The sequence below is a fragment of the Homo sapiens genome, chromosome 6 (assembly GCF_000001405.40).
Source record: "Homo sapiens chromosome 6, GRCh38.p14 Primary Assembly".
Lineage (NCBI taxonomy): Eukaryota > Metazoa > Chordata > Mammalia > Primates > Hominidae > Homo > Homo sapiens.
Genome location: NC_000006.12, coordinates 95,625,724 through 96,779,156, shown reverse-complemented (window position 1 = coordinate 96,779,156; position 1,153,433 = coordinate 95,625,724). Strand labels below are relative to the sequence as shown.

At 36.1% G+C, this 1,153,433-nt stretch overlaps 3 protein-coding genes, 5 long non-coding RNA genes and 7 pseudogenes across 26 annotated transcripts, besides 15 other annotated features; 7 read left to right on the top strand and 8 right to left on the bottom strand.

Annotated features, from left to right (window-relative positions):
- Positions 16,339-16,913: an enhancer, noted in NCBI's record as "H3K27ac-H3K4me1 hESC enhancer chr6:97210120-97210694 (GRCh37/hg19 assembly coordinates)". NCBI's record gives its function as "activates a minimal SCP1, AML or CMV promoter by ChIP-STARR-seq in naive H9 embryonic stem cells {active_cell/tissue: H9 hESC(naive)}" and the evidence as "EXISTENCE:reporter gene assay evidence [ECO:0000049][PMID:30033119]".
- On the bottom strand, positions 27,429-28,357 carry EEF1GP6 (eukaryotic translation elongation factor 1 gamma pseudogene 6; annotated as a pseudogene).
- Positions 57,783-63,676, top strand: LOC105377908 (uncharacterized). The gene is made up of 3 exons (XR_942807.4): positions 57,783-57,875; positions 61,113-61,259; positions 61,395-63,676. It is a non-coding gene; the product is annotated as an uncharacterized LOC105377908 (long non-coding RNA).
- Positions 106,347-107,000, top strand: LOC100286973 (protein phosphatase 1 catalytic subunit alpha pseudogene; annotated as a pseudogene).
- Positions 125,031-125,805, bottom strand: TYMSP1 (thymidylate synthetase pseudogene 1; annotated as a pseudogene).
- Positions 126,941-127,030: an enhancer, noted in NCBI's record as "active region_24844". NCBI's record gives its function as "activates an Ori minimal core promoter by ATAC-STARR-seq in GM12878 lymphoblastoid cells {active_cell/tissue: GM12878}" and the evidence as "EXISTENCE:reporter gene assay evidence [ECO:0000049][PMID:35858748]".
- Positions 128,925-128,984: an enhancer, noted in NCBI's record as "active region_24843". NCBI's record gives its function as "activates an Ori minimal core promoter by ATAC-STARR-seq in GM12878 lymphoblastoid cells {active_cell/tissue: GM12878}" and the evidence as "EXISTENCE:reporter gene assay evidence [ECO:0000049][PMID:35858748]".
- RNU4-70P (RNA, U4 small nuclear 70, pseudogene) lies at positions 129,566-129,704 on the top strand (annotated as a pseudogene).
- On the top strand, positions 130,050-130,701 carry RPS7P8 (ribosomal protein S7 pseudogene 8; annotated as a pseudogene).
- On the bottom strand, positions 160,531-216,583 carry FHL5 (four and a half LIM domains 5). 5 transcript variants are annotated; one of them, NM_020482.6, is made up of 7 exons: positions 216,437-216,583; positions 215,802-216,032; positions 175,385-175,555; positions 174,233-174,407; positions 173,086-173,255; positions 168,399-168,585; positions 160,531-163,548 (listed from the first exon to the last, which is right to left on the bottom strand). In NM_020482.6, exons 3-7 carry the CDS (start codon positions 175,541-175,543, stop codon positions 163,385-163,387), a joined length of 855 nt encoding a protein of 284 aa, NP_065228.4. In that variant the 5' UTR covers positions 175,544-175,555; positions 215,802-216,032; positions 216,437-216,583; the 3' UTR covers positions 160,531-163,384. The 5 variants fall into 5 exon arrangements, with proteins under 5 accessions (NP_065228.4, XP_047275523.1, NP_001309396.1 ...); XM_047419567.1 differs by having other exon boundaries at positions 215,802-216,024; NM_001322467.1 differs by lacking the exon at positions 216,437-216,583 and adding an exon at positions 178,005-178,104.
- Positions 216,584-223,880: 7,297 nt separating this feature from the next.
- UFL1 (UFM1 specific ligase 1) lies at positions 223,881-257,351 on the bottom strand. The gene is made up of 19 exons (NM_015323.5): positions 257,207-257,351; positions 255,866-256,011; positions 254,747-254,775; positions 253,763-253,860; positions 252,722-252,836; positions 250,525-250,655; positions 244,836-244,894; positions 242,767-242,913; positions 241,608-241,783; positions 240,347-240,526; positions 238,502-238,622; positions 236,141-236,263; positions 230,876-230,993; positions 229,579-229,745; positions 229,358-229,488; positions 227,644-227,724; positions 227,234-227,319; positions 226,495-226,675; positions 223,881-225,872 (listed from the first exon to the last, which is right to left on the bottom strand). Exons 1-19 carry the CDS (start codon positions 257,281-257,283, stop codon positions 225,654-225,656), a joined length of 2,385 nt encoding a protein of 794 aa, NP_056138.1. The 5' UTR covers positions 257,284-257,351; the 3' UTR covers positions 223,881-225,653.
- Positions 256,019-256,890: an enhancer, noted in NCBI's record as "NANOG-H3K27ac-H3K4me1 hESC enhancer chr6:96970143-96971014 (GRCh37/hg19 assembly coordinates)". NCBI's record gives its function as "activates a minimal SCP1, AML or CMV promoter by ChIP-STARR-seq in primed H9 embryonic stem cells {active_cell/tissue: H9 hESC(primed)}" and the evidence as "EXISTENCE:reporter gene assay evidence [ECO:0000049][PMID:30033119]".
- Positions 256,891-257,762: an enhancer, noted in NCBI's record as "NANOG-H3K27ac-H3K4me1 hESC enhancer chr6:96969271-96970142 (GRCh37/hg19 assembly coordinates)". NCBI's record gives its function as "activates a minimal SCP1, AML or CMV promoter by ChIP-STARR-seq in naive and primed H9 embryonic stem cells {active_cell/tissue: H9 hESC(naive and primed)}" and the evidence as "EXISTENCE:reporter gene assay evidence [ECO:0000049][PMID:30033119]".
- Positions 257,443-578,814, top strand: UFL1-AS1 (UFL1 antisense RNA 1). 8 transcript variants are annotated; one of them, XR_007059687.1, is made up of 4 exons: positions 257,443-266,617; positions 409,677-409,776; positions 576,142-576,251; positions 578,704-578,814. It is a non-coding gene; the product is annotated as a UFL1 antisense RNA 1 (long non-coding RNA). The 8 variants fall into 8 exon arrangements; XR_002956362.2 differs by lacking the exons at positions 409,677-409,776; positions 576,142-576,251; positions 578,704-578,814 and adding exons at positions 271,435-271,498; positions 278,511-284,792 and having other exon boundaries at positions 257,443-266,612; XR_007059683.1 differs by lacking the exons at positions 409,677-409,776; positions 576,142-576,251; positions 578,704-578,814 and adding exons at positions 267,728-267,984; positions 271,435-284,792 and having other exon boundaries at positions 257,443-266,612.
- Positions 257,557-257,746: an enhancer, noted in NCBI's record as "active region_24842". NCBI's record gives its function as "activates an Ori minimal core promoter by ATAC-STARR-seq in GM12878 lymphoblastoid cells {active_cell/tissue: GM12878}" and the evidence as "EXISTENCE:reporter gene assay evidence [ECO:0000049][PMID:35858748]".
- Positions 257,763-258,634: an enhancer, noted in NCBI's record as "OCT4-NANOG-H3K27ac hESC enhancer chr6:96968399-96969270 (GRCh37/hg19 assembly coordinates)". NCBI's record gives its function as "activates a minimal SCP1, AML or CMV promoter by ChIP-STARR-seq in primed H9 embryonic stem cells {active_cell/tissue: H9 hESC(primed)}" and the evidence as "EXISTENCE:reporter gene assay evidence [ECO:0000049][PMID:30033119]".
- Positions 258,635-259,508: an enhancer, noted in NCBI's record as "OCT4-NANOG-H3K27ac hESC enhancer chr6:96967525-96968398 (GRCh37/hg19 assembly coordinates)". NCBI's record gives its function as "activates a minimal SCP1, AML or CMV promoter by ChIP-STARR-seq in primed H9 embryonic stem cells {active_cell/tissue: H9 hESC(primed)}" and the evidence as "EXISTENCE:reporter gene assay evidence [ECO:0000049][PMID:30033119]".
- Positions 312,887-312,936: an enhancer, noted in NCBI's record as "active region_24841". NCBI's record gives its function as "activates an Ori minimal core promoter by ATAC-STARR-seq in GM12878 lymphoblastoid cells {active_cell/tissue: GM12878}" and the evidence as "EXISTENCE:reporter gene assay evidence [ECO:0000049][PMID:35858748]".
- Positions 473,928-473,977: an enhancer, noted in NCBI's record as "active region_24840". NCBI's record gives its function as "activates an Ori minimal core promoter by ATAC-STARR-seq in GM12878 lymphoblastoid cells {active_cell/tissue: GM12878}" and the evidence as "EXISTENCE:reporter gene assay evidence [ECO:0000049][PMID:35858748]".
- Positions 496,294-496,584, bottom strand: RN7SL797P (RNA, 7SL, cytoplasmic 797, pseudogene; annotated as a pseudogene).
- FUT9 (fucosyltransferase 9) lies at positions 563,545-763,183 on the bottom strand. 6 transcript variants are annotated; one of them, XM_047418089.1, is made up of 5 exons: positions 762,945-763,183; positions 758,184-758,323; positions 665,030-665,118; positions 658,036-658,152; positions 563,545-576,009 (listed from the first exon to the last, which is right to left on the bottom strand). In XM_047418089.1, the coding sequence occupies exon 5, from the start codon at positions 575,999-576,001 to the stop codon at positions 574,922-574,924; it is 1,080 nt and encodes a 359-aa protein (XP_047274045.1). In that variant the 5' UTR covers positions 576,002-576,009; positions 658,036-658,152; positions 665,030-665,118; positions 758,184-758,323; positions 762,945-763,183; the 3' UTR covers positions 563,545-574,921. The 6 variants fall into 6 exon arrangements, with proteins under 6 accessions (XP_047274045.1, XP_047274044.1, XP_016865679.1 ...); XM_047418088.1 differs by lacking the exon at positions 658,036-658,152; XM_017010190.2 differs by lacking the exon at positions 758,184-758,323.
- On the top strand, positions 716,287-741,001 carry LOC105377905 (uncharacterized). Of its 2 annotated transcripts, XR_007059689.1 has the most exons (4): positions 716,287-722,579; positions 724,381-724,433; positions 726,135-726,201; positions 740,843-741,001. It is a non-coding gene; the product is annotated as an uncharacterized LOC105377905 (long non-coding RNA). The 2 variants fall into 2 exon arrangements; XR_007059688.1 differs by having other exon boundaries at positions 716,287-726,201.
- Positions 763,184-763,723: 540 nt separating the features above from the next.
- LOC107986626 (uncharacterized) lies at positions 763,724-861,335 on the top strand. 2 transcript variants are annotated; one of them, XR_001744263.2, is made up of 3 exons: positions 763,724-763,870; positions 855,007-855,106; positions 856,284-861,335. It is a non-coding gene; the product is annotated as an uncharacterized LOC107986626 (long non-coding RNA). The 2 variants fall into 2 exon arrangements; XR_001744264.2 differs by having other exon boundaries at positions 856,501-859,535.
- KRT18P50 (keratin 18 pseudogene 50) lies at positions 786,756-788,101 on the bottom strand (annotated as a pseudogene).
- Positions 800,364-801,563: an enhancer, noted in NCBI's record as "P300/CBP strongly-dependent group 1 enhancer chr6:96425470-96426669 (GRCh37/hg19 assembly coordinates)". NCBI's record gives its function as "activates an origin of replication core promoter dependent on BRD2, BRD4, P300/CBP, MED14 and CDK7 cofactors, with strong dependence on P300/CBP, by STARR-seq in HCT116 cells {active_cell/tissue: HCT116}" and the evidence as "EXISTENCE:reporter gene assay evidence [ECO:0000049][PMID:35650434]".
- Positions 975,444-976,210: an enhancer, noted in NCBI's record as "OCT4-NANOG hESC enhancer chr6:96250823-96251589 (GRCh37/hg19 assembly coordinates)". NCBI's record gives its function as "activates a minimal SCP1, AML or CMV promoter by ChIP-STARR-seq in naive and primed H9 embryonic stem cells {active_cell/tissue: H9 hESC(naive and primed)}" and the evidence as "EXISTENCE:reporter gene assay evidence [ECO:0000049][PMID:30033119]".
- Positions 994,017-994,146: a silencer, noted in NCBI's record as "silent region_17407". NCBI's record gives its function as "represses an Ori minimal core promoter by ATAC-STARR-seq in GM12878 lymphoblastoid cells {active_cell/tissue: GM12878}" and the evidence as "EXISTENCE:reporter gene assay evidence [ECO:0000049][PMID:35858748]".
- On the bottom strand, positions 1,095,529-1,115,701 carry LOC107986543 (uncharacterized). Its single transcript, XR_001743886.1, has 3 exons — positions 1,115,629-1,115,701; positions 1,114,178-1,114,250; positions 1,095,529-1,095,942 (listed from the first exon to the last, which is right to left on the bottom strand). It is a non-coding gene; the product is annotated as an uncharacterized LOC107986543 (long non-coding RNA).
- Positions 1,142,936-1,143,436: an enhancer, noted in NCBI's record as "H3K27ac hESC enhancer chr6:96083597-96084097 (GRCh37/hg19 assembly coordinates)". NCBI's record gives its function as "activates a minimal SCP1, AML or CMV promoter by ChIP-STARR-seq in primed H9 embryonic stem cells {active_cell/tissue: H9 hESC(primed)}" and the evidence as "EXISTENCE:reporter gene assay evidence [ECO:0000049][PMID:30033119]".
- Positions 1,143,437-1,143,937: an enhancer, noted in NCBI's record as "H3K27ac hESC enhancer chr6:96083096-96083596 (GRCh37/hg19 assembly coordinates)". NCBI's record gives its function as "activates a minimal SCP1, AML or CMV promoter by ChIP-STARR-seq in primed H9 embryonic stem cells {active_cell/tissue: H9 hESC(primed)}" and the evidence as "EXISTENCE:reporter gene assay evidence [ECO:0000049][PMID:30033119]".

The following is a 1,153,433-nucleotide window of genomic DNA, read 5'->3' as shown; positions in this document are numbered from 1 at the left end:
TCCTCACACCCCACTCTAACAGTAGTTGATTGATCTAAATTTTCTTTTTTTTTTTGCCAATGAGTTTATCATGATTAGGTGCATGATACAATTTGAGCTGATGAAGCACAAGGAAAGATTTCCTGAAAGCATTTCCTTCATCTCCTGGGCTACCTTCCAAAAAGGAGGTCACTCATATTCTGGACATGGAGACTATATCTCAGAACTCTGCCTCTTTTTCCTTTGGACTGAGGATGAAATCAATGCACAGGTGTCACTCCTGAAACCCACATCACGGCTGACTTCTGGTTATGTGTGCCAATAAATGTCCTTGTTTAAGCCAGTTTGAATCAGGTTTTCTATTACTTTGGCAAAGTGCACCATATCTAATATATATCTAATCAGTCCATACACTGAACAAATACTTACTGAATTGAATCAAAAATTATTTCTCATGTATGATGTATGTGTCTTCCTTAGTTTACATTTTATCCCTTACGTTTTTGTTTTGCTTAATTATAAGATAATAAAATTTATTTTCAAAAGTCAAAGCAATACAGAAATATGACAGAGAACTTTAATCTCTACTTTCTTCTTTCTAATTATGCTTTCCTGAGGTAGCTAATGCTAACCTTTGGCTGGATGTACCTGTGTATTTTCCTCTGGGCTCATAGAGATTTACAAACTTCTATTGTGTTTAGTTTTGTTTACTTGTTTATTCATTTTACAAAAATCGGGTCATGGTGTATATATTGTTGCACAATATCTTTGTTTTGTCTTCAAATTAATAGCTCATGGCTGTTTTTATAGGTTGGTCTACCTGGATACAACTCATTCTCCTTAATAACTATATACCATAGCTGATTTCTTTGCATTTCTGCTCTGGTTAAATGTTTCTCACAGAGGTTTTTTTTTTTTTTTAATTGCAAATTTCTTTTTTTAAAATTTTTTTATTATACTTTAAGTTTTAGGGTACATGTGCACACCGTGCAGGTTTGTTACATATGTATACATGTGCCATGTTGATGTGCTGCACCCATTAACTCGTCATTTAACATTAGGCATATCTCCTAATGCTATCCCTCCCCTCTCCCCCCACCCCACAACAGGCCCTGGTGTGTGATGTTCCCCTTCCTGTGTCCATGTGTTCTCATTGTTCAATTCCCACCTATGAGTGAGAACATGCGGTGTTTGGTTTTTTGTCCTTGCGATAGTTTGCTGAGAATGATGGTTTGTCCTTGCGATAGTTTGCTGAGAATGATGGTTTCCAGCTTCATCCATGTCCCTTTTTTTTTGTTTGTTTGAGACGGAGTCTCGGTCTGTTGCCCAGGCTGGAGTGCAGTGGCGCGATCTCGACTCACTGCAAGCTCCGCCTCCCAGGTTCATGCCATTCTCCTGCCTCAGCCTCCCGAGTAGCTGGGACTACAGGCGCCCGCCACCGCGCCCAGCTAATTTTTTGTATTTGTAGTAGAGACGGGGTTTCACTGTATTAGCCAGGATGGTCTCGATCTCCTGACCTCGTGATCCACCAGCCTCAGCCTCCCAAAATGCTGGGATTACAGGCGTGAGCCACCGCGCCCGGCCCAGAGTTTTATTCAATACTTTTTAAAAATGTAAATTTGAAACTTTAACTGTTTCCCCTTTGACTGTTCACTTTATGTCTCCAAATTTGGGGCATAAGAAGAAAATAGTAGATAGCCTGCACAACATGGCTTAACCTCATCTCTACCAAAAAACAAAAATGAAAACAAACAAAAAAAAGCATGAAAATTAGCCGGTTGTGGTGGTGGCACATGCTTGTAATCCCAGCTACTTGGGAGGGTGACGTGGGAGGATTGCTTGACCCAGGAGGCAGAGGTTGCAGTGAGCCGAGATTGCACCACTGTACTTCAGCCTGAGTGACAGAGCAAGACCTTGTGGACGAAAAGAAGAAGAAGAAGAAGGAGAAGGAGAAGAAAGAGGGAGAGGGAGAAGAGTGGTTGATGAAGTGACTTAGGCAATGGGAAGAATGTGTTAAGGCATCTAGCTTACCAGTTTGAAATTTAAGATTTCTTTTTCTTTTTTTTTTTTTTTTTTTTTTAGCAGGGCATTTTTTCTTATGCTTATTATAGTAACTTGAAATTTGTTCTTTGTGCCCTTTGCAAGAAACCGTACCTGGAGAACAGCCTTAGGGGAGATTTTTTGGCTGCAGGTAATAAAGTAATGGTTCACAAGGGCCCCAGAAATTAGATGAAAACCAGAAAGATCTAAGATTTTAATCCCAACCCAGAAAATCAGGACTGGTGTTTTTCTTTTGAAATGAAAATTTAACTCTTAGGTATACTGATTTATTTATTATCAGTGTGGCATATACTTTTTGTTTTTGATAGCTCTATTAAATACTAATTCTTGCTGATTGGGGATAGCTTAATTCCTTGTTAGTAGATATGCTATAGTTGAAAGTGTGAGTGGTAAATGACTTTATAAGGATCAATTCTTCTCCCTACCTCCCTTCAAAGATACATAAGAAGATAAAACAGTGATTTTAAATTGAGGAAAAACTAAAATTACCTGACACTTATGTTCAAGGTGACATACAATCAGAATTTTTACCAGTTTCCCTAAGGAACAGTTCATTCTTGGCAACAGCAAAATCAAATTTCAGAGGCAAAAAGAGAAAGAGAGAGCTGGGATGATCTGAATCAATTTGGATTCAATATAATAAAGGTAAAATGTGGGTAGTCGCAACATTTCCAAGCAGTTTTTATCAGCTAAATAATACCAGAGAGGACCAGACAGAACATCCTGTGGCAAATTAACCTATAAGGCAGATAGATAAAGGTGGGTGTGGCTTCTGTATAAGTTCAAAGCACAGATGAAAATTAGCTCCTCCAGGTATAGTAAATTTAGACTCCAGGAACACTGTCGTTTTCTGAGGTTAAAAATAATCCAAAAGTCTAAAGTCCAATTTTTCTCAAGGTAACTCAACTCAGCTTGTCTAAGTATACAGTGATCCAAGGCTTAGGGAGAGTAAATACTGAGTTGCTCACAGTCCCACCGAAAACAAGATCAGAAACAGAATAAAAACAAATGAACAAATAGACAAAACAAGAGGAAGAAAACTTTTTGCTTTTATTCTTAAGATAGATATATGCATTTGTGTTATCTTAGTTTTGGTTTTTTAAAATCACAATGAGCTAAGTTTTCATTTTGTATAATACACTTTTCCTAAGTGGAATATACTGGCAGCCTTCCATGAGTGGAGTGATATAGAGAGAAGTTTGAGAACAGAGGGAAACTCTCTCCATTATACTAGATAGTTCTGTATAAGGAATTCACTGAAGGTGAATAGAAAAAGGATACCAGTGATATGATTTAGAGTACATTTGGATTTTTTTTATATAATAATAAGTTTTCTGTTCTGTAAAAAATAATATTTTAAAATAATGTTTCAGGTAATTTTAGTTAGCTCTTTGGGTGATTTTATTTTTTTACTTGTTTGAGACAGTGTCTTAACCATGTTGCTCAGGCTAGAGTGCAGTGGTACGATCTAGGCTCACTGCATCCTCTGCTTCCTGGGTTTGAATGATTCTCATGCTTCAGCCTCCTGAGTAGCTGAGATTATAGGTGTGCACCAACATGCCTGGCTAATTTTTTGTATTTTTAGTAGAGATAGGGTTTTGCCATGTTGGCCAGCCTGGTCTTGAATTCCTGGCCTCAAGTGATCTGCCAGCCTCAGCCTCCCAAAGTGCTGGGATTACAGGCATGAGCCACCACGCCCAGCCTCTTTGGGTAATTTGATTGCAGCAATAGGGGCCCAAAAATTTCTAGGAAGATTATGTTTTGAGTATCAACTTCAACTTTAATTTAAAAGCTCCATGTCTGTTTAGCTTCAAATAAACAGACTTCAAATAAACAACTTTAATTTAAAAGCTCCATGTCTGTTTAACTTCAAATAAAACATAAATAAAATGATTTTTTTATTAGTAAAAAAAAAATCATCTTTAAGAAGTTTGATTTAACCAGGTAGCAATTAGCATGTCAGACAATTGCCATAAGCTAAAAATAATTCTGATATGCCTTGACCCTTCCCTTAACAGAGATACAAATTTTCATTTTCAATTTTTTCTCATTTTATTTTAAGTTCTGGGGTACATATGCAGGATGTGCAGGTTTGTTACATAGGAAAACGTGTGCCATGGTGGTTTGCTGCATCTATCAACCCATCACCTAGGTATTAAGCCCAGCATGCATTAGCTATTTTTCCTAATGCTTTCCCTCCCCGCACACCCCACCTCCCATAGGCCCCAGTATGTGTTGATCTCCTCCCTGTGTCCATGTGTTCTCATTGTTCAGCCTCCACTTACAAGTGAGAAGTGTTTGGTTTTCTGTTCCTCCATTAGTTTGCTGAGAATGATGGCTTCCAGCTCCATCCATGTCCCTGCAAAGGACATGATCCATTCCTTTTTATGGCTGCATAATATTCCATGGTGTATATGTACCACATTTTCTTTATCCAGTGTATCATTGATGGAAATTTGGATTGATTCCATGACTTTGCTATTGTGAGTAGTGCTGCAATAAACATATACGTGTGTGTATCTTTATAACAGAATGATTTATATTCCTTTGGGTATATACCCAGTAATGGGATTGCTTGGTCAGATGGTATTTCTGGTTCTAGGTCTTTGAGGAATTGCCACACTGTCTTCCACAATGGTTGAACTAATTTATATTCTCACCAACAGTATAAAACCACTAGTATCAATAGCTGAATAGACCAAGTGCAGCAAAAGATCCACTTTGTTTCTCTGCAGCCTCAACAGCATCTGTTGTTTCTTGACTTCTTAATAATCGACATTCTTACTGTTGTGAGATAGTATCTCACTGTGGGTTTGATTTGCATTTCTCTGATGATCAGTGATGTTGAAATTTTTTTCATATGTTTTCTGGCTGCATAAATGTATTCTGTTGAGAAGTGTCTGTTTATGTCCTTTGTCCACTTTTTAATTGGGTTGTTTTTTTTTTCTTGTATTTTAAGTTCCATGTAGATTCTGGATATTAGAGCTTTGTCAGATGGATAGATTGTAAAAGTTTTCTCCCATTCTGTAGGTTGTCTCTTCACTCTGATGATAGTTTCTTTTGCTTTGCAGAAGCTCCTTATTTTAATTAGATCCCATTTGTCAATTTTTGCTTTTATTGCAATTGCTTTTTCCATTTTCGTCAAGAAATCTTTGCTCATGCCTGTGTCCTGAATGGTATTGCCTAGATTTTCTTCTAGAGTTTTTATAGCTTGGGGTTTTACATTTAAGTCTTTAATCCATGTTGAGTTAATTTTTGTATAAGGTGTAAGGAAGGGGTCTAGTTTCAATTTTCTGCATATGGCCAGTTTGTTATCCCAGCACCATTTATTAAATAGGGAGTCCTTTTCTCATTGCTTTTTATGGTCAAGTTTGTCAAAGATCAGATCGTTGTAGACTTGCAGTCTTATTTCTGCATTCTCTATTCTGTTTCATTTGTCTGTGTGCCTGTGTTTGTACCAGTACTATGCTGTTTTGGTTACTGTAGCCTTGTAGTATAGTTTGAAGTCCAATAGCATGATGCCTCCAGCTTTGTTCTTTTTGCTTAGGATTGTCTTGGCTATATGGGCTCATTTTTGGTTTCATATTCATTTCAAAGTAGTTTTTTCTAATTCTATGAAGAATGTCAATGGTAGTTTAGTGAGAATGGTATTGAATCTATAAATTACTTTGGGCAGTATGGCCATTTTCATGATGTTGATTCTTCCTATCCATAAGCATGGAATGTTTTTCCATTTGTTTGTGTCCTCTCTGATTTCCTTGAGCAGTGGTTTGTAGTTCTCCTTGAAAAGGTCCTTCACTTCCTTTGTTAGCTGTATCCCTAAGTATTTTATTCTCTTTGTCTGTTGTTGATGTATAGGAATGCTTGTGACTTTTGCACATTGATTTTGTATCCTGAGACTTTGCTGAATTTGCTTATCAGCTTAAGAAACTTTTGGGCTGAGACAGTGGGGTCCTCTAGGTATAGGATTATGTCATCTACAAACAAAGGCAATTTGATTTCCACTCTTCCTATTTTTTTTCTAGTTCATGAATTGTTTTATATATATATATATTTCTATTATACTTTAAGTTCTAGGGTACATGTGCACAAAGTGCAGTTTTGTTACATATGTATACATGTGCCATGTTGGTGTGCTGCACAGATTAACTCATCATTTACATTAGGTATATCTCCTAATGCTATCCCTCCCCTCTCCCCCCACCACACAACAGGCCCCGGTGTGTGATGTTCCCCTTCCTGTGTCCAAGTGTTCTCATTGTTCAATTCCTACCTGTGAGTGAGAACATGCAGTGTTTGGTTTTTTTGTCCTTGCGATAGTTTGCTGAGAATGATGGTTTCCAGCTTCATCCATGTCCCTACAAAGGACATGAACTCATCATTTTTTATGGCTGCGTAGGATTCCATGGTGTATATGTGCCATATTTTCTTAATCCAGTCTATCATTGTTGGACATTTGGGTTGATTCCAAGTCTTTGCTATTGTGAATAGTGCCGCAATAAACATACGTGTGCATGTGTCTTTATAGCAGCATGATTTATAATCCTTTGGGTATATACCCAGTAATGGGATGGCTGGGTCAAATGGTATTTCTAGTTCTAGATCCCTGAGGAATCGCCACACTACTTCCACAATGGTTGAACTAGTTTACAGTCCCACAACAGTGTAAAAGTGTTCCTATTTCTCCACATCCTCTCCAGCACCTGTTTTTTCCTGACTTTTTAATGATCACCATTCTAACTGGTGTGAGATGGTATCTCATTGTAGTTTTGATTTGCATTTCTCTGATGGCCAGTGATGATGAGCATTTTTTCATGTGTCTGTTGGCTGCATACTCTCTTTCTGTTTGAATACCCTTTATTTCTTTCTCTTGCCTGATTGCCCTGGCTAGAACTTCCATTGTTATGTTGAATAGTAGTGTTGAGAGAGGACATCCTTGTCTTGTACTGTTTTCAAGGGGAATGCTTCCAGATTTTGCCCCTTCAGTATGATATTGGCTGTGGGTTTGTAATAAATGGCTCTTATTATTTTGAAGTATGTTCCTTTAATACCTAGTTTGTTGATAGTTTTTATCATGAAGGGTTGTTGAATTTTATCTAAGGCCTTTTCTGTCTATTGAGATAATCATGTGGTTTTTGTCTTTAGTTTTGTTTATCTAATGAATCACATTTATTATTTGTGTATATTGAACCAATCTTGCATCCCAGGGATGAAACCAACTTGATCATAATGGATAAGCTTTTTGATGTGCTGCTGGATTTGCCAGTATTTTATTGAGAATTTTCACATCAATGTTCATCAGGGATATTGGCCTGAAATTTTCTTTTTGTGTTATATCTCTGCCAGGTTTTGATATTAGGATGATGCTGGCCTCATAAAATGAGTTAGGGAGAAGTCCCTCCTTTTTAATTGTTTGGAATAGTTTCAAATGGTACCACCTCCTCTTTTACTTCTGGTGGAATTCAGCTGTAAGTCTGTCTGGTCCTAAGCTTTTTTGATTAGTAGGCTATTTATTATTGCCTCAATATCAGAACTCATTTTTGGTCTATTCAGGGATTCAACTTTTTCCTGGTTCAGTCTTGGGAGGGTGTATGTGTCTAGGAATTTATCCATTTCTTCTAGATTTTCTAGTTTATTTGCATAGAGGTGTTTATAGTATGCTCTGATGGTTGTTTCTATTTATTGTGGGGTCAGTGTTGATATCCCCTTTATCATTTTTTACTGTGTCTATTAGGTTATTCTTTCTTTTCTTCTTTATTATTCTAGCTAGTGCTCCATGTATTTTATTATTTTTTTCAAAAAAACAGCTCCTGGATTTGTTAATTTTTTGAAGTTTTTTTTTTTTTTGGTCTCTATCTCCTTCAGTTCCACTCTGATCTTGGTTATTTCTTTCCTTCTGCTAGCTTTGGCGTTTGTTTGCTGTTGATTCTCTGGTTCTTTTTTTTTTTTTTTTTTTTTTTTAATGCAGAGTCTTGCCCTGTTACCCAGGCTGGAGTGCAGTGGTGTGACTGCAGCTCACTGCAGCCTTCGCCTCCCAGGTTCAGCAACTCTCCTGCCTCAGCTGACTGAGTAGCTGGGATTACAGGTGCATACTACCATGCCTGGCTAATTTTTGTATTTTTAATAGAGACGGGGTTTCACCATGTTGGCCAGGCTGGTCTTGAACTCCTGACCTCAGGTGATCTGCCCACCTGGGCCTCCCAAAGTGCTGGGATTACAGGCATGAACCGCCACATCCAGCCAGTTCTCCTGTTGTCTTAGTTGTAATGTTAGGATGTTGATTTGAGATCTTTCTAGCTTTTTGATGTGGGCACTTAGTACTATAAATTTCCCTCTTAACACTGCTTTTGCTGCATCCCAGAGATGCTGGTATGTTGTCTTTTTGTTCTCATTGGTTTCAAAGAACTTCTTGATTTCTGCCTTAATTTCATTATTTACCCAGGAGTCATTGAGGTGCAGGTTGTTCAATTTCCATGTAGTTGTGTGGTTTTGAGTGAGTTTCTTAATCTTGAGTTCTTAATCTTGAGTTTGATGCGCTGTCATCTGAGAGACTGTTTGTTATGATTTCAGTAATTTTATATTTGCTGAGGAGTGTTTCACTTCCAATTATGTGATCAATTTTAGAGTCAGTGCCATGTGGTGCCAAGAAGAATGTATATTCTGTTGTTTTTGGATGGAGAGTTCTGTAGACATTTATCAGGATCACTTGATCCAGAGCTGAGTTCAAGTCCTGAATATCTTTGTTAATTTTTTGTTTAGATGATCTAATATTGACAGTGGAGTGTTAAAGCCTCCCACTATTACTGTGTGGGAGTCTAAGTCTCTTTGTAGGTCTCTGAAAACTTGTTTTATGAAACTGGGTGATCCTGTATTGGGTGCATGTATATTTAGGATAGTTAGCTCCTCTTGTTGAATTGAACCCTTTACCATTATGTAATACCCTTCTACCCTTCTCATCTTCATGGATTTATCTACCTTCGATCTTTGAGGCTGCTGACTTTTGGATGGTGCTTAACATTAAGTGTTCCACTGAGGACTGAATTTTGCTTACATTATGGACCCTGAAACTCTTATAAATGGCTATATGGCCCTCACTAAGTTGTATAGAAGGAAGCTCAGATTTGAATCTGTGACCCCACACATGGAATTTGTGTGCTTACTACTCCAGATTCTTACTACTACTCTACCCTTCTTTTCCTTGTATTTCTTTATTTTCTCTTGTTGAATTGTGTATATTGTAAAATTTTTTTGTCAGAAACAAATTTTGATTTAAAGTTTGTTGATTTAAAGTTTGTTTTGTCAGAAACTAGGATTGCAACTTCTGTTTTTTTCTGCTTTCCATTTGCTTCGTAAATTTTCGTCCATTCATTTATTTTGAGCCTATGCTTGTCTTTGCACATGAGATGGGTCTCTTGAATGTAGCACACTGATGGGTCTTGTGTTTTTATACAGCTTGCCATTCTGTGTCTTTTAATTGGGGCATTTATCCCATTTACATTTAAGGTTAATATTGTTATGTGTGAATTTGATCCTGTCATAATGCTGGCTGGCTATTTTGCAGACTTGTTAATGTAGCTGCTTCATAGTGTCATTGTTCTGTGTACTTCAGTGTATTTTTGTAGTGGCTGGTAATGTTTTTTCTTTATCATATTTAGTGCTTCTTTCAGGAGCTTTTGTAAAGCAGGCCTGATGGTGATGAATTCCCTCAGCATTTGCCTGTCTGAAAAGGATTTTATTTTTCCTTTGCTTATGAAGCTTAATTTTGCCAAATATGAAATTCCAGGTTGGAAATTATTTTCTTTAAGAATGTCAAATATTGGCAGCCCCCAATCTCTTCTGGTTTGTAGGGTTTCTACTGAGTGGCCCGGTGTTAGCCTCATGGGCCTCCCTTTGTAGGTGACTTGGCCTTTCTCTGTGGCTCCCCTTAACATTTTTTCCTTCATTTTGACCTTGGAGAATCTGAAGGTTGTGTGTCTTGGGGTTGATCTTCTTATGGAGTATCTTGCTGGGGTTCTCTGGATTTCTTCAATTTGAATGTTGGCCTGTCTTGCTAGGTTGAGGAACTTCTCCTGGATGATATCATGAAGTACGTTTTCCAATTTGTTTCCATTCTCCTCATCTTTTTCAGGTACCCCAATCAGTCATAGGTTTGATCTTTTTACATAATCCCATAGTTCTCGGAGGTTATGTTCATTCCTCTTCATTCTTTTTTCTCTAATTTTGTCTGCCTGTCTTGTTTCAGCAAGATAGTCTTCAAGCTCTGAGATCCTTTGCTCCACTTGGTCTATTCAGCTATTGACACAATGGTTGCATTGTGAAGTTCTCGTGTTGGGGCTCCTTTCCAGGATATCAGAGTTCTTTCCATAAACCTGTGGCTGGAGTTGCTGCAATTCCTGCAGGGAGGACCCTCCTGGTGAGGAGGGATGGATCCGGGTCCCACCTAGTGAAGCAGTCTGACCATGATCTGCCATAGCCACTGTGCTGCACTGTGGGGAATTCCTCTCAGTCCAAACTGCCCAGTCTTCCTGATACCAGCAGAGAAAAATGGCTGATTGGAGCCACAGTGATGGCGGCCACCCCTCTGCCTGGGAACTCAGTAGCCTTAGACAGTGTCCAGCCTGCTGCTGCTGGCTGCAGCCCAAGCAGGTTGCACAGCTCTGTGCTTGAGACCCAAGGCCCTGGTGGGGTGGGCTAACGAGGGGATTTCCTGGTCCGTAGGATGCACAGATCCGTGAAAAAACATTGTTTCCTGGGTGGGGTAGCACAGTCACTCACCACCTCCCTTGGCTGGGTGTGGGAGTTCTCCTTATCCCATGTGGCTCCTGGGTCATCACTCCACCCTGCTTTTCCTTGCTCTGTGTGGGTCTCACCAACTGCCTAGTCAGTCCCAGTGAGATAATCTGCATACCTCAGTTGATGGAGCAGGATTCATTTGCCATTTTTGCTCTTCTCTGGTGAAGTTTTATGGGTCAGTGCAGAGTAAGAAGAATTCAGTGAAATTTGGGTGCAGATGCAATAAACTTTATTTTATTAACCCATTTAATTTGAGTCATAATTTGGATTTAGTAGAGTTTCAATCGTAATATTTTTGGAATATTTAAAGGATTTAAAAATGAAGATAAAATACTTAGTTTGAATATGTATTTACACTCTTATTAAAATTAATTTAGGTGACCATACAATATACACAATTCAACAAGAGAAAATAAAGAAATACAAGGAAAAGAAGGGTAGAGTAGTAGTAAGAATCTGGAGTAGTGAGCACACAAATTCCATGTGTGGGGTCACAGATTCAAATCTGAGCTTCCTTCTATACAACTTAGTGAGGGCCATATAGCCATTTATAAGAGTTTCAGGGTCCATAATGTAAGCAAAATTCAGTCCTCAGTGGAACACTTAATGTTAAACCCCATCCAAAAGTCAGCAGCCTCAAAGATCGAAGGTAGATAAATCCATGAAGATGAGAAAAAAGTCAATGCAAACTGGGGAAGTTTATTTCCCTTTTAGTAGTCTCAAATTGTTATCTGTAATGTAAATGAAATAAATAATCTCTTTATAGAGTTGGCGTGAGGATAAAAATACAACCAATGTAAAGTGTGAAATATTAATATTATTACTTTTCTCATTTTTTATCTTTATGGTGAGAGGGCAGTATGGCATAATTAATTTTATATCATCTTCAGTGTTAGATCTGTGGTCAGATTTGTATGTTTTTGGACAGTTTACTTAATATTCCTATAGCTTGGTGTCTTCTGAATAATGGAAATAATTGTGCTACCTTCTAGGGTTGTGTAATGCTTAGAAAGGACAATGTAGTCATATTTTCTGAATGGAAATAAAAAACTTGAAAACTCCAATAGGCAAAGCCAGAAGTCAGTTGATAGACAAGGAAAAAATATTTGCCACTGACATCACAGACAAATATGTAACTTTCCTACTATATAAAAAGCTCCTAATACTGTGAAGAAAAAGACCAGCCACTGCACAGAAAAATGGTTGAAAGGCAGGAGTGGATAGATACAGAAAAAGAAATGGAAATGTCCATAAGCATGTGAAAAGATGCTCAGCCCCACTCATAGTAGGAGAAATAAAAATGAGATAACATTTCTCATGGCCACATTGGTGGAAACTGAAAGGTTTGACAACACACTGTGCCAGTGAATCATATATTGCTGCTGGTGGCAAATGGAGCATACCACTCCTGTGGAGGAATGTCTGGTAATAATCACCAAAAATTATAGCTGCACTTTACTCCTTGCTCCAGAAATCTCACTTCTGGGAATCTATTTTACAGATCTATCTACTCAATTACAAAATAGTGTATGTATAAACTCATTATGGCATCATCTCCAATAGAAAAAAACAGGAAACATTACCAGTGCCCACCAATAGTGACCTGATTCACCACACAGTGGAGGGCTATGCAGTTATGAAAAGAATGAGGACATTCATAAAATGCTGGTGTGAGATCTCCAGGCTGTATTACTGTTAACGGAGAAAGCAAGGAACAGCATTGTGTATATATTAAACTAAGAAAGATGAAAAAGTAAAAACAAAAATCTGTAATTATTTATATTTGTATAAAGACACATTGGAATGATAATCAAGAAACAAATAAAAATGGCTACCGTAATGGGTGTGGGGACAAGGTGGACAGGAATGGGGTGGAACTAAGATTTCTCAAGGTATACTTTTAAAAAATGTTGCTTTGATTTTCAAACCTTGTAAAAATATTAGCTAGTCAGAAATCATTACACGTGAACTTTATTTGTAAAGTAGTTAGCCCTTTACTATGTAAACTTAAGTGTCTTTCTCCAGGGCCCAAGAAAATGCCTTGGGGAAATTTGGCTTAACATAAATATTCTATAAAATAACAAAGCACCACAAATCTTCTGTTCCTAGATTTTACTTAATTTATAATTAGTCTGAGCTTGGAATCATTAAATTATGATTTGTATAAATTAAACTTAAAAAATTTAATCTCTTCTCTTTAAATATACAAGTAGGCTGGGGTGCAGTGGCTCACGCCTGTAATCCCAACATTTTTGGAGGCCGAGGTGGGAGGACTGCTTGAGGCCAGGACTTTGAGGCTAGCCTGGGCAACATAGCAAGGCCCCATTTCTATGAAACAAAATTTAAAAAGTAGCTGGGCCTGGTGGTACGCACCTGTAGTCCTGGCTACTCGGGAGGCTGAAGCGGGATAATTGCTTGGGCCCAGGAGTTTGAGATTGCAGTGGGCTGAGACCATACCACTGCACTTCCCCCTGGGTGACAGAGTGAGAACCTGTCTCAAGAAAAAAAGAAAAGATAAAGTAAAAATAAATAAATAAAAGTAAAGTTTTTGTCCCTCTCTGTGTATGTGTTACCACGTTACTTGCTCTTTCTCTGGTATTTAAAGTTAAAAGGGATTAAATATTTGCTTAATTATGAGTTAAAGCTCCTAACTCCTTAAGATTAGTTTGAACATTTTTTCAAACCAAATTGTTTCTAAACTACGTGATATCTGGAGAAAATCATAATAAGTCTGGACATTAAGAGTTTCTAATCGTGAATCTGCCACTGAGGTGCTGTGATCCCCTTGCTGGCCTGTATTCAACTGGTATCCAACAAATGTTTATTGAGCGTGTATATGTTCCAGGCCATGTTATAGAGCAATAAACAAAACCAACAAAACCCCTGTCCTCAATTTCTTATAGTCTGGAGGAAGACACTTCTTGCTGCCAGATGATCCACAATGAAAGAGGCAGAAGCCTGGAATGTGAAGCTCCAGACACTGCCTGAGACCAGTGTCCGTGACTGAGCACACCTATGTCACCATTGAAGACCTAAACAGTTTCTTACTACAAAGCATAGGTCACTGTGCCCAAGCTGTTCCCCAAAGGTGAGAGGGTGAGATATGGATGTGGAGATGAGGCGCTGTACTCTTTGGGTAGCCACTTTGTTCCTAGTCCTTCACAAGCACTGAGTTTCACTACGTTGGCCTCCCTAGAGTGGCCACAGAACTCCTTCCTCCACTTACACTCACTGTCTTCTCTTACTCCTTTTCCTCTAATTTTCTGTCCCTCGTTCTCCATTTTTCCAGAATTTATATTTCTCTACAGATATAATTTAATCCTAGGTCTTTCTAATGTTGCAGATATTCAAGTGTATCCTGAATATGAATATTTTTTTTTTCCTCTAGGGTCCTGTGGATTTACAGAGAGGAGGATCAAATGTAAATCTAGTGGAGAGAATTGTGGAAAGGGTGTGTGTGTGTGTGTGTGTGTAACAGTGGTAGTAGTAGCAGTAGTAGTAATAGCCATCCCCTCGGGTATAGCTGGGATCCTCTTAAAGTATTGGAATAAAATATTACATCTAACATTTTTGGTTATTTTTGAGTCGAGACTTTGAGTTGCTTGAGAGATTTATGTGGCTGCTCCTATTAACAAAAATTTGACATTATTTTTTGAAAAGGAGCAACCTTTGATATTCTTATACTTGGACTTTCCTTGCCTCGAATAATACTACAGTTGATGTTAATTGATTTAAAGGACATCCACTCTAGTTCCTTTAGTAGTTCCTGTTTTTTTCTTGGGTGGAGAGTAGAGGGTAGAGGAATAATAGGGTGGTAGTCAGTGTGTGGGGATGCTAAGTCTCAATTTTGGTTGGCCACAATATCAAAATGGAGAGTTAGGTTGGAAATTAAGTTTGGCATTTTCTTTCTTACCTTCCTAAATTATACAAGAGAATTTTCAGCATTCCTCACAAAAGCAAACAGAGTCAAAACCAAACTGACAATATACAATAACAAGCAAGCAATTTAATATTGGGAATTGCTAATTTCCTGTGGAGGGTGTAGATCCGTGTAAACTTTTTGAACTCTGTCTGGGCAGTTGTTCTTTGCAGTCACAAGTTTAGCATGCTCCTGGAATATCCTTTTTAGAGGCAGCAGGGTTGTTCAATAAAGATTAGTGGTGATGTGGGAGAGGATCAGGAAGAAGGTTAGCTTGAATAAGCAACAGAGAGATACAGAAGGAAATTATTATTATTTTTTGAGACTTTAAAGCCTACCCACGAAAACTCCTTTCTCTTTTCAGATAGTTTATGGTTCTGACAGATACTGTTTTGTACTTAAGGTGGGAGTCTGAAGTTGATACAGTCACATTCACTGTTGTTGAAGCGCTCTGTAATTCCAGTGAAACATCCTTGACAATAAGCATTTTGAGGCTTTCTCTCTTCAAAGAGTATTCCTAACCTAACAAGTGTGGCCATCACCACTTTAAAGACCCTGGAATAAATAGAAATCAAATGTTAATTATCCAGAACACTTGTTTAATATAATAAATTCATTTAATACTATTTGTTTATTACAAAAGTACCATGGTTAACAGATTTGTGCTCCTACTGTTGCCAAATGTCACTTAGTTACTGTTGAAATGAAGCTCATAAAGTGTGCTTTTCTTATTTACTAAAGCATAAGAGAAAGGATTTGCTTTCTTAATAGGAGAAAGTATTTTTGAAAGATATAATGCCCCAATGATTTTGTTTTTAAGTGGACACTTCTATTTATTTAAAATATTTCATAAGAGAAGTTGAATACCTTATTGTATATATAGAGTAACTTTTTTTCAGTAAGTGTAATTTAATTTTCATAGTCTTAAGTTTAAAATGAACAAATGAGTGATCTAAACATAGTGGCGCTTTTGTATCTTTTTTAAAAACATCATTGTAAAAATGTGTATTTATGTATTCCAGATGGCTTTTTTTCTTTATAGAGACTGGATCTTCTTATGTTGTCCAGGCTGGCCTCGAATTCCTTGGCTTAAGTGATCCTCCCACCTCAGCCTCCTCCTGTACTCAGCTGCGAGTATGGGAGCCACATGGCTTTTAAATAATAGCTGTGGCCTTGGCCAGGAGAAGGGCTTCATTGCTAGCTTTCAAGGTCAGTACAGGTAGAGCTAGGCACTACCTTCAGTGCTACCTCACCTCCTAAATAGAAAGCATACTGGGTTTTTATTCTATGATTCATTTGTTTGGGAGGAAACGAGATGACCATATTCTTGAAGAGGCCAAAAAGAGGATGTAAATGATGGCAGCAGTGGGCCGTCTGGAGTGGCTGTTGTCATCACGCTGGCTGCAGTGGGAAGGCATAGCTGAGGCTGCCTGCAAACTCCATGGAGTGGGTGGGAGCCTCACTTTCCCAGGCACAGGACCCAGGCGTCTCTGCAGTCTGCACCCTTGGGGTCCCAGGAAGACCCCCCTTGACCCTGAAGGCTTGGCGTGTCTGGTCCCACTGCTTGGCCTCTCCCTGCTCCCGGTGCCCACTCTGATCTTAGAGCAGACTAGGGGCCGAGCCTGGGCACCGTTAAAGCCTGGCTGGGTGTGTGCACACTCAGGGCAGTGCTGACATACCAGTCCCCTGCTGCCTCAGTCTTCTCTGGACTTTGCATGCTGACGAGCACAGGGTATGGGGGAAGCTGAGGGAGGACTGAGGGTAGCTGGATGCAAAGGAGGGCCTGAAGGCTGGGGGCTGGGCTGCCAGTCCTGTGGACCAGAGTGGTGCCTTTTCTGGGCCCACCCGTGGTTGCCCATGGATCAATCAGCATGCACTTCTCCCCCTCTGAGGCCCATAAAAGCCCTGGCCTCACCCAGAGCAGGGCAGACAACCAGATGACAAGCTGCAGAGAGGAGCTACCCTTTCTCCTGGGAGCTGAACACTTGTTAGGACGACCTGCCTGCAAAGAGGAGCTACCCTTTCTGCTAGAAGCTTCGTCTTGCTCACCCTTCACTTGCCTGTGTACCTCATTCTTCCTGCGTGCAGGACAAGAACTTGGGAACTGCCAAATGGTGAGGCTAAAAGAGCTATCACACAAACAGTGCTGCAACATGCCCCTTGCTCACCACGTTGTGGGCGAAAAGAAGGAGAGAAGAGCTGCAGCCCTTTGGGGAGCCCAGACCTGGGAGCTCCTGGAGCCAGGGCTGTGACTCCCTCTTTGGGGCCCTGCAGTTCCTGGCATCTCCAAGCTTTCAGGTGCCACCGCATTCCCCAGTGCCAGCTGGGGAAGCTGCTTGTGGTGCACCTGGTCCAGCCACAGCCTTTCAGAGAGCCGGCACCCATGCCGGGACCTGGAGCTGACTGCCCTGCGGCAGCAGCCGGCATATCTGACGGCGCAGCGGCCAGACCTCACACTCCCTCATCCACCCCTTGCCGCTCCATGCCTGACTCAAAGACTTCCTTGGAGGCATGGGATCCAGGCTGGTAGCATGAGCCGAGTGCAGCCTGCTAGGCCGAGTGGGCAGAACGAGCCCAGCAGGCATGAGCAAAACTTGGGCAAAGGCACCACGAGCCACAGGATTCTGGCCAGAAAAGCGACACTCCAAAGATCCTGTAACATAAACACTAATGTGGATGATTTGGTTATTGATTTACCTAGGGACAGAGAATGGGCCACAAATGTAAACATTTCTAGTGAAAATGCATTATTAAGAAGTGTGCTGTACATTTATATATTCTGCAGATACGGTGTAGTTTGAGGAAGTCAAAGGAGACTCCCTTTTAGAGTGTGGGCTTTTCACCTTATCACATGAAATTTTGTATGCAATGGTATATGGGTGAGAAAATCTATAAGCCTTTGGGTCTGGGGCAGATTGAAAATAAGCCAAAGGATTAGTTGGGGAGGGTGGAAATGAAATTTCTGAAGGAGGCATGCTTACTACCCTGCTCTCTGCAGGAATCGTAGAATTTCATTTGCAGCCATCTTCTCTCTCCACTAGAAGTACTCAGGACTCATGAGAAGAGAGATTATAGTAGAGAAGGGATCATGTTTCTAGTAGTGGGAAAATTCCAGGAGAGGAACTTTCTAGACCCTTCTTAAAAATGGTCTGGTGAGGGGGCAGGTTTTGACTATGAATGGGTATGAGGTAGCTGTTTCAGTGGATGAGCAGGGAATGTATTTACCCAGGTATGGACATTTGTCAAAACTCATTGTATAGTGCATTAATATTTGTGATTTTACTACGTAAAAATTTTGCCTAAAATAACTATAAATAATTATTAAGCTCTAGTTAATGATGTGCATGCTGCAGGTTTAGGGGTAAAGTGTACTGATCTCTGCAAATTTAATTTGAAATGCATTAAAAAATAATGACAGGCTGATGGAGGATAGATATATGATAAAGAGAGTTGGACAAAATGTTAATTGTAGAAGCCAGATGGTAAGTATGTGGGTGTCCATTGGAAAATTCTTTCAACTTTTCTGTATGTTTGAACATTTTAATAATAAAATACTGATGATGGTAGGGAGAAGGAACTAGAGAACAGAAACACTGATGTTTAGCTCTGAAGTTCAACAGCCTTAATCTTGGTGGAATACAGAACTACATAGAAAAAGAGTGACTCCCTGCTGCTCCTCTCTCTTGCCTAAAATAGGTTCCTTGAGCTAAGGACAGTGGATAGTTGGAGCAAAAAGCAAGACAGGTTGGCGCAGGTGAGTGCGCATTGGAAGGAGACCTGGGACCTCTTCACCTCTACCCACCCAGGCTGACTCTCCAGACAGCAGTAACATGGAAAGGAAGCCATTTTAGGTTGATGTAGCACTCTCTGCAAGTTTAGTAAGCTCCACCCTGACATTAAAAAGCACCTGAAAGTTGCCTAGCCTCCTGCCACATCCTGGGAAATGATGAAGGATGAAAGAAGACTAGAAGATGACAAAGTGCTTCGTGGTTGTGATAAAAAGTTTCAGCTGTGGATGGCAGCATAAGCCATGGGACTGGAAATGCATTAGAATCACAAATGTCCCAAGGATGTCAGTGGGACTGAAGGCAGCAACCAGAGAGCATGGCTCCTGCTGCCAGCTCAGGACCATTGCAGGCCAGACCCCTCTCCCACACCACGATGCCACAGAGCCTTCAGAGTAGACATGCCACCAAGGGTGAGAAGATGACTGATAAAACAGCCTCACCAAAATGTTAGCTCTTTGAGAACAGAGATGGTTTTACAAAGCTTTATGTGCCATAAAAACAACTTTCAATTCATTTTTGTTGAATTAGTTAAAAAAAATGGGCTTTTTAATGACCTGATCTATATTCACTGTCTTCATTTACTTATGGTACTGATTTCTCAACCCAATTCAGTCATGTTCTGGCCCCTTCATCTCACATCATCAGCTCCTGCTAAAGTCAGCTGTGATGTCTATGATAGCAAATCTAAGGGATGATTTAGCAGTTATCTTATTTGTTCTCACAGCAGCACTCAACATCACTGACTTTCCTTCTAAAAATATTTAAATTATGCAAAATTTCAAAATGAGAGAAGTTCAGAAAATATTATAATAAAAACTCACATACTAACTACACAGATTTAACATACATTAACATTTTGCCATATTTGCCTCAGGTTGTGAAATCTTTTTCTTAAGGAATGAAATGTTACAATTTTAACTGAAGCCTTCATCATTCCTACAGTTGATGTCTATCATTACCATGCAGAATTTTTAACTTTTATTAAATAAATGTATATAATATGGTCTATAGGATTAGTGTATCAAGCTCCATAACAATTTCTGGGAGAATTTTGATTGTTATTGTATTGAAGTTAGAGATCAATATGGGGGTGAATTTGCATCTTTCTAATACCAGTTCTTCCTGTTTGTGAACGTTGCATAGCTTCATTTATTTGTACAATTTCATAGCTCTCAATAAAGCCTTATAAATTTCTTTATAATGATCTTATATCCTTTTTCTTGGATTTACTAATAGATAAATTATAGATTTTATTTCTCTTGGTTATGGTATATTATAAAATTACATTTCTGATTGTCACTGATGTATAGAAAGATGAATTGAATTTTATATTGATTTTATACTTAGCACCCATTTTAGAACTTTCTTATTAGTTGTAACATTTTGTAGATTATCTTCAATTTCTATGTAGACAATCATATCTGAAAATAATGGTAGTTCTGTTTTTATCCTTTTTTTTTTTGGAATAGAGACAGGGTTCCTGGTAGATAGCACTACCCGGGCACACCACCACATCCATCTATTTTTTTTATTTTTTGTAGAGACAGAGTCTCCCTATGTTGCCCAAGCTGGTCTTGAACTCCTAGGCTCAAGCAATTCTCCTGCCTCAGCCTTCCAAACTGTTGAGATTACAGGCATAAGCCACTGCCCTCAGCCTGTTTTTTCCATTTAAATCTTTATACTTTTATTTTTATTTTCATACAACACCCTGTAGGAGCTTTGTAATGTTGAGTAGAAGCTGTGAAATCAGGCATCCTTGCTTTTTTTGTGACGTCAAAGCATGTGACTCTAACTTTTCTCCAGTATGAAAGATGGTATAGTTTAGCCCTTAACAGTGTGGGTGGTGGATCTAGACAGCCTGAATTTAAATCCTGGCTTGGCCACTTACTCCCTATGCAACAGTTGGATTAGTTACTGAATGTTTCTGTGCCTCAGTATACTCATATGCCAATGAGTATAATAAATTTATCTCAAAGGATTGTTATTGTCTGACACTTAGTAAATGCTCAATAATGTTTTATTAATATGATGATATTTGTTGTAGGTTTGTGGTAAATGTCTTTGTATTAGTCTGTTCTTGCAATACTATAAAGAAATACCTGAGACTGGATAATATATTTTAAAAAAGAGTTTTAATTGACTCATGGTTCCACAGGCTGTATAGGAAGCATGATGCTGGCATCTGCTCAGCTTCTGGGGAGAAACTTACAATCATGGGCAGAAGGCAGAGGGATAGCCAGCATTTCACATGGCTAGAGCAGGAGGCAGAGAAGAGGGAGGTGCTATACACTTTTAAACGACCAGATCTCCTAAGAACTCTACCAGGAGAACAGCACCAAGGGGATGGTCTAAAGTATTCATGAGACCACCCTCATGATCCAGTCACCTCCCACCAGGCCCCACCTCCAATACTGGGGATTACTGTTCAACATGAGATCTGGTGGGGACACAGATCCAAACCATATCAGGGTTTTATCAAGTTAAGAAAGTTATCTTCTATTCTTATTTTTCTAGGACATTTTAACGTGGCTGGATGTTGAATTTTACTAAATGCTTTTTCTGTACATAGAAATAATAATATATGGTGTTTCTTCTTTAAATTGTTAATGTGATTATTTACATTGCCTTTTAAAAAGTGAACCTTTATTATTGTTAAAGGAATAAAGGCACATTGTTTAAAAAGTAAAATTGTACTGCGAGGCTTATCCTCCCAAATCTATGTTCTTTGTGCCACTATTTCCATTCCAAATCCTGCTCACCAGTAGCAAGACTGGCAAACCTCAAACATTTGAGCTGTTTTTCTTCCCCCTCCTTCAGGCATTTACCTCCATGTTTCTTAATGATATGCCTCTAGGCATACTACTATGCCTAAATATTTTCATGTTTAGATACTATCTAAATATTGTAGCCCCTGAGGAAGGGTGCAAATGAGATATAGTTTGAGATTTTTATTTCCTGAAAATGTTATTAGAGTTTAATGTAATATAGAGTTATCTCTTTTTTTCATTTAAAAACCTGTTTATTTTGAGACAGTTTCAACTCTTTCTGAAACTTTTCAAAAATATTTTTGTTTTTTAATTGACAATACATATATTTATGATGTTTAAAAATATGTTTACATTATGGATTGGCTAAAAAGAGCTATTTAAAACATGTATTACCTCACATATTTATCATTTTTTTGTGGTGAGAACACTTAAAATGTACCCAGTGATTTTCAAGTATACAATACATTGTTATTAACTATAGTCACCATGTGGCACAATAGATCTTGTACAATAGATCTCCTGGACTGATTCCTCTGAACTGAAATTTTGTGACTGACCAACATCTCCTCAATCCACCCCTCCACCTGCCATCCCCATAATGGAAAGTTACAAACCACTCTACTCTCTGTTTCAATGAGTTTGACTTTTTTGGATTCCACAAATAAGTGAGACCATGTAGTATTTATCTTTCTGTGCATTACTTATTTCCCTTAACATAATGTCCTCCAGGTTCATCCATGTTGTCACAAATGCCAGGAATTTGTTTGCTCTTAAGGCTGTTCCTACCTTAGAATGGGGCCTGACCAGGCTGCTTGGATGCTCTGTGAGTATGTGGTTGGGACACACCCAGAGGTGGCTTCACTGTAGGGGTTTGGGCATGGAGTGAGCCTCTTTGTTACCTACTGTCATCTGCTCTCTTTTTCTGATTGCCTTCTGGATTAATAGCTTAAAAAATCACCATATGGTCATTTTAGTAATGTTTCAGGAAGGAGTAAAGATACATGCCTCTGTTCATGTTTAAGTGAAGTGCATTAATCTGTCTTCTAATAGTAAACCTCTCATACTTCTGGAAAATCCCTAGATTACTCATATATTATATACACAAAATTCTTGATTTGGTTTTCCAGTATTTTATTTAGAATATTTGTATTTTTGGTTATAAGTGAGATTGGCCTCTCCGTTTCCTTTTTTTTGTTTTTGTACAGTTCTTGCCCAGATTTGGTATCAAGATCCTATCAGCCTCATGCAATCAGTTAGGGAAGTGTTCTTTATTTTCTGTCCTTGAAAATTGTTGGGATTAGAGATTATATGTTTGTTGATAGTTTTGAAGAACATGTATAAGGTATAAGGTTTTCTGCTTGCAGCGAGTTTTTTTTTCTCTTTTGATTTTTGTGGGTAGATTTTAAACCATTGACTCCAATTTTTCAATGGTTATAAATCTCTTAAAGCTTTATATTTCTTCTTGTGTCATTTTACATAATTCATATTTCCCATGCATTTGATCAATTTTTTCCAAGTTTTAAAATTTTTTGGTATAGAGTTATTATTGTAGTTTCATATTATAAAATCTCTAATATCTCTGTTATTATTCCTTATTTTATACATGATACTGTTTATTTTTACTGTCTCATTTTCTGATCAGTACTGCCAATGACTTGTGTATTTTACAGTCTTTTCAAAGAAGTAGCTCCAGGTTTTGGGAATCATGTTTATTTTTGTTTTCTTTACTTTGTGCTCTAATTTTTATTTCTTGTTTTTACATTTTTATATTTGCTGTAAATTCTGTTTTCAGATTCTTGAGAACAAATAGCTTACATATTTGTGGTCTTTCTTGTTTTCTAGCCTACATTTAAATATAAGACATTAAAAGAAGCAAATGTAACTACTCCCAGAAGTTTATATATCTAGTGCTTTTTATGTTTCTTTTCTTTTCTTTTTTTCTTTTTGTTTTCTTTTTTGAGACAGTCTTGTCTTGCTCTGTCACCCAGGCTGGAGTGGACTGATGCGATCTCAGCTCACTGCAACCTCCGCCTCCTGGGTTCAAGCAGTTCTCCTGCCTCAGCCTCCAGAGTAGCTGGGACTACAGGCACATGCCACCATGCCCGGCTAATTTTGGTATTCTTAGTAGAGACGGAGTTTGCCATGTTGGCCAGGCTGGCCTCGAACTCCTGACCTCAGGTGATCCACCTGCCTCGGTCTCCCAAAGTGTTGGGATTACAGGCATGAGCCACTGTGCCCAGCCTATGTTTCTTTCTGATCCAAATTTCTATGATGGCTTTTTAATGCATGAAGTATTTAGAAGTACAGTTTTTAGGTTCCATCTCTGTATTATATTTTTTGAAGCTATCTGGTATGGTTTGGCTCTGTGTCTCCACCCAAATCTCATCTTGAATTTTACTCTCATAATTCCCAAGTGTTGTGGGAGGGACCCAGTGAGACATAATTTGAATCATGGGGGCGGTTTTCCCCATACTGTTCTCATTGTAGTGAAAAAGTCTCACGAGATCTGATGGTTTTATCGGGGGTTTCTGCTATTGCAACTTCCTCATTTTCTCTTGCTGCTGCCATGTAAGAAGTGCCTTTCACCTCCCACCATGATTTGAGGCTTCCCCAGCCATGTGGAACTGTAAGTCCAATTAAACCTCTTTTTATTTGCAGTCTTGAGTATGTCTTTATCAGCAACATGGAAACAGATTAATACACTGTGTTTAATTTATTGACTTCTATTTTCATTGCATTTGAAGTAAAATAATGTGGTCTGTATCATGTTGAGTCTTTGATGTTAAATTTTATTTGATCTGTAACATGGTTTATTTTTGGAAATATGTCTGCTTAAAAATATGAATTTTCTATTTGTTAGGAATGAAGTTTTATACATGCCTAGTTTGCTTACTTTGTTACTCAAATATTGTAGTCACACTCTTTTTGTTGTTATTGTTTGCTTGATTTCTCAGTGGTTGAGGAGCAATAATTGAGTGTCAGTACAGTACAGGAGTCTAAAAAATGTGTGTGTTGGGGAAATAAAAGAAAATCACTGTTCTAGCACTCTCTAGCTGTGTGAACTGGGGCAAGTTACTTAACCTATTTGTGCCTGTTTCCTCATCTGTAATATTGATATGCTAAATAAAGTAATCTACTGCTAGTGATTTATTTTGCTCAAAATTGAATTGAAAAATGAATTGCTCATCCATGTACTCATTTAACAAATATTCATTGACTGCCTATTCTGTGCCAGTTCTGCTCTTGGCACATGTGATATATAAGTGAATGGTGTGTGCAAAAATCCCTTCCCTCCTAACACTTAGATTATCTTGGGTGGAAGGATTGAAGTTCGGGCAGGTATCAGGTTCTAATTTTAAATAGGGTGGCCATGCTAAGCCTCATCGAACTGATGGCATCTGAATAGAAACCTGGAGAAACTGAGGAAGCTAGTCATGGTGATATCTGGAGCAAGAGTGTTGTGGGCAGAGGAAAGAGCCAGTGCAAAAGCCACAGGACCAGACTATGGTTGGCATAAAGTAAAATTCAACCATGTTTTGGAAAGATGTGAGCAAGGGAGTGAACAGTAGGATAAGTGGTCTGATAGGTGAGAGGGAGCCACGTGCATAATGCCTTGTAAGTCGTTATGTTCATAGTGCCTTGTAAGACATGTAAGCTTTTGACAGTCACTCGAAGTAAAGTGAGAAGTCAGAGGCATTTGAGCAAATATTTGAACAAACATGTATTCTAAAAGAATTGCCCCAGTGTCTGTGTTAAGAACAGGATGGTATGGAGGAAAGTGTAGAATCATGGAGACCAGTTATGAAGCTACTGAAGCAATATAGGAAGAAGATGATAATGGCTTGGGCTCAAGGGTAGCAGAGGTCGGGGTGAGAGGTGATTGGTATACTTTGAAGATAGAGTCAACAGGACTTCCTGACCTATTGGATATGGAGTAATGAGAGAAAGTGAGGAATAAGGAACACTCCACTGTATTTGGCTAGGGCAACTGTAACAGGGGAGTATCACTTGAGATGGGGAAGACTATGAGTGGGGCAAATTATGATGATAAAAATTAGAAGTTTGATTTTTGGTGTGTTAAGATCGAGAGTCTATTTAGACATCCAAGAGGAGATGCTGAGTTGGGGTGAATGAATTATTACACAAAGAACTTAGAATAGTGCCTGACAAATGTTAATGTTATTGAATGCTATATGTGTTTATTAAGAGAAATATATTAAAGTTTTCCCACTATAATTCCAGATTTTCAAATACCCTCTTGTAGTTCTGTCAATTTTTCTTTTTTGTAATTTAAATATGCTATATACTCCTGGAGAATTGTTCTTTTATCATGTACTGACTGTATCCCCAGTGATTATTTTTGCCTTAGGGTTGATTTTGTTTTGAATGACATGGAAATAAATGTACCATCTTTTTTGTTTATTATTTGCCTGGTATACATTTTTTCATCACTTTACTTTCAACTTGTCTGTGTCATTATGGTTTAGGCATATCTCACAAACTGCACATAGCTAGATTTTATTTTATTTTTAAAAATCTAATCTGAAGTCTCTGTCATTTAAATGAAATTTTAGTCTATTTGTATTTTTTTATTATTTTACTTTAAGTTCTTAGATACATGTGCAGAATGTGCAGGTTTTTTACATAAGTATACATGTGCCATGTTGTTTTGCTGCACCTATCAACCCGTCATCTAGGTTTTAAGCCCTGCATGCATTAGGTATTTGTCCTAATGCTTTCCCTCCCCTTGCCTCCCACCCATCTATTTGTATTTGTAAAATTACCAAAATATTTGGATTTATTTGTGCCACGGTAAATTACTTTCTATGTATTATGTATTTTCTTTGAATTTGTTTCTTCCTTCTGTCAGATAGAGCTAATCACTTGACTATTTTCTCTCTACTGGCTTGTGATTACTACACTTACTTTCTATTTTTTAAATTGAAAAATGTACATTTTTGACATTCTATTAACCTTTACATTTTAACATTTTATGCAAATAATATTTAAGGGTCATCTGCTAATATTGCATGGGGAGGAAGAGGATTGGAGTTTCAAGGAGTGGAGGAGAATCAAAGCCACTTTGGAGAGGGAAAGAGTGACTTGAACAGTGCATCATTAATTGGAATGCCAAGTAATGCTGGAAGCCTGTTAGGGTTGGTAAACATGAATTTAAAGTGGAATCATTCTATTTTATTCTGTGACTTTTTCTATATAAAGAATATAAGTTTTAGTCACAAGAGGACAAACAAATTTAAAGTGTTTAAAACCTACTTGAATTGTAGGTCATGGAGTAAAAGATGGCTAAGGGAGAAAGTACTGAAAAAATAGTTTGGAAGCAAGAAGACTGCTTAATAAAATAGAAATCTCAGTGAGGTTTAAGTGGGAATACTTTAGCCAGCGGAAAAGAGAAAATTTGTGGGATATTTCAATAACTGATTTTGGAGGTAATATAATTAGAGTTCAAAAGTTCCTAGAAAATAACCAGACATAAGGAGACTGAAATCTCAGAGACCAGGGGTTAAGATGGGCACTGGAGTCCCTCATGGTGATGGCAGGGCTTGGGCTGAAGAGGAAGACCATGAGCCAGATGCCAAAGTCTTTGTCAAAAGAAAGAGAGTAATAAGGAGGTCTGTAGGGGACAGCAGCAATTAAGAAGTAAGTAGAAATAGTGACCCCCAGAGAGCAGGGTTTGTTTAGTCTTTTATGAGAAATTGGAGGAGTTGTCACCTGGGAGACACAGGACACAGTGAGGAGCAAGGAGGGCCTCAACCCACTCTGTCAGGGTTTTGCTTAAATACATTCCATTGTATAGAAAATTTGGATTTTATCTAGGTGTGATGGAACACCTTTGAAGTATTTTCAGCAGAGGAATAAAATAGTCTGGTTGATATTTTTTAAAAATTGCCTTGTGTGACTTGTGGAAACAGACTACAGTGGACAAATGTGGAGGCAGGAAGGTTAGTTAGGAAGCTACTATATTAGTGGAGGTGAAAAAGATGGTGGTTTGTACTAGGGTGGTAGCCATGGTAATGGAGAAAAGTGGTCAAATTCTGGAAGTTGTCAGTGTTTGGTTTCCTTTAATGAGTAACTACACTAGGTGATGGCAAAAAATGTTGACTTGATGATTTTGCCCCAATTGAAGACTCTGCCTACATTCTGGAAGACACTTTCAAATGGTGATGAGTTCTCTTCCTTTCTAGGTTTCAGTTACCACCATGCCAATTACTTTACTCACAGCACATCTTCCAACTTGGACTCAGTGGGAAGGCAATCTTCTGGCCCAGAGTCTAAAAATAAAGTTGATTCTAAAGAGGAAGACACTACTGAAGGCCTTTGCCTCAGTTTGTCCAACCACTGTCCAGCATCCCCGTGATTAGGTTAGGACTCGTAAGGGTCGGAGTGAGTGCTGGGTATGCTGTGTTCATCATACCACAAATACTAGTCATCTCAACTAAATGCTCTTGGAAATATGATAGCACTGTAGAGAGGGTGCTTTCATGGGAGATTTTGCACCTACACTCATCCAACACGCAAGTATTCTTGGGAAGATGAACAAAGGTGTCCTTAGTCATGGGCTCAGCAGCATTTCTATTTACATATGCAATTTCTCCTCCAGACCAGAGTCTAGTGAAGTCCTACCTTCTTCTCTTCCTTCTTCTGAGCTTCAGCCTTCTGCCTTCCCTCTCCTGATGATTGATGATTCTTCTTTTTGCATGGGATCTCCTTCTTAGGCAAGCTCTCTGCAAACATTTTAGCATCAATCAGGCCATATTCTTGCAGCTACAACTTCCTCAAGGCAGTGCAGAATTGAGATTGATGGATGCAGGTAAGAAACAAAGGGTTGGTATTAAGAAGACCTTGTGAAAAGAATGCTCCAGGAGCTACCTGTTGAGATGCAGTGGAGTGCAGGCAATGGTGATGATCGCTGGGGAGTCATATTCACTCACCAGAGACTTCTTAGTCCTCACATGAACCTCTAGCAGCCCCAGGGTTTACTTGACAACCTCTGTATTCTCTGAGGTATGCTTATTGATATTCAGGGTGGCCAGATTCTAGGGACCAAATGGAGGGACAACAAAGCACTCAGTGCTCAACAGATAGTTTGCTCTCAACCACAGTCTACCACTGACAAATATTATAATACCCTGGAAGGATATTTGCAAGGAAATTCAGATGTGAGGTGGGTTTAGTCAAGGCTGAGTGTGACCATGCTGGGAGCCCCACATTACTGAGCAGTGATGAAAGCCTTGCTCATGGCTGGTTTTGGGATTTGTGCACAGGGTCCTAGCCACCATAAACCTGCAGGAAGAGGAGATAGCCTAGACAATTTTTGGATGTAAAGAGCTGACAGGACTTATTCATGGATTGGATATGGGGTTTGTGCAAGAGACAGAAGACAAGGAAATGCTTAGATTTTGGGTCTCCTTTAGCTACATCCTTTAAAATGTTCTACTTTGATTCTCTCAAGCAAACCACTTCTGCCTCTGTGTTTTGTGACATGTGTATTTGTGGGTTCATTAAGCTGAAGGGCCTGGCAGCAGGGACTCGAAGCTTTTCTAGTGGGGAATTTCTAGGGATTGATTAGTTCCCTAATTTCTTGGCTAGAAAACTCACTTCATAAGCCTTTTTAAATTTATATAAGCTTACAAAAGAAAGAATAACACTCTGAAACTGTTAGCCCTTCACCCACTACTGACTTCTTCCTGTAGTACAAATGCCAAATGTACCTTTTAATCTTTCTCTGTAAATTGAAATTGTATTTTGGGAATTCCTGGTATGAGTTAATCAGATTTAGATTGGTGTGACCTGTGAGTCTTAATGAAGAGTAAGGTCTTGTGATTTTCCTTTGCAAGGACATATGAAGGCAGTGAGATAGAAAAAAATACAGGAGGCCGGGCCCGGTGGCTCACGCCTGTAATCCCAGCACTTTGTGAGGCCAAGGCGGGCGGATCACGAGGTCAGGAGATGGAGACCATCCTGGCTAACATGGTGAAACCCTGTCTCTACTAAAAATACAAAAAAAAAATAGCTGGGCATGGTGGCAGGCGCCTGTAGTCCCAGCTACTCGGGAGGCTGAGGCAGGAGAATGGCGTGAACCCAGGAGGCAGAGCTTACAGTGAGCGGAGATGGCGCCACTGCACTCCAGCCTGGGCGACAGAGCGAGACGCTGTCTCGGAAAAAAAAAAAAACAAAAACAAAAACTACAGGAAATTTATCAAATAGTATGAATCTGGAATTAGAAGAAAAATTTAAAATGTAGGTGGCAAACATTGTTCTGTCTACTCTTTTGAAATGTAACACTTTTCTTTATGAAATGTGTTTCATATGGAAAACATTTTCTATAGCTTCTTTATGTGATAATACCTCAAATCCAGGTCTTTTAGGACAAAGGTTTGTTTTTGGAAAGCTTGGGTAAGCAAGGGGCATTTTCAGAAATGACTACGTTGGGAATTTGACTGGAGCTGAAAACTCTGCAGCCTCCCCCAAAACACTGACTGTGTAAAATTAGTAAGTAAATTTACTTAAACTCTTTTTAAAGGGTCTGTTGGAAATTTCTCAGAAGCCACATGATTAAGAGTGAATAGTTATGGCCTTGGAGCTTTTAAATTTTCATATTTTTAAAACTTAGAAGGAAAAGTCATTGTTTATAAGGGTGTTTATAAAACAGCAATGTGATTTTTGTAATCTATTAACATGACATTACTGAATGAATATCTTTAACCGTCCTTGATCTGTAATAGAGAGAGATGTTCTGTGTGAATAAACTTCTTCAAGAAACTTGGGAATTAAGTGGAATTAAGCATATATGCTCTTTACAATTACAGAGCAACTAAAGCACACAATGTGTTAAACATTAAAAGAGGGATTTTTAGGAATCATGAGAAGAATTGTGATCTCACAATCTATTTAAACACATCACATTGCTTTATTACAGTTTCAGACTTTATTTAAAAACTATTTTAAGGTTAGCTCATTGATTGGCAGCAGTAAATTTGGTATCTTTACTTTGTTTTTAAGCTGAACCCTCTCTCCAGAAATGCCCCTCAAAAAGCATATTTTATCAGAATTAAATCCTTTACCAGTAATTTCCTTGGTTAAATCAAAAGCGTGATGTAAAAATGAAAGGAGTGTATCTTATGGCAATAAATCTGGTGAACAGCAAAAGTAGCTACTTAAATCATAGACAGGATTAAATGAAACAATGAGAATTATACCCTTGGGTGGTTAAAAACAGTTATTAAAGAACACCATTGTGTTGGAGCTCCTTTGATCTTTCTTGCTCAATTAAATGTCTTCTAAACATTTGATTCATTTTCAGAAATGAATTTGAGCTGTTTAAAAATATTTCTTTTCAAAACTGCTTTCCATATTCCCAAATAAATTGAGCATAATTACTACTGTGATTGTATTATGAATGTAATTATTGTAATTTTATTCTTATACATGTATTTATTCTTTGAGAATAGTTGCACCAGAGTTAAAGAATTGTGGTGGTTAATATTAATAAATGAGAAAAGAGGTTATGGTTAGCTAGTCAAAAGGTGATTTTTTTTAACCTGTGTAAAGGCAGTTCCACCTACTCAACCATCTTGTTCTTTGCAGTTTTAGCTCGTCTTTATAACTGAGAGGTTGAATAACCAGAATGTGGATCAGGAATTCTTTTTTTCCCTTTTATCCCTATCACTGGTGGCACTTGAGTGATGGTTAAGCATTGTCTACAACATAGAAATCATACCTGATTAACCTAGAAATCATAACATACCTGTGCCATGCTATGTTATGTTCACACATTTCCACTTATATAGATTAACTAACTGTAACTGATATTTTCTTAAAACATTCAAGTGAATATTTATATTAGGCAACATAGTCTGTGTTAGACCATTTAAGACTAAATTATTTTATTAAATTTTTACAATACACTTGTGAGTTGAATGGTGAGAGAGGAAGTATTGGCATTTGTGAGATATTGCAGAATGGCTTTTGGGCTGGCTTAATTCACAGACAAGCTCTTTCATTTATCGAAGTACACATTTCCACAGATTATGTATTCTGAATGCCAGACTACAGGGGGGAGAGAGAGAGTGAGAGAGAGAGAGAGAGAAACAGAGAGAGAGAGGAGAGAAACTTCACCTGCTGGCTGCTTGTCCCTGGGACTGTCTTGATCTGGACCTTCCTGTCTTGCACAGATAGTGCTGGCAGTGAGCAGGACATGATGGCTCCTGCAGGGCACCACTTCCTTTCTGAGACCCCTATTTTCAGTTAATCAGATTCTGTTGGGGCAGGTGGAAGTTGAGTTTCCAAGTTCCACTCTAGATTGGGCCTCAGCCTTCTTGAGGAGCCCTCCACTGAGCAACTGTCCCCTGAGCATTCACAGTGTATGAGAATATGCAAGAAGTGACTGCTTACTTTTCATTGATTGATTTATTCTTCCATATCATCTGGAGGAAGGAGGATTTAAGTAGGTTTGCTCCACTCTTTCAATCGGACAGAATACATTTTAAACCAAAGAGTATTGTGAACCCTGAATATTAGTATAGCCTAGTCTTCTTCCAGGGGAAGAAAAAATAATCTGAGAAGGAAAATCCCCATTTCACAGGCTGATATCAGCTTTACCCATTTGGATTCCAATGAAGATAAGATAATCACAAACATGAGATGTGTCCAGAACCAAAATAAAAACTAAATTGCTCCATCGGGCTCTAGTGCTTATGCTGTTAAACTTTCCAGTTTTTGGTGCTTCCTATGAAAATGCTGATACTCAGCTATTTCCAAGTGGTAGGGATAGAAATGTTTGTCTAGAATACAATATAATAGCACACTTAAGATAGAATTCCACCAGAATATATATTCTTTATAGGCAAGAACTTTATTTACTGTTGTATTCCCAGTGCCTGGACCCTTAATAAATACTTGTTGAATGAATAAATGACTCTCAAGAGAATGGAATTTGCATTCAAACAGACCATGTATTAGTCCAGTTTCTCCAGATAAATAGAACTAATGGGATATGTACTGTACATCTATCTAGAGAGAGATTTAATGTAAGATATATGCTCATATAATTATGAAGGTGCAGAAGTCCCACAATCTATCATCTGCAAAGCTGGAGACCTAGGAAAGCCAGTGGTGTAGTTCCAGTCTGAGTCTGAAGGTCTGAGAACCAGAGGAAGTCAGTAGTATAAATCCCAGTCAAAGGGCAAGAGAAGACTGATGTCTCAGCTCAACAAGGCAAGCGGGAAGCAATAAGGGGGTAAATCCTTCTTGTACCTCTTTTTTCTGTTCAGGCCCTCAGTGGATTGGGTGATGCCTACCTACACTGGAGAGGACAATCTTCTTTACTGAGTCCACTGATTCAAACCTTATCTGGAAACACCCTCATAGACACTCCCCAAAATAATATTCAACCTAGCACCCCATGGCTGATCAATCTCTACCTGATACTCTGTGACTATTCACAAAACTCTATAAAGTCACACTGTCACACTTCGATATTGTGAAGAGACAATGCCAAAGCATCACTGTTTTTTTTTTTTTGCTTTGAGCTGAGTATAGCAAATGGGCATGATTGCATTGGCTATTTAATATGTATCAGATGATGGGAAGTAGGCATGTATTTGATTAAAAATTGAGACAAACTAACATGGCTGAGATTCATGTGTTTTTTATAGTAGGGGTAGGCAAAGACATTAATAGAAAAAAATAGAAGAGAAAGAATCATTAGCTTCACTTTGCTAAGTTGCCCCCAATTTCATTTCAGTTAGTAAAATGTATCTCTTGTGAAGTTCAAGGTCTGTTGGTGATAGCCATAGCCACCCATGAGGAGGTTAATCATGACACTTTCTTGTATCACGTGGAAAAAATTCACCAGCTATGTAAACTGCTTCACTGTTTTGAGAATGTCATCTAAAACACTCGTATTTTTATCAAAATTTGTAAAATTGTAGTCTATCTTCTCAACAATTTTTTTTCTGCATTTTTAAAGCCTATTACATTTCCTTTAGAATCTTACTTGATAGAGGTATTCCAAAACCCATGCTAAATTGAGTGCCACCTATTCAGGAATATAGCTTCTACTCTTTCTAAAGAGCAGGCACCCACCCCACCCCACCCACTGCCAATGATAGCAGTAAATCTCCCACCGAAGTCCATGGCTTTATATTTCCCACAGCTCTTGTATTTCTTCAATTCCAGTGGGGAGCCCAGGACGCTCATCATTCTGTGCTACTTGCACTTCGTGCTCTGGATCTCTTTAGGCCTGTAACCCTTGCTTTCCTGAACAGCTTTGCCTTTTGTTTCTCTTGTTTCCACATATGTATCCAATGTCTATTTCTAAACATATTTCTAAACTGAAGCTTATAGTTGGTGCTGTCACCTTAGCTGGCCCTTTAGGGGCCCAGTGAAAATCAGTATGTCCCCTGCTCTGTGCCTATCTCCCCAAACCTGGCCTTTGCTTATATTTCACATTCCCCTGGTTTGGGATAAGCTCCCTTACTTTGATGGCAGTGCTAATATCACTTTCTCCTATCCCCTTTTCTCTGGCTTATAGCTGAGAAACAGGATTATGGAGAAACCAATGCTGGGTCATCAGCAATTTAAAAGCCAGGACACCAAAGCTCGGTATGGGCTGAGTTAGGCTTGCCCCAGTCCCGGAAATGAGTGCCATATCCACATGGAATAAACTGCATGTATTGGAAGTATATAATTTCTGAGTTTTGGCATAGGTATGTACCTATGAAATAGCATTACAATCAAGAACATGAACATCTATATTACCCCTGATGTCCCCTCTTTGGTATTCCACCCTAGACTTTAGAAAACCAAACTAGTGTGACAAAATTTTAAAATGTTGATAAGAACCAGTGTTGGTGAAAGTAACAGGAAATAGTCTGTTTCATCTATTATTAATGAAATAGGAAATTGATATGACTATTTTAGAGAAAAATTTGCAAATATTTGAACAAAGCCTTCAAATTATAATTCCTCTTTGGCCCAGAAATTTAAATAAAGTGCTTAAAAGTGGTATAAGAATTTTTGTCAAAGTGTTTCTTGTAATATTAATAGCAAAAAAAGAAACATAGAAACTAAATGTATGTTAAAAATGGAACAGTTAAATAAATAAGGAAAATATATACATTGAAATATATATATGCATTAAAGAAGATAGATTATATGTACAGATTCCAAAGTATTTTAATAAGTAAAAGGAGCAAGATGAATGACATTGTTTAAAAACGATTCAGTTTTTGTAAGAAAATCTGTATAGATAGTAAAAAGTGTGGAAGATATAAAAGGAAATATTAGCAGTGTTTTTTTTTAGGTGGAGACATTGAAGTTGATTTCATTTTTATTCCTTTTACATTTCTGTATTGTATGGAAATTTCAAAAATTGAACATTTGTTATTTTATAATCTGAAAAGAGCTAAGGCTATTTTTATTTGGAATGAGATAAAAATCTTGATAGCCAGCCTAGAGATTTTAGAGAACCATGACAATCTGTGAACTATTATTTTAGCGTATTTGCATGGGCCTGTATTGCCTGTAACTTCATTGCTTTATAGTTCTATTAGTGGGTAATACAGTGTTGGTGGATTATTTTGTTCCTCAAGACACTTAGATCTGATTACAAATTTACGACGATGCAGCTATAGCAAGCAGCCCATTCAGACTAGGCAATTACACAATTAAAATGATTAGTTGCAATTATACCTATATTTTCAATTTAAGGATTAATCTCCATGTGATGTATAGTGTCAACATATATTAATATTTAACTTCAAAAAGCTCAGCTAAAGAACCTCCTGATTACCATTATCTGCCACTTACCATATATTTACAGTATCTAAGCATACTTACTTTGCCTAACTTCCAGTCAATGAATTAAATACATTTTAATGGAATTTACTGTTATTCTAAATGGAAAAAAGAAAAGCATTCTGCTTTCATCAATTATCTTCTGTGGGAAATATATATTTTATTTAATAAAGTGCTGAAATATACCAATTATATATCTATGAGCTGAACTATTAAAAAATAGCCACTAAGATGTTTTCATGATTTAAAAATGCAGGGATTTATTCATATGTCCTTTCATCTTTCTCTGTCTCATCTCGCTCAGTCACCTAACTGGAATGCAGTGGTGCGATCATAGCTCACTGCAGCATTGAATTCCTGGGCACAAGTGATCCTCCCGCCTCAGCCTCCTGAGTAGCTAGGACTACAGGTGGGGGCCATCAGGTTCAGCTAATTTTAAAATTTAATAGTAGAGATGGGGTCTTGTGATGTTGCCCAGGCTAGTCGTGAATTCCTGGCCTCAAATGATCCTCCCTCTTCAGCCTTCCAAAGTGTTGAGATTACAAAGGTAAAATTTCACCTTGATTTCAAAAAAGATTTCTCAGTAGAAAATTGTGGCCAGGCATGGTGGCTCACACCTGTAAAACCAGCACTTTGGGAGGCCAAGAGTGGATCACTTAAGGCCAGGAGTTCGAAACCAGCCAGGATAACATGACAAAACCCCATCTTTATTAAAAATACAAAATTTAGCTTGGCATGGTTCACATATCTGTAATCTCAGCTACTCAGGAGGCCGAGGTGGGAGAATCCCTTGAACCTGAGAGGTTGAGGCTGCAAGTGAGTCGAGATTGTGCCACTGTACTCCAGCCTGGATGACACAGCAAGAGTGTCTCAAAAAAAAAAAAAAAAAAAAAAAAAAAAAAAGAATTGTACTCGCCTATGTGGATTTTTTGGAGACTGTCATTAGGTGACCCCTTTGAGGTGGACAACAGAAGATGTACTGTAGGAACATATAATTTACCTTTAAACAGGTGTGTTCAGAAAGAGTAGCCATGATCCAGTCCCTAATAAGAGAGCAGTCATAGATAAGAAGTGTCCTGAGCAGGCAGCAGCTTCAGTGCGGTCAATTATTACAGCAGATGTCAAAGCATTCGCATAATTGCATTACAGTGTGACACTGGGAAACATCAATCACTGCCGGTAGGTAACATCATGATTTCTCTCTACATCTGTTAATTACTCAGTGAGCTCCTTTTGAAGGAAAAGTGCAGCCATTTTGGTCAACTAATTTTCTAAACGTTTTTATCAATCAAATCTTGTTCATGAAACAAAAGAACATTTTATCTGACATCATTAAGGAAATGAGGTATCATGAATACAAGTATTTTCCAGATAATGAAAATTTTCTGCTTTGAAGCTCAACTATTTTACATTGAAATATTTCTAAGATATAGCTCAGACCTCCTTACTTTTGTAAAAACATATTTAGAGAATTGGATTTTTTTTTTTTTTACTTGGAGGTCACTACTATTTTTATTTATTTGAGACAGGATCTTGCTTTGTTGCCCAGGCTGCAGTGCAGTGGTGTCAACATGGCTCACTGCATTCTCAACCTCCTGGGCTCAAGTGATCCTCCTGTCTCAGCCTCCTGAGTAGCTGGGACTACAGGTGCACACCACCATGCCCTGCTAATTTTTGTATTTTTTGTAGAGATGAGGTTTTGCTACGCTGCCCAGGCTGGTCCCCAACTCATGAGCTCAAGCGATCCACCCACCTCAGCCTCCTAAAGCGCTAGTATTACAGGCATGAGCAACCACATTCAGTCAAGGTCACTGCTTTAAATCAATATTATATGGTACCTTTAGGATATTACACATATACGTAGTAATTCCCACCCATCTTTTGGGTCTCAGTTTAAACTTTCCTACATCTGTAAACATTCCTTAACACCCCAAATGTGGGTTTCAAGCAACATCCATAACTTCCTGTACTTCTGTCTTTATAATTTATTCTCCTTGATTATAATCATCTGCATATTTGTGTGATTTTTCCTAGCACATTATGATTTCCATTACGGCAAAGATCTTCTCAGTCTTGTTTACATGGAACAGTAACTGGCATAAAATAGGCAATAATTAAATGTAGGTCTGAATTTTATTCTACCACATTTGGTATAAAAATGTCACATATTACTATTTTTAAGAATAATAACTCTGAGTTGAGTTACTTTTTTCCCATTCCTAGTTCATAAGAAATTCAATCTGTGTCATGTATGAAAAGTTTCCTCCCTTTATCTAGGGTTATCCAATGATAGTGAGACTCTTAAATTATACAAAACAATTGGGAAAGAGCACAACGGTCTCAAGCCTTCACTGGTCACCTTTGATACGCACATTTTCCAAGCTCACAAAATCCTTCAAAGGCATGAGTGTCCACTGCTCCCACTGGACATGAGCTCTTATGTGAAACTGCACGCCCAACCTCTCTAGTGTACTATACATCACCCCCACCCCCAGTTCTTTCACCTTCTTGTAGAAAGTAAAATTCTAAATAAGCCTCTTGCCAGTCTCACAATTTAGGAATGTTCCCTCAAGTACCTGAAAGCCAGATGGCTGAAATGTAATGATGGAGGAAGATAATGCCATATCTCCCATCTCCAGGAGATTGTAAGTGTAATTTCAGCTGTCACTTGACTTCAAAGTCATAAAGATATGAGAAAATCAGCAATTTTATCTTGGAAACATAAGTGTAATGGGCTATACATAAAAGAGGAAGATTTATAATCTGTATAAAAGAGGAAGATTTCCTTCTGTCTTTACAATGTCTTTAATCAATTGCTTGTGATGAGCATTATTACATTCTAGTTCAAAGTTCTTTAATAATAAAATTGTTCTCTTTTCCTTCTATAATACCTTTAGAAAAAGGTTTTCTGAGTTTGGAGGGGATTTTTTTCTTCCCTTGGAACACTCTACAGACTCTGATTCCAACTACCTGTGGGACACTCCAACAACGAATCCTTTCCACAGTCTTTTAGTAAATGAGTATACTACCCTCCTTTCTATTGGCAATTGCCAACTGATGAGTTTTGCCATGCAGCATAAAAACCCCAAGGCAAAAGAACATGGCAAGAACCTGAATGGGAAGTGATGAAGATGTGACTTTGAGGATAAAACTGAAATCTATATGCTGGTTAGGAAGCCGCCGAAAAAAATTAGAACTTGTACTGAGAATTACTTTTTTTTTTTTTAATTACTCTTAGTGTATTGTGTTCTCATTCTTCCATTGCTCCTGTCCTAACACTGAAGCATGCTCTAAAAACCTCTTCAGACATTCCTTGATGTCCTGAACAAACCTGATTCCTAGAGACAGACTGTTGTAGGCACAGTCTAATTGCCTAGACTAATTGCCTCTTTAATCTTTGGTTTTAAAAGATTTAACTTAATTGTATCTTTAACTTAGGCATTTTTCATTATAATACAGGCTCCTATACCTTTGTTTGCTTAGTTTTCAATTAAAGCCTTCCATGGTGTCTGTAGAGCGAGAGGGTTAGAAATCTAGAGCTGTGGTTGGAGCCTATGTAATTTACAAATACAGTTGAGTTAGGACCACATGGTAGGAGGAGGTTCACTCTTGAGTCTCTGGACAGGCAATATGACTCCAAGATTCGTTTTGCGGCATTACCTGCACAGACTAGCATTAATAATTGAAAACCAAAGCCACTGAGAATTACTTTTAAGGACAAATAAAAATGGAAAATAAGGCCGGGCACGGTGGCTCACACCTATAATCCCAGCACTTTGGGAGGCTGAGTGGGGGTGGATCACTTGAGGCCAGGAGTTTGAGACCAGCCTGGGCAACATGGTGAAACTCCATCTCTACTAAAAATACAAAAAATTAGCCAGGCCTAGTGGTGCATGACCTGTAATCCTGGCTACTCAGGAAGCTGAGGCAGGAGAATCCCTCGAACCCGGGAGGTGGAGGTAGCAATGAGCCAAGATCGTGCCACTGCACTCCAGCCTGGGTGACAGAGCGAGACTCCTTATCAAAAGAAAAAAAAGAAAAATAAGAGGCTTAATTTTCCCTGTTGAAAATAAGGAAAACTCCCCAACCCTACTTTTTTTTTAAAGAGCAATTACTTTGGAAAACTTGTACTAAGTGCTTTCTCCTCTCTTTGAAATGTGTAGATACTCTTTTGAAAACTAGATAGATCTTTTGTCAGCTTTGTGACCCAGTGAAGTCTTTCTCAAGAACCTGGGAGCCATCTCTTTGAAATGTAATAATCAAGGAAGATAGTACCTCTTATTTCCCAGTATCTGTGGGAATGTAGGAGCCTAGCTTTGGTGGGCACCTCACTACAAATTGCAAAACTACCTCCTGTTATAAAGATATGAGAAGTTTGTTTCTTTTCTGGATAAAGCCAATTAACTAAGACAATGCAGGAAGGTTTTCAGGCATCTCTTCCACCAGAAGGTCTACAATAAAAACACAGTGACAACACTTAATTATAACGTGTACGGTGACAGTGGTTGCTTGGTACAATATCCTCATTTTATAGGTCAGGTAACTGAGGCTTGGATACTTTATGATTTGCTGTGTTGAAAGTTACCCAGACTTAGAGAGGAAGTTCTAACATATTTGTTTTATTTTATTGTATTACAAATAGATGTGGCAAAGAGAAAATATGAAATATAGAAATAAAATGTAGTACAAAGAACATGGAATTCCAGGTTTCTCTCTAAGTTTGAATTCTTTATATGTGATCTTTGCCTTTAATATTGTAAGTAAAACTTTTATTGATGTCAGGTCTGCAAACAATATCCTTGTTGATATAAAGGAATTTTTATTGAAATCCCATATCTAAGAATAAATTTAAGTATACCTTGCTCTGTTTTTTAATACACTTATACACTGGTTTTAAAGGAGTCTTGCTTTGTAGGCCCATGCTATTGAGCTATTTTTATGTGAAATTACCAGGTTTATAAGCAGAAGTATATTGAGGCAATAAAAAGGAGCGTAGGGAAAACTGGCAACATACAGCCTTTGTGGGTGTTTACATTTTAAAACAGATGGAAAACTAAATATTTAAAGTCATGTTTTCCAATTACAAATAAACATTTTAAGAGTAAAACAATTACATTTTGAAAATCCTGATAAAAGCATTCTTTCAAAGCATTTATTTGCTCTTTAGATAAATCTGGTCTTTAAAAACCTAATAAAATGGTTTCTTCAATACAGGAAATGTTGCCATTTTGATATTTCAATTATAGCCTCCTTAAGAGACAGAAATATTTGTGTTTTGCTAAATGTATCAACATCTTGCTGACACACTGTCAAGTTCAGGGCTCAAGACATCATCAACAATGTAGCCTGACTGATGGGAAAATGGGAAAAGTGCTTTAGAGAAGATGCGTGAAAGCAATTTTTATAGCAAATTATTGATGGAAAATGAACATACATATAGAGTTCCTAAATAAAAGTAGAAATGTAAACTTAGTTATGTAAAGATTGTTTTGTTTTCCTGATTTCTATGTTAATTGTATCACTTCTGTGGAAACACCTACACAAAACATATTTAGGGAGTTTCCCCCCAGTGCTGAGATTGCTCTATGAGTCTGCTGTCACAATTAAACAAATATAGTAAGAAGACATTTATTCACAATATGTCTGCAAATTACTGCCAGCTGTCTTGGAGACCAAGAGTGCTTGTGTTTAGAATTGTCTTAAACAAGGAACTGGTTTCTCTTTGTGTAATTTTTAGCTGTAGCCAAGTTCACTTTTAACTTTTTACTATTACCAGTTTGCAGGCAGAAAGGTTATTTTCTGTTTCATCGAGCAATCATTTGAAAAAATGTCTGACTTATACAGCATAAAAGTGATATCCCCCCTATTAAAACTCTCTGGATATACATTAAAGAGTTCCAGGAGAGCTGGCACAGAACATAGTTGGTGGGGCCATCTCCTCATGTTTCTATCTGTGGGAGGAAATTCAAAACAATTACACAACTGCCCTTCAGCTGGAGTCAGGCTTTCATTCTCTCTGTCCTAATATTTCCACTGGTCTTTCAGATATCTAATCTGCCCTTCCCAAGGTGGGATTTCTTTGAAAAGAAATATCTAACTCCCATAATAGTTGCTCTTCTTTGTTCCAAACTGTGCTGCATGTATAGCACCTGTCCAGAAAGATGTTAATAGGTATTTTGAGTAGTAAAGAGCTTTAGTTAGAAATCAGTTTGGGTGTGCTGCTGGTAAGCCCCAGCTTGGGTGGGGGGATCACTGTATCAGGGCCTGTTTGCCCCTCTAGCCCTGCTGCTGCTGCAGGCAGCTTCACATAGCTACAGGCTCACCCCCTGACAGAGTCCGGCTTCAACTGCATGAAGTCTTTATCCAGGCACTCTCACATGCAATATGGAAAGCCCAGGGAGTTAACCCCTGATAGGGCCACACTTGGCTAATGGGCAACAAGACCAAGAGGATAAAAGCTCCTTTCTTCCACCTCTTAGGTGGGGTGTACAATGTTGAGGCACATTCTCTGTGGCCCCTCAGGGGGTTTCAGGGAGATCTAGCCCAGTTTCCCATAGCAGTGGCAGTCTCAGTAACACACCTGTGTTAGACAGGCTTCTCCAAAGAAACACAACCAATAGAATATATCTAGATATATAGAGATTTATTATGAGGATTTGGCTCTGGGATTATGGAGGCTGAGAAGTCCCCCAATCTGCCTTCTGCAAGTCGGAAGCCCAGGAAAGCTGGTGGTGTAGTTCCAGTACAAACCAGAAGACTTAAGAACCAGGGAAGACAATGGTGTAAGTCCTACTCTGAGTCTGAAGGCCTCAGAATCAGGGGACCAATGTCTGAGGGCAGGAGAAGATGAATATCCCAGGTCAAGAAGGGAGAGTGAATTCACTCTTCCTCCACATTTTTTGGTCTATTCAGGCCTTAAACAGATTGGATGATACCCACCTGCATTGGTGAAGGCATCTTTATTCAATCTACTGATTCAAATATTAATCCTCCTGGAAACACCTTCACAGACACACCCAGAAATAATATTTTATCAGCTATCTGGGTATCCCTTAGCCCAGTCAAGTTGACACATAAAATTAACCATCACAACATCCTTGAATTTCTTCTTTTCCTATTTCACTGTCCACAGTGTGCCTCTTTGTTGCCCTGGGGTAACTTGCAAAAATAAACCACCTCGGCGGGTGCCTGTAGTCCCAGCTACTCGGGAGGCTGAGGCAGGAGAATGGTGTGAACCTGGGAGGCAGAGCTTGCAGTGAGTCGAGATCGCGCCACTGCACTCCATCCTCGGTGACTGAGCGAGACTCCGTCTGAAAAAAAATAAAATAAAATAAACCACCTCAAGAAAGCCTGTGCCTCATAGGTTCTACTTTTGAAAGGAGGAGGGGAATGCTAAGGCAGGCACAATGAGCAGCAGCTTATTGACATTTCCTGAGAACACTTGCATTTAAAAAGATAGAAAACAAGCACACAAACTAAAAACAAAATCAAAGACTTGTTCAGCACTGTGTCCCAAATTATAGTTGTGTAATGCTTTTATTTTTTTAACCAACATATTAACAATATGTTATGTATCCTATGCAGTAGCACTCAGGCCCTGCATTAGAAGGGTCCTGTCTTTGGTTTAATGCTCTGGTGTCACCTTTTTTTTTTTGATGGAGTCTGGCGCGATCTCGGCTCACTGCAAGCTCCGCCTCCCAAGTTCACGCCATTCTCCCACCTCAGCCTCCCAAGCAGCTGGGACTACAGGTGCCCACCACCACGACCGGCTAATTTTGTTTTTGTGTTTTTAGTAGAGACGAGGTTTCACCGTGTTAGCCAGGATGGCCTCGATCTCCTGACCTCGTGATCTGCCTGCCTCGGCCTCCCAAAGTGTTGGGATTACAGGCGTGAGCCACCGTGCCCAGCCTAACTTCTTAAAGCCCTTAGTAATTCATGAAAAAAGGCTCCACATTTTCATGTTGCACTAGACCCTGCAAATTATGTTGCTAGTCGTGACCTGGGATAAATGGAAAGAAATTGTTCCTATATGATTTTTCATATTTGTTTGTTTTCATAACGTGCTTGAGCGATTCTTCATACCAAAGACACCTGAGTTTCCCCTTTCTCTCACCTTGGGGGATAATAGACCATTCTCCCGTCTTCTCACACCTGTAATACTTTAGCTGGACATACAGAGACACAATAAAAAAGAGTTGCAGGAAAGGGAAGTAAAGTTCAGAAGAAAGGGGAAACTCAAGTGGTTTTAATATGAAGAATCACTCAAGCATGTTATGAAAACGAACAAGCAAGCAAGCAAACAAACAAAGCTAGTTATTGAACCACCAATTATTTCAAGAAAAAAAAAAAACAGCTCCGCAGAGAAACATTTCTGGAACCATCTGGAGATTTGCAAGGCTTTGGTGGAATAGAATGTTTTTATTTGGGGAGAGAATAATAAATCAAAGATAATGCTTGAAAGGAAGGGAAAACAACCTTGTACAAATATTGATTTTTAGAGACCATAATGTGACAAAGCTCCGATCGATATGCAAAATAAGTTCATGAATATTATCTGATGGATTGAAAAGATGCATCTGAATTCCTTCCCAGATTTTTCTCTGATAATGTAGAAGGAAATTGTTAACTATCAGTTGAAAGTTGATCTTTTTAAAGCCTAGCTTTTACATTATTAATATGTGCTTCATTGTGTTTTCCCCACATACCAATTATTTCTGGGGAAAGCAGCATGTTAGTTGCAAGCCATTTTTCTGACAAAATATGCGGCTGTTTTCACCCCTTGGGACCCCTGGGGACTTAAGAAAAAAAAACGCTTTTATTTATCACACACTAATGTTTAATTATTTAATTTCAGGGAGCGTCAATAAGAGGTCTGCAAAATTGTTTCCATTTTATTTTCTTTTAAAAAGTAATAATGTAAGAGCCAAACTCTGTGCCCTCATGTGCTGGTTTCTGCAATAAATGTAATTCTGCAGGACCGATGCATCACTTTGCATGGAAGATATCAGCCAATGGCGTTTACTAACAGCAATGCATGCCCTCATCAGCTGCCATGGTCACAAAGCTTTTTATTCTTTCTTTTCAGTCTCATTCAACCCCAGAAATGTTAGTCCTTTTCTGGAAGTGTAAACAGGTCAGTGAATTAGATGATATCAGTCTGCAAATCTTATGTGCTTTCTTTGTTTGCCTGATTTGGTATCAAGGCCTTCCTCTGTATCTGATAATTCAAGAATGTGCCAAGCCTTTGATAAGCTGTTACACCCTCAAATACACTTTCTGTTCTAAAGCTAAGTTTTGTTTGTCACTGTGTAGCCTCATGTGGGCTTTAATAAATTTTGGTTAAATAAATGAGGTTGACAGTTCCAGCCATTCTGTCAATCAGGAGGATGAGCTTTTATTTAGACATTAAATAAATGAGAAAATAATGAGTTGCATGGATTTGATTTTTACTTTTGTAAAATCTAACACAGTAATTTCATTGATATTCTGTATACTGAGAACGTATATCAACAGAATGACCTGCTGAAATGATTACATTGTGTCGAAAGCGAGAAAGTGAATCTGAATGAATCTAGGAAACTTTTGCTGATTCTCCATGCTATTACTAAACTATATTTCATGTTTTATATTTTTATAAAACATGAAACATTTAAATAAATGATAAAAGAGTAGCATCTTACCACTTAAGATTTATGCACCATATCTTGGCCTAGCATATGAGTTATGCCCCTCATTATTCTAAATCTTTATAGATTTCAGATAAATGTATAGAATGAAAAACTGGGGTTCAAAAATCGTAAATATCTTGCCTGTAGTCTCTTTGTGTAGAACTCATGAGTCTTTTTAGTTTAGTATTTGTCAGGTTGATCATTCTGCTGTTAGGCACTTTTTTCATCTGAGCCATTTTAATAGGTGTACTAAAAAAAAAAGTACCACAGAGATATTTTTATACCTATCATGTATGGAAAAGTATAATCTGCCTGCCTTATTGAATATATTTTTATGATGAAATATTTAACTGAAAAGTATAATTATTAATGAATTTTACAGTGACCAATAAAGTATTTGAAGTATAAAATTCAATTCCTCGAGTATCTAATGAAATGAATTTTGGATGCATGTGGTGGTATATAATCTACTACCTCATAAGTTCTCTGTGGAATTAATACAGTGTTTTTATAACATAAGCCTTAATTTCAATTCTTAAATTGACATTTTTCCCTTACTTAAAGCTTAGCAACTCTTGAAAAAACAAAATGATTGCTTTATTTAGTAGCTTATTAGAACAATAACATTCTTCTGGCCTTGGAACTTTATAGTAAGAACTGAGATGACCATCTGCTGAAATCACAATAACTTTGGTGTGTTTTAAAAGGAGAATTATGTAACATGTACAGAAAATAATAATTGAGAATGAGTTTTACCCACACATGCATGTACACACTCATACACACACACACACATACATACCTACACAAAATATACTTTAGTAGGGTGGCCATATACCAGTATTATTTACATAGGGATAATAACAAAAGTAAATATTGAGTATATGTGTGTGTGTGTGTGTGTGTGCGTGCGCACGCGTGTGTGTGTGTATAATGGCTTCCAATAATATTGAAAGCAATATTCTACTGTGAAGTATTTCCTGAAAATTCTCTGGGTCCTAATACAAATTCTACTCTTAACTCTGACCTGTCAAATGTTAACAGTTACTGTACACTTGTCAGATCCTGGACCCCCTTTTGGATCTCCATTCTCCTTGACCTCCTTACTTTTTTGCTTTTTTGCTCATCTCCTCTTTGGTAAGTTCTCTCCTCCTATGGACTTGGGTGCTGTGAGCACTGGGTTATTCTCCTGGCTCAATAATTGTTTTTAAGAATAGCTCTATCTCCTCATCTCCTCTTTGGTAAGTTCTCTCCTCCTATGGACTTGGGTGCTGTGAGCACTGAGTTATTCTCCTGGCTCAATAATTGTTTTTCAGAGTCTGCTCTATCTCCTCATCTTCTCCATATCCTGCTTTGTAGCCTTCCTCAACTTCAGTCCTCAACCTTTATTCTTTCTTATTCTCATTCTTTCCACTCTCATTCATGCTCTTGTCTTCAACCCTTTTACTTTAGAGGCAAATAATGCTTTTGAAATGGCTTTCAATAAATTTTCCTTTCTCAAATATTTCCTTTGCTTCCTCTGCAGTCTTCTATCCTTAAGGCCAAGTCATGAGACCTATGCTTATTGCTCTAAGGAAGGAAGTAAAAGATTCTGTCTACAACCAAGAAGTCACTGTGAAGTCATTGCTCAAATATGACATTTTAAAGTCCACGGAGAGACAATAAGAAAACTAACAGGCTGTTTTAAAATATTCAGATAAATTTGGAGGATTCAGGGTTGCAAAGGTGCAGTTCAAGAAAGCCTTCCTGAATCTCAGAGATATCTGCATTTAACACTATCATGTCCATCACGATGTGGGAATGGCTGAGTAACAAAGACAGAGGGAGGAGAGCTAAGTCGTTGGGCTTGATGACAACTTCACTGGATCTAGTACACTTCAGAATGATGCAGAGGAAGCAACTGAGAATTCCAAGGGAATTATCTCTAAGAGGCAGGGGATGTGCTGGAAGAAAATACAAGATGCCTTTGATAGGGATGAGGAGGTTGTATCACCTTGGTAGCCTGAGATCATGGTACCTACAACAGTGCCAAAGTGATGCTCAAGTGGCCACATGGGACAGTCCCAATTCAGCAGAGATCAGTGAAAGACACCCTGGGACTAAATGGGCCCAGACACAGTTCAGCAGACATATCAAGACCTAGTTCAGCAGACATATCAAGACCTAGAGGAAGGCATAGGTACTGGGCAATGCTTCCCATCTAAGCCACATAGATATATATATCTGAATCCAAATGCAAAATTGGAAACAGGAGGACAGGATATCACTTAACAAAGAGATAAACCCTTCAACTAGACATTTATCCCAAAGAGATGGTTTTCAAATCAGAAGTGTCTGCAAGACATTTTAATTTTTAATTTTTTTTATTATGCTTTAAGTTCTGAGATGCATGTGCAGAACGTGCAGGTTTGTTACATAGGTATACACGTACCGTGGTGGTTTGCTGCACACATCAACCTGTCATCTATGTTAGGTATTTCTCCTAACACTATCCCTCTCCTAGCCCCCCACCCCGACAGGCCCCAGTGTGTGATGTTCCCCTCCCTGTGTCCGTGTGTTCTCATTGTTCAACTCCCACTTATGAGTGAGAACATGCAGTGTTTGGTTTTCTGTTCCTGTGTTAGTTTGCTGAGAATGATGGTTTCCAGCTTCATTCATGTCCCTGCAAAGGACATGAACTCATCCTCTTTCATGGCTGCATAGTATTCCGTGGTATATATGTGCCACATTTTCTTTATCCAGTCTATTATTGGTGGACATTTGGGTTGGTTCCAAGTCTTTGCTATTGTGAATAGTGCTGCAATAAACATACATGTGCATGTGTCTTTATAGTAGAATAATTTATAATCCTTTGGGTATATACCCAGTAATGGGATTGCTGGGTCAAATGGTATTTCTGGTTCTAGATCCTTGAGGAATTGCCACACTATCTTCCACAATGGTTGAACTAATTTACACTCCCACCAACAGTGTAAAAGCATTCCTATTTCTCCACATCCTCTCCTGCATCTGTTGTTTCCAGACTTTTTAATGATCGCCATTCAAGCTGGCATGAGATGGTATCTCATTGTGGCTGTGATTTGCATTTCTCTAATGACCAGTGATGTTGACATTTTTTCATATGTTTGTTGGCCGCATAAATGTCTTCTTTTGAAAAGTGTCTGTTCATATCCTTTGCCCACATTTTGACATGTTTTTTCTTCCTCTAAATTTGTTTAAGTTCTTTGTAGATTCTAGATACTAGCCCTTTGTCAGATGGATAGATATCAAAAATTTTCTTCCGTTCTGTAGATTGCCTGTTCACTCTGATGATTTTTCAGTTTCTCATGCTGTGCAGAAGCTCTTTAGTTTAATTAGGTCCCATTTGACAATTTTGGCTTTTGTTGCCATTGCTTTTGGTGTTTTGATCATGAAGTCTTTGCCCATGCCTATGTCCTGAATGGTGTTGCCTGGGTTTTCTTCTAGGGTTTTTATGGTTTTAGGTCTTATGTTTAAGTCTTTAATCCATCTTGGGTTAATTTTTGTATAAGGTGTAAGGAAGGGGTCCAGTTTCAGTTTTCTGGATATGGCTAGCCAGTTTTCCCAACACCATTTATGATATAGGGAATCCTTTCTCCATTGCTTGTTTTTGTCAGGTTTGTCAAAGATCAGATGGTTGTAGATGTGTGGTGTTATTTATGAGGCCTCTGTTCTGTTCCATTGGTGCAAGACATTTTATTAGCGTGATCAGGTAACTCCTCTATCAACAGCCATGTTCTTAGCATCTACTGCGTGACGTGTGCTGTATTTGGGTTTATAGGTAATGAAAAAAGGATTTTATTTCTACTTTCATGGAGCTCACAATTAGTTAGCAGCATATCCAAGCATCTCTCTTTCTCTAGTAGTCCATCTTCTATTGTCTAATGGATATGACCTCAGATAGCTAAACTCAACATGTATAGCACTTAATGTACCATCTTCCTTAACACTTACTATTCCACCTACATTGTTCTCTCAGTTATACCTCTCACACTCATAATTTAGGTATGCTTTTGAATCTTTCTTGCTTTTTCTGAGTTCCTCAGAGATAGTCTCCAGGTATTTCTACAATTTTCTTCCTAGAATCCTTCATATCTGCCTCTTGGCTCCATTCTCAATGCTACCACAATGGTTCAGATAACTGAATAACTGTAACAATATAATTCATCTCCATAACATTAATTTATTTCCATTCTAAGCTTAGAAAAATTCAATGCATTCAGGGTAGATTCTTAGTTATTTAGTATGGCCCTCAAACTTCTGATGTCCTGATACCCTATTATTAGTTTCCTATTGTTCCTGTAACGAATGACCACAAATGGGCTGGCTTAAAACAATTCAATTTTAATCTCTTACAGTTTTGGAAATCAGAAGTCTAAAATCAGGTGTTGGCAGAGCTGCATTCCTTCAGGAGGGAATCTGTTTCCTTGCCTTTTCTGCTTCTAGAGGCTGCCTACATTCCTTGACTCATTGACCCCTTGCTTGTATCACTCGCAATTCCTACTTCTGTCTTAACATCTGTTTCTATTCCCTGACTGTCTTTTACAAGGATGCTTGTGATTATACTGTGCCCACCTGGATAATCCTAGATTATCTCCCTCTCTCAAAATCCTTAATTAATTCTGCCAAGTCCCATTTTCTGTATAAAGTAATATTCATAAGTTCCAGGATTGGACATGGATGTCTTTGCAGGGTGTGGGGGACAATACACTATTCTGTCCACCACACCCACTAATCATTCTAGGCTATCTTATACTCTATCACTCTGTTGTAGTCAGAGTCCTCCAATTGCAAACCCATGGATAGACCTTCTTCATTCTCATTGCTAAACCTTTACTCTTAGCTTTTCCCATATTTTTAATGCTTTTGCCCACTAACATCAGCAGCTTAAATTCTACACAACCTTTCATTCTAAGCTTCTTTTCCACCTTATACTGTCTCACTGTGACTTTCTTCTTCCTGACTGATCTATCTATCTATCTATCTATTTTTCTAATCACCTATCTATCATCTACGTGTCTATCTATCTTTTTAGAGACAGAGTCTTGCTTTGTGACCTAGGCTGGAGAGCATTGATGCCATCATCGCTCCCTGCATCCTTGACCTCCTAGGCTCAAGCGATCCTCCCACCTCTGCCTCCTGGGTAGCTGGGACTACAGGCACACACCACCATGCCTTGCTAATTTTCACACTTTTTGTAGAGGCAGGGGTCTCATTATGTTGCCCAGGCTGGTCTTGAACTCCTGACTCAAGCAATATTCCCAACTTGGCCTCTCAAAGTACTGGGATTATAGGCATGAACCACCATGCCTGGCCTTCCTGACTCTTCTAATTGTTATTTTATATATCACTTGAGGAGGAAGACATTTATTATAATTTTATCTTGCATTTTGGTCATGATTATCTTAATCATGAAACAAAATTTTACTCAGAATGTATCATGGGAAAAGCATTGGTTTTTAGGTGCTAAGGGAAATACAGACATATTTAAAGATGATTCCTAACTTAACAGAATTTATAAGATGATAAGAAATCTAAAAATTATTATTAAGTCATTATAGTGTGTTAGAAAGAACATAGATTTTTGAATCATAATGTTCTGGGTTGAGTTGTAGCTCCAACCTGTGGTAACTTATTTATTTCCACTGAAACTCCAGTCATTTTATATTAAAATGGAGATATTTTCATTATAAAGTTCATTCAGTATGCAAACAAAATATACCTTGTGAAGTATCTGGCTCATAAAGGAAAGTCAAAAGTTTTCCACATGATTTTTGACATTAAATAAAGAGTCTTCGGGTGTCCAGAAGACTGAGAGAGGACATCAGGTCATGGAAGGCCATACGGAGAAAGAGAGATTTGAGTTAGACCTTGAAATCTGGATATAATTTTCTCATTGCAGATAGCAAATAGGGCCATTGTCACAGGAATTGGGTTTCTAATGACGTACACAAATAGCCTGTTTGAAGGAAGCATGGTAAATTCCGGCAAGGAAGGCTTAAAATATAGGCTGAAGAATTTGAAGGCCAGGCTAACGGTCCATCCTGTTGTCAGAAGGGATTGACCCATTCACAAACCTTGGTTTAGGCCTCATCATTTCTTACCATTGCTATTAAAAGCTCTATAAAGATAGGAACCGAGTCTGTTCATTCCTGTATCCCTAGCATCAGGGCAGGGCTTGCCACATATTAAGCACTCAGGAAATGCCTGTGAAATAAACAAATAGAAAAGCATAGGAAGATAAACATTACCTCATAGTCCACCCCCTACTTTTTTTCCATCTCAAACAGAGCCAAATAATCTAAAGATTCAGATATATATGTTGTAAACAGTTTCCAAGTTTTGGCTCTTTTTCTAAAAACTTGTAGTGATGGCTATAAATGTGAGGATACTAATTATTTGCTGTGCTGGAAGGTGGAGAAGAGACAAGCAGTTGAGTGATTTTAAAAATAAAATTGAAAAAAAAGTATCTTACCTTATGAGTTTTAGAATCATTCCTGTAAAAAATTAGCAGTCATTAATCTTATTTCTGTGATGCTAAAACTTTGCTTGGCTTGGAAGCTTATGGCAATAATTTTGTGTGTAGATGCAAGAGGATGGGTCTGATAAATAATTGAAACAAACATTTAATTTGCTGATGCTTTGTGGTATTTAAACAAATTTATATTTTTGCATAATTCATACTATTTTTCACCAAGTTTGTCTGTTCCCAGGAAATTATAATGAATCTCTGATGCATAAAATGCTTATCCATTTGTAGCTGATGAGAAAAATAAAAATAAAACAAAACCCGTAGGGGACACACAAGAAGTATCTTCTGAACATCATAGCCTAAACAGGCTTCTAATACACAAACTTTTGTTTCAGAACTTTGGATCTTGTAATCTTCTAATACACTGAAACTTTTCCATTTTCAAAATATACATTCTAATAAGTATAAAAGGAAGCAAATTTAATCATTAACAGGTAGATAACCATGGCAACATCATAGCTATGCTGCTATAACCAGCATCATTTTCTAACTGAGCTAAGAATAGCATAGCATGTTGAGAGCTTTACTTTAAATATGGTTTCTAAGATTGGAAATCTTAAGGTTGGTAAATGAGAAGTTTAAATGCCACATTATAATTGTTCAGCCAAACTTTTACATTTTCTCACAGATAATGGGAATAAATTATTGAGGTGACAATGATATCTACATCAAATGTTAATATATTTCCACCAAATTGGGCTACATCTTAAAGGAATATGTAAGATTTTAGTTGATAATTTTCCTAGTCAGGATTAGGGAAGTAGCCACTTGGGAAGTAAGAATAAATTTAAAAAGTTCTCAAAATCTTTAACTTCATTACTTCTGCAAAGTCCCTTTTGCCATATAAGGTAACATTTACAGGTTCTGAGATTAAACATGGAGGTGTTTGGTGAGGGGATTATTCTATCTAGTACACACACTACTGATTCCAGGCTATCTTCTACCATATCATTCTCTGCTGTCGTTAGACTCTTTCAATTGCGGAAAATTGGAAAAATAGAAACCTTTTTTTTTTTAAATGTTTGTGGCAGAGCTTGCATATAGATGGGGCCATGAGACTAGTTCTTTCCTGAAGAACCTGAGGCAAAATGATGAGTGTCACCATCCAGGCTGTGATGGTGAGACCAAGTGAGCTCATACCTCTTCACTTATCCCCAGTGAGATGTCCCAGTGGAGAGGATTTAACAAAGGACTCCAAGGTGCTGGAAGATGATGGATCTGAGGTCCCTGAATCACTGCATAGAACAGAGCCCTCCATCCACCCTCACTGCACTGTTACATGAGCAAGAAATATTGTATTAAGCTGCTGAGATGAAGGGGCTGTTTCTTTTAGGAATGAGCCTGCCCAGCATGGATGGAGGACTTTGAAAGTCAGGAAATCCCTCATTCTTCTGATGGCTCAGGCTCAGGAAGTGATGCTGGCACATGCTTCAGAATAGGTTCACAGGAATTCATTGCTTTCTTTTCTGTCCAAGGAAGCATTGCTGAGGCTGTGTAGGCCCTACTCATCCCTGTCTCTGCGTCTGTGCTTTGAAGGTGCCTGTCCCCAATTCACAATGGACACATCATGTGCTCTGCCTTGAGTGCCTGACATAGAGCTGAATTTGGTTGAAGTAGATTATCAAAACCATTACATGTTTACAAATTAAGAAGCTTAGATAAGCAGCCACTTAGAACCTATTAGCACTGTCTCTTTACTATTAAGGATGACACCAGTAAAATAGCTTCCTTTCTTTTCTTATTTATGAGTGTTTGATCCCTGGATTTACTTTTCTCTTTATATGGTGCAGAGATATGACAAACTCCTTTACGAAACATGAATTATTTTATTTAACTTCCTTTAATAATATACCTAATATTCAAGAAGGAAAGCAATTGGCAACCTTTCATTTAGAGTATACAATTTTTTGACATCTGGGAGTTCCGAATAAACGTTAGGAATATGTATTCTTGTGTATAAATTTTTTAGTTAGTCAAATATCTTTGTTGTACTTTTAAAATATTTCTTCAAGATATATGAAATGGGAAGAGAAAGTCATAGAATCATCTGGGTCTTGGATCATCTATCTATCTTGGGCTTACATTTAAAAAGAAAGTATGTTTTTAGTAAATTCATCTATGAAGAGGTTGCTGAGAATATTTGGAAGAAAGTGGCTCACAGGAACATGACATATAGGATAATTTAAAAGTGATCTTTCTACATAAAAGCCATTTCTCATCTAGCTTTTGGATTTACGGATACCATCTGCTTGGCTCTTAGTGAGAGGATCTGCAGCTCCAAATCTGAGCATCAGACACAAGAACGTCATACCTCTTGCAGAACTGGGAATGACAGATGATCTTTGCACAAGGCTGTGAGAGGCAGAGAAGAGTAGGGCAAAGGCAGACAGATGGGAGTAAGCATGTGTGGGTGCCTCTTCCCATCTCTTAGGGTTTTGAATGATATAATCTTTAATTTAACCTTTGAGTGCCATAGCAAGGCCAAAGCATATTCCTCAAGAATAGGTTATATATCCTCCTAAGGAATGATTGTTCTTAAGGTTCTGAATAGTTTCTAACAACAACAACAACAACAACAACAACAACAACAACCAGTGTTATAGGGAAAACTCAGCCAAAACAGTATTTAACTTTCTTTTCTCTTCAGAAGGAAAGAGGCAGATAATGAAAGTTTGCATGCCTGAGGGTGTGTGCAGCTTGGGTATAGTGGGACACATAAATAAATACTTTTTTACTACTCAAGAGTATTGGGGATATTTCAGTTATTTCTTTTGTATAACAAATCACCTCCACACCACCCTCATACCCTCAAACTTAGTGTTATAAGACAACTATTTTATTATGTCCACACTTTCTGTGGTCAGAAACTCAAACAAAGCATAGCCAGGAAGGTGTATCTTCTCTCCCCATTGCTGGCGCTTCATCTGGAAAGACTCAAAGCCTGGGTCTGTTTACCTGAGTCCCTATTTGCAGCCTCTCCATAGTGGCCTCAAGGCAGCTGAACTCGTCAGGCAGCTTAGGGCTCCCGAGTGAGTTTTCCAGCACACCAGGCGGAAGTGGCCTGAGCTTTTAGGATTTACCATCAAGTCATTGTGTCACTTCCTATGGACCCTATGTGATGGTTAATATTGATTGTCAACTTGATTGGATTGAAGGATGCAAAGTATTGTTCCTGGGTGTGTCTGTGAGGGTGTTGCCAAAGGAGATTTGAATCATTTGAGTCAGTGGACTGGGAGAGGCAGACCCACCCTCAATCTGCCAGCATGGCTAGGCTAGAATAAAGCAGGCAGAAGAAGGTAAAGGAGCAGACTTGCTGAGTCCTCCGGCCTTCATCTTTCTCCTGTGCTGGATGCTTCCCGCCCTCGAACATCAGATTCCAAGTTCTTCAGCTTTTGGACTCTTGGACTCTGGACTTACGCCAGTGATTTGCCAGGGACTCTCAGGCCTGGCAAGACTCTCAGGCAGACCGAAGGCTGCGTCGTCGGCTTCCCTACTTTTGAAGTTTTGGGATTCAGACTGGCTTCCTTGTTCCTCAGCTAGCAGATGGCCTGTTGTGGGACTTCACCTTAGTTTTTTTTGTTTCGTTTTGTTTTGTTTTTGAGACAAGGTCTCACTCTGTCGCCCAGGCTGGAGTGCAATGGCTCAATCTTGGCTCACTGCAACCTCCGCCTCCCAGGCTCAAGCAATTCTCCTGCCTCAGCCTCCTGAGTAGCTGGGACTACAGGAACACACCACCACGCCTGGCTAAAAGGGACTTCACCTTGTGATCATGTGAGTCAATACTTTTTAATAAACTCCCCTTCATATATATATATAGCTATCCTATTAGTGCTGTCCCTCTAGAGAACCCTATTACACTCTATTTGTCAAAGAAGCCACATCTTGGCCGGAATCAAGAGGAGTAGACATAGATCCCTGCCCAGCCCCGCAAAGAATTTGTGGCCGTGTTTTAAAACGGTCACAAGAGGATTAGATGCAGATGACATCTAAAATCCAAAAACATATTCATATAAATTTTTTACCATTTTAAAGATCAAGTACTTGAATATTAACTTTTCTCTTTTATCTCTCCCTTAACACCTATACCCCTACATTTTGGGTTCCTGAGAATGTCCAGTTTTTTTTTTCTTCTGTGATTTTATTTCCACTTCTGAGTGAGCTTTGGGAAATACCTACAAAGTAGCATTAAACATTGTTGTCTTTCTGTTTAACTTGTGACAAGCATGTTTACTAAGATAAGAAGTCTTACCTAGGGAGTTGGACATAGCATTGACACAGTGTTATAAATCTCATGGAAGAAAGGGAGAGGACATTGATCTAACCTGGAGAAATGGAGAAATGTCAGAGAGAAATACTGTCTGAAAGATGGCACCCAGCTGCCTCAGCCTTCCAGGCACTGACTGGATGTGCTTTTGATTTATCCCTGTCTTTGTCTTTCTTTGATCGTCTAGCTCGTGGTTTCCGTCTAATATTCTAGAAATATTCTCCAAGTCTGATCATTGGTCATATCATTGAAAAACTTCAGATCTAGCTTTCTCTGACTTTGTGCTTGCAGCCTTCCTTGTGTATGTGACACGTTGTCCAGCTCTTATGAATCCTGGTGTCTCTCTGCTCTCCTGTCATGGGCGATGATTTCCCCCTGCCTGACAATGATGGAGCCTCACCCTCCCCATGGTCCAGCATGACAGAAAGGAACGCAAAGCTGAAATATTTCCACATTAACTCTGGCCAGATGAAAGGAAAAAGATGGAGTAGTAGAGATTTTGATCATCAGTTTTCTTTAGTGCTTTTAAAGTTTTAGTTCTGTTATGTGATAGGGCCACACAGTCCCTTGGGATAAGCAGTACTTAAAGAAAAATGCCCAGCCCTACTTTTTTTGATTTGCATGTGAAATGTTGTTTTTTGTTTGTCTGTTTGTTGCTACCAAAATGATTTAAATGGATTTTACCTGTTGCTATAATTGTATAATTTAATTTTATGGAAAGTGAATGAAATGTGAATGGACAAAGAGTTGTGACTTCTTGGAAAAATAAATGAAATGCATTAATTGCTTCATTAAATGCTTTATTGAGATAAATCTGTAAAATCAAGCAAGGGAGAGAGAAGTTTGAAAGATTATAAAATTATTGTAAAATTGTAGGAGGATTCTGCATTAAGTTTGCTTCGTCATCTGATATTTATCTTTTCCTCAATAAATGGTAGTTATTGTTTATTGTTTTGAAGAATTAGTAACCAGGTAGACAAAAAGTTAGTGCATATCAGGTTCCTTTTCATTTATCAGCAGACTGACACTTGAAAGACAGTTTGGATGAGAGGATGGAGATTAGGTTTAACTTCCAAGGCATGGGAAAATGTGTCTCTAACAAATATTTTAAAATATCTTCTCGGGAGGCTGTGTTGATTTTCCCACACTTTGATGGAGTCAATCTTTCAGATAACAATTAAATATCTGCTTGAATAATATTCTCCAAGGAGAGCATCATAGGCCAAATTTATTGTATTAAAATTTTTTATACTCTAAAATTAAACAAAGGAGTTTGACATTACTCAACTAGGTTAAATTATTAATTTACAGGGTATCCAAGTGATTAAATGGAAAGTCATGAGAATTGCACAGAACAATGGGATTTTCACCAACCACCCTATTTAAAATTGCAACCCTTACCCCACCCTTCATTCATAGTTCTCCCTACCCTCTTTCCTGATCTACTTTTTGCCATAACAATTATTACCTTCTTATACACCATATAATGTCCTTATTTATTTTATTGCCTATCTTCTCCTACAGTCAAGATTATATATTTACACACACAAATTCATCAATCAATAAATTTGTGAATGAAGTAAAAATGTGAGTTAGTTATATTACTAATTAATAGAACTTTCCCAGTAGATAAAGCTTGCCACGAAGTTACTCGAGGATTAGATAAAATACATACACACATTCTCTCTAAATCATAAGGTGATATGTAGTAAGAAGAATCAGTGGTAAATACTTATGTTTATTAGGATAGCTTTGAAGATGATGTTGAATTCAAGAAACAAATCCATCTCAAAATGACTTAAACAATATTTATTACTTCATATAACAAGAAGTTTCAGAAACAGTGTAGCTCCATATTGTTCAGTTTAGGAGTCCAGTGAACATATCATGGACTCAACTTCTCTGAATCTTTATGTTCTTTCGTCCTCAAACTATGAGATCTACTCTCAGGATTCAAAGAAGCTGCAACAATCCAGGCATCACAGCCAAATGCAATCACATTCAGAAAAGGAATAGACTTTTTCTGTGTGTTTCCTTTTAAAAGTTAGGAAATATTTCCTGGAAGTTATTAGTTATCCTCATGTCTCATTGGCCAGAATTGTACCACATGCCTATGATACTAACCAATCATTGGTGAGGAGAATGAGATCACCGGGGTTGACTAATTAGGACTTACTCTCGGAGTTAGGCTTATCCTGAAGCACACAGCCATGAGAAAAGGGCTAAGAACTGGAACAAAATGGATTTCTTTGGAGTAGAAAAGAGGGGTAAGAACAAATGTTTGGTAGTGTCTGCTACAATATTAAATGCATTTATATGTGAAGCTAAGGCAAAATAATAACGGGATTGGTTGACGAAATAAAAATAGTGCTTTAACTCAAATCTAGAAGTCAGGAGAGGGAGGCAGTATGAGAGTAATATTTTCTTATCTTTCATAGGGGAGAGTCAATTGACATTGTTGGTACTTGAAGTATATAGTTTAAAACAACATAATGGAACCGAATCTTTTAATGATTTTTGGATTTTTCCATAACCTTAACCAACTAATTCTTTGTCAGAAGACACTTGCTTGTCTGACTTCTATTAATTTTATTTCAATTTATTTTTCTAGTGTTTAAAGTAAAATTACATTTTTATTTAAATATTATTTATATTACAAAATTATTTTATAAATGTATCCATATATCTTTTTTTATTCTCCATATATTTGTACACAAATTAATAGCTGGAATGAAGTTCATCAAATGTTAATGAGATGTATTTTTAATTATTGACATTATATATATTTGCTACCTGTTTTGTACTCTTCTGAATAGCTTAAATATTTTGGAATGGGAATGTTTCATTTTTATGAAAATGATAACATTGTTTTAAAAAAGTAAAATAAAAAAGACAAGTAGACATATAAAATTGTAAAGGTATCTCCATATTGTTAAGTTCAATAAGCAAATTGTTAAAAAAAAAAGTGTAGTACAATCTCAATTTGTCAAAAAGGGGGAGGGGGCTATATTATTAGAGAAAAAATTTCTAGACATTTGTGTATCACACAGATGACAATGTTTATCTTTGGGTACAACGCTGGTTTATGGGGACTTTGACTTTACACATATTTCTGTAGTGTTTGAATTATTCTTCAATGATTGTACAATTCTTTTGAATTAGAAAATATAATAAGTATAAATGTAGTAGTAATGATTAATCTAATCCCTGAGTCCTGTTCATTAGATTATTGACCCTAATGAAGCTGTAAGCCCCTGATTCCCAGCTGCCTCTGTAAAAGCCACCATCAACCTCAGTCATTCTCTGCTGCTTGAAACAGTTCCTGTTGAATCACTCTGAGGCTGGAGAAGTCAGTCACAGGTGCCTCCTCACCTGGGGTAAATACTGGCTCACTTAATTGTTGCTGGGGCCAATTTGAAGGGAAGCATGATGCAATAATGCTTGTGTCTAAGCCTGTGTGCTTAGACTCCCTGCTCTGCCCTCCTTGCGCTCTATCAGAAGGTGTCTGGGCAAGAGAGTACTATGGCTGCACTCCAAATAGTGACCCTAAATCATTACAGTAAAATTAATAATAAAATTATTACCTCCCTTCTAGTGTCCTGAAGGTATCATAGATAAAGGGCAGAAATGTGCAGGCAGGTGGAGTTCCTTACAACTGAGCCTATTGGATCTTAAGATACAGGGGTTTTGAGGCATTGGTTTCCTGAAGTAAGTGTTGCACTTTACGTCTAGTCTTTTCCCTGGTATTTTTGACTACTGCTCCACAGTTGATTTGGAATATTCAGTTTTCAATGGAAAATTGTTTCCTAAATGCTTAAACATATTAAATATGAGAGTTATAGAGTATCAGCTTTAGGAGCACCTGGCACACATTTTTAACTTTCCACTGAAATATCAATGGCTATACACAGAAAGACAAAATAAAGCACACACCACCACCAAGACACTTTCAGACAAGTTGTTACCATATCTTTGTGGCATTTCACAAACTATAAAGATGAGAGAACTACATTGAGAATTACTGGCCTTGAGGAAACAGAGTGCAAAGAAACATGGCAGTGAGAGTAGGGATTCATTCTACCTGTATTAGTTTCCTAGGACTGTTAAAAAATACCACAAACTGCATGGCTTAAAACAACATAAGTTTATTCTTTCATAATTCTGGAGGATAAAAGTCTGAAATCATGGTGTTGGTAAGGCCACGCTCCCTCCAAAGTTTCTAGGGAAGAATCCTACTGTGCCTCTTCCTAGCTTTTGGTAGCTTCTGGCAATACTTGGCGCTTGGCCTGTAGATGCATCACTCCATCTTTGCCTCTGTTTTCACATGGCTTTCTTCCCTGTATGTATCCAGTCATTGGATTTAGAGCTTACACTAATCCAGTGTGAGTTCACCTTAACTTCTGCAAAGAACCTCTTTCTGAGTATGGTAACATTCACAGATATCAGGGACTAGGACTTAAACTTATCTGTTTGGAGACACAATTTAACCCATGACACTAACTGAAACCAAAAGAAATACATTGAGTTAATGCATATTAGATGCTGTGTTAAGTAATTTTCACTAAGTAAGGCAGTGGTAACAAACCACCCCTGAATTTTCAGTGGCCTGCAATAATACAGGTTTATTTATGTCTAATGTTGCATGTCAACTATGGGTCTGTAAGGCCCTGAAGGCTTTGCTCTACATGTCTTCTTCATTCCTGGATTCAGGATGAAAAAGCAGTTGTAATTTCTGACACTGTTATGGGTTGAATTATGATCCCCTCCAAATTCATATGATGAAGTTCTAATCCCTAGTACCTCAGAATGTGACCTGATTTGGAAAGAGAGTCATTGCAGATACAATTAGGTAAGATAGGCCCTAATGCAATATGAACGGTGTCTTTATAAAATGGGGAAATTTGGACACAGAGACAGACACACACAGAGGCATGTTGATCTAAAGAGTCAAATTCTGTAAAATATTTGAAGAGATTTATTTTGAGCCAAATATAAGTGACCAGCGGCCTGTGACACAGCCCCAGGATACCCTGAGAACATGTGCCCAAGGTGGCAGGGCTACAGCTTGGTTTTATACAATTTAGGGAGACATAAGACATCATCAATACATGTAAGATGTACATTGGTTCTTTCTGGAAAGGCAAGACAAAGTGGGGGCTTCCAGGTGATAGGTGTACTCAAAGATTTTCTGATTGGCAATTGGTTGAAAGAGTTATTAAGACCTGGAATCAATAGAAAGAAATGTCTGGGTTAAGATAAGGGGTTGTGAGAACAAGGTTTTTTCACGCGGATGGAGCCTCCAGGTAGCAGGCTTCAGAGCTCTTATCAGACCTAAATCGGTGCCAGACTCTGTTAATTCTCTCCTGAGTCAGGGAAGAAACCTGGAAAGGAACAGGGATTCCCTACAGAATGTAGATTTTCCCCACAAGAGATACCTTTGCAGAGCCATTTCAAAATATGTCAAAGAAATATATTTTGGGGTAAAATACTTCTATTTCTTTCAGGGTGTACCAATGATCTGTCAAGTGATGCGACACTAGAATCAGGCTGGAATTTGGCGTCTTACGGCTACAAAAGTGTTTCATCAGTCTTCAGGTCTCTGTGCTGATGTTAATGCTGGTCAGCTGTGCCTGAATTCCAACGGGAGGAAGGTATAATGAGGCACATCTTACCCCTATTTCCCATCATGGCCTGAACTGGTTTTTCAGCTTAATTGGAATGCCCTTGGTGAGAGGAGGGGTCTATTCAGTTGGTTGGGGGTTTAGAATTTTATTTTTGGTTTACAGGAAAGATGATGTGCAGAGACACAGGGAGAAGACGGCCATCCACAAGCCAAGGCGAGAGGCCTGGACAGATCTTTCCCTCACAGTCCTCGGAAAGAACCAATCCTTTGAACTTCTTGATTGTGGACTTCTAGGCTCCGGAAGTGTGAGGCAATAAATTTATGTTATTTGAGCCCCAGTTTTGTGGGTACCTTATCTGGCAGGTCTAAGAAACGAACACAGACATGCCAGTCTCATGGCAGAGGGAAAAAAGTATATGCATGGAAATATTCAGTGGTTTTTCAAGCTTCTGCTCAGAACTAGCTTACATAATTTCCCCTCGCTCTCCCCTGGCCAAACCTAACAATGGGGTGACTCTGATTGGAATCTAGAGGAACCACAGATGCATATGTCTGCTAAGTGCTGAGGAACAGGAAGGATGGGGCCTGGAGAGAAAAACAAAGGCAAATTTACCCCAGTTTTCAGGGGCTTCGGTAGATGAAGCTCTGCTAGAGGAGAGACCTGTAATAAACACAATCTCCAACATGAAGCGAGCTGGGTTTTCTCTAAAGCTGCATCCATCCCAAGTCAGCTCAACTCCTGATTAGAACCAGGTGATCGGCCCCTCACCTTATTTGCCAGACAGAGGAAAGGCAAGCCCTGTCTGAAAAAAGGGGGGATAATTTTGACTTTAGTCTCTACTATCCTTTTATAGACAATGTCTGAAATAGAGACAGAGAGAGACAGAGAGACAGAGAGAGGGAGAGAGAGATGAAATGAAGTAGGAAGATGTGACCATAACCAAGAACAAATATAATTAGGTATTAGGTTTGGAGCTAGACAGTTTTGGCCCTACAGTTTTTTAGGCCGATCATTTTAGTCATCTGTGTTAACTCAGTGTCCCCGCAGGCAACTGAGTTTGTGACCTACTACTCCCTCATTAGAACATGAAGCTTATGTTCAATATATAGGAAGAATGGGAAAATAATATAAATTTAAAATTCCAAAGTGTAATTATATTTTTAATCATGTGCTTTGAAATGATCAGGACCAAAAGGAAACTGAAGAAAACTCTTTAGCATCTTCAATAGCTATCCCATGTATTTATCTGTTCAACAAGTATACGCTAGGCATTGTGCTAAGTGTTAGAAATTTGGGAATGAACAAGACAGACCCAGGTTATGTTCCAGTGGAGTTTAGAGTGCAACAGGCAGAACCATTAACTAAATAAGGAAAATGAAGGCAAAAGGCTAAGGTAACTACAACAACTACAAAATAGAGTGCTAAGACCAAAAATGGTGTTTATGGTCCCCAGAATGTAGTGAGGGTGGGATTCCTCTGGAGGGCACTGCTCTGTCACGTGAGTGGGTATGTGGGTCATTGGCCACAGGGGATATGATCCCTATCTCTTCTTATGAAACTGCTTTCACTTAGGAAGACTCACTCCCAGGAAAGATGGGATCCCTCCAATCCCTCGTTGTTTCAGCTGGAGAATCGCCTCAGATTTCTGAATAGAAATACCTGAGAGCCCGGTGAGGACCTATGCCTCTGCCCCTATTCCCCAGAGTACCACTGCTCCTCAGTTCTTGGATGTCGGAAGCCTTGACTAGCTTTAATTCTCTGTTGTTTTTGGCCAAAGTGAGAGAGTTTCTACTAACATATCCTTATTCTCTTTTCTGCCCTGGTGTCTAACAGTTTATTCTGCTTATTATGCCCGTATCTTTACTCCTCTAAACTTAACAGTACTGATAATAATGGCACCAGATGACCCAGGTAGAGCATTTACCACATACAGGCACTGCTCTAAGGAGTTTCCATATGTTAATTCATTTTATCCTCACAACACCTGGGTGTAATGCTCCTTTATTATTAATTTATTATCATATAACACTATTATTTATTTTATATTCTCATCATTATTGATCTATTCTGGCCTTCAAGACCTTATGTTTCCTTTAATATCCACATAACCCATTTCCTCAGAGCTTAACCTTTCCCCTGAGGATTATTTTTCTTCCTCCAGTTTAATTAGTCTGTCTTTCTTGATTTATTTTCATGTTTCTACTGCTTCTGTTCCGAGATGAAGGCTGAACCAATTTTTTAAAAAGCCACTGTCAAGTCTTCCTTGACTTCTGAGCAAACTTGATTCCTAGAGGCAGAATGTTTCAAGCACAGGCCTTTTAAATTACCTTTTTTCTTGGTTCTGCAATATTTCAGTTGAGCCTAAGAAGTTAGCATTTGTTTCTATACTAAAGGCCCTATTTATTTTTATTTTTATTTTTTTGGTGAAATAAACCACTCTTCTGTGAATTCAGCTACAACTTGTGTCTTACACCATTTTTAAGCCATTTCAGAACTTATGCAATTAAAAAATCCAGAGCCAACTTGAGATTATATGAGGGATAGAGTTTTAAGCATTTGTGGACAAGAGCTTAGCTAAGCTAAGCTTATATCCAAGCGTAGCTCCTCCACTATTTCCTATTTTTCATGAATGAAATTCCGAATGACATGAAACATCACAGTATTTGGAGAAATCTATGCCACTCTCTACTTTGGCCTCACATTAACAAGTTCAAGCTAAGATTCCACACTATTTTTCTGTAGTTTCTGTAGAACACAGTTGTAATTTAAGATTTGATCTAATTGGCAAAACAATACAAAAAAAACCCAAGTGAAAGCTTCAAATAATTTATGCAACTCCCAAATATCTAAAAAGCATGACATGAGAACACTTTCCTGTGTAATCAAGTCCTCCGCTTACTATGGCCCCATGGCCGCCCGTACCTGCTCGGGTTCCCTCCACCCCTCAAACTGCATTTTTTTGCTAAGGTGCCTGTGTGGTTTCAATGTGAAGCAATGGCAGTATGCACCTGCAGATGCCCAGCAGCCTGAGAAATTGAGATATGCTGAGACCAAGGCACCCTGTGCTTTTGCTGAGGCCTGCTTGAATATTCCTAAACCCAGTGAAGAGGTACAAAACAACTACTTGCCTGTGAACAAAGTTTCCATAAACTTCAGTGACATGTCAAGGAAAAACAAATCCATGCAGTTTTAAACTCTCCACTTTCTGCTCCAGTGTCCAATCTTTTATTGTTACTTTGTCCCTCAAATTCAGCTTTGTATATATATATTTTTCAAGTTTCAAACAGATTTTGGAGTTTTAGGATGCCCAATGAATGACACCTTGCTTTCTCTACCCAAGATTGAACCAATTGGAGAGACAAAACAGTGAAAGACAGAGAGCAAAATATTACTTCTATTACTGAGGAAGGGTTTTGGGTGACCTCTGTGAGTGGCAACAGTGGGCTTTCTAACTTTGAACATTAGAACTAGGCAGACCTGTGCACTGGGTCCCAGGCAGTCCTGGAAAGCCCTATGCCTCCCAAATTAAGCTGTTCCTTTAAAACTTACAGCAAAGAAGAACAGATGAGACGAGACGAGCACTTATGGTATCTATAACAGCCGGACAGGGACACTGTGGAAAGAGTTAAGCTGCACATGCTCAGTTCCTTACCCCAAACTCACCAATCAGCCATTCCTCATCCCTAGGGCTAGAAGGACCATGAGGGCAAGAGTGCCAGAAGTGGTTGGCAGTGGAGCTCCATCCGCACAGAGGGAACTAGCATGAGTGAGAAAGTGTGTCCCCCTGCTTACAATTTAATAGGGAAAACACTAACAATGGTGCTAATTAGGCAAAGGACAATATAAAATAGAGATTTTTCTATAGAAAATCAGGCAAAAGACATAGACAACAGAAGAAATCCAAAGTATAAAGAAATAGCTGAAAATTGTTCAATTCCACTTGTAATAAAATAATTGAAAATCAATTATGATACTGTTTTTCCACTAAAGTAGTGAAAATGTTATAAAATTTCTAGAAATTATTTCAATCAAGATATTTAATGTGTTTTAATGCATTAAGTTCATTTCTGGAAATACGGTAAAAGTAAATGATGATAATATGGACAAATATTTAAGGACAAAGATGTTTCTTGTAGTGTAATTTATACTAACAAAAATGTGATAATAACCTCAATATTTAACTGTGGAATACTGGTGAATTAATTGTAATGATGGACTATTATGTGGCTATCAACATTAATCTTTAATAAAATTTAACAACTTTGAGCAATGCTCATGATTAAAGATTAACAAATCAAGATATACAGATCTCTCTGTGTGTATATTTAATAATGCAAACTATGAGCATCTGTCTGTATGCCTAGCAAAGCATAGCAAGAAATATATAAAATATAAACCCTACTTTGTTTAATTTTAATTTTTCTCTTTATACTTTTATAGAAATTATTTTATATTACTATATAATTGTTAATTGCATATACATTAATTTTCTACAACAAGTATATGTTACTCTTTTACAATTAGGAAAACACAAACACTTAAAATGTCATGAATTTTAACACAGTTTAGCCCACAGTCATCAATTACACTCCATAGAGCAGAAACCATCATCAATTGCACTCCATAAAGCAGGAACCACAGGAAGTAGGAGGCTTTTGGGGAGCAGCAATCAGAACCACAGAGCAGAACTGAAGTGAAGTAGAGGGTGATTCAGTATCAAACCATGGCTTTTAGCCATCAGCATCATTATAGTCATAGTGAGTATTCATCTAATTCTTACTGCATCCCACACAAAGTCTTCAGAACCTTGCATGAAATAACTCATTAAATCCTCACAACTCTATGAGAGTGGTACTATTTTATTAGTTTTAGTTTATAGTTGATAAAACTCTGAGGCAAAGTGAGAGTTTTAACCTGTCTGAGTTCAGATAGCCAGTAAGTACAGAGAGCAGTCTCTTATTTAGAGCAATCATATCCTAGAGTCTGTGCTTTTAATTCCACTGCCTCTGTGCTGGCATTTGTTCCCCCATGTTATGGTCCAGGAAGGTATTTTTGGTACAGTGGGTACTCTCGTAGGTTCTTTCCATACAATAATCTTTATCACCTTATTCATTGTGAGGTCCCCAGAAGTTTGATAAGAGTCAACTCCAGGATATTTGAATCTAAATTCCACGTTCTTCCTACCTGACCATGCAGAATACCAGAATAACAATTCTCTTTTTGTTATTATGAGAGTGAATTTTCTCATTAGTAGGACAGTTACACTAAGAGGCCAGCTTTGCTTTGTGTCCTGTGTAGTATCTTGGTACACACACTCCTGATTATGAAAGAGTTAAAATTTTGATTCATCATGAACCATTTGTGTTCTATTTTCAAAGTAGGTTAAGAAATAATAATTTTCTCATTAGTAGGACAGTTACACTAAGAGGCCAGCTTTGCTTTGTGTCCTGTGTAGTATCTTGGTACACACACTCCTGATTATGAAAGAGTTAAAATTTTGATTCATCATGAACCATTTGTGTTCTATTTTCAAAGTAGGTTAAGAAATATAATGTAATATAATTAGAAGATATTTTAAATATCATTATTTAGTTGGATTGTGAATACTGCTTAGAGAGAATTGGACACAAGAAAATCAACTTCCAAAGTTGAAGGAACATATATTCCCACCTACCTCGTTACTTAAAAAAAGTAGTCATCAAATTTTGTAAGTAATTTGTATAGATTAAAATAACCCAGTGAAAAATATTAACTCTTTCAGTATCCTGAGCTTTCATATGCCCCTTATGAAAGGTAGCCAGATATGCCATTCAAACGCAGTCTGAAAATAAAGGAACCTCCTTTCTTTGTGTCATAGTAGAAGCCAGCTTTAAGAAGCCCTGAACACACTGTCAATACATAATGAGTTGAGAATAAATTGAAAAGCGAAATAAATGACAGCTCATTACTTTCACTGATGAAAACAAATTAATTATAGCAACTGGCTGGCAGAAATAATGCTGTACAAGGCAGGCAAATACAATCTATTTAAGTAGCTCATTGATTGCAAAAGAAATTTAGATCATATGAAATTTTATTAAGGCGCACTAGACGCTTAGAGTCTTTGTTACCACTGACAGCTTCATACTGTGTGTTCTCATAGTACTGTATATTTTCCCAAATATTTTGCCTTAGTAAAAATTATAGGGTTTATAGTGCTTTAAATGCAATCTGTGGACCAACTCTTGTGCTACAAGTCCCCCCACTTCTTGCAACACACTGCCGCCTTAATGGTGTCAATTCTTAGCCATTCAAAGAAAGAAAATAATTTTCATGATATACTGGGTGATTTTCTCTTTTCTCAATTAGATAAGCAACCTGTTATTAAACTAATATGTTCATGAGAAAACTTTAATTTTGAAGATACTATCTTAGACAACTTGCAAATGGAAATTAGGGAGGATACACCAGTGAAATGAATGGATGATTAAATATCAGACTAGATTAAAGTCATTCCACCAGACTCCAACGTGGAGAGATGATGATATTGAAGAAGAGCTGACCCCCACTCAATGCTTCCCTGCACCCCACACCCCAACAGAACATGGTTGCAACTCTAGGGAAATTGACTTATGTTAGGTTTCTGCTTCTTAGAGGAATAAAGACTAAAAAGAATAAAGTTTCAGAAAAAATAAAATTTACGGTTTTTTGGTATTTAAGTTTGCAGACCAGTAAGGGAGAGAAGAATAGACAGTTAACAGATTTTACACACACACACACACACACACACACACACACACACACGCACACACAGAAACACATGGTATAATGCTACTGAATTTCAGGAGGTATCTCTAAATTATGTGAGCAAGAAAGGCCTATCTGAAAAGGTGATATTTAAGATGAAACAGCCATGTGTTGCTAAATGATGGAGATATATTCTGAGAAATGTGTCCTTAGGTGATTTCATCATTTTGTGAACATTATGGAGTTCACTTACTTACACAATCCTAAACCTAGATGGTACAGTCTATTACATGCCCAGGCTGTATGGTATAGTCTATTGCTTCTAGGCTACAAACCTGTGCAGCATGTTCCTGTACTGAATACTGTAGGCAATTGTAACACAATGAGAAGTATTTGGGAATCTAAACGTATCTAACATAGAAACGGTACAGTAGAGATACTGTATTATAATCTTATGCGACTACCAGACTACCATCATACATGTGGTCTGTTGCTGCCTGAACCATCATTATGGTGAACGACTGGATGTCATAAAGATTTTGAAAGAAAGAACATTCTTGGCAGAAGCTACAGTACATGGAAAGCTTTGAGGCAAGACAGACGTTGTGCTTAGAGAATCTGTAAGACACTTGTGTGTGTGTGTGTGTGTGTTTGTATCATAGTGAGAGAGGATGTGAGTGGAACAGGATGAGAGGAGACACATTTCCTTCCCAGAATATTCCACCCTCTGGTAGCACTGCAGAGGTAAATTTAACTTAACCAGACCCCTCACCCAACTTCAGTCATATTCTTTCTCTTGGAAATTTAGAATTGGGACACAGATTCTGGGGCAGTCAGGGGCCGTGGGGAGCTGTGCTGCACTGTCACATTGTGTGGGCCAGTGTCAGCCTCAGGGGGAGTCAGAGCCATGTGGAAGTCAATGTCATGGAAAGTCAGAAACAGCAGTTTTCAAGAAAAGGCTTTATTATTTATTTTTTATTTTTTTCAGAGAGGACAAAGGAGCACATGCTCAAAAAGAAGTAGATTGGGAGTGCCTGCGGACCCAGAGACTGACCATCAAAGAAGGTAGTTGCCTGACTATTTTTCTGTGCTCCTGCTCTTCATACCCCGTGTGAGTCTATGGTGGACTCCTCCCTCCCAATTTTGGTCTGCTTAGCACTCATTTCTTCTGCAACTTATGAACTCTGGTGAGACTGTTAATTGTAGTGTCTTTCTGGCCTTTTGGTCCAGGGATGGGCATGTGACCCAGTGAGGGTTCCTCCTAGATTTGGCATATGGACACTGGGAGAAAAAGCTCTCTCTTCGTTTTGAAGCATGAGCAATAAGGGATGTAGGTTTCCAAAGGAGCTCCTTTCTGCCATGTGTTGAGAGGTTGCCAGTAGTAAAAGGATGAGGCCAAAACACAACAGAAGCGTAGACAAGTAAAGCTGAGTAGTTGAGAAACAGACAGAGAGCCCATACAACAGTTAGAGATTCAACACACATTAGCAAAAATCTCATCCTTCTACTTAAACTATTTTGAGAGAGCCTCTGTTCTTTGCAAATAAGTTGTCCTTAGTGGAGTACTCTGCAATCATTGAATTCATTTTTTTGTTTTCATTTTGCAGACAGGAAAGTTAAGGCTCAGAGTGGCCAAGTGACTTCCTCATGACATTTCAGCATTGACTTGTGGCCTCCCAATCACAAACCTGGACCCTGTGAATACCAAAATCTGGGGATACTCAAGTCCCTTATATAAAATGGTATAATGGTGCATAGCCCATGCACATAATCTCTAGATTACTTATAATATCTAATACAATGTAAGTGGTATGTAAATAGTAGTTATACTTTATTGATTTTTATTTGTATTTTTAGCTGTTGTATTGTTATTGTTTTTTATTCCCAAATATTTCCCATCTGCCATTGGTTGAATACAGGATGCAGAACTGGAGGATATGAAGGGCTGAGTGTAGTTAGTAAATTCATAGATAAGGATCTTTCTTATCAGAATCAAATAAATGCAAATTAAAAAACAAAAATGTAATGTCTTAGCTACTGAATTTATTTTCCCTAAAATTAACAATACCTAATACTAGAAGCAGCATCTTCAAAACTGGTTGTTGGTCTAGGAGACTGTGGTTAAATTTCTTTTTTAGTCTTGAAGGCTTCATAATGCCCACAATATATTTATTTTCTCTCGTCTTTGGGAAAAGAAAATCTGTGACTTTTCCTATTATTCTGAAGTAACTCCCACAAAGACTTCAATGCACCTTCCTCAGAAAGACAAATTTTGCATCATTGCAACAATAAGTATTTATACTTTGTAAGGCTTGCAAACTTCCATTGAGAAAGCATTGCTCAAAATATTTGCCAGTTTGCGGTTTAATGACACCTCAAGTGACATTATGTCTTTGCTGTCACTCACATTTCCTAGAAGAATTTTTAAGGGATGGAAAGAAATCCTCCAGGTTGTAATAGAACCCCAGTTTTGAGGGGTTTATTATTTTGGACCTACAAAATAATTATAATCAGACAGCTTAAATCAGTGTGGTAATATTTGCGTGCTGTACTGTAATACTGTTTTGCATAAAGAATAAAGGGACAATGAAATAACACTTTGATTGTTTTTTCTAATACTTGAAATTTTAAAATATTTGCTTCATTGTGTATTTTTCAAAATGCAGACATTAGGCCTGGCTTAAACAGTGATCCTGTTTTGGTAGGCATTCAATAATATTGCACGTGGCACCATCCTTTGGAAAATTGTTTTATGTATCAATAACTTAAAAATATTATGGGCTAGGTGTAGTGGCTCACGCCTGTAATCCCAGCACTTTGGGAGGCTGAGGCGGGTGGATCACCTGAGGTCAGGAGTTTGAGACAAGCCTGGCCAACATGCTGAAACCCCGTCTGTACTAAAAATACAAGAAATTAACTGGGCATGGTGGCACGTGCCTATAGTCCCAGCTACTTGGGAGGCTAAGGAATGAGAATCACTTGAACCAGGGAGGCGGAGGTTGCAGTGAGCTGAGATCACCCCACTGCACTCCAGCCTGGGAGACAGAGGACAGAGTAAGACTCCGTCTCTCTCGCTCTCTCCCTCTCTCTCTCTCTCTCTCTCTCTCTCTCTCTCTCTCTCTCTCTATATATATATATATATATATATATATATATATATATATATATATATAAAATGGCCAGCAATCTGTCAAAAAATTTAGTATAAATTTTAGAAAAACTTAAATGAATGAACTTGCCCATTGCAGTAGTATTTATAGTGATGAGTGGTATCTACTGAGATTCACACACTGTGCTGAGGACCTGCAAGTGCTACTACTTAATATAAATAAAGTAGGCACCATGATGGCACTAACACACACACACATACACACACACGCAGAAAGAGAGAGAGAGAGAGAGAGAGACAGAGAGAGAGACAGAGAGAGAGAATTTATTTTAAGAAATCAGCTGACATGATTGTAAGGCTAGCAAGTCCAAAATCTGTAGGCTAGGCTGGCAGGCTGGAGACCCAGAAAAGAGTTGCAGTTCTTGTTTAATTCTGACAGTCTGCTGGCAGAATTTCCTGTATGCATGTTTGTGTCCTAATACCCCCTTCTAATGAGGACATGGGTCATACTGGATTAGGGCTCACTCCAATGACATCAGTTAACCTTGATTACCTCTTTAAACATCATATCTTCAAATACAATCACGTTCTGAGCTACTAAGGGTTAGGACTTCAACATATGATATTTTGCATGTGTGTGCATGAACACACAATTCAGTCCATAACCAAGGTCCATTCATTTATTCAACAAACAGTAATTGAGCACTTACCATGTGTCTTTCTGTGTGAGGTGTTGGAGAAACATTATTATATTTAATACCATGCAGCTAATTAGTGATAGAAACAAATTTGATATTGCTACTAAACATTAGGTTGTGCTCTTAGGCATTCAAATGTCTTATAATATTAATAGCAAAAATCTGAAAATGAGCTAATTATTAAGTCAAAAATTGTATAATCTCTTGTTAGACTATTACACAATTATAAAAGCTGATTATTAAGATAAGAAATGTGGAAAACTGTTTTTGGCAGAAACAGAAAATGCAGGTTATGTATATGTATATTTCTATATTGGAATTGTGTCTGTGTAAAACTGCATAGGAAAAAAGAGTAAAAGGAAATACATGAAAGTATTAATAGTGATTTTATTGGAGTAGTAAGTACTATTGGTATTTTTTGTTGTTTCTTTATTTTCAAAATTTTAGAAGCATACTTCTAAAAATTCCCTAAAGACTAAATAATAAAAAATGATTGTTTATTACTTTATAAGGCTCTTAAGATTGAATAAGTAACTTTGACATGGCAAAATCTCATATACTGGTTAATAAAGAGCTATTAGTATTAGAACTATAATAGGAATAACAGTACTTTTCATATTTAATGATATTAACAATTGCTTCTTGGTTTTTTTGGCAAGATCAAGTGTAATGATATTAATAATAACTGTCTGTGTTGCAAGTTGACAAGACTCATTGTCATCAGTATCTAAGTGATCCAATTCCTTCATTTCTTGACCCCAAACTCACTAATTTTATTCTTTAGCTCTATTTACTTTAAATACGCTTAATTGCTTTAATGCATTCAAAAAGCCCATGGTATTTAAAAAAATCATTTTTTATGTTTCTTTCACTTTTAATTATGGAATATTAATCAGGTCTTTGGGAAGTTATAAAATGGTATAATAGAAAAAAAGAATATATTTTTCTGGCTTCCATAAATTTATTTACATTACTCTTTTTGTAAGAGGTAATTATTCTTATTTTGGTAGTTTAGTTACAAAGCATATATCTTTCCTAACATTAATGATCTTCATTGTCCTTCTACAGGATATTTCATATTCAACTATAGTCTGTTACAACCAAATTTTTAAAAATCACAAATTACGATTATTTAATATTCAATAGGCACCTGCAATGTTCTGACTACTGCATCTTCTCCATAGCAAGAAAGCCGGTGAGTTGTGTTAAATTACAACATCCCAGCTGCTACCAGCTGCCTGGATCTTATCCCTTAGCCTCTTACTAATCTTTACCCATTCACTAATTTCAACAGAGGGCTGGTCTTAAGTAGCACACTTGTATAAGAATATTATATTGTAGGACACTACAGAATACAACAAAGAGAGGAATGTAAACATCTTTCAAATGAGTGATTGTGTGGTATACCACGGTGTATTAGTCCGTTCTCACACTGCTATAAAGAAATACCTGGGGCTGGGTGCGGTGGCTCACGCCTGAGGTGGGTGGATCACGAGGTCAGGAGATCGAGACCATCCTGGCCAACATGGTGAAACCCTGTCTCTACTAAAATATAAAAAAATTAGTCGGGCGTGGTGGTGCGCGTCTGTAGTCCCAGCTACTCGGGAGGCTGAGGCAGGAGAATTGCTTGAACCCAGGAGGAGGAGGTTGTGGTGAGCTGAGATCACACCACTGCACTCTAGCCTAGCACCAGAGCAAGACTCTCTCAAAAAAAAAAAAGAAAAGAAAAAAAAAAAGAAATATCTGGGACTGGGTAATTTATAAAGGAAAGAGGTTTAATTGACTCACAGTTCCACATGGCTGAGGAGACCTCAGGAAACTTATAGTCATGGCAAAAGGCAAAGGGGATATAGGGCATGCCTTACATAGCAGCAGGAGAGAATGAGCACAGGGGAAACTGCTATTTTTAAAACCATCAGATGTCATGAGAACTCCCTCTCTATCATGAGGACAGCATGGAGGAAACTGCCCCCATAATCCAATCACCTCCCAACAGTTCCCTCCCTTGACACATGGGGATTACAGTCTGAGATGAGATTTGGGTGGGGACACAGAGCCAAACCATATCACATGGGGAAAGCAAAAGTGCTTATTTTCTTCCCTTCAACAAAGATTGCCCTCAGTGAAAATGAAAATCTTTCTTTACAATGATCAAACAATCCTTTGGTACCTGAAATAAGTCACAGTTAAGGCCCTATGTCCTTGGTGTGAAAGAACTGTTAAAATTCTTCTGAGTGACACTAGAGTAGAGGCACTAGAGTAGAGGCACCCTATGTGGGTCCAGAAGAGAGGTACTAACCAGAGAGGATGGGCTACCAAACCTGGAGGATTTGGGTCACATCTTGTAACTTACTTGTGCTTTTAGGGCCTGCTCAGACTCGATGACATGTATACCACTTCCATTTGATGATGGGGTGTTGCTGTGCATGCTGACGTTATGGCTTGATGAGTCAGATAACACTCAGTTCATGATAGACAGCTCAGGTCACATGGTAATTTCATGGCTTATGGTTAAGCATTCAGTCTCTACTAAGGCCTGGTAGCAGGCCACCTGTTGTTTCTCAAAAGAGAGTAGTTATCTGCAGAAGATGGCAATCTTCACTCCAAAATCCTAACAGCCAGTACTGTGATTCATCTACAGGGGCTGCTAAAAGCTCCAAACAGAATCCCTGTTTGCCACTGACAGCTCAAGTACCATTGGATCTGCTGGATCAAGTGGCAGGGCAGCTTGTACAGCAGCCTGGACCTGCTGCAGAGCCTTCTTTTGTTTTGGGCACCACTTTAAATGAGTAGCTTTTCAGGTCAGTACTCGGTAAGTAGCCCTAGTAACACACTCAAATAAGGAACACATTGCCTCCAAAATCCAAAGAAGCCCGCTAGGCATTGTGACTCTTTTTTGTTTTTGTTTTTGTTTTCGGTTATAGGAGGAGCCAGATTTAATAATTTATCCTCTACCTTAGAAGAGATACCTTGACATGCCCCATACTACTGGACCCCTAAAAATTTCCCTGAGGTAAAATGCCCTGAAGTTTTGTTAGATTTATTTTACACCTTCTGGCACATGAATAACGGATCAATAAGTCTAGAGCAGTTACTACTTCTCACTCACTATGTCCATCAACATAATGTCATCAATGTAATGGATGAGTGTGATATATTGTGGAAGGGAAAGGCAATAAAGATCCTTGCAAACTAAATTATGGCATAGGGCTGAAAAGGGCTGAGGGAGGATGGTGAAGTGTACTGCTGGCCTTGTAAGCTCAAACCAATAATTTTGGTGGGCCTTATGGACAGATATGGAGAAAAAGTGATTTTCCATATCAATAGCTACATACCAGGTACGAGGGGATGAGTCAATTTGTTCAAGTAATGAAACCACATCTGCAATGTGGTACAAAACTACAATTGAAGTCAACACTTTGTTAAGCTTACAATAATCCACTGTCATCCTCCAAGATCCTGCATGGGCCAAATATACACATTGAATTGGGGATGCAGAGGGAATCACCACCCCTGCATCCTTCAAGTCCTTGATGGTAGCACTAATTTCTGAAATCCCTCCAAGAATGCAGTATTGTTTTTGGCTATTTTTCTGGGTAGAGGCAGTTCTACTGGCTTTCACTTGGCCTTTTCCACTATAGTAGTTCTCACTCTACAGGTCAGGGAACAAATGTGAAGATTCTGTTAGTTGCTGAGTATATCTATTCCAATTATGCATTCCGGAATTGAGGAAATAACCACAGGGTGGATTCAGGGACCCAATAGGCCCACTGTGAGATTAACCTGAGTGAAAACTCCATTGATCACCTACCTGACCTCCATAAGCCCCTACTGTGACTGGTGAGCCATATTTTGGGTCTCCTGGAATTAGTGTCAGTTCAGAGCCAGTATCAAGTAATTTTCCAAAGCTCTGATTATTTCCTTTTCCTCAATTTACAGTTACCCTGGTTAAAGGTCAGTGGTTCCTTTGTGGAAGTCTGAGAGAAAGATTAATAGTATAAATTTTTGGTAGTGACCTGGATGCTTCTTCAAGGGGACTCAGACTCCCCTTCTTTCTAGGAGGCCCTGGGTTTGTAAACTGGCTCAACCCTGGGAATTGATTGAGGAGCTGTGGCTCTGTTTCTGTAATTCAGGTTAGAATTTTTTTCACATCAAGTAATAATTCACTAGAGTTTCTGTCTATTTCATTTCTAGGAAGTCTGTGATAAACCTGCCAATGTCATAGGTCTGCATGTATAGACTATCCTGATTGTTGCCTTGACTCTGTTGTCCATTACCTGGACATGTAACCATGTCCATCTTGCCTTTGGTGATTGAGTGCTGCCACTTGGCCCCTGCAACCCCAGGATCTAATTACTCCCATAGCACTTAGGTTTCCCAATCCAGTGGCTACAGTCCCCACTGTAAAGTCTGGCCTACAGAGAAGAGCGATCACAGGGCTCTTCAAGGATGTTGGACTCCTCTCACAAATTTATTTCTCACAGTTGTGGTGAAAAGTATGTCTTCTGGATTCTCCTAGTGTGGGTGCGTAAGTCTTTAATGACAAATTCACTCTAACATTCCAATCTCTCTAAGCTTTTAATCCCTTCCTCTGCATTACATGTCTGGCATTTCCAAATCAGTCATCTTTCGTTCCATGTTTTATACAACCAACTGACCAAACTGTTAGAGCCCCTTTTTAACTTTCTGTGCTGCAATATTATATGTAGAACGTCTGTATAGTGTGCTCATATCAATAAATTCAGCCTAATCCAACTTTATCTTCCTTCAACCATAATTCCACACTGTTAATATCCATTCTCACACATGTTCCTCTAATTTCTGTCTGTAAATATTAGAAAAATCAAATAGTTATTTTGAAGTCTACTGTGCTTTCTTATGGGTCATACTTTGTATCTCATCTTTAGAGACCTGCTGGCATTTGAGTCTAGTTGTAGGTCCAGAAGCAAATAAAAGTGATGTGGATGGGTCTTGAGGGGAATCAGCATTGTCTTACATGGCAACTGCCTCAGGGGAAGTCATACTGTTTTCTCAGGAAATGTACAGTTAATCCAATCTGCTTATACAGGAGATACCACTAGGGGTGGGGAGACTACTTTCTCTGGCAAAGAAGACTCATCAGAATTTAGGAGCTCAATGTCCCAAGCTTTACTGGGTTCTTCCTTCATGTCTCCATCCATACTTATAGAATCCCATACTTTTCCCAATCAGTGCTTTCACTTTAACAGTAGACAGCCTGTGAGGTTGGGAGTTCAACTTACATTGAAATTCAGGCAGTCACTGGATGAGATTTTGCATTTGACTTTCAGCAATCTCAACCCTGCAGCTACAGAAGATAAGGCTTTCCTCCAGGTCACCCATAGAAGCCTTTAGGTCATTCATACAGCACTTCAACTGGGAAATTGAATCCCTGAGCTCATCCCATCCTTTCATCACTTTGTCTAGTGACCTTAGGAGCAACCAAACAAGGTCATTATATTTGTTTATTTTCTAAAAATGTTCAAAAGTACCATACCCAGTTTCTTGTCTCTTATATCTCTTATAAGTAGTTTTTTGGGTATCCAATGCATATATTTTTTATGTCTCTATTATAATTCATGCCATGGACTATGAGTGCACTCTTTACTATTGGAAATAGAGTCATTAGTGTCTTTAAATCTAATCATATTAGAGAGCCAAACCCAAAACCAATTTAGGCAGCTCATTCTTAAAATTCTCTTTCTCTGGAATCATTCTTAGTACTAAAATCTACTCGGGGTTCTCCAGAGAAGCAGAGCCAATAGGATCTATCTATCTATCTATATATATATCTGTATAGATATATACGTCTATCAAGAGAGATATTTATTATAAGTTATTGGCTCATGTGATTATGGAGGTTGAGAAGTCCCACGATCTGCTGTCTGCAAGCTGGAGATTTAGGAAAGCAGTGGTGTACGAAGGCCTGAGAGCCAGAGAACCAATGATGTAGATTCCAGTCTGTGTCTAAAGGCTTGAGAACCAGGAACATGGATGGCAGGGGAAGATTGATGTCCTAGCTTGAGCAGTCAGGCTGAGAATAACTTCAACCTTTGTCTGTTGTTTTTTTGTCCTATTCAGGCCCTCAGTGGATTGGTTAATGCCTATCCACATTGAGGAAAGCCACATGTTTTACTCACTTCACCAATTCAAATACTAATCCCTTCTGGGAATGCATTCTCGAACACCCAGAAATAATGTTTAACCAGACATCTGGGCATCTTGTGGGCCAGTCAAGTTGACACATAAAATTAACATCATACTGCATGAATAGAAATGCAAGTGCCTACTTTTTCTGCTCAAGTTAGGGATATGTTATGCAGTCAATTTTAGCACAGTTGAGGAGTCACAATGCTATGGCAACAGCTTGACCGGGGTCCAACTCTTGGCTTTAACTGCATGACTTAGGGCAATTTCTGAAACTACCAGCTTACTTTCTATGACATATTGTTATCAACTTCATATCTGAGGCTTGAATTAGTTGATGTAGGTAGGACATTTAACACAGTTCCAGGCACATAGATAGAGTTCAAGCAAATACTGGCTTCGTTATTAAGAGAAGGCTACTCTGGGAACTTTCTCCTGAAGACTTGGTGTAGTAGCCAGAATTACATCTCTCCATCTCCTGAAAAAAATCCACATCCTAATCCCCAGAGCCTGTGATTTTGTCAACTTACATGACAAAAGAGAATTTGGATTTTTAATTAAGAACAAATATCTTAAGATGAGAAGAGTAGAGTATCCTGTGTTATTCATGTGGGTCCAATTTAAATATAAGTCCTTAAAAATGAAGAAACATTCCTGGCTGGGTCAGAGGGAGATGTGACCATGTAAGAAAAATGAGAAAGGTGTTTCATATTCCCAGTTTTGAAGATGGAGAAAGATGGCCACAAGCCAAGGAATGTGGACAGGCTCTAGAAGCTGGAAAAGGGAAGGGGACCTATTTTCTTCTAGACCTTCCAAAAAGGAATGCAGTCACTGACAAATCTTTAGCCAAGTGAGACTCATGTTAGACTTCTGACCTACCTCAGTAGAGAGGTTGTGGAGTGGGGAGTCTGAACAGTACCATACCGAGTTGAAGGTCCTTAGGAGGGCTCCTGGCCTCCTCAAAACTAGCTGTTTTGAGTGAAGAGGCTAAATTGACATCTGATGGTATTTTCAGTTTCTGTTCATGAAGTAGGAAGATTCCCAGCTTGAGCTCAAGCAATTTCCAAGACTAAGTTTCAAACACATCTATGCATGTCTAAAAACTGGTGGGTTTAACATGGAGGAGATTCAATGTGTGAGAAGAAAGGCAATCAGTGAGGTCAGCCCAGTAAGAAGCCTTGGAATTCAGATGGGGGGCAGGACTCTGAGCGCAGTAGAGTCTACTTCCCAGAATTATCTGAATTCTATAGCCAGCAGGGGGCTAAATGTAAAACCAAGGAAGTATTTGTTTTTAGCATCAGCAGATTATAAACTAGACTGGGCAGACAGACTATTCTCCCAGGGCCTCCCAGGTGCCTTTGAAGCTGGACACCATCAGGCCCTCCAGGGTCTGGGCAGTGGCAGTGCCTGCTGAGCAACTTCCAGTACAGTAGAACCAAGAGACTCATGGACAAAATGGTGTTCAGATGAGGAAGGCAGAGGAGCAGAGGTGTGAAAAACACGGGTGACATACATTAGGTGAAAGGACGTGGCTCTGCCCTTACCTAAGACCTTCTACAGAATCTTTTGAAAATAATTAAGGGCTGGGCACAGTGGCTCACACCTGTGATCCCAGCACGTTGGAAGGCCAAGGCAGGAGGCTCACTTGAGACTAGGAGTTTGAGACCACCTGGGAGACAGAGTGAGACTTCATCTCTACAAAAAATTAGCTGGTCATTGTGGTGTGTGTCTGTAGTCCTAGCTGCTCAAGAGGTTAAGGTGGGAGAATTGCTGGAGTCCAGGAGTTCGAGGCTGCAAAGAGTTATAATCTATGATTGTGCCAGTGCACTCCATCTTGGACAACAGAGGGAGACCCTGTCTCAATAAACAAAGAAACAAACAAATAAAGGGGGAATTTTGGAGAGTGAGAGGGATCATTGAAGACAGAAGTTCTGCAACTTAAAAACAGTTCACATATGAACCATCTTTAGATGTAATGTTGATTTAAAAATTGATTAGATCTTCTTCCAGGACATCATGTTGAGTGACTGCAACTGGAGAACAGCGAGCTGTGCAGGATGGAGCTGTTGGGGCAGGTTAATGACAAAGGAAGTAGGTTATACCCGAACAGCAGCTTGAACACTCACCCCAGGGTTTAACTGACAAGTTTCATGAGCAACCTAGCAGTGCTCTATTGCTTCATTAAGCAGGCCAGTGAAACTCTCATATTATCAGAATATTATCAGGATTCCCTTAACAGGTACTGAAGAAGTAATTTTCTAGGAAAGAAAATTCTAATGGATGAATAAAAAATCAACCAAACAAATACACATCACCCCTGGACAAATGCCTACTTATCCTTTAGACTTAATGTAATGCAGCTTCCTACAGGTAGTAATTTTTACTGCCTTATGATGACCAAAGAAGTAATTATAAGAAACCAGGCATCTTCAACAGTCCCACTGGTACACTAATGGATTGCCACATAGGTTGTTTACAGACAAATCATTGCAGAGAGAGAATAGATTAAGAAAGAACATTCTAAGAAGACCAGATTTAATCTTGGTTGACAGAGACATTCTTATCTATGACTGGCTAATTAGAGTACATTCAAAATATTAATGTAGCATATACACCTAGGGCATAAAAAATTTTCCAGAAAACTGTCTGGACACACACCAACATATTTTTTTAATTAATTTTTAATTTTTGTGGGTATACAGTAGATGTATATATTTATGGGTTACATGAGATATTTTGATATAGGCATACAATGCATAGTAATCACATCAGGGCAAATGTGGTATCCATCACCTCAAGCATTTATCCTTTCATGTTACAGTCTAATTATACCGCTTACCTATTAAAAATGTACAATTAAATTATTTTTGACTATAGTAAACCTGTTGTGCTGGCAAATGCTAGGTCTTATTCATTCTTTCTATTATTTAAACCCATTACCCATCTCCACTTCCCTGCCACCAACCCACTACCCTTCGCAGGATAGTAACCATCCTTAACACTCTCTATCTCCATGGGTTCAATTATTTTAATTTTTAGCTCTCACAAATAAGTGAGAACATGTGAATTTTGTCTTTCTGTGCCTGGCTTATTTCACTTAACATAATGACCTCCAGTTTCATCTATGTTGTTGAAAATGACAGGTTCTCATTCTTTTTATGGCTGAATACTCCATTGTGTATATGTGCCACATTTTCTTTATTCCTTCATCTGTTGATGGATGTTTAGATTACTTCCAAATAATGGCTATTGTGAATAGTGCTGCCATAAACTCAATAAAGAGTGCAGATATCTCTTCAATATACTGATTTCCTTTTTTTGGGTACATACCTAGGACTGGGATTGCTGGATCATAAGACAGCTCCATTTTTAGTTTTTTGAGGAACCTCCAAACTGTTCTCCATAGTGATTGTAATACTTTACATTCCCACCAACAGTGTACAAGGATTCCCTTTTCTTTACATCCTCACCAGCATTTGTTATTGCCTGTCTTTTGGATAAAGCCCATCTTAAATGGGGTGAGATGATATTGTAGATTTGATTTGCATTTCTCTGATGAGCAATGATGTGGAGCACCTTTTCATATACCCATTTTCCATTTGTGTGTCTTCTTTTGAGAAGTGTCTATTCAGATTTCTTGCCCATTTTAAAAGTTTTCCTATAGAGTTGTTTGAGCTCATTATATAATCTGGTTATTAATCTCTTGTCAGATAGGTAATTCACAAATATTTTCTCCCATTGTGTGGGTTCATTCTTCGCTTTGTTTCAAACTTTGCTGTGCAGAAGGTTTCTAACTTGATGTGATTCCATTTGTCCATTTTTGCTTTGGTTGCCTGTACTTGTATGGTATTCCTCAAGAAATCTTTGCCCACTTAAATGTCCCAGGGAGTTTCCCCAATGTTTTCTTGCAGTCGTTTCATAGCCTGAGGTCTTAGATTTAAGTATTTAACCCATTTTGGTTTGATTTTTGTATATGGTGAGAGATAAAGGTATAGTTTTATTCTTCTGCATATGGATATCCATTTTTTCCCAGCAATATTTATTGAGACATATTCCTCAATGTATGTTCTTAGCACCTTTGTCAAAAATGAGTTCACTAGATGTATGGATTTATTTCAGGGTTCTCTCTTTTGTTCCATTTGTCTATGTGTCTGTTTTAATGCTAGTACCATGCCATTTTGGTAACTATAGCTCTCTAATATAATTTGAAGTCAGGTAATATGACTCCTCCAGTTTTGTTCTTTTTCCTTAGGATAGCTTTGGCTATTCTAGGTCTTTTGTCATGCCATAGAAATTTTAGAATTGTTTTTTCTATTTCTGTGAAGAATGCCATTTATATTTTGATAGAGATTGCATTGAATCTTTAGATTGTTTTGGGTAGCATGGACATTTTAACAATATTGATTCTTCTAGTCAATGAACATAGAATATCTTTCCATTTTTTGTGTGTGTCCTCTTCAATTTCTTTCATCAGTGTTCTGTAATTTTCATTGCAGTGATCCTTCATTTGTTTGGTTAATTCTTCAATATTTTATTTTATTTGTAGTTTTATAAATGACATTACTTCTTTGATTTCTTTTTCAGATTGTTTGCTGTCAGCATATAGAAATGCTACCAATTTTTGTATGTTGATTTTGTATCCTGAAATTTTACTGAATTTGTTGATCAGTTCTAATAGTTTTTTGGTGGAGTCTTTAGTTTTTTTTTTTCAAATACAAAATCATGTTATCTGCAAACAAGGATAATTTGACATCTTTCTTTCCAATTTGGATGCCCTTTATTTCCTTCTCTTGTCTGATTGCTCTAGCTAGAACTTCCAGTACTATGTTGAATAACCATGATGAAAGCAGGCAACTTTGTCCTCTTCCAGATCTAAGAAGAAAGGCTTTCAGTTTTCTCCCACTCAGTATGATACTAGCTGTGGGTCAGTTATATATGGCTTTTATTATGTTGAGGTATGTTCCTTCCTTTTTAAAAATTTTTTATTTCCATACGTTACTGGGGAACAGGTGGTGTTTGGTTACATGAGTAAGTTCTTTAGTAGTGATTTGTGAAATTTTGGTGCACCTGTCACCCAAGCAGTATACACTGTACCTTATTTGTAGTCTTTTATCCCTCACCCTCTTCTCACCCTTTCCCCCTGAATCCCCAAAGTCCATTGTGTCATTCTTTTTCCTTTGCATCCTCATAGCTTAGCTCTCACTTATGAATGAGAACATATGGTGTTTGGTTTTCCATTCCTGAGTTACTTCAATTAGAATAATAGTTTCCAATCTCATCCAGGTCGCTGTGAATGCCATTAATTCATTCCCTTTTATGGCTGAGTAGTAATCCATCATATTTATACCACAGTTTACCTGCTCATTGATTGATAGGCATTTGGTTGGTTCTACATTTTTGCAGTTGTGAATTGTGCCACGATAAACATGCATGTGCAAGTATCTTTTTTGTATGATGACTTATTTTCCTCTGGGTAGATATCCAGTAGTGGATTGCTGGATCAAACGGCAGTTCTACTTTTAATTCTTTTAGTTCTGATAGGTTTTCTTTTATAGGTTACCTGGTGCTTTTGTCTCATAGCTCTTAAAATTCTTTCCTCCCTTTAACTTTAGATAATCTGATGACAGTGTGCCTAGGCAATGATCTTTTTGTGATGAATTTCCCAGATGTTCTTTGTGCTTCTTGTATTTGAATGTCTAGGTCTCTAGCAAGGCCAGATAAATTTTCCTCGATTATTCCCCAAATACGTTTTTCAAACTTTTAGATTTCTCTTCTTCCTCAGGAACACTGATTATTCTTAGGTTTGGTCGTTTAACATAATCCCAGACTTCTTGGAGGCTTAGTTCATATTTTCTTATTCTTTGTCTTTGTTGGATTGGGTTAATTCAAAGACCGTGTCTTTGAGGTCTGAATTTCTTTCTTCTGCTTGTTCAATTCTATTGCTGACACTTTCCAGAGCATTTTGCATTTTATAAGTGTGTCCATTGTTTCTTGAAGTTTTGATTGTTTTTTATTTATGCTATTTCCTTAACTATTTCTCCTTTCACTTCTTGTATCTTTTTTTTTTTAATTTCCTTACATTGGGCTTCACCTTTCTCTGGTGCCTCCCTGAATAGCTTAATAACAAACCTCCTGATTTCTTTTTCAGGTAAATCAGGGATTTCTTCTTGATTTGGGGTCATTGCTCATGAGCTAGTGTGATTTTTTTGGGGGGTATTAACCTTGTTTTATCATATTACCAGAGTTGGTTTTCTGGTTCCTTCTCATTTGGGCAGTCTCTGTCAGAGGGAAGGTCGAGGGCTGAAGGCTGTTGTTCAGATTCTTTTGTCCCACAGGGTGTTCCCTTGATGTAGTACTCTCCTCCCTTTTCCTATGGTTGTGGCTTCCTGAGATCTGAGCTGGAGCTGTAGTGATTATTATCTGTCTTCTTGACAAGCCACACAGCAAGTCTACCAGCCTCTGGGCTGGTACTGGGGGTTGTCTGCACAGAGTCCTGTGATGTGAACCATCTGTGGGTCTCTCAGCCGTGGATACCATCACCTGTGCTGGTGGAGGTGGCAGCTGAGTGAAATGAACTCGGTGAGGGTTCCTAGCTTTGGCGGTTTAATGCACTATTTTTGTGCTGGTTGGCCTCCTGCCAGGAGGTGGCACTTTCCAGAGAGCATCAGCTGTGGTAGTATGGGGAGGAACAGATGGTGGGTGGGCCCCTAGAACTCCCAAGAGTATATGCCCTTTGTCTTCAGTTACCAGGGTGGGTAGGAAAGGACCATTGGGTGGGGGCAGGGCTAGGCTTGTCTGAGCTCAGACTCTCCTTGGGTGGGTCTTGTTGCAGTTGCTGTGAGGATGGGGGTGAGTTTCTCAGGTCAATGGAGTTATGTTCCTAGGAGGATTATGCCGGTTTCTACTGTGTCATGCAGGTTGTCAGGGAAGTGAGGGAAAGCCAGGAGTCACAGATCTCACCCAGCTTCCATGCAATCCAAAGGGCCGTTCTCACTCCCAATGTGCCCCCGGACCCAACAGCACTGAGTCTGTTTCCAGGCAGTGGGTAAGCAGGGCTGAGAACTTTCCCCAGGCAATCTGCTTCCCAGCTGTGAAAGCAAATATGGCTTTCCTTCTTCCCCCACCTGTGGAGACTGCACACCGGATTCACGCCCTTCCCTGAGTTCTGGCCAGGAGTGTTCTCAATCAGCTCAAATTGTTACAAAGTTCAGCTGGAGGTTTTCTTCTCCTGTGGCTTTTCCCGGCATCTCTGGTCGCCCTCCTGAAGGACCCCTGTGAGGCCAGGCAAAAAAGACTTGCTAGGAGACCCAGTGAGCTCCCAGGGCTTTTCCTGCTGCTTCCTCTACCCTGTATTTCACTCAGCTCTCTAAATTGACTCAGCTCCAGGTAAGGTCAAAATCTTCTCCTGCAATGTGGGCCTTCAGTTTCCCCAGTGGGGGTGTGTGTTCCGGGGTGGACAATCTCCCTTTCCCACTTCCACAGTATTTGTGTTGTTTCCCGGGTCCTGCAGGAGCAATCTGCTTCCTTCAGGGGTGTCTGTGGGTCCTCTCAGGTGTCCTGATTTATTCCTGCAGTTGCTCTGGAGCAAAAGCTCATGATGAGCCTCCACATGCTGCTCTGTCCATCCGAGTCAGAGCTGCAATGTAGTCCTGCCTCCTGTCTGCCATAATCCCCTGGTTGAAAAAGTCAGGGTATGTTCCTTCTATCCCCATTTTTTGATGGTTTTTATTATGAAGGGATGTTGAACATTATCAAATGCTTTTTCAGCATCAGTTGAAATGATCATATTGTTTTTGTCCTTCATTCTGTTGATATGATATACTATATTGATCGATTTGTGTATGTTGAACCATTCTATTATCTCTGGGATAAATCCCACTTTGTCATGGTGAATGAGCTCTTTAATCTGTTCAATTCAGTTTGCCATTATTTTGTTGAGGATTTTTGCATCAATATTCATTGGTGATATTGGCCTATAGTTTTCTTTTTCTTTTTTTTTTTTTTTGCTGTATCTTTGTCTGGTTTTCATATCAGGGTAATAATGGCCTCATAAAATGAAACTGGAAGTATTCCGTCATCCTCTATTTTTTAGAATAGGTTGAGTAGGATTGGTATTCTTTTTTAAATGTTTGATAGAGTTTAACAGTGAAGCCATTGGGTCCCTGGATTTTGTTTGCTGTAAGAATTTTTATTATGGCTTTGATTTCATTATTTGTTATTGGCCTATTCAGGCTTTGGATTTCTTCATGGTTCAATCTTGGTAGCTTGTATGTGTCTGGGAATTTATCCAGTTCCTCTAGATTTTTCCAATTTATTGGCATATAGTTGCTCCTAGTAACCACTAATGATCCTTTGAATATCTGCAGTATTGTTTGTAATGTCTCCCTTTTTATCTCTGATTTTATTTATTTGGGTCTTCCCTCTTTCTTTCTTAGTCTGGCTAAAGGTATGTCAGTTTTGTTTACCTTTTCCAAAAACTAACTTTTTGTTTCATTTGTATTATTTTCTTCATTTCCATTTCATTTATTTCTGCTCTGATCTTTATTATTTCTCTTCTACTAATTTGGGGTTTGGTTTGCTCTTGTTTTTCTAGTTTTGTAAGATGCATAATTTGGTTGTGTTTGAGGTTTGTCTACTGTTTTGATGTGGGTGCTTATAGCTATAAACTTTCCTCTTAATACAGCTTTCACAGTATCCCATAGGTTTGGCATATTATATTTTAATTATCATTTGTTTTAAGAAATGTCTCAATTTCCTTCTTAATTTCTTCATTAACTCACTGATCATTTAGCAGCATATTATTTAATTTTCATGTGTTTGTAGGGTTTCCAAAATGTCTCTTGTTATTGATTTCTAGTTTTGTTCCACTGCGGTCAGAGAAGATACTTACTGTTTCAATATTTTGGAATGTTTTAATACTTGTTTGGTGACCTAACATATGGTCTATCCTTGACAATGATCCATGTGCTGAGAAGAATGTACATTCTGTAGCCAGTGGATGGAATATTCTGTAAATATCTATTAGGTCAATTTGGTCCATGGTGTAGATTCAGTTCAATGTTTCTTTGTTGATTTTCTGTCAGGAAGATCTATCAGTGCTGGAAGTTGAGTGCTAAAGTCTCCAGCTATGATTACACTGGGATCTGTCTCTTTAGCTCTAATAATGTTTGCTTTATATATCTGGGTGCTCCAGTGTTGGATGCATATATATTTATGATTGCCATATTCTCTTGCTGAATTTATCCCTTTATCATTATGTAATGACCTTCCTTGTCTCTTCTTATAGTTCTTGTTCTGAAATCTATTTTGTCTGATATAAATATAACTACTCTTGCACTTTTTTTGGTTTCCATTAACATAGAATATCTTTTTCTATCCCTTTATTTTCATTCTATCTGCATCTTTATAGGTGAAGTGTGTTTTTTGTAGGCAACAGATTGTTAAGTCTTTTTGTTTTTTTAAAATAATCCATTCAGCCACTCTATGTCTTTTGATTGGTGAGTTTAGTCTATTTTCATCCAATGTTATTATTATTAAGGACTTACTTCTGCCATTTTATTATTTGTTTTCTGGTTGTTTTGTGGTCTTCTTTTCCTTCTTTACTTCCTTCTTATCTTTCCTTCAGTGAAGGTGATTTTCTCTGGAGGTATGATTTCATTTATTGCTTTTTATATATCCTGTGTATGTTTTCTGATGAGATTACCATGAGGCTTGCAAATACTCTTATAACTTATTATTTAAAGCTGATAAGAATGTAACACTACTTGCATGAACAAAGTAGCAAAAAGAAAATGAATAAAAACTACACTTTAACTTTGTCCCCCTGCTTTTTAACTTTTTGTTGGTTCTATTTATATCTTATTTTATATTTCATGTCTTGAAAAGTTGTTGTAGTTATGATTTGTGATTGGTTCATCTTGTACTCTTTCTATTTAGAAAAAGAGTAGTTTATATACCACAGTTACAGTGTTACAATATTCTGTGTTTTTCTATGTAGTTACTAATACCAGTGAGTTTTGTACCTTCAGATGATGTCGTGTTACTCACTAACATCCTTTTCTTTCTGATTGAAGTGCTCCCTTTAGCACTTCTTGTAGGACAGGTCTGGTGTTGGTGAAATCCCTTGGCTTTTGTTTATCTGGGGAAGTCTTTATTTGTCCTTCATGTTTGAAGGATATTTTTACCAGATACACTATCCTAGGATAAAAGTATTTTTTCTTCAGTAATTTAAATATGTCATGCTGCTCTCTTCTGGCCTGTAAGGTTTCCACTGGAACGTCTGCTGCCAGACATATTGGAGCTCCATTTTATGTTATTTGCTTCTTTTCTCTTGCTGCTTTTAGGATCTTTTCTTTTTTATTGACCTTTGGGAGTTTGATTATTAAATGCCTTGAGGTAATCTCTTTGGGTTAAATCTACTTGGTGTTTATATTAGTCCATTCTCACACTGCTACAAAGAAATACCTGAGACTGGGTAATTTATAAAGAAAAGAGGTTTAATTGGTTCATGGTTCTGCATACTGTACAGAAAGCATAGTGGCTTCTCCTTCTGGGGAGGCCTCAGGGAGCTTTTACTCATGGCAGAAGGCAAAGTGGAAGCAAGCATCTTACATGGCAGAAACAAGACCGAGAGAGTTGGAGAGGTGCCACACACTTTTAAACAACCAGATCTCTTGAGAACTCACTCACTACACAGTACCAGGGGGGAGGGTGCTAAACCATTCATGAGAACTCTGCCCCCGTGATCCAGTCACCTCCCACTAGGCCCCATCTCCAACACTGGGGATTAAAATTTTACATGAGATTTGGTGGGGACACAGATCAAAACCATATCAGTTTTTTATAACCTTCTTATTCTTACATAGAATTCTTATTCTTACACATTATTCTTATATAGGATCCAGGTATTGGCCACCGTGGGCACTGAGTGAGACCCAGTACTGGGCTGGCTTTCTCTAGGTTTGGGAAGTTCTCCGTTATTATCCCTTTGAATAAACTTTCTACCCTTATCTATTTCCCTACCTCCTGTTCAAGGCCAATAACTCTTAAATTTGCCTTTTTGAGGCTATTTTCTAGATATTGTAGGTGTGCTTCATTGTTTTTTATTCTTTTTACTTTTTTGTTTTCTGACCATATATTTTCAAATAGCTGTCTTCAGGGTCACTAATTCTTTTTTCTGCTGGATCAGTTCTGCTATTAAGAGAACTCTGATGTATTCTTCAGTCTGTTAATTGCATGTGCCAACTCTAGAATTTCTGCTTGATTCCTTTAAATTATTTCAATCTCTTTGTTAAATTTATCTGATAGAATTCTGAATTTCTTCTATGTGTTATCTGGAATTTCTTTGAGTTTCCTCAAAACAGCTATTTTGAATTATCTGTCTCATCTCTGTTTCTCCAGGATTGGTTCCCAGTTCCTTATTAAGTTTGCTTGCTAAGGTTGTGTTTTCCTGGATGGTCTTGATGCTTGTTGATGTTCACCAGTGTCTGCGCCTTAAAAAGTTAGGTATTTATTATAGTCTTCACTGTCCAGGCTTGTTTGTACCTGTTCTTGGAAAGGCTTTCCAGGTATTCAGAAGGACTTGGGTATTGTGATCTAAACTATGTCTGCATTGGGGGTACCACAAGTGCAGTAATGCTGTGCTTCTTGAAGACTCATAGACTTATTGCCTTGGTGGTCTTGGATAGGATCTAGAAGAGTACTCTGGATTACCAGGAAGAGACTCTTCTCTTCCCTTACTTTCTCCAAAACAAACAGTCTGTCTCTCTTTCTATGCTGAGCTGCCTGGGGCTGGGGATACGGTGACACAAGCACCTCTGTGGTCACCACCACAGAGACTGTGCTGGGTCATACCTGAAGCCAGCCCAGTACTGGGTCTCACTCAGTGCCCACGGCGGCCACTACCTGGTGACTGCCTATATTTGCTCAATGCCCTCAATACCCTAGTGGTTTACAATCAGAAACTGGCAATGCCAGCCAGGCTTATGTCCTTCCCTTCATGGTACTGACATCCCTCAGGCCCTGGACAGGTACAGAGATGCGGTCTGGGAGCTAGGGACTAGGGTCAGAAGCCTTATAAGTTTACCTGGTATCCTAGTCTACTACGGTTGAACTGGTTCTCAAACCACAAGACCCAGTACTTCTCATTCTTCCCTCCCCTTTCCACAGGCAGAGGAGCCTCTCCTGCCCCAAGCCTATGGCAAGTATTGCCTGTCCACCACCAATGTTCCCTTAAGGCCTAAGCATTCTTCATTTGTATTGTGGTAAATGTTACCAGGCCTGGGACTCATCCTTTAGGGCAATGGGCTCACCTTTGTGGAACTACCACATTTCTGGTAGTTCCAGAAATGCCATTGAAGAACCAAGGCGTGGAATTGGGGATCCCAAGAGCCTACTTGTTGCTTTGCCCCACTGTGGCCAAGCTGGTACCTGAGGTGAACTCAAAGTCCCCTTTACTTTTCCCTGTACTGTTCTCAAGCAGAAGGAGTCTCTCACCATAGCCATCATGGCTGGGAATGTGCTGGGTCTCACCTGATGCCAGCATGTCTCAGAGTCTCACCCAAGGCCCATAGTGTACTGCCTGAGTATCGCTGCTTATTATTCAGGGCCCAAGGGCTCTTTAGTCAGCAGGTAATAGATCCTGTGTTGGGTCCTTCTCTTCAAAGTAGCTGGTTCTCTTCTGGCCCATGATGTATGTAGAAATGTAATCTGGGGGGTAGGGCCTGGAATGGGAGCTTCACGACTCTGATCAGAACCCTATTCTTCTGTGGCTGAACTGGTATCCAAGTTGCAAGACAAAAGTCCTCTTTACTCTTCCCTCTCCTCTCCTTAAGCAGAAGGAAGGGCCCTCTTTTGGAGCTGTGAGTTTTACTGCCTGGGGTTGGGGGAGGGATGGTGCAAGCATTCTCTTAGCTGCCCTGGCTGGTGTCTCAGTATGTTGTGTGCCCCTAAGTCCACTGGCTCCTAGCTCAGCTTAGCACTAGGACTTGAAGTGCTTGTGGCCCAGACCGCCTTCTAAGTTTATTTATGGCCCCAGAGCACTTCAGCCCATGGTGGCAAGGCTTGCTGGAAGTTAAGTTCCAACTGCTGGAATGGGCAGCTCCCCTTTGTCTAGGGCTGGTCTGAATGCTTCCTCTATAGGCGGATGTCCACTGAGATCAGCCTGGTTTTGTTTTCCCCTGTGACAGGGCTGCACTGATTTCCATGCAAAGTCTCACAATTGCTGCACTCTCCCTCTCCCAAGTGCAGAGATTTCTCTGTGACATGTGGCCGCTACAGGAGGATTAGGGTGGTGGTGTTAGCAATTCAATACGGTCTTTTCTACCCTATTCAGTGCCTTTCTCAGCAATATAAAGTTAAAGGCAGGTACTGTTAGTGCTCATCTGATTTTTGATTCTTATGAAGTTGCTATTTTTATCTAGCTAGTTGTTGAATTTGGTTTTCCCATAGTGGGGCACAATCTGGGGCCTTCTATTCTGCCATCTTGCTTCTTGCCTTTCTTCCATTCTAACATATCAGTAGTGGTAATCTCTGGGAACTGAAATTGTAAGTTACTTTCATTTTCTTTACACTATCTGTATATTTAAATTTTCATTGCGATGATATATATTTCTTTTATAAAAAACTATTAAAACACTTTAATAACAACTTATGGGCTTTAAACTAAAAACATTTTGAAAATATATTCTCAGCAGACATGCATTCAACAAAATATTTGTTTCTATCATGTGATGGTATGGTGACAGATATGATAACATCACTGGAAAAGAACAAAGGCAAAAATGACCCGTATCCACACTCTGGTGGGACAGACAGAGACATTTGTACATAGGCCAAGTACAGTTATATAAGCCAAGTGCCATAGGAGTACAGCAGAAGGGGAAACAGCTGGGGATTTATGAAAGGGTTTTGGAAAAGATGACTGACACAGACCTTGAGGTATTTCAACAGATGCAGAAGTGAGATGAAAATTAGTCTGAGGAGTATAACAGTGACAGCTAGAAGTGGTATTACATGTTCACCAACTAGAGTGCCTGTCCCAAAGAACTTGTGGCAGAGCACTTAGGGATAGGAGAAAAAATAGCAGAGCATCCACAAAGACCAGATGGAGAGGCAGCATTTCCCACAGGAAAGTATGCAGCTTGCAGACAAAGAGACTGTATTATTAGTTCATTTTCACACTGCTGATAAAGATATACCTGAGACTGGGCAATTTACAAAGGAAAGAGGTTTATTGGACTTACAGTTCCACATGGCTGGGGAGGCATCACAATCCTGTCAGAAGATGGAAGGCATGTCTCACATGGTGGCAGACAGGAGAAGAGAGCTTGTGCAGGGAAACTCCTCTTTTTTAAACCATCAGGTCTTGTGAGACTTATTCACTATCATGAGAACAGCACAGGAAAGATCTGCTCCCATGATTCAATTACCTCCCACCAGATCCCTCCCACAACACGTGGGAATTAAAGATGAGATTTGGGTGAGGACACAGCTAAACCATATTATTTTGCCCTGGTCCCTCCCAAATCTCATGTCCTCACATTTCAAAACCAATATGCCTTCCCAACAGTCTCCCAAAGTCTTAACTCATTTCAGCATTAACTCAAAAGTCCACAGTCCAGCGTCTCATCTGAGTCAAGGCAAGTGCCTTCTGCCTATGAGCCTGTAAAATCAAAAGCAAGTTAGTTACTTCCTAGATACAATGGGGGTACAGACATTGGGTAAATACAGCCATTCCAAATGGGACAAATTGGCTAAAACAAATGGGGCTACAGGCCCCATGCAAGTCAGAAATCCAGAGGGGCAGTCAAATCTTAAAGCTCCAAAATAATCTCCTTTGACTCCACATCTCATATCCAGGTCACACTGATGTAAAAGCTGGTTTCCAATGGTCTTGGGCAGCTCCACCCCTGTGGCTTTGCAGGGTACAGTCTCTCTTCGAGCTGCCTTCATGGGCTGGCATTGAGTGTCTGTGGCTTTTCCAAGTGCATGGTACAAACTGTCAGTGGATCTACCATTCTGGGGTCTGGAGGACGGTGGTCTGGAGACAGTTGCTCTACTAGGCAGTTCCCCAGTAGGGACTCTGTGTGGGGGCTCTGAACCCACATTTCCCTTCTGCATTGCCCTAGCAGAGGTTCTCCATGAGAACCTTGCCCCTGAAGCAAACTTCTGCCTGGGCATCCAGGCGTTTCTATAGATCTTCTGAAATCTAGGTGGAGGTCCCCAAACCCCAGTTCTTGACTTCTGTGCACTCACAGGCTCAAAACCATGTGAAAGCCACCAATGCCTGAGGCTTACACCCTCTGAAGCCACAGCCTGAGCTCTATGTTTTCCCCTTTCAGCCACAGCTAGAGTGGCTGGGATGCAGGGCACCAAGTCCCTAGGCTGCACACAGTATGGGGATCCTGGGCCCAGCCCATGAAACCACATTTTTCTCCTAGGCCTCTGGGCCTGTGATGTGAGGGGCTGTCATGAAGAACTCTGACATGTCATGGAGACATTTTCTCCGTTGTCTTGGGGATTAACATTCAGCTCCTCATTACTTATGCAAATTTCTGTAGCTGGCTTGAATTTCTCCTCAGAAAGTGGGATTTTCTTTTCTATCACATTGTCAGGCTGCAAATTTTCTTAACTTTTATGCTCTGCTTTCCTTATAAAATTGAATGCCTTTAACAGTACCCAAGTCACCTTTTGAATACTTTGCTGCTTAGAAATTTCTTTCACCAGGCCGGGCGTGGTGGCTCACACCTGTAATCCCAGCACTTTGGTAGGCCAAGGCGAGTGGATCACCTGAGGTCAGGAGTTCAAGACCAGCCTGGCCAACATGGTGAAACCCAATCTCTACTAAAAAATACAAAAATTACCTGGGTGTGGTAGCAGGCACCTGTAACCCAGCTACTCTGGAGGCTGAGGCAGGAGAATCGCTTGAACCCGGGAGGTGGAGGTTGCAGTGAGCCAGGATTGCGCCATTGCACTCCAGCCTGGGAGACAAAGCCGGACTCCATTACAAAAAAAAAAAAAAAATTTCTTCCACCAGATACCACAAATCATGTCTTTTAAGTTCAAAGTTCCACAAATCTCTAGGGCAGGGGCAAAATACCACCAGTCTGTTTGCTAAAACATATGAAGAGTCACCTTTGCTCCAGTTCCCAAGTTCCTCATCTCCATCTAAGCCTACCTCAGTCTGGACCTTATTGTTCTTATCACTTTTTTTTTTTTTTTTGTCAAAAATGGCATTTTTGTCAAAACCATTCAACAAATCTCTAGGAAGTTCCAAACTTTCCCACATTTTCCTGTCTTCTTCTGAGCCCTCCAAACTGTTTTAACCTCTGCCTGTTACCCAGTTCCAAAGTCACTTCCACATTTTTGGGTATCTTTTCAGCAGTGCCCCACTCTACTGGTACCAATTTACTGTATTATTACATTTTCACACTCTGATAAAGACATGCTCAAGACTGGGCAATTTACAAAAGAAAGTGATTTATTGGACTTACAAGTTCCACGTGGCTGGGGAGGCCTCACAATCATGGCAGAAGGTGAAAGGCACATCTCACATGGTGGCAGACAAGAGAAGAGAGTTTATGCAGGGAAACTCCTCTTTTTAAAACCATCAGATCTTGTGAGACTTATTCACTATCATGAGAAGAGCACGGGAAAGATCTGCTCCATGATTCAGTTACCTCCCCCTGAGTCCCTCCCACCACAAGTGGGAATTCAAGATGAGATTTGGGTCGGGACACAGCCAAACCGTATCAGAGACCATGGTTGACATCTTGGGGTTGAACTCTCAAAAGATTATCAAGGGAAGAAACTACAGCCTGGTTCCATCTAAGCACACCACTGCAATCTGAATGGACACTCACAGAAGCACATTTGGGTATTAATGGCCTCAGAAGATACATTCTATGCTGTCAATGACTCACTGCATATAAGCAGTTTGAGAAAACAGAACAGAAAAACACTGACTTGACTATTTCTCTAAAAAGCTTAGCAAGTAAGCTTAAGTTTATTTTTCTCTATGTTGTTTACTACCTAAAATCTTCTGAAACCTCATACTTCTGATGATTTATTTAAAAACTCAATAAAGTTAGAGATCTCCTTTCTTTACCTAAACTTGCCTGACACATTTTTTTCCTTGTGTAAATCAGATGCTGCTTGCCTGACTCCTTCCTAGTGCAGGCCTGCCAGCTGGGGCTGAGAGACAATTGCAAGCCATGGAGACTGAGAGGCTGCAGAGCTCGGCAAACCCATCCCCAGAGGGGTCTTTTGGCACCTAATAAATGTCTTATTGGATCCAGGCTCACATTTAGGCAGATCAGACATGTCTGTTTTTATTTCTAGGCCTTTCCTCAGTGGAACTTGCAAAACCAAGCCATAATTACATGCAAACTAGGGATACAGATCCAGTAAATGAGAACCTGCAAACTGAAGGAAAAAAGTTTAAATTTAGATTCAGATTGCAAATAGCTGAAGAACCTTATATTTGAGATGTCCTGAGCCATTCTATTGAGGAAGATTATTATTTTTCTCTGGCTCAGTCTTTGTCATGGAATTTATAATCTATAAATGTAGATACCAATCAAGGAAATATTCAGAAAGAAGAGTTTAGTTATTTGAACGATTGAAGTGATCACTGGCACTTGGAATGTGCATTTGAGAAGACTGCAGCATCCCAGCATTCCCAGGCACTTGGTTGGGTATTCTCCAAGCAAGCCTGTGAAATCTCTTTTCCAGCCTTTCCCTGGCTATCACATCCTCATCAAACCCAATATTTCTTCCTTCAGCCAGTTCCTGTAATGCCTAATATCTACATATTTATCTTTGATGAATCTTTCCACCAACGTAGTAGATTCTGCAGGAGGTAGATGCAACTAGGGCGGTTCTAATCTCTAGTTGGCTTAAATCCCTGTGACTTTATTAATAAAGCAAGAAAAAAACCCTTTCCCTATTTCTAAAATGGGGTTTCTCAAATTGTGGTTTTCCCCAGAACTGTATGCATTAGAATTTCCTTGGGAATGCTTGTTAAATGTGGACTCCTGTGTCTTGCCAGACACACCATATCTCCAAGGTATGGAGATCTGGAACTACATATTTAGACAGCATTCTAGGCAGTTGTGTCAGGCACAGGTGTTTAAGAACAATTACTAAGGATTGGGTATGAATTTACCCTATTTTCTCTTTAAGATTGCCTGGTAGTGAGTTCTTTGTCCATCAAAGTTGCCCTTAAAGTGTATGTGAGAGTGGAGAAATGTTTGGGGGCAATTTTAGGGAAGGAGCAAGAAAGTTGGATGAAATAGAAGAAAATTCAAAGTCCCTTTTTCATGATATCCTCAGGCCTTCAAATGATTGGATAAGGCCCATCCACATCATGGAGGACAATCTGCTTTACTCAAAGTCCACTGACTTAAATGTTAAACTCATCTAAAACACCTTTCAAGTTAAAACACAAAATTAAGCGTCACATGAAGATATCATGAAGGAATCTTGAATTTTGTCCTATTTCATCAAACTTTCTTGTTCCTTCCCTACCAGCAACCTCTGCATGTTCTTATGCCTTCACACATCTTTGAACACACCTTTAAGGGCAACTTTGATGGAGAAAGAATTCATTACGAGGCAATCTGAGAGAGAAAATGGTCTCAAACACTGGTGCCTGACAAAATTGCCAAGGATGATTTATTTGTTGTTTATAGAAGAATTATATTTGTTTCAGGTGAAAGTTAGAGTAGAGGTTATTGATTGTATGTGTTGTATATATGCTAGGGAATATCAAGATTATCTGCACACATATAGTACATTAATATTCATTTTATTCACATATGCATTACTTATAAGTTTAGTACTTATCCTATGTGAACATTAGGTGTTCAATAAATAATTTGTGAGTGAATGCATGCTGTTTGTTATGTTTGTCATTTATTTCATGTTGAGTGGTCAATCATGGAGATAACCTCCACATATGTTGCTGAATAGATGGTGTGGTATAAAGAAAGGGACTAAAACTTTGTAAACAAATGATTGTGGTTAACATGAAACAAGATAGCTTTTAAAACCACAAAGCAGTGCTGTATGCATAATCAATAAAAAATCAAGTTTGGGCCCCTTAAGCTTTAGTCTTAAGGAAAAAAAAATGATTCCCATTGCAACATATACTCTTAAAATGCATCTTGTAGAAAGCAGAGAGCTTAGACAGACTGTGATGAGCTGATCAAAACTTATGTGAATTATAGGGCTATTCTGCCGGTTGTACAGATGGCTTGAGACACTGGCCTTTGTCAGTAAGTGTAAGGAAAGAAGACAGATAACCCTGAAGAACCCAGTTTTCATCACTTTTGGGTGCACACAGATGACAAATGATGACAAATGGAACCAAATACACAAGTACTTGGAAAGAATATACACTTCAGAGACTATCTACATAGGTAATTTTTCCTTTTAACTGTTTACCCCAGGTAACAAACAAATCCTTCATTCAAAAATTCTTTTTCCACTGATTCTTGAATAAAGGTCAAAGTAGAAAAACTTTTTAGTAAAGTTATATAGACAAATTGATAACTAGCATCTAAAAATGATGCTCAAAGAACCTAGACGATTTAATTAGCTGCCTGTTAAGCCTCAGTTCATATCTGTAAAAATGGGAAGAATAACACTCAAAGGGATTTTGTAACTATTCAGTAAGAAAATGTATATAAAGTGTTTAGCACAAAATAAATGCTTAACAAATAGGAGCCATTTATGTTAAATAGAATAATATGGACTGACTAGTGGTAATCAGAAATAAGTTATTAAAATATAGTCCTGAAAGTAAGAACTGAGGGGGAGTTAAGTCAAAATTAACTGGATTTCTTTTGACAACACTGTAGATATTTCTACCGCAGCATGTGAGACTACCTACTGCCCTTTCCTCCTGCTGGCACACAATATTTTAAATGATGAAGTAGCTTTTCAACATGGTTCAGGGAAATTTGTGAATACTTGGTCATTTTTCTGAAGTTACTGTAACAGTACCCATAAACCCCTCAAGCCAGCACTGTTCTCTGATCTGAGGAAATTGCTTTAGTGAATCATGTAAAAATTCTCAAGAGTAAGCCACACAGAAATTTTGATCAATATATTTTATGGGAGAAATTGCACTTCTGGATAATGAATCTTTTCCACATAGATATACAGTTTGGAACAAAATTTCGACCATGCTTAGAATTACACAATTGCTGTGAATCAATTAAACTGGCAGAGATGAAGAAGTGAGTGGGGTTTTATTTCTTTATTTGTTTCAAATCTTGTTGTTTTTGCAAATAAATTATTAAAATATAAGAACTAGGAAAAACATTTTAAGGTTTTAGAAATTATATACCCTTGTTTATAATGATTCGAATAGGTTTAATTCAATTAAATTAATCCATGTGTTTATTGGATTGGCTAATATGTAACAATAAGACATAATTCTTGCTCTCAAGGAGCCAGTAACACAGTACAGGAAAGAAATGATAACACAAGCAATATCTTCAGTAACAAATCAAATGAGATGTGCAAAGCACCATATGTGAAATACAAAACATTATGGTGCTGGAGGCGAGATGATGCTTCATTGAGGAGGTATAGTTGACCTGGGCTTTGGAGGTTCAGTAAAATTTGCATGCTAGAAGTGGACATTCCACTTGTCAGAAAAGGCATATGCAAAGACACAGAGAAGGAAACACATGGCAGATTAAGGAAACAAAAGATAGTCAATTTTGGCTAAAGCACAGGGTACAGGGAATCATACATAATAAGTTGAAATGTTAGAGTAGGGCCATATGTGAGTATCACATCCCTTAAGTTGTAGGCAAATGACTCATTGTACTGAGAGGGGATCGTGAATATGACGAGGACAGCAAATAGGTTGAGAGTAACTGCTCTAGGTAGTGGAAAAGGATAGCTTTATTCCACAGAAAGGCTGATTGCTTCTGAGCAGAGGATTGACATGATCAGGGAGTTAGGAGACTATTGTAATTCACTAGGCAGAAATAAATGAAGGCCAGTATCTTGTAAAATATGCAAGTTGAACCCATGAATAGAACCTCTGTCCCCTCCTCAAAGCACACTACAATGACAGTAAAGGGGTACTTCAGAAAGATGACCAAGTATTCACAAATTTCCCCGAGCCATGTTTAAAGTATGAACCAATCATAGTTTATTCCGAGGATTTACACAAGTCTTCAGTTTTTCAACATAGACTGCAGACTATAATTTTTAGAGGAAATAGTCCCCCTTCCCCCACTTTTTGGTTTCTTTGGTGGCAAAAATTAAATTTTGTTGCATCAAAAATTTTTTAAAAATATGAACCAACAAGGACAAGGGAAGTGGAAAGAAACTGATAATAAAGATTTGGAAGCTGTCAAAGTAGGTGGATAAACAAAAAATTAACAATCTGGGATGAATGAAGAGTGAAAAATAATTCGAGTTATATGGCAGAATTCTTGGCACCAAGAACATGGGTGAATTTGGGGCTATAAACAGAAGAATTAATTGAAAGTTTGTTTAGAAAGAAGATGGTCCCCTCTATTCTTTCCTTTATTGCATCCCCCTCTCTTAACCATGCAAAATAACAGAGATTTATTCTCTGAGAATGGTAAAACAGAGGGTCTTTGGGATGGGGAGTGGCAGGCAGATTTGATGGCAAGATTACTGGTTGAAATTGGGCCATTAAGTGAAAATTTACTCTGAATCTGAGATGTTCAGCTTTCCTTCTCCTCTTGTTTATTATAATGCTGTTAGGGAGGCTTATATCATTCAGGTAAAAACTGGAGATTATTCCCTGGTTGGAATGTGACCAGCAAAAATAAAAATTTTGAAGACATTGATGTCATCAGCTGTTTTCCCCCAAATCTCATCTGGCCCTCTGGAATTACCCTTTATTCAGGCTCCTCACTGACAGTGTCACCTTATTCATTCAAGGTTTCCAAACTGCCCATCCGGGGGCCATTCTTAAATATCAGCTGACCCAGCACTTTGGGAGGCTGAGGCAGGCAAATCACTTGAGGCCAGGAGTTCAAGACCAGCTTGGCCAATATGGCTGAAACACTGTCTCTACTAAAAATACCAAAATTATACGGGTGTTGTTGTACACACCTGTAGTCCCAGCTACTCAGGTGGCTGAGGCATGATAATCACTTGAACCGAGGAGGCAGAGGTTGGAGTGAACTGAGATTGCACCACTGTATTCCAGCCTGGGCAACAGAGTGAGATGCTGTCTCCAAAAAAAAAAAAAAAAAAAAAAAAAAAGGTGAGAGATATGGGGCAGCAGCAGTAAAGAAAGAATAGGTAGGACTAGATGAGAGAGATGTGGTAAAATTAAATCAAAATAGGACTGGGCAATTGGTTGGATAAAGAAAGTAGGAAAAAAATGACAGGGGTTTCAGCCAGAGTAGCTAAGAGCACAATGAAGTCACTAACAGAATTAGGAAATCTAAAGAAGACATGCGAGGCAGATGAAGAGAGACAATGGAATATAATGGCTCAGAGTGTAAAGATCCAGCTTCCAGGCCTGATTCTGCCACCTTGTCCATGTGGCCTTGAGCAGACCACCTCACCTCTGTGAGCTGCAGTGTCCTTACCTATAGAGCAGGGGAGTCAGGGGAGCACAGTGGTGAAGAACACAGGCTCCAGAACTAGATTTCCCAGGTGCAAATATCAGCCAACACCATTCTCTGGCCCTATTTACTAGCCATGTATGTGGTTTAGACCATTCATCTAACTTTTGTATGCCTCAGTTTCCTCACCTGTAAAAATGGGGATAATAGTATCCTATATATCATCATATATTGTTGGGAGAATTAAATGAAAGTGAATTGTATTGTTTAACAATAGAAAATAAATAAAAATAAATAAAACACTTGATCAAGCATACATGGACTAAACTTGAAAAATAAGAGGCTGATATGGTTTGGCTGTGTCCCCACCCAAATCTCATCTTGAATTGTAGTTCCCATAATGCCCACATGTGATGGGAAGGACTCAGTGGGAGGTGACTGAATCATGGGGGTAGTTTTTGCCATGCTATTCTCATGATAGTGAATAAGTTCTCACGAGAGCTGATGATGAGATCCAGCTCTCATCCTTCTCCTTTCTGCCACCATGTGAAGAAAGACGTGTTTGCTTCCCCTTTCACAAACGTCCGTGATTGTAAGTTTCCTGAGGCCTCCCCAGCCCTGCAGAGTCCTGAGGCCTCCCCAGCCCTGCAGAACTGTGAATCAAACCTCTTTCCTTTATAATTTACCCATTCTCAAGCAGTTCTTTATAGCAGTGTGAGAATGGACTAATACAGAGGCCATGTGGAAGGATCAGTAGAATTTCTCCAGGTAAACACTAGGTGCCATAAACAGATCATGGCAAGAACTTGAGCCTTGAATCTGAACAAATCAGGGGTTGAGTCTTAATTCTCAAGCCATGTAAACTGGGGAAATTTGTGTCTCCTACTTAAGCCCATTCTTCCTTAGCTAGAAAACCCACAACAGTTCTATATAAATTAAAGTACATAATATGCACAATGTGCTCAACACAGTGCATATTATAGAATAGGCATTTGAATGTTCCATTGACTAGAGATGGTTTACACACATAATTGGGGGTGCCTATGACCATGAGCCTGTGTACACCTGGAGGTACAGCCATGTCCATGCCATCTGAAAGGTGAGCTGTTTTCCAGGGGTCAGTATCTTTCCTAGGTTTCCTCTTCCATCAGTCAGGCTTTCATCCTCTTAGAGTCCCTGTGCAGCCATAACTTTCTGATAAGTGCCCTTAATCAACGTCTACTCTGTAAGTGAGGTGAACTAATGACCTAGTTCACAGAGCCATGACCAGGTCCAATGTAATATTTATAAAGTAGCCATAGTATTTTGCATCTGCATACTGGGTCAATGCCAGTGCTATCTTTACACTCTTGGGAACATGGTTAGATTTGGGAGTCCTTTGGTTTGTTTGTTGGAATAATGAAGGAAACTTAAATCCTGGAGAAAAGTATAAGCTGACTTTCTATAGTTATATCCAGTAACTAAGAAAGCCCAGAAAACAGTTAGTTTTAATAGGCAAGATATGAAATCACCAGGGGTTGGTTGCAAAATTAAAAGGGTAAAAGTAGGAGCTCAGTACATTTGTTTCATTGAATGCCCAATCTCTTTACAACCCAAAGCATTGGTCTGTGTGCTGGAAAAAAAGAAAAAAAAGTTTAAATGACAACAAGATAAAACATAGTCCCTGGGTTAGGTTGACAGTCATAACTAACCACAAGTCAGGATCTGACATTAATTAGTATTATGGCAGAGTTGTTATATCATTGTAATCACTATCTTTTCTATTTGAATATTTCATGCTTCTTCAAAAAATGTTATAATATTTTTACATTTTGAAAAATATGTATGCAAGGAATCTAGTGCAACTCGCAGACTACGAATTATGCCCTCCAAAGTATCTGTGTAATCATAACTTTGGGCTTTGAAATCGTGTCTTTGAAGAAATGGAAAAAAAAAAAGGAAAATCCTTCATGTTCTACAGGATGTCACATTAAACAAACCAAACTTAGAGGAAGAGAGATGCAGAAAAAGAGAGGTACTTAAAATTGCTTCATTGTCCATCAAAAACTAAATTCTGCATTTGTCTGTTTCCAGTAAAACACAGTATGATATGAAGCTGTGGAACTTATGCTCCATTTTATGCTTTAAGTTTCACTCTACTGGTAGGAATTCAGCTGATTCTAGAGAAATTGATTAGGGTTAAACCAATTCTCAGTACATACTAATGACCCTTAAGGTTTTATATGTGGAAGAGATGTGGCCCAGCCAAAGTTAGTCAACAGGATCAGAGTGGCCTCCAGTGCTAGGCAATATTTTATGTATAATGCAAAGTTTTCCACAGTAAAAAATGCATTACTTAGATTCAGTAAGACATGTGAGGCATGGGGAAGGAGCATAGAATTGGCAGTGGAGGTAGACAATTCATGATTTGTGACTTAGGCCAACACTTAAAGTATCAGTTCCCTTATGTGTAAAATGAAGATGACATTACTTTGTGGGCCTATTGTGAAGGCTCTATGATTAAACATATAAAATGTACCCAACCCAGGGTCTGGCACACAGTTAGAACTCAATAAATTTTAGTTATTTTGTTTATTTATCTTTGAGTGGAAAAGTGAAACTTGTCCTAAATAAAAGGCTGTAAAACTGATTTTGTCAGCCTAAAAGTAGAGAAGGGCTTACCACTGTACACATCAGCTCTTTTCCATTCTATTATGGCCAGAGAGGTGAGCATCCATTGGCCCTGCTAGCTTTAATCTCCACAACTGTTTTAGCAGGGGAGGAGTGAGAAAGGCAGCCTTGGTAAAATGCCAGACACTCTTGGATGCTCAATTGATATTAATTAATCCTCAGTAGCAGCATTTTGGCAGCGGATCTTGACTTGTGTGACCTTTCATGCTGGATGGAATTACACTCAAATGATTCTTTTTCTCAGCCAAGCCCTTTAGAACCTTCTTAGACTGTTGGCAGAATTCCATGAGCACTACAGTTTCCTGAGAATTCTGCAGTTGGCACCCTAAATGTGTTAGTGCTAAATAAATAGAAGGTGAGACATTATCTATCCAATTTTGGTGGTAGGAGATAGCCAAATAAGTGTTATAAAGATGCAAAAATTATCTGCTGAGCTCTGGTGATGACCAGGAGGATGGATTTATAGTAGTCTCCAGCCTCCTGCCATCAATTATTCCCAAAGCCTGTGGTTATTCAGCATGGCCACTCACCACGACAAGGAATATTGCTGGCAAAACAACCGCTTCTCTCAGAGGATAAGCAGCTTAAATTTAGTGCCTTGGGTAGCATCAGATTTACATTTAGTTTTTAGTCCCCCCTTACTTTTTCTCCTGCTGTTTATGAAAGGGCTTCTTATGTGATTTTTATTCTCTGTTTGAAATGAAGGCAGCAGGAGTTAGTCTCAAAGCTGAAACAAGAATTGACACTTCTCACCCTACCTGGGCCTCTTTGTGCTGAGATGATAGTGCCCATGTAATCACTGTGCCTATGGACTCCCACCAGGAATTAGCGCAAACTGCTCTAATCATCTTTTACATCCCTATAACTGTATTTTCTTGTATATGATGTTTAATGTAATGTAAAAATCTACTGTGAAGATGATTCTCAGGAACTTGGTAATAATAGTATTAATTTTGTAATTAGAGATACTGTTACTACTGTTAATGCTATTTCTTTCCTGGAACTACAGCACTTATCATAATATGTTTAAATGGTAAATTTACTTTTCTCTCTCCTCCACCATACTTTAAGATTTTTTTTTTCATTGTATCCCCAGCACTTGGAATTATGACTGGTACAGAGTAAACTGTTCAATAAATATTTGTTGCATGAGTGAATGATGAGGTACTGGAACATGAATGATAGTAACGTAGCCAAGACTTTACAGAGTTAACCTGATTAAAATTAGTATTTTTCACATGTTCCACCCACCTCCAACCTGTTCTTGGCTAACTCCAATTTATCCTTTAGATAAATGAGTTTCTCAGGGAAGCCTTCTTTCATGTTCTTCATCTTGCTGGTAAGCATTATGAGTACAAAGACCATGATGATTTTGTTTAACATAGTATTCTCAGCACTCAGTAGAGAATCTGGCATGTTTTAGACACACAAAAAATATTTGTGAAATAATACTCCGTGCTCTGATTTCTCCTCTTTTCTACCCATACTATCAAATTGTCTTGCATTCGTCATATTTCATTTAGAGCATGTCCATTATCTTCTTGTTGGACTTTCTACAGTCACCTTCTCCCTGCTATAACTGGTATTGGACACAGCTGCCAAAATAATTTTCACCAAACTGTGCTCAGGCTAATACTTTCTGTTCCCAAATTGCTTTTAAATTACAGTGATTTATTTATTAAGGTATAAACAAGAACTTGTACTCCCCATTTTCTTTTGAAATCTCATTCTTCTATAAAAGTTTTTTGTACTATAGCCATGGTCTGAATGTATGTGATCCTCTAAAATTTGTATGTTGGAACTTAATTCCCAATGTGACAGAATTTGAAGTGATTAGGCTTTGAGGACAGAGCCCTCATGAATGTTAGGATTAGTGCCCTCACAAAATAGGCTTGAGGGAGACTGCCCTTTTCACCAAGTGAGCACAATAGAAGGTGCCATCTGTGAGGAATGGACCCTCACCAGATGCTGCATCTCCTGGCACCTTGATCATAAACTTTCTAGCCTCCAGAATTGTGAGCAATATTTGTGTTGTTTATAAATTAACTAGTCTAGTATTTTGTCATAGTAGCCAAAATGGACTCAGACAGCCACTCTACTTTGTCTTTGAATTTATCTATACTTCTGTCTAGCTGTCCCCAGCTTCTCTTGTCTTTCCCTCAGTCATGAAGTTTCAGGTCTGCAGAACCATGTTTATATTGCACATATCATGTGCTTACATGAGTGAAAATGACCCAGGAATGTTTTAGCTCCATGAAAGATGAACTCTCAATATGAAACAGCAAATTGCAGGAGAAAATAAACCAAAGAAAGAAACAGAGAGTTTTGAAATTATTGAATAATATGAATGAAACTATAAAATAACTACATGTGTTAGTCTGTTCTGATGCTGCTAAAAAGACATGCCTGAGACTGGGTAATTTATAAAGAAAAGAGGTTTAATGGACTCACAGTTCCACATGGCTGGGGAGGTGTCACAATCATGGCAGAGGGTGAAGGGGAAGCAAGACACATCTTACATGGTGTCAGGCAAGAGAGCGTGTGCAGGGGAACTGCCATTTATAAAATCATCAGATCTCAGGAGACTTATTCACTATCATGAGAATAGCATGGGAAAGACCCATCCCTGTGATTCAGTTGCCTCCCACCTTGTCCCTCCCACAATATGTGTGAATTATGGGAGCTACAATTCAAGATGAGATGTTGGTGGAGACACAGCCAAACTATATCAGTATATTTAAGCAGATTATAGAAATAAAGGGCTTCCTGTGACTTCAGCAAGGAAGAGGGAGCTAAGGAGAAATCAGGGGTTGGGGCCCCTACCATGCTGTGTCACTGCTGCTTTGCCGATTCTCTGAGCTGGAATGGGGAGACACAGAGGAGTGAGTCTTGGAGATGAGTGGCAGAACCTTGGAGATGAGTGGCAGAACCTTGGAGATAAGTGGCAGTTGGGTGATGGAAGATCAGGATAAACTCAGCAATGTCAGCAGCAGCATCCCTTGGCTGCTGGAAGTGAAGGGGCCAAAGCCCGGTAAGAATTAACACAAAAATCAGAGGCCTATGCTTGAAGTCTGAAGAAATCTGTCAGTCAAAATATTTCACTAGGGCTTGAATGCTGTTCAAAATATGTGGTGATATTTGTGGTCTATCTATTATATATCTTAAAATTTTATTTTATTTTTAATTTTTGGCCTTTTTTGAGTATGATCGTTTGCCTTGAAAAACAGCTACTGTTTCTTGGAGAATAGAAGATGGAGAAATACATGGTTCATTTACTAGAGACTATCAGTGTACTGTTGGCCTAAAAAAACCAACTATTCAGATAGTTTTTTCTTCAGAAAGGAAATTATGAATATCAGTAGAACTAATGGATTTTATAACGAATATAAAAGAAGACACACTATTCAATTATGAAAAATTTCCAGAGTAACTTTTTACAAGTGTAGGTATCATAGATGAGACATTCCAATATCATGAAATCTTTAATCCCAAAATCTTTACAAATCGATGGAGCAACTTCAACAAATTGTAAGACCAACTTATATACCAGAGCAAACTCTTTTTTGTGATATTTTGTGAACTGTTCCTAGAAAGATGTCTCAGTCTGGGGTGAAAATGATGAGGAATATCTTTTCTATTTAGATCAGAAGTAGCTGCAAAACATTTCCATACAAAAGATTTGAACTTACACAGAAAGCTTTTCAGTTGATTAAAGATGGTTATGAATTTCACCAAACTATTGTGGAGAATTTGATAATTCAGGTGCCATGATAAATGTGAAAGAAATGCTTGTTTCTATTCTTTCTGTATTTTTAAAGTTTCAGGAAAAATAAAGCCAAATTTCAATAGTTTCATAATACCACCAAATGGTATAATCAAACACCAAGTGATAAACAAAAATGTCAATTTAACACTGCTTAGTTGGGACTTTCAATACAAAATGTCTAACTTTCATTTTAAAAACTGTGATGTATACTAGTTTTTTTGTGCTCCTTTCCATATTTTTCGTTTGATAAATGGCGGTTACTGGTTATCACATGCAAATAAAAGATTTTCTCCATTCTCAAGTATAACATTTCTTATCAAATCAAATTGTCTATTCCATTTGTAAACAACTTTATTTTCTGAAAGATTACAACTGTACTCTCCAAGAGGTAAATATATAATTGGTTTTCTTTCATCTTTAAATTCAGTGCAACTCATTAATTTAAAACTCCTTTTTCCCTAGTTTGTGGATGCTTAATGCTAATTTGTGTATGTCAAAAGATGCATACATCCTACAAAAACCATGTTAAATTTACTTTTATTCTTTAAAGTTTGTTAAGTTATGTTAGCCCAACATGTGGTCTATCTTGATGACTATTCTATGTGACTTTGAGAAGAATGTGTGTTTCGCTGTTTGATGAAGCATTCTATAAATGTTAATTATATCCAGTTGATTGATTTAGTTCAACTACATCCTCACTGATTTTTTGCCTACTGTATTTGTCAATTATTGATTAGACAGATGTGGAAATCCAATTATAATAGTGATTCATCTATTTCTCCTTCAAGTTCTGTTACTTTTTGCCTTATGTATTTTGATGCAGTGTTGTTAGATGCTACACCTTAAGGATAGTTGTGTGTTCTGAAATAATTGATATTTTATCATTATGCAATCTCCCTTCTTATCCCTCATAATTTTCTTCACTCTGGAAGTTTACTTTGTCTGAAATTGATGTAACTATTCCAGCTTTCTCTTGATAAGTGTGTAGTAAGGTATCTCTTTCTCCATCCCTTACTTTTTAATCCATGTCTTTGCATTTAAAGTAGTTTTCTTATAGACAAGATATAGTTGGATCTTGTTCTTTTAAAATCTACTCTTACATAGCCTTTGCCTTTTAATTGGTATATTTACATCATTCACATTTAAAGTACGTATTTATATAGTTGGTTTAGTATATATCATATTTGTAACTGTTTTCTATTAGGTGATCTACTCTTTGTTTTTTCATCTTCCAGTCTTTTCCTTTAATCTCCAGTTTTAATTTAGCATTTTATGATTCTATTTTTTCTCCTGTCTTAGCATATAAGTTCTAAATTTACAACAAATCTAAGTCCACTTTGAAATAAAACTATAACAGTTTATGAGTAATGCATGTACTTCCCTCCATCCCTTATAATATAGTTGTCATTAATTTCATTTATCTTTAAGCTATAATCATGGAATATATTGTTGCTATTGTTATTTTGAGAAAATTTGTATCTGTTAGATCAATTAAGAATAAAAATATTTTATTTTCATTTATTTTTATCTGATACTCTTCCTTTCTTTATGTAGATACAGATTTGACCTACATAATTTTTCTTCTCTCTGAAGAACTTTTAAGATTTCTTGCAAGGCAGGTATACTGTTGACAAATTTTCTCAATTTTTGCTTCTCTGAGAAAGTTATTTTTTCTTTACTTTTGAAGGGTAATTTTAGAGATTAAATAATCTAGGTTAATGATTTTTTTTCTTTCAACACATCAAATATTTCATTTCACTCTTTTCTTGCTTGCATGATTTCTGAAGATTAATCTGAATGTCATTCTTATGTTTATTCCTTTACAGATTAGGTAATTTTCTTCTTTGGGTTCTTTTCTAACATGTTTCTTGATCTTTGGTTGTTGAATGTGAATGTAATATGCTGAGGTGTAGATATTTTTGTATTTATCCTGCTTAGTGTTCTCCGAGCTTTCTGGATCTTTAGTTTTTTGCTTGCCGCAAATTTCAGAAAATTATTAGCCATTTTTAAACGGGAGAATATCAATGACAGAAAAATATCTTAAAATCAACAAAAGAGAAAAGATAGCTTATATACAAATAGTGACAACTACAGAGCAACATTTCTTATATGAAATAGGTACTTGAATACAATGTGTTTATTAATGAGCTTGGGCTTAATGGATTACTGGAATAAGATGCAAGGAATAGGAGTGAGTTGAAAATGTTAACTGTTACATACAGCTAAGAATCTTTTGGTTCATGGAATTATTGTTCCAGACTTCTCATCCTTCCCTGTATCCATATCTTTTGATATGGGATTTTGTGGTTTCTCAAAATAGAAGTGGAATATATTTCCATGGCCCATTGGATGTGTGACTTTGGCCAATAGAATATGGACAAGAATAAAATATGCCCAGTTCAGATGCCAAATCTTAAGAGGCACTGTGTATTTCCACTTACCTTTTTGTGCTTCTATCATTGCCAGGAGAAGATTATGCTCTGTGTAGTCTGTTGGTCCCAGAAAAATGAGAACAACGTGGAACACACTTAAATCAATTCCACAGTCGGCAGCCAAGTATAGATGAGCTTGGAAGAGCCATTCAAGCAGCCCTACAAATGGGTGAACCATATAAAATATTGTTGTTTGAAGACATTGAGTTAGGATCTTTTTGAAGCATTATTACTACAACAGCTAACTGAAACCAAAGGGCTAGACTCTCAGATTAAGGCAAAAGAAAGCATGTTCCTTTTGGCAGATGGAGAAAAAAATTTCTAAAATTTAACAATTATGATGTAATTCTTAGCAAACTAGGAATAGAAGGGAACTTTCTATAGTTCTACAAGGGGTACAAAGAGTATCTACAAAATAATAAAAAATAAGACTATAGCACATAAGATACTTAAGGGAGAAAAGTTGTAAGAATCTTTTGTATGGTAATAGATAGCACAGGGACAGACGCTCACTACACCACATCTAATCTACATTGAACTACAGGACTGAGTCAAAAGACCCCAAGACCACTCTCAGGCTTGATGATTCACTAGAAAGAATCACAGAACTCAAAAAAACTGTGGTGTTTACAGCCACATTGTACTACAGACAAAGGATACAGGTTAAAATTAGCAAAGGGAAAAAGTAGAAGGGGTGAAGTCCACGAGAAACTCAATTTCTCCCTGGTAGTTCAGTTCAATCATTTCAGCCATTAGGGTAATTCCCCTTTTTGTTTATTGCTTCAGTGGCATAAGACATGCCAAATGGCCAGGTAAAAGTCTCAGCTTTGACATCAGTGGATTCATTTTTGTGTTCCCAGTGGAACCATTCCCCTCAGACCTGCAGTTCTGATGTTCTGTGGCATATTAGTGAGAAGGTTTACTCTACTTTCACTCGTTGATTCTTGGACCATATATTTTGAATATAGGGTAGAAAACACCATGTATTTGTCTCCTGTAAGACAAAGAGGGTGTGGTCTTCCACATGAAGCTATTTTTAATAAGCCAATTCATCTTTCTCTGAGTCCAACCACTTCTGGAAGATGAAGTATGTTGTATGACCAGTTAATTCTTTGTTCATAAACCCATTGCTGCAGTTCTTTACTGTAGAATAATTTGAAGCAATGCTTTGCAGAATACCATGATGGAGAATAAGGCATTCTGTGAATTCATAGGTGGTGATATTGGCAGAAACATTGTGGACAGGGAAAGAAAATCCATCTCCAAAATATTTGTCTATTCCAGTGAGGATGAATCTCTACCTCTTCAAAATTAAAGGGGCCTAATGTAATCAACATGCAATCAAATGGCTGGCTGTTCCTCCCAAGGAAAGATGATATATTGAGGGCTCAGTATTGATCTCTGTTGTTGGATTCAACATTCAACAGCAATTGTAGCCAGGTCACCTTTGGCAAAAATAAGTCCATGTTGTTAAAACCACATATACTGTCTATTTCTTGCAGCGTGGCTACTTTTTTCTTAGGCCTATTAAGCATGCTCTGGGGTATCTGGGGAAAGGAGTGACTGACAGTCACAGAATGTGTTATTTTGTTCACTTAATTAGTGATTGCTTCTTTTGCAGTGGATGTCCTTTGGTGAATATTTTTTTAAATGGGACACAGCCATTTTTTCTCTTTGAGGCCATTCTGAGTGGTCTATTCACATAACATTTTCCCAGACTTTTTGTTACTGATATTCCAACCCTGTTCTTTCAAAGTCTCTGATTCATCCATTTAAACAATTAGCAACAACGTACGCACCAGTGTAGATCTTTACTTTTGGCTTTCTTTCAATTCAGTAGACAATCAAATGTCCCATTGAAGTTCTATAATTTTTTTTATTTTGCCACTGCCCATTAGGTCCAATTCTGTAGTTATCTTTCCCATTTTCAAACCAGGATTGAGTTTTTATTCCTCAGTCAACCGGTAATAAGAAACTACACATGAGGTTATAGGAGTAGATTGAAGGACAGGAGGCAATGAAGAAGTCAGTGTAAAAGGAGATTGATCCACCACTGCCTGAGCCCAGTCTTTTTATATCATTTTTATTTGATGTAGACTGAAGGCTACAGAAATGTTTGATAAAACATTGACTTGAAGATAAAATATTTGTAAAAGTCCAGTTAGGAGATTAACATTATAGTAGCAATGATGACAAACAACATTGACCGCAGCGTGTGATAGATTCTATTAGAGTGCACTTGAGTACTTAGAGAAAGAAAATAAGCTTGGCTCAAATCACAGTTTGAGAGACAGAGAATTCCACAGCATTCCTAAAAGATTCCTAATTTCTTGAAGTTACAGGGCAGATACTACTGAAAAATCATCTCTTTCTCCTCAAATTGAGGCTTTTCCCTCAGACACCTTCTATTGGCAGAGCCTAGTATCAAATCAGCTGGCAAAGAAATAAAGGAGTTTGCAGAATTTAGATCTAGCACCACAAAGTAAGGAAAAGGCAAGTGGGTTTGGCTCTGAGAGACAATAAAATATGGGCTTGAGACAACCCTATAGCTGGAACATATAACCAGTTTGAAATTGAAAGAAGTAAATCCAATTTTAACTGGAAAAATATCATAGATTGCTCTGTGATTCATAAGAACTTTGACGTTTGTGTAGAAAGGGGTGAAAAGAAATTTATGATTTAAATACTTAGCTTTGTAATCATTTTTTTAAGTATAGAAATCATAACCTTAAAATAGTGATAAATGTAGATCACCACCAATTTATGCAATTTCAGAGATGAAAAATATTTTCTTGTTTGTTTGTTTGCTAGTCCATCTTACCTTTGGCATGTCTGGATTACAGAGTATTTGTATTAGTCTACCGAATTCAAGCCAAAATCCTTTATTTTGGGATTATGTGCTTACATGAGAGTAGAATAAGGACTTAAGGAGAGGTTGATTAAGTAAAGTCAATTTTGAAAAAATATTTAGCCACAAGATTGCTGTTTTTTTATTGGGCAAGTGTACTGACTCCTTGAGCTCTTGGTTGTCTTATCAACAAAAGTTTTAAGGTCTAGTAACTTTATAACTTCACACCTATGAAAGTACCTCATAGGATTGTCCCCACTTTATACTGGAAATAGAAGAGGTATCTGTCAGAATAATATAATCAGAACCACATTTCCAGTTACTTGTTTTATCAGTCAAGTGGTAAAGAAGAGAATAACAAAATTGTCTTTTAAGTAACCCTTATTACAAACTTTTAATTCTGAGAATATGTAGATGCACCAGTGTTTGTGGGTTTTATAGTAATGGGCCAGGTTATCATTTGTAGAGATTTTTCAACTGTCATTTTTAAATGTATGAGAAATGTCACAATAGAAGATTTGGAGAGTATTAAGCTCATTAAAAGGCATAGAAGAATTGGACAGTATTTAGCTCATTAAAAGGCAGAAACAGTAAAATACTAAATATCTTTTTAAAAGATTTAGCTGTAGCACTTGTGAATTTCTAAGTTTTCAAACTCAATTATTTTCACATCCATATTCATGATGATGTAGTTTATCTGTAAATGCTACCCACTAGGTTTATTTTGGATGCTCTTGCTAACACCCTGACAAGCACTGAACTTGTAAAGTCGTCTTTACAACTCAGTAATGTGGAACAAAAGATTTGGCGTGGGGATAGGGAGAAGGCAAGAAAAAAAATGATACTGAGGGAAAGGGTCAGATATTAATGTTCAAATATCAACAGGAAAAGATTTCAGTGGTCAGACATGAATCAGAAATTTGGGGAAATAAAAATCACAAAATACACTAGTGATTGGGGCACAAGATATTTAATTCACTGTGTTAAATTACACAGTTATTTCAGAGAAGAAAAAAATTTCCAACTGTATTAGAAATATAGTTCTCAAAGATTGTTTGAGATGTTTCTCAAAAATTGAGATATACTTATCAAAGATTATACCTTAAAAGGGTGCATTTGCCTCTTTATTTAAAGAAATGGATATGTCTAAGATCACTGAAGGATTAATAATCATGCCTTTTGACCTAGGACTTCAGTTTCGATTAGTGTATTTTCTCTCATTTCTGTGAAAAGAGAGACATTATGATAGAATGATAAAAATATTAAACATGAAAACTAGATTTTGGTGACTTTTAGGGCAATCTCTTTAGATACAACTTAATTCAATCAACAGGAGGGCATAGGGAAACCTACTCCGCTTATTAATTTAATTTTCTATTTCTCATGTCACCATTTTTTCAGCTTTTTCTTTTCAAAATGCTGACATTTGGGATAGATGTTTGTGTACGTGAAAGAAAGAATAGAAAGAAAGAATTTGTCTAATGTTTAAAACTGATCATAATCTGTAAAATAGTTTCTTTTTGCAATCAATAACATTAGTAACATTTTAAAAAGTACATTCAAATATGTCTAAAAGTAACAATATCAGTTAACAATTATATCACCAATTTGTTCATTAAATTGGGGAAGTGAGAAGTTTGGATTATTCTTCCATTTTATATTACACTTAACAGAATAGATGACATGTGTAAACTCTTTCTGTGTTTAATTTTTTTAAGAAGAAAAGTGAATTTTTAAAATGATTAAGAAACAGTTATCACACCAATGTTCATCATGAAACTGGTCCAATTTTTCCATAGAACTGAAATTTGAGAAACTTAAATTTGTCTTATCTGAGTTCCTTTGACTGCCAGGTCTCCTGGGTGGTAGTGGGGAACTAAGGCTTTCCAGATCACCACACCAGACAGTAAGATATACCTGCTGCCTGTTGATTGGCTTGTCTTTCTTACTTCTCTCTAATTTCCATTTTCCACATGTGATTACAGAGAGATGCTAGACCCCCTCATTTGACTACCTGATGCCTGTTGACCAACTCCTTTTCCTTAACCCTACTGTTTTCCTTCCATGCTATATATTAATAAAGCTCCAACTTTAGTCAGGGGAGAGAGATGGATTAGAGACTGGTCTTCCGTCTCTCTGGCTGACATCACACATCATAATGCCTTTCTTCTCTTACAATACTCCTTGTTTCAGTTATTGGCTTTCTGTGCAGGAAATAACAGGACCTAGGCCAAATACCTGGCATTCGGCAGCAATAGCAGCATTATTCACAATAACCAAAAGGTGGGACAGCCCAAATGACCATCAACAGATAAATGAATGACAAAATGTGATTTATACATACAATGATATATCCAGTCATCAAAAAGTATAAAGTTCTGACACATAGTATACCATGGATGACCCTTGAAAACATGCTAACTGAAATAAGCCAGCCAAAAAACGACAAATACTGTATGGTTCCACTTGTATGAGGTACCTAAAGTAGTCAAATTCATGGAAACAGAAAGTAGAATAGTGGTTCTCAGGGGCTGGGGGAAGGAGGAATAGGGAGTTATTGGTTAATGTGGTTTTCTCTTTGGGAAGATGAGAAAGTTCTCAAGATGAATGGTGGTGATGGGCACAACAATGTGAATGTGATTAATGCCGCTGAACTGTACACTTAAAAAATGGTTAAAATGGTAAATTTATATATAGTTTTAAATTTCAGCTTTTATTTTTGATACAGGGGATACACATGCAGGATTGTTAGATAGGTCATAAGTGTAGTACCCAATAGGTAGTTTTTCAACCCATGCCCCCCACCCTCCCTCTCTTCTCTAGTATTCCATGGTGTTTATTATTCCCATGTTTATGACCATATGTGCTCAATGTTTAGCTCCCACTTATAAGAGAGAACATGTGATATTTGGTTTTCTGTTCTTGAGTTAATTCACTTAAGATTATGGCCTCCAGCTCCATCCATATTGCTGCAAAGGACATGATTTCATTATTTCTATGGTTGCATAGTGTTTTATAGTATATATGCACATTTTCTTTATTCAATCCACCATGATGGACACCTGGGTTGATTCCATGTCTTTCCAGTGTGAATAGTGTGATGATGAACATATGAGTGCGTGGTTCTTTTTGGTATAATCATCTATTTTCCTTTAGGTACATGTCCAGTAATGGGATTACTGCCTGTGTTTTAAGTTTTTTGAGAAACTTCCAAACTTCTTTTCACAGCAGTTGACCTAATTGACATTCCTACCAACAGTGTATAAGCATTGGTTGTTTTTTGACTTTTTAATATAGTTATTTTGACTGGTATGAGATGGTATCTCATGGTGGTTTTGATTTGCATTTCTCTGATGATTAGTGATGATGAGTGTTTTGTAATATGTTGGTTGGCTATTGTATGTCTTCTCAGAGAAGTGTCTGTTCATGTTCTCTGCGCATTTTTTAGTGATTTTTTTTCTTGTTGATTTGTTTAAGTTCCTTATAGATTCTGGATATTATTAGACCTTTGCATAGTTTGTAAATATTTTCTCCCATTCTGTAGGTGGTCTGTTTATTCTGTTGATGGTTTATTTTGCCATGCAGAATAAATGTTAAATTTCAGTTCTTTAGTTTAATAGGTCCTTTGCAACAAAAATGAAATTGACAAATGGGACCTAATTAAAGAACTGAAATTTGAGGAACGAATTCCCCAAAAGCAATTCCAAAAAAAAAAAAAAAAAGTGAAATTGGCAAATGAAATTAAATTAAAGAACTGAAATTTCTCATGAATTAGTTAGTTTCTCATGAACTAGTTTCTCAAATTTCAGTTCTTGAGTTTAATTAGGTACCATTTGTCAACTGCATTTTTTTGTTGTTGTTGCAATTGCTTTTGGAGAATTAGCCAAAAATCCTTTGCCAAGACCGACGTCAAGAGCAATATTTCCTATGTTTTCAACTAAGATTTTTATAGTTGAAGGTCTTACATTTAAGTATTTAATCCATCTTGCTTTAATTTTGGTATATGGTGAAATGTAAGGGTCTAGTTTCATTCTTCTTCATATGGCTAGGCAGCTATCGCAGCACCATTTATTTAATAGGGAATCCTTTCCCCATTGCTTTTGTTGACTGTGTTGAAGATTAGATGGTTGTAGATGTGTGACATTATTTCTGGGCTCTCTATTTTATTTCATTAGTCTGTTTTTGTAATAGTACCTTGCTCTTTTGGTTACTGTAGCTTTGTAGTATAGTTTGAAGTTGGGTAATGTGATGCCTCCAGCTTTGCTCTTTTTGCTTAGGATTGCCTTGTCTATTTGAGCTCTTTTTTGGTTCCACATGAATTTTAAAAGTTTTTTCTAATTCTGTGAAGAATTTCATTGGTAGTTTGATAGGAAGAGCATTGAGTCTGTGAAATGCTTTGGGCAGTATGGCCATTTTAATGATATTTATTCTTCCAATCCATGAGCATTGCATTTTTTCCCATTTATTTGTGTCACATGTCATTTTTTTCAGTAGTGTTTTGTAGTTCTCCCTATATGGATCTTTCACCTCCTTGGCTAGCTGTATTCCTAAGTATTTCATTTTGTTTGTGGCTATTGTAAAAGAGACTGTGTTCTGGGCCGGGTGCGGTGGCTCACGCCTGTAATCCCAGCACTTTGGGAGGCCGAGGTGGGCGGATCACAAGGTCAGGGGATCGAGACCATCCTGGCTAACACAGTGAAACCCCATCTCCACTAAAAAATACAAAAAAATTAGCCAGGCGTGGTGGCGGGTGCCTGTAGTCCCAGCTACTCAGGAGGCTGAGGCAGGAGAATGGCGTGAACCTGGGAGGTGGAGCTTGCAGTGAGCCGAGATCGGGTCACTGCACTCCAGCCCGGGCGACAGAGCGAGACTCCGTCTCAAAAACAAAAGAGACTATGTTCTGGATTTGACTCTCAGCCTGGATTTTATCATTCTACAGAAATGCTACTGATTTTTGTACATTGAGTTTGTATCCTGAAACCTTGCTAAAATCGTTTATCAGTTCTGGTAGCCTTTTGGCAGAGTCTTTGGGGTTTTCTAAGTATAGAATAATATCATCAGCAAAGAGAGATAGTCTGACTTCTCCTTTTCCTATTTGGATACTTTTTATTTCTTTCTCTTGTCTAATTGTTCTCTCTAGGACTTCCAGTATTGTGATGAATAGGAGTGGTGAAAGTGGGTGTCCTTGCCTTGTTCTAGTTCACAAGGGGAATGGTTGTAGGTTTTGCCTTTTCAATATGATTTTGGCTGTGAGTTTGTCATAGACAGCTCTTATTATTTTGAGGTATGTTCCTTCGATGCCTCGTTTGTTGAGAGTTTTTTTCATGAAGAGATACTGGATTTTCCTGAAAGCTTTTTCTGCATCTATCGAGATGATTATATGGTTTTTGCTTTTAATTGTGTTCATGTGGTGAATCACAATTATTGATTTGTGTATATTGAACCAACCTTGCATCCCAGGAATAAAGCTTACTTGATCATGGTGAACTAACTTTTTGATGTGCTGCTGGATTGGCTTTGCTAGTGTTTCGTTGAGGTAATTTTTAATCTATGTTCCTCAGGGATATTTTCCTGAAGTTTTCTTTCTGTGTTGTGTCTCTGCCAGATTTTGGTATTTAGCTGATGCTGTCTTCAGTTAGGGAGGAGTCTCTCCTCCTCAATTTTTTGGGAACAGATTGAGTAGGATTGATAACAGTTATTCTTTGTAAATCTGGTAGAATTAGGCTGTGAATCCTTCTGGTCCAGGGCTTTTTTTGTTGGTAGGTTCTTTATTACTGATTCAATTTCAGAGCTTGATACTAGTCTATTCAGAGTTTCAATCTCTTCCTCATTCAATCTTACAAGGTTGTGTGTTTCCAGGAATTTATCCATTTTCTCTAGGTTTTCTAATTTGTGTGCAAAAAGTTGAATAGTATTCTCTGAGGAGCTTTTGTATTTCTGAGGGGTCAATTGTAATGTCATTTTTGTCATTTCTGATTGTACTTATTTGGATCTTCTCTCTTTTTTGTCTTTGTTAATCCAGCTAGCAGTCTATCAGTCCTGCTTATATTTCTGAAGAACCTATTTATGGCTTTATTGATCTTTTTAATTTAAATTTATTTTTTATTTTCATAGTGTTGGAGTCTTGCTATGTTGCCCAAGCTGGTCTCAAACTCCTGGTTTTAAGCCATCCTCCCACCTCAGCCACCCAAAGTACTGGGATTACAGGCATGAGCCACCATACTTGACCTCATAGATCTTTTGTATGGATTTTTCCATCTTAACTTCATTATGTTTTTCTCTAATTTTAGTTACTTATTTTCTTATGCTAGCTTTGGGGTTGGTTTTCTCTTTTTTTTTTCTAGTTTGTTTAGGCTCAAAGTTAGTTTGTTAATTTGAGATCTTTCTAACTTCTTGCTGAAAGTCTTCAGGGGTATAAATTTTCCTCCTAACATTGCTTTGGGTACATCCCAGGGATTTTGTTAAGTTGTGTTCCAATTATCATTAATTTCAAAGAATTTTTTGATTTCTGACTTAATTTCAATGCTCACACACAAGTTATTTAAAATCGAATTGTTTAATTTCTATGTATTTGTGTAGTTTTGAGAAATCTTGATATTGAATTCTATTTTTATTTTACTGTGGTCCACAAGTATGCTTGCTATGATTTCAAGTTTTTTAATTTACTGAGATTTTCTTTATGATCAAGCAGGTGGTTGATCTTAGAATACATTCCGTGTGCAGATGAGAATGTATATTCTATGGTTGTTGGGTGGAGTGTTCTGTAGATGTCTATTAGGTTCAATTAGTCAAATGTTGACTTTAAATCCAGAATTTGTTTGTTAGTTTTCTGTCTTGATGATCTGTCTGATGCTGTCAATGGGGTGTTGAAGTCTCCCACTATTATTGTATTTTTGGCTAGGCCTTTTTTTTAGGTCAAGAAGAACTTGTTTTATGAATCTGGGTATTCAGTTGTTAGGTGCATATATATTTAGGATAGTTAAGGCTTGTTGTTGGATTGTACCCTTTATAATTATGTAATACCCTTCATTGTCCTTAATTTTTATTGGTTTAAAGCTTGTTTTTTTTCTCATATAAGAATAGTGACTGCTGCTCTCTTTTGTTTTCCATTTGCATGGTAAACCTTTTTCTATCCTTTTATTTTGAGCATGTGGGTGTCATTACATGTGAGATGAGTCTCTTGAACAACAGATGGCTGAGTCATTTCTGTTTACCAAGATTGCCACTCTGTGTCTTTTAAATGGGATGTTTAGCCAATTTACATTCAAGTTACTATTGATATGTGTGATTTTGATCCTGTCACCGTGTTGTTAACTGGCTGTTATGTAGACTTGATTGTCTAGTTGCTTTATAGTGCCTGTGGGCCATGTGCATAAGTGTATTTTTGTGGTAGCAGGTGTTCTTTTGGTTTCATGTTTAGCACTCCCTTCAGAACCTCTTATAAGGCTGGTCTTGTTGAAACATATTCCCTCAGCATTTGCTTATTTGGGAAGGATTTCATTTCTCTTTCACTTACGAAGCTTAGTTTGGCAGGATGTGAAATTCTCGGTTGGAATTTCTTTTCTCTAAGGACACTGAAAATAGGCCCCCAATATCTTTTGGCTTGTAAGGTTTCTGCCGAGAGGTCTTGTACTAGCCTAATGGGGCTACCTGTACATAGCTTGACCTTTCTCTCTAGCTGCCTTTAAGATTTTTTCTTCTGTGGTGACTTCAGTGAATCTGATGACTATGTGCCTTGGGGATTGGTCCTCTTGTATAATATCTAGCTGGGGTTCTCTGTATTTCTTGGATTTGCCTGTCAATCTCTTAGTGAGATGAGGGAAATTTTCACAAACTGTATGCTCAAGTATATTTTCCAAGTTGCTTATTCTCTCTCCTTCTTGCTCAGGAATGCTAGTGAGTCATAGATTTGGTCTCCTTACATAATCTTATATTTCTCAGAGGTTTTGTTCATTCTTCTTAATTCCTTTCTCATTATTTTTGTCTCACTGAGTTGACTCAAAGAACCAGTCTTCAAGTTCTAGATTCTTTCTTTAGCATGGTCTATTCTGTTGTTAATACTTCCAACTGTATTATGAAATTATTATAGTGAGTTTTTCAGCTCTAGAAGTTCAGTTTAGTTCTTTCTTAAGATCGTTATTTTGTAGCCTGAATAATATGGCAAAACCCTTTCTCTACAAAAAAATACAAAAAATCAACTGGGTGTGGTCACGTGTACCTGAGCCTGGCAGGTTGAGGATGCAGTGAGCCCTGATTGTGTGACCACACTCCAGCCTGGGTGACAGAGTGAGACCCTGTCTCAAAAAAAAATAAATAAATAAAAAATGATGGCTATTTTGTCTTTCAGCTCTTGGATCATCTTACTGGATTCTGTGGATTCTTTTGATTGGTTTCAACTTTCTCCTGAATCTTGATGACTTTGCTTGCCATCCAGCATTTGAATTTTATGCCTGTCATTTTAGCCATTTTAGAATGGTTAAGAACTATTGCTGGGGAGCTAGTGGACTCATTTGGAGGTAAGGGGACACTCTGGCTTTTTAGATTGTCTGAAATTTCTTGTGCTGATTCTTTCTTATCTGGGAGAATTGGTGTTCCTTTAACTGCGGTTTAAGTTGAGTATATTCAGTTGGCTTCATTTCTGGATGCTTCTAGATGGCCAGGGCTCTGTAAAGGAACTTTATATTTGGGTCAGTTCTTGCCCTTGGTTCCACAGGTGTATATATTAGTGGGATAAACTTTTGGTGTTGTAGGTTGGGCTGGAATCCGGTAGATGGCACTTAAGAATAATGGCCAGTAGCTAAGCTAATACCCAGTAATGTGACTCTTTTGTACTACCTTGTATCACAGGCATGCTCTGTGGTGGCAGGGGAGAGAGACAGCCCCCTCACCAGTCCACTCTTGGGCCTTGGGGGAGCCCCTCTGATGGCTGGTGCTGTACCCACATTTTTTTGTTAGGTGCTCCATGTGGTGGGGTCTCCTTGGGCAGAGGCTGTGGTAGGGAGATATGAACATAGTCTCTGAAATGGCCTTGAGGAGGAAAACACACTCTGTTCCTTCTCTGCCCCAGGAACCCATGCATCTCACCCTTCTCAGTGTTCTGAGGATGGGGGCTCCTTCTCCACTTGAGTGCCAGCCACAGATCTTGGCTTTGTACTATTGAGCTGCCCGCTACAGTCCTGGGGGCACTGGGATGCTGGCTTGGGTCTGGGTTGTGTTAGTGGTGAGGGATCCAGTGTGTTCCAGGGTCCTCAGGAAAGTACTCAGGTGCAGTGACTCACTAAGTGTGGGCTGCAGGGGCTGCACTGTGCACCCACTCCTGCAGGGAAGCTAGGCATAGACCCTATGAGGGAACAGCGGGCAGAAGAGCTTGCAGAGCAGATGCCCCCAGTCCTGTGGTGAAGCTGGCCCCCCTTCTCCTGGCTTAGAGGTCAGCTGCGGTCTGCACCTCCTGGAGGGGAATGGCGAGCCCTGGGGGATGGGCCTCTGTCCTCACTCTCTGCTGGAGAGCCTAGTGTACAAAAGCTCCCAGGCTCCATGCCGTCCAATGGCCTGTCTCTGCACGCTCTCTAGGGAGATCCCCCACTAGAAGTCCATGTCCATGGGGATACAGAGTCCCCTGTAGCTAGGATTCCAGAGGTCTGCAGCAAAACTGAGCTGTCCCTCAGTTCCCTCACTCACCCCTTTCTCAGAAGCAATTGGAGCTGGAACTAGCCCTGGCATTCAGGTATCCTACACAGGATTCCCAGCTCCATCCCTCTTCTGCCTTGGTTCCTGCATCACTTCTCCATCCACCCTCAGCATTTTCTCTCTGAAGATCTGCCCAAATTATGGTGGTTTACTCGATAATTCGGTCTCTCTCAGTAGGAGTGGCATTTTTGGGACTGCATCTAGTTGGTCACTTTGTGTTCAATTTGAAGAATGTTTAGGACATATTTTGCTGGACAGCTCTTCAAAGCACACTGCTGAGCACTTCTACTGGGCCCATTTTGAGACTGAAATTGTAGAGCTTTTGTGAAAATAAATGTGAGCTAAAAGCTTGAATAGACATTCTCATTTCAATATTTGTCATTTAAAGTATCCTTCATTATTATCAATATAAAGTGAAAATGCCATACCCACAGTCGTGCTGCCAATCATTTTCTCTACTGAGCTAAAGACTCACAGAAATGGGATTTTTATAGTAGCCTCCAGAGACACTGAAGTTACAGTGCTATCTGCAACCCAAATAGGAATGTATCTACCACTGGCAAAATGAATTAGTATGACTAAAACTCAAATGAATCCCATTTCTACCCCCTGCTCTCTTCCAGAGTACTTATCTTATTTTATTGTTATTGCTTTATAAATTTCCTGCCTTTGACATTGTAAGCTAAGCAAGGGAACAGTCTATATATACATTATTTTACATTGTTTTCACAGTATTTAGTACAATGTCTGGTTCATGGTAAACTATTAATCAGTATTTGTTGAATGTGTGTGTGTGTGAATAATAAAATGAATCATACCATGATCTCAGTTGCTAAAACAATGCACTATTAAATGGAGGGCAAAAATTTTACACTAGAGAACTAAAGCCCATAATATGAATAATCAAATGATCCACTTTCAAACAATGGTGAATGACTGAGCAAGCAATATTTAACCTATTGGGAAATTTTAAAGTTTAGTAATTAATTAATCATCCTTCAAAAAGCACTTATTGAACACCTATTATGTACTAGTTCCTGGGATAAGCTCTAGGATAGTAGTTTCTAACAGAAGCAGTACTCAACTCCCACTCCCATCCCCAGTTGTGTTTTGCAATTTATTTGATTTTTCTTTTTGCTGTCTATCATGATATTTGGTGGCCAGGAGCCAAACATTCTAGATATCTTACAATTTGTAGGATAGTCCTTCACAATGAAGAACTATTCCAAGTTCCACAGGATTTTGAAATATTTTGCAAGACATTTAAGTGCCATATTTCACTCAATGTAAGATACCATTGATTTTAAGATGTACTATAATTGTATATATAACTGAGAAGGAGGAACACTGCAAATTATACTCTGACACAATTCCTTCAGTATAGTTCTGCACAACACACACATCAGTCTCAACAGCTCTTGCTCTTCTGAAATTTCTTTTAACTACTCTGAGCAACCTACAAATACTCCTCCTTTTTGTTACTCAGATGGATCTACAAATTCTTCTGCCTTCTGTTGCAGTGAATGGCATACAATAGTTAATCTTTGCATATATTTCATTATGAAAATGTAAGACATTTATTCATGGTGTCTTCTTTTTTTAATTAAAAAAATGTGCTCTGCCAGGTGTGGTGGCTCATGCCTGTAATCCCAGCACTTTGGGAGGCCAAGCTGGGTGGATCACAAGGTCAGGAGATCGAGACCATCCTGGCTAACACTGTGAAACCCTGTCTCCACTAAAAATACAAAAAAAAATTAGCCAGTCGTGGTGGCGGGTGCCTATAGTCCCAGCTACTCGGGAGGCTGAAGCAGGAGGATGGCGTGAACCCGGGAGGTGGAGCTTGCAGTGAGCTGAGATTGTGCCACTGCACTCCAGCCTCGGTGACAGAGCAAGACTCCATCTCAAAAAAAAAAAAAAAAAAAAAAAAAAAAAAAAAAAAAAAAAAAAAAAAAAAAAAAATGTGCTCTAGCAGTTCGAGGTTCCTCTGGGAAAAAATATTGAATGATAGTTATTCTTCCAATGACAAATACTTTGTAATTTCAAAATGATGTCCACTTTCCTGCTTCCACGCTTGTGAATAATTATTTGTATTGATGCTGCTTCATAATATAATCTCTTTAAATGACATTTTATATAGCAATTAAACTCAACACATGTAATACCTGCAAAGCAGATAACCCAATTGAAGTGATGAGGATATGAACAACTGATCAAGTTTCCTCATCTTGGCTGCAACCTGATTGAAAGAGACTGTAAGAAGCCATTGACTGTAAGATGAATTTTCTAATTTCAAAAAGATTAAAATGTGTCTAGAGACAATAGATGAAAGATTTGTTTTTGTAGTTATTTGAGTCCAGAGTCCAACTCCATTTAACTCAAATATGCTGATTTTTTTCAAGAATGCAAATATACTACGTAAATTGCGATAAGATTACCCTTTGCTTTGTTCAGTCTCTTTAGGTTTGAGTCTTTTAGGTCACATACCTATAACTGCATTAGGAGCTACTATATTCGACGTGATTCTTCATATAGTTGCAAACATCTGACTAATTTAAGACTTGTCTTCATCAATGATTTAGTCTCATTTATTATACATAATTTTCTTATTGCTCTTATACTATACTGAGGGCATTTTGTTGATTTGAGAACAGAATGCTGATTTATAATATTTATAGAAATATATAAAACATATTTCAAAAGACTATAGCTACATTGTATATTGTGATTGATAGTATTTAAATACTGCTAAAGTGATATTGTTTATACAACACTTGAAATTCACTCACCTTCTTCATACAGATGTAGGTTTGAAATGCATGCATTTTTTAAGGGTATATAAACTTTCAATCTTCTTATCTTTTTCATACTGCTAGAATTTTTATACATTCTTAATCACATTAATGGTATTGTTTTTCTAAAAAGGTGAGCCTTTTTTACTAAAAGAATTATCCCCAGTGGAAGCTGTTTTTAATGATGCATAGTAACTGATAGGATACTAATGTGGTTTTGACCTAGTTCTTTTTTCATTTGAAGCACAAATAAAAATCTCACCAGGGTAGTCAGACCATCTCCAAAAGACTGATCAAATCCTGAAAATATGCAAAGGCATTTCAGACAAACATTTCTAATTTTAATAGTTAGATGAATGCCATGACCTTTAATCTGAATATCTTCAGCTTTAACATCACTAATTATCTTAACTTTTTTAATGTTCTGAACTTGTAGAAATGTCTAATTAATTTTCAGTGGCTCAATGAGATTTAGGTATATATGAGCATCTTCCAAAATATGTAGAGTCACTTGGCTTCAGGTCTATGATGTGTGGGATCATGTGATGCTAAAAAGCACCAGGGCCCCACGTTTCCTGACCCCTGGTAAAGTTCACTACCCACCATCAAACTGGCAACTGACATGACACCAGAACGATCAAAGGGAGATTTTTTTGACTTCTAAGCACACTTGATGATTCTTTTGTCATTGTGGTTGGTTTTCATTGTGTCAATAACTTTTGGCAGTTGGTCTACTCCTTAACCTGAATAATCAGGATTAATCTCTCTGCATTCTGTCTCCAATGTCTCCACTGATGTCTTACATAAGCTGGTTCCAAATATGCATCTCCTGGTGGGGAACCCGAGACTGCCCAAAAAGATTTTGAGATCCATTGGCATTCCAGATTTTTACTCCCTTGGAGGCAATTACTTAGCATCTGTGGATAAATCGTATATATAACATAGTACCACAGTAACTCCTCCAAACACCTCTGCAGGATACATGTTTGGTTGCCAGCAAAGAAAACTCTTCTGTTCAAGGCACTGCATGCTGAACATGCACAGGGTGTTAGTGAGTCCTCCTGAAGCCAGGGCAGAATGTGCTTGATCTTCTCTGGGTACTGCAGTTGGCCTCAGAGATGCAGCCCTGGCTTCTGGCCCAAGAAGGTGAATGTCAGGAATCTGTGCTACACTCTTGCTGCAAAAGCCATCAGGCCTCTTGGTATTTGAAGCATGTTTTTATGTAGGATATATTAACTATGGATTTCATTTTAGGAGAGTAAAAGGACTAAATATACTTATAAATAGGAGGGCTTGGTCTGATAAGATTGAGAACCACTGAACATAGATATGCTATTTCGGCTAATAGTTCATTGAAGAGTAGACATAGACAATTGCTGCAAAATGGGAAAAGTGTGGCGATAGCGGTAAGCACACAGTGCTATAAAAGCACACAGGAGGGCACTTAGGATGGATTGGGGAAGGGCCGGGCAGGGCTCCCTAAGGGAGGTGATTTTTGAGCTGACCTATAGAAAGATTTGGAGTTATCTAGGTAAATGAGGGTTATTCTAGTTAGATGAAAAATGCCTTGGTGGTGTGAGATGACATAGCATTTATAAAGATCTACAAATGGATGAAGTAGTTGAATCAAGGGAAACAGTAGTGTTTTGATTGGATAAGATGCCAGGTTGTTCACAGGCAATTATTGCTCCTGCCTCCTGAGACTCCATTAAAATGAAATAAATCATTTCCCCTTTCCTCTGACTCCCATGTACAGTCGGTGTAAATCCACAGAGAAAAAGGGAATGAGAGAGGGGATGTTAGTAGATGAAAGATTGTTATAGTTTGTGAATTTAGGAAGTTCATAGAAGCAGAAATGTTATTTAAAATATTTAAAAATAAGTACGATGCAGGGCCCAAGCAATCAGAAAGAACTGCCTGTTGTCGTGCAGAAGAGTTTCCTGGAGACCCTCTGCTGAACCAGTTGTGTGCTGCACAGTCTCTGTCACCCCTTGGCTTATCTAGATGTACTCTTCACTAAGCTTTTAGAGCTGAGAGGACTCCCTTGCTTTTTGACTACCTGATGGTTCAGCTAAAGGAGGCATCAGGGGTATCAGGATCATTATTCTATTGGTTCTTTCCCTGCTGAGCCATGGTTTTGTGTGCCTTCTATCCTCTACCTAGGACCACAGTTTCTGTAGGGTAATCCATTCTATAGCTATAGCTTTGCTTAGCTGCACCAACAGTTTCCTTTCTTGCCTCTTCAGGCTTAGAGGAGGTAATAGCTTTCTAATCTTGATGATTCTGGTGTCTTGTCCCATCCCTTGTTTGTTGGTTTCCCTTAACCCTCTTCATGCTGCTGTAAATGCTCTCTTCATTAAATCCTTCAATGCTCCCATTTTCTGTGCACCATCTGCTTCCTGTGAAGAGTCGTGTGGGTGCATGTGAAAAGGGGGTTTCCCAGGGAGAGGATGTGGTGGGGGGTGTGTGTGTGAGGGATTCTGGAGAGGTAGCTAATAACCAAGAAGGACAATAGTATTTCTGTTTCATGAACTGTCATGGCTAACCTGGTGAATGTCAGTTAGATATCAGTTCTGGATAGGATAAAAACTATGTACTTATCAGTGTAGAAGCTTATACAGAAGAAGAAGGGCTTTTTTTTTGGTCCCCCCAAATGCACAAAGGGTCAGGATGGTATATATTTCAGAATATAGGAAGTAAAGTCCAGAACTAAAAATGGTACAAACAAAGGAATGGCTTACACATCTGAATATGGAACTGGAATCTCAGCTCTTATTTCTATCCAATAACTAGTTGAACCAATAACTAGATTTGTAGCTTTCAGACAAAAGATTGTAGGTTCTTTTTCTATAGGAATTAAATAGTGAATACTTGAAATTAAGGGAAAATTTAGTAATATTGATTGAAGAGCTGCACTCAAGGATGGTTGATCTCTATTCCTTTGTTCCTATCTGGCCTTTGTTGCACATATTCCAATCAGGAGACAGGAGAACTCTTCTGGAAAATAGAATGGCTTCAGGGAAAATTCTTCACATATTGATGTTTAGAAATCGCCAGTGAAAATGTGGTTCCCACTGGGTCAATCCATAGTGAAACATGTGAATTGACATACTTCATCCATATTAGAAAGCTGCCTGTTAGCTTTTTAAGCTTTCATTTTTAGTATGTACTCAAACCAAAGATCTCTTGGCATAAAAGTAAAGCTAAAGACAAACAAATAAAATAAACATACAGAGAAAGTGCCCACAGCAAAAAAATGCATAAATCAGAATTAACCTCTCCCAAATAAAAATTTCACAGCTCCAACTAAAACTTTAAGGTTTGTGAGAACATGCTGTAACTATTAAAAAGTCCCAGAAAACAACTTTAAAAATTAACATACAGGTAAATTAAAAAATCAGGTGGCTAGAATTATAAAAAAGAAGGTTTGGAACATAAAGTCAAGAAAATTTCTCAAAATACAATAAAAACAGAGGTGGAGGCCAGGCATGGTGGCTCACACCTGTAATCCTAGCACTTTGGGAGGCTACGGCGGGCGGATCACCTGAGGTCAGGAGTTTGAGACTAGCCTGGCCAACATGATGAAACCCCATTTCTTCTTAAAAAAAAAAATTAGTTGGTTGTGGTAGTGCACACCTGCAGTGCCAGCTACTCGGGAGGCTGAGGCATGAGAATCATGGAGGTGGAGGTGGAGGTTGCAGTGAGCCGAGATCACACCACAGCACTCCAGCCTGGGTGAAAGAGCGAGACTCTGTCTCAATTAAAAGACAAAAAACAAACAAAAAACAGAGGTAGAAGGCTGGGCGCTGTGGCTCACACTTGTAATCCCAGCACTTTGGGAGGCCGAGGCAGGCGGATCATGAGGTCAAGAGATCAAGACCATCCTGGCTAACATGGTGAAACCCCCACTCTACTAAAAATACAAAAAATTATTCAGGCGTGGTGGCATGTGCCTGTAGTCCCAGCTACTTGGGAGGCTGAGGCAGGAGAATCACTTGAACCTGGGAGGCAGAGGTTGCAGTGAACTGAGATCATGCCACTGCATGCCAGCCTGGCAACAGAGTGAGACTCTGTCTCAAAAAAGGAAAAATGAATAAATAAAACAGAGGTGGAAAATATTAGAAAAAAGAAGATACTTAGAAGATAAATATAGGAAGTTCCACATCTGACTAAGCTCCAAAAAGAAAGAAAAAATAATGAAAATGGAAGAAAGGAAATGATAAAAATGAAATACAGTAAAATATCTTAGAATTGAAGTATATTAATATCCAGATGTAGAAGCCTTACCAAGTCGCCAGTGCCAAGAATGGAAACGACCCACACGAGGACACTTCATAGTGAAACTGCAGAGCACAGACATAAAGTAAATTTCAGAACACAGATATAAATACCTTCTGAGTGTTAGAAAAAAAAGACACATGTAAAGGACTAGGAATCAGAATAGTACCAGACATCTCAAAGAAAGTCTAGGAACAATGACAGAGTAGAAGATGGTTTTCAAAATTCTAAGGAAAAGCTCACTCTATCTATCTATCTATCTATCTATCTATCTATCTATCTATCTATTCCTCCATCCATCCCTCTCTCTCTATATTAATCCATCCATCAATCCATTTCATTATCTATGTATGTATGTATGTATATCTATCTATCTATCTATCATCTATCCATCCAGCCACCCTCTGTCTGTCTGTCTGTCTGTCTATTGGTCTATCATCTATCATCTATCTATCTTTATGTATCTTACTGAGAACTTGATACTTAACAATGAAAAGAACAGATGAAGACCTCCTCATGGAACCTTTGTTAAGCGATTAATGGAGGGTGTGTTCCAGCAAAATACGGGAATAAATCAAGTAAGAGGAAAGCATAAGCTTTGCACAGTGGGAGTATGGTAGCCAGTGAGGTTTATTCCAGGTGCAATTATTGCTAATTGATAACGTTTCCCAATATCCCACCATGACAACTTGAAACATAGTCGGTATTGGCAATTTTTGACAGTCTCTAGTGACCAAGATTTAAAAAAAGACAAAGAAAGAGGCAAACATAGAATCTAGGGAAGCATGTCTCTAACAAAGGAGAGTAGCAAAAGAAGTGCCTGGCTGAAAACCATTCAGAGGGCCTAGAGAGCAACCATCCTTGTTCAGAGCAGGAGAATGAAGGCCCCCATGATGCAGAGCTCCATCCAGAAAAAAAGTAGACCCAATGGAATAGATGAAATTGTCGGTGGTAACTTAGAGATGAAGGAAAGTATTAACAACATTTAAATGAAAATTAGGCAAGCAAAAAAATAAGAATTTTTAAAAAGGTGACACAATAGTGAACAAAAAGCTCTACAAAAAATAATGTATCGATCCTCTTCCTAAGCTGGCGCTCAGCAAGGAAAAGGCCATATTCAGTTCCAGCGCCAAGATCATGAAGCCCAATGACGAGAAGCCGGACGAGCTCAAGCCCAGCATCTCCCAGGCTCTTCTGCAGCTGGAGATGAGCTCAGACCTCAAGGCTCAGCTCAGGGAGCTGAATATTACGGCAGCCAAAGAAACTGAAGTTGGTAGTGGTCGGAAAGCTATCATAATCTTTGTTCCCGTTCCTAAACTGAAATCTTTCCAGAAAATCCAAGTCCAGCTAGTAGCGAATTGGAGAAAAAGTTCAGTGGGAAGCATGTTGTCTTTATCACTCAGAGGAGAATTCTGCCTAAGCCAACTCGAAAAAGCTGTATGAAAAATAAGCAAAAGCATCCCAGGAGCCGTGCCCTGACAGCTGTGCACGACGCAATCCTTGAGGACTTGGTCTTCCCAAGTGAAATTGTGGGCAAGAGAATCTGCATGAAACTGGACGGTGGCCTGCTCGTAAAGGTTCATTTGGACAAAGCACAGCAGAACAATGTGGAACACAAAGTTGAAATTTTTTCTGGTGTCTATAAGAAGCTCACGGGCAAGGATGTTAATTTTGAATTCCCAGAGTTTCAATTGTAAATAAAAATGACTAAATAAAATATTTTCACAGTAAGAAAAAAAGAAAATAATAATAATGTTGTGATAACTTTTTCTTTGCAGCGAGTTATATTTTCTGAATCAGATTATATGGATTCAACTAAAAGTAGCTTTTAACTATATTTAAGAAATAAGAGAGAGGAGGTGAGAGTATAGAAGTTAAATGCACGTGTGTCATATATGGAAATTTAAAGATAAAGTCTGAAGTATTGATAAATCTAGATAGAGAAGTATATACCTATGTAGAAGAGACTTCTAGAGGTCGCCCAGAAGCTGTCTCTCCTTGTCCAACAGGAGGCTTTGGCACATGGCTGGCCAGTGCAAGCAGTACTTCTCCACCCTCCAGGCTGGGATGAAGTTTTGGCTCATGAGTTGTACATACACGTTTCAAGTGACAGCACCTGAAATCCTTCAAGGAACAGCATGTCCATGTGCCCTTTGCCTTTTTGTCTTTGTTTATTTTCCCCATCTTGATTTCTAAAACATAGATTCTACCTCAGACTGTGAGGACAGAGGCTACATTCTAGTGGCAGTGGAATGTGAACTGGGAGAAGTCTGGCTCTTTATACTGCAAGTCTTTTATGTAAGAGAAAAACTCAAAAACAAAAACCCTGTTTCTCTTATTTGAGGCATGGCTTTGAGCTTGTCAGAGCCAAACCTAAACTCTTTTAGCATAGTATGAGAAATATGAAGGGAACATCAGGAACCAACTGAAATGATAAAAAATGGTTGTCTCTGGAGAGTATATTTGGCACTAAGGAGGAACAAAGGAAGGAGCTACTGTTTTCCATTATAAACTTCAGTAATAATAAGCCGAATATGAAATTGCTATTTAGTAGACTGAAATTGGTTAAATATCAGTGATTTACTATGCTTCAATCTAATATATATATTTTAAACCAGGTGCATGTATTGGTATGATTAAAACATCTTTGAATACAAAAGAAAGAGGAGACTGGGTAAGTAGACAGGAATCTAATCTTGAAAGACCTGCTATGTCATAGAGAGGGTCTGTGGTTTAACGTGATCAGATTGGTGTTTTGAAGATGATTCCCAAAGTAAAATGGAGAATATACTTTATAGTATAGCTCCATTGTATAGTAGCTATAGTAAATAATTTTAAAAGAAGCCTTTATAAAGCAATCAAGGCAACAAATAATGAAAACTAAACTAAGGCTGTTGCAGAGAAGATCAGGTTAAGAAATATGTTATCAATCAGAGAAAGAGAGCAGGAGATGGAAGAGAGGCAGTCTGGCAAAGTGGTAAAGAATCTGAATCTGAAGTCCCTTGGACTGTCCGTTATCCTGTGTGGCTTTGGCAAGGTTCTGTAATCATGCTGTGCTTCCTGTTCTCATTTATAGAATGGGGATAACAATTGTACCTCCTTTATAGACTTGTAGTGAACATTACATGCAAGAGCACATATGAAAATCATACAGAAGTGGTGAGAGTGCACGTTCTTGTCTTTTTCTGCTTCTCAGGGGAATGCTTCCAGCTTTTCCCATTCAGTATGATGTTGGCTGTGGGCTTGTCATAGATGATTCTTGAGTACACATGGACACAAAGATGAGAACAAGAGACACCGGGGACTACTAGAGGAGAGAGGGCAGTGGGGAGGCAAGTGTTGAAAAACTAACTGCTGTGTACTATATTCACTACCTCGGTAATGGGATTATTCATACACCAAACCCCAGTGGCACGCAATTTACCATGTAACAAACCTGCACATGTACCCCCCAAACCTAAAACAAAAGTCAGAAAAAAAAAGGAAAAGTAACAAACTCCCTGGTGCAGAATAAATACTGAATAAATGTGAGCTACTATTATTACTACAGGTCGCTTCATCCATTGGAGGAAGCTCAGGAGAATGCACAGCCTGGGCAGTAGGAAGATACTAAACTCCATTCTGGAATGTGGCGTTTGAGCTACTGGCTAGATCTAAGAGGATTTGTCTGATAAAGAAGATTGACAGGACAGAAGTTGTGCTACAAATAGGATTCACTGGGACCCACGTGGAACTTGAAGCTATGGGAATGAATTCGTTCTACATCTAAGAGGAGTATGTAGAGTGAGGAGAGAGAGGGAAAAAAATAGAAACACCAATATTTAAGGAAAAGGGAGGCCTCCAAAGAAATTAAGAATAACAAACCAGAGATTTGGGAGAAGGGCAAGTGGGGAACATTGGGAAGTAACAATTTGCAGGAGTGTTTCGGCATGCCCAAACTGGAACTGGATGTAGACAGGTCCCTTGGCTTTAGCAACTAAGTGGGTGATCACCATGTTGGTGGTCCGAGGAGCTCAGGAGTCAGAGGGCAGAAAGCAGAGGTGCTGCCAAGCATGATGAAAGCAAACTGAGCCACTGGGAGCAGACTCTTCTTTCTAGAAGCTTGTCTGGGAATGAGAAAACTGGAAGAGATTTGACAGTGTTTGCACATGTAAATAAATAAGACTTCAGAGAGGAAGGAAAAAAACATAAAATAAATAGCACACATGAGAAAGCAGGGACCCTGAGATCTGTTCTTTTCTGATTTTCCATTTTGCCTTCTCAGATAAGTAGAATGTGTGACAACAAAAAGACGAATTATTATTCTTGGCACTTAATTATGTAAGATCTGTTTCAAAGCCTCATGGGAGAGTGTTTTGTCCTGTTATATATTCTTTTTCAGTATGCTTTCCTAAAAAGTAATAACAACATGTGCAAAGAAACACTGAGAGAGAAATCAATCTGAAACAACATCACGTCTAGAGATTATTTTCTATGCCCAAACAGAAATAGCTCTTTTTGATAGCTTTTCCTATTAACATGCCACTTTTAGAAAAAATAGGAAAGTGCTGTGCTTCACAGTCGGAAAACTGCTTTCTATTTTAACTCCTTCAAAAAGGTAATGAGTAATTTCATCTGTCTACAAAACTAGATGCGTGTGTATGTGTGTGTTTAAAAAGTCCCGGAGGTCAAAATAAGTCTTTATATAATCAGAAATTTTGTGATCTTTCAGTAGAAAACAATCACGAATAATGGAATAAAATGTGTTTTTTGATCTCAGGATGTGACAAAAGGCATTTCTTATAGCAAGAAGTAAAGGCAGATAGCCACTGGAAGGTGGCCGCTGTGCTGTGGTCTCTGTTCCTGCAGCCTTGTTTAGTAGCCACTATAAATAGAAACAGTGCGGGCATAGGAGAACGGATGCACTTTTGTACATCAGCATCAGACTGCTCCCAGGAATTGAATGGCCATTGTAGCTGAGCATAAGAACTGAATAATTCTTCTTAAATGATTTTCAATGCATATACTGCTCGACATGTAAGGGAGTGGTTGTTTACATGTATCACTTTGAGAGAACTGAAGAAAAGCTCAATAAGAAATTTGCCGCAACATGGATCAAACTGGAGGTCATTATGTTAAGTAAAATAAGCCAGGCTCAGTTTATTTGCATGTTCTCACTCATATGTGGGAGCTAAAAGAAATGAATCACATAAAGGTAGAGAGTACAATGGTGGTTACAGAGGCTGGGAAGGGTAGCACGGATGAAGAACACTTGGTTAAGGGGTACAAAAATACAGTAAGATACAAGAAATAAGTACAGTGTTCAATAGCACTGTAGGGAAACTATAGTTAACAAGAATTTATTGTATATTTGAAAATAGGTAGAAGAGACAATCTGCAATGTTCCCAACACACACACAAAATAATTGTTTGAGGTGGTGGATATCCTAATTACCCTGATTTGATCTTTATGTATTGTGTGCACATATCTAAAGAAAACCCTCATGTACCTCATAAATACATGTAACTATTACATATCAATTAAAAAATGATCATCATCATCACCAAGCACATGTCTTTCTAGGCAAAAATACTGTGATCTGTGTTTCTTGTATGAGTTCTGATTATGCTCCAAGCACTATGGTATGCCCTTTAAAAAGCATTTAACATTTTAAATATTTATGATCCTATGCCATAAATACTAGTATTACCCCGTTTAGCAGGGAAATAATTTTAGACTCAGTTAAATGACTTCTTATGTTTTGACATTTGGTATGTGAGATTTAAAGCTACTACTGGAGAGAGCAGTCTTCCTCCAGTTTGAGAATTGAGTGATATTTTGGGGATAAAACAAGTAAGATATGAAGAAAATATTTAGAGGCACTAGTCACTTATTAAAAGGGAATTATGTCTAATAAATTTTCATCTTGACTAAAATACTCAGTAAAGTACTGCTATTCTGACTGTATTTGCAGCCACATATATGCATATATACATATATATGTATATGTATATACTGTTTGACTAAACTCTATTAGTATTTTTGCAATGTCTTTCATTTTATGAAATTGATGTTTGCCTCAAGAGTTGTAGGCTATTTTTTTTTTTGCTAGTTGTTTATAGCTTTATTTGCAAAGGGCCCTATCTGTAAACATGAGGTAAATAATTGTTTTATATTATCAAAGAGGACAAATGATTATTTCCCAAATAAACACACTTACATTTAACTAGCTGTACAAATAGGGAACTGAGTGTTCCAAACCATGTGACTAAGATACGAACTAAAGAGAGTATTATGGCACATGGTACCACTAGAGATGGGACCACTCTCTGGCAAGAGGGTGGAGCCAGCATGTGCCTAGGATATTCACAGCCTAGAGGCATGCAATCTCATGAGCTCTTCTTGCTAAGGATTATTTAGCATAGATTTGTATGATTCCTACTATGTTTCTATGATTCCAAACCTTTTAAAGAATATTTTTATACACTTCCTATGGTCTCCTAAGAAAGTTTAATGACTATATTCTCTTTTATTTCTTACGAGTTATTTCTGCATTATTTCAAACTTACAAAAAGATGAGAAGAGCACACAGAATTTCTGTTATATGTACTTTTACCCAGATACACAAATTGCTTAAATCTTGACCCCATTTACTCTCTTATTTTAACTTATGCTTTTTATTTTTTTATTTTATTTCCCTTTTTATTTTATTTTATTTATTTTTATTTATTTTATTTTTTTAATACACTTTAAGTTTTAGGGTACATGTGCACAATGTGCAGGTTTGTTACATATGTATACATGTGCCATGTTGTGCTCCACCAATTAACTCATCATTTAACATTAGGTATATCTCCTAATGCCATCCCTCCCCACTACCCCCACCCCACAACAGGCCCCAGTGTGTGAATGTTCCCCTTCCTGTGTCCATGTGTTCTCATTGTTCAGTTCCCACCTGTGAGTGAGAACATGCGGTGTTTGGTTTTTTGTCCTTGCGATAGTTTGCTGAGAATGATGGTTTCCAGCTTCATCCATGTCCCTACAAAGGACATGAACTCATCATTTTTTATGGCTGCATAGGATTCCATGGTGTATATGTGCCACATTTTCTTAATCCAGTCTATCATTGTTGGACATTTGGGTTGGTTCCAAGGCTTTACTATTGTGAATAGTGCCGCAATAAACATACGTGTGCATGTGTCTTTATAGCAGCATGTTTTATAATCCTTTGGGCATATACCCAGTGTATATACCCAATGAGATGGCTGGGTCAAATGGTATTTCTAATTCTAGATCCCTGAGGAATCACCACACTGACTTCCACAATGGTTGAACTAGTTTACAGTCCCACCAACAGTGTGAAAGTGTTCCTATTTCTCCACATCCTCTCCAGCACCTGTTGTTTCCTGACTTTTTAATGATTGCCATTCTAACTGGTGTGAGATGGTATCTCATTGTGGTTTTGATTTGCATTTCTCTGATGGCCAGTGATGATGAGCATTTTTTCATGTGTCTTTTGGCTGCATAAATGTCTTCTTTTGAGAAGTGTCTGTTCATATCCTTCGCCCACTTGTTGATGGGGTTGTTTGTTTTTTTCTTGTAAATTTGCTTGAGTTCACTGTAGATTCTGGATATTAGCCCTTTGTCAGATGAGTAGATTTTGTCAGATGAGTAGATTGCCAAAATTTTCTCCCATTTTGTAGGTTGCCTGTTCACTCTGATGGTAGTTTCTTTTGCTGTGCAGAAGCTCTTTAGTTTAATTAGATCCCATTTGTCAATTTTGGCTTTTGTTGCCATTGCTTTTGGTGTTTTAGACATGAAGTACTTGCCCATGCCTGTGTCCTGAATGGTATTGCCTAGGTTTTCTTCTAGGGTTTTTATGGTTTTAGGTCTAACATTTAAGTCTTTAACTCATCTTGAATTAATTTTTGTATAAGGTGTAAGGAAGTAGCTTGATGGGGATGGCATTGAATCTATAAATTACCTTGGGCAGTATGGCCATTTTCATGATATTGATTCTTCCTACCCATGAGCATGGAATGTTCTTCCATTTGTTTGTATCCTCTTTTATTTCTCTGAGCAGTGGTTTGTAGTTCTCCTTGAAGAGGGCCTTCACATCCCTTGTAAGTGGAATTCCTAGGTATTTTATTCTCTTTGAAGCAATTGTGAATGGGAGTTCACTCATGATTTGGCTCTGTTTGTCTGTTATTGGTGTATAGGAATGCTTGTGATTTTTGCACATTGATTCTGTATCCTGAGACTTTGCTGAAGTTGCCTATCAGCTTAAGGAGATTTTGGGCTGAGACGATGGGATTTTCTAGATATACCATCATGTCATCTGCAAACAGGGACAATTTGACTTCCTCTTTTCCTAATTGAATACTTTTATTTCCTTCTCCTGCTTGATTGCCCTGGGCAGAACTTCCAACACTATGTTGAATAGGAGTGGTGAGAGAGGGCATCCCTGTCTTGTGCCAGTTTTCAAAGGGAATGCTTCCAGTTTTTGCCCATTTAGTATGATATTGGCTGTGGGTTTGTCATAGATAGCTCTTATTATTTTGAAGATACGTCCCATCAATACCTAATTTATTGAGAGTTTTTAGCATGAAGGGTTGTTGAATTTTGTCAAAGGCCTTTTCTGCATCTATTGAGATAATCATGTGGTTTTTGTCCTTGGTTCTGTTTATGTGCTGGATTATGTTTATTGATTTGCGTATGTTGAGACAGCCTTGCATCCCAGGGATGAAGCCCACTTGATCATGGTGGATAAGCTCTTTGATGTGCTGCTGGAATCACTTTGCCAGTATTTTACTGAGGATTTTTGCACCGATGTTCATCAGGGATATTGGTCTAAAATTCTCTTTTTTTGTTGTGTCTCTGCCAGGCTTTGGTATCAGGATGATGCTGGCTTCATAAAATGAGTTAGGGAGGATTCCCTCTTTTCCTATTGATTGGAATAGTTTCAGAAGGAATGGTACTAGCTCCTCCTTGTACCTCTGGTAGAATTCGGCTGTGAATCCATCTGGTCCTGGACTTTTTCTGGTTGGTAAGCTATTAATTATTGCCTCAATTTCAGAGTCTGTTATTGGTCTATTCAGAGATTCAACTTCTTCCTGGTTTAGTCTTGGGAGGGTGTATGTGTCGAGGAATTTATCCATTTCTTCTAGATTTTCTAGTTTATTTGTGTAGAGGTGTTTATAGTATTCTCTGATGGTAGTTTGTATTTCTGTGGGATCGGTGGTGATATCCCCTTTATCATTTTTTATTGTGTCTATTTATTCTTCTCTCTTTTCTTCTTTATTAGTCTTGCTAGCAGTCTATCAATTTTGTTGATCTTTTCAAGAAACCAGCTCCTGGATTCATTGATTTTTTGAAGGGTTTTTTGTGTCTCTATTTCCTTCAGTTCTGCTCTGATCTTAGTTATTTCTTGCCTTCTGCTAGCTTTTGAATGTGTTTGCTCTTGCTTCTCTAGTTCTTTTAATTGTGATGTTAGGGTGTCAATTTTAGATCTTTCCTGTTTTCTCTTGTGGGCATTTAGTGCTATAAATTTCCTTCTGCACACTGCTTTGAATGTGTCCCAGGGATTCTGGTATGTTGTGTCTTTGTTTTTGTTGGTTTCAAAGAACATATTTATTTCTGCCTTCATTTCGTTATGGTACCCAGCAGTCATTCAGGAGCAGGTTGTTCAGTTTCCATGTAGTTGAGCAGTTTTGAGTGAGTTTCTTAATCCTGAGTTCTAGTTTGATTGCACTGTGGTCTGAGAGACAGTTTGTTATAATTTCTGTTCTTTTGCATTTGTGGAGGAGTGCTTTACTTCCAACTATGTGGTCAATTTTGGAATAGGTGTGGTGTGGTTCTGAGAAGAATGTATATTCTGTTGATTTGGGGTGGAGAGTTCTGTAGATGTCTATTAGGTCTGCTTGGTGCAGAGCTGAGTTCAGTTCCTGGATGTCCTTGTTAACTTTCTGTCTCGTTGATCTGTGTAATGTTGACAGTGGGGTGTTAAAGTCTCCCATTATTATTGTGTGGGAGTCTAAGTCTCTTTGTAGGTCTCTAAGGACTTGCTTTATGAATCTGGGTGCTTCTGTATTGGGTGCATATATATTTAGGATAGTTAGCTCTTCTTGTTGAATTGATCCCTTTACCGTTATGTAATGGCCTTCTTTGTCTCTTTTGATCTTTGTTGATTTAAAGTCTGCTTTATCAGAGACTAGGATTGCGACCCCTGCCTGTTTTGTTTTCCATTTGCTTGGTAGATCTTCCTCCATCCCTTTATTTTGAGCTTATGTGTGTCTCTGCACATGAGATGGGTTTCCTGAATACAGAACCCTGATGGGTCTTGACTCTTTATCCAATTTGCCAGTCTGTGTCTTTTAATTGGAGCATTTAGCCCATTTACATTTAAGGTTAATATTGTTATGTGTGAATTTGATCCTGTCATTATGATCTTAGCTGGTTATTTTGCTCGTTAGTTGATGCAGTTTCTTCCTAGCTTTGATGGTGACAAAATCTCTCAGCATTTGCTTGTCTGTAAAGGATTTTATTTCTCCTTCACTTATGAAGCTTAGTTTGGCTGGATATGAAATTCTGGGTTGAAAATTCTTTCCTTTAAGAATGTTGAATATTGGCCCCCACTCTCTTCTGGCTTGTAGAGTTTCTGCCAAGAGATCAGCTGTTAGTCTGATGGGCTTCCATTTGTGGGTAACCTGGTCTTTCTCTCTGGTTGCCCTTAACATTTTTTCCTTCATTTCAACTTTGGTGAATTTGACAATTATGTGTCTTGGAGTTGCTCTTCTCGAGGAGTATCTTTGTGGCATTCTCTGTATTTCCTGAATTTGAATGTTGGCCTGCCTTGCTAGATTGGGGAAGTTCTCCCGGATAATATCCTGCAGAGTGTTTTCCAACTTGGTTCCATTCTCCCCGTCACTTTCAGGTACACCAATGAGACGTAGATTTGGTCTTTTCACATAGTCCCATATTTCTTGGAGGCTTTGTTCCCTTCTTTTTATTCTTTTTTCTCTAAAATTCTCTTCTCGCTTCATTTCATTCATTTCATCTTCCATCACTGATACTCTTTCTTCCAGTTGATCGAATTGGCTACTGAGGCTTGTGCATTCTTCACATAGTTCTCATGCCTTGGTTTTCAGCTCCATCAGGTCCTTTAAGGACTTCTCTGCATTGGTTATTCTAGTTAGCCATTTGTCTAATTTTTTTTTCAAGGTTTTTAACTTCTTTGCCATGGGTTTGAACTTCCTCCTTTAGCTCGGAGTAGTTTGATCGTCTGAAGCCTTCTTCTCTCAACTCGTCAAAGCATTCTCCATCCAGCTTTGTTCCGTTGCTGGTGAGGAGCTGCGTTCCTTTGGAGGAGGAGAGGCACTCTGATTTTTAGAGTTTCCGGTTTTTCTGCTCTGTTTTTTCCCCATGTTTGTGGCTTTATCTACCTTTGGTCTTTGACGATGGTGACGTACAGATGGGGTTTTGGTGTGGATGTCCTGTCTGTTTGTTAGTTTTCCTTCTAACAGTCAGAACCCTCAGCTGCAGATCTGTTGGAGTTTGCTGGAGGTCTACTCCAGACCCTGTTTGCCTGGGTATCAGCAGTGGAGGCTGGAGAACAGTGGATATTGGTGAACAGCAAATGTTGCTGCCTGATCCTTCCCCTGGAAGTTTTTTCTCAGAGGAGTACATGGCCGTGTGAGGTGTCAGTCTGCCCCTACTGGGGGGTGCCTCCCAGTTAGGCTACTCGGGGGTCAGGGACCCACTTGAGGAGGCAGTCTGTCCGTTCTCAGATCTCCAGCTGCGTGCTGGGAGAACCACTGCTCTCTTCAAAGCTGTCAGACAGGGACTTTTAAGTCTGCAGAGGTTTCTGCTGCCTTTTGTTTGGCTATGCCCTGCCTCCAGAGGTGGCGTCTACAGAGGCAGGCAGGCCTCCTTGAGCTGTGGTGGGCTCCACCCAGTTCGAGCTTCCCGGCAGCTTTGTTTACCTACTCAAGTCTTGGCAATGGCGGCCGCCCCTCCCCCGGCCTGGCTGCTGCCTTGCAGTTTCATCTCAGACTGCTGTGCTAGCAATGAGCAAGGCTCCGTGAGCATAGGACCCTCCGAACCAGGTGCAGGACATAATCTTCTGGTGTGCTGTTTGCTAAGACCGTTTGGAATAGCACAGTATTAGGGTGGGAGTGACCCGATTTTCCAGGTGCCATCTGTCACCCCTTTCTTTGACTAGGAAAGGGAATTCCCTGACCCCTTGCACTTCCCAGGTGAGGCGATGCCTCTCCCTGCTTCAGCTCACACTTGGTGCACTGCACCCACTGTCCTGCACCCACTGTCCAACACTCCCCAGTGAGATGAACCTGGTACCTCGGTTGGAAATACAGAAATCACCTGTCTTCTGCGTCGCTCATGCTGGGAGCTGTAGACTGGAGCTGTCCCTATTTGGCCATCTTGGCTCCACCCAACTTATGCTTTTTAAATATATGTTTGTATTTTTCTCTGAAACACTTGAGAGTAAATTTTAGATATCATGCTCATTTGTACTGAAGTCATCAACGTGTTTTTCCCAGGAACAAGGATATTCTCTTGCATAACCACAATGCAATGATAAAATCAGAAAAGTTAACATTGAAACATTACTATTATCCATGGTCCATATTCAGATTTTATCAATTGTCCCAATGATATTCTGTATAATTATTTTTTCCCCAGGCCAGGATCCATTCCAGGATCATGTATTGAATTTAGTTATATCTTAAAAATTTGGGACTGTTCCCCAGTCTTTCTTTGTGAGTCATATCTTGACATTTTTAAAAAGTACAGGCTAGTTATTTGATAGAGTGCTCCTCAGTTTGCGTTTGTTTGATGTTAACTCATAATTAGAAATTAGATTATGCCTTTTTACCAAGAATGCCAAACAAATGTTGCTGTGTCCTTCTTGGTGGTTTATAGCAGGTGGTTTGAGATTGAGTTTGCTCCATTACTGATGATCTCAACCTTCATCACTCATTGAAGGTGCTGTCTACCAAATTTTTCTTCTGGAAAGTTACCATTTTTGCCTTTGTAATTAATAAACAATCTGTGGGACATTCACTGTTGACTCTTGCCTGGATCAATTATTACTATGATGTTGCAAAATGACAATTTTCTCTCGTTCTTTCTGTAGCTATTAATTAACATTCCATTGCAAAGAAGAACTTTCTTTTCTCCCTGATTATGCATGTTTGTATGTATTATGTGTCTATATCAGTTAAGACTCATGAATTTTTTTATTCAATAGGTTGTAATATTTTACCATCATTACTTATTTTGATGCCAAATTGCCCCCTTTGTGTTTGAGTTTTAAAAAATGGCATTAACCAGCTTTGTCACATACTTTATTCACATGACCTGCATTTGATAACTTCTGGCTCATTTCAACAAATAATATATTCTCCTGACATGGAATTTCATTCTATTTGATACAGACAAAATGAATAACGAAAAATTAATAATTTTGAAGACAGCTTTGTTGTAATCAGATACAACTTCTAAAAAACAATATACAAATATTATTTTTTCTTTGTTAGTATTTTATAAAGTTCACTACATCTATAGGATGACTCTGCCTCTTAGATTTTAGGTTTTGGCATATTCACATTTGTTTCATTTTCTGTACAATTTTTCTGTTTTCTCTGTTTAGACACTCCTTTGACCCAAAGGGAGAACAAGCCTGAGGGGTCAGGAATGGATTAAAATATATGTCAGGAATGGATTAAAATATAATATATATATATAAAAGTTACTCCTAATTATTAATTATTGATTAATCATTTTCTGTGTAGTTTAATTCAATAGGTATTATTCATTTGAGTTCTTCATAAGTCTGTTTTGTTTGGGATATCTCTCTTCAAACCCCCCACACTATAGTATTTTCAAAATTGTATCATATTTGCACATCAATGAACTTATGCCCCAAAGTGGAACTGTGGCTATAAACTTAAGTGTGAACCTATTGCTTACCATTGCTTCTCATATTGTCATTGAACAAGAATGGCTTGGAAAGGTTTCACTGATATTGTACCCAAAAACTATATGTAGAATTGTTCAGAGACTAAATAAGAAATTTAATAATTGTGAAACTTTCTAGAGAAAAATTACCTGACCTGGAGCAAAATTAGAGTTTGGAAGGACTTCCAATTTAGTTTATAAGTACAGAAAATATGAATGTAGCAACTTTTTGACTAGGCCTCTTTTTGCATTTAGGAAAACAGGTGGAGTTATTTGAATTTGAAAGAGTCTACTGGGTGAGGGTGAGAGGCATTGAAATGGGATTAAGCTATCCATTTATTAGGTTATTTAGGGCTTACGTTAATTTTGTGGCTAGCACAAGTAAAGCATTCTGCTGCTTGGGGAAGTGTTTTCTCTAAAATATTCTAAGTACTTATTTTGTTGGTGGCTGCAAGAGTAAACATATTTGTGAAGTTTTTAGAAAAAGAGACTTCATTCCTCATTACAAGGAGATTTACTTGAATATGCAAGTTGTTATTTTGAATGGTGAAAGCCACATTTATGTAGAACTTCACCATAAATATGATCTTAAGTAGCACCTACTCTTAATCATATTTAGATACTTCCAATGAAAAAGATTTTCTGTTTGATTTTAATTTTAGAGGAATGCTACTTGCTTAGCAACAGCCCCATTCAACCTATCTAAAATGTTGGCGTTGAGAACTTGACATTTTATAGTAGATTCACGTTTATTTGCTGGAATGGCTGATACAAAGGGTTAAAGATCTCCATGCTACCTAGAGTAATAAATTGAAAATTAATTGAGATGACTTCCATCTATCTTCAGATTCTATGACTTTCATTCTTCCCACACTGATAAAAACAATGTAAAAAATAAGTCAAATTGCAGTAATTGAAAGCTGATCCTCTGGTCTATAGGGGCAAAATGGCTTTCCTCTTCAGCCCTGTGAAGCTGGCTGGGGCTCAGTGATTACACATCAGCTCTGCAGTAGAGCACTTCAATATGAGGATGCATTGCTCACCGTAATTTTGTTGAAAAGGTCTGTATACTATTGCTGTCATCCTTTTTTCTTCAGAAGAATTTAAGTATTTACTCACAATTGTTTAGTCAGGAATAAAACATCAGGTAAGAAGAGGCTGTTTTATATTATAAACCACAAGTCAATTATTTCTTCATTTTTAATGAACAATGGATCACTAGTTTCAAGTTAGAAGCAAATGCTGATTGACAATAAAGTCCGTTAAATACTTGCAAATGCTAAATGCAGTATAAAATACATTAAAGCCACATTTCCTGTCCTCAAATGGCTCATAATTTAAGATGATAAAGTAGTCATATATTCACCCTTCTGCTTTACTTAAAAATTAGACTCAAAGGAGAGGGGCAATTAAGCTGCCAATAAAACAATGCCTTGCCTAGTCCTTCTTAATTAAGTCAGCTTTTTGTTAAGTAGGTTATATCTGAGAATGTTTTGGGAAGGGGCAATTATTACCAGTGGGCACAAGGGAACATTTTTGGTGATGGAAGTGTCCTATGTGTTGGCCGTATTGGTGGCTATATGAGTGAACATATTTGTCAAAACACATCAAACTACTATTTAAAATGCATGTATTTTAATATATTTAAATAATACCTTACCTTTAATTTAAAAAGCCATCCTAGAAATGAATATAAAGCCCAACTAACTGATAGAATATTGTTCAAAGGATATGTGCAATCAAGTCAGAGAAAAGGAAACACAGATGGCTCTGGAAAAAAAAAATAACATATATACACATATATACACATATGTGTATATGTGTATCTATATGTATACATATATACACATATGCATATATATACACATGTGTATAAATATATATATATGTGCTAGATTCCTCTCAAAGCAAATTAAAATAACTCGAGATACATTTTTCATATATAAATTTGGAGAAAATGATTGATAACAAACACATTGTGTGGGAAAATAGATACTCTCATATTTGCCTTGTTGAAGTATAAATTGGTACCATTCCTATGGAGGGCAGTTTGGCAACAATTAACAAAAACAAATGCATATATTTCTTTTGATCCAGTAATCCTGCTTTTGGGGAATTTGTCCAACAGATATACTACATGCAGGCAAAATGACATTTGTATGATCTTATTACCTGTAGAATTGTTAATAATTGCATATGATTCCTTAAGTGCCCAAAAATAGGGGACTGGCTAAATGAATTATGGTACATCCATGTAATGGAATACTGTGTAGCTGTAAAAATGGGAAAGTCTCTATATAGTGACATAGATAACTCTCTTAATTAAATGAAAAAATAAGGCACAGTTTCCAGGAAGGTAGAGTAGAAGTAATTTTCCCTATTCCTCTCTCTAATTACAAATCAAAATCTTAGACATTATACATGCATTAAAAACAAAACAAAGAAAATGTAAGAAGACTCTGAAAGGTAGAGAGAAGGTAGCAGACCAGCTACAAATCTCAGGACCCAAGAAAAACAAGGTGGTGAGTGCCGTGGGTTTTCTTTCTGCCTTATATACCCAAGACTTGTTGCTAAAAAAGCTGGCATCCTGGAAACACCGATGAGAGCAGACAAAAAAAAACAAAAAACAAAAAACAAACAAAAAACCCTCAACAAAAGCCTACTCTCTCTAGTGAAAGGACCAGAAAATGGGCAGGCTAGCATGACAGAAAACTTTTAGACAATAACTACTCCAGCAAAATACCACAGAAAAAAATTATGTCCTTACTCCCAACCATATGAGCAAAGGCTGAGTGTAAAACCATCCCTCCACTTGTCCCTCCCAGAGCCCTGGTGTCAGGGTGGTGTCAGAGAACATACACTAAGAAGGAATCTTAAACTTTGATCCACATTCGGGGATAAATTGGACTCAGTCAAAATTTTAAAATTTTCTTTTTGAAAGACCATGTTAGTGGATGAAAAGATAAGCTACAAACTGAAAGAAAATGTTTGTAAGCCACATATCCAACAAGGACTAGTATCTAAAATATATGAAGAACTCTTAAAAGTCAACAGTAACAAACAAACAATAACAAAAACAAGCAATCCAAGTAGAAAATAGGAAAAAGACATGGAGAAATTTTACCAAAGAGGATATACAGGTGGTAAATAAACACTTGAAAATTTGTTCAACATCATTAGCCATTAGGAAAATGCAAATAAAAACCACAATAAGATATCGCTGTACAACTATCAACATAAAATATAAAATTGAAACTAATTAAAACATGAAATGCTGGTAAAAATATGGAGAAACTGAATTACTCAAGCATTGCTTATGGGAATGTTAAATGGTAAAGCTGCTGTGGAAAACAGTTTGATATTTTATCATAAAAGTGAACATCGCTATCTTATGACCAAACAATTATATATGCCTGGGCATTTATCCCAGGGAAATGAAAACTTATGTTCACCCAGAAACTTGTACCTGAAGGTTTGTGGTGGCTTCATTCATAATAGGCAAAAATTAGAAACAACCTACTGGGTGAAAACTTAACTGTGGTACATTACTATCATAGAATACTACTCAGCAATAAAAAGTAAGGAGGTATTGGCATATGCAACGATGTGAAATAACCACAGAATCATGTTGAGTGATGAAAGTCTGTTTCAAAAGATTATATAGTACAGAATTTCATTTATATAATGTTCTTGAAATGACAGAAATTTAGAAATAGGAATACAATTTTGGTTACCAGGGGTTAGGAGGGAATGGGAGTGGCTAGAAAGGGGGTGTGGCTATAAAATGAACAGCTTGAGGGATTCTTGCAGTGAAGCCAGAGTGTTATCAATGTTATTATTCTGGTTGTGATATTGTACTATAGTTCTGTAAGCTATTGCCTTTGGGAGAAACTGGTAAAAGATACATGGGATCTCTCTGTATTATTCTTACAACTACATGTGACTCTACAATTATCTCAAAATAGATTTAATTTTTAAAAGTTGATGTTCAGAATAGCAAAACTTATGCTACTTTATGTGTGAAATTGTGAGAAAAAATCTGTAATTGTTTTATTCTAAATGAATAATGGAATGCTGGAAAGATATATAAGAAATTTAAAACTTAAAAATGTGGTCACCTATGGAAGAAGGGATGGAGAAAAATGGGGACAAGAATAGAAAGGAGATCACTGTACACTCTTTTAACTTTCCAATTTGTGTGTTTTTCCATTTTACATTGTAAACTCCCATGGATCAAGTGTGTGTGTTATTTTGACCATACCTGCACAGTGCCCTATGGAATTATTTAGTAATTTGTTTAATGCTTGATAACTAGTCTATAAATATGAAGATTTTCATATGATAGTGATTAGGTGGTTTTCTGGAAGGCAAATCTATTTGAATAAAAATATAGAGCATGGAGAATGGATTAAATGGAAACCCCATTTACCACGATGTTTTTAGTATTCATTGCATGCCAGTATCAAAACATCTCATGTACCCTGTAAATATATATGCCTACTATGCACCCACAAAAATAAAAACGTTAATAAAGTAAATAAAACTGGAAGTTTGGTGGTGATATAGAAGACAGTAAGAAATATAAGAAAGAAACATACATGTGACATCTTAACAAATTTAATTGTGTTTTTTTCACTCTCATTTTATTCATTTGACATTAACTTTATCATTTTGGAAATGACTTCTTCTGTCAGCTCCAGCTGCTGGGTAACTATAGTTCTTAACTCTTGAATCAGTGTCCATTTTCTCTGTCTGCTTTGTTGACTCAACGTTTATCTCTATTACTGTGTGTGTGGGTGTGTCTGCGTGGGAGGTGGATGAGCAGTAAAGAAGAAGGAAAAAGGACATATTTGTCTTTGGGCTTCTATTTATTTTTCAGTTCACACTATATCCCAGAAAGCCCCCACATTTAAACATTTACACGCCAGGCACTATGTAAGTGCTTTATACATTAGTTAATCTTTGTAACAATGCTAGGAGGAAAGTTGTATTACTATCATACCTATGATATAGATAAGGAAAATAAAGCTGAGTGAGGTGAAAAGCTTCCCCAAGGTCACATAGCTACTAAGGGATAGAATCAAGATTCAAATCCAGGTCTGTCTGACACCAAAGTCAATGCTCTTTGCTGCTGTCCTTATTTGAGTAAGGAGTTGTAGTATGAACTTTAGGAGAGCAGATGTGGATGCTGTGAACCACATAGAACATATCTCCGGGGGCGTTAATGGGGAAAGAGCTAAGAAATGGGTCATAAATTGGCCAGACTATAGCGGTCAGTGTATGAAATGCTGAGAGCTCATAGGTGCTCAGGTCATCTTGAAGAAAATACATGCTTTGCAGGAAGAATGAGGGATTGAGGAGATGCTGGTCAAAGGCTACAAAATATCAGTTAGAAGGACGAATAATTTCAAGAAATCTATTGTATAACTTAGTGACTACAGTTAAAAGAATGTATTAATACTTGAAAATTGTATATTTTAAGTGTTCTCACCACAAATAAATAATATGTGAGATAATGCATATGTTAATTAGCTTTATTTAGCTATGCCAGAATGTATATGTATTTATAAACATCATGCTCTATGCTATAAATATATACAATTTTATATGTCAATTAAAATAAATAAGAAAAGAATACATAAGAATGAGGCAATATCTGTATGGGAATTTCTGTGATAGATCACTGAGATGAAAAGTATGTTAAAGGACCCATCTCACAAAATGGAAATCATTTTGTCAAAAAAATGAATGTGGGAGAAAAGAATGAACAAAGGATTTGATGTTTTGTACTGGGGAAAAGAATATGGTTGTACCTATTCATAGGGAAAATGGTAGTAGAGCTATCTTGGTTAAAAAAAAATAAGTAGCCAGGTGCAGTGGCTCATGCCTGTAATCCCAACACTTTGGTAGGCCGAGGCGGTGGATCACGAGGTCTGGAGTTCAAGACCAGCCTGGCCAACATGGTGAAACCCCATCTCTACTAAAAAAATACAAAAATTAGCCAGGCGTGGTGGTGGGCACCTGTAATCCAGCTACTTGGGAGGCTGAAGCAGATAATTGCTTGAACCTGGGAGGCAGAGGTTGCAGTAAGCCGAGATTGCGCCACTGCACTCCAGCCTTAGTGACAGAGCGAGACTCTACCTCAGAAAAAAAAAAAAAAAGGCAAAAAAAGCAATACTTCTATCACTGGCTCTGCAAATGTGATAGGCTGTTATCCAGACATAGAACAAGGAAGAGGAGTGGCTATTGGACAAAAGAGGAGAAGATGTTGGTGTGAAGTATATGTGGAAATCATTACTCAAGACAATTAGGATGGCTAAGCCTGTTTTGACAGCATACTTGGAAAGAGAAGGATGGTGTCAGACAAAGATCAGAAAACCAGACTCCTAAATTAAAGAAAAAGAAGAAGTAAAGAGAAAGTTGACCATGAATCAGTTCAATGATAGATTGATGGATTTGAAATAGGCCTTTGAAAGAAAACATCAGATGTGTACTATCAAACTGTGCAACTGTTTAGGATAGAACTTTTCACTGTGCTAAATTAGATCAGCGCATAATTTTCAGTTAATTTTTGACTGATGGAAATATCACTTTGATGTGGTCTGCTGTATCTGACTTCTCCTCACGTTTGGATTTCTGCTACTGAAAGTGCACTCCAGGGACCAGAGCTATAACCAAGTGCCAAGCCCCATTCCAATAACAAAATTAACCATTATGGCTCTTTAGGAATCTCCAAGATAGTCTTCAATTTTAAATTATCTCCTTTCCTTTCTGTGCCCCTACACATGGTGAGGCCAGTATTTATGCCTGGCTTTCCCAGATAATTGCTGGGTGGCTACTAGCCCTAGTTGAGACAATGGTTTAGAAAAAGCCTCTTACTGATTTCAGAAAGTCTACATATACCACAGAAGACATACTACTTGCTGTGGCCCCTACCTCCAGGACTTCACGGACCAGTTAGCTACAGATTAAAAAACTTTGTCTAGGGAGACAGACTTAATGCCGATCCAATTTTCTTCAAGAGGGAAAGTCCGAGTCCAAATATCTGTTGTATCTGTTGTGGTTACCACCTTTTGAGTGCCCTTCCTCCAAGGTCAGTCTCCCTCCATTGCATTGTCCCCAGTTATGATGAAAGTTTCTCCACAGGTTAAAAATTACCACTCAATCTACAGCCTTTGGGACATAGAGGAAACTTCTGTGGCTTGTTAAATCACTGTATTTCGGTATTTCACACAGTATATGCTACTGACATTTAATCAGAAGAAACAACTTTTTTCTAAAACTAAATTGTTAATAAGGAGATTACAACTATTTGACAAGAATAAAACATAGTCTAAAGTTTGGAAAAAGTGCTAGGGGAAAATGGAGTAAACTTTGATGTAGTCATGAGGCCCTTTATACTCTTGTTGATTAAAATTTGCCTGATAAATTACTTTCTGGAAATAAAATTTAATTCCTCCATGCCACTCACACTCCCCAGTGTCAGGGCATTCAATAATAAATGGGATCTGGATAAAATGCATTCTTCAAATGTAATTATTACTTTAAATATCATATAATGATTATCTCTTCTTTAAAAGACGCTTTTACTTTAAGACATGCATACCAAAATTTTATAGATTAAATAATATGTCTTGGATTTGCTTCAAAGTAATGCTTGTGTTAGTAGGAGGGAATATGTGGAAGTATAGCAAAAAGATTGAGTGGGAGATAATGTTTGAATCTGGGTGATGGCTACTTGCGTGTGTATTATACCACTCACTCTACTTTTGAATATGTTTGAAATTTTCCATCATAAAAAGCTCAAAAATAATATAATGGTCACCCTTAAAGCCAGTCAGTTCTCATCAACATTATTACTTTTCTCAAAGGCAAATCATTCAGAACTACAAAGCAACTGTACATTATACTCACTACTCACCTCTGACCCCCTAGGTCTTCATTGGGCAAGCAATGTTGGCAAAATGTTTTAACTTTCCAGGGAAAAGCTTCAGGGAATTCAGCTTGACAGGGTGAGTGTAGAAGAATTTATACTAAACTTTTATGTGTTTCTGCAGAATCCCTTCCTGCTGGATCAAGAGACCTATATGTTCATATGCCAGAAAAAAGGTGAGGCTCTAAAAAGAGAGGAGAGATTATGGACAGAACTTGGTTTTATTAGTCTCTATGAGCCCTGGAATCAAAATATATGTTAAAAGATGTTTATAAGATTTACTCAATTAGAATTCTCTTGAAAATTCTATTAAGTACTTTTCTAATACTCTTCTTTTTTGCAAAATACCAGAGTTTCTGAGTTCAAGTACAATTTCGCCCAGAAAAACAATAGTACACCCAAATGTACTGATTGTTTTAGAGTTGGTCTGTTACATCGCTGTTCACAGATATGTTATGCCAATTTTTCAACCAGCTCAGCAGCTGCAAGATTAAATAATAAGGTAGAGACCATTATGGTAAGTGCAGGTATAATTTTAGTTATAGATAGAGAGATGGATATTGTTTATAAGTTGATCCACTGTTTATGGGAATTTTGGCATAGTGTTATATATTCAGGCTTGACTGGGTCAAATCTGTCTTGACTTTCTCTCTTACAGCATAGCCTTGGGCAAGTTATGAAACCTTTCTGTGTCTAGTTTTTCCCTAAGGTCTTTCACTGTGTGTAAATTAACTGAATTTATGTTCATAAAGGATCCAGAACAGAATTAGTTCTTGTGCTTGTGCTTATGAAGCTTATAGTAATAAATATGCTATTAGACTTCAATCCTAGAATGTTAGACCTGGAAGAAAATACTATAATTGCTTAGTCTATTTCTCTTATTTTATAGTTAAAAAGCTTGAAAAAACTGCCAATGTCCAGGTTCCACCACCAGAGAATTGGGCCTGGGGTAGGGCCCCCAGGCAAATCTAATATGCTAAGAGGGATGAAAACCATGACTTACAAGTTACAGGAAACTGTCCTACTGGAGGCTTTTCAGCTTAACTCTAATATCTGGCATCTGGATAGATCATTCTATGTGGGCTCTCAGCCCTTCTCCCAACATGTCTGTGCATCTGTTCCTTCTGTGTTAGAGCAGAGTAACACAAACATATAATTAGTATGCTCATACCTAATATTTATAACTCTGAAACCTCTGATTTTTCTTTCCCAGCTTAAAAATACTGATGTGTTTTAAAATGCCACTTGTGAAAAGGCTAGCATTGCAGGGGTAGAGGTGAAAGCAATTTGCATAACTTCTGGAGCTTAGAAAGGAGCCTGGACTAATACAGTAATAGTGCTTTGGACAGTAACAATTTTCTGCCATCTAGTGGATAATTCAAAGAATAAACCATACGTTTACTTTTTTTTTTAAAAAATCGCATTTTCATGAAACTATGACTTCTAAGTATCCTGCCACTTTTTTTTTGTTAGTAAAACAACTACTTTTCCACAAACAGTTCCTCAAATTTATTCTTTCATTGGTTTTATTGATTGATTCTTTTAATGTGAATAAAATTATGCCTCCTTTTAAAATGTTGCTAGAATGATGGGGCACAGTGGCTCAAACATGTAATTCCAGCACTTTGGGAGGCCAAGGCAGATGGGTTGCTTGAGCCCAGGAGTTGGAGACAAGTGTGGTCAACATGGTGAAACCCCATCTCTACAAAAAATACAAAAATTAGCCAGCCATGGTGGCGCACACCTGTGGTCTGGGCTACTCGGGAGGCTGAGGTAGGAGGATCGCTTGAACCCGGTTGGCAGAGGTTGCAGCGAGCTGAGATAGCGCCACTTCACTCCAGCCTGGGTGACAGAGCCAGACCATCTCAAAAAAAAGAAGTTGCTAAAAAATGTGGACACACAAAATATAAATCCAGCATGCTCCATTTCTAAATGTTTGCCTACTTAGAGGCCTGTAATAAGGATCAATTGTGCTTATATTTGGCTCTTTCTAAAGTTTCTCCTTTCTAATTTTGGAGGTCGTAGTGTCCAAGGTTAAGAGCATGGTTTGGCCCTAAAGCCAAACCTCTTACTTAAAACTCTGGCCTTCTTGTAATAACTGTGGGATCTTGGAGAACTTAACTTCTTTGTGCTCCAGTTTTCCTATCTGGTAATGATAGTATATACTGCATAAGGCTACTGGAGGAATGAAATTCATGCAGTCCTTGGTGTTCAGTGTTATTAATGCTTTTATCATTATTGTTTACATGTGTATCAATGTTTACCAGTTTTGAGGAAGAAATTCAGAAGTGACTTGTCCTGTGACTCAATTCAATTTTAAAACTCAACATTTATTTAAGCTTATTTTATACCCAACATTATGGGAAATACAATGCTGAATGAGACATTGCCCTATTTTGAATCAATAGTTTCAGATGACTATAGGATAATTAACTATATAACTCAAAGCAAATATAATGAGTATGATATGAGAATTGTCATAAATACATAGGAGGGGGTGAATATTTCCAGCTGGAAAGGTTGACTTGTGAGTGATAAATGGCTAAATTTTAATTTGGAATTAATTGCATAAATGGCGATGATAGGGAGGACTACCCAGGTAGGAGACTATTTTGAGCAAAAGAACCAAGTTGAAGAAAATCCAGTATTTATTTATTTTGGGAGCAATGAGTAATAAGATATGGCTAAAGCAGAATGTTTCTTCATTCTTTCACCCAACACTTATTTCAGCACCTTCTCTGTACTAGGTTTTGTTCTAGGCAATGCATATTTGATGGTGAATAGAATAGACAAAGACTCCATCCTCAGAGGTACCTATTCTAGTGGGGAAAAATGCTGATAGAGTAGCCTACGAAGAGCCATGAGGCCAGATTTTGGAGGTGAACTAATGGAGAGCCAGTAAAGGCTGCTGAGCAAGATGAAGCCATAATCAGATGCTAATTAAGAAATATTGATCTGGTGGAGGAAAGGTGTAGGATAGATGAAAGGATGAGGCCATGGAGATACAAAAACATGTTTTAACAGGAGATAATTTAAAGCATCTAGATGAGAGGTAATGAAGCTTGAACCATGGCAGTGAAAAGGAGAAAACAGTCTTAAGAGACATTCAACAAGTGAAACAAGACCTGCGACCAGCAGGAAGTGGGTATGTGGGAAAGGGGAAATGGTAACACTAGGCTTTCTGCAGAGAGTGGTGGCACCATGTATTTGTATTAATAGCATCACTGATATCATAGACTCTGGAATCAGATCCATACGTATTGTAATAACTCGAGCCAATTATTGTCCCTCTTTTAACCTCAAATTCCTCATCAGTACAATGAGAATAATTTAAAGTACCAGTTTATTAGATTATTGTAGAAAATGAAGGCAAGCGCATTTCATATTCCTAGGGACATGGAGAGTGCTGGAGGTTCTTACTGGGGGAGGTAAAGAAAGCTAAGACAACATCACCTACACCTGCCTGCATTTGCTTCAGATGTATTTGAAAGGGAGATTGTTGTCACTTTAAGGTAACAATTATTCACAAAGAAGATAACTAGCTGAAGATTTTCAACAATTATTGTACATTATGATTACAAACTAAAGGTCTTTAATATTTCTTTTGAGAATCAAAGCAGTTGTGGGTTTTGATATTACTCTCCTCATAAACTGACAAAAGCCTCATACTGGCAGCTAGAAACATACTTCTTATGAGAGATAATAGAAGATTTTATGAAAAACCTAAGAATGAGAATTAAAGTTTCAATACCCAGAGAGTTTTTATTTCTCCCAGTTTTAATATCTGTCTCTGAACATTTTCTAGCTGTGGACTTGTATTTCTGTTCTTAGAAGCTACATATTGAGTTTAATACTGGGGCATCAGGCAAGAAAAGTGTGGGTGCTAGTTAAGGACCAGGTAAATGGATAAAGAAATGCCTAGATGTTTATTTTCTAGAATTCCATCCGAAGTAATTATGTTAATATCCTAAACTTATATCCACTAGGAATTAGTGCACATTAAGAGAAGGAGAACACTGGAACAGGAAAGGTGAAAGTGTCAAAAAAAAAATAGGAAGCTTAATAAGGAAGAACAAGAGAAATGCTGTACCATGGGAGGATTGAGGCAGCCCATAAATGCTGTTCTGGTATGATAAAATAATTTAATATGTCCAAAGCTACACATACTCAGCGTAGGTTAAAGTAAAATTGGCTGCATTTTTGAGGAACACAGAGAATGCATTTTGAGATTTAATCAAAGTAAGTACAATTGCATTTCTAGCTGTCTGTACACACATGATACAAAACTTGGACAGATTGACTCCAAATTTGGCAGGCATATTTAGGATGGTCTGGCTTAACAAAAAGCTATGCAATGCCTAAAACATCTACTTTGAGGGCCCTAGAGGAAACTTCAAATATAGGCAGTTATTCTCCAAAGCACCTGAAAATTAAGTGTCTCCAGACACCCTGTGAGTGCTGGTTGAGAAAGGCATATTCTATAGATTAATAGTATATGGACAGAGGAAACAGTGGTATCAAAATCAAAACTTCAATGAAGATACTTGAAACTAGAGGCATTAATTTGCCATCTAGCTGCTTCTTACATGGGCAACTCTATACAACATGATTGAGGCCAATAGCAAAAGGGATTTACATATTAATCATGATTATTGACAACTGACACTAGGAGAATATTATAGCAATAATATTTTCACAACTAGAATTTAATTCAGAAAGTATTTATTGGCTGTCTACCCAGTGCCAGACACTTCACTAAGCACTGAGTTTATCAAAGATGAATAAACATATGATATAGGGTCGAGTAGGGGTGGGAAGGAAGGTGAAGATAATTGACATTTTAATAACTTTATAATATGTTGAATATGTTCCAGGTAGATGTAAAGCAGTTTGCATATATTTTATTTCATATTCACATCAAACTTTTTGAGATTTATACTGGAAAATTGAGAAACCAAGGCTCAGAGTTCGGTAACTTAACCAAACGTCACATAACAAGCCCGTGGCAGAGCTGGGATCTGAAACCAGCTTTTCTGACTCCAAGAACCATCGTTTAACCAGGTTGCCTATCACTCCTAACTGTAATATAAACCAAGTTGTTTAAACTTCTCACAGAATTATAAAAAAGAAGTTGCAGGAAATGATTAAATTTTGCTAAGGGATATTAGTAAAGGTTTCACATAGGAGGCAACTTTGATCTGGGCTTTAGAGGTTGACTAAAATTTTGACAGGCAGGTGAGAGGAAGAGAATCCTAAGCAGAGGAAACAGCATGGGCAGGAGCACATAAAAATTAAAGTGAATGGTATTTTGGGGAAACAAAATAAGTCTGCAAGGGAAAACGAAAAAATTGTGGCTTTTCTTACAGGGCTCAGATGTAAGGAATTGGTGAGAGGGAAAATCCAAGATAGATTTAAAAAAAACCCAGCTTTATTGAGCTATAGTTTACATATCATGCAGTTCACTCATTTCAAGTCTATAAGTCAATGATTTTTAGTAATTTTATCAAGTGGTGCAATGATTACCATAAATTAGTTTGAGAATATTTTCATTCTTTCCAAAAAGTTTCCTCGTGGGCATTTGCAGTTAATTACAATTCATGACCCTAACCCCAGGAAACCACTAATCGACTTTGTCTCTGGAAATTTGCCTGTTCTGAGCATCTTGTATACATGGAATCATACAGTATGTGGCCTTTTTGTCTGACTTCTTTCACTTAGCGTAATATTTCCAAAGTTCATTCATGTTGTAGCATGTATCAATACTTCATTCCTTTTTATGGCTGCATCATATTATATTATATGGCTGTATCATACTTCTTTCATCTATTTATCAGTTGAATACTTGGATTGTTTCAAGTTTGGGCTATTATGAATAATGCTGCTATGAACATTTGTGTGGACATATATTTTCATTTCTCTTGGGCAGATATGAGTGAAATTTCTGGGTTTTATGGTAGTTTTATGTTTAGCTTTTTGAGAAACTATCAAACTGTTTTCCAAAATAGCTGTATCATTTTCTATCATTTTCATTACTGCCAGCAATATATGAAAGTTCCTGTCCCTCTACATCCGTAACAATACTTGTTACTGTCTGTCTTATTATAGCCATTCTAGTCTGTGTGAAATGGTATCTCATTGTGGTTTTAATTTGCATTTCCCTAATGACTACTTTTCATGTACCCAAGACTTGAATTCAAAAAGCTCTATTTGGATGATGCATTAACTATGATGAGGAACAGAGGACGATAAGTGGAATTTGGAGGAAGGATAATAAAGTTATTTTTAGGTGTGTGCATGACATTGGTTTGAGATGTCCAAAAGGCAATGAGAAACCTGGGTCTGGAACTCAGAAGAGAATTCAAGGCAGAAGATGTATATTTGGAACTCAGCTATCCAGAGAAAGCAATTGAAATCATGGAATTAGGTAAGTTCACCAACAGAGAAAATATAGAGCAAGGAGGTCAAGAATATTTAGGAATATTTGTTTTTAAGAAATTGATAGAGGATGGTGTGCCAGTGAATGGGGCAGAGATTTAGGAGACATAGGAGAGAATGGTGTCATGGATGCCACTGGCAGAAAGATTTTGAAGAAGCTTGAGGAAGCCAACGATAGCAAGTGCCTATCTCATAGCAGACAGAAAGTTGAAGAAGCAATCATGGACTTTTGTGGCTACATATTAGTTGGTGATGTCTAAGAGAGTAATTTCCATGGAGGGGAGAAGACTGATACTAACTGTAGTCCTTAAGCCCAAAATTTTATCAAACTTTTCCTTTTTTTGTGCATGTATTTTGCCTCTTGTAACTATCTTGTAGTTTTGGAAAGTTTCTATTACATAGGGAAAACAAAAGTTTTAAAATTTTAATTTTTTATTTTTTTTCAGAAATGTCAAAATTTTTATCACCACACTCTTTTTCTCCATTTTTCCTCTATCCATACTCCTTCATTCATTTCCTGTTTGAGAGGTTGGGTTGAAGCTCTCAAATAAACAGACTTATCAGTGATGCTACAGAGGCAAACAAGGGATAGGATGTCATTTTTTAAAGAAGGAATAAGCCTTAAGGATTCAGTGTGTGGAATTCCGTAAATATCAAACTTTTTGTTTTTGTGTGTAGCAGGAATAGCATTTAATGTCACTGTTTGAGTCACTGGATGAATGTCTGCTGAGCTCATTAATGTTCCTCATTTAGAGAACCCTTTATGGACATCCACTCCATAAGTTTGTTAACATTCGTGGGAAAATATTTGACCCAAATACTCTTTGCTCCTCGGTGACAGGGATCATAATTCTATCACAGCGAGCTGTTCCCTTTCTCAACCACAGTGATATAAAATCCAGTCATTTCAAATACGTGTAAACTCTGTTATTTCTTTTATAGACTCCAACTTTGAGTCTGAATCTCGTTTCTTTTCCCTCCTTTTTGATTTCCTCCATATTGAACTGAGTATCTAGTCTAAAGCTTATCAACCAGAAAAATTCAGAATGGTTATAATTATCATACAAAACTTCTCTAATTCTCTCTGGATGATACATTTTTGGGACCATCTAAGAAGGCACATGGATGACTTGAATGGATGGTCTCATTTCTAAATTCTTTTGAGATGGATGGTTCAAATGAAGCCTTGATGTCCTCTCTCCTCGATATCCTTTTTTAAATGTTGACATAACACAATACAGATTCAGTAAATTCTGAGAAGTCTTAAGGCCAAATCTATCCTGGTGATGTATTTTCCCAAGTCTTGACAGGTCTCCTTTACCTCTCCCTGAAAAGAGGACCTCAAAGTTCCCATACATTTTTTAATGATGATCCCATCTCAGTCAATCCTGCAATGTTTCTGGTAGGATAATGAAGATCTAAAGACTTAATACTCCTGGAAGAAGAGGTTTAGGATAAAGGTAATACCTAACAACTGTAATTTCTAGTGATATTCTGACTCTTTCATTGAAGAGACACTATTCCAAGACAAAAAGTTTATCTTTTGGGTCCCCACAAGATCAGTACTTTTCAAAACCATGTGATTTAAAAAGTGAACTAGAAATGTTTGATGAGGGTGTTCTTTCAAATAGTCTTTGTGGAACATCTTTGGTCGTTAAAAGAATTCAGCTTCCAAGATTAATTCTGGAGAGTAACTAAATGATACTAATAATGTGGATTAAAGTTTCATGAAGATTTGTGTACTAGACATAAATTTTGCTTTAGATAGAATAAATAAGGGTTTAAAGCCACCAAGAGTTTTAGCAATTCCTTACATATAGAAATAAGAAATTAGCAAAAGACTATCTGCATCAAAGCAGAAAAATTCAATTGAAGTGGGATTTTTTTCATGAAATATTTTCAGAGTCACAGAAATAATAATTAGAGGATATTTTTAGTTTAGAATATTTTCACCATTTTATTACTGTAAGAAAGAGCATAGCTATGGATCCCCTAATTTAACAGAAGAGAGATTCTGTTTGGGTCGGACAATTTTGTTTTTTTCCTATTAATGCCCTGAAATAATATCTGAATATATAGTTATAATTTGAATGTTGTAAAAACAGATGGGTAATAGAAGGTAAAAGTTATCATGTTTCTTTATGTAATCGAAGTAGAAACACTACAGAATTTATTCCACACCTATTCTGTTTACTAAACAGTTAATGTAAAAAATAAATCTTTAAAAATAATGTGAGTAATATAGACTATGTAAAATGTAAATTTATTCAGTATAAGAGACTTCTAAAAACCAATGTATAAAATTAGCAAAAACTGTATCATTATCATAATAAACATCTATCTATAGGTGCATTACAGACTATGTGCTTGATTAAATATATCTAAAACATACCGTAACAACTATTTTCTTTTTTTTTCTTTTTGTTTTGAGAGAGAGTCTTGCTCTGTCGCCCAGGCTGGAGTGCAGTGGCGCCATCTCGGCTCACTGCAAGCTCCGCGTCCCGGGTTCACGCCATTCTCCTGCCTCAGCCTCCCGAGTATCTGGGACTACAGGCGCCCGCCACCGTGCCCGGCTAATTTTTTGTATTTTTAGTAGAGACGGGGTTTCACCGTGTTAGCCAGGCTGGTCTAGATCTCCTGACCTCGTGATCCGCCCGCCTTGGCCTCCCAAAGTGCTGGGATTACAGGCGTGAGCCACCGTGCCCGGCTAAACAACCATTTTCTTATTTAAAACACAGACAATTAACAATATGCCAAGTAGATTAAAAGTTATTTTTTTCTTAAATTCAAAAATGGTATTGCTAACATGAAATGTGTTTTTGGATTGACTTTTCATTTGTGATATTAAATTTGGCAGTTTTTTTTAACCATTTGTGATTAGTGTTATGCATTTTTCATAATGGTAGGCCAATATTTTACTCTAATGAACAATCTAGTGTTTCTTTTTTTTAAGTTATAGCAACGATGTAAGCTTTGAAGCCTGGATTGTAACATAACCACATTTTACTTAACCAGTGGAGCTAGTTTGTCCCAATTTAACACTTTTATAATGCCAAGTTAAAATTGAACCCTTGGGCTTCCTAGTCATTATTATTGAAGCAGAAATACATTTTTGCTTCTTTTGTCATCTTTAATCCCCAACATGACAAAATAAAATATTTTGACTTGTTGACTTGCATACTCATCTTTGCCAACAAATGTAACTCGTGGCCTTCAATGCCTTCTTCCTCTTTCTTTTCACTTTTGTAGCCATTAACCAAACTTATTCCTTCAGTAAGAAACTTAATCCTTGGAACCTTGCTTTCTTTGGTTCTATTCCACAAAGGATCAAAAGCATAATTTTCCTCAAACACTACAATAATTATTTTCTTCCTTTACTTATGAACAGTTGGTAACTTTCTATGGCCGGTTATGTCACTTTTTATCCTAAGAGTTAATATTCTCCCTTCCTCTGACTCTTTCTCTTTTAGCAATCTTATTTTCTCCTGCTCTTCGGCAGTCTCTGCTACTTCCAAGCCATCTGGTTGTTATTGGCACATGGGATTTGCTTTTAACTTCTTTCCTGCCCATGCAGATGTCACCTTTGAATTACTGGGAGCCCACTGTTTCCTGAGTCAGTCCATTTCATCTTTGGATAAGTCCATTAAGGAGTTTTTCTCTTTGTTACATAAACCATATAAATCAACTATATAATTTTTACATTTATCTTTGTGTGTGTTACGCAAAGACCTAAGGAGGTCTTTTTCTTAGTTGTTTTGCATATGTGTGCTATGTCTACATATGTGGTGCTTTGTTTAACCTGCAGGCAAGGATCTTTGCATCAGGCACTTCTGCATTTCCATACCATGATCCATCCTCCTACAACTCCAGACCCACAACAGTATAAGCTCTAACTTTTGGCATAGTACATGTTTAATGGATGTTTGATGTGTAGGATACCTTCTAAATGCAGAACTATTTATATGTAAAAGTATATATATTTATACTTATGAAAGGATAATAAAATCTTTAGGAAATGATTCTGTGAATTTTAATTGTAAAGCTAGAATACAAGTCTGATCATGTGCATACTCACTGCCCCCACACAGTAAAATGCCTAAACATTTCCAATTGTTTAACTAAGAAAACATTACATGTTGTATATGTATCTATAATTGGTTAACAGAGAAGATGTTACATGTTATATATCTATCTAAACCTAAGTGGCTTGGTTTTCTCTATGTGTAATGTGCTATTATTTTCTATATCATAGATTTAGTTCTACCTGTGAAATTTCATATAATGCAGAAAAAATATTGATAGTTTTGCCTGTATTTTTCAATGTGAATATGAAAAAATACCTTGGCATTGTTAATCCAAAAATACATTTATAGTTTTCAAATAGTCTATCTAGCAGAACACTTATTAGTATCTCTAAATTATTAACATCGCTGAATATTCTTGCATTTTAAACTATTTCAAAAATTATTTCCATAACAATTTTAATTGAATCTCCTGTGATGCTATTTTGGTAATTGTAATCAGCAGTATCTTACAATTAGATTTTAATCAAAACCTTTAATGCTATAATGTGTAATCTGAGAGAAGACAGTTATATATCTATGTGGGCTTCTTCTCCTGACCTCCCTCTACTCCATCCAAGAGATGCTATAACCAATGTGAAAACAGATCATGGAGAGCAGAGGTTGCTTTCCATTTGTCCCAAGTAATGTGGAAAATATCCAGGGGTAGCAAGATAGGGTCATGATCAGTTAAAGTCTGGTATAAAGATAAACCTGGTGATGGACTTCTCACTAAGGCTCTTTACTTCCTGTGTGATCAATAAACACTGACTGACTTATAGGACAGTTGCTTAGGGTTAGGAGTGCACCTCCTGGTTATGCAGGAGATTGAAACTGGGGGCACAACTGGCTTGGGGTAAGGGGGGTGTGGCACAGGTGTGGGGGAAGAGTGGGGAGGGCTCGCCTACAGCCCACATTACTCTATTGTGCTGCTTTGCAGGTTCTGAATTATCAGCAGTGAATTATTCTTTTTCAGCTTTTATTATTACTAGATTTCTTTAAAGCCCACTTTTATGTCTGCCCATTAATCATTTATGTAATTTTAGAAGGCAATAATGCATGAGGCACAGAGCTAATTATGCATTCTATTATGTCGTTAGATATCTGGATGAAAGTCATGTTCCAAGACTCAATCCCTTCCCTAAAACTCATTTCCACAAGTGAAGATTTAATGATCTATTTATTTTAAAGGTTTGCCTTTGGGGACAAAGATTATCCTGGTTAGCTCCACTTGAAAGAATAGACTTTTATTTCATGGAATCTGTAAGCGTTTAGAAAAATCACTGTGGACTTTGAAAATATATTTAATACAAAACGTGTTGAAACCCATGCTTTGGCTATCCCTAGGTAGAAATGATCCTCTTTATACCTATGCAGATTATGAGAGCCATAATGTCCTCAGTTCTCATATTCCATTGAGTAAACACAGAACTAGCAAGCTGTGGAAGCAGTGTGTATGAGGGCAAATTGTAGCTTTGTTTTTTAATTCTACAGTCAGTATGTGTGAAAAAAAGGATGATTTTTAAATGATAACAATTCTTAAATGTGATAATTGCTAATGAATTTACTCTGATCAGTTTTGTTCTTTTACCATTCATAGCTAATTTATCACATTACATATAACCAGGAATGCAAACACTAGCCTCATGTATACCTCTCAGTTTGATCTCTTAGTTTTTCTTTTACTCTTCAGGTATGAAAAACCTCATTCTTCAGTAATTACATCCACAGCTCCTAGGTATATGTCATATATTTGATTATGAAGAGATATTTTCCTCTGCTTCTAACAGCAGAGTGCAGTATTTTGCAAGGAGAGTTGTCTTTGTGATTTAGCATATATTCATTTCTGTTCTACTGTGCTTTTTGTGTGCTTAGAATATAGTTCGATCAAAATGTGTGCAAAAACTTTTCCACTCTAAACTACATGAATATTTTCTAAAACTTAAGTCAAAAATAAGACCGCAACTGAGTTCTGGCTTTAGTGACAACGAAGGCAAAATGGATTTTAGGTGGGCAAGGACTGTCTCCTAGATGTCAGTGTCCATTCCGGAGCCACATTTTTGGCAGAAGATTTCCTTGTTCTGGGTCAGGAAGCCTTTACCCACCAAGGAGACAGAGCATTTCCCGCAGTTAAAGCATTCGCTATGCCACTGGCTGTCTTGAAAGCAGATAAACTTGGCACCTGTGAGACCTGTAAAGGAATTGGAGAAAAAGATTAATCTATCCTTTCAAGGAACAGATTGAGCATTCTAGCAGATGCTCCTCTAGGAACTGGAGATAGAGCTATGAGCAAAACAACGCAGAGGCAAATAACCCAAAAAAGAATGCTGCTTCCTGGCCCTGTGTCCATCTGGAACTATCCACTGTAGGAAAGTTACACCTATGCCACCCAACCAGATTCACAGCCAAATTCTGCCATAATCAACAGAAGAAGGCAGAATGCTAATATGCAAGTCAGGTATTTTTGGAAACAGATAAGGTTGTCTAAGCCAGATAAGACAATACAGTGTAGCATAGTGGAAAGAAGGTATAGGTTGTGAAGTCAGAGATATCTAAGTATGAATACATTTCCCCTTTTTCTCTATATGACTTTAAGTTTTCTTAGCTGCAAAATGAAGATAAAAGGAAATAAATGTATGCTTCCTAGTTTGATGTCCAATGTTGTAATGAGTTTTAGTTTTCTTCTTTCCCCTCATTTTTCTGTGCTTAGTTGTACTTAGAATATGTCCTGGGGTTATACGGTTTGGGACACTATTTCTAGAAAGCATAACCAAATAGAGGATTTTGTCTAATCATTCAGCCATCCTAACGTGATGGCCTTATTACCTTGCTCAGAGCCAGCTTCAGCTTTTGTTGAATCTGGCCAATGAAGCCACGTTATCACGTGATTGGTTTCTAAGAGCTTTGTCAGCCTCCTCCACTTTAACTTGGGCCTCACTTGAACCATACTGTTTCTTTAAAAAGTAGTCGAATTTGAATCTTCGGTGAGGGTCTGATCTCTGTCTCCTTAATGTGATTCCAGGGTATAGTTCAAGAAATTGATTTTGAGAAGTTACATTAAAGGAGAAAATGTTAGGGTTTGGGAAGAGGTTGAGATGCCCTAGGCTTGGGTCTTTATTTATTTCATGTTTTCTCCCAGTAATCTTAGTGCTATTATTTGCTTATCATCCATGGAGTGAGGCTAAAAGAGTTATGTAATTCATATGTAATTTCCAAATACTCCATTTGGAATGGTGAAGTGAAAGGGTGAATAGCATTCTATTTCAGATACATTCTTCTTAAATAGGATAATGAACTTTTGTTTCCATCCTAACAAACTTATTTGATGTCTTCATATATAATTTAGTAGTTCATACAGAAAATTGCATCAAATTTCTCTACTTTCCTTGATTAAATTTATAGCTTGCTTATCTATGATGCTATCAACATTACTTCCTAATAAATGTAAATTAATTATGTACTACTTAATTCCCTTAATGTTATTCAAAACATTAATAAGCTGACTGCAAGAGTAATGTTCTGTATATACATAAATTATGCTGTTCATAAAACTAATTATTACATGTCTAGCATTTTGATGCTCATGAGTTTTTCTTAATTTTATTAGTAAGCCTTGTACAAGTGGCAAATATAAAAGCAATTCTTCCGGAATTTTACAAATAAGAAAAAGTAGAAGCATCTGGCAACTTTAAGAAAGGGCTGAACCAACATGTGAGATGTATGTAAACTGTTCCAAAAGGAATATGTTTACTCCCTTAGGTCATGAGGGTTGTTTGCAGTAAGAAAGCCATTCATGAAGCAGGTCTTTGACACCTGTGTTATCTGGTTTCATAGGTTTCTGACAAGTCAGTAGAATAAGAGCTGGCATTTGTTGAGTGCTTGACTGTGTGCCAATTACTATTCTAAGTCCTTTATGTGTGTTACCGTATACAGCCCTCACCTTACCTTCATGGGGTCAGATATTAGCATCAGCCCCACTTTGCAGACAAAAACTGAGAAGTGAGAAGTTTAACCGCTTGCCCCAGGTCACCCAGCTAGTAAGCAGCAGATCTAAGATTTAAGCACAGGCCAGGGCCATCTGTCTTTAGAGTCTCTGCTTTTAACCTCATGAAACTAAGTTTGAGTTTATCTTTGGTAAAGAATATGATCAGGAACATCAGCATCACTCTCTGAAGAAGCCACAACATTTGAAATTCCTTTTCCTTGAAATAAACAGAGATGGAAGAAAGCCAACCTGCTCAACTGCTTGTTTTATAAATAAGGCAAATGAAGGCCCCCCACCCCTGAGGTGAGTTAGTCACCCATGGTGACACAGCAGTGGGGGCAGGGAGGACCAAGTCTTTTGCTCCTCAGTCCAGAGCACCTTTCACTGCATCAAGCAGCTTCATTTATCCCTGATAGTTTAAGAGGTTAATCCTATCTCAAAGGAGGAGAAAATATGGTAGCTATATCTGGAGTTTGTTCAAATGAAGCAGTTCAATGTGATGGGTTTTAAAAATTACACTTGGTGATTTATGGGTAGATTTCTCAGAGCTTTTTAAAAAAATAATTGATTAATCTTAATTGACAAATAAAAATTGTACATATATTATATAACATGTTTTTGTATATGTATGCATTGTGGAATGGCTAAATCAAGGCAATTAACATATCTATTACCTTATCATATGCTTTTTTGTGTGTGTGGTGAGAACATTTAAAAATCTATTCTCTTAGCAATTTTCAAGTATATAATACATAGTTGTTAACTATAGTCACTATGTTGTACAATAGATCTTGAAATTATTTCCCCTGTTTAACTGAAATTGTGTATCCTTTGACCAAGAATACCTAGCTTTTAAAGTGACATAATAATCAGATTAATGCCAATTTTCCGAAGACGTGTGACAATATCAGAATTCCCAATGGTACATCAGTTCAAATAGCTCAATTTTAAAGAAGCAGTACTTCAGGGCCTATAGATATTTAACAATTAGATGAAGAAATAGTAAAGTGAGTTGTAAGTTTTTGCAGGCATTTCAGCCTCTGGTGTCTCAATCACAAAGTTAAAAAAAAGATTAAGATAGTTATTAGACATTTCCTGTGGACTGATGAGTCTAAATTAAATATATAATATTTAGATTACTTTTGGGTAAAATTTAGATTACTTTTGGGTCAGATTATTTACTTTTGATCATCCTCATGTTTTTGTGCAGAACAACGTTGTTTTTCCATCTCAACTTTAAAAAGCTGGGCCCAGTGATTGATCTGGAACAATCTATGAAAAAAATCACTTAGGCACATGAATCTGTGATATACCAGAATTGAAACTCAAGTTCAGGGCTTGTGTAGGCTTTTTGCAGATCAGTATTAGCCATCTGGATCTCCAGAGAATTTTGAAACTTATTTTGAGTTGTTAATTTCCTTATTTTCTCATTGAAGTCCCCTTTTTTTTTCTGTCCCAATTCAAGATAAGTGTTGTTATAAAATAAATGGACTGTGATTGCAGATTTTACTTGGGAGATTCTGGAGCTCCAGGTATTGTTGGATATCTGAAAGTCCCATTTTCTAACTAAAATCAGTGGAGATCTCTTGGCTATAGGAATTGTCAAATTTGTAGAAGGCAGGAGAGCAGGGTAATTAAAAGCATGGACCCTGGAGCCGAGTGGTGTGGGATTGCTAAGGCAAGTTCTTGCAAGGGCCAGGGAGGTGATCTAGCTGAGTGATGCAGACAGGGTGCAAGGGACAGAGAGGGCATGCCCCATGCAATTGGACAGCCACGAGTTCCATATGATGGTGACCCTGCTGGGGAATGTGGAGGCAGTCTGCTCACCCAATGGCAGGCTCTTCCTCTACTTTTAGCTGCAGAGATGGATTTTACATTAGTTATTTCCAAACATGTTCAGGCCAAACATCAACAGCCTGCTTGCCAGATGTAGCCCGTGAGCCAGTGTGAGATCCTGACACAGATGGTGCTCCATATAGACAAATAAGACCATGCTGTTTTTTTCTGGTGACACCCTCCCTCCCTTTGCAAGTCAGTGAAAGCCTGCCAAGGTGGGGTTTGCTGTGAAACTTTTTCTTTTGGTTGGAAAGTGCATGAAGACTCAACTTTTATTTTGCCACATATTTGAAGATGAAGAAGGAGGAAAGGGATAAAATGATCTTTAATTCTATGGTATATGAACAACTAAAAATTGAAATATGTTCTAAGAATACTAGGAATAGAAAGTAGATATACAGTTCTGACACATTATTAAGTGATTATAAATTGCCAGAAAGAATAGCTGCTGAGTTTCTCAAGTGTCATGCTAGTTTCAGTTCCTTTATTATAGGATTAGCATTTTAAAAGTGTCTCTGAGGAAAAGATGTATTTCTTTTTACCTTGAAAACCTCTTTAACATGGATTGATTTATCATTATGTTATTTTCAAATCATGTCACATTTTTTTTTCAGTAAAATGCTATCTTGTTTTCTTTCATCTACTCATAAACACACTTCATAATTGCAAGTGAATAGAGAAAAGAGAGTAATACATTTGTTAGAAGCATCTTAAAATGAAGTTTAATTAATTACTGACCTATGCTACCTTAATTATTACAGCTTCAGATGTTCTATACAATAGTGGAATTTAATTAAAACCTTCCTAACTAAAGGATGCTTGGTCCTATTTTAGAATTAAGCAGGATTTTGATTTATTAGTACTCTTCTCCTCCCACTCAAAACTTAATGAGGCTGCAAGCAGATCTCCTCGTGAAGGCCTGCACTAACCTCTCAGCTCATCCTGTTCTCCTCCTTCCTTGAATGTTAGAGTCAGTACCATTAGGTTTAGTATGTAGTTACCTTCACAGAGTATAGTCACCCAAATTATACTCTTGTACTTTCCTTGAGGAATCCATGTAATATTTATACTCATATATATGCACCCACTTGTGTTTATCTCAAAAGGAAATATAAAGGAAAGCTTCCCATTTTTTAATTGCTTTTCCTAAATTAACTAGATAGTGTTTCATAAAGTCATAACTGTCTCATGGCATGATCATATTGAACTGAAGAACTCACCACTAATGGGTTTGGAACAGGCTACACACTTGTTGGCATAAAGATGGTTGTAGCAGTCCACGCAGAATGGATAGTCGTCTCTGGACATGAACTGTTCTTCACAGAGATCTTTCCTACAGCCACTACACAGAAAACACTCTTTATGCCATAGCTGGTCACAAAATGTTATCCCACCTGAAGTTATCACCTGCCAAAGACCACAGAAAAGGCAATGACCATGGGAGCCATTACAATTCAGATCATTTCATGATTCTTTTGAGATCCTAGTATCTCTGGGGAGAAAAGGAAGCAAAAAGAAAAAAAAAAGATCATTTCATGTCTTCTATGCCACAACTGGTGCTTTTGGCTACTCTATTTTCACCTTATGTTAGGATGTTCTTTTCCTCAAAAAGTCATTAAAAATTAATAATATGAGAAGCCAAAGGCTATAGGAATTAATTAGAAGTAGAAAGAAATGGAAATTATTGTATATTTTTCTCCTACAATGAAATAGAACAGAGGCAGGGCCATATTGGACTCAGGAAGATGGGGGAGAAAAACCACACAGGTTCTTTTTTCACTTCCTCATACTTCTCTGAATTTTCTTAATTTTGGTTTTTAAAGATCTGCCGTTAGAGCTATTTTCTATACTATGTTCTTATAACTACCTGTCTAACTTTAGGGATGCTTAAAAGAATTCTTCTTTTTCCTGAATGCTTTACACCAGGTCCAAGAATATCCAACAGCAGTAATTCTGAATGGAATTGGTAAGCACCATTATTTGCTAATAACAACTACCATTTCTTAAGTGTTTTTTCAGTCCTTACCACCGTGCTAAGGATGATCTCTTCTGAATATTCTCAACACCTCTACATACTACAGACTATTATCTTTCCCTCTTTTCAGATGAGCAACTAGTGAGGGTTACAGTCATTAAGTTACTTGCCATGGCCATAGTGAGCTAGGATTCAAACCTGCATGGTCTGATTCCACAGCCTGTGTGCATCACCATCAGTGCCATACTGAGTCAAGGTTACCTTACACAGATAAGCAGTTGAAAATCCTTGTTGAATGAATGAATAAATGCCAAAGGAAAAAATAGTTGGAAAGCAATTCCAATATTGTATCTAGCAGTGGGGTGCTGTGGGAATTAGAACTCAATGGAATAAGCCCTGGTTGTACATTGAGCCTTAAGGTGTGATGTGCAGTGTTTTGCCTGAGATGTAATTAGTTCTGCATAAGATAATATTTTCTTTCTAAACCAATTTAATCCATGAATTCTACTTTTTAAAAGGCTGAGAAATCTTTAGTTAGAATCAGATGGATAAATCTTGGGCATTTTTTCTCATGTAACTATTTTTAAGCCACATCACCTTTTGAATTCACAGCTAATGAGCTCTTAGAATTGCTGTAGATACTGGAATGTGTTTTTGTAAGTGTTTTATAATGACTGAAGCAATGGGGTATCTGAGGTGGTTCCTATAACCTTTGTATCAAATTAACTAGGTAGTAAAAACTTAGAGCCTATTTTAAGCCGCCTCGTTGTTTACGAACTCAAAAATGTTATTTGTCTGTTACATAGACTTGTGAAAAAATTATTCTAAAGGTATTTTTAATCTTATAACAAATATCTTAGAAATTAAAGATATTTGATATGAAAGATATTTTCCTAGAGGGAAAAAAGCATACTATTCTGAATAAGTAAATGGGAAGCATAATGTTGTGATGGAAGTAAAGCAATTTAAAATACCTCCTACTGACTTCCAATGCCTTACAGCAGACACAGCAGAATTCATGATTCCTTTGATTTGTTTGGTCTGATGATTAGCAGGCAATGCTTAAAAGATCTGAAACTTGAAAAATGTATTCACAGCAAAATAAAACTTGATATATACACCAAAGACTGTTTAATTAGAGAGAAGAAATTCTGGAACATCAAAAATAGTTTGCTTGTGATTATATTCCTTTTGAAGAGGTAGGAAGGTAAGATAAAGTCTAATATCTAAGCTTGGTTTTCACCACTGATTGATCTCAGGATTTAGAACAAGTTTGTTCTGTGAAAAAGTGGGGGCAATAATGATTTTGCACTCATTATGTGACAGATGAAAAATCGAAGAAGACGTTTAACTCCTTTTGAACCTTGAGGAGTTTGAATTTGAAGCACTTGTAGTTTAAAATCATTTGCTTTCTGGCAGAAAATAAATCTTAGTTTAACAAAATAAAATCTATGGATTTTAAAGCTTAAAAGTTCTAACAGCCTGGTTGTCAAGTAGTTTTTCCTTTTTTTAAGAAAATATTTGGTCTTTGGTTTGGGTTGAAAAAAATTGTTTAGATTGGATCATCTTGATCAAAAACAAATCTAGCTTTTTAGAAAAGGACTTGTGGTTTTAAAAACTAAATAAAAAATAATCTGGCATGTCATAATCTGTCTACTACCCAATATAAATATTTTGTAAATTTTTGATGACTTCAAATCATATCCTAAATATAGTTACAGGCTCCAATAACCTGGGAAACATCAGCACTTGGCCCAGACAGTGCTCAGCATGGATGTACTAAAGAAGTTTCACTCTTGAATTGTTATAGCATTGAAAGAGTCTTCATTATTGTGTCTGATAAATGATTTTAGGATAATTCTCACAAATATCATTACTGTTTTAGTCTGTCTTTAAGAAATGCAGCCTAAAATTGGCCAACTCAGTTGTCTCTCAAAACAGTGAGATAAACCTATTCATTTTATTTCCAGCAAGATTTTATTTTCTTTAGTTTTTAAGTTTTGTATATTTTTTAGAGATAGGATCTCATTGTCACCCAGGCTGGAGTACAGTGGCTCAATCATAGCTCACTGCAGCCTTGAATTTCTGGGCCCAAGTGATCCTCCTGCCTCAGCCACCCAAGTAGCTGGGACTACAGGCACGTGTCACCATACTTGGCTAATTTTTAAACTTTTTTTTTTTTTTATACAGACAGGGTGTCACTATGTTGCCCAGGCTGGTCTTGAACTCCTGGCCTCAGGCAATCTTCCCACCTTGGCTTTCCAAAGTGTTGGGATTACAGACGTGAGCCACCATGCCCAGCTCCAGCATGTTTTTAAATGCCGTCATTGACCCTGGTAATTCTTTGGAGCTTCATATGTCATATGGCTTGATTGCTGCTTGTAAAGTCACCTTCTAAGCCAGTGTTTTGGTAGAGTAATGAAGGTCTCAGTCATAAGATTATTTTATGTCATGTGATCAATTGTAATTCTCAGCCATCAACATAGTGTAATTTAATAATGATAACTTAGCATAGTGTATTGCTGCCTCTTTAAATGCAGTAGTGGTATTGGTTATGTATGTTAAACAGTTAACTGCGTGTGTGTGTGTGTGTGTGTATGTGCATGTGTGTTCACATATGTGTGCATAGAAAGTGGTAGTGTGACTTCCAGCTGTCCAGATATACAAATGGGCTTAAGAGTTCTGCCAAAGTAACCCACAGATAAAAAATACTTTGAAACCACTATACTAATCCAATGTATTTTCATGATTCAGCTTTCTCATGACAATTTATGGTGTCATTTTAAACTTATGATGCCTCGCAGGTCAAGGATTTCTTTGAGAACCTCCATATATATTTTATGGAATGCAGACAGGCTTCATCAAGGTGTTAGAGCTACTTTTTCACATAAAAGCTTAGAGGATAAAAAAAGAATTGGATGAAGTTTACTTCAAAAATATTACTTTTTTTTTCTCTTAGAAAATGTTTTTTTTGAGTGGGAAGCCAAGTCAGAAGGCCCTACATGATCCTGGAACTGGAGTGAAGGAACTTGCTGCTCTTAGTCTTCTTTCTGTCTTTTGTCTACTGAACTTCCCCCATGATCTTGGCACTCTCTTGAGCCGATTGCCCTACTCATAGGAAATACAAAAGCTTCAAGTCAAGAAGACATTTGCATTGCTGAGAAAGAATGTGAGAAGTTAAACATCCTGTTTAACTTGGTTCCCTTAGTCACTTTGTGAGGCAAATCCATATTTCTCTGAAACAGTTAATACTGAATAGATCAAACATTATTTTTTAAGAAACATCTGTATTCAAAGAGAGACCTGTGCTTTCTCCCAGAATACGTGAGATCTTGTATAAAAGCAGTGAATGGGCCGAGTGTGGTGGCTCATGCCTGTAATCCCAGTACTTTGGAAGGCCAAGGCAGGTGGATCACCTGAGGTCAGGAGTTCGAGACCAGACTAGCCAACATGGTGAAACCCTGTCTCTACTAAAAATACAAAAATTAGCTGGACACAGTGGCACGCACCTGTAATCCCAGCTACTTGGAAGGCTGAGACATGAGAATCTCTTGAACCTGGAAGGCAGAGGTTGCAGTGAGCCGAGATTGTACCACTGCACTCCAGCCTGGGTGACAGAGCGAGATTCCATCCCAAAAAAATAAAACAACAACAACAACAAAAAACAGTGAAATGAACTGGAATACCAAATCACTTGAGCTGTTTGGAATATTAAATTCTTGTTGTGGCTGGAATTTTATGGTTAATAAAAAAAAAAAAGATGGTCATGCTCATCGTGACAACTAGTGGTTTGGACATGTTGAAAGTCCAAACTACCATGGGTGTGTTGATTACAGATATAACATAATAGTATCAGTTCATTCTAAATATATGATACAGCTAAAAAGAAATAGTCTGAGTTTCCACAAGCTTCACCCTCTTTAGAAAATTACCTTCTTACAAAAGTTGCAGTAGTGAGCAAACTCCTTCTCAAAACATGGCACACAATAATTGCCACTCTCTTTGGAGATCAAAGGCTTTGTCCCTATAGGTTGTCGGCAATTCTCACACACAAAACAGGTTTCATGCCAGTAGTTTCCCTTAAATTCCATTTTGCGGGAACCTGTACTCCAAAAGTAAGGCCATGTTAGTATAAGTCAAGCATAATTTTATTTTTTAAGCAAATACAGATCAAATTACTTAAAAACGTTTTAAGTTAAGATGATAAATGAATTGTCCTTTTAGAAAAATAGTATTTTTTCAGGTTCAAAAAAACCCATTCATCTGGAGAAAAAAAAATGGTTAATAAAGTTTAGCCATGATGATGGAGAATCACTCTTAGACTGAAAACTTTTTCAAGCTCTGCATAACCTATAATCTGGAGATGTAAAAGTACTTTTAATGGAGACTCCTAATGGTTTCACATGGTTTGGATAAATTGGGCCATAATAATCATTACAAGGGTATTAAAAATGCCCAGAGCACAACTACTGAGACTATACTGTGCAGTTATGGCCTTCTAGAAATTCTCTGAATCCATAATAAGAAAATGAGAGAGCAAGAGTGGCAGAGAATGAATTATGTTCTTATGCTGCTGACCATAGAGATTGAGAAGATCAAAATATAAAGAATTAGTCCTTGCCAAAAGTGGAATGATATACATGAACCCTGTCTTCCCTAAGAGAGAATAACAATAACCGATCCTCAAAACAGTTTGTGTCAAGCTACAAAATGGCAGTTGGCCCCAATCGCCTATGATGAATCACTCTTTCTGATGCCATTGATTGTGCCTAGGGCACTGTGTTTAATGTAGTGTTATTGGTATACATTTTGTCTTTATTTTATGGGTAAGATTCTGGTTTGAAATGTTTCTATGAATTAGACTATATGAAAATACACAGAACACTGTAATTTACCTGTTCAAGGATAATGAATGAATAATCTTTTTATTTCTAAAGTACACGGAAGAAGATTGAGAGAGTAAGAAAGATATCTTTCTCAAAACCAGGGTTTTGGGAGCTGCTGCACTCCTCATGTGCTGGGACTTAATGAAAAGCATCACAGCTTCAGTTAGAGACAGGAGCCCCCTTGAGACCCTACCAGGCATGATGGTCCTCTTGCAGTGGAAGCACTTGGAGGAGCACTCGTTAGAATAGCACTCCGTGCACAGCAGGCGCTCATCCTTGGCAGCAAAAGGCTTTTCCACCAAAGAGTGATTGCATTTGGTGCACTTGAAGCATCCTTCATGCCAGTGCCGGTCTTTGTAACAAAGATCCTTTGAGACAGTAAATAAAAGTTAATTAAATGTGGTTGTGACAATACAGGCCATTTTATGAAACAAAACTGAACACTCCTGGGACTCTCATGTCAGTAGGTTGTGCTAGTAGCGTGAGGGAAAGTTGTTACTGAAACTGTTACCCATAGAGAGGAGACTCTCTGGGGTAATTAAGAGCTAGAGCCCAGGGCTTTCTTGGTGGGTCACTTAAGGCAGCTGGGAAAAAACAAATACATTCTCTGCTGTGTCTTCAAAATTTGCCTATATTCTTTTTATAAACTATAATAGAGGTTTTTCATGGAATGATTTTTAAAAATTTTAGGGTGCAATGTTCTATTACTCTTTGAGATGTAACTAAACAGACAAAAAATAACATCACCTAAGTAAAACAAAGGCAGAAAGAGGGAAGAAAGAGACAGAGAGAGAGAGAGAGAGAGAGAGAAAGAGAGAGGAAAATAATCGGAGGATGGAAGGAAGAAAAGAAGAAAGAAAGAAAGAAAGAAAGAATAAGCATGTCGGAGGAAGGGGTGGTAGGTGTGAGAGGTATCAATAGGGTTTAGTAAGAAATGAAGCTGATTTTACATCAGAAAACAGATTTTGAATCCTTTCAACTTCAATTCTTTATGCATTTATTTATACCCTTGTCATTCCAGAAATAACAAACACACCCAGAAGGTTACTGAGAGCTTGGAAACAGCAGGAAAATTCTAGCTGTGTAACTTTGGACAAATAGCTTAACCCCTTTAATCTTTAGCATTCTCAGCTACCTTAGAAGATCATGTGAGGATTAAGCATATGTTGTATTTCATAGTGCTAAGTGTAGTGGCTGGAGCTTGACTGCTGGTAACTTTTAAGATCCTTATATATCCAGTAGCAGAGAAATAGTGTTGAAAGTCAACACTAAATGAAAAGAGGCACTCCAACCCACTTGTTTGCTGTTCATAGGCAGTAATTCTGTAAATTGAGGTGAGACTTACCTTAGAATCAGATTCAATTGGTTTTTTGCATTCCTCGCAATAGTTAGAAAATACACGATCATAACATGTAACACAGTATGGACTGTCATCCTTTAGTACATATTTCTTCCCAAGAAGTGATGCTGTGCAGTATTGACAGTAAAAGTGAGCAGTTGTCATTTTGGTTTGATCCTATGAATGACAAAGTGATTAATGTATATAAAAGCAGAATTTTGTTTATAGGATAAATGATGAAACCTTAATATAATGTGAGTGAAGCATTTGAATGAACTTATATTTTCTTAAGCAAAAATCCCCCAATTTAGGAAAGTATGCTTATAGTCATGGTGACATTTGGAGTGATTTAGGAAAGATTACTCTCCCATCTTGGCAGTTCCCTGTATGTTTTGCTAAAAAAAAATGCATAAAACCTGCATCTAGATTATGAAAAACATCTTGTGTTTATCATAAGCTAATGTGGAATTCAATGAGAATATGGTATCTGTTGAAACAGGATGGTTTTACCTCAAGGATATAAACTGTTGCTAGGGCTTTTAATAACTATCATCACTTACTTTCTTGCTGGAAAATTCTAGAGGCAGATTTTGATGGAAATAACAGTCTTTTTTACTCAAATATAAATTAATAATCAGTACATTGTCATTTTCTAGTTCATTCTTTTACTCCTCAAGTCTTTACTGAATACCTAATAAGGGCTCTGCACATTTACCCTGAGGTCTTCGTGTACTACATCCCCTCCTTGGCTGTGGCTTCCACCATCCCAAATGTGCTGATGACTCCAAAATCTCTGTTTTCTGCTAGCTTTAGATATCTTCATTTAAATGTCCTTTACCAAACTGGCCAAATAAAACTCCTCAGCAGGTAGGATTCTCAGACCAAGTGCTAGGTCTTTGTGACTATTGTGAACAATTGCCCAGATGCAGAAGTGCAGATAAAATCATCAGTGGTAGAAAACAACAATGGGTTCCTTCAGGCTTTAGGGCCAAAGTAACATGTATAGAGCATAAATAATAGCAGCAGCTATTCCATTATAGCTATGGATAAAATAGCTAGAATTCATCTGCAAGGCAAAATGCATTCTGTAAGATGAATAAAAAAGCTGATATGAAACATAAAGCCAGTGATAGATAAGGACTCTGATTGTTTTGTAAATTTGGAAAGCCATTAAGAAACAATGCACAGCCTGTAGTCCCAGCTACTCGGGAGGCTGAGGCAGAAGAATGGCGTGAACCCGGGAGGCGGAGCTTGCAGTGAGCCGAGATTGTGCCACTGCACTCCAGCCTGGGCGACAGAGCCAGACTCCGTCTCAAAAAAAAAAAAAAAAAAAAAAAAAAAAAAAAAAAAAAGAAACAACGCATATAGATTTCCAGGTTTTAATTAGGCATTGAACATGAATTCTTTGTTGTTACAAAAAAAAATTAGCACTGCTTTTCCTTGGAAAATGAGATTTGTCATCTCAGGGTTTACTGGAATATATTAGGAGCTTTGAATATTTTCTAATTCTCCCCCCACATAATTTTTCTTTTAATTTTAGCAAAATCAGAGGAGCAATTAACGATAATACAACAGAGTTTTTGATACTAGTTTGTACTGACTACATTTGAACTCTTATTCTCATGCGTTTTGCCTTATTCTAGTGATGAAATTCCCAGCAGAGAGCCTTGCTGAATGCACATGATTATTAATTCTGTACATAGCAGTTTTGCTATATTGTTCTTCACTAACAAGTAGAGAAAAGGCAGAGGATTTGGAATATGTGGGTCTTTTCCCAGGAAAGAGATGAAATGCAGACTAGAAAGTTCGCAATGGAACATGGCCAAAATTATCTAAAAGGAACATTGAATTCTCCATTTGATTAATTCCACAGAAATGTTCCTTCCTAGTGAATACAAACACACTCAGAGGGTTACCGAAGGCTTGGAAACAGCAGGAAAATAGATCTAATTCCCTTGAAAGGTTTAAAAATAAAAGTTGTATTCACATTTACAGCGATCAAGTGTTTGTCACTTTATAGAAATAAAATATGTACCTTTAACTCTCTTCACTTAATATGGAAAACGTCGTTTTCATTAATATTTATTTTAGTTTTAGATGTGTATAATAGCATCATGAAACACGGCCCCTCAGGGGTTAGGAACTGCAGTCTACTGCCATTTTGTGAGGCTTTTAGTGTATTATAAAATGAATATATAAAACATATAAAACCACAAAAGGGATTACCAAATTGATAATATTTCAATTGTTTATTTTAAATGACACTTTAAACATGACAACATCAAAATACCTGTAACTTATTTAGTGATCAGATCAGAAGTCTAAATATAAGACAAGACGGTCCTTCTCCCACCCCAGTCCTAATTACATAACAGGCCTGGATCCACAGAAAATGCCTTACAATATAGACCATATTTCTTAATTTTTTGTTTTGTTTTGTTTTTTGAGACAGAGTCCTGCTCTATTGCCCAGGCTGGAGTGCTGTGGTGTGATCTCGGCTCACTGCAACCTCTACTTCCCGGGTTCAAGCCATTCTCCTGCCTCAGCCTCCTGAGTAGCTGGGACTACAGGCTCATGCCACCGTGCCTGGCTAATTTTTGTATTTTTAGTAGATATGGGATTTTACCGTGTTGGCCAGGATGGTCTCAATCTCCTGACCTCAAGATCCGCTCACCTCGGCCTCCCGAAGTGCTGGGATTACAGGCGTGAGCCACCGCGCCTGGCCTCTGGAAAGAAGAAATTCACTTCTTATTCAATTCTGTTTTGTAAAAGCAACATCAGGGAGTTGGGTAGGGTGAGAACAGAATCAGTCTAATATCTCAAAACCTTGTGATTTTATACTTGTAGGACTATACAGTGGGAGGAAGCATTTGGTTCAGGTCAACATTTCTTGAATATTTACTTAGTGATTTGAACTCCCTGCCCACTCAAGGAGTCTGGATTATCTTATAGCTCGTATCTTAGTAATAGTTAATGTAATTTGAGGTAAGTGAGCAAACTGAATGTTTATCCTCTTCTTCTTGGTTAGAAAAAATACACTAAGAAATTCATTCCTCATTTTCATGAAGTCTATCATTTAACTATTGATCTTTGAATACATCCAAATAGTGTTTCTTAAAAATAGAGGTATTATAACTATATAAATGATACACACTCTATTAGAACCATATAGAATTCTTAGAGAACTATTATAATAGAAAGGAGAGTGAGGAGAGACCTTCCTAGGAAGATCTTAAGGAAGTTAAGCTGTTGGAAATCTGTTAGGAAGGAAGGAAGGTTGGAATAAAGGAATGAAGAAAAGAAGCAAGGAAAGAAAGAAACAAGGAAGGAAAGATCAAACTGTTTATTGAGGAAGGGAAAAGAGAAGTGAGAGAATGGCATAGGAGCTCATTTGAAGATGGGAAATGTTGAGTCGTGAGAATAAATTTTCACCTGGGTACATTAAGGATGAAGAAGGATCTTGAAACTTTTAAGCTTTTTAACTTTAAAGCTTTTTCTGTTCTCACCCTACCCAACTCCCTGATGTTGCTTTTACAAAACAGAATTGAGTAACAAGCTTTTGATTTGAACTTTGAATGCAAGTAGTTCTAACTGGGATGGAGCAGGCAGAAGGTAAGAGTATGAATTTTTCCAATCTGACCACTTTTTACTATCTTACAATTTTCTAAACATTATTCTTTACTTTTTCCTCCTCTTTGTCACTAACATTAATAGATTAAAATTCTCAGGGAATAACTCTGTGTCCAGAAGAGCAAGCCAAATAGCTTGTTTTAACCATTCCCTAACAGGTAGAGCTGTAGGAAAGAGGATGAGGACTATGTGATTTTTGTCTCAGGAATCCGCACCTGAGGGCTAATTTTCAAAGATATTGGAAAATTTTTGCTTTCAAAGATTAAAAATTCTTGAGCAAAGCTGTTCTTATTTATGAGCTGTAAGAACTATTAATATAAACATGTACCCCAATTGGTTAGCATTCAACTTTTCTAGGTGTGAACTCAGCAGTGCTAGTCATTCACTTGCAATATATCACTTAGACATTCTTGTCAAACTTCTTTCAAAGTTATTCAGCAACTAACACAACATTTAAGCCCGGAATTTTTATCTTTGCATATTGGGATTTTAGAAGGTTTATTTAGAGGTGCACTGATATATCAAAGAACATAATGAAGACAATGAGTAGAAGACAGATGAGTAGTTCAGAAATTCAATGGCGTGAATAGACTTGGCTTTGTTTTTCTAGTTTGCTCCTTTAAATTTTAGATTTCTCCCTAAAAAGATGTAAGTTTGGCTGTGCTGTGGCTCACGCCCGTAATCCCAGCACTTTGGGAGGCCAAGGTGGGCAGATCACCTGACGTCGTGAGTTTGAGAGCAGCCTGACCAACATGGAGAAACCCCTGCTCTACTAAAAATATAAAATTAGCTGGGTGTGGTGGTGCATGCCTGTAATTTCAGCTACGAGGGAGGCTGAGGCAGGAGAATCACTTGAACCCAGGAGGTGAAGGTTGCAGTGAGCCTAGATCGCACCATTGCACTCTAGTCTGGGGAACAAGAGTGAGACTCCATCTCAAAAAAAAAAAAAAAAAAAAAGATGTAAGTTCACTGGTAATAGTTTCTGTAGCTGAGAATGTTATTTCTTAGGTGCTATTTTTTAAATAGCTATTTTTGTATTTTATAGTGAGTTATTGATGAAAAGCCTAATGCTATGAGTAATATATCCACTTAACATTCTTAACATTTTTACTATGCTATGCAGAATGAATAGACTCACAAGAAGTGTAGTTGAGAACATTTCATGTGGGAGAGAGGCAAGGACTAGGTGCCATCCCTGGTATCTTTAATATACTATTGTTTGCAAGGCATCACACACCATCTATTTATTAATGCGTTTGAAAAACATGTAAAATACATGTCATTTGCAAAGTAATTTGCTACAAGTTGTAAAGGATATAAAAATAGACACACTGTCTGCAGAGAGCTTATGATCTAGCAGGAAGAGTAAGGACATTTCATAAATCACTAAACAAAAGTTAGAAAGTGATGAGAATAAATGAAAGGTTATAAGTTTTAGAGCAGTAGTTCTAAACATTGGGTACACATTAGAATTTAAAAAATATCCAAGGTGCACCCCTGCCTCAAACCAAATAAATTAGACTTTTTGGGAGTGCACTAAAAATAAGTATTTTTCAGTTCTCAAGTAGTTCTAATGTCCAGTGTGGGTTGAAAGCCACCCCCTTAAAGAAGGAGGAAGGACAATTACTTTCAGCTAGGAAAAATTCAGGAACAACTTGAAGCAGTGGCATCTCAATGAATTTTGTAATGGATATTATGGATTGGCCTTCCCAAACTTGGTTTTATCCTTCTTCAAGTTGGAGGGATCAAGGAGCTAAAGGCATTTCCTGGATCCTCTTACAGTGTGTGTTCAGGATGCAGATTTGGCTCGGCTACAAACACATGTGAAAATCTGCAGGTGAATATGAAATGAAAGACATGTTCCTGCTGCTGTTGATGGTGGCAGATTGGCTGGCTGAGATGTGAGTGGTTTCTATCCATTCAGAATGCCAGGGTTCAGTTTTCCTAACTAGTGTTTTGGCTGTGAGAAACAGTTGTGGCAGTACTCGTGGTGGCAGCAGCGAGTTGACCTCTAGGTCACCAGCAGAATGGGTGTGGAAGCAGGCAAAGGGCAGTCTCTACCACATTTGGGGTAATTTTAGAAAGACTAACCATAATATTTAATACTCCTTTATGTTTCCTGAACATATAGGCTGAGTCCTGTGTCAACTACTGTATGTGGATCTTTTTAAATCTTTGCAATGGTTTCCTGAGGAGGTCTATTATTATTATGCTCATTTGATGGATGAGCAAACCAAAACTTAGGAGGCCAAGATCACTTGGCTGATAAAAATGCTAGGTCTAGTGTGCAAGTCTATACCTTTTAGAAACTGAAGCCCAGGATCTTAGCCAGTGTAAACCTCCCCTTTCCTTGAGATGTGGAGAAGGGCATTTAGATGCAGCAGCAGAACTGGGAAGGGCAGTGACACTTGTATATGTGAACACTTGTATATGACACTTGCATGGAAAACAGTAAGTACTGTATTCTAAATGGCTTGCAGAGCATGAGAGGGTAAATATTGGAAGATAAATTTGAAAAGGAAGACTAGGGCAAGGTCATCAATGGCTTAAGTTTCATGCTAGATTTGAACTTTTTTCTATAGAAAAAATATAATCATTGATGACTTAGAACAGGTAAGTGCCATGTTTTGAGCTGAGACTTATGAGAATTAATTTAGAAACAGTGATAGAAGGGATTAAAGATAGATATACCATAAACAGGAAATCAATTCGAAACTCATTTTTCAACATGTGGCCTAATCAACAAATGTCATGCCTTCTGTACAAAATGTGATTTTTTTTGTGTTGGAGGGGAATACAGAGAATCAATGAGCTATTCCCCTTAAGGGAAAATTCATTAAATAAACAAATCATAAAAATAAAATATATTAATCAATTTACATGAACAAGTAATTATATATAATGTATAATGTTAAACACATGTATACATATTAAATTATATTGGTATATATTATATATATAAAGAGAGAGTTGCAGAGACTGTGAGATCAAGTGATAGAAGAATACAACCATGTATGAAGTCTTGGAATTCTGAGAAGCCAAAGACTGAGTCTTGTTTAAGGGTGAGTATGAAGTGGAAATGAGGAAAGGATGGAAGCATTTGGGGTATTCATGTTGGAGGTAATGATGGCTTGATTTAGAAAAGAGTATTGAGATCATGTGTGGGAGCAAGATGCAGTAGGACTTAAAAAGTGAATGCATCTGGGAGAGAGAGAGAGAGTCATTCTGAAATTTCATATACGGTTCCTGGTAGAATTAGTATGCCACTAATAGAAGACGGGAGTACAGGAAGAGAAACTAGTTGGAAGACAAGATTAACTCAGGTTTAGTTATATTGAATTTGAGGAACTAAACTAGATAGCCATCAAGCTGTATGTTCAAAATACTAGGCATCAAAATGTCATGTTAGATTAAGAAGTTTAGACTATTTTCCTGGATGAGCTAATTGGTAGTTGAGGAGCTACAATGGTAACTGAAGTTATGAGACTGAATGAGACCATCAAAGAAACCCTAGTGTAGAAAAGTGAAAAAAAAAGATAAAATACAAACTCACGGATAAATGCATGTTATGTGATGGGAAAGAGATGAAGCAGATATCGTGAAGGTCACAGTGTTTTCAAAGACAAAAGAAATGAGAACTACAAGAAGAGAATATATATTAATAACAATTAAGGAAAGTGTCAACAAGAAGGTAAATGATGTCTTCAAAAGAATAGTTTGGAGACACTAAATTGTCTGATGTCAGATTTCAGAGTTAAAATGTGAGTGACAAGATGCTCATTGCTGACAGCTTAGAAAATTGCATGTTCAAAAACACACGCCTAAGGAATAAAAAACGAACAAAATAAAATGTGTTGCCGAACTGGCAAGAAAGTAAGGGAAAATCTCAGAGGCTAAAACTAAAAAGAAAGCAGGAAACTAGAAAGGTTAACACTCTCTAAAGGAGCCATTTGTCCTGAGGATGTCTTCTGAGCCATGATGACCTTGTTATCCAAGTATTTACAGCCTGAACTTATACTAACTGTAAGGTCTAAAACTCTTAGGTTTTAGTTTAAAAGGCTTAGTTTAAAATGAAACACAAGAAAATCCTCTATGAAAGAATGTCCCATCATCCTAGGCCTAAAAAAAATCATACATATAAATTTTCATTGAGCATGAATTCACAATTAAAATATTTAAAATAAGAATAAGCAATGAAAACAAGCAGTATAAGTAAAAATCCAGCAAAGAAAATACTTGGATCACCAACAAAACAATTTCACATGAGAAATAACAGATACAAAATGGAAAATAATGTTTAACATATTTAAAGACATAACAGAGAGCATTATATAGAAAAATTCAGGAGAATAAAAATGACTAGGCAGATTTGCAACAGAACTGATAGAAATAAAAGAGATAAAAACTTATCATTAAAATTAAAACAGATTAAAATGCAGATTAGAATCAGTTGAAGGGAAAATTAATAAACTTGGAAATAGAACTAAAGATATACTATAAAATACAATGAAGAAAGAAAAAGAGATAGAAAATATATCAGTTAAAAAGAAAGTAGAAGATAGAGTAAAAGAATTTGACCTAAGTCTTTACAGAATTTCAAAAGAAGATAATAGAGAAAATGAGAAATATGCAAAGGTTGGAGATAGAATTGAATTTCCAAGAATTAATGACATTAATATACAGATGCAGAAAGTAAAACAAATTTCAGGCATCATAAAAACAAACACATCATAGTAAAGATGTCATATTCCAGAGACAAAGATGATCTTAAAGACATTCAAAGAGAAAAAAAAATGTCTAAAACACCAACAATTAGATATGCAGATAACTTCTAAACAGCAACAATAGAAACCAGAAGAAACTGAAATAATGCTAAGAGAAAATAAGTAAACTCTAGACCTGTATACTCAGTGAAGCTTAATTTAAAGAATAGGATGACATAAAAACATATTTAAGTTGACAAAAGCTATGTTTACTACCAAAAAACCTTCACTGAAGGGAATTCTAAAGAATGTGGTTTGAAAAAAAAGAAAGAAAAAAAGGAAACTCTCTAACGGAAGGTTTAGGAAAACTGAAGACAAAAAGAAAGAATAAGGAGCAAAGACCTCGACTAACATGCAGTTACACAAAAATAAACATTGACTGTATGAAAAAACAATAATAATTTGTGGGGTTCAAAAACACATAATAATACTAATGTACTGGGGAAAATAGCATTTAAGTGAGGAAAGAGTTGATTGTTAATCCTTGTATTGCTGGAAAAGAATACATTAACTGAATTACATTAAGATTAAGCATTCTCATGTTAAAATTTTAATAATAAGTCATTAGATTTGTTAAATTTTAATGGAAAACTCTAAACATAGAAATAGAAATAAGTAAAACAAAATTATTTCATAGAAAGTACGTAGGAAAAAGAAAACTAGAAAACTGAGACATCACAAAAGAAGAAGATATATGATACATTTTAAACCCAAATCAAACCAAATGAGTGGTTAAACTTTCTTGGTTGAAAACCAAAATATTCCAAAGATGATCCAAAAGTAACTGTCAACATCTGCAACCAATCTGAGTTCAAATCCCAACAAATTCTTGTCAGCTTCAACCAAAGATTAGATGAAAGGGAAATATAGTTTTCTTTAATACTATTTGAACCCAGAGGTCGGCCTAATTTAATATTTTTGTTAACTGTAACTCAGCACAACACTTGACAGAAACTAAAAGTTCTGCCCCTTGACCTAGCCATGTGACAAGAAAGGAGTGCATCCTCTGGGGGTAAAACAAAATGAAACAAAAATTGTACATGTGTATTTTGTTCCAATGTTTGGCAGGCAAAAAATTATAAGACACCTCAAGAAGTAAATACATACATACATATATATATATATATATATATATATATATATATATATATATATATAAATTCTAATATTTATTGGATCCTTTTCCAGTTCTTTCATTTTTCTGCTGAAATCATTTATACATTCACTCATTCTGTTCATTTCCTTCCAAATATTTAACATAAGTATAATAAAGTCCCTGTGGGGGCTTATGTTTAAAAATATTTGTAATAGAGAATTCAATGGATAAGATTATCAGCAGACTGAAAAAAGCAAAAGTAAAAATCAGCAACCTTGAAATGAAACAAACTAATGCATAAAGAGAAAATTCACTAAATGAAGATAATAGAAATAATTTTTCCCCAAAATAAAATTGTTGAAAGACTTCCAGTCCAATAATGGTACTCTGTATAATTCAAACCATGAGGCTGCTGTGAACCACTAGAGAAGCTAGTACTTAAAAAGTGTACTTAAAAAGTGTAGCTTGGAGGCATCAGAGAATTAATATTACAGTGAAGAATAGGCAAAGTCCAAAGGAAGGAGAAAAGCGTAGATGAGCTTGGTATTTGCTTTCCACAGAAGAATATGTACATCCAAAAAGATAAAATGAATAGTCTGAGAAGCTGTATGGCACTTCTGACAGCCTAGAAAGGCTAAGGGGACAAAGATTGAGGTCAATGGACCTTCCATGTAGCAGGCCTGGTAAGCTTATCATTGTGTAGGTGATATTTCCAAAGAGCTATGCCCTTGGAGTAACGTAAATTAGAAGTAAACTAGTATTTCAGAGATGGAAGCCCAGCTTTGAATTACCTCAGTTTCTAAAATTATATTAAGATAACCTTGGAATTCTGGTATCCCTAGGTGAACACCAGAATAAATACACATCCTGTCTGAAGGAAGAAAACATCATCTTAGGCCTCAATTACTTCTACACCAATGTCTAGCACTAAACAAAAATGACCATGTTCAGAAGAAGACAAGGGAATATAAAGAATAGAAACATACATGCAGGAAGCCATAGATTTTGGAGTTATAAGACAGAACATAAAACTATCCTTAATATGTTCAAGGGGGTAAATAAAATAAGGAGCAAAAATTTTGCAGAGAATTAAAAACAATGAAAAAGAATGAAATGTAAATTATAGTACAGAAATATACAATGATTTAAATTAGGGACATAATGGGAAATTTTAGAAAAGATTGTATGAAATGAAAAAGATGATAAAATAGAAAATAAAATTAAGCATGATGATAAAAGGTATAAAAAGTACAATTAAGAAAGTAAGAAACATAGATGATAGAATGAGAATGAGAAAAGAGAAAAATATACAAGTTGTATTTGAAGAAACAATGGCCCATCTTCCAAAACTGACAAAATACATGCCCCAAATTTTAAAAACCAAGAAAACATGAACCTCAACTGACCTGAAAAACACACTTGGACACATCAGGGTACAACTACTAAAAACGAAAGACAAATAACATATCAAAAGTAGATTATAAAATGTTGCGGGAAGTCAGGGACCCTGAACGGAGGGACTGGCTGAAGCCATGGTGGAAGAACATAAATTGTGAAGATTTCATGGACATTTATTAGATCCCCAAATTAATACTTTTATAATTTCTTATGCCTGTCTTTACTGCAATCTCTAAACATAAATTGTGAAGATTTCTTGGACACTTACCACTTCCCCAGTCAATACCCCTGTGATTTCCTATGCCTGTTTTCACTTTAATCTCTTAATCCTGTCATCTCGTAAGCTGAGGAGGATGTATGTTGCCTCAGGACCCTGTGATGATTGCATTAACTGCACAAATTGTAGAGCATGTGTGTTTGAACAATATGAAATCTGGGCACCTTGAAATAAGAACAGGATAACAGCAATGTTCAAGGGAATAAGAGAGATAACCTTAAACTCTGACCGCCAGTGAGCTGGGCGGAACAGAGCCGTATTTCTCTTCTTTCAAAAGCAAATGGGAGAAGTATCACTGAATTCTTTTTCTCAGCAAGGAACATCCCTGAGAAAGAGAATGTGCCCCTGAGGGTGGGCCTCTACAATGGCCCCCTTGGGTGTGGCCATCTTCTATGGTCAAGACTGTAGGGATGAAATAAGCCCCAGTCTCCCATAGTGCTCCCAGGCTTATTAGGACGAGAAAATTCCCACCTAATAAATTTTGGTCAGACAGGTTGCTCTCAAACCCTGTCTCCTGATAAGATGTTATCAATGACAGTGGTGCCCGAAACTTCATTAGCAATTTTAATTTTGCCCCGGTCCTATGGTCCTGTGATCTCGCCCTGCCTCCATTTGCCTTGTGATATTCTATTATCTTGTGAAGTACCTGATCTCTGTGACCCACACCCTATTCGTACACTCCCTCCCCATTGAAAATCCCTAATAAAAACTTGCTGGTTTTACAGCTCAGGGGACATCACGGAACCTATCGACATGTGATGTGTCCCCCAGATGCCCAGCTTTAAAATTTCTCTCTTTTGTTCTCTGTCCCTTTATTTCTCAAACTGGCTGACACTTAGGGAAAATAGAAAAGCACCTACATGAAATATCGGGGGTGAATTTCCCCCCGATATCTGGCTGAATTTCCCCTGATAATAAAATATTACTTTCAGATTAATAACAAATTGAGGATACCTACTTCTCAACAGAAAAAAAAGGAAGCTAGACAATGGAGAGATATATTCAAATTGCTGAAAAAAATTAGCAGCCAACCTAGAAGTCTATGCCCAGGTAAAAGATCTTTTGACAATGAAGGTAAAAGCATTTTCAGGCCATCAGAAACTAAATTTATTAATCATCCACCCACGTTAAAATAATACCAAACAGTGTTCTTTGGGCAAAAGTACACATTGGAGATCACAGGTGCGGAAAAGAGTAGGGAAAAAATGAAAACCGTAAACATGTAGATGAATCTATGTAAATCTGACTATGTACAACAACCCTGTGTCAAAGAATTAGAAAATTTAGGTAAAATGGAAAAATCTAAAATAAATAAAACTATTAAAATTGACACAAGAAGAAATAAAAAATTATGACAACTATTAGATAAGTTGAATTTGTAATTAAAAAGGCTACATACAGAGGGAAATAAAGCCAAAGTGGCTTTACCAGTGAATTTTGCCAAGCTTTAAAGAAGAAATAACAGCAATCTCACACAAACCAAATCAAGTAAGTACAAACAGAGAACATGCTCTGGTAAATTTTGAACTCATTAACACTTTGGTATCAAAATCTAAAATCATTATGAGAAAGGAAAACTATAGGTCCATAATACTTCTGACAATAAATACAAAACCCAAACCCAAATAACAAGCAACTAAATCCAGTGATATATGAAGAGATTAGTATATCATGATCAAGTTGATTTCATTTTAGGAATGCCAAGTTCAGTTTAAAATTCAAGAGAATCACTGTGTTTCAATAATTTTACCAAGTAAAAGTGAAAGCTGTAAAATTACCTCAGCAGCTGCAGAAAAGGCATTTGATAAAATCTTACTTCAATTTATGATTAAAAACTCTTAACAAACTAAAAATGAAAGAAACTTCTTCAATGTGGTTTAAAAAAACCTATAGCGAACACTATACTTAATGGTAAATGTTGATAGCTTTTACTCGGATTATAAATAGGAAAAGAATACCCACAATCACCACTTCTATTCAGCTTTATACTGGAAGCCATAGATTTTGCAGTAAGGTGAGGGAAAAAAGTACAAGAGTTAAAAGGAAACAAACTCATTATTTGCTGATGTTCTAATTGTGGAGAAAATCAAAAAAATTCTATAATACCTGATTAGAATTTACAAGTTAGTTATTAGAGTTGCTCAGTAAAATGTCTATATATAAAAATCAATTGTATTCCTATTTAACAATAACAAACAGTGAAATGAAAAAAAATCATTTATGATATTTAAATTCCCTGAGAAACCTAATAAGAATGTATGAGCTCTCTACATAGAAAATTATAAGACTTTGAAAGAATAAACAGAAAACCAAAATAAATACATGGAAGGAAAATACCATGCTCTTAGACTTGAAGACTTACTATTGTGAAGGTATTATTTCCCCTTCATTTGCCCTATAGATGCAAAATAAAATTCCATCAGGTTATTTTTTTACAAGCTAATTCCATAACTTATAAAGAAATGCAGAGGGCCAGGAATAGTGTAATCACCTTTGAACAAGAACAAGATTGGAAGACTTGCTAAGTCAGATATCAAGACATTATAAAGCTACTATAGTGGATGGTATGGTATAAACACAGGATTAAATACTTAGATCACCAGAACAGAATAGAGAGCTCAAAAGCAAGTCTATACATATATAACACATGACCTAAAGGACAGTGAGGAATAACGAAGAATAGGAATGGTCTTTTTAGTAAATGGTGTTGGGTCAATTGTATTTATTTCCATATGAAAAAGAATGAAACTAGATTACTACTTCACATGACATATAAAGATTATTTCCAGGTGAACCATAGATCTCAGTGTTAGGACAAAGCAATAATCCTTTGAGAATATAAGAGAATGTCATTATAAACTTGTAATGTGAAAGGTTTCAGAAATAAGCCAGAAAATATGCTGGCCATGTAGAGAAAATTTAATACACTAGACTAAATTAAACTTAAGAACTTCTGTTTCTCAAAAAACACAAATAAGAGTAAAGAGAGAGCCAAAGAATGTATTGCAATTCATTAATTAACAAAGAAGTCATATCCAAAACATGTGAAGAAGTCCTACGAATCAATAAGAAAAAAAATGGACCACCCAATAAAAGTACAAAAGACTTGAACAGATACACAGAGGAGGATAACCAGCTGGCTAATAAACATGAAAATGTTCTCAACTTCATTAACAACCACTGAAAGATAATTTAGCAAGTTCCTTGATACAAGGTCAATATAAAAATATCAGCAAAATTCCTACACATCAGAAATACAATGTTAAAAAAATACAATATTCAAAAGCAATGGAAATTGTACTTGTCTTAAATGTAACAAGATGTATCTGAAACTTTAATATAGTGGAAGAATTTGTTGTAAACAATATAAGAACTTGTCATCATTAAGGCAGTGTAGTATTGAAACAGGATAAACCAAAGACCAATGGAGGAGAAGAGAGAATCAAATCAGATCTATGCATATATGAAAATGTGATATGTCAAAAATGGTAGTTTAGAGGGGGAAATAATTATTTAAGAAATGATACAGAAATAATTGGTTATTTACATGGGAAAAATTAAATTGAATCCATACTTCATACCATACTCAAAACAATTCCATCATCAATATGAAAGGCAAGTCTTTAAAATATGGAAGTAAATTTCTATGATCTTATGATCATATGTTAGGAAAATTTTTTTAAAAAATATGAAAAACACAAACTGTAAATGAAAAGGTTGTTACTTTTTTTTTAAAAGAATTGCTCATTAAGAGACACTATTTAAAGAATGAAAAGACAAGCCACAATATAACAGATGATATTTGCCACACAAGTAACTGAAAGAGAGTTAGAAAACAAAATATATAAAACATTCCTGTGAATCAATAAGTGAATTAAAAACAAGCTAATGGAGACTGTTTTTCCATTAGCTTGTTTTTAATTCACTCATAATAAGCAAATATTTTCTTTTGTAACTGGAAAATATTTATTTTAAAGAAAGCACAACCTACTCTTAATCAGTGAAATTTAAATAGATCTGTTCAACAAACCAAAATGAACTGCATTTATACTCACAAAATATGAAAAGAATGCTGACAATATCAAATGTTGGTGAGGACAAAGAAATAACAGGAGGCCAGGCGCAGTGGCTGATGCCTGTAATCCCAGCACTTGGGAGGTTGAGGCAGGTGGATCACCTGAGGTCAGGACCAGCCTGACCAACATGGTGAAACCCCGTCTCTACTGAAAATACAAAATTAGCCAGGCATGGTGGTGCATGCCTGTAATCCCAGCCAGTTGGGAGGCTGAGGCAGGAGAATTGCTTGAACCTGGGAGGTGGAGGTTGCAGTGAGCCGAGATTGTGCCATTGCACTCCAGCCTGGGCAATAGAGTGAGACTTCGTCTCAAAAAAAAAGAAAGAAAGAAATAACAGGAACTCTTACGTGTTGAAAATAAGTATGCAAAAATGAATGGATAAAATCACTTTGAAAAACAATTTTTCATTACATTGTAAAATTGAACATATACCTTTCATGTGACTCAACAATTTCACCCCTAAGTGTGTAAATTTGAGAGAAACTTTCAGCGATGATGTGGAACAATGCTCACAGCCACGGAGTTTATACTAGCCATAGCAAAAAAGTCTGAATGTCCATCAAGGGAAAAATGGATAAATAAGTAGATGTGTGGTCACACAACATATTGTCATATGGCCACAAAAACAGATGACTTACAGGTACCCTCCTTAATGCAGAAGAACTTTACAATATTGAGTAAACAAGCAAGTTGTAGAGAGTAAATATACCAGAATGACATTTATATAAAGTTTAGAACAGCCAAAGTTTATTATTAGGAATTATGAATATGTGCTTTTATTTTTAAAAAGCATAGTGATGATTAACAAAAAATTCAGGATGCAATATAAGATTATCTAATTTTCATAGTTATTAAAATAAATTGGGATGTTGCACAACGGGTTTCAAATATAAAGGGGATGTTTTCTTTGTTAAGCCAATTTGTTATTTCTTACAGTTTGTGTATATGTTATGAATACTCTTTTCTATATAAGGAGACTTCAAAAAGTTAATAGAAGTGGAATTAAGAGATAAAAATTAAAAATATAAATTTATTTCTCAACATAAGCTCCATCAAGTTTGACACTTTTGTAAGTGATGATATCAGCCATATAATCCATTCCTAAAGAACTGAGGATCCTGGGAATTTAACCATGTAAATGTAGTCTTTTTACATAAGTAACTGAAGAAAAATAGGTGCCCTTTAAGGACTTTTTTAAGATTAGGAAACAAAAGGAAGTCAGAAGGAACCAAGTCGGGACCATAAAATGGTTGCCTAATAATTTTCCATAGAAATTCTCACAAAATTGCTCTTGTTTGATGAGAGAAATGAGCAGGGGCATTGTGAAGAACTCTCTGGTGAAGATTTCTTGTGCGTTTTTCAGCTAAAGCTTTGGCTAACTTTCTCCAAACACTCTGATAATAAACAGATGTTATTGTTCTTTGGCCCTCCAGAAAGTCAACAAGCAAAATGCCCTGAGCATCCCAAAAAGCTGTTGCCATGACCTTTGCTCTTGAATGTTCTCCTTTGGCTTTGACTGGACCACTTCCGTCTCTTGGAGGCCATTCCTTTGATTGTGCTTTGTCTTCAGGATCGGACTGGCAAAGCCGTGTTTCATCTCTTATCACAGTTCTTCAAATAAATGCTTCAAGATCTTGATCTCACTTGTCTAAAATTTCCATTGAAAGCTCTACTCTTGTCTGCAGCTGATCTGTGCAATCGTTTTGGCACACAAGTGTTAAGTTTGCTCATCTTATTTTTTTTTAGTCAGAATTGTGTAAGCTGAACCAATTGAGATGTCTATGGTGTTGGCTATTGTTTCTGCTGTCAATTGTCAGTCCTCTCCAATTAGGGCACAAAGGATTAATTTTTTCCTTGCAAATTTATGTGAATGGTTTGCTGCTGCAGGCTTCATTTTAACATCATCTCATCCCTTCTTGAGACAAGTTATCCATTTGTAAACTGCTAATTTCTTTGGGGCATTGTCCCTATTATCTTTACATAAAGTATAAATTAGTTCACCTTTCTTCCTCCCAAGCTTCACTGTAAATTTGATGTTTGCTCATGCTTCAATTTTAGAAGAATTTATGTTGCTCTGATAGAGACTCCTCAAACTGATGTCTTATCCTTCTTGTTGCCTCAAACTAGATCCTTTTCAGACATGTTATAACAAATTAGTATGAGTTTATTTCAGTGTAAAAAATTTTTAAACACATGCTTAGTTTTTAAATAATGTGTATTTTCCATGAACTATTTGAAGTCCTCTCACAGATTCAATGTTTTTTAAAAAACAAGTGGATCATGAATAAGTAATAGTATGTATTAAACCAGCCTTTATATTTCTACATCCATTTGGATTATTTTTAATAAAACAAGAAAGGGCTTTGTGTGCTCATAGTGGTCATGGAAGTTGTGCTCACGAAGAGCTGGGATGCTTGTGAATTGAGCAGATGAGTGAATTGTGAGGAAGACCATTGTAGATGCAACAGAGGGAAGAGGAAGACAATGAAGTTATTTCTTTTTTTTCCTTTCTTCCCTCTCCCCTCTCGTTTCTCTTCCCGTTCTCAATACTCAGCTACCATGGAACTGTGCAAGGCAAGAATATGTTTACAATATGCACAAGTTTCAGTTAACACAGCATTGTGCAAATAAATACGCTACTTATATGTGTCTTATTACTTTCCTGCTATAGATTACATGTTTTTAAAGAGGGCTTTTACTTTCTTATGGTAAAGTTGAAGTGCACTAGGATATAATTACGGTCTTCTGGTTTCCAATAATGACTCTCTGTTCATGTGTTTTTGAGGAATTTTACTTTTGTGCTATAATTTCAGGGAGGTGAATTACCATATATTCTTATTCTAAATACCAATTATAAGTTACTGCATTGATTTGATTGCAGCTTTTTGTTCCCCATGGAGATAGGTAACACCATATAAAATAATCACATTGATATGTGTCTTAAAATACAGGATATAGAGTAGGGTTTTTTTTTAAGATTACTTTTTTCTCTAATATATGATCTGTAAATTTTACTAAATAAATGCAAATAGCACCATAATTATTACTTTTGCATATAAGCAAAAGTGCACTGCCCTTTAATGTAAAGTCTGCTGGGCTTTCTGGTTTAATTTTCATCTGGTTATTCAAAGTAGTTTTACCTGTATAAATATATCTATGCTCAGCTGGGATTGCCGCATGGCTATCCCAATTGCCTATTCAGGTCTTTATTTGATTCTGTAAAGTAGATTTTTTCTTTTTTCTTTAGGGAAGTACTTGGAAGAATTTAAATTTAAATGGTGTAAAGAATATTAAAATGCTCTTGGGAAGACCTAATGCAAACTGTTGAAGTCTTTGAAACTTGTGTGATTGACATACAAAACTTGAATAGAGACAGAAACTGGATGAAGAATCTAGGTTTAATCTACAATTAACTGGATTTACCTGTGGTCATTTTCTTGTTCAGGGTTTTAATTTGAATCATTGCTCTTAAGGGCAAAAGGTGACTGATGGACAGTCAGTAGGATTTTCGAAGCCTGACTGAGCAAGGTATACTGCTCTATTCTCTACAAAGGGTTGCTGAAAACATCTGCAGTGCATAGTTAGACAATACACCTAGTCTCCTAAGGCAAATGTTTCATTCTCTTTTCCTCCCTACACTCCCCACACATTTATGGGTTACCACATCCTATTAATTCTACCTTAGAAGCATTATTTAAATATTAGTTTAATTAGGCTTTCCTCACATATCTGGTGGACCATATTGGCTTACATTGAACTGAAAATATTACATATTTCTTTATTTAGAGGAACTAAGCACATGTCTACTACATGACTTTGTTCTCTAATGATAAATTCAATTTTCCTGGAGAATTCCAGAACATCCTCCATGATGCTTGATAAAAATCTCACTCAGCCTCATCTGATCATCTTTCTCTGGTGAAAAACTTCCAACAGCTCTTCTTCGACTATAAAATCTAAACTCAACTACTTAGCATAGAGATCTTTGATTATCTTCTCATTTCTACTTGTCTCACTATCTCCAGCCCTTTCCCCACCCCAGACTTTCCAACACACACACACACACACACACACACAAACACACACACACACACACACACACATATCCCACCTGTGCTTCAGCCACTTCCAGTGTCTCCCTATTCCTCAAATACACTCTGTTCCATTATGCGTTTCAGTTGTCACACATGACTCCTCTTCTATTTCTAATGTACTTCTCTTTGCTCCCCATCTACCTCATCCATCCAACCTGATGATTATCCTCATCGGTCAAGGTCCAGTGAAAAATCCTTCTCTCTGTAGCATTTTCATATATTTCAGGGCAGAGTGGTTGTTCTCATTAGTTCATATTTATGTCTGTCTTTCTTTTGCCACATTTTGTAACAGTTGTTTTGTCCTATGTATGTCTTTCTCACACCACTATTAGCTCCTCAAGGCTAAGGATGCTGCTTACTTTATCTCTGTATCTCAGGAGGCGTAGCATGATCTCAGTAAATGTTTTAGGACTGAATAATTGAACAAATAGAAACTTCTTGTTCTTTAAGAACTTGGAATCCAAAACAAGCACTAATGAAAACACATATACGAAAAGAATTCTATGAATAGAATAAAGGATAAAAACTTGAATATAAAACAGTTAAGAATTTGCATGTTATGTATTTACTTGAATGGTGAATTAATTCATATCTGTTACACGTATAGCAAATATGTCAAAGGACGGAGCATAACAGCTAGGGAATAAAAGTTAAAGCCCTAAGGTCCTGCCATGGCAGGGAGAGTTTTTTACTTTTTCTGTGAGGGTGACTGAAGAAGGCAGCCTTTGATATTCAATTGCCCTTTGAATATCAGCCAAGGAAGATATCAAAGAAACAGCAAAAGTAGGTGGTTAATCTGTTGACAAGATTAAAGGGCTTTTCTCTAAACTTCGGGCACCAATGAGCTTCCACTAACAGTTTAAACTGTTCGATCAGATACTTCAGTTCTCTGTTGGGAGCTGCATGAGCCTTTCTGGTCTATGCATAAAACTTTGGAGGCTACCGTATCGTGACAGGACTGCGAAGTCATTGTCCATTGATATCTATGATGTTAACTGAAATGTTGGTGCAATGAGTGGCTGAATTTGACAAAATTTAGGGGAGTTAAATTAGTTATATGAGAAAATTAAATCCTCCACATTTATTATTAGTCTGTAAACTAGGCCAGATGGGATACATGCACATTCTACAGTAGAAAAATTTAAAATTCACGTATTTTAAAACTACGAAAAAGTTAGAATAATTAGTAAATAGGCTCTACTTTTAGAATTTCATTTTCTTTTTTTCCACTTGGTTCTGAGGGTCAAGTTGAACAGATCTGTGTGTACTTCCTTATTTGTTTTTTGCTTGAAACCAAAGACATAAATACCAAGAAGAGCATTGGGTTAAAAATCAAAAGCTACAGATTCTCGTGCTGGTTGTTTTAGCCCTAGCGTATAGTTTGTCCACAGTTATGAAAGCCATGTAACTTTTCTGGCCCTTTCTTTACCTCTGAAATGAGAATTATATTAATTGCTTATGATCCCACTCAAGGATCAAGTGAGATGTAAGAATGGAAAAGTCATGGGTAAGTCAGTTGTAGGTGTACTTGGCTTGATGGAAAATGTGCAATTAAATTATAACTGTAATTTGCATTTTGAAGAAGGAGGCTCTTTCCATTCCCCCTCCCAAATGCTACTTAAAAAAAACTCAACAAACAATCTTAAAAATAACTTAAGCCATAACTTCAGGCCATCAATCAAAAATAACCTAAAACAAGCATCATAGAATTGTGGTGGAATGTTTGATATTAGTCTCTAGGGACATATTTGCAAGCACAGTTTGTTGGAAGCTGAATGTCTTGTGTGGAAAGGTTGAACACAAATTCTCCAGAGAGCTGATGAACTACTCTCCCATGAAACAAAACAGCTGACTAGAGCTTTCCATTTGGCTAATTTCTTCTCTGGACACTAACGAAGAAAAAAAAAAGTGCTTCATATGGTTTTCTTGGAGAGTTTACATTTAGAATCATGTAATTATGGCAGCTATTACTGAAATAGAAGTAAAATACAGTATATAATAGCATATAACAATATTTTATCAAACATTCTTTAAGAAATAAAAAAGAAGGGCTTTTAAAAAATACGTAGGTTTAATATCATCCTTTTTTTTTCTCACTGGGATATAAGAAAATTTTCAAGACCATGAGAGTATTGCCTTTGAAGATAAAATTGGATTATCTAGGACTCTGTCTAACCAGAGCCCAACCTTCTGCTTTTAAATCTACCATTAGTCTTGCTTCTGCAATGTTAATTCCAAAGAAACCGCAATCATTTCAGCAGATATAAGTCTGCCCTTCTACTCCCTTCAAACCTGCTCTGTTATTCATTTTAAAGATGTTCTGGAAGAGCCAATATAGTTGCTGGGTTGCCTCAGGGTCTCCTCAAAGGCTTGTTTGAGGATCTGATTTAGTGACAAGGTTTAGTATAGGTAAGGACAAGACTAAAAATACAATTTATCTAAAAGTATTCAGCATAGGCTCAGCACATGGTTGGGGCAGGGTGTTTCTTGTATATGAATCCTCAAATCAACACTGTTTCCTGGAGATTGAGTCTGTAGATGGATGCTATAGATCTAATATAAATCAGCAAGTATTCCCCTCCACCTCTTCATGCTCCTTGGAAAATTCAACAAGTATTCTATAACATTTTTTTAAGACTATTAATTGTGCCAGGGTTTTTAAAAAATGTTTTACTTTCATTTGCTTTTCTATTTGGAGATCACCTTCATTATCCTCTGAATTCTGGTAGCTGTTTTCAGCAGTGCAGAGAGGCCCCTCATTGATTCACCTACTTAACACCGTTTCTACCAGCTTTCACTTGCCATTTGATGGGGAAGTTCTTCCTGTTGCATGAAATGGCAAGTGCAAGCTTATCTAGTAAGAAGTATAATCTGCCATTGCAGAAACTAAGTCTCCTGAGGAAGGATGAAACCTGTAACACAGGCCCCATCTGTAACACACATTGATCAGCTGAATAACTCCCACAGGGCCAGGTATTTAGGTGGCATAAGATAACATAAACATTTTGCCATGGTCTGGAAGTGTGTGTTTTATCAGAAAGAAAAAACAATGGCTTTTGTGTCTTTCATTTTCCATTCATGTGTTTAGTATCATGATTTATGAAAAGATTGTAAATTGGTTACTATGAAGCCAAGATGGCTATTTTATTTTCCTAGATGTTACAAATTTTAATTTCTGTCAATAATGAGTGATGAGAAAAATAAATCCTTATTCAATTAAGTCACCTTAAATGGAGGACAAATATATTGAATTTAATTCAATGGCTTCAGGGAAAGTTCAGTTAATAACCCTGGATCCAGGAATTTAGAGGAACTCTGCAGAGTGCTCCAGTCACCACAGCTAGTCAGTTCATCTTGACCCTATATAATGTTGAAAAATTTATACTCCCTAAAATATGGGAGAATCAAGAAATTATTTTCTATGATTTTCTTTAAAACAAATATGTTTTCAAATATAAGCAATAAACAGTTTCTCTTCTAGTAGTACATGGATAGTATTGGAAGCTGTCCAGTAAAATGAAGAGTGTACTTTATTTGGAAGGTGGCCAATACAAAATGATAGATGTGGTTATATATTCTTTATCTAATAGAGCCTATAAAGCAGTTTTAAAAAATCTATGATTTACCTAAATAGCAACTCCAGTTAAACAAATTAGTTAGGAAGAACTTTCAGCTATTCAACTAAGAGCAATAAATAAGATTTCAAAATCAATCACATAATTCTTTTCTGAGATTATGCCAAGACTAACCATATAATATATTGGCTTTCATTTATCCTGGCATTAATGTGTATTATAGATTCTGTTGGTTTATGACCTCCTTAAAATGCATAAAACATAGTGATAAAAGGAGAGTTCATTTCTGGGTCTTTTTAAAGAACAGCCTGTCAACATGTTCTGTTCTACTTCTGGCTTAAACCTTTTTCAATTCTGAGGTCCATAAGGGCACATTTATAAGTTGTATTATTATGATATGTTTAATGAAAGCCCTTTGTGTTTCTATTAGATACTTTTTATATTCTACCTTCTCATATAAATGTTATGGAGCTTGTTGTATCCCTTCTAACTGAATTGTAAACTCATTGAGAGCAACCATTATATCTTACTCATTTCTATACTTCAATTAGAGCCAAGCAATAGCCATTGTATACTGGGTGATCTCTAAAAAGGTCTTGGATAAAACTGATGACAACTTGTAAAGGATTTCTACTTAATTGAAAGTGATGATGGCTCAAGGCCAAGAAAACATGCTGCAGCACGAGGTAGAACTTTCTTTTGGGAGACATCATTATGATTCCATAGTAACTACAAGCAGTCTAGGTAAGGGTGTGGTAAGCATCCTTTCTTTGATTTACAGGGAGAAGTCTCCAGATATATTCGGTTTCTTTTCCTTTGAACTGGTGGGCCAAGTTGAAGGATACAAGTATCCTATCTCTTTGCAAGTCTACCAGCAGTTTTACTGGTGGATGTCTCTTTAAACCTTTTTATTCCTTTTTCAGAAATAGTGGTCCCTACAGACTTTAGACTCTTACTGAGTCTGCAGAAGGCTGGGGAGGGAAGGGCTAGACTTTGATAACAGGAGTCCTATCTGTCCTTTTACAGACCTGGGGAGACCTCAACCCCAGACACTTCTGTAGAGCCCAGCAGCCTGTCACTAAGAGTTTGTCATAAAGCATAATGTATCCCTTGTCATATACATGAAGTTTCAAATTTACCTCCCAATTCTTAACTACCAGTTGACAATTTTCATGACTTTTTGGGCATAGGTCACAGTAACAGTTTATAAAACCACTCCATTATTAGCATTGTATTAGGCATTATGACAATATCAAAATACACACATGGTACATGGCAAAATCATGACATTTATAATCTACCTTGCAAGTTCGTATGTTGGAAATTATATCCATACATGGTACCTTAGAGCAATATGTACTATCTGTTGTACTATCTAATACAATAGTATAGTACATATTGAAATGTCTTTAAAACTATTGTGAATTATACAAATGCCAACATTATTGACACAATGTATAGGAAATAATGATAGCTAGCATATACAAAAATATTTTATTAAATTTGTTGTATATATAATTTGTTATAATGGTACTGTAACATTTGGTACTGATCAAAATCAAACGTGCCTTCCTATCAACTGACATCAAAAGTAAAAATACCAAGAGACATTCTTGAAGAAACTGTATGAAACAGTATGATAAAGAGACAATTAAGGAAGGTAGCAAAATTCATTTTTTCATGATGCAGAATTTGTACCTTTGGAATTTTGTACCAAATGAATGAGTTGCCTATTTCAAATATTAATTAAAATCTTCATAAGAAGACTGAACTTATTCCACTTGAGTCTCCCGTTCTTTATCATAGAATTCAAGAACTAGAAGAAAAGGTTAGTTTCAAGTCCTCATTTTACAGATTTGAAAACTAAGCTCCAAAGAAAGTACTAATACAGCCAGTCTCTCTTTTCAGAAAAATTAGAAAAAATGAAATACATCTACAAAATGAAATTTCGCAAATACTTAGTAGAAAATACCCACATAACTAATCCAAATCAATTTTTATTTTATTTTTATTTATTTATTTTTTTTTGAGACAGGGTCTCACTCTGTGGCTGAGGCTGAAGTGCAGTGGCACAATCTCGGCTCACTGCAGCTTCCGCCTCCCAGGTTCAAGCGATTCTTGTGTCTCAGCCTCCGGAGTAGCTGGGACTACAGGCGCATGCCACTATACCTGGCTTATTTTTGTATTTTTTGTAGAGATGGGGTTTCGACACGTTGGCCAGGGTAGTCTCGAACTCCTGACCTCAAGTGATTCTCCCACCTCGACCTCCCAAAGTGCTGGGATTACAGGCGTGAGCCACTGTGCGTGGTGCCAAATCAATTTTAACAAGCTTCTTTTTAGACTAGATTGCCAGTTTGCAATGATTGACTTATTTAGGACCACGTTGTTAACAGAAGTAAAAGAGAAGATCAGCCAAAATTAGATGCCAGTTTAGTGACTCATTTAAAGACAACTTACATTTCTCGTTTTGGTTATTTTGTACAATTTGTCTCTCAGCTTTGCTCTTTATGACCTTGTTTTCTTAAGAAGAAAAAAAATTAACTTCTACTTTGCAGTAAATTAATTGTGCAATCAGTGAGTCTTTTCTGTAATAGTTTACTATAAATCAAATCTCAATCATTGGAATAAGAATAATGAGAAGGAGAAAGAGGAAAGGAGGGGAAGAGCAGAGAGGAGAATTGTAGGAAAACTCAGAAAAAAGAAATCTCTCATTAGTATGGTGTAAGATATTTAGAGATAAAGCCTCTTAATGCTGCAGTCATTTTGTTATACTTCCTACACTTCTGATCCAAGTCCATTTTCACAGAACCACCAAATCTAAAAGCTGGGAGGGATTTTTGAAATTCTCTAGTTTCATTTATAATTCTAATCTAACAAATGACAAAAACTGAGTTCAGAGAGGCGAACTGACTTTTTTTTTTTTTTTTTGAAAGAAGAAGCTGACAAACTAGTAAAAAAGCCTCAACCAGAATTCAGGTTTCCAGGCTTCTCACAGAAGCCATTTGTTTTGTTTTCCACGTAGAAGTTGGTAAAAAGGTAAAAAGCTTGTTTAAAATGACAGCTTTAGTTAGGCTGTAATTTTTCAAAACATAGAAAAAGATGAAAACTTTCTCTCCTTATTTGCATCTATCCTTCTAAGTTTTAATTGTTGACCAAGTAACAGCTTCATAAGCATGAGCAGAGAGGTTCATTCCATGCCTAAAACCAAGCTGCTTCTAGCTGTACAAAATGAAATAGCTATCTTCAAAAGGAAGTACAAATCCCCTGTAACATTTGGGGCAACTCAAGTTACTATTGGATTACTGTGAAAGTTGGAAAGATAAGCCCAAAATCATATTTGGCTTTATTTTCTGCATTCTCATCTGATAAAATGAGGTTAGTGATGTGTGTACATGTGTGGTGTATGGGTGTGTATTTGTGAGAATGTGTGTTGTGTGGGATGTGTGTGTCTGTGTGTATGTATTTGTGAGAATGTGTACTGTGTGTATGTGTGTTGGGGGGGTGTTTGAGTTGGGGTTGAATGGTGGAGATTGATGTTAACTAGTTTTTCCAGTATCTATACCTGAAGCAAAATAATCTGCCTCTTGCCAGAATGTGATTTTAAAAGGTACAAGGCAAAGCTGTATCCTGTGCTTTGGTGATAACACTAATCAATAATTACAAGCTATTCTTTTGACAGTTTAAAATTTGTTGATGATGTTGGTGGTGGGAGTTGGCCATTTGATATTTAAAGCCAGCTTTAATTTAATTTAATTTAATTTTTATCTGTTTTCCCTCTCAGAAATTTAGGCAAAGTTGATTCTCAGCATCCATCAAAGGAAAATGATCATAGCCAAAATACTTGGAGCTTTCACTCAGCAGTTGTATGTTTGAGGCTTTGGAAACACAACATGTTGATCTCAGGTTTTTATGCTAATTCTGTATATAAGGAAATGGGGAAAATCTGTTACCATTCCCTTGGAAACCAAAGTGTTCACAGTATTAGTAGCTAAATATGGTTACAATTTAGTGTTAATCTTCATTCTAAACATCACTTAATATGTGAATTCTTAAGGCATGCCAATGCATCACACAGAGCAGAGACCTTTCTTGTCCTGTTTAGGGTTGTGTCCGTGGCACCTACAAGACAGCCTGGCACAAATACATGCTGAATGAATGCAGAAAGGAAGAAGTCAGATGTTTGGTTCTAGAATCCTGTCTGTCTTTTTCACTTTAAACAGCTCCCTGAATATATATGTTATCAAACAGCTCCCTGAATATATACACTTTAGTTCTGTAGGTTTCATAAAAAGCTCTTGAGGGCCAACTCTGGGCCATCCATGGTGCTTGGCAGTAAAGTAAAGGTCTTTACCTATGAAAAGCTTACGTGGTAGCCTGGGAGAGGGACATTCAAATATTCTCTTCACTCCGTCACTCTTCTGCAAGATAAGGACCTGGCTGCATGTTCGTGTGGTTCTTGGTACTTTACCACCCACAGTATGCTTTATCTCTGGCTAATTGTGTTTCCTGATCAACAGAAAAGACAGGGAAGATACTATGTTTGCCAGCAGACTCCTGGTGTCTAGTTTATTACCAGCATACGCTGAAGGCTCAGTAAATATTTGCAGATGGAAGAGAGTGAGAGAAGAATGAGAGAGGTCCTGTGGAAAAGTGTGAAGGTATGCACAGGCTACTCTGGGTATTTTAGGAAGTTTCTGGAAAACTTCAGGTAAAGCTTCTTTTAGAGCTGTGCCTTGAAGGTTGAATAAAAGGTAGTCTCGAAGACAAAGTAGGTGGAGGTTCCTAAGCTGAGGGCCGTCCACACAGTTGTGGAGGTAGTGACTTAGCATGAGCAGGGGAGTGGTCTGCAAGCTCACAAGCACCACTAGAACTGGAGGGTGGTATCCATACTTGGATAACAAAAAGGTCACATATAAAACTAGTTCTTTTTACATGTCAGAGCTTTAAAAACTTAACTACACATTGCTATGGATTTATTTGGCCCACTGTTTTCTTTTTGGCCAACTAAACACCATACTGAAAAGGTAGATCTATGACGTATTCTGTTAACTAAAAGTCTCTCTTGGTATTTCAACAATTTTCACTGACATCCTAAATTTAAAACAGATCAAGAATTTTTTTTTGAGTTAAAGATCGTAAGAGAGAACTTCTCATTCCCCCTGGTTTCTGTGCTTGCCCTTTAAAGGAGTTTCTCTCTTTTGAAAGTATTCACTCATTCTATGCCACTTGAGGAGTGACTTAACTGGTAAGTAACTGGGCAAAAGGCACTTCATGTGGAGCCACATTGTTTCCCTTACTCCATTGGAAGTTGCCAAAGCATGGGCCTGTGTTCCCTCTCTGCAGTGAGTTCACTCCAACTGCTCAGTCCCAGCTCATGAGGGAGCACTGTAAGATCCAGGCTCTCTACTCCTTCTGGGAAGAAGCTCAGTTCAGGCTGGGAAGGGAAGGGCTTGGTCTCTCATGCACGTTTTGTTTTCTACTCCCGCATTAACAATAATGAGGTTGATAATAAATTGATCCATACGTGATTTATGTATCTATTTCTCATTTGCTTTAGAATTCTGAAAGGAGATATACATGATTAAGTGGAACTTTCCAATCTAAACAAATGTTACAATAAAGCTAGTTTTATTCTTGGTCTGTTTGTTGTATGTATGTGTATGTGTATTGAGAGACGGGGAGAGGAGAGGAATGAGAGAGACATACATATATTAACTTTCGTTAACCGGATGTTAAATTAGGCAGCAGGACCTATTCTCTGATGATGCTAGTTATTATAGTTTAAATGAAAATAATCTCTTGGCTCAGCTAAAAAATCAAAAGCAATAAATATGCCAACTACCTTCACTGAAATAACCATTACTTGTTATTTTAAGTGTTTTCGAAAATTTAACTTGTCACCTATTTTCTCTTTAAAGTTTATTAGCTTTTTGGATTCTGGATATTATTTTCCCAGGTGGAATTCTGATAATAACATAAATTTATTTCTACTAATCAATCTTTTTCAGATCATTTGGTATCTAAGTGAAGAATATTATAAGTGAAGTACCAGTATATATTTTAATAAGAAATTATGGTTTATAAAGTGACTTTATATATATTATTTGGAATAGTGACTCTTAACCATTTTATATTTAATAACTATTTAGCATATAATAAAAGCTATTTACCTCTTCTTAAAAATATATATGAATGCATATGTTCACAGAAATTTCTCAAACCCTGGGAAGGCAGGGTTCTTGGAATCAGGCTCTACAGTAGAGATCTGCCACTATATGTAGCTCAAGGGCCAAATCTAGCCACTGCCTGTTTTTGTATGGTCTGAAACCTAAGCATCGCTTTTACATTTTTAAATGATAAATACCAAAAGAGGAATATTTTTGACATATGAAATTTAAATATTGGTGTTCATAAGTAAAGTTTTATTGGAACACAGCCACACTCATTCATTATCATACTATCTATGGCTTATTTCCAGGTACAACAGTAGAGCTGAGTAATTTTGAAGACTAAAGTATTATCTGGCTCTTTGTAGAAAACATTTTGCTGATCCCTAATCTCAAGTTTAAAAGTACATTTTCTGCTTTTAATTGTATTTTGCTGGGTGTTTGTTAAAGTATGCTTAAGTTTAATTAGGATTTGAAAAGAACTTTCTGTACACTACTTTAAAGAATATATATTTACTAAATGGTTTTAAAAATAATACTAGAAGTCATTAACATGGTATTCGGAAGAGTATTTAATGGCATGGTGAAATGCTTATAATTCTCTAAGTGGGAAAAAAAGTGTGAAATAGAATAATCAGTATGACCTCAATTATATAATTTTTTTTTTAAGTAGAAACAAGTTTAGAAGAAAATATGCTGAAATGTTAAGGCTCTTAATTGAAGTTAAGGAGTATTTAAAATTTTACTTTTCAGTACCTTTCAAATTGTATACTGTAATCTATCACTTTGGTAATAAGGAAACATAAGAAAAATATTGAAAAAAATGGGAGTATAATTGTTTAATTTAAAAAACAATTATAGGTCAAAAATTAGAATATTTTGGGCCAGACGCGGTGGTTCATGCCTGTAATCCCAACACTCTGGGAGGCTGATGTGGGCGGATCATGAGGTCAGGAGATCGAGACCAACTTGGCTAACATGGTGAAACCCCGTCTCTACTAAAAATACAAAAAGTTAGCTGGGCGTGTTGGCGGGCACCTGTAGTCCCAGCTACTAGGGAGGCTGAGGCAGGAGAATGGCGTGAACCCGGGAGGTGGAGCTTGCAGTGAGCCGAGATTGCGCCACTGCACTCCAGCCTGGGCCTCCGTCTCAAAAAAAAAAAAAAAAAAAAAAAATTAGAATATTTTGTGATAGTGTGACTATCAAAATGTTCAAGGGAACAAATGAATAGACTGAATGTAATTACAAGACTAGAAATCATTTTTATAAATGAAATCTTAATTTAGATAGCATGACAGCTTGGTGTCGGATTTTTTTCAAATGCAAATTATACCCATGAATCTAAGGAAGTGTTGATCTTTATGTGACAAAAAAGCTTAAAGAAAATTGGAAGCATTTTAATTCTATACTAAGAGGCATTTGGTCAAAATTGATGATAGACAGTTCCTTGTCAATAGGAGCCTCTTTAGTGTTCATTAGCACAATAGAGAGTTTCATGATATAAAGAAAATTGAACACCTTGACTTTTTCAGTAGGTTTATATTGGCTTGATCTAACTGATCAATAAATGAATGAAAATATGAATGAATGAATTACATGTATGTATGACTTTTTGGTACTGTCAAAGATAATAAATAGTTTGATACCTTGATCAGGAGAACGGTTAATCTTCTTTCTAAAAGTATTAAAGGTCAGAGAGATAGCAGCAAGATAGCCAACTAGAAGCCCCTAGTGCTTATGCCTCTGTCAAAGACAGCCAGAACAATGGAAAAGCAGCTGCATTTTAAAACTAATAGAAACTTGGGTGAGCACAAAAACTCAGGATGGCTACATAGAGAATAAGGAAATGCCAGGCCTTCACCATCCCATCCCCCAAGTGGGATCAGCTGGAAGCCAGGAGGAACTTCTTATGGTGAGGAGGTAAGCAGGATGACTCCAACAATCTCCATCAACACCCTGGACACCAACAGACCTTCCCACTGGTGTTCTCTGCAGTCTTCTTAGGCACCAAGCCCACATGGTGAAGCTGCCTGGAGTCTATATAGCTGTGCTTAGCCAGAGAAGGAGTTGACACTGTGCCCCACCTGCTGTGGCCCATGTGACTATTGGCTATGGCATCTTGGAACAGGAACTACAGCTAGACTGAGCCTTACTCAAGGAGTAAGTAGTCATGGCTCCCCTTCATCCCTGAGACTAAACCACCCCTGAACCACCCCATCCCCAGAGCCCCACATCCCCAATATGTGCTGTTAACAGCTGTTAACACTTTTTCCTGTGGGGTCAAGTGGAGGTGGAATTGCTCTACCAACTCCTCCCCCTGCCCCTGCTGAAGCAGCATCCTGTCTCTTGGGAAAACAGTACCTTGGCTATTCAGAGCAGTCATGTCTCCCTGGTGTCTAAGTTGAAGTGGTGCCCTGCATCCTAGGAAATTGTGCCTTGGCCATCCAGAGCAGTCATGCACTCCATTACTTAAGCTGAACTGATGCCCCGCATCCCAAGAAAACAGTGCTTGTGCAGCCCAGAACAGTCACATCCTTCAAGCCTGAGCTGAAGTGGCACATTGTCCCTTGGGGAATTAGTGCTCTGGCTGAGCTGAGCAGAAACTGAGCTGAGACACCTTGCTCTATAAACTGAACAATTTTAGACTTCGATTCCCCAGCACTGGCCTAGCTCTCTAGAGTCTCAGATGCAGAAGTACCCCTCTATCTAGGGAGTGGAGTCATTGCTGTGTTTTTTCCTACCCACCTGTCACCCAGGGAACAAACAACAGCTGTCCTCCACCATTCTGGAGTACTGAAAGCAAATACACTTGGCCCCACACATTCTGGGATACTGCTGAGCACCACTATCCCAGGGTCTACAATCACTACTACCCAGTGCCTCATCCCTTGGAACCTGAGTTGACACTGAGCCCTATTGACTCAGGTTTCTGAATTGCAGCCATACCCTGCTCCCAAGGCCAAAGTTCCAGAGCACTCCTTATTCCCTGGAGTCAGGCCAGTGCTGTGCCCTGCCCCCCAGGGGTAGAATCACAGCTACAACCTGGCACCCTGAGCCTGAGCTGCTAGGGGGTCCCTCAGAATCATAGATCCTGGCTCTATGGGTAACCTACATCCAACCCTGCCACAAGGGGTGAAGCTGCACCCCAAGCCCAGTTGCCTCAATAGCTTTATGAGATACTGAGCTGAAAACTCCTACTGCATGTAGAATCCTGATCACTGCACGTAGAACCCATGCCACTGCAGCTGCTTGTAGGCCATGTCAGACTTGACACCAAAAGGGATGCGCTCAGCTAAGTCTCCTTATTTTAGAGAAAACCAGAATAGGAGGACCCCAGAAGCCCTTAACACAAAGAACATTAAAAACTTATGTTGCCAGTGCCATTGCCACAAACCTCTAAGCGTAGGCTATGAGGCACCCACAGTTATTCCTGACCTTGAATACAACTGAAGAAGCTGCACAGAGACTCTATCTCTATACCTATCTGGAAACAGAGTCACTACACCTTTTCTAACTGCACAGTAAAACTCAACTGCAGGATGAAAGACTTTCTTTATGAAAATCACTCCAGAAAGTTTGAAAAAGGTGATTATTTCACTAGATACACAGACATCAATGCAGGGACACAAGAAACATGAAAAAGCAAGGAAATAAGAGACCAACAAAGGAATATAATAACTCTCTAGTAACAGACTCCAATTAAAAGGAAATCAATTAATTGCCAAAAAAATGTAAAATAATGATTGTAAGGAAACTCAATTAGATACAAGGAAACACAGATACACAATTAAATAAAATAAGAAAAAAATTCACAATATAAATGAAAAATTCAATAAAGAGATAAAAATCATAAAAAGAACAAAACAAGAATCCTGCAGTTGAAGAATTCAATGAATAAAATATAAAATACAATAGAGAGCTTCAGCAGCAGACTTGATCAAGCAGAAAAAAGAATCTCTGAACTTAAAGCTAGGTCTTTTGAAGTTACCCAGTCAGAGAAAAGAAAAAAGAAATAAGAATGAAAATGAGTGAAGAATTCCTATAAGACTTATTGGAAAACATTAAACAAACAGATATTTGTATTATGGAATTTCCAGAAGGAGAAGATAAGGAAAAAGTATAGAAAGCCTGTTTAATAAAATAATAACTGAAAACTTCCCAATTTAGTGGTGGGGGTTGTGGAGGAGGGATATTTGAACATCCAGCTCCAGGAAACTCAAAATTCCCCAAATAGATTCAACCCCAAAAAGGTCCTCTTAGAGGTACATTATAGGCAAATTGTCACAAGTCAAAGACAGAGAGTTCTAAAAACAGCAAGAGAAAATTGTCAAGTCACATAAGAGAACTGCATTAGACTAGTAAATTTTGCTACAGAAACCTCACAGGCGAGGAGAGAATAGAGTTATAAACTCAAAATGGTGAAAGAAGAAAAAAAATTGCTAGCTAAGAATACTATACCCAGCAAAGTTATCCTTCAGAAATTAGGAAGAAATAAAGCCTTCTCGAGGTAAGCAAAAACTGAAGGAATTTGTCACCACTCACCTGGCCTTACCAGAAATGCTTAAGTGATTTTCACTTACATCTGGAAGTGAAAATCACTGTCATGAAAACACACCAAAAGTATAAAGCTCATTGGTAGAGCAGATATATGAGGAGAAAGAGAAAAGAATCAAACCTTGTCACTACAGAAAACCACCAAACCACAATGATTAACTATAAGAGAAAAAGAAAGGAACAAAAGATATACAAGACAACAGGAAAACAACAAAATGGTGGATGTTAAGTCCTCACTTATCAATAATAACCTTGGCTGTAAACAGACTAAATTCCCAACTGAAAAGATATAGACTAGCTGAATGAATTAAAAAAAAAAAAGACCTAAGTATATGCTGCCTAAAAGAAACTCACTTCACCTAAAAAGACACATATAGAATAAAAATAAGGGATGGAAAAAAAATCCATACAAATGGAAACCAAAAGCAAGGGAGAATAGCTATACTTATATCAGGTAAAGCAGACTTTAAACAAAAAGAGACAAGGTTATTTTCACTTCAGCAAGAAGATGTAACAATTGTAAACATACACACATCCAATACCACAACATCCAGATTTATAAAGCAAATAATTAAACCCAAAGGAGAAATAGATTTCAGTACAATTATAGCTGGGGACTTCAACACCCCTCAGCATTGGACAGATCATTCAGGCAGAAAATTAACAAAGAAACATTTAATTTAAACTGCACTTTAGACCAAATGAACCTACCAGACATTTACAGAACATTTCATTCAACAGCTGCAAAATACATATTCTTTTCATTAGAAAATGAAACATTCTTTAGCATAGACCACGTTAGACCACAAAACAAATCTTAACAAATTTAATAGAAATCATATCAATTTTTGACCACAATATAATAAAACTAGAAATCAAAATAACGAGGAACTTTAAAAATTGTACAAATACATAGAAATTATACAACATGTTCCTGAATAACAAATTAGTCAATGAAGAAATTAAGAGGAAGATTTTAAAATATCTTCAAACAAATGAAAATAGAAACACAAAATACCAAAACATCTGGGGTATAGCAAAAGCAGTATTAGAAGGTAAGTGTGCAGCAACAAACACCTATATCAAAAAAGTAGAAAGATATCAAATAAACAAGCTCATGATGCACTTCAAGAAACTAGAAAAGCAGAGTAAACCAAGCCCAAAATTAGAAGGAAAGAAAGAAAAGCATACATAAATAAAATTAAGACTAAAAAATACAAAATATCAACAAAATGGAAAGCTGAATTTTTTTGAAAAGATAAACAAAATCAACATTCCATTGGCTTGACTACCCAAGAAAAACGTAAAGGTCCCAATAAAATCAGGAATGAAAAGGAGACATTACAACTAATACCATAGAAATACAAAAAATTATCAGAGACTATTATAAACAGCTATATACCAAAAACTTTAGAAGACCTGACAGAAATAGGTAAATTCCTGGACACAAACAATCTATCAGAAGTGAACCAACAAGAAAGAGAACACCTGAACAGACCAATTACAAGTAATGGCATTAAGTCTGTAATAAAAAGTCTCTTATCAAAAAGAAGCTCAGAATATGACAGCTTCACTCTGGAATTCTACCAAAGATTTATAGAAGAACTAATACAAATTCTCCTCAAATTCTTCCAGAAATTGAAGATAAGGGAATTCTTTAAAACTCATTCTATGAGGCCAGTGTTACCTTGATACCAAAACTAGTCAAGGATGCAACAACAAAAAAAGAAAACTATAAGCCAATGAACATGATGAGCATAGATGCAAAAATCCTCAACAAAATACTTGTGAACCAATCTGGCAGCACATTAAAGAGATTATTCACCATGTAGGTAAGATTTACCTCAGGGATGTAATATACAAATGAATAAATGTGATACATTACATCAACAAAATGAAGGGCAAAAACAATTTGATCATCTCAAGAGATAGAGAAAATGTATTTGAGAAAAATTCAACATCCCCTCATGATAAAAATTCTCAACAAGTTAGGTATAGAAGGAATGTACTTCCACATAATTAAAGCCATGTATGACAAACCCACAGCCAATATCACACTGAATGGAGAAAAGTTTAAAGCTTTTCTTCTAAGATTTGGAAGACAATCATCTCACTTTTATTCAAAAGAGTACTGGAAGCCCTAGGCAGAGCACTTAGGCTAGAGAAAGAGATAAGGAGCATCTAAATTGAAAAGGAGGTCAAATTGTCCTCATTTGCAAATAACAAGAGCTTCTATATAGAAAATCATAAAAGCTCCACCAAAAATCTCAGAACTGATAAACAGATTCAGTAAAGTTGGAGGATACAAAAAAAAAAAAAAAAAGAATACAAAAACCAGTAGCTTTTCTATACACCAAAAACAAACTAGTGGAAAAAAAATCAAGAAACAAATTGCATTTATAATAGCTACAAAAAAAGCCATGTAGGAATATATTTAACCAAGGAGGTGAAAGATCTCTACAATAAAAACTGCAAAACACTGATAAAAAAAATTGAAGAAGACACAAAAAATGGAAAGATATCTCATGTTCATGAATTGTAGACATTAATATTGTAAAAATTAATACAATACTACTAAAAGTGATCTACCAATTCAATGCAATGTTATCAAAATACCAGTGATGTTCTTCACAGAAACAGAAAAAAACTCCTACAATTTATATGAAACCACAAAAGACCCTGAATAGCCAAAGCAATCCTGAGCAAAATGAACAAAGCCGGAGAAATCACATTTTGAACTTCAAAATATATTTCAAAACTATAGTAACCCGGATAGCATGATATTGGCATATGAATAGAGACATAGAACAATGGAGCATAATAGAGAACCCAGAAATAAATTCACATATTTACAGCCAAATGATTTTCAACAAAGCTGCCAAGAACATTTAATGGGGAAGGAACAGTCTCTTTGAAAAATGATGCTGGGAAAACTGAATATTCATATGCAGAAAAATGAAACTGTATTTCTACCTCACATAACATGTAAAAATCAACTCAAAATGGATTAAAAACTTAAATATAAGACCTGAATCTATGAAGCAACTAGAAGCAAACATAGGGGAAATACTTCAGGGTATTGGTGTGAGCAAAAATTTCATGGATAAGACCTCAATAGCACAGACAACCAAAGCAAAAATAGACAAATGAAATTATGTCAAACTAAAAAGCTTCTGCGCAGCAAAGGAAACAGTCAACAGAGAAAAAAGACAACCTGCAGGACAGGAGAAAGTATTTGCAAACTATTCATCTGACAAGAGTTTAATATTCATAATATAAAATGAGCTCAATAGCAAATAAAAAATCACATTAGAAAGCAGACAAATAAGCTGAATAGACATCTCTCTAAAGAAGACATACAAATGGCCAACAGGTAGGTACAAAAAATGGTCAATGTCATTAATCATCAGGGTAATGCAAATCAAAACCGCAAGAAGATATAATCTCACCCCAGTTAGAATGGCTATTACCAAGGAGACAAAAAAAAAATGCTGACAAGGATTTGGTGAAACACAAACTCTTATATGTTATTTGGAATATATGCATATATATGCCCATTATGGAAAACAGTTTGAAGGTTCCTCAAAAAATTAAAAATAGAACTACCGTATGATCCAACAATCCCACTACTGGGTATATATCCAAAGGAAAGGAAATCAGTATGTTAAAGAGATATCTGTATTCCCATGTTTATTGCAGCACTACTCACAACACATAGCCAAGATATGAAATTACCTAAGTTTCCATCAATAGGCGAATGGATTAAAAAAAGTGCTATATATCCCAATGAAGTATTATTTAGTTGTAAAAAAGAACAAATTTCTGTCATTCACGGCAACATGAATGAGCTTGGAGGACATTATTTTAAGTGAAATAAGCTAGACACAGAAAGATAAATACTGCATGTCCTCATGAATATGAAGAAGCTAAAAAAGTCAATCTCATAGAAGGAGAGAGCAGAATAGTGCTTACTGGAAGCAGAAAAGGGTAGGGGGAAGAAAGAGATAGCCAAAGGTAGGTTAAGAAATACAAAATACAGCTAGATAGGAGGAATAAGTTTGAGTGTTCTATAGCACTATAGGGTAACTATAATTAGCAATTTATTGTATATTTTCAAATAGCTAGAAGAGTGGATTGTAAATGTTCCCAACACAAAGAAATGAAAAATAAGGTAATAAATATGCTATTTACCCTGATTTGATAATTTGTCATATACATGTATACAAATATCACATTGTACCTGATGGATATGTACAGTTACATGTCTATAGTAATACTAATAAAAGCAAAAAAGAAAAAATTTAAGAAGAAAAAAATCTTAGAAGTCATGTGACTTATGACATGTTACTTAAATTGTTTTATGAATAATTGTAAGAGATAGTTAAACAAAATCAAGCTGGAGAACAAGCCCAAGAAGCATATTTCTCCACTCCACTTCCACACCACCATCTTTAGAGCATTATAATTGCAATGATATTGGAAAAATACAAAAAGGTATATTTTTAAATGGGAGGAGACAACCTGAATATATCAAAATAATCTACTCAGGATCCATTTGGTGAGTATTCCTTTGGCAAAATGAATATGCAAAGGAATCGCTCAAAGCTTTGCTAAAAATCAAGTGAGATAAATTTAAGGTCCATTGGTGCTGGAAGTATAACCGAAGAATTTGAGAAGACAAAAAATAAAAATGACTACTGTTATTATTATTCTAATATAAAATTCTATAACACAGCTGTTTTAATTATATCTTTAAGGTAGGGAGGCAAACTCACTTGCCCTCATTCATAGAAAACTCAGTATGAATGACACTTCAAAACCTTGACTCTGTTCTCCACATCACACTATTGTTTTCAAAGAGACTCTCTAGCTTTATTTATTTAATGAATGTAAACCTTGCTGTTGACATATCCTAGTATGTTCTAATCAGGGTAATTAGCCCATGTGAAAGTTTAGACATATGGTGAGGATAAGGTAAACCCAAACCCATAAGAATGTTTTACTAGTTCATATAAAATACTAGGGTATGTCATCAATAAGCTGATTATTTATTTTTATTTTAAATAGAGTCTCCCTATATTGCCCCAGCTGGTCTTGAACCCTGGGCTCAAGTGATCCCCACGACCTTGGCCTCCCAAAGCTAGGATTACAGAAGTGAGCCACCGTGCCTGGCCTCAAGCTGATTATTTTGCAGGGATTTGAGGCATGTTGGGCAAAAAGGAGTCCTCCTTCTCCTCCTCTTCCTCTACCTCTTTCTTCTCTTCCTCTCCTTCAATGAGCTTTCAGGGTACCAAAAAGTAACCAAGAAAAATTATGGTAATTGGAGAGGAAAAAGATAATTACAAGAACAAGGAAATGCAAGCTGGTTTAACTAATATCTGATTCAGAGCTTCCCATGCGAACCCAAGTATTCAGCTTTCATTTCTAAAGAGATCATGTTCCCTCGATTGAAAAAATAAAAACAGACAAATTAAATATCTGTCTCTAAATATTCTCTAAATCTCTAAATTTTCTAAACTCTTATTTGTAATATTATAGTAGAAAAGTACCCAGTCTTATGTAAGAAACACAGATTAATTCAGCTTTACTCAAAATGTTGGTAAGTGTAATAAAAATAAGAGGTAAATTTGTCAGTGAGGTGGTGTTATATTAAAACACAAATCTACTACTCTTGCTTAGGTAGAACAGTCCCAGATTTGGCAACTAATAATAATGTGAGAATAAATAGAACAAGTGTAGAAAACAGACACTAGAGTTTACCTTCCCCTTAAAGCAATTTGGATTATGGCTTAAAGCATATATCATAACACATATGTTAAGAAATATCTTGTATGATACATATGTTTGCAATACCTATGTTAAATTTTAATCCATATGCTTTGCTAATAAAAATGCTAGTATTTACACATGATGGTATTGTGGATATAAAATGAGGGCTAAAATGGCTCAAGGATTTCCTTACATTTTATGTATGAGAGCTATGCATTTTGTTAATAATTCTTTTTAGTTTCCAATTTTCTAAAGTCTGAAATGACAGCTGAGGAGCTGCATTTGGTTTTCAAATGAATGATAGGTACCAAAGAGGATATGACTAAAATAGTGAGAGAGAAAGCATTAACACATATGGGATGTATGCTTTTTGCCTGAATAACACTACCTCTGTTTCAAGAAGTAGCACTTTAGATTGATATAGTCTATTATATATTTCTGTGGGCTGGAAACACAGATATTTTAATTTAACCTTAGAAAATTAAAGATTATGAATTTTTGTATGCCCACTTCTGGAAAGTAGGCAGATTTTTCTTGAAAATAGCAGGAATCTCATTAACTCCTTTTACTTAAAACCTGTAAGTGACTTCAAAATGTGCTCTTGAAATATAAATCTAGTCATAAAATATGCTCAGTGATAATGTTATTCATTCAAATAAATTAAGCCAAATAAAATCTCAAGAGCCCTCCTCTTCTTCCTCTTTTTACAACAATAAAGCTATACCCCACATTAAGACCATTAGAAAAACTCAAGAGGCAATTCCAAGGAGTTATCTGGCCCCTATGTTACCTCCACATGCAAGTTATAAGAATGAGAAATCTGAAAAGCTCAGCATATAAAATTTGATAACCTTTAGCTAAAATGGCTAAGAAACTTCAAAAGGCATACACTTTTGCCAAGCAAAAGTTTTCTCTTAAGTAGTTACTGGAAAGTTTATAAAAATTTCTCATCCTTAAAAAAAAATTAGAGAAGTCAAAATACCACAAAACAAAACAAAGGAAATATTTGGGGGAAAGAACTCACTTTGTCTTAAAGCCGCTTCTTCCTGTGATTTAAACAGTACGAAAGGAGAATATATGTTGATTATTTTTCCTCCAATCCACATGCATGTCAACTCCAAAAGGAACAGAAAGTCACCAGCACCATCTGAAGATCCCTTCCAACTGCATGCAGCTTTTTCAACTTTGCAGGAGAAAACAGAAGGGTCCCTGCATTTCCTCCAAGTCTTATACCGTGTACATGACTCCTACTGGGCTGAAAAAGCACTATTTGTCAATTTTTACTTAAAACTATGAGTAACAAATTCTCTGCAGGACATCCTTAAAGGGAAATTCTGCCAGGATTAGCATTCGAAGTATCTGGCTAAGCTCCAAAAAGTTTAAAATACACAATGTTCACACAGACGCATACACACTTGAGAAATTTCCACTAACTAGGCTAAATTAAGGGCATATTTATAAAAATAATACTCTAAAAGGATGATGTATTTTCTGTTTCCTCAATCTGTTTTTGGCTTTGTTTTCTTTGTTTTCTGGTGGTGATCAGAACCCTTCTTTTAGGTTAGAAATGTCTGAACCGCTGAGCTTTTCTTTTGGACATTGTCTCTTAGAATCTCCTTTTGAGGCCATCTGGAAAGGGATGAGGTCCCATGCTCTTACCTGCAAAATTATTGGTACCTTAAGAGATGGCCCCCTGGATTGTGGCCTCTATCTCTCCCTTCTTGGGAAATTGGGGAACTCTGAGACATAAGTTTGAGTAGAATACTCAAGGTAGTTCCCTGCTCTCTGGACTTGCAGTGTGGACTCAGCCTTCCCCGCTCTGCCTGCTTCCTGGTGAGCTGGCCACAATTGTGACATCACATCCATGGCTCTATGACTTCATAAAGCATAAACTCATTGAGTCTTTTGAAATCTTCAAAACACAAAAAGTGGACAGAGATGTCAAGAGTTGGATCTGAAGAAATTTTTGGATATTAAACCAATCCATAATAGGTATCCTCAGTGGGGCACACTGATTCATAAGGCAAGTGACATTTTCTCTTAGAATCTCCATTTGAGGCCATTTCTTCAGTTTGGAAGGCAGGATGAGAGAAGAAATTCTGCCTTAATCCCAGACCAAACTTAAACTGTCCTTGTTCTAACTGCTAAAGGAATGAAATGTTAATATCTTCTAAGGTCAAACTCGGGTATATACAGTCAAAGAACTTGAGCTAGAGAAATGCAGAGCCAGTTAACTGTATGTTTTGTTATTCACTTGACTTTAATGATTAAGACATTATGAAAATGAACATATGGCGACTAACAACAATAAATTTGGATTCAGCAAAAGGACACAAGTATATTTCATTAGTAATAGATTTTAATCCTTAGGACACCATTGCTAAACAGGTACTGCCTGTATTTTCCTTGTTTTATGGGCAAGGAAAGCAGTCCTTGAGATGTAAAAGTGCCTGGGACCATCACCCTCTTTATTTGCTCCCATGCTTCCTGAGAGGGTAATCTACATCCACCAAGTCATTCCAAACCTACTACATTCTGAGCCTTCTTCTCCCTCCCAACTTATTGCAATCTGTCTTTCACTTGAACCGCTCCAAAAAAGCTTCATTAAGATCATATACAACCTTGATTAGCAACCCAAAGAGTATGGTCTTCAGTCTTACCGAAAAATTCTCATCTCTGGCCATGTCTATTTCTTTCTGAAATTATCTTCCCTTGGTTTTGCTATGTTACACCCTTCTGATTTTCTGTTTGCTCTTAGCACCCTCACTTTCTCTCTATTCACCTCACTCTTCCCTAGAGCTTTATCTTCTGTTCAGTATGCTTCTCTGCAGACTTTCCATCACGTTCTTCATCAAAACAATGAACAATTTTATACAACATGACTCCCAAATGTGTACTTTCATCTGATACCACTCTTCAAGGTTCCAGACCTGTATCCCGCTATCTATTAGAAAACCTTGTCTAGGGGTCCCCAGCCATCTCAAACTCAACAGTCCCAAATATCCTTATTGTCTTCTCCCCATTCCAAACTTGTTAGTTTGCTGTATTTCCTACTTCAGGGAATGGCACAATCATCCACCCCTTATGTTAGAGTATTCCCTTTCCTCATTTATCCTCCACCATCCCCATCATTGTCCACCTTCTGTAGGTTCTAGTTTGTTAAATGATCTTTCTCAAATTTGTCCTCACCCCTGCATTCCATGTCTCACATGTCTCACTCAGATTATTCTGTCAGCCATAAAATAACTGGCATCTGCCTCAGCCTGATCCCTTTCTATCCTTCTCTATAGAAAAATATTATTTTTAAATAAGTTTGTTAAATTATAAAATACATGCTTCTTGCAGATAATCTGGAACAGAAACTGGAAAACATATACAGAAAATGTAAAATGTAAAATGATTTGCAATCCAAGACAGCCCAGACCAAATCTTTGTGTACCTCTTTAGGCTTTGTATCATTCATATATTAATGATACAGAGAAATGCTAAAATTTTTTGTAAATATATTGCATAACATAGTTATGCAGTATATTTAGTTAGAAAACCAAGACCACATTGTATATACTTGTAGAAAGTGCGAGATATTTTTCTTTTCCATTACTAGGTTTATGGTTGAGGCCCCTATAAAAAAAGGCAAATTAATAAAAGTATACAAATTATTTAATGTAAGTTTTTATGGGACATGGGAGCCTTTCAGAAATGAAGACTCAAAGCAAGAGATAAACGTGTGTATTTTTATGCTTAGATTTGATGAAGAGTGGATAGTCATGGAAAAGTATGACTGGACAAAGGGGATATAGTCTAATGATTATACACTCGGGGGAACTTAGCAAGGCCTGTTTGTTTAGACTCTTCTTTGTGTTCCTTTCTTCCAGGCATAGGGAGGTCTCTTGAATGAGGGTCTTATGACCTGCCTCGGGAGAGAAGGGTAAAGGGAAGGTGGGAATGATCTTCCTGCTTCTGGAGTTTTCTCAAACACCAAGGTGCCATATTTTAGCGTAGTGCATCCTGAACCCCATTATAAATCTGTATCCTTGTTTTCACTTAATATACTGTAATTTTCCAAGCCAATAAAATATTTTTTATTTTATTATTATACTTTAAGTTCTGGGGTACATGTGCACAACATACAGGTTTGTTACATATGTATACATGTGCCATGTTGGTTTGCTGCACCCATCAACTCATCATTTACATTAGATATTTCTCCTAATACTATCCCTCCCCCAGCCCCTCACCCTACAACAGGCCCCGGTGCGTGGTGTTCCCCTCCCTGTGTCCATGTGTTCTCATTGTTCAACTCCCATTTATCAGTAAGAACATGTGGTGTTTGGTTTTCTCTTCTTGTGTTACTTTGCTGAGAATGATGGTTTCCAGCTTCATCCATGTCCCTGCAAAGGACACAAACTCATCCTTTTTTATGGCTGCATAGTATTCCATGGTGTAGATGTGCCACATTTTCTTTATCCAGTCATTCACTGATGGACAAGCCAATAAAATATTTTTAAAGTGGCTATAACAAATAGTTGCTATGTAATAAAATACATAATGGAATAGCTCTCCTTTTTTTTCTCTCTTTTTTCAACACCAAAAGATACACTCAGCATTTAAAACATACAAATCACAGGACTGAGATTAAGACTGAAAAGAGGAAAGGAGAAAAATCTAGAACATTGACTTTAAGTACATTTACATTTATTAGGTTGTATTTAAACAACAATATGTTCTATGTGTCAAGTCTTCAAGTTCTTACCCAACTCTGAAGTCTGTATGATAGAATTAGGTTAAGGACTGCATTTTAGATGAGTAAAGACAGGCTCAGTAGTAAAACAGTTTGACAAAGCACTTTTACTTCTTTACATTGAGTAACACAAAACATGAGACAACCTTTGAGACTTTTGTCTTAGGTTGACTAGTCAGATCGCAGTTTTTCTTTGGCAGACTAGTATCTGAATAGACTATTTCAGAGCCAAGATTGGCCTGTTTCTGTGCAAGAGAAGGTGTCCATGTTCCTCTCTACTAGAGGCTGGGAAAAAAGACTCGTATACATTTTTTAGTCATTTTAATTCTCAGAAAAGGAAGACATTAATTTCACGAATAATATGTACATTTTAAAGAATTTTGGTAAATTGCCAAATTGCTTTCCAGAATGTAATTTTTTTAGAAGACAAATGTAATTACTTAATTTCCCTGGTTAGTTGAATCTTTTAAAGGCTTCCATGTTTTTGAGATAGTGGTTGAACTTTGTAGCTTAGTGTTTAAGGCATTTCAAAACCCCCCTATTCTCTCTACTTTATCTTACACTACTTCCCCAGATCAGTTATTATATTTCTCAGACTTCTTGGCTCCCCACATCTCATTATTTCATTCTAATTAGCGTCATAGTACTTCTGTACCTCCTTTTCTCTGCCTTAATATGCTCTCCTTCCCTTCTCTCATTTTCACCAAGGCTAATCCTTCTTTTTTTCTCTCTGGACTCTTGGTTCAGGTGTTATTTCCAGCCTCCCCATTGTGCAACACAGTCTAAATTTCATTTCTTGTCACAACACCCTCTGTGTACTTTTACCAAGACACTATATTTAACTGTAATTATTGACTTGTTATTTCTTTGAAAGTAAAACATACCTTTAAAGTTGATATGTGCCTTCCTAGTATTTAGCTGTCATACACGATCGAGTAAATTAGGCCAAGTCCATAAATTCACCATGTTCTCCCTTTCCTCCATTTCACCATCAATGTAATCCTGTCTTTCCTGCTCCTTAAAACAAACACCCAGATTGTCTTACTACTAATCACTTCAGAGAAATAGAGATGCAACTAGGGGCAAGTTTGATAAAACAAATAATACAACACTGGGAACTTATAAACATTGAATACATGTTTACAGTGGTTATTCCTTCTTTTTTATGATGTAAGTGTAATACAAATTGTTTTTCTGAAAGCCTGAAAGTCAGTTTCATTCTTAGAAGGTTTGAAAGAAGCCTCTCCTGGATCTATTTATTCTGTTGTACGCTTAGTAGGGTCCTCAAGATAGAGCAACTTGTGTGAATTTGCAGGTCATTTAAATAGCCACTTGAACAGTGCTCCCAGATTTGTGTGGAAAATGTACATCCCAGGGGAGTTTTGTGTGTGCATTTATTACATCTCCCATGTATTGGGGGAAATTCTTCATTGGTCTTAGTGAAAGAAAGTAAATCTTCCATCCTCTTACTCCCTCCCAACTCACATCAGTTACTTCTTGATAGAAAAAATCCCATTTGTTTCTGTGAAATGGTTTGGCTGTGCCTCCACCCAAATCTCATCTTGAATTGTAACTCCCATATTTCCCATGTGTCATGGGAGGAACCTGGTGGGAGGTGATTGAAATGTGGGGGCAGGTCTTTTCTGTGCTGTTCCTGTGATAGTGAATGAGTCTCAGGAGATCTGATGGTTTTAAAAAGGGGCGTTTCCCTGCACAAATTCTCTTGTCCACCGCCATGTGAGATGCGCTTTTCACCTTCTGCCATGATTGTGAGGCCTCCCGAGCCATGTGGAACTGTAAGTCCAATAAACCTCTTTCTTTTGTAAATTGCCCAGTCTTGAGTATGTCTTTATCAGCAGCATGAAAATGGTAAATTAGTACCAGTAGAGTTGGGTGCAGCTGAAAAGATACCTGAAAATGTGGAAGTGACTTTGGAACTGGGTAGCAGGCAGAGGTTGGAAGAGTTTGGAGGGCTCAGAAGAAGACAGGAAAATGTGGGCAAGTTTGAAACTTCCTAGAGACTTGAATAGCTTTGCCCAAAATGCTGAGAGCAATATGGACAATAAAGTCCAGGTTGAGGTGATCTCAGATGGAGATGAGGAACTTGTTGGGAACTGGAGCAAAGGTGACTCTCGTTATGTTTTAGCAAAGAAACTGGTGGCATCTCTCCCCTGCCCTAGAGATCTGTGGAACTTTGAACTTGAGAGAGATGATTTAGGGTATCTGGTGGAAGAAATTTCTAAGCAGCAAAGCATTCAAGGTGACTTGGGTGCTATTAAAGACATTCAGTTTTATAAGGGAAGCAGAGCATAAAGGTTTGGAAAATTTGCAGCCTGACAATGTGATAGAAAAGAAAAACCCATTTTCTGAGGAGAAATTCAAGCCAGCTGCAGAAACTTGCATAAGTAACAGGGAACCAAATGTTAAATCACCAAGACAATGGGGGAAAATGTCTCCATGGCGTATCAGAGATCTTCACGGCAGCCTCTCCCATCACAGGCCCAGAGGCCTAGGAGAAAATGGTTTCGTGGGCCAGGTCCACGTGCTGTGTGCAGCCTAGGGACTTGGTGCCCTGCATCCCAACCACTCTAATCATGGCTTCAGAGGGTGCAAGCCCAAGCCTTGGCAGCTTCCACGTGATGTTGAGTCTGCGAGTGCACGGAAGTCAAGAATTGAGGTTTGGAAACCTCCGCCTATATTTCAGAAGATGTATGGAAACGTCTGGATGCCCCTGCAGACGTTTGCTGCAGGGGCGGGGTCCTCATGGAGAACCTCTGCTAGAGCAGTGCAGAAGGGAAATGTGGGGTGGGAGCCCCCACACAGAGTCCCTACTAGGGCACCGCCTAGTGGAGCTCTGAGAAGAGGGCCTCTGTCCTCCAGACCCCAGAATGGTAGCTCCACTGACAGCTTGCACCATGTGCCTGGAAATGCCACACTCAATGCCAGCCCATGAAGGCAGCCAGGAGGAGACTGTACCCGGCAACGCCACAGAGGGGGAGCTGCCCAAGACCATGGGAACTCACTTCTAGCATCAGTGTGACTCAGATGCAAAACATGGAGTCAAAGGGAGCATTAAGATTTGACTGCCTGCTGGACTTTGACATAGGGATTGTAGCCCCTTTGTTTTGGCCAATTTCTCCCATTTGGAATGGCTGTATTTACCCAATGCCTGTATCCCCATTGTATTTAGGAAGTAACTAACTTGCTTTTGATTTTATAGCTTCATGGGAGGAAGGGACTTACCTTGTCTCAGATGAGACATTGGACTGTGGACTTTTGAGTTAATGCTAAAATGAATTAAGATTTTGGGGACTGTCGGGAAGGCATGATTGATTGGTTTTGAAATGTGAGGACATGAGATTTGGGAGGGGCCAGGGATGGAACGATATGTTTTGGCTGTGTCCCCATTCAAATCTCATCTTGAATTCTGACTCCCACAATTCCTACGTGTCATGGGAAGAACAGGGTGGGAGGTGATTGAATTATGGGGGCAGGTCTTTCCTGCTCTGTTCTCTTGATAGTGAATGAGTCTCATGAGATCTGATGAATTTAAAAGGGGGAGTTTCCCTGCACAAGCTCCTCTTCCCTTGTCTGGCATCATGTGAGACATTGCCTTTTACCTTCTGCCATGATTGTGAGGCCTCTCCAGCCACATGGAAATTTAAGTCCAATAAACCTCTTTCTTTTGTAAATTGCCCAGTCTCGGGTAGTCTTTATTAGCAGCGTGAAAACGGACTAATACACTCTGGTTCTAGTGACATTTCTGAGGAAGGAATGAACTGTTCCTTTTCAGTCTGATTCCAGCTTCAGATCACCATTGCACCCTGACCTTATCCATGGTGCTTTTTGGTCTAAGTAAAGCATTTCTCTAATAATACATTCAGGTTAAGCAACTATTACATTTATTGTCCTAATTTAGCATTAAGGTCTTTTCACAAAATACACTGTGATTTTGATACTATATGCCACTCTTCATCGGATCTTTCTGATGGCCAAGAGTTTCCTTAACTCTTGAAAAGCACATAAGTAAGTCTAGAGCTGGAACACATGAACATGAATACCTGAGCACATTTTCCAATATTTCTACCCCGACTGCAATAGCAGGAATTAGCATATGCAAGAATACAGCTACACATTTGCTGAAATCTAGTTAATTGAGAAATAATTTACTAAGATAAAATGGTTTGAGAATGGCAAACTCTCAAGGAATGAAAGACACTGAGAGCTCTGGAACTATTTTTGTGTAAGAAAAATAAAATCCTTTAATAATGTTCAAAATGAGAATTCAAAATGTATATATATAAAATATATGCACCAATTAATCTTTGTGTTAATTAATAGAAGCTTCAAAGTACTATAAAATTTAGTAGAATAGGTAACTTTATTTTAAATAACTTTCTTAACCCTGCCCATTAAGATCACAGTAAACATACAATAATTTTTATTATGGAAATTAATCTTTACATACAAAATCAGCTACGTAATTTTACTTACAAAACAATAAAAACTGTTCTTTACTGTGGCAACAAAAGAAGCATTTTGACAAATGAAAAAAATTAATGCAAACAAATTAAAACAATGCTTTTCTTTTTACTTGCTTCACTGTCTCTTCTATTTATTTTCTATGATCATTTGACACAAACATGGATTACTTTGATATCTACTGAAACATAAATGATAAGGTTCTTAAAGGTTGAATTAAAAGTCTGGGTGTTCAATATTTTAGAAGCTGAATAAACAAAACGAAATTGGGGTTTGTGATTACAGAGGATTTATCATTTTTTCCCTTTGCCCATATGAAAATATATAATAGAAAATTACCCACGGGAAAACATTTTTAAATTTAATGTTGCGTTCCTATCAAGTTTAATAATAATGCCAAGTTGGCAATTTAATTAATTACTTTCACTAAGGATTAATACTTTGTCTAGAATGGAGTAGAGGTAGACTGATCTTTTCGTATTCAAATATTTTAAAATATAAAGTTTAAAATGTCATAAGGAATTATATAAAATAGTATTTTTAAATATTTGAAATTTAATTTATAATTATATTCAAAATAATTAAATCCCTTTTTGATAAATAGTAAGTAAGTTGTTGCTTGAAATTCATTTGGTTGAAATGATTACTCTAAGGAACTCTTTTAGTTATTTTTAACTAATAATCTTTAGAAAAAAATGTCTATTTTTTAATAAGGGTTTCTAGTTTTGGAAAAAAGCTTCTAATGATTTAAATGCACTTACAGATGCTCCTACCACTGGAAAAGGCATCCTATCTGTTTTTCACACTAGTATTTACAAAGTATTATGTGACAGAGCAGCTGTTGAACTAAAAAAATAAAATGTACAAATGCAAACTGGGTCAAAGAAAAATCTTTGTATAAAATGCTTAGTTATTCCAATGTTAAATATGACTTATGCTTACTGGTAATAAATTGCATGTGTTCTCTCTCTTGTTAGTAGCTTGTTTTAGAAGAGAACACAGCAATGCATGGGCCACTCTAGCGTTCTTGTGCACCTGTAAAGGCATCCTTGCAGCCCCAACCAAAATCAATGTTTATTCTGCCAAAAATAAGAGCAAGGGCTTAGTAATAATTTTTCTTTTTTGTAAATTTCTGTATTTTAGTTTTGAAGTGCTTTCTATTTAAAAATAAAAAACATGATTTATTTTCATTTCTGACACAGAAGTGTTTCTTTTAAAAAAAAAAGACCACATTTTAAATTTCTGCTTAAATGTATATAAAGTATACATTTAAGTATACTGGCACTCGCAACAAATGAATCCTTCCCCAGGGATAAATGGATTGGAAAATTTGTTTTTCATTCAACATTTGGAAAGAGAACAAACCTGAAATATGTAATTTTTAAAATTATGTGAAAATAATGTGAAAAATTTCATATAGTATTTGTGTGAAAATCAGGTGGAAAAAAACTTCCATGAAGAACCCAATTTACAAAAATTCACATCTTTTTAAGATTTACATTTAATACAATACTACTGTTTTAACTGAATTGTGTGTGTATGAGGTGGTTTTTGCAGGGAGAGGGGAGTTGTATAGTGACTACTTTTTTGTGACCACTCACCTTCAACCTTGGGGGAAAATGCTTACTATATGACAAATGTAAATTAAGATCATTACTCTTCCGTCACAGATGATTTCCTAGATTTGAGAACAAGGTCTTTAATGGATGAAGAAAGTTCTTGAAGCTCTTTACGAGTAGTACTGGCAACATCTTCTTGTTCTTTGTCTAATTCATTATTCAAGGGATAATCTCCCTGCCCAGTCTTCTTACTTTGACTGACTAGCTGCTTTACAACCAAACCTTGATACTTTACCAAAAGAGCATGCTGATCCTGTGAAAAGGGAAAGAAAAGTTAATCAACACAATTTATCTTTTTGTGGAACAGATAAAGTAGAATTTCTTCAACTAATACACATTGAAGGTCCTCATCTTTACAAAAAACTGGCCATGTAAGTAGCAAGTCTAATCTAGCAGTTTCTGCTCTCAAGGAGTGTACAATTTAGGAGAGATAAAACATGAATGCAAATCACTTTACCATAAGTTGACTTATGGTAAAGTCAACTTATCACCTGGTTCTATCACCAAAGATACAGTCAAAGGGATAGGGAAGTTCCCTTTTAGCTGAGGGGTTTTTTAGCTAAAAGGGATAGGACAAGACTTTTGAATGGGTCCTTGATGGATAAGTTAAACCTAAAGAAGCTGAAATGGGAGATTTGACATTATTGTATCTTTTCTGAAAGCTTAATTTCCAAATTCAGAACATTCTTGAAAGATTCTTGAGCTATGTGGAATTTTAAAAAATTAATCTCCTAATCCACTGTTCACATTATTGGAAATGGGCTTTGATGTTAATGTATTTTATACCTGAGTGCTGACAGTAATTCATCTCAATCCACTCAAAATATTCAGAATGTAAATCTTTGAAAGTTTCAAGTGTATTGAAAATGTAATACCTCTGGAATTTTACTATTAAGAAAAGCAATGATCTGTGGGACACATCTTCCAGGTGCATGGAGCATGCTGTGGGTTGAAAACTGAAACAACAGGACTGATGTGAGGTGCAGAATAAGAGCAGGGTCTTCTGTGACCTTTAGCTGTTCAGCCAGTGCTTGTCGATGTTGGAACAGTATCTGTCTAAAAAAAAAAAAAAGCACACAAATTCATTATCATAATTTAAGAAGTTCTCACCAATTTCAATTCATCCCTTTCTGTTAATTTTTAGCTTCTCTAGTTTATCTAATTCCATAAAAATTTAAGGTAACTTTTCAATATGGGATATACACACATAAAACCTAAATGGCATGGATAGATTAGTGTGCTACAAAATTAAAGAAAAAGCTATAGAGTGGGAATACTCAAAGTATGTTTTTTGTTTTGAGTTGCTGGAGGTCAAACAAATTTGCACTGATTAGGTAAGGTTTCCTGTAAGGAAAGTCCCCAAGCTAATAAAAAGTTCCTGGGCTTGATGAACTATAGGATAAAGAAACTCTGCTACTTGATCCAGAGGGTCAGAGAGAAATATCTAACTATTTTAAGACTTTGAATATTCTTGAAGGTCTACAGCCATTTAGATATATTAGACACATTAGGTACATATTCTCTGTGTAAGAGCCGGGCAGTCAAATTCAAATTTCAGATATGAAAGGCTCCACATTTAAGAACATTTCCAAATATAGATTAATTTAATGTTACCTTTCCCTTTTTTTGTCTCCCCTTTTCACCATAATATCACAAGCTTCTGCTGCAGAATCCAGACAAGAAATAAAGTCTTCTATGCTCTGAAAAGGCATTGAATACCATAATTTACTTTTATATATAACTGCATAAGGAAGTATAGCCATTTAACAATTGTTTTGTAATTTTACATCCCAAATACAATTTTTAAAAGGGTCACTTTCTCATTAAGTTAGAAATTGTGATATAGAACTAACAATGGTAAAATGCCAGCAGCTTGGTCTTCTCTTCTCATTTCAAAGAGGCAGCTGAGTGCAAAATACTAGTTTTAGATTGGATTTACAATTACTCTGATAAAAAAATCTACTCAAAGATCTTTGTAACAAACTGCTAGCCCTGACATGTAAATAGAATAAAACTTTACTTACCTTTTCATTCAGAGAGTTATGGAGTTTTGTAAGAGCTACTTTGGTTTCTTCTGATAATTTACTTAAAATTTTCTTTCTTATCTGTAGGGGTAAATGAAAATTCATTCAGTACTGTGCTTTTGACATGCAATGGATATAAGATAAAGTGAAAAAAATACTGTAACAAGTTCCTGAGTGGAATTTACCATATTCTTGAATTTTAGATCTCAAATTAGAGACAAAAACATTATTAGAGTCAATAGCCAATCAGCCAAACAGGATAGATACAGCCCTGCTCCTCCCACCTGCTCCATCAATGTAAGAGAAAGACTAGAGAGAGTCGTTGACCTTGTGAGAAACAGAATATTTGGGTTAAGAGGCTAATTCTTCCATTAGAGTAGGAAGAGGGTGTTTTTCTCTACCCAGTGCCAGCTGTGAAGGGCCCCACTCATAAAGATCAAGGATGCCTACAAGATGGGAGGCTGAGCTCTTGTTCATGGCTGGATGCTTGTTATGCTCTATGGTATGAGGAATCTTTTCAGCACCTCTCTCTACATGTAAGTGTCCACTGAAGTTTTATGGTATTCTTGATCAGAGTCTTTTAGTTTCTTCTGGCATAAAATTTTGGAGCAGACTTGCTAGTATGGCTTGACACCAGGCCCTGAAGTGTATAATGTCTGGGAAGATTAAGGGCTAGTTGCTCCTGTCTAGCCTCTCTGCCCCAATCCCACACCAATCCTTCTGTGGCCCTTAAAGGGCATGGAACAAGATATTCTGTATTTTCCATAGCAGAGATTGGTATAAGGGCAGGAGACATGAAACTGTCTAGACAACTGGGGATTTGCTTCTTAAGCAGAAGAAGGGAAGGGGGCCAGCACCTTGCTGGGGAAGGAGGAAGAAATAACTGTTCCTCTGTTTGAGGGATGGTCCTTACTGTGAGAAGTCACATGAAACTAAACAACATTCCAGGGAAACAACTTATATCGCCTATGAGGCAATGACTAACTACATCACCAAAGACCACAAACATCAGACTGATTTGGTTTGACCTTGATCAAAGCAGTGACATGTAGTCAGTCACATCAAGACGCTTTTTCCTGCCTCATTTTTCCTAAATCTCCAACTCGAAGTGGACCTAGAGAGGTGAGGAAGAAGGAAGAAGAACAGGAAAGAGGAGGAGGAAGAGGAGGTAGAGAAGGTGGGAGGAGGACAGAGAAGAAAGAGAAGGAGAAGGAGGGGTTGTCATCTTGGGATAGATGGCACCTTTCTTCCTCTAGGCAACTGGGAGCCATTCTCTACATTACATAGCAAGAAGGGAGGAGATGAGCTTTTGAATTTAGTTTGAGATTAGAGTTTTAAAAAATTAATTGGAATTAGTCTAAATATTGAAATGAGATGTCCTTAAAGGAAAATAACTTCAAAGTTATGGAAATGGGTCAGAATGTTATGGGATTTGCCAGTCATTAGGAAGAGGGAATGTGACATAATAATTAGGGAAAAAACTGTTTATTCTAAAGTAATTAAGCATCATTACTTTTAACAGACTAGTTATACTACCAATCCTGCTAGCAACTGTATATATAGTACTAAAGTTGAATAAAAAACTTTTAGATTTTTTTCCTCAAACCTCTTTCACTGTATTTTATTTTCCTCTTTACTCCAAATAAGATAAAATAAAATGTGTATAGATGCAAAACAGAACACATCAATAGTGGTAGGGAGATCATTAACATACTTCACTTGTAATGGCTGCAGGATCGTCTACTGCCATCATTAAATCCGAAGCTAAGAAGTTGAAAATGAGGTTAGTGATATCAGTACACACTGACTTCAGCAAGTGTTTGGTAAGAGCAGCCTGTGTGTCATCTGGAAAATAAAGGACCTTTATTAAAACTAATTTATTCCCCAAATTATGAAAATCAATGAAAAAACAAGATTAACAAAGATTAAGTATACCTGCAAAAAACTTCATCCCTTTTTCAAATAACCTAATGTTATTGTACAGGTTTGAAACTTCTTCTTGCAAGTCCTTGATTGTGCGTTTTCTGCCCGTCCCAGAAGCAGAAGTTGTTGAAGACATGAATACTGAACGTACCACCTCGAGATAAGTTTTATTAAGAGGTCTGTGCATAAGACAAATATATTTAGTTTATTAAAATGTACTGAGTATTTATATAGATAAGGAATTTTGTTTCTATGGAAATAAGGCTTAAGAATAGAAATCTCTATTTTTTTATGCAAATAAAATTAATTTGGAGACAAGTTCACTAACAATTTGTTCCACAACCCTAGGAATTAAGACAGAAATAGATTAATTTTCTCTATTTTAAAGTATTCAAAGTTACTGCAATTAAGACACCAAGAATAACAAAACCCCCATAATTCAAAATTGCTTTTTAAAATTAATTTGGAGACTAGTAGACTATAAATCTGTTCTTCATCTTCAGGAATTACAACTTAAAATTCTCAATTTCTAAAATATTAAAATACATTTAAAAAAACCTTTTTATGCCTAAAAAGCAGTGCAAAATGATTAGTAGTAACTATTTCATTTTTTTACATGTGAAAACTATAATTCTGTAATACATTTATGCACAAAAAATATTTATATTAAAAAAATTATCACCACAGAAGTTATATTTCTAAAATCAAAGTTAGATACACTGCTCTCCTGGATTGTATTTATGAAAGCGTACACAGTGAAACTAACTTGAGGGATGACCAGGTTAGTTAGTTACTAATGGTCAAGTTATACATAATTTTCTTCATTTTTATATAAAAATACCCTTAGCCATTCATAAGGTAGGAGTGCCTAAATTTATTCTTTTTGAAGTGAATTTGTTACTCTATATTCTCCTTAAACACTGTTTACTTTCTGCCAAATTAAAATAGAAAATTATCTTTTCTTCCTTTTGAATGTTATTTTTTGTGCTATAGAAGAGACCAGCCAGTGGTTAATGCCGGTCTTTTTCTCCCCAACCAAGACCTATGACTGTAAGATGGGTGAGTGAGGACACTTTCTCGCTCCTGCCTTTTATTTCCCATACTGCTTTACCCAAAGCACCTAACAAATATTTGTTGAATTAAACTGCCACTGTAGGCAAATAAAATCTGGAATTTGGTGGCTAGGTTAAATTCCAAGTTTGAAATGAAAATATCTAATACATTTGCTTTCTATGATCTTGGAAAAAATCTTATTTAATAACCCATTTAATTTCTACCATAAAACAGAAAAAATACATTTTATACTTGCTTTATTAAGTACTCAGCAAGTTCCGAAATAAACTCCTCAGGGGCATCTTGTATGTGTTTTCTTAAAAAATCTTCAATCTCATCCTGGAACATAAAACTGATCTCTGGCTTCTTCTTTCCTATATCGGACATGAGCAATGGCAAATAAATAAATAAATAAAAAACATGCAACCAAATGGCAAATAGGGCTCCATTACTATATTTAGTAAGACAATAATTCATTCATTACTCAATTGTTAATGTCAAATAGCAACAACTAGTAAAAACAATTTTGAAATTAGGATATATAATAAAACCTCTTTTTAAAAAATATTTTATTTTATATTCAGGGGCTTCGTATGCATGCTTGTTACATGAATACAAGACATACTGGCAGGGACTGGGCTACTACTGTACCCATTAACCAAAGAGTGAACATTGTACCTATTAGGTAATTTTTTTAACCCTTGCCCTGCCCACATACCGCCCCCCCCCAACTTCCCTTCTTTCGGAGTTCTTCTATTATTTTCCATGTGTGCCCATTGTTTAGCTCCCATTTATAAGTGAGAACATGTGGTATTTTGTTTTGTTTCTGAGTTAGCTCACTTAGAGTAATGGCCTCAAGTTCCAACCACGTTGCTGCAAAGGACATCATTTTATTGTTTTTAATGGCTACATTGTATTCCATGGTATACACCACATTTTCTTAATCCAGTCAATCATTGGTGGACACTTAGGCTGGTTCTATGACTTTGCTATCGTGAATAATGCCTCAAAGAACATAAGAGTATATGTGTCTTTTCAATATAATAATTTCATTTCCTTTGGGTAGAAACCCAGCAGTGGGATTGCTGGGTCAAATAGTAGTTCTAATTTTAGTTCTTTGAGAAATCTCCATACTGTTTTCCATAGAGGTTGAACTAATTTACATTCTCTCCAACTGTGTATAACCATTCCCTTTTCCCCACATCAACACTAACATCTGTTGTTTTTTGACTTTTTAGTAATAGCCATTCTGACTGGTGTATGATGATATATTGTGGTTTTAGTTTGCATTTCTCTGATTAGTGATGTTGAACATTTATTCATGTGTTCGTTGGCTGCTTGTATTTCTTCTTTTGAGAAGTATCTGTTCATATCCTTTGCTCAGTTTTCAATGGGGCTTCTTCTTGTTGAGTTCTTCGTAGACTCTAGATATTAGTCCTTTGTCAGAAGCATAATTCGCATATATTTTCTCCCATTCTGAAGGCTATTTACTCTGTTGTAATTATTTATTTTGCTGTGCAGAAACTTTTTAGTTTAATTAAGTCCTATGTGTCAATTTTTGGTTTTGGTGCATTTGCTTTTGGGATTTTTATCATAAATTCTTTGCCTAGGCCAATGTCCAGAAGATTTTTTCCTAGGTTTTCTTCTAGGATTTTTACAGTTTCATGTCTTACATTCTAAATATTTACTCCACCTAAAGTTGATTTTTGTGTATGACGAGATAGGATACAGTTTCGTTCTTCCCAGAACCATTTATTGAATAGGGTGTCCTTTCCCCATTGTTTATTTTTGTCGACCCTGTCCAAGATCAGTTGGTTGTAGATATGTGGCTTTATTTCTGGGTTGTGTATTCTGTTCCAATGATCTATGTGTCCATTTTTCTAGCAGTACCATGTTGTTTTGGTTACTATAGCCTTGTAGTATAATTTGAAGTCAGACAATATGATGCCTCCATATTTGTTCTTTTTGCTTAGGATACTTTGGCTATTCAGGCTCTCTTTTGGTTCCATATCAACTTTAGGAGTGTATTTTTCTAATTCTGTGAAAAATGATGTTTGTTTTTGATAAAGATTGCACTGAATCTGTAGACTGCTCTGGGGAGTATGGTCATTTTAACAATATTGATTCTTCTAATCCATGAGCCTGGGGTGTCTTTCTATTTGTTTGTGTCATCTACGATTTCTTTCATCAGTGTTTTGTAGTTACCTTTGTAGAGATCTTCTATTTCTTTGGTAAAATGTATTCCTAGTTTTTTTTTTTTTTGTAGCTATTAAAAATAAGACTGAGTTCTTGATTTGGTTCTCAGCTTGAAAGACACTGATGTATAGAAATGCTACTAATTTTTGTATACTCATTTTGTATCCTGATATTTTACTGAAGTCATTTATCAAGACCAGGAGTCTTTGGAGGAGTCTTTATGGCTTTCTAGGTATATGATCGTGTCATCAGAGAACAGAGATAATCTGACTTCCTCTTTTCCAATATGGATGCTTTTATTTCTTTCTTTTGCCTGACTGCTCTGGCTAGGATTTCTAGTACTACGTTGAATAGGAGTGGTGAGAGTAGACATCCTTTGCCTTGTTCCAGTTCTTAATGGCTCTATCAATTTTTCTCCACTCAGTATGATGCTGTTGTGGGTTTGTCGTTAAGTAGCTCTTATTATTTTGAGGTATGTTCCTTTGATGCCTAGTTTTCTGAAGATTTTTATCATGAAGTGGTAAAATTTCTTATGTGATCATTTTCTAACTTCATTTAAAACTGATTATTTTCTATAAGTCAATCAGAAAATAATAAAGAGTTTTCCCCTTTGTTAAACCTGGATGATACAAATAGCTGGAAATCAAAACAAGTATTTCAAAACAAATTTTTAAGGAAAGAATAATTTATCTTTGTTGAACAAGGAATACCGGGCAGTTTTTCCTCCTTTATAAAAATATAAATTTATTAGAAATTAAATAATCCTTATAATCTAAATAAGATCTTTGGAAAGTCTTTATAATCATGTGAATCACAATTCAAATAATTGTTTAAGCTAAAATGTATCTTTTGGAAAAGGCATAGATTAAAAAAAAATCTCAGAATTCTATAATTTATTTTTGCTCTCACAAAAATAAGTCTATAGTCAGGAAAGTTTGTATGCAGCTACTGTAATGAAAATAATAGCTAACTGTGCAAATGTCATGCCTACCCATTTACTTAGGAAAGCATGGGTTGTAGACAAAAAAAGCTAACAATATTTCCATTAGAAATTGTAAAGGTATAAAAGTGATTATTTCTAGCTTAATTAAGTTATTGATTCTATAAGCAAAAACTTTACAAATAAAAATAAAATGGCTCAAAAATCAATTTTCACTATAAATAAAAATCTAAGGAGTTGACATGCTAGCTTTAGAGTAGACAGACAGTACTATTATCTTCTGGGATCTGCTGTCCATTCCTAATGTTCACATTAAATGATCTATGATTTCCCTGTTTACTTCCTTTATGCATTTTCAAAGTTATTAAATTATATTTTCTTCTAGTAATCTTTCATACTGAGTTGATCCTATATTTTAGCTGAGAACCCAATTTCATCCTCTATTTCAGAGATTACAACATAAATTTTTTTTCAAAAGCATTGAAATTATATTTTTAAAGGTAGAATGGTTTTACTACTTTTATAGCTCCTTTCAATAATAATCTATTCACAAAAGGAATATCACATGCCTCATTTAACCATTATTTAAGATTACAGATATTAGAGAAGTGTTTTCTTGTAATGCCTCTTCACCCACATGCCTAGTACACCTGGGCAACAGGAAAATCCATTTACCAGTGAAAAATTAAAATTCACAATGGATAGTCTTAATCCTATTTGAAATAAGGATAAAGCTAGTAGTTCCTATAAAGATACTTTTCCTTTAATTAACGTTGTTTTACATACATGAAGAACAGTAGTTATTTCTACCTATCTCAGAATACTTTAAAGACAAATCTTAAACAACTGTGCTATTACAAATAGCAAGTAGAACATTAATAGCTGCAGGCACATCACTTGATATCTACATCTTCCAGCTATAGCCCGTATGTAATGAATTCTGTGAAAGAGGAAAAATATAAATCTCAATCTATTATCATTTAAAGTTTTTTTTTTTAATTTTCATTTTGCTGGGGATAAGGAAGAGGGCAGTATCATGGTTTCATTAAGTTTACCTTTTTTAAACAGAAAAATTAAAAATATCATAATTTTAATTAGAAAAACAAAAGATGTCTCTTGTAGACTTTCTTGGCCAAGCACTAGCAAGTCTAGGAAAAGAAAGATGCATATAATTAATGCTCTCTCTTAGATATAAGCAACCAACCAGTTAGGTGTTACTATGAAAGTAAAATGTACATAAAATTAATGTTTCCTATTTAAATTTGCAAGTCTACTTTTCAAAAATATCCTAATACTTGTTTTGCATGGCAGTGGAAGACCATAAAAATGATCATGGTAAGGTGAAACCATGCAAAGCTTTCTTAATAATCAATAGGAAAAATTACAATTGTTCTGTGGCCTTTAAAAATTTTTGGTAAACATTAAAAGCTTTTACTGTTGGTTATAAATGTATAGGAAAATGAAAAATAAAACTAATGTTTATAATTTAATATGCTGTATTTTTAACACATTAGAACATGGAGAATGAAAGTGTTTTATTTCTGTGTAAAATACTTATCAGGAATAGTCTGAACAGTGCTTGCTTTCTTCTTATTATCAATTAACTTGCAGTATGGACCAAGTACCTTTCCTATGCCTTATAAATTGTCATACCACTTTCTAACTCTGAATCAGCTTCCAATGTTTTATCCCTTGCCTTTTCAATGTCTTGGAATATCTCCAAGAATTGTGAAGTTTTTCCCCACTTTACATCCTCTAAGATGTTTTCATCCTTTTTGTCATAACCACTTTCCTCATTTTCTTGAGCAATGGCAGTGTCAACATTCCCACAGTCAGCCATTCCCTCTATAACTCCATTTATGCTTGATTCCAATTTTATTTTCAGTGTTATCACTTTTCATTTCTTTGCTACGCTTTTATCTTTGTTGGCCAATTCTCTTTTTGATTATCCATTTCTGTAAAATATCATAGCGTTTATCACTGGGAGACAATTAGGCAATACAGCTACATGCTTTGTTGTTTGTGCATAAGGAATAACCAATGTGCAGTGACCAATCATTGACAAACTATACAATAAGTGGTGTGATTGTCACAGATCATGATATGCATCTGTTATTTATGTACTGATTTGTGGACTGAAGAGCTACTTTATACTATACTCAGTTAATATACCGAAGTATCTTTGTATCTAATATTTAAGATAAACAGTGTTGTTACTGGACTGATAACATTTAACTAAAGTGTGGTAACTGAAATTTGTGTCACTGAAACACTGCAAAATAAGGACTTCCTGTATTAGCATATATACCTAATTATATACATCTTAAGAAAATATGTTACAAATATCACACATACACCAAGGAAAAGTAAAGAAAAGCTACCTACCAGTGTGGGATGATTGAGATTCATCATCACTATCATCATCTTTTCTTCCTTTCTTCTTGACTTTTTTAATTTTGTACTCTCTGGCATTGCCCCCACCTCCTCCTCTCATGCTTCCACTGCCCTCTGGTGGGAAAATGACATTAGTTAGCATTACCTAACTAAATCATCATTTTTATAAAATAATGACACTATATTGTTGTATTTAACTTTACAGCAGAAAAAATAAAGGCAAAATAAAGAAACTTTTAGACTCTTTTTAAATTTGGAGTTCCCTATTAAAAGTTTAGTAAATCCAATACATAAAAAATTAATAATAAAATATGAAATCTTTTGAGCAATCTACCTTAGATAGCCTGACTGCTCTAAATGCATTCTCTTTCTCCTTCTCTAACGTCACCTCTTTCCTGTAACTCTCAATATTTTCTTAACAAAAATCCATTCCTTCACCTCCTCTTCTACCTTCCCCAAAAGAAATGTGTCCTCCTTTGCTCATCTGTGTTACCACAGCCTCATCAATAACCTTCTATTATAAGACTTCACAAATTTAATTATTCTTATTTTGCCTTCTTTGTTGAAAGATTATTACCTGTTTTTAGAGGAGATATCCTGACTCATCTGCTACTCAAACAGATTATAAACTTCTGAAGAGCAAGGATCATTGTGTCATTAATGTATATATTCTTTACAGAAATGCGTGAAACATAACACGTGCTTCATAAATGTTGACCATGAATATTAATTGGTTAAGTATAAAAGTATTATTACCTATTGACTATAGACTTAAAAAAACAAATTATGAAACAAATGCAAACACTGTAAATAAAAATAAAAAATACTACTTCAGCATTTCCCTGCTCTTTGATATTGACATGTAAAATATCTACTCTACAAAATGGAATACTGATAACGGGTTTAAACCATTGAACATATTACAACTATATTATATTACTTCAAAATAAGTAAAAGATTAGTCTTTTTAATAAAATAAAGTGATTACTAAAGATCTTTTTCTAAATTCTAAATAGATTTGCCTTAGATTTCATCACATCCTAGATTTAAACTTCTATTATTTTTCCCTTTCTTTTATAATAAAAAAATTCTATTTTCAAAAATATAAGTCTAAAGTGAACATGCTTTTTATATTTGACAATAAGTTTCCTATGGGGGGGAACATTCATGATTGACATGATTCCACACACTGTAATTAAACAATTATAATACAATAGCATTATCACTGAAAATAAAACACCAAATGACCCTTAACTTTTAATAAGAAATAAAATATTAAATAGACTAGTTATACTGACATAAGTCATCAATTGAGTAAGGCAAATTTATAACTATATCTTCAAATATATGATAAAATATCCATAGCTATGAATATTACTGTGATTTAAGTAATTTATTAATTTTCCTGGAAGAATAGAGAAATTTCATAATGCCATTGAAAAGTTTTAAGAAAAAGATTCTGGAAGAGGAAATAAACTATCTCAAAGAATTAGAAGTGTATTTATTAATGAAAAATGTTGAATATTGAATTTCTTCAGTTCCGATAAAGCACTAACAGCACTGTTCCTACTATAAAAACTATGGAAATACATGTTACTTTTCCATTGCAAATTACAAGCATATCAGTGATACCTAGAATAATTTCTAGTGACTTTAGATTAGAAAAAGAAATGTAAAAATATGTCCTTCAGAAATTTTTTCATTTAATTAGTATGTTTATAGGACACCTAAAATATATCAAGTGGTGCTTTGGGTATGTAGCAAGAGTACAACAATAAATGAGATCAACACAGTTCCCAAACAATAAAACACATCATGGTGATAAAGTGATGCAAATAAACTGACAAAATGAGGTGGCAGAGAGTGACTGTGGCTACTATTCCGAAGGGTTAGGAGGCCTCTCTAAGGAAGTGGCATTTAAAGTCGAGCTCTGAATGAAAAGAATACACCAGTTACTTACAGTCTGGGAGAGGGCATTCCAGGTAAAAGGAACAGTTGGTGTAAAAGCTTTGAGGTGAATATGACCCTGGCAAGTTTAGGAATCAAAACAAAACAAAACAAAACAAAAAAGGGCTACTGGGCTGGAACATAGACAGAGGATGGGGAAAAACAAGAGATGAGCATGATGATAAAATAAAGTTTTCACAAAAGAAAACAGAAAACATAATCACCAATATTTCCATTTTATTATATAAAACTTAACACATTAGCAAAATATTTGGTTGATATTAGCTGTTTAAAGGTAAATCAATAAAACAAAGGGCCTTTCAAAGGGCATAATAAATGTGATAAATGCAAAGTTCACTGCAACAAATACAAAACTTTGAATATTCCTTGTTAACAATTTATTACCTGTTGCTTTCCTTCTTCGCTCATCTTTTTTATCCTTTTTACTTGTACTAACGCTTTCTAAAGTGGAGATTTGTTTCAGATCTTCTTCAGTGATTAAATGCACAGGATTATTTTTCATTTCCTAAAATAAAACATGCTTTTTTTGGTAGGAAAAACACATAGCATTTCCAAAAGCATAAAAGTTGTTTATATACTCACTAATTATTCTTGTTTGGTTTTGTTGCTTAGAACTATAGAGCTTTGTTTCAGAGCTGTCACTCTAAGGCAAATGTTTCTCCTTGCCCAAAATAGGTCTCTTCTCTTGCTGCTCTTGACCTTTTTTGTACCCATTATTAACTAATGAGAAATCCTATCTTGTCACTTCACAACTGATTACACAGCTGCAATCAGATGCAATCCTCTCCAGCTGTTACTGGCTGGTTTTACCACAGCTTAATTGATGCCCCATGCTCCTTCGCTTTTTGAGACTCCCAATTCCAATGCCACCTGGATATTTGAGATTATTAAAGATAATGAACCCTCCATCCCCTACCCCACACAAATTACCATATGTGAGTTGCATACTAAGTCATATAATCTTTTTTTCCCCCCTCTGGATTCATTCTTGATAATTTCTGCTTTGAAAAAGTTTATGATAACAACGATGAAGTATTTCCAAGTTCGGATACTGGTTCTTTCTGATGGCATAAGGTCCTATAATCTCTAGTGACAAAAGTATATATTTATGATAAAAGTAATATTATTTCCTTTTTGTTTTTCTAAAGAAAAATGCTTAAAATATTGACAGTTCACATGACAGAATCACCTTTTTCCAAATTTATTTTTGTGGTTAGAGGGAGAAGCCCAAGGAAAGAAGAAAAGTGATAACCATGTTAAATTTTTACTTGAGTAAAAAATCCCAAATAAAAGTAAGAGTCATTTACTAACTGCTAGTTAACATGGAACAAACATTTTACATATATCCCTTATTTATATTTATTCTTTCCATAGTAGGTATCATGATCCTTTCTTTAAAGATGAGGAAACTAGAGGTCTATTTGTCCAAAGTCATACAGATAATACACGTTTTAAATTCAGGGTTGCTGACATCAAACATGTATACTTTGTAATCTTCTCTGCTGCTTATCAGGCTAAATACAGAAGTTTATCTCATTTTTAGACTATTAAAGAGCTTAGAAGGAGAACAGCTAAGTATAAACTATTTACATATTTAATAAGCCCTCATGAATTTATTAACAGTTTAAAATAAATGGGCCTATTTTACCTATTTGAGAGCAGGCTTTATAAGGAGATGATGCTGCCAACTAGAAACATGAACTACAGAGTCATTAACACAGACCTGGCAGGACCTCTATTTCAAAATACTTTCATAGCAGTTGCTCTGAGGAACTAATAAATAGTAACAAAATTTCTTTCTTCAGTAATTTACCCTGTCTGTGTATGCCAAATAGGAAAAATTATTGAGGCTCTGCTAGATTGAGTAAATATATTGTGTATTGGTTGACAAATACACTGTATATTTGTACATATCTACAGATACTGTTTTTTGTGCATTTTGAGGTTTTAAAGTTGGACCAACCTCAGGAAACTTAACTGAAAAGTGTAATTTCCTTTACGTTATTTTAATTTATAAAGTCAGTTCCCCAACTTTTAAGTCAGATGTTTTGATGGGAATAAGAGAAAAAATAAATCTGGGAGACAAAATAAAAACGAATGATACATTAAAGGAAAATAATAAATGATACAAAGTGTTCACTTTCACTTATCCCCTTTTTCAAAAGACATCAGATGATTCTAAATTGAAAATATTATTAAGATTAGCAGATAAAAGGAAATCTGGAATACCTTTTCAGCTTTCTGGTGCATCAGCTCACGGAACAGTTCTGTACAGTCATTTATAAATTTTTCACTGACTACAACAGTGTCGCTAAAGACTACAGTTGAGGCCTGTTTGCTGAATGCCCTCATCACCTGCTGAAGCAATATGGCAGCATCTTCAACTGATAAAGAAGTGGGTAGCAGAGGCTAGAATTACAAACAAAATAAAAATAAAGTATAAATGCAATATAATACAGTGAAACCATTTGCTATATACATATATGCTCTCTCTAGATGATCTCATTAAGTCCAGTGGCTTTTGGAACCATATTTATGCCGATAACCTCCAAATTATATTTCTGGTTTCATCACCACTCTGAGCTCTGAAATCATATATTCTATTGCCTACCTTCCCCACTTGCATGCCTAACAGACATCTCCAATTGTTTAAAACAACACTGAAACCTACAAGGCACACATAGTTCGTTTTTCTCACAAAGTCACAAACAGTCCACCAGGATGTCCTGATAACCTTCAAAATGTATTTTGTCATAACTCTTTCTCCTATCTGAAATTATCTTACTGTTTTCCTTAACTATCTTTCCCTAATGAAAGTGTCCCTCCTAAAGACAGCAAGCTTGTCTGGCTACCATATCCCCAACAAGTATTAATAGAACGGTGCCTGGCACACAGAAGGTAGTTTTGTTAGATGAATAAAAAAACAGTTAAATCTGGAATCTTTGGGACTTTCATATCCAAAACAGAGAATTTCTGCTTTATAAAGAGGGTCTGGGCCCGACTAGAAAATAATGGATTGGCCTCGTTTATTTATCTTTATCTACACTTATCTTTTTGGCATACTGAAGGGCAGATCAACATTGAACACTGAAGTAAACACTATCCGTGCCAAGGCAGCTTGTGTTAATACATTAGCAGAGATTAATGGATAAGGAATAAACAAATGCTACACAATGCCTGATGCCAGTACGGCTGTGAATGCGTGGAAAAGATGTGAGAAGTCTCATCAATTCTTTATCAGGATTAACAGGAGTGTTATATTGTTTGCTTGTTTGTTTTGAGATTTATAGAATTCTGGATGTTGACTGTCCACATGTAGAAGGTCACCCGAAAGACTTTAAGCATAAAGATTATTTTTGTTATAACAATGATTAGAATTTGCCTCCAAAGCCAAGACCACCTTTATGTATCCTAATTTCTAAATGGTCAAATATTAGTAAAATATCAGTTGTCACTGTTTAAAGAAAAGTGAGGAAAAGATAAAACATACTGCAATATCAACCCATGTTCCAGAGCTGATGGCTTCTTCTACTGATGCTTCCACTTGATCCACAAGTCCTTGACCAACACAAGCTGCTTTCAAAAACAAGAGTTGTGTAGTCTTATATCTTTTCTTTATGTAGCTTACAGCATCTGGGATTCCAAGTCTGGACAAAGCATCAAATTCTACAAATATATCACAAAGTTGGATTAGAATTGTCAATTACATGTAAGACAAAAGTGAAAAATAAAGACTTAAAAGTTATAGCCAATAAAGTTATTAGAGATGTCTACCTTCTTAACTCCTCTAACTCCACCCCAAATAATCATGCTTAAGAAAACTAGTTATAACAAAGTTCTAATCCATGATTATAATTGAAGAAACTGAAAAGTACAACTCAGGAAGTCAAGAAAACGTAAGGAAAAAACCCAGTATTCTACCATACGTTTAAATTATTTATATACTAAGGACTTACAGGTTTATTACTGAGGAAGTAATCTGTTATGCAGTTTGACTTGGATTATAAAACTGATCAAACTAAGTAAGCTATATATATGTGTGTATATATATCTTATATATATATATGCTAATTGTTTTAATAACTAAATTCAGTCCAATTTATCCAAATGACAGTAGAATTTCAGACACAGAATTTAGAATAACTTCAATGTTTCCAAAGTATTAGTTAACTAATAAAAACACACATTGTAAATCTGATAGTCAACAAAATATTTCTAAGATGATATATCTGAAAAACTGGGCAACTTAGCAAAATGTAAGATATAATAATTACTTTTATAATTAAAAAATACTTTTAAGTTTATAGTGCCATCTTAATAAATGTAACTGAAAGATTGGCAGCGATTACTACCAGCTTTTAGTCTTTTTACATTATAATTGTTCAGTAACTATAGAACTAAACTCAGTTCCAAGACCCACAGAAACTCGCAGTGTGATTACTTTTATACTCAAAGGGAACCATTATAATCTTCTGATCAGAGAGGACAGTATATGTAAACTCTAGGGTTCCCATTTTTAAATTTTTATTTATTATTATTTTTAATATAACCCACAGATCAAAGGAGGACTCTAGGGTTAGTATAATACTTTTAAAGAATGAGTTTAGTGTTAAAAATAAATTTTAGTTTTAAAGAAATAAGAAAGTTACCTAGATAGCCATTCTGCCTGAAAAAGGAATCCACCCAAGTACTCTGTGTCCTGGAGTAGATGTCAGGGACAAACACAGCTTTATCCTGTCTCCCACCAACCACAGTGCCTCGTAAGCGTCCGCTATTAACAAGTTCCTCAAGCACAGCTTAAAACAAACCCACATGAATACAAATAAATCAGACCAGGTATAAATCTTAAAAAGTAAAATACTTTATTATTTCATAATTTACTTATTCTTAACCTTTAAAAAACCAATCTGAAGTTGAAATAGCATAAATAAAGGTAGTATATTTTAGACAAAATTTTCCTGCCATTTATGAGAATATTCAAAACATAAATTCAGGGAAGTTTTGCATTTTGGCAACTAGCTAAAGGTGTTGAACTTGTAACTCAAGCTAGTTAATGTTAACACTGAAATTTTTAGTTTGAGTAATTTTGGTGAAAACACAGCATGCCATTATCTATCTCATAATTTACTAAAAACAGATGATAAAACACTTCAAGAACAGGTAATATGCAATTATTAGTGTTAACAAGTTCCGTTTTTTAATATTTAAAAAAATCAAGACACCTAGACTATAATAGAATCAGTAGTGTGAAATACAACTATAAGCAGTTTAAAGAGTTATTCCATTTCCGCTGTTTACGTTGAAGTAAGACATTTCAGCCCTACCTATAAGAGAAGTGTAATGCCTTGGTTAAGAGGATCAATGTTGGAGTCAGACTAAGTCTAAACCTCAACTCTGCCACCTACTAGCTATGAAACACTAGACAAGTCATTTTCCTTATTTCTCCATTTCCGTATCTGTGAAATGGGGATAATAACAATATCATCTCATAGAATTGTTGTATTCAAGTAAATTGCTTGCAACAGTAGCTGGCATATAATAAAGACTCAATAATAAATACTAACTAAATATCACTACCATCACCACCACCACGAAGCGGAAGGTGCTGCCATTAATAGCAAATTTATATTTTTATTTAAACCATAACATTTAACTAAACATTTTGTTTTAGAAATTAAAATCCTCTAAAAAGGAAAAAGCAGATGGAAGGGAGCTATTTCTAAGTGAATCAGCAAGCACATTCAAAAGATGATTGGCAAAAAGAAAGGCTAATGAAAATTAGTCTGTAATGGAAATAAAAATTAGTTTGTGCATGAATTTTAAAATTGCAATGCTGAGTAAATTAGAATACATCAAAAAAGTCCGGATTTCTCAACAGACTACAACACACGATCCTCAATTTAGTATGACTGTACAATGTAAATCCATTCTAAATTCTGAACAAAGTTGTGAAGTTACCAATTATTATTTGAAGAACTTTACATTATAATGAAATTATACCAACTCCTAATTATATAGATTCCAACAAAGTCAGGTTAATTTTAAATCAGTCAAACAAAAATTTTAAAGTTCATATTCTGAAAATACAGTGAAAATTAATTTTTGGTTCAATACTTGATATTTCTTTTCCATTTTTCATTTTAGTTCTTACATTTGCACAGATAATCTGAGTTGAAAGACAAAATCATTGCTTTTAAAAATTTTCAGCAAAGCATTAAAAAAAACCCTCAAAACCTCCCAAGAGCTTCACAAACAACATAATGAACAAAGATTATTTTCGAGTTAATATGTTGTTTGAATGATAAGAATATACTTTTATTGCTATCAGCTCTTGGTAAAAATTGTTAGTGAAACACAATTTACTTTCATATTAGATAATGTAACAAAATCATAAGAAACAAAGTAAAAACTATTCTTAATCTTACAATTTTAAATCTCTATATGTACATGTATAATAGAGTGTGTGAGACATATATTTTCATTATAAATGCTTACTTTTTTTTTCATTATACTCCTCTAGGGCTAACCAATATTAAACGTTTGGTGAGTGTAACAGATAGGTACATATATAAAACTTGATACAAAGAAACTTTTTTAAACCAGGAAATATTTTAGTTACATTAACAATAAAAGAGGAAAAAACATTAAAGTTAGTAAGTTTTACATTAATAGTCTATTCAGCAGCTAATTAAGTAAATATAATTTAAACCAAACTCACAGTAAAGAAGCTGCTCCTGAAATCCATATTTTGAAATCAAAGAATTCACAGCTGTAGGCCTTTATGGAAAGTTAAAAAAAAAAAAACTTCTTACTCATTATAGTGTTATAGATTAATGAACTTAAAAATAGGATAATTAGAATTTAAGAAAAATACTGTTTAAAAGAAAAAATAAAGTCAAAAATTACACCAAATTTTAAATCCTTAATTGGAATTTTGCTACTGAAATATCAGGGAAATCAATTTGTACTTGCAATCAAGGATCAGTTTACATTGCCATTCCACTAAATTCTCAGATTTCCATGATACGTAACTATTTGCCTTGGTCTTTAGGTTTTTCTTCAATGTTTTTTCTGTCTGGGAGGCTCTTTCCTTACTTGGGAATATTCAAGTGGATGTCATATGATTCCATTTTTGAAGAAAAATGAGATCATATGTGCACTGAAAATGTTTGGAATGACATGAGGCTAGATTAGGGTGACTGAGAGGGATCCATTTAAAATCTTTTTTTTTTTTTTTTTTGCTTTTGAGTATTTTCTATTTTCTGCAATGACTATGCATTTCTTTTGTTAACCAGTTTTATTGCAATAAGGTATAATTTAAATTACATGAAATCTACCCCATCGTTTAAGTGTACAATTCAATGATCTTAATACATTTATAGAGTTGTGCAACCATTGCTACAATCCAGTTTATAATGTTTTCATCACCCAAAAAGTTACTTGATAGCTATCTGCAGTTAATTCCTGCTGCCACTCCTAAATCTAGATAACTATCTGTTTTCTGCCTCTATAAATTTGCCTTTCTAGCCATTAACATAAATGGAATTAATATGTGGTCTCCTTTCTGTGTTTTTGAGATTCATCCATGATGAAGCATGCATCAGTAGTTCATTCCTTCTTATTGATGTTCATTCCCTAGTATGAATATACCACATTTTGTTTATATACTCATCAGCTGACAGACAGGTAAACTATTTCTAGTTTGTGGCTACTGTGGATAATGCTCCTATGAACATTTATGTTTTTGACTTTGTATCGATGAATGTTTTCATTTCTTTGGGGTGGACTCCTATGACTGTATCTCATTTGTAATAACTATAGTTTTTTTTTTTAAAGGATACAAGAAAAGAATCTAGACTTTTTATTCTGATTACAATTTCTTTTCTATTCCTTTTAAGCCAGTATGCCTGTTCTCTCTAGTTAAGGTTAGTCTTTTCATTTTTAATGCATATAACAAAACGACTTAAGTAATTCTAACATTTCAATCCTCCATTGTTGATTATTTAGAATATTGTAAATATTTTCTACTTCAAACTTGTGAAAGCAGAAACAGTTGTATGAAAATAAATTGACTATTTAAAACTTCTGTGTTTTTGAGTAAATTATTATTTTTACCAAATTCTTAGGATCAATTTGCTTTTTATTAAATTGTTTTACTCAAAATTTTCAGCTAAATTATGTGGAAGCACAGCAGGGGCTTTAGTCAGTTTAGTGTTGCTATAACAGAAGACTTAAGGCTGGGTAATTTACAAAGAAAAAAGGTTTATTTGGCTCATGATTCTGGTGACTGGAAAGTTCAAGATTGAGCAGCTACATTTTTTGAGGGTTTCAAGCTGCTTCAATTTACGGTGGTAAGTGGAAAAGGAGAAGACATGTATAAATAAATCACATAGTGAAAGAGGAAGCAAAGGGGAGAAACCAATGAAGCCATAATCCTTTCAACAATATACTCTCTTGAGAACTAATCCATTCCCATGAGAACAATAATTCACTCACCCTGGTGGGAGGGCATTAATCTATTCATGAGAAAGCCACTCCTGTGACCCAAACACTTACTAGGCCCTACTTCCCAATACTGCCACATTGGTGATCAAACTGCAACATAAGTTTTGGTGGGTACAAACCACATCCAAACCATAGCAAACCTCCAAACCAACAAGGTCTAGGTCCTCTGTGAATTTTGCTCTCCTTTGTTTACCTTATAATTGTTACAACCTCTCATGTTTTTTGTCTTTTGTTCCCTTCTACGCAAACACATCCTTACAAAAATGTAGAAGGCTCCTTGAAGGACTTCATCTTAAAATGTCTAGGTACCTAGCTTATTGTGGGTGTTCAATAAACAATGAATTGAGTTGTGCAAAATTTCTAGCTTTTTTTGTATGATGAAACTTTAGCTGAATTTTTACGTCAATTTGGAATACAACGTATTTAGTATACCTACATACATCATTCTTCTCACTAACTGCTTCCTGCTCTTCTCTCTGGCTATCCATGATAACAAGAAATATCCATAAAAACAAAAAATATAAACTTTTTAAAAGTCAGAGATGCAGGTGTCTCCTTTGAAGTTAGACTAGAAAAGTGGGATGGTTCGTTATTTTTAAGAGACAAATACAAAGATATGGTGCCTTAAATGGTACTATCTGGAAGCCACACAACCTAGCAACATCTTTTGAGGCTCAAAACTTATTTTCCTCTCATTATTTGATGGTACCTCCATATAGCGAAACTCAGGACTACTATGAATGAGAAAAACACAGCTGATTTTGATGAAAATTACCATCACCACAATAATTAGTCAAAGAAAAAAGGTAAATATTTATAAATAGGAACAAAGATATTTTTAGTTTTTAGTTTTTGACAAAGTAATAAATGAACAGGGTACAAAAAAGTTACAAAACTGAAGAATCCCTCTCCATTCCTACCACCCAGCTACCCAGTTTCTTTCCCCAGAAACAACCACCCATTTCTTGTGTTAGGAGGGTGATGTGGCACAGACTGTCAGAGCCTACATGGAATAAAGAGAACACCCACATGAGAAAGGGAGCTGCAGTAGCAATGGGAAACCAGTCACATAAGGGGAATTAATCAAGTAACTAAATACATTAAGGATAATAGGAGTTAGATTTTTCTTAGTCAGTGAACAAAGCTACAAACATGGAAAAGAAGGAAACTAGAATGAAATGAAACTTACGGTATTGGACTAGAAATGGAAGTATCAGCACAAACTCACAGTTTTCAATACACATAAAGATACAGAAATACAGATGTATAGAGGGGTGTATGTACATGTGTATATGTATCTCCTAGTTCAACGGTCCCCATCCTTTTTAGCACCAGGAACTGGTTTCATGGAAGACAAATTTTGCACGGACCCGGGTTGTGGGGGATGGTTTCAGGATGAAACTGTTCCATCTCAGATCATCAGGCATTAGGTTCTCATAAAGAGCGTGCAACCAACATCCCTTGCATGTGCAGTTCACAATAGGGTTCACGCTCCTATGAGAATCTAATGCCGCCACTGATCTGACAGGAGGAGCAGCTCAGGCAGTAATGCTGGCTTGCCCACCCTCACCTGCTGCACAGCCTGGTTCCTAACAGGCCACAGACTGGTACTGATTGGCAGCCTGGGGATTGAGGGCCCTTGTGCTAGCTTGTCTACTTTGAGAGGGCCTGGGAGCAGTGAGAACCGAATAGTGATAAGTAATGTAGTATCCAGATCTTGGTTTCTAAATCCCATACTCTGCTAAAAGAAAGCAGGGATCTCTGGAGAAAGGGCTGATTTGAGGCTTGGGACAGGGAAAGTATGAACTGAGCCTGGAACATCTTAAGCCAGAAAGAAAAGAAAGTTTCAAGAATGATGGGGGTATGCAAAAGGCAACCTGCAGGCGCTACCACTAGCTAAATCAGGGCCAGTATGAACATGTAAATAATGACAGCAGATTATAATCCAATAAATAAATTAGGGAATCATGAGTCCATAGTGATTTAAATGAATGAATAAACTGCAAGTCTGATGAAGAACAGGATAACATCCATGGTCCCAAATTGCCCTCCCGACAAATACTTATTAGTTACAAAGGAAAACAAGTAGCTTTACAAGCCTAGCTGGTATCTCTATTAGGAAAAATCTAAATTGTATGCCACCTGATATGATTCAATAACAAGAATATAGTGTTATTTCTGAGATATTCCTATCAAAAGACACATAACCTGAATATGAAAAATTATGCATAACATGCATAACACAAATAGGTATAACATGAAAAAACAGCAGACAACCAACAATGAACATTCTATAAAATAATCAGCCTGTGATCTTCAAAAGTGTCAAGGTCATGAATGTCAAGGAAAAATCAAGTAAGTATTCCAGATTGAAGGTGACTAAGGACTCTTATCAATTAAATGCAATCTGTGATCCTGAATTGGATCCTTTTTCTATAAAGGACATTATTACAATAACCAGTAGAACATAAAGGGGATCTAAGGACTGGATGGTAGTAATCAATCAATGTTAATTTTCTGTTTTTGATGACTGTATTATAGTTATATAGGATGATGCCCCTTTCTATAGGAAATACAGATTAAAGTATCTGTGGTGATAGAGCATCATGTCAGCAACCTCCTCTCAAATTGTTCAGAAAAAAAAAGTTCTCTTGCACTGAGGGAGGGAGGGAGGAAATCATTTCATTAGAATACATGCTCTCCTTCTAACCTTCTCCCTTTTGTACCCCAGTGCCTTACATGCATTAGGTGCTCAACAAATGCTTGTTGATTTGTTGAATGACAAAAAGGGAAATCACTGTGGCTGCCATGTGAAATCACCTAAGATGACAGCACAGAACTGGGAAGAAAAGATGGCGTGAAACTTTAAAGGATAGTGAAAGAAAGAGCTAGAAAAGGTAACTTAGAAGATGCAGCCAAAAGAGAGAAGAAGAAATCTAAAGTGTTATGTTTAAAAAAAGAGTATTTCAAGAAGGAAGTTGTAACTGGAGTTAAATGCTGCTGCAAAGTCAAGTCAAATAAACGGAAAGTATCCATTAGACTTACAGATAATGAGACATCAGTGCTATATATGTAGTAGAAGCTAGATAGGTGGATTAAGAAGTGACAGAAGGTAACTGAGACACTGAATGTAGATTTCAACTGTTGAGAAGGTTCACTTTAAGAGAGGGAACAAACAGCATGATAGATGATATAGAATAAAGGGGTTCAGAGAGGTTTGTTTTAAAATGGGAGACTTTTGGACATATTTAAATGCTGATAGGGCATATAGCCACTGAGATGAAGTTGATGACACAGGAGAGAGGAGAAAATTGAGAATATAGGTTTTCTGAATTCTATGCTGGAGTCTGTCACACAGACCCAAATATTTCAGAAATTCTTATTTTAGAAAAGTCAGTGACTTTGCAAGTAACATTGTTATTCATTACAATTACAGAATGCTAGAAAGTAAAAAATGTCATAAAATTCTCTAGCCCCATATGATGCCCAAAGAAGTTAGGTGACTGACTTATCTGCTCAAGGTCATGTGCCTATTATGTGATAAAGCTATGAACCAAATTCTTCTGACTTTAAATTGCATGTTCTTTCCATGATTCAAGGGTGACACTTATATACTGATCTGGGCAGCAGTATTTAAACTGCACTCTGCAAAAGTGTGTATGGGGTCACAAGGGTGGTGAAGGTAGGGAGAGGAAGGAGATGCGGACTGGAGAGAGAGGCTGCATTCTAGAACTCTGGAATCTCAATTTCTATTTTACAAAAGCTGCCCTTTTATCTGTTTAATAAACTGGGGTCCTAAATGAGACTTTATTAAAACAAAGAAAAAGATTCCGCTGCTAGGAAAAAAATGCAAACCATGATCAAAGAAATGTGCAAATATATATACTTTAAAATATACTTACCGGGTAATAGCACTGAATAGTCCACGGATACGTGCTTTATGTCGAGCTACAAAAGCTTCCGTAAAAATTACTCCTCTATTATCAAGATCAATATGTCCACTGATAATTCTACCAAGTCGCTGAGTTAGTGCCTGTGGGTAAAGATGTACATTTTTATTAATTTAAAAGAAAAGAATTACACATATGCATTTGCATAGTCATACTCAAGTCATGCTGCATGCTGAGGTATCAGTCATGTGATTGAGAAGTTTCAACAAGCATAGATTACAAGATATATCAACTAAAGTGAAGATTCAGTGTCTAGCAAAGTTCACTATCTCATGGCAGAGCCAAGAAATGAGTCAAATTGCTTGCTTACATGTTAAAAGGTTGAGCTGTCATATTATCTCTTGTTAATGAGGGCTATTTCTAACATAAAAATGACTATCAATATGATGATTATTTGATATGATGGTTTCTAGATATAGGCAGCCTCCAATATATAGAGAGCCAAGACATACAAATGGGTATTGGAGAAGACCCTTTCTGGAGCTTCTAATACTAAAAGTATAAATGTTATTCCAGATTCTGCAACATAGGGAAACATAAGACCTCAAAAGCTTTCCTCTCTAATGCAAATTTATCCCCGTCCAGAAGATCTATGGCAGATAATCTGACTTCTTGGTAACCTTCTTTCAAGTTCAGCAGAGTATTTCTCCACAGCTATACTACGACTGGCATCAGGTACATCTGAAATAAGTCTGGACATATTTCACATTTTAAGATAAGTTAAATCTACTCAAGTCAGCTCAGCTCATTATTTTTATGATATAGAAAAATGTTTTTTTCAAACTTAATGAGCTTTTAGAATACTGCTATATTCAGAATGGAACTGAAACATATTAAAAACTACGTTTCTAAAATGTATTCAGAAACAGTTTTATAAGAAATCATTTGGATTTGAGCTGGATACTTTAAAGAAGTATTTTAAAAATATATTTTTTGTCCTGTGATTAACATATGTTTGCCCATGTAAAATATAATTTCAGCTCCTGAAATACTACATAAAACAGATCTATACTATAAATGGTATTTTAAATGGAATTAGGGAAGCTCATTTTCTTAATATGAGTAAGTAAATCTGCTTGTATTATACATTAATCTCATGCAATTACGGTTTGGCCAATTTTGCAAGTTGGAGTTTCTTAAAGTGATAGATACCTAAAGAGAGATTTGGCTTCTCCCTTGTTTCAGTAAATATAAAAAGAACTAGCATTATTTAGTTTCTCCATTGTGTTAAGATATTTCACTAGATTTCAATGAAGCCTATAAAAAAGACAATATTTCCTGTTTTACAGATACATAATGTGAAGCATAAAAGAGATGAAATGATTTTCCTGATGTCAAATAAGTGGTGCAGACAGTATTCAAATCAAGGTCTTTTAAAAATCTCAAAAGCTTATGTCCTTTCCACTCTACCAAATGAATTTCTATGATTCTAAAAAAACAAACAAAAAAAAACAGAAAAAAGTAAACAAGAAAATAGCCTATGTTTTCAGGCAGCATTGTTATCACACATAAGATATTTGAGTACTGACACAAATACCTAAAGTTAAGAGAATGTCAGATTCCTTGGTTCTTCTTCCTATCATACTGACTGTTTAGAAGAGGATAAATGGTGAAGTCAAAAGATGTTGGCATTACTGACAGTTGGAACAAAAAAATTCTTTGTTGGCAGGATGTTCTGTACATTGTAGGATGTTTAGCAGCATCCTTGACCTTTACTCACAAGAAGCCAGTAGTACCCCCTATAAATTATCTTCATCAATTATTTCTTAAAATTTAACTGGGCAATCAGAAATTTAATTGTCTGGTTACAGTTTCTATATAGCTGGTATCAAAAGCATTAAATAAATCCATGCATTTATTGTACATTTGCTAATTGCATCAAAGCAGCCCTAGAACTTAGTCTATAAATTAGTTTTAGGGTGTCTCTTGGTTTAGGATGATTACAATCATTTTTAAACTGCCTCCTCAGAACCATTAATGTACTAGAAGTACCCCCCAAATATATTGGTACAACATATATCAAGTCAGACACCTGCAATAAATCAAATGATGGTGAGGAAGTCTCATTTTTTTTTCCCCCTTCCATTCAAAGTCTTCGTTTAAAATCCTTTGGTAAAAAGACACATTGTATTATTAGGAAAAAAAATACCTGTGTCAGAAAGTTCCCAGGAAGATCATAAGTTTTACACAGTTCTGATATGGTGACCTGACCACTTTCTTGCAATTTATCATTGACCTCTTCTGCCAACCGATCCAAATAATTCCTAATAGTGAAAACAAGAAAATAATAGAAAAAAGAATTAGGAATGTTTTTTCTGTTTCCTCATTTTATGTTTAATTTCCGTTGAAATGAAGTATGCCCCAAAAGTAATGAAATGTGTGTGTACATGAACACCACTCATCACTCATATTCTAACAAATACTTTTTTCTCATTAGTGTAGCTAAATGTAAGATTAATCAAACAATACATTTTCTTTTTCTTTTTCTTTTTTTTTTTTGCATCAAGGTCTCACTCTGTCACCCAGGCTGGAGTGCAATGGCATGATTATGGCTCACTGTGGCCTTGACCTCCTGGGATCAAGCAATCCTCCTACCTCAGCCTCCTGAGTAGCTGGGACTACAGGTGCGAGCCACCACATTTGGCTAATTTTTTAATTAGCAAACTTAATTAGTGAAATGGGTTTTGCCATGTTGCCCAGGCTGGCATGCTGGGATTTTTTTAAGTGGAAATTTGTATTTGATTTTCATTAACATTTTTGGAACAAATTTGCTTTCAGAGTTAAGATTATACGGGAAGGAACGTAAAAGTTACGTTTTACGTTTTCTTATTAAGAAAAAAATAGAAGTTTATATTATTTCTAAGTATTCCATACATTAACACTGAATTTTTTTTTTTTTTTTTTTAATTTGAGACAGGATCTTTGCTATGTTACGTAGGCTGGTCTCAAATTCCTGGTCAAGCAATCCTCCAGCCTCAGCCTTCTGAGTAGCTGGGATTACAGGTACATGCCACCATATGTGGCTTAAACACTTACTTTTTAAGTGAAATAAACCTTATCATGAAAATCAACACTGTAAGAGTTATAAATGAAATGTCTAACTGGCCATAATTGGCCTAAATTTAAACACTATAAAAAAAAGAAAGAAAATAAACAAAGTGCTCTTAAATTTGTACTTTATTGTACTTACTCATCTATCAGTTGTCCCAACACTAACTGAACATGCTTTTCTGATTTAATAATGTCACCAATTCTATTTTCAATATGAATCAGGTCCACATTAATTACCTGGAAAACAAATACAAAATCTATTAATGATTAGTTTGTATTGTTTCTTAAGCTTGAAATTATATACTTAGAACTATATTTTTAAAGAAATTGCCGGCCAGGCATGGTGGCTCATGCCTGGATTCCAGCACTTTGGGAGGATGAGGCGGGAGGATCCCTTCAGTTCAAGAGTTTGAGACCAGCCTGGGCAACATAGGGAGACTCCCATCTCAAAAAAAAAAAAAGAAAGAAAGAAATTGCTTATTCTTAAATTTTGAATCAATCTGAAATAATACGAAAAGCATTGGCCAAATAAAAAATTAGAGGTGTATTGCTTAGTTATTTTCAGTTCTGAAGAATTAAACTGTCACTTGCTAGTAAGTTTATATAAAGCAGTAAATTACATATTCATATAACAGATAGCATTTTACAGAAAATTCGCTGGCTTCTTGTTTATAGTGTACCTTGGTAATGACATATATATTTGTATATTTTGAAAATAGCTTCTACTTTTAAAAATGTTTCTCTATTACTTTCATATACTAAAAACATATAAACATGAAACTGGTGACTTTTCTCCCAAAATGACATAAACTCTATACTTACATAAAATAACTATGAGTTCATTTGGTAAAAAGTTAAGAATAAGAAAGCCAACTAGGGAAGAGTTGGCCAACTCTTTAATAAGGCCAACTTATTAAATCATTTCAATAAATCCGAATTTATTAAATCATTTTAATGTATCAGAACTTGTTAAATCAATTCAGTGTATCAGCGAGGCTTATATAACTATTTCTTTATAAACACTACACAAAATATGATACCAGCATTAGTGAATACTTGAACAAATTCACAGTATCAAAAAATTGAGAAAGTAAAGCAAAAATTTTATAAATTTAAAACCTACCTGTTGTAGATCAACAATGTTTACTCGACCTTTGAAGAAAAGACATTCATTTATTTTAAATGATCTATGCGTACATACCAACCCAAAGCTATAAATTCTAACATTTAAGTTTTGGTCAAAGTCCTGCATAGAACAGAGAGCCAGAATAATCAATGTCTTCAAATACACACCATTAGCTGATGGCTAAGTCTTCATGGCTGAAGCCATAAGCAATAACTTACTTTCAATTTTTTTTTTTTTTTTAAATAACATCAGGCCAATTATGAGCACCAACTGGCACACAAATTGGCTCTATCTATGAAGGGTATTCATTTCCCTTCACAATTCAGAATTTATCTACTGTGATCAAAGAGATATTGACAACTAAATTAAGATGAACTTTTTTTCAATTATTTGATACTAAAAGGTAGGCTTCTACATATCAGCATAAGAAAATCTGTTAAGTAATTCAAATTATAGCTCATATTTTAAAGGTACTATGAAGGAAAATAGATAAATAAAAAAAGACAAAGACCAATGTTACACTCTGATAATATGAAGAGAGGCTTTCATAATTGCTTCTATTTTAATCAAATAGTATTCAAATATGCTTGGTAGTCTGTTCAAATTTTAAGAAGACAAAGGAAACCAACTTTGTGCGTGTTTTTAACAGCATTTCATACAATATGATTGGTGTAGCACCACACTGGATTGAGTTACCTAATTTGTAAGTACAAGTAAGCCTTAAAAAGAAATACAGCCTTGATTTTCAAAAATCTATAATCCTGTAAGATACTGTCCCCCTTCACAATTACCACCTAATAAAAGGCAGCTGAATACCCTTCCCTGAGTCATGCAATAAATTAATGAATTGTAAAAAGAAACAATTAATTCATGTATAGTACACATAACTCAAAATGATAAAATATTTTAAGTGACAACATTTGAGTTCATTTAAATTATATGACCATGTTTGCATGAACCCAGTAAAAATATTAAGCCTGATTATCAAATTAACAATTGAAAACGATATCTTACAATCTATAATTTAGTATGCAATTACATGTTTACGGGTTTTGTTTGTTTGTTTTGCCCCTTCCAAAAATCCAAGAAAAAAAAAAACACTAAAGAATTACCTACCACCTCGGACATGTAGCTCATCTCTCATTTCTTTACTAATTTGGGCTGGAGTAATATATTCCTTTCCATCGAGTGTATGAACTACTTCTAGCTGTTTCTGAGCAATCAATTTATTAACAATCTCAATGCAGTTCCGCTCGGACAACCTGAGGGAAAGAAAAAAAGTTGTTTCAAAAGTCCACTTGAGACATTGGCGCTCAATAAAATTAATACAATGTATGAAAACAGGCTTTTAAAAAGTTTGTTTAGTCACTAACTTCTACATCACAATATCTGTATTTTTCACTAACTGATTCAATAAGTTAAAAAAAAACCTTTCAGAGTAAGTAGGTTTACATATGCTTAAATCATTTATTTAATTGGTACACATCATCCCATCACAAATTTCAAGTCTGTTGTCTCTTACAGGCCTGCTTCCAATCTTCAAATCTGAAGGGAAAATTGAAGACATTTATTTAGGTAGGAAAAAAGAAAAAACAAAACAAAACAAAACAAAAAATGCCCTAATTTCCAGTTTAATCAGAATTTTCTTTTAAATTAAGTGCATAATTGCCTCACTTACACACATGGTCTGCAAGCAGGCAGGGGATGTGGCCTAGTGAAACCATAACTTTTACCCACGTTAGTTACCCATGCAGTTACGAGTTTGCTATCAGTGGTAGAAAATACAGCATAAGGGGATTGCTGTCTTCCGGCTCAAAAGGAATAAAACATCGCAGGTAGGAAGTAGTCAAAGAATAGAAAGGCTTCTATTAGCGTTATTTTTAAAAAGCAGAGTTAGGCTCCTCTGGACACATCCTCCAAAGGTTAGTGGGCTTGTAGAAAATGTCAGTGCCCTGAATAACAGATGGGGTCAGGGGTCTAGCCCTAGGTCTGTTACGAGAGATAAAAGGGCAAGAAGTTTTAAGGATCAACATACTATTTGCCAAGTACTGTACTGGGGGCGGGGGTTAGCCTCTCCTTTCGAGCTCATTCTAGATCAGGAAGTGTATAATAGCCAAGATGTCACAGTGATTTGGTGGTTGGTGGGTGAGGGAGGGTCAAAGAAATGCTCAATAAAGGCAGCTCGAAATCACCGGCCCCGTCCATGGTGGGGCGGGGCGCGCCAGCATTTCGCTGCAGCTGGGCTGGGGGGCTCCAGGGCGTCCTAGGCTGAGGACTTTCCCGCCGAGCCTTGGACTTGGAACTGCGATCCAGGCTCGGGACAGAGGGAGGAGGAGAGAATGGTGACAAGCAGCGAGAAGACCCGGGATGCAGGGCCGCGGGTCTAAAGTCCCAGATACAGGCGTGTCCGCCCACGGCCTAATTTGGGCTCCACAAAGGAGAGGGAGGGTCGGGCACCTCTGCGTGGCCTCGGCGAACTGCGCCCGCTGGAAGTCGGCCGCCAACCGCCTAATCTCTTCCCAGGCGTCCGCCATCACGGCCTGACTCGCAGTAGACGCGGAGGAACTGCAGACACGTCAGCCGACAGGCGGTGGGAGAAGAGAGGCGGAACGGGCCGCGCAGAGGGACAAGAGGCTCCGCCCCCGACGCAGACACACCAAACGCTTGCGCCCGAGGCGCGGGGGGCGGGCGGAAGTGCCGTGGTTGTACCGCGGCGCTGGGGGTTCCTCCCGGCGAGACTGGCGGGGCTGCGGCGGCTAGGAGAGTGGTGCGTAGGTGTTTCTGGGGGGGTCGTGGGCAGGATGCAGGGCTCAGTAAAGTTTAGTGTCAGAACTTTGTTTGCGCTACCCCTAATATTTCCGTAGAGTAATAGTTGTATTAACTACTTTTCTTTTTTCTTCTGTCCTCCATTTGTTTTGGGGGAGGGTGCGGAGGAATAAGCCTGTGTCTAAGATTGGCGCCTCTCTTCTCTAGCTGTTAACTCTGAGCATTCCCTTTTGTATAGGGTATCGTGTTAATTTTTACATGCACCCAGAGCAGTCTGCCTTTTGGAAGATACATGGGAGACCCTACCGAAAGTAATTACTTTTTTTTTACAGAGTGAATAAATTTGCGTGTCATAAAGGCTGTATAATTGCTTTCGTGTCTAGAGTTCTAGAGTCTTTCGTATTTCTCTTATTGCAATGATTAACTTCATCAAATAATGAGGAATATAAACATAAGGTGCATGGCTATCAAGGAAACAGGGAAAGCAAAGAGAACATGTATCCTGCTTCCCTGTTGAGTAGATATTTACTCAGGTGTACCTTTCTTTTTTATATCTTTTTTATATCTTATGAATTGAAAATAAATCATGGGACCCCCAAATCACTAAGCTAAAGGGAAAAGTCATACTGGGAACTGCTTAGGGAATCCTGCCTCCCATTCTATTCAAAGTCACCCCTCTGCTCACTGAGATAAATGCATGTCTGATTGCCTCATTTGGAGAGGCTCATAAGAGAATGCAACTGTCTGTTATCTACCTATGACTTGGAACTTCCTCCCCACTTGGAGTTGCCCCGCTTTTCCAGATCAGACCAATGTTTATCTTACATATATTGATTGCTGCCCCATGTCTCCCTAAAATGTGTAAAACCAAGCTGTGCCCCAGCCACCTTGGGCGCATGTTGTCAGGATCTGTGCCATGTCATGGATGCAAGTTCTTAACTTTGGCTAAATAAACTTTCTGAGTTGATTGTGACCTGTCTCAGATATTTGGAGTTCATGTATCTCACTCTTTACTATTTAAAAAATATTATTCCAGTTAGAAAGAATGAATAATATCAAGTATTTGATAGCACAGCAGGGTGACTAGTTGTCAGAGGCGTTTGAACTAGAGCAACTCCATCTTGAATAGGGGCTGGGTAAAATAAGGCTGAAACCTACTGGGCTGCATTCCCAGGAGGTTAGTCACAGAGTGAGATAGAAGGTCCACAGGCAGGAAAAACAAGTCATAAAGACCTTGCCGATAAAACAGGTTGCAGTAGTGAAGCCAACCAAAACCCACCAGAAACCAAGATGATGAATACAGTGACCTCTGGTCGTCTTCACTGCTCATTATATGCTAATTATAATTCATTATCATGTTAAAAGACACCCCCACCAGTGCCATGACAGTGTACAGATGCCATGGCAACGTCTGGAAGTTACCTTATATGGGTCTAAAATGGGGAGGAACTCTCAGCCCTGGGAATTGCCTACACCTTTCCTTGGAAAACTTGTGAATAATCCACCCCTTGTTTAGCTGTAATCAAGAAATAACTATAGGTATCCTTAGGCCAGCAGCTCAAGCCGTTGCTCTGCCTATGGAATAGCCATTTTTTTTTTCCTTTGCTTTCTTTATAAACTTGCTTCACTTTATGGATTTGCTTTCAATTCTTTCTTGTATGAAATCCAAAAACCTTCTCTTGGGGTCTGGATTGGGACACCTTTCCGGAAGTACAGTCAATAATAATTCAATTGTACATTTTAAAAAACAAAGTACAAGTGGATTGTTTGTAACACAAAGGAAATGCTTGAGGTAATGGATACCACATTTACCCTGATGTGATAATTACATGCTGTATGCCTGCATCAAAATATTTCATGTACTCCATAAATATATACACCTACTATGTACCTACAAAAATTAAAAACTAAAAAATAAAAATATTCCTTTTAATCATATATTGATAGAGTTGGTAAAGGGGAGCTATTTCAATTTCTTTTCCATCTAAGTACATTACTGTGGGCAACTCAAATCCAATGCCATAAACGTAATTGTCTATTAAATTCCCCAGCTTTATTTAAAAGACAGGAACTCAGTCATAAAACCTTCCACTAAGTACTGCTAGAAAATGACAATGGCTACCTGATTATGGACCAAGAGGGAAAACACCAGAAGTCAAAGAGGTAGTTTGGAAGGTGGTAGGTAGTGTGGTTCCAGAGAGCATCAAGCTTCAAAACAAGCAGAAACATTCATTCCTAAAACACATATTTATTAATTCTCTATCAGATGCCATGGAGCACAGTGGTGGATAAGGAAGACATGGTCTGGCCGTAACAATTTTGAAATCTAATGAAGCAGATTAAAAAGATAAGTACTTACAATAAAAGTGTGGAAATTCTAACAATAGGGGAAGTATAGGGCAGTATGTGATCACTTGGCAGCCAAACTTCTTGCTTCCTATGTAAGACTCTCACAGTCAGACTGGAGCTGCACATCTCTGCCGCTGCACAACACATGGAGAATAGTCTGCTGTATCCTAGCCTTGCCAAGCCCTTTCAGGACCCCATGTCTTTACTGGATTGCCTGTCCACTTCCCCACGCCCCCGACCCTCATCCCCGCATATTATTTTGTAACATATTTCTTCATGGTATCCCAGCTTTAAAGTCTTCAATGAAACCTTTTAAACTCCTACAGTTATTGTATATGTTGTGTTTCCACATTTCTTTATTTAGATGCCTCTAATAGCAAGAAAAGTTATATTGTAGTTTATTAACTTATTTACTGCATCTCTCAATATCCTGAGCTCCTAAAGGAACTCCTGAAAGTTCCTCAGCACTTAGCGTGACAACTAGTACATAGTACCTGCTGTATTCTATAAATGTCCTTTATGTGAGTAAGTCAGTGTAAATGTTTTGGTGCAGCATTATACTTTGGTAAAATAGTACTATGTTAATATTACTAACATTTACATTTATTCCTAAGAAAGGAAACCATAAGAATAATTCATGGTTATATTTTCTAGAGACTAGGCTTGTTTCGTCCAGTATGGTACTCAATAGCCATATAAAGCTATTTACATTTAAATTAATTAAGATTAAATACAATTGATAATGTGGTCCTTCAGTTGCACTAGCCACATTTCAGATTCTCAGTAGTCACATGTGCCTCATGGCTATCATATGGGATAGTTTAGAAAAACATCTTCGTCTTCACAGAAAGTTTTATTGTACAGCTCTGGTCTAGACCTTTGATGGGATGCACATTTGTTCAGACTCTGAGATCATATAACTTAAATATCTCCACCTAGCAACCATATACTCTAACTACATTTTCAGTTATTTTGAATGGGTAATAAGCATTTGAATGGAGGATATTTCAGTGTTGGCTGATATCTGATATTAAGTAGAGCTTTAATCAATACAGTGCATGCCTAGAATAATGGTAAGAATCCCAAGTGGCTATTTAATAACAGATGAGAGATTCTTTTGAAGAGCAAGCTTTGTGTAGACTTGGGAAATAGAATTTCCATTCTCTACAAAATATTGTAATAGTTGTGTTTGTGTCTACAAACTTAAGTTGAATTTTGATATGTAGATGATGGGGGAGGATTGATGGTGTCTTCAGCTGCACTCTGTACATGATTTGTGACACTATCCTTAGACTCACTTTAAAATATGAAGGGCAATAAAATATTGCCACATTTATAATTTGAATTGATGGCTACCCTGATAGCATATCAAGTGTGATCTGGTAAAGTTCCTCCATGATAAATTTTAAAAAAATAAAATTTGAAGCATTTTTTCCTTGTCTGTCAAGAAAATACAACTGTAAACTTTGAAATACTTTTCCTGGTTCAACTAGGAAAATAAAACTAAGTAACTACAATTGGGTATTGTCAAGCAAATCAGTATTCACTGTTTGTCACATAGGGAAATTACCAAGACATAGTGTTAATTGTGTCACTGACATTATCCTATTGTAATGAAGGATTTAAAAATTATTTTAATCCCATAATCAAAAATGGTAGTGAACATCCAAACATAGCAAATATTAGTGCCTTAGGAAAACACTATGATTCATGAGTAGAAGGAGAGGAAAAAGACCACTGAAAAAGAGGAAAGTAATTAGAGCAGCAAAAAATTATAGACGAAGGATAGTTAACAATAACTCTACAGAGTTAAGGACAAGGAAAATAATGCAGAACCACTGGCTATTACAGCAAAAAGGCTATGCCTTTTACTTTATTTATTTATTTATTTATTTTTAAAAATAGAGATGAGATCTTGCTCTGTTGCCCAGGCTGGTTTCAAACTCCTGGCCTCAAGTGATTCTCCCACCTTGGCCTCCTTAAGTTCTGATTTTACAGGTGTGAGCCATCGTGCCCAGCCAGGCTGTGACTTTTAACAGGGGATTGTTTCTTTTTTTCCTGCCATGGTTGCAATAGAAGTCAGATTGTAAGAGCATAAAGAAGCCATATTAGTGTGGAGACAAAAGTGACTCCACCTTAAATGCTAATCTGCTATAATGATTTTTGAGTATCCTCAGTCCCATGAATGCCTCCTGATTCCTACTTTATTTACTGTCCCTAGAGAAAGAACATGTCAATCTTGATGTTATCCCACAGTTTACAGACTATGATGAATATATAGCATTGTTGCCTGTTCTGGAGGATTGCCTTTAATTATCTTGCATAGAGAGCACTTATACCCTTTCACTGTAGTATATAAGCTCTGGGTTGGGAGGTAACAGGTTTAGAGATCTACCTGTCTTGCTGCTGCCCAAGACCACACTTCCGTCTGTAAGTTACCTCCATCACTGACAAACTGGATTTTTCTACCTCATTCTTTGATTTCTCAGCTCCTCTGGCATTTGGGGGGAACTTTGCATATATGGTGGCCCTTTCACAGAACAGTCAGCATTCTCCAGAGTAACAGAGAGATTATAGTAATTGGCCCATGTGATTATGGAGGCTGAGAAGTCCCATGATCTGCAAGCTGGAGAACCATAGAAGTTGGTGGTGTAGTTCAGTCTGAGTTTGAAGGTCTGTGAACCAGGAGTGCTGATGTCCGAGAGGAGGAGAAGATGGCTGTTCAGCTCAAGCAGAAAGCTAATTCACTGTTCTCTGCCTCTTTGTTTCATTCAAGCCCTCAAGGGATGGTATAATGCCTACCCAAATGGGTGAGAGCGTCTTTTTTACTCAGTCTACCAATTCAGATACAAGTCTCTTCTGTAAACACCTTCACAGACATACCCAGAAATAATGTTTTACCAGATATTTGGGCATCCTTTAGCCCAGTCAAACTGACACATAAAATTAACTGTCATAGAAGGACTACCTCGTTAGCAACTAAGAACAATGGGACTTAGAACAAAGACCTCATCAGGTATTAAATTGGAAGAAGATACATTAATGAAAAGAAATGTTATGGTACTGTTGAAGATGGAGGCAGCAAGACCCTCCGAGGCTATAGAAAAAATAGCGTAATAAACCCAGAAAGGCTCTTCAAGATATCTATGTTAGTGTTCTACCTAACACAGCAATAATTTCTTTGCAAAGCCCCTGGCAGATTATTTAGTTTTGCTTGGATCCTTAAGGTGATGAAGTGTTCCCTTTTTAGCAAGGTAAATGAATCTGTTTTTGGACAGATGTAACTCTTAGAAATTTCTTCCTTGTACTGCTAAAGCAAGGTCTGTTTCCCTGTAGCTTCCATATGGTTTCCTTAAGTGATAAACAGACTGACTGTAATATATCTTTCCTATGACAGCCCTCCAAATATCTGAAGTATGTCCCTCCTGTTTTCTTTTTTTAAGTTAAGCATCCCAGATACTTCAATTTATATCTCCTCACAAGATTGCCAGACCTCTTAATATTTTGGCTGCCCAATCAGAATAAAGTTGTTGAACTCTAGTTTGCCAGTGTCAATTTTAAAAAGTAATGTCCAGAAGGAATTTTGTATTTTGCATGTAGTCTGACTGGAACAGATAAGAGACAGTGAAATTAATTTTGTTAGATATTTTACACTTGTTAATTGGACTCTTGGCCTAAACTGAACTGTAATGAATGTACCTGTCTGGTATTTATCTAAATTGCCATCAAACCAGGTTTAGTCTATTCTGTAGCTGAAAAAATTAATTTTATTTGATAAATTTTACCTTGTTCGTTTTGATCCATTCATTCATTTATTCATTCATTGTTTCAACAAATACTTTTTGAGGTCAGCATTGTGGCAGTCTTCGTTATGCCCTGAGATTACCAGAAAGTACAGGTTATTCCAATTAGTTGAACAACTTGAGATCATTTTAAAATGTAAATCTAATATTCAACATTGTTATTTTTACATCACCTGTCATCTATAAATTTCATAAACATGATTGTATCTTTATTCAGTTAATAACAAGATTAAAAAATCAAGGACATATTGTGATAAGCTGGTGATTTTGAATCATCAGGATTCTAGATTTAAAAGTTTTTGGAGACAGAACATTTAACGGTGTGATTTATTTATTTTATAGAAGAGAGTTAATATATAACTTAGAGTTTGATTGTCTTAAATACCGTATTTCTCTTTTTGTCCCAGGGGAAGATCACAGAATGCTGCCTTGCTTGTGGAATTATAGAATTCAAATCTATCAGTTTTATAGGGAGTAATTTTTCAAGACTTACTCTTAAGGAATTCATACTGATTCCTAATAATCATCATTTTCTTAATCTAAATCCTACAAAGCCATTCATTTAATCATTTGTTTTAGAATGTTTCCTGCTTTCCTGTATGTTTCTTTTTCTTCTTACTTTAAAGCAAGGTTTAAACATCCCTTTTGATATTTTTAGGTTTTGTCGGGGTGTAGGGAGCAAGGTTATTCTCACTGTGACCTTTGCCCTGCAGCAGTAAAGCAATAACTAGCATCATTTCTGCTTTGTATTGTTTTATCATTTCTACATCATGTTTGTAGGCTGACGAATGAAGTCAAATGCTTATAAATGCTTTGTAAACTATAAAATTCTCCATTTATATATATTTCTGCCCCACTTATTTCTCATTAATGTTACTTGTGATTATATTGTCAGAATTCCTTAGAGCCACATTTTTGTGAATATTGTGCTGCAAATATATTTATTTGTTTGTAAGCACTAAGTATTCTTTTGTTCCCAAGAAAACAAATTCTATATGAGTCTTTTCTGGTTCTGTTTTTCTTTTGTTTCAATCTCTTCACAATATTGTATTTAGAGCCAGATTTATCAGCCCCAGGCATCTCTTGCTTTCCTGTGTCTACTTCTTCACAGTATAACTCTCAGGCAAAATGACAAAAAGGCAAATTCACAAAGGAACCAGTGAGTGTTCTTGTCAGTGCTTGGGTTCCATTCTCAAATAAGCTGAAAGTTCTTCTATTTCATCAACAGAATGTGATTTAAAGGGATATATTGCCAGCTTGTATCACTGCTAAACAGTGGTGTGTCACTGTAGAGCAAATAGTCACAAGAATACATTCTCAGGAAATATACAGTTATATCTATGCTTTCTGCCAAGCAAGGAGAAACGCAGACTGGCTCAAATCTCCAGAAACGACTTGCATCCTTCTTTATTTCTTACACCTTTTCTTTTCTTCATCTCCTATTTCTTCTTTCCCCATGTCCTCCTCCTGCTTTCACAATTTCCTTCTCCTCCTTATTCTCCTTCTCTTTCACCTCCCCGTCTTCTTCCTTACGCGTTGATTATGCCAGTAAGATGATATCTTGTAAAGAAATGGAATACTTTTAGCAGATGCCACACTATAGCCACAGTAGTGACATCTGGAATTTGTCAAAAGCCACAGTTGGCATCCCTAAAATTCACCTGCCTGGATTCTGTTCTGAGAAGATTGTGTCTGCAAGAAAGTCTGGCCAAGTTCCTAAAAGAGGCAAAATCAAGGATAGATGGCATCTATCCTAGTTCACGTGAAGGTTAAAAGCGTCTTCAGGTACTTAGATACATAGATATACAGGCTCTGTTATTACAAACTTTCAAGGCAATTCTTATGTTCTTATGTATTTATTTGCTTTTTGAATCACAAAATTTATGCTTATATTTTAAGCAGATGGAGTTTGTTTATGAAGAAGTGATTATTGCTGATACTCATTATTACACATCAGAGTAGTTATATTTCTATGTAATTTTTTGCATGGAGTAGGCATTTGTGGTCTTGCTCTACATCTGTTTGATCATAGCAATTCCAGTTGATTTCACAGGGTCAGCAAATACACAGCACATAAGCTAACACTCTTCCTTCTTGTACCCACAGTAGACCACTAATCAATTATGGCGTTTGTCTTGCTAAGCCAGGAAACAGCTTCAGAATCCTTCTCAAACAATGTTTCAGACAGCTGCTATTAATATGTCAGAGTTGGCACTTGATGAGAAATACAGTTGCCATTCCAGATTAAGGCCAACACCCCCCACCGCCCCAAAAAACAGCCTCATAAAAAGACCTCTGAGCAGTGGCATCAGAAATCTAAGGGTCACTGATGGAGTATGACAGGAATCTAAGACAGAGAGAGATCCTAATTTCCCAGGAGCCAGTAATGCAGAGTGGATAATTCTGGTTTGGACTTAAGGTAGATGTAGGATGGAAGTAAAAAAGAAAACATACATTGGGACTGGGTCCTTAGATCTATAAATTGTTTATTTGGGTAGCCATTACTCAGATTTCTCTCATTCTATAGAGTGGTTTTTTAGAGTTTCACAGTGGTACCTAATTGTGACAATACGGGTCTTTCCTATGATTAGTGACCCAATAGAATAGTGAAAAGGAAAGTATTTGTTTTTGTACAACATAGAGGCATGAGTGCCTTCTTTTAACCCATTGATTCCCACACTTTGATCTTGAGAAACTTACTGTCTTAAACCTTCTGAAGACCTCCCAAAGGGCTTTTGTTTATATGGCTATAACTTTCAAGATTTATCATATTTAAATTAAAATGGAAAAATGTTAAAATAGTTATTGAAAATGAAAATAGTAAATGCCTGTTTACTTAAATAATATTTAATCTCACAGATCCCCTGAAAGATTTTGGAGAATTTCCTGATTGGCACTTTGAAAACTGCTGCTGTAACCAATTCTGTGATGACTGCTGACTTGATGTAAGGTGAATGCAGAAAGTCTCCTGCTAGGACTCTCCCTGGCATTGCCTCATTCACAAAAAATTTCAGACACTATATATATCAATTCAGATAATTCATTCAGTTAAATGTTTATTAAATATATTTTCAAATTGTTTATTGATATATAATTATTCTATCAAGGACACATATAAAATAATTAGGTATAGAAAAATATAAGAAAGAAAAGGAAATCAAGATTAGGAAAAAATAACAATGCAGATATTCAGACCATATAGTACTATAAAGTTGGCTCATTATTTTGCTAATGTGTTTACTGAGCACCTGTTCTAGACATAGGAAATGCATGGATGACTACAATTGCCCCAGTTGTTATCTCATTGAGGTTACATTATATTGTACTTGTAAAATATGCACCCCCACTCATGGCTTTAGGCAATACAAATGAACAAAAACAAAAACCAGCCAAACAAATATATCAGTTAAAAGATCATTGACCAAAATGTTAAATGGAGTACTCTGAGGAAGCAAAGAGTTTTGGAGATATGCAAAATAATTTTCTTATAGTACATTTCCTAATTGACTTTATAAAGCTGTTTCTTATAGTCTTCATTAATGAAAGTTAAAGAGGCATGAGAACAAAGTGCTGCTGAGAATATTATATCAGTTAACTTTTGCGAAAACAAAAGTATAATCCATTTGTTGCCAATATTATCAGACTGTGATTCTAAAGTGAAACTACCTTTCTTTTTTACGTCCATGTTTTCATAGTATAAGCCCCTCCTGGTCCATTAAAAATGTAGTACTGCCAACCTAAAGTTAGTACCAGGGCTTCACCTTATACCAAGAGAGCTGAGAAATGTTGGGGAGCACAGATCATTTGATGCATAGTGAATACCTGATATAGCTGGTAGTTTGAAGTAGTAGCTCCTTAGATGATTTTTTTTTCCAGAAGGGGTAAGAATGTTATGTGTTATAGATGGAATTCTGTCCTTCCAAATGTATATGCTGAAGTCCTAACTCCCTGTACCTTAAAATGTGACTGTATTTGTAGATAGCGTTTTTAAACAGTAAGTAGGTTAAAATGAGGTCATTAGGGTACTCTAATCCAATATGCCTGTTGTCCTTATAAAAAGGTGTGCTTAAGACACAGACACCTACAGAAGGAAGACCATGTGAAAATACAGGGAGAAGAAAGCTATCTGTAAGCCAAGAAGTGAGTAAGGCCTCAGAAGAAAGCAAAGCCTGCCAACACCTGGATCTTGGATTCTGGCCTCCAGAATCATAAGAAAATACGTTTCTGTTGTTTAAGCTACTTGGTCTGTGGTACTTGGTTACAGTAGCCCTAGCAAACTCATATGATTCTGTGATGAGGGGAAAGAACTGTTGAAAGGTGAGCAATCAAAGATACAAGGAAAAGGAAAAGGGAGGTGGAGGAGTGGTGGGGATCAGAGCAAGAAAATATCGGGGCAGAAAAGTATGGGGCAAAGTCATAGATAGGTGGTGTGTGTATTAGTCGATTCTTGCATTGATATAAAGAACTGCTTGAGACTGAGTAATTTATAAAGAAAAGAGATTTAATTGGTCAGAGTTTTGCAGGCTGTACAGAAAGCATGGCTTGAGAGGCCTCAGGAAACTTACAAGCATGGCAGAGGTGAAGAGGAAGGAGGCCCATCTCACATGGCTAAAGCAGGGGGAAGAAAGAGGGAAAGGGGAGGTGCTATGGACTTTTAAACAACCAGGTCTCTTGAGAACTTACTCACTACCACAAGAGTATAAAGGGGGAAATCTTCCTCCATGATCCAGTCACCTCCCACCAGGCCCCACCTCCAACACTGGGGATTACAATTCAACATGAGATTTGGGTGGGGACAAAAATCCAAACCATATTATTCCACCCCGGCCCCTCCCAAATCCCTTGTCCTTCTCACATTGCAAAATACAATCCTCCCTTCTCAACAGTCCCCTAAGTCTTAATTCATTTCAGCATTAACTCAAAAGTCCACAATCCAAAGTCTCATCTGAGACAAGGCATTCCCTTCTGTCTATGATCCTGTAAAATTGAAAGCGAGTTAGTTACTTCCAGGACACAATGGGAGTACAGGCATTGGGTATATATACCCACTCCAAGAGGGAGAAATCAGCCAAAACGAAGGCACTACAGGCCCCATGCAAGTCCAATACCCAGAAGGGCAGTCATTAAATCTTAAAGCTCCGAAATAATCTCCTTTGGCTCCATATCTCACATCCAGGCCACACTGATACAAGGGGTGGACTCCCAAGGCCTTGGACATCTCCACCTCTGTAGCTTTGCTGGGTACAGTCCCCTCAGCTGCTTTTACAGGATGGTGTTGAGTGCCTGTGGCTTTTCCAGGCACATAGTACAAGCTGTTGGTGGATATACCATTCTGGGGTCTGGAGGACGGTGGCCCTCTTCTCACAGCTCCACTAGGCAGTGCCCAGTGGAGACTTTTGTGTGGGGCCTCCAACGCTACATTTCTCCTCTGCACTGCTGTAGTAGAGATTCTCCATGAGGGTTCCATCCAGGCAGCAGACTTCTGCCTGGATATTGAGGTGTTTTCATATATTCTATGAAATCTGGGCAGAGGCTCCAAAGCCTTAACTCTTACCCTCTGTGCACCCACAGTCTTAGCACCACATGGAAGCCACCAAGGCTTACAGCTTGCACCCTCTGAAGCAGCAGCCTGATCCATATCTGGGGCCCTTTTAGCCATGACTGGAGCTGGAGTGGCTGGGACACAGGGAGAAGTCTCCCAAGGTTGCTCAGGGCAGCAAGGCCATAGCCTGGTCTACAAAACCATTCTTTGTTCCTAGGCCTCTGGGCATGTGATGGGAGGGGCTGCCATTAAGCTCTCTGAAATGCCTTCCAGGCATTTTCCCCATTGTCTTGGCTACTAACATTAGGCTCCTCTTTACTTTTGCAAATTTCTGCAGCCAGCTTGAATTACTCCCCTGAAAATGGGTTTTTGTTTTCTACCACTTGGCCACATTACAAATTTTCAAAACGTTTATGCTCTATTTCCCTTTTAAATATATGTTCCAATTTCAGACCATCTCTTTGCTCATGAATATAAGCATATGCAGTTAGAAGCAGCCAGGATACTTCTTGAACACTTTACTGCTTAGAAATTTCTTCCACCAGATACCCTAAATCATCTCTCTCAAGTTCAAAGTTCCACAGATCCCTACAGCAGGGGCACAATGCCACCAGTCTTTGCCACAGCATAGCAAAAGTAACCTTTACTCCAGTTCTCGATAAATTTCTTATCTCCATCTGACACTACCTCAGCCTGGACTTCATTGTTAACAACAATTTAACAAGTCTCTAGGAAGTTCGAAACTTTCCCTCATCTTCTTGTCTTCTTCTGAGCCCTTCAAATTGTTCCAACATCTGCCCATTACCCAGTTCCAAAATCGCTTCCACATTTTCAGGTATCTTTGTAGCAATGCCCCACTTCTCTGGTACCAATATTCAGTATTAGTCCATTCTTGCTATAAAGAACTACCTGAGACTGACTAATTTATAAAGAAAAGAGATTTAATTGGCTCAGAGTTCTGCAGGCTGTACCAGAAGCATGGCTTGGGAGGCCTCAGGAAATTCACAAGCATGGCAGAAGGTGAAGAGGAAGGAGGCACGTCTCACGTGGCTGAAGCAGGGGGAAGAGAGAGGGAAGTGTGAGGTGCTACAGACTTTTAAACAACCAGATCTTGTGAGAACTCACTCACTATCATGAGAATAGCAAGGGGAAAATCTAGCCCCATGATCAAATCACCTTCCACCAGGCCCCGCCTCCAACACTGGGGATTGCAATTCAACATGAGATTTGGGTGGGGATATGAATCCAAACCATATCAGTATGGTGGGCCAAACAATAGCATCAGGCTGAGCATGGTGGCTCATGCCTGTAATCACAGTACTTTCGGTGGCCAAGGTGAGTGGATTGCTTGAACTCAGGAGTTTGAGACTAGCCTCAGCAACATGGTGAATCCTGTCTCTACAAAAAATACAAATATTAGTGAAGTGTGATGTTGTATGCCTGTAGCCCCAGCTACTTGGGAGGCTGAGGTGGGAGGATGGCTTGAGCCCAGGTGGCGGAGGTTGCAGTGAGCCAAGATTGTCCCATGCACTCCAGCCTGGATGACGGAGCCAGATCCTGTCTCAAAAAGAAAAAAAGCACCAAAAGACCTCCATGTCAAATTCCCAAAACTTGTGATTTTTACCTTATATTATAAAGGATGGGATAAAGTCAAGGCTCTGAGAGGAAATGTTTATCCTGGATTATCTGAGTCAGTCCTAAATACAATCACATGTATCCTTATAAGGAAGGAGAGACAGTTGTGAGACAGACACAGAGAGGACAGATACACAGAAGAGGAGAAGGTGATATGATGTTGCCTCAAGCCAGAGAACACTGGGCACCCCCAGAAGCTGAAAGAGGCAAGGAAAGAAGAAATTTCTGTTGTTTTAAGCCACCAAGTGTGTGGTCATTTGTTACAGCAGCCACAGAGAACTAATATAGATGGATTGAGCTTGGATATCAGAAAATAAATTTCTTCCTTTCAGACATGGGGTAGAAAAGTAAGGATGTTCATACACTGATTATCTTGGTGGAGGTGATGGTGGTGATATTGTAGGTAAAGTAATTACAGACTATTCATTTTGTATGTAATAATGCATCAAGAACTTTTCTGATTTTTTATTTGTTAGAAAACTCAGAGTTTAGACCAAATCCTAAATATAATAGAAAACATTGAGTTTTTAAAAAAACTTTTGACCATTTATACCAACCAACTGTAAAGCTTCTTCTTTTATATCTTTCAGCATTTAGTTATAAATAATGAATCAGGAAACAAAGGGCCAATAATGACATAATGAACTCCTTAAGGTACGCATAATGTTTCATAAGTTAAGTTAGAAATTTCCAATTGCTTTTTCTAAAATGGAAACAACTGTATAACAAGATTGCTTCTTTGAAATACTGTAAAAGTATAATGTTCTAGATTGTTATATACTGCAACATATTAAAGCCTAATGGATTTTCCTCATGAAAATCTGTAATACTGCTATGATTGAATACTTCTTCAGAACTTGGTAAGCATGTTGCTTTTTTAAAATCTTGTATTTGTCATAGTACTTATTCTGGCAGGTGGGGGGACATTTGGGTGATGCTTGTTGTTAACAGAAGGACGAATTAGTTTTGCAGCATGAATTGGCATTCTATAAAATTCATTCACAAAATAATTGCTTACTGGGGATTTTCATCATTATAACTGAGAAAGAGGAGGCACATCTGTGCTCTTTTGCAATATGAGACAGTCATTTTTCAAACAAATCATACATGCAACAATAGATAGGAATATGGCGGGAAAAAGATTCAGTGGTTCTATCTGAGCCCGTGATTCCAATACCAGAGGCAGAATTGAGATTCAAGTCTATAACTGTACCAGGAAAAGTCATAATAAGGGTATAGGGGGTTGATACATTTAACTTCTGTCTATGACAGCTTTCTTTGGATAATTTGGTAGAAAAAACAACATGCAATAAAAACATCTTTAGAAGTCTTAGATTATTACTAATTATTTATGGGATTGGTTTCAGAAATTTGATACCTTAACATCTTAAAGAAAAAGGAAGGCCAGGTACATTGGCTCAGACCTGTAATCCTAGCACTTTGAGAGAGCAAGGAGTGAAGATTGCTTAAGGCCAGGAGTTCAAGACAAGCCTGGGCAAAAGTGTGAGACCCCCAACTCTACAAAAAACAAAACAAAACAAAACAAAAAACAAAAAAACCTAGCTGGATATGGATATGGTAGCACGTGCCTGTAGTCGTAGCTACAGGAGGCTAAGGTGGGAGGATTGCTTGAGCCCAAGGGTTCAAGGCTACAGTGAGCCATGATCAGCCCATTGCACTCCAGCCTGGGTGACAGAGTGAGATCTTTTCTTTAAAGAGAGAGAGACAGACAGAGAGAGAAATACTCTCAACAGGCAGCATGAAATCATGTTCTAAATCCACACTTCTTTTTTTTCCTGAAGATATTTGTTCAATAACATACGAGCCAAATAATGGAAACTGACATCGTGTGTGTGTGTGTGTGTGTGTGTGTGTGTGTGTGTGTGTGTGTGTGTTGGGGAGGAGCTAGGTATGCAGGAGAACCAACCACCAGGGGAATCTCCTAGTACTTCCTGAATCCCAAAGGTTCTTTGCCTCTAATATCTGACATCCTTCACTTCCTTTTCCTTCTCTTTGCAACCACCAGCAACTTGACTTACGTGTTACTTGTGTTTAGGTACAATGTATTAGTTTTGTTTGTTTGTTTTTGTTTTGTTTTTAGATGGAGTTCTCTGTTGTTGCCCAGGCTGGGGTGCAATGGCGAGATCTCAGCTCACTGCAACCTCCACCTCCCAGATTCAAGCGATTCTCCTGCCTTGGCCTCCTGAGTAGCTGGGATTACAGGCATGTGCCACCACGCCTGGCTAATTTTGTATTTTTAGTAGAGACAGGGTTTCTCCATGTTGATCAGGCTGGTCTCGAACTCCTGACCTCAGGTGAGCTGCCCGCCTTGGCCTCCCAAAGTGCTGGGATTACAGGTATGAGCCATCGTGCCCAGCCAATGTCATTAATTTTTATACCGACAGATATATATAGCACAGTGCCTTGAGGTGAAATATTAAATTGCCACTTTATACATGGATTATTACAATTGCTATTTAACTGTTTTGAGGATTCCAGTTTACATTTTATATTTATATTAAAACCATAATTATATTGAATGTAATTCAAGTGATGCCATTTGTGCTTTTAAAATCATTTAAAATGTTTTGTGTGTTCTAAAATGTTAATGACTAGTGGTCAAATAAATGAAGTATAGACTCCTAAAAATCTCCTGAAATAGCCCAACCCAATCTATCCCCAAATTAGTGTCCCGATTGCAGCCTAATCTCCTCAGCACCCTTCATGAAGGCTGGCATTCAGCCACATGCCACATTGTTGCCCTTCTGGAAATATGCCAGATTCTTTCAGGGCACGGAATATTTGCAAAGAATGTTTTACCTTTCTGAAATACCCTTTCCTTCTTCTTCAGTCCTGGCAAAGTTAGTTTCTTCCTCTTATTTTTTCATTAGGCTTTATCTACTCTCCTCTTAAACAATGTAAGGATCTTAGAAAACTTTACCCTTTCCACTTAAATAATTTTTAAACTTTATTCTATTATTTTTTACTCCCCAAATTCATTGTAAATTTATCCAAAGTTTAACATCTATTTTCCTCTATGTTTTATTTTTCATCTACTATTTCTTTCTTTCTTGGTTTTATTTTTTCATTGTAAAAAACTAAGGTGGACTTGTTAGTAGTTTTTTCTGCAAAAGGCTATTAGTAGTAAAACTATTATAGTCTATATTTGTCCAGCATCAAATCTACCAGAATGGCTAAAATTAAAAAGACTGACAGTAACAAGTATTGATGAGTATGTGAAACACTGCTGGTGGAAATATAAGTAAATACAACAATTTGGAAACATTATTTGGTATCATCAACTAATGCTGAACATAATAAACAGCTTATACCCCTAGGTAAAATCCAACAGAAATGCGTACATATTGTGGCAGGTTGAATAATTGTCCCCCAAGGATGTCCATATCCTAATACTCAGAACCTGTGAATGTTACCTTATATGACAAAATAAAATTTGCAGGTGTGATTAAGTTAAATGTGTTGAGATGGGGAGATTATTCTCAATTATCTGAGTGGTCTCAATGTAATCACAGTGATCCTTATAAAAGGGATGCAGGAGAAGTCAGAGTTGGAGAGAAAGCAATCGATGACTGAAGCAAGCAGAGCATGTAGTGATGTGGCCACAGTTCAATGAATACTAAGTCTAAAAGCTGGAAGGATCAAGGAACAGACTCCTCCTGGAGACTCCAAAAGAAATCAGCCCTGGCTGGGCGTGGTGGCTCATGCCTGTAATCCCAACACTTTGGGAGGCTGAGGCGGGCGGATCACGAGGTCAGGAGATCGAGGCCATCCTGGCTAACACGGTGAAACCCCGTCTCTACCAAAAAAATAGAAAAAATTAGCCGGGCACGGTGGCGGGTGCCTGTAATCCCAGCTACTCGGGAGGCTGAGGCAGGAGAATGGCGTGAACCCGGGAGGTGGAGCTTGCAGTGAGCCGAGATCGTGCCACTGCACTCCAGCCTGGGCAACAGAGCGAGACTCCATCTCAAAAAAAAAAAAAAAAAAAAAAAAAAAGAAGAAGAAATCAGCCCTGCTGACACCCTTGTTTTAATCCCATGAGCTCCATTTCAGGCTCCGACCTCTAGAATTCTGAGAATGGGGACTTAAATTGCTTTTGTTAATGGTAGTCCCTATGCCTAGACAGTGTAAGTGCTCAATAAGAATTGTTGAACAACAACAAACTGTGTGAATGAATGAATGAGTGCAAATGTCTTTATTTCACTCTTATTTGGATGGGTAAATTGGCGTGGTATAGAATTCTAGATTGATGACTATTTTTTTCAGCACTTTAGAGAGTTTTCTGGCTTTTCTTTTATTTTCCCAGCCATTATCTCTTTGAATACTGTGCCTCCTTCATTTTCTCAATTCTTCCCTTTTGTAACTGTTACTGGACTTTCTAGCCATGGTGTCTTTAAATCTGTCCTTCATTTTATCCATCTGTTTATTTCCTCCTGTTGCTCTCTGGATATTTTGTTCAGATCACATCCAGTTCATTTATAGTTTTGTTTAACTCATCCACACAAAGTGCACAAGTCACAAGGGTGAATCTCAACAAACTATTACAAAGTAAACACATGCTGCAACTAGGTCAATAAAATTCTGTCATTGCCAAGAAGCTCCCTCATGCCATCTTCCAATCACTATGGCTTTCTTTCTATCTAGAGGTAATCATTCCTTTAATATTTCCATTAGAGGAATCTACCAGCAATGTCAGTGGGTCTACTGACAACAGATGCTATTGTTGTGGTCTGCAAATATCCTAGTTTGACTTTGTTCCTCAAAGACATTTTCATTGACTATAGAATTTTAGATTGGCAGTTATTTTCTTTTGGTACTTTGAAAATACATTTCAGTGTCTTCTGGCTTCGTAGTTTTTATTGAAAAGGCAATTATGATTCTGATTATGATTCCCATCAAGGTAGTCTCTTTTCCTTCCCTATAGATGATCTTATGATTTTCTAATTTTTCTTTGTTTTTCATTGATTTCACTATAATGTGCTATGTGTAGCTTTCTTTGTATATATCCTTTTTTGGGATTCCTAATACTATCTGAATCTGCAGCTTAATCTCTTTTTCCAGTTGTGAAAAATCCATAGCCATACTCTCTTCAACTATCTTTCTGCTCCATTTTTCTCTCCTTTTCTTCTGGGACTCCACTTACACATTTGTTGGAACTTTTAATTGGATCCCCGATGTCTTTCCTATGTAATTTTCTCTATTTTTCCTTCTTTTTGTCTCTTTATACTTCATCCTGGGTATTTTCTTCTGACCAATTTACCAGGTGATTTATTCTTTTTTCATCTATGACTAATTTACTGTTAACCCATATATTGAGTATTTTTTCAGTAATTGCATTTTTTCATATCTAGAATTTTCATTGGATTGTTCTTTACATTTTTAGCTATCTGACAATATTTTAAATTATGTCTTTTATTTCCTTGACTATATTAACATCTATTTCTAATAACTTTATAATTTTGAATTTTCTCTTGTCTGTTTCTGATATCTGTTTTTCTCTTGGTTGTGATCATGTTGTCTTGTCTCCTTGTTATTCTAATTATTTTTTAATATAAACTACCCATTTTATACAAAGTAGTAGAGATAATTTAAGTGTGTAATATCTTCCACCAAAGAGGATTTATATATTTTTTTCTAGTAGGTGGCTAGTAATTCCAGATCACCTTGATATAATCAAGGCTTATAAAAGCCCACTTAAAAAATCATAAACACGGATTTCTAGAGTATATTTCTTTGTGGTCTCAAAGCCCCAGATGTTTGCCACTTGCCTGTCCTAGGCAGGCAATGAACTCCAATTTTTGTTCCCTTGGCACCATGAATCTGTTCAAAGTTTTGCAAAGCTCCTGATTCTCTCAGGTGCCTCTTCTGATATGAGCGTGGACAGAAAAAAAAAATGGCACCAGTTGCAGAACTCTTCTGTCTTTTTCATTTTCTCCCCTAAATATCTTGATCTTTTAATTCACCCCTGCCTCTTTAATGTTCAAATGACATAGAACAGATTTTTAAAAAAATATTTTGCAAGTATTAATAGTTGCTCTGAGCCTGAAGCTTGATCTGATTTACTTTGTTTGCAATTACTGGAAGTCAGGAGCAATTGCAAGATATTCACAGCTATAAGTTCCATTCTATTATTTTAAAATTTTTCTTCTTTTTTTAATAGATTCTTCCTCTTTTATTATGTCTTGGTTTCTTTTGTAGGTCTTCTATTTTTATTCTAAAGATAGCTACTTTATACTGTCTGGTCAATATTCGTGTTATTGGAGGTCAGAGGATATAATCGTATTGTTTACTGTGGGTTTTTAAAAAAGGAACTCTAAATGCACATATTAGTTCTATCCCTTAATTTTTTATGGCCTTAAGCAATTTGCTTGCATTTTTTAAGGCTTAATTTTCTCATCTCTCTGAAATGGAAACTGTGTTAAATATAATTTTCATAGTTAACTGTGTGACATAGTTTTTTTTAACCTGTTGTTTTAATATAAATGGTAAAGAATCTTGGATTAATTTTTTTCTACCAGAAAATGAATTAAAATTAAAATATAAATATCTTACAGGATATGAAACTTGGTATTTTGGAGCTCTCTGTAATCACAGTTATTCATTACAGCATTATCTTGACAGATAGTACACCCATCTCTACTGATAAAGAAACATGGAGATTTCTGTTTCCAGCAACATAAAAAACTAGATCACCTACTGTGAGATGTGCTATATATAATTCAACAAATTCTTTAAATTCACAAGGGAATTCCCTATTGTCTGAAAATTTTTAAAAAGAAGGAATTTGGTATGGTAAGCCAATACCAGACTTGTGACTGCATGACAGTATTTTATGATGCCAAGAGACTTGTGTTTTCATGATTCAGTAATACCTTGTGCCTACCTAAGGTGGTTTATATAGTCATTTCCTTCAAAGGGATTTTTTTTATAGAGTCTTGCTCTGTCACCAGGTTGGAGTGCAGTGGCATGATCTTGGCTCACTGCAACCTCTGACTCCCTGGTTCAAGTGATTCTCCTGCCTCAGCCTCCCAAGTAGCTGGGATTACAGGCATGCACTACCATGCCCAGCTAATTTTTGTATTTTTAGTAGAAACAGGGTTTCACCGTGTTGGCCAGGATGGTCTCAATCTCCTGACCTTGTGATCTGCCCGCCTTGGCTTCCCAAAGTGCTGGGATTACAGGCGTGTCCCACTGTGCCCGGCCCAAAGGGATATTTTCACAGTGAAAAGACAAACCAGGAAAAAAAGAAGTCTACCCACCAGCAAAGACACATGACAAAGTTATTTGTTTGTTCTTGGCCCTGACTCTAGGTAGGACAAATATAATGTATTTCTTAAGAGTTCCTAGATATAGCCCTGGCTTATATGGAATTGTTATTTGTATTTTTATACTCATAAATCTAAAAATTAATTTAATGTGATCATGAGTATTTGGCAGAAGAGAATAAAATTACTCTTTAGAAATATCTACATTTAACTCAGACTCCCTCAATATTTCCATACATTTAGATTAACTGAACTCTAAATTCCAAACTATAAAACTGATGAAACAAGATATCATGAGTGAGAAGTAGCATGAAAAACAAATAGTAGAGTTAGAAATGCTGCATGGCATTATTGTTTGCTTTACTTTGTGTTGTTTTTTAAAGACAAAATAGACTGAAGCATGATTATAGGTCAAGAGGAACACATATTTGATAAGGAAGAGCCTGGGGAATAATTGATGGGAATCTTGGAGTAGACCAGAAGAGAGAGGATCAGGAGTAGAGACTGGAGGGAGACGACCCATTCATTCCTGGAGGAAGGGAAGCTGAAATTGAAATGTTAAATTAAAAATGGACAGGAATGATCTCCGTTCCAAGATGACCGAATAAGAACAGCTCCGGTGTGCAGCTCCCAGTGTGATCGACACAGAAGACAGGTGATGTCTGCATTTCCAATGGAAGCACCTGGTTCATCTCACTGGGACTGGTTGGACAGTGGGTGCAGCCCATGGAGGGTGAGCCAAAGCAGGTTGGGGTGTCACCTCACCTGGGAGGTGCAAGGGGTCGGGGGATTCCCCTTTCATAGCCAAGGGAAGTGGTGACAGACTGTTCCTGGAAAAACTGGACACTCCCGCCCAAATACTGCACTTTTCCCATGATCTTAGCAACTGGCAGACCAGGAGATGCCCTCCTGTGCCTGGCTTGGTGGGTACCGCCCCCATGGAACCTTGCTCACTGTCAGTGCAGCAGTCTGAGATCGACCTGCAAGGCAGCAGCCTGCTGGCGGGAGGGGAGTCTGCAATTGCTGAGGCTTGACTAGGTAAACAAAGCTGCCAGGAAGTTCAAACTGGGTGGAGCCCACCACAGCTCAGTAATGCCTACTGCCTCTGTAGACTCCACATCTGTGGGCAGGGCATAGCTGAACAAAAGGCAGCAGAAGCTTCTGCAGACTTCAACGTCCCTGTCTGACAGTTCTGAAGAGAGCAGTGGTTCTCCCAGCAGGGCATTTGAGCTCTGAGAATGGACAGAGTGCCTCCTCAAGTGGGTCCCTGACCCCCGTGTAGCCTAACTGGGAGACATCTCCCAGTAGGGGCCAACAGATACCTCATGCAGACAGGTGCCCCTCTGGGAAGAAGCTTCCAGAGGAAGGATCAGGCAGAAATATTTGCTGTTCTGTAATATTTGCTGTTCTGCACCCTCTGCTGGTGATACCCAGGCAAACAGGGTCTGGAGTGGAGCTCCAGCAAACTCCAGCAGGGACAAGCAGTTCCCTGCAGCTGAGGGACCTGACTGTTAGAAGGAAAACTAACAAACAGAAAGTAATAGCATCAACATCAATAAAAAGGACATCCACACCAAAACCCCATCTGTAGGTCACCAACATCGAAGACCAAAGGTAGATAAAACCACAAAGATGGGGAGAAAGCAGAGCAGAAAAACTGAAAATTCCAAAAACAGAGCACATCTTCTCCTCCAAAGGATCACAGCTCCTCACCAGCAATGGAACAAAGCTGGACAGAGAATGACTTTGACAAGTTGACAGAAGTAGGCTTCAGAAGGTTGGTAATAACAAATTTCTCCAAGCTAAAGGAGCATGTTCTAACCCATTGCAAGGAAGCTAAAAACCTTGAAAAAAGGTTAGGTGAATGGCTAACTAGAATAAACAGTGTAGAGAAGACCTTAAATGACCTGATGGAGCTGAAAACCATGGCACAAGAACTTCGTGACACATGCACAAACTTCAATAGCTGATTCGATCAAGTGGAAGAAAGGATATCAGTGACTGAAAATCAAATTAATGACATAAAGCAAGATGACAAGATTGGAGAAAAAAGAGTAAAAGGAAACAAACAAATCCTCCAAGAAATATGGGGCCATGTGAAAAGACCAAATCTATGTTTGATTGTTGTACCTGAAAGTGACGGGGAGAAAGGAACCAAGTTGGAAAACACTTTTGAGGATATTATCCAGGAGAACTTCTCCAACTAGCAAGGCAGACCAACATTCAAATTCAGGAAATACAGAGAACACCACAAAGATACTCCTTGAGATGAGCAGTCCCAAGACACATAATCATCAGATTCACCAAGATGAAATCAAGGAATAAATGTTAAGGGCAGCCAGAGAGAAAGGTCGGGTTACCCACAAATGGTAGCCCATCAGACTAACAGTGGAACTCTTGGCAGAAACTTTATAAGCCAGAAGAGAGTGGAGGCCAATATTCAACATTCTTAACCAAAAGAATTTTCAACCCAGAATTTCATCTCCAGCCAAACTAAGCTTCATAAGTGAAGGAGAAATAAAATCCTTTACCGACAAGCGAATGCTGACAGATTTTGTCACCACCAGGCCTGCCTTACAAGAGCTCCTGAAGGAAGCAGTAAACATGGAAAGGAACAACCGGTACCAGCCACTGCAAAAACATGCCAAATTATAGAGACCATCAATTCTATGAAGAAATTGCATGAAATAATGGGCAAAATAACCAGCTAACGTCATAATGACAAGATCAAATTCACACATAACAATATTAACCTTAAATGTAAATGGGCTAAATGCCACAAGTACAAGACACAGACTGGCAAATTTGATAAAGAGTCAAGACCCATCAGTGTGTTGTATTCAGGAGACTCATCTCACATGCAGAGACACACACAGGCTCAAAATAAAGGGATGGAGGAAGATCTACCAAGCAAATGGAAAGCAAAAAAAAAGCAGGGGTTGCAAACCTAGTCTCTGATAAACCAGACTTTAAACCAACAAAGATCAATAGAGACAATGAAGGCCATTACATAATGGTAAAGGGATCAATTCAACAAGAAGAGCTAACTATCCTAAATATATATGCACCCAATACAGGAGCACCCAGATTCATAAAGCAAGTCCTTAGAGACCTACAAAGAGACTTAGACTCCCACACAATAATAATGGGAAACTTTAACACCCTACTGTCAATATTAGAAAAATCAACGAGACAGAAGGTTAACAAGGATATACAGGACTTGAACTCAACTCTGCACCAAGTGGACCTAATAGACATCTACAGAACTCTCCATGCCAAAATCAACAGAATATACATTCTGTAAAAGAACAGAAACCACAACAAACTGTGTCTCAGACCACAGTGCAATCAAATTAGAATTCAGGATTAAGAAACTCATTCAAAACTGCTCAACTACATGGAAACTGAGCAACCTGCCCCTGAATGACTACTGGGTACATAAAAAAATGAAGGCAGGAAAAAAGATGTTCTTTGAAACCAATGAGAAAAAAGACAAAATGTACCAGAATCTCTGGGACACATTTAAAGCAGTGTGTAGAGGGAAACTTATAGCACTAAATGCCCACAAGAGAAAGCAGGAAAGATCTAAAATCGACACCCTAACATTACAATTAAAAGAACTAGAGACGCAAGAGCAAACAAATTCAAAAGCTAGCAGAAGGCAAGACATAACTAAGATCAGAGCAGAACTGAAAGAGATAGAGACACAAAAAACCCTTCAAAAAATCAATGAATCCAGGAGCTGTTTTTCGAAAAGATCAACAGAATCGATAGACTGCTGGCAAGACTAATAAGAAAAGAAAGAAGAATCAAATAGACACAATAAAAAATAATAAAAGGGATAACACCACCGATCCCACAAAAATACAAACTACCATCAGAGAATACTATAAACACCTCTATGCAAATAAACTAGAAAATCTAGAAGAAATGGATAAATTCCTGGACACATACACCCTCCCAAGGGTAAACCAGGAAGAAGCTGAATCTCTGAATAGACCAATAACAGCCTCTGAAATTGAGGCAATAATTAATAGCCTACCAATGAAAAAAAGGCCAGGACCAGATGAATTCTACCAGAGGTACAAAGAGGAGCTGGTACCATTCCTTCTGAAACTATTCCAATAGGAAAGAGGGAATCCTCCCTAATTCATTTTATGAGGCCGGCATCATCCTGATACCAAAACCTGGTAGAGACACAACAAAAAAACAGAATTTTAGACCAATATCCCTGATGAACATCGATGCAAAAATCCTCAATAAAATACTGTCAAACCGAATCCAGCAGCACGTCAAAAAGCTTATCCACCACGATCAACTTGGCTTCATCCCTGGGATACAAGGCTGGTTCAACATACACAAATCAATAAACGTAATTCATCATATAAACAGAACCAGCGAAGAAAACCACATGATTATCTCAATAGATGCCAAAAAGGCTTTTGACAAAATTCAACAGCCCTTCATACTAAAAACTCTCAATAAACTAGGTATTGATTGAACATATCTCAAAATAATAAGAGCTATTTATAACAAACACGCAGCCAATATCATACTGAATGGGCAAAATTTGGAAGCATTCCCTTTGAAAAGTGCTATAAGACAAGGATGCCCTCTCTTACCACTCCTATTCAACATAGTGTTGGAAGTTCTGGCCAGGGTAATCAGGCAAGAGAAAGAAATAAAAGGTATTCAGTTAGGAAATGAGGAAGTCAAATTGTCCCTGTTTGCAGATGACATGATTGTATACTTAGAAAACCCCATTGTCTCAGCCCAAAATCTCCTTAAGCTGATAAGCAACTTCAGCAAAGTCTCAGGATACAAAATCAATGTGCAAAAATCACAAGCATTCCTATACACCAATAACAGACAAACAGAGAGTGAAATCATGAGTGAACTCCCATTCACAATTGCTTCAAAGAGAATAAAATACCTAGGAATCCAACTTATAAGGGATGTGAAGGACCTCATCAAGGACAACTACAAACCACTGTTCAATGAAATAAAAGAGGACACAAACAAATGGAAGAACATTCCATGCTCATGGGTAGGAAGAATCAATATCGTGAAAATGGCCATACTGCCTAAGGTAATTTATAGATTCAATGCCACCCCCATCAAGCTACCAATGACTTTCTTCACAGAATTGGAAAAAATTACTTTAAAGTTCATATGGAACCAAAAAAACCTGCATTGCCAAGACAATCCTAAGCCAAAAGAACAAAGCTGGAGGCATCACGCTACCTGACTTCAAACTATACTACAAGGCTATAGCAACCAAAACAGCATGGTACTGGTACCAAAACAGAGATGTAGACCAGTGGAACAGAACAGAGACCTCAGAAATAATAATACACATCTACAACCATCTGATCTTTGACAAACCTGACAAAAACAAGAAATGGGGAAATGATTTCCTACTTAACAAATGGTGCTGGGAAAACTGGCTAGCCATATGTAGAGAGCTGAAACTGGATCCCTTTCTTACACCTTATACAGAAATTAATTCAAGATGGATTAAAGACTTTAATGTTGAACCTAAAACCATAAAAACCCTAGAAGAAAACCTAGGCAATACCATTCAGGACATAGGCATGGGCAAAAACTTCATGACTAAAACACCAAAAGCAATGGCAACAAAAGCCAAAATAGACAAATGGGATCTAATTAACCTAAAGAGCTTCTGCACAACAAAAGAAACTACCATCAGAGTGAACAGGCCACCTATAGAATGGCAGAAAATTTTTGCATAGTACCCATCCAACAAAGGGCTAATATCCAGAATCTACAAAGAACTTAAACAAATTTACAAGAAAAAAACAAACAACCTCATCAAAAAGTGGGCAAAGGATATGAACAGACACTTCTCAAAAGAAGACATTTATGAAGCCAAAAAACGTGAAAAAATGCTCATCATCAGAGAAATGCAAATCAAAACCACAATGGAATACCATCTCACACCGGTTAGAATGAAGATCATTAAAAAGTCAGGAAACAACAGATGCTGGAGGGGATGTGGAGAAATAGGAACGCTTTTGCACTGTTGGTGGGAGTGTTAATTAGTTCAATCATTGTGGAAGGCAGTATGGTGATTCCTCAAGGATCTAGAACTAGAAATACCATTTGACCCAGCGATCCTATTACTGGGTATAAACCCAAAGGAGTATAAATCATGCTGCCATAAAGACACATGCACACGTATGTTTATTGCAGCACTACTCACAATAGCAAAGACTTGGAACCAACCCAAATGTCCATCAGTGATAGACTGGATTAAGAAATTGTGGCATATATACCCCATGGAATACTATGCAGCCAAAAAAAGGATGAGTTCGTGTCCTTTGTAGGGACATGGATGAAGTTGGAAACCATCATTCTCAGCAAACTGTCACAAGGACAGAAAACAAACACTGCATGTTCTCACTCATAGGTGGGAATTGAACATTGAGAACACGTGGGCACAGGGAGGGGAACATCACACACTGGGGCCTGTCAGGGGGAGGGGGACTAGGGGAGAGAGATAGCATTAGGAGAAATACCTAATGTAAATGATGAGTTGATGGGTGCAGCAAACCAGCATGGCACATAGATAACTACGTAACAAACCTGCACGTTCTGCACATGTACCCTGGAACTTAAAGTATAATAAAAAAAATGGACAATGATTTGAAAGACTCTTGGCCAAATTTTCTATTTATTTATTTATTTATTTTATATTTTAACTTCTATTTTAGGATTGGGGGTTCATGTAAAGTTTTGTCACACAGGTAAACATGTGTCACAAAGTTTTGTTGTACATATGATTTCATCACCAAGCTATTAAGCCCAGTACCCAATAGTTATCTTTTCTGCTCCTCTACCTTTTCCCACCCTCCTCCCTTCTGATAGACCCCAGTGTCTGTTCCTTCTTTGTGTTCCTAAGTTCTTATCATTTAGCTTCCATTTATAAGTGAGAACATGAGGTATTTGGCTTTCTGTTCCTGTGTTAGTTTGCTAAGGATAACATCCTCCAGCTCCATCCAGGTTCCTGAAAAAAACATAATGTCATTCTTTTCCATGACTGCATAGTTTTCCATGACTGCATAGTATTCCATGGCGTATATGGGATAGTATACATATACACCATGTGTATGCATATATCTTTTCTTTAATCTGTCATTGATGGGCATTTAGGTTGATACTATGTCTCTGCTATGTGTATAGTGCTGCAATGAACATTTGTGTGCATGTATCTTTATGGTAGAATAATTTGTGTTTGGATATCTTCCCAGTGATGGGATTGCTAGGACAAATGGTAGTTCTCCTTTCTCAATGTATTAGGTAGTATGAAGGAAGTGAGAGTGGCTAGTTTAATTGGAAGCTTGAGGACATGGGTAAAAGTTTGCATTCTCCGTGGAGAATCTAAAAGAGAGAAGAAAGGAATCTCAGAAAGGAATTCTTCATTCTGTATGTAGAATCAAAGGAAGATTAAACAAGAAAAAGTAGGACAGCTGATCAGTGTTGAGAGCACAAGTATGGACACGAAAATTTGAATGATTTTCGTTCTGTGAGGTTGTGTGGCATTTCCTGTCAACTCTGGAAAGATGGAGAAGCTGTAAAATCCATAATTATAACTGAAGGCATATTTAGAGCAAGAGCAAATATGTAACTGAAACTGTTATGTCAAGAAAAAGATGAAATTTCATTCAATATTCAGAGTTTAAGAAAGAATGAATTGCACATGAGAATTCTGAAAGCATTTGTTGAAGTTGAAATGATTAAAATTTTTAAAGTTTTCATGCCAGAAAGAATAAACATTAGCTGTCAAAAAATTCATTTAAATGGATAAACACTGAGCAAATGAACTCTTCCTGGATTTTTTACTTATTACCTGATTAAATTGATTGGCAAAAAATTTAAATTGTTTTTCTTTTTCTCTAAATCTATATGTCAAAGTAAGAAACCCAAAACAATCAACCTTGTAACTCTTTTAAGCAAAATATTCAGAAATTGTTTAGGTGCCAGGCATGTTGAATTTGAGATCCTGACAGCCAAAGAGCAAGTGCATATATGCATTTTAAGTAGTTTCCTATATCATTATTTCAATGCCACTGCAATCATTCACTGTGTTAGGTGCTCCAATCATTTATTGATCTTCTGGTAACTAGCATAGCAGCTGCAACAAAAGCCCTACCATGTTTCTGTCTAGAATCTCTGCTGCCCCACAGCACCTGCTGTGTACCCCTCACGGGGAGTTTATAAAGAACATTAGATAACATAGAGGCTTGTTTAGCTTAGTGCTGCATTTAGTTTTGGTATTGAGGAGTTCATAGGTTGCCAATACTTTCGTTTTGTTATTTTATTATTGTTATTTTTATTATTGTTTATTATTGTTATTTTATTATTGTGGTGTTTGTTTCAAAAGACTGAATGTTAGAATGAAGTATATTTTAGGCCTGACTAAAATGTTATCAGGGCCAGGAAATTTGGTGAGATTTCTTTCAACAAAAATCTCTTAGGCTCATAGTGCAACTCAATTCTAGGAAGCTCAAGAAAGCTACTAGTTTCAACTCATCCAGTTGCCAGATGCTAATCTCTTGATAGCATGCTGCTTCAGCATTCATTCATCTATCGCTTGCTTTGGTTTCTGCCTTAGAAAAAGACAGGACCGAATGCAGAGAAACTGAAAATCAAACAAACATACTCTCTGAGAATATAGTTAAAGGAAATAAGGTTTTTATTTATGAATGCGGCAAAGGTTACTGTTTCTTACAAAATGATAGTGACATAAAATAAAAACAATGACTCTGAAAAGAATGCAAAATAAGCATCTCAGTGTTTAAACTTGCATCATAAATCCCATGGGTTTTATTTTATAGGAAACGCTTAGGTCCTGATTCAGAGCCTACTCACTGTGTTTTATATAAAATTCCTACATGCTTAATTATTTACTTTCTGAGCTTACAGATGGTATATGGAGTGTGTATATCTAGGTAATCCTGAGAAAACCACTAGACTGTAAACTCCATGAGAGCAGAGACCAGATTTATTTTATTTGATTTTGGATTTCCAGTGTTTAGCACATTCCTGCTGTATAGCAGCTGGACAAGAAAAATTTAACAAAGAAATGAATGATAATTAATTGGAAGTAATCAGGGAATCTAGACCTGTCTTAATGAAACAGATGTGAGATATATCCTCTGAAGCCTAAAAAATCAAAGTGGTGATGCTAACAGTGTTGCCTTTTAGAGATAGTTGGAATGGAAAAATATTTATTTTTTTCCGAGGTCTGCCAGTTCTGTCTTGAATGACCTAAACCATGAAATTTATACCTCAGAATATTGGCAACTATTTAGATCAAACGAAACTCAACCATCTTCAAAAAAGTGACCTTTCAGAGAAAGTTGCTGTTCTTTTATTGACTTCTTAAATCAAACTTATTTTTAATGTGTCCCACATGTTTAAAACATAGTCTGCATCAAACTTAACTCTAAATTATGATGCATCTGAACCTAAATATTGTCTCAACTAAAAATTTTTAATCAAAATAACAGTGCACTTACTGGCTTAATTCAACATGGGGGAGCTGATGTTTCTGAACCCTGGAGGCTAATCCTATGATAGCAATAGTCCTTGAGTAGTGTAGATTCTTTTGCTTCTATTTTTGAAGAAAGGTAATGAATATAAAGGTAATGAATATAAAGGAATATAAACATCAGAGTTCTACTTCATTAAAATGTGGTTTAAAATGAGGTGAAAACTGTCAGAATATTCTTATTATCATGTGTTATGAACAGAGTATGCCAGGGAATAATTTATTCATCTAGAATGAGCGTGCTAACTGTAAAACCCTTTGGTTAAAAGCACAGACTCTGAAGCAGACTAAAGTGCTTAAATCTTGGCTGTGTCACTTACCAGCTATATGACCTTGGTAATACTTCATCTTTTTGGGCCTCGGATTTCTCATTTGTGAAATGATGGTAATAATATTACCTATTTAACAGGCTTGTTGTGAAGATTCAATGAGTTAATATGAAGTTCATAGAAAGTGCCTGGAATAGTGGCCGGGTGTGGTGGCTCACACCTGTAATCCCAGCACTTTGGGAGGCCGAGGCAGATGGATCACGAGGTCAGGAGATCTAGACCATCCTGGCTAACACAGTGAAACTCTGTCTCTACTAAAAATACAAAAAATTAGCTGGGCATGGTGGCAGGCGCCTGTAGTCCAGCTACTTGGGAGGCTGAGGCAGGAGAATGGTGTGAATCCGTGAGGCAGAGGTTGCAGTGAGCCGAGATTGCACCACTGCACTCCACCCTGGGCGACAGAGCAAGACTCCATCTCAAAAAAAAAAAAAAAATAAAAATAAAAGTGCCTGGAATATAAGTGCTAAATAAGTGTTTGGTCACTCATTGTTTCTCATAAAGTGACACAAAACTTTAATCATTCTTTGGAGAAAGTTATGTGAAAAGGAAGAGCAGCATGCAGTCATAACATTAATTCCATCAATTCCTTGGCTGTATCTCTGTGCAATTAGGCAATCGTTTTATTGCTAGTGCTATTCCAAGGTTATTTCACTTCAGTGGGCCTAGGAAGGCTTTAATGCTGACTTCTTTCCCATCATGAGCAGAGTAATGGGTCCTTTGGATACCAAACCCCTTGGTGTAGCTTACTTGGCTTAAATTAATGTGCTCTGTTCAACCAGTCACACCTTCCTTACCCCCAGGATCCCACAGCGTCTCTCATTCTTGCCACCACCAAAGCAGCCTGCCAGCTTGTACTTGCCCCTCGAAGTTCCCAGGCAAGAGTCAGAGAAAGGTTCCCTGTGTCCTCCTAACTCCATGGTATGGATCAGACACTTACATGTGCAGATCCTCTTTCTCCCTTGGCTCACAGCACCCTGGCAACTCTCACCAAATAAATCCTCCTTCCAAATCCTTTCTCCAGTCTTATTGTTTACTCCTTATTACTTGCCATGTGGGTTTTAGGGTTGTCTAACTAGTTCTCAACAATACCACTTGGAAAATGTGTAAGTACTACTGGATGTTGTCCCTTAATTCATTTTAATATCTGATGTTCACATACCTTGGTGTCTCAGTTAAAATTTCTTATTTTCTTATAGAAGCAATAGCCTGGTTCTATAAAGACATTAATGATATTTTTTAAATAAAGTTTTAATCCAGACTTTCTGTTCCTGCAGATTCCTTTTGTGCAGTGTGTGTTTTTCTCTGCTCTTTATCCTTCTTCCTGCACCCTTTTTTTCAAGAGTCTGGTGGTCCTCGACTGCCCTCATTTCAGACAGAGGAACTGCACACTGACTGGAAACTCTGTCTGCATGTGTTGATTGGACTGTACACTGTGGCCTCTCTGCAGGGCAATCTAGCTGGCATTTCCACTGTGGAACACTAGCAAAAATGAATGTGTTAGGTCTTTCATCCAGGGATGATTATGCCAAGAAAAGAATCCTCCAATTTCCTGCTTTTGAAGTATGGGTGGTAGATAGGATCTGGATTGTCAGTTTTCTAAGCCAAAGTGAAGGAGACAGGGGTTTCACCATTCATAATGTAGACTTTGCTGATTCTCCTGTTTCAAGTATTGCATCTCACTCTTGCCCTCAGCCGTGATGTTATCTGTAAGTCTCGAACCTCTGTGGGCCAGATCTTTGGATTCTCCTGGTTCTGTCTGTCTTGTACCAGTATACAGTGGATCTGTGTGTGTGATGAGTGAGGAAGGGGATAAGAGACTTTCATCCAGTCTTCCTGTGAACAGCGTCATTTATACCTTCACTAACAGAGATACTTGACCCTCCAATTCCTAAGCCTTTCTGCAGGTCTGCAAACTTTGTTTGCCAGATAAGGTTGCTATTTATCCTGGTAACTGAAGACAAAGGGCATATACTCTTGGGAGTTCTGGAACAGGTGTTGGTTTCCATGACTGAGAGACCCATAGATGGTTCACATCACAGGACTCTGTGCAGACAACCCCCAGTACCAGCCTGGAGCCTGGTAGACTTGCTAGGTTGCTAGATCCAGAACAGAGATAACAATCACTACAGCTCAGCTCTCAGAAAGCAACATGCACAGGAAAAAGGGAAGAGTACTACATCAGGGCAACATCCTATGGGACAAAACAATCTGAAAAACAGCCTTCAGCCCTAGACCTTCCTTCTGACAGAGCCTGCCCAAAGAAGAAGGAACCAGAAAACCAATTCTGGTAATATGACAAAACAAGGTTATTTACCACGCCCGAAAAATCACACTAGCTCACCAACAACGGATCCAAATGAAGAAGAAATCCCTGATTTACCTGAAAAAGAATTCGGGAGGTTAGTTATTAAGCTAATTAGGGAGGCACCAGGGAAAAGTGAAGCCCAGTGTAAGGAAATCAAAAAATGGTACAAAAGGTGAAGGGAGGAATATTCAACGAAATTGATAGCATAAATAAAAAGTAATAAAAACTTCAGGAAACAATGGACACACTTATAGAAATGCAAAATGCTCTGGAAAGCCTCAGCAATAGAATTGAACAAGTAGAAGAAAGGAATTCAGAGCTCGAAGACAAGGTCTTTGAATTAACCCAATCCAACAAAGACAAAGAAAAAAGAATAAGAAAATATGAACAAAGACTCCAAGAAGTCTGGGATTATGTTAAACAACGAAACCTAAGAATAATGGGGATTCCTGAAGAAGAAGAGAGATCTACAAGTTTGGAAAACATATTTGGGGGAATAATTGAGGAAAACTTCCCTAGCCACGCTAGAGACCTAGACATCCAAATATAAAAAGGACAAAGAACATCTGGGAAATTCATCACAAAAAGATAATTGCCTAGGGACATTGTCATCAGGTTATCTAAAGTTAAGATGAAGGAAAGAATCTTACTTAAGAGCTGTGAGACAGAAGCACCAGGTAACCTATAAAGGAAAACCTAACAGATTAACAGCAGATTTCTCAGAAGAAACTGTACAAGTTAGAAGGGACTGGGGCCCTATCTTCAGCCTCCTCAAACAAAACAATTATAAGCCAAGAGTTTTTTATCCAGTGAAACTAAGCTTCATATATGAAGGAAAGATACAGTCATTTTCAGACAAACAAATGCTGAGAGAATTTGCCACTACCAAGCCACCACTACAAGAACTGCTAAAAGGAGCTCTAAATCTTGAAACAAATTGTGGAAACACATCAAAACGCAACCTCTTTAAAGCATAAATCTCACAGGACCTATAAAACAAAAATAAAATTTAAAAAAACAAAAACAAAAAGCTAAAAGTTAAGGGATACATGCAATAAATAGCACAATGAATGCAATGGTACCTCACATCTCAATACTAACATTGAATGTAAATGACTCAATCTCCACTTAAAAGATACAGAATTGGAGAATTATAAAAATTCTTGCTACCTTCAAGAGACTCACCTAACACATAAGGACTCACATAAACTTAAGGTAAAGGGGTGAAAAAGACATTTCACACAAATGAATATCAAAAGTGAGTATGAGTAGCTATTCTTATATCAGACAAAATAAACTTTAAAGCAACAGCAGTTAAAAAAGACCAAGAGGGACATTATATAGTGAAAAAAGGCCTTGTTTGACAGGAACATATGACAATCATAAATATATATACACCTAAGACTGGCGCTTCCAAATTTATAAAACAATTACTAATAGACCTAAGAAATGAGATAGAAGCAACACGATAATTGTGGGGGACTTCAATACTCCACTGACAGCACTAGACTTGTCATTAAGACAGAAAGTCAACAAGGAAACAATGAATTTATACCATGGAACAAATGAACTTAACAGATATATACAGAACATTCCATCCAACAACTGCAGAATGTACATTCTATTCAACAGCATATGAAACTTCCTCCAAGATAGACCATATGATAGGCCACAAAATGAGCCCAATAAATTTAAGAAAATTGAAATGATATCAAACAGTCTTTCAGACCATAGTGGAATAAAACTGGAAATCAACTCTAAACCTTTAAAATCATGTAAATATCATAGACATTAAGTAGTCTTCTCCTGAATGATCATTGTAGTCAAAATGAAATCAGCATAGAAATTACAAAATTCTTCAAACTGAACGACAATAGTGACACAAGCTATCAAAACCTCATGGATACAGCAAAGGCAGTGAGAAGTGGAAAGCTCATAGCCCTAAACACCTACATCAAAAAGTCTGAAAGAGCACAAACAAATAATCTAAGGCCACACTTCAAGGAACTAGAGAAGCAAGAACAAACCAAACCCAAACCCAGCAGAAGAAAGGAAATAACCAAGATCAGAGCAGAACTAAATGAAATTGAAACAAAAAGAAAATTATGAAAGATAAATGAAACAAAAAGCTAGTTCTTTAAGAAGATATATAAAATTGATAGACCATTAGCAATATTAATCAAGAAAAGAAGAAAATCCAAATAAGCTCAATAAGAAACAAAATGGAAGATACTACAACTGACAGCACACAAAGATCATTCAAGGCTGCTATGAACACCTTTACACACATAAACTAGAAAACTTAGAATAGATGGATAAATTCCTGGAAAGGTGCAACCCTTCTAGCTTAAATCAGGAAGAATTAGATACCCTGAACAGACCAATAACAAGCAGCAAGATTGAAATGGCAATTAAAAAATTACCAGCAAAAAAAGTCCAGGACCAGACAGATTCACAGCAGAATTCTACCAGACATTCAAAGAAGAATTGGTACCAATCCTATTGACACTATTCCACAAGATAGAGAAGAAGGAATCCTCCCTAAATCATTCTCTGAAGTCAGTATCACCCTAATACCAAAACTGGTAAAAAACATAACCAAACAAGAAATCTGCAGAACAATATCCCTGATGAACATAGATACTAAAATCCTTAACAAAATACTAGCTAACTGAATCCAACAACGTATCACAATGATAATCCACCATGATCAAATAGGTTTCATATCAGGAATGCAGGGATGGTTTAGCACATGCAAGTCGATAAATGTGATACACCACATAAACAGAATTGAAAACAAAAATCACATGATTATCTCAATAGAAGCAGAAAAGCATTTGACAAAATCCAGCATCCCTTTATGATTAAAACTCTCAGCAAAGTTGGTATATGAGGGACATACCTCAATATAATGAAAGCCACCTATGACAAATTTATAGCCAACATAATACCGAATGGGGAAAAGTTGAAAGCATTCCCTCTGAGAACTGGAACAAGACAAGGATGTCCACTTTCACCATTCTGCTTCAACATAGTACTAGAAGTCCTAGCCAGAGCAATCAGACAAGAGAAAGAAATAAAGGGCATCCAAATCAGCAAAGAGGAAGTCAAACTGTTGCTCTTTGCTGATGATATGATCATTTATGTAGAAAACCCTAAAGACTCTTCCAGAAAGCTCCTAGAACTGATAAAATAATTCAGCAAAGTTTCTGGATACAAAATTAATGTACACAAATCAGCAGCTCTTTTATCCACCAATAGCGACTAAGCTGAGAATCAAATTAAGAACACAACCCCTTTTACAATAGCTGCCGGAAAAAACAAAACAAAACAAAAAAAACACTTAGGAATATACCTAACCAAGGAGGTGAAAGACCTCTACAAGGAAAGCTACAAAACATTTCTGAAAGATATCATAAATGACAGAAACAAATAGAAACACATCCCATGCTCATGGATGAGAGAATAAATATTGTGAAAATGACCATACACCAAAAGCAATCTAGAAATTCAATGCAATTTCCATCAAAATACTGTCATCATTCTTCACAGAATTAGAAAAACAATTCTAAAATTCATATGGAACCAAATAAGAGCCCATATAGCCAAAGCAAGAGTAAGCAAAAAGAACAAATATGGAGGAAACACATTACCTGATTTCAAACAATAAGGTTATAGTCACCAAAGCAGCACGGTATTGGTATAAAAATAGGCACATAGACCAATGGAACAGAATAGAGAACCCAGAAATAAACCCAAATACTTTTAGCCATCTGATCTTTGACAAAACAAACAAGAACATAAAGTGGGGAATGGACACTCTTTTCAACAAATGGTGCTGGGATAATTGGCTAGCCACATGTAGGAGGACAGTGGATCCTCATCTTTCACTTTATACCAAAATCAACTCAAGATGGATTAATTACTTAAATCTAAGACCTGAAACTATAAAAATTCTAGAAGAAAACTTTGGAAAAACCCTTCTAGACACTGTCGTAGCAAGGATTTCAAGACCAAAAACCCAAAAGCAAATGCAACAAAAACAAAGATAAATAGCTGGAACTTAATTAAATGAAACAGCTTTTGCATGGCAAAAGGAACAGTCAGTAGAGTAAATAGACAACTCACAGAGTGGGAGGAAATCTTCACAATCTATACATCTGACAAAGAACTAATATCCAGAATCTACAACGAACTCAAACAAATCAGCAAGAAAAAAACAACCCCATCAAAAAGTGGGCTAAGGACATGAATAGACAATTCTCAAAAGAAAATATACAAATGGCTAACAAACATATGAGAAAATGTTCAACATCACTAATGATCAGGGAACTGCAAATCAAAACCACAATGCGATACCACCTTACTCCTGCAAGAATGGCTTTAATAAAAAAATTAAAAAATAGTAGATGTTGGCATGAATGCGGTAAACAGGGAACACTACTACACTGCTGGTGGGAATGTAAACTAGTACAACCACTGTGGAAAGCAGTGTGGAGGTTCGTTAAAGAGCTAAAAGTAGAACTATCATTTGATCCAGCATTTCCACTACTGGGTATCTACCCAGAGCAAAAGAACTCATATGAAAAAGATATTTGTGCACACATGTTTATAGCAGCACAATTCGCAATTGCAAAAATGTGAAACCAACCCAAATGCCTACTGATTAACGAGTGGATAAAGAAACTGTATATATATATGATGGAATACTACTCACCCATAAAAAGGAATGAATTAATGGCATTCACCGTGACCTGGATGAGATTGGAGACCATTATTCTAAGTGAAGTAACTCAGGAATGGAAAACCAAACATCATACGTTCTCACTTACAAGTAGGAGCTAAGCTATGAGGATGCAAAGGAATAAGAATGACACAATGGGCTTTGGGGACTCAGGGGGAAAGGGTGGGAAGTGGGTGAGGGGTAAAAGACTACAAATAGCATGCAGTGTATACTGCCTGGGTGGTGGATGCACCAAAATCTTACAAATCACCACTAGAGAATGTACTCATATAACCAAACACCACCTGTTCCCCAATAACCTGTGGAAACAAAAAATTTTTTTAAATTAAAACTTAGAAGAAAAAAAGGATGTAACAGAATGATAGGCTGGTGGTAAAATCTGTCTAATCTTGTTCAGTAGAAGGCATAACTTGTGAAAACTGCCTGATATAATATGGTGTTGCTGTACAGGGATACCTTGTCTTACTGCACTTTGCTTTATTGTGCTTCATAGATATTGCATTTTTTACAAATTGAAGGTTTGTGCCAACTGTGTTTTGAGTAAGTCTGTTGGCACCATTTTTTCAAGAGCAGATGCTCACTTTATGTCTCTGTGTCATGTTTTGGTAATTCTCACAATATTTCAAACTTTTTCATTATTGTTATACCTGTTACAGTGATCTGTGATCAGTGATCTTTGATGTTACTATTGACTTCATTTGGGGGCATTACAAACCACATCCATATAGGATGTCAAACTTAATCAATGAATATTCTATGTGTTCTGACTGCTCCATTGACTGGCCATTCCCCCATCTCTTTCCTTTTTTGGTGGGTCTCTATTTCCTGAGACACAAGAATGTTAAAGTTAGACCAGTTAATAACCTTACAATGGCCTCTAAGTGTTCAAGTGAAAGAAAGGGTCACAAATCTGTCACTTTAAACCAAAAACTAGAAGTGATTAAGCTTAGTGAGCAAAGCATGTCAAAAGCTGAGATAGGCTGGAAGCTAGGCCTTTTATGCCAAACAGTGAGCCAAATTGTGAATGCAAAGACAGAGTTCTTGAAAGAAATTAAAAGTGCTACTTCAGTGAACACATGAATGGTAAGAAAGCAAAAGAGGCTTATTGCTGATATGGAGAAAGTTTTAGTGGTCTGGGTAGAAAATCAAACCAGCCACAACATTCCCTTAAGCCAAAGCCAAATCCAGAGCAAGTCCCTAATTCTCTTCAACTCTGTAAAGCTTCAGAGAGTTGAGGAAGTGGCAGAAGAGAAGTTTGAAGCTAGCAGAGGTGAGGTCCATGGGGTTTAAGAAGAGAAGCCATCTCCAAAACATAAGAAGTGCCAATGCTGGTATAGAAGCTGCAGTAAGTTATTCAGAAGAACTAGCTAAGCAAATCAATGCAATTGGCTACACTAAACAGCAGATTTCCAATGTAGGCGAAACAGCCTTCTATTGGATGAAGATGCCATTTAGGATTTTCATAGCTAGAGAGGAGAACTCAATGTCTGGCTTTAAAGCTTCAAAGGACACACTGTTTTTCAGGGCAAATGCAGCTAGTGACTTGAAGTTGAAGCCAATGCCCATTTAGTATTTCAAAAATCCTAGGGTGTCTCTCAGAATGTTTGAGTGAAAAAAAAGAAAAATAATCCTAGTGCCCTTAAAAATTATGTTAAATCTGCTCTGACTGTTCCCTATAAATGAAAAAGCAAAGCCTGTATGACAGCACATCTGCTTACAGCATGGCTTACTGAACATCTAAATATTTTATGTCCACTGTTGAGACATACTGCCTAGAAAAACTTCTTTCAAAATATTTCTGCTCATTGACAATGCATATGGTCACCCAAGAGTTCTGATAAAATTGTAGAAGATTAATATTGTTTTTGTGCCAACGTTATTGTGTTACTGTGTAACCAATGGGACAAGAAGTAATTTTGTTTATTTTTAAAGAAATGAAATCTTGTTATGGTTCCCAGGCTGGAGTCGAACTCCTGGCCTTAAATGATTCTTCCACTTCGGCCTTCTGTGTAGCTGGTATTGTAGGCATGCACCACCATGCTTGACTTTCAAATCTCATTACTTAAGAAAGATATTTTGTAAGGCTATAGCTGCCATAGCTAGTGATTCCTCTGATGAATTTGGGCAAAGTAAGTTGAAAACCTTCTGAAAATAATTTACCATTCTAGATGCCATTTGTGATTCATGGGAGGAGGTCAAAATATTAACATTGACAGGAGTTTGGAAGAAGTTGATTCCAACCTTTATGGATGACTTTGTGGGGTTCAAGATTTCAGCAGACAAAGTAACTGCAGATGTGGAAATAGCAAGAGAACCAAAATTAGAAGAGAAGCCTGAAGATATGACTGAATTGCTACAATTTCATGATAAACTTTAATGGATGATGAGTTGCTTTCTATGGATGAGCAAAGAAAGTGGTTTCTTGAGATGGAATCTACTCCTGGTGAAGATGCTATAAACATTGTTGAAGTGATAACAAACAATTAAGAATATTCGATAAACTTCATTGATAAAGCAGTGGCAGGGTTTGAGAGGATTTACTCCAATATTGAAAGAATTTCTATTGCGGGTCAAATGCTATCAAGCACTATCACTTGCTACAGAGGAATCTTTCATTAAAGGAAGAGTTAATTGATAAAGCAAACTTTATTGTTGGCTTATTTTCAGAAATTGCCACAGCCACCCCAACCTTCAGCAACTATCACCCTGATCAGTGAGCAACCATCAGCATTGAAGCAAGACCCTCCACCAGCTAAAAGATTATGACTCGCTGCAGGCTAAGGTGATCATTAGCAATTTTTAGCAAGAAAGTATTTTTAAATTAAGGTATCTACATTGTATTTTTGTTGGAATGCTATTGCACATTTAATAGACTACAGTATAAGGTACATATAAATTTCATATGCACTGGAAAAACAAAAAAGTCGGTATGATCTCTCTACTGTGATATTGTCTTTATTGTGGTGATCTGAAACCAAGCCTGCAATATATTTGAGGTATGCCTGCCTTGTTTATGTTAGAACGTTCATAGATATATCAGGCCTAACTTAGCATCACAACTAGAACTCAGTATTGTAAATGGTTTACGTCATTTCCACATTTAGTGGAGACTTAAGCATTCATCCAGATCATAAATTTTTTTCTCCCTCCTTTTTTTTTTTTGGTATGTTTACAGTCTGGAAGGTATTGAAATATCTAAAGAATAATGAAAAACTAGAATTGGGTGAGGCCAACACTCTCATGGTCATTTCTTTCCTGTGTTATTACTTTCTGTGATACCATCCAGCACAAAATAGTATTTATCTATTTTTAATGACATCCAGGGGATAAGATTCCTCTTGGCCACTTGGACCAATGCTTAGGAGACTTCTCTGAAAAGAAGTATTTCATATGTAGCGTGAATCATTTGTGTTGCTCTTTGAGTTCTTGTGAATAAATTCGGAATTAGTTGAGCACCTGCTATGTGCAGTACCCAGGGTGAGGGCCATGAAAGGCAAAACAATATTTACAAAGTGTCTCTATCCTTATTAAATATAAGTAAGAAGGAAAATATATAAATATTCAAGTAGTTAATTAAAATACAAGGAATATGATAAATATTAATTTGTTAACAAAGAAAATAAGTGCAATATGAGACTCTAGAAACCATAGACAACTGTGAGATGGGGCGATTAGGGAAAACTTCAAAGAGAACATAACACTTACATTGAACCTGGAATTATGGTTAGGGTTTGGGCTGAAAGAGAAAAAATGAGAGTACACTCAAAGTGAAGAAAATTGGGCAACAGTGCTGTGTGATAGCAAATCTCTACATTGTGCTCAAAAACAAAGGGCAGACAACACCAATGTGGCAGAGGATTTGAGTGGGCATGCACCAGGGCCTAAGACAGGAAAGGCAGGATGGGCAAGGCTTATGAGAGGCAATAAATGCAGGTTAGGTTGTTTTGAGTATTACTAGGAAATCACTGGGTGTGGTTAAGGGGAAAAGTAACATGGTGTAAGTATTTTATGAAAATTAATCTGGCTATAAAGTACTGCCTGGTTTGGAAAGGAGAAGATTCCTTTTATGTTGCCTTTAGTATGTCCAGAGAAGGATTTGAATAAAGCAGAGCTATATGAGAATAAAAGAATAAGTACATTTACTATAGTTTACTTTTATAAAGCAGATAAGGTAATGCTAATATTATTAATTGTATTATTAAGTAATTACATTAATTGTAATATTTAGTGAGAATGTTAAATGTTGTCGAGTATCCGTGAATTTTTACCTAAAAAATTTATGTGGCCCTAGTTATGATATTTTAGTAATCATACAGTTATATCTTCTAACAGCCTAGTAGTCAATCTGGATGAACCGTACTGGGTACCCAGGAGAAAGCACACAGAATTTAAAAGTCTGTCATTGACTTGAATTTATTAGCTCTTCTTTGTTCATAAGAAATGGAAACATTCTATAAAAACCTATTTTTTATTAATAAAAATTAATAATGCCTCTGTAGAGGCATTTAACTCTACGTTTCACTCTGGCTATGGGCTTATTTCAACTTTCTTTATAATAAAGTGGAGGTACATCTTTATCTTTTTTTGTGTGAAAGATTTATGTAACTCAGGCACCAAAATATCTAGAGCACCTGCATGACTAGAAACTTTATAGTGCTAATTGGCAATATGGTACACAGCCAGATAAGCACATCAGATGAAACTCTTAAAAACAAATATTGAGGCTGGCAAGATGGCCAAATAGGAACAGCTTCAGTCTGCAGCTCCCAGCAAGATCAACTAAGAAGGTGGGTGGTATTTGCATTTCCAACTGAGGTACCTGGTTCATCTCATTGGGACTGGTTAGGCAGTGGGTGCAGCCCACGGAGGGTGAACTGAAGCAAGGTGGGGTGTCGCCTCACCTGGGAAGTGTAAGGGGTCAGGGAACTCTCTCCTCTAGCCAAGGGAAGCCTTGAGAGACTGTGCTGTGAGGAATAATGCATTCCAGCCCAGATACTATGCCTTTCCCATGGTCTTTGCAACCCGCAGACCAGGAGATTCCTTGAGGTGCCTACACCACCAGAGCCCTGGGTTTCAAGCACAGAACTGGGCAGTCGTTTGGGCAGACACTGAACTAGCTGCAAAAGTTTTTTCCATACCCCAGTAGTGCCTGGAATACCAGTGAGACAGAACCGCCCGCTCCCCTGGAAAGGGGGCTGAAGCCAGAGAACCAAGTGGTCTAGCTCAGCGGATCCCACCCCCACAGAGCCCAGCAAGCTAAGATCCACTGGCTTGAAATTCTTGCTGCCAGCACAACAGTCTGAAGTCAACCTGGGACACTCAAGCTTGGTGAGGGGAGGAGCATCCACCATTACTGAGGCTTGAATAGGTGATTTTCCCCTCAAAATGCTGCTGGGAAGTTAAAACTGGGCGGAGCCTACCACAGCTTGGCAAAGCCACTGTGGCCAGACTTCCTTTCTAGATTCCTCCTCTCTGGGAAGGGCATCTCTGAAAGAAAGGCAGCAGCCCCAGTCAGGGGCTTATAGATAAAACTCCCATCTCCCTGGGACAGAGCACCTGGGGGAAGGGGTGGCTGTGGGCACAGCTTCAGCCAACTTAAACGGTCCTGCCTGCCGGCCCTGAAGAGAGCAGTGGATCTCCCAGCACAGTGCTCCAGCTCTGCTAAGGGACGGGGTGTCTCCTCAAGTGAGTCCCTAACTCCTGTGACTCCTGACTGGGAGACACCTCTCAGCAAGAGTCGACAGACACTTCACACAGGAGAGCTCCAGCTGGCATCTGGCAGGTGCCCCTCTGGGATGAAGCTTCCAGAGAAAGGAACAGGCAGCAATCTTTGCTGTTCTGCAGCCTCTGCCGGTGATATCCAGGGAAACAGGGTCCGAAGTGGACCTCCAGCAAACTCCAGCAGACCTGCATAACAGGGTAGAATGGCGATAACTAAAAAGTCAGGAAACAACAGGTGCTGGAGAGGATGTGGAGAAATAGGAACACTTTTACACTGTTGGTTGGACTGTAAACTAGTTCAACCATTGTAGAAGACAGTGTGGTGATTCCTCAAGGATCTAGAACATAGAAATGCCATTTGACCCAACCATCCCATTACTGGGTATATACCCAAAGGATTATAAATCATGCTACTATAAAGACACATGCACATGTACGTTTATTGCGGCACTATTCACAATAGCAAAGACTTGGAACCAACCCAAATGTCCATCAATGATAGACTGGATTAAGAAAATGTTGCACATATACACCATGGAATACTATGCAGCCATAAAAAAGGATGAGTTCTTGTACTTTGTAGGGACATGGATGAAGCTGGAAACCATCATTCTCAGCAAACTATCGCAAGGACAAAAAACCAAACACCACAGGTTCTCTCACTCATAGGTGGGAATTGAAAAATGACAACACATGGACACAGGAAGGGGAACATCACACACTGGGCCTGCAGTGGGGTGGGGGAAGAGAGGGAGGGATAGCATTAGGAGATATACCTAATATAAATGACAAGTTAATGGGTGCAGCACACCAACATGGCACATGTATATATATGTAACGAACCTGCACGTTGTGCACATGTACTCTAGAACTTAAAGTATAATAATAAAAATAAAATAAAAAATCAAAAAAAGAAAAGCTTAAGCTTCAAACATTCTTAGGAAGTGTGGGGAAAAATATATGTATACATTCTAACTTTCTAATGCAGCACAGAATAGATACATAAGCAAAATAGTTGTTTTCATAATAAAGAAGATTGAATGCCAAAAAAAAAAAAAGAACATACACACCAAAATCCCATCCGAAGGTCACCGACATCAAAGACTAAATGTAGATAAATCCAAAGGTGAGGAAAAACCAGCACAAAAAGGCTGAAAATTCCAAAAACCAGAATGCCTCTTCTCCTCCAAAGGATCACAACTCCTTGCCATCAAGGGAACAAAACTGGACAGAGAATGAGTTTAACAAATTGACAGAAGTAGGCTTCAGAAGATGAGTAATAACAAACTCCTCTGAGTTAAAGGAGGATGTTCTAGCCCAATGCAACAAAGCTAGAACCTTGAAAAAAGGTTAGACAAATTGCTAGCTAGAATAACCAGTTTACAGAAGAATATAAATGACTTGATGGAGCTGAAAAACAGCACGAGAACTTCGTGAAGCATACACAAGTATCAATAGCTGAATTGATCAAGTGGAAGAAAGGATATGAGATATTGAAGATCAACTTAATGATATAAAGCATGAAGCCAAGATTAGAGAAAAAAGAATGAAAAGGAATGAACAAAGCCTCCAAGAAATATGGGACTATGTGAAAAGACCAAATCTACATTTGATAGGTGTACCTGAAAGTGATGGGGAGAATGGAACTAAGTTGGAGAATACTCTTCAGGATATTATCCAGGAGAACTTCCCCAACCTAGCAAGGCAGGCCAACGTTCAAATTCAGGAAATACAGAGAACACCACAAAGATACTCCTCGAGAAGAGCAACCCCAAGGCACATAATCTTCAGATTCACCAAGATTGAAATCAAGGAAAAAATGTTAAGGGCAACCAGAGAGAAAGGTCAGGTTACCCACAAATGGAAGCCCATCAAACTAACAGTGGATCTCTCTGCAGAAACCCTACAAGCCAGAAGAAGAGTGGGGGCCAATGTTCAACATTCTTAATGAAGAGAATTTTCAACCCAGAATTTCATATCTAGCCAAACTAAGCTTCATAAGTGAAAGAGAAATAAAATCCTTACAGACACGTAAATGCTGAGAGATTTTGTCAACACTAGGCCTGCCTTACATGAGCTCCTGAAGGAAGCACTAAATATGGAAAGGAACAATGGGTACCAGCCGCTGCAAAAACATACAAAATTGTAAAGACCATTGACACTATGAAGAAACTGTTATCAACTAATGGGCAAAATAACCAGCTAGCATCGTAATGACAGGATCAAATTCCTATGCAACTATATTAACCTTAAATGTAAATGGGCTAAATGCCCCAATTAAAAAACACAGACTGGCAAATTGGATACAGAGTCAAGACCCATCTGTGTGCTGTATTTAGGAGACCCATCTCACATGCAAAGACACACATAAGCTCAAAATAAAGGGATGGAGTAATATTTCCCAAGCAAATGGAAAGCAAAAAGAAGCAGGGGTTGCAATCCTAGTCTCTGGTAAAACAGACTTCAAAAAAACAAATACCAAAAAAGACAAAGAAGGGCATTACATAATGGTAAAGAGATCAACACCACAAGAAGAGCTAGCTATCTTAAATATATATGCACCCCATAGAGGAGCATCCAGATTCATAAAGCAAGTTCTTAAAGACCTTCAAAGAAACTTAGACTCCCACACAATAATAGTGGGAGAGTTTAACACCCCATTGTCAATATTAGACAGATCAATGGGACAGAAAATTTAAAAAGATATTCAGGACTTAAACTCAGCTCTAGACCAAGCAGACCTAATAGACATCTACAGAACCCTCCACCCCAAATCAACAGAATATACATTCTTCTCAGCATTACATTGCACTTATTCTAAAATTGACCTCATAATTGGAAGTAAAACACTCCTCAGCAAATGCAAAAAAAAAAAAAAAAAAAAAAAAAAAAAAAAACAAATCAAAGCAAAGTCTCTTAGACCACAGTGCAATCAAATTAGCACTCAGGATTAAAAAACTCACTCAAAATCACACAACTACAGGGAAACTGAACAACCTGCTCCTGAATGACTACTGGGTACATAACAAAATGAAGGCAGAAATAAAGATGTTCTTTGAAACCAATGAGAACAAAGACACAACGTACCAGAATCTCTGGGACACAGCTAAAGCAGTGTTTAGAGGAAAATTTACAGCACTAAATGCCTGCAGGAGAAAGTGGGAATGATCTAAAATCGACACCCTAATATCACAATTAAAAGAACTAGAGAAGCAAGAGCAAACAAGTTCAAAAGCTAGCAGAAGACAAGAAATAATTAAGATCAGAGCAGAGCTGAAGGAGATAGAGACATGAAAAACCCTTCAAAAAATCAGTGAATCCAGGAGCTGGTTTTTTAAGAAGATTAACAACATAGACCACTAGCCAGACTAATAAAGAAGAAAAGAGAAGAATCAAATAGACACAAGAAAAAATGATAAAGGGGATATCACCACTGATCCCACAGAAATATAAACTACCATCAGAGAATACTATAAACACCTCTAGGCAAATAAACTAGAAAATCTAGAAGAAATAGATAAATTCCTAGACACATACGCCCTCCCAAGACTAAACCAGGAAGAAGTTGAATCCCTGAATAGACCAATAACAATTTCTTAAATTGAGGCAGTAATTAATAGCCTACTAACCAAACACACACACACACACACCCAGGACCAGACAGATTCACAGCTGAATTCTACCAGAGGTACAAAGAGGAGCTGGTGCCATTGCTTCTGAAACTATTCCAAACAATACAAAAAGAGGGACTCATCCCTAACTCATTTTATGAAGCCAGCATCATTCTGATAACAAAACCTGGCAGAGACACACCAAAAAAAGAAAATTTCAGGCCAATATCCTTGATAAACATCGATGCGAAAATCCTCAATAAAATACTGGCAAACTGAATCCAGCAGCACCTCAAAAAACTTATCCACCACAATCAAGTCAGCTTCATCCCTGGAATGCAAAGCTGTTTCAACATACACAAATCAATAAACATAATCCATCACATAAGCAGAACCAATGACAAAACCACATGATTATCTCAATAGATGCAGAAAAGGCCTTTAACAAAATTCAACACCCCTTCATGCTAAAAACTCTCAATAAACTAGGTGTTGATGGAATGTATCTCAAAATAATAAGAGCTATTTATGACAAACCCACAGCCAATATCATACTGAATGGGCAAAAACTGGAAGCATTCCTTTTGAAAACTGGCACAAGACAAGGATGCCCTCTCTCACCACTCCTATTCAACATAGTATTGGAAGTTCTGCCCAGGGCAATTAGGCAAGAGAAAGAAATACAGTGTATCCAAATAGGAAGAAAAGAAGTCAAATTGTCTCTGTTCACAGATAACATGATTGTATATTTAGAAAACCCCATCGTCTCAGCCCAAAGTCTTCTTAAGCCGATAAGCAACTTCAGCAAAGTCTCAGGATATAAAATCAATGTTTGAAAATCGCAAGCATTCCTATGCACCAATAATAGACAAACAGAGAACCAAACCATGAGTGAACTCCCATTCACGATTGCTAGAAAGAGAATAAAATACCTAGGAATACAACTTACAAGTGATGTGAAGGACCTCTTCAATGAGAACTACAAACCACTGCTCAAGGAAATAAGAGAGGATACAAACAAATGGAAAAGCATTTCATGGTCATGGATAGGAAGTATCAATATCACGAAAATGGCCATACTGCCCAAAGTTATTTATAGATTCAATGCTATCCCCATCAAGCTACCACTGACTTTCTTTGCAGAATTAGAAAAAAATTAAGTTTCTTATGGAACCAAAAAAAGCCTATACAGCCAAGACAATCCTAAGCAAAAAGAACAAAAATGGAGGCATCATGCTACCTGACTTTGAGCTATACTACAAGGCTACAGTAACCAAAATAGCATGGTACTGGTACCCAAACAGATATATAGACCAATGGAACAGAACAGAGGCCTCAGAAATAACACCACACATCTACAACCATCTGATCTTTGACAAGCCTGACAAAAATAAGCAATAGGGAAAGGATTACCTATTTAATAAATGGTGTTGGGAAAACTGGCTAGCCATATGCACAAAACTGAAACTAGACCTGCTCCTTACATCTTCTACAAAAATTAACTCAAGATGGATTAAAGACTTAAAGGTAAGACTTAAAACCATAAAAACCCTAGAAGAAAACCTAGGCAATACCACTGAAGACATAGGCATGGGCAAAGACTTCATGACTAAAACACCAAAAGCAACGGCAACAAAAGCCAAAATTGACAAATGGGATCTAATTAAACTAAAGAGCTTCTGCACAGCAAAAGAAACTATCATCAGAGTCAACAGGCAACCTATAAAATGGGAGAAAATTTTTGCAATCTATCCATCTGACAAAGGGCTAATATCCAGAATCTACAAGAAACTTAAATAAATTTACAAGAAAAAAAAAACAACCCCATCAAAAAATGAGCAAAGGACATTAATAGACACTTCTCCAAAGAAGACATTTATGCAGCCAACAAATATATGAAAAAATGCTCATCATCACTGGTCATTAAAGAAATGCAAACCAAAACCACAATGAGATACCATCTCACGCCAGTTAGAATGGCGATCATTAAAAAGTCAGGAAACAACAGGTGCTGGAGAGGATGTGGAGAAATAGGACCACTTTTACACTGTTGGTGGGAGTGTAAATTAGTTCAACCATTGTTGAAGACAGTGTGGCGATTCCTCAAGGATCTAGATCCAGAAATACCATTTGACCCAGCAATCCCATTCCTGGGTATATACCCAAAGGATTATAAATCATTCTACTATAAAGACACATACACACATATGTTTATTGCAGCACTGTTTACAATAGCAACGACTTGGCACCAAGCCAAATGCCCATCATTGATAGACTGGATAAAGAAAATGTGGCACATACACACCATAGAATACTAAGCAGCCTTAAAAAAGGTTGAGTTCATGTCCTTTGCAGGGACATGGATGAAGCTGGAAACCATCATTCTCAGCAAACTAACACAGGAACAGAAAACCAAACACCACATGTTCTCACTCATGAGTGGGAGTTGAACAATGAGAACACATGGACACAGGGAGGGGAACATCATACTAGGGGGCCTATCCAGGGGAAGGGGGATTGGGGAGGGATAGCATTAGGAGAAATACCTAATGTAGATGATGAGTTGATGGGTGCAGCAAACCACCATGGCATGTGTATACATATATAACAAACCTGCATGTTCTGCACATGTATCCCAGAACTTAAAGTATAATAAAACAAACAAAAAACAAGTATCAAAAGCACCTTTCTTCTAGATTTCTTGATAACAGCTTATTTTTTTTTAATAAAATGCTGGGGATTGGTTTGAGGCCTGAATTGAAAAGGAATTGGAGGAGATATTTTAATATGAAAAAAACTTTAGAGAAAACTTTATTCCTTTGAGCTTTTTTTTGATTGTGTATAATCTGCTCCTATGATGTTAGTGGGCACGATAGTCAACAAAATTTCCTATTAATTCTATTCTGCCTGGCTTATGTCATCTTGGTATATTGAGAAAGCCGTATGTATCAAAGGTGTTCCTAGATGCAGTATGAAACTGGACTTTGCAATTTGATGACAAAATGATGCTACATTTTAGATCATTTCAGGGGAAAAACTGGTCATACTTAGATGGGGTACCGTTTATTGTACTATTATGAATGAAAATACTAGGAATCCATTGAATTCTGATTTCTTTCACTTTTAGCATTTATGTATTGTTTTGTATCACACATGTTCTTACCTATTATAACTATTATGATTTTGATGAATAAAGAGATTATCTAATATTGCAAACCCAGTACAATTTAGGTATGTTATTTACGGTTAAATTACTGACTGTTAAATGAATGAGTCATTGAATGCTACAAAGTAATTCTGTATACAGAACAAAATTCAGCATTTTTTAAGGCATAGCTCTTGTATTATTTTCCTGCTCTTATATAGATCATAACTTTAGAGGAAGCACTAAAACCAATGAGGGAAAATTCCTTTACAAAAAGTCTCCCACTTGTTAGAATCTGAACAAATCCTTGACCAGAGGATTCTCACCACAGATAAATTCTAGAATCATTACTTTGGACTCAACTTTAAGGAGCGTGGAGTGGATAGAATAGGTTCTATTCTATCCTCTGTCCTCTCTCTGTTTGGAGGTTTCACACGAGGCAAATTTTAATTTCCGTGAAATGGAATCTTCTGACTTCAACATATGATGTAGGTATATGAAATTATTTGCATGCTGACATTTGTCTCTTTCAATGGTTCAGAGATGTTTTACTTTGACATGACTCTATTTCTTCTTGTTTTCACGTGTGTGTGTGTGTGTGTGTGTATGTGTATGTATGTGTATGTGTATGTGTATGTGTGTGTGTATGTGTATGTATGTGTATGTGTATGTGTATGTGTATGTATATGTGTATGTGTGTGTGTTGAGGGGAGACCGGGTTTCTATCTCAGAAATTATTTGCTGTGCTTTCTTATTTTTCCCTTTATTTCAGTTTCACATGGTTTATGAATCCTTTACTCACACATTTTCTTTACCCATTTGAAGTAGAATATCAATAAAAAGCATTCAAAAGAATTACTAACAAAAGGCATTATAAAATAATTTTAAAAATTCAATTCAGTATGGAGTTTGCAGAAAAAATGAGAATCTGATTTATATTCTCCTTAAAAGAATCAACTACTCTCGAATTTGACAGTAGCAGAGCAAAACCATGATAAGATACAGAGAAAAAAAAATTAAAGGGAACTTTTCATTACTTCCAGTTTTCTTATCCTTGATCCAGCCTTCCAGAACAAATGTAATGCAATATTATCTTTTTGGTGTGGTCATGTTTCTTCCTAATTGAAATCTACAATTGTATTATGGTTGCATTTAGATAGATTTAATCAAATCCTACCCGGCTTTCAACATTGAGATCCAAGTTTATATCTCAAGCCCATTATGTACTGTATGAGAGTCCATCCACTAAATAAATGGATTATAGTGATCATGACACTTTTCTTTTTAAAAACAGAATATCAGATCTTCTATTGTTGACACTTCTTGAAGATAATTGGGAAACTGGGTTGCTACTTGGTCCACTGTGTAATGAAAGGCAAGGTGACTTATTCTCCACAGACTTGCAGGTTTCCAAGTATTTGTTGGACTGTAGCCACCAGGGGTAGAATTTTTAATATATTTTTTTCCTAAATGTAACATTTTCTATCAAATGAGCTAAATTATCTCTAATATCTTCATGATTATCTTATTCCATTCCATTACAGACTGGACAATTGTAGGTGGCTGTGAAACGACTTTGCCCTTTTGTCAGTAGCTGAATGAAAATTAGACCAGACTAAAGAGACAGGCTGGTGGGTGTAAACATTCAAAAACAAAAATTGCTTAAAAAGAATCAAAGGTAGTAACGATTTTCAAAGGCTGCAATTCAGCAAGAGAGATTTGAAGTCTGGAAAGGATGCAGTGGTCATATAGTAATGGAAAGTGTAGAAAACTTCAATATATTCATGGTTGGATTTTTCTTCCTTGTGAATAATGGATAGTGTTAGCAAAATATTCTTTCTTGTGTAATGGAAATAACAATTGTCTTCAATTCTTCTTCCAATTTTTATAAAATTTCAAATAGTAGCCAAATAACTAGCTATTTATGCCTCATCCTTCACCATGTAGTTTTAATCCCTGGACATAAAAATATGGTTTACCCAAAGGTGTACGGACAGGAAGAGATTCATATAGTATAGAGACACAGAAAGCCTGTAGATTAGGCTCTAGGTTTTGCATGCACCATCTGGTCTCTGTTCTCTTGAAGATGTGTATGGTTTATCAGGGTTCAGCAGGTGGAACCTCACCACCTGGGTGTGGACTGTGAGCCAGAAGATAAGATGTTCTCAACACCATAAATTTCCATTCTGCTCTGAGGGAGGGATGATTCCACATTAAAACAACAATAGTATATTGCCTGTGATGGACATTTCGTTTAGAAATATTAATTATAATGAGAATTATTTATTTCTGCTCTGAATTATTTTTACTTTTTTTGCTTGATAGTATTTGTTTTATACAAAATAGGTACATAATCCATTTATATTACAAAATTTTACAGTGACATTTAGAATGCCTATCCAAGTTCTATTTTAGTGGTCTTTCATGATCACTGTTGTAGTTATCTTTATGAATTTGTAGTCTCTAGGTGGCAGCATTTCAAGTCTTTAAAATACGTATTTTAAAGTATACCAAAAACGAGGTGTTTCTGAATGTGGCTAGTGATGTTTTGGGGAAGTGTGGCAAGAATGCCTAATTTGCTGAGAAAAATCAAGGACTGGTTGAATTTTCAGGACACATTTGTCATTAATTAAAATGAAATTGACAGGAAACCAACTGACTGCCCACAAATAAAAGAAGTTTGTGTTTTTGTTCACAGCTGGGGTTTCCAAGGATTGACAGTGTGAGTCTCCATACACCATACTCTCTAGAGTGCTGGGGGAAAGAAAACCTCCTCCAGTCATTTTTCTCAGAGTGTGTGAGTTCAAAGAGAATTCTCTGCTGCAGTGGTCTGTGTGGCTTCCTAAACAGGGACATGGCCCTGGGCTGCATGCCCAGAACAATACAAGATTGGCTGCCTGTCATTACAAGAAACATTTATTGACTGCTTATTATATGCCAGCTACAGTCTACTGACTTTACATGAACTTACGGATTTATTCTTCACGATAATCTTAACAAGTAGCCACTGCTATTCTTCATTTTGCAAATGAAATACTGAGGCTCAGAGACTGCCCAAGGTAACACAGCTGGCAAGTGGCAGCACTGGGATTTAAACTCAGCCAGGCTTACTCCACAGATTTTTTTCTTATCTACCGTGCTATACTGTAGAGTCCAAGCCAGGGAAAAGGCCTAGATTGAGAGAGCAAAGTACAGCAGCAGCTATAGTGTGGCTTTCTTGGGCTTAGGAGAGAAACATCTTTATGTTCAAGGTTTTACAAAGAATTCTTCTGAAGACTTTGAGTCTACTTTCTGACCTGACACTTCAATTCAGCTCAGCACACATTAATCGAGTGCCTCTTATGATCTAGGAATCATGCAAGGCACGAAGCACAGAAAGACAGGTAAGGTACAGATAAGACTTTACCCTAAATCTTAGAAAGATGCTCTTTACTTTACAAATGTCCTTAGATGACAATTCTTTGCCAACATTCTTGAAGCAGCAAAATGATACAGTGAAAATACAGAGCTCCAAATGCATGCTTGTTCTGTACTAGAGGTTAGACTTCCTTTTTGATCCCCTCTCAAGTCATTCAGTGAATTACAACAGATGCCAATATCAGATGAATCTGATTCATAGTGTCTTCTCTGGCTATCTGCAGCAGGCTATGTTTGTTGGAAACTGCTTATTACCCTGCTGGCTTACTGATGAGCTTCTCAGACCACAAATATGCAATAACTTTAATGAAAGAAAAAAAGTAAACTTACTTCTTCCATTCCTGTATTTTAGATTATTTTTGACTCCTGACCTGTTCTCTAAAATAGCAAATACCATATAGAAAAAGCTATCAGCTGATAAATAGTTTTGCAAAAAAAAGACATAGCAAAACTGCATCCCTAACAATGAAGGCATCATCTGAAATGATATTTACTATCAAATTTCATAAATTACATGTAACAAATAAATGAAAACCTCACACTTTAACTGTTTAGCAGAAATTGCAACTTGATTCTATGATTATTTTTTACTAATGACTAGGAGCAATTAATTAGGGAGCTCGGAAATTAGAAATGTGAGAAGAATATGTTTGCACTTAAACAATTTGTTCATAAAATGGACTTTAAAAAATTTATTATTTCCATGTCTCTAAAACCCATAGCTAAATAGTAACCTTTCTGGAAGAGATTGTTTGGGGCCATGCCATTGGGGGAAACCCAAGCACTTCATAATAATAATAACAACCATTGAATTAATATTCAATCAAGCTGTATACTAAGCTCATGCACCATCTCATTCAATCCTCCCAAACATCTGTCTTACAGAGAAGGAACTGAGGCTCAGAGAGGTTACCTTTCCAAGGTCACATAGCTGGTTGTGATAGAGTCACCAACCTGGGAGGCTTGTCTAACAAACCTATGCTCATGCCTACCTTCCCATCTCTCCGACAAAATCATTTTACAATTACTCGTTGACTGTACTTAGTACCCATTCATTCAGTATATTGGAACTATAAGCCTTTACTGACTCCGTGAATTTTTGTGGATTTATTGTGGGAAATAAATTTATTTCCCAATTATATACTCTCACTGTTCCAGATGCTTTTTCCTTTCATGACTTGTCACAGTTGTCATTTTGCAATCATTTGTATGGTGATTTCATTAGTGTCAGTATTAGCTATTTATTGGTATAGCAAATTACTCCAAAACTTTGTGGCTTAAAGCCATAATTACTTATTTTCTCTCATGGCTTCTATGGGTCAGGAATTCAGACAGGGCATGCAGGGATGCCTTGCTTCTACTCCATGATGACTGAATCCTCAGCTGGGGCTGGAATCATCTAGAGGCTTGCTCACCCAAGTGTCTGGCAGTTGATGCTGCCTGTCAGCTAGGTGTCTAGCAGAAGCTTTGGTTGGAACATCTATACATAGCCTCAGCATCAGTCCTGGGCTTTCTCACATAATGGCTGTATCCAAAGGCAGGTACCCAAGACAGAGGGAGAGCACCAATGAAGAAACTGCATTACTTGTTTGTGAGAGGGAGGAATGGGATAATTTTATTGAGGTATAATTTACATACCATATAATTCACTTATTTTAAGTGTAACATACAATTCAATGTTCCCACTTGTGCCAGATATGGTTTTATTTACACAATTTGGGTAAGCTGGTGCACATGTTTCTTGCAGCTATTTTCTTTCCTGTTGGAAGGGCTGTTGACTCATCTGTAGATTTTCTATTGCGTGGTTGTCACATTTTTTAATCTTTCATTTGTGGTTTCTCACTCTTAACTCTGTCTTGTCTTAACACAGAGATTCTGCATTTTTTGCTTGCTCTTAGGTGCTTACTTTCATCCGTGGCCATGTCTTGGCCTCTGGCTTTTGGGTATTTTTCTGTTTTTAATACCAGCCCCACATTGAAACTATTATTTTTATTTGATCTCTGGCTTCTGATCATTTTTGGGTATAGCACACTCCCTTCCTTGTTTGGCACTCTATGTGCTAGCCTTTTTCCCTTTCATTCTTTGCTTTCATTCCTGCCTGCATTATAGCTCAAGGTCTTAGAGTTTGTTCTTAAGTAGAGTATATAGGAAAATAAAAGCATAGATATTTTTCAAGATTTGTACCATTAGCATTCATGTGAATGGACACATAATTAAATAAATATCTACTCATGTTAGGATTAATGATAAAGTGAAGATAATTAGGTATTCTTGAGGTATTCCACAAGTCACTTTGACATCTCTGACGATGGGGTAGCTTATTTGAAATGGGGTCCTTGATTGGAGAAAAAGTATTTTGGGTTCCTGGGCACCATTCTCCCACACACACATATTCTGTATGTTTGTCAAGAACTTTCTTTACACATGTGACTAACCCAAAAGTAGTCATGCAAAATAACTAATAAATGTGGCTTCTGTTGTTGTCAGGCAAGGAATTTCAGCTGTAGACCCTATTGACTCATGGCTCTAAACAATTCCTCCCACTTCATTGCAAACGAAACTCTGAATTCTGATTTTGTTCAGGTGTATGACTGAAATGTGAGCAGGAAAGGTGGAGTTAAACTCACACTCCCTAGCTCTAGGCAATAAACAATGAAGTGAAAGCCTACACTCCTCCTTCACCCCTTGGGAGATGTGACATGGTGGCAAGAGCTTGGAGGTGCTGCAGCTATTTTGTGACCACGAGGGGGAACCAACAAAGTAGCAGGGAAGCCAACCTAGAGCTCTGACTTATTTTTTTCTTTTGAGATGAAACTTTGCTTTTTTTCTCTGCCTGATCTCAAACTCTTGGGCTCAAGCAATCCTTCTGCCTCAGCCTCCTGAACAGCTAAAGTAACCAACTCTGAAACTTCTTCTCCAAGGAGTCTTGGTAAGTGAGACACTAAAGTGTTATTAATGTTTAAGCCACTTTCACTCACATATTTTGTTACTTGAAGCAGAAGGGCTCCTAAATGACACAATTCCTAACTGTGAAAAGAACAAATCATATTTATCTCTGTTGGCAACAGAGTAGAAGTATACAACTACTTGCTCTCATTAACAATCTCACTATATGCTGTGCATTATTCCTAAGATTATTATAACTTATAATTTTTCCTTTGGAAATTCAGAGCTTATAATAGCGTTTGAAACTTCCAGACACCTGAGGCCATAATGACTGTGTGTTAAAGAAATATTAAGTTAAGATTATACATAAAAATGGTTTACCCAAGTTTTAGAATTTATGCTTTCATATATTAAAGGAGATAGGGAGAAAATTCTGAAGATCTGAGGAGAGGATTTAGGAAACAGAAATGTTTAGAATTGGAAACTATAACATATCTCTATGGGAGGAGCACAGACTGCTAGGCTAGGGATCATTTTGTACTGCCCAATTGTGTGCAGGACTCCCACTGGAATCAATCAGAGTCATATGCAAAAATCGATGGCAGATCTTGCCCTGAAACTGTAAATGAGGAAAGCTGAAAAATCTGAGCTATTTCTTGATATATGTCTGGGAATGCAGCAGGCTTTGGGGAGGTCAGATGCTTGATAGAAACGAATGTGCTTGAAACTCTAATATTGCTGGATAAATTAACAAGAAAGCGAGAATCCTATTCATTGTCTTTCTTTAAACTTGGAATGATTTGTTATTTTTAAAAAAAGGCCTCCAGCACTGCAATTATTATTTTTTCCAGATGGTTGAGTATTTTAATGAATAATACTCAGTCTTTGAAGAAATGGTATGAAATTAGACTTTTTTCTTTCCAATAGTCTTAGAAAAAAATTTCTTTTCTTTCAGGCCTAAACTAAACCTGTGTGCCAGAGGCTAAATTCTGTGCATGATCATTTCTGGAACAGAAATGTTAGGTGAATAAGTGCTGTACCAGCTGCTTTATGGGTAGTCTCCTTGACTACTAGAAATAGAATAAAGAAAGCAAGGTGGAACATCTGGCAACGTTAAGTGTCAAAAATCCATTTTCAAAGCCTTTTGTCATGGGGGTTCAAGGGAGTAAATAAAAGCGTTCTTCTAAGTCCTGGTATGATTCTATATGTTAAGCAGAAGTTGTGATTTATGAAGAAGAAGAAGACTTGAATCGACTAGGTAAACTAAACAGAATCTTGCTCACAGTCAGTGTTTATTAGAAGTTTGTCTTATCAGTTGTAATTGGAGAGGGAATTTTAAAAAATTTTGCTTTTAATCTTTACTCTGAACCAGGCCATCTCTGTAATTTATAATCTCATCATTTAGGGGGTAAGTGGTTACTGTATTTTTGTTGTATCTTCCTTGTGGGACACTTTTCATCATTTTTATTAGCATTTTATGACTCCATAGCATGTATTAAGTTAGTATGAGAAATTTACATTATACATTATTTTAGGGTCTACAATATGAGATCCAAGGCAATTTTGAGAAAAAGTAAAAGTATTAAAAATGATCTGAAGTTTTTTGGTCACGTGAAAGTCATAAGAGATGCTTAGTGGATAAGAGCAAAGGTGTAGACAGTCTAATATCTGTGGATGTAGCCCTCAAGAAATTTGCAGACTGTGTGACTTCTACAGTATTGTGTAGAATTTGGGGCTTTAGAGATCATGTATTCAGCTCTTTCTCTTACATATGAGGAACTGGAGGAGCTCAGAAAAAGTCCATTATCTTGTCCAGCACCATACTTTGGGTTAGTGAAACAGGAAGCGAGCCCACATCTTCTGACCCCTATTCAGAACAGAAGTCTTTAAGACTATGTCATAATATTAATTTCAGATCTCTCTAAATTTCTCCAATAGTCCACTGGAGGTCTGTCATTTTATAATTATCTATAGCCTTGTTTTTCAAGAACATTTGCAGGGTTACGGGTTCAATTAATTAACCCATCAGTACACAATATTTGCATGTGTTATTTTGTCCTAAAGCAACCTCTTTAAAATTTCCAGCTTACTTCTGGTTTCAGTGTTTTGGGATTTAGTAAATTATTGTGCAATATATTTATACTCTTTATAAGATTGCTTCTCTTGGTTTCAATGGGTTTATCAGAAAATGTTGCTATAATTGATCTCTAAGGTCCAACCCTAGAATTCTATTAATCTATATACAATTTCTATTTATTCTGTGGTTAAACTCTCCCTGGTATTAGTATGTTATTGTGTTTCTTTCATTGGAGGATAAAAGCTTTCTTTGTGTTTACTAAAATAACTTTAGACATGAATGGCTAGAAATATTTTTGGCAAGCTTCTGCTTCATCCCTGAGTTAAACTGGGGTTTAAGACTGACCAGGAGAGTAACACCATTATAGTCTTTTAGAATGCCAAGAAGTCTGGATTAAAAGTAAGTTCCCTGAGCTAACTGCTGTCTTTCGTGTTCCTTAGTGTAGGTCTCTCTTTCTGATCTCCCCGTCCTTGGATTCTCAAGTGCTAGAAATGCAGAACCATTGCTCATTCTACCTTCTCCCACACCCAACCCCCCACTTGCCTGTACTTATTGAACTGCCCTGGGGCAGGTAAGCTATGGCCTCATTCTCCAAAGTTCCTAGGGCCTTAAAGTCCTCTGTTGTCCAGAGCTCCTAGACATGTCATTTTAGTGGTACAGGTACCAGATAGATGCTCAAAGACTTCTTAGGTTGTGGTCTTGGGCCTGCACTGATGGGCTATGAACATAAATTATATCAACTGTAGGGCATGGGGTGGGAGTCAGTGCTACAGGAACTATGGGCCCTGGTTTTTCTAATGTGTCAGTGTCAGTGTGAGGGTGACTATACCGATGATGAGGGTGAAGAGAACCAAATAGTAAACACTACTGGGGAAAACTTGAAATCTGTGCTGATGAATATAAAACAAGGAGAGGAAAATCAAGGTTTAATTTGGCTATGCAAAAAATACCAATTACTTTTGTGACCTAATTTTAATTTAGATTTATTTATTGAGCAGCAAAATAATAATTGTGTATATAGCTAAATATGTCACATACATTCTATTATAAGTTTTATTGATTCCATTATTCAATTTTACTCTTGTACACTCATTCCCATAGTTGTGCAATGGGATTGTTTCAGATCTTAACAAAAAATTAAATTACATCCTAAGTTAATGGTGAGCTTAAAGGATTTGTGTGAATGTTAATGAATGCCCACCTAGGAACTGTCAGGTACATACAGGCAGATTTTGTGAAGCATTTTGGAATGGGGGACTTAAATCAAACATTATTCTTTGAACAATTTTTTTATAATACCATTTCTTGTTTGTTCCTACATGTTCATTGATAAAATAATGAAAAAAAAGAGTAGTTCTTTATGCATAATTACAAGATAGAAAGATAAGCAACAGTACCATTTTGGTGTAAAGTTTATGATTATACACACACACACACATTTTTTGGGGGAGCAAAATTGCTCTCAACATTCTACTTCTTTTGTTTTTACTTTAAAGTATTAGCTTTCCTGGGTTAATGACGGTATTGCCATAACTGACTTCATTCACCCCCAGTTCTATGAATCCTTATTTCATTTTCACTTATTTTTGTACACCAATATAAAAATTATTTTTAATTCACCATTTCATACCTAACAATGTTTTGTGAAAATTTTCATGTTCTTAAATATTACTTAATATTATTTAATGGCTTTGTATTATTCTATTGTATGTTTATATATATCATAATATTTTTCCTTAATCTTTTTTAAACATTAATTTTTCCATAATCTTTTTTATACATTAAAGGCTACTTTAAAATTTTTCCATTGCTATATTTTATGCTGTTATTGTCCTTGTACATAAACTGTTTCACACATGTCTGATGATTCATGTAGAATAAATTCCTAAGTGTGTAATTTATAGGTCAAACAGCCTCCCAAATTTATGTTTTTATAAATACAGTGAAAATGACCTCCAGAAATGATATACCAGTTTATATACTCCTGAATTTTAGCTTAGCATATTATTAAATATTTATTAATCAAGTTTAACATGATAGCACATTATTTTAATTTGCATTCCTTCCTTTAATAATGTTTTCATATACTTATTAATCACTTGTACTCTTTTGTACATTTTTGTGATTATTAATCTTCTTCATTCCTTTACATATTAACTTTTATTGTACAAATTTATTTATTTATTGTAATTGTATTACAAATTTATTTTCTTTTGTTCCTTAACACACTAGCTGTGTAATCTTGGGACAGCTATTTATCTTGCCTGTACCTCAGTGTCTTTAAAGTAGGACTGAATAATCTAGAGCACTTCTTGAGTCAATGTGTTCTGAATCTAAAAAGTGGCTCAGATTCGGGAACTGAGTGGGAGTATAACTTTTTGTCGTGCTGGCCACTCTCAGTTTCCAGCTCTTCCATTGCTTTTTATCTGGTTGTAGACATTACGCAGCACCATTGTTAGTTGCATGTCTGTTTTTCTCCTCAAGGTACAAAGCTCTCTTAACAACTCCCTGAAAGTCAAAGCCTCTAGATTACCCTCTGGCCTTGCCTGTAGTTAAGGTGTTTCTGGTGGCTTAGTACCACTACCTGAACTACTATCTTTTATTACAGGGTCCTCTCTTCCCCACAGACATGAACGAACCAGCTCTATGACCACATCTCCCATAACCAGCCCCGGCCTGCAAAGGCAGCCACCACAGAGCTTCTTAGTGATGTATCAGCGCATTCCTGATGGACGGTGTGTTACTTGGTGTTCCATTCTCCCAGTGAAACATAATTCTCTGGTCAGTATTCTGATCTTTCACGCCTTGTCTAGCATGCCCACTTCTCTCAGCCTCTTTTTTTCTTTCCTCTACCACCTGTCAGGTGACTCTGACATTTCCACCTCACTCAGCATGGGCTGTCACTTTCCTCAGATTTCCAAGAGCCACTCTGGCAACAAATGTAGCCACTCCATGAGGTTCCTGCCAGGTGGTTAAATATTGTGCCTGGAGGAAGTGATCCAAGTCAATACATCTTTGTTTATGCAGTTGTATATGCCAGCCTTCTTGACCAAAGTGCCCCATAAATGCAATACCAGAGGTACTCTCCTGTCTCTCACTGGTAAAAGATAGATATTTCTTGTAGCTTCTTTGGTGTATAGCGTACTTCCTCCCTTATCAGGCTTAACATGTGCCCGTGCAGGTTATGCTCAGATTTATTCTAGTTTTAAAGCTGCCATCCAGAAAAGAAAGTAAGGACATCTCCCAAGAGAAATACCTGTTTCTTTGCAGGGGTGGAGCCTCTGTGGCATCTCCAGCAAAAGGATTCATGTTTTTGTTTCATGGTTTTCTACCCAGGGCCCTGATCTTAGGGCAACACACCTTCCTCAACTGAGTATTGAATCATCTGTAGATCTCTGTGACTTAACTTTCCAGATCTTCAATCTGCTGCTCACTAATGTCTTGTCTTCCATTTTGTAGGCTATCAAACAGGCTAATGGCTTTCACACTTAGCCTTTAACTGCACGACAGCCCTCAGTTTCTTGTTATTCTTTTGTAGTTTATTCCTTTGTAGCAGGAACCTCCAACCTCTGTCGTCTTTACAGACACTGCTGCCCTTTGTCTTCTAAAGGCCTTCCCAAGGCACCGTTGGCGACCTTTAGCAATTCAGTGTCCTGATGCCAAGGCTACCCTGCCTCATATACCACGCAGGATGGCACCCTTTTAATGAGGCTGTGCAGGATGGCACCCTTTTAATGAGGCAGTGAGTGAGCTAGTTCCCACACCCCATCAAACTGCTTTTCTTGGACCACAAGTGGCAGGTACCATTTATGCTTGTTGAGATGTTCAAGAGGCAGGCACCAAGAAAGAATTAGACAGTGTATTAGTTTCATTTGGCTGCTCTAACTAATGACCACAAATTTAGTAGTTTTAAACAGCACAATTATTTCAGTTCTGGAGGCCAGAACTAAAATCAGTTTCTGCCTGAAATTAGTTTCACTCGTCAAGATAAAGGTGTCAGGAAAGCAGCACTCCCTCCAAAAGCTCTAGGGGATAATATTTTCCTTGCCTTTTCCAGCTTCTGCTGGCTGCTCGTGTTCCTTTGTATCACCAGAGTCTTAAAATCCCTCTCTCTCTCTCTTTCTCTCTCTCTGTCTCTGCTATTCATCACTGTAAACCAAAAATAGAATTCTAAGCCCTGCAACCATCCAAATGGATCCCTCCTCTTGGCCAAGAGCATTCCAAAGCTAACCTGAAAAACTAGCTTAGGCCACGATGGGAAAGGGCAGCTGAACAGCCCTCATTATACCCTCGTCCCTTTTGGAATTCAGGGCCAAGTAACCAGTATTAACATTAAAACAGAGACCTTAAGACTGATAGAACAGATTCTTTAAATCTGAATAAGAAACATTTACAATCTATTCGCTCTGAAGCTTGTTATCTGGAGGCTTCATCTCTATGATAACAATCTTGGTCTTCACAACCCCTCATGGTAACCCCTACATTTCTTTCTTTTGATTCCAGGTCTTTAGATAATAGCTCAACAATGGCCAGTCAGAAAATATTTGAATCCACCTATGACCTGGAAACCACCCACTCTCTCTTCCAGTTGTCCCACCTTTCTGGACCAAATCAGTGTACTTCTTACATGTATATATTGACATCTTATGTCTCCTTAAAATGTATAAAACCAAGTTGTTGCTTGAACATGTTGGGCACATGTTCCCAAGATTTCCTGAGGGGTGTGTCACAGGGCATTTGTTACTCATATTTGGCTTAGAATATCTCTTCAAATATATTACAGAGTTTGAGTTTTTTGTGGACATCACACTGCCTTCTCCTCTGTTTATATTTATGTCAAACTTCCCTCTGCCTCTCTCTTATAAGGGCAGTTGTGCTAACTGCCCTTTAGGGCCCAGCCAGATAATCCAGGATAATCTCCTCATCTCAGGATTCTCAACTAATCACATATGCAGAGATCCTTTTCCCAAATAAGATGCATTAGAAAGTTCTAGGAATTATGACCTGATATCTTTGGAGGCCATATCTGAGCCTACCACAATAGCAAGGGATTTATTGGGGAAAATAGCTCTGAAAATAAGGGAGAGAACCAGAGAAGATGGAAAAAGCCTTCAATGCAGTTCTGACATCTCTGAAATGGAGTGACAAGGAAGGGCCAATGTATATAAAGAGTTTCAGACTGCAACACAATTTCTGAAAAGTTTTGTCCAGTCTGATGAAAAGTCCTTGAGACAAAGTGCTCCATTTAAAAAGTCCTGTGTCTTCAGGAATGGGCCCGCATCAGTGGGCCCTCTGTGTAAAGTCATTGGCTAAATGCAGCCCATTGGAAGCGTGGCCTGGGCAGGATGTGGTGGTGGAGCCAGAAGGGCAAGGGCTTGAGCTGTCAGTCGTTTACACTTCCCACAGCAGTAAAGCTGAGCAATGAATTTTCATGGCCATGACATCCATCCATGTATCTCTCCATCAGATCTTGTTGCCACCAAACTTCACATTCTTAAAGGTCACCAACCAGCTGTCCAACCCATTAGCCATTAACCGATAATTAGTTTAGATTTATACCTTTCTGATTTTCCTTTTATGCTTTCCATAGATTATGCTTGAAGTTCTGTTCAGTGGATTTCCTTCCACTACTCTCTTTCCTCAAAACCTCTAAGCAGGACTATGATAAAAACAGTGTTATATTCTTGGATGGTGACAGAACACCTTGTAGTTATCCTTAAGCAAGGCCTGTGCTTTTCCCTCCTCTATCAACCTGCTATAAGGAACTTTAGATATTGATGAGGTAAAGGCGTCAAGGCAATCAGGGTATGTCCCATGGAGTCTGATTCACTAGCTTATGTGATTTACTTTGACTATCTAGACCATCTTCAGCCTGGTCCTGAGTGTACCATTTCAGTTGAAATGTGCAATGCTGCTACACATATCCAACTTTGTAATTTGGCACATTAAATAGGGCCCAGTTCATGATGGAAGCCTTGGTTCTGTAATTCATGGTGTAAGGGCTAGATACCTTGTGACTAAGCAACCATGGATTCCCATCATGATGTCTTGTGCCTCTGTCAGACCCAGTTCCAAGCTGAGATCTGGTTTCAAATGAAGGATAGTTGCGGGAAGAAAACAGCACGTCCTTTTCCCCAAATCCTGAGTCTGTGTTGTGATTTTTCTATTAATCCTTCTCTCCACCAAATACACTTCAAGTATCATCCAGTCTGCCTGCTCATAAAGCCTAAATGACAAGGCCACTCACCCCACAGCTTTGTGCTCAATGTTGAGCCTTTTCTCACCTGGGAACTCATTTAAAGCTGGGTGCTTTACATATTACCTTGTACATGGGTGGGGGCAGTGTACCCAAATATCATATATATTCTCTCTAAAATTTAAAAAGATCTACCAAGCACTGAGCCTCTTTCTTCATAGCAGGATTGCCAAGTGCAGCCAAACTTTCTCTCATCTTAGAGAGGCTATCTTGACCTGCCACAGACCATCACTCCTTTAAAAACTTCTTCTATGTGCAAGTCTCTGACTTTCGTGGAATTTATCTCACCTCCCTCTGGCATGCATATATCTTTCAAAAGCATCTATTTTTTGCTACTTCCTGATCACCAGGTCCAATTAGCATATTACCATCAATGTAATGAACCAGTATGATGCTTGTGGAATATCAAGGCAATCAAAGTCCCTCTAGGATATATTAAGACTGAGATCTGGAGAGCTGACATAGCTCTGAGTTAAAAGAGTGACAGCGAATCATTTCTAATTTTCTCGATTACTTGTTATAGAAAAGAAGATGTTTGCTGGGTCAATGACTGCATAAAAGGTGCCAAGGGTGGTGATGATTTGCTCCAATGGTGATACCACATTTGAAATAGCAGCTGCAATTGCTGTCACAACCTGATTAAGTTTATGATAATGCATAGGCATCCCTGAACATACATCTGCCTTTTGTATCAGCTAAATAGGGGAGTAAAAGGAGGATATAATAGAAATCTTCACCTCTGCCCCTCTGCACCTTTCATGTCTTTGATGATGGTATTATTCTCTGCAACATCCAGGGATGGATGTAGTATTGCTTTAAATGAGGTGAGGCTAGGGGATGGGGAAACCGGTAGAGAGCAATGAATCTGGCTTCTTACAGTAATAGCTCTGACACCATTGATTACAGAACCAATGTGCAGAAGGAAATAACCACAGAATGGGTATACAGTTGCAGTGGATCTACTGTGAGATGGACTAAAACCAAGACTCCAACTATCAACTGACCTCCACAAGACTCTTGTTTGACAAGGGTAGACTTTCTTGTCTTTGTGGGTCAACATCAGTTCAGAGTAGTATTTTTCAACATCTGAATGTTTACTTCCCTTTTCTCAGTGTACAGTTACCCTGGTACACAGCCATGTGTTCCTCTGGAGAAGGCTTGGAGGAAGAGTTTTAGTAAACATCTGTGGCCATGTTCAGGGTCTTCCTCAAGTTCTCCAACTAAGGGATTAGGGGATCTGAGAGCTAGAACTGGCTAAATGGTCTTGTATTCCCATTCCAGTGACTCACGTCAAGTTTTTGCCACTTAGAATTTTTTCACAGATACATGTCAAACAGTATTTTCATAGCTGCCCGTTTATTTTATTCCTAGGGATCTTCATACTCAATTAGCTACCACCAGAGATCCCTTTAGGTTAAAATACTTTGATTACTGCTCCGCCCCATTGGCTTATTACGGTAATTGCACACAGCTTGTCTCTGATGATTAAAGACTGCCACCTGGTTTATATCCATCTGGAAATGAAACCAGGGAGCCTAATTTTATGAAGGCATCTGCAACCATCATCTCTAGCCTAAAAAGAATAGCGCCATCGAGCTTTTTAAGAATGTTGTAGGCTGGGTGCAGTGGCTCATGCCTGTAATCCCAGGACTTTGGGAGGCCGAGGCAGGTGGATCACTTGAGGTTAGGAGTTGGAGACCAGCCTGGACAACATGGTGAAACCCTGTCTCTAATAAAAATACAAAAATTAGCTGGGTGCGGTGGCATGTGGCTGTAATCCCAGCCTCTTGGGAGGCTGTCGCTTGAACCCAGGAGGCAGAGGTTGCAGTTAGTTGAGATCACGCCACTGCACTCCAGCCTGGGCGACAGAGTGAGACTCCATCTCAAAAAAAAAAAAAAAAAATTAGAATGCTGGTCTTCTCCACCCCAGTGCATTTCCTAATATCTTGGTGAAGGAGATGTTCTCCTGGTACCAACAGGAATGGCTAGATTTGGCTAAGCAGATTGCCCGTAGTAGTTTCATTTCAACATTATCTCCCTAAGCCTTCATAGTCACTCTTTCTACTGTAGAATGCCAATGTCTGGCATCTATCTTCATCCTCTTTTTGTGTCAGCCACTGTTGAGTCCATACTTTAAATTTTATCCAGCATTTCCAGGTATTTTGTATTTGGAAACTTTTATGATTATATATATTTATAAATTGATTTAACATATTTAAACTTTTATGATTATATATTTATGTATTGATTTAATAATGTATAAATATATATTTTATATATAATTAAACATATTCATATTTATATTTTGAGATAAGGGGTCTCGCTATGTTGCCCAGCCTGATCTTGAACTTCTGGCCTCAAGGGATCCTCCCACTTCAGCCTCCCAAGTAGCTGGGATTACAGGCATAAACCACTGTACCCAGCTCTTTTCTGGTTATATATTCTGCCATAGTACAAGAAATACATTATTTCTATGATTTAAGATTAATATTTATATTATTTTGAATGCCTTCTACAGTTCATTATTTTATATCCCCCCTAACTATAAAAAGGCCTTGTTATGCTTTATCTGTTAAATATTCATTACCATATTTTTAATATTGTTTAAAGTTTTTGAGTATAACCTCCTATTATCAATTCACAAATAAATTTTTATCTAGTTTCTTTCATGTTTTTATAAACCTTTGATTCTGCTCTGCATTCTAGTGAGTTTCTTAGTATTGTCAGCCTACTTATCATTTTGACTATGTAAACTACTTTATTCCTCATTGCATTTTTTACTCCAATTGCTATATTTTATATTTACAATATCTTGAAATTTACATGTTCTTATTTTGTTTTTGTTTACTACTCAGTTTTCTGTTTTCTTCTGCTTTTAATTTAAGTGATGCCTTCACTGATCCCACTGAATATTTGCAATATATTTTAAAATGCCTTTGTCAAACTATTTTATGGGATGAATTTCACCTGGAGTGAATTCCTATACCAGTTATTAATATTGTTGGTTGCCTTTCCTAGTACTGGTATTTCTATTGTTCTTTTTTTATTGCTGTCTAAAAGTCACCACAAATGAAATGGCTTAAAATAACACATATTTATTATCCTACACTTTTCATGTTTTAGAAATCCAGAAACATCTAGCTCAGAATCTAACAAGCTGCAATTAAGGTGTCCAACAGGGCCGAAGCCTCCTCTGAGACTTGGAGTTCTCTTCCAAGCTCAAGTCATTGTTAGCAGAATTTATGTCCTTGCAGCTGTAAAACTAATGTTGGCCTGTGTCTTCAAGGCCAACAGGACTTAGGATCTTTGACTTCTTTTAAAGAACTCACCTGATGAAGTCAGGCCCATCAAGGATTCTCTCTCTTTTCATGATCTCAAGTCAATTGATTGAACTTAATTATATTTGCAAAGTGTTTGCACCTTTGCCATATAATGTAACTTAATCACCAAAGTGCCGTTAATCATATTCACAGGCTCTGCCTACACTCAAAAGGAGAGAATTACATAGGATATATCAACCAGGAAGCAGAAATCTTGAGTCATTTTAGAATTCTGCCTACCACAGATATATCATGGATTATTTTGGGGGGGAACATGACATTAATTTTCAGTGGGAGATTTTTCTTTTCTTTGCTTTCTTTACCCATCTCTGCGGAATGGTATTGCTGCTGCCTCCACTCTGCCTCTTGATTCCTAATCCAAAACCAGGTCTTGCCATTTTTTAATGCTGATTTTCCATGATGATGTTTGGAATGCTGTAGACAGAGAAAAGGTGGTGGGAGAGAGAAAGGTTTTTGGCCTTATGTCCTGATCAAGTGCTGTTCTAAGTCTTCTGCCTCCCTAAATAGAACTATAATCCCGGGTAGCACTCTGTAAGATTTTTTTTCCTTATTTTAATAATATTATTATTTATCATTTTCAAGCTTTCTTTCAGGATTTTCAGCCAAACCCAGACTTTGGCTTCCAAAAAAAACATGAGCCTGGCACTGGTTTTACATGGAGGATGGTGGTCTTCTAGTTTCCTTTGTTCCCACTGTCAACTTCTGCTGCAAAGCCTAGCCATTCTGTACATTCAGTCTCCATTGATCATTGTGCTTTTCTGTCCATTTCTAGACCATCATAATGTTTAACTGTTAAGTTGTTTAATTTTCTTCTTTTAATATTATTTTCCTGTCATTTGTACATCTCTGGAACAGAGACAGTTTTCAAAGTGTGAACTCATTATGCCATTTTCAGCCAAAAGTCCCTCAGTGTTTTTTTTTCTTATGAAATGTATTTAGTTGGTTATTATTTTGGACTCAAATTTAGCATCTTTGTGCTTTAAAGAGGTTTCAACATAAAATCATGAGGCCTACAAATTTAGAAAAGGTTAGATTTATTTCTTAAAAAGGATTATAACCTGCAGGCTGGGAAGTGGGCCTCTGGCAGGGACTGAAAACAAGTACTTCAAGGGAGGAAAGGTGAGACAGGAATTTATGCTGAAGGGGTTGGCTAAGTATATATATTAAACAGGCTATGGGAATAGCTATGAATATTCATAAACAGGGGAATGCACACAGGATAGTAACGAAATATGTATGTTACATATGTCTCATGTTCACTTTGGGGTGGAGACTTAACATTTAAATATATTACAATTAGGCCTTACACATCAAAAGGTGAAGCAGGGACATGAAGGCACTCAGTGTGCAGCTTCTGTAAACTGGCCAGAACCAGTCCATGGTTGATGGTCTCTTATCAGAAGAAAGTTACTGAAATCAGTCTTGTCCAATCAAAGCTGTAGTTATGCCTTGTGGAACAGGCAAGGAGGTCAGTCAGTGTCTGGTGGTGAATAAGCTGTGATTGGTAATATATTGCTTATCTTGAGGCTAGTGTTTGTTTAGCTGCTAGAGAAAAAGAGAAAACTTGCGGCAGTTAGCACACAGTTTATTAAGTGTGGGGGATGGGGGTGTGACTTAACCCTCGCCTAGCATGGGCTTAGGTCTCATTTATAATTTGGTATCTTATTGCCACAAGGAGTCTGTTCCATCATCCGTCTTATTATTTCTGTTTTAATGTTAATGCTTGTCAGTTGTGTTTGGGTATAATGAGGCATGTCTGACTCCCTGTTAAGTCATGGCTGGGAACACAGCTTTTAAGGTTTCTTTGGGCACCCATCGGCCAAGAGGGAGTCTGTATGGTTGGTTGGGGGGCTTAGGATTTTGTTTTTAGTTCTCAGAGGCAATATAACCCATTTACGCATATTGCATAACAAGTCGATTTGGTCTTTTTATTATATTAGCTATGCCTGAGAGTTTTGTTAGTGGGTGTGAAATGGCAATGAGAAATCTCATTCATGAGCAGTCTGATGACTAGGTTCCATCCCTCTGGATTATTGTATTTATTTTGCCCCTAAAGAATTTTTGAAATTAAAATACTTCTCCATTACTAGAAGAAAGTTGACTTTTAAAAAAAAATTAAAACAGAGAATACAAGAAAATGTCTACATGAGATTTAAATGGAGGTTAAATCTTGATCTTTCTATGAAGAACCTGCCTGAAGAAAGGCTAGCTGCTGTCTCTTCTCTAAAGACTTTTGTTGTGTGCAAGACAGTGACTTGTTTTACCTGTTTTCTCCAACTGCTACAAAAGGCTTCTAAATGCCTGTTTCTTGTACCTGATGAGTTAAGGGATTTTTAAAAAATAAACTTTTAATGTAGAAGAATTTTAGATTTATGGAAAAATTCAATACAAACACAATACAGAGAGATCCTGTTTCCTCTAAAGTTAACAACTTATACTGCCATGGTACATTTGTCAAAAAACTAATGATACTTCACTTCAACTGAATTCTAAACTTCATCCAGATTTCACATTTTTTCTTCTTTTCTGTCTCAGGATCCAATTCAGAATGCCAGATTGCATTAGTCATAATAAAGATATTTAAAAAATGAAATCACATAGATCCAAATACATTTTATTTGACAACTCTAAATCAAACTACAGCTGTGTCTAGGATATATGAGTTCAAAACATTTTCTGTGGAGAAGCTTACTATTAGGGCTATGACAACATCACACTTAAGGAAATAATTTCCACTGGTTGCCCTGATACTGTGGAGGGCAGTGAAAGTGGAGAAAAATAAAAACATCAAGGCATTGGTGTTATGTTTAGCTTTGCCTTCCAGTGGGTAAGGATTTGTCACTAATACAGAAAAGAAGTATCAGAAATTGAGGACGGGTCAAAATGACCCAAAGGAGAGTCTCAAGATGGATATCAGAGCCTTTAACACCCCAGAGGGCTGGGCTCTCTAAACTGGTTTCCCTGACTACTGGAAGACTCCTATTCAGTGGAGCTGAATGGCCAATTGTTGAACATTTGGATAAGTGATTGAGGAATGTACTATGTCTTAATACAGGGGTGTGTAGTCACTAAGGAGGCACACTCTGTTCAAAGGCCCTTAAGTAAATTAAAGATTTTCGTCACAAAGGTACAGCCTTATTTATCTGTGAAATCTTACCTGCGTCTAATTTTGAGACTCTTATTACTAGTAGCTAGGAGGGGTGGAACTTTTCAATACTAAATGCCCTTACACTTAACTGAACAAGTACAAGGTTCAGTGGACTGCATATAGCAGAACTTCAGCCTGGAGTCTGACATTCCATCACATACAGAGTCCAGTGGGGTTAAGGATTTAGGAGTGGCTTCTCTTCCTACTCTTCTCGTTCCTCCAGCTCTTCTGGCTCAGCTCCAGAGCTGCCTTGTGAAGCTTCCCCTCTCCTAGTCACTAGGAAATTCAAAGCTCCTCCTTATGACTTTCTCTGCTTTTTCTTTCTCACCTGCGGTGACCATTGATTATGGTTTTCTCCTCAGCTTCAGAGGAATTATTATTTACTTCCAGCTGTTTCTATTTTAGATAAGGCTGGGATTGTGTGGGGGTGGTTGTATTTTGGATTCTGTGGGAGAGGAAGCTGTAAAGCAATCAGACATACCACAGAGATATAGCACAGTGCACGTGTTCTGTGCATTATTATGCTAGGAGCACCTTTGTCTATTTCTCTAGGTTTAGCTGCAGTACCAAATGCCTACTTTTATTCTCCTTGCTTAGATATGCAACAGAAATCAGGAAAGAGTTTCACATTTTCTTTTTTTTTTTTTAACACTTCAAACCTTTTATTTTTATTTGAAATATAAAAATGTATACATAGTTTCAAATTAACTTTATATATTCTAATTAAAGTTTCCATAGTTATTCTTGTGTAAAAAGGATGAGTTCATGTCCTTTGTAGGGACATGGATGAAGCTGGAAACCATCATTCTCAGCAAACTATCGCAAGGACAAAAAACCAAACACCACATGTTCTCACTCATAGGTGGGAACTGAACAATGAGAACACTTGGACACAGGGTGGGGAACATCACACACTGGGGCCTGTTGTGGGGTGGGGGGAGGGGGGAGGGATAGCATTAGGAGATATACCTAATGTAAATGACGAGTTAATGGGTGCAGCACACCAACATGGCACATGTATACACATGTAACAAACCTGCACGTTGTGCACATGTACCCTAGAACTTAAAGTATATAAAAAGCAAAACAAAACAAAACTAAACTAAATGAGTACTTGGGAAAATTTGGTAATGGCAAATCATTGAAAAATGCTCAGGAATCGGGGTGTAGGTAAAACAATGATAAATCTGGAAATAATCCTTAAAATTTGGAAGGGTTCTTTACCTGCATTGCTTTACAATTAGCTTAAAATTCCCGTTTCACTTTGAAGAAATTTAAACTGGAAATCACAATTATTGTATTTTGACTGTGGAGTTTGACATTTTCTAGGAATCAGAAATGGAAAGTAGGGGTAGTGGCATGAGGATGAGGAAAAGACTTTCTTCTGCTTTACTTGTTACATGCTTTCTATTCTTCAGACTTCCCAGTTTCTCTTTTTTTCTTTCCTGTTTTGCCCATTTGGACTCTCTGTGTGTTGGCTTGTTTTTCTCTTCTGGTGAATTCGGAGGTCTACATTCTATTTTTATTGTACGAGTGGCTATTTTTGACACTTTATACCATATTTGAAGCCCTTTCTCTCTATTAATCAGTGTCGAATATGAGAGAATGTTTATTGCAGAGCTGAAATTCAAGCCTAAGCACTTTCATTCTAGCATTGTTGCTCTTAATTATTCAGCTCTTAAATGCCCATAATGCTGTTTCAACCATTTTTAAATTTAGGCTTTATTTTTAGCATTATTTCCTGTGCTTTTAATTCTTTTTAAAATTTACTTTTTGAGATGGGTTTTCACTCTGTTGCCCAGGTGGGAGTGCAGTGGCTATTCACAAACATAATTATAACTCACTGCTGTCTCGAACTCCTGGGCTCGAGAGCTCCTTATGCTTCAGTCCCCTAGTAGCTGGGATTACAGGCACCACAACACCCAGCTATCTCCTAACCTTTTAAACAAAAATCACGTAGAACAAGATTTCTTGAACAGGGGTTATATACTTTTGGATTGTAACTTGCCTATGTTTATTTTAGACAGTAAAGAATAGTTTGTTTTACTGGAATGTCTTTTATCTAGAGACTTGGAAAAGTATTGTTGAATCTTTGTTGAGATTAAACATGTGCATAGCTATGACATACATATACACATGTATGGAAATTAGCAGAATTCCAGTTCTAGTTTTTTGTGTCCATCTGTATATATCTGGGTACACTGTATGTGTATGAAAGAGAAAGAGATGTTACTTAAAAAGAAAAAATATGCAAAGCATATATGAAAAATTTGGTATTTTATGTACTCCAGAAAACAATTAGTGTTAGATTAGTATACTGGGTGAAACAAAGTGGGGCATGTCATGATGTTAAAAATCTACGCTCATTCATCCACCGTGGACTTTGTCATGGCTTTGGCAAGTCTATCAGACAGAGCAACAGGGCTGGGTAATATTTACCTAGTCTGTGGAGGTGCGTATGCTGCTTTTTTTATTCTTAAATTAAAGTTACCACTTATAAAACATTACTTCTTTTTCCCACTTTAGCTAACTCTCAACCAACAAAAGCTCAGCAGTATCAGTTGAATCCATTCAAATTTGTGCTGCAATTGTGCTTTATTAAATGCTTATTTAGAAACATATGACGTTGCTTCCTTCCATTTTCAACCAAAGTTACTTTTTCAGAGAAATATCCTCAATTGTTCATTTTTATTATTTTACTTGTCCTCCTTTACCTTACTCATTTGCCTTTCAAAATGAACATAAAAATTCTATTTCTGATGAGAACCTGGATCTGTGAAGCGCATTCACGAACAGAGTGAAAGTACGAAGCATGGTAAGAAAAATCAGAACAATATGAAATCATCATAGATTATGGTAGATGAAGACATTATCCCTAAGTTTTTCATAATAAACTTGACAATAAAGGTGATGATAGCTCTTCCCAAACACAACCACTAAATTGTTACCAAGCAGTAGTTATCAATCTAAGGAAACTTTTGATGTACTTAGATGTCAATTTAGTATAGGCTTTTATTATTGTAGAGATGCAAATGAACCTAAATCTCATGTCTTTTATGTAAGAAAACAATAAGTAATAACTTCATGAAAAAATCATTCTTTCTGTACTATTTCCAAAATAAAATGCTTTCATGGAAGGTTTTTCTGTTTTCTTTTTTCCAGTCTCCAACTTCAGATACTTCATCAGAATACATCTCAATACACATATTTTAAAATTAATTATGCCTAGAACTCTAAATTTTTAATCTTTTGATTTGCAGACCCAAGTTTTTCTTCAGAGATAAAAAGCTTTCCTTGATTAATTGTTGAACTGTTAATTTCTTCTATTCATCTTTTCTTTGAATTCCTGTTATGCATATGTTGAATATTTCACCTTTGCCTTTTTATCATTTGTATCATTTAAACTTCTCTTTCTTTTGTAGGTGATTTTTCTAACTTTTTGTCCCCTAATTAACATACTTAAACCTTCTCATAGAATACTTTCTGCTACTCTGTGTTCCAAACATTTTTTTCCTTTATTATCTTTTAACAATAAGCTATTTGAAAGAGTTCTGCTTCCAGAAATGGTAAGTTAGCTTATTCGGACAACTGAAGAACATCGAAGCAGTTGTAAAATGACTAAAGGAGTTGGAAAATTATGAACAAAGTATCTGACAAAAGGGACTGGCAGAGCTATCTTGCTAGTGAGCGCTTGCAAGGCTATGATATGAAAAGAAAGAAAGACCAGGGAGGTGTGTGTTAGACATTAGTCTTACCTTTCTCCTTCAATGCACTTGCCAGTTTGGAAGGAGTGACTGAGAGGCTTAGAAGCTATACAGAACTTCTAGGCATCTCATACTATTGGCAAATTCCAAACATTGGAATTAGGGCAACAAGTAAGTATTCTGGTAAATAAACTAGGCTTTCAGTTGGAACACCGAAGAACTTTATACTTTGAAAATAAGCATAAAGATTAACAGAGACTAGATCTCACAAAGCCTGACCTCACCTGAAAATCATTTCCATCTGTGATTAGTTTGAGGCAATATACTTCTGGACTTATTCCTGGTAAAGGCAAAGTTCATTGTGGACGAAGAAAAAAAATAATTGCATCTTCAAATGATTTCTAGATATTTCCACATATAATGTTGACACAATAATAAACAGTAAAACACAAAAGTAAAAATGACTGATTAAAAACCAAGGAAAAAACCTAAATATATCACAATGAGATGCAGATATTAAAGATAACAGACACAAATTTATAAACTACTCTGATAATATATTTAAGACATTCAATTATAAGCTGACATATTTAACCAGAGGACTAAAAATTTTAGCAAGAATTGAATGAAAATTTAAAACTAAAATAAATAAAATTAAATATTTAACTTATGGCTTTAATGGCAGATTAGATGCAGTTATAAAGAAAATTAGTGAACTGAAAAATAGTCAAAAGAACTATCCAGACCGAAACAAAGAGAGAAAAAAGGATGGAAAGAGCATACGATACATATGACATACAGTTAAAATGTCTGTACTTCGAGTCCTTGGAGGAGAGCAAAGATAATGGGACAGAAACAGTGTTGGAAGAAATAGTAGATGAAAATTTAGATTTTTTTCATGCTTCTATTAAGTTTGCTTTGTCCTGCCTTTGCTTCTTCAAGGTGATAGATACTCAATGTTTCTATCAAAAATGATTTATAGTCCAGGCATGGTGATTCATGCTTGTATTCCACAGTTTGGGAGGCCAAGGTAGGAGGATGACTGGAGGCCAGGAGGTTGAGACCAGCCAGAACAACATCATAAAACCACATCTACACAAATAAATAAAAAACTTAGCTGGGCACAGTGGTGCTTGCCTGTAGTCCCAGCTACTCAGGAGGCTGAAGTGGCAGAATTGCTTGAACCCAGGAGATCAAAGCTGCAGTGAGCCATGATTGTGCCACTGAACTCCAGCCTGAGCAACAATGTGAGGCCATGCCCTGTCTCTAAAAAATAAACAAAAAAAAAAACCAACAACCACAAAAAGGATTTAAAATAGAAAGGTTTGTAGGACAAGCTGTATTCCCTGATTGTCTTAGTCATTTCAGTCTGATATAATAAAATACCATAAACTGGGTTGCTTAAGCAACAAACATTTGTCACAGCTGTAGTCCTTTATCCCTCACCTTCCTCCTACCCTTTCCCCTAAGTCTCCAATGTCCATTGTATCATTCTTATGCCTTTGCATCTTCATAGCTTAGCTCCCACTTATAAGCGAGAAAGTACAATGTTTGATTTTCCATTGCTGGGTTACTTCACTTAGAATAGTGGTCTCCAATTCCATCCAGGTCACTGTGAATGCCATTATTTTGCTCCTTTTTATGACTGAATAGTATTCCATGGTACATATACCACAATTTCTTTATCCATTCGTTGGCTGATGAGCATTTAGGCTGCTTCCATATGAGTTGATTTCAAAGTTTATTCCACTGTGGTCTGAGGAATATCTGATATAATTTCAATTTTATTAAATTTATTGAGACTTTTTTGTGGCCTATCATATCGTTTATCTTGGAGAATGTTCCATGTGCTGATGAATAGAATGTATATTCTGCAGTTGTTGGGTAGAATGTTCTGTAAATATCTGTTAAGTCCATTTGTTCTAGGATATAGTTTATATCCATTTTTTGTTGTTGTTGTTGACTTTCTGTCTTGAAGACCTGTCTAGTGCTGTCAGTGAAGTACTGAAATCCCCCACTATTATTGCATTGCTGTTATAAATTTAGGAGCTCCAGTGTTAAGTGTATATGTATTTAGGATTGTGATATTCAAGATTATGTTGGACAAATCCTTGTATAATTATATAATGTCCCTCTTTGTCATTTTTAGCTGCTGTTGCTTTAATGTTTGTTTTGTCTGATATAAGAATAGCTACTCTTGCTTGCTTTTTGTGTCCATTTGTATGAAATATCTTTTTCCACCCCTTTACCTTAAGATTATGTGAGTCCTTATGTGTTAGGTGACTCTCTTGAAGACAGCAGATAGTTGGTTGGTTAATTCTTATCCATTCTGCCATTCTGTATCTTTCAAGTGGAGTATTTAGGCCATTTACATTCAACATTAGTATTGAGATGTGAGGTACTATTCTATTCATGATGCCATTTGTTGCCTGATTTTTAAAAAAAAAATTCAAAAAATTAAAAAAAATTTATTATGTTTTTGTTTTATAGGTCTTGTGAGATTTATGCTTTAAGGAGGTTCTATTTTGGTATATTTCAAGGATTTTTTTTCAAGATTTAAAGCTCCTTTTAGCAGTTCTTGCAGTGCTGACTTGGTAGTAGCAAATTCTCCCAGCATTTGTCTGAAACAGACTATCTTTTCTTCATTTATGAAGCTTAGTTTTTCTGGGATGCAAAATTCTTGACTGATAGTTGTTTTGTTTAAGGAGGCTGAAGATAGGGCCCCAGTCCCTTCTAGTTTGTAGGATTTCTCCTGAGAAATCTGCTGTTAATCTGATAGGTTTTCCTTTATAGGTTACCTGGTGCTTTTACTTCACAGCTCTTAAGATTGTTTCCTTCGTCTTGACTTTAGATAACCTGATGACATGTGCCTAGGTGATGATAATTTTGCAATGAATTTTCCAGGTGTTCTTTGACCTTCTTGTATTTGGATGTCTAGATCTCTTGCATCTAACAAGGCTGGTGAGGTTTTCCTCAATTATTCCCTCAAATATGTTTTCCAAACTTTTAGATTTCTCATCTTCCTCAGGAACACAAATTACCCTTAGGTTAAGCTTTGAATACCTTTTTTAAAAAATTTATTATGTTTTTGTTCTATAGGTCTTGTGAGATTTATGCTTTAAGGGGGTTCTATTTTGGTGTATTTCATAATCCCTAACTTCTTGGAGGCGTTGTTCATTTTTTTAAAAAATTCGTTTTCCTTTGTCTTTGTTGAGTTGGGTTAATTCACAAACCTTGTGTTTGAGCTCTGAAATTCTTTCTTCTGCCTGCTTGATTCTATTACTGATACTTTCCAGTACATTATGCATTTCTCTAAGTGTGTCCTTTATTTCTAGAAGGTGTAATTGTTTTTTATTTATGTTATCTATTTCACTGAAGATTTTTCCCTTCATATCTTGTATCATTTTTTGATTTGATTAAGTTGGATCTCATCTTTCTCTAGTACCTCCTTGATTAGCTGAATAATTTACCTTCTAAATTCTTTTTCTGGCAATTCAGGGATTTCTTATTGGTTTGGATCCATTGCTAGTGAGCTGGTGTGATCTTTTGGGAGTGTTAAGGGACCTTATTTTTTCATATTACCAGAATTGTTTTTCTGGTTCCTTCTCATTTGGGTAGACTATGTCAGAGGGAAGATCTGGGGCTCAAAGGCTTCTCTTCAGACTCTTTTGTCCCACAGGGTGCTCCCTTGATGTAGTACTTTTCCCCTTTTCCTAGGAATGTGGCTTCATGCGAGCCAAACTGCAGTGATTGTTATTTCTCTTCTGGGTCTAGTCACCCAGAGGAGCTACTGGGTTCCAGGATGGTACTGGGGGTTGTCTGCACACAGTCCTGTGATGTGAATTATCTTAAGGTCTCTCAGCCATGGATAGCAGCACCTGCTGTGATGGAGGTGGCAGGGGAGTAAAATAGACTCTGTGAGGGCCCTTATTTTTAGTTTTGTTTATTGAACTAGTTTTGTGCTGGTTGGCCTCCTACCAGGAGGTGGCACTTTCTTTTTCTTTTTCTTTTTCTTTTTTTTTTACTTTAAGTTCTAGGGTACATGTGCACAACATGCAGGTTTGTTACATACGTATACATGTGCCATGTTGGTGTGCTGCACCCATTAACTCGTCATTTACATTAGGTATATCTCCTAATGCAATCCCTCCCCCATCCCCCCACCCCACCACAGGCCCTGGTGTGTGATGTTCCCCACCCTGTGTCCATGTGTTCTTATTGTTCAATTCTTACCTATCACTGAGAACATGCAGTGTTTGGTTTTCTGTCCTTGTGATAGTTTGCTGAGAATGATGGTTTCCAGCTTCGTCCATGTCCCTATAAAGGACCTGAACTCATCCTTTTTTATGGATGCATAGTATTCCATGGTGAATATGTGCCACGTTTTCTTAATCCAGTCTATCATTGATGGACATTTGGGTTGGTTCCAAGTCTTTGCTATTGTGAATAGTGCCTCAATAAACATACGTGTGCATGTGTCTTTATAGCAGCATGATTTATAATCCTTTGGGTATATACCCAGTAATGGGATGGCTGGGTCAAATGGTATTTCTAGTTCTAGATCCTTGAGGAATCGCCACACTGTCTTCCACAATGGTTGAACTAGTTTACAGTCCCACCAACACTGTAAAAGTGTTCCTATTTCTCCACATCCTCTCCAGCATCTGTTGTTTCCTGACTTTTTAATGATTGCGATTCTAACTGGTATGAGATGGAATCTCATTGTGGTTTTGATTTGCATTTCTCTGATGGACAGTGATGATGAGCATTTTTTCATGTATCTGTTGGCTACATAATTATCTTCTTTTGAGAAGTGTCCATTCATATCCTTTGCCCACTTTTTGATGGGGTTGTTTGATTTTTTCTTGTAAATTTGTTTAAGTTCTTTATGGATTCTGGATATTAGCCCTTTGTCAGATGGGTAGATTATAAAAATTTTCTCCCATTCTGTAGGTTGCTTGTTCACTCTGATGGTAGTTTCTTATGCTGTGCAGAAGCTCTTTAGTTTAATTAGATCCCATTTGTCAATTTTGGCTTTTGTTGCCATTGTTTTGGTGTTTTAGTCATGAAGCCCTTGCCCATGCCTATGTCCTGAATGGTGTTGCCTAGGTTTTCTTCTAGGGTTTTTATGGTTTTAGGTCTTACATTTAAGTCTTTAAAACGTCTTGAATTGATTTTTGTATAATGTGTAAGGAAGGGATCCAGTTTCAGCTTTCTACATATGGCTAGCCAGTTTTGCCAGCACCATTTATTAAATAGGGAATCCTTTCCCCATTTCTTGTTTTTGTCAGGTTTGTCAAAGATCAGATGGTTGTAGATGTGTGGTATTATTTCTGAGTGCTCTATTCTGTTCCATTGGTCTATATCTCTGTTTTGGTACCAGTACCATGCTGTTTTGGTTACTGTGGCCTTGTAGTGTAGTTTGAAGTCAAGTAGCTTGATGCCTCCAGCTTTTTTCTTTTTGCTTAGGATTGTCTTGGCAATGTGGTCTCTTTTTTTGATTCCATATGAAATTTAAAGTAGTTTTTACCAATTCTGTGAAGAAAGTCATTGGTAGCTTGATGGGGATGGCATCGAATCTATAAATTACTTTGGGCAGTATGGCCATTTTCATGATATTGATTCTTCCTACCCATGAGCATGGAATGTTCTTCTATTTGGTTGTGTCCTCTTTTATTTCGCTGAGCAGTGGTTTGTAGTTCTCCTTGAAGAGGTCCTTCACATCCCTTGTAAGTTGGATTCCTAGGTATTTTATTCTTTTTGAAGCAATTGTGAATGGGAGTTCACTCATGATTTGGCTCTCTGTTTGTCTGTTATTAATGTGTAGGAATGCTTGTGATTTTTGCACATTGATTTTGTATCCTGAGACTTTGCTGAAGTTGCTTATCAGCTTAAAGAGATTTTGGGCTGAGACGATAGGGTTTTCTAAATAAACAATCATGTCATCTGCAAACAGGGACAATTTGACTTCCCCTTTTCCTAATTGAATACACTTTATTTCTTTCTCTTGCCGTATTGCCCTGGCCAGAACTTCCAACACTATGTTGAATAGGAATGGTGAGAGAGGGCATCCCTGTCTTGTGCCAGTTTTCAAAGGGAAGATTTCCAGTTTTTGCCCATTCAGTATGATATTGGCTGTGGGCTTGTCATAAATAGCTCTTATTATTTTGAGATACGTCCCATCAATACCTAGTTTATTGAGAGTTTTTAGCATGAAGGGTTGTTGAATTTTGTCAAAGGCCTTTTCTGCATTTATTGAGATAATCATGTGGTTTTTCTCTTTGGTTCTCTTTATATGATGGATTACGTTTATTGATTTGCGTATATTGAACCAGCCTTGCATCCCAGGAATGAAGCTAACTTGATCGGGGTGGATAAGCTTTTTGATGTGCTGCTGGATTTGGTTTGCCAGTATTTTATTGAGGATTTTTGCATTGATATTCATCAGGGATATTGGTCTAAAATTCTGTTTTTTTGTTGTGTCTCTGCCAGGCTTTGGTATCAGGATGACGTTGGCCTCATAAAATGAATTAGGGAGGATTCCCTCTTTTTCTATTGATTGGAATAGTTTCAGAAGGAATGGAACCAGCTCCTCTTTGTACCTCTGGTAGAATTTGGCTGTGAATCCGTCTGGTCCTGGAGTTTTTTTGGTTGGTAGACTATTAATTATTGCCTCAATTTCAGAACCTGTTATTGGTCTATTCAGGGATTCAGCTTCTTCCTAGTTCAGTCTTGGGAGGGTGTATGTGTCCAGGAATTCATCATTTCTTCTAGATCTTCTAGTTTATTTGCATAGAAGTGTTTATAGTATTCTCTGGTGGTAGTTTGTATTTCCATGGGATTGGTGGTGATATCCCCTTTATCATTTTTTGTTGCATGTATTTGATTCTTCTCTCTTTTCTTCTTTGTTAGTCTTGCTAGCAGTCTATCAATTTTGTCAATCTTTTCAAAGACCAGCTCCTGGATTCATTGATTTTTTGAAGGGTTTTTTGTGTCTTTATCCCCTTCAGTTCTGCTCTGATCTTAGTTATTTCTTGCTTTCTGGTAGCTTTTGAATGTGTTTGCTCTTGCTTCTCTAGTTCTTTTAATTGTGATGTTAGGGTGTCAATTTTAGATCTCTCCTGCTTTCTCTTGTGGGCATTTAGTGCTATAAATTTCCCTCAACACACTGCTTTAAATATGTCCCAGAGATTCTGGTATGTTTTGTCTTTGTTCTCATTGGTTTCAAAGAACATCTTTATTTCTGCCTTCATTTTGTTATGTACCCAGTAGTCATTCAGGAGCAGGTTGTTCAGTTTCCATGTAGTTGAGCAGTTTTGAGTGAATTTCTTAATCCTGAATTCTAGTTTGATTGCCCTGTGGTCTCAGAGACAGTTTGTTATAATTTCTGTTCTTTTACATTTGCTGAGGAGTGCTTTACTTCCAACTATGTGGTCAATTTTGGAGTAAGTGTGATGTGGTGCTAAGAAGAATGTATATTCTGTTGATTTGGGGTGGAGAGTTCTGTAGATGTCTATTAGGTCCACTTGGTGCAGAGCTGAGTTCAATTCCTGGATATCCTTGTTAACTTTCTGTCTCATTAATCTATCTAATATGACAGTGGGGTGTTAAAGTCTCCCATTATTATTGTGTGAGAGTCTAAGTCTCTTTTTAGATCTCTCAGGACTTGCTTTATGAAACTGGGTGCTCCTGTATTGGGTGCATATATATTTAGGATAGTTAGCTCTTCTTGTTGAATTGATCCCTTTACCATATGTAATGGCCTTCATTGTCTCTTTTGATCTTTGTTGGTTTAAAGTCTGTTTTATCAGAGACTAGGAGTGCAACCCCTGCTTTTTTTTTGTTTTCCATTTGCTTGGTAGATTGTCCTCTATCCCTTTATTTTGAGCCTATGTGTGTCTCTGCACATAAGATGAGTCTCCTGAATACAGCATACTGATGGGTCTTGACTCTTTGTCCAATTTGCCAGTCTGTGTCTTTTAATTGGAGCATTTAGCCCATTTACATTTAAGGTTAATATTGTTATATGTGAATTTGATCCTGTCATTATGATGTTAGCTGGTAAATTTTGCTTATTACTTGATGCAATTTCTTAGTATCTGTGGTCTTATTTGGCATGTTTTTGCAGTGGCTGGTACCAGTTTTTCCTTTCCATGTTTAGTGCTTCCTTCAAGAGGTCTTGTAAGGCAGGCCTGGTGGTGGTGACAAAATCTCTCAGCATTTGTTTGTCTGTAAATTATTTTATTTCTCCATCATTTATGAAGCTTAGTTTGGCTGGATATGAAATTCTGGGTTGAAAATTCTTTCCTTTAAGAATGTTGAATATTGGCCCCCACTCTCTTCTGGCTTGTAGAGTTTCTGCCAAGAGATCTGCTGTTAGTCTGATGGGCTTCCCTTTGTGGGTAACCCGACCTTTCTCTCTGGCTGCCCTTAACATTTTTTCCTTCATTTCAACTTTGGTGAATCTGACAACTATGTGTCTTGGAGTTGCTCTTCTCGAGGAGTATCTTTATGGTGTTCTCCATATTTCCTGAATTTGAATGTTGGCCTGCCTCACTAGGTTGGGGAAGTTTTAACTTCTTTGCGATGGGTTCGAACATCCTTCTTTAGCTCGGAGAAGTTTGTTATTACCGATCGTCTGAAGCCTTCTTCTCTCAACTCGTCAAAGTCATTCTCCATCCAGCTTTGTCCTCTTGCTGGCAAGGAGCTGCATTCCTTTGGAGGAGAAGTGGCATTCTGATTTTTAGAATTTTCAGCTTTTCTGCTCTGGTTTCTCCCCATCTTTGTGGTTTTATCTACCTTTCGTCTTTGATGATGGTGACGTACAGATGGGGTTGTGGTGTGGATGTCCTTTCTGCTTGTTAGTTTTCCTTCTAACAGTCAGGACCCTCAGCTGTAGGTCTGTTGGAGTTTGCTGGATGTCCGCTGCAGACTCTGTTTGCCTGGGTATCACCAGCAGAGGCTGCAGAACAGCAAATGTTTCTGCCTAATCCTTCCTCTGGAAGCTTCGTCTCAGAGGGGCACTCGGCCTTATGAGGTGTCAGTCACCCCCCTACTCAGAGATGCCTCCCAGTTCGGCTACTTAGGAGTCAGGGACCCACTTGAAGAGGCAGTCTGTCCGTTCTCAGATCTCAGACTCCGTGCTGGGAGAACCACTTCTCTCTTCAAAGCTGTCAGACAGGGACGTTTAAGTCTGCAGAAGTTTCTGCTGTCTTTTGTTCAGCTATGCCCTGCCCCTAAAGGTGGAGACTACAGAGGCAGGCAGGCCTCCTTGAGCTGAGGTGGGCTCCACCCAGTTCGAGCTTCCTGGCTGCTTCATTTACCTACTCAAGCCTCAGCAATGGCAGATGCCCCTCCCCCAGCCTCGCTGCCACCTTGCAGTTCTATCTCAGACTGCTGTGCTAGCAGTGAGTGAGGCTCCATGGGCGTGGGACCCTCCGAGCCAGGTGCACGATATAATCTCCTGGTGTGCCCTTTGCTAAGGCTGTTGGAAAAGTGCAGTATTAGGGTGGCAGTGTCCTGATTTTCAGGTGCTGTCTGTCATGGCTTCCCCTTGCTAGGAAAGGGAATTCTCCGACCCCTTGCACTTCCTAGATGAGGCGATGCCCCACCCTGCTCCATGGGCTGCACCCACTTGTCTGGCAAGCCCCAGTGAGATGAACCCGGTACCTCAGTTGGAAATGCAGAAATCACCTGGTCTTTTGCATCCTTCATGCTGGGAGCTGCAGACTGGAGCAGTTCCTATTTGGCCATCTTGGAACCGGGCACTTTCAAGACAGCATCAGCTATGGTAACATAGGAATGATCGGGTGGTGGGTAGGGCCCTAAATCTCCCAAGATAATATGTCCTTTTTCTTGGGCTAAAAGGGTTGGTATAGAAAGACCATCAGGTGGGGGCTGGGTTAGGCATGTCCCAGCTCAGACTCTCCTTGGGTGGGGCTTGCTGCGGCTCCTATGGGAGATGGGGGTGTTGTTCCCAAGTCAATGGAATTATGTTCTGAGGGGGATTATGGCTGCCTGTCCTGTGTCATGCAGGTTGCCAGGGATGTGGGGAAAGCCAGCAGTTACAGGTTTCACACAGCTTTCACACAGCCCTCACACAGCCCCAAAGGCCTGTTTTACTCTCACCATGCTCCCCACAACAGCACTGAGCCTGTTTCCGTGCAGCGGGTGAGCAGGCCTGAGATCTTGCCCCAGGCGACCAGCCTCCCAGCTATGAAAGCAAGCAGGGATTTCAGGTTTCCTGCCTCCCCACCTGTGGAGGCTTCTGTGCTGTGTCTGCACTCCTGATTCATTCCCTCCCCCAAGTTCTGTCCAGAAAACTTGGAGTATGGTCAAAACTGTTACGAAGTTCAGCTGGAAGTTTCCTTCTGCCTGTAGTCTTTTCCCAGTTCCTCTAGCAGCATTCCTCAAGGGCCTCTGTAAGACAAAGTCAGAAATGGCTTTCCTGGAGACTGTGAACCCACAGGGCTCTTCCCACTGCTTCCTCTACCTCTGTATTTCACTCGGCTCTCTAAAATTGTCTCAGCTTCAGGTAAGGTCAAATCCTTCTTCAGTGATCTGGACCTTCAGGTTCCCCAGTGAGGATGTGTGTTCAGGAGTGGATGATCCCCCTTTCACACTTTCACACTTTGGGCACTCATAGTTTGTAGGTTGTCTCCTGGGGCTTGCAGTAGTAATCCACTTCTTTAAAGGGTCTGTGGTTTATCTCAGCTGGCTTTTCTGCCATGTTCCTGTGGTAGTTTTTGGAGCAAAAGTTCACAATGTGAGTCTTCACATGCTGTTCTGTCCGTCTGAGGGGGAGTTGCAATTTAGTCCTGCCTCCTATCCACCATTTTCCTAACCTCTCCCTCGCCATTCTTGACTATATCTCACAGGGGACCTCTGGGAAGTCAGCCAACAAACTCATGGGTGGGTCGCAGGATGAAAGAGCCTCCAAATTACATTTTGTGATATAATTTTGAGTGGGGGTGAACTCCCTTGAACAGAATCCGGGGGTGAGCAGGAAGTGTGCTGCAGATATGAACCAGCGCAGGAGCTGGACGCCTGGTCTCATGGGCAAATGGGGAGGGTTATAACCTGAAAGCCGTGCTTGCTGTCTGTATGGGGAAGCTTATGGGCTGGGGCAGGACTGAGCTTTGTGCACAGGCTGCCTGGATCTAAATATGGGGCTGAGTGGGGCACTGCAGGAGTGAGACTGGCCTCGCTAACTGGGTGGGAGCTGGGTGACGCCTGATGCTGCTGGGTATTCCCCACTCTTTTGCAAACTTTTCTGCATAGCAGAGGCAGTTATACTCCCCCATTGAATATTACCCCCAGTAGCCTGAGAACCACCCCCATCCCCAACAGGGGCTACAGCAGGCCCTGCCCAAGGAGAGCGTGAACTCAGCCCACCTAACTCTTCCCTAACCTGATGGTATTTCTTTAACCACCCTGGTAGCTGAACACAAAGGATGTCTTAAAATTTGGGGAGTTTTATGGCCCCACCCATTGCCTCAGAAACCAGAATACTTCCCATGGACAACTTAGGGCAAGCTCAAATCCCACTGCTACTACCACAACAAGTGATCTCTTGCAGGTGCCAACTCCTGACTGGAGGTCACCAACTCAGGCCATTACAGCACCTTTTGGCAGAATAACACTGTGCCCAGGAAAGAAAAAACAGCTGCTAACACCACTGCCTGAAACACCCTGGCTAACCAGAGGTACTGAGTCTGTCCATGTGACAAGTTTGCTCTTATTAGCATAACCAGGATTGGAGAAAGCCAGTACACTAGCACTTTAAGCCTATCTACAACCATGGAATTTCACAGTCTACATCACTCCTATGCCACCTCCATCAGAGCAGGTGCTGGTATCCACTGCTGAGAGACCTGAAGACAAGTCACATCACTGGATCCTTTGCAGACATTCCACAGCACCAGCCTAGAGCCTGTTAACCCCACTGGGTGGCTAGACCCAGAGGAGCAATAGTAATCACTGCAGTCTGGCTCTCAGGAAGCCCCATTCCTAGAGAAAGGGGCAGAGCACCACATCAAGGGATCATCCTGTGGGAAAAAATTTTCAAAGGGATCACTCTGTGGGAAAAAATAATCTGAACAGCAGGTCTTGAGTCTCAGATATTTCTGCTGGTGGGAAGTTTCTCACAGTAGAGACACAATTGCAGTGTTGGGTGCGGTAGAGAAAGTATACCTCTACTCCAACAGATAGGCAGTCTCTGTGATCATGAAGGACTATAGAAAAGGGGTTCTTATTCCTCCTGGCACACCACTTCAGACACATCTGGAGCTTCTCCCATGGGAACACAGTGTGGATGCACCTATGGACAATCTTCCTGGAAGAGTTCAGGGTGATTGCAACCCCACAGGAGGAGCACTCCCCAGATTCAGGCCCACATGAGAGGCAGAGTCACAGTTCCTCCCTACTTGGAATCTCAACATTCCTACAGAATAAAAGAGGTGCCTGTCTCATCTGAATAGCTGGAACACTGACAAGAGTGAGGCTGTGAGTCGGATAGCTTTCCTGCTGGCCTGGCAGGGAGCCGAGGTAGCTCCCACTCTTCACCCTGATAAAACTTCAGCACATCTGAGAGCTCCTCCCACCACCTTCATCAAGGCTGGGACCTCTTACCACCACTGGGTATTACATCTACCCATCTGCCTTAGCTACAACTAGTGCCTCTTCAGGGATACCTTCCTTATTGGCCTGAAGCCTGAACTGTCAACTCAGTAAAAAAATACTGTGGAAAAAAATGAATAGTACACAATGAGAGAACAAGATAAGCTTCAAGTGATCTCAACTATGCCAACCCCATAGAAGACAGTGAACTTGCCTACACACAAAGTACATAACTACTACAACCAGCATCTGGGAAAGCCAGTGCACAAACACTCTCTATAACTAAGGAAATCATACAGATTCTTCACACCTAAAAGCATCAATAATCAAATTAGGCTAAAATAAGTTATAAACATTAAAATTCAATCCTTAAGAAGAAAATTAAAATAATAAAAAACCAGTCTGATCAAAAATAAATTCAAGTACAACTTGAAGAAATAGTTATCCAAATGAGAGGGAACTAGAAAAGTAATTCTGGTAATATGACAAAACGGGGTTCTAGAACATCTCTAAAGGATCACACTAGCTCCCCAGCAATGGATCCAAACCAAGGAGAAATCTCTGAAATGCCAGATAAAGAATTCAGAAGGTCCATTATTAAGCTACTCAAGGAGATAACAGAGAAAGGTAAAAACCAACTTAAAGAAATCTAAAAAAAAATACAGGATATGGATGAAAAAGTCTCCAGAAAAATAGATATAATAAAGACAAAACAGTCAGAACTTCTGGAAATGAAAGATGCACTTAGGGAAATAGAAAATGTAGTAGAAAATTTCAACAATAGACTATAAAAAGTAGAAAAAAGAACTTCAGAGCTCAAAGACAGTCCTTTCAAATTAATCCAAACAGACAAAGACAAAAAAAATTTAAAAAATGAATAAATTCTCTAAGAAATATGAGATTATATAAAATGGCCAAACCTAAAAATAATTGGTGTTCCTGAGGAAGAGAAGACAAAAAGTTTGGAAAACTTATTTGAGGGAATAATTGAAGAAAAGCTTCCTTGTCCTTGCTAGAGATCTAGACACCCAAATATAAGAAGCTCAAAGAACTTCTGGGAAATTCACAGCAAAAAGATAGTCACCAAGGCACATAGTTATTAGGCTATCTAAAGTTAAGATGAAGGAAAGAATCTTAAGAGCTGTAAGACAAAAACAACAGGTAAACTGGAAAGGAAAACCTATCAGAGTAATAGCAGATTTCTCAGCAGAAACCCTACAAGCCAGAAGAGATTGGGGTTCTAGCTTTAATTTCTCTTTTTTTTTTTTTTTTTTTTGAGATGGAGTCTTGCTCTGTTGCCCAGGGTGGAGTGCACTGGTGCGATCTCGGCTCACTGCAACCTCCACCTCCTGGGTTCATGCCATTCTCCTGCCTCAGCCTCCACAGTAGCTGGGACTACAGGCACCTACCCCCACACCTGGCTTATTTTTTGTATATTTAGTAGAGATGGGGTTTCACTGTGTTAGCCAGGATGTTCTCGATCTCCCGACTTCGTTATCCACCCGCCTCAGCCTCCCAAAGTGCTGGGATTACAGGCATAAGCCACTGCACCCAGCCTAATTTCTTAAAGAAAAAATTGTCAGTCAAGAATTTTGTATCTAGCAAAACTAAGCTTCATAAATGAAGAAGAGAAAAAGTCTTTTTCAAACAAATACTGAGAGAATTAGCCACTATCAAACTAGCACTACAAGAAATGGTAAAGGGAACTCTAAATTTTGAAACACAAGCTTGATATACACCAAAACAGAACATCCTTAAAGCATAACTCTCACAAGGTCTATAAAACAATAACACAAGGAGCAAACAAAGTATCTATGGAACAACTAACATGATGAATAGAACAGTAACTCATGTCTCAATATTAACGATAAATGTAAATGGCCTAAATGCTCCAATTAAAAAATACTGAATGGTAGAATGTATAAAATACTACTAATACCAACCAGATATCTGCTGTCTTCAAGAGACTCACCTAACATAAGAACTCACATAAACTTAAGGTAAAGAGGTGGAAAAGATATTCCACACAAATAGAAACTAAAAGCCAGCAGGGGTATTCTTATATCAGACAAAACAGACTTGAAAGCAACAAAAGTAAAAAAGACAAAGAAGGACATTATATAATGATAAAATAATTAGTCCAACAGGAAGATATTGTAATCCTAAATTTATATGCACCTAACACTAGAGCTCCCAAATTTATAAGAGTTACTACTAGACATAAGAAATAAGATAGATAACAACACAATAATAGTGGACTACTTCAGTACTCCACTGACGGCACCATACTGATAATCAAAACAGAAAGTCGACAGAGAAACAATGGACTTAAACTATACCCTAGAACAAAGGGACTTAAAAGATAATTATGGGACATTATTCTCAACAGTTGCAGAATATACATTTTTCTCATGAGCACATGGAACTTTTTTCCATGATAGAACATATGATAGGCCACAAAACAAGTCTCAATAAATTTAAGAAAATCAAAATCATATCAAGTATCTTTTCAGACAATAGTGGGATAAAACTGGAAGTCAACTTTAAAAGGAACACTCAAAACCATACAAATACATGGAAATTAAATAATCTGCTCTCGAATGACTTTTGGGTTAACAATGAAATCAAGATAAAATTTTTAAAATTCTTGGAAATGAATGACAATAGTGTCACAAGTTATCAAAACCTCTGGGATACAGCAAAAGCAATGCTAAGAATTCATAGCATTAAATGCCTACATCAAAAAGTCGGAAAGAGCACAAATAAACAACCTAATGTTATACCTCAAGGAACTAGGCACAGGAACAAAGTAAACTCAAACCCAGCAGAAGAAAAGAAATAACAAAGATCAGAGCAGAATTAAATAAAATAGAAACAAACAAAAAACAATACTAAAGACAAATGAAACAAAAAGCTGGTTCTTAAAAGATAAACAAAATTGATAGACCATTAGTGAGTTTAACCAATAAAGAAAGAGAGGAGCTCCAAATAAGTTCAATTAGAAATGAAACTGGAAATATTAAAACCAATACTACAGAAATACAAAAGGTCATTTGAAGCTACATTGAACACCTTTACATGCACAAAATAGAAAATTCTGAGGAGACAGATAAAATCTTGGAAATATACAACCTTCGTAGATTAAATTAGGAAGAAATGTAAACCCTGAACAGACAAATAACAAGTAGCAAGATTGAATCAGTAATTAAGAAATTGACAACAAAAATATTTTAAGACAAGATGGATTCACAGCTGAATTTTATCAGACATTCAAAAATGAATTGGTACCAATTGTACTGAAACTATTCCAAAAGATACAGAAAGAGGGAATCCTCCTAAGTAATTCTATGAAACTGGTATCATCCTATTACCAAAACCAGAAAAGCACATAACAAGAAAATAAAACCCTACAGATCAATATCCCTGATGAACACATATGCGAAAATTCTCTACACAATACTCTAGCTGAATCTGAGAGCATATCAAAAACATAATACATCCTGATCAACTGGGTTTCATACCAGTGATGCAGGTATGATTTACCATATCAATAAATGTTATACATCACACAAGCAGAATTAAAAACAAAAATCATATAAGCATCTCAATAGATGCAGAAGAAGCATTTGATAAAATCCAACATTCTTTTATGATTAAAACCCTCAACAAAATAGGCATAGTAGGGACATACCTCAAAGTATTAAAAACGGTATATGACAAACCCACTGCCAACATCATATTGAATAAGGAAAAGTGGGAAAGCATCCCCCTGAGAATTGGAACAAGACAAGGATGCTCACTTTTACTGCTTCTATTCAAGATAGTACTGGACGTCCTGGCCACAGACATCAGATAAGAGAAAGAAATAAATGGCATCCAAAGTGAAAAAGGAGAAGACAAGCTGTTGCCGTTGATGGATAATATGATTGTATACCTAGAAAACCCTAAAGAATCGTTTAAAAACTCCTAGATGAGATAAATGAATTCAGTAAAGTCTCAGGATACAATCTCAAGGTACACAAGTCAGTAGATCTGCTATACACCAAAAAAGACCAAGCTAAGAATCAAATCAAGACCTCAATACCAAAACTATAAAAACCCTAGAAGGAAATCTAGGCAATACCATTCATGACATAAGCACAGGCAAAGATTTCCTGGTGAAATCACCAAAAGCAATTGCAACAAAAGCAAAATTTGACAAATGGGATCTAATTAAACTAAAGAGCTTCTGCATAGCAAAAGAAACTATCATCAGAGGGAACAAGCAACCTACAGAGTGAGAAAAATTTTGCAATATGTCCATGTCATAATGGTTTAATATCTAGAACCTACAAGGAAACTAAACAAATTCATAAGAAAAAACAAACAACCTAATTAAAAAGTGGGCAAAGAACATGGACAGACACTTCTCAAAAGAAGACATTCATGAGGTAAACAAACATATGAAATAAAGCTCAATGTCACTGATCATTAGAAAAATGCAAATCAAAACCACAAGGAGATACTATCTCACACAAGTCAGAATGATGATTATTGGAAAGTCAAAACACAACAGATCCTGGCATCGCTGGGGAGAAATAGGAAAGCTTTTACACTGTTGGTGGGAATGCAAATTAGTAAAACCACTGTGGAAGATGGTGTGATGATTCATCAAACATCCAGAACCAGAATTACCATTTGACCCAGCAATCTCATTACTGGGTATATACCCAAAGGAATATGAGTCATTCTATTACAAAGATACATGCATGTATATGTTCATTGCAGTACTATTCACAATAGCAGAGACATGGAATCAACCAAAATGGCCATTAGTGATAGACTGGATAAGGAAAATATGGTAAAATACACCATGGAATACTATGCAGCCATAAAAAGGAATGAGATTATGTCCCTTGCAGGGACATTGTTGGAGCTGGAAGCCGTTATCCTCAGCAAACTAACCCAGGAACAGAATACCAAACACGGCATGTTTTCACTTATAAGTGGGAGCTGAACAATGAGAACAATAGACACAGGGAGGGGAACAACACACACTGGGGCCTGTTGGGGGGTGGGGTGGGTGGGAGGGAGAGCATCAGGAAAAATAGCTGATGCATGCTGGGTTAATAGGTGATGGGTTGATAGGCGCAGCAAATCACCATGGCACACGTTTACCTATATAACAAACCTGCACATCCTGTACCTGTACCCAAGAACTTAAAAAAAATTAAAATTAAAAAAAGACCTCAATCTCTTTTACAACAGCTGCAAAAAAGCAAACAAACAAACAAACTTAGGAATATATTTAACCAAGGAGGCAAAATATCTCTACAAAGGAAACTACAAAATACTGCTGAAAGAAATCATAGATGAAATAAACAAATAAAAACAATCCCATGCTTATGAATGGGTAGAATCAATATTGTGAAAATGACCACACTTCCCAAAGCAATCTACAGATTTAATACAATTCCCATCAAAATATCATCAACATTTTCCACAGAACTAGAAAAAACAATTCTACAATACATATGAAACCAAAAAAGTGCCCAAACAACAAAAGTAATACTAAGAAATAAGAACAAATCTGGAGGCATCACATTATTTGGCTTCAAATTATATTACAAGGCTATAGTCACCAAAACAGCATGGTACTTGTATAAAAATAGCATGTAGACCAATGGAACAGAATAGAGAACCCAGCAATAAAGCCAGGTACTTGCAGCCAATTGATCTACAAAGCATACAAAAACATAAATTGGGAAAATGACATCCACTTCAAAATGGTTCTGGGAAAACTGGCTAACCACATGTAGAAGAATGAAACTGGATTCCTCATCTGTCACCTTATAACAAAATCAACTCAAGATGAATCAAATACTTAAATCTAAGACCTAAAACCATAAAACTCTAGAAGATAACATTGGAAAACCTCTTTCAGACATTGACTTATTCAAAAAATTCATAACTAAGACCCCAAAAGAAAATGCAACAAAAACAAAAATAAATAAATGGGACCTCATTAGCTTCCACATAGCAAAAGAAATAATCGACAGAGGAAATAGACAACCCACAAGGTGGGACAAAATATTCACAAACTATGCATCTGACAAAAGATTAATATCCAAAATCTACAAGGAACTCAAACAAATTGTCAAGAAAAAAACAATTTCATCAAAAAGTGGACAAAGGACATAAATAAGCAATCCTTAAAAGACAATATACACATAAAAATAGCTCAACATCATTACTAATTATCAGGAAAATGCAAATTAAAACCACAGTGAGATACCATCTTACTCCTGCAAGAATTGCCATAATTAAAAAGTAAAAAAATAAATATTGACATAGATGTCATGGAAAGGGAACACTTTTACACTGCTGGTTGGAATGTAAACTAATACAACCTCTACAGAAAACAGTATGGAGAGTCCTTAAAGAACTAAAAGTAGAACTACCATTCAATTCAGCAGTCCCACTACTGGGTATGTACCCAAAGAAAAAGAAGTCATTATATGAAAAAGACACATGCACATGTTTATAGCAGCTCAATTTCCAATTGCAAAAATATGGAATTAACCTAAGTGCCCATTGAACAACAAGTGAATAAAGAAAATGTGGTGTATATACACACACACACACACACACACACACACACACACCATGGAATACTACTCAGCCATAAAAAAGAAAAAAAAGTCTTTGCAGCAACTTGGATGGAGCTGCAATCCATTATTCTAAGTGAAATAACTCAGGAATGGAAAAGGAAATATTATTTGTTCTCACTCATAAGTGGGAGTTAAGCTATGAGGATGCAAAGGTGTAAGAATGATATAATGGACTTTGGGAACTCGGGGGGAAGGGTACGAAAGGGGTAAGAGATAAAAGGCTACACATTTGGTACAGTGTAAACTGCTCAGGTGACAGGTGCACCAAAATCTCAGAAATTACCACTAAGAAACTGATCCGTGCAGCCAAAAACCAGCCGTACCTCAAAAACTACTGAAATAAAAAATAAAAATGTAGCATTTTTATATGCCAACAGCTAACAATCTGAAAAAGAAATCAAGAAAATAATCCTGGGCAAGGCGTGGTGGCTGACACCTGTAATCCCAGCACTTTGGGAGGCCAAGGCTGGCAGATCTTCTGAGGTCAGGAGTTCAAGACCAGCCTGGCCAACATGGTGAAACCCCGTCTCTACTAAAAAAAATACAAAAAATTAGCCAGGCATGGTGGTGAATGCTTGTAATCCCAGCTACTCAGGAGGCTGAGGCAGGAAAACCACTTGAACCCAGGAGGCAGATGTTGCAGTCAGTCAAGATCATGCCACTGCACTCCAGCCTGGGCAACAAGAGTAAAACTCCCTAAAAAAAAAAAAAAAGAAAGAAAGAAAGAAAATAATCCTATTTGCAATAGCTATAAATAAAATTAAATATTAAGGAATTAACTTAAGCAAAGAAGTGAAAGATCTCTGCAATAAAAATGATAAGACATTGATGCAAGAAATTGAAGAAGACACAAAAATAGAAAGATATTCCATGTTCATGGATTAGAAGAATTAATATTGTTAAAATGTCCCTACTACCCAAAGCAATCTATAGATTCAATGCAATGCCTGTCAAATTACCCATGACATTCTTTGCAGAAATAGAAAAAACAACCCTAAAATTTATATGGAACCACAAAATACCACAAATATCCAAAGTTATCCTAAGTAAAAACAAACAAAAAACCAAACAAACAAAACAACTGGAGTAATCACATTACTTGACTTCCAATTATACTGCAAAGCTATAGTAACCAAAATGACATGGTACTGACATAAAGACAGACACATAGACCAGTAGAATGGAATAGAGAATCCAGAAATAAATCCATACATATACAATGAGCTCATTTTTGACAAAAGTGTCAAGAACCTATATTGGGGAAAGACAGTCTCTTCAGTAAATGGATCTGGGAAATAGGATATCCATATGCAGATGAGTGAAACTGGACCCCTATCTCTTCCTGTAATAAAAAATCAAATCAAAATGTATTAAAGACTTAAATATAAGATATCGAACTATGAAAATACTAAAAGAAAAAATTGGGGAACCTCTCCAGGACAGTGGAGTAGGTAAACATTTCTTGAGTAATACCCTACAAGCACAGGCAGCCAAAGCAAAAGTGAACAAATGGGATTAGGTAAAAAACCTTCTGCAAAGCAAAGACAATAATTTTAAAAATAAAGAGGCAATCCACAGAATGGAAGAAAATATTTGCAAACTACTCATCTGACAAGAAATTCAAACCAGAATGTATAGAACTCAAACAACTCTATAGGTAAAAATTTAATAATCTGATTGAAAAATGGGGAAAAGATCTGAATAGACATTTCTCAAAAGAAGACATAGAAATGACAGGCAGGTATACGAAAAGGTGTTCAACACCACTGATCATCAGAGAAATGCAAATCAAACCTACAATGAGATATCATCTCACCCTAGTTAAAACGGCTTTTACCCAAAAGTCAGGCAATAATGCATGCTGAGGAGAATGTGGAGAAAAAAGAACTCTTGTCCACTGTAAAGGGAATTTAAATTAGTACAACCACTATGGAGAACATTAGGAGGTTCCTAAAAAAACTAAAAGTAAAACTACCATACAATCCAGCAATCCTACTCTTAGGTATATACCCAAAAGAAAGGAAATTAGTATATCAAAGAAATATCTGCACTCCCATGTTTATTGCAGCACTATTCACAATAACCAAGATTTTTAAGCAATGTAAGTGTTCATTCATCCAGCAGATGAATGGTGATATGGTTTGGCTGTGTCCTCACTCAAATTTCATCTTGAATTGTAGCTTCCATAATCCTCACAGGTCTTAGGAGGGACCTGGTGGGAGGTTCCAGGGGTGGGGTTTTCCCATGCTGTTCTCATGATAGTGAATAAGTCTCATGAGATCTGATGGTTTTATAAAGGATTGTTCCCCTGCTCATGCTCTCTTGCCTTCCTCCATGTAATAGGTGCCTTTGCTCCTCCTTTGCCTTCCGCCATGATTGGGATGCCTCCTCAGCCATGTAGAACTGTGAGTCCATTAAACTTCTTTTTCTTTATAAATTACCCTGTCTCAGGTATTTCTTCGTAACAGCATGAAAATGGGCTAATACAGTAAATTGGTACTGGTAGAGTGGGGTACTGCTCTTAAGACACCTGAAAATGTGGAAGCGACTTGGAACTGGGTAGCAGGCAGAAGTTTGAACAGTTTGGAAGGCACAGAAGAAGATGGAAAGACGTGGGAAAGTTTGGAACTTCCTAGAGACTTGTTAAATGGCTTTGACCAAAATGCTGGTAGTGATAGGGACAATAAAGTCCAGGCTGAGGTGGTCTCAGATGGAAATGAGGAACTTGTTGAGAACTAGAGCAAAGGTGACTCTTGATATGCTTTAGCAAAGAAATTGACAGTATTTTGCACCTGCCCTAGAGATCTGTGGAACTTTGAACTTAAGAGAGATAATTTAGGGTATCTGGTGGAAGAAATTTCTAAGTGGCAAAGCATTCAATAGGAAGCATAGCACAGAAGTTTGGAAAATTTGCAGCCTGAAAATGCAGTGGAAAAGAAAACCCCATTTCCTGGGGAGAAATTCAAGCCTGCTGAAGAAATTTGCATAAGTAACAAGGAGCCGAATGTTAATCCCCAAGACAATGGGGGAAATGTCTCCAGGGCGTGTCAGAGACCTTTGCAGCAGCCCCCCCCATCAGAGGACCAGAGGCCTAGGAGGAAAACATGGTTTCATGGGCCAGGCCCAGGGCCCCCCTGCAATGTGCAGCCTAGTGACTTGGTGTCCTGCGTCCCGGCTTCTCTAGTCATGGCTAAAAGGGACCAAGGTACAGCTTGGGCTGTGGCTTCAGAGGGTGCAAGCCCCAAACCTTGGCAGCTCCCATGTGGTGTTGAGCCTGCAGGTGCACAGAAATCAAGAATGGAGGTTTGGGAACTTCTGTCTAGATTTCAGAGGTTGTATGTAAACACCTGGATGTCCAGGCAAAAGCTTGCCACAGGGGAGGAGCACTCATGGAGAACTTCTACTAGGGCAGTGTGGAAGAGAAATGTGGGGTGGGAACCCCCACACAGAATTCCCACTGGGGCACTGCCTAGTGGAACTGTGAAAACAGGGCTACTCTCCTCCAGACCCTAGAATGGTAGATCCGCTGACAGCTTGCACTGTGCGCCTGGAAAATCTGCAGAGACGAAAGCAGACAGAGGGGGGATATACCCTGCAAAGCCACAGGGGCAGAGCTGCCAAAGTCTGTGGGAGCCAAACTCTTGTATCAGTATGACCTGAATGTGAGACATAGAGTCAAAGGAGGTCATTTTGGAGCTTTAAGATTTGACTGCCCCATTGGATTTCAGACTTGCAAGGGGACTGTAGCCCCTTCGTTTTGGTGAATTTCTCCCATTTGGAATGGCTGTATTTACCCACTGCCTGTACCCCCATTGTACCTAGGAAGTAACTTGCTTTTGATTTTACAGGCTTATACGCAGAAAGTATTTGTCTTGTCTCAGATGAGACTTTGAACTGCGGACTTTTGAGTTAATGCTGAAACAAGTTAAGGCTTTGGGGAACTGTTGGGAAGGCATGATTGATTTTGACATGTGAGGACATAATATTTGGGAGGGGCCAGGGGTGGAATGATATGGTTTGATTGTGTCCTCACCCAAATCTCATACTGAATTCTAGCTTCCATAATCCCCACATGGTGTGGGAGGGACCCAGTGGGAGGTAATTCAATCATGTAGGCAGGTATTTCCCATGCTGTTCTCAAGATAGTGAATAAGTCTCACGAGATTTGATGGTTTTACACAGAGCAGCTCTCCTGCACATGATCTCTTGCCAGCTGCCATGTAAGACATGCCTTTGCTCCTCCTTCACCTTCTGCCATGATTATAAGGCCTTCCCAGCCATGTGGAACTGTGAGTGCATTAAACCTCTTTTTCTTTGTAAATTACTAAGTCTTGGGTATTTCTTCATAACAGTATAAAAATGAACTAATACAAATGGATAAAGAAAATGTGGTACATATACACAATGGAGTACTATTCAGCCATTAAAAAGAATGAGATCCTGTCATTTGCAACATCATAAGTGAAACTGGAAGTCATTATGTTAAGTGAAATAAGCCATGCACAGAAAGACAAAATTTACATGTTCTCAGTTACTTGTGGGAACTAAAAATGAAAACTGTTGAACTCATGGAGATAAAGAGTATAATGATGGTTACCAGAGGCTGGGAAGGGAAGTGAGGGGGTGATGAGAAGTTGAGGATGGTTAATGGGTACAAAAAGATAGCTAGCAAAAATGAATAATATCTAGTATGCTAACACAACAGGGTCACTACAGTCAAAAATAATTTAATTGTAAAATTTAAAATAACGAAAAAGTATAATTAAATTGTTTGTAACACAAAGGATAAAATACTTAACACGATAGGTATCATTTACTCTGATGCGATTATTATGTATTGCATGCCTGTATTGAAACAACTCATGTAACCTTTAAATATGTGTGCCTTCTATGTACCCACAAAAATTAAACATAAAAAAAGACAAAAAGTAACAAATGCTGGTGAGGAAGCTGAGAAAGGGGAGCACTCGTAAAATGTTTCTAAAATAGCACTGCCATTTTGAAAAATAATATGGAGGTTCCTCAAAAAACTAAAAATGGAGCTACCATATGATCTATCAATCCCACTACCGAGTATATATCCAAAAGAAAGGAAATCAATATATTGTAGAGGTATCTGTGTTGCAGCACAACACAATAGCGAAGCTATGGAATCAACCTAAGTGTTCATCAATGGGTGAGTGGATAAAGAAAATGTCATATATAAACACATTATTCAGCCCTAAACCAGAATGAAAATCTGTCTTTTGCAGCAACATAGATGGAACTGGAGGACATTATATTAAGTGAAATAAGCCTGGCAAAGAAAGACAAATATCATATGTTCTCACCCATATGCGGGAGCTACAAATGTGGATTTCACAGAGATGGAGATAGAGAGTATAATGGTGATTATCAGAGGCTGAGAAGGGAAGGGAGAGAAAAGGATGAAGAAAACTTGGTTAAGTGATACAACAACACAGTTATAGAGAAGGAATAAGTTCTACTATTTGAACTACTATACGAGGGAAATTATTAATAATAATTTATTGTATATCTCAAAATAGAAGAGAAGAACTGTAATCTTTCTAACATGAAGACAAGATAAATGTTTGAGGTGATGGATATCTCAATTACCCTGATTTGATCATTATACATTGTAAACAGTTACCACAATAACACATGTATCCCCAAAATATGTACAATGATTATATATCAATTTTAAAAAATGGAATTATATGCATGAGAATATATTAATACATATTTTATCAGTATCAAGACCTAGAGAGTTTGTGCGTGTGTCTGTGTGTGTGAAAGGTGTCTGTGCTTCTGGTTAAATCTATCATATGTTACTTTTGCTAGAATAAACTTTTGATAGATTTAGCCTGAGAAATGTTGCTGGCTATTATAATTCTCTTCTCAACAACAGGAACCAAAATATGAATGCAGAATCTTAGATTGTATCCCCGTGGAAACGAAATGTGAGATGCTTTTGAAGCAGACTAGAGAGGTTTGCACTGTTCTGTTATAATTAATGCCTTTCCTTGTCTGTGGATTAAGAGGTGTTTATTGCCCTCTGCTCCAAGCTGGCATCCTCTCTGATGAATTCACTTTGAACTTTAAAACAAAGAGATTTTTCGAAGTGTAGACTTTAAAGAGATGATAGTTTCTAAGAGGGTAACCAGTGTGATGAGAGAAATATTTCCATTCATTATGTAGGTTTTTGTTTTACCCTGTGGGACTAGGAAAGGGAAATGAACTGTTTCACAGAAAGATCAGTGAAATACATCTCAGTAGTAAATGAAAGGTTGAATTTTATAATCCCAAATTAATTGATACTGATAATAAAAAATCTCAAAATCAATATTGACATTTAAAGTAATTTAAACCATGAGTAATATCAATACCATCATATGGGTAATTTGAAAAAACTAAAAACTCACCACTTTGGTAATTTTTCTGTATGCATTGACAGAACTATATAAGAGGCCCTGGTGGGCCTGGTGACAGTTAAATCAGGAAATCCATAAGATATTTTAAGAGATGCTATCTCAATAGGAACCATGTCCCAGTACCCCTCATTATGGGGTTCCTTAATCTGATGGTTTCTTCTCGTCAGTTCCAGTGTCTCTTCTTGACAATGACTAATGAAACATTTTAAACTCGTAACTTTTAGACAGGCACTGAGTCCACAATGTGACATAAACTGTATAGGGTTCACAAAAAGTTAAAGGAAGCTTAAACTGAAATCACCAGTGTAGTTAAGCTTTAGCAAGAAAACTCTTCTATTGATGTATCCATCCTGGCAGAAGTCATAAAAGTTCTGAAATCACAGAAATGAAGGGAAACAGAGAAGCCAGGTAGTGAATTGGATACAGTATTTGAGACCCATTTTATGCATGTGTGGGAAGGAGCCAAGACTGACAGAACTGCCATTTTCAGCTGAGAGCTCAGCCAGGGCAATGCTGAAGATTTTGCCAAAACAGAAACCTGGAAAGCAGGTGAGAGAGCAGGAGGTAGAGAAACTGGGTTATCTAAGTTAATTAGGTAGACTGCATCTCTTTCCGGCCTGGGGCTGCCTGTAATAGACCAGCTGGATGTGTGGCATTGGAAAGTGCTGACTAGTTAGTACCTGAATAACAGCCTACTGCTGAGACTGTATACATGATTGAGTCCAAAAATGCTTCTGAGGCAATTCTTCCTGCATTTATCTTTTGGTTTGCCTTGTTCTCTGCCAATGACTTTACTTTTAAGGTCCATATGCCATACTCATCTGGTTGCTTCCTCAAATCTAGATAACTGGAAACTTTTTAAAATAGGAATTTGAAGCTATCTGTCTAATAAGCAAGTATTGAAAAGAGTGGAAGCTAACTGAAGCCCAACAAAAAACACCTGGAATATGAGATACTATTGTGACTTGTGGGAACAGCAGTGTTTTGATTGAGTGAAGACTCTGAAACAGGCAGATCCTGAAAGGTGGGTGGAGTGAGCATCAAGGCAAACTCCCTGCTATTTTGTTTTCTTCAAGACATCACTGCTTAATGGTTCATGAAATCACTCAGTAAAAAGGGTAGAAAGTCTATCCAGGGTAAGTAGTCATCCAGGAATGGTTCCTACTGCATGGATTTGCAGTTTAGAATATCGGATTAGGAAAGCAATTTTATTCATTACGGTGTGTATTAAGAACAATGGAAAAGGAAGAGGGAAGTGAAAAAGAATGAATGAAATCTGAAAAACAGCACTGGAGTCAGGCTGCGTTCTTGGAAATACATTTCTCCAAATATACTGGGTCTGCATTTCCTTTTGGTGCACCTCGACTGCTTCCATTTCTCATAATGATGTCCCCATGCCCTGCTGGTCTGGTGGCTTCCTGGTATTGCAGCTCATCCCCTCATGTCTATCATACGGAGTGGCTAAGAGTATGAACTCTGGGGCTAGACTGTATTTTCAACTCTACCAGTTACTAACTTCAGGCAAGTTATGTAACTGTGTTGTGCCTCTTTTACCTAGTATGTAAAGTAGGGATAACAAAAGTAATTACTTTAGAGGCTATCCATACAAATGGAGATTGTGCCTGGCACTTGTAAACATGATAAAAGTACTACCTGCTATTATTACTAATTGCCGTAAGTGTCTAGCTGTCTGCAATTGCTCAATGTTCAGTTTTGAAACTACGAAATCTTTCTGCCTTAACATTATCAACTGCAATTCACTGATAGATGTACTCATACATTCGTTTTTTCATTCACTCAAAAAACATGTTTTAGATACCTGCAATGTGTCAGAAACTACAGCAATGTCTAAAACATAGTTCCTATTGTCAGGTACCTGAGAGAGACAGAGAGAGAGAGACAGAGAGAGAACTCCACAGATATGAATCCAAAATGACTCCACAGATAATAATGATGGAAATTCAGGCCAGGATAGAGGTGTCAGATGAGACTTCCTAAAAGGAGTGACATGGGAGCTGAGTCCTGACAGCTGAGGGGGAGATATCCATGGATAAAAGGATTGAGTGGGTTGAGATGTGTGGAGAGGGCTTTCCAGGCAGAGGAAAGGGCCTGGAGATGAGAGAGTAGAGCACATTAGAGAAACTGAGAGTAATTTGATGAGATGCACATATAAAGTAAGGGGAGGGTGGTGGTGAGAGATGAAGTGAAGAAGAAAGGGTGAGATCTTGAAGTGCCAGTTTTACTGTACTACAGAACTTGGAATTTATCTTTATAACCATGGGGAGCTCAACATATTTTAAATGGTAGGATGTCATGATCAGATTTGTGTCTAAGAAGTCATTCTGGTGCCATTATGAAGGATATTGTATTAGAGGTGAGTAAGACCAGAGAGGGGAAAGTGAGTTAAGAGGCAGTAGTCTGGGAGAGACTTAGTGACTGAAACTGTGATGGGGGAGTGGAACTCAATATAAGCAAATGGATTGGAGAGATATTAAGAAGGTAGAATCAGCCTTTTTGACGGCTCTGTTTTTATTCCTTGTCTATTTGCTACTGTGTAACTCTCTGCAGTGTTGAAAAAAATGGGATGTGTCTTTTTCTTCAGTATATCTCCTCTAATGTCTTCTTCAAAAGGCCTCCTATGAAACAATGCCTTTTGTGTCTACATGGGCAAATTTCATATATTTGCATGAATTTGGGTGGGAAAAAATGCCTTTCAAACACAGTGTTCAGTAGAAGATTCTATTATTCAGAGTATTTCTTTTGGTTATTATTTGCTATCTCACACCATCAACTCTCCCCCTGGTTACTACAGTAGGTTTCAAGCTTTTTTATTTTTATTTTTAAAATAAACCCACTGGTTACAGATCATTCTTTTTGCCTGCAGCATTATGTAAGGCTTTCTGGATATTAGTTTTATGCTCACTCATGCTAGAAAATATCCTTGAGTCTGAGCCAGTGTCTCTGATGACACTTCAACAACAAGGTCAGTGATTAGCAAACATTTGGGTTTTTAAGAATCCTCTGAGGAGCTGGATCGATAAAAGATTCCTAAGCCCCACCTTCAGATACTCTGATTTGGTAGGTGTGGGGTAGGGCCTAGAATCTTCATTTTTAAAAGTGCTCTAGGTAATTCTGAAATGAATCACCCACTAAAATGCTACGTAGTAATTTTTCTAAATTTGATTGTTTATTGTTTATCTGATTTCTCAAATAGAACTTGAGCGAAATCTTTTGCAGTAAACAATAAATAAATTGCCATTATTATAGTATATTCCTTTTACTATTTTCATAAGCTGTAATCAGTTTAAAATAATGACAGTATGGAGCTTCTTAGATGAATGGTAAGGTATTTGAGGATGTTGAAAACGACCTTTCATGGCATTTAGAAATTAGAATATCCTGATTATAGGGTAAGGAGCAGTTGTATGTTGCTGTGAGACACTGTGCACATTCTATGGTCAGGAAGTATCAGCATCACCTGAGAAGCTGTTAGAAATGCAGATTCTTAGCTTCACCTGAACTACTGAATTAGATATTTGTGGGTGCAGTCCAGCAATCTGTGTTTTAACTAGCCCTCCAGGTGATTCTGACGCTCATGAAAGTGGTCTAGTGCAGTTATGTCTCCACATGGAAATGATATATTTGAGCTTCTAAAGTCTAGAAATGTATCTTTTAACTGTGGAGATGTTGCATCACTTGTTTCTGTAGTGTAAATTCACATGCTAAAGCATGTATTAATTGGGATTTGGCTCAGCCTGAAGTGACCACAAAACAAAATAACCATGGATTTAAAAGGGAGAGAAAGATTTATTGCTTTAAAAAATACTTTCAACTTTTATTTTAAATTCAGATGTTACACGTGCAGGTTTCTTACATGGATATATTGCATGATGCTAAAGTTTGGGATACAAATGATCCCGTCACCCAGGTAATGAGTGTAGTATCCAAACGGTAGTTTTTAACTCATTCCTCCCTCCCTTTCTCTCCCCTTTAGTAGTATGCACTGTCCATTGCTTCCATCTTTATATTCATGTGTAGTCAATGTTTAGCTCCCACTTATGAGTGAGAACATGTGGTATTTGGTTTTCTGCTCCTGCATTGATTTGCTTAGGATAATGGCCTCCAGCTGCATGCCATGATGCTGCAAAAGACATCATGTCACTCTTTTTATGGCTGTGTAGTATTCTATGTTGTATATGTACCACATTTTCTTTGTCCAAACCACCATTGATGGGCACCTAGGTTGATTCCTATTGCAAATAATGGGATAAATATACAAGTTCATGTGTCTTTTGGGGGAGATTTATTTTCCTTTGAGTATATACCCAATAATGGCATTGCTGGGTTGAATAGTAGCTCCATTTTAGGCACGTTGAGAAATCTTCATACTTCTTTCCACAGTGGGTGAAGTATTTACATTCCTACGGTGTATAAATACTCCCGTTTCTCTACAGCCTCACCAGCATTTGTTATTATTATTATTATTTTTTACATAATAAAATAATATTTTATTATGTAAAATATTTACTATGTAAAATATTTTCTGACTGGTATGAAATGATATCTCTTTGTGTGTTTTTGTTTGTTTGTTTTTTGAGATGGAGTTTTGCTCTTGTTGCCCAGGCTGGATGCAATGGCACTATCTCGGCTCACTGTAACCTTCACCTCCACCTCTGCCTTAAGCCTCCCAGGTTCAAGCCATTCTCCTGCCTCAGCCTCCTGAGTAGCCTGGATTACAGGTGTGTGTCAAGATGCCCGGCTATTTTTTTTTTTTTTTGTATTTTTAGTAGAGGTGGGGTTTCACCATGTTGGCCAGGCTGGTCTTGAACTCCTGACCTCAGGTGAAACACCTGACTCGGCCTCAAAAAGTGCTGGGATTATGGGACTCATTGTAGATTTGATTTGCATTTCTTTTATATTATAGATGTTGAGCGTTTTTTCATGTTTGTTCGCTGCTTGTATGTCTTCTTTTGAAAAGTGTTCGTTTGTTTTTTCTTGTTGATTAGTTTAATTTTCTTACAGATTGTAGACATTAAACATTTGTCAGATGCATAGTTGGCGAATATTTTCTCCCATTCTATGGGTTGTAGGTTGTCTGTTTACTCTGTTGATAGTTTCTTTTGTTGTGCAAGAGCTCTTTAGTTTAATTAGGTCCCACTTGTCATTTTTTGTTTTTGTTGCAATTGCTTTTGAGGACTTGGTCATAAATTCTTTGCCAAGGCCAATGTCCAGAATGGTATTTCCTTGGTTTTCTTCTAGGATTTTTATAGGTTGGGGTTTGCATTTAAATCTTTAGTCCATCTTGAGTTAATTTTTGTATATGGTAAAAGGTAGGGGTCCAGTTTCATTCTTCTGCATACGGCTAGCCAGCTATTCCAGCACCATTTGTTACATAGGGAGTCCTTTTCCCACTGCTTATTTTTGTCAACTTTCTTGAAGATCAGATGGCTGTAAGTGGGCAACTTTATTTCTGGGTTCTCTAATCTTTTCCATTGGTCTATGTGTCTGTTTCTGTACCAGAGACATGCTGTTTTTGTTATTGTAGCCTTATAGTCCAGTTTGAAGTTAGGTAATATGATGCCTCATGGTTTTTTCTTTTTGTTTAGGATGACTTTGGCTATTCAGGCTCTTTCTTTTGGTTCCATGTGAACTTTAGAATAGGTTTTTTTTCTAATTCTGTGAAAAATGCCCTTGGTAGTTTGATAGGAATAACACTGAATTTGTAGATTGCTTTGGGCAGTATGGCCATTTTAATGATATTAATTCTTCCAATTCATGAGCATGGCATTTTTTTCCATTTGTTTGTGTCACCTCTGACTTCTTTCAGTAGTGTTTTGTAGTTCTCCTTGTAGAGATCTTTCGCCTCCTTGGTTAGATGTATTCTTGGGTATTTTATTTTTTTCTGTGGCTATTGTGAATGGGATTGCATTTTCAATTTGACTCTCAGCTTGAATGTTATTAGTGTATAGAAATGCTACTGATTTTTGTACATTGATCTTGTATCCTGAGATTTTTCCAAAGTCATTTATCAGATCTAGGAGCCTTTTGGCTGGACTTTAGGATTTTCTGGCTATAGAATCACACTGTCAGTGAAGAGAGATAATTTCACTTCTTCTTTTCCTATTTTGACACCTTTTATTTATTTCTCTTGCCTGATTGCTCTGGCTAGGACTTCCTAGATGTCTTTCTGACCATATAAGTCTAGGAAAAGCAATACAGGACTGGTTTGACTCTCCACAATGTTAGAGACACAGGCTCTTTTCATTTTAGTGCTCAGTTTTACAAACACTGTTTTCTCAAAATCACCCATGATCTCGAAAGGCAGCTCTGGCTGGAGCACATATGTCTACATTCCTGTCAGCAGAGAAGGAGAAAGAGAAGGGGATGGACACTTTCTAGATGCACACAACACCTCCACTTTAATTCCATTGTCCAGAAGCAAGCTATTGCACATTTTTAGCTTCATAGAAGGTTGTATTGATTCTGAGATGTGATATGCCCGGTTAAAATTCAAGAGTTTTATTATTGAAAAATAATAGGAAAAAAAAATCTGGGGCATGAGGAGTGTATTGGTTGTTTCTTGCAAAGTGGGAGTATACACTCATCTGGGAAGTGTATATTTCTGACACATTTTTCTTTCTCCTGCTCTTCCTCCTCTTTTTCCTCCTCCTTCCTTCCTTCTGTTTAATATAACTCTTTATTCATGCTTTCTGATTCTCCTTTACAGATGTTAATCTTGTTCTTTAGTTATTCTTAGTGATTTAGGGGAGGAAAAGGATGCTTAATCCTACAGAAGATATAATGATAATTCTTGTTGCCTATGTCTCCATCTCCATCTGTCTCTCTCTATGAATGTGTACATAATGTTTTCATGCAAACTTTTGTTTCTCTTAAGTGTCGTTATTTGTGTATGTTACGTTCATGAAATATAAAAAAATTCTCATTTTTAAAATAATGCTTCTAATGGTCCAGTTTCTCAGAGTTTATGAGTTGTCATGTCAAAGAATGATTCCAGAACCTTTAGGGAAATATCGAATTTACATGATAATATCAATGACTTATTTTAGACAGGTTTAAATAATTTGCTCCTCATTTTTTCCAGCTTAATATTTCCTGACATTTGAACTAGACAATGGCTGAATACAAATGTTTTTTGTGCTCTTTAGTGGAGACACCTACTGTAAAATGATTATTAAAAAACCTATGAATCATCTCTTTCTCTAAAATATTCAGTTCTTTAAGCTGATTGCTATTAGCTGCTCATATTATTTTAATTAGAAAAAAACATGGCTGCTGAAAATCAGCCAAAGGTTCTATAAATAAAAGTATCCATCTCACAGAGTCGAATTTTAATTAACCTTTTAGCATGCCAACTTTTCCACTAGAATTTTTTAGGGCTTGCAGCCGTTCTTTTTGTTCAAAAGCCATATGGGCTATTTTTCATCTGTATGTAATTTAAACCTATAAGAGTGCTCCTGGAATACAAACTCACTGTTCATCAGCTGTCACTTTAATACCTTTATTTAAGTGAAAAGATATCCAAGTGCAATACAGTTGGTGTGATAGTGAGGAGAAGACACAAGATAGAATAAAATAACTGTCTCTTCTTTTTTCCCATTTTGCTCCCTTTTCGAGACACCATTTGTATCCTGACCTGCTTTAGGCATGTTAGGTTTCCTAGCAATAGATTACGTGTGAATAAAGCAACACCAGGCTGTAATTACTGGGAATCAGACTGTCCACTTTTTACCTCTAGTCATTATCCACATGAAAGGTATTTTCATAAACTATTTCTTGGAAAATCCATATTTGACATAAATAAGCATTCTCTGCCAATTGATTTTGTATGTTGCTGTAACTGTGTCTGTGGAAGAAATGCCAGATCAAAGTACAGAAGATGGCTGGACCTGAATTCACTTCAGTCTCTGGTTACTAGAAAAATCAGTTTTCAGGAAAATGTTCCTAATTGTTATGCAGTCAATGAAAGCCATCAAACACAACCATGAAAACCACTTTCAGAATCTGTGCTTGATAAGCCAAAAGTCCTAATATTAACTTAGTTTCTATGGTCATATTCAAAATTAATGTGATATGTTTTCTATTTAAAATATGCAACTCTCAAAATTCTGTGTGTATTACAGTAATCAGGCATCAGCTACATTAAATTTACTAAACTTACTAAAAGAACCAAATGATAATATGCTCCAGTTTGCAAATAATACCCTAGGTCTACAGTGACTGATTTAGTGAATGTAGTTTTAAGTGGAAAACATAAAGCTCTTAATGGTTGACCATTGAATGCTTAAAACTGCACATTGCACTGTCTCAAAGTTTCCACTTTTCTGATGACCAGTTTTCTGTCTTTTGGTCATGTCCCTTCCTGAAACTCAGTTCTTTAAAGAAAAATGCTTTTTAATCTGTACATACACCAGTATATAAATGTTAGTTAGTGCTATTGGGCAGGACAGAAAATTAGGTAATCAGGCAAATGGTTAAAACCAAGAGTGTAGTAAGTATAGAACTTTGTGATAAAGACAACATAAGACTGTAGGATGTTGGATCAGAGACAGAAAAGGATAGTTGTGGATCTGGAATGGGCAAACCGTAGAGACAGGGTGGTAGGCAGCTTCTGATGTGGCTCCAAATTTCTGCTTTCCTCCAGCTTCTACAAATGCTCTTCCTCTCCGTCACCCTAAGCATGCTAGGGTGACAGCTCTGAAATGGCGCCCAGTGGGCTCCACTGCTTGGTATTCAAACCCTTGTGTAATCCCCTCTTCTTAAGTGTTAACTGGATTTAATGCCTTGTGTCTGGTGAATACAATACACTAAAATTAATTGGATATAATTTCTGTGATGTGATTACAAAAGCCAGTGATTCCATCTTGCTAGCACGCTCTCACTTGCTGGCACTCTTTTTCTTTATAGCTTGCTCACTTTCCTGAAGCAAGCTGCCATGTTCTGTTCCAAAATGCTTTTTAGAGGGGTCCACATATTAAAAACTGAGGCAGACCTCGGCCAACAGCTCATGAGGAACTGAGCTTTGAGTCCAGCAGCTACAAAGAAATGAATCCTGCCAGCAATCACACGATGAGCATCAAAAAGGACCCTTCCCAGCTGAGCCTGGGAGCTAAGCCATGCCTAGACTCGTGACCCACAGAAACGTTGAGATAATTGATATTGTTGTTTTAAGCCGCCAAGTTTGGGATAATTTTTACACAGCAATGATAAATAATACAGAAAGATTGAAACATCTATAAACCCCCACGATGAGGAGGGAAAGCGGGAACAGGGTTGGAGGGTGAAAGGGAACGCTCATATCAGCATACAGTTAGAGATCAATAACCAAAGACACAGATCAGGGAGGGAAGAAGGGAAAGAGAGTGAAGAAGAGAAAGAGGGAGAGAGGGGAGCATAGAGACCAATCTCACTCAAAGGTCAGTGTTTAAGACTTTTCTATGGGGAAAAGTATTTTCTATGCTCTAAGGGGAGCATAGAGACTAATCTCACTCAAAGGTCAGGACAAGGACAACATGGACACCGTTTAAAATTAGGGCAAAAGGGTTGTACCACAGCACAACCAGAGTAGGGCCTTGCTAGCAGAGTGCAACATACTGCAAGATTCCCTGCTCCTCCTCACTGGTGACCACAGTCCAGAGGAATCACATTTAAAGGAGTATAATCCATTATACTCCTGGTAGCTCTCTTGATAAGATCTTTGGTTACGAAACTTGCAATATTTATACTGTTTGATATAGTTAGGATATTTGTCCTTACCCAAATTTCACATTGGGTGGGGCCTGGTGGGAGGTGTTAGGGTCATGGGGGTGAATCTCTCATGGTTTGGTGCTGTCTTTGCAATAGTGAGTGAGTTATTGTGAAATCTGGTTGTTTAAAAGTGTATGGCACTTCCTCTGCCCCCAACACTCTCTTGCTCTTGTTTTCACCATTTGATGTGCCTCCTCCCGCATCACCTTCCGCAATGAATGAAAGCTCCTTGAGGCCTCCCCAGAAGCAGATGCCAGAAAAAAGGTTTAATTGGCTCATGCTTCTACAGCCTGCAAAACCATGAGCCAATTAAACCCTTTTTATTATAAAATACCCAGTCTCATATATCTCTTTATAACAATGCAAGAATGGCCTAACACATTGTTGCAGGACAAATAGAACTCAGACTTGTGAATCACAAATTGTGCACCCTGTATCTATGTCCTATTGTTTTATATTTCATATTCAATTATAGCATTGCCTTTTTCCTCTGATTCATGCAGATGTTACAGAATGATGTGAATTGCATGTGTCTGTGTCTGTATGTGTAATATAATCTGAAGAAAGTACACTGCAATGTGCTATCTGAAATCACTACAGCTGTGCCTGCTGAGATGCCTCTCACTCACCAAGCTTGGTGTTTGCAGAGTATGTCACTCAGAAAAAAAAGCATGTGTTTCTAGACATCTATGGCTTGACTAATAATAGCAAAGAGCTTTCTGCAGTTCTCATCCAACTTGGGGTCCAGATAATTCTCACAATTCCATCGGGGACTTTGAGAGAACTGTTTCAGGAATATAGTGAGTGATAACCTTAGATCTCAGATATAAAAATTCCCCTTAGGTCTTCTGAATTTGAGTTTAGCCAGGAAGGCTTGCTTTAGCAGTTTGTGCTTCAGTCCACTGAATAAGAAGCTACATCTGACTGGTAGGCTCTCAGCACACCCCACTTCTTGTGCCTCTCAGATTTTCCAAAACACATTTGGTTAGAGTGTTGGTGGAAATGACACCTATAATCAGGATTAGAGTCTGTTATTCTTTCTCCCAGCTAGTTTTCTGTGCCACCTGAAGAGGAGGAAATGACCAAGATATCCCTGTTGATACCCTGCTGGACCTACCTACCCATCGGGTGGAGCTGAACCATACTTAGTGCCGTATGCTCTAAGTTTTAGCATTTTCTCAATATTTATTCTAGTTCTGCTTTGCTCACATATCTCTACAGTCAATAGGTTAATTGAATCCTGCTCTTTCAGAGGCTGACTCACCAGCATTGACAGTTGGGGTTCCAAGTGTCCCACTTCAAGTGCACCTTTCTGGGGCCTTTGGCACCATAGCGTCCTCCCCGTATTTAAATTTTGGCGCTAAAATGGACATCCTCTGAAAACTTGCTGTGGTTTTAAAGCATCTCTCTTGATCTGCTCTTTGAAGAGAGATTCTTCTCTCCTATGGGAAGGTAGGGAACAGGAACAGACAATTTCTTCATGTCATTATAGATCCAAACCCTAATTGTAGGCATATGAAGATATGTTTACTATTACAAACATATATAGACATGTTTATTATAGGTATATGAAGATATGTTTTAAAATTATTTTTGAATATCAATCTCAAACATATCTATAAAATTTTCCTAATGGATAAAAATTTATCTCATACCACCCTTCTTTTCTATTCTTTTCAATACAACTCTATCACTTTTTATTTTCTACTTTGATGACCTTGTAATTTTAACAGGCTTAAAACTGTCTTTATCTGTCACTGAAAGATAGATTATTTTTCTTTTTTACTATCATAGATGAGCTATTATTATTATTATTATTATTATTATTATTATTGTGTGTGTGTGTGCGTGTGTGTGTGACCAGAGTTTTGTTATTACTCAAATGAGTCTTCCTAGGCAGTTGGGGATCAGAGTTTTTAAAGATAATTTGGTGGATGAGGGAATACCAGTGAATCAAGAGTGCTGACTGGTTGGGCTGGAGATGAAATCATAGGAAGTGGAAGCTCTCCTCTGGCACTGAGTCAGTTCCTGGGTGGGTGACCACAATATCAGATGAGCCAGTTTATCAATCTAGATGGTGGCAGCTGATCCATCAAGTGCAGTGTAAATAGTTTCCAAGTTCTGGAGAAATCAGGTAGAGAAACAAATATGCTCCAAATTTTGTTCACAGACGTATATTTTACTCAATTGTTAAAAGTTGTAAATAGCTCAAAAGAAAAGTTTTCTTGACTCTGGAAAACAAAAAGGATCAGCAATGTTTTAAGCAAAATATTCAAAAAATATTACTTCAGTTTTCTATTAGTTCAGTCCATTCAGCTAAATCCTGTTCTGCTTGATATTCATGAACATTTCAGCTCTTCATAGGAGTCCTGTAAGTTTTTTTCCTTTATTCTAATGTCATAATCTCCAAAGTTATCAGAAACTTCCATTCAAAAACACCTGTAAAAGTTTAATAGCTGATTATAAGACCACCATTTGAAGAGGGTCACAATAAAACAATTGCCTATGAATGACAAAAAGCCTTAGGGCAGCCACAGTTAAAGACACAATAAGAAAATTTGTTACTTCTGTGGCACACAATAATTTAGCATAACAATTATAATGATTGCTGATAACATATACTAAATCATATCAGAATTATAGGAGTTTCACATAATTTTGGAACATATACCAATAATACATTTACACAAATATAGTCCAAAGAAAGCCAAACACCTTTCATATTTGGCAATGCTTCCTGTATGATTTCTGTACCAAATAAGCCAAATGTCATTTTTGGACTTTAGAGGACCTAATATTGAACAGATTAGCTTAGAAATAGACATAATTTATAATTTGATTTTGGAAAGTTTGTCAAATAGCAAAAGTTTAAGACACTGGATATTACAAAATAGAATCTCAGGTCACCATAAGTCATTCATTTGGCCAAAATGATAACCCAAAAATTTTTTAAAAAGAAAAACCTTTACTCTGATAGAGGACTTAACTTTCCAAACAACAAGACCTGATGACAATAGTATGAGGCCAACTGAATCTGTCTCTTCTCTCTCTCCTTTTCCCATTTTTTGTAGCTTACTTAAAAGGCAAACAAAAATATTTCATTGTCTTTCAATGTTACATAAAAATCTTTTTCAAAAGGAAAAACCAAATTCCATGTTTGCAATAGTGCATCTTTAGTAATAATGCTAGTTTTTAATAAAATTTTATAAATATATCCAGTTTTAGTTTGACCATAATATAAGATTTTCATAAACTCTTTAGAATCCTTTACAATTTTCCATTAAACAGCAGAAACAAACCCTGTTCCTTAGAAAATTGATGGATCCAGACACACGGGCCCAGATTCTGGCCCCACATCAGCATGATTTTAATGTTTTAACAAATGGAGAAAAGCTAAATAATATCCTTCAAATCTTAGCCAAGTTGTTTATACCCACAGAACTTTTTTTTTTTTTACAAGATCAACCCGTTACAAATCCTTTTCAACTTGCTTCAACCTTCAGTTTTGTCCCATTATTCTTTTAGGTTAAGAGAATCTATAAAAACTCTCTGAACTAGACAAAATTACATTATCTTTAACAAAAACCATATTCCCATACCTTCTTATAATCTCCCACCAAGATTACATTCTGCTTTCCTTCTGTACCTTGCAACCTTATACATAAAATGGTTTCTCCAGTAGTCTCAATTACATGTTAGAATGTTTACTCTTAGCATCCTTTATTTTTGATGAAAAACCTGATAAGTAAGTGATTTTAATTATGTATTAGGTGTGGAGCCTAGGACATCAGACAGAAGTGTCTGATTTTTTGTAGCATGGCTAGGGGGCATGGCTCTCCATATGTCCCCAGGCCTTATCTATAATCTAATGCATGCTCCAAGGTAGATACATTGAACAATTTTCAAAAGTCAAAGAAGCAATTTATGACCTTGAAGCATTTAGAACATCTGATATCTAACCTTAAATTTAGACCGAATGTCTACATTTTGAAGACATTTTTATTTTACCAATGATCTTTAAAACTGTCTTTATTTCCAAAAGATTATTAAAGTCATGTGAAAAAAGGCATTAAAGTTTCTATTAGTCAGACAAAATATTTGATTTAAATGTTTATTTTTCTAAGCCAATTAATCAGAGCTTTTAAAATATAAACATCACACATACAACATATATAAATACATAGACAGACAGACAGAAGATTCAGCACTTGTAAGATTTTTTATTTGCCAGTTTCTTAATTGGATTACTAGTTTCAGGGTGGAGCCCTTGGAGGAGCAGGGCCAGGAATATATGCAGTTTCTAGGGCCTAATAAGCAGGTACACCTGGAAGGCAAAGACAGATCCCCAAAATTAAGTGTGCCATTTTATACTGAATCCTGGATCCCCCCAAAGAAGGGAAATACTATGGGAGAAGATAGTGCAATGCTTCTATCATACATTTAATTGCGAGGCAACCCAAAGACAATCAGCCCATTTTGTAATCAGCCCATCCCCCATGGGAGTCTCATCTCTCAGTGGGGTTTGGGGATGTTTCTGTATCTTCCAGGTGGTCAAGAGCATGCTTCTCTGATCCAAGCATGCAAAGATCCAAGTATCTCTTTATAACTGACACTAGCCATTTTTTAGAGTATATGTTTTTTTTACCTAGCTATTACACACCAAGGCTAAAGCTCTCCCATAATGCAAAGTAATTTTTGATACTCCCCAAAGTAAAAAAAAAAAATCAGATAATGCAGTGCAAAACAGAACAGAGCCTTAGATTTTGAGAGGGACCTATTTTTGTTTCTAATTCCTGGGGTTCCATGAAGAAAACAGGTTTTGTAGTTGTTGTTGTTTTTCCCCAGAATGGGGTCTGTGTAGACTCCTCTGCTTTTGGCCAGAAGTCCCCAAGCTGTTAGAATTTATCATAGGTTCTCTCATGTTTACATCAAGAGTGGCAAGATGACAAAATGGAGAAAAACAATTCAGTCCACTGAGAAGAAAATTTTTTTCAGGAAAACACGATTCAAGAAGATAAAAAAAGATAAAGCCCTCTTAAATACATGTAGCTTGGATATCTGTTTTTAATTAAGCTGATTTTAACCATAGAGTTCTGATATGGTTTTGCTATGTACCCACCCAAATCTCATCTTGAATTGTAGCTCCCATAATTCCCATGTGTCATGGGAGGGCTGTGGTGGGAGGTAATTGAATCATGGAGGTGGGTCTTTCCCATGCTGTTCTCATGATAGTGAATAAGTCTTATGAGATCTGATGGTTTTATAAAAGAAGAGTTCCCTACACATGCTCTCTTGCCTGCTGCCATGTAAGACGTGACCTTGCTCCTCTTTTGCCATCTGCCATGATTGTGAGGCCTCCCCAGCCATGTGGAACTGTGAGTCAATTAAACCTTTTTTAACCCATAAATTATCCAGTATCAGGTATATCTTTTTAGCAGTGTGAGAATAAACTAATACAAGCTTTTTAAAAAAAAAAATCCTTTTAAATCTCTTATTACCAGACTCTAGTTAGGACAGAGAGTCAATATTTCTGGCTTTTTAACTTTACCACAGATAACCTCCCATGCGAAATGAGTAGGTTTTAACAAAGGCTATGACTTAACGCTGGATGCATAAACTGTCTCAAATAGATGGTAAGCAGTTTTTTTTTCTTTACAAAAATTAGAATATCCCCAAAGGTAGTTCAGAGGGAGGAAAACCCAAGACAGGAAATCAGAAGCTATTAATGGCGGGGGTGGGCGAGGGGAACACTCAATAAATGGCAAAGTTACATAAACAACCAGAGGCTACTGAGCTGTTTAGCTACTGAGCTAGACAGCATTGAGCAGTTTCTATTGCTATTCCCAGAAGAGCAGCCAATTTCAAGCTTGCAAAGACTCTTAAGTGCTCAAGATAATTTTTAGGGTTAATTGTGACATGTGTCCTAAAATTCCTGTCCTCTGGATGGGAGAAATCAAGAGATAGTATCCCTACATGGTTACAAGGTTAAGCTCTTAAGGACACAAAACAAGACAGAAAAATTTCATTTGGTATTGGTTTCAGGGACCTGCAGCAACATAACAAACCAGAAAGGAATTATTCTGGAAGCTAGGACTTTAACCCAGCCTACCATTGTCAAAAGACAAAGCCTTAGCTACTGAGCTAGACAGCATTGAGCAGTTTCTATTGCTATTCCCAGAAGAGCAGCCAATTTCAAGCTTGCAAAGACTCTTAAGTGCTCAAGATAATTTTTAGGGTTAATTGTGACATGTGTCCTAAAATTCCTGTCCTCTGGATGGGAGAAATCAAGAGATAGTATCCCTACATGGTTACAAGGTTAAGCTCTTAAGGACACAAAACAAGACAGAAAAATTTCATTTGGTATTGGTTTCAGGGACCTGCAGCAAAGTTTGTAACTGACCAGTTTGCTGGGCTGGCTTGAAAAGCAGGCTTATAGAGGTCCTAAACCCTCATTCTATCCTGGGATAACCCTCTCTCCATTACAGAAAGACAAATTTTTAGCACAAAGTGCACTAGATTTGCTACAGCCTAAAACTAGTCTCACAAATTTTGTTTTCTATTAATCATATCCTTGCGGAGGAGACGAACAGTGACATTTACCATTTACACACGCACACACACACACACACACACACACACACAGAGAGAGAGACAGAGAAAGAGAGAGAGAGAGAGAGAGAGAGAGAGAGAGAGAGAGAGACCAGAAACTTGGGTGGTAAGAATTTCTTACCCTTTTTGCTGGCATTCCAGATTTCCAGGTTCCCTTTCTCTGCAGCTCCCAGAAGAACAGATGACCCTGCTTGCTGTGCCAGAGCTATGGGGGTCAAGCCACATTACAAAAGAAAATTATCCTTTTCTGTTTCATGGAACCATAGGCAAGAGATTCTTAATTTTGCAAGATGCTGCCCAAAGGGCTGCATGGGGAACCAAATTAACATTTTCCATCCAAGCAAAATACACATAACAAAACAGACACTAGTCACTTTGTTCAGCACCCAGTATTCAACTTCACAAAGCTTGGACTTTCTCCCATTAATCCCTGTTGTCTTTGATCCACTCCATGTGGGTAGGGATGGCCTCCAAACAGTAATTCACAATGGATGGTCTCTGGCCAAGGCGAAGATCAGATAGTCATCCCAAGAACTTCCTTGGCATGTTGAGCTTTCTTCAGGGCTCACTGAATGTAACCATACAAGTAAGGAGGGTCTCTGAGTTAGGGGTGCTGGACTTTTGTCAGCAATTCCTTCTTATATCCCCCCCGCATATACAAACACACACAAAGATGAGATGTACAGAAGGCCTTCTGAATCAAGATCCCTAACTAAGAATTCCAAGAGAATCCCTTCCAAACTATACTCCTATTGTTCATCTAATAAATCTCCCTAAAATCTTCCTGATTGAAGAGAAGTCTCCCAAAGCAAGAGTCTTCCTATTACTTAGGGAGATCCAAGTTGGACCCAACAAAGGAGCCAAACTGAGACAGAAACACCATGGTGGAGCTACAAACAGACACCCCACCATGGGTCTACAGAACAAGTCAGGAGAAGAAAGGAGACATTGATAGCACCTAGAATGCTCACCAACCCAGACACCCTGCAATGGGACTACAGACAGATATAATGTGATAGGCCTACAGTTAAGGGATGTCTCCCCAGGAATACTTTTCTATTGCAATTAAATCCATCCACATTGGGTCAGCAGTGCCCCACCAGTAGAGAGAGTACCAGAATTATCTCCCAGTCCAAGAGAACTAGGCAGCCACTTGAGCTGGCCTCTGGATACATCACCAGAGAGAGGCTACCACATCACAGGTAGGTAGCCACAAGGGCAATCCTGGACAAGCCTCCGAATCTGTAACTGCCCAGTGGGTTCACCTTGACCGCTGCCTAGACAGAGCCTATTTATCAAGACAGGGGAATTTCAGTAGAGAAAGAGTAATTCATGCAGGGCTAGCTGTGCAGGAGATTGGACTTTTATTATTACTCAAATCAGCTTCCTATTATTTAAGTTGTAAGAAAACAGTTGATTTGCAAGATTCTGGCACTAAGGCCTGTATGGAATGTTTTTTCTATTCTGTACACCTTCCTAGCAGCTAAGAAAGGGAGAAAAATTTTGTGACTCTTTGCATATCTAAAAGTATCTTTATTGCATTCTCATTTGTAAATGAGAAAATTCTGGGTTAAAAATCATTTTCTCCTGAATCAGCCAGTGCTGTTGATGAAAAGCCCAGTATTGTTCTGATTTTCCTTCTTTGGATGTGACACCTCTCTCCTTCTTCCTTAATTGTTTGGGTTTGTCTCTTTAACATAGTGCTCTGAAATGTCATGACAATATGCTTTGTTTTGGATATTTAAAAAATTAAATGTGCTGGTACGTTTTGAGTTCTTTCAATTTGGAAATGTGTACTCTAGTTCTGAAAAAGTCTCTTTTTAAAAGATATCTTTATCTCCATGACTTCCCTTCTATTCTCTTTATAGAATTCAGATTAATTAGTTATTTGAGCACTTGGTTTTATGCTCTCAGTCCTTAGCTTTTATCTCACATTTTTTATCTTCTTGACATTTTGTTTACTTCCAAGCTTCTGTAGAGATCTTTGTTTCAACTATGTTATTTTAACTACTAAGAATTCTTCCTTATAAATATCATCCATTTTTATTGATGCAAAAACTTCCATCTCCCTGATGTGTTCATTTGCATTTTGGTTTTAATTTTGAAATGCTCTTGCATTTCCTGCATTATCTTTCCTCTGGATTTATTTTCTTGGTTTGCTTACTGACTTCTCCCTTTCTCATTTAACACTGAAGCGCTCACATTTTGACTGGAAGTTCTGTGATTGCCAGTACTTGCAAATAGTACTCCTTACTCTTGTAAAATTGGTCTGAATAATGGCTGATCACACAGGCTCCAAATGTCAGTATAGGGAGGCATTGTTTAATTTTTTCAGAAAAAATAGATTCTACAGTCTTCTACCACTGGCTTTTAGTAATTTGTGCAGGGTGGGGTAGAGGTATTGGGATCAGTCTGTTTTGCAGAGTAGCTCAATAATTACTCTCATTTTCAATTGTGTGCTTCATTCTTACTCTACTGTGTGCCTTGTTTTAGTCCATTCTCACACTTCTGTAAAGACATACCTGAGGTTGGGTAATTTATAAAGAAAGGAGCTTTAATCAGCTCATGGTTCTGTGCACTGTACAGGCTCTGCTTCTGGGGAGCCCTCAGGAAACTTACAATCATGCCAGAAGGACAAAGGGGAAGTAAGCACATCTTCACATGGCCAGCAGGAGAGAGAGAGAGAAGGGGGAGGTGCTACACACTTTCAAACAACCATATCTCATGAGAATTCTATCACAAGAACAGCAAGGGAGATGTCTGCTCCTATGATTCAATCACCTTCCACCAGACCCTTCCTCCAACACCAGGAATTACAATTTGATGAGATTTTGATGGGGACAGTGAGCCAAACCATATCATGCTTCATATACCAATGATGTTGAATTTCAATCTGTCATGCATCTTCTTCCTCTACTCACCCCGTTCCAATACACACTCACACCTGTTTTCTTCTCTAGTTTTCTGCCCTTCTGTGCATCAAATGCTGCTAAGCCATGGGCTTGGCTAGGGTTCTATAGGGGCTGGTAGTGGAAGCCTGCTCATTTTTTGTTAGCATCCTTCTCTGCATGCCACTAGCCTGGAGTTGTATCTGTCAACATGTTTTTGCTGCACTATTGTCTCGTTTTCTGAGATATATTATTTCTTAATCTCTGAGTGGATAAACGTGTTCAATATGGTATTTTTAACTTGAACATTTATAATATAAAATAATCTATATTTATGAATATCATCTATTGAGCACTTATGTGCCAGACACTGTGCTAAGGACTTTATGCATATTAGTTCATTTAACATTCACAATTTCCATTTTAAATGAGGAATCTGAGATCAGAGAGATAAAAGATAATTATAAGTTGTCTAATAAAAACAAATTTTTAATGTAATGAGAATTAACTGCTTTGCTTTAAAAATCTTCAATCAACAATAAAAAAATAGACTTTGAATGAGAGTGTCTTTCATCCCACCAGGCACTAGCCTGAGCTAATGGCATGACAATGTATGTGTCTTGCTACAATAAGTTTATATATTAGACATTTTCTATCCTGTGAATGACAGAAAGTATTACTTCTTGCAAGTATAACAAATCTGAAGAAGAACGGATAATTTACTGTTAGAATTTTTTCAGTTACTGAGAGCATATCTGAAAGATACATTTCATTCCCAATGTGACTTTATTTTAAATACTGCCTTTAAGGGTTGAATTTTAATTAGGATTTATTAGTGGCTAAAGAAAATTATGTAACATCACATAAAGGCTATGAACCACAATATATAAATAGAAGACAAAATACCCTGGCGAGGGAAAGGATGCAAGTGTCCTGGGATCCCACACCCAGCAAACTCAGTCCCTTTTCTTCTCAAACAAAAAGAATCTTGATCTCCTTAAACAGAATGCTTAAACCCCATGCACTTAATAAAAGACAGTGCTCAAAATGTTGCATGCATTTTGAGTCTTCAGAATAGCTCTAGGCTTACAAATATACAGCCACCTTAGAAAAATTTTCTTTATCATTCATAAAAAATGAATCAAGATATTTCACCAACAATAAAATATTTTTCCCCTAAGGCAAAAGAATAATCAGTCCTATTCTTGCTTCCCTACCCTTATTCTTGCAATCAAACAAGATAGAACCAGGTTATCACATGCTGTGAGATGAAGGCATGTATTACCTTCGGGACTTTTCCTAGTCAGGTAAAGAGGAGCTTTTTTCCATGCTATGTTTAGAAACAGTCCCCGAAAGATCATGGAGCCAAAAATATTATAATCCAGTACTATTCTTTTTTTACTCACTAATCCCCTGTGTATGGCTTTTTTTTTGGGTGTTGGTGGGATGGGGATCTGACTTTTATTTATGTATTTGTAACTTTTTTTTTTTTTTTTTGAGATGGAGCCTGGCGCTGTCCCCCAGGCTGGAGTGCAGTGGTGCGATCTCGAATCACTGCAACCTCCACCTCCCGGATTCAAGCGATTCTCCTGCCTCAGCCTCCTGAGTAGCTGGGATTACAGGCATGCGCCACCATGCCCGGCTAATTTTCTTTTTTTGTTGTTGTATTTTTAGTAGAGACAGGCTTTCACCATGTTGGTCAGGCTGGTCTCAATCTCCTAACCTCGTGATCTGCCCGCCTTGGGCTCCCAAAGTGCTGGAATTACAGGCATGAGCCACCATGCCTGGCCTATTTTGATATACTTTCAAAGTTACAGAAAAGGTTCAAGAATAGCCCAAGGAACTAGGAATACCCATGTAACCTATATTCAGACTCACCAATTGTTTACATTTTTCACACTTTTTCTCTATGTACTTGCAAATTATTTTTTCTTAATCATTTGAAAGTAAATTGGAGACATCATGAATTTTTACTCCTAAATAATTTACTGTGTGTTTCCTAATAACCTGTTAATTATCTTATGTATTGACAGTATAATTATCAAAATTAGGACATTTCCTTGTTTTGTCCCCATTCAAAATCAAAACCAAGAGCATAGATTGCATTTATTTTTCAAGTCTCTTTGGTATCCTTTAACTCAGAACAGATCCTCAGTCATACTTAGTCTTTTGGCTTTAAATTTCTGAGAGTATAGATCAGTTATTTCATAGAATGTCCCTCAATTGATCTGCTGTTTCATCATTGTTAGTTTCAGGTTATGGATTTTTGTCAGCAATTCCACTGAAGTGATATTTTATCCTTCTCAGTGGCCCATACTGGAGTGCACATGATTCAGACTGCACTAATATTATTAGTTTTGATCACTCAAAACTAATGAAGTGGTGTCCATGAGGTTTCTCCATGGTGGTAGAACCATTATTTTCCCTTCCTAATTATTAGGTACTTGTGGAGAGATACTTTGAGGCTACATAAATATCCTCTTCATTAAACTTTTATCTACTAAATGTGATATCCACACATTGATTTCTAACTCCATCATTTTTTGTTCATTTTTCTTATCATTTGCATTCCACCTTAAGGAGTGCACTCCCCTTCTCCCATTTATTTATATATTCATCTATTTCTTTATGTCAACATAGAGTTATGGATTCTTTTTCTTTTTAAAGAATGTTTTTTTCCTTCATTGGGCACTAATAGGCCAATAGAGAGATACAATGATATAGGTAAATGTAAGCTTGTTTCTTATAAGATTCATCATTAACTGTTTTTTTTCAGTCAATGGAAGCATTTGAGAAAAAAACACCTTTCAAAGTGAAACTGTATTATGTTACTGGAACATTTGTTAAAAATCTATTAACCTCTAAGAAGCCAAGAACAGAAATTCAGCAATAAAAGGTAAACGTAAGTATGCTTTTTTTTTTTAAAAAAAAAATAGATTTGTTGGGGGGACATGTGCTGGTTTGTTAGATGGATATATTGTGTAAGGCTGGGGTTTAGGCTTCTACTGAACGTATCACCAAAATAATGAAGATAGTACCCAATAGTTAGTTTTTCAACCCTTGACCCTTTCCTTTCCCATTTTGGAGTCTCCATTGTCTATTGTTTCCATTTTCATGTCCGTTTGTACCCATCATTTAGCTACCATTTATAAGTAAAAACATGTGACAATTGATTTTCTGTTTCTGTGTTAATTCACTTAGAATAACAGCTTCCAGCTGCATCCATGTTGCTGCAAAGGACATCATTTCATTCTTTTTAATGACTGCATAGTATTCCATGGTGTTGATGTACCACATTTCCTTTATCTAGTCCACTAGTGATGGGAACCTAGGTTGATTCCATGTCTATGTTATTGCAAATAGCGTTGTGACATACTAGTTCAGGTGTGTTTTTGGTAGAAGGATTTCCTTTCCCATGGATATATACTGAGTAGTGGGATTGCTGGGTTTGAATAGCAGTTCTATTTTTAGTTCTCTGAGAAATCTCCATTCTGCTTTCCGTAGAGGCTAAACTAGTTTACATTTCTACCAATTGTGTATGAGCATTCCTTTTTCTCCACATTCTCATTTGCATCTGTTATGTTTTTGACTTTTTTTTATAATAGTCATTCTGACTGGTGTGAAATGGCACATCACTGTGATTTTAATTTGCATTTCTCTGATGATTAGTGAGGTTGAGCATTTTTTCTGTTTGCCTATTTATGTGTTCTTTTTTTTTTTTTTTTTTTTTTTTTGAGATGGAGTCTCGCTCTGTTACCCGGGCTGGAGTGTGGTGGCGTGATCTCTGCTCACTGCAAGCAAGCTCCGCCTCCGGGGTTCACGCCATTCTCCTGCCTCAGCCTCCCGAGTAGCTGGGACTACAGGTGCCTGCCACCATGCCTGGCTAATTTTTTGTATTTTTTGAGTAGTGTCTGTTCATGTCCTCTGTGCACTTTTTAATGAGGTTGTCTTTTTTCTTGTTGATTTGTTTTAGTCTCTTGTGGATTCTGGATATTAGTCCTTTCTCAGAGGCATAGTGTGCAAATATTTTCTACCATTCTGTAGGTTATCTGTTTACTCTGTTGATAGTTTCTTTTGCTGGGCAGATATCTTTACTTTAATTAAGTCCTAATTGTCAATGTTTTTTTTTATTGCAGTTGCTTTTAAGGTCTTAGCTTTAAATTCTTTGCCCAGGTCAAAATCCAGAATTTTATTCATCAGGTAATAATCCGGTGAATATCACAAGGTAATAATCTATTACAATCAATATTTATTTGCGTGGTTGAATTGTCCCAGATTTGGCCAGTGGAAGTCTTTTTAAGGTGACTCAGATATTTATTTTAAATGTCCCCTTATTCCTTACTTCCTTGCTTTCTGTCACAAGAAGAGTTTCCAAGTTTACCTTGGATTTCCCCTGGCCCAGCATTAGTATCGACTATTTTTATCTTAGGAGTTCTGGTTCCCTTTACTGGAAAATAGTCTTTAGAGACCAAGATCTGGGGAGTAGGCAGGCAATTGCTGCTGGTGTATCATTGCTTCTATGCCCTGTCAGTGAATAGGACTTGAAAATATATATGTATGTGTTTATAAATGACAAACCTCACTACAATTACCTTCAATATATTTGTTCATTTTGTCAAGCTAGACCACACAAAAGGAAGTTTCAGAATTGATAAGCTACAAAAACATACCTAATAACTAGAATTTAATATTTGTTAAAGTTTTATTTTTGAGATAAAATGCACATAAGTTAAAATGTACAGATCATAAGGATACAATTCAATGAGATCTGAAAAATGCACATACCCATGTAGCTCTTCCCTAACAAGTTAGAGAATGTATCCTTTACCAGAAAGTTTTCTAATTTCCCTTCTTAGAAATAAGAAAACTCTTCAAAACCCTAAGGAAACTACTCTTCTGATTTTTTTCACCTTACATTTGTTTTGCCTATTTAAGAACTTTATGTAACTGGAATCATGTGACACACACACACACACACACACACCATGTTTTTTTCCTCTGTCTCTTTCATGAGTATGTTTGAGATTCATATGTTGTTGCATGTATCAGTAATTTGTGCCTTTTAATGACTTAGCAGTATTCCATTGTATGAAATGTCAGTTTATTTATTCCTTGTCTTAATGATGGTTGATTAGGTTGTTTCCAATGTTAGGCTATTGTGCATAAAGCTGCTGTGAACATTTGTGTAAAAGTCTTTGTGTGAACAAATATTTTCATTTATCTCTGGGTAAATACCTAGGAGTAGAATTGCTGGGTAATATGGTAAGTGTGTGTTAACTTTATATAGAACTGCCAAACTGTTTTCCATAGTGGCTATATCACAACATTCCCATCACAACATTATAAGAGTTCCAATTCCTCTACATCCTCACTAACATTTGGTATGGCTAGTCTTTTTAATTTTAGCCATTTTAGCGAATGTGTAGTGGTAGCTCACTGTGGTTTTCACTTGAATTTTCCTAACAACTAGTGATGTTGAGCACTTTTTCATATGTTTAATAAATATTTTTCTTTATGATTTGTTTGTCTCATCAATTACTAACTTAGTGAATACTTTTTAAAACTTATGAATGGGCCTGGCATGGTGGCTCATGCCTATAATCCCAGTACTTTGAGAGACCAAAGTGGAAGGATAGCTTGAGGCCAGAAGTTTGAGACCAGCCTAGACAAGATAGTGAGACTCTATGTCTACAAAGAAAACAACAAGAATTTGGTCAAGCATGGTGGTGGCTGTCTTTGGTCCCTAGCTACTCAGGAGGATGAGGATCCCTTGAGCCTGTAATTTGAGGATGCAGTCAGCTGTGATTGGCCACTACACTGTAGCCTGGAAAAAGGAGCAAGGCCTCTTAATAAAAGTCTCTTAAAAAAAAGAATTATGAAGGTTGTTGACTTTTGTAAAATAATTTCTGCATCTACGAGATGATTTTGTCCCATTTTATGTTCAGTTAATATGATGAATTATATTAATGAATATTTTCTACAAACCAGTTTTGGGGCCTTTAAAATTATCCACATTGTTTGCTTTCTATTTTATAGTCCTCACCTCTTACTTTTTAAATTTTCTTTGCTCTACTAATTAGCTCTTTTATGGGATTCCTGAAATGGAAACAAGTTTATGGTTTTAAATTATTCTTATTTTCTAGTATTACAATTTGAAATTATAAAACTCCATCTAACTCCTGCTTTACTTACATCCCATAAATATTGATATGTTGTAAATCTGTTGCTATTCATTAGAAATAATGTCAAATTTGTAGTCATCAAATCTTTTACCCATCAAGTCAAACTATGTTGGCAACTGTAATTCATTGCTTATGTGTAAGGCTCTTAGTATATGTTTTCATGACCTGTCTTGGTCACAGTTATCAAAATGACAAAACAGAAATTTTACCTGATCCCTCAGTCCATTATTCCAAATTAATTAATGATAACTTTGTGTGTGGTTCATATTTGAAGTTGATTCTACAAATTCATTATCAATAGAATGTATACCCCCTCTGCAAACTCCACTAATGAATAGAGTTATCACTCTTTTCACATGTGTATTGCCAGATAGAGGTGGGGAGTGGTAGAAATATGCCTTTTTTATGGCTGTCAATCTTCCAAACTCCTTTTGTATTTTAAGAAATACTCCACTCCTAGAATCTTGTTGGAATCCAGAACCCCAGCTCCTAGTATACAAGCCAAAAGAGGATGAACTTTCCTTCCTCCAGGCCATGGCATTCGAGGTGTATGGGCAGGTGATATTGGCTCAGCAGATCGAATGCTTCTGCAAGAGATGTTAATTTGGGTTATGAATATAAAGCTAAAGCGACAATTTCAAATTTAGTCCAGGTTGTAGTGGACAACAGTGAATGCAATGACATCTAGTGGTTTCTGCAGTAATGCACAGTGGCAGTGGTGTCTTACAGTGCTGTGGTCAGTGGAATTAATGGCTGCTATGACCAGATTGATCTTGCAAAGTAACCTCACTTGAGGCTCTGATCCTTTTCTGCCTGTCTTTGCTTGGTTCCTGCCTGTTTGGGAAGCCTGACCTCCAATTTTCCTGAACAACTTTGAGTAGTCCTACATCCCTATAGTAAAACTCATTTCTGCTTAAATTAACCAGAATTGATTTCTTTTCTTTTAAACCAGGAACCTGATTTCTCTTCTTTGTAACAGTAACCCTAATAGTTACAAGATCAGTTACAAGGTCATAGGGACAGTTTGAGACCAATAAATGGAATTGTCAGTAAATGAAAAGATAATGTATCTCTCAGTCTCTTAACTAGGTAGCAATAGCACCAACTTTTTAATCAACTTGAAGCAGTAATCCAGGCGAGTACATCTGAGAATGGTCTAGAGTTTATTCTATTCTTAGGCACAGAATGATTAAATTTACATATGATTGCAAATGGTATGTGGTGGTATATGACTAAAGATATATTCAAATCCTTTTATACAAATTACCAATTTTCATTAGTAACATTACAGGTAGAAAAATTTTATTTCTTTCATAGGATGATATAATATTACACACATACTAAAAATTCCATCAGAGGCTGGGCGCGGTGACTCACGCCTGTAATCCCAGCACTTTGGGAGGCTGAGGGGGGTGGATCACCTGAGATCAGGAGTTTGAGACCAGCCTGGCCAACATGGCGAAACCCTGTCTCTACTAAAAATACAAAAAATTAGCCGGGTGTGGTGGCACGTGCCTGTAATCCCAGCTACTTGGGAGGCTGAGGCAAGAGAATCGCTTGAACCCGGGAGGCGGAGGTTGCAGTGAGCTGAGATCGCACCACTGCTCTCCAGCCTGGGTAACAGAGCGAGACTCTGTCTCAAAAAAAAAAAAAAAAAACCATCAGAAAATAATACTACACATTAAGAAAATATGTATATGGTTTTAAGGCAAAAATGACTCTGTTTTTTTTTAATCAACTCTCTGTGTACTATAGCTAATATAGCCAAAACATTACCCTCTTCCTCTAGTTACCAAAACGTAACTTGGCTGTGGGCTAACGGTAAGAGCTAACATTTGCTTTACTACTTGTATTTCCACATAATTTAGAATATTTTTTATTAACATTAATCACTTCTTTAACTTTTTTAGCACATTAAATATTAAGATGTAGCATTAGAATGGAAGGCTGCTTGAGCACAGGAATAGAGAGAGACACGGGTGTTGGGAAAAGCCACTAGGCACACATAACATTAAATGCTGCTCATTTTTTCTGCAGCGCTGTAGCTAGTCTCCTAAAGTCCATCTCCCAGAAAATAAGACAACTTTAAAACTTTTCAACCAGTATTAACTTAGAAGCTGATGTGCACATACTGATGCTGTTTCACACAGAATTGACCCAGATGTGGAATCAAGATCACAGCCTTGGTGGAGGAAGGGGGGCAGAAATCAGTGCTTTCAGAAAGCTCCCTAGGTAATTCTAATGTGTAGACCAGATTAAGAACCTGTGGGCTAACCCATAGCCTCAGGGGCTCACCTTCTATCTTAAATTTCTTTTCCCTAAAGGAGTTATGGTGCCAGGCTTTTAACGTAAAAGAAAATAAATTATCTTCCAGTATAATTTTGTAAATGAAGACTTCCCAAAAAATCCCATTCAATAATAGCTTATTGTGGAAACACTGGACAATTGTATAGTTACTAACAATAATAGAAGACTCCCTTGGAGAAGTCATGTGGAGAATGAAAAACATATTTACTCTTCAACTTTGGAGGTGGAGTAGGGCGATGGATAAAATATGTGTGTGTATATTTGTATATGTATATCCATTATTCATATTTCAGTAAAATACAACAGAATAAAAGAATGAGGTCAACAAAGTCCTATAGAAAGGAGTAAAAATAATTGTACTTACTGGTAGTGAATAAAACTGAAATAAATTTATATAATTTGTATAACCTGAAAAGTTTGAACATGACACATTTTTTGTTTTATATTTAGAATCTTATCTGAAGGAAAGTTCCAAAAGAACACTAAATATGTTAGATCTATGTCACCCAAATTAGAACTCAAAATTAATGCTGTGCTGAGTGACAGTGCAAGGACCGGAATCTGCCACTGTAAATGCTGACTTCAGTGCTTTGTTTCTGACTACTATGCAGCTATCTGCCCAATTTCCATGCACATTTTACTGTTTGACCTTGAAAGAGCCAGACTAATTGGGAATTACTCATTAAGGATCCATTTAAAAACTGTGTATTTTCTAGCAAAGGCTAAAATTTACACAAAGATGTATATTGCAATACTTTGCATTTTAGGAGTGGGCTGTACAAATTCTTTTGGACAACCCTCACCATTTTTTATACGAAATCCCTTCTAGGTACTGTTTACATTTCCACTAAAATAGCCAGGTAAAATTTCCAGAATAACTTCAATCCCCAGATACTTATGTAAAAACAGACTATTTTCATAGTCATTCCTTTTCAAATTCTCTTTTCCTCATGAAAACACTTTATTAGTCCTTGTATTATCAGAAAGCAAACCTAATTTAAAAATAATGGGGAGATGTAAGCAATGTCCCTAGTCTTCAGAATTTATCAATATGGAGCAAAAGATTTAAAGTGATTTCTTTTCCCCTCTATACAACGTCAGAATACCAAGCCTGCAGCCTGTTATTTTCAGGGTGGCACCCAGAGCAGGGGGAGGGGAGGAAAAAGCATCCTTAATTCCTGAGGCATTAGAAACCTCCCACCCTGCTTGGAGTGCCTTTCCAAAGTGAAGCTAGAGGAGGGTTTCTCAAGCCTCTGTTTCTCATGGGGAGCTTTGGCCTTTGCAAGGTAACTCTTTCTCTCTGATTTCCCTTTAACGAAGCAGGTGAAAGGCCGTTTGGCACCAGACGGTTCCTTTTACTCCAGCTGCCTGTGAAGAGCGCGGTTGCCAGGCAACCAAGTCTCCCGCTTGGTGCCTGTCTCACGCTAGGAAATTTGGAGGGTTTTGAGGCTGTTGTCTGTTGCAGACAACTTACACTGAAATGCCTTGAGGTTTTTAGAACTATTTTTTTGTATTGCTTACAGTAAAACTACGTTATCTTTCCCAATTTTCTCTCTTTTGGGGAAGAGAGACTATTTAGAGGGTATATGGCTATATTTCCACAGGAAAATATCCAGACCTTGACTTCAAAATCAGAAGTAATTTACATTTTAAAAGAAGAACAAATGAGCATCACAGCTGCATTTCATATGTTTCTTCCTGTCAGCTTAATTTCTTTCATTTTCTTTACCCCTTCTTTCGCTTTAAAAACTTTTTTATTTGCTTTCCTTATTTTCTTTATTCTACCCCACTTCCATGTTTCTTCTGTCTTTCTCTGTCTCCCTGTTACCAGTGATGTTAACTGCTATTCATGCATTCATTTTCAATCACTTGCTCATCCATTAGGACAATGAATTCGAAATGAATCAAGCTTCACTTTCCAACCTCACTAGCTGATGTATTTTTATTCTTACTTCTGAATTCTTTTTATTTTTGTTTTATCTTGTGGCTAGGTAGGATTACGGGGAAATAAGTGACAAAATATTCCCAATTATTTGGATTTCTCTTGTTCCTGACAGAAAACCCATTGCTTTCTGAGACTTTCAGTATGTTCATTCTTTTCATATTGTGGTCCTCTTGGCACATTCCATTAGCTTTGAAGCCATAGGTTCTTTAAGCTATTTTGGCCCCACATCAATGTAGGACATTGTCTTACATAATGTTATGAAGATATTTCATTGATATTTCATTCAATTTCAAAAGACACAAAAAAGGATACACTTCCTTTTGTTCTTTATTTCTGAGTCTGGCAATGATTCATAAAATAAATGAGAGCAAATTGGTCTGGTTATGCTTTTATTACCAGTGATGGACTGTGGAGCTGCAAGGGGAAACCACCTGGTAGTGATCAAAGAAGATAGGTTGAAATTCTCCTGGAAAGATGTACATGTAAGACAACAATGCATGACACCCTCTGGTGGACTCTTCTCCTCCCTCTAAAAAACTCGCTGATACTGATTCATCACTGCGAGGTAACAAGTAGTACACAGATCTATCTTCTCACAAAGGATTTGTTATAATATGGAAGCAGAACAATTTGACATCATTATCCGAAAATCCACTGTGGAAGATGAATTCATGTGTCAAAACTGCTAAAATGGATAATGGGCATAATTGTTAATATACTAACTGTTGTGATTTTTTAGTGAGTAAATATGTAACCATTCACACATCTTTCTGTAATTTATAAGTAAAAATCTCTCCCTTTGTGACTCAGTATTGTGATCTTCCATGCTCACTATGAAAAACATAATAGAAATATGATATGATAAAATCAGAGTGCTATACTATAGTGACAAGAAAACAGGAGGTATGGATTTTAATGTGAGTTCAACCCCTAGCTAGCTCTTTTACTTTGGGCATTCCCTTAGTCTTGGTCTCAATGCCCTCTTCTGTAAAGTTGTGAGGTTTGAGTTATTCTCTGAGATACATTCTGCTGTTAAAATTCTATTATTGAATTTGAAAACCACTAAACCTTTCAGTGAGGGAAATTTGGAAAAAGAATGGTATATTTTTTTTAGCTGATAAAGTTTTTAAGTGAAAAAAGTGTTTAAACTTCTTTGTATTTGTTAATTGAGCTATTTTTTTATTTAGACATATGAGTTCAAAATTTATAGCTGTTTTTGACACTATAGTCAGTAGGTAAAAAGCAGTTTCTGGAGGCTGCCTATGCTTGAATCTAGTTTCATCATTTACTAGTTGTAAAACATGGGAAAGTTTTTAAAATGTCTTTGTGCTCAGTTTACTCCTCTGTCAATGGGGTATAATTACAGCACCCTTCTTGAAGAGATATTATGAGGAGTAAGCAAGATGATTTGCATAACTCCTTAGCAAATGATTAAAGCATTAACATATTCTTGACACACATGAGCTTTTACAATTACTCTGGTGTCACCAGCTATCCCAGGCTATTATCATTCCATACTTTATTACTGTAATTATAGCCACCTAGTTTAAAAGTCTCTTCCTTTCAAATCTATCCTATACATTTCTTCCAGCAAAGACTGCCCCAAACACAATTGTCTTCATTGCCTTCTGATAAAAACTGTTAACAACAGACTTCAGTTATTTCCATACCCAGGAGAACTGAGTATATATTGTCCTGGCATTTAAGACTCTCATTAATATTGGTTCAATTTGTCTTTCCAGCTTCATTCCATTACCTCCTCTTATATACACGCTCTAGCTGAATGGAACTATCCAAGTATCACTGAGAACTCGCACTCTGCTTTTCTGTGTTAAGCTCTTAAGGGAAGAGACAGTGATAAGTCTTTATACCCCAGTATAAAGTCCAGGACCTGGCACACAGTAAGCATTCAATATTTTTGAAGTGAACAGTCTTTGCTTGCACTGTTTTCCTCTCAGAAGTCCTCTCTTCTTATCTTTACCTACATAACACCTATCCTTCAAGGTCCCAGCTAAATATCATGAATTACCACCATTCATAGGCTACCTACTTCCTTCATAGTATTGTCATGTATTTACCTTCTAGAATTTACATTCCACTGTGATTATAATTATTTTTGTTATCTTATGCCCTCATTTTTGACTGGTGTTGAGAGCAGTGTACTATGTCTTAATCAATTTTATTTCCTACAATGCCTAGCATTTTTCTTTGACTATGTTAATTGCCAGTGACTAGTTATTGAATGAATCAATATGATTAATAGGATCCTATTTGTTAACCATTGTTTCTTGGCCATTAAAAAAACTTCAATAGAACAAAATCCTACTTCAATAGAACAAAATCTTCACCCCTTGCCAGGCTCCTTAGTCTCTCCAAGGTCCAGCCACATCCTCTCTGCCTAACATGACTTTGGGTAGCTACTGAAGCCCTACTAGCTTTTCATTATTCCATGGACATGCCATATACATTCTTAACCATGTTCCTTTGCTGATGTTTCCTTTGCTTGAGGGCAATACTGTCTTTGTTTCAGCTATCCAAGCCTGACTTAAGGTCTCATTCCATACTTTATTACTGTAATAATAGCCAACTAGTTTTAAAGTCTCTTCCTTTCAAATCTAACCTATACACTTCTTCCAGTGAAGACTGCCCCAAACACAATTGTCTTCATTTTCTTCTCCCAAATTCATCATGGAGCACTCCTCTAGACTTCCACAGTGCTTTTTCTCTTTCATCATAGGAAAGACAAATTTAGGTTCTTAGTTTAGTACTTAATCATACAATTTAATCATACACACACCCTAGAACAATGAAACAATAAAAGTAGGAGATAATTTAAAAGGGCTTTACTACAGAAATTCTAATAATGAAATTTGAAAGGGGCTAGTTCCATATTAACCCACTCTGTAATTCCTTTCCTCCTCCTCCCTGGGTTACCTCTTATATTAGCTGTGCAGACACCATTCTTGACAACCTGTTTCTAAGATATTTAAGGAACTTTGCATTCATCTGAACCTCTTCTAGCTAATAATACAATCTTACACATGGTGTTGATTATATTTTAATTCAATAAAAACATGGTTTAAATTTGTATCCTAAATTTTCATGTGTTTTTTGTTTTTATAACTCAATTAAATATCATGTCGTTGGGGGTAGAGGTCACATTTGGAACTTCCTGTGAATTTCCCATATTAGGAAGCATAATGCTGATCACACTGTAGATTTTCAATGCATGCATGAACAGCATTCATTGTTAGGTGAACCCTACTTGGCAAAATGTTCTCCTTAAATGCATTTTATAACATTTGACACGCTAACTTCATTCAATTTTTTTCTGGTCTATTGGTTCTAAGTTACTGTCATGTTTATAGTTTTTTCCTGGTCCGTTGACTTCTAATTTACTGTCATACTTACTAGACTACTCAGTAACTAAGGCAACTAAAGCTATATCTTTGGAGATTTACACAGATACAACCTAGGGTTAGGTAAACTGGTGTGATAGGATTTGCTTTCTATAGGGCATCAGTATTGTTTTTACCTTATGCCTGAAGATAAAAATGGGAAGTATGGTAAATATTTGGTGAACGGCCTACATAAAATACATTATACTACTTATTTATAAATACCATCTAATTTTATCTTCTTGATAACCCTGTATAGTTGATGATACTAAGCTGTTCTTGTAGACATGAAAACTAAAGCTATTAGGTTGATGGAAATGTGATCGTGGTTTTCCATATTACTTAAAAAAAGTGGCCAAAACCTGAATTACTTTTGCACCAGCCTAATAATAAAGAAGTAATTTACTCAAGGCTTTATCTATAAACTTGATCTCAGGCCCATCTGATTCCAAGGTCCTTAACAAATGGGGATAAGTCCATGGATCTCCAACTTCAGTATGCAAAACAATCACTCAAGGAACTTCTCAAATACATATTACTAGGATCTACTCAAAAGATTATAATTTGTTACACTTATGATGAGACCCAAGAATCTTCATTTTAACAAACACATTAAAGCATTCATTTGGGAAACTATGAGTTAAGGTATAGTTAAGATAGTAAGAGTAATTATAACAATAACAACTGTGTAACACATGAATCAACACCATACTACCCACCATTTACTGCATCACCTTACTGTTTGTCAGACACTATGTTGTAAAGCACTTTATAACACATTTTGTCATGTAATTCTTACAACCACCTTATGAAATATATATTGTTATCATCTTTCTTTTACATGAGGAGAGAACTAGACTCATATAGGCCACACAGTTGGCAATTAGTGGGAATAGTCTGACTCTAAATGTCATGCTCACAGCTCCATTAAAGAGGCAACAAAATGAAAGATAAGCTTCTTAGCAAGGTCAATGTGAATAGGAATCAAGCAGAACTTGGGGGGTTAAATAATAAATGGAAGATGTGAAAAGTAGAGAGCTTAAATTATTATTTTGTGAGTTTTTCCAACAAATAGTAAGGGGAATAAGGGGTTATTTTAGGGACTGATATAAATTTGGTGAAGACTTTTGTTTTAATATGGAACAGTCATGAAGATGTTGAGGGGAAAGAACAATGGAGAAAGAGAGGTTGATAAGGATGAAAGAGATAAAATTAATGGGAAAATCTTAGGGAATATGGGATAAATCCATTAGCTTTGCAGAGAAGCATTTATTTTTTTCTGGGATGGAGGGAACTGGAAAGTATGAACACAGCTGTGGTTATAGGTATAGGTATTTGACTAGAGATGTAGACATGGACATTTATGTGTTGGGAGATGGAGAGTTAAAGTAGCTTCTATGTGATGAATTTTACTTTATGTGCTGAGAAAATTAATGGGGCCTTGTATTAGTCCATTTTCACACTGCTATAAATACCTGAGACTGGGTAATTTATAAAGAAAAGTGGTTTAATTGACTCACAGTTCTGCATGGCTGGAGGAGGCCTCAGGAAACTTATAAACATGGTGGAAGGGGAAGGAGGCACATTCTTTACAAGGTGGCAAGAGAGACAGTGGGCGAAGGAGGAACTTGCCAAACACATGTAAAATCAGCAAATCTCGTGAGAACTAGCTCACTATCAGGAGAACAGCATAAGGGAATCCACCCCCATTATCCAGTCACCTCCCACCAGGTTTCTCCCTCACATGGGGATTATAATTCAATATGAGATTTGGGTGGGGACACAAAGCCTAACCATATCAGACCTTCAACCAAACTGATAAAGATTTGGGATAGCTACTGAAAGGAAGAAGATACAAAGTGGACCAGAAATATGTAAAATAATTGCTATGGGGTTAAAAGCCCAGTTGAGGGGAAAGATCATGTATTGTGGGAGCATCAGTATGTATGATTGTGTGGTTTTTGTTTAGTGGTGTTCAGTACATCAGAGAAGTAGGCACCAGAGTAGGGTTCATCTTGGTTTAGGGGTTTTAGGGAAACAAATGGTGTGGACAACAGTGAAGGGTACTTGAGTGTGTTGACAATAGGCTTGTGAAATGAAAGACTCTGCTTAGGCAGCTATGGGAAGACTGTGAAGCTAGTAGAGTCTTACAGACATGGGGAAAAGAGTGATCAATATACTAGGTTTTAAAGAGCTGTTAGAGTAGTAAATGGTAAAAATAGTGAAAGAGCTGGAAGAGTGGGCAGGTGTGGATCAGAAATGGAATGAATGGGACCTAATGTATTTCAGTGTATTTGGCAGGAACCTAAAAGTAATGCAAGTTTATTTATTTATTTTTTTAGCTCCTAAAATCTAAATCTATTCTTTTTTTGAGACAGGGTCTTGCTATGTTGCCCAGACTTGTGTTGAATTCCTGGCCTCAAGTGATCCTCCCAGCTCTGGCTCCCAAAGAACTAGGATTGCAGGTGTGAGCCACCATGCCCAGTATCTAAATCTATTTTTTCTTGTACCTTTTAAGAAACCCACATTCCTAAAGGCTGAGGTCTAACTTTGACCTGATTTCTTCTTGGGCTTTATGACTGCCTAGACCTTTATTCCAAGTTTCCATCACTGTCAATCCTGCCATCAAGTACTCGTTGTTAGTCAAATTAGGACATAGAAGTATTTATTCCTCTAATTTCTGGAATAATGATTGCAGTGTGCAGACCATGCATCAGGATCACCTGGGGAGTATGTTAAACATTTACATTTCTGGACTTTACACAAGACCTATTTAATCAGAATCTCTGTTGGGGTAGATCCCAAGGAATCTATATTTTTAATATGTTCCACAGGAGATTCTGACTCACATGATTATTTTAGGAGATGGCAGTTTCAGAGAGTCAGAGCTTTTTAGATTTTTCTCCTTTAATTTACCATTCCATACTCAGTACATTGGCTCCTATTTGTGGAGCAATATGCTGTGCTAGTGGGCTTCAAGATGGAGGTGGAGATGCAAGAAAACAACTCAGTCTTGGAATTTGTACCTTTCCTAAATATCTTACACACAAGCTCCTTTTACATGCATAACATATCTCTGTCCATTATTAACAAGAACACTATACACATTTGAAAAAACAAAATGAGAGGCGAGGTCAAAGTGGAAAACTTGACAGAAAAAAACAGTAGAGATGATCGTAAGCAAAAGGTTATTTTGGGGAATGGGTGGGTGTTGAGAGTGGATAGGCGAGTAAGAGTTGCAATTCAGAAAGGGATAGAGATGTGTTGATGGTGATTACAGATGTACTGTCCTGCTTTTAGTTGAATTAGGTATCTGTTGATGTTCATATATTTGAAATCTACTGCCATAGCTACATTTTACTTTTTGGGTAGTTCTGTGATCAATTAATAATCAACGGTTTCTCTTGCCACTGAACCCTTAAGCTGTTGGATCTCTCACATAGAGAAATTTCAGTTTACACACAAGAAGGAATCTTATTTTTGGTATCCTGGTACCTAAAGGCAAATAGAACATATATTATTTTCTTCGGTATCTGCTGACAGTTTTCAAGGAACAAAGGCACAGTGCTGCATGTAAAATCTCCCTTCAGTGACACAGGCGCCAGGCTTCTGTATATTAGAGTTATGAATCATATAACAAATCAACATGCTCATGGAAGAAAACAATTTACAAAGAATTTTTATCACTTGATAATATTCTATTTGGTGATATCCCACCTAATCCAGTAGCGATGAAAATAATTTTGGGAGTATCCTTTTGAGGAGGAAATATATCTTATATACATTTTCTTTATATCTGCAAATTGTGCTTCTCTTATATTTGTATTGTTAATGATTTATTTGACTTAATATAAAAGACTGCCCCTTCACACACACACACACACACACACACACACACACATTTTCTTCCTCCATCCCCACACCCTCCTCTAACCCACTCTTCTCTTTATTTCTCTGTGTGTCTTCTAGGCTTATTGGTATATTTGGTTCTTCATGTTAGAGATCTTACAACAGAAAACATTTCTAGATTAAGAATGAAAAAACTCATCCTGGCTAACACGGTGAAACCCTGTCTCTACTAAAAACACACACACACACACAAAAAAAATTACTGGGCGTGGTGGCAGGCACCGGGGAATGGCGTGAACCCGTGAGGCGGAGTTTGCAGTGAGCCGAGATTGCACCACTGCTCTCCAGCCTGGGCGACAAAGCAAGACTCTGTCTCAAAATAAAAAAAAAGAAAAAAGAAAAAACTCAAAATTGCATAATCTTAATATGCTTTAGAATATGGACCAAACCTTTCTTTGATTAAAAAAATGACTGGCTGTCAAAAAACATGCAAACTATTTATCACTTGATAGAAATTCATGAATTAAGTTGTAATACAAACCTTTTAAGTTTCACCTCCCTGAAGTGACTCCTCATCCCCTTGTCCCTCCTGCTTCCAGTACCAGTGCTCAGATTTATGGACTGTCTGTATTCAATCTGAAATGTGTGACAATAAGAAAACATTACTATTCCATTGCTTCTGCAAGCACCACTTTACATTGTTCCTACTACATAATGAGAAAAGTTATCTTAGGTTAGGGCCAACATTTGGTCCAATATATTCACTTAATAAATTTTGTTCAACACTAGCTGTGTTATAAATGAATGTATGGCCTCTCTATTCTAAAATCTGCAATCTTGATAGTCTATCAGTTTGGCTAATGATACTCACATCCTGCCTATAAGCTGTGTCTCCTGAATTTGATTGCCTTTGGGAATCATGCCCATATCTGTGGTAATCAGTGACCTTGATCTTTTTTTCATTTTCAGATTCCAGCCTTTTATCCAACTTGATGTATTTTTATTATCCTGGTCCCAGTCTTCCCTGATCAGAATTCTGGGGCCATGAACTAAATAAACCCTGACCAGGCTGCTCTTTGTTTTGATTGCAGTACATTTGACTTGGTACTCAGTATGTTGTCCTTTACAGCACTCTAATAATCCACCTTTATTTAGAAGTAATTATTTCATGACTTGATAATGGAAATTTCTCCTAAATTGCCTATGATACTTCTCAAATCCATTATTTATATTACTGCCAAATTAATTATCCTAAAAATGTAGTTTCACTGTGATATCTTCTCTAGTAAAAAATTTTAATAACTCTACAATGCTCACAACATCAAACTGAGATTTCTTAGTTCACCATTTTATGTCTTCATACACAGTATGTTCTCTATCTAGTTACCAAGCCTCATATCTAGTTATTTTCCTACATATACAGTAGTCCCTCCTTATCTACAATTCTTCTTTCCATAGTTTCAATTACCCGCAGTCAAGCATTGTCTAAAAATATTACATAGAAGTTTCAAATTGTGGCTATCCTAAGTAGCATGATAAAATCTCACACTGTCCTGCTCTGACTCGCCTAGAACATGAACATTTGTCCAACATATTCATGCTGTATGCCCTACCCACCCATCAGTCACTTAGTAGCTGTCTCAGTTATCAGATCAGTGTTGCTATGTTTGTATTTAAATAACTCTTATTTTACTTAAAAGGGGGTCCAAAGTGCAAGAGTAGTGATGCTGGAAATTCAGATACGCCAAAGAGAAGCCATCAGCTTCTTCCTTTAAGTAAAAAGATAAAAGTTCTTGACTTAATAAGGAAAGGAAAAATATCATTTGCTGATGTTGTAAAGATCTACAGTACAATAAAATATTTTGAGAAAGAGAAAGACCATGTTCCCACAACTTTTATTTTAGTATATTGTTATAATTGTCCGATTTTATTATTAGTTATTGTTGTTAATCTCTTACTGTGCCGAATATATAAATTGAACTTTATTAAAGGTATGAAGATATAGGAAAAAAACATGGTATATATAGTTTGTTACCATCCAAATTTTCAGCCATCCACGGGGGCTCTTGGAATGTAAGCCGGGGACTAATGTGGCTTTTACTCTGGCTTTCTTAATATTGCTTGATTATAGCTTTTACCTTTTATATTTATTATATTTTCTCCCTGAAATACCCTCCCTCTCTAATTCAGTTATGAAAATCATACTCATTTTCTAAGGTTCACTCAAATCCTACTTCTTCCATGAGATTTTCCTAATTGCACTTGTGGGAAGTTATCTCTCTTCTCTGAATTCCAATAGTATTGTTTTTCTCATTTGGTGCTCATCAGATATTGCTGTAGCTATTTCAAAACATAACATATCTGCTCAAGCAGATAACAAAACTTGAAAAACAGAAACTGTTTTTATTTTTTATTTATTTTATTTATTTATTTTTTTGTATACCAAACAAAAGCTTGAGCCTAATAGGTACATGGAAAGTATTTTTAATGAACAGTAAAGACTAACACATCAAAGTACAATACCCACATGAGAGATTAAATATTACTTTTTAAGATAATGATAATATCCTGAAAGCATGAGGATGAAATTTATAGGCCTAAAAGACTGTTTTCATGATGCCCATGTAATCTCAGTAGGGTATATTTAACTTCGAAAACTATTTCCAACCAGCATACCATAAATTTTAAATAGAGTTCACAAAAGGGCATAATGAGTCACTAGATTTATATAGAAAGTGATGCTAAAGTGCCCTAGGATTAATCACTTACTAGATCTTAATCTTAGCTTTATTTTATTTGTTTAAAAAAGTAGATAATATTTGTCTAAATGGAGTCACTATTTATTCATTTATCTAAAAATATTTGTTGAACATTGATTATGTGAAAGTTATTGAACTAGGAACTGGAGATACAATGGTAAACTCTTCCCTGATCTATGCTGAATTTGGGAAAAATTAAGATTATCAATTATTATTGTCATATGAGGGGAAAAGAACATTTATATTTCAAAGACAGACAAAAGACCATGGACTATTTGGGGAAATAAATGACATGTTATCAAATTTTATAAATTCTTCCAAAAAATGTAGGCATCCACTATGTATCATGTACCATAGTGTGTGAAGGGCAGCTATTCTAGGCTTTATTATTGTTCAACAGTTTATATTCCTGTCCCCAGCAGAATGGGCAGAATATATTTCACCCTCATTGATTTTGGGCTTGTTCATGGGATTTCTTTGACTAATGAAATGTGTGAAGATGAGACAGTGTGACTATTCTTAAATGAGGCTTAAGAAGTGTCATGAGTTTCTCTTTCTTCTTGCATTATTGCCATTTGCCAAAATACCATTCCTCATGCAATCACTGTTTCTGTAGTCTTAGTCCCAGAATGAAAACTATGTGGAGACTATCTAAACTCAACCAGAAGCCTGGCGTCTTAATTAGTCAAGCCAGCTGAATGTTGGGTTGACATAAAATCTTAACAAGAAATAAATTTGTTATTCTAAGACTCCTAGAAGTTTTTTTTGTGTTACTGTAGCAAAAACGGAATCATACAGCAGTAAATGGGATATTGTGTCTGCTGGAGAAGAAAGACACTATTAAGCAGGTAATTATCAATGCTCTGTGTGTTTGGGAGAAATGGAGCATTTCTGGAAATGTGTATAGCAGGTGGACTTACATTATATTGAGCAAAAAGAAAAGCTTTCTGAGGTTCCTACTGCCTTATACAGATTAATTTATCTTCTAATAATTTTTTAGTATATTCCATACCAACTTCCATTAGGGAACAGATATTCCTTTGGGAAACTACATTTCAGGATAATCAGGTGCCATATTCAAAGCCAAAAGCAAATTCTATTTTCATTTCATGTATTAGTTCTACACAGTTATACATTATTTTGGTAAAGGACTAAAGGGATCCTTCATCAAAATTTAATGCCAATATTCCTGTAGATTCTGTATGACAGGTAACCTCTACAGGTATAGGCTTACTTTATAGTAATTGAGACTATGTCTCTCAGGTTATAGAATAAGAGATTCTTTAGCTTAGTGTAGTCTTTGAGGTGACCTGATCCAACACCTTCATCTTGCATGCGAAGCCACGGAAGCCCGTAGAGGTCAATTTACTTGCCTAAGTCCCCTGTTGGAATTCGGGGAAGTTCAGGAATGGAGTTCAGGTATTCTGATTTTTGGGTCACAATGCATGCAACATTGAAAAAAAAGTTTTCTCCAAGTTACTGGCCTTTGATGAATTTTAGAGAAAGAGTTGTCTATAAATATTGTAAGTTCATGTGGTGGTTTAACTTACATGCAAGAGGTCAATTTTAGAGGCTGAAAATTTTTATTAGCTGTGGGGCAAAAGGATCATTATACTATCGACCAATGTTTCCTACATTTACCTGCCATCCCTGGACATATTATATACTTTTATTTATGATATCTTTCACAGTTTATAATTAAACAATTATTTCTGTGATTACTCAATTAACATATATCTTTCCTTTTATACTCTAAGATGGTAGAGTAATGAGTGCAGTGCTTGACACATGGTAAGTACTGTAATTAATTTTTTTTTCTAAAACAAGTGGAATGATCATGATTCACCATACGGTGTGAAGGGTGTCCCAGGCTAATTGACCTCCTGTTGGCAAATTGTCAACAGAACATATCAATTTTTCATGGAGTCTGAAAGACATGAATTACTTACCTTCATGATATTTTTTATTAACAGATTACACAATGAATATAATATTAAATTATAGCTTTAATGATAATAAAATATAAACTGACATACAATTATTTCATTAAAATTATTTTATTTAAGAAAAAGTTGAGTGCACAATGATTCATGAAATGAAGATCTATTCAAGTGGAATGAATAGAATTACTAATAAAAGACTTCAAAATTATGTGAATGGCTAACACTTAAGATATAGCAAACTAGAAATGCAACAGTGCCTCTAATATACTATCTTAATATTAAGAAGAAATATCTGTTAGATTAGAATGGTCTCATTGCCTAATTTGTAATGCTGCATCACTGAGACATGTAAAAAATAAAGTTTTAAGGAGAGTGATAAAAGTCCCCGATACTTATTTTGCCCATTTTATTTTTTGGCATTCTAGAGCTAAAAGGATATGAGGAAAGGGAAGTCCTATGTATAACTCAATAACTGCGTTTATGGTCCTGATATATAGACATTCCAGAGCCCCAAAAGATCTTCACTCTGCTTTCTTTGTTGTTTGACCTGCTGCATTCTCCAAGAAATTACCATGGGCCATTTAAGAATAGTATGATGCCCTCTGGCCTCGAAAATTAGGGCTATGTATAGCAAAACTTGAACTAACAAGAATGCTCTATTACTGAGTAAAAATTATCCAGGTGTACCTATGATTGTGAAAGAATCATGAATTATTAGGGTTTCTGAGGAGGCCATCAACAAATATCATCCCTCTTTCTCACATTATTGTTAAATTATTTGAGCCATAAAACAAAAGAGTAAATATATGAGCCAAAATATAATCCTTATCACTGCCAGAAGTGAAGAAGCATAACGTGGCTTTAGATGCATTAGCAGAATGGGCTTGCTACCAGAATCCCAGAATTAGAAAGATTTCATCCATTTATGGAAAACTCTGGACATGGGGCAGGTATCCTCTCAACAGACTCTGGCACAACTTGTAGCATGAAAAGACAAAGGAGGGCTAATGGTCTCTGTTGGAGGCTGGCATCAAGAGAAAACAGGAAGGTGAGGAAGATTTTGTTCTTCTCACATTTCCAATCAGAAATGTCACGCCATCTTCTCAATGCCAGAAGTACATTAATTGAGCTCTGTACACACAAAGAAAATTAAAGTAGAGGAAAGTTTGCCCCAATTATGCTTGATGAAAATATTTTTAGTGGCAAGATACTAAAGTTGGATTGCATAAAGAAAATGTGGTACATATACACCATGGGATACTACATAGCCATTAAAAAGAATAAAATCATGTCCTTTGCAGCAACATAGGTGGAGCCAGAGGCCATAATCCTAAGCAAATTAATGCAGGAACAGAAAACCAAATACTGCCTTTCTCACTTACAAGTGGGAGCTAAACATTGAGCACACATGGACATAAACATGGGAAATACAGACACCGGGACCTGCTAGAGGGGTGTGGGTTGAAAAACTACCTATTGGATACTAAGCTCACTACCTGGGTGCAATATACCCATGTAACAAACCTGGAAAAACCCATATCTATAAAAGTTGAAATTTTAAAACAAAGATACTAAAGTTTCTATTAAAAAGTAGGAACAAAATTGGGTCTCACATCATCTCCTTTCAAGAACAGAAAGATCTCGGTTGCAAGTAAGAGGTAAGAAAAATTTCTGGCAAGATGTTTATTTTGATGTGGACAAAAAACTAGGTATGTTTCTATAAAAGAACACTGAATAACTGAAAATCAGTTGGAAATCATAAAAAAGGTAACTTAATGTACTTTTTAACATGAGAAATATATATAAAATGTGTTCACCTAATTTTTAGAGTTACTACTTTATCATAAAGAAATACGTGTTTATTGTAAAAATATTTAGAAAGTAGGAAATAGATAAAGGGAATATGTCTTTCTTATTCATAATTTTCAGAATCAATTTTTCTTTACATGTTCTTTGTTTCTCTACAATATTTTGTATATCTTTTGATACTAGGTCATACAGACAATGCAGTCTTAAAACTAAAAAATTCACACACATCTCAGTCTGGTTATGAAATTCCCTAAGAAAGTTTAAATGAAGAGACTTCGTGAAAGGATTCCACATGGAATTGTGGTTGGAGATCAGGAACAAATGAGGGTTGTTGGGCATCCGATGCCAGCAACCACAGGAAGTTATAGGGCCAAGAGACAAAAGAAGGACATATTGTTTTTTGGAAGCTCAGTAGGAACTGATGTGGCTAAGGAAGGGCAGCTTCATGGCAACTGTGGCTTTTTTTTTTTTTTTTTTTTTGAGACGGAGTCTTGCTCTGTGGCCCAATGTCATAACCTCGGCTCACTGCAAGCTCCGCCTTCCGGGTTTATGCCGTGCTCCTGCCTCAGCCTCCCGAGTAGCTGGGACTACAGGCGCCTGCCACCACGCTCGGCTATTTTTTTCTATTTTTTAGTAGAAACGGGGTTTCACCGTGTTAGCCAGGATGGTCGCGATCTCCTGACCTCGTGATCCGCCCGCCTCGGCCTCCCAAAATGCTGGGATTACAGGCGTGAGCCACCGCGCCCGGCCATAACTGTGGCTTTAAAGAGACACAGCTTCTGCTGGAGAAGCTGCCCAACAGCAGAGAGGGATCAGGAAAAAAATCCACTATCTCTCCCCGTTCGTACCCTTTGATCTCCTGCCAGTGACCCTCATAGGCCAAAGCCAACTGAAAGCCCAGAAGGCAGAGAAACCATAGGATGCAGCCTGCATTAGTCAGCTTGCCAGAAAACAGGTCAGAGAAGGGAATGGAAGGTACCGGATCAGGAAGGTGGGGAACAAAAGGAGAACAATTGTGCACAACTAATTAAAAATTACTTATGAGTAGATTTCTATGGCTGTGTAATAGTCCAATATAACCAGACCATCTATTACAACCACTACCTGTTGATTAAATGTTTAGATTGTATCCAATCTTTTCGCTTATAAACCACATTTTCAATGCATAGCTTTCTTCATTTCTACAATTTTCTTACAGTACATTCTTAGAGGTCGAATTATTACATTAAAATGTACAAATATTCTTAGGCTGCTTAAAACTTGCTGATAATGTTTTTAAACTGTACATATTAGCCTTCCACCAGCAGTGTAAGAGTGTGCTTATTTTACTGAACATTTTTGAGCATTGCATATTCTCATAAAAAAATTTATTCCATGAGAATTTGTCCACAAAAACAAATTTACATATTTTTTAAAAGAAACCTTTAAAGATGCATCTCTCTAATTCTGTGACAAATCTTTTTCCATATGCCTTCCTAACCTAATTGTTTCAGCATTGTGAGGTAATAGTATGTTGTTGCTGTTGCTGCTGCTGCTGCTGTGCCAGCATCATTGATTTAATAATTCTGTCTCTCCAAATACTGATTTGGGTTGCTTCCTTTATCATTTGGTGCATTATTGCATACAATGATGTGTGTTTTCTGAGCTATCTGATTTATTTCATATTTCAGTCAATTTTTGTGCAATGTGGCAGAAACAGCAGCTCTCTGCTAAGCCATTCTGTGAAATATTTTGACGATGCGATGCAACAAAAGATAGGGTCTAGGCTCCCTAAATATATTAGGAGACTCTCCATCTCCTTCTTTAGTTTTCAGCAGTTGCTGATCAACTTTAATGATAACAACAACACAAAACAAATGAAATGACAGCAGCATTCAACACCATGTGCCAGGTATTGTGAAGAAGCTACTGCAACACCTCAGACCATAGCCACAGTGCCTCTCTTCTAAGTCATGAATGAATTTTGGGGAGGATTAAGTATTTTCCTTCAATAATTTGTTGATTCTATTTTCTAAATACTTAAATTTCTCCACTTCTTTCTACTCTCATTGCCACTGCACTATTCAGGCCATCATCTCTTTTGTTAGATTAATGCAGAATTTTCTGTTCTCATCTCGTTTGATCTTTCAGTAGCCTGTTGTTTAACTTATCTGTTATTATTATTTTTTTAATTTCAGTGACTATTTTTATTTCAGGAATCTCCATTTGGTTCTTTTTCAAATACATGAGTTTTTTTCCCTCATAAAATCCTTACTCTTGATGGATTCTCTTGCTTCCTTGATCTCTCTAAATATTTTAAACCTACTTATTTTAAAAGGTCTTTTGAATCTCTTTGATCTCTGTTTCCTTAGTATGAAGTATCTCATTCTGGCTTTTGCTGTGCTTGTCTCCAGTGGGAGATTTTTCCCCAAAGACCTGGACATTCCTTGGATTTTGAAAATCCCTGTGTTGCAATTTCAATGTTACCAGGACCCTATTGGGTCACCAGTTTGCGACTATGTTTAATACTAGCTTCGTGTTCAAGGCTTCGGAACCGTATGGATATTGTGAAGTTGGGTTGCACCCTCATGCAAGATAAAGGCTTGGATCCTGTTTTGCTGAGAATTATTCTTTCTACTCATGGCCCAGGCAAGGTTTCTGTCTCTAAATCAGAGGTTGTAGCTTTTACAGTCTCCATGTGTATATAGTTTTAAAATCAGTTGAGTAAGTACCTTAGGAGAGCAATTGCTGGATTGTGTGATAAGACTGTTCATGTTTGTAAAATAATTTGTTTATCCATTTTTCTTTCCAGTAATTTGTTTATCCATCAATAAACAATTGGGTTGTTTACACTCTTTAGTTATTGTGAATAATACCACTAGGAACATACCCAGAGGTTGAACTGTTGGATCATATGTTAGTTCTATTTTTAATATTTTGAGGAACTTCCATACTGTTTTTCATTTCTTTTTCTTTTCTTCTTCTTCTTTTGTTTTTGTTTTGTTGTTGTTGTTGTTGTTGTTGAGACAGAGTCTCACTCCGTTGCCCAGGCTGGAGTGCAGTGGCACAGCTAACTTCTAACCTCCACCTCCCGGGTTCAAGCAATTTCTTGCCTCAGCCTCCCGAGTAGCTGGGACTATAGGCATGCACCTCCATGCTTGGCTAATTTTTCTTTTTTTTATTTTTAGTAGCGATGAGGTTTCACCATGTTGGCCAGGCTGGACTCAAACTCCTGACCTCGTGATCCACCGCCTTGGCCTCCCAAAGTGCTGGGATTACAGACCTGAGCCACCACACCCAGCAGGAACTTCCATACTGTTTTTCATAGTGGCGGCACCATTTTGCTTTTCTGCCAACTGTGCAGAAAGGTTCCAGATTCTCTCCATCCTCACCAATTTTCTGGGAATTTATTTCATAACAACCATCCTAATGGGTATGTGTTTATATCTCACTGTGGCTTCAATTGGCATTTCTCTAATGATTGCTGATGTTAAATATCTTTTCATGCACTTATTGGTGAATTGGTCTTGTGTATGTCTTCTTTGGAGAAATGTCTATTCAAATCCTTTACCTATTTAAAAATATCCTTTTGGTTTTTTGTTGTTGAGTTGTAGAAAATCTTTGTGTATTCTAGATATCCTTTACCAAATATATGATTTGCAGATATTTTCTCCAATTTCTTGGATTGTATTTTGCTTCTGTATGGATATTTGTATCCCCTCAGAGTTCATTTATTTAGATCCTAACTCCCAAGCTGACAGTATTAAGAGCCAAGGCCTTTGAGAGATGATCTTTGTAAGATCTTACAGATCTTAAGGGCCCTCATAAATGCTATTTGTGCTGTTATATAAGAGAACGCAGAGAGCTATCTAGCCCTTCCCATCATGTGAGGACATAGCAAGAAGTCACCATCTATGAGGAGGAAGATCTTCACCAGACCCAAATTTGCTGGCACCTTGACCTTGGGCTTCCCAGCCTTCAGAACTGTAAGAAATAAATTTGTGTTGTTTATAAGCTACTCAGTTTCTGGTATTTTGTTATAGCAGCCTGAACAGACTGTGACATCTTTTCACTCTGCAATTTGGTTCTTTTAAGCTAAAAACATTTTTACATTTTTGTGAAGTCCAATTTATCAATTTTTTCCTTTCATGGATCATGCTTTCAGTGTCCAATTAAAAACTTACCGCTAAACCAAAGGTTATGTAGATTTTCTCCTGTTTTCTTCAAGAAGTGTTCCAGTTTGCATTTTACGTTTACATTTATAATCTGTTTTTAGTTAATTTTTGTAAAAAGTATAAGGCTTGCATCTGAATTTATTGTTTTGCATATGGGTGTTCAAATGTTTCAGCCATTTGTTGAAAAATACTATTCTTTCTCCATTCAGTTCCTTTTTTATCTTTGTCAAAAATTAATTTACTATATTTGTGTGGGTCTGTTTATGGACTCTCTGTTCCATTGATCTATGTGTCCATTCTTTAGGTAATACCATATCTTGATCATCATAGATTTTAGTAAATCTTGAGACAGTGAAGTGTGAACACTACAATTTTTTTGTGCTTCTTCAGTATTATATTAGCTCTTCTAGGTCTTTTGCCTTGCTATATAAACTTTTGAATCAATTTGTTAGTATTTACAAAATAGCTTGATGGAATTTTTATTGAGATTGCATTAAATCTATATATCAAATTGGGAAGAACTGACATCTTAGCAATATTAAGTTTTCCAGTTCATGAACACAGACTATCTCTTTGTTTGGTCTCTATGCAAAGATGGAAAAATACTTGTCTAGCTCTAAGTTTTTCTTTTCCAGAAAGCTCAGTTCCAAGTCCTTTACCAGGCCTGGGCCTTATGGCCCAAAGTCTAATTCACACAGTGTATTAAAATCCATGTGTCTAAGGTATGTATAATGTCCTGTTCACTTCCTGAACCACAGCTTCTTTCAACAGACTAGATTTATTTGATTTGATTTAAGGTACTTTAGAGACTTTCTCTCTGGGTATTTAAAATGCTGTTCCTTCTCTCTGGGATCTCTGCTCTTTTCTCTATACTTATCTCTAAATCTGAGTTTAGACACCATAATCTCAGTGAGGCTTCATCTGCTTCCTGACTAGGTTGAAATTTCCTCTTTTGCACTCCCTCCATTCTAGTGCTTATAAACCAGGCAGTAGAAACAAATAATTTCAAATAAATACAAATCCTTTACTTCATTTACTAGTGTACTTTGTAAAAGGCACACAAAATCACCAACAATCCTTCTTAAAATCCTTTTTAAATTTCCTTTTTCACCCTCTGTCAACACAAACTCTATTTTTTTTCATAGCCTCTTTTCACAGAAACATGAAAAAAAATTCCTTTGAGTCCCAGGGACTATTAGCTCTATAGCCAATATCTTCTGTTCCTAGTTTTCAATATGTAATGAACTTATCTACCATTCCTTAATCCTTCTCCATTTCCTCCCCTGCCAATTTTCTGAATTCTCAGAGAAGAGCAAAAAAAAAAAATTCTGGAAAGATTCATTATTTTTGAAGGGTTAGAGAGGAGATCCTGTGTGGTCACAGCCACACTCTGCTTTTCAAGTCATGGCTCTATCTGCTTTCTTCATTTCCTATTTCTAGCACCCAGAAAAATTATCTGCAACAAGCAAGCATTCAACAAATGAATAAATGTCTGCCTTTCTTTATTTATCACACTTAAATGTAGAAATTTTCTCAAATATGTATTTCTTGGTTGAAGCTCTTATTCTGGATATTTTAGTTTTTATGCATTTAAACATAGGCACCTTTTTCTATTAAAAAATTAACAAAAATTAAGATTGGGTGTGGTGGTTCATGCCTATAATCCCAGCACTTTGAGAGGCTGGAGAGGGTGGATTGCTTAAGCCTGGGAGTTTGAGGCCAACATGGCAAAACTCCATCTCTACAGAAAATACAAAAATTAGCTGATCATGGTGGCACATCCCTGTTGTCACAGCTACTCAGGAGGCAGAAGTGGGAGGATCACTTGAGCCCAGGATAGCTTGAGGCTGCTGTGAGCTGTAATTGCACCACTGCAATCCAGCCTCGGCAATAGAGTGAGACCCGGTCTCAAATAAATAAATAAATAAATAAATAAATAAAATAAAAATAATATAGTTCATGATGTTTTGTATGCTTGTTTTCCCTGGTCCATTATTATCATATCTTGGACATCTTATTATGTCAATAAAACTAAATTACATAATTATTTTAATGACTGTATTTATTACAATTCTCATTTCCATTTAACCAATTCTTATTTTTTTGTAAGATAGGTCATTTGTAATTTTTTACTATTAATTATAAACTATGCCCTAATTCATAATTAATATGTAACTATATGTAATTTTTTGCTATTAATTATAAACCATGCTATTTTGAATGACATTTTATATGCATCTTTGTACTGTTTAAAAATTTCCTGAAGATAAATTCCTAGAAATTAAAATGTTCTCATAAAGCATAGATAAAGCATATGCAAAATTTAAATTATTATGCATTTTCCAGACTGTCCTCCAAAAAATTTATGTAAGTTCGCTCTCTCACTACCAGTACTTTGAATTTCCTTTTCTTCACACTCTTGACAACTGAAGGTATCCTCCAAAATGTCATCTTTGCCAATCTGATAAGGTGAAAAAAAGCTATCTTATTTTTAATTTTACTTGCATTTCTTTATGTGATTGGGAAATTAATATTTTTTCATGTGCTTGTTAGCTATTTGTAATTTTAGTTTTCTTAATGCACTTTAATTTCTATTTGATGTTCATCACTTTCTCACTAATTTTTAAGAATCTTAAAAAAATTATCATATTAACCTTTTCTCTTTCCTATATGCTAAATGATATAAACGTTTACTCATGTTCATTTTCCTTTAAATATTTTTTTTTATTAAAATAGTAAGTGAGAAAGCTCAAGTAGCCACATGGAGAGGTCATGTGTAGGTATTGTGACTGGCAGACCTAGCTGAAGTCCCAGCCCATAGCCAGCATCAACTGCAAGTCACGTGAATGAAAAGCCTTCAGATAATTCCAGCCCCTAGTCATTGCATTATTCTCAGGCACCACGTCTTCCCAGCTGAGACTTCAAACATAATGTAATAGAAAGAAGCTGTTCCTATGGCATCCTACCTGAATTTCTGACTCATAGAAGATGTGAACATAACAAATGGTTGTTTTACGTCACTAAGTTTGAGGTGGCTTGTTACACAGCAACGATTAATGGAAAAACAGTCTTTCATATTTTCATCCACGTACAAATTTCAATGGTCATCATCTGCTACTATCCTTCTAAGGAACATGTCAGTCTGACATATACATTTCCTAGCCATTCCATTTTCAAAGAAACTACTCTCGCTCAAATACTCTTCACATAACAGTACCGCTCATTTTTCTGGGCCTTGAACAGCTGAAAAAATTAAGGAGAGAGTCACTTCTCTCAAACTGACTTAACTAGAATATTTACCTGGGTATTTGAAATAAGGATGATGAGAGCCTGAATTAATTGGCAATGGAATAGAAAAGAGAAACATGGGGAAGGAAATTTCACTTATGAATAACAGAAGTTTTGAAAATTCTACAGTTGTCACTTTTTTTGTGTGTTCTAGATGTTTAAATTTTTCTTTGATTCAAAATCATATGTATAATTAAAATGCTTATAGTCACTAGCTTAGGAGGCTTTCATTTTCTTGCTATAAACCATCCTTGACTTTACTCAGATGGTATACTTCGGTTGTTCAGAACTGATTTTACTCATACTGTTCTCTCTCTCTGGAATGCAAACTTCAATGCTCAAATCTTAGCTTCTTTTGGAAATATTCTTGAGTTTCCAAGGTGCAATTTATGATTTTATCTGTAGTGATTTACTTTGCACTCTACTCACACCTTTAGAACCAACTCTCCCACTGGATTTTAATCATTTGTGTACATTTTTTGTTCCCCCACTGGATTGAACACGAACAGAATGAGCAACACTCATTATCATATACAGTAGCACAGCATGAGAAATTCACCCTTATCACATGACCTTTTAAGTTGCATATGATTTGTACAATTCTACCAAAAATGATCAGTCCTAAGAGACAGTATGCATTTTAGTCTCTACTCAGAATAGGTGGGAAATTAATATTTATTATATTGTATGTTCCAGGTACTCTCAGAAACCACCTCTGGCCTGAAAAGGGGCCGACTGAAACATATACCTATTTGAAGATCCCTGGCACACAGATACAGCAGAAGAAGCCCAAATGGTAAGATACTCATGACTGTGTCATGGATGGGCCATGCTGAAACCAGATTAACCATTCCAAGAAAGGAGAGTAATTTACCTTCAATTACTTGATAGAATTGGTTATAATCCCAATAGCTAAATATTTATAAAATGTGTACCACCATTTACTTTTTCCAGTAGCTACTATATAAATACCAATTGGATAATTTTTGAAGCACTGAGAGTTATAAAATGAAAGATGCTATAGTAATACCGAGAATTATTATCTCCTTGAAAAATAAAACAGGTAAGATATAGATTCATAAAATTTGCTGATGACAGATAGCTATCATTAGTCCTTCACAGGAATGAGAGAAAAAAATGAATCTTATGCAAATAAATGGACAGAGTTTATAAAATGAATACAACTAAATGAAATACCTTAGAAAGTGAATAGCTAAGTACTTAGGAAAAAAGAGAAGAATGTACTCAAATTAAATAACAAGGAAAGTTATATTTCAGGGAACATAAAAATAAGCACAGTTCATAGTGAAGGTGAAATTAGAATATGCATAATGTGAAATAAAAAGAAAAATGTAATTTGGGTTAGATTTTCTGAGCAGCTAACTGAACTTTTCAGGTGACAATTCCTTTCCATTCTGCAGTGAAATGACACAGCAGGAGGTATGACTTTTCTTTTTTCTTAGCATTTTTGCCATTTAGAAATGGAATATGTGAGGGGATTTATTCTATTTAAAACAAAAAATGGAACTTTAAATGTGGTATCATGAAGCTAGATTTGAAATATTAATAACCTGATTTACATTCTACCTCTCTGGAAAAATGTAAGCAACAGAATTTCCATGAAGCTCTAAGGGTTTGAAATTAGCTTAGAATGCTAATAGGGCAGGGCACATTACTACAAAATATTTGAAGATCGTAAGCACCAAGATGGGAAGGAGAATGCTGTCTGATCCAAAAGAGAATAATGAAAAGAAATAGGAGGAAATTGAGCAAAGGAAACTTTATCCTACTATCCAAAAAATTGCTCAACAGTGACAGTGGAACAGAGCCCCAAGGAAGTGCTAAAAGGTTGATGACATGGAGAATTTGAACCAGTCTACATCTCTCTCTCTCTTTTCTTTTTTGAGACAGAGCCTTGCTCTGTTGCCCAGGCTGGAGTGCAGTGGTGCGATCTCAGCTCACAGCAATCTCCGCCTCCCAGGTTTAAGCGATTCATGTGCTTCAGCCTCCTGAGTAGCTGGGATTACAGGCATGCACCATCACACCCGGCTAATTTTTGTATTTTTAGTAGAGATGGAGTTTCGCCATGTTGGTCAGGCTGGTCTTGAACTCCTGGCCTCAAGTGATCCACCCGCCTTGGCCTCCCTAAATTCTGGGATTACAAGCGTGAACCACTGCGCGCTGCCCCAGTCTACATCTCAGTGAAAAAATCCTGTTTAACATCATTCAAAATACGCTGCCTAGGCTTGGTGGGAGAGGCAACATATAGCAAGCATTATTTTTCTCTCATTTGTAGCAGCCCTAGTTGATCAGGTTCACATATATTGTGTGCTTATCACTTCTGGATCTGGAAATTACAAATGTGCATGGAACATAGGAAAAAGCAAAGGAGACTCAATCATTTAAAAATTGTAGAGCTGGCCGGGCGCGGGTGGTTCACGCCTGTAATCCCAGCACTTTGGGAGGCCGAGGTGGTCAGGTCACGAGGTCAAGATCATCCTGGCCAACATGGTGAAACCCCGTCTCTCCTAAAAATAGAAAAATTAGCTAGGCGTGATAGCGTGCGCCTGTAGTCCCAGCTACTCAGGAGGCTGAGGCAGGAGAATAGCTTGAACCCGGGAGGCAAAGGTTGCAGTAAGCTGAGATCGCACCACTGCACTCCAGCTTGGGTGACAGAGCGAGACTCCGTCTCAATTAAAAAAAAAAAAAAGAAAGAAAAACAAAACAAAAACAAAAACAAAAGAAAAATTGTAGAGCTGAGAGAAACTAAAGAGTCAATATGCCCCAGCTTATTTATTTTACAAATTAAACCACCACCACCACCAAGGAAACAAACAAGCTCCAAACTTAATGCCCAAGAGTAAGTGATTAATTGAAGATCATATAATTAGCCTGTGGCAAAGCCAAAACTGGGACCAACATTTCCTGACACAAACAAAAAATCTAGTTTCCTTTCTATTCATATTCTCTTGGCCAATCAAGAGCTTTCATAACTGCTTAGTAACTGGATGCCAAGCGGCTTAGACCTCCTATCTTCCTGAATTTAATTTGTGTAATACAGCAAGTCTCCATAGCCTGAGCTTCTTAGCACAGATTGGAACAGGAGCCGAAAACTCAAATAGTATTGGGACAAGACTGGTAATAGAAATTATCAAAGCAGATAAATGTTTCCATATTAAATGAATAGAAATAATTCTCATTTTCCACAAAGTCATATGTACCCATTGTTTTCCTTTTTGACAAATAAACTTTGGGTATATTTAAGGGATACAATGTGATGATTTATGTATACATTGTGAAATGATTACCACAATCAACATAATTAACACGTCCAACACCTCACATTACCATTTGTGTTGTGTGTGTGTTCATGTGTGGTGAAAACAGTTAAAGATCTATTCTCTTAGGAAATTTCAAGTCCATAATAGAGTATTTTTAACTACAGTCAGCATACTATACATTACACCTTCAGAACTTATTCATCTTATCACTGAAAGTTTGTATACTTTGATTAACATCTATCCATCCCCCAACCTTGGCAACCACCATTCCACTTCCATGGATTCAAATTGTTTAGATACCACATATGTGGATTTATAAAGTATTTGTCTTTTTTGGGTGACTTATTTCATTAAGCACAATGTCCTCCAGGTTCATCGATGTTGTTTCAAATAGCAGGATTTCTTTCTTTTTTATGGCTAAATAATAGTCCATTATGTATATTTACCATATTTAAATAATCTATTAATCCATTGGCAGACACTTTGGTTGATTCCATATCTTGGCTTTTGTGAGTAATGTTGCAATGAACCTGGGAGTGCAGATATCTGTTTGAGATACTGATTTTATTTCCTTTGGATGTGTATCCAGAAGTGAAATTTCTGGATCATATGGTAGTTCTATCTGATTTTTTGAGAAAACACCATACTGTTTTCCATAAGGGCTAAACCAGTTCACATTCCTTCTAACAATGTACTAGGGTTCCCATACTCCTGCCAACACATTTCTTGTCTTTTTTGTAATAGCTATTCCAAGAGGTATGAGGTAATATATCATTGTGCTTTTGATTTGCATTTCCCTGATAATTAGTGTTGTTGAGAACATTTTCATATACCTGTTGACCAGTTGTATTAATATATCTTCTTTGAAAATAAAGTCTATTCCAATCCTTTGTCCATTTTTAAAAATATGGCTATTATTATTTTTTGCTATTAAGTTGTATAACTTTCTTATACATTTTTGTATCTTAACCCATTATCAGATACATGGTTTGTAAATATTGTCTCCCATTCCATTAGTTGCCTTTCATTTTTGTTGATTGCTACCTTTTCTGTGCTGGATCTTTTTATATAGTCCCACTCATTTATTTTTGCTTATTTACTTTTAGTTAGTTTTGTTTATTTTTACCTGTTTATTTTTTGTTGTTTGTGCTTTTGTGGTCATATTGAAAAAAATCCTTGCCAAGACCAATGTCAAGAAGCTTTTTTCCTATACAGATGCTCCTTGACTTACAATGGGACTATAATCCAATAAACCCATCATAAGTTGAAAATAGTGTACGTTGGAAATGCATTTAACACGTCACCAATTTAAAAAATCATGGTAAGTCATGGACCATCTGTATTTCCTTCTAGGAATTTTATGATTTCAGGTCTGAGATTTAAGTCTTTAATTCATTTTGAGTTAAATTTTGTGGATAGTATAAGATATGGGTCCCATTTCATTCTTTTGCATGTCAATATTCAGTTTTTCCAACACTGTTTATTGAAGAAACTGTCATTTCCCTATTATGTGTTCTTAGCACCCTTGTTTATTTCTGGGCTCTATATTCTGTTCCATTGGGCTATGTCTGTTGTTATGCCAATACCATGCTGTTTTGATTACTATAACTTGGTAATAAAATTTGAAATCAGGAAATGTGATGGCTCTAGCTTTGTTCTTCTTTATCAAGATTGCTTTGGCTATTTGAGGTCTTTTGTGATTCCATATGAATTTTAGGACTGTTTTTTCTATTTCTGTGAAAAATGTCTTTGAAATTTTGATAAGACTGAATCTATAGATAGCTTTAGGTAGTGTGGACATCTTAATAATATTACTTCTAATCCATGAACATGGGTTTTCATTTACTTGTGTTTTCCTCAGTTTCTTTCATTAATGTCTTATAGTTTTGAGTGGATATACAGATCTTTTACTTCCTTGATTAAATTTATTTCCGACTATTTTATTATTTCTGATGCTATTGTGAATGGGGTTGTTTTTCTAATTTACTTTTTGGAGAGTTCATTGTTAGTGTATAGGAACACAACTGATTTTTGTATGTTAATTTTGTATCCTACATCTTTACTAAATTTGCTTATTAATTCTCACAGGTTTTTGTGGAGCCTTTCGGATTTTTTTATATAAAAGGTAATATCATTTGCAAATAAACAGTTTTACATCTTTATTTCCCATTTGGATACATTTTATTTCTTTTTCTTGCTTAATCCCTCTGGCTGGAACTTCCAGTAATATATTTAATATTAATGGGAAGGGTGGGAACCACTACGCTGTTCCTAATCTTAGAGAGAAGGCTTTCAGCATTTCATCATTGAATATGATGTTAACTGTGGGTTTGTCATCTATGGACCTTATTATGTTGAAGCAGATTTCTTCTATATCTAATTTAAGAGTTTTTTAAAAAATCATGAATAAATATTGAATTTTGTCAAATGCTTTCCCTGCAACTATTGAAATATTTCATTATTATTATTAATAACAGAAACTATTTTTTATTCTGTTAATGTGGTATAGTAAATTTATTGATTTGCATTTATTGAACCATCCTTTCATCCCTGGGATAAATTCCACTTGATTGTAATAAATGAATACTTTAAATGTGCTATGAATTCAATTTGTTAGGTTTTTTAATTGAGGGTTTTTATATCTGTATTCATTTTCTTTTCTTGTGGTGTCCTTATGGGCTTTAGTATGAGGATAATGCTGGTTTTGTAAAATAAGTTTAGAAATGTTGACTCTTTTTCAATTTTTGGGAGTTTTGAGAAGCATTGGTATTAGTTATTCTTTAAAAGTTTGGTACAATTCACCCATGAAGTCATTTGGCTCTGGACTTTTCCTTGTTGGGGAGTTTTTGATTACTGATTCAATCTCATTACTTATTATTGGTCTGTTTGGACTTTCTATTTCTTCATAATTCAGTCTTGGTAGGTTGTGTTTGTCTAGTAATGTATCCATTTCTTCTAGGTTATCTAATTTGTTAGTGTATAATTGTTCACAGTAGTCTCATGATCTTTTGTATTTCTGTGGTATCAGTTGCATTGTCTCCTCTTTCATTTATGGTTTTATTTATTTGAGTCTTCCTTATTTTATTTTATTTTTTTGGTTAACCTAGCTAAAGATTTGCCAGTTTTGTTTATCTTTTTAAGATGCCAACTCTTAGTTTTGTTGATTTTTTCAATTGTCTATTCTCTATTTCATTTATTTGTCCTCTAATTTGTATTACTTCATTTTTTCTACTAACTTTGTGCTTAGTGTTTTTCTTTTTTTAGGCTGTGTATTTGACATCTTTTTTTTTTTTTTTCTCCTTATTGAGATGGAATCTCACTCTGTGGCCCGGGCTGGAGTGTAGTGGCGCTATCTCAGCTCACTGCAACATGTGCCTCCCGGGTTCAAAATATTCTCCTGCCTCAGGTTCCCCAGCAGCTGGGATTACAGGCACCCACCACCAGGCCCGGCTAATTTTTGGATTTTTTAGTAGAGACAGGGTTTCACCATGTTGGCCAGGCTGGTCTCAAACTCCCGACCTTGGGTGATCCATCCACCTCGGCCTCCCGAAGTGCTGGAATTACAGGCATGACCCAGCTAGCCCAGCCTATATTTTCTTAATATGGGCATTTATTGCTATAAACATCTCTCTTAGAACTGATTTTGCTGCATCTCATAAATTTTGGTATGTTGTGTTTTTATTATCATTTGTCTCAAAATACTTTTTGATTTCCTTTTTTCTTTGACCTGTCCTGTTGGTTGTTCAGGAGTGTAATTTCCACACATTTGTAAGTTTTCCAGTTTTCTTCCTATTTCTTGTTTCATGTGATTGTGGTCATAAAAAAAAACTTAATATGATTTCAGACTTCTTAAATTGTTAGGACTTATTTTGTGGCCTAATATATGATTTATCCTGGAGAATGTTCCATGTGCATTCAAGAAGAATGTGTATTCTGCTGCTGTTGGATAGAATGTTCTGTATATGTCTGTTAGGTCCACTTGGTTATAGCATTATGTAAGTCTGTTGTTTCCTTATTGATTTTCTGTCTGGATGATCTATCCATTGTTGAAAAGAGGGAATTTAAGTCCCCTACTATTACAGTGTTACTGTCTATTTCTTCCTCCAGTTCTGTTGATATTTGCTTTCTATATTTAGGTGCTCCAATGTTGAATCTATATATATTTACAATTATTATATCCTCTTGATGAATTGAACCATTTATAATGTCTTTCTTTGTCTCTTATGAAAGATTTTGACTGAAAGTCTATTTTGTCCTATATAAGTATAGCCATCTCCACTTTCTTTCAGTTATCACTTTTGTATTAGAGTTCTCCAGAGAAACATAATTAATAGAATATATAGATAGATAGATTAGATATAGATATAGATAGATGGATAGATAGATAGATAGATAGATAGATAGATAGATAGATAAGACTTATTATGGGAATTGATTCACGTGATTATGAGCACCAAAAAGTCCTAAAATGTGTTGTCTGCAAGCTGAAGAACCAGAAAAACTGGTGGTATAATTACTCTCAGTCTAAAGGTCTGAGAACCAGGGTATCTAATGATATAATTTTTAGTTAAAGGTGAAAGGTGTGAGAATAAGGGTGGGGGAATTGGGTGAGCCCTAGTGTTAGTCTTGCACTCTTAAGGCCTGAAATCTGGGGTTTTCATGTCCAAAAGGAGGAGAATATGGACATATCATCTCCAGAAGAGAAAGCAAATTCACTCTTCCTCTACCTTTTGTTTCATCTGGGCCTTCAACGGCTTGGATGAGGCCTGCCCACATTGGTGAGGGTAACTCTTATTTACTCAGTCTACTGATTCAAATGATAATCTATTCTGAAAACACACTAGCAGATACACCCAGAAAAAAAAAGCTTTTCCTGTGTTTTGTGCATCCCTTAACCCAGGCAAGTTAACACATAAAATTAACCATCATAATCTGCACTATCTTTTTCCATCCCTTTACTTTAAGCCTAGGTGTGTTGTTAAAACTAAAATTAGGCTTTTGTAGGCAGCATATTGTTCAATCTTGATTTTTAAAAAATCTCTTTAGCCACCTATGTCTTCTGTGTAGACAGCTTAAACCATTTACATTTAAAGTGATTATTGATAAGTAAGAACTTACTTTGGCTATTTCGTTGTTTTCTATTTCATAGTTCTTTCTATCCTTTCTTCCTCCTATTTCTGTCTTCCTTTGTGATTTCTTGATTTTTTGTAGTGATATAATTTGGTTAATTTCACTTTATATTTTTATTATTGTTTTAAACATGTCACCATCCTAATTGTCTTTTTTTTTTTTTTTTTTTTTGAGACAGAGTCCTGTTCTGTTGTCCAGGCTGGAGTTCAGTGGCGAGATCTTGGCTCACTGCAACCTCCGCCTCCCAGGTTTAAGCGATTCTCATGCCTCAGCCTTCTAAGTAGCTGGGACTAAAGGTGTGCACCACCATGCCCACCTAATTTTTGTATTTTTTGCATGTTGGCCAGGCTAGTATCAAACTCATGACCTCAAGCAAGCCACCCACCTCAGCCTCCCAAAGTGCTGGGATTACAGATGTGAGCCACTATGCCTGGCCCTAATTATCTTTTGCTTTAATACTTTTTACTAGATTCATTTAATTATTCAGTAAACATTTAAGGCAGAAGCAAGGTTAATATGTTTGAGTAACTGTGGAAGGCCAATGTGGCTAGAATAGAGTGAGCAAAGCAAAGAGTGATTGGACATGACATACAGGAGAATGGCAGGCCCTAGATCATGTTTAGACCTAGTGAATAGTAAGGATTTTTATTTTATTTTATTATGTATGTTACAGAGGAGGTGATTAACTGTCTCAGTTTACTTGGGACCAATAATGTTCCTAGAACATGGAAGTTTTCACGTTAAAGTTAGGAAAGGGCCAGGCGCAGTGAGTCAAGTTGGTCACCCTAGTGATGGGAAACCATCTGATGATTTTAATCACAGTACATAACATGACTTGTTTTAACATTTATGAAGATCACAATGACAGAGAACTGACTAGAAATTTGGGAGTAAGACAGGGAGGCTTGTTAGGTAATTATTGTGGTAGTCTTAGTGAACAACGATGGTGGTCTTTACCAGAGTTTTTGTGATGGCCCATAGTGAGCTGTGGTCAGATTTAGACAACTATCTTTTTTTTTTTCTCTCTCTCTTTCTTTATTATTATTATTATTATTATTATACTTTAAGTTTTAGGGTACATGTGCACATTGTGCAGGTTAGTTACATACGTATACATGTGCCATGCTGGTATGCAACTATCTTGAAGAAAGTGTCAGTAGACTTGTCGAGAGACTATACATCAAGAGTGATGAAAGGAGAAGAGTCATGAAATAGTAACTGGATGAATTACGGTTCTTTTCACTGAGGTGGGGAAAGCTGGTGTAAAAGCAAGACTGAAGAAGAAAATCAAGAGTTTAGGTTCAGATATGTATGCTTGAGAGCCCAATTTGTATTCAAGTGGTGATATGTAATTGGCATGTTCATATGAGTGCAGAGTTCAGAATATTTGAGGGTACAGAATTCTGAGAGTAATCAGTACAAGGAGAAATGTTTAAAGCCTAGTGCATGTGTATGGTCAGAGTATGGTAAGAGATGTGACAAGTACGATATCATGCATAAAATATGAATGGGATATTAAGGAGTGGGATGCAGATAAGGTGAGGATAGCCCTTCAAGTAAGCCTAAAAAGAGTCCATCAATAAGCTAGGAGGAAAAACTTGAAAATACAGTATCATAGGAACTAACAGAAGAAAGCATTTCAAGCACGGGTGATTGAAGAACTTGTCAAATGCTGTTGCAATGTCTAGTTAAGGTAACCACAAAGAGTTAATTTTAGGATTTAGCAAGATAGAAATTACTGGTAAGTTTGACAAGAGTGGTTTCAGTAGAGGAGAGGGAATAAGAGCCTGATTGCAATGATTAGAAAAAGGAAAAGAAGTGAAGGAGGAGAGCTATTCGTGCATTGACTATTTGGGATTTTGCTATAAAAGAGAAATGAGATAGTAGTTTGATTTGGGATGTTAAAAACAACAGAGTATTTCAAAGTTAGAAGATATTACTGCATTTTTGCATGCTGATGAGCAAAAGTCAGTTAAGAGAAAAAAAACTGATAGTGCAGAAAAATGCAAAATCTTTGAGTACGCAAAAATAGAATGGGATTCAGAACATAAGTGGAAGGGTTGGTAATAGATAGAAGCCTGACATTTTACTCATTTTAGTATTAAGTAAGGACATGGGAACAGATGTAGGTTGGTTGAGTACAAGAAATATATCTGCAACAAAAGAAATGGAAGAGCACACTCACACATAAAAATTATCAAGAGTCAATTTACCTTATGGTGGAGAGTCCCTGAGTGCTAGAAGAACTGAGGTAAATTGAAGCGCCCATGCCATCTAGAAGAAAAGCAGCTGCTACTTGGCTCTACCCAAGTATTTGTTGCCTGATCTTCTGATATTCCAAGAGATACTTGACATGTGGATTTTAATGGAAAATCTCTCAACTTTTAAATGTTGCCTCAAATTAAGTAAAACAAAGCAATCAACAGCAGCAACAACAAAAAAGCACCATATAGGACAAGCAATTACTTCTGACATCTAAATCTAACCTAGGGACGATGAGTTGAGATCTTCTGTTCTAGAGGCTTAAAATCTGGTCTCACATCTATGACGGAAGTTAGCATTTGTTCATTGCTTCTGAGGAACCGAAAATTAGGCAAATACTATTGTATATTATCCCACACTCTTACTTCCAATCTAAGAGAAGAAATTTGATTTCCTAGGAAGTCACTAGTTTCCTTGAGACTTACCTGATCAGTCCAAGAGGGATTTGTGTAGAAACTGTGTATAATGCACACAACCTGGAGATTTCTTTTATTCATAACTGGGTAAATGGGGAAAATAAACATAGAAACTAAAAAAGAATTAAGTGATGCAGGAAAAAGGAGCAGAGTCCTGAGACTCAGAGAAAATAACATCCAGGAGAACTACGACCTGGAGCCCAGAGAATTTTTATTAATCTGCTAATATTTTCAATAAGTATTAGTAATTATAAAATGGTAGTAGCAGTAGTAGTAGCAGCAGCAGCTGCTGCTAAAATTTACTGAACCCTCAGTATAGGCCAGGCATTGTTCTAAGTGTTTAATAGGTATTAATTCATTTGAAACTCACACTAAACATGTAAGGTAATTAGTATTATTATTCCCATTTTAGAGATGTAAACTGAAGCACAAAGAGAGTAAGTAAATATCTCCAGGATGCAAAGTGTTAAATATAAAATAATCTAGCAAACACTTTTACATGGCTTTAATTTACCATAAAATATTTCAGCATAGAAAATGCCATGTGTATGTTAATTTTTTGATTTATATAAACTCCCAGAGTGGTTAAAATGGGGTGGTGGGAGACAGAGTTATCAGAATTTATTTAAAGTCTTTTTTTTTTTTTTTTTTTGTTAGACAGAGTCTTTCTGTGTTGCCCAAGCTGGAGTGCAGTGGTGCTCGTCTCACTGCAACCTCTGCGTCCCAGGCTCAAGTCATCCTCCTACCTCTGCGTCTCAAGTAGCTGGGACCACAGACACACTTCCATGCTTGGCTAAGTTTTGTATTTTCGTAAAGACAAAATTTCACCATGTTGCCCAAGCTGGTCATGATCCCGGACTCAAGGGATCCACCCACCTTAGCCTTTCAAAATGCTGGGATAAGAGGCATGAGCCACTGTGCCCAGCCACATTTAGTCTTTAAAGACCCTAAAGGCAGCAGCTACAAGCAAGTCAGCTTTCTTTATCTCTGGTTAGAACTGGTATAAAGGATGTGATAAATTATTTTCATTGATGAAATTAATATGTTTAAAATTTTTTAATTGGATAGAGGTACTAATCAAGCACCAGTGTGTTTGCATGAACAATGTTTACAATCAAGAAGCTCATTCCCTTTGGAGTAGTATTCAGAGGCCTAGATTCATTCCAGCCCTGAGATGAACCACAAAACAGAGGATTCCGTTGCCTGATTCTGATTAAAACCTGGCTGGATTCAACCACTAGAAAGCTGTTACATCTGTCTCAAATGGATCTTCTTACAAGGTACCCTAGAGTATTTAAAGAGATGGGGCCTGAGACTTCATCATTCTTCATGTGAACAGACCATATGACTATTCTTGCACCATTTGCTGCAATCCAGTCAGAAGTGGCAGGGTTGAGACCAACCCCTACCTTCACTGGAACATTCAACCTGTTACTGGGTAGTGAGGAGCAACCTGTAGTTCTTTTCTGCCTTTAAGTACTTTAGGCTGCTGCTATCTGCATCTGAAGAATCTAATAATTATTGGCTTAATTCATAACAAATATATTAATTAAGCCAAGTTGGCTTAATTCTAAGCAAATATATCAGTATAATAAAATAGATATGGAATTTTAGAATTTTTTCAGGGAAAGCTATTTTAAATGCAAACCAAATAAGGTTGGATAAAGAAGGTCATTTTATATTAATGAAAGGTACAATTAGGAATAAGGATATAATAATAGCCTGTTTGATAATAAACCTAATAATAATAGCCACAATTTATTTTATCCTGGCTACTGGTGAATGTGCAGAACTCTTTAGATACATGATTCTGCTTCACACTCATTTTGTGATGATAGGAAATTTTTAAAATCTGTTTTCCATATGAGGAAGCTGAGTGTCAGAAACATTACGTAACTTTCTCGAGGAAGTTTTTCTGTATAAAATGGCAGAGAAAGACTCAAAATCAAAAATTTCTCCCTCTAAAATTGATGCTCTTAAGTACTATATTGTATTGTTTGGTATGCTTTGCATAGCACCCTCTATTCACTCATTTATTAAATAAATATTTAGTGAGTGTCTACTACTAGGTCTCAGGCTTTGAAACTGATAGTGGAAATACAACAAATAAATAAGACAGACAAAATCCATGCCCACATGGAGCCTGTATTGTGACTTTAAACTAGTAATTACACTAATAACTGCAAAAGTGCAATTCTGGTGCTAAGAAAAAGTGGTACAGAATGAATGCAGAGAGCTCTGAGAACATATACAAACGAGATCTAACCCGAGTGGCACAAAGTACAGAGTTATTGAACAAAACTTCCCTGGGAGAGAGACTAAAAATTAGGTGTCCTGTTGTCCTCCAAGAAATACGGATGCAGCAGATCTGAGAGGTGCCTGTCGTATTATTAAATAGAATGCTTAACACAACATAAACACTTTACAATTAAACATATAAATTAGTGGGAGAAATTATTCACATCCACAGTGAATTCCTCACACCACAAAAAAAATTACAGAATCCCCTTATGTAGGACCTTATCAAGTGTTTGTTCACAGATTATTAAATTCATACAGAGAGAGGATCAAAAAGTTCAAGGGTTCCACAGCACCTGCTGCATAAGCATAAACTAGAAGTTTTAATGACATGAATCTCGGCAGTCATAAAAAGTACTATCACTTGTCCAGTGATTTTTATTTTCATTTTAGCCATAGGAAGTTGAAATACTCAATCCTTTGTTTCAATTCCAGATTTGCTTTACATGTGTTGAATCATTCATTCCAACCCAAAGAGATACGTACTATTACTTATGCCTTTTCATGTTGGGGAACCTGATCATAAAATGTAAAATAATTTGCCAAAGCTTGCATGTTTAGTAACTGGAATTCAAACCCCAGGATTCAAACATAAGCACTCTGACTCTAGAGTCCTGTTCCTAACACCAAGTTAGACTTTATAGGCTCTCATGTTAAGTGCTAGAATATTTAGAAAATATCTGTATACATATATACTCCTAAGAGTTGATGTATCTATGAAATGCATACATGTATATATGTTTTAATTTCCAAATTTTTATTCCACAGAAAGTAGAAAATATCAGAAGAAAAACTTGAGAAATTCATAAAAAATAAAACTCTGATGAGTACTCTGGGAATGAAATGCCTTATTGGTAAATTCCCTTTAACTTTTCTTGCATAGATCATTTGTATGCCATATCCAAAATTTCATAGTCTGCAGTGTAGGTGGGGCATACTCCCATATTATTTCATAAAACAAACACAGCCCTGAAACTCAAACTGAAAAATATGGCACAAAATACTGTAGACAAATATAGTTTTCCCTAGATTGCAAAAAGCTAAATATTACTGTATTAATCAATGCATCATATTAATATCATTTTTGTTGGCAGCTAATGTTGTAGGTGTTTGGAATACATGTGTGCATAAAGGAAGGATTCTTGCACAAATGGAGTTTATCTACTAGTAAAGAGAAAGACACACATTAAAAAGAATCCAGTAAATAATTAAATCATGTTGTATAATAGAAAGCTGATAAATTTTATGGAAGTGAATAGAAAAAAAGGAGCAAAATAATGGAGGTTGGGAGCACTAGATGGGTTAGGAAAGATGGTTATAATTTTAAATAAGGTGGTGACAGTAGACCTCGTTGAGAATGTGACATTTGAGCAGACTTGACCAAGGTGAGAATCTGCTCTACAGTTATCTTGGGGGAGTCCACTGTAGGCAGAGGAAACAGCTTGTGCTGGAATTTACCTGACATAGTTGAAAAAGAGCAGGGAGGCTGTTGTGTCTAGTGTGGAGTGCGCAGAAGGAAATGTAGTAGGAGATGAGGTCAGAACATATGGAGACATGGGCCCTTATAGGAAATGGAGAGCCACATTGGGTTTTGAGCAGAGCAGTCATATTATTTGAGATACGTTCTAAAAGGATCCCTCTGGCTACTCTACTTGAGAATATACTGTAAGGCAGTAGAGAGATGAGATGGGAGCCAGACAAGTAATTTGGGCCAGACACAAGAGTAATGTAATGAATATAGGTCAGATTCTGGCTCAATTTTAAGGATAGACCTAACAGGATGTTGATGCATTGGATGTAGGGTGAGAGAAAAAGAATGGGGTCAAGAATGCCTGTAAGATTTTTGCATGAACATCTGGAAGGGGAAGATAGCTGGCGGCAGTGTAAGTCAGGAATGTTGAAGGGGCATAATCAGGAGACTAGTTTAAAATATGCTGAATCTGAGAAGTGTCCTAAGCACTGAAGTAGGCGTGTCAAATAGGTAATTCTGAGTGTAGGTGAGATTCCTTGGCTAGGGATAGTAACTTGGGATTCATCTGTATAAGGATGGCATTGAATGCCCTGAGCATGGAAGAGATCCCCAAGAGTGAGCATAGAGAGAGAAGAAGCAGCCCACCACGGACTGAACCGTGGGACCTCCAACATTAAGAAGTGATGGAGTACAGGATAAACCAGCAAAGAAGACTGAGAAATGAAAACCAGTTAGGTGGTATTTAATATTGTACAATTAAATAAGCTGTGGTTCCCTCTGTTATCTTCACAGATGGGAACTGTGCTTTATTATAATAGTTGTGGAAGTGGGGATACTATTTATACTTGTGGATGCCCTTCTTTCTTGCAATGACTGTTGGAAGTCATAGCAGAGCATGAATACTGCTCTGAGCTTTATGAAACTTGTATCTACTTGCTCTTGTTTATAAGACAGTTACCAAGTCTGTCTGAGTCTGTCTCTGCAGCAAGTCTCCTCCCCTCCCCTTCACATCTTTTTCTCTCTCACTGAACACTGTTCAGATAATGCCCTTCTTGCTTTATAGTGGCCTCAGCTACTAGTTTTGTACAGTGACATTTCCCAAGATGGTATTTCTCAGTACTCTGGTTTATAAGATGTTACTAGAAGTTATTAAGTGTACTGTGAAGCATTATCCTCTTTGACTCCCAGTTCTCTTACTCATCCTTCAAGGTCCAGTTCAAAAGCCACTTCCTTTGGGCATTCTTCCCTGATCCTGCTACTCCGAAGCAGGAAGGAACCTCTTTTCTTCTGCACTTCCATAGCTCTTCATGTCCTCCCAATTTATGGGTGCTTGTAACTGTTATCTTGCGTCAGAGTAATTCTCTCTTAGACTCTAGGTCTTTTGATGTCAATGTCTACATACCCTCACAAAATATAGCACTAATCTTACCTCTAAATATAAATAACACAGTTATTTGAAAGCTAGAAATGAAAATACAATAGTCATCTAATTCTATCCTGTTGTTGTTTTCCTTTCCAGAACAAATCCAATTCTGAAAGAAGTTATAAATGTCAACTAGATCTATGTGAATGCTTTAAAAAATTATTATTAAAGACTAGTTCAGGCATTCAAAAATCTTACACAATACTCTTATCGATTGATTCTAATTGACTTTTAAAACCTGCTATGATATATAATGAATATATGTTTTCCAATACACAAAGCTAATGATTTAGAACAGATTTTCTTTCCTTAGAAATTACCTAGTGAAATATAAAAATGAAGTTTTATGGAGATATAAAGCAAGAAGTATAAAAGTATTACAAATGAGGTATCTGAGGTATTACCTACCATTACTTTTCTATTAGCAAGGGTATATGATAGTTTCATTTGTTTTAGGAAGATATATTATATAAGGGAATGAAATCCCAGACACAGAAGGGAATGTACATTGATTTCTTTGAAAATGATTTATGATTTAGGCTCTGGTGGGAAATCATTTTTTTTTTATTTTACATCTCACTTGAAAACATTTACCTAATTTGGTCTAAAAAGTTTCCTTTTCTCCTGAAAAAAGTCTGCTGTTAAATGAAAACTTCCGTAAAAGTTCTACATTTTCTGATTGTTTTAGAGTTCAAAGTTTAAAGAAAATAACGTGGACCTCAAATTCCTCTTTAATTATATTAAGGACATAGATCAATGATAGCTTAGTGACACATTTGAAAATAGTCTTAAGTGATGGGGAGATGGATCAAGGTCAAGTTGGCTGTTCTAAAGTAGTGTGTTGAAAAGTCTGTTTTATCCCTGTGGTTTACATGAGGAAAGATTTCACTCTATAGATTTTAATTGTCTAAACACTTCTGTTTTATTAAGAATGATCAAAACTTCGTTGCTCATACCATATTTAATATTACATCATTATTACTGAGAAAGTAATGATATTTTGTGAATCTGATAGTATAGAGAAGATAATTAAAACTTACAAACTTTCTTGAAAGTTTTAGAAAGCATAATATAATTTCTTGCACATAAAAGAGAACATCATACTTATGCATATCAATAAATTAAGGTAAAGTGTTGGTAATTAAATGTATAATTTGATTAGCATGTGGTAAATTTAAGACATAATGACAGATCTACGACTCTGATCTTTTTTACATATTCACATTAGAATTATTTCTACTTGATAGCAATCAGATTGATTGAAGAGTTATTTATGAAAGAATTGCACACAAACATTGTATACAAGTTTAGTTTTGACGGTTTAATTTTTAACAAAAGTGGAATAATATAATAGAAAAGATTAGTGTTAAAAATTTTCCCAATTCTTCATGTATGTACATGTGAAAAAGTTAGGAAATTTTATCAATGCGAGTTGTCTTGAACATTCTTCTTTATTCATTAAATAAAACCAAAAGCTCGAAATTCCCCAAATGTATGATGAGTTGATTGTATCGCACCCATTTTTCTTTAGCTTGAAATTCCCCAAATGTATGATGAGTTGATTGTATTACACCCATTTTTCTTTAGCTTGAAATTCCCCAAATGTATGATGAGTTGATTGTATTACACCCATTTTTCTTTTAACCTTTGGATATCTTCTACTAATTGTTAGTGACTTGCTGCTTCTTTCCGTCATGTAAAGGAGTCCACTTGCCTGATAGTAGTTGGAGCCTCACCAACATGTTATAATTCAAGTTCCCGGGGGTGAAAAAATAATTTGACATACAATTTATAATCTGAAGACAGAGCCAAATGTAACTATTTATTTTGTAATTTTTATCCTGAATTTTGGTTGGCAGGGTTAGGGAGAGGTGTTAGAAGGAGATGGCATTCAAGAATGCAGAGTTACCTAAAGATATTTTGGCAAAAGTAAGGAGAAGAAGAGGTATGGAAGTAGGAAACCTCAAGAAAGAAATTAATTTAGGGAAAACATATTTCATATTAGGCTTAAAATTCATGTATCAGTAACAGTGCAGTGTTTTAACTGCACATTATTTGGAATGTACCTATATTAATAGAATTTTCTATTGTAAACCATAAACACTTGTGGAAAGTTTATCTTTATTGCACAGTACTGACTCTTTTCCTGACTTGAGCAATAAAAACTATAACCTTGTACTTCAGCTTGAATGGATATCTTCAAGAGCTGCTTGAAAGGAGTTGATGAATAATACTGTTCATGTAGCTCATTCCACATATTGTTTTCACAAAGTGCTAAACAACACTAAGAATAACACAGCAAACAAAGAAATCAATAAAATCAACATGATTTTAATGAAGAGTAGTATTTGTTCTCTATAATGAAGAAATGCTGACATTTTGTAGTGTTGAAAATCTAGAGACAGGCACTATTTTGTTTGAAAAGTGAAGTTTCATTATAGAAACATTAGGTCTACAATGGTCTAATTGGCATGGATGCCAATTTCTTAGTGCTTCAAAGACAGCTTTATGAATGTCATAGGTTAAAGGGAGAAAATGCAACATCAATTTGATTAATATTCAGAGCTAATGGAAAAAGAATGATTGATTTTAATTTCCTTCACTACAACAACCATACCTGTATAATGATGTGCCAGAGAATGAAGAAAAGAACTGATGTGGTACTTGTAGAGGTACTACTATCACAAAGGTTAAGAGCTCAGCCTCCACAGTTTGACAACTCATATTCTAATTCTGGAAAATGCCTGTTTCCACATAGGTTTATTGAGGATTAAATAAATACTACACATAAAGCACTTAAAATAGTGCCTGGTACAACAGTGTGATACCTCTATGAACCCACCAGAGTGCCTAAAATAAAAACATTCAAATGATACTAAATGTGGAAAAAGAATGTGGAACACCTAAAACTCATATATTATTACATGCAGGTACTAGAACCTCAATAAAGAAGTACGTAAAACATTAGAAAATATGTTAGCAGTCACTGGTAACATCAGGACCTGTCTAAATTCATATTACAATTATCATTTCACTTTTTTTCAGCCTTGTTGATGCCTAATCAGGACAGTATATCTCACTAATGCTGGGAGATAACATACTTCCAATAAATTGTTATTAATTAAAGTTGTTTTGTAAATACTTTATAAAGACAATGAAAATTTGGAGCAGATAATATAGCTTTAATATTTCTTTTAATTTAATTAAGAAATGGTTTATGTCAACAGATAAAAATGATATAACTGGGCCAGGCTAGGTGGCTAATGCCTGTAATCCCAGCACTTTGGGAGGCCGAGGTAGGTGGATCACCTGAGGTCAGGAGTTCGAGACCAGCCTGACCAACATAATGAAACACCGTCTCTACTAAAAATACAAAATTAGCCAGGTGTGGTGGTGCATGCCTGTAATCCCAGCTACTTGGCAGGCTGAGGCAGGAGAATCACTTGCACCTGGGAAGTGGAGGTTGCAATGAGCCGAGATGGCGCCATTGCACTCCAACCTGGGCAACAAGAGTGAAACTCTGTCTCAAAAAAAAAGACATAACTTAAGGAAGCAAAAGTTATGTGTGAGCCATAGCCAATATGACCCTCTTCCCCCCAAAAGACCCTGTATTTCTCACATGAATGTTACAACAACAATAAAGAAATTGCAAGACAAATTCACTCTCTATTCCTCGCTCTGATTCAAAAACTTCTTTTAACTTTTACCACACACACACACGAACATAGGTATGTATTCTGAGCATATACATGTATATATTCTGAGCTTAGATTTAAAAAGATACACTAAATTTTCATTATTTTTGGTATTTAAAATTTTTTGTAGCAGTGAATTGATTCACCTCATAATTTACTTATCTTATTTTTTGATGTTTAGGATAGATTTTATTTTTATTTTTAATTATGATTTCCTTAGGATTACTAGGTCAAAGGTATACACTTAGTTAGAATTCTTGGTTAAACATTTTCATTTTGCTTTTCACAAAAATGCTAATGTACACATTTTCACACTGTACGTCACAAGTATAGCCAAGTTTAATCACATTCTGGTTATTAAATGACATGCTGGTCAGTATAAAATATCACCAAAGAAGTTGCTGTTACAAACTTATCATATAATAAATGTGTGACTTTTTAACTTTTATTATTTAGGTCAATAACGTAGTTATATATTTCTCAGATGGTTACTCAATAGTTGGATTGCTGCTTCTTTTGAATAATCTCTGTAAATCCTTTGTCCACCTAACTGTGTGAATCCTGATGCTTGTTGTATAATTGATATAATCTATACAATGTTGGGGTTAGTCTTTACCTGCTATAGTTGTCAAATTTCATTTATTTGTTTATTTATTTGAGACAGAGTCTTGCTCTGTCACCCAGGCTGGAGTGCAGTGGCGTGATCTCGGCTCACTGCAAGCTCTACCTCCCGGGTTCACACCATTCTCTTGCTTCAGCCTCCCAAGTAGCTGGGACTACAGGCACCCAACCATGCCCGGCTAATTTATTTTGTATTTTTAGTAGAGATGGCTTATTTTTTTTTTTATAATAACCAAAGTCATATATGTTTTCCTATTGTGGTCAACTTGTTTATGCACAAAGGATATAATTTTAAAAAATTCTTCTGCACATCAGTGCCATTATCTTGTTAGTTTTCTCTATTTTAATATTTTACATTTAACTCTTTAAATATCCTAAAGTGTATTTTCCACATGGTATTTGGTGTGATTGAAATAATTTTCCTAAATGGTTTTGCTTTACTGCATATCACAAAATAAACAAACAAATTAAACTAATGTGAGCCTTCCTAGAGATGGGTGTCATCTCTGACTTTGAAAAGAGTGAAATATAATACAGATGTTATAATGAAATTGAGAGGCAAGCATTCCCTTGTGTTGAGTTTATGTTTTTATTTTTACACTCATGATTTGTGCTAGTATAACTGAGATGTCAACTATGGTCATGACACCTTTTGAGAATAAATATCAACTGGATTAAATTTTGATCACAAAAAAGTTGAGACTAATATTTTCCTTAATGTATCAGGGATGCTTGTAGGAGGTGGACTTGCATTTTAGAATTCTGTAATTTATCCAATTCCTGTACCAAGATTTTGCTTCCATTGAATTCTCTATCTTATCAGTTCTCTCCTCCTAGGGTTGTTCTCCTTTCCCTGCTTCAGGCATGAAATAGAAGCCATGTAACTCCCTTTCTAATGATACCATACGTCCTGGGTGTTTAGGTGTGTAACAAATTTTGGTGTTACTTTTTCTAACTTTAATATTTTTTTCCCTGACTCAATAATGAGGGTATTGTTAGCACATAAGAGAAATTAGAAGTAAGTGTTATTGTTCCGAGAGGATTTTAGACACTCCATCGTTAACATTTTTCACTTTTATTCTTATTGTTCAACATCTTACTATGTTATTTGGACTCATTTCTTCCTATGAAATAAAAATAAATCTGCTAGGACTCCCAGTGAATTTAATCTGACTCCTTGTGGCAAAAGAAACCCCAGAAAAATGTTAAAAACTAGATTCTAGAGCTTGTCAAGGCAAGAAATCGGTCATGCTTCAATACTCCCCTACCTTATTAACCCCCTCAAGACTTTCCTACATTAAACAGAAATCAGTTCCTGAAAATCGAGGTCTGGAAGATTTCTCCCTTGACCTTAATAGATCACCTGTTGTAGTCACCAACCTCTCCTGACTTAATGTGGTTTCACTGTGACAACTGACCAGCCTTAAAAAGCATTCCATCCTGATAACTGACCATCGGCTTCAAAGTGGTTCTGGGTCCACAGAGGCTGTGCACAAGATGCTTTTGTATCCTGTGTTTCACCTTCTGATGTAAAGAGCCAAGTTTTACCTTATTTTAATATTAAATCTCCACCCCAAAGTGATCAAGTGATCATGGGATGTATGTAACATATATGTTTACTCACTATGCATGCATTAGGGTTCCCTCATAAATTTCATAAGATTCTTCTATATTCTACTGTATATGTATGCATAACCAATCTTAAGAATAAATCTCAATATCTCTCCCTTTTGTCTCTGAAGCACCTGCTTTTGATTTCTGCCAGAGGTTCTGCTTCCCAACTTACAGGTTATACTTTTTTACAAGAAACAAAGCTCTCCTTTTCTGCTGTTATAGATCTTATTGTTTTAAGTTGACATTTCTTATACACAAGCTCTTTCCTCAAATTTCTGTTAAATGGCTATGTAGAGCAATATTACTATTTTTTCACTTTGGTGTTTCCATATAGAACATGTTCCTAAGGCCTCAGATTTCTATCAAGGTATTTTCTAAGCCAAGAGAAATACCTTCTTTTTGGGAATTCAGAGCCAGCTGTAAAAATAGAAATTATTTCTCTTCAACCCACCTTCTTGTTTGACCAAAACAGAATGATTTTTTTTATTTTTCTTTTTTTTCTCATTTGCCTGTGGATGATGAAAGAAATTTAATTGTGTGGGATAAGTCAGGATTTCAACTATAAGTTTAGTTTTTGTCCTCTAAATCTGACACCTGTTAAAATGAGCAAATGGAGAATGGCCTGTAGTAGATTAGCTACCTTTATGCAAGACTACAAATCATTTTGTACTAAATAATTAATATTTCTGTGATAAGCCTACAGTCATACTGGACTGAGGAAGAGACCTTACTCTCTTCGTGATTTGGGGAAAGGCATTTTGTCTATTTGGTGAAAGTGTTCTCATTTGTAAGATGAACACATTTGACCCCTTTATAAAGTAATAATGTTGACCTATTTAAAAGATATTTTTTAAAATGCATAAACTCTTGCTTCCAAGCTCATGACCTTTTGGTTTACCAAAGATAGTATATGCTTCTGTATATTTAATAGCTTCTTGGCTATTTTAAAAATAACATTTTGTGTTTTAAAATTATAGAATACTTCAGCTGTGTAGGGGGAAAAAACCTTCTAATTACAGGAGAATATCAATATCTACCACAAAGACCCTAACATAGAACAACCGCATTTTCTTATTTAGTTCACAGTTTTAATTCATACAACTTAGGAAACTAGAAGATACCAAAGAAAAATTTATGAAATGAAAATTACAGATAATCCATCACAGAGAGAGAATATTGAAATACTGTTATATAGTTTTTAATACATTCTGTTCTTTTCTCTAATGTTTTTCTAGGTCATTTAACACAGTCCTCTCTTTTGTTTATAATTAGAGTAAATGTAAAATTTAATACTTAAAAATATTAATTATCTGTTAGTAATCATAAATATTTTCAATACTGAATAATATTATTGTCCTTATTTTTAGGTTTTTAGGCAATTAGCTAATCACTTCATGCTAAAGGAAAATCGTTCCTTCTTTCTCAAGGAACTTTTTCATTTTTTTTCTATGCAACTAATAGGAACATTGGAAAGATTTCAATATTCATGTCTGATAATTTTGTGTGATTGTAGGTAGACAGTCTTGGGTGTGCTGATAAGGTAAAGAAGACACAGCTGTGGTTGGTAACTAGCACTTTAGCTTTGGCATCAAAATATATAAATTCCCTGAGAATAGTACTGCACTTCTCACTGGGCTATCTTCAGGAAAAAAATGAGATCCTTACCAAGTACAATGTACTATAAACCATGTCAGGAACCAGCATGAGTAGATTGCTATGATGACTTTCCCAGAAACATTTTGTTCCATACGTCCTGCCTGCAACACCATGTTTCCTCTGGGGGCTGTGGTTCCTGTGTTTAGAGGTGCATGGATAGATGAATAAGCAAGATCTTTTCTTCACTTGCACTATTATAAACACAAACACCAGATACAATCTCCTAACTTCTCAAATGAGTGATACACTCTATGAACAAATGGGTGATGAGACTCTAGTGTTACAAAGAAGACTGGGCCAGGATTTTAAAAATAATATCTCAAAAGCACAGGCAACCAAAGCAAACTGGACAAATGGAAATACATCAAACCAAAGTCTTCTGCACAGTAAAGGAAACAATCATTAAAATGAAGAGAAAACCTATAGAATAATAGAAAGTGTTTGCAAATTAAGCATCTGACAAAGGGTTAATACCCAGAATATGTAAGGAACTCAAACAACTTGATAGCAAGAAAACAGATAATTCAATTAAAAATGAGCAAAAGACCTGAATGACCTTTCTTAAAAGAAGCATACAAATGGCCAATAGATATGTAAAAAAGTGCTTAACATCACTAATCATCAGAGAAATGCAAATCAAAACCGCAATGAGATATCACCTTTCTCTCGTTTGAATGGCTATTATAAAAAAGACACACAAAAATGCTTGTAAGTATGCAAAGAAAAGGGAACTCTGACATACTGTTGGTGGGAATGTAAATTAGTACAGCCTTTATGGAAAAAAGTATGGCGGTTTCTCAAAAAATTAAAAATAGAACTACAATATAATCCATCAATCCCATTACTGGATATATACCCCAAAGAAATGAAATCAGTATGTCAAAGAGACACGTGCATGTTTATTGCAGCAGTCTTCACAAGACAAGATATGGAATCAACCTAATGCCTATCAGCAGATGAATGAAGAAAGAAAATGTGGTGTGTATATATATATATACACAGTGGAATAAAATTCAGCCACAAAGCAGAATGAAATCCTGTCATTTGTGGCAACATGGGAAACCTGAGGGCATTAAGTGGAATAAACCAGGCATGAAAAGAAAAATACCACATGTTCTCACTCATATGTAGAATCTTAAAAAGTTGATTTTATAGAAATAGCAGAGTTGTTACTAGAGGCTGGGGAAGGTGGTGGTAGAGGAGCAGGAGAAGTTAGTGGGTACAAAGTTACAATCAGGAAGAAAAAGGTTTGGTGTTATATGACACAGTAGGGTGACTATAGCAAATAACAATGTAGTGCATATTTCAAAATGGCCAAAAGAAAAGATTTTTAATGTTGACACCACAAAGAAATAATAAATGTTGGAAAGTGATGAATATGGTAATTACCTTAATTTGATCATTATGCTATGTATACATGTATTGAAATATCACATTGTACCTCATAAATACATGCAATTATTACGTGTCAGTTATAACTAAAAAAATAAGTTAAAAAATAAGCAGACACATAAGTAGACTGCTGATGGCAAACACAGGAGGTGTGGAGGTTGCCTCATTTCAGGAAGTGTGAATATCTAATAGCTCTTTCAAGACTTCGCTGAGTTCTATGGGAGAGCATGAGGGTGGGAAGAGGTAAAGGGTCTTTCATTCTCAAGCGCCTTTTGACTGATTCCTGCTTCTAGAAAAAGTCCTTTATCCTTTCCCTGGGGTTGAGCTAAGTGTAAAAACAGCTTCTGCTTTGGGATTGTAGCACTCCAGAGCACTATGGGTAAAAGGAAATAACATGAAGCAGTTTTTTACTCAAGCTTTATTTACTAAAGGATCCTCCTGTTGACTTCACAATAACTTAAAATCACATGGTTTATGTCCCACCTGGAGACCATGGTGGCTGTTCCTACCCTGATAGCACACTGGCCTACCACCAGCTTCCTTGCTCTCCTTTTGACCTTCATCTTGTTTTTCCTCACTCCTCTATCACTGTTATGTAGGGTAACATTTATATTTAGTTCCTGGCCCAAACTTATAAATCTGCATCCATAAAAATGCTCGGAGTACAAATTAACAATATCCCTGCTCCTTTGGAGGCTTTTATGTTTATATATAACCACTATTTTTCTGTTAAGCCTGTGTAGCATATTCTATCTGTAAACATTTTTATACTATTATTCATTGGCTTATACAAAGCTGAGATATAAACTACTATTGGGATCACCTCATAAACATAAGTGCATCCAGACTTTCTGTGACAGTGACAATTAGAGTGAGATTCTTCTCTGCCTGTGCCTTGAAGGGTAGTTTGGAGGTTACTTTTTGAACTCTCCTTAAATGACGCTGGAGTTTCTTAGACATTTTTTTCCTGAGTGTCATGCCCACATTCTGAATTTTTCTTCTTGTCAATTTGTATAGTGACATGACTTGTAAATGCCATGCTGTAGTTCTTCTTTCTTATAGAACTGTTGATATAAGTCTAATGAAATTCATTCCTTGTGTTGTTGACTTTTATTTAGATAAAGTATGTTTTAGCATTTGAATAGCTGAAACATTAACATTTGCAAAACATCTGTTGTCGTATTTATAATTAGATTTTGAATGATTTTTAAAAATCACCCTATGCACTGATATTATAGTTATTTCCAATCTATACATTGGTAACATAAGAACTCACCTATTTCCATATCTATGGCATCACTGCAAGTCATGATACTCTTTGGGCTGAGTAAAGACAGTCTAATCTTAGCAATATTCTCGAGTATATTTAAAGGATCTTTTCAAATATCAGCTGAGAGCTCAAAGATGTAGAGAGCTGGAATGGACATTGTTCCCACCCTTCTTACTACAAGAAAAAAGCTGTACAAACTGCAAATTAAGGAATTTTATTGATCTTATAAACTGCAGTTGCAGAGAAAAGAACTAATGTAAAAGTGGGGAAAGACAGGACCCAGGAATTTGCATACTTGAGCCTAGACACAATATAAGCCAGTAAGAACATGTAGCTATTTTTTTTTAAAGAAATTGCTAAAGACCAAGCATGGGTTATGATATGGTTTGGCTCTGTGTCCCCAACCCAAATCTCATCTTAAATCATATTCCCATAATTCCTATGTGTTGTGAGAGGGATCTGGAGGGAAATAATTTGAATCATGGGGATGGTTTTCCCCATATTGTTCTCATGGTAGTAATAAGTCTCATGAGATCTGATGGTTTTATCAGGGATTTCCACTTTTGCATCTTCCTCATTTTCTCTTGCCGCCACCATGTAATAAGTGCCTTTCACCTCTCGCCATGATTCGGAGGCCTCCCCAGCCATGTGGAACCATAAGTCCAATTAAACCTCTTTTTCTTCCCATTCTCAGATATGTCTTTATAGGCAGTGTGAAAATGGACTAATACAGTATATTGGTACCAGTAGAGTGGGGCATTGCTGAAAAGATACCCAAAAATTTGGAAGCAACTTTGGAACTGGGTAATAGGCAGAGGTTGGAACAATTTGGAGGGCTAAAAAAAAGACAGAAAAATGTGGGAAAGTTTGGAACTTCCTAGAGACTTGTTGAATGGCTTTGACCAAAAGCCTGATAGCAATATGGACAATAAGGTCAAGGCTGAGGTGGTCTCAGATGGAGATGAGGAACTTGTTGGGAACTGGAGCAAAGATGACTCTTGTTATTTACAAAGAGACTGGTGGCATTTTGCCCCTGCCCTAGAGATTTGTGGAACTTTGAACTTGAGAGAGATGATTTAGGGTATCTGGTGGAAGACATTTCTAAGCAGAAAAACATTTAAGAGGTGACTTGGGTGCTGTTAAAGGCATTCAGTTTTATAAGGGAAGCAGAGCATACAGGTTCAGCAAATTTGCAGCCTGACAATGTGATAGAAAAGAAAAATTCATTTTCTGAGGAGCAATTCAAGCTTGCTGCAAATAAAATGCATAAATAATGAGGCGCTGAATGTTAATTCCCAAGACAATGGGAAAATGTCTCCAGGGCAAGTCAGAGGTCTTAGTGGCAGCCCTTCTCATTACAGGCTTGGAGGCCCAGGAGAGAAAAATGGTTTTGTGGGCCAGGACCAGGGTCCCCGTGCTGTGTGCAGCCTAGGGACCTGGTGCCCTACATCCTAGCTGCTCCAGCAGTGGCTGAAAGGGGCCAACATAGAGCTCGGGTTGTGGCTTCAGAAGGTGCAAGCCCGAAGCCTTGGCAGCTTTCACGTGGTGTTGAGCCTGCAGGTGCACAGAAGTCAAGAATTGGGGTTTGGGAACCTCTGCCTAGATTTCAAAAGATGTGTGGAAATGCCTGGATGCCCAGGTGGAAGTTTTCTGCAGGGGTGGGGCACTCATGGAGAACCTCTGCTAAGGCAGTGCAGAAGGGAAATGTGGGGTCAGAGCCCCCACACAGAGTCCCTACCAGGGTACTGCCTAGTGGAGCTGTGAGAAGAGGGCCATCATCCTCTAGAACCCAGAATACTAGATCCACTGACAGCTTTCACCATTCACCTGGAAAAGCCGCAGACACTCAATGCCAGCTCATGAAAACAGCTGGGAGGGAGGCTGTACCCTGCAAAGCCACAGGGGCAGAGCTGCCCTAGACCATGAGAACCCACTCTTGCATCAATGTGACCTGGATGTGAGACCTGGAATCAAAGGAGATCATTTTGAAGCTTTAAAATTTGATTGCCTCATTGGATTTTGGACTTGCATGGGCTCTGTAACCCCTTTGTTTGGACAATTTATCCTATTTTGAATAGCTGTATTTACCCAATACTTGTACCCCTATTGTATCTAGGAAGTAACTAACTTGCTTTTGATTTTACAGGCATAGGTGGAAGGGACTTGCCTTGTCTCAGATGAGACTTTGGACTATGGACTTTTGGGTTAATGTTGAAATGAGTTAAGACTTTTGGGGACTGTTGGGAAGGCATGGTTGTTTTTTAAATGTGAGGACATAAGATTTGGAGGGGCCAGGGGCAGAATGATATGGTTTGGCTCCATGTCCCCACTCAAATCTCATCTTGAATTGTACTCCCATAATTCCCATGTGTTGTGGGAGGGACCTGGTGGGAGATAATTTGAATCATGGAGGCAGTTTTTCTCTTACTGTTCTCATGGTAGTGAATAAATCTCATGAGATCTGACAGTTTTATCAGGGGTTTCTGCTTTTTCATCTTCCTAATTTTCTCTTGCCACCACCATGTAATAAGTGCCTTTCAGCCCTGTCATGATTCTGAGGCTTTCCCAGCCATGCAAAATTGTACATTTAATTAAACCTCTTCTTCTTCCCAATCTCAGGTATGTCTTTATCAGCAGTGTGAAAATGGACTAATACAGGCTAGGAGAGTTTGAAGCCTTAGGGAGGTCCTAGACCAAGGGGTTTTGTATTCTCTTACAGGCCTTTTCTCAATGAAAGCCAGAAAATGCCCATAGGGAAGATTATTGAGAATATTGAGAAATATTTCATCTGGTTCTGGCTGGGAAAGGCGAACAGTAGTCATTGTCAAAACACTATCCGAATCTATTTCTGCTGTGCAACAAAAGTCTTAATATGCACAGAGACAGCAACAAAAACTATTGCCTTAGATTATTGGTGGAAATCCTTTGCAGCTAGGGGTTAGCTGTACCTCTGGGGAGGGGAAGGCATACACGCTAGACCCAGTATTATGGCTGAAGGAAGAGCAGAAACAACTGTGAAAGCCACAACACATAAATTCAGCCTAGAGCCTGCTTAAGAATGAGGTTTAATCAGAACGTCAGAGGATGCCCCCCTTCCCAGATCCTCCTTCTCCAGGCTAACAAGAATAGATTTAAAAAACAAATGGTGGAATGAATGTAGGACAGATCCTTTCTAGGGAGCAATGCAAAAGGGAGACCCAAAGCCAAGCAGGGAGCAGATTTGAGAAACACCCTCTGGCAAACTACCCACACCCTAAGCACAAGGCACGTGGTAGAGGAATTTGAAACCTATAGTGCACGTGCATAACTATAGCAGCAAACTTCAAATACAGGCTTTCTACTAACTAGACTAAGAAAACCCCTCACTAAAGACTCGCCAGAAGAAAAGGTATGCTTATCTCTAAGCATAAATATATTTACTACAATATTAACTGTCCTGGACATATGTATAATGTCAACAAAAATTATGCAGCGTACAGCAGGCCAGAAAAAAAACACTCTGAAGGAAGAAAGTGCTCATCAGAACCACATTCAGATCTGACATAGAATGTGTTAATGACCCGAGCAGAAACTTATTTAGTAGTATGCTAAAAGCTCTAATGCAGTGGTTCTTAACTGGAGAAAATTTTGTTGCTTAGTAGATATTTGGCTGTCTGTATTTGGTTGTCACAACTGTAGGGATTGATTCTTATCAGCATCTAATAAATGTGACCAGCGATGCTGCTAAAAATTCTGTAATATAATCCCCCATAATAAAAAAATTATGTGACCCCAAATGTTCACATTGTCAAGGTTGATTAACCCTGATGTACTGAAAACAATGTGCAACATACAAGACAAGATGGTAATTTCATCACTAGAGATAGAAAGTGTAATGAAGAATAAAATGAAATGCTAGAAGTAAAAAATAGTAACAGAAATGAAGCATGTCTTTGATGTGCTCATCAACAGACTTGACACAGCTGACAATTCAGTGAACCTGAAGGTAGTACAATAGAAACTAACAAATTAGAAGTACAAATAGTTAACAAATGAACAAAACAAACAGAATAGAGCATCCAAGACTTGTGGAGAACGTCAAATTGTCCAATATACATGTAATCAGAATTCTAGAGAGAAGAGAAAAAAAGAGGCAGAAATATATTTAAAGCAATGACTAAGGATTTTAAAATTAATGACAGACATCAAATAGTATATGCAAGAAATTTAGAGAACACCAATAAGGATATAGTATCATATTAAAAATCTTTAAAAAAGATAAAGATAAAGCTTGAAGATGGACAGAGGAAAAAAGACATACTATTAAGGAGAAACAAGTGTAAGAGTTATAGCACACTCTCAGAAACTTGGATATACACAAATAACTGAATAGCACAGGAGATGGAATAAATGGTAAAATAAATTTCTATTTTCTTGTTTTTAATTTCTCAAAAATATAATAAAGAAAAAACATCAATATATGGTGAGTTTCTATATATGTAAGAGTAAAATACATGATCACGATAGCACAAAGGATGAGAGGGAAGAATTGGAAACGTTATTATAAGGTTCTACTACTGTATGTGGAATAATATAATAGAACTTGAAAGTAGTCAGATTATTCTAAGATGCATATTGCAAACCATAATGCAACCACTAAAACACTTTTACAAGAGGAATAAATAATAAATGAATACAAAAGAGAAAATGGAATCACATGCTCAGACAGACTGAGAGAAAGCAGAAGAAAAAAACAGCAAATGGAACAGATAGCAAAACAAGAGATTCTAATTCAATATACTTTGAATTTTAATTCTATAAACCAGGAATTGGCAAACATTTTTTTGGTAAAGAAACAGAAGGTAAATATTTTAGACTTTACTGACCATAATTTCTGTCACAACTACTCAACAGTGGTGAACCTGTAGTGAGAAACAGCTGAGGACAAAATATAAATGAAAGACCTTGGCTGTGCTGCAAAGAACTTTATTTAAATTTCATATAATTTAAAATTTAAATTTCCTAAAATTTAAATGTTATGTAATTTTTATACATCACAAAATATTATTTAATTCCTGAGGTTTTATAATTCATTTTTTTTTTTGAGACAGAGTCTTGCTCTGTCGCTCAGAGTGGAATGCAGTGGTGCGATCTCTGCTCACTGCAACCTCTGCCTCCTGAGTTCAGGCAGTTCTTCTGCCTCAACCTCCTGAGTGGCTAGGATTACAGGTGCCTACCACCACACATGTTTAAATTTATTTTTTAAATTTTTAATAGAGATAGGCAGGTCAGGCTGGTCTCAAACTCCTGACCTGAAGTGATCTTCCTGTCTCAGCCTCCCAAAGTGCTGGGATTACAGGTGTAAGCCACTATGCCAGTCCTTAGTTCTTATAAATACAACACCTATGCTTAGCTTGTGTGCCATGTCAAAAAAAGAGCACTGGGCTGAATTTGGCCCATAAACATTATGTGACAATTCCTGGTTTAAACATATAAATTAAAAGGCAGATTGTCACACTATATAAAAATCCAGGTACATTTGTATGCTCTCTATAAAAAATCAATTTTAATTATAAAACAAAAACAAGTTAAAAATTAAAATATTAAAGAATTTTTTAAAAACCTTTCATGGAAACACTAACCAAAAAAAAAGTTGAAGTAACTATATTAATTTTATACAAAGTTGACTTTAGGACAAATAATATTGAGTGATAAAGAGGAACATTAAATAATAATAAGGCTTCAAGACTCCCCAAAAAAAAAATCTTAAATAACTATGCACCTAAAAACAAAATTTCAAAATACATAAAGCAGGAGCTGACAGATGAAAAAGGAGAAATAAAAAAATACAGAATTATAGCTGGAGACTTCAACAGTCATATATCAGGAATTGATGAAACAAGTTGGGGCGAAATCAGGAAGGACATAGAATACCCAAACAACATTATCAACAAAATTTACCTAATTGGCATTTATAGAACACTCCATTCAACAACAGAATACACATTGTTGTAGAGCACATGGAACATTCACAGAAATAGATCTGATTGGCAAGTTTGCAAGATACATGATAAATATTCAAAAGACAATTATATTTCTACCAACAGTGAACAGCTGCAATTTGAAATTTAAAAATATAACTTAAAATTGCTCAAAAATAAAATGTTTATTAGGTATAAATCAAACAAAAATGTGCAGATTTTCAATGCTAAATACTACAAAACCCTGGTGAAAGAAATAGAAGAATATCTAAATACATGAAGAAATATACCATGTGTTCCAGGATTAGAAGACTCGATGTCATTAAGACACCAATTATTCCCAATTTGATCTAGATTTAATGCAATTCCAATCAAAACTCCAGAAAACTTTTTAAAAGCTATCAATAAGCTAATTCTGAAACTTACGTGGAAAATCAAAGGAATTAGAAGAGCTAAACAAATATTGAAAAAGGAGGATTAATTTAGAAGGCATACTATCTGCATACTATCTGATTCAAGACTTACTATAAAGCAACAGTAACAATTCAGTATTGTATTGGTGAAAACAAAGATATATATCAATTAAACCTGATTGAGAGTACAGAAGTTGGCCCACACAATTATAGACCACTATATTAGTCAACTGGTTTTAACAAAGATGCAAAGGAAACCAAATAGAGAAAGGGTAGTCCTCTCAACTAATGAGGCTGGAACATTAGAAAAGTCATATGCAAAACAACAATAACAACAAAATCTTCAACACATAATATCTTTTACAAACAATAACTAAAACTATAAAACTTGTAGAAGATGGGAGCTAATCTTCATAAACTTGGGTTTGGCAATGAGTGTTTACATACAATACCAAAAATATGAACTGTATTAGTCCATTTTCATGTTGCTGATAAAGACATATCTGAGACTGGGCAATTTACAAAAGAAAGAGGTTTAATGAACTTACAGTTCCACATGGTTGGGGAGGCCTCACAGTCATGGTGAAAGTTAAGGAGGAATGAGTGTCGTCTTATATGGATGGTAGCAAGCAAAGAAAGAGAGCTTGTTGGGGGGGGGGGGCGCCTCTTTTTAAAACCATCAGATCTCATGAGACTTATCAACTATCACGAGAACAGCACGAGAAAGATCAGCTTCCATGATTCAATTACCCTCCACCAGTTCCCTCCCATAACATGTGAGAATTTAAGAGATGTGTGTGGGAACACAGCCAAACCATATAATTCCACACCTGGCCCCTCCCAAATCTCATGTCCTCACATTTCAAAACAATCATGCCTTCCCAACAGTCCCCCAAAGTCTTAATTCGTTTCAGCATTAACTCAAAAGTCCACAGTCCAACATCTCATCTGAGACAAGGCAAGTCTCTTCTGCCTATGAGCCTGTAGAATCAGAAGCAAGCTAGTAATTTCCTAGATACAATGGGGTCCAAGTATAGGGTAAATACAGCCATTTCAAATGGGAGAAATTAGCTAAAACGAAGGAGCTATAGGCCCCATATGAGTCAGAAATCCAGCAGGGCAGTCAAATATTAAAGCTCCAAAATGATCTTCTTTGACTCCATGTCTCACATCCAAATCATGATGATGCAAGAGATTGGTTCCTATGGTATCGGGCAGTTCCATCCCTGTGGCTTTGCAGAGTACAGACTCCCTCCTGGCTGCTTTCACAAGCTGGTGTTGACTGTCTGTGGCTTTTCCAGGAGCATGGTGCAAGCTGTTGGTGTATCTACCATTCTGGGAACTGGAGGACTGTGGCTTTCTTCTCTCAGCTTCACTAGGCAGTGCCACAGTGGGGACTCAGTGTGGGGGCTCTGATCCCACATTTCCCTTCCACACTGCCTTAGCAGAAGTTCATCCTGAGGGCCCTGCCCCTGCAGCAAACTTCTGCCTGGACATCCAGGTGTTTCCATACATACTCTGATGTCTAGGCAGAGGTTCCCAAACCTCAATTCTTGACTTCTGTGCACCCGCAGGCTCAACACCACTTGGGAGCTGCCAAGGCTTGGGTCTTGTACCCTCTGAAGTGAGCTGTACCGTGGCCCCTTTTAGCTATGGCTACAGTGGCTGGGACACAAGGCACCTAGTCCCTAGGCCACACACAAGAGGGGAGCCCTAGGCCTTTCCCACAAAATTATTTTTTTCTTAGGCCTCTAGGCCTGTGATGGGAGGGGCTCTGATATGCCCTGAAGACATTTTCCCCAGTGTCTTAGTGATTAATATTTGACTTCTCATTACTTATGCAAATTTCTGCAGCTGGCTTGAATTTCTCCTCAGAACATGGGTTTTTCTTTTCTGTCCCATCGTCAGGTTGCAGATTTTCTGAACTTTTATGCTCTGTTTCCCTTTTAAAATTGAATGCTTTTGATAGCACCCAAGTCACCTCTTGAATGCTTTGCTGCTTGGAAATTTCTTCTGCCATATACCCTAAGTATCTCTCTGAAGCTCAAAGTTCCACAGATCTCTAGGGCAGGGACAAAATTCCATCAGTCTCTTTGCTAAAACCTACCAAGGGTCATCTTTACTCTAGTTCCCAATAAGTTCCTCATCTCCATCTGAGACCTCAGCCTGGACCTTGTTGTCCATATTGCTATTAGCCTTTTGGTCAAAGCCATTCAACACGTCTCTAAGGAGTTCCAAACTTTTTCACATTTTCCTGTCTTCTTCTGAGCCCTCCAGACTGTTTCAACCTCTGCCTGTTACCCAGTTCCAAAGTTGCATCCACTTTTTGGGTATCTTTTCAGCAGTGCCCCACTCTGCTGGTACCAATTTACTGTACTAGTCCATTTTCATGCTGCTGATAAAGACATACCCGTGAGTGGGTAATTTATAAAGAAAATGAGGTTTAATGGACTCACAGTCCCATGTTGCTGAGGAGGCCTCACAATCATCGTGGAAGGTGAAAGGCACGTCTTATATGGTGGCAGGCAAGATAGAATGAGAGCCAAGTGAAAGGGGAAACCTCTTATAAAACCATCAGATCTTGTGAGACTCATTCACTACCACGTGTACAGTATGAGGGAACTGCCCCCATGATTCAACTATCCCCCACCAGGTTCCTCCTACAACACTTGGGAATTATGGGAGCTACAATTCAAGATGAGATTTTGGTGGGGATACAGCTAAACTGTATTATGAACCATAACAGAAAAATTGATGTTACTCTTTATTAAAATTAAAATTTTGCTCTGCAAATGCTGTTAGAAAATGAATTGACAAGCCACAGACTGAAAGGAAATATTTACAAACCATATGTCTAATAAATGGCTTATTTCCATAATATATAAATAATTATTAAAATTTCATAAGAACAATTAAATAGGGAAAGAATTTTAACAGGCACTTCAGCAAAGAAGATATACAAATGGCAAATAAACATACAGGAAGGTGCTCAATATCACTATTTATTAGGGAAATGAAAATGAAAACCACAATGTAATATCACTGCCTATTAGAATGAGTAACATCAAAAAAGCTGACAATATCAAGTGCTGATGACAGCACGGAGCAGTGAGAACTCTTCATTGCTGGTGGAAATGGAAAATAGTGCAGTCACTTTGGAAAACAAAGTATCTTACAGAGTTAAACACACAGCTACCAGAGAACCTGGTGATTTTATGCATAGATCTTTACCCAAGAGTATTGAAAACATGTTCATACAAAAAACTTTCTGTGAATATTTATAATCCCCAAAATTTGGAAATAATCCAGGTATTTTTCCACAGGTAAGCAGATAAAACTGTAGTACATCCATCCAAGGAAATATTGTTCACAATAAAAAGGAATGAGCCATTGATTCATGCAACAACGAGAATGAATGACTCTTAAATGCCTTTTGCCTAATGAAAGAAAACACACTCAAAAGACCACATAATATATGATTTTATTTATTTGGTATTCTGTTAAAGCATAGGGGTGATTGCCAGGGATTGAAGATGAGAGTAAGGGTTGACACAAAGGGGTTGCATAAGAGAATTTTTAGGGTGTTTGATCTGTTTTGTAGGGTACTGTGGTAACGGTTACAAGATTCCATTTATTTGTCAAAAGCCATAGAATAGTAAACAAGTAAGGGTGCTTTAACAGTAAATGACAAAGTACAGCTTTCATTATATGCAAATTTTAAAATTAACCAAAATTTGGGGAAGTCTAGAATAAAATGTAGACTTGAAAAAATAAATCCTAAGTGTGTAATATAACATATGATATATCCTCACTGAAGGTGATGGGGAGAAAATAACTTACTTAAATTTTTTTGGTTTCATCTAAATACTATAAAGCCAAAAATTAAAAATTGTGCACAAAAATCTGTATTCTAGTGGATCAATTTGTTTTTCATAATGGTATGTTTTTGTTACCCTTAAACTGCTTTATGAATGTAAACTAGGATTGAACACATAAGTAAATATACTGTGGATGATAACAGCCAGGTTTCTCACTGTCAAAGAAAGAAGTTACTAATAAGCAAGGCAGGGGAGGCTAGAATAAAACTTGTAGTGCCAGATTAGAATTGGTAATATCAATATTAATTCCTGTTTCTTTTAATATACATTCAAAGAGATATAAACAGAAATAAATACTATAGTGGCTAGATTTAGCAACAGAAAATACAGGACAATCAGGTAAATGTGAATTTCAGATAAACAAAAGGTTAAGTTTTTTTTTTCTTTTGAGACCGAGTCTCACTCTGTCACCCAGACTGGAGTACAGTGGTGTGAGCTCAGCTCACTGCAAGCTCCACCTCCCAATTTCATGCCATTCTCCTGCCTCAGCCTCCCAAGTAGCTGGGACTGCAGGCGCCTGCCACCATGCCCGGCTAATTTTTTGTATTTTTAGTAGAGATGGGGTTTCACCGTGTTAGCCAGGATGGTCTCGATCTCCTGACCTCGTGATCCACCTGCCTCAGCTTCCCAAAGTGCTGGGATTACAGGCGTGAGCCACTGTGCCTGGCCAAAATGTAAATTTTTAGTATAAGCATGCCCCATGCAATATTTGGGACACACATATACCAAAAAAAAAAAAAACAAACATTGTTTATTTGAAAGTCACATTTAACTAGCAATCTTATATTTTATTTGGCAATCCTAAATTATAGATATATGTGTATGTAAATAGGTAAATATACATATTTAAATGTCCTAGCTCTCTTTGCTAAGATGGCCTGAAAGTATGAAACCCCAGTAGCAACGAGAACAAACAGCCAGATCTTGGTCTGTGAATGTTATTCTCCAGGAAAATGAACAAAGGTTCCTTGAGGGAATAGCTGATTCAAGATTTGGGACAGAAAAATAAAGATGAGCCTTGGGTGCTTTCTAATTCCAGAAAGTTAGGAAGTGCTTAAATCAAAACAAATAAAAAAAAAGTAATAGAAAGATGAGGGTATGTCAAAATACACTGGAGCTCTGCTGAAAGAGCTCCCAGCAGCCAAAATGCAAAATTTAATCAACAAAATCAATAACATTAGTATTGGATTGTAAAACAAAGAATAAAATAAATATCTAAAGGTGCACACTGGTATAAATAATGACTGAATAAATGAATGAATGAATGCACAAGTAAATAAACAGAGACAAATGACATTTTTTACAGAAGAATTCAAATTAATAAATGTAGAAGAAATGAAGGAAATAGAAAATAATTACTAGTACATTGTTGTAGTAATTATTATAGACAAGACACTGATGCTTGCTAAAATCAGTGGATGAAATATTAAGTAGTAACAGGATGTTGGCAGAGCCTTACAGTATCTCCACCAAAATATTTATTGATTACTGTGATGTTATAGCATATGTCCACAAATTCTTTGATAGTTTTCCTACCGGGGGTGGAGCTTAGTTCCCCTCTCCTTGAGGGCACTGGACTTATAGATTTGCTTCTATCAGAGTTTAGAAAGGAAAAAATAATTTCTACACTGGAAAAAACGTCAAATACTACCTTAACCAAATGATGATAGATAGTTAATATCACCAGAATAAGTCGTGCTGAAATTATGCACACCAGATATGATGCTATAAGGAATAAATATCACTTCTTTGACAGTCTTTCAAAAAATTCATAACCTCCATATAGTCATCCAACAGCAGAAGTCAAAGCTAAATTGAGGGATATTCTACAGAATGTCTGGCCAGTACTCTTCTCAAGTGTGAAGTTCATGAAAGATAAGAAAAGACTAAAAAACTGTTACAGATTGAAGGACACCAAGGAGATATGACTATACAGTAAGCTGAATTGAATTCTGGAACAGAAAAAAAGACATCAGTGCCAAAATTGGTAATATCTGAATAAAGCTTACAGTTTAGAGTAAGGATTGGCAAACTATAACCCATGGGCCAAATTTAGCCCATCACAGGTTGTTGTACAGTTTTAGGAGAACAGAGCTGTGCCTGTGCTACATATTGTCTATGACTGCTTTCACACTTTTTTTACAATGTCAGAGTTGAGTAATTGCAACTGAGGCCATCTGGCCTGCAAAGCCTAAAATATTTACTATCTGACCCCTTTACAGAAAAAAACTTGCAAACCCTTGGTATGTGGGAACATCTGTGTACTATTTTTTGTCAGTCTTCCATAAGTCTAAAATAATTTCGCTATAAGAAATTTAAAAATATCATTTGAGTTACATCACCAGTACATTTTTAGTTACCATTGTTTGAGAGCTTTCTATTTTTGAAACACTTTTTGCCAAGTGCTTTTTAGGCCCTACCCTAATTAATTCTCTCAGCAGCACTTTATAGCTCATCTTGTTATTAGCCTCATTTTACACCTAAAGAAACTAATGTTAATTAAGTCAAATGACTTGCTGAAGGGTATAGCGTTTACATGGTTAAAATGCAGAACCAGGGTTTAAATCAGAGTCAGCCTGAGACTAAAGTTCATATGACCCTTTTCTATCAGTTTTATTCCTGGGTCAACTGCAGAGACCCAGTGTCACCTTCAGAGAAGGCTCAGAAGTCATTTATCCAATGTATTGAAAACCTACTAGTGCTAGCTACTGTATATGTATGAGATCAACATGCCCAACACAATTTTCTGAGATCCATGGAATGATAATTCTACTACTCAAAGCTCCTCCTGAGCTTGTTCTTACTCTTTCAAAGCTCTGATTAAATGTACAATTATGTATATCTCTTACCTTCCCAGTTACACTGCCTATATAAGCATAAATTATATGCCAAAGAGTAAATTTACATGCCTTTCCCTTCCCCTTGTATTTTAGTCTGTTTTCTGCTGCTACGACAGAATACCACAACCTGTATAATTTATAAAGAATAGAAAATTATTGGGCTTATGTTTCTGGAGGTTGGGAAGTCCAAGAGCATGGCACTGACATCTTGTGAAGGTCATTCCATGATGGAAGTGGGAAAGCAGAAGCAAGTGTGAGAAACAGAGTAAGGCACTGGGGCCAGACTTGCTTTATAACAACATACTCTCATTGTAAATAAACCACTTCTACAATAATGATGTTAATCCATTCATGAGGGTTCTGCCCAAATTAACTAATCACATCTTATTAGGCCCCATCTCCCCACATTGTTGCATTGGGGATTAAATTTTCAACAGATTAACTTTTGAGGGACACATTCAAACTAAAATTGTTAATGATTGTGAAACATTGTTACCTACTTTATCAGTCCTTAGTGGCCTCTGTGTCTGTTTGCCACCTGTGGTATCATCAGCAGCATTTGTGCTTGATTATTTTTTAACTTTGTATTAAAAATCAGACACATTCCAGACTTTACTTGAATCTTATCTATAGTCCAATTTTCTCAAAAATTCTTGAAGTGACAAGTTAGGTTTTTTCAGGTCATTAAAAATGATCTATCATGCTTGTAATCCCAGCACTTTGGGAGGCTGAGTTGGGTGGATCACAAGGTGAAGAGATCAAGACCATCCTGGCCAACATCGTGAAAACCCTTCTCTACTAAAAATACAACAATTAGCTGAGCGTGGCGTGGCACACCTGTAGTCCCAGCTACTCAGGAGGCTGAGGCAGGAGAATCACTTGAACCCGGGAGGCAGAGATTGCAGTGAGCTGAGATCATGCCACTGCACTCCAGCCTGGTGACAGAGCAAGACTCCATCTCAAAAAAAAAGATCTTAAACACCAGTTTCTTAAGTTTGTTGGTTACATGCATTCCCAATAAATTCAAGTTCGCTATACTTATTGCTTCTAATTATGAAATATTACTAATAATTTATAAGTACATCCTTTGAAAACTACCCTTGGAAAAACAAATCTCTTTGATATGTGCTAATACCGAAGAGTATTTCTGGATACTGCAGTTTCCATTAGTTAAAAGGGATAAAGAAAACAAACAATCTCTTTGTTCTCTGTGGATACTTTATGGTTGGGTAAGGGGGGAACTTTTCCTTTGAAGGCCTGTAATGCATTTTAGTAGAAGTTTACCTCTGGTTGACAGTGTATTTTTAATATGAAGGTAAATGACTGACAAAACATTAAGCCCCATTGAACACAGTTAAGAATTCTTGTTATCTGAGCCCTGGTTTGACATGAGCAGAGAATGATTTTATTTGAGCCATACTTAGTATTCATGACAGGTTCACTTTTAAACACCAGATCTCTGATGGCTTTGCTGCCTTTACATGATGCTTCAAGTCCCTTGTAAGAAGATTCAATACCTGTCTGGGTTTGACAAGTAAAGCTTAAGTTTTAATAACTCCAAAGGTATGCCATAGCTGGAAAGGAACTGATGAGATGTTTAAAAGAATTTTTTGAAAAAAACCTTATTACTTTCGTATTAGAACACACTTAAATAAAAAGCAGCTAGTGTTATTACTGTCAAGAAGCACATTTTCTAACTATACATTTCTATGGCAACATCTCTATCTATAGCAACACTTCACTGTTTAATTTGAGATGTAGACTATGTGAGGGACATGTTTCATTAGTCTATTCTGCAGGCAACTCCTAAACCTGCTTAGGAGTGATAACAGCATAGAGACACGATTAAGAAACCTAACATGACATTTTGTTGAGTGGAGGATAAATAATTGTAGCTGCTAAAGTGATTCCTTAGTTACTACTAAGGAATAAACCCAGATTTGGTATTTGAAGTCCTCCTCAGAAAGTATCCACATATAAATGATTTCCCCAAATTCCTTGGGGTAACTTGTTGTCAGTATCTCTATAATACTCAACATCCTCTTTCTCTAATACTCATCATCCTTTTTCTTTGAAGTGTACTGAATCTTTATTGAGATTTTTGTGACTTCCTAGGGGCCATATACTTTCATTTTTTTAACTTTTGTTTTAGGTTTGGGGGTACATGTGAATGTGTGTTACACAGGTAAACTTGTGTCACAGGAATTTGTTGTACAGATTATTTCATCACCCAGATATTAAGCTCAGTGCCCAATAATTATCTTTTCTGCTCCTCTCCCTTCTCCCACCCTCAAGCAGACCCAGCGTCTGTTTCCTTCTTTGTGTTTATAAATAGTTCTCATCACTTAGCTCCCAGTTATAAGTGAGAACATGCATTATTTGGTTTTCTGTTTGTGTGTTGGTTTGCTAAAGATAAAAGCCTCCAGCTCCCTCCATATTCTTGTAAAAGACATAATCTCATACTTCTTAGTGGCTGCATAGTATTCAATGGTGTATATGTAATGAATTTTATTTATCCAATCTGTCATTCATGGGCATTTAGGCTGATTACATGTCTTTGCTATTGTGAATAGTGTTGCAATGAGCATTCACGTGCATGTGTCTTTATGGTAGAATGATTGATATTCCTCTGGGTACATACCCAGTAATGGGGTTACTGGGTTGAATGGTAGTTCTGCTTTTAGCTCTTTGAGGAATCACTTTCCACAATGGTCAGACTAATTTACACTCCCACCAACAGTGTATAAGTGTTCCCTTTTCTCCACAAACTCACCAGCATCTGTATTTTACTTTTTATTTTTTAATAATAACCATTCTGACTGGTGTGAGAAGGTATTCAGTGTGGTTTTCATTTGCATTTCCGTAATGATCAGTGATATTGAGCTTTTTTCATATGCTTGTTGGCAGCATGCATGTCGTCTTTTGTAAAGTGTCTGTTCATGCCTTTTGCCCACTTTTTAATGGGGTTGTCTGTTTTTCTCTTGTAAATTCAAGTTCCTTATGAATATTAGACCTTTGTCAGACATAGTTTGCAAAAATTTCCTCTCATTCTGTAGGTTTTCTATTTACTCTGTTGATAGTTTCTTTTGCTGTGTAGAAGCTCTTTAGTTTCATTTGATCCCACTTGTCAATTTTTGCTTTTCTTGCAATTGCTTTTGATGTCTTTGTCATGAAATCTTTGCCTGTTCCTATGTCCTGAATGGTATTGCCTAGGTTGTCTTCTAGGGCTTTTATAGTTTTGGGTTTTAAGTCTTTAATTCATGTTGAGTTGATTTTTGTATATGGTGTAAGGAAGGGGTCCAGCTTCAGTTTTCTGCATATGGCTAGCCAGTTATCCCATCACCATTTATTAAATAGAAAATCTTTTCCCTATTGCTTGTTTTTGTCAGGTTTGTCAAAGATCAGATGTTTGTAGGTGTGCAGTTTTATTTCTGCATTCTCTATTCTGTTCCATTGATATGTATCTGTTCTTGTACCAGTACCGTGCTGTTTTGGTTACTGTAGCCCTGTAGTATAGCTGGAGTCAGGTAACGTGACACCTCCAACTTTGTTCTTTTTGCTTAAGATTGCCTTGGCTATTCAGTCTCTTTTTTGGTTCCAGTTTACTGCTTTTGTCCTTTAAAATATTTTTTTTTCTGTCATGTTTGTGTTGTACCTGGTGCGTGACATGATCTGAATGTGAAATTTAACACCTTTCCTTAAATTTTCCAAATAAACAACTCAAAGAAAGATATTTGAGTAGGTGAATTTGGTCAAGGTGTGCTATGATGAAGGAATGTGACAGCAGTATAAGAGAGTAGATCCTAAGCGTTCTCACCAGAAAAAGTAAAGAAAAAAGGTAACCATGTGAGGTAATGGATATATCAATTAGCTTTATTTTGCCAATCATTTCACACTGTACGTGTATATAAAATCATCAAGTTGTACACATTAAATATATACAATTAAAATAAAAAACAAAAGTAAATTAATCCTGTTTTTAGAAGTCCCTTGGCTATTTCAGTAATGAGGCTCCATTTGCCACTTACACTACTTTACCTTCTCTTTTCCTTCATCACTCTTTTCCAAATTCTGTACCTTCCTCTTGACTACCCACCCCCTGCCCCAAGCCCACTTCATCTGAGTTTCAGATATCTGTAAGCAAATACAGGCCCCTTAGTAGAAAGAATTTTGGTGATAGCTTTTAAGATATTTACTCCATTATACTTGGATATCAGAACAGTTTCATTTAAAGGGAGAGTAGTCATCAATATATTTTGCTTTATCATGATAAACCCATTGGCAGTCTGACTCAAATTCTAGCTCACCAAATTATTACATGTGCCATTTCTGATCTGCCTTGAATGGAAAGATTACCTCCCTCATATTCTGACTGTATAATTAAAAGATAAGTGCTTCATACATGCTAAGTTCATTTCCACCCTTTCCCTACACATTTCATGGGCTCAAAATTTGATCATTAATCAGGAAAGTTATCTTCTCTAAGACAATACCATCTCCTCTTGGCTTCCATAATGTTGATGATCGTCTTTCTGTCTACACTGGCACACCTGACAGGGGCAATTTTTCTACTTAGTTTTCCCATTCTCAAACTTAGTTTTGCCACTCTCTCTGGCATTGGGTTTGGATTGAATACCTTACCTGTCTGTAGTGAATTATTTCTCTGTGACTGTTCCTTTCTTAGCATTGGTATAATGTCAGATTCTGTAGAAGTGTGAGTTAGGCTGCATTGCTATATGCCAGGTGGTGTCTCAGTGGCTAATGCTGGGATAGGACAGACCCACAACGTTAAGTTGGCCCTTGGGACTCTGCAGAATGTAGATTCTTGACTGCTGTAGATGCTGCTTTTCTGCTTTCTTGAGTCTACTACTCTTTTGTCCCTAGCTAGTATCTCTAGCAGTCATTCCTGAAATAGGTTTACTAATTATAGTTTTTGATTATATATTGTCAAAGTGTCTCCTTTTTATTCACTCTTTTACTTTTATCTCATGGTGTCACGAAGTCTCCTAACAAAATAATATAGTAAAATTATGGTGTACTTGAGCACAATTTCAAAATCTACATAGGCTCCAGAAATGTGCCAGCAGGTTATTTACCTTGGGGTAGACTAGTTAAATTGCAGATATTAGCATGATGTAAACTTGTTACATTGTTGAAGTTAAGAAAAAGACGAAGTTTAGTGTTACAGATTGCCACTTTGGTTTTTAGTGCCTTGTATTGGGAGGGAAAAGGTTTAGTGTGTAGAAAGAGATTTACAGCTACTTGTATTAAAATCTACAATTTTAATAAATTGAATTTAAAAACAACTCTTTAAGCCCAACTTAATAAATCTTATTTTTTAAAAAAATATTAATTTTTTGCTTAAATTAAAATACTAATCTTATTTTTCTTCTATTAACGTTCGATTTGCTTACAGATTTACCTGACTAAATTTTCTAGATTTTAATACAATTTTAAAAGTTGATTAATGAATAACTTTAACTATTTCACATCAAAATCTTAAATCTATCTATTTTTCTTAAGAGCACTAAATATAGAACAAGACAGATTTATGATGAATAAAAAGTACTTTATAAACACAAATATATTTTATGATTCTAAAAATATATACATGTGGACTAAATAAATTCTATTTTATTTAGCTTTTAAATACTGTTTTAAATAAAAACTACATATTTTATATAAATATCATAACTATAAACAACTCAAATTATCTTAAAATATTTAAAATATAAAAGGTAAACCTAATATGATAATAGTCAAGATTCAGTTTAGAATCTAGAGCTACTCTGGGTATTTTTACACAAAAAAGGATCAAATATAGGGAAAATCTTTGAAAGGGCTGAGTAGCGTGTCACTGGAATTACTGAGTTTAAAAACAAACCACAGTCAGCTAAGAGCCAGAGGTTCTCATACTATCCCAACCTTGCCTGAACACCTAAGAAATGGATGACTAGAAGGAATATGAGTTTAGCTGCCGCTGTTTCTTTCTACCCTTGTTTCTACGATACTTCTTGTCAGGAGAATACAGTGACAGAAGTGTTTTCTACCTCATTTTTACCTTCCAAATCTCCTGAGATTATATCTAACTAGTAAAAATTATTTCATATTTAGAGTCCTAGCTACAAGGGCACCTGGGAGATGTGATTTTTATCTCTTGTGTCTACATGGAAAGGTAGAATGCAGCCTAGTGAACCAAATCAATCATGTCCACTAGAAGCCCATCAAATTCCCTAAATGCTAAAGTTACAAATTCAGGTTGTGGGTTCTGGCCATTGGTTCAGAATTCTAGACCACAATTCCAGGAAGATTATGCTCAACAATACTTATTTATTACTTGGATCCATTTTTGTAGTTTGGCTTTATCTCCTGTATCAACAAGGGACCTCAAACCCAAGACTTTCTTCTAAGATTTAACGTAAGTTTTAAACTGAGACAATAAGGATCCCCAACCCAATTTTATAATAACCTTATAGTAATTGCTTTCCCAAGTTCTATCATCTGACATTATGTATTTGAACTCTCACCCTTCCCACAGATCGCAATACATTTTTTATGGCCCAGTACAAAAGAAATAATTTTGCCAGCAGTAAAACGTAATCTCTGTTACAGTGAAAGACTTTATAACATGATTTTACTCAATAGTGTTCCTTTTGCTTATGAGATAATAATTCTCTTTAGGAATATGAGATTTAATTCTTGAAAACTATTCTGTTTCAATTATGATAATAGACTACTGGTGGTTCATAACTGTAATGTCCATATTATCCTGGAAAATTGAATTTGAATTGTATAGTCATTATGGTAAGATATTGACTTAAGCAGTAATTGCTTCTTTGCAATTGGGTTTGATCTTTTGCTAATATAACTGATCACTTTCAGTTGTTTATTGGCTGTTTGTTAATGTGCTTACAACTCAACTTGACTTTAAGTGTCTTCAGGACAAACTCTCATCTTTTGCCCTTACAGCATCCAACAGAAATGCTATGTACATTGTATATTAGTCCTTTCTAAACTTTTTTGAAATTTTTTAATTTTATTGATATAAAAATTTCACTTATTGAATATTATTTAAAATTCCAAATAAACTAAATGTATGGCTCATAATTAATTTTAAAAAATGGTCAATTCTGAAGAAAAACATTTTAATCTTAAAGGCTATGTACAGTTGGCCATTCATATCTGCCAGTTCTGCATCTGTGGGTTGAACAACTACATCAAAAATATTCAGAAAAATATAAAAATAATGATAAAAAAATAAAATAAAAATAATACAAATAAAAATGATACACTATAATGACTTTTTACATAGCATTTACATTGTATTAAGTATAAGTAATCTAGAAATGATTAAAGTATATGAGAGGAGATGTAGATTATATGCAAATACTATGACATTTTATATAAGGTACTTAAGCATCCACAAATTTTGGTATCCTTGTTGGTGGGGAGGGGATTCCTGGAACCAATTTCCTCCTGATACTGAGGGTCAACTATAGATCCTTTTATGTTAATTTTGCACTTGCCCCCAATATATAGATCCTCTATCAACTGAGGATATATTAATTTCATCAAAAATAAATTTACTGTATTTGAGTGAGTCTATTTCTGGGCTCTCTATTCTGTTCTATTGATTTATTTGTTTATTTTTCACCAATACCATGCTATCCTGTTTACTGTAGCTTTATAATAATTCTTGACATTGTGAAGTTTGAGTCCTCCAACTTTGTTCTTTTCTTCCTTATTGTGTTGGCTATTCTAGGTTCTTTGTCATTTTATACACATTTTTAAATAAGATTGTTGATATCTAAAAAATACCTTGCAGTCCTTTTGATTGGAGTCCTGATAAGTCTATAAATACTTTTATGAATAATTTACATCTTAACAATATTTAGTCTTCCAATTTATGAGAATGGAATAGCTCTCAATTAATTTTTGTAAATATATATTTTATCAGTATTTTGTAGTTTTCCACATAAAGACCCTGTCCATATTTTATTAGATTTTTACTTAAATATTTCATTTTGGGGGGCGCTGTTGTAAATGATATGTGTGTGTGTATTTAAATTTCAAATTCAAATTTCTTATTGTTAGTATATAGAAAAGCAATTGAGATTTGTATGTTGACCTGGTATACTGTGACCTAGCTATACTTGTTTATTACTTCTAGGAGGTTTTTTGTTTTGTTTTGCTTTTTTGCATATTGTTTGCTGTTTTCTACATAGACAATATGTCATCTGTGAGCAAAGACAGTTTTATTTCTTCTTTTTGAATCTCTATATATTTTTTATATATTTTTGTTTTATTAGAATGGCTAAGATTTTATAAGTATGATGTTGAAAAGGAGTGGTGAGAAAGAACATTCTTGTCTCAGTCATAATATTTAAGGGAGAGATGTGTCCATTCGGTTTTATGTTAGCTGCGAATTTTTTCTAGATGTTCTTTATCATGTTGAGGAAGCTTCTCTGATTCCTACTTTGCTAAGAGTTTTCATCATGAGTGGATATTGGATTTTGTCAAATGCTTTTTCCTGTCAATTAATATGATTGTATCATTTTTTTCTTTAGGGTGTTGATGTGGTGGACCACATTGACTGATTTTTTTTTTAAAAAAATAACCACCATTCCATTATCATAACTGAAACAAATAATAATTTCTTAATATGATTACATATATTGTGTTCAAATTTCTCCGATAGTCCCAATTTCTTTTTAAACATTTAGTTAGTCTGAATGAGAACCCAGACAAGGTCCACACATTACATTTGTTGATACATACATTGACTTAGAGGATATTAACATCTTCTAAGTAAATTAGTCACTCCAACTTTCAAAAGTACTGCTGTTAAGAAACTGCCATGGTGTCATTTAATGATTTTTTTATCCTTCTATTTTCTGTAAACAGATAGACAGCAGTGCTTGATCAGATTCAGGTTCAGTTTTTTGGCAAGAATATCTTATGAGTGTTTCTGTACTCTTCCTACTGCAGCAAACCGGGAAGCACATTATATCACCAAAAGCTTTTCTCTCTTTTGTGATGTTAAGGTGGGTCTGTGGTTTTAAGTATTGAAAGTCTGATCCATCTATTTTAAAGTTCCCCATCAGCTAATAGTTTTAGCAACTGTTAATTATCATTAGGTAGAGCAATGATTTTATATAGATTCTATTATTATATCTATGTTTGTTAGATGTAATTCTCTAAAGAAGGATTTTTCTTCAATTGCCAAGATATAGTGCATACAAGATACTTTTTTAAAAAGCCATCATTGGTTATTTTTTAATGTTGAACCAGCCTTGCATAGTGAGAATATATCTGTTAGTTGAAGTGTGCATATTTTTTTTTACATTGTTGGATTGTTTGCTATTCTTTTGTGGATTACAATGGGAAATACATGAAGATTCTTTGTACTATCTGGATTAAAGAAATTTTTGAAAATGCAGATTTCCTGACATAGAGCAAATGCTTGCGAGGGCCATCAGAATTTGAGAATTATAGAAAATGTGATTTATTTTATATCACTGACTCGCAAAACCTGTAGATTTGATTTCATCTTACTTCAATCTAATGAGATTGGTAAATGTTTGTCATTTCTCAGTTTAGGATGCTGACTACAGCTGAGGAAGAATATAAGCAAATTTCTTAAGTCTGTTTTGAACCCAGGTTTTCCATGCCTTAAAATCCATGCTGTTTTTGTCACCACAATAGCTAGCTTTGCTAAGAGTAGAGGAGGTGGAAGGTTGATACATTAAAAGCCACAAAGCAAGTCAGTAGTAAAATTTCAAAATGAAATATGTATTTTTGATATCTGCATTCAAACTATCAGTCTAAGGTATTTAATCAAGGTAATATATGTATTTGTGTATATACATACAGAGACACACAAAGGACTGAAAATAAACTTTCTAAGCCATTTTCTTGTGACACTGAATTCTGTGCTTTTCTTTAGGTGATACATTCAGAGTAGAGAAAATGGGGATTGGCACATGCTTGTTTACTATGAGAAGCTGATATGCAGTCTATACAACTCCTCAATACTCACTATGTTTCCTTTAAAACTATGAAAAAGTGTTTTGTTTCCCTAAACCTCAAACTTCATTTTCTCTGACACAGTGTTCTGTCATTTAACAGTGTCTTTTGAGAAAATTATCAATGTAACACTATTAATCATTTAGCAGCTGGTACAACAAAGAGCTTTTAGGAGACTTCAGTTGCAGGAATAATTATTTGCTCACTATGCAGCATGAGATGTGCTTCATGCAATGAACCAGATTCATTCTCTTTTTTTTTTGCCCTTATGATTTCTGAAATTGGAATGTTCAGTGTATGTTTTAAAATAGACTTTATCATATTTATAATTTAGTACAATGAGAAAAATATGTGGCATTTTCTGATGAAAAAGGAAAGAGAATGTAAAGAAAAGATTACCTTTGAATTTTTAAGTATTGAAAGTCTGATCCATCTATTTTAAAGTTCCCCATCAGCTAATGGTTTTAGCAACTGTTAATTATCATTAGGTACAGCAATGATTTTATATGGATTCTGTTATTATTTCTATGTTTGTTAGATGTAATTCTCTAAAGAAGGATTTCTCTTGAGGTGGTTCATTTTTTACAAATTAATTTTACAATGTAGCAGTGAAATATTCAACTGAATTTTACAAAAAAAGTGGGTGTTTTATAAATTTTCTATAAAAAGTTTCAGAATGTGTATGATGTTAAGTCCTATCACTGAATTTGTGAGCACGGAAATGACATAGTTAAATTTTATTTTGCTATTATTAGGTACTGAGTTTTATTGTGTGATCAAAGCTTATTAGCCAATTAACTGAATGGCTCTTAAGAATTTTTGTAAGAGTTGCCTTTTTAATTATAGTATATATTCATTTTAGAAACTTTATATAATAAAGATAAGCATGTAGTAACAATTAAGTTACATAAGAATATACCATCTATAAATAATTTTTAGCATTTTGTCATATAATCTTTAATGTTTATGCATTTTGCTATAATTCACAAATATGTATATACAGCAAATGCATAATTATAAAATCACTGAAAACATATTGTGAATGTTTTATAATAAACTGTATACTATATATTAAACATTTAAAGTGGTGAAATTTTATAAGGCAAAACTCAAAGTGATAACAAAGGATTTAGCCATATGGGCTGACAGCTATAATATGATTTGAGTGTATCCCCACCCAAATCTCATCTTGTTTTCATGATAGCAAATAAGTCTCATGAGATCTGATTATTTTAAAAAGAAGAGAGTTCCCTGCACAAGCTTTCTCTCTTTGCCTGCTGCCATCCACGTAAGATGTGACTTACTCCTACTTGCCTTCCACTATGATTTTGAGGCCTTTCTAACCGTGTGGAACTGTAAGTCCATTAAACCTCTTTCTTTTGTAAATTGCCCAGTCTTGGACATGTCTTTATCAGCAGAATGAAAATGGACTAATGAAGTAAATTGGTACCAGTAGAGTGGATCATTGCTGAAAAGATACCTGAAAATGTGAAAGCAACTTTACAACTGGGTAACAAACAGAGGTTGGAACAGTTTGGAGGGCTCAGAAGAAGACAGGAAAATGTGGAAAAGTTTGGAACTTCCTAGAAACTTATTGGGTGGCTTAGACCAAAATGTTGATAATGATATGGACAATGAAATCCAGGCTGAGGTGGTCTCAAATGGAGATAAGGAACTTGTTGCGAACTTGAGCAAAGGTGACTTTCCTTATGTTTTATAAAAGAGACTGGTGGTATTTTGACCCTGGTCTGGAGATTTGTGAAACTTTGAACTTGAGAGAGATAGTTTAGTGTATCTGGCAGAAGAAATTTCTCAGCAGCAAAGCATTCAAGAGGTGACTTGGGTGCTGCTAATGGAATTCAGCTTTATAAGGGAAGCAGTCTAAAACTTCAGAAAATTTGCAGCCTGACAATGTGATAGAAAAGAAAATCCCATTTTCTGAGGAGAATATCAAGTTGGCTGCCAATATTTGCATAAATAATGAGGAGACAAATGTTAATCACCAAGACAATAGAGAAAATGTCTCCAGGGAATGTCAGAGACCTTAGTGGCAGCCCCTCCCATCATAGGCCTTGAGACCTAGGAGGAAAAAATGGTTTTGTATGCTGGGCCCAGAGTCTCTTTGCTGTATGCAGTCTAGGGACTTGGTGCCCTGCATCCCAGCTGCTCCAGCCATGACTAAAAGGAGCCAAGATACAGCTTAGGCCATGGCTTCAGAGGGTTCAAGCCCCAAACTTTGGCAGCTACCACATGGTGTTGAGCCTGTGGGTGCTTGGAAGTTAAGAATTGAGGTTTGGGAACCTCTGCCTAAGTTTCAGAGGATGTATGGAAATGCCTGAATGTCCTGGCAAAGGTTTCCTGCAGGTGCAGGGTGCTCATGGAGAACCTCTGCTAGGGCAATATGGAAGGGAAATGTGGGGCTGAAGCCCCTACACAGAGTGCCCATTGGGGCACTGCCTAGTGGAGCTGTGAGAAGAGGGCTACTGTCTTCCAGACCACAGAATGGTAGATCCGCAATAGCTTGCACTGTGCACCCAGAAAAGCCATAGACACTCAACACCAGCCTGTGAAAGCAGTCGGGAGGGAGGCTGTACCCTGCAAAGCCATAGGGGCAGAGCTTCCCAAGACCTTGGGAATCCACTTCTTGCATCAATGTGACCTGATGTGAGACATGGAGTGAAAGGAGATCATTTTGGATCTTTAAGATTTGCTTGCTCTGTGGGATATTGGACTTGAATGGGGCCTGTAGCCCCTTTATTGTGGCCAATTTATCCCATTTGGAATGGCTGTATTTACCTGGTGCCTATACCCATGTTGTATCTAGGAAGTAACTAATCTGCTTTTGATTTTATAGGCTCATAGGCAGAAGGGACTTGCCTTGTATCAGATGAGATGTTGGACTGTGGATTTTTGAGTTAATGCTGAAATGAGTTAAGACTTTGGGGGACTGTTGGGAAGGCATGATTAGTTTTGAAATGTGAAGACATGAGATTTGGGAGGGGCTAGGGGTGAAATAATATGGTTTGGCTGTGTCCCCACCCACATCTCCTCTTGAATTCTCATGTGTTGTGGGAGGGACCTGGTGGAGGGTAATCGAATCATGGAAGCTTGTCTTTCTCATGCTGTTCTCATGATAGTTGATAAGTCTCATGAGATCTGATGGTTTTAAAAAGAGGCGTTGCCCTCCACAAGCTCTCTTTCTTTGCCCGCTACCATCCATGTAAGATGTGACTTATTCCTCCTTGCCTTCCATCATGATTGTGAGGCCTCCCCAACCATGTGGAACTGTAAGTCCATTAAACCTCTTTTTTTTGTAAATTGCCCAGTCTCAGGTATGTCTTTATCAGCAGTGTGAAAACAGACTAATACAAACTGAATGCTAGGAGGGATGCAAAGAAAATGAAGCAGAGAAAGGAGGACAAAAAGATGTTCAAAAGAAATGCTATCTAAGACAGAAGTAGAGGGTAGCAGAAGGCAAAGATATGTCCATTTGTTTCAGCGGTCAGTCCTCTGGCCAGCCCCTGTAGATCCCGCATCATGTCTTAGTGACAGAAGAGTAGCAAGAAAAACTGTGAGGATTATTTACACACAAAATCTTTGTGAGATTTGGGTAGTCAAAGAAGCTTCTTTGAGGACAATCCTGACAATGTGTATGTGTATGTGTATGTAGCAAGGTGGACAGTGGATCCAACTTAATTTTTAATTATTCTTTTAAAATGTGAAACATGGAGGTTGATATTTGCAGAGACAGAATTGGGGACATTTCATAAGGAGCTTGGTTTCTTTTGGAGACGTGAAGGATAGAAATCATAAACTTTCCTGAGATTAAAAGTTATTAAAACTCATTGAATGGACAGAGCCAGGCTTGACCAAGGCTTGTAAACAGAAAAGACCAAAGAAGCCCTTGATATTCCCATCACTAGGTGTTTGAAAGTAGATAGGAGCAGTGGACTGGACTTGGCACATGAATAGCAGTCCTGGAGTAAGTATGAGCTGACAGCAAAATTAATTCATGTCTAGCCCTTTTAAATCAGAGGAGGATAAGACATTAGTGAATCTAAAATGTTATACTTCTGGGAGCTTAAAAGAGTTACTTTGGCTGAGCATGGTTATGCAGAGGAAGGCAGCCCTGCAGGGGAAACATTCTCCCATGAAACTTGAAGAATGACAGTATCCAAGACAGGCAGCTGTGGCCTAAAACTGGGGCAGGGAGTCTTGACTTTAGCCACGTAGCCTTAGACAGGACTAGAGGAGTGTGCCAGCCTTTTCTGTGAACCAAGGATTGCTTGCATGTTTTGGATGTTACACTGATGTCTGATTGCCCACAGGGGCTGGGTTGGAAGCAAACTGAATGTATGCTGTTTGATTGTGTATCTCCCAGTTTAAGGAGTTAAATGAAGTCTGTAAAGCAAAAACAAGTAGGTCTGACTAATTGGAAATGAGAAAGCACTCTGGAGGTTCTAAGGATTATCATGGGAATGGGGACCCTGTGGAAGAAGCATGAAAGAACATTAAAAATTGGTGCAATAGTAGCCAAATTCCATACAAATAAGTGAGAGTCCTTATGCATGGAGAAGAAAGGAATTCCCTCTATTTTAGCCCAGAAGCCTCAACATGTTTTGTCTTTTATGTGGTGTGGCATAGTATGGTCATCAACAGAGAGTGCCTTTGTTTCCTGTTGCTGCTGTAACAAATTACCACAAACTTAGCAGCTGAAAACAACACAAATTCATTATCTTATGTTCTGAAGGAAAGACTTCTAAAATGTACAAGTAGGGCTACATTCCCCCTGAATGTTTCAGAAGAGTATCCATCTCCTTGCCTTTTCTAATTTACAGCCCCCATTCCCTGGCTCATTGCCCTGCATTACTCCGACCTCTCCTTCCATCGTCACATCTGTTTCTCTGATTGTCCTCTCCTTGCCTCCTTCTTCACTTATAAGCATACTTGTGATTACGTTGGGCATGCTTGGATATCCAGGATAATCTCTGCATCAAGACCCTTAAATTTAATCACATCTGCAAAGTACTTTTTGCCATGTAAAGTAACATATTCACAGCTTCTGTGAATAATGACATATTTGGCGGGCCCATCATTCCGCCTACCCCAGTGAGCAATGCCAAGACTGGTCACTGACACCCACATCTGTGGCAGGGGCTGGTCGTCTCGACTCAAGAATTTTGCATTAGATAAGTTGCTATTTACTAAAATGCCATGGTTAGGTTATGTAGAGTTCTCCAAAAAATATTGCATGTTTACCCTTGACAATTTTATTGAAGCCATGTATTAGTCAAGTGGGAGATAAAGTTGAAAACACAGTAATACCTCATTAAATGAAAACAAAACCAGGTTGTGGACATCAAAAACAGTATTTCAGGTCAATCTAAATTATTATTGTAGATGTTGTTTGTTAAACTAAATACAATCAATGTTTTCAAAAGAAATGGTGTATTAGCCAGTTTTGTGTTTCTGTAAAGGAATACCTGAGACTGGGTAATTTATGAAGAGAAGAAGTTTATTTGGCTCATGGTTCTGCAGGCTGTACAAGCATGACACCAGCACCTGTTCGGCTTCTGGTGAAGCCTCAGAAAGCTTTTACTCACAGTGGAAGGCAAATAGGGAGCAGGCGTGTCATATGGTGAGAGAGGGAGTAAGTGGGAGGCCAGGCTTTTGTAAACAACATCCGGCATGAGTGACACTGGGAGTTTCACCGTTCCATCATTACCTCTTGGTTCTCAAGACTTTGGACTCAGACTAGATTTAAATCACTGGTTTTCCTGGGTCTCTATATTGTAGATGCCATATTATAGAACTTTTCAGCCTCTATAATTGCATGAGTTAATTTTTCATAATAAATCTTTATATATATTCATGTGTGTGTGCATATGTATATGTGTGTGTGTGTATATATGTATATATGCATATATCTGTATCTATATCTCTATCTCTACAAATGAAATTGTTCTGTTTCTCTGGAGAACCTTGACTAATACAATTAGAGAAATAAATAGAAACAGAAACATTTACAACTACCTCTTCAAGAAAATAAAACATAAAACAAACTGACAAAAGTAAGGAAAAGCATGCCAATTTTGTCAACAAATATAAAGCATTCTATTGAACTGAATACTGGCAATTTGGTTGTAATGAGCAAAACAATCTAATTATCTAAATGTACATGAATCAGAATTATTGAAAAGAAATGGATGGACAGCATTTCTCAAATTTGAAAAAGAAAGCTTCAGTTGCAATTTTAATTTCAGACAAAGTTGAGAATTCATTGCAAGAATAATTAAATGGGCTAAAACCTGTTATTTATATTTAAATGAAAATATAATATTCATGGACTATTTTGGCGGTGCTTAACAATGTATCAATATATATAATTCAAAGACAAATGCTTAAAAAAGAAATGGCTGGGTTCTGTAGCTCACCCCCCAAACTTTGGGAGGCTGAGGTGGGAGGATTGCTTGAGTCCAGGAGTTCGAGACCAGCCTGGGCAATGTAGTGAGACCTCATCTCTACAGAAAATAAAGAGAAAATTAGTCAGCCATGGTGGTTCATGTGTGTAGTTCCAGCCGCTTGGAAGGCTGTGGTGGGAGAATCGCTTGAGCCCAGGAAGTAGAGGCTGCAGTGAGCCATGATTACACTGCTGCACTCCAGCCTGAGTGAGACCTTGTCTCAAAAAAAAAAAAAAAGAAAGAAAGAAAGAAAGGAAGAAAGAAAAAGAAAATAAATGGAAAGATAAATGGTCTAAGATAACTGTTTTTGCCTTTGACAGGTTCAGTACAAACATTTAAATAAGACATAAAAAGTTAGAATAACATACCTTATAAAAATTAACTATTAATTTATATGTAAAGCTTGTTATCCTAAAAGAGATATCAAAATCTACTTTTTAATTTTTATGAAATCTTCCCCCACTCCATTACATATTAGGCTAAAAAGTAAATTTGGAACAGCCTAAATGACAAAAATGATTCAAGATAGATTTTTTTTCTGGCCAAACTGCGGTAAAATATGAAATTTATAATTAAAAATTATAAGTAAACAAATTATCCACACATTTGTTCATTAATGCAAGTCTCCCTGGTTACAAGAGAGTTAAAGAAGATCCCTGTAAGACAAAGTTTTAGGGATGTCTAAAGTGGTGACAAAATCAAATCATAGTCATATGTTTCTATTATTAAATACTTACTTAAAATAAAAATCTATTTGTAGCTAATAAAAAATTATACTTTAATAAGCATATCTACACATAGTATCTTCAAAAGGGTTCCTAGACATGGAATTATTGTGTTAAATGATATACATTTGATTTGTATTATCACTGTATATTCTGGAAATGTTGAAAAAGTAAAAATATCATCTCTTGTATCTACGAAGTGTGACCCCAAAAGTCCCCACTGATACAGGCTCAGTTCTCTGCCAAGCTGTTCCTTAAAGGTGGCAGCCAGCCCTTTCCTTCCCCTGCCCCTTCCCTTTACCTTTCGTGGCTGGCTTATGGCCCATTTCTGAAGAACAGACATGCAACCTTGCACTTTTGTGAAAATCTTTAAGCATTCCCTCATACCCTTTCAATTGTATCACTATATGTGTGTTGTGTTTTAGATATGTGGGTGTGTTACATGCATATTGCTAGTTGCTCATTCGAGTTTATTTTTCCGTTGCACAAGTTGGCCGAGCATCAGTTGCCATGAGAGATTCAGATGAGAAATTCTCACCATCTTCAAGTCACAAACTGCAAGAGAAATTCTTCCGGGGATGGGGACTATCAGGACTGAGGAACATGTCATTTTCCCCAGAAACAGCTCTCATCCTCCTAAGAGATTTGCCTCTTTTTCTTTCTGTTTTTATTTATGAACTCACTTCTGGTAGTTGGAGGAGACTTAACCAGCTCTTTTAGTTTCTTCATCGTTATATTCTTACATCTGCAAGATATTATAGAGTTCAGCTATATGTAATTTGGGGATTGTCCTCTGCAAATAAAGGTGGGGATAGTTGCAAAAGAAGAAAAGATGTTCTAGAACTGGTAGTTGCTATGTGGAGATACTGTAATGAAATAATCTCATGTTACTCTATCAGAGTTCTAACAGTTTATAGGGTGGTACTGACAAAATAATGTGCAGAAAAATGGAATGGAATATGCATTGATGTATCTCTGAATTAAGTATATGCTAATAGAAGAATTACAAACTGACACTGAAGGGATATCTTTACTTAATAAATGGCATGGGGAGAAAGTTATTTCTAGATGAAATCAAGGCTTAAATGAAAAAAATACTGAAGGTGAAGAATTTTGAGTGTAGAATTTTTCAAATAGACTAATATTTAGCTATGAAAGTGAAATATCTTTATTTTCTGATGCTCAGCTCAATGAACCTCAGAAAATTTGCCACACATAAATGACTTTTGAAATTACTCTTGGAGAAAAAATTCTAGCAAAAAAGAGAAATAAATCTAAGAAGAAGTAACATTGTGGAGTTATAGCTTAGCAGTACTATTGTCTTAATAAACAAAAATGATAAACAAACAGATACAAACAAATTAAACAAATGAACCCCATAACATTCTAGAATTAAAATTCCTGGTGATTCTAAAATAATGGGGATAAAAGGAGTGCTGGAGACCAGTGTGGGCTGAGAGTAATTGTCTGGTTCAAGGAAAATATGTACATAGTAATAAATTTAAGAAATTTATAGTTACAAATAAAATCAATTTTAAATTTTAATTAGACAAAAGTGAAAATAGTATGTCTGCTGTTTTACATAGGGTTTAAGATGCCATCAATTGTAAAATGTGCCATCATTTCATTTACCACTATGAAGGACGGATGCCAAACACGACACTATGTGCTTTCTTATCAGTTAGAATATTTATATTCAAAGATTTTTTTAGACATCATCATTTTATGAAAACACAGGAAGAAGAAATAAAGTAAAACCAGATATTATTAAAACTTCTTTACAAGAGTCCAACTCTTCTAAGCTACTTCTTAACTTAGCATCATTGATATTTGTATTTTCCTGCACAAAATAATTCACTGTACCATACAGAGTGATGATGTAGTATTTTTAAAAGAATTTGTAGAAGAAGTAAAACTACTCTGTTCTGCAGGTAGAGGAGGTCTACTTTAGGCTTCGTTTAGGGATGTTGCTACACTTCTCCAGTTCACCACCTCTGTCAACTTCTTTCCCCATATCATTTCATTTCTAGGGGTTAAAAATACTCTACTCTTTAATGTTTTCTCCAGGATTTTCTTCAAACTGCTGACACCAATTCTGTGGGTTTTGATGCTCAAATATTTGATATTTCTACATGTTCAGGAAATGGCAACTGTGTCACAATTACTACCCTGGCCAGTAACGATCATAGAATGCCATAGACTTCAAATCATTCTGGTTTTCAAGACAGTAAACTATAAAACACATACATTTCAGAAGGCATAAATTTTAACTTTCAGTCAACTGAAAACAGTAACCTTCCTAATATGTAAAGTAGGAATGGAAAAAATGAAAAAAAATTAAGATACGGTAATATAGAACACTAAGAATTACACACAAGAAAACCTAAATTATAAGAGTAATATTAATAACTGTGAGTTAAAATATAGAGACACAGGTTGAATTAAAAATAAGATTTAGTGATATGTTGTTTTATTAGTCAAGATTCCCATCAAGGAAAAAACTCAAGATATTTAAAGGAAATTGAATAAAGGTAATTGGTCACACAGATGTTGAATGAGCAAAATGCAGAAGATCATCAGCAGAAGCAAAACAACAATAACAACAACAACAACAAAAGATAGGGTGATACCCAAAGAACAGAAACTTGCTGACAATTCTGGGCTGAAGTCCAGGTTTCTATACCTGCCAATAAATTGATGGAACTGCTGTGACATCCTATTCAGGGTGCACCAAAGAGTTTCCTTTTTGGCCAGGGATAGACCCATAAACTACATTGGTAACAAATACCAATGCTGTCCTCTGTGGCTATGCTGTAGCTCTGTTGCTCTGTCACTGCTGCTGCTGCCCCTGAAGACTGTCACAAACTGAAAACAGGTAAGAGGTATTTCTGCTCTCCTGCACCTTATGAATTTCTATTAGGATTCCCATTAGCAGAACTTGACAGGAAGCCAGTTGGCATGAGATCCTAGGAAACGTCACTTGCAGGCTTTCAGTCCCCTCAACACATAGCAGAATACAGAAACATGGGAATAGGTGCTTAAAACAAACATGCAAATAACTGAAATCACTGTCTACAAGACATACATGTAAAACAGAAGGATATGGAAGTGTTCGTTCATTCAACAAATATTTATGGAAAGCCTTCTAGGTGTTGAGCTCCTCTTCCAGCTGTGATGATACAGCAGACAGCAAAACAGATGAAACATCTGTTTAGTGTATTTTTTTGACCTTTTAACTCAGGGAAGAGAGACAACAAACTACATGAGTAGTTAAATTCAGTCTTTGTTAACACTCGACAAATGCTATGGTGAAAAGTAAAGCAGGGAGAGGGGTAAGGAGGGTAGGGTGTTGCAATTTGATAAAACAGAGGCCTGGAAGTTATCTGAGTAAATCCACACAGAGGGAATTTAGCCAGCACACAGGGAGACAGGAAAAAGCATGGTAGGAGAAGGCAACAAATATATGATGAGGTGACATCATTTGGTCTGAGCAGTGCTGAAAGCTGTCTTTTACTATTTATATAATATTCATACTTTTAAGAACTTGCGTAAGGCACCCCCAGTCTAGTCTTCAGATTAGAACAGATTTCAAGATCACATTGATTTAATGACTTTAGCCTCAGTTTTTTTTTTAACCTTCTAAGGACTTCCTAATAATTATAAATAAGTTAGCATCCACTATAAGTGATTTGTCCTCAAGGACCCTCAAATGGAAATATATCTGACTACCCACACTCTGTGTAGAAACTGCAAGAAACTTTCTATGACACCTGAAAGATTAAACTGTCCCCAGAGTCAATTCACTTCTGAATCTTTCTAGTCATGGAGAGAAGACGTCAGAATGCTTGGCTGCTGTTGCTTAGTGGAAGAGAGAATTAAAGCAATGTCCCCATCAAAACCAAGACATAACACAAGAAAACAAAAATCTCTCTCATTTGGGAATGTGATCATATAATCCCTACTTAGTAAAAATATATGGTTGGCTATAGAACAAAATGAACTATCTGAATTCAAGCCATTGCCTCTTCATGCTTTAATTAGCCTAAGTCCTTCAGAAGGAAGCCCCACTTATTGTTACTGAAGGAAATCAAGAACAAACACAAACTTAGGTAACTACTCACACACATGTGCATGCATATATGACTGAATGTGTTCACATTAATATGAATAAGCATTCATGGGCAGAAAACAAACAAATAAACCAGAGACCTGGAAAGGTCTTGTTGAAAATGTGACATTTAAACAACCATATGAAGGAGGAAAAGTAAATCTGGGTGAAATCTGTGATAATTATTCTGATAATGCACCAAGTAGATATTAAGGTAATAGTATAGTAGGAATAATGAAATAGATAATTTATTGATAAAAGAAATATTAGCTCAAGAAGGTATGATGATCATGCACATAATTTGCAGAATATTAATGCAGCTGAAATGGGCCCAGTTGTCCCATAGAAATTAAGTTATGTTTTCTTTTGAATAAACATAGAAATTGCCCCCCCAGTCTCAAAGCTTGAGAATGTTACATTTGTCTTATATGAGTTCCTTTCTCAGAACACCAACCATCAGTCTTCCCAAATAATGTCAAGGGACTGAAACTTACCAGGTGATTGCATCTGAACAATAAGACACCAGAGCCGTCATCCCTCATGATTGCCTATTCAACCACCTGCTTCCTTTTCACCAACTCCTCTTCCTCACTATTCCCTAATGCTTGTTTTCTCACACATAGTTACATTTCTTCCCCATTATATAAACTCCTAATTTTAATCAGTTGAGGAGATCGATTTGAGACTGATCTCCTATCTTCTGGACTATAACACCCAAAAAAGCCTTCTTCCCTGGCAATGCTTGTTGCCTCAGTGATTGGCTTTCTGTGTGGTGAGGACCAAGATCTAGACCAAACCTCTGGTGTTTCAGTAACACAGCCCTAAAACATGTAACACAACAATGCTCAGGAAAAATAAGTATATCAAAAATTGTGGTTTAAGCTGAGAGATCTAGAAGACAAACCTACTAATATATTAGATTTAGGTAACACATTAAAAAACATGTTAACTGTATGTAGAAATATATACCCAACAACAATAAATATTCTTTTAGTCAATTCATGGGAGATACAATAGACAAGGCCACAACAGAAGCATTAATAAATCCTAAAGAATTGGCGTTGCATTATGACTATGTTCTTTGGCCGTAATTCAATGCAGTGAGAAATTCATAACAAAAGGACAGCTTTAAAAAAATCCCTTATATTTGGAACCTATGATAAATATTTCTTTTATTATAGAGGAACTCTTAGGAAATTATGAAGTACTGAATGAAGTAAAAACACTACATATTGATATTTGTAAGACTCAATCAAAGTGTTACAGGTAATTAGACAGGCATGAGTGGGGCAGGCATTCCCCTACCCACTAGGAATGTCAGGTGGTGGTTTGGCAATTATCACATTGCCTCCCTAAAAGTTATAAATTGGCAGCTAGCATGAGGGAGAGGCCATTCAGTTGCACTGAAGTGTTAATTGAATGCAGAAGCCAGGGAGATGCAACTTCCTGAATATGTGCATGAAGAGACAAAATGGCAGAATATGACCTTCTGGGGGCACACTGCTAGAAAAGGGAAGAAAGCCTCAGGTGGGCATGCATACAGCTTCCTAAACACATTAAGCATGCTTACTTCCCAAGGACAAGGAATCCTGACCACATCTAAAGGCCATCAATAAGAGGTTACAATGGTATTGGTTAAGGAAAATCTTGCTTTTACCTCTCTCCATCTACCTTCTTTCCCTCATCACTGGAAGAGCCAGTGGTAAAAGTTAAAGAAAAAGGTTCTGAAGAAGAGAAGAAACTAAGTCAGACCTTAGCTAGGTGAAGCAGCAAGTTTCAAATGAAACGAGAGACTTGGACTTGACTTTAACTCTTAATATGTGAGTATGACAAGAAAGAAAATACAAAACTTCATTTAGAACAGTGAAAAAATATTCAGAAGATTGCATAAAGGCAATGGTCAAGAAAAAATCAAGTTTCGTTTTTGTGCCTTGCCAGGTGCAACTTACTCAATAAACCAAATATAACTACATGAAATGATTATACTTACTAAAAAAAATCTTACATGTTGTAGTATGTGTCAGAATTTCAACCCATTTTAAGGCTGAATAATACATTGTATACATATACTATATTTTGTTTAACCATTTCTTCTCTGATGGACATTTGGGTTGCTTCCCCCTCTTGGATATTGTGAATAATGCTGTGAGCAAATGGATGCACAAATATCTCTTCATGACCCTGCTTTCAATTCTTTTGAATATATAACCAGAAATGAAATTACTGGATCATATGGTAATCCTATTTTTAATTTTTGAGAAACTGTCATACTGCTTTCTATAGCAGCCGTACTGTTTTACATTCTTACCAACAGTATAGAGGGTTTCCAGTTTCTCCACATTCTTCCTAACACTTGTTATTTTCTATTTTATTTTTAATAGTAGTCATCCTAAAAGATGTGAGTTTATAGTTAATTGTGGTTTTGATTTGCATTTCCCTAATGATTAGTGATGTTGAGCATCTTTCCATATGCTCCTTGGCCATAAAATGTTTCTGATTATCAAAGTCCTTAAGAACAAATATTTCTCCCTATATATCATTTAAAAAAGAAGATGTCTTATTGTTGCTATAAAATATATTACACAACAATAAGGATAACATTAGCATCTCAAAATAAACAGAATTCACATAAAAAGAACTCAAGATAGTCATTAAAAAGACTTCAGGCCAGGTGTGGTGGCTCACACCTGTAATCCTAGCACTTTGGGATGCCAAGGCGGGTGGATCACAAGGTCGGGAGTTCGAGACCAGCCTGGCCAATATGGTGAAACCCTGTCTCTACTAAAAATACAAAGATTACCCAGGCGTGGTGGTGTGCGCCTGTAGTCCCAGCTACTCAGAGACTGAGGCAGGAGAATGGCTTGAACCCGGGAGGTGGAGGTTGCAGTGAGCCGAGATCATGCCACTGCGCTCCAGCCTGGGTGACGGAGAGAGACTCTGGCTCAAACAAACAAACAAAAAAATGCCAGTTATTTTAATATAAATGTAAATATAATTTAAAGCATCAAGTCTTTAAAAATATCAAATTCACAAAAATTAAAAAAATATTAATATTTAATATAACTGAGGGCTTATTGAGACATTCATATTCTTAAAATGATGCCATTGTTTTGATCCTTCTGGAATGAAGTTATCTGTCTATTCATCTGTCTCTCTCTCCTGCATATATCACATCTATCTTAAATTTATAAAAATAAAATATTTTTTGACCCTTTAATAAAGTCATGATAAAATACAAATCATGAAGAAAAAATGCATAAATTTAACTCTATCAAAATAGAAAATTCTAAAGACCGTCAGCAAAATTAAGACAAGAAATAGACCAGTAGAAGGTTTTTGTAACAGAGATAACAAATGATAAATGTCTAAGATAAATAATTTCCATACAATAATATGAAAAAGACAAATAAACCCATAGAATATAAGTCAAGTCTTTGAATGGCTAATAAATATGTGTATAAGATCTCTAGATTTATTAATAATAACTTACAAAGTAAATTACAGTGTAATATCTTTCTGTTGCATCAGCTTGATAAAAATATTATGACTATACCTAGCATTGGCAAGGAGAAAAGAAAACTATTGTTCATTGATGATGAGAGTATTAATGAGAACAAACTGTTAAAACTACTGTGGCAGTATGTATTACATTTGCATATTCGCGTATATTAGTTCCAAAAATTCAATTTTAGGTGTGTAATATTATGGAACAAGGCTGCAGATTAAAAATTCCACTTTAAAAAATAATAATTGAAATCCAGGGAGGAGAGTGACTCATAGCTTGAGCTAGTGATGACCATAACCCGTTTTTTTTGCACATCAAAATTAGAAGCTATATAAAAATGACTGAGTAAATTCAAGGTATTTCTTCCTTCTCCCTACATGCACATACATGAATTCAGGAAGTCCTTGGTAGTCAGCAGGATAGGGAAGGTATATACTGGAAACAAACTTTGAAAGAGAAAGTTGAAGATACACATTTGAAAAGGTCAATCATATAGATGTGTAAACAAGGTGACTCACAATATTTATTCAGAACGAAAGTGAATGTGATATTGAGAAACTGTGAAGAGGTTAGAGGTAGTTGTTTACCAGAGCAAAACATTACTGTTAGCTGAGTAGTTAACTGAATAACTGACACACATTTCTTTTGATTGTGTTGTGGCTGACTTTGCCATGATGCCCTTCTGGTACTCTACACAGGATGACAAAACAATCGTTTTCAATGTGGTAAAATCTGTACTAGTAATAAGAAAAAAATAAAAACAATCCCAAATATCCGTCAACAAGTGAACAGAGGAATAAATTTTAGACAATTCATATAATGGAATATTATACAATATATAGAATGAACTAGAGCTTAGCAAATAGAGACCAATGCTTGAGTGTGGAATGGAAGTTTTTGTTACCAGACAGGGCCCAATCCAGCACAGCATCTAAATATTGATGAATGAGGTGTCAGGGAAGAAAAATGTGGTAGGTCTCTTAAAGTTGAGAAACAAATCAAACCATCTCTGCCTCATATTACGAAAGCGCAGCCTCAGACTGCAGTTGATCAGCGGGGAATAACTATGATGGTTCGGAAGGTTTCAGGTGGCAAATATCACTTCAGTTCTTTCTTCAGGATTTCAGCATCTGGCTATCTTTGTTGTGCAGGTAAGTTTCTTAGTTTGGAATTATAATACCCAGATATCTTTTAGTAAAGTTGGTGTGCCCTGCTGTCAGCATACTGGACAACCAGGTTAAGAGCAAGTAGCAACGTGGGCAGATCTCAGAGATGATAGTAAATGCAAAAAGCATATTGCTGAACCATTGAGCAGTCAGAATTATTTATGTAAATTATGTACATTTTAAAACACACTAAGGGGTTTATATTTTGTTATTTTGAGCATATTTAAGAAGAATATTCTTGGGATGATTATTAGCTGCTTATAGATTGTGTTTGCTTGATTATCCTAGACACTGAAATCGGAAAAGAAAATGCCGAGCACATTTGGCTAAATGGGTTTACTTACCATTCCATCAAAACTAAAATAAATGATATCTGGCTATAAAAATAAAAATAGCTACTTTTCTCTTACAGCAGCTATGAGCTGGAACCACCAGGCATAGCTCCTTGGATAATGTGTGGAGTCAGGGGTTTGGAATTTTAGAGTAGTAAAATATTGTCCTTATATGCCTTACCAATACCTTCTGAATTGACAGTGTAGAATTGGTAGCTCTCACCTTCCTTTCAGTGTTTTCACAGACTACAGAGTAGTCAGTGCAGACTAATAAAGACATGAAGCTCTATGTGAGAGCCAGGCAAACTTCTCTAGAGGAGCCATTGTCTTTCAGGGATTTCTTGGGCAAGCTCCAGACATCAATATTTCCTTTTCATCTAATGGCAATAATTCAAAGACCGGGGAAATCACTTAAATATTTATAGGAGCTACCTGCCCATGCTCATGCCTGGGCTGTCATCAGACTTAAGGAAAGGCACGAGCCCTGTCATCAAAGGCAGGTACTTCCAAAGAAAAAACAGCACACACTCTGATATATCTTTAACGGAAAAACAAATCATACTTCTACGGAAAGTGTTGGCGTTGATGTGATGGAATGTTGAAATTTATTCATAGATGTGAAAATTCTTCCATGTCAGAAAAAAATGACACTGAGCTTGGCCAAGCTTCACATTAAATCTGTACCCTTGACTTCCCTCACTAATTAGTCTTTCCACCTAGAAAGCCACTGGAACAAGGTCCTCAGATCGGCATCGCTGTAGCTGCTTGAGCCTCACCAGGTGGTCAGATCATAGGCAGCTATTTTCCTCGCTGTAACCAAACCTACAAACCTCTGGCACAGCAATTCAACTGCAGAAAATGTGCCCCGTTGCTGTTTTGAAAGATTCTTCTCTTTGTCTTCTAATAACTCAGGCTCTATTTTCCCGTTATTTATTTTGTCTTTAGATTTAATCAGGATTGTCAAAGGTTTTTATTTTTACAGCCAGACATCATACATTCTGTGACAAGCTCTTCAATGGACCATTTGAGCTTATGTGACCTGCTTTCTGTTTCTTTTTCATCCTTCTAACTTTTATAACTCATGTCCGACTTTCAGCTACTTTAGCAGTGCTATTTAGAACAGGATTCAACACATTTCCACATTGTTTGCCAGTAGGCTTTTAAACTGGGCCTTTTAAAATATGCTTTTGAGTCAGAGTTTTACTAGAATGCAATAATTATTCTTTCATCCTTGCTGCATTTTTATATTGGTGAGTAAATAAAGCAATAACCATACAGAATGTTTATTAGTGATATAATTACCTATTGCCAATAGCCAAACACCTGGTGAAAGCCACAAATTCCCCAAATGTATGTTAATTTACTTAATAGATGTGCCAGTTCATAGATGTATTAAATAAACACTAGCTTTTTGATTGGTTGATTCAGGCTATATTTGTTTGCACATATGTTTGTCCGAAAACTTTCCTAGTCAATTTAGTCAGCCAACCAATTAGGTCAGTTCGCAAAACTGCCAACTGATATGATTGCATATTTTGACTCATTGTATTGTCAAATTCATGCTATTAAAACAATAGGCTTTTTACTTATATTTGTCTTCCCCACCACACTAATAGCTCCATACTTAATTCGATCATGGCTAGATGTCTTTGGAGCTATTCAGTCCTCCTCCAACTTGATTCTGAGCAATTGAAAAACAATCATTATAATTAATTCTAAATCTTCTTGTCATTTCACCATCTCATACTTCATATTATCTCTTTCTTAGTGCAATTGTTTCTGTATCTATTTTATGGAGTTTAACATTTCTGTCTTCAGATTCAGGTCCTAATCAATCTCCTGCAGAAGACTTAAAAACTTTTGCCTTCATTTGTAATGATCTATGCGCTTTAGACTTACTCATTCACAGATTAAAACCTTTTTTTTTTATTGTGGTCAGATTTTCATATTTCTAACACCTTGATTTCTGCATTTAGCATTCTTTTGTCCTTTCTTTCATTTAATTAACTGAGTTAATTAATTCGATTTTAATAGTTACTTCTTCCTTGTGTCCAATATTATGTTAAATAAGTGAAAGAAATGAAAAAGACAATTCTTTTCCTTGTGGAGTTTGTGCTCTGGTTAGAAAGAGATGTGGGAAAAAACAAAACAAAACAAAACAACCACCCACACAGATAATAGTAAAAACTATCAAAGCAGAATCCCAGAGGGCAGGCAGAGGGGCAATGTGCCAAGATGGTCAAGAACAATGGCTCTCACATCAGACTGTCTGCTCCTGTAATGACGTCACCACTTGGAAATCATGTGGCTGTGAAGGAAATTCCTTTCCTTTTTCAGGCCTCAGATTCCTTTTATTTTAATTTAGGATACCTATAGGACTTACTTCATTGACTTGTCGTGAGAAGGTAATGAAATGATACATATTCAATACTTAGGCTAATTCCTGACACATAAAACGCAGTTGATACATGGTGTTGTTATTAAAATATGATTATTGTTACTAGCTGCCCCAACTTCAGAAGGTAGAGAAAAAAGAGGATTTGGCATAACTGGCAGACTGCCATTTGGGTAAATGAGAATAAGGCTGTGAGCTATGAGATGTGGTTTGTTTTCTGGATCTGCCACTAAAAACCGGTAGTCCCTCCACCTTTCAAAACTCAAAATTGTTTTAAGTGACATTGTTACTGACCACAGGTTCTTGGGCTCTCCATTCAACAGAAATTGACACAGGCCAAAAGAGTTTTCCAAATAAGACTTAATTGGAGTTTACGCCCAGACATAAGGGAGGCAGTGTGAGAGAGAGAGAGAGAGAGAGAGACAGAGAATTCCTTGACTGAGTCCCTAAAAAGAGCTGGAGGTAGGGTTTTTTTTTTTTTTTTTTTCCAAAGCGTGGGAATTGACATCAGGGGTAGGGTGTGCACATTGAGCTGGTCAAAGCACGTGAGGGGTGAGGTATGTGGGTCAGAATTATTTGGTTGTGATGGTTATCTTGAGTAATGGGCCACCTGATGGTCTAGTCTGTGGGCAAAAAGGCTATAAATCAATTGTTCAGCATTCCTGCCTGAAGTGGGACACTCTGCAACCTTGGTTGTCTCTTGAGGCCACTTCCTGGAATTCTTTGAGTAAAAGGCATGGTTAAACATTATGGCATTAGTGAGGTAGTGGTGTGAGTTTTGTGATCAGCGGGAATGCATGAAAGAATGCTCCAGTGGGGATGAGTTGCAACCAAGTCCTCTTCCTACTCTGTCTCAAAATGAACAGATTTAAATAGTTTTTCTCCCCTACCAAATTCAGGTTAGGTTAGACCTTTAAAACCATGCTCTCACAGATTTCAGTATTTATTATTATTATTTGAGACACAGTCTCGTTCTGTCACTCAGGCTGGAGTGCGGTGGTGTGTGATCTCTGCTCACTGCAACCTCTGCTTCCCGGGTTCAAGCAATTCTCCTGCCTCAGCCACCCGAGTAGCTGGGATTACAGATGCCTGCCACCATGTCTGGCTAATGTTTATATTTTTATTAGAGATGGAGTTTTGCCATGTTGCCCAGGCTAGCCTTGAACTCCTGGCCTCAAGTGATCCACCTGCCTCAGCCTCCCAAAGTGCTAGGATTACAAGTGTGAGCCACTGCATCCAACTGTATTATTTGTATTATAATGTTACTAATATTATTTAGATAAGTACAATCATTAAGCAATATAAATCTTTAATACTTATAAAACTATAAAATGAAAATCAAAGCAAATATCCCTATTTGGGGCCTGATTTGTTTTGATTTGCCTTGATTTAATTTTATTTGAGTCTACAGAGTGCAAATAGATGGCTTCATTCTATTTTTCCTGTTGCCTTTATTATAAACAGACCACGTGGGATTTTTTTGCTCACTCCTTTGATGGCACAGTGGGCCTAATTTTTTCAGTCACTTTCAGGTGTTGAAATAATTTCATTTTTTAGCTACTAGAAAATCCATTGTGACCTTAATCATATAACCAAAGATAACATCACAGTAACGGGACAAAATGAAATCGTGTGCCACAGTTACAGTAGGTAGCTAGTCAGACATGAGCAGAGCTGGAGAGGGCTCCCCTACCCTCTGCCACCAGGAATGTTAGGCAGCCATCAGGTGATGGGCAGGCAGTTGTTACACTGTTTCTGTAAAATAATAATTGGTCGCAGCCTGCACCAGGGAAAGGAAATCTCCCAATAGATAGAAAAAACCTGAAAGTGGTGATCAGCAGTTTCCCAATAAGATCTCATGATCCGGGCAAGTGGGCTCAAACATGTGATTAAGAGGCGAAATGGCAGAGTTTAACTGGTATATGACCTTCTAGGGACATTTGACTGGTAAGGAAAGACACCTCAAGTGAGCATGTGTACAACTCCAGTAAACACACTGTGCTTGCGGCCCCTTCCAAGTGCTGGCAGGCCACTGTGCATGCAGACAGTCCACTCCACAAGGAAAGAATCAAGGAAGAAGGAGCACAAGACCTGGAAGCATGCCAGCATATAAAACCCCAAGTCAAAAAGTCAAGCCATGCACTTGATCTCTCAAGTTACCCACTTGGTCCTCTTCCAGGTGTATTTTACTTCCTTTCATTCCTGCTCTAAAGTTTTCATTAATCTTTCACTTCTGCTCTAACACTTGCCTCTGTCTCTCCTTATGCCTTATGCCATTCAGTTGAATTCTTTCTTCTGAGGAGGCAAGTATTGAGGTTGCTGCAGACCCATATAGATTCATCGCTGGTAACACCACCTTAGGCAGACTGAGAAAAACATAGTGTGTCTTCCATGATATTCTTGCCAAAGATACAGAACTTGAATCATATCACCAGGAAGCATGAGACAAATCCAAATTGTCAGGCAATCTATAGAACAACTGACCTATAATTTTCAAAAGAATTAGGATGTGGGAGTCAAGGTAGACTAAGAAACTCTTCCAGATTGAAGGGAATTAGAGAAACATGACAGCTAAATGCAATTTGCATTCCTGGATTAAATCTTTTTGCTATAAAGGATGTTATGAGGACAACTGCAAAAATTAAGTGGAATGTGAGGATTTGATGCTAGCAATGTGTCAGTATTAGTTTTCTGATTTTGATGGCTGCCTTATAGTTATGTATAAAAAGTCCTTGTTTCTAAAAATAGCATGCTGAAGTATTAAAAGGTGATGACATTGCATTAACACTTTACTTTCAAATAATTTAGGAAAAAAATGACTTGTACTTGCAACTTTTCTGTAATTTTGAAATTAAACTATTTAAAATTATTTAATATGTTTTTCAATGGGTCTGAAAGGAAATATACGTACCTATGTATAAATCCAATTCACAGCTAAATAAAAACTCCAGTGTCTTACTTAATATTTTGCTTCCTTCTCTAGTTTAATCCTGAACTGTAATACTGTAAACCCCATAGAGAAGGCAATGCATTCTGTGCTATCTTTCCCTGCTTCATAGCCTGATCCTCACCTCCGCTGCTCCTATTTCTTCTGGGTCTGGGACATCGGAAAAAGTATTTAGGAGGAAAGGACAGCCTTACCTGACTGGTTCTCTTGAAATCTGATCATAGACGCCATCTGTTATGGCAGAAACCACATTTTAAAAATTTCCCCTGTGGGTCACTTTATAAACCTTTGGGGATATACCACAGAGACCTACACAGTAGCATTCCCTGATGCTGATAATGTGTGCTCCAAAGAAGCCCAAACCACACTTTTAGGAACTACACCTCTGGAGTGGTTTTTAGCAGGATTTATTCAATGTCATCCTAACTTCTAAGTCTCCACTGAATCCTGGGAAAATTCACCACCTTTACGCTGTCAAATGCGGACCACTGTAATCTCAGCTACTCTGGAGACTGAGACATGAGAATCACTTGAACCGGGGAGGCAGAGGTGGTGGTGAGCCGAGATCATGCCACTGTACTCCAGCCTGGATGACACAGACAGACTCTGTCTCAAAAAAAAAAAAAAAAAAAAAAAAAAGTTAGAGGAAAAGTGGAGAGGGAACAGGGAGGATATGGTAATTCACATATTGCAAGAGAAAAAGAGCAGGTAGGGAACAGTCAATTATGTATTTGTCTCATATTTTACATAAGATCTGGAAATATTTAACTTTTATCTATAGCTATTTAACTTGTGGAAATATTTAACCTTTTATCTATAGCTATCTGCTTAGGAACAAAAGGAAAGGCAGCTTCTTTCATGACTCAGCTTTCACCTTAATATTTTTATTTTGGCATAGTGAATTGGGGTCCCAAGTTTTTATTTTACTTTCACAAGGTCAATATTGCATTCTGGAAAATATTGCTACCATTATCACAATGAAACTCTATCACTCTCCTGTTATTTTTTAACTCTATGATTCCATTTATTTGACAATATTATGCAGGCAAAACAACAAAGACAGAAAACAGATCAGTGGTTGTCAGAGTGTAGGGATTAGAGGAGAGGTTGACCACAAAGAAGCATGGAGAAGTTTTTGGGACTGATGGGACTATTCTGGTTACACAACTGTGTATGTTAATAAAACTCACAGAACTGTACACTAAAAGGAAAAATTTTATTATATATAATTGAACCTTAGTTTCTAAAATGAAAAAGAAAATCAACCAATTCAAAAAAGGGGGAGATTTAGAATGTATAATGAGTAATTAATTTAAATACCAAATGCTGGGCAATACAAACTTCCACCTATGTTTCCCCTAGAAAATATCAAATGAATTCTATGTTGAACATTATGGTTTTTAAAATGGTTCTCTTTAAAGGGGACCTGCAAATAAATTTTGAGTGCTATCTTTAGTCTGGTGCAAGGAAAAAGAGAGGCTGACCATAGGGGACAGCCAATATATAGACAATGTAGTTCATTTTAAAATGCAAATTAAAATGTATTGTCATTTCTCCACTAGCATACTGGCAATTTCAATATTATCTGTACAGTAAGACTGAGCCAAAAGACAATGGATTGATATTTTCAAAATTTAGAGGAAATTGTTTTCCACCTGAAATTTTTAAATAGTATGTTTTTATTTCAATAGCTTTTGGGGTACAAGTGGTTTTTGCATACACGGATGAATTGTTTAGTGGTGAAGTCTGAGATTTTAGTGTACCTGTCACCAAAATAATGTACATTATGCCCACTATGTAGTGTTTTATCCCTCACTGCCCCTCACAGTCTCCCTCTTCTGAGTCTCCATAGCCCATTATATCACTCTGTATGCCTTCGTGTTTCCACAGGTTAGCTCCCACTTGTAAGTGAGAACATATGGTATTAGCTTTCCATTCCTGGGTTACTTCACTTAGAATAATGGCCTCCAGCTCCATCCATCCAAGTTGCTGCAAAATACACTATTTCATTCTTTTTTAATGGCTGAGTAGTATTCCATGGTGTATATATACCACATTGTCTTTAACCACTCTTTGGTCAATGGTCATTTAGGTTGGTTCTATATGTTTGCTACTATGAATTGTGCTGCAGTAAACATACATGTGCAGATGCCTTTTTGGTGTAATGCCTTTTCCTTTGGGTAGATACCCAACAGTGGGATTGTTGCATTGGATAGTAGATTTACTTTTAGTTCTTTAAGAAATCTCTATACGGTTTTCCATGGAGGTTGTACTAACTTACATTCCCACCAGCAGTGTATAAGTGTTCCCTTTTCACCACACCATGCCAATGTCTATTGTTTTTTGACTTTTTAACAATGGCCAGTCCTGAAGGAGTAAGGTGGTATTGCATTGTCATTTTAATTTGCATTTCCCTAATGATTAGTGATGTTGAGCATTTTTCATATGTTTGTTGGACATTTGTGTATCTTTTTTTGAGACATGTCTCTTCATGTCCTTTGCCCACTTTTTGATGGGATTTTTTTTCTTGCTGATTTGTTTGAGTTACTTGTACATTCTGGATATTCGTCCTTTGTTGGATTCATAGTTTGCAAATTTTTTTCTCCTTACTGTGCTTTGTCTGTTTACTCTGAGATTATTTGTTTTGCTTGTACAGAATTTTTTAGTTTTATTAGGTCCTATTTATTTATTTTTGTTATTGTTGCATTTGCTTTTGGAGGTCTTAATCATTAATTATTTGCCTATGCCAATGTCCAGAAGATTTTTTTTCTAGGTTATCTTCTAGGGTTTGTATGGTTTCAGGTCACAGATTTAAGTCTTTGATCCATCTTGAGTTTATCTTTATGTAAGGTGAGAGACAAGGATCCAGTTTCATTCTTCTACATGTGGCTAGCCAATTTTCCCAGCACAATTTATTAAATAAAGTGTACTGTCCCCACTTTTTTTGTTTGCTTTGTTGGGGATCAGTTGGTTATAAGTATTTGGATTTATTTCTGAGTTCCCTATTTTGTTCCATTGATCGGTGTGTCTACTTTCATACCATTACCATGCTGCTTTGGTAACTATAGCCTTGTAGTATAATTTGAAGTCCAGCAATGTGATGCCTCTGAATTTGTTCCTTTTGTGTAGGGTTGCTTTGGCTATTTGGGTGTTTTTTTTTTGGTTCTATATGAATTTTATAATTGTTTTCTCTAATTCTGTGAAATATGATACTGGTATTTTGAAAGGAATGGCATTAAATCTGTGGATTGCTTTGGGCAATATGGTCATTTTCACAATATTGATTCTTCCAATCCCTGAATGTGGGATGTGTTTCCATTTGTTTGTGTCAGCTATGATTTATTTTAGCAGTGTTTTGTAGTTCTTCTTGTATAGATTTTTCATCTCCTTGTAAAAGGGTATTTTATTCTTTTGCAGCTGTTGTAAAAGGGATTGAGTTCTTAATTTGATTCTCATCTTTGTCATTGTTGGTGTTTAGCAGTGGTACTGATTTGTGTATATTAATTCTGTAACCTGAGACTTTACTAAATTTGTTTATCAAATCTAGGAGTCTTTTGGATGAGTCTTTAGGGTTTACCAGGTACATAATCATATCACTGGTGAACAGTGCTAATTTTTGACTCCCCCTTTTTCAATTTAAATGTACTTTCTTGCTTTACCTAAGACTTTCAGTACTATGCTGAATAGAAGTGGTGAAAGTGGGCATCTTTGTCTCGTTCCGGTTCTCAGAGGAAATGCTTTCAACTTTTCCCTACTCAGTATAACGTAGGCTGTGGGTTTGCCATATGTAGATTTTATTATTTTGAGGTAAGTGCCTTCTATGCCTAGTTTGTTGAGTGTTTGTATCATAAAGAAATGCTGAATTTTATAGAATGCCTTTCTGCATAGATTGAAATTATCATATGGTTTTTGTTTTTTAATTCTTTTTATGTGATGTGCTACATTTATTGACTTACATATGTCAGACCATCCCTACATTCCTGGGATGAAACCTACTTGATCATGGTATATTATCTTTTTGAGGCACTGTTGAATTCAGTTAGCTAGTATTTTATTGAGCATTTTTGTATATATGTTCATCAGGGATGTTGGTCTGTCATTTTCTTTTGTTGTTATGTGCTTTTCTGGTTTTGGTATCAGGTTGATACCGACTTCATAGAATGAGTTATGGAGGACTCCCTCTTTCTCCATCATTTGGAATAGTTTCAGTAGAATTGGCACCAATTATTCTTTGGGTGTCTGGAAGAATTCAGCTTTGAATCTAGCTGGCCCTGGGCTTTGTTTTGTTGTTGGTAATTTTTAAATTACTGATGCAATCTCACTGCTTGTTATTGTTCTGTTCAGAGTTTCTATTTATTCCTGATTTAATCTAGGTGGGTTGTATATTTCCAGGAAGTTATCCATTTCCTCTAAATGTTCTAGTTTGTGTGCATAGAGGTGTTGATAGTAGTCTCAAATGATGTTTTGTCTTTGTGTGTTGTTGCTTGTAGTGTCTCCATTTGCATTTCCAATTGAGATTACTTGAATCTTCTATCTTTTCTTGGTTAACCTTGGCTAATGGTCTATCAAATTTGTTCATCTTTTCAAAGAACCAGCTTTTTGTTTAATTTATCATCTGATCTTCTCTATTTTTCTTTGTTTCAATTTTATTTAGTTCTGCTCTGATCTTTTTTTTTCTTCTTCTGCTAGCTTTGGGTCCAGTTTATTGTTGTTCCTCTAGTTCCTTGAAGAGTGGCATTAGGTTGTTTACTTGTGACTTTTCAGACTTTTTAAAACTTTCAATAGTTTTTTGAGAACAGTGGGTTTTTGATTACATGAATAAGTTCTTTAGTGGTGATTTCTGAGGTTTTGGTATACCCATCACCCATACAGTGTACACTGTGTCCAATATATAGTCTTTTATCCCTCATCCCCCTCCCAAATTCTCTCTGAGTCCCCAAAGTCAATTTTATCATTCTTATGCCTTTGTATCCTCATAGCTTAACTCCCACTTATGAGTGAGAACATATACCATTGCTATTTGGTTTTTCATTCCTGAGTTACTTAACTTAGAATGATCATCTCCAAATCCATCCAAGTTGCTGCAATTGCCATTACATCATTCCTTATTATGGCTGAGTAGTATTCCATGGTGTGTATATACCACATTTTCTTTATTCATTCATTGGCTGATGGACATTTATGCTGCTTTCATGTTTTTGCAATTGCAAATTGTGCTGCTATAAACATGTGTATGCAAGAGTCTTTTTCATATAATGACTTCTTTTTTTGTGGGGTAGATACCCAGTAGTGGGACTGATGGATTAAAAGGTGGTTCTACTTTTAGTTCTTTAAGGAATCTGCATACTGTTTCCCATAGTGGTTGCACTAGTTTGCATTCCCACCAGCAGTGTAAAATTGTTTCTTTTCTTACCACATCCACACTGACATCTATTTTTTTTTAAATTATGGCCATTTTTGCAAGAATAAGTTGGTATCTCATTGTGGTTTTAATTTGCATTTCCCTGATAATTAGTGATGTTGAGCAGTTTTTCATATGTTTGTTGGCCATTTGTATATCTTCTTTTGAGAATTATCTATTCATATCTTTTGTCCACTTTTTGATTGGATTTTTTTCCTTGATTGTCTTTTCCTTGATTTTCCTGATTTGTCTGAATTACTTATAGATACAGGATATTAGTCCTTTGTCAGATGCATAGTTTCTCAATATTTTCTCCCAGTCTGTGGGTTGTCTGTTTACTCTGCTGATTATTTCTTTTACTGTGCAGAAGATTTTTAGTTTAATTTGGTCTCATCTATTTAGTTTTGTTTTTGTTGCATTTCCTTTTGGGCTCTTGGCCATGAACTCTTTGCCTAAGCTAAAGTCTAGAAGAGTTTTTCTAATGTTATTTTCTAGAGTTGTTATGGTTTCAGGTGTTAGATGTAAGTCTGTGATCCATCTGAAGTTGATTTTTGTGTAAGGTGAGAGATGAGGATCCAGTTTCATTCTTCTACATGTGGCTTGCCAATTATCCTAACATCATTTATTGAATAGGGTACCCTTTCTCCAATTTCTAATTTTGTTTGCTTTGTCAAAGATCAGTTGGCTGTATTTGGCTTTATCTATAGGTTCTCAAATCTGTTCCATTTGTCTATGTGCCTATTGTTATACCAGTGCCATCCCATTTTGATAACTATAGTCTTGTAGCATAGTTTGAAGTCAGGCAATGTGATGCCTCCAGATTTGTTCTTTTTGATTATTCTTGCTTTGGCTATGCAGGCTCTTTATTGGTTTCATATAAATTTTAGGACTGTTTTATCTAATTCTGTGAAGAATGGTGATAACATTTTGATGGGAATTGCATTGAATCTGTAGGTTGCTCTGGGCAATATGCTCATTTTCACAATATTGATTCTACCCATCCATGAGCATGGAATATGTTTCCCTTTGTTTGTTTCATCAGTCATTTCTTTCAGCAGTGTGTTGTAGTTTTCCTTGTAGAAATTTTTAACCTCCTTGGTTATGTTATTCCTATGTATTTTATTTTATTTTTTGCTGCTGTTGTAAAAGAGATTGAGTTCTTGATTCAACTCCAAGCTTCATTATCGTTGGTATAGAGCAATGCTACTGACTTGCGTATATTGATTTTGCATACTGAGACTTTATTAAATTTGTTTATCAGATCCAGGAGCTTTCTGGGTGAGTCTTTTGGGTTTTCTAAGCCTATGATTGTATCATTGGTGAACAACAATGGTTTGACTTCCTCTTTACCAATTTGGATGCCCTTCACTTCTTTCTCATGTCTGATAGCTCTGGCTAGGACTTTCAGTATTATGTTGAATAGAAGTCATGAAGGTGGGCAACCTTGCCTTATTCCAGTTCTTGGGGGGAATGATTTCAACTTTTCCCCATCCAGTACAATTTTGGCTGTGGGTTTGTCATAGATAGCTTTTATTACCTTGAGGTGTTTCACTTCTATGCCAGTTTTGTGAGGGTTTTAATCTTAAAGGGATACTGGATTTTGTCAAATGCTTTTCTGCGTCTACTGACATGATAATATAATTGTTATTTTTAATTTTGTTTATGTGATGTATCATATTTATTGATGAGTATGTTAAATCATCCCTGCCTCCCTGGTATGAAGCCCACTTGGTCCTGATGTATAATTTTTTTTGATATGCTCTTGGATTTGGTTAGCTATTATTTTGTTGAGAATTTTTGCATCTATGTTCATCAGGGTGTTGGTCTGTGGTTTCCTTTTTTTATTATGTCCTTTCCTGGTTTTGATATTAGGATGATACTGGGTTCACAGAATGATTCAGATAGGATTCCCTCTTTTTCTGTCTTTTGAAATAGTAACAGTAGGACTGGTACCACTTCTTCTTTGAATGAATATTTGATAAAATTGAGCTGTGTATTCATCTGGACTTTTTATGTTGGCAATTTTTTTTATTACTGTTTCAATCATGCTACTTGTTATTGCTCTGTTCAGAGTTTCTATTTCTTTCTAATTTAATCTAGGAGGGTTGTATATTTCCAGAAATTTATCCATATCCTTTAGATTTTCTAGTTTGTGTGCATAAAGGTGTTCATAGTAGCCTTGAATGATCTTTTGTATTTCTGTGGTATTGATTGTAATATCTCCCATTTCATTTCTAATTGAGCTTATTTGGATTTTCTCTCTCCTTTTTTTTGGTTAATCTCACTAATGGTCTATCAGTTTTGTTTATCTTTTCAAAGAGCCTGCTTTATGTTTCATTTATCTTTTTTAAAAAAATTATTTAGTTTTGCTCTGATTTTTAAATTCCTTTTCTGCTTCCGGGTTTGGGTTGTTCTTCTTTCTCTAGTTCCTTGAGGTGTGACATTAGATTGTCTATTTGTGCTCTTTTAGGTGTTTTAGTGCAGGCATTTAATGCTATGAACTTTCGTCTTAGCACTGCTTTTGCTGTATCTCAGAGGTTTTGATAACTTTTGTTGCTATATTTTTCAGTTCAAATAATTTTTGAATTTCCATTTTGATTTAATATTGACCCAGACATCACTCAAGAGCAGATTATTTAATGTTCATGTATTTGTGTAATTGTGAGAGTTCTTTTTCAGTCAATTTCCAGTTTTAGTTCATTGTGGTCTTAGAGGATGCTTGATATGATTTTGATTTTTTAAAATTTATTGAGACCTGTTTTGTGGCCTGTTATATGCTCTATCTTGGAAAATGTTTCATGTGCTAATGAGAAGAATGTGTTTTCTGAAGTTCTTGCATAGAATATTCTGTAAATATCTGTTAGGTCCATTTGTTCTAGAGCATAGCTGAAGTCATTATTTCTTTGCTGACTTTCTGTCTCAATAACTTTCTAGTGCTGTCAGTGGAGAGTTGAATCACTGGCTATTATTGTGTTACTTTCTATCTCATTTATTAGGGCTCATAGCAATTGTTTTATAAATTTGGGAGCTCCAGTGTTAGGAGCATATAAATTCAAGATGGTAATATCTTCTTAGTGGATTGATTCTTTTATCATTATACAGAGGCCTTCTTTGCCTTTTTTTTCTGCTGTTGCTTTAAAGTGCATTTTATCTGATATGAGAATATCTACACCTGCTAGCTTATCGTTTCCATTTGCATGGAATATCTTTTCATATCACTTTACTTTTAGTTTATATGAATCTTTACATGTTAGGTGAGTCTCTTGAAGACAACAGATATTTGGTATGTGTTTTTAAAAATCCATTCGGCTAATCTATCTTTTAAGTGGGGCATTTAGGCCATTTACATTCAATTTTCATACTGAGAAGTGAGTTACTGTTTCAGTCATTATCTTAATCATTACCTAGACACTTTGTTTTCTTTATTGTGTTATTGTTTATAGGCCCTGTGAGTTTATGCTTTCAAGAGTTTCTATTCAGGTGAATATCTTAAGTTTCAGGATTTAGAACTCCTTTTTAGCATTTTCTTAGGGCTGATCTAGTAGTGGCAAATACCCCCCCAGCATTTATTTGTCTGAAAAGTGGGTTTATCGCTTCTTCATTTAGGAGAATTAGTTTTGCTGGACCCAAAATTCTTGGCTGACACTAATTCTGTTTAAGGAGGCTAAAGATATGACCACAATTCCTACTGGCTTATAAGGTTTCTTGTGAGAAATCCACCATTAGTCTGATAAGTTTTCCTTTAATGGTTACCTGGTGCTTTTGTCTCACTGCTCTCAGAATTCTTTCCTTTACATTGACTTTAGATATCCTGACGACTATATTCATTGGTGAAGTCTTTTTTGTGATGAATCTCCCAGGAGTTCGAGCTTCTTGTATTTGGATATCTAAATCTCTAGCAAGGCCAGTGAAGATTTCCTCAATTATTCCCTCAAATAAATTTTACCAAATTTCGCTTTCTCTTCTCCTCTCAGGAACCACCACTTATTCTTAGGTATGGAAGTTTTACATAATCCCATATTTCTTGGAGACTTTGTTTAATTCTTTTTATTCTTTTTTCTTTATTTTTGTCTGACTGAGTTAATTCAAAAGCCATGTCTTAAAGCTCTGAATTTTTTCTTCTACATGTTCTAGTCTATTGTTGAAACTTTTCACTGCATTTTGTAATTCCCTAAATGTGTCTTTTATTTTCAAAAGTTCTACTTGGTTTTTCTTTAAAATATCTAATTAGAAAATTTTTCATTCATATCTTGAATTTTTTAAAATTTCTTTATGTTGGTTTCCTCTTTTCTCTGGTACCTCCTTGAGTAGTTTCATAATCAACCTTTTGAATTCTTTGTCTTGTGTCAAAGGTTTCATCCATTGCTGGAAAGCTAGTGTGATCTTTTTGGGGTAGCATAGAACTCTGTTTTGTCAGATTAGCAGAATTATTTTTCTGGGTCCTAATCACTTGGGTAAACTATTTCTTCCAATTATTCTTGAATTTATTTTTTATTTGACTGTGTTTTTTTCCCCTTTAAGGATGTACATTTAATTTTTAGTTTATTGTAGCTTAATTCAGTTTTTGATGTTTTCGGGGTGATGACTGTATGAATTTCTTGATTATAGAGAGTCTTTGTTTGATGGCTTTCTCAGATACTGGTTGTAGTAGCAATATGTTCAGTGTGTGAGCAAGTTCACTGTCTCCTATGCGGTTGAAATGACAGATGTCTCCTGAAGCTTACCTCATTCCCCTGTGGTTTGCACTGTATTTATTTATTTATTTATTTATTTATTTATTTTCCCCCAGTATTTTGTTTACTGGGTTGAATAGTTCAGGCTTCAGGAAAGTAAGGGAGGTATCTCTGGGTAGAAACCATTTGTGGCTAATGTAGGTGGATAAATGCAATATCCCATATTGGGCAGAGATCCCAGCCTTAACAGAGGTGGATGAAGGAGCTCTCAGTGAAATGCACTGAAGTCTTATCAGGGTTGAGGATGACAGCTACCTCAGCTACTCTTCCAGGCCAGTGGAAAAGTGATCCACTGCTCAGACAGACTCCTACCCCAGTGTTCTGGCTATTCAGATCAGACAGGCACCACTTTTCATATGCAGGAATATTGATGTTCCAAGTAGGGAGGAATTATGATTCTACTCTTTATGCAAACCTGAACCTGGAGAGTGCTTCATCTTTGGGGTTGAAGTCACCCTGAAGTGTTCCAAAATGGCTGTCTATAGGTACCTCCACCCCAAGTTCCTGTGGGAGATGCCCCAGTTGTTTCTGCAGTGGTGAAAAAGGGGGACAAGAATTTCCATTCTCCAAGACCCTTCACAAGCGCCAGGGCTACCTGTCTGTTGATGCAGAGCTGCAGACTTTCCCAACTGAGCCCGGAACAGCAAATGTGCCTCTGCTGAAAGAAACATCCCACCAGTGGAATAATCTGAGATCCAAGAGTTGCCATCTGGATTCTTTTGTCCCATGGCATGTTCTCTTGATATGGTGTTCTCCTTTCCCTAAGAGTAAGAGACCCTGAGAGCCAGACTACTGTGAATGCTGTTGCTTCTCTGGTTCTAGCTGCCCAGCTGAGCTGCCACACTCCAGGCTGTTGCTGGGGAATGTCTGCAAGGGATCCCGTGATGTGACCTGTCCTCAAGTCTCCCAGCAGGACCTATTTTGATAAGGGTGGCAGGGTAGTGATGTAGACTCTGAGATTCCTTGGTTATAAATAGCCTTAATGTGTTGGGCTTTCTCAAATGCCAGTTGTAGTAGTAATAAACTGGTCAGGACCTCCTGGTTACCCAAGGTAGTGCAGGCAATGGTGATAGCTGAGGTTGTCCACAAGTTTTCACATTCCTGGATGCAGATTATTCTGCCTGTAGATGCTGTGATGAACTGTGTCAGTTCTCCTTCAGTCAGGAGGTGGGACTTGCAAAAGAGTACTAGCTGCAGTAGTAGTGGTGGGATTCATGTGTTTGCCTTATGTTACCCATGGGAGATACTCCAGTTTCTCAAGTGATGGGTGGGACCATTGGGCTCCCAAAAGTTTCTGTCCTTTGTGTTAAGCTACCAGGGTAGGTTGAAAGGCAAAGCCAGGTTGGGGCTGAGCCAGTCAGGTCTGAGTTCTGGCTCTCTACATGCAGGGCAAGCAGAGGCCCCTGTGGGAATTGAGGGATAGTTCTCTGGCCTCTAGGGTAATGTTCTAGGAAGCGGTGTAGCTGCCTCTGCAGCAAAGAACAGTTTGTGCAGGGAGTGGGAAATAGCAGGTGGCAGTAAGCCTCACCCATATCCCATGCACTTGGCAAGGCAGGTTTCTCATGAAAGTGTTACAGTGTTTGCTAGGAGCAGCTAGCTAAATTCCAGGTAGTCTACATTCAGAACTCAGGATGACCCCAGGCCATATGCTTTCTCCATAGAGACAGGAACCATTGCTTTCAGGTCATGCCCCTCCCTGTCTGCCCAGACAGCCAGGGTTCCCAGCTCCTGTGCCCACGGTTGCAGCAACTTCCCACTCACCCCCTGGTTCTGACTAAGGGAGTTCATTCCTACTCAAGATTATATTATGAATTTCAGTTGGGAGCTTCTTTTCACCTACCATCATTCCCTGAGGTAGTTGGCTAACTTCTGCGAGGTGCCTTGTGATGTAGAATCAGGAATGGCTTCCCTCAATCTGCACTGGAGACTGGGAAGGCATGCAAGGCTCTTCCTGCTGTCCCTCCTACTTTTGGATTCCCCACCACTTCCTATATCAGTTTCAGCACTGAGTAGGGTTAAGACCTTCCCCCATGGGCTGAATTGTTATGTTCCCCAGTAGGAGGCAGTCTCCCCATTTCTCACATGCTAGGGACTTACAATTTTTTGCCTGGCTCATGGTGTAGGCTGCACCCTGTTGCTTCTTTCAAAGGGTCTGTGTTTTCTTTCAATTTTCCTGTTAAGTTCCTTCATTGCTTCTTGGAAAAAAGTTCATAGTGTGAATTTCTGGTCACTATTTTGTCTTTCCAAGTTGGAGAGGCATGTTAACATTGCCTCCAATTTGCCATCTTGGAAAACACACACACACACACACACACACACACACACCCAGAGAGTGAGACTCTTTTAGTACACACACACACACACACACACACACACACACACACAAGCAGTGAGACTCTCTTAATACCCTTTTTACCTGGTCTAGAGGAATGTCATAAAATGAAGAAACACTAAAGCAGTCTCTAAACCTGCCTATTTCCTTCAAAGATCTTCTCTTATCAATAAATTATCAGATGTGTGATGGGTGATTCTCTAAAGGTTTCTTGGGTTTTTGACACCTCAGATTTATATTATTATTTATATAATTTCATATTATAAGAAGTCATATAATTTTGCTGAAACTAAGTTGCTGTAAGCAACATAAATATGGTACTGATGATTAATGCAATAATTGTTTTGATTTTTACTTTATCTATATTTTATACCTATTCAATTCTCCCATTTCTTTTCTCTATATAAACTGCTAGGTATCCTGATGTTTTTGGCCATTAAATAAACTGACATGGTTCTCTTATTATTGGCTCCAAAAATTAAAATAATAGTTTTTGGCCTTTACATGATTGAAAACACAACTGTAATTTAAGATTTTTCAATTCCAAGGCCATTATAATGTGCTCATTCATATGGTTAAGAATTTTTTTATTTTCAAATTATCATTGAATTATAGATGTGTAATATGTAGATAAACCCTAATTTTAGAAGCATTGATATAAACCAAGTAATTTTATGTTATTTCAAATATATAGTCACAATGATTCTAGGAGTATAAAAGATTTCCTTGTGATTGGTCTTTTATATGGTTGAGGATGATCTGATGTTGTCAAAATCAAATTGGACCTTTAAAAGTACTAGATCTATATGTTTTTTATAGGAAGCTATCATTTACCAACACTTTTTCTTAAAAATGGTATAGAAAACTTGCCGGTAGATATATGTGATATGTGCTATTTTTGTCTGCTAGACATATTTATAAAAGGAACATGTTGGAGTTCAGAAGCCAATATCCCAAAATATGGCATTTTAACATGCTGAACAGAAGAAGAAATCTCAAGGTCTCTTTGATCTTCCCCTCCTCCCCACCGTCTTTCCCAAAGAGCTGAAGTTCCTTTATTTTCTTAAAATCCAGACCTATTAAAGAAAAAATACTTTTCTTATCTTCCCTATAAGATCAAAGTGGTAGCCACACCTCAACAGATCTTTTTTCAAAATAATGATCATCTCCAAATATCAATTGTTTAAATTCCAAAGAGAACTATTTACAAGTTCCCTGATCTAATCATTTTCACCAATAATCACTTATTGCCCCTCAATAGAATTCTTCTTCTCTCTCTGTCAATAGAACTCCTATTTTCCCCCTCCCATAACCTGTTTTACCAGAATCCAAGACCCCATTCTTTCTGTAACTGCAAGATGGTATTATTATATAAGCTTCAGTAACCTTATCAGAAAGTTGGGTATTCATTTTGAAGACTCCTGTGTATACAAGTTGAATGAATTTTTATGTTTTTTCTCGTGTTAATCAGTCTGCCACATGTCACTGATTTTCAGTGAACATTTAGGGGTCTAAGAGCCTATGTTTCCCACATAAATCTTCAAACTCCATACTTGGGTTAGAAACAGAAGGTGAGCTTAGTTATCACTGGGTATCTTATCACAGTGTCCAGAAGTTTTTAAAAATGTTCTTGAAATATTTTCATATATTGTTAAAGTCAATAAAGTGGCTGACCCTAGAGTGTGTCTTTCCAACTCCCACATACTTGTAGAAGTATGTGGAAGAAAAGAAAAGAAAAAGAGGTAAAAACAACCTCCATGTCTCCTGGCTGTTGCTACTTTATCAGTTGTTGCTCTCAAATGCTCTGGCACCAGATGAAGATTTAGCTGAGTATATCAAGGTTTCCTGGGACCATATTTTCCATTTCACTGTATTCTTCACAGTTTCACACATTGATGCATATGTAGAAGTCTAGTAGACTCATGATGTTCAGATAAATGCTAAATATGGCTCATCAAGTTACTGAGAGAATAAGAAGGGAATTTTCTGTGAAATCCTGGTTCAAATTTTGGGGAGTGTAATAAATAAACAATGAAAAGAATACTGAATAATCTCAATTGAATTTATTATTTGTTTTTCTGAACCTCACATGGAGAAGTTTGTCCAGAAGAGATAATTTTATAATTTATTCAAACCAATAGGTAATCACAGGTTTCTCTCTCAGTGACATAACTCAGGGTATAGGATCTTTTGATTTAAATCTCTTGGACTATACACCAAGGTGCCATAGCGTTTTAGTTGCAATCTGCAATCTTGATTTTGACAGTCTGTGATTTGTAACCATGCTGTGCAGGATGCAATAACATTGTCTACCTCTTATCTTCAAGGGTGCAAAGAGAGAAAATGACTGTTTACTAGTATGTTGACCTCAAGAACTTGTAAATATTTTAATAATACCATCACCATCAAAATTTCCAGGAAATACCTTGTGTATTTGCTGTAGTGTATTTCCTGTTTTTCCTAGCTGGAAATTTAGAAATAAGCTCTACCAGGAATAAGAGTTTAGCTCTTTTTAAAATTTTAATCTGCTTATTACTACTTAAAAATAAATTGCATTTGTACTATTTTCAGATAGGAAATTTTAGTAAGAAAATTGTTTTAAATAGTTCCTTATTAAGGTTAGCATTTGCAAATTTCCCCTGATTTATATTTGCACTTGAAAATGATCATGAAGAAATATTTAGATACATCTGGCAATAAAAAATTTATGTAATAGCAGGCCAATGAAACTCATTAGCTTCCAAAATGATGTATATGTTATTTATATAAAAGCTAGGAATTATGTTTGATTTTAAAATCTTCATTTAGATCAATAATTAGGCAGTTTTAGGAATTAACTGATTCATGGAATAAGGCATCATTACTTTGCAGTTTCGAACAGGAGGTGTAATTCAATTACTATAAGGCAAATGTTTGGCTAATCTGAGCTTGCTTTTTTATATAAAATCAATACTCACTATCATATCAATTTTCCAAAGTAAACTATCAAGATATATATTGCATGCTATGTCTATACTATGCACTGTAAACATAAAGGAAAACTATCATTGAAATGAGAGTTATATAAGTAAAATGAGTATTGTTAAGCCAGTAGATAAAAATAACTGAATCACATAAAGCCACTAATCAAAATCAAAGGAGAAAAACATTCTTAGCATTATTCTGATTTTTTTCTTGGTAATTGGTTTTCTTTCTTCATACCTTTGGAATTAGAGGAGACCTTTTAATGGAAGAAAAAAGACACACTGTGGAAATGAAAACTTGACAGACTCACAGGATTAACACCCGGTTTCCTTTCCAGATTTGTTAATGATAGACTTGCTCACAATGCCCCTAACTCTAGGAAATATTATTAGTTGGCAACCCACATTTAGTGTTCATTGTATTTGCATCAGATCATGTATATCTATCTGACTTGTTTCTCTTTTTTGCATTTTCCTTTTTATGTCAGTTTGAAATATTACCATTGGATGGCAAATGCTGAAATAAAAGTTATTTTTCCTTAGCCTTTTAAAAGCTAGAAAAACGTTCTTTATTTATTTATTAGTATTTTATTTTTTTCAGAGACTTCGTTAACTATGTTGCCCAGGCTGGAGTGCAGTGGCTATTCACAGGCACAATCCTACTACTGATCAGCAATGAAGTTTTGACCTACTCCATTTCTGACTAGGGCTGGTTCACCCCTCTTTAGGCAACCTGGTGGTTCCCTGCTGCCAGGAGGTCACCATATTGATGCCAAACTTAGTGTAGACACCCGATCAGCATAGCTCACTACAGCTCAGAACACCTAGGCTTGAGCAATCCTCCTGCCTCAGCCTCCTGAGTAGCTGGGACTAAAGGCATACACCACTGCACTGGTGCTAGAGAAACTTTAAAATAAGGGTAGGAAAAGTTCAGATATTCAGAACAGTGGAACAGAAATGTCTTTTTACAAGTAATCTGGTTAACTCCTTTGGCTCTAGTATAAAACTTTTCCTCAATTATTCCTGAAAGATAACAGTGAACCCTTCATGTATGAGTCCAGGAGGAAATACCACAATTCTCTCAAGTATTAGAATGCCTTTTATTTCACTTCTCAAATTAAATCTCTTATTATTGGCTGGGCATGGTGGCTCACACCTGTAATCCCAGCACTTTGGGAGGCCAAGGTGGGCGGATCACAAGGTCAGGAGTTCAAGACCAGCCTGGCCAATATGGTGGAACCCCGTCTCAACTAAAGATACAAAAAAAATATTATCTGGGTGTGGTGGTGGGCGCCTGTAGTCCCAGCTACTCAGGAGGCTGAGGGAGGAGAATCACTTGAACCCGGGAGGTGGAGATCTTGCCACTGCACTTCAGCGTGGGTGACAGACTGAGACTCCGTCTCAAAAAAAAAAAAAAACGTATTATTATTGTATCGCTACTGTAAGGTGTGATACTTTTCCTCACTCACCATAAGAGGCATGGTTGACACTCCTGTAACAAAAAATAGGTTAACAAGAAAAAAGCATAACAAATGTATTTTTGAAGGTTTTATGTAATATGGGAGCCTTCAGACATGAAGAATGAAAGACTCAGGAAAAACAGTCAATTTTTATGCTTGGGTTTGTTGAAGAATGGACAGCCTTGCAGAAATGTGACTGGACTAAAAGGTAAAAGCTAATGGTAATAAACTGAGAGGGGAAACCCAGCAAGGTCTATTCAGATTTCTCTCGTCCTCTCTGGGTACCATTCATTCCTCCCAGGTTTGGGGAAGGACCCTTCTGGAGAGAGAGTCTTCAAGGGAGAAAAGAGAAAGAAGAGGGTGACTTTTGTGTGTGTGTGTGTGTGTTGTTTTATGGTTTGCTTTGGGGCAAATGGATTCAAGTTTCTATGACCAAACTTGGGGAAGAGAAATTCTGCTTTCTATGACTTGGTTGAGGGCATAGATCATTTTGGTACTGCCTAACCATGTTAAAGTTTTTTTTTTTTTTAAATAGCCACTATATTTGTCTCATATATCTACCAAATATTGCTACCAGCTTATAGTTTGCACATTAATTTTATAAATGGTGTCTTTGAGATAATTTTACTTCTTGTAGTGAAACTATCATTTTTTCTCTTTTTTAATTATTATTTGATTTTTATAACTTTTTTGTATCATGGCTATGCATCTTTAGAGTGTGATTTGGGAACCATGCACATTTTTTATTCTCTAATAATTTGCAAAGTAGGGAAATGATCTCTTCCAAGGAAGTTTGCACTATTGGCCGTTTGGAATTGCTTGTTTATGACAACTTTCTTGGAATTTAGCTTCTGACAATTTTTTCAAAATCACCCAATACTATTATTGTTAGGATTAGGATTCATCTACTTTGAGTAGTTTTCTTTTCCAGAATATCGTCTACTTTATTGAAATTTTATAATTTACTAACATAAAATTGTGCCTATTATTTTAATTTCCTTTGGTATCCTCCTTTTTATTTCTTAACAAGTTTTTCCATCTTCTCTCTCTTTTTTTTTAAACTCTAATAGCTTGTGGTTTACTTAGTTCATAAAATTCTTCAAGTTTTTTGTTTTATTACATAATGTGAAAGTCTTCATTTCTTAGGTTCTCTGATTGTCAGGAACACCTTGTATACCAGGGAAGGCATGTTTCCTTGTCTTTTAGAGAATTTAACATTTTATCTTCAATGTATAGAGGAGTATAGTAGATTCTCAATAAATGCCCCTGAATAGGTTTTTAGAAAGTGGAGATCAAGGTGGGGGCACAGAGGGGAAGAAAATAGAGTAAATATGAAAAGCATACATTTAAGGAAAATGAATACAGAGAGAATTGAGAAAATATTATTATATTCATAAGAATTTATTCTCTGCTTTATATCGTAAATTACACCACTTTTAGCTTAGGGATTATAGATACTGCAGATTCTCAAGTGTGTGTCTGTTTATTCACTGCTATAAAGAACTACCTGAGACTGAGTAATGTATGAAAAAAGAGGTTTAATTGATTCACAGTTCTTCATGCTTAACAGGAACGTGACTGGGAGGCCTTAGGAAAATTACAATCATGGCAGAAGGGCAAAGGGGATGCAAGCATGTCTTACAATGGTAGAGCAAGAGAGAGAGAGCACAAAGGGAAAGTGCCATACACTTTCAAACAACTCTTGTGAGAACTCACTAACACAGAAACAGCAAGGGGGAAGTGTGCCCCTATGATTCAATCACCTCCTGCAGGCCCCTCCAGTGACATGTGGCGATTACAATTCGAGATGAGATTTGGTTGGGGACACAGAGCCAAATCATATCAATCTGTATTCGTCTGTTCTCACACTGCTATTAAGTACTATCTGAGACTGGGAAATTTATGAATGAAAAGAGGTTTAATTGACTCACAGCTCTACAGGCTGTACAGCAGGCATGGCTAGGGAGGCCTCAAGGAACATACAATCATGGAGGAAGGTGGAGGGGAAGCAAGAAGCTTCTTCCCATGGTGACAGGAAAGAGAGAGCAAAGGAGGAAGTGCCGTACACTTTTAAAACATCAGACCTCATGAAAGCTCACCCAGTATTATGAGAACAGCAGAGGGTGTATTCACCCCATGATCCAAACACCTCCCACCAGGTCCCTCCCCCAACACTGGGAATAACAATTCAACGTGAGATTTGGGTGAGGAGACAGAGCCAAACCATATCAGGGTCTGAGGCCTAATTGCTGGAAATGGAGGAAAGTATGCTAAAGTCATCTGACCAGAAGCTGTCTTAATTTCTTTGCACTGTGATTATTTTGTTTGGGATTGAAACATTCCCTGTCCCTGCATGCATCATATGTATGTTATCTTGTCATCCTGCACTATGAGCATCTGATTTGAAGGTATATGGGGTCGCTTCATACAATTCCATCACTTTGTGGAACAACAGCAAGATGTCTGGCAATAGTTTTTGGACAATTAGATATGGTCAACTTAAGATATTGTAAGAGGCTGAAGTTTGATTTAGTTTTGTGAAGGAAAACATGTATATCTTGTAAAGGATTTCTTAAATTTACTCTCAAGAGATTAATCTCATTTCATATTCTTCCTTGAGCCACTTAAATTTATTCTATATACCACAGGACCTTTACCAGAAGCATTGGTAACCATGGCTTTCTTTTTTCTGGTGGCCATATGTTTTCTTATCTTGTAAGTTATTAGCTCTATCCAGTGAATCAGGGAGAACACAGAAGTGCATTCAATTAATTTCTTAGCTCAAAGGCATCAATCTGCAGTTTCTTACTTCCATTACATATGTCGGCAGTGCCTTTTATGAAGGCTGACTGCTATTTCTGAGACAGCACAAATTTAACCTGAACTCTTGGACAGGTTTTCTTGATGACATGGTTGATTTCCAAAAGGATTTTATTTTGATCAAGAACATGATTTTGAGGAATGGTAGAAGAGGTATTTTGGAGTAGATTTACTTTACAAACTCTTTCAAAATCTATTTTTATTTCAGTCTAAATTTCAAAGCAAATGCCACTTTACATAGTAACAGAACTCTTCCAGTGTGTAAAACATTTTTGTGATTAACGTTCTTAAATTATGATTAATTCAACTTACATTGTTGATTACATACTATATGCCAGATACTACACTAGACATTGAAGTTCCAAAATAAAATATGTGCTCTTGCTTCAGAGATGAGAGTGTGTATAGTAGGGTGGTTGATTATCAAACCAGCATAATAAAATAAGGTACACGTTTTGTGTTGCTATGAGACTGTGTTCAAAGGGCACTGAGAAAAGAACGAATGGCATACATCTTAAATGTTATGTTCTTTTTTTATGGAAGAAGATAAAAATAAGCAATGGCTAGGATTGGTGACAAGATAGCAATTGTGAAATAAAATAGGTGTCACAGTTACACTGGAAGCAGAATGATAATTTAGTACTCAATTGATAAAATGATTGCACTTTCACAATGGATTATCTACTATCAACCAAACCCAGGTCACTTACATTGGGGGGAAAACGTCTCCATCAAAATAAAGTTCACTCCTACTATTTGACTGCTTTTAGTATTAACTATGTTTATTTTTGATAGCTGATAAATATCTGTGTTTTGAATATATTGCTCTTGATTCACAGGGGATATATATATATATATTTTACACATACACACACACACACACACACACACACACACACACACACACACACACACTCTGAATAATTTCCTTAACTCTTCTTCCAGATCTTTCAGTAGATCTTTTTCAGACATATGCTTCCTTTAAGTCTCCAAATGCTTATTCTTCTACTTTACTATGCGGTATTTTTTTTCTTTCATGTTCCATGGCATTGAATATTATGATATTTATTAAAACACAGATTTTGTTAGAATATGAGACAGGAGTATCACTTGAGCCCAGGAGTTTGAGATGAGCCTTGGCCATAAAGTAAATCCCCATCTCTCAAAAAAAAAAAAAAAAATAGCCAGTGTGGTGGTGTGCATCTGTAGTTCAGCTCTACTCAGGAGGATGAGATGGGAGGATAACTTGAGCCCAGGAGTTTGAGGCTGCAGTGAGCTATGATTGTGCCACTGCACTCCAGCCTGTGCAACAGAATGAGACCCTGTTTCCAAAAAAAGAAAAAGAAAAAGAATACTGGATGAATGATTGCTCTTGATCTTTCTCCTGTTCATGAGTGGGGGTTAATTTTTTTTCCTTAGGTTCACAAGGAGCAGGTTAATTCAGTTCATTCTTTTTAGTTCATATTTCAAAATCTGTTAAGTTTTTTCAGGAACACCTCTGCAGTATTGCAGGTTTATCTTCCTTCTACCTGTGTCTATTGGTTGTCTGTTCCTCTCAGCAGTCACTAATATGTGAAAAACTGCACTTTTCAATATGCATGATTACCAGCATTCTTCCCATCTCTACTTCCACTATCTGGTACTCTATTCTACTCTGGCTAAGCTGGCACCCAGGCCACAAGGCAAAGTTTTTCCCACTCTTCCTCCTCCCCTCTTTGTAGTGGCAGAAGAACTTTTCCCCATCACTGCTTCAGGGTTACATCAAGTACTGCTTGGCTACTACTGGTGTTCCCTCAAGGCCCAAGGCCTCTTCAGTCAGCTTGTGGTAAATGCCGCCAGGCCTAGGATTCTCCTTTCAGGGCAGTGGGCTCCTCTCTGTCCCACAGAAGGTCCAGAAATGCTGTCCAAGAGCTCAGACCTGAAATCAGGTACCCAAAAAGCCTGTTTGGTGCTCTACCCCACTGTGGCTGAGCTGGATCCTAAGCTGAAAGACAAAATCCTCTTTACTCTTCCCTCTCTTTTTCTCAAGCAGAAGGGGTCTCTCCCTGTAGCCACTTGAGCTGGGAATGTGCTGGTTCACATCTGATGCTAGCACATCTGTGAGTCTCACTCAATGTCCCTGGTGAGCACCACTTGGCTGCTACTGCTGATTATTATAAGCCTAAGGAATCTTTATTCAGCAGATAATGAATCCTGCTAGAACTGGGTCCTTCCCTTCAAGGAAGTGGGTTACCTTCCTGCTAAGGATGTGTATAGAAATGTCATCCAGAAGCTAGGGCCTGGAGTGGGGGTCTCAGGATGCTGCCTATCCTACTGATTGCCCTATCCTACTGTGGCTGAGCTGGTATCCAAGTTGTAAAGCAAAGTCTTCTTAACTCTCCCCTCACCTCTCTTTAGGCAGAGGGAAGAATCTGTCTCAGAGCTGCAAGCTGTGTTTTCTAGGGTTGGAGGAGGGATGAAAAAAGCACTCCATTTGCCACCCCACCCGGTGTCTCACTGGATCGTATACATCTTAAATCCACTGGCTCCAAGCCCAGCACAGTACTAGGACTTGTCCAGGAATTGCAGTCCTTGTGGCCTAGACTGCCTTTCCTTATTTAGAACCCCAGAGCACTTTAGCCTGCAGTGGTAGGGCTTGCTGTAACTCAGGTTCCAACCACTGGGATGGGCAATTTTCCTCTGGCTAAGGCTGATCTAAATGCCCTGCATGTGAGTTCCAACAAGTTCTGCCTGGTGTTGCTTTCAGCTGTGACAGGCAGCACTGAGTTCCAATGCAAAGTCTCACAATCACTGTGTTTTCCTCCCTCAAATGCACATATTACTTCTTTGCATGTGGTTGCCACTAGAGAACTGGGAAGGGGTGGCATGGGCAATTCAAGACTGTCTTTCCTACCTTCTTTAGTGCATTTTTCAGTAATATAAAGTTAAAACCAGGTACTGTGTGCACACACCTGATTTTTGTTTTTTATGAAGGTGCATTTTTTGTGAGGATAGTTGTTCAATTTGATGTTCCTTTGGGGAGGACAATTAGTGGAGGATTCTATTCAGCCATCTTGCTCTGCCTCCTCCCTCACTGCACTTCTTATCTTCTTTACCCAGCTTTACTTTTCTCCCTAGAGCATATTACCACCTAACATATTGTGTACTTGCTTGTTTATAGTCTCTCTTTCCCCAGTGGACTGCATACTCTATGAGGATAAGGACTTTGATTTTATTTATCCACCTCTATATCCCCAGGGCTTAAAAGAGAGCTCTTCATGAAGTAGATGCTCAATATATTTGTAGAATACATGGCATGAAGTGATACATGCAAGGCGAATGGGTAGAGTATAGCAGTTTCATTTTAAAGAAGCAATTAAGGAAAGGCTTTCTCAGGATGAGACACTTGAGCAGAGGCTAGGGAAGTAGTGGGCCCTGTGAAAGTCTGGGGGAATGTCATAGGCAAGAAAGAGAAAGGGAATGTGTTCTGGGAAAGAAACATGCTTGGAGACCAGTGATTTCTCTTGGTGATGATAATGAGTAATAACAAATCTTCTATTTTAATTAATTTTATCCTCTTGTTATTTATTTTAATATGGAATTCTAAGTCAGAAGTTGAAAGTGAGTGACCATTGAGCCAAATCCAGCCAAAAGACACATTTCATTTGGCACACATAATTTTTTATAGGATAAAATTATTTGCTAGCATTTAAAATGGAGAGACTTCACTTCTGGTTCTTCTAGACTTTTTGGTTTCTCCTGAACAATCAGAATATTAAAAAGCCAGTGCCACCAATCAGCTGGAACTGAGCAGTGGTGATCTCTATAAATGAGACTCAGTCTATTTACTTTTATTTCTCATCTTGCTCTACTGTCCTCAATCTACTTGCTGCATTCACTAATGTTATCTGCCCCAACCAGAAGGCATTTATTGTAGTCATACTCCTGGGTGCACTTAAAAAATATAATTTTTATACATTTAAAGAGTATAAGTAAAATTTTCTTACATGAATATATTGGGTAGTGCTGAAGTCTGGGCTTTTAGTATACCCATCACTTGAATAGTGAACATTATACCGAACAACCAGTTTTTTCAATCCTCATCCCACTCCCTCCCTCCCACCTTTCGAAGTCTCCAATGTCTATTTTTCCAATTTGTATGTCCATGTAGGATGACATGAATATTCTTTCTAAAAGTGTCTGTGAAAGTTCACCTGAAAATGGCATGTGTACTTTTCTAAGTAAAGCTTAATGACTATTTAGAGGCTTTTATAATACATTAGATGTTCCTGATCAAAATAAGAAAAGATTATTTTTTAAATTGCTCTTTGTTCACAAACTTTTCAACTGAAAGATGGAAATGCATAATTTACTGAAAATAATATGACTTTTAGCTGTCAAAATTTTTAAGTTATGTCACAGTTAATATTTTATTAGATATATTTTATCAAAGGCAGACAGCCTGTCATGCTGTAACTTAATTTTTCTTTTACAGAGATCATAGGGAGAAGTTGTTCAGAAATCTCCTCTTGTCTTGCACTGAGAGAGGATCATAGAAAGGGCACTCATTGACTTCTAATTATCTAACATCTAAGATGCCCACTTCCTAGGGCTTTCCAATATTTGATTGAACTTAAGCTTGTCTTCATTCAGCCTTTTGAAAGGCTATTTGGCTATAGGGGCTCAAGAACAGGTGATGTGAGTCTGCCGTATATCTTGATCTCTATGAATTTATTCTAATTGGATATAACTGTAATGTTGTGAGATGCCTGGATATCTTTGAATAAAATGTAAAGACTAAAATGTGTGAAGTAAATTGTTTTAGTTATGCTTCTCACACAGGTGATCAATATGATAGTGTGATTGAATGAATGAGTCATTAGGCTTTTAGTTTTCAGTAAGCGCTATTTAAAAGTAAAAAGATTCCTAGCTGTCTGAACTTAAGTTAGCAGAAACACCTGTGCAAATCTGGGAGCCTGTACTTTAACTGAGCTTGAAGCTTTATTGTAGGCACAATTAAACTAATTATACAATCAGATTTTCTAGACACGATAAGTTTCTCTGTAGCATCATGTAAGAGCTTTTTGCAATTTTGCATTTTCTAGTTGTACACATCAATTTGCTAGGAGAGGCATGCAAATTTTAATACATTTCAGAAATATTTTCATACTGTAACTGAAATAGCAAATGAAATATAGGTCTGTAGAAGAAAGTGTTGCACTTAAAACCTTTTAAGTGTACAAAAAATAATGTACACATTGGCAGCTACCGTAACACAATTTCTATTAGTCCATTTGGGCTGCTATAACCCAATTCCTTAAAGTGAGTAATTTATATCTCTGGAGCACAGCTAAAGCAGTGTTTAGATGGAAATTTATAGCACTAAATGCCCACAGGAGAAAGCAGGAAAGATCTAAAATCGACACCCTAACATCACAATTTAAAAAACTAGAGAAGCAAGAGCAAACAAATTCAAAAGCTAGCAGAAGACAAGAAATAACTGAGATCAGAGCAGAACTGAAGGAGGTAGAGATACAAAAAATCCTTCAGAAAATCAATGAATTCAGGAGCTTGTTTTTGGAAAAGATTAACAAAATAGATAAACCACTAGCCAGATTAATAAAGAAGAAAAGAGAGAAGAATCAAATAGACACAATAAAAAATTATAAAGGGGATATCACCACTGATCCCACAGAAATACAAACTACCATCAGAGAATACCATAAATACCTCTATGCAAATAAACTAGAAAATCTAGAAGAAATAGATAAATTACTGGACACATACACCCTCCCAAGACTAAACCAGGAAAAAGTCAAATCCCTGAATAGATCAATAACAAGTTCTGAAATTGAGGCAGTAATTAATAGGCTACCAACCAATCCAAGCCCAGGACCAGATGGATTCACAGCCAAATTCTACCAGAGGTACAAAGAGGAGCTGGTACTATTCCTTCTGAAACTATTCCAAACAACAGAATAAGAGGGATTCCTCCCTAACTCATTTTATAAGGCCAGCATCATCCTGATACCAAAACCTGGCAGAGACAAAACAAAAAAAAGAAAATTTCAGGCCAATATCCCTGATGAACATCAACGTGAAAATCCCCAATAAAATACTGGCAAACTGAATCCAGCAGCACATCAAAAAGCTTATCCATCACGATCAAGGTAGCTTCATCCCTGGAATGCAAGGCTGGTTCAACATATACAAATCAATAAACGTGATCCATCACATAAACAGAACCAATTACAAAACCCACATGATTATCTCAATAGATGCAGAAAAGGCCTTTGACAAAATTCAACACCCCTTTATGCTAAAAACTCTCAATAAACTAGTTATTGATGGAATGTATCTCAAAATAATAAGAGCTATTTATGACAAACCCACAGCCAATATCATACGAATGGGCAAAAGCTGGAAGAATTCCCTTTGAAAACCAGCATAAGACAAGAATGCCCTCTCTTACCACTCGTATTCAACACAGTATTGGAAGTTCTAGCCAGAGCAATCAGACGAGAGAAAGAAAGAAAGGGTATTCAAATAGGAAGAGAGGAAGTCAAATTGTCTCTATCTGCAGATGACATGATTGTATATTTAGAAAAGCCCATTGTCTCAGTCCAAAATCTCCTTAAGATGATAAGCAACTTCAGCAAAGTCTCAGGATACAAATCAATGTGCAATTGATACATAAGCACTCCTATACACCAATAATAGACAAACAGAGAGCCAAATCATGACTGAATTACCATTCACAATTGCTAAAAAAATAATAAAATACCTAGGAATACAACTTTCAAGGGATGTGAAGGACCTGTTCAAGGAGAACTACAAACCATTGCTCAAAGAAATAAAAGAGAACACAAACAAATAGAAAAACATTCTATGCTCATGGATAGGAAGAATCAATATTGTATAAATGGCCATACTGCTCAAAGTAATTTATAGATTCGATGCTATCCCCATGAAGCTACCATTGAGTTTCTTCACAAAATTAGAAAAAAAGACTTTAAATTTCATATGGAACCAAAAAAGAGCCCCTATACCCAAGACAATCCTAAGCAAAAAGAACAAAGCAGGAGGCATCACACTACCTGACTTCAAACTATACTACAAGGCTACAGTAATCAAAACAGCATGGTACTGGTATCGAAACAGATATATAGAGCAATGGAACAAAGCAGAGGCCTCAGAAATAACACTGCATCTACAACCATCGGATCTTTGTCAAACCTGACAAAAACAAGAAATAAGGAAAGGATTCTCTGTTTAATAAATGATGTTGGGAAAACTGGCCAGCCATATGCAGAAAACTGAAACTGGACCCCTTCTTTACACCTTATACAAAAATTAACTTGAGATGGATTAAAGACTCAAACATAAGACCTAAAACTATAAGAACCCTAGAAGAAAATCTGGGCAATACCATTCAGGGCATAGGCATGGGCAAAGACTTCATGACTAAAACACCAAAAGTAATCTCAACAAAAGCCAAAACTGACAAATGGGATCTAATTAAATTAAAGAGCTTCTGCACAGCAAAAGAAACTATCATCAGAGCGAACAGGCAACCTAGAGAATGGGAGAAAATTATTGCAATCTATCCATCTGACAAAGGGCTAATATCCAGAAGCTATAAGGAACTTAAATTTACAAGAAAAAAACAAACAACCCCAACAAAAAGTGGGCAAAGGATATGAACAGATGTTTCTCAAAAGAAGACATTTATGCAGCCAACAAACATATGAAAGAAAGCTCATCATCACTGGTCATTAGAGAAATGCAAATCAAAACCACAATGAGATACCATCTCACACCAGTTAGAATGGTGGTCATTAAAGTCAGAAAACAACAGATGCTGGAGAGGATGTGGAGAAATAGAAATGCTTTTACACTGTTGGTAGGAGTGTAAATTAGTTCAACCATTGTGGAAGACAGTGTGGCGATTCCTCAAGGATCTAGAACCAGAAATACCATTTGACCCGGCAATCCCATTACTGAGTTTATACCCAAAGGATTATAAATCATTCTACTATAAAGACACAGCACACATATGTTTATTGCAGCACTATTCACAATAGCAAAAACTTGGAACCAACCCAAATTCCCATCAATGATAGACTGGATAAAGAAAATGTGGCACATATACACCATGGAATACTATGCAGGATGAGTAAAAAAGGGTGAGTTCATGTCCTTTGGAGGGACATGGATGAAGCTGGAAACCATCATTCTCAACAAACTAACACAGGAACAGAAAACCAAACACTGCATGTTCTCACTCATAAGTGGGAGTTGGATAATGAGAACACGTGGACACAGGGAGGGGAACATCACACACCAGGGCCTATTGTGGGGTAGGGGGCTAGGGGAGGAATAGCATTAGGAGAAATACCTAATCTAGATGATGGGTTGATGGGTGCAGCAAACCACCATGGCATGTGTATACCTATGTAACAAACCTGCACATTCTGCACATGTATCCCAAAACTTAATAATAATAAAAGAATTCTCATTCATTGCTTGTGGGAATGTAACATGGCAAAAAAATGAGTAATTTATAAACAATAGAAATTTATTGTTAACAGCTCTGGACATCAACCCACTGGCAGATTTGGTGTCTGGTAAGGGCTTGCTCTCTACTTCAAAGATGGAGCCTTCTTGTCATGTCCTCATATGGCAGAAGAGGTGGAAGAGGGGCAAACAGGCTCCCCCAAGCCCTTTTATAAGGGCACTAATCCCATTCATTAGGGCAGGGCCCTCAAGATCTAATCACCTCCCAAAGGCCCCACCTTTTAATGGTTTGACATATGAATTTTGGAGGGACACAAACATTCAGACCATAGCACAGTTACATGTATTAAAGTAAATTAAGAGAACAAGCCTGAAGAATCACTGAGCAAACAAGGCCAGTCAGGCCTCATAAGTGACCTTAACCTTGCTTGATTTACAAACAGAAGCAAAACTTAATTTGAGCTATTTCTTGTGAATGCCTGTATCAAAGAAAAACAGAGCTTAAGCTCAACCAATCAGAAATAGTCAACTGACATATAATTATATAACTAGGGACTTTCCAACAGGATAGACCAAATAAAGCAACTGTGAAACTGTAATCAATCAAATATTGTCTTTGCTTTGCCTCCATGTTTTTCCTATAAATCTCCCTCTTTGCTTTCCCTTAGTGGAGCTCCTGAATCACTAATGGTTTGAAGCTGCCCAAAACATAAATTGCTGTTTGCTCAAATAAACTCTTTAAAATTTTATCGTGCCCCAATTTACTCTTTAAAATGGCTTCTAGTTGTAAATGAGTATTTTTTTATTTGAATTACAGCCTGTCACTTTAAATAAAGAAATGGTCAGCTATTTCATACAATCATTAAAGGTATTTCCTAATGATAAAGAAAATGGAAGATAGAGTATAATAAAAAAGATATTAATTATGGAAATGATTTGCTTACCAAAATATGTGAGTCTTACATAATTTCCCCAAAGTTTGGGCGTGACTCTCTTGCAGGAAAATATCTTATTAAAAATTAGAATATAATTTGCATATCTGTTAAAAATACTGGATTTATGTTTATGTACACACATAATTTTAATTTGGCTTATTGCAGCTTGTTTAGTGACTAATTCAAAAATACTAGTGATTAGAAGTTTTCAAAAGTCCCTAGGTTTCTGTGAATCTTTACTGCAAGTGAACCATCTTAACATCTTTACAAATGTAGTCACCATAATGAGATAGAATTCAAAAGGTCATTTTACCAGTGGTGCCAAAAGTGGGATTACTGAGGCAATCCATTAGGATTTGCTAATATTTAATTAAACACTTGACACTGGCACCCTCAGCAGGCACGTATGTCATATGGTAGCCTATGGGGAGTTATCCTAAGGGAGGCGTAGTTGTCCTAAAACAAAGACGTTTACATAGCCCTTTGTGTATTCATTTGATTTCAACATATTGTGATTATTGAAATTTATTTCTGCCTAATTAGGTAAATTTACAGATTATATTAATCAGTTTTGATGAAACTAGACCTCTCAAAGTGAGCAAATTGTTTAAAAAGTATTTCTGCGAATAAATCCTAGCTTGAAGATATTACTGATAATGCAAGCGTAAATAATCAACAAGTAAATGGCAGAATTAACACTTTTGAAGCTAGCATTTGCTCTTCTGCCACATGGTGGACTCAAATCAATAACCTAATAAAATTTGAGATATTGGTTAAAAAAATATAAAATTATGAGGGTGAGGCTTTTTGAAATTTGAATTGCATCCAGCATCATTAAGGACAAATCTTGTCCTAAGTGTTTATTTAGCCCTGAGATGTTAGCTAATCACAGTATAAAACCATTATGAGAACAAGACATTGAAAGCACTGGGAAGCAAAGGACTATTCTTTCAATACTACTTAGAATTATATGATAATCCATTACTTTGTAAAAACTTAATCAAATATAATAATTGTTTAGATGATAAATTTGAGGTTTCTTAATTGTAAAAGATGAAATGCCATGTACTGTTAGGGAAACATTTGTTCTTGCTCTGGTTAAAAAGTAGCTGTAAGCAACCAAAGTAAGATGTCCCATAAAGAATATATTCTCAATACAAATGATTTCATTAAACAAAAAGTATTTTATTGACTAAGTCTATATGTGTAACCACTGATAAAGCTGCTGATTGGTTTGTAATCATTAATAAAAATGTTCCTGGTCATGATTATAGAGATATCTTCACAATGGAAATGTATTCATTGTATTATTTGTAGAAAAAATTTGAAAATGAAATCACATCATTTTCAAATGTTATGAATATAGCTAATTTTGTAAAAAGAAGACTATTCAATAGAAGAACTCTTTGTATGTTATTTTTAACACAATACAAGTGACCATAAAACTCTTTTTTATGCACTGCAATTTTCTGGTTGTCTTATAACAAGTCCTTAAAGGAGTTGGCAACTTAAAAAAAGATATAATTTTTCTTTTAAAAAAGACAAGTTTCCTAAATTTGCTGACATTTCCAGGAATGAAGAGATGTACTACCTGGAATATATATATATTTCAAAATAAGACATAACCTGTTTCTTCAAGTTAAAATTGAGATGTTAACAAAGAGTGAGAAAATGAATACTTATTCAAAGAAACTTATGTTATGACAAGAGAATATTGAGAATAGATACTTGGAAATATTCCCATAGTAATGTGGTTTTGTTGACAAAAACAATTCTAAGCATTTCACCTATAAAATCTAGTCTGCATATCTGAAATTAGAATTTTCTAGTCTGTAAAATCTCCCAAATGAAGAGCTTTATTAGGTTTTAAATCTATGTTTTAAATATAAAAATATACTTATTTTGTAAGATTTGATTGCCATCAGAAAAGGTAAAATTTTACTAGCAGCTTCATAATTATTTAGACAGATAGATGGGACTGAAAAAATGTGTCATGATTTAGTAGGAGCTGCAATGACTCACTTTTTCTATTTGGACCTATATAATTTTGTAGGGCATCCTTTTTAGATATTTATGGCCACTCAGACAAATATGAAAATAATTTATAAACCAGACATTAAAATTAGCATCTCACAGAATGTTATACAAATATTAATAAAATAAATTCTAAATATTATACACTTGGGGTATGTATTCACATTTTCCTTTTTTCTGTTTGAGTTTAGGATGAAAATATCCAGGTACTACTGATGTAAGCACGCCTGCTGCTACAAGATGCCCCAGCCTTGAGCTGCCCAGTTACATGAGCCTTAGTCCTAGTATAAAGTCCTTACCATCAGAAGTGTCCACAATAGCTCATTTTAAGACAGAATGTGAAACATTTCTTTATAATATTATGTTTTTTTTCATTTAGTCTAGAAAAAAGCCTTATTCTGCACTTTTTTTTTAATTGAAGTGTCACATACTGACGTTTGACAGTGTTTTCTTCTCATTCAAGTTAAAGCCTTGGATCCCTTGCCTGGATCCCATCTCCACTGTTACCACCACTCCCCACCATCTCCTCTTCATTTTCTTTCTTTCTATCTTCAAACATTATTAATTCTTTCCTGTTTTGAAAACAAAACAAACAAAAAACAAAGTTTCACTTTTACTCTAGTTATCTATTTTGTATTTCCTTATTGCCAAAGCATAAACAAATAGGGAATCTATCCTCTGCTCCAATTTCATCTTCACTCACTCCTTTTTCATACCTTGGAAAAGGTTGGAAAGAGTCCATTGTTTATATTTGAAAATTTTCTCTTTTCTTTTTAAAGTCACTAATGACTAATGGATAATTGAATGCCCCTTTTCTATTCTTCTCTGTGGTTTCTCTGAAGCATTTCACACCACTGTCTAAAATCCTCATCACAGCTCTTTTTTGTCACTTCTCTGATGTTATACTATCATACCCTCTTCTCTAGGATAGCTGTTTACTCTTTGTTCATGTCCCTGAATTACCAATTTTCTATATTCATCACTATTTAATCCCTGACGCTCTGGATCAAAGAGGAATATATTCTTTATATAGGAACCTTTTTGTATTTTCCCCAAGTAATTTTTTCCCATCATCTAATTCAGTCATGATACTGTCAGGAAACTAAATCTACCCCCAGATTATTCAAATGAAGAGACTTAAATAAAAGGATTACACAGTTGCGGGCCGAGTGAAGGGCTGAAAAAAAAATAAAAGGATGGAGAGGTGCTTAGAAAAGAATAATATTGGGAAATTATCTCCACCTTGAGGGCTAAAGCAAAACAGAGACTCAAACTTACAAGAGCCCAGCGAGGCCTGAAACCTGGCAGGAGGAGACTGTTAAGGTGGAGCTGTAATGGTGGCGGGACACAGTTACCGTCAGAAATCAGACTTGAAGCCAGGAGGGAACAGAGAAGAAACACCCTGACTGCTTTCTCCTCCTACCAACCCCTCCAATTCCCTGTCCCTGCCTCCTATGGGCCAAACCCAACCTGAAGCCAGCTGATGAGTGAGGCTGGATAGGCAGTCTGTGGAGATCAGCCTCCTGAGGAACAGAGTGGGCAGAGGGTGAAGACAGCAAGCCAGTACATCACCTCTTTGCAAATAACTACATTTTTTTTTGCAGTTGGACCTCTCACATAAACCTAATTTCTAAGTCAACCGTCTATTAGCTATTTCCACGTGATTTTCTTTCTATTCCTTCAAATACGCTATGTCTAAAGGCAAGTACCATCTCCTTTTTCCAAACCTGACCCTCAACTAGCCTTACATTTCAACTCATGCCATGCTTGCTTTGTGATTTTCTCTGACCTGTATCCTAGTTCCACTATGTAATTCTGGGACCATATTTGACTTTACCTGAATCTTGAGACTCATTCTCTACTTTGAATCACACTGACAGAAATTTAATGTCTTATTTATTTCCAGTGTCTATCTCATCTTGCTCTTCCTACTATCCCATATCCTTGGGGAATGAAGTTTTGTCCTAGTGGCTGAAATCTGGCAGTTTACAGATGGTCTTCTGAGCAACTGTGGTGCATCTGATCTGCCTGGTTCTCTGAAGAGACCCTATTCTTAAAGCCTCAGCTGTCTTGCTCTGCCTATCTTTTAGAGCACCTATTGGGTGAGATTTTCCCCATGCTGACTCCCTGTCGGGGTGCCTTCTGGGTTAGCATTAATCTCCTGGTTTAGTGTTGTGTTTGCTAGACTAGATTTTCTTTTTAAAACTTATATGCAAATCTGTGATCCCTAGTGCCTGCCTCCTCTGGCAGGCACGTAGAGTTCTAGGTGCTAGTCCTTCCCAAGTGGAGAAACTACTGGATTGTTCTGAGTTATGGAGCTACTGTGATCTGCACTCTAGTTGAATAAGTCAGAAACTTTTTTCTTTTTTTTTGAGACAGGGTTTCACTCTTGCTGTCCAGGCTGGAGTGCAATGGCATGATCTCGGCTCACCGCAACCTCCACCTTCCAGGTTCAAGCAATTTTCCCGCCTTAGACTCCGGAGTAGCTGGGATTACAGGCACCCATCACCATGCCTGGCTAATTTTTATATTTTTAGTAGAGTCAGTGTTTCACCATGTTAGCCAGGCTGGTCTCGAACTCCTGAACTCAGGTGATCCACCAGCCTTGACCTCCCAAAGTGCTAAGATTACAGGCATGAGCCACCACTCCCAGCCCTTTTAACCTTTATTTTCCTGATCTAAAAAACATGCCGCCAAATTATTAAAATATAAGAAAATACAAAAAAGCATTGAAAGCAAATAAAATCCACCTATGTTTCTAATGTCAACATCCTGAAATAAAAACTAATAATATTGGGGGGTATTTCTAACTATTTCAAATATATATGGATACATATGTGCATGTGTGTGTGTGTGGTAATAAATATATACTTTAAAATACATATATAGATAATGTTCATATAATGTTTCACATATCTTTTACTTTTATTTATTTATTTGTTTTTAGACAAGTTCTTACTCTGTCGCCCAGACGGGAGTGCAGCGGTGCAATCAAAACTCACTGCAGCCTCAACCTCCTGGGCTCAAGTGACCCTCCCACCTCAGCCTCCTAAGTAGCTAGGACCACAGGCATGTGCCACCACACCCAACTAATTTTTTAATTTTTTTGTAGAGTGGGGGCCTCCCTATGTTGACTAGGCTGGTCTTGAACTCCTGGACTCCCACTTCAGCCTCCCACAGTACTGAGATTACAGGCATGAGCAACTGCATCTGGCTCATATCTCTTTCAAAAATAATATATGTATATACACAACATATTCATGAATAAACATATGAATAAAATATGTATGAAAATATATGTATAGATATGTGTACATAGTTTTATAGGCCATCTTTTTAGCTTAATATTTTTCATGAAAAAATAAGTTCCTAAATACTTTTGGAAAACATTTTACTGGCTAAATAATATTGCGTGTAAGGATGCGCCATGAGGCACTCTGTCACCCACTTTGTTGAATCCTTTTATTTGCTTCCAGCTTGTATCTTTGTAGAGCATCAGATTTTTTTTTCCTTTAGGACAGAGTCTGCAAAGTGGGATTACTGAGTCAAAGGGAATTAGCTTTATTAAAGGCTCTTGAAACACACTGTGAAGTTGCTGTCGAAACAAAATAAAGCAATATGTGCTTCTACCAGAAGTGTTTGTGCACACATGTACCAATGTCCCTTTCTTGCCACGTTCTTCTTACAGGGAATATTTTTCTTAAATACTATTTTAAATTTTTGTGGGTACATAGTGTGTGTGTGTGTGTGTGTGTGTGTGTGTGTGTGTATAGTGCATGAGATGTTTTATACAGGCATGCAATTTGAAATAACTACATCATGGAGAATGGGGTATGTATCCCCTCAGACCTTTTTTCTTTGAGTTACAAACAATACAGTTACATTCTTTTAGTTATTTTAAAATGTACAATTAAGTTATTGTTGACTGTATTCACTCTGTTGTGCTATCAAATAGTAGGTCTTATTCATTCCTTCTGTTGTTTCTAACCCATTAACTATCTCTCCGTGCCCCACAGCCCCTACTACCTGTCCAAGCCTTTAGTAACCATCATTTTACTCTCTATCTCCATGAGTTCAATTGTTTTGATTATTAGATCCCACAAATAAGTGAGAACAAGCAAAATTTGTCTTTCTGTGCCTGGCTTATTTCACTGAACATAATGATTTCCATTTCCATCCATGTTTTTGCAAATGACAGGACCTCGTTCTTTTTATGGCTGAATAGTACTCCATTGTGTATATGTACTACATTTTCTGTATCCATTCATCTATTGACGAACATTTAGATTGCTTCCAAATCTTAGCTACTGTGAACAGTGCTGCAACAAACATGAATGTGTGGGTATTTCTTTGATAAACTGATTTCCTTATTTTGGGTATATACCCAGCAGTGGGACTGCTGGATCATATGGTAGCTCAATTTTTAGTTTTTTGAGGAGCCTCCAGACTGCTCTTCACGGGGCTGTGCTAATTTACATTCCCACCAACAGTGTACAAGGATTCCCTTTTCTCCACGTTCTCACCAGCATTTGTTACTGTCTGTCTTTTGGATAAAAGCCATTTAACTGGGGTGAGATGATATCTCATTGTACTTTTGATTTGCATTCCTCTGATGATCCATGATGTTGAGCACTTTTTTATAGCCTGTTTCATTTATATGTCTTCTTTTGAGAAATTCCTGTTCAAATCTTTTTGCCCATTTTCTAATCAGATTATTATATTTTTTCCCTATAGAGTTTTTTGAGTTCCTTATGTATTCTGGCTCTTAATCCCTTGTCATATGGGTAGTTTGCAAACATTTTCTGCCATTGTGTGGGTTGTCTCTTCACTTTGTTGATTGTTTCCTTTGGTGTGCAGAAGCTTTTTAACTTGATGTGATTCTATTTGTCCATTTTTGCTTTGGTTGCCTGTTGTGGGGCATTGCTGTGGGGTATTGCAATATCTGTTTGTGGGGTATTGCTCAAGAAATTTTTGCCCAGACCTATGTCCTAGAGATTTCCCCTGATGTTTCCTGGTAGTAGTTTCATAACTTGAGGTGCTAGATTTAAGTCTTTAATCCATTTTGATTTGTTTTTTTGTATATGTTGAGAGATTGTATATGTTTAGTTTCATTATTCTGCATATAGATATCCAGCTTTCCCAGCACTATTTATTGAAGAGGCTGTTTTTTTCCCAGTGTATGTTCTTGGCACCTTTGTCGAAAATGAGTTCACTATAGGTGTCTGGATTTATTTCTGGGTTCTCTATTCTATTCCATTGGTTTATGTCAGTACACGTCATTTTGGTTACTATAGCTGAGCAGTATAATTTGAAGTCTGGTAATGTGATTACTTTATTTTTTTTTCCTTAGGATACCTTTAGCTCTTCTGGGTCTTTTGTGATCCCATATAAATTTTAGGATTTTTTTTCTATTTCTGTGAAAAATGTTATTGGTATTTTGATAGGGATTGGATTGAAATGTAGATTGCTTTGGGTAGTGTGGACACTCAGACCACAAGATGCAGTCTTTCCAGCTCTTCTCCCCTCTTTCCAAAAGCAAAGGAGTTTTGCATGGTACCACTGCCTCCACAGACCATGTCCCTTAAGGCCCAAGTGCTGCCTAGCCTAGGACTCACACTTCAGGGCAGCGGGCTCCCCTCTGACTCAGGGCAGGCCTAGAGATTGCTGTCCAAGAGTCAAGTCATGAAATCAGGGACCCCAAGAACATACTTGCTGCTGTGATTATGCTGGTACCTGAAGCCAGAAAGTCTCAGAAACTCACCCAAGGCCCTCGACGTAGTACCTGGGTATTACTGCTGGTTATTCAGGGCCCAGTGACTCTTCCATTAGCAGGTGATAAATGCTGCCAGGACTGGGTCTTCCTTTTCAAGGCAGTGGGTTCATTTCTGGCCAGGTTGTGTCTAGAAATGTCGTTTGGAGCTAGGGCCTGGAATGGGGTCCTCACGACTCTGACCAGTGCTTTATCCTGCTGTGGCTTAGCTGGTACCCAAGATGTAAGACAAAGTCCTCCCTGTTCTTCCCTCTCCTCTCCTCAAGTGGAAGGAAACGGTCACTTCTGCAGCCATGAAATGTGCAGCCTGGGGTTTGGGGAGGGGTGATGCCAGCACTCCCTTAGCTGCCCTAGCTGGTGTCTCACTAGATCATGTTTCCCCCCACAGTGCACTGTCTCTGGGCCTACTTCTGCACTAGGACTTGCCTAAGAGTTACAGTGAGAGGTGACAGCGTGCTGGCAGTCCTCACAGCCCTCGCGCGCTCTCGGCGCCTCCTCTGCCTGGGCTCCTACTTTGGCGGCACTTGAGGAGCCCTTCAGCCCACCGCTGCACTGTGGGAGCTCCTTTCTGGGCTGGCCAAGGCCGGAGCAGGCTCCCTCAGCTTGCAGGGAGGTGTGGAGGGAGAGGCGCAAGCGGGAACCGGGGCTGCACGCTGCGCTTGCGGGCCAGCTGGAGTTCTGGGTGGGCGTGGGCTTTGCGGGCCCCGCTCTCGGAGCAGCCGGCCGGCCCTGCTGGCCCCGGGCAATGAGGGACTTAGCACCCAGGCCAGCAGCTGCCGAGAGTATACTGGGTCCCCCAGCAGCGCGAGCCCACCGGCGCCGCGCTCGATTTCTCACCGGGCCTTAGCTGCCTTCCCTCAGGGCAGGGCTCGGGACCTGCAGCCCGCCATGCCTGAGCCTCCCACCCCTTCCATGGGCTCTGTGCGGCCGCAGCCTCCCCGACAAGCGCCGCCCCCTGCTCCAGGGCGCCCAGTCCCATCGACCGCCCAAGGGCTGAGGAGTGCGAGCCCATGGTGCAGCACTGGCAGGCAGCTCCACCTGCGGCCCCTGTGTGGGATCCACTGGGTGAAGCCAGCTGGGCTCCTGAGTCTGGTGGGGATGTGGAGAGTCTTTATGTCTAGCTCAGGGATTGTAAACACACCAATCAGCACCCTGTGTCTAGCTCAGGGTTTGTGAGTGCACCAATCGACACTCTGTATCTAGCTGCTCTGGTGGGGCCTTGGAGAACCTTTATGTCTAGCTCAGGGATTGTAAATACACCAATCGGCACTCTGTATCTAGCTCAAGGTTTGTAAACACACCAATCAGCACCCTGTGTTTAGCTCAAGGTTTGTGAGTGCACCAGTCGACACTCTGTATCTAGCTGCTCTGGTGGGGCCTTGGAGAACCTTTGTGTGGATACTCTGTATCTAACTAATCTGATGGGGAGGAGGAGAACCTTTGTATCTAGCTCAGGGATTGTAAATGCACCAATCAGCGCCCTGTCAAAACAGGCCGCTGGGCTCTACCAATCAGCAGAATGTGGGTGGGGCCAGAAAAGAGAATTAAAAAAAGCAGGCTGCCACAGCCGGCAGTGGCAACTCGCTGGGGTCGCCTTCCACATCTTGGAAGCTTTGTTCTTTCACTCTTTGTAATAAATCTTGCTGCTGCTCACTATTTGGGTCCACCCTGCTTTTATGAGCTGTAACACTCACCGCAGAAGTCTGCAGCTTCACTCCTGAAGCCAGCAGGACCATGAGCCCACCAGGAGGAGCGAACAACTCCAGACGCCCCGCTTTAAGAGCTGTAATACTCACCGCGAAGGTCTGCAGCTTCACTCCTGAGCCAGCGAGACCATGAACCCACCAGAAGGAAGAAACTCCGAACACATCCGAACATCAGAAGGAACAAACTCCAGACACGCCACCTTAAGAGCTATAACACTCACCGCGAGGGTCCGCGGCTTCATTCTTGAAGTTAGTGAGACCAAGAACCCACCAATTCCGGACACAATAGTACTTACGGCCTAGACTGCTTCTCACGTTTGCTTAAGAGACACAGAGTACTGTAGCTCTTCCTGGAGAGGTTTACAGAAAGCCATGTTCAGACCACTGGGATTTGTGATTCTCCTCTGGCTAGGGCTGGTTTACATGCTCCCTCCATGGTGGGGAGTGGGGTGTCAGCTAAATTTGGTCCAGTGTTCCTTTCTGCTCTAACAGGACGGCGCTGAGTTTAATGTCTCACAATTGCTGTGGTCTCTCTCTCTCCCCCAGCATCCAGAGATGCTTTCCACACCACGCTGCCATGTGGGGAAGGGGAGAGAATCCTCCACAATTCAGGACTGTTTTTTTTCTGTCTCTTCAGTGCATTTTTCAGCGATATGAAGCTAAAGACAGATACTACGAGTCCTCACCTGATAACTGGTTCTTATGAAGGTGTTTTTTCTGTGTAGAGAGTTGTTAATTGGTGTCCTTGTTGAAGGGATGATGGGTGAAGCATTCTATTCCTCCGTCTTGCTGTGCCTCCTCCCTCTCAAGTGAGTATTTTTACATTAGAAAAATTCTCGACTTATGTGGCTCAAATTTCCTTAGTGTTTAAATGATGTTTCTTTTACTGCATCATGATAAACAGAGAACATTTTGAAGAAACTGGACTCCTTATTGTCTCACAGTAAAAACAAAATGGAGGACACCTTCCCTTATCTTTGTGTCCTTCCCAGCTTATTTTCCATTGGATGTGTTCTATCTGTTTACTTGTCTCTCAAGGAGCCAGGGAAATTTGTACTTACCTGTAAGAAAGATAGTAAATGAAAACTACCCAGGAATCCCTTCCTGGATGAGTGTACAGGGCACTCAGAAGTTAACGGTGCATTCCAAGGTTAGAGGTCTCGATTGGAGGCTATATCGGATGAAAATTTGACTCACAGTGTGACAATAGCAAAAGAAACTCTGTTAACCTTCTTCTTTTCTGTGATAAGACATGTAGAGAAACAGAAAAGACAGTTTCAATTTCTTTTCGTGGCCTTTAAAAAACTATGTTGTTCCTGCCTTTAAAAAACTATGTTGTTCCTCCCTTCCTGCTCCCACTTCTTTTTGATATGTGTGATACTTGTTGATGAAAATGTAAAGAAAATGCACCATATGAGGTTCTGTGGTACTTTTCTTAATTTCGAGAACGGAAGTGTGAAATTCTCTGAAGTATGGTGCTAAAGGTATATAAATGCTGTCTTATTTTGAGAATTAGCTCAGTAAACCTATCTCTAATTTTGCCCATAAAAAAGAGAAGCCATTCTCTTCAGTTTGTTCTACGAGGCTTTACTTCCATTTATCAGCCATTCCCTCTACAAGCAGAAGAGGATCTTGAAGATATATATGTGTGTATGTGTGTGAGTGTGTGTGGGTGTGTGGATTGTTATTTCACTATATTAAAAACCATGAATCTTTCATGTGAGAGTTTATAAGATAAGCTACATTGTCTCCATGACAAATGAAAGGTAAGACAAAGCAGTAAATATTTATCTTAGTCAAAATAAGAGCTCAAAAATATTCTTGTGTTGTTAATTTCCATTTTTCCCTGTCATTAGCTTTGTACTACTTCTTGTCAATTTCCCAAAGGGAAATAGAGCAAAACAAATGGAAAAGAGTTTCTGGCTTCCTCTCTCTTTTAAAAAAATTAAAAAAAAAGAAAGAAAAAGAAAAAGAGAAATCCCAACTGAAAACAACATTTAAATCAAGCTTATAGTCACACATTTTGATATCAAAAAATGTTTTGCCAGTTGGAGACTGAAAACATGGATCTAATCACAAGCTTCTTTTCTCATCAATATCAATTTTCTTTTAGAGGCATTTATTTGCTAATTTTCAAAGGTGAGTTAATAATTTCTCTTAAGTCTGAGAACTCATCTTGAACAAAAATATCATAGAAAGAATCTATACATAGCATTTAAATCTTTTTTATCAGTCTTTTGTACCATGTGTAGTGAATTATGTCCTTGAATTCATAATTAGAGGAGGGAGCAGATGGCTGGGACTTATTGTAAAATTTTGTGCCTATTAAACAGTAAGTTATGCATTCTCAGTAACTATTCTTTGTGGTGAGATAAGCCAAATATTTAAATTATTTTAAAGGATGAAACAAAATACATTTTCTCCTGTAGATTAATGCGCTCTATACATCAGAATCACTTGACAGTTGTTTTTGAATTACTATATGCTAACTGCATGGAATCTTTTTTCTAAATCCTTTTCATAGATATTGCGATACAGACACTTTTGGAACAAGGGTTCTTGTAATGCAACCAGCAATTTTATCCCTTTCCACTGTATTTTCAAACCCTTCCTTTATGATGACTATTTTCAAACCCTTCCTTTATGATGACTATTTTCAAAGGTATTTGATCTACATCAAAGCTATCTTACTTTTTCTTTTTATAAAGATACATTTGAGCATGGGGGCTATGGGTAGAGACAGATGATTGAGCCCATCATTTTCTGATTTTGTTCTAATTGTACCCAGAAGAGGTGCTGAGAGTAGGCAGCTGCCAGAGGTGTGCCTATATATCCTAGTAGTACCCACACATTCACAACCCCAGTTCAGTGATGCATGCACTCATTCTTTCTTACAAGTACACGCACATCACACACACTACTTGAACACCTGTGCTTACCAAGAACTTTCTACTTTGTCTTTATGTACATTTTGATTACCTCCTGCTAGCTGTAGCTGAAAAAAGCATTTTAATTTTATGAGAAATAAAATATGAGGATAGTCAAGTACAATGCTTTTGAGGACAACATCATTATACCTTAAACATTCAACTGTCAATTGGCACAATTGTTAAACTTATAGTATAGCAGTGGCATTAGAGAGGCTATATTGTTGGAAGAAAGTTTTTGGAGTGACTTCTATTCTGTCTAAACAGATTTTTATAGGTATTTTAGCTCTCATGTTTCTCTGCTTAAAATAGTCTTTCAGACAGACTATAGGACCACACTTGCTGACTGAGTAGGGCAGGAATTAAACAAATGAATTCATTTTTTCATTTCTGCTCTGTGTTTCATGTTTTTTAATGAATAATTGTTGTATTTTTTTGTCTAAAATTACATGAAATTCTGGAAATCTCTGCCTTGGCATTTAGTAAAATGAATATACAGACACATCATCTTATGTCGAAAGTCATGTTAACAAAAAGGGGTTGCTCAAAATGCGGGCATAATTAATGTTTTGTTGAGCAAGAAACCACACATTGTTTGCAAAGATTTTAAAAAATATACTACATGTGTTTTGTTGAGAGAAAGGTGTTTCCAGATCTTTTATGCAGATGATGAAAGCAATACAAAGAAAGGACTGATACTATGTTTGCAATAAAACCTGGCTGGGCCTCACTTGTATTCTTAGTTGTAACAATTCTCGTATTTTTAGGATCAACTCTTTAATGGATCAGCTCTGAAAACAGATATACCTGGATGGCCTCCAAACTGGTCTCAATCCAGACCTCATTGGCCTGTCTTATTCTAGAGCTTTTTCATTATCTTTGAGGATTCCAGTGTTTAAAGAACAACCAAAAATCTAGGAGCTATGGACACTGGTAGGATTAGGATCCTGCTATATATTTAATTCAGGTTCAGAATCTTAAACTTTGACCAGTTTCAAATATCTGGGTTGACCATACCATTCACCTAGGATTTGGGTTGCTCCTAGGGAACATTTTAGGATTTTAGATCAGGAGTCTCTGCTCCCAGACTTCTGAGGGTCTCCTTTAAAATAAAGTATGTAACAGGACATTTTGGTAGAAATGGGACATCTTTTTGTTGCTTCTTCCAATTGGTTACTCTTCTTATGGGAAGTATACACCTCATAATGATACAGTTTTTGTATTTGATACATAGGATTTGGTCCATGAATTAAAAGGATCCTCGAATGCCATGAAGAATGAGGGTGGCACCCTACAGACCAGCAACAATGACTGGTGTCCATGTGGACATGTGAATAAGTTAAAAAAGTCAACAGTGATTGATATTGTGTTGGCTTTGTGCAGGCAGAGACTTTTCATTAATTATTGCAGTATGTGAGAGTGTTACATATATATGTGTGTGTATATATGTATGCACCAATATGATAGATAATATAGGCTCTTCAATTCTAATCACCTTTGCACTCATGCATTGTAATCAGAATATTGTATGCCTTACAATAGTGAAGTAGTATTTTGAACTTTTAAACTCAACTCACTACCCTTCCTTAAGATTCTGTGATTTTCTCTTTCTTTGGTTTTTATATGCACATATATGTGTATATATACATAGATACACACACACACACACACACATAGGAACTCCAGATAATTCATAGAGAAATGGAATTAAAAGATATAAGTAAAAAATATAAGCTTTATTTCTCAACATAAGTTCCATCAAGTTTAAGACACTTTTGTAAGCAGTGACACCAGTTATTTAGTCTATTCCTAAAGAACTGAAGGTCTTGTGAATTTCACCGTGTTGATGCAGTGTTTTTAATTTTTAACATTATTAACTGAAGAAAAATAGGTGCCCTTTACAGATTTTTGTTTTTTTTAAGAATAGTGATAGGCTTTGCTGTGTCCCGCCCAAATCTCATCTTGAATTGTAGTTCCCATAATCCCCACATGGCTTGGGAGAAACCCAGTGAAAAGTGATTGAAGCATGGGGGTGGTTTCCCCCATGCTGCTCTCATGATAGTGAGTGAGTACTCACGAGATCTGATGCTTTTATAAGTGTTTGGCATTTCCCCTGCTGGCACTTCACCTTCCTGCTGCCCTGTGAAGAAGCTGCCTTTCTTCCCCTTCATCTTCCGCCACGATTGTTTCCTGAGGCCTTCCCAGCCATGAAGAACTGTGAGTCAATTAAACCGATTTTCTTTATAAATTACCCAATCTCAGGTATTTCTTCATAGCATTGTGAAAATGGACTAATACAATTAGGAAACAAAAAGGAGTCAGAAGGAGCCAATTCAGGACCAAAAGTGGATGCCTAATAAGTTTCCATTGAAACTAACAGAATTACCCTTGTTTAATGAAAGAAATGACCAGGAGCATCATGGTGGAGAAAGACTCCCTGTTAAAGCTTTCTGGGGTATTTTTATGCTACAGCTTTGGCTTTCTTAGAAACAAACAGACAAACAAAATTCTCTCATAATAAGAAGATGTCACTGTTCTTTGGCTCCCCAGAAAGACAACAAGCAAAATACCTTACCTTGAGCACCCCAAAAAACTGTTGCCATATTCTTTGCTCTTGACTGGTCTGCTTTTTCTTTGACTGGACCACTTTCGTCTCTTGATAGACATTGCTTTGATTGTGTTTTGTTTTCAGGATCATACTAGTAAAGCCATGTTTTATCTCTTGTTACAATTACTTGAAGAAATGCTTCAAGATCTTGATCCCAATTGTATAAAATTTCCACTGAAAGCTCTGCTCTTTTCTGCATCTGATCTAGGCACAATAGTTTTGGCACCCATCAAGTGGAAAGTTTGCTCAACCTTAACTTTTCAGTCAGAATTGTGTAAGTTGAACCAACTGAGATGTCTATAGTGTTGGCTATTGTTTCTGCAGTTAATCATTGGTCCTCCTAAATTAGGGCATGGGCAAGATTAATTTTTTCCTCACAAATTGATGTGGATAACCTGCCACTGCAGGCTTCATCTTCAATATACTCTTGTCCCTTCTTAAAGTGAGTTATCTCTTTGTAAACTGCTGATTTCTTATGGGGCATTTTTCCCATAAACTTTTCATAAAGCATCAGTGATCTCACTATTCCTCACCTAAGCTTCACCATAAATTTGATGTTTTGCTTCAATGTTAGCAGAATTTATGTTGCTCTGATAGGGACTCTTTTCAAACTGATGTCTTATCCTTCGTAGTGCCTCAAACTAGATCCTGTCCAGACATGTTATAAGAAGTTAGGAAGCTTTTATTTTGGCAGAAAACATTTTTAAAATTCATGGATTATTTAATAATATACACTTTCCATGATTTTTTTTATGAGACAGGGTCTTGTTCTGTGGCCCAGGCTGGAGTGCAGTGGCGTGATCATAACTCCTTGCAGTTTCCAACTCTTGGGCTCAAATGATCCTCCTGAGTATCTAGGACTACAGGTGCACATCACCATACCTGGCTAATTATTTTAATTTTATTTTGTAGGACAGGATATTGCTATGTTGCCCAGGCTGGTCTTGAACTCCTGGCCTCAAGCGATTCTTCCAAAGAGCTGAGATTACAGGCATAACCTACGATGCCAGGCCTCCATGAGCATTTTTAAAACCTCTTCTATATCTCCAAAAATATCTCCTCAATCACTCAGAAATTGATACTATTTCCTCATTTCTATTGCCTCTAATCAACTACAACTATTACAGTAAATTAGCCAATATATAACTAGATTTTATCTTCCCTTTTTTTGTATGATTTCCATTTATTTCAGAAAGTTTGCATATAGCAATTACCTGAGAGTCATTTTTTTTAATTATACTTTAAGTTCTAGGGTACATGTGCACAACGTGCAGGTTTGTTACATGTGTATACATGTGCCATGTTGGTGTGCTGCACCCATTAACTCATCATTTACATTAGGTATATCTCCCAATGCTATCCCTTCCCCCTCCCCCCACCCCATGACAGGCCCAGTGTGTGATGTTCCCCCACCCCATGACAGGCCCAGTGTGTGATGTTCCCCTTCTTGTGTCCAAGAGTTCTCATTGTTCAATTTCCACCTATGAGTGAGAACATGCGGTGTTTGGTTTTTTGTCCTTGTGATAGTTTGCTGAGAATGATGGTTTCCAGCTTCATCCATGTCCCTACAAAGGGCATGAACTCATCCTCTTTTATGGCTGCATAGTATTCCATGGTGTATATGTGCTATCTTCCCTTTTTAATTCTTTTGAAATTGCTCTGGGAATTCATGAAAATTCTAATCTAGGATAAACAGTATACAATAAAAACATTCAGTGTGAATTACGTTACTGAGGAGTTTTTCTCTCCCGATAGCTGAAACATTAAATTTGTCTGAAATATTGTTGAATACTGGGGAGGGTAATTTGATACTAGTCTCACAAGAAGTAACCTGGAATTTAGACATCATTTAAATCACCTTCCATCAGAAGCAAATTAGAATGTTCAGCTAAAACAAAAAAAAGAACTTTATCTAGAGATTGATTTTTAAAATAGGAGCATATGCATTATCATTTGTCAGTGCTATGTCCTCAGTTGTTGTAGTCGTCATATAATACTTGTTTCTGTTAAATCTGTCATTAGTGCATGAGACTACAGATTTTCTAGTACACACCTGACTTTATATAGATTAAGGTAAGAGATTATCCACTTCTATCGTGCTAGAAAATAAGGATTTCTAGAAAACGTTTATTAAAAAAATTAAGTCTCTATTAGATACAAACTATTAAAAATAACTGCCTAAACTAAGATTTTGCTTTCTCCCTGGGAATTCCTGACTTCTGGATTTCTCAGGATTCAGCAGAAATCCCATTTCCGGGTTCTCTTCTTGTGCTGGGCACTATTTCAGAAAAATCAGAAGTATGTCTTAGATTTCCCCACTTGATGTCCAGATCCAAAAGTGTGAGGTTCAAAGCCTGTCTTATCAGTCTTGGTTTTAGTTTCAGAACTTATGCATTCTTTGGAACATGTTTATTCAAGTATTAAAGAGTATCAAGTTACATGGCACTTTTGATTTTTTTTTTTTTTTGAGACAGAGTCTCCTCTGTCACCCAGGCTGAAGTGCAGTGGCGCGATCTTAGCTCACTGCAAGCTCCGCCTCCCGGCTTCACGCCATTCTCCTGCCTCAGCCTCCCAAGTAGCTGGGACCACAGGTGCCCGCCACCAATACAAATTTTTTATATTTTTAGTAGAGACGGGGTTTCACCATGTTGGCCAGTCTGGTCATGAACTCTTGACCTCATGTGGTCCACCCGCCTCGGCTTCCCAAAGTCCTGGGATTACAGGTGTGAGCCACTGCACCCGGCCTTTTTAAAAAAATATAGATGAAATCCAGAGGATATTTACAAAATGCATGCAAAATTTAAAAAATAATGTACAGTAACATAAATAGACCACACAACTTAGAAAAAAATTTACCCTCATGCAATCACCTGTGCTCCTCTCTGAGTCCCTGTCCTACTTCATTCACCCTCAGCTGTAACCATCATAATGAGTTCTGGATTTATTATTCTTTTGCTTTTCTATACAGCTTAATTTTATGTTTGTATTCCGAATAATATATCATTAGATTAACAAATTATTGAAATGTATGTGATTGAATTTGAATTATATTGTAAGTATTCTTCTACAATTTTTTGCCACTCAAAATTATTTTCTTAAGATCCATTCATGTTGTTGTATCTAGCTGTAATTCATCTATTTTCTCTGCGGTATCAGATTTTATTTACAACCATTTGCAACCATTTATTTACAAATTCAACTGTTGATAGATGCATGGGATTTTGATGAGGTAATTTTGATGTCCAGTTTTCTATATAGGAAATATTTTCATTTTCATTTATTTCATATCTCCAAACACAAAGCGATTGACTTTTGAACATTTAAAAAAATTTCAATTTAACTGCCCTCTCTAACATCACACCTTCCCTGATTCCCTTCTGTCCTGAGCCTTTTTCATTCCAGACAAACACTTTATCTCACCTCTCTGTATGTTACTGTGAGCAATGATGTAAAAGAAGATTGAGTTTAAAGGAAAGATTACTAGTCAGGAATGAGTTTGGACAGTCAGTTGATAATAACTTTTAAGAGAGTAAAATTTCATACTTATCTAAATGTTCTGCTTTTTTAGTTTCATCACATCATGTTTTAAAATAAATAAAATGCCTTGGTGATAAACCATTACAACTCACTTAGGCTGATGTCCTTTTCATATATAAACACACAAAGCTTAGAGATTACCATACAATTTACTATATAATTTCCTGCCGGTCGATATGCCTGGCTGGGAGTATCTGAATTTTGTTCTTTGTATCACTCCTATTTAACGGAGAAAAAATTGCTATTGCCACCAAAAGAGAAGGACAATCAACAGCCTTTTCCTTCACTATTTTCAATGATTTTCTGAAAAGGGAGCTAATTCCCCTAGGATAATACTTTATAAAATGTGTAAGAGCTTATTATGGTTCAGGGAAATGCAGTGCTGTCTCGGGAAGAAAGCGAAGTAAATTTATATGGGAGATTAGAAGAGTGGCTGTAGAGGGGCTGAGATTGTAGCCAAAAATTAATTAACTTCACAGAGAGTTAGCATGGCTCATATCTTAAGGCCTTATTGGGAATTTGTTGTTTTTCCTCATTGATTGATTTAGTGCATTGTGTATGTCAGAAATAAATACAACAAAGCTTAAAATGAAAATTTCTTACATTGCACGTTGAGTAATTTTAATTAACACTTTTATACTACTTATACTTTAAAAGCAAAAGTTAAAGCTTATGTTAGGGAATCAAAGGCTATCAAACCACACTCCATGAATCTATACCATATAGGCTTTACTTCTGCAGTCATTCACATTTCACTGTAAGAAAACGAACAAGGGAACATTTTGATGATTTTCAGGAGAAACACTAGTCTGTTTTCTCCATCCACTTCTGTTATCTTCCTTTTATGGCATTACATCTGTTAAAATGTAATACCTTATGATAATAAAAAAATACTTCTAGCCTTCTTTCTGACATACTGACAAATTTCCCTCTCTTTGAAATTTAGAATGTGGTATTGGAAAGTATAGACTTGAAAATATAGTTAATGTATTACCTTCTCATAAATGAAGAACTTACAATTAATAAATATTCAAACTGAAGTACAATCCATGTGAGTTTGCTAAATTTATACACAAGTAGGCAATGGGGCTCATTCACATTCTCAGGAGAGAACTAAGGCTGAAATAGGAAGGAGGCATTTATCATTGGCGAAAATGCCTTTGATGGGACAATAGGCCTGAGCAATGTGCAGAGGGACAGTATTGTGCAAACCAGATTGATAAGACATGTGGTTATGGAAATGCCCTGGCCCTACAGCTATGCCACTCTACCAACTAGGTTATGTTGACCTTGGATTAATAATAAGCTCTTTCTTTTATTTCCTTATCTGAAAAATGCTGAAAGCTGTACCTAATCTACCTACTTCACAGTATTATTATAATAATGAAATAGAAAAAATTATATGAAAGATGTATGAATTTTTAAGTATTATACTCATTTTAAAAATAATAACATTGTTGGTGTTCACTTGCTCCTCACAGTGGTAGAAAGTATGGCTCACATGTTTCTTAGATGGAGGTGCAGCTTAGAAAGTCTCTAACTTGTCAAATGCCACATTTAATAATACTATTAATATATTTGGGATTTCATTACAGGGTAATTCCTATGGCCTCCATTTTAAAGATGTTTAAGAATAGAGCAGGTTTTTTGTTTTCTTTTATTTTTATGTAAAGGACTTCGATGGTGGTGCTATTTTAGGTTAAACTTGATTTTGGCTGCCAGTTACAGAATGCAAAACATAGTAGTTTACGAGATAAAATAAAAAGGATTGTATACATGTTTATACAACTTCAGCAGTCAACTTCAAATGATTATCCCAATGCCCCCCTGGCCCTAGCATTTAAAGCTTTGCATACTCCCCTCCCAAATTGTGTCAGGATTGATCTGTGTGACCAATAGATTACAGCAGAAGTGATGGTATGTGACTTCTGAGGCTAAGTTATGAAGGACATTGTAGCTTTCTCCTTGCTTTTTCTTGAATTGTTCAGTCTAGGCTGAGTGAGCTCCCTGCTGTGTCTTGAGGACACTCAAGCAGCTCTACAGAGAAATCCACATGATGAGGAACTGCGCATTCTTGGTAAAAGTCACTGGGAAACTGAGGCCTCTGGCCAATAGCCATGTGAGTGAGCCACCATGGAAAGTATCCTTCATCCCCAGTTAAGCCTTCAGATGATGGACTCCCCAGCTGACATCTTTTCTTCAGTCTCATGAGAAACATTAAGTCAGAGCTGCCCATCAGATCTATTCTTGTATTCCTGACTCTCAAAAACTATGAGAGTTAATACATGTTTGTTGTTTCAAGCTGCAATGTTTGGGCTAATTTGTCATAAAGAAATAAATACCTAATACAACAATGGAGGCATCCCATAAGAGAAATTTTTGAGGCACATATGGATTGAAAACTGTGGTCAGAGCTATATTCTGCTTTATCTCATGGCTGTACATTTATCTGTGTCTTTTTTATTTTCAGACTCTTTCTATGTCATAGAAATGATGACCACCAGGAGATTCTGGCTCACATTAAATTTACAGCTTTTAATTTTCAATGAAAAGTAAAATCTTATTTTTTTCTTTCCACATTGATAAATATACCCTTATAGAGGACTCTGAATAGTGCAACTTGAGACACATGTCACCTTTTAGACCAATCATTTTGGGCAGCCAGGCTACTCCATGTGGCCTTTATATTACTATGTACACCGTAGTTGGCCAGACACATGTCATGGGGCATATTCACTACCATTGAGGAAAAGAAGTATGTTACAGGCAGTCCCATAGAAATCATAGAAATCATATTGAATATGGGTAGGGATCTTCTGCAAATAATAGGGTATTGGCTAGTGAAACAACACACATTCATCATAGGATAGGTAGGTGTCACTCCACAGGAAAGAAAGAGTAGTTTATTCTGCTTCCCTTTACACTTTCACTAGGGTAAGGAAAACCAGATGGAACACCTATTTGTCAGATTGCAGGGTTACTATTATTTTCTCTAAAGGTTGGCCTACTATGTGCTACAGATAAGAAAAAGGCAACATAATTTTTATTTTAATGGAGACATCTGAAATATGTTCTTTGTTAGAATATCAAAACTCATTTGAAAAACAAAATTTTATAAGTTGGTAGACAATTGAATCAATGTTATGTTGGGAAAGAAATGGTTGAATACATTTGGATATAAGGGTGGCCCAAGGAACTCTCTAAGCCTCTTTCCTACTCCCCTCCCTTTGGCCTCAAAATAATCCACAGTGGAGTTATCACAGGTCCTGGAGCCTTGTGCACTCTGGCTAAAACCAGGTCTCCGTGCTCGTCTCTGCTCTTGTTGAACATTTTCTGAATTATTTTCACATAATTGCTTAAGCAAATAAATCCCTCAAAGAAGAGGCTGTAATTGGAATTGGTTATCCACCTGCTTTTAGAAGATCCTTAGAAATCATTCTATTATACTTGGCATCTCAGTTTACCTCAGTCCCCACCAGAGGTGCAATCCTCCCAGGGATTCAGCTCCTTTGTACGTAGGGCTTGGTACATCCTTGGTTTCATGGCTCCACACCAATCTGTTAGCAAAACCTATTGGCTCTACCTTCAAAATATTGTATATCCTAAATCCAACAGCTTCTCACCCCTGCTATTCAACAGTTTAGTCTAAGCCATCATCATCTCTATCCTGGGCTAGGGTGATGGTTACCTAACTGCTTGTCCTCTTACTTCCCTAAAATCAACTCTCCATTTAACAGCTGAGCTGGAATGAACCTTTAAGCATGTAAATCAAATACTTTTATTTCCTTTACCAAAACCCTCCAATTGCTTTATGTTATAATCAGAAAAAATCTAAGGTCCTCACAATGGCCTACAAAGTCCTACATGATCTGCCCATGTGTGTGTCTCTGACTCTACCTGCTACCACTCTCTACCTCCTTACTCTGTTCTCGCTGCAGTGGCCTTTTTGGTGTTTCCTAAACTCACCATGTTAAAAGTTCTCATCTCAGATTCTTTGCATTTGCTGTTTCCCCTTTTTGTAATGCTCTTTTACTTCAGCTGCATGTATCCCAATATCTTACTTTATTCAGGTCTCTGCTCAGATGTCACCTGAGGTGGGATTTGCTTGGTGTTCCTATCTAAAATAGCTCCCATGTCCACCATTCTGCTTATTATCCAAGATGATTTTGTAGGTTTAATATATAGACAAGTAAAGAGAAGTGATTATATATCTCACTATATAAGAAACTGGCATGAATGGCTAGAGTGGAAAATGTACAGAGCTGAAGTCTATATTAAAATACTGTATAGAGTAAAAATCATAGGCTCCAAGTAGACCATGGACAGCCCCTGGGAGAGCAGCATCTCTAGCCAGAGAATGCATATGAAGAGGCAGTGAGTATCTGCAACATGAAAACTTTCCAGGGCCAGATACAGGAGTCTCCGCTTATTTGCAGTTTCACTTTCTGTGGTTTAAATTGCCCGTGGTCAACTGCAATCCAAAAATAGATAAGTACTGTACAATAAGATATTTTGAGAAAGAGAGACCACATTCATTTAACTTTTATTTCATACATTGTTATAATTGTTTTACCTTATTATTAGTTATTGTTGTTAATCTCTTACTGTGCCTTGTTTATAAATTAAACTTTATCATAGGTATGCATGTATAGGAAAAAATATAGAGTTAAGTACTATCTGTGGTTTCAGGAATCCACCCAGGTCTTGGAACATATCCCCTGTGGATAAGAGGGACTACTATAACAAAGAATTTCATTAGAACTTAAGCAACTGTATTGACATTGTATAAATAGATTAGGGAAATATATATTCAACAGGATGAGCCAGCAAAGTCTCTAAGAACACACACCAGATGGATTTGCTCATGGTATTTCTCCCTCCTCAGTACAAATGTATAAGAATATTGCAGAATGTAAGGAACAATGACTTTGCCAACTTTTGCCTATGACAACAGAATAATATAAAATTCTTTATTTCCATAAGAAGAAAAAATTATTATATGGTGTTGGAGGGAATTTCAGGCCATATAGGGAGACTTTTCTGATGATCCCTCTAATAATAATATAAATAATCATTGCCCTATCGTTGGAAAGTTTGCTTATTTTCTGGTTTTCACTATTAAAATAATTCTGCAATGTAAATGCAATGAAAATGCAATTCTTCTTTAAAGTACTTTTTGTACATTAGTGGGTAAATTTGTAAAAGAAATTTCTAAAAGTGAAAATATTAAATCAAAAGCCATCACAAATTACCTTACAAGAAGTTTTATATCAGTTTACACCAGTATAAAATATATGGGGCAGTGAACATTCCCCTTCTTTTGATAACACTGGATTTTATCACATAGTTTTTCCCTAAAACCAATTTTGAAAAATAGTATTTCATTCTTCTTTTAATTCACATTTCCCTGTTAACAGTGACTGTCTGTTCATATATTTGTCATGTATATTTTTTATTCTGTGGCTTGCCTGCTCATATTCTTTCCCATTTTTTTCTTTTTGCATCTTTTTTCTTTTTATTTAGGATTCTTAAAAGTCTTTATGTATTTTCTACATTACTCTTTTGTCCACCACATGAACAACGATTTTTCCTGTACATTTCTTATATTTTAGTTTTCTTCTACTGCCATCCATCATTCCAGTTTTAAACACTTAAACCATTATCTGGTGCTTCCCCTTTCAGTAAAACAACCATGCATTCAGTTACTAAAACCGAAAACCTTGATGCCATCTTGACGCTCTTTTAAAATATTCCGTTTTACATCAGCAACTCCTGTTAAAACAGCACTCATATATTTCCCTATATTGATCCTTGCTACCACTGTCCCCTCTACCATGCCTTCTTCAGCCATCACCATCTTCTGCCTATACAACCGTATGGCCTTTAGACTGGCAGCTCTGTTTGCACTTGTACTCTCTACTCTCCATGTCTCAGCCAGTGACACATTTATTTTTGTTACCTTTTTATTATAAAATAATAAATAAAATACTGTAAAAATTATATTTTATTTGTACTATATATACATTTTAAATAACAAAAATGAATTAACGTATACACTCAGGTACCCACCAGCTAGCTTGAGGAATAGAATATTTCCAAAATATCTGAAGGCTCTGTGTGTCCCTTTTGTTTATATCATCATTTTTCCACCACAGAGGCAACTGCTATTCTGAGTTTTATGTTGGACATTGTTTTACTTTTCTTAAATGTTTTTCCATATGTATGTGCATTATTAAACAATATTTTTTTATTTTGCCTGATATTGAACTTGTTTCTATGAAACATATTGTGAAGTTTTTCATTGTTGGTGTTTACAGCTATAATTTATTCATTTAACTGGTATATATTATTCCATTGTAAGAATATGCTACAATCTGTTTATAGAGTATAGCATTTTGGTTCTGTTTATCTGTTTATTGATTGATTTCTCATTAGGAACAATGGTTCTATGGATATCCTTGCACATACTTCCTGATGTACATGTGTAAGAGTTTTTCTAGAATATTTAGGAATGGAAAGGTTATCAGGGATATACATCTTCAACTTACACCATATTTTGTGTATGCCATCCTTTCCCCACTGACTTTCAATGTCATCTGCATCATTTAACAATTTATATGTGCACATATCTGTCTCCAGTTTCCCCCCTCTGTTTTTTTGTTTCATTGTATTTTTCTGTGCCAATGACAATGCATCTTAGCTATTAAAGATTCTTAATAAATTTTGAAAATCTCTACATACTGTGGAGTATGTCTCCTCTTCTGGTTTTACTTTTGAGGGTCTTAGTTATTCTTGGCCCTTCGTTTGTTGGCATAAATTTTAGAAACAGCTTGTCATGTAACATGAAAAATTCTATTTGCTTTTTTGTTAAAATGTCATTGAATGTTTTCTTACTAATCATGAATGATCCATTTTTCCTTTCTTAGGTCTTTTCTCATTTTAGTAAACTTTATGATTTTCTTCCTAAAACCTTATATATATTTGGGTAGATATATTCCTAGTAAATTTCACCTTATGATTATTTTTTAATAAAATGCCACTGCATTTTGTATCTGATCTTATATTCAGCAAACTTTACATATTATATTATTTAATCTAATAATTATCTTTTAAATATTGTGAAGGATTTCTATATAGGTAAAAATGTCATCTGCAAATAATTATAGATCTTTCTTTGTTTCCAATCCTTATGTCTTTTTAAAATAGTTGCACTAGTTAGCTTTTTAAATACATATTAAATGAAATTTGTAATGGTAAGAGCTCTAATTTAAAAGGAAATGATTTGGCTGGGCGCGGTGGCTCACGCCTGTAATCCCAGCACTTTGGGAGGCCGAGGCGGGCGGATCACAAGGTCAGGAGATCGAGACCATCTTGGCTAACACGGTGAAACCCCGTCTCTACTAAAAATACAAAAAATTAGCCGGGCGCAGTGGCGGGCGCCTGTAGTCCCAGCTACTCGGGAGGCTGAGGCAGGAGAATGGCGTGAACCTGGGAGGCGGAGCTTGCAGTGAGCCAAGATTGTGCCACTGCAATCCGGCCTGGGCTAAAGAGAGGGACTCCGTCTCAAAAAAAAAAAAAAAAAGGAAATGATTTTGGTTATTAATTTTGAAATATGGTAGATGTGCTGTTTTTTATAGATGTCATTTATCAGAATAAGGAAGTTCCTTATAGTTCTATTTTTTGGTTTTCTTCTTAAATTATAAATATTTTTGATTTTTAATGATTTTTCTACATTTGTACAGATGATCATTTATTTTCCTCTAATCTGTTAATATGGTGAAATAAATTATTTGACTTCCCATTATTGATCTATTGTTGGGATGAAACAAACTTGTTGATTATATAGTAAATGTACTTTTTCCTTTTCTTTTTCTTTTTTTTTTTTGAGACAGGGTCTCACTGTTGCCTAGGCTGGAGTGCAGTCGCACAATCTCTGCTCACTGCAACCTCTGCTTCCTGGCTCAGGTGATCCTCCTACTTCAGCCTCCGGAGTAACTGAAACTACAGGCATGCGCCACCACACACAGATGTTATGTATTTCTTGTAGAGATGGGGTTTCACCATGTTGCCCAGGCTGGTCTCCAACTAGTGAGCTCAAGTGATCTGCCTGCCTTGGCCTCTCAAAGTGCTGGGATTACAGGCACGAGCCACTTTGCCCAGCTGTAAATGCATTTTGGAATTTAATTTTTTTCATTTTTATTTCTACAGTAATGAAAAATATTGATCTACAGTAGTTCTTTCTCATATCGTTCTTACTTAATTTTAGAATCAAGATTATACCAGCCTTTTAAAATGAGTCCAGGAGTATTGCATCTTCTATTTTCACACAATATCCTATAAATTAGAATAAGCTATTTCTTGAAAAGTTGGTAGAATTTGACTGGAAAAATTTTTAGTCTAGTATTTTCTTTGTGGAAAGTTTTTTTTAAACTGATTCAGTTTCTTTACTAAGACAGTTCAGACTTTCTGTTTATTCTTGAGACAATATTGTTAATTCTATTTAAGATGAATTTCTTTTCATTTAAATTTTCAAATATACTGACCTAAAATTGTCCATAAACCTCTTTTATTATTTATTATGTTTTAATTTTCCCTGAATTTATAATTATGTTCTCTCTCTCTTTTTTTTTTTGGAAACAAAGTTTTACTCTTTTTGCCCAGACTGGAGTGCAATGGTGTGATCTCAGCTCACTGCAACCTTCTCGTCCCGATTTCAAGTGATTCTCCTGCCTCAGCCTCCCGAGTAGCTGAAATTACAGGTGTGCACCACCATACCAGGCTAATTTTGCATTTTGGTTTTTTTTTGTTTTTTTTTTTTTAAGTAGAGACAGGGTTTCACCATGATGGCCAGGCTGGTCTCAAACTCCTGACCTCAGGTGATCTGCGCACCTTGGCTTCCCAAAGTGTTGGGATTATAGGAGCGAGTCACTGCACCTGGCCCATGTTCTCTTTTCTATTTTAATGTTTTCATCAGTTTTGCAAAATATTAAGCAATTTTATTAGTCTTAATATTAGCCAAATTTTGCTTGCCTATCATCTCCATTGTAGCTTTAAAATTTTATATTTCTTTAATTTTTTCTCATGTATATTAATTCTATATTTTCTTTTCAAATGTCTTATGTGCCTCATTAATTTTCAGCTTTATTTCTTTTCCAAAATTAGTTTACTTAAGAATAAAATTTTCCTAAGTATTGATTTAGTGGTATCCTAAAAAGTTAAAAGAAGTTTTATTATCATATAGTTCTAATTATTTTCTAGTTTCAATTACAATTTCATCTTTAACCCATAAATTATTAAGAAAAAAATTTTACTAAATATGTTGTTTTTAACTTATTTTTATTTCTTAACCTAATTGACTTGTAGCCCAAAAATACCAGTTTATGATATAGATTTTATTAAATGTGTCAAAAAAAATTTACATAGTTGATTGTCAGTTTTTTTTAATGTTCTGTATACTTAAAAAAAAATGTTCCCCAGTTGCTGGCTGTCGTGGTTCAATATATGCCAATTAAGTAAAATGAATTGATTGTGATTTAAAAAAATCTTTTCAAATCATTTTTGTTTTCCCTACTTCGTCAATTATTGACAGAAATGTGTACATTTTTCTCATTATCTTGACATATCCATCAATTTCTTCTTGAAGTCTATAAACATTTGCTTTATGTATTTTGCATCAATGTTATTAGGTTCACAAAGATTTAGAATTTTATCATCCTGTGAATTGAAACATTACAATGTAACTCTATCCTTAGGCCTTTTTGCTGTGAAGTCAATTTTGTCTGCACTGATTTAGGAGGTTAATACTTCCAGTATATATGTTTTTTCTTTTTTTTTTTTACTTTTTATGTTTATTTTCTATATAGCAATATTATTATAATTTCAATAGTGTAGTCAATACTTGTATAGCTTTATTGCCCAATTTCCTGATTTTCTTTGCTCATCATGCTTTTTTCAATCCTGCACATATTTTCTTGATCATTTTCTTTCCTTCTTAAGTAGATTCCTTGGAAATCATTTTTATAAAGCAGTTGTAATAAAATCCCTTTTTTAACAGGGTCTGAAAATATCTGTATTTCAATCTTGCTATTGAAAGATTGTTTGCCAGTACAGAATTCTACTTTGACAATTATTTTCTCTCGTATCTGAAAATAACATTCTTCCATCTGATATTATAGGCATTGATAAATTAGCTATCAGTCTAATTATATTTACTTTGTTTATGATATTTTTAAAAATTGATAGCTGCTCATAATACCTTTTTTCTTTTGTGTTTTGCATTTTTGCTATATTTCTTGGTATGGATTTCTTTTTAATTTTTCTCACTTAGGTTTCATTGGAGTTTCTGAATTTGCAAATTGAACTGTTTCTTCATTTCTGAAAAATTCTTAACCATTATCTTTTACTATTCTTTTCTTCTGGCACTACAGTTAGTCTTATATTAGCCCTTCAGTTAGTCTTATATTAGGCCTTCACATTGTTCTTCCATAATTTCTTTTTTATCTGTTTGTCTTTGTGTTGCCTCATAATTTTGTTAGTTGTGTTTTCTAGTTTACTTCCAGCACTTTCTCATCTGCCCTTAATCCATGATATTGTTTTTGTTAGTATATTTGTGTCCAACAGTTCTGTTTTGTTATGTTTCTTTCAAAACTACCTGCCAATTTTGTTACTCTTCTGGTTTCATCATGCTTTTATTGCTCCCCTTATTTGTTTATACATAGTAAGAATATTTACTTTATTTTAGTACTGGATAATTCCAATATCTTTTTTTTAAATTTGGCACAGATTCTGTAGTTTGGTTTTGTTATTGATGGTTGTAATGTTGGCTTTTTTCCTTACATCATAGTAAATGATCATTGTGAGCTCATATTTTTTGAAACTCTGGAAATTATTTGAATTCTGAGTTCTGTGTGTCTTCATTTATTTGCTTCAGCCTGGTGTATGGAAAAGTTAGAAACATGGTGATAAATTTTCAGCTTGTGCTTTTTTGGGCTCATTTGACTAGTATAAAATCAGAGTCAAACCTGTGTGAATGTGAGCTTGTAATCTCAATGAGTAATTATTTGTTTCTTTTGCCAAATTCAGGTCTTGGTCTTGACTCCATAGTCTCTCTTTTTGAGGGTTTATTTTCTGGCCAAGCCATTGAGTAAGCTACACTCCTGTGCCTCCAATGTTATCAGTGATCTCCAATTAGACTTCCTCAATTTTTTGTCCTGTCCTCAGCACACTCAGCTTGTTAAAGCCCAAACTCTAATCTACCAGAGATGGACAGCCAATTTGAGAGTAAGTGCAGCTCCAAAGCACAGAGTATAGATTTTTATTATTTCTGAAATTTGTAAATTTCTTTTACTTTGCACCTAGCTTTCTTTTTAAAAAAGTGTATTGTACCTGAATGTGTTTCTCTTTATATCTTTTCTGCCATTATGTTAGAAATGGAAGACACTGGTGATTCTTTAAAACATAAATTAGGTCATGTCACTCCATTATGACCCATCATAGTTAGAATGAAATTTAAAACCTTTCATCTTGTCTGTACAACTTTACATGGTTGGGCCTCTGGTTACTTCTCCTTCTCATTTCTTATGACTGTTACCCTTGTTCTCTGCACTTCAGCCTGTGTTTCTCTTCCACAATAGGACTGCTTGATCTTCCTCCAAAATACTAAACTCACACCAGTCTTGGGGTTTTAATCTGCTTTTCTCTTGAATTTGAATGCTTTCACCCAAACCGTGACTTGCTTCCTTAATTCATTCCAGACAGCTATTTTGTGTGCAAATGTCACCTTACATAATTTTCTCTATCTAATGTAATATAGCATCCTCTACCACTGTCCCTTTAACCTGGTTGTTATATTTTTATTCATTGTATTCATCACCATTTGCACACAAACACACACAGACGCACATTTCTGTTTCATATTAGAGTGTAAATTTTATGGAGCCAATACGGAATGCCTAGCACCAATTCCTGGCACAAAACAGTCATTCAATAATTACTTGCTGAATTAATAAGTGAATGTCTTCAATTATGTTGGTTTTATCTTCTGTGAATTCTTAGTATCTCATGTTAAGTTGGTCTGCTGTATTTTCTCCTTATTTATTTTATACTTTTATTTAGCAAACTTTTATTAAGTTCTTATGCTAAGTTAAACAGGCACATATATTATCTCATTAATCTGAAAACCAACTCTGCATTGTGGATTGCCATTCTTATTTCACAAATGAGGAATCTGAAGTTCGTGGAAGTCAATACATTCCCTGAAGTCATACATGGCCAGTATGAATTAAAATAAAAATTAATGCCAGTCCAAATTATACTTGTCTAACTCTATAGCTACACTCTTTACCAAATCAGTGCTTTGTATTTTTCTTCCCAATTGACCACTATGGTGGTGATCAGCTGATTTTAATGGAAAACTTGTGAAATTCAAATAAAGCCTGAAGTTTTGCTAATTTTTAAAAAATGAACTACTAATATAAGCAATGGCATAGATAAATCTCACAAAAAATGTTCTACGTGAAAAAAGTCAGACAAAGTACGTTCAAATGATTCCATTTACATGAAAGTCGGAAACAAGCAAAAACTACTTTAAAATGACAGAAGGCTGATGAGTGGTCACTTAGACTCAGAAAGTGGAGTGGTATTGACTGAAAATGGGCCTTTGATGAAATGTTTTGGTGAGAGTAAAATGCTCTCTAAAAGTGAGTGGCTTTCATTTTCAAAACTTTTAGACATGTATAATTAAATTAGATGTAAGTTATATCACATAAATTATACCTTAATAAAGTTGTTTTTTTTTCCCAGAAAAATAAATATGGGCTGAGTGTAGTGGCTAATGCCTGTAATTCCAGCACGTTGGGAAGCTGAAACAGGCAGCTCCCTTGAGTCCAGGAGTTGAGGCCAGCCTAGGCAACATGGTGAAACCCCACCTCTACTAAAAATACAAAAAATTAGCCTGGCGTGCTGGCACAGGCCTGTAGCCCCAGCTACTTGGGAGTTTGTGGCCACAGTAATGATTGTGCCACTGCACTCCAGCCTGGGCTATAGAGTGAGACTCTGTCCTCAAAAAAAGAAAAAAATACGTGTGTGTGTGTGTGTGTGTGTGTGTATATATACTTAAACCAAATGTTTCTGAATTATGGAACTATTTTCTTGAGTTATTGTAGTCAACATGTTATATTTTACAAATATCAGACCTTTTAGGGCAGCAGACAGGAAGTCAGGACTCCTGATTTCATCATTGAATAACAGGTACTTCTCTGTGTTCTGGCTTTGGTTTTATCATCTATAAAGCTAAGAGGCTCTCCCACAGTCACCAAGGTTCCTATCAGCTCTGAAGTATTTGAATACAGTGTTGTAAAGATTATTTTGTTTTGTGTTTCAAGTACTTTTAGAGAATTGTTGGGTTTCTAATCTCTATTCCACAGTTAATCAAACAACTTAGCCAACAATCCAGAGAGACAGACAGAAGTATGAACATGTGAGGGTGCCTATAATCTAGAGAGCAGTCTAGCTTGACTAGAGTTTAATGTTTTAAATGTTTTTTGAGGTGTGTGTGCATGTGTGTGTGTGTCTGTGTGTATATATATTCAGAATTTAGAGTAGCTTAAATGCACTTTTTTAGGTACTATGGGCAGACAAAGAATTTAGCTATCCTCAAGATAACGATATGATAATTTTCATCATGATAGATTGTATCTCCAAAGTCATATACATAAGACATACAGTTATACACAAGAAAGCAAATGTGTGGCTGTGTAGAATTAGATAATTAAGATAGAAGAGTCTACAAGTCAACAAATATAGTCTTAGTACACTAAGTGCAGTTAATACACTTCCCTGTGTTGAGGGAAGGTGGGAAAGTACCTTCTGTGACCTTCAGGAATTTTTTATACAGTGAATAGAGGAGATAGGACATATTTCTAATACATCACTCCGGAATAAGTGTAATAGTAAAGACAGAAAAAAGTCTCATGGGAGTGTAGGGAAGAAAAATAATTTGTAGGACATCTGGGAAGCTTCCTAAAATATTAATTATTTACACTGGACCTTAAGGAATGAGGAAACCTTTCAGAAATAACGGTAAGAAACAGGGTCATTTCAGTGCAAGTATTAATCTGGAGACTGAGAGGTCAGTAGGAGAGTCTCCAGTGGGGTTCAAACAATGAGTCTGAAGCAGCTTAGGTCATGATCCCAGCACTCCTGTGATGTGCCTTAGAAGACATTTTGCACAACAAAGCACAAGATTTCTTACAAGGAATTTTTATACAAGTGTAGGATATGGGTCTTGTATAAACACTTTTATGTTAGTTTTGTGAGATATTAGAAATCTCCATATAAATAAGCCACATTTCCTAGATCAAACTTACTTCTATTGCAAGGAGAAATGAATGTATTCCAGCAGATGCAAAGTTGCACTATCTCACTTGGAAATATTTGCAGCTACATCTACTCTTACTGACATAGTTACTTGGCATTTGTTTGGATTCCTAGTCTGCAACAATTTGAGAGAATTCCAATGAAACGTCAGCATTCCCTGGAACTGAGGTGATTTGAACGAATCTTTCAAAGATGTGCATTGAGTTGAAGTTTAGAAAGAAAAAAGAGGAGGCAAGGATTGGTATGTTTATCAAATTCACATCCAAGTGTTATTTCACATCAGCGATACTTTTGAAAAATGATTTGCACTTTTAATAGATCCCTCATCCTTTTGCTCTTGTCATTTCAAGAGATTTTTCAGTGGAGACTTGTCACAAAGTTCTTAATCAGTTTTGAAAAGTTTTAGCTGATGGTCACCTGTGTGTGTTTGTCTAAAACAGCTTGCCTAAAAGGCAAATTCTGAGGCAGCGTAGCGTGGTGACAACATGCCTACTTTCAGATGAAGCAGTCTCCAAATCAACTCAGCCTTTCTGCTTCCTGGCTCCGGGACTCGATAGTCATTGTAATTTCCATCTCCACCTGGGTAAGAGGAGGTCAATAATTTATCCTCTAAACACAATCATGAGAGTTAATGATGTGAGTTAATGTTAGCAGCCTGAGTTTCTGATTCATAGCAGAGCTCCTTTTGTTCCCGTGGCATGGCCTTCTCTATTCCTGACCACATACATGCTTTTGCTCTGCCTCATCTTGTCCCAGCCTAGCTTTGGTCACTGAGCCTTTACCATTCATTGAAAATACATTTCACCCAACTGCTCCAGAGATATTGCAAATACCTATCTTCCTGAAAAATACATACTCTTTCTTCATAGCACTCATCGCAGCTGTCAATTTGTATTTACTTGTGTGATTATGGGTTGGTAAACTTCACTAGGGTAGGAATCAGGTCTGTTTTTCTCTTCATTGCTCCACCTGTCTCTACTTCTTGCCTGGCACTTAGGAATCTCAGAAAATACTTTAATTTATAACTGAATGAAGTGGAGAAACAGAGCTCTTAAATCCTAATATAAGATATTTCAAAACTTTTGTGGACAGAGTCAGCATTGCTGAATAGATAGGATGCTGTCTTTGGAGTCAGATGAATCTGGGTTCCGTTCTGCCAGTCAATGAACCAATTATCTTTAGACAACCTCTCTGAAACTCAGTTTCTACCTCTGAAAAATGGGGCTAAAATATTCAGCGTAGGGTTTTGTCTTTTGAGTATTAAGTAGGATAATGTAAATGAAAGACCTATTCTAGTACATGTTTGTGGTATTCAGATAATAAATGATAGTGTTAAATACAGATAGTAACAATTATAACAATAATACCAGACATTAAATAAATAATTTTCCATATCATGTATAAAATCTTCATTCTATGTTAAATGAAGTCTGCTTATAATCATTAAAATTTAATATGGGGCAATGGCATTTTTTTCCTCTAGAGCAGCTAAAAAGAATGGCAGCAGCATTTTTATCTGAATAATTCAAGAGAATGCAGCCTAGGAGTATGCTTTGAACAAGTTACCAGTAGAGCCAATGAGTAAAACACCTTAGTAGTTGACAGAGCATGATGTCTTAAGGATTTTTGGAGTAAAGAGTATTTGAAGAAAATAACTGAGTTATTAATTTATTGTGAAAGACACAAGTATTAACTCCATTTTACTAAAGATGCTTCTGATAAATGGAAAGGCAGATTGGAAATGCATTTGAGAGCTGAAGACAGACCTGTTCCTTCTCCATATGATCCTGCTTTATGTAGGTTTATGAAGCTTCAAGTGCTTAGAACGGATTAATCTATTTGATACTTTTGTCCCTATATCAGAGTCTCTTGTGTAAGAAGGAGCTGTTGATCAATTTTCTCCTTCTGCTGACTTGCATCATCACAGGTGGAGTGCTGTGGCTGAAAAAGGGGGCCTTTGAAATTTATAAATAAGTCCAAGAGAATTTTTAATAACAGAAAGGCTGTGGGCTGGGCAGGATATCACTAGCAGAAAGCATCATTTAAAAGCTACATGGGAAATCTTTGGTCATGTTGTGGCTTTGGGTTACCCATACAAGAGGTGGAACATGCATGGAACACGAGTTGGTGACTAACTCCCTAATGAGGAAAAACACTCATTGTGGAAAAGCTGCAGGCCAGAGAACCCTTTAATACTACTTGGTATGCAGCATGCTTTGCAGTCTTCCAATGGCAGAGGAGCCACTTTAGAATTTATTATATACATTAATTTGATTGTACAGTGATGTATTTGTTAGACAAATTACCACAGGTCTAATTAAAGGCGGTCCTAAAGCCACCTGATTACTGATTTACATTACATTTATTTGATTCCAATGTATTTGTGGAGATAAATTAGATGTAATTTCCAGGTAATAAAACTTAAGTGGTGTAAAATCTCAAGGTTACTAGATAAAAAATGAATTGAGAACCTCAGCCACATCAGTGAATAACGTGAGCCACTGAATGAGGTATTGTGTATCAGTATTATCATATGCAATGTAGGGGAGTCAGAAGACTGCTTCTTTTTTCTTTCTATTTTTAGTCGACACAATAATTGTACACGTTTTTGGGATTTATTGTATGTTTTCAAAGGCTAGAAAAGAGGATTTTGAATGTCCACAACACAAAGAAGATTCTTTTAAATTTATTTATGTTGTTGATTTGTGGGGCCCTCCAGGTAGAGGCCACAGTTTCTTCATCCGAAAATCAGTTGTTTGGATTTACTCACCATGGTTGCTTTTAGGAAAACTAGTAAGATGGGAAGACATTCAGTTTTCAATGATGTGCAGTGAATGATAGATGATGGAAACTATTTCTCGTGATGATGTTGTGTACTGTAGGCTATCCTGAGCCCAAGAAGAAACAATCCATGACATCAGAATGTGGGTGTTTCTGTGTTGTTTATCCTGTAACCTGCATGTGAAGACAATATGTATGTATATGAATTATAATTTGTCATAGTACCAGTGAACATCTGGCCAAAATATGTTATTAACTCCAAGCCAATGATTATACTTAGTAGGAAAAAAACCCTACTACTTATATATCTGAAAACAGATTCATTTCCAGTTATTCCAGATTTAATAATCCTTAGATTCTAATACTAAATACTCTTTATTTGAAGTTAGAAAGCTGGCTTTGGTGGACAGATGGATATCTCTCAATATTTGCTGTCTTTTTTTCATTTTGGCCCATTAGTGAAGTTTACCTCTTCACTTCTTTTAATTCTGTGACACTAATAGTTTTAAACTAATCTACTAGAACAGGACAGATTTTTAGAATCCTAACCCACTGGTCCGTGAAGGGGTGCATGGAAATGGAATCAGGAAGAGGCCTGGATTAGAAGAAGGTAGATGGTGACAGTTAGGAGCTCTAGAAACAGGAGCCCATCCTGGGGAACTGATTCACTGTTGGGAATGGGAATGTGTGCAATGTCCCTGTCCATGGCCCTTTTCCTTCTCTCAAATTGTGTATGTGTGTGTGTGTGTTTGTGGGGGTGGGGGGGTGCGTGTGCACACGTGTGCATGTGTGTGTTCGTGTGTGCGTAAGTTACTAACCCAAGGTTCTTATGGAGGACTTTTTTCCTCATTTTATTTTACCTATGGTGGTGGGAGCCCTAGGTGTATGGGAAGTCCTATGCTTGCTGATTTTGCCATCTGACATTTGAGCAAAAAATGACTTTCCTTATTTTTTTATTAAAGATGTCTTTTTATTCTTATATCTCTTTCCCATCAGAACCTCCAGGCTAATTATATGCATGAAAGAAGATTCTTCCTGTGTCAGTGGTTAAATATACCTTTGTTTTTTGTTTCTAGTAAATTATGCTTCTTGAGCTTCTTTTTAATCCATTATAAACACCCACCTTCATAATATATTTATTCCTTCTCAAAAATGGCACTTCTATTTTTTGCACATTAAGCTTCTTTTAAAAGAATTATTTTTTCATATCCTCCCGTTTTTATCATTGATTTCTGTTTCATTTCAATCATTGGCTTTGTTCTTTCTTCTTGGATGGGACCTGGCTTGTGACATATAAAGCAAATTCAGTAAATGCAGTTTAAGGTGGAAAGCTGAGATAAGCTTGACTGCAAGTGTCTAAGATCCTATTTTATTTATTACACTTTCTAAAGGTAGATTAGAATTGAAAACATTATCATTAGAATCATTCTGGGCTTACAGTCATACAGTTATCAACTTGAGAACCCAATCCTGGGGCTTTAAATTTTTAGATACATAACTTAAGGTATATTCGACCATCTCAGGAAAGAATGAGAAAGACATAAGAAGTGTATTTCTGTTCTTGCCGTCATATCCCTACAGCTGTGCATAATCTCTGTGTTACAGTTTCTTCAATAATAAAGACACTGAAACTCAATAATTCATATAATCTCTTCTAGTTCTAAAAAAAGATAGTTGGATTAATGCTTTGAGCTTATCACTTTATTTTTCAGTTTCTACTGAAGATATTTTTGCAATGAAGAATTAAATAAATATTTCCTAATTAAATAAGGGTATATGTTTTACCCATACTTCCAAATGTAATACAAATGTAAGACCTCTTGCTAATTAATAACCAAAACATGGAAGATGAGTGAAGATGAATTAAAACATTGTGTTGATTGAAATGGCAAATGTTTAAAAATAATTGCTATAGTTTGGATATTTGCCCCCACACAAATCTCATGTTGCATTGTAATCCCCAGTGCTAGAGGTGGGGCCTGGTGGGAGGTGTTTGGCTCTTGGAGGCAGATCCCTCATGACTTGGTGCCATCTTCGCAATAGTGAGTGAGTTCTCATGAGATCTGGCCCTTTAAAAGTGTGTGGCCACCACTCCTTTGCTTGCTCCTGCATTCACCATGTGATGTGCCTGTTCCCCTTTTGGCTTCTGCCATGATTGGAAGCTTCCTGAGGCTTCTCCAGAAGTGGATGCTGCTATGCTTCCTGTACAGCCTGCAGAACAATGAGGCAACTAAATCTCATTTTGTATAAATTACCCAGTCTCAGGCATTTCTTTATAGAAATGCAAGAATGGTCTAATACAATAGTTATTTACAGTGTTATTTTCTTGTTACAATTACATTCATGTGGAAATTTTGGCTGAATCTTGGCTTGACAAGCAAGAAGAATAGTGGTGGTCAACATGTAATAAATAAGATATTTTAATTTGCTACTGGCTACTTATGAGTAATTGCTGTCCTAACTAATGAAGAGGAGAAAAACTTTTAAAATACCTTTTGTGCTTTGGTTTATAAGCAACATTTTAGTCTTGATCATTGCATATATGTTTGTAGCATGCTTCATTGAGTGCTTTTTCTTATTAGACATGATATAGAAGCATGATATCACAGATGGATGGACACAACATTCGGAATTAAGACCTTGCCTACCATGAGCTATGTAAACTTGAGAAAGTCATTTGACTTCTCTGAACTCCAATTTATTTATAAAATAAAGGAATTTGATTAGATGGCTGAAATTATTTATTGCTTTATGAAACAGTTAAGTCTATTTCTCCTTTAATGTAACCATTTGATATTATTTATTCACTTTGTCTCTGCTTGCATTTTTGTTTCATGATAACTTTTGAAGGAGATGAGTTAGTGAACATTGAAGTATTCCTTAAGTGTGCCAAGAATTTCCCTAGATTCCATTGTAGTATAGACTCTATTCTTGACTCTAAATTAAAATTGAGTAGTTTTTTCTAAGATTTTTTTGTATTCTTAAATTGGCTTTTAACCTATTTGAATAATAATTTTTGAATCATAACTTTGTGTCAGGCGGTAAAAAATAAGCAGTCATGTTAGCATTAGTTTAGACTCAACACATTCCCCTCAAAAGTAAACTTCTTTCAAATACTGGAAAAAATGATTTGGGGTTAAATATTATATTTCATACAAGGGCAAATTTAATAATGTTGATAATCAAAACATAAATTCATGATATAATGTTTTCCATCTTGTTTCCATATGCAACGTGTTTAAAATAGCTACTTAGATGTGATAGGTTTGGCTTACGTAGAAATCTATCTTTCCATTACAGAAGCTAATGATAATGATCACAAATATTTTACTAAATTGATCATAAACATCTGTACTCATTTAATTCTCATAGCAATCCTCTTAGGTAAGTTCTAAAAGTTTTCTAAATTTACAAATGGAGAGATTTAAGAAACTCATATGCAGTCTGCAAAAAGAACCATGGACTTATAATGAGGTATATAGTATAGGGTGTTGAGATAAATAACCTAACAAATAGCTGAAGGGATTTAAATATGTATTTCTATTATGCAAGTTAGGTTATAAGTGACAAGAAAATAGGGAAATTATGTCAAAATACAAATGGGAAAGTACGGTTGGCTCCTAAGTGCTTTTGCCTAGTGTAGAAACATGTTTGAAACATGCAGAAACAAGCTTTTATAAAGAGAAAATGTTAGCAATATGCAGAGGTGATGGGTATTTTGTGGTTTCCAGATCTGCCAAGTTTTCTCCAAAGTTAAGCTGTTTGGTGAAGCTGCTTTGAGTGAAGCTCATAGAAACTCCAAAGAGGGAGAGAGAGGGAGAGAGAAACGAAAAATAAAAGCTGCAACTTGAGGCCAGTTTTCACTTTTATCCAAACAAGATTGTATTTGAAGCAAATACATTCAAGGATCTGTATCTCCAAGAAGGATCAACTGACCAAGATGCAGGATGCAAATTTCTGTGGATATTTGTGCAAATCTTTTTTTGGTATTGTTATTGCTTTTGTTAGTTTTATCATAAGCCTTATTAGTTTTAGTGCACAATACAGAATACAACCATCACAGTAGAAATGTCCTCACTCAGTCTCTCTGTTGCATTCGTATTCATGATCGCTTAGCTCAGCTATAAATGTCATGTTAATGAGGTTATGAACTACTTTAGGGCTTCACACTATTCCATGACTGTGGTCCGTACTTCAGTTCTCTGATAAAATTAGGAGGAAAAAGAAGAATATAGACAAATTAGTACAAATTAGTTATCACTAATAGAAAACTATTTTAAGAATTAGTAACTTGAAAGAGAATTTACATTGTAAGAAACATTTAGATCAAGTGAAGTGCCTTTTTTAAATTAAAACTAATGTAACAACATCAATTTTTTAAAAAAGTCATCAATATTGTCCCCACCATAACAAAACTATTTTTATTTTGAAGTATTACATCCAGACTTTGTTGTCTCACTCATTCAAAAACATAAACTTAAAACTAGTTGTAGTTATGACATATGCATAATATCGACATCTGTGTTTTCACTTGTTTGATCATTTACTCTTTTTTTTGACTTACAAAGAGTCTCACAATGTATCAGCAACATGATTTATAAAGCCTCTTCTACTCTTTAGTATTTGAAATGTTTCAATTTTTTAAATATTCTATATAATGAAGTAAACATCTTGATCCAGTTAAAATCATTTTCTTACAATATGATAAAAGCAAGTTTATTGGAAACATAAGTATCAAATTATTTATGACAGCTGATACATACACACACACATGCACCCATATATCTCACACATTACTACAATATAGTAAGTCCTCACTTTGTTGATAGGTTCTTGAATACTACTGCTTTAAGCAAAAGGACATGTAGCATGTCCTGGAATAGAGTTGTTTCATTCAATGCATTTTTTTTATAATGTAGATGACAAAACAAATGTTTTTGTTATATGTCATTCTGATTAAAGTTGCAATTTCCAAGAAACTACTGAACATATATTTTCATATTACTTTCCATATGGGTAAAAAAGCTTATTCCACCAGCAGTATCTAAATATACCATTCTTATCACAATTTTCTGAGCATTTATTTGATCTTTTAAAATTTGGTGAGAGGTATAAAATAATTTTTCAATATTATTTTATTTGCATTTTCTTAATAAATGTTGGACATATTCCTGTGGGAATTGTCCATTGCTTATTTACTGGAAACATACTTTTTAAAACCTTTTTAAACAGATTATTGAGGTATAACTGACGTATATTTACAGTATATAATTTCATAAGATTTGATATATGTATACACTTGTGAAGCCATCATTGCACTAAAGACAATAAACATACCCTCTTGAATTTCTGAAAATGTTTGTTTAGTTTGCCAGTAATTCATCAGGCCTGGAAATGTCTTTGTGGGAAGATTTTAAACTACAAACTTAAAATTTGAAAACGGATATTGGGTTATTCAGATAATTTTTTTATTTTGAATGAGCCTTGGTAGTTTGTGTCTTTGAAAATTTTTTCCATTTCATCTCAGTTGTCAAATTTATTGGGTTAGAGTTGTCCATAATATTCCCTCATTAGCGTTTTAATACCTCTAGAATATATAGTCCTATAACTTCTCTCACTTCTGGTGTTGGTAATTTATGTCTTCTTTCTTTTTTCCATGGCCAGTCTAGCCAAAAATCGATCAATTTTATTAATCATTTCTAAGAATCAGTTTTTGGTTTCATTGATTTTCTCTATACATTTTCCATTTTCTCTTTCTTTAGTGTCTGTCCTCATTTTTATTATTTACTTTCTCCTACTTAATTTGAATTTAATTTTTGACTTGATGCCAGACATTAAATATTTTATCTTGTTGAATATTATATACATTTTAAGTCTGTAAATATTTTTGAACTTTGGTTTGGACACAGTCAAAGTACTTGGAAATGGTTTTGTTCTGTTAAGAATTGCTTTTAAGCTTTGTCAGGCAGAATCAGAGCAGCCTGTACTCAAGGGCTAATATTTCCTCCTACCGAGGCAATATATTTTGAATCCTTTACTGAAAGTCCTGTTAATTTCAAGGTTTTTCTTTACTCACTGGTAGGAACACAAACTAGTCCCAGCTTTGTATTATTCCCATGGATTGTACCCATGAATCCTTTGAGGTTGCTCTTTCCCTGGCCTCAGGTAATTTCCCCACATACATGTTTTAAAAAGCATCAACTGATTAGTGAGCTGAATATGGGAACCCTCTGCAGACCTTCAGATCTCAGTATCTCTCTCTCTCTCCCTCTCTTTTTCTCTTTCTCTCTCTCTGTCTCCAGCTCTGTCTCTGTCTCTCCTGCTATTTGTTACTGTGCTTTGCAAATATGACTGGCTGCCTTTGCCTCTCCAGACTACCAACTCTGTGTCCTCAACTCAGGGATCTTTTGAATCTATTTCTGTTGACTTTTCAGAAGTGATTTTACCTGCTTTTCTACCATAATTAGTTTCCTCATTTACCTATTTATTTTTGCATAATAGACAATGTCTCAAGAAGATAATTTATAGAAAATAATCAGGAGCTCAGGATGACTTATCATCCTTTAAAGAAGATTTTTATTGCTTCTACTGGGTACCTGAGGTCACTATTAGACCACATAACTTGAAACTGTGCTTTGAGCATGAGGTTTCCTGTTCTACTCAGATGATCTGACTGCAGTCTGTACAAGAGCAGTTCCTTCTTTCCTCCTCATACTGCTGTGTGGCTCTTTGGACCCGACCTCAAACCAGACAGTGAAGTGTAGCAGGATTACATTGTTTATTGGTCCTGAATGCTGACTTTTGCCACCCAAGACTTGCGATGATGTTAAAAATCCCTGAAATAAAAAGCAGCTCAGCTTTTAGTGGTGAGCAATTATGATTAGATAATATCCCAGAGCAAAATATTCCCAATTGTCATGTTAAAATCACTGGATTCACATTCTTCCCAGTGCGTCGGCCTTTTAATTCTTTCTCATCGAGCTATTTGTTTTCAGAAGATGATCGTTACAGTTCATTCAGTGTCGTAATGTTCAACAGAAAAGTTTTTCTGAAACATTTAGTCCGTTGATTTCAGAAATGAAAGTCATGATATTTTTTCCTTTAAATGTCAGTAAGCAGTGTGTTGCAGCTATCATGTCACTGTCTTAAATGTTAAATGTAGTATTACTTTGAATCTTCTAAATTACCACAATATTAAATATTAAGTAGTACATTAAACAGTTATGACAACTAAAAATGTCTCCAGAATTTGCCAAATATCCCATGGGGAGCAAAATTACTCCTAGTGAGAACCATTGCTACTGGAAGCAGGAAGGCATTTTCCAGGCTTTGCAGTCCATGCTCATAACCATGATACTGCACTGTCTACTTGGTACTTTCTGCCCTAGGGAATACACTCGTTTCCACTGTCTATCTCCCTGCTTATTTCTCAGACAAAAAATTATTTTACAGACAAAAAGCTATAATTAAACTGAATTATTTCTTTTTCTTCTCTGTATTTTACCCTTCTTTCCTTCCTTCCTTTCTTTTCTTTCTCTTTCTTTCTTTCTTTTTTTTTGAGAGAGTCCCGCTCTGTCACCAGGCTGGAATGCAGTGGCACAATCTCAGCTCACTGCATCCTCTGCCTCCAGCGTTCAAGCGATTCTCCTGCCTCAGACTCCCAAGTAGCTGGGACTACAGGTGCGCACCACCACACCCAGCTAATTTTTGTATTTTTAGTAGAGACGGGGTTTCACCATACTGGACAGGATGGTCTCGATCTCTTGACTTCGTGATCCGCCCGCATTAGCTTTCCAAAGGGCTGAGATTACAGGTGTGAGCCACTGTGCCTGGACCTGTATTTTACCTTTTCTACATGTCATTGTGTTCCCTTTCCTTACAATTCACTTATTTCTTGTCCTAATACCTGCCCTGTCCATCCTGTCCAGTTTAAGTGCCATGTACTTTCTAAAGCCTTTCCTCATCATCTCATGTGCATTTCTCTGTCCTTTGAATGCGGTTTCTCCCGAGTGTGTGAGTTATATATATATAAAGATATATCATGAGAGATGTGAGGACAAAATAATTCATTGTATTCATGTATTGTCTTCTAAAAATACAGGAGAGTTCCTTGCGTCCAGTACGGACTAAGTAAACATTTGTTACATGAGTTAATTGTTGTTTTGTGAGAGGAGAAACTTATTGTCTTTCCTAAACTTCTTCTAGAAAGGAATTGCTTCTTAGATTCCATTGTGGATTCGTTATAAATTTATCATCCAAGAATTTAACTGAATTATACCCTTCCTAAGTTACTATTGCTGTGAACTACAAATTCTTGAAGCATTATGTCCCATAGATGGACTAGTTAACATTTTGCTTCCAGTTATTTGTCTGAAAAATGAGCTGCTTTCTTTCTTTACTCTTGATTTTTTTGAATAATTTTAGGAGTTGGGTTGTTTGCACAAAATTTGATTTTGTCTGCCAGTGTTGACATATTCATTAATTTTAGAATCTATGAGAATTCTATAACTAATTAAAATTAAACCTGAAAATAAATATACTTAATTTTTGTTCCGTTTTCCTTGTGACACAATTGTTTTTTATGTATTATTTTATTAATTCAGAAATAAAAGCAAATTATAGCCATATTTCAGAAGGAATCATCTACTAGTGCCTTACAGTAGTCCATAAAAATAAAAATGATTGAAAAAATGATTATATAGGTTTTGGAAACTTTATGGTATATCCTGCTCTTGTAAAGTCATAATTTACTATAACATATTAAAGGTTGTAAGAAATCCTACAGCAAAAATTAATTAATTAATGAGATATTGGTTCAACCTCATTTAATCCAGTGTTTCCAAACAGTAGAGTTAAGTGGTTGAGCATTGAGGTCCTGGAGCCAGATGACCTGCTCTCACATTCCAGCTCTCACACTTTGTAGCTGTGTAAAGTTGGGTGAATTTCCCAACTTTTTGGTTGGGAAAAAAAGAGGTAATGCTGGAACTGTAGTGTTATGAGGATTAAATGAAATAATACTTGTACTTAGAATACAACCTTGCCCTCTGAAAACCCTCAGTCTATATTTACTATTATAATCATTTATGTATGACCAGGATTTATTTATTTATTTTGGAGAAAGAACTATTGGTATCACTGTGGTATACAAACTTTGGCAGGACTGTTACAGAGATTTTGATGCAGTAGCCAATAGAAAGAAGTCGGCCCAGATAAATTACTTCCTGTCTCTGAGTACTTACCTGGGGGAAAGATAACTAACCTAAGCAGGAAACAGTTAATGCCCATATGTGACTGGAAGCAAGTTGTAAACTCAGAATTGCGGAGCTGAGTTTTCATCTACCCCTATGTACACTGAGAAACATAACAATTCTATGTCCAGAGAGAAGAATAAGGCATGAAGATGAGAAAAAGTAAAGAAGTTAACACCCCTCACCCACACAAAACACAGATACACACAATTACACATGAGCACGTGCATGTGCACACACACACACACACACCAACCCACACGTTAAAACAGATGTGCAGAAATCCACACTTGTTCACATTAAGTCATACCCACAACCGTAGAGCACTGTGGAGATTCCTGCAGGCTTCCCTATTCCAAGTCCAGGACTCTCAGAAGGCCTGGCACCTTGAGTTCTCTAAGCCACTTAAGAATACTTCCATTAAGCCCCCTTTTGGCTTATTTTAGCTCATCTTGGTTTATCTTATTAGCATTTTTTTCAGAAATACCTCAATCACAAATTTTATTGCAACAGAAGAACTTGGTAAAACCTCACATTCTTCTCAAATTTCAAAAGTAGAGATCAATAAATCAATATAAACTTGAGATTTCTTATAACTGGATTAAACAAATGGTTTTAGTTTAAAAAAACTTATCTTTACCCCACAAGCACAGGCAACCAACGCAAAAATGGACAAATAGAATCACATTAAGTTAAAAGTTTCTTCACAGTGAATGAAACAAAGTGAAGAGACAATCCACAGAATGGGGGAAAATATTTGCAAACCACCCATCTGACAACGGATTAAAAACCAGAATATATTAGAAATTCAAACAACTCTGTAGGAGTTGTAACTCCTACAGAGCAGCAATAACAAATGCTGATGAGGATATGGAGAGAAGGAAACCCTCATGCACTGTTGGTGGGAATGTAAATTAGTACAACCACTATGGGGAACACTTTGGAGGTTCCTCAAAAAACTGAAAATAGAGCTACTCTGTGATTCCCTTTGCTAGGTATACACCCAAAAGAAAGGAAATCAGTATACTGGAGAGATATCTACACCCCCATGTTTATTAGAGCACTATTCACAATAGCCAAGATTTGTTTGTTTTTTCTTTATCTATTATTTTTTTAGACAGGGTCACATTCTGTCACCCAGGTTGGAGTGCTGTGGCATGATCACATCCCACTGCAGCCTCGACCTCTGAAATTGATCCACTCACCTCAGCCTCTGGAGTAGCTGGGACTACAGGCATTCACCACTATGCCTGGCTAATTTTTTTTATTTTATTATTTATTTATTTATTTTATTATTATTATTATTATTATTTTCTTTGGTAGAGACGGGGTTTGTCATGTTGCCCAGGCTGGCCTCAAGTTTCTGAGCTCAAGTAGTCCATCTGCCTTGGCCTCTCAAAGTGCTGGGATTATAGGCATGAGCCACTATGCCAGGCCCACAATAGCCAAGATTTGGAAGCAACCTAAGCATTCATCAACAGATGAATGGATAAAGAAAATGGGGTACATATACACAATGAAGTACTATTCAACCATAAGACAGAAGGAGATCTTGTTATTTGCAAAAACATGGGTGGAATTGGAGACCATTATGTTAAATGAAATAAGCCAGGCACAGAAGACAAACTTTGCATATTCTCACTTATTTGTGGGAGCTAAAAATTAAAATAATTGAACTCATGGATGGTTACCAGAGGCTAGGAAGAGTGGAGGGGTCTGGGGAGGGCAAGTGGGGATGGTTAATGGGTACAAAATACAGAAAGAATAAGAATTAGTATTTGCTAGCACAACAGAGTGACTATAGTAAAAATAATTTAATTGTACAATTAAAAATAACTAAAAGATTACACAATTGGCTGGGTGCGGTGGCTCACGCCTGTAATCCCAGCACTTTGGGAGGCCGAGGCGGGCGGATCACGAAGTCAGGAGATCGAGACCATCCTGGCTAACACGGTGAAACACCGTCTCTACTAAAAATGCAAAAAAATTAGCCGGGCATCGTGGCGGGCGCCTGTAGTCCCAGCTACTCTGGAGGCTGAGGCAGGAGAATGGCGTGAACCCGGGAGGCGGAGCTTGCAGTGAGCTGAGATCGCGCCACTGCACTCCAGCCTGGGTGACAGAGCGAGACTCCGCCTCAAAAAAAAAAAAAAAAAAAAAAGATTACACAATTGGATTGTTTGTAACACAAAAGATAAATACTTGAGGTGATGAATACCCTATTTACCTTGATGTGATTATTACACATTGCATGCCTCTATCAAAATATCTCATGTATTCCGTAAATACATACACTTACTACGGACCCACAGAAATTAAAAGTTTTAAAAATCCTTTATTTAGAGGTGTAGATAGAAACATGACACACTTATGTATCATGTATAAAAGTTGGAAATAAGAAAATAACTTTAGTAACAAAACTAAAGATAGTGTCAACAGAGATTATTAATGTGCTTGCTTAACTATTTTAATGAAATCGTGAATTTTTTATTTTACTTTAAAATTTTATAAATAAATTAATGATTTGGCTCATAAGGACATAATTAGAAAATTTTGACTGATTGATACAAATTAAATAAGAAGATTCTGAGGTGAATTTTGTGAGTTAGAAAACTCACATGAAATCACATTTCCAGCAAAACTGGAAATATTTTGCCATCAAATTAAGTGACTATAAATAAAGCATCTCTTATTAAATAATCCAAGCATGAATCCATAGGTGATTAATTGCAAAAAGCTGTATAAAGTTTTCTGAATAATTCAGGTGAAATAAATGTTGTATCATAAAATCAATGTATTCTCCTACTTTTAGGTAGAATAAAGATTTTCATTTGCATATTTCCTGTTATTAAGTAACTATTGAGGGTCTAGGGTGCCAATATTGGAGAATTTTAGGTTTCAGACTTGTTGAAAATTATCTTATTGTGTCTTAATTCATTGGGAACTCTAAACAATGATTCTACGGTTTTTCTAAGACACCTGGTGGGAAGTACGTTAACATTTTTATTTCTAGATCTGATTGAAGATATAACATTTGCTGATTGACCATTTTAGAAAGTAGACTTAAATGAGACCAGGCATGGTCCTATACTCCTGTAGTCCCAGCTATTCATTAGGCTGAGATTGGAAGATCCCTTGAGCCCAGATTTTAAGGTCCGCCTGGGCAAAATAGCAAGACCTCACCTATAATAAATAAATAAATAAATAAGTCGATTTGAATGACTACTTTACAAGCTGTAAAGTTGTAAAATTCCTTACAATTGAAATGTGGATCCTCTTCAGCGTCTGTGGTTTCCTGACTTTTTAAAGATGGCCATTCTAACTGGTGTGAGATAGTATCTCATTGTGGTTTTGATTTGCATTTCTCTAATGACCAGTGATGATGAGCTTTTTTTCATATGTTTGTTAGCTGCATAAATGTCTTCTTTTGGTGTCTGTTCATATCCTTCACCCACTTTTTGATGGGGTTGTTTGTTTTTTTTTTCTTTTAAATTTGTTAAAGTTCCTTGTAGATTCTGGATATTAGCCCTTTGTCAGATGGATAGATTGCAAAATTTTTCTCCCATGCTGTAAGTTGCCTGTTCACTCTGATGATAGTTTCTTTTGCTGTGCAGAAGCTAAATAGGAGCGCTTTTACACTGTTGGTGGCAGTGTAAATTAGTTCAACCATTGTGGAAGACAATATGGCGATTCCTCAAGGATCTAGAACCAGAAATACCATTTAACCCAGCAATGTCATTACTGGGTATATACCCAAAGGATTATAAATTATTCTACTCTAAAGACATATGCACATGTATGTTTATTGCAGCAGTATTAACAATAGCAAAGACTTGGAACAAACCCAAATGCCCATCAATGATAGACTGGGTAAAGAAAATGTGGCACATATACACCATGGAATACTATGCACCTACAAAAAAGAATGAGTTCATGTCCTTTGCAGGGACATGGATGAAACTTGAAATCATCATTCCCAGCAAACTAACACATGCACAGAAAACCAAACACCGCATGTTCTCACTCATAAGTGGGAGTTGAACAATGAGAACACATGGACACAGGGAGGGGAACATCACACACTGGGGCCTGTTGGGGGGTGGAGGGCAAGGCGAGGGATAGCATTAGGAGAAATACCTAATCCATGCAGGGCTTTAAAACCTAGATGATGGGTTGATGAGTGCAGCAAACCACCATGGCACAAGTATACCTATGTAACAAACCTGCACGTTCTGCACATGTATCCCAGAACTTAAAGTACAATTAAAAAAAAGAAAAAATGTAATATTCTACAAAATAACTTGCTAGTACTCTTCTAAAGTATCAGTCATAAAAGACAAAGGACTGTGGAAGTGTCTCAGAATGGAAGAAATTAAGGAGACATGACAACTAAATTCAATGTGTGAACTTGGATTAGATCCTGATCCCGATAAAGGCCATTTGTGGGGCAATTGGTAAAATTCAGGTTATGTCTATAGATTAGTTAATGATATTGTACGAAAGTGTTGTTTTTGATCTCTATACTATGTTAACATTTGACAAGATGTTAATAGTTAAGGAAACTTGGATGAGGGTTATAGCAGAACCCTGCAAAAATTTTTAATTTTTTTACAATTCTTAAGTTCTCATAAAATGGGAAGTTAAAACATTAAAAATGTGGAAATGCAATTCTTAAAGACTGAATTAAGAAACTAGCACTATCTTGTGTCATTTTAGTTCTAAACTGACACATACACACATTCACACATACACACAGACATGCACACAGAAGAGATATAGTTTGATTTTATGGTTACAGTTCATTTCTACACTAAAATGATCATTGCTATTTTGATCCTAGTAAGGATCAAAAGAGTACTTTTTCCTACTCATAAAGTAAGGAAAACAGTTATCTTCTTAATTTTTTTTCTTGCTTAGTCAGGCTATCTTTTTTTTTTAATTTTGTTTATTTCTTTACATATTTTGAGACAGAGTCTCACTCTGTTGCCCAGGATGGAGTGCAGTGGCACAATCTCGGCTCACTGCAAGCTCCAGCTCCTGGGTTCAAAGGATTCTCCTACCTCAGCCTCCCAAGTAGCTGGGATTACAGGCACCTTCCACCACGCCCAGCTAATTTTTCTATTTTTAGTAGAGATGGGGTCTCACCATGTTGGCCAGGCTGGTCTTGAACTCCTGACCTCAAATGATACACCCGACTCAGCCTCCCAAAGTGCTGGGACTATAGGCGTGAGCCACCGCACCTGGCCTGAGGTGATCTTTTAAAAATAGACATCCCAAAGTGTACTTAGCACAGAATATAAAACGTATATGTCTGTAGCATCCACATCTGTACTTGGTGAGCCTTCTCTCAGATGAATGGGATCCCAGCCACTCCCTCTCCCCTCCTTCTCTTCTTCCTGACATCTCCTCCTACCTTCTATGCCATGTTCTGCTACCCTTTTTTTGCTACTGCATTTCACATATATATATGCATTTGTTTCTCTTTTCTACCTTATTCTACCTTGTCTGTAGAATCACTTGTCTGTCCTTGGAATATCATTTGTTGCCTGTTTCCCTAACTTGTGAAATCACATTAATACTTAACTTTCTAGAATAAACTTTCTTTTAACACCTACAACTTGGGTCTACCTTTCTAGTACCTGCCCTGCTTCACTTAGCAAAAGTAATTCTAGGTCACAAGTTCTAGTTTGTCCTGTTTCACTATGCTCAACTATGCCATGTTGTAAAGGCATTTGAGCCTGGAGATGGTTAGGTTGAGGGCAAGGAGAAATAAGTAAGATCAAAAACGTTGGCACTAGCATAATTTGGAACATAGACTTAAGGGACACCATTTGATGCAGTGTTCAGTCTGAGTGATCATTTGCAAACATGGTCATTTACTAAACTAAATACCATGTGTTGACAAATTTAATAAATGGCTAAATGGCCATACAAATATTTTCTTGTAATTCTAAACTCATATACTCTAAAATTAGAATTTTGGCTTGACATAATTTGGCTTTGAATAAATAAAATCCTGAGTTTTAGGTCTGCCTCTAGCTTTTGGGCATAATATTTAACATTTTGACAGAACCTGGCAATCCCAAATGGACACTGGACCTTAAAGTATAATCTATTTGGTCTCTTTTACCAGATTGTATATTCTAGGTATTTGTGTCCTTGCTGGTTTTTGGTAATTGGGCATATTTTCCTCCCGAATTATGGCAACCTATCTGTTGATAAAGGTATTCCAATTTTTAAAAAATCCTTTTTACAGTATAAGACAGAGTGAAAACAAAAGACAAGGAGGGCAAAACTCCATCATCCATTTGGAAAGGAGTTTCAGTTTCTCTCAAGCCAGTTCTATGCTCAAAAAAGGTTGTCGGACCACTTACAGTATGAGAAATTCTGAGTTATTACTATTGCCAGCTTACTTCAGATGTAATTCCCAAATCAGAATCTGTTCTGTGCGGAATTTTTTTTTCAGAGTACCTAACTACTGAGCGTAGACTATCAAAAATTTATATTCCTCCTGTTTGTAGGAAGCATCCAGTCATGTTCTAGGACTCTTCTCTGTGAGGAAAACCACCTTCTGGCCAGGCGTGGTGGCTCACGCCTGTAATCCCAGCACTTTGTGAGGCCGAGGTGGGTGGATCACGAGGTCAGGAGATCGAGACCATCCTGCCTAACACGGTGAAACCCCGTTTCTACTAAAAATACAAAAAATTAGCCGGGCGTCTTGGTGGGTGCCTATAGTCCCAGCTACTCGGGAGGCTGAGGCAGGAGAATGGCGTGAACCCGGAAAGCAGAGCTTGTAGTGAGCCGAGATCACACCACTACACTCCAGCCTGGGCAACAGGGCAAGACTCCGTCTTTAAAAAAAAAAAAAAGAAAACCATCTTCTATCTAGAATAGACAGAATAGAGCAGTAACATGAAGATCTATGTTTTGTTTTGTTTTCTTTTGACAAACAAAGTGACAGAGTGACTGGGTCTCACTCTATCACTAAGGCTGGAGTGCAGTGGCACAATAATCACAGCTTAGTGCAACCTCGAACTCCTGGACTCAAGCGATCCTCCTGCCTAAGCCTTCTGAGTAGTTAGTACCGCAGGTACATGCCACCATGCTAGGCCTGAAGATCTATGTTTTTAACAACAACAACAAAAATATGTTAAAAGACAATGATTTAATAGTGACTGGGGGAACTGAAGAAAAGATGTATTATAAAAATGTTTGTGTTCCTTTTAAAATAATAGCTGAGATATTGAGTGCTTGTGGTGTCAGATAATGTTCTAAATAATGTATGTGCATTAACTCACTTATCTTTACAATTTAGGAGAAAGTGTCATTATTCCTTCTTTTCATACAAGAAAATTAAGGTGAAGAAGGGTGAAATAACTTCCCCAAGGCCACACCACTGGAAGTGGAAGAGCTGTAGAATGTGAGCAGTCCAGCCTCAGAACCCAAACACTTAGAGACACGATATCACATGGTTTCTCTCAGCCAAAGGGAGACATTGTCCACTGAAACACCTTGGAACAGGCCATGAGGGTGGATAAGATGTTATGATGCTAGTTTACATTTTGTAATGATTTAGAGTTTTAAAAAGATACATTTCGTGGCTTTGCACACACCCATACATCTGCCCATAATTATTCGGTGACTTTAAATCATGCAGCAGTATGAATCAAATCAAACTAACTCAATTCAAATCAACCAACCTAGTTTACATTTATCAGTTTGAATGTCAAGCTCCCTACATTCTGACCTTTTCATTTTTAAATCACTAATGCCTTATCTAACACTATTCTTCTTCATGAACATACAACTAAAATGAGCCATATTTATTCAATGTATGCTCTTCGCAAGACCTTGTTCTTGTTTCATTGGAAGGTCTATCCACATGTTCTGCTTGTTTAACTAAATTAGTCTTTCAAGGACTGTCTCACAACTCATTTCTTCCAGGATATTGCTAATAACCTTACTTGCCTCTTGGCCTTTGAACACATCTGAAATATATTTTACATCTGAAATGTATTTTGCATCATAATGAATATGACCCTGGACTGTAATCTTAAGGATGCTGAGAATTCACTGGGTAGAAAAGCTTTCTGAGCTCTGGGTGGTATGAGAGGTATCAAAGATGAGGAAACGTTATAGGGTAATAAAAGGGAGCAAAAAAGAGCTTAGAAAATGTAATAGAAGTCAAATGTTAAAGGACAGTATATGATCTGCTCCCAGATAAAGAATTCATCCTAAGAAATATGAGGAACCAATGAAAAATCCTAATAACTATGTGACTTTGGGGAAAAACTACTGGTTAATCAACACTCTAAGCTGAGTTCTCTCTGTATCACCTTTCCTCTGTGTTTTTTTTTATCCAGTTGTGGCAATGTTGAGTGTAGATTTTTGAGACTTTAAGAAGTTATTCCTTTACTCCAGGTAAGAAATATTGAAGGCTCTATTGACTAAATGAAGCCGTGCAGTGGATCAGAAGAAAAGTGACATATTTAAGAGAAATTTCATAGTCAATTTAATGTGGGGAAAAGGAAAAAGAAGAATTAAGGATAATTCTAAGTTTTTGACTTAGGCAACATAACTTATAATAGTGCCCTTAAGTGAATTAAAGTTTAGAGAGAATTAGGTGTTTCCATTCCCTTACAGTGGGCTATCCCTGTCAATGGACCTGCAGGAAGTTAGGTGACAGTAGGAAATTGGATATAAACACTTGAGATCTTAGCATATTGGTAATTGTTGATTCTATAGGCCTGAATATAAACAACCAAAAGAGTATGTAAAATAGCAGATAATTCAGAATGCAAGGTGAGACATTTCCAAAGCCAAGATCAAGGCAGAATAGAGAAGGTTGAATAGATTCTTCTATTCCCCATGCATACAAGCCCAAATCATTAACAGGCCTAATTGCAGCCCTGAATCCATTAAAGCAATGCAAGAGTAAGGAAACAAAGTAGTGTAGAACTTTTTATGTATGAACACTGACTGTCCCTTTTGATGCAATATTTGTAATGAGTGTATAATCTGGAAAATATATTTATGTAGTTTTAACATTTTAATTCAATATATATAGAATGCAGATTTGCATCGAAGTAAAAATGAATCTTCTCAAGTGAATAATTTTGAATGTAAGAATTATAAATAACCAGCACTAGCTAGTATACATTTAAATTGAATTCTTTTATTTTAAATATTCACATTACAGGAATTCATTAGGTCAGAATAGAACATCATTATTTACACATTCAAGGAATAACTCCAGTGCTAAATCAGCGAGGTACTTACACTGAATTTAGGAAATATGACTGAAGAGAGAGTTTCTTCTTACACATACAGGCTCAAATCCTTTATACATTTATTTCTGCCTTGGAATCTTAGTACATATTGCTGAAATCACTATTAATTGCTGAATAAAATTTCACAAAATTATAGCAATCACACCATATATTTATAAGCCTAGAAAGACATCCATGAGAAGGAATCCATGTTGTGACAGCATGTTTAAGGGAAGAAAATTTCAAATGACATCTCCAGTTTAATTTGTGGAAAACACGAGTTCTCCAAATAGCTGAATATACAGATTTTCTCTGGCATCTTGCCTTTCATGGCTTATTAAAATATTTGCTTAGCTGCCTTAAAGTGTTATGTTATTTACAGTTTCAATCAATGAAGGGAACAATGTGGTAGCAAACTAAGTGCCTAGATCAATGTTAGCTGAATGTCACACACATACACTATCTTGGTTGGTAAAGTCGGCGTCTACAGTGCTAGGACTGACTACTCCTCATTTGAATTAATGCTTTGCTCCCAGGATGCAGCAGGACTCAGCTGCATGATTTTCACTTGGAATAATAGCTACAGTCAATTTTTCTTATCATTATACTAACTTCACTGAAGCTGTTAAATTGAACTGGAAGGAACCAATCTTCTGTAAATAAATAAATAAATAAATGTATAAATAGGATTCCCATCATTTTAATAACATAGCAATGAAATTACCTTCCAACAGTGTAAATGCTTACTGTCATGTTTTAAGTCACTAAGAGCTACGTTCCAGCCTTAATATATTACCATGAATGATTAATTTCATGGGAGGAGAGATGATTGATCCACACATATTACCTGTTTGGGATTAAGCCCTTTCAAAAGCACAGGTATGTTTTCTGAATAAAAGAGAAAAGCTAAACAAAACAAACCCTTCATTAAATGGAATAATTTTTGTTATTTTCAAAGACTGCTTCAAATTATCTGCATGTAAAGGCTCCTCTGCAGCCAACATTCATATTTTTATACAATTTTTATTACTTAAGTTAATAAGTAAAAGGGTAGGCCTACTTTTTCTTCCCCTAGTGATTACACTGGTTGACTGTCAAGACTGCCTAGATGTTCTATGTTATTGCCCAATTTAGTGTTGTGCAGACCTGACCTCAGGTGACTGGCAGTAGTACTGATTTAGGCAGTGTATAAAAAGATATACCATTCTCAGTTATAGAAAAAGCTGCCAGAATATTATGTTCATAGAATGAAACTGGTTAAGATGATATTTTCACATCTTCATGCTTTGTACTATTAAGTTGTTATACAGTAAATTGTATCACTTGCCAACAAATAATTTGTTGTATTTATTGCCAACAATAACTCCAAAAATAAAGTTTTGGGAGAAAATTTACCACAATATGCTGCAGTTAGAAAAAAGAAACGCAGCATTGTTTATTGGCTCATTAGCACTATGAATAACATTTTCACTTTACCAAATGTTGAAAAGGGACTTTTGAAAGGACGTGAATCATGCATACGGATTGAGACAGAGCCTGTGTGTGAGTGGCAGTGTAAATGTCCCCAAAGCTGCATGATTCACCAATTGCATGCAATTTTTCACCTAATATAAACACAACCTTAATATAGTCATATAATTTCTAACACATCTTATTTCAAACATGCATTAGCTACTAAAATAAGATTTAAAGAAAAGTTGATGTTTGATATAAAATAATCATGTTTTTTTCAAGTGTGGAAAAATACTCTACAAAAAAATAAGTAGAAAAATGATTTCTGATCAACATGTGATTTTATCTATAAAAATCCAGATGACTAATTAGTGTGCTTAAAATAACCCTATTGGGTCTGCATCGCAATAATACATACACAGAAAGTTAATAGCAATAAACAACTATTAGCACAATGCAATTAAATTCTTATCAGAAATAACACGAACCTATAAACTGTACATTTGGCATTATGTTTCAGGGTATTTTTAAGAGTTTGATTAAATATGACAATACAATAGTGCAAAATTACATCACATTAATAAAACATACAATTACCATCCAAATAATTTATGGATTACTGACCCTTACAATTCACATAATGGCTAGAATTGTCACATTTTGTTTCAGAATAATAGTTTTGACCTTCCTTGAATGTAAGTCATTTTATTCAAAGTTATACTTGAACTACATAAAAAAGATATTGGCATATGTGTGTCTATATGTGCATTCTTGAGGGAATGAGGCAAGAGAAATCATGTAAAGTCCTAACTCTTCATTTTCAGAACTTCATTGCAGTATTTTGCTTCAGCAACCTTTTATTCAGAGCTCCTGAAGCAATTACACATTAACTTCTTCCCCACCCCTTGTAGTGACATGGCCACATGGAAATGCGCAGTAAGAAAAGAAGAAAACATCTGCACGAATATATGGCAGTTTGTGCACTGTGCCAGGCTAATTAAATTAGAATTTCTAACCAATTCATCAAGATTTATTAAGAGCTTCTCAGGTACTTCTAATGTACAGTCCATCACACTCCTTTTACAGATTAAAAATCTATGGCTCAGAAATGTTAGTGAATTATACAGCAGATTGTGAAAACTGGAACTTGGGCTTTGATCCTTAGTTTACTACTCCTCTTCTTGTTTCTTGTTGACACTTTTCTCCTTTTTGCCGCTTTGTGAACTTGAATCTAGGTACAGACTTGTTAGCTCCTTACTTTTTCCATTTAAAAATCTCTTCTCTACATTCGTATTGTCTTGGAATCAGAATAAGACATATTATTATAATGAAGATGTTTAACCTCAACAATTTCATTCAAGTAATTTTGACCAGTTGCATTTCTGCAAGCACACATTACTTCCTACCTTCATCTCATACATTATTTACCTTTTAGGGATTCTATAACAATGCCATTTTATATTGTCACAATTACTCCCTTAACCCCGATTAAGCTGAAAGTTCTTTTTTTTCCCTTCTAAGTAAAATCTTGTTCTCAAATATGATAGTCTTTGTTTTTTGATTAATTATTTTAAAATCACATATGAAATATTCAAGATAGATTATCTTTTATCTAAAAAGTAGACTACTTCCAGGTTTACATAGACAATCAGATAATCTTCATTTGCTTAAGGACTCTTGAGGCAGAAAACCAGTAAATGAAAAGCCTGATCTCATTACAGTCCCTGGAGACATGTATTCCATCCTAGATGAGCTCATATCCTCTGGCAATCTCACCTTGGACAAGGATGGCATCTTCAGGATTATCTCATTTAAGGAACTGAAGGTGGCTAATGAGGCCAATCTGAGACTGGAGATGTGATATTGTAACTCTGGCCCATATTTCTCACATAATGAGTGGTAGTCCTGGGTTGTTAATTTAGCCTTTGGATACTGCTTCTGCAGAGACTGCCTTTCTATTTCCTGAACCCTCATTAATCAAAATGGAATGCAGCCATGTGTGGAAAGTTAGCATGTTAGCATAACTTTCTGTAGAATTGGCCCTTAAAATTTTTCAGATAAAATCTATATTTGTTTTCCACAATAAAATTCCAGCAAGCTATAACTTAACTTACTTTACTTACACAACTAATTCAAAATTGTTTGGTTTCCAGAGAACTCAGAAAAATAAATCAGTTTTTGAAGTTTTCTAATGTTACTGACATAACAGACATTTCTAATACTCTTTAAAGGAACACAATTAGAAACTACTTAAAAATACTATTTTGAATATCATTCTCTTTTTCATATAGAAAAATAGAAATTTTCCTTGAGCCTACTTTTTTATTCTAACATAGTACAGCTTTAAATTTGTACACTTGAACAACTGAGATTATTCACGTCAAAGCTATTTATTATGCAATTATGGTAGCCTTAATCACAGGCTGGCTAACAATTATTTTATTTCTGAACCACTAGATAAATACTCCTGTTTATTGAAGTTATACCCTAACATATTAAAAGCAACTTTTAGCTTTTTTTTAAATTAGTTTAAGAGTAGATGGAGACTTCCTAACAAATCATTAACTAGTCCTGTGTCAAAACTAGTGGACCAGCTGAAGTGATGGATTAAGTCAAACTGTTAAATATTGCTAGGCCTTTTTCTTTACCAGAAAATGATCTCTGAGAATCTTCTTGCTATCCTATTCTGTGACATGCGCTATACCAACTGATAATAAGTTAAATTGACTACAAATTTACTGATTGCTCATAACAGGGAGAGAAAATTAGGACTGCTTGAGTTCCAATTATCTTAAGAAATGGTATATATATTTAGTAATGCAAACAATGCCTATTCACCACCACTGCCAGCTCCTCACACCCCTTCCGTAACTTAGTAATTATGGGAAACATGAATATATGCTTCCATGCTGTATTTATTTGTTTCCGTTTTGCTGAATGTTGTTCCTTCGGCTTGTATAAAATTTCAATGATTCCTACAAACTGCCTGTTTAATGTCTTCAGAGTTTTAGAATTAAAATTGTGAAAATAGCACTGGATTCCTCACAATTATCTTTTATAAGAATAAAAGATAACACTTGAACACATATCTAGTCACCTGAATATAATTTCTCAGAAATATGCTACCTCTGCTTTACAGCTGCAAAATCTGAGGATAAGAGAAGTTGAGTAACTTGCACATAGCTAGTGAATGGCAGACCTTGGATTCAATTCTAAATCTGTAGTTGTCAAAAATTTGGATGCTACAATTCTTTGCCATATCTCAATTGCAAATTACCTATCAGACAAGGAGACTTTGGAACCCAAGAATGTGGTCTCTTAAACACATACAATAGAAAAGCAGATCACAGAAGCATATATCCTAGTAATTGTCTAGACCAGTCTTTCCTGTTGCAAAATATAAACATGCAGTTAGAACCTAGAAAGCAAATTAGAGATTTTTTTCAAGATATATAATCTTTTATTTTCCTAATAGTTCCTCCAAGACGAGAACTGGTGATTTCCTGAGGTATGCCTGCATTAGTATTACCTGTGGAACATTTACACCTGTTAGACTTCTGGGCTCTTCCTCAAACTAAATAGATCAGCTCTCTGGAGGTGGGGTTTGGACATCTGCAATTTTAAAGCCTCTCCAGATGGTTCTAATGTGCATTCAGGTTCGCGAACTACTATAAGCAACTCGCAACTGGAAAAAGTGTCTGGAGACTATAAATAACCTGCCCCAAGTCACAAGACTGGTGAGTTCCACGCTCTTGTGTGAAATAATTAGGTATACAAAATGTCTTGGATTTTGAAGTAGAATACTTTACCGATATATTTAAGAAGATTCCAGGTGAACTAAAGAAAGGTAATACCTCATATTTAATAGAATACTACCCATCTAAACAGGTGGGATGAAAACCTCAAAACTAGCAGGACACCAGAACCATCTGGGGAGATTTTTAAAATAAGATTCCTGGTCCCATCTCACACCCAGAGATTCAGAAGCTGTGTATTATTAACAATATTTCAAATGATTTTTATGTAGATGATCTAGGAAGTTTCAAAGGCATATGCATGTTTGAGAACTGCTAGTTTAGGACAGGATGGTTCACCAGTTATAGCAGAAACAGGATAATTTTGGAAATGTATTAAAAGCATGCTCTTTTTTTGGGTGACGGGGGGGCATGGATTATTTGAAGAAATTCTAATTTCATGGCTCAAAGCCCAGAAATCGGTATTGTTAACACTTCTGGTGATTCTAGGTCAGGTGACCTAGGAAGCATGCTTTGAGTAAAACTGACAGAAAGCAACTGGTGTTTGAGAGGTTATTTTTAAATAAAATATTTTTAAAGTAAATCAAATGCATGGACATATGTTAACTATGAGCTAAAAAATAACTAAATGTTCAAATGAACTCAATCTAGCTTACTTAAAATTATGCTATTTTATTGTTAGCCTGGGATTGCCTCAGGTATTTCCAATGACTCCCTAAATTTTTTGCATCAATAAATATCTTTAGATTTTTGTAATAAGAGTTTGAATAGTACAGAAAACTCTAAAATATTTCAAAATAATGCCTAAAATATGATTGATTTTTCTGCAGGCAATTAAGATGTCAGTGAGCAGTGAGTTCAAAAGTCATAGACAACTAAGGGGAGGGAGGAAATACAGGAGGAATGTCAGTTAATTGAGCACTTTCTATATTCCAAGCTCTGGATTAGGTTCTTTCCACATATTAGTTTAAATAATCAATTTCATACTTTAAATATCTACACAGAGAAATGAGAAGGAAATCTGTATGGAATATCCTAAAAAATTACTTTGAGATGGACATTGAAATTCCATTAGGAATTTCATGCATATATCAATTTCGATCTTAGATAAGAGTAATAGTGCTAGAAGAAAGCTTACAAACAAGGTCCAGAGAGGTTAAGTGGCTCTCTCAAAATTAGTTTGTTGAACTAATAACCTAGGGTAGCACTCACATTCCAGATTTAGCCGGCTATATCTTATTTAGATTCTGTTAACTGTTTTATAAAATGCATATGAATATGGATATATTCAATATGAATTACTAAAGGGGAGAACACTGTGGATAGTAGTGAAGCATACCCATTTGCAAAATGCTACAAAATCTCTAGATTGAGACATCCAGAAAAAAAAAATCACCTTAATTGACTGATTGCAATACAATGGAATGAAGTTAGGAGAGAGACTATATTTCTCTCCATGTGGTTTGGTAATAGATATCTGCCCTTCACAGTGCTCGCACTTTATACTCTCCTTAAATACTAATTTTCTTTCCTTTTAGAAACAGTTGATATGTTACTAATATTTGCATAGAATGTTAACGTGATCCAAATCCTTTCTAATCTTTCTTGAGATGTTACTTCTTTTGATGCTTTACAATGTTGTAAGATAGAAAGGAATTAAAATGCCTTCCTTTTGCATCCAGGTGACAAACTAACAAAATAAATATAAAATATCATCTCCAATTGGTACCAATAAACATTGTCACTACTCTTAAAAAATATTTTACAGGACCACTTATCACATTCATGTATTTATTCAACAAGTATTTGATATGACCCTCCTGTACATTAGGCACTGTGCTTATCCTTTAGATTCTGATGTTTGTTATATTTAACAGCTCGATTGTAATTGTTAAGAAGTTTCTCAAAATGTTTCTCAAAATGAGATCAGAGTTCAAGGGAACTCAAAGATATGATCAAACACAGTCATAAGGTAAGGACCTGAAATTTGTGGTAACTTTAATTCACGCAAAAAAAAAATTCTAGGATATTACCTTAAGACTCATGGAATCTAGTTTAAAAATAGGCTGACAAAAAAAATATCAGAGGCATAGTTTCCTATTCTTTTAATATTTAACCTCCAATTGGAGGTAAGAATTTAAAGCCTCCGCAAATAATTCCTAAATATTCTGTTGCTTTATACATCAAATGCGCTGAGCTTTCTAAGCCCCTCAAAATAAGAAACATTTCTGCACAATCTAAGATTATCAGGAGTTTTACAGTAAATATAACAATTTTAAGCATGTATTTGTTTCCCACTAAGATGATTTTTTTTTTCAGTTTCTACTTCATATTGTCAGATATACAGCTGTCATAATATATATGACTGTCAGGCTCTCATGTCTTTCTTGTTCAGGGTGTAATACTCTGGATGTGGACAATTCAGTATATATTCTTATTAGTAAGGTCTATAATGATTAACATTTATTTATTCTTACTGATGTCTACAATAATTAATATTTAAATATTTAGAGTATTGAAGGTAATAGCTTTTCGATATTTTGAAATAAAACATTTTAAATGGTCTGTTCCCTTTTTTGTGTCCACAATTTAATTCTAGGCATAATTATTGGTTTGTATAATCAACAGCAAACCAATTTTGTTGAATCAATATATCTTTTTCATGAGTTTCTTACAAAGAATTGCAACCCACAGGATTTATTAAAGGAGTGGCTGTGAACCATACACTTTCTTGAGGGTTGTATTTCACTTAAATGTAGTGATAGCCCATTTCCTTCTGCTGAACTCAACTCCTAAAATATTTAAACCAGAACGAATGCTAACAAGTTTGATGTTTTATTTATTGTATACCTTCAAAAGTCGAAGTTCTTCTACATGAGGTGTACCATTCTATAGGCCCTAAAAATACCAATAAGACATTCACATTTGTAAAAATTGAGACATAATTCTATAATAAGTTATGAATGCGATTGAAAAGAAAGTGGGATAAAGAAAGATAGGATCCTTAAATCCAAATCTTAACTATTGTCACTAGCTGTGGGGTGTGTGTGTGTGTGTGTGTATGTGTGTGTGAATGTGTGTCTTGAATAAATATCTCTGGATCTAGTTAACTCATAAGTAGAAAGAAAAGCAATTATAATTTCTATATTATAGCAATTATAAACAACAAAATTATAATTCCTTCCAGCTCTAAAACTCACACATCAATGGACCCACAGCTAAAGGGTTCCATTGAGTCATTTAATTCTTCCACTTCAAATTTAGGAAACAGTCTTCTGGGACTTAGTAATGGGGTTTCAAAGCACCTGCTAGATACTTAGTAGTACTGCCTCTACTTGCGTCATATTATCAGTGTGTGATTATAGTCATAGTCCAACAAAGAGCCTACATTTGTAGTCAACAATAGAGACACTGCCTTTAGGTCTTTCAGTTCTTTCAAATCATGAACATTCACTAGAGCCAAGGCAGGTTGAAATAATATTGAATGCTTTTAATATTGAATGTTTTTCTGCCTTCAAAAAAAACAGGTGGGCCAGACACAGTGGCTCATACCTGTAATCCCAGCACTTTGGGAGGCTGAGGCAAGTGGATCATTTGAGGTCAGGAGTTCAAGACCAGCCTGGCCAACACAGTGAAACCCATCTCTACTAAAAATACAAAAACTAGCCAGGCATAGTGGTACACGCCTGTAATCCTAGCTACTCGGGAGGCTGATACAGGAGAATCACTTGAACCTGGGAGGCCGAGGTTGCAGTGAGCCGAGACTGCACCACTGCACTCCGGCCTGGGCGACAGAGCAAGACTCTATCACAAAAATAATAATAATAAAAAAAAGCAGGTGCTTTCTAAACTTGTTAGCAGTGTATCCTCTTTAGATCTCTATGCTTTTTATAGACCAAAAAATTTGACAAAGTAAATGTAAATGTATGAATTTGACTGTCTTACCAATTAATTAAATATGGATGGAGATCTTTACTTATTGAGGAGGACATCCACATAAAAATATTATTTCTTAATGCATTGTGGTTAGAAGAGATAATACGGAGAGAATAATATGTTGGGTCAAAAGAGTTGACAAAGTTTGCAGCTCAGAAACATGTCAAACAGCTAAGCAATTGGGGAAATTTTCTACTTTTTTTCCCCATTAAATCAGCATTGACCCATACAAACGTCATTCGGAGTAGCACATGCATATAAACAGTCTCAGGCTGAATTGAAAGGAAGCTTTTATATGTCTATCCACTTAATTGTAAGCTCATTTTAGGCAGTGATAGTACCTTGTTCATCTTATCTCTGTGGGTGTTAAGGCAGTGCCTGACACTGCATTCAATCTTGGCTTAAGAAATATACCTGAGAATCAAACAATCCTCTATTCATTACAGGAATATTCCTCTGCTCAAATCTTTCTGGTGCTGGGGTGAGCTTATTCTCTCACAAGATAGTCTGGATAGCTGGATCTATGCCCTTTTTACTGAATTCTTTTTGAATTTTGCTGATGTCAATTTGTAATACGAATAAGTCACAAATAGACCCAAATGGATGTCTCAGAACATTCTAATTTTTGGGTGGATTATTGGCCTGAAAGGAATAAAGGCACTAAAGATCATTTTGAGGAATGTTTTCCTTGAAGAATCCTTAATGGCCCATCTTTTTTCACCTACGATCTCTGCTTATATCCAGCTCTCCTCTAGCCTTATGGAGGAGAATGCTATAGGCAGCTGCAAGTTCAGGAATATACTCTTCAAAATTTTCATGTAATGGTAGGTTTATTTGGTTCTATAAAGCCCTGAACATCATGGTCATATGTGCTATGTATGAATAATTACCAAAATGGGATATAAAAGTCATCTCCAATTAGTACTTCTAAAGTAGAACTGTCACTTCCTTGAAACAATCATTTTTCTGGGAATTCAATTGCATTTATTTATTCATCCAACAAATGTGCATTGAGATCTTACTGTGTGCTAACACTGTGTGTTTTCTATATATCCCCACTTTATTATATTTAACGTCTTATATTTAATACCTTGATGATAATTTTATTTAGGCTCTCTTAAATGATAGAACTCAAATCAAATGATAGGGCTCATCATTATGAGCCAAATCTTATATCCATATGGTAAAATAAGACCATTTTAAATATTAGGGCTTCAGAAAAAAATCTTAAATTGATACATAATTAAACATTGTTCATAAATGACACCATTTATAAATATATTTATAGGTATCATTTTTCTTTGTTATTTGAGGAAATTATTTGTTTTATTATGACAATGAGTGTCATCAGTAGCAGAAAGAACTGTCTTAGATTTTCTAAAGTATTATTGGGATTACTTCCCAGGTGCTGAAAATCACAACAAATTGGATATTTAAAAATACTTGAATAATTTAATTTAAGACCATGAGAATAAGTAGCTGCAAATCAGCTTAATGAAAATAAATGAGAAGTCTAATAGCTTCCCGAATAGAACAGTTCTGCTTCATATCTTTCTTATTCACTCCATGAATAATTTCACCTTCACAAATGTGATAAACAGGTAAAAAAAATAGATCAAATAGAGACAGTTATACACTTCATTCATCTTCGGAGTCAAAGAGGTTAGAATTCAATCGCAACATGTTCTTCCTCTGTTATAGTATGCAAAGTTGGAACTAGACATTGTAATACTTAGTGAAAATTTTTCATACTTTAAGATGTGCATCTTCATTTCCCAAATAGATTAAACAGCTGATCAGTGTGGAAACAATAATCAAACCACAAGCTTACATTATGGACAACTACAAAAATGTGAAAAAACAATGTTTACAAATGATAATGAAGAATAAATTACTCTCCAGTGCACATAATTAGGTATATACAGGATAATTTAAAACCGAATGGAATGATTGCTCATGCTGAGCTTTTAAAAATCTCCACCAAAATATACACGTTACCCTAGAGAGGGTGATAAAAATAAATTGTGACACAAAAGTAGTATGTTGCATCTCTTCTTATCCTCAATACTTGGATGATATCTCATCAAAATATTTATCAAGTGTGCAAGTGATGAAAAATTTTAATTCCAAAACCATTTCTCTAAATTACCAACAGACTTATATTCTTGATGCCTTTTCACATGATCGCAAGCCAAACATGCATGTGATTCCCAAAATCGTGGAAGATTTACAGTGAAATCCTTCCTCCAGTTAAAGTAACTAAGGTATAACTTATTGTTTTTGTCGACTTCCTTCAGATACTTTGCTAGCTCACTGGGAGAGTTATAATCTTCCACATGAATGAATGAATCTGCTGGAATATAATTCTCATAGTTTTCCCTAGATGGTCCCAGAACAACAGGTACAGAGCCAGCCAGAAAAGCATTGTATAGCTTTTCCGTGATGTAATCCTTGTGGATTGAATTTTCAAAGGAAAGATAAAATTTACAAGTAGATATGGTAGGAATCAAATTTTTATCATTGACATATTCTCCAAATGCTTGCCCGTAGGTATGGATTTCAATGCTTTTGCTTAGCTCATTGTAATACTTGACTCTGGCATGCTCAGGGTTCCAGTTACTCACAACCCAGCACACCAATTTCTCTTTGCTTGGCACTTCAAACACGAAGGGATTTGTGCTTACCGTCAAGAAGCCATAAGGCACTTGGATATCTGAATCACGGCGGTAAGTCAGAGTCAGGTTAAACAAGTGCTCAATGCCACTCTTTTGGGGAGTGTGAGTTGGTGATTCCAAATTCATCCAAATCCATTTCTGGAAGGGTGGCCTAGCTTGCTGAGGTAAATTTGTCAGATCCCAACTGATGTCTCGGTGATGGATCAGAACTGCATGGGATTTGTTGTACAGTGAACGGTCCGTTGTGAGATGGCATCCTTGGATGTTGAACATTGCTTGGCAGGATGTAAGGTCAAAGGTCTGCCCAAATGGCCACACCCACACCAGAATAGTAGTTTCATTAAAATAATCAGTTTTGGTGGAAAAGAAGTTTTTCATTTTCAGCACAGAGCTGGCTGATTCCATTGGACTGAAGATCCAGCTGTTGGTAGGTTTGATGTAAATGAGAAGACATGCCATGAAACAGCCCAGGATAATGCAGACAATTAAAAATGGGCGAAGAATTCCTTTGGATGTTGATGTCATAATTTTTCCTACGAAATAGAGAAAGACAGAAGGGGAGGTAGCGGTGGGAATGAAGAGAAAATCATAAATATATTGGAGATATATTTAAAATCATAAATATGAGATAAACAAGTAGTAATCAACTGCATTTTCCTTTTCAGTGTTATCAAACCATTGAGAGAAACAGAACTTTCCTCAAAGCCAAGAAACAGCTTTCAAAAGGAAGTTTCCCAAAAACTCTTCTAAAAGTACCAGCATATCTTCAAACCAAGTAACGTTTTTTTCAATGCTATCCTTAACTGTTCTACTTTTATTTGCTTGTAGAAAAGTGGCACAACCTAGACTGTCATCGCTAAAGCCATGACTAAAATTTTTAGTATTTTGTAACCACATCAGATTTGTGAACATCTCCCAGTTGATATAATCACTTATTTACTCGCATATTGAGACTGTACCATAACTTTGTGGTTCAGATGGAATTCGTTAGAAAACTAAACTGTTTTTAAAAACGTTATGTTTTTGTTTTTCTCGTTATAAATTTACCTTCACAGTTTGCAAATGCATTAGTATAATCATCTGGTAAAAAAATGGCAACTCTTGATTTGATACATTTTTAAAAAACAAGTACACTCAGGCAAATTTTATAAATTCAAAACTCACAGTGTTTTGTTTTTATTTATATATTTTTCTTACAGTTTTCTTTGTTTACTTTTAATAATTTGTTAGTACATCCAATATCTACCAAGATGTAATAATCAAATGTTCTATTTGCATTGGAAAAACGTTCTCACTTACATAGCCTAAGGGCTTTAAAAAAGTTTTTCTTTGTATTAAGATGATATCGGTATTATAAAAATAAACAAATTCTCAAAAAAGGGCTATATTTCATGAAGAACAACTTTGATGTCATGAATTTTAGCAGATTGTGGCTAAAAAGATGAGTGAAGGCTTTTTTTTTAAAGAAAAAAGTGTTTTCAAGTTTTTTTCTCTTCGGCATTCATGCCTCTTTATGGCTATGAACACAAAAATATATTTGCAAAAACTGTTTATTGATAAAATTCTCACGGGTCATTTGAAATTCATGTTGCTTCTCTTACGAAAATAATATGGCCTATAAATTTCAGACTCATTAAAGTATTTTGAAATTTTGACAGAAACTAGCATAGAAACATTAGATGTTTCCTTCCAAAAAACGGGAGAAATTATCCTTCATTTAATTACCTAAATATATGTGAACATTAAAAAAAGCACCTTCTTTTGCTATGTAGTTTTTCTTAAAGCATATGAGACTCTCTGAGTAGCAAAGCTTGACTGTGAGTCCAAAGATTTTGGACACTGCATTCTAGATCACTCCCAGAACTAAGGTATTGGAATCAGAGATTGCAGCTTCCTGTCAAAGTTGGTTTCAGTTCTATAGTCAATAAGAAAATGAAAACAAAAGATACATATCAAATATGTCTAGGTGCTAAATTATTAATCAATCCTTGGAATACAGAGAAAATCAGGAAAGAATTATGAAGGAAATTTCAGTTATTCAGAATTAAATGACATTAAATGACACTGAAGGTTCTACAAGCCAAATTTTGTTGTATATTTAAACAGAAGGAAATTATAGCTTTGCACACATTTCAGAAAATTAACAAATCGGTCAACTCAAGAAGCTATACAAAGAAAAATGGTAAAATGCTAAAAAAATAAGAAGGAAAAATGTTAAGGTAAGGGCCAGAAATTTGAAATGAGTAATAATGTCACAATATTTGAAAATACTCAAACTTTAGGCAAGAATAATGAAGAAAAAAGAAATTCAAATGTAATACCAAAAATAGCAAATAATTGTTGATTTAGCATAGATAAAAATTGAAGTAACTATTTTGAGTAATTTTATGTTGAAAAATTTGAAATATGACTAAATAGTTGTATTTTTGTACAAATACAGAAATACCAATATTTGTGAAAGAAAAATTCTGATTCAGCAGTTAACAGTTAAAGAAATGGAATTCATAAACAACAACAACTAAAGGCAAATACTAGGTCTAAATGGTTTTCCTATGATATCAACAATTCAATAAATTAGGAATACCATCCACCTTTTTTAAAAATTATTTTGGAAAATACAAAAATTAAGAAAGAAGCTTAGCTCATGAGGTCAATTATAATCTTGTTACCCAAGCAAGATATGACTTTGTTTAAAAAAAAAAAGTCATTTGTGCTTATGAACACAGATGCAAAAATACAAAAATTCAGCAATAATAAATATTAGAAATAGATCGTGATGTGATTCAAGAGTACGTTTATGGAAGTTTAGTTGCATTTGATCCTAAGTATAAATTTAATTGGACAATCTCTCAATTCCATCTAGACTCCAGAACTTACAGACTGAAAAACCTTACTGAAAGGGTCTCTTTTCATTGGAAAAACATTAACTTTTAATATGAATGATTTGACTGACTGTTGCAGTGTTTTCTTCCTGTGAGACCAATGTTTAATGTTTTTAGAAATACTCTGATTAAAAGTTTCCTTAAATCCTTTTTGAACTGAAATGCAATGGCAAAAACCATTAAATAAATGATGTCAGTTCAATATAATCAGGTTATAAATGAAATAGCCACCATTTAATAAATGCTCACCCTTAGCCAGGCCTTGTGCCAAGCATTTTACACACATCATTTCCTTTAATCCTTCTAGAACCCCTAAAAAGGACACCTTTTCTCATCCCTTCACAGATGAGGAAATTGCAGGCCACAGATACAAGTAACCAGCTTAACCACTGGATTGTGCTCTCTCTTTCCTTCTGTAATCTACTTTGAACAAATAATACAAACGTGAATAATCCATTTGCTATTGGTATCTCAAGTTTTGTTGTCTTGATTTCCCTGGTCTCTACCTTTTATTCTGTAATTAAGAACTATTTAACGATGAGTTGAATTTAGATTAATTTCTTTTAACAAGGGTATCTGACACATATATATGGCACTTATTAGTGTCAAACACTGATCTGAGCACTTATATTAACTTATACACACACACACCTATTAACTCATTATATCCCCATTTTATTGATAAAGAAACTGAGGCCCAAAATGATTAAGTGACTTGTCCAAAACCACACAGAGAGTTAATGGCACAAAATACTTTTCAAGCCCAGGCCACCTGGCTTTAGAATCTGGGCACTTGATAATTAACATTTTAGATCACTGATTCCCCAGGTTGCAGCCAGAATATGCAATCATTTTAGTGATACCAGAATGTAAGCTTTGTGAGGGGCTTTGTTTTCTTCACTGCTGTATCCTTATCACCAGAATGTAGTAGATGCTTAATAAATGCTGTATGTCTCATATGAATAAATGGGTGAATTGCTGCATCTCAACTATGTACAAGTACTGTGCTTGGTAGGTAACCAGATATACAAAAATTAGCCAAATGTGAATGAATGAATACGTACTTTGTTTCTTCCTCTGTGCATTTAGCATGGAGCTCTCTATGGAATTACTCCCATTAAAATTGGCATATGGCTATTCCTACCACTAGAAGAGCAAAATCTCCCAGTTTTGCCTCTCTGTTTTGTCTCAAAGTTAGCATCTATCCAGAACATTTTAGTTCCATGTCTCAGTCTCTCTCTCTCTCTCATTAGCCAAACGAGGAATTGATCACTAGACAGAAACGACGTTTCTTCTACTGTGTGGTTTCCAGTTTTCATGCTTCCTGGATATTTTATATAACTTGAGGTTATCCTTCTTAACTCTCTGCTCACCCCCTCCCCTCAATTTTTCAGTGCTGTCAGGGTCAGTTACTAAATAATAGGGGCAGTTACTCAGTAACCTCTACTTTGTACGGAACTGTCAAAAAAAGTTTGCCTCTTGGGGCCAAATTGACATCTCCTTGACAGAATCCTTTTCACCTATTCCTCATGACTAAAATTCAGTTGGATACTTAACATGTCTTATACTGATAATCAATACTACCTATTTTAAAAACACCTGCAGCAGTGTTACTATAGCTCACCAGAGATAGCAATAAACATATAGCACAAAGCAAATTGTAACAGTAAATAGGATAATTAAACCTTTTCAATTATTTTTAGTAGTTTCAAGTACTATGAGAGAATGTAACTTAAAGACTTTACCATAAAAAATAACAGAATCTGGGTTAAAAGTGCTGCTTAACAAGACTTGGTATGCATGATTCAATTTTCTGTTAAGAGATTACCTCCAGTCGTTCTTTAAGAACACTCTACTGGACACGAACAGACACTTCTCAAAAGAAGACATTTATGCAGCCAAAAAACACATGAAAAAATGCTCACCATCACTGACCATCAGAGAAATGCAAATCAAAACCACAATGAGATACCATCTCACACCAGTTAGAATGGCAATCATTAAAAAGTCAGGAAACAACAGGTGCTGGAGAGGATGTGGAGAAATAGGAACACTTTTACACTGCTGGTGGGACTGTAAACTAGTTCAACCATTGTGGAAGTCAGTGTGGCGATTCCTCAGGGATCTGGAACTAGAAATACCATTTGACCCAGCCATCGCATTACTGGGTATATACCCAAAGGACTGTAAATCATGCTGCTATAAAGACACATGCACACGTATGTTTATTGCGGCATTATTCGCAATAGCAAAGACTTGGAACCAACCCAAATGTCCAACAATGATAGACTGGATTAAGAAAATGTGGCACATATACACCATGGAATACTATGCAGCCATAAAAAAGGATGAGTTCATGTCCTTTGTAGGGACATGAATGAAATTGGAAATCATCATTCTCAGTAAACTATTGCAAGAACAAAAAACCAAACACTGCATATTCTCACTCATAGATGGGAATTGAACAATGAGAACACATGGAGAAAGGAAGGGGAACATCACACTCTGGGGACTGTTGTGGGGTGGGGGGAGGTGGGAGGGATAGCATTGGGAGATATACCTAATGCTAGATGACGAGTTAGTGGGTGCAGCGCAGCAGCATGGCACATGTATACATATGTAACTAACCTGCACATTGTGCACATGTACCCTAAAACTTAAAGTACAATAATAATAAAAAAAAAGGAAAAAAAAAGAACACTCTACTGAATGTTAAAGAATGGAAGATAACTTGAAATAGAAAAAGATTAGAGTTGTAATTCTCCAACCACAGATACATATCAAGGTATTAGGGAGAAAAATGTGTAACTAAGGAGAACAGGAGGCTCCCTCATGGAGAGGCAGTCCTACTGTAAGTTTTGATTTTTGGTGGAGGTAGGTATTGAATCCTTATTTTAAATGGAAAGAAACAGGAGCATGCTATAGAACAAAGTTCAATACTTGCTTAAAATGTGGAGATGGAACAGGATAGCTGAGCTTGTAATTTGTGACTTGGGGCATTATTCCCAGATTGCAGCCACTACCTACCTCTTCAACCCACCTCCCCTATCCCAACATCATTAGCAGGATGTTGGGGTTGGAAGAGATTTTCCCTTATGCCATTAGGACTTGTTGGATCAGGACATTTGACAGTCACTGTATAGTACATTTACTATTTTTTTGTGTATGTGTACTATTAAACCATTCCTAATGAGATTTTTTGATAGCTGGTAAAAATATGTGAAATACATAGACCATTTGAACAGAACTTTAGATCAACCTGTGGATCTTCAAGATAAATTCATACCAACTCCAAAGACAAGAAATGAATCACTGACAAATTGAAGGGTGAATTTGGGAGAAATGCCATTTACTTTTGGCATGAAGACACTGGTTGATCTCTGGAATGCTATAAAATTTGTGTTTGTGAACCTTTCTCAAAGATCCTTAGATATAATCCCTGGTATTTCCAAGGGTAAGCCTTTGTTTTATTTCCTCAAGCCCTGAGGAAGTTGCCACCAAATGACACCAATTTTGATCACCAGCACTTTTCCTAAATATTCCTCAGAACTCTCTCTGGTAATAATAAGTCCCTGATTCATTTCTGCAGTGGGTTTCTCTTTAGACAGTCCAACGCATGTCTTTTTAAAATTCTTTTTTCTTCTTTCATTTTTGCCTCAGACATTTGTTTCTACTGGCAAGAGAGCTACAAGTTAGCAAAGGCCTCAGAAGCAGCCTCAGAAACAAAGTTTCTGTCTGACTTTCTACTGCTCTCCTGTCTTTCACCACTCATTATCTCCTAAAGCAAGCAGTAGAAACTAGAATCCCTCTTTCCCAAGGCAGTCATAGAAACAAGAACCCTTTTCCTCCAAGGCCACTAATAAAACCTAAAAATATTACTACAACTTTCACCCATCTTTCCGTGTAAGAACTGGCCATGAAATTTTCTGACCTACCTTATTTGATTGTAGGTCATAAGACCTGCATTCCAGAGAAGATCTTGCCTCTTACCAGAAGGAAGGAATGCTAAAGAGAAGCCAAGAAGAATCTTAACAGACTGGTCTTGCTGGATTTCTCCCCTTTGTTATTTTATTTTATTTTATTTTTTTGAGATGGAGTCTCACTCTGTCACCAGGCCGGAGTGCAGTGGTGTGATGTCAGCTCACTGTAACCTCTGCCTTCCGGGTTCAAACGATTCTCCTGCCTCAGCCTCCCAAGTAGCTGGGATTACAGGTACACACCACCACGACCAGCTAATTTTTGTATTTTTAGTAGAGATGGGGTTTCACCATGTTGGCTGGGATGATCGCGATCTCCTGACCTCATGATCTGCCCGCCTCAACCTCCCAAAGTGCCAGGGTTACAGGCGTGAGCCACTGCGCCCGTCCCTCCTTTGTTTATTATTATTAGGTCAGATCATTTTTGCCCAATCACATTTCCATATGACTGTCCATTCTTCATTAATCCCAAGCATAAAAATGAATAGTTCACCTTAAGTCTTCGAGTCTTAATTCTGAAGGCTCCCATGTAGCATAAAGCTATGATCAAATAAGTTTCTTATGCTGTTATTAATTTTTAAATTAATCCATCTATTATATTAGACTATTCTTCTATTAATCTGTCTTTGTTAGAGGGTTGCTGGCCATGACCCTTATGATGGGGAGGAAAGAGATCACCACCTCTCTATTCCCACACTGGCAATCGCTTCCCCGTCTTCTTCCCCTAATATTCCAGGATCCAAAGTATGTATCTTGAATCCTTCAAAATATATCCATAATTATCTGTATTTTCAAATAAGCCAAAACACCCCACAACAACACTATATGTAAATTCTTAAAAATACAAAGAAATCTCTTTATTTTATATAAGCCATTGGTGTTATCTGATTCTCAACTATTAGTAATCTGTTTATGCAGGTTCAAAGAATAATTTGCTCCCCATATAATCATTGTGATCTTCACTATCATAGTATTAGTACAGGATTCTGCAAAAATCTGAATACTACATGAATGCTTATAATTTAAATTGGGTGGCTTATCTTTTTAGTTTTTTTTGGTTATTGTTTTATTTTGCTTTTACTCCTGGCTACAATTTTTATGCTAAGAACACGTGCAAGATTAAAAACAAAAGCTTTACGCTTTAGCTATTATACACCAAATTATATTCTGTCTCAAAGTCCTATAAAACTTTATATATTCATCACTGCGCTTTCAAAAATTCCCTTGAAACTTCAAATTCTATTGAACCTCTCTAATGGGCATTCCTCCTCTAAGTTCCCACAATTTTCTCCATTAAATTCTGAGCCAAATGCCTCTTGCCTTTGGGAAAAATGCCCTTTACTTTTTGGCACGAAGACACTGGTTGATCTCCGGAATGCTATAAAATTTGTGTTTGTGAACCTTTCTCAAAGATCCTTATATATAATCCCTGGTATTTCCAAGGGTAAGCCTTTGTTTTATTTCCTCAAGCCCTGAGGAAGTTGCCACCAAATGACACCAATTTTGATCACCAACACTTTTCCTAAATATTCCTCAGAACTCTCTCTGGTAATAATAAATCCCTGATTCATTTCTGCAGTGGGTTTGTCTTTAGACAGTCCAATGCATGTCTTTTTAAAATTCTTTCTTCTTCCTTCATTTTTGCCTCAGACGTTTGTTTCTACTGGCAAGAGAGCTGCCAACTACCGCTTTTCCTGTACTGCAAATTTCTTTATTTTGGGCACCTTCTACTGTCTCTCTCTTCGAAATTTTCTTTACAAATTCAGGGATTAGCCTCTTTTAGTTTGATCTTTCATCTGCTCTCTCTCCTCTCTACTCAATCACTAGTCCTTCATCACTGTCTTTATTAACTTTAGAAGCTCTATTTACTGGCTTCAGCTGTGGCTAGAGCCATGAGATCTGACACTGAGCCCAAATGTAACCTGGCTCATGCTCCACGTGCCTTTGGGAAATACCACAGACAGGGCCAGGAGGTGCCTTGCTGGCATTTTTTCAGAACAAGCTTTCCAGCACCCTTTGAGGCCAGCAGTCTTTTATAACTTAGCTGTCAGCACCAGCACTTCTGTGATTATTGTCAGGTTTAGTCCCTTGCAGCCAACAGATTAAAAAAAAAAAAAATCCAAAACTCTCATTTTGGGCTGATAGATTACTAGCCTTTTGGACTTTATAAATGAGAATGTCTTCATTCTAGATGATAAGGTAGGGCAACTAACCCAGTGACATCTTGACATCGTCTTTTCCTTCATATCCACACCTAACCTAGCATCGACTCCTGCCAATTTTACCTCCTAAATATTCCTTATATTAGTAGACTTCTCTCCATTTCCCTAGGTCAAATGTCTATCAATTCTTGTATGGAAGACGGACATTTCTTTCTAAGTGGTCCACCTAGTGCTCCCTTTTGATCCTTTCAATTTGTTCACAGTAGAGTAGATCAGTAGTCCTCAAAGGATGGCACTAGATCAGCAGCATCAGCAACATCTGGGATCCTGTTAGAAAGGCAAATTCTTCTACCAGAACCCAGACATATGAAATCAGAAACTTTGGAAAGAGGCCTAGCAACATGCTTTGGCGAGCCCTCCAAGTAGTTCTGACGTACACTAAATTTTATTTTTTATTATTATACTTTAAGTTCTAGGGTACATGTGCACAACATGCAGGTTTGTTACCTATGTACACATGTGCCATGTTGGTGTGCTGCACCCATTAACTTGTCATTTACATTAGGTATATCTCCTAATGCTATCCCTCCCCTCTCCCCTGACACTACTACAGGCCCTGGTGTGTGATGTTCCCCTTCCTGTATCCAAGTGTTCTCATTGTTCAATTCCCACCTATGAGTGAGAACATGCAGTGTTTGGTTTTTCGCCCTTGCGATAGTTCGCTGAGAATGATGGTTTCCAACTTCATCCATGTCCCTACAAAGGACATGAACTCATCCTTTTTTATGGCTGCATAGTATTCCATGGTGTATATGTGCCACATTCTCTTAATCCAGTCTATCATTGATCAACATTTGGGTTGGTTCCAAGTCTTTGCTATTGTGAATAGTGCCACAATAAACATACATGTGCATGTGTCTTTATAGCAGCATGATTTATAATCCTTTCGGTATAAACCCAGTAACAGGATTGCCAGGTCAAATGGTATTTCCAGTTCTAGATCCTTGAGGAATCGCCACACTGTCTTCCACAACGGTTGAACTAGTTTACAGTCCCACCAACAGTGTAAAAGTGTTCCTATTTCTCCACATCCTCGCCAGCACTTGTTGTTTCCTGATTTTTTCATGATTGCCATTCTAACTGGTGTGAGATGGTATCTCATTGTTGTTTTGATTTGCATTTCTCTGATGGCCAGTGATGATGAGCATTTTTTCATCTGTTTTTTGGCTGCATAAATGTCTTCTTTTGAGAAGTGTCTGTTCACATCCTTCGCCCACTTTCTGATGGGGTTGTTTGTTTTTTTCTTGTAAATTTGATTGAGTTCTTTGTAGATTCTGGATATTAGCCCTTTGTCAGATGAGTAGATTGCAAAAAATTTTCCCATTCTTTAGGTTGCCTGTTCACTCTGATGGTAGTTTCTTTGGCTGTGCAGAAGCTCTTTAGTTTAATTAGATCCCATTTGTCTATTTTGGCTTTTGTTGCCATTGCTTTTGGTGTTTTAGACATGAAGTCCTTGCCCATGCCTATGTCCTGAATGGTATTGTCTAGGTTTTCTTCTAGGGTTTTTATGGTTTTAGGTCTAACATTTAAGTCTTTAATCCATCTTGAATTAATTTTTGTATAAAGTGTAAGGAAGGGATCCCGTTTCAGGTTTCTTCATATGGCTAGCCAGTTTTCCCAGCACCATTTATTAAATAGGGAATCCTTTCCCCATTGCTTGTTTTTGTCAGGTTTGTCAAAGATTAGATAGTTGTAGATATGCAGCATTATTTCGGAGGGCTCTGTTCTATTCCATTGGTCTATATCTCTGTTTTGGTACCAGTACCATGCTGTTTTGTTTACTGTAGCCTTGTATTATAGTTTGAAGTCAGGTAGTGTGATGCCTCCAGCTTTGTTCTTTTGGCTTAGGATTGACTTGGTGATGCAGGCTCTTTTTTGGTTCCATATGAACTTTAAAGTAGTTTTTTCCAACTCTGTGAAGAAAGTCATTGGTAGCTTGACAGGGATGGCATTGAATCTATAAATTACCTTGGACAGTATGGCCATTTTCACGATATTGATTCTTCCTGTCCATGAGCATCGAATGTTCTTCCATTTGTTTGTGTCCTCTTTTATTTCGTCAAGCAGTGGTTTGTAGTTGTCCTTGAAGAGGTCCTTCACATCCCTCGTAAGTTGGATTCCTAGGTATTTTATTCTGTTTGAAGCAATTGTGAATGGGAGTTCACTCATGATTTCGCTCTCTGTTTGTCAGTTATTGGTGTATAGGAATGCTTGTGATTTTTGCACATTGATTTTGTATCCTGAGACTTTGCTGAAGTTGCTATCAGCTTAAGGAGATTTTAGGTTGAGATGATGGGGTTTTCTAAATATACAATCATGTCATCTGCAAACAGTGACAATTTGACTTCCTCTTTTCCTAATTGAATACCCTTTATTTCTTTCTCCTGCCTGATTGCCCTGACCAGAACTTCTAACACTATGTTGAATAGGAGTGGTGAGAGAGGGCATCTCTGTCTTGTGCCAGTTTTCAAAGGGAATGCTTCCAGTTTTTGCCCATTCAGTGTGATGTTGGCTGTGGGTTTGTCATAAATAGCTCTTATTATTTTGAGATACGTCCACTGAATACCTAATTTATTGAGAGTTTTTTGCATGAAGGGCTGTTGAATTTTGTCAAAGGCCTTTTCTGCATCTATTGAGATAATCATGTGGTTTTTGTCTTTGGTTCTGTTTATATGCTGGATTATGTTTATTGATTTGTGTATGTTGAACCAGCCTTGCATCCCAGGGATGAAGCCGACTTGGTCATGTTAGATAAGCTTTTTGATGTGCTGCTGGATTCGGTTTGCCAGTATTTTATTGAGGATTTTTCCATCGATGTTCTTTTTCTGTTGTGTCTCTGCCAGGCTTTGGTATCAGGATAACACCAAAATAAAATGAGTTAGGGAGGATTCCCTCTTTTTCTATTGATTGGAATAGTTGCAGAAGGAATGGTACCAGCTCCTCCTTGTACCTCTGATAGAATTCGGCTGTGAAGCCTTCTGGTCCTGGACTTTTTTTAGTTGGTAAGCTATTAATTATTGCCTCAATTTCAGAGCCTGCTATTGGTCTATTCAGGTATTCCACTTCTTCCTGGTTTACTCTTGGGAGGGTGTATGTGTCCAGGAATTTATCCATTTCTTCTAGATTTTCTAGTTTATTTGCATAGAGGTGTTTATAGCATTCTCTGATTGTAGTTTGTATTTCTGTGGGATCAGTGGTGGTATCCCCTTTAACATTTTTTATTGCGTCTATTTGATTCTTCTCTCTTTTCTTCTTTATTAGTCTTGCTAGTGGTCTATCAATTTTGTTGATCTTTTCAAAAAAACTAGCTCCTGGATTCATTGATTTTTTGAAGGGTTTTTTGTGTCTCTATTTCCTTCAGTTCTGCTCTGATCTTAGTTATATCTTGCCTTCTGAGAGCTTCCACTGCTGATACCCAGGCAAAAAGGGTCTAGAGTGGACCTCCAGCAAACTCCAACACACATGCAGCTGAGGGTCTTGACTGTTAGAAGGAGAACAGAAAGGACATCCACACCAAAACCCCATCTGTATGTCACCATCATCAAAGACCAAAGGTAGAGAAAACCACAAAGATGGGGAAAAAACAGAGCAGAAAAGCTGAAAATTCTAAAAATCAGAGTGCCTCTCCCCCTTCAAAGGAACGCAGCTCCTCATCAGCGAGAGAACAAAGCTGGACAAAGAATGACTTTGACAAGTTGAGAGAAGAAGGCTTCAGATGATCAAACTTCTCTGAGCTAAAGGAGAAAGTTTGAACCCATCGCAAAGAAGCTAAAAGCCTTGAAAAAAGATTAAATGAATGGCTAACTAGAATAACCAGTGTAGAGAAGTCCTTAAAGGACCTGATGGAGCGGAAAACCATGGCACAAGAATTATGTGATGCATGCACAAGCTTCAGTAGCTGATTTGATCAACTGGAAGAAAGGGTACCAGTGATTGAAGATCAAATGAATGAAATGAAGTGAGAAGAGAAGTTTAGAGAAAAAAGAATAAAAAGAAACGAACAAAGCCTCCAAGAAATATGGGACTATGTGGAAAGACCAAATCTACATCTGATTGGTATACGTGAAAGTGATGGGGAGAATGGAACCAAGTTGGAAAACAATCTGCAGGGTATTATCCAGGAGAACTTCCCCAACCTAGCAAGGCAGGCCAACATTCAAATTCAGGAAATACAGAGAATGCCACAAAGATACTCCTCAAGAAGAGCAACTCCAAGACACATAATTATCAGATTCACCAAAGTTGAAATGAAGGAAAAAATGTTAAGGGCAGCCAGAGAGAAAGGTCGGGTTACCCACAAAAGGAAGCCGATCTGACTAACAGCTGATCTCTTGGCAGAAACTCTACAAGCCAGAAGAGAGTGGGGGCCAATATTCAACATTCTTAAAGAAAAGAATTTTCAACCCAGAATTTCATGTCCAGCCAAACTAAGCTTCATAAGTGAAGGAGAAATAAAATCCTTTATAGACAAGCAAATGCTGAGAGATTTTGTCACCACCAGGCCTGCCCTACAAGAGCTCCTGAAAGAAGCAATAAATATGGAAAGGAACAACCGGTACCAACCACTGCAAAAACATGCCATATTGTAAAGACCATTGATGCTAGGAAGAAACTGCATCAACTAATGAGCAAAATAACCAGCTAACATCATAATGACAGGATCAAATTTACACATAACAATATTAACTTTAAATGTAAATGGGCTAAATGCTCCAATTAAAAGACACAGACTGGTAAAATGGATAAAGAGTCAAGACCCATGAGTGTGCTGTATTCCGGAGCCCCATCTCACTTGCAGAGACACACATAGGCTCAAAATAAAGGGATGAAGGAAGATCTACCAAGCAAATGGAAAACAAAAAAAGGCAGGGGTTGCAATCCTAGTCTCTGATAAAACAGACTTTAAACCAACAAAGATCAAAAGAGACAAAGAAGGCCATTATATAATGGTAAAGGGATCAATTCAACAAGAAGAGCTAACTATCCTAAATACATATGCACCCAATACAGGAGCACCCAGATTCATAAAGCAAGTCCTTAGAGACCTACAAAGAGACTTAGACTCCCACACAATAATAATGGGAGACTTTAACACCCCACTGTCAACATTAGATGTACACTAAAATTTGGGGATTCCTCCAATAGCGTGATGTTTCAAACCACAGATCACATATTACCATTCTGTTTTAGGGCTGTTGATGAATTCCAATTGCTTATAAGATAAAAAAAAAAAATGTTAAAAGTCTTCATGTAGCTTAAGGAGCCCTGGATGATGGGGACACAGCTTTTGTCACCAGTCTCAGCACATGCCAATGTTGCATTCCCTCCATCACCATGCTTGTCCCTCTCACAGAGCTGCTCCACCAGCCCTCACCTCTCCCTGGAGCAGATTCCCTCCTCTCTTTACTGATATATTCCTTTTCACTTTTTAGCTCTCAGTTCTACTGGCAGTAGCTTGTGAAAAGTTCCTGACAGTCTCCCAACCTTCCCCGAACAGTCTCCCAACCTTCCCCCAACACACTAAATCAAAACCCCAAGTACACATTTTATAGTACCACGTGTCATTTTTGCACAGCATTTGCCACAGTATCAAGTTTACCTAGATTTGTGTGAGTATACGATTAATGTTGTCATCTCTGTTCAATTGTAACCAGGCTCATAAGGCAAAGATTGGGCGTTTTTACTCAGATTCCAGTCCCTAGTGCCTAAATCATACTTGTCATATTCTTGCTCTCAACGTATGTGTTATGACTGACCAAGGAGCTAACAACCATTCAGCATTTCCAATGTTTAAACCACCAGACTAAGATTTTTATATAAATTTTACCATTTAATTTTCAGGAAAAATGTATTTCTTACTGTTCATTTAACAAATATATATATATATATCAAATAATATATATTTGTTAAATGAAAAATATATGTGCATGTGTTTAAACACACACACACACACACATATATATATATTTCTTTCTATATGCCAAGCATGGTTCCAAGCATTTTGCAGGTAATAATTCCTTTAAATCTCACAACCAGATGAAATATGGGTTAGAATTACATCAGTTTTTCCAGATGAGGAAACTGGTGTACATCTTTCTGCCTCAGGTCACACGTATTGCTTTAAGAATAAATGTTGACAACTGAGTGCAGTGGCTCATGCCTGTAATCCCAGCACTTTGGAAGGCCAAGGCAGGATTGCTTGCTACTCAGGAGGCTGAGACAGAAAAATTGCTTGAATCCAGGAGTTCGAGGCTGCAGTGAGCTACGATTGTGCCACTGCACTCTAGCCTGGGCAACAAGTCAGGTCCCATCTCTAAAAATTATATATATACATACACACACACACAAAAGAGAGAGAAAATGAAGATTCCAGTTAACAGTTGCAAAGACTTCTATGAATTATATGAATGAAAATTTATTTTATGATATATATTTCCCTGGAGTCATTGTTAATTAGAACAAACTAGATTCACCAACACTTCCCTGTCTGTTCTCTTTCTGGAAGCCAACGGCCAGGAACAGTGGTCACGTGCCATCAGGAGAGTGTAGAAAGGTGAATCAGAACAGTGAAGGAATCTAGATTTGTTTTATTATTGGGGTGTTTATGAAGAAATTCAAGGAACATCAAGGATTAATGATGCATTAATTGCTGATCCAAGGCCTCTGTGATAGTTGTATCCCCTCCTAGGCACATTCTCTTTCAGATAAATTCCTTATGTGCTGCTTTGTTGAGTCAGCTTTCAAAATTAACTAACCTCAAAAAACCAAGTTGCCTAAAAACAATAAGGGGAGAGATAAGAAAGAATGTAAGTAAACATTTCACTTATGTCCCAGAGTTTTCCACACAACACCATCAGTTGATAATTTTAAAATATTTATTTTAATCACTTAAAACAAAATAAAGAATTCCCTCCCTGTATATTTTTATAATCCAAATTCCCTGGATCTCATCAAGCTACTATATAAGGTCAGATATTAACTGACTATATTGTGATAGTTTGATCCTTCGTTGATCTTACCACTGAAAATTTCTTTTCTTTCCCCAGTTGTTTCTGTAAAAGACCACAGGAGTTTTATATGGATTCCAAACTTTTCTAGGAATTACAGTCTGCACCCACCCTACTTGCCCTTTATCATTTGGCTGCCACTAGTCTGAGAATCTGTCTGATGCAAGCTCATTTCTGCTCCTCCCTATTGGATGTGTGGGCCCAGAATCCCAAATTCAGTGGTTCCTTGACCTCTAACTCTGCAGTTGCCAGTCTGGCTTTATGTTGCAGTTGGAAAACTGACTATCTGAATCAAACTTTCTTGCTGGTTTCAGTGGCTTTGAATTCAGTGAAACACTCACAGCATCTCTTCCAGAACATTTCCCTTAATTTCTGGTCCTCTATCTGCTAATGATAGAGGCTTTAGTCCAGTTTACAGGGCAGGATAGAGAATCCATGGGAAACCAACTGCTTTATCCTCCTTGACTCTTTCCTACACCCTTTTTTCTAACATTAGGCTTGGCTGGTAACCTGGTCTAATCTTTTGCTATTATGTTTACATAAAATTCTTGCTCTTCCAGTTTGTGATGGTTAATTTTATGTGTTAACTTGCTTGGGCCATGGGATGCCTGGATGAATGGTTAAACATTCTTTCTGGGTGTGTCTGTGAGAGTGTTTCTGGAAAAGATTAGCACTTAAATTGGCGGACTGAGTAAAGCAGATAGCCCTCCCTAATGTGGGTAGACATCATTCAACCCATTTTAAGGCCTTAATAAAGTAAAAAGGTAGAGAAAGGCTGAACTTGCTGTCTGCCTGACTGGTTGAACTGGAGCATGGATCTTCTGTCCTCAGGTTTCCTGGTTCTCAGCCCTTAGATCTGAAATGGAATTGACACCATTGGTTGTCTGGGTTTCAGGCCTTCAAACCACTCCCAGCTTTTGTGGGGCTCCAGGTTGCAGACAGCAGATTGTGAAACTTTTTAGCTGTCATAATCGTGTGAGCCAATACCTTATAATAAATCTCTTTCTATACAGATAAATTTCTTTTATATGTATTCTATATATATGATAAATCTCTTTACTGTTGGTTCTGTTTCTCTGAGAACCCTAATACACAGTTACAAAACAAACACCATCGTGCATATCAGGGACGTTAACATACTAAGAAGAAGGCTGCAGGAGTCAAAGAGAGAGTATTACCTTAGATGGGGCATTGCTATGACAACAGTTTCTGCATCAGACCAAATTTTGCAGGCTGATCATCTTTTGAGCTCATGGGAAACTAATTAGCACCAGCTTTGCTGGGATTAAATAAAAATGTATCACTGTGGTTAATTAGGAGCTCTGAAACTTCAAGTTCAATTTACAATAAGAGAACAAACTAGTAAGAACTGAAATAGAAAAAATAAGCCACAAAGATGTCAACAGCCTAAGAAATAATATGATAAAAGTATAGATTATGAGAAAAGTAAAGAGATTTTTAGAAAAAAAGGCAAGTTTAATCAGCTTGCATCTGAGTAATCTGAAAATGAACTAATTAACATACTTTTTGGAAAATGATGTTATTAGAAAAAAGGTGGAAAGGCAGAGTTTAGAAGTAAATATCCAAGAAAGAGAAATCACTAATCTTAGAGAGACAAATTTCTCGAACCTTGGAGGGGAGGATTTTTCTTATATCGGGAAATTTTTTGGCTCCATTTCTTTCTCCATAGTCTGAAAGGAACATCCTCAAGGGTCATCTTATATTTTGCTCTGATTTCATTCCTAATAAACAATCTTGTGAATATTTAGTTTACCAAGTTGCTAAATACTCAGAAGAAAGTTCCATATTTTGTGAACACAATAGAAAAAATGGAGGCCACTAGAAGAGAATACATCAAAGAGAACATTCTTGCTTTTTTCCCTCCCACCAGAGTGGAAAAGACATCTGTCCTCACATCTAAGGCTGATCCCTCCTCATTAAATTCTGAAATCTAAATGGGTAAAGTTACCTCATTCTGCAGATTATTCTATATTTTTGCTACATCATCCATTTCTATGTTTTCACTGGTTGTTTTCTATCAGAGTTTAAATAAAATCGAAGTTCTCTTATCTTCTATTAAAGAACCTCCATCTTCCCACACATTGCTCCTCTGTTTTCTCTGTGGCCACAAATAGCCACATTATTCATATACCTGCCTAAGGCTCTGACTGGAAATCATTATTTATTTCTTCAACTGCCTAAATCCTACATCTAGTCAATTACTATATTGAGTCCATTGAAATGCTGTGATATTTATTAAATCTCATTCCCTCTCTCCTTGCTATTGTTACTTCATTGTTTAGGCTTATATCATTTTCTGTATTATTATAATGAAGCATTCACTATTATAAATGATGTTGGTCTTGCTTTCCTCCAATTCAAAACAAACACGATGGCTTGAGTGTTATTCCCGCCTTTCATTCCTTCTGTTAAAAAAAAAAATTCTAAAAATATTGTTGAGGAGGAAGGAGTTAAAGCAGCTAGCCTGTGACTTCTTTTGATTATCAGGGGATTCCCCTAGGGAGTGGGGAAGGAAGGTTGGTGGCCTGGTCTAATCTCCTTGTTAACATAACAACTGGGTCCTCAGGGCAACAGACTAAGAACGTTTGCTTAAAAAAAAAGCATTTCTATCTATGAGCTACTTTGAGAAATGTGTTCTTGATTTAGAATTGCTTACTGTAAACAAACCTAAACTTTGATGGATTTATGAGACATGGCTCACTAGGGAATGTCACATAAGCTATACAACAATCTTAAGTATAAAATAGAGATGCTTCTCTCTCAGACCACAGCAGAATAAAACTGGAAATCAACTCCAGAAGGAACCTTCAAAACCATGCAAATAAATAGAAATTAAATAACCTGCTCTTGAATAATCATCAGGTCAACAATGAAATCAAGATGGAAATTTAAAAGTTGTTTGAACTGAACGACAATAGTGACACAATGTATCAAAAACCTCTGGGATACAGCAAAGGCAGCATTAAGAGGAAAGTTCATAGCTCTAAACGCCTACACTGAAAAATCTAAAGAGCACAAACAGTAAATCTAAGGTCACACCTCAAGGAACTAGAGAAACAATAACAAACCAAACCCAAACCCAGAAGAAGAAAGGAAATAACCAAGATCAGAGCAGAACTAAAAGAAATTGAAAGAGACAAACAAACAAAAAAACAAAAGATATATAAAACAAAAAACTGGTTCTTTGAAAAGATAAATAAAATTGATAGACCATTAGCAAGATTAACCAAGAAGAAAGAAAAATCCAAATGAGCTCAGTCAGAAACAAAATGAGAGATGTTACAACTTACACCACAGAAACACAAAAGATCATTCAAAGCTACTAGGAACTTCTTTACATGCATAAACTAGAAAAGCTAGAGGAGATGGATAAATTCCTGTAAAGATACAACCCTCCTAGCTTAAATCAGGAAGAATTAGATACCCTGAACAGACCAAAAACAAGCAGTGAGATTGAAATGGTAATAATAAAAAATTACCAACAACAAAACAAAGTCCAGGACCAGATGGAGTCACAGCTGAAATCTACCAGACATGAAAAGAAGAATTGGCACCAATCCTATTGAGACTATTCCACAAGATAGAGAAAGAGGGAATCCTCCCTAAATCATTCTATGAAGCCAGTATCACCCTAATACCAAAACCAGGAAAGGATATAACAAAAAAAGAAAACTACAGCCCGATATCCCTGAAGAACATAGATGCAAAATTCCTTAACAAAATATTAGCTAACTGAATCCAATAACACAGCAAAAAGATAATCCACCATAATCAAGTAGGTTTCATACCAGGGATGCAGGGATGGTTTAACATATGCAAGTTAATAAATGTGATACAACACATAAACAGAATTAAAAACAAAAGTCACATGATCATCTCAATAGACACAGAAAAAGCATTCCACAAAATCTAGCATCCCTTTATGATTAAAACTCTCAACAAAATCAACATAGAGGGGACATACCACAATGTAATAAAAGCCATCTATGACAAACCCACAGCCAATGTAATACTGAATGGGGAAAAATTGAAAGCATTCCCTCTGAGAACTGGAACAAGACAAGGATGCCCACTCTCACCGCTTCTCCTCAACATAGTACTGGAAGTCTCAGACCAATCAGACAGGAGAAAGAAATAAAGGGCGTCCAAATAGATAAAGAGGAAGTCCAACTGTCACTGTTTGCTGATTATATGATTACATACCTAGAAAACCCTAAAGACTCCTCCAGAATGCTTCTAAAACTGATAAAAGAATTCAGCAAAGTTTCCAGATGCAAAATTAATGGACACAAATCAGTAGCTCTCCTATGCACCAACAATGACCAATCTAAGAATCAAATCATGAACTCAGCACTTTTACAATAGCTGCCAAAAAATAAAAAAAATGAAATACTTAGGAATATACCTAACCAAGGAGGTGAAATACCTCTACAAGGAAAACTACAAAACATTGCTGAAAGAAATCATAGACAACACAAACAAATGGAAACACATCCCGTGCTCATGGATGGGTAGAATCAATATTGTGAAAATAACCATACTGCCAAAAACAATTTAAAAATTCAATGCAATTCCCATTAAAATGCCACCATTATTCTTCACAGAACTAGAAAAAAAATCCTAAAATTCATATGAATCCAAAAAAGAGTCTGCATAGCGGAAGCAAGACTAAGCAAAAAGAACAAATCTGGAGGCATCACATTACCTGATTTCAATGTATACTATAAGGCAATAGTCACCAGAACAGCCTGGTACTGGTTTAAAAATAGGCACATAGACCAAGGGAACAGAATAGAGAACCCAGAAATAAACCCAAATACTTACAAGCCAACTGATCTTCGACAAAGCAAACAAAAACATAAAGTGAGGAAAGGACACCCTATTCCACAAATGGTGCTGGGATAATTGGCTAGCCACATGTAGGAGAATGAAACTGGATCCTCATCTCTTGCTATACACAAGATGGATCAAGGGCTTAAACCTGAGTTCAAGATGGATCAAGGACTTAAATCTAAGACCTGAAACTATAAAAATTCAAGAAGATAACATTGGAAAAGACCTCTAGACATTGGCTTAGGCAAGGATTTCATGACCGAGAACCCAAAAGCAAATGCAATAAAACCAAAGATAAATAGCTGGGACTTAATTAAATTAAAGACCTTTTGCATGGGAAAAGGAATAGTCAGCAGAGTAAACAGACAACCCACAGAATAAGCGAACATCTTCACAATCTATACATCTGACAAAGGACAAATATACAGAATCTAAGATGAACTCAAACAAATTAGCAAGAAAAAAACAATTCCATCAAAAAGTGGGCTAAGGACATTACTAGACAATTCTCAAAAGAAATATACAAATGTCCAATAAACATATGAAAAAATGCTCAACATCACTAATAATCAAGGAAATGCAAATCAAAACCACAAGGTGATACCCTTACTCCTGCAAGAATGTCCATAATCAAAAAATCAAAAACTAATAGATGTTGGTGTGGATGTGGTGAACAGGAAACACTTCTACAGTGCTGGTGGGAATGTAAACTAGTACAACCACTATGGCAAACAGTGTGGAGATTCCTTAAAGAACTAAAAGTAGGACTACCATTTGATCCAGCAATCCCACTACCGGGTATCTATCCAGAAAAAAGTAGTTGTTATACAAAAAAGATACTTGCACATGAATGTTTATAGTAGCACAATTCACAATTGCAAAAATGTGGAACCAGCCTAAATGCCCATCAATCAAGGAGTGGATAAAGAAACTGTGGGTTATATATACGGTGGAATACTACTCAGCCCTAAAAAGGAATAAAATAATGACATCCGCAGAAACCTAGATGAGATTTGAGACTATTATTCTTAGTGAAGTAACTCAGGAGTGGAAAACCAAACATTGTATGTTCTCACTCATAAGTGGGAGCTAAAATATGAGGATGCAAAGGCATATGAATGACACAATGGACTTTGGGTACTCAGGGAGAAAGGAGAGGGATAAAAGACTACAAATAGGGTGCAGTGTATACTGCTTGGTGATTTGTGCACCAAAATCTCACAAATCATCACTAAATAACTTACTCATGTAACCAAACACCACCTGTTCCCCCAATAACCTATGAAAAAAAAATTAAAAAAGAACTATGAAGAAAAAAAATAAAATGGAGATGCCTTATAACATAAATGCTTCCTATTGGGTAAGGTGACATTGTAGACTTCTATTATTCTCAACCAGAGACTATGTGTTCTAATGTGAAAAAGAGGGCTGTGGAAGCTAGTAGGATGTTTTAGATCTCTTCTTGCCTCTTCATTGATTGGATCCTTAAACTACAGGTAAAGCTTGATACTGGACACAGTCTTTCATTGAAGTGAGTCTGATATGACAATGTGATTTTTATATTAACTTAATGTTTATTGTATACGATTTTGAAAATACACACATAAGTAAATGAAAGCAGTCTATACTTCAACTCACAGAATTAATAACAATTTCTAGCCTTTACTGTATAGATCTATTTCCTTATCTTAACTATATATTTACCTATCTACTTTCAATGACTAACTATGTATGTTATTTTTAAAAACAGTAATGAGAACCAGTAGGTAAAGATCTCTTTTCTCCTGCTTTTCTTTTTTTTTTCTTTTACTTAACAGTAAGTTGGGAGCATTTGCTTAAGTCATCAAGAAAAATTTCATTTTTATTTACAATAACCAAGATATAGAATTAACCTAAGCGTCCATCAACAAATGAATGGATAAAGAAAATATACACAATAGAATACTGTTTAGCCATAGAAAAGAACAAATTCTGAGCTTGGAAGACATTAAGTGACATAAGTTGGGCACCAAAAGATAAATACTGTATGTTCTCATTCATATGTAGAAGCTAAGAAAGTTGTTCTTACAGAAGCAGAGAGCAGAATAGTGGTTACTAGAGGTAGGAGAGTGTTGGTGGCAGGGGGATAGCCAAAGGTTGGTGAATTGATACAAAAGTATGCATGTGTTAAAATATCACACTGTACTCCATAAATATGTACATTATTATATGTTAATTAAAAATAATAATAAAACCAAAAAACCCTTCACTTACATTTAAAAAATGTAAACAGGAAGACCATCCACTGGTTTCTGGACTATGTGGGGCACATGGCACATTATTCTGTCTGACAACACTTACTCTGGACACAGCATGCCTGGTTTCAAATCATGGATCTACATCTGGCTCTCTGTGAAACTTTTGGGCAACATCCCCAACCTTCCATGTCTCAGTTATTCATCTAAAAACTGAGAAAAATGCCACTATGCTAGATTTGTGCATGTAAAATGAATTGATACATGTAAGTAACCTGGGATAGTCCCTGGACATAGCAAACACTCAGTAAACATGACCGGGAAAAATTGTTGCACTTACACTTGCATGACTTAAGATGTATACTTGTTTCATTATTGAATATGAAATTGCCACCAAAGCAGTAGCAATAATAAACTTTGCATTTCCTCTGAGAGACAGGATTGCAGAAGATTTTCCATGAAGTAACCTAGTTACTTAACCATCGAGCAATAGGTCACCTCTCACAAAAAGAAAGTGGTATTTTACAGCATGAATGTGTCACTAATTGTCATTGGCCACAATGCAAAAGGCAATTTGCTCCATTTTAACTTGATTTTGTCTCATCTTTTAGAGTAATTACTGCACAATTATTTTGTCATAAGCTGTGTGTTCAGTAGGCAAATCTGGCTGTACGAGATTAAGAAACTCATTTTCTCTGATGTACTTTGCCCCTCTTTGACCTTCAATTTCTGAAAACATATTTTTTTTCAGGTGTTCTCTTTGGGAATAAGTGATTTTCACTCATTATCATTTTCTTAATTTTTATTGTTCTTATGTATAAGAATTCCATCTTTTCTTTCAGCCAGCAAGGTAACTTAACCAAAACTTTGCATATAACAAATGTTCACTAAATATTTTTAAGTTCATGTATTTATGTAACATAGTGTTTTGAATAGTATCCCTCTTAAATAATGCATAAGCAAAAAAAATTGTTAAAGTAACATATAAATCCTGTTGAATAATAAATACCTTTGAAAGATTTTGTCTTAGTAAGAAAGATGTTCCTCCTCTGTGCTCCCATAGCTGCTGTGCATCTCTTTGACATAGCACTTGCATTATAATGACACTATAATTGATTTGCCTGTGTTTCTCCCCTATTAAACCATAAGCTCCATGGAGGCATGAACCAAATTTGTTTTGACTTTCTATTCTTTGTACTTAGCACAATTTCTGGTACACGGGAGACATAAATATCTACTAAATGAGTAAATATGTATTGAACAAATAAATATAAAAAATGAATGCATGAAAGTTCAATCAAACATTCTAACCTGATAGTTTTTTTCTTGGTTTGTTTGGAATGAAGAAGGACGAATCTTCTATGGTCATATACAATACGGGATGACTATACCTAAGATCCCAATAACTATATATTTACAGCTATAACAATTTCATTGCATTGAGAGAATGAGGTTTCTGCTTCTTGTGGTATAAAATAAGACCCAGATTCTTTCGAAATCCCAAAATGACAGAAACTACAAAAGGTGTTTTTTTTTGTAGTTGATAACTGTGAAATCAAAGTATTAATGAGATCCTTAAAGAAAAAGGACATATTTTTTTTCACCATGTGATTTTATGGATTGCAAATAGTGAATGCTGATGTGAAGCAAATATTGGCACAGTGCAAAAGGGAGATGGGAAGTGGATATCTCTGTGTTTATTATATTAAATGATTAACATAATGATAGGTAAAGAAGACCCTTAGATACTACAGTTCATATTCCTTCCATTTATATTTCAGTTAAAAAGAAAATCAAATGAGGAATTGAAACCCATAAATAATTCTAAAAATGATGGATTATTCAAAGCCTAGAGCTGGTTTCTCTTTAACTAATAATTGTGAGGTGGTTGCCAATGGAAACAATTTCAAGTCTTATGTTGACTAAAGACGAAGAGACTCATTAGCATTTGAGCCGAGGACAATAGAAAATATTCAAAAGACAATTTTTCTCTGGGAGGTATCTTTATGAACATCTAGTCTTATAGCCTTATTATATAGTTTGATTGTATTTTCAAATAGATACATAAAATTTCGATTAGTGCTAATATCACATATTTAGTGGCACAATAGAAATGACAAACCACATATATTAGCTTCTGGGCCAAGACTTCTTCCATAATACAGTGTCTCCCCTTTTCATAAAATGAGGAAATACGTTGTGATATTAAGAATTCAAAATGAATTCAAATTGAATTCATCAAGTGGGTTAGGATTAAAACTTAAACAAATGTAAATTCAAAAGGGAAAAATCGTGCCTGGATATTGAATTGACCCAGTGGCTTGTCTTGGCCATCCTGGTACACATCCTTTCCTATCTTTTTCCTGCTTCCAACACTGCCATTATGTTCTGGGCCTCTGCACCCAGCAAAGTCTGGCATCATGGGAGCTGAGGAGAATGGCAGTGTAGGTGGACCCCAGAATTTGTTCTTAAGTGTGATGCTCTTTTAGTCCTTTTAAGAATGGGAGTTCCTCACAGTATGAGCAAACAAAGGCTGCCTATCAAAGACTGCTTCTGCTCTGGGGAAAAAGATGTCTGTATAAATATTATTGGTTGGTGTAATTCTAATGGAAGAGTAATAATTTTAAGAATAACTAGTTCTTACTAAGCATTTACTATGTGGCAGACTCTATATTGAGGACCTTAGTAACATTAAGTAAAAAAATGATAATAATTTTAATACCTTATAGGATTGTTTTGAGAATTAAATGAGATAATATATCTAAATGTTTAGAAACTGCCTGACTTACCCAGGGGCTGGATGAAAGATAGCTGTTACTATACTTACCTCATTTAATCCCAGTGATTCCATGCAAAGGTGGAGAGAAGTTCATTTATTTGGAGGCTTTGGGGCTGGAACACAAACCATGCTCTTTACCAGGAGTTAACTTCCTGTCTTCCAGGAATTGTGGTTGAATGAGAATTAGGAGTGTAGTCAGAAACAGATAGGTTTTCTGTTTTTTTATATAGCAGGTGGTCAAGCTTTATTTAGCAAATTCTGTGAACCTTAATTTTTTCATTTCTAGATGAGTATAACAATACCTATCTAGGAGGACTGTTGTAGGGGAAATTTAACATAACATGTAACTACATTATTTTCCTTTCTGAACTTTCTCAATGCATGACCTTTATCCTAGCTGGCTTGTCATCTATTTTACCTTGGGGGTGGGTAGGATAAGTAAATTCAGATTTATTAGAGAAGGACTAAGAAGAGAAAGAAGACTGTAATTTTCACCTTCTGACATATAGTAAAAGATACAAACTCAATTGTTTTTAGAGAAAAAAATTTTAATGCTTTTAAACATATCAAGATTTAGGATTGAGGGAAGTTCTCTGGGTTTGATCTAAGTGAGGAGTATCACATAATTTAGGGTAATATTTAAAGGAGATAGAAGTGGCCTCTCACAAACCATGGGAAGAGCCAACAGTATAGTCAGACACCTGAGATCTTGAGACAGTTCTCCAAATTGCCCTTGTTTTATGTATAGTATGGGTGGGATGTAGATGCAGCTGGAAAGCTTGTCAGAGGGGATTGCCATAATGTGATGAAGTAGCTGTGGGACCTGCAGAGCCTAAGACTAAGCGGCAGTCACAGCCAGACCCCTGAAAAGTCATAGCGCCAAAGGAGCTGAGGAGAACCAAGACAGCCAGGCAGCTCCACATAGTGCCCTTCCTGGAGAGTCCCAGATTACAAATTATCCCGGCCGCAGAACCAAAGCCAGCAGGGCAAGCCAGAAGCAAGGAGCCAGGAAGCATGGCCCTGAGGTTAGCAGATGAGAAGATGCCTCTACTCATTCTCTTGAATTTCAACTGGGCAAGAAAAATAGGTGAAAGGAGAGAATATCTGGGCGAATGAAAAAGCAAAATTTCCCAAAGGAACTGTTTAAATCCACAGTCAGCAAACTATAAGCCTGGTGGCCAAATCCAGCTGCTGCCTAATTTTTAAATAATATTTTACTGGAAAACAGCCAGATTTACCCTTTTCTACATTGTCTATGACTGCTTTTGTGCTACAATGACAGAGTTGAGTAGTTGCAACATAGACTGCATATTAGGGTTTCCCATAGAAACAGAACCAATAGGATATATATAAATATAACATATATTATATATCATTGTATATTATATGATATAAAATATTTCAAATACATATTTTATAAATGTAGAGAGATATAAATAGGAGGGGATTAACTAGAGGAGTTGGCTTATGTGATTATGGAGGGCTGAAATCCCACAGTATGAGGTCCACAGGCTGGAGAACCAGGGAAACCAATAGTGTGGCTCGGTCCAAGTGCAAAGCCTGAGAACCAGGGAGTGGGCCATGTAACTCTCGGTCCAAGGCTGAAGGTAGAGAGGGAAGGGGCGCAAGCCCTGGAGTCTGAAGGCTGGAGATCCTGGAGTTCTGATGTCCAAAAGCAGGAGAAGCTGAATGTCTCAGCTCCAGAAGGGAGAGAGAGAGAGTGAATTCTTCTTTCCTCTGCTTTTTGTTCTGTCTGGGCCCTCAGCAAATTTGTTAGTGCCCAGTCACGTTGGTGAGAGCAGATCTTCCTTACTGAATCCATTGATGAAAAGCCAGTCTCTTCTGAAAACACCCTCAAAACAGACATCCCCAGAAACAATGCTTTACCATCTATCTGGGTATCCCTTAATCTCATTAAGTTGACATCTAAAATTAACCATTACAGACTGAATGGCCCACATAGCCTAAAATATTTGCTCTCTGGCCCCCTATAGAAAGTTTGCAATCGCTGGTTTATAGCACCAGGTAAAATTTATTTTAAAGTGTAATGTGCATTCATTTACTTATTTTTTCATAATATTTGAGGCTCAGGTAGAAGGGCAGAGTAGTTTTAAACAAGAAACTCTATATTTTCAATGTACATGCCTATTAAATCTACATTAAACTAGGTGCCCCATGGCATTTGTATTTACATAAGTATCACAGCTAGCCACCGAATAGGTATAATATTTGGTATTTGATTTATATATTTAGCATCGAGACCATTAATTTTTCTCTGTTTCTTTCAAAGTGACCATATAGCTTACACATTTATTAGCAGACAATGTAGTATTGGGGATGTATTTTGTTGAGATAAAAGATGGAATGAGACAGATAGGAAACAAAAATACAAAGCCTTACCTTTACTCAGTAAAGACAGAGCTAAATGTTCTACTGGGAAGGAGAAGCAGGTGACGGGGCCATGGACTTGGAGAAGCACTGTTTCTTTCTCTTTAATGAGCTCCAACATTTCTCTCCTAAACTGTAATGTCTGGTAACTGGGAGCCACAAGATATTCCTTTAGCTTTAAATAGTTCTTGAAAGACACTTGATATCTTGCTGAGGACATTTTCTCAGTCCAGCTCCAGGAAAAAAAAAAAAAGTCTTCAATCTAGCTAATGCCTAATTATTAAGGTAAAATCGTGATCGGAATAGCAACACTATTATTTAGTCCACAGCAATGTTTAGTCTAAGATCCTGAAACTTTTTGAAGTCAGCCACCCCTTTGGGATAGATGAATGCTTTAGAATCTGATGATTTTTTCTAAATGCACATATATGAAATGGATTGCATTGAATTTCAAGGAGCTTTGGTTTGTGATGTTTTCTAGGTCATCAGTTTAGGACTTCAGAACTGTTATGTATTGAAAAAGTCTTTGAGTTTACTATTATTTACTTCCTAACTGTGCATTCTTATCTTCCTTCATTTATTTCCATCTTCTTCAACCTTTCTAACCTAGTCACACTTTCTCAGTTCACTTTATTGTTTCTTTTCCTGGTTCCAAATAAAAGCACAATGATGAACTGGGGGAAAACAAGACCATAATGTGTGTATTTTGTTATCGTGGTAATAGTGAGCCTCTTATTTAGAGACCCCTGTGTCTATTTCTGCCAGAAGAAAAATCCTGGTAGGTATTGTCTCTTCATTCTCTGCCTGCAAGTATTGCTGTACTTAACTGGTGAAAGATGACTGTGCCAATCTATAATCTTATCCAGTGGGGATGTTTTTTTATTTTTAGGTGTAATTTACTTCTTTCTTATTATAATTTGCCATCATTTAATTTGATTCTGTCCCCATGTAGATGGAAAACATCTGGTCAACCATTTTTACAGCACTTTTTATATGCTTGAAAACAGTTATTAGTAATCCTCAGTTCACATTTCTTTAATAATAATCTAAGTTTCTTTAACATCTCTATAATAATGTGCTGCCCTTAAATACAAAGCTGGAATTGTTAGGACATTAATTTTGAGTCATTTTACAGGAGTGGTGAAAAGTTTGTATTTATTTAATCACATCTCTTTAAAGTGTTGCTTGTGAATTTCTAAAGTAGGGCTTGAAGTGGTCTGTGACTGCAAAACCCATGAAGGAATTACTGGGCCACAGGATTGCATATTTCCTGTCTCAACCACTGGAGCAAATTCCTCATTTTAGAAGTCCTAAATACTTCTTGTATTTTTCTTAATCTTGATTCATATAATAAAATTTCACATTCCTTTTTATAAAAACTAAAAAACAATCAACACAAATAAATTATTAACTATTTTGTTATGCAAAATGGTTTTTTAATAGAAAATTTTAATGACAACAATATGGCTGTCACATTTAATTTAAAATTCAAAACTCTTTTAGCAAAGCTGTAAGAAGATAGCAGCAGATCTTAGGAGATAGACAGTATTAGAGAAAAAAAATTTGTGTGATTTTTATTTTAAATGTCCATAATACATTTTGAATTATCATATTTAGCATATTGTAAATATAAAAGACAAGATGTTTCATCTTGCCAAATTCTTACCTTTATAAGACAGATGTAAGAGTATTTTATCTGATAAAATAGTCACCAGTTTTTTCTTTTTTTTGTTGAATAGAGTTTAAATGAAAAAAGAATATGAATCAAGGAAACCTCTAGTTAATAGAGAGAGTGAGAAAAGAACATACTGAAGGCCCAATTCTTGCCATGGAAGAGGCAAGGTCATATGACGATGTGTGATACATTCTCCAACTTATCCAAGAAATATGATCAGTCGTGAACTTTATGTTGAGTACTGTTCAAATTGCTGTTGAACAGCAGGTAAAGATGGAAAAGTTCTCTTCTCTCATGTAGCTAACATTTTAGTGGAGAATGGCAGACAAAATAAACACAAGAAAGTAAACAAGACAATATCAGTTAAGGCAAGTCCTTTGAGGAAAATAAAATAAGGCATAATTCTACAGAGAGACTAGTGTCTACATAAGTAAGATGACACAGGCATTCTTAAGGCAAGACTTAAATGACAAGTGGGAGCCAGCACCTCAAATATCTGAAGAAAAATCAGCAGAGAGGAACTCAGGGAAATGGAAAAATGCCATTGTGACTGGACAGAATAATGTGTGTCTGTGTAATTACTCATGTACTATTCCTCACAAGAAATGCATTTTCTGGCCTTTTCCACCAGCCCAAATTCACACCTCCCATTTTCTACAAGTCTTCCTCTAAATCCATAAAACCATTCATTTTGACTCCAGCCTTATAAAAATGTTTCTGTTTTTAAAATTTTTTCAATGGTACAGGGAACCTTCACACCTAATTCTAAGTTATGTAAATGTTTGTACATGGCTCTCTTATGTCCTCAGAGTATAAAGTGCTCCCTTCAAGATTGAGAACCTATCTCTTTATTTTGTCCTCCAAAGTGCCAATCTTTTTGGACAAATGAGAATTTTGTGCATGTTTGTCAATGTATTGTGCAGACAATCTTTTGTTTTGATGAAGAACCTGTTTGTTTGCTGCTACTCGTCAGCCTTAAACTTTTAGTGTTTGTCCAGTTTTTTTTTTCAATAACGGGCTTCCTTTCCTCCTTGTCTTGACTTTTGGCAGCAATCTCTAAACACTGGTGGTATGATGTAGAAACCCACACTCTACTAAGACCCTAATTTCCTAGAAAGGGGCAAAAATTTACAGGGGTCAAGTATCTAATAAACTAAACATCTCTCAAGTGTGGTAGCAATGATTTCCAAAAAGATGTAACAACAATCACCTGAAATTGTATTCAGACCCATGTAGAATCATTACTAAGCATTTTGGCAAAAATAAAATGATATGAAAAATGTATATGGTTGTAAATGTCAATGTTTCCAACAAAAATGTTAAAAGAAATTTTTCATTCAAGTTAGCTCACGCAGATTACAATGGACTGAATGTTTGTGTCCCGCTCTCCCAAATTTATATGTTGAAATCCTGACCCCCAGTGTTTTGGTATTAGGAGGTTGGGATTTGGGGAATTCATTAGGTCCTGAGAATGAAGCCCCCTCTCCCATAAATAGAATTAGTGCCTTGTGATAAGGATCCCAGGAACTCTTTCCACCATGTGAGGATACAAACAGAAGAGATCCTTCACCAGAACCTGAACAAGCTCACACCCTGATCTTGAACTTCCAGCCCCTGGAACTCTTAGAAATAAATTTCTGTGGTTTAAGTCTCCCAGTCTATGATAATTTGTTACAGCAGCCTGAACTAAGACACTGATGTTTGGAGGAAATACATTCTACCATAAGAATTGCAAAACAGTAGTGAACCATAAAAGGTCTTACATATTAGACAAATTCTTTATTCTGCTAGGTAATTCAAGATGCGGGTAGGATGGTGTTTCAGGACACTTGACTAACTTAAGGGTTAGGGTTAGGATGAATGAAGGGAACCAAGAGTAGAAATCCCATGAGGTGATGGAAAGTCTTGAATAAGGTAGAAGGATTCAAAGTTTTGCTGCATGGGCCCTTTCTAAAGCTGCTATTTAGAATTTTTACATACTTTAGGTTAAAGATATCACTATTTTGTTTTTATCCTGCTCCAGAAAAATAAGAGTCATGCATTGAGATAAAATCACCTTGGTATGCACGGAGCAACAAAAGCAAAATGTTTGTGAGCCATAAGTGGAGGAGCTTGAAGGAGTCTAGATTACAAGAGGAGGAAGAGCGTCTCAGACAACTATTGTGTCCCATTTCACCATTCTCTAAGCCTTACTGGGAACTCCAGCCCCTGTTTATGTGGTGTGATGGCCTCCATTCAGCCCTCCACTAGCTGTGGCAGTTGGAACCCAACAGTGCCTTTTCTTGGGCTACAAGCCAACTGCTTACTGCCTTGAGTGAAGAACATTATTGAGCTCCTGCAACGTACTCATGCATGAGCAACCCAGAAGAGCAGGGCAGTTAATGTCTGAGGAGTCACTCTCATCCAAATGCGGGTTGGAACTGACAGATAAATGCTTTCATCTTTCATCCTCCAGGAAAACAGCTCTGAAGCCTCCTCAGAATGTGCCATGGGCTTGAGTCTCAGTCACCTGTTTGGTTGCCAACTTGAAAATGCATTCTGGAATCAGTTATTGCCCCTTTTCATTTTCACTTGCCCTGTTCTGCACTTCTGTTTCTTAGGATTGTATGCTCCTCCAAATGATTGGCAATCAAGTCTTTGTCTCAGACCCTGCTTTCAAAAGTACTACAGCTGAAACAGTGAGAATGTAGGGAAAGAAAGGGGGAAAAAAGCAGAATGAGTGAACTACATGTTGTCCTCAAAAGTGTAGACAGTTACTTCATTTATGTACTAAATCACTGTTATGAGTAACTTAGAGAAAGTGGGACAGTTTGTTTTATCACTGGAATTTTCTTTGAATTTCTACTTGACTCAGAGCACAATCCCCAAATGTCCCATTCTCCAGGGTTTAAAATATGTTGTATGAATGGAGAGTTAGAAAAAGATATTTCTTTCTAATACCAGGACAGTGGTTCTTTTGTCATTATTATATACTTTATTGATTTGTATTAACTTATGAAGATATCATAGGAAAACCATTGTTTTCAACCTAGAAGGCAATGATTCTAAGTGACAGTAACATTATTTTCTTATTTTATTACTATTCAATTGTGTGTGTGTGTGTGTGTGTGTGTGTGAAAGGGATTTTATTCTGATTTAACTAGCTCTAACTAGTTCATTGGCTATTCTTTTGGAAGAAAAAAAAGGACAGTTTGATTTTGATATATTGTTGTACATAATCCTAACTTATTAATATGGGTATATTTTTCAGTTTATGGTTAGAAAAAATCCCTGCTGTTAACATTAAATCTTATTTATAACTTATTTTAAACTTCTGTTAGAGTCAAACTTGGGTTTCTGCATTTATCCAATAAAACATTTAACTCTAAGGATCACAATATCGATTTGACCTACTGTGCACATTATAAACTACATATACTTAGCAACCTCATGATATTTGGGTTGAAACTCAATTTTCCTGAATTATTTCACATCACCAACTTATAGGTAAGAAAAGTTTCGAATGGCAAAGTGAAATTGAGCTTCTTGTTATGCTGTCTCTGCACATTTCCTTCTCTGAAATATTATATTTATAATTTCATTAGACTTTTCAAAACATATCAGAATGCAAGCATTTTTCAGTATCTAATTCAGTTAGAACTGCAAATGAGTCCTATTTGTTTTCAGGGTTGGTTTTATTCAGAATTACTTGTTTTATAATTACATGTGAAATAAATAACCTGTTCACAGGCTAATGAAAGAAATCACTCACTCAAGTTTTCTCCAAATTTCTTTGGTTGGCAAAATTAACCTCTCACTCATCTTTGCCATAAGAAATTAATTTACCTTTCTTTTCAAAAGGAGAAAAATTATTTCTTTAAATTTCGCCAAATGAGTCAAAATAATAAACAATTTTAAGGAGCAAAAGAGAGAAATTTGGTAAACACAGAGCATTTAAAAGAGATTTGAATAAGAGAGAAACAAAGGCTTAATTATACTGCCGAAGTACTTTAGAATAGTTCTTTGATTTTAAAAAACCTAAAGAGCGAAAGACTTACATTTAAAATGATTATACACATCACCAATAAATAAAACTTTTTCCTGAGAGATAAGTCTAATTCTGATCTTCAGTCGAGACCTCCCCCAATATAAAAACAAAACACTATTAGCAACAAAACCACTCCCTCCACACCTAGCAATAATGAAAAATAAATTGTTACTTTCTGAGAATTATGATTGTTTCATTTAACTTATACCTGAGATTCATTGAGTACTTACTATGTGCCATAACTATGCTGAGTTCTTTATTTGCAAGATTTCACTGAACTCTCAAATAACCTTATCCTCCATGATAATGACATTATTTTACTGTATTTAATTGGGAAATGAATGTAAAATACAACTGAAATCATCAGCCCAGCTTACTTTGAAGTTAGAATTAATATCAGCGTATTTGCTTCATATTCATCAGAATTTCTGTAGGCAATATTAAATTGCCCATCAGCAGATTAGTTACTCACTACTTGGTAAGTCACTGTAGTGGACAGTGTAGGGCATCACCCAGCTCCCTCCTTCAGCGCCTTGGTACTCATTGGTTTCCCCAGTTGCTGGGCATGTTGACTGCTAATGATATATGTAAAGAACAGAACGTCAACCCACTTTTATTCCACATATATGCTTCTACTCCCTTCTGTTCAGACCTAGCAGCATCTGTACCCATATGCCATGCTTTCCTGCCTGTTGCGATAGGTAGGATAAGCTTTATTCCTATGAGAGCCAATTCCTTGATTTGTACAGTAAGTCCCATCACCTCTTGACTATTAAAAAATATTGAGCCCCCTTCTGTTATCATTTATTTTTTTCACTTTCTGTGGGATTATTCCCATCACAATACAAAGATATCTCTCATCTTAAAATAAGTCATCAAACTTCTCTTGACTCCACTTCCCTGCCATCTACTGATTTACTCTTGTATTTCACTTTGCAGCAAAACTCTCTGAACTAATTGTCTACATGTTCACTTTCTTCACTTTTTCTACTTCTATTCCTATTACATACCTTCTAATCAGCCATTTTCCCTTGCTACTTCATGAAACTCTTCTATTTCCCAAGTTTAATGGTCAATTCTCAGTCTTCATCTTATTCACTCTTCCTTTACTTACGAATGGTGTTTGATGTGATTGCTTTCTTCCCTTGTCCTTCATATACTTTCTGCTCTTAGGTCAAGATGCCACCTTCTCTTAGTTTTCTCCCTTTCTGATCACTCTTTCTCTGCTCCGTTCTTGGTAACTCCCATTCTTCTTTATCAGTCAAGGTTCAGGTGTCCCAGACCTTAGTACCTGGTTCACACACCCAATTTTGTTCCACATATATGTGCAAAGTTACCAATTATGTATCTCCAGAGCAGATCACTCCTGAACTCTAGACTCATATATGAAGATGCCTGCTTGATCCTTCCATTTGGACTTCCCACAGACATCTCAAATTCATGAAAAATCATCAAATAAAGCTCATCAAATCTCAAATTTATTTTCAGATAAAAGAAAAATTGAAATTCAATGTTCTACCCAGTCTTCTCCACTTGTTTCTTTCTCTATCTTACCTGATGGCAATTTCATCCTTTCAGTTGCTCAAGCTATAATCTTGGGATATATGGTGGACTCCACTCCTTCTCTTGCGTGTGTATCCAATTAGCAGGAAATACAGTTGGCTCTATCTTCAACTTATATTTATAGTCTCGCCTTCAGTGACTTCTCTGACCTCTTCTTCATTCTCTTTTCCCCCAGTTCCCTGGCCACTCGTTTATGGCCACAGTGGCTTCCATGTAGCATCTTGAGCACAGTAGCACTCTCCACCCTAGGTCACGTACAAGCTATTGTCTCTACCTGGAGCACTCTTCTCTCCCACACTTTTGTTCAAAAGTTACCTTCTCAATGAGGCCCATAGATTTCAAGTTGCAACTAGTCTCCTCTACTTGGCACCCTCTGAATTCCTTACTCTACTCTTTTTATTATCCTTAGTACTTTTGACATCATTATTTACTTATTTATGTGGCTTCTACTAAAATAGAAACTACAAGAGGACAGAAATCCTTGTCTGCTTTGCTCATCTGAAGTGTCCCACATGTCTAGACATTTTCTGGCACACAGTAAGTGCTTCATAAATGTTTGTTGAGTGAATGAATGAATAATTAGTTTGGTGCCTGGTACGTGTAAATGATTAATAAACATTAGCTATATTTGCAATTTCCATATTACCCCTCCACCTTGTGATGCTGCAAGTGGAGGGAGATCTTATGATATTACTGTTGTTTCCTTCTTTGCATCTTTGCTCATTATTGGCTTTATTGATTTCTACACATATTTGCCATCAGGTTGGCCAAGGCATTTGATTTAGACATTTTCAAGATCTTTATTATTATTTTCAATTTTCAATATTTGAAGATACATAGTTGCTTATTAGGGATTAAGGATCACATCCAATAACTTCCAGTCCCAGAAATAGACTTTAAATTATTCTTAATTACATTGCTTCTCTCAAACTTAAAATAACCATTTTACATTTTCAGGAATTTATTTTAGGAAGTCTCAGTAATGAAAGCATTTAATCAGAGAGTAAAAAGTTACAAAGTTAATGTACAGTCAACCCCCTGTATCCATGGTTTTGCATCCATGGATTCAACTGACAGTGGATTGAGAATATTTTTTAAAAAATGCATCTGTACTGAATGAACATCTACAAACTTTTTTTCCTTATCATTATTCCCTAAATGATGCAGTATGACAACTATTCACATAGCATTTACATGGTGTTGGGTATGATAAGTAATCTAAAGATGATTTAAAGAGTATGGGAGGATGTGCAGGGGTTATATACAAATAGTACAATGTATACAATGACAAAAACTATACCATTTTACAACAGACTCTTGAGCATGCATAGATTTTTATATCAGTGGGAGATCCTTAAACCAAGCCCCAAGGGATACTGAGGGGCAACTATGTAGTGCGACATACATTTATTGCCTCTTACTAATAAGTATCACATTTTGTCCAAATGTCACATTTTAAAAAAAGTATAGGAAATATTTTATTTTCTTCAACCAATGGCATTCCAGAATTAATGGCGCTTACTTTCTGATAAAAGTAAAAGATCAAAGGCAAAATGGTAAACCTCTAATTTTAACCTTCAATTTAAAAAACAGATTGTTCAAAGTAAAAACTTGTGGCTCCTGTGAGGAACTCAGAGCAGCATATTGGCATTTTTAAATACAGTTATATATAACATTATTAAGAAAAAAATAAAAAGATATTTTTAACTGCTGTATTACACTAGTAAGATAATGTTTGAACAACTGACAATGTATAGACTATGCCAACATTACTATGCTTCTCAGGTCTAACATTACATTATCATATTTAACTGTCCTGGCAGTATAATTACCTGAAAGATTTCAGCCATTAAGCCTGACACTTATATGACGTTCTTTAATATTAAAAGTACAGAAGATCTCATTTTCTTTTTTTTTTATTGTTTCTGAAGCAAGTGAATTGTGTGTGTGCTCTCTCTCTCTCTTTTGTTTTAAAAATTTTTACTTTTATTTTAGATTATATGCTTTTGAAATTAAATAATTCCTGGGGCTGAATCACCATATGTCCTTGGGGGATTTTTTTACACACTCAAAACCACAAGCCGAAGCTAGAATTTTAGTAGCTAATTCTCAGACCTTTGTCTGACAGGAAAAATATACAGAATAATATAAAAACAAGGCCAAGTGTGGTGCCTCACACCTGTAATCCCAGCACTCTGGGAGGTTGAGGCTGGTGGATCACTTGAGGTCAAGAGTCCAAGACCAGCCTGGGCAACATGGCAAAACTCCGTCTCGACTAAAAATACAAAAATTAACCAGGCATGGTGGTGCACACCTGTAATCCCAGCTATTTCGGAGGCTGAGGCACAAGAATGGCTTGAGCCTGGGAGGTGGAGGTTGCAGTGAGCCGAGATCACGCCACTGCATTCCAGCCTGGGTGACAGATGACAGAGCGAGACTCAAGTTTTAAATGCACAAGTGACAGTCACTTGCAGAAAATCCAAGTTTGGCTTTAGCTATATTATGAAAATATAAAGGTCTTTGCATTGGGTTGGGTCTTTTTTTTTTTTTTAACCTAGGGCTAATTGCTATAATAAAGGAGAGATCACTTTTTATCTTTATAACTGAAGACTATTGTGAATCGACTCTTTTTTTTTCTTTTTGAGATGGAGTCTCGCTCTGTCACCCAGGCTGGAGTGCAGTGGTGTGATCTTGGCTCACTGCAACTTCCACCTCCCTGGTTCAAGCAATTCCCCTGCCTCAGCCTCCCGAATAGCTGGGATTACAGGTGCCCACCATCACGACCGGCTAATTTTGTATTTTTAGTAGAGACGGGGTTTCTCCATGTTTGTCAGGCTGGTCTCGAACTCCTGACCTCAGGTGATCCGCTGGCCTCAGCCTCCCAAAGTGCTGGGATTACAGGTGTGAACCACCACTCCCAGCCTGTGAGTCAACTCTAGTTATCCTCTATTGTGAATTTTCTCTCATCATTTAGTGAATCTGAGACAAAGACTTACATCACTCTAAAAGATCTTACTTTATACTGACCCATTTTGTCTTGTGATTCTAGTTGCCCCATGAGATTTCTTTAGAGAATTCCTCTAGCCCATCTCTGACTAATAGAAATTCCTGTAATGATGGAAATGTTCATACAGAAACCACTGTCTCATACAGAAACCACTAGCCATACATGGCTATTGAACATCTGAAATATGGCTAGTGTGACCAAGAAACAAACTTTTAAATTTTACTTAACTTTACATAGTTTTGGAAACCAAAAATAAAATTCTAAGCCTCCCCAACCAACTGAATGGATCCCTCCTCTTGGACAAGGACATTCTAAAATAAACCAGAAACACGAGTTCAGGCCATGATGGGAATGAGTGGTCAGACATGCCTCATTTTGCCTTCCTTTCTTTGGAATTTGGGCATAGCTGACCAACATTAACATTAAAACTGCGATCTTAAGACTGACAGAGCAGACTCTTCAGGTCTGATAAGAAGCTTTTACAGTCTATTCTTTCTGAAGCCTGCTACCTGGAATAATGTGGCTCACGCCTGTAATCCTAGCACTTTGGGAGGCCAAGGTGGGTGGATCACGAGGTCAGGAGGTTGAGACCATCCTGGCTAACACGGTGAAACCCCATCTCTGCTACAAATACAAAAAATTAGCCGGGAGCGGTGGCAGGCGCCTGTAGTCCCAGCTACTCAGGAGGCTGAGGCAGGAGAATGGCGTGAACCCAGGAGGCGGAGGTTGCAGTGAGCTGAGATCGCGCCACTGCACTCCGGCCTGGGCGAAAGAGAGCAAGACTCCGTCTCAAAAAAAAAAAAAAAAAAAAAGAACCTGGATCTCCAAAACTGTTTATCTTAACCCAGAAACTCCCTTCTATTGATTCCAGGTCTTTAGAGAAACTCTTTCATCCAATTGCTATTCAGAAAATCTTTGAATACACCTAAGACCTGGAGGGCCAACCCCCATCCCCAACATAGAGTTGCACTGAGGTTCTGCATCCTGAACCAAAGCACATTTTACATGTATTGATTGATGTCATATGTCTCCCTAAAATGTATAAAGCCAAACTGTAGCTTGACCACCTTGGGCATATATTGTCAGGATCTCCTGAGGTTGTGTCACAGGCATGTTATTAACCTTGGCAAAATAAACTCCTAAATTGATCGAGATTTGTCTCAGGTACTTTTTGGTTTACAATTTAAATTTAAATAGCCACATATGGAAATTCTGGTTTTAGCTACAAAATGTAAAGTGCTTAGCTGGGCACAGTGGCTTGTGCCTGTAATCCTAGCTACTTAAGAGGCTGAAAAGGGAGGAATACTTGAGGTCTGGTGTTAAAAGAGAAACTTCAGCCAAATTAAATTTAAAGGAGTTTAATTGAGCAATGAATGATTCACAAATCAGGCAACCCCCAGAATCACAGCAGATTGAGTGAGACTCCAGAGATGCTTCATGGTCAGAACTAATTTATAGACAAAAAAAAGGAAATCGGCGGTGAGGTACAGAAACAGCTGTATTGGTTACAGGTTGGTGTTTGCCTTATTTGAACACAGTTTGAACACTTAGCAGTCTATGAGTGGTTGAAGTATGGCCACTGGGATTGGCCAAGGCTCAGCTCAGCTACTGTTACAGGCACATACTCTTAAGTTAGATTTTCAATCTTGTCTGCCTATTAAGCTAGGTTACAGTTCATCCGCAATAACTCAAATATAGAAGTATGGAGTCCTTCTCAGGCCATATTTAGTTTGCTTTAACACTGGTAAACATAGCAAGACTCTCGTTTTCAAAAAAAAAAAAAAAGAGCTTGGAAGTAGTTACTGCTGTCTTTGAAACAAGGAAACAGAAGAACAACTTGTAATTAATCACTTTTCTTTGAGCCAGAAACTGGTAGGAACATTTAAATTAGTAACTTTCATGAATTGTTGAAGCTGATTGTGAACTAGGATGAGAGTGAGAAACTTGTAAAGGATGCAGTCTTGGAGGACCTCTCACATTTTCTTGGGATTTCCAAATGAATCTCACAATGAAGAGCCAAAATCCTCTCCAGGCTCTGAGAGAGGGAGAGGAAAATAACCTTTGTGAAATACACCTGGAGCAATCTCCATGACAAAGGCCTCCACTGCAAGGGAAAAGACTTTACCTCAGCCTTATCTGGCCTACAGGAAAGGCATTCCCTAACATCTTCTAGCCTTCCTGAATGACCTAATCATAAGATTAAAGAATACCTCTCTACCACGTACACATTAATGGCAGGCCAAAAGGGCTCCAGTATGACAGCAGTGAATTACAACGCAAAGAATGCCAGATGTAGGCTCTATTTAAGGAAGAATTGTTAAGGAAGCACAAAAACAACAGTGGAGACAAAACAAGGACACTAGTTAACGTTGGTCTCTGACATATACTACTATAACAATCATTAAACATTAATGTGTGGTTTTATGTTAGTCTGGCTAGGAGTTAGATTATTTTTAGGGCCTATTTACTTCAGTTCATTTCAACTGATACACTCCTTCTGGCTTTCAACAAAAAATTACAAAGGAGTAGAATAGTAGTTACTAGAGACTGGAAAGGGTAAGGTTACAGTTAGATGGGGAAGTATAAGTGCTGGCATTCATAGTCTGTAGGTTAACTATAGGTAACAATAATTTAGTATATTTTCCAATACCTAGAAGAGAGGATTTTGAATGTTTCCAACACAAGGAAATTATGAGTGTGTATTTGAAGTGATAGATATGCTAATTACCCTGATTTGACACATGACATACCTACTGAAATATTATGCTGTATTTCATAAATATGTACAATGATTACATCTCAAGTAAAAATATCAATAAAATAAGAGGAATGCTAAAAAGCAACAACAAAATAACATGTTTTGAAGAGAAAAAGCACGCATCAGAACTAGACTCAGATATGACACAGGTTTTGGAATTAACAGACAGAATTTAAAATAACAATGATGAATATGTTAAGGGCTCTATGGAAAACACGCAAGAACAGATGAAAAATTTAAGCAGAAAAATGAAAGTGCTAAGAAGGAATAAAGAGGAAATGGTAAAGATCAAAACCACTGTAACAGAAATGCAAAAATGCCTTTGATGAGTTCATCAGTAGACTGGACACAGATAAAGAAAGAATCAATGAGTTTGAAGATATGTCATTAGAAATTTCCCAAACTGAAATACAAAGAGGAAAGAAGTCAAAATCCACTAGTAGAAATTCTTGGAATGGTGATTATCACTTTTTCACATCCCATGGTAAAAGGCAAAGTGAAGTGGATGTATTTTTTTGGATATCTGGCATTCACATATTAATAATGCAGAAGTTATAGGTACTGATTTAAATATCTGCATAATGTATAATACAGCTTTTATTGAACAGAAAATGTAAATTCAGAGGATAGTTAAAAGTGTGAAACTGTATTTTAGATCCCGTAAGTATTTGTGTGGTCTGTAGATATTCACATCCACATTCAGGCAGTCACCTCTAACACTGAAACTATTTAAATTCTTCAAAAGATGTCAAAATCAACTTGGTTATCTATCTATCTATCTGTCTCTACCTATATCTATATTTATCTGTATCTATGTTTCTGTCTTAGTTCAGTCAGGCTGTTACAACAACATATAATAAACTGTGTGGCTCATAAACAACAAATATTTATTTCTCACAGCTCTGAAGGCTGGAAAGTCCAAGATTAAGGTGCTGGCAGATTTGGTGTCTGAGGAGCGCCTGTTCCTCAAAGAGGACATCTTCTAACTGTATCGGCTCATGGTGGAAGGGGCCAATGATGTTCCTTGAGCCTATTTTATAAGGGCACTTATCCCATCCAGGAGAGCTCTGTACTCATGATCTAATCACCCACCAATGACCCCACCTCTTAATATCATCACATTTGGGATTAAGTTTTGACATATAAATTTGGGGCAGATATAAACATTCAGATGATAGCAAATTTCTAGCTATAAAGTCTTTTCCTTGAGCTTGGTCTTGTGCCAATTACTGTTTCTACTCTTGTGTTACAAAATGAATCTAGATTTTCCTCTACTAAGGAATATAACCCATCTTAATTTACCCTATAGAAGTAGATGGATGTTATCCAGTAATTACAATTCACGTTTTCAAAATCATAGTTTAAAAACAGAATATTGTCTTTCATTATTTCTGTCCGTCACCCATACTCTCTCTCTTAATCATTAGCACCTTCTCATTATTGTTATTTCTACTACTTTAAGTACATAATAAGAAATAGTAGAGAAAAATCCAAATGTGATAATTTTGCTTTGTAAAAAGATTATATTTTTATCAAAATTAATTCATACATAGATCTGCATTTTCATTTTTCCATGTTATCACCAAAGCCTATTTCCATAGATAAGAGCTAGTTATCTATGATAGCGAATTTGTGAAAGTCATCAATATCTATTATTAGCTTCTCTTTTCCACATTTTTTGACTTATTTGGAACAATTTAATGAATCTTCAAGTTGGATAAGTTTTTATCATTATATATAACAATTTAATAAATAATTCCTTGAGTCTTTATAGCACTTACTTTTTAAAAAGCGTTCATGCATATTATGTCAACTACACTTACCAATTGTTTCACCAGATTGACCAGAGTGACTATTCTTCAAATCAGGTAAAGCAAGTCTTTGTTATTCAAATAGAAACATGGATAGTAATGGAAATCAAAGCTATTTATTCTGCAAACTCGGGCAGCATAACTGTGGTATTTTTCATCAGCACAAATTATGAGGTGCTGAAATGATTGGGCATTTGAGAACTTTACTCACAGTTTCCTCCCCACTCTTTCCCCTGACTCTTCATCAGAGCCACAATACCATCATTGGCACAGATTTCGGAATTCCCAGTTTTTATTCAGTGTGCCAAAAATTAAATTAGTGGTTTAAGGTTTGAGCCATCTTTAAGTTGGAAACACAGGGAATGGCAGTATTTTTAAAAGCTCAACCAAAATGTCTGTATGGGCAAAAGTCTAAAACGTTTTATCTTAATGTAACTAACAAGTGTCCTGATAATTCTTCTATCCTCTGATTTTATCTGTCAGCCTAATTAATTTCTTGTTTCGTTGATAATATAAATTTAAGCTAATGAAAAATTATATTCAAGGTATAATCAATGAATATAAAGTAGAATAGCAGAAAGTAGCTGTGGCCATAACTAAAAGTTGACATGGTTAACTTTGTCACTAATAAAGCATGGATCAGTGATGCAGTTTATCAAGACAGTTTATTACATCTACTGCTAAAATAATCAACGTGTTTAGAATCCTGTTGATATGAGACATATATAAAATTATAGTGCTTGATTCATTCAATCATTTTTAACAGTTATTAAATACCATTCTAAGGACTAAAATGGGAGCTAAATGAATGGAACTTGGATCCTGGCTCCAGCAGAAACAGTTGAAAGCATGAAGGGGGCTTTGAAACACCATAGGCAGACCTTATGTGAGTGAAAGAAAACAAGTCAAAAAGATTTAGTCAGTGTAATTAGCCTGGTTCTGAAAGCTTATTTGGGGAGATATTTCTACAAATTACACATTTTTAAATCATTTTACAGACATCTAGGTCTACCAATACATTTGGTCTTGTAGAACCCATCTTAATAATTTATGTTCTAATTTCTCATGTCTTATTTCATTCTTTGATTTTTGGAAGGAAGTTATAGAGAAAAGATGCTCTTAATTTTTTGTTCTTTGGCTCAACTTAATAGTATATCATCATTCAGAGGGATCAACATCAATTCCTGCATCCCTGTTGTTGATGGGATCAACATTTTTTTCTCTGTTGATTCAAAAATCACTTGTCTTCACATCTACTCCTGTCTTTTCTTTAGAGACAGGCTCATTTTTGCTTAAAGATATGATGCAAATGAAAGGAATACATTTGTAAAAATACGATTTCTGTAGCTCTTTATTTTCTCTAACTCTAAAATTTTACTTGTAAATATCAATTATATTATCCAGTCTTTAAGAATCACTAATAGAAGAAGCATTATTAGAAAAGATAATTAGATAAGGCCTCAACAGTGATGACTTTTAAACAGCACTTTTGCAATATGATGTTCTGAAGAAAATATGATTAGTGGTTACTATAATGTTTACAATGTCATTTACCTGAACATTGACCTTTACCTTTACATTGATCAACATCAATCCCATCAACAACACGGACGCAGCAGAAAATCTGCAAGCAAGTGCTTAAAAATAATTTAACAAATGATGTTAAAGTTCTGAGGATTCAAGCCTAAGAGGTTGATTCAGGAAAAAGAAGCAAGAGTTTCAATTTTAGTCATTTATTTTATAGAAGAAAGTCATGGGCAATTTGGGGGATGAAGCAACAAATCTAATATTATGGAAGCGGAAGAGATGGTTGGAGATTCTTTAAGTCTCTCCAGAATACTTGATCATTAAAACAACAGAGCAAGTTTCTTATCTGAGAGCTGATTAATGAGTGTCTGTCCTTCGAATCACCAAAGAAGTGATTAAGAAATTAGGGACCAATCTGTTTTGCCCTGTTGCAAAACGGTTTCCATCTGAAAGAAGTTAATAACTCCCCTTGTCAAATCATAAATTCAAATGGATTAATATTTCACATTTCTAAAATGCTCCTGAAGAATAACTTGTCTTAATAAAATATCTTAGTAAGTCTCAGGAAATACACACACATACATACACACATATCATATATATTATAGAAAATTTAACTTACTTTGTATAGTGTTTATTGGTTTAACATCATACACCTGCACAGTGGGGAAAATCCTTGTCCACCATCTGTCCATTATGATATGAAATGAATTAAAGACCATTAAACCATCACCTTGTTTTAAAAATATAAAAATCAGAAATGGAGTCTTTGAGAGTGTGTCCCTTTATTTATCTACAAAAATGACACAAATGTAAAGTTCAGGTAAATGACATTGTAAACATTATAGTAACCACTAATCATATTTTCTTCAGAACATCATATTGCAAAAGTGCTAATTAAAAGTCATCATTGTTGAGGCCTTATCTAATTATCTTTTCTAATAATGCTTGTTCTATTAGTGATTCTTTAAGACTGGATAATATAATTGATATTTACAAGTAAAATTATAGAGTTAGAGAAAAAATAAGGAGCTAGAGAAATCACATTTTTACAAATGTATTCCTTTCATTTGCATCATATCTTTAAGCAAAAATGAGCCTGTCTCTAAAGAACAGACAGGAGTAGATTTGAAGACAAGTGATTTTTGAATCAACAGAGAAAAAAATGCAAGGCAGTGTTGCTCTATATTAATATGATATTGATTCAAATTATAATTGCAGGACTGAGTAGTTCCTACTGAGGAATGGTTTTATTCCTGTTTTATAAAACATGTCAAATAAGATTTTGAAATCATTAACTGAATTAGTTTTATAGTCTTCATTGGCATTTCTGAGGGTTAGATGTTTAAATTTTCCTACATTGCTTTTGCTTGATTCAGAGAACCATTAAAACCATGGTTGCCTTCAAATGTCATTATTTGTCTAGAATAAATTCTAAACTGGAACTTTCTTTATAACTAAAATAAACACTCCCAAATCCAGGAGTATTGTTCACTCTAACTCAGTGTACATTCCTCAACTCATTTTATTAGGCATTCTCTTCCAAAGGAAAAACACAAAACTAAACTCACCAAAATAATAAAAAGATTATGAAAAGACAGAGAATCTTTACAGTTTACCGCATTTAATACTTATTTAACATATTCTGAGGAGCTCAAGGTCCTCCTTTGTGATGTTTTCAGTGACTTTGGTAACAGACTCTGAGGTGTCATGGGCAGAATTGTCACACTCGTTTCATAATTACAAGAGAAAACGAAAGTGAAGGTACTGATCATATTACATAGACTCAAAGAATATAAGAAGAAATCCTAGAAAAACACACATCTTAGTTAGCCTTTTTAGCCAGTCATAGTTTCATGTCTTTCTCTGGGGCTAGGTACAGTTAACTCAATTCCTTTGGGGATAGGCTTTTAGGCAAAAGCATTGCACTTTATTTCTTTCTCTTTCATCTAACAAAGAACCAACACAAATTTAATAGGAATGGAGGGGAAAAAGAACATTTCAAACTAACATTGTCTGCCCATTATTTCATTTCATGGTAACATGCTTCTGTTTTTTATGTATAGGCAGTCATAATTTGTACATTTGAGTTCCAAACCTCAGCACACATTAAAAAGGAGATATTTCATTTATACCTTGTAAGAACTGGATTTATGGTGAAATAAAATGAAAAGAGTGCTTAGAAAAATAACAACAAAAACCTTCAAAACCAGTGAAAGGAGTTAGCCAGCTTGCTTTAGGCAGACAGTAAGGGAAGGGTCCCTGGAAAACATCCGACCTAACCCACAAGTGCCTACACCAGATATTTTGTGCAGATAAGGGAACTTGTACAGCAGGCTTGCCTAAACATGCCCGGAGAAGATTAAGGGTCCACATGCACGCTAGGGGGAATGGGGCAGAGCCACCTGGAATTTATGCCTTATACAAATAGGGAACCCAGCTCCATCAGCTTATATATATATAAGCCCTTGTACTGCGAAGGAAAACTGGCAACCTGCTTTCAGGATGCCCCTTTTTGCTGAGAGCTTTCCTTTTCACTTAATACATTCTACTCCACTCACTCTTCGAGTGTCCACGTGCCTGATTTTTCCTGGTCATGAGACAAGACAAGAACCCAGACCTAGATGAGCTAAGGAGATAAAATCCTTCATCACCAGCAATGAACCAAAGGCTCCAAGGGGAAAAGTTGTGTTCATAAACACCAACAAAAAAATTAGAAACAGACCATGGTGATAGTTGCACTGGCTCACAGCTGTCATCCTCAAAGTATTTGCCAGTTGGAAGGAAAATTACAGGGACCAGTGTGAAATTTGAAAACTTTCCTATAGCATTAGACTTCACTGGTGAAGAGAAATGCATCAACCTCACCGAGTACCAGAAGCATCCTTTGAACATCAGCAAAATAACTATTACTTCTATGAAATAAAGTCTCCTACTGCAACAAAACCCTAAATTAAAATGTTGGAAGAAGCAGTTGGTTTTATAACCTCCAAAAGAAAAGTTAACAAAAAGCAAACAAACCACCATTCTGTATTAGTTTGCTAGGGATGCCATAACAAAATACCACAAACTGGGTAGATTAAGCAGCAGAAATTTATTTCCTCACAGTTCTAGAGGCTGGAAGTCCAAGATCAAGGGGTCAGGAGGGTTAGGTCCTTCTGAGACTCTTTCTTGGCTTGCAGATGGCTGCCCTATTGCTGCCTCTTCACTTGGTCATTCCTTTGTGTGCTCTCACCTCTGGTAGCTCTTGCTTTTCTTTTCTTTCTTTTCTTTTTCTTTCTTTCCTTTTTTTTTTTTTAAACGGAGTCTCACTCTGTCGCCCAGGCTGGAGTGCAGTGGCACGATCTCGGCTCACTGCAAGCTCCGCCTCCCAGGTTCACACCATTCTCCTTCCTCAGCCTCCCAAGCAGCTAGGACTACAGGCACCTGCCACCACGCCCAGCTAATTTTTTGTATTTTTAGTAGAGACGGGGTTTCACCATGTTAGCCAGGATAGTCTCGATCTCCAGCTCTTGCTTTTCTTATAGGGACATCAGTCATTTTAGATTAGGGCCAAACACTAAAGGCCTTATTTTAACCTAATCACTTCTTTAAAGACCTTATCTCCAAAAACATACTGGAGATTGGGACTTCGACATGAATTTGAGAACACATTTCAGACCATAACACTCTCTCCCCTCCCAAAAAGACAAGAAAGACCTTTTACAATAAATCTTTTGACACTGAGCGTTTTTTTTACCCCTTCTAACTCCCAATTAGTAACTTTCTGGATTTCAAAGAATCAGATTTTAAAATTGCTATAAAGCTTGCTAAGAGCATTCAAAAAAAGGCAGGCATTATAGGGAAGTAAACCTTGACTGCTGTAGAATTGAGAGAATCTTTGCTCTGCTGATTGGGGGTCATTTTTCTGTGAGCTAGAGAGAATGCTTTTGTGATTTGAGAGCCACCTGAAATGTTAAGAAAGTTTGGGTAACTGCAGGGACTGTCATTGCCTCCTCAGCACGTGCTGTGCCCCTCTCCTATTGCACAGCAGCAAGCACTTTGAAGGACTGACCCCAGTCCATGAAACCTAATCCACTGCCTATGCCTATCTTCCAATCTGCATATACAGGAGTTGTCAGTTACATTGATTGGTTCAGAAGTGTTCACATGAAATACTTTGGTTCAAACAAGATGAAGCCAAAAATTTTTGACTATTGGTAAAAAGGTAGTTATCTTTTTACTTAATCTAAGACATTCTTTTTATAATTGGACAATATTATAGGAAGATGTGATACTTACAAATGCAATCACTGTTTGCAGGCACAAAAAAAGTTAAGTCACAGAATGAAGCTTTTCATGGAATATAAAAGAGCCAGTAGAATTGTAAAAAACTGAGTGACTTGATCAGACTATACCCAGAGTCCACTAACCTCTGAACTCTTAAATTAATACATTTACTTTCCTTGAGAGAGTTTAAGATGTACATTCTGTCTCACACAATCTTACTTTACAAAAAAGTAAAAACATGTTTACTTTTATGCCTTATAATTTTCAACTAACAAGTAAAAAGTAACTAAGTACTGTTTGTTTGCTTTTATATTACTGTTGGAGTCTAAGAAAAATCATAATTTTTAAAAATAAAATTAGACCAGATAATTTGACTATATAAATGACTAAAGGGAATAAGAAGAACTAAAAACTCAGCATTAACAGATCACCATTTGTGAAAATGATTTTGCTACTCTGTGCTCATGTATTTCTATCACTTTTGCTAATATCCAACTTTAAGGAGCACAGTGAATATTATTAATTTGATACTATAAACATGTGTTGAGCTCTGATTTAAAGAGTAATATAAACTATCATCACCCATTATGAGGAAGCAAATGTTGTGTCAAACAGATTAACCATTGGATTGAAAACATCTCTTCTACTTTTTCCTCTCACTCATATTGAAAACTACTGCTAAAATGAGGTTAATGTGGCAGAAACATACAGTCTGATGATCAAATCCAGAAACAAAAGATAAATATAGTAGCTCCCCCTCCAGGAGAATTAAGATTTTAATCATTTCCTCTCCAGATTGAGATTGGCTGCTGGCCATTACTTAGCAAAAGAAATGTCTCTGAAAGGGGCAGGAAATTAAAATGCAAATGGTATAAAGAAATAAAGACATTCTAATTTTTTTAAATGACAGCAGTGATTCTAGCATCCATAATTGAAAACTGTAAGGAAACTGGAGAGGTGAGATTCATGACAAAGTGATAAATGAGAGATCTCAGGAGGTTGGTAGTATTTCCCATAGTCTCATTTAACAAATTAATGTTTTTGTCTCGCCTGACTGAAGACCTTTGTAAAGGTCTGAGACTTAATGGTCATTATCTTGATTCAGATACCATTGTAGCAGAAATCATAGGATTTGTATTTTCTAACCAAAATCAGTCTGACTCTGATTTTTCAGAATATTTCTCAATTTCATACTTGGGAAGAGACCTGAAAAGTATTTGTAACTTTTTCTCACATTGTCTACTCAAGAGAATCCTGCACACTTAGAAGAAGTGTTAGTTTTTCCAATATCCCCCAAATATAAATTAGTGCAAGGCATCAGTTAATGTGTAATGTCCTTTTGTGATTTTAAGGACAAGAGGATAGGGAAAAATGAAGCAGCTGGCTCAGGGAGGGGCACAGAGCACATCCAGATGAGATGAAGGGAATACAGTCCCAGATGGTCTGATAGGCTGTTCAATTTCTGATGCTCTTCAAAAGTTGTTTATATGTATTTCTTTACCAAATTTGGATTCTTAAAAATTTGTCTTGCCAACTACCTATGACAATTAAATACTTTTTGTAAGTACCCCAATTTTATATCTACTTATTAAGCAGGAGAAATGGAAGGATGTTTTTAAAGGCACTTCATTACTTTTACTGATGAGAAGAATTACTGGTTTCTCTATCATACCTAAACATTCTGAGTCCATTTAGGACTGTTCCTAATTGGATTTCTGTAGTTTTCCTGGAAGGTTCCCAGATGCAGTTTGCCTATCCTCTGTGAGGCAAAGCTCAGCTTTAACTGAACCGTGTTCGTGGGAATGCAAACGCTTTTTATGTTATGCTTCTCAGGTATTGCTTTGAATATATATGCATTTTTAGCAACTTTCTTCTGAAAAGCAATAATTATCTATTTACAACTTTATCAACTGAATGGTCAATCGTATTAAATTATTTGTACTTGGCAGAATATTCGTAGGCAAAGTCTTACAACAAATCATAGTCCAAAATGACTACATAGAGAATCAGTGTGCTGTGACCCTAAGTAGACAGGCACTTAAGTAAGTCCTAATGCAGTCCCTTTATCTTAAATGGTAGGGGCTGGAGAGCAGATTGTGTTAAAAGGACATTTTATAAAATTATAATTATCCAGATTTTTCAAGCCCCACTCCAATGATTCATTTATTCAAAAAATATTTATTGAGCAGTTGCCGTGTACCAGGAGCAAGGCTTTTAATTATGAACAAAACAGACCTCACCCTGACCTTCCCAGTACTTTTGGTCCAGTGGAAGAGATAGGCAGTGACATAAGCACTTAGAACTCAATACAAGGAGTGCTATGAGGGGTACTCTAGAAGACAGGGTGGGTGCCAGATGCCTGTGGGAGCGATATCCACATATAAATCTAGGTCATTACACAGATCTTCAAATCTGAACCTCAGGGATTATGTCTGGGCTGGATTTTTAGACTTGGATGTTACCAGCATATACAGCGTGTAATAGGTAAAAACTATGACAGAGTAAGATATGACCCATTAGATAAGCCTATGATCAAAGACAGAATCCTGGGTAGCACCAGACTTTAAAAGACAGGCTCCTTCCCTATGGTTTCTCAAAATATAATGCTGATCTCTCCCTATGTAAAAATGGGAACAGTTTCAATGGCTCTAAATATATCTCTAAATTTTTTTCTACAAGCCCTGGCATCAGGTGGACCTGTGAATAGATGCATCCTCTGATCCCATTTTGAATGCTTCTCTACTTCATCTCTCTAATGTCCTTCCTGGTATTTCTTCAAGATTGCTATTGTTTTCTATCCCAAATTATGGAGCTTGAGAAATCGTTTTATGGTAAGAAGCAGGCTCTGGTGATTAAAATAGTTTCAAAGCTCACAGTTATGTCTTGATTATATAACTCCTTTTATACTGGATCGTTGCTTCCTGGAGAAAAAGAAAGGGTAAAGTATTCCTTAGGTTCAAAATATCGTAGCTGAAACTCAGAGCTCATGAGAGATATGGATAGTGAATCTGAATATAACAAAACTCAGCTCACAGCTTTGTGGAACTGGTCTCTTGAGAATTTAGGGGAGTTTTGTTCTGCAAAACTTTGGAACAACGATTCCTTCCAGTGAACTAGCATATAGATGTACTCTGAAGCCATTTGCAGTGCCCTGAAGCAAGGAGGAAGGCAGAACTGATGTCTCTACCTGATAAAATCTTTAAAGAAGGCTGGTCCCTTAAAGTATGTCTGCATTTGGCCTGATAACAGGAAAACAATTTCATTTCACTTTAGGCACCAAGGACAAGAAAGGCAAGTATAATTTCTTCATTCTCTTTGACAGATTTTCATTTCTCTCTGTTACAATGTGATTATCTTCTTCAGATATTGTAATGTATTTTGGAAAAAAAATTCTATTATACATAATTATAATGGCCTGGCCCATGGAATGAGGCTCATATTGAAGTAGAAGTTACCCTAAAGATAACCCACTATCAAGTTTAATCAAAGAATTAAAGCCTCAAGCAGGGTTCTCCTCACTTTCCCTTTCAGTTTAAATTTAAAGTGTATTTTAGCCTTCAAAATGACTTCAGGTTAAAACATTTTTCTTGGTGTTACCCACTCTGCTAAGTTTGAAAATCATATTTCCAAAGTATCAATTAGCATTCTATTTGGTATCTGCAAATCTAAATTGTGGAATCACACTTTTCCTTGCCGTAGCCACGTTGATAAAGATAATTAGAAAGCTTATATCAGTGATACAGCTCAAATCTCAAGACAAATCAAGTAACTTGCTATTATAAAACTTCAAAAGCTAAAACAGGAACAAAGTAGGAGTGTTAGAGTGTTATATTGCCCTTACCCCCAGTCCTAGGGAATGATATAAACCTTTCATTATAATTATTCCTATCAGGTCAGCTCCACACAGCTCATGTAATAGGTTTTAACTGTTCACAGATCCACGGTATTCTGGAAAGAGGTGAACAGTCTTCACATTGGTGCTGCAGATGGAACACAGGGCAATTTTTAGTGGCACGTGGATTAGTCTCTACTGCAACTGTGCCTTTTCTCCACTTTAAGAAATTGTTGAGCCTGAGCTGGCATCACCTCCTTCAATCCATCCTACACACTGCTGCCAGAATAAATCTCCAAAAGCACAGCTCTGGTTCTGTCATTCTCCTTCTTAAAACCCTCTGTACCTGGTCCAAGCCTGATGATTAAAGTGCACATCAGGCCTCCAAAGCTTTGCACCATCTAGCCCCTCACAGCCCATTGTTCTCTTTCACACACTAGAGGCTCAGGAAGATCAAGTCCTCTTTTCAGTTGGTGCCTCACACCTCCTTCTCCTTTTCCTTTTTCCTCGGAATGCTGGATTCATCACGCTCTGCACTAATTTCCATATTTTAAAGTCCAGGTCTATCAAAAATGCCACTTTGTTTACAATGACTTCCCTGATTCCTAATTGCTCCAGCTGGAATCACTCCTTCATTCTGAATTCTAATGTCATTTTACCTGAAACAGACACCATTTAGTATAGCACACCAGTATAACACCATACTACTGACACCATTTTCTCTTTTTGTATTCTATTCTTGGACATGACTTATCCGTCCTAAGAGAATCAAGACCCAGGTAGGCAGAGTTTATCTTTTGCTCTAGAAGTATAATTATTACAAATTATAGAGAATAGAATGATGGTTACCACAGGCTGGGAAGGGTAATGGAGAAGGGGGGTAAAGAGGGGAGGGTTAATGAGTATGAAAATACAATTAGATAGAGTAAAATCTAGTGTTTGGTGGCACAATAGGGTGACTATAGTTAACAATAACTTATTGTATATTTCAAAATAACTAAAAGAGTGGAATTGAAATGTTCCTAACACAAAGAAATGATAAAAGCTTAAGGTGATGGATACCTCAATTACCCTGATTTGATCATTACACACTGTATACTGTATCCAAACATCACATATACATAAATATGTACAACTATTATATATCTACAATAATTATAAATAAAACAATTTTTAAAAATTCAGGCAAAGAAATGCTTGCTTTTGATGGAATGCACAGATATATTTTTTCTCACAGTGTTCATGCTTCAATAAGGTTTATTCTCAGCTCTGCTGACAATTACAAATAATTGAGTTTTGTTTGATGCTGATAATATACACACTCCTGATCTAAGGCAATGGGAGTTCTGTGATTTAGTGAAATTGCAGTACTTCTCTAGAAGGGTTATACTGAGAAAACATTTGTTTCAGGTTTTAAAATTATTCACTCATTTGGGCTAAAAGGGATGGAGGAATGAATTTTAAGTTAATATTTTCATTTTATCCCCATAATGTTCCATTGTAGTTTCTAATAGAGACTTTTTTTTTTGTCTGCCTTAAACTTGGTTACATGTCATCTAAATTAGTAATCATGTTCTTCATTTAAAAAAAATGCTCTCTGGTGATAGAAGAATTAAATTTAATTCAACAAAATTGCATGGAATACTGACTCTGTACATAATAAAAGCAGTCTATTATTTTCAAGTAGTTCAAAAAAAATTTTTTTTTTTTTGGAGTCTCACTGTGTTGCCCAGGCTGCGGTACAGTGGCAGAATCTTGGCTCACGGCTCACTGCAACCTCCACTTCCCGAGTTCAAGCAGTTCTCCTGCCTCAGCCTCCTGAGTAGCTGGGATTACAGGCACATGGCACCACACCTGGCTAATTTTTGTATTTTTAGTTAGAGACAAGGTTTCACCATATTGGCCAAGCTGGTCTCGAACTCCTGACCTCAGGTGATCTGCCCACCTCTGCCTCCCAAAGTGCTGGGATTGCAAATGTGAACCACTGTGCCTGGCCTCAAGTAGTTAAAAGTCTAACAGCCCACATTTTAAGCCAGGGTCACATAAGACTAGTTAGAGAACATTTTGCTGGGATTTCTGCGCATGTACAGACTCAGAATAAAGGCAATACATTTGGTTAAATGTTCATGTATCTACACTACTATAGGAGTGGCCACTTTTTAAAAATTTTACTGTCTTTTCAACCCTATTACAAAATACATACTCTCTGGAGTAATATAAACCTCAGGCAGTACAAAATTGTTACAACTTGGGCTTCTCCAGGGCCACTCCAGGCTTTGGAACATTTAAGTGTTTTGATAGGGTCAATGAAAGTATCAAGAACTCAGGAATCAATAGCCTTCAGAGCCCATTTCCACAGCTCGACTGATTATACCATGTAATTTTTACTGAAAGCGAAACTGTAAATTTGAAAAAGCCAGCAATCTGAATCTGTTTTGATGCATTACAGAGTACTCCCTCATTTTAATTATCCACCTTAATGGAGAAACTTGCTTGATGATTAAATTCCCCAGAGCTACGTGGAGCTGTTAGAATCAAATAGTTGTGGAGATAGGAGGGACTTTGGCAATCTTTCTAGACCCAATTTCCTATTCTGTAGGTTGGAATCTGAGACCCTGAGTGCTAATTACTCAAGATCATTTAATCAGCTAGAACTTAGATTTTTACATTCCAAGCTTAGTGATAAGTCTATTGCACTAAACTGTTGGAAAGACTTTTAGTCACCATCAGCTTTGTGAGATATTTGGTGTGTTAGAAAGCGTTTTTAAGGAAGGACTGGACTTCAATTAATTGCACATGGGCTGCCCAGTTTCAATATTTTTTTTTTCTTTCCAACATAAAAGTTGCTTTTAAAGTCTTTGCTTTGTAGTGTTTCTAAAACTAATTTTCGCTTCGGTACTCTTTATCCCATGTTCGGTGGTTCTTTTACCTTTATCTCTGATGCAGAAACATATCAAATGCACTTTTTTTTCTGAAATATTAACTATATCGTAGTCCCAGATCATCTTTTATCTAGTGTGGCTGTGATATATTCAAAGAACTCCTGCAGATTATTTATGCAAGCCTGAATCCGTCATGGCTGGATGTCATCAACTGATGTGTTAGCACTCTGTATGAGATTTTTTGAAAAACTCCTAGGGTCTTCATCATTCAATTAGCACAGAAAGGATGAAGAGTTAAGAAATCTTCACTCTAGATCCTACTAGTGGCAAATGTTCACATTGCTTCTAGATATATGAAGAAGACTTACTTCTCTCTTTGGGTTTAATAACTACAGTTATAAGTATCCTGAAGCTTAAGTTTTCTCAGAAAACACACCAAGCTTTGGTATTTTCATTTTCCACAGTTGCTCATCTTTTTCTTTTGCTTTAGGACAAACATGAGGATAATGAAAATTTGGGACCAGGTGCAGTGGCTCATGCCTATAATCCCAGCATTTTGGGAGGCTGAGGCAGGCGGATCACCTGAAGTCAGGAGTTCCAGACCAGCCTGGCCAATACGGTGAAACCCCACCCTACTCCATCCACTAAAAATGCAAAAATTAGCCGGGTATGGTGGCGTGCACCTGTAATCCCAGCTACTCGGAAGCTGAGGCAGGAGAATCGCTTGAACCCGGAAGGTGGAGGTTGCAGTGAGCCGAAATCAGGCCACTGCACTCCAGCCTGGGCGACAGAGTGAGACTCCATCTCAAGAAAAAAAAAAAAAGAAAAATAAAAAAAAAATTGGACAGGTAGGGAGAAAAGATCGTGCTACTATGATATTGGATGACAAAAAGGGGGAGAGTTGCTTTATCCTGTATGTGAGAAGGTAATTGTGTTTGCACTGATTGTTACTCTTGGCCTGTTAAATCTTTGCTTTCTATTTAATTTCTGAAAGAGAAGCATTTGTGTGTAAGGTATTTTATATTTCATTATGATATAATAAAGGAGCTAAAGCAAGCTTGATTAAATTACAGCTATTCAAAGACAGGGAATTTTCAGTTCCAAATTTGGTGTTGTACAATTGGGCTTGTCAATTAGCAGCAATAAAACCTTGGCTTGAGCAGACCCATGAGCATATTCAGCTGGCTCCTGGATTCATCTTTTGAAATAAATTTAAACTGCATTTTACCATTTTACAATAAAACAAAACTTTCACCAAGTAGTAATACTGTTTTCTGGTAACATGGAAAAGAATGAGAAGGTACATAAACTAGAAATTTGGAGATATCCCTTTGCCTTCTTTCTGTGACAAAGTGGCACTCCAGAATTAATTTATTTCTCTTTAAATGTAGTTCTAAAAAGGAAAAGCAAATAACATTTACCATATGCATGATGAATAAAAAGTTTTTTTTAACTTACCAAATTATTAAATTCCTGGGAAGTACAGGCATTTAAACTAGACTAAAAAGATATAACCCCTCAGATTTTCCTTTGTCGTTTGAACATTTTTTATTTTTATGTTTAAATTAGGCCCACATTTTAAATTTTGTGTTTAAAAGGTAACCAGCATCATTAATAAATACTTTCCAGGATTGACTGTGTACTAAATTATAAAGTAGATAGAAATGTTCTTCAGCTATCTGCAGCCCAGTAGATAGAATAGGATATCACTTAGATCATTTTTACAAAGCTGCATGGCCCAGAGTAGCCCCTGCAGTTGAGAAGCTCATGTCTGATAAAATAAGGTAGATCATGTCTCTTCTGTTCAGTGCTACCACTCCTTCCCATCTCACTTTGGAGTCAAAATCTGGCCCAGTGTGGTAGCTCATGCCTATAATCCCAACACTCTGGGAGGTTTAGGTGGGGTCCCTGGAGCCCAGGAGTTCGAGACCAGCCCTGGCAACATAATGAGACTATCTCTACAAATAATTAGTGGGGATGGTGTCATATGCCTGTAGTCCCAGATACTTGGGAAGCTGAGGTAGGAGGACCTCAACCTGGGAGGTTGAGGCTGCAGTGAGCAGTGGTCATGCCAGCCTGGATGACAGAGTGAGACCTTACCTCAAAAAAATGAAATGCAAAGAAATAAAATAAATTAAAATAGAAATCAAAATCCTTACTGAGACCTCGTGACCTACAACCTGTGAAGGCCTTCTCCCCAGCCCCTGCCTAGATGTACTCTATCAACATCATTTCTTGCTGTTGCCCCAACAAGCCGTGCGCAGCCTGCCTCAGGCCTTTGCACATCTGTCTGGAGGCTTTCTTAAGATATCAGCATGGTCAGCTCCTTCACTTCATTCAAATCTTTACTCAAGTTTCCACAATGAGGCCTTCTTTGACCATTCTCTCAAAAATAATCTTACCCTTCCACTTCATATTTATCTTCTTTAGCATTCATTACTATCCAACACACTATACATCATACTTATTTATCTTTTACTTTACCCCTTTCCAAACAGAATGCAAGATTCTTGATGGTAGGAAATTTTGTCTCCTTCATTCTCTGCTGTATCCTCTGTGCCTGAAACACTGGCTGCTACATAGTAGCTGCTCAGTAATGTCTGTTTAATGGATGAATAAATAATAAGACAAGACTGGGCACAGTGGCTCAATCCTGTAATCCCAGCACTTTGGGAGGCCGAGGCGGGCGGATCACGGTCAGGAGATCGAGACCATCCTAGCTAACACGGTGAAACCCCGTTTCTACTAAAAATACAAAAAAATTATCTGGGATTGGCAGCGGGCACCTGTAGTCCCAGCTACTCAGGAGGCTAAGGCAGGAGAATGGCGTGAACCCAGGAGATGGAGCTTGCAGTGAGCCGAGATCGTGCCACTGCACTCCAGCCTGGGTGACAGAGCAAGACTCCATCTCAAACAAACAAACAAATAAATAAATAATAAAGAATAATAATAATAAGACAAAAAGGATGTGTCTACTAATAGCTATGATATAATACAGAAATTAAATAGTATAAACAGAGAATGAATACAGTTCTTAAGTTATGAGACACTACATATCTGTGTTTGAGGATAGTTTTCAGCAAGTGATATTCTTTTAATTTGTTTTCTTTTCAGTAAAATGGGCTTATGTGGTTAATAAAATACCTCTCCCATAAATACTGATTATACAGTGTTGTTTTTTCTTTAGATTCCTTTCAGTTTAAAATGGAACTAAGAATATATCTATTCTTAGAGCAATTATTGAAGTGCATCTTTGTTATGAATAATTCCACTTAAACTATGCAATGTTTGATAATAGATCTTAAAGATGAAATCAATTTCTTATTTTCTTTTATAATTAGCCTCCTCCCATTTGGAATCTTAATAGCTGAAATCACGGAGATCCATGGTGTTTTTAATCAAATTAGCAAGCAGATTTCCTCCTTTATAGCCCTTCCATAAAAATCTGTTTAGCATAAAATGAAGATGCTGTAGCATTTCCAGGCAATATTTGATTATGTACAGACTTAAATGCTTTCAATTCTATCCAATTATTGTAGGGTGCATCTAATTATATCTTCACTCCTAATTCAGCAATCTGTTTTTCCAGTTGTTTCAATCTAGAATATCACTCTTTTCTCCTACCAGCACAAAGAAGATATAATGGCCCTGCATAGCACTGATCAAGCAATTTCCCTAAATGAATAACTACTCTTCTTTATGGGCAACACTGGAAGCTGCAAACAAATACCATCATTCGTTCAACTAATTGGAAAAAAAAATCACTAAGGAAGAAAAAGGATTTAGAAACTAACTTCCCCCAAAAGCAGGAGTCACAGATGATATAACAAACAAGTTTGCATTACTCTACGTATATGAGTGTGTGCAGCTGAAGCCTCCATGTCGAGAAAACATATCCAAGAGAGAGTTCTGAACAAGAGCAGGGTAAACAGGAGAGCCAGTTTGGAGAGGAAGAGCACAGGGATTAAGGGGTACAGTTCACTATTTTATCTGGGAAGACTTATCTCTTCACTTGCTGAATTGGGGCTTTCTAAGTACACAACCAGCATTACCTATTTCCAAGTGGTAAAAATTAAAAGCAGTTGGGTGGTGTGGAATAAGCAAGGGCAATCTGCTTAAATTATTTAAATGGGCATTTCTCTATCCTCTGTTATATGACTCCCTCCTAGCTTCTTTCAAGATAGTACATTCCCACTTACCTCTGTGCAAACAAACAGTGACTCAGCCATCTTATCTAAAATTTCAATCCACCCAACGATTTTATATTTTTATATTTTAAAATAATCTTTTTGGACAAATACTGGTAGTAAACAGTTCCAAATGACCCTGTGCCTAACACACATGTATTGAGGATGTGGTATTTCTAATAATTGGGGGTTGAGATATGGGGAAAGGGTATATTAAAAATAAGAAGAAGGAAAGGAGAAAAGGGAGGGGATGGGAGGAAAGGAGAGAGAGAAAGAAGGAGGAGGAGATGAAAGAAAGGAAGGATGGAAGGAAAAAAGGAAAGAAGGAATGAATGAAGGAAGGAACCATATGAACTATCTGCTATCTAGCCATGACATTGATGAGTTATGCCACTAAGCAAAAAACTCTTGTCTTAGTCCTTTCGGACTGTGTAACAAACACCAAGAACTGAATGTCTTAGAAACAACCAAAATTTATGTCTCATTATTTTGGAAGCAGGGAAGTCCAAGATCAAGGTGCCAACAGATTAGGTATCTGGTGAGGGCCATCTTCTCACTGTGTCATCACATGGCAGAAAGGGGTGAGGCAGCTCTTTAGAGCTTCTTTTATAAGGGCTCTAATACCAGTAACAAGGGTTCCACCCTCCTGACCTAATCACCTCTTCTACCTAATTGTATAGTATTGGTGATGAGGTTTTCAACGTAGGAATTTTGAGAGGGGCGCAAACATTCAGACCACAGCAACCCTAAAGTTCACTAAGATTTTATTTCTCTTTATTTCTGAAATGTAGACAAAATATCTACCTTATCAAAACCACAGGCTTTTATGAAGATACCCATGATATAATCTACATAAAAATAGTTTTTAAAATTATATGTTGCTATGACTTTATTTTATAATTATAATAAAATCTTGATAATCCTATGTATATTCTCCACTATATGCTCTTTCTTGGGTTAAAAAAATAAGAAACCTATATTAGCATAAAATGCAGTGTCCAAAAGTGTTTGTATATAAATACTACTCCTTATAATTTAAAAAATATTTTTAAGCATAAACAAAATAATATATCATGATCCTTCTATTCGCTATTTCTCTCTGAAAATTTTGTTAACAACCTGCAATACTGACCTCATAATAGATCTGCATACAGAAAAAAATGAACTTCTCAGGTGGGGGTGGGACACACACAAAAGAGAGTGAAGAGACAGCCTCTGATGTAGGATCAGATTCACTTAGTTGTGCTATCTTAGTTAATGATGAACCTTTGAATAGCACTTCATTGAAGTCTGTCCGGATTCTGATCATTTTCTTCTTTTATAGATCTTCTGGTATTTGGCCTCTTGTTCACTTTTGGCAAGATGCACCAGCTTTGTCTCTCCAGTTACCACTTTAGATCTGACACTGACATAGCCCAGACCTCTGCTGGCCCAGACCAGTATTCATAACTGGATTGTGCTTCATTTTTTTTTCCATTTATAGCCAGAAGGAATAAAATTGAGTATTTCTCAAGATATGAGATTACTCTTATCTTTAGTATCACTTATCGCTTGTTAATACAAAAAGCAGCTGTACTGATGAACTTCAGGACCTAGAAATTTGCCTTAGGACTAGAAAATTTAAATGGGATTGATTTTCTTTGCCATATTTCTATACCCTGTTCAACCTCTGAAATTATTAGGTTTTAAAAGAATTGTACAGTTTCTTAGCAATATTCACGAGCAAAACATCCCAGTGTGTAAGCTGTTGGTCTTACTCCTGATACTGCCATTAAAATGTATTTTCACCAATATACACATATTTTATAGGTGTGTTTGGACTAAGTAATCACTTCAGAAGGCTGGGATGTAAAATGGAGAAGAGATAAAATTAGAATTGGAAGATGAGTACACAGCAGACAAGAAGAGAGAAATTTTAAACTGTAGTCAAGAAAAGTAGGCAAACCTTAGCTAGGAAAATCTCAAAGGCAACAGCCAGAATCTGGAGAAGTAGTACTGTGCCAGTGGGATAAGCCCTAGCAAGGACTGACTTATCACTGTCACATTCCCCAGATCTCCCACAATCCCTGGATTCTCAGCTTGCAACATAATTCTTGAGTTCTCTTTAAAATTTTGAAGTGAGTTAATTCATTATATTTTCTATTCCCACTGTTCTAGCTCATTACACAAAGTGCAAGCGTCTGTGAATATCTGCCTTCTCCTTTCTGTTCAGCCTTAGACTGCTATGCTGCTCCACCTTCCTCTCTTTTGACCTAAACCCCAGCTTCTCTGATCCCCCTGGACCCCTCCACTTTCTTGCTTTAATTTCCTCATTCTCCCTTGAGGCTTTTCATTCTCCTGCATCTCACCTGATTCAGAGTCTTTTTTACAGGACTTACCAAACCATTTTGTGTGCTAATAGAAAGATACAGAGAGGACTGTAATAGGAAACATTTCTGAAACTTATTTGATTGTGGAATGCTTTTTCTTTATTCATAGAATAGCTAATAAAAATCTCTGATAACTAGTAGTATTCCAAACTTTGGAAAAATGATACAAAAGCCTATATATTCTGTCTAGATTTTATCATTAAGATTAATATTGTAAAAGTATAAAAACAGTAATAAAAATACATTTCAGAAGAAACTTATCATTAAAGGATAGCTTCCATATTGTGTTATAGATAACTTGTCACAAACATAATGCCTTTGAGATAATTTCAAAAATCTCATTAATTTTAGTCAAAGAAATGAAAACAATCCCATGTCTGGCTATATTTAGCAAAAATTGAATATTCTATCAAAACTCCTCTTTACAACCCAGAAACTGAAGTGTTTGTTTTAATTATTACCTAGTTCTAAGGTCAATATAACATAAAACAAATGTTTATCATTCAAATGTAACTGCATTTCTGTGAAGATTTTAGGTATGTAATGCATGACATACTTTAGATATTTGAACATTATGATTGAAGAATATGAATATTCTCAGTGGTGAGAGTAGATCATAATCTCAGCATGTCATGAGGGGGATGCAGTAGGAGGTAACTGAGGTAATTGAATCATAAGGATGGGTTTTCCTGTGTTGTTCTTGTGACAGCAAATAAGTCTCATGAGATCTGATGGTTTTATAAAGGGCAGTTCTCTTGCATACGTTCTTTTGCCTGCCACCATGTAAGATGTGCCTTTGCTCCTCCTTCACCTTCTGCCATGTTTGTAAGGCCTCCCCAGCCATGTGGAACTGTAAGTCAATTAAACCTCTTTTTCTTTATAAATTGCCCCGTCTCAGGTATTTCTTCATAGCAGTGTGAAAATGGACTAATACAGTAAATTGGTACCAGTTTACTGCTACAGGTGCTGCTATAAAGATACCTGAAAATGTGGAAGCGACTTTGGAACTGGGCAACAGGCAGAGGTTGGAATAGTTTGGAGGTCTCAGAAGAAGACAGGAAGATGTTGGAAAGTTTGTAACGTCCTATAGACTTGGAAGGCTCAGAAGACAGTAAGATGTGGGAAAGTTTGAGACTTCCTAGAGACTTAAATGGCTTTGGCCAAAATGCTGAATAGTGATATGGACAGTAAAGTCCAGGCTGCGGTGGTGTCATATGGAGATGAGGAACTCGTTGGGAACTGGAGTAAAGGTCATTCTTGCTATGCAAAGATACTGGTGGTATTTTGCCCCTGCTCTACAGATCTGTAAAACTTTGAACTTAAGAGAGATAATTTAGGGTATCTGGAGGAAGAAATTTCTAGGTGGCAAAGCATGCAAGAGGAAGTAGAGTATAAAAGTTTGAAAAATTTGCAGCCTGATAATGTGATAGAAAAGAAAACCCCATTTTGGGGGTAGAAATTCAAGCTAGCTGTATAAATTTGCATAAGTAATGAGAAGCCAAATATTAATCACCAAGACAATGGACAAAATGTCTTCAGGGCATGTCAGAGACCTTCACAGCAGCCCCCCTCCAATCACAGGCATGGAGGCCCCACTCTATGCAGCCTCAGGACATGGTGCCCCCTGCATCTCAGCTGCTTCAGCTCCAGCCATGGTTAAAAGGGGCCACTGTACAACTCAGGCTGTTGCTTCAGAGGGTGCAAGCTCCAAACCTTGGCAGCTTACACATGGTGTTGAGCCTGTGGGTGCACAGAAGTCAAGAATTGAGGGTTGGGAACCTCCAACTAGATTTCAGAGGATGTATGGAAATGCCTGGATGTCCAGGCAGAAGTTTGCCGCAGGGGCGGAGGGTCATGGAGAGCCTCTGCTAGGATGATGCAGAAGGAAAATGTGGGGTGAGAACCCCCACACAGAGTGTCCCCACTGGGGCACTGCCTAGTGGAGCTGTGAGAAGGAGGCCACCGTCCTCCAGACTGCAGAATAATAGATATACAAACAGCTTGCACCATGTGGCTGGAAAAGCTGCAGGCACTCAACACCAGAGCATGAAAACAGCCAGGAGGGATCTGTACCCTGCAAAGACACAGGGGCAGAGCTTCCCAAGACCGTGGGAACTCACCTCTTGCATCAGTATGACCTGGATTTGAGACATGGAGTCAAAGGAGGTCTTTCGAAGCTTTAAGATTTGACTGCCCTGTTGAATTTCAGAATTGCATGGGGCCTGCAGGCCCTTCATTTTGGCCATTTTCTCCCACTTGGAACAGGTATATTTACACAATGCCTGTACCCCCATTTTATCTAGGAAGTAACTAACTTGCTTTCTCCTTATAAATTACCCAGTCTCTGGTGTTTCTTCATAGCAGTATGAAAATGGACCAATATACACCTGTAATGTTAATTTCTATCTGCTGGTCATTTTTTTTAAAACATGGAGATTAAATTGAGATTTGCATTATCTGTATTTAAGGCAATCAATAAGTAGTTGATATATTTTTCCAAAAGGGTGATCTCTGCCTTGCTGGTGTCAAACACTTTTTGTTTGAGAGTTTTACCTGAAAGCTCCATACTAAGTTTAAGTAGAAGTTCAAGAGAAACTTCTATTTTAAAAGAAATAACACATGCTGCAGAAAAGATAAGCTTTTGGGATCAAATTCATTTGCAGATACTTAAAAAAAATCTGTTATGGTGACAAGTGACATAAGAGTTAGACAGAAAGGAAATGAAAGGATGCCTTATTAATAAAGCCAATTAAGTCCTGGATGCTGCTGCCCAGCTTCGAAGTTGCTGACAGACTATACGATGATATAATTTCAGACTGTTAATTGTGTCCTCAACCTTGTTGCTAACCATCTGTGCTAAGAGCTTTTGCTCTCTTTTTTGCATGAAGAAGTGCCATTTTTAATTTCACTTTCCCTGCAAAATTGAAGTGTCAAAAAAAAAAAAAAAGCAAGGAACACATAGGTGCTTGTGCTCTTTTATTCAAGAATATTCCTGCACATATCCTTTTTTGGAAAGCCATAATTTTTCTTTGTCAGCGTCCTGATCTATTTTTACAGTAAAACAAAGAAAAAAATAGAAGTGCATAAAAGAAAGAGTAAACAATAAAAACCAAGCAAAAATTGCCCTTACCTTTGCTAAGATCATCCTGACTCATTCATCCAAAGACTTACAATTCCTCTTTCTTTGTTTACAAAGTCATTTTCTCCAAAGATATAGAAAACCCAGCTCTGTCTTGGAAAACCATTGCTGCCCTATTTTTTAATCAAGAGAGGGCATGAGTAACTCAGAACTAGGGTTTATGCCTTTTAGTAGCTTGTCACTGAAAGAAGCAATATGAATATGGGAGAGTATGTACAATGTCCATCAAAATAATAAACATGGAACAATCCAGCAATTCAACAGATGAGCAGTTATAAGCACATTAGAGACAGGTTTGCCTACTTTTAGTCATAAGTGGGATGTTCCATATGCCCTCTTAGACTAAACCTTCAGGCATACCTTAATATGTAACTTTTAAATAAACTCTTAATTTCAGAATAGTTTTAGATGTACAGGAAATTTACAGAGAGAGTAGAGAAAGTTGTTGTATGTTCCAAATCCAGTTCCCTCTATTTTTAACTTCTTATATTACTATGGTTCTTTCATCAAAACTAATGAGTCAATATTAATATATTATTATTCACTAAACCCAATATTTTATTCATATTTTCTTTTTTACTTATTTTCTTAGTTTTTCTTTTTCCCTCTGTTTTGTGTTGCTAGAAAAAAAGAGGTGAAATGTCATTCTCATCACATCATATCAAGTTATTATTGGCTGTTAATACAACTTACCACTCTTGATGTTAAGTGTTATCACCTTGCTGAGGCAATGTTTATCAGGTTTCTCCACTGTAAAGTTCCTCTTTTTCTCCATTTCTATACTGTACTATTTGGGAGGAGGTTATTATGTGCAGCTCACAATTATGGACTTGGAATTTATGCTTCTACTTGAGGGTGAAGTATCCACATAACTTGTTGGGAATTCTTCTGTATGACACATCTGCCTTTCTCCCTCATTTATGTATTTAATCATTTATTTATATAACTATGCACTCATGGATATTCATTCTCTACACTGGAGTATAATATAATACTGCAATATTTATTTTGTTTATCAAATTACTCCTTTATGCGTTACTCAAAATTGGCCATTGGGGGCTCTTTTGGTTGGCTCATATTTTTTTCTTTTGGTAGGCTCCCATTCTTTTGCTTTTTAAAACACTTCACTGTTGTGTCTCATGGTTTCCATGCCTTACAGCACCTCATAATATGCCTGGAATTAATAAGTTCTTGATAAATATTTGCTGACAGATCTCAGATAACCATGAATCTAAATTTTTATTTGATATGTATATGGAAGACAAGAAAAGGTAAATGTCAAAGATTTATAAATTCTGTCTAAAGGTTTCCATTTTCTCGTATCCTATTCTATTTGGGGGAATGCAGTCTGCATGCTGTAAATATCAAGTCTGATTCATAAGTCATTAAAAGTTGATATTCTTAAGGGATACTAAAAGTTATATCAAATTTGTTATTTGTGAAATTTGTTTGAGAATGGCATTTGGTTTGAGAGTAGCCTCGCAATTATTTTTTTTCTGCTATTGTTTTAAATCCCACAATGCTGCTACCCTCTCAAACACAGAGCTTTACCACACTTATGACTACATTTCTTTGGAATAAAATTTGCTCTCTTCTGTGCATAAAAAGCATTGTGATAACATACAAATGCTGTGAAGAAGATATTCCTAAGCATGATATAAGTCTTTCTGTATCTGCTGATCACTCAATGGATACATAGTATTCAAAAGGATTGCCAATGTTAGGTACATTAAAATGTTTATTATAACTAAAATATAAAGATAAAATATAATAAGCATAAATTAGCTCATAACTGCAAGAAGGATGATGCTGTTTATATCTGACCTAAGCATAATGAGTTCATTTCTTAGTAAAATTAAGTCAAAACTTTTAATTGTATCTGTCAAGATTTTCAGGAAGCATTCAGAACCTCTTTAGATAGTTTTGAATACTGAGATATTTCTCATTGAATCTAACTTTTGGTGCCCCATCACATATCAACATATCATGCTCAAAGCTAAAAGGTTAAATTATTCTACTCACTCAAGTATGAGGAAGTCAAGACAAATGACTTTCTAATTACTCTTGGTGACATTTTCCTCAAATGCATTTCTTAATGATCTAATGCAATATATGGATGTGATTTTAAAATATGCCCACTGATACCCCATCAATATATTTCTCAGGCAAGTAGGAGATAAAGGCAATCATTAAGGATTGGAAAAAGTCAATCTATAAGCCATCAGCTCTTTTACATGATTTCCTTTTGATCTTGCTAAGGAAGTCTATTACCTTCATCTCAGAAAAGTCATTTCTTTGGCAATGGGTAATTGATTCAGGCTATACTAGATATCGAATATATCACTAAGATATGCTGCTTGAGAAAGCCACTTGAAATCACAGAGATGACAGTGTTGGTCTTGGAAAGAAATGTTTGCTTCCCACTTTCTTATTTCAAAAGCACCATTCCTTCTACTTTATATTTTTAAAAAATTGTGGTAAGAACATGTAATAAGATCTAACCTTTATCAAATTTTTAAGTACACAATACAGTATTTGTTCACTATTAGCACAATGTTGTACACCAAATATTTAGAACTCATTCGTCTTCTACAACAGAAACTTTATACCCATTGAACAGCAACTCCCCTCCCACTTCTTTCTCCCCCGGTACCTTTTTTTTCCTGAAACTGGCAGTTTTGCATTTGCTGTGCATGTCTTTATGCAGTATACTTAGCATCCATAATATTATTATATTCCCAATGCTCATTATTTCCTTTTATGTTGAATCATGGTGAAGAATAATTAAATTGGCTGGCCAACTGGTTTCCAGCCTAAAGCAGTTTGAGTATTGGCACTAAGGTGCAAACCTTGCCATTCCTTCTTTAACACCTTTCTCTTGGGCCCAATAAGTAGTGCTCATTCATTTCTAATTCCAATAGGACATTGTCTGAGGCTACAATATTGTTCAAAATAATAATAAGCAGTAACTAAAGAAATACCTCTACTGGCACAAATTTTTGGTGAACCAAATGTCCCTCATGTATGTGTGTGTTTATAGATAAGTATGTACTGTACATATACTAACATTTGATTATACTATACACACCTCAGCTTTTGTAAGATTGTATAGAAAAAAATATCATCCATAATACACATGATAATTTATCTTCCACATTGTCTCCCATTCATATTATGTGACATTCAATAAAGTCATTGAAAGAGTAATTTTCTTTCCAAGCAACATGTTACTCCTTAACTTTGCAATGAAGCAATACAGCAACCTGCACCTTTTTGAAATGCCAGGTAATTTGAATGTGTCATGCAGCTACTTGACAAGTTTACATATTAGACAATTCATGGGGGACCGAGGACAAATACATTGAAGTTGGTCCTGCAAAGTAGAATTTCTATTATTTATCAAAAAATAATTTAAATTATCTGGAAACTAAGTAAGACTAATAAAAAATTAAAATATTCAAACTATACTACACGAGAGAAGTAGTATAGTGTAGTGGTTATACACATGAGTTTTGGAATCAGTTGTTCCTGGTTATAATTCCTGCTTTCTGTGGACTTTTGGAAAATTATTCAACTTTATTAATTTTCAGTTGCACTATTTGGTAAAATGTAGTTAATGATGTATCTGTTTCGTGGGATTATTGTAATAATTATTGTAATAGTCCCATGAAATAGTGTATATAAAATTTTAACACTATAATTGTCAAATAGCATTCAGTAATTGGTGATTACTTTTATGAACTGAAGGAGAAATTTATCATATTGAAATATTTGGAGAAGGACACAGAGAGTTTTATAAAACAATAGAGCATTGTTTGCAATTTCTAAATATCAGATATTAGATAAATGTTCCTGAATAAGTAATTGGTTAAAAAATTATGATCCAAACAAAGAATGGAATATTATACTGCTCTTAAAAACAGTATTATTGACTTATATGTGTTGACATAGAAAACATCCATGATATAGTCACAGGACAAAAGGAAGTTATAAAATTATGTATGGTATGATTTCATTTTGTGAAAAAAATGTTATTAGCTGTATATGTGCACAGCAAATGCATTTGAAACATATACATCTAAATAGTAATATTATTCTATTTATCTTTGGCTATTACCTAAATTTTTATAATGAACATGTATTAATTCTACAACAGAAAACTATTTTATTAATTTTTTTCTATTTGTTCACATATCTTCTCTTTATTTTTCTCATTTAACTCATTCCCAAACTCATGTGTCTGAAAACCTTGTCATCATATTTTGTGGGCTTCTATACTTAGGAGTCAAAAAAAGAAGTACTTAAGGATATCTCTTTGAAATCATTAAAAAAATTATGCCTACTTACCTTAACTATTAACATCCTATAGTAAAACATTAAACAAAGTGAAACTATCCTTATTCGATAGTTAGAAAATCATAAGACCTTACAAATAAATAATATATCTTTGAAGATAAAAAGCAAAATTTATTATTTACTTGAGAGTCTACTAATTTAGCAAGTAATTTTAGCAAAGTATACTATACAAACATGCAAAACAAAAACACTTTAGGTTAGTCTGTAAATTAACACTTTGTAATCCCTCCAGGAGAGGGGTTAACCGAATAGTTTACAATTACTGAAAATTTATTCCATGTGTGGCAGTAAGTTCAATGTATGAATTACACACCTTAATTTAATTAACTGCCTGAGGAGACAGAGGGTAGTTTCATCCTCATTTTATAGATGAGAATGTGGAACCTAGTGTGGTTAAATAATTTTGGTCAGGGTTCCCTAACCAACCAGTTGTAGAGCTGAGGTCTGAACCCAATATTTATTAGCTGAATTATAAGATCTGTCTTATTATTCAAAAAATAACCAATTGATTACTCAGATGTTCACAATGATTTCTCTGCTGTTTTCCTTTTTTTGGTTTTACTTCATCCCTGTATTCTACTCCTAGCTGCTTTCAGTGATGTAAGTGAAGCACCACAGAAGTGGCTTCTGGTTATGGAAAATTTCTTAAAAGTTCCACCTTTCTAGGGCTATTTTTTTCCTTTTTTGGCAATGACATTTAGTTTAGACCCACAGTAAGAAATACATTTTATATTATTACCCAGTACACACGCATACAAATGGTCCATACCTTCCCTAAAAGACAAGAATATTGTTGTTATTATTATTTTTAAAAAAGTGCCCTGGGGACTCCAGGGAAAGGGTGGGAGGGGGATGAGGGATAAAAGACTACACATTGGGTACGGTGTACACTACTCAGGTGATGGATGCAACAAGATCTCAGAAACCACCACTAAAGAACATATCCATGTAACCAAACACCATCTGTTCCCCAAAACCTATTGAAATAATAAATAAATAAATAAATAAATGGCTATAGATACATAAAGTCCTCTGAAGTGAACAGAATAATATGCTTTTTGTGTATTTGCTTTGAATGTTAGACTAAAAGTCTGCAAATAGTTTTTTTGCTTGGGCAATTATACTTCATAAATGTTTTAGGAAAGCTTATAGGAACTGTTATATGCTTTTTACATTTTAGCACAAATTACATTACAGTATATCAAAACACATTATAAAATATTTTCTCATATAAAGAATGAATGTGTCTAAATCACCAAAAACAGAACATAAGAAAGCATAATAAAGTTGAGTACCTATAAATGTCTGGCAAAATGTATGTAGCTTAGTGCTAACAAGTCCCCCAAAATTGTCGCCCTTTCTCTTTTGGTGTCAGTCCAGGGACAATTTTCAGCTTTTTTGTGAAGAAAAATATTCCTCTATATTATGTACTTACTACAGTCTAATTAACCTTCCTCTATTATCCAAACCCTCATGATTCTGCTGTGGAATGCATGCTTACACACAGTAATGACTAACCTGCAGCTGAAACCAGAGAGGATGCGTTCTACTGGGGGCAGAAACACTGACATTTTGATCATTTTCAGGAGCAGCTTATAAAGCCTTTTAGAAATGGAACAGCAGACACATATGTTCTTTCAACCTTTGTTTTTCGGTCAGTTTTCTGGAATGATGTTGAGTACTAATAAAAAGTTTCATGGAGTGGAAAAGAATTCCTATCTCCCATAAAGTATTAGCATTTATTAAAAAAACAAATAATATCAAAAACAAATGACTTTTGATTTTGTTCCAATATCTAGTGATGTAAATGTTAGGATGAGAAAAAACAATGTATCATGGGTAACGTGGGCATTTTGTAGAGAGACAGGAAGAAATGCAATTGATAAATGGCACCATTTGCATCTTCTGCATTTCATGCTGGGACTCAGGAAAATCTTTAACTTCTCTGAGACTCGTTCATATGAGAAATGAAGACTATAATATCCTCTTCATAGAACTGTGATGATAGGAAAAATAACTCTTGTAATTTACTGACATGTTTTAGGCAATTTAGTAAATTTTAGATCACCTCCCCTTCCCTAATTCCTCTCCACATGTTAGAGAAATGGTTTACTTATTTGAGAAGAGGCAATAAATTTGTTGTATACCAGGTGAAGAAAAAAAGGATACTTCTTTTGGTTTCCATAATGTCTGCAAAGTTATAGGAAATCTTTTCTCAATCTCAATTTCTTTGGGGTACTTATGAGAATGACTCCCAGAAGAATCACTGAATGAACGTGGAAGCTGGGATTCCCTAAAGCATTCTGAGGTTATGGAACAAGCACATATTTCCTCTGAAGGTCTAGAAGCAGTAGAATGCGAATAAGCTGTCTATAAAACTTTCTTCTCAGAGATAGGGATTTGTAGCCTGCATTCCTCCTTTTGCTTAAACAATTATGATTAAGGTTGACGATTTGAAACAAAGGTGTGTGTGTTCGTGTGTATGTGTGTGTTTGGAGGAGTATGACAACACTACATTTGTAGTCTGGATAACTGCATTGGTCAGTGCTGGCAACCACTTACAATATAAATATGGAAAGAGAAGGAAAGAAAAAATAAGTTGAAAATGAGAAAAATCAAGCTACTCGTCAAGGTGTTATTTGTACAATGCTAGATAGTTGAATTTTCAGAAATAGTCATTCATAATATGTTCTATTTTTTTTCACTTTTCTTCATGCAGGTAGTTACCATAACATTTATTTTGGAAAATAAATAATGTATAGCCTATTGTGATGATAATTTAGAGTAAAAGAGAAATAGGAACTCATAGAAGAAAAAATAATGCTAGCAGTACTTATTTAGAAAGGGCTCCTCCATACAAGCCAGGTAGTGGGTCCTGCACATAACAAATACACACCATCTTGTGTCATTCTCAAACCAACAGTGTAGGTGGTAATATTATTAACCCCGTCTTATAAGCAGGGACGACCACTATGGTGTACTGATTCCTCAAAAAGGATCAGGAGAAAATGTTAAATTTTGAAGAATTTCTAAAATAACTTGAGTTCAGAAATAGCTGCAGAGTAGCAAGCAATAAGTTTGCACTGCCACAGTAAAGAGAAAAGCAAAGCTCCAAGAGTTTCCTCGTACATTGTAAGAGTTTTAGAATGAGTCAGAAGAATAATGATCACTTTTTCTATTGCCAAACTAAGTTGGAAAACATGTGTATGTAGTTCAATTAAAATTGTGTCAAAGAAAACAAATTTTACTGTATTATCTTGAAGGAGGAAAAAGAATTACTTTTGTAACCTTTAAAAATAATATGTAAAAACAGGTTGGGTATTCATAATTATAGCAATGATCAAAGTGCTTGAAAGTTTCACTCAGGCTCATGAATTGCAGTTAATCTACAGAATTTCTTTAATGTCCAAGAACAATGTCTCTGCTTTTTAGAGAGATATTTTCAAAAAAGGATGGGAGTTAATTTAATTTTTAAAGCACTAAATGGAGCCCATGTTATTGTGTCACTGAGACATTCAAGATGATGGTGGGGAGAGAATATAACTAATGGCATTATTAATGTGACATTAGCATTCACACCAGGTTACATTTTTACTTCATCTTATTTAATACATGAAGACAGGTGAAGTTTCTTATAATATTTATAAAATTACATAACAACTATCTCTCATAGCAGAGAAAGTCAAATTTTAACTTATTTTCCTTTCTTAAATTTATTTTTAAAATTAATTTTTCTCATACTGCCTTGTCTAAGATTCTTTTTCTTTTTACTTGTCAAGTAAAAAGTACTTTTCAAATATAAAGTTAAAAAATTTATCTCCCAAAAACCATGCTGAGATTCGTACCCCCTCTCCCACCTCCCAATGTTATTTTATTGAGGAGGTTCTGATTATTTGTTTCCAACTGACGTGTAATTTATATAAAATTTTGATTCTAGCCAAAGCTAAGCCCTACAACTGTGGTAAAATTAATTTTTTTGAAATTTAATTAAAAAATTCAAGGCATAACAGGAAAAATGTTCAAAAATGCCCACCCTTCAGAACACTATCACTAATTGACTGATAATTCATCAAATCTTTTCTGAAAACATTTACTCACTTCAGTTATACTACCTGTATTTGCATGACTTATAAGAACTATGAAAGTAATAGAAGAATATATTTTTATTATTAAAATGTAAATAATTCAAGTGTATATAAAATAATTAATACCAAATTTTAATACTAAATACCAAATTAATACCAATTGCCACTCTTTCAACCCATTCTCTTCCCCAAGAGGTAACCACTTTTGTTTCAGTGTGTCATATATCCTTTTAGAACTTTTTCAAAACTTTATACACATTTGTATATATTTAGATATATTTATACATATATATGATTTTTAAGAGAAAATTGAGACTCTTCTGTTTATTTTATTCTGAGACTTGCTTTTTATAGTGAATAGTTTGAAGCTGTTTTATTTTTTATTTTTATTTTTTGAGACAGGGTCTCACTCTGTCACCCAAGTTGGAGTGCAGTGGCACAATTGCAACTTACTTCAGCCTCGAAGCCTCGAACTTTCTGGGCTTAGGTGACCTTCTCCCACCTCTGCCTCCCGGATAGCTGGGACCACAGGCACATGCCACCATGGCTGGTTGTTTGTTTTTTTTTTTTTTTTTTTTTTTTTTTTGAGACAGAGTCTCATTCTCTCGCCCAGGCTGGAGTGCAGTGGCGTGATCTCGGCTCACTGCAAGCTCCGCCTCCCAGGTTCATGCCATTCTCCTGCCTCAGCCTCCCCAGTAGCTGGGACTACAGGCGCCCGCCACCACGCCCAGCTATTTTTTTTTTTTTTTGTATTTTTAGTAGAGACAGGGTTTCACCGTGTTAGCCAAGATGGTCTCGATCTCCTGACCTTGTGATCCGCCCGCCTCGGCCTCCCAAAGTGCTGGAATTACAGGCATGAGCCACCACACCCGGTGGCTATTTGTATTTTTTTGTGGAGATGTTTCACCATGTTGCGCAGGCTGATCTTGAACTCCTGGGCTCAAGAGATCCTTCCTACTCAGCCTTTCAAAGTGCTGGTATTACAGGTGTGAGCCACTGTGCCTGGCCCTTTAGTTTGATATTTTAATCTGTCTTTATATATTCACCAAGTTATTTTCAATGGTTGCTTAGCACTGATTGGTAAGAATATATTATTATATATTTTACTTTTCTCCTATTGATGGACATTTTGATTATTTTTAATACTTTGTCATTCTAAATTTGCAATAAACATTTTGGTGAAGGCTTCTTAGTGGTGCATACAAGTGTTTTTGATGAATAAATTACCACAGGTAGAATTACTGGGTCAAACAATATATGTTTTTAAAATTTTTGTAAGTATTACCAAATTTATGAACATACCAGTATGTTATCCAAAAGGGTCCAACTTGCTTCACCTGGAATCAAATTTTCCACAACACTTAATAACGATGAATGTTATGAACTATTTAATACAGTACAAATGAAAAAGTGTCCCATTAGACCACAAAATTGCATTTGTCAGGTAATTAATTGGTAAGGTTGGACATTATTGTCTTTATTGGGATAATTTTTATTTCCTTTGTGAAATGACTATTCATACTTTATTTGCCTCTTTTATTATGGCATTTTGGATAATTAATTTGTGAACACTCTTTACATATTACAAAATTAAGCCTTTGTCTAATTTTGGGGGGAACATTTTCTCCCAGATTTTTAAATTTAAAGACAAAATTAATTTTGTTTATAGTATCTTTTTTTGTTATACTGAAGTTTTGATAATTAGGTAGTTGAATCTGTTAATTTTAAAAGTTTATTGCTTGTTAAATTTGGCTTAAAAAGCTCTTTACAATTTTCTTTTTTAAAAGAGTAGTTTCAAAAATTGACAAGTGGAATCTAATTAAAATAAAGAGCTTCTACACAGCAAAAGAAACTATCAACAGAGTAAACATAAAATCTATAGAATAGGAGAAAAATATTTAAAAAGTATTTATCTGATAAAGGTCTAATATCCAGAATCTATAAGAACTTAAACAAATTAACAGGCAAAAAATAAACAACCCCTTTAAAAGTGGGCAAAGGACATGAACATAGACTTTTCAAAAGAAGACATACACATGGCCAATAAGCATATGAAAAAATGCTCAACATCACATTAGAGAAATGCAAATTAAAACCACCATGAGATACCATCTCATACCAATCAGAATGGCTACTATTAAAAAGTCAAAAAATAACAGATGCTGGCAAGGTTGAGGAGAAAGAACACTTATACACTGCTGATGGAAATGTAAATTAGTTCAGCCATTATTGAAAGCAGTTTGGGGATTTCTCAAAGAACTTAAAATTACCATTAAGCCCAGCAATCCCATTACTGGATATATAACTAAACAAAGATAAATAATTCTACCATAAAGACACATGCGCAGGTATGTTCACTGCAGCACTATTCACAATACCAAAGACACGGAATAAACCTAAAAGCTCATCAATGATAGAATGGATAAAGAAAATGTGGTACATATGCAACATGGAATACTATGCAGCCATAAAAAAGAATGAGATTACATACTTCGCAGCAACATGGATGGAATTGAAAGCTATTGTCCTAAGAAACTAATGCAAAAACAAGAAACTAAGTATCATGTATTCTTACTTATAAGTGGGAGCTAAACACTGAGTACACATGTACACAAAGAAGGGAACAAAAGCCAGCCACTGGGGCCTACTTGAGGGTGGAAGATAGGAGGAGGGTGAGGATTGAAAAACTACCTATTGGATACTCTGCTTATTACTTAGGTAAAGAAATAATCTGTCCATCAAACCCCTGAGACATGCAATTTACCTATCTAACAAACCTGCACGTGTACCCCTGGACCTCCAATAAATGTTTAAAAAAACAGTAGTTTTTAACAAAAGAAATTATTAATCCTCAGACAAATAATAACCTGAAACCATTCTTAATAATAGTTTTCCATGAATTATTTTGGTTGATAAGCCTTGACACTTAGATTGAAATTTTCTGCTCAATTATTTAATATTATTACAGATGGCTCATTTCCATTTTAATCATCACTTTATATTTCTCATTCACTGCCTGGCCATGCTATAATCTCCACAGGGAAGTTAAAGAATACAGAAATGATATTGCCTCTACCTCCATTGAAAGTATTTAGGTGAAATAAGTATGTTTATAATAGTAAATAACATGAATTAAAGTGTAGTTTGAATTTACAAACCTGTGTATATAAAGACCAACTCAATCTCTTAGTCTGACGCAGAGGCAGAGAATCCTTTGCCTTAAAATGCACTGAAGTCTAACAACTCATTGCATGTAATTGATAATTTGCAATATGTCCTGGATCTACAGAATAGCAAAACTATGGTATAAATAGTTTTCTGCTTTGTTGAGTGAGTGCTTTGAAGACCTAAGAACTTTAGGGAAGCAAAGAATGACATCTTGTTGGAGGCGGGGCCTGAAGGGAGGTGTTTTGGTTATGGGGGCAGATCTCTCATGAACTGTTTGGTGCCTTCCTGGCAGTAATGTGTGACTTCTTGCTCTAGAGCTGGTTGTTTAAAACAGCCCAGCACCCTTTCTTCTTGCTTGCTCCCTGTTTTGCCATGTGACACACTGGCTCTCCTTGCCTTCCTCCATGAATAAAAGCTTCCTGAGACCTCACCAGAAGCTGAGCAGATACTGGTGCCATGGTTCTTGTACAGCCTGCCGTACCATAAATTTCTTTTCTTCATCAATTACCCTATCTCAGGTAGTCCTTTACAGCAATGTAAAACAGACTAATGAAACATACAGAGGCTGTGGACGAGTTTTAACCTGCGCCGACATGAGAGAGGCTTAAGCACTATTGGGGGTAGAAGAGGAGGGAGGCATATCAACCCTGAAGACAGCACAAAGAGGGAGGAAAAACAGGAATTGAGGTCAACCTTCACTCGCTGAAAAGCTTAAATATTGTGTGCATGTGTTTTTAATTCCCTAGAGCACTTGGTGGAGAACCTGACAGTAAAATTACAAAAGAGAAGCATGAATTAATGACATAGAAAAGAAAGCAGCTATAATGAAAATAAACGAAGGCAGGATCTAGCTCTAAAATGCTTTTAGGAGAGTTAACAAGATCCTTTGAAAATGAGCTGGGTAGTAATGGATCATGGTTCAAGCAGTGGCCAAGTAGCATTTTTAATGAAAGGAAACTGAATGCATTTGATTATTCACTGTTGCATGGGGCTCTGAGGGTGCAGGTGGAGGTTCAGAAGACTTCAATTCTAGCCCTGTTCCCTCCTACCTATGTATCCTTGACCCAACGACTTCATCTTGCCGAGCTGTAGTTTCCTCACATAAACATTAGAAATAATATTAATCCCTGTTAGATAATTGTAAAGACTGAGCTTACATTTATTAAGTGCCGACACAGTGACTTACACATAGACAATACCAGATTTTAAAATGCTAACAGTTATTGTTATTATAATGATTAAGTACTTCTGTAATCAATATCACATTTCAATTTGCCATTGCCACAATGTAATTAAGGTAGAGAAGGAATTATTCTTATCCCTAAATGAACAAGATAAGATAAACTGACTTGCCTCATAAGACGACAAAGACATTGAGCTTTTGACATTAGGCCTCATGGATCTTTTGGTTATGCAATTTGGAAGAACAGTCAACATAGTAAGAGATAATAAGAAATAAACACAAGATTTAACAATTATGTAGCTCCTCCTGGGTAGAAAGAGTATGCTATTTATATGTTTTCTATACATGATTTCTTTACATCATCATTACCATCCCATGTACTAGAATTCCTATTTTACAGATAAAGGAGGTGAGACCCCTATAGCTTAAATTACTCATGTAAGATTACATCAGCCAGCAAATGGTAAAAATAGGAGTCTCTTGTTATTCTGTCTGAACCTAGAATGCAAGCTCTTTTCATGAGGTCAGGCTGAAATGAGTCATCTGTTGATGGTGCTGGAATAGGTTGTAGAACAGTAAGACAGAATGCAAGATAGAGACATTATTTGGAATAAGTTAACCAGGACGAATGTCACTAACACATTTTTCAAAAATAAAAAATTATACATCTTTTTGGAAAGTTTAGCCAAAAGAAGAGAGAGGAAGAGTTATTTTTTGCATGGTGGAAGAATGGGGGTGGAAGTATAATGAGAGAAGCCAATATTTCAGAAACTGAATGTCATTTAAAAAAAGAAAAGGAGGCGTACAAAATTGTTGACTATGGAGGAGAGCAAAATTCAGGAGGATGAGAGTCAGAAAAAAATTTAGAACTGGCAGGGTCAGACTTCTGGGAGGAGACTAGAAGCCATTCTAGAATGGAATATAAGCAAGTAAGAACACAATTTATATTAAAGAGAGAGAAAATGCAAAAAAATGAAACAAAAAAACAAAAATAAAAATTAAAGATAATCACTAATCTATGTAAGCATGGATTTAGAGAAAAGCAGCCTTGGTCAGGCACAGTGGCTCACGCCTGTAATCCCAGCACTTTGGGAGGCCGAGGTGGGCTGATCACAAGGTCAGAGGATCGAGACCATCCTGGCTAACTTGGTGAAACCCTGTCTCTACTAAAAATAGAAAAATTAGCCGGTCGTGGTGGCAGGCGCCTTTAGTTCCAGCTACTCAGGAGACTGAGGCAGGAGAATGGTGTGAACCCGGGAGGCGGAGCTTGCAGTGAGCTGAGATTGTGCCACTGCACTCCAGCCTGGGCGACAGAGCCAAACTCTGTCTCAAAAAAAAAAAAAAAAGAAAAAAGAAAAAAAGAAAAGCAGCCTTATGAACTAAAATGTTTAATAAGCAGACATTTGTGATCCCACAAAATGTGTAATTATATAATTTCTTGACAATAAAATAGGAAATAAGTTTTCTTTAGCAATTTAACTAACTTACATAAAATGTGCTTACCTTTCCATCCTAGTTCTACTCCTCTTTTCAATGGGTACTACCTTTCCACATCTGTTTCACTGTTGGATACTGACACAGTATTTCTCAAGCAGAAGATTGCATTAAAAACAAGTTTCTAGTTATTTCCCCCTCTTCCTCATGAAAAGCCCTTGGCATTTTCCATCATTTCCTCTGTGATTTTTTTCTCATAAGTTATTTCAACTATAGCTGGAGAATAAAATGTCCCCACGCTCCTAGGAAATGATTGATATTTTTCTGTAGCTATGGTAGCAAGTAGTCACCAGAAGTGGTTTTAAAACTGCTTAATCAATGACAGTTCCAGAAACTATCAGAACTGATTTTACACAAAGTTGAAGAATTAATGGCTCTGCCTCTCAGTGAACATGCATTTGCAAGTCAACCAAATAGTTATAACCCTAACTTCCTAAAGTCAGTTAATCAGAAAAAGACTCACTTCAAAGAACACACTTCTGGAAGTTGATTAATCAAAGGAATTCTCACCTGAAGAACCATAGTTCTACAAATGACGTCAATACACTTACGCCTCTGGAAGTCAACCAGTAACTGAATTACACTCTTCCTCAAAGCCCTCTATAATATTAGCAGTCTTCCCTGCTCTGAGAGACTGTGCCTGACAATTATATTTTGCCCTTTTTAAAATAAGTGATCACTTCAGCATTGGGTTTTTTTGTTTAAGATATTGACAGCCAGTTTTTATTATTTTGCCAGCTGAACACTCTGGAAGTTAGTAATTCGTTCAACAGCCTCAGAAAGAATATATAGTCATATCCTTTGGTCAATAATTAGATTCTAGAAATTGGTCCAAATTGACACTATGCATAATCTTTGTTATGCATTTTTTTGCATTTAATCCTCACAATAGCTCTACAATATAAGCTTTTTTTTTTTTTTTTTTTTTTTTTTTTTTTTTTTTTTGAGACTGAGTCTCGCGGCTGTCTCCTAGGCTGGAGCGGATTGGCGCGATCTCGGCTCACTGCAAGCTCCCCCTTCTGGGTTCACGCCATTCTTCTGCCTCAGCCTCCCGAGTGGCTGGGACTACAGGCGCCCGCCACCATGCCCAGCTAGCCACGCCCAGCTATTTTTTTGTATTTTTAGTAGAGACGGGGTTTCACCGTGTTAGGCAGGATGGTCTCGATCTCCTGACCTCGTGATCCACCGGCCTCGGCCTCCCAAAGTGCTGGAATTACAGGCGTGAGCCACCGTACCCGGCCATAAGCTTGTTTTTATTTCCATTTTTTATTTGATGAAAGCAAAATATTTGACAAATATTTAAATTGAAGTGTTATTTATATATATATGAAAACTCAAGTACAATCCAATACCCAAGATAAGAAAAGGGTTAGGCAAATAGTCATTATAAGGGCACCTACAAAAAATGAACATGTTAAAATGTTTATGATTTGACACTGATTACAAAATCAAAACAAAATTATAACTATACCATGTAAAATTATGTGTACATACGGATTAGAAATAAAAGGAAACATAGGCAAATAATTCTGTGAATTTCTGTGGTGGTTGGATTCTGACTGGATTGACCTTTTAAATATTGCTTTAATGTTTGTGTAATAAGAAAAGTAACCTAAAGTGTAGTTTCTGCATTTGAGAGTTCCAGCCACCCATCCAATATTGTATTGGAAATTCCAATGCCCCATAAGATTTCTGAGAATTAAAGGGGTTCTAGACACTCCTGATTACTTAGGGTCCTGGACTTCTGCACTAGAGATTTCCAAATTCTATTCATGTGTTAACTACCATAAATGTTCCTTTTTCTCTGATTGCTTTGACCTGGATGTGAAACTGAGTCTCTTTAATTTCCCCTAAAATTTCATATAAGGCTCATGCAATGTTAGCAGAAGTTTTAGATGGAGAGCTGTTATATCATAGCAAAGTGCACAAGCTAATATTGAACACAGACCATCACTTTACTAAAATTCTCTTGGCTACCCAGCGCATCTCATCTTCTCCTGCTTGAAGACTTACTGATAAGTTTCTCTCACTTTATCATATAAAGCAGCTTTCCATCTTCAGTGTAAGCTCTAAATATAATGAAGATTTGATCTTGTGCTCTCATAAAATCAAGAGGCATATACTAGGTTTTACCCTTTAGCAACATAGAGATTTATTTTAAGGCAGATTATATTTCAAACACAAAAGTGGATGAATCATTATATTCATTTGGGGGATTTAAATGACATGAATTTAAGGTCACAAATTTTAAATTAGCATCCTACTGTGTTTAGAGTACAAAAGTGACATGAATTAAAAAGGAATGGTGGAACATACAAAGTAAAAGAGAAGATTAATTTTTTAATATGAAGAGATACAATATAGTTTAAAATAAACTGAAATTAAAAATCAAAAACCTATAGAGCGATAATTGACTTTATAAGGATAGCAAGAAAGCCCACGGGGTTAATATGCATGGTTTTAAATAAAAGTTTAGGGTATTTTTATCTGCCTCTACTTATTCTAACTACTTGATAACATAAATATTCACTCCACAGTGTTTTTCCTAGGGGGGCTAGTTCACTGTGAAGTGTTTTCTTGTCTCTTTGTAGAGTAGCTATAAGGAAATGATAGTCTCTAAAAATAAAACTTAAGAACAATTTGAAAATAATAAATTCAGATTTTCTTGACATCTTTGTTTACTAATTCTTTCCCCAGAGCATGTAATTTGAAGCATAGACTTAGAACTGCTTATATCTGCATGTTGAAAGTAAGGATATATCATTATAAGGGATAAGAAGAGAAAAGAATTTAAAGTAGTCACTATTATAGGTAGTCTTCCATAGACATTGATTTTGACCCTACTATCAAGGCAAAAGTAAATTAATGTTAATTTTTTAGTTACCAAAATAAAGCAGTAAGTTCTTCCAGGTGCAGAGGGTAAAAATACTGTATCCTCAATTTTCTCTGAAATTATTGGAGTTCCACAGGATTCTGTATTACCAACTATGTTCCTTAGGTCCTAGAAACAAGTAAGGATAAAATACTGTCCATGGTATGGAAGATATTGGACGGTATGTGTAAGAAAAATCCAACTATTTTTCCATCTATTTGTCCTACTCTATCCACCCGTGCATCCATCTATACTCCATCTACTTCTCCTTGTGGAGGAGAAAGATTTGAGACACCACCAAGACTCATTTTATGTTGCATATTGAATGGTCATCACAAACAGTGGAGCTCTGGAGCATCTCCCATAAGTGATTTCTTCCAGGCTACCCCAATTACTCCTAAAATTAACTGAAAAAAAAAATGTGCTTAATGTTATTTTGTTTAGAAGTCAAAACTGCAAATATTTTAAGTACCTGTTATTCACCAGGCAGAATAGTAGAAAGTCTTAGTACAGAAAAAAAAAAAAAAAAAAAAAAAAAAAAAGGTGGTCTTGCCCAGGCACGGTGGTTCACGCCTGTAATCCCATCACTTTGGGAGGCCGAGGCGGGCGGATCACGAGGTCAGGAGATCGAGACCATCCTAGCTAACATGGTGAAACCCCGTCTCTACTAAAATTAAAAAAAAAATTAAAAAAAAATTAGCTGGGCGTGGTGGCGGACGCCTGTAGTCCCAGCTACTGGGGGTGCTGAGGCAGGAGAATGGCGTGAACCCAGGAGGCGGAGTTTGCATTGGGCCGAGATCGCACCACTGCACTCCAGTCTGGGCAACACAGAGAGACTCCATCTCAAAAAAAAAAAAAAAAAAAGAAAGAAAAAAGAAAAAGTGGGTCTTATAAAAAGGAACTCTTCTGAATAGTCTTTTAAACAAAAACAAAACAAGCAAACAAAACAAATAAAATAGACTTCTACGATGGTAGAAGGACTTTAAATCAGAAAAAAATAAAATAATGAGAATTCTGAACATTAAATATGGTAGAAAATTCAAATAGATTTGATAATATTCTTTTCAAAACATATTTATGTATTGTAACAGATAACAAATGAGGGTTAAATATATAATGGATCACACTGATTTTGCATTTGCCTCCTATACCTACTATACTATTATTTGAAGGTATAGAAATTGTTTCTCTATTGGGTGTATCTTCTTTTATTGTTAATAACCCCCTCATATTCAAGAAGTTCCTCAAATAGCCTAGTAAAGTATTTTCAAATTACCTAATAAAATAAGCTCCCTTAGAAGTCATCATTGTGATTGGAAAGCAATAGGGAGAAAGCTTGATTTATTGATTAGTAAGAGTATGCTATAAATTTTCTTCATATTAAAACTGTGTGGATTATGAGATCACACTTACTTATAAAAATTGCAGCAGATGGGCATAGTGATGAAGGTATTAAAGGAAAGGATGGCAGGTTAGCTTGGCTTTATAAAATGACTTTATTTCCTCTGAGATACTATGTATAAATCTAACAAAATTGCAGCAGGGAACATTGTTATTTAAGAAAATACATGATGAATGCTTTTGTGAGACATAATTATTTTGAAGTAAAAAACACTTTATATACAGTCATGTGTCACTTAAAGATGGAGATATGTTCTGAGAAATGTGATGTTAGGTGATTTCATTGTTGTGCAAACATCAGAGAGTGGACTTACACAAACCTAGATGGTATTGCCTGCTACACACTTAGGCTATTGTTTCTAGGCTACAAACTTATAGCATGTTACTATACTGAATGCTTTAGGAAATTTTAACACAATGGTATTTGTATATCTAAACATAGAAAAGGTACAGTAAAAATACTGTATACAAGATAAAAAATCGTACACCTGTATAAAGCACTTACCATGAATGGAGCTTGCAGGACTGGAAGTTGCACTGGGTGAGTCAGTGAGTGAGTGGTGAGTGGATGTGAAAGCCTAGGACATTACTGTACACTACGGTAGACTTTATAAACACTGTACAAATGCTATATTAAACCTATAAAAAGGTTTTTCTGTCTTCAGTAATTTAATATTAGCTTATTGTAACTTTTTTACTTTATAGACTTAAAAAATATTTTTTAAGTCTTTGAGTTTTTTCATAATAACACAGCTTAAAACACAAACACATTGTATAGCTGTACAAAATAATTTCTTTCTTTAATCCTTATTCTATAAGCTTTTTTCCTATTTTTAAATATTTTTGTTTTTTATTTTACCTTTTAAATTTGTAAAAACTAAGATACAAACCCACACCTTAGCCTAGGTCTACACAGGGTGAAGATCATCAATATCACTGTCTTCTACCTCCATATCTTGTCTCACTGGGAGGTCTTCAGGGGCAATAACGTGCATGGACCTGTCATCTCCTATGATAACAATCCCTTCTTCTGGAATACCTCCTGAAAGACCTGTCTGAGGCTGTTTAATAATTAAGTTTTTTAAATTAGTAGAAGTACACTCTAAATAATGATAAAATATAGTAAATACATAAACTATAACATAATTGTTTATTATCATTGTTATGCACCTTATGTAATTGTACAGTATGTACTACACTTTTATACAACTGGAAGTGCAATAAGTTTGTTTACACCAGCATCATCACAAACATGTGAGTTGTGTGCTACTAAGTTCTGATGGCTACAAAGTTATTAGGAGATAAGAATTGTTTAGCTCTATTATAATCTAATGGGACCACTGATGTACATGTGGTCAATCATTGCCTGCAATGTTATGCAGTGCATGACTATATTTTGTAGTTCTTTTTTTTTTGGTTCTTGCATAGGATTTCCTTAAAGTGAAAGCATATGTGTGTCCAATATAACAGAAATAAATTAGCAATAATGATTTCCCAGTCCAGTAGGACTTTTTTTTTTTTTTTTTTTGAGACAGACTCTTACTCTCTTGCCCAGGCTGGACTGCAGTGGTGCAATCTTGGCTCACTGCAACCTCCAACTCCCATGCTCAAGCGATTCTCCTGCCTCAGCCTTCCCAGTAGCTGGGACTACAGGTGTGCACCACCACACCAGCTGATTTTTGTATTTTCAGTAGAGATGGGTTTTCATTGTGTTGGCCAGGCTGGTCATGAACTCTTGACCTCAAGTGATTTGCTTGCCTGAGCCTCCCAATGTGATGGGATTACAGGAGTGAGCCACCATGCCTGGCCTCTAGATGGGACTTTGAAGCTCAACAGGAAACAGACATTTCAGGTAAAAATTTTGAATTTAAATGTGAATAATAGTTTTTTAATGATATAAAATTTGCCAGAATTTTATTTAAATTAAGAGAAAGAGCTTGATTATTTCTGGAAATTGAAAACAAATAATTTAACAAATAAGAATATTTCCATATCGTGTAGACTTCTTGATGTGGTACAAGTTAAGATTAAGAATGAAGTAAGATTGTTCTATGTAGATGCTCCATCCTTTACAAACTGCTGATCCTAGGCAAGTCACTTAAATTCTCAGAGACTTTTCTTGTGTTTAAATAAAGAATTCTATTTGAATTTCCTACATTCCATGCTCACTCTAAGATTGAAGCATTATGATGTATATACAGAAACCTCTAAACTGAGCATGAAACTAAAATTTGGGCATGAGGCATGCTAATTGCTAATGTGGTATCACTGCTTCTAGAGCTTTTCAGTAGATAGAGCTAATAAATGTTATGTGTGTAGACCCATTTCTGTATCTATGTATTTTAAAATAAAAATAGATTCACAAATTAATATCTACATCTCTCATCTAGCAACGCAAGGTTAATTTTAGCCATCTCTCCTTGCTGATTATAACTTCTTTCTCTAGCAATGTGAAACCTATCTCCCAATATCTATAATTTATTTACTTATGCATTCCACCCTAATATACATGCAAAGTACTTTCATAATTGCTAACCTGCACTCCTTTGAAAAAAATCAACTAAAATACAATGTCTATGTATAGTTCTTTTTAGAGTTAGCCTCATTCTTTGCAGATTTTGTCCTTTCAAAATACTGTTTTCCAAAATATAGGCTAGATCCTTTGACTGCATCACCTTCAGTAAGTTTATATATTACATTTGTAAGATGGTTAGGTTCACTTGTCACTGTTTCCACCCCATTTTGGGATAATACATCCTATTTGTTTTCTTTCTTTCTTTTTTTAATGTGCATGCTGCAGAATTTACTCATTGTGTTGTACAGTTCTATGGGTTTTGATGAGCACAGTAATTTTTTCAGCACCACGGACAGTTCCACCCCCCTTTAAAATTTCCTCATGTAATCAATGATTTTGTAGTCAGCCCTCTTATAACTCCAACTCAATATATCTCTAACTTGGGCAACCACTGATCTGCTTCCCATCTCTATGTTTTGGCTTTTTCAGAATTTAAGATACATTGAATTATATATCTTAAATATGCAGTCATTTGGGCTTCCCTTCTTTCACTTAGCAAGATGCACTAAAACGTTCATCCATGATATGCATAAATCAATACTTTCCTTTTAAAAATATTTGAATAGTATTCCCCTTTATAGATTTACCACAGTCTGTTCATTCATTTACCAGCTGAAGACAACATATTAGTTATTTCCACATTTTGGCAATTGAAATCAAATTTTCTGTAAATATTCCCATATTGTTTTTTTGTGTCAAAAATGTTTTTCAATTCACTTGGGTAAATACTTATGAATGGGATCACTGGATCATATATTAAGTAAGCATTTAACTTCATAGGAAACTTGTACATTCCAAAGTGACTGTACCATTTTGAATTGCCAACAGTAATGAAAGTAATGAATGACAGTCTCTGTGGCTCTGCATGCTTATGAATATTTGATATTGTTAGATTTTTAATTCATTTATTCATTTTTAACAGGTATGTTCTGGCATCTTACTGTGGCTTTCATTTGTATCTCCTTAGTGAACATCTTCTCATATTCTTATTAGTCATCCATACATCTTCTTTGGTAAAGCTCAGATATTTTACCAGGAAAATTAGATTTACTTTCTTATTACGTTTTAAGAGTTTTTTATATATTATGGATACAAATCTTTTATCAGATACATGATTTACAAGTCTGATGCCTATATTTTCATTCTTTTAAGAATGTGTTTGATGGAACAATTTTTTTAAATGTTAGATTTTTTTTCTATTGATTTACTCATTGTAATGAGGAGGGCTGTGATCAGCAAATTCCTTTAGTTACAACAAAGCAAGTACATGGAAGCAAACAAAAAGCCCCCAAATTCCAACATGTATATAGCTTAGAAGTACACATTTGGTATATTTTCTTCTCTATAATTTCTCATAAACATGGGGTTCTGTAAAAATCCATTTTAAGTAATAAGTTTAGGGTTTGACTTTTTCTGTCATTGAAATTTTAAAGTCATGTGCTCCTTTGATGTGGTCTGAAGTTGGCCTTCAAAATTCATTAGGTAGCAGAACCGAAGCATTATATCAGCGGTCACCTGGAGCAGAGTTTCCAGTATGGAAACTACCAGCCACATGAGACAGCTGAGCACTTGAAATACAGCTAGTGTCATTGATGAGATGATTATCAATTTAAATTTAAAAACTGACACTTGATTTAGTTATTGGAACACTTTTAAATGTTTGTAGGACAATTTGGGTTTGTGAATCTACTTTTCCAACTGTAAATTTTATGAAGTCTAAGTATAGATCAAGTATATTCAACAAAACTTTAGTATCTGAATTGAGATGTGCTATAAGTACACACTGGATTTCAAGGACTTAGTGAGAAAAAAAGAATGCAAATTGTCTCATTCTTTTCTTTACATTAGTCATATGTTAAAATAACTATATTTGGAATGTACAGGGCTAAATAAATAAAATATATCATTAAGACTCATTTCACCTGCTTATTTTTACTTTTTAAAAAATGTGGCCATGAGAAAAATTTAAATAACATATGCAGTTCACATTATAGTTTTATTAGATAGCACTGCTATAAAATATGTATTAAATCATATTTTGTGTCACAATGCATTCAGAGTTCTGAAACAGGGATGTTAATAACCTATCCACCACCACCTGCAATTCTCTGACAGCTTTATATTCTCAGACAGGAGCTTCAGCAAAACAAGTGCTGGAGAGAATAGAGAGTAAGGCTTGAGAAGCGATTCTAGGTCTGACGGTATTAGGTGTTGTTAGGGAACAGCATCTCCTGACACCCTAAACATGCCTTAAATTGTAGGGACACTACTGATTCATGATGGGCTCCAGTCCATAGCTTGCTTTCATCCAAGGAAAAGGGATTGGGCTGTTTTATTTCTTTCTCATTGACATGAGTAACACTTATTGCTTTGTAGTATTTCTTAACTCAAAAACAAAGCACAGTATCCCAGAATTCTACCTCCTTCCTTATTTTTTAATCATGTGAAATGAACAGTAAGAGGTTCATATCTGTACAAAGACTACTTTTCTTTTTTTATTTAACTTATTAAATAAATTACATATATGAATATATATAGTAAATATATTCTTATATTCATATGTAAGAATGATTTATTGGTACAGGCATTATCTACCCCAAATTAAAACCCATTTTCAAAAGATAACTAATATAAAAAGAAATTGACCAAAATTCAAAATTAGATTGCAAATTATATTGAGAACATAAAATTTTCCATGTCTAATTTTTTTTACTTTTTTCTAGGAAACAAAAGAATATAGAAATTTTAAGATTATTAACTGTAAGATTTATTTTAAAATATGATTAGACATGATGGATGTATTATCCTACCTACCATGACAGAAAATTATTTTTAACTTTAACTTTGATAGAATGTTAAAACTAAGTTTATAAAAGATCTCCTCATAGAAGCTAACCTTCTGAAATTATTCTGTAACTTGGATGAGTTTTAGTTCAAAATTTTCTGAAACAATATAAATCATCTATAAGTTCTAAGTGAACACATTTCTCCCACAATCAAGCTAGATTGAGAAAGTAAATATATACTTACAATATAGAGAACATATCATGGGAAGCACGTAGACAGTTGTTATACTACTTCACTGTATTATCAAATCCTTGAGTTATTACATTCTAAATCTGATGAGAAAGAGAAATAAAGTAGTATGTTAGTTAAATGCACTGGATGTACTCTATATGTAGCTAGATAACCAAAAGAAATCCAAAAGAAATAATGCATGCTAAAAACATAAATCTTTCTGTATTATTGTGTTCTTTGTTGATATCTATTTGTGATTTCTGTTAAATTTTTTTTTTTTTTTTTTGAGATGGAGTCTCGCTCTGTGGCCCAGGCTGGAGTGCAGTGGCATGATCTCGGCTTACTGCAAGCACCGCCTCCCTGGTTCACGACATTCTCCGGCCTCAGCCTCCTGAGTAGCTGGGACTACAGGCGCCCGCCACCACGCCCGGCTAATTTTTTTTGTATTTTTAGTAGAGGTGGGGTTTCACCGTGTTAGCCAGGATGGTCTTGATCTCCTGACGTGATCCGCCCGCCTCGGCCTCCCAAAGTGCTGGGATTACAGGCGTGAGCCACCGCACCCAGCCCGATTTCTGTTAAATTTTACAAAAATGTTATTGATGGTCGGGCGCAATGTCTCATGCCTGTACTCCCAGCACTTTGGGAGGCCGAGACGGGTGAATCACTTGAGGTCAGGAGTTCAAGACCAGCTTGGCCAACATGGTGAAACCCCGTCTCTACTAAAAATACAAAAATTAGCTGGGTGTGGTAGCAGGCACTTGTAATTCCAGCTACTGGGGAGGCTGAGGCAGGAGAATCGCTTGAACCTCGGAAATGGAAGTTGCAATGATCCGAGATCACACCACTGCACTCCAGCCTCAGTGACAGAGCAAGACTCTGTCTCAAAAAAAAGTTATTGAATAGTTAAATGGTTACAATATATAATAAGGGAAATATCATTAAAAAGAATGAATGTTCTAGGTTATAGTTGAAACTCTAAGAAAGTGAGTATAAGATATCTCGATAATCAAATATATTTAAAGTTTCCCATTTACAGAATAAATTGTGCCCATGTCACAAAAAAACAAACAAAAAAAGTTGCTAAATCATCTGGATGTATACAACTATCTGAATGCTTAGAAATATAAAGATCAAATAATTCGATGATTTGCCTAAACATCTGTCATTTTAATGGTGATGTGTGTCAGCCAACATACATGATTAATATAAACAGAGGTAAATGCTATTATTTGGATGTTTTGCCCAATCAAGAACAAATATCTTTAAACTATGGAATAACTTAAAGTATTATAAAGGGCAGATTCAGTTTTCTCTTTAAGATAATGCCACCAGAAGTATGTTACATAAGCTTATCCCGTCAAAAAAATGCATTTTTGCTATAGGACAGACCCAAGGGGCTTCTTACACTTAGAACTAACCGAAAATACTTGTTAAGCATCTTGTTCTCATTACATACACCCATGCACACACGCTTGCGCACACACACAAACAACGTTATGTTCTGATTTTATGTCCCTCAAACACTTGCATTTTTTTTCTTTCCTAAAGCAGTAGATTTTAAAACAAAATTCAATCTGATTTCTTTGTGGATTTCTACATAGCCTTGGACTATGCTTGAAAGAAAAATAATTTAATTTTCCACTGAATTTAGTACCTTTTCACCCTTATATTTTGATATTGGATTCAAACACATTTAAAGATAATACAAGTATGAAGAAATGGATCTGTCTTGTCTTTAAAAAGTCAAATATCACCTAATTGTTCTTTTTCTCAAATGCATAAGACATTGTAAATGAAGAAATTTGTCTATATTTTGTAACATTTGTTTAGTGTTTTTGTGGGTGTGTGTGATTGTCATATAATTATGAAAGCATTATTGTAAGGTAGGTTTTAGTTTCCTCATTTTAAAAGGTTCTGATAACTCAGATAACTGGTACATATTAAGAAGCTGGGAGGTATTGGTAGCCGTGGGTCAAATCCAAACCTGACTTCAAAGTGTCTCCTCTTTCTTATTACAATCTTCACTTGCACATGGCTTCCGGATGTTGTTTGTAAGACTATTCTGCTTAACTATCTACTTTCAATACTATTAGAAGTCCCAATTAGAAAAAATAATAAAATGCTTTATAGAGTAAATGAATTTCTTTGTTGAAACTGTGTATAGCTGTCTTAGGATTGTTAAATGAGTAAAACCACAAACACAATATTGCATATAAAGTATGCAGTGTATTGGTTATAATTCTGCACATAAAAGATCAAAATAATCACTAAATAAAAACTAGAGAAGAGGCATAGACATCCATATATATTGGCTCCCAAACATCTGTCATATATACATATATATATTACTATTTGCTGTCACAACATTTGAATTCATTGTACCAGTGTTTTCTTGTTTTTGTTTTTACCATCCAACATCTGATTCGGTGCTTTCAAAAAGACCTTGGCTGAGAAGTCAGAAAAATCAAGGATTTAGAATTATTTCTAGAATGAGAGCAAATAATGAGGGCCAGGAAGTGGCCTGAGTTCTTTTATCTATTTGGTAACTCAGATTTGTGTGTGTGTGTGTGTGTGTGTGTGTGTGTGTGTGTGTGTGTGTTTCCCAAATCATGGTTATAATTTAATGGCTCAGCATGCTGAATAAATCACACTTAAGTAATTGAGCTACTCTTTTGATTACTTTTGTTGATAATGATTTATTTGAACTTAGTTTTTATTATCTCTATCTCCCTTTTTCTATTATGTATAGGGAGAAAATCATTTTCTCCATTCCCTATATTTGTGTCCAAGCCAGTCAAATAATGATAGTACGTTTTTCTCTTTTGCTTTTCTACATGTCTTTCTGCCTACAATGATAAGGCATCTGCCTGCCGTGGGGTAGAGGTGGGAAAGAGACACTCAATTTCTGTTATTTAAAGCATTATTTTAATGTATAGTTTAACATCAGTCTTTAGAAAGCCCTTCAGTTTCTTCCTCTATATCAAGACCAGGCTTGATGGGTGAGTTTATTATTTGGATGTTTTGCCAAGACCCAGATGCTTAGTAACTTAAAGATGAAACATTAAGATGATTCACTAAGTGTTTTTACTTTTCATCTCAATGTTTGCCAACAAATATAAATGACTGGGTTTGCATGGAATTTTGTATAAAGGAGTTTCAAATCATGTAGAAAGAACAGGCCAAGCACAGTCGCTCATGCCTGTAATCCCAGTACTTTGGGAGGCCCAGGCAGGAGGACCTCTTAAGGGCAGGAGTTCAAGACCAGTTTGGCTAACATAATTAGACCCTGTTTCTACAAAAAATAAATAAATAAATAAATAAATAGGCACATTTGTGCATACCTGTAGTCCCAGCTACTCAGGAAGCTGATGTGGGAAGATTGCTTGAGCCCAGGAGTTTGAGGTTATAGATGATCATGCCACTGCACTCCAGCCTTGGCAACAGAATGATACCCTTAAAAAATGCACAATAGGAAAAAAGCCTTCAGGCATTCTTTTGAGAAATGCCAGAATAGGTGGAGAGAAAGAGCTCAATGGTAGAGAAAAGTGGCTGCCACCGCTCTTGTTTTTTCTTCCCAGCTTGTCGAGGCCAATCCTCTAGGGGATGTATCTTTTGAAATTCTTAATTAAGTTGAGGGGATGCTCAGGGTTTTTGCTTTCAAGTTTTGGAGGACATTACTGTGCTGAGTAATCCCAAGCTAACATGTGGATCCCAAGTAGCAGTCAAGGAGGCCCTGTGGCATGACAGATTCACTTTGCAATCCCAAGTTTCCTTTAGCTATCATGCAATATGGATAATAAGTTGAGGGGGATAAATGGGCCTTCTATGAGCAAAATGGCTCAGCCAAAAACGTTTATGAGGCTCGCAGCTTTAACCAGATGTCAGAAGAGAAAAGTAGTAGAGACTCTGAGGAATCTGAGCACCAAGATCAAGGGCAGGCTGAATTAGCAAGGCCATTAGAAGAGACAGAGCTGAGAAAGAACTGACTGAGAGTTGCCAGCACCTGATGGAAAGGCCCACTGAAGAGAAGCAGCCAGAAAAGGAAGATTTCATGAAGGAGGTCATGTATGAGTTGAAGACAATGACTCAGCCTTATATTCAAGATCTAGCATTACAAGGAGAGTAGACACAAAGTGCAAAGTCCCACGACAGTAACAAGCACTGCATGTTCAAACAAAAAAGAAAAACACCCCAGTATACCTGTAGCTATAGTTCCCCTCACACCCATAGTGCTCTGGGTGTGAGGGGAAGGGTAAGACAGCCAGGCAGCAGCAGGTCTTGATGGGCCTCAAAGGCCATTGTAAAGAGTTAGACTTTATAGTGCAATGGATACGAGAAGGTTTTGGCTTGGAACTAGCATGATCTGAATACAATTTTAAATGATCACTTCAACTGTTCTGTTGACAATAGAGGGGCAAGCCTGGAAGCAGTAGCCAGTTCAAAGGCTATTACTGTCCTTGAATTGAGAGACAATGGTGGTTGTTAGGTTTGGTGGAAATAAGTGTTTGGATTTGCAATACATTTGATATATTTGAATAAAGTATTAAATCCAATTCATTAGTATGGTCATTTCACAAACACAAATGCATCATTGAGTCATCATTTTTGAATCATTGTTGAGTAATTTTTTTGTAGAGAAGGGTCAGTTTAAATAATAAAATATAGATCTTTATGCAAGATACTTTAGTAAATTTGGGGAAAAATTCACCAAAGATGAAGAATATGGAGACACACTAGTTTTATATAATTGTTTTCAGTTGCTGTTGAATTAAAGTTAGTGCAAATGATTAAGAAAAACACTATACAATCTATAAATATAAAAGAACAAAGAAATGACCAAATGGAGCATTATTTATTTAAAAAGAAGCTTCAGAGAACTCTGAATGGTGTTGTTAGAAACACCTCAGATATATTGAAAACTGAATTCCATTAATAGAAGCAAGCTTCTTAATTCAGCTGACCAGATGACATTAAAGGACATTGAATTTTGAAAAATAATGACAAGTACTATGTGCTGTTTATGATAATAAGTGAGCATTGCTGCCAAAAGAGGTCATGGAGCCAAATCCTGTGGCTATACTTTAAGTAGAATTTTATGAAATCAAAATTTTATGACTGGTCTTTAAGCTTTTTTTAATTCAACATACATTTTCTAAATGTCTTCTATGTAACAGAGAGTTGGTAGGGGTTATGGCCATAAGGGTTCCTAACACTCTCTCTCTGCCCTTGAAATCTTCACAATCTAGAAGTGGAAGGGGAAAAAGAGAAATGAACTGTGTGTGTACAAATGAACTGTGTGTGTACAAATGAACGGTGTGTGTGTGTCTGGCTTCGGGTACAATGTAGTGGCATTCTATTTTGCAAGGTGGAAGCTTAATGGAAAATAGGTTATGCAAAGTGAATACTGAATAACGACAAGGCACTTCAGCATGAGCAAAGATAAGCATAACAAGGATAATGTCATTTTAGGACTAATATCATATTGGCCTCTGTGGAACAGAGTGGTAGAGAGTGTAATGGAAGACATGCACAAGGCAGTGAAGGTGAGCTGGAGAACCCCTGGGTCATGCTGAGAGCTTGATTCTCATTAACGCTAATAATAATAACACGTAGTGATAAAAGAGTGTTCACTATATACAGGCACAATTTTAAGGGTTCTATACATATATGTTCTCATTCAGTCCTGTCAACGAGCTTATGAAGTAGTACTATTCCAGTTTTAGAGATGAGAAATGTGATGCACAGAGAGGTTAAGCAATTTGTCCAAGGTCATTCAGCTTGTAAGTGGTACAGCTGGACTGGAACCCAGACAGATTGATTCCAGAGTCTCATTCTTGGTGTGATGTGTCTGCCTCTTGCATACAACATGGGATGATTTGGCTCTAAATAATTTCTTTTTCATAAATGTACATGGAAAAGAAAATTTTCCCCTCACAGTCCAAAAAATGTTGGTTGGCTCTTTACATTAGGTAGAAATATGAATAAGAATCCTAGACTGAAAAGAACAAAGCCAAGTGAGAATGAATGAGAAGAAGGGAGGGAAATAATGGACATTTCTTAAGCTTTTTATTGTGGAACAAATTCTGAGCTAGATGATTTAAAGGTCATCTCCCCAGGTCCATAGCTTTGCAATATCTGACAAAAAAAAAAAAAAAGTGGCCATGAGAGACGTGCATGATTTGTACTTACTTCTACAGCTCTTGTTTATTTTCATTATCTGAAATCTTTCAAGGGTTGTGCTTTCTTCTTATTCCTTCTCTCTCACTTAGCTCACTTGAATGATCTGTCTTGACTCTATAGTTAAAGTGAATAGGATGTAGATCCTCGTGAGTTGAACAGGGTTGGATGTTCTGTAGAAGGCTAGCCTTGAATGATATAGTCTGTTCTACATGCTGAGTTGCTGGAGGCGACAGAATTAGTAACACTTAGGACCATTGACAAACATCAATGTCTTAAGAACTTAAAATACACTTATGCTTGGAATACAGATTAGTAATGGTTATAATAGATGTTTGACATAGATTTGTCCAAATTTATACATATACTTTATCGATAGAAATATTTTCAACATGTATTTCGGGGAAGGGAAAGCTGCTTTGTTCTTTTAAAACTTGCACACTTCAGGACAAATTCTTGAGCTTCTTCTCCTGAGCTTTAAGCAGTACTAGAAATCTCCTTGTACATTCTTCCTAAAGCATCTATTTTATTCAAAGATTGGAGAAAATGAAATTTGTTCTAAAATAGAGAGACAGTATATCGTAAATAAAATGCAGAATGTACATATATTTTTAAAGACTTATTTAATCAAAACATTTATGGAATCCCTATTATGTTAGGTGCTGTTGTGGTTGTTGGGGCTAAGGCTGTTGTTCCTACACATTTATGGTTGTCTTATGCTGGGGGTTAGAAAATAAAATATGCAAGTTTTAAGACATGTATGAATAATTTTTTATGGAATACGGTGGATGCATATTTTGCCTTCAGATGCTGGAGAAAATAAATCATGAATGTTTTCATTTAGACCAGAGGTTAGCAAAGCTATGCCCTAGAGATCCATATGGTAAACATTTTAGGCATTGTAGGCCAGGAGGCAAATTCAAAGATGTCCTATAGGTACGCATATATTATACAATTTATGTTGCATCAGCTTCACTCTGCTTTTGTAATATGAAGGCAGACATACATAAAGTGCTGTAGTTTACCAAATTCTGGTTTAAACCAAAATGAATTTTTTTATTTTTTAATTTCACTGAGACATATGTCTGAAAAATGGTTTGATACTTTGTGTCTTTCAATCAAATCAATCAAGTTTAAGCACTCCATCTCTTCATTTCTCTAGCTCTAAGGGGGTCTTGGAATAATTAAACCGATGAATGATAAGCCATGACTTTTCTTGTAACAGGCCTGGGAGAGACAGACCAGTCAGTAGCCTGGGAGCTTCTGATGGATAGAATAAGGTTTGGGTTAAGTTCTGCATGTTGCTTCCAAAGACTGCAATGCACTTCATACTTATTCAGATGGTGTTTTAATTCCTCATCTTACATGTTAAAATCCTCCCAGGAAGAAGGATCTGAAGATAGGAGATAAGAGGTAAAGTCAGCCAAAGATTGTATAACAGTCACACCCACCAAGAAGTACATGCCTCTTGGAACTGGGATTGGGAAAGTAGGCCAGGGTCAGACAGTTGGTGACACTTCATACCCCTTTATTAATTTTTTGTCTATGGCAATAACAAGAAAAAAATTGAATACTTCCTTTTAAAAGCACATATTTTTAAGAGTGTTAAATGACGTCAAGATAAGATAAAGCAGGGTTTTGATATGCTGTTGCTCTTCTCCCAATAACCCTCCCTCCCAATTCTTCTGACAAAAATAGAGGAAGCATTAAGAAGATGAAGGAAGGAAGGAAGGAAGGAAGGAAGGAAGGGTTGATGGATTGTGATGATTTATCTTGGGCTCATTCTCATTGACATAGCTCCATACATGCTGCCTGCTATCTTCAGTCAGGCTCCCAGAACTCCAGAACTCTAGGGGTAGTAAGAGGCAGTTCAGGCTTTCTCTCTTTCCTGACCCCTGGATGACTTCTTCTACAAGAAGCTGACATTCATTGAACAGGTTATCCCAATGTACTACAAAGTCTAGAGATCACTAATGTCAGAAAAGTTAGGATACACTGGTTTGTTCTCTTTAACACTGGGTTCTTAAAATTTAATAGGCATAAGAATCATCTAATGGCTTATTAGAAACAGATATTTATGAAGTATATTTCCAGAGATGCTGATAATAGGTACGGGTAAGATCCTGAATTTCCATATCTAACAATGTTCCTAATTTTTAGAGGAATTTGTTGCAGATGTTTGGGAATCATGCTGTGAAAAATAACAGATCAGCTCCAGAGTGTTCAAAACAACTGAATAAAAAAACTATAGAAACTTATCATTATTTAAATAACTGTTAAAACTCTTCTTGAGTATAAATTAACTGCATGAAAAATAATTCTATCACTATAAATTTTAATTAGAAAACTTAAGACACAGCTTTTCATTTAGACAAAAGGCTCTTGGGAAATCAATAATCAAATGATAAAATTTAGCATAGTATGTATTTTGTAATCAACAAAGAAGACATACTAGTCCTAGCAAAAATATTAAATAGCTATTTTATGCTATGGCAATTGAATTTAGAATAATATGATTTTTATTTTAAAGGTGTGCTTACACTGATGAGGGATTTTTAAAAATCAAAATGCCTTGTTAAATTCTCCTCAAACAATGAATGTTCTGGGAAAGAAAAAGAGTCCACTCCAATTTTAACTGCAATTTCTATATTAAATACAATAGTTTGAGCTATGTGTTAATAATACATGGTTTACAAATAAACTGAGTTATTAAAAATGAAATACATTATATTGTTCAGAACATAAGGCAATTTACCACAAAGCAGTACTCTGACTCACTGCATACAAAGAAATGCATTTTGTTTTAAAACAGATTTATCTCCTTTTGAATCATTTTAAAACTTGAATTTCAGGATTTTAATAGCCTAAATAAAAGTACCACATTCTTCTGAACTTATTCCTTAGAGGCGTGAGCATTCCACCACTATGAATAAATCTGACTCTAAGTAAGCACGGAAGAACCCAGATTGCCTGATACGAAGCCTCGAGATGACTCTTTATCTTTGTTCTTATTTGTTCTTCTAATAAACACTTAGAATGTATTTTGGAAAAAATAAAATCTGTACCTGCCAAAAAATCTGTACCTGCCTTCTATTTTGTGTAGAAAACTACACAAAATAATTTACACTTGTGTGGCCAGGCGCGGTGGCTCATGCCTGTAATCCCAGCACTTTGGGAGGCTGAGGCGGGTAGATCACGAGGTCAGGAATTCAAGATCAGCCTGGGCAAGATGGTGAAACTCCGTCTCTACTGAAAACACAAAAAATGTGCCGGGCGTGATGGCAGGCGCCTGTAATCCCAGCTACTCGGGAGGCTGAGGCAGGAGAATGGCATGAACCTGGAAAGCGGAGATTGCGGTGAGCCGAGATCACACCACTGCACTCCAGCCTGGGCGACAGGGCGAGACTCCGTCTCAAACAAACAAACAAAACAAAAAAAATAATTTACACTTGGGTAGTTTTCTACTGCCAACATTTTTCATCAATGTCCTTCATATATTTTATATCTATCCTTCATATATGGACCATGTATGGCAAATATGCAGATCTAAATTCATCTTAACATGGGAAAATTAAAATAAAGTATCAAGCCATTTTTCATATAATTTGGTCAAATAATATTAAAATATTTACTCTAAAAGTGAAAACATTACTAAAGAAAAAGGAAATAACATACACAACCTAAATTTTCTGCTTAAGTATCCTTTTCATTTCGTAGCTGATCTACTCTGGCAAATGGGTAGAGAAATATAACCTTGGCCTTGAGTTTACTGAAGGTGGAAAGTTGAAAGCTCTGGATAGAAAGCAGTTACTAGGAATGCTCTTACCCTTAACAGTGTGTACATTATTCAGTACATTTGTGTTATAAACTTCTTTAGAAAGGCAGTGTTATTCTGACTTTTATGTAAATTGATTTAATCAGATAATGTGGTTGTCCTTCTAAACACTTAGCTGAGATTAGCCGCCTGTTGTGCATTGAATTATGGCACCCCTAAAAGACATGTTGAAGTCTTAACCCCTGGTACCTGTGAATGGGACCTTATTGGGAAATACATCATTTGCCAGTGCAATCAAGTTAAGATGGATCCACCAATTAACTTTATTATAGTAATTATTTTACTATGTATATGTATATCAAAAGCATGCTGTATATCTTATTTATACAATTTTCATCCATCAAATATACGTCAATAAAGAAAAGATGGAAAGAAAAAGATGAAAATCACACTGGACAGGGTTAGGCCCTAAATCCAATGACTGGTGATATGAGAGAGCTTTGGAGACACACAGACTCACAGAAAGAAGTCTATTAAAGAAGAAACAGAGATTGTAGTTAAGCTGCCACAAACCAAGAAACTTGCTAGCAACCACCAGAAGATAGAGGGAGCAAGAAATGATTCTTTTTGGAGCCATCGGAGAAAGCCTGACACTATCGACACCTTCAGTTTGGACTTCTAGCCTCCAGAATTGTGAAAGAATAAATGTTTGTTGTTTGAAGCCACCCAGTTTGTGGTTATTTATTATGGCAGCCTTAGGAAATTAACACACTCCTCATAGATTTAACTTTAATTTGGGTAAGGAGAGTAGTTGAGGTAACGGTGGGATGCTGTAGTGTTGAGTTCTTGAATATAAAGAAGGCAGAATAAGAATTCTGTTCACCTGAGAGATGGAAATTTAGGACAAAGAGGAAGAAGGAAAGTGTCTAGAAAATACATACATATGCATATACACACACGCGCGTATATGTTTGTGTGTGTGTATTTGCCCTGACTGAACTTAAAATCATCTTAAATAATGCTGTCACATGATAATATTGTTGAAATATGCACTGGTCTCCTCCCCTACTCCCCATTCAAGCATTTGGCCATTCCTTATTCACTTAGCTGATGCTGAAGTCCTGAAAGTCTATTTCTGACTGCTATTTTCCCATAGCCCAAGACCAAGGAAGTCTGGACCTGCCTACCACTCTCTTGGCTTTGTACAGTCTGCTTTAGTCACTCTAGCCTTCTGTCAGCTCTTCAAAGTTCTCTCCTGTTTCCATATGTAATGTCTATTGGCACAGCATGTCACACATTCCAGTGTAGCATGATGCATGAGAGGAAACTAAGTTTAAACTATTCTCTCTGGTATAATGGGAAGATGTTTTCTTTTCAAATTTGGTATACAGGGGTAAAACACGCAATTTCTACATGATATTTGATGTGGGTATCAAACTCAACTACATCTGGAGCTTAAGATTTTTCAACCTGAAAAAGCTGATTAAAAAAAGAAAATTAAGAAGCTTGAACTTCAAATCCAATGAATCATATGTGATTTTAAGTAAAGTTATAGGCTTAAGGCTGTTTACACATATAACTCTAAGACAAGATGACTGTATTGTAGCAAAATGTGTCTCAAAAGTGAACTCATGGCCCATTTGGGTCAGCTTTGAGAGAAAAAATTTATAACACCTCTTAGAGAAGCACCTGACATGAAAATTTTATTGGCCAAAAAAATTCAAGGCAATTACAGATCCAAGGACTCAAATAAAAGGAAAAGGAAGTAAGAATTAGAAAATTATCTCAGTAAAAACAAAACATAATTATTATTTTAAATTAATGGCAATGACCTAATAATCTTTTTTTTTTAAACTCAGGTAAATTTAGTGCTGTATTTATATGTAAAATTTCTGATATATTGTTCTTACTTGTCATTGTAATAAATATGTTTATAATATATGCCATCTTTTAAATACCTACATCTACATATGAACATTTACATTAGCGCACATAATTTTTAAGAAATAAACAACGATCTCTCAATAACATTGTTACCTACTTCCATATAAAGATGTGATATTAGAAAGTTTATATCTGCATACAATTGTCATGACAAATCAGGAAAGTTTTATTGTGTTTTATTGAAATAACCTCTGATTATTTTTTGAGACTTTACACACATATTTTTACACACACGTGCATACATATCCATATGTGATATCAAATGAAATAAGTAACTATTAAATATATCTTCATATATAAACATATTCTAATAATCATAGGATAAAATGATATAAATTCCTGGTGACATTGACCAGGTAGAAAGGGAGAATATGAGCCTGTGCAGCATAGCAAGACCTTGTCTCTAGTAAAAAAAAAAAAAAAATAGCTGGGCGTGGTGGTGCATACCTGTCATTCCAGCTACTGAGGAGGCTGAGATGGGAGGATAGCTGGAGCCCAAGAGGTCAAGGTTGCAGTGAGCTGTGATTGCACCACTGCACTCCAGCCTGGGCAACATAATGAAATCTTGTCTCCAGAATTGGAGTATGTAAAAGAATGAAGATTTCCCCGCCTCCTCAAGGAGGAAACTTGTGACCTCCTTAATGAAATAATTGAACATGAGGGTAAAATGTACATTTTTATGTTCTTTTTTTTTTAAGACAGTTTCACTCTTGTTTGCCCAGGCTGGAGTGCAGTAGTGCCATCTCAGCTCACTGCAGCCTTCACCTCCCAGGTTCAGGTGATTCTCCTGCCTCAGCCTCCTGAGTAGCTGGGATTACAGGCACCCCCCAGCCCCCACAACACATCTGGCTAAGTTTTTGTATTTTTAGTAGAGATGGGGTTTCATCATGTTGGCCAGGCTGGTCTTGAACTCCTGACCTCAGGTGATCCACCCACCTTGGCCTCCCAAAGTGCTGGGATTATGGGCATGAGCCACCGCACCTGGCCCATTTTTATGTTCTTAATATTTTTTTCCCTCAAACATTATTCTTGAAGATATTTTAGTAAAACAAGACACCCACACAAACATGCCCACACATATATATTTGCATGAACTGAAAAAGATTACTTAGGCATTTTAAATTTAGAATTCTTTGCAGAATTAAGAACACTTAGGTTAAAAATATTAAGTAGTAGTTACATAACGAGATATGAAGTATCTAGTTTTGTTTAATAATTCACACTTGATTACACATGTATGCAATGTACTAAGTAGAAATCTTGATGCCGTCTTTAATCCTGATGCCTCCTAAACTTCCATTTTCATTCAAACACTAAGTCCTAATTCTAACTTTTAATGTATCTTTCCCTTCCTTTTAATACATTGTCACAGCCAAGAGTATCTTCACATATATTAGGAAAACTACAGATTTTACAACGGTGTGTTGTCACAAATGATAACTTTCTAAAACATAGACACTCAGGTTTAACTCAACCCATTCCAAAGGTCAAACTGTTCAGTAGTACCTCACTACCTGACAACTTAACATGGAAAAGAAAGGGGGTTCTTCAAATTCTAACCTGCGTCTTCACTTCTTGGCTTATCGATCATCACTCCTCACCATACCTCAGTCATACAGCTCTGTTCTCCATTTCCCAAAATTGTAAATTTCTTTAGCTATCTCCAGAGTTCTTGTCCATATTTTGGCTTTTGATTAATATCTCTATTAAAACATGTGAAATTCTTCTAATCATCTAAGACAAAAGTGAAATCTTTCTCACTTTATAAAGTTTCATCTTTAAATCCTCTGTACTCCCATAGATAATTTCATATTGACATCAAAGTATTTCCTTTACTTTACCTTGTACTATAATGAATGAATTCTCAAATTTCTGTTTTCTCATTAGATTGTGAGATTTTTGAGGACATTGACTGTTTTATTTATGTTGTAACTTTGGAGCCTAGAACAGCATTTTAAATATTATATGTGTGTGTGTGTGTGTGTGTGTGTGTGTGTGTGTGTGTGTGTGTGTTGGTGTGTGTGTGTGTTAAATTCCAAGTAATAATTCCTTTGAGGACACTTTTTGATAATTTTAAGAAATGGTGTGAAATGAAAATCATGGTCAACCTCTAGTAAGACCATTGCTATTGCAAATGTTCCTTCTGATTTCCCTTGGGTATGTTATTTTCCATGTAAATCTTAATGAATAATACCCCTTTGGTACTGGATCACAAACAAATCGAATCAATTCTCACCCAATGTTAGCATTTGCAAAATGAACTAATAAATACAAGAGGATTCATTGCCATTCCATTGACCTTTTTGTTGCAGACTGCATAAAAATCTCAAGAGCTAGCTTAAAGTTCAATTAATAAAGATTGCACATAATGTACAAGGTTATTTTGTTCTCCATACATTGAGTTTTTCAGTCTGTGGTAGAAACTAATTACTCAACCTCTGTGCAGGAACACTGGATATTTTATCGATGAGTGTCTCCTTATAGAAATCTGGCTTTGGAAAAAAATTGATGAGTGTCTGGCCATCAAAAGGCAGGCATAAAATGATGACATTTTATATTCTAAATACACTAATAAATTTATTACTATCAGGCAAGCAGCAGAAAGTCTGAAGTAAATTTTATATAGAAGATTGCATAAATATTCAGGAACACTGTGATTTTGTGGCATTTTATCATTTTCATATAATTTTAAAGGAGACACTCCAAGTATGAGGTCTATGAATGGAAACATTGGCAACTATTTTTCTGAAGTGTTAATGAGATACTGTTTCTGACCTTTTAAAAAGAAATACAAAAGGTTACATATAAAGGAGGAAAACAGAAATAATCATAATAGCATGTACAGTTTTAGCATAAAAGGAGGAAAACAGAAATAATCAGAATAGCATGTACAGTTTTAGCTTAAGAAGGATAAAAATGTCTTTCTGTTATAAAATCAAGTCACACATTCCATATGTGCATAAAGTTAAAATAGTAAGAATGTTGTAAGTGAGGCACAAAGAAATGAAATGGCTCCTCTGTTCTCCCAAATTGTTGTGAATCATCTTTAGTGATTTGCTTCCTAGAATAAGTCCAGAGAAAATTGTGAACTTTATACAGATTTTCACATCCTAAGGTAAAATATGAGACTCCTATTATTTACTCATCTGTTTGACAAATATTTATTAACTATTACACATAAGGTTCTGATAATACAGAGATAAAGGATGCACAGATTAATTCTTCAAGGACTTCACAGTACTTGAGAAGACAGATGCAAAAGAAAATTAGGGTACATTTTGGTAAAGACTATGACAGAGACATGCACAAAATTTTATGAGAGCACAAAGGAGGTGTATACAACAGTATCTCAGGGAAAAGTTACAGTAACAGACAGTACCATGCCTCATCTAAATCCCCTGGATTTCAACAGCACATTTGAAATTTCCTAAGATTTCCTTGTGGATAGGATGAATAAATGTGGGTTGAATAGTTAAGCAGTTTGTTGAATCTGTAGGTGATAGATCTTTCCTACCAAACAGTATTGATTAATGGCTCACTGTAAAACTGCAGGAGGTCCCTGGCTTCTATTATTCTTAAAGTAATTTTTAATGAACTATTTGATGACACATAAGACATATTGAATACATTTGGGAATGACTCTAACTGGGACAACTATGTTATGTAATTTCCAAAGAGCTTCACAGGCTAGAACAGTGGCTGAAACTGACAATGGAATTTAATGGTAAAAATATGGAGTTAAATTTAAAAGTCCACTAGGGCAATAGAATGATAGAAGGAGCTAGCTATAGTCTTTTAGGTGAAAAGAATCTAGAGTTTTAGCTAAATGAAAGATCACTGTGGATCGTGAGTGATTAAAGAAATGTTGCCTGGAACATTACTTGAATCTTAAACTACAACAATAACTCTGTATTTGAGTTTGGGGGAATGTGGCAGTAGTTTGACTTTCTCCAAAATCAAGAACATTGAGTGTCAGAGGAGGGAGATCCAGAAGTTATAGGTTCTGAAAATCATGCTTTATAAAAAGTAGTTGACAAAATTGGAGGTGTTTAGGGAAAGAGAAGATCTAAGAAGCAACTAAAATAACTATTCATTCCATCCATTTATTCAATCTGCAAGTCTTATTTTTTTTTCTTTGTTTTCTTTTTTTAAGTGTCAGTATGTCAGACACATGCTGGGAATAGGCAATAACTTAGACAAATAGCCTGACCCTAGAATCCTCTACTTCAAGTGCAGAGTTCTTAACCTGGAGCCTGTTGGTTGGGGTGGGAGCAAGGGTGGCACGGTATTTTGAAGGTCTGTGCTCCTCTGGAAATTGTATGCATATTTTTTTGTATCTTTGCCTTTTTATATGAAGGTGACTTTCTTAAAATAAATGATGATTTAAAAATATTTAAGAAGGACTTGTCTAGTGGAAAAATTATGTATATTCACAGACACATAATGATAAAATACAAAGTGAATATACATTATGTGGGTTACTATACTTAGGAGGAAATTTGAGCCGTATTTTTTATTATCCCATAGGGAAGACAGAGAGCTCTATCTAAATAGAGCTCATGGAGTAAGAAATTGAACTATGTCCTATATCAAAGATTTTATTTGTTATTGTTTGTTTTTGTAATGTTCATTGAAAGTTATCGATCAACAGTTTTTACGTTTTCACCTTATCTACAGCATCTGTATGCTAAAAGATGCCTCAGACTATAATATCTACCTCATACATTTTACTCATGAATTCATTCACTCATACAACAATATATATATTTTTAACTATCTTCTTTGCAGTGCTTTTCAGGTACATATTTAATAAACCCTGACTTGTTTGCTAATTTCCATGGTGTAAATATTCTCAGTAAGGCCAATTCCAAGCTACCTACATATGTCGCAAAAAGCAGGATTGGAAGAGAGCACACAACCCACTCTTCTGAGCTTGGGGAGCTGGCTCCAGCACACCGCTGCTGCTGTGATTCCCACACTATATTAGGTGCCAGGGTTATAAAGACGACTAAAACTGCTCCTTTTCTCAGGGAAATCCCTTCTAGTGAGAAGAAGAGTATGCATTTGGCTATTCTATTATTATCTTCTATGAATTACATATTCCTTCAGTATGTGTAGCCTAGATGCTGACCTGTGTCTTCTAATTCTGTGCTTTGACTTTGGATCCCTTGGGTAAATTTTGGATAGTCGTGGAAAATGATTTGTCTCTGTGAGCTTCACTTTCTTTATCCCTTATGGGAAGGAATTCATTCTATGACTGTTGCTTAAGTGCCTAATATGTGCTGGGTGCTCTAACACCAGAGATATTCAGTGAACAGATGAAATAAAAATTCCTCCCCTCATTGAGCTTATGTTCTGGAAGGAAGAGTTGAAAAAACAAGAAACGAATAAAAACCATATTGTGCTAGATCATTTTGAGCTCCAGTGAAAAAAGTAAGGAGAAAAAGGGGCTGGGGTAGAGTGGAGTTGCAATTTTCAATAGAGTAGGCAAAGGCCTTGGGAAGGTGAATTTTAAGTAAAGATCTGAAAGAATAAGACACACACACACACACACACACATGCCTTAGACACTAACACACTAGACAGAGGAATGGCAAGCACAAGGAGGCTGAGAGAAAACCATGTCTAGATTCCCACAGGACCTGTGAGGGGACCAGAGCAGTGAGAGTGGACTTAAAGAAGTGAAACTTGTAGACAAGATTAGATAGATTAAGGGAGTGATGGGACAGATTAGGTAAATTCTTATAAACCTGTGTAAGAACTCCAGATTTTAATCAGTGAGGTAAAAAGTCACAGAAGCCTAGAAGCAGAGGAGAGATATGAGCTGACTTATATTTTAAAATAACCACTCTGCTATGTTGAATATAGTCCACAGAAAGGCAGTAAACTAGTACAATTATTGAGATGAGGGATCCTGGGGGGTTGGATTAGAATGATTGAGGTGAGAAGTAGCAAGATTCTGGAAAACTTCAATTCAGAACAATCTAGATTTGACAGATGGATTGATGGTCTGAGAGAAAGGAATCAAGGAAGCATCCGAGTCTTTTTGCATCTGCAACTGGATGTAGTTGCCATTTACTAAGCTTGCCTGGTTTAAGAGTGATGATAAGACTTTCCATTCTATATATAATAAATTTGAGATATATATTAGACTTCCAAGTAGAGACATTGTATAGGTAGTTGGATATATGATTCACAAGTTTGTAGCAGAAATCCCAGCTAGATAGGTTTTATGAGTCATTAGATTATAGGTAATATCAGCAAAAACATATATTGCTGGACATTATGCTCTTTACAAACATCACATCATGTAATATGACAACAGTTCTATGACTGAGGTACTGCTATAATCCCTATTTTTACCGATGAGGTAAAAGAGAGGTAGACATAGAAAGGTAGAGATAGATCGCTAGCCCATGGTTACACATCTAACAAACTAGTTGAGCTGTAATTCAAAGCCAGACAGCCTGGTGCAAAGGTCTGTCCTCTTAGCCATAATGCCCAACATGAAATTTGATGAAATCACCAATGGAATTACTGGCCAAAGGCTGGGGCAGGACAACATATAGAAATTGTAAAGATGAGAAGAACCGGCAAAGTAAACCATAAAAAAAATTGCCAGTGATGTACAAAGCAAACCAGAAATGACAGCATCCTGAAAGAAAAGTGAAGAATGGGTTTGAACTTCTAAAAAGGGACTAACTTTGTCAAATGCTGCTGATAATTTAAATAAATGAGGACTGATACTTTGTCTGAATTCATTAATGTAGCAGCTGTTGGTATGTTAGACAGGAAAAGCTATGGTGAATGGTGGGGCAAGCCTAGTTGAATGTATTCAAGCGAAAGTTGAGGAAAGGAGTCAATCAGGCAATGTAATCATCTCCATAGAGGAGTTTCCTGGAAAGAGAATCTGAGAACTGATATGTGAACTGGAGGGAAATTAGATAATAATAAGTAATTATTGTAAGTATTAAGAAATGAGATTTGCAATGTTTAGAGCTGGGTTTAAACATAGGAGATGCTCTTTAAAGGTGAGGGATCATTCACATTATTTTATGAAATTATAGCTCATTAGTGCTTATTCTGTATATATGGGCATGTGATTGAAGGGTTAATAGATGGCTTCACAGATGATGTGACATTTAAACTAGTGTGTAAATAAGAATTTACCACATATCACGAAGAGGACGTAGGTGTTCCAGGCCAAAAGAAGAGCCTGAGCAGAAGCATGAGGTGAGAAAGGACATGGAGTGCTATCAAAATTGTGCTACACTTTGGGTACCGTGTACACTGCTCAGGAGATGGGTGCACCAAAATCTCAGAAATCACCGCTAAAGAATTTATTCATGTAACCAAACACCACCTGTTCCCCAAAAACCTATTGAAATAACAACAACAATGACAACAACAAAAACTTGTCTTCCTAGGACACAGGTTTGCATTAGAAAAAAAAATGAAGAAAAAAACTTTGTAGTTCCCTCTAGCCTGGAAGTTTCCAAGAATAGCTTCCCTATTCAGGTATGTTTTTAGAAGTGCTGGGTTAAGCAATAAAAAAGCTATTTCTTTATTAAAAAACATTGTCAGAACTTTTTGAGTACAGTAGTTTCTACTTATCCATGAGAGATACATTCCAAGACCCCAATGGATTCCTGAAACCACTGATAGTACCAACCCAATATATGCTCTGCATGAATTACTTTTTCCTTCTTCACAATTTCATGGATAGCAGAGTCATTCTCATCATAGGTTGCAACCTCAGCATACGATTTTTTAAATTTCCTTATTTAGTACAGAACTTTCACTTTTTCATTAAAGAAAGTGCTTTATGTGTTCTCTTTGCCATATCCAAATAGCCAGCATCCTTGTGCTTTGGGGCCATTATTAAGTAAAAGAAAGGTTACTTGAACATAAGCACTGAGATACTGTGACAAGGTCTGATAACCAAGCCAGCTAGCTACAAAATGACCAACACAGCATGAATACACTAGACAAAGGGATGGCATGAGATTTCATCATGCTACTCAGAACAGCACACAATTTAAAACCTGTGAGTTGTTTATTTCTGGAATTTTTCATGTAATCTTTTCAGATCACTGAGGACCACAGGTAACTGAAACCACAAATAAGGGAGGACTATTGAATATGACATGCAGCGTATCCAAAACTTGTTTGATTTTGGAATCTTTCACAGAGCAGCATCAAATTTGAAGAAACACTGACTTAGATTAAAACATGACATATACATTCCAGCCTCATTAATTTCAGCAAAACTTTCATATCCTTGGCTCGCAATGCACCAAATTAGGGTTCAGTAGTCATACAGATGTGGATTTTATTTTTGACTCTGCTGCTGTATAACCTGGGGAAAGTTTTTCAACTCCTCTGTCCCTTAATTTATTCATTTGTAAACATTGTAACAGTAATGTATACCTTCCTCTGAAGGACTATTACACAGATGAAGATGGTGTGTGTAAGGTTCTTGGTAATATTTTAAAAGTTCATTTTGTGTGTGTATGTGGATCCATATTCATGCAATAACTTTGAGGCCATTTTTATGCCTGGAAAAGTGATGATTATTTGCTCATAAATAATATGGGCATGGAGAAATACATATTTAAATTCTAATTTTTGTTGCAGGGATATTTTCTGTTAAATATTCTACTTCTTAATACAATTTAATTTATTAACTCTTCAATGTAATTTCTTAACATATGTTGATATATATTGCCAAGATTAGCATATCCCTTTCCTCTGGTCTTAAATGCTTCAATGCCCATACTTCTAGAGGATACTGTCAATCATAGTATCTATATCCTGTCACTCAGGTAGAGATGCCCAAACCACATCAAACTGCATTAGTCACAGGGAAAAGATAAATGAAAGTGTGGAATTATCAAGAGAAAGCTATTTCAACAGGATCATGATCAAAATAAGAGAATCCTATGAAAGAAACGACTTTGCCAATTCATTCACCAATTTAGTAAATATTTGGTAGGCACCTTTAATGTGTCAAGAACTGTGCAAGGTACTAGGGGTATGATGCTTAGCAAAATAGATGCCATATCTGATTTTATGTGGGGAGAACAAGCCTAATGGGAGGATAGATACTAATCACAAAACCTCATAAGTCAATGAGAAATAACAACTGAAATAGTGCTCTCAAAGGAAGGAATAGAGGCTGGGTAAGGTGGCTCATGCCTGTAATTTCAATACTTTAGGAGGCCAAGGCAGGAGGATTGCTTGAGCCCAGGACTTTGAGACCAGCCTGGGAAACATAGCAAGACTCTGTCTCTATGATTTTTTTAAAATTTTTTAATTAGCCAGGCATGGTGGCATGCACCTGAAGTCCTAACTACTCAGGAGGTTGAGGTGGGAGGATTGTTTTAGCCCAGGAGGTTGAGCTGTGATTGTGCCACTGCATTCCAGTCTGGGAGACAGAGCAAGACCCTGTTTCCAAAAAAAGAAAAGGGAAAGAATGGTATGAAATGTTATAAAGAAAAATGACGGAATTTGACCTCGCATCTCCTGAATATGGGATGAGAGCTGAAAGATAAGTTATTTAAGAGGAAGAATAGAGCTAAAATACTCCAGAAAGAGGAAATGACATATGCAAAGTCTCGATTGTGAGTTGTGACAAGACACATTCAAGTGTATGAATGAAGAAGTCAGGTGAAGCTGGAGCAGACAGCTAGAAGAAGTATAATATTTGACCATTCTAGAAATGTCAGCAAAAATCAGATGATGCAGATTCCTAGAGTCTGTAGTAAAGAATCTGATATTAATCTTAGGAGTTATAGGAAGCCATTATAATATTTTATTTAGGGAATATACTCTCAACATTCTTTTTTAATATACTTGTTGTGAATATATCTATCAGAATACATAATATAGATTTTTCTTTATTTTTGAATTTCACACAAGTGTATCATAGGATAAGTATCATTCTCCAATTGACTGGTGCACTCAGTATTATGTTTCAGGGATATTCCCATAAAGATTTATACAGCTCTAATTCATTCATTTTACCTGCTGTTTAGATCGATATTGTCAAAATATTCTGGAAATTTTCGTTGATTACAAGGTTTTTCTCTAATCTATTAATCTGATAAATAGATCAATCAATTTTTTACTGTTAAAGTATTATTGTCCATTTGGGATACACCCTACTTTGTCATAGTATACTATTTTTAATTGCACTATTGGTTGTAATTTGACAATATTTTATCAAATATCATTTTTGTATCTATGTTGATAGTAGTATACTAAAATTTGAATTTCTCAAACTGTCCTGATCTAATAGAGTTTCAAGATTATGCTCACATTATAAAATTAGTATGGAAACTTTATTTCTGAAAATATTTTCTCGCTCAAAATCCTTAAAGATTCAATAAAACTTGCTTGTAATACCATCTGGACTTGGCAAAGCCCCTCCTTACCAACTTTTTAAATGGAAAATTTCCAAATTGATGAGGAGATTGCAGCAGTATTGCAAAGATCACCTACAAACCCTTCAACTAGTTTCAATTGTTAACATTTTGCCACAGATTTGTGCTCTCACTCTCTCTCTTTCTCACTCAGTCCGTTTCTCTCCTTAACTATCTGAAAATACATTGCAAGTATTATGACATTTCTCAGCTATATATTTCAAAATGTTCTTAGAAAAAGGGCATTCCTCTACCTGACTGCAATACCATTGTCATACCCATAAAGGCAATGATAATTGCATATCACATAATATGGGGCTCATATGCAATATTTTCACTTGTGTCTAAGATAAAACTGATTTCTTTTATGATCCAAGATATGATAATGAAGATTCATGCGTTGTTATTGACTCATTAGTCTTCTTTAATACAGAAGGGTCCCAATGAATTTATGAGTTCTTCCTTCCTTTGGTTTCTGAAAAATTGAATTTTTAGAAAATAATATTCTAATTTATTTTGTAAAATATTTCAAATTCAGTATTTAACCTTCTCATGGTTAAATTTAGGTTAAACATTTATGGGAAGAATACGTAAATAACGCTTTGAACTATTTGGTTTTTTATTTGCATGAGAGTCAAATAATGTCAGGCTCTCCTTCAGTTGGTGAAGTTACATCACTTGCTTAAGAAAGTGATCTATAAGATGTCAGTGTACATATTTCCCATTGCAATTAAAAAGTAATCTGCAGGGTGATATTTGAGATGGGGTAAATAGCCTCCTCCCCACCAGAATATATTCTCAATGGCTTTAACATTTATTGATGATTCTTGCCTGAATCAATTACTATTGCATTAGATATTACAAATTTCTTCTACTTTTGTTAGCGGCATTCAAATTTTAAATGCTTCCCTTTCTCTCATACTTTCCCTTTGTTTGTGTAATCCTATGGACTCCTGCATTTATTTTAATTCAATATCTTATAATAAATTAACATCTTTTTACTTTAGGTGTTTAAATTACATACAAATATGACCAATGAGTGTGTCTGTTGGGGTGTGTATGACTATTATTGTAGTAACTTTTTTTTAATAATTGTCTATTTCATACTGTCTCTGTGATTTAAAGTTGATCTGTTATGACTATAGTTGCATCGCTTTTTCATTCTTAATATTGTTTATTTTGCTTTTCCTTTTCCTTTCTGCTCAATCTTACCAGAGATGTGTATCTTTTACTTAGCATCAGTTTTTGTCTTGATGATCATGTCAAATATATGTTTTATTTTAGTTTTTAAATTTCAGTTTTATTTTACTATATAAATAGTAAAATTTGAGTTGATATAATTATGAGTTGATATAATTATTTCCTGTTGCTTATAAAATTGAACACTTTCATCTACTTTTAAAATATATAAATTGTAGTCTATAAGTATTGTTTTAACTACATCAAGAATTTTTTTCAAAAATTAATATCTCACAAAAAATATTTTAAATCTCTACTGTGATTTCTTCCTTAATTCATAAACAATTGACTTTACAAATTTATTTCCAAAAGTACTTTTTTATTGACTGTGTTCAGAAAAAGTATATACAAGATGCTAATTTTTGAAATTTATTGATACTATCTTTTTGGTTCATCCCCCAAAAAATTGTATGTATCTTTCATATACACATGCTTGAAAATAATGTTAACTCTTTCTTATGGGCCGTAAGCACTCTATATGTCCATTGGTACTTGTATTGTTCAAACTTATTAATTTGGGGGGTTTTTCATAATTTTATAGAAGTGTGTTAAAATCTCCTCATATCTTTGTATTTTTGTCAAGTCTTCCTATAATACAACCATGTTTTCAGGTTCTTTTCAGAATTATACAGGCTTATGTTTGATTTATTGTCCTAGTGCATTGTTCTTTCTGTGATTACCAAATATTCGTCATTATACATAAAAATTATTTCTACCTTAAACTGTACTTACCTTGCACTAATAATGCAATGCCATATGGGTATTGTGGATTTAGAGGCCACACTTTTATAGCTTAAAAGCGCTGTTATGATTCCTTTTTTCTCCACTCATAGCCTGGTTACTTCTTTGTGTTGGTAGGGCAGTATTTCAATACAAGTTATTGGATAGAAAGGCGTTCATGCCTCCTGTCAATATGCTGAAAGCTTAGTTCAGCTCCCCATCTTACTCTGGGGTGAGATCGATGTATACTGTTAGTAACTCAGATTATTGTTGTACTTTTTGGTCACAATGCAGGAATATGGATCAGATCTACCTTCTAGCTGTGACAATAACAAGAAGAAGTAGGAAAGCAAATACATCAAACAACAATTTTAAAGGTTGGTTGTCTGGCAGCACACGTTCTTTGAGAAAGGAGATGCAAACAAGCCCTATAACTTCCCCAGATTCCTGACAGGTTGGAGATTTTAGGCTGCAGCTCAGGGAAAGGGACACCAGGTGGAGCCTGATTGCCTGCCAGAGTTGAGAAGACAAATGTTAGGAACTCAAGGAGGCTAGCAGGGTAGAATTCTCAGGGGAAAGTATCCAGATAGTTCCACAGTAAGTCTCTAGATATATGCAGAAGAATCTCCTTGGCTATTTAGCTGAGTATTAATCAGCAAATGTGTGTATGAAAACTAACCATGATGAAACAAAACTACCAAAATGAAGAAAAGGAGCAACCCTTCAGATCTCACATATGGCCAGGAATAGTTATAGTTTGTATTCCGATCAAAGAGAGTAAACAATTCTCATAATTCATGGAACATCAAGAAGAGTATGTAGAAGAGTAATGGGATCAAAATTAATCCTTGAATTAAGGCTGCTCTGATTTTACCTAATAAAACCAAAAACAGTCCTCAAAAGGAAATGGTCAAAGCTGTTTATAAGTAACTTAGCTGTGCCCAATAACAAAGCTAAAAAATTTTAGAGATACACAAAAATAACCAGGATCCATCAAGGTAAAATTCACAATATATGACATTCATTTAAAAAATAGCCAGTCATGCAAGGAATTGGAAAAATAAGCAGTTAAGCAATACTTAGATATAGACTACAAGAAGGTAGCAAAAGGTCTGGGACATGAAGAGTATTTTTGAAAGACTCATTTTCAATTCTAAATATAAAACTATAATTTATGAAATTAAGAAATACAATAAATGAAATTAACCACATATTAGACCCTGCAGAGACAGACTAGTGAAACTGATGATAATACAATAGAAACTATCCAATATGGAGCACGCGCGCGCACGCACACACACACACACACACACACACACACACACACACAAAACAAACAAACAGAGAATCATACAGCTATGGGGAAATGTCAAACCACATACAGGTAATAATAGGAGTCCTAAAAATTGGGAGAAAGAAGACAAAAGTGTTTAAATAAACAAAAGTTTAAAATTGTTCAAATTTGATGAAAGCTATAAATTTAAAGAACCAAGAAGTTCAGTAAACTCCAAGCACAAGAAGCATTAGGAAACTATACCACAGCATATCATAATAAAATTGCTTTAAAAATGAAATAAGAACATTTTATTTTTTTATTTTATATTTATATTTTTTATGTTTTATTATACTTTAAGTTCTAGGGTACATGTGCACAACGTGGAGGTTTGTTACATAGCTATACATGTGCCTTGTTGGTTTGCTGCATCCATCAACTTGTCATTTACATTAGATATTTCTCAAAGCAGCCAAAGAAGAAGACATATTATGTAATATAGGAAATAAAGATAAGAATGACAGCATATTTCTCATCAGAAACAATGGAAGCCAAACGACAGCAGGGAAACATCATTAAAGTACTGAAAAACAGAATTGCATAGCCAGTGAAAATGTCTTTGAAAAATAAAGACTTTCTCAGACACATACAAGAGCTAATAAACATTAGCAGGCCTCTATTACCAGATATGTTAAAGGAAGCCCTTCAGAAGAAATGATCCTTGTGGAAACATGGATCTATGCCAAAGAGTGATAAGCACTGGAAATGGTAAACATGTGGTTAAAAGCAGAAAAAGTGTTTTCTCTATATCAGAACATTTACTGTTTAGAGCAAAACTAAAAACTATATTATGGGGTTTACAACTTCTACGTAACATATTTAGAGGTAAAATGTATGATAATAGCACAAAGATTTGTGGGGAAGGCCGGACGTGGTGGCTCACGCATGTAATTCCAGCACTTTGGGAGGCCGAGGTGGGCGGATCATGAGGTCAAGAGATCGAGACCATCCTGACCAACATGGTGAAACCCCGTCTCTACTAAAACTACAAAAATTAGCTGGGCATTGTGGCACGCGCCTGTAGTCCTAGCTACTCAGGAGGCTGAGGCAGGATAATTGCTTGAACCCAGGAGGCAGAGGTTGCAGTGAGCTGAGATCATGCCACTGCACTCCAGCCTGGTAACAGAGTGAGAGTCTGTCTCAAAAAAAAAAAAAAAAAAAAAAATTTGTGGGGAAAATATAAACCTACTGTTGCAGTGTTTGCATGACATATGTAGAGTGCTATGTTACTTGGAGGTAGACTATGATAAGTTAAAAATATACACCACAAATCTGAAAGCAACACCAACAAATAACTTTAGGTAATAAGCCAATAATAGAGATAAAAGAGATAACAAAAATATTCCAATAATCCAAAATAAGGCAACTCTTGAATTTCCTTTTTGGCTCTGTAAGAATGTCATTTTCTTTATCTAAAAACCAGGTCTAGATTTTTAAAAACAAGTACAACAGGAAGAACAAAAGCTAAGAACTGGTCTTCACCCATATGCGTAACGTTTGTCTCCTTGCTGATCCCCATGTGTTGAGATGGCATGTGTTCCACTGACTATATAGGAGGCACAGGTGCTAACCGAAAATTGGCAGGCTGCACACTCCTGAATTGCAGGAAACCTATTCTCTGTGACAGCAGGGTCCTGATATCATCCTGTGCCTTTTAATACCTTAGTTCAGACAGTATCTTCCTTTAGTGTGAGGACAAAAAAGAGAGGCCAAGCAGTGGAAAATATTAACTAACTGAGAAAATGCAAAGGTGCATGGTAGATAATGAGTTCTTAGTTAAGATTAAGGATTACACACAAAGGCAAGAACTCTGTGGTCAAAGCCAGATTTTTGATATGAAGAAAAAAATAAACTTGGGTTCCTATTTCATATTGATTACAAAATTAAAGTCCAGTATATTCCTGATTATGAAAGGGAAAATCATACAGCTAATGGAAGAAAATATAGGAGAATATCTTTGTGACTTTAAGAAGGAAAATACAGGAGAATATCTTTGTGACTTTAAGATGGGGAAGTATTTCTTAAGCATTACATATAGTATAATTTAAAGATGAGAAATGAGTTGATTCACTATATCAAAATTAAGAATTTCTGGTAAAAGACAAAGTTAATGAATAGGGGACAAACTGAAGGAAAATAACTGCTAGGTGTAAAGCTGACAACAAATTGATAAGCAGGAAAAATAAACCAAAGCTTTGAATCAGAAATTAAAAGAAAGGTAGACTGCATAGCTAGCAAATATGTGGATATAAATGCAAACGGAAGGAACACTGCACATGTCAAATTTCAAAATTGGAAATCTGAAAACACAAAGTGTTGGCAATAAAGTGTGTAGACAGGTACATTTATGCGGTCTGGAGAAAAGTCTGGTTAGTGTTAACGTGAATATGTGCAGCCTGTGATTCAGAGTACTCTATGCCTTGGTTTACCCAGGCTCTGGTTCATGATGTTGTCATGGCATAATTATTAATAATACCCTCTTCCATTCTTAAAATTAGTTTAGTGTGGAGGATAAATTATACAATTGTCCTACTGATGAATAAGTAATTTTACATCCAATTTTCACAGAGAAACTTTCATATAGGCCCACAAGAGGATATTTACCAATAAACATAACAATGTTGTTTGTGTCAGTTGGAAAGCTGGGTATCCATTTCCAGAGGAACGACTAAATAATACTTGAGGGATGCAAGGCATGAACTACTATAAAGCAATTAGAAGCAATGAAGTAGAGTACATTGTGGAGATAGAATTAATTTATAACTATGCTGAAAAACTCTATATTTCCAGGGCATTGAGTGTTTGCATTTGACCCTTGGCCAAGATAAGGGAAGTTGAATTTATGATGTGTTGAGAACCTCCAGGGTAAGTTTTTTTCCTTATGACTGCATCTAGTCCACTGGGGTTTGACAAACCTGGCTTGTTTATTTAGCCAAAAAGACAAAGAAAGGCTTCCCAGGGAACTTATATTTTGCCATAGTTTGAATGTTTGTGTCCTCCAAAAATGTTGAAATCCTAAACTTCAAGATAATGGTATTAGAAGGTGCGGTCTTGGAAAGGTGATTAGATTGTGAGTGCTCTACGCTTGGGAATATCATTAGTGCCCTTATAAAAGAGACCACAAAGAGCTAGCTAGTCTCTTTCACCATGCAAGGACGCAGTTAGAAGCTGCCATCTATGAGGGAAGAGGGCCCTTATAGATTATAGACATCAACTCTGCTGGCATCTTGATCTAGAAATTCTTAGCCTCCTGAACCATAAGAAATACATTCTTATTGTTTATAAGCTACACAGTATGCTATTTTGTTGTAGCAGCCCAAATGGACTAAGACATCCTTTGAGCTATGCCAGAAATAGTGCCCTGTACATGGCATATCTTTGGAATCTCTAATGTTTGCTTATACACTTTTTCTTTTGCTGTACTGTATTTTTAAAAAAATTTAAATAAAAGCCTTATGCGAATATGTTCTGTGGAGCCTGATAAGTCCTTTCAAATAGTCAAACTGGGAAATACATACATTTAGCAATGTGGATAGAAATTATTCAGTAAAACAAGAAACTGAACAAAACAATACTTTATGACACTTGGTGCATCATAATATCCTTTATATAAAATAATTAAATAATAGACACACACGAAACATAGTATATTTTGCAAGGGTTATATATATAAACAGGGATGTATATCAAACATTAGAGTAAATGTCTGTGGAGAGTGAAGACATACAAATGGGAATCAGTAATGAGAAGTTGGGACTGAAGACCATAGTGTGCTAAGTAATGCAACTATCAGTATCCAAGGCTTCAAAATAATTTCTATTTCTAATTTGTATGTCAAGATCTTGTCCACAAGATTTATAGGTTTTATGGCTCATATACAGCTAGTCCCCTTAGTCTAATTTCTATGAGACACATTTACTGTGTTGCTAATTTGCTAATAACTGAGTATTCGCACAGTCAGTCACAAACGTGTGTGTGAGAAAATTAACTTCACACTCTGAAAAACTACCAGTCAACTTTAAGGTAAGTCATTTAAGCTCTAGCTTTAATAGAATTAGAGATAAACCTGGGATATTTAGATATATATTTGTAATTGACAAGAGTGATTTGGGACAAAATTGAAAACTGAAATTTTTTGTTTTAGTTTTTATCCCAAAATGCTTTCTTCTTAGAGCGCTTTCTGTAGCTTAAAAAACAACATAACACTTATAAAAAGTGCCAGATGGTCTTTCCAGGAAATTTAAGATCTTCTCTTTGATGGAATTCTTTGGAGAATCAACTTAAAATTATTTTAGTTGTTAAAAGGAAATAAAGAGATATGATCTTCTAGACAGTCTGACTTTTAGTGTGATAAGTCACTTTAGTCTATCTCTCTCTCTGTTTTAATTTTCAAAGTTCCTAAGCGCCTTCTTGTTAAAAATAGTTCATTGTTATGGCTAGAATTAAGAAGACGCCCCAAATCTCAACTAAATATCTACTCAATTGACAAGTACATTCTGAAAGGTTAAGACCTAACTCAGGGAGTTATCATATAATGACATGTGAGAAGGAATGTTTTCTCAAATTATTAATGTTCACCTTTTCTATGCTTGACACAAGGAAGACACTCAAGAAATAGTCTGGAAGACACTCAAGAAATAGTCATCAAGAATAGATGAAAGAATACATGCATGAAAATAAACAGATGCTTAGATTAAATAAGAGAAATGCTATTATATCGAACGCAGTACTTAAAATATTTGAAGGGTTATTATGCTAAAAGAGGGTGAATTTCTTTTTTATTTATTTCTTTTTAATGTGGAGGATCTGGCAGTCAAAGCTCAGATCAATAAATGGTAACTCAAGAGAAGCAGAGCTTAGTTCAGTATGACGAACTGTACTTGACAATGGAATGGAAATCTGAGAAGAGGGTGTGATGCCAGCTGCTGAAGGGGTTTAAGTGGAACTCTTAACACTCAAGAAAGCTGGCACTCAAGAAAGATGCAATAGAGAGGCTAGAACATTGGATGAAAGGTAGAACTAGGTGACCTGTGATCAACAATATCATTCTATGCTATGTTCAATGATAACTTGTAAGTCAATGCATCCAGAGAACAGAATAGAATAAGTAAATGGACAGCAGTCCTTTTAATATTATCTGCTACTTATAAATAGTCTTTGTTTTGCAACTCCAAAATTTTGGCCTATGCTGATTAATTATTAGCCAATACAATCTATCTATTTGTGAGAAAGACAGAGCCCTTATCTTGACTTACACATTCAGAAATATTAATACATGTGACTCACCTCTTCATTCATTCATTCAAGTTTTTTAAGTGCCCACTTTGTTTTAGACACTGGTGATTCAGTGTTGATAAGAAAACACAAAGTTTCTACTCTTAGAAAACTGAATTCTGGTGAGAAAGGATAGGTCACAAACACATCAAAGAATAAGGAAATATAAAATGTTCAGTGTGTGATAGTAAGGAGAATGGACTATAGGGAGACAAAAGTAAAACAGAGAACCCAGTTAAAAAGCTACTGTCATTTTCCAGCTAAAAAAATTTTTGAAGAACTCTCATTTCTAAATGAAGCAACCAGAAAATATATCCCTTATGGTTAATGTAGCCAAGAACATAAAGTATCTAGAAACAAATAAACAAATAAGTAGGTAAACCCAATGCACAAAGCTCTTTCTTGAGAAAATGATAACAATTTACTAAAAGACATTAAAGAAATCCCCAGTAAGTTAGAGTTGGAGAAGTATAACATGTTTTTGAGTGGAAAGGCTGAATATATTAACGATGCAATTTCTCCAAAAAATAGTAGATAGGTTCAATGTAATTGTTTAAAGATTTTAAGAAAATTGAAAACTAATTTTTAAAATGCATATAGAAGAATAAAGGGACAACACTAGCCAAGACTCTCTGCTAAATAAGGGACAACACTAGCCAAGACTCAAGTATCAGATGAAGAAATTTGCTATACAAAACATCAAAGACATATTATGAAGCTATTGTTATATAATTCAGACAATGTGGTATTTGGAATAGGCAAATAGCCAATGGCAGAAATAGTTTTAAAATAGACCCACTCATGTATGGAATCTCTCTATTTGTTATACTGCTGATCATCAGGAAATAGTATACTATTTAAGGTGCCGGGATCTGGATATTGTTTGAAAAAAAAAGTGAAAGTAAATCTCTACATGTGTCATTTTCAAAGCTTGTTTTAAGAGGTATTAAATATTTCAATGTGAAAGGCAAATTTTAAAAGCTTTAGAGGACAATATAGAAAAATATCACCGCACTTCAAGGGTTGAAAAATTTCTGCTAAAGAATAATAAAAAAAATCCAAACTCAAAAGGAAAATATTGATATATTTACTTAAAATAAATATTTTATTAACTGAATATGCCATAAAAAGAGTAAAAAGTCAAGACCTGAACTGGAAGAAGGTATTTATAAAAGTGGATTAAACAAATGACTATAGTGTTGAGAATACAGAATTTCTCCAGATCAATAATTACAAAACAATCAATAAAATTATGTTTAAATGACCAAATGTACATTTCAGAGGAAAGGAAATATAAACAGCCATTAAGTAAAGAAAAATTGCTCAACTGCATTAGCAATCAGGAAAACAAAAATTTATAATAACAAAAAGATGCCTCCTTATACTCCACAGACGGACAAAAATTAAAAGTCAGAGACAATAATGAGTATTGGTGAGGGAATGGAGAAAGTGTAATGTTCAACTATTGCTAATGTGAGTGTAAATCAGCACAAACACTTAATAGTTTGGCATAATCTATTGCATTTGAACATGTGGAAATCTCAACTTTGTTCTTCTACTCTAAATATGTACTTTGTAGAACCTCTCGCACATACTTACAATAGACTATTACCAGAATGTTTGTAGTAGCATTGTTTTTAATCCAGAAGGACAACAATGAAACATCAAAAAACCACAACCATCATCTTGGAAGCCATTCAAATATTTACCCATATTAGAATTTATATATACATTGTAAGATAGTAAGACAATTGCCTAATGTAGAACAATAAAAACAAATGAACTACAAATAGACGTATCAGCATAGGTGAATCTACAATCAAGATGTGGAGAGAAAGGAGTAAATTGCAGAAAAATATATACAATACTACTTCATTTAAGAAAAATTCAAAGACAATCAAAACTAAAAAATGTATTATCCAAGAAGGGTGTGTGTTTGTGTGTGAAAGAATACTTTTTAAAAAGTAAGAAAATGAAGAACATGTGAATCATTGCAAGAAATGGATGGCAATTTAATTAGCATTTAAGGAGCCTCAAAATTATTGATATTGTTTTATTTATGATGTTAAATATTCATTGAAAAATATTCCTTAAACTTTACATATACTTTTTATGTTTCTTTCATGAAATATTTTACAGATATTATAACTAGTAAAAATAAATCCTAGTGTGAATAGGATTTTAGCAATGGAGATGGAGAGAATAGACAGATTTCAAACAATTTTTGGTGTTATTGCTGGTAAGATTTTATGATGTGTTGCATGTGCATAATGAATGAAAATGTGATATTATAAATTAATCTCAAGATTGTGCTTTCAATAAACAGGGTACATGTTGTTGCTAATTCTTCAAATAAGAAATATGTTTACCAATGAAATAAGAGTTCGAATCTGGACTTGCCATTTTTGAGATGTATAATAGACATACCCAAGAACATCTCAAGTTGACAGTTAGATATATGCATTTTGAAATAAGGAGATATACCAAGGCTGATGATACAAATTTAGGCACAAATGGCATACAGATGGCATTCATTTTAAACCATGGAACTGGATATGACCACTTTAGGAAGGACTGTGGATTGAAATGGAAGAAGGTACATGGTCAAGACATGATTTTTCAAATATTAAAGTTTGAATAAATGAGTTATTTACATTTTAATCATCATTGGAACATTTAAATACCTTATTTTTATCATAATTTTCCCAATATAGTGTTTTATTTGTAATACCTTACTTCAAATTCAGTTTTGAAATAGGCAGAGTATACATACATTTAATAAGTAGGCAAAGACATTTTCGTCTTTGCTTCACTTCAGTTCTTTCTTCTTTCACTAAATTGCCTAAGGCATAGAAAAATGTACCTTAAAATTTCATTTTATTGATCTCTTCACTCCTCTTATGTAAAGTCTACTAAAATAAGTCCTAGATTCTAGACAATTATTAAAGAAGTTATTTATAGCTACACTTTTATATCCTCTTACAAATAACCATTGAAAAAATTATTATGTCATTCTTTCTGGCTTTTTTTTTAGAAACACAATTAAGCTTTATTTGTGAGAACTACTGAGAAATAGATCATAGAAACTAGCAAAAATAAAATGTTGAATACTGGTTTGATGAATATTTTATTCATCATGATTTGTTCAAATATAACTTCTTAAAAAGTGCAAAGTCACAAATATATATGAATTTGTATTTCTTTTGATATTTAATGTCCTGAGTTTATTCTACTTCTTCAAGTACAAAGCAATAATATTGTCAGATACATTGTTGTAAAGGCAAAGACAATATTTTTGGTGAGAATCATTATTGTTTTCCATTTTTTTAAAGCTATATCCATTTTTATTTTCCCCTAGTAAACTTTTATTTTCTTAGAGTTTATTAAATTTAGCAAGTAGTTTTTCCTATGCTATTAAAATACATCATTGTCCTGCCAATGGACTTTGATAGCTAACATTGTAGTAGAGTTCTTATTTTTTTCACAAAACTATTAAAAAATATGAAAGTTTTCAGTTCCGATTATGTTGCTTTTTCTGATGGAGGTGATGTTTTTTACACTAGAAACATATTGTAGAACAATAGGATTATTATCCTAAATGTCCTCAGAAACATTTTGTCTCATACATTAGAAGACAAACTGGTGATGCCAATATCGAGAAGACTAATAAAACAATATTCCATTAAAAATGATATATTAATCTCATGCATTTATTTTCTTGCCTTTCAACAACCTTACCAAAATGACTGTAAAGGAATAATATGTCTTTAAATACTCAAGGGGAATGGGAAACAGAGAGGAATATCAGCACCTGAAAGATTTCAACAATTTCAGGAGGAATCAGAAAGCAAATGAAAGAATAGTAACTGACTTAACTTCGAGAGTAGTAACTGACTTCAGATGCCACCTAAATACCTAGAGAGAGGGAGAGTGACAAGAAACTAGTCAATATAGCTGTGGTGTCCAAAAAGCTCAGTATTTGAAGGCACTGAGTGTTGTGGAAATTTAAAGTTGTTGAAAATGGAAGGTTGGTCGAAGGAATGCATATAAATCTGGTGTTTCCTAGTCTCCCTTCCCCACCTTTGAAAATGTACAGGGAAAAAATCTTGAATATCTATTTTCAAGAGAAATTAAAACATGGTGCCTCTGAACATGGGCACGTATGAAGAGGAGTAAAGAAATAAAGTGCAGATCAGAGCCAAATACAGGAAGGCAGCAAGGATCTGAAAATGAAATGGTGGGACTCTTTGAGCCCAAAACTCTAGCCACAGGAATATATGTTTAAATAAGAAGATTAAGGAGTCTTCTTTTCAGAAACAGAATGGTTGGCGGCAGGGGCAAGGAGAAGCAAAAGCCTAAATATTGATGTCTCCCAATGAAAAAAGACCAACTCACTGATTAATCACGGTAAATGAAATATATCTAGCAAATTGCACCTAATGCATAAAGAGCTTCAATTAGTTTTGTTTGACCTTTGTTTAATTATGAATGCCTAATTAACGATCATGAAAAATTTGGTTAAGACTCTAATATGGGCCGGGTGCGGTGGCTCAGGCCTGTAATCCCAGCACTTTGGGAGGCCGAGTCGGGCTCATCACGAGGTCAGGAGACAGAGACCATCCTGGCTAACACGGTGAAACCCTGTCTCTACTAAAAATACAGAAAATTAGCCGGGCGTAGTGGCATGTGCCTGTAGTCCCAGCTACTCGGGAGGCTGAGGCAGGAGAATGGCGCGAATCCAGGAGGCGGAGCTTGCAGTGAGCCAAGATCGCGCCACTGCACTCCAGCCTGTGGGACAGAGCGAGGCTCCGTCTCAAAAAAAAAAAAAAAAAAAAAAAAAAAAAAGAAGACTAATATGAAAGAAAGAGATCAAAGCAAGCACACTGTAAGAAGGTTCATAAGAGGAAAGGTGTATTGAATATCTGAGCTATAAAAGAAGATGTATCTCTGAAACAAAAGCAGAATTATATGAAGCCAGAGCAGCCAGAGAGCAAGAAAAAGCTCATGGAAATATAACCAAAATTAAAATTCCAGTAGAAAATTTGAAAAACACAGTTGAGGAAATCTCCCGGAATGTAGAAAAAATTGAAAGGGAGAAAGTTGTAATGAAAAAATTAAAACAAGTAGAGTCAATTCTGAAGGTCCAACATCTCATTCATATGCATCCCGGAAATAGAACACAGAGGAAACAAGTTAAAAATTATTTTAATAAACACGAACAAAATAACTAAGATCATGACTGCAAGTGCTCACTGAATACCTAAGAAAGTAACGTTGTAAAGAAACTCTTACAGTGTGCAGCACCTTGAAATTTCGGAACGCTAGGGATAAAGAGCAAATAATGGAGACTATAAAGTTGATGTGGAGGCAGATCACATAAAAAGGAACAACCAAAGGAATATTCTTAACCACAAAACACTGGCTATTAAGCATTGACTACATTATTAGTTGAGTGTGAGGTTAGAATGAGGATAGATTAAAGTTGATATCACATAAAGACTCCAAAGTGTATTTTCATGTGTTCTTTCAGACGTTATTGTAGGATATGCTCCAAAAAAGCAAGAGAGAAAACCCAGAAAGAGAACTCAGAAAACAATAATCCAGCCAACAAAGAGCTGTAGGGAATCTACAGAATGATCACTGCTTGCTGAGACTAAAGAACAATCAATCCAGATGGAAAAAGGGTGGAGAGCTCCAGCAGGAGATTTTACAAGGTGAGAGGAGGGGGAAGAAGCCGATAGATTACCAGATAATTTTGAGTTTTTAAAAATTACATTAAAAGGCTTTTGATAGTTTGGATAAACTATGGAAAAATAGGAACAGTTACGTAGAAAACCATGCACATTAATAAAGAAAAAGAAATTATTAACTCCAAGAACAACATGAAGTTGTATAAGAAAGAATAGTAGAGAATTTAGATCAAAAATGAGTACCTACACAATCCTAATAATATATAAACTGACTAAAGTTTCTAATATTCTTAGTTTATGAGATTGGGTAAAAGGGATGTGTATGTGTGTGTGTTGGTGGGGGAGCAACTGTGAGGATCCTAACCTCATTACCATAACACAAAGTCAAAAACAACAATAGCATTGATTAATGAAGTCACAGCATCATAAGAAAATTATACCAGAACCATGTCTGCATTTGTGTATTTGTGAGTATTGTGTCTCTGAGGTGTCAATCTGGGGGAAGGCAAGGGCTGGGGAGGGAATGGAAGTGTTCCTTTACTAGACTTTTTGTATTATATAATGGTTTTATGCTTTTGAGCATATTGCTCTGATAAAAATTTTGCATATTCATAAAATAATGAAGAGAGCCATCAGTGAACTAATAATCAAAGTTTCCTTATTACAGTCTATTTGTTTATCTGATATATAAACTTCAAAAAAGTGTTCCAGTTTGTAAAACAAGGCCAACAACATTTGCAGCCGAGCAGTTCATGTGGTATATTTGAGAACTAAATAACTACTCTTAGAAACATGTCAACTGCCCAGAGGAAATAACACTGCAAACATAAAACAGTGTTACAACATGCCTATGTTAACTTTGAATTTCATTAGGAGTTTAATATTTATATTTCTATATATCAAACAGTATAATACATTGACAATAATTTAAATTATTTACTTTATACTTATGAAGCCAATGCCAAGTATATATGTTGTTCTCAGCAGTTCCATTTTCAAATGAAAGAAATCAGATGGCTTTGTCAGTTTTATCTCACATGGCGAAATGCTAAATAAATTATTTTAATGGGCCTAAATATTTTAGGTGAAAACTCAAAAAGCATGTGGATATTTGTCTCCTTGGATGAAGGAAGGCTGCAATTTATATTCACAAAGCAATATAAATTAATTCAATAGCCACTTGAAAGCCCTCAGGTAATTCCCAGATTACCAGCAAGGCTGTCTATCAAGTGAACTTGCAGTCCTTAACATTGTGTAAAGATATCTTAATAATCACTATTAATATTTCCTCCTTTATATCCCAGCCCAAAATAGTCTTCCTATATTTCCTTAAATCTTGACATCAAGTTATAAAGTACCATTTGGTGTAGAAAATGCAAACATGCAAGCATTCTTTATGTAGTATCAGCTCCTAAAGAAAGGGCCTGAAAATCTGGGCTATTTCTGAATTCCATGGATATGTTACCCACAGAGAAACTGACTGCCCTGAGTCACAGCTCACTTCAGACCACTTGCCCAGTCATTTCATTATTTATAGTAAATAATAGGCTGGTGACATAGTCTGGACAATGCAGCTTGTGTAACTATCCTTTCTGGTATGTTTTAAGAGGTGGAAGAACAAAGCCCACTCTAACAACAGGCTATTTGGGGATATAAATATTTGTTAATACCTACTGCAAAACATGTACGAGGGGAAAAGAAATGTCATTCTTTTACTTATGTATGTATTAAACTTTAGAATCCTACAGGCCTCTTTCATTGACCCATTGTCAAATCGGTCAGTGAACTTAAGTTGACATAAAATTTAAGGAATCGGCTGATACTAATTTCAGCTGATGAAGCACTAGCCTGAATAAGACAGGCAGTTTTAAACATCTAAAGGTTTAAAATGTGTACTAATTTCCATTAGATTCAGTTATACATTCATATTATAAGAAGATCCAAGTCCGTATAATTTTCCTTTCAAAATATAATGAAATGAATGAATTATTAAAAGTTAAGGAAATAAAAAGTTATACATAAGTAACTTGAGTTTGTATATATGTCAAACCTGCTTTTGCAAGAAGAAGAACTAGTATATATACATATATATTTGTCAGGAAAGTGAGATTCATTTCTGAAGCACAAAATTTCCATCATTTTCTTACAGATGCTAAATATGAAATGGTACAAAATTAAAATTTAGGATTCCATGGTTTCTCAAGTTTTCTTGGTATCAAACCCTGGTCGAAGGCTTTGTTTCTGATGTATGCAAAGGGAATGTGAAACTTTGATTTTTCTCCTACTGTTTAAAGTCTTCACTATTATTAGTTTCAAACTTGGCTCCTAACACAACAAACTTTTTGTTGTATTTCTGATTTATGTGCTATAGTAGCTTTCTGCTAGTAACTGACAAAGCAGAAATACACACACACACCTACACACACACGCACACACACATCTATATAATACATAGGTGTATTGCCTAAAAACTAAAATCAGGCCCAGTGTGCTGGCTCATGCCTGTAATCCCAGTGCTTTGGGAGGCCAAGGTGGAAGGGTTGCTTGAGGCCAGGAGTTTCTAATGAGCCTGGGCAACACAGTGAGACCTCTGTCTCTACAAAGAATTAAAAAAAAAAAATTCGCTGGCCATGGTGGCGTGAGCTTGCAGTCCTTGCTACTCAGGAGGCTGAGGCAGAAAGATCACTTGAACCCAGGAGTTCCAGGATGAAGTGAGCTGTGTTCATACCACAGCACTCCAGCCTGGGAGACAGAATGAGACCCTGTCTCTTAAAAAAAACAATAATTAAATTAAAACTAAAACCATCTAATTACTTTATTGCCTATATTTTATACAGTGACAATATTTGATTGTAACAGCAAAGTTTTAGAGATAAAGGTAATTTTTCTTCTAAAAACTATAGTTATATAGGTGACCATATTGCTTTTAAATGACCTTATTTTTGAACCTAATGTTCAAAAGAACAATGAGACTCCAAAATATTCTTTAGGAAATGTCCATGAAGTATGAAGTGAGAGCAGTTATGATCCTATCCCTTTAACAAAGAAGAAAAGGGACATGCCAGAAGACTAATTTTAGTTTCTTCCAAGAGCCTTATTATTAAACAAAAATCTGACTCCTAACTATATATTAATAAACTTGGCTTCTTCAGGAAATTCATGTCCAAACTCAATATTACTTTCATTATACCATTTGCTTTCTTCCCAAGAAATGACTGGGAAGAAAGTCATTGCAAGACCCTATTCTTCTAGCTCTGCTTGTAAATGCTGTGTTTTATTTTTTAACAAACCAAAGAAAACAGACATCATCAAATTTTATGTAAACGGCTGTGCTAATAGGCCACGTGCAGCTGCCAGGCAGGCTGCATTCTCAGGGATGGGGACACTGTGGATATTGTTTGGTGCAGTACAAATTTTATGTTAAAAACCAACTACTGCTAATATTCGGTGAGATAATAAAATAACAGGTTTTTAGAACTGGAATCATCTGGGCTAATGGTTTGCAACCTTCTCACTAGTAGATATTTTTTATTATTTTAATTGCAGGCCCTAAATTTTAAAAGATTTTAAATCAGTAAACAAGCCGTAGTTATACTGTTATTTTGTAATACTGAAAATCTAAATGGAATTTTAGTTTAGTTTGAAAACTCCATTACTACCTGTGGGGATTCAAGTTGGGAATGAATGAATGAGTCTTTCTTCATTCCACAGATGACAGATGTTGTGTCAGGATGAGGGTTGTACAAGGTTACACAGCTAATGAGAGGCAGCACTGGATATAGAACAATTTATAAGGAGGGAAACAATTTGTTAAAGCACCATCTTGGGCCCCTCATTAGCATCTCGCGCCTTTAATGTTTCTGTTCCCCATCGCCCTTTCAAGCCTCTATTCTTCTAGCTCTGCTTCTCATGCTGTGCAAAGATTTTAATTAATAGCAAGATACTGATAATGTTCAATCCATTTCTCAACCTGACCTCACTCTTGATATTTAGACCTGCTTATCCTATATCCTATTGAATACTACACACTCACTGGCCTTTAGGCCTTTACTTGCGTTGCATGTTTATCAGTAATACCATCCTTTATCTTTTCAATGCTTTTTTTTTTTTTTTTTGAGACGGAGTCTCACTCTGTCTCCCAAGCTGGAGTGCAGTGGCATAATCTCAGCTCACTGCAACCTCAGCCTCCTGGGTTCAAGCGACTATTCTGCCTCAGCCTCCCGAGTAGCTGGGACTACAGGGGTGTGTCACCACGCCTGGCTAATTTTTGTATTTTTAGTAGAGATGAGGTTTCACCATATTGACCAGGCTGGTCTCAAACACCTGACCTTGTGATCCACCTGTCTTGGCCCCCCAAAGTGCTGAGATTACGGGCATGAGCCACCACACCTGGCCAATGTTTCTTCTAATGACAGTTCAAATCTCTTCTTCTCTGTGAGACATCTGATTTCCATCCTCCCACTATATCCAGGTAGAAATAACGTGGTGTTCCCTGTGCTCACATTGCAAGTCAGAGCATTTGTTCTGTTTTCTGATTGTTTGTTCATGTGTATCTCTCCAGCTAGATGGAAAGACTCCTAAAGGTAGGAGGAGTGTCTGCTTCTTCTCTGTAACTCCAGTGCCCTACATATGCTGGCTCTGACATATGCCTGTCAAATAAGGCTTTATGTATGGTGCATAATTACTATCTGCTCAATATACTAGAAAGTATCCATTAGCCACATTTACTCATGCTTAGAGTAACTATAAACTTTACATAGCTATGTTTGTGCAATTTTTATTAACATCAAAGTACTTCAGTTAAAATATAGCACAAAATGACAAACTTTAAAAAATCTTCTTTCACTAATGAATTAACCAGTGAACTTCATTATTCAGATAGAAAAAAAAGTTGCCTTTTTCTATCTGAATAAGGCAAAAATTCATGGAACACAAAGGCATTATAAAAATAACCATGTGCATACCCCATAGAGGTACGTGCCAAGCTTAGTGAATTGTGGACATCATTATGGACTAGTAATTTTATGGAATAGTAATTTTAAACATGATCCTCTCCCTTGTTTTGTTTTTAAAGATTCCGACAAGTGAGTATATAGAGAGGAAAAAAATGCTCTTTCAGTGTATTTGACAAAGATATATTTGTGATGCAATCTACAAAGTGATGCAGAGAATAATAGGAGAAAGATACAATTTTTTACATCATTAGTGTTTTTAATGCACATTTTCCATATTTATAATCAGTCATTCCTATGCTCTGACTGCTTAGAAATAAGGTGGTACGAAATAAGATAAGAGATATGGAGAGAGGGTAGTGTAGTGGTTCTGAGTCTGGGATTTATAGTCAATTGGGTTTGAATCTTGACTCTGCTACTTGCAGCTATATGACCTCAGCAAGTTAATTAACATCTCTAAACCCCTAGTTTCTCATTAAGAAATGGAGTCTATAATAGAACCTATTTCTTTTCTTTTCTTCTTAAATAGAGATAAGGTCTTACTATATTGCCTAGGAACCCAGCCTATAGAATGTATTTCATGAAGTCATTGCAAGTATTAAAAAGAATAATTCATAGAGAGCATTTTGCACCACATCTAGTTTAATAGTCACAATAAATAAAATTAACTATTATTGGGCTGGGTGTGGTGGCTCACGCCTATAATCCAAGTACTTTGGGAAGCTGAGATGAGAGCATTGCTTGAGCCCAGGAGTTTGAGACCAGCCTGGGTAACATAGTGGAACCCTGTCTCTACAAAAGAAAAAAAAACTTAAATTTTAATTTTAAATATTAACTATTATCATTTATATAATTATTGATTGGCTGTTGTTAAAATTTTGGTCATAGATGTTTAGGGATAGAAGAGATCTTAGTGACAATTTTTAAAAATGCCGTGAGTCTTGCTCCTTTGTTGATGTAGTAATGGTTAAACTGCCATAGCTTCCAGGTATTCAGATTTGCAGCCCATTGCTCTTTATACTCTTCACTAAAACGACATTTAAGCTTCATTTTTAAAATAATTGATTTGCCATGGGCAAACCAATTTTTTTACTTCCAGAATTATTTTATCTGTGATCATTAATCAGAATGAATAATAGAGGCAGAAAATTAATAGTTATTATATCTGGGCAAATGTGTAAACATTGTTATAAATTCTTAATTTTTGCATCATATTTTTCAGCTTTATCCTCTCCATAATAACTACCTCCCAGAACATACTATCCCTTACCAGACAACTAGAACAAATCCTATCTGAGGTAAATTGCTCCCAGAGATAGCCCCACATACTTCCTCACTTACAGGAGCTGTTTTAATGACTGCTGCTGCAGAACAGCACCTCTGACCTGCAGTCAATTTCCAACTGCAGACACATCTGCTGTCAGAATTCCATCCTAATTCTAAAAAGTCCTCTACTACATCTGAAATTTCTTTACTTTCAATTTGTTCATAAAATGCAAAATTAGATTTCAAAGAATTTTTATCCAATATGCATTAGCTACCTTGATAGACTGAGATTGTTTTAATGTCACTTTTCATCAACTCATTTTGAGAGTGCTCATATTTATTTTGTCATGCAGTAATATTAAATATATATGCTAAATTTAAGCGAGAAGACTAACATCTATCTGATAAGCCCCTACTTACATATGCTTCAATGTTTCTATTTAGATTACTGCATCCTTAGCAAAGCAATGCATAATTCAGATCCCAAGAGAAAAATGATTGAAAGAGAATCTAGGATATATTATACATATACATATACATTCTGGTTTGTAAGTTAAACTGCATACATATTTTCACATTCAAGTTTTTATTCAAAATTTTATAATAATGATTTTCCATGTAATTCTAACTTAATTAAATTAATTAATTAATTTTTTTTTGAGATGGGGTTTTCCTCTGTCGCTCAGGCTGGAGTGCAGTGGCACAATCTCGGCTCACTGTAACCTCTGCTCCCCAGGCTCAAGCAATCCTCCCACTTCAGCCTCCCAAGTTGCTGGGACTACAGGTGTGCCACACCATGCCCAGCTAACTTTTTGTATTTTCTGTAGAGATGGAGTTTCCCCGTGTTGCCCAGGCTGGTCTCGTACTCCTGAGCTCAAGCGATCCTGCCACCTTGGCCTCCCAAAGTGCTGGAATTACAGGCATAATTACAATTTTAAGGCTTGTATAGTATTACATAATATGGTTTGCCATAGTTAACTTTTCTCATTTTGTGGGACATTTATAAGGTTCCCAATATTTTGTGATTACAAATAATGCTTTAATAAATGTATTTAAATAAATGTCTTTTTTCTGTATTTCAATGTTGTTCAAATAGCTTCACAGAAATATCAATTCTGGGACAAAGAATGTAAACATTTTAAGTATGTAATTATTTTTATCAAACATACTAGGATAGGTGTCCCCTCACTTATCAGCTCATCAACAAGGTAAGATAATATTTCTCAAGTGCTTTTTGTTTGCATATTTTTATTATTAAGGAAGTTAAATATTCTGTAATTCATTCACTATTGTTTGTAAAATAATGAATAATTTATAATTTATTCATGAATTGTGCCCATTATATTTTTTTCTTTGATCTCTGTTTTAATTATTTTGTGTGTTTTTTTAGCTGTGTTTTAATAATTTGCTCTGTTAGCTGGGTGCGGTGGCTCACGCCTGTAATCCCAGCACTTTGAGAGGCCGAGGAGGGTAAGTTACGAGGTCCAGATATTGAGACCATCCTGGCTAACACGGCGAAACCCCATCTCTACTAAAAATACAAAAAAATTAGCTGGGCATGGTGGCGCGCGCCTGTAGTTCGGCTACTAGGGAGGCTGAGGTTGGAGAATCGCTTGAACCTGGGAGGTGGATGTTGCAGTGAGCCAAGATCGCACCACTGCACTCCAGCCTGGGCGACAGAGCCTTGAGACTCCATCTCAAAAAAATAAAATAAAAAATAAAAAAATAAAAAAATAATAGTTTGTTCTGTTTAGCTACTTACTAATCTTCCTTGAAATTATCTTACCAAAAATTATTCACTTCTCTGAATTTTAAAATTGATTTTTAAATTTCCTAAAGGTATTCTATTGAGATTTTTATTAAAATTAAATTAACTATATTTTTAAAAATCTTGTCACTAAGATTTTTTCCAATCTTCTCATTTGGCAATCTGATTACTCATTCCATTAAGCCCAGCAAAATATTGTAGATCTCATTCATTTCTTGGTAAGATGATTCTTTTCTTGTCTTTACTTTTTTTTTTTTGAGATGGAGTCATGCTCTGTAGCCCAGGCTGGAGTTCAGTGGCGCGATCTCGGCTCACTGCAACCTCCGCCACCAGCGTCCCGGTTCAAGCAATGCTCCTGCCTGTGCCTCCCGAGTAGCTGGGATTACAGGCACGTGCCACCATGCCCAGCTAATTTTTGTATTTTTAGTAGAGATGGGGTTTCACTATGTTGGCCAGGCTAGTCTTGAACTTCTGACCTCGTGATCCGCCAGCCTCGGCCTCCCAAAGTGCTGGAATGACAGGCGTAAGCCACTGCGCCCGGTCAATGATTCTTAACTATCATATTTTACATTTGTTTCTGTAAATAGAATCCTATTTTCTTTATATTTTTAATTGGTTATTATCTGCGTACAAAAAGTCTTTGGATTTTAACATGCTTGTTTCCAGACAGTTTATCTGACTTCACAATTTTACTTCTTTTTTTCTCCAGTTCATTTTCTTAGGTTCTCCATATATGGGTAGCTTCTTTCCTCAGCCCATGGACAAAATTTACAAACACTATTTTCACAATGGCATGAAGGATAGCAAGTTTAGGTGGCATATAACTCATTTTAAGAGAAGATATTATCTACAATTATATTTTTACCAAAGCATAACTTTCCTCGTTTCTCTAGTAACAGCTTAGCCCACTGAAATCTGAAGTTCATACCTAACACTACTTAAACTGCTTTAAGTCTCACATTTATTTTTCAATTTATTCAGATGCTAATCAATGCGATAGAGGAAGGATAAAAATAGTTTGCTATGTCACCAATGATGTCTCAATTATCAAATTAATTGCTTCATTCATAACAATTATTTGTAGAATTCCAACTAACATTCTTTAGGCTGAGTCATACTATTATTATAGAATTTGACAATGCAGTTTTCTTCATCTTCATATTGGGTATTTTTGGTTAACTCACCCGTCTTTGCATGGTCTTCTAGTATATCTCTGATCTTCAGACTACTACGAGGACCATCTTCTACTCATTCCTTAAGTATTGTTATTTCTAGGAGGATTGTTTTGTTTCTCAATATTACTGTCTTTTTTTCTTTTCTTATACTTTCCTCTTGGGCAAGCCAAGCTATTTCATGGCCTCAAATATGACCTGTACATGGTTGATTTCCAAATATATACACTAGCTGTCCCCTCTTTCCAGAACTGCATTTCAAACTTGTCACTTCTATCTGGATGACTAAAATGATTAATCCAAAGTTGGATTCATTATATTTTCTTCAAAATCATCTTTTCTGTTGGAATTCATTAATTCAGATAATGCATAATTATAATGATAAAAATGATGTATGATAATAGTGACATTATAGTAATAATAAAAAAGAAACATTCATTCAACACCTATTATACTCCAGACACCATTTTAAGAGCTTTACATGTACTAACTCATTAATCATCACAACAATCCTATGAAGTAAACATACGTATTACATATTTTATAAGTAAGAATATTTAGGCACAAAATTTGAGGAAATTGCCCAAGGACATACTGATAAAATAAAAGGTAGAAAAACTAGCTTTATAGTCTCCACACGAAGTTGGTTCTTTTTTTCTTTTTTAAAAAAGAAACACAACCACAATTCTATACTTCCAACCACAATTCTATACTTCCAAGCTAAAAGCTAAAAGCATCAGAGTCATCCTTGAGTCATTTTTTCCTCTTATATCCCTAAATAATTTACCAAGACCTGTCAATCTGGTCTCTTGCATACTCAATGCCCTTCTCATCACCTCTACTCCCCTTTGCTTTTTCAAGCAACCACTAACTCTTATTTAAAGTGTAGCAAAGACTTCCCACTTCCAATATTTTATGCTTTCATGATGCCTCTGATACGATCAGGTGTGACTCCGTCATTCCTATGTTTAAAGCACTTCTGTTTTCTGTTTAAAATCTTTCTGTTTCATACAGGATAAAATTCAAACTTCTTGACAAAGTACACAAGGTCTTTTATATTCTAAAGTTGTATTAAGTTTCTGGACATTCTTCACTTGCCCCTCAACCCTACCTCAAACATATGTTCCCAGTTGTAATGATTACTTATTATTACCTAAACATGAGTATGTGCGTATACAACATATATGTATATATTCATATATATATATATTCATAGCCTAATGAGTTTATGTATCCATAGCCTAATAAATATATAAATATATATATATGTATACATATATATCAATATCCTTTAAGCTAGGAATTCCTCAATGGAGAGGTCATGCCTTATTGATCTATATTTTTTAACCTTAACAATATACAATACTCTGCACATGGCAGCTATTCAATAAGTTTTGGCTGAACACATGAATGAATTAAGAAAGTAATGAAGAATATAAAGCTTTTAGGTAAACCATATTTTAGGGTCCATGATGTTCATTTTTAAAAATTCAGCCTCTCCTACAACTGAAAAAATTGAGTGTGCAAGATCCAGGAATTAGGCAAGATTCTGGAAGAGGTATACCACACACAGTTTCTCTGAATATTCAGGGAGGAGAACGAGGAAAATCTTTACTATGTCTATTCCGCAAGTAATGCCTTTCCCAAGTAGTTCTGGAAATAAAGTACATATATTTGTATGAGTTATACAAAGATTTTTATGTACTCTATCAGCTTACTAATTATTGGGGGCTTGCTTTCCATTTGAGGAAGTTGGCCTATGGTCCTATTGCTTTAAGAAGACAAATGGATTACAAAATCACCATCATGGTTGGAATGTGGAAGAACATGTTAAATTAGGAGAACAGTGGCCTCTTTTTTACAGTAATTTATGAGTGGTGACAGGAATAAATGGCTTCGGATGACAATAGCCCTGTCAGTACCAAATGATAATATCATACTTGTGGTTAAATAAGCCACATCTGTCACAGAGGACAATGTGTAGAGCAATCAGTATACTTGTTAGAATCATAATGCTTATAATAAAATAATTCTGATTATCATTCCCCTTAGTTCTAGATTTTTATTTAAATTTCTATCCTATATCAATATTATATTGATATACAAATGTATTAAATGTGCATTTTAATGTGAACCATACTAAATCACTTTAAAGAAACAGATGAGAATAAGCAAAATTCTAAATAGAAAGAAAAAAGAAACTAAAACAGAGCCCAATCAATTAACTTTCTTAACTATTTCCTTACTATAAGGTAGTTATTGGGATAAACACAATAACCACTCAAAAATCAGGGTTGTGTAACTCTAAACAATGCAGTGGTGACCTGAGTCATTTAGCTGCACAAATACCTGGCAAGTGAAATGACAGCATCTAAATCATAGATTAGCTAGGAAAAGAAAAATAAAATGTTTGTACTAAAACAGTTGCTTGATAAATGTATCCTACTTTTCTTCAATGTTCATTTTTGATAAATGGCCAGACTTTGGAATGACTTTGCCTTGACACTTATCTCACAGTCAGCAACCATTATCTTGCGACAACAATCTATTCCTTTCTGTTATCTTGCAGATCATAACTGTTAAGTATTTTCACTGAGAATTTCCTATCAATTTTGTTATTTATGTCATAGAGGACCAAACTTTCTAATAAAGTATATTAGGCATATAGCTTGTAATTAAAAATTCAAAGTAATAGATCTATAGCAGTTTTGTAGCTGTTGTCTACATACATATCCCAAAGGAGGAAATGTTATGAAAAACAAAGCAAATGCTAACAATTTTTTTTAATTCACATTTCTTCAAATTGCATATAAATTCCCGAGAAAGTTCACAGACTTGGAGCTTAAAGAGATAGAACAATATTGTACTTATTAACATACTGGTCACATCCCATCATATTAGATGGAGTAGCCACATGGCCAATTACTTAGAGAACTGAGCAAGTTGCCAGGAATTTGTAACCATTGGCAATCTTCTCAATAAACATATTTTTTCCAAGTGTTCTTGCTCCTGTGGCTACAGGAGGCTTCTCAGAGCATGCAAGGAGAGGAAAAATTGAAAGGCAAATCCTTAAGAGAGCATTGTTTGTATGGCTAGTTCATTTCAAAACATTCATACTGAACAACTAGACAGTGAATTTTATTAGTTCGACCTTGACTGCCCCACCATGGGAATTCAGTTTAATTGCCTTATCTTACAATAAGGAAACTAAGTCTCAGAATATTTTTATAATTTGGCCAAGTCTACCTAGACAGGAAGAAGAAGAGTTACGACGTGACACTAGTAACTCTTCCAGAAACATCTAATCTAGTGTTCTTTCTACTAATCATTGTTCTTAAAATTCACATGGAACATGTACTAAAAATATAGATTTCTTGGTCCCTACCCCAAATGTGGAGTGAAGCAAGGGAATTTTCATTTTTACTGTTTAGAGTATTGTGTTGTAGCAATCTAAGAACATATTTTGAGATGTACTTTTCTATGCTACAATATTTCTTCATACACATAAAATAATTCTTCATTGCTTTGGCTAGCACAGCAGCTTTCTCAACAGATTTCTTCGACATTCAGTTCTAGAATAGCTAATGCAGGCTGAGGTGGGGAGAAAATTGAATGGTGTGTGTATGTGTGTTTGCGTGTGTGTGCACATGCATGCATGTGTGTGTATTAAGGTGAAAGATAAAGATAAAGAATGGTTTGAATAGAAGCTACTTACAAATAAGCCAAGAATAGAGGACAAATCAAACTGATTAAAGATCCACCCACTTTTCTATATAAGAGCTACTTTTATGTTTGTATTTTTTTCAATGTAGATCAGTGTGTGTGTGCTGGGAGCCAAAGAAAAGTTACTTCCAAGTAGAGGTTTTGTGCCAAGTTCTCCCATGGGAATGAGAAGACTCTAAGAGCTCCTTGCTCTAATGACGCCATCAGCCCCCTCATTTTTTTCTTTGCTGTCTTTACTATGCACCTGCAAGTCAGTCACATTCTCTTTGTACATTGCCAGTATGGGGTGATGAATGCTCAAAGAAAACACATCATTTTCCACATGATCCATTACTATACTCTCTATGCCCCTCATTCAGTTCTCCTTCTCAGCAGGGAGACCCAGGCTGGGTCTCAGTACTAAACTCATAGGTAACAAGTTTCTGATGAAGATATGAGACTATTGGTTGAATACCATGGTAATAACATTAATAATAGGTGCAGGATGAGTTCTTTATCACAGAAAGCCAGTGTGAACAAGCAACTTATCCACTAATGGTTAATCCTGAGCTAGCAAAAATGAGGTAATTGTTCTACCCCAATGTGAGTAGTTCTGGATTTCCTTACACTAACTGTCCTGTGAACTTTGGTAGCAATTGTGACATTATAAGTTCTAGATCGATGGGGATATCTATTATCCCTAATAGTGTAACCAAGAGACTACTGGTTCATTCAAATCATTGTCTCATTTTGAAGCTTTTCCAGTGAGTTTAAATAACAGAAACAATTACTTAAGTTTTTAATTCAATTATAAAGACTTTACCATAAGCTCCTTGCCAGTCTGAATCTCAATGAAATTGGCTGAGATACTTTGGTGCATCTGCCTGGTGCGCAGGGTATAGGTGGCATCTTCAGGATCCTTCACCAAATTACGTCTCCAAAGATAAAACTTTTTGCTTCCCACTTTATGTACTCACTAGATCCAGTAACTTTATCCATCCATGACCCTGCAATGCTTCATTGCCTTCATCTATCTCACAAAACAGTGAAGCATAAGTTATTAAATATTTACATTTCATACCCCATGATAGAGTTAGGATATTTGTCTGTGCCTAAATCTCATGTTGAAATGTAATCCCCAGTGTTGGAGGTGGGTCCTGGTGGGAGGTGTCTGGATCATGCCCCCGAATGCCCCTGAATGGCTTGAGCTATTCCCTTGGTAATAACCGAGCTTTCACTCTGAGTTCACATGAGATCTGATTGTTGTAAAGTGTGCCCCCCATACTCTCTCCCTTGTTCCTGCTTTTGCCATGTGATGCGCTTGTTCCCCCTTTGCCTTCTGCCATGATTGTAAGCTTCCTGAGGCCTCCCCAGAAGCTGAGCAGATGTTGGCACCATACTTCCTGTAAAACATACAGAACCGTGAGCCAATTAAACCTATTTTCTTAAGAATTACCCAGCCTCTGGTGTTTATAGCAAGGCAAGAATGGCCTAATACACCCTAAATTGTCAGCCAGCTTTTATATTTCTCATTTTCCATAAATCCACAGATTCTGGATTGATGTTTTATAAGCAACCTTAAACCAGGAACATCCTGCTAAGAGTATTTCATAGATAAGGTATCTTTTTCTTCTAATACTATTAGTTCATTTACGAGGAGGTTTAGTCATTATCTTTTCACAAGGAAATTACACCAAATTCCCTGCTCCACATCATTCCAGCAACACCCCCATTTCTGTTTCCTCAGAAAGTAAGTGAATGGATTATAGGCCAGCTACTTTAACTCTTTTTCTCTCCAGTATTAAAAGAGATCATTTAACTGAAGGCACTTTTTTGTTGTTTTTGATCTTTTTGTTGTTTTGTTGTTGTTTTGTTGTTGATCTTTGTTTTAATTTAAGATTTTCTTTTTTTACAAAGGGGAAACAGTTTATTTTCCTCTTATTTTTATAAAAACATTACCTACTCATTGTAAAATATCCAAGCCATACAAAAAGGTATAAAGAAGAAAAAAATCTTCTGAAATTTCACTATGCAGTGTTAAACCCTAGGTATGTAGGTTTTCCTCTCTCCATCCTATCCTCCCTCCCTTCCTATTATCTATATATCTATTTATCTATCTATCATATTTATCTAAAAATGTCAATAGATACACATGCATGGGGAAAAAAACATAATATTAGAGAATGACATAAAACAAAAAGCAAAGTTCCCTTCTCTGTTCTTTTGCATTCCTAAACAAGTTTTCCAGAGGTTAAATGTTTGTTTTCTCATTCAATTATTTACATAGATAACTCCAAATAACATGATTTTACTGATATTTTCTTGGTTTATCAACTTGAATATCATTGGTTGACTCTCAGCTATAGAGAGTAAAGATTTAGTTCACTCATTTACTTCCTATATCTTTTTCCTTCCTATAGTTTTAATAATTATATTACTATTTTGATTTCTATTTGTTACTTTCTAGCTTTAAATATTTTATATATATTTTCAGATTTTTTTCTTTTTTTCATTATTACAGTTTAAGTTCTGAGATACACATGCAGAACATGCAGGTTTGCTACATAGGTATATACGTGCCATGGTGCTTTGCTGCACCCATCAACCCGTCATCTGCATTAGGTATTTCTTTGAATAGTATCATATACTATACAAACCCTGGTATAGTTATAAAATAAAATATTGTTAATTAAGCCAATCCATGGGAATGGTAAAGATCGAATTGACTTCCAAAGTATGGATCAGATAAGACAAAATAATATGTAATTCTGCTTCTGTTTTCTGTAAGTCAGTAGTGGCATTGGTTCAGTTTTTCTCTTAAGCCTCCTCAGGAAAGAAGTACTCTGGGAGAATCCCTCTACATAAAACAGGAGAGATTAAGAGCTTTCTGAGTTTGCTGATGATTATTGTGATTGGGTAATTAGCACCAGAGAGGAAAGAATTACAGTATAAATAATGCTAACAATGAAAAGTAGCTAGACACCACTTGAATGAAGAACAGGACTTACAAGGCTTAGATGGGCAGCTACATGAGTCTAAGAGGAAAAAGATCTTAGAATCATAGTGGAGATCAGTTTAACAAAATAAAATCAGAAAAAAATATAAAAAGCATTAAAAATTCCATGAGACTTTGCATAAGTCTACTGTAAGGTTTTAAGAAGGAGTTTACCAACCCCATGGGAAACAAGAAAATAAAAAAGGAAGCAGTTTGATGCATTTTTGGGAAAGGCAAATATGAAATGAAAACTGATACAAAGAATGAAAGCGTTTGTAAAACTATACCCATGAGAAACTAGGAATACTAAAAACAAATAAAGAAGAGAAGACTTAATGACTTCTAAGATAATAATATATGTTATGATTATTAGAATTTACACAACTCCAGAGAGAACAGAGCCTAAGAAGTATCTTGAGAGGTTTAAAGAATAATGGGTGATAAAATCATTCTTAAGGGGAGATGTAGTTAAATACTAGAATGATAATATCATAGACTCTGCTTCAATGACACCATTATAAAGTCGATTAAAATTCATGTGCCATAATAGGAAGATCCTAAAATGAGACAGAAATAAACTATAAGTTCTCTCCTATTCTTATAACTTCATAATAATATCCCATGGAATTACTAGTAAACTTCAATTTTAATGCTCATTAAATATAGGATACATTTTAATGTGTAATAACAGGCTTATGTATTTGGCCATTTATAATATTTGCTTTGTCAAAACTAACTAAAATGGCAACAGATTTACTCTCTTAAACTCACTGTTTCAATGTTATAAAAAGTCTTTTTTATTAATTGAATTCCATCCTTTAAATGCTGTAAATGTCCAGCTAAAAATGCCTCTGTAAAGGTTAAGTATGCTGGCCAGGTGCCATGGCTCACGCCTGTAATCCCAGCACTTTGGGAGGCCCAGGCAGGCAGATCACTTGAGGTTAGGAGTTTGAGAACAGCCTGGCTAACATGGTGAAAACCTGTCTCTACAAAAAAATACAAAAATTAGCTGGGTGTGGTGGTGGGCACCTGTAACCCCAGCTACTGGGGAGGCTGAGGCAGGAGAATTGCTTGAGCCTGGGAGGCAGAGGTTGCAGTGAGCTCAGATAGCGCAACTGTGCTCCAGCCTGGGTGACAGAGAGAGACTCCATGTCAAAAAAAAAAAGAGAGAGAGAAAAGAAAAAAGTTATGCTTAATGTTACAGATAAACTTTAATGTGAATAAAATATAAAAATTTACTTAAATGGTTACATCATTATTTCAAAAAATGTATTATGTCAATGATGTTGGAAGCACTTAACAATTCAAAATAATTGTTCTGTATTTAATGGTTATAAATGTTTTATGCTGTATAATTAAGTTTAATTTAGTATGTAAATGTTATTACTGAAATATTCTTTGGTACTCGAAATGAATTTAAGTAGGTGTTCATATTCTGTGGAATATTCTAATATTAGATATTTTTTGAATTAAAGAGTTTATTTCCAAAGGATGGCTCCCCATAAGTGAGTTTGCATCTGTTCAGTTTGACACTAAATGGAAAGGTTTAATTCAGAGCAGGATCATTCCTTGTGTTTAGATAATTAGGTGAGAACAAGATAAAATTTTGTAAGGTGTAGCTTTCACAAAATAAGATCTATTAATAAAGAAAGTAGGCGATTGTTCTATGCAGATAATAGACACAATGTGTTTTTATGTATCCTCTTTTTTAGTATTAAAATCCCATTCAACATGTGATTATAGAGCTATGAGACTATAAAAATAAGTACTGAAATACCATTCAGAAAATTCACCTTGATAAGCCTATTCTAACCATGCTTCCATGACATGAAATATTTTGGCAACTCCAATTTAGGAACTGTTTTCAGAGACCGGATATGACTCATAAAAGAAAAACAGCCTCATTGCTTTATATTCACACTTTGCAAAGAAAAAGGGATAACATTTTTCTGTACAGAGTAGATATTATGGGGCAAGCTGAGAAATCATTCCACAAACTAAATTCAAAACAAGCACTAAAAATTAGTCATCTTCCAAGGTAACACCAGTTAGAAATGAGCCTCAGAGTGAGGAATGATGTAATGAAATGGATAGCTGGTCAAGATGATTTTAAAAATCTCCTCCAACCTTAAGATTGTTATTTTTCCTGATCCAGGATTCTGTCAAACTCCACCATACATATCAGTTATTCCTCCTCTGTAGATGCTTATGTACAAGTCACTATCATCCTTCTGCCACATACACATGGTCCAGAGTAAAATCACTGCTTTAAAGTAAAACAACATTAACTTTCTGGTATGTGTGTATGCAGGTGTGCACACAAGTGGTTGGACTAACATTATTCTCTGACTGACCTCACGTGGAGTCAGCACAGATCAAGATGGAGAAATGAGTCTAAAGAAAACTTGCACAAAGAAACCACTGGGATATTTAGGGGAGGATTGCAAGCATATGTCCTATGTACTAAATGCACAACATTCTATACTCCATTTAGCAGAAAATACACTCTTCTTTAGTGTGATATACACTCTTGGGGCTTTTTCCGTTTTAGTTCACAACCTACATTATCCTCCACACAGATTATTTTATATCAACATTCTTCAAATATCAATGATTTCTATGCCTTTTTATTTAAAAACACCACATATAGCAAGATATTAAAAACTAATATTTTATGTTCTATTAAGAGAGCTAAAATCTATTGTAACATTTTCCTGGCAAATGCAACTGCCATTACTGTTTTTCTAAAGTGATACATCAGATTGTTTAACATATCATTAGTCCCAATATAAAAGAGGGAGAAATTTTTGTAGTTAGGCAATTTTTGTACCTTGTTTCTTGTGTCTAAAAATTCCATTTGCAAGTGTACAAAATTCTACTGAACAAGTATAATCAGTACAGATAATATCATCACTATAAACCAAGCCAAGTATACAAAGTACAAAACAACATGAGGTAAGATTGCCAGGTTTTTAATTTGTCTTTTCCAAGTAACAACATTGCTAATGCTTACCATACATTATCAAAGGTTGGTACTGCTAGGTCCCGCTGCGTTAAACATTTATAAATTTATTATTTGGTTCTTCAAACATTCGTTTGTATTTTTTTACCTGAAATTATTATGCATTTAGCTTTTATTCATTTCAAAAAATTCTACTGCATTAGGTCTTCAAAGGGATTTCCAAAGTGTTCAATTACTTCTAACTGTGGCTTTTTTCTGGCTTTTTTTTTTTTTTTTTTGGAATAAAGCCAGGTTCCCAGTCTTTGCACTTTTACTCTTACTCTCTTAATCCACTTGTTCCAGGGCTTGTGAAAAGGGGTTTTCTTTCATGACTTCCCCAACAGTGAGGGTTCCTTTCTAGCTTTAAAAAATTCAAGCTTAAAAAAATTTCAACTGGCATCTTTATAATGCTGTAGCTTTTGCTCAGTGAGGAATCAAACCCTTTGAACAATGAATGCTTGTCTAAAGCAACTATTCATAGAAGTACTGCCTTCTGGGGAATGGGAAAAGTTTTTACCTACTGACAAACGGGAGTAGCATAACAGAATAGAACTGCACCCAACGCAAAGTGCCTTGTGTTTTCAGCTCTGAAATAAGGAGATCAGTTACCGCCCGTCTGCTATTGACCCGTTATAAAAAGTAGAGTGCTGAAGAATATCAAACAAGATCAAGCAGCAGTCCAGATGAGATCATGTGTCTTCTTTTTAAATGTTTTGAATTTACAGATTTTAAAAATGTTTGGAGAGGCTGAAGGCTTGTCTACATGTGTGAATTACAACTTGATGACGGAGTTTTAGTGAGAGTCTAAGAGACAAAAAGGACAAATCTTGAGAAAATTGTCTAGTATATATAAATAGTTTTAGCACTTACTTCAAAAGTTAGTCTTATGTTATATCATTTAGGTATCAAAACTTCCTAAGTCCTCTGAAAAGAAGCCAAACCTCCTGATGTCTCTTATTGAGCTTTCTCCAACAGCAGGCTCCTATGCATATAAGATTGCTCTTCGTTCTGTGCTCACACTAATTTTCTGTAGCAAAAATTGTGGCACAGAATTTCCTTAATTCAGCATTTGGAAGCAATAGGTTTTAATCCAGCTTTAGGGAGTGGAGAGAGAGCAATTTAGAACTTTAAAAAAAATAAGTTTATAAAATCAACATGTATAAATGATGGCCATTACTACTGCTGATAATGTTGAGTTTCTTAGGAGTGGCAATAAAAGTGCCTTAGCAATTCAGTTTCTATATTTCTTTCTGTTTCTTTATTATTCAGTGCCTATGTCTGAAGCATGTAGCTTACTGGAGCTTTCTCTCCTCCCTCTGCATTCCAGAATTGTCTGGTTTTCCACACTTTAGCACTTCCTAATGTTAGATATAAAATAAAGAAGTAGACACTCAAACTGCAATATTTTACCACTCTTCTAGGTATTGAAGCATGAGAAAAATAAAAGGTTGATAGTAAAACATGAAATGTAGCTGTTTTCATCTATCCAACCTCTCTTTTATTATTATTATCCACAATTAAGAATTACATACAGATGTCCCTTAATTTCTGATGGGATTATGTCCCAATAAACCCTTTATAAATTGAAAATGTCATGATTTAAAAATGCATTTAAACAACTAACCTACCAAACATTCTAGCTTGCTTTGCCAGAACACTTTTATTAGCCTAGAGTAGGCAAAATCATCTAACACAATGCCTATTTTATAATAAAGTATTGGATATCTCATGTAAGTTATTGAACACTAACAGTGAAAACTAAAATTGTTGTGTGGGTACTTGCAGTACGGTTTCTACTGAATGCATGTGCCTTTATGCCATCTTAAATTTAAAAATCCCAAGTCAGACCATCGTTAAGTCAGAGAGTGTATATTGTAAATATGTAAGACATAATTATCGTATTCAGTGGTTCATTAGATGACTAATTTTAAAAGCTTAGGTTTTTTTTTTTATTTTTTCCTTTAAAGATGGAGTCTCGCTTTGTCATCCGGGCTGGATGTGGTGCGATCATAGCTCTGCCTACTCGAACTCCTGGGCTCAAGCGATCCTCCTGCTTCATCCTCGCAAGTACCTGGGACTACAGGCACATGCCACCACACCCAGCTGAGAGCTTATTTTGTTGGATACTAGGTATATTTGCTTATATTGAGATTGTGTTTTCTTCTTCACTACTAATACCCTGACTGAATTAGTGATAGTCATGGAAAAAGGTCTTGTAACTTCCTGCATGTTTTATTGATCATGAGCAGTCTAGTATAAGTTACATAAACAATTAATAAAAGAAAACTAAAAGCAGATATGCCTGTTTGTAGTACTGATTCTCCACCTGCCATTTTAATGCCCTTGGCAAAAGAAAAATGTTTCTAGATCTCATATGTATGACTTTGCCATAGAGACTAACCAGATTCTATTTGTCTTTTTCTACCCCACTCAATGGGAAATAAGGATATGTGGGTATTTGAAAAGTTGAAAGCAGATATTGATCATTATTTTAGTCTTAGACAAGATAGAGTCCAAGGCAGAAAGCATTAAATTAGATACAAATTGTCATTTTATGCAGAAAAAGAGAATATATAACGAAGGTATAACAAGCATGAAACTTCAAGTAGCAGCAGAAACTCAACATATCTAAAATATAAATTCTTTTTTAAAAGTAGAACTTAAGCTAGATAGAAATAGAAGAAGACTTCAAATGCAAGACTAAAATGCAAGACTTTGATATACTACTTCAAATATTATTTTGATATTTTGATAAATTGTTTCAACATAGAAGACAAATAATAAATTATATTAGAAATAGAATAACTGTACACTAAACTTTATGTAATAGAGTGGTAAATTTCTTTTCAAATGTCTAGAGTCCGGCCAGGGTCAGTGGCTCACACCTTTAATCCCAGCACTGTGGGAGGCCAAGGCAGGCAGATCACTTGAGGCCTGGAGTTTGAGACTATCCTGGCCAACATGGCAGAACCCTATCTCTAGGAAAAAAAAAAAAAAAGAAAAAGAAATAGAAAACAAAAACAAAAACGAAAACAAAAAACAATTATCTATAGTCTGTGTAACTGAAAACAGACCACACCATAAAGAAACAACCGGTACAACAAACCCCCATGATGCATGTTTACCTAGGTAACAAGCCTGCACATTTACCCTTGAACAATAAAGTTAAAAAAAAAGGAAAAAAAGAGAAGATTTTTTTAAAATCTAAATAAATTACCAAAGCAGATATTGCATATACTAAATATAATCTTTGACAAAGATACACTAAAATTTGAAATTAACTTAATGGTTTTCAAACAGGAAAAACGTAAAGAAAAAAAACAAACCCCAAACAGCCATTAACTCGAGATTTAAATTATTATCCTAGTTATTGGGTCAAATAAAAATTAAAAGTATAGTCACATGTATTCATAAATTACTGAGCAGAAGGATGCTGCACATCAAAATTATATCACATCACTAAAGCTATATGCAAAGGCAAATGTGTAACATTAAATGTTTTCATTATTAAATAAGAATGAAAAATCAATGCACTAAGCAGACCACTCATAATTTATAAATCAATTAATCAGAAGGAAAAATACAGTATTAAATAAGAGCAGAATTTAATGAATTTGGAAATATTAAACAATATCTTCGTATTTTTCCTGTTTGTTGGTATAACCAATAAAACAATGTATTTCATTACTAAATCAAGGGGCATAATTATTGATATAATGAAAATTAATTTAAAGAATCCTTGGAAATCTAATGAAGAAAAGGAAATCACAAACACAAAATCAGAAAGGATAAAAATGAAAATGACCACTAATATTTCTTTAGTATGTAATATGTGTCAGGCACTCTTATAAGAACATTACCTATATTATTACATTTAATGCTCACTTTTAAACCTTGTGATATATGCACTATTTTTTTCTCGCTCTTTCAGACATATGAAGTACTGAAATACAAAGGGATTAGGACTGCAAACAAGTTTATAAGGTAATATGTGGTTAGGGCTCTTCCATGTGCTGATATCAATATTTCTGCCTAAACTTCCAACTTCAAGTATGCTGGATTGTTTCACATTTGAATCTATCTGCTACATTGCATTATGATATTCATTGTATTCATGTTTTATATCCTTTGTTTTTAATTTTAATGGTCATGTGTGTTTCCCTTTTATTTAGACTGTAAATCCTTTAAGTGCAGAAGGATTTTTCTTTTCTTTTATCTTTGTAGTCAAAAGGTTTAGCAGAGTGTTTGGATCATAATAGTTACTCAAAAATTGCTGACTTAAATACATGAATGAGTGAATAAATGAATTCTATAGAGCATATTTCACATTACACACTAGCATGTGGACTTGGTCTTGGGGTAAAAGTGCCCAATACTACAGTAAACAGCTGTCATACTGTATGGTCCATAAGGACCAACCTATATCTATCTCTTTCATTTTTGTTATAACCCCAGCACTGGGCACAATACCCAGCTCAGAGTAAAGACTTAGTAAAGAAGAGTTGATTGAAGGAGTGAATGGATCTGTCCCCTCATCTTGACTTAAAAGGACAAAATCCCTGGGCCAAAAACACCTTAAGAAATATGGTCATTTGATGAAACTGACCTTGAAACAGTGGAAGATTTAGTTTTCTTGTCATCTCACTCACCACAACAACACTCTATTGCAACACCTTATGACATCCTGTGCTTTATTTAGCAAGATTAAACAGATCCAAAAATTAGAAGTATGTGTGATTTACCTGATTTATTTATTTTATATCTCATATAGTATTATGTTCACAAATATAATTTCACAATTTCCCTAAACCAAAAATTTAATACTATAAATAAATATTATATACAATTTATCTGACTAGTTTAGCCAAGCAAATACCGAATAGCTTTCCATAAGAACCTTGCAAAATTGCTAAAAAACATATAACACATGATATTTTGGCCAGTGCTGCAATGATTATTTATTTAAATATGTTTGTTAATAAATTTATTTATTTATTTAGAGATGGAGTCTCGCTCTGTTGCCCAGGCTGGAGTGGAGTGGTGCGATCTCGGCTCACTGCAAACTACGCCTCCCGGGTTCACACCATTCTCCTGCCTCAGCCTCCCAAGTAGCTGGGACTATAGGTGCTTGCCACCATGCCCGGCTAACTTTTTTGTATTTTTAGTAGAGACGGGTTTTCACCGTGCTAGCCAGGAGGGTCTCCATCTCCTGACCTCATAATCCACCTGCCTCGGCCTCCCAAAGTGCTGGGATTACAGGCATGAGCCACTGCACCAGGCCTATAAATTTATTTTCTTAAGTTTGAATGGTTCAGGCTCAGGTTCAGTTGTTGGAGTTTTTTTTCATTGAAAATAGAAAGACTTCCTTCTTCCATTTAATGTAGTCATAGTTCTAATAGTATTTTGGATACAATAGATTTAAAGTTTCTAAATTACAAAAGTAAGTGAAATGACCAAATGAACTAAAAAATGCCTTGCTTTAATGCTTCTTAGACATGTAAAATCCTAAAAATCTAAAATAACCCTGAAGAATAAGTATAAAATTATTTAATTTTATTGTGATGAAAATACGAATTATTTTGACATCTTTCTCAGTAGACCAGGATAAAGGTTTGCTAATTAGTCTGATTCAGTACTTGCATTAAAAATAATTTTAAAATTACTTTCCTTTTGGTATATTTTCAGTGATGATTGGGCTTTGTGGTGTGCATGGCTGGATGGTGATTGAATGAAGACAAAAAAAAACAGTAAGGTGAAGACACAATATTATTTTCAAGACTTTATTTTTATATTTTAAATGTTTTGACCTTATTAAATATTTACTTGCTTTCTAAGCTTTCCCTTCTATTCTTCTCTCCACACCACCTTCATGAAGAAAAGTTGACAAATTTTTTTTTCAGATTTTTTTTCTTAATGTTTCAAAAAGTATCTTGATTAGTAAAATAGCCAAAAAACTAGAAACTTTTAATTATAGTGTAGTCATTTCCCCAACATCTTTCTGGCACTTGACATCTGAGTATCTGTAGTGAAGCCAAGTTAGTTCCATTGGAAAATTCTCTGATGTTCTCCTTCCTAATCCTATTTTCTTTGAGCCACAACCTGGCCAGGTTAGGGAGCACATGAGATTTGGCTTTCCAACTTTCTATTTCTTTCTGCCTTGACTTAATCAATTGGGAGTTGAGGAAAATAAACTGTGCTTAATGAATAACAGAAATTGCTAAATACTTGGAACCTTGTGATGCATTTTCCAAGAAGCTATGGGGTGAAAGAATTAGGGAATAAAATGCAGGGAACTCAGCAGAGAATAAATATCATGGAAAGAAAGAGTGACAATATTGGCCAGACATTTCAGTTCTTTTTAGTAACACTTTCTGATATGGTTTGACTGTGTCACCACTCAAATGTCACCTGGAATTATAATTTCCATAATCCCTACCTGTTGTGGAAGGGACTCAGTGAGAAGTAATTGAGTCTTGGGGGCAGTTACCCACATGCTGCTCTTGTCATGATAGTGAGTGAGTTCTCATGAGATCTGATGGTTTTATAAGGGGTTTTCCCCCTTTTGCTCAGCACTTCTCCTTCCTTCCATCATGTGAAGAAGGATGTGCTTGCTTCCCCTTCCACCATGATTGTAAGTTTCCTGAGGCCTCCCCAGCCATGCAGAACTGTGAATCAATTAAACCTCTTTTCTATATAAATGACCCAGGCTTGGGTATTTCTTCATAGCAGCTTAAGAAGGAACTAATATACTTCCCAATCCAACCACAATTCTCAAAGATTGTGGAAAACCAGCAGTCCTTTTTCAGAGACATCAAGTGGGTCTGGATGCTTGCTCTTTACCACCAGAATTCTAATCCAAGGAATTAGATTCCTTGTATTTAATCATGTATTTAATATGTAATATTTTATTATATTTACTCATGTATTTAATATATAATATTGGTTTGCAAATCATGTATTTAATCACATATTTAATATATAATATTGATTTGCAAATTTCCAGTTTACCAATTTTACTATTATTTTATAGTTTTATTTATTACTAATTTTTTTTAGAGATGGGATCTTGCTCTGTTGCCAAGGCTGGAGTGCAGTGGCAGAATCTCAGCTTACTGCAATCTTGACTTCCTGGGCTCAAACAATCCTCCCACCTCTGTCTCTTGAGTAGCTGGGAGCACAGGCACACACCACCATGCCCAGCAAATTTTCTTCATTTTTTTTTAGAGTTGGGGTCTCACTATGTTGTCCAAGCTGGTTTTGAACTCTTGGCTTCAAGCAATCCTCTCACCTCAGCCTCTAAATGCTGAGATTATGGATGTAAACCACCATGCCTGGCCTATTTTATTGTTTTCAAAAAGAATTTCAAGTCAGTCATGTAACAGTATCTATATTATCAAGAATCAAGTTTTTAAAAATCCTTTATTACTATTTCATAGGGTAAAAATGAAAAAGAGACATGATAATCTAGTGCCCTATAAAAGCATGCCCCACAAAGGCCAGGTATGTAAATTAGGTATAATATATAGTATATAATGTAACCTAAAATAATGTTTAGCCATTTTTTTTCAGAGCTGAGAATTGGCAATATTTACTACTCATTTTTTTCACATTCCACGTGGAATTTAATCTCTTCACATTGGAGAATCCAAAAATTTATCTGAAGAAATTGCCCCAATACACACACACACACACACAGAGAGAGAGAGAGACATGATCCACGCCACAAATGCCTGGACAATATATGCACACATCACTCAGTTGATCTGAAATAGCAATGAGGTCTTACATTATTAAGTGTTTTTATTACCATATAATGTGTTACGTTAAGTAATTAGAAGTAGTTGTCAAAATAAATTAAGTAAACTGCATTGTAATGTAAAAAGAAAAAGAAAAAGAGACTTGACAGCTACATATCCCTGCATCATCCATAAATGAATTAAAAGACTCTGAGGTAATCTTTCTAAGCAGTTTCTTACTGAGATTAACATTAAAAAATAATCTGTATAATTAAAATGCAATCATAGGATATCTCTGAGATCAATGCTACTTAAAGTGTGGTATGTAAACTATTTATTTCCAAGTCCCATTGAGATTAGTTCAGAAAGAGAGGATAGGCATTTAAATACTTTTAAAGCAATTTGACAAGAGCAAGATATCCAACTGTGTGGTTTTGTATTTCACAAAAATATCAGTTGGTAATGAATTGAGAGGAAAACAACTCTTCTGTTAGAATCGCTTGAAAAGCACTGGGTTAGATAATGAAGAGAGCAGTTGCTCATGACTGAAAAACTAAACTACAAACTAAACAGGCATTGCATTTTTAATTAAATGGAATGATGGTAAACAGAACCCTATTTCTGTTCAAAATTTTTAAAATGGTGATTTTAACATCTTAAACTATTGAATTTTAACTCAAATTAGGTTGGGGTAAACACAGAGACAGACTGATGGGTGTGTGACCTGTGCATTCACACAGGTCCCTGCTCTCAGAAGGGTCCTACACTTCATTAAATACTCTGCTGCTGCCATCTTGAAATTCTTAATAACTATATCTTTTAAAGTGTGTTTTGAAATCTAGTGTGGTGATGGAGCATGCATATGAGCAGAGGAGAGATGTGAAATGAACATAGGCACCCATTCCTTGCAACCCTGTTTGCACATGGCCTTCGAGATGCCTTGTGAGCAGAGAATTCTGGTAGACCCACTTCTACAAAGTGGGTTATTTTATTTTTCAGTTTTCTAATTTTTAAGATGAGGATTATATCTGCCCTGTAGAATGATTATGAGGAATAAATGACAGATAGCATATTTTACGCTGCCTGACACATAGTAACTATTTAGTCCACGTTAGCTAATCCCATATATCACGAACTTCACCCTTTCATTATCATCTTGTTATAATTATTCCAAATTTCTTGTTCTCTCTTTTCTGTGAATGAAAATAACAGAGATGCTCAAAACACAAAAGAAATAATTAAGATAAGCAAAACAGAGTCTAAAGAGGAGGAAAAGTCAAAACTATTGTCCAATTTGTATTTCTCACTCCAGACGCTGTAAATTTTGGGGCCAACATGGGAGTCTGGTAGATCTCTCATTTATTCTCATGCTAATACAAATGGATGAGTATTAAAACCAACCACCTCTTTTCAAACCTCTCTCTGATAGTTTACCTTGGCCCTCGCCTTTGAAACAGGATGGCCTCATAGGAGATGTGGAAGATGTAAGAAAGAGTTGTTTACCCACTCAAGAAGGACAGGACTAAGATATACTTCCTTTATTAGAAAGAGATGTGTAAATTGTGTATAAATGTTTTTAGTCTTCTATTTAAACACTGAATTTTATCAGTGAGCAGCATGTGTTTTGGCATTTTGATGATTGACATGCCAGGAGACTGAATGTTGCTAGCTTGCATAATTCTTAGAAAGAGACTCCAGAAAAGCAGCCTGAGAACTAAGGATTCCAGAGGACAGCACCCAGAAGGCTACAACCTTGGAAGGAAGAGATGATTTGATGACTCTATGTCCGCCTCTTCTTCCTATCCATTACTTTCTGACTTAGACCAATCAAACCCTTACTTCAAGAGGATCCATTCCATAATTTTCCCTTGTCTTTTCATATTTATAAGTAGTATTTATTTAATATGTGTCAGGCACTATTCAAATAATTTTACATGTAGGAACTCACAACAAAACTATGAAGAAAACATTTTTATTATTATAACTATCCCAGAAGAAAGGAGAGTGAAGCACAGTGAGAGTAAATAATTTCCTGAAGGTTACCCAAGTAGAAGGTAGTAGAATCAGGATTCAAATGCAGACAAGCTGACTATAGCATTCCTGCTCTTCCACACCTGGTTTTACTGCAGATGCACCACTCAGGAAAATCAGACTTTGAATCAGTTCCAATTGTACTTGGTCAGTTCCCCCCCTCTCATTTCCCACAACTGGCACTTAGGACGTGTCCAGGAACATTTGATGAATCAGTGAGCACATGCTAATCAAAGCATCCACTGCCGATCTCTTTTCTTCGCTTCCGTTCCATGAGAATACACTCATCTCCTCCCAGATGTAGCATTAAGTATCATAGGAACTTAAATCAATATGACAATATGAATTCACTCTCCATTATTCTCTCCTTCTAGCCCCAACTTCATGAATGGGAGTACCATTTATCCTTTTGTCCAATTTGGAAACCTTGCTTCTCTTTGTCAATCCTTCCTTACATCTTACACAGGAAAGTTCTCTTCTCAAGCTCAAGCTACAAACACTTCCCATTGAGTAACAGTGGTAGGCATGTAATGATTTCCAATGTTACTGCTCATTTTCATCAAATTTATCTCCCTAGCACTTATCATTCCACTTACCCACTCTGACAGGCAGAATGAACCTCCCCATCCCCCAGAAGATGTCTGGGTGGGAATCCCTGAAAGCTGTGAATATGTTACCTTATATGGCTAAAGAGACTTTGCAGATATGATTAAGTTAAAAACCTTAAGATCAAGTGATATCCTGGATTTTCTGGAGGGCCCAATATAATCACATGGGTCTCTAAAAATAGAGACCCTTTACTTGCTGTGGTCAGAGGAACGTATCTATAGAAGAAGGGTCAGGGCAATGAAACTTGCTGACTTTGAAAAATGGAGGAAGAACCATGAGCCAAAGAATGCAGGCAGCGTCTAGAAGATAGAAAAGTCAAGGAAACAAATTTTCCTCAAAAGCTTCTAGAAAGAGATATAACTCTGCTAACATCTTGATTTATCCCAGTAAGACCTGAGTTGGACTTCTGACTTAGATAACTGTAAGATAATAAGCTTACCTTGCTTTAAGCTACCAAGTTTCTGGCAATTTGTTATAGCAGGAATAGAAAACTAATACATCCTCTACAAATCATCTACTGATGCCCTAGAGATTTCAGGAAATCTTTCTTAATTCTTGTTGCCTGTCTTAAGTCATCTTATATTTTCTCACATATTACCTATGTTTGTTTTTGTTTTTCTATCGTAACCCTTGTTTTATTCTTATAGTGGTGTCAGGGGCTAGAGTAGGGAAGGCAGGGAGGATGGAGGAGAGTGAGGCTCCTGCCATCTGTAATTGAGAAATGCATTTCCTTTCTGAAACTAAAATCACAAAGTACATATACAATGAATGTAATTAACTATCTCAGGAACAAAACCAAAATTTTGGTTTTTAAGTGTATGAAGTAAGATTTGTGAAATATCCACAGTTCTTATTGAAGTAATTTGTTAGCAATCTCAAGAAGAAAGAAATAAGATTGCAACTCAGAAAACAGAAATTGTAACAATTGTACTTTATTTCAGGAAAAAGAAAACTATTTTGTAACTAAATGTATACCTAGAAGCAGAGGCAAATGTCCTGTGAAGCCAATGAAGCTTAAATATAGCTATTTTCGTGGCTTCTGAGAGAGGCCTGAGAGGGTCACACATACTTATAAAATTTGCATAACTGAGGCATTTCTACTATAATTGGATAACACTACTGGTTCTTACCATTTCTCCATAACATTTTCATTTCCATTCGGTGACACTGTGAGGACATGTTGTATTTGTAATTTCCTATTCTTCAATGGGGCTCCAAACCATATGAGCTTCAGGTCATATAAAACTTGGGTTCTGCTCTGTTTAATGAAAAGTGAAGACCAAATAGAGCTTGGATTTGCCATTTAAGCATGGTAGAAAGGAGAAAGTGTACAGTTTCAGAGATAAAGTTTTCTAGTCACTAGGGTGTATTGCATTATTAAGGAGATGTTCTTTTGGTTGCCACTAAACTCAAAATACATGATTAATTTCTGTCACTCTGATAATTTTTTCAAATGTAGCATTCCTTTAGAGGAAAGCACAATAATCTGCTGACAACACTTCCCAGATTGAATAAAAATGGTCTTTTCCACTGTAAAATAATATTTTGGAATTTTGGAACAGATGTACATATATGATAGATAAAACATATATCTTCATTAATCACTTGCCATGTTGCCAGAATTTGTGGGGAGCAGCAGTGAAGAAGATGGGCTCTCTTCTCTTACAAAGCTTGTATGTTCACATGTGGGAAGGGGCATGAAATACACAAGTTAACAAATAAGTGAAGAAAATCATTGTCCATAGAGTTAGGGTGTAGGTCTTCAGGATGGGTGGTAAGTCCAAGCTTCTTTGAAGCAATGGCATTTGAGTAGAAACTTAGAAAGGAAGGAGCCTTTCCTGCAGAGATATCTGAATGGACAGTTTAAGGCAGAGGGAGCAACAAGTTCCAAAAACCTTAGAGTCATGTTAAATGGAGTTGTAGGTTAATATTTTTCAAATTGGTCTGTGATCAATTTGTTGGCCTTGAAATCAATTCAGTGACATGCAACAATTTTCTTAAATGAAATAGAACAGAAAAGAATAAGAAAAATCAAAGTGCATTGCATACGTTCAGAAAATAATTTTCATAAAATGATTGCTTCAGGGGTGTGTGTGTGTGTGTGTGTGTGCATATCTGTGTACTGGGTCATGGTATATAAACATTATTTCCCCTTTTGGGTCCTAGTTAAAAAAAAAAAACAACTTTGAAAGACACTGCTGTAGAGCTTATCAAGGGATCTGAATACTATTCCACATGAAATAAGACACTGAAGGAATCTTTTAAGCCACATATATACATACAAAGAAAGAATGTGAGCTGCTCAAAAGCTGAATCTACTGATTTACTCTCATTTCTTTAGCAAGTTCAGATTGATGTATTTGGAAAGCTGAAAATTATACCCTACCTCATGGTGCATTTTATACCTGGGTGGCCTCTTTGAGGTTCAACTAGCTGTCCTCCTCCTCGAGGCACCCATACTGCATTAAGCTGCCTTAGGCAAACTGCAAAAAAGTACCCGCCAGGAATGGGCAAACTACGAAAGGAGATGCCTCCTCTGAAGTCTTGCAGCATGGTGATAACTTCCCCAGGGTGACCAGGCCACAAAGCTTGGCTTGCATCTCAAGCTGAGTTTCAGCCCCAGCTTTTCCCATCCAAGCACCCTTTTCTCTACAGGAACTACACAGTCACATGCAGGGGCTACTCCCCCACTTCCTCTGCTTTGTGCCTCACCAGTCAAATTTCAATAGTATTTGCTATCTTGGATGACAACTGCTTACTTGTCAGTCTTGGGATACTTAGGTAATTTAAACACTTAAAGTGTCTGGTTTAAAATTCATTTTTAATAAAGAGAGTCATTGAAAATTATCTAGGAATCAACAAAATGGTTATATTAGATGATAATGTCAGAAACTAGATGTATGTGGCACATGGAACAACATAAAACAAAATCTAGCTGGGATAGCATATGACAGTCTGGCCAAATTTTGTCTGGCACTTTCAGAGTTTCTCTTATTCCCTTATACTTCAACTTGCTTATTTCAGCTCTTGCTTTTCTCTAATACCCACTTTTCTTTCTTCTGGTCTGATTGTTGCTGGTTCTTTAGCTCCTGCTCTGACATTTCCACCAGTCATTTTAATCCAGCATTATTTGCCTTTGCTTTTCAATTCTCACCTCTTGGTTTGCCCCCTCAGTATAATGGCAGATCAATCAATTTGGCCCATCTTGTCCTGCTGAAGGATTCATCTGTGGCATGTTTAACTCCCTAAATCCTGACATTCTCCTGTTCAGTGAGCCTGGTCAATCTCCACCCCTTTCACTGTCACCCAAATTAGATTGACTCCCCATATTTTATCGAACTTTAGCAAATGAAATCAGTCACCTGGCATATCAAGCATTTTTAAATATTTATATGATGGGTAGAACATATAAGGCTGTATGTATCAGCAGTAATTAATGTTAAAATAAACAGTGTAAATTCACTTACACTAAGCCTGTCATCATTACTTAATTAAAATGATTAATTTATACAGTACTCTCATACCTAGCATAATAAAAGATTACTTAAAATTCATATGACTCATTGAATATGATAATTAGGGAATTAAAAAGAGTATTTATAAAAAATAATTTTTATTATGAAGACAGCACAGATTGTGACTCTAAATAATGTAATTTCAGCTGTGTTTAAATCAGGGGGAAAAAAAAGCACAGAATAAACTGTGGATCAAGATTCCAGTTTCTAGTCTAAGAGTTTCAATTATTACTGGTTTGCTGGTTTGGAGATTCTGTGTCAATACAGATATCAAATAATATAAGAAGAAAATAAGTTACATATTTGATTCAGCAGCACTGCTAGAAAATACAATTTGTTTATTTGTATGTTTTGTGTTTACTTTAGTTTATCAGGCATGGCAGAGCTTTTCAAAGGATATGGATTTTTGGAATATTTCCCCTCAAATCTGAGCAATTGTAAATGCAAATGGGTTTGCTATTTAGTTCTGTCTCTTTGTGCCAACAAAAGTTAAATGATTAAATTCTGAAATTTCAATGAAGAATCACAGTCAGGTTTAAGGACAATTATTTAGGTCATGCTATCTTTGCTCAAGGAATCACTCTTTCAATTTAGAGGCAAATTATAGGTAATGGAAAAATCACCCAGAATAAAGGCTTTCATTTGTACACATATGTATTAATTTTTTTGAATGTGGGACATGTACAAAAATTTTGTCAGTTATAATGCCTATGGTATTTTTGTTCTTTCATCTCACTCGCAACCACTTACCCAAATACACATGTAAATACAGTTACTGTTACATATATTTTAAATCAAGCATTACTTTTGAAAGTGTGACCCTGAGCCAAAGTGATGCTAAGGCCAACAAAATCAAATAAAGTCAAAGGCCACAAGATGGTTCAAGGTGGCTGAAACCTGAACTTGTAAAGACTAGCAACTGTTGATCAGATTTGATCTGATCAGATAGCAATGTGTTGGTTTTTAAAAGATTATTATTTTACTGATATTGATTTTCCTATGACTTATATGAATATAAGAGAGTCAAGTGTCAGAGGAGGCACCTTGGAGATGGTCTGACTTACGTCCTTCGAGATTACAAAAAGCCCCTGTGGGAGCATTCTTTCCAACTATTAAAAAATAATATGCTATTCAAAGAAGATTAATCATTCACAACAATTGTGCTCTTGAATAACTAATAATTATAATTTTGTTAATTTTCTTCAATGAGAAGTTAAATGTGTAAGACACTTAATAATGTACTTCTAGTATAAATCAACAGTTCTCAGATTTGGGGATTTTATAGACAGAAAATGTTCAAATAAAATAATATTGGCATTTTCCCAGTAAGAGCAGTAAAACAAACACAACCAACCAACCAAACAAATAAGTATGACTGCCATCTATTGTAACTATAACTTAACAAAAACAATGTCATTTGACATCAAATAATGTATAACAGTTATACCCTTAGAATAAACAACAATCGTCTGGGCGCGGTGGCTCACGCCTGTAATCCCAGCACTTTGGGACCCGAGGCGAGAGGATCACGAGGTCAGGAGATCAAGACCATCCTGGCTAACACGGTGAAACCCCGTCTCTACTAAAAATACAAAAAATTAGCCGGGCGTGGTGGTGGGCGCCTGTAGTCCCAGCTACTCGGGAGGCTGAGGCAGGAGAATGGCATGAACCCGGGAGGCGGAGCTTGCAGTGAGCCGAGATCGCGCCACCGCACTCCAGCCTGGGCGACAGAGTGAGACCAAAAAAAAGAATAAACGACAATCTTGTGAATTGATCAAATCTAAATTTATGTAATACTCACCACAGGTAAAATGTATTTTATTTTGCCACACTCATAAAAATTTAGTCAAGAAACCCATTGGTCCAGAGACTGATGGCAGATAACCACCATTATAGAAGCTTTTAAATGCTAAGTACATAGTTTATCGGCACAAAGGAAGCTTAATAAATTAAGTCTTAATAATTACCTGCTCTAAACTCTAATTTTCTTATGTGTGAAATGAACAGAATAATGGGAAGTATCTCACAGAGGTGTTGTGAGAATTCAATGGGTTAATACATCTATAAAACTCAATGGACTAATACACTTAAACCCAACGGGCTAATACAAGACCAAAAAAGGAGGGTTTGGGGCTTCATTGTATCTAAGATTTGATTCATCTCTAGAATATCCATCTTTCAAGTCTACATTAAATAACTAAAAAAAACAGCTGTAAAATATTGATCTCTAGTTTATAATATGCATGCTGGAGTATACAGGGGAAGTGTACTGCAATTTACTATGCATAATAAACGAATTTACAGGAATAATTAGATGTATATTCCAGCACAGAACAAATGTAATATAATGGTAGTTACAGAATTTAGGTAGTGGGCACATTTTAAATTCTTTTAAATTCTCCATGTGTTTTAAATTTTTAATAATAAAATTGAAAAACTGGAAAACTATCTGCTACTTGTTCACCAAGAAAAAACAATAGTTAAAATACGAAGCAACAAGATGCAGACATTGTTTCTAACACTTATCTGGGAATTCCCTTAGTTATATTTAAGGTTAGGGTTTCTGATACTTGCCTCCATGTCCATAGTTGCTGGTTGTGATGATGCCCCTATAGACATAACCATGCCTGCCCAGAGGCTGTGGGAGGCTCTGGTGACTGCAGGCACAGCTTGGCATCCAGTTCTCACTGACCTGACCAGGATGAACCTAGGGATGTCGGGATGGTGGGGGAGTGAACTGAGCAGAGAGTCTGGAAATAACTGAAAGTTATAGGATGGTTTCTATTCCAGAGGCAAGTACTTGAAAATAACATTGGTACAATTTGATGATAAAGTTCAGGAGAAAAGCATCATTAGTTGCAAAAACATGAGAGAGAACAAAAATGTGCTGACTACATAACTTACTACAAATAATAATTGTAATTCTCTTATTTCTGTATTAGAACAATAACAGAAAAAACACTACCCTTCAATAATATTTTTCCATAAAAGGTTTAGGCCGTAACAAGAGGAGACTCATCGGGATTAACAGGAGGCAGAAATGGTGACTGTAGATATATCAACAGATTGTTTAATGTCCTAAATAGAAATTCAACAAGGGAAAATAAAAACACTTAGATCAAAGAATTTTGGAGCTGGAAATGCCCTTAGACATATGCTTTTATGAAGGAAAAACTAGTGTCCAGAACAGCTAAATGTATCACCTCACAAGTCCATTTCAGGGCCAGTTAAAGGGCAGTCAGCTGGTTTTGTAAAATTTCTCCATACCACACTGCCAGTAGCTCTAAAAGACTGTCATTATTTTCCTGCATAGAAATGGGATGTTGGAAGGAAATCCATAGATAAAATCATTTACCTTAATATGAGTAGATGTCTGTTTACATTCAGGGAACAGTAAAAGATTACATTTAATTTTGAATTATTTACACAAAGCTTATGAAATTTACATGTAAGTTATAAATCATGTATTCTACCAAGCACAGTAGGGAAGAACTTGAGTAATAGAAAATCCATCACTCTGAATTTCTTAGCTTCAGAACACTTAAATAAGAATTCAATATATAAAATATTTTATTGTGTATCAGGCATTCTGCTGGCTGCTTTGTGGACACATAAACCCTGTCCTCAAGAAGTTGGCAGTCTACTAGATGGGGAAGACACTGATGTGTAAATACATGTACAAAGTCGTGTTTTGCAAGATGGGTCACAGGAGAGAAAAACTGGGGAAAGGCATAAACCGGGAGGGACACTGGCCCAGCCTAGAGAAAAGCAGAACAAATAAGAGATGGGGCAGCTGATGATGAGGAAAGGGGGCGGGCAGTCACAGGTAAAGACACATGTAGGCTCAAATCTGAGAATTCTAGTGCATCAATTCCTCTTCCTTTCCCACCCTCTCATTAAACCCTTTAAACAATAGTAGAAACAAATAAAAGTGATAAAAAGGCCAAGTACAAAGAAACTGCTATAACATCAACTTCAACAAACTTGGCCATCTTCCAGTGTCTTGGTGAATGTTACCACTAAGCCAAATCCAGGGATTCATCCTAGATTTCTCCTTGGCCTTCAATGCCCACATTCCATCATTCAAGCTCTAATAATGCTACCTCCAAAACAGGTACCTTTTTACATAGATTCCCCTCTATCCACACTGCACTGTTCTTGCTCTCCCCATCTCTTTTCTTTGAACTGTGGTATCTGGGTTTAGTCACTCCAACCCTCTACTTGATTGCCAGGATACTACAGAGTAGGATCACCGACAAAATAAAATGCCGGCTCAATTGCCTGTCGTGAAAGGTGTTTTTTGATCTGATCCTTCTGAATGTCACATGACCTTCTACTTCTTCATTCCCTTTTCTACTTCCAGCTTTATTCTCCAAGAATATCGAGGATTGCTAGTTCTAGGAATGCACCATGGTTTTGCACTCTTATGCCTTTTCACTTGTGGAATACTAGCTAATAAGCAGTGCTCTTTTTAGACCACATGACTGCACTAGTGAGTTGATGGATAAATAAATGAATTTATTGTAGGCCTGAGTTGAAATTTTCAGTGCCTCAAATAGAATGTGTTTTGTTCTTCTAAATGGTTCTCAACTAGATGGACCATTTAAACAACTAAGCACTGGCACTTGGTTAGGCAGTGGGATAACAAAGACAATCACTTATAATCACTGCAAACAATATAGCATTCAATATTCAGAACAAGTCAGAAATTTAAAAATTTTATATAATGTCATAGGTCACATACATGGTATGATAAATTAGTTATCGCTACTTAACATGTAATGAGAGCCTAATAAATACTTGAAACAAGAAGGAAAGAAAGTAAAAAAGCAAGCAAGAAAGAGAAGGAAAGAGACAGAAAAAAAAATAGTTTGAATTTAAAGTCCAAGAGACATGGGCTTCTAACATATTTTAAGCCAAGAAAGTCTTGTAGAAACACTTTATAAGAAAACCCCACATGGAAAGGAAGTATTTATTCATTTCATTACGTCTACACAACTTATTGCTCATTGCTAAATGCTTGGACTCTTGTAGATGAAGGAGACATAGTAAAGAAAAAGATAGATAAGGTCTCTGTCCTCTGCTATCTTACTGCTAGCAGAGAAGATAGATAATAAGCAACATGAGAGATTTTCAGATGTTATAAATAATAGGAAAGTACGGGTTTGGCTACTTATGATACGGTGACTGAGGAAGCCCCTGTGAGGAGGAGGTAATGCTTGAGTTGAGACCTGGATAAATGAAGAGCAATCCAGGCACAAAAAAATCACATGCACAGGCCTGAAGTGGGAAAAAACTTGCCAAGTTCAAGAGACAGAATGAAGAAAAATGAGATAGCGGGTGCACAGTGTAAAACGAAGACAAAATAATAGGCTCAGTAGAAACTTACAGGCATTTTTATAAATTGGTGAGGAGCTAATGGAGAGTAGGTAGTATAGGTAGTAAGCACGAACGTGATTGTTGTTTATCACCATAAACATACTCTGAGGACTGTGAAGTTCCTCTCTTGTCTCATGCCTGCATTCCACATAGTTGGCACTAATTGCACTCCATTGCTTGGTTTTCACTAATGGCATATACGTGTGTGTGTGGGTGTGTGTGTATACATATATATAACTGAATGATGTTCAGTTCAATTGAATAAACATCTGCTGAGCGTAAATTATGTGCCCATCACTAAGCTTAGTGATAGAAGTACCAAAAGGAAAGTCATGCATCTACTCTTAGAGATTATTCAATGCAGAAAGAAGGGCAGGTTCACTAACATAATTTCAGAATAATACATTAAGTGCTAAGGTAGAAATATTGAAGCATTGAGGGGAGGCTTGATTATTCCAGGCTGGTTGTTTGGGGAAGTTTTCCTGGAAGAGGTGACACCTGAGTTTTTGGTTAATTAACCAGGCCAAAGAGGATATTCTGTGCAGAATGAAAGCATAAGCTAAAGAAGAGCCACATTTTCATGTAGATGGTGCAAAGAAGGTCATTCAGGTCAGTATCACCAAAGCTTAAAGTAGAAACTGGGGACCAGTGAAAAATGAGATTTGTGACATAAACAAGAACTAGATTAAGAAAGTGTTCAAAGCCATTTAAAGCTATTCAAACACTATCCTGATATCAATTAAAAGTCATTGATGGATGTTGAAGAATAGATTGGACCTAGTCAGATTTGCATTTTAAATATATCTCTGGCAGCTGGTGGGAAACATATTGGACATATTTTTCCCCAGCTACCATTCTGGAAGAGAACTGCTTTTCTAGAAATGCCAAATTTCTTCTGAATTCTTAACATTTTTTAAAAGCATAATAGAAAAAATTTAAAGGAAGTTACCCTATATTTTCCTCATAGTCTCCCACATTCTTTTTCAAATTCACTTTATAGTTTTAACGCATAACGGCAAAGAAGAAGAATTAAAAATGGGTTTTGGCTTGTTTTGGTTAGCCAGATGTTCTGCTAATAGAAGCCTGAGATGGCCTCAGTTTTCTAATATTACTCATGTTTCAGATTCCAAGATTGCAGTGAATTCGTCTGACCCAGATACGACAGAAGATCCTCTCTGGTGAATATGTGCAACCGTTCTGAACCTCTCTTTTGAAAACTTTACTCTTCTTCTGATTTGATTCCATAATTGGAAATTAAATGGAAACTCATGCCTTCCTAAAAGTGTTGTAATTACATATTTTGTATTTCTTTTACCTGAAGTTGTCTGTTGTCATCTTATACATCTTACTTAGGAGCCATTGACCTTGTGGCAACGCTCCGAAGCATCACTCTCTGTTCAAGGCACCACACACCTGCAGTGAAGATGCAGGGATTAGGTGTATGTTTCAGGTGTCTATAGTAGGCTCAAGTTAGCTCACTTGTCTGGAAACTTCTAATACCTTCAGAATCATAGCCCAGCTTAAAGTCTTAGCCAGTATTTCTGTGCACATTTCACTGGTATTACAAATCAATCACTGTCACATTCACCTCACTCATCACTGCAGTAATTATTTTAAGAACTTGTGCTTGTGCCATTTTGTATTCACAATTAGGTATAATTGGCTAATGAAAATATGATATTGTTTATAAGTACATTTCTCTGCAGAGAAGATAAAAAGGGTCTTTTTTTCTTTTTTAACATTCAAAAAAATTTTTTTTTCACACTAATGACTAATGACTAAGCATTTGCAGAGTTTTATCCAGAAAAAGATTAGTCTCAAGGGTTAATCTTTAAATTCCATTTTTGCTGCCCCTTTTTCCAGTATTTGCTGTTCCCCAACTTCATCCATATCAAAGTCATTAAATATCAATACCATCAGTTTCTTCTTTAATCCAGGCCAAATATTCTTATGCTTTCTCTTCAAAGGATCATATGCATGAATGTGTTCACTTGCTTATTTGTTCTTTCATTATTAAATTTATTTACTGAATTATTACACTTATTTCTCTCAAATCAAAGTTTGAAAGACAGTCTAGTACAATCAAAGCCCCTGGATTAGGCACCAGAAACCTGGATGCAATTCCTAGGTTTGTAACAAACTCTGTGAACCTCGCAGATAATTTAGCTTCCTTAGACCTTAGTTTACTCATCTAAAAATGGGACTGATTCAATCACTACCCACTTATTTTAATTAGGTCTTCATAAGCCTCTTACAAAGGCTAATAACTGTTAACTCTCCAGAAAATAAAAAAATGCCCATACCCACATACATATAAAATTTTGCATTTATTTCTTGGGACTCATAGAATCCTAAAACCTGTGGATAAATGTCCCAGAGATTCGCAGGCTCTTGGTTAAGAGCCATGAACTAAAAGGCCTCTAGCTTTCTAGTTTTACAGACCCTTGCTTGTCAAAGTGTGGTTTCCAGAGTAGGAGTTTACTTAAGAGTTTGTTAGAAATCTCCCATCCCAACCCAGATCTATTGAATAAGAATCTGCATTTTAATAATATCTTCAGGTGATTCACATGGACTGTAAGGTTTGAGAAGCACAGCTATAGCTTGGTTTAAATAAATGTCATATGAAAGCAGAAAGGAAGGTGGGATGATTATTAAGATGGATTGGAGGTGCTTTCCTTTTCTTTTGTCTGCTTTGATACACCAAAATACAGACAAACCACAGCAATGGTTTTTAATCTGGGACTCAGCTTCATGGATGAACTGAAGAGCTCTCCAGTGAAAGAAACTTAAGGTTCTGTAAGGAAGAAACAATTTACATTATGTTATATTTGAGTTAATAACAATCATGATTAAATGTACATGTTATGGGGAAGTTACCACCGCTAAAGGCCCTACTGACAAAATGGGAAGAAACAAAACCCAAAAAGTTAGTTTAACCAAGTAATTCTACTGATAGTCATTTATGTGAATTACTTAGCATTTATGTCTAATAATCATCTGCACCATCACGATTATGCAAACCATGAACAGACTCAATGTATCAGATTAACATTGCTCTTGGTTTTATTTAATTATAATAGCAAATTTCAGATATATATTTACTCTTCATAATTTGTTACTCTTGCAGCATGGAAATCTGCTTAGAACCTTACAAAATTAACTCAAATATTATTTTAAAGAACATCTTGGATGAAAATTATGTTTTAAATATTAAGCTATTTAGTATTTATATAGAATCTCGATTCTGAAGTATAAAGGTTTTGGCTCAAAATATATAAGAAATCTAAAATCAAAAGTATTCTTTTGCAGATGAGAACTTTCATAATATTATTATTAAATATTATATTATATTTTAATTATAATACTGTATTATATTATATTAATATAATAAACATAATGTATTATATTATATTAATATAATAAACATAATGTATTATATTATATTAATATAATAAACATAATGTATTATATTATATTAATATAATAAACATAATGTATTATATTATATTAATATAATAAACATAATGTATTATATTATATTAATATAATAAACATAATGTATTATATTATATTAATATAATAAACATAATATATTATATTAATATAATACATATAATATATTATATGTATTATATTATATTAGTATAATAAATAAATTATATTATATTTTAATTATAATATTATATTATATTAGTATAATAAATATGTTATATTTATTAGTATAATAAATTATATTTATTAGTATAATAAATATAATATTATATTTTAATATAATATTATATTAGTATAATAAATATAATATTTTATTATATTTTAATTATAATATTAAAATTAAGATATCTTTTGAAGTTCTCCTGGGTAAATATTACATTGATCTTCAAAACTATGGGCCAATATTTCCAAACTTACCTCTTAAAAATGGAAGAAATTAAATGTGTTGTATGCATGTATTAAGAGATAAAAGGAAATTGAATAAGATATAAGAGAAAATAAGGTTATGGGTGGCAAAGGAAGATGAGATGAAGAGTGTGAAATTCAAGTCTAAATATAGAGTGACATTTACTGTTCCAAGAAAAGAAACAGGGGAGTAAATAATTTGTTTTCAATGCATTTATGCACTTTTTTGTCATACCAATAATAGTAATTCAGTAATGCTCCCAGAATAAATAGGATCTCTTCTCTCTCTCTGACTTTGTCCTTCTCTCTTCATCTCTCTTTTTTCCTCATTTCCTCTTTCCCTCCCTCCCTCTCCTCATATGTGTAATAGTGCATTTTGGTTTTATGGAGAGGACATAATCTATTACAGAAGGTAATTATATCATTTTTTCTAATAAAGATTTCTTCTCTTTAGTAACTTCATGACCTTAAGTGAATTAATTGAATTGATGACTTTTTGTCCCTCTTTTATCAGAGCTTTTAGAAAATTGTAGCTAATTTGCCTATGTTCTCTTATTTAAATCATTTGCTTATCTCCTCTTATCCAAACAACTGATACCTTGTAGTTCCCAAACCACTATTCTCATGCTTCTGCTTTGTAATAGGCCATTGTTCCAAAACTGATCTTTCTTACAAAGTTAAAAGTTGAAAAACAAGAGAAATCATGGCTAATTTCCTTTTTTCACCTCCAGTTAAGAACTTTGGTAGCATTCTTTGCACCTGTTAAACAAGCCCTCTGGGGTCTTGCAGGGATAAGTTTGGGGTCTGGAGAGGCATAATTTAGGGTATAAGGATGTAGGTGGTGGTCTTCTAAGCACATATTTAAATTGCCCTTATTGTAGTAAGTGTGTGATAAAGAACCATTCTGTTCCGTTGCTTCTCAAATGGATTCATGCTGATTGATTCATTTCCTAATCTAGGGCATTTATCTTGCACTGAAATATTTACACACTAGTTCAATAGAAATTGTTAAATAAAGACAATAATTTAAAAAATAATGTAAGAACATGTACTGCTCCTTACATGAATTATACTTTATGGTCCATTTTGGTATTGCTTTATTGTTTATTTTTTCTGCTTTTTTTTTCTCCGCCAGTTTGATTTCATATTGGTTATTGGATATAATTCTAAATAAAACAGGGACAGTATAAGTAGGTAATAGGGTTACAGTGCTTAACCATAACCTCATAGGCAATTATCTTTCAGTAATAGTTATAATGATAAAATGCTCCTCTACTCCTTCTAATGATGATGTAGCTCTACCTCTTCCCAAGTTGGTACAGAGGTTGCCTCTGCTTCTGTGCCTGCTTCATCAGAAGGGTGATGTGCTGGAGGAATGAGCCAAAAGATATGAAGATCAAGAACTAAGATGGAAATAAGAAGAGAATACTGAAAAAGTGCTACCAATGGGAAGTCAGTTTGACCCTGCTTATCCAGCACTGTATAGGGCTTATATTTTCTGTCTTCTTGTTTGTCCTATGGTTTCCCTTCCTAAGTTAAATGTCTTTATGCCTTTTTTTAAATTTTGGAGGGTTTTTTTCTTAATTTAGGGTGTTTAAGTAAGTTTAGGATGAATATGTGTGTGTGTGTATTTGTGTATATATTTATGAATGTGTGTATTTATATGTAAGCATATATATGTATATGTGCATTTGTGTGTGAGTGTATTTGTATGTGTGTTTACATATTTGCTAATTTGTATTTGTATGTACATAAGAACAAATATGTGTTTGAATTTGAGTGTGTATGAATATTTATATTTTGGTATATCAGAAGACAAATTTATGAAAGAAGACAGCTTGTCTATATAATTGTTTAGTTTGAAAAAATTAGCTGTCTAACATATTCTGTGCTATTTATACAACTGGTCTATGTCAATAAAATTTTTATGTGCCTCAGGAAAATAATTTTAGGGTGAAGGGAAACTGACCTTGGACAGTTTTCCAGGGATTTGGACAATTTTCAGCCTATATAATTAATTGTTTCTTACATGTTTTCTGGACCTGCTGTTTCAATTGAATGTGGAGTCATTTCCCTTTATAAGTAATTTTATTCTATCTGTGGATTGCTGTACCCCATTTTAATGGTGGCTCTGTCTCATCAATCATGAAAATGCTTCTATTCAATAGAAGTACACTAACTGTTTAGCAGCTTTAATTAGTGATCAAAAAGTTCTCAGTGAGACTTAGATGTAAGGTCTCACAAGCTGAAAAGTATTACAATTACTCTTTATTCAGTGAAAGTCAATCCAATATATTCAAAATCTTAGAACAAAGCTTGGCAGTGGTTATGAAACTACTGATAACAAATAAGCTTTTAATATTTTTTCATACTTTCACTAGCAGAGTGGTTTGCTTTTACGCTTCCTTTCTTTTTATCTGCATAAGGTGTAATTAATTATACAGAATTTCAACTCTCATTGTAGAGAGCTGGAAACCACATGTAGTTGTTCTTAATAGCGTGGATTGTTTTCCTGGTTAGCAGCCTAGGAACTTCTTTCCGGGAATCAAAAAACCGTCAAAAACCGTCATGCCGAGTTGAACAGGATGCAAATCTGGCCTGAAGTTTTCTTACAATTGCTCTAATAACACGTACTGTTCCTCTACTCCTCAGGTTGCCATTAGGAATAAAAGCATATTATCTCAGTAGGATGCTGTTATCTCTCTGGTTACACAGCCTGCCTATAGACAGGGCCAGGCTTAAATCAGGAGCCTGAAACACTGTGAGACCACATGGATAGAGATAATAATGAAGGGACTCCCAGTTTACATAACCTGGTTAAGAACAGGGAGTTCTGAAAAGGAAATATGGGTGAATTTTACTGCCTACTTTCACGTAAAGACAATAGTATTAAATTTCCCCCTACTGCAGGTATTCTTAACATTAAAATTTTCAAAGTTATATTTTCAAAGAATATTTTTCAACTAGGTATCTAGGAGAGTAAAATTTAAAGAAGTAATGTACTCTAGAGTTACTCAGATATTTAATATGTAGTATACAAGCATATTTGAGTAATCCTTCCTTTCTTTTCTTTCCTTACTACTTGTCTTTCTTTCTAGTGTCCTTTACTTTATTAAAAGTTAACATGTATTATGCGAAAAAAATTACTGACTGAATAAGGTTGGAAACATAAAATTAAACAACAACATTCATAAATTAAGTCACTTAATTTAAAAAGGCATATCATAGTCTCTCCATAGTCATTAGGGATAGAAAGTTGACACTGAGCTTCCTAGCAGCCATTAAAAAGAGGCTCATTCAATAAAATCAGTAACAAAATAAGTACGACTCCTCCGGGAAACAAAGTGTGAGAAACATTTCTCCTGTAGATTATCATAAAAGGACTCTGTATTATGTAATAAACTGGATTTTTTTTAAAAGTCCTATTTTAAATGTAACAATATGTTCCACAGAGCTCAATGTAAACTGAAAACATAACATAGGTACATCAGTTCTGCAAAAGGTGAGAATAATGCAGTCTTGGTACACAGGTCTCAAGTTTAGAATATTTAAAGGAAGAACTGCAAACTGGAAAGCCATAGGCCACATTGGCTACAGATCTTTCAGTTGTCATTTTTATTTAGTTAGTTTGAATGCCTGGGAATGAGTGTTTCTCAAACCAATTGAAGTAAAGTACTAGTTTTGTTTTAAAATTCTTCTCCATCAAGAATTTTGTAAAATATACTGAGAAATAAATTACTAGGAAAAATATATTTAAAAAGACTTAAAAGTAGAAGTAAAGTATTTAAATTTGGGGCCAATTTCCTTAGAGCAATAGTCAATTCTTCAAAATGTACTAATCAATATAACTAAGTTTTTGATGACTAGTAGATGGAGCAGGTCAAAGGTATACTTCCTTATAAATTGCTAGGGAATAAATATTCTGTTGCTCTATTGAAGGATACACTATTTGTTAAGTAATTACTGTCCAGTTGTGGGCAGATAATCTTTTACTAGACCAGTTTGCTACACTGGGCCGTGATCTTGGGGGGCAGTCACCCTAACTCTACTTAAAGGTAAGTTATCCCAGTATATGTTTACTAGTCTGACTACAATGCTTAATAGCACCAGCAAACCATGCAACCTCTCTAAATTATAGTTTTTTTTATCTACTAATCTGTCTCAAAATCCTTTCCCAATAACTCTTCAAGGTTAAGTTTAGATTAAGATGATTGGATTTAATAAAGATTTCATTAATATAGATGTGTGTCAATACTTTGGAATAATGCAAAATGTTATTTACCAAAATTAGGTTGTTTACACACATACACTCAAATGTTCAAATTGCAAGGAATTAAAAATATGTGAAATAACCATCTCTAGGCACTGTTAGAAAGTGCCTAACATGTAGACCTACCTAATGGGACTTCTCTCATTCTTCCAATCATGATTTTTTAAAAATCAGGTTTACTGAAATATGATTTGCAAACAGATTATTAATCTTTTTAAAGTGGCAAGTTCTATGAATTTTGACAAAGGCCTACAAACCACCAGTGTATATCCAGATATAGCACAGTTCCATCACCTCCAAAATCTTACTTCTTGTCATTTTAAAATCAGCCTCAACTTCCCACCCTAACCCTTCGAAACCACTGATATGTTTTCTGTTCCTACGTTTTTATTTTTTTAATGTTGTATAAATGTAATTGTGCAGCATGTAGCCTTTTGAGTGTATTTTTTCACTGGGCAGTAGTTCAATCCTTTTTATTGCTAAGTAGTATGTCATTGTATGAATATACCAGTTTGTTACTTATTCAGCAGTTGATGGACACTTAGGTTGTTTCTAGTTTTTGGCAAGTATGGGTATTCATTCACACTTAAATATTCATTATAACTTTGTATGTAGAAACACATGTTCATTCTACTTGAGTAAATACCTAGAAATTGTATTGCTGGGTCATATGATATTTGTATTTTTAACTTTATAAGGAACTATTAAACAGTTTCCAAAATTGCAGTACTATTTTGCATCCCTTCCAGCAATGTACCAGTGTTCCAACTGCTCCACATTTTCACTCGGACTTGGTAAGGTCATGATTTTGTTTGTTTGTTCTGTTTTCATTTTGCTCTAATAGGTCTACAGTGATATCTTACTCTGATTTTAATTTTTTTAATTTTCTTAGTAATTACCAGTGTTGAACATCTTTTCACTACTTTTTTTGCCTACCATGTATCTCCATTGTTAAAATGTCTGTTCAAATATTTTGCAACTTGTTTTATTGGGTTATATGGTTTTGATCATTGAATTGTGAGAATTCTTTATATATCCTGCATATCAGTCCTTTATGATGTGTATTTTGTAAGTATTTTCTTCCATGTTCTGCTGTTATTGGGTGGAGTATTCTATAATTATCATTTATGTCAAACTGTTTGAGGATGTTGTTCAGGCCTTCTATATAGTTACTGATTTCGACTCATTCTATCAACTACAGACAGAGGAGTTCTGGTCATCAGAAAAACCCATAGTTGTGGATTTATCTTTTTATCCTTTCAGTTTGATCAATTTCGCTTCTTGGATTCTGAAACTCTGTTCTTAGCTGCACCATATTTGGGATTGTTGTTGGTAAATTTATCCACTTATTGCAGAATTTGTGATCTGTGATAATATTTCCTTTCACTTCTCACCTTCATTTTGCTCTTTCCTGCTCTTTCAATTTTTATGCCATAATTCTCCATCCTTTCATGCAGATTGTCCACTTTTTCCTATTAGGTTCTTTAATACATTAGTCATAGTCCCTGTTTGATAATTTCAACTCCTGGATCATCCCTAAGTCTGGTTTTGTTCATTGCTTGACTTCTTTTGACAATCGTTTTTCTTTCTTTAAATTTTTGTATATCTTATAATTTGTCAATTAAATGTCAAATATCAAGTGCAAAATAATTGGGAATGATGCCAATCATTTATACCTAGAAACAGAGTGTACTTTTGCTATTCTGAAGCCATTCGTTTGGGGCATTGAGTTACTCTAGTCAAGAGTTGATCTTCAGGATGCCAAAGACTTCACATTCCTCTAGCCTTGTGCTTAGGATGTGGGATGCGAGCTTGAATAGACTGGGATTTTGTGCTTTATCTGAAGTGGCAGCCAATCCCTTACTCTGCACCTGTATTACCAAGAGGCTCCCTCCTGTCCCCACCCTGCTTCCAATATTTCTCATACGTACCTAGTGGAAGTCCACATATAAGCCCCAATGGGTGACATCAAACTACCCTTGCGTCAGGGATTACCAGAGTTTCTAAACTGTCAGTCAGTCTTTGGCAATTTGTAATGATTTTAGCTTTTTACAGAATTTCTTGTTAGATAATTTAGATAATAATAATTTCTATCATCGCTTGTATGACAGCCAGGTCCTATTCTATTCTCTGCCACATATGACACTATCCCCATGACTCGTTTCTCAGTGGAGGAACCTATCATTTCCTGAAAACCTAGATATTTGTTTGCCTGGTGAACTCGGTTTTACAACAGGTTTAACAAAAGTTATGGTTTTGTAGTTCCTCTGGCTTTGTTTTGTGATGGTGGGATTGATAGTCTTTCCAGTTTTGTTCATCCTGGTTAAAAGAAGAACTCCTCCTGTTCATGAGTTTTAATTCTTGTGGAAAAAATTTTATACCACTGTGACTGAATAATTATTAAAATAGATAACTTCTTTTCTAAGTGATTACTTCATATTATCATGGAAAGTATGATTCTAATTAGCTCTTCCGTGCTCATTATATGCTTCTTCCTGCATTATTATATAATATTCTGAAAGTTCCAAAGTTCTCCTAGTTGCTGATTATCGAATTGGATTATCCAATTGTCACTTGCTAATTGTCTATTTGGGAAATAGGCTCATTTTATTTGTTACAAACTGAAATGATTATGTCTTCTTAAATTCTTAAGTATGGAGAAGATGTAACATTTATTGAATTAGAATTTACAGTGCCAGTCAGTGTTTCAAAGATTTCTACATATTATCCAATTCCATATTCAAAATAATTAAGCAAAATTTTTATGTAATAGGAAAAAGAGTCTCAGATATACTAAGAAATTTGACTTTAATCTCTCAGCTAAATAGTTGATATTAAGTCTTTGTTTAATTAAAAACATTAAACATTACTCAATGTTTAATTAAGCATTCCTTTGCCATTAAAAATACTGGCCAAAACCACAGTGATTTTGTACCAGTCGAACAGTTAACTCAATAAACAGGTAAGAATTTGAACCCAGTTATATCTGGTTACAGCTCTGTGTTTTTTTTTCCATGTAACGCAGTGTTTCCATGAAGCCCTATTATAATATAGGTAAATATTTGTCTCTATTTTTCTAGAACTTCTACTTTGCCCCTTCTTCTCTCTACAGAATTTCTTTGTTTTTCTGTTGTTTGATATCTTCCTCTTTTCTTCTGCACAAGATTGCCACTGGCATACTCCAAGCAAGCCAGTCATTTCTTGACCTTCCATTCTTCCCATAAAAACATATCTGTCTTGTGTTTGATTCACTCCAACCTTTTTATTCCTTGAAATGACACACATATTTTATAAGTTCTAAGGTATTCACATGTTAATGTTGCTATTAAATAACAAGGCAATGTAGGGACAAAAAAATTACAAAAACCTGTTTTTTTATGAAGAAAACAGCAAAACATTGGCTAATGAAAATCCAAGAATTTAGAATTCTTAAATTTCCAAAATGGCTCTGGAAAAAAAGCAGAAAAATACAGCCCTTGAAGTGAAGTGAAGACACAGCCAGCCCTTGAATAACCAACAAATAAAGAATAAAAGCCAGAGAACCCATCACTTTATCTGATCCTTCAAGTTCACTGCACAGAAGGAAAGGGCAGCTGTCCCTTAGAGACAGTCCTTTTGTTGATGTTTTTGTTGTTTTTAGAATATGAGTAAGCAATAAGAGTCAGAAGAAATTGGAAAATTTGAGAAAAGAGGAAGGGGAGAAGTACACCAGATTTCAGGGTTGGCAGCACTGGCGATAACAACAATAATGATTAGGTGGGGTGGTGACAGAAACCGCAAAGGTAGATATGAGCAGCAGACATCTATCTGAACGCAAGAGAGAGAGAAAAAAACTATGACAAAGAAATAAAGAAAGAACATCTGTGCATCAGGGCAGAGAAAGGGACATGTATTCATCTTCAGTCTACCTCTTTGAAAAAGAAGAAAGGCGAGATGCTTTGAAATTTCTAATGCAGGGTTAGAATAGAAGTAAATTCTGTATAATATAAATCAGTGACTCCAAACCTTTTGATAATTAACCAAAGTCTTACATTTAATTTTGTGAGGCTCTCTTCAATGTCTAAAAGTATAAAAGCGATATAAAATCTTAAAGTTTCACTATAAATGCAAAATTTGAAATGTTTCAGGATGTCTCAAAACTGGGAATGAGTATCAGGATATGAATATTTACATGACTATAAGTAAAACAATGGTCATTAAGAAATTTTATAAATTATTTCAGCTATACATCTTCCATTCAGTTATTCATCATGGGACATAATTGTCTGGAATATCTGAAAGTAAATTCAACATTAACAGACACTGTTACTTTCAGTTCATCTCTACTAGCATTTATTGGATACTCACCATGCTTCAGTTGGGGAGGTAGGCACTAGGAGTACGAAGAGTAATAAGCAACAAGTTTTAATTTCAGAGTAATCCAGTCAGGGAAACATAAATATATAAGGCCAATATGATGTTGTAAAGGCATAAAATGGTACAAATAAACCTGCCATTGTGTTAATACAAAGAAAGGCATGTGTCCAAGCCTAGTGTATAGGAGATGCCTATTAGAGAAGATGACAATTATGCTCAGTCTTGAAAAAATTAAACATATTAAAGCAGCATTGCACCTTTTTCTTTTGATTATTTAGGAAAATTTGGACACCCTTCAAACTATAAAGCATTGGAGAAATATTATGGCCATGGGAAATATGTAATAACACATTTTTGCTTAATGATTTTGATTTACAATACATTATAATTACACAAAGTATATGCTTAATATATTTTGTGGTTTAGGCTCACATTTTTACTTCCTGACATAGAAATTCCCAATTCTTTAACACGCCCTATGCTGTAATCTATATAGATTATAGTCAGAAATTACTAATTTAGACTCTAATATTGCAGCTTAAATACAATATATTTGTTCCAAAAGCTTCCTTCTTATTTTCTATCTTAGTGAAAGGTTCATCAATCTCAGATAACAAAAGTTTAATGCATTCCATCAGTAGGAAATAGCAAGGATGAACATATATCATACCACAGATAAGAAGCCTATCCAAACAGTCACTTATTGAAGTCTTTTGTCACTACTGGGAGACAATTTTCCATGGGTCTTTCACATTTTGCACATCTTATGAAAGAATCATTGACTGCTTTTGTTTTGAACTGTTTTAAGAACATGTTTGTAAAGCAGACAGCCTTGGATAGAAATAGTATCTTCTGGAACAAAGAGAGGCATGTTCACTGCCCATTATAAAGGGGTGACATTCCTTAAATTGAGGGCCTTTTTGTTTGTAATGTGTATACTTCATGTTGCCTTGTGGAAATTGGGACCCAGGGAACAGGACCAAAATGTTGATATTTTTGCTACTGCTATTGCTGTGAAAAATAAATTGTCCTTCATCTCTGACCTAGGAGTCTATTGTTTTCTACCAGCATCCATTCAACTGTGGCAGACTTTCATGTTAAGTTGTGAGCAGAGAAAAATCTCAGACCCTTCAGAGATTTTTATAATGTTAGTGATGAGGATGGGATGCTGACAAAGTCATGGCTTTCTGGAAGAGAAAAGATGAGAGCCCTGCAGGCCTATTAAATATTCCAAGTTAATTGGGTTATGCCATGAACCACCACCACATCACTTGAAACTTATAGTACATATGAAGTCTCTCTCCTTCCCTGCTCTCTGATTCCTCTCTGTCCCTGTACCACGACCTCGCTTATTTACACAGAAACATAACTAAGGGTCCATATCCCCAATAAGTATCAAAGGATATACACACTCATCCAAGAATGTTGAAAAATTTCAGGAAGATAAATATTTGAGAGAAGTCTGTAAGAATCAGTAACAAAGATGTTTGCAAATTATATGGGCCACTGGGCGATAGACAGTCCTTCACTTCTTTGCCTTTTAATGAGGAGGAATCAAGGAGGTCATTGCAAGCTAAATAACAAAAATAGGTAAAATACAGATGCCAGAATTTTCCTCTAAATGGAACGAGTTCCTTGTCTGAGAATTCCAGACTGGAATCGAGTCCAGTCTCAGACCTGCAGCACTGTAACAACTAATACTAAGATTTGCACTGGGTAGGCAGAAGCTTCTACCCTCTTTCAGACAATAGTAAAGAGTAATGTGTACATATATTGAGTGTGAAAAGGGAAATCTGTAGCCAGAAACCAGGTGAATCATTAGAATTTTGGCTCACAATGGAAAGGAGGGGGTTATGGATCATACTGCTTCTCAAGGAATCATGGCAAATGCTGTGTTGACTTACAGCTAAATCTCGCCTTCGTGCCAACCTTAGATCCACTTGGAAGTAATGAGAAAATCTATCAAAGGTTTTTGCAGTGGGACTTTGCTGCTATAAGGAAGCTTTACTCCTCTTGAGGAGATTTTTCTGAGACAGAAAAACTCCTGTGGAAAACCACAGATGAGGCATTGACTAGTATTTGGGCTCTTAATGGCCTGGATTGAGTCTAGAATTCTGATAAAATTGACCCACTAGAAAATTGAGAAAGAGACCCAAAGAAACCTAGGTAAATTCTTGAGGTTATCAACACTGTGCAGAGAAACTTCCCTATCCTTGATGCTGAAACTGGGAGAACTTAAGAGATATAAGATATTGCGGCAGCTAATGCCCCAAATTAAGGTGGATGCCTTAAAGTCACCATTGTGTGAGCCAAGACTGAGTCAGCCAGAGGTCACAAACCCCATACCCTAGAAAAACAGCAATGTATCTGTGGCTACTGAGTCAAAGGATCCCCAAGGATGAAATAGATGGTGCCAGCCACAGGAGTCCTGCTCCCAATATAGAGTATTGGCTGGACAACAATATTCTAAGTTAATTTGGTTATGCCATGAGCCACTGCAATATCATTGAAACTGGGATAATACATATGAAGTCTCTCTCCTCCCTTACCCTCTGATTCTTCTGTCCCCTTCTCCCATAATCTCAGCTTATTTAAAGAGAAATATTACTAGAAGTCAGGGTATCTCTATTCCCAATGGGTATCAAATGACATATGCACCTATCCAAGAATGTTGGGGAATTTCAGGAAAATAAGGGAATCAGACTTTTAGGATATTGGGATGTGGACACCTAAGTCATGTTTTTAACTGGATTTATAGAAAGAAAAGATTGTCTGATTTAGCTAATGGAGTTTAAGCAGTGTTCACAGTGAGAAAGGCAAGTTAACATCATCTCATGAATGGAGCCCTTTGGGCCAATTCCATGTACTGTTGTATTTTCTATATCCGATTGTATAGTAATTAATATATTAAGTGCTTATACTTCATCATCAGTTAAGTGCCTGGGGAGATTATCACAATTGGGAAAGGCCAAATGTAGTGAAGTGCTAAAGGGACACATAAATCACTTTCTGGTCTTGTTCTCTATTTCCTCCCAGATGGTCCAACAAAAACAATAAGAAGAAAAAGAGGAAAGAAAATCACAGCCTTGATTACAGACTTGAAGGGAACATGGGTGCTAAGAGATGCAGTGTTTTAATACAACAGCACTGTATGACCAGTGAAACAGTGTAATGAGAGCTAGAAGCTTGGAATGGATTATCACCAACTGAATCAAGTTGTTAATCCCATAATCCCAACTATTCATGTAACTGAATCCATTGCACAGATTAAACTCTTGGTATCCTGTCTTGGACTGTGCCAGTACCAGCTTTTCTATACCACTGGCTTCTGAGGACAAAGATCAAGTCACAACATAGCCACCAATATACATTTGTAGTAACCTCCCACATTACTACAGGTTACTCCCAGGGGTACCAACATTCCTCTGCCATTTGCCATCAGTAGTACATAAGTCAGCATAAGTGTCCCTACTCTCCATGGTGCAAAGCTTTCACTATACAGATGATGTCCTGTTAATCAGCCAGTTAGAAGCTTCCATTGCAATGGAAATTGACTGTGGTGTTATCACACTTCTATCAACCACGGCAGCTGATAAATTCTGACAAAATTCAGGGTTCTGATTGTCAAATAAAGTTTCTTGGGACTAAATGAGCAGATTCACAATGTTTAATCCTTCTGGTAGTCAAAGAAAAACTGCTGTCTCTTCATCCCCAACAAACAAAAACAATGTTCAGCACCTTATTGGGACATTTGGGCATTGGAGATGGTGTGTTCCTCACTTGGAAATTCTACTTGGACTTCTATATTAGCTGGTCCAAAATATCAGCATCTTTTGAATGAAGCAGAAACCAACACACTGTGTTAGTAGGCTGTGGCCTTCTCTCTATATTTGGGGTCCCACATCCCTAATTAACCTGTGAGCTACCAGTTTCTGTGACTAATGATTTTTCTAATTGGAGCCCCAGGAAAACGTAAGCAGCTTCCATTCACAGGAGCCCTTTGGGATTTTGGACAGATCACCTCCTTAACATACAGGATATACACGTACCAGGTACACCTCATTTGAAAAGCAGCTATTAGCTTGCTACTGGGCTCTTGTCAAAACTGAACTCCTGATCCTGAAGACCTTATGACTGTCTGGCATACTATTTCATTTTGGGGTGTACCAACTCAGATTCAATGACGAACAAAGGTAAAAAGGGGTCCTATGAACCTCGCTTATAAAATAGAAAGAGTATATTCCAGCTTGTAGCTTGCCCAGCTCTCCAGTGCCATCTCACCTTTACATGAAAAAGTGGCTCATTCAACTGTTGCAAGTGCCTTAAATTTAACTCTCTGCCAGATCTGCCATCCCACACCAGAAAGCTCTGACCATGATTTGATCTATATTCACCTTAACAAAAGCAAAAAAACTACTGGAAATATCAGGAGATGGTCTCAGTTTCTGCATTTCCCATGCAATACCTGTCAACACCTCCAGATGTCTTTCCCACTCCCATTTCTGTAACTCTTGCTTAACCATTCAGTGCAGACAGACAAACACAATTAAGCTGTTGGTGAAGACAAATAGGACAAGTTGGATTGACTGCCTTCATGCAGCCTCTTCAAAACAAGGAGTACAACCAGTCACTCATACTTAACTTAGTGGGTTAAATTAGTCTCAGACCTTTTAGGACCCTTGAAAGTCAGCAGGAATTGACTAGTGAAATAGCTCAGTTGGCTCTCTACAGGTCAGGGCAGTGAAACATCGTTATCACTAACACCTATGTCTTGTAGCTCATCTCATGTCAAAGATTTCCCCATTTTTCCTTGAAGCTCTCTAATCATATTACCCATGTAACTCAGACACTTTCTTCACACAACGAATGTCATGAAAACATAAAGTTGTAAAGTATTCATAAAACAGTCAACAAGTTAGGAGGTATATTTTTCCCTCTCATGTAAAAATTGAAGACCTTATTTTTTTCTCTTGGTAAACCAATATTGAACATAAATTAACCAGATCCTTCATGGGCGTAAGCTATTCCTACTATAGTATAATTCAGGTACCTTCAGAAGCTGTTTGGAGCCATTATTTTTTTCAATAACATATATATTATAAACTTTACCTGGCTATAAAAGTAATTGTCCAGTCCGTGTTCTAGGTCAGATGACATGTAATACGTATTATTTAAATGCTGCCATATACTTCTCCCAAATTACTTAATGAGTCTATATTTTATCATCCCAACTATATGTCATCTTCCTTTTCTATCACTGAATTGCAACTGTTCAATAAACATTCATCAGAGTAAATAAAACATAGATAATTACAAATACCTTTTAAGGTTGTCTAACTTACTAAAGTGGTTTTTAAACTTTTGATTATAGGATAGCTATTACACATATTGTTCATAACCTCCTTCCCTGCATCCTCCGCTTGTACTTCTCTGTGAATATTCCTTGAAGATTTAAGTTTCTTAAAAGGTAAGCATTTCCTACTTACTTTAAAAGTATATACTTAGTTACATTTCCATTAAAAGATTACCCTATGACCTCCAAGGACTGAATCAACCACTGAATTTGTTAGTTTGGGACTACCTGTGTTCATACTACTAATAGGTTCCTGCATTGTCCAAAAAAAACAAAACAACAACAACAACAACAAAAAACTCTGTCAGAGTTAAAATTAGTATAGAAAGCAATGGAAACTTGCTTTTTTTAAGGAACTAAATAATTTTTGTTGTCAAGCCTTAGCCACAGCATGCCTAGATCCATGTTACACAAAACAGATTTTCTTTTTTGGTCTTTTTGAGTTTTTCCTGGACACCCTTGTTTAATACCAAGGTGACATCCCTAGGTTAAAGCAGCTGGTGTCTCATCACTCCTTTCTATTTGTTCTTACTGGCTTCTCCACTTAAACTCTAAGCTGCTTGAGGTCAGAGCTTAAATCATACTTACTCTTGTGCCTGCCATCATCACTTCAGTTCTTGCCCCATAGGCCCTCAATAAAGAGAGGCTGAATTGCACTCCAAAGAAACTATGTCAGGGGAGCCTTAGAAGTGTAGTTTTCCTCTCATCCAAATTTGCATCTTGATGTGCTATAAGAAGACCAATGCCTAAGATCAATGCCTCAGCTTTTGAATCAGCCACCCAGCAGTGCAAGATCACTGGTTCCCCTAGTTTACATCAGTCCAAGCACGTTTAGATAATATAGTGTTGTTCCAGAAAATGTAATGGAGATATCAAAATATGTCACCATGTTATTCTTCCTAGATGAAATGATGGTGATGAGCCACCATAACCAAGAATACAGTTTAGAGCTTATTTTTTTACGCAGTAATGATGATGGTTTCCTATTGATTTAGTCATTCACTTCCATTGATCCCTCTGGCTATCAGTGAAGAGAAAGCTAAAAGTGCCAGGATTTTCATCTGTGGGCTTGAAACTTTGTGAAACAAATTTACCTTCCCTGACCACCTGAGTTATTCACAGTCTATGGAGGTAAAAATTTAAAAATAAATAAACATATGGATACGAAACCTTCTCTGTGATGACATAAATATTGAATCAGCATGGAGATGAAACTGTAAGTGCATTTTGCTTACAGAAACTAAAATCTGTTATTTTAGGAATATTTTTCAGTCAATTGTCTATAAAAGCTTATATGGAAGTGTCCATGACATGCTATTAACATGAAAAACCTTACACTGCATAAGTGAGGAATTTCTAATAAAAATTATGCAAAAATGTTAAAAGATTTTTAGGTGGGCTAGTTGCAGTTTAATTTTTGAATATTTCCCAAGCTTTAACCTGAAGGTGGGAGTGAATGAAAAAGTCTGGTTGACTGATTACCTTTAACTATGGTGTGTTAGAAGTCTAGGCATTGAGATGGTCCTTGAAGAAGCACAGACCTTTTATTTCATTTTATTTTCAGATTTCTTTAACATTAATACTGACTTCTCCTTTATTAACATCTTAAAATAAAAGAAGTGGAAAATGTTTTTATTTTATAGAAAGACAAATACAGCATGGAATCAGGAGAACAGGATTTGAATTCTGTTTCTATTAACTACTTTGAAACTTTGAGCAAGTCATTAGTAGAGTAACAGAAATGGAATGTTCTCTATATTTCTAATCAACATCTGAATTCCGTGAATCTTTCTATTAAGAATGCCGAGCATTCCATTTGCAGCTAAATTAATAAAATTGAATTTTACACAATCAGTCACAGGTAAAAATCACAGAATTTAAATGTTTCTGTTAGGAATTTTAATTGTACATTAGAGTTTATGAGAGTATCACTTTATAGCATTGTTGTAAAACTTTGGTTGAATCATCATGCTTATTTTGAAATATTCATTTTACATATTTGCTCCTAAGAATGCGTTCTGCTAAATACTCCCTCCTGAATGCAAGATAGAAAGCAAAATTATGAACATTTTTGTAATAATTTGATACTTACAAGTGTAATTTGGGGGTTATTTGAATTTATAAAATTTGCATTTTATAATATAGAGACATGAATTTATAAATAAAAATGCAAATACTTATAAAAACGTAATAATACATCCACCGCAATGAAAAAGAAAATACAAGAAATATATATTAGAGTATAAAAATATTGTATGTGGTTATCTCTTGACTGAATCCTCTTGCCTTCATAAGACACTAAATTGTTTAGCTCTTTATCTATTATTATAATTTTAGGTATGTGTGAGGTGTAAATATGTGTGCTTTTTTTAAGGTATTTTTGTAAATTTGTCTAGAATTTTATTTAGTTCAATTCATCAATTGGATTACACAAAATGGTTTGCCTCTGATGCTCAGATTTTACTAAATAAAAGGAATAAAAGGCTTTATTTTAAAAAACTTGTATTATTATTGCTATAATTAAGGAGTCATATCCTAAAATTCAAGTGGGAAAACAATTGCTATTCCAAATACCAAAATAATACCAAATAATAGAACTTTTATTTAGTTACCTTATTTGATTAAAGAATCAAATAAGGTAACTAAATACCAAAATAATAGAACTCATATTTAGTTACCTTAATTTGATTAAAGAATTTAAGCCAGTCTCCAAGGGGTTGAAGCCTTTCTCTCTATCTCTCCCTTCCTGCAGCTTTCTCTTCCTTAACCATTCTTTCTCTTCATCACACACAAGGCAAAACATGGTTTCACATGGAACATTCAACCAATGGCAACTTGTTGATGGAATAATCTATATAATTTCCATAATTTTAAATATCTCTTTATAATGTTTAATTTATATTTAACATTGCAAATACTTAAACCCGTCATCCTCTAGGTGGCATATAATTATGAGCATTATAAGATACAGTTCAATGGTACTCAAAGATATGCCATTCCAATATTGGTGTGCCTTACCTCCCCATACATTATATTTAACTGTTTAGCCTTTCTTACTAATGCCAATGACATTAAATCCTGGCAGATCTTCTTGACTTTCAGCTCACCATAATTCTTTATAGAAATTCTTGCCAAAATTTTTGGCAGACTAGTTATTTGGATTCTCATAGATAATTCTGAGACCTTGTTAATATTTTCATGTTAATTGGAATTATATTAGAATACATTGACTTTAATTTATCATTAACATAATTATGGGCAATAACTGATCAAAGTATTACTCCTTGCTTTCAATTTGGGATGTATCGATTCTGATACAGATTAATTACTGTTGGATATACTGTGCATAGTAGTCACCCTAATGTTACCCAAATGAGAACAGCTTTGAATGTTCTCAGTCAAGCCCTAAATATAACCAACTAAAATTTTCAAATTTAGAAAACCAACAATAAACTCATTATTCACAGCCCCTCTTGACTTTTAATGCGGCTATCCACATTTACTTAAAACCACCCCTTGTCAGTGGACTTGCTCAGTGCATTTCTGCCTATGTCTTACACAAAAGGGAAATAAAATCTCAGATACAGTTTGAATGAAAACAAACCAACAAAAATTCCTGACATTGGAGAAGGTATTAAGGCAATATTAACTAACAAATTCCCTAGATGATGGCTCAACTTTCCCTTCCTATTTCTTATGTAGCCTGAGACTTGCTCCTTTAAGGTGATGAAGCATACATCTCTCTCCACCAACTGCAAGAGCAAGAATGGCACTTTAATTTATATTCCCCTCAAATTATAGTGATAATAATACCAGGAAATTTATATTGACACACTGCATGCCTCAGTGGGGCACCTTTTAAAGTTCCTAACATTTATTTCTGGATATTCTTATCCGTATTGCTTAGAACACAAGCCCTGTGACCAAGGGTTCCATGGAGTACAATGCCATGTTGAAATGAATGCCTTTTCATCATTTCTCTAAAATATTAAACCATAAATTTTGTGGGGTAGTTTTGTTTTTAAGATTTCAATACATGAGAAATTGAGAGCACAAATTTTATTATTTAAATGACCCCTCCCGATGTTCACTCCATCCCCCTTGCTCATATTCATTCATCGAACACAACTCTTTATTTTCTCGCACTCCAACTAGAAATAATAAAACGGTAAACATGGTTTCAGAAGAAACGACTACTGTTCTAAGAAAACTTCTACAGCAATACCGTCTGGTGCTAAGATACTACACAACTCTGGAAGCACCCAAATAGTGCAGGAGCTTCTTGGTACAATGTTTTCTAATCCTCCTATATCGCTCTTTTAGCCACTACACCTAAAGAAAAATAAGAGCTTTGGCTTATTGCAATTTCAAAGAAGATTTTAAAGGGTAAGTTTGGTGCTACTCTCATCTCCTTCAAGAAAAAGCTTCTTATCCTCAAGAGTTGCTGAGCTTTTGATAGTGTTGTTGCTGAAAGAGATTCACCACCTAGGCAAGTCCTCCGTTCTTAACCTGGAAGTAAGACCAATTCCGCAGGAACAGGTAAAATAGGTGTATTTCCTGTACTCAGCTAAGACGCCTCTCAATGAACAGAACAAACCTAAGCAATGCAAATAGTTCTGCGCTTTAAAACAACAATAACAAAAAGTTTGTTTCCAAAGGGTTTGGTTTTTGTCTTTATTTTTTCACGCTTGATAATACCCTTAACAGCCCAGGTGCTGAGTAACACACAAAGTAACTGTACAGAAACCAGGATCACAGCGTGTCTGTGTCAATTTCCTGAGGTGACTGTCAGAAAATCTGGACAGGCACCATTGTGTAGAGGGAATGAGGTCAGAATTCACTAAGGACCATTCACCCTGGGAAGGAATAGGACGGGACAGTCGGGCTCGAGAGCCAGGCTTTGGGAAAGGAGAGAAGGTGGGTCAGGGAGGACTTTGTGGAGAAGGCTTTGTCAGCGCGAGATCGGGTGAAGGGTGGCAGATAGGGGCGTTTGTGCACTGGCATAAGGTGGGAACGCAGGGACAGTAACAGTAGAGATGACCCTGTTTGGGGTGACCAGAGGGTCGGGGCCATCTACTGCTGCTAGTGTGGGAGCCTGGGGGCTGGAAGGTGAGGCGGGACTGCGAGCTGCAGGCAGCTGTCCCCAAGACGGAGAGGGGTTCAGGTTGCCAGCAGGTGGAGTTGAAATCAAACATCCCCTTGGGGACCACAGAGCAACACCCTCCCTGGACCCTCTGCCTGGAGGACGGGGAATCACAGCAGCTGGTTTGGGGTGCCTCCCAAACCAAAAGATGTTCTCTCCGCGCCAAGCTTTGACGCCCGACCCCCTGCACTCTCCCGCCTACTCACCGGTCCTAGGGGTAAAGCGCCATCCGGGGCGCTCGCGAGGGCTGCGCGGCGCAGGAGGCAGGCAGGGCCAGGCGGCGGTGGCGGCGCTGTCCTAAGAGCGCGACTGGGGCTGGGGGACACCGAGGCAGCGACAGCGGCGGGGGCGCGGGGAGCTGCAGGGGAGAGCAGTGAATCTGGAGCTGCTGCGCCGCGCGCGCTCTCTGCCCATCTCCGGCTTCGCTGAAGCTGCTACAGCTACTGCCGCTGGAGGGGAGGGAGGCGAGGGGGAGGGGAGGAGGCACGCGGTAGGGAGGGACGGAAGAGCAGGAAGGGTGGGGGGTGAGCAAGGGAAGAGGGGGAGATGGTCGCCCAGAGTTGAGGGGGTGGGGAGGGAGGCGCGCAGGAGCCCAGCAGAGGTTCCCACTAAATGAGCTTGGGAGGGGAAATGTAAGATGAGGCGATGGGTCTCTCCCCCGCCCTCCTTCTACCCTACCCTCCTTCCCCCTTCGCGCCCTTTCCTTGGGCTCTTCCTCTCGTGGCTCAGGCTGGGGGTTACCCAAGCTTGGCAGCAGCCGCGGCTTCAGCGCGCTGGTGCGAGTGCTGAGTCCGGGAGGCAGCCTCTACAGCTCTCCCCGCCACCGGCCTGTGGCACCTGTGCGCGCACACTGCCGCCCGCTCCATTGCGGCGGCTCCTGGACCAGGATCCGCAGCCTGTCGCCCTCCTTCTCTCCTCTTTCTGGGCAGATTATGATCCTACATGTGCATCCATGACATCTGTATAGTCCCCCATTGGTGTTTGTTTCCCTGGGCGCTCTTTGGCACTGGCTGTCCCGCCAGAAGGCGCCAGCAGGGAGCTCAATGCCGGCAACCATCGCCTGCCCCTTGGAGCTGTTGCCTGGGCAGGGGTGGCCTTGGTTGTTTACCGCCGGGGTTGACCAGCTAACGAGGTAAAAAAAGAAATTTATACATATATCGTTTTAACCCAATTGCCTCGGACCGTGTTCTCAATGATCTAGGAAGGTTGTAAGTGTGAAGGGCATAGTGACAGCCCATTACCTTCTGTCTTGGCTTCCTTCCTCCCTTTTCTCAACATTCTAAAAACCTAGGGATTGAAAGATCTCTGAATCTCTTTATCACAGAGCTTTTCATTTCCCCCTGCATTTTCCTAGGGTTGGTCCCGCTTTCGTAGTGTGGATTTTCGTTTCCTCTACTTGACTCTAAATCAATCCTGTATATTCGCAAACTACAAAGAGGCGCATGCAAATAGATACTGTACTGAGGGCAGATACACGCGCGAGATCCAGAGGGTGAGTTAACACACATTCAGTAAATATAAAAACAAGTGGAACATTATTAACTGATTTCTGTGAGCCGTAATTTTATTTTATAATTTTCACGTGGTAATTGGGGATAGACAGGGAGCAAGTAGATTATGTGTCTAAAAGATATGACTAGAAAAAAAAGTCTGGTAAAACTCTCCTCAAATAACATAACACATAAAGTGAGCTAATTATTCCCAGACATTCCCAGGAGGGAAAGAGATTCTGATTTTGTTTGGCTGGCTGGTTGTGTTGCTTTAAAAAAAAATGAAGTAATCTTTCAGTTGGTGGATTCGTTTTTTTAAAAGCCTAAAGGATCATAGTCTCTAGAATAAATAAGGTAGGCATTTCATTTTACATAAGTGTGTCTTATATAACAAATGTTCTCATATTTTAAAAAGTGCTCTCTTGACTGTAAATGCAATGTGGAAAAACATTTTCAATGCAATAGGCCATACCTAAATATTGATGAAAAACCTCTAGATTTTCCTGTATACATTCACATGAAGGAAAAAACAATGTTGGAGATAAAGTATTACTTGATGGGCTGGGCGGTATCAACTTGCTAGACTCTGTCCTGTTGAGTATATCTGCTAATGAAAATATTTGGTTCAACATTTACCTAATGACCTGACTGAGAGAACCACCTCCTTATTTAGGGAAAAAATATCTAATTATTCGAATACACCTCCCTTTTAAAAGGCATGTGTTACTGTCTTCAGAGATCCAGAGGTGTACCATGCAAATTCACCCACTGTTATTCTTTCAATAAAGACCATAGAAATAAAAGGTTGGCAAAGACTTACAATTCATTCAGCTCCCTAAGTCTTCTCAGTGGTGCCTATACTACAGAGGTGAACAATAAATTTTGCAAATGCCAGCGGCTACTTGGGCAGAGGATGGTTACCAAGAATTAATTAAATCTCTGTTTTCTCATTTCTGTTTATAATATTTCTCATCCCTTCCTTATTAAAGTAATTTACCTTTGAGAATTTTTACTATTTTCCTCCTGTAATTATGAAACTATAACGCAATAGCTTATAGTCTCATTTTATGGTTCTAAAGTGGCAAAGACAAATACGCAAGCTATAATGCCTTACAGCCAAGCAAAGGAAAGGGGTGATGTTTGGAGTAGAGAAAGCAAGCTTCTAACTCCTCCCTCCAGCTTACATCCCCAGCCGCTTGGCCCACCAGAGACAAGAACAGGATGATAAGCAATGGAATGGCATTGAACTCTCCTGCTGAAGGACTTGCATTTCAATGTAGATTCTGAGGCTGGGTGAAAACTTCTCTGTCACCTTTACTACAGCATTCTCACCCATTTATATTTCTTTCCCCTTCTACATCTCTATTACTGTTGCACTATGTTATGCATTACACCATGGGAAAATTAATCAATTAATACAATAAAAGCTTAATTTTAAAACCCTGACTCTTTGAACTTATTTAATTGAAAACAAATTCTCATGCTGAAATTTTCTAAAATCAGAAAGATTCAAAACCCTGTCTTTGAACTGATACTGCATGAGTGCCAGATATTGGTTAGCAAAGGAAATATCATTGCTCTATTTATTGAACACATATTCAATTAGCACTCCCTGTAGGCAGCAATATGTTAGGCCCCAGGGATATCACAGTTAAGAAAATTGCTAACTGTGCCCTTGTGAGGCTTAAGAGTCCAGTGATACAATAAAAAAAGTTTTATCACTAAGAAAGACGTTCTAGTAATAATGATGATCATGATAAATTTCAAGCTTAAAGAAGAAATATTTAATAATTTAATTATAGGCATTAAAAAGATTAGGAGTAAAGAAAGACAGATTATGAGCCTCTGCTATAACCAGTCCTTATGTGAGCTGCTGAAGAAAAGAGGAGAATGACGGGTTAGTTAAGAGAGTCACATTTGTTGTAGTAACAGAATACAGTGGGTACTTTTTAGGCAAGAGAAAATTTTGGTGAGCCTTAACTTTAAAAAATAAGCATCTGTTTTTATTCAAAGTGAGAAAAATGGAGAATAATAAATGTTTCTGAGGTTGCAGACACTTCTAAAAATTACATATGTACTATATCATACATATGATTAGCACTGCTGAATACATGGACTGAATCTATTATGAAGACAGTGGCAAAAATTAGCAGGTTTCCTTCTTTCTTCCCAAAGAATGTACCAAAGAATCAAAAGGAAAAAAATCACTCACAACTTTTTTTCAGTAAAATCAAAAGACAGGTAATCTGCAGTTTCCAAAATTTGTATGTGAGATCCCAGAACTGCTGAGATCAACCAGAAGTCTCAGAAGTGAAAGAAAGAAGGGCAGAGAGTGGGCCCAATGATACCTAATTTGAGAATACACCAAAAAAAAAAAAAAAAAAAAAAAAAAACTTCTTGAAAGTGAGACTTTCACTCAGAAGAACAAAATCAATTTCCACTGGTTACAACAATGGATTCAGGAAATAGAGTTGGGGTATAGCTGCAAAAGGAGGAAAGAAAGAAACCTGACAAATGCAGGGGACTCAGTTGTGGCTAATCTCAGAAAACCTACAAAAATGTGATTCCTGAAGGTAAGTTCTTACTGTCACTTACGAAACCTTTATTTCTTGTTTGCACCAATCAGTATAGGAACTGGAATTTCCTACAGTGTGGATAGTGAAAGAAGCCCACTTGGATGTGTCTTGCAGGAAGTAATGGAGTGATACACAAAAATTAGGCAGAGGAGTGAATCTATCTCTGTAGCAGCAGTGAAGAGAAACCCTTTGAAAACCCCAGGAGTTATTTTCCTCTCCTTTTCCCAAGAACCTACATAAGAAAAATTTAACTCAGTTATATATGAGTAATTGAAAAAAGAATGGACACACTGTCAACACAAAAGTAGTATAGGAAAAGACTTCCAAAGGAGTAGTAAAATATATCAATTGTTGAAGAACACACACCATAGCAATGATGTCATGAAGAAGTTGAGAAATTTGTTCTAACATTACAGCAGAAATTTTCAAGAAGGCACAATGAAGGAATTGCTTTTATAAATGAAAACTACAAGGTACAAATGCAAGAACTTGGGAAGGGATGATGAGAGACAATAGGAGCTGGTGACACATAGCTGGGGGAACTCAGAAAAGAAGTGAGGAAAAAAAATACCTTCACGAATTAAGACTATAAATGGAAGAATTACAAGATAAAATGGACACTGAGATAGACACAGCAAGGAAAAGAAGAGACAGAAATAAGGAAGGCTAACAAAATGAAATGCAAGTAAAGAAAAAATAGACAGGATTAGAGAGAATACAAAAGATGGAGAAGATAGGGAATGGTAATCCAATAGATACATAATTAGAGAAAAGAAATAAGTGATGGGAAAATAAATATGTCAATATATTATTAAAGAAAGAAACATTCTTCAAATGAAAGATGACTTGATATTTCACTTTGAAAAGAAACAATGATTACCAGGAAAAATTGCCCCAGAATCATTGACATTGAGATGTGTCCTAGTACAGTAACTAGAATTTAAATTTAAAAAAGAATTTTTTTAGGCATGCAGGCAAAGCAATCAGTAGCTTATAAAGAAAAATACTGATACTGGCCTCAGAAGTCTTCACTGCAACTTTAGTGGAATCGAGCCATTCAATATCAGTGCAACAAAGCTTACAAGAAACCAAAGAAAATAAAATAAAACTAAGGTTTTCTTTTTCTTTTTAGCTAAATGGTTTTTCAAGTACAATGGGAATAGACAAACAATGGTGAAGATGCAAGAACTCAGGGACTATTATTCTTATGAAACCACCTTCAGGAAATCACTAGAATAATGAATGAAATTCAGCTTTCTAATAAATAAATAAAAGAGACATGCTGAATCAAGGACTGATTTTCAAGTTAATACATTCAGTGTATTTATCTACTGATCTACAATGTTAGAATATGAGAATTAAAGCAGTATAATGCAATATAAACCTTATAGGAAAAATAGACTCTGACAATATAAAAATGATATGAGATATAATGGCATCAATTGTCTAATGGCTGAGAGTCCAACAAAACCACTTAAAAGAACAAATAAGTAGCATGACATTTAGCAACACAAAGATGAAATTTAATCCAAATTATTTGATAAATTATCTAGTCAAGCAGGAAGGCATGGAGGAATAAGAAACACTAATTTTTATCATTACCTACTTTAACAAACTAACAGAAACATTTCTTACTTTAACTAAAATATAGAGCAATGCAGATAAATAATTACAAAAGTAACACAGAACAAAATGAAAATCTTTGTAAATATTAAGAATACATATATACGCTGGGCGTGGTAGCTAACACCTGTAATTCTAGCACTTTTGGAGGCTGAGGCGGGCAGATCGTTTGAGCCCAGGAGTTTGAGACTAGCCTGGTGACATGGTGAAGCCCTAACTCTACAAAAAAACACAAAAATTAGCCGTGCGTGGTGGCACACTCCTGTAGTCCCAGCTACTTCGAGGGGCTGAGGCAGGAGGATAGCTTGAGCCTGGGAGATTAAGGCTGCAGTGAGCCATGATTCACTTAACTTCAACCTGAGTGACAAAGCAAGACCTTGTCTCAAACACACACACACACACACACACACACACACACAGAAAAAATAAAACAGAACACAAAATGAAGGAGTTTTACAAAATAACAAGTGAAAACATAACACAATATGTCAGAACCAAAAGTAAGTATTTCCATTATATCAATAAATGTAAATAATCTCCTGTTTTATAGACAAAAATAAAGATTTTTATACTTTATCACTGAAAATAGAGTTCTGTGTTTTATATCTACCGCAAGAAAACTCAGAACACTTAAAAAATAAAAAGATGAACAAACATTTATCAGGGAAATGGAAACAAAGAGTAAGCAGGCGTTGCAATCTTAGTCAGAGATAAGGTGGCATAAAGCCTAAAACATGTTAAACAAGATAAAGAAGGATATTTTAAGGTGATCACAGAACAGACACCTTGCTATGAAAACAAAGCAATTATGAACATCTGTGTAGAAGATTATATATCACCAGCATTCCTACAGCAGCAATTATAAGATATTCAAGGAGCTAGCATGAAGCCCACCATTGATAAGTCTTAATACTTTATAAAATATAAGTAAAGTTTTGAATATTAAATGTCAATACACTTTTCAGGCCAATCTCACTTAACAGCGTCAGTGCAAAAATCCTAATTAAAATATTAACAAATGAACCTCAATAGCACATTACTGTATCAACACTAAGTGTATTTTTCTTTTTTTCCAAAAAGGTAGGAATGTTACTGTATTAGAAAATCTATTAACATACTTAGTCACTTCCCTTATCTATAAAATGGAAGTGCAATATTAGTATCTACTTTATAGGATCATTTTTTCAATGATTAAAAGAGTCATTGCATACCAAATCTTTAGGAAGAATGCCTGGCATAGAGTGAGTCTTTCATAAATGTTATCTGTTGTGTTTATCAGCATTCATAAGATGACTATGCTTGTGATAGTAATATAAGTCTTCTTATCATTTTCTTAAATAATAAACTTCTTATGTTAATTTATTAATATTGTATTCTCATCTTTTATCCCTTCTCCTTGGGGTTTTTATTATTGCTCTTTTAGGCCCTCTGTTCTTTTGTATTATCTTTAACATCCTACAAAAATTAAAATCAATTTGTAAATTCAGAGAATACCTAAGACCAACCACTTATTTTAAAATAATTTCAAATAATAATAGTAATATATGAGTGCACTACTTCTGTTTTAAATAGACTTTATTTTTCAGGGCAGTTTTAGGTTCACAGCAAAATTTAGCAGAAGGTAGAGTTCCCACATAGCGTCCACCACATACATGCACAGCCTCCCCATTGTCAACATCTCTCATGAGAGGCGTATATTTGTTATAAGCAATAAACTTACATTGATACATTATCATCACCCACTGTCTATAGTTTACATTAGGGTTAACTCGATGTTATACATTCTATGGATTTTGACAAATGTGTAATGGCATGTATCTATTATTGCAGTATCATACAGAGTAATTTCACTGTCCTAAAAATTCTGTTTCACCTATTCATTCCTCCCTCCCCCAAAGCTGCTGACAACTACTGATCCTTTTACTCTATCTATAGTTAGAGATGTCCTAGAATGTCGTGCAGTTGAAATCATATGTTGTGTAGCCTTTTCAGACTGGCTTCTATCACTTGGTCATAAGCATTTAAGTATCCTCCATGTCTTTATTATTGTTATTATACTTTAAGTTCTGGGATACATGTGCAGAATGTGCAGATTTGCTCCATAGGTATAAACGTGCCATGGAGGCTTGCTGCACTCATCAACCTGTCATCTACATTAGATATTTCTCCTGATGCTATCCTTCCTCTAGCCCCCCACCCCCCGAAAGGCCCCAGTGTGTGATGTTCCCCTCCCTGTGTTCCTGTGTTCTCATTGTTCAACTCCCCCTTATGAGTGAGAACATGCGGTGTTTGGTTTTCTGTTCCTGTGTTAGTTTGCTGAGAATGATGGTTTCCAGCTTCATCCATGTCCCTGCAAAGGACATGAACTCATCCTTTTTTATGGCTGCATAGAATTCCATGGTGTATATGTGCCATGTTTTCTTTATCCAGTCTATCATTGATGGGCATTTGGGTTGGTTCCAAGTCTTTGCTATTGTGAACAGTGCTGCAATAAACATACGTGTGCATGTGTCTTTATAGTAGAATCATTTATAATCCTTTGGGGATACCCATACCAGAACATTGCTTGCTGTGCTTAAGAATTAGATCAAAGTGAGACAGATGACCAAAAGCAACAGTGTCCTCAAGCTATGATAGGTCAAAGCACTGAAAAGCCGTATGTCCTCTATCCTGGGCAATTGCAGAGACAAATATTTTGTGCTCAAACATAAAATCACAGCAGATATATTTTCTGGTGTCTTGGCAATGAGCTAGCTGGGAGCTGTGACTCCCCTTTACCCTAGTGGAATGGACAGTAAAGCTATCAGTTCCCCAGGCCTCCAGGTGTTATCATCACTGTATAAACAAGTCATTTGCACAAACAGTGTTTCAGGTCTTGCGAATAAACCTCCCCCTGAAGAGCTGGTCCCTAATCTGACTACTGCTCCACCCCTTTTTAAACATTCTCAAGGGCACTCTCACCCTAGTCCTATAAAAAATTAGAGGAAGAGAGGACAGGTTTCCTTCCTGGAGAACAGTGTTCTTTACAATTTCCCATTGTGTTTTCACCCTTACGTGCTTCTCCAAGGGAGAAAAGAATGTGGCAAACACTGTTCCTCTGTTTATAAATTTCCCCAATAGAGCTTGTTTTTTTGCAGACCAGGTGGCATTGTGACCTAACTCTCTGCAGGACTGTAGGGAAAAAGAGACAAATTCACATTGTTCTTTTAAAAATATTTATATTTCATTTAAGCACCACAGTTCTGTTAGTGGCACATAACAATTAATTAGGTCATAAATTCACTAGTCACATTTTAGTGCTTTTAATAAGATTTCAGAGAAACAACATTCTCATCAGCTATAAATCCACAAATCATATTTCAGAATGTTAGTTCTGAAGGTAATACTTTCAATTTTTATTGATTCTAATTGGATGCAATTTAAAAAGGCACAATTTTCTAATACTGACACCAAGCTCTAGAGGTGCACCAAATCTAGACCTCAATCTCTCATATACTATATGGAAAATTTATCAGTAAGCTGACACTGAAAATCCTCTATGAGAGTAACATTTATAAACTTAAGATGTAGAAATATATGTGAGTTACAAAAGATTACTATTATTTAAATAGTGGTAGAAGTATAATATAATGATTTACATAATTTGTGAATTATATTTACTGCAATAAATAATAATTATCCAGAAGATGGTGTACTTTAAATACCACTTTAGCTAAGAGACCAAACAATACAGTTCTTCCAGCAAAAATGGAAGCTTATTATTCTTTCTTATGTAACAGCCTCAGGGGTTTCAATCATCTCTCCCTTCTTGCCTTTTACTATAAGCAGTCAGGAGGAATCAAGACCCTCTTTCAACACTTTTCTTAGAAATCTCCTTGGCTAAATACCCAATTTTATTGCTTATAAGTTCTACCTTCCACAAAGCACTAAAACACAGTTTAGCCATGTCTTTGTCATTTTATAACAGGGATCACCTTTTTCATTTCCCAAAATATATTTTTATTTTCATTTCAGACCTCACAGGAATCACCCTTAGTGTAAACATTTCTAGCCTGTACCACAAAACTCTTTCAACCTCTACCCATTACCCAGTTCCAAAGCTGCTTCCACATTTTTTGATATTTGTTACAGCAGTACCTCCATCTTTGTATCAAAATCTGTATTAGTCTGGTTCTCCAGAGAAACAGAATGTAGTAGGAGTTTTTAGTAGAAAGAAAATTTTATGTATGTATATACATACACAAATATATGTATTTATAAAGAGATTTACTATAAGATATTTGTTCATGAGATTATGGAGGCTAAGAAGTCCCAAGATCTGCAGTCAGCAAGCTGGAGATCAAAGAGAATTGATGCAGTAGTCCCATTTTGCTTCCCAAGGCATGAGAATCAAGAGAGCCTAATAAATTCCAGTGTAAGTGCAGAAAAAGTCCAATGCTGAAGCTCAAGCAGCCAGGCTTCCTCTACTCTCAGGAAGGCCTTTTTGTTTTCTTTAAGCCTTCAGTTGATTGGATAGAGCCTGCCTAAACTAGGAAGAACAATTTGCTTTACTCACTTGACTGATTCAATTGTTAATCTCATCTAAAAATTCCCCTATAAACAAATTCAAAGTAATGTTTAACCAAATGTCTAGGCACCCTGTGGCCTGGTAAAGTGGAACATAAAATTAACCATCATGGGTGGTGAAAAACTTCATTTTGAAAGCTTGTGATCCTTTGTAAGTTTGCAGAAACAACGTCCTTTCATGAGTCAGAATGTAGTATATAGCTTTATCTATCTCTAAGGGAGGTCAGGAAATGTAGTCTGTAGCTGGGTGGACATAAATTGACCTTAAACTTGGAGGTTTCTAGTACTTCAAAGAAAAAGAGAACTTACACTAGAAACAATCTATCTCTGTCTGCATTCACATGCATGTGTGTTGCACATTATTACCCTACTTTTTGTACCTAGAGTAGCAATAAAGAGGTCTTTTATACAGATGCCTTCAAAAAATTTTAAGAGGCCACTGACAAACAACCAGAGAGGTCACAGAATATTAACTGTTTTATTATGTTCTTCTCGTCTAAGTCCAGTGATCTTCTTTAACCTACCTTCTCTTCTTTTTACTTTTATTTTGGGCTCAGGAGTATATGTGTGTTTGTTATGTATGTGAATTGTGAGTCACAGGGTTTTGATGTACAGATTATTTCATCACTCCAGTAATAGGCATAGTACCCAATAGGTAGTTTTTCAATCACCACTCTCCTCTGAACCTCCACCCTCAAGTAGGTACCGATGTCTGTTGTTTCCTGCATTGTGTCTATGTGTACTCAATGTGTAGCTCCCACATATAAGTGAGAACATGTGACAATTGGTTTTCTGTTCCTGCATTGGTTTGCTTAAGATAATGGCCTTCAGCTCCATTCTTGTTGCTGCAAAGGATGTGATCTCATTCTTTTTCATGGCTTTGTATTATTTCATGGTGTAAATCTACCACATTTTCTTTATTTAGTCTACCATTAATGAGCATTTAGGTTGATTCCATGTCTTTGCTCTTGTAAATAGTGCTACAACGAGTACACAAGTGTATGTGTCCTTATGGTAGAACAATTCATATACCTCTGGGTATGTACCCAATATTGGGATTTCTGGGTCAAATGGTCATTCTAAGTTCTTTGAGAAATTGCCAAACTGCTTTCCACAGTGGCTGAACAAATTTCCATTCCCACTAGCAGTGTTTCAGCATTCCCTTTTCTCTACAGCTTCATCAGTATCTGTTATTTTTTGACTTTTTAATAGCCATTCTGACTGATTGTGAGGTGGTATCTCATTGTAGTTTTGATTTGCATTTCTCTAATGATTAATGATGTTGAGCATTTTTTTCATATGCGCCTTGACCATGCATATGTCTTCATTTGAAAAGTGTGTGTTCATGTCTTTTGTCCACTTTTTAATGAGGTGTTTGCTTGTAAATTTCTTTAAGTTCCTTATAGATTCTGGATATTAGTCCCTTTTCAGATGCATACTTTGCAAATATTTTCTCTTATTCTGTAGTTTGTCTGTTTACTGTATTGATAGTTTCTTTTAATGTGCAGTAACTTTTTAGTTTAATTAGGTCTCATTTGTCAATTTTTATTTTTGTGGTAATTGTTTTTGGCATCTTCACTCTGAAATATTTGCCAAGTGCTATGTCCAGAACAGTATTTCCTAGGTTACTTTTCAGGGTTTTTATAGTTTTAGGTTTTGCATTTAAGTCTTTATTCCATCTTGGGTTGATTTTTGTTTATGGCATAAGGAAGGGGTCCAGTTTCAATCCCTTACATATAACTAGCCAGTTATCTCAGTACCACTTGTTGAATAGGGAATTCTTTCCCCATTGCTCCTTTTTGCCAACTTAGTTAAATATTCAATTATTGTAGGTGTACAGCTATATTTATAGACTCTCTATTTTGTTTATTCTGTCTATGGGTTGATTACTGTAGCCTTGTAGTATAGTTTGAAGTCAGATAATGGGATGCCTCCAGTATTTTTCCCCCTTTAGGATTTCTCTGGCTATTCAAACTCTTTTGGTTTCATATAAATTTTAAAATAGTATTTTCTAGTTCTGTGAAGAATGCCATTGGTAGTTTGATATGAATAGCATCGAGTCTGTAAATTTTGGGGGGCAGTATGGGCATTTTAACAATACTTATTCTTCCTATCCATAAGCATAGGGTGCTTATCTATTTATTTGTGTCATCTCTGAATTCTTTCAGCAGTATTTTGTAAATCTCATTGTAGAGATCTTTCACTCCCCTCGTAAGTTGAATTCCTGGGTATTTTAGGTATTTTATTTGTTTTGTGGCTATTATGAATGAGTTTGCATTCTTGATTTGGCTCTCAGATTGAATGTAACTCATTTTTGCACATTGATTTTGTATCCTGAAACTTTGCTGAAGTTGTTTATCAGATACAGGAGCTTTTGGGAAGAGACTATGAGGGGTTTTCTAGGTATAGAATTATATCATCTGCAAACAGGGATAATTTGACTTCCTCTCTTCCTATTTGGATTCCTTTTATTTCTTTCTCTTGCCTGATTTATCTAGTTAGGACTTCCAGTACTACGTCAACTAGGACTGATGAGAGTAGGTATCCTTATCTTGTCCTGGTTCTCAAGGACAATGCTTCTAGGTTTTGTTCATTCAGTATGATGTTGGCTTCAGGTTTATCATAGATGCTTCATTATTTTCAGATATTTTGCTTCGATGACTAGTTGTTGAGGGATTTTAACATGAAGGTGATGACAGCTGGCAGCTGTCCAAAGCAACTGCTGCCATGGTACCAGCTGTGGTGGGGTGCAGGTGGTGGAGTATGGGTTTGAGCCATGGGTACTTAGGTGTGGATACTGAGGTGAACTGTCCCTGGGATCTGCTGCCCTGGGAGCCCACATCTGGGAGCCACTGCGGTGGGGCCAAGCTGGGCTAAGCCACCCACTGGTTGGGGAATGGCACCAACAAGCATGGAGGGACCCCAAGGCAGAACTTGACCCAAGGAAGTGATGTGCTTGTGCATGGAGTGTGAGGGCTGGTCCCGAACATGGAGCAGTGGCCGCATTTCAGGGCCCTGCAGTGGGAAGTGGGAGTGGCCCTTCGTGAGTGGGACCTGGCCAGCATCATGCCCACCCTGCCAAGGGCACTGTGCCTTGGTGGGAGGCTCAGCGTGGGGCCATCCTAGGATGCCTACCAAGGATCCACCCCATGTTGGGGTGACAGCTGAGTCTGGTGCTCCCAATGGCTGTGTCCATGGCCCACAATCCACTCCTGAAGGCATACTTATGGCATGGTCATGAGCTAAGGAAGGGGGAGCCCCTGTTCACCACTAAGAACTGGGGCTGCTGGGGAACTTGCAAATGTCATCCCTTCCCCAGAACCTGGCAAGGGCCGGGAGCCCGGCCCCAGGCTGCAAAGTGTCAGACAGGGCAGTAGGAGCAGCTTCAGAGGCAGCAGTGGTGGCAGTGTGTCCCCTGTGCCCCATGTCCCTAAGGCAGCTGACTGTGCCACACGCATCCTCACATGGTCTGGCAGGACCTGCTCCCAGGCCCAGAGCCTCCACTGCAGCTTTGACCTTGCTCTCTGCCATGTCCTGGGAGCCTACAAGCATCTGGCCAATGGTGCAGCTTGGACTCACAGGACAAGCCCAGGAAGCATGGGGTTCATTTGGGTGGAGTTGGCCAGGGTCACCGTGCCACCTGCACCTTGCCTGCTGCCACTGTGGCAAGACACAGAGTAGGGGCATAGCCTGGGACAGGGACAGTTGGGAGCCCTGCCCCTCCCAAGTTGGCAGGGCGGGAGCTCCCCAGGAACAGCTGCAGCCATCCAGGTTGTGGCTGTGGGCCCAGGCTTCCAGAAGCTCTCTCAGGGCCCAGAAGGGCCCCCATGTCACCACACGTTCAGGGGTGCCTGCTCCCAGTGCCTGCCCTCACCCTGCTGCCGGCACTCTGAGATGGGAGTGGAGTTAGTGCCAAGCCCTGGAGCTGTCACAGCTTGGCCTGGGGTGCAGCAGGGCCCCCTGCTGCATCGGCCCGTCCAGACTTTGGGCACCAACAAGTGTGGGAGGAGGCTCATATGAGGCTAGGAGCAGCTCAGCCTGTGGGTGCCCCTTGGCCTGAGTGGCCTGGGTACCATGAGTGGTGGCGGGAGGTAGACAGGCCCTTCTGCAAGAAGAGGTGAGTCCCAGTGAGGCTCCACCTTCAGCCAGGGAGGGCCTGAAGGTTGGGGCTGGGCTGCTAGTCCTGCAGATTGATGTGGGGACTTGTGATGCCTTTTCTTGGCTGTTCATGCCCACCCATGAACCAATCGGCATGCATTTCCTCCCCTCTGAGGCCCACAAAAGCCCTGGGTTCATCAGATCAGAGAAGAGGACAAAAAGACAATGAGACGACTGGCCTACAGAGAAGAGCTACCCTCTGTGGGTCTCCTCTGAGCTGTTCTAACACTTAATAAAGCTCCTCTTTGTCTTGCTCATCCTCCACTTTTCTGCATACCTCATTCGTCCTGGATGCAGGAGAAGAACTTGGGCCAAGGCACCACAGGCCACAGAGGTTTCTGGACAGAAAAAGCAACATTGCAAAAATCCCATATCAAAGGGATGTTGCATTTTATTGACAGTCTTTTCTGCATCTATTGAGATGATCATGTGGATGTTTTTTGTTTTGTTTATGTGATAAATCACATCTTTTGATTTGCATATGTTGAACCAACCTTGCATCCCAAGGATAAAGCCTACTTGATAGCAGTGGATTCACTTTTTGATATTATGCTGGATTCAGGATTCAGTTTGCTATTATTTTGTGAGGATGTTTGCATCTATGTTCATCAAGATATTGGCCTAAAGTTTTCTTTCTTTGTTATGTTTTTGCCAGATTTTCGTATAAGAATGATTCTGGCCCCACAGAATGAGTTATGAAGAAGTCCCTCTTCCTCAATTTTTGGGAGCAGTTTCAGTAGGAATGATATCAACTCTGCTTTATACATCTAGTAGAATTCAACTATGAATCTGCCTGGTCTTGGGCTTTTTCTGGTTGGTAGGCTTGTTGTTACTGTTTCAATTTTGGAACTTGTTACTAGTCTGGTCACAGATTAAATTTGTTCTTGGTTCAATCTGGGAAGGTTGTATTTTTCCAGAAATTCATTCATTTCTTCTAGGTTTTCTAGTTTGTGTACATAAAGGTGTTAGTAGTAGTCTCTGAGTGGTTTTCATATATCCATGGGGTTGGTGGTAATGTCCCCTTTGTTTTTTTCTGATTGATTGTGTTTATTTGGATCTTCTTTCCTTTTTTTATTTTTTAGTATATCTAGTTGTCTATCCATCTTATTTATTCTCTTAAATAACAAATTCCTAGATTTGTTGATCTTTGCATGGTGTTTCATGTCAAATTCCTTCAGTTCAGCTTCAATTTTGGTTATTTCTTTTATACTGCTAGTTTTGGATTTGGCTTGCTTTGTTTTTTACTCTATCTGTGATGTTAGGTTGTTAATTTGAGATATTTCTAACTTTGGATGTGGGCATTTAGCACTATAAACTTCCCTCTTAATACTGTGTCAGCTGTATTCCAGAGATTCTTAATACATGTGTGTTTTTTCTCATTAGTTTCAAAGATTTCTTGATTTCAGTCTTAATTTTATTGTTTATCCAAAAGTCATTAAGGAACAGGTGTTTAATGTCCATGTAATTATATGGTTTAGAGCAATTTTCTTTATATTGATTTTTATTTTGATTGTGCTGTGGTCTGAGAGTGTGGTTGGTATTAATTCAATTTTTCTGAATTTGCTGAGAATTGTTTTATGACCTCTTGTGTGTTCGATTTTAGGGTATGTGCCATATGCATATGAGGAGAATGTTTATGCTATTGTTTTGGGGTGGAAAGTTCAGTAGATGTCTGTTAGGTACATTAGGTGGAATGTCGAGTACAGATCCCAAATATCTAGGTTAGTTTTCTGCCTCTATAATCTTCCTAATACTGTCAATGAGGTTTTGAAATCTGTTACTATTGTTCTATGGTTATCTAAGCCTCTGTAGGTCTCTACGAACTTGTTTTATCAATCTAGCTACTCCTGTGTTAGGTGCATATATATTTAGAATAGCAAGGTCTTCTTGTTGAATTGAACCCTTTACCATTATGTGATGCTCTTCTTTCTTTTTTAATTGTCGTTATTTTGAAGTCTGTTTTCTGAAATTAGACTAGCAGCTTCTGCTTTTTTCTGTTTTCCATTTTCTTGGTACATTTCTCTCCATCCCTTTTCTTCAAGCCTATGGAGGTCATTGTATGTGAGATAAGTCTCTTGAAGACAGCATACCAATGAGTCCAACTTCTTGATCCAATGTACCGCTCTGTGCATTTTAATTGGGGGCATTTAGTGCATTTACATTCAAGGTTAATATTGATATGTGCTAATTTGATTCTGTCATCTTGTTAGCTGGTTATTATGCTGACTTGATTGGGTAGTTGCTTTATAATGTCAATGGTCTTTGTACTTAAGTGTGCTTTTGTGGTGGCCAGTAAGGGACTTTCCTTTCCATATTTAACATTCCCTTCAAGACCTCTTTTAAGGAAGATCTGGTGGTAACAAATTCCCTTAGCATCTTCTTTTCTGAAAAGGGTCTTATTTTTCCCTTGCTCATTAAGGTTAGTTAGGCTGCATATGAAATTTTGTATTGAACTTTTTTCTTTAAGAATGCTGAATATAGGCCCTTAATCTCTTCTGGTTTGTAGGATTTCTGTCAAAGGACCTACTGTTAGACAGATGAGTTTCCCTTTGTAAGTGATCTGCTGCTTCTTTCCTAGCTGCCTTTAAAATTTTTTCTTTCAATCTTGGAGAATCTGATGACTGTATGTTTTGGGGATGGTCATCTTGTGTAGTATTTTCCTAGAGTTCTCTGAATTTCCTGAATTTGCTTTTTGTCACTTGATATGGTTAGGTTGTGTCCCGACCCAAATCTCATTTTGAATTCCCACCTGTTGTGGAAGGGACCCGGTGGGAGGTAACTGAATCATGGAGGCAAGATTTTACTGCACTGTTCTCATGATAATGAATAAGTTTCATGAGATCTGATGGTTTTATAAAGAGTAGGTCCCCTGCACAAGTTCTCTCTCTTTGCCTGCTGCCAATCCATGTAAAATGTGACTTGCTCCTCTTTGCCTTCTGCCATGATCATGAGGCCTCCTCAGCCATGTGAAACTGTAAGTCCATTAAACCTTTCTTTTGTAGATTGCCCAGTCTCGGGCAATGTCTATATCAGCAGTGTGGAAAAGGACTAATGTAGTAAATTGGTTTCAGTAGAGTGGGGTGCTGCTGAAAACATATCCAAAAATGTGGAAGTGACTTTGGAACTGGGTAACAGGCAGAGGTTGGAACAGTTTGGAGGACTCAAAAGAAGACAGGAAAATGTGGGAAAGTTTGGCACTTCAGAGACTTGTTGAGTGGCTTTGCCCAAAATGCTGATAGCAATATGAACAATAAAATGCAGGCTGAGGTGGTCTCAGATGGAAAAGAGGAACTTGTTAGGAACTGAAGCAAAGGTGATTCTTGTTATGTTTTAGCAAAGAGACTGGTGGCATTTTGCCTCTGCCCTAGAGATTTGTGGAACTTTAAGCTTTAGAGAGATGATTTAGGGTATCTGGTGGAAGAAATTTCTAACCAGCAAAGCATTCAAGAGGTTACCTGGGTGCTGTTAAAGGCATTCAGTTTTATAAGGGAAGCAGAGCATAAAAGTTCAGAAAATTTGCAGCCTGACAATGTGATAGAAAAGAAAATCTTAGTTTCTGAGGAGAGACTAAAGCTGGCTGCAAAAATTTGCATAAGTAACAAAAAGCTGAATGTTAATCCCCAAGACAACGGGGAAATGTATCCAGGGCATGTCAGAGGTCTCCAAAGCAGCCGCTCCCGTTACAGGCAGAGAGACCTAAAAGGGGAATATGGTTTACAAGCATATAAGCTGTATATAAGCATTGTACTATAGTTGATAAAGTTATTTCTCCTGAGGATATGAATGATCAGTTCTGATACTGCTAAACATGTGGACAGGAATTGAACAATTAAGCAAATAATAAAGTAAAGTAAGTAAATAAATAAAGAATGGTGGTTTCTCACTGTAGGAATGGGAGTTTACAGATAAACAAGGGAGTAGACTAGAATGATCCTGGTAAAGAACTCATGTTTAATTTAATATAGATACAGATGGTTATATATAAAATATTTATAGAGTTCATTATTATTATTTATGGTAGTTATATTCTATAAAGTCATTACAAACACTGAATTAGCAAATGAAGAACAATTGTCCAAGACAAAAGTATAGGGTTAGTTTTCTGTTAGCCTCTGGTTATAACGTTTTCATTAACCAATCAAGTATGTAACCTGTTTTATGTGTATTTCTGTTTTAACTCACCTCATTTAAAATATAGTGTTGGTTTATTAATATTGAACTCCCAGCCATCAATACTATATATATATATATATGTATGTGTGTGTATATATATACACACACACAACAATACTATATATATGTGTGTGTATGTATATGTATATATATAGAGAGAGAGTTACAAATTGTTCCAAGTTTGGTCATTAGGAACTCTTTCCATTGGCTCCTGTGCTCCTGTACAAGGGATATATATATATATATACATAGCTAGATAGATAGAAAGACAGATAGATAGATATATTACATATATAACCCTTGCCTGAAGGAAGCTTATCTAATCCAAGTATTCTCTTCATAAGGTACAATACAACCTTCTGTCACTTAGGAATACTAGGAAAGCACTGTAGCACCACACTTGAGGGGCCACTTTAAACAGGAAAATAACATAAAGCACAAAAAATGTGCAAAACATAATGCTAAGTATACCACAAAAGGACACTTGTTTATATTATGATAGTTAAAACAAGAAGGCAGAGTGTTGCCTTGTTCTACTTCAGTTAGGATGTACATGTCAGGTCACTCATTTTTTTTTTTTTTGCTGTCCTGCACAGGTACATAAATTTTCAAGTAGGAAAAGTCACAAGTATGGAATCTACAAATAAAGAGATCTACTGTATGTATACAATCACAGGTTAGTGTACACACTTCTATTTCTTTGCTCTATTAGCTGAGAGAGCTTAAAATAAGGGATATTCTTATAATAGCAAGCACACTTATTGTCCAGATCTCAGTTTCTAATATCATTTTCCAATGACAGGAAGCAAGGCTCCCTCGAGAGATGGCAGCTTCTAGAACTGGAGCAGAAAATATGTAAGATTAACCTGCAGCATTTTGAAGTTCCAGAAAGTGAAAACTTGCTAACAAAAAGGCCCCCAAAATACATTAGTGGGAGTATGTATGTCAAAAGAGTACAGGAGCTAACCGAAGGAGCACTTAATGGCCAAACTTGGAACAATTTGAGTACAAAATAAAGTATAAGTATCTATGAGTACATACTGATATAAATTTAAAAATTTGACCAATTAATAAATGAAGAGGGAAATCTTTCATGTGGAAGAATTCCAAAAAATTTATGTAGGTACCCTTCCTTCAAGCAGAGAGAACATAACTTTTCATCCCTTAAGTGTGGGCTGTGATACTGACTTACTTCCAAAGAGTACAGCATGAAACAGAGGAATAAGAGTAACTTCACAGTGAAGAAATCTGACAATCACTATCTCAGGTGACCAAGGTTGACTTAAAAAATGACAAATCATGTTGATTTTATCTTTGATATGATGAGATGAAAATGGCACTTTACCTCTGTGACCTTTCTCCCTCAAACCTGTAACTCAAGTCCAATAGTGAGAAAAACATCAGACAGATCCAATAGAGGAGTATCTTTCAAAATACCTGACCAATACTCCTCAGAGGGGTCAGCGTCACTAAAACATTACAAACAAGAAAAGTCTGATAAACTGTCATGGCCAAAAAAAAACCTAAGGAAACATTACAACTAAGTATGATATGGTATTATGGATAATATCCTGGAACAGGAAATGAATAGAAGGCAACAAATAAGGAAATCCGAATAAACTATGAACTCTAGTTAATAATACTGTATTAATATTATTTCATTAATTGTAACAAATTTGCCATGCTAATGCAAGATGCTAATAATGGAGAAAGCTAGGTGTGGGGTATTTTGGAACTCTACTATCCTCTCAATTCTTCCTGTACATGTAAACTGTTTTGGTGCAGAGAGGTTTTAGATTTTCTATCATTTTCTAAAATGAAATATTTTTGTCAGTTTTTGTGTTGCTTTTCCATCAAATTCTACTCCTTTTTTTTTTTAACCTTAACTCTGCAAAGGAGTGCTGTTGGTTTAGGTGGGATGTGAGGACTGGTGACATTAGGGAAGAAAATTTGAAAGAAGTGATGAAAGATACCTAAGAGTGCATAACTCTACTGGACGCAGTTAGGATTGGCAGAAAATCATGGGTAAAATTAATTACTTTCCCATAATAAAGTCAGGAATATGATAAAGAAGATTAGAGAGCTATTATACCAAACATTTGCTGAATCACATCACTTATGTAATGAAATCAACACATCTGTACACAAAAGTGACAAAAATTTATTCCATTTCTAGATCTTATTTATTTATTTAATTTCAATAGTTTTGGGGGAACAGGTGATATTCAGTTACATGGATAAACTCTTTAGTGGTGATTTCTGAGATTTTGGTGCACCCTTCACTGGAGCAGTGTATACTGTACTCTGGTGTAGTCTTTTTATCCCTAACACCCTTCCCATCCTTCTCCCTGAGTCCATTATATAATTTTTATGCCTCTGCATCCTCATAGCTTAGCTCCCACTTATAAGTGAGAACAATGTTTGATTTTCCATTCCTGACTTAATTCACTGAGAATAATGGTCTCCAACACCATCCAGGTTGCTGCAAATGGCATTATTTCATTCCTTTTTATGGCTTAGTATTATCCCATGGTGTGTGTGTGTGTGTGTGTGTGTGTGCATGGTATATATGGAATATGATATACATGATGTGTATTATATATGTATATGTGTATATCATATCTCTCTCTCTATATATATAGATATATGTACGTATAATGTTTTCTTTACCTACTAGTTGATTAATGGACATTTGGGCTGATTCCACATTTTTGCGATTGCAAATTGTGCTGCTATAAACATGCATGTGCAAGTGTCTTTTTCATATAATGACTTCTTTCCCTATGGGTAGATACCCAACAGTGGGATTGCTGGATCAAAGGTAGATCTAGTCTTAGTTTTTTAAGGAATCTCCATACCATTTTCTATAATGGTTGTACAAGTTTACATTCCCACCATCAGTAGTGCAAAAGTGTTCCCCATTTCTAGATCTTTAAAGAATAAGGGAGTTGATACGTGAAGTAAAATATTCTGTCCTTCATGAAAAATGGCTAAAGCTTTCAAATGATTTTGCAGGGTTTCTCTGGTGGCAAAAAAAAAATCATTGTACTAACCAAAAATATAAAGAAATGAATAAAGATTGGAAAAGATTTAGCAACATTGAACCAACTGATGGTGCCAACTGCTCAACTCCCATTTTTAGAATCCATCAGAAAAAACTTTGAAGATTTGATTATATTAAGTGATAAGAGAGAAAAGGGCTTTGGGGCCAATAAAAAAAGTACAGAAATGACTGATTTCTTACACTACTATTTAAATCTGTCTAGCAGAGCAATGGGATTCAAGAAAAAAAATGAATAAGATAACATATTTTCAACGGACACATATATAAGCAGCTGCAAAGTGTCCTGCAAAAGAGGAAAAGAATGACCTCTGTTAATGAGTATCACATATTCTTCAAAAGTTTATAAAATGCTATGCATATAATGCCCATTCCACATACCAAAAAAAAAACCCCTGCTTGATCCAGTGCTGCGAACCTGCTGAAGCTTCAAGCAGACAACTGAATAATTAAACTTTCACAGTTAAATTTTAACAACCTTGAATGTCTCCATTATTTGCCAGAGAAAGAGTGACCAGCGGACTTCATTTTTTTCAACGACTCTTCTCCTTATTTCTGCTTGGCTACCTTCATTACTTTTGGGTCATAAAAAATGTATCACATCATTTCAAAGAATTATCTTAAAATCAAGTATCAATACAAATGTATTAAACAATAATCATTAAAACTAATTTAACAAAAATAAAATATCACTAATTGCTTTTGTGTTTGGTACTATCTTTATTTTTATATTTATTGTGTTTTATATTAGTGTTGTGTATTATTTTTATATAAATATATTTTAACAGTTTAATAAGATCATTCATGAATTCGAAACTCTTGAGCTCATATTTTAGCCGCCCCAAAACAGATCTTTCATTTCTTCAATCAGTGATTATTCTACTAGTTTTAAAAATCTGACCATGATGTTTGGGGAAGAACTCTTAAAACTATGTTATAGATTCCATAGTTATTTATTTTCCAAAAGTCTAGGTTTCTTTCATAATAACTAGTCAATGTCAGGTGTAAGGCTACTTGATTTATTCTCATTTCTTGATTATATTCATAAACAGAAATAAAAATTTTAATCTAAGTTAAACAGGTCAGAGTAGCAACAGACATAAAACACAATGTTATGCTTTTTTTGCTATATCACTGCTTACTAATTTTAATTTTTCATTATTTTTAATCATGGCAAAATATGTAACATAATATTTGTTATTTTAGCCATTTCATAAGTGTTCAATTCAGAGGTATTAATCACATTCACAACGTTGTACAACCATAATCGCTATTTTCAAAATGTTTTCATCAACTCAAACAGAAACTCTGCGACCCGTAGGCAGTAATACCCTCTTCGCTCCTCTCTCAGGCCCTGGTAATCTCTAATCTACTTTTTGTTTCTCTGAAGTTGCGTATTCTAGATATTTCACGTGAGTGGAATTACAAAATATGTGTTTTTTGGTGTCTGGTTATTTAATCTAACACAATGATTTCATGTTTCTTCCATGTTTTAGCATGTATCAGAACCTCATTCTTTTTTATGGATGAATAATATTTCAATATGTTCATGTTGTTATGAATATTATTTATACAATTATATATACAAACATACATATATTTATATGTATAGAATATTATTATATATACAAAAATAAATATATGATATTTAATTGAAATTTTTGAAAAAAATCCTAGATTTGTTCAATGCAAAAATTACTTCTGTTGGAGTAAAAGTTAGTGATAAATAATAAAAGCATATATTTTTATTGTAATCAGTTTTCTCCACTTTTTAAAATCTATGGAGAAAATTATAAACTAACGACATCCAGATAATGAAATATTATTTCTGTATTTTCCCTTTCATTTTAATGTTTCTCTGCCTTTTCAGTATACATTTGCTATTGAAACATAAAACATGCTAACTCAGTGAGATTAAATAGGACCAGAAAAGTTATATAACTCCTCCCTAAGTTTAAGCTTTCTGTGATAAGACAAATATTTGTGGCATATCATAACTCTTATACCTGACAAGACTACAAAATTTTCTACTCAAGATAGATCATAAAATTACAAAAAGATCTATCATTCTGTATAGTTCAGTGTAGCAACTAAACTGAGATAACTTCTGCACAGAGAATGCACTTCTAGGATTGATAGTGGACTCTGTGAAGTTGCCAGTTGTTTTTACTATAATAAGTTTAAAAACAAAGAATATATTTTATCCCGAAGACAGTTTTGGTGAGGTGTTTAAAGCATGGAATACATTTCCCAATGATAGAACGTTTGAAAAATTAGTTCGGTTCTCTATCAATCCTGTTAGTTGATATAGAGCTAAATCTAAAAACTACTGACATTGGGTGACCAAAACTGCTGTTCGATTTTTGTTTGGACCTCTGAACTTTTTATTGGGTTATCCAAAGGACACCTTGCTTCTGCTGCCTCAAAACCTCAGAACTTTAGTGTCATTGGTGGGAGATGCTACTTTGCCGTCCACTATCCTGCAAGTGGTGGTCTTTCAGATGGCTTGCATGGGATTGCTGCTATCCAGGGCATCACCGGGATTGAAGTCCCTCCCATCTTCCAGCAGGCAGCAGTAAGGTGGCCAGCTTAGCCGACACTTTGACCTTGATGTTCAGCAGGCCCTCCTCATATACCTAGGCCTGGCGCCACCCCTCTGCCAGAGTCTGTGCCAGCTCTGACTCCAGGTGCAGCAGAACCCCATTGAGCTTCTCCATCTGCATGGCATTGTGGGCCTCCACCTCCCTTGGGCTGTTCTCCAAGCTGGCCTTAAGATTTCTCATGGAGTCCAGGTTGATCTCCAAGGACTGAACTCTACCTCTCAGCTCCGTGAGCATCACCTTGCATTTCTGATTTTGGCAACTGCATGGTGATGACTGTGGTGCTGTCCTCAATCTGCTGGGACCAGTATTTTCCAGTTCCTCTAGGTTCTTCTGAGCCAGCTCGTCACACTGATCTGCCAGGATCTTGCTGGGGTCCTGAGATTTAGGGACATCTACCTCTATGGTCAAACCAGACCTGGCAAACTGGGCTTTTAAGTCTTTTTGTTTTTTCCTCTTTATGGTTCTTCTTCATGAAGAGCAGCTCCTCTTTGAGAGCCGAGATCTGTCTTCAGCTGCAGATGACTGACATTGGTGTCATCAGTGACCTTCCTGAGCCCATGAATGTGGCTCTCCACAGATGGGCATATGGCCAGCTCTGTCTCCTACTTGACTCTAAAATCATCAGCAGCAAGATAGGCCTTGCCAATCTGCAGAACAATGCAGGCATTGTCCACAGAATTTGCAAAAGTCTGAGCCCTGAAGTCCTCTGTGGTCTTAACATAATGTCCCCAGTCTCTGACCTGGGGCCCCTTCTTCTCCAGATGTTCCCAGATTTTGATTTCTAGCCTCCGATTCTCAGTCTCCAGGCCACCCACTCTGTCCAGGTAGGAGGCTAGGCAGTTATTCAGGCCTGTCATGGCCTCATTCTTACTTTGTATGCCCCACTATTTCTACCAGATCCCCAGTCCCCCAGTCTACCCAGAAGCTGGTGGAGCTGAAAGAAAAGATCCAGGAGCTAGAGCCCATGGCATTTGCATAAAGGATAGACAGACTGCTGGCAAGCAACTGGATGGACCCCATGGGCAGGCAGTTAGTGGAGAAGGTGGTGGAGTGGGTGATGAATCTCATGTCTCGGGGGAGGAAAGCAAGAGGACAGGATTCAGGTTCTGCTGAGCTGCTGTTCAATTTTTTTTTCCTAAGGATATTCTCATTGGTGATTTCAGAAACAACTTTCTTCCTATTTATTCCATCTGGCACTCCAGTATATCTTGCCACCAGCGTCCACACATTATTCTTGGAAGGCAGAGCTCCTATCACCTAGGATTGTTGTGGAAACAGGGATTTAGTGACAGATTAGAAGCAGAAATACTGACTAAACTTAGATATTTGCTTAATTTAATTCAACAAAATATGGTAAACATCATTTATCTGTATTCTGCAATGCTAAGATACAGAGAGAATTTAAAGACAAATGAGACACAGTTCTGGACCTCAAGAAGCTTGCAGTTTATAGAGAGGCACAGAAGATATTAAGATCTCTTGGATAAAAGACTTGGTCTGGAAAGTATCATATACAAATGTCAAATGAAGATATATAAATGGAGACATGAGTACATCTGTTTGAGGAATCCTGGAGGGTTCACAGAGTGGGCAACAGTAGAAATGGATCTTGAATGATCTAGGGACTTCTGAAAATCAGAGTTGAGATTGTGGCCCTTATGGGCAGGAATGCTTAGTAGTCATGTATAGGAGGTTTTGAAGTAAGATGCTATTGGAGGAAACTGCCCCCAGTATTTCAATGTAGGTTCTTTCTATTTTCCCTAATTGTCAGCCGGTCTGAGAAATAAAGAGAAACAGTACAAAAAGAGGAATTTTACAGCTGGGCCACCAGGGGTGACATCACGTATCAGTAGGTCCGTGATGCCCACCTGAGCCACAAAACCAGCAAATTTTTATTAAGGGTTTCAAACCGGGAGGGGGTGTACAAACAGGGAGTAGGTCACATGCTTTAAAGGGCAAAAAGCAGAGCAAAGATCACATGCTTCTGAGGAAACAGGGCAAGGACAAAATCAGAACTCCTGATAAGGGTCTATGTTCAGTGGTGCACTTACTGTCTTGATAAACATCTTAACAGAAAACAGGGTTCGAGAGCAGAGAACTTGTCTGACCTCAAATTTACCATAGCTGGGGTTTCCCAATCTTAGTAAGCCTGAGGGTACTGCAGGAGACCAGGGTGTATCTCAGTCCTTATCTCAACTGCATAGGACAGACACTCCCAGAGCGGCCATTTATAGACCTTCCCCAGGAATGCAATTCTTTTCCTAGGGTCTTAATATTATATTCCTTGCTAGGAAAAGAATTTAGCGATATCTCTCCTACTTGCACATCCATTTATAGGCTCTCTGAACGAAGAAAAATATGGCTTTATTCTGCCTGACCCCGCAGGCAGTCAGACCTTATGGTTGTCTTCCCTTTTTCCCTGAAAATCGCTGTTATTCTGTTCTTTTTCAAGGGACACTGATTTCATATTTTTCAAACACACGTTTTACAATCAATTCATACAGTTAACGCAATCATCCCATTGGACCTGAGGTGATTTACATCCTTAGCTTATGAAGATAACAGGATTAAGAGATTAAAGTAAGACAGGCATAAGAAATTATAAGAGTATTATTAGGGAAGTGATAAATGTCCATGAAATCTTCACAATTTATATTTCCTCTGCTGTGGCCCTAGCTGGTCCCTCCATTCAGGGTCCCTGACTTCCCACAACAAGATGCAGCTTTTTAATTCCTGATTCTGGAAGATATTAGAAAATTAAAGGTAAAAATTATAAAGGAGCAGGACATGGTGGCTCATGCTTGTAATCCCAACACTTTGGGAGGCTGAGGGAGGAGGATTGCTTGAGGCCAGGAGTTTAAGACACACCTGGGCAACATAATAAGACCCTATTTCTTAAAATAAAAATAGCCTGGCTTGGTGGTACATGTCTCAGCTACTCAGGGGGCTGAGGTGACAGGATTACTTCAGACCAGGAGTTCAAGGTTATAGTGAGCTATAATCACGCCACTATACTCCAGCCTGGGTGACAGAGCAAGGTTCTGTTTCAAAAAAAAAAAAGAAGGAAAAAAAAAGAAAACTAAAGAGGGAGAACATCCTCTGAATGCATACTCTCTTGCCTATCTTGCCTATATTTGTGAATATGACAGGCCTGTACACACAATTTTATTGAGAAATGAAAGCCAGTTTGGGAATAACAAACTTTTTTTTCGTCAATACCTGAACTTGAATTTAATTGAATTCAAAGTTTTAAATGAACACTAAGCTAAATATCTATTTTAACTTTAATATCTTTAATAAACTTTGTAGAATTTTCTTATTAAACATTGCATAAGTAATTTCTGTTTGTTACAGAAAAATTAAAGAATGCTAATAAAATAAAGTAATAAATCATTCCAAATCAAAATGTTAGTAACATATGTCAATGTAAGAACAGGCCCTCATTTTTTTTATTACATGATAGGAATGTCCACATAAAAATAAGAAAATAAAAAGCAATTTATCAACATTGAATCTTTGGGAAAGGGACAACATTATAAATTTTGAACAATTTCTGTGTTATTACAGATGAGACTTCTTTTAAGAAGTAGTCTCCAGCTACTAAAAGCAGGCAGCTTTTGGGGAAAGCAAATAAAAAGCACAGAATAACACCACAGAAGTCTTAATTTGAAGGGATGAAGGCCAGAGGAGAAGGTAGATAATGAAAGATGGAGACTGTATTAATGTTGAGTATGCTGACAGAACAGACCCCAAACTTCCAGCGCCAAAAAAAAAAAAAAAAAAAAAAAAAAAAGCCTGGTTTATTTCTTTTCTTTTCTTTTCTTTTCTTTTGGCATAGGGTCTAACTCTGTTGCCCAGGCTGGAGTGCAGTGGCACAATCTTGGCTCACTCTGACCTCTGCCTCCCAGGCTCAAGAGATCCTCCTACCTCAGCCTCCCTAGTAGCTGGGACCACAGGTGCCTGCCCTCATGCATGGCTAATTTTTTGTATTTTTGGTAGAGACAGGGTTTTGCCATGTTGCCCAGGCTGGTCTCAAACTCCTGAACTCAATTGATTCTCCTGCCTTGGCCTTCGCGAATTCTGAGATTACAGGAGTGAGCCACCATGCCCAGCCTATTTCTTTCTCAGCTAATTCTCCTGGCTGTTATTTGGGTTGATAGCTGCATTTTCGTTTTGCAGACATCCAAGGCAGACTGATGGCTACTTTGCCATCTTCAATATGTGGATTCCAAGGTCACCAGGGGCATAACCATCAGCCAGAAATGGAGAATGGACAGCATAGAGGTTGCTCATGGGAGGTTTATTTGAGCCACTTTTGGAAGTTGTACACATGACTTCTCTTTACAGTACCTTCATTAAAACAACCGTGTGTCTACACTCAATTGCAAGGGAGGCTAACTCTAGTCTAGCTGTGTTCTCAAGAAGAGGCAACCAATATCTGTTTATTTGCTTGTGTGTTATCTGTTTGGTGGACAGCTGGCTGTCTCAACCACAGAGATGATTCTACTTTAGGTGGTATTTTCTATTTAATCATGGCATACTGAAGAAAATCTCTGGGTGGACTTCTTATGTCCACTTTATATTGCATAGCTTCTTTTCAGCAAATACATATTAGTATATACATATACATATTAGTAGCAAATATATATTAGTATGCATTATTAGAATAATGAAAAGCTTTTTTTAAATAAGCAAGGTTAATATTACTCCAAATATTATGATCTAGAATACACCCAATGTTAATATTTATGCATATATATATGTCCTTTTAGATAATCTATTTACCTATCATCTATCTGTTTATCTAATAATGCTCCATTGAATTTGTCAGATATTTTGGTTGTCAAGAATAAAGTCAGATCTTGTTATTGTAAGTGAAAATAAATTTATTTTAAGACATCAGATAGCTCACACACTCAGTGAGAGATTCTAGAATACCATGTTCTGCTGTTACCCCAACAGGAACAATGCAGCCAGTAAAACTGCCCAATCACATGATAGAAATATTTCTGTCATCAGAAACTTTTGCTCCACACCAATGATAGTGGGGGAACTGGATACCATATTGTTAGCATAGTTGCTCCAGAAGAACCAAATGCCTCTATTTCCATGCTTTACAGAACACGTGAACTCCCCTCACATAGAGAGCATCTCACAGCATTCATTTTGCATCTAAATCTTGAATATGTGCATATGATTTTTAGAAACCAAATCAAATACTTATATCACTGATATCCTGTAACAAGGAGGATAAGATTTTGCATTAGATTTTAAGCCTTTGTAACACATAGGAAGGCAAATTATGAGTTGTTGAAATAAGAATTGAGTGAACCTATTTAAAATATTTGCCTGCTGGGAGTGGTGGCTCTCACCTGTAATCCCAGCACTTTGGAAGGCTGAGGAGGGTGGCTCCCGTGAACTCAGGAGTTCAAGACCAGCCTGGGCAACATGGCAAAACTCCGTCTCTAAGAAGAATACAAAAATTATCCGGGCATCGTGGCACGCACTTGTAGTGCCTGCTATATGGGAGGCTGAGGCAGCAGGATCCGTTGAGACTTGGGAGGTTGAGGCTACAGTGAGCAGTGATCATGCCACTGGACTCCAGCCTGGGTGACAGAATGAGACCCTGTCTCAAAAAAATAGAATAAAATAAAATATTTTCCAATGAGATTTGTCTCAAGTATTTGTTTCTTAATGGTTATTTTAAAAGCTATTATTGTTATATTTTTAACTAGCCAGCTACTGAACTGTATTCTAGTTTCAAGAGTTTTTCAGTTTATTTTCTGTATGCTTTTTAGATAGAGAATTATATTTGCAATAATGGTATTTATCTTTTCATTTCTAATATTTATACTTTTTCATTTCTTTGTCTATGGCATTAACTATTTTAGCAAAGTTATCCTAAATAATACGTGTTCTTTCAAATTCTCTCTACATAAAAGAGATAAATACTTGATGATACTTGTAGGCATAATGCTTCTTTTTTTTTTTTTTTTTTTTTTTGAGACGGAGTCTCGCTGTGTTGCCCAGGCTGGAGCACAGTGGCGTGATCTCAGCTCACTGCAAGCTCCGCCTCCCGGGTTCATGCCATTCTCCTGCCTCAGCCTCCCGAGTAGCTGGTACTACAGGTGCCTGCCACCACGCCCGGCTAATTTTTTTGTATTTTCAGTAGAGACGGGGTTTCACCGTGTTAGCCAGGATGGTCTCGATCTCCTGACCTCGTGATCCACCCACCTCGGCCTCCCAAAGTGCTGGGATTACAGGCGTGAGCCACCGCACCTGGCTAATGCTTCTTTTAAGTAGATATTTAATAATAGGAAAATATTATTGACTCTAAATGCTTTGCTGACCCTGTTTGCTTAAGGAATTATCTTTACAGTTTGTAAAAGAGAGAACTAGTGGTTCTAAGATTCCAGTATAAAACTAGCAATTAGACTAACTTAAATAAAAAACAACTTTAATTATAATAAAACTAGTTTAAAAGTAGATTAATATAGAGAAGAAAATAAAATCACCAATAATTTCATTGCTCAAGACGACCTGATAACTATATATGCATCTCTGCACACCCTTCCCAAAGCCCCTGCCGACACACACACACACATTTAAAAAAACTGAATCATATGATCATTTGAATATACTATTTAATTATAAATTAAAAGTATATTATTGTGTCAATCATTGTCATTTTATTGCAAAATTTGATATAATTTATTTATTTAATCCAGGAAAGTTTTAACTCCAAACATGTGTTATGGGATACCTGATTTCCCCCAGATCTAATCTACCTCTTCATCCTATTCTGCATTTTAAAAACTCTTCACTGAGATTTTAAAATTTACTAGTCTTCAGTTTTGAAGCCCTTTAAAGGCTGAATTTTTGTTTTATTTAGAGTATTCTAAGTATTTTATTATGGATCAGATAGTGTTTTATAAATCAACATGTGTCTATATTTTATCATGTAGACTGATTAGCCAGTAAGAATAATTTCTTATCTTTATTTTAATTTTTCTGACTTAAAAGTAAAATGGCTAAACTAAATAAATTCCAAATTCATTCAGTCTGTGGAAAAGTAATGATGTGCAAAGGAAAGATTAATCAAAATAAGAACAGATGCAAAAAAAATTTATTAGCTTCCCACAGCATACAACTTTTACAGAACTTTGTGAAAATTTTCCAATATTATGTTAAATTTGTATGATATAACATCAGTAAATGATCCCTTGAGAATATGAATTAATAATAGAAGTCCATTTTTGTTTTAAAGATTTTAGATAATCCTGAAGCAATTCTAGATGCGTAGAAGAAAGTCCTGAGTCTGAGTAAATGAGGCTGGGTATAGGCAGCCAGTCTAAAGAAATTTCAGCAGCAGTAGTAGAAATTTTATGTGTATGTATGTGAAATATATCAGCAATTGTTGTTGTATTTTGAAGAGAATTTTTAACTGTCCCTCCTCAAGGCCCATTAAACTTTCTGTTTGCATTAATTTTGTCTTAACACTCAGAGTAAATCAAATCGAATAGAACTTTAAAATTTTAGTTCTGTGTATAGTTTACATTAATACAGGGTTTTAAAAAATGAAAGTAATAATATTAAAAACTTCAAAAATATGGAAAAGTAAAATAAATGCAAATCATCCTCAGACTTATTATACAATAATAGTAGCATTTCAGAGTATTGTCTTTCATATACACTCAGAATGAAAACATACTAAATATATTTCATTTTAGTATTTTCTTTTCATATAATTTTTAAATGTCTTTCCATGTTATTAAATTTCTTTGAATCACAATTTTTAATTACAGTGATTTATTTTGCACATTTGAATAACTCATATGATCATATTTTTCTCAAAATTGTTGTGTTTATAAAGAAAATGTATAGAAAGTCCTTGTGACTATATCTTTGTATATGTTCTCAGTTGTTTTCTTACAATAGATTCCTAGAATTTGACTTTTATCCAAAATGACCTAACAAAATTTTCCATATCAAAATTTTATTCAAAAATTATATTAAAATATATTTTTGATACAATGCAATTACAAGTTAATAAGACAAAAATCCCCTTATGTTTGAAAATTAAAAATAAAACCATCAAAGTACTTGAATTTAAGCTAAAATAGAAAGCCTATACAATATTTTATATCTTTCCTTTCTAGGAAAAATGTTGGAAGTTAAATAGATAAATAAATAGAAACTAAAACCTCATAGTATGACTTCCATTTCAGGTACTCTTTTTTAAAAAGTGATGACATTGGTATCAGAATGATGCTGGCCTCATAAAATGAGTTAGGGAGGATTCCCTCTTTTTCTATTGATTGGAATAGTTTCAGAAGGAATGGTACCAGTTCCTCCTTGTACCTCTGGTAGAATTCGGCTGTGAATCCATCTGGTCCTGGACTCTTTTTAGTTGGTAAACTATTGATTATTGCCACAATTTCAGAGCCTGTTATTGGTCTATTCAGAGATTCAACTTCTTCCTGGTTTAGTCTTGGGAGAGTGTATGTGTCGAGGAATGTATCCATTTCTTCTAGATTTTCTAGTTTATTTGCGTAGAGGTGTTTGTAGTATTCTCTGATGGTAGTTTGTATTTCTGTGGGATCGGTGGTGATATCCCCTTTATCATTTTTTATTGTGTCTATTTGATTCTTCTCTCTTTTTTTCTTTATTAGTCTTGCTAGCAGTCTATCAATTTTGTTGATCCTTTCAAAAAACCAGCTCTTGGATTCATTGATTTTTTGAAGGGTTTTTTGTGTCTCTATTTCCTTCAGTTCTGCTCTGATTTTAGTTATTTCTTGCCTTCTGCTAGCTTTTGAATGTGTTTGCTCTTGCTTTTCTAGTTCTTTTAATTGTGATGTTAGGGTGTCAATTTTGGATCTTTCCTGCTTTCTCTTGTAGGCATTTAGTGCTATAAATTTCCCTCTACACACTGCTTTGAATGCGTCCCAGAGATTCTGGTATGTGGTGTCTTTGTTCTTGTTGGTTTTAAAGAACATCTTTATTTCTGCCTTCATTTCGTTATGTACCCAGTAGTCATTCAGGAGCAGGTTGTTCAGTTTCCATGTAGTTGAGCGGCTTTGAGTGAGATTCTTAATCCTGAGTTCTAGTTTGATTGCACTGTGGTCTGAGAGATAGTTTGTTATAATTTCTGTTCTTTTACATTTGCTGAGGAGAGCTTTACTTCCAACTATGTGGTCAATTTTGGAATAGGTGTGGTGTGGTGCTGAAAAAAATGTATATTCTGTTGATTTGGGGTGGAGAGTTCTGTAGACGTCTATTAGGTCCGCTTGGTGCAGAGCTGAGTTCAATTCCTGGGTATCCTTGTTGACTTTCTGTCTCGTTGATCTGTCTAATGTTGACAGTGGGGTGTTAAAGTCTCCCATTATTAATGTGTGGGAGTCTAAGTCTCTTTGTAGGTCACTCAGGACTTGCTTTATGAATCTGGGTGCTCCTGTATTGGGTGCATAAATATTTAGGATAGTTAGCTCTTCTTGTTGAATTGATCCCTTTACCATTATGTAATGGCCTTCTTTGTCTCTTTTGATCTTTGTTGGTTTAAAGTCTGTTTTATCAGAGACTAGGATTGCAACCCCTGCCTTTTTTTGCTTTCCATTGGCTTGGTAGATCTTCCTCCATCCTTTTATTTTGAGCCTATGTGTGTCTCTGCACGTGAGATGGGTTTCCTGAATACAGCACACTGATGGGTCTTGACTCTTTATCCAACTTGCCAGTCTGTGTCTTTTAATTGCAGAATTTAGTCCATTTATATTTAAACCAAAGCCGGGCAGAGACACAACCAAAAAAGAGAATTTTAGACCAATATCCTTGATGAACATTGATGCAAAAATCCTCAATAAAATACTGGCAAACCAAATCCAGCAGCACATCAAAAAGCTTATCCACCATGATCAAGTGGGCTTCATCCCTGGGATGCAAGGCTGGTTCAATATATGCAAATCAATAAATGTAATCCAGCATATAAACAGAGCCAAAGACAAAAACCACATGATTATCTCAATAGATGCAGAAAAAGCCTTTGACAAAATTCAACAACCCTTCATGCTAAAAACTCTCAATAAATTAGGTATTGATGGGACGTATTTCAAAATAATAAGAGCTATCTATGACAAACCCACAGCCAATATCATACTGAATGGGCAAAAACTGGAAGCATTCCCTTTGAAAACTGGCACAAGACAGGGATGCCCTCTCTCACCGCTCCTATTCAACATAGTGTTGGAAGTTCTGGCCAGGGCAATCAGGCAGGAGAAGGAAATAAAGGGTATTCAATTAGGAAAAGAGGAAGTCAAATTGTCCCTGTTTGCAGACGACATGATTGTTTATCTAGAAAACCCCATCGTCTCAGCCCAAAATCTCCTTAAGCTGATAAGCAACTTCAGCAAAGTCTCAAGATACAAAATCAATGTACAAAAATCACAAGCATTCTTATACACCAACAACAGACAAACAGAGAGCCAAATCATGAGTGAACTCCCATTCACAATTGCTTCAAAGAGAATAAAATACCCAGGAATCCAACTTAGAAGGGATGTGAAGGACCTCTTCAAGGAGAACTACAAACCACTGCTCAAGGAAATAAAAGAGGACACAAACAAATGGAAGAACATTCCATGCTCATGGGTAGGAAGAATCAATATCGTGAAAATGGCCATACTGCCCAAGGTAATTTACAGATTCAATGCCATCCCCATCAAGCTACCAATGACTTTCTTCACAGAATTGGAAAAAACTACTTTAAAGTTCATATGGAACCAAAAAAGAGCCCACATCGCCAAGTCAATCCTAAGCCAAAAGAACAAAGCTGGAGGCATCACACTACCTGACTTCAAACTATACTACAAGGCTACAGTAACCAAAACAGCATGGTACTGGTACCAAAACAGAGATATAGATCAATGGAACAGAACAGAGCCCTCAGAAATAATGCCGCATATCTACAACTATCTGATCTTTGACAAACCTGACAAAAACAAGCAATGGGGAAAGGATTCCCTATTTAATAAATGGTGCTGGGAAAACTGGCTAGCCATATGTAGAAAGCTGAAACTGGATCCCTTCCTTACACCTTATACAAAAATCAATTCAAGATGGGTTAAAGATTTAAACGTTAGACCTAAAACCATAAAAACCCTAGAAGAAAACCTAGGCATTACCATTCAGGACATAGGCGTGGGCAAGGACTTCATGTCCAAAACACCAAAAGCAATGGCAACAAAAGCCAACATTGACAAATGAGATCTATTTAAACTAAAGAGCTTCTGCACAGCAAAAGAAACTACCATCAGAGTGAACAGGCAACCTACAACATGGGAGAAAATTTTTGCAACCTACTCATCTGACAAAGGGCTAATATCCAGAATCTACAATGAACTCAAACAAATTTACAAGAAAAAAACAAACAACCCCATCAAAAAGTGGGCGAAGGACATGAACAGACACTTCTCAAAAGAAGACATTTATGCAGCCAAAAGACACATGAAAAAATGCTCATCATCACTGGCCATCAGAGAAATGCAAATCAAAACCACTATGAGATATCATCTCACACCAGTTAGAATGGCAATCATTAAAAAGTCAGGAAACAACAGGTGCTGGAGAGGATGTGGAGAAATAGGAACACTTTGACACTGTTGGTGGGACTGTAAACTAGTTCAACCATTGTGGAAGTCAGTGTGGTGATTCCTCAGGGATCTAGAACTAGAAATACCATTTGACCCAGCCATCCCATTACTGGGTATATACCCAAATGACTATAAATCATGCTGCTATAAAGACACATGCACACGTATGTTTATTGCGGCACTATTCACAATAGCAAAGACTTGGAACCAACCCAAATGTCCAACAATGATAGACTGGATTAAGAAAATGTGGCACATATACACCATGGAATACTATGCAGCCATAAAAAAGGATGAGTTCATGTCCTTTGTAGGGACATGGATGAAATTGGAAACCATCATTCTCAGTAAACTATCGCAAGAACAAAAAACCAAACACCGCATATTCTCACTCATAGGTGGGAATTGAACAATGAGATCACATGGACACAGGAAGGGGAATATCACACTCTGGGGACTGTGGTGGGGTCGGCGGAGGGGGGAGGGATAGCATTGGGAAATATACCTAATGCTAGATGACACGTTAGTGGGTGCAGCGCACCAGCATGGCACATGTATACATATGTAACTAACCTGCACAATGTGCACATGTACCCTAAAACTTAAAGTATAATAAAAAAAAAACATTATTCCAGCTAAAAAAAAAAAAAAAAAATTAAGTTGCTGAAAGCTAAAAAAAAAAAAAAAAAGTGATGACATTTAAGAAATGAGGTTGAAAGCCTCTAAATAGTCAGAGGCTAAATGAAGAAAGATGTATATTGCAACACTAAATCTAACTTTTTGGAAAACCTCTAATGTGGCTACTCTCACTGGCCCAGGAGGAATATTTTCAGAAATCTAGACAGGAATCAAATCATGTATTTCAGCTGAATGGGATTGTTCTTTCGCATATCCATCAGAAGCTTTTAAAATTGTACTGAGGCTACACTCTACTGACTAAATATATGCACTTTTTAGTCTTGACTTTGGAATATTAAAACAATTCCACTTATACGATTTTTTATTACAGTGGCTATATCTAACAACCCTGGAAAAAGAGATCAGACTTTCAGAATTCAAATGGCTCAATTTGATGAAAATCTATCGTAACAGTTTCCATAAGCACTAATGCTAGCACTTTCAGGACTTGAAAAACTGACAAATCAAGTCAAGCACAGTTCTTTTTTAAAGACTTAATTGTATTTTTAATTGACAAATAATAATTGTAAAATTCCACTTCTGGATATATGTCCAAAGAAATTGAAATCAGTATGCCAAGATATATCTGTACTCCCACATTCACTGTAGCATTATTTACAATGGCAAACAGTTCTCTTATGGCCTGATTTCTTTGCGGTTGTATAGATATGGACAAACATTAATTTAGCTGTAGCGTAACTTTTAAATTTAATTATCCTATGTTCCTCCCATAACGAGGTTGAAAGAAAAACATAAAGAAGTGGGAATCATGCAAATGAATAAACATGATTTCCACAGGGTGGGAAAGGTAATCCTCTAGAAACTGGCTATTTATTTTATTTGCGCTTGCTCATTTATCCATTTATTTATTTGTTCTTTTATCAATGATTATGGATTCTGTATTCCCACTACTGAATTAAGCACTGGAGATTCCTATATGAAGAAAACAATGTACTTTGGAAGAGATAGAGAGGTTGATTTTTATGATAGTATGATATGCAGTAACATACAGGTTCTGTATTTGGGGTGGCAGTATTATTTAGTATTTCAGAACTTTAGCTCTCAAATAATAATGTATGGATTCAAAATCTGCTCCATATCTCATCAGCCAGGTGGTCTTGGACAAGTGTTTAATTCTTTGGTTCCAGTTTTCTCATCTGTTAAATAAGGATTATAACATTACCCATATTATTGAATTGTTTTGAGGCATAAATGAGGTATTATCTGTCTCTATAATAGTGTGTGACACATAATTGTATGTTAATGTTAACTATTGTTATTCGTGCTCTTGTTATGAAGGAATAATTGTGCTAAAAGGTGAAAGAGAGAGGATGACTAATGCAAGATGAGAAGAAAAGGGCATCATGACTAAGCAGAGAAGGGAGGGAAAGGCACTCCAAGTGGGAGATGGAGAGAAAATAGTGCAGAGCAGTAAGGTGTAGAGATGCAGAACAGGTTCAGAGAACAGTGACCTCTTATAATCAACTCGATGTGTAATGGTGAGTCATTTGAACTTTATCCTGAAAACTTTTAAACCTTACAAGAAAAGAAATAGCATGATTAGATTTGGATATCAGAAACATGGTATAGTAAATGATGTGGAAAACAAATCTGAGTGTGAGCAGATGAGATTAGAGAGACTTATGAGACAGACCTAATTGTCCAAGTGAGAAACTGAAGACATAAATTAAAGCTTAAATATTAAAGATTAAACCAGGCATATGGTCTACAAATTATGTATGACACATATGTGATGAAAAGGTGGGATTTAAAGCTCATGCCCAGATTTCCAGCTTGTGCAAATTGATGACAATGCTATTAGCCAAGATAGAGAATATAATAAATGCTTATTATAATATTTAATATTATTTAGTTCTTAATTTGTGTCAGGCTCAAGTTCTGCTCCAAATACTTTTTTTTTTTTTTGAGATGGACTCTTGCTCTATCACCAGGCTGGCATGCAGTGGTGTGATCTCGCTCACTGCAACCTCCGCCTCCAGGTTCAAGCGATTCTCCTGCCTCAGCCTCCCGAGTAGCCAGGACAACGGGCAAACACCACTATGCCCAGATAATTTTTGTATTTTTAGTAGATATGGGGTTTCACCATGTCAGTCAGGATGGTCTCGATCTCTTGTCCTCATGATCCGCCTGCCTTGGCCTCCCAAAGTGCTGGGATTACAGGCGTGAGCCACCACGCCCTGCCTCCAAATACCTTTTTTTTCTTTAAGACAGTCTCACTCTATTGCCCATGCTGGAGTGCAGTGGTGCTATCATAGCTTGCTGTAAACTGGAACTCGTGGGCTCAAGTGATCCTCCCATGTCAGAGTAGCTATCGTGTCCACCATCATGTACAACTAATTTTTTAACTTTTTTGTAGAAACAGGGTCTCACTATGTTGCCCCGGCTGGTCTTGAATTCTTGGCCTCAAACAATCTTTGCACCTTGGCCTCTTAACGTGCTGAGATTCCAAATATTCTTAATGCAATAACTCATTTAATTCTCACAACAATGCTACAAAATAATATTTTTCCATTTTACAGATAAGAAAATTGTAGGACATAAGAAATAAATAATTTTCCAAGGTCACATAGCTAGTGACCAGGAGAGTGGAATTGCTAATGTGGTTGAATAGTTGCAGAACTTATGCTTTTGAGCTCCATGCCACACAGCTCTGCTACTGAGAAGAGGAAAATTTGAAGGAGGAGTTGGCCTCTACGAAGATAGACAAGTCTTAACGTAAAGATTTTGGTTCTCTTTTGAAAAACATTCTATACAATTAGTATCAACACAGTGCTATATTAGTTCATTATTTTAATAACTAATCAGCTTGACTGTGTCTTCATTTTGTAAACATAGGTAAATATAAATCAAATACATATACATAAGTTTATGTATGTACATACGCACATATATACATATATATAAAAATATAACGCTTCTAAACAATGGACTAGTTACCACATCAAAATAATGTGGGCTTAGTTTAGAATGACTTATCCTTCATAAATATATGATTGTTTTTAGTGCTTAAACATTTTATTTTTAAATGTTTATACTATTATGTTAAGTTTTTCTTTATCTCCTCATGAATAGAGATTCTATTACGATTTCGCAGACCTATAGCTAATTAGATATTTATTTACTTGTGTGGATAGGGGATGGAAACTAAATATTATTTTACACATCTTACACCTATGTCTCAAGAAATCATAAGCATCTTCTCAAACTCCATACTGGCTTATTACTACATATTTGTGTTAATTAGATGAGTTTTATCTATAGTAATAAACTCTTAAATATGCTAATGAACAATTCTGTCTCTATATTATTTGACTGATACCATCATAGGTCCCATTGATTACACATTTCAAACTGTAAAATGTTAGGATGTCATTTTACTTAATAAATGACTGCATATATTGAAATAAACTCAAGGGCTAGGTAAATTTATAGATCTAATGGGAATTCCACTTTTTCTGGTTATGTAGCTTCCACAAGCTTTAATTCAGTGATTACACATTTCTTATTAGGTAAGCAAATCTGGGATACCAACAGCATGAATACAGGCCATGAAATGAATGAATGATTTTCTCAGATGATGTGAGGGGGCAACAAAACGTATAAATAACTATTATTGGTTTCAAATTATAATATTTATAATATTTATTATTAAATTAGTCTTTCAAAGTAGGACAGATAAAGAAAATAAAAATATAAGTTTAATTTTCTACATATCAAACAGAACTGCAAATGCATTCATTTATTAATGTTCTACTTGAGACTGCCAATCTTGTAGGTCCTCAGTTTTCTCTCTTATTCTCTACAGAAGTTATTTCAATCTTTTCTCTTCTCCCAGATCTTCTATGAAACCAGGTATTTGTTCATCATCAGATGATGATTTTACCTCATAAATTTTAGAGAAAATGGGAATCATAGGTAGGAATTACCTCACCTTCCTTTTTTCCTCTCAATAAAATTCAAGAAGTGTCTTTCCTCCCAGGGCCATTCTCTGAGGTAGTATTTCCTGTCTTCTCTTCCAGGAACATACTCCATCAATAGTCCCTCTTTCTCTATATTCATTGTCTCCCTTCCTGGTAACTGTTTCTCAACAACATTTAAAGCTTCTTGAATCTCCTTATCAATGTTAGTTTTCTAGGACTGCTGTAACAAAGTATCACAAAGGCAGAAATTTATGGTCTCACAATTCTGGGCTACCTCTTTGTAGCTTCTGGTGGTTTCCTGGTAATCTTTGGTGTTCCCTGGCTTGCAGACACTTAATTCACTTCTCTGCTTTTGATCTCCTGTGGTGTTCCCTGTGTCTCTGTTTTCACATGGCCATGTGCTTATGAAGATACAGTCATATTGGATGAGAGGCCAGCCCTACTCCAGTATGACCTCATCTTAACTAGTAACATCTGCAATAACCCTATTTCTAAATAAAAAGTCACATTGCAAAGTAGTGGGGGTTAGGACTTCAAAATATATATATATACTTTTGGTTGGGGACACAATTCATCCCATAACACTATCTTAATAAAGCAAAATACTAAACTTTCAACATTCTTTAACCAGACTTTCTGTTTCAGCCACCATTTTAATCTTTTCTTTCCTTTACAATCACACTTTCAAAAGTTTTGTAAAAAATTTTTGCCTTTATTTCCTCTCCAATCCATTTTTTTAATCAAGCTTATAACGAAAATTGTTTTTCCTTGTGTGTAAGTGTAATTTGCCCTGATTATGCAAAAATAACACTCGGACTGATAGTTCTATTTCTCAGTGGTAATTAATCTATTAACATTTTGATTTTATATATAACAATAAGCTATCATGTATTTGTCATCTAGTTCCAGATATGTTGGTAAATATAACTCATTTTATTCTATTTTGAAGATGAAAAATATACATAAATTTAATTTTATTGGCTTTGTTCACATGAGGCTCCCCACTGGGAAATATATTCTTTCTCAATTGCTGATAAAACTTGGTTTTAGGAAACCCATAAGCTTGGGATCCAGACTGAGAAAAGTGTGGTTAAATTCATCAAAATAATGTCACCCTTTAAGCTTCCTGGAGGACAGGCAGCTGGTTTTCTTCTAGACTCATTGTGCTTTATTTTGAGTCTAATGTTACATAATATATATTAGTCTGTGTGTGTATGTGTGTGTGTGTGTGTGTGTATCTATATATACACAAACATACTAATATTTAGTGTATTCAGGCCACCATTATATTCATTTATACAGGTTGAGCATCCCTAATCCGAAAATCTGAAATCAAGTATGGTCCAAAGAGCATTTATTTTCAGCATGAGGTTTGAATGTCATGTCTACACTCAAAAAGTTTCAGATTTTAGGTCATTTTGGATTTCAGATTTTCAGATTAGGGATGCTCAACCTGCGCTATGCCAACAATCTTCTAAGTGTCCTTTCTTCTAGCCTTACTCTTTTCCAATCAAAATAACAATAAACAAACACAATAGAACATTCTCACTTTACCTAATAATAAAATAAACATAGAATATAAAGAAGTTTAAAAATTCACGTATCACATTGGCATAGATAACAAGTATTAATAATACTCAGTCTTGGCAAGATTTTAAATACTGTTAGTTTAAGTGTTGATGTCCTGGAGGATCATTGGCAAATTACAGAACCAGTATAACTGGTTTTTCATTTGCCAGTGAATACTGTTGAGCAGTCCCATCAATAAGTGTTTCCTGAGACAAAAATTTCATAACCTCTTATTATTTCTGAAAGCCACCCCGCCCCCACCATCAATTCCTCCTCACTCTCAGGAAATTACTTGTAAGAAAATGAAGCAGTGTTCTGTCGTTAGAAAGACAACTTTCTAATGGTCTACAATTACTTTTGTCTTTTGTTCCCTGTTATTCTCAGTTGGACAGGGACATCCTTTGCAATTTCATTTTATTTTTCCTTAATCATTAATGCCCTTCTTCAGAAGATGAATCTCAACAACACAAATATACTCAACACTTCTTGTCTTTTGTTTTAAACTCAATTTGTGTATTTATCCATTTCCAATTTACATTCCCATTTGTTGACTCTTCCTTATAACAAAACTTCTTAAAATTTGTGCATGAAGTGTGCTTTTTTCACTATTAACTCTTTTTATTTTTTTCCAACCTTATTAAAGAACAAATAAGAATGAAATTGTATATAGTTACAGTGTACAACATGACGTTTTGAAACATGTACACATTGTGAAATGATTTCTGTAATCAAGGTAATGAACAAATCCATCACCTCACCTAGTTTTTTTCCCAGTGAGAAAACTTAAGATCTAGACTCAGCAAATTTTGAGTATAAAATACAGTATTATTAACTAAGGCCACTGTCCTCTACATGAGATCTTTACAACCTATTCATCCTGCGTAACCAAAAATTTGTACCATTTATCCAACATGTTCTCATTCTCCCCACCTTCTTCCCTCTGGCAACTCATCATTCTTGTCCTCTGTTTCAATGAGTTTGCTTTTTTTATATTTGTCATAGGAGTGAGACCATGCAGTATTTGTCTTTTCATGCATGACTTATTTTACATAGATTAACATCCTCCAGGTCTATTTATCTCATCACAAATGACAGCACTGTCTTCTTTTTTAATGGCTAAATAATATTCCATTGTGTGTGTGTGTGTGTGTGTGTATGCATATGTGTGTGTCTTTTTGCTTATAAGTGTTTTGGTATTTGGGATATTTTGTGGTTCTATGTTATATATATACATTTATGTATAATTTTCTTTATCTGTTTATCTCTGTTGAATGATTAGGTTGATTTCATATCTTGACTATTCTGAATAATGCTGCAATTAATATAAGAGTGCAGATATCTCTTCAATTTACTGACCTTATTTTCTTTGGATTATATACCCAGATGTGGGATTGCTGAATCATATAATACTTCTATTTTTAATATTTTGAGGAACCTCCATATTGTTTTCCATAATAGCTGTCCTAATTTACATCCCCAGAAACAGTGTACAAGTTGGCACACAACTGTCCATTTTCCCCACATTCTTACCAACACTTATATTTTCTAGTTATTAATAATAGATATTCTAATAAGTGTGAGATTATCCCTCATATGATTTTTAACTTGCATTTCCTTGAAAGTTAGTGATGTGGAGCATTTTTCTTTCATGTTCCTGTGGCCATTTGTATGTCTTCCTCGGAGAAATGTCTATTCAGGTCCTTTGTCCATTTTAAATTGGATAATTTGTTTCCTTGCTATTGAGTTGTATATGTTCCATAGATATTTTGGGTATCAACCCCTTATAGGACATATGGATAGCAAATATTTTCTCCCATTCCTTAGATTGTCTGTTGACTTTGTAAATTGTTTCTTTGGCTGTGTACAAGCTTTTTAGTTTGATGCAATCCCATATGTTTATTTTTACTCTTGTTGTCTGTGCTTTTGAGACAATATCCAAAAAATCATTGCCCAAACTAATGTCAAGAAATTTTTCCAAAGACTTACATGTTAGACCTAAAACCATAAAAACTCTAGAAGAAAACCTAGGCAATACCATTCAGGACATGGGCATGGGCAAGGACTTCATGTCTAAAACACCAAAAGCAATGGCAACAAAAGCCAAAATTGACAAATGGGATCTAATTAAACTAAAGAGCTTCTGCACAGCAGAAGAAACCACCATCAGAGTGAACAGGCAACCTACAGAATGGGAGAAAATTTTTGCAATCTACTCATCTGACAAAGGGCTAATATCCAGAATCTACAATGAACTCAAACAAATTTACAAGTAAAAAACAAACAACCCCATCAAAAAGTGGGCGAAGGATATGAACAGACACTTCTCAAAAGAAGACATTTATGCAGCCAAAAGACACATAAAAAATGCTCATCATCACTGGCCATCAGAGAAATGCAAATCAAAACCACTATGAGATATCATCTCACACCAGTTAGAATGGCCATCATTAAAAAGTCAGGAAACAACAGGTGCTGGAGAGGATGTGGAGAAATAGGAACACTTTTACACTGTTGGTGGGACTGTAAACTAGTTCAACCATTGTGGAAGTCAGTGTGGCGATTCCTCAGGGATCTAGAACTAGAAATACCATTTGACCCAGCCATCCCATTACTGGGTATACACCCAAAGGATTATAAATCATGCTGCTATAAAGACACATGCACACGTATGTTTACTGCGGCACTATTCACAATAGCAAAGACTTGGAACCAACCCAAATGTCCAACAATGATAGACTGGATTAAGAAAATGTGGCACATATACACCATGGAATACTATGCAGCCATAAAAAATGATGAGTTCATGTCCTTTGTAGGGACATGGATGAGGCTGGAAACCATCATTCTCAGCAAACTATCACAAGGACAAAAACCAAACACCGCATGTTCTCACTCATAGGTGGGAATTGAACAATGAGAACACATGGACACAGGAAGGGGAACATCACACACTGGGGACTGTTGTGGGGTTGGGGGAGGAGGGAGGGATAGCATTAGGAGATATACCTAATGCTAAATGATGAGTTAATGGGTGCAGCACACCAACATGGCACATGTATACATATGTAACAAAACTGCACGTTGTGCACATGTACCCTAAAACTTAAAATATAATAATAATAATAATAATAAAAAGAAATTTTTCCTTAAGTTTTCTTCTAGAAGTGTTACAACTTCAGATCTTTAATTACATTTAAGTCATTACACTTTAGTTACATTTAAAGTATTAATACATTTGAATTGATTTTTGTGTATGTTATGAGATAAGGGTTCAATTTCATTCTTCTGTATACAGACATACAGTTTTCTTAATGTCATTTATTGAAGGGGCTGTCTTTTACCCTTTGGGTCTTCTTAACACCTTTGTCAAACAGCAATTGACCATCATGTGTGGAATTATTTCTGAGCTCTGTGTTCTCTTCCCTGAGTTATAAGTCTGTTTTTATGCCGATATCATGCTGTTTTGATTGCTATAATTTTGTAGCATATTTTGAAGTCAGGTAGGGTGATGCTTCCAGCTTTTCTTTTTGTTCATCATTGCATTGGGTATTTTATAGTTTTGTGCAAATTCTAGGATTTTAAAAAATTTCTGTAAAAAATGCCATTGGAATTTTAATAGAGAGTGTATTGAATTGTAAATCTCCTTGGGTAGGGAGGATATTTTAACACTGATCACTTTAGTCAATGAACATGGGATATCTTTTCATTTGTTTGTGTCTTCTTCAATTTCTTTCATCAGTGTTTACAGTTTTCAGTGTATTGATCTTTCACCCCATGATTAAGTTTACTCCTCAATATTTATTTTTTTAATGCTACTGTAAATGAAATTTTATTCTTCTTGTCTTTTTCAGATAGTTCCTTTTTAGTGTACAGATTTGCTGTAGAATAGCTATAGATTTTTGGGTGTTGATTTTGTATCCAGCAACTTTACTAAACTCATTTAGTAGTTCTAACAGTGTTTTGGTAGAGTCTATGGGATTTTCTATGTATAAGATCATGTTTTCTGCAAACAATGATAATTTACTTCTTCCTTACTGATTTGGATGCCTTTTATTTTATCTTGCCTAATTGCTCTGGCTAGAACTTCCAGTACTATGCTAAATAGAAGTTGTAGTGTGGGAATAGGCACTCTTGTCTTGTTTCTCATCTTAGCAAAAAATCAACTTTTTACTCGAGTATGATATTAGCTGTGGGCTTGTTGTATATGGGCTTTCTTATGTTGAGGTATATCCTTCTATAACTAATTGGTTGAGAATTTTCACTATAATAGGACATTAAATTTCTGCAAATGCTTTTTCTGCATGGACTGAGATGATAATATGATTTTTATCTTTCATTCTTTTAATGCAGATGATCTTCTTTATTGGTTTGTGTATGTTAAAACATTCTTGTATCTCACAGATAAATCCCACTTGATCATTGCATGTGATCTTTTTAATGTGCTGCTGAATTTGGTTTTCTAGTATTTTGTTGAGGAGTTTTGTATGTAGGCTCATTAGAAATATTACCCTGTAATTTTCTTTCCTTTTAGTGTTCTTGCCTGGCATTGGTACCAGGGTAACGCAGGCCTTGTAAAATGAATTTGGAACTGTTTCCTACCCTTCAATTCTTTGCAGATTTTGAGAAGGACTGGCGATAATTCTTTAAATGTTCTGTAAAATTCACCCTTGAGCTCATCATCCAGTTTTGGATTTTCCTTTGTTGAGAGATTTTTGATTACTGCTTCAATCACATTTTTATTATTGTTCTGTTCAGACAAGGTATAAAGGTAGTCTTTTTATTTGAGATTTTTGAAAAAATGTAAACACAATTTTTAAAAAATTATTAACACTATAATTTTTTTAAAATTATAATTTTTTAAAGAAAATTACAGTGTTTATCACTATAGGCTTCCCTAGTAGAGGTGCTTTTGTTATCTCCCATAAGTTTTGGTGTGTTGTGTCTTTAGTTTTTACTGTTTCAAGATTTTTAAAATGTCTCCTTTGATTTCTTTTATGATCCTTTAGTTGTCTATAAGTGTGTTGCTTAATTTCCACATATTTACAGATTTTCCTATTATTGATTTCTAGATTCACATTATTATAGTTTGATTGATATGATTTTGGTCTTCTTAAATTTGTTAAGATTTATTCTGTGGCCTAACATATAATCTATCCTAAAGAATGTTTCATCCATATTTGAAAATAATGTTTTTACTCTGTTGCACGTTGATGGAATGTTCTCTATATATTTGTTAGGTGCATCTGGTCTATAGTGTTCTTCAAGTCCACTGTTTTCTTTTGATTTTCTGTCTGGATGACCCATTAATTGTTGAAAGTGGGGTAAGAAAGTTTCTTACCATTACCATATAGCTATTTTTTTCCTCCCATAATAAGTTCTGTTAATATTTTCTTTTATATTTAAAATATAAACTACATTTAAATTTATATTGAAAATATTTCAGTGCAACAATGTTGAGTGCAAACACATTAATAATTAGTATATCCTCTTGATACATTTATCCCTTTATTAATACATAATAACCTTTGGCTTGTGCCAGTTTTTCACTTAAATACTATTTTATCTGATATAAGTATATTCTCTCCTGCTCACTTTTGCTTGGGATATCTTTGTCCATCCCTTCATTTTAAACTATGTGTGTTCTTAAAGGTGAGGTGATTAGAGTTGGATCTTATTTTTTCATTCATTCAACCAGTCTAGAGGCTCTATGATTAGTGAATTTAATCCATTTACATTTCAAGTAATTACTGAAAGGTAAGAACTGACTACTGCAATTTTGCTTATTGTTTTCTGTTTGTAGTTCCTTTTTTTCTTGCATCTTCCTTTGTGATGTGATGATGTTTTTGTAGGGATATGCTTTGATTCCTTTTTCTTTACCTTTTACATATAATATTACATATAATTTTTCTAGCGGTTACCATGAGGCTTACATAAAACATCTTATCACTAAAGCAGTGTATTTTAGGCTGATAACAAATTAACTTTGACTGCATACAAAAACTGCACATTAACTTCTCCTTTCCCCATATTTTAAGTTATTAATATCAAAACTTACATCTTTTATATACAGTGCATCCATTAAAAATGTATTAAAGCTATAGTTATTTTTAATTCTTTTGTCTTTTAACTTTTATACCAGAGGCAAAAGTAATTTATTTACCACCATTATATTATAAGAATATTCTTAATTTGACTATATTTCTGTTTTATATTTGCCATTATTTTAACGGCAAAAACCACAACTACTTTTGCACCAATCTAGTACTAAATTTTATACTATAATATGTTTTCATGTTGTTAGTTAACATCTTTATCTTTTTAAACTTGAAGAACTCCATTTAGTGCTTCTTGTAATGCAGGTATAGTGGTGATTAATTTCCATGGCTTTTGTTTGTCTGGAGAAATTTTTTTCTCATTCATTTTTATGTCCAATGAACAACTTTGCCAAATACAATATTCTTGGTTAGCAGTTTTCTTCTCACAGCACTTTGAATACATTATCTCATTCATTCTTGGCTTGGAAGGTTTCTGCTGAGAAATCCACTGATAGTCTTATGAACATTCCCTGGTATGTGACAGATTGCTTTTGTTTTTTGTTGCTTTCAAAATTCTTTGACTTTCACTTTTGAAAATTTGATTAGAATGAGTCTCAGTAAGATGTCTTTCTGTTTAAGCTAGTTGAGGGCTTCATGGTCTCCTATAATAACAATGTCTTCTTTTGAAATACTCCCTAAAGGACCTGCCTGAGGCTGTTTTACAGTTAACTATTTTTTTAATCAGTAGAAGACATACTCTACTTTTTTTAATAAGTAGAAGACATACTCTAAAATGGCAATAAAATGTATAATATAGTAATACATAAACCCATAACATAGTCATTTATTAATATTATCATTATCAAGTATTATGTGTTATATTTTTAAAATACTTTCATACAATCATAACCACAAATGTGAGTAAATTCATTGTGCTACTATGTTAAGATGGCTATGATATCACTAGGCAGGAAGAATTTTTCAGCTCCATTTTTATCTTTAGGAACTGTTACTGACCAAAACATTATTACTGTATATTTTCTTTTTCTCTGAATGCTATTAAGATTTTCTTTTTGTTTTAGTTTTCAGTGGTTTGATTATGGTGTGAATAATCTGATTTTGTTTGTATTTATTTTGTTAGTAGAGCTTTAATAATTGATGGTTTAAATTCTTTCATCAGTTTTGAAAAATTTTTAGTGTGTCATTAAAAATTGCTACCATCCCCTGTACTCTTTCCTTCTAAGTTTCTAGTTACACAAATGTTAGAAATTTTCTTTCTTTTGTAATGCCTTTTATATAAGTTTTGAAATATGTGTGTTTTTGGTAGTTTTTGTAATTAATTAGTATTTAATTTCATTGTCACCAGAAAATAGCTGATATCATTATAATTCTTTGATATTTGTTATCAATTTATTGAAGTTAATTTTTTCATTAGTTATATATGGTACAAAATGTGCATTTAGGAATTTCATGGTGCAGGTTTTTATGTATTTTCATTACATTAAGTGTGTTAGCTGTTCAAATCTCTTGTAACAATTTTCAATTTTATCATTGTTCAATGTATTTATTATTCAGAAAGAAGTTTTACAATGTTTTGATTTCAGATTTGGAATTATTTTCATTATAATTCTGTAAATTTTACTTACATGTTTGGAGCTTATACTACTTGAAGAATACAAGCTTAAAACAGTTGTATCTCAACTCTGTCATTTATTTTACAAAATAAACTGTACTCTTCTATAATGTAGAGCTTTTCCCCAGTTACTGGAGTTCTTACTCCAAATCATAGTTCCCAATGGAAAAAAAAAAGATATTTACTTATTATACTTTAGCTACCAAATTCCCAGTAAGGAAATGCTTTATCAAATCTTATTCTGTGAGATTTTTCTGGCTTTATTGTTTTTGAACACTATTTTTCAATTTTGAAAGGTTATTTTATTTCACTGCAATTATTATTCTTTTGATACTCAACTTGTCACAACTTTAGTCTGTGAGGGCTTTTTATATGTGAGGGCTTTTTGCTTGTTGTTTTAATGTCACTTCATTAATTTTGAAGGCAACTAAATTTCTTGTAGAACAAGATACCCCAGCCTCACATAATTCTTTCTTTGCCCCAGACTAGGAAGCACCCATTGCTACAAGATGCTCTTGTTCTTTTAGTTTTTCCAAGATTGTGGGTTTTTTTTTCAATTCTTCACATTTATTTATTTTTACCTTCTTTTGTTTATTCTTTGCAAGATATATACTCATTTTAAACATAATTAGATTATACAAATACAAATAGACTTGGATAGAAATAATTCTGCTAATATTTGACATTTGACAATAAAAAGTGAGAGTATTTTGACCGAAATTTTATTTCCTTAAATGATATATCTGACTTTTAACTAAAATGTGAATTTCATGTTGCTGAAATTTAAGATGTTATAAATGAGAAGTAAAAGATAAGACAGAGAGTAAATCTGGTGATTTGATTAATTTTGGATCAATAAGAATCATAGAAGAATAAGAATAAGGATGTAAACAGACTGTTTTTATCTTGAATTTCTTCATCTGACTATCCTTACATTTAATGTTCTGTCCTGTATTATGAGAAGCTGAAAAGAAAAAAACATTTACTTTCTTAATATTTTTAAAAATTATATCTCATTTTTTATTAATATGGCATCCAGCCTATTAAAATTTCAATAGCAACATCAGCTATTATGTGAATACTTACAGTTCACATTTCTCAAATAGACAAATTTGTTCAATTTGTAGATTAACAAAAACAATGAGTATTTGCTTTGAAGTTAGTATTCAAAATTGGCCAATTTCAAAAGAAATATTAAAATGCTTTGTTGATTTGTACTATTTATGTTCTGGAAAATAACCCCCCATTACTACACAAAATAATTGTTTTCAAAATTCTCCTCTATTGTTATGTAAGTGGTGCCAAATCTAGTCATTTTAGAACATTGGCATTATGTACATTTTCTTTATACCTGGTGACTATATTAAGGTTGCATTGATTTATTGTGGTTACCGGTATTGTGCCTGGATAAAAATTTAAAAAATGCTAATACCTTAGCATTTTTATTTTCTTCACAAAATTAAGACATGTTATAGGAATTAATCTTTATTTGAATTCAGCTAATGTGAAGTAATAGTTCATAAAGAAGCTATTGCTCTTCCTATCGTAATGACAAAAATGTGTTTTTCTTTTCTAAATAACCATTTCAATGACAGTTCTTATCTGCATAAATGGGTGAGCTCATATTTAAACAATAGAGTCATAATTAAGAGAGTCTTAATCCTGAAATCTTTTTGAAACGTTCCTCTATTTCAATCTCTGAACGTCCAGATAATTATGCATTGGAGAGTGTCAGAGGAACAAATCAGAAAAAGAAATATGTATTTAACCAATATTTAGGAATGTCACATGAGAGGTCCAGGTTTGGAATGGGGTAGTGTGAGAATATAAGTAGTAATGTCATCTTTACTATGGACTTAAGGTGAATAAAGAATATTTTAGAGTGACACAAAATAAGAACAATTATTCAATTAGAGCCTTATATTTTGCCAAAAGTCCACACTAAAAGTGACATTACTGCTTATATTCTCGCCCTCCCCCACTCCAAAATTTTCCTCACTTTTTGTACATGGCCCCATTTTCGACCTAACAGGCTAACCAAGAAATTTGAAAAATGACTTAGTTTGTCTTTGTGCTTCACCCACTACATTGAGTAGATCACCAAATACTATTGATTCTATCTTTAGAAAGCTCTTCATCTTTCCTCTCTGTATGAACTCCATATAAAATTGAAATCTTTCTTTTTCTAGAGGGTAACTATTATATCAACAGTTATATTAATAACTGTAGCTTTGCTCTGTTCAAACACATCCCCCTAACTTTTCTCTGATTTATCTTTCTAAAATAGAAAATGTTTGCTTATATTTCCCTTGCTTAAAATATTGCAATGGTGCTCAAGACTTTGTAACAGGGCAATAATTCATGAGTTTGCTTGGCTTTGCTCCTCAACGTTATTTCTCTCCAGTTCTTTTTTATCCTTATTAGTAAAGTATTCACTCTGGCTATATTCAATAATTTACAGTTTCTCACATACTCCTTTGCTTGACAGAAATGACTTCCCTAAATGCCCTCCAACACAGACTAACTCCTACAAATCCTTTGAGACTTTGCTCATGTGCTGCTAGGAGATTAGGTAGAAAATCTTGCTAAATTCCCCCAACATATTGTATATCAAGGACTACTTCATTTATTGCAGATAAAATGGGAAACAAAAAAGTTATGGTTCTTGACTTTATGTTAGAGTGTAGTGATGAGAGGCAGGAAAAAGAAACAAACAAAAATAAAACAGTCACACATTTTGTTTACCACTTTACAGGAAACAAACAGAAAACTAAGAATTAATGAGAGTGAATGTGTAGATGGGAGATCTACTTTGGATAGGGTGGTCAGAAAGAGGAGACATTTTAGCTGATACCTAAAAGACAAGGAGCAGCACAGATATATGCCTTGAGTCCTTGTTGGCATTTGATAGTCAGCTTCCTCCACTCACCATGAGCTTCTGAGATCTCCAATCTCTCTCACACTGAATATTCTTAGAAATGTCTAGAATAGAAAGTGTTTACACTGAATTAATTTATTTTGGAGACCCATGACTACGTTGCTTATTATTTCTTACATCTTCTTTCCCCATTCAGCATATAGTCTGAAGAATGGCATAGCATCATTTTCATAAGCCCTTCACAAGCTAGCTAGCATTTCACACACTGTCTTCCTCCAGCATTGGGTAGTGTGCAGAAACAATTCCCATTCTAGCTTTGTAATTTTTCTCTAATTTGCATTTAAGATTCTTATAAATTGCATCCGTACTTTCAGATTACTTAAGTCTCATTTGAATAAGTGTGTAGCATTCCAAAAACCATCATCAAGAGTTTTTGTTTGTTCATTCGTTTGTTTGTTTTAATGCATACAGCCTCACACAGGGCACTCCATTTTAAAGTACTTAAGAAGAAAATGGTTAATAAAAGGAATCTGAAAACTGCTCAAGTGGGAATATTTAGAGTTGCATACGTTCTCAGTAAAAGTCTATTTTGTTTTAGATTTGGTCTCAGCCTCCACAATGCCTACTTTAGTGTCAGCAAAGATGAGAAACACAGAATCAAGGCAAGAGCAACAACATTTTGTAAGCTGGAAAAGAGATGGAAAAGTTTGTAAAAGGAGAATAAATCTCTGAACCCCCAAATCACTAAGGCAAAGGGAAAAGTCAAGCTAGGAGCTGCATCAGGCAAACCTGCCTCCCATTTTATTCCTAAATAAGATAGCTGCAAAGATAAAAAAGTTACATACCTCCCTCACAATGTGCCCACAAGGAAATTCCTTGTGGTTCTCAAGATCTTTGTCCTGAAACAGTTCTGTCGAATTTCACCTTGGCAATGTAAACTGATAACTTATCTTCACAGATGTGGAAAAAGGGGACAGAACTCAAAGTCATCTCAGCTCACTTGAGACAAATGCATGTCTGATTTCTTCTTCTGCCCTATTGTTTATGTAAAATATAAAGATTCACTGAGTCAGACTAAGGTATAAGTGACTATTCCTCTAGCCCCCTCCCCCACATTTAAATTGTGTGTTCAGTGAAAGGATGATCGAAGACTCAAAAGAATGCAACTCTTTGTCTCTTATCTACCTATGACCTCAAAATCTGGGGCAGCCTTCCAGTTGTCCTGACTTTCTGGACCAAATCAATGTACATCTTACACATATTGATTGCTGTCCCATGTCTCCTAAAATGTATGAAACCAAGCAGTATCCTGACTACCTTGGTCACATGTCATCAGACCTCCTGAGGCTGTGTCACAAGTGTGTCCTTAACCTTGGCAAAATCAACTTTTTAAGTTGATTGAGACCTGTCTCAGATACTTTGGCTTCACAAGTGGTAACAGGTTCATCCATCTGAAAAAAGCCAGATTCCAAGCCTAACATGGAAATCTTAAGACTACACAATGTCTACTGAATAATTCTCAAGAATTACCAGAAATATCAAGGACCATGTAATTGTAAGTGAAGGGGAAGCCTAACATGAGGAAGACTGGCTAAAAGACATTTATATGCATTACTATTTCTAGATCCCCTAAAAAATACTTCCTGTTTGTAAATTGCCTCTTTCTCAACCAAATAGAAATCTAAAAGTTTATGCTATGAATTGAGTAAATAGAAGGGATTGGTAGAAACAAGCACAGCGGGGATATTCCCCAAAGGGATTAAATGGTGATTCCTATAGTGACTAATGAATTCAACGATGACAGCCCTTCTCTACCATTGAGCTTCTAGGTCCTTACCTTCCAAGTAGGATATTGGAGGTCTCTATGGGAGACCAGACAAGTCCTTGAGAATAGGCCTGAAATTCTGACATCAAGGGTTCGGTTGGTATCGATAAGAGAAACTAGATACCCTTTTGAAGCTCAAAGAAAGCCAAGACAGAGGACAAAATTGAATTCTTGAAACAAGATATTTACCACAAGAAAGAGGTAAAGAGACCTCCTGGTAAGATTATGAATAAAGATCCCTCAATGATAACTGTGCTTCAGAATAGATTGGAATAGACTCAAGAGACAAACTTGTTGAAGTCTACTTTCAACAACCTCTCCACTGCCTCTGTGCCATTATTATTAATCTAAGAGCAGAATGCCTACGTGGCACCTGCCCCAGATTCTTACCTGTACCTGGTTGAACTAAAACATGTACTGATAAAGTTATTGCTTCTCTCCTCATGCTTTATTCCCTGGATCAGTTGACGTTCCCATAAGTGTTCTGCTTTGGCCAATTCATGGGACCTAAAGTTGGGCTATGATGAGCTTAGAAGCAGAAAATGCAGAGCTGCTCACTTCCTCTGACCATATTTCTGTTGAATATTCCTCAATATCTATTTCTCACTTCAACCTAGCTACATGGTCTAAGTGACAAAAGCCCTGTTTGTCAGGACTCTAATAGCTTCACCCACTAACTTCACCAAAAAGGGCTCTTATACACTTTTAGAGATGCTATCTCTCAGCAGAGTTTTTCCTGAAAGCTTTCCACTAATAGTGTAAAATTCCATTTTTATTATTCATCTAGTTTTATTCTTGCTACTTAGGGTTTCCAAACTAGACATACATATTCAGACAGCTAAATATATATGGAAAAAGAGAATAATGAACAAAAAATTGACTCTAGAGGATAACTATAATTTTGTAGGAACTCACAACTTCTTAGGAACCAGTAGTGTTCTAACTCATTAATATGGTGGTGAGACTGTGATATTCACTTATTCTTTCAAAATCTGCATATATTATAGATTTATATATATATGCGAGATTAAACAATTAACTTTTTTCAAAATAATTTAGTATTGGCAGAATGTAAAAATAGGCCTATTTGTACAGTGCTGATAGAATATTATGTTGGTATAATATTTGACAAAGGTACATTGTATGCACAAAGGGATTATATTTCAAATAATTTATTGGACAGCATGGACACTGACCATTGACATACTTTAAGGTATATACCTTAGAAACACTTAGAGAAACTTCACACACTTATATAAGAAATACACAGAAGACTGTTTGCTGAATATTTATTTAAAATATTGAAAGTTTGAAGTCTAAGTATTCATCAATATGGGATAGGTAAATAAAACATTGATTGTGATGCAATTGTTAAAATGAATCAGCTAGATTACATGTGAAATTGTAAGAAAAACTTTATAGAATCATTTCACAGCATGATACAATTTATGTAGGTCAACACATAATTAATGTTGATGGCTTACATATAATATGTATGCAGTCAAAGAATTAAAAACATTGTCTGGCAGAATACACACCAAGCTCAGTATAGCAGTTGTCTCTAGAGAGTAAATAAGAAGACTGTGAGAATAAGAACATAAGAATATTGCATATTATTTGTATAGTTTGCTTTTTTAGATAAGATGGTAATCTTTGCTACAAGTTCCATCGCTTGTTTTCTAGATGATAGATAGATAGATAGATAGATAGATAGATAGATAGATAGATAGATAGATAGATTTTCAAACTAAACAAATAAACAAACCAAGGAGGATTGGCTTGTGGGGAAAAAATGCTCTTACAATGAGGTAGGCATGATTTAATGGTTCAGCTAGTGGCTTTGAAATTAGACAGACTGATTTTGAATTATGCTCCAAAATTGCTAGTCTTAATCCTGGGCAAGTTTCTTCACTTCTAAAACTCATTTTGACCAGTATGTCAATGGGTATATAAAAAAATTGCAGGGTTTTTTTCCTTTTTAGGTTAGAGAAGAGACAATATTCAAAGAATTTAAATAAGTTTTGTAATTTTTTTGTAAGTAAAGACCACTGAGTTATTGAGTTTAATCTCTACAGATTAAAATGTATATATGTGAGTCACATATATAATGATCTGTCCACTAATTACAAGGCATATTGGAGACTCTGCATAATGAATAATTCAAATTTATTCTTATTTTTTTCCCAATGTCTCTAAGAACCTAGAATACCTCAACATAATATCTCTGTGTTGATAATCAACCATTATTTTTTCTGTGACGTTGTATACTTTGATGACACAGCACATCAAGATACTCACTGTTGGTATCCCTCCCAAAACAATAGTCCCATCTGTGATGTCTTTTATTATCATACAGGCAGAGCAGTGTGCAACACTCAGTAAAACTGGCTAACTAGCCACAGTGTCTGCAATGCACTCATTCAAAGCTACTAAAACTCACAGATGGGTACATTGCTGTGCTAATGTTGGACTGTGCTTCTCTCAGATGAACTGGAAAGTTGCCCTACTCATTGGAACCCAGAGAGCCATTCACTGTTATCCCATGTCTGCACTATTAGCTCATACTTCAGAACTAGCCTATGGTTTGGCCTGCAGTGTACAATAACTTGTGTTTTAGATGCAAGTTCATGCTGTCACTTGGTTGAACAAAGTATAACAGTAGAACAAATACAGCCCATTATTATAATTCCTTGTACTCAGCAGACTATGTTTATGATAATAACTAGTGAATTGCATTTTTAGTTCAACAGAAGTGATGACATAAATATAAAAATACAGAAGGCTGATTAAATTACTTATGGTTTAGGGAGCTGTTCATATTAAATAAAGAAGATAACCAATAACAGCATTACTGGAACACAAAACTCAGTAGTGTATTTTGTACAAAAGACTAATATAGTTAGCTTATCTATCAGAGTGATGAGTATGTGATTATAATATCATCTCACCTAACCATATGCTACAGTGTTTATACAAATTTACCAAATTTAGTGAAACAAAAATTCTTTCATATGGTGTGCATTAATCTGTCATTCCTCTTTACTAAATGCAGCCTTTGAACAGATGGGGATGGTGGTCATTTATTGCTTTCTTTCCTGAAATTACAAATTCTGGAATACTGTCTAGGGATGTTTTTCTTACAAAGTACACCAAATGCCAACCTCCTCTCAGACAATAAAACATAATAACTCAGTCACTGCTCACTGAAATAAACATTCATGTGATGAGAGATAATGTGACAAGAAAAAAATAATTTCAACCGGGGATTTTCAAACTATTTTTCTTAGAGTCCTGGAAGCTGTTTATTGGTAGTCGGGGTTGGTGGCTTTAACCATTGCAGGTCCATCTTTAAGGGATTGTTTTTTTAGACTCTACTCAAACTTTCATATGAAAACAAGGTTCCATTGCTAAATAATACCAATGTGCACAAAACAGTATTTTAGGTAAATTAATGTGGTACCCATTGTTCTAACAGAGTACAAATGGTAATATCTATGAAAATTGGCATTCTGATGCAAAAATTTATATGAAGCAGATATTGCACTATTTTTTCAAAATAAATGTAAGGGGGTTTATAACCATAGGAAACACTTATAAAGTATTTACTATATAATAAATACTGATCTAAGAACTTTACATATATTAACTCACTTATAAGAATCCTAAAAATAATCTTATAATTCTAATACTTCTCTAATACTAATAATAATCCTATACTCATGCAAATTTTACAAATAGGGAATGGGAGGTACAGAAAGTTCAACCAACATACCAGCAGGCAGGAAGTACTGCTGCCAGGAATGGGTCTGAAATCTGTGCTCTTAAACATTAGACCTCATCTGTGAGGTGGTAGTGGAATTTTTTTCTTCAATACATATACTTCAATTCATCACAGTGCTAAAATAACACAGTATTTTTTCAAAAATACATCAATGCAATTGAATAAGGAAAACAGAAATAGACCATTTCTATGTGGGAATTTATAATATAAAATGGGTTGTATTTCAAATTAGTATGGAAAGTAAAAGCAAGCTTTTAGTAAATTGGAGATGAACATCTATTTTAAAACAAAATTTGATTTCAATAGCTACCTCACACTATATAAAAAGTACTAATAGATTAAGAGCTAAATATTTTAAAAAGTAGTAGAAAAAATATAGAAAAATATTTTTGAATTTAGGGATTGAGATATCTTCCTAAACAAGATATAAAATGTAAAATATATAAAGAAGAAGTTGAATGACTTTGCTACATACAACACAAAACTCTTAATAAACAGACATCATAAATATTGGCAAATGACAAGCTCGAGGCTGGAAGAAAGTATTTTTACAGTTTACCTGCAACAAAGGAGTAATAAACAGAATACACAGAAAGCTTTTATGTTTCAGTAGGAAAATGCCAAGAGAAAAAAATGAGCAAATTATATGCGCAGATTTTACAGAAAAAGGTACAAATGATCAATACATACACTAAAAAACATTCGACCTCACTAGTGATTTGTAAAACTCCCAATTGAGACAATAATAATATACATAAGTTGGATAAAATGGAAAAGTTTAATATTCAGTGATGAGGAGAATATCAGGGAAATGGAACATTAATACACTGTTGAGGGTGATGGTAAATTGATTCAGTTTTTAGGAGGCTATCTTAGTTCATTTTGTGCTATTATAACAAAATACCTAAGACTGTATAATTTATAAAGAATAGAAATTCATTTCCTACATTTCTGGAGGTTGGATAATACAAAATCAAAGTACCAGCATTTGGTGTCTTGATAAGGGCTTTTCTCTGCTTCCTAGATGGAGCCTTGTTGCTGTATCCTCTGGAGGGCAGGAACACTATGTTCTCATATGGCAGTGGGGATGAAGGGCCAAAGAGATGAATGCTGTTTCCCCCAGCTCTTTTATTAGATTATGAATTCTATTCATGTGGGCCCAAACCAATGGGAATAAACAGACAAACACAAGTAATAAATAAACCATTTGTTGTTTTTGTGAACAAAAGTCAGGCTGATTGATTTTTAAATTTTGGCCCTGTGTTAATGTACTCATAAACACCACCCAGAGATACTCTAGGTCTGTGTAAGACTAGGGATCTTTTAGATCTTTAGACCTTATTGAGAAATGAAACTTAATATTATCAAGTGCAAAAAATAGGTTACATTAAATTTTATTTGAGGAACTGTCATCATCTTAAAATATGGCTGATTTTGAATCAATTTCTATTCATGCTTTAGATGTGGCAAAGCCACTATGGGACACTAGTGACTATTTTCTATGTTTTTCTATCACTTTACTTCCCTTTTTATGGCCGTAGAAATACATGACTTAGTGGCTAAGATCTTTCATTTTATAGACAGACACAGTTTAAATTTTGTGTGCCCTGATTTACACACCAGCTGTGTACCCTAGATCAAGATGTGTGATTCCTCTGTTTTATTTTCCAAATGACAAAATGTAACAAACTCAGGATAATTGTGAGGATTAAATAAACTAATGCTTGAATGCACCTAAATAATGCTGGCTATTATCATCTGAATGTTTGTGTTGTCTCTAAATTCATACGTTGAAACCTAATCACCATGTGAGGATATTAAGAGGTGGGGCCATTGGAAAGTGATTAAATCATAAGGGCTCAGCCTTCATGAATGAGATTAGTTTGCCCTTATAAAAGAGTCCCTAGAAAGCTGCCTTAAGTTCTTTGAACTATGTGAGTACATACCCAGAAGTCTCCATATATGAACCAGAAAATGGGCCTTCACTAGACACCAAATATGTCAATGCCTTGATCTTGGATTTCCAAGACTCCAGAACTGTGAGAAATAAATGTCTTTTCTTTATAAGCTACTCAGTTAAGGGTATTTTACTACTGCAGCCCAATGGGCTAAGACTCCTGCTATATAGTAGTCAAATATCTTAATATTCATACCCCTATATTTTCTGATTTATCACTCTATCACAGACAATTGTTAGTTTATTATAACAGCATACAAATCAAAGAACACAGATTTTTTTCTGCTGTGTTAAAGGTTTTCATAGATTTCTGAAAGTCTCCTGATATATTTAGATTAGGAGGATACTAGACTTGCTCTAGTTTTGGAAATAGAATAATCATCAAACTGAAGATACACATATGTTTGTCTAATTCTCTAAGGAATCGACAGGTGTCAAAATAAATATGGATCAAAGAACTTATTAGTCACTCCTTCAAAATTTAATGTCTAGGCTTCTAATTATAAACTTTTCCTTTCTCTTTTTTTAAAAAATGACTTTATTAAAGTATAATTCAACCCATACAATTCATTCATTTAAAGTGTACAATTCAATTATTTTTAGTATATTCACAGATATGTCCAAACCTCACCACAGAACATTTCACTGCCACAAAAGGAAACTTCTGTAAGCTTTAGCTATCCTTCTGCCATCCACCCTCCCCTATCCCTAAGCAACCACTAATTTACTTTCTGTGTCTGTAGATTTCCCTGTTCTGGACATTTCAAACAAATCAAATCATAAAATAAGTGGGTTTTTTTTGTGTATGACTGGTTTCTTTCATTTAGCATAAGGTTTTCTTTTTATTTCCAACTTTTAAGTTCAAGGGTACATGTGCAGGATGTGCAGATTTGTTACATAGGTAAGTATGTGCCATGGTTGTTTGCTGCACAGATCATCCCATCACCCATGTATTAAGCATGGGATTTATTAGCTATTCTTCCTGATGCTCTCCCTCCTCCCACCTTCCACCCTCTGAGAGGCCCCAGGATGTGTTGTTTCCCCCCTTGTGCCCATATGTTCTCATGATTCAGCTTCCACTTATAAGTGAGAACACGTGGTATTTGGTTTTCTGTTTCTGCATTAGTTTGCTAAGGATAATGGCCCCCAGCTCCATCCATGTCCCTGCAAAGGACATCATCTCATTACTTTTTATGGCTGCGTAGCTTTCCATGTTGTATATGTACCACATTTTCTATATCCAGGCTATCATTGATGAGCTTCTGGTTGATTCCCTGTCTTTGCTATTGTGAATAATGCTGTCAAGAGCAATTTCAACGAAAGCAAAAATTGACAAATGGGATCTAATTAAAGAGTTTCTGCACAGCAAAAGAAACTATCAACAGAGTAAACAGACAACCTACAGAATGGGAGAAAAGTTTTGCAATCTATTAGACAAAAGTCTAATAACCAGAGTCTTCAGGAACTTAAATAAACTTACGAGAAAAAAAAACCCTATTAAAAAGTGGAAAAGGACACAGAACAGACACTTCTCAAAAGAAGACATACATGAGGCCAACAAATATATGAAAAAAGCTCAAATCACTGACCATCAGAAAAATGCAAATCAAAACCACAATGAGATACCATCTCACATCAGTCAGAATGGCTATTATTAAAATGTCAAAAAACAACAGATGCTGGCAAGGTAATGGAGGAAAAAGAACACTTTTACACTATTGGTGGGAGTGTAAATTACTTCATCCGTTTTGGAAGACAGTTTGGTGATCCCTCAAAGACCTAAAGGCATAAATACCTTTCAACCCAGCAATCCCATTACTGAGTAAATACTCAAAGGAATATAAATCATTTTATTAAAAAGATACATTCATGTGTATGTTCATTACTTTCCCTTTTTCTTGAAATCTTTTTGACTAATAGAATCTTGGAAACTAGCAGAACTCATGAAATCTTTTCTTTGTCTGCTATTGAAAGTAAGTTAGAACTCTGATTTAGAATATGATAGGAACGGTTCTCCTCCAGAATTGTGTAAAAATTTTTGAAGTTCTTTCTTTACTCATCATTTCATAAAACAATTATAAAAATTGAAAATGAAGAAATACCTAAAAATTCTAATTTAGTAATCTTTTTCAGTTATATCTGGTTATAAAAACAGAAGAGGGAGAATAAAAAAAAAGCAAGAGATTTTTTGTTATAAAGAAATAATTTTCTAAGCAAAATCAATAGTTTCCACTATTTTACATAAATTTTCAATACCATCACCAATATTTTCAGCATCAAATATACATAGTTAAGTATGTATATATTTAGATGTATATTTGTACATATATGTCTGTAGAAATATACATGTTAAAACTTTTATTTCTATTTTATTAACAATATATTACTCTGTTATTAACTACATTGGGATAGTCTAGGACTAAGAATTATCTTGTTCAAATTAAATTTTAAAATAAATATTTAAGGAGTTACTCTGTGAAACAATTCATTAAACACAAAGATAAATAAGACACATAACAATTCGAAATAGCCTATGCTTAGTGTGGAATGAATGTTTTTCATCAATAGAAGTGCAACTAGCATTAATCAAGCACCAAATTTGTGCTAGGCACTGGAATAATCATTTTAAGTAAATTTTTTTGTCTATCTTCAGGGCAGCCCTAAAAGTTATATATTTCTAGTTCCATTTTGCAGATGAGAAAACCAAAGCTCAAAAACAGTAAACATCTAGTCTGTGTTTAATAAATAGTAGGTCAACATTATAATTGGGTCTGGGTGCATCCATCCCCACAAATCATTCTATTATGTCATTCAGATCCCAGAGGGTGACAGTTCCCTGGGAAGTGCACAAATTACGAATTCTAAAACAATTAACCTAAAAAAAATTATGCCAGAACAGAGGTACGTGTAACATTTTTTTTTTTTATTGACGGAGTCTCACTTTGTTTCCCAGGCTGGAGTGCAGTGGCGCAATCTCGGCTCACTGCAACCTCTGCCTCATGGATTCAAGTGATTCTCCTGTCTCAGCCTCCCAAGCAGCCGGGATTACTGGCATGCACCACCATGCCTGGGTAATTTTTGTATTTTTAATAGAGATGGGTTTCACCATGTTGGCCAGGCTGGACTCAAACTCCTGACCTAAGGTGATCCACCCACCTCGGCCTCCCAAAGTGCTGGGGTTACAGGAGTGAGCCACCACACCCGGCCAACACAAAATTATTGATCTTGACTGAGTCTATGTAAAGTGACTTATGATACTACCTCTGTCTAATGCACACCTCATTAATTAGCAATATGCTGTTCTGTGTCATGCCTTGCTGCTTTAGTCACATACATAGATTGTACATATGCAACATGAAGAAAAAGCTGATTGCCCCCGAAAGAATACCACTGCTACAAGAACATAGATCTTGCCAATTTGCTGAGTTTTTAAAGATCAATACCATTTCTCAGGGACTGTAGTTTGAACATGCACACATGCAAATATTAAACTTAAGTTTTGCCAGCCCCAAAACAAGGAGTAGGCACAGTGGGTTCAAGGTCATCTACGGTTTTTAGGAGGAAGAAACAGAGAATGATTCTATGCTTACTGTATATTATTGACAGTTGAACCACATGAAATTAATTATATTTAGTTATCATTTTATGGGATTAACTATTCTCAAATAAAATGCTAGATTATAGGACCCTTTAGTTTTTTTTTTTTTCTATAAAAAGACTTGGTCATGATGAACTCTATAAACCTGACATTTAAGTTGAAACATTGGAGTATAAAATTCTTTACCGACAAACATTCTTTGACACTAGCACATTGAGGACATCAGCTATTTGGAATGAGCACCCGACCATCTATATCAGATACTGGTCCTTTTACATTAATGGCATACATTGTCAATGAGAGAGAGTAAAAGTCTTGCTTGATATCCATATATATCAGTATCATTGCTTTTGGGTATGAGAACACAGGTTATCCGAATATTTACTAACTCCTTTATAGTAGAATAAGAAACTATGGAAATGATTCATGAGCAAAGTCAAGCAGAAGTAATGTATTTTGTGCTACAACATATATTCACATATTTAAATTTCTATGTATTTCTTGATATTGAGGTCAGAGGAGAGCCCTGGACTTTAAAATAGAGGAATTAAATATTACATTTCCTTTGTGATTTACTATTTTTATTGCCTTTGCTTCCTGCTGAAAGACCTTCAAAATTATTAAATTTGCATATAGGCTAGCTTGTGACAGTTGAGTCCGAATGAATTCTGTTCGAAAGTTTGGTCTGAATGTTTGACTTAATTGACCATATGTCTAGGAATGAGCTGATATTCGGCTTTCTGTGCTTGGAGATATATTTATCTCAGATAAATTTCTCTTAGCACAATTTTTATTTCCTCTCCTGACTATTCCTCCTGTCCAGTTTACCCAGCATAGGTAAATGGTGTCATTATTCACCCATTCTTCTCAAGCAGAAATACTGAGAGTCATCCTGTATTCTTTTCTTTCCCTCACACCCTACATGCAGGATACAACAAAATTTTCTTTTTTGCTCTAACTTCACACCTGAATACTTCTCACCATCTCTGCTACTGCAGAGCTAAGCACAAACAAAAATTATTTGCCAATGAGGCACACACAGTAACTTCTTGTTAGTTTCTCTGCTTGCAGTTTTGTCTTTTTACATAGTTCATTCTCTGCAAGGAGGTTAATTTAATATTTTATGAGCATAAATCATATATTACTTTTCTGCTAAGAAACTGCTTAGAAATCTTCAATAGAGGGTATTCATGACCCTGTTTGCTTGGGAGAGTCCTAGTTTGTTTCTATTGTTCTGAAATAATTATTAATTGAGCCTCCTTTCTCTCTCAAAAGATTCTGGTTTGGATGACAGGTTGTGTAGTTATCCTACTTCAGTGGCTTCTTACTGCAATTCAAGTCAAGTGAAACACACCCTTCTTTCCTTAGCTTAGAAGGCCTGACCTCATTGACCTCTGCCTACCTCACTGACTTAAACTTTTTTACTTTCATTTGATTAATTCTAGGGACACTGGTCTTTTTGTATTTCAAACAAGGTCAAGCTAGTTCTTACTTGAGGCCTTTGCACTTGATTTTCCCTCTGCATAGAAGGCTTTTCTACCAGATCTTTACATGGCAGGATCCTCCTTAGAAAAGACCTTTTTTATCACCATCTTTTAAAATCACCAATCAGCCCTTATTTCCCTTTTTATTGAACAGATCTTTTCTTAATATAATTTTTATTTTTAATTTTACTTCTATTTATTTACTTTTCTGGTTAATATTTCCCTATTAGGCTAAAGTTTACTAGAATGTAGCTGTCAAGGGCAACTAATAGCTTTGTTTCCAGAACTTAGCTTTAAACCAGTTTTCAGCACATAGTAGCTGCCCCATAAATATTTGTTGATTATATGAATTAGCTATAGAGACCCAGGAGCATAAATATGATGACCTTTGTACAGAAACTTACAGTAGAATAAATTGGCGCTTTGACTAAAGCAAACGTTCCATGAATGATTCTGTAAATTTTAGGCCACTAAAATCATATACTTGTAATTCAGTAAGAACCAGGTTAAACTTTGGTAAAGATAAAAATACATTCAGTGATACATTTTCATGATTTTTTTTAACTTAAATCTGCCAGCCTGTCATGACTGTATGTTCACCCAGTATTTAAAATGCTGCTGGGTTGAGGAAATCATACCCTCTCTTTACCACCAATTCTTTGATTCTATTATTATTATTAATCAATTAGCACTCAGAAAAGGTAAAGTCAAGTTCTTATACTTGAGAATTCTATGAGTTTACAGATAAATCTTCACAAAATACACAGATTATTTTCACTTCTACTAATCTCAAAAATCTTATTTTTCTACCTTGTAATGAAATCAAGGCAAAAATCTTATTTGTCTACCTAATACTGAAATCAAGGCACATAGGAGTACTGGCGAATTATGAGGTAGAGTGGACATGGTGCAAAAACCTGAACTTGGTAGGAAACCAGTTTATCAAGCCAGAGTTATGCAACTTGACTGTAGCCCATTAAGGAAGTCCATGAAATGGTGTTTCTTTTTGCCTTGGAGCCTCAGCATGTTTATTAAAAATATCAGTACAAGTCAATAACCTTTGTGTGATAACCTTTGTAAAGTACTCAAAAATGTCCCGGCCCAGTCAATTCAAATTTCCTTTTCCTTTCCTTGTCTCCTTCAGCTAAATTCAGTTCAACACACATTTATAGAGAATCTTTCATTTTTTTTAGCCTGGTGCTAGATGCTGAAAACCAAAAATCAAGAAATCTCATCCCAGTCCTTAGGGATGCCTATGTTTATAGGACATAATATAACTATGGGCTACAATCTTATTAAGATAATACTAAGCTCACTGAATTCTGTTCCCAGTTTCTAGCAAGAGATAAATATAGGAAAAAAATTAAATGATATTTTTCTCCCATTTTTATTCCTCTTATATATGAGTCACAAGACAATCTTAATATTAGTTTATTGATTGGTCCTTTATATAAATTAATATAATAAAGGATTAGATTAGGAAAATGGAGAAGAAAGGAAATAAAAATCCAGATTATTGGTAGGGAAATTGTTCTCTTAGTGGGCAGTCAACCATAAACATGATTTTGAGGAATAGAAAAATAGATTTTATGGAAAAGTTAGAACTTTTGTTGCTTAGAAGTACACATAATCTATTCTGCTTGATGACTGAAGATTTGTCTACAGAGATCCAAATATTGGTTTAAAAACATAAGGCAGTCATGCAGTTATTTCTTAAAGTGTAGATTTTAAGGTTATGGAAAGCAGTAATTTGGATACCTGACAATTTTAAGGATTCTAAAATTTTAAACTGGAAGCAACCTTAAATATCTTTCAGTCTAATGGATGAGTTTACAACCTGAATAGCTTAAGCAAATTATCCAAAATCTCACTGTTAGACAGTGATAAATTCTCAAGTAGAATCTACTGACTTGCCGTTTTTACATTTTAACCAATTTACTTTGCTATTTAAAACGTACTCCTTATTTTCATCTGTAGTTTTCCTGTTCTATAGCTCACACCTGTGTGTGCAAAATTGGCTAAAACTCTTGCAAGAAATGCCTCTGACTTCAATGAGATATGCGTTTGACAGGCATTAGTAGATAATTGCTAGTTTTTTTTTTAAAAAAATTGCTTATTTTAAATGTAAATGTTCTGAGTACAGTGGACCACATATGAATTAGTAAAATTTTGATTTTTTTCCAGCATAAAGAATGTGTCAATAATAAGAATACACAGGAACAAAAACAACATTTTTTTTTCCAAATTGCTCATTCCCTCCACAGTCTTCACAGTCAAAGTGAAGGGTTGTCTTTGTTGTTTTATGTTTTTTTTATGTTGTTTTATGTTTTTCTTGATGAACAAGCAAGAAGTTTATGGCTAATTTTTGTCAGTCTCCTTGCAGTAGAAAGGAAAGGGCAAATGCTTCTTGATTTACCGAACATTATAGCTGTTATTGCTCTTGTTAGTCCTGGATAAAACTCAGAAATTCAGGAAGTAAAGAAAGTCTCACTCAATGACATTACTGTAGAATTCAGACCAATAAGAGGGAGACTTGCAGACTGAGAATGAAGATATTAGCATTATTACTGGAAGTATAGATGACCCTCAATAACACTCTCTTAGTAAATGAGAACAGAAAGTGAAAAAGCAGAGTGTGCTCGATTGAGAACAGCAGTCTGCAAAACAATGTCTGAAGGAGATGAACCTATGGTGTCCAAGTTTCAATTCACTGATTCCTCCTTTGAATGGAATGAGAAGAAATCTTTCACAATTTTATGAATTGTGTAAGTTACTCATCTTCCAGGAGGAATATGTGAGTTGGTGGAAATACAGGCAGAAAAGCATTCACTCGATGCTCAACAAGCCAGTGAGTCAAACACAAATGAGCTGAGATGAGAAGCAGGAATAGAACGGGAAGGTTTCCACATCACATTTCAGCTCCTCAATCTGGTTCTCAGCTTTTTAATTTTTTTTTTAATTTATGCTTTGGTGACCAGAGGACAATAATTTCCATTGTTCTTCCTTTTTTTCCCCTCCTTTCTCCTTCCTCCTTTCTCCTCCTCCTCTGTATTCCCCTCTTCCAACTTCCCCTCCTCCTCCTCCTTCTTCTTCTTCTCCTTCCTCTTCCTTACTTTTTTTTATTGTGGTAAAATACACATAGCATAAAACTTACCCTTTTAGCCATTTTAAGTATATAGTTCTGTGACATTAAGCATATTCACATTGTTGTGCAACCATCACCATCATACATCTCTAGAGATTTTTCACATTTTTCATATGGAACTTTTGATTGTGGTGATGGCATTGCAGATATATGCATATCTCCAAAGTCATTAAATTGTCTGCATTAAATATGTCCAGTTTTTAAAATATATCAATAATATCTCAATACAGCTTAAAAAATTTCAAGAAAACACTAACTTTTCGTTCCCCCTTCCCATCAGCTCCTGATGACCATCATTCTACTTGATCCCCATTTTCAATAATACTTCTTGCTACTACACATCTTAATTTTAATTTTTTTTAAATCTAGTTTGCGATAAATAATACAGAAATAGTGTTACCTCGTGTTCCATTTTTTTACATGATTAACATGTCACAAGTACATAAGCCATTTTTTCATTTTTGTGAAATGACTAATTTTTTAAAATATATATCAGCTTTATGAGATATAATTAATATACCATATAACTTATCTATTTCAAGTGTATAATTTAATGGCTATTAGTATATTCAGAGTCATTACAATCTATTTCAAGTGCATAATTCAATGGCTGTTAGTATATTCAGGTCATTACAATCAATTGTAGAGCATTTTGACCACTCCAAAGAGAAACACATGCTCGTTGGTAGTAATTCCACGGTTCTTCCCACTTTCCCATCCCTAAACAATCACTAAAATACATTCTGTCTCTATAGAGTTTTTTTGTTCTGGATGTTTCATATAAATAGAACACTAAAATATGTGGTGTTTTGTGACTGGTGTCTTGTGCTTAGCATATATTTTCAAGGTCCATACACGTTTAGCATGTATCAGTACATTACTCATTTTTATTGCTGAATAATATTCCATTTTATGGATATACCACATTTTGTTTACCAACTTATTGGTTTATGATTATTTGGGTTATTTCCACTTTTTGGTTAATATGTATAATGCTGCTATATTAATTCATTTAAATGTTTATGTGTAGACAAACATTTTCATTTCTAAGAGTGGTATTCCTGGGTCACAAGGTCACTCTATGTTTAGCTTTGTGAGAAACCCCCAAACTGTTTTCCAAAGTAGGTAACTATTCTGCTTCACAGCACTCAAGTCCATTTGTTCCTGACATTAAGTTCACGCCATTCTTTTACAGCCTGTTTAAGATAATGTCTATTCACAACATTTTAATTATAGATTTATTTCAGAGTTAATGTGATACTAAAATAAAATTACTAAATTTTGATTACAGACTATCTTGAGATAGTTGAATCTTAATAAATGTGTAATAGTTTCATCTAGATATTTGATTGAAATGATTCAATCTTAGCTCAATAGCAGTGAGCTAAAATTAGACCTTCTATACCTGAGGATACAATGTTAATCTCAAAATGAATATCTTAACAGAATTCTTGTATTCCCTCCTGGCTAGTTCTTCTGTACATTTTGCTCAATGAAAATAAATAATATTATTCATTTTTTTCCAGGAAAAAATACTCGGAGTAATTTTGTGCATGTGATAACTTGGGTCAATATCCCTTACCAATATACAACTCCTTTCTTTGGTAGTGGGTTGCCAGTGCAAGGCCCCCAAAATATCTAGGAGGCAACTATAGCTTTAGGTTTAACACACTCCTTACCCACCCAGATAACTAGATCTTTTTGTCTTCAAAGTATTAGGGATAGTTCATCACTAGGGGTGACGATGAGAGGGGCTTCTCACTTCTATAACTGTGATTCTCCATGTTTTATGGCTAACTAGGAACACAGTGATGTATAATGTCCATTGGTTCAATTATATATCAGATTTTGAAGAACAGCACCCCAAGCTGTCATTCTCAAGTTGTCATATTAACTGTATTTGTAAATAGACTATTGAGAAATTCAATCAGCAAGTGATATAGTATATTACAGGACTGAAGAATCCGTAATCATGCACCCATATTGAACCTCTTTCATCAAAGTCCCAGGTGATGATATGAGGGACTCCTTGAAGGTATTCAGGTAGTCTTACCCCACAAACAGTGGATTGGGCAAGGCGATGAGGGCAAAGAAGGCTAACTCATATCCCCAATTTGTACAAAATACCTGTGAGGTTAGAATCCTGGATCTTATAGGAAATAAGAATTATAATGTCATTAAATTACCTCTAAGGAGCTAGTTGGTTTCCTCAAGGGATGGTACGATATCAGCATTATTTTCTGTTGCTGCTACATTGAACATTTGGTAGCAGCAGTAGTTAGGTAACTCTGGGTGAGAAGGAGCTCATGCTTTAAGGCCTACCAATTGCCTCCATCACTGCCACCATGACTGTTGAAACTCTGGAGTGGTTGACGCCAAAGGCTAGCTCACATCTACAGAGAGGTGTATCCTGTTGAACTTGCCTTTTATGGGCAAGTGCTTCTGTACAGTCTCTGCTATTCTACAATTCTATCATCTCCATTGAAACCAGGAATACCAATTCCATGGAAGCATCTTCTACTATCAATCTTGACTCACAGAATTCAGCCACTGCTGGGCTTCTGAATGATTCAACCAATCCCAAGTGCCCCTTCTTACTAGCATATGCCTCATAGCACGAGTTCTTCCCCACTCCATTTGTATTCCATCTCAATATACTACAGGTAAGAGTCTTAGTTAATGTTATCCTAGGGCATACGAGAGACATCACTTGCTACTTACCAACAATGCGGCCCTTTGAATATCTGTCTGAGAAGTAATCTAATGCCAGAAGCCCATCCTGAAGGTTTGCTTCCTAGAATCAATTCCAGTGCTTACATTTTTTTTCACCCCAGAGGAGACTCTGAGAAAAATATTTGAGTGAATATAGAAACACTAGTAGAAAAATAGGTAAGTGAAAAAAGAAAGGGAAGACAAAAATATTTGCATTATTGAGCATGAATTACTCAGTACTTCCTGCCTAATCTGAGCACTTAGGTTGAAAGAGAGCTCTCAGATACAATGTTAAACCTGTTCGCAGTAAAATACCTTTGGTGTAAACTGGATCCGTAAGTGGCAAAGGGATATTGAATAAATATCAACATTTGCTACAAATATTCTATACATACTTCACCTTGTTAAATATACTTTTCAAGTTTTGTATACTCATTAACTTTATGTTTGCTCAATCTACCAAAAATTGAGAAAGCTACATTGAAATCTTCCATGATAGTGTGATATTTTTCATTTCCTTCATGCATTTCTATCAGTTCTTGCTTTATATATTTTGGGTGAATTGCATTTGGAAATACTGTTTCAGAATTTTTATATTTTTATCGTGACCATTTCTTAGACCATTTTCTGTCTTTTTACTTTCAATGTTTTTGTGCCCTGTTTTAAAGTGAATATCTTGCAAAAAGCATATTTAAAAAATCATGTATGACAATCTCTGTCTCCTAACTAGCAAGGTTAGTTCTTTAATACCTATTGTGATAACTGATATATTTATACCTTTTCTTCCATTTTACTTTAAATTGTTTAATCTGTCTTGCTTTCTCTACTTTTTAATTATCTTTTATTTATTTGAAAAAAATGAGCTTTATTCCTCCCACTTTGCCCCTTTTATACTTTTGGAAATTCATATATGTGGAGTTAGCATAAAAAGTCTGATATTAATATCTTAACTCTCTCTTAAGCAGCACTTACCTTGGAATGATTTTATTCTGATCACGCCACTCCTGGATTACATTTTTCTGTAATCAAACATTTTTTCTGATATGTTGACAGTAAAAATTAGACATTATTATTTTTACAGACATTTTTATAGAGATTTACCTACCTAACTAATGATATTTTTTGTTCATCATTTGTTTAATCATCTCAGTCCTCCTTCTGGAATAATTTTCTTTCTTCCTAAGTGGCAATCTTTAGAAATTACTTTATTGAAATTTCTTGGCAGTAAGCACTCTTACTATTTATTCATGTAAAGCTTCTTTTATTTCACCCTTGTCCTTAAAAGATATTTTTACTAAGTACACCATTTTAGCTAGACTGTTACTTTTTGACAGTAGTTCAAATATATTATTTTAGTATTTTCTGCCACCCATTATTGCTTTTGACAAGTCTGTTGCCAATATAATGGACTCTTTTACAGATGATCTAGCTTTTCTTCATTGCTATTTTATGACTATTTCTTCCTTGATCTCTTCTTCACTCTCTATTTTATTAAAATTACTATGAGTTACTGAATACTATTATTGAACTGTTACTATGTACTATGCTAAAATATTTACATCTTTTGTATCATTAATTTTCACAAAATCCCTATGATTTACTATTATCAGACCCATTCTTCAACTGAGGAACTGAGGTACGAAGTGTTAAATGTTCAAGGCTATGTAGTTATAAAGTGGTGGAACAGGTATGGGATCTGTGTTTGTTTGATTCCAGAAGCTGCACTCTTAAAAGACTTGCTTTCTTGAGGTACATTTCCACCTGCACCCTCTCACAGATACTCCCTTTAAACTTCACATGAGACTTAGAAATGATAGGTGTTTCTGATTATGATAATTTATGTGTGACTCAATGAATATCTCCTACTAAACTAAGAGTTGCTTTTCAAAACTATGCTCTTAGGAGTAGAGTCAGATGGAGTCTGTCAATGGCATCATGCTGTAGAAAATTTACCATTAGAATTTTACATCTGCTTTAGCAATTTAATTTTTTAGAAAGTGTAAAATATATTTAAAGATACTATCATGTACTTGCAAAGTTTTCTGTTTGTTTGGATATATTCTTGCACTTTCCAAAGAGACTCAACTAAAAATATACTTTTTATTTTTTAAATTATATTTTAGCATGGTGTGCCTTTTAATACTTGATTCCTTGTCTCAATAGTTTTTAGCTTCATTTAATAATTATTCATATGACTTTAGTATTACATTTCGTCCATTTAAGATATTTTTCATAAATGTATCATATATTACTTTATATAATGTATTTTAGATATTTGTTTTATTCAGAACCTTATATTTAGACTATATCTAGACTCCAAACATACTAAATAATTTCATTGTCTAAACCTATTTTGTTATTTTTCAAATCTTGAAATTCAATTTGACCAAGCCACATATCATATGAGCTTTGAACTGATATGATTTATTCTTGGAGAAATCTGTATTCATGTTACTAGATACCCAATGGTTATAATTAATTATATTGCTTCAGAAGTCACAACTCCATAACTGGAATATCTATTCTATGTAAAATATATATAACCACTGGTTGTGAATCATTATGCATTCTCCTTCATCTTAAACACTGAAGTACTAAAAATTCTGCTTGAAATGTTGAAATGTCTCCTAAATAAGGCCTTTATTTACACTCAATGATTTAATCAAAATTCCCCCATTATCTCTTGACTGAACTGTTGCCATAGATTCCTAATTGGTTTCCTCGTTTGAGTCTTCCTATCGTAACTAACGCACAATGCAAAATCCTAGAAGTATCTCCACAATAAGCCCATTTTAAAAGACCTAGGTTGCCTTCATGTTAAGCCTATATTTATATTGAATTTTGCAGTCTCACCCCAAAATAACTCCCGTCAGACATCTTAAAATATTCCTTCCAAGCATCTAGCAGTAAAAACACATTAAACATTTTCCATCTCCTGGATATATCATTACTTTAATAAGTTAACTTCCACGTTCTGTTGCTTTTTGGTTATTTTGTCCTCTTCTTTATTTGACCCATTTTTACATACCTTTCGAGAGCTGGCTCAAAGTTTGCTTTCTTCGTGACGTCTTTCTGGACACTCCTAGATAGTTTTCCTAACTCTTCTCCATGTTTCCAAGGCAGTCATCACAAAGATTTATCATAACATGGGCCATACTTTTTTGCAACTATACCCTACCTGTCTTTCTCTGAAGGTTGAGAATTCTTTGAGGATGGGAACCATATCATATTCACCTTTGAATCTTTTGTACCTAATAGTTTGCTTAATAAATTAAACATGAAGAGTGATCAGGGTTTTATTGTAACAGTTTTTGTCAGATAATAATCACGCCTATTGTGATATTTATGATTTATATATACTGCCTTTGAATCTTTTTCGGCATTAAAACTATTATTTAGGGAAGTGTCAATGGTATGAGCTGGCTTAGGTGTTCTCTACTGCGTCATCCCATGACATCTTGAATTTCTCCTGTGATAGTGCATTTTCAACTTTATTGATTTTGCACATATTATTGAGTGTTTGCCCTCTAAACTATAGCTCCATGAGAGGAGATACCAATTCTGTTTGGTTTACTAATCTTTCTTTGGGGGTCTGCACAGTGGCTTATAATTAAATTCCTTTATTAATTAATGAGTTTATAGACACTGAACTCAAGTCGTAAGTATGGGTTTCGTTTCCATCTCAATTATTTCCTAGTTCCCATGATGTCACTTTCAGATTCTCTGAAATTTCATAACTTTATGTAAGTGAGTCAAAAATAACCACTTATATTACAAGGTCTAGAAAAATCAGGGAAGAATATATTTATTTAAAAACTTCAAAAAATGGAAAGATGCACAAATACAAAATATTTTTAGTTTTACAAAAATAACTGCAATACAGGTGAGTTCAGCACAAATGAGGCTTGTGCCTTTTTGTGTAAATATAAATCATTTATCTTTACTGTAAAACTTTTTGATACACAAATTTTTGGCACTGAGCTTCAGGAGTGACAAGTAATCATTTTTCTCTTCCAAAGTGAGTTCTAGATAAATTGAGAAAACTGCAAAAAAAAAAAGTTAAATTAAGATATAAAAATATGAGTTTTATTATTGATAAATCTGACTTGGAAAATGTGGCTTGAATCACAGCCGAAATTAAGCTTTCTTAATCCTTAAATTGCCAAAATAATAGGCTTACGAGATGATTTTAACAAATACATCACACATAAGGAGAGAAAGCATAATTCCTGAGAATAAGTTGCTTTCCATATTAGGCCTATGAGCAGGTAGCCAGTTCCTTCTCCCAGTCTCACCTATGCTTTCATTGAGAAATAGATTTGGGTAAGAAAAAGGCTAGAAGGTTTTTTTTTTTTTCTGTGTTTTCTTTTTTGGGAATAAAGAGAAAATTCTTACTCACCTAGGGAAACATGAAAAATGAAGAATAAGAACTTCTTCCGTAATACTGCCAAGCTCTTTGCTCTCTTTATTGGACATCCTGCTTCTACTTTCAGAAGTCCTCATGACTCATATAAAAACTGATATTTTATTAGATTTTTATTAGGTGTTTTCTGGGATCAATTGTTTGACAGTTTAGATTTGTGACACAAAGGCTCTGATAGTGTAAAATATATTAGATAGAAAAAACGTTATTAAAAGTAAATGTAAGTTTCTACTGGTTCTTCAATTTGAACATTTATTTATTTTTATTCATTTATTTATTTGTTTGTTTGGTTTATTTTTTTGACAGAGTCTCGCTCTTTTGCACAGGAGCTAGAGTGCAGTGGCACAATCTTGGCTCACTGCAGCCTCTGCCTCCCAGGTTCAAGCAATTATTGTGCCTCAGCCTCCTGAGCAGCTGGGACTGCAGTTGCCTGCCACCATGCCCGGCTAATTTTTTTGTATTTTAGTAGAGATGGGGTTTCACCACGTTGCCAAGGGTGGTCTCGAACTCCTGAACTCAGGCAATTTGCCTGCCTCGGCCTCCCAAAGTGCTGAGATTACAGGCGTGAGCCACTGCGCCTGGCCTAATTTGAAAATGTATTCTTATTCTAACGTTCAATTCAAATAATTCTTAGACATATGGTCCCATGTAGTTCTCCACATGCTATGTGAAGATCTTTTGAGAACATCAAATTACCTTAATCCTAAAATAATGGTTTAGAAAATGATCTAAAGTTAAAAATCATAATGTCCCCTTCCTGACCAAACATCTAGGTAGAAATTAAAATCCCAAAACTTGATGTATTTATTCTTGCCAACATTTAGGATATTAAAGTCTAAAATTAGTAAAATCTAACAGATGGTAAGAGTACAGTTGTTTTCTAACTAACTTCTCATTCATTCAGAATCCTGTATAGAACAAGTACAGATATAACATTGAAACGTGGGCTGCCATTCACAGAAATGGGTGGAGTTTCTCTACCATGTCTAAATAAATTAATCCATTCCAGATAATTTCATATATTTTATTTGTTCATAAAGCAATTTCCTTAAGGCAATTTCTACCTCAAGTCCTGTGTCTCTGATGCAGGCCAATGGGCCAATGTTGAGTGGAACCCGAGACACAAGTACACAGACACTACCCTCTCCTATGAGAAAGAACTACCAACCAGCAGAGATGTTAGCCTAACTTTCTCCAAATTCTCTAATTCTTGCTTCTGCCTCTGTTTCAGTTATGTCTAACGGCATCTTCCTGTAGGTTCTTACACACTGGAGATCACCATTAGCATAACTCCTGAGGCAAAGCTGCAGTTGATATACCTGAAGCTTATGCTTACATGCATCCAGTGAGGACCAAGACCTCGGCCATGTGTTTACAAGATTTCTGAATAATCTTTATACTTCAATAATAGAAAACTATGCTCCTTATTTTCTACTGTATTCTTTTTGTAGAAGTGTACCATGACCCCAGTGATCCATTTCTGATTTTGGTGCTTGACTTCTTCCAAGAAGATTCAAATGATTTTTTTAAGGGTTACGTTATATTCTTGACTTTCTGGATTTGAATTTTTTGCTGGATTTGAAGGTCTTTTTTCTCTTGCTTTATCTTTGCTTTTGGACCTAGACTTTTTTTTTTCAAAAGTATTACACTAGATTTTATGTTACAAAGTGTCCTATAGCAATAGGAATAAAAGTAATGAATTTTGGTTCTCTCTAAAAGTTAAGTCCATTGAAATAAATTGTGTTGACTTTCACCTCCTTGAGTTGGATAATATTACCTAAAAAATACTTCCTTATGATGTAAATATTGTAAGTAATCAATCAGAGTTAAGCAGATTGTATTGAAATCATACTTGTACAGCAAACAAAAGCCAATATAATCTCTGGATTTTCATATTTTTGTTTCAGTTGCTACCTCATAAAACTGTACCATTTAAGAAACCACAAAGTTCAGCTATTTACTGTAATTTATTAATCATATTTCTCTGTGCCAAAATGATTAATGCAAAGCTGTTTTATCAAAATCATTGGTTTCACCTCTATATAGGCTATATATCATAATCATAGCTAGCTGTTGTGAAAACATTTATTATTGAACATAAGGGGTCTTTGGAAACTGAATGTAAAAGAATTAGTGCAATTACATCACTATTATAGGAAAATAATAATTGAAAATATATTTCACACTGCCTGAGTCTTCATTCCATTATATTGGTTTATAAAAACAAATTACAACAAAGTCACTTATTAATGTTACCTATTTATGATTCTGTATAAATGATACAAAAATTCCTAAGTAAGAACAAAGATGAGGAAAGGCATTTTCCAGGTAAACCTAAGTACTCCTGTATAAGAGCTATTTGATTGATTATATATTTCCTCTTACACATATTTTCAATAATCATGATCCTAATGATATTAATTCCAATAGCTAAAGTTAAAAACTTCAGCCAGGTACGGTGGCATGCACCTGTAGCCCCAGCTACATAGGAAGCTGAAGCAGGAGGATTACTTGGGCTCAGAAGTTCTGGACTCTGGTGTGCTGTGCCAATCAGGTGTCTGTCCTAGGTTTGGCATCAATTTGGTGACCTTCCGGAGGCAAAGGACCACCGGCTTTTTTAAGTAAGGGCGAACCAAAACAGGTTAAAAATAAAGAAGGTCAATGCTCCCATGCTGTGTCACTGCATCCCAGCCTGGGCAACATACCAAGACCCTAGGTCTTAAAAAATAAAACATAAAAGTTTAAAACTTCAAAAACATTCCAGTAAAGATGATGCTGAGAATCCAAATGTAATCAACCACCTGCGAATCCAAACAAACAGCAATGATAGACATATCTGTTTAAATGCATTTAAAAGGCATAGTTGTTCATAAAAGCAAGCTATACATCTCCAAAAATGAGGAATGCAACATAAAAAGAACAATGCCTGATACCTGAAGCTGTATGCTTACTGGGCTCTTGGAAATGCGCGCAGAGGTAGATGGTCTGGAATCGTTTTTTCCCTTCTGAGTTAACAGGAATGCAAAATAGGCCATACATATCAGGAGATCAGAGAAAAGCTAAAGGTAGAGCCGGTGACTAGGTTTCCATTCTTCCAGCTCTCCAGGGAAAATATTCTGAAAAGAGTTGAAACTGTTGCCCAGGTCTGTAGTTTGAACTTCTACCTGAAGAAGTGGAAGAAAGCAGAGAAAGCTGCACGACTAGAACCTAAGTGAAGCAGATAAAAAATCAATCAAATCTCAATTCCCACATGACTGGGGCGGAGAGTCATGATGATAAAAACTGTTTCTAACATCAGCCTTCCAGACTGCTAGGTAGAGGATAGAAAGCTGCTGATTGAGGAAGGGATAACTATCTCTCAAAATGAGACAAAAATTAAAGTTTTACAGTACAAAAGGAAAAATACATGTGATATACGTCAGTCTCAAATTGGTCAGCAAAATTTATTCTTGAAGCAACATGAATAATAGAGCAACCTTAAAGGATTTACAAATGAATATTTCTTTCATAGAATCCCCATGAAAATGTAAAATGGTAGAATTACTTTGAAATGGGATGCTTCATTCTATTGCCGTGACTGTTTTGTTTTTGTTTTTTTGGGTTTTTTGTTTTGAGATGGAGTCTCACTACCTCACCCAGGCTGGAATGCAGTGGCGCACTCGGCTCACCGCAGCCTCTGCCTCCTGGGTTCAAGGGATTCTGCTGCCTCAGCCTCCCTAGTAGCTGAGATTACAGTTGTGCACCACCACGCCCAGGTAATTTTTTGTGTTTTTAGAAGAGATGGGGTTTCACCTTGTTGGTCAGGCTGGTCTCGAACTACTCATGACTCTTTTTTACTCACTTTTACTGAGGTGTTGGATTTTTATTTTTCATGAATACTGAAACAGTGTTAAATTATCTTTTTAAGAAAGGTCAAATAGATAAATTTGTATATTCAGTATCATTTAAAAGCTAGATAAATTCATATAACTAACACTTCTCTTTTGAATTATTCATTTACTAACATTATATAGTATATCCTATGTTATACCACTGGGAAGTAGAATAATTTTCCCCATGATGTCTCAAATTTGTTGTGAAGATCTTACATTTATTTATTAATAAAGGTAGCTAAGCAAGTCATTTTATTGAATGTTGGGAAATAAAAATATTACTGTCTATATTCATTATACAAATATATGTATGATGCCATCAAAACATTCTTTATGCTTACAAACCTAAAAGAGTTTTAGAAAACTATATTTTAAATTAATTTTTAAATATTTACTTTTACTGGGATGGGAGTATGATATAATAAAAGCGTAGCCAAAATAATGAATAAGGTGCAAATATTTGACAAAAGTGGGTAAGATAATTTAGACAATGGTAAACACCATATTATTCACTGAACACATTGAAATAGGTGAAATTACCATTTACAGCCAGAGGCTATTTAGTGCTAGTTATTAATACTATTGAAAATTTTAGTTTGAACTGGTTCAATAAAGAAAAACTACTTCCCAACTTAAATGTATAGAGAATTTATTATTAAATTTTTTTTCTTAAACCACATAATCAAGGGAAAATGAATAAGGCAAGAAAATACTGTTCTCAATGGCATGCTGGATAAGAGGATTTTTAATATTGCTTTCTTGGGAAGTTTAGCATAACAAGTCTCCTCACATTTATCTGTAGGGACATGGCTAGACTATGTTACATTATTCCTGAGATCCCTTTCCTAGTATATAGTCTCCCCTTACCCACAGATTTGCTTTCTGAGATTTCAGTTTCTGGGATGAACTGTGGTCCAAAAATTATTAAGTGGAAAATTCCAGAAATAAACAATGCCTAGTTTTTAAATTGTGCACTGTTCTGAGTAGCATGGTGAAATCACGGACCATTCTGCTCCATCTCGCCTGGAATGTGAATCATCCCTTTGTTCAGAGTATCCATGCTGTATACTCTACCCATCCATTAGTCACTTAGTAGCTGTCTTGGTTATCAGAGCTACTCCTGTGGTATCACAGTGACTGTGTTTAAGTAACCCTTATTTTACTTAATAATGGTCCCAGGGTGCAAGAGTAGTGATGTTGGTATATTGTTATAATTATTCTATTTTATTATTAGTTATTGTTAATCTCTTATTGTGTCTAATTTATATATTAAATTTTATCACAGGTATGTATGTATAGGAAAAAACATAGTATATATAGAATTTGGTACAATCCATGGTTTCAGGCATCATCCATGGTTTCAGGCATTTACTGAAGTTCTTGGAACATATTCCCTGTGGATAACGGCGGGGGTGGGGTTATTATGTTCACTCACTGTAAACCAAAACCATCTTTCTCTGACCATTACATGAATCCTCCAGCTTTCTTTGTGAACACCCTTTTAAATTCCTGAAAACTTTGCTTCCTGGCCCTCATCTACATCTCTTGACTTACTCCATTATTTATAATTTTCATCTTTTACCAGTATACTTTATATTTCCAGTTGCCTGGATGTACATTTTACTCTGAGGAGTGGACAAGCTCTGCTAATTCACATTTATATAACTGAAAGTAGACTTCCATTCCTGTTAATATGGCAGAATAGATAATCCCCAAGTAGTCTGACTACAAAGTATGGGTAAATGATTGATAAAACATAACAATTATAATTCAAAATGCATAGCTGACTGGCAAAAAATCGTAGAAAAATGGTAGAAAAATATCAAGAGAAAGCTGAAAAACTGCTTTAATCATGAGGTGTGGATACTCTGTTTTGGTTTTCATGTGGAGACGGGAAAGGCTGCTTTGGGTTTACGTGATTGTGAGTTAGAATGAAACCAATGCATAAAGCTAGAATTTTTGAAAAGCTGCATTTTCCATGACAGGGTGCACTAGAAAAATCTTTTTTGCCATCTAGGATACACTCTCAGTGGGAAATCAAAAAATTCCCTAACAATTAGTACAATGGTCTGCCCTTAAAGTGGTGTTGGAATACTAACATACGTAAAGTCTAATAACATTTAAGCTGATAACTTAATATGAAGAGCGGCCCTGGGATGACAATACCTCCAAGGCGATTAGTAGAAGCACATGCAATATGACTTTACAAACACATACCTTCAGCTAAGGTGTCAGAGGATTTCCACTAAATATGAGCCTACTATCAAAAATTGTAAAATAAAAGCAGATACAGTGTTCTATGAGCAATAGAAAACAACACCAAAGAGAAGTCATAATTAAGGAATTAAAAACACAAGAATGGAGAAGATACAGGAAATAGGATCAGACCAGTTTGGAAAACACCCAAGTAGAACACCTAGAAATGAAGAAATTAAATCAATAAGATAAAAACTGAATAACTTGGTTAAACAGAAGACTAGACACATCCAGAGAATGAGTTAGTAAATTAGGATATAAATCAGAAAAAAAGTATCACTCAGAAGCAATATAAAAGAAAAATTTTAAAAACATGTAGAATAAAAAAGAAATTTCTATACATATCAATGAGACTTCCAGAAGAGATAATAGTGATGTTATGGCAGATGGCACAATTGATAAGACACTAAGAGTGAACGTTACAGAATTGATTATTTTGAATTGGCTATCTGAGAAACCTCAGATTTAGGCAGCACAAGACATCCCAAGCAAGAGTAAAATTTTACTAGTAATTTATCTGAACGTAAAATTCTAGCCTGACAGTTATTTTATCTATCACTTGAAATTTTTTTATTGTCTTTTAAATTGTATTGCCATTGGTATATCTATCCCACTGTTAATTGTCTTTTTGATTTTCAGCTATTAAGACCTCTTTATTTATACTGTTGCTATTTTGTTAACATACATCTATGTATGATTGTTTTCCTATAAATTATGTTTGATTTTTTTATTTCAACAATTTATCATACTTATTTAACTGGATTCTTATTTTATTATCACTGTTGATAAACTTACTGCCATTCTAAAAGTCATCACTTTATTGGCGATACAATATTTCTCTTTGGCTGTTTTTAAGATCACCTTTTTGTCTTTAGTGTTCTGTAGTTTCACTTTGATTTTAAAAACAGTTTTAAGTTTTTAATTTAAATTTAATTATAATTCAAATTAATAATTTTATTATTTTTAATCACGTATTCAATGTAAATTCACATACCGAGAAACTTTTACTGAGGTGTTGGATTTTTATTTTTCATGAATACTGAAAAACATCCTATAGTGGGTTAAGTAGGGCTCCCCTCAATTCTTGTTTACTTGGAAGCTCAGCAGTACATCTACCATTTGATCCAGCAGTCCCACTGTGGGTCCAAAAGAGAAGAATTCATTATATGAAAAAGACACTTGCACACATATGTTTATAGTACCAGAGCTCACAATTGCAAATATATGGAAGCAGCTTAAGTGGCCATTGACTAATGAGTGGATAAAGAAAATGTTGTATACTTTCTTAACAGCATGGATTACTACTCAGCCATTAAAAGGAATGAAATAATGTCTTCTGCAGCCACTTGGATGAAGCTGTAGACCATTATTCCAAGTGAAGTAGCACGGGAATGGAAAACCAAAAACCGTTATGTTCTCACTTATCAGTGAGAGCTAAGCTATGAGTAGGCAAAGGCATACAGAGTGATATAATGGACTTTAGAGACTCATAAGGGGAAGGGTGGAAGGGAGGCTAGGGATAAAAAAACTACACATAGGTACAAAGTACACTACTTGGGGGACAGCTGCAATAAAATCTCAGACTTCACCACTATGTAATTCATCCATGTAACAAAAAAACATTTGTACCCCAAAAGATATTGAAATAAAAATTAATAAAAAAAAAGAAGGTGAGAATCATTGAAAATAACGTCTTTGCAGATGTAATTGGTTAAGGACTCATGATGGAACATCCTGGGTATAGGATGGATCCTAAATAACTGGTGTCTTTATAAAGAGGAGAGAACACAGAGAGACACATAGAAAAAGGGCCATATGAACACAGGGACAGAGATGGAGTTTTGCTGCCACAAACCAAGGAACGCCAGGACTAGCCAACTGGAACCTAGAAGAGGCAGAGGCTCTCTCCTAGAGCCTTTGGAGGGAGCACAGCCCCTCTGGTACCTTGATTTCCGACTTGTAGCCTCCAGAAATGTGAAAGAATAAATTTGTTTTAAGCCGTCAACTATGTTGTAATTGCATGGCAATCAGTACGCATTCCAACCACTATTTTAAAAATGTTAAATCTATGGTGATGGATTCTAATTAGACATGTTTTAAACCTTCACATTCTGCTTTCCCTATATCTTAATACATCTCCTTATTTATTTTTACCTCCTTATCTTCATGTGATGCATTCTATCCTTCAGATAAATCTTTCAGTTTATTTACTCTTCATTCAGCAATGTCTAATCCTGTTTAACCTTTTTACTTTTCAAAAAAATTCAATCCTTATGGTTTTCATGGATTTTAAAAAATGCCTATTCATTGCTTATGAAATATACTTTTCCCACATATATGCTCTAAATTCTGTATCTAAAAGTTCTGCAGTTTGGGGGTACCTAATTCTGTTATCCATTACTCATTTTTTGTGATCTAGTGGCTTGCCTTATCATGTGCCTGTTATTATTTTTTTATTAGCTTTTTGCTTGCCCTTAATCTGTGGGATGTCAAGTGACTGTATATAAAGGAAAGTTTCCCTCAGAAAAATATTTCCTTCTGTTGATATCCAAGGATCACTACTGCCTGGTATGACTTTAGGCTTACCCCAGAGTCCTTGCTCAGGGCAAATTTCAGGCTTACTTCCCTCAAATTAGTACTGTTTAAGGCTCAGTGTGAAGATTACACTGTATATCATATATATATATATATACACACACACACATATGTATATATACATATATATACACACACATATATACAGATAGAGTATATATATATATATATACACATACATATATATATACCTGAATCTAAAAAGATTCTTATGTACCCCCATGTACCCATGAGTGAATTGTAGTCCTCACTAGCTCAGTTGTTATTAGTTGTAACTATGTAACCAAGTATAGAATTGGTCCCAAGTATACAAGAGGTGTTTTATATTAGAAACCCTTGGATATAATTTACCATGTTAATAGAATCAATGAACAAAAATAAGTGTGACCAACTACAAAGAAGGGATATTATTTAGTATAATGCAATACATGTTTATAGTGAAAAATCTTATTAAACTAGAACTATAAAGGAATTTTCTTACCCTACTTATGGCAGCTACTCCGAGCCTACAGAAAAAATTATCTTTGTAAGAACGGTAGATATGCATTTCATTTAAAGTTGCTGTGGTAGACAGACTTCTAAGATGACTCCTAGTGACCTTCAGTATTCTATAACCCACTCTGCTTTGAGTGTGGATGGGAGTTATGACTACAAAGAGATATCACTCCCATGAGTCTGTTAATTTATTTAGTAAATGGGAAATTATTTTTGGTTGGACTGACCTAACCAGACAATGCCTTTAAAGGCAGAATTTTCACCTGCTTGTCACAGAAGAAGAAGTGAGAGAGATGAACTTTGGTGAGCCTTAATGAAAGCAAATATTATAAACAGCCTATAAAGTTTATTAAAGTTCCTGCCACATGGCAAGGAACTTTAGGTGGGTTCTAGGAGTTGAGAGTAGTCCCAGGTAATAGCTCATAGGGAACTGAGGACCTCAGTCCTACAATCACAAGGGAATAAATTGTACCAGAACCAGTGAGCTTGCAAGACACCAAGCTCCATGTGAGAACTGTAACCCTGGCCAACAATTTGATGTCAGCCTAGTAAGACCCTAAGGAGAAAAACTCCAGCCACACTGTGCTCAGATGTTTGACCTGCATAATCTGTGAGATAAATTAGTGCTGTGTCAAGCCACAAGGTTTATAATAATTTATTACACAGCAGCATGAAAATGAATATAATCAGAACTTATATCAGTATATCGGCTATCCCAATTGATTCAATTCTTTTCTATATCCGAGGTTTAGTCTGGGACTGTAGAACCTTCTGTGATGATGGAAATGTTCTATTTCTGTGTGGTACAATATTGCAGCCACTTAACTCATGTGGCTATTGAGCAGTTGGAATGTGGATAGTAATTGAGGAACTAAGTAGTTAATTTTATTTGAATCTAATTAATTTAAATGTAAATAATCATATGTAACTAAAGGCTATTATTGAGGACTGTGCAATTCCAGCCAATGCAGTGAGTAAATAAAAATAAGTCAAAGCCATAATTCTTATAAAGAAAGTAATACACTTTTATACTGATAGGATTGCTTCTGTAGATGATCAAAAAGAACCGAGATGCAAACTTTTGAAACTACTCAGGGAGTTCTACAATTTGCTATACATATATAAAACAAAGATGCAAAAAAAAAAAAAAAAAAGGTGTTTCTGTTCACTAGTAAAAATCCAATAGTATTAAAATTTTGAAAATCCTGGTTTTTAGCAACCATAAAAATTAAAATCAAGATTGGGCGCAGTGGCTCTTGCCTGTAATCCTAGCGTTTTGGGAGGCTGAGGTGGGCAGATCACTTGAGCCCAGGAGTTCATGACCAGCCTGGACAATATGGCAAAACCCTGTCTCTACGAAAAATACAAAAATTAGCAGGGCATGGGGTTGGGAGTCTGTAGTCCTAGCTACTTAGGAGACTGAGGTGAGAGCATCACCTGAGCCCGGGGGGCCGGGGCTGTGGTAAGCCGTGGTTGTACCACTGCACTCAAGCCTGGGTGATAGTGAGACCCTGTCCCCCCCGCCAAAAAAAAAGCATTAAAATTATAATCTATATTTAAATCCAGCTAAATATAATAGAAATATCTTATATAAAATATTGTAAAGAGTGTTTGAAGAGTATGAAGTCAGACTTAAGTGGTGAGATATATTCTTTCCTGAATGGGAAGCCTCAATACCACAAATATATCACATTTCCCACGATTAATCTATACATTTAACATAATCCAGTTAAAATATCGGCAAAGTATTGGTAGATTTTAACAAGTGGTAGTATTATAAATACTTATTATGATGTTATAAAAATCTAAATATGGTATTGGTGCAAGGATAACAAATACAGGGGCAGGGGAGTCACTCGCAGACATAAAATCTTTCTTAATATAGAGGTGGCGGCTGGGCGCGGTGGCTCACACCTGTAATCCCAGCACTTTAAGAGGCCGAGGCGGGTGGATCACAAGGTCAGGAGATTGAGACTGTCCTGGCTAACAGGGTGAAACCCCATCTCTACTAAATAAATACAAAAAAATTAGCCAGGTGCGGTGGCGGACGCCTGTAGTCCCAGCTACTCTGGAGGCTGAGGCGGGAGAATGGCGTGAACCCGGGAGGTGGAGCTTGCAGTGAGTCGAGGTTGTGCCACTGCACTCCAGCCTGGGCGACAGAGCGAGACTCCCTCTCCCTCTCAAAAAAAAAAAAAAAAAAAAAAAAAAGAATACACACACACACACATATATATAGAGGTGGCATTGAACATGAGTCAGGAAAATATTAACTGTCTAATAAACGGATAATTGGCTATCCATATTAAAAAGCAGAAAATTGTACCTTGACCTCATGCAGCGTGTTGTACAGAAATTTCAGCTTAACTCCCACATTTCATAATTAAATTTAAAACAGTACAACCAAACGATATAAAAATAACAAGAAACTCTATGACTTCAAGGCAAGGAAGAATCTCTTAGACAAGACATACAAAGTACACACCCCACAAGAACAGACTGATAAATTAGACAATAAAATTGGAAACTTCTGTATGACCAAAGATACAATAAACAAAGTAAAAACCCACCCACAGTGAATGAGTCAGTGAATGAATGAAACCTGTATCACAAGTATTTACATAGGTAACCAGTAACTCTGAGCTAATAAAGTAAGGTGCAAAATGAAAGCTTTAAATACATTTCGAAGATGCATAATCAATACTTTATGGAACCACACAAATTTAATGAAGGCATAAAAACATAGACTGTAAACACGAAATAACTTTAGACTCATGCCTGCCTTTAATCATGGGGGATGGGAGTGAATGGAATAGGGGGGTTCAAAGACTTCTGTATTATTTCTTTATATGAAAACTGTAAAAACAAATACGGCAAAATTACAGCATTTGTCAAATCTATATGCTTAAAAGAGGTAGTCACATTAAAAATTCAGCCTTTTCCAGGTATCTCCCCAGCCAATAACATATCTATTCTTAAGATATTGTTTGATCGCTTGGGATCTCTAATCTGGTATTCTTTCATTTACTTTTATTATTTTTCTCTATTTTCATATGCAAATTGGTCTTTACATACTGTGTCCGATCATTGTATTTCTTTCCCATAATCTATGCTAGTTGTTCTTCAACTAATGCTGGAATATCTACAAGTGTCTTCAGTTTTTCTACTTTCAGTAATTGCTGTTACAACTCAAGCTTCGTATGACTTCAAGAATGCTTTTCCTTATATAGCATTTATACCCTACGAATTATGAAAGAAATTTATGGCACCTCCCATTGCCCATGTCTTAAATTTAGAGTCAGTTGTTTAGTGTATTCTTTTTAGACATTGCAAATGTAAGTGCTATGCATAATTTGTCTATTATTTTCTAACAATTTCTCTTGCATAAATTTCTCTCCCATGCTTTTCTACCAAATCACATCCATTAATTCTTGAACTGGCCAGAAATAATTTTATTCTAATCCAGCTTGTTCTGTATGTCATCTCATTTAATGAATGAGTCACCTAATACGGGTTAAGCACTGGAGTCATAATATGCATATGCATGGTCATCATTCTTATTAGAAACTTCTATTACTATTTGTTCAGAAGGTCTTGCTTTCTATCAATAAGATGCTATTGATCTCTTATATATGTCTTAGATCCTAAATCAAAGTGCTAGTTACTTCAACACTGTAAGCAGTTTTTCTGTCCTTTTCTCTATTCCCCCAATCTGTCATCTACTTTTTAAAAGTATATGCAATTAGCAAATAATTGATAATTGATTTAAATCTAATTCATCTTCTTATGTGTGTCACACTTCATGGGCCTTGGAAAGTAAGTGCACCAAAGTAAATCTACTAAGTGATTGAATGATGACTTGTGTTCAGCCTCAAACCTCACCTGCGGATCTACCCACCTAGTATTTGTTAAATTTGTAAACTTGAAACAGGGTTTAATATTAAATATTCGATAGGATGTCTTGTCCCAGATGGGTCCTTAGCCAATAATATACCTCTCCTTGATTCCTCCAATTATAAGACTAGTTGAATTGTTGGGACCTCTGGTCTAGCAATATTTAATTCACTTTTATTGTTTGCCTTCACTCTTACATGTAAATCATCTGGCGAGAAAACATCTACTTTAAGCCTTCATATCATAGGACAGATCGTGTAAGTGCACTAGATCTATCTAAAATTTCTGCTCTCATGAAGATCCATCTTTGAGATTTACATCTTAGAATATCATTATCATTAAATTCTATTTAATTTCTTAAATTCACTTCAACCTGCATTCTAAATGGTCACTGAGCTCTCCTATTTGTACTTAGACAAATGCTAACATTCCTTCAGAAAAAAAAAAGTCTTTGCTTCCCTGTCATATTTTATTCACTGTCTTCATAGCCCATTTCATTTCACTACTGACTAATCATTTTTTAAAAACCCAAAGAACAAAACACATGCTCAGCAGGGCCTAAACGTTTTCAAACTCATTGCACAAAGTATAGGACCCTGAGAGAAGGTATAGCACCAGGTGGTAGCTGCAGAGCCAGCATCTGGGCTCCACGATAATCACCTTGTGTGAATCACAGCAGAGGAAGAACAGCATTACTAGATGAGGTGAGCCTCAGACACTTCCATCTGTTTTTCAAACTGCACTGTGTTTATCAGGGTTGCAGTTTGTGACATCTGGCAGTTTTTCTTATACTTCACGTGTCTTTGAGAAGAGAAAAAGAAAAAGAGAGACAACAGAAAGTACCATTCTTGGCCAGCGAAAGACATTTGTGATTAAATTGCTGTATCTTTAAAGTCTTCATATATTGTGTACATGGTTGAAGGGCAAGAACTTGAAGGTGAAGTGTTTCTAAATAAATTGATTTTCTTATTGCTTCTATAGTCTATAAATGTGCTGAGCTACTATTACTGCTATTTTTTAAGGCTCTCACAGATACAAGTTCTTAAATACATCTTAAAACATATGTATACATTTTATAGCTGTGGAAAATCAATTAAGGTAAATCTGAATGAAATTGTTTTGAAGATATCTCCAAAAATCTCCCCATATTCTAGTAGGTATCTAGACAAAATTTTAGTAGTTTATGTCAATTTAAATCCCTTTTCAGGAGCCACTTACGAGTTTTTGACCAGTCTACAATTGACTGTACAATGTATTAGTGTCAATAAAAGAAACTGTAACTATGAAATTTGGCTCCAAGAACTCAATTTCTTTGAAGTTTGGGTGTAGTAAACAAACATATAACCTCAGGGGCAATAAAAACTTTGGTAATTATCAAATTGTATTGATTCTATATGCACTGAATATCTGTCAAAATACCAGCAATTTTTCATAGAAACATCTTAAATTAAAATTTAGGAATCTATGAAGACTCAGGCTCTGCTAACTTTCCAGAGCGCCATTTGAGATCTCTTCCTCTTATTGATCTTCACGCTGTATTTTACGTGGGGATGCAAGAAGAAAATTGTTTTGCTTGTGAAAATTGCCCATATCTGGTTTCATATTGGAACATTGAAAACAACACTGATAGCAAATGTGTCCCTGACTCTGATAGTGCAAACAAGAAAAAGTGAAGAACCTGTAAAATTCTAATATAAGCACATATCAAAATGGAGATCCCACTCCTCCAATAGTAAGGTGCCAGTTATTGAGACATTTTTAAACAGAAAGGGAAGTATTTTCAAACCAGGTGCCTTGATATTACTGGACAGTGCTTGATGAAGGAATATTGGCAGATTTATAATCTCCAAATTTTTTGTTGTTTTAATCATTGTTGTTACTTATTTATTGATCATTTTAACATTTATTCTGGGCCGGGTGCAGTGGCTTACGCCTGTAATCCCAGCACTCTGGGAGGCCAAGGTGGGCAGATCACGAGGTCAGGAGATCAAGACCATCCTGGCTAACCCGCGGAAACCCCGTCTCTACTAAAAATACAAAAAAAAAAAAAATTAGCCAGGCGAGGTGGCGGGCACCTGTAGTCCCAGGTACTCGCGAGGCTGAGGCAGGAGAATGGCATGAACCCAGGAGGCGGAGGTTGCAGTGAGCCCAGATCGCGCCACTGCACTCCAGCCTGGGTGACAGAGCAAGACTCCATCTCAAGAAAAAAAAAAAAAAAAAACCATTTATTCTGTTAGTATTAGTCAGCTTGAACTTTCCCAAGTTAAGATTCCACTTTTTTTTCTTTTCTTCTGTCCTTGTAACATATACCGTATTTGTTATTTTATTTATAATAGGGGACACCAAGTAGCGTAAGAGAATATGACTAATGTCCTTTATTATTATCCTTGTCTTTAAAAGTTTTATCAGCAGCAACTGACTCTTAAGAGCTCTAAGATGTTCATTAAAATAAGCGTTGTGTGAGATTCATTGTCCAGCTTATTCTTTGAGAGGAACTCCTTTTTTTTTTCACATGGGATTACAGGATATTTCTTTCTTTCTTTTTAAATTATACCTAAGTTCTGGGATACATGTGCAGAACGTGCAGGTTTGTTATATAGGTATACATGTGCCATAGTGGTTTCCTGCACCCATCAACCCGTCATCCACATTAGGTATTTCTCGTAATGCTATCCCGCCCCTTGCCATCACTGGTCATTAGAGAAATGCAAATCAAAACCGCAATGAGATACCATTTCACACTGGTTAGAATGGTGATCATTAAAAAGTCAGGAAACAACAGATGCTGGAGAGGATGTAGAGAAATAGGAACGCTTTTACACTGCTGGTGGGAGTGTAAACTAGTTCAACCACTATGGAAGACAGTGTGGCGATTCCTCAAGGATCTAGAACTAGAAATGCCATTTGACCTGCAATCCCATTACTGGGTATATACCCAAAGGATTATAAATCATTCTACTCTAAAGACACATGCACATGTATGTTTATTGAGATGAACTCTTTGCTTTTCCAGTCAACTCATTAGGACAAATCAATCACAAAAAACACCTTTGTATGTCAGCAAGTGCTTTTCTCCTTAATGCACTGGTGCTTTCCTCCTGTAGCCTCTTGCCTGGGAATATATTGCCATTTCCAATACTTTCCCTTATTTCCTCACTTCTACCACCTTTCATTTCACTCTCATCCTTGCCCATTTAAAAATTAAGGAACTTCGAGTTCAGATTCTGGGGAAGGTGCGTAAGTACACTTCACTCAGTTTCTCCCACTGAAAACAATCCGAAGTTCCAGACAGAATGCGTGGAACAGCAATCCGAGGCCCTAAAAAGCACACAGTAGCAGTTGTATTGGGGAAGGACATCAGAATTTCAAAATTCAAAGTTCTGTGGAACTGGTGGTAAGTTTATAGTGTTTTCTTTCTGCCTCTGGTATTACCCAACCTGGACTAAAAACAGGCCCAAGTCTGGAAATGCATATACCAAGCACAGATAGAAAGAGGTCTATGAGAAATATGTTCTCCAATTTGAGGAGGAAGAAACTACCGAAGGTTGGAAAAAATGAAAGAAATGGCTTGTTTTGTTTTAACTTTTTTTCCTTCTCTCCTGTTCTAGCTCCCAGGCAGCTGTGATGGTGGGGAGGCAGCTGCACAGTGATGGCAGTGGCTGCCAGGCAGTCCCCCACAACCCTGAGAAAGGAAAATTCTGCTCTCTGGTAAGAAAATCTGGGGTCCCCAGAGCATGAAGCAAATTTCCATTTTTTCCCCCACCCTCTGTCCTCCCACCATTTGGTCCTAAATACAAACACGCTTTTAGGAAGTGTCTGGAAGAGGAAGAAGTTAGGTTTCTGGAGAGAGGACAGGAAAGGGTGGCCTCAGGAAGGTAGAAATTGTTGTGGAGGTCACAGAAAGAAGAAAGATCAACAGAAATCCCATAAATTGTGTAGGAATTCCTCAGCTCACCTCCAAACTGCACATTCATGGATCTCACCCTAAATATGATATCAAAGATTTTGGAAACTGAGCCCAGGGTAGGCTTCCACTCACTGTTTGGCCACTGGGGGGCACAAATGTGGTGTGATCTAAACAGTACCGCAAATGCTCTGAAGACTGAACTGAGGGAATAAGAACCCACAGAAAGCAAGTTGGTACTTGTGGCCTAAACTTCTACATAATCAGATTGCCTAATACAAATCAAAAAATCAATATCCTCTTTAGGATTTAAATGAGACACAAAGTCTGAAAACATAATATTTAAAATATCTATAATTTGGTTTCAAATTACCTTGCCTAAACAGTACCAGGAAAGTCATAAGAGAAAATACAATCACAAAATGACACAGATGTTGGGATTATCAGACGAAGGCCATAAATTAGCTATTATAAACATTCCCCACCTGGCTAACAAATGACAAAACCAAGACCTGAACTCAGCTCATGCCATTATATACTATGCTCGTTATCTTCTTCATTCCCAATTCAAGATAAACTGTCTCAGAAGTACAGACTCCGTGTGAAAAATTGAGCATGAAGCTAATGCATAAACTATATTATTAAGAGAATAAGGCTGAGCAACTAAGGGAAATGTATTTGTCATAGCCATGCAGGCCCTGTCATAAGTACTTTTTGATATAGTGATTTTATATTGTTCTCTCAGTTTTTGGGACATTGCAAATTAAAAGAGGATTTACCAATAAATTTACAAGTTAATTAAACTAGAGTACACACTTGTATTTGCAATGATGTAGTTGTGTTTAATATAAGTCATGGAAGTCATGTTTGTCCATTTTATTCCCTTAAAGCAGAAACTAGCAGCCTGTGCCCCAACTCTGTCTGGTGGCCCATTTTTACGCAATATGAGAGCTAATAATTTTTTTTTTTACATATTTAAAGAATCTGTAGAAAGAGGAGGATGAGAGCGAGGGGCAGGAGGAAGATGTGGAGAAGGAGAAAGATGAAAGAAGAAGCCTTCATAAATACTGTATGTGGCCCATAAACCCTGAAGTATTTAACATCTGGTCCTTTACAGAAAACCTTTGCCAACCCCTGGTCCAAAGAAATGGAAACACCTTGATAGGAACAATTTCATATGTTTTCTGTTTCTTTCTAGTGTTTTAAATTCATGTCACAAGGGAGCACCTAATAAGGACCTGACTCACAGTGGACATTAAAACAGTGATTATGTGAACTAATTGGTGGATAAATCGTTGGCTCTCTGCTTCAAGCACAGCAAAACAAGTCAGCTTCTTGGATATCTTTTATGGGAGATAATATGGCTATCCAAATGTTCACCAATCCCTCACTTATGCCTTGTGCCCACTCATGGGAGACATATAATCTCATGCCCCAGTGATGTTGGGCTTTGACATGTGACTTGCTTTGGCCAAGAGAATGTAATCAGAGATAACATATGCCACATTTTATTAGAAGCTGTGAGAGATATTTTACATTTCTATCAGTCACCTTTAATTTCTGCCCTCTGGAATTTTAAAAGTATGTTGTAGTTGTGGCTAATATTTCCACTTGGATACTGCAATAAGAAAACACAAAGAGACAGGCCAAGCACAATAAGACCAACCAACCAAATCCAGAAATGCTCAGCCAAACTGAAGCTGACCCTCGGCATTCATGTGATGGGTGAGAACTACAAGGTGTAAGCCTTTGAGATTTTGTGGTTCTCTGGCTGAAAGAAAAGTTGATTGATATCCTTCTATAAAACAAAAGATTCAGAAGGATCTAATGGATTAGGTTTTAGTATATTATTGCAAATCATAATGAATTCTTAGATACATATTTTTTAACCATAATAGGAAGAATAGCTATTTATACAACTCATATTTACAAGATGATTTCATATTTTTAGTTCATTTTCTGCTGTGTAGAAATGTAATGGTTATAATATGGTGCCCTTTCATGCTCATCAAGCACTCTTTTATCTCACTAATGAAGGGCAAAAGTGATGGACATATGTTGTTACTAGAATAAAAGGCCACCTTACACTCAAGAAAATTAATGTATTACTGTGATAACTTTGTTCTCTATTAAAAATGAATCATTCTTGAATCAGAATTTCTTTACTTTGGAAGTTAGTATTTCACCCTTATATCAATTTAACTTTGTAGAAATATGACTAGAAATTAAATGGCATAAAAACTGAGAAACAAATTTATACAGAAAAGATTTACAATTTATAATGAGTTGTGCCAAGTAGGAAATATTTTAACCTCATAAGGATAAGTGTGAAATCAAGAAATTTGTAGTCAAAGGTGGTTCATCCTATAAAAATAAAAATATATAGGAGAATACTGATGAGAAAAGAAAATTAAAATATCCAGAAATTTTCATGTAGCTTATTTGAAGTCACAAAATGTGACAAAAATACCATAAAATAAAATGTGTAATTCAGGGCTCCAGAAATGGCCATGGTGCTGATAGTTGACAGCTGTTGTTTTTGCCTTCCCAGCACTCTCCCACTTTTTAATGTTAAGAGAATTCTAATTCTGTTTTGGGAAACATCCTCTCCTCTTTCACTTCAGTAGCCCTAGTGCTATAGTGTCATTCCTCTTTTAAATGTGGGCAATGTGAGCCCAATAAATCATAGTCTCATATGACCCTCACCACAGGCATTTCTTTAGGACTGGCATCTGAGCCAAGAGAGGATACTCAGAGCAGACAGGAATCTGAGGAGTGAAAGAAACTTTCTTCAGCTATTAAAGTTGAGAGAAGATAGCAGTAAGATGGGAGCAGCCGGTGTACATCTAGTCAGCAGAAATGGCAAGCCAGCCTGAGAACTCCACTAACACAAAGGAAAGCAAAGCTCAGAGAAGGCAAGGGACAGACCAAGTTCTGATGATGCCATATAATCCCACACCCTCCCAAACAGGATACACCTGATTTTTTAACCTTGTTTTCCTTTCTCTTGCAATTTCAATCCCTGATAGATACAGTGCTCCTGGGGGTGGTTGAGGCATTTGAAGATGAATATTTTACAATTAGACTTTCCCTTCACGTCTGTATTTCAGTAAACCCATAAATAACATATTTCAGAAGTGGTTGGATTCTTGTGATGTTTCTCAATTTAAGTTTCATTTTTGCAACCATGTCCTCTAGAGGAATTCCAGCAAATGGCTGGCAGTGAAGTTTGGCATGCAAACATATGAGGACTGTATCTGAAAATCTCCTTTGAATATTGATTCATCAGATGATTAATCTCTAATTTTTTAATTAAAAAAAGCAGGCTATATTATTAGTACAAAAAGAGTTTTTTTCATTTTGTAAATTTTTATTTTGGGAAAAAAGTCAAACCTACAGAAAAGTTGGAGGAATTTTACTACAGGCACAATGCAACTTGTACCTAGAGAAATTTAGACATTAAATTTTTCCCAAAATTATTTTCTTTCTCTAAATACATATGCTTTTTTTTCTTTTGCTGAACAATTTGAAAATAATTTGTAGGCATTTCATAACTTACCTGACAAATATGTTAGCAGGACTCTCCTAAGAATAAAAACATTCTTCTCTATAACTTCTATACCAATGTTGCATCTAAGAAAATTAACTCTAATTTTAAAATATCACCTAATATACTGTCCATCTTCAAAATTCCCTAATTGTTCTAAAATTGTCTTTTAGGATCTTTTTGTAAAACTCCAGGATCCAATTGTGGTGTGTAAATTGAATTTGGTTATGTCTCTTTAGTTTCTTTTAATGTTGAACTGTCCCTTATATTTTTTCTCGTTATATTGAATTGTTGACCATTCTAGGCCTCTGGTCTTTTACAATGTGTTCCTTTCTTGTTTTTTCTTATGTAAATTCAGTTTAATAATTTTGGCAAGAATAGTACACAGTTGCTATGTATATTTCTTGTTGTTTCACATTAAGAACATTATATCAAGTTGTCCTACCATTGATGATTCAAAGTTTGGCTGCTAAATCTCCGAATTATAAAGAAAAATTCTTTTCTATTAGTAATTAATATTATACTTGTGTGATATCTTGAATAGGTAGGAAAGTCCAGTTTTCCAACAATCCCCCACACAATGGTTTTAGCATTTGTTGATAACGCTCAGAGAAGGCAAGGGACTGAACAAGTTCTGATGATGTGTTTTCGTTTTCGTTTGAATAAAGTTCATTTTTAGAATTCAATCATTTTTTCCATATTTGTTAGATGTCCTTTATCTATAAAGATAAAGAAGACGTTACTTCCATTCCTGCATCTTCATCATACTCACACACATAATTAACCTTTTTCATTATTTTCTGTTTATCTTTTCTGTGTGTGTGATGTATTACATATTATACATTTTAAATAATATATAATAGAGAACATTTATTTGTACACATACACACACACACAAATTTCTTTTATGCTCATTCACAAAGATACCACAGTATGTACACTTTTTTGAGGCTTTTTTTTCACTTAACCATGTATCTTGGAAATACTCCATATAAGTTAATAGCTAGTTATCTTTTTATTGTTCTGTAAATTATTTAATCTGTCTTCTATAGATGGGCATTTCGTTTTTATCCAATATTTTCTATTTTAATTAATGCTGCAGTGAATAAACTTTTGCATATATTGTTTTGTTATTTGCAGGAAGGTATATACAAGCAAAGTCTTAGAAAGAGGATTTCTGGATCAAAGTGTAAATGCATCGGCAGCTTTGTTAGATATTGCCACATTGTGTTCAACAAGGGTTTTACCATCAACAGTTATGAGTGTCTGTTTTCCCAAAGCCTAGCCAATAGTATGTGTTTTCAAGGCACTGATTTTCTGCTAATCTGGTAGGTAAGAAATAGCATAATGGTGTAGTTTTAATTTGCATTCCTATTATTGTCAGTGAGTTAGAGTGCCTTTTCATATGTTCAAGGACCATTTTTATATACTTTCTCTAAACTCTTCATTTTTCATTTTCCCATGTTATTTTCACTTTATTTTCAATAACTCTTTTTAAATGAAAGATATTAGCATTTTATTTTCTGTGATGTAAGTTGCAAATATTTTTGTCCAGCCTGTCTTTCAATTTTTCTGTTTTAGCATGCATTTTAAAATTTTTAATGAAGTTGAATTTATAATTTTTATATAGCTACTTGATAGTGAATCATAATTAGAAATGTCTCCACACACATTATAAAGAAAGCCAAGCATGTTCCCGTTTAGACTGTTGATCCAAGTAGAGTGTTTTCACGTTCTACTAGATCAATAATGGATCCAATTTTTTTCTTTTCTAAATGTCTATCCAGTTTTCCAAACACTATGTTTTAAAAAGACTATATTTTTTCCAGTAGCCTAAGATACCATATATAATATTTACTAAATCTTCATTTGTACTTAGGTCTATTCTGAGCTTTCCATACAATTTTGTTAATCTATTAATATATTCTTGAATCTGTATCATGCCATTTTGATTATAGAGACTCTATAGTATACTTTTTAAAAATAGACTTTATTTTTTAGGCCAGATTAAGGTTCACAGCAGAAGTTACAGAGCTTTCCCAAATACTCCCTACACCGACAGATGCACAGCCTCCCTCATTATCAACATCCCCCATCAGAATGATACAATTGCTATAATTGATGAACCTAAATTGACTACTCATTATTACTCAGAATCCATAGTTTACACTGGGGTTCACTCTTGGTTTCGTGCATTCTGTGGGTTTGGAAAAGTTCATAATGCTATATATCCATTCTTATAACATCATACAAAGTAGTTTCAGTGCTCTAAAAATCCTCTGTGCTCCAGCGATTTGCCTCTCCCTTCTCCTAACCCTTGGTCTTTTTATTATCTCCACAGTTTTGCCTTTTCTGGAATGTCATTTAGTTAGAATCATATGGTATGTAGCTTTTTTAGATTGGATTGTTTCATTTAGTCATTTGCATTTGAATTTCCTCGATGTCTTTTCATGGCTTGATAGCTCATTAAAAAAAATCAAATAATATTTTATTGTCTAGATGTACATATTTTATTTATCCGTTCACCGACTAAAGTTAATCTTGATTAATTTCATGTTCTGAAAATTATAAATAATTGTGTGCATTTTAATATCTAGCAGTACTACCTAATTGCACTTATTTTTAAATGTTTACTTAAATATTATTTCTTGTTATTTCTTCTACATAATATATAAATTAAATGTAACACTAATAAAAATAAAAGAATCAGCATATGTATGGATGTTGAGACATATCCATGAACAAGGAATTATTGGATCTATACATTGTTCAAGATTGGTCTTAAAGAGTGGTTTGGAGATTTCTTCTTATAGGTTTAAGTATTTCTAGAAAAGATTTAAGTTCATTTAAGCATGTTACTATTTTTATTGTTGTTATAAATTGTTTTCTGATTATTTTTTGTTTATATAAGGATTATTGATTTTTGTGTGCTAACTCAGAAGTTTTGCTCTTATACAACAGTTATTGCAATCCCTGTAATACTCCCTTTGTTGAAAAAAATTTACTTCTGCTATTGAGTTCCCTTTCTTTTCTAAAATGAACTTACCACCGGCACAGTGACTCATACCTGTAATCTCAGCTGAGGCAGGGGGATTGCTTAAGGCCAAGAGTTGCAGACAGGCCTGGGCAACAGAGAGAGACTCCATCTCTAATAAGTAAATAAATACATAAAATAAACTCATTTTCTCCCTGGTACTTATTTTTTTATGTCTACCTTATAATTGAACACCCATAGATCACAATCACTTGGTGCTTAATAAGAAAAACGTATTCAGTGCATGATAATTACATTTGTGTGTATCCAATTCTATTATTTCCATAAGCTAATTATAAAGTTGGACATATGTATCTCTGAGAAAATAGTGACCTCCAAATGTAATAAAATTTAAAAACATTTTAATAATTATTTGGTAAAATATATAAGCTTAAATGAAAAATTAATGTTCTGTTCAAAAATCACACATTTCTAATAAAATGCCATTCTCAAACTGCAATCCTATGAACATGCAATGTTTTGTGTATGCACAACCATAGCAAGTAGGAACCATGCAGGATCATTTGAGCAGTGCTGAGAAGATAAGCTTTGCCCATGTATCTGTTCCCTAACCTCCACAAGCCTCAGACTGAAAATCAGATTTAGAAGTATTAATAGGTCTAGTTATCTCTAATAAATACACACATTACATGCCTCATTAGCCAGGGTAAGCTTTTCAGATTAGTCTATTCACCACTTTGGACTGAAGACATGAGGTCTAGGGCACACCATTTTCACATGGGATTATTGTGACATAAACTGGATGCTATATTGCAGCCCAGGAGATTGTGTGTTGTAGCTCTAGTAAGACAAATAAAAATAAATGTTGATTTTTAAGGAATTTGTTTTGGCACAAATCTTCAAGACACACAAATCAAAGGGTTGCAGAGATACTGTGTCATAATTTTTGAGTATGTATGGGTCCCGAAAAAAAAAAAAAGAATCAAGAAATCTGTGTTCAGCTGGGTGCAGAGGCTCACGCCTGTAATCCCAGCACTTTGGGAGGCTGAGGCGGGTGTATCATCTGAGGTCAGAAGTTCAAGACCAGCCTGGCCAACATGGTGAAACCCCATCTCTACTAAAAATACAAAAATTAGCTGGACTTAGTGGCGCACACCTGTAGTCCCAACTACTCAGGAGGCTGAGGCAAGAGAATCGCTCGAATCTGGGAGGTGGAGGTTGCAATGAGCCAAGATCACACCACTGTACTCCAGCCTTGGTGACAAGAGCAAAACTCCGTCAAAAAAAAAAAAAAAAAAAAGAAAGAAAGAAAGGAGAAAAAGAAATTTGTGTTCTAAACAAGGAATACTGTCTTAGCAAAAGAGTTCTGAAATGACTTTGAACTTCTCATATTGGTCTCTCTCGTAAAGTATGGGGTGTACCTCTTGGAAAAGAAATCACTCTTAAATGGAGAGCAACAAGCCACATCAATTATTTCCAAGAATCTGATCCATTATTACGGGACAGGTGTACTGAAGGTATCTGGGTGCAAATCATGTTCCCTTTTCTGTGAATGCTCTCTGATGTCAGAGGCAGTCACCATTTGTCATGTCAAACAATGGATGTGGCAATAACTACATTTCCTGATATGTGAACCAAAAAAATTGGAAAACTGGACTATAGAGAGGGTCAGGGACAAAAAGAGGAAAAAACAAGGGGCAGCAGAGTAAAGCAAAATCCAGGGTCAAAGCAGAAGTCCCAAGAGGACTTAGACCTTCCCTTTATTGTGACTTTGCATATTATATTATAAAGAATTACATTTTTGTGCTTATGAAATCCAGATTCAATTTCTGTTGCAAATTAATACAATAAGGGCAGTGTTCAATGTGGTACACTTTCTGCCACTTTGATTGACCTCAGTCTAATTCATTCACTTCTTCAATAAGTATTTTGGAGAAATACTAGTATTTTCCAAGCTTTGTGCTCAGCATTGTTGATAGTGGTGCACAAATAAACACAGTCTTCACTTTTATGGTATTACCAATATAGTGAAGGAGGCAAGGATTTAAGAAACAATTAACGAGTGAAGAAGTGTAAATAGCATAAGATATATTTGATAAAATAACAGGTATCATAACAATTTATAACATGACTAATAGACTAAATTAGTGGTTTTTAAAGAGGTGAAGTGACATTAAATCTAGGCTTGAATGATGACTAGGAAGCGGCCAGGTGATAGGGATAAGAGTATCATAGGCAAAGAGAATCACATGAGCAAAGGTTTTGAAGTAGGAGTGAGTGAGGTACTTATACTTTGGAAGGTTGATGTGCCTGAAACATATTAATGCAGGGGGAAGTGTAGTATGAGATCCAGCTAGAGATGCAGTCAGGGGTAATGCTATCAATAATAAAGATAACCAAATGAAAATTGTATTCTAAATTCAATGTTAAATCACTGATAAATTTTAAGCCAGTTTGGTGGCTTAACAAACACTGAAATAAGTTATTTCTATATAACACACTTAAAACCTAAAGAAATCCTGATTTGTAATCCTGGAAGTAGACACAAAAGCATAGATCATCCTAAGCAGGAGATGATTTGGAATGGAGAAGAAACCAAAAAGAATACAGTAGTTAGATGGACATGCATGTGCAGGCAATGGCTGAACCAAGAGCCTCAGGGCATACATTTGTCATAAGAATCAGTAGCACTGGGCATTTGGTAAAGTGATCTGTGGCTTAATAATGCCACTGTAATTACTTAGACATGAGCCAGTTGTCACCATAGCCTAGCAGAAAGTCCTGGGTCAAAGAACACATAATATTGCTTCATGAACACTGTGAGATAGTCTCACCTGAAAACTTTCAAAATATTGGGAAAAATCTGAGACTATTCTCAGATTCTGGTATTCTGAAGAATATGTGAGTACAGAGTAGAGGAAATTTAAGTCAGTTAATTCTTGACTAATGTGTATAGGAGTGGGCAGAAGGATATATGTGATTTATTAATTTATCACTTTTCTTTTTCTTAACTGTAAACTTCTGGGACAGTCTTTTTCACTGTGATTCTGAAATATCTCCCTAAAGGATCTAGCTGTAGCTTTCTAGCCTCAGGAAATTGTTCCATTATATTAGAAGGAAAGTTGGAATGATGGTATATGGAAATATCTTTGAATTAACACTAATGTAGAAAAACATTCTTGCACGAATAAAAACTTAACTACTCTTAGTAATAAATTATTTCCAACATATCACACTTATCACAAAATACCTAGACTCTTGAAATGATCTTGTGAGAGAAGTATTAAAGAAATCTTTAATTCTTGTAAAGAATTTGTAACCTATTAGCCAAATGTCAAGAAGGTCCTAAGAATGCTAATTTTGAGGATTTACCCAGAGTGACTCAAGTCATTTCCCAAACAATTAAAAAAGCAGAGTTGAGAGAAAGAGATTATTTTACTTCCTTTATTAATGAACTTGATTTTTCTTATTCTTCATAAGGCACATTAAAAGTAAAGAGAAAAAAGAATTGTAGACATATATTAAATGCAATATAGTAGTGTAATTGCTCTTAATGGCAACATTTGCCCTTCTCTAACAATATCTCATTTTTTTTTTTAGAATTCAAGTTGTAAATATAAGTGACTATTCAGAATTTGATTTTAGTTAAAGGTATATAATCTGCAAGATTATAAGATCTCTATAGCACTTATAATAACTTTTTCCATAAAATTATTAACCTGTTTGTTTTATATACATATATATATATCAATATGTGAACAGTCTTTAGTATACTTCAAGCAATTGTCAGAGTAAATGGAATCAAAGAAAAATTTATTAACTTCATTAGTACTTATTAAATCTATTTTTTAATGAAACTAAACTTGCTTTTTACACTATCAATGTTTCTGTAATAGACTAAATGTCTCTATTACTGACTGATTGATTACTTGCATACATTACAGTTGTATTTAGCGTATTTAATGTTAATGGGGAGAAATACCCTATACTATATCAATCATTGCACTTATAAGGATGGACTATACAGATTTTGAGGATTTCTAAATGACCTCAATCTTTAAAATGTGCTAATTTCGTCTTTAACCACTGACAAACTACTGCAGGTTGGATTTTGCATTAAGTTACTCTTGAATCAGGCTGGATTTTTGCATTTGGGTACTCTTACATTCAGGTACTCTGGTACTCTTGCTTCTCTGTTCAAGCTATAGGCTGTTGTAATTTTTCTGAAATTTCACTGCATGCATAGACTTCTGTGCCCTAAAAGACAACACCTGGCTGCTTTGCACTACATGAGTAGCTCACTCCCATCTCTCACATACAGAACACAAGCTGTGCGGCACACATTGACTCATTGGAATAGATGAGAAATTTCTTTTAGTTCCATCTCAGCCAACACAGTGTCTCTTCTTGTCTTTGCCCCTATCCCTGTGTCACTAATGCGTATATTTTACATTTCAATTTTTAAATTTTTTCATGTCATAGATATTTTTCCAATTGCCAAATTTAAAGAAACCCAATTTCTTTTATTAGTAGTTACTTTATTGTTTATTTCTTTCTTTAAAACTTGTTCAAGAGAAAGTAATGTTTTTCCTGTTTTCTCAGTCTTCCAGTGCTCTATTTTCAGCCTTCTGAGTCCTTCACCCTCTCTAGGTACATACTAAGTTTTGGTTTATGATAAACTGATGAATCAGAATGACAAGATAACATTTAGTGTCAATAGCATATGCAAGAACTCACTGAGTGAATGGGATTTTAGTGACATAACGATGCAGAATTCGTAAGTGTGAGTCCTCCTTAGCCCTTTCCTCATCTGGGACAACTAAATTTTCAAGTGTGAGACTTTTGTAAGAAATAGGAAGATTCTAAGATCAATAGAAAGATTTACACATTAATGATAGACTATATCAAGGACTTTCAGACTAAATTAATTGGAACCGTATGCTGTCATATCATAAATCTCAACATTATTTTACTATCCCATTATGGTAAGAGTTATTTTACATAGGAAACACCTAAGTCTCCCTCAAAATTTCTGTTACAGCAAAGGTCTGTATCATTTTGATACCTTTTTTTATCCTACAGCATGGTTCAGGAGTCTCAGAACTGGCTGAGCCAGGCCAGGCCGGCTTACGTCCTTTCAGTTCGAGAAGCACCAAACACATTAAGAGTTTGGGTTGCAGTATGATATGGTTTGGCTCTGTGTCTCCACCCAAATCTCATCTTGTAGCTCCCATAATTCCCATGTGTTGTAGGAGGGACTCAGTGAGAGATGATTGAATTATAGGGGTGGGTCTTTCCCAAGCTGTTCTCATGATAGTGAATAAGCCTCATGAGATCTGGTGGTTTTAAAAGGGGAAGTTTTTCTGCACAAGCTCTCTTCTCTTGTCTGCCACCATGTGAGACATGCCTTTCACCTTCTGCCATGACTGTGAGGCCTCCCCAGCCATGTGGAATTGAAAGTCTAATAAACCTCTTTCTTTTGTAAATTGCCCAATCTCAGGTATGTCTTCATTAGCAGCGTGAAAATGAACTAATACACTGTATATGCCTTTTTAAAAATGTAAGTACTTAATTTCTTTTGAGAAAAAAACCTGGTTTCTTTTGAGTTCATTAAAAATATATAGAGAGAAGGAAGAAATTATCCTTAATTCAGAAAGAACAAAAGAATGCTGATATTGTTCAGTGAAGAAGAAATAGCCTTTCTTTCCTCTTGCCTCCAGTAAGCTTCCACATTTCTTTCCTAAATCACTTTAAAGAAAAGACATATTCTTCATTTGATTTTTCAGAATTCCAGATACTGATGGAAGCGTGGTTGTAAGTGGGTAGGATTACTGTGCTCAAGGATTGGTACCCAGTGCTGTTCTCTGTTGCTTCTTTTGCATTCCATGGAGTGAGTAGACCCAGATAAGGTGCTCCCTCAGCAAGCACCATGGATCAAGACCCTCCTCTTAGTACAAAATCATTAACATGTTGCCAAATGTCCTTAAAATATAATTAATCTTAGAGGTAATTACCAATTAGTTAAGATTATTAACTGTAGCTCATTTTAAACAGAAATAGCTTAAACATCATGAGTCTGAAGTTTTCAACTAACCTTCTACAATTTATTCATATAAATTTGATCTTTGAGCACTGAAATATTTTTCTGTTAGTAAACAATGCTTGTTCTATTAGGTTGGTGCAACAGTAACTGCGGTTTTTGCCATTAAAAATAATGGCAAAATATATATTTGGAGCACTGCTTTTGGTAAGATAAGCATATAAATTAATGTAGTATACAAGGATCTTTAATATGAGCTGATAAAAAGCCTGGCATGCAATCTTTGTTAAGATATCTTCATGTTACTTTTTTTCTACTTGTTTAATACCTATTTTCTGTATACATTAAGAATCTTTTTAATGTATTACAATTTTGTTAACTTTATGGACAAACAAAATATCACTTGTACCTAAAACCAGAAATAGACACAATAGGATGTTTGGGGAGTTGAAACTTGATAGACACTTAATGAGAAAAAAAATAAAGAGAAACTAATTTCAAACACTGTCAACAATATGGAGGATAAGACCTAATCTCAAACTTCAAAGGTCTTAGTTTCTAATGTAATGAAACTGTCAAAATGAAAACAAAGTAAACATACTAGAACAAGAAATTCAGGTGATAGATGTTACTGATTCATGTTAACTTATCTTGATCATGTGATGCCTTATAATTTGCATCAGGATAGTATTCTGTGAATATGCATGCTGGCATAACATATGCTCACCAGGTTGCATCGTATATGTTTTATATTTTTATTTGAATCCTCCAATAATCCTGACAGTAAAGAAATAATAGCAACTGGAAAATATCCATCCTTGTTTACTGTCTCTGTGCCATAAAAATCCCAATGTCTGTGAGAATAAATGTCAACATAGAAACGGCTAATATTGCATGAGCACTTAACATAAACTAAGAAGTTCATATCAATTCTTTCTTTTGATCCTTATCTTAGTCTTATAAATTGAAGTACTTTTCATTTCACATGATAGGCTTCAGGCTATGAGAGATTACATGGCCAGAATTTTGACCAATGTGTCTGTCCCCTAAGGCTTTGTGCTTAACCACTTTCATACTGCTCCCCCCACACACTTCTGCTATGCTGTCATAAAAGATTTTCTTAACAATCTGAATCCAATGCAGGTTTCAAGTCTTATTACCTTAATTTTTAGCTAAATTTCTTTCGGTTGACACCCAAAAGAGAGAACTGTGTTCCCAGAGTAGCAATCATTTTAGTGCTAGTTTTTAATACTTGAAAAATGTCTACATGTCTTTGAGCTTATTTAAATTTCCACTTAATAAATATATTAAAGTACCCAGACTGGAACTCTGATCAAGTTAAATATTAATCTGACATCTTTTTCAGTGGCCTAAAAACAATTGAGGATTTTAGCACCACATTATTTCTGGATGTCTCTCAAAACCCAGAACAAAAAATGGGTATTGATTGCCCTTCACTTCATCCCTTTTCAAATCACATTTTTATCTTTTTACACATGTGAAGCCTTACCAGATGAGGCCTTTGCCAGCATTTCGCATCAATACATTTTTGCAACCAATTTGAAGTTCCAATACATCCATCTCCTTTGCACAATATGTCTTAGTATTACAATAAAGTTATTAAGATCTGTGGCTTCCTGAATGCATCCATCACCTAATTTCAATTTAGATTTTTTGGTTCTGAATGACTACTTTTAAATGGCCCTTTTGGAGGCAAAGAAAGATACACTTTAGAACTATTTACTAGTATCAAATTATATACTTATCTGTAAGGTTATCTCTATAGAATGTTCAATGTCTGGATTAAAACGCAAAGGAATATAAATCTAATATGATTTTGAACATTTAAATTTCATTGTTTTGTAACTCAACCCATGATACATGGTGACATGTCATTACAAACTTGGATGATATTTGGTGTTTGTTAGTTTATTCTTTGTAACCGAAAAATGTGCGTATATATTCAATCTCAAAGTAAACTTAATTTCAAGAAAACCTTGTGGGAGTAAATTCTGATTATTTCCTAAAAGTTGATAAAGTCATTTCCATGCCATTTGATATTTACAGTTATCTTAGCTGCCTTCTCCCTTCAGTTCCAAAAATAGAAGTTAATGTGATTTTATAACATATTTAGATGTATGGACTATAGCAAATAATTATATTTTAAGAAGAAAGCCATCTTTGTAAAGCATTGTAAGTTAAAAATGCAGAGATAATATACTATGAATTATTCGGAGTTATATGATGAAAAAAACTGATACCACTATACACTTATTAGAGTGGTTAAATTAAAAAAAATATTAGCAATACTAGTATACTGACGAGGGTATGAAGCTCTTGGAGCTCTCATACATTGCTAGTGGAAATACAGAATGGTACAACTTGAAAAGTAACTTTTTATAAAGCTAAATATACACTTACTTAATGACCCAGCAATCCCACCACTGAGTAGTTACTCTCAAGTAATGAAAACTTACATCTTCATGAAAACCTATACTTGAATATTTATAGCAGCTTGCCTCCTAATTGCCAAAAAACTGGAAATGACTCAAATATTCTCTAACAGATGAATGGACCTGAGAAGATAAGGAAAATCCATCGTTCTCTTTATTAAGAGTGAAAAGATACACGGACCAGGGCTTTTTGTGAGAATCAGCTTCTTTTGTATTTTAGGCACCTACCACCATCACTGACATTTTTGTGCAGTTCCTGACCTCAGTGGCAATAGTAACATTCAGATTCTCTGTAGACCAGCAGTGTACCTGAGATCCAGCCATTGTATTAGTTTTGTAAGTACACAGATTCTTAAATTAAAGCCTGTCCTGTGTGAATATCTACAGTGCTTATTGCTTTTCTGAATAAGTGCTGCTCTAATAGAAGAATGCATTACCTTCACTTTACAAATGCGCATTCTGAGGCATTGAAAGTTTCACAGTGAGTAGAGGTAAAGACATGATAGGATTGTAAAATCAGTACTCATTCTTTACCTCCAGAATTTCTGCTGCTTTCCATAGGAGAATGCTGCTTTTAAAAAAATAGTGGAGTGACCTATCTTTAGCCATTTTCCTTTGGGTAACATAATATGGATGTTGGGTCATGCACATAAGAAAGAAAGACACTCATTTCCCTTTATACTAATGGTACAAGACGGCATTATGAGAATAAATAATAGAGATGGACCTTTTTGAAGACCTATATGTAGGTCACAGAATGCTGAATGGGGCCACAAATTATGTCTTACCCTTGACAAAGAGATCACTAGAGATAACACGTAAGATGACAACAATCAGAAATTATAACTTTGGTAATATCAAAGGAGATTGGGAAAAAAAGTCTTAAATTGACTTTTAGGAGATAGGAAGTAACCAGATTACAAAGTAAATAACTAGGGATCTACTTGGAGTTGAGAATCTTCATGGACAAATATGATTTAAAAAAAGGTCAAACTGAGCTGGGTGCGGTGGCTTACGCCTGTAATCCCAGCACTTCGGGAAGCCGAGGAGGTGGGTGGATCACGAGGTCAGGAGATCGAGACCATTCTGGCTAACACGGTGAAAACCCGTCTGTATTAAAAATACAAAAAAAAACTAGCCGGGTGTGGTGGCGGGCGCCTGTAGTCCCAGCTACCGGGGAGGCTGAGGCAGGAGAATGGCATGAACCCCGGAGGCGGAGCTTGCAATGAGCGGAGACAGCGCCACTGCACTCCTGCCTGGGTGACAGAGTGAGACTCCGTCTCAAAAAAAAAAAAAAAAAAAAAAAAAAAAAGTCAAACTGAAGCACTGATGAAAGGAACAATAGGGCCGTTTGCAAAACTCAACACATGCAGTGGATCCCAGGAAAACTGGATATGCAGAAGGAAATGTTCCGCCAGGTCTCATGTACCACTTAAAAAATAAAATAAAACCAAGAAACGAGACAGACTACATGAGTGGGTTTCACAGATTGAGTTTCAAAGGCACTGTGAGTTTCTATATGCAGTTTACATATGTGAAATGCTTTATTTTGTTTTTCTGCTAAATTAACCCTCAATATAATATTTTGACAAAAGTGCTTGTGTCATAGTCAGGAATTCTCATGAATATTCAACCGTGAGGGAATTTCTTTTAGAAAATAATATTCTTGAAATGATGTAAAGATTTCTGGAGCAATATGTTTCCCATTATGCGTTTGTGAAATCATATTATATCCCATTATTCAAAAAACTTGAATTAAGAACATAAATTCTTAAAAATTATTATACAAGAGATTTGTATTTCAGCCGTATTCATCAACAGTGATTTTATAATCTATGTACCTGCATCTACTTTGATGAAAGTGAGTTTATTCCTATTTTATAAAAGGAAAAATAAAGTTTTAAAGATTTTAGACTTCTATTATAATAAACGTGAAAGTTCTAAATTTCCCATGTTTGTGTGACATATTTACATATTTTTCATGAGAACCAAAATTAATTTCACTTTTTCATATACTCATTGGTTTTCAAATTTCTTTATAATCAATATTTATTAAATATATCATTTTTATTAAGTGCTTTAATATAAAGTTTTAAGAAATAAATAGAAATTCACAAACAGCAATTTGAAATAGCCCTATTATCTGTATATAGCAAATGCTGTATTTTGCTTTCACTTTAAAACAGATGTTAGAAAATTCAATCGAATGTATGTTTTTAAATATGCTCATAAACAATTTTATGTGTTTAGAGATTTATTCATAAATTTCCTAATTAGGTGCCAACTATATTGATAGATAAAAATACCTACAATGGAAAAAAATAATTTTTTTTGAATTGAATATTTGGTCTTACAGAATACAATACACGGAACACAATGTGAATGGAATCTTCATCCCAGAGCTCAATAGCAAAATTGGAAATGAGTTTAAAAGGCTGAGAAATCAAAAGATAAAATAATTTCATATATTTAGAAATTAAAGATAATATTTCTAAGAAATCCAGGAGTCAAAAAGTACAGTAGAATTTAAGAAGCTAAAAAATAAATAGCAATGACAATATGATATATTAAAAACTTAAGAATAAATCCAAATAGTAATTTGAAGGGAAATTTATAACCTTAAATGCAGATATTTAAAATAAAAATGTTTGAAAGATAGAAAATTACTGACATCATAATTCAACATAAACTTATGAAATATATGCAGAAAAAAACACATAAAAGAAGTAAATAATAAGAGGCAGAATAAAACAATAAATGAAAATAACAAAGGTCTATGAAAAAGACTGATCAAATAAAGTTTTGGAAAATTTAATAAAAACAACAAAAATAAATACACTAAGAGAAAATGCACAGATAATAATAACAGCTTATATTTCACATGTATTAACTGATTTAATCTGCAACAACTTACAGAGTAGAGAGTATCACTGTTCTCAATTTATAGTTGCCCAAAGTCACACAACTGGCCAAGCTCCCACAATGAGCCAGAAATTTGAATGCATAGAGTCTGTCTTTAGTGCCCTTTTGCTCAACAAATTGTTTTATATCACTAGATAAACAGTATTTGTTTCTGGATACTTTTATAATACAATAATATGATAGAATTTATGCTAATAAATTTGAAATTTTAAATAAAATAAACTCATGGTCAGTGAATGTATCATGTCTGATCCTGCTTTCATGAGAAGTATTTCTAAGAATTTGTATCTTCCTTTCCCCTTTATCCCTCTAGGCAAGCAGGGATAATTTGATTGATAATTGTGGGCAGAATAAATGGTACATGGTCAGCTCAGTTCCTTCCAATTCCTTTAGAAACTGGCCGACCAGGAGAACATTTGTTCCTTACTCCTTTGAGCAGTGTGGGGCTAGGGGTTTTCCCTCTGTGTTCATCAGGGTGAGTTTGAGATGATATGCTGACCTCATTGTGGATTTCAATATCATGGAGACTGTCAGTGTTCTCCCCAACCCAACCTTCAAAATCATCCTCGTCAGCAATAAGGGTGACAGCTGCTTTCCATCGACCTTTATCTTTTGTTTTATCTTTCAATTTCTTAAGAACATAAAGGGGTGAGGTAGGAAGAAGGAATCTTATGTATCCTCCTCAAATATCAATATCTAGTGCATGGGGAGACAGCAGGAAGTGCAATTTTGCAGAGGAAAGATAACCTGTGCAGATGAGGATTCTGGCAGTCAGGACATGCAGCTTTAAGCATTGGGACATCGCTCTATCACAGGCATTTGACCTTGGCAGTTTGCTATGGCCTGTGTTGTACAGTGTGACTGCATTACTAGGTGTGTGGCTGAATTTAACTTCAAGTCTTAGGTCTTCTGGAATTTTCTCTTTGTGTCACTGAAGCTTATGGTGGATAGCAAATTAGAATTAGAATCCAGACATGTATACCTCTTTGCTAACCTCTTTTTTTTTTTTTCTTAATGGGCCAAACAAACACAGTTCTATATGCAAGTTCTGCTGCTTCATGCTGGAATATCAAAGGAAACTGCCCCTGAAAGAGAGGGCTATGTTTTCCACTGCCTCCTGTGACAGGCAGACACATACCTTATTCTGGCAGTCAGGATTAAAAAGTTTTATTCCGGCAGTTATAAGCTGCATCTTTTAACCTATATTTTATAAATAAAAGTGATATTTTGATCTCCCGTTTATTCATTTATGTATTTGATTTATCAATTTGTTCAAAACTCAGGTATGAAAGACACCTGATATATATTGGCCACTTTGAATTCAGAAATCTAATGTATAGGCTGAACTTTTGAAAGATGGACAAGAAGTGGACTTGGGAGTACATTAAAATATAGGGAATCAAAAGCTTATTGCATGGCCAGGGCAGTGGAATTTAGTCCTTGGCAATATTTTCTAAAGGTAGGACATGTGGAATTTTGATCCTGTTGAGGCTCTGCAGTATATAGCTGTTTTGCTTAATTAATATACCATAGCCGTAAGCAAAGACACTGACCTCATCAAAGTGCAGGCTATTCTGTCAGCAGGCACTTTGTATTAGTTGCTCCAAATCTTTTTCCTGTTTTACTTTTTTCTTAACTGTCTTCAGGGTCTAATTCTTTATTTTATTTTATTTTATTATTATTATACTTTAAGTTTTAGGGTACATGTGCACAGTGTGCAGGTTAGTTACATATGTATACATGTGCCATGTTGGTGTGCTGCACCCATTAACTCGTCATTTAGCATTAGGTATACCTCCTAAAGCTATCCCTCCCCCTCCCCCCACCCCACAACAGTCCCCAGAGTGTGATGTTCCCCTTCCTGTGTCCATGTGTTCTCATTGTTCAATTCCCACCTACGAGTGAGAATATGCAGTGTTTGGTTTTTTGTTCTTGCGATAGTTTACTGAGAATGATGATTTCCAATTTCATCCATGTCCCTACAAAGGACATGAACTCATCATTTTTTATGGCTGCATAGTATTCCATGGTGTATATGTGCCACATTTTCTTAATCTAGTCTATCATTGTTGGACATTTGGGTTGGTTCAAAGTCTTTGCTATTGAGAATAGTGCCGCAATAAACATACGTGTGCATGTGTCTTTATAGCAGCATGATTTATAGTCCTTTGAGTATATACCCAGTAATGGGATGGCTGGGTCAAATGGTATTTCTAGTTCTAGATCCCTGAGGAATTGCCACACTGAGTTCCACAATGGTCGAACTAGTTTACAGTCCCACCAACAGTGTAAAAGTGTTCCTATTTCTCCACATCCTCTCCAGCACCTGTTGTTTCCTGACTTTTTAATGATTGCCATTCTAACTGGTGTGAGATGGTATCTCATTGTGGTTTTGATTTGCATTTCTCTGATGGTCAGTGATGGTGAGCATTTTTTCATGTGTTTTTTGGCTGCATAAATGTCTTCTTTTGAGAAGTGTCTGTTCATGTCCTTCGCCCACTTTTTGATGGGGTTGTTTGTTTTTTTCTTGTAAATTTGTTTGAGTTCATTGTAGATTCTGAATATTAGCCCTTTGTCAGATGAGTAGGTTGGGAAAATTGTCTCCCATTTTGTAGGTTGCCTGTTCACTCTGATGGTAGTTTCTTTTGCTGTGCAGAAGCTCTTTAGTTTAATTAGATTCCATTTGTCAATTTTGGCTTTTGTTGCCATTGCTTTTGGTGTTTTAGACATGAAGTCCTTTAATTCTTATATTTTCTCCATAGTTTCAAATGTCACTTGCTACCACAAGCCATTAAGTTGATTTTAGATTTGTTAATTATAAAAACGTTGAACATTTCAAAAATGCAACCTATAGCTTAAAAGAAGGATAGATTTTACTCTGGAAGTCAGCATTAGAAGAATGAGGCCCTGTATTGTGAAAAAAGTATGTAACTCCTCAACACACTTCAATGATCACAAAGCTTAAGGTTAAAGAAACGGTTAACAAGGCTTGCACAGGAAATGCACTGTCTCCTGAAATCAAGATTATCCAGAAAAGTAAGGAAAACCTGGAGTGGGTTTGAAAACATGTTTGCCATCAGAACAGCAACAATAGAAGAATGAAAACAGAATAAAGTTTGGTAGACTGATTAAATTGGGAAAACATAGGTTTCTTTTTATTATAGTCTGATAAAAATGGTAAAATTAAAATTTAAAGGACTGGAGAGTCTGAAATAAAAAGGAAAACAGTATCTACCCAGGTTTGTGCTAAACGGATTTTCAGGAGAGTGGTTATTAGCTCAGAAATAGTCCTTGGTGTCCAGTAACATCTGAAGGAGAAAGAGGTATGGATACAGAGAGTGTACTGGAATGATACTCTCAAAAGACTGTGACAGTCCCTAATAAGAGCTGTATAAATGCTGTCACTTAGAAATTAGAACAGCTAAATAATATGGTTAAATTAAATTTCAAAAGACATGAGCCGAAGAGTTGAGGAAGATCAGAATAAAATATGTAATGAATTACTGGGTGTGTTTCAAGGTATTATAGATATTTGGAGAGCACTACTACTATTTGAGAAATTTACCATATTTAAACTCTGAAAAAACATAGCAAATATAAGTCATGTTAAGAGGGAACCTGGGGTACAATAATAGGGCAAAATCTAGCTGGTTGAGATGTTGGTTTGATCAGAGTCCATCTACTGAGTGGATTTATTTATTAATCAATTAAATAAAGTATAGATGGATGATATTTGTTTGAACAATGTATGCTTTTTGGATGGCCCAGAGCTCAATGACTTCCTATTTCTTACCTTTAGAGAATCGATAATTTAAAATCTAGATATGCCTTAAGAAGCAAACATCTTGCTAAGATGCAAAGGAGAAAAATGGAAAGAGCTTATATCAGCGAACCATATTTATTCCATCGTTGTAAACGTAAGAAAATCTTTAAGCAGATTAAATGTCCAATAGTTATATGAAAAAATGCTCAACATCACTAAGTCAGAGAAATACAAATTAAAACTACAATGAAATATCAACTCACACCTACTAGGATGGCTAATCTCAAAAAGCCAAGAAATAATTGTTAGAGAGGATGTGGAGGAAAGAAAACCCTCGCACGCTGTTGGTGAGAATGTAAATTAGTATAGCCATTATGAAAAACATTATGGAAATTCCTCAAAAATCAAAAATAGAAGTACCAGATGATCCAGCAATTTCATTTCTTGGCATAGGTCTGAAAGAAATAAAATCAGTATGTCAAATTGATATTTGCATTTCTATATTCATTGCAGCATTATTCAGAATAACCAAGACACAGAGTCAACCTAAGTGCCCATTAATGGAAGAAAGGATAAAGAAAATATGGTATATAGACAAAATAGAATATTATTCAGCATTAAAAAAGAAGAAAATCCTGTCATTTACAACATGGATGAACCCAGAGGACATTATGCTAAGTGAAATAAACCAGACACAGAAGGAAAAACAATGCATGTGTATTCTAAAAACATCAAACTCATAGAAGTAGATAATAGAATGGTGATCCAGGGACTGGGGCAGGAGCTGGGACATTGGGGAAATGTTGGTCAAAGGACACACAATTTTAGTTAGATAGAAGGATGAAGTTCAGGAGATCTATTGTACAACATGGTGATTATAATTAACAATGTACTATATCCTTGAAAATTGCTAACACCACAGATTTTAGTTGTTCTCACAAGACACAAAAATGTGATAAGGTAATGTATGTGTTAATTAGCTTTATTTAGCCATTCTGCAATGTATGCACATATCAAAATATCATATTGTACACCATAAATGTATACTTCTTTTTTCAATTAAAAATAAATTATTAAGGACACTGGTTAACAATTTACTAGAAGCATATCTCAATACAACAGAAAAAGATGCAGAAGGAATGCAAAGGCTGGGATATTTGGAAGCCAAGGTAAGCAAAGGAGCACAAGAGTGCTTTTGGTCCTCATGTGCATTTAGGGACACTGGCTTCAGAAGCATCAACTACTGCCTCACTGCAGAAATCTTCCTAAATTGAAGATCCTGCTGAAACATGTGGGGATGAAAGGGAAACCATCATCTACTAGGGTGAACACAACAAGGTGTGCTACCAACAGAGGAATGAAAACACCTTTTGTCACTAGCTACATGCCACACTCAAGTCAGCAAGAGTTCTGAATATAATGAATAAGAAAGAAAGATACCTCAAGTAAGACCTGATGACAGGGAATGTCAATAATGCACATTTCTAAACACTGCAGATATTAAGTAATGTCTCAATTACCAAAGACAAGATATATAGGTTGATTTTCCCTATACATTGGGTAAATAAACCACTTGTTACCTTTCTCCTGATTGAATTTAATATCTCAATGAGTGGACTCTGGAAACCTATTGAAGCTGAAACTCAAGTCAGACTCCTTCATTAGACACCACTGAGTTAGTGCTATCACCCTTGGCAATGCAAAGCATTGGTTTCTGGGAATATCACTTTGTTGGGGTTAATTGCTTTAGGGGACATATGTTAATTGTTTCCTAAATTTGGTGATGGTGATTTCAATGCTGTGATAATCTCGTATGTTCTATAAATGTGTTGGATTCTGCAAAAGTGAAGCACATTAGAAATTTGGCATTGAACTAATTCTCCTCAAGACGGCAAGGAATCTCATCCATTTCCATGAAAGGCAGCCCAGGCTGTAGCTTCTGAAGAAACTTGAACTCCATCCATCCATTAAGAGCCCCTCTTGCTAAGAGTGAGAAGGATAATCAATTGTAAGGATTTATAGATGTTTTATACTCAAAGGGTGAGTTAGTGTGATTTTAGATTTTAGTTACACTGGACTTTAGTTTGCAAGGAAATTCAGTATTTTGAGTTTAGTATTTCCAGTGAAACTTTATAATTGGAGAAAGGAAGTTTGTAATCATTTTTTGGCCCTTCTGTCAGTGGCACTTTATTACTAGATTGTCTTTATACTGTTAATTGGTTTTGCTGAAGAACCATAATGTGATATGTTAAAAGCATGACCATACTTAACTTGGAATGGGAAATATATTCAGTAATAAATTTGCAGTTTCCAGTGCAGAATAATCTTTAACCTAAGTAATATGTCCATTTCAGAGACCCATATTTTAAACTGTTTTGAAGATATATTCTATGGTGTATTAGTCTATTCTCACACTGCTAATAAAGACATACCCAAGGCTGGGTAATTTATAAAGGAAAGAGGTTTAATTGACTCACATCCTAAGCAAAAAGAACAAAGCAGGAGGCATCACACTACCTGACTTCGAACTATACTACAAAGCTACAGTAATCAAAACAGCATGGTACTGGTACCAAAACAGAGATGTAGACCAAGGAAACAGAACAGAGGCCTCAGAAATAACACCACACATCTACAACCATCTGATATTTGACAAACCTGACAAAAACAAGAAATGGGGAAAGGATTCCCTATTTAATAAATGGTGCTGGGAAAACTGGCTAGCCACATGTAGAAAGCTGAAACTGGATCCCTTCCTTACACCTTATACAAAAATTAATTCAAGATAGATTAAAGACTTAAACGTTAGGCCCAAAACCATAAAAACCCTAGAAGAAAACCTAGGCAATACCATTCAGGCCATAGGTATGGCCAAGGACTTCATGACTAAAACACCAAAAGCAATGGCAACAAAAGCCAAAATTGGCAAATGGGATTTAATTAAACTAAAAAGCTTCTGCATAGCAAAAGAAACTACCATCAGAGTGAACAGGCAACCTACAGAATGGGAGAAAATTTTTACAATCTACCCATCTGACATAGGGCTAATATCCAGAATCTACAAATAACTTAAACAAATTTACAAGAAAAAAATCAAACAACCCCATCAAAAAGTGGGCAAAGGATATGAACAGACACTTCTCAAAAGAAGACATTTATGCAGCCAACAGACACATAAAAAATGCTTATCATCACTGGCCATCAGAGAAATGCAAATCAAAACCAAAATGAGATACCATCTCACACCATTTAGAAGGGTGATCATTAAAAAGTCAGGAAACAACAGGTGCTGGAGAGGATGTGGAGAAATAGGAACACTTTTACACTGTTGGTGGGACTGTAAACTAGTTCGACCATTGCCAAAGACAGTGTGGTGATTCCTCAGGGTTCTAGAACTAGAAATAACTTTGACCCAGCCATCCCATTACTGGGCATTTACCCAAAAGATTATAAATCATGCTGCTATAAAGACACATGCACACATATGTTTATTGCAGCACTGTTCACAATAGCAAAGACTTGGAACCAACCCAAATGTCCATCAATGATAGACTGGATTAAGAAAATGTGGCACATATACACCATGGAATACTATGCAGCCATAAAAAAGGATGAGTTCATGTCCTTTGTAGGGACATGGATGAAGCTAGAAACCATCATTCTGAGCAAACTATCACAAGGACAGAAAACCAAACACTGCATGTTCTCACTCATAGGTGGGAATAGGTGGGAATTGAGCAATGAGAACACTTGGACACAGGATGGGGAACATCACACCAGGGCCTGTCGTGGGGTGGGGGGAGGCGGGGAGAGAGCATTAGGAGATATACCTAATGCTAAATGACGAGTTAATGGGTGCAGCACACCAACATGGCACATGTATACATATGTAACAAACCTGCATATTGTGCACATGTACCCTAGAACTTAAAGTATAATAAAAAGTAAAAATAAATAAAAGAAATTTTTTTAAAAAAGAAGAATAAGTGAAATGCTTTTGAAAGAAATGGTAGAAAATAAGAAAAAATACTTTTATGATCAGTATTCCTTAAGAAGATAAAAAAAACAATGGAATATAACATAACCAAAACTACAATCTTAGAAATATTCCTAGAAATAAAAGAAAACCTGAATGTACACATTTAAAGGATCTATGAGACACCTGGGATAATTAGCCCAGAATAACAACTTCAAAGCCAATTATAGTAAAACTATTACATTTAAAAGATGAAGAAAAAAATTTCTTATGGCCACAAAGAGACATAATCAAATAATTTCAAGGACAAAATAATTAGCCTGGTATGAACATTTTATGGAGTAACATTTTCAAAAAACTCAAATATAGTATGAATTATAAACTACATCTAGCTATGTAATACAGAATGAATTACAAACTACATCTGGCTATGTAATATAGTATGAATTACAAACTACATCTAGCTATGGAATATAGTATGAATTACAAACTATATCTGGCTATGTAATATAGTATGAATTACAAACTACATCTGGCTATGTAATATAGTATGAATTACCAACTACAAGTTGTCTTTCAAGTGTTAAGGTTATAGAAATCAGTTTCAGGCATACAAGAGCTTAGCGAACTCTCCATCCATGAACTCTGAGCCGCCTAGTAGAGCAGTAATCTAATCTGCTTATGAAGATAAAATTTTGTTGGAACACAGTCATGAATACTTATTTATGGGTTGTCTATGGCTGCTTTTGAGCTACAATAATTGTATTAGCCAGGATTCTACAGAGAAACAGAACCAATAGGACATATAAAAATATAAATTTATATATATATATAAAACGTGATTATGGAAACTGAGAATTCCCATGGTATGCCATCTGCAAGCTGGAGAACTGGGAAAGCTGGTGGTATAATTCAGTCTGTGTCCAAAAGCCTGAGAACTAAACTAGGAGCTTCAATGTCTGAGGGCAGGTGAAATTGATGTCCCGGCTCAAGAAGGTAGACAGAAAATTCACCTTTCCTCTGCCTTCTTGTAGTTTGGACCCACAAAAAATTGGATGATGCCTGCCCACATTGGTGAGGGTGGATCTGCTATATTCAGTCTACTGATTCAAAGGCTAATGTCTTCCACAAACACTGTCACGAACGCACCCAGAAACAATGTTTTGTGAGCATAAGCTAATTCAACTAAGCCATGACTAGAAAAACTTCAGCAAAAGGAATGATGGGGTGGAGATGACAGTAAAAGACTAATGCACAGATGTCATATGTTGCACAAATTAGAAATAATGCAACTAGATGGAGAAGGGAGAAAAAAATAGAATAAATTTATTGATTAGATCACATTAAAGGATACCATAAAACTGACAAAACTGACAGTAGATATTGTATAAGACAACAGAAGACTAAGATGATTGAAGAAGATAAAGTACGAAGGAAATTACTATAAAAACAAAAACCTTCCTAAATACCATTTTTTCCATAAATTCAAAAGAAAAAATACATTAAAGAAAGAAATAGAGCTAATTATCACGTAATGGATACACTTAAAAATTTAACAGAGTTCAGAGTAAACATTTCAATTGCACCCATAAATGTGAATAGGATCAACTTCGTCCATCTTAAGGTCAATCTTTCAATTTGACTAATGAAGTATGACCCAATCATGTGCAGTACATTAAATACTCATAAAAATAATGACTCAGAAAGGCTAAAAAAAAAAATGATGGACCGACAGAAACAATAAAAGAGCAGTGGTAGTGTTCTAATATCAGAAAAGTAGAATTCAAACCAAAAAGTACAAAATGTGATCAAAAAGTTTACTATTTAATGCCAAAAGCCAAAATTCATAAAATATATTCATAAGTATATATGCAGAAAATAAAAAAGCATCCATCTTATATGGAACACTACATATAAGAATTTGAGATGTAGTTAAACAGCTATCTAAGAAAAATTCATCCTAATAAACGCTTTATCTGTAGAAATAAAAGAATAAAATAAACACATGGTTCAAAATAAAAATAGAGAGGAACACAGTAAATCAAAGAAACCATATAGAAGGAAACATGAAGAAATAAATAAAATATAATATGAAAGCTGTAGACCTAATTAATAAATCAAATTTCTGTTTATTAAAAATAATAAACTAATCTCATCAAAAGAAAGATAGAAAACCCCAATACAGAAAAGAAATAACAACAGGGAGCTATCGGTTGAAATAGAAAAAAAAAAATTCTTAAATATGAAAGACAACTTTTTAGGTCTCTATGAAAACAAATTTTAAAATTTAGATTAAATGAATAATTCCTAGGTCATACTGGCATCATTAAAAAAAGAAGCATAAACAGACAGATTTTATAGAATAAGTAAAGAAATTTGTTATGTTACTACTACATACACACACAAAAGGACCAACTCTGATGGTTTTTACTGTGGATTCTAATAATTTCCCAAATTGGTTGTTCCAATATTCTCAGAATTGTTTCAGAGTATGGAAAATAAAGCAATACTTTCTAATCATTTTATGAAACAAGTATGACATAGACACAGAAGTATAAAGAATATGTGGTACATATATACCATGGAAGACTATGCAGCCATTAAAAAGAATGAGATCATGTCCTTTGCAGGACCATAGATGAAGCTGGAGGCCATTATCCTTGGCAAACTAACACAGGAACAGAAAAACCAAATGCTGCATGTTCTCACCGCCTAAGTGGCAGCTGAATGATGAGAATGCATGAACACACAGAGGGGAATAACACACATTGGAGCCTATCGGAGGGTAGACGGTGGGAGGTGGGAGAGAATTAGAAAAAATAACCAATAGGTACTAAGTTTAATACCTGGGTGATGAAAGAATCTGTACAACAAACAAACCCGTATGACACAAGTTTAGCTTTGTTAACAAACCTGCACGTGTACCCTTCTTAAAAGTTAAAAAAATAAATAAATAAACTTCAGGCTAATATCATCTATAAATATTGATGTAAAAATACTAAGTAAAATGTTAGCAAACATAATTCAACTCCACATTAAGAAAATAGTATACCTTCACCGACTATAACTTATTCCAATAATGCAGTGATTCGACATTAGGAAATCCATCAGTACAGTGTGAGTGTAGAGCTAAGGTAAAATTTTATAAAGCTATCTCCACAAATGATGAAAAAGCCTTCTGCCATTCTTGATAGCAATACTAGAGAAAATGGAAATTAAGGAACATTTTTAAATACAATAGTTCCTTAGTATTAATGTAAGTATCTCACTTAATGTGCAGCATATCTGCAAAAATCAGGAAGAAGACAAATATATATGCTATTTTCTGAACAAAATATTTTGCTTTGCAGTTATAGAAGAGAAAAAAATGAAAAGCATAAGTTTTGATAAGAAAGAAGTAAGAGGATCTCTATTTGTAGATTATATGTGAAAAACATGAGAGAATCCTTGATAAAACTAAACCAATAAAATTCAGCAAGTAAGCAGGATATCAAATTAACATATTTAAATTAATAGCCTTCATATACACAAAAAATAACAAGCTACATAATATAAAGTTAGAAGGAAATCCCATTTACAATAACAGCAAAAATGAAGTAATAGAAATAAACTTAATAAGAAATATACAAAAAAATTCTCAAGAATTGAAAATTAGATGAATAAATGGAAAAACCTCTTTTTTGAATGGAGGAAAATATATATCAGTTCTCCGGCCAGGCACAGTGGCTCACGCCTGTAATCCCAGCACTTTGGGAGGCCGAGGGGGGCGGATCACGAGGTCAGGAGATCGAGACCATCCTGGGTAACATGGTGAAACCCCGTCTCTACTGAAAATACAAAAAGTTAGCCGGGCGTGGTGGTGGGCGCATGTAGTCCCAGCTACTCGGGAGGCTGAGGCAGGAGAATGGCGTGAACCTGGGAGGCGGAGCTTCCAGTGAGCCGAGATAGTGCCATTGCACTCGGGCCAGGGTGACAGAGTGAGACTTTAGGAGATATACCTAATGCTAAATGACGAGTTAATGGGTGCAGCACAGCAACATGGCACATATATACATATGTAACAAACCTGCACGTTGTGCACATGTACCCTAAAACTTAAAGTATAATAATTAAAATAATAATAATAATAAAATTAAAAATTAAAAATTAAAATATATATATATATCAGTTCTCCCTATGTTAATATATATATTAAAAACAACCTCAATAAAATGTCACAAGTGTTTTATGATTTTAAACAATTTGATACTAAAATTCATACAAAAAACCAAACAAAAATACAGGCAGCAAAATACAGAAAAAGAAAAACTACAGAAGGGAACAAGCCCTATCGGACATTAAAATACATTCTAAAGCCTCTATAATTAAGTCAGTATTTTACTGGTATATTGATAAACATATAGAACAGCAGAATAGAATGTATGGCCTCAAAATAGATGCAAATGCCTTTGGAAATTAAGTATATGATGACGGTGTTAATTCAAATTCCTGCGGCAAAAATAAACATTTTAATAAATGGTTCTGGGAAAACTGGATAGTTATTTGGTAAAAGATAAAATTAGATCTATAATTTAGACTGTGCCCTCCAAAGAGGGCGGAGTGAAACATTTAGTGTTGAAAGGAAAAAGAAACAAAAAACAAAAACAACAACAACAACAAAAAACACCAACTTAGAATTCTATCAAGTAAATTATCCTTCAAAAGTAAAGGAGACATAGAGACTTTCTTCAAAAAAAAAAAAAAAAAAGGTGTAAATTCGTTGCCAGCAGAACCGCCCGCAACTAAATGATAGAACATGTTCTCCAGGGAAAATGAGACTTACATAGGCCAGAAATACAGATCTATGTAAAGAAAGGAAGAACATCAAGAAGGAATAAATAAAGGTATATAAAATCTTTTGTTTTTCTTAACTGATCTAAAAGAGAACTGCTTTTAAGTGATAATACTAGCAATGCATTAGATGATTTGCAGCATTTGGATAAGTGAATATGAATGACAGCAATGTTATAAAGGTTAGAAAAGAGGAACTGGCAACAATTTGTTATAAGGTACCTGCACTAAATGTAAAGAAGTAAAAAGACTTATTGGAGGGTGGGCTTATATTACTTTTTACCGTATATTGCAACCAGTGAAACAAAAAGACTTACTGGAAAGTGGACTTATATTACTTGTTACTGTATATTGCAACCAGTGAAACAAAGCAACCAGTGAAACATTTTCATGAAAATGAGTAATTGAAACAAAATGAAATAATGTAAAATGTTGAAATAAAACCAGAGAATGCAGACAAAGAATGTAATGAATAAAACCGTTATGGTAGGTATCAATCTAACTATATCAATAATAATTTTGTATGTGAATGGTCTAAACACACCAATTAAAATACAGATATTGTTAACTGGATACAAAAAATAAGAGTTAACTATTGTGTTGTCTAAAGTAAAGCTACGTTAAGTATAAAGACACAGGTTAAAAATAAAGAGATATACTATGCTAATGGTAAATAAAACAAAACTGGAGTAGCTATAGTAATTTCAGACAAAGCAAACTTCAGAACAAAGGAAATTATTAAGGATAAGAGTAGTATTAGATAATGATAAAAAGAGTCAATTCTCCAGGAAGACATAGCACTCCTTATCATGCATACTCCTTACATCAAAATACATAAGACAAAATCTGATATAACTTAAAGAATAAATGGACATATCCACAAAAAGAACATATATTGAAGTCTTTATAATTTGACCTTATTTGAAGTTAGGGTATTTACACAGATGAGTTAATTAGAGTGTGTATTAATCCTTTATGACCAATATTATTATTAAAAACGGACTTTTAGGCACAGACGTGCACACAGAGAGAATATCATGTGAAAATGAAGGAAGAGATTAGAGTGATGTACACAAGCCAGAGAAGTCAAAGTTGCCAGCACACCACCTAGAAACTTAAAGAAAGGCACGGAGCAGATTTTCCCCAACATCACTGAAAAAAGAACCCTGCTGGCACCTTGATCTCAGACTTCTAGCCTCCAGAACTATGAGATAATTAATTAAATTCTGTTGTCTAAGCCATCCAGTTTGTGGTTCTTGTTTGTTTTTTTTTTTGAGACGGAGTCTCACTCTGTAGCCCAGGCTGGAGTGCAGTGGCGCCATCTTGGCTCACTGCAAGCTCCGCCTCCTGGGTTAGCGCCATTCTCCTGCCTCAGCCTCCCAGTAGCTGGGACTACAGGTGCCCGCCACCACGCCTGGCTAATTTTTGTATTTTTTAGTAGAGACGGGGTTTCACTGTGTTAGCCAGGATGATCTCGATCTCCTGACCTCGTGATCCGCCCGCCTCGGTCTCCCAAAGTGCTGGGATTACAGGCGTGAGCCACCGTGCCGGGCCTATCTTTCTTTATGGCAGTTCTAGCAAACTGATATGAATATCTTTATGTGGAAAACTACCTATAGCTCTACATACTATTAGAATAGCTAAAATCCAAAAACTTGATAATATAAATGCTGGTGAAAAAAAATCAAGCAATTGTTGCTGGTACTAATGCAAAATGTTACAGTGACAGCGACTTTGGAGGAGAGTTTGGCAATTTCTTATAAAACTGAGCATAATCTTAGCATATCATTCAGCAATGTGTGCTTGAGCTCTTATCCATAATTTTAAATCTTATGTCCTTATGAAATTCCACATAAAAATGTTTATAATGACTTTATTCATAATTCATAATTTCCCCAAACTGGAAGCAACCAAGATGGATTGCAATAGGTGAATAAACATCCATTCTGTGAAATATTAATCATCAATAAAAATAAATAAGCCTTTAAGGGACATGAAGATATGGGTGAACCTTAAATACATATTGTTATGCATTTTTAGGTGTAAAAAGTTGTTTTAAAAAGGCTACATACTGTATAATTCCAATTATATAACATTCTGGAAAGGGCAAAACTACAAAGACAGTAAAATGATGAATGGTTGCTAGAAGATTTGGAAGACAAGGGAAGGTTGATTAGGTGAAGGATATGGAATTTTTGGGGCAGTAAGACTATTCTGTATGACACTATAATGGTTGATACATGACTTTTTGCATGCGTCAAAACCCATAGAAATTTACTACATGGCGAATTCATTTTAACAATTGCAACCTACAAAAAGTAATAATGAGCCAGACCTGGTGGCTCATGCCTATAGTTCTAGCACTTTGAGAAGTCAAGGCAAAAGAATGTCTTGAGGCCAGGAGTTTGAGACCAGCCTGGGCAACATAGCCAAACCCTGTTTCTACAAAAATAAAATAGAAAATCAGCCTAGTATAGCAGTATGTGCCTGTAGTCCTAGCTACTCAAGAGGCTGAGGTGGGAGAACTGCTTGAGCCCAGGAGTATAAGGCTGAAGTAAGCTGTGATCACGCCACTGCACTCCAACCTAGGTAACAGAACTGGTCTCCAGGAAAAAAATAAAAAATAAGAAGCAGCAATTACATAGGAGGTTTGCAAATCATAGGAAGAAATATAGATTGTAAAAAGAGAGTCTAATTATATTATGAACTATTAAATAACCTAAAAGAAGGGGATAGGGAGAAAAGTGCCTTTGAGTGGAGTCTGTAAGACTAAAGGCAAAAACAAACTACATACAAGCACTCACTCTACTTTTTTTTCTTTTAGAGACAAGGCCTTGCTCTGTTGCCCAGGCTGGTGTGCAGTGGTGTGATCACAGCTCACTGCAGCCTCAACCACCAGGGCTCAAGGGGTCCTCTCACCTCAGCCTCCCAAGTAACTGAGACTATAGGCACACATTACCTCACAGAGGTAATTTTTAAATTTTCTTTTTGTAAGACAAGGTCTCGCTCTGTTTTCCAGGCTGGTCTAGAACTCCTGGACTCAAGCTATCCTCCCAAAGTGTTGGGATTACAGACGTTAGCCGCTGCACCTGGATACACTCTACTCTTGATAAAGTTGTTTCACATAGCAGTATATGTTAACGATCCTAATATCACTTTACTGGTATACTGGAATTGAACAATTAAGAATGACGCATAATGAGAACAAATTTTCTCACTGCTGGAGTAGGACATTACATATAAGGAATGAGAGGAGGCTAGAAAAATTCATGTAGTAATAGATTAGTGTCAGAGAGATCAATATAAACTCATGTTAAGCTTAATATAGATACAGATGGTTACATATATGTTTTTATACTGGGCAATATTCACACTTTTAAATTTTCCTGCTCTTTCAGCCAAAAGGACCTAAGAAGACTTGATAATTAAATGTATTGTGGCAATTCTTGGTGGGAATCGTGGGTTTTAAAAAAGGACATGAGGTAAAAACTCAATAAAATTGAATAAACTATGGACTTGGTAATAATGTGTTAGTATTGTTTTCTTAATGCTAACAAATTAAATATACTAATTTAAGATATTAATTGATATGGTTTGGCTGTGTCCCCATCCAAATCCCACCTTGAATTGTAACTCCCACAATTTCCACATGTCATGGAAGGAACACGGTGGGAGGTGATTGAATTATGGGGGCAGGTCTTTCCTGTTCTCATGATAGTGAATAAGTCTCACAAGATCTGATGGTTTTAAAAATGGAAGTTTCCCCGCATGAGCTCTCTCTCTTTTTGCCTGCTGCCATCCATGCAAGAAGTGATTCACTTCTCCCTGCCTTCTGCTATGATTATGAGGCCTCCCCACCCATGTAGAACTATAAGTCCATTAAACCTCTTTTTCTTCCCAGTCTCAGGTATGTCTTATTAGCATCTTGAAAATGGACTAATACAGTAAATTGGTACCAGTAGAGTGGGGAGTTGCTGAAAAGATACCTGAATATGTGGAAGCAACTTTGGAACTGGTAACAGGCAAAGAATGGAACAGTCTGGAGGGCTAAGAAAAAGACGGGAAAATGTGGGAAAGTTTGAAACTTGGTGACTTAAGTGCTGTTAAAAGCATTCAGTTTAAAAAGGGAAACGGAGCATAAAAGTTCAGAAAATTTGCAGCCTGATAATGGGCTAGAAAAGAAAAACCCATTTTCTGAGGAGAAATTCAAGCTGGCTGCAGAAATTTGGTAAGTAACCAGAAGCCAAATGTTAATCACCAAGACAATGGGGAAAATGTCTCTAGCGCATGTCAGAGATTTTTATGGCACCACTCCCATCACAGTCCTGGAGGTCTAGTAGGAAAAAAATGGTTTTGTGGGCAGAGCTCAAGGTTCCTGTGCTTTGTGCAGTCTAGGAACTTGGCGCCCTTTGTCCCAGCCAGTCCAGCTGTTACTAAAAGGGGCCAAGGTACAGCTTGGGCCATAGCTTCAGAGGGAGCAAGCCCCAAGCCTTGGCAGCTTCCACATGGTGTTGAGCCTGCCAGTGCACAGAAGTCAAGAATTGAGGTTTGGGAAACTCCACCTAGATTTCAGAGGATGTATGGAAATGCCTGAATGTCCAGGCAGAAGTCTGCTGCAGGGGCGGGGCTCTCATGGAGAACCTCTGCTAGGGCAGTATGGAAAGGAAATGTGGGATTGGAGCCCCACATGGAGTCCCTACTGGGGCACCACCTAGTGGATCTGTGAGAAGAGGGCCACCATCAACCAGACCCCAGAATGGTAGATCCACCAACAGCTTGTATCGTATGCCTGGAAAAGCCACAGACACTCAACAGCAACCCATGAAAGCAGCCAGGAGGGAGGTTGTACCCTGTAAAGCCACAGGGGCAGAGCTGCCCAAGATCATGGGAACCCCCCTCTTGCATCAGTGTGACATGGATGTGAGACATGGAGTCAAAGGAGATCATTTTGGAGCTTTAAGATTTGACTGCCTTAATGGGTTTTGGACTTGCGTGGGGCCTGTCTGTAGCCCCTTTGTTTTGGCCAATTTCTCCCATTTGGAATGGCTGTATTTACCCAATGCCTGTACCCCCATGCTTTCTAGGAAGTAACTAACTTGCTTTTGATTTTACAGACTCACAGGTGGAAGGGACTTGCCTTGTCTCAGATGAGAGGTTGAACTGTGGGCTTCTCAGTTAATGCTGAAATGACTTAAGACTTTGGGAGACTGTTAGGAAGGCATGATTGGTTTTGAAATGTGAGGACATGAGATTTGGGAGGGGCCAGGGGCAGAATGATATGCTTTGGCTGTGTCCTCACCCAAATCTCATCTTGAATTTTAACCCCCATAATTCCCATGTGTCATGGGAAGAACCTGGTGGGAAGTGATTGAATTATGGGGGCAGGTCTTTCCTGCACTGTTCTCATGATAGTGAATGAGCTTCCAAAAATCTGATGGTTTTAAAAGCAGGAGTTTCCCTGAACAAGCTCTCTCTTTTTGCCTGCCACCATCCACGTAAGATGTGACTTTCTCCTGCTTGCTTTCTGGCATTACTGTGAGGCCTCCTCAGCCATGTGGAACTGTAAGTCCATTAAACCTCTTTTTCTCCCCAGTCTCAGGTATGTCTTTATCAGCACCATGAAAATGGACTAATACATTAATAATGAGGCAAACTGAGTGTTGGGTATGTGGGAACTGTCTGTACTGTTTTCTTAATTTTGGGGGGGTTATTTTTGAGACAGTGTTTCACTCTGTCACCCAGGCTAAAGTATAGCAGTGCTATCACAGCTCATCATAGCCTCAACCTCTCAGACTTAAGTCATTCTCCCCACTCAGCCTCCTGAGTAGCTAGCTTAATTTTTTTCTGTAAATGTGACTGTTTTAAAAAATCAGGTCTACTTTTAAAAATTGTGGGGATTAATTGGATGAGCACCGGAATCAGCTTGAAGGGACTCCTGGTTACCAAAATTTGGGATAATTTGAATGGCAATAATGAGAGTAATTCATTATGATCCATAAAATAGAATGACTACCCATGATTACAGACTGATATAAATAACAGTTGAATAAATAAACACATCAAGAAGGGACAGTTCTTCCTCACAGTAAAATTTGTACTTAGAAGGAGTGATAGAAAATCACCATTGAGCAATCAACATAGAAATAATTGTTATAGGCAAGAATAGTTTACAGATGCTGAGACTAGTGGATGAGAGCATAAGGAGAAACAGGGCATTCTGCATAGTCTCAGTTTATCTCCCCACAATATAATAGTATAGAAACCTGGTACACAGCACCTTAATCAAATGATCAAAGTTGACCTCACCAGTACTGAGATGTACTGTTATCATCAGCTCCCTGGTTTGTTGCTCTGAGAAGGGAACAATAATAAGTTTGTGGTATTTATGCCGATAATTAATAACTGTAATGTAAATATGGCAAAATATCAGACATTTGGGACATGGACATTCTAAAAGATAACTTTTCAATACTCTTCACAAGTTTCATAAAAGGTTATGAAAGGCAAAGTGTGACCAAGTGTATTAGTCTATTTTCATATTGCTATAAATAATTGCCAAAAATGTAAGTGACAGACTGGATAAAGAAAATATGGTACATATATACCACAGAATATACTATATGGCCATAAAATGGGATGAGATCATGTCCTTTGCAGGGACATGGATGAAGCTGGAGGCCATTATCCTCAGCAAACTAATAGGAACAGAAAACCAAATACCACGTGTTCTCACTTATAAGTGGGAGCTGAACAATGAGAACACATGGGCACAGGGAAGGGAACAACACACACTGGGTTGTCAGGGGTGCTGGGGGAGGGAGAGCATCAGGATAAATAGCTAATGCGTGTGGGGCTTAATACCTAGGTGATGGGTTGATAGGTGCAGCAAACCACCATGGCACGTGTTTGCCTATATAACAAACCTGCATGTTCTGCACATGTATCCTGGAACTTGAAATAAAATTAAATCAAAATTAAAAAAAAAAAGAATTGCCTGAGACTGGTGAGACTGAGTAATTTATAAAGGGAGCAGTTTAATTGTCTCAGTTCAGCATGCCTGGGGAGGCCTCAGAAAACTTACAATCATGGCAGAAGGTGAAGAGGAAGCAAGGCACCTTCTTCACAAGGTGGCAGAAAGGAGAACTGCTGAGCAAAGGGAAAAGAGCCCCTTATAAAACCAACAGATCTCCTGAGAATTCACTCACTATTGTGAGAACAGCATGCAGGAGGCCGCCCCCATGATTCAATTACCTCCACATGGTCTCTCCCTTGACACGTCGGGATTATGGGGATTACAATTTAAGATGAGATTTGGATGGGGACACAAAGCTTAACCATATCACCAAGGAATTTTTCCAGATTGGAGGAGACTAAAGAGACATGACAACTACATGCAATTTACTATCCTGGATTTGTCATTAGGTTAAATGTGAATAAATTGTATAGATTAACAGTATTACAGACTGAACATATATGTCCCCCAAAATTCATATATTAAAGCTCTGACCCCCAATGTGGCTGTATTTGGAGTAAGGAAGTCATTAAGGTTAAATGAGGTCATAAGAGTTAGGCCCTGGTCAATAGGATTGGTGTCCTTAATAGAGGAGATGCCAGAGAGCTTGTTCTGTATGCACAGGTACTGCAGCGAGGCCACATGAGCACACAGAAAGAAGGTGGCCATCTAAAGCCCAATGGGAACCCTCATCAGACACTGTGCTGGCACCTTGATCCTGAGCTTCCTAGGCTTCCAGACTGGATAAAATAAATGCCTGCAGTGTAAGTCACCCAGCCTGCAGTATTTTGTGATAGCAGTTTGAGCAGACCAATACCAATAGTTATTAAAAGTATGATATCAGTGTATTGTATCAATTATTACCAAACCCTAACGTTTAGGCCTGGGTACTATTTTAGTGACTTTTTGTACTGTTTAGAGTGTATTTTTAATACTTTATCAGATACTGTTTATATGTGGAACAATTATTCCCTTCCGTGAATCTCTCCCTGATGCTCCCACTCCAGATAATGAGGCAAGGGACTGAAAACCAGGAGATTAATTACAAGACTTCATAGAGAAAAAATAGATCCTCACTTTCTTCTCTGCCCAGAAATCAGAACGCTATCAGTGTGGCTGCTATCTAGGTAAGAAATGGAAGTAAACTCTCTGAAGAAATAAAAATTCCCCCGAAAAAAAATTCTCAATGTAAAGAGCACTCCTCCCAACTCCTCCACCCACATTCCAAATGACGTTACATGGATGATGATCCCTGCTCTGGTCATGGAGTTGTAAGGATTTGAGCAATAATCTTCAGGTCCTTGGCTCTCAACCTGTGTGCAAAACTATATCAAAAGAATGATACTGAGAAGAGCAATATAAAGTAGACAGGGTGGCTTAGACTCTTTGATCAGTTGAGGCAACACATCTTACCAAAATGAATGTTTTATTCCTTTTTTCCTTGCCTTTGTTTTTTTGTTATACTCATATCATGGTTTATATTCAAAACTTCATAAATTGATTCGAGTTCTGGGCTATTTTTTATTAAGTATGATTGAAAAATGTCATATTCATTTTGACTCAGTTATTCGCAGTTATGGTAAGCTGTTAAAACCATTAAGGATTTTTAAATCTTTTAAATGTTTCTGTGTCTCTCTGTCTCATTTTCTTAATCTATAATATGGTGATAATAATAGTCTTGTAGGGCTGTGGCAATTAATTGACATGATCCATGGCAAATGCATAGCATTGCACCAACAAATAAGCATTCAATGAAGGTCAGGCATTACTGTTATTGTTTGTTATTACTATTTCCTTTATTTTTTAATTATTCAATCAATCATGTAATTATTTCCTAAACTAATGTTGACAACACACAGTAAGGGGTACCAATCTCTGAGCAGTTGGAAATCTGCATATAACATTTGACTCCTCAAGAACTTAATTACTAATAGCTACTGTCAACTGAAAGCCATACTGATAATGTAAATAACCGATTAGCGCAAATTTTATAAATGTATTATATATGTAGTCTTATAATAAAGCAAGCTAGAGAAAAAATATTGTTAAGAAAATCATAAGGAAGAGAAAATATATTTACTATTCATTAAGTGGAAGTGTAGAAGGGAATCATGAAGGTCTTCATCTTTATAATCTTCCTTCTAAGTAGGCTGAGGGAGAAGGAGGCGGAGGAGGAGAAGTTGGTCTTGTTCTCTTAGGGTGACAGTGGCAAAAAAGTCCACATATAAGTGGATCCATGCAGTTCAAACTTATGTTGTTTAAGGGTAAACATGGTTACATTATGTCTGTATTATGTTTGTCAACTTAAATTTTGGAAATACACACTATAACATAAAGTGACAAATTACAAAGACTACTCTCAATTTTTCATCTTTAAAAATGTTTATTTTTGAGGAATAACATGTTAGTTTTTTTGCTTTGAAATGTACCTTGTAAAATGAGGGTGTTCCTTACTAATATTAAGAATAGAATAGAAGTCAATAATGCTGTTGTGAAATAAATCTACTCTAGGGTATTAGAGTTCATTGTTAGCTTACATAAAATAAAAATGTCAGCAAACTTAAGTTCAATCAATTTATGGACTTCCTTGTTTTATTGTATTATCTTTCTCATATCAAAGTCAAACCTTTGTTTATTATAAACCTTTATGTTTTATTGTTTCTGACAAATTAAATAGATTATTCTGACAGACTTAAATGTTACCACTTCATATTTCTGCTATTATCTAAACACAGCTGTTTTCTTTAAAGATATCTCCCAATAATCCCTGCTGACAACATATACAAGTGCAATTTGTACTGCAATCTTTTCAAAGTTCTCTTAGTAAATGAATAGTACCTTAGTTACAAAAAGGTGAATAAAACATAGCAGTGCATAATATTTTAAGTTTGTAGGAATTATTTAATATTTGAAGAAATTTTAAACTTGTCATTATATGAACATAAAGAGTCATCTGAAGGCATAAAAAAAGACTGGAATATTTCTTTTTATTTTACCCATTGGCCATTGCTAAACATCTTTGTTTTAACCAGGATATGAATTTTGTTCTGCTCTGTTTACATCCTGGAAGGTTCATCCCTCTGGTGAATCGCATTGCGATACTGGCACAGAATGACAAGGGTATTTGTGTGCACGTGTGTGTGTGTGTGTGTGTGTGTGTGTGTGTGTATTTCCATATCAAAATGCCAGCATTAATAACAGTATTTGATTTAAAAGTACCCACAATACACGCACAAAAAAGCTAAAACTAAATATGTGATCTTAAGACAAATGTGTTATAAATCAAAAAATATATAAGTAAATACAATTATCTATATGTATAATATAAACATAATATAAATCAAATACAGAAAAGTATAAATATATTATAAAGTATTAATTATAATACACATTAGCAAATATATATAATTCAAATATATTGCCATTCTATTATAAATTAGTAGCAGATACATACCTAAAATAAGCAGTATAACGTGTGAAAGTAATTTAAATATAAAATTGAAAGTAAAATATTATTTTTAATCAAGTGGATTTTAAAAAACAGTGCATCAAGGTTTCCCTGGTTGAGTTGAAGCATCTTTTTGAGCATTTTTTCCTCAGCTGATGAGAAATAGAAATCTTCTCTTTATGGCTCCATAGCATAATGTTGCTAAATTTAGTTTGAGTACACTGCAGGCCAAAACCCTTGAGCTCAGCACTCTTACATTTCTGCCTCTTAAGGAGCTCATCACATAGGCATGCACCATCATAGCCAGGCATTCATGTTACATGTGTAACAGGGGGGAAATTTCATTTACAATCTCCACGGAATTCTATGAGAGAATTCCGGATAGCATCAGACCCGTGTTTACTGAGCACTATCTCGAGCTTTGGTAAGTAAGTTTGGAGGTGGAAGCTGGGAAAAACTGAATTACTTAGCATAGCAATTGGGGTGAGGAAGATTCAGAGACAAGGAAATAGAAAGCCATGAGGCTAACCTAACCCCTGTGGACAGAGAGCAGAAAAGAGCAATGCCCATTAGTGATGAAAGTGTGAAAGAAAGGGAAGTTAAGAGAGCATAGGTGTCTGCTTTATGTTTTAAATTTGTGTGCTTTGGTGTGTGCTGAGGGCAAACAAGGGTAACTAATGCCAAGAAACATGACACATGAGTATCTGGTCAAGTCACAGGTTTAGAACATTAATATTGAATTGTTATCTTGTTGCCATTCTATGTTCTCATCAGTGAGTGTCTAGCTTGTGCCTTTCTCTATTGGTTATGACATCTTGGAAATTCCTTTTAAATTAAAATTATTTAGAGTTTTTAGTCAATTCTGGAAGCACTATTCTCTCTTTTTCTAAACGTTGAAACTTTAAAAGTAAAAATCTCCTTAGTTCTTGGAGTCTGACTTGACTTAGGATTTGAGTGCTGACCTCAAATCCTAAGCCAAAATATTTAAAATTTCAAAACTAAAATCAGCATCTTAAATCCCAGAAGTCATATAGTACAAATGAACACTCCCTTAGGTATATAACATGATCAAAATCAAATAAAACAAAATACACCATGGATTACTACACAGCCATAAAAAAGAATGCAAGAATGTCTTTGCAGGAACATGGGTATAGCTGGAAGCCATTATGCTAAGCAAATGAATGCAGAAACAGAAAACAAAATACTACATATTCTCACTTACAAGTGGGAGGTAAACGCTGGGTACTTTTGGACATATAGATGGGAACAATGGACACTGGGGACTACTCAGAGGGAGGAGGGAGGAGACAAGTGTTGAAAACTAACTATTGGGTGCTGTGATCAGTACCTGGGTGATAGGATCAATCATACCCCAAACCTCAGCATCACACAATACACCCAGTAACAAACCTGAACTTGTATGCCTTGAATCTAAAATAAAAGTTGAAAATATTTTTAAAAAGGTCAAACATCAGTCATGGATTCTCTCCAAAGGACTAGCTTCTAATGCTGATGTCAACTCACTTCCACCTTTGTAACAAAGATAAAAAAAATTGTTACAAGTACAAAACCAGAATTCTTATTTTTTTCAGTTTTGGTAATTTCTTTTAACCTATCTTGATGCTCAGCAATTCTTTCTTTCGCTGAATTGAGTCTATAGATGAGTCTTCAAAGGCATTCTTCATTTCTATTACAATGTTATTCATTTCTAGAACTTCCACTTAATTCTTCCTTACGGTTTCCCTTTCTCTGCTGAGATTACACATTTAATCTTGAATGTTGTCAACCTTTTCTATTAAACTTTTAACCTACTCAATATAGTTATTTTAACTTCCCTGGAATATAGTCCCAACATCTGTGTCATGGTAACCTTGTCTCTTGGAGTATGTTGCTTTATCCTGTCTTATGTGCTTCATAATTTTTAGTTGTTTTTGAAAGCTAGACTTCTTATATAGTATAGTAAAGACTGAGGCAAGTAGCATTATACACCTGGAAATGGACATTCCTTCCTTTTAGTGGGGCCTTGAGTGAGGGAATTACTCTAAGTAAGAGTTGGCCTGGGTTTGAGATTTTTTGTTATATGTTACCCTTAATGTATTATAGCCTTCAAATTCCTCTAAATAAATAGTATCTGTTTAGAGAAGGGGTTAGTTTTCCAGATATTTTTGTTTGTTCGGTTTTCCTCAGTATTTATTCTGCTGAGAGCTTTGCATTGCATCTCAGAGATATTCTCTCTTTAGCAAGGTCCTTTCTATTCTAAGCCTGTTAGCCTAGTGGTAATGGTGGGGGTGGTAGGTGTTTTACATTGTTCAAATAAGGGCTCAGTCTTAGGAAGACACCATATCTCTGCTGACCTTTCCCCAGGGATAGAGTTATTCTCCTCTTCTTTTACCTCTCTTGCGATGGATTTTCATCAGTGCCCTAATGACAACAGTGTTTGCTGTCTTTTTCCCTACAGATGAAGGCTTTTGTTTGGTAGGAGAGATGGGGATGAGTATCTCAGCAGTGTTCTCCACTCCTGTCCCTACTGGGAGCTCCTGGTGCCCTCCCTCTGTTCTGCACTATGAGACAGACATTCTCAGAATTTTCTCAGTCTTTCTGTGACCACCAGGTAGTTTGTGGACAAAATGCTTTGAAGAGAATATGCCACTCTCAGAAGCTTCACCCCTGTCACTAGCACATACACCAATATACCAATCACTCAAGCTAAACCACTCCTGCCAGTGGGTGTCTGACTATTTCTTGCACAAGAAATCCAGGGCTCCAGTCTTTTCTCTCCCTGCCTGTCTCTCCTTAGATTTGGGGCCAGCTGGTTGCTATGCAACCTCAGCCCTCAAGTGGATCAAAAAAAAGATTATAAATCTGATGCGTGTTTTGCTTATTTTTACTGTAAGATTGGAGACCTCACTTTTTGCAGCTCCCTACATCTCTGAATGGAAACCAGAAGGAAGTCTTAGTCCTTTGAATTTTTTTAATTTTTTTGGTTACTCTCTTTGAAAACTGCTTCTTTTGACTTGTTGTAAATATGTAATCAGACCAATGACATAACAATTTCAATTGGGATGCATGGAAAGATACATATAAAGATAATTTTGAAATAACCAATCTTTACTGAGTAAAATATTATCTTTTCTTTTACTTTACATTCTAAAATTACTGTTTCAGAGATATTCACACACATCACAGCCAAATACATGCACAGAAACAGTAAGAAAGACTAATGACAACAGTGTTGTCATTTGCCCAAGGAAAATGTGGAATAAATATTATCTCAACCTACTACTAATTTAATAAAGATTTTCTCCCCAGAGAAGCAGAAGTCACTTTAAGGTTTCCTAATTTGTTTTTATATTGCTGTTAAGAGAAGCAATAATAGTCCTTATCACACATGCTTCTGGAGAAATTAAAAAAGGTACCTTGCCCCAAGCCAAAGTTAATTGGTCCGTGAATCACTGGAAACTCTAACTCCCAATCCAGTGAATCACTCCCTTCAGCTCCCTCTCTCCAAATAAAACCTATTTAAGTTTCCTGAATGCTTTAATTAAGCATCAGATATTAATATGAATGTTCCACTTTTTAATATTTTCTTTTTGTTTTAGTCTACATCTAAAATCTTGTGCTAAAATTTTTCACAGAAGATGTGTCTTATATATGAACTAGACATATGCACTAGAAACCAGCTTCCTCAAATCTTGTAGGTTCTGTGCTGCTTTCTAACCCCGTGCCAGTAATGCTCACTGATTTCTATAATTTTCTAGAAATTTAAATAAAATAAAAGACCTACAGACTAAATTCTGCCTCGAGAACTTTTATGGTAATTATAATAGAAAATAAAGCAACACTTACGAACCTCATCTGTGGAGATGCTGCATTGACAGCGCTGGAAGCTTGTTTATCCTCACTGGTGAGTAGATCTCACCTTGGTTGTGCAGCAAGCTTCCTATAGAGCAGTACTTCTCAGACTTTCCTGTGCACATCAACTCCTGAGTTCTTGTGAAAGTGCTAATTACGATTCAGTAGGTATGGGAAAGCCAAGATTCTGCATATCTAAAAAGCTCCCAGGAGATGCTGGTCACCAGACAATATTTTGAGAGCATTTTTAAAAACAATAAACCTCACTTTTAGAGATTCTCATGCTGAAGATCTCTGAGGGCAGCCTTATAATTGTATTTTTTAGGAGTTGCAAATGTTGATTTTATTGCCCAGCTAGGGAAAAGGATCACTTCTGTGGGTGTATCTCACCTTTGTGAAAATGTTTGCAAAGGGTCTTGTACAGCTCAATTTTGATATCTAATTTGCATAATATATACAGTATTTTATTTACTAAATTTCATGTTAAAGTATTGGATAATACAAAAGATCCTTTTTGAAATTTTATGGAATATGACAAAGTAATGTATTATTTTAAATTCAATTTTCACATAGGCTTTTTAAGCAGGGCATACTTTTTTAGAATTTCTTTTACTGAGATGAAAATTATTTTGAATGTTCTCCTTTGCATAACTCATATTTTCAAAGATTAAATCGTTGTAAGGAGAAAAAGTTATTCTGAGGCAAGATAGTGTGATTCTAGCAGTTTAAATTTCTTTAAGGATGACTGAATTAAATTCTAAACCATAATTACAAAATCTCTGACTTCACAAAATTTCTGATAACAGGATTTGAGGCTATCTTATTATAGGATCCCATCAAAGAAAGATTCTTTCACTATTAAGAGTTTTGCTCTATCTTTACCCACTGAACCAGAGGGTCTTAATGTTTTTCTCAGCTTAACCAAATTTTAGACAGGCTTCCTTCTGCATCTCAGCCCCTGGCTTCCCTTTTGTTAGAGTATTTACTTTTGAAAACTTGTAATTGTAAATTCTTCCTCGCCTTTTTGAGATACAAATTTCTTGAAAGCCTTTTCCAGTTTTTACAACCAAGACTGTCTCTCAAGAACCTGGGAGCCAAAACTCTGAAACGCCCTAATTTAGAAAGACGGTACCTCTATCTCCCAGTATCTGAGAGGGGAGGAGCCTATCTCCTGTTACAAAAATACTAGAAAGTTTACTTTCCCTTTGGGTGAGGCCAATGAGTAAATAAAGAGGGCCTTTGTTTCAGTAGAATTAAGTTGAGCTTTGACCTCTCTCCCCTGTTGCAATATGGAAGTCCTCACTTATCCACAGGGGATACGTTCCAAGACCCCCAAAGAAAGCTTGAAATCACAGAGAGTACCAAACCCAATTTCCATCAATCCAAACACACTTCTGTTCATGTCCTGTACCCACAAATTTAATGCCTTTTTCATCTTAACTAAGCACTTGACATGCACTGTGACCATAACTTTTGCAGTGTGAGGTGTGACAGCAAAGCTAGCCTAAGTTTCTTCTTTTTTCTTCTTCACTGTTTCACAAATAGAAGACTCATTCTTACCATAGATTTTTAGAACCTTAGCATACATTTTTTTCCTTTATTAAGTTGACAACTTTCACCTTTTTCCATAAAGGAAGAATGTTACAGCTTCTCTTTGGCATATCCAAATTGTCAGCATCACTACTTTTATGCCTTGGGGCCATTATTGAGTAAAATAAGTGTTACCTGAACACAGCATTGTGATACCACAACAGTGAATATGATAACCAAGATGGCTACAAAGTGACTAACAGGTGTGGATACACTGGACAAAGGGAGGATTCACATCTCAGGCGGAGCAAAGTTGGATAGCATCAGATTGCATCACACTACTCAGAATGGTCCACAGTTAAAAATTTACAAAATTTTTATTTCATATTTTCAGGCTGCAGTTGACTCCAGGCAACTGAAACCACAAAACTCAAAACTGCAAATAAGGAGGAACTACTATAGTCTTGAATAAAGCCTTCCTTGAGTGTTTAACTTTAACCAGTTTAATTTTTGCTTTGACATCATCTTAATATTAAACTTTTACAGTGAATTTAGGAAATAATCTGTTTCTTAAACTTTCGTAACAGAGTCTCTCATCTCTTTCCCACCACTCTCTAATACCAGCCCATTAAGATTTTTCTTATTTAATTGAACCATTAGTAGCTTTCACCAAAATGTGGGTTCAAGTACATATGTTTCAAAACTGATTGAACATACACTTCCTTAGCTGAGTGAATCTACAACATAGCACTTATTTAAAGGGGCGCTGGGTTTAGGCAGGGCAGTGGTTATATTGTCAGACCTTGAAGTAAGCTTTTCAAGCATGAGTTTACTTCTGAAATGTGGTTGATCAGAATAATTTGTGTGAGATTTTCAGATAGTTTCGAATATATTATATTCATAAAGGTCCTCAATTGGACATTTATCTCTCCATGGACAAGGAGAGAAAGACAAACAATAATTGGCTGGCAGTAATAGACTAACCACACTTATTTTTCTTAGCCTATGCTTTTTAAAATTCTATGCTGCTTCTGTCTATTAGACAAAAAGCCCTTTAGGAAAAAGACCAGGTTTTGTTCGCCATTTTATAAACAATGCCTAGTACAATGTTAAATGTACACACACAAAAAAGAAGTTATAGTGGCAAGATGCAAAATCAAAGTTAAAAGTAGTCAGATAAGATTTTTAAAAAATCAAATGTAAATATCAGTGCAAATTTTTTAGTGTCTCAAATAGATCCAACAATGGGAATACCATAAATTTTGTAAGAGAGACTCATGGAAGATCAGTTCTCCAGATATAGCTGGAAGGTTCCCTGTTTTATGTACTAGAAACCAACTTCCTCAAATCTTGTATGTTCTATGCTGCTTTTTAACCCTGTTCCAGTAATGCTCACTCATTTATATAATTTTCTAGAAATTTAAATAAAATAAAACACCTGTAGACTAAGTTCTGCCTCCAGAACTTATATGGTTTCTGTCAATTTGTTTTACTTTGTTGAATCTATCAGTTAGGACTTTCTAGCTGTCTTACAGAATTTTCTGTCTCATAGAGTGTTCTCTCTCAAATTCCCTTATGAGCATGTTAAGTTAGTGTAACAATAAAATGACATTTATTGAAGGTGACTATGTTTTAGGCACTATTTTAGGCATTTCACATACATCAACTTATTCAATCTCTGCAACAATCCCATGAGGTAAGTACTATGTTTAACATTTTACACATGAGAACACTGGCTTCAAAAATATCACATACCTTTTCAAAGCTATGCAACTTCCAAATTACAGAAACATAATTCAAAATTCATGCCCAAGCTTATTTGATTCTAAAATTGGTTATTTTAATCCTTTACCATATTGTGACTTATTATATAATTTTTCATTATCTTGTGGAAAAATGCTTAATTGATATATGTAACCACAGTCAAACTCAAATTTTGATAAAATATAGATTTATTGAGTATAAAACAGTTATAGCAATGTGTATTCTTCATTCCTCTAAATGTCGTTTTTCCTAGATATTTAAAAATATTATTTCCTCAAGATGATCCTCAAAAATTTCAATAATGTAGCTCTTGCTGTGAAGTATTCACATCTCATGCAACTCTATGATTACTTACCATAAAAGCCACTCATATACTTATCCTTTTATATCCAACTGCTGTTTAGAAAATATTTAACAAGCAACTGCATTTAAATTCTTTGACATAGCTGAGAATTAATTCTATTAAGTATTCAGAGCTTTCAAATACAGGTAAAGAATTCTGAACAGCAATTTACCTATACTTTTCTTAGAATTCATTAAATATCAGAAGAGCAGCTTCATTAATTTGTTAATTTTGCTTTTGTCTGCATTGCTACACATTTAAAGATGTCTGTTACTTCTCAAACACACATACATTCTGTCCGTGACTTGGGGATGCCAGCAAGTTGTATTATACCGAACATGTTTATACGTTACATAGGAAATATATAGGTATCATAAATTAAATATTTGTTTGAGAACTTTATTAACACTGACCTTTATGTCTAGGACTGTTTCACTAGTCTCATCTGCTTGCCCACCCTATAGGATCAATCCCTTAGCCATCTTTAATACTCCTACCATGCCCATCTCCCATGGTGCTTCCTCATCAACTACCACAGCTGGGAAAACTTATCCCTAGCTGCACAGTGGACTTATCTGGAGAACTTTAAAATGTACTGATGCCTGGGCTTTGCTCCTAGAGACTCTGCCCTGTTGGTGGACTTAGGCATTTTAACAACTTCTCAGATACATGTGATATGTGACCAGGATTGAGAACCTCTGGACTTCAATCAGAGCAGGTATTTTATTTGATTTACTTGTAGTGTTTACCCAAACACTTCTTTCAAATGCAAACTTCTGCTTCTTTCAGAAACATGTTTAAAATCTATTGCAGAGTTGTTGTGCCTTTCATATGACACCATGGACATTAATCTATAGTACTAACACTCTTTGAGAAGTATGGTACTTAATGCTACCTATTTCTTTTCCTTACTGACCTCTTGGAGATCAGAGTTTATGACTTAATCTCTCTAGTCCTTACCTTTGTCATTTATAAAATGAGAATTGCAAAAAGGCTCATTGTGTTCATTAAAGGAAACCATGCATATGAAGTGTCAAAAACATAATGAATGATCAATAAATATGTGTTTAAGGAGCACATTAAGTAGTAGAAAATAAGTATTTATTCTAGATGTAAATAAGCATATTACTTGCTCCAGAAATAATGTATGCTTATCATAAACAATAAAATAACTTCTTTTATTTCTACAGTTTAGGACACTAAACTGGAATAGCTTCTTCTGTGCATGTCAGTTCCACCGCCCCACTGACCAACATGCTGGTCAGTTCCACTGCCCCACTGAGTAGATGCCTTCTTCTTTCTTCCCAGGCAACAACGCTTCCCTCCAGGCAACTCACCTGCAAGAAATGTGCTCCTTACTCTGCTTAGGTCTGACACCATGAGCTGGTACACTCTCAGGCAGCTGCTCAAGTCTCTGCACCTGTTACCTTGTCCCACACTTGAAGACACCCTGGTCATCCCACTTGAGCACCCAGATCTTTCCCTGGACTGCTTTCTGCTGGGTGTTTCCACCACTCTGTTTGAGCTCAGACTCTCTGGAATAGACCATTCCTCTGTGAGGCCCCCTCACACCCTGGTTGGGCTCCAAAATGATGCAGCAGGCTGCACTCCCTTGAGGGTACTCCCCCAACCCCACACAGCTACCTTTCCATGGGATGCCAACGTGGAGATACCATCACTTCTCAGAAATAGCTCCTCTCCCCAGTCAGCCTCCCTCACTCTTCTCAGCATGGACTCCTTATTTGGCTTGGCACCTCCTAATAGTCTTTGGACTGTGTCTTAGTCCTTATGGGCTGCTATAATAGGATAACATAAACTGGGTGGCCTAGAAACTACAGAAAGTTTTTTCCCCCACAGTTCTGGAAGGTGGAAGTCTGAGATCGAGGTGCAGGCAGATTCAGTGTCTGGTAACAGCCTTCTTCCTGGTACATAGACTGCTATCTCCTAATTATGTCCTCACATGGTAGAAGGAACAAGAGAGTTCTCTGGGATCACCTTTATAAAGAACTAATTTCATTAGTGGACTCTTCATTACCTAATCATCTCCCAGAGGACCCACATCCAAATATCATCACCTTAAGGATTAGCTTTCAACAGGCATATGAATTTTGAGGCACATTAATATTCAGTCTATGGCTGACTGAAATGTTCAGAAAGGAACAGGGAAGAGAAAGAGCTTCATTGCTTTTTTAAAATACCATCTACTAGTATATTTCTATTAACAAAGTGACCTTCTATTTGTATATATTTACTAGGAAAATTATGTGTACTGAAAAATATGGTTTATTCTTTAAAAATTTATGAATAGCCAAGACCAAGTATATTTCCTTTTTCTGTCTGGGGCAGGGAGATAATATGTGAACCTGAAACACCTTGTAAAGGCAATAATGTTAACAAATAATAAATGTTGAGAATAATAGAATTAGCAAAATCACCAGTTTGCAAACATCAATATAGCAATTGGCTTCTTTTCTTTTTTCTTATTTTTCTGTGAAATTTCAACATTTATTTTAGGTTCCGGGGTACATGCACAGCTTGTTACATGGGTATATTGCATGACACTGAGGTTTGGGGTACAAATAATCCCATCACCCAGGTAGTGAGCATAGTATTCAATGGTTACTTGTTCCCATCCTTTCCTCCTTACTCTGGTAGTCCCCAGTGTCTGTTGCTTCCATCTTCATGTCCATGTGTACTCAACATTTTGGCTCCAACTTATAAGTGAGAACATGATGTATATGACTTTTTGTTCCTTTGTTTTCTGACATAGGATAAGGCCCCCAGCTACACTCATGTTCCTGCAAGGGCATGACTGCATTCTTTTTTATGGCTATGTAGTATTCCATGGTGTATATGTACCATATTTTCTTTATTTCATTTTGGTCATGGTATATACCTAAGGGAGTGTTCATCTGTACCACATGACTTCTCCTGGGATTTAAGATGCTGACTTTAATTTTGAAAATGAAAATTAAATATCTGGCTCAGGTCAGCCCCTAAATCCTAAGTCAAGTCAGACATCAAAAACTAAGGAGATTTTTACCTTTAAAACTTTAGAAAAATTTGAGAGAGAATAGTGCTTCCAGAATTGACTGAAGTTTCTAAATAATTTTATTTTAAAAGGAGCTTTCCATAATGCCATAATCAATAGAGGAAAGTTTATTCACTTAGGATAATGGCCTCCAGCTGCACATATATTTCTGCAAAGGACATGATTTCATTCTTTTTTATGGCTTCATAGCATTCCATGGTGTATATGTACCACATTTTCTTTAGACAATTCACTGTTGATGGACACCTAGGCTGATTCCATGTCTTTGCTGTTGTGAATACTACTGTGGTGAACATGAGTGCATATGTCTTTTTGGTATAATGCTGCTGGGTTGAATGGTAGTTCTACTTTAAGTTATTTGAGAAATCTCCAAACTATTTTCCATAGTGGTTGAACTCATTTACATTCCCACCAACAGCGTATAAACATTCCCTTTTCCCACACCCTCACCAACGTCTGTTGTTTTTTAACTTTTTAATAATAGTCATTCCAACTGATGTGAGATAGTATCTCATTGTGGTTTTAATTTCTCTGATGATTAATGATGATGAGCATTTTTTCATATTTGTTGGTTGCTTGTATATCTTCTTTTGAGAAGTGTCTATGTCTTTTCACCATTTTTTTTAATTGAGTTATTTGTTTTTTGCTTGTTCAATTGTTTAAGTTCCTTATAGATTCTGGATATTAGACCTTTGTCAGATGCATAGTTTGCGAATATTTTCTCCCATTCTCTAGGTTGTATGTTTATTCTTGGTAGTTTATTTTGCTGTGCAGAAGCTCTTTAGGTTAATTAGATCCCACTTGTCAATTTTTGTTGTTGCAATTGGTTTTAAGGACTTAGTCATAACTTTTTTCCCAAGGCCCATGTATAGAATGGTGTTTTCTAGGTTTTCTTCTAGGATGTTTATAGTTTAAGGTGTTATATTTAAATCTTGAATCCATATTGAGTTAATTTTGGTATATGGTTAAAGGTAGGCTTCAGTTTTATTCTTCTGTATATGGCTAGCCAGCTATCCCAGCACCATTTGCTGAATAGGGAGCTTTTACCACATTGCTTATTTTTGTTGACTTTGTCAAAGATCAGGTGGCTGTAGGTGTGCATCCTTGATGGTTGACTTTCAGGGACATGTTTACCAAATGAGTAGTCACTGATTGATTAAGAAGATTTACAAACAGTTCTAAAGTTTACTGATTATCACAACTATAGAACAATATGGGAATTATATAAAAATTTGTAATTCTGTATATGATTCTAATTGCTGACTAGGTCTAAGATGAATTAAAAGCCATAAACACATGAAACAGTTAAACAGAATTATTTTATTTCAAGCCTGGCATAGCTAGTTTTCATGATGTATTTCTAATACATTTCTAACTGCTGAAAATTTCAAAGATTTTGAGACATTAAGATAAACCAAAGTGGACTTCTATTTTAATACCAGGTTTTTATGTTACATAATCATGTGACAATATGCTGGAATTGTTAAGCCTTAGTCTCTGAAGATGAAAGCCTTCAATATTTTAATCAAAAATAAATTTTTAAGACAAGGTCTTAACTCTGTTGCCCAGGCTAGAGTACAGTGGCACAGTCATAACTCACTGCAGCCTTGACCTCCTTGGCTAAACCAAAACTCCAAGCTCAGCCTCCCGAGTTGTTAGGACTACAAGCACACACCACCATGCCCAGACAATTGTGTTATTTTTCTGTAGAAATGACATCTCGCTATGTTGCCCAGGCTGGTCTTGAACTCCTGAGCTGAACCAATCCTCCTGCCTCAGCCTCTCAAAATGCTGAGATTATAGGCATAAGCCACAATGCCCAGCCTTAATCAGATTTTTTTCTTTTGGGATTCTCCTCCCCTCTGCTGTATTTCAGAGCTTGAGCAAAAGCATTAATTTCTGTAGTATGATTCCAGAGTTACAGAATAATTTCTATTGTAGACACATTAAAATTAAATTGAATATGAGAAGACACAGCAAATGATATTTGATGCATCACTGTGATGCACCTCAGTGTGAGGGTTTTTAATTTTGAAAATATTTTAAGACTGAGTTTTAGAAGAATAAAAATCATTTATTGCAGAAAAGAGCTTATCTCCAGATAGTGTCTGTTTATGTGATTATGATTACTTTTGTCAGAAACTGTGTAATTGACAATAATTTTCTTGCTAATCTAATTAAGCTATGAACAAATGGTGGAAGAAATTGCGAAGAATTCTGGGTAGAGCCTTGGGGCCTTCTTGATAGATATTACTGATGGTACTAAGTTCATTGTTCTGAGTCATTATTTTATGCATTGGATGGTGAAGAGAGATTTGAAATATCATTTTTGCAGTAGTTCCATGTTTAAACTCCCAAACATCCTACTGGTGATTTAAAATAAGAAAGTTTTTAACATATGATAATATGAAAAAAAAAGAAAAACAGGAGGATTTAGGTAGCTGGCAAACTAGCAGTGAATCGAGATCTGTGTCCTCACTGCGTATGTCCCCCTGCCTCTGACCCTCAGGACCCCAGGTGTTTCCACCTGTCTCTAATGGAGGGCTCTCACCCCTTTCTAAGACCAAGTGAGTCTTGGGCTGGAAGGAAATAGCAGAGTTCTGGCTCTGAAGCCAGTTGCCTTGGCACTAATCCTCATTTCTTTTACATGCTTAAAATAATCACATTTTAAAAGCAAATATCAGTACATGCCTGGCAAGCAGAAGTATATGTGGAGAGACTACAGGTCAGGCTATTTACAATCAAAGCTGCTTCAGAAAATCCTAGATTCTTGATTATTATATCTATGATTATTTTACTCAAATATCTGTAGATAAGCCCCTCCCCTTCCAGTCCTTTCCAGCCTCACCCTACTTGTACATTGCTTCAGTCAGTCATTTATTCACAATCAATTTACTTAACCATTCAATAAATATAAATTGATGTTATACTTTTATATCCACCACAGTTCTAAATGCATCAGTAGTTTCCCAAATACCTGACATACTTCTCCATTTGATTTTTCTCAATACTTCATTCTCCTTTTTATGGCAGTTCACATGTTTTCATTAACAATTATTTCCATTCAAGTATTTGTGTTCAGTCATCTAGATGTAAACTCCGTGAGAGTGAATATCACGTCTACCATTTATTCTAGCTGTGCCCACCACATACCTGGTTTAAATTAGAGCTTTTCAATACACGTTCATATAATAAATTATTCAATGGAAAGATCTGTTTCATATTCATTCTTTTTTATCAAGTTCAGGTATACGAGGCAAATGTGGAATAGATAACTAATTAATTAATGTATTCAAACTTTCTATTTTTCACCCAATAAAGTTTGTTTTTTAAAAATTTTTAGTCAGATCATCTGTTGAATATTTGCAGCTTTGCTCCATAGCCTCATACTTTTTCTGAAACCCTTGCTCACCAGACCTGCCTGTATTGTACTTGAACATTGTGTCTTCTATCATTACCCTCCCTCCTAGTAACCTGCAGCTCCTCTCCTAACTATTCAGATTTCTGTATCTAACATTTTCTGTTCTGCCTCTTCCTAGTCCTGGCCAAGTCCTGGCGTGGTAGCCTCTATTCACCCTGTGCTGAAACCCCTGGCCTCAGAAGGTCTGTCCTGTCCTAAATCTTGCTACTGGGGCCCAAGTTTAAATAAGGCCACATGATAACATTTTTTGATTTGAGATTTTGAATTGGTTAATTCTACATTGTACTCAGCATTTTCCTTAAAATCCTTTTACGTCATATGTTTCATTTGGAATGTCTATCTTTCCATGAAAATTAAAAATCTGTGAAGGCCAGTGACTGTGATATGTTTTTTTCCACTTTCCATTTTCTCCCTGTCATCTGAGCATCTAGCTCAGTGTATTATTTATAATAGTGACATGATGCATAGATAAAATAAAAACTAACTAATAAAATAAGGAAAAATGTGTAAGATGATTAAGTATTTATTATATAACAACTACTCTCAGAAATATGAATTATTTACAAATCTATGTTCTTAGTGGCATCTACTCTATTAAGTCAATCTTGAGATACAAAATTAGACTCATGTGAGCCTTCCAAAACATTTGGGTCTTTTAAATTGAGTAGACTATTAATTTTAGATTTTTTACTATAAATTTTTAAATAAAATTTCAACTAAGATGAAATTATCTGTAGGCTCTCAGCTATTATTGCTATATAACAGATGTACAAGAAAGATATATAATGTAACTAAAGTATGATATTATTATACATTTATAAAGATCTTTATAGTTTAATAATAATCATTGACTGCATTTCTCATTTAATCCTTAAAATACTACTGTGAGGTGAGTATATTATCTCCATTTTTAGGTATGGAGCTCATTTTAGGTATTTTAGAGATGTTAAGCTGGCTTTTCCCAAAATAGAAAAACCAGAACTTTTGATACTATATTTAATACTTTTCCTACATGAATACCTTATCTCTGGTTTTGATGCTTGGAAATATTTAATGAGCTAAGCTTTGTTTTTTTTTAAAAGAAATCTTAGACTCCTTTATTTTTTTATCAGTAGGTGAAAGCTTGATACTAATATATATTTAATTTGAATCCATTCAGCTCTTGGTCTATTGTAAACACTTAAAAATTAATTCTACAGTATGTTTCTGAATTATTATAAAATCATGATGAATGTCACAGGGGAGCTATGTCTATTTGAGCCCATGGCATGAGGGTAAAACAACTTACCAAGACAGTTGTAGATAAAGAGAGGTTTATTAGAGAAAGTATGAAAGTATGAAAGTATGTTACAAGGGAGCAACAGGCAGGATCAGCAGAAGAGGAGCTGACTATGAGGAAACAAAGGCTTGCTGGAGATTTTACAGGATACTATTTATGCCGCATGCTGTGGAGGGCTTTGTGCAATACTGATAACTCCAAGGTTGTAGTGAGCTAACCTGAATTTTTTTTTTGTATCAGCCAAGGGTCTGGTGATAACTGGGCGCAGAAAGATTGTGAATTATTTGCGCAGGAGGGCTATGTGTCCGGGACCGTGAAGTAAGGCAGACTTGTAGCTAATCTGCTTCTTCTTTCTGCTTTCCCCTGCTCCCACCAGTCTGACTTCCTTTCCTTAAATAGGACACCACAATGAAGATTATATAAAGGTAACAACCTGTGAAAGTCAAATCAAGTATTAGAGCTGGAACAAACAGAATGCATCCAGACCCAGTGTGGTCAAATGACTTGCCCACGGGCATTGCATTCTTAGAGTCAATATTCGGAAACGAAATTTACTTGACATGACACTTCTCTACACCATATTAGAATTCATGAAAATATAAATATGTCTTAAACACTTTTTTACGTTAGGCGCTCCACACCTGCCTCTGTAGGTCTACTTGTCGGGGTCACATATTGTTGCCGACCATCTCTGCCAGCAGATGTCAGCACCACATGCATATACTGACATTTTTATTAGGCTAAGAGACACCTCATAAATAAAGGCAAGAAAGGATGGTTAAAACTCATGAGGTAAATCTATTTTCATCTATAATACATACAGTTAGCTTTCATGTGGATTTTCTAATTATAAATTTTGATAATTTATGTTTAAAATGTTAAATGCTTTTATCACTTGCCTATTACGTATGTATGTCTGCATTTGTACCCTTAATTTTCAGTGTTTAAGGCATGTTTATGAATAAGACAGTAGAAAAAAAGGAAGAAAGTGATAGGTATTGGGTCACGCACCTTGTGGGGATACTCATATATAGTATCTCCAATTAAAAAGTGAAATATCACAAATAAATTAGTCATCTTCCAACTTCGTGTGGCAGTTTTACCTTTAACATACTATTTTTTAAATCTACTTTTTTGTTAATATAAAGAAAATTATGAATCATGACTTTACTAATTCATACATGTTAAGTGTTTGGCTAAATGGGGGAATGTAATAAAGTATAGTGAGTTTTTCTTAAAGCAATTTCAAGGTTTCACATGAAAGTTTCAACATAGAGGCTTTATATGAAAAGGAGCTCAAACAATTTTATTTCACCAGTGTATACAGGTAACATGTAATTTTATACTAAAAGTAAATTTAGAGATTTTTCTAATCTATTTTCATATTATAGATAAGGAAATAAAGCCCATAAAAGGTTAAAGACTCTTAACAAATTTTCCAAATTCCCAAATCATGGTATCTGAAGGGGGCAGAGATTAGAATTTATTTCTCCTAGGTCCCTATTCTGAGTCCATCCTTGTGCACCAAGCCTCAAGGCCAACATATTACCTGTTAAATGAATCATTCTATGTCATATTAAAAAGTATTGCACAATCACCTCTTTTTCAGGAAAGTGTGTTTTTAGAATCAAGACCATGAATTGTATCTTATTAAAAGCTATTTAATAGCAAATTATATTGCCTATTACTTTAATATTTATATTATAGGCACTTTATCACTTGTAAATAAATAAAATTGTATAGCACTAAATAAAGATGCCTATTCTCTTAGGCAATCCGATCAATCAATCAATGAATCATTGAATATATTTTCAATATAGTGAACAGAAGAACACACAAGGTCCTAAATTTGTAAAAACTTATGATTTAGTTGGAGAGATAAAATAGATTTATAAAAATTAATTGACTATATAGAGCTGAGAAAAGCTCAATGAATATAATTTGTGTTGGAGTTTGTAAGGTGGTGGGAAAACCTTGACATACCTAACAAATGAAGATAGGGGAAATTAACTTAGGATTTTTAAAAATAACAAGCATTTAAGTAGGTGAGAAGTAAAGAGAGATAGGCAAATGCATTGTGAGAAAACAAACCAATTGGAGAAAACCAACCTGAACTCTTCAGTTTGAGATGAGTGTTTCAGGAGAAATAAAAATGAACATATATGCATTCCTTAAATTATTTTTATTGTGTTTCTTACCTCATTCAAGAGCTAATGGTCCTTTTTTGTAGAAATGTGGAATCTTCCTACCCATGAGCATGGAATGTTCTTCCATTTGTTTGTATCCTCTTTTATTTCATTGAGCAGTGGTTTGTAGTTCTCCTTGAAGAGGTCCTTCGCATCCCTTGTAAGTTGGATTCCTAGGTATTTTATTCTCTTTGAAGCAATTGTGAATGGGAGTTCACTCATGATTTGGCTCTCTGTTTGTCTGTTGTTGGTGTATAAGAATGCTTGTGATTTTTGTACATTGATTTTGTATCCTGAGACTTTGCTGAAGTTGCTTATCAGCTTAAGGAGATTTTGGGCTGAGACAATGGGATTTTCTAGATATACAGTCATGTCATCTGCGAACAGGGACAATTTGACTTCCTCTTTTCCTGATTGAATACCCTTTGTTTCCTTCTCCTGCCTAATTGCCCTGGCCAGAACTTCCAACACTATGGTGAATAGGAGTGGTGAGAGAGGGCATCCCTGTCTTGTGCCAGTTTTCAAAGGGAATGCTTCCAGTTTTTGCCCATTCAGTATGATATTGGCTGTGGGTTTGTCATAAATAGTTCTTATTATTTTGAGATATGTCCCATCAAAACCTAATTTATTGAGAGTTTTTAGCATGAAGGGGTGTTGAATTTTGTCAAAGGCCTTTTCTGCATCTATTGAGATAATCATGTGGTTTTTGTCTTTGGTTCTGTTTATATGCTGGATTACATTTATTGATTTGCATATATTGAACCAGCCTTGCATCCCAGGGATGAAGCCCACTTGCTCATGGTGGATAAGCTTTTTGATGTGCTTCTGGATTCAGTTTGCCAGTATTTTATTGAGGATTTTTGCATCAATGTTCATCAAGGATGTTGGTCTAAAATTCTCTTTTTTTAGTTGTGTCTCTGCCTGGCTTTGGTATCAGGATGATGCTGGCCTCATAAAATGAGTTAGGGAGGATTCCCTCTTTTTCTATTGATTGGAATAGTTTCAGAAGGAATGGTACCAGTTCCTCCTTGTACCTCTGGTAGAATTCTGCTGTGAATCCATCTGGTCCTCAACTGTTTTTAGTTGGTAAGCTATTGATTATTGCCACAATTTCAGATCCTGTTATTGGTCTATTCAGAGATTCAACTTTTTCCTGGTTTAGTCTTGGGAGACTGTATATGTCGAGGAATTTATCCATTTCTTCTAGATTTTCTAGTTTATTTGCATAGAGTTGTTTGTAGTATTCTCTGATGGTAGTTTGTATTTCTGTGGGATCAGTGGTCATATCCCCTTTATCATTTTTTATTGCGTCTATTTGATTCTTCTCTCTTTTTTTCTTTATTAGTCTTGATAGCGGTCTATCAATTTTGTTGATCCTTTCAAAAAACCAGCTCCTGGATTCATTAATTTTTTGGAGGGTTTTTTGTATCTCTATTTCCTTCAGTTCTGCACTGATTTTAGTCATTTCTTGCCTTCTGCTAGCTTTTGAATGTGTTTGCTCTTGCTTTTCTAGTCCTTTTAATTGTGATGTTAGGGTAAAATGGCCATACTGACCAAGGTAATTTATAGATTCAATGCCATCCCCATCAAGCTACCAATGACTTTCTTCACAGAATTGGAAAAAACTACTTTCAAGTTCATATGGAACCAAAAAAGAGCCCGCATCGCCAAGTCAATCCTAAGCCAAAAGAACAAAGCTGGAGGCATCATGCTACCTGACTTCAAACTATACTACAAGGCTACAGTAACCAAAACAGCGTGGTACTGGTACCAAAGCAGAGATATAGATCAAGGGAATAGAACAGAGCCCTCAGAAATAATGCCGCATATCTACATCTATTTGATCTTTGACAAACCTGACAAAAACAAGCAATGGGGAAAGGATTCCCTATTTAATAAATGGTGCTGGGAAAACTGGCTAGCCATATGTAGAAAGCTGAAACTGGATCCCTTCCTTACACCTTATACAAAAATTAATTCAAGATGGATTAAAGACTTACATGTTAGACCTAAAACCATAAAAACCCTAGAAGAAAACCTCGGCAGTACCATTCAGGACATAGGCATGGGCAAGGACTTCATGTCTAAAACACCAAAAGCAATGGCAACAAAAGCCAAAATTGACAAATGGGATCTAATTAAACTAAAGAGCTTCTGCACAGCAAAAGAAACTACCATCAGAGTGAACAGGCAATCTACAAAATGGGAGAAAATTTTTGCAATCTACTCATCTGACAAAGGGCTAATATCCAGAATCTACAATGAACTCAAACAAATTTACAAGAAAAAACAAACAACCCCATCAAAAAGTGGGCAAAGGACATGAACAGACACTTCTCAAAAGAAGACATTTATGCAGCCAAAAAACACATGAAAAAATGCTCACCATCACTGGCCATCAGAGAAATGCAAATCAAAACAACAATGAGATACCATCTCACACCAGTTAGAATGGGGATCATTAAAAAGTCAGGAAACAACAGGTGCTGGAGAGGATGTGGAGAAATAGGAACACTTTTACACTGTTGGTGGGACTGTAAACTAGTTCGACCATTGTGGAAGTCGGTGTGGCGATTCCTCAGGGATCTAGAACTAGAAATACCATTTGACCCAGCCATCCCATTACTGGGTATATACCCAAAGGACTATAAATCATGCTGCTATAAAGACACATGCACACGTATGTTTATTGTGGTATTATTCACAATAGCAAAGACTTGGAACCAACCCAAATGTCCAACAATGATAGACTAGATTAAGAAAATGTGGCACATATACACCATGGAATACTATGCAGCCATAAAAAAGGATGAGTTCATGTCATTTGTAGGGACATGGATGAAATTGGAAATCATCATTCTCAGTAAACTATCACAAGGACAAAAAACCAAACACCGCATGTTCTCACTCATAGGTGGGAATCGAACAATGAGAACACATGGACACAGGAAGGGGAACATCACACTCTGGGGACTGTTGTGGGGTGGGGGAAGGGGGGAGGGATAGCATTAGGAGATATACCTAATGCTAAATGACAAGTTAATGGGTGCAGCACACCAGCATGGCACATGTATACATATGTAACTAACCTGCACATTATGCCCATGTACCCTAAAACTTAAAGTATAATAATAATAAAATCAAAAAATAGAAAAAGAAATGTGGAATCTTGTTTATTTGCCATTATTTTAAATAATTTCAAAAAGTAAATGGCATATTAAATAAACTGTCTGATGTCCTGAAGCAAAGGCATTATCAACTATTTGAAGCATCAACATTTTTATCCCCTGCAAATTTCCTTCAGGCTGAAAGCTTAGTTCAGTAAAATAAATTTAAAATTTCAAAGTCCCATACATATATTTGTAGAAACCCACACATAATGCAAATGAGAGAGGAATTGATTAGTAGCATATGTAAAAAGGAACTATGAGATAATTGTGTGTGTGGTTGCCAACAGAATACATTTGATATAAATATCATATTTTGAAAAATGAGAATCATTTATATCTTACAGAATAAACTTACATCATTTGATGTCTGCCTTTAGGTAAATCTTATAATTTTATGTTTCAAATAGATAATATTTGCTTTATTGATTTTAAATACCAGTTGGAACTTCTATCTGACTCCATTTTATCAGCATTGCTGTAGTATTTATTCAGAAGATTCTTTTGAAAACTTGAGAAATAATTTGACATTAATTATCCATGAAATTTTTGAAAAATACTGCTAATGAAGACATGCCATTCTGGGAGACATCATGAAATATTTTTTCTCTCAAAATGTTACTAGATTCAGAAATAAATTAAACTGAATTCCTTAAGCTTAGGTGTCTACCTAAACTTTTCAAAGGGAATAATAGAAACTAAACAGACTAGTGAGTGGGTGTCTTTCTATATGTGGGTGTAATTGGAAAGCCTTTTAGAAGCACTTTGCATAAGCGATTTTTTAAAAATGTAATGCTTTTCAATTATTACTAAAAACTGGAAGACATGAAGAAAAGAAAATCTTCAGGAGCCAAGATGGCAAGTGAAGATCTGAAGGCAAATTATCTGATATTAAAGAAAAATGTGAATCAGCTAAAATTTCATACAAAAATGTAATTGCATTTAAATTATTGGCTCATTTATAAACCAGCCTTTCATAAACTAAAGAAAAATAATAAAATGTAATGTGGATTTTTATGGTAATACAAATTCTTTGTGTGAACTATTTGTGTATGATTCATCTAGTCTATCCAACAGTTTTGAGAGCTTGGCAAGTGTTTCTTAATGTACTCAGCTGCAGGAAATTTCTTATGGTTTTGTCACTTGGAGAAAAATTTATGATGATGTGCTTCCAATAAATAGACTATATTCAAAAGGAGAATTAAAAAATAAACGGTCTTCAGGTGATCCATGTGAAAATTATAGCAAACAGTGTTAAGGAGTCTGAAAGGTGAGAAAAAATATACTTTTACAATCTGTTAGTGACATTTCTCTCAGATAAGTTCATAAGACTGCATTGTCAGAAAATAGAAGGTAGAAGTAAAAGGGGGTGTGAAATAGAAAAAGAAAGAAATAATATTAATTGAGGGGAAGAAACTGTGCCATGAGGGGAACAGAGGTATCAGGCAATTAAAATACTTGCTTAATGTAGCTTGATGTAGGATGTTATATATCTGTAATTTCCTTAACCAATCAGAAAGTTTTTATTCAAGCTACCACTAGGACATTTTATCCTAAATTTAATTACTTTTCAACTATTATCCTAGTAGGCATGTAGACACAGCATTATTTAAGCTATTATAAATGCATTCACACCTTTTGTTTGGTGATGAAATAGAGATGCATTTAGGAAGCATTCTAATTCATAAAACAGAAAAGCTAGTAAGTTTTTCAACCTGTAGAATGGAGAAAGCCATTATTGGATTTAGGCATTTTTTTGGGAGAAATAACCAGAAAAAATAAAAAAGACAAAATTGCAGCAGCAGATTTAGACTTTCTCCCTTTTTCCTCCACATTCTTCTACTTTAGTTACTTTCTCTTTCTTTTTATTATTTTTCCCATTGATTCCACACTACTCACCTGACAGATTCTACAGACTCCCTATTGCATGGAGAAACTAGATTTTCTGTGCTTGTGCACCCACATTTTTGTGTGCTGTGTGTCTCAAGAGCTTGAGAATTTAATAGATTCACAAGTGTTTGTTTTGTAGCATAGTCAATTCTTATAAACTACAAAAAGGATGTCAGTCCAAAAGCTTAATTCTAATTTTTGCTCTAGAATTTATAAAGTGTAAGTACCCCCCTCTGATTAATTGATTATGGTTTTCACATAGCAGTTTCCCTTAATCTGCAAAGGTATAAAAGTTTAGCTTTCATTGCCCTAAATTATGCTGTTTAAAATAATACAAGACATCACACAGCTTTCGCTTCTGGGAAAAGATGGTGAAGACTCACATTTTCTGCTCCTCTCCTCAAAATATGCTAAAAGAACCTGGAAATAAATAATGATGAAGGGACCCTGAAATTTAAAAAGAAGAAAAGAGGTTGATTTGAGGCCTTGGAACTTGAGAAACAAAATACAGTGAGTTTTCTAGGTTTTCTTTTTTTTTTTCCCCTTTAATTTTCCTTATACTCAGCTAGGTGCCAAACAAACATGCAACCCAGAACCACCAGCCACCTGTTTATCCTTCCTTTCAGCTGGTGATTTTGTCTAAAAATTCGGTGAGAAAGATGAAACTATTAGATATAAATCTCTTATATTTCCACTACCAACTACAAATCTACTACACTCACACCCACCGTTTCCTCCTTCCTTCCTGTTACGATGTAGGACATGATTAGCAGAGACTGTTCCCTCTACCTGAGCTGTACAGCCAGTTCCCTCTCACCTTTTCAAGAAATTCAAGCTCATTCATACACTCTACCCAGCATCATTATTTTTGCCCTCACAGCTGCTGAACTACTAGCATATAAACAATTTTTAGCATCTCCTGCTAAAATTTTTCTTAAAAAATAATTCTTGAATCCATAGTCCCATCTACAAATCCTGTCGTGGAATATTTTACTACTTTATTTTCTGTTCACCTTTACAATCTAATTCTAGGAAAAAAATTGTATTTGTTGTTCCCACTTTATTATTTACTTATCAGTTCTTGTTCTGTTTTTGTTTATATTTTATTCTCTTTTTGCTTGGAATTTATATATTTTTCTGTTCTTTCAGTGGTTAACTTTATGCTTCTAAGCATCTAAAGTTAGGCAATATATTCTAAATACACACATGGACAATAGAGCTCAGCACACTTTAAGGTATCATTGTCCCTTTCTCAACTTACATGCTATAATTGAACCATATTTTAGTCTTATCATTTGTTATTCTTATAAATTATCTTTATGATTATATTAGTATTATATTAATAACAAAAAGTGTTTTCTTCCATTACTAAACATTTGCTTTTTAATTTTATCATTGCTTCTTGTATTTCAGACAATTTGTCTTATTCCTTAAGTAAAGCCTATGATGTTTCCATAACATCTATCATAATTTTCCTAAAATAATTCTGTCTACTACTAGTTATTTAATATATGTTGTTCTTGCTAGATTTTAAGCTCAATAAAAGCAGGCCCATATCTGTTTTTCTCTACTATTTGTTACACTTGGCAGAGATTCTAGTAGTATGTTACTTTTTGGGTGACATTTGGTGGAATAAACGTATTTTAATAAAAAATTTTCACTTCTGCTTTTCTTTATATTGCAAAAGGTAATTTCCTCTCATGCCATAATTCTAGTTAGCCAGAAAAGTCCCTAAATCTACCTTGAGTCAATGAAAAGATGAGTTAGAGACAGGAGGAAAGTGGAGGGTATAGAAAGAAAGAAAAGAGAACATCGATGTATGGAAAGGCGAGAACTGTAATTTTATTTAAGTCTGGTGGCAATTCTTTTCTGTTTTGTTTTGTTTTGTTTTTACCATTGAAATGATCATTTCCTATGGCTGTACCTTGCCTATAGAATATACTTATTTCATACTTCCTGAATGATTAGAGGAATAAAAGGCTATAAATTCCTCTGTATGTAATAGAGCTTTTAATTATTTTGGAAATGGCACAATTACCTGAATCTAACATGCCAGGCAAAGACTATGCCATAGTATTTGTTGAAGTGGTTGCTTAAGGAATTTGAAATACGAACGTCATCCAAATATTATTTAGAGAAATACTTATTAGAAGGCAGTTAGGTATTAGTTTAATCTGGCAGTTTGAGAATATATTAATATTTATCAATTTATTTGACCTATATTTCCTATCTTAATTTGAAAAGAAAAATAAACTTTGACTTTTTCTCTCTTGCTTTTTCACAATCTATAATGCATTAGTTGCTTTACCTGTGGTTCACTAATCCTTTTTTTGATTATCTAGTTTCCCTTACATTATGTTGATTATGCATATGTTTGAATATAATTCTGCATATTTTGTGATCTATTTTTGTTTGTTCTCAACAATATGATAAATTCCTACATATCAGGTCTTACTAAACTTTCATCTTCAAATAATGTCCTCCTCAGCCTGGAGCAACATCTTGCACATGGCAAATGTTCAGCAAATTTAGTGACTCAAATTATTTGGCTTTAATACAGCCTCATTCTAATACATTATCATTTCTCTGTTTTCAAATTGGAAATTTGGTGCCAAGCTTATATACAGTCCATTGGAGATATTTTTCCAAGTTCTGGGTGAGAGATTGGATCAAGGAAAATGTAACACTTTAGTATTCTGGTTCCCTAATGTCATTGGTTTTATAATCCAAGAATTTCTAAATTATTTTAAAGTACTAGTAAAACATCTTCTGTTTAAAAGAAATTTTGTTGAAATAGAATTAGTAAGATAAGGGCTATAAGTGATGTTAGCAAGCTGTTAGAATAGGAGTTTTCAGCCCTCATCACCCCTTCTTCCCACCAACACACACAAATTGATTTCAACAACCACCCATGGATGAGAGTACCTCTGTGGGAACTCGGGAGTGTAGCAGAGAGGTCTCAGCACAGAGGTGGAGGAGAAAATCCCAGAATATGGCACCTTAAGTAGGCTAAGATGTAGAGTTTGACTTTACCTGAATCACCCCTCCCTCGAGGTTGCACAGCTCAGTGCTAAGAGAGACCCCTTTGGCCCATGATTCCTCTCACAGAAGACAGTGAGAGCATAGTGACCAGAACACTGCCCAGGAGGCCTACTTCTTTCTCTCCTCATCCAGATCACTGAGGGGATCAAAGCGAAGAATAGTCTGTGGACAGATAAGAGCAGAGGAAAGGGGAGAGGGCTCATAGCAACACAGACAGAGATTTCAGCAAAGGGCTGCAGTTTCTACTAACCAACTGTGGACTCCACCAGAAAGCCTGCCCACAAAGTTCACAGGGCAAATCTCTCTGACAACATACCCAGACAGCTCATTGCACTTCCGCATTTCTCATATTCCTCCCCTGCCCCCCTAGTTCTGCTGGATCGGAGAAGATGCATAACGTTGAACACTTTACGGAATAACCCTGGGGAAAATAAATAGAAAGCTCTCCACACCCGATTTGGCTTTTCAGGATCAAGAGAAGACATAGAGTCCTGAGTTCTCCCCAGGAGGGAAACAAGAGGATTAGTGTGAAAAGGCCTGAAAGGCCCCAGAAACCTTAGTGGGGCTGATGGGTGAAGTAATTTGTCTCCTGAAGCCAGTCAATAAAGACTGGAGGAGGTGACTACTTCTTCAAATGCAAAGATAGAAGTGTCAGAATTCAAGGAACACAAAAAAATTAAGTAAACAGGACACCATCAAAGAAAACATAATTTTTCAGTAACCAATCCCAAAGAAACAGAAATCTACAAATGTCCTGAAAAATAATTTAAAATAATTGTTTTAAGGAAGCTCAGCAAGCTACAAGAGAATATAAATAAACAACTCAATGTTTTCAGGAAAACAATACATGAACAAAACAATAAGTTTAACAGAGCTAAAAATCATAAAAAGAACAAACAGAAAATCTGGAGCTGATTAATACAATAAATGAACTACAAAGATGCAATAGAAAGTTTCAACAGCAGACTCAATAAAAGAATAAAAGAAGTGTACTTTAAATGTAAATAAATTCAAAAAAATAAATACAGTGTCTACATGGATTTTTTAAAAAACAAGATCCAGCAATATGTTGCCTACAAAAATAAAAATAAAAAATAAAAGAATCTGTGAACTCAAAGACAGGTCATTGAAATCATACAGTCAGAGGAGGAGAAAGGAAAAAAAGAATGACAAGTTAAAGTATGGGATTTATGGTGCACCAGCAAGTGAACCAAAATACAGATTATAACAGTTCCAGGAGGAGAAAAGGGAGAGAAATGAGAAGAAAGCTCATGAAAAGAAATTGTGTCTGAAAACTTCCCAAATCTTGGAAGGATATGAATATCTAGGTTAACAAAGCTCTAAGGTTTCCAAACATGTAATCTCTCCCCTGAATTATATCAAGACATATTATAATCAAATTTTCAAAAGTTAAAGACAAAGAAGAAACTTTTGAAAGCAAGAGAAAAGCAACTCATCACATACAAGGTAATGCTTATAGCTTTGGCACCATCATAAAATAAATAAATTATAGATCTACCATTGAGAGTTCAGGACCATACGTACTTTAAATGTAAATAAATTAAATTCTCTAAACAAAATAAATACAGTGGCTGAATGGATTTTTTAAAAACAAGATCCAGCAATATGCTGCCTAAAAAAATAAAAATTTAAAAAAAACAAAAATTTATTTTAGGGTTAATAGACTGAATGTGAAAGGATAGAAAAAGATATTTCATGCAAATAATAACCAAAAGAGAGCAGGGTGAACATAGTTATACCAGAAAAAAATTAGTCTTTAAGTTTAAATCTGTAAAAGGAGACAAATAAATTCATCATACAATGTTAAGTGGGTCATCAGGAAGCTATAACATTGTTTCATATTACATACACCCGATACTGGAGAACCAAAATATATATATATATATATATATATATTTTTTTTTTTTTTTTTTTTTTTTGAGATGGAGTCTTGCTCTGTCACCCAGGCTGGAGTGCAGTGGCGTGATCTCGGCTCACTGCCAGCTCTGCCTCCCGGGTTCATGCCGTTCTCCTGCCTCAGCCTCCCCGGTAGCTGGGACTACAGCCGTCCGCCAGCACGCCCGGCTAATTTTTTGTATTTTTAGTAGAGACGGGGTTTCACCATGTTAGCCAGGATGTTCTCGATCTCCTGACCTCGTGATCCGCCCGCTTCGGCCTCCCAAAGTACTGGGATTACAAGCGTGAGCCACCGCACCTGGCCTTGGAGAACCAAAATATTTAAAGCAAATATTAACAGAATTGAAGGGAGAGATAGACAGCAATGCAATAATAGTAAGGGACTTCAATACCCCACTTTCAGCAACAGATAGATCATTCAAACATAAAACTAATAAGGAAACAGCAGATTTGAATAACATAGACAAGATGGACTTAACAGATATATATAAAACATTCTATCCAACAGTAGCAGAATATACATTCAAGCGACTTAGAACATTATCCAAGGATATGTTGGGCTACAAAAGATTGAAATTACACCAGTTATCTTTTCTAACCACAATGGTATGAAACTAAAAATCAATAACAGGATAAAAATTAGAAAATTCACAAATTTGTGGAAATAAAATAGTACACTTCAGAACAACCAATTGATAAAAAGAAATTAAAACAGAAATAAAAATACCTTGAGACAAATAAAAGTGATAATACAACAGTAGAACTTATGAGACACAGCAAAAGCAGTTCTAAGAAAGTTTATACCAATAAATGCCTATGTTAAGAAAAAAGAAAAGTCTTAAGTAAGCCTAACTTTACAACTCAAAGAATAAGAAAAAAATTTACGAACTAAGCCCGAGTGAGCAAAAATAAGTAAATAATAAATATTCAAGCAGTAATAAATGAAATAGAGACCAGATAAACAATAGAAAAGTTCAGCAAAACTGAGGATTTTTTTGCAAATATTATCAAAATTTTACTTAGACTAAATCTAAGGAAATACTTTTAAAAAGCTCAAGTAAACAAGATTCTAAATGAAAGATAAGGCTTTCAACTGATACCAGAGAGATAGAGAGGATCATGAGATATTATTGTGAACAGATTATGTACTATTACATTGGATAATCTAGTGAAACAGAAAAATCCCTAGAAACTTACAGTCTTCCAAGACTAAACCACAAAGAAATAGAAAATCTGAACCAATCAATATGAGTAAAGAGATTGATGCAGTAATCAAAAACTTCCCAACAAAGAAAAGCCTAGGACCAAATGGCTTCCCAAGTGAATTCTATCAAACATTTAAAGAAGAATTAACACCAAACCTCCTCAAGCATTTCCCAAAACTTGAATAAGAGCAAATACTTCCAAACTTATTTTATGAGGCTAGTATTACTTTAATATCAAAGCCAGATTTCTTTTTCTACAAGAAAAGGAAACTACTGGCCAGTATTTCCGATAAACACAGATGCAAAAATTAACAACAAAATTCTAGCGAACTAAAATCAACAGCCCAGTAAAAGAAGCATTACCATGATCAAGTGGAATTTATTCCTGGGCTGCAAGGATGGTTCAACACATGAAAATAAATACGTGTTATATACCACTTTAACAGAATGAAGATTTAAATCTTATAATTATCTTAATTAATTCAGAACAAGCATTTTCCAAATTTCAACATTTTTAATTGTAAAAACTCATCAAATTAGGTACAGAAAAATATACATCAACACACTAACAACCGTGTACAACAAACCCACAGCTATCATCTTACCCAATGGTTAAAAGCCTTTTGTCTCAGATCAGGAACAAGACAAGAATGCCCACTGTAAGCACTTCTATTCAATATAGGGCTGCAAGTCATACTCAGAGTTAAAAGGCAGGAAAAAGATAAAAGTTGTTCAAATCAGAAAGGAAGTAGTAAAATTGCCTCTGTTTGCAAATAGTATGATCTTGTTTATAAAAGAACCTAGGCCGGGCACGGTGGCTCACACCTGTAATCCCAGCACTTTGGGAGGCTGAGGCGGGCAGATCACAAGGTCAGGAGATCGAGACCATCCTGGCTATCATGGTAAAACCCCATCTCTACTGAAAAATACAAAAAAATTAGCTGGGCATGGTGGCGGGTGCCTGTAATCCCAGCTACTTGGGAGGCTGAAGCAAGAGAATGGCATGAACTCAGGAGGCGGAGTTTGCAGTGAGTCGAGATCACGCCACTGCACTCCAGCCTGGGCGACAGAGCGAGACTCCATCTCAAAAAAAAAAAAAAAATTTCACCAGAGAACTGTTTAAACTAACAAATGAATTCAATAAAGTTGCGAGATACAAAATCATTATGCAAATTTTTGTTGTTTTTAATACATTAACAACAGATTATGAAAACAATAATCTAATTATAATAGCATTACAAAAGTATTTAAGATTAAATTTAACCAAGGAAATGAAAGACCTGTACACTGAAAACTGTAAAACATTGATGAAATAAATTGAAGAAGACACAATAAATGGAAAAATACCCCATGTTCACTGATTGAATTACTATTGTTATAATGTCCTTATATGTCAGATATATGGTTTGCAAAAGCAATCTACAGATTCAATGCCATCCCTATCAAAATTCCAATGGCGAATATTCACAAAAATGTGAAAAAAAATCCTAAAATTTATATAGAACCAAAAAAGATCCCGAGTATCAAAACAATCATGAGAAAGAAAATCAAAGTTAGATGCACCAACTTCCTTATATCAAAATGTATTACAAAGCAAACTATATTTGCAAACTATATTTCTGATAAAGGATTTGATATCCAAAATATATAAAGAACTTACATAACTTAATAGTTTAAGAAACACATTATTTCATTAAAAAATTAGCAAAGCTTCTGTCAATTTGGACTCAGTCCAGGGCCATCCCTTTTCACATAAAATGGAATGAAACAGACATGCACATAGACTCATTTCAATTCTGCCTGTCTTACCACAATGATTTGAAAAATGTGTAAAATAAATTAAATTCACAAAAACATAAAAACTAAGCAAAGACAGGAATAATCAGGAAAAATAGTTAAAGCATGCTGGGCTTAATACTTAGGTGATGGGTTGATAGGAACAGCAAATCACCATGTCACACATTTACCTATGTAATACACCTGCACATCCTGCACATGTACCCTGGAACGTAAAATAAAATTAAATAAAATAACTGGACAAAGACATGAATAGATAATTCTCCAAAGGAGAAATGCAAATAGCCAACAAGTGTATAAAAAGGTGCTCATTAGCACTAATCATTAGAGAAACATGTATCAAAACCACAGTGATAAATCACACCACACCCGTTAGAGTGGGTATTACCAAAAAGACAAAAGATAAGTGTTGGTTCAGAAGTGGAGAAATGTAAATATTTGTACACTGTTGGTGGGAATGAAAATTGGCATAACCATTATGGAAAACAGTGTGGAGTTTCTTTAAAAAATTAAAAATAGAACTATCATATCTAGCAATTCTACTTCTGAATATATATCCAAGTGAAATTAAATCAGAATCTCAAAAACAGATCTGTGCTCATGTTCATTGGAGCTTCATTTACAATAGCCAAAATATGGAAACAACCTGAATGTCCATCAACAGATGAATGGATAAAAAATATGGTATAGATACACAATGGAATATTACTCAACCTTAGAAAGGAAGAAAATTCTGCCATTGGCAACACCATGAATAAAACTGAAAAACATAATGATAAATGAAACAAAGCAGGTACAAAAAGCCAAATACTGTATTATCTCACTTATGCTTGAAATCCAAAAAGTCAAATTCACAGAAGCAGAGAGTAAAATTGCAGTTGCCCGGGGTTAGGAGGTGGGATTAAGATGAAGAGCTAGTGATCAAGTAAACAAAGTTTCAGTTATTAGTTTTGGAGATTCAATGTAGAGACTTTAAATCTATACTATGACTATATGTACTATGTAGACTATTTATACTATCACTATGACTATAGTTAATAAAACTGTGTTGTATATTTGAAATTTGATAACAGATTAGTTCTTATGTATTCTCTTCCAAAAAATAAGGTACCTATGTGAGGCAATAAATGTGTTAATTAATTTTCTCCTGGTAATTATTTCACAATGTATACTTATATCAAAACATCACATTATATACCTTACTATGATACAATTTTATTTGTCAATTATACTTCAATAAAACTGGAAGAAAAGATGTGGGCTAATATAATAAGATTTTCTGATTTGCTTCTATTTGAATTGGAAATGCATTGGCAGCCCGTGGAATGTTGCTATCCTCTGTTTAATATTCTTGCAGTAGTTTTATGTTGAAGAATAGTGATTTATTTAAAAATTATTAAATTACCCACTGTTTCTTAAATCACATTTTAATATAATCCTGAGTTAGAGGACTAATGTCACTTTACATTTTCATATTGATCCCTGTAAGTAATCTACTGCAATTAGTGTTTTCATCCAAGCTCTCATACAACTCTAATGCTATCAATCATAATTTTGTCTATTGAACTTCTTGGAATGTAGTTTTGACCAAAATAAAGCATAGTTAGTAGTATGAGGTAGACTATGTTAGTATAGATTCAGTTTCAAAGAAATGTGTTGAATTGATGCTATCTTCCAAACAGTTTCATGATATTATCTTATTTTATTTTATAACAGTTTGACCAGGTTTTTTGGGAGCACCCAGTAACTCTGTCCTTTCTTTCCAGCGTGCAAACTGGAAACACTTCATGACTTCATTTTTTAAAATCACCAGAATTTCAAAACATATACTTTTGTTATACAAAAATAAACATTTGAAAGAAATATTAAAATAATACAGTGCACTTTTAATAATTATTTTGATTCTTCATTGTATAATGAACTTCATCACATTTTCATCAGACCCCTCTTTTAGATCAATATACAACTCAATAAAATGCCATATTCCTCAGAATTATGTAAAATAATCACAATTTACAGAGAAAATATTAATTTTGTACTTATTAATTTTATTATGTTTATTTTATATTTATTAATTTTTGTGTAAAAGGATATAATTTTCACAACCTGCAAATTCAATATGTAAAACTATAATTTTGCTTATTTTTCCATCACTGAATATAATTATCATCTCAAATCTCCAGTATGTCAGATATTAAAATTTTAATTTAGGTAAATGCAGAGTAAAGTAAGACATACCAGGTTATTTTCCTCATTTGATTCAGGGCTTGCTTAGTCAGTTTAGGGATATCCCCAGTATATTTCTAGAGTTTTGATCCAGATTCTCAAATAAAATCTTGTATCTAATTATTAATAATATGTTTAATAATGTGTAATGTAAAATAGGGCTATAATCCAACTTGGCCATTTAAACAGGATTGCCTTTTAGTCACTAGAAACTCCTTGCTGTAATAAAGTAGTAGCTTATCATTGCTCTGCGGTCAAAGAACTGTTATCATTCACAAAATATGTAAGACATGTTTTAGTCAGAAAGGGAAAAATTGTTAGGGGAGATCAGTAACAAAGGCAGGCTTTAGTAAAAGATTTTTTTTGAAGTATATAACCACTTACTCCATCAAAACATGTCGCTTGCCTTCTGTTTAAATGTTGCTAACATGTAATTGCCCTATTATAATTTTCTGCTTTTAATATCAGTTATCTCAGTAGTTGAGGTTTTGGGACAATTTAATTCGTCCTCTGAAGCAGTGGCTCTCAACTGGGGATGATTTTTCTCCTTGGAGACATGAGCTTAGAAACGTTTCAAAGTGTGTTCTGAGGAGAAATGATCACCACTGAGAACCACTGCATTTAAAGTACATCCCCAAGAGCATTGGTCAATGTTATTATTTCCAGCACTTTTTACAGTATGGGAAAGAAGACTATTATAAGTAGCATCAATGGTTGAATACAAACAACTGCAATTTAACTTAGATATGCAAATGTTTATGTACTTTGTCATTGAAAATATGATGAAATATTCCCAGGCTAGGTTCCAAAGGGGGAATAAGGTAGATGGTTTTTCTGTTATTCTGTGATACTTTCGGTGTCTAAATTACACTACAGAAGAAAGCTGAAAGTTTTTAAAGATATTAATTTTTTGCCATATTCTGATTTTATTTAGCATTATGATTTGCCTAATGTGATGGTTAATATTGAGTGTCAATTTGACTGGATTGAAGGATGCAAAGTTTTGTTCATCAGTGTATCTGTGAGAATGCTGCCAAAGGAGATTAACATTTGAGTCAGTGGACTAGAAGAGGCAGACCCAACCTCAATCTGGGTGGGCACCATCTAACCAGCTGCCAGCGCGGCTAGAATGAGGCAGGCAGAGGAAAGTGGAAATACAGACTTGCTGAGTCTTCCGGTCTTCATCTTTCTCCCGTGCTGGATGCTTCCTGCTCTCAAACATCAGACTCCAGGTTCTTTGGCTTTTGTACTCTTGAGCTTACACTAGTGGTTTGCCAGAGGCTCTCAGGCCTTCGGCCACAGACTGCAGGCTGTGCTGTCGGCTTCTCTGCTTTTCTTTAACTCTTTTAGTATCTCCACTGAGCAGCCGTTAAGAGTGCTTGGCCGCCTTGTCTTGGCATTAATAAAAATGACAAGTAAAAGGAGAAAATAGAACTGGAATGCCCAGTTCTCTAGCATGAGGAATATTTCTTCACCAAAGACATAAAAGATAAAATTGATTTTCAGCAACTATAAATGGTGTTTTTCCCCAGTTCATAAAGTACTGATTTTTCACAATTTACCACGTCTAAAAGATCATGATTTTAGGAACCTTTGTCATCTCCTTTAAGAAAGGGTAACTTGATTTGTGTGAAGCTGTTTTTTATTATTTCCTGAACATAAATATGGCAAATCAAAATGCTTAGGAATTCCTTTCCCTTTCAGTCTTTTGAGTTAAAAATGTCATGGATTATTAAATATAAACGGAGAAATATGGCTCTATCTTTAAAAATAAGCTGCATCCCCACTTTTCCCTTAAACATAAAGACCACATATTTACAAGTCTTATTTTTATAAACATTTTTATATCAGGTGATTGGAGGAATAGCCTCTTATTTATAGACTCGTTTAATCTTTATAATCTCTCCCCAGTAGATTTCAAAGACCTTACAAGTATGCAAATCTCATTTATTTTTCAGTTTGCTGCGCTCTTGGTAAAATACCCCCCAGGCAAAAGTACAATCAAATGGCAGTAATTCAAAATAGACAGTTCGTTTAAAAAAAGGACCAGCAGCGAAAATCAAACCCTAACAAACTAAAAAAAAAAAAAAAAAAAAATTAACAACTATAATTTTGCTAGCCTAGGAAGGCATGTTCTTAAAATAGCTACAACAAAATTTGCTTAGTTTGACAAATAGCACTTTAAGAGACAATGCAACATCTGAGTAGCAAGGAATAGAACTATTTAAGGAAAAATCCACACATAATCTCTAATACTTTCTTCTGAGGGTCATCTCTTTGTGGCCACCCTAAATGGCCTCCTTATAATACATTTAATTCCAGGAATTCTGAATCCTCTAAGAAATTCACAGATGTCTGTCTCTCAAAGAACATGTAAATCTCAAGACACTAGGCACTATGTATATTTGGAACCCTGGTTTATTCTGAACCATCTCTTTCATTCTTTCTGCGTGATATATTCAGGAACAACTGCTTGTATGAGCCAGTATAACACCCTCCACTTGTACACTACCACAAAATTTAATTCCTTATAATCAAGACTATAGATATAATTCAAAAACCAGTTGGTAAGGTCCAGTCCTGTAATGAGCATTTGGACTTATTATATATGACAGACAGTAGATAGGAACTTGCGTTCTCTGTTGCTGCATAATACAAAACCATTATGTCTATAACAAGTTAGAGGTCTTAGTTTCATGTCTGGGGTTTTAAAACATAAACCATTAACGTCTTCAATGTCTTTCTTCTTGCCAGGCTGTATCAAAAGTGGAGAGAAGTCGTGCCGGTTAGGGAAAGTGGGAGACACAATAAGATGAAACAAGGAAATGGACAAGAAGAAGGAATGCAGCATCAAAGTGTTGTTACTGGGGAGCTCTGCTGTGCTGAGAGGTGACCATGGCAACAAGGGAACTGAGATGATGAGAGAAAAAACATGCTCCAACAATGTGAGCTCCTTTGTCTCTTATCAGAACACTTGATTGCTTTCAGAGTTGAGACATCCAAGTTCCGTATTGTGTTTTCTTGCTCTAGGAAGCAAATGGCTTTGGCAGGATCATAATCAAAGAATATTCAGAAAGTGCCTAAAATATGCAGTGCTTTCTATGATAGCCTGCTGGACTTCTTCTCTTGGGTATTTTATTCGACCTATTTCAAATTACTGTCAATATGAACATACCTGAAAGCTAAGGGGTAGCCCAGTGCATTGGAAGCAACACCACTGGGAAGAGCAGGTGGCTCCGTCTGCATTAGCCTGTTTGCTGGTGTGGTTGGAAGCAATCCCACACAGCTGTTTCAGGGAATGATGGCTCCATTCCTTATTAATTACTTAGTCTTCCTAACTGCCTCACTGGTTAGTCCAGTTCTCTGAAGTACTCTAGAGAGGAAGATGAAAAGTCTAGCATACTTTCTGCAGAGAGAAAATACAGTTCCAGAAGCGCTGACTTCACTAAGGCCATTTTACAAAGATAGTGCTTAGTATAGAGATAAATTTTTGATATGTCTTGGTGTTGACAGTTTTTTGGAAAAGAATGGGGCATACACATGCACACACACAATCATGGGAAAATTTTCTTAAGAATACTCCAGAGACTATGTAGTCAAATAACATAATTACACATTTAAATTGTGCTGAGACTATTGACATCACTTGTTTTCATACATGTGATGAGACAGCAGATTTTTAGGTCTAACATCACTAGGATAAAATTTGTTTTTAATTAGAGGGGATGATAATGTTCCTCTGTGTGATGATGAACCCAATGATGTTTCTAATGTTGGGTTATTTCAAAAATGTAATTTCTAGGTTGACAAATATTATCGTAAGTACACTGATGTTACGAGGAGCTCTTGCAAAGTAGAAAAGTAATGGGATGACAAGTTATCAAACATTCATTTTTTGTTAATTTATTTGATGAACTTGTTTATTGTCTTTGGTTTTCTGTTTCAAGTTACTGTTCATTCTCCCTGCACTGATTGTGAAAAGAAACTTCATCAGCTTTCAGGAATGGTACAAAACATTAATTAGATTCTTATTTGCTTATCTTCTCCTTTGCCCACATCATAGTTTTTCTTGTCTTCTTATACTATCTAGTTTTACTTAACTCTTGATTTTAGTGAAAATATAGTTTATGACAAACTAAATGAAATGTGGAGGAAAAATGAGTTCTAGGAAATTTTGCATTCATCAGGAGTTTCTGCCTCGGAGAGTAGACACCTATGTCTATCACAAAGCCATTGATAACCTTTTAGAGAAGAGTTTTTATTCCTTCTACAATATAACATCTATGACCTATGGGAGCTAGATAAGATTTCCATCTTGATTTTTGCTCTTTTCTTATTTTAAACATGATTTTACAGTAGTGGGGGTTTATGTAGCATATTTCTTCTAAGTAATTCAATAGATTTTCATATATTTCACCTCTGCTATTGCCTATGAAGTAATAACAGATATATACTATTTCCATGTCTCAGATGGAGAAATAGAGAAACAACGATGAAAAGACTTATCTGTCATTATGTGACAATTAAGGTTTGAACCTTGTTTTGAATATCATACTTTTTTTTATTAAGCAACTCTTCTGCTAAGAGAGCAAATAAAGGAGTATTAGCATAGAAAGAGAGCAGGACCATGAGAGTGAATGTGATGAGACAGATTTGGTGATATTCTGATAGACCTTTGTGGGTACTTCAATGGAGGCTCCTAGAATAAGTACGGATAACATATCTGTACTTATTTTGAAGTGAATGCACTATTATCGTTGTGGACCCATATTCTAGAACTTCAAAAATCATGCCTTTGCTTCTATCTTTAAATATTTTATTTGGAAACTCATAAAACTGATTTCCTCCTAGGAAGAAAACTCAGTGAGAGAGAGAGAATTTCCACTTCATATTGTTCTGTATCTTTCAAATATTGAACTCTGTGACTATTATGTGTTTAAAGATGTCATTAGAAATTAATTTTTTTAATTGTGTTTTAGCAAGGGACATTTTCAACTTCCTATAAAATGAAGATCTGTTCTAAACCACTGAAGAAGATCTCAAACTTTGGAATCTTGGCTCCCTGTTTTTCTGTTAGGTCCTACTCCTATTTTCTTAAACTTTTTTTTTTTTTTTTTTTTTTTTTTTTTTTTTTTTACTGAAGAATATATATGGAGAAAAGTTATATGGGAGTGGCAGCTCAGTTTATGGTGCGTATTGAAGTTGTTTATGCAACTGTATCTTCACCAGTGGAATGCCACATGTTCTATAATCTCTCCCTTTCTCCTAGCCCTTTCAGCCCTCATCCCCAAACCCACCATTAACCAGGGGAAGAAGCTTTTAAAAGCAATGCGATGAGGGTGGTCACTACTGGTAAAGGAGACTTATGAGTGCTCTACTTGGAAGCATGTGAAGTTCTAGGCACAAAAGGACTTTCTAACATGGAAAAAGGCGAGAGGTCACATAGGAGCAGGATGAAAATATGAAAGAAAAGGAAGGATACCAAGGGAAGGGAGAGTTCTGAATGCCCATGCAAGAAAACTTTAGCAGTGCCTCAAGAACCATCCACAGGCAACTGTAAAAACATTTTATCCCATTCTGTATACTCAGAGTACTTTCTCCTTGTTAAAACTTACACTGGCTCATGTCTGATTCTACTACTGTTAGGGGCTGGGGTGAAATGGCATGATTATGCTTGTGTATTATTAACACTCTGATTTTTTAAAATTCTTGAGTGTGGTAGGGAATGGGAATTTATATTCTCAGTCTCATAGGTGAAATATCTGTCATAAGCCACTGAGAAGATTTTTATTTATGTGGATTAATTTTAAAAATTTTGATTGGATTTTCAATAGTCACTGAATTTCAAGTTCTGTTCGAACCAGAACCTATCTTAATATTTATTGGCAAAAGTCATGACTCCATTAGAAGAAAGCATACAATTCTGCTCTTGATATATTTTTATTTTGCTTTGTTTTGTTTGGCAAATTCCTTTATAAATGTGATTTGACCATGTTTACTGCCCGGGAACCATCTGCCAAGGTGAAAACAGATTCACATTGTACATTGACAGAGCTTGCTTTGTCAGTAGGAAATTAATAGCTGTTTTGTTTTTATTGCTAATACAATTGATTTTATGAAATCATTTAATTGTTTTTTTGTTGATCTCAGAGTCTTGCCACATTATTAACACCTGAGATTTCTTTCCTTTTAATGAGAAAAATGGATGAAATTTATAATAACTATTTGTGTGGAATGCTACTTAACATAGCAAGGATTGTACTCAGGTATCGTTATTTGTATCTCCCCCATGTCCCTACAAGGAAAATATCTGCTAGTAGATTTTTATCTTCTGGTCACAGAATTCTACACAAAAAGTGCACAAGCTGACACATGGGAAATATTAGAATCATTAAGTGATGATATCAATGAAATATTTGCACATAAATATGGTCCAAATTGTTCTTTACAACTTATTGGACATTATCCTTTGAAAGAAGAAAGCAGTTCCATGCAGAGTATAAACTAAGTAGTGAACAAAGCTGGGGAAAATAATAGTTGGAGAATTTTTCAGGTTTTATTTTTTAAACTAGACATTCTTAGCCTGCAGACAATTTTAGTTCTCTTTTTCAACCACCTCTCCTTTAATGTATCTTAAGGGTATTTCTTAGCTCTGCCATCCTAGAAAAAGTTGACAAGGACAGGGCAACATGGTAATTGAAATAATCTCCTCTCAGTCCTTAAAGAAAATTGTCAGTGTGGTCGCTTTTTTTCTAGTGGTTAATATTATTCGGTAGAGACATCTAAAAGATTTTCTTCTCTGACTGCCCATATGACTTTAAAAATTATTCAGTTCTTCAACCTCCTAAAATAATGGCATATTTTTTCTAGGACTCTCAAGCAACATCTGATTAAAGATGGTCAAGTAATAATCCTTTTAGTCTTTTATTTCCATGAAGCCTACTGGATGATCTTAAAGGCTAAAAAAAGAACATATCTCACAAAAGGATTCAGACAATGCAGTTGTAGGTTAGGGATTAAAAATGTGGTTGCATTTTTCTAAGAATTAATAGTTGATATAATTTGTCTTTAAAAAATTGTCAAATAGGTGATAAAAAGTTTAAATAAGAGGTAACGAGGAAAAGCCTATGTCTCCACAGGAGTAAAAATTTCCATATTTTTGCTTATAATAAAGGCCAAATAAACACTGAGAAACAAAGGGACGTGCGGTAAAAGCAAAGTATCCAGGAAGTAGACTGTGCATCTGAACATTCAAAAGCTTTTCATGATTATGTTTGTAATTAAAGTAATCATATAGGAATAAATAATTTCAGTCAGTTGGTGAGATGCATGGAAGATATCTGTTTTTACAAAATGGCAAAATTATTGAAGCACTAAATTTAAGAGCTAAGTTATCTAAAGATACATAAAATATGTAAATTTTCCACAGTCAAAACACAAACATTCTAAAATTTATAGTGTATTTTCCATGTGTATTAATCAAAAATGGTCTGTTCAGATTAATGTCATGATGTAACTCACAGTGCAAACTTCTCATAAAATAATCCCAGTTATTTTACATATCCTGTACATTTGTATAAATGCATTTAATACATGTTTTCTCATATTTTCAAATGAAATGGAAGAAAAATTACTGTACATATATTTCTCTTACCAAAGCAACATCAGTTAACTATAAACCTGAGTTTGTCAAAATGGAATTCACATTCTACAAGATTAAAATTTAGCAAGGTTCTGCCTACTGAATAACAAAGTATACCAAAATTCTTCTCAAGATAAAGAGCTTACTTTAATCTTGCTACTAAAGTATCTTGTTTAAATTATTGAAAATAAAGATACAACAAATGCTACTAATTTTATTTAATTAATAAAAGATAGCCATTTGCTTTTAGTATTCAAGGTTACATTCAAGTTTATTTAGGGACTTAACATTATTTAATTATAAGGAAAAGATGTGCGTAAAATGAGGAGTATGCATTTCTCTTAACAACAACTCCAACATATTACATATTTGTTAAAATTTTTCTAAACTATTAGCTTAAATTCAAAGGTAAATAAAAATGCAGAAAACTTCACCAGAAACAGGAGGAGGAGTTTCAAGAACTACTAAGGTTCTGAGATTTTACCATATCTAAAAGCTCAAAAGTCAACCTGCCATAGTTTCATGGTGGATAACATGAGACTTCTGGTTCACAGACAAAGGAATTTATTATTCACAGCAATAGCAGAAGATAGAGTATTAGCTTCTCTTGCAGTGATCTCTCAAACCTAAATTTCCATAGGGTGACATAATGAAGGCCAGATGATACCTGCATATGCAATGGACTGTATTACAGGAAAGAAACTCTCACCTTAAAGAACACACATCTTTTATAATGGGCAATAAGCATGTCTTGTGTTTTCTCCAGTAGGAGACACTATCTGTCTTCTAGCACTGTAAGCTAACCTGCCCTTTACTTTGGAAGTAAATACTATCTCTATCTTCCCAAGTTGTTTGTTATGCAAACATCTATGAGAGAATAGTCTCAAACAAAAGGTAATCAGGTGTCTTGCTCATAAAACATGCAGAAAAGCAAGAGGCTCATAAAGAAATAGTCCCAGCAATTACCTACCACTTGCTTCTATACTTTCTTGGTTTCTGGTGAAACTTCCCATGAGTACACTGTAGGCTACTCTGATTATTCTAACAAAGCTTGGCCAAATTTGTTGAATTTGCCACTTAGAATTTGTTACAACTGAGACTTATAGCAGTCAAAGGGGTCAGTTTGATGGCCCCTCTAATATGGCTCACTGGTAAGCTGTAGGATTTCTAGTCCATTTCAGGTAATTGTATTTAGGCCTTTCTTTTGGAGGAACCACCTGAGGGTATTCATGTCACCAGCCAGGTTGAGTTCATCTGTGCTGTGGAATGACTGAACAACTGTTAGTGGAATGAAAAATGGAGAAAATATCCAGGTGGTTTGTATGGCAGGTGCAGAAACTGGGGGCTACCCTCTGCTATTTGTTTATGGTAGATATTTTCAGTACAGTTAAGAGGAATGGCAATCAAATTTTGGTCAGAGCTGTTTGGCAGGGAATGGCAGACCCAATAATCAATTAAATGTGCTATGTTTGCAATAGTTTAGGAAGGCCACACTAGGAATTTTCTTTGTGAGAATCATTCCATGGAGCAACTCTGAAAGATATTATTAATGTTCTTCACTTCCTTCACAGAGACAGGGCCATTATTGCCCCTCCACTGCCGTAAACATGGGTATGTCCTAGTTCAGTAACTTTAAACTAACTTTTTTTTTTTCAATTATCCCCTGCTTACATGTTTTGACTGGAAGGGCTGTGTGCAAGAGGGACAAAGAAATTTTATAAAACTTATAGATATCCATTATTTTCTTAATTTCAGCCTGTATGGGCCACTGCAGGGAACAGTGTAGAAAATGCAAAGAACACTGAATTCAGGCCGGCCACAGTGGCTCATGCCTGTAATCCCAGCACTTTGGGAGGCCGAGGTGGGTGGATCACGAAGTCAGGAGTTCAAGACCAGCCTGGCCAGCATGATGAAACCCGGTCTCTACTAAAAATACAAAAAAAAAAATTAGCTGGGCATGGTGTCACACGTCTATAGTCTCAGCTACCCAGGAGGCTGAGGCAGAAGAATTGCTTGAGCCTGGGAGGCAGAGGTTGCAGTGAGTGAAGATCGTGCCATTGCAATCCAGCCTGGGTGACAGAGCGAGACTCCGTCTCAAAAAAAAAAAAAAAAAAAAAAAAAGTGAATTCAGCTAAGTGGTCATTATCCATATGATTTTCCTTATAATCAAGGACCATGCCAGTCCAACAAGAGAATCCAGGTGGCTAAACCAGAATTAGGCTGGAACCCACCAGACCTCTTTGTGAAGAGTGTACTAAAAAGCTAGCCTAAGGTTACTATCAAAAGAAGAAAAAAAAATTATGTCAGAAAACATCAGGGCAGAATCTCTAATTTTTAAAATAGGTCCCTATAGCTCCCCTACCTCTATCATCCCGATCAAAGCACAGGGAGCAGTTAGTGGGGGATGATCTCTTTCTGGAAACAGCCACACTTAGTGACAAACTCCCTTACTAAGGTGTATAGACTAGAAGGAGGTTAGGAAGTAATCTTTTTGAGCTATTTTTTAATGCATGTTATTTTAACACTAAACAATACCAATGTCTGCGTATTGCAGAAAGCGTGCAAGGTCCATGGCTTAGCTAATACCTCAATTAACAATATGTGTTTGAGTAGCATTTGTGATAAAAGGAGCATCCATTGTCAGAATGCAAATTATCTGGAAAGCTAAAACCATGACACTGGGTAGTTTCAAGGTGATATATAAATGGGCCAGTCGCGGCTCCTGTACATTGACCCCTATGTTTTTTCTCCTTCAGAGCAGGCTAGGACCAATTTTCTCAAACTTATCCAGTGCCAAACTCAAGTTCTTAAACATCCAATTGCTTTAAATGTAGCCCAAATAAGCGTATTTTGGGGCATTTATTTATCCTACCTGCTTTGCATAGCCTATGAAATTGTACCCAACATCTGTTAGTCATAGATAAGATAAACTCTGTAGCTATAAAAGACCTGTGATTGTTAATTTTATGCAACAACTTGACTGGGCCTCTAGGTGCCCAGATACTCGGTCAAATATTATTCTGGGTATTTCTGGGAGGGTGTTCTTGGATGAGGTTAAAATTTTAATCAGTAGAATAAAGCAGATTCCCTCCCCGAACACCACGTGAGTGGGCCTTTTCCAATCCATTGACAAAAGACCTGAATAGAACAGAAAGAACGATTCTCCCTTGAGTGCAAGAACATTCTTCAGCAGACTGTCTTTAGCCTGGAACTGCACCATCTGCTCTTCTAGGTTTTAAGCCTGTCAGCCTACACTGCTGAGCTCAAAATTGAATACAGATTTCCTGGCTCAGCGTAAGTTTAACCAAGAACTTGTTACCCAGTGATTTTTGTAAATATTTCTATATCAAAAGCTTTAAGTAAGTCTCATCTGATTGAGATATTCAATTCTGGAAGTAAGACAAACAAACTAAATGCACTTTTAGGCTAAATCTAAAGAAAAATTTACACTAAAAAATTTGAGTAAGTGAAAATAGTGTTTGGCCTAAAATTTTCATAAATTCAACAATTTAGTTGAATCATAAAAACAAAAACTTGCTTAACTGATGTATTATTCTCTCCAAAAAATAATTGTCAGTCATAACTTTTCAATCATGGTCTTTGTTCTCTAATTCCCAGTTCCAGACTATATTTGACTTTTGCTTTGTATTTGCTTTGTGTCCTCTGTTTATAGGATATGCTTTGTGAGCAGAAACCTGACCCTGTTGGAGCTTTCTAAAAGTTTATAATGTATAATAATGGCAAAAATTCATTTCTAAGATAAATTCTTTGAATAAACAGAACTCAAGCTAATTCCACTATTTATAATAACTGTCTATTATTCTACCATATATGGCATACTGAACATTTTTATTTGGAAAAGTAAATGAAAATCAAACCCATTATATATTGTCTCCCCTGTACATATATTTAACTATTCTTAATTTTCTATTAAGTGCTCTCCTTTGTTATCATTTTAATCATTAAAAATAATATTAAGACTCAACCATAAGATTTACAAATATAAAACACTAATTGTAAAAACTTGTTAATTTTATTTGAAATTATTTATATTTGTACTCTATTGCTATCTTTGGGGCTGCAGGAAAGGAGACTCTTGCTTATTTGAATCACAGATATTTTAAATATTTCATAAACTGAGGCTGGGTTTTCACTATGTAGAGCATGATAAGAATGAGAGTGATAAGAACGATTCTGTCAGCATGACCTTGGAGTAGGCTTTATGTAAAATGGGCCTGGGTTTGATCTAACTTCAATGTTTCCAGTGTTAATTATTTGTGCTACTACAACAGTCTGCTAGGGTGGCCATAACAAAATACTATTGACAGGGTGGCTTAAACAACAGAAATTCATTTTCTCACAGTTCTGGACAGTAGAAGTCCAAGATCAAGGTTCTGGCAGGGTTGCCAGAAAAGTTAGTTTATAATGAGGCCTCTCTTCTTGGCTTGCTGATGGCCACCTACTCACTATGTCCTCACATGGCCTTTCTTCTGTGTTTGCACACCTCTGGTGTCTCTTTCTCCTATTAGGATACCAGTCCTATCAAATTAGGAGCCTGCCTTTATGAACTCACTTAATGTTAATTACCTCCTTAAAGGTCCTATCTCCAAATACAGTCACATTGGGAGTTAAAGCTTTAGCATATAAATTTTGGGGAGAAATAATTCAGTCTAAAACAGTGACCCTAGGCAAATAATTAACCTGAACCTCTGCTTCTCTTTGTGTAAAATGGAGATGTTAAGATGTTAAAGTTACCTTGAAGATTCATTATAATTCTGATTATTAAATGAGATATGATGTGTCAAATTCCCAACATAATAGCAATGCTTAATAAACTACACACACACACACACACACACACACACGCAGAGAGAGAGAGAGAACTGTTATTCTCTTTATGAATTTTCCACCCTTAGCCCTGACTCTCCATCTCCCACTGGTTGCTGGTTATTGCACAGGTATTCAAGAAGCAAGGGTAGCGGCTGCACTAATCAAAATGTAATCACAGAATACCTTTAAAACTAATAGTATTCCTTTAGGAATTAACTAAAATCAGTTTGGCTGTAGGTTAGGTCCCTCTTTTGTGATTGTCTATATTTTGCCTAAGTCTCTGTGCTCTTGAAAGATGGGAATTTATTCAGGGTATCCTTAGCAAATAAATGTGATGCAAATAGGCCCCCCAAAAAGTGTAATAGTTTGATATAGTATTCAAACCTCAACCTATAAGAAAGCCAAACAAGGTACATTTAGGTTAAGTGAGTTGCATAGGATTGCACAACTAATTTTTCACAATGATGAGCTCATTACCTAGGTTTCTTAACTCCTATCCAATACATTTTTTAGTTCATCTTAATTGTTTGCCTTACTTATTAGTTAAGTGACTTTGGCTCTCTAAACATGCCACTTGTTTTTTCATTTGTAAAATAGCAATATTATAGGGTTTTATCCATAGGATTTTTATGAGAATTAAATGTTTTTTTTTAAAGCAGAGCAGAGTGCCCAACATATTGTAATGATCTATAAAATTAAATTTTTATGATAATTTCTAACAGCATAATTAGGTTACCATTATCTCCTGGTCAGTTTCTTTACCTGCAGGTGCAATTTTTCACATCTAATTCCTTGAGGTAAATAACTGTTTTGTGACTGTTTTCCTCAGCCTTACTTTCAGAACTCTCCAAAACATAGCCTATGTGACCACTTGGTATGAGTTCATACTATACACCAACTTGAACCCCTGGCTCCAGTCCTCCAGTCACCAGTGTTTTCATTGGTTCTGTGTAATTCTCACTCTCAGAAGCACCCTTCTCTGGCAATATTCTATCAGATTCTAATCATTTTGAAAGGTGAAGATCAAGTTTACTTTCCCATTAGCCCCTTTCTCAATCATTGTTGTACATATTATTTCTCTTTCATTAGACTGAACTAATTCTAGTCTGATTCTTAGTCACTTCAATTGGACTTTTAGATAAATCATTCATCCCATATTCTCAAATAGAAATAAAATCTCAACAAGATTTTAACCACATCCTTTTGAAGCCTATTGGCTGGGAGTGACAGAGGATGGTAGAATCATATTCTTCTAGCTAATGGGAGTAACATTTACAATCAGATAAAGTTTTTATTTGTGCAGTCATTACGCAAAACATTTTGGTCATAGGAGACACAAGTTAGAAAGAGTATGGGTTACATCACTGCTAGGAAGCTTCAGGTTTAGTATCCCTCAGCTTAAATACTTTCTTAGTCACTCAGCACTAGAATGTACATTAGTCTTAAAAATATGTAACCAATGATGTGTGATTTCAGGCACAGTGGGATTTATGGCCCAAAGGAGAAACATAAGAGTATATAGATGGGATTTATATTGATCAAATAATTGATACTTGAGGATGCTGTAGCATATGACCTAAAAATTGAAGAATGAATAGTATTTTGATATACAGAGACATGAGAAAGGAGGCACATATTGGGAGAGTGAAAGGGTATTCCAGAAATAGCTTTATCAAAGAAGCAAGTTTAAATAAAAAGGAGGGCATATCAAGAATAGGACAAGTACTGTGGGCCTGAAACTTATATAATTTATGCCCTTTTTTTTAAAGAATACACATTTGAGAATAAAAATTTGATACAAAAGAAAATATTTTGAATGGGAAATGAAATCCCACAAAATTCCTGGAATCTTGGAGATTCAGGACTTTTCCTTCTGAGATATCTTTAGGCAATTTTTCAGAAATGCTGCCACAGAAGTGCTTCCTGATTGCAACCTGACTTCCAGGTCTTCTCTCAGAATTCTCTATTGAGAACTCCCAGTAATTTCTAGCATTCAATGATCTATGCAAGTAAGCAGTCCTGGCCTATCAAGTTCATCAGGCTCATGGTAAATCTGTGATTAAGAATGATAACGTTATAGGTAAGTAACATAACAGGAGAGAGAGGTAGAAGGTGTGGGGATAGTGCGGTTATGAAAGATCAACTTTAAATAGGGAAAAATGAGGTCAATCATGGGATGCCTTAAAAGCCATCTAAGCTATTTTGGATTTATTCATTGAAGAAGTATACAAGGAGCTTGGAGCAGTAAGTTTTGTAATTCAGGACTTCTTTTCTTATAATAGAAACCACACAGAAAATGATTTGCAGAGATACGTCATTTTTCCTGCAGCTAAAATGGAATATGTATTCATATAGGAATTGATTTGATCACCATTCCAATCTAATGTGAGCTATGTATAGGAGGTGACTTACGATAGGACTTCAATGGCTAACTTTGTACTCATTAAAAGGTATTTTTCATTTTCATGCCCTTAAAAAAACAAAAGTACTCATCAAAAGAAATTTGATAGAATTTTTATTATTTCCTTATCTTTCTTTAAAAGTGATTTTATTTTAATGACATGTACTTAGGAAAATAATGGGATGGAGTTTCATGATATGCTATTTTGATGGAGACAACTACTTTTATTACTAAGCTCCCATACATAGGGCAGAGAAACAGAGTATCAAAAGAAAGATAAAATATTGATAAGAATTTTTTTCAATTAGAAATATGAGTACAATTGCATATTTGAGACAAATAAAAAATTAAAGTGAAAGCTAAGCTAGCTCTATTTTGTCTTTTCCCTGTCCTGTGAGAGTCCCCATTTGTGTTATAGGGGCCAAGGGTTATAAGCCCCTATGAAATGCCACTCAAAATGCTAATACAGCTTGGAAATTATTCCTTCAAGTGACCCCTTAGAGGGGAACTGTATCAGAGTGGAGATGCTTTCTGACAAGTGAGGATTAGACATGGGTGTTCTGTTTTCACATACACTGTAAATCTAGTATCCTTTTATATAAGGAGGGTTGGGTGTTTTGACAAATGTACTGAGATGGTTTCCTTGTTCTGCAGTGAATATCTGTTTTACCATCTTGTAGGACAGCAAATATACATCCTCTTTACCCTCTCAACTTCAGCTTCTCAGGTGCTACAGCTTGTCTTGTGTTCAGTTAGGTCTCTGCTCCTGCTATGTGAGGCTAGCCTAGCACCCGATTTTACTTGCCCTGTTTCTTAGAGTGTTGTCCTAATATGTCTTGTGTCTGAGTGACCAAAGGAATTTATTAAAAAGCAGATTGTTTAAGGTCTGAGTCCAGAATAGTATCTAGGAATCCACACTTTTGCCAAGCTCTTCAAATATTTCCTAGGAGCCTCAAATTTGAAAGACTCTGTTCATGACTAAAATACAAAACTTAAAAGAGATTCTTGTCCCAACTCACCAGTATTCAGCAATGCAATACAACACTTTGAGTATGTGTCTCATTTTTCTTACTTGTAAGATAAGATATGCTTATAAAATGGTCATTATGGATCTAACATGAATACTCTCTATACTAAGTTACATTAGGCTCTGGTAAAACCTTTCGCCTTTACCACTTCCCCATTTCCCTTTCTATACTGCTCCCTAGTCCAGAAGTTCTCAAAGTGTAGCCTTGGTACCAGCAACATCATTATTCATCATCTGTGAACTTATCAGAAATGCAAACATACATGTCCTATATTGTCTCCTCCTCACTCCAAGTCCTATTAAACCAGGAAATCTAGGAGTGTGGCTCAGTCTTCCAGATGATTCCAGTGCACATTGAGGTTGGAGAATTCGATCTTAATTTCTTTCTTTCCTATCTCTGTTGCCTACTCAGGAAATAATGGAAATTGTTCAATCATATCACACCGAGTTCATTAAGAACGTCTGTATCTCATTAGAATATCTTGGTAAGAGAGTAAGTGCTAGGCCCACAGAAATAAAGTAGAAACTGAAAAAAAATAAAAAAAAAAGGTTATTTTAAATCCTTGAGGGAAAATATTTTGATGAGGTTAGTGAGGGTGTCATCAAAGAGTTATGCACTTTATGCTTGATCTACACCTGAAAGTATCTTAGTCCATTTGAGTTGCTATAAAGAATTACTGAGGCTGAATAAGTTATTAAAAAAGAGGTTTATTTGGCTCACAGTTCTGCAGGCCATATAAAAAGTACGGTGCCAGCATCTGCATGTGTTGAGGGCCTCATGGCAAAAAGTGAAGGGGACTTAGCTAGTCACGTGGTGAGGGAGGAAGCAAGAGCGAGGAGAGGGAGATGACAGGCTCTTTTTAACAAACAGTTCGCATGGGCACTAATAGAGTGAGGATTCATTACCATGAAGATGGCAACAAGCCATTTGTAAGGGATCTGCCCCTGTGACCCAAACACCTCCCGTTAGACTCCACCTCCAACGCTGTGGAACAAATTCAATGTAGCCTTAAGGAAGCCAAACAAACCATATCCAAAACAGAACAATATCCCATTGCCAATATCTCGTCCTGTGCAGATCCATTGGAATGTACCTGACTTATATCAACCCCCTCCAAGGTTTCTTTTCTATAGAACAACAAATAATAGATAAATTAATACATGCTGATATACAATTATGTTACTCAATACATGTAGCTTATAATTTTATTGGGCTCTTCTGAAGATGATTCCCCAATCCTACATGTTGGAAAAATCCAGGTAACATGGTAGATTGAGAGGTAGAAAGAGAGCTTCCATGAAGCTTGTTCTATCTCCTCATGACTCTTTCTTCAAAGGGAGTTTACACTTGTACCTGAAATATTTACTTTAAAAAAACATTAAAGGGAAATCTGATTGCAGTCTTATGTCATTTAAAAGGCAAGTAAGTAAGTACTAACTTTACCATGACATTTACATGAATGTATATTTTAGCTCAATGTAAAGAAAACTTTTCCAAGAACTAAAACTGTCTATACTAAAAATTCAAGCAGCATACTGTACATATTAAGAGCACATTCTGTGGAAGCCAAAGGATCTGAGTTCATATTTTGTGACATGTCTTATTTTTTGTTTGACCTTGAACAAAATAGTAAATGCTCAAAACCTTAGTTGTCTTAAAAAATAACACTAAATTGTCTTCTTCATAGGGTCATTGTGATAATTAAGTGTGATATTTGTTAGGTATTTAGCACAGTCCCCAGGACAAATGAGCACTTAGTAAATGGTAGCTATTATTTTCACAGTTTCTAGCAGAGGCTGAATTACCACCTTGCAGTGATGCCAAAAAGAGAGGGATGAAAGAACTGCTAACATCTATTTTAAATCTATGAACTTGAGACCCTAGAAAGCCATATATTCTCTAGTTTTTACACTTACATGAAGACTACTTCTAGAAAATAATTAAATGTGAAAAAAATTTCCTCAAAAAAATTTTAAGATTGCATTTTGGCTGGCTTACTTTTTCAGGGATCCATACAACAAATCCTAAATAATCCTTTCAATGGTAACTATTTTCCCCTTTGAAACTTTTCCACATTTGTAACACAGTTTCTTTGAGGATATTTTCATCTCTCACATAAAAGTTCAAACATGGACAGGCATCCATGTTAACATGCAGGTTATCTCCATCACTTACGTCAAATTCCATGAAGCTCATGGAACACTGGGTTTGCCTCAAATGCTATATTGTCTCTGGAGGAGTGGCCTTTTTCTTTTTCTAGTCTGCTTCAACATTGTTTTCTAGACATAGCTTTCTATTTCCCCTGAGTTAAGAGACTGATAAAAGTTTTTATCAATCTGACAAGTTATTTCTTGCCATTATTCAAGATATTTGACATTTGGAGGGTTTTAATGTGTACATTCTTTGATGGCATTTGAAAAACATCCATTAAGAATCAGCAATATTCTGATAAATCTCAGAGGAGCTTTTCTCTGCTATCCTCAGAAAATGTGATTTTAAATGAACAATGAATGCATAAAAGTCTTTTTTTTAAGTGGGAAAAACATTCTCCTTTTATCTCATAAACAAAAAGATACATTTTCCAAATGAAACCAAATATGAGACTCTAATACAATTTTAAACTATCACAGTGCCTTTGATTATAAATTTCATATATTGCTTATGAGTCCTGTGGATGTTTTGGCAAATTTTTGTTAGAGTAAAAGCAGAAATGTAACTCCAAAAAGTGAACCCTTTATATCTGTCACTTGTTACAATCCTTCTTGACTTAATTCCTGGCCAAGTAGATGTACCATTAATAATTTATTTATGTTAGTATTGACTTCATTTGCTTTCACACTGGGTGCAGGCCCTTTGGGAACCTAGAATGCCAATAGAGTGGATTTCAGTCAGAGATTTATGGAGTCAATGATCTTGGGTCCACAGCAACAATCTAACAAATGACTCTGGCAGAGGTGAGTGGGCATTCAGTGTCAGAGACTTTGGAGGCAATCCATTTATGAGAATCAATAATCATAACTCAGTCTGGGGCCCCTAGTTTGTAATCTACACAGCTTTGTTTATTATCAACCCACTCTGGTAAAAAATAAAAAAAAATAGAGCTATTGCATGTTCTTTTCCATGTAATTTTGCATCGGTATTATAAAGCTTTTACTATACTTGCATTTACATAAAATTCTAAGGGCAGTATTGAGTCAGAGGGAAAGTGATATGGTTTGGCTGTGTTTCCCCACCCGAATCTCATGTTGAATTTTAATCCTCAGTGTTGGAGGAGGGGTCTGGTGGCTTGGTGGCAGGTGATTGGATAATGGAGGCAGACTTTCCCCTTGCTGTTCTTGTAATAATGAGTGAGTTCTCATGAGATCTGGTCTTTTAAAAGTGTGTAGCACTTCCCCCTTGACTCTCTTCTTCCTGCCCTGGCCATGTGAAGACGTGTCTGCTTCCCTTTTGCCTTCCACCATAATTGTAAGTTTCCCGAGGCCTTCCCAGCCATACTTCCTGTACAGCCTGCACAACTGTGAGTCAATTGAACCTCTTTTCTTCATAAATTGTCCAGTCTCAGGTATGTCTTTATAGTAGTGTGAGAATGGACTAATACAGGAGGAAACAACTTGAATTTAAAACCATAAACAATGGGCAGAAACCTTCTTAATAGCTTTAAAATTTTAGATACAAATTAAAAGGAGCATAGGTTACATCACTGCTTGAAAGCATCAGGGTTTAGAATTCCTCAGATTAAATATTTTGTTAGTCACTTAGAACTAGAATGTTCTTAGACTTTGGACTCTGTAGCAGTGATTCTTTTAAAGAATTTTATATATAATATTTTTATGATACTTTCATTGCTCCAATTTTACAAAAATGGGAAGCAAAACACAGAATTTAAGTAACTTGTCCAGAGTCTCTAGCTTGTATCAGGGTAGATGCGATTCAAATCATGACAATTGAACTTCAGGGTCCATGTTCTTAACAATTACACATACTGTCCTTAACTATTAAACATAGAATAACTTATTATATAGAATTATGTAAAAGATAGGGAATAAGCTCTTATTTATTAATATTATAGTAACTAGGTGTTTCAAATATTATTGTCCCAGAATACATGCAAGTTAAAATTTATATGTAGCATCAAACCCATTTTACAGATTAGGGAAATAAATTTCAGAGCGATAAAGCAATTTGCCATATATTCTATGGTTAAGAAGCAGCAGGTCTGAGATTTAACTTTAAATCTTCCTGAACTCAAAAATTAAATTATTTGTAGTTTATCATATTGACCTTAATAATCATAAATAATATTTCTGCCTGTTAGAAGTTTAAGCCCTAAAGTTACCCTTTAGAATTTTATTGGTTGAATGTACAGATGGTTCTGAAAAATACAGTAAACCTCTAAAGTATATTGCTATGCTTAGAAGAAATTGAAATATTCTTTTTGTCTCCCTGTAGTGACTGAAATTTCTTCAGGAATAGTAATTTCCTATTTTATAACATTATAAAATATACACCTTAATTCAACTGAAAGCTCAAATAGATTTTTCAGCATTCAGTAAAGAGAATGTGATATATACATAAAATGTCTTCTCCATAAACTAGGCAACTGATTCCTGCAATTATAGATAATCATTAGATAACAAAACCTTTATCAGCTATTTTAACCTTGAAAGAATCTTTACATTGTTGATGCATAATGCACAAGGGAGTGCTCTCTTGGTAACTGCAAATATATGTGAAGGTATAAATTAGTATAGGTAGGGAAGAAAGATTCAGATTTGCTACAGAATTCATATCCAATTTGGAGTCTTAAAATAACTGAAATCTGGCTCTTCATGGGGGCATAGTTTCAAACCATATTGAAAGGGTCAAGAGTAATGGATATTTGATATGCAGCTATACTGCAGCAATTACATTTTTATAAGGTTAATTGGAGTCATATGGGTAGTTTAACACAGCATGGTTCTTTTAGTACTTCTGAATAACCCACTTGACTTGAAAGTCCTCAAATCAAGTCTTACATTAGAGGACCATTTTAAAAGCACAGATATCTAGTGCCAAATGGTCATGAGAATCTGCTCTATTTTATTTTACTAGATTAATGACAAAAATCTGCGACTTTGATAGAAGTAGCAATAATAGGATAAGACTAACCAAAGTAGACAAAACCAACAGTTCAGATACATAATTTGTGAAGACAGGGAAGTAGCTAGCAAATAAGTCTAGGGACATCAAGGTGGGGTGTATTAATGTGGGTTTAAAATGAAATTAGAACCTAGATATAAAAAATAGCTCAGGACTTGCCATTTCTTCTCATAGGGCTCCTGAAAGAAAAATATGCCCAGAAAAAGCAAAATTACCATTTTACTGTGAGTAGACTTTGCCTTGAATCATCTGTGACTCTTTAATGGACTAGCCAGAGGTAACATAAGATAGAAACAAAGTAAGCCCAAATAGGCCAAAACCAAAGTAGGTGAAAGATCTTTTCAGTTTATATCCTCCGCAAATCCCAATCTTATTTCAAACTGCAATTTGAAATAAGTCTAAATCATATGTACTTTCTTAAAGAACATGAAGAAAAGGTAAATTGTCCCAATGCCAAAGGTGAAGCCCCTCACTTGATTTCCTGCCTTGGAGCTTTTCGTAAGTGTTTCCTGTAGTGTCTTCCTTAGCTATGTGGAAAAAGATCAGTTAAAGAAAGAAAGATGCCACCCTGACCCATAATCCTTTTGAAATACCTTCCCTTTGAAGTATAGCCCATTACAGTATCTTCAACTTGAAAAGCTAGGATTAAAACCTTTCTTTTTGGGGATGAAGTTGAGGCTAGTTTATGGAAGCAGGGAGCAGAAAAAAAAAAGTTGATTTTCTTCTAGATAGAATAATACCCCTGACTTTACCATGTACCTTTTATTAAACCCTTAGGTTTAATAGCAAGCCCCACAATCAATGAAGAATATGAGAATTTTCTTTTGGGCAGATAATCACAGATAATCAAAAAGGCCTGCCAACAACTTCTCTAAGCCTTGCACTACAATTTTTTTCTTAGACCAATAAATTGGAAAGTTTACCCTCTAGAGATTTTTTTTATTTTACTTCTAGAGTGTTTGAAAAAGTTCAGAAAACTACACTGAGTTTATTCAAAATTAATCTCAAGCATAAAATTAAAAAGATATTCTAAATCTTACTCCGAAAATTTCTGTTACCCAACTAAGCTTGCAAAACAAGATTTCCTGGTGCACATCAGGTGGCAACACAGCTTGAAAACACCATCATGCCAGTCATGTAAATATAACAGCAGTGTGTTAATGCCTTCTAACAGGTAACAAAAGACAACTTTCTGCAGGTAATTTCTATTTCCCAAAGAAACTTTGAAGTTCTTGCTATAGGTTGAATGTGTTCCCCAAAGTTCATGTATTGAAAACTTGATACCCAATGTGGCAGTGTTGAGAGGTGAAGTCTAATGGAAGAATTTGGTTCATGGGGTACCACCTTTGAGAATAAATTAATGCTGTTATCATGGGAAAGTGTTTCTTATAAATGGACAAGTTTGACTCCCTCTTGCTCTCTTGCCATCTTTTTGCCCTTCCAAAATGTTATGATGATGTAAGAAAGCTCTTGCTAGATGCAGGGCTCTCAACATTAGACTTCCCAGCCTTCAGAATCATGAGCCAATATATTTTGGTTCATCATAAATTACCCAGTCTATGGTATTCTGTTAATAGCAGCACATAATGTATTTAGAAAGTTCCAATTAGAAACCAAAAAAGAGCCTGCATTGCCAAGTCAATCCTAAGCCAAAAGAACAAAGCTGGAGGCATCACGCGACCTGACTTCAAACTATACTACAAGGCTACAGTAACCAAAACAGCATGGTACTGGTACCAAAACAGAGATATAGACCAATGGAACAGAACAGAGCCCTCAGAAATAATGCCGCATATCTGCAACTATCTGATCTTTGACAAACCTGACAAAAACAAGCAATGGGGAAAGGATTCCCTATATAATAAACGGTGCTGGGAAAACTGGCTAGCCATATGTAGAAAGCTGAAACTGGATCCCTTCCTTACACCTTACACAAAAATTAATTCAAGATGGATTAAAGACTTACATGTTAGACCTAAAACCATAAAAACCCTAGAAGAAAACCTCGGCAGTACCATTCAGGACATAGGCATGGGCAAGGACTTCATGTCTAAAACACCAAAAGCAATGGCAACAAAAGCCAAAATTGACAAATGGGATCTAATTAAACTAAAGAGCTTCTGCACAGCAAAAGAAACTACCATCAGAGTGAACAGGCAACCTACAGAATGGGAGAAAATTTTTGCAACCTACTCATCTGACAAAGGGCTAATATCCAGAATCTACAATGAACTCAATCAAATTTACAAGAAAAAAACAAACAACCCCATCAAAAAGTGGGCGAAGGATATGAACAGACACTTCTCAAAAGAAGACATTTATGCAGCCAAAAAACACATGAAAAAAATGCTCATCATCACTGGACATGAGAGAAATGCAAAACAAAACCACAATGAGATACCATCTCACACCAGTTAGAATGGCAATCATTAAAAAGTCAGGAAACAACAGGTGCTGGAGAGGATGTGGAGAAATAGGAACACTTTTACACTGTTGGTGGGACTGTAAACTAGTTCAACCATTGTGGAAGTCGGTGTGGCTATTCCTCAGGGATCTAGAACTAGAAATACCATTTGACCCAGCCATCCCATTACTGGGCATATACCCAGAGGATTATAAATCATGCTGCTATAAAGACACATGCACACGTATGTTTATTGCGGCACTATTCACAATAGCAAAGACTTGGAACCAACCCAAATGTCCAACAATGATAGACTGGATTAAGAAAATGTGGCACATATACACCATGGAATACTATGCAGCCATAAAAAATGATGAGTTCATGTCCTTTGTAGGGACATGGATGAAGCTGGAAACCATCATTCTCAGCCAACTATTGCAAGGACAAAAAACCAAACACCGCATGTTCTCACTCATAGGTCGGAACTGAACAATGAGAACACATGGACCCAGGAAGGGGAATATCACACACAGGGGACTGTCGTGGGGTGGGGGTGTGGGGTGGCATAGCATTAGGAGAAATACGTAATGTAAATAACGAGTTAATGGGTGCAGCACACCAACATGGCACAGGTATACATATGTAACAAACCTGCACATTGTGCACATGTACCCTAAAACTTAAAGTATAATAATAATAATAATAAAGAAAGCTCCAATTTGAAACTTCTCCCTTTATTTTCATTATTTTTATTTGAAATTTGCTTTATTGTTTGTTATTAATCTAAGTGTTTTTACTTTTTTTTTTAATTTCCAACGTTTATTGTAGGTTCAGGGGTACATGTGCAGGACGTGCAGTTTTGTTACATAGGTAAACGTGTGATGTGCCATGCTGGTTTACTGCACAGAACATCCCATCACCTAGGTATTAAGTCAAACATCCATTAGCTATTCTTCCTGATACTCTCCCTCCTCCCACCTCCCACACTCTTGACAGGCCCTGGTGTGTGTTTTTCCCCATCATGTGTCCATGTGATCACATCATTCAGCTCCCACTCACAAGAGAGAACTTTGGTTTTCTGTTCCTGTGGTTAATTTGCTGAGGAAAATAGCTTCCAACTTCATCCACATCCCTATGAAGGACATGACCTTCTTCATTTTTATGGCTGCATTGTATTCCATGGTTCTCCCCGGCTGGAGTGGAGTGGCGCGATCTTGGCTCACTGCAACCTCCGCCTCCCGGGTTCAAGCAATTCTCCTGCCTCAGCCTCCTGAATAGCTGGGACTACAGGTGCCCGCCACCACGCCCAGCTAATTTTTTTTGTATTTTAGTGGAGATGGGGTTTCACCGTGTTGCCCAGGCTGGTCTCAAACTCCTGAGCTCAGGCAATCCATTCGCCTCAGCTTCCCAAAGTGCTAGGATTACAGGCATGAGCCACCGTGCCCGGCCCCACATTTTCTTTAGTCTATCATTGATGGGCATTTAGGTTGATTGCATGTCGTTGCTATTGTGAATAATGCTGCAATGAACATACACGTGCATGTATCTTTATTATAGAATGATTTATATTCCACTGAGTATATACCCAGTAATGGGATTGCTGGGTCAAATAGTACTTCTGCCTCTAGGTCTTTGAGGAATCGCCATGCTGTCTTCCATAATGGTTGAACTGATTTGCACTCCCACGGAACAGTGTAAAAGCATTCCTTTTTCTCCACAACCTCATAAGCATCCGTTGTTTTTTGACTTTTTAAAAAGGATTTTTCCATAAGTTATTGGGGTACAGGTGGTATTTGGTTACGTGAGTAAGTTCTTTAGTGGTGATTTGTCAGATTTTGGTGTCCCCATCACCCTAGCAGTATACACTGCACCGTATTTGTAGTCTTCTGGCCCTTGCCCCCTTCCCACTCTTCCCCACAAGTCCCCAAAGTCAATTGCATCATTCTTATGCCTTTGCGTCCTCATAGCTTAACTCCCACATATCAGTGAGAACACACGATGTTTGGTTTTCCATTCCTGAGTTACTTTACTTAGAAAAATAGTCTCCAATCTCATCCAGGTCACTGCAAATGCTGTTTTTTCATTCCTTTTTTATGGCTGAGTAGTATTCCAACAAATATATAAATATATCATCATAAAGAAGTATATATAATATATACATATATATATATATACATATATATATATCTCACAGTGTATTTATCCACTCGTTGATTGATGGGCATTTGGGTTGTTTCCATGATTTTGCAACTGTGAATTGTGCTGCTATAAACGTGTGTGCAAGTATCTTTTTTGAATAATGACTGATTTTCCTCTAGGTAGATACCAAGTAGTGGGATTGCTGGATCAAATGGTAGTTCTGCTTTTAGTTCTTTAAGGAATCTGAACATTGTTTTCTGTAGTGGCTGTACTAGTTTACATTCCCACCAGCAGTATAGAAGTGTCCCCTGTTCAATGCATCCACGCCAGCATATACTGTTTTTTGATTATGGCCATTCTTGCAGGAGTAAGGTGGTATTGCATTGTGGTTTTGATTTGCATTTCCCTGATCCTTAGTGATATTGAGCATGTTTTTTCATATTTTTGTTTTCTATTTGTATATCTTCTTTTGAGAATTGTCTATTTATGTCCTTAGCCCACTTTTTGATGGGATTTTTTTTCTTACTGATTTGTTTGAATTTGTTGTAGATTCTGAACATTAGCCCTTTGTCAGATGTATAGACTGTGAAGATTTTCTCCCACTCTGTGGGTTGTCTGTTTACTCTGCTGACTGTTCCTTTGCCTTGCAAAAGCTCTTTAATTTAATTAGGTCCCAGCTATTTATCTATGTTTTTATTGCATTTGCTTTGGGGTCCTTGGTCATGAAATGCTTTCCTAAGCCAATGTCTAGAAGGGTTTCTCCAATGTTATCTTCTAGAATTTTTATAGTTTCAAGTCTTAGGTTTATGTCCTTAATCCATCTTGAGTTGATTTTTGTATAAGGTAAGACATGAGAATCCAGTTTCATTCTCTTACATGTGGCTAGCCAATTATCCGAGCACCACTTGTTAAAAAGAATGTCCTTTCCTCACTTTATGTTTTTGTTTGCTTCGTTGAAGATCAGTTGGCTGTAAGTATTTGGGTTTATTTCTGGGTTCTCTGTTCTGTTACATTTGTCTATGTGCCTATTTTTGTACAGGTACCATGCTGTTTTTGTGACTATGGCGTTATAGTATAGTTTGAAATCAGGCAGTGTGATGCCTCCAGATTTGTTCTTTTTGTGTAGTCTTGCTTTGACTATGTGGACTATTTTTTGGTTCCATTTGAATTTTAGAATTTTTTTTCTGATTCTGTGAAGAATGATGGTGGTATTTTGATGGGGATTGCATTGAATTTGTAGATAGCTTTGGCAATATGGTCATTTTCACATTATTGAATCTATCCATCCATGAGCATGGGATGTTTTTTCCATTTGTTCATGTCATCTATGATTTCTTTCAGCAGTGTTTAGTGTTTTGTAGTTTTCCTTGTAGAGATCTTTCGACTCCTTGGTTAGACATATTCATAAGTATTTTTTTTTTGAAGCTATTGTAAAAGGGGTTGAGTTCTTGATTTGATTCTCTGCTTGGTCACTGTTGGTGTATAGAAGAGCTACTGATTTGTGTACATTGACTTTGTATCTGGAAAGTTTGGTGAATTCTTTTATCAGTTCTAGGAGCTTCCTGGAGGAGTCCTTAGGGTTTTCAATGTAAACAATCATATTGTCAGCATATCTTCCTGATTTAAGCTAGGAGGCTTTTATTTTTCCAGGAATTTATCTATCTCTTCTAGGCTTTCTAGTTTTTGTGCATAAAGGTGTTCACAGTAGCCTTGAACGATTTTTTGTATTTCAGTGGTGTCAGTTGTAATATCTCCTGTTTCATTTTCTAGTGTGGTTATTTGGATTTTCTGTCTTCTTTTCTTGGTTAATCTTGCCAGTGATCTATCAATTTTATTTATCTTTTCAAAGAATCAGCTTTTTGTTTCATTTATCTTTTGTATTTTGTGTGTGTGTGTGTGTTTCAATTTTATTTAGTTCTGTTCTGACCTTGGTTATTTCCCTTATTCTGCTGGATTTGGGTTTGGTTTGTTCTTATTTCTCTAGTTCCTTGGGGTGTGACCTTAGAGTGTCAGTTTGTGCTCTTTCAGCCTGTTTGATGTAGGCATTTAAGGCAATGAACTTTCTTTTAGCATCACCTTTGCTGTATCCCAGAGATTTTGATAGGTTGTATCATTATTGTCATTCACTTCAAATAATTTTTTAATTTCCATCTTGATTTCAGTTTTGACCCAATGCTCATTAAGGAACAGGTTATTTAATTTTCCTGTATTTGCATGGTTTTGGAGGTTCCTTTTGGAGTTGATTTCCAGTTCTATTCCACTGTAGTCTGAGAGAGTGCTTGATATAATTTCAATTTTCTTAAATTTATTGAGGCTCATTTTATGGCCTATCACATGGTCTATCTTGGAGAAAGTTCCATGGGCTGTTGAATAGAATGTGTATTCTGCGGTTGTTGGATGAAATGTTCTGTATATATCTAAGTCCATTTGTTCCAAGGTGTAGTTTAAATCCATTGTTTCTTTGTTGACTTTCTATCTTGATGACCTGTCTTGTGCTGTCAGTGGAGTATTGAAGTCCCCCACTATTATTGTGTTGCTGTCTGTCTCATTTCTTAGGTCCATTAGTAATTTCATTATAAATTTGGGAGCACCAGTGTTAGGTAAATACATGTTTAGAATTGTGTTATTTTCCTGTTGGACAAGGCCTTTTACCATTGTATAATGTCCCTCTTTGTTTCTTTTAACTGCTGTTGCTTTAAAGTTTGTTTTGTCTGATGTACGAATAGCTATCCCTACTCACTTGTGGTGTCCATTTGCACGAAATGCCTTTTTCCACCCCATTACTTTATGTTTATGTGAGTCCTTATGTGGTAGATGAGTCTCCTGAGGGCAGCAGATGGTTGGTGAGTTCTTATCCATTCCGTGGTTCTGTATCTTTTAAGGGGAGCATTTAGGCCATTTACATCCAGTGTTAGTATTAAAATGTGAGGTATCATTGCATTCATCATCCTCTTTGTTGCCTGTGTACTTTGGTTTTTTTGTTTTTGGTTTTTCATTTGTATTTTAGTTTTATAGGTCCTGTGTGATTTATGCTTTAAAGAGGTTCTGTTTTGATGTGTTTCCACATTTTTTTTTAAGATTTGGAGCTCCTTTTAGCAGTTTTTGTTTTGGTGGCTTGATAATAGTGAATTCTTTCAGCATTTGTTTGTCTGAAAAAGATTGTCTCTTTCCTTCATATATGATGCTTAGTTTCTCTGGATACAAAATTCTTGATAATTGTTTTGTTTGAGGAAGCTGAAGATAGGGCACCAGTCCCTTCTAGCTTGTAGGTTTTCTGCTGAGAAATCTGCTGTTAATCTGATAGATTTTCCTTTATAGGTTACCTGGTGCTTGTGTCTTACAGCTCTTAAGATTCTTTCCTTTGTCTTAACTTTGGATAGCCTAATGACAATAAGCCAGGTGCAAATCTTTTTGTGGTGAATTTCCCAGGTGTTCTCTGTGCTTCTTGTGTTTGGATGTCTAGGTCTCTAGCAAGGCTGGGGAAGTTTTCCTCGATTATTCCCCCAAATATATTTTCCAAGCTTTTAGAATTCTCTTCTTCCTCAGGAATGCCAATCATTCTTAGGTTTGTTTATTTACCATAATCCCAGACTTCTTGGAGGCTTTGTTCATATTTCCTTATTCTTTTTTCTTTGTCTTTGTTGGATTGAGTTAATTCGAAGACCTTGTCTTCGAGCTCTGAATTTCTTTCTTCTTACTCAATTCTATTGCTGAGACTTTCCAGAGCATTTTGCATTTCTAAGAGTGTGTCCAAAGTTTCCTGAATTTTTGATTGTTTTTTTCTTTAAGCTATCTATTACCTTGAATATTTCTCCCTTCACTTTTTTATAATAGTTTAGATTTCCTTGAACAAGGAAATCTTTGTTTCCTGAAACAAAAAGGCTTCGCCTTTCTCTGGTCCCTTCCTATTTAGCTTAATAACTAACCTCCAGAATTCTTTTTCAGGTAAATCAGGGATTTCTTCTTGGTTTGGATCCATTGCTGGAGAACTAGTGTAATAGTGTAATTTTGGGTGGGTGATGATAAGTCTTGTTTTGTCATATTACCAGGGTTGGTTTTCTTGTTCCTTCTCATTTGGGTACGCTCTGTCAGAGGGAAGGTCTAGTGCTGAAGGCTGTTGTTCATATTCTTTTGTCCCACGGGGTGTTCCCTTGATGTAGTACTCTCCCCCTTTTCCTATGGATGTGGCTTCCTGTGAGCCACACTGCAGTAATTGTTGTCTGTCTTCTGGGTCTAGCGGTCCAGCAGTCCAGCGATCGTACCAGGCTCCAGGCTGGTACTGGGGGTTGTCTGCACAGAGTCTTGTGATGTGAACTGTCTATAAATCTCATTGCCTGTTCCAGTGGAGGTGATGAGGGGTGCAATGGACTCTTTCAGGGTTCTTAGCTTTAGTGGTTTAATGTTCTGTTTGTGCTGGTTTTGTGGTCTAATGTTCTTTTTGTGCTCGTTGCCCTCCTGCCAGGAGGTGGCGCTTTCCAAAGAGCATCAGCTGTGGTATTAGAAGGAGGAATTGGTGGTTGGCAGGGCCCTAGAACTCCCAAGATTATATACCCTTTGTCTTCTGCTACCAGGGTGGGTAGGGAAAGACTATCAATGAGGCAGGGCTAGGTGTGTCTGAGCTCAGACTCTCCTTGGGCAGGTCTGGCTGTGGCTGCTGTGGGGGATGGGGGTGAGATTCCCAGGTCACTGGAGTTGTGTACCTAGGAGGATTATGGCTGCCTCTGCTGAGTCAGGCAGGTTGTCAGGAAAATGGGGCAGAGCCAGCAGTCACAGGCCTCACCCAGCTCCCATGCAAACCAAAGGGCCAGTCTCATTCCCACCGTGCCTCCCCCAACAGCTCTCAGACCATTTCCAGGTGGAGAGCAATATGGGTTTGAAAACCTGCCCCAGACTATCCACCTCCTATCTGTGAAAGAAAAGCACTTAGTACTTTCTCTGCCTGTGAAGTCTGCACACCAGATTAGCACCCTCCCACCGAGTTCTCACCAGGAGACTTATCACCCCGTTCAAATTGTTAACAAGTTCAGCTACATATTTGTTTCTCCATGTTTAGTTTTACCCCCTGCTCCTCTCCGGATGGATCCTTGTGGTGCCAGGCAGGAATGGCCTGCTAGGGAACCCAAAAAGCTCCCAGGGCCTTTCTGTTTCTACCTCTACCCCTGTATTTCACTCAGCTTTCCAAATTGACTCAGCTCCAGGTAAAGTTGGAAACTTCTCCTGCAAACAGGCCTTCAGCTTCTCCAATTAGGGTGTGTATTTGGGAGAGGAGGGTCACCCTTTCCCACTTCCACAGTTGAGGCACTCAGAGTTTTGCAGGAGATGGAGGGGGGTCTCCTGTGTACTGCAGGAGCAGTCTGCTTCCTTCAGAGGGTCTGTGGGTCCTCTCAGGATTGCTGGTCTATTTTTTGACTTTTTAATAACAGTTCTGACTGGCATGAGATGATATCTCATTGTGGTTGTGATTTGCATTTCTGTAATGATCAGTGAGTTTGAGCTTTTTTTCATATGTTTGTTTGTTGGCTGCATGTATGTCTTCTTTTGAGGACGGTTTGGTCATGTCCTTTGCCCACTTTTTAATGTGGTTGTTGTTTCCTTTAAATTTGTTTAAGTTCCTTGTAGATGCTACATATTATACCTTTGTTAGAGGGATAGATGGCAAAAGTTTTCTCCTTTTCTGTAGGTAGTCTTTTTACTCTGTTGATAGTTCTTTTGCTGTGCAGAAGCTCCTTAGTTGTGAATTGGAGTTCATTCATGATTAGGTCTCTGCTTGTCTGTTGTTGGTGTATAGGAATGCTTGTGATTTATGCACATTGATTTTGCATACTGAGACTTTGCTGAAGTTGCTTATCAGCTTGAGAAACTTTTGGGCTGAGACATTGGGATTTTCTAAATATAGGAGCACGTCATCTGCAAGCAAAGATAGTTTGACTTCCTCTCTTCCTATCTGAATACGCTTCATTTCTTTTGCTTGCCTCATTGCCCTGGCCAGAGATTCCAATACTATGTTGAATAGGAGTGGTGAGAGAGAGCATCCTTGTCTTGTGCTCATTTTCAAGTGGAATGCTTACAGCTTTTTTCCCATTCAGTACGATACTGGCTGTGTGTTTGTTGTATATGGCTCTTATTGTTTTGAAGTGTGTTCCTTCAATACTTAATTTATTGAGAATTTTAAGGGACGTTGAATTTTATTGAAGGCCTTTTCTGCATCTATTGAGATAATCATGTGGTTTCTGTCTTTAGTTCTGTCTACGTGATGAATCACTTCTATTGATTTGCATATGTTGAACCAACCTTGCATCCCTGGGATGAAGCCTACTTGATCGAAGTGAATAAGCTTTTTGATGTGCTGCTGAATTCAGTTTGCCAGTATTTTGCTGATTTTTGCAGCGATGTTCATCAAGGATATTGGCCTGTAGTTTTCTTTATTTGTTGTATCTCTGCCAGGTTTTGGTATCAGAATGATGCTGGCCTCATAGAATGAGCTAGAGAGGATCCCCACCTTTTCAATTTTTTGGAATAGTTTCAGTTGGAATGGTACCAGCTCTTCTTTGTACCTCTGGTAGAATCAGCTGTGAATCTGTCTGGTCCTAGGCTTTTTTTTAGTTGGTAGGCTCTTTATTACTGCTTCAATTTCAGAACTCATTATTGGTCTATTCAGGGATGTAATTTCTTCCTGGTTTAGTCTTGGGAGGATGTATGTGTCCAGGAATTTATTCATTTAGATTTTCTAGTTTATGTGTATAGAAGTGTTTATAATATTCTCTGATAATTTTCTAGCTTATGTGCATAGAGGTATTTATAGTATTATCTGATAGCTGTTTGTATTTCTTGGCGGGGGGGTCAGTGGTGATATCTTCCTTATCATTTCTAATTGTGTTTATTTGAACCTTCTCTCTTTTCTTCCTTATTAGTCTACCTAGCAGTCCAGAAAAACTGAGGTTGAAAAAGTGTCCCTCCCTTATTGGCCAGATGGTTTTAATCTGTAGCAGCAGCCTGGATTATCTGTCACTAAAACAGGTGGAGCTTCTCCTGCATTTCCAAAGCTGTGCACCACCACGAAATTATTAATTGATTTAGTATTTCTAAAGATCCATGTAGTCAACAAATCTATTAAGGAATCCAAATACCAATTGTACATCAATAAAATTTAGAAAACACCAAGTTGTTATAAGTTTAAAATCAATGTACCAATTTTCTCTACCTTACTCCTCAATCAAAAGTAGTGTTCCCAGAACTGTAACATATAGATCTATACTGATTTGCTAACCATAACCCATAGCAAAGAATTAACATTATGGATAAAAGGACTACATGGAAAAGGAAAACAAAGTTTTAGAAAGGAAAGATACATTTCTTGATTTTGTTCTCTAGTTTGCATTAGTTGATGCTGGTGATCTACAACCCACAATGGGTTATTATGACAACATGCTTTACATTTTCTGGAGGAAATAACTTTCATTTATAAAATGAGTTTCTCTGCCAGAAATTGGAACCCAAATCACCTCTGGCTTTTTGCGTATTGAGACATTTGCACTACAGGCCTCTAGATTTTCCCTTTTAGTTTCAATTTTCTCCTCTACCCCAACCTTAGCAATTTCAGTGGGGCTTTTTCTGTGAAGAATCTGAGCATAGGCCCAAGTGTCACAACATCTTAGGTATCCACTGTGTGTGACCTGAAACAAATTATAACAACTTTATTAACTCCAGTTCACTCATCTATTAAAAGATCATAATAATAGCACTCTATCTCACATGGCAATGTTAAGGATTTAATGAGATAATATAAGTAACATGCCTTGTGCAGGGCCTGACACACAATAAGTACAGGGCATGTTTTTAATAGGTCACTGTCCAAACACATATCCTGATCTTGAGGGTCTTCTGCTCTTCTCTTTTATGCTTCTTCATCTTTAGCAGAAGGTAATGGGGCCCTAGGGCAAGAGGATCTCACAGATGATAAAATACGGAAAAGAGATTGGGTGAATTTAGGAATGATAAAGACATCAAATGTGTAGCACCATAAAGGGTCATCAAGAGCTGTGTCATAGCTACATACATTATGCTATGATTTTCTTTTATGGAATGGTCACAAATTCACATGGTTCCCCAAGGTCTGGCATTTGATTACACATTGTCCCAGTAAATTTTGTACTCCTCTATGCTTTGTTTACCCTAATAAGATTGGAAGCTATTTGAAAATAGGATCGTAGCATCTTGAGTTCTTTTATAATTTGTACCTTCAATATGTAATATAGTACAGGACACTTAATCTTCACTTTTTTGTTGGTTAACTAATGGAGAAATTAGATATGATTGTGTTGTTCCTCTGTCAACTATGAACTTATAGGTAAAATCTTGTGGAGAGAGAAGACACAGAAATATATAAGAAATGGCGAATTCAATGAAATGTGTAATTATGGATTTAGAGTAACATTGACATTATAATCCTCTTTATTCACACTTTTAACCCAATTTGGAGTTGTTCTTCAGATATTGTTATAGTATCATAATTTTATCTAAATTAAAACATCAAAAAATGATTGGGCATCGAATTTTTATGAATATTCGAAGTCAAAATGATAAGCATATTTTCAATGTCTTGACCACAGGCAAGACAAACACTGAAATCCATAGTTGATTAAGGCAATGTTTATGGAATCGTATCTATTAGATCAAGTGTGCTCACTTCTTGGTTATGAAAGTACATTGTAATGTTTAACAGTTCTGTCTTCTTTTGCTTGTGACTCTATCAGTGAAACTATTTACATGTGACATTTACTTTTTATTATATAAAGCTCTTGTATTTTAGTATTGTCTGTTATTATTCACAAAGAAGGGAAAAATTGGTGTTTGCGTAGTATAGCTGGAGTCCAATACTTCAGTTTTGTTTCAGTTAAATAAACAGTTCCATTCATAAAGATTCTTTGGTTCACCTTCAGTGATCCCTCCCTTGGCAGAGTGCTGCTATCACACTATTTCCACATGTTCTCAGGCAAAGAGAACACAGTTCAACTTCCATGCCACTGGGTCACTGGTTTGGGGGAAAAGTCAACACATGTTAGGTGAACTCTGCACACTCACTTGGCCCTGGAGAACACAATGAACCACACTTGGTCTCTTTTCAGAAAGCAGTGGAGGAGGTAGACAGGGAATCAGACTTATAAATGTCCAACTGTCCTCACAGCTGTATCTTCATAGTCTAATAATCATGCATACATATTTATTAATGAGAGAAAGGAGATGATTATAAAAAGATTTATAAATAAGCACTCAATTAAAATATTGTGACTGCAGGAGAAATTAAACATGGGGTCTTAGGGCTAAATGCATTTTTCCTGCCACTGTTATTTAGCTTCTGTTTTATTAAAATACTGTTTTATTTCATAGTTAATAAATTATAGTTATATCTTTAACTAATATGGAACATTTTTATTACGTATTATTATAAAATAATAATTTAGAAAAATTATAATGATATGTGATCTTTACTAAGTACTTTCTATCTACCAGTGATTGTGCTAAGGACTTTATAGTACTTGTTTAATTCATTTACATATAAAATATGTAATACAACTGAATATGATGATAAGAATGGATGAAAAATATTGTGAACAGAGTAGGTGAAGTGGTAGGTATTTAGACAACTATACATGGAGAAAAGATGGATCAAAATGGAAAGTGATTTTTTTGGCCATCCCAGAAGAAGAAAACCAATACCAACCCCCAATAAAGTAAATGCGTGCTCCTCCCTGTCAAGGACCTGGAGAAGTCTGGCAGTGTGTGTGGCTTCACTACATAGTAACTCCTACCTCTCGGGAAGGTGAGGGTGGGAGTGGGCTGTTGTGATCACAGCTGAAGTAATGCACAGAAGGATGAAGATCCATCCTAAGGGATAAATAGTTTTCAAACCACAGGTAGAGCTGAGATGGTTTTTCCAGCTGTTTCTGAGACTTTGCATATCCATAGACTCTGGGTAGAGCTAAGAAACTGAAAAAAACAACACATGTGCCCACCAATTTCCCTCTTCTGGCCTAGAAAAAGGAATAAATGTCAATGGTTGCAGATGAGGTGAGTGCACTTTGAAGACTAAGGTCACTCAGGAATCCTAAATATTTATATGCACTCTACACATTTAATGTTTAATATATGCAAGTAATCTATATTTTGTTAATTATATTTCTTAATATTGCATCATCACAACAGTGCTTGAAACAATTTTAGATAGTCTCAGAAGTGCTGAGAAAAGAAAATATATCTCCAGTAAGATTCTATAAAGCCAATTATCAGGAGAATTCATAAAAATGGCCTAGGTTAAGATGCTATATATATAATGTAAACATATTTTTAGAAGGCACTTGCATATAGTCTACTTCTAGATAACCCAACTGACTGTCCTTATTTTTAAAAAAACACTTAAGTACTTGAAGATTAAGACAAATAAATCTAGTCTATGATGTATAGCTTTTAGTTCATAAACTATCAATTTTGTCTTCTAGAGACATATTTGTTGTTCTTTATAATAAGGCAGTCTTAGAATTAGAAAACTCTACTTAATTAATCTCAATTGGAGTCCCTCTGATAAATATATAGACTAGGAAATAGTCTAAGCACCTAATAATGATTTCTAACATCTGAAAGAAAATAATTTCAATGCATAATAAAATATGATGGTTTTATGAAACAACTATGAAATCAGATCTTTTGCAATAAAATAAGAATATTAAAAAATAATTTTTAGGGGTGTTATCCTATGTCACAATGTAAAAACTTGTTTAGAAAGCTAACATAGAGATTTCTAATTATAAAAACTTGGAATAGATATCTTCTTTCCTGCCTTTCTCACTAAGTACAGCTAAAATCCCTGGACTTTATACATATTACAGACTTAAGAGGGCTGTGAAATATGGAGAGAAGGAAGATACTCTAGGGATCTTGGAATTAGGAATGACATAGTAGTGCCTTCCCTGGGTTTTGCTTTTGCTATGCCAGATTTGATTCTGCAGAAGCCAGCAACCCAGAAACAACAACAAACACAAACAAAATAAACCCCAAGAAAAGCTCACTCTCTCTAACCTAAGGACCAGGAAAGGGGCAGCCTAACAATACAGAAAATTTTTACACAATAGTCACCCTATGAAAGCAATATATCACAGAAAAAACCATGACCCCACTCCCACCCCCCACTGACAATGGCTGAATCTGGAATCTACATGTCCACTCTATCTATAGTGAAATGAGGCACCTCTTTATCCCACTTCCACCTGGCCAGTGTGGTGTCAGAGAAAGCTAAATGGAAAGCCCAGAGCTTTATCCCAACAGGGCAGTAAAGAAGCCCTTCCCTGGTCTCCTGGAGTATCAGTGGAGACCACATGGGAGAGTCTGGACTTCCACTCCCATTGAGGATAAAGAAGTACCCACCTCCTCCTCCTAGGGTAGTATCAGAGGAGATATAATGGAGAGTCAGAACTTTTATCACCACTAATAATTAACTAGAACAGCCTCTCACCCTTTCAGACATCTACCCCTAACATGTCAGTAGAGGCCACATGGCTAAGAGTAGCAGAAACCAGACACCCTTGCTTTCCCAGTCATGATCGTGTCAGCAGATGTCTACTGGAGAGCTTCAACTATCATCTCTGCCAAGCAGTAGTAAGAAACTCCTTGGGCCTGGCGCAGTGGCTCACGCCTGTAATCCCAGCACTTTGGGAGGCCGAGGTGGGTGGATCATGAGGTCAGGAGATCAAGACCATCCTGGCTAACACGGTGAAACCCCATCTCTACTAAAAATACAAAAAATTAGCCAGGTGTGGTGGCGGGTGCCTGTAGTCCCAGCTACTCAGGAGGCTGAGGCAGAAGAATGGTGTGAACCCGGGAGGCAGAGCCGAGATCGCGCCACTGCACTCCAGCCTGAGCAACAGAGTGAGACTCTGTCTCAAAAAAAAAAAGAAAAAAAAAGAAAGAAACTCCTTGGGCGTAAACAGATAGTGAGTGAGTAACCTGGATTTCCACTGTCACTGGCAGTACTGTTACTCCCATGGGAATGGTGGCAGACGAGGCCTGTTAAAATAGATTTAAATAAAATACATAGCCTCATAATATAATACCAAAAACATATAAATTTCTATTAAAAATCACTTCCCATACCAAGAACCTGAAAAATCTTAACTTCAAGGAGAAAAAACAATCCACAAATGCCATTAGCTAGATGATGCAGATGTTAAAAATATCTGGCAAGGACTTTAAAAGCAGTGATCATAAAAATGCTTCAATGAGCAAATGTGAACTCGTTTGAAACAAAATATGGAAAGCAAGGGGAGAAGACATAAAGAACAAAATGGAAACTCAAAATTTAAAAGTGTAGTAACTAAATTGAAAACCCTCTAGATGGGCTCAAAAGAAGAATGAAAATAAAAAAGAAAGGAATTTGTGAATTTGAATATAGAACAATAGAAATTACCCAATATGGACAATAACGAGAAATTGAACGTAATAAAGTTCAGGGATGTGAGGAATTGTAGCAAAAGATTCAACTTCTGTGTCATTGGAGTCCTAAAAGGAAGGGATATTGAATTTATAACTTTAAGACTTTTAAAAAAAGAAGGTTTCCAGGACCAGATGGTTTCACTGAAGAATTCCACCAAAGGTTAAAGAATAATTAATATAAATCTCTTTCAGAAAACAAAGAAGAAAACTTTTCCCAACACATTTGATGAAGTTGATATTACTTAGATATCAAACCAGGGAAAGGCAATATGAAAAAGAAAATTACAGACTAATATCCTTCATGAATATGGACATAGAAATTCTTCATAAAATGTTAGAAAATAGAATTCTGCAATATGTTAGAAAATTATGAACCATGGCCAAATGAGCTTTATTTCAGAGATGCAAGACTGATTTTAAAATCAATCAATATAATCCATTATATAATAGGTTAAGAAGAAAAATCAGAATAAAATGATCATATACATTGATGCAAAAAAGTTATTTGACAAAATTCAACATCTTTTATGGTATAATCTCCCAGAATAATGTGGAATTTATTCAGCTTGTTGAATAACATCTACAAAAAAACCTTCAGCTAACCTCATACCTATTAATGAGAGACCGAATGCCTTTTCTCCTAAGATTGGGAACTAGACAGGTGTCTGCCTATAACATTCTTACCCAATGTGGTACCAGAAATTCTAGACAACAAATTAACACACAAAAAGGAAATAAATGGGATATAGATCAGAAAGGAAGAAATAAAATAGTCTCTATTTACAGATGACATAAATTTACATAGAAAATCCCAAGGAAACTATGAAAAATTCATAAAGTGAGTACAATAAAGTCACAGGATACAAGTTTAACATAAAAAACACAATTGTATTTCTGTGTAAGCTCAATGAACAAACACATACACATCTAAATTAGAAATGCAATGTCATTTATAATCACTCAAAAAATGAAATACTTACATGTAAATCTAACAAAATATACGTGACTTGTTTGTTAAACTGCACAACACTGAAGAAGACATTAAAGAAATTCTTAATAAATCAAGAAAAATGCCATGTCCATGGATTGGAAGACTCCACATAGGAAAGATGTAATTTTCCTGTATATTAATGTAATTGTTATAAAAATTCCAGCAATATTTTGTGTAGATATAGAAATGTTATTAAAAAGTTTACATGAAAAGACAAAGGGTCTAAAATAGCTAAAGCAATTTTTAAATAGAAGAATAAAATGGGCGAAATCAGTCTACAAAATTCCAAGTCTCAGAATCGTGTCATCTGCAAACACAGATAGTTTGACATTTTCTCTTTCTATTTGGATGCATTTTCTTTCTTTCTTCTGCCTGATTGCTCTGGCCAGGACTTCCAGTACTATTCTGAATGGGGGTGGTGAAGGAGGGCATCCTTGTCTCCTTCTAGATTTCAAGGGGAATGTGTCCAGATTTTGCCCATTCAGTATGCTGTTCACTGTGAGTTTGCAATAGATAGCTCTTACTGTTTTGAAGTATGTGTCTTCAGTGCCTAGTTTATTGAGTATTTTTAACATGAAGCGATGTTGAATTTGATCAAAAGCCTTTTCTGCATCTATTGAGATAATCATATGGTTTTTGTTTGGTAGTTCTGTTTATGTAATGAATCATATTTATTGATTGGCATATGTTGAACCAAACTTGCATCCCAGGGATAAAACCTGCACGATCATGGTGGATTAGTGTTGTGATGTTCTGCTAGATTCAGTTTGCTAATATTTCATCAAGGATTTTTGCATCTATATTCATCATGGATATTGGCCTGAATTTTCTTTTTGTTGTTGTTGTGTCTTTGCTAGGTTTTGGCATCAGGTTGATGCTGACCTCATAGAATGAACTGGGTAGGAGCCTTAGTCTCTGCCCACCCAAAAGCTCCTTGATCTGATTAACAACCTCAGCAAAATTTCAGAATACAGAATCAATGTACAAAACTTAGTAGCATTCCTATATACCAACAACATCCAAGTTGAGAGCCAAATCAGACATACAACAATTGCCACAAAAAATACCCAGGTATATAGCTAACCAGGGAGGTGAAAAATCTCTACAGTGAGAATTATAAAACACTGCTTACAGAAATCAGAAATGACGAACAAATGGGAAAACGTTCCATGATAATGGATAGAAAGAATTAATATTGCCAAAATGGACATATTGCCCAAAGCAATTTATAGATTCGATGCTATTTCTTTTAAACTACCAATGACATTCTTCATAGAATTAGAGAAAACTATTTTAAAATTCATATGGAACAAAAAAAAAAAAACCTGAATAGCCAAGTCAATGCTAAGCAAATGGAAGAAAGCTGGAGACATCACACTACCCAACTTCAAACTATGCTACAAGGCTACAGCAATGAAAACAGTGGTTACTGGTACAAAAAAAGACACACAGACCAATGAAACAGTATAGAGAGCCCAGAAATGATGCTTCACACCTACAATTATTTGATCTTCAACAAAACTGATGAAAACAAGCAGTGGCTAAAAGATTCTATTCAATAAATGGTGCTGGAATAACTGGCTAACCATATGCAGATGATTTAAACTGGACCCCTTCCTTATACCATATACAAAACCAACTCAAGATGGATTGAAGGGTTAAACGTAAAACATAAAACTATAAAAACTCCAGAAGATAACCTAGGAAATGCCATTCTGTACATAAGATCTGCAAAGATTTCATGATGAAGATACCAAAAACAATTGCAATGAAAACAAAAATTGACAAATGAGAGCTAATAAATCTAAAGGCTTCTGAACAGCAAAAGAAATTATCAACAGAGTAAACAGACAATGTACAGAATGGGAGACAATATTTACAAACTATGCATCTGACAAAGGTCTAATAACCAGAATCTATATGAAACTTAAACAAATTTACAAGCAAAAAACACACAACCCTATCAAAAAGTGGGCAAAGGACATGAGCAGACACATTTCAAAAGAAGACATACATGTGACCAACAAGCATGTGAAAGAAGTACTCAACATAAACTAATCACTAGAGAAATGTATATCCAAACCACAATGAGATACTGTCTCACACCAGTCAGAATGGCTATTATTAAAAAGTCAAAAAATAACATACAGACCAGGTTGCAGAGAAAAGGGAATGCTGATACAATGCTAATGGGAATGTAAATTAGCTCAGCCACTGTGGAAATTGGTGTGGCAATTTCTCAATGAAAACAGAATTACCATTCAACCCCCCAAAGCCATTATTGGGTATATACCCAAAGGAATAGAAATCATTCTGCCATAAAGATACATGTACACGTATTTTTGCTGCAGCACTACTCACAATGGCAAAGATATGGAAATTATCCTAAATGCCCATCAGTGGTAGGCTGGATGAAGAAAGTGTGGCACATATTCACTATGGAATACTGCACAGCCATAAAAAGGAACAAGATCATGTCCTCTGCAGCAACATGGATGGAGCTGGGGGTTATTATTCTAAGCAAATTAACACAGGAACAGAAAACCAAATACAACATGTTCTCACTTACAAGTGAGAGTTAAATGATGAGAACGCATGGATACAAAGAGGAGAAAAAAAGACACTGGGGCCTACTAGAGGGTAGAGAGAGGGAGGAGATCAATGATCAGAAAAAATACCTATCGGGAACTATGCTTGTTACCTGGGTGATGAAATAATCTGTACACCAAACCCCTATGACATGCAGTTAACCTATATAACAAACTTGCACATGTACCCTGAGCCTAAAATAAAAGTTAAAAACAAAATTCCAAGTCTTATATATAGCAACAGTAATCTGTACCGCATCATATTGGTAGAAGAATAAATGTACAGATCAATGGAACAGAATAGATAATACAGAAACCAGAAATAGCCCCACATAAGTATAGCCAATTCATTTTGAAAAAAATTAAAGAGCAATAAATAGAGAAAGGATCATCTTTTTAGCAAATAGTGATAGAGCAATTGTATCTCCATAGGGAAAAATATATACTTTGACTTAAACCTCATACCTTACACAGAAGTTAACAAAGTATTTTATAAATTCAATTGTAAAATATAAAACTATAAAACTTTTAGGAGAAAATGTTTGTGACTTTAGGACTCGGTAAAGAGTTTATTAACATGATACCAAAAGTACAATTCATAAAAGCAAAAAAATCAACAAATGGACTTCAACAAAATTAAATACTATAGTTCTATAAAAGGACCTGTCTCTTTCTGCATCTACTGATAATAAAATGAAAGAAAATAAACTGCCAAGTGGATGAAAAGACAAACCTACAGACTGGGAAAAAGTATTTGCAAACCACATTTCTGACAAACAACTTACATCTAGAATGTATGAAAACTCTCAAGAGTCAACAATAAAAATAATCCAAGCACAATACATGAAGATTTCACCAAAAAGAATATATAGATGGCAAATGAGCACATGAAAAGATGATCAACATCACTAGCTATTAAGGAAATGTAACTTAAGGCCACGATGAGATCTCACTATACACTTAGTAAAACAGCTAAAGTAAAAGAGTGTTAATACCAAAAGCTGGTGAAGATGTGGAGAAACTGTATACCTTACACATTTCTGTGGAAATATAAAATGGTTCAGCCATCCTGGAAAATAGTTTGGCCATTTCTTTACAAAGTAAACACACATTTACCATATGACTCAGCAATAGTTCCCCTAGGCATTTTTCCCAGAGAAATAACTCCATACAAAAATCTGTACAAAAATGTTCATTGAAGCTTTATTTGTATTTACCTCAAACTAGAAACAACCAAAATATCTTTCAACAGTTGAACGGTTAAATAAATTGTGTTACATCCATACCATAGAATACTACTCAGCAATGAAGAGGAACTACTGATACGTGCAACAACTTGGATGAACCCTGAGAAAACAGTTTTAAAAAGCTAATATCAAAATATTACATGTTGTAAGATTCCATTTATATAGCATTTTTTAATGAAAAAATTTTAGAGATGGATAACTAGTTGATTACTTGGGATTAGGAATGGAGAGTGGGGAAGGTAGATGTGACTCTGAAGGAAAAGTCTTTGAGGTAATGGAATACCTCTATCTTCATTGTAGTGATGTTTCCACAAATCCACATATGCAGTAAAATGGTGTAGACATATACACACTCATTGAACCACTGCCAATTTTTTGTTTTGATATTATATTATGGTTATGTAAGATATAATCACTTGGAGAAATTGGGTGATATGTACATGGAGCTTAACTGTACAATTTTTCAACTTCCTGTGAATTTGTATAAACTGTACAAACTGAATTTGTATAAACTGTATTTGTATAAAACTCAAAATAGAGACTTTTTAAAAAGCTAATATAAGAGATGTGAAAATCTGCAGAGCTCAAGATCATTGTGAAGGTTTTTTGAGGTAGATCTAGAGCAAACTGTTAGAAATGGAAATCATTCTGTAACTATTAGCATAAGAACTGCTTTCATTAAATTGCTTATAAGGCCAATGTCAATGGGCCATGGCAGTTTCTTTTATATGAATACCGAGTTAACCTATGTTAAATTAAAACAATAATTACAGCAGTCATTGGAAGTTTTAATTTAAATTGTCACATGTGACAGGATTTTCTTATTTTTGTGGCTGAATGCTATTTCATTGTATGTTTATACCACATTTTCTTTACACGTTTGATATGGTTTGACTATAGGTCTCTGCCCAAGTCTCATGTCGAATTGTAATCCCCAGTGTTGGAGCAGGGGTCTAGTAGGGGGTGACTGGATTATGGGGGTGAATTTCCCTCTTGCTGTTCTCATGATAGTGAATGAGTTTTCATGATATCTGGTTGCTTGAAAGTGGGTAGCACCTCCCCTTTTTCTCTCTTCTTCCTGCTCCAGTCCTGTGAGATCTAACTCTTTCCACTTTACCTTCACCGTAACTACAAGTTTCCTGAGACCTCCCCAGCCATGCTTCCTGTACATCCTGCAAAACTGTGAGCCCCCCCTTTTTTTTTTTTAATAAATTACCCAGTCTCAGGTAGTTCTTTACAGCAATGTGAGAATGGACTAATACACCATTCTTCCATCAATGGACATTTAGATTGTCATACAGTATAGATGAACCTTGAGGACATCATGCTAATTGAAATAAGCCAATCACAGAAGGACAAATACTGCTTGATTCCATTTACACAAGGTATCTCACCTAGTCAAACATAGAAACACAAAGTAGAATGGTGGTTTCCAGGAGCTAGTGAGAGGGGAAAATGGTGAGTTGCTGTTCAATAGACATAGAGTTCCAGTTATGAAAGATGAAAAAGTTCTAGAGACAACATTGTGCTTATAGACAACAACCCTGTACTGTACACTTAAAAATTTGTGAAGAGAGTTGATCTCACAGTGTTTTTTCAATACAATAAAAAGTTAAATTGCCACTGGAAATATTTTTCTATATCAGTGCTCTTTCAACTGCGATCCACAAATTGTGCTAACAATAAACTCCTTGTTATGGGGTTTGTGTCAATATAAAGAGCTTAATCACAATTCACAACAGCACTAAGCATTCTGTTTCACATATCTGACAGGTTCTTGGTAGCAAGATTTTATTGATGAAGATAGCAATGCATTATATTACATTTTGGATCAAGCTTCTTATCTCTTAGTGTAAGGGTAACGAACAGTTTGGGGAACAGCTACTTTGAGTAGTGTGGTTACTTTTATTCTTTGTGAGTCATTTCAAACATAGATAATCAAATACAGAAATTACAAATAGAAAGGCAGAATGACTTCCTCCTCTGTGCATACACACACACACACACCACCCCAGAAAGCTCTACCTTCTGGCAGGCACTTTGATTGCTGAGATATGAACTGTAATGGTATGTTCAAAGGAGTTCAAAGAAAAATTTCAAAATCAAGAGATTAGTGCCTTTCTTTTGTTTTGTTTGCTATCCAGAAAAAAAGATTGTCAAATTTGTTTTCTGACATCAAAGAAACAGTCCATTTTCATTCATTTTTTTTTTTTTTTTTGTATTCTGTTCAGTGGAGAGTATGGCCAAGCCAGGACTTAACCATTCAATGACCAAGTTAATGCGATAACTAATAATCTGACATAGCTCAGAAATTGAGTACTTTTTTTTGGAAAAATGTTTTGGTTGACAGGCAGTAATACAGCTGCACACCTTAAGTTTCTGGAAATGGTGTCACTAGAAGTAATTAGCTCTTTCCAAATCTGTGAAGTAACTTCTTGTGACATCTTCAAATACTCCACATTGAAAGCATAATGGTATAGGCCATACTATTTTTACAACTCAAGTCTTCTCTTTATATGGCCTGAGGCAAACATCAGAGTGCCTCATAGCATATGTTCAATACATACCTGTTGAATTGAGATAGTTTGGTGTTATGAAAAGAGCATGGGCCTGGGAACATGAATATTAGGTTCTAGGCCTAGAGCTAACAGACTTAGTGGTGTGACCTCAGTAAGTCATTAGTTGACTTTACACTTTGATTTCCACTTAGTGAAAATTCAGGTTAGAGGAACAACACAATACATTACTTTTAAAGGCATCTACTTATCTTGCCTAATAAACACCATCAACCAATTTCCATACTCTTAAAATAATTTCTTTACTGGTCTCTAGTGAGGAAATTTTAGATATACATATAAATTTCACATCTACTGATCGTTCCAGGTAAATCTTTTTAAAAGATTTATTTGATCATTTCACTTTTGAGTGTTAAAATTGAACAATAAAACAAACAAAAGTTCACTACCATTCTCTAAACAAAGCTCAAAATGTTGACTTTCAGTTTGGCTTTACAAAATCCCCATTAGCCATTAACAGCCATTATTCTCAGTCTTTTATTTCATTCTGCTGTGAAATTAGTATTTATTCTAGCCCAACAACATCCTGCCCTTATCATACCTGGCTAAGCTCTGCTGCTGTGTTATTGGCTTATAATATTCCTTTAACTTAGAAGTCTCCTCCTTTTCTCCTTTTAACCCTTGCTTTGCCAACAATAGTTCACATTTATTGAGTGCTCACTAGTACCAGCAAATACACTAAAACTTTTACAACATTTTCCTGTTTTTAATTTGCACAACAACTCTCTCAAATAGGCAATATTATTAGGTCCATTTTCCTAATAAAAAAACTGAGATATGGAGAGGTTAAATAAATGTTCCAAGGTCAGGCAGACAGTATAGTAGCAAAATGGGAAATGAGATAAAAATCCATTTTATAGGAGGTAAAAATATGTTTTATAGGTATTAAAAATACATTTTATAGGAAGCATAGACTTCTCAAAAAGAGACCAAAGGAAAGTCATTAAGATAGCTTCAAAGGTTATAGTAATTATCTCTACTTTAAAAATAATTAAAATTTTAAAAATAACTTTTATATTCTCCATTCTGTTTAATTTATTTTTTAAATTTAGTATCAGCAGAACCTTAAGTTTGGCAAAAGATAATAATAAGGAAATGAAGAGAACATCATTTTAAAATATAATAATGGTTTTCCAATTCAAATACAAAGCTAAAATAGTATGATTATTTCATATTACTTTTTGGTTGTAATAAAAATAATAAAACCAATTTTTACAAGGCTGAAAAGAATTTCACTAGAACACTGATTTTCTTAATATTTTAAACAAAAAATTATGTTTCCTTGAATATAAATGATCTGATCCCAACACAGGGCCACTTAATTAAAGGATGACTTTTGTATTATTAAAGCTTATCTATATGTATGTATATAGCTTTTGCATTCAACTAGTTGACTAGGGAAGGCTTTCAAAAGATTTAAGAGGTATTCATTTGTTGAACTAATGCTTTATATTCACCTTTGGGAAATAGTTTAAGCCTGCTGTGTCAATTAGCTTAATTGATAAGAACTTCAATTGGTCCTGGAGTGTGTTAATTTCCTGAGGTGAGCCTATTGAGAGAATTACTTAGAGAAACTTTCACAGTTGGGAAACCTTTCAAATGCACTTGACTTAATCTGGGATTGGGTTACCACACTTTCACACATATTAGATGCCCCAAATAGTCCTTACTTTAGCACCTTTGATGTCAAGACAATCTTCTGCTCCCTCTTTCTCAGTTTTCTTCTGTCACTCACTTAGACAAGAAGGACAAAAATTAATCCTGATTGTTACAAAAGGTAAAATTTTCAGTGCTTGAAAATTGCTCTTTAGTGTAAGGAAGAACTTCCTTAAACTTTTCTCAAAATTATAAGATGTGTAGTTTGGAGGTGGGTTACGAATATGCCTATATGTGCTTCTGTTTACCCACATAGATCCTTTACATATGCAATACTATGTTATCATAGCAGATCTATGAATTACTTATTTCCATTTTATAAATGCAACAAACCAGGCTCAGAGAAATTAAATAACTATTTAAGGCTGCATAGCAGAGCCACACATTAAATCAAGTTTGGAAAACTCTGTTCTTTTCTCCACATTATGCTATCTTGTTAAAGATGAGCTGGGCAGTAGCTTTGAGGCATATGCTAAAAGAAATTCAAGCAATTGTTGGGAATTTAGGGAAGGGTTGGACTAAGGTCTTGCACTTACCTTTGAGTCACTTGACGGCCTATTCTCTTTCTGAAGTGTCTGAAAATTAATGAGATCTCTCTCTCACTCTCTTCCGCCCTCTCTCTCTCTCCCTCTCTCTAATTTTTACATGATGGTTGATGCATACAGAGAGTGATGAAAACAACTATAAGCCAAATTTAGGCCTCTGGAGCCTAAATTCTTCTGAGCTTTGCAGCTTGATTGACAGGTTTCCTCCCAGTTACCCTTACCCTCTGTGCAAAGTGCTGGTAGCTGCTCAAACTCATTAACTTCTTTGTTTATCGATATTCACACCTATGGGACTTTTCCCTTAATTTCACTCTCACAATCCACGTCCTAATTATGCTCTGAACTTTTCATCTCTCCACTTATCTGAAAATCTATGGCTCTCAAATCTCTGTCTTCAGTGTGGTCCACTTTTGTAAAATGTATTCTTAATGAACCCCGTTACCTGGATTTTATACAGCTCTCCTAAACTAAAATGCCCCAATACCAACAAATTGGCTAACGTAGAAGAAATGGATAAATTTCTAAAATCATACAACTTACCAAGACTAAATCAAGAAGAAATAGAAAATCTGAACAGACCAACAACCTGTACGGATTGAATCAATAAGTTTTTTAAAATCTCACATCAAAGAAAAGCCCAGAACAAGATAGATGTATAGCAGAATTATACCAAACATTTAAAGAAGAATATCAATCCTTCTCAAACTTTTCCAAAAATTTAAGGAAAAGAAGTACCTTTAAACTATTTTTAAGAGTCCAGCATTACTCGTATATCAAAGCCAGATAAGGACACTACAAGAAACTAAAATGGCACGCCAATATCCTTGATGTACATAGATACAAAAATCTTCAACACAATATTAGCAAACTGAATTCAACAGCACATTTAAAGGATCATTCCTCATGATCAAGTGGGATTATTGTCCATAAAGTTGGATGTCCCACTATCCTTGCATCTATGAAATAATGGATAATGTGATATGGTTTATCACATTTATTATGCAAATAGATAAATGCAAATAGATAAATGCATTTATTATGCAAATAGATAAATGTGTTAAACAATATTAACAGAATAAAAAACAAACACATAGAATCATTTCAGTGGATGTTGAGAAAGCATTTGATAAAGTTCAACATTTGTTATGATAAAAGGTCTCAAAAAATTAAGCATGGAAGAAACATGTCTCAATACTATAAAGGCCGTATATAAAAAGTTCACAACCAGCCTCATACTCAAAAGTAAAATGTTGAAAGATTTTCTCTAAGATCAGGAACAAGACAAAGATGCTGACTCTTGCCACATCTATTCAACATAGTCCTGGAAGTCCTAGCCAGAAAAACTAGGCAATAAGAAGAAATAAAAGGCATCCAAATAGAAAACAAATAAGTGAAATTGTCTCTGCAGATGACATGATCTTATCCACAGAAAATTTCAAAGACTCCACCAAAAAACTGTAAGAACTGATAAACAAATTCAGTAAAGTTGCAAAGGACAAAATCAACATACAAAAATCAGCAGCATTTTCTTATACTAACAATAAACAATCTGAAAAAATTAACATATTAATCCCATTCAAAAGAATGTACACACAAAAAATACTTAGGAGTAAATTTAACCAAGAAAGTGAAAGACCCATATATAGAAAAGTATAAAACATCGATTAAATAAATCACAGTTGACACAAATAAATGGAGAAGTCCCATGTTCATGGATTGGAAGAATTAATATTGTTAAAATGTCTATTCTGTCCAAATAATTTACAGATTCAGTGCAACCCCTACCATAATTTCAATGTCATTTTTCATAGAAATAAAAAAATATATATAAAATGTATATGAAATCACAAAGTACCCTGAATAGCTAAAGGAATCTTAGGTAACAGGAACAAAGTCAGAGGCATCACACTGCCTGACTTCAAAATCTATTACAAAGTTATAATAACCAAACAATATAGCACTGGCATAAAAATAGACATTACATTGACCAATGGAACAGGCTAGGGAGCTGAAAAATAAACCCACACATGTAGTCAATTGATTTAAACAAAAGTGCCAAAAACATACAATGGAGAAAAGACAGTCTGTTCAGTGCTGTGGGGAAAAACTGGATATCCACATGCAGAAAAATAAAACTTTATCTTTATCTCACACCATCTACAAAATCAACTCAAAATGAGTTACAGACTTAAATGTAAGACCTGAAACTAAAGGCACTTAAGGAAAATACAGGGGAAATCCTCCATAACGTTGGTCTAGGCAAAGATTTCTTGGACACAACTCCAAAAGCATATACAATCAAAGCAAAAATAAATAAATGGAATTGCATTAAACTAGAAAGCTGCTGCATAGCCAAGACAACACTTAGCAGAATGAAGAGACAATTCACAAAACTGGATAAAATATTTGCAAACCATGTATCTAATAAGTGCCTAATATCCAAAATACATAAAAAAACTCAAACAACTTTATATCAAGAAAACAATGCAATCAAAAAATGGGCAAAGGATCTAACAGATACTTCTCAAAAGAAGACACATGACAGCAAGTATGTGAAAAATGCTTATCATCACTAATCAGCAGGAAAATGCAAATTAAAACCATAGTCAGTATCACCACCACACATCTGTTAGAATGGCTATTATGAAAAAGGTAAAAGATAAATGTTGGTAGAGGTATGGAGAAAAGGGAATACTTGTGCACTGTTATTGCGAATGTACATGAATACAGTCATTATAGAAAACAGTATAGGGTTTCTCAGAAAACTAAAGACAGAATTACCATATGATCCAGCAATTCATCTTCTGGTTGTGTACCCAAAGGAATTGAAATCAATATATGATAGAAATATGTACACTCCAATATTCATCTTAGCATTATTCACAATAGCCAAGATACGAAAGCAACCTATGTGTTCATCATCAGATGAATGGATAAAGAAAATGTGGCGTATACATATACTGAATTTTGAATACTATTCAGCCTTAAAATTGGGGGAAATCCTAACATTTGCCACAACTTGGATACACCTGCAACACATTGTGCTAAGTGATTGTGCTAAGCCAGGCACAAAAAGAAAAATACTGCGTGATCTAGCCTATATATGGAATGCAAAAAAGCTGAACTTGTAGAAGTAGAGAGTAGAATGATTATTGCCACATGCTGGAGAATGGAGAGAAAATGGGGACATAGGAGATATTGATCAAAGGGAAATTTCAGTTAGAGAGGAGGAATAAGCCTTACTGTCTATGGCACAGAGTAGTGACTACAAATAAATAATAATTCATTGTATATTTCAAAATTGCTAAAAGAATAGATTTTAAATATTTTCACCAAAAAACTGATAAATATGTGAGGTGAAATATTTCCTAATTAGTCTGATTTAATCATTCTACATTGATACCATACATCAAACCATCACAACATACTCCATAAATATATATAATTATTTGTCAATTAAAAATAAATTTAAAAAATAAAAAAATAAAATGTCCCAAATAATCTAGTAATCTTTATATTTACTTATGTCTCGTCTTTGAGTCTTCAAAACCATAAAGTAGAGCCTTTGAATTTACCTTGGCCTTCTATAATAAACTAACGATCCAAATGGCCACACTTAGTTTTAGTTAATGGGACTTCACTTCCTAAACACCATTTGCCTCATTGGTCTTACTTTGTTTTCTCTTAGAATAAGTTCTCTTCTTCTTTGGTCTGGTCTAGAGAAGTCACCTTCTTAAAGAGTTACTATTATAAAATCAATATGAGAATGTCTCCGCAAAGCTAAATAAATACAAAATAAATAATAGGTATATTTTATGTAATCTCATTTGATTCTATGAACAAGTGTTGCTTTTTATTAAGATGTGAAAATTAAAGCTGAAAATATACAAGTGTATTGCCAAATGCCTCATAGCAAATAAATTGCAGAACTGAGTATCACTTCTTTCTTACCACAGTCTCTTTCTATTATTGCAGGCTAGACCTACCAAAAATTCCTCTTTATACATGGGCTGAAATCTAAATTCCTTTAAAATGTGGCTCTACCTTCAAAATTTTAACTTCTTTCACTCCCACACATTTAATTAATGCTTGTTTAACAAAACTACTCGTCATTTCCCTCAGTAAGCAGGTCTTTATAAATCCACACGTTCCAACTGTCATTAGAGGGGTAACCAGTAATAAGAATTTTTCTCTACAGAACTTGAACCTCCATGAGCAGGAGAACGTTGCTAACCCCTACTCCTCTCTATCTGTAGCACTCACAACTTTGCCAACACTATTTTTCTTAGGAATGATTGTATTACGCTCTGTATTCCTTTTTGTGTGGTTACTTACGATAAGAAGCCCTATTCTCCCACACCATTTCTTTTCCCTTAGAAATTTGATTCCTTTAGATTCTATACATTACCTTTTCTGACCTCTGACTCCCACTGCTCGTCATCTTCTAAAATCTTTTCACTGGACTCTCTGAAATTCCATGTCAGTTATGAAGATAAACCTTTATATACCTACCATTTTCAGTGAACAGTCTTCACCTTTTTTCTCTAACCTAAAGCCAGATTTCTGCTGTGTCTGTTTCCTATGTGATCCTATCAAATAATCATAGGTTTTTCCCCACCTGCCTCCTGCCATCCATTTTAGAGGTGAATTTGTCTCCTCTTTCCTCATTATTGTTGCCTCCAGATACTTTTCTCTCCATCCTTTCTAATCCAAATCTTATGTTTCTATGTCACTAATCTATCATCGTGTCTCTTTATGGCAGACATCTACCTCTCCCTTAGGGTCACTATTCTTTCTTCTTTGACATTAGCACTGGATTCACTATTATTCTCTCCAACATCACTCCTATCATAACTCTTTGCGATTTCCCTGTCCACAAAGATGCTTCCATGATTCAAATCTCTTAGCAATTTGATCTTCTTTACTCTACCACAGCTATACATCCTCATGATCATACCCTACTGCTTGTCATGATCAATGACTACTGCAACCTCCATCCATAATTTCAACATCACACCTCCAACTTCTTTTTCTGGCTCACTCCCTCTAGTAATCCAGCTCCAACAATCCTTCAAAATGCAAAACATATCTTATTGTATAACTTGACAATATTCCTTAGCCCCTTACTCACTTCCATCCCTACTCAGATTAAATTCCATAGCCAATGATTATAATCATTTTGCTCTGTTTCATACACACTCAGCCTCCTTGCCCTCTGCCTGCAGCCGCACAAATGTATACGTCTGGAAAAAAGCACACAATTATGCTGACTGGCAACTCTTTATAATCATTATCATTAGCCTCAAATGGTTCCTTAATGATGCCCAGTAATCATATTTTATTTTGTTATTCTTATTCATGCTTCCTTTCAACTAGAGAAATGCTTCACAGTTGTTCTTTTCTTAAACTTCCAAAATCTCCTCCTTCATCCTCATTCTCAGATGATGATTTGCTTGCTATTTCAGTACTGACTACATAATTTGTAAGACTTGGTGCAAAATAAAAATACAGGATCTCTTGTTTTAAAAGCAGAAAAAAAGTGCTATTAAAGGCACTAAAATATAATGCTTTTTGGTTCCACAGACTCTCCTTCTCAAAATATCGTATCATTTTTAAATTTAGTATTTAATGATGCTCTAAGCAAAGAAAAATTAAAAATTTAAGTTGCTAGTATGGATTCTACCATTTGTCTTTATATTGTGGAATTCCAGTTTTACATGCATTTATAAGAACATTTAACCCATATGCATAGTAACCAAACTCACAGAATTCATATTATGTAGCTTATACATGTAAATGTATGTTTTTCTTGACAGAATAGTAGAAATGCTACACAAAACTAACTCAACTGTTTACTTTTACTTCTTGATGTGTGCATGTTCTACCTAAATCCTCTACCTTCAACATATTGATGAATAAGGGTGGAAAGGAAATCGTACTGTAGGTTACTTTGTCTTCCCCCTTCTTTTTATGTCATCATTTTCAGTATAAATAGTCAGCTAAGACTGAAAGGTAACATGAATGAGAAAAGATATAACAGGGCTTCCTTTTTTTTGCACCCAACAATTTTTTTTAGTTTTTAATTTTTGTCCATACATAATAGGTATATATATTTATAAGGTACATGAGCTGTTTTGATACAGGCATGCAATGTGAAATAAACATATCATGAAGAATGGAGGATTCATCCCCTCAAGCATTTATCCATTGAATTGTGAACAATCCCATGACACTAATAGGGCTCCTTGATCATTTGTGTTTCTTGAAACATTACTAATTTTGAGTTGGAAGCAAGTTCTTGTACTATCTGAAAAGTGTGACTTTTTGGGACCTCAATGGCCCAGGCTTACTCAGTCATAGACTGGTTTACCTTGTACTTGCTTTGAGTCATGATGAACTCCCACACACTGTGGGTTCATTGGAATTCTGTGCTCAAGGCCATTGGTAGTGCTATATGTGAATGAAGTGGCAAGGAAGCAGATACATATGTTTTGTACATCTCTGTTTAGACTCACACTCCCTTGTCTCAATGGATTTTACAAAACACACATTCAAAGATAAAATGCTAATAATTTCATGACATCAACAGAAGATAGTTAAAATAAATAATGGACCTTTCTGAGCATGGAGACTTTTGCAATTGCATGGGTTGCATACCCATGAGAATAGGCATGCCATCCAAAGAATAGGACAAGGACTGCCCTATTTTATGAGAAATAGAAACCATCAGAAGAGAACTTTTATAATCTCCTACCACCACACCACCATTCTGACCTGCCTCTACACCCATATCCTCAAATTCCCACCTACTTTGAGGAACAGTCCATACTCCTGTGTATGTTTTAGCCTTTCACATCTATAGAAATCTCTCCTCTTTCAACTATTCAAGGTATTACATTTCTCCCTTTTCTTTCCCACATCCTCTCTACTAGATCATTCTTATCAGCATGTACACATAGTGTTATTTCTCCTACATAAAAAAATAAAAACTTTTCTTAACCTTATCACTCAATCAAGCTACCATAACATTTATCTCCCTATCTTTAAAGCAAAACTTCTTGAAAGAATGGTTTATTCCTGCTGTGTTCAATGTCTTTACTTCCACTCACCTTTGAATTTACTCCAATTAGGCATGACCATCGATGCCACCTGAGATGCCTTGTGGCATTGTTTTGCTAATTCTAATGACCAGTTTATGGTCAAATTCTCATCTTATTGTACCTGTTGCAGCACTTGATTAAAAATTGATCTCTTGTCTTTGAAACTTACTTTTTACTTGGTTTCTGTGATGGTTAATTTTATGTGTCATATTGGCTAGACCACAGTATCCAGATATTTGGTCAAACACCAGCCTGGATGTCACTGTAAAAATTGTTTTCAGATAAAATTAGCATTCAAACAAGTAGACTTTTAGTAAAGCAAATTACTCTGCATAATTCTGGTGGGCCACATCCAATCAGTTGAAGACCTTAAGAGAAAAAAGACTAAAGCCCCCCAAAGAAGAAGAAATACTCCTGTCAGACCACCATCAACCTTGAACTGCAACATCAGTGCTTCCTTGGGTCTACAGCCTGCAGCCTATCCTGCAGATTTTGGACTTGCCAGCCTCTACAATCATGTGAGTCAATTTCACACACACATACACACACACCACTGGTTCTGGTTCTCTAGAAGACCCTGACTAATATAGCTTCCAAGACTATGAAGTCAACCACCTAGTTTTGCCTTTACCCCTCAAGCTAGTCCAACTGAGTCTCATTTGCAATTTTTCCCCCATTTCCCCAATTTTTAAACTCTGGAGTACTGCAGGATTTGTCCTTGGCATTAATCTCTTTGCTATTTGTATTTACTCTCTAGGTAATTTCATCCACAATATGTTTTCAATACTGTCTAAGTGCTGGTAGTTCTCAATTTCTTTTATATATATATATTTTTATTATACTTTAAGTTCTAGGGTACATGTGCACAATATGCAGGTTTGTTACATATGTATACATGTGCCATGTTGGTGTGCTGCACCCATTAACTCGTCATTTACATTAGGTATATCTCCTAATGCTATCCCTCCCCCCTCCCCCACCCCACAACAGGCCCCTGTGTGTGATGTTCCCTTTCCTGTGTCCAAGTGTTCTCACTGTTCAATTCCCACCTATGAGTGAGAACACGTGGTGTTTGGTTTTTTGGCCTTGCCATAGTTTGCTGAGAATGAATTATGGTTTCCAGCTTCATCCATGTTTCTTCAAAGGACATGAACTCATCATTTTTTATGGCTGCATAGTATTCCATGGTGTATATGTGCCACATTTTCTTGATCCAGTCTATCATTGTTGGACATTTGGGTTGGTTCCAAGTCTTTGCTATTGTGAATAGTGCCGCAATAAACATACGTGTGCATGTGTCTTTATAGCAGCATGATTTATAATCCTCTGGGTATATACCCAGTAATGGGATGGCTGGGTCAAATGGTATTTCTAGTTCTAGATCTCTGAGGAATCGCCACACTGTCTTCCACAATGGTCGAACTAGTTTACAGTCCCACCAACAGTGTAAAAGTGTTCCTATTTTTCCACATCCTCTTCAGCACCTGTTGTTTCCTGACTTTTTAATGATCACCATTCTAACTGGTGTGAGATGGTATCTCATTGTCGTTTTGATTTGCATTTCTCTCATGTCCAGTGATGATGAGCATTTTTTCATGTGTCTTTTGGCTGCATAAATGTCTTCTTTTGAGAAGTGTCTGTTCATATCCTTCGCCCACTTTTTGATGGGGTTGTTTGTTTTTATCTTGTAAATTTCTTTGAGTTCTTTGCAGATTCTCTATTTCTTCTCTAGCACAAAAAAAAAACTCCTCTGAACTTCAGGTTCATATAGTCTGCTTATTTTGCATCCCCACTTAGATGTCAAATAGGTACTTCTAATTTAACATGGCTAGGAATCAGCTCCTGGTATGTGACTTCCCTCAAAAATCACTCTATTTTTCTCTTCAACTTTCTCAACTCAGTAAATGAGAGCTCCATTACTCTAATTGCTTGACCCAAAACTTTTGTGTTGTACTTGGCTCCTTTCTTTCTCTAATACTCCACATTAAATCAGAAAATCTTGTTGTCTGTGTTTTCAAAATACATCCAGATCCCAACCATTTCTTAACATTTTCATGTCAACCTCTCTGGACCACACAACTATCCTCTTGCTTCTGTATTATTATGGGAACTGGCTAATTGGTGTTTCTTTTCCTGTCATTAGCTTCTACCCACCACTCCTTGTGCCACGTCCTATATAATTAACATCGAGAGTTGTCTTATTTGTCTCAAATCAAATTATACTTTTTTTGTGGCTCTAAACTCTTTTCTCTTACCCAGAGAAAACGTCAAAATATTTGTAATGTCCTATGTTATATGAGACCGTGTTACCTCTATGACTTTATGTCCCTTGGTTATCCTGTTTCTTTCTTTTTCTTCAAACACATAAGTTGTGCTGTGTTTTCAAGGCTTTTGTATTTGCTGTTCTTTTGTGAAGGGTGTAAGACCTAGGTCTAGATTCAATTTTTTTTTTGCATGTGGATGTCCATTTGTTCCAGTATTATTTGTTGAAAGAGTTATCTTTTCTCCACTGTATTGCCTTTGTTCCTTTGTCAGGGATCAGTTGACTATATTTATGTGAGTCTATTTCTGGGTTCTTTATTCTGTTCCATTGATCTATTTGTCTAATCTTTCACCAATACCACATTGTCTTGATTAATGTAGCTTTATAGTAAGTCTTGGAGAACATACTTCCTTAAGTGTTTTACCACCTCCTCTTTGTCTTCTCATCTGCTGAAACACTATGCATAGTCAGGACATGACTGACATGTCACTCAGGGTCCAGCTGCCTCACCATACAAGGTGAGTTAGACTCTCTGCCTCTGTATTTGCACAGGGAAATATGCATTTCTTTTTACTATATTTTAGAACCAGTCCCATTGTATTTAATTAGTGCATTTACATTTATGTTTCCTTTCGAAAATAAATCGAAGAATAAGTCCTATTCATCTGTGTATTCCAAACACCTGAAATACTATCTGATGCAAAGCAGAGGCCATGACACATGTATCTGGTCAGGAGGCCTTCAACTTTTCCCTGTTCTGAATAATGTTGGCTATGAGTTTGTCATAGATAGTTTTTTATTACCTCAATGTATGTCTCTTCTATGCCAATTTTGCTGAGTGTTTCAATCATAAAAGGATTCTGGATTTTGTCAAGTGCTTTTTCTGTATCTATTGAAATGATTACATGATTTTTGTTTTTAATTCTGCTTATGTGGTGTATAAGAATTTGTCCCACCGAGATGAGGAGGGTTGTGTTGGTGCCCAGAATAAATCTCCACTCATTTTAGCATTTGGAGGACTATGCTCCTTGCTGACCAGCTACCTGATTATTTACTCAAAAACAAAGGCTATCTCTCAACATGTCCCAATTTCTATTCACAAAGCTTACAACATGACCTCCCAGGAATTTTCATGATATAGAACAAGACCCACATCAGCTATCTAAATGAGCAAACCAATGAATTTGTTTTCTTATTAATATTTTTAAATTTGTATTATATATATTTAAGGTATACAATATGATTACTTGATATACTATAATAATCATTTAACTATGTATAGGTATATCATACTATACACATATATAGTTAATATATATTATGTAATGTATATTATGATACACATATACATAATTAAATGATTATTACGGTAAATTAGCATATCTATATATGTATATACAAAGAGGGTTTATAGATATATAAAGATATATATATAAAAAGAGGTAACTAATTGAAATAATGGATATGCTAATTTACTGCAATAATCATTTAACTATTATAGTTGAATGATTATATTATATATATGTGTGTGTGTGTGTGTTGGTAAGAGCACCTAAAATAAACTCTCCTGGAAAATTATCAATATGCAGTATAGTATTATTAACTATAATCCTTATATGCTATAAATCTCTAGATTTATTCATCCTACATAACTGCAACTTTATTATACTCTTGACCTACATAGCGAATTTGTTTTTAAATATGAATGATGAGCCAAAATCAGCAGGCATTTCAGGAACACAAATAGCATAAAATGCAAAGCCCAAGTAAACCAACAAAGACATTGACCCAAGGTGAAACAGTGATTCAGGAACAGAAGAAAATATTTTAGTTTGTAGAGTGGGATAACACATTTTAAACTATACACTAATGTGCAGAGAAATTGTGACTGTTTTCTTTTTCTTTCATTTTTGGTTGTGGTTGTTGTTGTTTTGAGGCAGGGCCTCAATCTGTCACCTAGGTTGGAGTGCAGTAGTGCCAAGATAGCTCCGTGCAGCCTCAATCTCATGGGCTCAAATAATCCTCCTGCCTCAGCCTCCCAAGTAGGTAGGACTAGAGGCACACACCACCACACCTGAATTTTTAAAACGTTTTTGCACCGACGGGACCTTGCTATGCTGTCCAGGCTGGTCTTGAAGTCCTGGCCTCAAGGGATCCTCCCACCTTGGCCTTCCAAAGTGCTGAGATTATGGGCATGAGCTTCTGTGCCCTGCCAACTTTTTTGTTTGCTATACCCGAGATAATATTCTTCAAATGTTTTCCACTCGCTGGGAAAACATTGCTGGGTGATAAGAATGTAGATGTTAGCATGTTAATAACCTCTTTTAAGTTTAAGATTATGACCTTCAAACTCATGGTAAATCTATTCCGGTTTCACATTTTCTCATTTATGGTCTCCCAAATAGTATCTGAGGAATTTCTAGGCATAAGAAAGAGACAAGGATTTATTGTGCTCATTCTTTTTTTTTCCTGGACTATGAAGCAGGTGGCTCTATCCACTTGGTCATGTTGCACTCACCCACTCCCTGCTGAAGTGGTGGTTGGTGAACTTGTGGTCTCTACTCACTTGGCTCAGTCAAGTCCTTAGATCCCCTCTATTGATTTGCTTCTTGCAGTCTTCAAATATTTTTCTGACATCAGTCATTGAATTGGTTCCCTATGGATTTTTGGTTTTGAAATAATTCCAGATGTGTAGAAAAGTTGCAAGAATTACACCAAAATTCCTATATATTTACCCTTAGATTTTCCAAAAGTTAATATTTTAACATATTTGCTTTATTGTTTCCTCTGTCTGTGTAGAGGGAAGGATATCATTACTTTTCTGAATTATTTCACAGTAAGCTGCACACATTATTTCCCTTTACCCAAAATACTTCAGTGTATATTTCTTAAAATCAAGGATACTCTCTTACATACCCAAAATAAGATTATCAAAATCTTGTTAATTCAGATTGGTATAATATTCTTGTTTAATATAATGGCCTTATTACAATTTTGTGAAATTTCCATAAGTGTTCTTTATAACAAAAGGAAAAACAATCTAATTCAGGACATCACATTTACTATTAAGTCTTTTTAAGTATCCTTTAATATGGAGCAGTTCCTCAGTCCTTCTTTGTCTTTTATGACATTGATATTTAAAAAGCATAGAGGATTTATTTCATAAAATGTCTGTCACTCTGGGTTTGTCTGATGTTTCTACATGATTATGTTCAGGTTAAGTATTTTTGGTAGGAACACCATGAATGTCTACTTTTTGATTTATAGCCTAAATTGTTTGCCCTACATGAAGTAGCTCCAAAGTCACTTTGTACCTAACAAGGAAACTTTCAGGCTTTCTAGTCAACATCACTGGCAAACTTTTCTGCTTCTTCATCAGGTACAAAGGGATTCAGAAAACCTTCCAAGATATGTATAAATACTGTGATTCTCTGCGGATTGAAACTCAAACTCTGCTACTGCCTAAACATGGAAAACCCTACATTTATCCTAAAATAGCATTCCTCATATTTCGAAAATAAGGATAAAGATCCTCTTTTCTCAACTTTCCCTTCAACCTAACACCCTGCCTCAGAGAGAAACAAAAGGAATATGCATCCAGAAAACAAAAATAAAATTTGATGATTAAAAAAAAGAGAACATGAAGGAATTCTTAGAAACTGAAGACATTAGTGCTGAATTTAAAAAAATAATAATAAAAGAAGAGTTCAAAGATAAAGTCCAAGAAATATCCCAGAGGACAGAACATGATGGAAACACATAAAGGTAAACGCAATGTAAAGAACAAATTCAATTAATCAAGGAAGATCTAAAAGAGAAAACAGAAATTTATATTACCATCCAGAGTATTAATCAAGTGCAAGAGCAACATAAAGACACTCTCACACATGAAAGAAATAGTTAATTGTTTTCACACTCTATCTACAGAAGTTACTTGAATATCTATGTGTTTTGTCCTAGTGACAACCTTTGCAAATTGCCAAGTTTACCTTCCGAGACACTAGAACAATAAAAAAGTGTCATGAGAACAAAAGAGCGGATGCAAGTTTCTTGTGCCTAACCAGGTTTGGATGAGTGGCATCAGTATCAGTGGCATGATTTTATAGGAAAATTTCACAGCTCTAAATATCCAGTGCCTCCATCTTGGCATAGATATTAAAGGAAACTTATATCCCTTAACAGTATTTGTTGAAATCTTTCTAACCATCACTTCACTACCCTGTGTTGAAGCCCATAAAAAGGCATATTCATCTTTTCTCAACAGAAAACACAAAGGCAAAGAAACTTTTTGGCAAAATACATTTTTAAAAACTGTCTAAAAAGTCATTTTTCAAATAGGAACAAAAGATCCCATGACTCTGAGAAACTGGTAGAACAAACGATATGATTGTGATTACCCTTAATATTGTGAGCCATCATGGTACAGAGCAGTAATTCTAATAATAGTTTGTAAAGAAGCATATATAACGTCGAGAAAAAATATTTTGTCCCACCTTGGTAAATATTTCCATGGCCATAGTTTTTGGGAGACAATTCTCCATGGGTCTCTTATTTCTGCACATTATCAAAGGCATTCATTGCTAATTTAATCTAAAATGCATTTTCAAGTATGTTTGTATATCAGGCAGTCTTAGAAAATAAAATTTTCTCTCCCTGGTGCAGATTTGTTTACATTACAGGGTGAGAAAAATAACGTCTGTCTCTGGAGGGGAAGATGGAAATTGAGAATTTTGGCTCAGGGAAACACTATAATGATGTGTTGGTCATTACTACTGATGTAATAATATTTGGTCTCTAACCCAAGAGCCCCATGTCTCTGCTAGTTTTTATGAAAATGTAGCAGGCTAACTTATCAGCATGTAAGCGGAATAAAATCTCAAACGTTTTGCAGTTCTCCTTAATAACAATGCAAATGCTTTTTTTTTATTTTCGTCTTTTAGAAAAAATATAAGCAGGCTGTTTTTGTAGGCATCCATAAACTGATTTTTAAAATTATATGGAATTACAAAGGACTTAAAATAACCAAAACAATTATGAAAAAAAACATGCTTGGAGAACGAATACCTCCTGATTTCCAAAATTGTTTTAAAGCTACAATAATTAAGACAGTGTGGTAATAGATATGAAGATAAACACATATATCAGTGGAAATGAATCAAAGTTCAGAAATAGAACCACATTATATGGTAAATTGATTTTTAACAACAATGTCAAGGTAATTTATTGAGGAAAAGATTTTCTTTTCAAAAAGCGTACAGGAACAACTAGCAATCAAATATAGGAAAGAAAAAAAATGAACATGGATCTTTACCTGACACTATATGCAAACTTCGACTTAAAATAGACCTAAATATAAAAAGCTTAAACTAAAATACTAGAAGAAAATATAGGAGAAAATATTTATGAATTTGAGCTAGACAAATAATTCTCGCACAAACGAGCACATACCATAAAAGGAAACTTTGATAATTTGAGTTTCATTAAAATAAAAAACAAAAATAAAACTTTTATTCCCTCAAATACACCATTAAGGAAACAAAAAGTCAAGTCAGACTAGGGGAAATATTGTCTCTCTCTCTCTTTGTCTTTCTTTCCATATATATGTGTATGTGTATGTGAATGTGTGTATATAAAATTATACACATATATATAATATGTAATATATAAATATATTTTAAAACGTTAAAGTATTTAAGATGGAGATAATATATATGGAAACAATAGCAACTGCTTATTTTGCTTTAATTCTTAAAGTCTATATTGTTCATTTTTAGACAACATAATAAAACATCTAACTAGTCATTTTTAATGGACATACTCAGAATTTCTGGCATTGTCTAAAAGCTGTTCATAGAGAAAGTTGTTAAATATTTTGGTACTAAGCAAAAAAACTGGAAAATAGTTTGGAAATAAACTCAAGTATAATTTTTTTTAAAATACAGTGTTTGCTCTGGAGGTTAAGAGTGTTGACAGGAAGGGGATACTTTTAACTTAGAATTTGTTAGCAACTTTCAATGTTTGTTACTTTCACACAATTTGTCACCTATGTAAATTCATACTTGAAATGGTAAATTTCGGTATCGCCTCTTCTTTTCAAAATTTCAGCCAGTTGGCTATCTATTGTTGTTATCATTAGAAGAGCTCATTGTGGTTGATTGCCTCAGAGCAACTCTCTGACCAACAGCAACTTACAGGCTTAAAACCATCAATAACTTAAGTGGGCCTATACTCAAGAACTCTCTATTAGTATCTAAGTTAGTATTTCTCAAACTTGGATATACATGTAATCGCTTCAAAAAATACTTACACCTGGATCTCCTATCATTTTCATTTTTTAATTATCTGGGAAATGGAATTTTAAAAATAGTCCCTGTTAATTAACATGTGCGGCAATATTGATAATGCCCTGATTAATCCAGCCTTACTGTAAAACTAATCATGTGCGGCAAGTTAGTAGCAGCTCAGTGTTTCATGACTGTACTTCATGTACAAGTCAGTTGGTTTCTGTGGATGAAAAGCATCTTAATGACTCTTTTTGCTATTCAAATTACCACTTTCATAAAGCTTTATTTCAAGCTTCTAATCTACTGCTGTAGATTTGAGGAAATGTAAGCTTTAGAGACAGAAGATTATTAGTCAATTACGCAAAGAAGAAAGAGAATTTCATACCATGAGTTTCTAAACCACATTTTTGTTCTGTACACAGTCCTCTGATTCAACTTATGATAGAGGATCCAGAAATATCATCGCATAGTCATTTATAGTGATTTTTTTCCCTAATTTAAGTAATTAGATTTATTAATTAATCTTAGGTAATTAAGATTTATTAATCTGGTTAACAGAATGACTTTGTAGTTTTAAAAGTTTTAGTCATATATTATCCATTGCTAACTGATTGCTTTCTAAATCAGTGGTTATTATGGGCCGAATTGTGTCCCTTCCAAATGCCTATGTTGAAGTCCTAACTTCACTACCTCAGAATGTGACTATATTTGGAGATGAGTCTTTAAAGAGGTAAAATGAGGTCTTTAGGGAGGAATCTAATGCAATACGACTTGTCTCCTTATAAGAAGAGAAGATTAGAAGATTAGGACACAGACACACAGAAAGAGGGTCATGTGAGGACACAGGCAGAAAGTCATCATCTGTAAGCCAGGGTGAGGCTTCAGAAGAAACCAACCCTGCCAACACCTGGATCTCAGACTCTAGTCTCAAGAATTTTGAAAAAAAAAAAAAAATTTTGTTGTTTAAGACACCCGGCCTATAGTACTTTGATGTGGCAGCCTTAGCTAATGAATACACTGGTTGTCAACCTTGGCTGCTCAATAGAACCACCTGTAGTTACAAACAATAAAATTAAAATAAAATGAAATAACATCCATGCTAATTAAATCATAATGGAGCAAGGGATTGTGAAGGGAGTACACGGTGAGTAGGCACTAATTTTTAAAAACAATGTCTCTGTGTAATGTTTAGATTATTGAGGACAGGCTTACATTTAACTGACTTCTTTCTGTAACAGTCTCCTGCAAAGTTGCCTATAGAAGATAATCTGAAAATTGCTAAACATATCATCAACTCTTTACAATCTATTCAGGTTCTATTTGCTAATTTGACAAGTGTGTTCCTTAAATTATTCAGTATCTAGTATTTCTTATCTATTTAGTATTTAGCATTGTGTGACAGAAAACAGAAGTGAGGTGGTTTAAACTTTTATTATCCATTATTGAAATAAATTTCTTCTTCTAATGGCTTATGCAGAAGAAGCATTATTTATTCTACTGCAATATTTCCCTTAAGAGCTAGATCTTGATATGTTCCCGTGTTTTCAATTTGATAGCATAGCCCCAAAGAAAACATAAATATCAGAATTTTAAACAATTTCATAGTAATATTGAGGATTAATGCCAATTATTAATTTAAAGTTTTTAAAATTGTTTGGTTTGATTTCCTTAAAAAGAAAATACTACATCAAATGTAAAAATAGAAAAAAATGTCCTGAAACAGAAAAGAATACAAATAAGAAAGCAGCAGCTGCAGCAACTAACCACAGCAGGAACTAACTGCCCAGATACGCCATTTAAAAGTTAGCTCTTTCCATACTGTTGTTTCCAAATGAGTACTGCTGCTTGCTTGGCTGAAAATACATAAGACATATGACACATATTGATCATAATATGCATGGTAGGAAGTCTCCAGGAACTGACCCGTATAACAGGATAAAAGTCATCTGGAGACCTCTGGTTGTTCCTGCAAATCAATCCCGAGACCAAAGATGGTATAGGGTTTAAAACCAAAAAATCAGGTGCTGGAATAGATGGGCTGAATTCCAATCTAGTTTTAATCTTTTTGGTTTCGTGACTTTAGGAAAATTATTACTTATTATTATTATTATTTTAATCTTTGTGTGAATTTTTTGCCTCAAAAGTTTGTTATGGTCATTTATTTAAGGTAGTAGTAAACACTTAATGTTAATTTACATCAGACGTTGTCTATTACAGCTCTGTAGAAATCCTTACATCTTTTTCTACATTTCCACATGACTTTTGTATTTGATCTATATTTTACTTTTCCATTCCATTTCTTTTTCACTGTCTTTTATACTGACGATATCAGAAATTCAGATTGCTTTTTAAAATTCTGTATCAACCACATGCCAATATGGTTCCATTTTGGTTTTCACTGGAAATTTTCCAACTGGTAATATACTGAAAGAGAAGCTCCTGCTCTCATCAGCCATAATTATCTCACTTGTCATCCCTTACTTCACTTTAGAAAGGGAATGTAGCTCTGAGATGGTTTGTGGTTAAAGAAAAAAAATTGAAGAAGGTAGTGTCAAAACCTTACAGAGAAAAAATTCTGCTTTTATTAAACAAACTGCTCCATTTTACCAGCTTTACCCACTTAGCCAGCATATACTGATAACTCTTCAGTTCTTTTCACTGAGTCATCACTTAACTCATCATCCATAATCCAGCAGCACTAAAACCTCAATCTGAGATATGACCCAAGGTCAGGCACTTAATTACTATGAACACTAATTCCTCTCAATATTTTATTCCTTTGAATCTCATTACTTCTAATAGCTCCTGAAATTTAATATTTCTGATAATTCCAATAATTCTTTTATCTGTAACATATTTAACACTGAGTATGGAACATACTGAATGTGATATATAATCATCTATCTGTTTTAAATATAACCTTTAAAATTATATGTCTTTTCTTCTTTAACTGGTTTTAGTACCCATGAGGACAAAGACTATGAACTAAATTTCTTCTTGTCCTCTGTAAAGCCCAGAAGAATGACAGGAACATAAGAGGCATATATTTAGCTTGATTTTATAAGCAATTATTCCTTCAAAATAAAACATAACAGAAAAACATCATTGGTGTTATTCCTTGGTGACTATGGTTTGGCTCTGTGTCCCCACCCTAATCTCATCTCGAATTATAATCCCCATATGTTGAGGGAGGGACCTGGTGGGAGGTGATTGGATCATGGGGATGGTCTCCCCCATGCTGTTCTCATGACAGTGAGGGAGTTCTCACAAGATCTGATGGTTTTAAAAGTGGCATTTTTCCCTGCCCTTTCTCTCTCTCCTGCCACTTTGAGAAGAAGGTGCCTGCTTCCCCCTCCACCATGATTGTAAATTTTCTGAGGCCTCCCCAGTTAAGCAGAACTGTGAGTCAATTAAACCTTGTTTCTTCATAAATTACCCAGTCTCAGATAGTATCTTTATAGCAGTGTGAGAACAGACGAATACATTTGGTATTTTACTTAATAAGGTACTGGATGGATGTATCTCTTATTTGACTTCATTGTCCTTATAAGATCTTGTTGTATCTTGGTTTGGTCATAGTCATGAGTAGAGATGAAATTAATCCCGTTGAAACAAAAGCTCTAGACATATTTCAAAATTCTGAGAAAATGTTATATTATTCTTGAGTCAGTGGTTTTATTTTGTGTGCATTAGTATATTGGTACAATGTACTGTGGATTTAATTTGGCTGCCTATTAATTACATGTGCAAAGAAATGTTCCTTGTTGTGCTAGATCTCATTAAATGATATAATGTAACAGGAACATGTTTCTTACATAGTTAATAATTTCATGTTTGCTTTTTAAATTTATTTTCATTCCATTGCCTGCTTGTCTTGAGGTGAATAATAAGCATATGACATGCATGAAAATCTGACTGCATAGATAAAAGGCCTGCCTTTTCACTATAAACTCCACTGGTGATTCATTACTTCCTTCACATTTGTGAAACTAGGAGGCTTCAAAAAGTAATACAAAATCATGATGTGAAAAGAAAGTAAATTTTTTACTTGCAGGAGATGGTTTGATATTCCCTGATCACAAGCCACAGTTATCATACTGCGTATTGTGTTAATTGGTATTTTCTATTCTAATGTTCACTGAAATTGTGAATGTCAATGTCTCCAAACACAATAGAGATTGATATACTGGGATCCCATGAAAAAAATCTCTTTTGGAATATATGAGTGTGTGTATTTGTGTTTGTGTGTGTACACACAAAAAATTTGCTATTTCTCAGACTGTAAGAGAGAGCATAATAAATAAAAAATAAATTGACTTTTAATAGTAGATTATATTAGAGAGCACTGATTACCAAATTCAATTAAGTCCTAAAGCTATAATTACCATTGTGTTGACTGATACATAATTTTCTCATAAGTGGTATTTTCTGAATCAATAGTGGGACTTCCAAACAGGCCCATAGAAGTAAAATGATCATTTCAACAAATTTTTCTAAATATATTGACCATTGGAAATTTTCCTATGATTTAGCCACTGCTTTTCAATCTAATGAGGGTTCTTGGCTAGAAGGATTGAAAAACATTTACAATAGATTTTTTTCTTATTAATAACCTTTCTTGATGGCATTAAAAATAAACATAACAATTATATTTGTTCAGGGTTATCACAGCATGTAGAATAAAAACAGGTTGCCCAAAAAGAAAAGGAATTAAAATTACCCATAAACCCTGCCTACAGCATAATTAAGAGTGAGATAATAATACAAGATAAAATTTACGTGTAAGTATGCATAACATACAAGACCACTGCAGTAGTCCCCAGAGTCTACGTCAGAACAAAATGTCAAACAAAAGTTGCATGGGAGGGGGAAGCAGGGTCCCTGTGGGCTAATCCACGGAAGAACAGAAACCCAAATGAAGTGGGAGTACTGGAAACAAGTCTGAGATCTGGTGCATTAGTGCACCAGCTAGATAGAAGATGGAAGAAAGGGTCTTAGCAACCGCTTGGCATGAGAGGTGCTAGCCTTGATGAGAGAAGGAGGCACCCTACAAGAGGAAGATAAATCTGAGATGGTTGGTGGCTAAGATAAACAGGAAAATCTAAAAAGTCTATGTCAAAATATCTCAGGAAACCAGAGCAAAAATTCTCCATTTATTAAAGAAGCTACTCCACTATACCAATGAAAAAAGACTTCTTTTTTTTTACTAGAATACTGGGTATAATATTCAAACCCCTTCATCCATTCAGCCTCATTGTGTCACCTATATATTGTGGGTCCAGGTAAATCTAATGCATGTAAACGTGAACCAACAAAAAACGTCAAATGTATATAAAGTTATGAGAAGAAACTAGGAAAGATGAAACAGGTCTTTTGAGCAGATCATTTTTCTTTTTCTTTTTTCTTTTCTTTTCTTTCTTTTTTGAAACGGGGTCTCTCTATGTGGCCCAAGCTGGAGTGCAATGACTCTGCCTCCCGGGTTCAAGCGATTCTCCTTTCTCAGCCTCCCGAGTAGCTGGGACTACAGGGGCAAGACACCGCGTCCAGCTAATTTTTGTATTTTTAGTAGAGACGGGGTTTCACCACGCTGGTCAGGCTGGTCTTGAATTCCTGACCTCAGGTAATCCACCTGCTTCAGCCTCCCAAAGTTCTGGGATTACAGGCATGAGCCACCACGCCCGGCCCTGAACAGGTCATTTTTAAAAAGTCTTTTGTAAAGCCTTTGAAAAGGTAGTAAAATAGAAGAAAATTAAAATGTACATTAAAATAAAAATTAAATATAATTTCAGATTAAAAAGCACCAGAAACTAGAAATCCAAAATCTCAACATAAAAATGGATAAATGCCAGGCAAATGTGAAATTGAATTTGAACTGAGGAAATAAATTAAAGTAAAAGATAAAATCTTCTCAGATAAGAAAACTAAATTATAAGATACACAAGGGAGTACAGGGAAGGCCAGAATATAATAAGAACCAGAGAGAAGGAGCCAAGAAAATTCAACTGAATAAAGAAGGCATAAAATAGGAAGGAAACAAAAGTGATAAGAAAGATTGACAACTACAACTGCAGCAGGACTAATCTTTAAAAGAATAATCCAAGGAAACCTCCTCAAAATGAAAGATGACCTGAATTTACACATTTGCCACACACTTAGGAAAAATGAGCAGAATGGCCAACTCAAAACTTACCTTAACAGAAACAAGTGTTAATAATAAAGAAGACAAAATCCTCTGGTTCTTCGAGCAAAAAAGTCCTAATTACTAATAAAGGAAAAAAAATCATTTCAGCACTTGACTTCTTGATAATCACATCACATTGAAAGCAGAAAACAATGGAACAAAATTCTTAAGAAATAAGAACTTTGTGTCCAACCAAGATTTTCTTCAAATATAAAGTCTATAAAATGAATGAAGAACTCAGGAAACATTGACTAATGAGACATCAGCAAAAAACTAATTTAATATTGCAGATTTAAAACTAAAACAAAAGTGGGGTAATAATGAAAAATTGTATGTAAATGTTATGTGCTCTGATAAAGTTCAAAAAGAAACAGGACCAAAAAAATGGGAACAAAAGAAAGCAAATAATAGAAACCTCACTTAATGCCACATAGATAATAGGTAGAAGTCAAACAAAATTCTTTAAAGCTGACAAAGCTCGGGTAAAGGTCTAAACAAGGAAAAGGGTATTAGATATTAACATAATAGCAACAATGGAAAGCAAACACAAGACTTTCCAAATACTAGAAGTAATCCAATATTTTTAAAATAATGAAAACAGGTCACATAGTGGAAAACACAGGAAGTAGAACATAATATGACAGAGCTGAAACTGAGCAAATCAAATATATTAGTAAATTCAAATGGGCTTAACTTTAAGTTCCTTTGTAAAGAAAAATGTTTTCCGATTGGTTCAGAAAGCAAAATCGTACTATGTGCTATATGAAAAAGATACCCTTAGAACAACGTGATTCAGAAAGTCTAAAAATATAAGATAGGTATTGGAAGCAGGCAAATACAGACAAAATAAAGTAGGCATTTGGATCTCAATGTCTGACAAGGTCAAATTAAGAACAAAAGGTTTAAGAGTGAAATGAATGACACTTCATAATGCTGAAGGGCTGCTTCACAATGAAGGTACAATAGGTATTAATATGTGTGCTTCAAATAACATAATAGCAACTTTAACAAAGTAGAAAGTGCAAACAAAAACAGGATTATATTAGGCAAACTTTATATATATATATAAATTTATATATATAATTTATATATATATAATTTTTTTTTCCTGAGACAAGGTCGGGCTCTATTGCCCAGGCTGGAGTGCAGTGGCTCTTGGCTGACTGCAACCTCCACCTCCCAGGCTGAAGGCATCCTCTCACCTCAGTCTCCCTAGTAGCTAGAACTACAGGTGCACGCCACCACGCCTGGCTAATTTTTGTATTTTTTGTAGAGACAGGGTTTCGCCATGTTGCTCAGGTTGGACTCAAACTCATGAGCTCAAGTGATCCACCCACCTTGGCCTCCCAAAGTGCTAGGATTACAGGCGTAAGCCATCACTCCTCGCCTTAATATACCTTTTTAGTCTAAAATAGTTCACATGAACACATAAAAAAAGTTAGAATACAAAAGAACAATTCTGGTGTATCTAAAACATTAACCAAAAATGATGGTATATTAATTCACAAAAAATAACTTCAAATTGCATGAAATAGAAATGATATATTAGTCACAATGCAATAAAACTATAAATAAATAGAAATCAAAATAACAACAATAAAAATTATTCCAGAGAAATTCTTAAAATCCTCTGTTAAGCAACTCTTGAATCTAAGAGGAAATACAAAACAAGATGTATATTATCTAATAAATGACATAATGAAAATATACTTTAACAAATCTATAGGGCTCAATACAATATACGGAATATAATTAAGTGATTGGAGAAAATCCTTGCACTCAAATATTTATTTAAATATCAATAAGATATAAAAATAACTGAATTAATCTTAAACTTTAAAAAGATGGAAAAAATTCAAAGTAAACAAAAGGAAAATGGAATGATCTAATATAGAAAAAAGAAGATATTGATAAGTTAGAAAAAAATGGATTAATAATTTTTAAAAACCTGGATTGTGACAAAAACAACAAAATAAACAAATGCCTGGGTTCTTAATAAATAAAAATGAAAAACAAATGAACAAGATAACAAGGGTGCATTCATCACTGGAAAAAAATTAAAGAAATCTGATAAGAGATGACTTTGCATATCAAAATCACAAATCTTGATAACCACTACACACCTATTATAAAATCCAAATCCAAGACACTGACAACACTCCAAATCTACTCCATTTACTCCAAATGCTGGAGTAGATGTGGAGTAACAGAAACTCTCATTCATGGCTGGTGGAAATGCAATGATACAGCCACTTTAAATAGTTTGGCAGTTTCTTATAAAACTAAACAAACTCTAACTATACAGTTTAATAATTGTCACCCCTGGGATTCACCTTAAATTAAAACCTTATGTTCACACAAAAACCTGCACATACGTGTATGTGTATAGCAGCATAATTCACAAATGCCACAACTTGAAAGCTACCAAGATGTCCTTCAGTAGGTGAATGGATAAATAAACTGGTACATCAGACAAAGCAGTATTTTTCAAAACTAAAAAGAAATCAGCCATCAAGTCATGAAAAGACATGGAGAAAACTTAAATGCATATTACTAAATAAAACAAGCTAATCTGAAAAGACTACATACTATATGACATTCTGGAAAAAGCACAACTATGAAGAGAGTAAACAGCAGTTACTAGGGAGTAGGGTGAAGGGTGGGATCAATTCATGGCACACAGGTTTTTAGGGCTGTGGAGCTATTATTTATGATGATATAATGCTTGATACATGTTATTATAGATGTGTCAAAATCCATGGAACAAAAAATATCTAGGAATACAGCTAACCAGGTAAGTGAAAGATCTCTGCAAGGAAAACTACAAACCATTGCTCAAAGAAACCAGAGATGACACAAACAAATGGAAAAACATTCCATGTTCCTGAATTGGTAGACTCAATATCGTTAAAATGACCATACTGCCCAAAGAAATTTATAGATTCAATGCTATGCCTATTAAACTACCATTGACATTATTCACAGAACTAGAAAAAACTATTTTAAAATTTATACGGAACCAAAGAAAAGAGCCTGAATAGCCAAGGCAATCCTAAGCAAAAACAACGAAGCTGGAGGCATCATGCTACCCATCTTCAAGCTATACTACAGGGCTACAGTAACCAAAACAGCATGGTTCTGATACCAAGACAGACACATAGACCAATGAAACTAGATAGAGGGCCCAGAAATCAGACAGCACACCTGCAACTATCTGATCTTTGACAAACCTGACAAGAACAAGCAATGGGGAAAGGATTCTCTATTTGATAAATGGTGCTGGAATAACTGGCTAGCCATACATGGAAGATTGAAATTAAACCCATTCCTTGCACTGAATACAAGATATAAACTTAAGATAGATTAAGACCTAAATGTAAAATCCAAAACTATACAAACCTGGAAGACAACCTAGGCAATACCATTCAGGACATAGGCACGGGCAAAGATTTCATGACAAAGACAACAAAAGCAATTGCAACAAAAGTAAAAATTGCCAAATGGGATCTAATTAAATTAAGGAGTTTCTGCACAGAAAAATAAACTATCAAAAGCATGAACAGACAACATACAGAATGGGAGGAAACTTTTGCAGCCTATCCATCTGACAAAGGTCTAATATCCATGATCCACAAGGAACTTAAACAAATTTACAAGAAAAAAACAACCCCATTAAAACATGGGTGAATGACATGAACAGACACTTCTCAAAAAAAGACATACATGTGGCCAACAAGCTTATGAAAAAAAGCACAACCTCACTGATCATTAGAGAAATGCAAATCAAAACCACAATGAGATACCATCTCATGCCAGTCAGAATGGCTATTATTCAAAAGTCAAAATATAACAGATGCTGGCGAGGCTATGGAGAAAAAGGATGCTTATACAATGTTGATGGGAGTGTAAAGTAGTTCAGCCATTGCGGAAGACAGTGTGGTGGTTCTTCAAAGACCTAAAGACAGAAATACCATTTGACTCAACAATCCCATTACTGGGTATATACTCATGGGAATATAAATCATTCTATTATAGAGACATGCACACATATGTTCATTGCAGCACTATTCACAATAGCAAAGACATGGAATCAAGCTGAATGCCCATTAGTGATAGACTGGATAAAAGAAAATGTGGTGCATATACATCATGGAATACTATGCAGCCATAAAAAAGAATGACATCATGTCCTTTACAGACACAGAGCTGGAGCCCATTATTCTCAGAAAACTAACACAGAAACAGAAAACCAAACACTGCATGTTCTCACTTACAAGTGGGAGCTGAATGATAACACATGGACAGATAGAGGGAAATGACACACACTGGGGCCTTTCGGGGGGTAAAGGGTGGAAAGAGGGAGAGGATCAGGAAAAACAACTAATGGGTACTAGGATTAGTACCTGGGTTATGAAATAATCTGTACAAGAAATCTCTATGACACAAGTTTACCTATGTAACAAACCTACACTTGTACCCCTGAATTTAAAATAAAAGTTAACAAAAAGAAAGAATGAAAAGACTTACTATTTTATAGTACAATAGGGTGACTGTAGTCAATAATAATTTAGTTGCACATTTTAAAATAACTAAAAGAGTAACTGGATTGTAATTGGGCACTTACAACTATCTGACCTTCAACAAACCTGACAAAAACAATTAATGGGGAAAGGATTCCCTATTCAACAAATGGTACTGGGACAACTGGCTAGCTATATGCAGAAGATTGTAACTGGACCCCTTCTTACACCATATACAAAAATTAACTTAAGATAGATTAGAGACTTAAATGTAAAACCCAAAAGTATGAAAATCCTGAAAGATAACCTAGGGTTGTAACTGGATTCTTTGTAACCCAAAGAATAAATGCTTGAGAAAACGGATACCCCATTCTCCATGATGTGAGTATTTCACATTGCATGCCTGTATCAAAACGTCTCGTGTACCTCATAAATATGCACACCTACAACGTACCCACAAAAATTAAAAATTAAAAAAAGTGCGTGGTAGGGGATCAAAGTCTACATAATAAAGGATGGCTATTTGTCTCTAAAAATTCACAATCTTGTTCTTATAAGTATTAAGAACCTTAAAAATTGTTCATAATCTTTCAAGTTATAAAAGAATGTAATCTTCTGGCTTGCTTGCTCTTTTTGTTGTTAATTTAGCGAAGAAGATATAATAAAATACAGAAATATAAAAAATCCTAATTATATATCATTATATAATTATAATTATATATTTTGAAATATGATATATTTTCTTGTTTACTGAAGAAAAATCATATCCATACACACTGAAAAAGCAGAATTCACTACTCATTTCTGATAAAATTCATTATTAAATGTGAATATCAGGAAATAATGAGAGTCAGAATTGTAAAAGACAAGATTAAATGATTTACATTTGAAGACAAGATGACAGTACAATTGGTTGTTAACCTCTGTGAAAGGCTTTTGGGAGATATGTTTTACGGGAAATTGAAGCTAGGGGCAATGTGATTTACGTAGTGATATCTTTTGCAGTAAAAGGTAGGGAGATCAAAATATATATCCATATTTGCTTATTCCTACAAAAAGAGACACAAGAAGCATTAACTAGAAAATAATCAAAATAAATGGATATGGGGAAAGGCATGAAAGAAGTGGAGAGAATAGCGTTGAAAGTGAGTATTCTTTGAGGAAAGCATTTTAAGAAATATTTTTGTTTTTCAAACTGTATAAGTTTTGCATATTTTTTAAATATAAAATTATCAAGTCCTGAAATTAAAAATAAATGGAAACAAACTAGGAATTCGTTTGTGGCATCATTTATGAGTTCCTTTATTTCACATATTCCCACCTTCTAATGCCATCACATTGGCAGTTAGGATTCAAGATATGAATTTTCAGGGGACATAAACATTCTGTGCATAACTTGAGTTTCTGATCACTTGATTAGGGTTTTCTTGGCATTCTCCTTTCCTCTTAAATTTTACACCTGAGGTGACTGCCAATCTCACCTCACTCTAATCTGGCCCTGAGAGACACAGGAAGAGATCATCTTCCTGAGGTGATTTTTCATTTGCTTCTGCCAAGGGTCTATAGAGACAAGCACTCTGGAATCCCTTACAGATTGAAGTAGTATCTCAATTTCAGAGATTTAGATACTAGTACCCTGAGCAGCAGCCTCAGCGAAGCCTGTCTGCTTATGTTCTTCCTTGTTTCCAGACTGAAGCCCACTGTTGTAATCTTGTACTTGTGAAACCTTTCGTCTCATCCCTGTGTGGCACAAGCTCCCTTTAGTAGCTCAGGTTCCTGGGCTTCTCTCCTCTTCTGTGTCCTGGATGAGAAAATATTAATTATTTCATCAACTTCTTTTCCACTCCAGATTTACTAATTGTCCTCAATGAAAGATTTGATCTGAGTGACCTAATCAGCCACCAACGGTAGTAGAAATCCAAGATCATTTTATAAAACCTAAATTATTTGCCTTAGATATTCTGGCTATTTAAAATCCCGCAAATACTCACATAACTCCACCAATCTTTTGCCATACAAACAGATAAGACTATTTTGCTTATTAAGAAAAGGTTTTTCTCCGAGAAAAGTTCTAAAAGATATTCAGTAAGATCTCTTTAAAGATCTGTTTAAAAGATATTCTAAAAGATATTCAATAAGATATCAGGGAGTTCAAAAATCATGTCATCTATTACTGTGGAATGTTTGCTCATGAAAGGGATTCTATTTTTAATGACTTTATTCCTCACCTAAAGAGCTCTTGGAAATCATTTGTCATTTTCTTTGTTTACTAACTTGATAGAGAGGGAATTTAAATCTTTTTGGAATCAAAAATACTTTGAGACTCTAAGGAAAACAATATAAACTTTTCTATAGAAATATTTATCTATGTTCAAATATTTGCATATATAAATTCAATGGGTTTCTTATACCTCAGATATACATTACCAAAATAATATATATGAACAATTATTTGAACATTAATTGCTTCTCAGTCAATAACATATGTTCATTTTATATTAGTGACACCTAAAACATTTTCATGTTTTTGGCCAACTCTACCATAGCTTGGAATGTTCCATTTGTTCTGTGGATTATGTGAGTAGTAATATGATACTAACAGAGAAAAGCATACGATAGAATAAGAACAGTGGAAGAAAATATCAAAATAACGTTACGTTAAGCAGTAAAAAATACAAAAGAGGAAGAAGAAGGGGGGTTTGCAAAATAGCCGTACCTGGAAAGATTGAATGTGCTTGGTAACAGATTCATGAACTCAGCATTCAAAAATAGTCTTAGTAAATACTGAGTAAAGACTGTGCCTGTTCCATTGATGTAATTCCACTGTTAAGCCACTGAGCAGTGTGCAATACATGTATTAGAAAATTCCACAAAAGAGAATTGAAGTGAGTGTGTTGAACGACAGCTGTCTAGAAGAATGGGAAATGGAAACACACTGTGGTAGGAAAAACAAAACAAAACAGGACAATGGGAGGTGATTTGTAGAGACATGATCCAGTGAGAAGAAGGGCTGAGAATCTTCTTTTGAGCTAAAAATTTTTGGTTAAAATATTAACCTATGGGTTAAAACTAATTTATATATGGAAAAAGGGGCCTCAACTTACGTGTAATAGAGAAGGCTCCATCTCCATAGTTGCCTTATGATTCTTTCAGAGCTCCCAGGGCACAAAGGCAGTTGTTAGTGTAACTCGCAGCAGGTAAGAAATTAAATCATTTGGGTGGGTGTGGGGGGGGGTCATTGAACTTTAAACATAATTTTTATTAGTTATTTCAATTCATTGTTCTCCACACACCACAAGGATCATTATACAGATTCGTAAAAAGCTGGGAAATTATTTTCCCAGAAGGTTCATATGTAGCTGGTATAACAATTACCTTGACCTAAAGGATTAAAGTAATTCTGAGTATATTAATCCCTCCTGAGCTACACAAAACTTTTTTTGATTTATACCGGAACCATCAGAGCTGTCCTGATGCTTGCAAAATATGCAATGGTAGTTGAATTTGGCACCTCATATTTATTTGCGTCAAGATTTCATTAGGATGCTGAAATCAAAATATTGCTATCAATATTCACTATTTATCCAATAATTCTAAAGTACAGTCATGCGTCGCTTAATAGTGGGAATAAGTCCTGAGCAATGTGCTTTTAGGTGATTTCATTATTGTGCATACAACATAAAGTGTATTTACACAAACCTAGATGGTATAGCCTACTACATACCTGGGCTATATGGTAGAACATATTGCTCCTAGGCTAAACACCTGTACAGCAGATTACTGGGCAATTGTAATACAATGTGAAATATTTGTGTATTTAAAGATAGACAAAGTAAAGTAAAAATACAGTATAAAAAATAAAAATGGTATACCTGTATAAAGCATTTACCATGAATAGAGCTTGCAGGACTAGAAGTTGCTCTGGGTGAATTAATCAGTGAGTGGTGGTTGAATGCGAAGGCCTCGGACATTTGTGTACACTACTGTAGACTTTATAAACACTGTTTACTTCTGCTACACTAAATTTATTAAAAATCTTTTTTCTTCAATAACTTTAGCTTATTGTAGCTATTTTATTTTATAAACTTTAATTTTTAAATTTTTTATTCTAAAAACACAAACACATTGTACATATGTACAAAAATAATTGCTTTATTTTCTATTTCTATAATTTTTTTTCTTGCTTTACTTTTAAAATGTTTTGTTAAAAACTAAAACACAAGCACACACATTTGCCTAGGCCTATACAGGTTCAGGATGATCAATATCACTGTCATCCACCTCCACATCTTGTTCCACTGAGAGGTCTTCAGGGGCAGTAATATACATGGAGCTGTCGCCTCCTATGACTACAATGCCTTCTTCTAGAATACCTCCTGAAGGACCTGCCTGAGGTTGTTTTACAGTTAACTGGCTTTGTTTTGTTTTGTTTTGTTTGTTTGTTTGTTTACATATAAGTAGAAGTACACTTTAAAAATAATGATTAAAAAGTATACTATAGTAAATATGCAGACCAGTAATATAGTCATTTATTATTGTTAAATATTATGCAGCTTATATATTATATATGCTAAATTTATACTACTGGCGGTGCAGTAGGTTTGTTCACACCAGCGTCACCAGAAGAACACATGTAATGCATTGTACCTTATGACAACTAGTCACTAAATGATAGGAATTTTTCAGCTCCATTATAATCTGACAGAATCACCACTCTATGTGTGGTTCATCATTGACCAAAACGTCATTATGTGGCACATGACTGAATGTTAACTTTCAGTCAGATGTTAGTAATTCCATTAGAAATAATCCTCCCTCACCTACCCCTTCCCCCCACCACCTTCTGCCTCATATATAACTTTGGAGAAAAAGGAAGAAATGACTCAAAGCAGAAACAAATCTTTTAACAGTTGTAACAAGAAATATGCAGAATAAATTATTTTGTAAACATCAGAACTGCATGTTCTTAAGTGTGAAAGTGTTCTCTCTCTTTTTTAAAAATGAAAACTGATAGTATCAGTGTAGAAGACTTGACTGGATAGTAATTTAAAATGGGAAGTAAAATGACTATATATATATATTCCTGCATCATAAACAAAAATGCATTTATTTCAGTGATTTTTTTCCTTCTGGATTCATAGGTATGCTGTTACTTATTGAACTTTTCAGAAACATGAAAGATCTTGCTTATTGACAATTTCTAATTTTCCTGAACTGCTATGTGTTTTTTCTAGGCAAAAGTCATCATATACCTCTGTTCATAACCTGAATAAACAGAATATTTTTAATATATCAAGTTGCTAGCCACCTTTCAACTGGTGCCTTCAGGATAGAAGACTGTGATGAAATGTCAGGAAATGATGTGAATTAGCCAAATTCTGCTTTAATAGGTTTTATTTTTATTTAGGTACAATAAAGCCAACAGATGAAGAGACAACTGCCATTGAAAAGATAATTTGTTATACTCTTAGATCCCAAAAAAAGGAAGGTCATACTAGGAATCACCAAGCTTGGCCATGAGGCAGAAGGAGAGCAACAGACTATGGTCCAGATCCTTTATTGTGGTTTCTACAGGAAGGAACAGGCAAAGCAGGGTAAGCAGCCTTACAATTGGCTAGTTTGGAATAATTTCAGCAGGCTCTGGGGCATAAGGGCTGGTTCTGGTTGTCTGGTACCTGGTCCTGGGGTGATCAGGGCTGATGTCTAGTGCCCCTGAGTGTGAAAGCCTGATAAACCGGTGATTGGAGGAGTGGACTTAATTGGCTGCTCAGAAAGGGAACTGAACAGCCTCTATCCAGGGCATGCAAACTGGATCAAGACGCTATTTAAAAAACTATATACAATTGATCTTTTGATGTTTCAACATCAGTTTTGAGCTCTATTATCTGAGACATTTGAATGACAAGAATAGTAGAGAAGTTCAGAGAGTAGGGCACAAGATGCCCTGAAGAGTCTAGAAAATATTTCAGTATGAAAGTAAAAAGAAAGAACACAAGTAGAAGTATAAGGAGTCCTGGTATGCTGGCTTGTAACTAAGCTTCTGATTTTTATGTCATTAACCCAGAAAAGGTGAAATTTCTGAGGTCTCTAATAATATCTTGGTGGTATTATGTGTGCATATATATAATTTTGATATATTTTTCTGGTCAAGATGGTGGCCAGCTCTAGCAGTTTTGTTGCTGGAGGGTTTGAACTTAGTTTAGTAAAGGATGTTAAGATTAGTGTCATTTGTGTGTAACCAAGGGGAAGGGGTGGTTGTAGCAGTCATGGATGGAGACACGAGGCAGTGGGCCTTGGTAGAAAGGTGAGGTAATCAAAGAAGAAGGCACTGGGGAGTGAGTAATTCTCTCTTCAGATGGTCAAGGAATTGAATGATAAGAGGAAGATGCCTTCTGGGGAAAACAATCATCTCCATTCATTTTTAGAATGGCACAGATTTTAGTATCCTGTACCTGATTTTCTTTTAGGCATGAATGTGTAGCGGTGTATGTTTTGGGAGAGAGCAAGGAGTGTACAAGGATCACAGGCTAAGCAGACAGCAATCTCAGGAAATATAATAGGATTTCTAATATCAAAGGAAGAAAAGCAATAAATGTTTCATGCCCAATTTGTCAGCACCTTAAGAGAGGCAGCCCGTGGGAGTTACAGGGACAGGGATTTCAGGTTCCTAGGTGAAGTCACAGGGAGCGATGTCACATCCGGTGGTGAGCCCCTGGGCCACGGTGATGTCATGTAGAATGTGAGTTCATTGTCACCAGGTGATTCGATACTCTTTTCAAGTGGATATCCACTGCAGAAGATATGGGTTTTGTTTTTGTGCCTATGTGGACTCCAAATGAGACTAGGCCACTTGTGTATATCTGAAGGCAAGACTGGCCTGAGAATTTGGTAAATAAATGTCATTTAAGTCAACAGGCTTCTGGGTGACAGCTAGCAAAGGCAATGTTGGCACCCATGTGCTGTAGTAAGGGACAAAAGCACCAGAACTCTACTGGCACAATTAAATTCCCCATTAAAGATGGCAGAATCTAAAGTTTCTGATATTTAAGGTTTTGCCCAGATTGGTAATGAAAGGGATTATGTTGCAAATAGGTTTTAAATCATATGGCCTGATTTGGATATATGTTGTTAATAGGGTATCAGGTTGTTTAAAACAGCGGTCCCCATCCTTTTTGGAAGAAAATCTTTTCCACGGCCGGACAAGGTGGAGCAGGGGATAGTTTTGGAATGAAACTCTTTGATATCATGTCATCAGGCACTAGATTATCATAAGGAGCACACAACTTGGATCCTTCACATGCAGTTCACAATAAGATTCACGCTCCTATGAGAATCTATTGCCACTGCTGATCTGAAAGGAGGCAGAGCTCAGGTGGTAATGCTGGCTAGCTCAAGGCTCACCTCCTGCTGTGCAGCAGGGTTGCTAACAGGCCTCGACCAGAGCAGTACCAGTCTGCCGCCCAGAGGTTGAGGACCTCAGGTTTAAAAGAAATCCAGACATTAATATTTGGGTCCCTTCAAAGGAAAGATTAACAGTCAGGCCTACACATTCAACAATTTGCTTTCTAGTGTATCACTCTTAAATTTTATGAAAAGAAAGTTGAAAACAATTTTTAAAAAGGAAGAGGGCTTAGAGGCATCAGATAAATGCAGCAGAAGGAAACTTCTAAAATCAACATCTATCATTATTTTCCTTTATTCTGAGATAACGGAAGATATTTTTGCATAATATGAGAACAAAATGCTATGAAAAGTTAACAGTAAACAAAGAAATCCCTTAAAAATAAAAATATAACAACCAAAAGCTTTTAAAAATTAATTTGAACGTTCTTGGGATCTTACAGATATGGAAAGCAGATTAGGGTTGGCACGGGTTAGGGATGAAGGACCAGAGAGGAAATGGTGAGGCTACAGGTGTAGCATGAGGCATAACTTTGTGGAGCTGGGACAGTTCTGAATCTTGATTGTGGTTACAAGTCTAGACTTGAGATAAAATTGCACAAAACTACACACACATACACATACACATGAGTACATGTAAAATGGGAAATCTGAATAAGGTCTGGGGGTTATATCAATGTCAATTTCCTGCTTTTGATATTGTATTATGCTGTAGTTATGTAAGTTGTTACCAAACAAAAGGAATGTCAGTTATTAACTCCAGGTAAAAACAAGTCGAACAAGAAAGGTAAGTTATATTAATTGGTTCAAAAGTGAACAATATTTATGTAGTTATACATTAAACATTATTATTAAATTAAAAATTGTGATATAAGCGGTATTGGAAAAAATGAGTAGTGGCTAAGTGGGAAGATGGGTTTTTAAAAGCTAATGGTTTTTCTCTATATAATAATTAAAATTGATAAATCAACAAATAATGCTATAAGAATATTACTTTGAAATGTACAGCTAAATATAAAAAGAAATATTTATAAGATTTGAAAGAACAATTGGCCCTGGAAACTACTATTTTTTATTATAATCTTATTTAATTATTTTGACTGTGAGCATGCATTACTCCAGCAAGAATAAAATTTAATCATAGTATAAAATATATTAAAGAAAACTTATGAAACAAGAATTTTTTTATCATGTTATTTTAAGGAATAATAGATAAAATGATATTACCTCAAAATAAAGTTGGATGAAATATGAAGAAGATGTAATTTTCAGCTCACCTAATCACTTTATACCCAAATCATGTTCATTGTTATCAGGTTATATTGTTTGGAGTCACCTCAGATCCTGTTAGGAATTCTAGATATTGACATAGCGATTTTCTAGTTCAATGGTCAACATACTGGATTATAAATCCCTAATGGGGAATCAACACCGTCTTATTTATCTTGTTAATTCACCCTCAGAACTTTTTCTCACCATGTATTTGTTTAATTTAACTGGAAAACAGACAAAAAGCAGAAGACTAATGGCAGTTGTTTTTATTTCATAAGCAAACATGAGATCAGATCAGATTCATTTAGTGTGCCCCATGTGAATGAAAGTAGACATATAAAACAATAAGAAAATGAAAAATAAGGATGTGTATGTTGATGCATTTTTAGATGGAGTACTTTTTTATTATTAAGACGCTGAAACCAACATCTTTACAACAGCAGATAAATCACAGAGACTAGAATCTGACAAAGAGCTGATACACATTTTCCTAAATGAGATTTAAAAGAAAATATTAGTGAATTTTAAAGTGAAAAAAGTTTTGTTTCTGGTCAGAGATTTTCAGCATTAGTCTTTACCATTTGGGGTGTTAAATTTGAGCTTTTAAGAGGTATGTTATCACTTGTGAAAATGTGAAAAAGAAAGTCATTATTTTTTTTTCTAGTAGGACTGTATTTGCGATCATATACTTCGATCTGCTGCGTACCCAAAAGCCATAGTTTATATAGTTTGGACTTCAGTAAGTTTGCCACCTTGTTGATGAGACTGGGCTTAATTTTCTTTATTCATAAAATTATTCAATAATAATTTCAAGCAAAAAGCAAATGCATGATAGAATAGTAGACAATGCATAGTACTTAGAATATTTAAAGCAAAATAAAATAGCAATTTCAGAGGGAGGTTAAGTTGGGAAAAGCTTGCTGGAGATAACAAAACTTGCTTATGACAAACTATAAGAAAAAAGGTCTAGGGTGGATGGGGAGATAAGTATCTGTTTTTTTCTGGTTGAAGCAGGGCTTTTGTAGTAATGTAGCAATGAGATCAGACAGATAGAATGAGAGACTAGCTTAATGTTTCATGTTGCACTGATTTTCAGGATAACTGCTCCAAATGAAAAGTCTTTTGGTCACTAAGGCACATCAAATAGAAGATGAAGAAAACCATTCAGGATTTGTTCCCCAATCCTCAGGCACATGTGCACCTTGCAAATGTGAGCTGGCCAAATATTCCCTGAGTGCTTGCAGTGTCCTTTACTTACCATGTGCCCAGACCTGCTTTTTTTTTTCTTTTTAATAGTTCTCTTCTGCTTGAACAAGTTATTGTGGATTAGATTCTGAGATAGTGAAGATAATGTCACTTCTATAGCCAAAGCTTGAGCTTCAAACCAGCTGCTGGTCCTCATCCAGAGCTTACTCACCTGAAGATCCTGGACTGCTTTTCCCTTTCTCCAATTCTTTATCTTTGTCACTACCTGGACAAACACAAAATACGAGTCAGGTCAGAGAGAGTCTTGAAGTGAAGAAATAGTGTTACTTAAGGAGAACCTGAGAAATCTACATTAACTTCTTTGTTTTATCGATGAGTTAACTTGACCTGAGAGAAGTAGGAGCATGTTCAAAGTTATGCAACTTGACAGGGGGGACCAAACAGAGATTAGAGTCCAAGTCTCTGAATTACTAAACTAGCCTTTTCTTCTAATCTGAACTTTTATCAACTAGTATGGCAGGGCTAGACTGGCTACGTGAATACCACATGATTTACAAATTGTATGTGCATCTGTAAATAAAAGCATTCAGTGTTTGGTTTCAGGCATGAAAAGCTAATAATGAGATAAGAAAATAAAATACTTAGTGAATTTACTTAACTACAGTTGAATCTGATGAAGAATGAAATATCAATTCATGGTCACAGCCACAGTTTGTAATTGACAAGGAAAATGATCCTGGCCTTCACTGTCTGTGCTGCCCATAGGAGAAATATTGTGGAATACTTAGTAGCCACACATTTTACAGTTTTGCTATTCAGTCTATAACAATAATCATGACCTCCATATCCCAATGATTGGCCTCATCATCCTAAATTAATTGCAAATGCATATTTAGGAGTTAACATTGCCAGGTCCCTGTAGAAAACAAATTTCGTGAATTATGTTTTAGTAGTGGCATATCAAGATTCAGACCTAGATAGAACTAAATGGAATTTCTCTGCTTGTTAGTGAATGGAAGACATTTCAGTACCATGACTAATCATGACAGATTCTAGTAACACCTAAACATAAATTTATTCTGTCTAATCAACTCTTAAGAATGCATCACCTTCCAACTGAACTCTAATAACTCAATCTAAATGCTCCAGCCCTTTTCAATCATATCTAGAAAATCTTTGGCTATTAGGAACATTAACCAAATTTATCTTCCTTTCCACAAATACAGACAATTTAGGATAGAATAAAAATACTCTGTTGCCATTTTAATAAAAAGGTGTTATTAAATTTTATTTTAAAAATCTAATAGAAGTGAAGAGGAATTCTGATTCTCCTTTTGTTAAGCTGATCTCTGCATCTCTCCTGCCATCTATTCACTCTTCTAAATCTAGACGTTGGTTTATCTAGATAGAAATGCTTTGAAGCACAATCTAACTGAAAATATTTGACTGTATATACAGGTATATCATTTGCAAATTTAGCATGCAGTCCTGATATGCATATTGGAAAAAATTGTTTGAATTTCTTGAATTCTATTTTCCAACTACTCCTTATGTTATTGTAGGCCTTATCATCCTTGGCCAGATGCTAATTTTCCAGATCAGTGGTCCTGCGGTCAATGCCTGAAATACAAGAGGACTTGGTATTCAATTTCTTTTTCATAATTTCTGACAGAATTTCTCAAAGAATGTCAAATCTTACATTAAATACTACACTTTGTGCCAGTTAACAAGTGCTTAAGCTCCTTCCTATAGTCAGGGACTTACTCTTAAAGTTGAGAGGTTGGAAAGAAGGGGCACAAGAAAAAATATCTCTTCATTGACACTCTGCCAGAGTTAAATAATTAAAATTGAAAGGTGATGGCATAGTACTTTCTTTATGTCAGGTATTTTTTTTTATTATACTTTAAGTTTTAGGGTACATGTGCCCATTGTGCAGGTTAGTTACATATGTATACATGTGCCATGCTGGTGCACTGCACCCACTAACTCGTCATCTAGCATTAGGTATATCTCCCAATGCTATCCCTCCCCCATCCCGCCACCCCACAACAGTCCCCAGAGTGTGATATTCCCCTTCCTGTGTCCATGTGATCTCATTGTTCAATTCCCACCTATGAGTGAGAATATGCGGTGTTTGGTTTTTTGTTCTTGCAATAGTTTACTGAGAATGATGTTTTCCAATTTCATCCATGTCCCTACAAAGGACATGAACTCATCCTTTTTTATGGCTGCATAGTATTCCATGGTGTATATGTGCCACATTTTCTTAATCTAGTCTATCATTGTTGGACATTTGGGTTGGCTACAAGTCTTTGCTATTGTGAATAATGCCGCAATAAACATACGTGTGCATGTGTCTTTATAGCAGCATGATTTATAGTCATTTGGGTATATACCCAGTAATGGGATGGCTGGGTCAAATGGTATTTCCAGTTCTAGATCCCTGAGGAATCGCCACACTGACTTCCACAATGGTTGAACTAGTTTACAGTCCCACCAACAGTGTAAACGTGTTCCTATTTCTCCACATCCTCTCCAGCACCTGTTGTTTCCTGACTTTTTAATGATTGCCATTCTAACTGGTGTGAGATGGTATCTCATTGTGGTTTTGATTTGCATTTCTCTGATGGCCAGTGATGATGAGCATTTTTTCATGTGTCTTTTGGCTGCATAAATGTCTTCTTTTGAGAAGTGTCTGTTCATGTCCTTTGCCCACTTTTTGATGGGGTTGTTTGTTTTTTTCTTGTAAATTTGTTTGAGTTCATTGTAGATTCTGGATATTAGCCCTTTGTCAGATGAGTAGGTTGCGAAAATTGTCTCCCATTTTGTAGGTTGCCTGTTCACTCTGATGGTAGTTTCTTTTGCTATGCAGAAGCTCTTTAGTTTCATTAGATCCCATTTGTCAATTTTGTCTTTTGTTGTCATTGCTTTTGGTGTTTTAGACATGAAGTCCTTGCCCATGCCTATGTCCTGAATGGTAATGCCTAGGTTTTCTTCTAGGGTTTTTATGGTTTTAGGTCTAACGTTTAAGTCTTTAATCCATTTTGAATTAATTTTTGTATAAGGTGTAAGGAAGGGATCCAGTTTCAGCTTTCTACATATGGCTAGCCAGTTTTCCCAGCACCATTTATTAAATAGGGAATCCTTTCCCCATTGCTTGTTTTTCTCAGGTTTATCAAAGATCAGATAGTTGTAGATATGCGGCGTTATTTCTGAGGGCTCTGTTCTGTTCCATTGATCTATATCTCTGTTTTGGTACCAGTACCATGCTGTTTTGGTTACTGTAGCCTTGTAGCATAGTTTGAAGTCAGGTAGTGTGATGCCTCCAGCTTTGTTCTTTTGGCTTAGGATTGACTTGGCGATGTGGGCTCTTTTTTGGTTCCATATGAACTTGAAAGTAGTTTTTTCCAATTCTGTGAAGAAAGGCATTGGTAGCTTGATGGGGATGGCATTGAATCTGTAAACTACCTTGGGCAGTATGGCCATTTTCACGATATTGATTCTTCCTACCCATGAGCATGGAATGTTCTTCCATTTGTTTGTATCCTCTTTTATTTCGTTGAGCAGTGGTTTGTAGTTCTCCTTGAAGAGGTCCTTCACATCCCTTGTAAGTTGGATTCCTAGGTATTTTATTCTCTTTGAAGCAATTGTGAATGGGAGTTCACTCAAGATTTGGCTCTCTGTTTGTCTGTTGCTGGTGTATAAGAATGCTTGTGATTTTTGTACATTGATTTTGTATCCTGAGACTTTGCTGAAGTTGCTTATCAGCTTAAGGAGATTTTGGGCTGAGACAATGGGGTTTTCTAGATATACAATCATGTCGTCTGCAAACAGGGACAATTTGACTTCCTCTTTTCCTAATTGAATACCCTTTATTTCCTTCTCCTACCTAATTGCCCTGGCCAGAACTTCCAACACTATGTTGAATAGGAGTGGTGAGAGAGGGCATCCCTGTCTTGTGCCAGTTTTCAAAGGGAATGCTTCCAGTTTTTGCCCATTCAGTATGATATTGGCTGTGGGTTTGTCATAGATAGCTCTTATTATTTTGAAATACGTCCCATCAATACCTAATTTATTGAGAGTTTTTAGCATGAAGGGTTGTTGAATTTTGTCAAAGGTTTTTCTGCATCTATTGAGATAATCATGTGGTTTTTGTCTTTGGCTCTGTTTATATGCTGGATTACATTTATTGATTTGCGTATATTGAACCAGCCTTGCATCCCAGGGATGAAGCCCACTTGATCATGGTGGATAAGCTTTTTGATGTGCTGCTGGATTCGTTTTGCCAGTATTTTATTGAGGATTTTTGCATCAATGTTCATCAAGGATATTGGTCTAAAATTCTCTATTTTTGTTGTGTCTCTGCCTGGCTTTGGTATCAGAATGATGCTGGCCTCATAAAATGAGTTAGGGAGGATTCCCTCTTTTTCTATTGATTGGAATAGTTTCAGAAGGAATGGTACCAGTTCCTCCTTGTACCTCTGGTAGAATTCGGCTGCGAATCCATCTGGTCCTGGACTCTTTTTGGTTGGTAAGCTATTGATTATTGCCACAATTTCAGCTCCTGTTATTGGTCTATTCAGAGATTCAACTTCTTCCTGGTTTAGTCTTGGGAGAGTGTATGTGTTGAGGAATTTATCCATTTCTTCTAGATTTTCTAGTTTATTTGCGTAGAGGTGTTTGTAGTATTCTCTGATGGTAGTTTGTATTTCTGTGGGATTGGTGGTGATATCCCCTTTATCATTTTTTATTGCATCTATTAGATTCTTCTCTCTTTTTTTCTTTATTAGTCTTGCTAGCAGTCTATCAATTTTGTTGATCCTTTCAAAAAACCAGCTCCTGGATTCATTACTTTTTTGAAGGGTTTTTTGTTTCTCTATTTCCTTCAGTTCTGCTCTGATTTTAGTTATTTCTTGCCTTCTGCTAGCTTTTGAATGTGTTTGCTCTTGCTTTTCTAGTTCTTTTAATTGTGATGTTAGAGTCTCAATTTTGGATCTTTCCTGCTTTCTCTTGTGGGCATTTAGTGCTATAAATTTCCCTCTACACACTGCTTTGAATGTGTCCCAGAGATTCTGGTATGTTGTGTCTTTGTTCTCGTTGGTTTCAAAGAACATCTTTATTTCTGCCTTCATTTCGTTATGTACCCTGTAGTCATTCAGGAGCAGGTTGTTCAGTTTCCATGTAGTTGAGCGGTTTTGAGTGAGATTCTTAATCCTGAGTTCTAGTTTGATTGCACTGTGGTCTGAGAGATAGTTTGTTATAATTTCTGTTCTTTTACATTTGCTGAGGAGAGCTTTACTTCCAAGTATGTGGTCAATTTTGGAATAGGTGTGGTGTGGTGCTGAAAAAAATGTATATTCTGTTGATTTGGGGTGGAGAGTTCTGTAGATGTCTATTAGGTCCACTTGGTGCAGAGCTGAGTTCAATTCCTGGGTATCCTTGTTGACTTTCTGTCTCGTTGATCTGTCTAATGTTGACAGTGGGGTGTTAAAGTCTCCCATTATTAATGTGTGGGAGTCTAAGTCTCTTTGTAGGTCACTCAGGACTTGCTTTATGAATCTTGGTGCTCCTGTATTGGGTGCATATATATTTAGGATAGTTAGCTCTTCTTGTTGAATTGATCCCTTTACCATTATGTAATGACCTTCTTTGTCTCTTTTGATCTTTGTTGGTTTAAAGTCTGTTTTATCAGAGACTAGTATTGCAACCCCTGCCTTTTTTTGTTTTCCATTTGCTTGGTAGATCTTCCTCCATCCTTTTATTTTGAGCCTATGTGTGTCTCTGCACGTGAGATGGGTTTCCTGAATACAGCACACTGATGGGTCTTGAGTCTTTATCCAATTTGCCAGTCTTTGTCTTTTAATTGGAGCATTTAGTCCATTTACATTTAAAGTTAATATTGTTATCTGTGAATTTGATCCTGTCATTATGATGTTAGCTGGTTCTTTTGCTGGTTAGTTGATGCAGTGTCTTCCTAGTCTTGATGGTCTTTACATTTTGGCATGATTTTGCAGCAGCTGGTACCAGTTGTTCCTTTCCATGTTTAGCACTTCCTTCAGGAGCTCTTTTAGGGCAGGCCTGGTGGTGACAAAATCTCTTAGCATTTGCTTGTCTGTAAAGTATTTTATTTCTCCTTCGCTTATGAAGCTTATTTTGGCTGGATATGAAATTCTGGGTTGAAAATTTTTGTCTTTAAGAATGTTGTATATTGGCCCCCACTCTCTTCTGTCTTGTAGAGTTTCTGCTGAGAGATCCGCTGTTAGTCTGATGGGCTTCCCTTTGAGGGTAACCCGACCTTTCTCTCTGGCTGCCCTTAACATTTTTTCCTTCATTTCAACTTTGGTGAATCTGACAATTATGTGTCTTGGAGTTGCTCTTCTCGAGGAGTATCTTTGAGGCGTTCTCTGTATTTCCTGAATCCGAATGTTGGCCTGCCTTGCTAGATTGGGGAAGTTCTCCTGGATAATATCCTGCAGAGTGTTTTCCAACTTGGTTCCATTCTCCCCATCACTTTCAGGTACACCAATCAGACGAAGATTTGGTCTTTTCACATAGTCCCATATTTCTTGGAGGCTTTCCTCATTTCTTTTTATTCTTTTTTCTCTAAACTTCCCTTCTCACTTCATTTCACTCATTTCATCTTCCATCGCTGATACCCTTTCTTCCAGTTGATCGCATCAGCTCCTGAGGCTTCTGCATTCTTCACGTAGTTCTCGAGCCTTGGTTTTCAGCTCCATCAGCTCCTTTAAGCACTTCTCTGTATTGGTCATTCTAGTTATACATTCTTCTAAATTTTTTTCAAAGTTTTCAACTTCTTTGCCTTTGGTTTGAATGTCCTCCCGTAGCTCAGAGTAATTTGATCGTCTGAAGCCTTCTTCTCTCAGCTCGTCAAAGTCATTCTCCATCCAGCTTTGTTCTGTTGCTGGTGAGGAACTGCATTCCTTTGGAGGAGGAGAGGCGCTCTGCTTTTTAGAGTTTCCAGTTTTTCTGTTCTGTTTTTTCCCCATCTTTGTGGTTTTATCTACTTTTGGTCTTTGATGATGGTGATGTACAGATGGGTTTTTGGTGTGGATGTCCTTTCTGTTTGTTAGTTTTCCTTCTAACAGACAGGACCCTCAGCTGCAGGTCTGTTGGAATACCCTGCCGTGTGAGGTGTCAGTGTGCCCCTGCTGGGGGGTGCCTCCCAATTAGGCTGCTCAGGGGTCAGGCGTCAGGGACCCACTTGAGGAGGCAGTCTGCCTGTTCTCAGATCTCCAGCTGCGTGCTGGGAGAACCACTGCTCTCTTCAAAGCTGTCAGACAGGGACATTTAAGTCTGCAGAGGTTACTGCTGTCTTTTTGTTTGTCTGTGCCCTGCCCCCAGAGGTGGAGCCTACAGAGGCAGGCAGGCCTCCTTGAGCTGTGGTGGGCTCCGCCCAGTTAGAGCTTCCCGGCTGCTTTGTTTACCTAATCAAGCCTGGGCAATGGCGGGCGCCCCTCCCCCAGCCTCGCTGCCGCCTTGCAGTTTGATCTCAGACTGCTGTGCTAGCAATCAGTGAGACTCCGTGGGCGTAGGACCCTCCGAGCCAGGTGCCGGATATAATCTCGTGGTGCGCCGTTTTTTAAGCCCGTCGGAAAAGCGCAGTATTCGGGTGGGAGTGACCCAATTTTCCAGGTGCCGCCCGTCACCCCTTTCTTTGACTCGGAAAGGGAACTCCCTGACGCCTTGCGCTTCCCAAGTGAGGCAATGCCTCGCCCTGCTTTGGCTCGCGCACGGTGCGCGCACCCACTGGCCTGCGCCCACTGTCTGGCACTCCCTAGTGAGATGAACCCGGTACCTCAGATGGAAATGCAGAAATCACCGTCTTCTGTGTCGCTCAAGCTGGGAGCTGTAGACCGCAGCCGTTCCTTTTCGGCCATCTTGACTCCTCCCCTATGTCAGGTATTTTAAAAGTCACTGATGATTCAAATGAAAATAATATAATGAGACTTAGTCTTCTCAAAAATTGATAAAAAATTATATAGATATATACATAGACATACATACATATTTTCAAAGTTTATGTCTACTTCTAAATATTGGCCACTGAAAAGTATACCCCTGTGATATTGCAGTTTTGTTAAATATAATTTTAGGAAGGTTAGAGAGCAGACAATAAGTTTAGTAGAAAAATGTATGAAACTTAAGAATTCTGGTGGCTTCATATGAATGCAAATATTATTTTTCTTTAAAAAGTTTATTTCCTAAGAAGAAAGAGCTTAATATGAGTATGAGCTTCAGAAAGCATCACATCTAATTCCTCCATTTTTAAAGCCATAGAAATTTGAACTATGGAAAAATATGCCCTGATTGACATAAGGATAAAGTAGGCTTGATAGATTCATTGTTTTCTATATGAATACTCAATGGCTTTAAAATTGAGAAGTATTCTAAACTTCACTCATTCATTTGGGATCTAATTTACATAAATTTCAGCACTATAAGTCTGTTTTGTAAATAGTACTCTCTATAAAACATATATTTTATCTGATTCTTATTTGGTCCCACTTAGTGAAAATGCACACACATGGGATGTAGACACAGACCAACGCACACATGGTTTTAAAAAGACTTTTTGTTGATTATGCAGGAAAAATGCATAAATTATTTTAGACTACTTAACATACAGCGGGCATCACTCTTAAAGCTTTTAAATCGTGCAATCCATTCATGATTGTGAAAATCAGTTTGGAGACACTGCAATGAGTTTTAACGTTTCAAAATTTATGTGTGTGTGTGTGTGTGTATATGTAGGTATACATATATTTTTTAAAAGGATACTTCCAAGTATTTACAAGTATTGGACTAATACTTGTAAAGGAATTAGGTATGAATTTACAAGTATTAGAATAATTATTGGTATAAGAAACCAGGAAAGGGTCTGGGAGAGCAGGGAACCATGGACTGCTAACTCCTAAAGTAAAGTCATATCCATTTATTTCTCTCTGCCTCACAAATAGTACCTTGTGCTGTTACAGCCTAGCTATAAAAAGGTTGGGAAGCATTTCTCTTTGAAGGCTATTTGCTACTCCCAAGCCCTCTTTCACACGGCCAACATCAGCCCCATATTAGCCTTGGATGTCAGGAGGTTTCTCCTCTTACTTTCTTCATCTGATTTGGACACTTCCACCTTGAGCCTTATTCCCTTTTTCCTTTTGGGAAGGCTAAATCTGTTGCAAGTCCTTACATAAGGCCAATTTTTAAAAATTTGTCTGCCCAACTTGACAATTAAACAAACAAAAACCAATGGGTACTCATAGGTAAATCCACAGAAAAGTTTACAAAGTCACTAGTGCTTCACAATTAAGTAGACACTATACATATCAATGAGTGCTTTGTTTCATTTTTCCCTGAATCAATCTAATACATTCTGCTTTAAGAATGGGGAAAAATGGAGACCTAAAGTAGGACTCACAGCAATAAATACTTGTTGAGTGAATACATTTACTGCTGTTTGAATGATGACACTTCATCCATATCCTGGGACATATTTCCTAAAGCACACTCAAGCTTTTAATGAAGGCCAAAATGCTTCTGTGTACATTAATAAGTTGTGTATGTCAGATGAAAATACAATACACAGACTGAATGTGTGACTGGTCCAAGTTCAAACGGTGACTCATATTCTGTTTGATGTTTGGAGCTCAAAAGAGGAATTATATAAAGAAATTTCAACAAGAATGCATATCTTTTTTTAAACCAAAATTTTAATGAAATTGTATCCAGTTTTGTAAAATAAAACTTGCATTCCTGTGGCAGTAAATGTATACAATATAAGAAAAGTAAATCTTAGATGGTCTCAGTTTTATTAAAAATATATGAATACCAGCCTGATTAAAATTTTACTGTGTGAAGAGCACACTGTGATTTTTTTGGATCCAGATGATAATGGGTTACTTTGGAAACACTGGGTTGATGAATGTGGTACATGGTATTGGTTCTGATGGATCCCTCAGTCTCTCTTGCATTTGTCTTTTTAAAAATGATGGGATTGTGTCTCTAATATTCTAATATATATTTTGAGATTCTGTGGATTAATTATCTATACTACCATATTACACAACAAATAAGTCTTTGAACAGTAAGTGAAATGTTTTCACCCTCATTCTAATCAACGTATATGTTGTCAATGGAATGAAGTATTTGAGTTCATTGGATTTGTTAACCAGGATTACAATGAGAATGAATTTGATGCCTAAAATATGTACTAACCTTAGGTGACTTTAATCTTGTCATTTACCTAGAAAAATATTTTAATGTATTATCTTTACTTTTTAAAGTTGATATGCTTCTATAGAAAAGTTATTGTATTTAACTATGTAAAGAAAGAAAGAAAACATGATACAGTCATTCTTCCCTTTGAAAAAGACTAGCAGGTCAATAAATTCTGATTTCCGTCTATGTAAAAGACAAAAGATTAAAATTTGAAGTTGATTTGTTACATAGGATACCTGGTAGAGTTTAGAATTTAAGGGATTATTTTATTTATCTTTAAAATATTTCTAGCTGCTGACAGAAATAGAACACATAAGAGTGAATTAAAATTTATAAATCTCTTCAACCTTTCATAGAATCTGAGTTTATATATTTTCTGGTCTCATTTGCATGAGTGACCTTTTCTAGTGGAGTGAAATCCACAAGGATGCATCTATAAATTAGATTCAGACAAGAATTTAAAGCACCTCCTGACAATGAACTTAGTGAAGCTTTGAAATTTCTTTGTGTGACATGATATAATCTACATACTTGTCAATGTCTACATCTATGACATTCATTAAAAAATGAATCATTCAAAAACAGGAATAGAAGTATGACTTCTTACATTGTTCATAATATGTTTTCATTCCATATTTTTTATTATCTATAGGCTACTAACCACAATTGAGGCTTCTCAAACACGTATTATGTTTACTCAAGTTCCTTCTCAATATTTCATCTAACACATATGTGCACACTTTTAAGCAAAATCTGTTCAAACAACTAAATTATTTATATATGAAAATTAAAGGCAATAGCAATAATTCCTTCCCAGGTTTTATTTCCTTTTGCAGTAATACCACTGTTTATTGAAACTCAGCTGAAAATTACAATTAATACAAAATCATGTCAGTTGGGAAAAAAACAAACAAACTTATAGTTTATCAGTGTTGAAATGGAACTAAAATTGTGTTAGTTATGACTTTAGAAGGCAATGTAGAAGCAACATCTTCTAAAAACAATTTTCCAGAAATATTCAGAATGATTAGGTAAAATAATACAACTTTATTGAATTGATACTCTTCTTAAGTTAGAAAGAGATTTCTCTGCAACTTGATTCCCAATATTTATGGACTTAAAACATATATACACATACTCAAAAGAAGCTTAAATCATTTCCAACTTCATATTTCAAGATATTGCTATGCATACTGAACTCTATATTTTGATTATATCACATTTGAGTTCTATATTTGAATTTCAACGTATTCAAAATATATAATATTCTCTCAAACATTAGCATACTGGAATAGTTTACATTTGAAGAAAAAGTAGAGGGATAAGACTGAATAGCTGATGCCGGAGAATGCTATATACACACAGTGTATATCAGTGGATGAAAAAGCAGCTCTTAATTGAGTCTCTGGCTCATTTACCAAAGTCATAATAATGAGACCCTATCCACCCCTGGTTTCCTATGAACTCACCTGGAGGTCTAACAATGTACTTAACTTAAAATAACCTGGAAACATGAATATTTCTATTATAAGCTTTGCTTTCCTATGGCAATGCAGCTGCCAATTTGAATATTTGAGGACCCACAACACTGCTCTTTTATGCTACAACACGCTGGTTTAGACTTTTGGAGAGAAAAACAGCAGGGCTGATTAATTATCTCAATTGTTGCATTAAAATTTCCCTTCCAATTAAAAAGTCAGATCTTTTGATGCCAAAATGATCTGACTTTATTGCTCTACTGAAGAATTTGGCTCAAACATAGAGATTATATCGTGTTTACTTTTGTCTCCCTTAAATTGTGTGAAGTATAAAATATCTAAAAGTTGTGAATTGAATGAGACTGAATTAATAAAATGAATCCTAAATGTAGAATTTAATTTCTTTTTAATTAAAAAACTGACACAAATAATTCAGACATAATACACCTTTAACTTCTTAGGTTTTAATTGTTAGAAAATGATAATTTCTGTGTCTCCTTTTTAAGTGTCTGGAATTAGATGAGGCAAATATATTTATACCTCTTTGGCTCTTAAAGACAATCTAAGAGATAATAAAATTTAATCTATATTCTATCTGAGATAATCTATATTCTATCTGAGATAGTCAGATCTCTTTTAGTATACCTTCTTAATGTCTTTTGAATATTGTCATTTCTCTCTACCACACTGCTATCCACAGCCCTTGCCTAGATCACCTAAATTTCATGATAGTTGGTTTCCACACACTGTAGCCGTTATGATCCTTCTTGATTTTATGTAATTAGTTTAATGGCATGAAACACATGATTATTTTATGAAAAAGATATTCAATACAGAAAATTAAAAATTATTCAGTTAAATTTAAATCAACATAAATCAATTATGTCCCCACCACTTTCTAAAATATAAAATCCAATTTTCTGTTCTGGTCAGTCACTTGTTTTTTTAATTAAGAAGTATGTTATAAAAACATTTCCTTATTACTACATAAGAATTCAAATAATCATTTTAAAGGATAATGAGTACTTAACTCCCTGAATATACCATAAGTTACTGGAACAATGTAAAATTGAAGAAAACTTTGGTTTTTATCAAATTGCTATGATTATAAAGAATATGAGGAATCCTCTTTACTTACATTTCAATGTTTTGTGTTTTTTTTTTCAATTTCTTTTGTTAAATTCCTAAAATTGGGTTGAGAAATAAGAACTGTTTTTCTTTTAATACATATTACAAGATTCTGTCCATGAAAGCCATACTATGTTACATCCTGATATAGGCCTGTCTGTTCCACGCCATTGGTTCCCAATCTGGTAGCACATTAACATCATGTAGAAAACTGCAAGAAAACATTGATTGTTCAACTCATAACCAGAAAATTGTAAAATAGCGTAATTAAGCAAGGAACAGGGTAATGCTGGCCCCATACAATTAACTGGGGAGTATTTTTTCCTTCTCTGTTTTCTAGAAGAGTTTGCTTAGACTTGGTAGGGTTTCTTCCTTCAGTGATGGCTAACATTCCATGGTGAAGAAATTTGGCCCTGGAATTGTCTTTGTTGGAAGGTTTAAACTGGCATGTTCAATTTCTTTAATACATATGGATCTAGTCAAGTTTCTGTTTATTCTTGCTTGAGCTTTCATAATTTGCAAATATGGAAATAATCAGATTGCTATTTACTCTTGATTGAGCTTTGGTAATTTGTGACTTTTAAGAAATTTCTCAATTTCAATGAAATGATTAAGTATATGACATCAAGTTGTTTATAAATTTTCCTATTATCTTTTTAATGTCTGTAGTTCTATAGTAATACTCTCTCTTAATTTCTGATCTTTGCAATTTGCATTTTTTTGTGATAAGCCTGCCTAACATTGTGTTTTTTCTGTAGTTATTACTACTTTTTTTGTTGATATTGTTCCATTTAGGCTAAATTTTCTTTCTTGATTAAACTTTTTGTTTCTGTTATTACTCTATTTTCATTTATTATTTTGAATAGTTGTTCTTGTCCATTTTACATGCCTAGCTTGTCTTTTTTATTGCTTTTTTTATTCCTAAAAAACAATTTGTTAATCTATTATTTCTGAAAGATTTTTTTCTAATTCAGATATATGCTTTTCCTTTACTAATCAAATTATTCTATGATTCATCTATCTTTTTTTAACTCTGAGTCAGATGATGTTTAATTCATCTTTTGTGCTTTTTCATTCATATGATGACTTAAGTAAAATATGTATTTTCTTCTGAACCTAGTTCTGCTCTACCCAAAGTTTAAATGTAATTTTTAACTGCTACTTTTATAAAATTCAGCAACTTTAATTTTTATTTTCATGATTTTAGTTTTTTAACATACAAGAGAAAGTTACCTCTTTGATTTCTGAATGCTTAAATTTTTAGATGCTTGAAGCTGACATAACATATGATTTAAAATTTTAATTTACATAAAATTATATATATTTGTGGAGTACAGTGTGATATTTCAATACACATATGCCATGTGTAATAATCAGTGAAATTAGCCCATCCACCACCTCAAGCATTTATTATTTCTTTGTGTTGGGAACACTCAAAGTCCTGTCTTCTAGCTTTTTGAAAATATACAATAAGTTATCATTAATTATAGTCATACTTTGGTGCTATAGGACATTAGAAATTAGTCCTCCTCTCTAGCTGTGATTTTTGTGTTTGTGAACCAGAATCTCCCTATCTTCTCCTCTTCCACATTCTTCTCTGCCTCAAATAATTATTTTTTTACTTTCTACTTCTATGAGATCCACAGTTTTAACATCTACATGTGAATGAGAACATTTGGTATTTGTATTTCCATGCCTGGCTCATTTCACTTAACAGAATAGTCTTCAGATTCATCTGTATTTCCACAAACAACTGGATTTTATTCTTTTTTATGGCTGAATAATATTCCATTGTGTATATATGCCACATTTCCTTCATTCATTCATTCATTGATGGATACTTAGATTCCACATTTTGACTCTTGTGAGTAGTGCTGTAATAAACATGAGAGTGCAGATATTTCTTTGAGATACTGATTTCCGTTCTTTTCAATATATACCCAGTAGTGAAGTTGCTGAATCATATAGTAGTTCTATTTTTGTTTTTTGAGGAACCTCCATATTGTTTTCCATAATGGCTGAACTAATGTAAATTCCTAACAACAGTCCATAAGAATTTCCTGTTCTTCACATCCTCCCAACATTTTTTATTTTTTATGTCTTTTTGATAAAAGTCATTCTAACTGGAATGAGAGAATATCTTGCTGTCTTTTTGATCTGGATTTCCATGATGATTAGTGATGTTGATCATATTTTTATGCATGTGTTGGCCATTTGTATGTCTTCTTTTGAGACGTGTCTATTCAGAACATTTTCCCATTTATTAATTGGGGTTTTTTTGTTTGTTTTCCTGTTGAGTTGTTTGAGTTCCTTGTATATTCTGAATACTAAACCCTTGTAGAATGAATAGCTTGCAATTATTTTATCTCATTCTGCAAGTTGTTTATTCATTCTGTTGGTTGTTTCATTTGATGTTCAGAAGCTTTTTAATTTGATACAATTTCATCTGTCTACTTTTATTTCGATTGCCTGTGTTTTTAAAGTCTTAATCATAAAATCTTTACCCAGACTAATGTCTTAAAGCATTTCCTTTATGTTTTCTACTAGAAGTTTTATAGTTTGGGGTCTTACAGTTAAGCTTTTATCCTGATTATGCATACAGATATCTCATTTTACCAGCATCATTTATTGAAAACACTTTCCTTTTCCTGATGTATGTTCTTGGCACATTTGTTGAAAATTAGTTGGCTGCAAAAACATAGATTTGTTTCTAGGTTCCCTATTCAGTTTCATTGGTCTATGTGTCTATTTTCATACCAGTTACCATGTTACTTTGGTTAAATCTTGATAGTATATTTTGAAATCAGGTAGTGTGAGGCATACAGTTTTGTTCTTTTGCTTCAGATTGCTTTTGCTATTTGGGGTCTTTTGTAGTTCCATACAAATTTGAAACTTCTTTTTTCCATTTTTGTGAAGAATGCCATTGGTATTTTGATAAGGATTGCATTGAATCTTTAGATTGTTTGGGGTAGTATGGACTATATAAATTCTTCTAATTCATGAACACTGTATATAGGTATATTCCTTCTATACCTAATTTGTTGAGAATTTTTATCATGATGAATGTTGGATTTTATCAAATGCTGTTCTGCATTTTATCTATTGAGATGATCATATGGAACTTGCCCTTCATTCTGCTGATATCATGTATCACTTATTGATTTGTGTATGTTGACCACTACTCGCATCTCTTGGATACATCCCACTTGATCATGATATATAATCTTTTTCATATGCTGTAGGATATGGTTTGCACTAAAATATGGGCTCTTCACCTCATTTAATGTTGTTGGTATGAATTCTACCTTATGTAATATTAAAATCATAGACCTTTGATATCTTTTGTTTGCATTTGCCTAGTAAAATTTTTCACTTGCGCATTTCATTTTAGTCGTTTGAAATCTTTATTTTACCTATGTCTCATAAATATAGCATCTGATTGGGTTTTGGTTTATTATACTGTCTTAAAATTTTTATTTTATAAAGGAAATAAGCTTATTTATATGTAGTGATGTGACAGACATACTTGCTCTTAGTTCTGAAATATTTTGTTATAATTTTTGTGTGTATATATCAGGAATTTTAAAAAGATTTTCATTAGGAGATAATTTTCCTTTGTCTTAAAAATATTATTGCTCAGATTTTGGCTTCCTGTAATGACAGATTAGCTATTGGGAAGCAGGGATAACGCTTCTTACAGATAACAATTATAGAAGCCATATAAACTATTAAAATACATCTGAAGGTAATTTTAAAAAGATCACGGACAGAAACTGTCTATCTTTGAAAGGTGAGATTTCTAATTTATTTCTTTTGCCCAAGGACTGTTCAAAATTCTCATGCAGCCCAGTACAGAAGTTACAGTATTAGTGTCTTAGGTGACAGAGGAGAGTTTTGGGGGCTTGAAGAATAGTCAGAAATGTAGAGGGAATATACCAAATTGAAAGGGACTTTAGAGGCAGTGAATTAAGTTGAAATAAATAAAGATTTCAGCTGTTGCCACAGCCAAGGAGGCAGTTTGGAATCTGTGTTTAGTCAAATTTACTGTGCTAAAACAAACCTCTTCACAGGAATATAACATAATCCTGAGCTTGCACAAAATAACATTGATGAAGCTTGGTAAACTCTCAAATATCATTAAATATGGAAAGAAACAGAAAAATAAAACCCATATTCAAGAAAAATGGCAAGAAATAGAACTGAGATGTACTAAATGTTGTAATTATTGGGCACAGACTTTCAAGTAGCTATCATAAATATATTTTATGATTTAAAAAGTTCACTCCTAATGATTAAACAGAGAAACTCAGCAGATTATAAAATGTACCGAATAAAAATTTTAGAGATGAAAATAATAACTGAAATGAAAGACTTGTGTTATGGGCTTCGCTGAAGATTAGCGATGATTTAAAATATAATAAGTAATCTGTAAAAAAGGAAAACAATACATATACATACATATATATTTGTATATGGAAAACAATTTGAAGAACAGATAGAAACATTAAGGAAAAAATAATGAGACTTCAGAAACCTGTAAAATAATATTAAGCCATCGATTATATGTTCAATTAGAGCAGTAGAGGGGTAAAAAGGGTAGAACAGGCAAGAAAAAAATATATAAAAAAAGGTAGAAAACCCTCCATTTAGGTGAAAACTATAAATATATTAATCCAAGAATCTCAACAAACCCCAAGCAAGATGAGAACAGAAAAATATAGAATAAAAATCATGCCAACAAGAAAAGAAAAAACCTGACAGTTCTTTACTTTCAAGGACTCTAGGCCATACCTAGAATAATTTGAAGTTTGTGGATTTTTCTCTTGCTCCATACTTAGAAGTAATTTGAAGATTGGATATTTCCTTGGAGTTTGTGCTTCTCCCCTATTCTCCTTGTTTCTTTATATTACTTTCAGAAGCAGAGAAAGGAGGTCCAGAACTAAGCACCATCGTGTTTATACTAGAACTAGAGGATGAACTGAGAATAGGGGCAATCTCACTCAAACTATACGACTCAGAAAACAGAGCAGGAGTAAGGGGAAAGGGAGTAATGAGTATAGAGAGGATAACTATCAAGTATCCACTAAAATGTTACTAACTTTTTAGTAATGATTTCTAATATGCCATGAGCTCTTGCCACCTACAGATTGAGAAATTCACATACTATGTACCCACAAAATTTTAAAAAATAAAATGTTTGAACTATTTTTTCCTAAGATTGCGTTAAAGCATTTTTCCACTTATTCTGTTCTATTTCCAGGAAGCACCAGTTATCTATATTTATAAACTGAATAAATGGATGCCCTACACAATTCTTACTAATACTCGTGGAGCAGGTAACCATACATTGAGATCTCTGCTAATGCTGCCACAGAAAACCAGACACCCTCATGATGGTCTCTGGTACCAGGCACAAAAGAAACGGCAAAAGCAAGCCACCATATTGCATTAACTATGCAAATGTCATGGGAGTGTGACTGATTGGCAGAACCAAAATTACATTCAGAGCTATAGCTGCAAGACTTCCTGGAAAATATAGAATTCAAGCCGCTGCAATAAAGAAAAACACACCAGAAATATGTTTAAATGACTGTTGTTCTCCAACCAATTATGTCCACTTCCAATTAAAATAAAGGACTTTGCTTCTTTTTGTTTCCCTTTGTTACTATGGTCAGAGTAAGACAGTCATCATTTACTAAATCATCCCAGTCTGGTTTTAAAAAAATTCATATCTGATTATGTCATATCTTGCTTAGAACATGAGAACATATTTGCAAAAAATTATTTATTATAATTTTGCTTATCTATTATTTATTATCTTTCAGTTTAAAAAAGATGTGTCCTGTTGCTGAGCCTACATACAAATCACTTGACATTGAAAGAAGGTTGAATTTCATTACCTTATTCCAAATGATTTTAGTATGTAATTGTATACCAATAGCAGGCAAACACAATTTCATTCATGATCCATGGTAAAGAAGTCAATCCAGGTTACATGTGTTAGTCTGAGTATGAGATGAAAATATCCTGGTAGAAGTGAGAATTATTTGTACTATAAAAGAAAGAAGACTTAAAAGAAGCCAGACCCTGAGAATATTGAACTGTCAAGTAATATAAAAACTGTTCTATTCTTGAACCAAAAGATAGGATAGCCAGGCCATTAACTGTTGATAAACCAAACGTTCAAATCCAGTTTGGGTATGTATACAATATGTAAATAGATATTTGTTTAAAAAGTGATCTTTTTCAAAAGGAGATATGAAACGGAGGCACATTTCTTATAAATCAAAATATAACATACACTTAGTGATAATGTCACTCCATCTTAATCCTAGATTCCCACTTTCTTGTGTCCTACATAGCATACAGTTAAATGTAAAGATAGAAATATTGATGGAGTAAACTCAGGGGCCAAGATTTTACTTTTAAATAAGTGGAAACTTTTTTTAAGTGTGATCTTTGATTAAAACTGTAATTCCTTCAAGTTTGTATTCCTTCAAAATAACTTATGACAGGAATACTGAAGTCATTATCATATTCTGATTAAACATCTGGTTTGGAATGTCATTATAGATAAAAATCCAAAAAAGTAGTTTTTAAGGGAAATTTTAATGTGTTCAGATATGCCCTTAGGAACAATGAAAATGTGTGGCATATAAATATGTCACAGTTTTCTTGTTGCTGGAGAGCTATGAAAATTTTAATCAAGCCTTGATTTTCAGTGAAGGTCACTCATTCATTGATTCTATGTATATTTACTGAATGCTGACTACGTCTCAGGTATTATTTTAGAAGCATTCATTGGTGAAATAAACAGCAAAAGTATTTCCACTGACACTTTTATTCTAGTGGATGGAGACAGAAAATAAAGAAAACAAAGGGGCATAATAAAATAACATATCAAATGTTGATAATTCCTGATAAATTCTATGGAGAAAAATGAAGTAATAAATAAGAAGATAAAAAGCCTCCTTATTATATGTCCATTATAAATGGACACTGACCAAAGATCAAAAGTTGGACAAATTTATTATTATTTCAAGGCAAGATGAGGAGCAAGTGCCAAACCCCGAGGCCAAAACTTGTCCAGAGTGTTCAAGAAATAGCAAGGAGTTCAGCGTGCTGGGAGGAAATATTGGGGAGATATGGTCAGAGAAAATAGGGAAGGCAAAATCAAGTAAACTCTGAATACCCTCATAAGAATCTGTCTGTTCTCCTACACCGTGGGCCATGGGAGGGTTTGAGGAATAAGGATAACATGATCTGACTTAAATCGTAAGGAACAAGTGTGGGAGCAGAGGGACAAATTCAAAGGTCACTTTATTAATTTTGGTGAGAAATGCTTGTGGCCTGAGTTGGAGTGCCAGTTAATGGAAGTGATAGGAAATGCCGAAGGTCATCTTTTTTAAAACTCAAGAAGGGGAGAGATTTAATGCACATGGTTTGACCTAGACACATAGATGTTTCATCCATTATAAAAGGAAAGATGATTGAATATACATAGGCAGTGATTGTGGAAACTTGTAGGTGTTCTATTCTAATGGATTTTTCTTAGTAAAACAGTAGCAGCATTACCAAGCATGAATAAGGAACATGAGCAGATGTGGGAAATGTACTCTGATTGCCATGCAAATCTATAGTTTGTGTATTCGATGTTAGCAGTCAATAATTTCAAATGCAAGAGCATGGATGTGTGTTATTCTCTGTGTAGCCATATTTAGCTATATGTCTATAGTATCAGAGCAGGCAGAGAGTTGAATTTAACCAGGGAAGGGATTTTGCCAAGTGAGTACAAAATATAAAGGAGTAGCAAGAGAGTTGAGAGTGTATGCAAGGGAATAATTTTATTGGTAAAATATAGCCTCAAAGCTGGAGCAGAAGAAAATAATAATGTGAGTGTGTTGAGATATGGTAAATTGTAGTTAGATTAATGGATTCTAGGTACTAGTAAGTACGAAGAATTGATGGAGTTGCAATACTAAAGGGAGGGAGCTGAAGACAGATGTAAGCATTAGAGAGAAGTATGCATGAAATTGAGATTATGAAGAGGTTATTTTTATTTATAATAACAAGATCCAGGGCATGAGCATAGACGTGAAAGGATAAAGTAGAGTTGAGAACAAAATCATGGGAAGAGGAAGTGAGCAGAGCGGAGAGAACTGGGAGTTATGGGTAATAGGAGGATAATATACAATGTAGATAACAAAATTACTAAGACTATAATGAGTAGTGTTGGAAGAACTAATAAGAAAAATACTTAAATCTTCAAAGAATGGAAGGAGTCATCTGTATGCAGAATGACTACAAGTATTCATTGCCTATAATTCAGAAATAAATGATTTTAGGGAGAGAAGAAGGAAAATAGTCTGTAAGAATAATGCGACAAAGGAAGACACCAAAAATGATACTGGGAGTGCGCGTGAGGGATAAAAGAATTACAGTGAACAACCTATCAGGCAAGCAAGTCACTGGTTTTTGTTGTTGTTGTTGTTGTTGTTGTTTTTGCTTTTGTGAAGATGGACATTTCTATGAGGATTTGCCACCTCTATGCTAACGATCTTGTTGAGGATAATCCTGTACAACTTTTCCTTTACTTGCATGATTAAATAAATAGGCTGGGCAAGATCACATGTTGGTGGAATTTTAATGATCAGAATAGTTTTAATGCATCTCCTACAAATCAATTCTACAAAGAAGTTGTGAACCACCTGGTTATTATCTGAAATTAAATATGTGGAGAATTATATTAATTGTTCTTTCTTAGGAATGGTTTTCTTCACATATTGTGCCAAGATTATAACATAACTTAATTAAGTTTAGCTGTTGTCAGAGAGTTTGTGTTTTAGAAACAAGCTATTTTAAATCACAAATTTTCTCATTTAGCCTTTAAATGGTCCTAGAGATAAGAAAGCTGGCATTGCTGCCATATTTCTCCCAAGCTGTTTTTGGAGATGGCATTGTTACTCTCTTGGGGGAAATTTAAACTGCATCTCTGATAATTGCCAGGAAAGAGAATATTATATATGAGCTATCAATCTTCACAGAAGGTTTAGATAAGATAAAGGATATCTGAGGTCACGAAAGGGTCTGTTTTCAAGTGATATATAGGTTTTATACTCTTTTAAAATCTCACAGCTGTAGTAAGGTCATCGGTGTCATGCTCAGAATAAGTGATTTGAATCATTATTTTCTTACAGTTATTTTTTATGTAATGGAGCTAGAAAACTGCAGTAATCCTCCCTTATTCTCAGAGGATACATTCCAAGACCCCTGGTGGATGTCTAAAATTGTGGATAGTAAAAACCCTACTTATACACTATGTTTTTTCCTACACATCCATCCCAATCATCAAGATTAATTTATCAGTAAGACACACAGGAAGAGATTAGCAATGATAAGTAATAATCAAATGGAATAATTTTTATAGCAGCATACTACAATAAAAGTTATATAAATGTGGTCTCTCTCTCTCTCTCTCAAAATATCTTATTGTACTGTATTCACCCATCTTGTGATGACATGAGAAGATAAAATGCCCATGTAATAAGATGAAATGAGGTAAATGATGTAGGCATTGTGATATAAGTAGAAAATTCCAGAAATAAACAACTCATAAGTTTTAAATTCCACACCATTCTGAGTAGCATGACGCAATCTCATGCTGTCCTGTTCTGTGCCCCTCCCCACCCCCCATTGCTATTCTGCTGTCACAGTATCGCAATGCTTGTGTTCAAATGGCTCTTATTTACTTAGTAATGGCCCAAGGTGCAATATAGTGTCGTATTTTCTGATCACAGTTGACTGGGGGTAACTGAAATTGCAGAAAATGAAACTTTTAATAAGGGCGGACAACTGTACTCTAGTTTAGAAAGTCAACATTTAGCAAAAATAAGAATTCATCTCATTAAAAAAGGAGATGATGAAACTCCTCAATTACATTATTTATGAATTCCTCCAATTCAATTTTCACAAGGGAGGGTTTTAGTATTTTTCTAATCTTAGTGACAATAATATGTTTTTATTTTTTAAATATTTATATTTCATTATCAAGAAGCAAGCTAAATTTTAAGGTGTCAAGTTCAAATTTTTAAAGCTACTTTAAAATTTTCTTTAAAACCCTATATATTCATTTTGATAAGTAACTTATTTTCAAGTATTACCTCTCGTATGCTAAAAAATTTCAACCTTGAGGATGAACACTAAAAATTTAAGCAACTCCTCACTAAAAGTAGCAATTTAGTGTCATGTAGGTCCATTTTACCCCTTTATCTATTTAGAGGAAAAAAATAAGAGGAGTAAAATGCATAGGCTCCCTAGCAGTTCAAGCTCTAGGATATTCAATTACTTGGTGGCAGCTGATCATTAGATTAGATACATCCCAGCACATCACAGAGGGTGAAAAGCTTCCTCCAGAGACAAAGATGCTTTAAAGCAATTTCACATCTAATTATGTTTCCTGTAAGATTTTGTTTGTGTCTAATTTAAAATAGGATGTAATCTGCTAGAGAGAGAAAAAAAATCAAAAGATTAACATCACCTTATTATCTTGTATGAAATAGGCCTGGTCTCAGACTGATGTGAAGAAAACTATTTATAGAAAATTTTTGCTCTCTGTTATTTAAAAGAGAGGTTGCTGCTGGATAGATTATATGAGCAGATGTATTAATTTAGCATAATGTACCAGCATACCACCATAACCCCAGCAGCTAATGTCTGTAATAAAAATGTTTGCTTTATATACTGTTATACACCTAAAGAACATTCTAGTGTATGTTGTCTTGGACCATGACCTTCATAAATTCTTTATAATAAGTGGATGTAAGAGCCTGCAACATATGTGGGCCAAGTTCAATTGAATTATGATTCAAAAAGATGTTTTCATTATTTTCTTCATACTCAGCATTAGAAAGTATTATAGTAAACTTGAAAATGCATTTTTTCACACAAGTGAATCTAATTCAGGTTGTGTCCTTGTTCAGAGTTAGTTCTAGGCATTTGTAAATTTGAAAAAAGTATATTCTATTTTTGTGCCTATTAATTATTGGTTTATGTTGCAAAGGGTTTGAAAACAAGCATTGTTTCCTGTACTTATTGTTTATGCTTGTACTTTTAAATAGAAAAATGGCTTATTACCCAGAAAAACTATTCAAAAATTAGAAAAGTAGACAAGTGAACTTTTGGTACCCAATAATATACAATACTTATTTGAGACTTATTTCCCTTTGTCCTTTTAACATGTAGTCATTAAAAAAGTTTCTCTTTCCTTTGATAATAATCTATCTTTAACTGGCCTCATAGTTTTAAAACTCACTTTTAGATAATTAAAAGTTCTCTAGTCATTTTTTTTTATTTTTAATTTTTGTGGGTACATAGTAGGTGTATATGTTTATGGGGTATATGAGATATTTTTATACAGGCATATAAAGTGTAATAACCACATCAGGGTAAATGTGGTATCCATCACCTCAACCATTTATCCTTGTATTGTGTTAAAAACAACCCAATTCTACCCTTTTAGTTATCTTAAAATGTACAGTTAAATTACTATTGACCATAGTCACCCTGTTGTGCTATCAAATAATATATCTTATTCATTCTTTGCAACTATTTTTGTACCTATTAAGCATCCCCACTCACCCCGTACACTCCACCTCACCGTGCCACTACCCTTCCTAGTCTCTGGTAACCATCATTTTATTCTTTGCCTCTATGAATTCAATTGTTTTAATTTTTGGCTCTCACAAATAAGTAAGAACATGTGAAACTTATCTCTTTCTATGCATGGCTTATTTCACTTAACATAATGACCTCCAGTTCCATCCATGTTATTGCAAATGACAGGATCTCATTCTTTTTTTATAGCTGGCTAATACTGTATTGTGTATAGGTACCACATTTTCTTTCTCCATTTATCTGTTGATGGACACTTAGGTTGTTTCCAAATCTTGGCTATTGTGAATAGTGCTGCAATATACATGGGAGTGCAGATATCCTTTAGATATACTGATTCCCTTTCTTTTGGGTATAATCTAGCAGTGGGATTGGATCACATGGGAGCTCTATTTTTAGTTTTCTGAGAAATCTCCAAACTGTTCTCCATAGTGGTTGTACTAATTTCCATTCCCACTAACAGTATATGACATGGTTTGGCTCAGTGGCTCCACCCAAATCTTATCTTGAATTGTAATCCCGATTATCCCCACGTGTCTAGGGACAGAGCTGGTGAGAGGTGATTGGATCATGGGGGCGGTTTCCCCCATGCTGTTCCCATGATAGTGAGTCAGTTGTCATGAGATCTGATGGTTTTATATGGGGCTCTTCCCCCTTCGCTCCTCATTCTGCTCCCTCTCCTGCCTCAATGTGAGAAGGTCCCAGCTTGCTTCCCCTTTGCCTTTCACCATGATTGTAAGTTTCCAGAGGCCTCCCCAGCCATTTGGAACTGTGAGTCAATTAAACCTTTTTTCTTTATAAATTACTCAGTGTCTGGTATTTCTTTATAGTAGTGTGAAAATGGACTAATATAGTATAAAGGGTTTCCTTTTCTCCATTTCCTTGCCAGCATTTATCGTTGATGGATAAACTTGTTTTAGCTGGAGTGAAATGGTGTCTCATTGTAGTTTTGATTCAAATTTCTCTGATCATCAAAGATTTTTGAACACATTTTTATATGCCTGTTTGCCATTTGTATGTATTCTTTTGAAATAAGTCTAATCAGATCTTTTGCCCATTTTTAATTGTATTATGAGATTTTTTTTCCTATACAGTTGTTTGAGGTCGTTATATATTCTTTTATTATTATTATATATTCTGGTTATTAATCCCTTTTCAGATGGATAGTTTGTGAATATTTTCTCCCATTCTATATATTAAATTTTTAATATCTCAAGTCATTAAAACAAGCAATTCTCCACACTAATAAAAATGTTTGCAATAGTCAATTTATTGGTGCATTAAAAATACATCAAAAATTTCTGTTGCTTCCACAGCAAAGATTTGTTTCTTGCTCTCAAGTCTGTGGAGCAACTACAGTTCTCCTGAATTCTCCTGGGCTCAGCTGGTCTAAGCTGGATATGAGGCTTTGATTCAGTTGAAGTCTTTCTCACTTGTCTCTATCATTCTTCAGTCAGTTAGTACCCAGGACATTTGCTTCTCAAGGTAATAGCGTAAGTGCAAGACATAGAAACAAACATGCAAACATATAATTTAAAGCCCCTGATTTTATTACACTCACTATTATTACATCAGCCTCAGAAACTGACATGGCTAGATTCAGAATTAGTGAGGTGAAAAATTATTACCACAGTGAAATGAGGGAGAAGATAAAGGCAGAGTGGGAAAAAAAAGTTGTTGGAAGACAATACAACCTATCACAACATCAAATCTGATGTAAGGGCAAAATTTCTCCCTTTCTCCAGTCACTGCGCATAGTAAGTAAACTTGCAGTTTGCAGTGGAGATGGTTGGTATGGTCATTCTATTCTCATCTCTTCCACCCTGCCTCAATAACCATAATAACTCACTCGTAAGTAGAAGTAGAGATGTGACAGGAAGGAAGACATTTAAGGGAAGAGGTCAGTTAAATTTCTTGTATGAATGTTCATTGTCATAAGATGACTTTCCACTGCATGTGCCTGGCTGATGCTTAGAGATAATGTCCTGGGGTCTGTTTTTGGTATTAAACGCATTCTTCTGATTGTGCTAAAACTTTCAGACATAAACAGTACTTTTTTATTCCCATTTTAAAACATTGTGGTAAAATATACATAACATAAAGTGTACCATCTTAACCATTTTAAGTGTACAGTTCAATGGTATTAAATACACTCATAATATTGTGGAACCATCACATTTATCTATCTCCATAACTCTTTCATCTTGTAAAACTAAAACTCTATACCCATTACATAATAATCCTTTATTCCCTCATCCTCACAGCCCTTGGCAAAGGCCATTCTACTTTCTGTCTCTGTGATCTTAACTACTCATATATGTGAAATTATACAGTATTTGTCTTGTTGTGACTGGCTTATTTCACCTAGCATAATGTATTTGAGGCTCCATGTCAGGATACCATACTGTTTTTTTGCAGTGGCTGTATCATTTTACATTCCCACCAAAAGTGCACAAGAGTTCTAGTCCCTCCAAATTCTAGCCAACACTTGTTATTTTTTTTTTTTTGATGCTAGACAGCCTAATAAATGTAAGGCAAATGCAAACAAAAGCATTTGATTTTTGTGTGTTGATGTTGTATCCTGATATGTTGCTGAATTCATTTGTTAGTTCTAACAGTTTGTTGTTGTTGTAGAATCGTTAAGGTTTTCTACATCTAAGACCATATCATCTGCAAATAGATAATTTTCTTACTTTCCAATTTTGGTCTTTATATTTCTTTATTTTACCTAATTGTTCTGGCTAGCACTTTGAATACTATGTTGAATAGCAGTGCCACAAATAGACATTCTTGCTTTGTTCCTGATCCTAGAGGAAAAGCTTTAAGATTTACACCATTGAGTTTTGAATTTGCTGTAGTTTTTTTCAATATATATTTCATTATCTTGACACAGTTTTTTTTTTTAGCATTTTTTAAGTAAGGATGCTAAACTTTGTCAAATGCTTCTTCTAAATCAATTGAGATAACAATGTGAGTTTTTTCCTTCATTCTGTTAATGAGGTGTATTACATTCATGAATTTTCATATATCAAACCAATCTTTTTTTTCCAGGAATAATTTCCATTTGATCATGCTGTATAATCCTTTTAATATACATGCTAATATTTTTTGAGGATTTTTACATTAATGTTTAAAAGGGATATTGCTGTACAGTTTTCTTGTAGTGCCTTTGGCTTTAGTATCAAAGTAATTCTGACCTCAGAATGAATTAGGAAGTGTTTCTACTCTTCAATTTTGAGAAAATTTGAAAAGCAATGGTATTAGTTCTTTTTAAAATGCTTGGTAACATTCACCAGATAAGCCATCAGGCCCTGGGCTTTTCTTCTTTTTTTAATTGCATACTGACAAATTATAGTTGTATATATTTATGGAGTACAGAGTGATGTTACAATTTTTGAATACAAGCAGAATGATTAAATCAAGCTAAGTAACATATCCATTGTCTCAAATATTTAATATTTTTGTGATGATAACTTTAGAAATTTACTCAGTGATATTGAAATTTGCAGTACTCAATTATTAGCTATATTCACCATGTTTTACAATAGATCTCATAAAAATTAGACTTATTTCTCCTAATTGAGGCTTTGTACCTTGTGACTATAATCTCCACATTTTTCCTATCCCAAGGCCCATGAAAACCACCATTCTATTCTCTGCTTCTATCAGTTCTTTTGTTTTAGATTCCACCTAACAGTGAGAACATGTGGTATTTATCTTTCCATGTTTGGCTTATTTCATTTAACATGTTTTTCCAGTTCCATCTATGTTGTCTCAAATGATAGAATTTCTTCCTTTTTTAAGGCTGAATAGTCATTCATTGTGTATGTATGCCATATTTTCTTTATCCATTTACCCTTGATGAACACTTAGTTTGATTTCATAACTTGGCTATTGTGAATAATGCTGCAATAAACATAGGTGTTCAGATATCTTTTTGATACACTGATTTCAAATCTTTTGTGTAAATACTCAAAAGTGAAATTGCTGGGCTTTTCTTTAATGGGAGAAATTTTATAATTAATTCCATCTTATTATTGATCTATTCAGATACTTTATTTCCTTGTAACTTAGTGTTCATAGGTTTTGTTTTTCTAGGAAACCATCCATTGGTATACAGGTGTTCATAGTATTCTCTTCTAAATCCTTTTATTTTGATAGAATCCATATAAATGTCTCATTTTCACTTCTGATTTTAGCAGTTTGAATCCTCCATTTTTCTCTTGTAGGAATAGGTTCACAAATTTTGTTGATTATTTTTAAGAACCACCATTTGATTTGCTTTCTTTTCTGTTTTTTTTTTTTTTTTGGTCTATTTCACTTATCACTGTTCTAATCTTTATTCTTTCCATTCTTCTGCTAGCTTTGGGTTTATGTTGTTCTTCTTTTCTAAGTTCTTAAGTTGTAAAGTTAGCTTGTTGATTAGAGATTTTTCTTGTTTTTCAATATAGGCATTTATAGCTGTATTTTTCCATATTAATGCTTTCATGGTGCCCTATCAGTTTTAGTAGATTGTGTTTTCATTTTTCTTCATCTCTAAGTATTTTCTAATTTTCTTTATAATGTTTTTGTTGATCTCTTTGTTGTTTAAGAGTGTATTGTTTACACAACTTTGTACACTTTCCAATTTTACTTTTTATTGTTTTTTATCTTCTTTTTATTGTAGTTGGAGAAGATACTTTGTATAATATCTATCTTTTAAAATCTATTGAGAATTCATGGCCTAACAGATCATCTATCCTGAATAATGTCCTAATGCTCTTGAGAAGAATGTATATTCTGTTTTGATGGCTAGAGTGCTCTGCAAAAGTCTGTTAAATCTAGTTGGTTTATTGTGTTAAGTCCTCTGTTTCCTCACGTATCATCTCTCTGGTTGTTCTATTAATTATTGAGGGTAGATTATTGCAGTCTGTATTATTGTATAACTATCAATTTCTCCTTTCAATTTTATCAGTTTTGCCTCATATGTTTTGATGTTCTTATTAGGTGCATAAATGTTTATAATTATAACTTGCTGTATTGAATCTTTTATTAATATATAATCTCTTTTGTCTCTTGTCAACTTTTTGAATTTGAAGTCTATTTTTTCTGATAGTTAACCCTGCCTTCTTTTGTTTAATATTTTCATATTTTTGCATATTTTCACTTTCAATCAATTTGTGGTTTTGGATTAAAAGTTATTATCTTATAGATAGTATATAGTTGAATTATGTCTTTTTATCCATTCTAAAAATCTCTGTTTTGATTTTTTTATTGGAGAGTTTAATCCATTTACATTTAAAATAATTACTGATAAAGAGGGACTTAATTGTGTTATTTTGCTGTTTGTTTTCTATATGCCCTGCAAGCTGTGCACAAGCTGCTCCAGGAATTCAGCTGGCTGCCACTGGGATGGGGGATGAGTAGCTGATACTCTGCTATGACAAAAAATTGACCAAATTAAACACAGATTACCTTCTAAATATTCCCCTTGGATGTGTCAAGCCTTCAATAGACTTCAGAGTTACAAAATCGTTACTTCAGACATATTCTACCAGTAAAATTGTTGTCTAGGTGGAGTTACAGATTCCTGGTGCTTTCTACTCCACCATTTTGCCAGAATCCTCCCATAGGCAACGTTTTCTATAGCTGAAGATTTCCGTCTTCAGCATTGTTTTTTTTCCATCAGTCCCTGCCTTATAGTTTCAAAAGTCTTGACAAGGGAGTCAGGGCTCCCTTGCTGGGGGCCTAAGAAGAATGAAACTAATTTTCAGCCTGGTTTCAACAATTTTCTTTGAAATAATCAATTTGATCTGACACTTCACTTTGATATGTAGCACACATTATTAGTTGGCACCCTGGTCAAAGCTTCAATTTTAACATCCCTTATATGTGAATAGCAGTAAAGCCAGCATAAGTAGTTATGAATAGTGATTTCACTTGGGTAGGACTTAGGAGAGCTCTTGGTTTGTTCTGCCTCCCATGTGGTACTTGCCACAAGGGAAGTACTCAAGCCATTTGACCTACCATTGAAAGTCAGTCCAAATACTCCCTAGAAGCAATCACAGTTCCCTGTTGCTCCCTTGCCTAATCGGTGCTCCAGCTCATCTCTGTAGCTTGCACACTATTATTTCTAAACTGCAGAAGATATATTCCAATCTCTCTGTAAGTGGCTTTAAAAATGTTTCTGTATGTAATTGAGGTAAAAGAAAGAGCCGTACGCCCACCACCACTTTTTTTTTCTTTTTCTTTTTTTTTTTAGAAATGAGGGGAGGTGAAGAAAAACATAGAGGGTGGCAGTTCTATTTCAAAAGCCTATTAATAAATTCTTTCTTTTTTATTTTCTAGAACTTTTTATATCCTAGATTTGGAGTCAAGGCTCCCTTATGAGAGAACCCAAGATTGATGCAACCAATTTTCAGTCTGTTTTTCAACCATCTTCTTTGAAATAAACGATTTGATCTGACACTTCACTTTGATACGTAGCACACATTATCTGTTGGCACACTGGTCAAAGCTTCAAATTATCATCCCATTATATGTGAATGGCAGTAAAGTCAGTATAGGTAGTCAAGAATAGGCTCATGCTTTCTTTTAATAGTTTCAGTCTGTGTGTCAACCTATAAGTAATTCTTAAAATAACATAGAGTAAGCTTGTTCAGAGTTTTGGTCCCACATTCATAAACACTGTGCTCTATCAATCTAAAATCTACTTTTTAATAATAGAGCCACTTGTATTAATTTTGAATAAAAACAAAATATTTGATTATAAACAATACTTTTACTAGTTTTGACTTCATGAATTGATTTTCTTAAAAAGTAGATAAAGATTTAACTGTGGGGCATGAACTTTTAGTGATAAGACAAAGAATGTAAGCTAGTTTAAAGACCTCCCAACATTTATTCTCTTATGATTAGATTTTCTTCACATATATATTAATGTTTCCTTACTTCCAGGAAGCCTCTTCTAAACTTCTAGGCTCAGTTAAATGTCTTAATGCATGCTCCCATCATTCTTTGCACTTATTTTTCTACATCATCTATATTTTATTGTAATTAATTGTTTACTCTTGTCTTCATCATCCAGAAAATTCTGTAAGAGTTGTCTTATTTATTTACTACCAGCTCCCCAATACATAGCACAGTTCACCACAGAGGGTAATGACTTAAAACAAATTTTAAGTGAATGAATGAATTAGTGTGTGTATAGTCTCTGACATAACATGGTAGTATTCTCATTGAACAATTCCTTAGAACCTGAGGAATAGCTAGCATGGTTACAGGCCAAATTATTAAGCTACCTTTTAATTCAACCAATATACTGTCACCATTATAAAATCAATTTGTGAATTAGTGCTTTTACCTTCCACCTGGCAAAGGGGAACATCTGGCACAATTTTGTTGTCAGTGCCAGAATCCAACCGTGAGCCATTTTGTTGACCTTCAATACCTCACTGTAACTGAGCTATGGGAAGACCATTATAAACCATGGTGACATCTGTCCTTGGCAATAAAGAGCCACGGTAACACAGCATTTATCTCAATATTCTGATTCTGAATGTATTGAGAGACATTTTATAAGAATGCACTGCAATTTAATTTAATAATGTCAACCAATATGATTAAAGCTAACTTGCCAACGTTGACAAGTTAATTTTCTCACTTCTATTTTTACTGTCTTGGTGAATAAAAATGACACAATGCACTTTAGTTGTAGATGAACAATGGTTATCAAAATATATTATTCCCTACATTATAATACAAACAATCTCTAAGAATCTTAAAGATCTTGTAGACACTTATAAACTTCTTCAGAATTTTAGGCAGTACACTTTTTATCATAACTCTCTTTTTCATTCAATATTTACTTTACTATTTAAGCCACTCTTAAATATGCTAATTTCAGTAGATTAATGGCCTAAGAACATTAAAATGAAAAGGAAATGCAGAGGTTATGATATAAATAATAAAATGTTCAAACTCATTGCCAAAGAGATGAAGGTCAAGATAAAATAGATTTTTGTCAATCAAATAACTTTTTTCATTTTAATAAAAATATCAAAAGATGGTAAAAATGTGGTGAAAGCAGAATTCTTCCACATTGTTAATGGAAACATAAAAAGTGTCAACTCTTTTGGAAAGCTAGTTGACAATATAAAATAGTTATAAGTTTAATTCAGAAATTCTTCCTATTGTGAATGATGTTAAGGAAAAATAAGCCATTTATTGATTCTGTTAAAATAATGATTGAATACCTACACAGCCTGACATTGAGGGGATATGAATATTAAGTTTTATAATAATATTTTAATTTATAATTAAAAATTTCCTTGGAGGGGAAAATCTAAGTCATCATATAGACTGAGTCCAAAGCAGTCACTTAGAAATAACCATGATTAATTTATAATTATGGTATGCCCAGGCTGGAGTGCAGTGGCACGATCTCAGCTCACTGCAACCTCTGTCTCCCAGGTTCAAGTGATTCTCCTGCCCCAGCCTCCCGAGTAGCTGGGAATACAGGCATGTGCCACCACTCCAGGCTAATTTTTGTATTTTTAGTAGAGACGGGGTTTCACCATGTTGGTCGGGCTGGTCTTGATCTCCTGACCTCAGGTGATCCTCCCACCTCAGCCTCCCAAAGTGCTGGGATTCCAGGCATGAGCCACCAAGCCCAGCCAGAAGTCCTTTTAAGAAGGTAGGAAGATGCAGAGAGATAAAGAAAAAGGCAGAATTCAAGCATTTTTGCTATGTTTGTTTGTCTCCTCAGATCAGCCTCTCTGCAGACTCACCATCACATTATAATTACCCCCAACTACAACCTTAGTCCCATAGCTTAAATGACCTCCAGGGCTGGCTGATCATAGCTAAATAATTTAAAGTCTATACTTTATATATTTAGGGAAAAATCTTATTTATGCAGTTGAACTCAGGTGTCTGTATCTAATTTGCTTCTTTATGGTGGGATGGAAGAATAGGACTCTGTCTCCCCAGGGCTCCGTTTCTTAAGAAGGAGGTATAGGTGTACAGAGAAGAAATGATAGGCATCTTCATTAATCTTACTAAGTGGATATTTTCATTAATTTGGGAACTTAAGGAAAAATATTTTAATAAGTGTAATTATTAAAGTGAATTCTAAATAAGTATTTGACTAAGGGTAGATGGATCTTAAGGAAAGTATTAATTCAAGGCTGAGAAATCTTTGATAAGCAACCTTCTAGGCTGCATATAAGGGGTGGACATGGTACTGATTCAAAAAGATCGATGTTTTTCCACAGTGGTGCTAAGAGATCAGAGAGAGACATAAGACTACTATTGTTAGCTGATAATAAGATTGGGAAATAAAGACTTTCATTATCATAAGGAATGACTTATCCATTCTGAACTTCCAGGTACTAGTGAGAGAGAAATTTTGAAACAGTAACTCTCTCGGCAAAACTCATATCACAGTACTCCACACTTTAGCTATTTCAAAATGATCTCTTCATTTCATTATTTGCATCCTAAAAACCTAAAGCACAATGGCTTCAATTCAATGGTTTTAAATAGTATTTTTTCCTCAACACAGGACTTTTACCTATAGCAAATTTAAGTGTTTTTATTAAGGTTAAACCAATTACTCCATATATCCACATATGCTTGAAAAAAAAAAGAAACCAACAACAATAACAACCACAGCGGCCAACCAAAAGCAAACAAAAACCCCTACATTTTCATTGTAGTACTTACATTATTATATAAGAACTTGACAAATTCAAACTAGAAATGGATTTACAGTTGTTAGGAAAAAGAAAGCCCCAGCTTATGGAAGGTTTTGGGATGTGATACAATAGACTAAAATAGAATTGTGATTCCTTGCTTCATTAAGAAGTTGTATCTAAATCAAAAACAAATGATTTGACTGGGGCTTTTATGGGGGGTTTGCTCCTTTTTCCAGCTTTTTACAATTTGCCCCTCAAATCTACCTGGTTTTTCCATGTCCCATTGAGTTTCTTCTTGAGTCTGCTATATTTTTCTAAGAAATCTTTTATTGGAGCCACCAAAGTCAGCTCCTGTGCTTCTAGAGAAGTATTATGTAAGATTTGCAGATGATCAAACTGAATCTCAGAAAATCAATCCATCTTACAACGTCACACACTTAGTAAGAGGAAAGTAAAAAAGAAAGATTCTAATCTCAAAGCGCGCTCTAATTTGAATGAAGCTTTAATGCTCTGCTGAACAAAGAAAGTTGATCTAGGTAAAGTACTTTCTACTTCTAAGACTATATGATTTTTTCAGTGTAGGTTTTGTTAATAGGTAAATTAAACTCAAATAAAGCATATTTTGCCTATGCAATCATCTAAAATTTATCAAGCACTTATTTATCTGTGATGAGCCCAACCTATTCTTAATATACCTCTATAGATTTATATCTACATAATACATATGCACTTTTCTGCAAAACATACTTTAAGTATATTATTTCTAAAATATTTTTCCATTTCATTTTTTCTGTTTCTGCAAAATCAAAACTGCATTTTCATACTTTGAAAGTAGCTCATGTGTTACATAATTCCACTGCAGAATGTTCTGCACCATCATGTGATGCAATTTGTGGAGTGATTTTATAAGAACAGCTCTCTGCTTGATTCTACTTCATTGCCACACAAAAATGCTGCTGTTTTTCCTTTTAAACTTTGCAGGTCACATCTTGTCTCTATAAAATAATTTCTGTATGTTAAAAAAAACACACCTACAAAATAGCATAGCTTAGGTTGCTTTGGAATTCATGATTGGATTGAAGATACTGTGCTCTAAGAAATGTATTTTTATATATTGTTATTAAGGTTTAGGTTTGGGAATAACTTGCCAAGTCATCTCAGCCAGAATCCAATTATTGATTTTGCCAGTGGTTCTGATCAAAGGTGTTGAGATTTATAGGAAATAAATGCTTTCACAGTAGTGGAGTTCTCTATAATCTCTGTGTGCATAAAGAATATACATATATTCTAGAGAAACAAGCAATCACTTCAGGCAAATTGATTTTTTTTTTCTGAAGGAAATTACAAAGTTCAAAAAACAACATAATTTATCAGAGCCCTTGAAAATGATGGTGGCTCTTTTAGATGTTGTGAGGATGGCAATGTATATTGACCTGAATATACTAGTGGAATTTAAGGAAAGAATTACACATCTGAATGTGGCGAATCAATAAGTAGAAGAGGTATGAAACTTTTTATTTTGCTTGAGATTGTATTTACCGCACTATCATCCTATCAATGGTGAAGAATTTACATTTTTGCTTAGGAATCATGATACCAAATTATCACATCTAATGTTTTATATAAATGATCCTTCTCATTGAATATTCAAAATTCAGTTTATGTGTTTCAGGATGTAGGATTCACACTGCAAACGCAGCTAAGCTCCACACATTGACAACCTAATGAATAATCACACACACATACACACACACACACACACACACATGCACACACATACATGCATGCACATACATATACAAAATCAAAAATCAAATAGAGGTAAATTTTTATAAGTCCTTATGTGATATTTTTTAATTACATGAAACAAAGAAAGAGTAGAGAATTGTATATAAATATTGTGTATACATATTATTAATAAGATGACATAAATACTTGAGATAAATAAGCAGGACCAAAGCATTTATTAATTTGAACTTTATTATTATATTTTGCAGTTTTCCTATATTCCCTGCCCCCCACCCACCAAATGTAAAGTCTTTGAGGAAAAGACTTTAGTCTCCATATTTTTTCATAGCACTTAACCCTGTACGTTATATATGGCCTGTGTTCAATAAGATAGTGTAAATAATATAATAGTGTATAATAAGATGGTATGCATTTGATTCAGATTAATTCATTTAGCTGGCTTGTACAGCATAGAATTTTTTAAAATGTTAAAATCAAGTAAGTAATCTATTCAACAACCGTTTATTGAAAGTTAGGCGCTGCTTGAGGAGCTGGGAAAACAACAGTAAAAATGTAAACATAGTCCATATAAAACGATATCAAATACAACCATCAGTGTGTTAAATACGATAATGGGAAGGCTGTGAGCACAATAAATAAGGGGTAGGGGTAATATACAAGGTTTCAAGAGACAGGCAAGGCCAGAAGATACAGAACCTAAAAGGTCTTGGTAAGAAGTCCAGAATTTTAAGTAGCATGAGAGGCCACTGGAAGATTTTGAGCAGGAACTTATTGGAATTTTTAAAAAGTCACTTCATTTGCTGGAATTGTACTAAAAAGAATAAGAGTGGGTAAGAGAAAATGAAATTGTAAAGTCACAGCAATTTTAATTGAAGATTGTTGTATAGATTTGGATGGCAAGTATTTCAGGGATGGTAAGTCAGCTCTCTTCTTACTTTAGGTTGTATATACCATTTACCTTGATCACTCAGAGCTTTTATGTCCAGTTAAGGTCCTAAACTATTCTGGCTGCTGCATTTACTTGTCAAATTAATCTTGACAATTGCTAGATCTCTGATAAAATTTTACGTAAATCTTAGCGTGTCCAGAATTGCTTTATTTCTTGATTTCCTATCTTTTTTTCAGATAAGACATGTACTTGTGACTTTTAATTTTCTATTTGCAAGTTTTTAGGGAAACCCTATCTAGTACATTAATTGTTTATTCTAATTTACAAGTGAGAAGCTAAAGCAAAGAATTTGTTAATTTACCAAAGAGCACAAAAAGGTTGGCAGAGAGAAGCAAAATGAATTAATACTTATTTTTCATCCATAATTTATACTACGTAATATGTAAAACTTACATTTTTACCATCCCATTTAATCTGCACAAAAGCCATAGGAGGTAAGAATTATTTTCCCCAATTTACAGATGAAAAACCAAAACACAGTGATTTAATTGACTTTTTCAATACTACTCAGCTGTTAAATTTTAGAGTGAGGATTTAAACACAACTTAGTTTATTATTCAAGCTCTAGCCTGTGTTCAGAGGTACTTGCTACAAATGCCTCTTCCAAATTTGAATTAAATAAATATACAGGTTAAGATTCAGTCTTTTGCGCCCTGTACAAACAAAATGCAAGCCCTCATGAGGGCTCTAGCAGTGATTCTTTGATTTCCTATGAACTTGCAGGGTTCAAGCTCTTCAGTACCCAAGCCAAAACCACTTCAAACCATAAAATGTAGATGTAATTTGTTATTATTATTGTACATGAATGTATGTATGTATGTGTAGGTAGAAAAGTATACTAAAATTATATTCTACATTTTTAATTATTGAACTTTTAAACTGCAGTGTAGTAGGTAATTTTTAAAATGGTGTTGCTTGTGGCACATGTATACATATGTAACTAACCGGCACATTGTGCACATGTACCCTAAAACTTAAAGTATAATAATAATAATAAATAAATAAATAAATAAAATAAATAATAATAAAAATAAAAAGGTGTTGCTTGTTTAGGCTGTTTGTATATTGGTTCAACATGGATTAAAAGTTGATACATGGAACAAATTGCTTCTCAGGTCTCTTATGTTTGAATCACCCTAAAGACACACAATGGTTACTGAGAAATTGATAATCAATTCTACAAATCTACTGCACTTTTTTGAGCTTTCGGGTTAGGTATACTCTTAGGATCTGTCAGGATTGAAGAACATATAATAGTGTATGCTCAAGTTCATTTATTCCTAAACGTATTTGAAAGTATGCAGTTTAGAGAAAATCTATTTGGTAAAAATGCCTCCATCTCCCAGTTATATTCATTATTTTTTCTTTTATGTATTTTGACATTGACTATCTACTGAAAACTTAGATACTGACAACATACTGCTTATTTTCCAATAGCCGCAAAATCAAATTATAAGACTAATAAAAACTCCCCAAGCTATAAATGAACATTTTGAATTCATGAAATGAAATTCTGATGTCTCAATAAATCTGATGTACATGCTGGCTGCCTTTCAATGAATTTTGAAGTCATTATGGGCATTGTTCATGTGATACAATATTGTTCTTAATAGAGCAATATGGTTTCCAAAAAAACTGATTGGTGAATCAAATTAAATATCATCTCCTGTTTTTCCTCTATGAAAGAATATTATGTAGGAGTAATAGCATATTATTTTCATTATAATATTGTCAATTTGCTTATAATCAAAGAAAAATTTCCTTGCTTAAAACATCTAATAGCCCAGAAATATATAAAACCACAATTGCTTAATAATATGCAGCATTTTGCTTCTCTCTTTTATGGAAGGTCTATGAATTTTTTTCTCTGGGTCACGGAATTGAAGAAAATGACATTTGTGTGAGTATGTTTGTGATAACTATTACTGTGCTATTGCTTGTCAGCAAACTTGCTCAATGAGGTTCATAAATTAAACTACCAGTCTTGATAAGATGCTGCAAAAATTTATGTAGCTAAAATCTTTTAGTTCAATATCTTTTTCCACCAGTTTTACCCGAATTTCACGGTATCCCTAGGATATATTCGATGGATGACAAATGCAGCGTTTACGATGATCTCTCCCTTTCAGTGTGTATCTGAAAGACTTGATGCTTAAAGTTGGCTCAAGGACCAACAGACATGGACATTTGTTAGAAATAAACAATCTCAGGCCCCATTCAAAACTCACTAAATCAGAATTTTCATATTTATGAATTTCCCGAGTGATCTGCATGCACATTAAAGGTTGAAAAACACTCTCTTAATACAACACTTCCCATTTATCTTTTTCCTACCTTTAAAAGATAAATGTTCCTTAGTTACTTTGGTCCTTTTCCATAGTGAATGTGTGCTGGTTTTCTGATACGTCCTTCACAACAATTGAGGTAGAGCTTTTGCTGTAGTATAGTGTCCTGGTTATTGTGCTTTTAACCTATTAATAAGTTTTGGAGGCTGTTCTGAGAATTTTGCCTGATACCTGCATTCAAAATGAAAAATACTTCCACCTGAATGTCTTTCCTTGTCTTCTTGAAAACAAACATTTCCTTTCAAGATTGAGCTCAAGCTCCACAAATAATTATATTTGCTGGGTGCTCTACCTGAGTAATCTAAATTACACCCATAAAATAGATGCCATTATCATTCCCATTTTGTAAACAAGAAAACAGGAAGATACAGTAATGTGACAACAGTCATAGAAAGAATAAATAATAAACTAGAATTTAAACCCAGACCATATGACTCCAGAGAACTTAATATTTGTCACAATGTCAGGATACAACTGGAAATCTATTTAGAATTGCCCTATATGGTTCTGAAATCACAAGAATTTATTTCCATAAGTATTACCTTACATGACTATGTGACATTATATTACTTCACTCCTAGGTTGCATTTTCTAAGTTTCTATATTTTCCTTATACTTGTAACTTTGTCTTTCTTTCACATTTATCAATTTCATACCTCATATATAGTATATAATAATTGATTAAGCAGTTTCAAGAGTTTTACACCAAATTAGTCTGTTTTTTTATTTGTCCTTGGAACAAAGATAAACATATTCATTCATTTACTCAACAAATCACAATATAGCATTTTTGGGGGGAGCCAGGCACTGTACTAGGTACTATAGATATAGCAATGGGAAAAGAATTAGCACCTCTACATTTAGATAGGTTTCAGCTTAAGGAGAAAGACACCAATCAAATCACAATTATGTTGATGAATGTATAAGTAGAACTGATCAAAGTTTCATTGACCAGATATCAAGGCTATGACAGCATTCAGAAGTGGACTTGATCCAACATGTTCCTGGTCTGAGATGGCATCACTGAGGTAGTTTGCTTAAAAGGAGTTTTCAAGGACTGACCAGGAACTAAATGTAAAATTGGTAAGGGGAGTGCATAATGCTTGTGGTTGAGAAAACATCTCAAGCAAAGTTTCTGTGGGAAAAAGAAGGATGGCATGAAGGGAGACCTAAGAGAAGGTTTGATAATGTGCTCAATGTCTTAGTCTAATCAAAATGTCAACACGTATTTCACACTTCTAAATAGGGTTGGGCACAGCTAAGGGTTGAATTGTGCCGCCCCCCCGCCCCGCCCCACTGCCCGTAAAAAGGTATGCTGAAGTTCTAACCCCCAACACTTGAGAATGTAACATTATTTGGAAATAGAATCACTGTAGATGTAGTTAGTGTAGTGTAATATGATGTAATTACACTGTAGATGTAAGATGATGCCATACTGGAATAGGGTGGGCTCTTAATCCAATATTTCTGATGCCCTTATCAGAAGACAGTCATGTGAAGACACAGAGAAAGAATGAGAACACCATATGATGATAAAGATAGAGATCAGAGTTATGCAGCTGCAAGCATAGAAACACCAAATATTGTCAGTAAACCACCAGAAACTAGGTAGCGGCAAGGAAGGATTTTTCTACAGGTTTCAGAAGGAACATGACCCTGATGACATCTTGCTTCCAGACTTCTATTCTCCAAAGCTGTGAAACAATACATTTCTGTCGTTTTAAGGAACCCAGTTTGTGATACTTTGTTACAGGGTTTCAAAGAAACTCATACAGCACCTTTATACTGTGACCTAGAAAACTTGCTTCTGTTTTTTTTTAGTGAAAGTGCTACCAACTATAAATCCAGAAATAAAATCCAATGTATGAAATTTCTATTAGAACTTAGTGTCAAGTAGAGAAAGAAAATTTTCTGATAATGAGGCATTAAAGGCTGAAAACAATTTACAATCACAGCAACAGTATAAAATATGTAATTAGCATTTTTTGCTTCCTTATATGTGTGCATACATGTGTGTAAATTCCATTAAATGTGAAAAAAATTTACTCGGCATATTGTAAGCACATCAAATTTCATTGCATAGTGGACATTGCTTGCAAGAATTTTCAATTACCAAGTAAAACCCAGTAATTACAAAATCAATGATTTGAAAAACACCATAATCAGGAACCAGTGAATAAAGGACCCAACCAACAAAATGCATTTTAATTGTTCTCATTTAAAACTGTATATACTTTTCAAAATATTACTCTTATTTCTGAGAAACTGATCACAAAATATATCACGGTGCATGTAACTGCAAGTTCCACTTCTAGCAGAATGTTGCTGGTATAATTTGAGACATCAGGTAGTGGAAAAAATAATTTTTTGTCCACCAATGGTATAGTTCCTTTATTAGAGTCAAACATAATAACTAAACTATATAGGACAGATAATTCTTTAATGAGAGCAATTGCATTCAGGGCACAAATGGCCACATTATTTACATGGATTTTAGATGTACAGACATACAACTTCTTTCTCCCTATGTTAGGTACATGGATTTTTAACAACAGACTAATGCACATCAATATTATGTCAAATTTTCTGTTTCAAAAACTATGTGTGTTAATTTTTGTTAAGAGAATTTAATGATACATTATTCAATAAATTACTTAAAAAGATAAATTATATCCCAATTTTTCCTTGTCACCTCATAATGTATACTAATATAACTTCATGTTGATTCATTATATAATTCACAAATTATTTACAGGAACAAATTGCATAATAAAAGTGAAGATGCCACCTTGCATTTCAAATTGTAGTCCAAAAATCATGAATCACATGCTTGTATTTTGTGTATTTTTACAAATAACTTTAAAAATAAAAGATACATTTAGTATTCATTCATTCAGTACCAGGTATGAAGGATAAATGTTATATTATCACATTCTGCTTGATATATGGAGTTGAGCATTTCTTTTTTAAACTTAAAGGCAATGTGATGTTGCTAAAATGGTATTTATCTAAGCAGCTGTATACAATTATGCCAGATTTCCTTTTAAAATATTTGTAGATGGCCAGGCACGGTGGCTCATGCCTATAATCCTAGTACTTTGGGATCCTGAGGAGGGTGGATCACTTGAGCCCAGGAGTTTGAGACACAGCCTGGGCAACATGATGAAATCTTGTCTCTACAAAAAACACACACAGAAAAAAGAAAATAGCCAGGCATGTTGGTGCATGCCTGTCTCCCCAGCTACTCGGGAGACTGGGGTGGCAGGATTGCCTGAGCCTGCAGAGGTTTAGCCTGCAGTGAGCTGTGATCAGGCCACTGCACTCCAGCCTGGGCAACAGAATGAGACCTTGTCTCAAGAAAAATACAATAAAATTAAAATAAAATACAATAAAATACTTGTACACAAAAATAAGCACATCACTGAAAACTAAGACCACAAGTTAACCCTGCATCCTGTGGCAAATCTCTGCCTACTATTATGTCGATGATGCTATGGTCAAACAAGCAAACAAAAAGAAGAAAGATTTAAGTCAACAACTTAACATTATATCTTAAGAAAATAGAAAAAGAAGAATAAGCCCATTGTTAGCAGAGGTAAAGAAATAATAAACGCTGGAGGGGAAATAAATGAAATAGAGATGAAAAACAAAAAAAAATACAAAAGGTCAACAAAGTGAGAGTTGGTTTTTTTGAAAAGATAAACAAATTGACAAAGTTTTAACTAGACTAACCAAGAGAAAGAAGAGTCATTACAATTAATACCACAGAAATAAAAAAAAAATGATGAAACTATCATGTAGAATTATATGCCCCCCAAATGGATAACCTAAAAGAATTGGCTACATTCTTAGACACATGCAACCTGCCAAGACTGAATCATGGGGAAAAAAAATTCTTAACAGACCAATAATGAGAAGGAAGATTAAAGTCGTAATAAAAAGTCTCCCAACCAAGAAGAGCCCAACTTGATGGTTTCACAACTGAATTCTACTAAATATTTAAAAAACTAATGGCCATTCTCAACAAACTATTCAAAGAAATGAAGAAGAGGTAGTGCTTCCAAACTATTTTTATGAGGCCAGCATTACATTAATACCAAAGTCGAATGAGGCTATCACCATGAAAATTTATGGGCTAATACCTTTGATGATCATATATGCAAAAATCCTCAATGAAATACTAAAAAAACGGAATTTAACAACATATTAAGATATATTCATTTTTACCTAGTGTAATCTAGTGGGATATATTTCTGGGATGAAAGGATAGCTCAACATAAGCAAATCAATAAATGGGACACATCACTTTACAGAATGAAGAACAAAAATTATATGATTATTTTAATACATTTAGAAAAAAACATTTGACAAAAATCAACATCCTTGCATGGTAAAACTCTCAACAAATTAGTTATAGAAGAAATGTAGCTCAACACAATGAAGGCCACATATGAGAAATCCGCAGCTAACATCATACTCAAGAGGAGAAATGGTAAAAGCTTTTCTTCTAAGAACTGGAAAAAAGATGCCCATTTTCACCACTTCTATTCGACATTGTAGTGAAAGACTTAGCCAGAACAATGAGGCAAGAGAAAGAAATAAAAAGCATCCAAATTGAAAAGAAAAAAAGGTATAGGGTCCCTGTTTGCAAAGGAGATAATCTTATATATAAAAAACCCTAAAGATTCCACCAAAAAACTGTTAGAACTGATAAATTAAGTAAACTTGCAGGGTAAAAATCAACACACAGAAATCAGTAGCATTTCTCTACAATAACAATGAACTTTCTTTTCTAATCTTTTAAATTATACTTTAAGTTCTGGAATACATGTGCAAAACGTGCGGGTTTGTTACAGAGGTACATATGTGCCATGGTGGCTTGGTGCACCCATCAACCTGTCATCTACATTAGCTATTTCTCCTAATGCTATCCCTTCCCTAGCCCCGCCACCTCCAAAAAGGCCCCAGTGTGTGATGTTCCCTTCCCTGTGTCCATGTGTTCCTATTGTTCAGCTCTCACTTATGACTGAGAACATGCAGTGTTTGGTTTTCTGTTTGTGTGTTAGTTTGCTGAGAATGAGTTTCCAGCTTCATCCATGTCCCTGCAAAGGACATGAACTCATCCTTTTTTATGGCTGCATAGTATTCCATGGTGCATATATGCCACATTTTCTTTATTCAGTCTATCACTGATGGGCATTTGGGTTGATTCCAAGTGTTTGCTATTGTGAATAGTGTTGCAATAAACATATGTGTGCATGTGTTTTTATAGTAGAATAATTTATAATCCTTTGGGTATATACCTGGTAATGGGATTGCTGGGTCAAATGGTATTTCTGGTTCCAGATCCTTGAGGAATTGCCAAACTGTCTTCCACAATGGTTGAATTAATTTACACTCCCACCGATGGTGTAAAAGCATTCCTATTTCTCCACATACTTTCCAGCATCTGTTGTTTCCTGACTTTTTAATGATCACCATTCTAACTGGCGTGAGATGGTATCTCATTGTGGTTTTGATTTGCATTTCTCTGATGACCAGAGATGATGAGCTTTTTTTCATATATTAGTTGGCCACATAAATGTCTTCTTTTGAGAAGTGCCTGTTCATATCCTTCACCCACTTTTTGATGGGGTTGTTTGTTTTTTTCTTGTAAATTTGTTTAAGTTCTTTGTAGATTCTGGATATTAGCCATTTGTCAGATGGATAGATGGCAAAAAGTTTCTCCCATTCTGTAGGTTGCCTGTTCACTCTGATGATAGTTTCTTTTGCTGTGCAGAAGCTCTTTAGTTTAATTAGATCCCATTTGCCAATTGTGGCTTCTGTTGCCATTGCTTTTGATGTTTTAGTCATGAAATCTTTTCCCATGCTTATGTCTTAAATGATATTACCTAGGTCTTCTTCTAGGGTTGTTATGTTAAATCATTAATCCATCTTGAGTTAATTTTCATATAAGGTGTAAGGAAGGGGTCCGGTTTCAGTTTTCTGCATATGGCTAGCCTGTTTTCCCAACACCATTTATTAAATAGAGAATCCTTTCCCCATTGCTTGTTTTTGTCAGGTTTGTCAAAAATAAGATGGTTGTAGATGTGTAGCATTATTTCTGAGGCCTCTGTTCCATTGGTTTATATATCTGTTTTGGTAACAGTACCATGCTGTTTTGGTTACTGTAGCCTTGTAGTATAGTTTGAAGTCAGGGAGCATGATGCCTCCAGCTTTGTTCTTTTTGCTTAGGACTGTGATGGCTATACGGGCTCATTTTTGGTTCCATATGAAATTTAAAGTAGTTTTTTTCTAATTCTGTGAAGAAAGTCATTGGTAGCTTGATGGGGATAACATTGAATCTACAAATTACTTTCGGTAGTATGGCCATTTTCACAATATTGATTCTTCCTATCCGTGAGCTTGGAATGTTTTTCCGAATGCTTCCACCCTTGCCCATTCAGTATGATATTGGCTGTGGGTTTGTCAGAAATAGCTGTTATTATTTTGAGATATTCCATCAATACTTAGTTATTTTGAGCATTATTAGCATGAAGGGGTGTTGAATTTTATTGAAGGCCTTTTCTGCATCTATTGAGATAATCAGGTGGTTTTTGTCATTGGTTCGGTTTATGTGATGGATTTATTGATTTGTGTATGTTGAACCAGCCTTGCATCCCAGGAATGAGGCCAACTTAATCGTGGTGGATAAGCTTTTTGATGTGCTGCTGGATTCAGTTTGCCAGTATTATATTGAGGATTTTCGCATAGATGTTCATGAGGGATATTGGCCTGGAATTTTCCTTTTATGTTTTTGTGTCTCTGCCAGGTTTTGGTATCAGGATGATGCTGGCCTCATAAAATGAGTTAGGTAGGAGTCCCTCTTTTTCTATTGCTTGGAATAGTTTCAGAAGGAAAGATACCAGCTCCTCTTTGTACCTCTGGTAGAATTCAGCTGTGAATCTGTCTGGTCCTGGACTTTTTTTGGTTGAAAGGCTATTAACTACTGCCTCAATTTCATAGCTTGTTATTGGTCTATTCAGGGATTCGACTCCTTCCTGGTTTAGTCTTGGGAGGGTGTATGTGTCCAGGAATTTATCCATTTCTTCTAGATTTTCTACTTTATTTGCATAGAGGTGCTTATAGTATTCTCTGATGGTAGTTTGTTTTTCTGTGGGATCAGTGGTGATATCTCCTTCAGCATTTTTTATTAGGTCTATTTGATTTTTCTCTCTTTTCTTCTTTATTAGTCTGACTAGCTGTCTAGCTATTTTGTTAATCTTTAAAAAAAAAACAGCTCCTGGGGTCATTGATTTTTTGAAGGGTTTTTCATGTCTCTATCTCCTTCAGTTCTGCTCTGATCTTAGTTATTTCTTGTCTTCTGTTAGCTTTTGAATTTGTTTGCCTTGCTTCTCTAGTTCTTCTAATTGTGATGTTAGGGTGTCGATTTTAGATCTTACCAGATTTCCCATGTGGGCATTTAGTGTATAAATTTCCCTGTAAACACTGCTTTAGCTATGTCCCAGAGATTCTGGTATGTTGTGTCTTTGTTCTCATTGGTTTCAAAGAGCTTATTAATTTCTGCCTTAATTTCGTATTTACCCAGTAGTCCTTCAGGAACAGGTTGCTCAGTTTCCATGTAGTTGTGAGGTTTTGAGTGCATTTCTTTATCCTGAGTTCTAATTTGATTGCACTGTGGTCTGAGAGACTGTTATGATTTCCATTATTTTGTATTTGCTGAGGAGTCTTTTACTTCCAATTATGTGGTCAGTTTTAGAATAAGTGTGATGTGCTGCTAAGAAGAATGCATATTCTGTTGATTTGGGGTGGAGAGTTCTGTAGATGTCTATTAGGTTCAGTTGGTCCAGAGCTGAGTTCAAGTCCTGAATATCCTTGTTAATTTTCTGTCTCATTGATCTAATATTGACAGTGGGGTGTTAAAGTCTCCCACTATTATTGTGTGACTCTTGTTATGTTTTAGCAGAGAGATTGGTGGCATTTTGCCCCTGCCTTAGAGACTTGTGGAACTTTGAACTTGAGAGAGATGATTTAGTGTATCTGATGGAAAAAAAAAAATTCCTAAGCAGAAAAGCATTCAAGATGTGACTTGGGTGCTGTTAAAGGCATTCAGTTTTAAAAGGTAAGCAGAGCATAAAAGTTTGCTGGCTGACAATGCAATAGAAAAGAAAAACTCATTTTCTGAGGAGAAATTGAAGCTGGCTGCAGGTTGCATAAGTAACAAGGAGCTGAAATGTTAATCCCCAAGACAATGGAGAAAATCTCTCCAGGGCATATCTGAGGTCTTCACAGCAGCCCTCCCCCATAACAGGTCTGGAAGACTAGGAAGAAAATGTGGTTTAATGCACTTGGCCCAGGGTCCATGTGCTGTGTTCAGTCTAGGGACTTGGTGCCCTGCATCCAGCCTCTCCAGCCATGGCTAAAAAGGGCCAACATAGAATCAGGGCCATGGCTTCAGAAGGTGCAAGCCTCAAATTTTGGCAGCTTCCTCATGGTGTTGAGCCTGCCAGTTCACAGAAATTGAGAATTGGGGTTTGGGAACCTTTGCCTAGATTTCACAAGATATATGGAAACACCTGGATGTCAAGAAGAAGTTTGCTGCAGAGGAGGGGCTCTCATGGAGAATCTCTGCTGGGGCAGTGTGGAAGGAAAATATGGGGTCAGAGCCCCCGTACAGAGTCCCTACTAGGGCACCATCTAGTGGAGCTGTGAGAAGAGGGCCATGGTCCTCCAGACCCCAGACGGTAGATCCACTGACGGCTTGCACCATGCACTTGGAAAAGCTGCAGACACTCAATGCCAGCACATGAAAGCAGCCAGGAAGGAGGCAGCACCCTGCAGAGCCACAGGGGCAGAGCTGCCCAAGACCATGGGAACCCACCTCTTGCACCAGGGTGACCTGGGAATGAGACATGGAGTCTAAGGAGATCATTTTGGAGCTTTAAGATTTGACTGCCCTGCTGGATTTCAGACTTGCATGGGGCCTGTAGCCCCTTTGTTTTGGCCAATTTCTCCCATATGGAGTAAGTGTATTTATCCAATGCCTGTACCCCCATTGTATCTAGGAAGTAATTAACTGGCTTTGGATTTTACAGGCTCATGAGTGGAAGAGACTTGCCTTGTCTCAAATGAGACATTGCACTGTGGACTTTTGAGTTAATGCTGAAATGAGTTAAGATTTTGGAGGATTATTAGGAAAGCATGATTAGTTTTAAAATGTGAGGACATAAGATTTGGGAGGGGCCAGGAGTGGAATGATATGGTTTGTCTGTGTTCTCACCCAAATCTCATCTTGAATTCACACAATTCCCATGTGTTGTGGAAGAAACCTGGTGGGAGGTGATTGAATTATGGGGGTGGGTCTTTCCTGCACTGTTCTTTTGATAGTGAATGAATCTCATGAGATCAATGGTTTTAAAAGGGGAAGTTTCCCTGCACAAGCTCTCTTGCCTGCTGCCAACCATGTAAGGCGTGTCTTGCTCCTCCTTACCTTCTGCCATGATTATGAGGCTTCCCCAGGCAGGTGGAACTTTAAGTTCATTATAAACCTCTTTCTTTTATAAATTGCCCAGTCTCAAGTATGTCTTTGTCAGCAGCATGAAAATGAGCTAATACATAATCTGATATTAAAAATGAGCAAGGGACCAGAATCAACATTTCTCAAAAGAAAAAATACAAATAGCTAATAGTTACATTAAAAACATGCTCAATATCACTAATTATTAGAAAGATGAAAATTAAAAACCACAGTGAGATATTAACTCACACCTGTTAGAATGTCTATCCAAAAAAAAAAAAAATGGAAAGATAACAAGTGTTGGCAAGGATGCGGAGAAAAGGGAACCCTTGTACACTGTTAGTGGGAATGTAAATTAGTATAATCATTATGGAAAACAATATGGAGGTTCCACAAAAAACTAAAAATAGAATTACCATGTGATCTAGCAATCCTGCTTCTGAGCATTTCCCCCAAATAATTAAATCAGTATGTGACAGAGATCTCTGCACTCCCCTGTTTATTGCAGAACTATTCACAATAGCCATATTACGGAATCATACTAAGTGTTCCTGAGCTAATTAATGGATAAATAAAATGTGGTATTCATACACCATGGAATATTATTCAGCCTTAAAAAACAAAAAATGAGAAATTTAAAACAATGAAATTGAAGAACATCATGCTAAGTGAAACAAGCCAAACACAGAAAGATACCACATGCTATCACTTATATGTGGAAGCAGAGAATAGAATGGTGGGTTTCATAGGCCTGAGGGTAGGGAAAATGTGGAGATGATAATCAAAGTGTACAAAGCCCCAGTTAGACAGGAGAAATAGGGTTTTTTAAATATCAGTTGTACAGTGGGGTGAATATAGATAACAACTGAATTCTGTGAAGTTCAATATTCCTGAGAGAGTAATTTCTAATGTTCTTGTTACAAAAATGTAAATGTTTGAAGTGATGATATATTAAGCTAATTTAATCTTTCTGCATTGCAATAAAAATTATACCATCACTTTGTGCCCCATAAATATATACAAGTCTAATTTGTCAATATATAACAAAAATTAAAAACAAACAAACAATATCAGGTTTCAGTTTATATAACCTAGGTTCAACTCATAAAATGGACATGACCTATTAAAAATGTGTAGTCTCTCCCTAAAAAATGTTGGAGACTCCTGAGGTTTGTTATAAACAAAAAGCCTTCCAATACTCATTGAAGGAAAAGGAATATGTTTGAGGAACACAGGGTAAACCAAAACCATTATGAAAATATGACAGGGGTGACTTAGACACTTTCAGACAGCATGTGAGCATCAGTGATGATCTCTCGGTCTTTCTGGCACCTGTCTAGTACTCCAAAGTTTTTTTATTTCCATTATTTCTTTTACTTTTCTTTTCCTTTCCTTTTCTTTTCTTTTCTTTTTTCTTTTCTTTTCTTTTCTTTTCTTTTCTTTTCTTTTCTTTTCTGTCCTCTCCTCTCCTCTTCTTTTCTTTTCTTTATTATTATTTTTTTTTGAGACAGAGTCTCACTCTGTCACCCAGGCTGGAGTGCAGTGGTACGATCTCAGCTGACTCCAACCTCTGCCTCGTGAGTTCAAGCGATTCTAGTGTCTCAGTCTCCGGAGGAGCAGGGATTATCAGCATACACCACCACACCTGGCTAATTTTTGTATTTTTAGTAGCAATGGGATTTTGCCATGTTGGCCAGGCTGGTCTTGAACTCCTGACCTCAAGTGATCCATCCATCTCAGCCTCCCAAAGTGCTAGGATTACAGGCATGGGTCACCATGCCTGGCACTTTCCACTATTTCATCCCAAACAATTTATGGTGCAAACGTAGTGTGAGATACTTTTATTTGAAATTGGAAGTTTATTAAAAATATATTTAAAACACAGATCCATGTAGGTAAAATTTATCTCTCTGCGTAGGATAGCTAAATATTTTTCTTAACAATGTTTTGTCATATTGATGTATACATGTGTGTCTATATATACATAAACATTATTATTAACCTTAGACTCCTTTAACCAAAGAAAAATTCCAATTTAAATATTTGTACCTAATTAACTTATAGAACAGGTATTCAGGTCCCTACTGTGTACATGAATGCATTTTCAATTAGTAAGAAAGACTATTCGATATTCTAACATCTCACAGTTATATTTTCTGATCCACAACTCCTTTGGCTTGGCTTCCTGTATAGTTGTTTTAATGCTTCAATTACCTTTTATAGGGCCTAGAAAATCAGTTCCTTTCTAACATCCATCTTATTTTATGTGCCGCAAATCATGATATGTTAAATAAGAGTTTCCGATAATCAGCACAAGCTGGGAATATCTGTTTCACACCATTTCTTATAAAAGACCTTATTTCCATAAACCTAATACTAGATATTAAGATAATTCTACTCCTCTGGGGGGCTAAGTGGGAATCAACCTTGCATGCACACTGTAGTTATGATTCCCCTGGCCGATCTGCTAATCTATTTTTAAATTTTACTCGAAATAAGTTGCTTCTAATTGTCTTTAGTATTTACTGCTGCAAAGTACTGGGAGACTATTGATTATTTAGCAAAACTTCACAATAATGAAAATGTTCTTGTTTGTTTAGTATGCCATAGTAATTTGATTAATGAGCTTTGTTAGTGTATTATCTTTGAAGGCATTTCCAAGGTGATATGTTAGTATATTTTGTTTCTGATCTCTCTAGCATCCTGGGAAGATGGGTATAACTGTTTGTAGTTTTTAGTGCTTCCAACTTAACTTGACAGGTACTTATTTTACAATAAGAGATCATTGATCCACAATTTTAATGAAATAAACTTTTAAAATCTATATTTAAAATATAATCTGGATTTTATTTTGTAAAGCTATATATGTGAGAGAACAAAATTATGCATGGATTTTATCCTGTTTATATTATTTCTCTATTTTAAAAATTATATATTTACTATTAAAATTACATTTTATTTTTAAAATATACATGTTCTATATTACATAGCATCTATAACATGAAGTATGCTTAGTAATTCTGGATAATTTCTCTTTTCAAGGTATGGGAAATATTCTTTAAATGTAATTGAGTTGTTTTTCCTAAAGAGTTGTATGTATAACATAGCTAAGTGCACAGCAAAAAACACAATTATTATGTAAGACATTGGTATTTAATTTTATATCCTTACACTCAAGGACTGTATTTAAAGTACTTAACAAGTGTGGTATAGGCACTAACAAATCAGAAAAGACCTTGGCTGTAGGGCTGATGCAGAATGTTAAAAGCCAGTTCCCCCATCTGCCATGCATTACCCCTTTGTTGTTACATCTGAGGACATCTAACAGAGGGTCCCAAGAAGAGTCCCTCTTGGCTAAAACAGCAGAAACACTCTCAGGAGGCTCAGGACAGTGGCTTTTTAGTTACTAGTATCACTATTTTAACTGCTAGTGCAGCTGTTCTGATCCATATGAGGTGAATGCAACCTCTGCGTATGACTCCTGTATCTACTTCGTGGGAAAGTCAATGGGCCACAATATAGGCAGAAAGAATCTCATTCTTTATTCCTTCAGAAAGGGAAAAAGGAAAAATGAATGTCTAGTTTCCTTTACCTGCACGTGAAGGTAAAGAGCTTAACAGTATACTCACATTCATTCAAGACGGGACACAGAGCTCTCTACACCATGATGAGTAAAAGTATTCACCAGCTGGAATTTTGATACTGAAATTTAAGGAAGATTTTGGGTATTTAAAAAAGGCACAAACAATTATAATTCAGGGAACCAAGTTCAGTGGCAGGATCATGCAGAGTATTTGGTGCTCAAGAAGAGACTAGGAGATAGGGGAGCTCTTGAGGTTTCCTGGAGGAAATGTCATCTTAGCCTACTCTGTTTTTGCTTCATTTTTTGTGGCAAATATATAAAGCATAAAATTTAAATTCAAACTCAACCATTTTTGTGTGTATGGTTCAATAATATTGGATATATTTATAATCTTGTGCAACCATCACTACCATCCATCCTCATAACTCTTCTCATTTTATAAAACTGGAACTCTATACCCATTAAATAATAACTTATTCTCCCCTCCCCTCAGCTTCTGGCAACCACCAGTCAGCTTTCTGTCTCTATGATTTTGACTACCAAAGTACCTTATATATATGGAATTATACAGTATTTATCTTTACATGACTGGCGTATTTCACTTAGCCTAAATGTACTCAAGTTTCATTCATGTTGTAGCATGTGTTAGAATTTTCTTCCATTTGAAGGCTGAATAATGTTTTATTGTGTATATGTACTACATTTTGCATATCCATTCATCCATTCATAAGCAAATTTTTTGCTTACATGTTTTAACTATCGTGAATAATGCTGCTATAAACATGGGTGTACAACTATCTCCTAGAGACCCTGCTTTCAATTCTTGAGACGTATATACCCACAAGGAGAACTGCTGGATCATATAATAGTTTTATTATTAATATTTTCAGTAAATGTCATACTTATTTCCACAGTGACTGTACCATTTTACATTTCCACCAACAGTACCCAAGGTTCTAATTACTCTATATCCCCATACTTGTTATTTTTTAAATATTAGCCATTGTAATGTGTATGAAGTGATATCTCATTATAGTTTTGATTTTCATTTTCTAATGATTACTGATATTGAACATCTTTGCATGTGCCTATTGGCCATTTGTATATCTTCTTTAGAGAAGTATCTATTCAAGTCCTTTGCTCATTTTTTACTTGGTTTTTTTTTTTTTTTTTTTGGTCCAGTTTTAAGCATTCTTTATATATTTTGGATATTAATTCCTTATCAGATAGATGATTTGCAAATATTTTTCCCATTTGGTGAATTTCTGTTTTATTCTGTTGATAGCCAGTTTTGGTGTATAAAATTTTTAATTTTCATGAAGTCCAATTTGTCTAGTTTTCTTTTGTTGACTATGCCTTTGGTGTCATATTTTAGAAATTGCTGCCAAATCCAATGTCATGAAGCTTTGCCCTATGTTATCTTCTTAGCATTTTATAGATTTAGGTTTTACAAGTAGATCATTAATCCATTTAAATTTAATTTTTGTATATGGTACTAGGAAGCAGTCCAACTCCATGCTTTTGTATGTGGCTATCCAGTTTACCCAGCACCATTTTTTGAAAAGACATTTTTGCCCCATTGAGTGGTCTTAGCATCATTGTCAAAAATCATCTGACCCTAAGTCTAGTCTTAAAGACGAGTATAAATTAATGTGGTAATCAGATGAGTGTTGAAGGGCTGGGTGGGGGTGGTAGTTAAGAAAATCATAGATATAAAATATAAATATATATATATATAATAACAGTATCATTATATGGTCTGGGAACAACAAGATATTCAGAAATCCAGGAACATAGGATGAAAGGGAAGAAGTTCTAGGTTGGTGAAGCTAAAAATATGCAAAAGGTCCAGGTCATGAAGGCTTTTAAAAGTTGTTTGGAGTTTATCCTTAAATAAATGGGAAGGGTTTGGAGGCAGGTGAACAAGAAATCATATTTATATTTTAGAAAAATCACACTTTCTGAAGTGGCAAAGCTGGTTTGGAGGGAAGAAAATAGGAGGCACAGAGACAACTTAAGAGGCTGTAGGAGTAACCTGGGTAAGAGATGACCTAAAATAGAGAGGCTTTTACTGAGTAAAATTTGGTTGGCCTCAAAGGATATGAAAAAAGTAGGGTTGATAAGCTTTGATACTCAGTGATGGGTAAGGGAGAAGAAGCAAGGATGACTTCCAAATTTCAGGTCCAGGCAACTAAGTGGAAGCTAGATATTCTCAGTCTTAACCATAGTGCTTCCCAAGTCCATATACCGTGAGTACAGGTTTATAGGAACATTCATAATGTGCCATTGCAGAACAGAAAACTAATAGCCAACCACTGTGCTTATCTCAACACAAATATGGTATGCCCTAGAAATGATCGAAACCCAGTTCACTTCCTAAAATATTTTGCATCTGGTTGTTAAAATACTACTTTAGAAAATCAAGGTTAGGTTTGAATAATAAGACCCACTTCCTCACACCCTAGCAGTGTTTGATGCAAGAGTAAAAGCAATTGCATATAGGTGAAAAATATTTAAGTATTCCTTGTGCTTAGTAGCTTAAATGAAATATTGAAGGCCTCATGGTTTTCTCCCACTGATATCTATAGAAGGCTTTCAAGACAGAATTAAAGAAGAGGAAAAAAATCATATTCGCCTCTGGAAATAGGAAAGGAAAACATTAAGGATAAAAAAAAGAAGCAATAATATTTATTTTCAAAGTGCTTTGTTTATTGTTGGTTTTGTTTGTATTTTGCTTTGTTTTACTTGGCTTTTTGGCCCAAGCACCTTAATGTGTTGTATCCCCAAATACTGCATAATGTTATATCACAATGAGGCATACATACCTCACACACATACATGTTCTCAGAGTATTTTTAAAAATCACTCTAAGATGGGCATGAGTGGGAATCATCCATGGGTACAAAAATATAGTTAGACAGAGTGGTTAAGATCTAGTATTTGATAGCACAACAGGGTGACTACAATCAACAATAACTTATTGTATATTTTGAAACAACTAAAAGAGTATAATTGGATATTTTGTAACACACAAAAAAAGGATAAATGGTTGAGGTGATGGATACCCCATTTACCCTGATGTGATTATTACCCATTGTATGCCTGTATTAAAACATCTAATGTACCCTATAAATATATACACCTACTATGTAGCAACAAAAAATAAAAATAATTTTTTAATTAAAAAAGAAATCACTTTGAAAGACATAAACTCACTCTATCTTCTCTGACAACTTTTTATTACTCTTGGTAACCAAGAATATTACAATATAAGAAAAGATATTGTAAACACTAAACAAAACAATTTCTTTTTTTATTATTATTGTTATACTTTAAGTTTTAGGGTATGTGTGCACAACGTGCAGGTTTGTTACATATGTATACATGTGCCATGTTGGTGTGCTGCACCCATTAACTCGTCATTTAGCATTAGGTATCTTTCCTAATGCTATCCCTCCCACCTCCCCCCACCCCACAAGAGTCCCCGGTGTGTGATGTTCCCCTTCCTGTGTCCATGTGTTCTCATTGTTCAATTCCCACCTATGAGTGAGAACATGTGGTGTTTGGTTTTTTGTTCTTGTGATAGTTTGCTGAGAATGATGGTTTCCAACTTCATCCATGTCCCTACAAAGGACATAAACTCATCCTTTTTTATGGCTGCATAGTATTCCATGGTGTATATGTGCCACATTTTCTTAATCCAGTCTAACATTGTTGGACATTTGGCTTGGTTCCAAGTCTTTGCTATTGTGAATAATGCTGCAATAAACATACGTGTGCATGTGTCTTTATAGCAGCATGATTTATAATCCTTTGGGTATATACCCAGTAATGGGATGGCTGGGTCAAATGTTATTTCTAGTTCTAGATCCCTGAGGAATCACCACACTGACTTCCACAATGGTTGAACTAGTTTACAGTCCCACCAACAGTGTAAAAATGTTCCTATTTCTCCACATCCTCTCCAGCACTTGTTGTTTCCTGACTTTTTAATGACTGCCATTCTAACTGGTGTGAGATGGTATCTCATTGTGGTTTTGATTTGCATTTCTCTGACGGCCAGTGATGATGAGCATTTTTTCATGTGTTTTTTGGCTGCATAAATGTCTTCTTTTGAGAAGTGTCTGTTCATATCCTTCGCCCAGTTTTTGATGGGGTTGTTTGTTTTTTATTGTAGATTTGTTTGAGTTCATTGTAGATTCTGGATATTAGCCCTTTTTCAGATGAGTAGATTGCAAAAATTGTCTCCCATTCTTTAGGTTGCCTGTTCACTCTGCTGGTAGTTTCTTTTGCTGTGCAGAAGCTCTTTCGTTTAATTAGATCCCATTTGTCAATTTTGGCTTTTGTTGCCATTGCTTTTGGTGTTTTAGACATGAAGTCCTTGCCCATGCCTATGTCCTGAATGGTATTGCCTAGGTTTTCTTTTAGGGTTTTTGTGGTTTTAGGTCTAACATGTAAGTCTTTAATCCATCTTGAATTAATTTTTGTATAAGGTGTAAGGAAGGGATCCCATTTCAGCTTTCTACATATGGCTAGACAGTTTTCCCAGCACCATTTATTAAATAGGGAATCCTTTCCCCATTGCTTGTTTTTCTCAGGTTTGTCAAAGATCAGATAGTTGTAGATATGTGGCATTATTTCTGAGGGCTCTGTTCTGTTCCATTGGTCTATATCTCTGTTTTGGTACCAGTACCATGCTGTTTTGGTTACTGTAGCCTTGTAGTATAGTTTGAAGTCAGGTAGCATGATGCCTCCAGCTTTGTTCTTTTGGCTTAGGATTGACTTGGCGATGTGGGCTCTTTTTTGGTTCCATATGAACTTTAAAATAGTTTTTTCCAATTCTGTGAAGAAAGTCATTGGTAGCTTGATGGGGATGGCATTGAATCTGTAAATTACCTTGAGCAGTATGGCCATTTTCATGATATGATTCTTCCTACCCATGAGCATGGAATGTTCTTCCATTTGTTTGTATCCTCTTTTATTTCGTTGAGCAGTGGTTTGTAGTTCTCCTTGAAGAGGTCCTTCACATCCCTTGTAAGTTGGATTCCTAGGTATTTTATTCTCTTTGAAGCAATTGTGAATGGGAGTTCACTCATGATTTGGCTCTCTGTTTGTCTGTTATTGGTGTATAAGAATGCTTGTGATTTTTGCACATTGATTTTGTATCCTGCGACTTTGCTGAAGTTGCTTATCAGCTTAAGGAGATTTTGGGCTGAGACGATGGGGTCTTCTAGATATACAACCATGTTATCTGCAAACAGGGACAATTTGACTTCCTCTTTTCCTAATTGAATGCCCTTTATTTCCTTCTCCTGCCTAATTGCCCTGGCCAGAACTTCCAACACTATGGTGAATAGGAGTGGTGAGAGAGGGCATCCCTGTCTTGTGCCAGTTTTCAAAGGGAATGCTTCCAGTTTTTGCCCATTCAGTATGATATTGGCTGTGGGTTTGTCATAGATAGCTCTTATTATTTTGAGATACGTCCCATCAATACCTAATTTATTGAGAGTTTTTAGCATGAAACGTTGTTGAATTTTGTCAAAGGCCTTTTCTGCATCTATTGAGATAATCATGTGGTTTTTGTCTTTGGTTCTGTTTATATGCTGGATTATGTTTACTGATTTTCGTATGTTGAACCAGCCTTGCATCCCAAGGATGAGGCCCACTTGATCATGGTGGATAAGCTTTTTGATGTGCTGCTGGATTCGGTTTGCCAGTATTTTATTGAGGATTTTTGCATCAGTGTTCATCAAGGACAAAACAATTTCTACATAATGGAGAGCTGTGAGAATATATTTTACAATGATAATTGTATGGCAAAACAAAAGCTGTGGTTAATTAGACCTCCAATGAATTTCCAGTGCTCTTCTTTTCCCTCAGAAAGTTCTACTCAAGATAACCTAATTAAATAATGCTGTGAAGCCTGAGCTGCAATGTTTCAGACTACTTCTGAGACAATGAATAGCAGTTCACAAATGGTGCAGTTCAGTCACAGCTCCTGACCTCAATATATGGCTCAACAGTGCACATAAATTAGATCTAATTTTATCATGTTCCTGAGGGGTTCTTTTCCTCCCTGTCTGAAACCCTCAGTTATGATGTCTCTGATGAACCAGTATGCTTCCATGACTGACATTTGGCTCCTGGTTTTAAACAATATTGCATTCCATAAAGCAAAATCAAAAGTAAAATCAAAACTCAAATATGTTGACATGGTGATACTGGTGAGTTGGGGTAGCTCTCCAAATGCCAGTGGGACCTCAACTCCAGCCCGTGTGTCCAGGCTCTTGACACTGTCATGAGAAGGAATTCAAGGACAAGTCAGAAAACAGTGAAAGTACGGAGATCACATATTAATATTTGAAAGTGAAAAGTACACACTCTAGAAAGGGGAGTGCAGGCATACTTAAGAAAGAGTCATGAAGAGGGGCTTAGGGTTTCTGTGTTTGTGGGTTTCCTTAACCAAGAGTTGGAATATCCATGAAGATTCCTGGAAAAAGGTGAAAGTTTCTTGGAACTCTAGTACCACCTATTGTTACACCAAATACAGGTGTTCCTGGAACTGTCATGGCACTGGCAGGTGTGTGATTTTAGTATGTTAATGAGTGTATAGTGAGGTCCTAGGTGAAACTTAGTTCAAACCCAGAACCATGTTGGGTCCAGTTGATCTTAGCTATCTTGCCTCACACCCTGGTGTTTCGAGGTTTTATCAGCCCTTAGTTTATGCATTTATTTCAACAGTTTCTTTTTGCTAGTCATGTGAAACTGCTGCCTGGAATTTTCTGTTCTCCTGTGACCACCCTGTATTATTCCTGTCTCAATGGTAATGTTATAAAGCAATCGGGCAAAAGAAACAAATCATGCAGACTGAAGAATGCAACTTAATTAAATGATGTATTCTTGCATGTCTTGTTTAGTCTTAGATTTTAGTGTAAGTTATTTTCCTTAATATACTTATGATAACTGAAGTTCAAGCTATCCAGAAAGAATAACTCAGAGATAACTTTTCAAGATATCTCCTGAAGTCCTACATGATCTTGAAATGGATAGGATCAAAATGCCATAGCTAAACTGTTGATTCAAGATACTATTTTTTCTTAAAAATGGAAAATAATTCACTAAATTTATTAAATTCTAGTACATCTATATGTCAAACAGAATAAAATGAGTTGACGACTCTAAGGATTCAGGATCTCTGTCTTTAGAAAGACTTTACCTAAAGGGAAAAAAGTATTGTTTACAAATATCTACAACCCAGGATTCTATGCAACTGGCATTGTAAAATGCGTGAATTAAAAATGTATAGTAATTCAAAGATAAAGATACTATTTTTTCCTCAAAGTATTAAAGAAGGCAGAATACAGTGGAAAATGTCATGCTTCAATTCACCCTTAATAATGAGTACGTTTTGAAATACTGGGATTTCGATAAGGCTAATACAATCTATATATACAGGAATCACAAGGGACTTGGGAGTGGGAAATATGCTTAAAGAACATTCAGTGGTTCAGCCTGGCACCAGGTAAGGAGGACTAATTCTGTAGAGTCATAGAAAACAAAGCTAGAAAAGGAGGTCAGAATCAGAATGATTTGGATATTGAATATCGGGATACTTGTGTGTTTACTGAGTTTATTTAATATTGTCAGATGGTATTTTTTAAAAAAAGTAACAAAACAATAGATGTACTATAACTCTGTAAAGTAATTTAAAAAGTTGTATGCACAGAAAATATAATAAAAAAGAATCAAAATTTTTAATTTTTTAAAAAAGTGTATGTGTTTTAACAAATCAAAAATAATATATATAGATTCATTTATTAAAGTATTTATAATGATAAATTAATATATGCTCAAAGAAGAAAATACTACTGTTTAAAACATGGAAAAGTAAGTATACACACACACACACTCTCTCTCTCTCTTTTGCTAGTAATCCAATCAACTGAAGATAATGTTTTAATATTTTATTTCATACTATTTGATGTGTATTAAAAATAATTCAAATATACACTTCTTTGAAGATTGTTGCTTTCAATTTAAATATTAATATGTGATGAAAATGTACCAATGTCAAAAAATGTGCACTGATTTTTTTCTTAAATAAAATAAGTTAAGAACACCTGAAAAATCTTCAAGTCCAAGTAAATGCTAGATCAAAATATGACAAGTTGCTTTAAAACATATGGTTGATCTTGCAGGAGCAAAATGGAAAGTCAGGCAAGAAACAAAGTACATTCAACAGATGCTGGATTTTAGTAGTAGGTATGGAAAGATTTTAATAAATCCCTATTTTGGCACATTTGTTTCCAATTTTGTATTTTAAATAAGCTGTGATTTAACTCTTCATAATTGTACATATACATTTGATTCGTTATTTTGGAAAAATTCCTAGAAATGTTGGCTCATATGACATATACATTCTTTAAAGCTTTATGCATGTTTTGATAAGTTCCTGTTCAAAATGGCTGAACCAATGTATATTCTAACAACCACAACAACTTTGTATTGACACTTACCATGTCAAGTACATTACATAAAAATCCCGTATATTAGCCTCCCAAGGAATGTGTCCCAGAGTCAGAAAATATATATAGAAAGACTAATAAAGCTTAAAGCATAGAAATTAAACATATTTGCATGTTTAATTAGTTGATGCAGTAACTAATAATCTAGGAATTTTAATCCACAAGCTTATCTCTTTTCTAAAACCAATGATCTCAACAATTATATGTCTCTAATGCCACCATAAAGAAGAGTGTCAATTTCTTTATGTGGTTCCCCTTCCTGGCCTTTACCATTCTTTTGAATTTTTGCCAATCTGTAGGGGAAATGGTATCTCATTCTACTTTTCATTTCTTTGATAATGAGTAAAGGCCAAATATTTATTTTAATATTTACTAACAATTCACATTTCTAATTTTGCATTTGCTTATTCATGAATAGGAAGGCTGTCCTTTCCTTCTTTACTTGTAAGAACTTTGAACTGTGTGAGCATCAATGTCCTTACACCTATATTAAGGGTATTTTCTCAAATACATTGTTAATAATTTTAACTATAAGTTTTACCATACAAATATGACTAATTTTTATACTTTAAGATTCATCAGTCTTTCTATATATATTTTCTGACTCTGGGACAAATTCCTAGATGGACATTGTCTTTTGAATTTTATATACACTTTATATTCATGATCTACTTTTAGAAGCATAAAGAGAAAAAAGTAATAAGTGTGATGATCTAAGGTTATTAATTATTTTTCTTTTTAACATTTGAAACTTTCCTTTGCACCACATGCACTTTGCCCTACTCTGTCCTTCTGCCTGAAGAAGATTATAAGTTGTTACAAAAGGAATCAACGGGAAAGATTCAGCTTTTGACGTTGAAAAATGCGATTTGGAAGCAAGTCAATAACCTTGACAGTGATGGTAGTGTCATGAGAGAAGATTGTTAAATTCCTTTATCTCTGTTTTGCATGGCAAGAGCTAGGTTGTGTGGGCTAAGCCATAGAATTCCACATAGGAAGAGCAAACAGGGAAGCTGGGTCTTTTCTGACCCTAGGGAAACTAAAGGAGTAACAGATGAGAAGCAGAGGACAGAGAAATGACTAGCAGACAGATGTTCTGATTTCCGTTTTTTAGATCTTTTTTAGAAAGAGGCATTTATATTAGCATGTTATATGGCTTGGCTCTGTGTCCCCACGCAAATCTCATCTCAGACTGTAATTCCCGCATGTCAGAGGAGGGGCGTGGTGGAAGATGGTTGGATCATGGAGGCGGATTTCTCCCTTGCTGTTCTCCTGATAGTCAGTGAGTTCTCATGAGAGTTGATGGTTTGAAAGAGTGGCACTTCTCCCCTTTGCTCTCTCTCCTGCTGCCATGTAGGGTGTGCCTTGCTTCCCCTTCACTTTCTGCCATGACTGTGAGTTTCCTGAGGCCTCCCCAGCCATGTGGAACTGTGAGTCGATTAAATCTTTCTTCATAAATTACCCAGTCTCAGGTATTTCTTTATAGCTCTGTGAAAACGAACTAATACAGAGTGGAAAACAATAGGTCATTAGTTATTTGGAAAGCTGAGGGGCATGGTACCCATTACTCAGCAACAGATTTATCACAGTAACTTTGGTACTGTCCAGCAGAAGGAAGCATTTGAGTGTTCTCTAAAAATCCTTTGTTTATTTTATTTTATTTCATTTTATTTTATAGAACCAGAAACATGTCAGAGGCTTGCTGGAGTCCCTACTGTAGTACACCCTGGCTGGGATCAAAGACAGTAACACTCAGATTGCAGATGAGTTATATAAACAAATCCTTAGGTAGATCCAGGCTCATTAGGAACTGCCATGAGGACTGTTTCTAGAGCTGAGGGTGGACCCCAAGGTTAATAGACCACAGACTTAAGCATTAGAAGCCAGGGACACCTAAACATAAAACACACATAGGATTTACCTTTCAAATGACACATCAGCTGAGCTGGCATGAGGCCAGGTGGCTGGTCCACCCAACACAGTGCTTCCTACTACTAGATGTTTGTCTTATGGTGAGAATCAATGAGATGTGTTAAAAGAAAATGTTTAGGCAAGCTCAATTTAATAGAGTTTAATTAAGCAAAGGACAATTTGTGAATTGGGCAGCCCTCAGAACCAGACTAGGTTCAGAGTGATTCCAGGGCTGCTACATGGTTGGATAACATATATGGACAGAAAAAGGAAAATAGCATATAGAAAATGGAACTAAGGTACAGAAACAACTGGACTGGTTAGAGCTGGGCATTTGCCTTACTTGAACCTGTTTTGAACAGGTGGGCACCTGTGGGTGATTGAAGTTTGCATGCTGTGGTGGGCTAAGACTGGGCTATTTGTCACACAAATAGGTTACCATCTATTTACACATCAAATTAAGTTACAGTTCACTATGTACAAAGAAACTTTTAGGCCAAATTGAAAATATGTATGAAGGCAGCTCTACAACAAATTTAATTAAACAGTCTATCTGAAACATGGTTTAATATTATGATCAATCCAGGCTTTAAACTGGACAAGATATTTAGTTGATCTTTCTCCTACCAACCAATGAATGGTTTCTCATGAAAGAGACCAGAGCTGCTAATGAGAAATAAAGGGAACAGGTAATTTTTTCTTTGTACCAAAGTTGTAGAGAGTTAATATGCAATCCAACTAACTATCTTTTTAAAAGATACTGGACCATCAAAATGCAGAAATAGGTTTTAAGAAAATGAGTAAAAGTATTTTTGAGTGTGTGTATTTCTAAAGATGCAGTAAACATTCAAGACTTTCCAGTTTCACTTTAGCTTAGTTATGTGGGAAAGGATAAATGACCAATCCACATTTTTGTTTTATTCACATACTTCACCTCATAAAACATAGGCACGGAGAAAGAGAGAATTTTCACTGCTCAACTAATATGAATCATTACTAATCTTGTTTTCTGTTGTAGGAAACTCTCAAATGCCAAAATCACAATGAGTTATGAGAGAGAAAAATCTGTGCATTCCTATTCATAGAGAATACACATATTTTTTAACAAATAGATTTTCCTTTAATCTGTCTCTGTAACTTAAGTCTTCCAATTTAAAAAAAAATCAATATATAGGAAATAAATACAATATGTCAACACATATAATCTGGATTATATGCAATTGTTTTGCATATATGTAAGAATCTTTACTGAACCAAATACAGGTAACAATTCTGACATTAACATAATTTGTTCTTGGTTTTAAATTTCAAAAAAAGTCAGTATGCAGTCTTTCCCCATTGAACTGTGAAAAGTGAGGATGGTTAGAATGAGAAAATGCCCTATAGGTAAATTGTCTGTGATCTTTGATTTTTTGGCTTGCCTCTTATAACTCCATAAGGAAAACACCTGTGTAATTGCTTTTCATTAAATAATATGGGTCAATAAGATGGGCTCTTATTTAAGTATACCTTGCATACTTACTGGGTATGCAAGCAGTCTTATTAATTTGTTTTGGGAATGTACTTCTGATTATTCTGGTTACATCTGCCATAGTTGTAGGCCATTCTAAACGATACACAAGATGAGGTACTCTGATTTCTGCCATCACAAGATTCACACTGGAACTTAAAACACACAGGAGCAATAATGTGGGGTTTAAACAACTCCAATTGTTTCAAGATTACTTTTTACAGACTAGGGGTGATAGCTTGACCTTTTTATTCAATTTAATGGTAGTAATTTTTTATCATTTGCTTTATCCTAGGAAGTCCTAAAGGATAGCAGTGTCATATGAACCTGAATAGTTTTTTCAGCCCTAAAGGGGAATTAGCTAGGCTCATCAACCCTGTGGGCAACAACGCAACCTCTAAGAAAGAGATTTATTGATTGAAAAGATAATTCACCAGCCCTTTCATATAAAGGGTTTTTTCAACAACTACAGCAGAAAGGTTCAAAGGCCAGTAGCTTATATTTTATGCTGCCAAACTGCAACTTAAATGAACTCTCATTTTGATTTTACCAGTTTTTTCTCTAATTTTCTCTTTTACTTTGAGGAGAGATTAGTGAAAAAATAAGAATACTAAAAATAACAGCCAATATATGATAAATACTATATTTCAAAGATGGCAGAATTGAAATACATTCAAAATTTGTATTTAATATTTGCCCAATTCAGATATCAGAACCAATGCTTCTACTTTTAATTTCTTTCTGTAATCTACTATGTGGTATTGCTCTATAGGCAGTGCTGGATTTTCTTCCTCAGTCAATCTAAAGCATGAATTCAATAGATTGAATTATTACTCTAAGTAGGTACAGTAGTATTTATTTTAAAAGTAATAAAAGGGAAACGCTTAGATATTTAGGCATAAATAGATACTTCAATAGTCAATGAAGTATTACCTAGAGTAATTGATCTCCAGTAATTATAATTTTTGCACAGTGTGCATGCCAATCTCACACAAATTTGACCAGTCATCCAAATGTTCACTTATTACCTAACTTATATTCTTTTAAAAAAGATGATAACTACTTCAAAGTGTAGCTCTCTCTACTGTAAAATGCAAAATTAACCAGTTCATTTCAGACTTTGATTTTAGATAGCTTAATTATGCTGTTTCCATCACCATGAAGAAACCACTGCTAATACTTTTCTTCCACAGTTATTATTACAAATGAGCATAAGTTTGTAGTTTTATGAAAATTAGCAAAAGTACAAACTAATAGAGTTGTGTTTCTCCTCCTCCTCCTCCTCCTCCTTCTTCTTCTTCTTCTTCCTCTTCCTCTTCTTTGTTCTTCCTCTTCTTTCTTCTTCCTCTTCTTTCTTCTTCTTCTTCTCCTTCTTTTCTGAGACAGAGTCTCACTCTGTCACTCAGGCAGGAGTGCAGTGGTGCAATCTAAGCTCACTGGGACCTGCACCTCCTGGGCTCAAGCTATTCTCCTGCCTCAGCCTCTCAAGTAGCTGGGATGACAGGTGCGCACCACCAAGCCTGGCCAATTTTTTGTATTTTTAGTAGAAATGGGGTTTTGCCATGTTGGCCAGGCTCATCTCGAACTCCTGACCTCAAGTGATCCACCCATCTTTTGGCTTCCCAAAGTGCTGGGATTACAGGCATGAGCCACTGTGCCCAGCCTAGTTTCATAAAGATGATTTTATTGTGATGTGGTAAAGTTATTTTGTTTTTGCTATTTTTGATTAGCTGGGAACAGAATGCCTTTAATGAGAAAATTTTGGGCTTTTTGTTTTGTTTTGTTTTTTAAGAAACTATTTTGATAAGCTCCTTGTGGGAAACCTTGAGGAGTAAGGGATGTAGGTTAGCACAAAGTAAGCAGCAAAAGTGATGGCAGAACTTCCTTTCATAAGGAAACAACAGTGGGTTGGTGAAAGGTGGAGAAAAAGAAGAGAAAGAAAAGGAGCAAGATGGTGAAAGCTGGGGCCTTGTATAAGTTCCACAATCTTCCAGAAACCTCATGTAAAGTTTTCAAAATACATAAATACCTTGTAAATGAAGCTTATTTGATGTGACTTGAGGAGGAGCTGAACTCTAGATAGTATTAAGCTAATGTAAGTGAAACATGAGATAAATGGCCTTAAGATCCCTAAAGTAAGCGAATTCAGCTTGGTTCTGAGCAGGATGTCCAAATCAGATGTGAGCTAAATCCTAATTGACTTCACAAACACACACAGGCACATACGTGTGGGGGGATGGGAAGGGAGCTAGGAGGGAGAGAAAGAGAAAGGGAGAGAAGGAGAAAAGAAAAAGGAGGAGGAGGAGAAAAAGAAGGACAAAGAAGAGGAAGAGAAGAAACAAGAAACATAAAGAGCATTATATTTTCAAAAGACATAAATAATGGTTCAAGCAATCATACATAAATTTTAAAAGGCAAAAAAAGCTATCAAACTTGACATTGATGCTGCAATGAATTAAGCAAATTAATTAAAATGTATGATGAAAGTCTGATGAAATCCCAATCAAAATACAAGTAAGTTATTTTCAGTGTATCAACAAAGCAAATCTAAAGTTTATATGGAAAGGTAAAATCCTCAGAATAGCCAACACAATATTGAAGAAAAACAGAGTTAGAGTACTGATGCTACCTGGCTTCAAGACTTACTATAAATCTACTATAATTAAGAGTGTAGCAGTGGTGAAAAAACACACAAATTGATCAATGGAATGGAATAAAGAGCCCAGAAATAGAGCCACATAAATATGGTCAACTGATCTTTGGCAAAGGAGCAAAGGCAATGCAGTGGAGCAAAGATAGTCTTTTCAGTAAATGAAGCTTGGACGACTCAATATCCACATGCAAGTAAAAAAAGAATTTAAACAGAGACCTTACACCCTTCACAAAAATTAACTCAAAATGGATCATACATCTAAACGTAAAATTCAAAACTGTAAAACTATAATACTCCTAGAACATAACATAGGATAAAATCTAGATGACGTTAGGTTTGGCAATGAAATTTTAGACAAAACACCAAAGGCGTAATCCATGAAAGAAAAAATTGATAAGCTGGACTCCATTAAAATTGAAATATTTTGCTGCGCAAAAGAAATTGTCAAGGGAATGAGAAGACAAGCTATAGACTGGGAGAAAAGATTTGCAAATGACACATCTAATAAAGGACTGTTATCCATGATTTACAAAGAACTCTTAAAATTAAACAAAACAAAAAAAATTAAAAATAGGCCAAAGACCTTAACGTGCATATCACTAAAGAAAATATGTAGATGGCAAATAAGCATATGAAAAAGATGCTCCATATTGTGTGTCATCAGGAAAATGCAAATTTAAATGGCAAAATGATACCACTTTATACTTATAAGAATGGTCAAAATGCAGAACTCTGACAAGACAAAATGCTGGAGAGGAAATGGGGCAACAGAAATGCTTATTCATTGCTGGTGGGAATGCAAAATGGCACAGCCCCTTTGGAAGACAGCATGGCAATGTCTTACAAAACCAAAGATACTCTTGGCATGTGATCTTTCACTCATGCTTCTCTTGGGTATTTACCAAAAAGAGCTGCAAACTTATGTCTACACAAAAACCTGCACGTGGATATTTATAGTAGTTTTATTCATAATTGCCAAAACTTGGAAACAGCCAACATGTCCTTCAGTAAGTGAATGGATAAATAGACTGGCACTTCCAGGCAATGGAATAATATTCAGTGCTAAAAGAAATGAGCTATCAAACCATGAAAAGGCATGGAGGCAAATTAAATGCATATTACTATGAGTGAAAGAGGCCAGTCTGAAAAAGATACATACTGTATGATTCCAATTACATGGCATAATGGAAAGGCAAAACTATGGAAACTATTAAAAAAAATCAGTGGTTGCCAGGGGTTAGGGAAGAGGGAGGAATGAATAGATGGAACCTAAAGAATTTTTAGGTCAGCAATACTAATCTGAATGGCATTATAATTTTGGATACATGAAATTATAAATTTGTCCAAGCACATGGAATGTACAACACTAAGCATTAAGCCTAATGGAAACTGTGGACTTTGGGTGATAATGATGTGTCAATGTAGGTTCATCAGTTGTAACAAATCTACCACTCTGGTGGGGATGTTAATATGGGGAATATTCCATGTGAGGGGCAAGGAAGAGGTATTTGGGAAATATCTATACATTATTCTCTGTACATTTTGCTGTAAACCTAAAATTGCTCTAAAAAATAAAGTCTAACAAAAATATAAATAAATAAAATTAAAAGAAAAAAGTATAACCAAGTTCTTTCAAGTAGAGATTCTGACAGAAGTTTAAATGAATAAAACCCAAATGTAGTTAAGAGCAAATTTTTATATGAACATATATTGTTAAAATCTTAAAGTCTTAAGAACATATATTTTCTTAAAGAAATTTATTCATAATAATTCATATAATAATTTTATATATGAGTCTTTGATTTTTACCCAATTTCATTAAAAAGTAATTTCTTCTGAAACTAAGATAAATTATAATTATCAATACTTTTGAATATTTCTAGACTAAAGTAAGAATATGCTACTATTTACCTAATTCAGCAGTATGTATCTCATGCTTTTGGGTCTATACCTAGACCACTTTAATATAAAATAAGCAATATTATGTATATTATGGATTTGAAGAAACTGCTTAGAGGTCAGAAACATAGTGGAATATGGGATTATGGGTAGCCCTAGAGATACATGTCTTTAGCAACAATTTAGAATTGAAGAACTTCAAGATTTCATCTTGAATTTGAGGCATTATGTACCAATTTTTAAATTATAGAATATAGCATTATGCTTTTTTAAAAGTAATAAAAATTATGTTCCCTTTCATTAAAGTAGTTTATAACATATCTGGGTTTGTAACTGCATCCTGAAGAGTTGGAGAATAGTACAGGAATTTTTTTTTTTACAATAAAGGTTAAAACAAAATATAGAAACAGATTTTATGTAAAAAGCTTTATTTGAATTATAACTGATATTTAAACATTGAATTACATATAAATAATATATTATCTCCAAAAAAAAAACTAGAAAAATAACAAGCTGCTTGACAAAAGTAACCCAAAGGTGACTGACTCTCTGATTCAATCTTTCCAGTAACAGTTAAATATATGAGAGAACTTAAGAAGATAGTGTAAAAAAATTAGGGGCCAAGAGACAACTGGGGAGTCATGAGACAGTTCCTGGAAGAAGGAAGTCAAGGGGGCTGGGCTCAGAGGAGATGACTCTGGGAAATGTATAGAGAAGGGAGCCATGGAGAAGACGCAGTGTCAGAAGAGAGGAACAGAAAGAAACTGGTCAGGGAAAGGTGGGGAAGTTCAGAGGCCTAAAAAGAAGAGGATTCTAGGAAAGCAGGTGACCGTCTGGGCTCCCCCTTCTCTCAGGCATGCTATTACTCGTTGAATCTCTCCTATTTTGTAGTTCAGTATTTATTAATAACCCATAAATTGGGTGTTTACATCAGTATTTTAAAAAAGAATTTGGAAATAATAAAGGAAAACCACAGTATACACTGAGTTAAGTTTTTTTTTTTTTTAGAGAAAAGTGTATTTTAAATGACTCCTATAACTCAGTATCTCCCTTTGTAAAATATAAGTAATAAAACAGTAATACTCAAATGTTTTTACAAAGACAAAGAAATAAAGCTGCTATAAAGGTTCTTGTAGAAGCATGAGTGCCACTATACAGTAAATTTTAAAAATCTCTCTTAAAATGTCCATTTATATGTATGGTTTCTGCTGGAAAAAAATATTTCTGACTTTCTTATTGCCAGCTTGTGAAACAACATTATAAATTACTAGAACCAAAAACTACATACTTTAGCTTATTGTTATATTTTGTTTTAATCATGTCAATCAATGCACGACATTTCAATACATATAGATATATACCTATGTGATATAGGCAATACATATTTCACTTCAGACCTTAACAGTATTTATATTATGGATGCACAATAAAAGTCCTATATAACAATTTTAGATTATTTACAAACTACGCATTCTGGATGCAGATTTTTTATTAAAATTTTTAATCCCATGTTTATTTGACAGACTGTCCCAGAGCCTTTATTGCAGATATGTTAAATAAGTTAAATAAGTGAGAGAAGTTAAGAAAGATAGTGTAAAAAAATTAGGGGCCAAGAGACAACGGGGGAGTCATGAGACAGTTCCTGGAAGAAGGAAGTAAAAGTAATGCAAAGTCTCTTTCATTTTCAACTAAGCAAATCATAATGAACAACACAAATTTTCTGATCTCTCTACAAGGTCATATTATAGTTTATAAACCTAGATATAATTTTGTGTTTAGAGTACCCCAAGGCGCCCTGTATAACTTATCTATTCTTTACTGAGACTAAATTTTTCAAAAAGGAAAGTTTTATTTGATTTTTTTCATCAAGAATTTACATGAAACCTGCAAGATCTGGTCTTTTTAATTCTTTAACTCCTCTTAAAAAAGTATTCCCAAAATGCTGAAAAAAAGGCAAAATTAGAATGCAAAATAAATAGTTTCTTTTCATGATGCAAAAAAGCTAAGAACTACTTCTTAATTTTTATCAGTTTTGACTTGAAGCTTTGAAGAACTGCAACTGGCCAGAAACTACTCTCCATCTCTGACTTCTTTTCTTCCCCCTCCCCACTCCTCCGCAGCCACACTAAATAGATACGTGAGTGTTTTCTGCATGTAGGGCAACACTGTGCTTATCATAGAAGAAGAATAAATATTTACTCAATGAAAAAAACTTTGACTTTTCATTCTTTTGTTCTCTCAATGCACAGTAAGTGCACATCTGTGCCAAGCACTGTGCTAATCATAAAATAAAATGAAAGAAAGAAATGATGTCAACTAAATCATACAGTGGAGGTACACTGGGTGCAAATAGAGCTGAACATCCGAACTTGTGTGGAGGGTGGGAGAAAGGAGAGGATGAGGGGGCTACAGTCAGGGTCTCTTAGAGAATGTGACTTTCAAACTGAGAGATGAATGATAAATGAGTTAGCCGCATAAAGATAAAGGAGATTTGGAGGTAGGAAAAAGAGCTGTTGATGATCAGAAGTCAAAAGAAAATATGGTGTATGCAATTAATTTTTTAAAAATCAGTATGATTGAAAGAACCCAAAAGGAGATAAGAAAAGCAAAAGAGACAGGAGGGAGAAATAGGGGCCAGTCTGACAGGCTTTAATATTATCTTAGTGATAATAAAATTCCATTACAAAGTTTAACAGGATGGACATAATAAAATGTTTTATAGAAAAGATTATGATGGCTTCTTTGCAGAGAATATATGGACAAGGGTCATGCTTTGCATTAATGAAAGCAAGGCTGTTGCAGCAATTCACATAATAGCTGATGGTGGTTGCCCTGAGCTCATGATTCTAGGCAATTTGAAGCACCGTGAAAGAGACTGAGTATGGGCCAGGCACGGTGGCTCATACCTGTAATCCCAGCAGTTTGGGAGGCCAAGGCGGGTGGATCACCTGAGGTCAGGAGTTCAAGACCAGCCTGGTCAACATGGTGAAACCCCATCTCTACTAAAAATACAAATATTAGCCAGGCAGGATAGCGGGCGCCTGTAATCCCTGCTACTGGGAGGCTGAAGCAGGAGAATCGCTTGAACCTGGGAGGCAGAGGTTGCAGTGAGCCGAGATCACGCCGTTGTGCTCCAGCATGGGCAACAACAGCAAAACTTTGTCTCAAAAAAAAAAAAAAAAAGAGATTGAGTATGAAGAGTTTAATAATAGCATGGTGGGAGTACCCCAATGTGCATCTTAGGACCACCTCTAAGTGGAGACTCAAATCTCCACTAGTCACATAACTTCAGATTTCAGGGAATTCTTGGTTGACATCATATAGCACTGGCAGAGTTCAAGGTCAGTAGTCTTTAATGCCGTAAGAATGTTAACATTGCCTATCTGAGAGAGGAGGGACGCCATTGCCAGTTTGCTATTCGGGTCTTAGGTGTATCACAGAGAAAGCCACCAATTAGAACACAAGGTACCAGCAAAACAGCCAAGGCAGTTTGGAATACTTGGGTACAACAGTCTATCTCCTACACATATCTATGTTATAATGTATGAAAGCTAAGTGAGGGGATAATTTTACACAGGTGGAGTGTAGATGGAGGGTGTCCCCCAAATATGTAGTAACTCATACCATGCAATATATAATAGTTCGCACTATAAAAGATGCATTCAATTTTCTTTGTGCAAACTGCTCCTGCTTGGTAATTTCACATAGACTCCAGTTTAATGCTGAGTTGTAATGCCTACCTAGTGTTTCTATATCCACAGGGTGCATTGTATCTAATTTTCTGTGGCTAATTTTATTTTGGGGTTGACAGTTGCACTATGTAACACTACACAATTTTAATATTGTGTAGGAAATATAACTAGAAGAGCAACAACCAGAGGCCTTGCTTTAATTTTAAAAAGCATATGAGGAGTATTATTTTAGGAAAAGCAGAATAGTTACAAATCAATTTAAATATTTTCTCCTGATGATGTGAATTTTTCATTTTAACTTCAGTTGCAGTCATAAGCGAGATTTTTCTCAAAGCTACCTATGTGAGCTGTTACATTTTTGAAGAGTTGCAGGTTGTACACAGCTGACTCAGGCTACTAAAAAGCTCTGAAAAACAGAGTTAGATACTATTCCAACTGCTTGGCCAGAAGAGAAATTTTGTAGCAGGGCTATATTTAGCACCATGGACAGCGCAATTTAGAGTCCCAGAACAATCCACACTTTTGCAGGGGACAGTCATCACATCTGGAAAGAGCTTTGAATGGCATTTGTGGTCTCACCAGGACCTGGCCCTTTATCTGGATGTATGATATTGTTATGAGAAATGAAAAAGAAATAAATCTTGTTTTATCCACCGTGCCATGCTGTTAATAGCATCTCAAGCCTCATCTCCCTCCTTGTTTAACTTTTATGTGACAGTTCATATCAAAACCTGAAAGGAACTAATAATCACAAACGCAAACCACATTTAGAGGGTGAGATCTGTTCTAGGCTATTCCCTCTATGTCAGCTTGGAAAAACTCCTCTCTACTCTAGACAAAGTCGAGGACAAGTGGTTTGGGAGATAACTGCAGAAGAAGGAACATATGGAAATATGGAAAGATTTTATTAAAAATTTAAAAACATTGAAGTTGTGTAATATGATGGAAAAGGCACCGAACTCAGATTCAAGAGTCCTGAGAACCAAGAAATCAGATCTTCGTCTATGTAACCTTTGGAAAATCATTTAATGTCCCAGATTTATTCCCGGGTAAAAATAAAAGGTTTAGACTAAATGATAATGATGACAATATTACATACTTTTCAAAAGGATTTTCTATGCCTTATTTTGTGATTCATTATTCTCATAATTTTTAGTGTATTGTCTGCAATACATTTATTGGAGTCTATCCTCCCCCAAGTGAGAAGTTTCAGACAGGGAAAAAATAATCCTGATTATAATGAAAACCTGAGCTGACAGGCAATTATACAACTCCAGCAATTTATTACACTAAAATTTAAAAAGCTTGTATTCTGTGTATTTTAGAAGAAGAGAATGAATAACAGTCATCTATCTGCATCTTTCCTATCATTTAGATATAACAACACCGTTAGTATTTATCATAAATACTGGGAACCAAATTTTTCTCTGAAGAAAATTAATAAATAGTCTTTATTCATCATCACACAGAGGAAGACAATACCGGACTGTCTGTAGTGTCTGGTATGCTAGAATAGACTGCTAAATAGATCCTCACATTTCCTGTGAATTACAAAGGCAAACCACATTTAGAGGGTGAGATCTGTTCTAGGCTATTCCCTCTATGTCAGCTTGGACAAACTCCTCTATACTCTGGGCAGATTCAAGGATAAGTGATTTGGGAGATAATTACAGAAGAAGGAACTTATGGAAATCTTTTATTAAGACTTTTTAAAAGTATTGAAGCTGTGCAATATAATGGAAAAGGCACTGAACTCAGACTCAAGGGTCCTAAGAACCAGGAGATTCCCTGTAAGTAGCTGTTTAGGAGTCTGTTGTTCCCCAGAAGACTCCTGGTTTAAACTTGTACCTAACAGAAAAAAAAAAAAAATCTATGAAGGATTTGGCATGGTGAAGAACTCTCAAGATGAAAAAGGAACAGGCATGGAAGAAGTATGCTTTAGGGATAAGATATCTTAGACAAAATTTTGGACCAAGGGGCTCCAAAGGGGTAGAAACAGAGTTTGGTTCAGCCAAGACAGTTTGTGCGTGAGATTCACAAAGCAAGAGTTTAGGTTTCTCATTCTAAATTTTTTATACTTTTGCACTTTTTTTCTCAGTTATAATAGCAGACAAACTAAAAACACATGCATGTCCCTAGAACTCAGGTTCACTGAATCAGAAATTACAACCTTAATGCCCTAGTAAAATTCCTTCAATAGATTTGAACTGCTAAACAATGTAGTGAAAAAAAATATGGAGAAATTAGAGTTTATGGTGCTGGTAGTAGCTACTATCACTGAAAATCTGAGAAACTGAATGAATGAGCTGAGGCAGAAACAAAAAAAAAAAGAAAGACAGAAAGAAAACTCATGAGAGGAATCTCTAGAGAAGTTGTGCTTGTTGGCTGCCACCCACGCTTTCCTTATAATTTCTTCCCCTCTTATCTTTTCGAGAGCTTTAAAAGGAAGATTCTCTTTTAGGAATTAAGTGAAAAGCCAGTCTTGTGGTAAATATTTTCAGAAAAGAAACAATAAAAATTGATTCAAGGAAGCTGAATTAAGGTATAAAAAGGCTCAGGGCTATTGAGGGGGAATGTGAAGGATGTTCAGCATAACTGATGTCACATGGTTAACATTCTGCTGGGAAATGTTGAAAGATGGAGTGAGATGGGTACGGCCATTTCGTAAAGAGATGTTTGCTCTAGTAAGGTTTGTGGATTTAATTTTGAGGGTGATAGGAGCAAACTCAATATTTTATAAGTGGAAATTCCGTATTTTTTGAAAAGATAATTGATGCTGGGTTGAAGGAGGGAGAAAGCAGAAGAGATGAGTGAGGGAGATACTCCAATAATCCAGCCAAGAGATGGAGGAAGGAATGAATTTGAACACTAGAGGAGAAGAAGGGATAAATTACAGAGATATAGTGACATGTCACTTAACAATGGAGCCATGTTCTGAGAAATATGCATGTAGTTAGATGATTTTGTACTGCAAACGTCATAGAGGGTACTTACGAAAACCTAAATGGTGTAGTTTGGTACACATCTAGCTAGCTGGTATAACCTTCTGCACCTAGGCTACAAACCTGTACGGCATGTTCCTGTACTGAATACTGTAGGCAGTTGTAGCAAAATGGTAAGTATTGGTGCATCTAAACATAAAAAAGACACATTAAAATGATTGCATAATAGATAAAAAATAGTATACCTGCATAGAACACTTAGCATGAATAGAGCAGGACTCGATATTGCTTTGAGTGAGTCAGTGAGCGAATAGAAAGTGAAAGTGAAGGCCTGGGACAGTACTGCACACCACTGTAGACTTTATAAACACTGTATACTTATGCTACACTAGATTTAAAACGTATTTTTTTCTTCAGTAATAAATTAACCTTAGGTTCTTGTTGCTTTTTTACTTTATAATTTTTCATATTTTTTAAACTTTTAACTCTTTTGCAATAACACTTAGATTAAACAAACACATTGTACAGCTCTACAAAAATGTTTTCTTGCTTTATATCTTTATAAATTTTTTCTATTTCTAAATTCTTACCTTTTGTTTTTTTTTATGCTTTTTTTGTTAAAAACAGAGGCACAAACACACATATTAGCCTAAGCCTACACAAGGTCAGAATCATCAGTATCACTGTCTACCACTTCCGTATTTTGTTTCACTGGAAGGTCTTCAGGGGCAATAACACACAAGGTGCTTTCCTCTCCTATAATAACAATGCATTCTTCTGGAATACTTCTAGAAGGACCTGCCTCAGGCTGTTTTACAGTTAACTATTTTTTTAATAAATAGATGTATACTCTAAAATAATAAAAAAGGAAAGCAAATAAGACAGTAATATAAGCCAGTTTGTTATCATCATGAAGTGTTATTCACTGGACATAATTGTATGTGCTATTCTTTTCTACCTCTGGCAGCGCAGTAGGTCATAGACCAGCATTACCACAAACACATGAGTAATGTGTTGTCCTACAATGTTACAACAGCTGCAATGTCACTAGGCAATGGGAACTTTTCAGCTTCATTATAATCTTATGGAACTACTGTCATATATGCAGTTCATCATTGACCAGAAAGTCATTATGTGGGGCATAACTGTATTTGAAAAGTAAACTTAATCAGTCTTATTGAAAGACTGACTGAGGATAATAAAGTTGCTGAGGAAGACTCTAAACATAGGAGCTTGGAGAATACGATTATGGTGATTCTATCAACCACAGTAGGTAATACAAAAATTAATTGTTTGTAACTTTAGCCAAGTTTGATTAGTCTGCTGGATATCCAGATAGAAACTCTTCCAGTGAGTTTGGAACCTATGAGAAACTGGGGGCTATTAAATGTAAGGTTTATCATAGATCATCTCAAGTGCTCTACCACTCTAAAATTATATCTCCTTTCTTCTTGCCAACTCTTCATCATCCCAAGTTAACCAAAATCCCTCTGATATCATGTTTTTTATCTGGGAAATTGTGTGATAAAATGTCTACAACAGAAACTCTGTCACAGCTACCAGTACAAACCTTGTGAGGAATAATCCCATATTAGAAAAGGAAGAAAAACATAACATAAAATCTTTTCAAACTTTTTTGTAATCAAAATGCATTAATATATTAAATCTCATAAATATTTATGAAAATAAGATTTTTCAAAATACTTGTTTAAGCAATTATCTGCTAAACAGATCTAATTTAAGTTATTTTAGATATGTCTTATTCACACAGTTGAAAAACTATGATGTATGGTCTCACACTTTATTTTAAAAACAAATAAAATATCTTCCATTTAGAGGTGTGAGTTCAGCACTGTAATTTGTTCTCTTATTTAGTTGCTAAAAATAGTATCTCATCTGTATTTAACTTTGTGTGTTTTCCACTATGATAACATGCCCTAGATGCCTTTCTGAACAGCTCTTTCTGCAGTGACAAGAAGTAATGATCAAAAATGAACAGAATTATAGGCAGTTTTTCAAAATCATGAACATACATTACACAAATTAGTAAATAATTTATATAAAACTGACAATGTTCATAAGTCATGTCTTAAAATTAGCTGTTGGTGTTCTTAAGTCATGTCTTAAAATAAATATTACAATTTATTTTAAAGTTCTACTGACTTGTAATGAAATTTAAAAAGTAAAATTTAAACCTTATTTAATCATCTTTTTTGTTGTTACAACTAAGAATTCTTAGAAGAAACCACTGAAACTCTTAGACAAAATAGAGACATAAGTTTCACCTGAATAATGCCAGTTGCTGGTTTTCACTTAATAACCTCTATTTTTCTCACTTGCATCCTTTCAACATTCATCAGCAAAGTTAACAAAAACATATTTTAAATCTGTTCTCTTTTTTTCATAATTTCCTAATTTGCTGTAGTTGAAATATGTCATCCATCACCATGGGCCTTGACTTGCTTATCTTCCACTCTTGTCCATCCCTGAAATAGATTCTCCATTTAGAATAAATTGTTGAACACTTAGATCAGAATATGGCCCCCATGAACAAAAGCTAAACACCTGACAATGCCGAAGCCCTTCATAATCTTGTGCCTATTCATGTTACCAACCAGAATTTACTCTCTCCCCTCTAGCCTTTGTCCTGTAACCACTCTGGGCTCATTTGATTCCCCAAGCATGTCAAGTCTTTTCCCAACTTAGGGTCCTGGCACCAGTTCTGCCTTCTACCTTGAACACTGTTCCTTTTATATTTGCTTAGCTGTCTCCCTTTTGTGTTCCAAATCTCCCACCTTAAACACAGAAGCCTTCTTTATCACCAAGTGTAAAGAAACTACCTCCTGACTCTATCTTGCCCAAATAGTTGGACTTTCTGCACAGCACCTGTGTCCTATTTCTGGTAGATAGTTCTCTTGTTTGTTTATTTAGCTGTTTAGTGTTCTTCTTCCTCTATGTTATTTTAAAGCCTAGGACTGCCCTGTTCATAAGAGAGATGATCAAAGTGGTGGAGAGCACAGTTAGTGGCATCAAATGGCTGAAGTTTAAAGCCCTGATTATAACTGTGCTGTCTCTGGAAAGTTATTACAGTTACTTTGCATCTGTTTTTCATATGTGAAATAGGGGTGAAAGAAGGGCCTACTTATGTGATAAAGCTCTGTAAATATTAAGTAAGTTAAACAGGAACTGGTACATTTTAAGCATCTGAAAAATATCATCTATGGTTCATTATTGAGCCTCAACATATGAGACAGGACTTGGTACAAATGAAACTTACTAAGCATTAACAAAATGAAAAAAAGCAGATCATATCTCTTATTTATGTTAAGGGTATTTTTCTCTTTTAGAAATAACTTGTTATTTCCTTTATTTCAGTCTTAAGATATAGGAATTTATTTTAAAATTTGTAATCTAACTCCTCATAGATGTGGATAGTATATGACTCTGGAGATTCTCGGGTCTTTCCTATAAATATAACTAGTGATCCCTAACTTTTAGCAGTCTATAGCAAAGTAAGGCAAAAGAGAAGTGAAAAACAATAATAATTTACCAGTTGTTTGTTAATTTAGCTGCTGTCTCTGTGTAACCCCATAGCTGCAATACAAGGCAGTTTCAACTATAAACTGTGAAGAATATAAATTATGGCTAATTGAAAGTGCCAGGGAGACCTGAAATATGACACAATGCAATTACCCAAATTGGGCATATGCCAGGCTAGTACTGATGTGCCTTCTCTTAGAAATACTGCACAGTCTTACATGGCAAAAACAACCAGATTAGTAAAATACAGCTGCTAAAAATAGTTGGTGGCTCCATTTCCCGCAGCCTTGTCACAGCCTTCTGTTCCCAGGACCAGCTGCTAGGAAAGGAGTTTTGAGAAGATTCATTTTCACAAATGACCACTTATTTGCATAGATTTAACTGTATATTGCCAAAAGCCCAAGAGTTCTTCTGGTTACGTAGTCTGGGAAATCCAGTGCATATGGGGGAATAGTTTATTTTAGAAACCACCGGTTATCAATTTGATTTTAGGTTGGAAACTCTGCTGCTTCCTCAGCCTTGGGGATAGAATAAAAGATAATCTGGTCTTCTCCTTAGAAAAGAAGGTGGAATTTAATATAATAGTTATCTTTGTATGTATCTTTTATGTATCTTGGGCTTTAATTCATGGTTATATAAAGAATACTTGCAAAGTTTATTTTTATACTTTTATTAGGTTTCCTTTCACTCTGAGCTGTGTATATGTGAGTTCATTACTTTATTGCAAAGATGGAAGAAAAGTAGATTTCTTTCAATATCTACCTACCTTGTAGTAGTTTTTATTATACCCACTTACCACAGGGGGGAACCGAGTGTTAGAGTGATCAAATACCTTCTACAAGATAACACAACTTGTCCCTCACAAAGCAGGGATTCTAGTTTAGGCCCAAGTAAACGCATAGCCATTTCTCTTTCCATGACACATCACTTGTTCTCAAGGACAACTAGATTCAGAATTGTATAAAAGACTGAAAAACCGAATGAGACATTTAAAGAATATATCACTTGGTAGTGGAAAGTGTGATAGAAAGATACATACGTAGTGAGGACACTCCTCTAATATCTTCCTCTCTTCTTAGAGCCCAAGCTCTTTGTGGCTGAAATTAATGCATACCTGAGAGTGTCTGTACACAGATCAGTGAACCTAAAGGAAGTCCATGCACATGAGGGGCTGAATAGCTGGAAGGAGAGGCTTTGCATAAGAATAGAACCGCACATAACAAACTAGCCTCCAGGAGGAAGAGCTGACTCCAGCCTTCTCTGCTACAAACATGCCTTTCGCATCTCCATTATAATCCACTCAACATTGCATGGTATTTGTCAATTATCACGTGCCTGATTCTCCTGTTTGACCTGAGGTGAGAGGCAGTGCTTCACTCACTTCTGCATCAACTTGCACAGGGCTCAAAGCAGGGCAGCATAGTGTCTAAGAGCACTAGCTATGGAGACAGACACTGGGTTCTAATCTCTGCTTCACCATTCACTAGCTGTGTAAACTTAGACAAATTAATCAATCTCTCTGTGCCTCAGATTTCTTATCTCTAAAAGAGACTGTAATAACACCTGTCTCAGAGCCCCATTGTAAAGATTAAATACATTATTATCTGTGCAATGTATAGAACAGTGTAACTGCTGACAAAATAAACTTAAACATTCCCCTATCATGGTCATAAAGTTTTAATCGACAAGCTGGTTTTGGTTTGGCCTACATAGTGTATAAAAGAAAAAAAATACTGAATTAGAATATGTCCAGAAAGGTCATACACTCCACTTTTATGCAAACCCTACTACTCCTTGTTTTCTGACATTCTGTACTCTACAATTTTGTGTCATCTGTCATACCTACAATAATTTGTTATAAGACAGTGATAAAATTGTTGAAGAGGACAAGACAAGGACTTAATCTATTAGGATGACACAGAGGTTTGATTCAACACTTCTTGGATGCAATTGTTCAAACAACTGTGAATTCATGTCAAAGTTTATTATCCAGACTACATTTTTATGTACACAATTTTTAAAAAGCCAATTCTTTGCTTACATCAAAATAGTCTTTGTGTGTGGAATAACTATTATCTGTTAATGTTACATGAATATGCATACAAAAGTCTGCAAAGTTACTTATCGCAGTTAGGAGCGGCTATTATTTGTTATAAAAATTTTCATTTTTAAATATACAGAATAGCATTCTACTCTGTCAAAAATATTTTATAGTTAAAATATATATCTTTCCATGTAAATAAATATTTATTTTATTATTAACATTATTGACTAAACCATATTTTATCACATGGTGTTTCATAAATTAACCAGTCATCTCTCAATGTACATTCTGGTTTGTTCCAGTTATTATCATCATTATTTTAAATAATTTTTTAGGAAAGTATTTTTATATAAAGCTTAATGTTCACCCTCGATTGTGTCTTTAGGATAAATTCCTGAAAGTATTATTTATAATACAAATTCTCGCAGGGTTTCATGGTTTCCTACACAAATTATAAAATTTCTTTCTAGAAAAATTGTACAAATTTATGCTCTTGACAAGACTGTGTGTGAAACCACATTGTAAGTATTTTCTCCAACCCTGGATATTAGAGCTTTTGCCAAATTTACAAATAAAAATATGGTATTTCAATTTATCTTTAATTTCCATTTTTTTAATACAAAAAACATTGAATATATCTACAAGGTTTTATCAGTTATTTATAAATTTTCTGTTGTGAATCTCCCATTCATATACTGGTCTAAATTTTCATTTTAAATTCAGGTATTCATGTTTTGTGATTAATCTGCCAGAATATTTTAGATGCTGAGAAAATAATGTTTTCTATCAAATTACAAAGTGTTTGCCATAGGTTATTTACTTTGCAACGTTATTCATTTTTTTCCTATTTACATAGTAAAAGCAGACTACGCTCCACAGTTTCATCTGATTAGCTCAAGTTTACAAAATCCATTCTGCCTTAATATTGAATGAGTACTCATTTGTTTTCTTAAGTTTTACTACTTAGATTTAAAATCTATTATCCTAGAATTCTTTTGAGGAGTTATGCAAGAGTATATTTTTTAGGTTTCATATTTTATTGTACTGCCTACATAAAAATGAGCTCCACCTTTTGTATATTCTATAAGAACATAAGATTAGTTTTGTGTGGGTGTGGGTTCTTGACAATATTTTGTCTTTTTTTTCATTTCTTCCTTCACCATTGGTCCATTTTGGATTCTCTACATCTGTTTAAATTAGTCTTCATAATTTGTATTTTGGTAGAAAAATATCTACTTTTAAGAAAATTTTAAATGTATTTATAGAAAATTGAATGTTATTCTCTAATTTTCAAATGTTCTCAGCCATCTCTAATTGTTTTTTTCAGTTAATCCTGTGTATTTTTACTTCTGTTTCCCAGAAGTTTGTCCACATCTTCTTTTTCAAGAAAATCAAATATTTAATTTATCTATTACATTTTTATCTTATTTATTGCTGATTTTATTTTAATAAGTCTTAATTTCATAATATTAGCGTAGGTTATTATTCTTTTTCCTGAGTCAGTTGCTTAGCATATTTTCACTATTTGTCAATTAATAATAATGTAATAAAAGGTACAATTTTCAAAACTTATTTTCTATTAATTATTTTTTTTGTCTACTTCCTGTACTTTGCCCAACTTATTCAAGGAGTTTAGTACACTTTTATCACAAGTGCCTGTCTCAAATCTTAGTCTCTACCTTTAATGATATGATTTGGAATTTTTAACCTAGATATTATTACCTCATTTAACTGGTGGAGAACTTCTTTGGAAATGTTTTAAGTTTTACATTTTGTTTTTTTAACACGATTTAAGCAGAAGTCAATTTTTTCTCTCTCTCTTTCTCTGTCTTTCCCAACTGGTCTCAAGAGTTCTTGCAAGGCTTTGTAAGCTGTAAATTTCTTATGCATAATAATATGCAACTTTCTCTGCATTGAAAAGACGACACATGGAGAGACGCAGAAAGGAATGGAGACACCTGGAGGAGTTCTGTTCCTGGATTCCAGTTGCTTCTGCATCACGTGTCCTTGCTCTTTCTGTAAGTGCATTCATCAATAGTCTGAAATTGTGAGAATCAGTAAATGTTATTTTTTCGAGACCAAGTAGTGTTTATGACACTTGCAATAAAAAAGCTTGAGAAGTACCATTAACATTTTCTTAATGTACACAAACCTTAGAATGCTTTTCAGAAGGCTCACATAAATGCCTTAGCCATATATAATGTCACCACCCAATTTTCTCAAAATTCCATAGATTGTGCCTTGTCTTGCACACAGTTCTGTGGAAGAGAAGTTAACACCAATTCTAGTTGCATTCATTTGGGAAACTATATGTATTTATTTACATGCCCATTTCTTTCTGGAGGAAGTCTATTTTATCCTTGCCTATGTTTCCTGTTGAAGTCATTCTGTATCATCCTTCCAAATAACATTTATTTTTGTGTTGACTTTGCTGTAGCAAAAAAAAAAAAATGGTTCCCAGTCTCAGTAACTTACACAACAAACATTTATATTTTGCTTATGCTGTATGTCACTTATGTTCTCCTTTATATATTTCCTCATTCTGCAATCCAAGCTGTCAGAGCAGCTGCTTTTTAGACTATGTCATTCTTGTGGCAGAAAGAAAAGCAAGAAAGATGATAGAAATATGCAATGCCTCTTAGCAATTCCTCTTGGAAGTAAAATACCATGTTTCCTTTATGGTAGGTCAATTCTCCCTGACAATCACACAGACAAGCCTGCATGACAGTCTCACCGACAGGCCTGCATAGCACTTCAGTTGCACAGACAGATTTCCACAGAACTGCCCTAACATTGAGCAAATAATTAAACCTAGGGAAATCAGTGCCTGGACATCAAAGTTAAAAATGAAACATATGGTCAGTAGGAGCCTTGCATGGGCTTCTCCCTAACCTGGGGAGCAAGCCAAAATAATAGAGATAGTCATATTCCTAGTGCCAGAACCCATCTCGGGTCAACAGAATATGAGACGAGTCAAGGTAACAGAGGCAGCTGTTTGAATAGATTCATTGGAGAGTCTAAGGCAGCTCTCCAGACCAAGCTGTAAAGGAGATAAGATAGAAACAATCACTCCAGTATCACAGTAGACAGGCCTTGAAGGTCCTGGGGCCCATTTAATCAGACTTAGCAAGCACTGTTTGCCTCTGACCTTCTAGCTGAAACAAAATTAGTTACCAATAGACTTAGGTGCATGCTATACTGCACTTAGGCACATAACCCCAACCTATATAAGCACTAAGAAAATTGTAACACTTTGAGTTGGTCTGGTGGAATGATCTCCGGCCTTCTCCCTGTATCCGGTTACAGCAATAAATTCCCTTCTTTCCTAGTTTGTCTGCTTCTCCTTCAGCTGGAACCAGCTTGGTTCCAGGAACACCCTGTCCCAAGTAATCATCTGACCAGGCTTAAAAATACAAAGTGGGTTCTACATTGTAAGTTACCTTGCAGTGGCAGAAATGTATGATCTTCTTACAAGGCAAATGGAAGCAAATGGTTGTAAACAATAATAAAATTGCTACAGTATCATCTATCTTACTGTTGTTTGTCCTCTTGTTTTATCTTCTTCTCTTAGCACATTCATTACTTTGCTCTTTTTTCCTGCATACATGAAAAGCTGGTAAATTGTATCCTTTATTTTCCTGATCCAGCATTCTGTGACATTGATTTTACTCTTACTATCACTAAGGTGGATCTGGTGGTTTTAATTTCCTTGTGGATTGTCTTTTTTCTTATCTACTTTCAGACTTAACTAATTTGTTTCTTCTTCATCCTATTCTATTCCTCTTTTGTAGTGGCCATATATTTTTATAATCTACTTATTTTTCAAAAAGTTACTTAAACTTTTTCAAATCTCCATGTTCTTTTTTCTGTACTTACTCATTGTTAAAAAGGTGAAATTTGTCCATATTTAATAATTTTCACTCCACAGGCTCTTTGTTCTGCATGTATTATTCTCTAGGTTGATTGCTGAATTCTCTTTATAAATCAGTCAGAAAGAAGGTTGATGTAAACATCATAATCCTAAATTTCTGTGATGTATTTACCTTTTTTATTATTTTTTTTGGTTTTGTTTTTTGAGATGGAGTCTTGCTCTGTTGCCCAGGCTGGAGTGCAGTGGTGCGATTTCGGCTCCCTGAAACCTCTGCCTCCTGGGTTCAAGTGATTCTCCTACCTCAGCCTCCCGAGTAGCTGGGACTACAGGCACCTGCCACCATGCCCAGCTAATTTTGGTATTTTTAGTAGAGGTGGGGTTTCACCATGTTGACCAGGCTGATTTCGAGCTCCTGACCTCAAATGATCCACCCACCTTGGCCTCCCAAAGTGCTGGGATTACAGATGTGAGCCACCACACCCAGGCTGCTTTTGTTTATTATTCTTTCATTCTGGTGATCTGCTCTTTTTGCTCCTAAGATCCAGGGTCCCTGTGATTTATTCTCTCTTCCTCCACCTATAGCATCCTGCTTTTGGGGATGACAGCTGTCAGGTTGCACTGTGCCATCACAAATTCTCACTGATATGTGTTGATCATTTGTGTGTGTGTGTGTGTGAATTTGAAATATCTACTTGGCATTAAGAAGACAATGTGGGAGAAGTGAAAGAGGAGACATTGATGATATCTGTAAGGCAAGGGAAACAGTGTTCCTTCTCACAGGCTAGTTTCTTATAGGAAGATAGTTGGAAGAGAATGCAGAACTTCCACCGATGGGTGTACCCTGCATAAGGATAGACAGTGAGGAGCACCAGAAAAATCTGAAACTCAGCCCTTTCTAACAACCAAGTCATCTGCTCTGGCTCAGAGCTTCATCAGCTTTTCTGGATGTTTACAGAAAGGTGAAATATTTGCTAGCAGCAACCCAGTTTTATCTGTTTATGTACTTTATATAGAGTTCTAACTCTATATTCTTTTGTGTTTGGCTTTCTTCTCTCAGTATTTCTGTCACCTTCTGCTCATGGCTATCTCAACTCCCTCCACCGGTATTGTACACATCAATAGACTCCATACATATATGCAGAGAAGTTTCCAGCTCCAGGTAACCATAGATACTCATAACATAGATTTTCAGATAAGAAAATTGCATAACTTAGATTTTCAGATAAGAAAATTTCAGTTACAGAAAACTCAAATAACTTTTCACTGTACTAGTTAGAAAGACCGCTGGGAATTTAAACTCAGAAATCGTTAAGTCTCATTTCCCTATAGACTTTAAACAAACAAACAAAAAAGAAAACAAAAATCTGATTCACCTAACCATTTTGAAAACTTGACAACTAAAGAAAAATATAATTTAACTAGCCACTTTTTCTTTATATAGTTGAATATAACTGGGTCTTTGGATTTTGAGTTTGATTCAATGTAAGTCCCATTACCGGTCTCCCAAAGTCTTCTAACTTCTGAATTGTCAGAAAGAACCCAGGGAAGCAATAAAAATTGTAGCAAGAAACCCTACCTGTGTGACTTCTTGCTAATATGCAGACTACAGTGACTCTAGGCTATACCATTCACTTTGCAGATTTTGAAAAATTATAAAACAATTTGTGAAGAAAAAGGAATTTATCTCTTAATGTATCTGTATATATAGATATAAACATATGTAATAGCATATTTCTGGCCATTTTATAGTATTCCATTTATTTCTCTTAATCTTTTCATTTAGACTTTACAAAAAAATTTAAAATACAAGACAAATCTATTTGATATCCATTCTATAACTTTTCCCCCAGAGGTCAATATCTAATGTAGCCATAAATTTATTCTTTTTGAAAATTGAGACTTTTGTTTACTTCTGAGCATCCCACATTTCTTCCTTCCTGAATAATTAAAATAGTTCTGGTGGTGACTCTGGGATCACATTTGTACACTTCTTCGGTTTCCTAGAATATAATTCTTCAGAATCTGGAAACTTGGATTAATGTGAAGTAACTAGGGACTACTTCATACCACTTTCACGTACTATCTCAGGCAGCAACATCTTCTTTACATTGTTTAACATTTTTTAGTTTGGGGATAATTTTCTTTACTCTAGAAAAGATGCATTGGTTATTCTTCCTTCTATCATTTGTACTAATAATACCATTTTCACCAAACAATATGTCTGCTCGTTTCTTCTTACCTCTTTATAAGTATCTTTAGAAAGCTATGTATTAATTGTCTTCTACAGAAATAGGTTGGTTTTGTGGCATCAAGAAGACATAGGTGTGAATCATAATATTGTTTTATTCATCAGTTTCTGCAAATTTCTTACTTTCTAGAAGCTGTCTTTTCTTCGTTTGTAATTCTAAGAAAAGATAATGTATAACACAAATTTGTAATAAGAACTAAAGGGTCACATAATGTAAATATAAAGCTATTATTATTATTATTATTATTTGAGACAGATCCTTGCTCTGTCACCCAGGCTGGAGTGCAGTGGCACGATCTTGGCTTTCTGCAACCTACGCCTCCCAGGTTAAAGTGATTCTCGTGCCTCAGCCTCCTGAGTAGCTGGGATTACAGGCACACACCACCATACCTGGCTAATTTTTGTGTTTTTAGTAGAGACAGGGCTTCGCCATGTTAGCCAGGCTGGTCTTGAACTCCTGACCTCAGGTGATCCACCCATGTCGGCCACCCAAAATGCTGGGATTACAGGCGTGAGCCACTGCACCCAGTGTAAATATAAAGCTTTAGCACAATGTTTGGCACATACTATACGTAAACATTCTTAATTTCACCAAGAAGTCACAAGTTCAGTTTATACTATGCTTTTGGGGAGTAATGATCATGTGTCTGGACTGATCATGTCTCTACTCTCTGAGAAGCAGTTGTTGAGATAGAGTTAGGTGCAAGGAATTTATTGGCATGGCGGCAGAGCAAAGTGCAGAGGAGACATGCAAAAGAAGCCTTCAGAGCCAGAAAAAAAAGAAAAAGAAAAGGAACGTCTTAGACTAAGATACAGATCTGTCAAAGTCTCTTCTGGCAAAGGGGCTTTGAAGCGAAGTTGCTCATTAGAGAAGACCCACAATGGACAGCCTGACTCTGGTACCTCTGCCACACTCATCGTTGGCTGGGGAAGTCCAAAAAGAGCTCAGTCTTGATTCAGAAGTTAGATGTTGGAGTTAGACACCATCAGCCAACTTCACTCTTTGCAGCCAAAGAGCAAATCTTTCTTAAAGAGAGATCCAAGTGGCACTCCTCATGCTGCCACGTTGGGCTGTAGGGCAAAACTACATTGTTCATACAAACATGACTTCCCCACTTACTAACTGGGGGTTTGTAAGAAAGGTATGGAATCTCTCTGTGCTTCAGCTTCCTTGTCTATAAAGCAAGAAAAATAACAGTAGCTTCCATAGAGTTGTTGTGCAGGTTAAATTAAATAATGTATATAAGGTACTTAGAATAGTAATTGGAACACAACAGAGACTCAATAAACATTTGCTATTATAACTGGCATAGTCTTACATTTTGCCACTGCCATAAATTTATTCTTGCCTTCTTATATCCCTTCTTTCATCTTTTGTGTATATCCTGATAAAGCAAATAACATCAACACTGAGCAAACGTACGGCTTTTTTTTTTTTATTTTTCTCTTTCTCTCATTTCTCATTGTTCACAATTATCAGTCCAGGTAATTGCACTTATTAGTATTTCTGTTAATAATCCTCCTTAGTATAGGTAAGAAGAGAGTCTAAGTGAGATTTTCATGCCATAACCTTGCAGAGTAGATGTATTCATTCCACAGTACGAATAAAATAAGCTTCTTTGAGGGCAAATCATAATCACTATATGCTATATCCTTTGTGGATAAAAGGAGCTATTTTATATCCATCAAAGTTGAAATGAGGTTTAGTTTAGTGGACCAGAAAAATATTACCTGTTTTGACATAAATAGAATAGAACAATTCCAAAGAAATCCAATTTTGAACAGCACTGCATGCAGGGATTACAAAGTTTGAGAAGATCTGAGTGTTCTGAATGCTTCTTGTTGTCTAATGTGCTCTCCTAAGATTAGCCAAGCATATTATGTGAAGATGAACCAGACTTATCTTTGTGCTCTTTCAATTTTCTAACAAATGAAAATTTAATCACGATCTATTATATTCACAGAGTCCCTAATCTATTCCAGTAATCTGAATTATTTTGGGTATATTATTTTGTAAAATGATAGTACTCCTTTACAGCAATCCTAGGGCCACTATTATTATTCATACTTAGAAACAAATCACAGGCTAAAAGCTATGGCTATAGAAAAGAAACTGAATTTTATTCACTAGCTTGTCTGATGACGATTTTTTGTTTTCTAAAATTTCATTTTTTGTCATGTCATAATGACAGCATGACATGTAGAAAAGTAATGAATCTGAGTGCTATCCTCATAATACAGAAATTGTAACTCTTCAAGATATCATATGATATCAAATGATATCATAACAATCAGTTACTCACTAATAAATATTTATTGTCATACTTATTTTGTGGCTAGGCTATTTCTAGATATGATGGTATAGAAATGAACAATTCAAATGTGATTCATTCTCTAGCTTAAAATTTTTCATTATAATTAAAATAAGATTCTTACATTGCCTATGAGGATAAATTAATACTTGAGTCTGTGCCTATGTGTATGAGCTCAAGTCATACTAGATCCTCTGAGCTTACTCTGCTCCAGGCACACTGTTCTACTGCCCTTCTTTTTGTTTCTTGGACAACATCTTAATCTCCTCCTTTGACTCAGACCATTTGCACTAGCTGTTAGGTCTATCTGATATGCCCTTCCCTCAGATATTATGGTTTCTTCTCATCATTCAGATCTCAAGTCAAAGAGTGACCTCACAGAGTCTCTGGCCTAAAATAGTTCCTAGCGCCACTCTCCAATTACCATCTATCCCTTAATACTGACTGTTTCACTTCTTATCCAAATTAATTGCTATTGGAAATTATTTATTTTCAAATATTTATTGCCTTTTTCAAGTGTTCACAGCTTTTCTGATTTTATGACTGCATTTGACAGCCACATCCCACATTTTATTCCCTGCCTCCAGGACCCTGCCATGGCTCTGGGTCACCTTTTTCTTAGTTGATTTATAGCACTAAGTACTCTTTGTATGGTAATGATCTTTGTATTTTACTGTTCCCTAGCACAAATATGTAGGCTACTTGAGAATAGAAACCAAACATTGCCATTCACAGATGTAGCTCCTGGAAAAATACACAGCACACAGTAGCAGTTTCTCAAAAATATTCATTGAGCAAATTAACAAATTCACTAATTTTAAAATTTGTACAATATTGACTACTTAATTACCACATGTTATTCTGACTGTTTCACAGAAGTAAAGAAAAAACCACATATGCTTAATCTACCTTCTCCCTTTTTAAATGAGTGTTACACTCCTACTGTAAAACTATCAGTGCCACATACTGTTTTTCAAGCCACTTTTCAGTTCTGGCATATCAAGTGTTCTACTTTTAGGTCTGCCTATAGAAAGCAAGTAGGAAGAGATACAAAAGTTTTGCATACTATCATTTGAAATTTCTATTCTATTTCACATCATTCTCTTAAATTAATTATAAAGCAAACTTCTGACATTTCATAGAAATGAGCTCATTTACTTATATGGATAAGAGGATGAAAGAAGGTTTATAATAATTTTTACATTATTATTTGTATCTCTGACTTATGTGTACAACCATTTTAATATATACGCCTTCTGTTAACAAAGAGCAGATTGAATTTCTTCCAACAATGATGTAAAATTACCTCCAACATTGAATATAGCTCTTCAATCTTATGAAACCAAATTATTTCTTAATTTCTCAAAGAGAAGATGCATGCTTATTACTTATTACACAAAATTAGATCATTCCTCTGATTCAGAGAGACTTATAAAGTTGATATGGTTTGGCTGTGTCCCCACCCAAATCTCAACTTGAATTGTATCTCCCAAAATTCCCACGTGTTATGGAAGGGACCCAGGGGGAGGTAATAGAATCATGAGGGCCAGTCTTTCCCATGCTATTCTTGTGATAATGAATAACTCTCATGAGCTGTGATGGGTTTATCAGGGATTTCCACTTTTGCTTCTTCCTCATTTTCTTTTGCTGCCACCATTTAAGTGCCTTTTGCCGCCACCATGTAAGTGCCTTTTGCCTCCCGCCATGATTCTAAGGCCTCCCCAGCCATGTGGAACTGTAAGTCCAATTAAACCTCTTTTTCTTCCCAGTCTCAGAAGTGTCTTTATCAGCAGTGTGAAGACAGACTAATACAGGAGTATATTTGGATAAGAATAATAGAACACCTGAAAACATAATTATATGCACAAGACAAAACAAATCTGTTCTTTGATGATGGTTATTTTCATCAGAGTTATATTTCAAAAAAAATTTAAATCTTCAAATACTTATAAGAAAAATAAAATAAAATAGACCATTACTTATAGCTACAACCTATGCCATTTGGGGTAACTTTCCCATATATCAATAGAGTTAGCCAAAATAAAAACATTATTACTTGATTCATTAGCTTAACATTGTACAAAGACATATAATTCAGCCTTTAGATTCAAATGTTCTTCTATGTGTAGTTAAAATATATATTGATAACATGAATTTCAGAAATAAGATTAAATAACCATTAAACTGGGCTAAGTAAAGGCATTGTAGTCTACAATTGCATTAGAATTAGGATCATGATTTTTTAAAAACATTAAACTAGTTCATCATAACATAAAAGGACATGCATTTTTAATTTGGCTCAGGATGTTATTTTTTACAACATATTCTTTACTCAAGAATTATGTTCTCAAGAGCACAGTAAATTTTATGCTCCAGAAAAGATGTGCGTTAGCATTGCTTTTGCTTTCTATTGCTTTTATCAAAGCAGTCCAGGCAAGTGGAACTGAAATTAATGCAAGAGAGAAAAATCAGCATCATTCAATGAAAATTTTCATGCAACACGGTCTGTGGTGTTTTTCTAGCAATCTAGGGTGAAATGGACAGTGTTTTCCATTTTAACTGTTCTTTCAATATTGGCCTTTGATACTACATGAAGAGATACACTCTAGTGACTGACAATCAGAGTTGCCCAAATATTAGTAGCAACTTGTGTTTATATTTCACAGTGGTAGCACCGTGTGTTTATATGTCAAAAAGTTTTTTACATACTGAGGTAGTCTGAGATTTTTATGGAAATTCCTCCAATACAGAAAATGATGTGCAAACCATAATGTCAATTGGTCATGTGCAATCACTTAACTTGGACAGTGCTATTTTACAAGGAGGATGGACTCAAGGGCATACTGGGAAGAGGAGGGAATGATCTAGAAAAAAAAAGGACAGGATGGATACAGCTGTAGAATGCTACAATGAACAAAAAAATTAAAAAATGGTACATGGGCTAGACTATATCTAAGTCAGAGTCCTACAACAAATACAGGCTCACTTCTTATTGCTTTCCTCATTTTCCTTATATTTATTTGTCATAATAAATCTGTGTTTTTTTGGCATCATTTTATTCTTTTAATTTTTTAAAACTAGTACAAGCATTAGTTCCAGCAAGAGGCTCTTTGGCTTCCTGACTTCACAAGAGCAAAGATAGTCTTTTAGGACTGAAAATAATGACTTCTGGGATGTCTTACATTGACAATTTCAATATTAAATTAGTTAAAACAAACAAAAAAAACCATGGCAGAAATGTTAGTTTAGGAGCAAGTGAGAGCATAGAATAAATGAGACAACACCTCTCTCAACACAAGCATGATGCAAGTTGTCAAGAGGACAGGGAGGATGCAGCCAGGCTCTGCTACCACAGTGAGGGAATTTCCCTCCTATAATGCACCCCAGGAGATATCATTAGTATATAAGACTTCTAAAGGTTCATAATTATGAGAAGAGTCCTTTTAGAAAACAAAACAAAAACAAATTAACAAACAAAACAATTAGCCACATTATAATTATGATGCTTTTTCTATGCTATGTTTGTATTTTGAAGATATCTCTGTGACATACACATTTGTCCTATGGTGAGCTCAGTTCAGCTGATGTGTCAGTTCATGGTCTAAAAATTCAAGTCTATCTGATGGGTGAAGTACGACCATAATTAAAGCAGCATGAGAGATGAAAATTGAGCCTATATTAAAACTGATTATCTTTACCCTTCTACAACCCATGCTCTAGGTTTTCATGTAATTTTCAAGTACATAAGGATATTAAAGTCAGATCATAAAACTAGTAAGTTATGAAGCCAGAAATTTGCATCTATAACTGTGACTCTTAAAGTTTTTCCCTTTATATTACCTCATGTCTTACTATTAGAACCAAGTGCTTAGCATTTGGGGGGTACATGGACCCCCTAAAGTAAGTAGTAAAATTGCACTTCCTGGAAAAATTCACATGCTTTTTATTCCTGAAAATATGCCATGCAATGTAAGAGGTTCACAATTACCTATATAGTAAGAGTAATAATTGGTTCAAAATGAGAGCCTCTTATGAGGGGTCAAAACGAAGGCTTTATTTACTTTTCTGGAGACCATATATATATATATTTTGAGACGGAGTCTTTCTCTGTCACCCAGGCTAGAGTGCAGTGGTACAATCTCGCCTCACTGCAACCTCCACCTCCTGGGTTCAAGCAATTCTCCTGACTCAGCCTCCTGAGTAGCTGGGATTACAGGTATGTGCCACCATGCCCAGCTAATTTTTGTATTTTTAGTAGAAACAGGGTTTCACCATGTTGGTTAGGCTGGTTTCGAACTCCTGATCTCATGATCCTCCCACCTCGGCCTCCCAAAGTGCTGGGATTACAGGCATGAGCCACCACTCCCAGCCAGGAGGCCACAAATTTTTTTTAATTATGTTGCATTCACAAAAGAAAAGGAAGATTAATAAGGCTTATCTTAAGGGACATATTATATTATAAACTAAAGGTCAACAAGAGAACAGTAAGAGCAATCATTGTGGTCTTTTGTGACTAGAACAGAAATTTAAGTTTAATATACCTTCTCCCTTCAAAGGCCTGCATTTTAAAATAATCATTGTCTGTTCAGCCAATATGATAATATTTTGCTTTACTACTTACATTACTGATATTTTAGTGTTCTCTTTTTCTGTTGTTTTCCTTTAGAAACAGTAATGTCAAAAGAATGATGTGTTTGGATGATACAATGTATGTGATTGAGAAGCTTTAAAATAACGTAATTTAAAACACAAAATGGAACAGTAATTTTCATATTCGTTACAGCTTCATGTTAATACAATTCTACCCTAGATTTCTGGATCTAGAATGCTCAACGTTTGATTCTATGGGCATAATCTCAAATCACCAAAGCCTTGGATACTTTCCTATTTTATATTATTTCAGCTTTTTTTTAAATTCAATAATGTGATTATTGAACCAACTAGGAGAAAAGCACAAATAAACCATCTTTTAAAACAAAATTCTGTAAGTCTGTAAAATCCACCATGCTATACGTCAGCTTTCAGAAGCCATCAAGTACGCTAAAATCAGATTGTTTTGATCTAAGCTACAGTATTTCTACCCTTAAGAAATACAGGAATCTACTTTTCTGCCAAGTAGTGAATCTCCTTTTCTGCCAAAGAGTGATCTCCCTCCCATCTCACGTAGCAGTCGCGGAACTAAGTGTCACGTTAATGTGGGAGTGTGCACCTTCTCTTGGAAACAGTAAAAGTTACAGAGTTTTCCTGAGCACAGGTGGGGCAGTAGTAAGAACAAGCAGAAAGTGAGGAAATTTGGAAGGCTCATGAGACTCAATGATAAATGCATAAAATTACTTTGTAAATTGTAAATTATTATTGCCATATTAAATTTTCCATTTTCTTATTGCTATTGCTATTACTACTATCACGGCTACTACAGTTAATATTGAGGTTCCATAGACCGTGAATCTGAAAAGTCCTATTTGTTCATGAGAAAAGGTGTAGTACTGTGTCCGGAATTGGTGGGTTCTTGGTATCACTGAGTTAAAGAAGGAAGCCGCAGACCCTCCAGGAGAGTGTTAACAGTTCTTAAAGGCGGCACGTCCCGAGTTTGTTCCTTCTGATGTTCGGATGTGTTCGAAGTTTCTTCCTTCTGATGGGTTCTTGGTCTGGCTAGCTCAGGAGTGAAGCTGCAGACCTTCGTGGTGAGTGTTACAGCTCATAAAGGCAGTGCGGACCCAAAGAGTGAGCAGCAGCAAGATTTATTACAAACAGCGAAAGAACAAAGCTTCCACACTGCGGAAGGGGATCCCAGTGAGTTGCCACTGCTGGCTCCTGCAGCCTGCTTTTATTCCCTTATCTGTCCCCACCCACACCCTCCTGATCGGCCCATTTTACAGAGAGCTGATTGGTCTGTTTTACAGAGAGCTGATTGGTCCATTTTGACAGGGTGCTGATTGGTGCCTTTACAATCCCTGAGCTAGACACAAAAGTTCTCCAAGTCCCCACTAAGATTAGCTAGACACAGAGCACTGATTGGTGCATTTACAAACCTTGAGCTAGACACAGCATGCTGATTGGTGTATTTATAAACCTTGAGCTAGACACAGAGTGCTGACTGGTGTATTTACAATCCCTTAGCTAGACATAAAGGTTCTCCAAGTCCCCACCTTATTAGCCAGATACAGAGTGCTGATTGGTGCATTCACAAACCTTGAGCTAGACACAGAGTGCTGATTGGTGCATTTACAAACCTTGAGGCAGACACAGAGTGCTGAGTGGTGTATCTACAATCCCTTAGCTAGACATAAAAGTTCTCCAAGTCCCCACTAGACTCAGGAGCCCAGCTGGCTTCACCTAGTGGATCCTGCACCATGGCCCAGGCGGAGCTGCCCACCAGTCCCGTGCCCTGAGCCCACACTCCTCAGCCCTTGGGCCGTCGATGGGACCGGGCACCGTGGAGCAGGGGGTGGCGCTAGTCGGGGAGGCTCCGGCCGAGCAGGAGCCCATGGGGTCGGGGAGGAGTCTCAGGTATGGCAGGCTGCAGGTCCAGAGCCCAGCCCCACAGGGAGGCAGCTGAGGCCCCACGAGAATTCCAGCACAGTACCGGCAGGCAGGCACTGCTGGGGAACCCAGTGCACCCTCCACAGCTGCTGGTCTGGGTGCTAAGCTCCTCACTGCCCAGGGCTGGGGGCGTTGGATGGCTGCTCTGAGTGCCCGCTGCTGAGCCCACGCCCACTCGGAACTCGGCGCTGGCCCGCAAGCACCGTGCGCAGCCCTGGTTCCCGCCCGCGCCTCTCTGTCCACACCTCCCCACAAGCTGAGGGAGCCGGCTCCGGCCTCGGCCAGCCCAGAGAGGGGCTCCCACAGTGCAGCGGCCGGCTGTTAAGGGCTCCTCAAGCACAGCCAGAGTGGGCGCCAAGTCCAAGAAGGTGCCAAGAGCAAGCGAGGGCCGCCAGCACATTGTCACCTCTCAGTACCATGGATTGATAATAGGTTTCATGTCAAAGAGATTAATGTTTGAATTTAGGCTCTGCATTCAATATCTATGTAACTTGAGGCAAATTATTTAATTATCTGAGCCTCAGGTTTCTCATCTGTAAAGTGTGAATAAAAATTGTATCTGAGTAATTCCATTTCTGGGCATGATGGAATTACTGGTACCAAATTATTCTTCCTACAAACAACAACAACAAAAACAACAAAAACCCCCAAAAAGCTAGATAAATGGAAAACATTTATGAAGCAACTGTGTTCAGATGTTAGACAATAGATTGAGGTGGAATATTTGCCCATAAAGAAAGTAGCAAATATACGTATAATTGTGCCGGCTTTCTGCCTGGATGCACATTGCTGAGTAGAAAATAAGGAGAAGAAACACATATAAGGATGGCATTCTTGCTCAGTTAGTGACTCAGCAATCAGAGATCAGGGAAGCTAAGGTAGCTGAAGTGTACAGGGCAGAATTGAAGGGGTCAAACACAGAGAGAGACCACCAGAATTTGCGGAGAGGATTATCACTGAGCATTTAACCATAAAGCTGTCACATGTGATAAGACTCTAAGAGGCCTTGAAAACAATTATCATGGAGGTAGGAAAGCTTCCTTGAAATATTAACAAAAATTCTCACAGCTTAAAGGAGGGTGAGGCTCAGGCTTCTAATACTAGCAACTGAAAAGGCTGAAGTAGGACTACTTGAGGCCAGGGATTTTAGACCAGTCAAAGCAATATGGAAAGACCTCTTCTCTACAAAAAATTAAAAGATTAGCCAAGTGTGAGGGTTTGCACCTGTATTCCCAGCTACTTGGGAGAGTGAGGTGGGAGGATCACTCTTGAACCAGGAGGATCTCTGGGGCATTTTTGATAATGGAGTCTTTACTAAATTCATTCTTTCAGTTACTACATTCTCGAGTGTTTCCCAGGTCTAAAATAATTCAAAGTGGAAATAAGAATAAAGGAACTATAGACAACAGCTTTACAAATCTTATAATCTGGGAAGAGATAAATGAGAAACACAATTTCTATTTGTTCACATAACAGGATTTTATGAGATCCAAAAGACATAGAAAATTATAAAACAAGTGAAGGTATGCTAATTTTTTGAGAAAAATTAAGCAAACTGAAATTGGAATAAATCAGTGCAGATTTCTTACTGAGTTTAACAGTTGAGTAAGACTCTGAAAAATGAAGATGATTTCAAATGGCTGCATTCTCGATAGCAGGAACAGCAGTGAGAAGAAGGGAATGGTTGGAGAGTAGTTTTATTGAAAAAACAGTAAACAAGTTTAGAGGAAGCACTGGATAAGGCTAGGCTAGTAGGAGTAAATTGGGTTGTGAAGAAAGGTTAAGGCCAAAGAGTGACAAATCTCGACTAGCATGCTGAATCTGTATCTATCCTATCAATGACGATGAAGGGACATAACGAAATCAGTACTTTAGGGGATGAATCTGGGAGCCATACCAATAGAAACTTGGTATCTAAAGGAAATGGTGGATATTATAGTAAATCAAGTGAGAGACAAACACTATTGGTCATCCGTCTATCCATTCATTCACTTACACAACATTTATTATCTTCTTTATGTCATGCATAATGGCCAGCATTAGGAGATATGCAATTAAAAAAAGCAACTAAAAATGGAACTTTGGCTTTCCCAAATTTACTTTCTGCCAGGAAATAATGACATTAACCAAATAATTGCAAGTATGATGAGTTTCATAAATTAAAGAAACAAAGGATTCTCTGGAAGTCACAATCAGTGAAAGAGATTATGATCCTTATATTCTCCACTTCTCACCATGAATGGGCCTTCTGCTAGACCCCAAAAAAGATAAACAGAAGAAAGAGAAAAGAGAAATCATTCTTTAGTACTAGCTGGAATTTGGCCGCAATCTCCCATATAAGACTATTTTATACTAGATAGACTTTATGCAACCTAGACCATATCCCTTCTCTTCATGAACTCCCTCTTGTTCATTTCTATTTTGCTTTTTATTTTTTTTTTGTTTTGTTTTGTTTTTCTTTTTTGTTTTTCTTTTTTTTTTTTTTATTATACTTTAAGTTTCAGGGTACATGTGCACATTGTGCAGGTTAGTTACATATGTATACATGTGCCATGCTGGTGCGCTGCACCCACTAACTTGTCATCTAGCATTAGGTATATCTCCCAATGCTATCCCTCCCCCCTCCCCCCACCCCACCACAGTCCCCAGAGTGTGATATTCCCCTTCCTGTGTCCATGTGATCTCATTGTTCAATTCCCACCTATGAGTGAGAATATGCGGTGTTTGGTTTTTTGTTCTTGCAATAGTTTACTGAGAATGATGATTTCCAATTTCATCCATGTCGCTACAAAGGACATGAACTCATCCTTTTTTATGGCTGCATAGTATTCCATGGTGTATATGTGCCACATTTTCTTAATCTAGTCTATCATTGTTGGACATTTGGGTTGGTTCCAAGTCTTTGCTATTGTGAATAATGCCGCAATAAACATACGTGTGCATGTGTCTTTATAGCAGCATGATTTATAGTCATTTGGGTATATACCCAGTAATGGGATGGCTGGGTCAAATGGTATTTCCAGTTCTAGATCCCTGAGGAATCGCCACACTGACTTCCACAATGATTGAACTAGTTTACAGTCCCACCAACAGTGTAAAAGTGTTCCTATTTCTCCACATCCTCTCCAGCACCTGTTGTTTCCTGACTTTTTAATGATCGCCATTCTAACTGGTGTGAGATGGTATCTCATTGTGGTTTTGATTTGCATTTCTCTGATGGCCAGTGATGATGAGCATTTTTTCATGTGTTTTTTGGCTGCATAAATGTCTTCTTTTGAGAAGTGTCTGTTCATGTCCTTCGCCCACTTTTTGATGGGGTTGTTTGTTTTTTTCTTGTAAATTTGTTTGAGTTCATTGTAGATTCTGGATATTAGCCCTTTGTCAGATGAGTAGGTTGCGAAAATTTTCTCCCATTTTGTAGGTTGCTTGTTCACTCTGATGGTAGTTTCTTTTGCTGTGCAGAAGCTCTTTAGTTTAATTAGATCCCATTTGTCAATTTTGTCTTTTGTTGCCATTGCTTTTGGTGTTTTGGACATGAAGTACTTGCCCATGCCTATGTCCTGAATGGTAATGCCTAGGTTTTCTTCTAGGGTTTTTATGGTTTTAGGTCTAATGTTTAAATCTTTAATCCATCTTGAATTGATTTTTGTATAAGGTGTAAGGAAGGGATCCAGTTTCAGCTTTCTACATATGGCTAGCCAGTTATCCCAGCACCATTTATTAAATAGGGAATCCTTTCCCCATTGCTTGTTTTTCTCAGGTTTGTCAAAGATCAGATAGTTGTAGATATGTGGCATTATTTCTGAGGGCTCTGTTCTGTTCCATTGATCTATATCTCTGTTTTGGTACCAGTACCATGCTGTTTTGGTTACTGTAGCCTTGTAGTATAGTTTGAAGTCAGGTAGTGTGATGCCTCCAGCTTTGTTCTTTTGGCTTAGGATTGACTTGGCGATGCGGGCTCTTTTTTGGTTCCATATGAACTTTAAAGTAGTTTTTTCCAATTCTGTGAAGAAAATCATTGGTAGCTTGATGGGGATGGCATTGAATCTGTAAATTACCTTGGGCAGTATGGCCATTTTCACGATATTGATTCTTCCTACCCATGAGCTTGGAATTTTCTTCCATTTGTTTGTATCCTCTTTTATTTCCTTGAGCAGTATGAAGAGGAACTGGTACCATTCCTTCTGAAACTATTCCAATCAATAGAAAAAGAGGGAATCCTCCCTAACTCATTTTATGAGGCCAGCATCATTCTGATACCAAAGCCGGGCAGAGACACAACCAAAAAAGAGAATTTTAGACCAATATCCTTGATGAACATTGATGCAAAAATCCTCAATAAAATACTGGCAAAACGAATCCAGCAGCACATCAAAAAGCTTATCCACCATGATCAAGTGGGCTTCATCCCTGGGATGCAAGGCTGGTTCAATATACGCAAATCAATAAATGTAATCCAGCATATAAACAGAGCCAAAGACAAAAACCACATGATTATCTCAATAGATGCAGAAAAACCTTTGACAAAATTCAACAACCCTTCATGCTAAAAACTCTCAATAAATTAGGTATTGATGGGACGTATTTCAAAATAATAAGAGCTATCTATGACAAACCCACAGCCAATATCATACTGAATGGGCAAAAACTGGAAGCATTCCCTTTGAAAACTGGCACAAGACAGGGATGACCTCTCTCACCACTCCTATTCAACATAGTGTTGGAAGTTCTGGCCAGGGCAATTAGGCAGGAGAAGGAAATAAAGGGTATTCAATTAGGAAAAGAGGAAGTCAAATTGTCCCTGTTTGCAGACGACATGATTGTATATCTAGAAAACCCCATTGTCTCAGCCCAAAATCTCCTTAAGCTGATAAGCAACTTCAGCAAAGTCTCAGGATACAAAATCAATGTACAAAAATCACAAGCATTCTTATACACCAATAACAGACAAACAGAGAGCCAAATCATGAGTGAACTCCCATTCACAATTGCTTCAAAGAGAATAAAATACCTAGGAATCCAACTTACAAGGGATGTGAAGGACCTCTTCAAGGAGATCTATTTTGCTTTTTAAAGTTTGGTGTGAGAGTGAGGGTAAGTTTTACTAAAAAGGAATCAGAGATATTACCTCAAAACACAAAAAAAGAAAAGAGGGAATGAGGAAGGAAGAGAGAGACAGAAGCAAGGACAAAAGGAGGAGGAAAGAGAATAAACAAAAATAGGATAAACACACAAACAAATCCAGAGAGAAAAGGACAAATTTTGTAACAGCAAGAGTTTTGAATCATTTTTATACTCACCACAAAAGCTCTTATTCCTCAGCATCATGGCCTCAAAATGTTCTTCACTGTGACGCCTATGAGGCTTTCTTTCCTCGAAAGGGGAAAAAGAGAATTTAAATACTGTTAGAGTTCAAAATTTTCCATTAGTAAGTATAACCAGAACTCTAGCAACAGCAACATGGAGAAAGAAGGAAAGGGACTGAGAGATACTGTAGATGGATAAACTAAAGACTGGAGTTTCCAGGGTAGAACATAGAACAAGGAATGAGTACAATAGAAAGGATACAAAAAGTATGTAATGACTTGAATGTGTAGAGATATGTCTAATTTTGCATATGCTGAATTGGAAGTACTGGTATAGTACTGTATTAGGCTGTTCTTCTGCTGCTATAAAGAAGTACCTAAGACTGGGTAATTTTTTAATAAAAAGAGGTTTAATTGGCTCACAGTTCTGCAGGCTTTACAGAAAGCATGGCACTGTTATCTGCTTGGCTTCTGGGGAGGCCTCATGAAGATTGTAATCATGGCAAAGGCAAAAGGGGAGCAGGTGTCTCCCATGGTAGAGCAGGACCAAGAGAGAGTGTGGGAGAGGTACCACACACTTTTAAATGGCCAGATCTTGTGAGAACTCACTCAATACGGTGAGGACAGCACTAAGACATGAGGGATCTACCCCCATGACAAAAAAACCTCCCACCAGGCCCCACCTCCAACACTGGGGATTACATCTCAACATGAGATCTGGAGGGGACAAACATTCCAACGATATCAAGTACCAAGTTGGAATTGTACAGTTGATGTTAGAAAAAATGTGGCATATATTTTATGTGAGCTGTTAGAATTGAATATATGGATTTTAAAGTCATTTGCTTTGAGGTGGTTATAGACACCTTGGAAAGTAATCAGTGAAGGGGTTGACATTATGGGAGTAAAAGAAAGCTTGAAATAAAATTCAGAAGTAAATTTGACATGCAAATAAGTAAAATCAAAGCTGAGCCAGCCAACATAGAGGAAGGGTGGTAAGAGAGAAGTAAGGAAGAAAAGTATTTCAAGAAAGGCATAATGAAAAATATCTACAGTTGCTTATAAACAGAACAAGGAGAAAGAAACTAAAAACATAAAACATGTGCTATGAAATTCATACGCAAAATCCTGTATTAATGTGGTATGGATAGAAGACAGAATGTAACGGGTTTAGGATTGGGTGAGCGAATGGGAGATGAAGACATATATGTAGTAATTTGAAGGGATGACAAGATTGAAAGGATTAGTTTTTTCTTCTCAAGTGCAAAGATCTAAGCATTTTCAGTTGAAACAGTGTTGATGATACAAGACAAAATAGATATAGCTGATGGAAAATTTTGTGACGGAGGTTGAAAGGAGTTGGATTAAGAAGGAAAGAGGAAAGGGAGACTTAGCTAGCAGGATTTATTTTAAGTGTAGAGAGGAAAAATTGAATAAGCTCTTACCAGTTAGTTTGAGCCTTCATATTAAAGTAGGTCGCAAAGCCATCTTCAAAAAATGAAAAGCAGTGAAGCTCTGGCTTAGTGGTAAAGCAAGTGAATGAGAACAGTAATAATATAGGGAGGATTTAAAAGAAGTATGTAAAAGTAATGATGGTGGTAATAGGTTTAGTAGAAAGGAATGAGTGGGAGGTTGAAAACAGGGAAATTGTATTCAGAGAAGTGTTTGGTGGAATGCTGGAGAAATAACAGACGAAATAATGTTAACATTGTAGGTTTCAAGGTTTTGGTAAATACAGAAAAGTAGTTAAATTTAATTACTTTGGGGTAGAAAGGGTGGTAAGATCAGGCAACTGACATTTACAACAGGAATCACCTATTTATTTACATAGTTTTTTTCTGCCTTTCTTAGTGCTCCTGCTCATGTAATAAGTCTTATCAGGAACTAAGTAGTTATTTTAATTCTGTAAAAATGCTTCATCATTGAATTATTTGAATGGTTTTCATTATAAACTTTTGATGCAAATTCTAATAGGCTGAATATATACAGCCTTAGGAAAGTTAATTTGTTTTTAAAAAAATCCCTTAATAGCTACTTAAAAAACTAAAAAAGAAAGATAAGAAAGGATTAAAGTTGATATATCTTATGGCTCAGAAAATGCAAAGCTAACTGAAAATATGAAAGGCCTTAACACATGAAAATTTTGTAATAAAAATAAATTATCTTCGTGAATATGCATTCAGAAGGTGGTAAATAAAGCTATTCACTCATAAAAGCACATTTTAAACCAAAAAAAAATAGAGCCATCACCCAATAAGAAAAATTGCCTCTTATGTTCCTGTAATATAAACACACTAAAGTGTAAAAAATCACAACACTGTCAGTAAGTCTGAAAACTTACTAAGGATGTGTTTACACAATTATGGTAGTAGGATCCAAGATCAAAAATTATGTGGCTTCCCCGTCACCTAGTCTCATTCTATTACAAAACAATGTAACTAAAACATATAACAGATAAACAGATTTTATGTATGTTTTCCTGGAATCAGAAAAATTTAGTACATAAGTCACATCCACAGGAGATAAACATACTCAACAGGGTCACTAACTTACCTCCACTTCAGTTCAGCAGAATAAAGAGTGCACAGATTCTTTACTCTGTATCTGATCAGTTTTTCCCCAGAAGCCCTACCCCACTGGGTAGCTGAAAAAAAGAAAACTAAATTTACCTAATTCAATAATCTTATTTTGAGTCAATAACATTAAGCTATGCTTTAGGTAATTTTATTTCTTTAGATAAAAAGATTTTATTGCAGATTTCCATCCTTCCATTTTGAGAAAGGGCAATGATTTCTGCAATCTCACATCAGCCGAGGGCCTTCACCCTCCTCCCATCCTCCACCCTCAAAAAGGTCCCAGTGTCCATTGTTCCCCTCTTTGTCCTCACATTTTCTTTATCCAGTCCATTATTGTTGGACATCTAGGTTGATTCCATGTCTTTGGTATTGTGAGTAGTGCTGAGATGAACATATGAATGCATGTATCTTTTTGGTAGAATGATTTATATTCCTTTGGGTGTATACCCAGTGGAATGGGATTGCTGGGTCAAATGGTAGTTCTATTTTAAGTTTTTTCAAAAATTTCCAAACTGCTTTCCACAGTACCTGAACTAATTTATATTTACACCAGTAGTGTAAAAATGTTCCCTTTTCTCTACAACCTTGCCAACATCTGCTATCTGTAAGGAACTTAAACAAACCAACAAAGAAAAAAACAAACAATCCCAATTTAAAAAATGGGCAAAGAATATGAGCAGACACTTCTCAAAAGAAGACATATGCAGCCAATAGACATGAAAAAATGTTCAACATCACTAATCATTAAAGAAATGCAAATCAAAACCATAATAAGATACCATCTCACCCTAGTCATAATAGCTATTATTAAAATGACCAGTACTTTTATACCATGCTGGCACATTGAATCCTTAGAATTTACCCAGGGGTTGGCAGCTTCCATCACACGATTACCAAGCAACTATGCCACTTGCCACAATGTTCTCAAGCTCTAATTTATGAATCTGAATGTTCCTCAAAACTTTCCCCTTAAAATTTGGCTCTCAAATAGAAAGAAGAGAATGGAGCTTTGGATTTGAAACTACCTGATCTAATGTACCCTAAGAGAGCAAGATGTATATGACCTAATTATCATAGGCGGATGGAATATCTTCTCTGAATTGTGAAAGAAAAACTACGGCTGGAGTCTATTAGGCTTATTTCTTCATACGCTAAAAAATTTTGGAAAATAACAAGTGGCTAGAGAAGCTTAGATATCTAGATAATTTTTCAGCAAAATTATCTTTTGAATATCACTAACTGAATATGGTGTTAACTCTTTTATTTCCTTTTCATTCCTGCTGCATCAACTGTTAGTCTAAGTGGACAAACCCAAAGGGATGCCTTGCTTCTAGTTGACTATCGAGACTAAAATGAACACATTACTGGAAAAGAAAAAGGCACATTAATAGATGTTAAGATATTGGCTGCATTACAGTTAAGCAAGAAGGTTTAGAATTAGGATGAAATCAATTTGAGCTTGATATTTGTTATGGTATTAGTCCGTTCTCATGCTGCTGTGAAGAAACATCTAAGACTGGATAATTTATAAAGGAAAGAGGTTTAATTGACTCACAGTTCAGCATGTTTGGGGGAGGCCTGAGGAAACTTGCAGTCATGGCAGAAGGGGAAGCAAACACATCCTTCTTCACTTGGCAGCAGGAGAGAAAAGGAGAAGTGCAGAGCAAAGGGGGAAGCACCTTATAAAACAACACAATCACGTGAGAACTCACTCACTATTACAAGAACAATATAGGGGAAACCATCCCCTTGATTCAATTATCTTCACCTGGTCTCACCCTTGACATGTGGGGATTATGGGAACTACGATTCAAGATGAGATTTGAGTAGGAACACGTCAAAATCATATAAGTTATCTACTTATTTATTCTGGAATTTCCACTAACTTATTTTGAATTAAGAGACTCAGACAAGCAATGGCTCACATGTTATCATTATGCTGTTATCCATGTATTCTCTAGACCAAATCTGGAATTGACTCCTTTGTGTAACATGAGCTACCTTCAAGAGCATGTAACTCTGGGATGGATGATTCACTATGATGAAAAAATGAAATGTTAACACTCAATTTTATTGAGTGGTGTGGTAGAATTCTGTTAATGCCTGTGCTCTCGAATTGTCTTCCTTTCTTTTGTTACTCTTCACACATTAGGCTCCTTTAGTCTCTCGTGCATATCTATTTCCTCTCTGTCCATCATTTTTGCCCTAAATTAGGCACTTATAATTTAAACCAGTTATACATTTTTCTGTCCAGTACTTTTTCTGTATTAGTTACCAAGGGTTGTGTAAAAAATTACCCCAAAATTTACTGCTTAAAACAAAAACTTTTGTTATCACAGCACTTCTGTAAATCAAGAATTGGGGAGTAGCCCATGGAGTGGTTTTGGCTCAGAGTTATTCATGAGGTTGCAATCAAGATTTCAGCCTGGGACCTTGTAACCTGAAGGCTTTGCTGGAGCTGGAAGATCCACTGCCAAGCTCATTCACATGGCTTTTTGCAAAAAGCCTCAGTTCCTCACCGGTTGTTTGTCAGAGGTCTTGATTCCTTACCATATGAGCTTCTCTATATGTGCCATAAGACGTATAGAATGTCCTTATAGCATTAGGAGAAAGATAACATAGAGAAGCTGCATACTTTGTATGACCTAGTCTTAGAATTGTCACTGGCTGTAACTCCTTACTGTATTCTATGTGTCAGAGGCAAGTTACTAAGTCCAGCTCACAGTTAACAGACATGGAATTAAGCTACACCTCTTGAAGGGAGTACTATTAAAGAATTTGTGGATATATTTTAAAACTATAACAGCTTTCTGCAGGGAACTAGTTCTCTGCTAAAAGAATGTAAATTATTTTTATAGTGGTCTCCCAAACCCGTGGGTTAGCATGTAGTCAGACCAGGTCAGTGACTTCCAACCACTGGACAACAATGGTCCATTCCAGAGTCCACCATTAAGATCCTTCTTCAACCCAAAAGATATATCCACTCTTATCTGTCATAATGCTCTTACTAATACACTATGTTCTTGCCTACCAATACTGACACTTCGATGCACTCTGTGCTCTCTCAAATCCACATTCTTATTAGATTATCTATGCCTGCAATATATTTCTAAATAATTTTCTTATCTTACTTCTTCTTGTTAATCTTTGTGGATAAAAATCCTGATACATCTCTGAGATCTAGCTCAAATGTTCCCACCTGTTAAGGTTTTCTGTGTTAAGAATAGTTTGCCCCCCTCCTCCTGTCCCCTCACATGCTCTTAGCCCACCTTTTACTTCAGCCATTGCCATGGCAACTAGCTTCACACAGATGGAACCTGATAGCACCTCCCTTAGCTGCACCAGCTGTCTTATACTTTCTGTGCAAGCTTCTCTGACACAGAACACCTGAAGTAACCAATTTGTTCACTCGCTCATGTGCAACCTGGAAGTACGAAGGAGTTAATGCACCAGTGGGCAATAATTGATTAATGAAAAAGAGTTCTTATTAAGTTCTGATTTATTTTGTCCCTCAAACCGGCAGTTCTGGGACACAGTATTCATGACTCCACAAGATCCAGGCAGAATCCAGTCAACTTGCCATCAGCAGTGATCATTTCAAGAATGTACTCTGGAATTGGCTTTCCCTTCTTCCCTGTTTCCCTCTGACTGGTATGACACTCCTCTTCCCTGAAAATATTTCTGAAAATAATCTACCTGCCTATTAGAAGGTACAGCTTGGACTTTATTTCAAGATGGATACTTTTACTATGACATTCTCCCTGATGATCTCAATGGAAAGCAATCACTTCTTTTTTCTTATCTATTGCAGTAGGTATTTTATGTTATTTTTATTATGCCTCTTTGTACTTGGCTATAAAATTGTTTAAAGTGGAAATTGTGTGCTATTCATTTTGATGACCACAATATTATCACAATGTTTTTCATATTATAGGTTTTCAATCATTTTCTGGAGGAAGATATATATTTAAAATTACTTAAAAGTAGATGGTATAGCCAATACATATGGGTGTTGTCTAAAAACTTGATACTTTTTTTTTTAAACGTGCACAATAAATAGTTGGTCAGTGAGACAAATCAAATTCAAATTGTTTAAAACTAAATTCTCAGAAAGGATGCAAACTGTGTCCACCTGGGTTTTGGGAAGCATCTTTTCTGGAAAATTATAGCCATAGATTTATGGAGAATTTTCAGGGATTTTATGAATTTATGGAGCCTAAGCATCTTGGGAAGATCATCTGATCCCGTGTCTGTGAGATATCAGGACAAAGAAAATAACTTAGAAAATAATCAGATTATTATAGAAATAAAAAACATTATCTTAATCAACCACATCATTTCCCTTTGTCTTGTTTTATAATATTCGGCAATGCTAATGAATAGTTCCTAGCAAAAATATCCTATTTATCAATTGGTTAATCAAGTTTCCCAAATCCCCCCAAACTTAATACCTTTCATTTAAAAAATTTGTAAGTTATGGTTGCCCCTTTTCTCATTTGATTTTCTTGAAATAAATCTCCCACACACAGTAGCCAAAATAATTTTTAAATATATATCAGATCATGTCATAACCCTGCTTAAAACAAGGCCATGTCAGAATCAGTTTCCCTCTTTACCCTGAACTCACAGCCCTGCATGATCTGACATTTACTTGCCACTCCCACCTTTCACAGCATTCTCACTCTGATTACTCCACTAGTCACACAACCTGACATTCTTTAACACTGAAAACCCTTTTTATTTCCAGGACTTCTCCCTGTATCTGGAATGCTCTTCTCCTATCTTTTTGCATGTCTGAGTCAGTATTATTCTTTAAGTAACAGCTCAGTGTTACTTTCTTAAGATAATTCTTCCCTGACCACCATATCTAGTAGAACTATACTCAATAATTTCTTTCATAGCACTTTTTACATTATGACGTTGTTTATTGTTTTATTACTTATCTGTTTATTATCAGCTTTCCTAGTCTCTGTACTTCCCTCTTCTCCCCCAACCAGGCCAATGAAAACAGGGACTTTCTCTTTTGCATGCATTACTATGTCTGTAATGCTTATCCCATAACAGTAATATTCAATCCATTTCGCTCAATAAACTAACAAGAAACAGTATAGCATTGTAGGGGAAGCATGGGCTTTGAAGTCAGACTGTCTGGCTTTGAATAATCTCTCCACTGCTCACTATAGTGACAAAAGACTTGACCTCACTGTGCCTCAGTAAAATGAAAATGATAAAAGGACCAACTTCATAACACTGTGTGAAGATTAAATGCGCAGAACCGGTCCAGAACAACAAGCACTCAATAAGCATTAGCAATTATGCAGGATGGATTAAAAAATAAAAAAAGAAAATAAATAAAATAAATGTAAAGAAGATAACATAGCTTTATTTAATGAGATGAGAGGTGCCTGTATCTCTGCCAATCATTTGAAAAATTAGGGACTCTGCTAGGCAGGGCATGTAGGCAGGGAGGAAGGAGAGTGGGAATGGATACTTTTTGCTTATTTCATGTAGAAAGGAACAATTTAAAATTCCTCCTTCAGTACAGCCCCTGAGGAAACTGACTCTGATCACATGATCATTAAAAATGGCTAAGAAAAACTTCTAGGGTGTGGGAGTTAATGTTCTTGGAGCATCACATCATAATGACATGGGGGATTCCTCAGGAAAAAGGAGGAAGGTGGGGAGATGCTAGCATTTCCTAAGCTTAACTCATGAAAAGATTGGATTGTTTTCCAAAAGATTTTTTTCTACAGAAAAAAAATGAAACCAGAAGCAACTCATTATGCTAAGTTTAAGATTTGTTTTCATTTTTCCAGAGTCTTGAAATTAAGATTGGATGGATAGTAAGGTTAAAATCAGTAATAGAAAACAAGATTACATATTTTATACATCTGAGTTATAGTGTATAAATTTTGAAATTCTAGACACACACTGTATTAGTGAATGGCCTCTGTTCTCCAAAGAAAGAAGCAGAACCAATAGGAGATACGAGTGTGGAGATATGAGTGTGTGTGTGTGTGTGTGTGTGTGTGTGTGTGTGTGGAGAGAGAGAGAGAGAGTTTATGAAAATTGGCTTAGGCAACTATGGAGGTCAAGAAGTCCCATTAGCTGCCATCAGTAAGCTGAAGGACCAGGAAAGCCCATCGTGTCATTCATTCTAAGTCCCAAGGGCTGATAACCAGGGAAGATGAAGTCATAGCTCCCAGTCTGAGTCAGAAGGCCTGAGAACTTGGAAAGTGGGGATGGAGAAAAGGTGGTGGCAGGGGACATTGGTGTAAGCCTCAGCATCTAAAGGCTGGCAAGAATCTGGAGCTCCTATGTTTGAGGGTAGGAAAAGATAGATATACTAGCTCCAGAAGAGAGGGAATTTGCCCTTCTTCCTACTTTTTGGCCTTTTGGGACCCTCAACAGATTGATGGTGCCCATTCACGGTGGTGAGGATGGATCTCTTTACGCAGTCTACTAATTCAAATTCTATTCTCTTCCAGAAACATCCTCATAGGCACTCCCAGAAATAATGTTTTACTAACTATCTGGGCATTCCTTAGTTCAGTCAAGTTGCCACATAAAATTAACCATCTCAAACATGCAAACACATTCATTTACAACAGTACTTAACAGTATTTAAATAAATACTGCAAAGGAAATTGACCAATCATGCCATGTCTGACACTAAAGAAGAGATTTGCAGAAGGATTGCAAAGATAGTACAGATACTTCATAGAGCCCACACCCCATATTAACATCTTAGTTTTGTTGTAATTGATTTATTCAGATTTTGCTATTTTTTACCTTTTTTTTTTGGAGGATTCTGAGTTTCCTCATTGCATTTAGATGTCATGTCTTTTTAGGCTCCTCTTGGCTGTGACAGATTTTCAGATTTTTCTTGGTTTTGATGACCTTGACAGTTTGAAGAATACTGGTCAGGTATTTTGTAGAATGTCCACATTAAGTATTTATCTTATGTTTTTCTCATGATTATATTAAGGTTTTGGATTTTGGGGTGGAAGTGCCATTCTCGTCACACCATATCAAGAATACATACTATCATCCACATTACTTATCATTATTAATGTTGTCCTTCTGCACCGGCCTAAAGATATGATTGTGAGGTTTCTGCATCATAAATTCACCTCTTTTTTTCCTCCCTTTTCATACAGTAATCTACAGAATAAAGTCACTGTCTATAACCCACATTTAAGGATCAGGAAGTATCTACATGAGTGCAGAATATCTGCATAAATTACTTGGAATTCCTCTGCATAGGGAATTTGTCTATTTTCCTCCATTTACTTACATTTTTCATTATTTATTTATATAAATTTGAATTATATTAAGTTTGGATTGAGTTCAATATTACTTTTAAAAAAATTCAAATTATTCAAGCTTTGCTCAGTGGGAACTATTTCAGCTAGTTCCTGTGTCCCTTTAACACACCCCCCATTACTTTTTGGAAAGCACTTTTTGTCTTTCTGGCACTACAAGATGCTCCAGGATCATCTTGTATAAGTCCTGCCTCAGGCCTAGATAGTTACGTATTTCTTCAAAAAGCAGATGGTTCCCTCTATTGAAGAATTGTATTAGAAACCAAAATCGGACGGTAGGTGTGATCATTGCTACTAGACTATCATGATTTTAGGTTCTCTCAGCTTTTAGGACAAGAAAATATGTATGTGTTTGTACTAGCCAATATATTTACAGGTATACATGAATATTTCTATATGTCACTACTTCTGTCTATATTAAGTTAAATATGAATTCACACAGATGTCTCAAACTCCAATTATCAGGTGGATACTTTTGGATTCCTCCTCTTGCTTATCTGTTGTCTCCCACCCCAACAATGAGAAATCTAATTGTCATTATATGCCATTCATTAATTTAATCATTCAATTTCAGTATAGATGTAAAGCATTATAATAATTCTTAACCTAATCTACCATATGAAATAACTTTCTTAACTAGAGTACAGTGTTGATGTGCAGCTTCTTTGCTTTTAGTCTTCCTACACTCATTTCCAAAATTGCTTAAGTCAGCAACTTTTCACCCTACCCTCTTCAGTAAAGTTATTTTATGTATTAGTAATAATTAGATTATTTTGTTACCTTCTTCATTATATCTTGTAATCTTTTCATTAGGTTGGTGCAAAAGTCATTACTTTTTTGTCATTACTTTTTATTTTTAAATTTTGCATAGGTAAAGACTTAATCTGTGCTATAAAATTATATGGGTTGAAACAATTGCATAGTTTCATATATCCATCATTTCAGTATAAAATGGAATAGCATCACCTCCCTAAACATTTTCATCCCCTGTTCTTCAAAGATTCAGCTCTCTTCCACCACCATCCAACTCCTGGTAGCCACTAATCTTCTTACTGTTTATATAGTTTATCCTGTGCAGAATGTCATACAATTCGAATAATACAGTATGTTGCCTTTTTTAGGCAGGTCTCTTTCACTTAGTAATATGTATTTAAGATCCATCCATGTCTTTGTGTGGCTTAATAGCTTATGCCCTTTATAGTTGATTAGTATTCCATTGTAACAATATAAAATAGTTTGTTTATCCATTTGCTTATTGAAGGACATCTGGGTTGCTTCCAGTTTTGAGTGGTTAGGAATAAGGTTGCTATAGATATTTATGCCCAGGTATTTGTGTGGATATATATTTTTAAATCACTTAGGTAAACTTAAAGGAGTCTGATTGCTGAATTGTATGTTAAAATTATGTTCAGCTTTGTAAGAAACTGCCAATTTTCCAACATGGCTACACCATGTTGCATTCCCACCAGTTATTAATGAGAATTCCTATTGATCTACAACCCTCCAGCATTTGGAATTTCACTTTTTTAGATTTTAGCTATTCTAATGGCTAAATATCGAATGAAATATGTGATATTTCATTGTTGTTTTAATTTGGGTTTCCCAATTCTTGATGTTAATTTGGATTTTTCTAAAAATATTGAGCATCTTTTCATATATTTCCTATCTGTATACATTTTTGATAAGGTGTCTGTTCAGATCTTTTGCCCATAACTTCATTAACTTATATTTTAGCTTTAAGAGTTATTTGAAAATTTAGCTCTAAGTCTATTTTTCATGTACATGTTTTGCATATATTTTATCCTAGTCTATGTCTTCATCTTTAATTCTGTCAACAATGTCTTTCACAAAGAACTTTTAAACTTTTAATCAAGTCCAAAACATCAATTTTTTAATTTTATGATTCATTATTTTCATGTTACAGCTAAAAATTAACCATCAAACTTAGGGTCACATAGATTTTCCCATATATTTTCTTTTATAATTTTATAATTTTTATTTTATATTTAGAATATACTTTTTATGTCAGTTATACATCAATACAATTTTTTTGTTTGGTTGTTTTCTGGGGGATTTTTGTTGTTTTTGTCAAGATGAGCCTTGTTTTTCAAGACATTTTTGCCAAGTGCATAACTCCTAGGGATTGAACCAGATTAAAGACAGGCTGTCTTCTACTCCAAGCTAGCCTGAACTGAGCAAGATCAAAACTCTGGTAACATTTTTTTCTCCTTCCCATATTCTGGTAACTGCCAGGACCAAACCTCATCTTGGTGTAATCAGCCCTGGAGTATCAGTCTGTTATGTCTCCCTCAGGATGTCGATATCTCTGGGTCTCTGGTAAACTTGAGGACCCCTGAAATTTTAGGTTTATTTTTTGAGACTATCATGGTGAGGAAGGTGAGAAAGGACAGATTGGTTTGTACATGGCATACTTTCAAACTCTTAGGTCCATAATGCTTGAAGCATAATACTATACATGGGTTTTTATGCCAAATTTTATGTCTTTTATAAGGTAACCTGAATTGATTATATAAACTAAAATTCTTCTGTTCTTGTGCAAATCTTACTTAAATAATTGATAACCAGGAAACCAGATTCATAGACTCCTTGGAAACCACAGCATGGTTATCAGAAATGCAGGCAGTTGGGCATAGCTGATATTTGAAAAGCCAGATTTATTATACAGCCAATTTTAATGTTGAAGTACCCTCCCTTTGGTTGAAAATTAGATTTTGTTAATTAAAATCCCATTTATCTAAATTGTATTAGGTTTCCTACAAATCTGAAATGTGAAAAACTGCAAGTGATACTGACATTATAAAGCCAAGTCTGCACAGGATTTGGTGAGTTATAATTTTCAGATGTGTCCTTGGCCTAGCTCTCCCTATGAGGAAAATAAGCATACAATAAAAGACAAAATAAAGTCCAACATTACACTCTGAGAAGACACACAATTTAGAAGCAAGTGGATATCACCATATTGATAAATCCTTATCCTGAATTATTTTGCAGTGGATATTTGAAAGCAGTAAAATGTTATGATAAATGAAAGTTCTGAAACCAGATTTATGGGTTTGTATCTCAGCTCCAAAAATGACTGGATCATTGATGTTGTATATGTTACTTAATCTCTCTGTGCCCCATTTTCTTAACTAATATGTAGCCATAATGTATCAGGGAACCCGCCCTGATGTTCACATAGGTTCTTTTCTATTTTCCTTAAGCATCAGCCGGCCTGAGAAATAAAGGGACAGAGTACAAAGAGAGAAATTTTAAAGCTGGGCATCCGGGGGAGACATCACATGTCGGTAGGTTCTGTGATGCCCCACAAGCTGCAAAAACCAGCAAGTTTTTATTAGGGATTTTCAAAAGGGGAGGGAGTGTGCGAATAGGTGTGGGTCACAGACATCAAGTACTTTACAAGGTAATAGAATGTCACAAGGCAAATGGAGGCAGGGCAAGATCACAGGACCACAGGACCAGGCTGAAATTAAAATTGCTAATGAAGTTTCGGGCACCATTGTCATTGATAACATCTTATCAGGAGACAGGGTTTTGAGAGAAACCAGTCCGACCAAAAATTTATTAGGCAGGAATTTCATCTTCCTAATAAGCCTGGGAGCGCTATGGGAGACGGGTCTATTTCACCCCTACAGCCTCGACCATAGAAGACGGACTCACTTAACGGGGGCCATCTATAGGCCTATACTCCCAGGCGTGTATTCTCTTTCCCAGGGATATTCCTTGCTGAGAAAAATAATTCAGCGATATTTCTCCCATTTGCTTTTGAAAGAAGAGAAATATGGCTCTGTTCCACCTGGGTCACCAGCGGTCAGAGTTTATCTCTCTTATTCCCTGAACAATTGCTGTTATCCTGTTCTTTTTTCAAGGTGCCTAGATTTCATATTTGTTCAAACACACGTGCTCTACAATTTGTGCAGTTAACGCAATTATCACATGGTCCTGAGGTGACATACATCTTCCTCAGCTGACAGGATTAAGAGATTAAACTAAAGACAGCCATAGGAAATCACAAGGGTATTGATTGGGGAAGTGATAAGTGTCCATGAAATCTTCACAATTTGTTTAGAGATTGCAGTAAAGACAGGCATAAGAAATTATAAAATTATTAATTTGGGGAACTAATAAATGTCCATGAAATCTTCACAATCCACGTTCTTCTGCCATGGCTTCAGCCGGTCCCTCCATTTGGGGTCCCTGACTTCCCGCAACAATAATGGGTTCGATTGCTGCCTCTGCTCACAGGAAAATACCTCACTAGTGTAATTTAGTGCTAATTTGGTAGGAATGAGGTTCTTCCTTCACCCTTGTTTTCATCAGGATGTCCAAATTCCCTCCAGGTCTCTTCAGGGGAAGCTTACAAGTGTCCAGGACTCTTGAAGATCAGGTGTTCACTGTTGATAGTAATGCAGGATTTTTTTTGCTCCTTAGCTCAGCTAAAATCTGTGTTCTTGTCTCATGATCAGGAAAATTAGGCAAGCGGACACATGGAAAAGTGAGGAGAGCAGAATGTATTAAAAGAAAGCTCTTAACAAAAAAAGAGGCTGTCCTGCCAACATGTTCCCACCTCACAGACTGAATACCAGACCACCACACATGAGCTGAAGAGACCAGGCTCCTACCCCTACATAAGGTGTGAATTCCTGGTGACTCCACCCCATTCTTCCAGTGTGCATGCAGGCTGTTAGTTTGAGCCACTCCATATTGATTTATTTCCCTCACTGTGCATGGTGTGAAGGGATAGAATTTTTCACCATGGTCAGGTTTAGGCAAGTCCCCTGTGCAGGTTCCCTTATCAGCCTCCTACATCTATCAATAGGTTGGAAGACAGGGGTCCACAATTCACCACAGTTTTATCTCAGGGGTTGCCCAAATCATTTCTTCATTCCTGTTTAATTGTCACATTTCTTTTTCTTCCTCATTTCCACAGACCAGTTTTATTTAAGGAAAAATCTATGTATCCAAAGAAAACCTTCTTCAGTTTAGATTGGCAGTTTCTTTCAACCTCTTTTTTCTTTTCTGTAAGATGGAGGGAGGAAAATTGGCCTTTGGGTGTGAACCCAAACATATCTGAGACAGATCTCAATCAACTGGGAACATTTATTCTGCCAAGGTTAAGGACACACCTGTGATGCCTCAGGAAGTCCTGATGACATATGCCCAAAGTGGTCAGGGCACAGTTCAGTTTTATACATTTTAGGGAGACATGAGACATCAATCAGTATATACAAGATGTATGCTGATTTGTTCTGGAAAGGCAGGACAACTCAAAGCAAGGTAGGAGGCTTCCAGGTCATAGGGAGATAAGAGATAAATGGTTGCATTCTTTTGAGTCTCTGATTAGCCCTTAACTGAATATACAATTTACATGTGAGAGAAGGGTAGAGGCATAGTCATATATGCTTTAGTCTGGCTTAGTGAAACAATAGGCTAAAGGAAGTAATCAGATATGCATTTGTCTCAGTTGAGCAGCAGGATGAGTTTGGGTTCTGTCGGTCCTTTGTCCACAAGGAATTTCCTTGTGGGAAAATTGTGAGGGAGGTATGTAACTTTCTGTTATTTTTGTAGCTATCTTATTTTGGAATAAAATGGGAGGCAGGTTTGCCTGACTCAGTTCCCAACTTGGATTTTCCCTTTGTATTAGTGCTTTTGGAGTCCCTAGATTTATTTTTCTTTCACATTTCCCATCTTTTCTTTTGAAAATCTTTCAGAGAAAGCATTTTAGATGAAATTGAGTCTCTGGTCTCAGGTTTTTTTCTGATCTCTCATGCATAGAATGGTTTATCCCTAAATGGGTTTTTCCCATGTTATTAGGGAAGCTCATTTTTAGCAGGTTGTAAAGTCTCACATCCTGAAAAGAAACAATAGGAGGAGGAAGAGAGAAAAACTACAACAAACAAACAAATAAACAAAAAGTAAAGAACAATTATAGAAAATAGATATAGGCCATATTATTCTGAAGTCCACACATCAGTAGGCAGGTGTAAAGATGGTTTATGAATGTAAATAGGTTGCTATTTTTTTTTAATCTTCAACTATCATTTTAAGTTCAGGTGTACATGTGCAGGACAGGCAGGTTTGTTGCATACGTAAACGTGTTTCATAGTGATTTGCTGCAAGGATCATTACATCACCCAGGTATTAAGCCCAGCATTCATTTGCTGTTCTTCCTGATGCTCTGCCTTCCCCACCCCATCAACAGGCTTCAGTGGGTGTAGATCCCCCCCTTGTGTCCATGTGTTCTCATCACTCAGCTGCCACTTATAAGAGAGAACATGTGGTGTTTGATTTTCTGTCTGTGCATCAGTCTGCTGAGGATAATAACTTCCAGCTTTATCCATGTCCTTGCAAAGGACATGATCTCACTCATTTTTATGGCTGCATAGTATTCCATAGTGTATATGTACCATATTTTATTTGTACAGTGTATCATTGATGGGCATTTAGGTTGAATCCATGTCTTTGCTATTGTGAATAGTGCTGTAATGAACATACGTGTGTATGTAACTTTATTATAGAATGATTTATATTCCTTTGGGTGTATACCTAGAAATGAGATTGCTGGTCTAATGGTATTTATGACTCTAGATCTTTGAAGAATTTCTACAATGTCTTCCACAATGGTCGAACTAATTTACACTCTCATCAACAGTGTAAAATTGTTCCTTTTTCTCTGCAACCTTATCAGTATCTGTTATTTCTAGACTTTTTAATAATAGCCATACTGACTGGCATGAGATGGTATGTCATCGTGGTTTTGATTTGTATTTGTCTAGCAGTCAGTGATATTGATGTTGAGCTCTTTCATATTTTTTTTGGCCACATGTATGTCTTCTTTTGAGAAGTGTCTGTTCATGTACTTTGCCCACTTTTTAATGGGGTGGTTTGTTTTTTTCTTGTAAATTTGTTTAATTTCTTTGTAGATGCTGAATATTAGACTTTTGTTAGAAGAATAGATTATGAAAATATTCTCCCATGATATAGGTTGTCTGTTCTATCTAATAATAGTTTCTTTTGTTGTGCCAAAGCTCTTTAGCTTAGTTAGATCCCATTTGGCAATTTTTGCTTTTGTTGCAATTGTTTTCAGTGTTTTCATCATGAAATCTTCACCTGTGCCCACGTCCTGAATGGTGTTGCCTAGATTTTCTTCTAAGGTTATTATAGTTTTAGGTTTTATGTGCAAGTCTTTAATCCATCTTGAGTTAATTTTTGTATATGGTGCAAGGAAGAGGTCTAGTTTCAATTTTCTGCATATGGCTAGCCAGTTCTCCCAGCACCATTTATTAAATAGGGAATACTTTCCCCAATGCTTGTTTTTGTCAGGTTTGTCAAAAATCAGATGGTTATAGGTGTATGTTCTTATTTCTGAGTTCTCTATTTTGTTCCATTGGTCTATGTGTCTGCTCTTGTACCGGTACCATGCTGTTTTGGGTGCTGTAGCCTTGTAGTATACTTTGAAGTCAGGTAATATGATGCCTCCAGCTTTGAACTTCTTGCTTAGAATTGTGTTGGATATTCAGGCTCATTTTTAGTTCCATAAGAATTTTAAAATAGTTTTTTTCTAATTCTGTGAAGAATATCAATGGTAGTTTAATGAGAATAACATTGAATTATAAATTACTTTGAGCATTATGGGCATTTTTATGATATTGATTTTTCCTATCCATTAGCATGTAATGTTTTTCCATTTCTTTCTGTCCTCTCTGATATCCTTGAGCAGTAGGTTGTAGTTGTCCTTGAAGAGGTCCTTCACTTCTTTTGTTAGCTGTATTCCTAGATATTCTATTCTTTTTGTAGCAACCGTGAATGGGAGTTCATTCATGATTTGGCTCTTTTCTTGCCTCTTATTGGTTGAAGGAATGCTAGTGATTTTTGCAATTGATTTAGTATCTGGAGACTTTGCTGAAGTTGCTTATCAGCTTAAGAAGCTTTTGGGCTGAGACAATGGGGTTTTCTAACTATAGGATTATGTCATCTGCAAATGCTGCAAAGATAGTTTGACTTTCTATCTTCCTATTTGTATAACTTTATTTTTTTTTTTGCCTGCCTTATTACCCTGGCAAGAATTTCCAATACTATATTCAGTAGGAGTGGTGACAGAGTGCATCCTTGCATGACAGTTTTCATGGGGAATTCTTCTAGCTTTTGCTTATTCAGCATGATATTGGCTGTGTTTTGTCATATATGGCTCTTATTATTTTGAGTTATGTTCCTTCAATACCTAGCTTATAAACCGTTTTTAACATAAAGGGATGTTGAATTTTATCAAAGCACTTCTCTGTGTCTACTGAGATAAACATGTGGTTTTTGTCTTTCTGTTTATGTGATGTATTACATTTATTTATTTGCATATGTTGAACCAACCTTGCATCCCAGGGATGAAGCCAGCTTGATTGTGGTGCATAAGCTTTTTGGTGTGCTGCTGGATTCAGTTTGCCTGTATTTTATTGAGGATTTTGCCATCAATGTTCATCAAGAATACTGGCCTGAACTTTTCTTTTTTGTTGTTGTATCTCCACCAGGTTTTGGTATCAGGATGATGCTGGCCTCATAGGATGAGTTAGGGAGTATTCACTCCTTTGTGTTTTTTTTTTGGAATAGTTGCAGTAGGAATGGTACTAGCCCTTCTTTGTGCCTCTGGTAGAATTCAGCTGTGAATCTGTCTAGTCATTGGCTTCTTTTGGTTGGTAGGCTAGTTATTACTGCCTCAATTTTAGAACTTATTATTGGCCTGTTCAGGACTGAATTTCTACCTGGTTTTGTATTGAGAGAGTGTATGTGTCCAGGAATTTATCCATTTCATCTAAATTCTCTAGTTATGTGCACAGAGGTATTTACAGTATTCTCTGATAGTTGTTTGTATTTCTGTGGGGTCAGTGGTAATATCCTCCTTATCATTTCTGAATGTGTTTATTTGATTCTTCTCTCTTTTCGTCTTTATTAGTCTAGCTAGTGGTCTATTTTATTAACTTTTTCAAAATACAGTGTTTGGATTCATTTATCTTTTGAAGGGTTTTTCATGTCTCTATCTCCTTCAGTTCAGCTCTGATCTTGATTATTTCTTGTCTTCTGCAAGCTTTGGGGCTTGTTTGCTATTAGTTCTCTAGTTCTTTAATTATGATGTTAGTATGTTAACTTGAGCTCTTTCTACCTTTTTGATGTGGGCATTTAGTGCTACAAATTTCCCTCTTAACACTGCTTTATTTAGCTGCATTCCAGAGATTCTGGCATTTGTCTTTTTGTTCTCATTCGTTTCAAAGAACTTCTTGACTTTTGACTTAATTTCATTATTTACCAGAGTCATTCATGAGCAGGTTATTCAATTTTCATGTAACTGTGTGGTTATGAATGAGTTTCTTAATCTTAAGTTGCAACATGATTGCTCTGTGATCTGAGAGATTGTTTGTTATGATTTCAGTTCTTTTGCATTTGCTGAGGAGTATTTTCTGATTATGAAATCAATTTTAGAGTAAGTGTCATGTGGCAATGAGAAGAATGTATATTATGTTGTTTTGGGATGAAGATTTCTGTAGATACCTATCAGGCCCACGTGATCTAGAACTGAGTTCAGGTCCTGAATATTTTTCTTAATTTTCTGTGTAGATGCTCTGTCTAATATTGTCAGTGGGATGTTAAAGTTTCCCACTATTACTGTGTGGGAGTCTAAGTCTCTTTGTATGTCTTTTAGAACTTGCTTTATAAATCTGATTTCTCCTGTATTGAGTGTATATATATTTAGGAGAGTTAGTTCTTCTTGTTGAATTGAACCGTTTACCAATATGTAATGCCCTTTTTTTTTTTTTTTTTTTTTTTGAGATGGAGTCTCATTCTGTTTCCCAGGCTGAAGTGCAGTGGTGCAATCTTGGCTCACTACAACCTTCGCCCACTGGGTTCAAGCAATTCTTCTGCCTCAGCCTCCCTACTAGCTGGGATTACAAGCATGCACCACCATACCCAGCTAATTTCTGTATTTTTAGTAGAGATGGGGTTTTGCCCTGTTGGCTAGGCTGGTCTCAAACTCCACCTCAAGTGATCCACCCACCTCAGCCTCCCACAGTACTGGAATTACAGGTGAGAGCTACTGCACCCAGCCTCTTCTTTGTCTTCTTTGATCTTTGTTGATTTAAAGTCTATTTTGTCAGAAACTAGGATTGCAACCCCTGTTTTTCTGTTTGTTTGTTTTCCAATTGCTTGGCAAATTTTTCTACATCCCTTTATTTTGAGCCTATGTGTGCCTTTTCATGTGAGTAGGGTCTCTTGAAGACAACATACTGATGGGCCTTGGTTCTTTATCCAGTTTGCCATACTGTGCCTTTTAATTGGGGCATTTAGCCCATTTAAATTTAAGATTGGTATTTTTATGTGTGAATTTGATCCTGACAACATGATGCTAGCTTGTTATTTTGCAGATTTGTTTATGTAGTTGCTGCCTAGTGTCACTGGTCTTCACACTTCAGTAAGTTTTTGTAGTGGCTGGTAATGGTTTTTATTTTCCATATTTAGTGCTTCCTTCAGGAGTGCTTGCTAGGTAGGCCTAGTGTTGATGAGTTCCCTAGCCTTTGCTTGTCTGAAAAGCATCTTATTTCTCCTTTGCTTATAAAGCTTAGTTCGGCTGGATATATGAAATTTGGGGTTGGAAATTCTTTTTTTTAAGAATGTTGAATATTGGTCCCCAATCTCTTTTGTCCTGTAGGAATTCTGCTGAGAGGTCCACTGGTTATTCTGATGGGGTTACCCTTGTAGGTGACCTGGCCTTTCTCTCTGGCTGTCCTTAACATTTTTTCTTTCATTTCTACCTTGGATAATCTCATAATTATGTGTATTGGGGTTGATCTTCTCAGAGTATCTTACTAGGCTTCTCTGCATTTCCTAAATTTGAATGTTGGCCTGTCTTGCTAGGTTGAGGAAGTTCTCCTGGATGATATCCTGAAGTATGTTTTCCAACTTGGTTCCATTCTCCCTGTCTCTTTCAGGTATCCCAATCAATAGTAGGTTTGGTCTCTTCACATATCCCACATATCTCATAGGTTTTGTTCATTCCTTTTGTTCTTTTTTTCTCTATTCTTGTCTGCCTGTCTTATTCCAGAATGATAGTCTTCAAGCTCTGAGATTCTTTCCTCTACTTGGTCTATTCTGCTATTGATGCTTGTGATTGCATCATGAAGTTCTTGTGTTGTGTTTTTAGCTGCATCAGGTCGGCTGTGTTCTCTCTAAGCTGGCTCTTCTGGCTATCAGCTCCTGTATTGTTTTATCATGATTCTTAGCTTTTTTTGCATTGGGTTATAACATGCTGCTTTAGCTCAATGAATTTTCATTATTAACCACCTTCTGAAACCTACTTCTGTCAATTCAGCCATCTCAGCCTCAGCCCAGTTCTTTGCCCTTGCTGAACAGGTGTTGCAGTCATTTGGAAGAGAATAGGCACTCTGGCATTTTTGTGTTGATTCTTCCTCATCTTTGTGGACTAACCCACCTTTGATCTTTGAGGTTGCTGACCTTTAAATGGAGTTTTGTGGGTCCTTTTGGTTGATGTTGCTGTTGGTGTTTTCTGTTGTTTTTTCTTCTTTTAGAATCAGGCCACTCTTTCATAGCACTGCTGCAGTTTGTTGGGTGTTTACTCCAGATCCTAGGTGTCTCATTTATTCCCATACCTGGAGGTATCACCAATGAAGGCTGTGAAATGGCACAGATGGCACCCTGCTCCTTCCTCTGGAAGCTCCATTCCAGGGGGTACTGACCTATTGTCAGCCGAATGTATTTGTAGGAGGTGACTGGAGATCCATGTTGTGAGGTCTCAACCATTCTGGAGGAACAGAATCTGGAACCCACTTAAAGAAGTAGTCTGGCTGCTTTTTGGTATATCAGGTGTGCTGCACTGGGGAGAGGGAGAATCCTTCCTTTTCTGGACCATTTGGATTCTCCAAAGCTGGCAGGCTGGAATGGCTGAGTCAATAGAACTGCACAGATGGCAGCTGCCCCTTCCCATGGGAGCACCATTCCAGGTAGGGTTCAGAGCTCTGTTCATATAACCCTGGCTAGAGTGGCTGAAGCCCTCACAGGGAGGTCCTTCCCAGTGAGAAGGAATGAATCGGGGTCCTGCTTTAAAAGGCAGTCTGGTCACAATGTGGCAAAGCAATTTTGCTGCACTGTGGGTGATGCTTCCTTGTCTGGACCATTTGGATTCTCCAAATCTGGTGGGCTGGAATGGCCAAGTTGACCAAACCACAGAGATGGTGGTGACCTCTCTCCCCAGAAACTCAGTCCTTTCTCAGGCAGACTCCAGCCTGTTGCCATTGGCTGACTGGAATTCCAATCCATTAGGTTTTAACTTATGAGGTGCTATGGAAGTGAGGCCCAGAGAACAATGCTACCTGGTTCCCTGGATTCAGCCCCCTTCCTAGGGATATGTACAGACAGATTTCCTGCCTTGTCAGGAATCTTAGGGTGAAGTATGTAAAACTCCTGGGTCTCTGTGTGTGCCTGAGTGACTACTCTGCCGAAACTCCACATGGCTCTGTTTATCAGACCTAAAGCCTTGATGGCGTGAGGTCACGAGGAGATCTCCTGATCCACAGGTTGCAAAGATCCATGGGAGGACCCCTGCTTTCCTGAGCAGAGTCTCATAATCACTCACCATTTCCCTTGGATGAGGGTGGGAAGTTGACTCTGACTCTGTGCCACCCCCGGGTAGGCCATCACACCACCATGCTTTTCTTCATTCATCATAGGTCGAGTGGTTTGCCTACTCAATCCCAATGCAAGAACCTGAAACACACAATTCTTTCCCAAACAGTCTAGCTCCAGAGTCTGGACTCATAACCACTTCACCATGCTCCATCCACTGGATGTACACTTTTGCCTCATGAATTGTTTTCCTGAGCTGCTGTTCACAGTGTCCGCAGTGTCTGCCAGAAAGTCACCAAAGTTGCTAATATTTTCTTCAGAAGTTTTTCCAGCTTCAGTTCACAGGGTTTTTAAAAAGCACATCTTAAGTTTTAGTAATTTCAATTATGGATAAATGGGGAAAAAGATATAAAAGAAGGAAATAATTAAACTGTAGCAAATAATAAAAAATGAAAAACATTAGGCAAGACAAGAGTCTAATAATAGGTGTACTATAGTTTATTTTGAAATATAATTCTTCTCTCTCCAATCCCTGTTTTCATTAATGACAAATCACAGGACAAAGTTACGTCTAAAATAAATGTTAGTCTTATCATACTTGGCCTGAATATTTGCATAGAGTCAGCAAGAATAATCATTTGCTATATAGGCTCTTTTTAATGGCTCTGCTGGAAGTTTATTTAATAAGGAATCTCAGATTAGACTTTAGTGCCTTGAGCCCAGCCTGTGCCTGCAAACACCTGTATTAATTGGATGAATTCCTCACCGCAAAGTCTCAAAATGACTTGGGGAGCATGTACTGGTCAGAAAGTGATATTCTTTATTCACCACAGGTCAGGAACCTGTACAGGGGCTGTGTAGAAAAGATATGAGGGCAGCTTTCCCAAGGGGCTTTTACTGTCTCTGTAAGTCAACTCAGATCCCATAAAGCAATGTGTTTATATCTGAAAGTATGCCATTAAACTTAAAGTCCTTCAGGGGCTTTGAGGTCAATAAAAAAAACAGATCCTTACTGAACTTATGTAAATAACTGTACTGCAATAAACTAAGTATACTTGCAGATAGTTTTCAAACTTTGAAGAAATATGGTAGAGAGAATTATTCTTCAGATTTTGTGCACCTGACTGTAGTTTACCCAATTGTTAAAAGCCGTGAATAGCCCACAGACAAAGGGTTTTCTGGACTCTGAAACAAGAGTTGCCAATATTTCAAACAAAGTCATAAAAAGATTATTTCAATCTTCCATTAGTTTTAGTCTATGTAATTCACTCCTCTTCTACTTCATGTTTATGAACACATTAGCTCTCTGTGGGAGTCTTGGAAGTTTTTCCTCTATTCTCAGGTCACAATCTCCAAAGTTATCAGAAACCTGCATTCAAGAGCATCTGTCAGAGTCCTATAGCTGATTATAAAAACATTTATTGAAAAACAGAAAAGTAAAACAACTGTGGATTACAAGAGTCTCAAAACAGTCAAGGTTAAAAACACAATTCACAAGGAAATTTTGTTACTTCTGTGGCATACAAAGATCTTATATAATAATCATAATTACTACTAAAAATGTATGCTAAGATATATTAGAATCACAGGAACCTCATGCAATCCTGGAACAGACACTAATAACACATTTATATGAATATAATCCGAATAAGGTTAAACCCCATTTCATATTTGACAATACAATAGCCTGAAATCCAAAAGAAACATATTCAGCTTTGTTATAATAAAATGATTTTATTTGACAATGATTTTATTATATCAAGCAAGCCAAATATCTCTCTTTTGGACTTCAAGGGGACCTAACATCAAAGTTAATGACAACCAAAGTTAGAGTTTGATTTTGGAAAGTTTGTCAAATATAAATAGCTTAAAACACTTGATATCACAAAGTAGAATCACAGGTAATTGTAAAATAAGTCATTAATTTAGCCAAAGTGATAACTCAAAGATTTCAAAAAAAGGCAAAAATCTCATTCTTTGAGAGAGGAGGCTTTATTTCCCAAACAATAATCCCTAATAATAAAGACACCATGAGGCCAATTAAACCCATCTCTCAAAATTTTATAAACAAAATCTATTAAATTTTAATCATCTTGGTCATAAGATATGATTTCCATAAATCTTTTTATAATCTTTATAGTTATTTATTAAGGAGTGGGTTAATGCTCCAAGAAAACCTTGTTAATCTGACACATGGGCCCAAATATTGGTTTTGCATCAGTGTGCCTTTGAAATTAAGTTAATTTATTTAAAAGCAGAACTAATTTTGTCTCAAAATTGGCCCTTACAATCTCACACCCACCTCTTTCATGACAGTCTCTGGGCCTTGAAGATTTGAATAGTTTTAAATTCTGACCCTGTGTCTCACAAACACAGTTTATTTTGATTGGCATCTTTTATTGGGTCTAAAGATGAGGCTTTAACTACAGTCAGTGTTTAAGATTTAGCAGGATTTGTTGTTTTTTTTAAACCCAGGAATCAAAGTGCTATAACTTAATGGCAGAGGACTTTAAAAGCAAATACAGAAAATTACATGGACATAATAACCTTAATTAATTTTTTAATCTCAGTTTTTTTAAACAAATCAAAACTTAATAACAATGACATAGGAATTATTCTGATAAATGGTTAGGCCAGTTACCAAAAGGCAAAAGAAAAGACATGCAGTGATTGCTGTTCTCCATGGGGAGTCCATTTAGTTAACCTGCAAATCAAAACCAAGGAAAAGGGTATTTGAGTTAGTTAAACATAGGAGGAATGTTTCCTGGGTCATAAGTGAAAATTTTCAGATTCATAGAACAATTTCAAGCCAAGAGCACAGAATGTTATGTTGGAAGAAAACATTTCCTTTAGACCTTTAAGATAAAACATTTTTAGCATCAGACCACAACAGCAGTTAGAACCTAAGGGAGAAAGAAAAAAAATTGCAGAAGCTAAAAATGAGTTGAAGAAGACAGTTATTATTTCAGGCCTTTTTAAAGTGAGAGACTGCTGAAAACATCAAGACACAATAAAAGTTTAACTTTGCTTTAAAAAATAAATGTCTTGTAATTTTATTAAGATGCGTTGCAACTGTAAGAGCAGAGGACTACATATAGAATTAGAGAAAATAACAAGATTGATTAATACTTCTATATGTAATTTCCAATATATGTTAATACCCAGAGCCCAGTGATTGATAGACACATAGTAAGAGTTCGACAGACTTACGTTACTACCTAATCACAATCACCCTTGTGATAACACAGGGTTTTTTTCTAATTTGAAAGCTCAGAAAATATTATGAATCTCTGGCTAGAGATGCACCAAAAAAGAGAACTCGATTGACCATTTGAGACAGCCACCAATAATAAAGAGACTAAAAAACAGAGTAAAACAAGGGTTTGAAGGAAAGAAGGCAGAAGATTTCTGAATGCATTCTTTAACTGACTTTTATTTTCTCATATATTTTGCTAAGTGCCAATGGAAAGTTATTCAATGAACAGCAAGAAAGGCAACTTGCTTGACTTTGAGTATCAGTCTCTCTAGAGCCTGGAGCTGACACTGGATGTTCCAGATGGTGCCAAGTCAAGGATTTACTCCAGGAACCATGTAGGAAGGCCTCTAACATGTTTTTTTTGTTTGTTTGTTTTTGTCGTTGTTGTTTTTTTCCAGCCCAAGTAATTTGCAAGTCACTTCTGGGTAAAGCAAATTTTAAAAAGAGAAGGAAAATTATTTTACGGTATTAATTGATGGCAATCAACCAGACAAATAACTGTAGCTAAAAGATTGAAACCCCCCCCACCACCACTTATATATTCAGTCAGTTTTGTAACTTATGTTTTATTTCTTAAGCCATACTTGGGTCAGTTTTACATGTGTTTATAAACTAGAGTCGTACATTTTACTTAAACAGATTATCAAGCCCACATCTTTTCCTTTAATTTTCATAAAACTCTAGGATAGTCTCTTGGGCTATCTTGAGGCTAAAGTGACTTGATCATATTTTAAAATTTGTTTTCAATAAACATGCAGGTTTTTTTGCAAGGAAACTCAGCTTGATTTTTACGTAATAATAGTCTATTGCATATGATTTACATGTTAACTATTATGCTGTTACTCTCTTTGCTATAATTAAAGTTAGCATTTTATTATAAAATCCTATTACCTAAGTTTTACAGCATGACAGTAAATATTCCCTGAAGCTAATAATAACCTATCCAATTATTTGCATTTATTTTTTATATATTGAAATGTAAATTTGTTTCTGGGTATTTTCTCAAAGTATGGGGATAGTAAAAAGTTTAGAAAGTTTCATATTTGTTTTATTTTAATTTCTTAGTTTTAAGTCAAGATTTACTCTGGTTTTATCATTATTGAGCATTTTCATTAACAGTTGCTTTATCTTTACTAAAATTAGTTTGGGTCATATATATTTGAAGTAGCATTTTCTATATGAAAACCACCTTTACCATCTGTGGTACCATCTTTACCTCACCATTTGTGTGGGCTCTGAACAATCCAACTAGTTCTGAGTAGTGTTCTTGTAGCAGAGATAGACCTTTTCAGAACTTTGCTAAGGGCCAACACTCAGCCAGTCTTAAAAATTTACAGACACAAGGACAACTCCAATGAACAAATGTCACTTACTTTCACTTTCCAAAACATAAACCATGTCCACTCTCTCTTGTAAATCCACCTTTCCTACCTTTGAAGGAAATACTCTAAAAAGAATTTGTGATAACATGGATTCATTGTCAAGAGGCCTAAGTCCTAGCTGGCAGTCTGTCCAAGAAAAAAATCTTTTGACTTCTGTAAAATTCAGTTCACGGTATGAAGGTTTTGACAGATAATTTATTGTCTTGTTTTGTTTTAAAATTTTCAGATTCTAAGAGTTAAAATTTCAATGTCAAAAAAGCTGTGTCTAAATCCCAAATCTATTCTGATTAGCTCTGTTAGCTGGCCAATTAACTTTCCTGAGGTTAGATTTCTCATCTGTGAAACAAGATATTGATGGCAGCGGTGGTCTGTCTAGAGCGGTCGCTGCCATCACACCAGCTGCAGCTGGGAGGCAAGGTTGTTGGCGGCAGGAGTGGCTGCTGGAGCAGCAGTGGTAACAGTGCCCTGTGCCCTGCATCCCTGAGGCAAGCGACTACACCACCCCCACTCTCGCATGGTTGAGCAGGACCCACTCCCAGGCCCAGAGCCTCTGCCACTCTGAACCCTGGTACCGCATCACCGCTCTCCCCCGCTGTATGCTGCAGGGTAAACATGGAGAAGAGGCGGGTAGTCCTCAGAGCCTGACCCTGGGAGCAGCCTGCCAGAGCCCGCTGCCCTGGTAGCCAGCGCATTGCTCTTGGCAGGAAAGCAGTGTGGTCAGGCACGGAGGAGTAGGCAGAGAGGGACCCAGTGAGGACCTGGAGCCCCCACCTTAGGCTACGAGGAGGCATGGTTTGGGTTGCACGCTCCACAGAGCTGTCAGGAGCCAGGGACAAGTGAGAGCCCTGCCCCTTTCGAGTTGGCAGGGTGAAAGCTCGCCAGGTGCAGTGGCAGCCTCTGTGCCACCGCTGTGGACCCAGGCATCTTTGCACTCTTAGGGATCTACGGAGGCCCTCTGCCCCGCACAGGCTCAGAAGTGTCTGCTTCCACTGCCTGGCCTCTCCCTGCTCCTCTTGTCTGCTCTGATCTCAGAGCAAGTATGGGCCTGGGTGCTATCACAGCCAGGTCGGGTGTGTGCACGCTTGGGGCACTGCTGGCATGCCAGCCCCCTGCTTCCTTAGCCCACTCCAGACTTTGGGCACCAACGAGCATGGGAGGGAGGCTGAGGTAGGAAGGACTGAGGACAGCCCGGAGCTGGACTGCAGGTGCTCCTGACATGAACAGCCTGCGTGCCATAAATGGTGGCAGGAGGCAGACAGGCTCCTGGGTAGAAGGAAGTGGGTACCCAGTGAAGCCCTACCTTCAAGCCTGAAGCCTGGGGGCCAGGGAGCCAGTCCTCTGGACTGGAGTGGGAATGTGTGGTGCTTTTCCCTGGGCCCACGCATGGCCTCCCATGGACCAATCAGCACACATTTCCTCCCCTCTGAGATCCATAAAAACCCTGGACTCAGCCTAACTTGAAGAAAGGGCAGAGAGAGGTCAGGGAGACGACAGGTCAACCAGCTGCAGAGAGGAGCTGCCCGCCCCAGGTTCTCCTGTCTGCTGAGAGCTGAGGAGACAATGGTACGACTAGCTGCAGAGAGGAACTACCCTCTCTGGTGAAAGATGAACTCTCATCAGGAGGACCTGCCAACCCATAGTTGACCACTTGTCGGGACACCCTGGCTATGGAGAGGAGCTGCTCACTGCAGGCCTCCTCTGAGCTCTTCTATTGCTCAATAAAGCTCCTCTTTGTCTTGCTCAACCTCCACTTGTCCATGTACCTCATTCTTCCTAGATGCAGGAGAAGAACTCGAGGCCCATTGAATGGAAAGGCTAAAAGAATTGTAACACAAATAGGACTGAAACATATCTCTTGCTCACCACATTTCAGGGAAAAAGAAGGAGAGAAGAGCTGTGGCCCTTCAGGGATCCCAGACATAGGAGCTCCCCAAACAAAGGCCGTGACTCCCTCTTTGGGACCCTGTGGTTCCTGGTGTCTCCAAACTTCTAGGCACCACCACAATCTCTGGTGCCAGCTGGGGAAGCTGCTTATGGTGCCCCTGGTTCAGCTGCAGCCTCTCAGAGAGCTGGCATCTGTACCAACACTTGGAGCTGCCCAATCCATGACAGTAGCCGGCACACCTAACTGTGCACAGTGGCCTGACCCCACACTTGCTCACACATCCCTCACTGCTCCATGCCTGACTCACAGTCTCCCTTGGAGGTGTGGGATCCAAGCTAGTAGTGTGAGCCCAAGTGTAGTCTGCCAGGCTGAGAGGGCAGCATGAGGCCAGTGGGCCTAAGAAAAACTTGAGCAAAGGTGCCACTAGCCACAGAGTTTTCCAACCAGGAAAGCAACACCCCAAAGATCCCATAACAGTATCAGATCTTCATGTGCTTTTCCAGTTAAAACATAAGTCATATAAGCTGCCACCTGTGGTGGGCAGCTCCTCTCTGCTGCTGGTTGACCCGTCATCTCCCTGATGTCTCTCCGCCCTTTCTTCAAGTCATGTAGTTATGTATCTTTTAATCTTATAACTAGTAACATAAGTTACTAGATTCATATATAGTAGCAGTGAGATATAAAGAAAACTACAAGTGATGGCATGTTGGATGTATATATTTTATTCTACTCTTTCCTTAAATACTATTAGTGACACCTGGAAAAAAATGTTCACGAGGTAAAAAATAACAAGGACAAAGAAATGGAAGAAGACACAATGGCAAAAAAATGTAAAAGCTGGAAAGCTGAAATAGGAAGGATGACTGATTGGGTCCACCCAAGAAGACTGAACCCTAAGGCAACAGTGAGCAAAACAGAGAAACAATCATATTTATACCTTGGAACCTATAAAAGGCTCCAGAATTACTTTAATAGTTACCCTTGGAAGTGGGCAAAAGGTAGGACAGTAAATGGCTGCTGAAAAAAATCTTTGTGAGGTGCAGTAGACCTTCACGTACCCTATTCTTGAAGGTATGTAATGCTCCTGCTCTATCCAGAAAGGGATTAAGGTTCTAAGTTTCTGTATTGGGTCAAACTAAGGGTTTCTGGACTGGAGGAAAACAGGCCAAGCAGAAGATTGGAGTCCTTAAAGAAAATAAGTAAGTAAAATACACGTATTATTGAGTCCCCAAAGTTTTTTTCTCACTTGGCCCCTGGCAAATTAGCAGCCAGGCAAGAAATTGAAAGAAATAATCTTCAATTCTTTCAAGGGTAACCTGACATTTGAGGAGTGCACTTGACATGAAGTACAGAGGCCAAAACAAACACTAAAAACAGAGTAAAAAGGTAACTTGGAGGAAATACTACATGATGAGAAAAATACCTTCAAAATGACTAGTTCTAACCTCTCCAGAGACATAAAAATTATATAGCATCCACTAGGCCAGAATAGGATGCTATTAAAAAAGGAGTGTTTGGAGGAAGAAACATTTCTTAAAAATTAAAAAGTATACAGAAGAAAATAAAATTTCAAGGAAAAGATGAGAAGTTAAAATTTAGGGCATATATTAAGATACAGAGCAAAAGGGCTAAAAGATGTAAAGAACAAAAGATATTAAAATTAGAAAGTCCAGGAGTTACCACATCAAAATAGTAAGAGTTTCTAGAAAGGGAGAACAGAAAGAATACAGCATAAGCATAGTGTAAAAAACAACGAAGAAGAAAATCATGAAAGAAATAAATCAAAAATCAATTATAGAACTGAGAATATGTCATTTCCTTTTGAAATGGATCACAGAAAGTTTAGCACAATGAATGAAATAACCAACACCAAGACATGTGATTGTGAAATCTCAGAAGACTGGGGATAAAAACCATCTTATCAGCTTCTAGAAGTGGAACAACAAAAAACAACAACAACAGCGACCCAAAACAAAAACAAAACCAGATTTCATAGAAACAGCAAAATTAATATTGAACTTTTCAAAAGTAACACTGGAAACCAAAAGCCGAGCAATTTTTTACAAAATGCTGCAGAAGTTCACTCAAAATTTCAATAAACAGGAAGCATGCAGGAGTGGATGAAAACGTGGAGAGTGAACGCTAAACAATGGTCCATAATAAGAGTAAACTAATAATGCCTAAAACTGATAAAATTAACAAGTGTCAATATTAACATGCTACTTAGAGATATAAAAGTAAATTCAAAGAGAATCAACTTAAAGATTTAAGAGTGGTTGTTTATAGTGTAAAGGAAACTGGGTAGGAAGGGAATACAGTTTTTTCATAAAATAATTCATAGAACTATTTAATTCTTTAAATCATACGCAAACTTAAAAATAAAACTAAGTTTAAAAAAAACAAGGTGACAGTTACCAAAAAGATTTGGAAAGATGAGGGGGAAACGTAGGGTGGAGGAATGCAAATGATGAAGAAGAGGAGGAAACAAAGAAAGAAAAGGAAGAGAAGGAGAAAGAAAAAGGGAAGGAGGAGAAAGACTAGGGCTATTCTCTAGCCAACTAATGTAGTATCTTAGGCCAAAGTTTGATCAATGAGAGTCCCAGAATGGGGGAAAATAAAACAAAACTTTTAAAGTTATTGACCAGTCCTCATAGTTATTTTAAGTCTTTCTTTAACATGAAGAAATCAACAATCAAAATAAAGAAGGTAAATTTCAGGCTTAAGGAATGTTCACAGAAACTCCTCAAACAAGATTTTACAATGTACTTTAATCAAAAGCCTATTTTGCTTATGGTTATTTGAATTCATGGCCTCAATTTTCTGCTTAATTTTACTACCAGAATTCTGGCTGCAGTGACATGAATATGCTAATATTTTTCTTCTTTGCCTGTTTTGGAATTGATAGAGAGGAAAGCCCCAAATGACTTTCTTATATCTATCTAAATCCTGTGAAAGATCTGCAGGGGGGATCCTACAGGCTAGCATACACCTGTATTGGTGGAGCCACTGATTTACTCCTTGTCATTCACATAACATTGTGATGAGGGAAGCAGACATATTGAAGGTGTGAAGTCAGCAAGGACTGTAGCAGATCCATCTGAGAAAACAGTACAGTAACTCGATGGCAAGAAGAAATGGGGGAGTGTATCAGTTTGTTTTCACATTGCTGATAAAGACATAACCAAGAATGGGCAATTTACAAAAGAAAGAGGTTTAATGGATTTACAGTTCCACATGGCTGGGGAGGCCTCACAATCATGGTGGTAGGCAAGGAGGAGCAAGTCACATCTTACATGGATGGCAGCAGGCAAAAAGAGAGCTTGTGCAGGAAAACTCCTGTATTCAAAACTGACAGATCTTGTGAGACTTATTCACTATCACAAGAACAGTACAGGACAGATCCTCCCCCATAATTTAATCACCTCCCACCAGGTTCCTCCCATGACACATGGGAATTATGGGAGTTACAAGTCAAGATGAGATTTGGGTGGGGACACAGCCAAAACATATCATTCTGCCCTGGCCCCTCCCAAACCTCATGTCATCACATTTCAAAACCAATTAAGCCTTCCCAACAGTTCCCCTAAAGTCTTAACTCAATTCAGCATTAACTCAAAAGTCCACAGTCCAAGGTCTCATCTGAGACAAGGCAAGACCCTTGTGCTTATGAGCCTGTAAAATTAAGAGCAAGTTAGTTACTTCCTAGATATAATGGGAGTACAGGTATTGGGTAAATATAGCCATTCCAAATGGGAGAAATTGGCCAAAACAAAAGTGGCTACATGGCCCATGCAAGTCTGAAATCCAGTGGGGCAGTCTAATCTTAAAGCTCCAAAATGATCTCCTTTCACTCCATATCTCACATCCAGGTCACACTGATGCAAGAGGTGGGTTCCTATGGTCTTGGGCAGCTCCATTCTTGTGTCTTTGCAGGGTGCCACCTCCCTCTCAGCTGCTTTCACGGGCTGGTGTTGAGTGTATGTGGCTTTTCCAGGTGCACAGTGCAAGCTATAGGTAGATCTACCATCCTGAGGTCTGGAAGATAGACAGTGGCCCTCTTCTCACAGTTCCACTAGGCAGCAGCCCAGTAGGGACTCTGTGTGGGGGCTCTGACCCCACATTTCTCTTCTGCACTGCCCTGGCAGAAGTTATCCATGAGATCCCTGCCCGTGCAGCAAACTTCTGCCTGAACATCCAGGCATTTCCATACATCTTCTGAAATCTAGGTGGAGGTTCCCAAACCTCAGTTCTTGACTTCTGTGCACCTTCAGGCTCAACACCACATGGAAGCTGCCAAGGCTTGGGGCTTGCATCCTCACAGCCTAAGCTGTACCTTGGCCCCTTTTACTCACAGCTGGAACAGCTTGGCTGCAGGGCACCAAATCCCCTGACTGCACACAGCACAGGGACCCTGGGCCCCGCACATGAAACCGTATTTTTCTTCTAGGCCTCCAGGCCTGTGTTGGGAGGGACTGCCATGAAAACCTCTGACATGTCCTGGAGACATTTTCCCTGTTGTCTTGGGGATTAACATTCGGCTCCTCATTACTTATGCAAGTTGTTGCAGCTGGCTTGAATTTCTCCTCAGAAAATGGGATTTTCTGAGGAGAAATTTGTAACTACTGATTTGTCAGGCTACAAATTTTCTGAACTTTTATGCCATTTCTCCTTTAAAACAGAATGTCTTTAACAGCACCCATGTCACATCTTGAATGCTTTGTCGCTTAAAAATTTCTTCCAGTAGATACCCTAAGTTGTCTCTCTCAAGTCCAAAGTTCCACAAATCTCTAGGGCAGAGGCTAAATGCTGCCAGTCTCTTTGATAAAACATAACAAGAGTCACCTTTGCTCCAGTTCCCAACAAGTTGCTCATTTCCATCTGAAAACACTTCAGCCTGGACTTTATTGTCCATATCACTGTCAGAATTTTGGGCAATGCCATTCAACAAGTTTCTATGAAGTTTCAAATTTTCCCACATTTTCCTGTCTTCTGATCCCTCCAAACTGTTCCAACCCTTGCCTGTTTCCCAGTTCCAAAGTTACTTCCACAGTTTTGGGTATCTACAGCAGAGTCCCACTCTACTGTACGAATTTATTATATTAGTCCATTTTCACACTGCTGATAAAAGCATATCTGAGACTGGGCAATTTACAAAAGAAAGACATAATGGACTTATAGTTCCACATGGCTGGGGAGGCATCACAATCTTGACAGAAGGCAATGAGGAGCAAATCATGTCTTACATGGGTGGCAGTAAGCAAAAAGATCTTGTACGGGGAAACTCCCATTTTTAAAACCATCAGATCTCATGAACTCATTCACTATCATGAGAACAGCACAGGAAGGACCTGCCCCCATAATAATCACTTCCCACTGGGTCCCCCCCATGACACATGGGCCTTGTGGGAGTTACAATTCAAGATGAGATTTGGGTGGGGACACAGCCAAACCATATCAGGCAAAGACTCACTTCATGGTCTGATGCCCCAGCAGGAAGCATTTAGCTGTGCTCATGAAAATAAATCCAGATGTACAGAATGTCAAACCAATCATCCCCCTTTTCTTTACTCGAAACAGCCCTGTGTTTGAGTTTCTTTCCAATGGTATTGTCCAGGAAGAGTGAGGCCCCAGGCTCAGCTTAACACTTGCCAACCTTCCTGCAATACAGGGGTCCTGCTCAGAGTGTGAGGTCCACTGGGCAAAATGCCCACATCCCTGTCTACTCTGTCAATGCCCATTTTACACATTTTGACCCCAGTGCTTGGCCAGGCCTCCTAAACTCTGGGAGGAGCATAGAGGCTTTGCTATGTAAATAGATTTGAGAGCAATGGAAGATGCAGGGGACAGCTATTTTAATATATTCTCTGAAAAAGGAACTCAATATGCTTCCTGTGTTTTTTTCCTTGCACTGATTTTTGATTAGTATGCAGGAGGCCAATTATTCCTTCTTAAAACACCAATTTTTAATTGATGGGTTTTCCTCATATTTTTAGATGTGGACATTCTATTTAACTCTATAGTTTGGCCTTGATGGTTCTTCCTGTTCCAGCATTCCCTACCTACTTCACAGAGGTGGAAGAGATGGTCACACTTCAGTGAAGGATCCTACATCAACTGCAAGTGAGAGTTTGAGAAGCTGACATTTGAGAAGCCATGCTGTGTTTCCATGGAAACTATTTGCCGTTATAAGAACAAGTCTTAGTGCCAGATTTCAATCTCAAATGCACGAAGCACAGAACTACACTTTCTAAATGGGGGAAGAGAAATGGGTAATGGGAAAAATGCTAATTTGAAGCCATTGAATGATTGTTTTCTGCAAGTTTAAAGCCTAGTTCTAAAGTTATGTGTTTTTGTTTTACGTAAATAGTTTACAAATAGTGTGTGCAAGTTTGATTTTATCAGAGGTCTAGGCATATTGAAAGTGAAATGTGGCCGGGTGCAGTGGCTCACGCCTGTAATCCCAGCACTTTGGGAGGCTCATGGGGGTGGATCACCTGAGGTCAGGAGTTCACAACCAGTCTGGCTAACATGATGAAACCCCATCTCTACTAAAAATACAAAAAATTAGCTGGGCGCAGTGGCACGCACCTGTAGTTCCAGCTACTTCAGAGGCTGAGACAGGAGAATCACTTAAACCCGGGAGGCGGAGGTTGCAGGGAACCAAGATGGTGCCACAGCCCTCCAGCGTGGGCGACAGGGCGAGACTTTGACTCAAAAAAAAAATTGAAATGTTTTTAATAAGAGACTCTCATATTCAGAGGGAACTCAAGAAAGCCATTTAAACGTAAAAGCACTGCAAAGGACAGTTTTGTATTTATATTATTCACTGTGGAGTTGTGAAAGAATGGCATAGACTCATCTTTGTGGAAGCATAACACCATTTCTAGGCACTAAGTGACAAATTGGCTGTGTGTTAAAAAGTTACTATGAGGATAGCAGGTATGTGAGACGTATGTTAAACGAAGGCTCAGAAAAAGTGAGTAGGATTCTTTTGTAACATATAAATAATGACAAAAACAATTGATGAAACGGAAAACATTTGTGATATACTCAGAAACATTCTTGGGTAAATTGGCACATTTAAAGAGTAAGTTAGAAGGAGGTAGGACAAAAAAAAGCTCTTTAAAAAGTGTTGAAAAATCGTTTTAATTTTTTTTATCATCTGGAAAAGATCACAGCGAATTAGAGGATTACTGATTAGGTAACAAATCTTACAAAATTTCCTAATGAAATATTTTACCTCAGGGAAAGGCCTAGCACACAAAAGGATCAAATGATGAGAATTTTTTTCTTTTTCCTTCCAATCTCAATATTTTTTATAGTTTAATTTTTCTCAGTAAATACTATTTTTTAAATTTCCAGCTTTTTGGTTAACAGGGTACATGTGCAGGTTTATTACATGGGTGGATTTTGTGTTGTGGGGGTTCAGTTTACAGATCACTCTGTTACCTAAGTAGTGAACATAGTACCCCTTAGGTATTTTTTCCATCCTTCCCTCCTTCCACCCTGCACCCTCAAGTAGACCTCAGTGTGTGTTGTTCACTTCTTTGTCTCCATGTGAACTCAATATTTTTCTCCCACTTACAAGTGAGAACATGTGGTATTTGGTTTTTCTGTTACTACATTAGTTTGCTTAGGATAATGGCCTCCAAGTCCATCCATGTTGCTGCAAAGGACATGATCTAATTTTTGTTATAGCTGCATAGTATTCCATGGTATGTATAAACCATATTTTCTTTATCCAGTCCACTGCTGTTGGGCATCTAGGTTGATTTCATGTCTTTGCTATCGTGAATGCACATACACATGCATATGTCTTTGTGGTAGAATGATTTATATTCCTTGGGGTGTATACTCAGTAATGGGATTGCTGGGTCAAATGACAGTTCTGTTTTAAGTTTTTTGAGAAATCTCCAGACTGTTTTCTACAGTGGCTGAATCAATTTACATTCCCAGTAGCAGTGAATAAGTGTTCCCTTTTCTCTTCAACCTCACCAGCAGCTGTTACTTTTTGACTTTTTAACAATAGCCCTTCTGATACTGAAATGGTATCCCATTGTGGTGTGGAATTGCAATTATCTAATGATTAGTGATGTTGAGCATCTTTTCATATGTTTAATGGACATATGTATGTCTTCTTTCGAAAAGTCTCTATTAATGTCTTTTGCCCATTTTTAATGTTTTTTCTTTTTTGCATGTTCAGTTGTTTATGTTCTTTATAGATTCTGGATATTAGACCTTTGTCAGATGCATAGTGTGGAAATATTTTCTCCCCTTCTGTAGGTTGTATATTTACTCTGTTGATTGTGTGTGTGTGTGTGTGACTATGTGTGCTGGGCAGAGCTCTTTAGTTAGTACCAATTGTCAATTTTTTGTTTTTCTTGCAATTGCTGTTTGAGTCCGGTCCTATATCCAGAATGGTATTTCCTACCTTGTCTTCCAAAGTTTTTATAGTTTTAGGTTTTCATGTAAGTGTTTAATCCATCTTGAGTTGATTTTTGTATATGGTGAAAGGAAACAGTGTAGTTTTAATTTTCTTCATGTAGCTAGCCAGTTACCCCAGCACCATTTACAGAATAGGGAGCCCTTTCTCCATTACTTGATATGATTAACTTTGTTGAAGATCAGGTGTTTGTAGTTATGTGGCTTTATTTTCACATTCTCTAACATGTTCAATTGGCCTGTGTCTATTTTTTTACGAGTACCATGAAGTTTTAGTTTCCATAGCCTTGTAGTATAGTTTGAAGTTGTGTAATGTGATTTTTTTCCTGCTTTGTTCTTCTTTGCTTTGGCTATTTGGGGCTCTTTTTTGGCTCTGTGTACATTTTAGAACAATTTTTTTCTAATTCTGTGGAAAATGTCTTTGGGTAGTTTGATAGAAATAGAGTAAATTGCTTTTTAACAGTACTGATCCTTCCCATCCATGAGGATGGAGTGTTTTTCCATTTGTTTATGTCATCTCCAATTTCATTCAGCAGTGTTTTGTAATTCTGTTTGTACAGATCTTTCACATCCCTAGTTAGTCATATCCCTAGGTATTCTATTCTTTCTGTGTCCATTGTGAATGGGACTGAATTTTTTATTTGGTTCTCAGCTTGGATATTATTAGTTTATAGAAACGCTATTGATTTTTGTACACTGATTTTGGTCAGAGACTATGGGGTTTTCTAGGTACAGAAAACTGACGAGAATTTTTTAACAACCTTGTTATATACTGCTTTGACAGTTTGCTAAGTTATAAGAGGGATTATTTTAAGTGACTCATGATGGCCCGGGACAAGGAGAATGGAGACAAAGCCTTCTACCTTCCAGAAGAAAAAAAGAAAAAGAAAAAACTATCAGCAAAGTAATAAGATCATTGAAATCACATAAAGAGCTATAAATAAACCACGACACTCAGGTAATGGATCTATTGCACAGCAGCAAATTCTTCATCAAGCTATAAAAATTTTAAAGGAAACCTATCTTTTCTGTAATTCACCAAATGATGGTAATTTGGTATTTCCATTTTTATGATTTGCATCTATGCTCATGCTTCACCCACCTGCATGAAGTCGTCTGCATTGCATTACATCAGTGAGTAAACAAAGGACCCAGTAGGATACAGAGCTAACATTCCACAAGAGGTGGCAAGCTCTAAAAACATAGCTATATAATATTGTCTTTGGGGGAAAAGACCCTCGAAGAAAAGTGAAGTAATGAAGGAAATAGAGAAAAACTGGACTGCTACTTTACATTGTCCATTGTGAATGGGGAAAAACTTTTGAGCAGAGACCTAAATGGAATAAGGGAGCAGAGAGCCTTGTGATTATTTTGGGGGACAATCATTCTGGGAAGGGGAAAAAGCAAGGAGAAAGGAAGCAGGAACCTGAAGATCACACCTGCATAGAAATGTTCTAAGGATAGCAAAGAGGTCTGTATGGGTGCGGTTGAGTGAGGAAGGGGAGAATGAAGGAAAAATGGTCAGGACAGAAGCATAATGGCATTTCTAGGCATTAAGTGACAAACTGACTATGAGTTAAAAACTCATTGAGGCTTTATCAGCTACTGTAAATACTTAGAATATTATTCCTAGTGCTGAGGGAAGTCATTGGATGGTTTTGAGAAATGAAATACCATGATGAAACTTAAGATTTGAGAAAGGATTACACAGCTACTAACAGAAAGGTTTGTATTTACAA

What these genes read in the sequence shown, in the direction of transcription:
- UFL1 (NM_015323.5), bottom strand. Translation starts at nt 257,283, where the DNA reads ATGGCGGACGCCTGGGAAGAGATTAGGCGGTTGGCGGCCGACTTCCAG. An exon ending in CTGGGAACTTTCTGACACAG is followed by an intron (nt 250,656 to 252,721) that starts GTATTTTTTTTC and finishes CTTTACCCACAG; the next exon opens with GCACTAACTCAGCGACTTGG. An exon ending in AGGGATGAAGTTTTTTGCAG is followed by an intron (nt 229,489 to 229,578) that starts GTATACTTAATC and finishes TTTATTTTCCAG; the next exon opens with ATGACACACAGGCTGCTCTT.
- FHL5 (NM_020482.6), bottom strand. Translation starts at nt 175,543, where the DNA reads ATGACAACTGCTCACTTTTACTGTCAATACTGCACAGCATCACTTCTT. An exon ending in CAATTGAATCTGATTCTAAG is followed by an intron (nt 174,408 to 175,384) that starts GTAAGTCTCACC and finishes ACTGTCTCAAAG; the next exon opens with GATCTTTGTTACAAAGACCG. An exon ending in CAAGAGGACCATCATGCCTG is followed by an intron (nt 173,256 to 174,232) that starts GTAGGGTCTCAA and finishes TTTGGAGTACAG; the next exon opens with GTTCCCGCAAAATGGAATTT.
- FUT9 (XM_047418089.1), bottom strand. Translation starts at nt 576,001, where the DNA reads ATGACATCAACATCCAAAGGAATTCTTCGCCCATTTTTAATTGTCTGC.